Source organism: Bombus flavifrons, chromosome 15, assembly GCF_040668555.2.
Source record: "Bombus flavifrons isolate JBK064 chromosome 15, iyBomFlav1_principal, whole genome shotgun sequence".
In the NCBI taxonomy this organism is placed as follows: domain Eukaryota; kingdom Metazoa; phylum Arthropoda; class Insecta; order Hymenoptera; family Apidae; genus Bombus; species Bombus flavifrons.
In genome coordinates, this window is record NC_138456.1 from 2,357,503 (window position 1) to 3,510,935 (window position 1,153,433).

Genomic DNA, 1,153,433 nt, shown 5'->3' on the forward strand with positions numbered 1-1,153,433 from the left:
CAAACAGCCCTGAGAAAGAAACCGAATCTCAGCTCTCGCGGTTGTGTAAATAGCACGAGATGGTTGACCGTCTATCCACAGAGAAACCACTGGCCGGGATCTCATTTATCTATACGCTGGTAGAGACGGCCACTACCCTTACATTAGTACCGTAACAGAAAGGTAGAAGGGAACTATAAATGAGCGCTTGTGGTTGTCTACCGACACTCGCCTAGAGTCGTGTGTACATGAAAAGAGGTGAAGCTGTAAGATAAGGACTAGACGATATACGAAGAAACCTCGCAGGGATAAGGGAAGTAGAAAATGGGGCAGAAACAGAGGTCAATCGTAATCAATATCGATTGATAGATTATAGATAGCGATTTAATGAATTCTATTTAACCAGTTTAGTCGTTGCAACCTTTTTGAAAAATTTCGAACGAACCCTTTCTCAACAGATGATTGTATTAAACATATCATACGGTTCATCATATTATAATATACTTCATAAATCTTTGAAACGTGAAAGTGCAATATGAAAGATATTGTATGTCGAAATGAGTACAGGGTTACGGTAATCCCGTAGCGCCAAATTGGAAAGGACGATACGACCGTTCAATCAAAATTGCTACGGGACACTGTTGCCCCGTACCACGAAATAGGAAAGTCCATCACGGGGTCTATTTGTCCCGTACCGCCAAATAGGAATATCCTTAAAAAAAAGCCGCCGTAGCGAACGCGTTAAGGTTTTCTTCTATAAAACACTTTGTTAACGCTTTATTACATATCGAAGCATCGAAACGCTTCTGTCCATTATTTTTGCAATAATAAGACATTCCATTTTTATATACGCTGACTTACGATATAAATATCGATACGATATAAAAATCATTTCACGAGTATACGAATACTCAACGTGTACACTGAATCGTAGAAACAAATGACACGTTTCGAACAATCGCAGCAAATTCAAATGGACGATTTTGAACGCGAGATCAATTTCTATCATAGTTTAATTTTTTTGCACTAAAACACAATTTCTACTTATTTTTCACGGGAACAGAAAAGAAACAAGGAATTCCTAAACAGGAGGATTATTCATGCAAAAAGTTGACGATGCTAGTGGAACGCAAATGACGCGTGTCAGACTTTCATCGTGAACGAATGATGATCGCGCATCAACTTTCATTTATGCATAACGAGCTGCAACATGTGCATGCTTTACAATTACAAAGTTGAATACTATCGTTGTTTTTGGACACGCGGTTTAGGAATGTTCGAGTCAGTGACAGCGTGTCGAGCACAGGTCATCGCCAAGTGCCTCATCTCGATCATATTAATGTAATTCGATAAAAACTATGTAATTCGCCCTTAGAAAGGAATTACAATACGAAATTATCGGAGACAGTATGTGCAAGCACGATTCAAATAAAATAGCTCCATCTGTCCCTCCATTCGATACACTTGAACGCTTCTGGACATACTTACGTCCCCAAATCCTAGTTGAACCCCGACAAGCAAAACACTATAGGCGAGAAAATTACAAGAGGAAAGAACAGTACAATTCTGCAAACGTAATAACAAGCAGATAATTATTGTTAACTCCACTTGACTGTTTCAAACAAAGTAGTCCTTTACTCAATTTTATTCGTTTTATTTGTCTTTTATCTTGCAAGTTTCAATCTGATATATGTTAAAAGTATATAATAATAATTATAATAATAATAATAAAAGGCTAGGTAGTTGGTAATAATCGACGAATAAATTCTGACTTGAATTTCATGTATAATTATTATGATTAAAATTAAAATATCATAACGCGCGCGACAAACATTGGTTCTACCGAGCGCATTGCATGTGGTCACAAACATCTATCGAAAATAAAGCTACTTTGTTTCCCGATTTATAAAACAATCGTAATCAGCATTACAGTATGGAATATGTATTTAGAACAAATATAAATATTGATATTGATATAATACTTTTTAATGAATATCGATATAATCTTTAAAAATACTTGTAAACGTAATGTGACTGATTTAAAAATTGTACCATGACTGTTTGTTATTATCAGAGTTTAATATTTGACATACACATTTCAGTGATAAACTCTGTCCCATTTTACAAATAATCCAAAATATTTCTAACAGACGCAAATTTCTCGATAGAACAAGAAATGTGCGATGATATTATCGATAATTAATGACATTACGAGTTAAAAACGCAACACTTTGTAACGGCGACTTCATCGTGGAAATAATGAAAGTTATTGGTAAAAGTCCGGAGATGAAGTTACAATAGAAAATTCATGCGGCAAATGGAACAAAATGTGAATTACGTATTTCAACCTTTTGTTCCAACTTTAACAGTCTAGTCAATCTATATTCTTACATTTAACACGAGAAAGAAGAACTCTGCTAAGAAAACCTACTTCCTTTAATTATCTAGATTTCTATTTCAGTATATAGGTTGAAATGTGAAATAATTCATTTTATTTGTTTCAAATAAGAAAATAATTTAGTTAATATAATCGAATTAGAAGGTGATCTCTAGGAGATTTTCTAATTTCTCGATACAATTCTCAATAAATTACAATATTATTTATTATTAACTAACTATTAATCTATTACTAGCTATCTGCGACAGGTAAGATCAATAGAAAAGATGAAGGAATCTTGATAAATTATTTCGTTTCGTTATGTAATAATAATATTAGAAGAAAATATTAAACTTGTTAAAATCTTAAAATATTAAAATTATAATAATATTAGAATAATATTAATATTAAAGATGCGAAAGCAACGGAGTAACAGAATATATCACGCGGTGAATAAGTTACACGTCGTTATACGAAGCGAATTAAATACGTCTCAATCGTACAACTATCGGTATTTTCACTTTCGACGCTCGAGTGACACTCCACGTCACAGTCTCACTATGCAAAGTATTGGTGGGAATGTTCTAACTGATGTCAAGTCAAGCGTATTCGAAGATCCGTACTCACCAGTGAATATGTTGACGTACACGGTTCACGAACATGATACAGGTGTTGGTCGATGTTTCGTGAACATGCTTGTGACAAGTTGACGAACAGTTCTCGAACATCAAGAGACATAGCGATGTCTCTCCGGACCTCTGCAGGTATGTCTAACACGGATATGGAAAGAAGTCTCTCGAGACGGCACAGAGGCCAGGAAGGTATTGCTGTCTATCGCTCACCGTCACGCGATGTGTTGCATTGTTTTATTTGAACATGCGACTTCTTCGGCCAGTACTCGTGACTAACGTTACGATTGTGTCGAGCCTGTTAAAAACAACCGATCAGACCCGAATTCCTTCCAGAAGACTTCTTTCTATCTGTGCACGGTGCGTACGTACTTGGGTTTCATGCGCCTGTGAGAAACAAGCAGAGCGAGCGAAACGGAATAGGAAAAGCGAAATAAAACGGTACAGGGTCAGGTGATTTCTCACTGCTACGGTTAATGCGAAGGTTGATACGAAATATGGTCACGTTTGGTATCATTTTGATCGCAGGAATCTCAATAATACAACTATACTGTACTTCGTAATGGTATAACTAACTCATATCACTAGTTCATCTTGATATATCGATAAAAACACGATCAATTGTTTTACGCTGTTATAAACATAGGACTATGGTACCCGATTGTACTTTTCTCTTGCATTCGTCAAGCGTCCGCTGAAAGTTCGCTCTGCAAGCGAACCGGTTACGAACAGCTTGCAAATAACCGAGGGACATATTGGAACATATGGAAATAATTAAACGCTTGAGTCTAATTTGCATACTGCTCGCGATTAGTTTCACGAACAGAGGATTTGTTGTCTGTAGTGTTCGCGAATCTGTTCACCATTGAGCTCCGATGTGCACGCGGTATAATACGAACCAGCAAATTTGACAAAAGCAGCGAAAAACAACGTCTCGAGCAGAGAACATAAAAAGCAGCAGATACGTTTGAACGCCAACTAGGCATAGGATAGACCCGATATTAAATAGATGCTTTTTCGTGTACCACGTTTTAGGCGTCACTTGATCTCCTTACCATTTTCACGTCACATCCAGCTTTTTCGATGCCAATATAAAATATATGTATTTAAGTTATTTAGTTACGAAATACATATGCATGTACATACTTAATGCTTGCTTTAGAGACCACAGACAACGGGACAAGTCTGAACGCTTATCTCTGGGTTGGTATGAAAATTCGACCAAGGGAAGAGGGAAAAACTAGTGTAAGTGAGATACCGATATCCGACACGAGAACACGCGGAATGCTGTGAGACAATGTAATTATAACACGCGCGATTCGAAGCTCACGCTGAGATTCCATTTACAAAAATTGGTGGGAACAGCGGCGGAAGCTAAAGTGGGTAAAACTCTGGACGCTAAAGCGGACACTTTCGTAATAGAGGTTTGAATAGTTATGTTAATTATAATTACAGACGAGGTACATATAATTTACTCTGCTTTTCTCTCGCAACCTTTTCTCTTTTTTCTTTCGTCTTTTCTTCTTCTTTTTTCCTCTTTCCTTTTCTCTTTACTCCTCTCGACATTTCTCCTTTCTCCCTCTGCTCTGTTATCATAATACACGTAACTACAATTTTCTGGCCAAAAATATTATTTCAGTTCGAACTGAAAAGCTAATACGAAGTGAAGAATTAATCAATTTTGTTTCATGAAATTAAATTAATGATACGTATATTAAATTTCTATAAGAGCGGGTGTAGCCACGTTCCAAATTCATAAATATTGCTCGGCCAAATTATATTAGCTCGCGTTAATATGTATAATTAGCGTTAGCAATTATTATCAATAAACATATCGAACAACGTTACGGAGAAGATTGTTTCGCATTTCAACGATTCGAACGAATCATACTTATGAGGCAATACAGAAATAAATGTATTTCATCAAAATAGGATCCATCGGATATAATACACTTTTTCTAGAAAGATAGAAGCTGTTTTATTCCATTATTATAGAAATCTGAAGCTTTTCAATTCACACGATGCTCTTCCTCTTCGAGGCTTTTATCGCCATTTCGAAATCTTTCGAACCAAAATTACGCTATTTGCTTCAGTTATTTTACCTTCGCCAAATGCAAGATCGACGTTTCATGCAGTTTCAGCTGCACTCCGAGCTATTTTTTAAATTCCTATAAACAAATCTTTTTTTGGAAGAGGAATTTGCCTCCTCTACGTGGTTGCACGATATCGGTAACAAACGAATAACAAACAAACAGCATAATTAATAAATACTGTACGAAACTGGATCTCTGAAAATCGTTATTAATTTCCAGACAACCTAACAATAGGAAAAGAACGAACAAATTATCGTGTCTTTCGTTTTGTGAAAGACTTATTCTTAATAATTGTTAAGGTTCGTTCACAAAAGTAGCGTTCGGTAGCTTTTTCACGATGAACTCTTAAAGATACACATTTAGATTTAACGAATGAATATTGGCACGAACGATACATAGGATGTATTTAGTCTGTTTCTGTAATGGCGAGTCGAATCTAGTCGAGCGTAAAGTGAATCAAATCGCTACAAAGTTATAAAGGACTCTAGCGGAAGATCTTGACAGTCGATATTCACGCTGAAAGATTTTGGGAGACGATTTCAAGGATTTAAGGTTCGAGGCTATTAAGAACGTTGGAGGAAGAGAATCGGAATGGAAATCACGGGCGTTCGTTATTAATAACACCGAACGAACATTGTGGAAGGCGGTACTTTTCGTTGACTTAAAGGACAAAAAATGCGATGGATGTAAATCTAAAAGCGCTAGTAGAGATTCAGATTATGCGAGTGTACCTAGTTCGAGAGAGAAATGATCCAGTTGGATTTATGGAAAATCTCATCTCTGATCTAGACGTTATTTCCGCTGGTTGATTGGATATCCTGCGACCCGATTTACAAAAGCGGCAGATGTTCTTGGACATTTCGAGGCTAAGATTATTTTCTCCAGAAAGAGACTCGAGGAAAGCGAAGAGGAAGGAACGTGGCCAAGAAAGGAGATTACCGACACCCCCACTTGCTTCATCATGGTTTCAACATACCTATTACGCCAAGTCACAGACACTCAACCACATAGTTTCCTCGCGTTTAAAGACATTTTATTAAAACAGCTATGCCCGAGATTTTACATCGTTGCCAACCCAGTACAAAAAGTTGTATTTTTGTTAGATGTTCGATAATTTCGAAACAGCTTGCAGTGTATTAATAATCGAAAAAGGAATAGTTGATATTTTCCTTTTATCAGGGAAATGCAAGAAGCTTTGTCCATGTCTATCATTCATCCAGCTGAAGATGATCCACCTTAGTAAAACCCTCTGTGTAAGCCGCGTACACACCCTCGAGGGTGTTGGGAACTCTCCATTATACCGACCGGCGTCATTTTCTTTCGTGCAAGTCCCGACTCCTTTATCGCGTCTTGCGCCGTCGTCTCGACAATCGGAAAAGGAAAATAGACTAGGGGACAGCAGCAGTAGCAGCAGCAGCAGCAGCAGCAGCAGCTGGTAAGATGAAAAGAGAGTTGGAAGTATAAACGTATAGACGGTGGAGGAGACAGGATGACACAGATCGAGGAAAAAGGAATGAAAAGTAGCGAAGAAACGAGAAAAAAAGAGAAGGATAGCGTGACATAAGAATACGACATGGAAGGAGAAAGGAAGATTCCGCACTTCTTCTCTCTTTTTCCTTCTCTCGAGTCGAGATTTTTTTTCGCACAGACGCGGTGCGACGCGACGCCAACCATCCCGTGGGGCAGGAACAAAATCTCGGACGTTGCTGTAGAACGTAGGCGATTGCGCAAGTGTATCTCGATGGGAATCTCGAAGAGCTGGGTAACGGAGATCCGGTAATAACGCGATGGGATTGCGCAGATCAACAATCTGTGGGATTCCGCGAGAAATTTCTTGAAAAGAGACACGCTCCGGTGAATCGTATTCGCATTCGAGGCTGACGAGTAACGCGGCCCGCTTGAATCGTAACTCTCTGAATCTACCTCGGAATAAGGATACGCGCTCGTTTTCTTCCAGTTAACGATTTCATACTTACCATCTGCAATAATTATTTCGTACTTTGTAATTTACATCGTATATTTTTCGTCTTATTTACACGAGCAACACGAAATTTAGCAATCCATTTTACATAAGTACAGCCAATGGCTGTGTGTTAGCCAACCCACCGTCTGCACCGGATGTGCCACTAGCATTGTCCGTTACCACCATCGACATCGGTGCAGTTTCAGTTAGCATGGTTAGTAATCATTAGATTGGTAACGCCTCGGCTGAAATCACGCCGCTACACGAAACGTTTCATGGTTATCATCATTGATATCCACCATACGCTTGTATTTTCGTTCCTCATTCTGTTGGTCGGTGCGTGTCGTGTTAGCATTCATCGGTTTCAACGTAATACACGGAACGTGCGCCTAATGACTTATTATTATCAGCGATGGGAAGGAAAGGAAAGGAAAGGAACGAATGAAGTTGTAACGGATCGGTATCGGTCTTCTAATGTATATGATTGATATAATGATAGGACCGAAGAGACGGGGGTGTAGAGAAAGATGGAATAAGAGGGAAAAGCGGGAGCGGATCGCAAGAAGGTTAAAAATTGACGCTATTTACATCGTAATTGTTTTTTTTTCTTATTACGCGATTCAATTATCGGGTTAATAATAATTCGTTATTAAACGATGTTAAGCTCATTAATTGATGTTGTCAATGATACGACGTAAACTTATTTATCTGTACGTACGATGTACGGTTTAGATAACGTGATCATATTTACAAGTATCGAACAAATCCTATTTTTATTAATAGATTTTCAACAAAAAGAAAAAGAAGGTTTACGATAAATTAACGAGCAACTTGGTAAAAATGAGAAGGATTAAACGGAAACATCTGCAACTGTTACGAAAGAATCGATATCATTTCCATGCAATCTCTATTCAATGAGAGATTGTGACGCTGGAAGAAAGAAGACGATGCGACCTTTACACGATTATGTGCGACGAACATAAAACTTTCCGATAGGGTTTTTCGTAGGAATTCTCATTTCAGAAGAGTAACGTAGTATTACAGCTCTCGATATTGATCCTCGTATCTTATTCGACCAAAGGAACGAATAAATTCTTCAGGACTGTAGATAATCTGGTAGCACCTGTGGAAGCTCTTGTGGTTGAAGCAATCAATGCGCTTTTCTTTCGGAAAGACACATTACGCGATTCTTCCTTACAAAGAGATGGCAATAGTGCTTTATTAAATTCCTTAAACATACCTTCCACGTCCTTTAAAGTGCCTCTTCTGCATCATGGAACATTGATTCTGCCTATGGTTTTCAGACAAGAACACATTCTTGAATTTTTAATATTCACTGATCGACAGCCTGAGGTCACAAGCTCGCATCGAAGATTGATATTTAATATAAAATTAAAAATAACTTTACAGACTCTAATAATCCGTCATATTTTGTACTTGTAGTATGTACATAGAAACAGAGATGCTCGCATAAATACTTCTCGTATTTGTATCGTCCTAACTTTTTGCTTCCATAAAAACGTTTACGTCAAACGTAGAGGAATTATACGAGAAGCTATTTAGTCGGAAGCTTTAAATATAAATATAAGAACTTTTCTATAATAACAACGTCTTGATATAACGATACTAAAATTAAATTCAGGATTCACATTATAAATACGTATACATTCGACATACGTACCTGTACATGCCTATACATACGCCGAAAGTATCCTGATTAATTCTCGAATCACAACACGAAAATTGAACAAAGAAAGTACTGTTAACGTTTATCAAATGATTCGTTTGCATACTCTTAGCGCGAATGGTTTTGATATTCGTAAAATCCGAAAGAGTGAGACGATGAGCAGAAAGTAGAGGGAAGTTCTGGACAAGGAACACAGCCAAGTTTCACAGAGGTTACGCAAAGGTAGAATAGGTTTGGATTCGAGGTTCGAAGTTCAGTCGGCGATTAATATTTGCAGACAATGGGCAGCATATATTTCCACGGTGCCCCTTCGTCGTCTCTTACCTTCTCGTTCTTCCTTCCTACGATCTGAGAACGTTTTGGTATGCGAACACACATATGCAAACCGATATCTATGTGCGATCCACGCTTGGTCCTTACACCTGCGGAGAGCTCGCGAGTGTGTCCGCCACTATGTCCATGTACGTGTCATGGCACGTCTGCTGCTTAACGTACGATGCAAGTTTCCTTTGTTCGGTTGAACTGCGCGAGTACTTCTCTTTCCTTCGTCCCCAACCTCCTCGTTCTATAAGAGAAAGGTGTCTTCATAGACAACCACTGACGACCTGAACCTTAAATATCTGGAACGACATCGAATTGCGCCGCGCCGGCCACTTTTCGAACGGCTTTAAATCAGAAAGTTTCCAACCATGGCCACCGTACCCTTAGCGAGCAAGTTGCTGGATTTCCTGCACATTTACCGTGACACTCTTAAGACATCCTTAAGCAGGGAAAGTTGAAGCTTTTTCGTTTAATAACTATCCAGTAACGCGTTTTGCTGGAATCTTCAAAGGGCCTAGCCATTTTCAGCAGAGCGCGAACGGCCAGTTTCCTTTAGAACGTTCGTTTATAGAAAGTTTCTATCGATCTTCTATTAGAAAGCAAGCAAAAGCAACGCGATTTTTCGAGCAATTTCTATACACACGTACAACAATGCCACTATACCGTATATTGTGTAGGGAAAAAATTGCTGTTCTCCTTATGGCTGGATAAGATTATTTGTTATTTTATCATTTCTCGTTATTGGTAAGGGAGACTATTTGTTATTTCATCGTTTCTCGTTATAGCGAAATAAGTAGCGATAAAGAAGCAGGCAGGGGAGAAGGCAGGCCGCAGTTACAAACAGTAGATGCGATTCGTTGCTGGATTTGTTCGCTTTCGTGCGAATGTTCCGCGAAAGTGGGCGATTGTACGCGGCGCCAGACCGGAGCGTACAATACAAACAACAATGCGCAATCAAGTAGTTGACGGCTGACGTTCGCATTACCATACTATTGTGGAACGCTTGTGGCGGTATTTTGGAATTACCGCACTGCTTCGTGAGTGATTGTCCATCGTTCAGCCGCGAGTTACAGTCTCGAAAACGTCGCCTTCTTTCTTTCTCTCCTTTTTTCATTCTTCTCGGCAAATTTTAGTTGAAACCACTTGCCTTTATTAAACGCGTACGTATTAGCACGCATTTCCGTGAAATATACTATCTTAGGAAGGTCTTCAAATAATTCTCATCCATTTGGATGTGCTTACATAATGTCACAGTAAGCGACGTAATTCAATGAATGAATATCTAATTTCGTTGAAACACACGGCTTCTATCGTCGGATTGAACGAAGTAACGATATATATGTGTATTATTATTCCGCAAAACGATGTAGATGGATAAAAAAAAGTCCCGAGGAACGCTCTGTGGAAAGAGATAAATATGCATGTGTGCCACTACGATACTCGTGAAGTGTTTCACGCGAAAGAAATGATCTTCATTTTGAATATGTATTTCTTTTGAAGAGGAGGTTTCAAACGGTTGAAGTCGACTATCTCTTAAATAAGTTTATGCTGCGATTATTTAATATTTAAAGTAATACACATGCATACGTGTATTAGCTTACTAATTAATTAGCAATATTACAATAAAATCATTGAAGAATTATTCAGGGCTACTCTATTGTATCGAGGTAACTTAAAATAGAATTATAATAGGTATACATATATCGTATGTATATATATATTTATAAACGCGTGCTCGGTGATATACATATTATGAATTGTTTAAGCATAAATGACATAAAGACTATGGCAGCTATATATATATGTATGTGTAAAAATTCTAAAATATGGAACAAGGTATTATACTATGTATAATGCACAGAGCAGGTTCGTACATGCACGTGTCTGTAGCGGTTACGTGTGTACAAGCGAAGGTGGCCACATCATGCTGACCTGCATGCACAGTTCCGTATAACTCAAGGAGAGGCCATATTTTTCGAGATCATCCAACTTCGGAGGAAATTGAACCATTCTACGGTGTATATTTTACTAGACGCCTTCGCAAACAGCCAAGCTCGTCGATATACATACATATATGTATGTACGTTGTTATACACAGCTTCTTTTACCGTTTCTTCCTAAAGTTACTTTCTGAGCCTTTTTCTGTTTCACAATTTGGAAAACAGACGAAGAAACGACGTCGTACATATGTAATTCCGAAAGAGAGAGAGGAGAGTGTGGAATAAATTTGGAAACGGAATAAAATTTAAAATGCCATTTAAACCAGATTTATTTAGTAGTTTAGAGTCAACGGGGAAAATTAAAGAAAAACAGAATCTAGAAAAAGCGAAACGGAGAGCCAAGACTTTCGTTTCACGCGTGCCTTAAATTCTCTTTCTCGCGTTTGCAGCTGTATCTCTTATCGCTTTCGGAACTGAATTTATGCTTTTGCTGAAAAGAACACGTAATTTCATTGAGAAAATCTTGATGCAACAGATCGAAAACCTTTACGAGGATGTTAAAGGAGTCTAATATTTTTAGTAATACGCTTTATCCGTGATAAAGAGATACAGGTTCGAGTTTTTACATGTTTTTCATTTTCTACGTACCTTAAATTTGATTTTGAATCCATTCAATGTTAGGCTTTGATGTTACGACGTGTAACATTACTAAAAATATTGGACGCTTTTAATATCCTGGTAAGAATCTTTCGTTTTGATCATCTTGTATCAGGCTTTTGTGAAACGCTGATAAATCGACTTTTGGTAACAAGAAAAATATTCTTCGGAAAAATATTTAACAATAAACGCCAAACATAGTTCACTATGCTTTTACGCGTGAAAACGTTTGCAAGTATTCAGCAACTGTTAGCACGGTAATCATCCGTCAGCAGTTTTCTCAAGCCCTTCGAAAGTCCGTCTTATATTCGTCTGTGTTTTCAGCCGTTAACGAATGCAGAAGTATCGTAATAATACTTAAGGCAAACAAGACTGAATTTAAATGTTTGCGCAGCTAGCAGAGCCGAAGTTTTCATTTCGTTTACACTAGCAAGTTGTTCCAACATGAGAAACAGGAGGGTGACAAACTTTGCTTCCGAGAGCTGCAAACCTAGATGAATGAAATCCATGCGATTGCTCGTTAAATATTAGTAATCATAACCGAGCAACTACGTTAACTTCTTACTTTTAGCTTTGTAACATGTGTATATCCATATACATGTGCGTGTGTATTAATTGAATTAAAATTATGGACAAGGTGCAAAAAGCTGATTCAAGTCATATTTTGTCTATATTCCGTTGATTAAGTTCGCCGACGTCTAAGAACACTATCCTTTGTTTGCCAATTGCAAATTAATTCAATGTCCAAGCTACTTGTATATGTATGTCTATTTATCTAAATACTTGGGAACGTTCGAGGAGAGAATATCAAAAAATACGTAATACGCGTCCATATGAATATTAATATCGTGTAATCATACGGTAGGCTATGTATACGTTTCGGTACATCTTATAAATATGTACTTACGTAGAAGAGAGTTACGAGTCATTTAACGCGTATCTTTCTTGTAAGACGTTGCTAGTGTCTTACAAGAGTACTTACTAGTACTTCTCAGTGTATTTTAATAGTGGCTTACTGTTACGAATTTCTACTATGTAAAACCATTGCCTGACAGGTTCATCCGCGCATAATCTATGTATACGAAAATGACACAGGTGTCAGGACAATAAAGTCACTGACATTAACAACGAAATGAACGGAGAGAGATAAGTGGAGAATAGTTTGAATCCCCATCAGCGTCGTGCTTGATATCGGTCAACTATATCGCTGGTACATTTATAATAGTCTCAGTGACCGACTGTTCGCTGCTCGAATTACTAATTCATCTTCAGCAATTCATCTTCTTTACACGCGTTGCATAAAATAATTATTATTTATATCGGAGTAGTTGCGATAAATTTCAAGAACGCGAGAGCAACAAGACACAGACTATAAAACGTCATAGTTAAATATCGAAATAACAAGAAGGATTTATCGACACGATCGATCGATCGTTGATTATCGTCACTGGGATTGAAGCTAGTACCGTGGCAAAATATTTGTCTTGGTTCTGCTACGCCATAAACGACGTACTCGCGTCAGTGTCTGTTTCTTCCGTTACAAACATCGTACCACGAGAGTAATATCGTCGCACGAATTCGAAACTCGTAATTTCGCAAGAGAAATTTCTGATCGTGCCTGAACAACATGGCAATAATTAAATCTCGGAAGCAGCACGGTACTGAGCATCCATCGGCGAATGCAGGCTTTATCGTCGCCGGCTGCCTAGGATATTGAACAACAACGGCAATCTATCCGATCGAATATCCAAGCCTGCTTCAATGAACGACGCGACGCGACGCGACCAAGAGTCGGGGGCAAAGGTTGGCGAGCGACGAATAGAGGGAGGGGGATGGCCCGCGATCAAAAGCCGCGCATGCAGGATCTCTCTGGATAACGGCATTAATTGAATCGGTATCGGACATGCCGTGGTCTCGCGTTATTCTATTACCGAAGCAGCTATTGTCTTCCGTGGTTTATAGTCATCCCTACCATCCCCTCATTGCCACATCCACCCTTCGTACCCGACGTTTCACACCTCAGCTGATGTCTCCATTACGTTGCAACTCATCTTTCTCCTCTATTCCTCTTCTTTCTGCGGTTTCCTCGCTGCTCGCACGAACCTTCAAGCAGAACATTGCAAGATTACATTTATCTATCGTGACGTTATTTAGAAAACTGTACGTACGCGGATCGCGTAGGTCAATTTTCGACTTGTCAATTTGCTCCTTGAAGAGCGTGTGCCTAAAATCTGTAGCAAAATGTAAACGAGCATACTCGTCAGACACGGACCATGTGTTTATTATTATCTATTGTACGTACATTATCCACGTGCAGATGACCATTATTTCTGTTCTTTATGTTATATTTTTTGTCCTTTCGCAGAAATTGTATTAAAAGCTTTTGAACGGGAATTTGCACACTTACGTATTTACCATACGTTATGTTGCTCTGGAAGTTAACTACTTTGCACGTAGATACAGTATGCGTAACATCCTTCCACGGAATCGTTTCTGGTTAAACCTTTAATTACATCCTGTGAAACACTCTGTAGATCGTTGTGGTGTGCGTAGCACTCGGTACTAACGTAAGCGCACTCATCTCCGTTAAAGCTTTCGTAATTTCCGATGGTAAGGTGGTGTGGCGGTATCGAATAGTGACATTTCGTGGGGAAAGCGGTTGTGAGCCGCTAAGAGGATTGTGAAACACTATCAACCCTTGCGAACAATAACCGCAAATCGCCATCTATTATACGAACGCATTGTCTTTTCCTAACATTCTCTTCTCACCTTTCTGCCTCTAAATCCATGATTAATAAACATCTTTCTCTGTCTAAACACGACCCTACCATCTTAGTTCGTGGCCAAAGTCAACGAAAATACTGCGAAACGAATTATTAATAAAATTGCCTGTAACATCTTATCGAGTGAAACTGACGTTGTAACTCAAACATAACTCCAGTAACTCGATTATCCTGTGAAAGTTAACCGTAGATATTATCAATAAAGGCAATATTATAGTATCTTATCGTTAATTATGCAGGTGTAAAATCGATTATTGGCTTGGCAACTAAGCGATTGTGAATTTTGTCAATAGATGGTCTTAGCACGTTCTTTTGTTTCGTCAACGTGTTCAAAGCGCCTCGTCTATATTGTTTTCTTGTTGTTTGAACTTCCACCTTTAATTTAGTAAAAAAAAAATTGTATCGACTTGTTATTTAGTTTCGTTTTCATCCCAACTTAAAAATAAAGGAACAAGACGCGCATTTCAGACATATTTTATTGTATTATTTCCGAAAAGGCAAAAATCGTAAGCACACAAGAAGTTATGTGCCGTATATGAAAATGAAGCCTTGAAAGAAGGGCAGTGTCAAAATTGGTTTGCCAAATTTCATCGAGTACTAAGTCAGACTAAAAAGAAATTTATGCTACGGTTTATATGCGTCTTTGCATAAGAAATCGCCGCTTGTCCATTGTATTTTTATTATACTTGGGCCTGCATACTGTATACTGTATGTATAGGCATAGTATGTATATACAAAGTCGCAGGAGGATGGATGTTATTGGTTTGCGTGCATAGCGTTGCTCGGCTTGCCTATTCAATCGAGAGTATGATATCAAATGGAATACAAGCATCGGCATAGACCTTCGGATTAAAAAACAGAGATGCTTAATCGGCGAAAGATTCAGCGAAATGTAACGCGATTAATTATCGTACAACACGTACGGTTAATCGTTAAACTCGATTATTCGATATTCGTTACACTTAATTGCTTTACAAAGTGATTTACAGTTGACAATTAACGAGTGACAACTCGTTGCCGAAACAAAAAGCAAATGGGATATTAAATTTTATTTATCGCGGAGAAACACGTTTTAAAAGCGTGTAATTATGATGTGATTTCCAATGTAACGGGAAGTATTAGGTCGTCCGAAAAGATTTTTTCATTTTATAAGGAAATAATGGATGCACAATATTTTTCGTTTTATATTATTTTATCGAATTTTATCGATCCATTCTGTTCTATCAAAATAAAGATCACAACGTTCGACAGATTAAGTTTCATGTCTGTATAAAGATGCGTTGTTGTAAAAGACGTGTCTGTAAAAGAAACACACTTTTCAAACAACCTAATAGTTGAGGAAAAATCGATAGAAATAAAAGTTGAAGAGAGGAAAACTACACTGGACGACTTGGCATTTTTACGTCCGGAAAAACAAGTACGAAGTTTAGAAGCGAAGTTGTAACAACGGGGATGAACGCAATGGGCAAATAAAGGCCGTTCGTTACGCGACGACGCGATGCTTGGCGTCGCTTGGCGTCGCCTGACGAAAGAAGCGACGGGCAAACAGCGCGACGCTTAAACGTTTTAAAAGTTAAATCGTGCCGTCGTAGTCCGGCCAGTCGAACGCGTAGAATTCAATATCTGGCCGAGCCAAACATGCCGCTCGAATTGAATGCCATCGTTTTTCGATGCATTGCAAATGCGGCCATGAATCTGTTAAACTATTGCAGTAGCTAGGACGACTGCACGTACCACGTAGCCTACACCACAGCGCAGCGCATCAACGCCCGTGTCTACTGGCGCGTTGTCGGAGCAAATACAGAAACTGTTATCTGTTATCTCCATTTTGTTCGTTATCGTCTAATACGTCGGTGGATAAAAGCAACGATGTAAGTGCGAAACTGTATATAATTCTAGAAAGCAATAGAAATTGTTCCAAGGAAACGTAGACTAGAATCTTTTAATCTTTTTCGATCGAGGTACCTTATTTTCAAAATAATTGGACTTGAAACGAAGAAATCTGGACGTCAACCAGATCGAACACGTTAGCTAACAATAAATAGATACGCGCGTGGTCGACGATACTCACTGCAGTAGAATATCGTTGAAAGTCGTTGAAAATTAGGAAAAGTACAGATACTACGACGCGTGTAGGAATCGCGTGATTATATCATTTTAGCGATACGTAAGAGCCACTTAAAAATTAAGCAAATAAATGGTTGACGAACGCGTTAAAATAGCCGAATAATATGGAAACATGTGAGTTAGTAATCACGCTCGAATTGCGGCGTTAATTCTCTGCGGAGTAGTTTTGCGTTGTCAGCGGCGTCATTCTTGATCTACGTTATATCATTCGACCAAAGTGGTCTCGGTTAAATTATGGCGAGCGCATTCGATCTCGGATTACAGTTCATTTGGCAGATTTCCAATTACAATTAAACTGATTACCGGGGTGGGCAAGCAACGGACTAACAAAAAGCGTGCAATATCCCAACGTCATCGACGTTGTTCCGCAATGTAACTGTGCACAAACATGTGAAGAACTTTATTATCGGACGTGCGTCAATGACGTACGACGCACGTGCACTTGCACGATTTTCACGATGTCTGGGTGGTCGTGATTCATTCCGTTGGTCAAGAATCGACCTATCCGCAATTGCCAGCTTGGAAATGTTCGTCTTATTCGCGAAAACGCGACAACGTTAGTTTGGGTTAGCGTTGGCACGCTTACGCATCGATCCAACAATCAAATATGTTACACACTGGCCGAAATTTCCATAAAGTGACTGTACATATTTTTTTTATAAAATTTTATAATTGTTCCATCCTGATGACAAGTTCGCGTACGATAGCATTTTAGGAAAATTAGAAACGCGGAATATGTGAAAATGGCTTTAATACCATTTGCAAAAAGAAATTCAAGATGATAATTTTATTTAACAACATGACGACGCTCCGGTTGACACGTGGAAATACACGAAACAGTGGCTACAGTATAAAAGAATATCAAGGTTTTAACGCGATCAGCTCCTTCTCCAGATTTGAATCCCATGGAAAATGTTTGCGGGACAATTGCAAGGAAAGTTCGTGCCAATCGCAGGCGATATAATTCCATCGGTGAATTATCGAACGATGTGAAGAAAGCGCTGGCGTCTATCGATAGAAAAACGTTAGAAAACGTTTAATTTTGACAATGTCATTTTTGTAATTCGAAAAAATGGCAATTATACAAAATATTAACGTGGAACTCTCAGAGAAATTATCGTCAATTTTAATTTTATTTATTTAAGAAGAGTGTGTCTTCGTAGCAATTTCTGTTTTCCGTTAAATTATATCTTTACGTTTCTTTCCTGACCTTTGCCAAAAATGACATCATCGATGAATGGCATCGTATATTATAACATATAAAATAATTATAAGATTTTTACCAAAAAAAATATTACTGGCTTTACAAAAATTTAGGACACCGTGGATAAGATATACAATCTTTTTTAACCAACCATCGGAAAATTCCAAGCGATGGCCAATTCTTTGGAATTCATCGAGATATAATATTGGCTTGGCAACTAAGTGGTTGCGGATTTTGTCAATACCACCTAATGACAAAATCCGCAACCACTTAATTGCCAACCCAACAGAACACGTCGCACGTGTGCGTATATGTATAAGAGTATAATACATAGGTAAGAAGGAGATGGAAAACATAACGCACAGCGAGGAAGTTGCAGAGGTAGGAAAAGTTTAGCCAACTTACAGGATAGTCTCGGTAAGACTTTTGTCGAACTTTGATTGTAATTTGTTGAAACGTGAAAAGGCAATAATAGGATATTTGAACGATGTCGAAACACGAAAGCGAGTGATCCCACACGACAAGCATAGCAACGAGAGAGTAAACCGAGGATGGGTGCGCACGTAGACGCAATTTTTCTTCGCCAGCGATAACTCGATAAATTTATAATCTGCGGTTGCCTTCCGACAAGCCTGGAACAACCATTCATAATGAGAGCATCGCACGCGAATCATGTATCATTCTAATTGATTCTAAGTATAGAGTTAGACAGAACGGGCAGATACAGGTGTGCTTAGGGGGAATGAATATTCATCGTACAAAATCGTGGAGGAATGTTTCCTGGGCGTTCCGCATCTGTCCTTGATAAACGAACATCAGCAGAATTCATTTGTTTCTCTAATAACAGGAAGCGCAAGTTGAAAGCGACATCCGGAATATGACTGGTGTTTCGAAAATGCACGGATTAACTTTGGCCACGTTTCATAGCAAGTCTTTACGCTGGAATCACATTTCCCATCCTTTTCTTTTCTTCGTCTCTTGCTTTATCAATCGTTTGCTCACATACGTGGAATACAGGTAATTATGTAAAACCATATTCTTCATATGGTTGTTCATGGTTTCCACCGTATTTAATTATTTGCCGTTCACGATAATTATATATAATTATATATAATTTGCATTCAGTTATTGAAATGTTATTATAAATATGTGTATTTGGTAGAAACTGGATATTCCCAGAAGCTTCGAAGAGAAACGTCCCGCGTGTTTCGAAGGAAAGTTCTGGTCACGATACGACCGAAGAAAGTAGGATGTTTATCAGGTAGATAGAACACATTCCCTTCGTCATCCTTCGTGTCTGATCGATTGGCCTACGATTCGAAAAATCACGGAATTACGTTAACACTTTGACTGCCACACCGAAATCACATGTTTCGCTCAGGACGCCACGGAAGTATCTTTATTATTCAAAGCATATAATGGCGAAATAATAATAAATTGATGATGTAAGGCAACATTCTTCCCCAATGGAACGTTTATCTTATTGGTGGTCACTAATGACCACCGTGGCGTCACAGGAAAAATCCTGGCCTGTCATATATGACCAACGTGGCAGTCAAAGTGTTAATGATAAATAACGAAGGAATAACGAAATGACATTGTTGAGATATGTGTAATTTTCTGTGCTGGACTGAGTTAACTGTGTAGTAGAGATACTTGTATGTGAGTATCAGTGTGTGGAAGTATGTGTGTGTGCGAAGCGTCTCGAAAACAAAGGAATGTAAACTTAATAGTCGGTTAAGAGTCGGTGAAGAGTCGTGTATGGAAGAAAGTGCTGAGACGCGTGCAAGTACGTATCGATGAATATATAAGGAATCGTCCATGAAATAAATATATTACTAGTTTAATATTAATCTTCAGTATAAATTTAGTGTTCTTATAACATTATTTCGGCTCCAAAGATCCACAATTCTCAACAATAACGAATGGAAATATGAATACGTAATGAAACGCGCTTATTAATCTAGTATCAGTAGCTAGCTAATAGCGCTAATCGTGTTATAGCGGTGGAAAGTAATAAAGGTGGACAAGAGAATCGATATACTTGGAACTATCCAATTCTGTAGTGGCAGGAAATCAATTTACATTTTTCTGAGGGAGTATCGTTGAAAATGAATTTGCATTTCTGATTCGAGCGACCGTCGATCCTCTATTCTCATCTGAAAGTATAATTTCTCCTGAAATATTAAATTCCTGGGAAACATATTTTTGCTTGTTGAATAGCGACACGACCGGTTTCGTTGTATCCTGATTATGCTAATACTTTCGGCAAATTTCAATTATCAAAGTCGAATAATTATCGAGTCGTATTCGAATGGATAGACGATATCGATTCGATCAAATTGAAACGATTAGCGAAAGAAAATCTCGGAATTATGTTAGTCCCTGTTTAGTGTTTCACAATTGTTCGACATCTTCGTATAGACCGCATAGCAGCATACGTCATGGCATCAGAATTTGCAAAGCGAAACTCATAAATTAATTATCGATATGTTTCTACGTCCTTTGGTTTCGATGAATGTTATCGAACACCGAGTTCCCGCAACACTAGCAAATTTCCCAATTGAATTTGCCGGTATACTACAAAACAACATTCAGACAATATACTAATTGTAATTCGGATCAATTATCGTGGTTTCCTGGAGAAGCTTTTGCCCGTAGTTTCTCTGATTATAGAATTTACCGTCTGCCCAAAATTCACGTTCCACTAATTTCTCTATCTTACTTGCCGCGGTAAATGGTAACTATGCTCTCAACCACTCGTCCAACTTCGAAATGGCGTTTTAAGGTAAAAGAAGATATTGCCCAGAACGTAATTTATTTTCGTCCCTTCGATATATACAAGGAAACGAAGAATTTTCTCGATACCGGAGATACCAGTATAATATAGAATTCCAGGCAACTTGCCTTGTATATCCTGTGTTTCCTATGTATTAGTTTCCATAAAATCGCAGTACAACGCTGACGAACATTTGCAAGTTCCTCCATGGGATAGTTGCCAACATAAACCACATGTATTTTCATTGTATACGGAGATGTTGACGAACGTCGAGGTGTAAAGTTTACCAAAACCTAGAAACGTCGCATCGAACGTATAATAAGTTGACGCACATGCGACAGAAACGTCGTGAGTGACTTAACAGTTGAACATAAATTCGATTCGCTCCATCGTGCGTAGCTCTTTGACGGAAACTTTTCAGCAATTAACGCCATACAAGCGGTAAATTGGTTGTAAAGGAAATAACAAATTCGCTAAGAACCTGCAAGTATTTATGATGAAAGACGGTTTTTAATATAATTGATCGATCGATTCAATGGGCAAAATTCACTTATACAACTCGATAAAGCAATGCCAGCTGTGATTTGTTTCTTTGGCAATCGTCGATCCGGGACATAGGAAATATTTTTCTTAGTCTCCAAGGCCGCGCGGAAAACCGTCACTTCCTTTCATTCATATTTCAAAGTTAGCCGCGCAAAAAGGATCACGATTCAGAATAGCGGGGATAAACGTTTGCCGCTCCACTGACCCGTTTGTTACTGCCGATCGCTAGCAAAGCGACCAACTACGACTACCGCGACTGTTGGGTCAGAACCCCTTGCAATCCTCGTTTCTCGCCCCTGTAAACCCGCAGCTCGCCACCCTTCGTACTCTGTCTGCAAGCCAATGCTACTGGTCGCTTTTGCATCCCGTGGAAAATGTGTCTTGTCTGTGTTGAAATCGGAAATGTTGCCGAGTTGTATGCAACTCGGCTTTCCGCGTTGTTTCCTGAAATTCTCATGGTTTTCGTTTACCGCGCCGAAACATTCGAGAAAATTACGTTTTTGGAAAGTGTGCTTTTTTCCGGAGCGAAAAATCGATTCGAGAAAAGGCGGAAAGATATATTAAAATTGTCTCGACGTGATCAAAAATGATTCGTTCAAGAACGCTTAAATGATGGAGAATGGTCAAATGACGTTTCGGTGTTCGGATATAAATCGAATAAAGTTATCGCCAGATCGACGAGAAAGAATCAACGAACGCGCCTAGCAGTATGAGGATTCGTGAAAATACGTAGACTCTCGTTTGAGCCGAGAGAGGAAAACCATGTAAAAATGAACAAACTATAACGTAAAACGAATATTCCATAATATAGAATTTATTATTTTGCATCGATGATTTTTAACTGATACGAGTCTCTAAACAAACGACAAATTATAAACTAATTTCGTCAAATCATCGTGTATCAAAGCATCATATTTCTTCAGAGAAGATACATAAAACAGAAGCACAGGATCGAATCAGTCGATTACTAGTTTCTTTATTCGTCCGATACGTAATCGTGGAGTTGTAACATTAAAATTTGTCTACTATGTCTTCGATTGTTACCTTAGTTGGTTGAACGATGATATGCAAATAAACGAAACGTATCTTGGTTTTAAAGTTGAACGTGATTAGAAAAATTTCATTTCCAGCGATGAATGCCGTTGTTACGTACACTTTCCCTCCTCCCTCTTCCTCTTTCTCTCTCTCTCTCCCGCTCTCGCTCTCGCTCTGGTGCTGAAAAGCGAGTCACTGCATCGGGAGTTCCTCGATCGTAGGAAACACAATGAGCTTGCAACGAAAGACGACAGAAGGAAAGCAACGAGAGAGACGGAGAAAGAGGACGAGCGAGTCTCATTCGAAGCTGTTAGAGAATAATTAATTTGGGCCCTTCGTCCGAACAGCCAGTCTTATATACGTTCCAGGTTCGTAGCGTATGGTAATGCGCTTCACCCCGCGTGACATTTTATCCCTCTCCATGCTCTTTTCACAGGGGTGGCGGCGCAGCCGAGCGTTTTCGTGTCCCAGCAGCTTGGTCCGCGATCCGTGCAAATTACGGTCGAGCACGAATTTCCGCCCTACGTTACGTTCTGGCGCGGTCGTGATTTAAGACCTCTTCCGAAAATGAAAAGTACTTTGCTTCTTTTGCCTGGTTCGAACAAAAGATGCTAAACATTCGCGCTGAACGATAATTAGAGCAAAGTGGTATACCTATAGACTTCCGCACACGTCGGAGGTGTATCTGTTTCCAAAGTAAATCGTAAATTTTCCGGCAAAATATCGAGATGTATGGGTGTTTGTTGTTTCTACATGTACAGTGTGTCAGCTTTATCTCGAACTGCACAAATATCTGGACAGACACGAACGATACAAGAATATCTTTTGTACAAACGTTGCACGATATCGAAGAGGATGTAAGGTGGTGCTGTGTATCTGACCTTGCGGTGGCCTTGCAAGCTCCTGTATAGCACACGTTAAAATTTCCTAACGGATACCTTCGTTCCTTATTCGTTTATTATTTTATTCCTTGTTCTGGGAATATTAGAAAACTGCCACCTTGTGATTCGACGATGTAATAGGACTAATAGCATTATGAAAAATACCTTTACGCGTCCCTGTGGTGTACATGGAATAACGCTGATGTCGGCAGTACGTGGAATTTTGAAATTCAAAGATATGTAATAAGGTATATAAATATCAACTGCAAGGACATGTAATAAAAAGTTGAGATATCCGTTAAAGAATTTTAACATGTGGTTGACAGGAGGTTTCAAAGTAACAGCAAGGTCAGACGCACAAGAGTATCGTATATCAACACTGGATGTCGTGCAATTTTTGTCTGACACACTGACCAAGTATCAGAAAAATGCTGGAAACTTACTCAAGGATACTCTCCTGTTGCGTCGATATATCTATGTACGTACAGTGTATATACTGTGACGGTGGACTGTCGGAACTGGCAGGACATCATCTTCGAGGAAAGCTTGCCGATAAAGACGCTGAGCTTATTTGCAGCTTTCACCCATAGATAATAAATAAAGGATGTTTACCTACTCGATATTGGAATAAGTCATGCTGACGCTATCTTATTACGTGTACGATTTATCGTGATGTACGTATATCCTGTTGAGGTTGACTGATAGAAGAACGAGTGGATGAATTTGTAATAGAAAAATATATTTAAATAAATAAATGTATAAGTATAATGTATAAATTTATGCTGATCCAGATCTTTACTCTCATAGCGTTACAGTACAATAGAACCGATAGGGAACACATTTATATATTTATAGCAAAAGGACATTACCAAAAAGTTAATCTTATAGCTGTAACTAAAGGCTACAAGGAACATAAATAAAAATCTATTTATTAGTTCCTTTGTTTCTAGACCTTGCAACTCAAAACATAATTTATATTCAAGGGCACAATAATATGAAGCTCCCCTTATTTACAATATTTTTGTTTCACTAAATTCTATTCTGCGTAATAGCAGTCTCCGGGTCACGGATATACATAAATAAAGATGTAGAGCTTTTCTTCAAGTAATTGTTTCAACATATCCCAACCAAACTGTTCTTGAAACTTCTATCAGCAAAATACGAGTAACGATCGTTCTTTGGAAATTTCGAAGCGAATGTAAAAGTGTTTAAAATCTCGAAAATAGTTTGACAACGAATATGTGTATACGACTTGCTTTTAAGTTTAAAAAACCTAAGAAACCTACATCTTTAAGAAAAACTGAAATACGATATCGAAATTTGATTATCCGGTTTAATTACCTTCTATACCATTTATCGCGTAATATCGCCTAGTTATTCGTTGTGTCGTTGCCACAGTTGAAAATTTCTACTCGCCCAACAAAGTAGTATCCCAACTACTCTACCTTTATTTTCATGTGTTTTCAACTGGAAAAATATTAAGTGATGGTGAAAAGGTGGTAGCAAGGGTAAGAGTAATGACGGTAATACCGCTGAAACCCGTTCCTTAACCTGGTCGAGGGTTGCACGGACGGCAAATTTCACGAGGCTTTCTCGATAGAGGCTGTTCTCGAGGGTGGCTCCGGGTTTGATGACGTCATCATCTGCTCTAATGTTCAGACATTACCGTGTTTAATTATTCGCTACCTCCGCCTCCTTAGCTTTTCGCCGTACGGCTCTGCCGACAGTAATCGCTCGTGCCTTAACGTTTCTCCTTTCGACGAGCAAGCGAACCAACCTCTTTCCTTACACCAAATGAACAGTAGCAAATGGCAATAGTATAGAACGGAAGGATCTCACACGATTGTAAAATAAATTTGCCAACGTGTAAAGTTAATCGAGGCGAGAATGCAATAGGACGCGAGATCCGAACGATCTATCGAGCGATCGTGAGGCTACGATTCCGTTTCGTCGTCTCTGCCCTTGATGGACGTTCGAAGAAAAAACTTTGTTCGTATCATTGGGAACTGGGAAAGCTGTTTCATAAAAATGAAGACGCATCGGCCAAGTATGCGAAAGTTTGAAGAGCGGAGCTAAACATTCGCAACCGAATGACCCGCGTAAAAACAGTCTCGCGGAACACGCGATGGCAAACGTCTATTACCACATTTTCACGGCAAGACTAAAAACGTTTTTGGCATTCTGCAGCCACATAAATGGAACGGAGACTCGATTCATTATCCAATTGCGAAATTACAGGGAGGCATCTGGAAAATGTTGAATGATGGAATGCATCCAATTAAGGCAATAACGATTATCACGGAACGTTCAACGGAACGTTTCACTTGTTCCAGGTGATGAGAAAATATTAAATATGAATCCCTTATAATTAACGTTAACTAGATGAAATTACCTTAATTATCGGCGGAGCGACAGCCGGTGTAATAAATTGCGGAATCGATCGTATTGTTCGTATAATTTACTTCGTTAACGTATAATTCCGTCGAAATGAACGACTTTTGTAATATACATCGCGTTAGGTACCGTTAAATACAATTTTCTCGCGCCTACGTGACGGATATGACGCTGTATTAATGGAAATTCACGCATCGCATCGTTTGCATTGCAGTTGTACTTTCGCCTACTCGAACACGCTGCCCATTGTACGAGATACTATCTATATCTTTTTCTTTTTTTTATTTCTAAACTATCAACTTGTACGTATTATACGATATTTGTAGGATCGTGGTCATAAAGTAATTCGGTGAATACATGGAGCAGATAATGTTCCATTCTTCTCACTGTTCTGACACGTTACGCGTATACGTTGATATTCCGAGTATTAAAACTTATTTTCTACAGCCGATACTCTGTTCCTCGGATAAGCGAATGATCTTTCTCTATTATGTATACTGTATCTAGTTTACTAAGCGTGATTAACAGCCACAATTTTTCAATATTCTTTATGTGTTACGTAAATTATGATCTGAAACGTTTCGGTACAGACGTTTCAGTGACGATCGGCACAGATGAAATTTTTTTTATCTATAAGTTCGATCTGTTGGAAACTGAAATTAAATTAGAAGACGTTCGTTTAATCTTCCTTCCACGTTTTGCCGCGGAAAAATGTCTGAAATTCCAAAGCGGAAGGAAAATGGGCAGAGAAGAACGTGAATGCGGCTTTGAAGCTACTCCTCGAAAATAAAATGACCCAGAAACAGGCCGCTAAGGCTTTCAATGCTCTAAACAGGACGAATGTGAAGGCTGCGAGCACGTCGAATGCACCTACCAAGAAAATATTAATTACTTTACTTGTGGTAAATGTAAAAATCAAATTTGAACAAAACTGTGTATTCTAATATCTAAATGTCTTTTCTTTAACGTTATAAATCTATTAATTAAATAATTGCTCGGTACTGGACGACGATCTTTTGTTTCCCACAAATTACGACATTTTTACTCCTGCAAATTATCAATTTTTATCGCTGAATTTCACAAAATTAATTTCTCTTCTTTCATTAAGTTCCATTTGTACTATAAACTCGTTTCTCAAATTGCGATCTTTACCGATTCTAGCTCAAGATTTAACAAAATTATTCAGAGCGGTCGATACTGCACGACTATGTATTTCTAATAAGCTAAAGTTCGAAATGACGCATTATTTAAATCGATTTAGAAAATGTCTTACTTAAAATGTCTTAACCAAACCGGTTAGTATTATTTCAACTTTGCCTCGTATATTAATTCACAAGAAAGCGTGTACCTAGCTACGAGCACAGTCAAAGGGATTATGTTGCTCACTTGCAATAAATATTCTATCGTCGTTGCCTCTACGCCATACGAGGTGAGATTAGAAATTTTTGCTTGAAAAACTATGGTAAATATAGCAAAGGCTCCTTTGACATCCTTCGTATTCTTTTACATCGGAGACTCGAAAGAGGCAGCAGATAAGCGAAGTTGGTAAAATGTACCGTAAAATGTAAAATGTGTCGACTAGTTGCAAAGTAGACTCAATCAGGTAATTGCAGTGATTTTAACGAGGAAAATCGGATTATGGTACAAATAGAAAAGAGAAACAACTTAAATTCAAGAAAAATATTCCTTGCGTCGGAAATGAAAGAACGCTCGGTCGGATGAAATCTTCGAGCTTTCTTCATCCCCTAAGCCCTAAAACATTTCTCATGTCAGTTCGCAATTCTGTTCTATAATTCTCATTGTAAAATCCATGTCATTCGAAACTATAAATCCATCAACGCCAATATTCAGGATATTGATTCCAGAACACCTTGGACGGATCTTGAATACGTTCTAGCGAGTTTAGATAGGCATTGGGACAGGGAAAAACGTTGTACGTGTTCGATCACAGTGCTATCTGGTTCCCGCGATTGAATAATGGCTGGAATAGCAGACGTTCTCGGCGAACCATACATCTACATTTGTACGTCTACAGTTGTATTACGTCTTCGTTACCATTGTTGATTAATACTCATCGATGCCAAAAGATAGTACAGTGCACGTATAGCAACTGCGATATTTAATTCAAATGAACACTGCAGAACTTAATTTCATCGGACGTTTAGAACTATGACTTTCTGTATATTCTGGGTTGGCAACTAAGTGGTTTTTTTGCCAATACCATCTAATGACAAAATACGCAACCACTTAGTTGCCAACCCAATATATTCCTGTTCTCTGCACTTGCCGTGCAGTTACCTAAGGACATAAGACTTAAATCTCCGAGCAATGTAATTGAAATTTTTGTTACGCAATCTAATGATATATTTGCACATTCGTTGGAAATTCTTGGAATTCGTTGGAATTCGTTGGAAGTACGTTCACGAGACTAACAGTTCTTCGTAGTTAACGTGAGAATAAACAGTATGTGCATAAGGTGCCGAAGTAGTTGGTCCACTCGGCATGCAAAATAACGGAATAATTCACCATGTGGCTGACATTTTCCAGGTATCTCATATCCATCTGAGATGGCCAAAAACGTCGAACGAACGCCGAGCGTCGTGTCGAGTCGGCGCGGTATAGAGACGCAAAGAGAGCTTTGCCGCGAAATATTATAGGAGCGTGTCATTTCCGTGCGCTGATTGGAAATTGTCAGGCCTCGGAACCATCTTTGCTTCATTGGTTGTACGGATATTAGCCGGAAGTAGGACCGTGCACCGCCACGAAAACTTTTTGATTGCGTTTCATGCAATGCCGAAAACCGGCCGTTACATACTCCGAGCATTGTTAATTATTAAACGATGCTACGCTGTTGGCCGTGTGTGTGTGTGTAGGTTGTGGCTTCGAACAACAACGTCCTGGCCTCGTTGACGGCCTGTTCGTTGTGTTTTGCCGATAATAATATGCACTGCTGACAGGGATATTTAGTAGATTATCGCGAACGAGACAGCTCGACAGCGGAATAGGCGGTGAAATAACTTTAGGCGAGATCTTCTGCATGAATATTGTATAGGGTTAACGATGAAGCGAGTTTAACAGATACAATGGGATGCATGCTACTTGCAGGGGAATGAATATCTGGTCATAACCGACGAGAATAAGTCGCGTTTCGAGAACAAAAATTTAACAAATCCAACAGAAACGAGTATATCTCATTTTGATAATATCGTTCGAAGATACAGGATGGCCCGTAAATCGCGAACGAATTTATTTTACTTTTTTTCTTTCTTTTTTTTTTGGAATTATTATCAAATGTCTGGAAATTTATTATTGGGAAATTCAGTGCAAATCGTGCAATTTTATTTTCGATATCGTCAGGCTCGAGAGATATGTTTGAAAAAAGAATAATTTCGCGCAACGGCCCGTTAAACTGAACGTTTGCGAACTTTATTTTCTTGAAAATGAAACGCCGAGCGAAAAAATTGTACTCTACATTTTCCACTTATCTTTACACGTAAAACAACCTCCTATCGATTATTTGATACTGCCCAGTCCGAAATTGCTCACGTTCAAGTATATTTGACAAATTTGCAAATTCGATTTTCTCGTAAATTAAGCCTCAAATAAGAAAATTGTACTCCGTATTTTGTTCTTATTGTTCCACGAAGAATCACCTCGTGCCCGCTTCTACATGTTACTCGGCCGCCCTCAAAATATACCATATATATATATATATATCGTTCTGTTCGTTTCTGTCGTTAAAACTTACAAGAACGGAAATGCGAATTAATCGACTTGCTTCGATAACGAGAATGACATCGCGTCGTAACAAATCGGACGGGTGATTAATTATTCGTCTCTCGGTTCCTCCAAAGCAATCCTAGTTGAATAGATAAATTCCCATAGCAGGATAGAATTTAGAACGCGACTGCATAGAAATTCAACGCTAGAACGAGAACGCTATATACCTAAATAAACGGCATTCGAATTTATCCGATCGCTTCGAACGTGTCGATCAAACGGCATATACCGAATGAAACAAACCTGCTTTAGACGGAAGCAAATTTAGAATGGTGAATTTTCGATCCAGCCTACCGCTACACCATTCGAGGATAGGGCTTGCGGGTATCCGCTTCATGGACGTCCGACTCATATATTTTACGGCGAGCCGCAGTAACTAACAATTCCTAGTTTGCGGGCCGCCGCTATATTTTCGTCAGCTCATTCCCCCGGGGTACTTGGGAACCGCCGATTTATTACCGCGCCCCTATACGCTTTCCCTTCGCGCCGCCGCGCCGCGCCGTCAGGATACTCCAGATTCTTAGTCAATAGTCAAACATAAAAGCGAATAGCGATTAGAATACGATCCCATTCTGTCAAAGGTAGCAAATTTCATATTATTAACTCTCGCGAAATTTTTTGGTTATTTTACATAACGAGAACGAATTTCGATCGTTAAGATTAACGAGAGTATAACAACGTAGAATGACGACTTGAAACGTTCCTATTCTCATATACAACAAATATACAACATATTTGAATTTCAATGAAATTGCAAATGTCGAGAAGAGAAGCGATCGGTTCGGAATGGAGCGATCTGCGTGCGCTTTTGTACGTTTTACGATGCTCTTCTTCGAGAACTTTTTTAACCAGTTAGCTGTTTCCGACGAGTAAACTCGTCGCGAAGAAACAACGATGTTCTGCGTTCTGGCGAGCATACTCGTCGTGCGTAGAAAACAGTTAGAATTTGCTGTTTAAATTGCAATTTTGGCGAAGACTAAAGTACGGTCGTAAATTTTAAGACGTTTCGAATATTTGAAGGCCAAGACGAAATAAAACGAACGAATAGAAAAATATAAATGATAGTTATTTTTAAAGAAACTGTATATAGCGTGAACAAAGTAGTTGTTCTCTCCTTTGTAACACATTTTAGGTACAGGTTTCTCAAAGAGATAGCGACAGCCAACTCGTTAAACTTCAATTAGATCAGAACACGTGCATTTTGGATTGCAGGAATTGCAAACTGTTATAATATCAATATCGGATCGTATTGTTATAATATCAATTTCCCAAAACAATCACGAAGAACAGCGGTTATTTTCTCTAACAACTATGTAGAATCGGAGTGAGCGAAAATATCGATTTCGGTTCCGGTTCCGGTCCCACTGTTTCTCTAAAATATTCGTATCGCTTTGTATTCCCATCGGTTATAGTAGTTTCTTTTTCATGTAGAAAACTTGTACCTGTGAATCCGTAACAACGGTCCAATCAAACTTTTTAATTCTTTCGAGGCAATAGATGGACGAAATAAAGTATAGTGTAAAACGTTAAATGTAGTTGATAATTATCGCGCAGATATATCGAACATTCGACACGCGCATGAGGTGAATAGCAGGGCCACCTCGCGGGATGATAATGGCTATCAGAATTCCGAGGACGTGCCATTAGGTAAATTGTGAAATGCCGTGGATCGCGATTCATGGACGACTCGTGCAGTCGTGCCACGTTCGAATTCTCATGAGCGTGGCCAAGTTCCCAACCGAGAAACTTGCCAGTCGACTCGATTAAACTGCAAGTACACGATCGGTGCCAAAGCTAATTCTCATCGTCCGCCTGTTTCTACTTTCTAATCAGTGACTTTCAATCAAATATAATTAACCCCGCTAAATTTAATAATTCGATCTTGTTCCCAAATGAAAATGTCATAAATGTCGCGAAATACATAGCGTTGACGGTAATATGTATTGACGTAGGTTCTGGAAAATGGAAAATCCGATGAGCTATAACGATATTAAAACTTAACTTCGTAATACCGTGGAGAACTAGCAAACTATTGAATAATCCAATGTAGAATCAGATTCTTGTCACTGAAACTTCACTAGAGTTACATGTTGCTAACTTTAAACGATGCTGCTTTTTTTTTAGCAAAATCAGTGTCATATGGAAATGTTGAATTTATAAGATTCGGTTGAATTGTAGATTTGTTAGATTTCCAAATTTTATTATATTTAGAGGAATTTTACCGTAAGACTGTAATCATACGAGAAGATATTATGGTAGAGTGAATGTTAATTTTTGTCCGAGGTTTAGTCTTTTAAGTTGCGAAGGAAGCGTAAAATTGCGTAAAAACTTAGGCTCGCATAGTCGGTTAAACAACCGAACATCGGTATGATCTGCCATTTCAACGTTTTCTTAAAATATACAATTTGATTGAATTATTGAAAGCGGAGAAAGCGTCTGTAAAATAGCCGCCGTCGTTCTTCGTCATATTTTCCCTTTTTCTACATAAAACATTAAAATAATAAACATCTAGGACACTCGCAATTCAGCCGCGTAATAAAACGCACGTAGCCACTATGTTGACGCGGCGAGCTGACGTGTTCGCAAAAACAACGTGGCTTTTGTGCTTTCCGGGCTGACCAAAATTGAATTTACACTGGCTCGAGTCACGATGACATACGACAGCGTGTACGCTTCTCCTCGCTGAACATGACAGAGTTCTTCTGCACCAGCTATAATCTGGCATCGACGCAAAGCTAGAGACAATACAAGCTTGGACATGGTTCGTTCGTCATCAGAGTGGAGAACGATTTCGCTGCACGTTTCCGCTCAGTTTTATTATTGTTCGCGAGCTGTTCGCGAGGGAATATAAAATAATTATACGGATCCTTTGATGTGCGCTTTCTGCGTGGCTTTCATTTCAGTCTTCCGTGTTTCGTTAGATTTGATTCCACGGTTTGTTGATCCTTCTGTCAATGTCACTGAAATATTATGAAATCTTTCAACAATGTAGACACGTATGTGCATGTATGTATATTCAGAGAAATTCCACGATAAGATTTCGTTGTTTAAAAATGACGCGGCATCCGACGCCTATTTTATCTCATTTTGCTGAGTCGATCGATGATTTGGAAATAGGCAAGGCAGATGTAAGCTTTCCGAAACGAGGTTTCATTTGACAGACGAAACAACGAACAAACGGTAAATTAAAGAATGAATGGATCTCGAAATAAATATAGAAAAATAAAAGTTCGCTGCATCGGATAAGCGAATGTACACGATACAGCGCGAACAACAGACAGTGAACTTGCATAAGAAACGGACAATACGCATCGATATTTAAATCTTAAGCTATACATACGAAGTAGTGGTCATGATGAAGTTTATTTATAAAGCGGAAGCTTTGGACGATAGTGGCCACGTTAAGCTCTTTGGCCGGATAAACTTTCCAGACTCCTGCATCGCCATCGATTGTGGCCCAGAGCCAAGACCTCCTTATCCTACATAATATTTTACGAGCATGGACTTTGTTTTGTACCCAGAAGGCCCGGAGGATCCGGCAGTTGCGAATGAATAGGGAAAGGAGAGTGAAACGTACATTTTTTTATTTATAGCCGTCTACAATCGGAGCTTAACCGAAGGTAATACGATTCTACATGGATGATCAAACGTTGCTCGCTTTTTATTTCAAAGATGGTGATTCGTATTGTACGGTAGGACAAAGATGCACATCTTTTTGATATATTAAATTTTTGCGAACCGTAATCCACGCGTGAAAGTAAGAGCGATTAAAATGACATGTAGAATTTTGCGAAATTGAAAAGTACTCAAACGCTCATTTTTCCTATCGAAACGCGATAGACGTACGAGGTACATCGATCAGTATGAAGATTTTTAATCAACTTGCGAGAAAAATGTTGCACGCGTGCAGCGTTAGTTTATTGTTACCGGGCTTTGTTTCATTACGTATCGTGCGACTGCGCTTACAATTCACAAGAGCTTTTTGGTCTTACATATTCCGAATAAATATCGTGTTGTTTCGATTAATGGAATTGCACGTTTACACGTTACAGATCGAAATGAACGATCGTTCCGATGATCATTTCCGTCGTTCGATCGCAGATGTGTGCGATTAAACGCGATACACGTGCCTCTATTTGAGAAAGACGTGCCGCAAGATTAAATGTCGCAATGCGCGGCTGACAGTTCGTTAATTAACTCGCGACGAATAAGATCGCCTTGCCGGCACGACGGCAAGATAATGGAGTTAAATCGAGAAATCTGTCGCCAGTCGATGTACGTATGTATGCCTTGGGTCATTAAATGCGACTGTCTGCCAGTTTAATTCGTGTAATTTCGCCAATAACATTCCGCGCCAAACATCTGGTTACATGTATCACGGAGTAACAATTCCCTCTACAAAAGTTTCTCGTCGAACACGGCGTGACGAGAAATAATTAAATATAAATTATTATATCGCAAAATTCCAAAATTTCAAAAGATAGACACGCGAATGGTAATGATATCTATTTGAAGAATGAGAAAATTAACAATAACATGTACATACATATATATGGTAGCACATATACAATATTACTACGACATGTAAAATTTATTACAACACATGTAATAGGTATAAACGTTATCTACTTGTAAGAACAGACACATGCACAGACAAAATTGACTGAAAATACCGATGACACGGCGTATGCTATTCCATGGGTCTCGAATGTGTTTAATACGTAACATTGTAGCAAGAATTCAGTCGTTTAAATCTGTTAAATGGCACATGAGTATGTATACGGTATAAATAATTGCCGAATAAACTTTTCTGTTACTTTATCGACCACCGACAAGTTGCTCGGACTTTTTCGTAATCTTTTCACACATCGCTATTACCACCTTGTTGCTAATCAGCAAGATAGAAGAATATTGTTTTCATAAAATCCATTCGGTGTTACTTGATTTATTCAGCTCTACTCAACGCTCAGAAAACTTATAAACATATTGCTTGCGTAAGATAAACTTCCGAATGTAAAACTGCAAACTAAATAAATTTACAGTTTACAAATACTTACACATATATGTGTGGCGGATCGGTCTATCATATATTTAAGTTCGAGTTTTCTCGGGATAGTATAAGTTGTAAATTTAAGGTATAAACTAAGAATCGTAAGAGTGCTGGGGAAGAGAGAAAGAGAGAGAGAGTGTGTAAGGAAGAATGTATGCCTTGGTGACGTCAAAACTAAATGAGTAAAAGAGTGGGAGAACGGTGCAAGGGTCGAAGGTGAGGATTTTTTGACCTAGGAAGACAGACGTTGTGAGCTGAGTGTTAGAATAAGACGTACGAAGATATTGTAGTCAGTTTTTGCTTTGGGTATTGCTTGTTAAAATAAAACTAAACTTTTCTTCAAATAAAACATCCTTTCTTGTCCTTATTATAGACCATTTAAGATACTACATATATGTGGTAGCCTGCACGAAGATTCCGCTTGGAAAATCAGTGTAAAAACAGCATAAAATACTGATTGAGAGTATTGTGAGAGAAATCGGAAGCAACGCAACAAATATAGAACCTAATTGTGATGCAATTGCGAAACTAGGCGACTTGATTTAATCGCAAAGGTACAGGTTGAAGGTGTTGGCAGGCAACATTTCTGGTTTAATCTCATTATAATTTCGACGCCGCGCCGGCGCTCTGTGCGGTACGGCACGGTTTGGTACAGTACAGCGTGGCGTGGTACGACGTGCCGTGGTGCCGGCGTTCCAAAGTGTCCTCCTTAGTGTATGACCAAAGTTTTCGCGCCCGAAGAATCGATATAAGACGGACAAGGCGAAGCCAATAGTGCCGGGTACAAGACGAAGAGCTCGGTTATTCGGTACGTCACGATTAATCGCTTCGGTTGCCCCCGGTATAATTAAATTAAACTTCTCAAGAATTTCACTTAGCCCCCGAAGACGAAGGTCCAATGTGTTACCGGTTCCTATAACGAGAGTCCGCTTGTCCAGAGGAACTTGGAACGTGCATCAAGCGGACCCCACTTGTCTTCCCATGAAATCATCTAGCTGTTCTTTACCCTCCGTCCTTCTATTTCTTCTTCCTGCTTACCGCCACGGTTCCTTAAAGAGGGGAATATTAATGGACCGGAGATGAAATATATCAAACACGTATATCATCCAAGTAATATAGAAACGCAAAAGTGAATGACTAACGTTGCTTTAATCGTTGAACCGTTAATTTCACGATGCGTATCGCTCGTGTTGTACACACGTACTCGTGTGCATATCGAAACGGTAACCGAGTGCCAGAAACTCCGTTATTAATTCTGATAATATGGACTCTGCGTTTAAATTCGTTTTTCGTATTACGCGAATTTTTTTGTAAAATATCTAGGACGTCGATTAGTCGTTGTATAGCGATCAAGTGCGAATACGAACGAACATTAAGTTACGATCAGCCGTGTATAGCATTTATTCGCTATGTTTGAGAAGCGACTTCGTTTTGAGGTATCGAGTTATCGAGGATCATAGTTGTTACTGTTATCTCGGTCGTAGAGTTCAAACAGGAAGGAGAGACGCGATGCACTCGATCGCCAATAAGAAAGCGTAGAAACGCGCCAATATATCTTCGTGTGAAATACGTTCACAGGTTTTACGCGCTGTTAGCATTCGTGTCAGGAAGATGCTCCAACGTGAAACGAGCCACCGGTGCGCGCTGTTTCCGTGGAATTATACGATTGAAGAAAACACTTACTCGCCTGTGAAACGACCCCCGCCCCTCGGTTCAGCTTGCACTCGCGCGTGTCCGCGTTTCTCTGTCCGCTTTTACGAGCAGCCTTTGATGGACTTTCTGTGTGCGTGAAGGCGAACAAACGTTTTCCTCTTACGGACAAATCGAACTGTTTATCTTCAATAATGTCATACTTAACACGGTTGCAACATTTTAAAACGATTGTAAAGTGTCACGAACGATCGCGTAACCGCTAAGCGTAATCTTTCAGAATCTTGTAGATTTTAAATTTCACAAAGCGAAGATCGAAAGCTAACATTTTCTCGCTTCTATTTTGCCTGTATCCAAATTCTATGGCACACGTAATGGTTTCTTTACGACACAGCACGAATACCACGTCTATCTTCGAACAGTAACATCCGTAGAAAAACGTACAAGAGACAAACAAAGAGTCATCATACAGGTAACTGCGTGAAATGAATCGTTCGTTTTCATTAGAATAGTTAAACCAAAGAATGAAAATAGCGATACACATTGCGCGTACCTGAATTAATGGAACGCAATTGAATGTACTTAAGGATAGAAGAGCTTTTGCTTATTAAGGTACTTTTATACTGTAGGATTACGTGGAAATTCTTAAACGAACTGATCAAAGTAAAGTCAACAAAAGTTATGAAAGTTGATAAGATCCGTCAACTTAAATGGGAGAACCTGTTTGCAACGCTAAAAGCGATAAAAACAGTCATTTAAAACATTTAACTAAGGAAAGTTCGTGTAACACAACGGTGTTGTTACTCCTCGTCATTCCTCTATCTTGTTAGTTGAAATAACCGACAACAAATAAAATTACACCGAGGTAATTTTTACCTAGAAATTTTCGCGGATAATACTTGCTAAGCTACTTAAGTCGGAGCTCCGCGTCGTTGAAATTTTTTAATTTACATTCCCTACATTTCCGGGATTACTATGTTCCACTCGGCCAGAGTTGGAAACTTTTTCACGTATCGTCAGAAATGAAATATGTACGTTCGCAAATACTGATATCCCAGTTTTAGAACGTTCGTTTCTAAGTGTTCGTCTAAGGGCAATGTATTCCGTTCGCTAGCCAATCTGATTTAACTTTTACTATTACACGATGAAGCCGCAGCAAATTATCGCTCGAATAATCGTTTGACATTACGAAACTCTTCGCCGATTGCGATCGAACATTACGTGCGTAGAATTCGATTAAAAAGTAATTAGATAAAAATACCATTTCGTACGTAGCAAGAAATATATGTATCTATATTTACATATATTTTCAAGCAAACATAGCTAGTTTACAAATGAATGATATCACTGTTATCCTTGACTACCTATATAGTATGCTGGATGTATATTATGCTGTAGCAATTATGCACATCAGTTCACATCTATTGCCCTGCAGCGCTCTTGCCTACAGTCACGTCAGACGTCTTGACTTTTGGGGATAACCGTTTCCGTTTATCATACATCAAGAAACTGCTTCTTGCAGTTCTCGTCTATTTCTTAACCACTTCGTCGTTATAGTAATTCTACTCCACTATATTATCCTTAAACGGTAATAATTAATCTTTTGGAATTTAATTCCCTTCCGCAATTTATTTTCCATATGCATGATATAACAGTTAACAAAATTTCTCACTGTTCAGACAATAGTTTTGTGTACTCTACGCCTACGTTTTACTTTTTCTTCTTTTTTTTCATACACTTTGTTAAATACGTTTTGTAATGTAACGTGTTCGAAAGCGCCAAATGAAAATCGCTGTTACATAACACGTTTGCAAACATCGTTTTTCTTTAGGAAGTATCCTATTTTTTTTTTTTTTTTTTAGTGATAGAATTTTGCGATAAAGCAACTTTTTAAATTTAGAGATAAATATCTTTACTTGCAATTTATTCAACTTGAATCCAAATAATAATTATATGAAATTTGATTCGATAAATTCAGTCAGGATATTACGTTATCCCGTTTTATTAGTATAAATCAATCGTTATTACTATCTTCCGGCACAGTTTCCAAACAAGTAACGCTATTTTCTATAATGGAACGAGCTGCTTCAAATTCTTATCGTTCAACCAATTTCAATTCATTTCCAAGTCCGTATCATATACATGCACCACGCTGGACATTTAAATCTATTACTACACATTTCTTAGGAAAAGAAAATCTTACTTTAAAATTTACTCGGTATATGTATATTTATCGTGGTTTTTCCAGCAGAACACTGGAAATGTACGCTCCATATACAACACTATGGTTACACCGTAGAGAATCGACCGAGTTCTCGCCGTTCTGTGACAACTTTGAGGCAACTCTTCAGACACACCTGTGTATGTACCTATTATACTTTACCCAGTTCATGAAATATTTTGTGTCTACAATGTTGTTCATTTCCCCAGATCTTCTATATGCATTCAATTTGTATTGTTTTCTATGCTTTTTTTTACAAGTTTTAACCCAACGATGAAAAATTGTCAACCATTGTTAGTTTAGAATAACAAACAAGCGCTTTAATAATTTATAGTCCGTAACAAGGGACAAAATTCCGGTTGGATACGAAAGACTATACGAATTTATAGATTTCTCAAACGATTTAAAATAATCTGATCCGTTACTCGCTACTGCGACGAAAATGACGGCGAGGATCTCGCGAATCGTGGACTACGACGCAACGTAGCAAAGAAGTTACAGAATATATGTATTATAACATAAGGTGATACAATAAAATAGAAGGCAAATAACGATCGTCAAAAGCTGACAGGGACGAACAAAGACGTATGTACATATGCGTCTCCGCATTTCATCGTACGTTATTACAACGCGTTGGCGTGATTTATGACGATACAAATTATTAGATTCAGACATGACATCCTTTCACACGAGATCGTTGTTTCTCTTAACGTTTGTTTCAGTTTTTATTGTCACCAAGCCGCATACCTGGCATAGAATAAACCCGATAGTCAATGGTTTTCTCGTGTGCTGCGTTTTGGAGGGTCAAGCGACTCCGAATGTGTGAAATTCTACAATTACGCGAGAACAACGCGATATTCTATCATTATCGATATAGCTTTTCGTAGACAATCTATCATATTCGCGGCAACGGTTTTGAAAAAGAAATAAATATATAGCAAGTATCATCGAGAAGACAGCGGGTAACGAGTAAATGATAAAAATTAAATTTTCTTAAATTATGTATATTCTTTAATACACGAGGCTTAAGATAATAGACAGAACGTTACGTAAAACTTTTGTATTTTGGCTTCTAAATGAGCAACTACCTCGAGTACGGTAAACAGTAAAGGCGGACAAATAAACTCGACTAAGCAACTGCTGTCTTGTACAGAAGTGTAACTGAAATGAAAACAAGAGCATCTTCTTAAAGCATGCTCTTTAAGAGTTACAGAACTATACAGTCGTTTGAAAATGTCCGTGTTTTCTTCTGTTATTTTAAACCCAAACATCTACCGTAGAATCGAGGATTTTAGGAAATGAAACCAAATTTGCTAAGTGAAACTTTGCATGGTAAAACCCCGATGTCGAAAGCGAAGCCTAGAATGTATTCGTCGAACATAATTATAAATACTGTTTGACTGTCATGAAAAATTCGAATCATTGTATAACAGGAAATACACTACAACGTAGCTAGTCGTTAACGTTCTTAAGTCTGCCTGTTAATGGCCTTACATGAAACAAGAAGAACGATACTCTACCAGACAATATTAAATCACGATATAGTAATATCTTTATAGGTGATATTTTTATATCTATTTGATTCGCTTTCGCTCGTTATTATCTTTTCTTACTGATATTACTACTACGGTAGGAAATTGAATTATGTGTATAAAACTTTATATTCCGCATCGTATCTACACACAGGGTGTTCAGCTACAAGTGTCAGGAAATTTAAGGGATGATTCTTGACACCGAAATAAGGCAAAAATCAAGAATAAAAAAATTGCGTTTTCGGTTTTATTGTTTAGTTACTGACAATTAAAAATACCCCTGCACGCGAGCAAACCCTCCTTACACGAACAAAAGGAGGTCAGCCTAAGCAGTAGGGCGTATATTATATATATGTATACAGTATGCATGGAGATACTAGCATAGCAATTAATAAATTCTTGACACAAGCAGCTTATCAATTCTTAAAGCATATGCAATAGTTTTACTCCAATTGATATTTAAGCTTTCGCATAAGCCAACAAAAAATCAAACTTACAAGAAATAAAATAAAAATTAAAGATACATAAAGTTATATTTAATATGTGATTAATCGATTGAGGCGAATCGATTTCGCGTATCACGCAAGCAGTAAGAAATGGTTTTCATTTGAACGGTACACGACATTCAACGTAAAAATGCAAATGCACGTTAAAGATAGGTCACGTTAAAGACGCTCGGTGAAAGAGGAAACTAAACGGGTAGCGAAATTTTGAAGCGGCCGGTAGCACTTGAAAAACTCGAAGGCCGATAGCCAGGTCGTATATCATGCCGATAGCGCGGCAAAGGATGCAGGGAAACGAGCCTGGCTCGAACTTGTTGAGCAAATAAAACGCTAAAATGTAGTAAGCCGAGGAGAAATCAGCAGTAGAGGTATCAGAAACGTATAGGTGTGTTGGTAACTAGCTTTACAGTGTTATAATATTGGTTCGCTGAATATTACTCGTGCGATCGGCCACATTATTTACGCAACGATAAATCGAAGAAAACACTTGCTTTACGCGCGACATTCGAGTGTGTTTCCGATTCCATTCGATAGCTACGTTCTATCGCGTCTTACGTCTCTCACCTTCCTGTGTCTGGTGACAAAAATCTAACCTTACTTTTATTTTGTTTCTCTTTTCTCTTTAAAATCTCTCACACACATTCCCTACTTTGTGTACGTTCGTATTGATTCCTTACCGTGTTTGCTCGCTAACACCAAGTACGGAAGTATCGACACATTACACGCAAAATTTCATTGTCGCGTTAACGTAATTCCGCGTGTTTGTAAGTCATGTTCGAAATTTCTCAAACAGTCTACGAGGGTTATCTCTGTTAACTCTTGTATAATTTTCTTTCAATTTAAACACTATCGCTGTTATAATAAATGATATATTAAACAATTCGTAATGTAACAGTAACAGATATAACTCTAAGCAACCGACAAGTAACAATTACAAACATCGTTACCTATCGGAAACATACATAACTTGCGTTCATATATCAAGCAAAGCACCGGCTAAGTGGGTATAATTTTTCAACGCTTAATAAAAAGTCGTTTAAAATAAATGAACGGTCAGCGCGAATATTTCTCTATCTTCGTGGACGACAAGTGTCGAATAATCCTTTCGTCTAACTAACGGTTAATAACCTATAGCCTTTCCTACAGATTTTTCCTAGAAGTAATTTATCATCAGAAAGGATTCTCAACTCAACGGAGGATATCTTGCTCGGTTTAGGTTACCCCCTCCTTGAAACTCCTGCCTTGTCGGAATTACAATTATCAAAGTTAGCCGATGAACTTTTAATTAGAATCCGAATAAAGTCTGAAAGGTCGTGACAAATTGAACGACCGAGCGAGTCGGAATGATCGACGAAAAAGCAGCGACCGAAAAGACTTTGGAAGAAAAGAAAAAAGTGTCGCAGACTGATAAAGCTTGAAAAGTAGAAACTCTTGTTTCCTGAAGGCGGCAAAAGGATCGCGACTACGCTACGCGATACGACGCGACGGGAAGCGCTCTTAGAAAATCAACAAGCGTCTGGAATACAAGGAAACGAATGAAATACGAAGGTTGGTTGTATCGTCCTTTGCGAAACCTTTAATCTGGCGCAATACCGCCGTGAAAACTATGTAATTTACGCTCCAGCCAACAAAACAATTACGCGCCTCCGTTAGCTGCAAAGTTACACAGTCCTTGTGTAATTTTTCAGTCAGAAAGTGATTAAAGAGATTAGCAGCGTGTTTCCTCGCACGACACACGTTTAGTTTTCGATGAGGGGATTCGTCTTGGCGGAATTGTATGTGACTACAGAGGTGCCAAGTCCGAGTAATTGATCGTCTTTCGTTTCTTATTTCATTCATCTTTTTTTTTTCTTCCTTTCCTACTAAACGACGTCTTCAGACGAAACGTTTACGCGTACGAGTAGTTTCGAACAAATCCCCGTAATATTCCGTGTTGCGTACAGTTTGTCATCCTTCGTAACGGAGTTTAATGCCACAGTATCTAGCTAGTACTGCTACCGTGAGATCAATATCCCGTAAAGGTAGTTTCCCGGGAGACAGTGTATTTTCATTCTATTGGATCAGCAGTATTTTGGGGTCTGATACAGCTTCCGCTATACGTATGTTAATCTAGGAAAACTGCTGTTACCAAACGAGCAGGCTGTTTTTTTTAACCACCGTACCGTGCAACTCGTATTTCCGGCTATCGCAAAAAATTGTATATCTGTCTTCAATTAGAGCAACGTTTCGCTAAACGATAATTCCGTATTTATGATTTTCCAAGTTTAATATCTTTCTATCGCGTCAAGATTGCTTTCCACAAATTTTATCTTCCAAGTAGTTTCTAACCCCACTTTCTTGTCGGTTCGTATTAGTCCGATCGAATATATCCAAAGAACAACTCGACTGGTTCGTCTATGGTATGAAGTAGAAGAACACAGATGAAAGACGAATGATAGGAAACGAGCGAAGACGAGACGCCCGGAGGTAGTTGTCCCAGAATCAATCTTCTGCAAGCGAGGGCGCTCTTTCTTAACTGCTAAGGGAGTTCTACTGACACGGAAGCAGAAACTATCGGCTTGGCGACGTCGCCGCGGTAATTGCACGCTTCTCGAACAACGAAGTCTTTCGTAACTGGATTTCTTGGCTCTATTCGTTGTCGAGTTTTACTGCAGTCCGGTTTTTCCTCCAATGTCTCTGTCCCATCGACACTTTGTCTGACTTTTCGGTTTTAATCGACGATTATTAATATTATCATGTTATTTTATTATATTAGTATCATTAAGATCGGTAAAATACGTGTACGCTTTGAACTATCTGTATATTGGAAGTTTTTTTGGAAATTCTAATTTTTGAATAAGAATATATTGAACCGTAAAATCTAACTGAAGTACATGCGTATATATTACTTTTTGGTATTCATCAGACAATAATTTACTGTCATATGACACGCTTTCGATAGGGCACAGTATGGACTTTCGTGTTGTAGCTATATAGATTACCTGAATTAAGATTTTAACTAAAACCTAGATTTTCAGATCGTGCGAATCAGTATGAACCATTTTTTTGAATTTTTCAATATTTATTTAGTCACATTCATACATATGATATAAGATGAAGTCGTAGCATAATGAAAAATGAAATAAATTGTTTTATCATAAAACGTAATACCACAGCATTCGGTTATTCATGGGACAATTACCAACGAAATATTACAGTCTAATAAACAAACTTGATTTTTGTATATGTATATATTAGAGATAGTACTATACTATCTATAGTGGTTTAAATACGGAGAAATAAAATAATTAACAAGTGTTCCTATCCTACTTCGACGTGTATTGAAAGATTAATGTTCAATGGCAACATCTTTCAAATTATTATGTGTCTACATATATTAATCAAAATATTAATCAATAATAAGATCAACGAGTACCAAATAATACTAAATGATTCTTTCCTAGGTCAACATCGTGTTTTAATTATTATCGTTTTTCGATGTATTTCCAAATATTATATAACATTTACATTGGTTTATCTATGAATATAAAATTTATCGAGAGTGGTAATGTGTTTGAATCTAATATATAGTTTGTTTTAAAAATCAAATAAAATTATGTATCAATACTTAACGTAAAATTATTTACTGTACATTATACAGGTTACATGTTTATTTCAAATAAAATATAACTTAATAATTAGAGTAAATGGAAACGATATAGTGAAATTTTAAAATCGATCAGTCAAAGGTTAGAGTAGACAGCTTTCGATAAAAGCGTTAGGTAGTCATCAACTGATCCGGATAGGATGGACCATGGCAGGGCACGCTGCTCGGATAGAAGCATCGGTCCCACAATCCAAAACGCCAACAATACAATTGCAGAAGTCGTACGTAAAGCTAAAGCACTGGGCCTTATCATCGCCTAAGGCAAAACAAAACCAGTCTTTCCCACAAAATAAGAAAGATTACGGACCCGTTTACCACCGTCAAAGCTTTCCTCGTGCAGGAGAAAAGGTATATGAAATACTTGAGTACAATCATGGATAAGAATCCCACTTTCGTCGCGCAAATTGATAAGAGCAATAGAGCTTATGAACAAATTAAGCCGACTCATACCGAATATAGAGAGACTAAGATAGCCGTGCAGGCGATTCCTGGCCGCCGTAGTACGATTCATCCTACGCATATGGCGTGTCGGTGTGGGCCTGGACGGTCAAGAGGCAAACACACGCGACACACGTGTACAAAGTCCACGCATTGTACGCGTTTCGAATCTCCGGAGCATATATCATTGTCCCGAATAAAGTGTGATAGCCAGGCTTTCCCCTTTGACTTTCTAATTACCCAGAGACAAGAGGAGAGAGTTGCAGCAAAGTACTACAAGCAAACACTCACCTTCCCACAAGGAGAGGGGCAAAGATCAAGAAAAGATGTAAAGCGAATACCATTCGGAAATAACAAGAAAGATGGTCCGGGAATGCGGGAACGTGTCACTGAACCAAGTTCCTGAAAGTTGTAAGCATTAACCACTGACTGATTTTACGATCTCACTCTATCGCTCGCACCTTTTATATATATCCTAATTCATCCACTTCGTATCAGAGTTTAGTTTAATACGGACAACATGCAATTTTCAATAGAGAATTTCTGAAAAATGTATATAACTTATTTAATAATGATGGTATTTTTAGCTCATAATCAAATTATAATACTTGGTTACATTTGTATAAAATGTCATATGGTTGAATTACTAATAACAGTTGCATAGGATAGTAATTTGAAATGGTTAAATGAAACTGTACCTTATTTATTATCTAAGATAATCTAATAATTCATACAGTCTTCATATGATCTTCAGTTATCGTCACCATCGTCATCGTCATCCGATATATACTTTTTAGTGACCCTTTTCCTCCGGCCTCCTCTACCTTCGCCCTTCCTTCCTTTCAACTTGATTCTCATTCTAACAGTGGAATCTGCGTCAGACCCTTCTTCGCCTTCACCTTATAAAATTTCATGCACATAGAATCGTTTTACTATGATTTTTAACATGTTTTATTAAATTACAATAATAAGGGAAGCACCTTTGTCATCCATGTCGGAATTATTGCCTTCCTCTTCGATACGTTGACGTGCATTCGTAAATACAGATTGTAAAACAATGGAATCTTCGTGTATGAGAGAAGCTTCTTCATTATAGATTTGTGCATTTTTGCACAGCTGCATAAAGTCTTTCTCAAGATCGTCAAAATCGGCATACTGTAACAATAAGTATACAAAAAATTAATTTGCCAATTAAAAAATAAATAACTGCAATGATCGTAAAATAAAGGAACAAGTAAAAGCTCTATAATTGCTCGCAAAGATCGTAACTTTAATTTTAACTGCTCATGTTTTATCCCCACCAGTAATATAATATGCCAGCGGCTTTCCTTTCAAGATCCGTATCGTCTTCATATTGGTGAAACGACACTAATGCAACGACGAAATTTCTTTATTTTCAATTTTTTGTTAGTACACATTTCATTAACGCGTTACAAAGATTTTTTTGACTAAATGAGATAAAACACGATAATATTACTATAAAATTTGGTTATGACAATTTGGCTTACTGGTCTTTCTTCTCCTTTTGCTGTCCTTCTCTACGTGCATCATTGTCGGCAACATATGTATAAAGAATTTGAAGAGTTGTGTCCACGTTTCGTTAACTACTCCCCAGCGGTTCCCACTCTCGAGCTCTTATAGAGTCTTTACTATATACAACAAAAATATTTTATATTTACCTTTCCTTCTTCAATCTTTTGAAGTAATTTATTGATAGTTAATGGTTTTTTAATAATTTCATAATAATCCGGCAATTCTCTTCTAGATGGTAATTTCATAAATGGTTCGCTAAGGAGCCTGCCATCTGTACTATCAGTGTAATTAACAACTACCATAAGCAACTTTTTCATAGCTCGTTTCATTTTCGGGTCAATTGAAGATCCTGTTCCTCTTCGCTTCTTCGGCATAGGCTCGTCGTCCTCCTCGCCTTTCTTCTTCCGTTTTCTTGTTTTTTTCTTCTTCTTATCGTCTTCCTCTTCCTCTTCGTACTCAGCTCCATCGTCATCGATTGCTTTCAGCCATTCTTTTTCAGTTAAACTATCAGTATAATCAACTTCCTTCCGTTGTCTTGAACCTCGTCCAAGGAATCTATCCTCATCTTCTTCGTACGTCCACCTTTCAACCTCATCATCATCTTTTACTAACCAATCAGGCAACTCAGCTTCCTCCAATAGTCGGGACTTTCTGTTTGGACCCAGCTTCGCTTCTTCCCTTCTTCGTTCTAAATCTAACTTTTGAAATATTTCAAACTCACCTTCCGTCCGCGCAATCATTTGATTAACCGTTTCATCGTCCGGTACTTCATTTTCTTCTTCATCTTCAGCATCATCTTGATGCAAAATGCTTTGTAAGAATTGTTGCCGTTCGGAACCAGTCGACTTTTGATCGAACATTCCTGCTTGTATAACCTTTTCATCCATGTTCAATTTGTATCTAGCTGCAGCCAGTATTCTTTCTTCAACCGAATTAACCGTCATTAATCTGAGTACGCGTACTTCATTCTTTTGTCCAATTCTATGTGCTCTATCCTGTGCTTGCAAGTCCTGGTGCGGATTCCAATCAGAATCAAAAATAATAACGGTATCCGCAGCTTGCAAATTTAATCCAAGGCCACCAGCGCGTGTCGATAGCAAAAATAAGAAATATTCGGAACCAGGATCGTTGAATTTCTTGAGTAAGTCTCCTCTATCTTCAGCTTTCGTAGTGCCATCTAATCGCAAATACATAAATCCTCTCCAACTTAAGTAATCTTCCATAATTGTCATTAACTGTGTCATTTGACAGAATAATAGTACTCTGTGATTTGTTGCTTTCAATTTCGGAAGAATACGATCCAGCAATTCAAATTTTCCAGAGGCACGGTACAGGTCAGGACCAGTAATCACACCAGATCCCTGCGTACCTACATGCTCGCAGTATTTTTCTTCAATAGCTTGGAACATGAATGGATGATTGCATAATTTTCTCAATTGCACAATGGTGTTCATTAAAGCTTTGGCGCCTCCTTTGCCCTGTTTTCCCTTTTCTGAACCATCAGTTAGCAATACACCCTTACTCTGCATGTGTTTATAAAGAACCTTTTGCAGTCCAGACATATCGCATTTAATTATGTATTCAACTTTATCAGGTAACTGTGATTCAACTTCTTTCTTTAAACGCCTCAGTAAGAAAGGACGTAATACTTTATGTAATCGGCGAATAATAAGAATAGTTTCTTCTTCATTTAATTCTACCTTTTCACCAGTGGTTGCGAATGGAGCATTGAACCATTGTTCGAAAGTACTACAAGATTTAAAGATTGAAGGAAGTAAAAAATTTAATAACGCCCACAATTCAGGCAATTTATTTTGCAATGGTGTTCCTGTCAGTAGAAGCCGATGAGGAGCCAGATAATGTGTATTTAATACTTGAGTTAGTTTACAGTGATGATTTTTCATTCTATGTCCTTCGTCGATAATCATATATTTCCACTGCAATTTTGCTAAAACGCCCTTATCTTTAATAACATATTCATAAGTAGTAAGCAAAACATTAAATTTAGTGGCTCTCATTTGAGATTGAATGGCTCTTCTGCCAGCTGGTGAACCTTTATACGACACAACTACAACACTAGGAGCCCATTTCTCAAATTCCAATACCCAATTCGACAAAGTTCTAAAAAGAAATATTAAAAGTTACATTTAAATATTGCAGATGTAATTGTAATTTTTTGCATTTTTATTATTTTAGAAAATTTCATAGAAGTAATACGTACGATAAAGGGACAATTATAAGAAATGGCCCGTTTACTTTTTTTTTCTCCATAAGATAAGTCACCAAAGCTATTGTTTGAATAGTTTTGCCAAGACCCATTTCATCCGCAAGTATACCATTGAGGTTATTGTTAAATAATGACACCAGCCATTCCAAACCCTAAAATTAACAGAAGTTTTACAATGCATATTGTAAGAACAGTTTTTAATGTAAGACATATTAATGTCAAACCTTGATTTGATATTCTTTCAATTTTCCATTGACCATGATAGATGCCTGTTCTGTTACTACCTCGTGCACAGTGTGTGCAATACTGTAATACGTTTGTTCTTCCGTTTTGTATTCGTCATCCTCTACTTTGGCTTTATGTATAGTCTTTTTAACCTTCTCTTCTTCTGAATCACCAGTAGATTTTTCTTTATTTTCCCCTTTTTCTTCACCTTCATTTTCTTCTTCCTCTTCATCTTCATCATCTTCACTTTCGGATTCAATTGGTTCCCATCCTGGATGAGATTCTAAGAATTGTGAAAGTTGACTCATTAGCGGTGCTTCTTCGCCAGTTAATGTGCGACCAGTAGCTGTTTCAATCACACCAACACGAGTATCTTCATTAGCATTTCCATCTTCACCTCCTTCGCCATCTTGCAACTTCTTCTTTTTCTATTTCAGTGATAGTACAAAATACATTAAATTAAGTACTCATGGGTGTAGAAAGTGATAAAGATATTTATACCTTTTTACGCTTTTGTTCTTCCACTTGCTTCCTTTTTTGTTCTATCTTGTGTTGTTTTACCATTTCAGTAAGATTACTGATATATTCATCTGTCTGTGACAACAGAAACGCTAACCGTTTATCTTTCTTTTGGTCAATCAGTTTTCTGTAACCTTCTTCGTCTTCCGCCATAAGACGTCTCATACGTTCTTTCTCAATACGCTCCTGTTCTTTCTTCTGTTCTCTTTCAGCATTTGCATGATAATTTAGAACAGCTTTGTTGAGTCTTGCCAATTTAGCCACATTATTTCGATGAAATTCTTTGAAATCTTTACCATGTTGAAGTACAGAACTAAGAAACTCCTTTTAAAATAGAAATGAAAATTACATACTATTTCTCCATTTAATAATAATTTTAGCAAAAAGTTAGAAATCTAATTACTTGATGTTTTTGCCTTCTTTTACGTTCAGCTTCCAATTTTTGTTGCTTTTCGAGTTTCTCTGTAGCTCTGGCTTCCCTAAGTCCTTGTCTTTTCGTACGCTTGTAGGCTTTTACATTCACTGCAGTTTCTAAGGTAGTATCTTTTCGAGTACATGCTAAAATCTGTAAACAATAATAGCTATAACTAAAAAGAAACTATAGTAACGGAATGATACTATTTATTTATTTATTTATTTTTTTGTTATTTATTATAATTCTTGCCTTTCGGTATAGGATGGCTTCTAACGTACATCATATTTATACTTACATTCTAAACTCTTATTTTAACCCTTTGCGGCCGACTGTTGGCAAATAGCCTCCTAAGTCTTTTTACCGTTGCAGTCGGCATATAGTCGTTCACAGTTCCCAACACTTATATTGAAGTGTGTGACATACGTCTATTTTTCTGAGCGATGATCTTATTGATGATCTTATTATGATCGTACTTACGCATGGGTATAGTAAAACTAAACAATACTATGATTTTAATGAAAGAAAATTATAGATCTTTAGAAATCTTATCTTCCGTTTCATGTAAACTCGCGATGTAGGATGATGGTCGAGTCTGAACGAATTTCAGTCTTTCAATGGCATTACCAGACGAATCAGTAAGCTTTTTATATATTTTATATATTTTTCATAATACCTTATACACGATGCCTAAAAGATCCAAAAAGGACATGTTCGATAGTGATAGTAATGATGACAAATATTATTTTGGATCTGACAAGATAGAAGACAACGATAGTGTTTCAGACAGTGGAAACGAACTCCGTTCAATAAGGAATCGGCTCAGACGTTTCAATATTTCTAGTGATAGTGACAGTGATGATGAACTAAATATTGAAGAAAATAATACAAGCCTCAACAATGAATAATGCAAACGTTCAACGTGTATATTTTCTCAGCTGCGCACGCCAATACCTCTAGTCCACGATGACGCTCGCTCGTCGAGCGGCCCCGTCCGCAAAGGGTTAATAATTACTTGACTCTGTACATTTGATCACTACCTTACATTCTAATATTCTATTCTGTTATATTATCTTATTTATTAATTACTCCTTTAACAGAGTGATATTATTAATATTTGTTACGATTACCTCTGATCGTAGTTGTCTTTGGAAATTCAGTACTCTAAGCATCCGTAACTCAATCTGTGCTTGGATACGGAGATCTTCTGGCATGTTAGTTGGTAAATTGCTCAATTGTTCCATTCGTAACGCTATGCGTGCTGCAACTCTATTATTAAAGAAATCATGAACTGAAGTCACTAAAGCTTCAGCAAATCCATACAATATGTCTTTTTTAAATATTATTTAACATACGTAACCATAAAACGTTTTAATTGAAGAAATGCATGTGTCGCTTTCCTCGATGTATGAGAGTGAAGTTTGTTTTCACATTGGACCCTACCATGCCAGTATTAGTATATTTTAGATAAATATTTTAATTAATTCAGTAACTACCTGTTTTCACGTTCCTGCAAAATCAGTAGCGGATCTAAACCAGCTGGTTTTGCCACACTTGTCACTCTGTTAGTTTTAGCACCTGGTTGAGGAGGTTGTTGTTGTTGTGGTGTTTGGCAACCTGGTCTTGGAGGAACCGCAGGACCAATTACATTTGGTCCAGAGATTTGTGGACCTGTAGTAGTAGGAGGTCCTTGAGATGGATCTATAGGAGTACGTTGTCCCATACCTGGAGGAGGAGGTGCTCCACCTATTTACATCAATCTTAAATCAAACCCCTGGTTTGGATCATCCTACTCTACTTTTGTATTTTTATAATATTAGTAAAATTAGAAATACATCTACTTACAAGCGAAAATTATATATATCAGTCATTAATAAATCAAATTGTTAAATAATGATTATTATTCAACTATAAATAGAAATTGTTAAATAATGATTATTATTCAACTATGAATAGAAATTTATTATTGAGTTCATGAAAACAATATATTGCTAGATATAATTTTTAATACATAAAATAGAAAGGATTAAATGTTTTACTAAATGAGTAGAAAGAACAATGTTAAATAATGTTCTTTCTCTCTATAAATAATAATTTCAATAGAAGTAATACGTATTTAATTAAGGTGGAAGCTATAACAAATAAAAATTCGCATATACAAAACATTCTGAAAATAAGCTTGCAAATTCTTGTAGAATCTTGATAAATCATTCTAAACCAAAATATCATGTATTATCTTTATCTATTTCTATTTGTAAAAAATATATAACAAAAGTAAGATACACAATATTTTAAATTCCATGATTGTAGGAAAATTCTCTTAAATATAATTTATTTGAGGAACTCTATTTATAAGACTTTCAACTTTGCTTGAGGAATTTGAGCAAATAGCTCATATTATTTGAGTTTAACAATGTCACTAAGCAATTACCTAAATGGCAAATAAACAGTTTTGGAGCTGTGGAAAACTATGCTATGAAATTCTACTAATTAAAATTAGTTTCATTTACAAAAAGTGATACTGACATGTATTTTACTTATGCGCTTATTTTAAAAAGACTTACATGTAAAAATAATACAATTTTTCTCTGTTTGCAATTACTAAACGAATAGTACTTGATATCTACTCAATATGTGACATTTCTGACAAAAAATAGTTTACTAAATACTATACATGTAAAAATGTATTGGTTGTTTCTTAGTATACTCTCTATATATAACACAGTGTATATTTTTAAAACAATACAAAAGATAGAGTAGTCACCTAAAACACAAAACTAATAGCACCTATGTTTAATTTACCTTGAACTGCAAGTGCAAGTTGTTGCGATAACGGTTGATTTCTTGCTAATAATCGATATGCCATTATCTGTACACTGCAAACAATTATATATAAAACATTAATATCTTCAGATAATTGATACAATTAATTACATATATAATTAACAAATATATTCTATATAGTATACCGCAATTGTTGTAATTGTTGTGAACTAAAAGCTTGTTTCTCTCCAATGTTGCCTTGACGAGCCCTTAAAGCTAGTAGCTGAGAATAACGTGGATCCTCTTGAAGTCCTTTTTCTTCCATTGAATCAATAGCTTTCTGTAAAGCATTCAAATTTTCTTGTCCAGCACCAGGTGGACCACCAGGTCCAGTTTGACTCATTTGATTCACAGGTGCACCAGGCCCAATTGGCGCTGAACCTCCAGGAACAATTTGTTGGCCCTGCGAACCAGGGCCAATTTGGCCAGAAGATGACTGTCCACTTGGTCCCATTTGATTGCTAGCACCACTGTGGCTTAGCTGATTGTTTGGTCCACTTGGTCCTATTTGATTACCAGGGCCACTAGGTCCCATTTGATTTGCAGGACCACCTGGTGGTATTTGTACTCCTGAACCACCTGGAACCATTTGCCCCCCAGGACCATTGGGTCCCATTTGACCACCTGGGCCTATCTGTCCACTTGGACCATTTCCAGGACCCATTTGACTATTTGAGTTATTTCCTGGGCCCATTTGTCCTCCAGACAAATTTCCTGGTCCCATTTGACTATTCGGTCCACTTCCTGGACCCATTTGTCCGCTAGGTCCGCTTCCTGGCGTCATCGGGTTTCCAGGAGCATTTCCAGGCCCTATTTGATTTCCACTACCACTTCCTGGTCCTATTTGCCCTCCAGGACTGCTTCCTGGCCCCATTTGACCTCCAGGTCCACTACTTGATACCATTTGTCCACTAGGACCACTTCCAGGGCCCATAGAACCTCCAGGTCCATTGCTTGGTGGCATCTGTCCTCCAGGTCCACTTCCTGGCCCCATTTGTCCAAGACTACTTCCTAATTGTCCCCCAGGTCCACTACCCGGACCCATCTGATTACCTGGCCCTCCTGGACCCAACTGACTTCCAGGTCCTCCCATTCCCAGTTGTGACGAGGCAGATCCGATACCCATCTGTCCAGGAGCATTTGGACCCATTGGTGAGGGTCCGTTATGTCCCATTTGGCCAGGTGCATTTGGCCCAATTTGTCCACCTTGTCCAACAGGCCCCATGGGACTAGGTCCCATAGGGGTTTGACTACTAGGTACCATTTGATTTGGACCTCCAGGACCCATTTGATTTGGTCCTCCTGGCCCCAAGTTATGTGCAGTAGAACCACCTGGAGGCATTTGACCTGGCCCTCCAGGGCCTAAATGATTTCCTGGTCCGCTAGCACTCATATGTCCAGATCCTGGTGGACCACTTGCATTTATATGACTTGGTATGGATGGTCCGCTATTTAAATGACTTCCAGGCGGACCACTAGCATTCATATGAGTTGAACCTGGTGGACCGTTTGTATTAATATGTCCTGGTCCAGGAGGCCCATTAGTGCTCATATGTCCTGGTCCAGGCGGACCACCTGAACTCATATGACCTGGTCCTGGTGGCCCAGTCGCATTCATATGGCCTGTTCCAGGGGGTCCAGTTGCATTCATATGGCCTGGTCCTGGTGGCCCACTTGCGTTCATATGCCCTGGTCCTGGTGGTCCAGCTGCATTCATGTGGCTTGATCCTGGTGGGCCACTCATATGTCCTGGTCCTCCAGGTACCATTTGCGAATTTGAAGGTCCTCCAGAACCCATTTGTGGCACAGGCCCATTTCCTGGACCCATTTGAGGAGGAGCCTGACCCATATGTGGACCTCCTGGTGGCCCTCCAGCAGCTTGGCCCAAATGGCTTGCTCCAATCGGTCCTGAACCTCCTGGACCCATTTGACCAGGACCTCCTGGGCCCATTTGACCAGGGCCTCCTGGGCCCATTGGACCAGGGCCTCCTGGGCCCATTTGACCAGGGCCTCCTGGACCCATTTGACCAGGACCTCCTGGGCCCATTTGACCAGGGCCTCCTGGGCCCATTTGACCAGGGCCTCCTGGGCCCATTGGACCAGGGCCTCCTGGTCCCATCTGACCAGGGCCACCAGCACTCATTTGTCCTGGTCCATTTGCATTCATTTGGTTTGGACCAGATTGCATAATGTGAGATGTTCCTTGAGATCCACTTGGTCCCATTTGGCCTGGTATCATAGGTCCACTGGGAGCCTGCTGAGAATTAGAATTTTGACTAACTGGCATGCCAGGTCCACTCTGATTCTGTAACATCAGAAGTGGTACACTTGTTTTGTTTATCATGCAATTAATATTATTGTTAAGAAATATGATTTCTCATGCAGAAAAAAATGTGAAACATGATAATGAAATATAGGAAATCAAATTAATTAACTTCACTTTTTATAAATTTTTCAAAGAATAAATAGCTTATTTCTGTAAGTTTATTCTCACGGAGATGGAATAAATAATTATAAATTCTAACAAGGGATGCTTCAAGCATTGTTATAGTAATACTTCCATATGTGAAATAAATAATGTATGTAAATTTGTAATATATAATTGTTTTAGCGAATATAGTATTTCTCCCATGTTTTTCTAAAAATTGCTGGTCAAATATTTAATCTTTTTAAAAGTGCTGGCTTATAAACTGTTGATAAAAATTTGAAATCAACCTTTTTAAGCCACAAGAAAATAAATTAAATATGAAACCTACAGACTTAGAGCAGGAAAAAAATATATTTTGATTAGGTGAGCAAAATTAATGTCTTTTTTAATATGAAAACCTGTTTGTGTGACTAATTTTCATGAGCTTACATAACATATATATTCACAAAAAGCTTTGTAAATATATAACTAGCAATAAAAAAATAAAATCAATAAAAAAATAAAAAATCTAGATAGACAGTAAATTTAATTGCAATTAATAATTGTAAGCTAGTAAATTTTATAGAGTTGCAAAGGACACACAATTTCTTATAGTGAATATTACTTTAGCAGTAGGTAATCTGAGATGTGTTTTTTAAGCAGATCATATGATAAATTAGACATGATTTGTAATATAATTTGTACTATGATACTTTTACTTTAAAAAAAAGAGAAGGAGAGAAAATGTTTATAGTACATATGATTTTTTTGTTAAATGTTGATAGTATGCATTCATTTTCCTATGAATATTTGTAATGCCAGAAATCTTTAAATTTGATCCTTAATCTATAATATTTCTAGTAAAATTTAAAAAACAATTTGTTTCACAAATATATGAATTTTTTCCCATTGTTTTGAAAAAATATGTCCTCTTATTGCTTATCCTAGTATAAAACAATCCTTTATAATTTTGTCTACCAATAATAAAACATGCTGTAGTCATCTACAAAAAGTAAAGATACTATTTCTTAAATTTTGTTTTTACCTGTGGACCCATAGCGGATTGCATTTGTTGTGGGTGTGATGGATAATTTTGCTGTTGCGATGGAGGTTGTTGATTCGGTTGAGACATAGGTGGACCTCCAGGTGGCATTGGCGGACCAGTTTGATATGCTTGTGTTGGACTATGAGGATGATGCTGTGGTGGTCCCATAGGACTACCTTGTGGATTAGAAGGTGATGGTGCCTGCTGAGGAGGACCCATAGGACTTGGCGTTTGTGGTGGAGGCATAGGAGACGATTGTGGTGAAGGACTTGCCATACTGATGTCCTTAAACTTCTAAATATGTGAAGTTCACCACCTAAAATATATGAAAAGATACACAATATTATTAATAATATATATTTACACTAGCTTTGTAGAACATTAATAATATATATATTCTCATACCGATACTATAATTAATACAAATATTCAAACTGTTTTTTATAGAAAAATCTGGTAATTCATTTCCTTCTGTAATCAAGCTTAAAGACTATGCTATTATAAACTGACTATTATATATAAAAAGAGTCACATCCGTACATACCATTATAACATTCGTTTTACTATAATAGAAACAACTTTCATTTTAGTCAGAAGTTAGCATCATTATAATGAAAAAGTTGATCAAATTTTATATCGATTTCAGTATAAACGATGATCAACATTCGTTACCGGCCATTTTCTTAGTGTTTCTACTCGCAATACATTAAGCACGTCAGAAATCATGGCTGTCTGTTCAAAGCTATTTCCTACACCTATGTATGTTTCTTTAAATTAAAAACTAATATAGATTCATATTTGTTATGATTACTGAATATATTTGTATATTTGATAAAAGTTGAATCATTTCTCTTCTTTTAATAAATTTAATATAACTTGTGAAACCTAAGAATTTTTATTAAAATTACAACACTATCTTGCTAACTGGTTGGAATTCTACCTTACTAACTGGTCGTGGTTATCCCCACTATTTCTTGGAAGTGCCTCCATGAAGCAGAGCTTCTGCATTATACGTACTCTATATATTTTTTCATTTAGCGTATTTGGAGTCTTGACATTTAATTGTTTTTGTATTAGTTTTGCATATAGGCTCTCAACTTTAAAATCTCACTATTTCAGGTTGGAAATCACAACCATATAAACAAAGAGGAAATGAGAACATTCACGCCCGTAATTCTAGTTATTTCACAGTACAGGTGCTGCACCATGCGGCCAAGTGCTGAAGTTAACTAAAGTTAGCATATACAAGAACCTATAAAATTAGGGATCTGCCCTGTTAGATTGCAATTTAGCATATACAAGAACCTATAAAATTAGGAATCTGCCTTGTTAGATTGCAATTTAGCAAATACAAGAACTTATTTATTTAAGCTTAAAGTCAGAGATCAACTCTGTTTGATTGTACACTAGCATAGACAAGAACCCATTAAGTTTCACGCTATAAGACCTATTTAATTGTACGGTTCTACGAAAAAGTTCGTAACTACTTTTCTATCTGAGATAAACAATTATTAGAATGACAAAATCGTGCAATAATGAAACTAATTGTAAGTTATCTAAGAAAGAGAAATTAATTGTTTACTATACTTTTTTTGAAGAAAAAGAGAATATTTTTATTAATGTCCTGTGCTAATATTCTTCGCGGCTTATTGTATATGAAATTTTTATACACCGATTCTGAATTTTTTCTTACATTCATCTTACATTCTAGATTCATATTTTTATCTCTTTATCCGTTTATGTCTTTACGTCTTATGTCTTCATATATTTATGTTTTTATATACTTATATTTTTATATTTTTATACTTTTATACGTTTATGTTTATAAGCCCAAGAAATTCTGTCTTTCCTAGCAACGGTAACTGTATGAAACCATTAAACACTCATTCTATCGCTTAAGAAATTATCAGTTGCTTGTGATGATCATGGATTTAGGATTTTTTTCCTTTTTAGCTTTCTATTCCAGTACGTATTGGTCGAGTTAGAATGTTTCATAAGGGTTTATTGCTTATTATGATCGCTGAGTAAGACCTGCGAAATTCCTGTTCAGGCCATTCACAGGTCGCATCGTACCCCCGAGTGCCGATAATATGGTGATGGTCACTTGCAGAAGGAGAATTACCAATCACACTAAATCGACCATCACCTTTGCAAATTCGAAAATCAATCCGTATCTCTTACCCCCGCCAACATATTTCGTCCGAGGTGTCATCAGACCTTTTCCTCGTATTATATTAAACGTATTATACGTATGGGGCAGTGTGAAAATAATAATAAAATTATTAATTTAATTCTATTTAATCCACATTTAATTTGTTTATTTATTCAATCTATTTTCATAAATATCCGTAACTTAGCTACTACAATTTTGAATAAAATGTTTGCATTGTTACTAATATTTAATATGATTAAACTAAGATGCAAACAATAGGAGATGCATACATGGTACTGCATGACTTGCCAGAAAGAAATGGTAATGAACACGTGAGAGATATTACCTCAATAGCTCTAGCGATAATAATGCACAAACAGAATGCACAACTTACTGTTAGAATCGATGTACACAATGGACCCGATTGTACGGGTGCAGTTAGATTTAATAATAGTCTTTTTGATGATACAGTAAATACTGCATCAAGGATAAAGTGTTCGGAACTACGTCCTTTTTAAATTAATTCCAGAAAGACTCGTAATATTCCTACATAATGATAATACCATTAAATTTTAATTTTAATTCCAAGTTTTTAAAAAATTTTGAATCACTTCTTTTTCTCTATTCACTAAAAGTATATTTTTCTATAATATTTTCATTAATTTATCCGAATTACAACAAATTGGATTAATCTTCGCAAATTTAAAAGTAAAATGTAAATAGAATCATTGTTAGATGATAGATGTTGTTAGGATTTAAAATAAAAACTAGAACTTGTAATTATAATAAATTTATTTAATTCTTTTCTATTACAATATGTCGATTTGGGATGTTTACATCAATAACAGTTAATTTATACGTAAATAGAAGAATCTGTAATAGGCTTTTGTCGACAGGCATGTGCATTAAATTGTTCGCTTCGATCGACATCACTACGCGAAAAATCATACTACCTTTTCTATTCTGTTTGTGAAACAGTTCTACTTACCAGTATCGGCGCAATTTAATACACTTGTCTAACAACAATGATCTACATAAAGCTCCAGTAAACTGGAAGAGTCAATAAAAAAAAAATAAAAATTTTCTGAAAGAAATTGAAAGAAACGAAATTAGACATTGCCCTTTTTTAAGTATCTGCAAATTATTTTTTCTATTTCCTCTGTGTCAATCTATTCGCGGTTTCAACGTAGTGAAACTTTTTTCTGAATGTAATATGTGTATAGACTACAGCAGAATTAGCATCTTTATCTTTATCATTATGGTTAAACACTACTAGTAATTGGTTATAAACCTCTGTGTCATCTATGTTCTTATCACTGTTAAATCTAAAAAGTTGTGTCAATTATAATTCATTTTCCATAAAATCTTGACAGCAATTGTATCGAGCTACTTAGATGCCAGGAACATTATTAGTCTGAAACAAAAAAAATGTAAGCAAATAACCTTTCTTCTTTTGAATTTCTTAATAAAAGATATATAGATGTATGTGTTAATTTCTTACCTGAAACTAATAGCTCTTGCAGCGAGGAGTCTATTGCACTCTGCCGTATCAGGTAAGGGTAAAGGTAAGTAAGGACTTTCGATTTCCTGGTCAGTGAACTCAAATTTGTGTATTCTTGGTTGTACTTTCATGTCCCCAAAAGGTCCTTTTAATATCAGATAATGAAGTGGTAGTGGATACGTTGTCTTTGATTTTAAAATCAACTATAATACATTAAAGAGCATATTTAAAAAATTCATTAAAAAGACAATCATTGGTTTTTTGCAAAATATTTTTGAATTTCTACATACTTGATAAGTCATGTCTCTTTCTGAACTCTGAGTAGGATCACGTTGACTGTTATTGATCCTCGCTTTAACAACCCATTGATTGTTAAATGCCGTAAAACGAGAAGTTTCGTAAAACAGTTTATGGACAAATTCATCTGTACGATATGGCTTCATTTGTAAATCTACAAAGGACGAAATTCTACAGATAACTCCTATCCTACGTTCTCTATGCGTCTATTAATATAGCAGGAAATGCAAGAACAAAATGAATTTATTCAATATTTCAAATGACTCCAATGAGATATCTAGAAGTCTAAATAAATATTTTAATTTGGATAAATCTGATGACAGAGATTGTTCCTGCTGCTGCTAAACAAAGCACAGAACAAAGTGAAATATTTTTTATAATGTTTTCATCTAAACAAGACTATGTAAGAGATTGATAGCCTTAATACACGAGAAACAGATACGGACCGTTGAATGTGATTTTCTCGTACGACAAAAGATCAAAGACATTGTCATACAGCCTACGTTCTTCAAGAGTACGGGCATCGATATCGCGCAGGGCATCCATTACATCCAGCCCTGAACGATGCGGATGTACACAATGTGCCTCGTGTTCTGGACGTTCGTGATTTGGTCCACGCCATGGGCAGCCAATTCTACTGTATTTGCAACTGGATATTCTACATACACACAACATACATTAATATTATTTTATCCAGTTCTATTTACTGACATTGATTACCTTTCTTCACACATAGTCTCTTCATGACGTTCCAAGGAATTCCTTGGGAACTCCTTTGCACAATATTGACATTCTGCTGGTAACTCAGATACTGCTTTCTCAACTGCCAAATTTCGAGATGGAGATGTTCTGCTGATCTCGATTCTGCAGTTGGGACATGTTGCCATTTCATCTCTTAGCCTGGCATCTGCGAGGACATGAGTGAAGCAACCGGCACACATCAAGTGTCCATTTGTACACTGTGAACATTGTTGCAGCATGTATTACTAGCATTCTTAGTTTCATATTGTAAAAGATAATCCTAACTTTGTTGATAACTTTAATTAGCTTGTTGTATCTTGTTATATTATATATGTACAGCTATGTGCAAAATTTAATTTGCCAGCTCTAATAAACATATATGTTCTAATATTGATTGAAAGAAGAGAAGAGATACTTTTACTTGAAATAAATAATTTAACTTTTCATTTTGCACAAGCTGTCACATCTTATACTTTTCTTTTTTTTAAATATATATATGTACAACCCTTATAACACATTAACCAAACTAGAATAACAAAACTAATATCATGTATATTACCATAATTTGATGTTTTTAAACCTGAAACACAAAATTGTAATAACACTATTAATAATTCAAGTAATCATATTGTGAAACCAGTAGGTTTAAAACAATGTGAACATCACCGAAAGCAATTGTCATTAATGTTGCCAATATTGATAATAGAAAGGAAGAGAAAAGGATAATGATGTGTAGGATAAGTGAAAAAGGGTGTCATATGCGAAATAACTAACTAATAACCTTTAAGAATGTTTATTTTGTTCAATGCTTTTCAACTATACATGTTATACAGATTTTCTGGAAATGCGCTTTCTCTCTCTCACTCTCACTCTCTCACTATTAATTATAATTGATAAACATCAGTTTCGCATGAATCTACAATAAAATTTTTCCTAGTAACTAATATCTGGGTGGTTCCTTCATCTTGATTACCTCTTACAATAAACATAATACTTTGTAATTGAAAAAATGTATTGCTATATTATATGCTAAACTATAAAGATCTGGTGACTTAAATAATTTCTGTTTCTCTTTTTTTCTCCTTCACTTTCCTAATTGATTTTATTAGAATATCAACAAGGATGAAGTTAATGTTTAAACTGCTTAAAATCAAATATTCTGTGTAATATCTACGAGTTCACAAATGCATGAATACAACGTTCAAACTTGCATACCTTAGTAAAAATAAAAAGTACATTATGCGCTGGGCAGCGCACTAAGTAACTTACATGTATGCATCTCTATCATGATGGGATAAACGCAACATTCTTCCCACTGTTTTACAGTTAATGAAGATAGTGAATATAGAATATGTTACATATATATATATTTCCATGAATAAAATTGAAAAAAGAACTAAGGACAAAATATAAATAGAGTACAGGTAGAATGAAATGCTACAAATTTAATTAACAGAGGAGCTTCTGTAAATAAATGTTACTAAAAAAGGGGTCATTGCTTGGGCATGCATACATACAATAATTCTCTTTGATATATCTGCATATTGCTCGCATGAGTTAAAAATTCGCCATTAATGTACATCATAGTGAGAATTACTTTACATGCATGCATAGATATGTTTATCATAGATTTGATGTCACCTTTACAATACAAATTATACAAGAAAAAACACTTAGGCAGTATATTTACTATAAATGCTAAATATTTAGAAATTCCATTGCAAAAAATTATTTTGTAAGAGTATATTGTATATAAGGATGTTTTTTATCATCAGTCAGATTTTGTTGAACTTTATAAATATGTATAACAATGAAAAATAGTATAATTGGAAATCATAATATTTGTATTTAGCAAATTAAAGGCTGTTCTTCATACATCTGTTTTTTTCAAATGTTCAATACCACTCTTATTAAGAAAGAGCATATAGTTACCTACCTGTAATTATATTATTATTATCTTAAAGAAGACAATTGATAAACATATTTTATTTCTAATAGTAATAAAAATAGCTTAAATACTTATAAGATCAAAACTTAAAAATGAAATTATCATCTGCATGATTATAACAATTCCTGCAATATTAGAAAAATAAAATCTTACTATAAAGACAAACTATTGAACAATACATATGTTATAATCGTCAAGAGAAAAGGAAGGTAAGAAAAATGGGCAGAGTGAGAGAGAAAGAATTTAACACAGAAACAAAGTAGTATTAAAGACTGTCATTAATCGATTAAAAATATAACTCAACTGTAATCAGTAATAAAATATATATATAGGTATATTACAAAACACAAGTCTTGAATAAGAAGCGATAATAACTCCAGAAATATTTCTGCTTTTTTCAAACACACATTTAACTGTTAAAAATATATTTTCATTTTTGTATCCCCTTTATTTTAATTTTACTTTCATTATTTGAATGATCATTTATTAAGTTTTTACTGTATTCCATCGCGATCGACATATATTTGCACTTCAATGAAAAGTTACTACTGCCAAGTTAGAGCCATAAAACCGAAAACAACAAAAGACGATTTCGTGTAGAGAAATGTCAACAAATTGTCACGGTGCATAGTGTGCATAGTGAACGTGAATTAATGAAAATAATTCTTGCTCGATAACATCTATACGTACGTATTATGTATAACATACATATCGACGAAGAGAAGTGCACCCATCGTCCTCGGGTGAAAATGTCGGATAGAAAGAAACGACGTTGTTAGAGGAACGACGTCATGTCACGTTAAATCCACAGTATATACCGGATCAATAGAACGTATCATTCGTAAAAAATATCGTAGATAGCGCCAAAGTGTGGCACGTATCGAAAGAATGGCAGAAAATATTAAGAAGCAATAATAATTCGAAAACTTACCTGATAAACGGCCGCCTTGGGTAAATCGAGACAAACTGCGCAGCAGAGGATGCCGCCCAAACGGTGTTCCAACTTTTGTTCGGTTTTCCCATCGTTCCGTGACAGTTTGCGACGCTTTTTATCAGGCTCAAGGAAGTCCTCGATTTTTTCGAGATCGTCGCGAATCGGGGTGGCCGACGGGGCCTGCTCCGAAACGCTACTCGACGATGCAGCCTCGTTGTTCGGATCCGCCATATTGATTGTTTTGATTTTTCCTCCGAATGAGCGTGAGAAATGCGCAGATGTCAAACACAGACCACGCAATAATCTCCTAGATAGAGACAACACCGATCCGATACTCGTGAGAAACGTAATGAAATCGGTTGATGTATTATTCAAGGTTTAAAGCCAACACATGTGAAAATTTTCGTGACATTCGACTATTCTACGAATTATTTTTAGTAAGATAGAAAATAATAGTCTTGTTGTTAGTAGAAGGGAACCCGCTAAGAAGAATGGTATTGATAGACTGTTTCTTTGAGACTTTGTTACCATTTGTCATTGTTTCGACTGTTGTCGAATATGATTTTTCGAAACTTAACGTCTGACCTTTTTATCATAAAATGAGAATTCAATTCGATTTTAGGATTACTACATATCCTTCGGATGTGAATTTAGTTGACGTTTCGAATATTTGAAAATTAGAAAATCGCTCGTATCGAAAGGGTCTCGAGTCAATCTTCAGTCAATTTTCTTTCAGCGATTTTGAATGATTAAAAGTCTTTATTAAAATGTCATAGCTCGATAATTTAAAAGCATGAACCAACTACGTGATACAAATTCAATTTGAACAGTTAAATACGCATGTCAGTTATACGCGAAATCTTGAAGATACAAATTCGAAATTTTCTAAGCTAATTAAATATTTTCATTATACGTATTTATCTACATAGAATTATCAATGAGGTACATAATAATGAAAAGTTTATTTTTTTTTTTTAGTCGAAAAATTACATAAATGAAATCCAAAGATCCAGAAGAGTAGCTAGCCATCTTTTTGTAAGTCTTGAATTTCATTATTTAATTTTAAATCACACACGACAAGGTAAATACTGTTCATAAAATAAGATAAGTAAAAGATAAAAAAGTATTAAGTTTTATAAAAACTATTAAAAACAATAATGAATATACTAGTAGATTTGATGAACGAGTTAGGTAGAGGTAAACATTCCAGCTAAGATTCACTGAAGGGAAAGAAGCTTGTTTTATTAACGAATTTTGGATGCATCTCCTTAATTCTTTTTTAATATCTAATAAAGAGTAGTATTTATTCAAACATTTCATTATTTGATAGAATTTCATAATAAAAATGGTATAAACTTCTCGAACAATCCGATATAAACTAGCAACAGGAAATAGAGAAAAGAACAGCATAATTGAATCTGAATAATCAATTCTTTATTCACACAACGACGTATTGTCGTTTATACGCGTTGTTTTTCTCTTTATACATTCATACCAATTTCATACAACTTTCTCACGCGATTCGTCATTATTATTCCTTTTTTACCTTCCATTTTCACCTGTGAATAGGTTGTTTCGTTCTTCGCTAAACTAGACGAACACTCGTTTAGATACGCTATATTCACAATTGCTACAGTCCACCAAAAATGGCTACGCGCGTAAAATCACTATACAACATTCAAACGCAGAGAAAAATCGAAACTTAGCGTGTATCATCTCTTACATAACACAAATGGGTTTAGAGCGCGTTTAAAATATAATAACGCTAATTACAAACTGTTTACCGATTACAGTACATTTACATTGTCTCATACAAGGTGATCCATTAAATTGCACATAGTTGAACGCACCTTACAAAATACGTTTGAAAGAAATCAAGATGGACGGTAAAACATTAGATATAGTGGCTCACGAGAGGTACTTGTACATTTATAGAAATATTTGATGTATTATGATGTATTTATGTTATGTGTATTATACGAAACATTTTGAATATAATCATGATAGTTGGATCTCATTGCAGTGATAATGAGATATCAAAATGTTTTATAATACACATATATACATAAAAATATTTTGTGACGAATGTTCAAATATCTTCATAAGCCACTGTATGTGATTAAAGATTAAAATTAAGATTAAAATATAAAAATGTTAAGACTCTTTCAAGATACTGTTTAAAAAATCTAAATGGCCTTAAAATATTCTTCGCATATATCTACTTATTTACTTTAAGAATAGTTTAACATCATCTGTAAGTTCCTTTTCTTACAAATAAAATTAAAAATGATAAAAATGATCACCCTGTACAGGAAAATAAACAAACATGAAAGTACAACATTACCATTTTGTTATACTTTTTTGTTTAGGTTGAATAAAAACCCTACACAATGCGTTTTGTTCACTATATACTGGCTAAACAAACTTTCTGGTGAGGCATGGACAGTACACTTCCACCATACTTTTAGTTTTGAACACTCTACAATATGTCATTACTAAAAAGATGAATAATCTATGAATAACCGAAAACAAAATCAATCAAACCGAAAACCGAAAACGTGTAGAATGTTCGCAGATTGTTGAATCTCTCTAACATTTGGCAAATCGATAGACTATGCTGCGCTATAAATAGTAGAAGAGTAGAAAACTTTATTGCGAATTAGTGGACATCGTAGTATGGATATACGCTTTCTAAATTTTTTATTTCTTTTTTTTTTGGCTTATTTTCGTTTTATTCCTCCTTTTTGTTTCCTCGTCTATGTTTTGTAACGCAAGAACAAGTGTAAACGCTCTTTGTACTTTTTCGATGGTGTATCTGAATAAATTCAGGTAGCCGCATTACAGGCCGTGGCGTGCTTTAAAATTTGGCATTTGTCACACGGTATTCGACCTGGACAGTACGTACTAGACGATTCAACGTATATCTTATTGCTCTTTTATAAATAGCTCTTAGTTTTCAGACATTATCTTTTTTTTCTTCTCCTTCTTTTATTCAACAGGATAATCCACTTAAATATTCTCGTAGATCATTCTGTGCACACTTAGGGACAGAGACTAAGAGAGATCACATGATTCAGGTCATAAGTATTTACCTCTCTATATACATGGAATTTCTCAACGTACTTAATTTATTTAATATTTACACATACACACGCGCAATGTCTCCTTATGTTCTTCCTAGGAAACAGCTGATTCACTTTTGCTATCGTACAAGATGAAAGCCCGCTCGAACATCACCATATCATAAATTCCTCTAGAAACATTTTACGGATCTGACCTCAAGCGTTTCGACGGCGCCTCATTTGATACTGAAAAATAAAAAGAATTTATTTAATGTTTGTTAGTTTATTATTATATTCCACTAAGATCCATGTATGGAGACTTTATCAATTCTATTATTACCTAGGAATTCGAAAATTTATTTATTATTTTTTGAGGATTCGAAAATTTTTCCATTATATTTCAATAATCGTTTATGTCAATATCCTACAAAATTTTGCAAATTTTTTACAATATTGTGAAAATGTAACATTCTACAATAAGTAAAACTAAAATTAGAATGAAAGAAATGTGTTTATTACATGTGAATTTCCTATAAATAGAAGGATACATAGAAATACGGGTACATATATACGTCTAACAGAGAAATCAAATATTTGTTGTTTCGTCTGCACGAGCAGACGTTTGCTTTTCAAGTCAAGGTCCATGACGGTTAAACGAAAGAACTCACCTAACACACTGCGATCTTGTTCCGTGGTCGCGACGTCACCGATCGACTCCTCCAAAATCTTCGTCTTGATCAGCCTTTGGGTCTGGATATCCGGTATCGCCGCCAATATCAAGCTCGTTGAATTTTTTAAACTATCGTACGATTGTTCTAATTGCTTCATTTTCTTGCTAATTTCGTCGTTAGCTGTGTGAATTTCTTTCACCTACGACATTTATAAATTTATAAAAAGATACAAATATTTTCTCCAAAAAAATAATCTTTAATAAAGAGTCTCTGCATATGTTATCTGACAAGTTATATTAGGTAATTATTTTTTAGATCATATGGAACGTAAACGTACTTGAGTATCCAGTTCCTTAACAGATTGTAGTATGGTAGTCTTCACACACTCTCTTTCTAAGGATATCACCTTCATGCTAACATTTTGAGTGGTTTCCTGAAGCAATACCAGTTTGTCCTGCGAAACATATCACATTTTTCAATCAGTGAGCACATCACAACTTTCATCTTTTATAAATTCTCAAACATTTACATGATCTTTCTTCTGATCTTCTGCCACCCATTGCACAGCTCTTGACAATGTTTCATTGATGTCCATCAATTTATCAGATAAATGTAGGATTGTCGCATTCAATTGTTCAGTCTTTATCTTTGTCTCATTTGTAATCAATATCTGAGGCTTTTGTGTAATATTTGACAATTCTGTCACTGTGTTCTATAATAAAAAGAAATGAAAAATAATTTTTTAAATTCTATTCTTGATATAGAAGTAGATTGCAAGTAGACCAGATTTTTATGCATTTATGGAAAATTTTAATGAGAAAAGTTTGATTATGAACCTTGATACTGGTAACATTCTGTTGTATTGTTGTTTGGACATCTTGTATCCTAGCATTTGATTCTTTCAATGTTGTTACTGTGCTACTCAGATCTTGTATTTGGCTCCCAAATGACACCACACTACTAGAAAGGTCCTTCAAATCTCCTTGCACTTTAAATAATGCTGGGCCCTCGTTGAACCAACCTTTTGCATGATGCATAATACGTTGAATAAGTGCTAGCTGTAAATAAATTTTCGTGTAAAAATAAATCACTTATTATACCATATAGCATATTAATAATTTTTCTATGTAAATTAAGAATATTTAATATATTTATTAATGAAAAATTATTAATCATTATCGAATATCATTTTTTTTTTATTTCCAAGAAAAAAATTTTTATGTTAAGAAATTACACTTAAGAAATTCGAGCATTATGAAATTACCTGCGTTGTAAAATTATTGATTTGAAGCTTGAGATCTGATAAATGAGTGAAGATAATGCTCTGGTTGTTCTGAAGATCTCTCGACAGAGAGTGACATTTTTGCAGGGCATCGGGAACACCTTCGCTACCGGCTATAACTGCAATGTAAACGATATCTTGTTTTCTCTTTTTTATCGTTTCGATACGAGTTTTTATACGTGATACAATAATTCTAGAATCGATAAAATCTTATCGAATATTTTAATCAGAAACAAACAGGTACGATGAGTAAACATATTCGAATCGTAATCTATTTGTTTCCTATTGGAATCAGTCTTGAAGACATAATCTGGCCTGTGAGGATTAAAATAAATAAACTTCATCAAATACTTGAAATATCATTGATTACGAATTTATATTCATTGCGAAAGCAAATAAAGCAATGTTTAAAGTCGAGTTGTAATAAGAATACTTGTATAATAAGAAACTTCCGAAAATTCTTGGTTGGACGTAGGTGATATCGAAATAATTTAATATGTATTTATTTAAAGTAGACAAGTATTGATACCAACTTAAAATTTCTTGGTACTCCAACAACTCTAATATCAACTTTAAAATATCTCAGTATTCGAATATCGGATTTATGTTAACTTAAGAATTACTTTTCTTGATGTGCATCGCAATTATCCTCAAAGACCTGACAGAAAATAGTTCGAATAATTTCTACCAATCAACACCAAGTACATAATCCAATATTTGTCAACATATCGGACTGACGATCTCGCTTGGTTAAACATATTACTATGCGACCATGATCCTCGCATTATAAGCGAATTACGTACTTAGCTTCAGACTAACAGCCTTATTTTATAAATGCCTTTGAGCCACAAATTAACATAATCTGCTAAAAAGGAAACTAAAGTAAAAGAAGTATAAAAATGAAAGAAGAGAAAAGAAGTTACAAGACGCATTTCTATTCTGGAACTCGATTATATGGGGATCGATTCACGTAACAACGTGATTGGATTTATGAAAAAAATAAAAATAAAACGAAAGATAAAAGAAGTGTTCTTGACTTTCAAGTGAAAAGAATTTAATTAAACTCTTCACCTTGAATTCTTTCCCTTTTCAATTAAAGTTTTTCTTAATTTCTCGAATTTCTATTATTATTGAATCAATTACTGTATTACTCAATCTGTATTATTGGATCGTAAGTGATTCGTATTACAGTTTGGGTAGAGTTATATAATTTAAGAATAATCTATTTCAACCCCTTAGTTTGTGTCATTGGATTATAGATGATTATAGTAGTTTAAATTAGATTTAAGTCAGGGTAATTAGTTTGAATTAATTTTACATTTAATTTTAATTTAAATTCTATATCTTACTTGATAGATTTCATTAACAATTTTCATGATGTAAAATACAAAATATAAATTACAATTACATTACTCTAACCGACCTAATTGGTAAGTGTATGAAATTAATTTGAATGATGGACCTATGAAAGAACTTTTCTTTCGTATTTATCACATAAAATAGATACAATAGATAATGTATAGATATACATTAGATAAGATATAATGTGTGAATTATACTATAAAGTTTATACTACAAGTTTTTTTTGGCTGTGAAGCCGAAGTAAAGGAATATATATATATAATATAAATTAAGATTAAGTACCTACTTCAACTTTATGTAAGCTGTTAACTTAATTTTAGATTCGAATTAAAATAAAATATCTTTTTCAGGTATTTAATTTTTAATTTGTATTCTGTGTTTTATGTAATGAGGATCATGAATCGTGTTTATTATGCAAAATATAGAATCTAAATTAAAACGAAATACCCTATACATATGTAAATCCTTAATTCAATTCTAACTTGGATCTAAAATAAAGTATTTCTTTTTTTAGAAGTCTCTCTGGTGAGCGTTCTTCAAAGATGCAATATACCTTGGTCCAGTTCGGTCCGTAGAGCAGTAAGTTGCTGACGAACGTCGATGAACAGCCAAATTAAACTAGCGGTTGCTAATACAGAGGCACAAGCCAGAAAGGCACTACAAGCTTTAAAAAATCCAGGACAAGCTCGACTTCGTCTGCCTCTGCATTTGCGGCCATTTCTAGCCGATATATTCCAGTATTCCGACCGTTCGTCGCTGCTATCTGATAGTAACTCCTAGAAATTGTTAGGATGATCAGTCCCAGTCTGTCTTTTCCAAACCTTTTTCCTTGACGTTTATTTCTTACAAAATCTCCTCATATTTATACTATTTCAAAACGCCTCTATAATTTTTTAAATAATTTATTCATTTATTTTGTAATCTGTTTTTAATTTAATTTTGTTTTTCTTTTAAGCCTGTTTATTTAAAATGTTGGGAAGTTACAATACATATCTGTTCTTTGAGATGGAAATATTTCTTCCAATGTTTTATGATCAAAGCAAGATGTTACTAAATTTGTTACTAAAACAAAATGTTAGGTTCTTAATCCAGATATTGTTAAATTTTGTTCTTTTTTATGATAGTTTTCAAGATAGTGTAATTTCTCTTCCATTCAGGATTTAAAGTAAATATAATAATTAAATACTTGTTTTAGGTACCATTTGTTATTCCAACTGCCCAAACAAGAAAATAACCTTCTGAAAGAATGATAGACGTATCGTGGTCAATGAAAAGGTCAATTGAGTTGAATAAGATAATATGAATAAGAAAATATATAGCTATAACATATACGCATTGCATACAGTTGTATAAGATGCAATTTATAGTCGTTTTAGATTGATTGTTGAAAAGAAAATTAAAAAACAAAATTTACAATTATTTAATTTTATACAGAAAAAGAAGCAACAAAAAGAATGAATGAATCAAGATGAATACTTAGAGTATTGAGTACTTAGAACAATTATTCACATAATTTTAACAAGATTAAACATTTGATATTTAGTATTATACATAAAGTAGCAAAGAAAAGCCAATTAGAAGCAAACAGAATAAAGGTGAAACAGTCAGGAAATGTGCCAATTAGATAAAATCCTGTACTACTTGTCTATAAACTCTACATTCTCTCTAATCCTCTTACATATAAGTCTCTTATCCACTCTCTGCTTACTGTTAGTACAAACTTTTCCACGAAACAACATTTTATACATTATTAATATCACCTATTATATATAATATTATAACCAAAGTAAATATTATTGATGTTATATTATATATTATTATTGATGTACATTATCATACATATTATCATATTGCACATACATTTCATAATTATTTCATACATTTCACATTTTACAAATTAATCAAATCGTGAATATTCTGTATTTCCATTGAGAACATTTCCAATTCCAGTTTGGTAAAATTTCAGATTTATCCAGAAATTCTCACTAAGTATCTCTTGCTATACCTTAAGTAGCCATCTTATTCGCAGTTTATCCAAAACATAAAATATTATATAAGTATTTATATTTGTTTTTATTAATTGTTATAAACTACTTAAAATAAGAAATTATATAAGCAATACATATTTCCATTTCAAATTTCAAAATTTTATATTTGTTCTAAAACTTTCGTCGGTCTAATTAGCTATTTTCTGATGATTCAATCAAAGCGCGAAATAATTTATGAATATGTTTTAACTTTAAAGAAATGTCAAGTGTTATAGATTTAAGAAATTTAAAAAACGAAATTTTAGAAGGTATTTTATTCTTATCAGAAAACGCCTCTAGCATTTAAACACAAATACAATTCTCAATTTAAGAAAACATTTTCCTAAAAAGGCTTCAATGTTTACAAGAAGGTTTACAAACGGTAATCACTTTATAAAGAATATTTCATTCTTATTAAAAATCATCTTATTACCTAAATGCATATACAAGTCTTCGATTTCAAAATACATTTCCTTTGAAAATCTAAATTTTTACAAATTCGAAAAATTTTACAAAGGATTCCATTTCATTTCAGAGAACATTTTTGGCCACGGTCAATCGATACGTACTTGAGAGCTACGTTTTCCGGAACTCCGGCGGGAAACAATATGCGGAGGCGCCAAGGCATCGAGCTCCTTCCGTTTCTTCATCTTCTTCGTCGGCTGACGAAGGGGCACTGTCACCGCCACTGAGTCCATCTCAAGCAACACCGAACCGCCTATCTTCGTTTCGTTTCACGCGAGCTTGTCGCGCACGAGGAGACCCTTCTTTCTTTTCTTTCTTTGTTTCTCTATACTTCTTTATCAACCTTTGCACGATACACACACGTTGATAATCGTTCGCAGCAGGTTCATTTCCGTGCTTAAAATTCGGTCGCGTTTTCACCGTTTCAAACTGCGAGAACGCGACGATCTATAATTCACAGCTCTGTGATCACATTTTTCCGATCCTATCGTTTCCGCGAATAGAATATTCATTGGTATCGTATCGCGTGATCATTTCCTCTAAAAAACAGTTGAGTTTGCACATCAAGATATATGTTTCGACCCGTTCCATTTTTTTTGTTTGAGATATTGTATAGTATTTTTATAATGTAACAGTTTTATGAGAAACGACTAGAGTGAATTTTAAAAATTTGGAAAAACTAGACAATAGCGTAATAGCTTCTTCTAACTCTTTGAGTATTTAGCATTCTCATTATATGTCCTATGACTGTGAATTCATTAATTATTTAATAATTTACAATTATCTAAATGTATGTTTGTTAAAATTAAGAGAATTGTACAGTGTATTTGCAAATATTCTCAATTTTTCAATTATTGAGAAATTCGTTTACCGTACAGACCACCTCTGTCTTTTCAAAATTTGTATTCCTAGATTTTTCTCAACATCTGGATATCCAAACACTCTTCGAAAGATTCTATATTCCCATTTTTTTTTTCAGCTCCTCTATTGTTCAAAAATTCTTTCATCGGGAGAACAATCGATCATAGTCAAGCTTCTAAAAATCTGTCAACGATTTCTTCAGCATACCCCCGTATCGCAATATCGATCGATTGATCGGGATGCTACAACAGCAAGGGATCGGCCCTCGAGTGGTACGAAAAGAGGTCAGGAGGAACAAAAGCACACCAGAAAGGCGACGGCAAACAGAAACTCGACTAGCTAAGAAAAAACGAGGAACAGCAAGAAAGGAGGAAGGAGAAACGAAAAAAAGAAGGAAAAAACATAAAAAAATGGGCACAAGGTACGATAACACGACCACGATGATTGTAAACAATTTAAGTGTATCAGTCGAAATCGTTCAAGGTAGTCGACTCGTTAGATAAGGAAAATCGAATAAAGCACTTGAATGTATGTACATTTTACATATGCGTTGTTAGCAACGCAACACTATCAAGTGAAGGACTATCGAACTTTAGCAAGTTGAATTTTACACATCCTCCAATATGAATTTTAAAATTCAATGCGAAGTAAAATAATCTAAAATAATTTAAATGTTTATGTAAATTATGTATAGTTTACGTAGTTCGCAATTTTTTGTTGTTGTTAAAATGTTTGTAATTATTAGCGGCTAATTATAAATGTGCCTTAATATTGATTTATTAAAGAAAATTGAAACTGTAATTAAAGTAAAGTATGAATTTTAATCATATAAGATGTGATGCAGAATTAATATATGTGCATTATAAATTGATGTTTAGATTTACATAGATTATAAGTATTACGTAGATTGTTAATGATTTCTTAAGTATAATGCAACTGATATCTATAGCACATAACATAACATTGACATAACATTGCCTAAAGCAAAGTATAAAATCACAATTTTATGAATACGTTATTTTATCTTAGGGGCACTTTTTTCCCCGGTTGTAAAGATAAAAAATCGTCATTTAAACGAATTCAATAATTCTGGAGATAATTGAAGTTAAACTATGGCTACAACGACGTCATAACACCAAGCACTCCAACTCCTCAACCCACGAACATCGACCGGAAGCCGCCAGTGGAACTAAACCAGATGGAAGGAAACTTATGATAAAACTCGAAGAATTCCTGCGTCATATTCTACCGAATCGTATCTTTCTATTGTTAAAAAATTTTTTTAATTTGTAAAAAATATGAAAGAATCATTATTACGATACACGCGATTTCTCGCATCAATTGTGTGCCGAAGACTTTCTTAAAACATGAGTCTTTCTCTAGGTTGAAACTAAAATAAGATTGGGACATAACAAATTCGAAACGAAACTCAATAGAATACTAAAAAGACCTCTATCAATCGAAAAGGACATTGTAAATCTTACACTATGAATCGTCACTATTTGTTTACTTGTAGATATATCGTCGTCGTCGTATTACGAAACTCAGGATTCGCAATTGATCACTGTCATGGACAAGGAGAAAAACATGAAGAAAGGCGTGATGGAACAAGAGGAATCGCGACACGAACCGAACATCACCACGAAACGTTTCATACTGCGGGTTCTCTTATCATCGTCTGCCCGTCGTACCTGACAACGTATACAGGTAACATCCGTACGAATACACTACCACATGAATGAACATCGTTCTGAGTACATATTTGTGCAGGTATATACATTCATACAAAAGCAAATTGAACGCGCGTGATCGTGTATCTAGCGAGAAAGAATGGAGAACAATGGACCAGATGTGGTTGTCGTCGAGTTATGATGGTTATTTTACTGTTATAGTAAGGAAAGTTTTTAATAATGCTTGTAATTGGATGTGTTGGTTAGTATTGACTGCGTTATAATTAATGTTCTGAAAATGGAATTTTTGTTTTAAATGATATGAGTCGATTATAATATAATGAGTCGATCGCTCGTTTGTTTTTAAAAGTATGTTTGAAGAATGTGAGGAAGTTGAAGTATATTTAGTTTTTAATCTATACTTTTGTTTAGACACAATAATTGAAAACATGTATTTATACTTTTTATCTTTATTTTAGCCTTTATTTCCGCAAATGAATAACTTGCTCTTAAAGAACTTTTAAATTGTATGACATTACAGAGGGTCAAGTCAAGACCTTGCTATAATATGGAAATCGTTACAGATATTGCAGTTGTTATACATATGCAGAGAGTTATAAACGTATTAACCTTCAATCGATCACAATTTCGCTTAGAGAAGCGTAAGTTATTAAATTATTAATAAAAGTTATTACAAATTACTAAATTGTAGAATATTTAATTTCACACATATTGTAGCTTTTATTCCATGTAAGAGGAAATATGTCGAATTAGAAAGCTATTAGTGTCATCAATGATCCAAAGATGAAAGAAAGTTACTAAAATATAACACTACAATAATAAGCAAGCAAGAAATAAGCTTTATAAAATATATGAATACGTGTTTGTAAATAAAAAAAAAAGCCAAGAAAATAAATAAAGATAATACGTATTACGTTATACTCCCAGTAATCTACTTCATAAATATTTCATACAAAATAAGTTGGACTTGGTGGAAAAAATATCCTAACGATTCTATTTACATAAAAAACTGGAAATAAATTAAAGTTAATCACCTACACAACCTATTAACTGGTAGACCTGGATGGAAAAATGGAAAATTAATTTTCCATGAAGACATGAAGTTGAAAAAATATTCTTATTTTATATTTGTTGGAAGTTTAGATAATAGCGATTGGTATCCGACTCTAATTAACTGTAAGTACTTCTCACATATCAGAATATGGGTTTAATAAACGTTTTATGGCGCCATTAGGTTTCTCCACTGTGCACCTTATCTACAAATTGGACAATAAAACAAGGGAGCGAAAGACAAATGATTCGGTAAATGTTTGGAATGTTCCTGAGCAGAAACTGACGCTTCTGAGATGAAGATAAGGGAAAACTAAGTATTCAATAAAAATTTGTTCGGATCTCTATAATTCCATATGATTTAAAAGTTTCATACTTTTGCATCTATATTTTACTATTTTCTACATTTTTATCATTATATCATTGAATTTCAAGCGGGCAATTTATTTGTAGCACTTGTAAATTGCTATGTATTTTCTTTGTGGAAATAAAAGATATAATCAACAGTATCTTTTTTCTTGCAGTAAGCAAGGAGACATCCGGATACAGAGGAATGCAAAAAAATGGAAGATAGAGAAACAACAAACGGGATGAAAAAAGAGAACATATAAAAATATAGAACTTTGATATTGCAAGAGTGAAAGATCTCGAGTAAAGAAAGAAATTTCAAAAGAAATCATGAAAAAAAGAACAAAAAACGAAATATTATAATTTTTAACCAAGTAAGAAGTAAAAAAATCAAAAAAGATATACTTCACAAGAATATGTAATCTTGAACAAATGAAAGCTCCATAAAAGGAACAAAACTTCGATAGAACTATAATTAATGTGGTATAGAATGTTCAATGATTTCGCCTAAAAAATAGAATCCTCACGAGTGAATGTCTTTGACTATTCAAACATCACATTTTTCTCAAGAATAACTTATTCCATTCGGAAATAGAATTCTCTTTAAAAAAAAGAGAGAAAAAGAAGGGGATACTATAAAAATAGAAATTCTGTTATAGAGAAATTATAGAAAAAATATTGGATCAAAAATAAAACTATAAAAAAATAATAGAATACTTATATTTAGAGCATCTCAGTAATGGTAACATTGAAAAGGACTACAGAAATAAAAATTTTCAAAAAAAGAAATTATAGTCTTTAAAAGTAGATTGTAGTAATAAAACTCTTATATTTAAAGTATCTTACTAATCGTGGTACAATTGTAAAAGACTTTGTAAGATTAGTCCTTTCTCCAACGAGAAATTATAGAATTCTTAAAAGCAGTAATGCTGATCAAAAAATGGATATCTCTACTAATATCCAAAATGACCCATGCACTTCTGATTTCATACACCTCCTTAGAAGTCTCCAATTACGCGAAAGCCGAGCACGCATGACTTCACGGTAATATGCAACGAGCGACACAAATATCATCACGGTACTCGCGATTAGCAGCGATCGACGACGCCACTTAATCGCGTTGCGCCGCTTCCATCTCAGATTACGTTTGCACAACAGTGCAAAACATCCAAATGAAAAATCGAACGTTTCATTGGTTTCTATACAACTTTTTTGTTCTTTATTCTTTATTTTTTCTCCCTCCATCGATCGAAGAGGAAATTTTCTTTATGATATTGCTCAATTTCGAGTAAATCTTACGATATATTATTCATAGGCTAGACTAAGAATATATTATCAATTAAAAATCGATTAGGATAATTGATCCGGGACGATAAACTCGATTTTTTGGATAATTATGCACCTATATCGAAGTCTTTTTAAATTAGTAGTACAGTAATTGTTTCATTAATTAATAGCTTTTCTTAACTTTTAATTCTATTACCTTATCTTGCTGTAATGAAAAACTTTTAACGAATTTATTTGAAAGTTTTTAGAAATAGCCACTCAAAAATAATTCGTAAAAATAGTAACTAAACTGCGAATGTTCATACATTTATAGGAAATTTGAAATTGCAAAAATTCATAAAAAGCATATGATACGCTAAAATAAATAAAATATTCAAAGTTTAACATGTTATAATATATAGTTAATGAAACGAATTTCTTTAATCATATATATAAAAAAATTAATTTGTAATTGATAATGTAATAAAATTATCAATTACTATTTTAATTTCCTATGTTGCTTTAAATACTTGTTCGTTATATTTTATTCAAGACATAGAGTCACAACTTGCGAATTTCTGCTGTTTTTAACGCCTATATCTTATCAATTCCAGAGCTGTATCAAATAATATGTACAACCTCGTTCGGGGGAATTCTCATAAAAATTTAGAAAGTACATTTTTAAAACAGAAATTTCATCTATTCATATGTTATGTATTACTCTAAGTAATTCTAGATGGTTGTAGTTCTATTATTAATTCAATGATAATTACATTGACAGGCGATTAACCGTCTGTCAATATAATTCAATAGTCTATTTGCATCTCCTACATCTCACGACCAATTAATACAAAGTGTAGGTGATACCTTAATTATTTCATATGATGTAATGATTCACGAAGTATCAGATTACAAGACAGAGGAAATCGGGAAATCCGTTGGCTCAAAGTCATTTTCTTTCGTTTACAAACAGTTTTACGAAGATTCGTCTTGATTTTATATCAAAACATAACCATAACCTAACCTTTGAAACTAAATCAAAATTTTTTGTAAAATTTTAGTCATTTTTCATTTTTGAAATTATAGTGATCTATTTCTTTATTGTTCAATTATTTAGAAATATTTTTGCGTAATATTTTCAAATAATAACGAGAAGTATTCAATTTATATACCATTTCCAATTTTCGGTATACACGGAAGTAATTAAATCAACCTGTGGAGTAACAATTATTTTGACACGCTGTCCAAGCAAATTAAACGATTATGTTTTTGATAAAACCAATTAGGAAAATAATATAATTATTATAAATACCATTTTCATATCTCTTATGATGGGTATAGACTTAAATAGCTTCAATTATGATTTCTGTATGAGTAAACAAAAAGAATGACAGACAAAATGACCAAAGTGCAATAGAATAAACGATCAAAGTATATTAAACAGTTCTAACATATGAAATACGGTTAATTATCGCATGTATTTATTGTGTATACACTACTCAACGATACCAATTGAGGATTAACGCGATTTCCTTTAAGGATATGCTTTAAGGACTAAGTTATATCTTGTGAAAAATTAGGAAGGAGCGGATATTCTCAAGCGATAGTGTACGTGATCGCAAGTGTTACGTATCCGTCATAGTCGCGGGGGTTACTTAAGCAAATCGACCCCCTCGTATATCCACCCCTATGAGATAGACACAAGACTTTTCGTACGTCACTCTATTAAAGACACTTCTATGTGTTCGCTGAACGATTGGGAATCAATAAAAGAGGAATAGAACCGTGTACACCTGTCGACCATCGAACGTTTCAAACACCAAAAACCACGAGCACTTGGTGCATGCGGAACTTGACCTACGTCCGGTATAAATTATACATACGATTCTCTAATCGATTCACGAGTCACAAACTCCACAATACAGGAACGACAAATCGTACTAACACACGATTTATAACTTAATATACCGCTTTAATAAATTGAAGACTGTTAAATGAATCAACGAGCATTATTTGTTAAATGGAATTATTAAAGGCTACGAACGATAGAATACGAGACGAAGAACGTAGACAACGCCTCTGCTATCTCACCGCGTACCACTCGCGCTGTGCGCAAGATATCGACTGACTGAGGGTTGGTACGCGACCGTGCTCGGTCTATTTGCTAGGGGTCCCTATGATAACAATTCGCGGTAATAGGGAATTTTGAATTAATACGAAGTGGAAGAAACAGAGTAAAATAGGAACGAAAGAGAAGGAAAAACAGCAACGCGCGAGATTCGTAAAAATAGAAAAATAGAGCCGTTGTCAGCGATAACGCGACCGATAAGATTCGATAGATATTGATGTGTCGCAACTGTAAATGTATATTGAAAAAATGAAATCGCATATCGAATATTATCTCGATTTTGTGGAAAAATTGTAAAAGAGAAAAAGAAAAATATGGCATTTTTAAATGAAAAAAATGGGAAATATAAATTAAACTGAACTTGAAAACATTAAACATCACAACGTTTAAATTTTACATTAAACGATCGATATTTAGATTCAAGAATAATTTTAGCGGAAGTGAATGAACCGAAACAAAAGTGTTCCTATTTATGACTATTTATGTCTTAAACTTTTTTGTAGGATCTTTACTGTCGAATACACTGCTTTATAATGAACGCCGACCTAAATTTACGATGTTGTTGAAAATAGCAAAAATAGACATTTGTATATTGGAAATTCAAAAATATTCCACCTATATTTCACCAAAGGAATTTTTACTCGAAAATTTCATAGTATGAATTACATTCACATGAGATAAGTATGAAGATTTTATAAATATATGCATTAGTTCGCAAGTTTTTGTTACTTTGAATCAAGCAGTAGAAATGAATATAATAAAGTTCATAAATTATAAATTAAGTCAAGTTTACTAATATTACTTTACAATAACACTATGATTCTTTGAATTTTTCCCAGTATCAGTTCCAGAATAAAAGCGGCATAAAGTAATTTTAATAATTATCAGTCACAATCAATCATCAGTATCAATATGAACTTGACAACATGCATAAACAAAGAATTATGTGTTTACCTGATTTTATAGAGATATCCATCCTTTTAATTTCTCCATATAAAATAACAGCCAGCCAGGACAGTGCTATCAACCAAAATGTAATTAGGACTGCTGCCAACCACAATGATATGATCCTCATATCAGACTTGCTACATCCACAAGAATCAGTCTGCTTCGTTTTTGCTGTGGCATTTGATCGATGTTTCCTGTAACATGGTATTATATTTTACACATAATTTACATACTTAGAACTTCAAATTTAATTGAAAGCTTACACATAGGTTTGAAAAACGCGCATTTTTTCTTACCGTTTAACTTTCTTCTTTCTAGGTGTAAGATCCAAGTCCGATATATCGGAATCACTTTCCGATAACAGATCAAGGAGATTTATGGTTTCTTTGTTGTTCGAATTCTTCATTGTGATCGGAGAATCATAGCACGGGTCATGAAGTTAACAAACGGACGTGAAATCGTATTGATGGCCAGTTCGGTAACATAACCTCTCTAATCGAGACGTTAGTCATCAAGGAACCTACTTTAGCTAGTAGCTATCTAATATTCACTCTGATTACTTCGACTATATATTACGCAACATGACTTTAGAGTTATTTCTGATTCTCACATATTATTGCTTTGGTACGGTTACGATCAAACGATCCACCCTCATGCATCTTCTACGACATAACCTACATATATACTACTAACTCGCGCATTCTACTACGCAAGCACGTTTTCTTTTTGTATCATTCTGACATCTGGCGGGTAAAGAAGTAGATACAGAAAAAGTGCATTTGATGCACAATTTATTGCAATTAAATTTATTGTGTCAGATCAGCTCTGTTTTGCATACACTTATTATTTACGCAATTCGCAAGTATTTTTTTATTTACTTTATTGTTTAAACTACGCAATATTATCAATTTGTAAAATGCGTATTAACTATGTTTATTAACTGTGATTTTAAAATAATGCCTAATTTAAGCAATTATCGATTAATTTTAATAGATTGTAATTTATAAAATTAACAAAGTTCATTTTCAAATAATTTAATTTGCAACTTAATTAGAAAATATTGCATTTCTTATATTCTTGCTATAATTATGAAGAATTACATCCTTATTTAATTTAGTTTTTATATATTTTATACAACTTATATGAAACTGATAAAGTTGACAGAAATTTTTATTACAATTATAATTATTTTTTTTCAGTTGGGAAAGTAATGATTTCAATTGCTGTTTAATTAGCCTCTAATCTTCGTTTGGTGATAAGCCCTAATAATCTACAAATTTGTTGTTAGAATCACTATAAATAATAACTACAAAAAATAACCAAAAATACTGAAGTAATAATAAAATAATTATCTTTGTTTCAGTTAAAAACAAGAGAACGTAAAACAATTTATAGCCTCGTGGCGATGGAAAAACAAACCTTGAGAGGTATTTCCTTTCTCTTGATTTTTTTTAAGTATCCTTTCGTTTAGGGTTTTACTGAACACTTCAGGTTCGACACGTCGAAAGAATAGTCCTTCTAACGCATTAATTAGCGTGCACAGCACGTTACAACGCTTTCCATTGGAGACGGCATCGCATCCGGTAGAAGTTCGGTCAAAAACAATCTACGTGGATTGCATATGACTTCGCTGCAAATTTATCAAAATTTATATCGTTAATTTGATTCACTCTCGACATCCATTGACCTCGATAAATGAATCTCAACTCTTTCTATGCTTATTACCAGAAATATACTTTATTACCAGGTCAATAGAACGCATGCTACTTTTATTTAATTGGTATAAGAAAGATTAAAGTATAATTTAAAGCTTAAAATAACTAATATATACTTTTTAGAGCATATTTAAAATTAAGAATAATTAATTAGATAAAAATATAGTACAACGTTTTTAAAGATGAATTTTATAAAATTCTCAGTGATGTCATATCTTTTAAATACTTTCAACTATTTTTTCAAATCTTCAATATTTCTAAATCTTCAATAGAAATTTTCTAGATATTTTTAAAGATTTTTCCCATGTATTTTTATGTGTTTAGTTGTCATTTGAGATTTATTAAATGGTTGTTGTTAAAATTAGGAGTGAAGACACGATGATTTCTTAATCCTCCCGATGGTTGAAATTTGCGTTGGTGTCTGGACGTTCGGCTGGCTGGATGTGACACAGCCGAATTTTGAAAAACATCAGCTATGCCGACATCTTGCCTTCGAGGCGCCCAGTTAATATTGTGGATACATTCTTCTCGTTGAATACAAAGATTTAAACAGAACACTCAGTCACAGAACACTATAATATCTAAGGAATTTGATTGTGAGTGACCTCTTTCTTTTTTCCATAATTACTTTAAAATTTCAATATTCTAATAAAAAATTAATAAAGATTAAATTATATATTATCAAATATATAATAAAAGATTAGAAAATATGAAAATCTTAACTCTGTGTGTATGTGTGTGTGTGTGTGTGTAGATTACTAAACGCTGCATGCTTTTATGAACAAGATTTAAGAAAGAAAACTTACTGATTATTACGAATGCTGTACTTTGATATTTTGTATGCCTCTACATATTATGTTTCAGCTTTAAATTAACGTTCTACTAAATATTTGCTAAAAATAATCTTAAATGTAAAGTATATTTTCTCCAATTACTAATTATTTACTTATCATTTTATTAACTATAAACTATTAATTAATATAACTAAGAACAATCTACAAAATTAATAATCACGAACATGAAGTATATCTTCTTTCATCTTCTACAATAATATCCAGCAAACTCCAATTCTGTCCTAAAAAAATCTAAGATACTATTTAATTAATTAATTTAACCAGAAACAATCTCAAGCAAAAAGTATATCTTCTCCAATGTCCTAACACAATGTCCACAAACTCACATTCTTCCTTATAGCATAGAATTGAAACCAAACAAAATCAAGCTAAAAATCATCAAAACTTACCAAAAATAGTCTTACCTTAACAAAATAACCAAGAAGACCAATTCCCAAACAAGGAAAATACAATATTCTCCGTAATTGTGTTTTTTTTCTTCAGGTGTGATCTTGATTTTATCCCTCCTGGATAGTCCATGAAGAGGATGAGCAGTAGAAAGTACAGTCGACGCGTTATTCGAAAAAGACACCTGCACGAGGCTGGAGACTCGCCAAATAACTGATAGCGTGGGCGTCGCGACTTCGAAGACGACGTCGAACGACCAAAGTCGAGAGGGGGTGAAGCTTCCCCGTTCTTCTTGTTCCATTGGTCAGGAACCGATTGTGCGATTCGTGTCTTCCTCCTCTCCGTCTTCTGTTCTTACCGATCGTCCCTATCGCTGGTATTGACGAGTCACCATCTTCCGGTCGACAAGACGTTAATGAAAATCTTTTCTAGGAGGCAAGCTGCGAATTGTTGCACCGGTAGAGTCGTCATCAGTTGCTCTGATTTGGAGAGGAAGATTCATGATACCAAGATGATGGAAACCTACGATGAGATTTAAGATTCACTTGTGACAGATAAACTATTAATGCACTCAAAGAAAGTAAGAAATTACAATTTCTACAAATTAGAATTAATACGAATTTTAGCTGGTGGTTTTATGATGACGAGACGCAATGTATATTCAATATTAATAAGATTTTTATTAATGGATTGCGGATATTTATGCATATTTATATTTTTATGAATACAATTAAACCGGAATTTATGTAGAGAATTTTTTCTTTCGTAAATATCATAACGAGTGTTATACTCTTGGTATTTTGCATATTTCATATACATTCTACACATTTCTACACCTTTTGATTTCTCCTCCTTCTTTCTAATATAAATATATCAAAATTCACACTCAGTTTTAATAAGCAATCCAACCATCACGATTTTTCAATTATTAAAATCTAAATTCCTCCACATCGAATTAAAATAAAAATTCTATACTCTTCGCTTCACTTCGTCTTTGAAAAACCGCATCAAACATTCTAAACAATAGTGTATCTTTAAACAAACATCCGACAAAAAATAACACAACTTACGAAATTACAAAGATTCGTTCGAACGGAAGAATAGCTACTGAAATTGAAGTTCCGCGTGACCAACCGGAAGTGTGCCCGAAAAGCAAGCGTAAGGTGCCCTTAAGAAGGATGAAAATGTCCTCAGAAGAACTATAAAAAGCGTTCCACGGGTTAGCAGGCTTGATCACGAGCGGAGTATCCCTCGGGCCTCTCCGTGACTTCCGGTTCTTGGTAGCGGGCGACGACGCGCGTGTGCCAGCGCGGTGACCGGATATGGCGAAGAACCGACTGACCAAATCGTTCGACGGAGAGCCGCCGCTTCGCGTATCGAGCTTTTCATGCGAATCACGCGTTCTCCTGTACCAAATACCAAGCTCGTATCGGTGACATCATACTCCGCGTTGTATACTTGTGCCAACGTGCACAGGTGAACGCGTGCTAGAGTATACAATTGGATGGAACGATGTCGTCGTTTTCAATCGCGAATCTCTTTGCCGTTGCTTGACTTTAATCGTTTAACTTGTTAACTAGACGATGACTGAAAAATCATAATTAGAATTGACTAATTTTGATAATCATGGAATTAATAGTTAACAAAAAGTGTCAATTTTCATTCAATATAGATATGATATAACGTCGAGTGCAATTTCAAAAGATTATTGATAATCAGTATTTGAGATTTTTGAGCTGTTCTTTTATTTCTTCATACTATGTATTATTACGTTACATTAGTTACATGTTCTATTTTTTATCTTATTTTGTTATTCTCTTCTGATTGTTCAAATTCCATCAGAAACCATCCTAGTTGAATTAATCCCTTATGGATTCAAACGAAACAATCTTTTCTCCATCTATATATCAAACCTGAAATCCTGCTAAATAGATAATGATAACAAAAATTAAGTAAGAAACGAGGGAGTTAACAGGAAAGTTCTATCAATAATATATATCTCGATTGTAAAATGAAAATTTCAATTGGAGAAAACATTAAACCAAAATTATGAAAACATAAGCAAACTCTTATTATAAAAAAACCAATAACACCTAACATTAATGAATTGCTAAAAGCTTTCACTAACGACATTCATGAATTCTAAAATAGAAATTCCGACAGAGAAAAACGGAAAGTCAAAAATTACGAAAACAAAAGAAGGAAGGAAAAATGCGAAAGATGAGTAGACAGAAGGAGGAAAGTTTACGAAGAAAGTCATCGTAGGGTTCGGTGATTCGTGGCCCATCGAGGTTTCTCTTCTGTTCTTCCTTCGTCACGGTATTTACGTGACGAAGGTGGCAGTAGAGAAGGGAGAAAAAACCAAGAGAAGAATAATTAATCAGTAAGCGAATCACGTACGCGGGGATGCATATATAAGACCATAGAACGTCGTGTACTTACACGAAGGAGCAAAAGGAACGCACGTATGCACGAGCCTGCGTATATACCTTCCATCCGGTTCTGGATAATTCGGATGCCTAATTTTGTCCTCTTAGAAAACTCGACTGGCGGAAATATAAACTACCGTGAACGAACAAGGAAACGATTTATGATTATGTTCCATTATCCTATATTTTAAATGTTGGACCATCATTTGTGCTACTTTATCTCATTGTAAAAAAATAAAAAAAGGAACGCATTGGTTTGGGTTGTTTAACTTTTTACATTTTATGTACGTATATTTTTACAGTTAAACATTTTATGATTGTTATAGAATAAGTGAACGACGACGCTTGTTTATGAATATTGGAGATTTGAGACGCTGGAGATTGATGGTAGAAAATATGACAAATTTCGAAAGATATGCTACTAACCGACCATGTGATCGGCAAAATCTCGAGAAACACCCTCGTGACTAGATAAAGAAAGAAGCGAAAGGCATAACGAAGAAGGAATCTCGAAGGAAGTAGGCCGTGCAAATGAGGAAGTCTGTCGACCTGCTCTGAAGCTAAAAAATCCAACAGTCGCTTGCTAATTGAAGAACAAACAGGCACAGTTCAATCGGAGGTTCTGCAGGAAAAATCGTGACGAAATTTATTTTGACGACTCCATTATGGTACGAAATTTTTACATTTTTAACTTTATAAACCACGGAAACATCAAAGAATTATGGTTCAACATTTGAACTTTCTTAATCTTCCTTTTCCTTTCGCTAAAGGAACAGGTGAATATTCCGGTCCAACTTGTATTTATTTGTTACACATAATCGAATGCTTCTTTTTCAAAAATTTTACAAATATGCGTATAAATGTGCAACGAATGCACGTGGAATATTTAGTATAATTTATGTCACGCATACCGATCATTAACGATAACAATTAACCCCAGTTAAGAGGGAGACGATAACGAGTTTCACCTGGCAGCTTCTCTACCTAACTGTTTTACAAGCAACTCATAATCAACGATACTTTAATTTGCAAGCTCTCGATACAATTATCAGCAGCATCTTTAAGTTCATCAAAACTGTCTTACTATCACACAGCTACTAATATTGCGCTCAAAATAACCAAACCACAATCTACCATATAAATACTATTCCAGTCGTTGAATGTCCATCTGTTACATAATTTGAGCGTTTAACTGCAACATTTTTGTCTCTAAATGCGCAAGAAGTGACTAATGGACTAAAGACCTTACATTCTTATGAAGATTATGGACGAAGTGGTACCTAAATAGAGATCTGTTTTACGCTATGAATATTATAACGAGCATCTTTATGCAACATTTTTGCACATTCAATTTCACATAAAGGAATATAAATCCGCAGTCTAATGTCCAGAGAGGTACGATAAAAAAGTAAAGAACTAATCTCAAACTTTACCTACCCTTTTATAAATAATTCCACGAGTTCTACTTTCTTTACACTTTCAAAATAAATAAACCAAAAGCCACGATTTACTAATCGAGCAACTAAAATCGATGAAAAGGAAGTAAGCAACTCGGACCTTACCTCCATTTCTACAAATAATTCCAAAAGTTCCATTCTTCCAATAAAGGTTGCTCCCAGCCATGCTCCTCGCGGAAAAAAGTCCCTTTAAAATACCGATTTCACCTTGCTCCTTGGTCAATTGGAAGATCCGTTAAACGTCTCGCACTTTGGATAGATCTCGTTCGTAATTCGCGATACCCGCGAGATCGGTTGGTACATTCCGTGGAATCGATGGGAAAACGAGCGGAACCGACAATTACCATTAAAATAACCACGATTCACGAGCGCGACGCAACGAACGAAGGAAAAAAGCATTGTTTCGACCAGCTACGAGCACCGACGAGACTTTTTATCTGAACAATATATCGCGCTCTTTTGCTTATCGCAAAACCGTGACTGATAACTCTTCTCTTTTTCCTTCGTTCTTTTCCTTTTTTCTTTTCTTCTTTCTTTTGAACCGCATTTTATCGCCGAGTGTAACAGGTAGCTCGTAACACGTTGCGACGAATCAACGAACCTCGTCGCGATTATCGAGCCGTTTTCACGGTTCGTGGCTCGCGAGTCGAACACCACGACCCGTTTGCAGATCAGTGTCGCCTCGACCAGGAAATCGGTCTCGTCTTACAGGATGCCGGTGCGTCAATATTGACACGTTTCTTACGAAACCACCAGAGAAAGAGGAAAGAAGGAAGATAAAACGAGAGAAGGGAAGAATTGAGAATTTGGAGAAGTTTTTGGGAGGTGGCAGGATTTCAAGGTCGCTGGGTCTTTGGTAGAGTTCAGGGTCGTTTATGTCGTTGATTGTGATTTAATGTAGGGTAAGGTGATGTTGTATATAGGGTGTTAAAATTGCTTAGAATTGGATTAGTTATTTTTTTATGTTTGATTTTTTGGAAAGTTAGGAATTTGTAAAAGGGAAAATTGGCATGTTGGTTTGAATTTTATCGTAGATGGGAGTACGAGAGAATTGTTGAAATAGTTTTTTAATTGAACGTAAAAGATGGTTTATACGTTAAGGATAAATATTTTTGGGTACGGATTAGAATTTGCACGTAGGTGCGGATTTCCTTAGTGGAGAAGCGCGCTAAATTTCTTAGAATAAAGAAGGAAATTCAATCGCAAGTTTGAAGATTAAAAAATTCTAAAAATTGAAATGTTAAAAATTTTTTATATTTGTAAATTTAAAAATTGATCCATCTAAACATGCAGATATTTGAAATTTTAAAAGTTCAACAATTTTGAGTAGAATTTGAAACATTGAGGAACTTTGAAATTAAATGTGTGTCAAATGCGTGATTCCATTCAGATAATGGAATTCACCTGGGTGGCATACGTAATCGTTGATCACGGAAACAGGAAATTGATACGATCGATCAATGGACAGTGGTAACGATAGGCACTTAACTCCATAATATTATGACCTAACAGTTACGAGAAATTTCCCGTTATCGTTGTAAATTTCCTTACTAATTATACAATTAGACAATTCGTGTTTTATCTGATAAATTCAATAAATATCACGAGTTTATTTCGATATTATTATAATTTAATAAATGTATCAGTAACATCTAGTTGCAACGGGGAGAAAGTAATAAACATGAGAATCTAATTGTCAACACTTTTATTGTTTTCTTGTGTTAAACTTTAGTCGTTTATCGAGAAACGCTAAATAACAATAGTAACGCGTATATAAGATTATAAGGTGAACATTAAAAAGAAGTAAGAATATGTGAATATTTAAACGCATAAATCCATGAAAAGGTATAAACCAAAAAGCTGGGAACAACAGAGACTAGTAAGAAATAATAGACAACAAACCAGTTGCGTTATTTCAACGACAACCAAATAAAACCAATTACCTAAATATTGCAAATACTTCAAATAATAAAAATCTCAGTAAACTGAATAAATTCTCGTAACAAAATTATATATACATATGTGCTTAATATTGTGCGATACTGTTAAGTAGAATCATTGACAATAATTTGTGCAATAAAAGTTACATAATTATATAAGATTACTTAAAGTAACGAAAATTATACGCTATATATACCTTTTTTAAATATTCAGTCAATCATAAGAAATATCACAAAGAATATAAAAAGAAATATGGGAATAAAATTTGGAACATTCCAATTGTCTGAGAAAATTTTTAATTAATGTATGTGTATTAAAATCGAATTCAAGATTGTCAAACGTTAGTTTGTAAAAAATTAAATCTTCTAATGTTTTTATAACAAGCTAAACGTACATGCACTTTAATGTTTCTCTTTTAAATTGGTGTAAAAGTACTATCATTATATTGAAGTTTCTCGTATTAACTTCTATTAATACTTTGACCTTACTTCCGTCTATGCGTGGTTGGCTACTAATATTGGCATAATTTTCTTAGAATTAAACTTGAACGTGTGTAATTCAATAAATATTTCTTAATTAAATATACGTTTTAATCTTTTGAACTGTTTACTGCTTGATATCCTACGTGAATTGAATTAATTTATATGTCTTGTAGCAACTGTTGCATACATTTGTTAATGATACAAAAACAAATTATTATACATTAATAATAAAACATAATAACAATTAAAATAAATTCAACTTCTTTTCAACGCCAAATGTAAAGGAACATGAACAAAATGATAAAAAGAATTGTCTCTCCTCCAAAACTGCAACTTAACTACAACCCATTAATAAATCACATAGTTAAATCCTAACAAATATACCTAATTTTCCATCGAGTAAGTTCGATATACTTCTCATTACAAACATTTACAATAACACAAATGTCTCAACAAGACATCAAAAAAATTAATATATAAAGACATATGTAATACTATAAAATTCGATGGTGGGAAAGTCAAAATGTTATAGATTAAATGTACATTAAATAAAATCTAAAAATATCTTAGTACGGTGTATATATAATAAAGCAGATTATTGCATTTGTGCTTCTAAACTGTTCACACAGGATCGTAAAATGCATGTGGTCATGTGGTTTTAATCAACAATATTTTTAACCTGAAGATCGCAATAAAAAGATAATCATCATATGGCGATAGCTTCGCGATATTTCTATCTCTTTCGGTCCACTATCTGTTTTTACAGATTAAGGTTGTTATTTTTTTAGCATTTAAAAATTAAATATAGCTGTGATTCTAAGGCAAATGGTTGATATGCTATTATAATATCCTACGAATACTACAATTAAGGAAATCGAAATGTTTCAAATCCTCGTATCATTCTACCTTATCTTAGATCTACTTCGAAAATTCCTTCTGACGATCTGATAATGTACTAGTAAAAAATTTATATAAATAGAATGAAAAAAGTTCTATTCTTCAACATTCTTTTTCGTTTGCTTTTTCTCCCTAAATATTGATCGATGTATTTTCTTATATTGCAACTGCAAGAAATTAGCATGTATAATGTAGGATTACTCTATTCCTTAAGCTTATAATTTGCATTGTTAGGTATTATATATCTTTTAAACATATCTAAAACTATACAACGTAGTACAGTGCCATTTCCGCTAGGCTGTTTTTAGCTGTTTTCACAAAATTGCATTCGATGGAGATGTGCAGTAGAACAACCAGTCCTATGTGATATTAAAATTGCCAAGAAGTATACGTAGCTGTCCATGGAGTGACGACCGTCCAAGATGGAAATTGTGCCAAGAATCGTTTAAATCTTAAAGATGTTTGGTGTTCACCATGTAAAAAGTGGCCACCTAATGCTATTGATAAACATGGAGTTTTGGGCATACTGTTTACCTATATAAAAAATACATATATATTGTAAACGTCGTTAGTAAAGTAGATATCATAAGTATGTTCTACATACTATGTTCTCTACATTTTATGTTCTACATACATTCAATTCAAGAGAAAATGTGAAAGGAACACAATCGGACGCACAAGAATAATAGATAAAGTATGTTTCTCTATCATTCCATTTAGGTCCTTCTAACGGCTTCCCTTCCAAAATAGACCATTTTCCTAAATGAACACCTTTATATGGAGATAAAATTATACTTATATGATCAGGACCTGAAAATAGATTTCGAATTAAATGTTTAATTATTATTTAATAATTTATATAATTACAAAGAAATTACCTGTGACATTGAATGTAAAACTGACAATATTCTGTTTTATCGACTTTGAAATGAGTTCAAGTTTTGTTGGTACATTAATCAATGGTGCAGGACCTGGAATCCAGCTTGTTTTCCTGTAAAAATTTTTATATTAAACATGTATTTAATTTAATTTTTCAATGTGTTAAAAACCTTAAAAATTTAATATTGAACAAGTACCATAAAAATGTTGTAACAGGCATAAAATACGGTAGGCCACAATATAATTCTTTTTCACAATCTTTTATTGTTGATGTAACAGCACCTATTTCAGGTACCATACTTTCCACACTATGTGGACTATTCATGTCTAAATCTGCTATCCAATATCCGGTTCCAGTGTACCGCAAATTACCATTTACGTCATAATATTGTCTTTGTGTGTGCTATAAATTGAATATTTATTTAATATTATACTATTACTTTCCAAGTAACAGAATTGCAAAAATTTCATTCAATACCGCAATCATAAATCGTTCTGGTGCCAATGATGACAAATCACCACTATAAGGAAAACCAAGTGGAGTCAAAATTAATACACCTATAGTTATTAAAAATATTCCCATTAACACACTCAGGATTCTCTCTGCATTTTTTATTAAAAGTACAAATGGCAACTAAACACAAAATATTAGTTATTAAATTATGTCCTTACAGATCTTTCCTAACACTTTTGTTTTAATAATAATTTCAATAATTTACCGTGAAACTGAGTAATAAGGAAAAGAGAATGCATAACATATTAGCCATAACAACTTCTGAATTTATACTGCTACCAGATCGTCCCATTATGGGTATAAAAAGATAAAGAGCTCCAATTACTAAGTAGAACGATTGTATATAAGGTAGACACATTGTCATTAAATAATAAAACAGCCATTTCCAACCTACATGTAAAACCAATTAAATTAATATATTTAATTTCATCATATTATTGCTCCACAATATTAAGATTATACCTCTCCACTTATTAAAGAAATTACATCGAAGTATATTTCCAAGAGTAGGGAATGCAACCCAATGTAATGGTATAAAACCAGATCGTATCTCCAATATAACACAATAGAAGAGAACAGACATCCATATTATAGAATACGAATCACAGTATATTTGATATAAGATCCACGCAGATTTAACTTCCTATAAAATATCAAGTCAAAATATCAGTTAACGATTTATACAGTAAAGCATTGTTGTATAAACTTGCCTTCTTTTGACGAGACCCAATAAATAAGAAAAACGTCATTGACACAAAGATAGTTGGGACCACATATAAGAAAAACAACCATGCTGGCCTTGCATACCAACTCATAACTTTCCCAAGTTTAGTAAGAATGAGGGCGATTAATGTACATGAAAGTATAGATACTAACCATGAAACGATTATTGCTCCGGTACATAATAGTAAATGCTTTAAATATACTGATTTTTTTACATCTAAATAAAAATAAAAACATTTAATTATATTTTTTATTCTATAGTAATAAATTTAATTTAATATGATATAGATACCTCGCCGAGCATTTTGCATGTTTAGATATATTGAATATATACCGGCAACTATACTGATAATATTAATTGTACTTGACGCATACTGTGGCCATCTGACTACAAATGTACCTAAAAAGTCAAAGAACACAGGATTTCCTGTGTGATCTTGAGGTGGTACCTCGGATAAATAATTATCTAATACTATCCCTTGTAATAAAGCAAGTATATTATCTCCAGTCCTTTGTAAAGACCCCAATGGTATTTGATGAATATTATCAAACTTAGTATGGTATACATAGCCATTGGTTGCCCAAGCAAAATCAAGACCTAGGAATTTTTAAAAATGTTATTCTTTCGAAAAGCAAACGTATAATATTAAAATAGATAGTGTAGAATAAATACCAGAAACGTTTCCAAAGTCCCTGAATATTCGAAAATCAGTATCTCCAGGTACAATACCACTTTCAAATATTTCTTGAGCTAAGGATGATGCATAGGGATAAGGAACAGATTTAGCATATATCTACAAAAGAAATAAACATACATTATAATATCTATAATAATAAAAATGGGTTAACTCATTATTCAACAGTACCTGAAGCATCCAGGAGCTATCAGGTCCAGCCTGAAATAATAATTCACGACCGCCTGCGCCACAAGCTTCTAAATTTATAAAAGCTCTGACCTCCTTAGCCCAAGGGTGTTGCGTTATAAAGCCATGAGAAGCCTGTATAATTTAAGCAATTAGTACCTTTCAAAAAATAAAATAAATTTAATGTGTTATCAATATTAGACACAATTAATGTACCTGTAATAAGTTCTCTTCAGCACCATTAAACAAAAATATAACATTATGCTTAAGCAACTTTGGACTATGAGAAATCACACGTAAAATTTCTAACATCACAGCACAACCAGCTCCATCGTCAGAACCACCTAAAATAGAAAGCTATATTAACATTTAATCATTAATAATCATTAAGTTAAATGTGCATGGGTGTTTCCATTAATTATTACCAGGACTTTCTGGGAAGGTATCAAAATGGCAATTTATTAATAAACTGCTCTTGGTAGGTCTATGAGGACCAATCTTAACAATGACATTTTGTACATTTCTGTATACATTAGTCATTCCATCCAGAAATTTTAAAGGAAAAGCTCCACTATGCTTGGTTACATTGACTAGAATCTTATGGTTCTCATTGGCATCTTTGACTATATTATTGATAATGTTTGTTAAATATTTAATTGCTAATACTTCGTTCTCGTAACTTCCAACAATTCGTGGCCCAATATATGTGATATTTAGAAGATGATTATGTGCTCTTTCTGCTATAAATCTTCCTGGATATAGACCTTCTTTATCTGTCATTAATGGCTCAGGTAATTTCTTCTCAAACGTGATAATGATAATGGATACGAAAAGATAGAAGGTAAACAGAAAGAGTAAATGTTGAGTTTCATTTGGCAGTACTTCTTTCTTTTTTGAAGAAACCTTATCCTGGTATACCACATCACTAGTAGTTCTTTTAGAGACATGTTGACGCAATCTCACTCCGTCTCTCTGAAAGGTAACATTATCAGTGCCAAGAAGAAAATGAAAAACATACTGATCAAAAGGAACAAAGATAATCTTACCATTGTCTGTGTTTAAGGCACTTAGAAAAATAATTAAACCTTTGAATTAAAATTTGATCAGAGACAAAAGGCTACGGTGCTCGACGACTTCGTTTAACTCCGTTCGACGCATTGACCAAATAACGAAGTGCGTCTAGTACAAATAAAATTTCTGATGTCTTTTAATATTTCGTATGAAACAAACAGAAAACATGCAGAATTTTATTAATGTTTCTTTTTATTACTTCAATCAAACGTGATAATCGTATTCTTCGTAACAATTTTAAATAACAATATTACTGTTACGATTTTACATGCAAAATTATTATAATAAATGCAGTACTGAAATAAGAATCATCCCTACCTATCGTTGTGCCTGTATTTCTGATTAAAACGTCGCAACTCGTCAGTTACTTCAGGTCCGTTTTTTCATAATTCCACGTTGGTCTATCGTGGACCATTGTTATCAGCCAATTTAATCCCCGTTAAAACATATTTTTTATATACGTTACAGCCACACGTATTCATGTGCCACTGCGATTAGATAGCCATATCATATTTTTTGTATAAAGATTTGTGTAAGTGCTCGTTAGGTAGGTTACTCGATACTTGCTAACACGAGTATCGGGCCTATATATATCTGAATATAGCATTGCGGAAAAGTTAGCGAAAACAGAGTATCTATCTATCATGATAAAATTCTAAATCTAGAAAGGACGTCCCAAAGAGCAATAAAACACTCAAATAAAGTAGCGGAGTATTACATTTTTATGAATGAAAGATGCTGTATCTCCATCGCGTGCACAACTTTTACTCTCTCTATTACTCAGTTATGTAAAAAGAAAATTGCAATGTTACATAATTATACAAAAACTTTCGAAACAAAGAACGTATGTGTGTGTGCGCGCGCGCGCGTGTCGCGTGTGTGTGTGTGTGTGTGTGAGAAATGCAAAAATCGTCTTACTAAGGCTAATATGCTCGGCTAATTTCCGATTGCAAATTAATACAGTACGTTTGTTGTTTTGGAAAGAATTGACTCTGCCGCTACTACAACATTGTATATTTACAAGAATCTCTTCGATTCGTAGATGATGCAGACTCTTCCATGAACTGCTGTCATGCTTTGTTCATTATTCTACGCTTTTGTACATACATATATGGAATACTTTCACGTAGCGTATATCTTTAAAATGCTTCGTAAAACATAAATACTCGGACAGATATGTATATATATAAAAAAGAAGAAGGAATTAATGAAATTGGTTAACATAACCAGATTTTAAAAGCATTCATTGTTTTTCACTGAATATAAATATAGCTAAATCAGAAAAAGGCGAAAGGTACGAATTTTGTCTACACAAGGAAGATAAAAACATGACATAGATTGCGATAATTTATTTAAATTTGATAATTTATAAAAATTGTTGGAGCTGTTATACATTTAAACTGAAAATTGTCGCTATACATAAAATTCGTTTAAAAATTTAGTAGCTCTCGTTAAATACCAATTTTTGTTACTGCATTTTGTAACTTTTAAATACAGTAAAAAAATAGGAAATTTCTATAATTTTTTAGAACATCTAATTTTGTAATTTTAATTTTGTTGTATCCTTCGAGTCTATATGTTAGAAATAAAAATTATATTTCAGTAGATATTAAAAAATATGTGTTTATATATTTGACTTTATCATTCAATATATCTATATTTTATTATATCTAGATTATTACTCTTGTATAGTCCACATTCATAACTGAAGTATAAGATTTGATAAGTAGATATCTTTAAGAATATAAACATGAAAAATAGTAAAAAAAATTAACAAGAGATTAAATTGAATATCTGAAAATATTTTAATGAAATTTCTCAAAATGTTTCACTTAAACGTGTGAGAGTCTAAATCTGAAGTTGTATTTAATGTGTCACGTATTTAACCCAACCATTATGAAGGATTAAAATTCATTCAAAAGCCAGACATGATAAAAAAAAATAGATACAAATGCAATCGTTTACTGCCATCTGTAGGAAGGAGTTTTAAAGAGGCCATGAAATTTGTTAGTTCGACGATAAGGTTCTAATGGTAGGGACCGATTCCATAACTAGCAGACGATCAAGTCTAGCAGACGACCAAGTCTAGCAGACGGCGCATAGCTAGCGTCATTCGCGGGCGCTTGTGACTTTGTTTCAAACTCGAGGATTGTTGAACGCCGATAGACACAGTTTTACGTGAACGAAAAGTTTATCTCTGAAGCGGCTGCAAAATCAATTGAAAATGGATCCCGAAGCATTCCTGGACATGGCCAATCAGGTCATTAAATTGAAAATGTTCCCATACTTTGATATCGCACACAGCGTACTCTGTGCTTTACACGTCAGAGAAGATTTGGGATCCGGTAAGCCCAAGCCTACCCGACCAATTCTAAATTTAATCTGCTCAGAACCAGCTTATACCATTTCTAAGATTGTGTTTCGCTCCCAACCATTTTTCTTCGTTATTCTTGCTTAACTCACTTCCCGCTTTATTTATTATATTGTTTTTTACTTATTTTATTATTAATAAATTAGCTCTCTCTTAATCTCATTTAATAATACTTAAGCTAAGAGATTTTTTTTTATTCATAACAATTGGATTATTTTATTCTAAGTGTTAAAATAAAGTCTTATTATCTTTCTGTAAGTTTAAAAATACAATTTTGTTACTAAACATATTTGATATTATTAATATTATAAAAATAGAATAAGAACATTAATACAACTTCCTCTTTTAATAATATTGTCCAAAACAAATGTATGAAAAATGTTCAAAGAGAGAAAAAATTATTCTCACATGGTATGTGGCATAATTAGAATAATCCTATTTTATGACATTCACTGAATTTACCTAGCTAATCTATTTCAGTATATACCCTTGTGGGCACGCCAAGTTTTTTCAAACCTTTGGCCTCAATTCTTATATTTCTAATTTCTTATAATTTTTTGTGTTTCTTAAAGTTATGCAAATAACTTATTATAAATAAATATGGAAAATAAATAATTGTATTGTAAATATTTCCCAAATATATGAAAGCTTATTGTGTAAGAATGTTCCCAGATATAACAGTAAAACTTTTTGTATCAATGACTTTCTTATGCAATGAACCATGAAGCAGCAATCTTTGAACAATGATTCAAAGAATTTCTGTACCTTTTATATTCCTTGGTAGTAGTTATGATATCTAAAATCATATGAAAAATAAATTTTATTGTGAAATGTATTTCTTAACTATTTTCGTATTGTTTTAAATAAACTTTCATGTAATTTAATTTTATACTTATCAAAGTGTTAAAAATATACCAAAAAACATTATTTTCATGTTTATAGTAGACTAGCATTATATCTGTGCGAATACATGTAATATAATATACTTGTAAGGATTCCAAGTGACCTACTTGAAAGAACGTGCCCCTTTGATATTTCATGGTGTATTAGAAAACAGGAAATTTATCACATCTTGGATGTGTCTTTCTAAATTAAATGTTTCTTTATATGTTAGTAATTAATAAATATTTAAAAATCTTTCAAAAATGTTGTACCTCTAATTTATCAGACTGCTTCAACTGTAACTTCCATTATTTTTCATAACTTCATACTATCACAATTCTATTGAATAGGTGCTCAAGCGTTTTCTCGGAAACACCCTCTTTCATGTTGGCTTTCAACAATGTTGGTAGTGTTTGCAAGTGGTATGCTATGCAATGGTCTTTTAGGAGAGCCGATTATTGCACCTTTGAAAAATACACCACAAGTGGTAGTAGCGACTATTGTTTGGTCAGTATCATTAAATTAAAAACTATAAATCTCTATTAATAATTTAATGAATTCTTTAATGAATATCTTTCCATAGCTTCAAGCTAGATTCCAAGCTTCAGATCAATTGTGTCTTTGTTGCACTTGCACTTTGTGTCAAAGTGTAAGTGCAAGGTACAAGTACAAAAAAAACACAATTGTTTACAAAACCGATAATATGACATCTCCCATAACATTTAGTAAGGTATATTATTATTTAATTATTGCACAGGTATATGATATTTTATACACCATTTGATATTGGATATAAAATTGCCAAGTTTTTACCAGTAAAGATAGTATGTGCTACTATGAAGGAAATATATAGGTGAGTACATAATAATAAGCAGATATTTGTTTTTTACCTTATTCTGTTATGTTTATATTATTTTGCCATAACTTACAGGTGTAAAAAGGTATATGATGGAGTATCTCATGCAGGAAAACTTTACCCAAATGCATATCTTATCATGGTGTTAATTGGAACACTCAAAGGTAACTTTTAATATCTGAAAAATAAAAGCAAAAGTGTATTGAAATACAAAATTAATTTATTTAATTTATTTTAGGAAATGGTGCAGGTTTTACAAAACTTTTTGAACGCCTCATACGAGGAGTATGGACTCCAACTGCTATGGAATTTATGCAACCTAGCTTGTACATTTACATCTTCTTTCTATTTTTTTATAGATTAAAACTGAAATGAGTAACACAGTAGTATTTTACTTTTTAGCCCTACGAAAGCATCAATGGTTGCATCCATTATTTTCGTCCTTGATAAAAAGACTGATCTCATCTCGGCTCCTCATGCGTTAGTTTACTTTGGTATCGTTATTTTCTTCGTGTATTTCAAGGTAACAGGAATTTTGTACTCCTTCTTAAATGAAAGCTAATCTTTGCTAATCTTGTTTGTTACTAAGTGCTAATTGTTATTAATATTATTTCAGCTATCGTCCATTTTGCTTGGAATTCATGATCCGTTCGTACCTTTCGAAAATCTATTCTCTGCGTTGTTCCTCGGAGGAATTTGCGATTGGTTAGCCAAATTGTTGGGACGAGGCCAAGCTAAAGATGAGAAAGCGGATGCCAAGAGAAAGGACTAAATGTTTGTAAACTTCATTTACATAATATTAGATAATACTACGTACATGTAATTTTACTGCTATGCAATTCAATTTTCGAGTTTGTGATGTATAATATTCATTTCCTCTTTTTTCTTTTTCGATAGGTACGCATAAAATTCTCCCAATACGAACGTTAATATATTCGCATTGATATGTTTAAAATCAATGCATGGAATCAATTTAAACTAGTCAGGCCATACTCGCATGTTAACTATGCGATGCATGATCATGGACAAATCATTAAATATTGGAAGTACAATAATTTATTAGTATACATATTTTAATAATGACAAGTGATATATTGGAGAGTATGGCTTCCACCATTATGAATACCAACAGTATTATCTCTGTTGACAACAACTCGCCAACATAATTGCCTCTCCATAATTAATTAGACAATTTTATATGAATAACATTACGTAACAAGTAAATTCGTTATGTTTTATAAAATATAAGAGAATTGTACTTAAAATCGATAAAATCTTTACGCGAAGGCTAAAGACGTATTTGTTGTTGATTTTTTAATAATCTATATATACAGGATTTCATACAATGTTTTAACGATTGAATTAGAAAAAAATTGTTGGTACGTCATTTTATAGAGTGAAGTGCAATTTTTAAGTGCATATTGAGACGTATTGTTAGTAATGTTCAATTCAAAATATCCTAATTTTGGTATATGTATTTTGTGTGAATGAATAATTATCAATCTGTCGTACAATATTTATCACGAAGAAATATACTCAGGTTATCGAATTTAAGCGTTAAGATAATGTTAATGCATATTAGAACAATAAGACTTCTGATAATAAAACGGATAACAAATGAAATCATCTATACATGACGTAAATATATCAACGAGGAAAATTATAACACTTTTATACTATTTTATTATAATTAGATACTGACAATTGATACTTACCTACCATACACACATGTATCAAGCGTTTGCCTTGGATTCAACGATGTGAATATAATTTGCTATGGAAATTAAATAACATAATTTTCATATAATATTCCAATTGACAGAACGTTATACATTTTCATGTAATAAAATGAAGTTTGTTCTTCTATACCCTTCTGTCGACTTATCGTCTTTCCAACCTTTTTAATACGCAAGGGTTTAGAGGCAACAATATTGCTTTCCAACCCAAGCCTTCTGAGCCCTTATTATGTATCTTCTATTGTAGAAAAACTTGAAAAATATACCATTGCTTGTCATAATTTATAACAAATAAGGGTTGACAAATTCTAGTCGATACCCCAATACGATTAACAAACGGTAATTGTTTAATAACGGTTTTCCGAGGTGCAATACAGTGCGACATTTGAAGGAGAAATTGAGACAAAAATCAAAATTCGCTGGCTACGTTTGCAAACCATATTCGCCACGTTCGCAGATCAGGTACGCGCGTTCCACAAGAATTGAAGAAAATGTATTTTTATGAGAGTTACAAAGTAAAATTTGTTCAAAAATAAAATCCAATAATATTAATTATAGAGGAAATACAACGTAATCTTAAAATACGAATTTTCTTTGTGTAATTCATCTTTTTAATTTATTGAGATATTTGAATTTCCCGCCACATGTGCTAATTTTACTGATTCAGCACAAAATAAGATTACCAACACACCATAGATAATTTAAATTGTGAATTTTATTCGAAAGTAAAGTATAAACGTTGTTTGTTCTTTTTAACAGAAATGGATATGTTTATATGTAACAAGTGTTTTGCCACACCACATAGAGGAAAAAAACCATTTTGCTTGACACAATGCGGTCACATATATTGTAATGGATGCATACAACAAGGCAATAATAAACAGCATAAAATGATAAATATTACTCATGCTATAAGTATATGCTCATATTGTATATAAGAATAAATCTGTTTTCTCTTTCATAATTTAGCTGAAAAACAGTGTCCTCAATGTCAGCAGATTGATATTTTTTCTGTCGAGTTACAACAACCATCATTGTCGAAAGTAGAGAATTTCTTTGCTCCATTGAATGAATCATTGGAATCATTACACAAAATATGTGGTTTTCAGAATAATCAAATGAAAATTATGATACAACGCTTTCATGAAATCGTGTGTTTCTTACTTTCTTTTTCTTTTTTTCTTTTTCCTAACTTTTGTATGTTGAATTGAAAGAAACATATGTTTTTAATCAAATTCTCAAGGACAAAAAATACGAAACATTGAAGTCCCACTACTATAGCCTAACTCAAAACATGAAAATGGTGAGAGATAAATATATTAAATTGAAAATGGAAAATACTGAACAGAAAAAGAAATTAATGTCTTTCGAGATGCAAAATAGAACTTTAAACTCTTTAAGTGATGTATCTACACCAATAAAATCTGGCAACAACAGAAGTTCAAAAATGCGGTATATGGATACAAGTCCAAAATTAAAAATTTCAAACTATTTTATAACTTCAAATTCTAAAAAAGATATATAACTGGAAAATTCCTTTTATTTTGTAGACCTGCATCAAATTCATATTTTTCGTGTGGGGCGAATATGTCGAGTCAATCATTTGACGTGAGAAAGGGAAACGCAATATTCGAAGGTTTTCGTATTCCTTATCCTCATATAGTACGATCAGTTGGTTCTCATGGAACTTCGGATACCAATTCTACTTACCTTTAGATTTTGGACAGAATTAGAATAATATTTTAATTTATCTATACATAATAAAAAATGGTAACTGTATCCTTCTCCTTAAGTCATTAAAAATCTATAATAAAATACGTATAATCTTACAATGAATTCACCTTATTATTGCAGAATTAAATTTTACAAAATATAAAGAATTAAAAACATATGGAAGAAATATTTATGAAAAAGCAACAAAGGTTTTTTCTACATACAGTTACTAAAAATTAAAGAATTATGAAGGAATTTCTTTTTTTCATTTATATAGTAAAATTGTCTTCTCTTTATTTACTCATTATCAAAATTCAAATTTATAAATATAAAATATTCGAATTTTTTAAGTACCTATGACTTCATTATATACTGATAATAACCCAACATATAACTGAACTTTTAACCGTTAACGTTTAACCGTTCAGAATTCAACTCATATATCCTTATCAAATTTATTTAAATTACCTACGTATATTGTTACGAAGATTTTTTATAGAATAGAGATAATTATTGTTAATTTTATCTATTTATCTACCTATACAGAAAATTTGTTTAGGGTTGTAAAAGTTTTCAGTCTACCATTATAGGATTAAAAAATAAGAATATAGATTATTTGTTTGAAAAGTCATCATTTCTAACTGATAATGGATATTATCATGACATGAAAAAACAATGACATGAAAATTATACTTCAATGATAACATTAGATAAATTTTTAACGAAATATAGTAGTCATGTGCATGTAGATTAAACTAGGTTATTTTTGTGCTGTTATGCACAAAAATAAATAGAATTGTTGTCTTCTTTTATTGCAATTTAATAATTTTCAATGCGTGGAATCCAAAAAATGCGCCTTAACTTTAGAAATTTGGCAGTTCAAAAATTATGCGTATGTAAAGTTGAGCGGTTTTAGCGTATTTGATAATTTACTTTCATGCCACAGTGGCATATACAGTTCTATCCACGATTCATCCAATAAGTGTAGTTTAACTCAAATTAATAAAGTTATCATAATATGACATTAGAAACAACGGATACGAAATTTACTTTCGCTGTATCTTTAATAGTAAGTAACAAAATGTTTATTTATATAAGGGAGACAAAAATTGATCTAAATTATTTTTTAACTTAAATAGTATTTGAAAAATTGAAACTTTATTCATTATAATTCATTTATTCTATAATTCAAGTATTCATTTAAATAGGCAGGAGGATTGGCTGGGACATCTGTCGATGTAATATTGCACCCATTAGACACATTAAAAACACGTTTACAATCTAAGCAAGGATTTGCAAAATCAGGAGGATTCTCTAATCTTTATAGAGGAATTCTTCCTATAATAATTGGATCTGCACCAAGTGGTAAACAAGTGCTATAATATGAAGTCATATAAAGTAATTTAGAAATATATACAACTACATATAAATTAATCTCTTACAATACTTTAGCATCATTATTTTTCGTCACATATGAAGGTATTAAAAATATAACGCAATGTAGAGTACCTGAGAAATATCATTTGTTCCTTCACATGGGTTCAGCATCTTTAGCAGAAATGGTAATTTTTAGGAAAAAAGTAATTAATTAGAATTTTCATTAAGAATAAAACTCTAATTATATTTAATTTGAATGAAGGTAGCCTGTTTAATAAGAGTACCTGTGGAAATAATAAAACAAAGGAGACAAGTTTCAATGCTAGATAGACAAGATATTAATCTTAGATTATTATATAGTTGTTATTGGAGCACTGTATTAAGAGATATGCCTTTTAGTTTAATACAATTTCCAATGTGGGAATACTTTAAGAAAGTTTGGAGTTTGCATGTTGACAGAGAAATTCTTCCTATAGAAAGTGCAATATGTGGAGCAATTGCAGGTTTAAATATTTAGTATCCTATAATAATTTTAGTTTATAATTAATATATAATTAATTCCATGTAATTATGTAGGTGGTATTTCTGCTACTGCTACTACACCACTAGATGTTATAAAAACAAGAATAATGCTTTCACATGGAAATGGAAATACTTCAAAATTAAAAATACTATATGTATTAAAAGATGTATATAGAGATAAAGGTTTTCATGGGTAAGTCGGTATTTGATTTATAATGGATAATTTTTCAATTTTTATATTGATTTGACTTTAAAATTGGAAACTTTGTAGACTTTTTGCTGGTGTTAGCCCCAGAGTAATGTGCATAATTATGGGAGGATTTATCTTCTTTGGAACTTATGAAAAGGTAAAAGCTATAGGAATAAGATATTGCTTATATTTATAGATTGCTTTTATGGAAAATGACAAACATCAATGATATTTGTAAATATAGTTTGAAATATATGAATAACTATTTGAGCATTTAAATTGTATAATTCCTTTATTATTTGTTGTTACAAAATATATTACAAGAGAGTATATAAAAATATATTTTACATTAATCTTTAAAAACTGTATAAACGTTTTATACTTAACATTAAACTTTAAAAGAAAAGTAACAATATGAATATTCTAGTTTCATGTAAGAATATTCTAGATTCAGTGTTTCTTAAAAAGAGGAAACATTTGATTCTTAAAGTTTAGACTTTAATAGATTCATTAATTTTTCCAATTTCATTGCTTTTTGAAGGTCTCCACTAATTCTCAATTTTCCCATTACAAATGCTGATGTTGGTTTCAATTTTCCTAAACAAATACAAATTTTCTATTGATAAACCTCATTCTAAATCAATTTCTAATGCGTTTAATACATAAGTATATTTAATTACCAGAAAACATTGCAAAAAAGTTATCGGAATCCATTGTTAATGTAGCATCTGGTGATTGACTAGGTTCTCCTCTACCTGCAGAACCTTGACCAGTTTTAAGATCCAAAAACCACGTACCAGCTTCACTACCTATTAACTTTATATTAATGGACATGTTTCTAGAGCATTCAATAAAAGACAATATTTAATCTCACAGGCTGATTTACCTCTGACATTGAATTGAAATATGGCGCCTGTTTTGTTAACAAGATCACTATTTAAGTTTGCTTGAATAACGCTAAATATTTGTGCAATTTTTCCGTTTGTTTTATTAGTATCCTGTATATCTTTTTGTGTTAGTTTATATAATGAATGGGCTTCTGAACCCAAAGACTCCAAATTTTCATCCACAAAGAAATCTAGCATTAATTTATCTTTATTTTCTAAAAAGAAAGAGAAAGAAATATTTATAATAGATTCCTTTAACAAAGTATTAATTATAGATCACTATAGAAATGTTATATTCCACTCAATATACCTGGATTACATGCATAATCTGTGAAATCCGTGATTCCCTCATTTTTTAATATTTCTTCATCAATTAAAAACTGCCCAGTAATAGATTTACTATCTTTACAAATCAAAGCATACACAGCATCTCCCATTATATCAGGTTTACGACTGTAATTACTTGATTCAGCACCAGATAACATTGCAACCGCGGCAGTATAAATAGCTGGATTAAGAATAAATTTAGATTTATACAAATAAATAAAAATTAAGAAAATAATGAAATTAAAAAATGAATAATTTACCAGTCTTTGGCCAGACAGCATTTACAGCAATGCCACTGTCCTTAAATTCTTCAGCCATGCCAAGAACACACATTGACATTCCAAATTTAGATATTGTATACGCAACATGATTTTTAAACCATATTGGTTTCATGCTTAATGGTGGACTGATGTTTACTATATGAGGATTCGTGCTTTTTTTTAAATAAGGTAAACATATCTTGGACCTTAAAATAAATATCACAATAATAATTATCATTCTTGATTTGTACATGTAATTCGTAAAGATCTTTTATACTCACACTAAAAATGTTCCTCTAGCATTGATGTTATTCATAAGATCATACTTTTTCATATCTGTAAATTCTGTACCTGTTAAAGAAATTGCACTGGCATTATTAATAACAATGTCAATACCACCAAATTTGTTAATAGCATTTTCTACTGCAGACACTACTTGTGCTTCATCTCTTACATCTACGATGCAAGGTAATGCTTTACCACCCACTTGCTCAACTGAAACAAATGAATTTCTTTAATGAAGGAAGTTTCATACATCAAAATTTGAAATGATTAATTATTATTTAATATTTTTTATTATTTTTATAATTACTCTCTTTGGCAGCAGTGTATATGGTGCCTGGTAATTTTGGATGTGGTTCTGCAGTTTTAGCTGCAATAACGATATTTGCCCCATCTTTTGCAGCTTTCAAGGCAATAGTTTTTCCAATCCCTCTTGTTGCACCAGTAATAAAGATTGTGCGGCCAGCAAGTTTTCTATATACATATATTAAACATTTATACATGGTAAGTCTATTCTATAAAATTAATAGATATTAAAAACATACATCTATATATATCTGTACATATGAAAATATATATTTATTAATATGTATTGATAATGATTAGACTGCAGATGTTTATGCATTTATGAGAAATTTGCAGATATAAAAATGCACATAATATACAAAAATACATAAAATATCCAAAATAAGGTATTAATTACAATATTCAGTAAGTAAAATAGGTCTCTAATTAGGGTACACTATGTTAAAAGAATAAATTTACATAAACATCTGCAGTAATGATATTTACTATATATTTAATGATATTTTTGTAGCATTTATAATTAACTTATGTACAAATAAAATGTAACTAGAGCATAATTAACAGCACAATATGTATAATTTTCACTCAAATTTAATGAACTTTTTAAGACAATAAATTGATAATTTACAATTATCTTCTTTTGCATAATCGCCAAAATGATTGCAAATAACAGTTTGTTTTATTTTTAAACAATCTGTTATAAATAATTTATGTTTTTATTTATGTTTATGTTATAGGTAATATATGAATTATAAATTTATATTATATTATACTAATTTATATTATAAATATATAACACAATTTATAATGTATAATACAATTTATAATTTAAAATATAAATTTATAATACAAACCCCGTATTGATCATATTGCAAATAAATCGAGGAACTGTCATAAACGATATAAGATATAAACGTATAAACAGCTACGTAATTGTAAGATTGTGCTCGATCTAGTTAATAATGACTGAATAAAATATGTACAAAAAATATATTACGCTACACAGTATCACTATACAATACAATTCAAGGTCCAATGCGTGAATTTTGATTAATTATCGATTCTTTAAGATTGCCATTTTTGACAACATGGCGAGAACTCATGTAGAACAATGAAATACGTTCAAATTAACATCTACATTTTCTTTGCATGTTTTTGACGATTTTAAATATTTTAAAATGAAATTAAAAAATATCGGAAGAAATTTGTTAATTAAAATTAAATGCTAACGTAATTTTAACGTAATTAAAATCATAATTTTTATATATTTTATATTACCTTTATATTATTTTCGTATCATATAAACATACGTACGATTATGCTTAAATAAAGCATGATTTGAGATATACACATAACAAGACATTTATTTGTAAACCAACTGGTTTATATCTATAAAGGGTTATGTTTATGCCAATGTAGCCATGTGTGGAATATTCTGTAACATTTCACAAAACCATGCAAATTGTATAGAGATTTCACATGAGGTACTATTATTGAAATATACATTATAATCATAAACAAGAATTGTAATTAATAAGTTATAATATTATTTATAATATTTAATATTTTTCTCTCTCAGTGGGAAGCTTGCAAGAATTTAATAATTTCCCGTGGTCCTGATGGTTTAATTGAGAAATTTGAAAATTTAACTCCAATTTGGTCTGGTCACTTTGTTGCTTCTGTATTATGGATGCAGGGTTCAGATTTTTGTGAACAACCAGCTATAGATTCGAGTGGTAATATTCTTCTTTGGAATGGAGATATATTTTCTGGAAATTTGGTAAATATTATATATTATGCGAATATATTGACTATATTATAACTATTTCATGTACTAATAGGGAATGGGATAGAATATTATTGAATGATTATGTTATTTGTTTTAGGCTCAAGATAATATATGTGATACTATTGTGCTGTTAAATGCTCTACAGTCATGTTCAAATGTACTATCAGTGTTGCAAGAAATCCAAGGTCCATATAGTTTTATATATTTTCAAAAGTCTACAAATCTTCTGTATTTTGGTAGAGATGTTATTGGCAGACACAGTTTGCTTTTAAAAGTGGATACTGATGAAAATATTTTAACATTGACATCTGTTGCCAGTAAAGATGTAAATAGAATTATGGAAATTCCTGCAATTGGAATTTTTGTTATGAATTTAAACAATTCTAGAGTGAATTTTACATGCTACCCATGGAAGGAGCCAGATTTGCGATTTACTGATATTATTGAAGCAGTAGAAACACATTTGGGTGTAGATATTGATATTGAAAAAGCTATATTAAAATCAGATGTATCAACATGTCTACATTTGCATCCTAATATTAAAGACTTGGAATATTTGGAAAATAGTCCTTGTTTGGAAAATTCTTGTAAAATACTAGAATATTTGATAGAAGATAAAGATATCCTTGAAAGAGTCAATCAATTATTGAAACTTCTTTATAAGGCTGTGGAAGTTAGAGTAAAGAAACAGCCCAAATTCTGTAAAACATGTATTAAATTAGTTTTAGAGAAACAAGATGTTATATGCAATCATTCAAAAATAGGTATATTATTTTCTGGAGGATTAGATTCGGCTATTTTAACACTAATTGCTGATAAATATGTATCACAACATGAACCTATTGACTTGATCAATGTTGCATTTGAAAAGTCTATTAATACATCTAAGAAATCAAGTGCAAATAATGAAAAACAAAGTATGGAGGACCAATATGATGTTCCTGACAGAAAAACTGGAAAACAAACATTTGTAGAGCTTACAAAGATTTGCCCAAAACGAAAATGGAATTTTGTAGAAGTATATCAATCAAAATATACTTTGAAATACCCGTAAAAAATGAAAGATATCTTAATAACTAATTTATATTAATTCTTTCAGGTAAATATCAGTCAAACAGAATTGCAGAAATATCGTTCATCGCGAATTTGTAATTTACTATATCCACTATGCACTATCTTAGATGAAAGCTTAGGTTGTGCTGTGTGGTTTGCAAGTCGAGCAAAGGGCACAATTCATTTGAATACAAATGTATATGAATCACCATGTAGAGTACTTCTCTTAGGCATGGGTGCAGATGAATTGTTTGGTGGATATATGAGACATAGAACGATATTAAGGCACAAGGGTTGGGATGCTTTAACACGAGAACTAAACATTGAACTAGCTGGAATCTCTGAAAGAAATTTAGGCCGTGATGATCGTATCGTATCAGATCATGGAAGACAATCTAGACTGCCATACTTAGATGAAAACATAGTAGAATATGTTCAAAAACTGAAACCATGGGAAAGGTAAATTGGTAAAATAAATATAGAAAGAAGAATAAAAAATAAAACGAAATTATATTATTAAATTATTTATAGGTGTTATCCAACAGATAAAATGCCATCTGGATTAGGAGATAAATTACTTTTACGTTTAGTGGCATATAAACTTGGTTTCCGAAATACGGCCAATTTCCCTAAAAGAGCTTTTCAATTTGGATCTCGAATTGCTAATGGCAAAGAAAACGCCAAAGATATATCAGATCGCTTATGAAATTATGGTATATGCAATTTTTTCTGATGTCAGTAAATATAATGTTTAGTTAATTGTATAGTTAATTGTGAAATTACTTATGACCTATGTTTCAGGTATTATTTCATATTTACAGAGTTTATATTCTAAAATCATTAAAATAATGATGCTTATATATAATTACATTTAACAAATTATACATAACAAGATTAAATGTAATTGTAATGGGCATTGAAAGGTTCATAATATACAATGCAAAATTAGTGCCTGAAGTGAAAAAACTGCAGAAAAACTTAATGTCTTTTTCTTCTATGTGTAAATAATAGTTCAGCGAATTTCTTAAAAATAGAAATGTGCAAGTTTAGAAAAGAGAATATAAAACTAGCGTTTCTTTTTTTCACTGAATCAGTCAATATTTTTCTTAGTTTATAATCTACCTCAAAATATGCATACTTTGAACAAGACTGTGATATTTTGTATGTGTTGCAGCTCTTGTATTTTTTGTACTTCAAATTAGTATACACGTGTCTATGAAGACATTCTTTTTAATAAATTTTATATACCAATCTTTTTACAGAACATAAAAATAAAATATTTCAATAACAAATTTTTCAAATATTCTAAATTTAATGTGTGCTTCCTTATATCATTTTCCCCGAAGTTTATATTTTATATGTATTATATATGTATTTCAGAAATTACATATTACATCTTCTATTTTTAATTTAAGTGAACTGTAGTAGAAATAATGTAAACCTAAAAGTGAATCTTGAAAAATAATTATTACTTACATACTAATGGATAGTATGTTTATTATATAATAATATTTTTATTATTATTTATTGTTTATTATATCCTTATGTACTAATGGATAATAGGATCAACAGAGAGAGAGAGAGAGAGAGAGAGAGAAATACACCTTTCTGTCTTTCTCCATAGTGGTCGTTAGCCATGTGATCATATATCCGTAATTATGTATGAAAATTCAAAGAATTGAGGTTAAAAAATCGTAAGTCGTTAGAAACTATTTTCCAGTTTTATTGCTAAATTAATATAAGTTTATTTCTACTGTACTGCCCATTTTTATTTACGTTTCATAAAAATTGAAGGATTTATAAGGATAATGTCGCAAAGTACAATTTGCTTCGACACAGAGATACGGAAATTAAGGCCTGCGGAATTATATAAACTGGGACAAATATTAAGTATACAGGATTCATGGAAAAAGTTAATGGCAATTATACCAAAGGATAATGGTTCTAATCTGCCAAAATTTAATGTTGAACATTTTAGGTATACAGTAGCAAATATTAATTAAAAATTGTATTATACTTTTATTATAATATTTTATTATACTTAATATAAAGCAAACTATGTTTTTCATTTATTATTGTTTAAACTTTTATAGTATGATTGAGCAAGCTGCACAGCAAGGAAATGCAGCAGAATTATTTTTATCAGAGTGGGGGACAATTGGTAAAAGGAGACCAACATTGGGTTATTTATTAAGCCTTTTAACAAAAGCTCAGTTATTTAGAGCTGCAGATTATGTTGCTGGAGAACTACTAAATGGTATAATAAAAAAATATTGCTATAAAGTATATAATTACTGTAACTTAAATAAAGTCCTTATTTTTTTTTAGAGGAACTTCCAAAACGGCCACAATGCGGACCTGCAGCACCTGTAGATATCTCTAACGAAATAAAGAGATTATTGGAAGATAAGGAGGAACTTGAAAATTTTAATTTTAATGAATCTTTGATATTTGAATTACCTACGCAAGTTGATGACAATGAAACAGTTAATCCTAATGTAATGAATGATGGTTCTTTGGAAAGAAATATGCAGTCAACACAATTGATTTCTTCAAAAGGGAAACACAACAAAAAGCAATTAGAAAATGATGAAGGAACATTAAATGCACAAATGTCAGATTTGATGAAATTTAGTAGTGAAGAAAACGTACAAGAATGTAGAAAACAAGAACAAGTACTCAAGCAACAAGAAATATCATCTGGTGAATTGCCAGTTTTTTTAAATCGGTTTGGACAATCTGCAGAACAAACGAAATTATATCAAGAAGTATTATCAAAAGAACTTCCTGTATTTTTGAATAATACAATTTTATCAAATGAAATTTTAACCAATTATGAAACAAAGGATTCATTACATTTATCCAGTAGAAATATTGATGAAAACGAAATATCTTCTACCGAATTACCGCAATGTATTGTTGAACTTCGTTACTCTGATAGTACACGCAGTCTCGAAAATAACACGAATGTAGCACAAAATGCATTGAGCTCGAAAGAATTACCAGTTACAGTACTAGAATATAATGAATAACGCAGGATTTAATTGTTTTAGTAACTATATACATATTTTATACTTTTTTCATTTATGAAACATCTAACATTCCAAAATGATGAGAATTATTTATAAATACATATTTTTATAAAATATTTGTAAAGAGAAAATTAAACTTTGATTTAGGTAGATTAATTTTTCATGAAAAGGCATACCATCCCATTATTACACATATATATAAGAAATATTTAGTTTTATGAACTTTGTTTGTATGAAGTCAAATGTGAGAAATATGTAAATATGTGTGAGTTTCCGATAATATTGTAAAACCAGATACATTTCTGGGCTGTGGAACCGAAATTAAATAAATAACAATAATATTGTATTAAAAATCATATATATTTTTTAATATTAATATATACAATAATAATTTAGTATATTAAATGTATACATTACGAAATACCATCATGATATAATTATAATTATAATTAATTATAATTAAATTCATGAATGTAAAGGAACTTTTAAAGTACATTACGTTGTGCAATAATACGTGAAATGGATGCAGTGATACGTGAAACTTTCGATATAATGGGAAGGTTTATTAAGTCTTATTTAAACCCGATAAGAAATACAGAATTACCTAATAAAAAAATGCAGATATGTGTATACTTTATCCATCGCTGTTATTACTTTCTCTCATTGTGAAGTAGGCGCTTTGGAGCTCTTTAAGATTGCGTTCTAACGTTGCAACCTCATCATATCTGCAATCTGCTTTAGCTTGCTTAATGTAAGCTCGAAGATTACTCATTTGCTCAATTATAGGATCCATAGAAGATGGCATTATGGGAGTGACACTAGATGGACCCCAACCTTGTGATTGATCTAGTACCACATTTGGCTATGTGAACATGATATCAATGGTATTAAATTAAGAATGGGAGTTTTTGATAAAACTTTTTTTCCGTTTATTCAATAAATTAATATCACCTGATTTTCTTTCATAATGGGTCGAACTTCGAGGTTCCATGTCTCCCTTTTACGTTGCTCTTTCGGTCTTTCTCTTTGTTCTTCTTCTAATTGTCTTTCATACGCAATTCTAGCTTCTATACGTCTTTGTCGTTCCTTCTGTAATTCCGCGTATCTCTCTTCTGAAGGTAAAGCTTGCACGCTCAATAATTCTTCTTTCAAAAAGATCATCGCAGACACTCTAACCATATGATGCAATCGAAGTTCTTGATCCTGCGGAGGATTTTCTACGCATCTCATTCCGAGTACTGAAATTCTTTTGCTAATTAAATCTATATTCTCGCCTAACTTTGCGATCTTATTTCTTAAAGCTTGAGCATCTTCTAAATTATATGTGGATTCCCCCTCACTGAAAAACATATCTCTTAACTTCGTACGAGTAATTTTGTGCTAGGAGCAATATAAAATTGTACACAAATGTTATAGTGTTACAAATGTCCATTTTACAATTATTGGACCACGTACTTCAAGGATTCCCACATTTTGTTGTACATTTTCACGTGTTGTGAAGCTTCTTCCATATATGCCCTCAGCTTTTCATAAAATTGGCATACTATTGGTTTATCAAAATGTTTTGCTTTTTGTTTTTCTCTCGCATCAAGCAGATTCGCACAGTGCGTACATATTCTAAAATGCTGCTCACTACCTGTTGAATCGTTAACCAAGGATAGTACACTATTTAAACTACCACTGGATGGTGACCTCGCCAATTTTGTAAGACCAATACCCGCACGTACTAAACGTTCCGAAATTGGTCGTTCGGAAGTAGGAGATACTGCTGAATCATCTTGTACAGAAACAGGACTTGTCATTTTTCCTGTAAACATAAGGAATTAGATTTCTATAAAAATTTATTTTCCAATATCTTTTTCTTTTAATAATTTTGAAACTACCAACTTGCATCTTGTAAAGATAGAAATATTGTACAATTGTGACACATAACAGCTCCACAAAGTCTACAATGATGTTTTCTTCTTGCGACATGAAAACTTTTTGCACAAGTAGGGCATAATTTTACATCTTTTTCATCTATCCATGGCACAATGGTGCGTTCATGAACTATCATAAAAAAAGTAAAATATTAGTTAATTTTTCTTTGTAAAATGAATAATAAAATTTGTATTCTACCTTTTCTATCAACTGGATCAGATGGTAAATTGTTTAATAATTTGTCTAGTCTTATGAGAAGTTTATTTGTTTCTGTAGAGTAACGCTCCAATCTCATATTTCTTACTTCTTTAAAGTAGTTTGTATGTGACGTCATTGCACCTGAAAATTATTAATACAATTATATAACATTTTCTTTTGAAGGATTTATAAATCATTTTAAATTCTACAGATCTTTTGTTAACTTTTTAAAAGATAGCTTGAATATATCTCTGTTATCTTCTCCAGTGTATTATAAATTTCTTTTCTTCAAAGTAAAATTGTTGTAATATTAAATTTTTTAACATAAATCAATATCAAAGAGGATTTTCTCTTTGTCAATACCTATTTCTTGAGGTCCCCAATTAATTTCTGGGCTACGTTGCCTAGTAGTTGATGGTATACTATTTGCAAAGGAATCTGACATTTCATCCTGCTTTAAAATCTTCTTTTTAGCCTTACCAAAAAGATCTAGAAAAATAAAATGATTTAAATATTTGTGACACACTTACTTTTAAAATACATTATCAATTTTTATAATCCATTAATATGTTTGTTTAATAAATTTATAAGATTTAAGGATAATTATGAAAGTTTGAAGCTTTACCTTTAAGCGACTTCAAAATTTCTGGATCATCTTTATGGAAATCCTCGAAATGTTTCGTTAATTGATTAGGTGCTTTGAAATCGGTCATACATATTGGACAAATAAATCCTTCTAATACTTCCTCGCAGCCAGCCATTGTAAAATTTTATATTTAAAGGATTTCTACTATCTTTTTTTGTAATTTCTTCTTAACTTATACTCCACAGAAATCATTTGTAGGCGTCTCTTCAATCGTGGATAAGCAACGTGTTTTCTGAGCAGCCATATTGAATCCTATCAGCTGAGAGAAATGTCAATTTCTTTTAAATAATTCTTAATAAAAGTTAATTAATAAAAGCTTAATAAAAGTTAATTTTTAAAATTAATTTTCTGACCAATTTTCATGATTTATTTAGATAAAAGCCTTGAATAATTAATATTTTATTTCTGGACATTGTGTTCTATTATTAATTAGAAAGTATTTGCATTATACATATAAAATACTTTCTTGTAATTTTAAGAATAATTAAAACTATTTAAAAGATTGTACAGATTATTTATTCGATAAATGTACAAATTCATAATAGTTATAGGTACATAAGATGTTATAAATCTGTCATAAAAATATTTCACGAATAACTTAGCAATAATTGAGTAGTTAACAAAGACAGTCTTAATGATAATTACATTTCTACAAGATTCTTATTAAAAAATAAAACAGTTATTACATTTGATCTTGTGCGTAAATAAAAGGAAATTTCTATTGCGCTACCGACAATTCAAGTAGTTTATCGCCTAAAATCCGAAATTCCTCTGAGGCTTCACAATGCTGTAAAAGATTATTACTAATTTTTTCTTCTCCATAATATGCACCGGCTATCGCTCCAGTCATACTACCAATGGTATCTGTATCACCACCTAAACTGATCTGAAAAGTAATTTTTGTTTTATGTATAATTTTTAATTAAAGAGAAAAAATCATTGATATTAATAATCGTAACTTTATCATTATTTTACTCAGAGAGGTAATATATTGTATTTACAGCATATTGAACTGCTCTTCTGAAAGGATTATCTGTCTGTATACCCGTGATTGGTTTTTGTGCTCTTAAAAAACAAAATATTGCAGTAGGTACTGAATACAAAGCTGCAACACTATTTCCCAACTTTTGTATCACTTTTTCATCGTGTGAGCCTTCACTATCTTCAGATATTAGTGATTTTACCATACATAGCTGTACTTTGTATGGTTGCGGTTCTGACAAACCTAATCTGCAAAAAATAAACATTTTAAACAAACAATAATTTTTAAAATTGTGTTATCTGTATGTTACCCTTCTTCATCTTTTTCTATTTGATCCATTTTATGAATCAAATCATCAATAAAATTTGTTACATTTAATTCTTCATTTGGATTTAAATGCAGACTTTGATAAATTGCTGTTGCCTGAAAAATAATAAAAATATATTTGGATTATAATTACTCAATGAGACTATAACATGTTAATGAATTTATAAGCACAATTACTTGCAAAATAGCTCCATCTATTCCAACTTTATGAGTATGAGTAATCTGAGTCACTTTCCTAACTGTATCTAAAAGTTTATCATAGTCTTGATATGAGAATAGTGCAATAGGTGCAACTCTCATTGCACCACCATTTCCCCATGACCCTTGTCCATTAAACTGCTCTTTGGCTGGACTTACAATGTCTGCAAATTTGTTACCCCGTAATTTTTGAAATACCTTTAACAAAATTTGAATCTCAAAATCAATCTCTGTGTCAGGATTACAAAATTATGATAGATGTAACATCATACCGCTACAACACTCATACCATAGCCTCGATTAGGTTCTTGGTAATAACTTTTAACAAATCTTTTTGCAACATCAACAATGTCTAATTCCTTCTGGTCAACCAGAGATTTAGCCAAAGAGTAAGTCATAGCAGAATCATCTGTAAACTGCATGACAGGTGCTGTAGAATTAAAAAAAATGTTCTATAGAAAAATACTATTATTTCTATATTTTATATTATTTTATAGAATGATGACTTTTTTAAATACATACCTTTGTATGGTGGACCTTCCAGTTTATTAAATGATTTTTGTAAAACTAATTTCATGCCGCTTGTTAACTGATCGCCGCTATCATAAGGACTACCAGTGCAATCGCCGATTAAAGCACCAAGCATTGTACCGCGAAATTTGCTTTTTAATAATGATAAATCCATCTTTGCCATAACCTTCTTGCACCTCAAACTCTTTAACTAAATTTGAGGGTTTGCGAACACTTTAATGTAGGACTTAATATGATGTTTAAAGTGATATCAAAGTAAATACTATGTTACGAATGTCGATTACTCAGATAAATAATGATAAAGATCACTTAACTTATGGACATTTTATTATACTTTATACCATACTTGATTATATATACATATACATACATATCAAGTTATTTACCGGTACGATAAGATGTCTCTGCTTGTAAGTTCGTAAGAGAAATTTAAAATAAAAAGTCAATGAATGTTATTACATATACTGTCATAGTTATAATAAGAAATTATAACTACTGCTACTACTAATCTAAATCAGTACGAATCGAATCAATAAATCGAAATTTAGTTTTGTTTTTTTTAAATATAAATAATATAAATGAAATGTAATCCGTTATTATATCATTTCAACTCGTAACAAAATTAATTTTCATATATCCTTTTGATTTTTATGCAATAAGGTCGATGACAGTGCGCATTTAACATATAATGAAATTTAATAATTTATCGATTATTAGTCGAATTGCAATTTTCCGAAGCAATCTTTTTATAATTGTAGTGCATTGCATTTTAAAAAATTAGTATCCAATTTTGCAAATCAATCTTCATGATACTAATCAAATTTTCCATTCTTTTACCAGTTATTTTATAAAATTATAGTTTTTATAGTTTATTTCTTAATGTTTTGTTTAAATTATATCCGATATGAATTGAGAAAAATTTATAAATTTTTTTTCATAAGTTTGTTTTTCTTACATTTATAATACAAAAAGAAATAATAAAAATAAGATGCGACTCTAATTAGCTTATTATTAGGGACGAAAGTAACATGTATTAAATTTTGGTAAAGCTTGTATGTTGATGGTATTATGTATTGGTAACTTTCCGATATAATTTTATTTATAATAGAGTAATTGTGCTTGGATGTATGTCCTATTTGCATCAAGAAATAACATTATTGCAGAGATCGCTCACAAAAGAAAGATAATGTAACATAAAAAAATATTCTTAATTATTCTAAAATGCTTTAAATATTTTAAACAAAAAAATTATTACAATATATTAATTTTATTTTATTCAAAGAATGTGGTTCAATATCTTTCTGTATAAAAAGAAAAATTTTAAATATATAGGGTGATTAAAAAATCTAATTGTATATTCTTTCGATAAAATTATGTATTTTTCGATTATAAATCGGCTTCCCGGATATTTTACAAACAGGTATATAGACTTAGACCATTAAAGATCAAATATTTCATACGAGGACAAATAAGAGGAAGAAACAAGTAGTCAGTTAACAATATTCAAACCATCTAGTGGAAGGGGAAAGCGCTATTAATTAAACAAATCTCTCCTTAGTACATTTATAATTTCAAAAGGTACAAAAATCGGACAGACATATAATCATAAGATACGATCATAAAATCAAGAGGAATATGGTTAAATAAACATAATTTCAGAAGATACGAAGACACATGTATATATTCTTTCTGTTGTTAAATAACATAACAATATAACCAAACCATCTGATGGAGGGGGAAACAACCTTGAATAATTAAAATTTCTTAGGACAAGTATCATTCTAAGAGGTATGTACAAAATCAGGCAACCCTATCTTCTAAACAATCTCATCATTCAAGCAATTTTCATAACACAATGTATTCCTTGCAGTATGTAAAAAAAAGAGGGAAGAGGAGAGATAAAGGAGAATAGGCGAGCAAGTCGGTGGGGAAACAGAAAGGAGCTCGCTCGTTAAGGGTAGTTTCCTTCCGTGGGGAAGGATCGTATGGGGGCGAAAAAGAAGGAGGGCGACGATTGGGCGGGGCAGAGGATGCGTGGTCCGGTCTAACCCGGCCACATCCAGTCTGCCGCCGACTACGTAGTTGCGCAGTATCGTTGTTGAGCGTTGTGTGTGCCACTAGAAGAGGATATAAACGGTATGCCGGTGCTCGGGCTAGCCTGACTCTCTTTCTCCGGTCCTTCGTCGAACGTCGCGTCTCTTCTTCGACCCAGGGTCGTTCACCCTGCAAGTCCAGCGTGCTCACGTTGTCCTTCAAAAAAACGAATACATACTCTGTTTTCCTGTTTCTCTCTCTGTGGCCTCCTTCGTCTGGTCTATCACGTCCTGATCGAATTCCCAGCGAGTTGGCTGACATTTCTTTCTACGCGGAGAAACGTAAGCGACTTCTCTCTGTTATCTTGCCGCCAGGCTGTTGCCATTTTTGTGCGCTCGCGCGAGTCAAGGAAACTGTATACTTGATAGATAAGGTTATTGTAAGGAGGTTAGAAAAGGATATTTTCATTCTTATACTGTTGATTTTTTTTAGAGATTTCTGTGTTTGTTGTTGTTAGGCTTGGTTTTGTACGTTGAGCATTATGATTGTTTTGGGGTAAATGGGGCTCAATTGATTCGCCAGGATTAAATAAATTAGTAATGAATTGAATATTTAAAAAGGTTAATAATAGATTGAATATTTAAGAAAGGATAATCAAAATATTTTCGTATTTTTTACATTTATTATTAGATTTTAAAAATTGATAAAAGTATTATTGTATTCTATTTACTGTAACATAGTTATTCTATTCTGTGTGCTAATATTTTCTAGGGGAAATTTAGATAAATAGAGAACTTTTATTTGTTAAATAGAGGTAATCAAGACAAGAGTAAAAATGTATTATTCCAGATAATTACATTTTCTGTCTTATACAAATATTATTATTTTCCTCAAAATCTATACAAATATTATACTCTATTCACTATAACATTGCTACTCTAGAGTGCTAATATTTTCTAGATGAAGCTATATAATGAATCAAACAGATAGTATTCTTTTTGTGTCTTTTATATCCGTTGTTACTTCTCTAAATTATACAAGTTCCATTAGGTATTTTATTTACTATAATGTTAAATACTAATACTTTTTAGCATTGAACTGAATAGTTTTCAACAAAACATCTATTTATGTCTTTTTTAACAGAAAATAAATTAGGATAGTAAGAGATAATTTCAGATTTTTTGGCAACGATATTTCATTTTCAAAATTAATAGCCAAATACAGGTGCGAGCGTTACGTAATGTTATTTTACCGCGCGCCCCGGTGTGGCAAATTGTCCTTTGTTTCTATTGTTCTCTAGTAAGGGACGATATTTTATACTTATTCCATGCTGTTTCCTTAAGCTAATAAGATTTATTATGGTACGGCAACGTGTTGTACGACACGAGTGAAATAATCTTTACACGCGATAGATGCACAAATAAAAAAATGCAGTTCCTATATTTTGTTAGTTCAAAAGAAGAAATGGTCTTACAATTGTGGACAAGTTAGAAACTTTCTTTGAAGAGGAATAGTAGCAATATCTCGAGTGGATGCTCGCGTAGCCGGGTGAAATATTTAAGCTAGTTTAAACATAGAGCCATTCACGTTGGACATCCTTTCACTTTGACCAGAATGAAAGGATACTAAATTTTTCAACTGTAATAATAAACGATAATGTGCACTGTTAAGTCGAGTACTTAATATTATCACTGTTCCTCTTTTCGTTCGTGTAATCGATATCATTTTTCAAAGTGGTAGCAGGATATTTAATTTTTAAATTACTTACGCAATTCAATTTAGTTTTCAAATATGAGAGAATAGTATATTAGTTACAATAATAAATGATAATACGCCAAATCTCTTTATAAAATAGCATGCAGTATTCTTTTTACTTATCATTTTTACATATTTTTAAATATTTTCTGTAACATCATGAAAAAGTGTTCAACTATGTAATTATCAGCATATGTACAGTAATGCATTATTTTTATATAGTATTATTACACATTTTTAAATCTTGTTTATACAATAATAAAAGCATATTCGATTTCGAAGCATTTTTTAACTTACTTTTAAGTCTTCTATTATGAAGATATTTAAATTGTAATATTTTGAAACATTATCTGTTACTTATTTTTATAATCATTTGCCACAAAATCAGTGAAATTTATTGACTTAATCGCGTAATTGAGTTTACATTCAATCGGTGTCATTAAGTCAGTATTTTATCCGTCAGTAGAACGAATGCGTAATGTAGATGATGGTAACGAAGATGTAACGCTGGTTTATTGTCGAAACGGTACGCGGCCATCGCCATAGAAAAGCAATTCGCCGGAAGATTTAATGCGGTGTGTAGCTAATTTCTTGCACGCATGGTATTCGGTTTACTTCACCGTCTATTTTTGATGGTACAAGAGCTGATCTGAAAATTTACTTCTGACAATAAGCATGTCTCCATTATCATTTAGAATAGATATATACATTTTTATAATGAGTCATTATCAATAATACATATATATATATATATATATATATATAGCATATATATATATATATATATAGCAGTATATATTTTCTATATTTGAATAATATACGTAAAATCAAAGAAAAGCATTCCCTACAGAATATTATATTAAAATATTGCTAGAAAATTCTTTTCTTTGATGTTATATTTTATGAGGACATTATTATAAAATAATTAGCAAATTTTTTTCTCTTGGTAAAGGAGAGTAGTATAGACTGATTTGCATGAATTAATTAATTCGTTTTCACCGTTCTTGTAACGAACATATAAAAGTGAGTAATGAGGGCCGCAATTAACGATTTGCGTAGCTTTATAGTAACTTCGTAGAAAAGTATATCCCGAAGTAAACTCGTGTTTTACCTTACCGCGACATTATCGGACATAATATTTGCATTTCTTTAAAAAGTCTCTTGTATTAGGCATTTTCGATTACATCGAAAATTCGACGAATAAGTGAAACTACATAACTTACGGATATTATTACACATTTAGTTATATTTAATTATTTAAAATTTTATTTGCATCATTTACTTTACAATAATTGCTTGAAGGATGTCGAAAGTTAACGGACTTCACATGAATAATTTAAATTTGGAAATCAATAAAGATAGTAATCAATATACAATAAAAATAGTATTCTCTGAATGTGATCAAGCAAACTAATTAAAGGATTCATTACTCTAATTACACCAACCTAATATTGACATGAATAGATACTACACTATATATAGTCCGCGCTAACATTACAAAATTGTTCTAGAAAGAATTCTTGGTACACCCCAAGATTTACGATACTCATCATCCCCCACATTGAGAAGGTCGTAAAGGGGTTGAGGAGGGTTGTTGCAGAATGTGGGTGGATTTAAGCTGAGAGCATCGAAATTTATTCCAGAAATTCGCGCGTGCACTGCTTTTGCCAACTTTCCAATGAAACACCGAACAACTGTATATCTAATATACAGTATAGACTATAGGTATAGACACCCAACGTTGTAACGAGGCTATGTATCTTTCATTTATACATGTATGTGTCACATAATAGTCATATACCTATACGCCTATGAAAAATAAAAATTCACTTTATCTATCGATCTTCGGCGGTCACATATGGGTACAATCATGATTCATTCCAACTTTACAACCATTTTTCTTTTTTGCGTTTCTCTCAACGGATACATAGAAAACGATAAAACGATTGTTACTTTCGTCGCGCGACAGCTTTTTATTCGGAGAAATTTAAGAACAGGTTAGTGCAGTTAAAACAGGTGTTTCGATGTTTGTTGGAATAAATTGAAAATGTTGGCTTTGCTGTGCAATATTTTGTAGACGATAAAACTGATTTAAGACTGGTTCTTGGTGTAGGAAGGATGAAGATGAATCTTAATGTTCCAATTTCTTGTGATAAGAAGAATAATAATCCTTTTTCGGAATGAAGATGAATTTTAATGTGTAACATGGAAAGGGGAACTGATTGTTTTACTAGAGAACAACCACCATAAAATATTTCAAGTCAGTTGCCACGTGAAAAAAAAGTTCTAGAAATAGATTGAACCTCATATGTAGTTGGAAAGCAAAACGCTGAAAGCTATTCTTCCGAGTGAAAATCAATTTTAAAATGAATGAACACCAGCGTACACGATCTGCATATACAGAGAAAGAAATCGCCGGAATCGATAAGTCGATTCTTTGTCCGATGTTTCACCGTGTTTGTGTTCGTTTATTCATTGCCTTTTTCGGTTTACTTTACTCTCGAAACAAAGTAATTTAATATTGTACAAAATACAGTAGCTCACGGAAGTATTCGGATATTTGTAAAAACTTTTTATGAACATATTATGTGTACTATGCAAAACATTTTGAATTTTCCTTCGAGCAGTATAATAGAAGCATCATGATTATATTGAAGAAGTTTGAGAGAATCTGAAAATTATATATAGTAATATATACAGAGAATGTACTAGAAATAGTAAATGTCTTGTAACTTTCATATACATTTTCAATTGGTTCCAAATTTTACCGATGTAATATACTTGTAGATTTGTATATTTGTATGTTTGTGTATTTTATACAATATATAGTACAGTATGAAAGTTTCCTGTGGCTTGTCTTTAAGTACTTTTTTTATCCACTGTATGTACAAGAACGAAACATTTACACCTTAAAATCAATTTCCACGTCCATGTCAAAATCAGGTTTTGTAATTGAATAACATTAAGTGCTACATAATTGATTGAATAAATATTCTGCGATCATAGTGATATCAATTATAATATATTTCGAAATCAAAAGGGATTTAATCAGGTTTTATGGTTTAATTAAATTATCGTTCTATAATTATGATAATATTGATTATAGTCTATTTCAAAGTTAACGTATTGTCAACTGCATGAATGAGATATTACTAGGAGCTTCTAGTAAGTTTCCTAGGGGCATTTCTAAAAATCCTATACTATAAGAATTTAATAATGAGAAATTAAAAGGAAATATTCTGTTGTTTTTCTGATCACATTATAAGAAAGTGTTTGTTAGAATAAAGTATAAAAATGTTTCTCCTAATTTATTAGAAAAACTAAAATTTGTTAGAATGAAGCAAAAATCCGCTTCTTCTAATTTGTTAGGAAACTAAGGAGACTAAGAAAACTAGAATAGAAAATGGAGAATTTTCTCAAGCGGTTGGCCATGTGTTGTAGTAGAATTAATTTGGGACAACTATTGAAACAATCTGTTCGAGTTCACCAGAGGGTGTGAATTGGAATGAAACGATTTGAAAATGTCATTAGGGGGACCCTTTGAACCATCATCGATTCTTGAAAGGAGGTAGCGATGCCTGACGAGCATCCCCACACGTTTATCTTTTTCTCTCTTTGCTTCTTTACAGAACACGGTTGTGACATCGCGTTTGATTCAATAGGCGTTAACCGAGTGACCTGAATCTTGCCAACCGTATGGTAACCTTACGTAATTTCATCTTTTTTTCTATTTTTCTTTTTTACAAAAATTACTGGAAGGAATTGTTGGCAAAGAAAGAAACATATAATACCAGAGAATAAAATCAGTCATCTTAAGCTGAATATTATGTACATTATCATTCACAAGTTCCTGGATACTTGCTTCTTTTTAACAAAATGTATCTTAACCCCTTAACCTACAACTACGGGCATCGGGTACGATGATCGGGCCAAACGTAAATATTACGGGCATAGCCTGTAGTAGATGATTGGACCAAACGTAAATTCTCAAACGTAAATCGTAGGTTAAGAGGTTAATAAGCATAAAGTTATAAATAGGGAATAGGGAAAACAAGTAAAAAAATATATAAAACAAGGAACCAGCATATAAAAATCATCTCAAACTACTTCAAATCTACTTGATACGCCCACTCATACTTTAAGTAGAACAAGGCGCTATCGAGTCAGACCACGCGACTCGCAACACGTGGCTCCGTCAATCAGAGAGTTTTTAATTCATTAAAAGAATCGATTGACATCTTTTGATCTGATTTTGACATTAATTTACTCTCTGAATATCAGTACGTAAATATTTGATTCGACTTGGATTTCGGTTTGCCGTTCCAACGCGCTTACGTGTACAAAAGCCAGACACGTAGTAGCTGCAGCTTTAAATCCGTCATTTTACAACTGCTTCCATGAATCTGCCACATGCATTCGGCTATCGTTGGCTTGCCGGATGTTTATGGAAGCCTCGTACTAGGCCGTATATGTAAAATACATGGCAACCAGTGCATATTTATGGAACACCGTTTGAAATTGTTCCTTCTGTTTGACAGTCGAATCTCGAAGAACGAATGAATTTTTTGTGAGTTTCTACGAACATTTCTTTTGTCGCGCATACGCAGTATTGATTGTGAAGCGTGAATTTTTCTTTTTTGGAGTTTTATATAATATCTTTTGATGTAATAGAGTTAGGTTTGAGTCCTCTATTATATTTGCTCTTGATGCTGAATCAAAGAGATTTACGCGAATTTTAGTAAATAGTTCTTTTTTTGAAGATATAAAATTCCTATTGTGTGGAGTGTGTATTTTTCTTCTTGGATTTTTATGTAACATTTTGTTGATATAGTAAAGATAGTTTCGGATTCTCCGTAATATTTCTTCCTGACGTTAAGTAAAAGAGATTCATTTCAATTTTTATGGCTATTCTCGTTGTACTATGAAAACATTCACTGTGAGTTATGGATCTTCTCCTTCTTATTTTAGAAATTGAACGTTACGTTTTGTTGATGCATAAAGTTACATTTGGATTTCCTCTAATATTTCTCTTTGATGCAGATTGAAAGATATCAGAACTTACGAAGTATGTATTTATTTAAAAATGTGAATTTCCCTCTTTGAAAGTTCTATGCAATATTTTATTAATGTATTAGTATCAGATTTGGGTTCTCTCTAATATTTTCTCTTGACGTTGTACTTCGTATTAATTTTTCTAAGTATTCTTTTTGTATTGGAAATATTGCTATGGAAACGTATGAGATATTTATAGCAAGTTGTGGATGGTTTTTTTTTAAATTTTATGCAACATTCTTTTGGTGCTTTAAAAGCAGAGATCTTTGGGAAGAATGGAAGAGAAAAGTTCTTTAGCATTTTGTTGTTAAAATTTTAGGTTTACGAATTGAGGAGCATTTAAGATTGATGGGTGCGTGAGGACCGAAATTCGAACTTCGCGCGTCGAAAGTCAGGACGCAAAAGTTTTAATTGCTTGTATTTTAAAAACGAAGTATCGGAAAACAAAATGTTAAAAGATTTTTCGATTTCTTTTAATATAAGGAATTAATATAAATATCAATAATACAGGCATTGATAGTTTATATATTCTGGAATGTTTAAATTTCTGTTGTGGCAAATAGTTCTATCTATGCCTATTCGAGATCATTTTAAGTTCTGACAAAATTTTAAAAAATTTGATACTTAGCTTTCTGGAGGTTTTATTGATCTTAAGCCTGACCAATGATTTACCTTATCTACTTTCAAACTTAAAGTTGAATCTCCTCTTTTGTCGTTCAATCCCTTATCGATCAAATTGTCACTATTACGTCATATTAATTGGATTTTTAAAGTAGATAAAATTTACGAACACGCAATTATCTTCACTGATTTATTCTTATACAGTGGCGGCCAAAAGTTTCTAATTGTATTTCAAATACAGAAAATTTAATTGTTCTGTAGGTTATAAACCACTCCACATTCTATAAGTACACTTTTTAAAAACTCATTATTTTGACAATATAATAAATCTACTTTGTGGTTGGACACTTTTGTATTGGAATGTTTTATGTTAATATAATTATATTTAATAATGTATATAACAGTCATTATAAACTATTATATTACTGGTTATCACATTAATGGTAAAAAATTTATAAGCAAACAATCTAAGATTATTAAAATATAATTAATACTTGAATTAACTTAAAAACATCATTTTTCAGACTCTGGTCTAGCACTCTTTCTTCAATCCTTCTTTTAACTATTAAAACTGGAAATATAGGCAAGAGGGCAATGCAAAATAACGAATGGAGAGCGATGAAGTAATCGTGGTGTGACCTTGAACGAATCAAGAGGAGGACATCTGATAAATTGAAAAACAAAAGAATTTCGTCGGACAAGAAACGTTGAGCTGATCACAAATGGCTACGCCGCCGGATTCGCCAGGACCGGAAGAGGCTTTGTTTGATTTCGAAAGCACACGAACCAGGCAACAAACCACCAGACCTGTCGCCCTCGAGGAACTGCTTCGACAGACCAAATTCTCCAGACAAGAAATACGAGTGATGTACCGTGGCTTCAAGCAGGTAAGCCACGTTGAATCTGAAAATACAGCCGATGATACAGAATTGCGGTTCCTGGAACAATAAGTAGAGCCGTGAGTCACTCTTGGATGATCTGGCCACTTTAATCCCCTGAGGACATTCCCAGTTAAAATTTCGTTTGTAAGCAGTGAGAAGATGTTTTAAATGAGGGATTAATTGAATGTAATTAGATCTGGATTTTTTAAAATTTGTATTTAACATAAGTACTTGTTTAAAATTCATATTCTATTAGGCACGTAGAGGTGAATTAATCTCACCAGTTCGAGTATTTTTATTAATAATTTCAGTATAATTACATACTAACATTTGAAATTTTTCTATTTCTGTTTCTACAAATTCTTTTAATTCTAATATTATTTAGAAATTCAAAGCCAAATTAATTTAACCAACTAAAGTTTCATTTCTGTGCAATAATTTTAAAACGTAATTTTGAACTAGAGCTTAATTACGTGTAATTGGTGATGTTTCTACATTAAAATAATGAATAATTTATATATTGAAATGATTGATCAAGTTAATCTGATTCTGAATTTTTAATGAAATATAAATTCCAAATATATTTTATATGAATTACTTCATTATCTTCTATAATATAAAATACAAAATTCTATATAATACAAAATTCTATGAAGCGCTTTATCATCAGTTTCTCATTCAGGTTGTTCCAAGAAGCACAACTTTGTACCTCCCCTCAAAGTTAGTTATCTCTTGTAGTCATTAACTTGCTATCAGCCTGCAACACGATACTTATTAATGAATTCGTTTTATGAAATCTAAATAATCCGAAACCTATTATATATAATTATTTCTCACGAAAGAAAATTTCATATAAGAATAATCTTTCATGAAACGTTGAATAAGATGGTTCAGTTCTTGATTAAGTTAGTCTTTTTGTAAAATTAGTTATAATTCGTAACGATGATTGTACTTTGCCAACCAGTCGACTGGTGCATGTTCCTGGCTTGCCATCAATTTTCGTCATAATTTTATTTGCTATGAATATTCATGAGGGGACGGAAATGTTGCTACGGAATTTTATTTTGAATATCCCCCCCCCCTCCTCTTACGTTATGCGTACAATGTTCATCTAGAAATATTCTTTGGCGAATTAACAATCACTTCTTATGCGTTATTACCATTGTCTAGTACAATTATTTACCAACTAATAATATTATTGAATTGACAAATTACTAGTTATAGATTATACATTTCTTTTTTATAAATTTATAATGTTATGATAAATAGGATCTTTCGCCTAGTAAAATTTACATAATTTCGTAAACTTTACATATACGATTTTATGTGTTTTATTAGCAAGCTTATTTCCACTATGCAAGGAAATTTGTTAATGCTGATAAACTATAATTTGTAAGTTGGAAACTTTCATTGATAATATTGGGTCATAATTGTGCAACAGCGCCCAGACTGTGACAATGTTAATGAAAAATATTAAATAACGCTAAGATTTCTGATATATTATGGTTAAGTTCGAGTTAGATTTTAATAAATTTATTTAGACGCATCTAACAATGAATAAAAGAAAGTAATTCCATCGTTGAAATGTTGGTTTTTAAACGTAAAAGGAATAAAATGCAACGTAAAAGAGGTTAGTAGAAAAAGGTGAATTTGAGAGATTTTTGTGAAATGAATTTTGTCCAACTTCCTGAATGAAGTTTTTAAACTTAGAGATTGCGTTCCTTTTTGTGCTTGGAGATAGCTTCGAGTTTCATATAAAAACAGGTAATTTTTTACCGCCCTCTGTAGTTATATTCAGATGAGAGGAAGCTAGAGATTATGGTCTATCCCAGTTCTTTGGACGAGCCTGCATGGAAAGGTTTGTGATGTACAAGGTCATTCTTTGACGATGGACGGATTTCTCTGACAGTGCAATAGAATGTCGAAGAATTTAGAATAAACAATTTTTAGAAAATAATTACTTCTTCGTTCTTAAAATTTCTTGTATTTTTGGTATCAGATACAAACAATATATACTTTCAACATTTCATAAGAAATAAATAATAATAATTATGTCGCGTATGTTGAAATGTTCGTAGCTTGTAAAATAAGAAAGAAATTGGGGGAATGACATTCAAACGCAATTTACACACAAACATGTAATAATTGCAACAATATCGCTACGATGATTAATCTATAATTGCAAGTACGTAAAGTTATAAAATCGCCTAAAGTACCTTATTTCTCTTTCATATAATACATGCAGTAACGATTCAATTTTAATCAAACAATCACCATATGAGTACACGCAATGCCAGCGATTTTCATGACGAATATGACCTTGATGTTGCAAAGGAGAAATTTCGATTTTTGCGACAAATGAGTTTTCGAGGCTTAGGAGGGGAAGGTAACGTGCCACGCCAATCCCGTGTCACTCATAAAATATTTACGTAGCGTTTAGAGGGTAATAGAGACGGTAGTTGTACCTTCTCGAGTTTCCTTCAAGGTTGATGTTGTTTCTACGTAAATGTCATAGGTGTACGCTCTAGCATGTCAATACAGTAGTTCAAAACGTTTGTTGTTCTAATTTTATGCTTTAGATCTGATCTAATCCTTTTTTTAAATAAAACACGAAATTTAACCGAAAATTTCAGTTGATCCTTAATTAATAATTTAATTGATGAAATTCATTCACGGGAAATTTAAATTAAAGTCTATACTTCGAACTTCAGATATATTTGTACCATTTTAAATTAAATACAATTATTCAATTATAATTATATCACACATATTAAAATTACGGTATTACAAATTAAAAAAATTATTTAACTTATAATTAATTTTTAATTGTAATATATGTGAAAATCGATTTGTGGTATTATTAGTGTAACGTCAAACCTTTAAGGGACGGTAAAGTTAATTAAGTTTAAAAGAAATAGTGCTTTGTGCTTGGTAATAGTACTTAGTGTTTGGTATTTTCTTTTCGACTAATATTTTGTTTAAGTGTTCCAAGTTACTTAACTGCGTTTTCCTCCATTGAGGATGTAACTATCCGCAGACAAACGAGTTCGGAACTGTAGCAGAACCACCTGTACGTTTCACGGTAATTTGTCGAGTTTAGAACTTTCTATTCTTCAACCAGGATTTACCCACATTGCACGATGTCTGTCTCATTTGGGCAAACCGAATACATATGTTGTACGTATTACTCTTGTTTAAAGAAACATTTTCTTTGGTGTACCATTATGTTAACCGTATTGCGAGTTAACACTGACCTTACCAGGCCCGGTCAAATGAGCGGTTTCAAAATTTAATTTAAAATTGTACATTCATTGTTATTTCTTTTGTTCGTCTAACTTTATGTAAACTCTTATATTATCCGATTAATCAATTTTTTAATTTATGCTAATTTACGTGTCACAAACTTTTTTGACTGTCTCTGCAATAGCAGTTTCAATAAAATCTCTACCATTTTTTCTGCCTGATAGTTTATATACATTAATAATGTTTCTTTGCTCAATTAACGACAGATGAAAGTCGGCTGCAGTCCAAACGTTTCACTTTTTGATAGCCATCGATATAGATAACTGGCACGAGGTAGACAACGAAGAGATGGCTTATTATCTGATGTAGTCGATATTATTCAAGCACCGTCGCGAATCTCTATTTTAACACGTTTCCGTACGTGGTTTAGTTTGTACTAGCATAATCGATTTTCTAAAGCGACAAAAAAGTTTCCCTTTGTATCGTAACGATATGACAGCACATATACATATTTGAAATAAAACATTTCGAAAGAATGGACATGTTCGATTGATTGATCGACGTTGTTTCTGGTTGTTTCATAAATGGTGTAAGATGAATGGAAATGGATCGACGTATTCACTATCGTTCAAAAATATATGTACATACATATGTTGTGTGTATATACATGTACAACATATTGTATATAACATGTTGTTTATTATATATCGTACATCATGTTATACATATATATATATATATATATGTATATATATTTGCTTACTTTTGACAAGATATACAGTGAATTGAAAGAATATTGATGGAAAAAGTATTGGTTACTTAGAGATTTTTATAATTCTGTAGTATCGATAGTAAATTGTAAAATATTTTATTACTAGATACATCTTTTAATAAGTATGGTTAGTTTATGATCTATTAATTCCATAAAAAGATAATGTTGCTTCTAATTGTCAATTTATCATTAATTTGTATACTTTGATCAAACTGAAGTACTGTTACAAATGGACTAAAGCTTCTGAAAAATTTTGAACGGTAGTGTACGTATAAAACGCTTTTGCGACTGGTATACTGGTGATCAAAGTCGTGAATACACGATGTGATAGTTTTGTCACAAAATGTGTGGCTTTTAACTGCAGTTTTTCCCGGCTAAACACACGTATACTAGATATCGACCGGCGTTTTATGCTTTTGCCAGTCTAAAAGTGTGTCACGACGATTACTATTTCGCGAGATACCATTGAGTTTTCGAAATTCTGCTGGAAGATTTCGAACTGACGAATGGATCTACTTTCAATCGATCATTTTACTGAAAAGAATGAAATAAGAGAGATATTAAAATTTCGACCATTTGGTTTTTTTTTAACTGGCATTATTTTCAAAAATATTATTCTTCTATATTATTTAAATATTTAGTATTGTTTCTGAACAACAGGTTCCCTGGTAAGATTGTCTCTAACATTCGTTTTTATTATTCTTTTATAAAATGTGTTTCAAAGTAACAGTTGAATTATAAGATGTCATTAATTATAATCACATTTTTTACTTATCCTCTTAAGCATCTTTTATAGGTCATTTACGAAATAATCTTCAAAAATATTCTTCTCCTATATTATAAAAGTATTTATACTCCTTTTCTGCTTTAAACAATAAATTATCTGATAAAATTGTCTCCAGCACACTCGTATATCATTATTATTTTTAAAGGGATTTTAAAAGGGAAATTTCCTGCGGTTGCTTTAATCTGATGATATTAAAGGGTATTTAGACGTACAGCGGCTACAAACAATATTTACTTACCATTCATTTATCGAAGCATTTACATAATAATTAATTAGGTTCAAGTATACTTTTCGTATCATTTAATAGTACATATGTACTTTCGTATAATTACAAAAATTTGATACTGTAAAAATGAAATATATAGAACCTAATAAAAAGATTGCTTCATTGCAAAATAAGGGTATGTGACAATACCTTTTATAGCCACTGTATTTTTCTGAATGAAAAAATGTATTCAATTAAAATGTAAAAGGCAAAGAGAGTTGGAGAGAATTTATTTATGTTTTTGATCAGCCCCTGAAAGGATCGAAAGGTTGAATATCGTAAGTACTTTCGTCGCACAGCCACTCGTCGACGAGCACTTGCACGTTACGTAGAAAAAGCCCTAAGCCTTGGAACGTTTTGTGTGTATGGGCGAAAAAAGCGTCGGACTTTTCGAGAGTTCCTTAGGTGTTTTAATTGCGCTATTTCGCCACTGTACGTTCTCCACTTGAGCCTTTAAGACTGGCAATTGTGTCAAGAGCATGCGTTTGCACGACGATGAAAATGTACGGTGCTAAGTATCGCGGGTATGTTCATGGTATTTTTTATCCGGATAGGTAATGTCTAAAAAACATTGAATTCTCGAAATGAAAGAAATTTATCGCTAAAATTATCAAATCAGTCAATATGACTGATATTTGGTCTTTTGTCTCTATAATTGAGAATCACAACAAAGAAACACGATATGTATATAGTAGACGGTTAACAGATTTTAGGGCATTAATTTGTGATATTCTCCATACTTCATTTATTATCAGAAGGCATCAGAAGTTTGACTGGAAGAAGCTGTTATCTATATTACACAACCTGTATATAATATCTATTATTAAATCAAATTTTTGTTTCAATTGCCCTTTATTATGAAAAGGTGTCATAAATATGACGTTTAGTATTAAGTAAAGCTTCTATTTCAATTATTATTTATGGAAAAGAAAAGACATGATAACAATATTAACTTTCTAAACGCTACTCTATACAGAAACAAAATATTCAAGTGTAATCTTGCGGACAGAATCTATCGCGAAGCATCGAATTTATTCTCCTCCATGGCATTGATATATGGTTAGGCAGCAAACAAGTCCGATATCCTCTATTCTGTGGTCCCTTTGTCACAACTATCGAGGAGGCACAACGTAGCCTCATTGTTTCCCTTGTTCTTTCTCTCGATCTTAAGTCTAGAGTATAGAAGTCTTTTTTTCCTTTTCCTTTTTTTTTTCAATGAAAGCGTAAAGGTTAGGCGAGCGTTAGCACGTTCGTCCTATTGAACTCGATTCTATTTAAGGGAAGTATGGCGGGAGTAAGCGTGTGTGTCGGTATCTAGTGGCAATCGAAGAAGGCCGACCACTAGAGGCCGCATCGAGGCCGGAACCTTGACGTTTAGGAAAATTGCAAGGATTTAGGCCTACGTATGTATACAATAGCCGCACACGCACGAAGGTCGATAGGATAGCTGAACTTTTCAGCAAATTGTCGCCTTCTAATTCGGATGAACCTTCGAACTTTCACGCATCCCTCTGACCTATTCCAATTACCTTGTGTCGTTGGATAAGCAACCTTTGGTTCTCCTACGAGAAGTAAATTTATGCTTTTCTTTTATCGATAGTTTACTTTTGTAACAACTGCATGGTACTGAATATAATATAAAAAGAGATGTATTATCACTATCGTACAATACATTATTTTAGTAGATAAATTTAACACATTCACGAGCAGTAGTTTCATTAAAAATGCTATACCAAAGTTATGAGGTACTGCAAGTGAGATAAGGAAAAGAATTTGAACTTTGCTTTTAAATATCCTTGTATCATTTATTTGATTTATTATTAGTGATTGAAGTTATTATAAGAAAGTCTACCTTTCATGATAATTTTAAAGCAAGTAAAATCTCGATCTGAAGTAAGAATTGTATAAGTAATTTATAAATAGATGAAAAAATATGATTTTATTTTAAATTGTTCATCTCATTTATAAAATCATTAGAACAAGAACTTTCTCTTCCTAATTTGTTATCTTTTATTACAAAACAATAACAAATTTTGACTTGTTCTCTATATCTCATATAAAAATAAGAACGGTGCCGTAAGTACAGGTTAACGAGAACTATAAGTTGAGTGGTACTTCAATGAAGAATCCAACTACAATTTCTAGGGCTCACTAAGTCTCTTCTCAATTCAGTTCGTTCAGTTCGTTTCTTTATATCTTTGACGACGTTTATATTATATTATATTTCAATCTCAATTGGATTAACCACTCCAATTGGAGTTCACGTGTCGACTGAAATTCTAATGAGGTGAAGTCCGACGTAATTTTCTGGGCGAATAGAATTCAGTGACAATGTTCCATGTAATTGAAGTGTACCTCCATAATTTACTTTCTCGAATGCAAATATAGGTCGGCCACAAACACCTTTCGCGTATTGTGTAAACTAATCACTCAGGACATATTTACATAATTACATTTATGTTTAACATTATTATTTATATTAATTGTTTAATTATTATTTATAGTATTTTATTAAAATATTAACCCTTATTTTGGAGTGTGTATCTTTTAATGTTATATTAATGATACTGCTAAAGGAATTTTTTTATTTTTTTTATTTTCATAGTGTTCCAATTTAATTTATATAATATAAATCGAGAGATTACTCCCTGCATTATATTCGCTATTTTATCAAACCGATTAAACTATCGGAAGTACGGGAACTTTCGTTGTAAATGTCATATTAAAAAACGAAAATCGATTTCTGGCGTTGGAATCTCGTAATGGATGATTGCTTTCTATAAGATGCAACGGAGGATGTTCGTTTTTGGCGAACATATGTAGGTATGATTCCGAGGAAACTATAAAACCTAACCTCCAGAGAGTCGATAAAACTTTATGGGCTCGATCGTTCGAAGAGATATCGTGTAAGATTTCATGGGAAACATTTTCGTACAAAGCAGGTAGTCATTTTAAATATTGTGACGTTATGCATCTAATATGAATCTTTGGTTTTTTAACTTAATTAGAAATATTTTTTAGGTGGAATTTTAATTAAATAAATTTATTCTAAAATTTTGTATCAACAGCTTACTATATATTCTATTACATGAATATGCTCGCTATATTAAACATTTCTCTAAGATAAACTTTTTATCTGCTAAAATGGGAATAAGATTAAAATATAAAAATTAAAGAGTGGCAACGGGGTTAAATCTGCTTCCTTCAGAAATAGAACGATGCGGAGAAATATCCCTAGGATTGCACGAACGAAACTGGACCTTCTGTTTTTTCCTGCATCCGTTCGTCTTAATAATGGAAAAAGTCTTAGCTCTGGCCTACTTTCGCCGCAATTTACCGTGTTCACGGCTCTCGCATAACTTCCTCCAAGTAGCTACACGCTCGTTCCGCTGTTCTTTTGTTGCCAACTCTTTCGTTAGCCCTTCTCCGTCACGATGGTTATTCTTGTCATGCTTCCTCCAGCTACAACCGAAAATCCGGATGCAATGCAAACATTATCGTCGAATATTATGCAAAAATGGTAATTACTTTGCCAACATTAAGATTCCTGTGCTTCCCTTAATTGCTTTTAAGTAATTAGTTCCGAGTTTAATATTTCTGTGAATAATAACGCTACAGAACACAGAATCTTGAGGATAGAAGTGTAAAATAGAAGTTTGAATTCTTTCTTTTTTTTGATTTTATATTTTTCATGTAAAGTCACGAACCTTTTATTCTGTTCTTTTTATATTTTCTCTCTTTTATGTAGGTTTACGCTTCTTGTTCTTTTCTGAAATATTCTTTTTCAATTCAAATTGGAAGAATGTCTTACTCCTTTTATATATTTGTTTTGTATTCATTCTTTTTGTTAATTTTTAAATTATGAAATCTGAATAATTGAATTCAATAAAAATTTTGTCATTCATATCTTTATTTTATTGATTCCATCATATGATTTATGTTCAGTATGTTTTGCTGGTAATTTATTCTGAAACGAAGGAATCAATGGAGATTTTCTGTGATTTCTCAAGCATCCGCTTCGTTTTTTCTTTTCTTTTCCTCTGTTTATTTCTGAAAAGTAAGGAAAGCCTGTGAAATATCGTTCACCGAAATACATTGCTTTTCCTTACCTGAGTACACTCTCGTGGATAGAGTATTCTGATTGTCTGGAGAAATTGCACATTCGAGCTTCGAATCCCACTACAAATGGAGCGTTTCTCAACGCTGCTTCAAATGAATCCCCAACTACATAAAATCACACCATATTAAATTCTTTATATGCACCTTTTCCAATTATATTTATATTTCATTGTATTCGGTATAAAAATGTTACACCTCTTATTTTAAGATTTGTAAAAGATAAATTAAAATTACTTTAAATTATTGAATTATAGAATTTTTGAAATCGTACTCTAGAAAATATAAAGAAAAATAAAAAAGAGAAAGAAAATTTTATTATTCTTTTTTATCTTACTTGTTTCGTTAAAATCATTGTTCGACAAATTAAGATTCAAACTTTTGAGCTTTATGGAACCGGAAGTCAATACTTCGGCAAGTGCTGCACCTCCAGCAGCCTCTATTCCGCAAGCACTCACGTCGAGAACTTCCAAACTTTCGCTTCTTAACAGATCTAAAACAAACACAAACAATGAACTCTCGGAATGCAATTTCCACGTGTTCTTTGTCTAGAATCCGATCATTTCGTTTTCGAGGAAGTTGTAAAGACTTCTAAATAGGGAACTACATATATACATATAATGAATTAAAAATAATTCTGTAACTTAATCATGATATTTACAATTTCTTTTCAAATATCAAATCACGATATTTCTTCTTTTTTATTAGTATTTCAATCTTAATTCATTTAAACAAGATGAACAAAGAATATTGTTGCACTTTGTTTATGATAATTATTATCTTTCTCTAATAATTATTATCGATTAATAAATATTATCTCCATAATCTGTTAATGTCAGTTTCTCCATTAAATAGAATACACGGAGAAAATATTTCGAAATTCATCCGGAATAATTATTACCAATTAGTAAATAATTCATTGTCATGTATCAATTTTATGACAACATTTTTCTGCAAAAATGTAATCTTAAATGTTTAAGGAACGATATTGCAAAGTTCTATAGTTTAATGTATAAATCACGGGATAGTGTCCATTCGGGCAGATTCAGCAAAAGTCAAACAGGAATCCGGTGTAATTTCCGGGCGGAACACGCTGGAGATTAACGGGACGGAAGTCGAGCACGGTGTTTGTTCTACGAGATACAATCGCCGTCATGGCTTCGATACGGTAACCAGTATAAATATTGACTCATAAGAGGATAAAGTTAGTAACTTAATACTTTGTACACTTACAGGCACACACATGAAACATCCCGTTGTCTAGCAAAGGATTTAGCCTCAAATTCAAATGCTGTAGTGTTGTGTGCTCCGCCTTTAGCAGCCCATAGATTATACCAGCCACTCCTTCCGGTCCTATATCATTGTTCGCTAAATGCAGTATTTTCAAGTTCCTGTGCGAGAGGTATTCACCAACTGCCTTTGCTCCTTTGTCTGCCAGTTTACAATGAGAAAAGTCTAATTCTTCTATCTGAATTGAAAAAGAATTTGGTATTATCAGCACAGTATTATAAGAATAATCAATAAACAATATTATAGAAAATACGTTCTTAATTCCAGATTGTTATTGAATAATAGGACACTGAAGAAATAGATAAAGAGAATACTAAGTATTAAAAAACAAAGTGAGTTTAATCAAATTGGAATTTAAATGACTGGAAAAATTAGACAATAGAAAAATTAAGAGACTTAAAATTTGTAAAATTAAGAATTTGAGATATTAAAAGATTGGGGAATTAAAGATATAAGATGTTGGAAAATTAGAGGATCAAGGAATTGAGAAATTGTACGATATGGAAATTTTTTGTAAGCCGTTGTGACGCTACTAACACTATCATTCTCCAGCACACCTTGAAGAAGAGCTGCTGCACGTGGTTGATCCAAATTGCTTCTAGTCAAAGTAAATTTCTTCAATTTCGGGCAAGCTTTAATCCCACGACCAAGACCAAAGCAATCTTCAACGGATATCCTTTATTTTTATTTTTATCCTTTTAATGTACATAAATCAGACTTGAAGAAATAGTAGAGTATTAAACTGTAACCTGGAAAAGCAACTTACTCGAAGTCTCGCCACTCGAAACCATCGTTCATGTAAACCAGCCCGAAATTAATGCGAAGCTCAGTAAGATGAGGGAATTGTGGCAGAATAAGCTCCAACGGGATGTGATGGACGAATACTTCCTCTGCTAGACACGGATCTTCTTCGTTTAGAAATATCTTATCCTTCCTGTGAATGTGAACAGATTTCGTGCAAATAAGTAGTACTGTACTATGTACAATGATTATGTAAGGTGAAAGCTTATACGACAAATTCAAGGAGAAAGATTTCAGTTTTTGGAAGTCTAATCGTAGCTACCTTTTGTAAATTTCTTTTAAATTCGGATTTTTTCCTCTATGTTTCGAATAACTATTGTTATATTGAGATAGTTTAAATTTGGAATTAAATTATTATTTTTAGAATTATTATTATTACGTTTAAACAATTTAAATTTAGGATTGTGTTGCATTCTCGTATTTATGTTTAGAATAGTTATTATATTGAAAGTTTACATTTTTTTAGAATATATTATATCTTATTTATTTAAGAAGATTTACTTTGTTGGCAGTAAAGAACGTAGCTCTATTGTGTGCACATAATCACGCACAAGACCGATCATCTTTTCACAATCTTCCTTTTGGGATTCGAAGAAACTTGGCTCGAGATTCTCCAAATATTCACGAAAAGCACCTTCGCAGTAACGTCGCCGCCAGGAATTGCCATGTTCAGCGCAATCGTTGTGCCCCCATCTGAAATAATTCTAGTCTCTCCCGCATTCTCGCATTTGAATTTGGGGTCACGCTTTATGTAAACCAAAAACGAGTTTCTTTATGAAAATTCGATAGTTCTCGTGCTGGAAAGTGGGCGAACAGTTTCAAGAGAATGCTCGTTGAAAAACGGCCAAGAGAAATTAATGGAATGATACTATATAAAGTACATATACTACCGCCGGTAGTAAGCTAAAACTACTCATGGTCGGGTAAATTAAACATCCATTTATGAGATTGCTTCCGTGTTGTATGCTTTTATGAGGACGCGAATAAACTTTTTTTTGACGGCCTCTTTTATAGATTGCGAATTTTTTAAATTTTCTGTTTTTCTAATTTCTTGATTTCCTGGGGTTTCACGTTTCCTTATTTTCCTTACCACTTAATTTTCTCTGTTACTCGTTCCAATTTTCTCTACTTTTTCTATTCTTATACTCTATACTTATCATTTCAACTTTGTACTACACGATAATATAAAAAAATTTTTACGAAGTGTTTTCAATGCTTTGGATTACGTTTTTCACCTAGCTCTCGAGCAACGTTCCCAATAGTGTTCATTGTCGATTTTCCTTATAGTCAACTCGAACGGTAAATCGGTAGGCAGAATTTCCATCAGCATATTTCTATCCTCACAGGTTGGTAATTCCTCCAGTATCGGATTTTTCTTCCATACGGAGGCTATGACACGAAGGGCGAGGGTCTTTAAGCTTGGGACTCTCTCCTCGTCCCAGGAAACATCTTCCGGTCGAATTGTTCGATCGACCTCGCACGTTAACCGCGTCGTTTCTTCCGAACATCTTCCAAAAAAGATATTAATTACATATGCATTTTTTTGGTGTTAATTATTATATATAATTATAATAAGAATTTGATAATATTTTGAGTTCCGAATATCAAGTATTTGAGAAAGTTGAGAATTGAGCAGTAGAAAGTTTAAGGAATTTGGAATTTGAGACGTTAGAAACAGGAAATGAATGATTAAAAAAGATAGAACACTGTTAAATTTGTAAATTCAAAAACTAGATAACTAAGAAATTAGTAAATTGAGGAATTACAGAATTACGAAGTTGGAAAAATAGCAGATTATAGGTTTTTTAACGAAATTAAGAAAATCTGGAGAACTTACCTGTAAGCTTCCAACACGTTCTTGGGTATAGTGTGCGGAATTTTCATTTTTGTTACCTCCTCTATGCATTAGATTCATAAATATGTAAACAGAAACATCTTCGCTGGTTCATTTCCTCCACATCTCCACCATATGATAACTTGCTTCAGGCGAAACATATAATCGACGATAAAAGCTTCTATCTTCAACGAGTTAACATACTGTGCCAATTCCTTCTTTTCATATTCAATTAAACGACCTATTTTCCGACTGAAATAATATCCATCATAATAATTATATTTTCAGGAATGTCCCGAGGGTGTAGTTCACGAGGACCTGTTCAAAGATATTTATGCGAAATTCTTTCCTCATGGCAGTAAGTTTTAATTATGTCTTGCCTTGTAGTTAATTATTATGAATAATTTTAATATTAATTCGTATACACGTTGCAGATTCTAGTCTTTACGCTCATTACGTGTTCAAGGCCTTTGATGTTAATTGCAATGGTGCCATGAATTTTAGGGTAATTTCAATTTTTTTTCTAACAATTCTCTTTTATTATCGGGTTTTTTCTACTTAATTTAATTTAATTTGTAATAATGTATATTTAATATCTAATTTTTTACTAATTTTCTTTTTGTGCAATTTCTCAATTTCTTTGATCTCCAAAGTTTCTAATGCAATAATTGTACTACATTTTTTCCCTAATTTCCTAATCTTCGAAGGAAGAAAAAAAGAAGTAGAAAGATCCGAATCATACGATACGATTTTTCATCTCAGGATCTCCTGGTCATTTTATCAACTCTACTACGAGGCAGTATCTACGAGAAGTTACGATGGATCTTCAAGCTGTACGATATAAATGGCGACGGATGCATCACCAGGGGCGAGCTATGGGAAGTGGTGATTGCAGTGCATGAGCTGATGGGACGACGACATCACGCCGAAGAGGAAAGGAAAGCGAGAGAGCAGTTGGATAGGGTGTTCAAGAAGTTCGATTTAAACCAGGATGGCATAATAACGATCGAGGAATTTATGGAGAGCTGTCTGAGGGTATCGACACGTTTACATTTTATGCATCTTTAAACAATATTGCTTCTTCGTGAATAGTTTGCCGATGGCGAGAAGTTCTCGATATTGTTATATGCTATCCACTGAAGAATCAATATCTCGTGAAATCTTAACATTACAGTTTAGAGTCATTAGTATTATAAGACAAATAAAATTTGTTAAATGATCTATACAATTATTATACACGTAAGAATGGATTGAGGAAGAACATGATCATCTTCCTTCTAATCTCCAAGAAAAGAATTCATAAAACTTCAGAAATAAAAAATTGTTCACAATTCGTATCAAAATCTAAAGTTTTATTTGTCTATCATATCGATCTCTATATTTCTGCTAATGACAATTATATTAACAGAAATGGTATGTTTAGGATGATGTGACTACACGGTCGTTGGCAAAGTTCGATTACGCGTTTTGATCTCCGGAGAAGGAAGAGCCTCCGGTGATGACCAAGACGACGCCGCCAACGCCGCTCTCTACCACGACCACTTTCTCGCAGTCCCAATCGCCCTCGCCACCACCGCCGTCCTACTCTCTGCTGCCACCTATTCCACCGCCTTTGCCTTCTCAACCACCTCCAGGTTACACCGTTCAAGATCAGGAGCTTTATATGCTCCTAGCGGCGCACTGGTGGAACCAACCGGAGGCTCCGCTATTTTGCTAAGGGTAAATTATCATATTGAACCTTCTTGCACAATCCAATTAATATTATTATCATTAGTGAAATTTTAGAAATTACAAGTTACAAATTAGAAATACCAATAGATTCTCTAACGTAATTGGAACATGTTTGATAATAAAACAGCCAGAATTTTAGAGATATTAAATAAATATAAAATAATAGATTCTATATAAATAAATTTTATTTTAAATAAGTGAATCCTAATTCTGAAGTGTTAAAACTCAAGAAAACATTTATCTCATCCACTAAATAATATAACAAATATCATTCTTTGAATATTTTTCATATTTCTACATATTATGTGTATTCTGTGCACTTCTCAAATCTTCAAATTTTCCATAGATAAACCGTGATTTCCAACTTCTACAACAAGGAATTCCAACTTCTGAAAAGAAAAACAGAGAATACTGTAAAAAAAAAAAACAAAAAAAAGATAAAAATGAAAACAAAAAGAACGAAGCCCTTAAGAATCTTGCGAGTTCAAGAATTCAATTAAACTCTCGCGGTCGATAGGCGAACGAGCTATAAGTTATTTCTTCTTGCGGAAGAACTATTTTACATCACGTAAGCAAATCTGTTAAGCATCCAGATATAATGGGAGTAGAGCATTCCCTTTATAAGAGGGAGATGAACGACTTGTCAATTGTGGAATCGACATTACAAAGTTGAATATTATCACACGAGTTAAGACTAAAAGAATTGTATTAACAAATTAAGGGGAAAAATAAAAATCGATTCGACGAATATATCATGGAGGAAGAATATTAAATAAGCAATTATCAATGATGTCGAATACTTCAACTTTATTTAGGGGAAGAACTTTTGAATATCAAAAAAAGTATTTAACACTATCGTTTTCGCCAAAGAGAAGAAAACACGCTAAAAACGAGAAGAATTCAACATGAAACAGCATTTTGTCTTCTTTCACTTCCGTGCCAAACTTCGAGTAAAAAAGTTATACTATTTCTTTCGTACGCGATGAAACGAGGTATGGGTATGACTGTGTACACGATTGAAAGATACGATTTTATCTACAAGATTATGTAATTTGGAAGATGCTGAAAATGAGGCAGTACGTACTAAGTATCGATTTGAAACAATTAATCATGCACAGAATGTTTCTAGTTTTATAATGTGATTGATATAATGAATTTATCTTTATAATTTTTATTTACAATTTTTTAAATAATTTGTTTAAATTTTTGAAAGATACAAAACCGAAAATTTATTGTACACTACGTAGAGTAAAAATTGTTGTCTATTACTTCTGTCTTCATTTCTGTCTATTATAATATACAATACAGAAAATATTGAATTACACTATTAAATTAAATATCATAGAATGATTTTTCATTTTTTTAGTAACATTCTGTGCTTAATGAACAAGATATTTGTTTTAGAAAGCATTGCTTTCGTACGTGCTTACACGAAGAGTTTACGTATTAAAAATTCAAGCGTGCAACGAGCATTCGGCGATAGAGCCTCACGAACAAAGAAGTTCGATTTTCATTTGAGACAATCTCACATGTCGTAAGGAGTTGAAAGAAAAAGGTATACGAAAACAATGTGGTTCTCCTGAGGAAATAAGATCAAGACGATATTCTGTTATCTCTTTCATATTGAATACTATACAATTATATCATATGATATGTCCCTATAGGGTTCAACTGTTTTACGAAGTTATTAAAGTAGAATTACATAATATCGTAGGTGTAAGAACGATAGCAGAGAATCAGTTTTCTAATATCGATAAATCTGTTAAAATGTTTGAAAAGGAGGAAATAATTGTCATAAAGATATAAAGAAAAATTAAATCGTAGTTAAGATTATATATTCTTGTTCAATACATAGAGGCGTGTTTCAATCAGTGATCGTTCCACAAAACGAAACACCAAATTGCAATAATTATCTAGTGATTTAGAGGAAAAAAATCTAAGAGGAGAAAAGAATGAAAAATCACATGGTATTAAATGAGACGGTTTTGTTATTAAAAAATCGAACGATTTATCGTCGATTGAACGTTTGCACGACCATGATAGTCGAAATAGACATAGGCAGCTTGCGTCGATCATAGGATCTCCAACTTTTTTTTAGTAACGTACAGCCACGTTTTATCAATATACAACACCAGGTGTGTCTTTTCAAGCTAGAGTATCCTTTCAAATTTTGCACGTGCACCTTGAAAACACGTTTATACCAAGATCCATTTTATAAGATCTTTAAAAACCACTAGAACGTTATAAAACTACTCAATAATTTTTCAGAAACATTCTTTTTCCATAATTATTTACAAACAATAATATCTGATATTAAATTTTCTTTATTGGAAAATAGGCTAATTTGAATAATAGCGAGTAATTTAGATACTTTATAGATAGATCAGAATTTTTAGTCCATTTTTTGAGTCCCCCAAGTACCTGTAGTAATGAGGCGCGGATTTACAAAATCATTAATAATAATTAGTATCCGTTATAATCAAATGGATATTAATTTGCTGAATTATCTAGCCATCTGGAATTAACTAGAATCGTTTAAAAATAATAGTTACCTTGCCTCAAAGTTTTTAGGCAATATTATATATACATACATATATATTATATGTAATTTTTCTTTTTAATCGTAAATCTTTCGAGATAGAGGCTCAAGTTAGAAGAAGAATTTAGGATAAGTACCGTTTGTTGACCGTTGTTGTCTCTTTGTAGCACTCGCACTGTTACTTGTTAATCAATGAAATCCTTCATCATGGTGTTTTAATAGAAGTCGAAGACGCGTAGGTTGCTAAGCGCGTTCCTATAGCAACTATATTATTAAATAACGATGATTCTCAGATAGAGACACTCAGATAGAGTCCGTAAACAATTCGGATCTCTACCATTTCTGAATAATCAGCTATTACAGATTTAAACTTATAGGTATAAATTGTAATTTTTTTAATTATTTATTTTCTATCTTTTCTTAATGAAAACAATTTTTTAATGAAATGACAACACCAATTTTTAGATATTAAAAGTTTTGTTTGTTTCATTTTGTATAAAAAATAACTAAAGTTTTTCGTCAAATACGAACATCTTTAAATAATTGAAAAATTAAAAATAAATTATAAATTTACTTTTTTTATATTAAAATTTTTTTCAATTTTTAGACCAAAAAGAGTGAAAGTATGCTACAATCAAGAATCCGTTGTCCATTGTTCCTAATAATGAATGAAAGCGTTAACGTGGAGAGTTCACAAGTCGAGAATATTAATTGAAAGCCGCTTGTTTCTGGGTTTTCTAACTGAACAAGTCAATTGCATCCGGAGGCGGACAAAAAATTCTGATGACCGAGGATTTTGGAAAGAAAAGATTTTTCTAATTGCACGAAAGTTTCTTCGAATTTTAAATGGAAATTTTTTTCACCTGGATAAAAATAAAATAAAAGAAATCGATATAAGAAGCGATTATCGATGCTTCTTGGCGACAAGTATGCGTGTTTATCGCAATCGATCTAATATTAAACGATTTTTATATATTTTCTAAGAAAAACAAAAGTGAGACTTCAGAAGATGGAAACAACGAATGTTATAATTAAAAAAGAAAAAAGAAAAAAACAATTTTCTATGAAACAACTGGAAGCATACTTAAGAATAAAAGTCTCCAAGCGACGATAAGAAGTAGGAAAATACGGAGTATTTCCGGTTTCAAAAGAAAAAATTTTCAATCATAAAATACGATAATTTTCAATGAAAAAAATAATTTTTTATTATTATTTAATGCTTTAGTACAATTGAAAAATTATTAATCTAAGATTATTCAATATTTTTTCCTCGTTTTAAGTTTACGTCATTTTCTAAAATAATGAAACCGGAAGTGTCCTATCTTACAAAATATCAATGATACTTTTTTGAACTAAAATTTTCAGGAACTTGTCCAACATTTTACAATGAAACAAATTTATACACAAACATTTGACGATCATTTCCGTTACAAAAAAAGAAGGAAAAGAGAATTCAAATTTCCCGCCAAAAGAATTGAACACGGTTTTGTCAACGCGTTTTAGAACGTAAGAGAAACTAAATGTTACACTTTTGTTAGTCAATGATTTAGCTTATTCCTTTCGAAAAGAATTGTAATTTAGATCGTTACATATCGTGCGTGCTTACTGGTCGTTTCAAAATCAGGACAGCCATTCAATTTGAAATATAGAAGCGTAAGATCGATGTTTAAGAATCAAATTTTGAGGAACTTATTAGATCGTAAATCTAGTACGTGTTGGTTTCTTTCTCGAAATGAGAATAATGAGGTACTATACAGAATATTCCAAAATATGAATACGTCAGAAACGATTTTTTCTTGGAAAAATATTTTTTCGTATACAGATTTGAAATATACTTTTCATTTGAAAAAGTTTGCAATTTAAATTTTAACTTTTTCCCGCATATTTTGAAACATTCTGTATAGATCGAAGTAGTCATAGTCAATTCATGAACATTAGAGGTAACATAGATCGTAATTAACTTTATTGATCTTTAGAATTTATCTTGTTGAACTGTAAACCAATGTTTCCAATTGTATCAAAATTTATAGAACCGTATTTTAACTTGTACACTTATTTGCTTTTTTGTGTACAAAAATTTAAATGATGCATCTAATAATCGATTAGCAGTGATCGATCGAACGACTGGGGATTCTTGGTTTAAATCGAGTCAAAAACAACATAATTATCGTTAACAAGTATCGATACTATTGATAGTTGGGTCGATTTGAGTTTCTAATTTAATTCATTTGACCGTTACGATTGGTTGATTCGCTTAATTACAACAAAGAAAATATATCTGTCAATGATTCTAACATTGTTTTTACATCTTAAGAATCTTGTTTTAGGTGATTTGGATTTAAACTTGGTTACGGTAGCGTAAAGCACGAGTAACGAATCAAAATTTATTATGATAGAGACAATTAGCGTGTACTTACGAAGTATTGAGTTATATAATTCATAGAATATACGACTCGATAGTTAAGCTTTCAAGCAGTTTTTTATGACAAGAATTTACGATTAGCCATTAAAGTGAATCGATTAGCGATTGATTCCGCGTCGCCAAAGAATTCGAAACGGTTTTAATTTCAAAATAATTAATTATTTAAGTTAATTTATCAGGAAATTATAAGTCGGTAATAAATCGATCAAGACAAAAAATATTAGTAAAGCCGTTTTTTATCTTTTATTTTCGATGTTATGTATGTATCTATTTTTTAAAATGCTATATAATATATTTTGTAAAATAAAACGCTTTATGATGATCGTTCGAATACTTTGGTGATACATTGCATCTAGATGCTCCGTAGAGTACATTTGTTAATTCTTATACTGCCAGTTTTTCTGTAGAATTCGAATATCACGTATATTATTAATTAAAGAAGAAAGACAAGGAACATTTTTGCATGCGATAGTTCATAATCACCGTGTTGTCCTTTGCCCAGGCCTTTCTCTGATACTTCTAGTGTCCATACTCCCGATCCTTCATTCATTAGATCGAAAAATAATTATACTGAGTACCGACGAATGATTTTTAAAGAAATTATATCTTCACGTCGAGTCTTTGCAACGTGTGAAGAACTTATATCTCGTCACAACTAAATTGTATATTCAGAGGAATAAAGGGAGATGGTCATTATTATCTTCAATATACCTTTTTTCCTCTAAAATCATTGCAAGATGCACTGTTATATCCAACATTCTTTATTTTCGAAATAATCTGATTCGTTATAGGACAAGTGCTAGTTTTGCCCACAAATGAGCCATGTACTCCCATCTACCAGATTGGAAGGAACAGTAATTTAGAGTATCTAAGGATAGATGGTAGCACATAAGTTTTCCCTAGGCAAAGAACGCAATATTGTGCGACAAAGACAGATATGTACTCGTGTTAGATAAGCAAGGCGATAATATACAACAAGAACAGACGTATAGACTGATGTTAGACAAGAAGGACGATACCATGCGACAAAGAGAAAAATATCGATTAATTTCACCTTTTTCCTCTACGTGGTTATAGTGTTTCAGTATCCATAAATTGAACAAATTTTCATTACTGAAAAAAGCTAATTAAGGGGATTAATTTATGAACTTTTATGATTGCGTCTTCCAAATTAGATCCTCAGCTTTTCTTTCATCGACGAGATAAAATTGTTCTATTGTATATCACAAAATTGTGAAGATAACCTTCTAGTATCTCCTATATTTCAATCACATGGTTTTATTTACTTTTCCGACTTGAACTCTTTGCCTTTGTACAAGTGTATAAATTAAAAATACGATATTTTTTTTAAAATAAATTTGCCTTTTTGACGGTTGTTATAGAAACAACCTCTGTAAAATAACAAAATTAAGCTATTCAAACAGATGAGAATCTTGTTAAAACACACAAATTAAATAACGTTGTATTTCGCATTTTATGCTTATTATTTTATTTGTAAATTGTGATTCAATAGTGATTTAATCCCGACGTCAAACTGTCTCACAGCGGAGAGTACGTATTCATAGAACGATTCTTTTACATAAAAACATAACCTTTTTTTATATTGATTTGATTAATTATCTTTATATTACCGTTTTACTTTTGATTTTATAGAAAAGACCGAAACCGAGGCAGCATGCCAGAACCTGTGCATCATCAAATAAACGCTGCTCGCAAAACATTTCAAACGCTTTACCAAATCTCGAAGCTATTAAATACAAATTTAGATCCTACAACGTTAAGTATATGCATACGATTATGCGAAAACGGCGTAAATCCATATGCGCTTGCAACAGTTGTTAAAGAATTACAAAGAGAAGTAAGAGCTATGGATAGTATGAATCAACTTGATTCTCCCACGAGCAAGTCTAGTTTAAATAAGTAATCGCCAATTATGTCTTCTTCATAATTTAGATACTCAAATGAACTTTGTTAATCTATAATTTTGTACACATACTACGATTATATATTCTCAACAATGAAATATTGAATTGTTTGTATTGCTTATGAGATTATTGATTGTTGCCCACTATTATATCTTTAGTGATGTTACTGATGAATTGCTATTAGTTGAATTTGTCAATGTCTAAAGTATACTTTTAACATTTGTAATTGTTCTAGCATAAGGCCAATAAACATGTGACTAATAAGTACTGTTTATAACTTTGCATATGAAATACATTTATTTTGCTGTAGAAATGATGTAGGAAAGAGAGATTTCACTTTTCTATAGGATAAATCAAGTTTATTTATGATATTTATAAGTATTTCAGTAAGTTATGAAATATTTAAATAAAAGTAATTTAAGTTGTATATTTTTACAAACAAAAAAATATTTGTATCAAAAATTGTCCTGTACTTATTTGCTTATAGATATAGTTATATACCTACATGTACAAAAATATACAAATGAAAAATATTCAGCATCTTCGAAAAATTTATAATATAAATTATAGCTCCTCTTGTTTGTTACTATTGTCCTTTTTAATATTTCGTTTACTTGCTTGTTTATTAAGTTTTGCCATTCTTTCATTCTAAAAATGTCATCAGATCATTATAGATCATACAAATTTTTATTTCGTTATCCTTTTCTTTTGTTAATATATTTTAGTATTCTCATACCTGTTTCTTTGGATCCCTAAAATAAGTTTGGCCTTCAAGAGTCACATGAGACAATTCTGGTTGTTCCAAGAAAAAGTTTTTTGCATCTACAGCTTGAGATCCCTCGTGAAATAGGAACACAGACCTTTTTTGATCAATTGGATATCTGTAAAAGATTCAACTATATTATATAAGTGTTTTTATTATTTTAACACATTAAGTATAAAATTAAGAAAAAATACTACCTTTCGGCAATAATATGATTATTTTGAAGACTAGTCTGCCAAATTTTCATTATAGTCTCAGCTTCTTCAACTGACAAATCTTCATTTGTATCAACAAACATCATCACACTTTTACCTTTTTTTGTCACTTTCAGTACATTGTCAGGATTTGACATATCAAGCTATTATATAAATAAATATAGATTACACAGAAGAATATACAGAAAACATGATATAACAAGCTAAACAAAAAGATTATATAAATAAATATAGATTACACAAGAGAAAAATATAATAAGTACAATTTTGTTAATTTTTTGATTTTGATGTTATTCAGTAGTTAAAAGAAGGTATTCTGGAACTACTTTCATTGGATTTTATCCATAATCCATTTATAAGGTAAAGAGTTAATTAAGTTCAAGAATACTAAATTTGGTAAATACTTTAATATGATTATAAAAATTTAGTACTATAAAAAAGAATGATATATGTAAATATTTTTTATAGTCAGTGAAGATATACAAAATTAATTCATAAAGCTTTTTAAATACACTACCTTCGATAAATCAATTTTTGGGCTAGGCCTAAGATGTTCTGGTAATTCATCTGGTTCCAATGGTTCATCATTTTCCTAATAATAAAAGAATTATAATCTTTGTTAATTCCTTCTACTCTATGTGAATATGGAATTTAAAAAATTAAAAAAAACGTAATATACCTCCCACTGATCTAACAAGTGTTCTAAATCTGCATCATTCATATCACGTATATCTTTGTCTCGCCATGACTTTTTTTTATTCGATTTTCTATCATCGGTTGCATTCACATAAATTAATAAAAATATGCTATAAATAATAATTTCGTTCCTCATATTTGAGAATTGTAAAAATCAACACGTCGATCCAAAATTTACAGTTCTTTGATTATCAAATAGTTAATACATTTTAAATATTCCTAATAAATTACAAACAATTTTATAATAGTTTTTCTAAGAAATCTATATTTGAAATTTATTCTTTTATAATATATCTCAATCTCAATACACACGACTGAAATGAGAATGAATTTACCCTTAACAAGAACAAGTTTCATTCATCTTATATCAGCACAAAAACGTGATTAGTGTTGCCACCTATCGTACTAGAAATGATGACAAGAAAGACAACAATGTCGACAGTTTTATACGATGTTATAAATTGCAAATTACAGTCAGTATGTCACTTTTGCCATTGTTTAACCTCATTAAAAATTTCATAGTGACTATTTACTAAAGCTTGTACCACGAGAAGCAATTCGCTTATCTTGTTACTAACGAAATAAATTATTCTAATTAACTGTATTATTTGGATACAAAGTAGGGCAGAAACGTTTTCCTAACTTTTTTTCTCTTGTGTTGAAACGATTTTTGAGGTGCATCTACAGTATTACCATACGCAGTAATGTGAATTTTGTAACACTGGTTGTAACAGTTATGTAATATAATTGAATTGTTTATAAATATTTAGTATGTCTTTTAGGGTTTCGTTTTTTGGTGAGAGTGCATGCAAGATAATAACACAAGTTAAGGTTATTCAATTGCAAGATGATAGATAACGACTGATCATTTATTAGTCATTGATAGACACATAATCTCTTGTATTGTTTATTTGTGATAACATGTGTGAGACTGTACTTCCTGCATCGTTTGTCACTTAAGTATGTATTTTTCACTGACCAAGCGGATGATCTAAGCAATGTATAATAATCTAGTAAGTGCTTTGCCATTTCCTTTATATTTGCTAAATTAATATTGTGCATTACTTTTTTGCTATGGTTTACAATTAAAAATATAAGAATAGAACTGTCTAAACATTTTTCTGAATAATACATAAACTTTGTTTTCTATTTAATGTAGTAGAAAATGTTTAAAGCGCATCATGTTAATTATAAAAGCATTTTATTTACAAAACTGAAAATAAGAATTTTTAGATATATTGTAAGAAAAATTGAGTGATCTGTAAAATGTTATTAATGATTAAATGAAACTTTTATTCGTGCATTACATTAGGTAGTAATAATTTTATTTTGCTACTTTCTAGATTGATATGAAGATACATTGAAATCAATCTTAAAATTATCATTGAAATTTGTTGCCTTTTATAAATTGGAAAGGGTACAAAAATGAGTAAAATTCAAAATGAAGCTATTATGCAAGAGATAATGGTACTTGGAAAGCTCCTGCATCAGAATGGAGAAAAAGTATTAAATGCATCTGGCAAACTCTCTTTGTCAACTACTTTACTATATAATTTAAATGAAGCTTTTTCTCTGATTGTCGATGGATGTGAAAATTTAGAAGCTTCATTTCAAGTATGCAACAGCTCAAAAATTGACATTTTCCGTGATCTGAAATTTTTACATGACTTTGTGCAGAAGACAATTGGACTAAAAGTGACTTATTGTCCAAGCAATCCTAAGATACCCATTGATATTACTAAATTTAGGTGTTTGAAATATCTAGAATTAAAAAAAATTAACATTGATACTGTAAAAGGACTCAGAAGTGTTAGAGGCCAACTTGAAAGCATTGTTTGTACTGGTAGAAAAGGAGTTTGTACTATAAAACAACTCTTGGGTAATTATAATTAAAAAGTTATAATTTTTAATTAAAAAATGGATTTAATATTATAAACATTATTTTTATGCAGTAAATTGTGGTGGTGATACTGGTGTTGGGTTTGTATGGGGTTCTTTGAAACATTTGGCATTACCACACAATGCTCTTGAAAAATTGGATACATCTTTAGAGTTAGTACCATGGTTACAAGTAATAGATTTAAGTCATAACTTGATAACATCTGCAGATGAATTATCTTGTTTGCCAAATTTAAAACATGTAAATCTTGGATATAATAAACTTGAAACAGTACCCATCTTTAATGAAGCTGCATCACGTTTATTACAAGTACTAGTTCTGAAGAATAATTACATAGAAAGTTTAAATGGTAATGTATTAACGTATTTAATTATTTTAAGTTTGAGTTTAAGTTTTATATTTCTTTCAGTACATTAGTGTTACATCAAAAAATGGTGTTTTTAAAACCATTCTGCTTTCATATTGTCAGTTTGCTTATGCCATTGCACATACATACATAATTTATAAAAGCAAAAATATATTTATGAATTATTTTTATTCAAACAGGTTTGCAAAGTTTGGAATGTTTAACAGCATTAGATTTATCTTACAATTGTTTGATGGAACATTCAGTCTTGTGGCCTTTAGAGAAAATGTCTGCTTTATTATGGATATCCTTAAAAGGCAATCCCTTGTCATATCATCCAAAACATCGATTATTATCCATAAAACATTTACATCCATGTTTGAGTGATAGCAAGGTAGGTAGATGTTAAAAACGATAATATGTTATATTATTACAAAATGTAAATTTCGCAATATTTAAGTATTATATAAGTATAAATAAAATTTCACGATTTAGTTGGTTGTAGATCATTCATCACTTTCAAGATTAGAGAAGCAAATTATTGCAGAAAATCGATTCTTTATCGTCAGATCTGAAAAATCCGTGTCGAACGAGTTACTCAACTCAGTGTCAAATTCCTTAAATTCTAGTAGTTTACTTACATCTATTAACACGTCTACGATTAGTGATTTTGTAGCAGGAACATCTGCAGAAGGGACAGGTAGCATGGAAAAAAGTTTTTCTAAAAGTAAAAAGAAATCAAGCATAAAGGAAGCAGTTATCGCGGAAGTCGAGCAAGAAAAAGATGATTTAAAAGCAGATTGTAGTATTTCTTGCTTAGGTAATAAATTACTTTCAATTTTAATCATTTTTTTATGATGTTGAGACATATAATATATTATTCTTTTGATATTATTATTCACAGAAATTTCGAAAGGACATTTAGAAACAAAAAAACAAATTTTAGAGATACGAAGAAAATATGGAGAAGATAAGTGGTTAAGTAGTCAAGCTGGCACATTTGTTCAAGATATTATGGGAATACAACCTCCGACATATTCAATAACATCGGAATTTACGATAGAAAATTTAAACGCTAAAGATATTGTGCATAGTATTGAAGATTCTGTGAATCTTTCGATGAAAGATACACACATTGAATTAAACGATAAATCTGAATCTTTAAAGCAAGAAATTAATGAATTTAACGACGAAGAAAATGGAAGTAAAGTATTAATCGAAGAAGAGAATATTTCCGAGGTTTTACTGAACAATGACACAAGTATTCTTGAGAATCTATCTGAGCCTCCTTATGATCCAGAACAAGGTATATTATAAAGAGTAAATTGTATATATCGTTAAAAAATTACTTTATTTTAATCGTTGCATTTTTAATATCTAGAAGTTGGGAATTTGTACCGGGTTCAAAAAAGGAAAAATTCAAACGAATTGGAAGATTTGTTTTTAATAATAACAACACAGTACGTATTCTTTATTGTATTAAAGAATTTTACACTTTCATTTTATAATATAATTATAGTGTTATTCGAGAGAGAGATTCACTTACTGGGAAACTGAGATGCTGTTGGTCAACAAGTTCTGTATTATCGTGTGTACTTGGTAGAAGTGAACCAGTGACAGTAGATATAATTTTTGATACCACACGCGAACATCGTCAAAACAGGAGATATTTCGTAGAACCAAACATTGCAAAAGTAAGAAATAAGAAAATACAAACATAGATATACATGACATATAAATAGTATTAATGTACTACATATTTGATCGTTTTGTAGGAAATAGTTCAAATAATTAACGAGAGAATAGAAAAAAGAACGATATTGTTGAAAGTTTTTAAATGTATGAAATGTTCAACTCATTTTTCCCAAGATTCAGAATATATTTTCATAAGTTCATCTGCATCAGGTACATTTTCAATAATAGTTATAGATTGGAAGACATAAGTTACAAGCACGTTCAGTATTGTTAAAAATTCCAAGTTCCAGGTACAAACCAATTAAAATGTCCCACCTGTGGAAGTACTTTAGTTATAGAAACAGACGAATTATCGATGTTGGATGTGGAAAATGATACTTCTAAAGGTTTATTGGAAAGCGTAACCAAAAATCAACATTCTGAGAATCCAGTAAAAACCAATCTACAACATTCTGAATCTTCTTCTAGCATTGGTAAGTCTCACTCAGATCTGCGCATGTAATGTGAAAATGAATGAAACATCTGACAAAAGTTGTGGATTTTTTAATAATGAGCTGTAATATCTTGAGTTTACTTCATATAACACAGTTTTTATAATTTATGCGTGGTGTTCAAATTTATTTATTTTAAAATATTAAGCATGTAATAAGAGCTATGTATTTATGAGGTTTCTACAATAAAAATTAACCATATATATTTATTTGTTTATAATGTTAAGTTTTTGTAATACTAGTATCTTTAAGTTCTATGATAAAAATAATATTTATTAATTTATCGAATGTGGATGCACTAATTTCGTAATTGCTGACTGCATATCCATGCATTGTACTATTGACTGAGACTATAACATACTAATCCCGGTGCAGGTGGAGCGGGGGTACGAGCTATATCCGTCACCACTTCTTTGGTGCACTCCGACTCTCACATCCAAGCTCAAGTCCGCTGTAAGCTTCAGTCACACTATCTTATTACAGCATTTTCTGTTTTCTGAAGCTTTCTTCACGATTAAAGATATAAAGCTATAATATTAGTTGCTTTACTATCTACGATTCTATACTACTATTATTAAATATGTTAGGCTCATATTTTCATTTTTGTTTTTGCGATACATTCGTTTATTCTAAACAATTATAACAATTTGCATCAAAAGAACTAGCCATAAGAAAACATATATAGAGACCTATAAAGGAAAATGTGGCCTTTTCAAGTCAAATAAAACAAAAAGAAAAGTATTAGTATCTTTTTGATTAATATATTCAAATAACAAATAGTATACATTAAATTTAGATGAGTTGTAATTATTTTACTTTGTTATTAATAGGTTCAGCAAGAAGTTTAGAGGAATCAAGAGAATCAACACCATCTGCAAATGTACTAGATAAAAAATATGAAAGTGATATAGAAGTACTCAGCAATCCAAGTGAAAGTAGCATTGAAGTTCTAGATGATGGGTCAAGGTAAATTATATTTTTTAATATTTTTGGTATAGACAATTATTCAATATGTTCATTTATATAAAATTTGTTCTATATTATGTTCATATTAATACAGAACACATCTTACACCACATAGAAAGCGTTCTTCGGAGGAAAGACGTGCTACAGTTGCTCCATGTCTTTTAACAATACCAGATGCAGCACCAATCATGACTGGTTTAACAGAGAGTAGCTCTTCAGGTTTGTTAAAACTTTCATTTTTCTTTTTGTTATAAAAATTATTTTAGATTTATTATTAAAATGCTATATCTACAGGTTCTTTAACGAATAGTATTTGTACCGCATATGAAAACAAAGCAATGAGACAAATTAATGCAGATGAAAAATCCCTTAGTAATAATGATAAAGAGACCAAATCTACGCCAGTAACAAATTTAACTTCTATGCTAGGAGGTTAGTAAAATTATATATTTTTTAATATATTAACATTTAATTTGTGTATATATCAATATTTATTTAATGTGAATAATTTTAGGACTACTTCAGAGTATAAAAATTGGTAGTAATAAACCATTAGAGCTAAAAACGGAAGAAACGTCGCATTTAATGGGCAGTAATATCCAGTATTCTTATGCGGATTTCAGTAGTATAGATCATAGAATAAAACTACATATCATTTTAAATATATTTGAACATGAAAACGAAGAGCTTATTCTTCTTCTCAGGGTAACATTGAACTTCATATAATCCAAGCTGTTAAACTAACATTCTAACTGAATGTTGTTAATTTATTCGTAAATTTTTAGGCAGAGATCCTAATGCAAAATACAAAAGATACATTTCCTGGTTGTGTGGTTTTATCTACATCGAAAGTTTATATTCTTAAAATTGTTGGACCAGAAGGGTAATGATAAAATAAAACATAATTTTATTAGAATTCCATTTATTGGAAATCTGTTCTATTTTTATATTGTTGTTATTATAGAGAAGACCCACAACGCTGGTTGCATAAAGAAATTAGCTGGACTATAGATAGATTAAGACGTTTCTCTCCGATACCATTTAAGCAAGGCGTCCTGATTGAATTAGAACAACCTAACAAAACAAATGACGAATTGAATTCTACTATTACATTTTTATGCGTTTTACAAGACTTACAAAGAACGCTCAACTTTTTGCTTTATGTTACTGGTAAAGAATAGAAACGTCGTTTATTTTATACTTAAATACCATCAAGCCAATAACTTCGTTATTAAATAAATTGTTCGTTATTTGCAGATTTTTTATTACCACCGATTTGTGAAGAAGTCGAGCTCAAAATATCAGAACATTGTACTTCTTTAATGCATGAATTATTAAAAAATTGCAAAAACTACCAAGATAAAGATACTGTTAGGCACCTTGCTTTATTCTCTTCTGCCTTGTTAAAATATCAAGACCTCGAAATTCAGCTGAAATTATCAAGCTTAATAGTGACTACTTCCGTCTTGGTAATATGCAATATGCAGTGGCTTCTTCCAGGCAACAAGGAGTTGCCACAGATAATAAGAGAACAAGCAATGAGCAATTTGATTGGAGTTGTAAGTATCGAAATAATATTAGTAAAATTAAAAAAGGAAATCTTTACGAAAAACTGTACTTTGATTTTTTGTAATTAAACGTATTGGTTGTTATATTTTTAGGAACATTATAGCTCCTCAATAACTTTGAATTTCTTAGACGAAATAATAGGACAAGAGGAAAGGTGGGTTTTAGACTTCGTTTCTATGAGTGCTGCTGAAATAGTCATTACTTCTATACGGTCTCCATGGGAGGAACTGTTTTCAATTCCCTTACAAAATATGGTTTGCAAATCACAAGATAGCGAAAACGCATAGAACACTGATATGTACAGGAAAGTATTCTAGTCTTATAAAACACGTCATGTGAACTTTTAAACGAGTATAGGTTCATTAAATCAAATTAATAGTTTACGCAATTTTGATGTGTTAGTGAAACTCATAGTTAATTTGTACAGAAATTGTAATTTCACCAAATGACCACACAGAATAGTATATTATTTGACTAATAAAAATATATAAAAATTATAATATAGCAAATATTATATCATAAATAATACTTGCCTGTTTTTATTTTTAATTGATTTGTTATTTTGTATCTTTTTCCAACTAGAGATTATTTAAATACTTATTATAAGAAAATACAATGTAAAAATGGGAAAAATATTTAAAAGTTTAATAAGTAGTGTGAACAATCATTTTCATATGTAAAAAATTAATTATCTTATGCAGACATATTTATGGTAACTTTTTTTAATTGTATTGAAATATTAAAAATAATATATCTTTTTAAATGGTTTCTAATAATTTTTTATATTCAATTTGTTGAAAGACATAAAATTTCAAATGGTGCTATTAATATTAAGATACAATACATAACCTTTTATATCAATAATTTATTATATACATTAAATAACTGAATGCTTCACAAAGCAGTAGTTATAGTTTATTTATTATTTTATTATTAGGAACATTATACATACTCTACTCAACAACAACAAATTTGTTTTTTACTTGTCATAATGTTCAATTTAATGTAGTTATCGATATAATGAAAATTTTTATAATCACATGATTTTTATATTGCAAAGAGAATAAAGTATATAAACTTGTCTTTTTTTAAATATATTTTGGAAATATCAGAAGCATAAAAATCTTATAAGTATTCAAAGAATTTGTGTGCTTTCTTTGCAATACTATAGAAATAAATGCAATTTTCATCATGAACAATACTTAAATAATAATCTGTGATGAACTGATTTTTATTATTTATCTTTCTACCTATACATATATATGTATTTCGTGTGCATGTGTACATATTGTAAAACTATATTATATTACGATTTATAACAAGATGAAACAAATGTAAGACAATTTTATAACAACTTTGTCAAAGTCACTAATACCTTAGCTTAAATATTAGAGCTAATTGTAAATTTACGTATTGTACCAATTATTCTTCGCAAAATGTTGAATTTTTAAATAATTAATATAACAATGTATTATGATGATATATATTATTTGTATATATGTAAATAAATTGTTATAATATCTATTATACAAGCTATATCATAAAGTCATATCAAAGAAAAACATATACTTAGAAGTGAATATTATGTACAGAGCAAATGTACTTGAATTTCGTGTTACTATAGTTCTACTTGAAACAAAATACACTGAGATGTGTGTACATAAGATATCCTGTATTAATGATGATAATGGGGTATGCAATATGTAAATGAAACAGTTGGGAGATGCTAGAAATAACTTAGTGTGTTTCATGGGCCCATACACAAAGTATATATTGCAAGAATGTGCAATTATCGTATTACGTTGCTTGTTAATAGTATCGTTAAATGTCGTTCGAGTTGTAAGAGCAAAATTGAAGTACTAAATTGTGAGGAAGAATAAATTAAAATTACATTAACATGATCTGTATTATAAAATGTGTAATATTGGTGACAGCTAGTAAGTTTAATTATTTTTATATTATTTTATTGTATTATTTGTAACAGAAAAATATTTTTTTTAGTACCAATTATTGCTGGATACTTTAGCTATAGTAAACGTGGTATGTATAATGTCTCCCAATACATTTCTCATAATATTTTTATTCTTCATTCAATACAATATTCCAGATCAACATACATGGATTCAAAATTTTAAATTATGTGGTGGAAAATTGCAATCTCCAATATCCATATCATCATCCAAATCAATAACTCTTCCTTTACCTGCACTTGAAGTAATTGGCTATCATGATTTTTTACCCAGTCCATTATATTTGGAAAACAATGGTCATTCAGGTATTGTCATTGGATTTTATCCCAGAATAATACTTAATAAGTAGTCTATGTCTGTTTTTTCAGTTGTAATTAATATAAATAATCACTTAAGAAAAAGACTACCTTATATATTTGGAGGCTCACTTGATATAAATCAAGAATATGAAGTAGATCATTTGCACTTTCATTGGGGTGCAAAAAATAACAGGGGATCTGAGCATATTTTAAATGGTGTTAGGTAAAAGAACAAAACATATATATATATATAAACTTTATTATTTTTATTTAATTTTCTCATGTGTCCTATAGATATCCTATGGAAATGCATATAGTTCATAAAAATAGGGCTTATTCAAATTTATCTAATGCACTAAATTACAAAAATGGTCTTGTAGTTCTAGGAATCTTTTTCCAAGTAAGTTCTTATAAAATAAATCTTTTTTCAGAACGTTACTTTATTTAGGGTTTATATTTAGTTACAGGAAGAAGATAACAAATCCTTACACTCTATTGTAAATGCCTTAACGAACGTGCAATTCTTAAATAATGAAATAGCATTAAATAAGCCTATAAAGCTAGTTTCATTATTGCCTAAAAATACGGATGTATTTTATACTTATAAGGGTTCATTAACTACACCACCATGTAATGAAGTTGTAACCTGGATAATTTTTCCCATGCCTGTATCAATATCTGTTTCGCAGGTACTCCTTTATTATATTGCAATTAGTTTCAATCGATATCTTTTTTCATAGAAATTTATTTCTATATGTATTATTTGTTTGCAGTTAAAGAAATTTAGGAATCTTTTCAGTAAAGATGGTATGTTAACTGATAATTATAGAAAATTACAAGATATAGGACTTAGAAAAGTGTATGTTAGAAGATTAAATCCATATTTAGTTGCAAAATATAACGAAGAGATTTTTAATGTTACGAATTTAAAGTGGTTTTCGTAATTAAATGAATTCTAGATTAAATTAATTTTCCAACTTTGAGTTGTTTAAAGAAAATAAAATGCGATATATTTTTTTAAAGTATTCAAAAGTATTTAAAAAAATATTGAATTGAAAATGTAAATTTCTATGATGTTCAATTAAGAATTATGAGTAATCTTAGAAATAATTTACATTACACAAAGATATCTTATTAGGCAAAATTAAATGGTTTCGAGTAGTATATCACAAGGTATAATTGTACTGTAAATGGCGGCATTTTAAAGCTTTAAAAATTACTTTTATCTTTTTAAGTTGATTTATATATATATTTTTACGCGAATCAATGCGTATTTTTATTCTCTAGGAAAAAGTGTTAAGTATTCTTGTGTTTACTTTCCTTGTCTTTCATTTGACATAATTCACAAACTTAAAAGATAAAATATCTTTCAAATTGATCGTATTAATTGTAAATAAATTTTAAAATATTTTGAAATTTTTTAAATGCCTTCACTCTCTTACTATTCTAAACTGTTTAATTTTATCCAAAGAAATTTTCTTCTATTTCCAACTATTTTAAAACTATAAATCACTAAATTATGTAATATAAAAAGAACTAAATAAAAACTGACGAATGATGTTCAATAAAGGATCCTTTCATTTAATAAGAACAATATAACATAAACTTCATAAATAGATGTAAAAGAATAAAGGTGGTGAATAAATACATTTTTATCAAATATATTTATTAAAGACAGGTAGAAACTTTACCAATCGTCGTATGTAATACGTATGTATATGTATATACATATAGCCGTATGGACTAGTTGAGTCTATCCGTGTAAGTTTGGTGTGTATATAGTCATCTAATGAAGTGACTGCAAGTAGCTAGAGAATGTGAAGGTAGAGTTGGTGTAATCACGTATTACGTTAAAAGACATTGACAATATCACATTTTTTAACAATGTCGTCATCCAAATTACAAAAAATTTAAAGCCAATCGATAAATATAGATAAATTAAATCGTCTTCGATAAATTCGAAATATAGACAACGAGTGTGACGTGACAGTGTATTTATTTTAAACAGAGATTTCAACAGCGTGAATGATGACAATAATTAAAAACGTTTGGTGGCGATAATTACAGCAGCCATAAGATCACACAGATTATTTTTTTCATCTGTGTGTTGTATTAGTTCTACACAACATATACGAACACCTTGAAGGTTATGCGGCAATTCTTATCGATCGATTTTACTTTCGTGCCTGACCCGCTTACTGTTTAACGTGTATCCAGAGCACGAAAATTGACCAAATAATTTATTTGTTATCGTGAACTAAAAATATTTTATTATAGAAATCTTTTTATTTCGTAAAATAAGAATTCGAAGATGGTTTTTGAATCGATTGTTGCCGAGCTCCTGAACAAGGTGTTGGGAGAGTATATTCAAAATTTGGATTGCACGCAATTAAAACTGAGCTTATGGGGAGGTAAGCATTCACGAACAGTTACGAAAGAATTGTCTTGAAAGTTACGAGCGTTTCATGTACGTATGATGTAGCGTTCAGTTACAAGGAGTGCGCTTCTACTTAATTGCAAAGTCCGGCGAGGCCCTAGGAAATTTTGAAAAATAAAACGCATTCGATGATAACACATGATAACACGCAGTTTGATATTTCATAAATATGTACATACAGATATATTAATAGTACGTCGAAGTGAGATCAGCTTCTATTTATGTTACGATCTTTTCGACTTTATCGTTTTATTGCTTATGGTTTAATACATGTATCAAAATTATGAACACACATATATACATACATTAAAATTAAGAAATGTGTTTTGTAACATATAAAGTTATATGCTAAGACAAAAATAAACAATTTATATGTTGTTGCTTCAATGTTGTCTTGTTTGAAAAAAAAGAATATTTTCGTTACTTTTGCCATGTAGTTGTTATTTTAATTACTTAGTTTATTATTAGTTGCTTTACTATCACAGTATCTCATAGAATTTTAAATATTTAAATTCTTTTACCATTACTGTGTACATAATATTTTGTTCTTGTATATTAAATACATGTATTATATAAATACAATAGAAAGATATTTATGTAGTGTAGTTTTGTATTTTTTCTCTTACAAAATCCTGTAAACCAAATTTTGTAATTTATTTTTATTTGCATAAAAAAGATTAACTAGAATTCATTTATTTTTCAAGAGTTAATTATGCATACACATAAAATAAGAAAATATTTTTACAAAATTTTATTATGATATGTTACGGTACTTTTCTTTTCAATGTATATTGCAGTATTTAATTGGAAACACATATCTACCTATTATTTGTTTAGGAATAAAGATATACTTTTTATTTTTACAAAAGCAATGAAAACACATTATAGTTTCTTCCTTTTAGGTGATGTAGTGTTAAAAGACTTATTAATAAAAGAAAGTGCATTAGATATACTGGATCTACCTATTCGATTGGAATATGGAAGATTAGGTTTGTAAATCAAATTATGTATACTTGTATAATAAATAACAAAACATAAAATTAATCTTTATAAGTTTATTTTTCTATCTTCCTTCAGGAAAACTTATATTAAAAATACCATTCAAAGATATGTGGAATGGACAAATTGATGCAATAGTTGAGGAACTATTTATACTTGTAGTACCTTCAAGTCAGGTTGCTTATGATGCAGAAAAAGAAGCAAGAATACAACTTGAAGCAAAACATGCAGAACTTGCAAGAGTTGAAAAAAAGAAACAATTAGCAGATATCAAATGTAACAATATTTTATTAAATAATTTTATGATTTTGTATTTTTTAATTGAGTAGCTTATGCAGTCATTATTTTACTTATATCTTTCAGCACAAGAAAAACTAGATGATTCAATGATTGAAAAGCTCATTGCCCGTATGATAAAGAATATTCACATCGAAATCAAAAAGATACATGTGAGATATGAAGATCATATCTCATACAAAGACCATCCTTTTTCAGTTGGTTTTACATTGAGTACATTTACCTTAGAAAGTTGTACAGATTCTTGGCAAACAACTGGTAACTTAAAAGATATGTATGCTATTCCACAAATTTACAAGGTATGTGGAAACCCAGTAAATAAACAGTGCTAAAGGTGTTGTTGAGAATAAAACATATCTTTTTCCAGTTATGCACACTAGATGGTTTGGCAGTGTATCTCAATACAACTCTAGAACAGTTTAGTAATACAAAATCAGATTATTTAAATTTATTTCATAATGGAATTGCAACCATAGATTATAATCCACCTGGTTATCAATACTGTAAGCAAATATAAGTTGAAGAATATTAATACCAAATTAATTAGTTTCTCATCATCTAAGTTTTATAATTAGAAATTTTTTCATAATTGTTTCTTTCTTGTTTAGTATTAGGTCCAATCAATGTCAATGCAAAGTTAAAATTAAATCCAAAGCCAGAAACAGATGGAAGTAATTACACGATTCCCAAGGTATGGTTAGACATGGAAATGCAAAAATTAAGAATAGGATTGGCAAGGAAACAATATCAAACCATCGTTCAATTAGGAGAGGGTTTAGATCAAGCTCAGAAAGCTGCACCATTTAGAAAGTATAGACCAAATTTAACATCATATAGAGGACATTATAAAGAATGGTAACAAATTATCCTGAATAGTTAGAAATAAAAAGAAGATGTTTGTATAATAAGTAATTATCCTCAGGTGGAAGTTTGCATATGTTTGTGTCTTAGAAGAAGAAGTACGTAGAAAACGTAGAAATTGGGATTGGAATCATATGAAAGAGCATCGAGATATGTGTCGCTCTTATGCTGATAGTTATCAAACAAAATTAACGACCAAAAAAGTCACACAAGAAATAGCGGATCATCTTACTCAGTGTGAAAGAAGATTGGACATTTTTAATTTAGTCATTATTAGGCAAAAGATAGAAATGGAAGTTAGTTGACAAAAACTCTTATCTCATAAAAAAATATATTTTTTATGATCGTTAATAAATTGGATTTTTACTTGTATTTCATAGGTAGAGAGAATGGCTGAAAGGGAAAAAAATCTAAAAGCGAAACGCGGTTGGTTCGGTTTCTTGTGGTCCAGTACACAGACAGAGGAAACACAAGAATTGAATTCTGCAGCTGCTATAAGTAATACATTCGATTATATACTATTTTAAAACACATAAATTAAATAATTTTCTTATTTACTATTTTTGATTTATTTAAATATTTAGTGCGGAAATTCGAGCAGGCAATGACACCACAAGAGAAAGAAAAGTTATATAGAGCAATTGACTATCAAGAAAATAGTGCACCAGCTCATTATCCCGAAACATATGAAATGATCGACACGCGATTTCTTTTACACGAGCTACAAATTATAATTTTAGATACAGATAAAGAGCATCCTTGTATTTTGGATCTTCAACTTCATAGTGTTGAGGCTGGTTTCAAATCGAGACCATCTGCTAATGCTATTTTGTATGTTTTTTTATTATAAAAATAGTTCTGATAAAAATTTGAATTAATATATGATGTTTTTTTTTTGTTATAGAGTTACAGCATCAATTAATGAGATGAAATTATTAGGAACGAAACAAGATGAACATATTCCTTCACTTTTTAATTCCCATCAGCATGGCGCAGATAATGTTTTAATATCAGTGTCGTATGAAAAGAATCCTCTCGATAAATTGTGTGGCGATCGTATGATAGTAAAATCGAAATCTGTGGATATTATTTATGATGCACAGACCGTGATAGAAATAGTTAACTTGTTTAAAGTACAAAATTCATCGACTTTGAACAAGTAAGAATATTATATATATTATACCGTTTTCCAACAGTAGGTATTTTAACATTTAAATAATTACTTTCATGCACAGTCTTCAAGCAGCTGCTGCTGTACAATTAGAAGGTTTGAAAGAAATGTCGGCTTTAGGTTTGGAGCATGCTATTCAAAAGCATTCAGTATTAGACATACAGGTAACAATTCATTCAACAATATACATTCGTTATAATGAACAAAATTTAATATCTATAAAAATACATAAATACATAACAGGTTAATATGCAAGCTTCTCAGTTAATCATACCACATGATGGATTTTATGATAGTACAAAATCATTATTAGTTGTAAATCTTGGTAGCTTGCAAATACATTCTTTGGAAAAACCAAAAGGTGATGATAAGACAAATGTATCTGTTAAACAATTAATCAGCATGGGTAAAACTGAAGAAGATGTACTATTGCATCTTAGAGAACATAGTTATGATAAATTTGTTTTGAAGATAGTCGATTTTCAAGTATGTATTTTCAATTTCTTATGTATCAAATGTGTAGTCATCGATATGATCACATTTAACTATAATGTAAAATAGGTATTAGTTTCATTGCCTGGTGAAGAATGGCGTACGGTATTATCAAATGTGGATGATTCTATGACATTATTACACCCAACAACGCTTGAAATCCAATTTCACAAATGTTTAGTAACGGATGATCCATTACTTCCAAAATTAAGGTTGATAGGTCAATTACCATCAGTTGTTGTTAATATAACAGGTATCATTTTGGGACAAAATTTTGTTTTAGTAAATAATATATATTAATAATACACAGAATATAATCTTCTCTTTTAATTCTTTTAGATATTCGTTTATTGCAAGCTCTTTCTATTGCTCAGAGCATACCGCAGCCGAAAGAGGAACCAACAGATCTCCAGAAGTCATCTATGGTATATTTTGTATTATACATCGATTATTAGATGTTCTATTCTGATTAAAAAATATTTTTTAGAGTAAATCTGTTTCACAATTATCTTTGCTGAAAGATATAACTACCACCATTGCTGAGAAGAAGAAAGAAGAAGATTCTACTGTAACTTCAGTTAAACAAACAATTGATATGGAAATGAAATTTGAAATGAAAGGTAACAAATGATGTTTTATAAGTAATTAGATTTTAATCAAAAATTATATTATTTATTATAGAATTTGCAATACAAGTTTCATCCCAAAAGGGTAATGAAATAATACCATTTGTGAAGTTCGAGGTACTACAGTTAGAAGCAGAGATGTTACAACGGACTTATGATCAAGAGATATTATTAAGATTAGGTGGAGTTCAAGTCAAGCAACATTACAATCAAAGAGAAATATTTATGATAACCACTCCAATGTTATCAGGTAGACATGAATATTTGATAACAGTACAGTATATAAATGTAAGTAAATAGATTTATATTATTAAATAAATTATTCACAGGATATAATTTAACTCTTTTATATTTATTTTTAGGTAAATAAGCGATCTCCTGAATTTAAGACGAAATACGGATCTGTTCTTCAATTACTAAAATTAGAATTTACAACATTGGATGTTTTATTACATCAAGAAGCTCTTATAAATCTTCTTCAATTTATATCATATGTGCAGGTAATTTATAGTAGCAACAAATTTTGCGTATATGAGTAATAAAGCGCAAATTATATTGTCTCATATTTAAATTGTAGGATCAAATGAATGTCATAGCAACTAGTAAACTTGAAAAAGAGCCTCGCATACGTCCACGACCTTCTCATTTGGTTTCCATTCAAGAAGAAACTTCTACATTTTTAAGAGAACAAATTCAAAAGCAAAAACTTAGGTCAACGACACGTAAGTACACTTCTATTATATGTTTTTATACTTTAAAGCTGAAGTTATAAATTATAATTATACATATATGTTTAGGACGGAGAAGAACAATGATGGAGCACATAGATCTAAAAGTCAAAGCAAAAGTTGGGACTATTTGTATGAAGATAACTAGTGATTGTAGAGAAATTACTGCATTTTATATTGACGGTATCACTGCCGGATTTATAATGAAAGCTTCCTATTCTCAAGCAAATGTTAATTTATCTTCTATTAGCATTAAAGATCTTAACGAAGCGTCAGGTTATAAGGATGTAAGTCTTTATTTTTTTATTAAATCAATTAAATGTTAATTTATTGTAATAATATAATTAATTACTGTTTTGATATATAGATTGTATCAGTGACAGAAGATACTGAATCCTTGCAAATCCAAGCTATAATGTATAATATTGAGCCGTCAGACATTGATAAAAATAATATGTCTATCACAATTGTTATGGGCTGTTATCGTATCGTCTTTTTGAATATGTTTGTTACTAGTATAATGGTAAAAAAATCTTATATAATAGTCAAAATATCTTAATAAATAGATGGCATTAAAGAATATTTCATCTTTTAGAGCTTTTTAAACAATTTTCAAACGGCTCAACAAGCCATAAGGGATGCATCAGCAGCAGCTGCAGAAGCCGCGAAGACAAATATTAAAGACGTTAAAGAAAGCGCGGCACGTATTGGCCTTGCAGTAAAAATTAAAGTATATAGAAAAATGTGTAGAAAAATAATTCGATTTTTTGTTTACTAAATTATTTACGTTATGACGAAATTGTTATCTAGGCTCCAGTTATATATGTACCAATGCATTCGAAAAGTGATCATTGTTTAACACTAGATATGGGTAACCTTACTATATGTAATGTTTTTAAGAAGTTAGAAGTTACAAATGATGCTGGAGATTATCCTATTGTCGATGAAATGAGAATCGAGCTACAAAATTTAAAGTTGTCCCGGTAATAATTATTTAGAGAATTTAGTAACATTTACTAATCTTGATAATCGCAATTATTTAATGTATTATTTTTACAATAGCGTAAGACTAAATATGGAGAAGTTCGCGATTAAAAACGAAATATTGCTGTTAGAACCAGTCAGTTTTACATTACTCATTAAACGTAATTTATCTACTGCTTGGTTTACATCTATACCTGATATTGACATGTCGGGTAGACTAAATAAAATTAATATATTAATAAGTAAAGAGGACTATGCGACTGCATTGAAAGTATTAGAAAAAAATTTAGGTGAAACAGTTGAAGATACAAAGCTCACGGCAAGTGTTAGTCAATCTGAAAAGAAACTCGAAGTAGAAGTTTTACAACATCGACAAAGTGGTAAGAATATATAATTTGCTTTATTTACAATAAAGTAAAGAAATTATGAACTAATTATGTCTTTATCTGAGCAGATAGGTTTGCAAGAGCTACTGCAGAAGATGCAGAAGATCCAAACTCGCAAGAGCAAGTACATACACACACGTCCATCAAATTTGAGTTTGTTATGGATAGTCTTATGATTACTTTATTTACAGGAGGTTCAAAAATGGTAATTTCAATGAAATATATATATACATACAACCGGAAAATTTTTATTTTGTGGATAGTGGGATAGTAAGTTGATAACGACATATGTATAAATTATTCAAATTAATTACAGCTGCAATCACAAAGTTCTCTGCTTCATCTACCGGAGAATGGATTAGCGAAATTTTGTTTAACCCATTTCGCGTTAAAAGGTCGAATATTTGCCGATGGATTAATGGCAACTTCAATTCTTCTTATGAACTGTACTTTGGACGACATACGTCAAAATAGGCAAGGTTCTCTTACAAGAATCATGGAAAGAACTACGGCAGTGCCTTCCATGGATGATATAGAAAAAGAATCCAAACCTGTTCGCAGTATGTTAGATATGACCATTAGACAAAGTTCAAATGACATGTTTGGTGAGTTGAACAATATTTTTTAATTAATATAGAATATGTCCTTATTGTCATTAAAAAATTTTTAATTGAGTTTGTTTTCAGTTGATATTCGAGTCTTTTCATTTAGTATTATTGTGTCACTTGACTATTTAATGAAAGTGAAAGATTTTTTCACTACTGATGAACCATCGACAAGTAAAACAGTGCAACCAAAGAATTATAATGAATCAGCAGTTAAAAAGAAACAAACTGTATCACCAACTAAAAAAATGTTTACGGTTAATGTACATATTGAGAAACCCGATATTATTTTGTTAGAGGACATGGATGACATAAATTCCAATTGTATCATATTAAATGTAATATCTACTTGACGTATTTTTATTGGTGTATATGATATATATTGTTTCTTTCATATGTGTAACATTTCTTCAGACTGAATTACTGTTGAAAGTACGTATAATGGATGAACATCAAGTAATAGCAGGCACCATAAAAGATTTATCAATTCTAGCTGGTATATATAATACCGCGAAGAGAAGTGATTGGATATATCAGGTAAAGATTCTTATAAAAATGTTCACTTATGATTTATATTATTCCTACATGTGAAACTACTAAAATGTTAATTTTATAAAGGTGCTAAGACCATGCAGTATAAGTGTAGCAGGTTCTACACCAGAAGGAAAAGGACTTCACATTGATATTTGTTGCACAGACATTCACTTATCAGTTTCGCCAGGTGATTCAATAAATTATTGGTAATTAATGTCGAAATTGAATCACTAATCAAATTTGCTATTTATAGGTGTCATAGAAATATTGAACAAAGTAGTTCATACTGCTACAAAGACACAAGAGCAAGATCAGGAAGTTATTATTACTGAGCGAAATTACGAAGGATTATGGGTTGTCACTCCATTTGAAGAAAATGATTTTTGGTTCTTAAAAACAGGTAAAATATATATATATGTCGGAGATGAAAGGACATCGGAGCCTTCCCTTTGGAACTTCGGGAAAATCCCTTAACACCGTAATCTAGATTCTATCATAGGCGTAATTAAACAATTGTCGTCATTAGATCCGATTGTATTTGTTCGAGATTTGTGATAATGAGCTTGGGCTCGAGGCGCCAGCCAGTCGCCGAACGTAGCCGCGGTCACGGGATGAACGCTTTGTCTGGCAGAGGCATGGAGTAATTCTATAGCTCTCCTTAAAAAGAAAATAGTTGTAATACTCGACAGTAAACATTCCAACGGTCTCTGTCTCGTAGCTTGCCACTTGCAGACCCTATTCTTCAAGTAAGATGATTGCCAGATGTCGATGCGTTTCCACAGTACACGTGCAGCTTTCCCTCGAGGGCGGCTAGCATCTTTTTCTAACCACCAACATAGAAATTGACCAATTAACAGCAACGTCAATTTCTCTCACCTTCTGAGCGAACGAATGAGCACCTTCTGACGAATCCGATGATCTCGTGTCCTTAGACACACCCCATCATAGTTTTCCTCTGCAGCATCATCGCGACGGAAAGTCATTCTCTCGTGAGGTCGTATTAGCGAGTTACTTAATGTCTGTACGCTCGGTGGATATTCCACGTTTTAACAAAGAGTCCGACTTAGATTTTGTGAGCATGTTCATCTATCATCCCGTTGACCGCGGATTCGTTATTGAACCTAGGATCATTGTCATTAGCTTCTCGAGTATCTAATTACCACGGTTACTTGTCAAATTCTGTAATAATCGTATTTGCACTAGTCAATGTCATCTCTATTGCATAACGACAATGTGTAATCCAAACGAAGATTCGTTTCACGCCCCTAACCCTAATTCTAATGTAAACCCGACATATATATATATATTTATTTATATTTAATGTACACTTAAGTTCTTTTTATTTAACGCGATTTGTTTCTATATGTTTTCTATTCCCTCTTTAGAAGTAGGAGTAGAGGCCATAGAAGATATTGTATATTCTGATGATGAAGATACTACAGTTTATAAGCCAGAATTAGCAATAATCTCTGCACCAACAATTTTACTCACATTAGAAGCAGGCATTGGTAATAAAACATTGCCAATGCTTCTACTTCATATTGGCTTTGAAAGTAACATTAGTGATTGGAGTACAAAAACTGTAAGATATAGTGGTATAACTTTAATGAAGATTTTTTTGCACTATTTATTTAAAATTCAAATACTTTTAGATGAACATGGAGTGTACAATGTCGGTAATTATGGCATATTATAATAGCTGTCTAGCATTGTGGGAACCATTAATTGAACCAATAGAGGGGATCAGAAATGAAAAGCGGGTTTCTACACCTTGGGAACTAAAAGTTAAAGTAATGTATTTAAATTTTTTTAAATGGAAATGTTACATTTCTTAGAACTTTTTTCATTGTTTTTATGTGTCTTTTTATTCATTTTGTATGTTAGATTCAATTTAATGATGTATCACCGGATTCTAGAGGCGCAAGTGCGGCCAGTCCTACATCAGATAGTGAAACAGAAGAATTACATCAGATTCCCAAAATGTCTATTGATATAATATCAACTGTAAGTTAGTAAACATTGATTTTTTTAGTGTATATTTCACGTAAAATCTTCATGACATTTTGCAATAGGAAAATTTGGAAATAACTGTGACTAAAACATGTCTCGATGTATTACAACAACTCGGTAATGCATTTTCATCTGCCATGGAAGCTAGTGGGAAAGGAGCGGCTAAAAGTGTAGCACCATATGTTCTTAAGAATGAAACTGGTTTAGCGATAGTTTTAGATTTGGAGCGCAGTCACTTCAAGGTTTATTGTCGTTGAATTTTTTATGTTCTTTTAATTATAAATATAATACTATGAACTATGTATATAAAATAAATATACATATCTTTTTTTAGGTTTTTAATGATGGATCCAAACTTACAAGTAATAACGCAGATTCGTATATGGAAGTAATTCTTGAATCTGGTGCGTCAGTACAGTTAGCTCCGAGGACAACAAAAACTGAGATACCATTGCTTGATCAATTGAAAATTGAAACAATCAAAGAAAAAGACGATGATAAGTTTATTATTTCGGTAATACTTTTAAAGTGTATAAATTTATGAGTTTATTTCATATAACTAAAATAATATCTAGTTAGTTAATATATAATATTTTTTAAAGTTTAAAGAAATTAATAGAACTTTGGCTGTACCTGTGTTAAGAGCTGATAAAAGATTCTTTTCACTGAAATATCGAAAGGATGGTTCTGAAGAATGGGGTATTGTTTCTGATGTTATAGTAGATGAAGGAAGTACTATTGTTACTCTTAGAAGTATTCTACAGGTAAATTTCACAAGTTCTTATTCCTAAGCTTTAGTAATAATTGCAAGTAATAATTTTTTAGGTACACAATCATTTTAGTCAACCAATATCTGTATATTATATGACTAAGCGTGGAAATGAAGTTGAATGCGTGGGAACTGTTGCTCCAGATAGTAAATTAAATCTTCCACTAGACACTGTATATACACCAACAAATGTTTATGGGCTATTTTTCAGTGTTGAAGGGTACTTTATACTTTTATATAAATTTTGTATTTTTTATGTCCTGCTATAATACTTATTTAATTTTCCTGTTTAGATATATGGTTTCACTAGAACAATTTATTTGGAAAGATTTACAAAAAACAGTTAGTATGACAAAGCTGTTAAAATGCGAAGCTCGAGTGAGGCAAGAAGCTGTAGAACCATTTTACATAAAGGTAACAAATGAAACGCGTTTATTTATGTACACACTTAGAAAATTTTTATATTTGATTTCTATCTTTCAAAATTTCACACTGTGTAGTACGTATAATATTATTATTCACGACGTTTCGATTATGTTTGATAGTCATATAATGGAACAGTACGTTTGATTTATTTTTATTTTCATATGCTGTAATCAAACAAAATTTCGTTAAAAAAGTTACACTACATGCTTTTATAAGCAGCAGTTTTTACTTTTAGATGTTTTTCATGATGATTGTGGTTGGTAGTATTTTATATAATAACAACACTATTGGCTTATTATTGAATGCTATTAACTGGCGATCCGTATTCTGTCGTTTCATTGATTGCGTCAAGCGTCTTTGCTTGAAAACTTTACCCTCAGAGCACAAAAAATATCTGGAAGCACCTATACAGGTACTACCGTCTTTTTCTAAACTAGTTTGAGAATCAGTTGCTACTTAGTATACGTTGGGTATCAGCCAAATAAATATCTTTACTGCCGCTATTAGATAGTTAATAATTTTAATGTGGATGTATACCTGTAACAAATAATATTGTAGGATAGGTATAGTTATTATACTGATTATCGATAGAGAATCCCTATATGTTTGATTGGAAATGGTTATTGGCATGGTTTCTGTTATAATTGTTAATTGTGTCATATTAATAATATAATTACAACAAAACAAAAACAGAGAAATATGAACAAATTATTTTTATATTGAATTTAATTCTTTTTATTAAATTCAACAATTTTCAGTCATTAAATTATGAGAACAGATCTTTTATTTTATAGGACTTTTCTTTGTTTAATTTTCTTTGTAGGCACTGTTTTATTTTTTATTTCAATGCATTTCAGTAACAAGTTTTTACAATGTACTATGGTTAATTTTTTAATTTATCTATATTATGCATAAAATGTTCGAATAGTTGTTGAAAATTTATGTTGGTATTCAGTATAATGTGTTTATTGCACGTTTTTTTTTATGTTTTATTGGTAATATAAAACAGAGTGTATTGTTACTGTTATGCTTTAAACATTGAAAGTGTCTTTTATTACTTAGACAGTAGTAGAAAGAATAATAGAATAACATAGTAGAGAAAAAATAACTCCAATATTTTAAAACAGAATTTATATATTTTGAGAATGTATTATAATATTTACAGGTTGTTGGTGAAATGGAACAAGTTTATTTTGAGACTACTAGTCGACATACTATAGCAAGTACAATCTATAATGTTCATTTATACCCAGCTGTATATTTGAAGAATTTTTTGCCTATCGATATTATTGTATGTTTACCTGGAAATGTACAAGAAAAACTTCTAGAAGCTGGCACATCTTATCAGATTCCTACAATTGACCCAGGAAAGTCTTATATAATCATAAAAGTAAGTAAATCATATTTCTATACATTGTGACTCATATAACTTACTTAATTATACGTTATAGTTACCAAACTATTTAGAAAAAGATTGGTCATGTAGAGGTGAGATACTTGCGAATCCACCAGAATTTTCTGTATGGTCTTTTGAATCTTTTGATAGTGCACAAAAAGTTATAATGGATTTGGGAATGCATACATCATACAAACATGGTTCTATCATTATGGCTTTATATTGTCCATTTTGGATGTTAAATAAAACAGGCTTGATGTTGTCTTATCGGGTAAGTATCATGAAATTTATTCTAAACAATTAATTAAGTGACAATAATTTTATTTTCTGCTTCATGTAAATCTCGCTTATTACTTTTCCTTTAATAATTCTTTTTCCTTTTAATAAAAAAAGAAAAAAAATTCTCCATTAAATAAAATACCATTAAGTATAAGTACAAAAATTTTATTTATAATTTTATAATATTATAATAAAGTACTCTAATATATTAAACAATAATATGAATTTCTTTTTAGTAGTTGTATTAAGTATGTAATTAATCTCTATGCAATGCTTGAGTTATGATATTTTTGTGCCATATGTAAGTGCTATGCCATATTACGCATGCTGGAAGTAGTATTATGTTGCAAACTATTAATTTTCTATAACTATATCTTATTCAATACATTATTTTACAGAAATCAAGTAAGGGTGGCAAAGAACACTCAAGTCCAATCAAGGTAGTGATTTCATGTTACAGTACTTTTCATGCTTTGGACACAATGTTAATTAAATAATTCTTATAATATATTAATGGCTGCTATATTTTTCGGTGTGCAAAATTTATTTTAAAAGATCCTAGAGTATTCTCGATAAGTGCATCGTTAAATACAGCATACAAGTCTTAATTCTTTTTTCTGTTTAAGTCAAGTATATTTATTTAATGTAATAAAGCAGCAGCATGTCGCGGAATGTTGGAATAGCTTTTCAATATTAAACTTTTATTGTGACTTATATCAGTTGTAATGGTCATGGGTTGAATCATAAATATTAAAAGTAATCTTACAAAATTTTTGAAAAAATTAATTTCGTCATTGACAATTTCGCGAATTCTAATACATAGAAAGGTATCTTTCAGAATTTGGTTTGTGTGAAACCTCATCAATCACGTACAGAATACAAGAGGAAGAAAGCACGTTTGGTGATATATTGATTTCATTTTATATTGGTGATGGTTTAATCTTGTAAACTGTAGAATAGACTTTTCATACTATCTAATATATTTAACTAACTACTTGTGTCCATATATTAATGTTTTACATGTTTGTACACATTATTATCAGCGCTTTTTTACTAACTATAATTTACTAACTAATATTAATGACATTTACATACATATACTTTTCCAAAATTAACAAAAAAATGTACTAAGCTTCATTCATACTCAGTTTTGTTTATTAGTTGGCATATTGTGGTACTATCATAATCTTGCAACGTTACACATTTTTCCTAGCTATGAGTAAGGTATTCCTGCTTATATACTCGTATATGTATTATTATGGCACGTACAAGGCATGATTGCTATGAGATTAAACACATAGAAATAGTAATAATGCAACAATGTTGTAATAATGAAATAGTAATAATTTAATGCAACATTAATACAAGGAGTTTTTGTAAAATTTTTATGAAACCTTTAAATACAAAAAGAATTCATAACATACAAAAATTTATAAGTTCAAGCTTTCTTTATTGAGATATATAATTAAAATTATAAAAGAAAGCTAGCTGGTGTTGGTGAATGTAATGTAACATTGTACAAATATGTTAAAAAATGCAATTAATTGCATTTTTTGTGCACAGTTAAATTGTGTGCAGTCAAATTATTGAAACACAATTAACATTAGCACAAAAATTTATATGTATAAATATTTTCAGAGTGGAGAAGATTATCTAAATGTGCTTTATCATCCTGAGAATTTTAAGGGACCAATATTGTTCTCATTTCGCTCCAAAGTATTCTTTGGTAAAAAGAAAGCAATGATCAGGGTCGAGAATGGTGAATGGTCAGATAAATTTCCAATAGATGTTGCAGGAAGTGAGGGAGTAGTCATTTGTAAATATAATGGCCAAATATATCAAGTTAGTAGTATTTTTCCTTATTTATAGTTCCATTATTTAATCACCATATTCTTATATCAGCAATATTTCTTATGAATTACAGATTGGAGTTCACAATCAATTGACTTATAATTCTTTGACAAAACAAATTACATTTACTCCATATTATGTACTGATAAATAACTCTGATTATCTCATTGAATGCCAAGAAGGTAATAGGCCAGCTGATCCTATGATCAAGGTAATAGTTATTTATAAAAGGAAGAATTATAAAATATAATGTATATTATTAATTTTAATGTATCTAAACAAAAATATTTATTATTTCATTTACTTATAGGTACCTGCCAGAGAATGTGCAGCTTATTGGCCTCGTTCTGATCATGAACAGAAAACTCTAAGTGCTAGAATCGCAGGTAACCCTGAAAAAACTGCACCATTTATTTACACAGAGAACCATACGACTTTGTTAAAATTAAATAATAAGGTTTGTTCTGTTTTTATTTCTCTCCGAATGTAATGTAATTTATGTTTTTACAATTCCTTTTATTTAACAGTATGGAGGAATTAATGTAGATATACAAATAAGCGAAGGTGGAGTCTACATTTCTTTATCTGCATACACTCATGGAAATGCCCCAGCTTTAATTATTAATCACACTCCACATACAATCAATTTCTGGGAAAAAGGTTCACTAAATGTCAGGTACGAACATTAATGCAGAAGTTAATATTATTATTAATGTTATTATATTGTAAATTACTTTATAGATCTGTACAGTCATACAATAGAATGTTTTACACTTGGGAAAATCCTGCAGGTCCGCGGAAATTAGTCTGGGAAGACAACAATAAAAAAGAAATTGAAGAAACTCTTCGAAAAGTAAATATTCAATATGTAATAAAAATCATTAAAAATTAAAATTTTATTTACATTAAAAAGACATTAAAAATTTTATTTTTTAGGACACTTTAGGAGGTTTTCAATTGCCAGATCTAGAAGAAGAAGTATACTATGTATCATTTTTGGATGGTACACAACGAGTGCTTCTATTTACAACAAATATGAAAGTTGCAGAAGATTGTGAACTAGCAGGTGATTTTGAACCTATAGAACAGGAAATAACAATAAGTATTCACGGAGTTGGCTTCTCACTCGTTAACAACGTCATGAGAACTGAATTGTTATATTTGTGTATAGCTAGGTACGTTCTTACATACATTAATTTTCATTATTTCGACAATTATCACAGTTTTCACATATTGGCACATTTTATAATTTAGTTCTGGAATTATGTGGGAAACGCGCAAATCTGTTAACCATCGTTGGCGTAATCTTGACACAAGAGAGGTAATAGTTATAGAAGAAGGCTATCAAAAATATATACGTGAATTACAAATGGACAAAAGTCCAATACAAAAAGTAATACTTGAACCAAAATTAGAGGTAATGTAAATGAAAATAATAATTTCATAATTTTTCATTCAACTTTCAATTTAATCACTAATTAATTTTAATTTCAGGTTGATTATTTAAATATGGAAATGTTAAAACCACATCGTCGTTGTCTACGACGCACTTTTCAAACTGGTTTATGGTTGCAATACCGTACTTCAGTGCATCAAGTGCAGTTACATGCAAAGATCAACAGGCTGCAAATTGATAATCAACTTACAGACTGCGTTTTCCCAGTTATATTAGCTCCAGTTCCGCCCCCAAAGAGTGTTACAGCGAGCACAGGTAAGTTTTTATATTAAAGACTAAAATAAGTGTTACATATGTGATTATATGTTTCTCAAATTATTTTTTAATAGTTATGAAACCATTCGCTGAACTTAGTATGGTTAAACGACTACTTGAACATAGTAATGTACAACAATTTCGGTACTTTAAGGTTCTTATACAAGAGTTTCATGTGAAAGTAGATATTGTATTTATTAACGCGATCGTGGGACTGTTTGAAGCAAATGAAATGAACGATGTAGAAGAAGTGAGTTCTATCTACTTTACATGCATAAAATATACAACTCTAAAATACTATAACAATTATTTTATTGTATACTTTAGAGTAAATTATTTAAATTGGACATGAAACTCGTTGATGAACCTCTGATGTATCACGTCAGTTTGATTACTACAGCCGAACAGAAGAATTTCTTTGATCTACTTCACTTTTCTCCCTTGAAGGTATGTTCCTTTACACTTCAAATTAATCATAACCATATTTCTATAAGTGACATCATCTTTTCCAGATTCATATAAGTTTCTCAATGAGCGGTAGTGGTAGCGGGCCATCTGCACTACCTCAAGTATTAAATGTATTGTTACAAGGAATAGGTGTTACGTTAACTGACATTAATGATATTGTCTTCAAGTAAACCTTCTCACCAATCAATTTTAAATTAAGTTACTAGGAAATAAATCATATGGAAATAATACATTTCAATTTTCTGTGCAGATTAGCATATTTCGAAAGAGAGTACATTTTTATGACCAATAAACAGCTTATTTCCGAAGCAACAACGCATTATGTAGGACAAGCAATTAAACAAGTTTACGTTCTCGTTCTGGGACTCGATGTAATAGGCAATCCGTATGGCCTAGTGGTAGGTACTATGAAGGGCATTGAAGATTTGTTTTATGAACCTTTCCAAGGTGCCATACAAGGGCCCGGAGAATTTGCAGAAGGTTTGCTTCTTGGTATGAGGAGTATGTTAGGTCACACTGTTGGAGGAATGGCTGGAGCTGTTTCTAAAATTACTGGAGCTATGGGTATGTTTGGTTTCTGTATTATTAAATTAATTATTCTATATATTTTTCCAATTTCATTTTTATTTTTATTATAGGTAAAGGTATAGCTGCCTTAACGTTTGACAAAGACTATCAGAGAAAACGACAAGAACAGCTTAACAAACAGCCAGCCAACTTGCAAGAAGGTCTTGCTCGTAGTGGAAAAGGTTTGATAATGGTAAGTGAAAATAAGGAATAAAAATTAGTACAACTTTTATTGATAGATAGACAAAAACGAAAAGAGATGAATAATGATATATATGGCTTTTAGGGTGTTGTTGATGGTGTAACTGGTGTTGTGATGAAGCCCATATCGGGTGCCAAAGAAGAAGGTGTGGAAGGATTCTTTAAAGGATTTGGGAAAGGCATGGTTGGTCTTGTTACTCGACCAACTGCTGGAGTTATAGATTTTGCTAGTGGCTCATTTGGAGCAGTGAAACGGTAAAAAAGATAAACCGTGTCTATCAATCTAAATATCAATCTAATTATCAAATATACTAAAAGGATAATTTAAATTATTTCATTATTCATTAATTATTTTAGTGCAACTGAGTTGAATGAAGAAGTAAAGAAAGTAAGACCATCTAGATTTTTACAACTAGACTGTTTGGTTAGACCATATGTCAGAGATGAAGCTGAGGGACATAAAATCTTATGTGTAAATATATAAGTATATATATATATATAATCTTGTGTAATATTTTGTAATATTTATGAATACTCTTCTTTTACAGGAATTAGAAAAAGGAAAATATGCGAATACTGATATCTATTTTTATCACATGTACATTAACAAAGATGTATTATTGCTTACTGATAAGAGAATAGCATACTTAGAGCATAGTGATTTATTTGGTGGATGGCGGGTCAGTACATTTTATAAATATCCTATTTTCGTAAAGTGAGCAATAAATTAGTTTTGGATAAAGTAGACATTCTATTGTTTTCAATAATATAGGTGCATTGGACCCACGCGTGGCAAGAGATGAGCGAACAACCGAAAATAGTTGATAAGGGAGTTCAGATATTTATCAAAGATTCCAGTAAGAAGAAGAAATTAGGATTATTTGGTAGTACAGATCAATCAAAAATAATTTTAATACCTGATTATAATATTAGACAGGTAAGTTGTCTAATTTAATATTAATATCTTTTTCATATTTAAAAAAAAATAAATTTTTTGCAATTTTCACAGCTTCTATGCAATAAAATGCAACAACAAATTAATCAGTACGAGTTGTAATGCCAGAAAATCAAAATAGATAATACACGCAAATATAATTTAACATTTGAATATAGTTAATTGAATTGATAGCGTCTGGCTATCATCTAGCATCATAAATTTCTATTCGCTTTCAAAGCTGAATTTCATAAATTCTATATATACACATATGTATATTATAACACAGTTTTCTACAAATATTATTCATAAGACTGATACTTGATCAGAATCAACAAAAAGTAGAGAAGAATCAGTATGTATGTATAGTTTTATATTTATTACGCTTTGAATATTCTGGGTTTAAATTTATTATATTTTATACGATTTAACACTGTTTTTATCACAAAACGTGCCAGTTTCTAATTCCATAAATTGTTATAATGTTAGTAAAAGCCACAAGACGCTTTTAATGCTTTTAATTAATCTATATAACCTTACTGACACGTTTTTTGATATTATACAAAATAATTATTATAGTCTTTATTAACTTTATTAAAAGTTCTTAATCATATTATCGCGTTATAATTTCGCTTCAAGGTATATTATGGTATGTAAAACAAAGTTAAAATACGCATGGAAATAGTTGAAAATCTAAACAAATATTTTTATCCTATTAATTTGAAACGTAATGTTTTTATAAGGTACAAGATATATTTTAAGCTCATACTTAAATACCTGATTAATTTTATATAAAAAGTTATATATGCAAAAATCAATATAGAGATATGTCATAGTTTTATAGCACTTTAAAAAAAATAACTTGAATATTGATGCTTTATTTCTTAAAATATTTCTTGTTAATGTAATATACTTGATATTCTAAAAAATCGCCATCATATGACAATATAATATTTTTTATCGCTTAATAATAAGTTTAATAATTATTTACTATATACACATACACGTATAAACAAAAATTCAAACGCACATCCTATGTTCAGTAACTTCTGTACCTGTATTACTGTGTTGTTGTTATTATATATATATAGACATACAGGATGTTTCTAAAGCCGCCACATAATTTTCTAAAATATATACAAAAAAATATTTCCGTTTTTAAAATGTATATTCTTAAAATTTTATATGCACGTAGAAGTCAACTATTTTTCATATAAAATATTAATGTTTATATAACTTTTTACTTGAATTATACTTTGTATGAAACTATTACTCATTTAATCAATTGTATGTTTAAATTCAAATCATTACATATTCTTAGAAACACTCTGTATGTTCATGGATAGTGCATAGCTTTTGTTACAAGATTGTTCAGTTAAATGCATAGTGGAAGAAAATGAAAAAAAGAAGAAGAAATCCAAAGTCAGTACACCATACCTTTTACAGCTTATGATAGATATAAGATATGTATATGTTACTGTATAATTATGACTAAGTTTAACGTGATCTAATTAGATTATGTTATTGTTAAAGAAAGATATATCTGTATTGTTATGTATTGCTTGTATAAACAAACTGTATTCATAGGAAAATTAAAATAACTTTTGCTTTCTATTCTTTCTTTGTATCTTGATCACTATTACCAATGTTCAGTGTGCGTGATAAGTATATGTGTATCTGTATATTTATATACTACACACTCCAAAAATTTATTTTGTTTGCATCATAGTACTCATTTGTTTATCTATGAATTAAAAGTTTGACATTTTATGTGTGTCTATTATTTTTCTTATCAATGTCCTAAAATTCTGCATCTAAATAAAATTGAAAGGTGAACAACTTTTTTGTAAGTATAAATCTATACAAATTCAATTTTATTAAGATATATTTGTGTATTAACACATTCACTATGTCCAGAAAAAGCGTGTTTGATATAAAAATGCATTTAGTTGGTATTTCAGATGTAGTATATAACTATTAATTTAAATATTTGATAGCACATTATCAAGACAATTATCTGATGGAAGAGAATCAAAAGGCTCAAAAACTTATACCAGGTCCTCCACAACTTCCCCCTTTGTATAAAGGGCAGAAGATAAAAACAGTGAGTAACAAAAATTACATACATTCGTACATCTATTTATTTATTAATGATGTGATTTTCATTAGGGACCATACACTACTACAGTTACAGATGAAATGGTAGCACAAAGGGAAAGGGAGAACGAACAATTATACAGAGCTTGGCGTGAACAACAACGAAGAAGAGCAATGGCGCCAGATGATGATGATTCGGAATATATGGGCGACTTTAAAGATGACACAGTGAGAAGAAGTTTTATTAGAAAAATTTTCTGTATATTAACAATTCAATTACTATTTACCTCTGGCATCATTGCAGTCTTTTTGTTTGTGTAAGCATTATGATTTAGCAATGTTTTAATAATATTTCCTTTATGGATTAAAGCTATGAATTGTGTTTATTTTAACAACTCTATTCCAGGGATGCTGCTAGAAAATTTATGATAATTCATTGGTATATGTGGATTATAGCTATGTACGTAAATAGTGCAACTATATTGCAACTATTTTAGATATATTATTTAGTAAATAATTCATAATTTTATTAGGATATGCTTTACCATTTCTTTTTGCGCTATATCTATATCTGAAAGAGCTAGACGCAATCCACCTTTCAATTATATATGGCTAACTAAATTGGTAAGGTTCTTAGCCATATTGAAACCTTATTAATTGGATGTCTTCCATGCAATTTAACATTCAGTACTAAAAAATTATTATTTACAGACGCTTTCTATGTCATATTTAGCTGCTTTTGTATCAGTCTTTTTAGAAGTTGAAGTAATATTGATGGCATTAGGTATGACAACTTTAATTACATTAGGAATAGGTCTTATCGCAACATTTTCTAAGGTATTTAGCTATAAAACTTGTATGACATAAAATAACAGAAAATATCATAAATAATAATTATAAAACAAATAATAATTATAAATAATGTAAATAATGTTACAGTTTGATTTAACAATGAGAACAGGACTGTTGATGATCTTTGGACTGGCTTCTATTGTTTCAATTTTTGTGATAATGATAGTTCTGCTATTTACATATATAAGAGTATTACATATAATAATCTCAGTTATAGGAATGATTTTATTATCAATGGTTAATATAGAATTAATATATATATTGAAAATATTATTTAATTTCAACATAATATATCATACTCTAAGAAAAGATATTTCAAACATAAAAGGTCATTATTATATGTTTTCTAGTACTTGTATTTTGATGTGCAAACAATTATGGGTGGAAGAAGAATAGAATTAAGTCCGGATGAAGTTGTATTTGCAACAGCACAAATTTATGTTGACATAGTACTGTTATACCAATACGTGTTATTGTTTATGGGTATGATGTATCATCGATAAATATTAAGGATAAATTTACATTATATCATTAATAATAACCTATTCTTATTATAGCAGTAATATTTTAGATACAGATTTGAATATCAATAAATAAATGTATGTGAGATATTACACAATAGAATTGAAAACTATTTTCTTTTTTATGACTTATCTATATGTGTTTTATTGCTATTGAGATTATTAACTTACACAGTGTCAATAATCATTTGCTATAAAGCTATAATTATATAAAATTTATAAATGAAAGATTCTGAAACGCTACTGTCCCTTAAAATAGCATCTTTCTGTCAAGTCTGTTGCTAAGCAACTGTTTGACAACAAAAACCTAACCTATTGCATATTCAAAACTTCAATTAAAAAATACATATTTTGTAGATTTAAATGAATGTGTAAGTATATAATTAGTTGAAATTTTTAAAAGATGTATTATTATTAGTATCTTATATGTAATAAATGGTATGAATTACGTGACCAAGTTATCGTCACTTATGTCATTACAAATCAAACGAAATAAATTTGCAAGGTTGTTTTATGCAGTGCATCATAATGAAAACCGAGGTCTTTTCTACGTAAAATTGGATGACAACTGTAAGAAATATTTCATCCGAAAAATTATTATTTGAATAAATTTCTAATATTATTCATGACCCAAGAATTGAGGGGAAAATATGAAACAAATATAATTTTTATATTGTTAATGTGAATAGTATTTTAAAATATATTTCTTTTTTTTATTTTTTGACCAGCAAGGGCAGTATTACAATACAAAGCTGAGAGGAAGGTTTTAGACATGCAAGTGATTAGTGTACCCTATAGATATACAGGAAGAGGTTTAGCTCGCTTGCTTACAGAGGTAAAATTTATTTTCAAATTTCTTGTAATTTCAAATGAATGTTTATTGTTATAAATTATGCTATATTAATGTCTATATTTGTAGACTGCATTTACATATGTTGTTGTGAATTATTTATATATGTACTTGACATGTGAGTACATGCAGAAGTATTATCTTGCAATTAAGAATCCAGCTCTTGAAGAATATATTGTTGGACCACCGCATATTTTAGAAGGACCTGATTCAGAACCTTTAGACCCTGACATTATATATGAATTACCTGATCCAGAAGATTTTTTGATATATTCTTCTTAATAAATATCGTTACAATAATTGCTGCAATTTTGAATAATTATTGAATTAAGCTATTACTTAATGATTTAAAATTCATTATTGTTCCTTATTTCACTGGTAAAATGGAGGAAATAGAGTATATTACTTTAATTGAATGGTTTTGTCATCAATTTTACTACAATGGCATGTTAGTTTATTGCAAAGAAGCATGTGAAGTGTATCCAGCAAACGAATATCTAAGAATTCTTTTAAGTCTTGCATACATATTAACTGGAAAAGTACAAGAAGCAATCAAAGAATGTTCAAACTTAATGAACAATGCAGATACCACATTGACAGCATTGCTTCTTCAGAATATTGCATATATGAAAACTGAAAATGTTGAAAAGGCCACTATAATACAAATCGAAACAAGAATTAGAGACGAGAAACGAAAATCGTCTTCAAACGCATTAGCTTTAGCAGCCTCAGTGTTGCTTTTATCTCAGAAAGTTGACAAAGCTAGAGATTATGTAGAGAGGGCTTACAAGCTTGATTCATCCAATAAAAATGTGTTATTAACAAAAGCTTGGGTGGATTTATTTATTGCAAACGAAAATGATTCAAGTGAGCCAAACTTGTTTGAAGTTGTTTTAGTACAAGATTCAAAGAATATAAATGCTTTGCTTGGTTCTGCAAAATACAAACAACAGCAAGGTGACTATACAGGAGCAATATCAACATTAAATTCTTTAATTGTACGATATCCTAAATTATGTCTACCCTTGGTAGAAAAATTGTGCAATCAACTCGCATTGAAAGATTGGGACCAAGTTCTGGAGACCGCTAATAGGATAATGTCGATTGACTCAAATAATTTGGATGCAAGAAAAGCACATGCATTTGTATATCTTTGTAGGGATGGAAATTATAATGAAGGACTAAAACATTTACAGTCATTTTTCAGAAATATGATCATTATAGAAACAAAGAACGTCACAGTTTTGGTGAACAATATTCAATTATTTTCACGATTAGCTTGCAAACATCAAGGGATTTTATTGGAAGTTTCTAGGACCATTGAAAAGGCACTACAACAGAATCCAAAAAGTGCAGATCTCATGGTGGAATTAGGAAACTTGTATGTTTCACTGGGTAAAGTGAAAGATGCAGAAAATTGGTACAGAAGCGCTGTTCGAATAAACGAATCATCGTTTCCTGCTTTGATGGGACTAGCCCATTGTCAGCTTTTAGATACTTCAATTGATGCCTTGAGCTTGGCACGGCAGCAAGTAGATTTTTTGATGGAGATACAGTCTAATTCAGTGGATGCAGAATTGCTTTTTATGTCTGCCAAATTGAGCTCCAATGATTCCATTAAAGTCCTGAATTATTTGAACAATGCAGCTACGATCATACTGGACAACTGTAAATATGTACCATATGGTTATGATTATATGAAAAAATTAAATCCTGATTTATGTTTAGAAATTTCCAAACAACGTTTAGTTTATTCTGTAACAAGTGATGTAACAAATTCTGAGGAAAATGTATCCAATTACAAAGAGCCAAGTTTGTATTTGTTAGAGCAATTATCAGAAGCATACCCTGGTTTGAGTATTTCACAGTTACTACTGAGTAAAGCTAAAATGCAAAGTGGAAATTTAGAAGAATCTTCATACATACTAAGAAATCTTTTAGATAATGTGGATTCAACCAACGCGGAAGCGCATTTACTAATGGCGCAGATTCTAGCTCGTCAAGGGAATTATCAGTCAGCTTCACAAAGTCTTGAAGTTGGTTTAAGTTACAATTTCAAGATCAGAGACAATCCGATTTATCACTTAATTACTGGCATGGTTCAAAAAGAAACAAATGATATAGAGGGCTCAATAACAAGTTTTCAGTCAGCTATGTCATTAACTGAGATGCAATCACATAAAAGTACTTCAGAAGCTTCAGATATTTCAACATCAGATATGGCAACTTTGTACCTGGAACTAATTTCTGCTTATGGAAAAATGAGACATTTCAATGAGGCAATTGACATAATACAAGATGCAAATATAAAACTTGGGAACACTTCAGAGAAAGGTAGAATATTAATAGGAAACGCAGAGTTACTTTTAGAAATGGGAGAGTTGGATGAAGCCATCGATTGCTTGTCAAAAGTAACGTCAGACCAACTTTATTATTTGCAAGCACATACGCGTTTAGCCGAGATAAATTTGAAACACAAAAAGGATCGACTCGCTTTTGCTACGTGTTTCAGGTTTGTTTTTCATAAATTTCTACATTTTGTTATATTTCTTTCAATCTGTTGAAATATTTTATTTTGTAGAGAATTGGTTGAACATTGTCCTGGTCCTAAGACATATAGTATGCTTGGTGATGCATATATCTCTATACAAGAACCGGAGAGAGCAATAGAAGCATATGAGCATGCTTTGAAACAGAATCCTACAAATAAAGTACATATAGCAAGTAAGCTAGGAAAGGCACTTATAAAGACGCATCAGTACACAAAAGCCATAAATTATTACAGAGATGTGATGAAACAAGAGAACTTTAAAAGCTTGAAATTAGATCTTGCAAAGTTGTTCATAAAGTTGAAACAGTATGATAAAGCAGAAGCTACATTGGTTCAAGAATTACAAGGTAGAAATTATTTTAGCTGCATAATTTTATTCTTCTACTTTAATTTTAATTATTTTAATGACTTTTGATATTTCAGACGGTCGACGAGATTCTGATTTAAAGAGCTTAGAAGTGCGTAGTCAGCTTTTGCTGTTGCTTGCTAAAACACGAGAAAAAGCAGATAATATTAATGGTGCTTTGTCAGCATTGAAGGAAGCCAAGGAAAATCAACATAGATACATTCAACGCATGGGAGGTTCTAACTTGGAAGAGGAGAAACAACTTCTTGCAAATATCTGTTTAACAATGGCTGATCATTCCTCTTCTCTAAGAGATTATGATCAAGCTATTACGTACTATAAAGAAGCACTGAATCATAAGCCTGCGGATGTAAATGCTTTGTTATCCTTAGCAAAACTTTATATGCAGGTAAGTCGCAAATAAAATGACAATAATTGCAATTTACAGTATCATTTAGGAAATTGTTAATAATTGTATACTGTAAAATGACAGACAAATAATTTGGATCGATGTGCTCAAAGCTGTACAGCTTTATTGAACGCGGATCCCAACAATGAAGCTGCTTCCATAATGATGGCAGATCTTGCATTTAGAAAAGTTGATTTTGACACAGCAGCATTTCACTTTCGACAACTATTGCTGAAGCAGCCAACTTACTGGACCGCTTTAGCGAGATTGATAGAAGTTTCTCGTCGAACAGGTGAATTTCATTTAAAAATTTAAATTTTGAAATTTATAATTCCCTAATGCAAGACTTATTTATGATGTAACAAATTTAGGGGATATGGACGATCTTGAAGAATGGCTTCATCGAGCAGAACTAGGAATGAGTGGTGCAAATTTAACATCTGGCTATTATTATTGCGCGGGTTTATTGGATTGGCGTATGGGTCGATTAAATTCCGCGCTTCGTCAGTTCAATTTCGCCAGACGTGATCCTGAGTGGGGTCAACAGGCAATATACAATATGATCGAGATTTGTTTAGATCCGGATGATGATTCTTCCCTCTCTAATGAAATCTTTAACGACGATGATGCTGAATATCAAGACTCTAGAACAATGGCTCTGAAAACAGCCTATCGTTTGCTACAGGTACTCAAAAAAGAGCAAAAAGAACATAGTAAATCTATGATTTAAAATTTTTAATAAAATAGTGTGTTATAAGATTTGAGTTTTAAAAACATTACTTTATTATTATAGGAATTAAATCCTAAAGGTAGTCCACATGAAATGTTGACGCACAGATTGTTAAGCAATTTCTTTCTGCTTGCTACAAAGCAAAAATCCAATGTGGAAAAAGCATTGCAGGATTGCACTGCATTAGCTAGTCAAGAGGCATTGAGAGATCACGTAGGACCAGCTTTAGGCATGGCTATGGCCCACATTCTTTTGAAACAAACTCCTAGAGCTCGAAACCATCTAAAACGTGTCAGCAAAAACACATGGACCTTTGAGGATGCAGAATACCTGGAACGTTGTTGGTTACTTTTAGCAGATATTTATGTTCAATCCAACAAATATGAATTGGCAAATGATCTTTTAAGACGTGTTTTACAACATAATGCCACTTGTGTTAGAGCTCATGAATTGTCTGCATACATTGCAGAAAAAGAGCAAAATTATCGCGAAGCTGCATCACAGTATAGCGAAGCATGGAAGTTTGGCGGAAAATCGAAATTGTCTGTGGCTTATAAATTAGCTTATTGCTCAATGAAAGCGAAAGCTTACGCAGACGGGATAGAAGCTTGTAATGAAGTTTTGAAACAGAGTCCTGATTATCCACGCATCAAGAAGGAGATTTTGGAAAAATGTATTAATAACTTACGTACTTAATAAATAATTATGTTTTCATTGTAATTATGTCTTTATTTATATATTTAGAAACCTTCTTTTTTCTCCATTTCTTGCGAATTAAAACAAAATAATACTATGATTTATGTCGATATTCGTTTGGTAAATAATTAAATAGAGAATATAAATTTGCAATAAAATGTTGAATGAAAAATTACATTTAGAAAGGAATGATCATATACTTAGAAATTATTTTCGACGTAAAGAGAATGTTTTAAAAGTAGTAGTTACAGATGGTACAACAGATCTTGCACGTGCATTTTTGTATAGAATGTTGAATGATAATGTATTTGGTGAAAATCAATCTGTCTTTGTCAGCCTTTATGAATTACCGAATAAGACGACCTTCTTGGAAAGTGTTGCAATTGAACTCACTTCCTTTAGCCCCAAAGTTTTAAATGGTAAATACCCATGCAGTAATAAAAAGATGGTTTATTTTTGTTTAATATTATTCAGTGCATTATGTTAAGTTAAATAACAACATAATCAATTACTAAGATATTTTAATATCAATAGGCATCAGTTATGGTCATGATGCTTCCATTGAATTTAAGGATGCAGATGTTGTAATTTGTATTGGTTATGCAAGAGAGTATGATTTTAAGGACAATGAATACCTTGAACCATTTTTTGAAGAATACGTTCTGACTTCCAAGTTTTATGTATATTAATTATTCCTATCTTGTTCAAATATAATATTAACATTTCCATTATTTATAAATCTTATACCATCTGTAGGGTGAAGTTATAGAAAAGTATGTAAAAAGGGATGCAAGAATTATTGTATTAGGAACTACTGCTGCCACAATCATATCCAAATATGTGAAATCTATTCCTATCAAGAATATAACTACATTATCTTTGCTTAATTTAAATATTGCTGCAGGTCAGGTACTTCTGGTGTTTCTTATATGTGTTTGATATTTAAATAATTTAATTTATTAATGATTTCAATTTATTTTTAAACAAACAGTTTTTTCTTCAAATTTCAGATTGCTGCACGAGCGCAGTGTCTTCCAACAGAAGTAAAGAATATAATAATCTGGGGTTCGAATGGCTCGTATAGTTATCCCGATTGCAGATATATGTACTTCACCCATGGAAAACCTTTGGCTGATGTTTTGAAAGTTTGGATTACTGACGTTCTTCCACAAGTAAGACCTTCGACCTTTTGATATATGAAAATAAGATATTTAATATTAAAAATTGTAATTAAAAAATCAAAATTATTAAACTATATACGTATATATTTCTTTTTTTAAATATTGCCCTTTCAGGATACATAAAGGTTTCTTAATTTGACCTTTACCGCTTACATTTATTAAATTCTATATAAAAATGTGAAAATGTGTATTCATTGTATTTGGGACTTTGTTTTAATCTTTCATTCAAGTTTCAAAGTTTCCGAATGTGAATCGTGTATGGAGTTATAAATTGGAATAGTTGCATTAAATGGTTGTAAGATGATGTGAAGTGATGTAGTATGGTCATTATTTTCGTGAAAATGAAATAGAATTAAATATTCGATATTAATTAAGATATTTTCCTCCTTTTTTTAGACTATTCGAAATGTTGTTCACAGACCAAGCCTCATTAATTCCATAGCTTATGCGTTGGCAGAGCACTGTAAAATCTTATGGAATGGCACTCCAGAGAATGAATGGACCTCTATGGGTGTTATGTCTGATTATTCTTATTCGATTCGATCTGGAATATTTTTTTCTTATCCCGTAATTTGTAAGAACAGACAGTATGAAATAGTACAGGTATGACAATTGTTAGTTGGATCTACAAGTAAATTCATTTGTGATGGTTCATTAAATTAATTTCGTGTTCAGTCGTAAATGTGATTCTTTTTGATTAATTAATTTGTGGAGAACTTCAAGATTATTATTTTAAAGACTATGTTCTTTTCACTCCTTTTATCTCCTCTCATATATCAAAATTTTTTATATGAATAATAAAGAAATGTAAAATATAGAAACATAAAAATATTAAAAAATGAAAATATAATTTTTTTGTGTAATTTTACAGGATTTTGATATGGATCGGTACGTTCTGCGGTACATTGTGGATCTAAGTAGGTTGATTTTTAGGGAAATCGAGATTGCCTATGAAATTTGTGGTTTAATATCAATTGATCCTTAATAAGGTATATTCTTCATTCGTGTATAGATTATGCTACGTATTTTATTATGTTTTTACAAGTTACATTTATTTACAAGTATCTTTAAATTATATAGAATCGTAATTGTACGATGTATCGTAGATACACGGAGCCACTATTTGTGCATCGTTATCATTATTATATCGTTATTACATTTCCTAATCACAAGGTTTCATAGATCTTTCCAAATCATTGAAATTCTCTTTCGTTATGTAAATAATGCTAATAACAATAAATGTAGAAATATTAATACAGCAGATATTTATATAGAGAGAATTACACAATATGTATACATCACTTTAGCAACAATTATTATTTTGAACAGTTTTTACGACAGCACTATTCTTCTTATACTTGGTAGTAAAAATAAAAATAATCAACGTCGCCAAATGTGTAGTCTACTTCAAAAGTATCAGAGTAATAAAATCTCTTTAGCATTAATATATATATATAATATATACTATAATTTAGTATTAATTTGAAGAATAAAAATAATTCAAATATTTCAGTGTCACTAAAAAGAAAAAGAAAAAGAGAAGGAAAGATGATCAGTTTGACGACAGTCTAATTTTTTCAAAAGTGATTTTAGAAGAGAATTGTTAATTAAATATAAAAATAAGACACTTCTCTTTAAATTTCAATAACTTAAATTCTAAATTTAAATTAGTTTCCATTAATAATAATAAATCATAATATATAATGTGATAATTCCTCCAGGGCTATTATTTCGAATTAGTCAAATATAAAATCCATTCTTTAAATAATAAATTACAAAAATAAAAATAATTAACGTCTGTTTACCAAAGGAACTTCAAAGATCCAGATACATAATCTGTGTTGCAGAAATGGCTCCGCAGGCGGCGAGGGTACTAGCCACGCATACAACAGCTGTAGTGGTCCCAGATTTACTAACGATCGTTCCTAGGCAGCAGGACAGAAGAAACTGCGCCAGAAACACCATAGAGGAGACGATTGCGACGTCTGTGCCAAGACCACGCACTCCCCCGCTTTGAACGGCTTCACCCTCGGCTGTCACCTCGAACTACAAAGTCGACTAATTCAATTTCTCCTTGATATATACGTCTGTTACATTACTACGTTACGTTATTTAATGGCATCACACTTCCCCTCCATTGAGTTTTATTAAATTATTCTTGTTATTTATAAAATAATTCTAATAATATAAAAATTGGATATATTATATGGTACGTATTATTAAACTTTGGAAATTATTAAGATTTATTGAAATTCTGAATGTTATTTGTTACGAGAAAACATGGTTTGTTTTAAATTATATATATTTTTTGATAATTAAGGAACATTCTGGTCTTAATCCAATCTAAGATAAAATTGCGAATTGAACAAATTTTTATTTTTTTAATCACGACATTGTTAGTTGAATGATTTACATTTTTTGGTCGATTCCTTTGGGATTACTCTTTTAATATACAGGATACCACTTACTGTTGATGAAGCATGATAATGTGCAACTAGAAGATATGGCATAGTGAATAATGTGGAGTACATAACACCTGCGGTCCAAGAGAATATGATCACTCCCGCGGGATGTTTCGTCAACGCCATCATCATCATACCAGTGCTATAGAACAGCAGGCCGCAAATGTATACCCTCCGGGCTCTGTTAAATCACATGATACATTATACGTCTTTTACCAGAAAAACGATTCTTTTTTATTACAGTCCTTTGTTTAAAAAAATCTGAAGGACTTAAATAAAAGGCGAACTAGAAAACTAATTTTTGAATATATAACATTGATATGAAGAATTATTTTGATAAAAAAGAATCTAAATAGAAAATAAAATGAAATTTAAACTTCCAGTGAAACTATACTTTCATTAATTAAGAATTATTCTGTCAAATAAAAATTACTTCTTTAAAAAAAAAGAAGATATTTACTTGTAGCGTTCTATGAGCTTCTCGATAATCATTGAATAACAGGAACAGGATAATGAATACATAGACATTCCCCAACATCCAAAGCGAACTCCACTTTCGTATAATTCTCTTTCTTTGCTACCTTCTGGAGCCTATAATTTGCACGAATAATACATTAAATTATACAAATATAAAAATTCAATTATATACATTATGCAAACGTATAATTTTTAAAACTAAGTAATAAAAGTATAATAATTGATTAATGAATAAATACCTGTGGGTTTCCCCCATAAACAGCTTCCCCAACGAAATCAGTGAAGTACAGGGAATAACATACATGTGCCATCCAACAAAATAAATTAGTTAGGCACACCATACGAAGACTATGTGGCATATATACGATAGAAAGAAGATATTCCCTTAATGTGGCTTTTGGATTTCCTTCGATACTTTCATCGAAACCATGTTCAACGTAATTTGTGTCTTGAATGGGTATATCTGGTATCATAGGAACTTGACCAACTCTTTTCTCTGGTTCTTGAACTGGAAGAGGTTTCAGAGCAAACTCCTATGAAAAAGAGAAAAAAGATACAATTACCTTATTTATCATTACCACTTTATTTTTGATTTATATTCTGTGGAACAAATATATCGACTTACATCCTTTTTCGTAGCAATCTCTTGATCATTGCCCAAGGTGCCATAAGAAGCACAATCATCTGTGATGATTTTTTCATGTTCCTTTGGCTGATCCTCCGATTCTTCAGCAGATGCCTGAATTAATTTCGAGAATAAAAAAAAATTCTTAAAAAATGCAGGAAAACTATCCAAACTAATTCTTTATTTCTAAAGCAATATAAATTAATCGTTATTAATGTTAGTAGTAGTATAATTATTAATATTATTCTTAATAATTAATTAATACTAAACGAACCTTTTGTTCCTGTAACTGACGATATTCGTCACTTTCCAACAATTCCAATGGGATTTCTTTGAAGCTGGTAATGGTACAGGATACACAAATAACAAAAATAATCGTAATTAAAGTGAAAGTAGCATGAAGATGTCCACCTAACATAACTCCTATCGTAGTAGCATCCCAATTAATTCCACCTAGTCCGTATCCCATGAATCCTCCCAAGCCTGCCATTATGGTAAACGTACTTAAACCTTTAGCATGGTCATCTGTGAAAAGAAAAATTTGCAATAATGATTATGAGATCATAAACAATTCTTGTAACCATCGCATCAAATTATATTAATTTTATTTCAATTTTAGTTTAAAACACAAATATAAAATATTTTATTCAGAATAAAAGTTTTGTTTTATTCAAGATAAGTAGTTAGATAATAATTAATATATGTAAATCAAGTGTTTTATGGCCACCTAATGGCTGGAATTACAATAAATATCTATCTAGTAATTAATATAGATTGTATGATGAATAATTAAATGATAATAAATATTAGTTAGTGTGTAGATAATTAAATAATATTATAAATAACAACTTTAATTACTTGCCAGGTACAGTGACGTCGAGTAAATAAGCTCTGGCTGGACTTTGGCAGGCATCAGCATCGAAATCGAGCAGAACTGTGCCTAGGATAGTGAAGAAAATTCCCCAAGAGTGAGATGGAGGTTTCACTGACTCTTCTTTCGCATGTTTCGCCGTAGTTCGATGTCCTAAGGGAACTGTATAGTTGGTCCATGTAGGTGGAACATCTCCGAAGGCATATCCCATATCTTCCCCATTTGGAACTAATATTAATCCTTGAAAATTAAGTAGAAAGTATATCATAAAATAAGTCATTTTTAATAATCGCGTAAGCATACAAAACTTACTTCATTTATTTTATTGGCTATTTCACAAATAAATATCATAATGAATACTGCACTTTGCCATTTACAAATATTTTACATATATTGTAATTACTGTTTTCATTCTGCGCATTTTTCCATTTTTCAATTTTCTATAAACGATTATCACAAATTACACAAAAACATTTTACCTATCAAAACTCCAAGAGCCAGCAATAGAATGAACGGTCTTCTTCTTCCATATTTTAGTCTGCATCTATCACTTAGACTTCCCAAAATCGGTGTGACGAAGAAACCAATGAGAGGGCTGAGTGCCCAGACGAGGGTCATATGCTGATGATCTACGCCGATTTTTAATAAAGTCGGTGAAACAAACGCTGTTTCTGCGGCGTAAGAAAATTCGATTCCCATCACAGCTGCGGATATTCGTACCAATTCTCCTCGTGTCTTTTTTCTACAAGATATTTATACGTATCTATGGCCTATGTTATTTTAGATTTGTCCTTTTTTACTGAACTTTAATATATTACATCATATTATGAGCCGAGAAACTGATTTTTTTTTCAGAAAATGAATTCTCTAGAGGTGAAAGTATAAAATAAAATATATCCTTTGTATTTTTCTATCGTTTAAAGTTAATTATTATCAGGACCTTCGGGCAAATAATTGAACAAATACCTGTAAATATGCGCGTAATCATTCAAACTTCTCTCCAATTTGGGTGGTCCTCGTAGATGATTCAAGAACCCTTTAATCCCCTGGTCCATCGGTATTCCATTCTTCCACTCTTTCCACGTCTCCCATTTTTCTTTAAACTTGTCTCTAACATCGTGCACCCTGCCAGCGAAACCCTCGTATTCGTGCAATTTATCCACCATGACTCACGATTTAAACTTTTTCTCTCTTTCTCAGCTAAATGTTCTATCTCTCATTGTGTCACAGAAAATTCAAAGAAACACCAAAACTAATCGTCACTTCGTTAAAATTCTCCATCAACCCTTATGAATAAATTACGGGTAAACGTCGATCAGACAAAGTAATATCCTTCATATTTCTACTATTCCTTCTTTTGCTCCGAAAAAAATACGTAGAAAAGGATTAAATCAAGAAACAATAGATATAATAAAAATGAATAACACGAAATAATATCCTTTTTATTCTTATCACTTTCCTTTAAAAGAACGAAAATATTAAACAAGAATACAAAGAAAACGATAATCGAATTGATTATACGGAAAGATCAATCTTTACGAATGAACATCGTACAAAATAATATACTCCTTCTCGATTCTTCTCCTTCTTTTTCGAAAAAGAAAAACAGCCAGTTTAATTAAACGGAAATTAGCGTGAGAATTAGATTGAAAATGTTCATTTTCGTAGATTCATCGCGTTCGATAAAAATAGAATAAAATTTCACGAGAAAGAAACGACGCGAAGGGATGTTTCCCGTAGAGGGTTGGGGGATGTGTTTCGTCGACGAGACGCGAGAAACGACTGATGGTTCCGCAAGCTCGCGACTAAGACGAAAGCTCGACCGACGTCGCCTTTCACCGTGGATACCTAGTTACATACCTAGTCCCTCCATTCGTGTTCCGGTAGGACGTAAAATGAGCTTCCCGTGTACCAAGGGAAACCTACTTATCAACCAGCTGCTTGTTACTCTTGATTAAAATCGGTTCGGTCCTTTGTTCGTGATTTACCTTTGGAAAAATGTGAAACAATTTTTTGTTCAGTAAAAGTATGTACACATATAAAATATACAAAAATATACACATAGCATCGGAAAGTATCTAGATGGTATAAAATTAAAAAAGAAATTTATAAGAAAAAAAATTAAAAAAGAAACTTTATAGAATAATCATAAGAGGATGTCATAATATTTTTCTGTGCATCGTTCCTCTTGTAGTTCTTCTAAGAATAACAACCTTATACTTATTGATAGTATAACAACATCATACTTAACAATGATCATAGTAGAGAAGGTTTCTTTTGTGACTCTTCTAAGAATAACAACCTTATACTTAACAATGACCATAAGAGGAAAAGTTTCTTTTTTAATTATCGTTTTGCACATCGTTTCCTCATTCCATTTATGGTTTTTTTTACGAATAACAACCTCATACTTAACAATGACCATAGGAGAAAAGGTTCCTTTTGTGACTCTTCTAAGAATAACAGCCTTATACTTAACGATGACCATAAGAGGAAAAGTTTCTCTTCTAAGTAATATTTTTTTTTTTTGCATATCGTTTCAAGAAGAAAGAAAAAGATTAGAATGGCAGAAATCGTTATTCAGTATCCTATAAAGATTATATGTGTCTGACATAAATAATCAAATATCGAATCAGCTGCTCCTCTTTCTGTGTCCCTGTGAAACATTTGCTCTATTCTCGTAACACACAGCTATATCATGGTTTACGCGTGTACACACGGACAGGTTTTCAACAATGCTTTCCACCGTTGGTCGTAGATGTAATTTCCGCCGCGGAAATTGCACTTTGTCCATTCTCTCCTTTCCACCAGGATTTTCGATTCGATTTACCACCGAAAGATGTTCTACATATATTCTATACATTTAGATACAATTTGATAGATGCTCTATGCTTTATCTTCTCTAGAGAAGAATATTTATTTTCAACTGATTTATTATATCGCATATTGAATTCTAGGAGAGTATTTCTAATTCCCTGTATCTTTCGTTTCTTGTCTTACTATATTACCGCACATTTGTAATTTACTTACATTTATTTACTTTATTATATTATATTTTTGATTTTTTTTTTCAGGAAACATATAACATATTGGCAAACACATCGAGCTATCGTATTAGTCGACAAGGAAGTCCTACAAAGTAGGTCTTGTTGCGTATGTGGCCTTGGCACGAGCTTCGCCTTTGTCAGAGCTTACGATAGCAATACGCATCGATAATACGTTCATCGGTTGAACGTTTCACTCTTTTCCTCGATGGACTTCCGATGAAGTCGTTGCATTGTAGCCACAATGGACAACATCGATTTCAACCTTTCGTTTCTTGCCTGTATGCGTTTATTTTCTAAGAAAATTATTTAATCGTAGAAAACGAAAGAGAGAGGAGCAACAGTATACTTGGCGTTAAAAATAACAAAAAGAAATATCACTTGTTTCAATTTTTGAATGCATAATTCCTTCAAATGCAATAGGCTATTTTCAAATTGCAAGTACGAAAGATGTTTCAATATAATTTCTTTATTCTAGCGCTACACACGTAAAAATACTTTTTCGCGCAATGGAAACTATGTATACAATCGTAATTTGAATTAATTCGAGACTGACAAAGTTTCATCAACTATTCTTTATCGTATACTATCCTTTCGTTCCTCTAAAGGTTTTAGTACGAACATATTGTTAGTTAGCCTTGCACGAGTCAATGGCAATCTGATTTGTTAATGATTTAACATTCTCTCTGATTGAAGGCACACGCAAATGCCGTCTTATTTCTTAACGACGTGCCTCGCTCGCAAGACCCAATCTGTGTTGTGTAATCAGGCTTAAGCTTCATCTGAAATGGAATGACACACGGAAATTAACATTTCTTCAGGATTAGATATTATCCTATCCTAATCGCGTAATTTTTCTTCTTTCCGATGCACTCAAAATTAAGCAAGAAAGTTACGTAATTAATTGACAGGAAAATTACGTTAAAAGGAAATAATTAAACTAATATATCAAGAGTAACATTACAGATTTAAGTTGATATAAAAGGAGAGGTCGAATGTATGGTCATATAGAATTTATTATAAAATACTTTGAAGATAATTGGCAATTTCCCACTTTTCTTAATCGTGTTTTTATCAACTTCGAAGAATCTTTTCGAAAGACTGTTAATAAAGACGAAACATCTTTTTCGATCCGATTATTTTATTAAATCTTATCAAGTTCTCGGTTCGTTCTTGTAAGACCGCGATAACGATGAAAAGCAGGATTTTCTTACACTCTTGTATGTGCGCAGCTATAAGATTTGGGGAAGAATAATTTTCCCCAAGCTAATTTTGATTTTAACAGGGATAATTCTTCGAAATGAAGATAATTCTTCGGAGAGGACACGACAAAACAATTTAAGGAAATCAGATCTTTATAACGTTACAATTTTTTAAATTGACCACTTTACAAATTTCTATGATTCTACGAACTTACCAAAGATTAAAATAATTCCTGCGTAAAATTATAGAATTTTGAAGAAACTCGAGTTTTCTATTTTAAAAAGAGAAGGTAACTAAAAATTATGAGCTGTTTCCTTTTCTCTGAAGAAAACACAATTTTCTTGTCAGCTACCTCGATAAAACGAAACATCAATCAATTTCACAGCGATGATACGTCGTTGATCCTTATTCAATCACGTATATCCCTTTTCTAACGTTTATCCTCGCTATTTATCCTACTATCCGTCTAATAAACGTTCACAGATTCCAATTTTCTTCACGATAAAGACACGATCGATAAATTTGCGATTCAACTTACGACGATATACCCGAGCTGAAAGTGATTTTTATTGGCACTTAAGCAACCTTTCAATTTTATATCCTCTGAAATATTTGCGACCCTGTTAAGAAGTTACTCGAAATTATCGTTTTTTAAAAATACCTTTCCCGAATGAAAAGTCTAGATAAACGTTTAATTGCATATACAGAGGCTATTCGTTAGCCAATTTCAATCTCTATTGTAGACAGTTTCTAGAAAGGGAAACATTCTCGATAATTTTCTAATATCGTTTCCTATCTGCACAAGTTATATCAATACGATAAATTCAACGATATGTGATTCGTGTTTCTCGTTGATTCTCTATGATCCGTGACGTTCATTGTGACGTTATCCGATCTAAGAATATGTCAAATTAAAATCGATTAATCGTGTACACAACGTTACGGTGTAGTAATCTTTAAAGAACGTAACGATTCTCATCAAATCTTCGAAGGAATCAATGAGAAGATGGAGCAAGGTTAACAGGAAATTTCGAGGAAGAAGACAGAAATCGTTCGGTGAACTTCGCTTGCACAGAAATCGAAGAAGGTTCGATGGGCTCGATGGTCTTCGCTCTCGTTCCTACCTCTTATTCAAGAAGTTTTAAATCCGATGGATTCGCTGGGAAAGACGATGAAAAATTAAAGGAAATAATTTACTTATATCGTTAGTCAACTGATTCTCTGTTACAGATTATTTTCGAAATAATATCCGAGTCTTCGTGGTAAAAATGATGTTTGGTGGGAGCAGGTGATAAGGGTAAAAATTAAGGTTTCTCAAATACCTGTCAGGTATCTCAAGTAACAAATAGGAATCAATCTTAAAATACGAAGAACTTCTTTCGCGAATAAAACTGAAAATGGGGTTTTGGAGCGTATTCTTCCTAGAAGATCTGCGTGTGTCTTGGTTTAATCCACCACTAATTAATAATCTTCTCATTCGTGTCTCCTTTTTCAAACGGTTGTTACGCGACATAATTCTGGCAATTGTGCCAATTATCACAGGCTTAAACGGGCAAACAAGTGTGTTGAAAACGAGGGGAACACCGGTGACAATTATCGCCGACAACAGTTTAATCTTTTTCCTCGAGAGGATCGGCTCGTTCCTAATTAATTTAATTAACCACAAGAATTAAGAGATGAATATTAAACATAGTTTTCCACTATGCCTAGAAACAGTTTCTGTTATGTGGAATCAAATTAAAGGCGCTATTATTCACAAGAAACACTTTTTCAAAATCAAATATATCATGTTAATTCTAAATTTCTAAAAATTTTCCATCCTGATCTTTGAATTCCAATTCCCTCAAAATTCGTCCAATCTCGTAATTTCTGTATCTTCACTTTCTATTGTCATCATTCAAATTTTACAATAGTCTTGTACAGTGTTTGATTTAGTTTTTTCTAATTGAGTCTAGTTAAGAGTAACTAAGTAAAGTAGTCTAATTAAGAGTTAAACTAAGTACCATTGTAGATCTGTAAATTCTATAAATTTTCTATCTTCACCCACGATTCTCATTCCATTCCTAAAATTCATTCAATCTCATATTATCAGATATCTCCATTATTTCGTTCTTGCAAATTTACTACGTTTCTACAAACTGTCCATTCTAACCGCCTGATCTTTCTACCCCTAAAATCTATTCAACCTCATATTCTCCAAATATTCATCGTCTTTGTTCATAACTTGCCTATTTCTAAACTTTCCAAATTTTCAAATGTCCAAATTTCCAAATTTTCAAGTTCCCAAGTTTCCAAATAGTGAAATTTATAAATCTTCAACTCTTTAAGTCTCAAAATATCCGCATGATATACGAAAGCTTAAAAAATCGGAAAGACTTCAAAAACAATAGTAACGTGTAACTATAAAGGTGAATTTGCTTCACGGTGGCTTGCTTTCGTCGTAAATAGCAAGAACAACGAACAGAACGAAATCAAATATAGCCCCTGGGTGTGTTTTGAAAGCAAGGAAGAACGAAGAGAGAAACGATGTCCTCCGACGAATTGATGTTAATGGGAAAACCTACACAAATGAAATAACCTTTCATGAGCATTTTCACAGTTCTTATTTATGGCACGTGTATCTGGTGCCAGCTGAATGTCTCTCTCTCTCTTGATGTTTCTTCGGAAGCTCGGACAACGACACACCGATGCTCTCGTTTAATTTCGAAGCTCAGTCAACGTCGTGATCCCAGGGCTGATTCATCGTGTGTTCGATCAGTTTCTCTGTGATCCTTGATGAGAGGATATGACAGGGAAGTGGTTGGGACCAAATTTTGCTCTTTTGGCTGACTTAAATTGAGAAGAAGAGGAAGAAGAGGAAGAGATTGCTAGAAAAATATCTTTTTCTGGTAGAAAAGATAATTTTTCTTTTTATATTTCTAATTTTAACTTTGCTGTGAAGACAGTTTGAGGAATTTTGCAATGGCTGATATAGAAATTCAGAATGAAACAGGTAAGTTGGGTCATTTTTGGGTTACTATATTGCCTTAGTTACGTAAAATGTTCCTCTCGAGGAAAAGCGAAATTTGATTGTTCTTTTGTATTGTCTTTTGTATTGTATTGTATTTTGTTTTGTAGTGTATAATATAATTTCAACCAAAAGGTAGAAAATATGGAGAACTTCAAATTTCTCAACATATGTTGAGAAATGGAAAAGTGTTATACAGAATATTTCAATCTGTAACTTATTTTGTTTTAATTACTTTCAGATGCCGTCATTTTTTATATTTTTTAAATATTCTTTATATTTTCTATATTTAAGATTTTCTACCTTTCTTTGCCTCTGTCTTCAATATAAAGAAGTTGGTGTACTATTTTAGTGTTCTCAGTCTATCGATATATATTGTCAATATTTCAATGTTCTCAATTCAAAAAATCAATGTGTATTATTAATACAATATTGTCAATATTTATTGACAAACCGCATTTTCATTGAGAACCTTGAAATATTGACAATTTTCTTGATCGTCTGAGGGCATTCTTACGAAAGGTTCATTATATTGTTTATTGTTCAATTAGATTATGTAAAACATATTTTGCTTTAATTGGATTACACTGCGTTTTTTAATTGGATTATGTAAAACGTTTTTTGCTTTATAATTCGATTCTTTGTCTGTCATTGAAAAAGAAGATAACGTATGAGGTATTCTTCTTTATATTTATAGCACCTTTAATAGCACATTTCTGCAGACTTAATTGAGGAAAAATGCAAAGCGTAATGAAATAAGAGATCTTTCGATTACGATACTTCAAGACAACATATAATATTTGGATACCACCTATAATATTGCCGAAAGCTATTTTTAACCTTTATATATTTTACTTAATAACAAAAATAATAAATTTTGCTAAAAGAATATTAGTAAAACAATTTTCCTAATAACACAGTGAAACAAATTTAAATACAAATAAAAAGTTAAGAATATCTGTCTATCGATAAAAAATACTATTTATATCAATAATAACTAAATATATCAATACTATTAATCAATTGAGCACTGATTAATCTTGTATAATTAAAATGTACTAATATAGAAAGTGTCTATGATTCGCTTTATGATTTGCAACATCGCTAGTTATCAGAACTTCCATGCATTATTCGTTATTTACAAATCAATTAAGAACTGATATTGGAATTGGTATTGGGATTAAATTGCCGCAATATTTATTTAGAAGTCTTAGATCATCGATTATTATCTATCGCAGCATCTTCAATCTAAAGTAATGTTAATGAATTACACAATACTGACATATCAATGAATTAGAAATTTTAATTAGCAAGTTGTATCAACATTTATTCTAAAGAGAAAGAAAATCAAAAGATGAATATCTAAAATAACAGAAGACGTTGCTATTCTTTCAAACATCCAAATTTCGAAATTTTCGAATCTTTAAATTTCTATATTTCCATTTTTATATCCATATTCTAATATTATTACAATTAATTAATGATCGCTATTATGATGAAAATAGGAATAAAGGAATAAAAATTGTTTATACGTCTACAGCATTGTTATACTGGAATAACATAATAAACGAATGAAAAGTATAGGATGGAAATTCTCTATCTTGGTCTTTCCACACATTACAATGTCAAGGACGCTGAACTAGAACTATCTAAATTGCTTTTAATTTACCATTCTCGTTGATTTATCTAATAAAATAAAACATCTCGCAGCGTTTACGACTTGTCTTTCTTTAAGAGCTATATGTAAAAATATAGATATCAATGTAAATACAAACGTCAACATTTTTTGAAGTTTCTAGTTTAAAAAAAAAAAGTCTCCCGAAATTTTTAAATTATAAAATTTCGATGATTAAATTTGCGAATCGTTCAAATTTCCAAGTTTCCAGGAAATCTTCAAACTTCCAAATTTCCGAATCTCCAAATCTCCAAATACCCAAACTTCCATACAATATGTGTTATATTTGGAAAACAAAGAAAACTTAAAATGCATTAGTAACGTCATAATAACGAAATAAAACAGTATCGTGGATACAAAGAGATATCGTGGAAATGATTTCTAGAAGCACCAGTATGTATTTACGAAGATGTTTTATCGTGTTGTTGGCGGAAGCATATATTTCCTGTTTTAGTATACAGCTCGTGTATCGTGCACACAGAGATGCACTTAATGAAAATAACAATGATAATATGTCGTTATTATATGATTAAGTCAAAAAGTGAAAAAAGAAAGTGAGATACGGATAAATTAATAAACAATAATAGTGTCTGTCATTGAACTTAATCCAAGTGACAAAGACATTTTTCATCTTGACTTTAAAAAATAGTAGTCTAAAAAGAGCGCTCTTTGTCGCAGGAGAAAAGTTCAAGTAGTAGTTCTATAATCTACATCGATTTATGGCAGAGGGCCAATAGCGAGAAAGAAGAAATTCTTGAGCAACAAACAAGATGTGTAACAAATGAAATTTATCAAGATAAAATGAAATAAAATTCCAGCTGGATAAAACCTCGTGAATATGTAATAAATCTATAGAAAATAAAAAAGAGAATGAACCGTAGAAGATGTAAAAATTATTTAAAAATAAACAAATATCTTCGATCTAATAAGAATATGTAACGATCATTGTTAATATGTGCAATTTCTTTGTTCAACTTTATACAAATATATTTTTTTTAAGCCATTAAGAGCCTATCTTCATTAAGATGAATGTGAGATTGGGATATAAAAATTCGCAATAAGATGAAATATTATGAAATTTGTATGATTTCTCATTTAAAACGATCGGTACGTGGTAAATGGATAAACCTGTAGAGGCTGCTGACTACCTAATGGCGCGGCGTGCATGAATTATTAGCGGGCAGCATTTTTATCGTCAAATAAACTTGTTATCGAGTGATATAATAATGCAGCGCGCCAATAACAATTCGCAAATGAACTAGAATGAACAGACTCGAACCGATCCGATTTATCAGTACGTGTTCCTTTTGCATTTTGCGTTTCTACGTTTCGTCAAGCGATTCTCTTCATCGAATAGATTAAGAAAAGTTAAGAAAAAATCTTTCAACCTTACATTGTGTAAAAAAAAAATATGAATATTGTTTACAGATATAGGAATCTGTGTGGAATCTACGAAATCTAAATTTTTGAAATACATATGTATTTATACTTGTACATATATGTGAATATTCTAGAAAATACAAAAAACACGAAATGTGTTTAACATTTATTATATGAAATCTATTTGTACGAAATATAAGATTTATGAAATAGGTCTCTAAAATTGAATGAAATGTTAAAGCAGTTGGAGTATAAGAATAAATAAGCTTCAATAAATTTAAATGATGTATAAAAGCGTCAAATATCGATTTATATGTTATACGTATGTGCATATCAGTAAGTAAGGTACGATATACAGGATGATACAAAAGTTGATATTCGAAACGAGGATTTTGCTTGTTTCATCTCATATCACGTATAAATCTTTCTTTATTTTTACCAAAGATTTACATGGCCGTAATTCTTCCAAATGCAACACCAATTTCTATTCTGACTTTTACTCTATATAAGTTATTAAAGATTTTTATCGTGTAAAATATATGGTACGAAAGAAAATTAAACTTAAATGATCTACTTAATCGAAATTTGTCGCAAGTAATCACCTGTGACCCAAAAAGATACCAATCAGATTACATCGTCAAATGAGGATTCATGAATTTCTTTTAAGCAGTTTCGCTTTTTCAGGCAATACGTAATGTTTGTTATGTTTGTTATTTTCAAAAAAAAAAAAAAAAAAAAAAATACCAAACATATCAGAATTTTCGATATACTTTCAGACGTTAGTAATCCAGGGATTATAAACAAAAAAAAAAAAGAAAAAGGAAAGGAAAGATATCAATCAACGTTTTCTAATCCATAGATAAATTAACGTGAATTATCAATTTTTATATCAATTTGAAAAATTCCACTCGTCATGCGAGAAAAAGAAAGGAAAAAGATGAAATAAATATTTAAAAACAAGCATTACATAACACAAGTAAAGGAATGAGGGAATAAATTTCTAAAAAATAATTTGCAGTTTTCTGTAACCTTGTATAAACAAACAACGAACCATCCTTCAAGATGCAATAGTATCGTTGTGTTCTTGACATCGTTTCGATTTAACGTGCTGGCACGCGCGCAAAAATAGTCAATGGTGAAATAAACCCTGACGCGACTGCGTTTCGTTTATTCGACGGAAGTTGAGAATGCTTTCGGTCAAACGTTCAATGCACATTTTTCCGCCGTTTCCCCATCCTTTTTCGTTTTCTTTTACTATTTGTTCGAGAAACACGTGATTATAACCAGATTTTAATAACATATTTAATACGATGTTTATTACGGAAATTGATTATTTAAATGATATTTAGAATACTAAAATCATACTGTTGATCCACATTAAAATTAATTGTACTAAAATATTGCTCACAATGAAATACTCGAAATAATTACACAATAATAATGGTTTTAAAAATGTTAAAATATTATCGTTAAACCATATTAAAATACATTAATTATTAGAGCGTCACTTAGATGAAATATTAAGGAAGGCATTTCTTATTTTAAATCGTTATTTAGTGTCTTTATTGTTAATTGCCACCTGATTGTGTAATTATATATAACTTTAGAATTTGCGTAGAAAAGTCGTCGAATCGACGTATGTATGTCTGCGTTTATCAGTTTAATTGCCTTTATCAGGATCGATAAGGCTGTAGTTGCAAACCTGAAGCGGGCTTCCCTTAATTAGTGTGATTTATATTTATCAAACGATTGCGAGGTGTCTAAATCATCTGAACAAGACTCTCAACAGCTAGATTTATCGTTTGTTATTAGATCGTAAACAGGAATCCTTGTATCTCGTTTCTTCTCTTCTTTCGCCAATGACTGAGAATGTGATTCACTCTTCACGCTAAAAAGATGACCTGGAAGATTTTCTTCTTCGTGTTTTCGACACAAAGATCTTCGTCATTTTTACACATATAGTATGTAACAAACAAAATAGAGCTATTTGTATAATGTCTGTTTGAATTTAATTAGATTACAACGTATAACTATAAATTATAATCTAAAACCACCATTGAAAAATATATATCGCTTTCTTACAGTATGTTTCTTTCTCAAAGTATGTTTTCTTGCGGAAGAAACGAACGAAAAACTACTTCTAAATGTAATTAAATCAAATTTATGAACAAGAAGAGTAATGCTTATAAAATAGGTTCAAATGTTCTTCTTCTTTTTTTCATATTTAGCTCTAAACCGTAGGAAATCATCCTTCTAGTCAGGACACAATTATTAACGATAAGACGCATTTGTAGGATACAGCACAGTATCGTATAAATCAGGAAGAGCGACATAACTGCTTTGTATCGGCCAAATTACAGAGATAAACGAATAAAAGTTTCGCAATTGGTCGAGAAGTGTCCCTGTAACATTTTCATAGTTATAACTCAGAATTTGCATTTTTTTAACTGTGTCGTTTTTCTCTCAAAGCTACGATATGCAAAAACGAAGACTCTACTCTACTTCATACGGAGTGCAATGAGAATTTGAGCAGTTCGTCTAGAGTACTAAGATAGTGATACGAATTACTATTAATAAGGACAGGAATAAAACTCAAAGACATGGTACAGATCAACGCTACATCAAAGAAAGATTGTTACTTATATACATATATTTAGCTATATTTATTCATGACGGAATGATGCGATTTCTTGTGTAAAAATAAGCAAATGATGTGGAATAAAATTTTCTCATATTCGGTTTAGTTTTTAAGAAAATCGAGTTTGAAAATTGATCAAGTGTACTTGAATATGGCTAATTGCGGACTGGACAGAACTAGATAATCGGGACAGGAAGTCGTTCTATGTGTGAAACTATACAAAAAACGTGGAATATTATTTTTCCGTTTAAGAATTCATTTTCAAGAAGATAGAGTCTGAACATGTTTAATTAAAAATCAGCCTAGTACATGCGCATGATAAATTTTCCAATTTCTTTTTTCACGGGAACTAAGTCGAAAATGAAAAAATATTATTCTGTATTCTTATACAAAGAATCATATGTAACTAACAGTAACCAGTATTTGTAGCCAGTTTATTTCCTAAGCACGTAATGAGCGAAAGCTTAACACGGAAATAATAATAATAATAAAAAAGATACATATGTAAAAACGAGCAGAAGATAGTAATCGATCGAGTGTCTCAAGATGGAATTTCCTGGTGCCATAAAACACAAGGATTTAGCCCACAGTCTAATTATATGCGCTCCGTTATACGTTCTGTTTTTTTTTTTTCGTCGCGCGTAAACCGGCATTGGACAGGTTTTCTGCCATTTCTATCCCTCCTTTCGTTCGACTTTTTCAAGCGGAATCAATATAATAGGCGAACGCATCGCTTAGAATTTCGATCTCTCAAATCTGTCGACATAAAATATGAAATCTATGATATCTAGATTTCTAAAATCTCTTACATGAGATGCAAAATCCACGAAATGTAGATTTTTGAAATCTACTACATGAAATATGGAAAATGATGCAATTTTGCGTCAACTACTGCGAATGTGTTGAAAACATATTCAAATATATAACATATTCATATATATATATATATATATATATATATATATATATATATATATATATATATAACATATTCATGTAGTGGAAAAAATAAATTCTTCACTGGTACTACAGACATATTCATGAAAAATTCAGTAGCTACAATGTCCTTGTAAAAGATTATTTCATAACGCAGATGTATAATTTCAAATATTTCTTAAATATTTTCAGTTGCCTCCTTCAATAATTTTCTAGCAAAAGAGAAACCTTGTTTTTATTTTGAGAGTCGATGGTCATGCACATATTTTAAGCTCGTATACTTATAGCTTTTCAGTCCTTATCTTTAGTCCTTTTCTGATAAAAAAAAGAGTTTCGTTGCTGCTTAAAGAACTGATCAAGGAAGTAACAATTATATTTAATAGAAAAATTTAGCAGAATTTTATACGATATGTAAGACAGATTGAAAAAGGAAAGTTGGCATAAGTAAACATTGAACTTCAAGTGGATATTTATCTGTGCGTTTCATGCAACTTTTCCAGACTTTAATCGGGTAGATTAGTTTATCTCAATTGCCGTGTCCGATGCACTATACTAAAACTAAAACACACTATACACACACGTGAAACGTAAACACACTATAACTAAATTTCTGCGCTATCTATACGGTTAATTAACGATAATGTTTAACTTCGCCACAACTCGAAAGAAACAAGCACTTCTTTTCAAACTTATAAAATAAAACAAATGAACGAAGAAACTTGTGAAGCTATGTAGGGACAGTGCGAGCCAACGATTCTTGGTTTTTTTTTTACGAGATCGAAGGTATCTCGCAGCTCCAGCTATTGATTTGATTAAATATTTGATTAAATTATAATTATCGTGATAACCCGGATTTATGTCCTAATTGGCTTTAGAGTGAACGACGAAAGTCAAAAAATATTATTAAACTATATCACACAAACTATAACTTTGTTGCAAAATTAATCTATTAATTAATAGGATAATAGTGCTGATTATATATCTATAAACTTTCAGCTTTCGATTAAGATTCCTCGTTTTCGTCCTTGCAAATAAAGTATCGTAGATTATTGCAAATATGAAATAGACGGAAACGAGTTAAACAAGGTGATTGCAATTTACATAAAATATGTATAGGACAAGAACGAAGAGCTAATGATTTCATTGCTTGAACGTATATCAAATGAGATTAATGAACCAATTAATAATCGGAAATTATCATTCAGCCAGATCATTTTCCAACTAAGTATATTTGTTTCTTACGTAAGTAAGATTTGAAATTCGAAGAGACTCGAGCTTCCATTCGGTATCTACTATAATCGACGTCATTCTTGGAATCTTCCTCGTTTAATCTTTCATTCTCGTGGTATAATAGAATCGGAACTGCTACTTCAGCTACTCGACTTATTTCGTGACAGAAAATGGTCGAGATTAATTAATTATTAATTAAATAGAGTAGATTAATTTGGCTTCTAAGTAGTTCATGTACCTATTTGTTTCGAAATAGAAATGAAGAAGGAAGTTCGTGGGAGTTTATGGGGGTTGTAAGTAGGATAGGTGTTTCATGGAAGAACAAGGGTGAGTGAATGCTCTTTGTACGAGATGTAGGATACAGAGAAACATCTGCGAGTACATATATGCCTAGATGAATGAAAGGCAACTGCGAATGACGTCACTGTTTGAAGGTTGATGTACGGAAGGCGAGGTATATCGACATCGCTTATACTCGACATTCCTATCCAAAAGTTACTTTTCTCAGAAAAAAGAAAAAAACAGGAAGAAAGGGGGAAAACCTAAGTCCAAATGAATTTGACTCTCATTTTGTTTCTATGATAATATAATCGCTATAAAACAAACATTCACAACAAATAAAAAGATATATATAAATACTCGTGATGAATATGATAAAAATGAACTTCCGCTGGACGAGGATTAAGGAAATCGTGAATCAATGAATTCTATGGCCATCTCTGTAAGCCACCGATGTAAAAAATATTATGGACCGTTAACCCGCTATTCGATAATACAGTGAAATACACATAGAGCGACAAAAATACAGGATCTTCTATATGTGTATTAATAAAAAGGACATCCCCTCGTCGTAGATATCGCAGCAAATTGTTTCTGATTTGGTATGACAAGAGTTGCAATTCCTTCAGAACGCTGCGAAAATACTCATTTGATGCTTCAAGAGGGTCCATCTTTACGAATGTTCGATCGCGCTCGCCGTCGATAGAAGCAATCAATTTCCGGCTATGCGAGGGATCGTCAAATGACGAACGAATCGTTCGTCCACCCTTGCATTTCTAAATTTCACTAAGGCGGAGCGCTCGCTCGTTTCATCTAAACTCTAAACGCACCATTGGAACGTTCTAAGAATGCACCAAAAAATGCTTGTTCGATTCTTTTAAGCGTTTAACGGCAGAAGTAGCGTGCGATTGGTTTCATGAAGTATTCTTGCGAATGTTCGGTTCGGTTCAAATGACGAGGAGGAACTGACGCGATGTGCGAGTTTCCGACCACTTTTTATAACGGAGATAAGAAACAGCCGTTCGAGCAGCTGGCGAGCAGAAGGCTCACACGCGAAAGATAACCGAGAATATCGAAAAGCCTAGCTAAAGCCTATGGAACGGCGGCAGCAGGTTTATTGTCGAGAACTGTTGAGGGGGGCGGCGCAGTCGGTCGGCCGATCTCGTGGCGAGCGAAACTCGGCGACCGCGGACACTCGGTTTAGGTCGGTTCGACGGTGGTTCGACGAGAGCAAGGACGCGTTACTACCGTGCTATTATACCCGCTAGGGAGATCAGCGACACAGCACAGCGCAGCGATGCGTTAGTTGCGCGCGCGTACGATGTCGGGCGATATCGCTCGATTCGAGAGCGAGCCGGCCGCCTCCGACCCGCTAGTGTCGGACGCCGTTTCCACGTTGCAAGGTAACTCTTTTTCTTCGCGTACGTCGCACGTTTGTTTTGTGCCCTTTCTTCTTCTTAACGCGCGTCTAAGGGAAACGAGCAAGAGCATTCGCTCGTGCCCGTTTAGTGCAAACTCATTTACACCAAAAAACGTTTCCCCGCAACGAACGCGAACGAACGTTCGAGGAGATTAGACCGAGCATCTATAGAATACGCGATAGTTATATTCTCGGTTCGATCTTCGCTCGAACCTGTGACAACGATGTTCGATGGATGGATTCGGATGTTTATCGTGAGAAATTTGAAAATGCAAAAGTGCACAGAGTCTCGCGTAGTACGTAGAAATATACGAACTATTCAAGTACAATACTCGCTAAAGCGTTTAGTAAGTAAAACGACTTCTTACCTAGATTGCATTTTATCGTAAAACCAAGATCCAATTCCTAGGCTATCAGGCTGAAATAGATAAATAGAATACAATAGAATAAGAAGATTCTTAGAGCATTCGATTCGACGAACAATGGTCAAAACGGCATTTACGTTTCAATTCTGCACGTTCTTATATTTGCAAATTTCCCATAAATGCATACAAATGCATAGTCTAGTTATAGATAAATACATATGTATGTACATATATCTATAGATATATAGTATGAATTATGATCCGGGATAAAAATAAAGTACAACGGACAAGTTCTATGACTCGAAACAAGTGGAAATGATGTCTTATGAAGAAATAGCTTCGAAAATTTAAACGGGTTGCTTACACGTGATCGATATTTTGTATGTTACCTTCCACTATAAATTATTATACTATATGTGTTTCTGTATTGGATATATAAAAGTTTGCTTGTTATTAGAAGCTGACATTGTACTAACGTCAGAAACGATGGTCCACCGAAAATCATAAAGCTTATCATACGAGAATAACATAAACATGTTAAAGAACAGAATGATGCTATAATAATTGCTATGACTCAAAAATATTATTATTTTTGCCAGATATTATACATTTTTATCGTACAAACTTTATACAAATATTATTCTATGAAATTCACAAACAAGCATGATTACAACCGTTGTAATAAAACGGCATTGACGCATTGCGGTATTTGACTGGCAGTTTGAGAGATATTTGCCTGTCCCGTTGCTTTTGGTGGTTTATTTTTATCTGAATTGCTTTACCCGCTTCTTACTTGCGTCAATATAGCATAACGATTTGCTTGCTATTGAAAGAACTAACACTGTATTATGAAGTTAAAAAATTTATTTACACCAAGTATCAGACGCACGTGTAGGCTCTTTTTCTTTTTTCTCGCCTGAAGCGCCTCATTTGTACCACAAATTAGAGAATAGTAAATTTCAAAAAATAAAATTGGAAGATCTTGACTTCGAATTGAATTTCTTTATACAACAAAATTGTAACATTTATTTTTTTGGAAATATTCGTGTGTTATTTTATATTATTATAATAATAGATAAATAATCACCAGCGAAAACAAAGAAACATCAATAGCGTTAATAAAAAATTACTATCAATGAGTTATAGCCATAAGAAACAAATATAATCGGTCATAGGTATTACCGATGGTGATTCGCTGTCTGTCTAATTCGAGCTCAATGTGATACTACTGTTGATACACAGGGACTAAAGGAAAAGAAAGAAAAATTCCGATATCCAGTTACCAATGTTGATGATTAATCTAAAAATTCAGCGTAATCTAAGACTTAATTCCAAAGACTAAAACAGAACGATGTATTTAAATTTTATTTAGCTTACTCAATACCATTTTAATGGCTCACAACTTCAGCCAAAAAGTCGTACAATCATGATCGGAATTCAATTCGAAGTTAATCCGCGTTTAAGCCAAACTTAATCAAAAAATAAATAACGATCGTCACATCTAACTCGATATAATCCAAACGTAACTCGAAACTGTTCTTGTCGTATCAAAATTTCAAAATAAGCAACGGCTTACAAATAATTATCTACATAGGTATTTAGCTTTGGCTCAATCTCTCTGATTAAAGATCTCAGGCGGAAACTTGATTAACCGCTAATAGTAATAAAAACTAAATCGCAAATAAAATTCTAGTCGAGTTTAATCTCGTAGAATAATCTCGACTTAAATATCGTGCAAAACTTAATCTGAAGCCTAATCTTCGTTTCAATGTTAGACTTAAACTCGACCTTCTGAAGACTAAAACAAAAGAATGCATTAACCCAAACCTGTACCCATGTTAATGCGTTAGAGATATAATTAGAGATATACGTAATTAGGTCATCATTTCCATAAACAACGTCGTGTTTACATAGAGGCCGGTTCATTGCCATCGATCAGCGCAATTATCTCGTAAACTCTACGCTATTCGAAAAAGTATTGTGTTGACAACTAAGTGATTGCGGATTTTATCAATACCAACTAACAAAAAAAAAACCCGCAATCACTTAATTGCCGCCCCAAAAAATTCTTTTTTTCATGAACTTTGCCAAATGGATGATAAATTGGTTCCTAAACAGATATTCCTCTCGTCTAGCAAATACTCGACGAGTATACTCGACGTATTACGAATCTTTACGTATCTTCGTACGTCTGTCTTTATGTATTTTATGTACATTTTAATGGATTATCGCTAATAAAGGTCAGAGAAGCGTAATGTATCAGAGGTGACAAACAAGTGTGTAATCCCAGTGTGTTGCAAGAACAAAGAAATGTTTTGAGTAGCGTTACGAACTGCTACAAAGACGCGAGCGAGAGGAACGATTTATAATTTATAGGCAAGAAAAGCCTTCGGAAAGACTTGGTACGCTTTTGTTTTCAACGGATTGGCAAAGGGACGTAGCACATTCGAGGAATGTTTTTATTCTTGGAATGAACATATGATCACGGTGGCGGGTCTGACTTTCACGTCAGCCTGTACGGTTTCTCATTCCATCTTTCTTTCCTCTATCTCCCCCTCTTTCTCTCTTTCTCTCTTATTCTTTTTATGAGTAACCGCGTTATTTTCTCGTATTCGCAGGCACCAAGCAAACGGCGGAAAGCGTAGCTCAAGATGCCGTCGACCAAACAGGTATGCGTTCCTTGGGTTTTTAATTTAAGGATGTTAAAGAGCAAGGATGAATTGACTCGAATACGATTGAATTTTTATTTTTATGATAGACGTAATTCTTTCGTTATTTTATAATATTATTTTATGATTTATAGCTTATCTCTATAGCGAGCTATCATCTTTGAGACAAATTAATCTAAATATAATTGAACTTTTTAAGGGACAGTCGTTTGGTGTTGTTGTAAATGAGTCAATCGAAGGCCCCATAACCTAATAAAGGGGGAAAATACTACTACTGTTGTTACTAGCCGAGTTTTTATTTTTACGATATTGGAATAGAAGCGAAAGAGTAAATAATTTTGTATATCTAGAAATTTTTATTTTCATCCGTCTTTCTCCAACTTAATTTCTTGTATAAGTATTTGTATAAGTTCGCAATTCACAATATCAAGTACGAGTATGCAACTATAGATACGATTTATTCTAATGATTCGTGGTATCTTTCCACAGGGTTTGGCAAGTTTAACCTTAAGGTTATGGCCGTCTGCAGTCTGATCTTCATGAACGTGGCTTTTAGTATAACAAGTATCGGTTTTGTATTACCATCAGCGGCATGCGACTTCAGAATGACCACTGTTGACAAGGGACGCATGAGCGCCGCCCCCATGTTAGGTAACACTCGAATAATCAGCATCTTATTAACTATATATCAATGTTCCTTCCGGTATATCAACGATATCATTAACTACTTTCATTTTTGCATACACACATGACAACAACAATCCTTGTCTGTCGCTGACATTTGCTTGACAATTATTTTATGATCATGTAAGAATTTTATGATTGTGTTGTTTCAACTGTAATAATCTATTTAATTTAATTACAAATTATATTTTTCTTATTTTCTAAATTCGATTTTTATTGAATCACTAATCGTTCTTATCGCATTTGTTATTTTCAAATATGAACGAGGATTATGTAATTTATTTTTAACGTCATTTTATATATTGTTGCTTGTAGTTGGGAAATACATTTTTTGGTACCAAAGAGAAATGTGAAATAAGAAATACAAGTCTGTTCTAACCCGGAGGAAAAGGACTTATAAAAAATAAATAAACAAATAATAAAATGATGATTCTTTAATAATTTTTGTTAAAAGGAAGATATGTCACTTACAAAAGTTCCGTGCTTTAATATGGCATATTTGCTTCGTATAATGTTTCTTTATTCGATCGATATCACTTTAATACTGTTATCAAATATGAAAATAGCGTATATATATTGCATTCACCTTATCACTGAAATGAAAATGTGTTGCGTGCCTTTCCGAGGCTCGCAAACGCCACACGCCCTGGAATCGATTTCCATGGTGTTTCGCCAACACGTTGCGTTGCTTACATTAGCTCGAACAGGACATCAAACCGCGTTCCTTTCGAGTTACATAAAAATCCTTGTGAAATTGCAAGTTATTTTCCACTCGTTCAAGCCTTCTCACTTTCCTTATTTAGATACGGACAGGCGGATATTCATGCAAATATTTATATAAATAATGGCAATCATAAATAAAAGAATTATTTTCATAAAAACAATTAAAGGAATAAAACTTAAATACAAATTTTTTGTACTTAATAAATATTATAATAGATGTTGAACTTTATATATTTCATATACTTTTGCATATTACGTGCATTTTTGCACTTTTGCACTTTTAAATTTCCCGTAACTGCATAAAAAAATTCCGCAGTTTATTTTTATCGAATCCAGTCTTTTTCATCCATTCATTCCCGTTTGCCATCGTTCGTTCCTTTGTCTGTGTTATTCCACTTTATGCGGTATAAATATTGATGACGATGTATTGGATTTAAATTTTTCTCTCTATTTATTCACCTTTATCATGATTCACTTCATTGTTCAAATCGTTTCTGAAGATAAAACGGCCTATTCTCTCTCCTTCGTCTCATAACTCAATTAGTATAATTTGCAATATAAACACATCTCTATATTTCCATGAAATTTTAGCTTCATTATAATAATTTATTTCATATTACCGCTTTGTTAGCAATGTGAACAATAAATAGTATTAATAATATCCTTTAATTTCTATCAAATTAATACTTTTTTATACATTTGTCCACGTTCGATTACGCGCGAAGACGTTCTTTAGCATCGTCTTTTTCAAAGATGACAACTAATGTACAAACAGTAATTTGCACAAAGAAAAGGTACGCGGCGAGATACAGTTGATTCATCGCGGAGTGGATGAACGTACGAGAGGAAAACTCTTGTGCAAAAGTATCCAGACACCAATGCTCTTCAAATGGAATGCAACATAAATTAATTGAATCGTAATGCGCGAAAACCAGGGGCGTATCGTTAAAATGTCCATACATGGTTTCCACTTTGTCAGAAAATTGATTTTTCAATTAAAATTTTCTACACAGTTGAACATATCGATGTTGCAATATTTATAGCTTTACTTTTATATTCTTTTATTACTTAGTTCTTCATATTATTTAATTACCTAGTCGGTTAATTGATATTTCGTCGGGTGTTACAAATTCTTGTTATTTTACTATTATGAATTTCAGTATTAAAAATCGTATACCGATATTAATATTTAATTTATTATTATTCTAATATTAAATATTAAATATTAAATTATTATTATTATATTCTCTTGTGTTAAACATAAATGCTCTCTCTATAATCCTTCTTCAGAACAAGTCATTGAACTTGTTTGCCACGAATTTTTCCGTTCGCCGTTAGCATAATAAATCGTTTAAGGAATAAAGCTAATTATTTAAATATACCACTAGCACGTAGTAAGAACGACTAACATATTCATGAAAGCAGTGGCAGGAGACACGATCAAAGAATTACTACAATCGTCTAGATGACACCTGTCGAATACGAATAATTAAGCCTTGAAAGGTTACATGATGCAAGAACGTGACTCTTTGATCGTTTTCTGCTATTTCTATGTAACAACTACCGATTATTACGCGATAGATAAGGAATATTCATTGGAAATATTCATTAAAAAAGAATATGCTAATTTAATAAACACAAAGAATAGTCTACGGATTTTTATGCATTTATGAAAGATTGAAAGTAAATAACCAACTAACATTGTCCTGACAACATTTTCTATCAGCAAAAGTAACTAAATAACCAAGATGGTTTCCTTAAGCGTTATCAATCTCTCTAATTATGAATTTATAGGTATGTTAGCAGGTTCGTACATGTGGGGTTGCTACGCAGCTATCAAAGGGCGAAGGATGTCACTACTGGTCGCGTTATTTCTACATGGTATCTCTGAATTATTGGCGTCGGTGGTGCCATTTTATTGGGTCTTCCTGTTTTTGAAATTTCTAAGCGGTGCAGCGTTAGTATTATTACATTTTATCCAACTTAAGCAGAATAACAGATAGATGATAAATTTAATGACCGTATAATACTTTACACAATAAAAGTTTGGTTGTGATACGTTTTATTTCACAAAAGTTAAATAACACACGATTGACAATCTTGATTTCCTGTGTCCAAAGTGGAACATTTTATTTCACGATCGTGTTTAATTATTGCTTCAGTATGAATGGACAATCGGCCGTCGTTTTTCTGTATTTGGGTGAATTTCAACCGACTAAATATCGGGACAAAATGCTCTCGTGGATGGAAATGGCTTGGGTGGTTGGAATGATCATTTTAGCAGGTAATTACTGCCAAAATTTACGAATTATAATATGTCGTTAATTTAACGTGAAGTCTAGATGTTTCGTTTATAAACTTTTATAAGATTCAGTAAAGAGATTAAAGTATTAAATTTTCTATTGCAATCAGATTTAATGGATGTATAATGTATATGTCTTACGTTAAGTTTTAACGATAATAATCTAACGATAACGATCTTAATGATAATAAATCTTAGGTAATTTTTATTAGGAATAAAAGTTCGAAAACATAATCCTGTATTATTTTTAAATATTTCACTTTGCCTGCGTTTCTTTCTCACAATTTGTTCAACATTGCAAACTGTTTGGAAATTTCAGGCGTCGGTTGGATTATTATTCCGTTGAACGTGAACATCGAAACGGACGGCGGTTTCTTTTTCCATTCGTGGAATCTTTTCGTATTCATATGCTCCCTTCCAGCCTTGTTGACCGGAACTTGGTTGCTGTTTTTCCCTGAAACACCAAAATATCTCGCGGAGACTGGACACAACGTTCAAATGCTGGATGTTTTAATGAGAATGTACTCTGAAAACAGTGGAGAGCCACCGAAAGAGTACATAGTAAGTATTTATATTCGCTTTTCGAGTAACAGAAATCATTAAAGAATTTCTCAGAAGTTGAAAGCTGCTGTAAAAATATTTTGAAAATGAGAGAATTCGATCTTCAAGTCAATTTCTCTCGAACTCGAAATCCTATGTAAATTAAGCTAAACGCGAGTGATTTCTTTTAATTCTTGATTTGTTTATTTGATAAAAATATTCCTGTAATAGCAATGAAACGAAAAAAACAAAAATTTCTGATCTTCCATTTTCAGACGAAGCTTCGAAACTGCGAGAATAACAATTTAAACGATTTGGTGCACCGAATAATGCACACCAAAGAGAGAGAAGATGTGAGCGAGAAATCCTTCCAAGTGATGATAACTGACATATACATGAAAACCATGATGATACTGAAGCCACCGTTTCTTTGTAGAACGATTGTAATGTGTCTGATCGCATGTTTCGTCACGTCCTCTTATTACACGCTGACTTTATGGCTGCCAGAACTTTTTCATAGATATGCGGACTTTCAGGAGGCGTATCCCAATCAAACAGCTAGCGTTTGCACATTGAAGAGCGCGAAAAATGTTACAGAAATAGTGAGTGATCGAATAACAAATATAAATATGATTTTTAGGTGAAATTTAGAGGAATTTTTCAACATTTCCTAAATATCTCGCTCATAATTTTTTTATCGTTAGACGAAAGAAGAAAAAGGAAAAAGCTATACATATATATATTAGACAAAAAGGTGGAAATCATTGTAATAGGAATTTTTTCTAGTAGAGAGTTGGCTCTCGCAACGAAATGTCGCATAAATTAAATTTACATTTTGTAATTGTAATTGTTCTAAGGTTAGAAACTAGGAAGAGAGATATTGGGACGATTGCCAAGGAGGCATTATAGAATAGACAAATGAAAAGTAGTAATTTTTATATAAAATTTAGTAGATAATTATTCATTTGTTATTCGTTGAATTGAATTTTGCAATGAAACCTCGTATAGAGTAGATATGTAGTTTGCAATTGTAATTATTCTATGAAGAAGAAATTGTATTGTTCTACATTTAGAATTGAAATTAAAGAGATATTAGGATGATTGCCAAGAAGCAATTGCAAAATAGGCAAAAGCACGGAATAGTTTGCGATATGTAGATGGAATACAAAGATCAGATGTTCGTTGTTCATTGCGTTATTATCTATACATAAAACTCTATTTATAGTATGTTACGCGATTTTAATTGAATTCTAGGATAACTTAAAAATTTCTTAATATAATAAAATATTAAATACTATTATAGTGATTTAATGGGAAAAATTTTGCACAGGATATGTCAGACGATCCGTTCGGCTGCAATTCCAGAGTACAAACTAGCGTGTTCGTGCACACATTTATTTTGGGTGCCTCGTGTATTCCGACAGGGCTGATATTGCCATTATTTGTTAACTACTTAGGATATAAATTTTTCCTCGGTAAGCAAACAAATATCTTTTTCTTTCTACCATTACGAGATATATATATTTTTATTTCAAGATATATTTTTATCTCTAACACATCCATTGCTATTAAAATACAACTATTCATCCCTGAATTCTTTGCCTTCCTATTTTCATCAAGGATGTCTATCGACAGATATCGAATAATTTTGTCTGTCATTTCAGTGATAACAGCTTTCATTCCTGCTGTCGTGACGGCTTGCCTTTTTCTGGTGGAGACGTCCACCCAAAACTTGGTTCTTTCGTGTGCCTATGAGTCCGTCACTTCCGTTTGCTTGAGCGTCGTATATTGCCTTTTAGTCGATCTGTATCCAACGCACTTAAGGTAATCTACCCACCCAGGATTCTTACTTTTTTCCTATACTTAATAATTCTAATAATAAAGATATAAAATAAATCCTAAGAATAAAAATAAAATATCTTTATTTTCTTAATCGTTTCGTAAATATTTCAAGGGAATTCAAAGAGATAGTTCGTGAATTCGATAATTGTGAGGGTATGAATACCTCTGTGATTTACTGTAGAAACTTGAAAAAATTTCATCCTTCCGCACGAGTTTTCTAAAAAAAGATCGCCACTTGTTTATTCTCTCCAAAGATATGAAAGAAAGTTTATTGTGTGCTTATCGATCGATATAAATATCCCGGTATATAATGCTTATTTTTTCGTCTGTGTCAACTGGTTTATTTATAATAGAAACGATCATTCTTTTCGACGATCGAATATTGAACTAATCTGTCGATCTCGAAACATTATCTCGAGTGTTCTTGCTTTCAATACCTACGATAAAATACTTGTCTTCTTATATTATTATTATCGTTATCGTTTATTAATACTATCATTATAGTTGTTAGAGAACGTTATGCAACTTGATTTTTGCAGATCGAAATTGCAGTTGCGTTTTATTGCGAAATGTGATTGAAATTTTCGTCATTGATATTTGTTTCATAAATTGAGATTTATGTAGCTGTTGTTAGGTGTCTTTGGAATTATGTAACTGGAATAAACGTTATTATCGTAACAGAGAGACCTTATCGTTGGAATATTAGGTAGAGATCTATGATTAAAATAGAAATTACGTCCTTAGGGAAATTTACAAAATTCGTTGTTTCTTCGTTATACATTAACTCAATTATAATGTAAAAATATTGAAAGTTAATTACGATCATTACCATTTACTATTTTGTAACAGAATCGTGTTATTATCGACGAAAACTTATGATTCTTACCGAACATAAGAAAATTAATTACCCGAAACTGTCACAAAATTAATGATATAAAGCTCAATAATTTTCAAATATAATTCTGTTTCAGAGCAATGGCGTCCGGTTTGTCTGCCTTTATCAGTAGAATAGGTGCCATTAGTGGTACTCTAATGATCGGATACTTGATCGACGACTATTGTACATTGGTGATTGTTATCGTGGCTGCTCAATTATTCCGTATGTATTCAAATTCCGACCTCTCCATTTTTTTAATTAGGTCTTAAATTATCTCCATACAGATGTATTGTGTTGTATTAACTTATCGCGTTTAAATAGCGATAATGTCGTGACAGTACTTGTTACATCTGTTAGACTACTCAAATTCATTCAATATCTGCAAATATATTTATAAGTTACTTTTAATTTAATGCTTTCTTCCTTATATAATGTCTTATCGAATATTTATATGCGTAAAATTTATTTATTTATTCCAGTGAGTGGTTTGCTAGCCCTGTTTACACCAGGAAGAAAGAAATCGAAAGCGATAGACGTTGAGAAATCTTAACGATAGTACGGATTAAGCTAAAGAAAGTGGGACGAAAGAAAAGAAACAATCAAAAAGGTTTTTACATTCACAAGAAGGATTCTATATAATTTACTTTTCCATTTTTTTTTTTTTTTTTTTTTTTAATAATATAAACGCATTTCGCTTGGAAACAAGAAATATAGGCAATTTTATCGATGAGAGAATTTAATTAAACTCGAAATAATTAGAGGATCTCTTATTTAACACCAGAAAGTCCAATCAGAACGACCAATTCACAAAGATTGGTAAAAATTATTATTTTCATTAGTAAGCGTGACATAATTATTTGCAACTCTTTAAGCTATGGTGCTTCTGGTGTTAAAACATCTTTACTTTCCCTTAAGTTCTGTCAAGTTAAGAGTATGAAAACATGTTATTACTTAAATGTACGATATAATATTACAACTTAAATTTAGAAGAAAGATATTAGTGTTAAATTTACAGTATTTCTTTCTCGTAATGGTTAAGAACGTTAATGTCTTCATTTCTTGTTAACGAATTATATACTTATCTATATACATATACATATATAGAAACACCATCTTCTAATAATTAAACTATCGTGCCTGTGTACTTTCTGCGTATACTTTATCACGGCCGGTGTCTGCGTTATTTTATACATTTTTCTTAATACACACCGGACATAATTTAGTATACTTTAAGAGGATGCCTGTTATTGATCGAGTGTATTTTGCAAGTGAAGATTATTCTTCCTATACAATGGCTACAAAAAGCAGCGGCACGTATTTTCCGATGAAGCATCTTTTTTTATCAGGTCGTACATTTCATTTTCACAGTATTAAATTTTTGCAGTCATATAGTACGAAATCTCACGTACTCGGAATTAATTAATTAGTACGTAAATACTATGATCAATACGTACAATGGTGTGCCAATATATTTTGTGGCCACCGTATAGATATTTGTAGCTGCTATGAAAATTTTACGTGACAGTTTCGCGTAACGCACACAATGTTTGTGAATACTCAGCAAATTCGAGAGGTTCACGATGATGAAAGTATATATGTGTTACATATTTTTCTACATTTCTAAAATATTAATATCTTCATCGAGCGTCGTATACGGTAGTTAAAAAGTATACAGAATCTTTGTTTCGTAATTAAAATCTCTTAACATGTATTCCAGGATATTGTACTTTATTCTTCTAATTTATAGAAGAAGAGGAATGGCTACTTTGTTCTCTTCAGAATTTACAAAACGATTTGGAAGGAGTACGAATAAAATTTAGAGAAACTGTCGCGGTTCGAATTTGTATTGTTGTCATAACGAGGGAATAAAATAAATATGAAGTGTCCTTTGGTAAACTTTGAGAAATTTGGATTTTACATTTTACTAGAACGTGAAAAGCATTCTGTCATAATAAGAATGACAAATTTTCTCAAAGAATAAAGAAAGTAGAAAATGATAAATTTACAGAATTTATCGCAAAACTGACCTGAAAGTAAATTGTTCGACTTTGTCTTAGTATTTTAAAAATCATTTGACATTAAACTTATCATTTTTCTGTGACAACAGAACAATTTTAAGTTGTAATACCTGTACGTATAATTACCGTGAAAATAATTAAACGATCGTTTAAAAATTTACTACACTCGTTCTGAAATAACCTGTAGAATATTCTGTTAAAATATTATATACAACGAAAAAGATCTTCGAATAAATAGATTAATGTATTTAGTACTTAATACACATACAGCTAAAAAAGCTAGGCAGGAAATAAATGCTCAATTATATAAACCATTATCACGACGATCTCTCGTATTGTTAACACAGTGCCACGATATTTCTTTAACATTGCAAATTGTACGGTGTTAAGGGGCCCGCATACGATTAATAATATTGCCAATATCGCCAAGTATTGTCAAACAGTATTCATCGTGTGCAGATCTCTTTACGAAGCTTGATTCGATCGATCAGCCTCGAACTCTATGTAAATGAATATCGAACGCGACGATCGTATTCCCGACGCGTGTTATTCTTCTATTTTTCTATGTACGAGACTTTTTATATTGTAGACTGTTTATATGCCGGCCATCGAAGTACAATAAAAAATATGTTCTTGCTGAACCTATCAAAATCAATTGTCGTCTATTATTTTTTGAAAGTTCGAAATTTATATAAAGTGATTTCAAAATGTTGTTACCATATAAAGGAAAATTTATTAATATTTGTTATCAGTGATCTTAAAAGGACTACAGGAAAGAAGGCTACTTCAATCAAGATTTCTACTATTCGTATAAATTTTGAAACAACGTTTTTATCTACAAAGAGTGATAGAAGATATCGATAATAATTTTGGAATTTCGAAATCCTTTATGTCCGAGAAGAGTTCATTTATATTCTACTATCAATAAATCTAGAAATTTCAGTTGAAATAGAAGTCCTGTCTACAATTTTTTTGAAACCATTGATTTTATGGGACACAAAGAAAGAAAGGATCTATTAATTTCATAACCGTTTACTGATAAGAGTTCATATCATTTTATATTTTCGAAGACATTCGCGTGCAACTGTAAATCTCTCCCTTACGAAATACCCTAATTCATAAACACCTCCTAAACCTCGTCCCTCCTCTCGAAAACCTATTTGTACCAAAAACTCATTCTATTTTCGTAACCGTATTTTACCACTTTGTATCAGCCTACTCGTTCAACATTGTTGACATTGACACGAAGCCTAAACGGTGTGTTTTGCAATTGGACCACGGCCATTTTTAAAGAAATACTTCTAATCCTTTCCGGTCTACTTAGCGGTTTTTTTTCATTTTCGCGTCCCTCTGTTTCACAATGAAATCTTAATTAAATATCGTAATGGCGAATATCGTTGTTTGGATGATGGCAATTAATTATTATTTTTTTCTCGCGACGCATCGATGACGGAGATATTGGGATGGCGATCGAATATTTGGCGCGAATCCACCGATCGCTTGCCAACACAGCGTTCGCGCGCATGCACGATATGCGAACTTAAGGAAAATTACAGGCTTACCTTGTCGATCTACGATTTAAACGCTTAGTTTCGTTTCATACCTGACGCGACCATTACTTCTCGATTAGTTGCCCTTTCATACTAATTCCACTCCGATATATATGTATACCGACCAACTCTTTTGTTTTGTGTTGCAAGAAGAAGACACGATACGACTATTTCGTCTTGAAAACTGATTTCAGTTAGCCAATGTGAGTTCGATTAATAGACTGCGGGTATTTATGCAAATTCGTATCTCTCTGAGTAAAATTTAGAAAATATCTGTTTTATCCAGCAGATATTACAACGAATACTACGCTTGAAATGTTTTTGCATTTAATGCGCAGTCAGTTTGTTGTAGTTCAGTTTGTGTTTTTTTTTAAATAAATTTGTGAATTTGGTGGTTTATGAGAGACTCGGTGGAAAAGCTGCAACGAGTTGTATGTAAGTTGGAAAACGAGATAAATGCGGATAACATAAAAAATATAAGATTGGAACTAGAGGATTCTATTATCAGTATATGTATTTTAAAGCGTTTATCAAATTTCGTGAAATTTACACGCAAAATTTGTTGAACGAACGTTATTCAAATTATTTGCAAAACTATCTTTTTGGAAGAACTTCTATTCTTGAGAGTATGATTTTGTTATTTGTACCAATTTCCCTCGGAGTCTCTCGAATACTAAATAAAATTCGAAATTTCTTTACTGCTTTAACAAGAATTTCAATGATAATAATAATGTGAAATATCTAATAATGTGTGTGTGTGTTGTTACAGTTAAATAAAAAAAATCATAAATATAAATTATGTACAGTCTAACCCTTGCTATAGATAAAATTAAATAGCGGATCATGAATTAAATAACTTAACTCTTCCAGCGGCTAACATTTTTTTCCTACAAATATCTAGCATTAATTTATGAAACAAATATATTTCGCTTGATATAAATATGATACACTTTCATTTTCAAAAAGTATACATATAACCACCGATCCTAACAAAAATATTAATAAAAATACTTGTCCCCGTAAATAAATAAATTTATAACAAAAGATCGCAATGACAATTTTCACCTACATTTATATCATTTCGCAAATTTCTCGTTATCTCCGATTATTTCGTGTCACAAAAATCACGGTGATCCTTTGATTCGATGTTTGGATCATATTCAGGCGACGTACACGTGTGTCTGATAAAACAGACATCTAAATCGTCGTCCTGATTACGTAATACAGAATCTTGGCCATAGTCCGAGTAAAATGGCCACAGTTTTCATTCACTCACTCGTTGACCACGATAATCGCGATTAATTTTGTCGTGTTTAATCCCATTGCGGATATTGTCGGCTTTGTTATGGGGGAAAATTGACGGATTGGAATGACGAATTATGAATGATGACACAAATCAAGGGTGGTCATTGGTTCGACAGATGTCAAAGTTGATGTATCGGCCTGTGCGAAATGGAAATCGTCGTGTGTTTTGACTGTTAACGATAACATGTTTGTTATGCGAAACGTTGTTACGGTAGAAATATATTTTCTTCTTCTTTTCCTCTTTTTGTTTCTTTTGGTGTTTCGAAAAAATTTCTAGTGATTCTCTCAAATGTAGTGAAGAAAGAAAGATTTGATAGAGAGAAAAGATGTTGAATTTATTACATTTTCGAATATTTTGGAAAAAACTTGAAGAACTGGTTGTTTTAAAGACATCAAAGAAGAAAAGATTTTGGATTTTTCTTATTTCAGGTAATTAGAAAATAAAAAGTTTGATTAACGTCCTCTGTTTTTCCGGTGGTTTGCTCTTTTATTATAAAACTTTATGATTGGGATTCGTGATCATTGTAAATTCCTAATGCAACCTAATCCAAAGGGAAATATTACAAAGAAGTTGGATTTACCAATTCTTGGTTCTACAAAAATCGCATGAACTAAAATTGAACAGTCTAAAATAATGTTCCATCGAAATTTACAAATCAGTATACTTGTAGTTATCACGTAATCTACGACTATACACTAATGTATGTATGTAATGTATGAATCTGTAGTAGAATAACTCCAATATGACTCAGTATTGTACAATGCGATTTAAAAATAACAAATATTTGTTTTATTGCCACTCGATTCATATCTCGATTGTTTCTATCAATTCATTTGAGAAACAAAAATTTCGTTCAAGTATCAACTCGAACTTGACAAATTCGTTTCCTAAGCAGACGAAGATATTCGTGTTTAATGGTTCGATCCACTCTACCGACATATACCAGCTCGATAAGAAAGCAGATAAATCTCTCTAATTCGGGGACTTTAACCGTACGATTCTGTGATAATGTTGCAACGATCTCGATCAACAAGAGTACGATACGAAAACAAAATACTGAAATATTACAGAAAAAATCCCATTTAACAATCTCCAATTTTACGACTTAAGATCCAAGTAAAATCAAGATAAAGTTCGAATAAATAAAATTTAAATAAGATTTCTATCGATTCGAAAAAAAATTCCATCGAAGCAACTCATGTCTGAAGAATTCAATAAAATATCTAGAAAATTTCATAAAAGGACGCTGAAACAGTATTGTGTTTTAGAGAATGGAAACATGTTTTGTTAGCTCAGCTAAGTCGTCAATCTTACAAATTCCATGAAACGATAACGTAGCCTATTTAATCGATTTGTGGTTTATGGCTTTTAAATCGTGTAAACTTCCGCTTTTTGCGATTTTTGCGACATAATCGACGATAATTAGTGATAAGTCTTATAACGCTACATTGTATACGCATTAATCAGGGAAAATAAGCGTACATAATGATCGTTGATATTGTAAATTACTCAGACTTATGTGGTTTTATATTGTTTTTACGATATTGTTTGTTGTACAGATATTTTTAACAAAGTTAATGTTACCTTACATTCGCCTTTGGAGGACTACAGTTTCAGATTTTAGACACCTAAATAAAGATGAGTATTAATATGCAAAAATATCGCTTGAAATTTATTTTTCAAGTTATAAACAATTGAATTTTTCACTAAAAACACCTGTAAATAGGTATTGACGCAATGAACGTAACTGTCAATAGTTCGCATATTATAATAGAAAAAATATAACTGAATCTTATATCAAAAAAATATGCACCAACTTATTCACGCTTGACCTAGACGTGACTAGATTTGATGTGACCGATTATTATCTGGATAAAACTAGCCACGATTTCGCGTCATCATTTTCATTTAACCGTAAACAGGCTTATCAGAGAAACATATGGAGTAACAACATAAACTGTCGTGATCTTGCTTCGAATGAAAGATCTAGAAAATTTTATCAGATGTATCTAGACCTAATTGGGTTATCTATGAAATAATATAAATTTGATATCTACAGCGTGAAATAATAAGTACTGTGGCTACAAAATGTATCGGCAGACAACTATATTTATTATAGCGTTTGCATATTGATTAACCTCTTGTAATCTTTTGCTAGCCTTAGCTTTTATCTGTTTGCTGTAATATCGTTGAAACGAGACATTGAATTATTGTACGTGATGTCTTTTCAGTGATCGCGGTCTTGCAATATGAAAGTAAAAAATGAAAGTATATCATTGAAATTTGATACTTTGGTACTTTAATTTGAGCCCGGTCTGTCTTCGCGTATTTCATCTATAAACCATACCATATATGTAATTCAATATTATGAGGCAAAGAGTTAATTGCACTTGGTTGTGATTCATATGATTAGAAAAATTAGGTACTATGAAAATGAAATTTGATAAAATAATCACTTCAATGAGAAGTAAGGATATGTGCCAATACTTTTTGTATTGTTTTTATGTAGATCAAAATTGAATTATAGGTAAATCGAAATGTCACAGAATAGAGCCTGAGATTAAGTTAATTAAGAAATAATCTGGGGTTTTAACTGGGATTTCGTATTAGTCTTTAATTAAAAGATTATACGAAATAGTATGAAATGAAAGACAAAAGAATTTATAAAGTATAAGTTCAATGGAAATTTGATTGATAAAATTGAATAGATATAATGAAATTAAAATAAAATTTAATTAAATTGAAACAAAATGAAAGATGAGGAATATGATAGCTAATAATGTTCTTACATCGCTATATCTAGCTACTCATTCTCTTAAATGTTTCGTAATAAAAAAATTTAATTCCTTTTATTACATCGATTACGCTAACACACTAGCAATACATTAACAAGATAAACATAAGTATAAATTGTATTCCTAAGATGTATTACATTAAGATTTATTATTAATAAATATCTCGTTAATATCTTAACGATTATTACGTTCAAATAGCTTAGGTTTCAGACTCTTAAGTGTCTCGAAACAATAAAAGTGGGATCTATACCACTTGAAAGAAAACGAACAATTTTATATATTGATATAGCTACTTGCATTTTCTTATCGATCAATTTATTACAAGTATCAAGTAGGGACTTAAGATGTCTGCTCCCTCCGAAATATCTAGAAACATTGCTCACCTGGTAATCAAGATGTTAATGTAGCTAAAATTACTCACGACTGGTTAATTTAACCAATATACAAATGTCAACTATTATTACCTGTATCCCTATCTCATTTATAAGATTTACTACATATTTGTGGGCGTATTATCGAAAAATCCCTTCCGTCATACTTGGCCCCGATAAAACGTCATGTTTTCTTCAGTCACTCGTACTACTGTCTGCTTAAACATTCCGTCGAGATTTCCAAATGCAATATGCTGTTTCATGCGTGACGTTTATAATTCGCTTGTAGAAATAACCGAATAAAATTTGGACGGAAATACCGGTTGTAAAGATACGGTTTGACGAATTTTGTGTGGGATCCACCTTTGGACAATTCATAATGAAATTTGACAGTTTTAGATTGAATTCTGTCGTATATTATTAATTTCGTAATATTATACCTCAACAAGCTGTCGATTAACTAAATAATATTCGTCAATGTTATAACATTGTTGTCATGTTGTTATACGTATTTGTTTTTTATCAGATTGGTATTAGATCTAGCGTATCACGTCTTCTTTTTAAGAAATGTCCAATGATAAAAGATTGTCAAAAACCAACTTTGTAAAGGCTACAATAAAGTGGGTAAAGGATAATAAAATCATAAGGGCAAAAGTAATAGGTAATGAAGGTACAAAGCCTACAAATTTATTGACCATAGTTGTCCAAATAGTATTAAGATAATTATATGATTTTCACATTTAAAGATATCATTTTAAAGCTAATTACAAATATGCTAACATCTGTTATTTTTATGAAATTTCTGTTTCTACATAATTTTAATTACTATAGATCTTTTCAAATCTGATATGATGAATGGTTTCGGGTACAGTTTTATTTCATAGTAATATATTATCATTTGTAACTGAGATTAGGTTATATAAGTTCAAGGTGTTGAATATTCATCTATATAAGGTACAAATGCTGTAAATATTCTTCATCACGTGAAATAGAATATTAAATCAAAACTAGATGAGATATCCTTAGATATCAAAGAGTGCAAAATAATCGTAGATGGCATTCCAAGCATGATATACTATGTGATAAACAGGTTACCTCACACATCTAACCGAATTTCGTCCAAACACTTTATTTATTTACTGCAAATCTTATTACATATTTGGACAACGTGCATGCAGACCCTGAAAATGTAGCTTATCTTTTTATCGTTATAAATCATATACATAGCTACATAATACAGTAAAGAAGCACGTCGTCACGCGTTGTCAGTCGTCAGTTTCATTCCACGCATCGAAATCTCTTGAATATTTGTGCACTATCAAACAAATTACACTCAGTTAAAAAAATATATTCATATTAAATGATCTACCAATTATATTATTAATTTGAAATTGATTCTACAATATCCTTTACTTTGATGAAATTATTAAAAGTTCTTCTATTAAGCAGCCCTATTAGGATTATGGAAAACTGAGAATTTCGATGTGCCAACTGGTGGCAGGAAATTGAACTACTGAAAATAGGTCGAATATCCAAATAATCGCTAATGTTTAAATGGACACGTTGTGGAAAAGAGTGTCTTTATATTTGTTTTAATGCGTTTAAATTGATCGTTATGATAAGAGTCATATAATCATTTAACCAATTATAAAAATTTACGCATTGACATTTTCTCCTAGAAGAGATAAAATTAAAATACGTGGGCCGGTCAATTAATATACATAGAATCCAAAGAAGGCTACCCATGAAAGTTATAAAGCCAATCATTAGGTAGTTAACTATGGTGCTACCTCCTTTTGTTACATTAAAAAAGTAATTAAATGTAATCTTAAGAGTTAGATGATGGGAGGAAAAAATTTGAAACCATGCACTGTAGCTACTTTTTTAAAAATAAAATACATTCATTTACAATACTAAACGTGTGTAAGAACTTTGCTAATAGAAGAATCTTCCAGTTCCAAATTTCTTTGATGAGAATCAATGATGCAGACGTACCGACGTAGATGTACAGTACAAAAAAAACCACTCGTGACACATACGTTTCCATCATTAGGAGCAAAACGTGTTAATAATAGTAATAATTTAGTCCAGTTTTTATCAAAAATTAGGAAGGTCAAGAACTAAGATGTTGGTTGGAAAACTTGCATAAAGAACTCTAAATGACCACTCGGCTATTTAGTATTACACATCGAATGACGAAAAAGTAATTAATCAATGATTTTTCCTTATACTCTATATACTCTATAAACAAAGTCAATTTAGTATTCCCATATTGGTAGAACAATTATAAATAATTTGATTAAAGTAAAGGATATTGTTAATGATATTGGTAGAATTAATTTCAAACTCTATATTTAAGTATGTATTTCTAAATTTTCAGATTGATTTGAAATATTGCATCATATGCATTTTAAATAATGCGTATAGTCATAACGTGTCTCGTTACAACGTCGCTAATGAAGTTTCAAAATATTTCATATAACACACATAATATATCCGTAAAGATTTTTATAGTAAAGTATCCAAATACATTTGTAAGCTCGAATAACATCCTTTATTAATAAAGAACAGAATAAGCTTTTATGCAAAATAGTAAGTTCAATTCGGCGACCATGTCAGATACAGGTATCACCAATGCATAATGCGGACAGAATTCTCGTACGTAATAAAACAACCTCGTAAGAGTAAACCGGTGTATTTTAATCAAAGTAATCTGAAGCAATTAGAAATCCCGTGATACTTGTTACAACTGTCTTATCAATTAGGTGCACGACTGTATCGTATGACATAAACAATTATTGCAAAACTGTTCTTAACGCACACAGTTTTATACTCTTCTCTATACTTACACTCTTCCGTACACATACACTCTAAACCCTGTGTAAACAAACGGGGTGGATATCAAGAATTTTCAGAATACTCAGATTTCTTTCCGTTCTTGCTTCCTTTCTCTTTTCTTTTCTTTTTTTGCTCGATCAAATTTTTCTCAACAAAAGCCTCAAGTACCTTTAACTAGGGGGAAAAGTGAAGACAAAGAAGAAAGAGGAAAAAGACAGACAGGTAAGAGTGACAGAGACAAACGAAGCTTTATATCTTATCTGGGGAGAAGACAATAACTAAAAAGAGAGGAGATATATGCTGGGGCACGATCGATTTTTTGGTCAGTCGTTCGTTCACCACCGAGGGTCGTGCTTGGATCAAAAACTTAGTTATGAAGACTATAGGACGTTTCTAGTGCAACCTTCGTCTTTATTTCGTTCCAGAAGTATCTGCAATTCATCGAATTTGAAAGTTGGAACTTTCATTTAAAGAGAAACTTGAAGGGAGAGAAACTTTATAAAGATCGATTATCGATCAATAATAAAAGGTAGAAGATTTTGCACAAGAAGGTGGAAGAATTTCGTGAGGGGATAAAAAAGGAATACTCCCCGGTGGAAAGTCATCGCCAAAATTCGCTTGGGCGATAAAAACGGCGATCAAATACCACCGAGTGTTCACCAATGAGCGTGGCGTACGGTGGTTGCAGACGAGGACAAAACCGTGGAACACGAACAAGGAACAGAGAGTGCTGTACTTTGGCGACCGGGGTCCTCCAGAGTCCCGAATTCTCACCGACACCACCTGACCTCATCACTTCACGAGAGACTAACGTACATCTCCGCAACGTAATCGCAAACCATGGGTAGGTTTTCATGACGATTTAAAATATAGAAAATACTGTCGTATAATGATAACGATGAAGATGACGATAATAATGATCATGGTAGAGTGAGAGTAGTGGTTGTATACGTTTCTAATTCTGGATCTTTAGATCTTTAGATTCTTAGATTCTTAGATTCTTAGATTCTTAGATTCTTAGATTCTTGAATCATTTTCTTATTTATGAATATGTTTTAAAAAGTTAACAAACATCAGTTTGTATTTTTATGGAATGAGTAGAATAAGAATAGCTATGACTTTAAGGGTTGATTTTGAATTGTAGATTCTTTAATATTAATTTTGTTGTTTATGAGAATACTAAGAATTTGAGAAATATTAGTTTGCTGTTCGTTTGAAATTATTTAATAATATTTCTATGGATTTTCTTCCATTTACTGATTTATTTTATACTTATATTTTCTTCTGCATATTTATTTTTTTTTGTTTGGAATTAGCTGGTGGAATTTTTATGAAATAAGTAAAATAAAAATAGGTGCAAGTCTAAAAGTTGATTTTGAATTAGAAATTGTAAGAATCACCACCAGCACTTTTTAGAGGCTTTCTCTGTCTTTCTAATGATTCTTTTTATTTTCTGAAGTAGTTATTAGATAAACAATTGCGATCAAATTTAGTAATGATTACTGACATTAACAAACAATTATAAATCGAGTTCATTTTGATGGCTGATAGACTGAAAAATAAACTATTATTAGTATTACCGACATTAACATAATCACTTATATCTATGATACTATATAATAGAATAGATGGATATTATCACGGTACATACATGTTTTACTGATTGCAATATAAGATAATATTGCTGCGGTTTTTCTATACCATTCTTAATGCCATTAATGTATTTGCTATCACTACTTTGCTAGCGATACCATCATTACTAATCAACATATTGCTGTAGCTATTAATATAACATTACTCAACCACTGATTTGTTTTTGATAGCAAAGGATAATCGTCTCGAGAGATTATGAAATATATTTATGATAAAAATCTTTGGATATTTAGATTAAAAAAATCAAAATAACGAATTAAGTGACTTTAATTAAACATCATGTGTTTATATTAAAATTTTTCCAATTAAAAATTTTTTATATAGTCGCATTTAATTTATTGTCTAAAATTATTTCTATAATAATTGGAAAGATATAAATCATAATCTTTTATATCACCGCTAACAACAAATTGCACTTTTCTATGTACCAAAAATCTCTTGAAACATTATAGGAATAATTTTGCATAATCTATTAACTAATAATTGTTCATTACTTCATATAATTCTTTGTTCATTATCGTGAACACGTATCTACATGAAAATAAAAATTTTCATATATTTTAATATATTTATCAAAAACATGTTTCCAATCGTTATCGAATAAAATTTGCATTGTATGTTATCAATTATTTATTTTTTAATACGATTTAATGTAAAACACTACACTAAACTTTAGCAAGAATTCAACAAGTCAAAAAAGCATTTGTAACGATCATCATCCAAGTAAACTTTGCACGATCTATCAAACATCAATTCTTTAAATATCTTACTCAACGTAAAAATTCCATGGCAAACACGTGTCCACGAAACATACTGATACACTGATACACTATCGCGATCTTTCCTCAAATAACAATAGAAAACATGATATTTTAAGAAGCTCATAAATCTTTTGGTCTTTGACAGGGCTCGACTTCTTGGCAGACGGAGGTGCCGATTTCGAGCATGCAATCACCGTAACAGGTAATCCATCCTCTTTTCCGTATTAAGTATTAATCATCGAAGAAAACCAAAGCTTTATCATAATAACATTTGATCTTGATCAACGGGAATAGAAAATGTCATTGCAAAACTGCGTTTACAAAAATAATATTGATTACACTCATTTCTACGAATCAATGATTTCCTTGTACGGAATATACACGATTAATAATCATCACTTTTGAGATGCAAATGAAAATTGAATTTATCACAATTTCTAATTAAGTATTCAGCCAACGTGGATTGTTTAAAGATATGTTATATGTGTTTAATGACATCTTTTCTTCCAATTAAATTTTTCGTTTAGTTAATTTGAGACTAAATTTGATGATAAGTATATCCTAACGTTGATTTTTAACATTTTAGTTTAGACGTAAATGATTGGTAGTTTTAGTGTCAATTGTATTTAATTACGCTAGTGGTACGGTTTAAAGTGTGTAAGTATTTGAATAATGAGATTGTAAAATACAGAGGATATTTAGTTCAAGAGCACTGTTTGATTTACGTATTGTATTTGTATCGAAACCGGATCAAACTTGTTACTCTTCTTGAAAAATGCTGATTCACGCGGAAGAACGATATTCCTTTTGTCTCGATATAATTCTATCATGATTATGATGAAAAAATTTTAATTATATATGAATCTTAATCAATTATCATTTACAAATTGCAAAACTTGAATAAAAGATATTTATATTTTCATATTATCAATTTTTTCTTAAATTCTTAAATGAAAATTTATCTTTTTTAATCTGGAAATATAAATGTTTATTATTTTTAAATCGTACAACTAATCTTCAGATTACTTTCACCCTCTTGATCTCTGCAAAGTACAGCAATACGCATAAATTCATATTTCACGACAACTTTACATTATACACCGTATTATGATGATATACAAAGTATTCAAACTGGTAAGACTGTTATTTAATTCCGGTATACCAGAAAAGTCTGTAATCTTTGATAACTCCAAGAAGAAGTTTATTGCCGCTATATAAATTCCTTTTGAGCCAACTGCTCCCAAATAACACAGGCTAGATAATTCGATTAAGATTCATTCTGGATTCTTTGTATTAGTTAAGTATACGCGTCTTGATGAAAAACGAAATGACAAACGTTCATTCACAAACATTCCAAATTCATTGTAGCAAAACGGGAGTTCTACTCTTCCACGTACAAGAAAAATGTTTAAAACGCTAACTGGGAAATAGCTGAGCTATCATCTTCTTCCCCTAAATTCTGTAATATCACAAAATATTAACCATATGTAATTAATTAACACATACAGATACTAAATTGCAAGAAAATTTTAAATCTTGCAAAAGAAGTTAGTACTTACTTATTATACTTATTCATGCACTCTTCCTAACTTCCTGACCTAGTAATAAAGTTTAAGGATTTCAACCAGTTTTTCTTATCAGTCTGGCTCAAAGCCATGACATCCAAACGTGGTGTTGGCCAACAGGTGGTCGATGAAATGGATTCTATTCTAAAAATAAATGGTATGTCCGATTTTGCTGTTCCCATTACATCTGGATTAATTACTGTATCTAATACAGTAAATCCATCCTTTTCGATTAAATCGATACGATTTATTGGTGCCATCCCGGGAGATGGCTGGTGATCGTAAGTACATAAACACGGTCCTTCCAACCTAAGGTACTTCCTTTCCCAACAAGTATTCGAGCGGTCTGGGAGTTTCACCCAACTTTCCATCGGCACGCTATTGTTTTTACTTTCTACATCACATACATCCTATTATCAACGATAATCACATGTTAGTATAAAATATAGGATTGCACGGTTAAAATATTAAATACCATACCGTGTCGGGTTTATCCGGTTGATCTATAGCTAACGTTTGAACACTTCCAGTCAATGACGATAAACTTTCGTCACTATTTCTCCAGCTTTTACCAAACTGCTTAGCAAAACCTCCGGGTAAACCGCAAGTGGCAGGTGCGGTAACCATGCACTTTAAATGCGTCATTACTTGACATTCGTTGCAAATATCTGCGCGTTTTCCAAAATGAATGGAATCCAAACACGTGGAGCATTTCCCAGCTCGCATTGGTAGACCGACATCAAATCGATGTGGAATGTGGTGTCCAATTCTTTGTGGCGACAAACGTTTAGATAATGAGGTAGTTGATGGTTCTGTGGTATAATTCACGTTTTTTATGTCGGGTGCTGAGAGAGACGATGGAGCAGACCTTTCTTTGTTTTATGCGATTTGTGCTTCGCGAAATTTCATCTCGGTCGCTTTTAAATCCTTTTGTAACTTCGTTCTATCTTAAATTAGTATATTTCCTCGCGTTTTATGATCGCTTGTTATAGTTGTTCTTCAAGTATTTCGTATGTTCCTTTCAGAACTTCAATTTATAGTCTTTGATCTCTTCTTCTAAGTTTTCGCTTATGTAAATTTGCATCTGATAGTTTCTTTTCCCTTCTCGATAAACTTATCTGTTCCTGCTTCACTGTCTGATGTTCCGCATTCAAGTTCCCTTTCATTGTGTGAATTTCTCGGTCCAATTTCTTTGTTTGCTCATCCAAATGCATATCCATTTCTATTATGGACATCATCCCTGTTGTATTTGGTTGTACGGTTTCCATCTTAAGAGTAGCATTCTCTGATTCTAGTTTAGTAACAGGCGTATGTTCCAGGCGTCGTAATAATTCTTTCAAAATGCTCATTTTACACAAATTCTGCTCTTCTTCTTCTTCTTCTTCTTCTTCGAGAAAGAGATAGAATCCTGTAATCAAAATATCGTTCACCTAAATTTAGAAAATCAGGGAGTTATCTCGAGTCAAATTTTAAGCATAATGTTAAAATTACGAGTCGTAAAATCTTGCAAATTTTTCGAGACAACGATTGCAAATGATTATCTTATCTTTTGTTCCATTATGCGTATCAGGAAAAAAGAAGAAAGTTGGAAACAAGTTAGTGTTGACTCTTAGAAGATTTAACAAAAGCTTACAGTATGAATCAAAGATCAAATAGTTTCTTGATTGCAACGATAAATCCTTTCCTTGTAACTTCTTTAAGATTTGAATAAATATTTATAAGATTATATTTTTCTTATCAGGATTCGGGAAATTTCACTACATGCTGTTGGCGGTTTGCGGTTTAATTTATATGGATACCGCCATTGGAGTCACGATACTTTCATTTGTATTACCAGCAGCACAATGCGACCTAGAAATGGATTCCACCGCGAAAGGCTGGCTAACAGCATCACCAATGCTGGGTGAGCACCATAAAATCTTTACAAAATTAATATCTTTACGTATTTTTACTTTCTTCGCTTAATAAGTTTAGAATTCTTTAATTCAGAAGGGAGAATTTTTTAGAGAATTTTTGAATTTCTGCTGAGAAAAAATTTTTCCCACGATCAGTGTCCATGTTTTCCTAAGAGGAAAATTTTTTAAACGATAAATTTTATTTAATTTAAATTTTATTTAATTTAAATTTTATTTTATTTAATTTAAACGAAAGAAAATATTTTCCAATGATCAATTTTTAACCTACGCTGAGACATTTATCAAAAATACTATTATTCAATCCTCAAATTTATTTAATTTCCTGTCAGAAATATATAATTTTGATTTTTATCGAATAAAATTTCTTTAATATGAATGAATAGCCTCTTAAAAAGGAGCATATTGATCAGACTTGGTATTATAACATCTCTATCTCCTGATGAATGGAGGTGTCTGACTCATAGCGAATATTTCTACTTAAACTTTTATCGCTCAGCGCTTAACACGTCGAAACGTGTTTAACGAAGAAAACCACATGCCGTATGTGTATCACGTGGAAATTATTTTATTATCAACAATAATCTATTAGGAAAGAACCAAAGTTAAGAAACCATATGATACTATTTCATACGTTTTTCGATTCTCTCATTCCTTTCTTTTACCGTAAACCATACGTTATAGAACTAGTTTAAAAATAGAAAACTAACTTTTACTTTCTTATTCATAGGGATGGTGATTGGTTCTTACATATGGGGGTGCCTGGCTGATACCAAAGGAAGAAAAGTTGTATTAATCGCTACATTGTTAATGGATGGCATTGTTGGCATTGCTTCTTCCTTTGTCCAGTACTTTTGGGTTTTCCTGATATTCCGTTTCTTTAACGGTTTCGCGTAAGTATATTGTAATTGAATGTTAAATCCTTTATATCTTATGTTCCCCACCTCAGACACTTTTTATTTTTCTTTTCGTTTTGTTCCTATTTTTATTCTTTTATTTTATATATACAGCGTTACCGGAGCTATGGGAATTTGTTTTCCGTATTTAGGGGAGTTTCAGGCGACAAAATATCGCGAAAAATGTCTTTGTTGGATGGAAATGTTCTGGACAGTCGGAGTCATAGTATTACCACGTGAGTCTCATCTTGTAATTTCATTTATACGTAATATTCCTTCTTAACATTGAATAAAGTAAATCTGTATGAACTTTCGCGAATAACAACAGCATCAATGTGGTACGGCGGGTAACTTGGATAATTCAAATCAATTTCTTAGCTCGTCGTTTCATTCCAGATATTCTTCAACAAATATTATTGTAATACGAAGTGGTGAGAAAATTTGAATAATTTGAATTGTTCTCTTACAACGTACTCTACTTTATTCAAAGTATTAATGATCGAATAACCTAGACTGTTTTATTAATTCACCGTTCTATTAAAACTGTTAATCAGATTTTTTAATCTAATTAGCTTTGTAATTTAATCACTATTTTTTCTCTTCGTTTATTCAGTGATAGCATGGCTGATCATACCGATGAACTTCATGTACGTCTCGGACATGTTCTACTTTAAATCATGGAATCTCTTCGTAGCGCTGTGCGCTCTGCCCTCGATAATGTTGGGCCTGTGGTTGTTTGCATTCCCGGAGAGCCCGAAATTTCTCCTCGAATGCGGCGAAACGGAAGCTGCCCTCGAAGTATTTAAATGGATCTACTCGCAGAACACTGGAAAAGACGCCGACTCTTACCCGGTAATGAAGTACACAAAAACACCTAGTCCAGATCTTTTCAGATTTCGTTAGATTTATTTTCCGATATTGTCTTTTCCGGACGAACAATTTCTCGTTTCGCAAGTTTCTCGTGTTAGCAACTACTAAAATCAACTAATAAAAAATTAATTGATTAACGAGAATTTAACTCGTATCATCTTCTTTTTTATTTCTAACGTCTTGTTTGTATAATCATCCGTTTCTTCGTTCAGGTAAAATCACTGCAAGAAAAAACCAAAGACAAAAGCACGAGGTCGTTGAAACTACACAAACGAAAGGATCTAAAGGTGCTTTTAAAGGAAGTACGTGATCTAACTGCTGCTCTCTGTAAATCGCCGTACCTTAGGAACACATTGCTCGCCTGTGGAATTCAATTTGGCCTTACCAGTAGTTACTACACCCTCATGGTTTGGTTCCCAGAATTATTCACCAGGTACGTATATTCCTTCCGAAAAATATTTTTATCTTCCTTTCAAAAGTTATTGCGCTTGACCGATTTATTAAATCGATTGTTTAATTGAGTCAGCGGGATTGAACATCTAACTGTTTCAATAGATTCGAACAATTTGAACACGAATATCCTGGCGAATCCACGTCGGTTTGCATAGTATCGTCTTTATCGAATGATAATGGAACTACAGTCCAGGATTACGGATGCGGCACTGTAATAGCGCCTTCCGTTTATCTTCACACAGTTTATATAGGACTTGCTTGTATTCCTGGCTCCATTATTCTACCGATTTTCGTGCACAAACTCGGCGCCAAGTTCTTTTTGAGTAAGTATACAATTATCATGTGCACGTAGTTCCACTAATTCTTCAGATACCATAAATACATACAGGATGTATCTTAACATATGGGACCCACTTGAAGAGTAGACAAGAGGTACAAGAATAATAAAAAAGAAGTTCGTATGGAGACGTGTCCTATCAGATCTTGTTTCAGATATATGTTGAATGATACAGACCGTAATAAACAGCTACGGATTATTATTATTGAAACACAAATGGCTATAATTTTGAAACAAGCTCGGATAAGGTACATGTTTGTATGAACTTTATTCGTTGTTTTTGTGCCTCCTGTTCACTCCTGAAGTAGGCTCCACGTGTTATGGGACAACCTGTATATGCGTGCAATAAATATCATTCTTGTAAATAAGAATAATATTTTAAGAAATATCTCGTGCCTCATTCCATCCTACGATTAAAAGTGATAATACTGAATTTCAGTCATGTCATTAATGGTATCCGGCGCTGTAACTGTCGCCTTCTATTTTGTGGTCAATGCGACGCAAAACCTAATATTATCCTGCGTGTTTGAGGCATTGACGTCCCTCGGTATCTCGTTGGTCTATTGCATAATCGTCGACATGTTTCCGACGAATCTCAGGTGAGCAATCACGCACACTCTTCTGATTTATTTATTAGGGAAACAAGCAAACGCACAATCTCCAGTGATTTACAATCGTTCCTCAAGTTAATTACATCGGCGACAACCGAGGACAAAACAAGGACACAATATAATGAACGACACGTTTACACGCCTTTTAATCGTATAATCTCATAGTTTACCCACTTGCATCGTCGCCGTGCCGTGTCGTTACAACATAAAAAAATAACGTACTATTTGTTCGTCCATGCTACCGAGTCAGTCGCGGAATGGAAAGCATTTTTATATTTCATAATTTTCAAAATTTTCAAAAATTAATCGACATTTCTATATTTTCGAGGTTTGCGCGTTGTGGAAAATTTGTATTGTAGACGGCTACTTTATGACTTCTCTAATGAGCCTCTTTAGGGACTTGTAAAAACAGTCCAGATTCTCATAAGGTTTGGACTGCATACCGTGGAACGCGCCCATTTGGCTCAGCCCGAAGCAGGCCAAATGAACACTGATTCACTCGTCGGTTTGATCGGTCAAGCGAGTCATCATAGAATATAAATGAAGACAGAGAGATCTAAAACCATAAGTTTCAGGTTTCCCTTGAAAAGGTGAATTGCAATATTTACAAAACGTCGGTCCAAATTGCAAATGCAAAATCGAAACATTTGCTTATCCCGAAAAATCAGTATCAAAATATTTCATTCGTTCATATTAAATATCATGAGTAGTATACAAACTTTGGATATTGTTATATTTTGGGGGATATTCTATATTTTGATGTTTATTTTTGAGAACTAAAACTATGAATTTATTGAATTTTCAGAGTAATGGCTGCTGCCCTCTCCCTTACCATGGGTCGATTAGGCGCGTTAGTCGGTAACTTAGTATTCGGCTACCTAATTGATTTAGCCTGTGTGGTTCCTATAATTTTATTCGCAGCATTTTTATTCAGTAAGTACATATTATAAATTGCCTCTAACAAAGTAATTCATTGAACAATTGAAAAGTAAATTATATAAAATTTATAAATATCAGTGATGCAAATGATTGAAAACTAATTGTCAAAGTTTATAAATTGAAGATGAATACTAAGAATATCTCTTTTGAATAACAAACGAAACTTATCATGCTTTTCACTTGTGATAAAGAAGATCATATTTTATTTTTACAATAAGGATGTATGTACAATAAATATACTAATTAATTTTTTATTACTTTCTTTTTAGTATGCGGGTTTATGTCTTTCCTGTTACCCAAAACAGGTAAAGAAACCCTCGAATAATCGAAGAACGACTCGTCTCTTGAAGAGAATCGAACGATGAAAGTATTTCCAGAAGTGGAAATACAATTGATACACGTTGAGAAGGATCGTTCTTCTATAGGAGAAGTTCTTGACAAAAACTAGCATTGTATTGCGATAATAATGATCGAAGAAAACGATAAACACTTCGATATCTGCGAATGTTTCGATTTTTATAAGATCGTGAAGAATTTTTAATAAGGAAAGTCCGTTTTTACTTCGTGCAACAACGTGTAAATTTGTGTAAATATATAATATTTATTTTATTTTGTGTATCATCTTAAAGATGATCGGATACTGTAATCATAAATTAGATAAGATAATGTAAGAGCGCGGTTAACTATGTTCGAATTGCGCGCCGAAACGAGTTAGGTGAATACTTGATAACACGTTTACAAATATAAAGCCAAGCGACGCTGTTTAACGTTTATAATTCTTTTGTTCGATTTAAAACACCTGTATTCCTAAACCAATACGAATAAATATAATTTTAACATATTCCACGCAACATACATAATTACTTCATACGTGCTCGATTTTAGTATCGAAAATCACACATACAATGTAATTTCAATCCACAAACACTTTAATCACGTAGAAGTTAATATTAAACATTAATATATTTAATGTCTATACTCATCGTTCTTAATCATAGATGGCATAGTATAGTGTCGTAAAATGTTTCGTCTATTCTGTATTTCTGTATTCTTACTGCCTCTTCTGTACAAGACATTAAGTAACATATCAATGATATTTCTATGTTTGCATATGCGAATAGAATTTCTATCAATATTATGAAATAATTATCAGTATTATGAGATAATACTTCAAAAAGTGGAGAAAAACTTTAAATATACGCAATAGAATGAATGTTAATATAAAAGTATATTAACAATAGTATGAATAGCATAAATTTTATTTGAAATTTATAATCGTATTTTGATTGGATTCGAGTGCTTGTAAAACAAAACACATAAATCCAAGTACACACGTACTATTTATGGAGAAGTTTTTAGAAAAATATTTAAGTACACAAAGTAAATATGTAAATATAGAAAAGTATTTATATGTATATTAAAATTCTATTCTGACACTTGAATTCTTTCTTGGATTTCAAACTGAGCAAGCTCCATTCGTTCACTAATCCAGAGGGCAATGCAATCCGATAATTTTGTCGCCATCTATCGTAAATATGTTTCCTCAGAATCAAACAGAATTTTGAATTACAAAATAAAGTTTGATCCGCAATTATAGATTTGATAACTGTATAACTGAATAATTGTACTGTTATAAATATCTGTTACATAAGGATATTAGGATGTATTATCAATGATTTCCATAACAAAACTTTCCTATCTTCTCTGACACGCTCATACTCGATAAAAATAAAATTGCGCTTGCGCGATCACAACCAATTGCCAATGCGGCGCCAAAGTACCACGTGACCGTAGTTAACGGCTTCCATCTCCGCAACCGTTATAAATACGCTGTGGTTATGAATACGATAGTGTAAAACAAAACGTGTAGCATTAAATATAATATTTCCATGATGTATAACCATACAAAAACGTTGTTATACAACCGAAGAACATTACACACTCGATAAGATCGTGTTTATTTGTGTTTTTTAATTCATGCAGGTTACAAATCGCGGGAATTTTGCAAAGTTTAATATATAGTATAGGCATAATAAAAGTTCGATTTAAACTTGACTAAATTATTTTTGATTCGTTCCTATATTTTCATGTATCAATCTCGATTCTTTCGATTAGTCTAGTCAATGAAATGGATACGTTGATTGTTATGAAATAAAACATTTTTTAACCACATGTTCTGACAGTTTATCTAACAAACGTGAGATAAAAAATATCGAAAATTATTCGACCACAAATGAACAATAAAAAGAATGGATTTTGAGAGCAGAGAAAAGGAATTTGAGGAACGTTACAGAAAAGTCTGTGGGAAAAATAGACGATCCACCACTAACAATGAAACTCAACAAGAGGAAAAAACGAAAAAAGTGGAGATATCCAAGAAAGAGAAAGAACAGTTGGAAAAGGAATTAAACACAGCAAAATGTGATCTGGAAGTAATTCGACGAAGTCTTGGTAAAACTATTACCAAAATTCCTTTAACAATTTTGTCTATATCTATTTTAATCTGGTACATTCTGTATTTATAGGTGGTGATAGAAGCATGCATGCATCAGATTCAAACGATCAATTTAAAGATGTTGAGAAAGACTGCTCTTCCTTTTTTGAGTTTAAGTTTCATAAGCATCATTCCTCTCAGTCTGACAAATTCTCTAAAGAGAAAAGTGAATTAGAAGCACAATTAGATAGTAAGAAGAAAGAGATTCAAGAGAAACAAAAGAAGATATTTGAATTACAGGAAAAAATCAGTTGCATGACGCAATTGGAAGCTCAGCTCCAAGAAAAATCAAAAAGATTAGAAGCTTTCAACAAAGAGAGAGATATTCTTGAAAGAGAATTAATTGCAACAAAGTCAGAGTTAAATGGAATAAAAAGAACATTAGGTAAATTGACTTGCAATTCATGTGTAAAAATTTTAAGCAATTTATTTTTTTTGATTTTAACTTCTTCATCTATTTTTCTTCCATATAATCTAAATTTCAATATTATCAAACTTATATATTACTACATTAATCAATAGAAAAATCATGGAATTTTTTTAATTAGCCCATGATTATAATTCATTATAAAATTATTGTATTATTTTTAAGTATCTGATATTTAATTTCTAAAATTTTTTAATCATATTAAAAGTGGCTATTATTATATACTTAGATATAGTAGTAATTGTAAATAATAGAATCTTTCATGTATATATAAAGCTATGTTTTATTTGTATATGTGAAACTATATACAATAATTATTTTGTAATGTCAGAACTAGAGCGTCAAGAAAGAAGAGATTTAGAAACCAGAGCTTTAAGCTTGATAAAAGATGCGAAACGTAAATGGGAGAATGCAGAAAAGGAAAAAGTTGCACAATTGAATAAACATATAGAAACACAAACTGTAAGAATCACAGAATTATGTACTAGTAACAATGAGATGAGTTCAAGGTTGCAAAGAACGGAATGTGAACTTCAGACAGCAAATGCAGAATTACATAAACTTAGAGTATTTCAGGTTAGTAAAATATATGTACATATATATAGTGATACATAAGTAATATAGTACATACATATAGTAATATAGTTTAGTAAAATTTATCTAATTTAGATTTAAAGGAAAAATATTGAAATAATTATTTATTTTATTAGATGCAATATAAAGAATCATTAGCCAAAACAAGAGAACTGAGTCGGCAAAGCGTTCAAGGTGTTGAAACTAAACTGGAAGAAATAGCTACACGTTCACATAATCAATTAGCTGAACTTAGAGCAAAATTGGATTTAGAAGTTGCCAAGAATACAGATTTGGAGACTAAGCTAAGAAATGAACAAGATTCTAACCATTGTCGTCAATCGAGGTTGAATGTTGCTTTAGAATTAGCTCAAAATGAATTGAAAGATTGTCAGGAACAATTACGTAGCATACAGGCTACAATACCAGCCAGAGATGCGGAGATAGAAGCTTTAAAAAAACAATTACAAGATAGGGCAAAGCAGTTAGATAATGCTATAGCATCAGAACAGGCAGTTGCCACAATACAAGAACAACTGGAAATGTCAAAACTTGAAAATGAGCAACTGAAACAACAATTACAAATGATAAAGTCTGATTTAAATGAAACAATGATGAACTTGGAACAGAAAGAAGCCCTTGCTCTGAACTTAGAACAAGCCACACAAGATAAAGCCGCTCTACAAAAAAGATTACAGGATTCTCTCCAGAAAGAAGAGGAGCATTTGCGTAAGGTTGGCAATTTAGAAGAATTATTACGACGCTTGGAACAAAGCGTTACTAAACTAGAATCAGAGAATGCTACTCTTAAGATGGAAACCATACAACCAAGTACAAATAGGATGTCTGTAATAAAAAAAGATACGCATTTAGAAGAGCAAATGAAGAAATTAGAACGAGACCTCCAAACAATGAAAGAAAACTTGAACACAGAACGTCAGACAGCGAAGCAAGCACAAATCAATTTATGGAAGAAGGAAAAGGAACTATCGGATGCAAATTTAGACAAACGAATTGCAACGAGGGAGGCTAAGAAAGCAGAAGAAAGAGTTAAGACATTACAGGAAGAAAAGCAAAAGCTGACCGAAAAATTAGATCATAAAATGAAAGAAGGAGAAGAGAAGTCAAGGAAGCTACTTAAAGAGTTAGACAATGCAAAAGCGTCATTGAATGATATTACAAAAGAATCTACTAGAAACAAAATGCAAGCTGATTCGGCCCAAAGGGCGTTAACTGAGACCAATCATCAAATAGAAGAATTACAGTCTTCGAGTGCTTCTTTACGCAGAGAATTAGACGCGGCGCGGAAGCAATCGAAAGTAAATCAAGATCGGGTCGACAGTTTAAGTAGTGAAAACAACCGTTTGACGCAGATCATCGCAAAACATACTGAAGAAATACGTGAATTGGAATCAAAAATAGATAAATTAGAACAAGAGATTAAAGGCTATGAATTGAATACTGAACTTTTGAAAGAAACCTGTACAGTACTTGAAGAACAACTAACAGATTACGAAAGACTAACAAGTGATCATGAAACACGAGAAAATATACTAATTCAAGATAAAATGAAGTTACAAAAGGATCTAGAAGCTACTGAGGTAAAACTTCGCGAAGCACAAACAGCACAAAACGGAGAAAGGTCACTGAAACTGACAGCAGAACGGAATATCGAGAGACTTGCATCGGAGATAAGCGATATAGAGAGTGAAAGAAATAATTTGATAGCCCAAAGAGATCAATACAAGAAGCTTGTACAAGACTTAAGCGAACAAGTCGAAAGTTCCACAAATAAATGCGGGGAATTAGAATGTGATCTTTCAGAAATGAAACGTGCTTTAGATATCACTAAAGCAGAAACAAGAGTCGTTAAAGAAGAAAGTAGTCAACACTTAACACGAGTTCACGAATTGAAAGAGGCGAATTTCGTGTTGATGAATGATTTGCAGAATAGCATAGATCAAGGTCAGGAACTTCGGATGAGGATCACAGAATTGGAAAGTATCTTGGAGGAAATGCGGCAATTCTATCAGGAAAGGGAAGTGAAAGCCGAGAGTACCAGACAACAACAAACAAAGTTGATAGATTACTTGCAATTTAAATTAGAAGAGTGCAGTAAGAAGAAGAAAACGGTATGTGATAAAATACTCGGTACTAAGCAGAAAGAGACTATTCCTCCTAGTGGTACTGGAATGCCAGTTGGATATCGCGAATTGGAAAACCAGTTAGCGAAAGAACGAGCCAAAGTTAAAGCATTAACTGAACAGTTATTAGCACTGAAAGCAATCCACGCTTCGACCTCCCCATCGTCTCCCTCAGCACCCGATATAAAAAACGTGAATTATACGACAGAACCATCAACTACCTCATTATCTAAACGTTTATCGCCACAAAGAATTGGACATCACATTCCACATCGATTTGATGTCGGTCTACCAATGCGAGCTGGGAAATGCTCCACGTGTTTGGATTCCATTCATTTTGGAAAACGCGCAGCTATTTGCAACGAATGTCAAGTAATGACGCATTTAAAGTGCATGGTTACCGCACCTGCCACTTGCGGTTTACCCGGAGGTTTTGCTAAGCAGTTTGGTAAAAGCTGGAGAAATAGTGACGAAAGTTTATCGTCATTGACTGGAAGTGTTCAAACGTTAGCTATAGATCAACCGGATAAACCCGACACGGTATGGTATTTAATATTTTAACCGTGCAATCCTATATTTTATACTAATATGTGATTATCGTTGATAATAGGATGTATGTGATGTAGAAAGTAAAAACAATAGCGTGCCGATGGAAAGTTGGGTGAAACTCCCAGACCGCTCGAATACTTGTTGGGAAAGGAAGTACCTTAGGTTGGAAGGACCGTGTTTATGTACTTACGATCACCAGCCATCTCCCGGGATGGCACCAATAAATCGTATCGATTTAATCGAAAAGGATGGATTTACTGTATTAGATACAGTAATTAATCCAGATGTAATGGGAACAGCAAAATCGGACATACCATTTATTTTTAGAATAGAATCCAATTCATCGACCACCTGTTGGCCGACACCACGTTTGGATGTCATGGCTTTGAGCCAGACTGATAAGAAAAATTGGTTGAAGTCCTTAAAGTCTATTACTAGTCAAAATATACTGAGTAATGTTCATAGAAGTAAAAAGTATCAAACTATATTAAGACTAGCAAAAAATCAAGTGAGCAATTTTGTTTACCTTCAAACAGTTGTATTTATATTAAATTCATTTTTAACATATAAATATTTTATAGTTGGATTTAAATTGTGCCGTAAATTTGACAGAAGAAAATGTACTTTTATTGGGTGCAGAAGAGGGTCTGTTTTCGTATAGCGGTGCCAAATCACGAACTCTTACTATGATTCGTGGAGTGAAAAAGGTGCACCAATTAACTTTACATCCCCATTTAGGAATAGCTTTAATGATAGCTGGTGAAAATAGGCAATTAGTATCATGTAGTCTAAGGCAATTAAAGAGTAACGCAGTGGCTGCCGAATGCTCAAGGCCAGCAATTAATACGAAGGCAGTTTTAACTGGCACTGATAGCTACCATTTATATCAATTACAACGGGATATGCTTTGCGCAGCAACTGAGTCCCACGTAATGTAGGTTTTCTGAAGCAGATATATTTTCATTTGATTTTCAATATCATATTTTATATAAAAATCTTGTTATGTTATAAATATAGATTACTTAAATGGTACATTGAAGATGATTCTGGAGAATTTATTGTAGTCCGTGAACTTGAAACATCCGAACCATGTAGTTGTGCTATATTTACGCAAAATGTTCTTATAGTAGGATGTAATAAATTTTTCCAAATTGATCTTAAAAATTATTGTGTCGATGGTAAGTAATAAATACTATTTATTATTTAGTGAATTCATTCATTCCGTGCAATTAATAATTCATGATGTTGCAGAATTTCCAGAAGAAGATGATAGTTCAGTCAAAGCTACACTATCGGGAGTAGCCAAGCTAGGCATTTTCCCAGTTTGCGTTTTAAACGTTTCTCTTGTACCTGGAAAAGTAGAGCTTTTGCTTTGTTATAATGAATTTGGAATGTTTGTGAATGAAAGTGGCCAAAGAACTCGAAACATTGATCCAACATGGAATCATTTACCTTTTGCTTTTGGTAAGAAATCTTGTAACGTTTCTTAAAATACAATAATCTTACATGTTGCATAAAAAATAATATTTGTATTCTTACAGCTTTCCGAAAACCATATTTGTTTGTCATTCATTTTTCATCCGTGGAGATTGTAAAACTCGATCAAGATACATATATTTTGTCAAAAAGTCCAGAACGAATTTTAATCGAGTTATCTAGTCTACGTTATTTGGGAGTTGCTGGCACAAAAGGAATTTATGTAACGGCAATGAACTCTTTCTTGGAACTATTAAAGATTGAAGGATCTTCTATCATACCCGAATCAAATGGCAGTCTTACCAGTTTAGATACTTTGTATGTCATCATAATGCTGTATACTTAAAATTGTCGTGAAATACGAATTTATTCATATTGATGTATTTTACAGAAATCAAGAGGACGAAAGCAGTTCGGAGTTCAGTTTTACGTCGAGTTTAATGGAGGCTTTAGATGGTCAAGGGAAAAAAGTACATTTTACCGGTGTTTCCAAATATTAATACATTTTGATATTAAAAATAATAAAAATTCTATTTTTGATATAATTGTAGGAATCGCAAAAAAATTGAGATCAAGGCTGTAAACATTTTGTAACAATTAAGAGAAATATGTTTTAATCAATATGTTGCAAGCTGTGTTTTTGTACACTTAATTTAAATAGTTCATTCTTGCCAATACGTAACCGATAATTAATGTATAATAAACGAATGTACTCGAATCTTTCGTTCAAACAGGAAATTTTGTTTTATATTTACTTTGTATTTAATTTTCTTTCAATTAAATGGTTACGTAGTCAGATCTCAAATGTTTGCTATACAGAAGAACTTGTATTGTGTAGTATTAATTAACCAAATGTATTTATACGTGACTCAAAAGTAATATGTATTTTACTGTCTACGAGCTTCATTAGCTTTTACAGAGATCTGAAGTTAATACTTATAGTACTACATAATGCGTAAATTAAGAATCATATTGTTAATACTATAATAGTATTGTTATTTAAAAAAATGTGACAATAATATATTTTCGAATTTCTATATTGATGACAAAAATTTTGTAATTTTGTACTGTAAAATAAAATACTATTATTAATAGAATAAAGATTTATATGAAAAAGATCAAAAATCTATGTTGTTACTTAAGTGATCATTCATATTTTGATAACTGATGTTATCATGGTCATGATTCATTTTACGTTTTCAGTTTTTTAATTAACTGTTTGTACAATTTGAATTACGGTTAATACAAAAGAATATCTTCGGAAGCAATGTGTAATTCTAATATGACTGACTACCGATTATACTGTACTACTATTTTCTAACTATATTCAACGATAATTTTGTAATAATTACATACTGGTTCACTAGATACGGATTAAGCTATATTTTTAACTTGATTTTTATATATATAGAAATTTAAACACATCTTTATTGCACATCTTGTAACATATTATGTATGCATACATAATTCAATAAAATAATACAAAACAAAAAATGTTGTACATCTATTATTTCTTTATTAAATGAAAGAAACTTTTGGGACAACCTAATATAATTTTATTGATGCCAAAACTACAATATTATGTCATACGACAGAAAATATATTAAATACTAATCAATGCGTCACAGTAAGTGGTGGGTTGAACAGTTGCCGCTCTTCTCCGTGAATATTCATTATTTCAATACTATAAATGTCAAGGGTGGCCGGATATCGCATTACTGTACATCACTATGTATGCATCCTGTTTGTGCCCCTAATTGAATTATGTATGATCCATTTTGTTCTATTACTACAAAATAGATCATACATAATTCAATAAAATAATATAAAGAAAAAAAGGTGCATCTATTATTTCCTTATAAAACGAAAAGAACTTTTGGGGCAACCTAATAATTTTATGGAACAGGAGGACGTAAGTTTTTAGGAAGTCATACTACTGTTTAATGGAATATATTGTCACGTGACAAATAAAAAATGAAAACTAGATCTGGCATATCAGAATATGCTAATTCTATGTTCATATAAAATAAAAATCCGAAAAATTATTGACATGACTTTAACATTTTTTCAGTTCTGACTTAATATTCAATTTTATTTGATAAAATTATTGCGTGCATAAATAGTTAATTACTTATTATTTTCCTATCTTCCACATTGTTATTAATAAAACAAGAAGATTTTTCGTAAAAGAAGAAACAATTTTTAATATTGCATATTGATTAATTACAAAAATTCATTATGAAAACGTAATATTCTCGAATGATTTATACCAAATAAGTAACGAAGTGAATAAACCCATATTAATTCCTTTCTTCTTGTCCGTCAACCTTTTTATTATAAAAATGAACATCAATATCACTACTAAATATATCTTATTGCATATTACATTTTTGAATTCGTCGAGCTCTTTGGACAACGAAATTCAGTCCATTAGATTTTCAGGGGTCATTTCGACCGGTAATCGTTATACAGATTAACTTCAGGAATATTCAGAAGAGAATTCGAATTACCACATGGAGGGGAAAGTCTGTTATAAGAAGCCTTTCTCCGTTTCTCCAGTCTTCAATTGTATCCATGGTCTTGGCGACAATATTGATACTGATTGATTACTCGAAAACACTTCATTAATATATGCACGACTGATTGAACAAGATCGAAAGAAGATATAAAGATAATCAAACGATTAAGGAAATAAAAATTTATAAATAAAGCAAACTGTAAAGAGAAAACAAGGATGTCTTGTAACGCACGAGTAGATCCGTTGAAGGTGAACTACGCGGTGACGGAACCAGGAGAAGAAGTGGTGATTACTGGCATCTCTGGGAGGTTTCCGGAAAGTAACAATATAATAGAGCTAAAAAACAATTTAATGAACAAGGTAGACCTTATCACGGAAAACTATTCAAGATGGAGACAAGGTAAGTGTGACTTAACTTAGAGCCATTCAGAACGACGATGAAACATTGTACATTGACAGATCATGCGGAAATTCCAAAGGCCGGTGGTAAGCTGTCTGGCTTATCCAAGTTCGACGCTATCTTCTTCGGCGTCCATTACAAACAAGCTCATACGTTGGATCCTATGTGTCGGATTTTACTGGAGAATGCGTACGAAGCCATCGTCGATGCAGGATTAAATCCTAAACAGCTCAAAGGGACCAATACGGGAGTTGTTATAGGATCTTGTATCAGCGAGTCAGAGAAGACTTGGTTTTACGAAAAGTTACAAGTAAACGTTTTTGGCGTCATTCGTAAATTATAGTTCCCTAATGTTTTATAAATACTTCGTAAATATTAAAAGATAATAGTCCTGCAAAATTATTTTCTGAATATGCTTCTACTCCAAATATATTTCAGGCGAATGGTTTTGGTATTACTGGATGCAGCAGAGCTATGTTGGCCAACAGGATCTCCTATTTTTTTGGTTTACATGGTCCATCTTACGCGATTGATACAGCTTGCAGTTCTAGCTTAATCGCATTGGACCAAGCTTACAGATTGATACGAACTGGGGTATGCGACACTGTGATCGTCGGAGCATCCAATCTTTGTCTCCATCCCTATGTATCTCTTCAGTTCGCTCGTCTCGGTAAACTATAATAATTTTATTACATCAATAAATCTTCACTTGCATAATCTCAACAAAAGATGGAATTCGTCAAATTTGTTTTAATCAAGTGCATTATCAGTCGTATTCATTAGATTCTCATTAATTATAGTAATTTGGATATTCTTCACAATAAGACATTTAGATACCTAAATGATGGAGTCTCATATTAATAAATTGATATCTAATATCAGGTGTATTGTCCGCTGACTGTCATTGCAAATCCTTTGACGCAAGAGCGAATGGGTACGTCCGCAGTGAGGCTATCAGCGTGATCATTTTGCAGAAGGCGAAAAACGCAAAGAGAATTTACGCGCAGGTCGTCTACACGAAAAGCAACTGCGATGGCTACAAGGAACAAGGAATCACATTCCCTGCCAGTAATGTCCAGAAAATGCTTCTGACAGACTTCTACAAAGAGTGCAAGATATCTCCTAATGAACTGGCTTTTTTGGAGGCTCATGGTACCGGAACTAGCGTCGGTGATCCTGAAGAATTGAATGCTATTGACAAAGTCTTCTGCCAGAACAGAACCACTCCTCTCAAAATCGGTTCGATTAAGTCGAATATGGGTCATACTGAACCCGCCAGTGGTCTCTGTTCAGTAGCCAAGGTATGAGACTGTTGTTGGAAATTCTCTAAAAATGTTGAAACTTTTCTTTAAAAATGGGCTAGAAACGATAGAGTAAAAGTATAGAATTTTAAGATATGAATAAGTTAAATGAATAAAAATAGTATATAAGAACAATGCTAATGGCAAGATGAGAATATAATAAAATAATAATATATAAAAGTCAAATATAATTACAAATAAATATTTTAAGATCATTATCGCGATGGAAAGTGGCTTGATCCCACCAAATATAAACTTCAAAAGTCCCATGAAAGGCGTGACGTGCTTCGACGAAGGAAAGGTCGAAGTAGTTACAGAACCAACCCCATGGAAAGGTGGTTACGTAGGAATAAATTCGTTTGGTTTCGGTGGGGCCAACGCGCACGTCTTATTAAAATCCTACACGAAGGAGAAAGTGAATAATGGTGCACCCTCTGACGATTTACCTAGATTAGTAGTAGTATCAGGACGTACACAAGAAGCAGTAGAAACTCTCCTCAATCATGTAAGTAAATTGAAGTATAAAATAGTAGAAAATTCTAGGAAAATATAACGATTACTTTTCCAGATCGAAAGTATACCAGTGGACGTGGAGTACATTCGACTTTTGCACGATATTCACTCCGAAAATATAACTGGCCATCTATTTAGAGGGTACACAATGGTTGGATCTAAAACATCAGAGAAACCACCAAGAGACATCCAAGAGTACTCTGGCATAAAGAGACCAATTTGGTTTGTGTTCTCTGGAATGGGATCACAGTGGCCTGGCATGGGTACATATAGAAATGTTGACAGCAAAATTCGTAAACAATTTGCAAGGAAATAATTTAAAAAATAATTAATCATTTTGAAATCTAAAAGGTGAATCATTGATGAGATTCCCCATCTTCGCGAAGGCCATTCAGAAATGTGACGCGGTATTAAAACCACATGGCATCGATATCGTTAATATCATCACCAACAAGGACAAGAAGACTTTCGATAATATTTTGAACTCGTTCGTTGGAATCGCCGTTATTCAGGTAAAACGATTGTAATTCTTCGAAAAATGATTTCCAACTCTTGCGCAGTAGTAACGAGGGATGTTTCTTCAGATTGGTCTCGTGGATCTATTAACATCCGTGGGTATCGAACCGGATAATATAATCGGTCACTCTGTCGGAGAACTTGGTTGTGCTTATGCGGATGGATGCTTTACGGCCGAGCAAATGGTGCTTGCAGCATATTCGAGAGGTTTAGCGTCTATCGAGACCAAAATGATTCGAGGATCTATGGCAGCAGTTGGTCTTGGATATGAAGAGATCAAAGATATGTGTCCATCAGATATAGAGGTTGCTTGCCATAACAGTTCCGATAGTTGTACCATAAGTGGCCCAGCTGAGTCCATGAAGCAATTCGTTGCCCAGTTACAGGTTTGTTTTCAAGGATATGATTCTATGAAAGTCAATAACAATTCTTTAGAAAATGATCCTTTGATTTCTTGTAGAATAGTAGTAGATATATCGCAATACTAGTAATATGAAACGCTCAAAATCTACAAATTGAGTTTTCTCTGTGATTTTCTAATTCTTCTAGGCCAACAAGATCTTTGCAAAGGAAGTAGCATGCAGCAACATAGCGTATCACAGTCGCTACATCGCGGACGCAGGACCAAGATTATTATCATATCTGAAGAAAGTGATTCCCAAGCCACAAGCAAGAAGTTCCAAGTGGGTGAGCACTTCCGTACCACGCAGTCAATGGTACACGGAAGCTGCCAAGTATTCTTCCGCCGAATATCACACCAATAACCTGTTGAGCTCTGTCCTATTCGCGGAAACAGCGACAATGATACCATCTGACGCTATAACCATAGAAATTGCACCTCATGGTCTGCTACAGGCAATTTTAAAGAGATCCTTAAGTCAGTCTGTAACGAATATTGCACTGACTCAGAGAGGCCATAAAGACAATGCTGAATGCTTCTTGCAAGCCCTTGGAAAATTATACGACGTTGGTCTACAGCCGCAACTTGCGAATATTTATCCGCACGTAGAGTTTCCTGTTAGTCGTGGCACTTCCATGGTCTCTCCTTACATTAGGTGAATATAATAAAATAACATACATACATATAACATTAAGTTTCCAGATTTGTACGTTCCAACTTCACTCTTGTTTCAACAAGCAAGAAAATTTTGAATATTTTTGGGAACACAATGACTTTCAAAACTATTACAACACTTTTTGAAAATGAATAACTTTCTTTAAAATTGGGCCAAACGACTTGGCTTTTTTTAGGTCTTTTTAAAAAGAAATAAAGATCGCAACATAGATCTAAAATTGTTGTCAAATTTCAGATGGGAGCATTCTGAAGACTGGTTCGTACCAGTATATACTCAACGTCAGAAGATTACCACAGCAGAGCGAATGATTGATGTAGCTCTGAAAGATGAGAACTACGAATATATAATGCATCATGTGATCGACGGAAGAAACTTAGTCCCAGCCACAGGTTACCTTATTATGGTCTGGGAGACGGTTAGTTTGCTGCAAGGAGCACTTTATGACGAAGTATCAGTGGTTTTTGAGAATGTGAAATTCGAACGTGCAACAAACATGCCCGAATCCGGTTCTATTTCATTAACTGTCATGGTTCAAAGAGGTATACATCTTTTTATTCGATTTTTAATTCTAAGACATTAGTGATGTAAAGAAGGAAGTAAAATGGGAGCAAAGAATTAACCCTCCGCCGACAATATCGTTATTCACAAACGTGGTTTGCATAAAGGGTCTTCAATTCTCTGCCTAATTTCTTATTGTTTTGAGCTTTAAAAAGATGTGGAAAAATTCCGAGGTACATATTATAATCCCTAATTTACTATACGAGTGATACCTTAGCCAAATTTTGTACCTGAAATCGATAAGTCCACTTTTTCCAGATCATCTTAGAGCTCAACCACTCTAAAATCACTAGGATTCATCTTGCTTCAGTTTATCGCAAGAAATCACTTTCGCATTTAACCCATAAGAATTTTTTTCAATCACCGAAGTCCGCGCACGTTTTCTCTGTCTTTTTCGTCGATTTAACTGAAATTCCGTTCACTAATCCCACTTTTAGAGTTCGTAAAGAGAGATATAAAATGAGAAGAAAAAATTAAATTATCGAAACTGAAAAAAAATCACGATATCTATATATTAATACTTTGATAAAGAATTAAGAGGTATCAGGCATTTACTCACACTCTGCTCGACTCTAACTCATCCATTTCTTTTTGTATATGTATATTTATATCCTCCGGTGTTCCCATCTTGTTCTTCGCACAGAATAATTATTTTACATGTACAGGGTAAGTCATCTAAGAGTTGAAGCTAAAATATTTTCGATACTATTAATTATATTGAAAAATGTTTTAGATAAAAATTGAATAGTTTTAAGAGGGGAGGGGTATATTCTGGCGTTAATTTTTCTGTAGATCGTCGAGTGAAGGTCATGTGAAGGTCATGTGAAGGCCAACTTTGTTTTTTTAAATGGAATTATACCTATTATTTAATACATTAATCGATACAGCTCGGCATTCTCTATAAAAGAAAGTATATTTTCTATATCAAAAAATGATTAGTTCAGGAGATATCTTAACTTTAATCTGTCAAGTTTAATGCGTGAAAGAGAAGGAAAGACGCGAAGCGGTATTCTTGAGTTTACGTTTGTATACATAGCTGTACTCAGACATCGAGGCCTATTCTTACAACGAGAACTTATAAAATACACCTGATTTAAAATTAATAAATAAATTTTAACTTGTTTAATTGCATTCGGCAGATTACAGATAACATAAAACATTTTCAGGATCTGGAAAATTCGAAATATCAGAAGGATCCACGACAGTAGTGACAGGATCAATTCGCGTACAAACGAATCCTGCGCAGGAGAAGATTCCAGCCAAATTCTTGACTGAAATTGAGGATGAGGAAGTTCTGACTAGCAAGGATATCTATAAGGAGTTAAAACTTCGTGGTTACCAGTATACTGGACCGTTCCGTTCGCTGAAGAGCGCTTCACTCAAGGGAACCAGGGGACGTATCGCTTGGATGAAGAACTGGGCCGTGTTTATGGATAATATGTTACAGATGAAGATATTGAATCTCGATACCAGAGCGCTTTATGTACCAACAGCTATTAGGAAGCTAGTAATTGATGTGAAAGTTCATAACGAAAAGATTCGAAACCTTACCGAAGATAATAATGGTAATTTTAAAAGTTTAAACAAATTTTGAAACGTTAGAAATACTTGTACAATATTATTGAGTACCTCGGATGGCGCTCTGATAAGAAACGCTTACGATATAAAAATATAGAACTGCATAAACATCCGAGTCATAACGAGTTATAATAAATAATAAAACTTTGTTTTACAGAAATCCCAATCTCAGTGTACAATGACTACGATGTCGTAGTATCTGGCGGAATCGAAATCCATGGAATAAAGGCTAACGCGATTCAGCATCGAAGATTAACGTCTGTCCCCATTTTGGAAGAATATAAATTTATAGCCAATCGTGACAAAGCACAAACATCATTAGAAGAAATGATCATCTTATCTACGCAGCTTGCGTTGGAGAGTCACATTATAAACACGCCAAAGATCCTCGAAGTGATCGATCAGGAGGAGAAAGTACCAACTGAAGAAACCCTCACTCCAATCTTTATGAAAGTATTAAGTAACATACCCATGATTCGTCCGAATTTGACACTTGCCGCAGAATCAGAACGAGGCGAAAAGTTATTGCTTCCTGAAAATATTACAGTAATAACACCAAAGAAATTACCGGAGGATGCCAGTGTCTTCATAGCAGCTGCTCATAATATTCTATCCAATAAAACTACTGACATTCTGGAACAACTTCTAGCTGCAACAATGGGTCATGGATTTATCCTGCTTCGAGAAAGTGTTGTCAATAAAGATACTATCTCTTATCTTGAAGCTTGTGATCTGAATGTTGTACTGGAGAAGAGTTTCAAGAATCAGACTTTGTTGCTCCTGAAGAAAGCAGAGAAGCCACCTCAGAAGACAGAAGTAATATACGTGAACAACAATGAATTCACCTGGCTGGAAGGTGTGAAGAAAGTCTTGAACAATGAAAAAGATAAAAATAGTAATGACACGGTAAGATTGATATTAGTCGCAGAAGGAGATATGGAGAATGGTGTCCTAGGATTAGTTAAGTGTTTAAGAAGAGAGCCCAATGGTGAGATCGTGAAAACTGTGATAATCCAAGACGAGAACGCTCCCAAGTTTTCACTGAAAGATCCATTCTACTCCAAGCAGCTTGATATAGACATTGGCTATAATGTCTTAAGACCAGGGAAAATCTGGGGAACCTACAAACACGTGCCTTATCCAGAGCTGCAGCCAACTTTGACTTCTCATGGCTATGCCAATTTAAGAGTACGTAAATATTTCTTGTTATTTAAAACAAAAAATTTGTAATCTTTCAAAATTTACAAGAGTTATGCAATAGGTCAGAGGAGATTTGAGTTCCATCCAGTGGTTCGAGGGTTGGATACAACCGAATGAAAAGTGCCAGGATAACATCATCAAAGTAATATACTCTTCGTTGAACTTCAGAGATGTGATGTTGGCCACTGGAAAATTGATGGCGGAAACTATAGTGAAGAAGCGAGAAATGAGCGATTGCCTGATTGGTTTTGAGTTCAGTGGAATCGACTCTAATGGAAGACGCGTGATGGGTTTTGTTGAGAGCAAGTAAGATATACCTCAAATATCGGAATCTTACACGTCAGTAACATAGGTCTTCTGCTAATTTGATAGATTAATTACATCTTCAGGGGTATATCAAACCTGGTTACTCCCCATAAATTCACCCTGTGGCCAGTGCCAGACGAATGGTCCCTGGAGGACGCAGCAACTGTTCCGTCTGCCTACTTTACCGTTTTCTACGCCTTTTACTACTTTGGAAAATTAAGGAAAGGTGAGAAGGTGTTGATCCACGGTGGAAGCGGTGCAGTAGGTCAAGCTGCTATCAACGTAGCCCTCGCTGAAGGATGTGAAGTGTTCACGACAGTAGGAACACCTGAAAAACGGAAATATATCAGAGAAACGTTCCCCAGTATAGATGATGATCACATTGGAAATTCCAGAGATACCAGCTTCGAACAGATGATAATGAAACAGACACATGGAAAGGGAGTAGACATAGTTCTAAATTCCCTGGCTGAAGACAAGCTCCAGGCATCGATTCGTTGCCTAGGTTATCGTGGACGTTTCTTGGAAATCGGTAAATTCGACATGTCTGTCAATAATCAACTTGGAATGGAAGTGTTTTTGAAAGAGATTAGCTTTCATGGAATCATGCTCGATGCCATGATCCATGGTACCTTACCTCATATAAGAGAAGAGGTACATCATTTTCTTAATGCCCAGGTGAATCGAAAATGTATCAAGCCTTTGGTAAGAAAGTGTTTTGAAAAGAACCAGTTAGAAGAAGCTTTCAGGTATATGGCGGCAGGCAAACACATTGGAAAGGTATAAATATTATTTGTTCCCTATAATTGATATCTCGTAAATAAGTATTACCCAATTGTTCACAGATTCTGATTAAGATAGCAGATGAGAAAGCACCTTTGAATACACCAATTCTTGCTTACCCTCGCTTCAACGCTACGAGTAGCAAGAGTTACGTAATCATAGGTGGTTTAGGAGGATTAGGTCTAGAACTTGCAGACTGGTTAGTCCTACGCGGTGCCAGGAACCTGGTAATAGTTACTCGAAGCGGAATCAAAACAGGCTATCAGAAATTAAGGATAGATATCTGGAAATCCTATGGAGCAAAAATCCTTATAATTCCTGGTGTAGACGCGTCAAAAACAGATGACTGCGAGTTTATCTTGAAATCAGCAGAAGAACAGGCACCTGTGGATGGTATCTTCAACCTGGCAGCTCTGTTAAAAGACTGTCTGATGGTAAACCAAACTATGGAATCATTTGAAGAAAGCATGAAACCCAAAGCCAGAATCACCAAAAAGCTGGATGAACTTTCTAGGAAGATTTGTCCAAATCTTCGACATTTTGTGGTGTTTTCTTCTTTGTCATGTGGAAGAGGATCTGCTGGTCAATCTAATTATGGTATGGGAAACGCGGTGTTAGAGAGGATTTGCGAAAGAAGAGTGGAACAAGGTCTTCCTGGCATGGCCATTCAATGGGGCGCTGTGGGGGATGTGGGTATTGCTGCAGAGATGCTGGAGAACAAACACCAGCTGGTGATCGGTGGAACCTTGCCTCAGAAGATATCCTCGTGTTTAGAAGAATTAGACAAGTTCATGTGTCAGAATAGACCAATTGTGGCTAGCATGGTGGTTGCAGAGAAAGTACCTAGTGCTAATGAAGTCAGTAATGTTCTTGAAGCAGTGATGAATATTATGAGTAAGTATTCTTTATATATGTGTCATGTAAGTTCACTTGTAGTTCAATTTTCATGCAGTAAAATTATTCTTCTATTATAGATATAAAGGATATGAAGACCGTGAGTCAAAATTCTTCTTTGGCTGAGCTGGGCATGGATTCCATGATGGCTGTGGAGATCAAACAGACACTAGAAAGAGACTTTGAGGTGTTTCTAACTGCACAAGATATTAGAGTCTTGAACATTGCCAAGCTTGTAGAAATGTCTGCAAAAGATACAAAGAAGCAAACAAAACAAATCAAAAAAACAACGACAAAGACAGAAAAAGTGATTGGCATGAGATTGCTGATGAAGACCTTGAATGTTTCCATACTAGATGGACAGTATTGCGTAGAGCTTCCAGTTAAATGTGGTGAAAAAAGAAATGAAATATTTCTTATACCGGGTATTGAAGGGTCTGCTGCGATTTTCGCTGAATTAGCATCAAAATTAAAATTCCCTGCCACTTGTTTGCAATTAGGAATATACAACATTAATGAGTCAGTGGAGGAAATGGCTGAACGTCTTTTACCAGTATGTTTTAACAAAAAAGAAAGATTTCACAGTATAAAAAAATATAATATTCCTCTTTCTCTTTCAGTATGTTTTAGCAAGGAGTAAAGGTCGCAGAGATTTCACAATCGTTGGCTATTCATATGGATCACTAATAGCCATAGAATTAACAAGGAGATTAGAACCTTACATACTAATAGGTCAACTCATATTAATAGATGGATCTCCCGATTATATGAAAGCCATAAAATCAGAGCACCTTGCATCGCCTACGGAAGACGAATATCAAAATACATTTCTGATTGAAATATTGAATGTCATCAAAACGCCAATCATCACAGAGGTGAAATATCTTTTCAGTACTAGTCGGCCAGTGCAAAATTTAGGTCTAATTAATAATTAATAACTAATTCGTTCTCATAGATCGCATTAAAGCTGAAAAATTGTAGTAATTGGAATGAAAAGTTGGATCTAGTAACCAAATACACAACCGACGAAATTCATAAGGTCTATTCGGCAGAAACTCAAAAAAGAATTATATCATTTATTTATAACCGTCTGTGTGTGTTAGATAAATACGATCCTTCTACTGTACCGCCTCTTAGAACGCCTATCACGTTACTGGTACCAACGACACCAGCTGTGATACTTCCAAATTCAGATTACGGTTTGCAGAAGGTAATATCTATTAATATTAAACAGTATTAGTAGCCGACTTGTGAATGAATATAATGAAACTATTTTTCTTGTTCAGTTAACTCACGGAAAAGTAGAAATACACAAGATCGAAGGAAATCACATTTCCATATTGGATGATAAGATTACTGCGGCAGCAATTAATGGCGAACCTTTGGAAGATGCGAAAACTTTCAAAGAGACCCTAAATTTCGCAAGTTCTGAACTAGAATTACATGGAAAGAATGAAAATTTTATGGGGTTATCGTAAAAATGAGTAAGAATGATTCATTCTTCAACGATACCTATCATTTCATACTTTCCATTAATTACAAATGAATGAAAAACTCAATATTAATGAAATGTTGTCATATCTTTATGCAAAATCATCATACATTCAGAAACACAGTAAATTCATTCATACGATAAACGATCTACGTATCACCCATACAGTAAATTGAATTGTGTTTCACACAACCTTAACATTATACACGTGTAACATACACATAGTGTAGAAATAAAGCTACCTTATTACGTATAATCTTTTTTTCTATTTTATCCCTGTTTTTGCGCATTCTTTTATGTTTTTTATTTTCTTTTTCTTTTTTATATATATTGCATGTTTATCGTACTACAATTTTAATCGCAATCAAACGCAACATACTGCATACACAAGAAAGCACAGATGATAACGTAAAATTAATAATAATCATACAATTATGCTGTGTTAATAATAATTACAATAATACTGAGTTTCACATCAAACCCATGAACGTATTTATTAAAGAATCCCATTTTTATATTTCTTTTTATCTTTAATCAATTTTCACACACAAATCATATTATACGAAAGGAACTTGATCTTTAGCTTTTATCTTTATATAATAATTGATACGTACATATGTCTCAAATAACTAAATAATTAGGTAACTAGTAGAGAATAGTTCTATTTAATAAAAAGGCTTCATTCCATGTACTTCACACAACCTTACACAAACATGTAGTGTCAGATAAAAAATATAATGTATAACTTTCGTTTCTTTTAACTTTCGTACATAATACAACTCGATATCGCGTTCTTTGTTTGCTAACGATATACAAAGATGTAAAAGTAACTTACTAACGAATTGCCTTCATAATTCCATTGGCTCGAAAACTGATGAATTGCTCGATATCGTCTGATTCAGATCAGCAATCGCTTCGTTATTATTATTATTATTGTTGTTATTATTATTGTTGTTATTGTTATCGTCGGACGCATTAGGAATCGGAGTTGGTGTATCTCTAGTTGGAAATATACGAAGATGCTTGCTCGGTGGTTCCCAAAGGACTAAAGCCATGGAGGGCCTTTCCCTGAAAGAGAAAAACTGTAAATCTTCACACTTTATCTTATTTACTAACAGAAATTGCATCATAATGAGAGAAACAAAATATTTGATTTAATTTAGATTAATTTAATTAAAATATGTATACTCACAATTTGGATAACAAGGAATTTGGAAGGATTGGTTCTTGTTGGATTCTCTTCAGTTCCTCTGAAAGAACTAGCCTGGGTCCAGTTTTGATTTGATCTGCATTAGCTGCATCCAATTCTAGTTCCATATTCAACTCCCTAGGATTAACTGGTTGTGAGTCAGCTGTTGAAGTTGATGGCACTGAAGACTGTTGATAATTGGAACTAATATGTAAACCTTTAAAATGTGCAGCCATTTTTTCTTCTGTTATAAACTGTTTCGTTTGTCTCCTGTAATCATCCATTACATTATATCATCCATTACATACCAAATTGAAAAAATAGAAAGGTTTTTCTATAATATATACCATTATATAAATTACTTACATATCCAGCAGATCGCAGGTCTCAAGTTTTCTCTTCTGATGAAGAACTGATTCGAAACTTGGTCCCCCGGTAAATCTGACTAATTCTGGTTGTTGGAGAGATGGTACACTCCATGGTATAGACATTGGAGGCACCTGTGGCATTTGCATCCATGTCTCTGATTGTTGTGAAGTATTTCGCTGACTCATCATATGTTGAAATATGGATGGAGGTGTATGGAGATTCGTTCCTCCCATTGCATTCTGAATCAGAGTAGGAAAATAGATTTCATACTATTTAGATACTGCTGCATACTTTTAAGTATTAACTATAATCAACAAACAATCTCAAGTACAACAATTTGTTTTCAAAAATTTATAACATAACAATTCAATTTTATCTGTTACAAAAATAACAGTATTCGCGATGGGTTGTAGCTTTAGACCGTTTTCTTATGTAAATATCATATTGACAAGATTCAACGGAATTCTGAATGAAAATAAAATGCTTTCTTCATAGAGTATTTTATTTGGATTTGATTAAATCAATATGTAAAATTTGTAAATAGTAAATTGCCTACTGTCATTTGGAACCACCGAGAACTCAAGAGAACGTGCTTTGGCCTTCGAGTGTACGTCTTCACAGGCAGTACTTATGAAGAATCTCACAAAAGCATCGGCGTTGTGTAACATATACGTTTTTGGCGCAAGTCTCGTGAAAAAAGAATGTATGATAAAATACGTTAGAAGACACTTTGTCACACAATGCGAATCCTTGAACTATTTTTCAGACGCTAACCTCTATTGTTCACTTGCCGTTAATCAGGAAATGCACGGCGCTTACTGTAATACGTATAACGATACGTAAATGCGTGCTAAACCAAGAGTGATGGAAATTGAAATATTACTTCCAACGATATATTTATCTGCAACGCACGCTCTGTAATACGCGACACGCTATTCGAGAAAGATCGCACAGAACTAATTGTTTGTTTTCGTCTCGAAATGTCACAATAGGTTTGAGAGAACAGATGGTGGTACCTATGGTCGATATAGTATTTAATAAATAATCCGCGAGACTGTATCTGCACTGTGTAAATCCACGCAAGAGTTTCTAGGAATCCTGTGCATACATAAATTTCAAGATCAACCTCACCGAAAACAATAATACTCATTCGCTGCTTTACTTAACCATACGCATAGATTCTAAGCCTTTAAACTACGAACTTGACCTGTAGTAAGATGTTCGCGCATGCGCGAACTCATCGCGGCGAAATATGTTTTTACAAAACTCTCGAATATTCTCGTGTGTAGACAAAACTTATAAAAAATTGAAAATTTAACTTAAATAAAGTAGTTCGCAAAAGTATTTGAATAGTGATGATAGAAAACTTCTATATATATATGTGTGTGTGTGTGTGTGTGTGTGCGTGTGTGTGTGATGTATAAAATATTTTGAAATTTCATTAACACTGTAATGAAACACGATTGTTATAACTATAATTGGTAAAATTTGGAACCAATCTGAAAATGTATATAAGAGTTACAAAATATTTATTGCAAACATATATCTAGCAAAAAATTAGTACGCAGTATGAATAGCCATCTTAAATGTATAATAAATGTTAAAGATAGTCCCAGTTTAATGAATAATTAACTCTTTGAATACTTTTGATTTGATTCACAGTAGTTTAAAAATACAAAATATCATTTTACAGCTTCGTAAACTTTTGACGAAACCTTCAAATAGAACTTCTGGTTCAGAGATAATATATTTTTATAGTATTATAAATATAATTTGGCAACTTTAGAATACTTTGAGAATGTATAAGTATCTGACAAGTGTAAAGAAAACACGTGTTATTAAATGCGCAATAATACACATCACTGGCGCCTTAGAAAATGCAACCACACTCGCAAGACTGCGAAAGAATTATGTTATCTCGCTGTAAACTCAAAAAAATTATTCATTCTATGAATTAATTGTAATTTTATTTTGTAAATAACTCGGATTTGAATAATTTCTTAACATTATCTTTCATCGATATTTTAAAATAAGAAAAAGTCGGAAATAACAAGATTCTTCGCAAATTACAGTCATCAATCAAAAATTATGCATTGTCATTTTTACTACAATAGAAATATCTGCATAAACATCCTGTATAAGAGACATGACGTTATAACGTTAATTGTATACTTTAAGTTTTTGTCATGGATAGAACCGAAAATCTACCTGCTGGATCTCAATTTGACAGTAGTATAAAACCTGTTTAGCTGTGAAAGTTCGGTGCGTGAAATAAGAAAAAATTGCTCCGTCTATCATTATTCTCCTTTTATTCAGGCCTCAGTCTCGGCTCCGTAAACCTTCCTAGAAACAGTTGACTCAAGATAATATAAATCTCCAATCTTATTTCTCTTACTTATAAACATCATTCTTTTATCTTCAAAAAAATTCGAAAAGTATTTGTAGAAAGATATTGATAAAGATATTAAACCTCGCATAGAAAGTGAAAATAATCTAATCAGGATTCTTCCAACTCGATTAGTTCTCGCTAACTTTGAAATATATACAATCTTATATCTTTTAATTACAAACACTATTTTCTCATCGACAAATAAATATATTCAATAATCTTTTCTTAAAATATATTTAGAAATATATTGATCCTTTTGAAAAAATAAAAATAATCCAATTAGGTTTTTTCAACTCGTCTAGTTCACGCTAACTTTGAGCGTACAATTATGCAAATGAGGCCATGAATAGATAAAACTTTTCTTGTAAATCGTCGATGGCACAAATTTACGCACGACTCCTTGAAACCTGTCTTGCATCGTCGTTCACCTGCTGCACAGAATACAAATAAAGAAATGCATAGTAACCATGGAATAATTTTGAACTGTGTAAAATAGTCAATTGGTATAAACGACCTTTTATTTGAATGATATGGAAATTGAAAATACAATTAATGCACTTCGTAGCCTGATTGATATCGGCTGTCGTTCGTTCATAACTCAATGACGATCGTATCGGTTCGTATGCGTTTCCTCAAGAATAGCCTTTCATAAATAAAGTTCCCGTCTCATCCTTCGCCGTGTAGTCAGGATCGAAAGTGGATTTTCCACGGTGATTCTCGGTTGCCTCGCGTTTCTATGAATCCACTTTTATAATACATCACTTATCTGCATACAAACACGCGAAAAATATACATCGTGTCATTTGCAAGCATAAAATGCACATCTCATATAATTGATTCCAACGAATTTTAAAATTCCTCTGAAATATTTTTTCGTTACAGGAAAATTCTAACAACAGTAAAATCGAGTACCGTAAGATTTTCTTGTATATTCTTTGATCGTACCGCGGCTATATATAAATATCCAAAGTGAGTTATATAATTAATTATCGCTCGAACGAACCAATATTTCTAATTGTAAATCACTCGAACTATTTACACGTAGGCCTTTACGTCGAATAATTTTTAATTGTGTCAAGGAGAGGATGATTGAACAGAAAACAAATCACCCTGATGATCGAGACAAATAAACTTCCATTTAAAAATAAGATATAAAGTGAGTGGTCAACTGCGCGCTACGTGAGAATTACGAGGAGGGATTTCCCTTTTTGCGGCGTGATTAATTGCATTGTTGTGCCGGTGGTACACGGTGGCGTCTCGATACCTGGCCAGATACTCCCTCGCTTACCGTATCATCATTGCAACGGCAAAAAACAAGCGTCATTGCCCGTAGTCGCATCTTTCAGTGGAGACACGTGAGAAAGTAGAGACGTACAAGACACAGAGCGAGCTCACGTATGTTAAGGCCGTGTAGCCGGTTATTATGTAGCCGATATGGTTCCGAGGCAATTAATACTATTGTTATGATTCAGACGAATACGTCATGTGTGCTTGAACGGCGATGCAACCGCCGCGTTTCGATTAGTATGTATTCGACCATAGAGACTCGCGGCAGCTTGCTCCCTGGTCCTGCTCGCCCTGCGAAACGATCACCGCTCCATTTGCGCTTTAATGGCTTTCTAAATAATGTCTTGGGAAATGTGTGTGCGCCTGCCACTCGGAACGGATGTAATTAACAGTTCAGTGTCGTGAGAGTACATAGTATGGTATCGACAAGTGATCGTTTGATTCGATATGGGCTCTCTACGTTTCGTTTAATTCGCTGATTGCAGGAAGAATCCTAAATTCGGCGGTGATCGGGCAACAGATATGGAATGCGGTGGAAGAACTGAAATGCACGGTAGTCGCGCGGTGATTGTGTAAATGTATGCACGTTGCTGTGACTCAATCCATTGGAAAGGAAACAATGATAACGATGGACGTTCGTGAAAACTGTGTAAGGATTCTTTGACTTAGTTTTGCGACGAGGTGGCAAACAGCATTTGTAACAGACGATACGGGGAGTTTAGCGAAACAGGAAACGAGAGATAAATAAAAAATTATGCCGAACAATAATCTAGCTGAAAAAGAGTCTCCAAACAGGAACAGTATTTTGATGCAGGACGAAAAAACATCGGGCGAGAGGTATAGCAAGGGCAACACGGTTTCCATCCAGAGGAGCACCGAAGAAATAGCCAGTAAATCAAGCAAAGCGACTCAGATTGATCTCATCCAATTATCTTACGGTACACAAAGAATCAAGCCCACTTCTCTGGCTTATTTGCCCAGACAGGCGAGCGAATCTGGTTATCCCTGTTACTCCAAGAACTCCTCCTTATGCCCATCTCAGAGTGAATTAGTTCTATCGCCAAGGAACAGGAATAGTCGTTATGTAGCTTTAGATATGAGATCTATGGGTAGTTTCCCATTATCAAATAGTCATACCTCGGTAAATAATATGCCATACACATGTTGTTGTACGTGTGTGGGGTCACCTGTGCCTCCAACATCTCCCTCACAGCAGACGGAAGAACAAGATGGTCCTGAGGGTCTCTCATGGAGGAGACTTCACATGAGCAGAGCTAAATTGAAAGCAACTGCAACAACGTCAGAATTATTAAGCGGTTTCGCTATGGTGAGCACCATATCTCGTCGTAGTATATAATCGTCTATTAAAATTCCTCGGACGACTGTTTACGCAGTGGTGATTAATTACGCTATTAACCGTCCACACGTGGCCCTTGATGATCCTAATTGTCGATGCGCACAAATATTAGATATCGATCCGACAACAGAAACGTGTATTGATTTTAATCAGTGAATTTTCGTGACAGAAGGGGGAATTCCATTATAACAAATTTCAAAATGCGTGTTGCTGAACATTCTAGCGAGGAAATATTTCAAGAAAATCTGTGTTTGTATAATCAGAAAACCCACGACGGGTTACACAACGTTTCCTGAAAATCATTAGACAGAAGTGGACGACAATTCCGTGTAATCTTCAGTCTCGTCTATGATTACATAAGACAAATATCACTTTCTTTAACAATACACCTCGGCTTGACGTAGACATAATTGATTTTACAGTGGGTTTCGCAAATAGCGTCGAATCTGTGATCTCATTCGTAATCGCACGTACAAATCGTATAAACCAGCTGACAGCAACATTTCTCGGAAGATACTTGTTTTTATTGGCCGGTAATAAAATCCGATGTAACTTTCATTTGCTTTTTTTTTTATCTTTCCAGGTAGCTATGGTTGAGCTGCAAATAAATGAGCCAACCGCGGTGCCGGAGTGGCTGTTTGTGATGTTCGCTGTTTGCACAACCGTCCTAGTATCAGTACACATCTTTGCTTTAATGATAAGCACGTATTTATTGCCCAATATCGAGGCCATCAGTAAACTTCAGGTATCTCGGCTTGTCACGGAATCTCCTCATGAGAGAATGCGCGGCTTCATCGAGTTGGCTTGGGCATTTTCTACGGTGTTAGGATTATTTCTGTTCTTAGTGGAGGTGGCTATACTGTGCTGGGTGAAATTCTGGGATTACTCGTTCACAGCCGCCACTGCCAGTACGATTATAGTTATCCCGGTCCTTATAGTGTTCATTGCCTTCGCCGTTCACTTCTATCATTCGTTAGTTGTATACAAATGCGAGTCCTCGGTATCTGATATGAACGAGCTGGAGAGCATCAAGAGAAATTTAGATAACGTGACAATGAGACAGAGCAGCGTGTGACGATTCTGTAAAAGATTGCCATCGACGTTCATTGATCGTTGAGTCCTTGCCTCCTAAAATATGCCCCAGACTGTACGTTATTTACTCGCGTTTCATTCCGTAGTATCGTAATTGTACTTAATGATATATATCCGAATATACGTAAACAGTGATGGAAAAAGAACACATGTAAGTTTATTCAATAACTTTACTTATTCAACGCGAACACGCGCGAGGCGCGATCGTGTTTTTTTATTATATATAAAAATGTACATAGCTGTACACATGCAAGTCGAGAATTGCAACAGTACAAGCAAAGTGCTCTTATAAGTATATTAGCTATATTATTTTAGCATTTAATTATATTCTATTTATGACTTATAATTCCCGATTTCTTCTTTTAAATGTATTTTTCTCATTTACCTTGCTTTTTATTTCATACATCGTATCACTAATATGTATATATATAATATATATATAATATATGTCATTTTTTTGTCACTTAGTTTGTGGGAAAACTGAAGGACAGTCGAGTCTGTTATTTATGTACATGCTTCCCATTCTGAAACTTGTTATCCTAGTCAAAATAAATAATCCATCAGACTTGAAGACTCTCGTTAATTAAAACGTGGCTCGTTATGTAAGTTTATAAAAAAGGAAAAAATATAATTTTACACATCTTTCATTTTCGCCATAAACTAAGTTATAATCTTATCGACCGATATTTTCTATATTGTTATGCGTTAAATTCTGTTTGTACAAAAAAAAGCAATACGAATTAAAGAAGAGAATTAAAGCAAGAACATGATACAATCATTTCCCTATATGAAAAAGTAATTTATTGATGCAACCCTAATAACGAAAGCATTGAAACACATTTTATTATTGCACAATATCTCTATATAAAGATATACATCATGATTTTTTCTCTTTTTAACTAAAATGTTTAACTAACTACTTAAATTTGTTGAAACAAAATTTTATTCAATAAATCGCATCTTTGATTACAAAGTGAACGAAAAATTGACGATACAAAATTAATGCATAGAGTTAACATAATATAGTATGTATGTACATTCAATGAAATAAAAGAACTCAAAATGTACATTATGAAAACAGTAACCCTATATTGTAGATAAAAAAAAAAAGAAGAAATAGAAAGAAGAACAAACCATAAAATGAGTTTTAAGCTTTCTGAACTTTAATAGAACGGAGTTAAACTCATCCAGTTTATGGATGATCTCAAGTCTTCTTCTTTTATGTTTACAACGGAAGTAGTTAAAATATACTTTGTCACTTATATCCTTATATCTTATGAGAGAAATATGTAGATATTTCTTCTGTACGACTCATCCAAAGATTACTTCATCTAGACGAGTAATGAATGAGAATAAATTGCTTGTGCTATGGACAGGTAAACGAATAAAGTATAGGAAGAATCACAATTTTATACAAAAACTAATTAGATTGTATAAAAAGGAGTATTTTTATCAGTGTAATATTTAATATATCGTATAAATTGCTTAAATTCCTTTCATCCACGTTAACACAAGCAAGAGAAAAAAAATAAAAACAATCACATATGCAAATAATCTTTTGTTCTTTTTTTTAAAGTTTAGAATTATTAGTGTTTGTACATTAATCTATATTAATTTAACATTAATCTATTAACCTTATAAAAGTAAGGACAAAATACTTAAAAGAAAAATGAAATATCGAAATTTTTCTAATGAACAAGATTACAAGTATAATATTCTTTTCTTTTTTCCTTCATCCACGTTACAGTTTAGAGTTTACTTTCTATCTCAATATACAAGTGTACAAGATATTGTATTTCTGTACCCAATGATATACTGCACCTATCATCATATTATACCATTCTAGGTGCAAAACAGATTACATTACAGATTAAAAAACGTATCGCTTTCCTTAAAATATTCTTATCCATAAAATATATTCACAGACCAAAATTCAAATATACATATATGTAATTCGTTCGTAATCTTTAGAATGTGATGAATAAAGTATTATAAAAACAAACAGTAAACAACTAACATTTTTTAGATTCTAGATTCCTTCGTAATCTACGGTAAATAATAGGAATTATGAAAGCAATTAATTTACTTTGTGACACATTGCGTAATATTGTATTATATATCATATTATGTTGTATCATATCAATCTATGGTATTATAAATTGAGAAAAATTAAACAAAAAAGATTGATTAATTATATCTTTTTGAGAGACCTCTAAATATGTTGGCTTTCATACAATTTACTCTCTTCTTCAGTCTTGTTTCTAAATAAACATATAAAGTCTTTCTGGTGCCCATCCATAGCAAGAGCTTAGTTAAAACACTCTATTTTTCCATCATAAATCCTTCTTTCTTATCACGAAATAGTCCTTGAAAATCAAGACACAAATACGCAATTTTCTCATTTTTTTTTTTTTTTTGTTGACAATAAAATTCTACAACATCCACTTTTCATTTCCCTAAAAATTGTTTGCAATTTTACATCGTGCTGTACAAAGTTAGCAAGATGTTTGGCAAGTTGAAATGCTTGCTGTTTATCCTAATAACGAACTGTAAATTTTTGTTCTTAAGTTTATAAAAACCAAAATTTATATACACGTTTGTGTAGAGAATGCTCTGTTCAATGCTAGCTCCAAGTAAAAGAAAGTCACAACCTACACACATACGTTCACTAGATTTTCATGGAAATCGTCGAATAATTATTAAATTACTCTATCCATAACTACACGTTACATACAATTAGTTTGATATTGATTGAACAATAAATTAAAAAGAACCTTTCTGCATAGAGAATATCACACACATTTATAACAGAGTTATAGCAAAATTATTAATATGTATATGTGTTATTGGTTTAGTGTAAAAAAGAAGGAATACAAAAATTGTGTATTATGAAATATTAAAAATTTGTATAGTAAAGCCATTGTAAAACTAAAAAAAAGAAAGAGATACCTATCCATTTTTTTAAGTGAATTTCAGAACACGTTTTTACGTATTTACTAAACCATGAAAGAGTAATTAGTAAACGGTATATTACTTTACCATTTACTTTATCTATTACACGTAATTCATTTATTTACTCAACATCGAATTTAAGACACAAAATGAATACCAATGACATATTGATAATAGACAGTATTCTAAATACGCTTTCCGAAAATTGCTTTATCTATCACTTTAATAAAAAAACTTTGTCGTAATTTGTATTGTATTTTTAATATCATATTAAATCAATGTCGTAGTGTAGTATACCTTTACGTTTCCCATGTATTAAATCGTAATTTGCATTGTGGCATTAAAAGACGCATGTGTAAAAAAAATTACTTACATTAAATGACATTGATAAAAATAAGGACGTTATGATAAGTGACAATGGGATTCTATTAGTAGCTTTCCTCCCATAATGTGTAATATACACAAACCCATGACTGTTGTCAAACTTCCATGTGTTTGGAAGGTTGTTGAGATATGAATGGTTCGCTCCACATTCGACGTAAATCTCCCTGTAAATATCATATTCGTTACAATTTACGTCGTTTACATAAAGAGAAATTAGAAGTACTAAGTAAAAATACCTTCAAATATGCCATTGTGAGCAATGGCAATAAAGTAAAGGGCACAAGGTACAATAAGGCAGGTTGCGCAGCTTTGAACACCTCAGAGCTTACAGTAGCAGTAAGTAAACCAAGAAAATAACCGATGAGTGAACAATGAAAATAACTAATGCGATTGATGTGTCGTGGTGGTGGAACTCCTGTTTCACAACCACCGGGCAACAATTGAGTCTTTTTGTACGCGTCATATCGTAAAACGAAGCAAAGCAGCAGGCCTGGCATAACGACATCGCCAAGACCTAACATTGAAAAATGTCCTGCTTGATGCATCGATGGAAACACTAATTTCCCAGGTAAAGGAAGTTTTGGTGCTTCTCTTGCTACACCGCCTAAGTGCAACCTTCTAGCCACAAGATTCACTGGATTATCTGCTGGTCTAGTTGCTACCTGTAAATAATAATACATAAAACACTTTAATACAAACGTTCATTTATCGCAAATTTGTTGAAACTTACCTTAACCATTACGTTTGTGCTGAATATATAAGATGAAAAGAAAACCCAGAAGACATCATAAATGAGTAATCCAGTTAAGAGTATGGTGGATACCTTTAGACTAGGTAATCGAATAAATGCAATGAATGCTACACAAAGTCCCATACCCATTGCGTCCATGAGTAGCCAATGCCCAGTCAGTACCCAAATGCATACTATACTCACACTCAATGAAAATGAAAGTAATTCTGCACCAGTAAACCTTCCACAAACACCAAAGGATATTTTATTACCATCCGAACATGGTCTAATGATATATTGACACATGGGCAAAAGAAGAAATGCCAACGCAACTGCAGCTACGACTGCAAAATAAATGTCCTTGATTAGATGCTGCTTTTTATATGAATGATAATAATAATCATAAAATCTATCATTCTATGAAACTTACTGGCTGTACAGATTGCTACAAGCATTTGCATGCTATCAAAAAAGAAAAACATGACGAGTAGAGAAATGGAAGCACCAAGAGGTAGACAAAGAGCATGCATTGTATTTAGTGTTTGAACTCTTCCATTAGCACCATCTGCATTTGCTGTGCTGCTGTTACTCAAAATTCCAGTCAATAAATTACCACGTTCCTTTTCTTTTTCTCTTTCTCTAGCTTCCTGTTCCATGTTTAGAGATCGGAAACTGCCATAGACTATCAATAAAATTGATATTAGGAAAGTGGATATCCTAGATGAATCCATTATGGTATAAGCCCTAAAATGGTAAATGATCGTTGAACACCAGTATTAACTTCAATCAAGTACTACTTAGTTTATTACTCAATAATATTTTGATTCTAAAATAAATATTAATTGTAAGACTAACCACTGATAGTCAACTTGATACGTGGCCATCTTTAAAAATGCCTGGCCAAAGCATGAAACGCTATGCTAGGACACCTTCTGACATTTAGATGTCCTATTTGAAAGTGCTTTCTGCTTGCACTAACCTACATCAGAGATCATCTGTAATCACTATAAATATAACGCGTTAACATCTACAACATAAAAATCTCCAAAACAGAAATACATATAATACATAGCTGCTGTACCTGCAATGCTGTGCAATCAACATTGTCAGTAATGAAATTAGGCCTTGTGTAACTTCGGTCACCCCCTTTAAAAAATAAAACAAAAATACAACATCAGTGATATTAAATGACGAAATAAGACAATCAAAATTGCTACCAAGGTAATTACATAAAGATACGGAGTCCAGTCATCTAAAATGGGAACGCAAAAAAAAGATAGTAATTCAATAGGTCAATGAGTTTTATGAGTTTTCGAAGAGTCGTGTAACTAATATGGTAGTGATCGCAACGTGAGAAAACGCGCTCGGAATGCTCGCAATAACTCAGAATAATTCACGTCCATCAGTAAAAACCACCAAGATATTAGACGCGGAAGACACTTTCGTACAGCTACTTTCAAACTTTCGCTATACTCGTTTGTAACAACTAAACGCGGTGCAAGTGTAATATCAGCTACGATTGCTCTTTTACGAGATGTTAACGCTAGCAGTAAGCTTACTGCAGTTCCACTGCCATTTCATTGAATGTATCATAAGTGAATGGAACAAATATTAGAAAGAAATGAAAATTATTTGTAAAACATAGATGTACACCATTTTGGTAAACAGAAGGGTCACGTGACTAGCTGTGGCCCCAAGAGGTTGCTACTCCCTTACCCTAGATTATGTCTCGACGCGATATTTTAGAGACCCAGACATCTCACCTGGGCGGTCCGAAGTTTGGCCCTTTTGTACGTTCTCTCATCACCTCATGTATTCACGATTTCCGTGATAACGAGTAAAAGTCACGAGAGAATACGAAAACACGAGAAAAGTATATTAGCGCGCGATCGGTCAACTACCACAGTTAACTACACAGGTCAACTGTTGGTTGACAGGCGCAGACCTGCGTCAAGATTCTCTACTGGGTGTTCGAAATGCATTAACTTTAACAAATTAATATCTGCAATAGTAAGGCAGTAGCAAGCAGTATGTACATCCGTTTCGTTTATTTTAAATAAGCAATACTTTTTTTTTTTAAATGTACAAAAGGTATTTTCGACGAATTTCTAATATTATCTTCCAATAATGAATTTCACGTTGAAACATGCAACAGTCGGCGCACGAAACTGTTTCATTATGTAATAGTTATATATTTCGTATATTATAATATAGTGAAAGAATTATTATATCCCTTTAATTACAGAGTATATTTAATTTAAAGGAAAGTATCGTAAATTTACATTAATTAAATAATTTTTAAGTATTGAGTTATAACGGGGATTTTTATTGTACATTTTACCTTTTTCTTCATAATTTCAAGAAAATTTAGATTACGTCAGTAGAGCATATGTATTTATATACATATAAATCTTGGGGATAATGTATGTAAGAAAATTATATGTCTATATAACTTAGTATTTTATTTATTAAGTTTTTGACTATATTGGTAGTTATATTTATGAGAATCTTAAAACACTTAACAAAAATGCTTAAAAATAGCTTTATTTTAAAAATAAGTTCTCATTAGAAATATCAAAGAGGAAATATATATGCATATCATAAACTGTTTTATATTATATTATATATATATGCGAAGTAAGGGAACGGTAAGGGAAAGATGACTCGTATTACGAATTAAGAAATATTTTAAATTTTGATTTGATTCAATGAAATTAAAACTTACAATCATAAACTAAATATAACACATATGTAATATCTTAAGAGAATTTGTATCATTTGTACTAAAATACCGACTGAGAAGAAGTAGTGGTTTTTGCGTCCCCTGTGATTTACAGTGATGATTTTAGCATGTTTTTGATGACGGATGACGGGAGTTGAGTCGGTAACGTTGGTATTCGTTTTCATATTATCGATAAAGTAAAATAACATTGAACTCTATCTTTCATAACTTTGCTTATTAAACCTTATCGAAATAAGAAACATTAAATTATCTGAATCAAACGATTAATACATGTAGTCGATTGAAGTTTTCGCATTTCTGTGTTTCGTATATATACACTACGAATACGTGAGGTGACTACCTAGTTATTAATACATCGAAATTCGTAATGTACTCTTCGTACGGTAAAACGAAGAGGCACTCGAACACTTCTTACTCGTGTGATCTGCTCAGATAAATTAAGAGCTTGGTTTCATTTGAAGATAATGGTCAGTATCAAACATCTAATCGAAGAGTGTACTGAGTGCTTCTTCATGACATTTCGGGCAATTCGCTCCAGCAGAACGTACGCATATTTCGCCAAATGACAGAACGAATATCTTTTCGTTGGCGTGTTCGTTCTAAAAAGTACGTAAAAAAAGAATTTTGTTAGATTCCTGTCGCGTGATAAATCTATCCGTATGACGTTAAATAATTATATGTATGTTCCATTGTTTGACTTTGGCATCGTCGACTATGACTTTAACACATGTGACATGTATAGAATTCTCGTTTTAAGATCAAATAGGAAAACGTCAAGAATGACAGTGACCCAACGATCTTTCTCGTTTCGATAACAACTAGTAACTTCTTTCGTTAACTTACAACCTAGTTTCGATGTAGTCCAAATAATGCTAAGAAAACAAAGACAACATATGCTACATATTGCAAAAACATTTATTACAATTTATCTCTCGAAATTCATCGTGTAAAGGTTCTTTATGATCGCATAAGCTATCGATTATTATATTTGTTTCTGATACACTGAAACGATCTTTTCTCATGAAAAATAACGAGAAGGATAGAAGGAGAACGAATCGAAGAAATTTGCAAAATCACAGATTACCCGTAATCAAATTTGTATGTGTTCGTATACACGAACATTATATAGGTGACTCGGTAATAAAGGTTAGGCGCCGTCACTAAGGAACGTGGCAGGTTACCACGCTGTGCAAAAGGAGAGACCCATACTATATCCAAATACCGTGCTTTTAAGGCACGTTCTTCGAGTCTGTTGGTATCGCTGCTGGTGTTATTGCGACTAACAAACAGTGTATAAGTACGAATTTCGATCTAAGAGCGTACAGTCTGTGGGCTGGAAAAATACCAAAATGGTGGCTGTACGATACGGGTGATGTGTACGCAGATATTGGAGTGCATTGTAATTTCAGGAAAAACACGTGCGAACACACAACATATACAAAAATGGGTGATTCGAAGGCGCAACACGGTACACAGGAGATGAAAGGCTGGCTCTTTAAATGGACTAATTATTTAAAAGGTTATCAACGAAGATGGTTCGTCCTGTCAAATGGCCTACTGTCGTATTACAGGTAGTTTTCTACGTGTCAGTTACTTTCGTTTCAGTTTACCTTCACTTTTAGTCGCGTGTTCAATCACGCTGAAAATCAATGCGATTTCTATTCGTAACGTGATTATTTTAACACGGGTTCCCGTCCCGTGATGTGACTTCCAACAGCATAATAACAATTATTGACAGAGAAAATTTATTTGGATACAATACGGAGCTGTTCCCTTCTTTTCATTATTACGTATTTACCAAAGCACTGTATGTATATTTTCTAATAGAATCTCACACTTTCAAGTTGATTTTATATCGGAGTAAAATTTGAAAAGAAATTGTAATGATTACTGTCATAGCTATATAACCTTAATTAGGTATTTATTATTTACATATATATATTAGATGAAAATATAGCCACATTGAGTTTAGTTTATAATGTTTTACTTCTAGTTAAACAAAGAAAAGTTATAAATTTCTTGAATGAATCTATTATTTCTATGAAATGTAACATATAAGCATAATGTTATGCTTATAAACACATGCATGTTTACAACTGCATGCGTATGCTTTCATCTTGTGTATTATATATGTAATGCTATAAGTACAAATATTTGATTTTCAACTTAAATATGACACTAAGTCATCATGTAGTTATGATTTAAAGAAAAAGATCTTGCATTGAAAAATTTAAGGAACAGCTTTGGATTACGTATCTGACATAGTGTTCGATCATGCTTGTGATTCTGTCAATGACTTAAACAGTTGGTATTTAAGAACACAACAAGTGGAATACAATACTAAACATTTAACAGTTTGAAATTGCATGTATATAAGCAGCCAGTGAAGGCTGGATCATGGATATTATTGATATGGTTTATCCAAGTATATTTAACTGAATCTTAATCATGATTTTGTCCGAAACTCATATTTACATATTCCATACTTATCCATTTTAGTTTGAACAACATCCTTGAGCATGTACATGCCGCAGAACACATTGAGATCTACGTTAAAACGGTTGAAAAGCATTGAAAGAAAGAGTGGCTGGTCGCAAGGACCATATTTTTTGTGTGTATATATATATATATACACACACACATACACACACATACACACATACTCGCTTATATATATCACACGCATCAGAGAAGATTTATTGCATATTTGCCTTTTTACTATTCTTTTTTTCCAGTACAGCGAAACTTTACGTTGAATGATTTTTGGTTTACTTTTGTATATAGTTATGTGGGAGAGTAAAAAAATCGCTAAACATTATTTAACCATCGTTAGTCACGTAAAAAGTGTTGCAACGTTTTATTTCCGCGGACGAAACTTAGGTCACCCCGGTCTCACAGTTACCGGTCGTGGATACAGGTGAGATAGTTCTAAACGAGTATAACGTATATGTCGATGATTCCACTATTCTATTTCTTTATATTTAGAACATGCGCGTTCCCTGACAACATGCAATGCCCACATCTTTTAATTTTCCGCTTGGCACAGTTGTGTGATTTGAGTTTGCAACGCCTTTCCAAATTGCAAAAACAGAATGTCCTGCAACTTTATTTTTACACGAATTTTTCAAACTTCGTGATCGGTGAAACTGCTTCTCGCACAAAGTGTGTACACGCAACGCACGAACGTGATGGTTGCACTGTTGGCTATATTGCTATGTAAACAGGAGAGAATAGAAAGAAAAAGAGACTAAGTGAATGTATGTGTGTATATGAGAGAGTGAGAGAGTGAGAGAGAGAGAGAGAGAGAGAGAGAGGGAGGGAAGGAGCGAGGGAGAAAGAGAGAGAAAGTAGTCAAGAAACGAAATATGAAAGAAAGAAAAGGAACATCGCTATATCGCGAAAATTCGTGGATAAACAGCGACAGAGATACAATTTTTTCTCGAAACAGATAAAAAAAATTATCGCTTCGATACAATATTACACAATGTGAATAGGGTCTATTTGTTTTATGGACTGTTTAGGGCTGAACCAACAGGGGGGCCAAAGATATCAACACGACGCAAGCGGAAGGCTGGCAGAGCCTCCGAGTAAGTAAAATTATCGAAAAAACCGAAATATCCTGACTATTCTTTGAATCAAACTTTTTAATTAAAACAGACAAAGACGATGTTCGAGTTTTCATTTTCATTTCATTATACAGTCCTTGCCATATTATATATATATATATATATATATATATGTATGTATATGTGTATATATATGTATATATATATATTTGAGCTACGTATTATTAATACAACATTGTCAATATTCCTAATAATTTTACTTGCTTCCTGTCCATTTCTTACCCTTTTATCATAGATCTAATTTTACAGACCGATTCTCCTCAGTCCACCCCTCTCTTCTGAATTAAATCTCAGTTACTCTAAAAAGGTGGTAAAACTTGTATATTTTTTATGTTCTATGTGTACATATATACGTGCATATATACATGTTTACCACACACAAATATAAAATACACACACACTGCTTTATATTGTCTAATAATTCCAGTTCTGTTGAGGAGGTATTCCGAAGGTCTTTGCAGACCGTGTAAAGCTTTTACTGGCTCGTTGGGAATGTTCCAAGAAATAATTATAGCACGAATAGATGAGCTGGTATCAAGGAATACCGATAATCTTAATTTGTCGAATAGTTTCAACAGAGGAAACAAATATTTATTTCACAGGTTAATTCTTGTTGACGCGGTTAATGCGAATTTTCCTCGGTCAACTTATTCCCTGTTTTACATAACGCATGCAGAATTTATTCTTCCTATTCTACTACTTTTGGTTCCGAAATATTCAGACAGTGACGTAATAATCTTTTGTTGATGTAATATCTTTTTTAATATTAGCAAAGTAAGTTTACTTTTTTTTAAGTAAGAGTAGCCTTGTTATTTAAATGTCAATATTTAATAACATTGATAACTGTTCAATTGTCTAAAATCATCGGTCAGTAAAAGCATATATCAGATCCTCCAAGATATACTTTGCACTTTAATTTTCTCTCAATTTATACTAGATTGTTGTGTTTAGCCCAGCCATTTTATCTAATCGTTTACTCGTTACGCTTGAAACAATGTCCAACAGAACGACAATAAAACGATGAGATGCGACTATTTTTATGGATATGTATTTTTTATTCGTTGTTCTGCCTTTTCGATGTTTTACTTATGCGCACAATTTATGTTCGTACGTTTTATATACCCGCACTTCCCTCGCCCATCGAATACATATACGAATCCTCTACAATCGATAGATTTGAATCACATAAGTACATGTACCTCACACTGCAATAAAACACATAGTTAAGATTACTTACTTACTGTCAAATAGTTTCGAAATACAATGACGAGTTCTACAAATTTTTATCATAATAGGTGGAAGGAGGAAGAAAATCAAAAAACCAGAAGAAACAAATTTTGCGCGAATGCCTGTGGTCTATGCGGACAATATGCAATAATAATTTCTGAACGCGTTAGCATGAGTATGATTATTCTTTCATCGTGTACAAAGTCTCGATCCCTTGCGTGTTAGATTTAATTCCACTGACCCTAAAGTGCATGACATGATCCGCGAGCTATCTGTTCCCCTTCTTTCAATCATCAGGCCGGCTATTGAGCATTGTACATTCTTTCTTTCTTTATTTTTTTCCTGTACCCCTTTTTGTTTTCTCTTCACACAAATTACACCATTGGGTTCCTTTTTTGTAGATTGTGTGTAAGAAAATATGGTGGTGTCATAGTCGGACAAATGGTAATGGGACTGCTTGGAAAAAGAGTTAATCGACTTCCTACTAATTTTATTTACACGAACTTCGTTTTCAAAGCTCTTTGAGTATTCACACCATAGTGCCACAGATTAACACAGACTGTCGTGTGTTCATCTCGTTTGCTACGCTGTACATGTTACCGTGAAAGTATCTAGTTTGATAGTTCTATATAATAGACAGATGGTCCCATAGCATGGTTCTATAGAAATCTCTTACGGTTTCATAGAATCACTGCAAGGAGTTACGGTTAGTCATCAGATAGAACCTAGCGAACGAAAGAAATGTTTGCGTTAATAGTGGAATTTTAGTAAGATGAGGTTGGTGGGTATAAAATTTCCTTTGTTCAAATAAAACCTCAATAAGGCCATAGACTAGATTTATTGGTCTATCAAAGTCTAATTTCGAAGAAACCAAATTTTATATACATCAACCTGACTAAAGAGATTTTATTTGTACAAGTTTCGTGTTACTGTAGAGTTAAGCCTACTCTGTCGCCTCGTTTCAGCTGAAGTTCACAGTAAAACGATTACGCGTCTAACTGAACAAATATTAGAACCTTCTTGTACAGTTGAACTAATATTATTATTAAAATTTGACAAGTCGCAAGTTGATAATTAAAAAGGTACAACGTTACAAAAATAAATCTCATAAGCTACAAATTATTTGATTATCTTATTTATTGTAACAGATCTAAATTTTTGCTCAAGACAGGACCAAGTTTTCCGAGATAGACAGAGAATGAGAGAGAGAGAGAGTCGGAAGGATTAATTACTTTCACGGTAACATGTACAACCTCGTGCCTGCGTATAATCTAATTACGTGTAATCATTTCTGGGGCGAATCAGAAGTGTTTTATTTTTGGCTTGGATAAACCTCAGGCTTGCATTAGACGCAGCAAACGGACTAATTTTGCAAACTCACGTCTGTCTTTCTCTGTGTCATTCGGTTCTCAATTGATTGAAGAATATGTCCGGGGAACTGTCTCTATTTTCCTTCTCTGTTTAGAAATCCCACGGAGATGTCGCACACGTGCCGCGGCACGATATCCTTGCATGGGGCCTTAATACACACCGTCGACGCTTGCACGTTCGTTGTGAGCAACGGTGGCACGCAAACCTTCCATATCAAGGCGGCGACAGAGGTAGAACGTCAGCAATGGGTCACGGCCCTCGAGTTGGCGAAGGCCAAGGCCATCCAGGCGATGGAATCTGGTCTGTATCAACGAAATATCATCCATTTTCTATCAGGCGTTCACCAGAGAGAGAGAGAGAGAGAGAGAGAGAGAGGCAGGAGGAGAGAGAGAATCAATCGTCAATCTTTGTCGATTATGTATCTACAGTAGCTCGTCAAAATATTTCAATACTTATCAGAGAAAATTGTGTACGACACATTTTGGGATTTCGTTAATACTGTAATGAAATATTACTATCATAATTGTAGTGGTAAAATTGTATATAAAATGTATATAATATGTATATACATGTAATATGTATAATATGTATAAATATGTATATAAAAGTTGCAAGACATCTATTGCAAACATAAATTCAGTAAATAGTTGGTACACGGTATGAATAGCCATTGTACAATAAGTGTTAAAGATAGTCTCACTGAATATTCAGGCTTATGAATATAATGGATAATTGAATGTTTAAATACTTTTGCGATCTCTGCAAAACATTAAGTTCCTTGTAACTTCTATGTACATTTCTACGTACAATTTATCGCTACAATCATGATAGTCGTATTTTATTACGGTGTGAAGGAAATTTCAAGACGTTTTCTGCATAATTTATTCATACATAATTAGATACGCATAATTTATTTGTAAAAAATTGTTGTAATTGTTTAAATATTTTTGCAAGTTACTGTAACTGAAAAAGGGTTAAATTGGGCTGAAACTTGAAACTAACAGGGAAAGTTTAGCAGCTGAAAAATTTTAAATTGTGCAGAAATGTAGTTTAAGTAATGTTAGCAACAACACCGCTTTTCATTTCTGTAAACGAACGATTCATGGGGCTGTAAACACTCCTCAAAACAGTTCTCCGTCTTGATCTTCTAACAAACGAGGAAATGAAGAAACTCAGTCATCTGGAAAGAGAAGTGACTTCGTTATTTCTAAAAATGGAATTTATCACGCTCTCTTTAACTTTGAATTCCATAGGAAATCTAATTTTCGTTAAAGGACGACGATGGTCGTATTTATTAGACTGATTGAGCAGTAGGTGTCTCTTATTGCGAATATTAAGTTTGCAGACGATATCAGTCGATCGTAAATCACACTAGCAGTTTAATAATATATAATTGAGTAATTATATATAACATCTTCGATAGACGATACACGATTTTGATTTAGAGTCGCATGATTCTGACTGATTTTTTCTCTCTTATGATTTACTGGCTACTGATACTGAGTAGGAATCATTTGCTGTTTGAAGAATCAATGAATCTATTAACAGTTTGCGAACCGTATGAAATAGCATTAAAGGCAATTGTCCATAGTAACTCTTCTAACATTTACGCAATTGACAGCCTGGTAGTTTTTCACGAAGATAAATGATGATTTAATCGACGCGAGATAGAATTATGTAATCATGAAAATCTTAATTGTAATTTAGAATTAGACATAAAGTAGATTTATATTTTTTTAATGCTATTTTTTTTATCTAAAACATTTAAAGATACGCTCAAATATTATTTATGGAAACTGGTCGTCCCTGCAGTATCTGTTAACTAGCGGTTAGACTGCGGAATTTTTATGCGTCTATGGAATATTTAAAAATGCACAGAATGCATAAATATTCAAAATGGATTACTGATCATAATATTTCACTTTTATAATGAATTTCATTTTTTGTAGTTGTGAATTTTACAAGTTATTTGCTAAATATTCTTAATATACCAATGATATAATGATCATTCCTACCATACAATTTATAATATTACTAAAAAGATCATCAATCTTTAGAGCATAATAATTGGCATCTCCATTGAAATTGTATTATTATAAATTTATAAATTTGTTTTCTTGAATACGAAATTTTTTCTACACAAATAAAGCATTTCAATAAAAGATAACGCATGAGGAAGTCTGGATGATAAGCGAAACAAAAAGAAAAGCAAACACGTCTTGATCTACATTTACAACTACATTTACTTGTGTTTTCCTTTGTTATCGATCTCTGTTGTTACACAACATTTCCTTTTCATTAATAGATAATACAATTAAATACTTATATATTTGTACACAGACATCTTTGTCTATCTATTTTATCTTCATCCTGTAAATCAAAAGAAATTGATTTCGCAATTTAATAAATGATATTGAATCATATGTAATTGTAGAAGACGATATTGAATTGTAGTCACGTTCTCTTTTGTTGAAGTATCATAGACAATGAAAGACTCCCCGTTGTCTTTAATAAAATATTGAGTTGAATGAGAGTTAAATTGTTCTTAGAGGACGTTAAAACAGTTACGTTATGTAAAGTAAAATTTGTTTCAGAAGAAGAGGAGGAAGAATTTCAGGATAATGATAGTCAAAAACCAGAACAAGTTACTGTGAAGGACTTATCGCAGCGCTTAGAAAACTTGCAGGCCTGTAATGATCTACTGATAAAGAAAGGGACTATGCTTCAGCGAGTTTTAAACGAGCTCGAAACGATGGAGCCCCCGTCGCCTGAGCTAGCTGCGAAAGTCAAGACAGTCAGTGAACGAGCCACGCTCTTTCGCATCGCGGCCGGTGCTATGGTTAATGTAAGTTGAAAGGCCATCGTTAAGACTAATATACAGATGAAAATTTCTGGCCAACGATGTATAAAATTAGCTCATTCGCTGCGCGTAGCAACCGTGCAGCTTTGTCGCTAAATATTAGGTTCAAAAGACTCCTTCTTATGTGCTAATTAATATTTCTAAGCAATTTTTAATTTATCAGTGTAGTTGCTTATGTTATTGGTTTATAGAATACAACCAAATATTTATTTCTATTTCCATTAAATTTATAAAGTTATAAAAATCTGAATATTATATTAAAGATATTGATTTTGGAAGTATATGTATATTTATAAAGTCACAAAGAGAACTAATTCTGATTTCAGGCAAGTCACGACTACTTGCAACTAGCGCAGCAGCAGGAACCAAAATGGAAGAAGATGCTGCAGCACGAGCGTGACCAGAAAGTGAGAATAGAAAAAATGGTCGAGCAATTGGCCAGGCAACATTCTCACTTGGAAGAGGCTGCGCAACATGCCCTACCCTCGGCAGCTCCAGCAGGGGGACACAGAGCTTCGCGTAATAATTTCTTTTTTTATATTAACGCAATTGCTAATGCTGTAATTAATATTTTGATGCAAGTGTTGCGTTTGCGAACAATCGTTGTGTGTAATGATGCTAAGAAAGACGGACTCGAGTGTTCGTCCATTTTCCACACTGTGCCGAGCTTTTACCTTTGTACATTGTACGCAACACAATACTCTGATTGTGCTATAGGCCTTTTAACTCTGTAACATTGACCTGAGATTCTAATAGAAATGTATGTTAAATACACATGGTCACATAAGCGTGTATCTACCGAGTGTGAGATGCTGTATTCATTAGATAATAGTGCACAGCTGCATAGTTTCACCTTACTTAATATACTGACTGTTTGATCATACGCTTAGCTGTGTAGCACGTGAATTTGATTTTTCGCGCCTTCGAGTGCCTTATCGTTCTTTAACCAGATGGCAGTCGTGAAACTCTATTTGCTTTGAACGGTGTCGCGACTTACGCAGCCTAAAGTCTATGCATGCAAGACGTGCAGTATATTCTATATTCTACTACATATATTGTATGGCATATTACAGTAATGTATACAAGGCTTATATGTACATATATATATACATCTAGAGATATATATACATAATATACACATGCACGGGTGTGCTTTCATTTCTCCCAAGTTTAGTACTTCATCAGACTCAGATGGCCTTGCAAATTTCCGTTTTGTGTGAATATTTTTTTGACAGCTTTTTTTCGCGACTTTACCATTAAATTTGATGTGATAAAGCTGAATCGAGCGTCGAAATCATCGACGATTGTGCGACGAGAGGATCAGTGGAAAGATGCTAAACTGATAGTTAAACGGGGCGAAGGGAAGAAGTTTATCATCAACGGGTTTAGAACGGTCCGCAGCTTCAATTAAATTGATAGCGAGGGCTAAAATATATAAAAGCGCTGAACTTATTCTCGAACGTAGCATAACCTAATGGGTGGTACATTATAGTTGCCTATAAAAAAAATCACAGTGTACGAGCATCTTTAGTGATTCATTATTCGTTACTTTAACCAGTACTGCAGGTGTGGACCGAGTTTGGAGGGGGTAGAGGACGGTACAACTTAATGGCAACAGCCAGTTGTCATACCACGATTCAATCGGTTAGGAAGGGGAGTGATACAAATAATAAGAACAGGGGAGGGGTTGAAGAATTATTTCAAAGCAGAGAAGTAAAGTGAAATAAATTTGAGCAGTGGCATGCGCGGTTATATAGGTTCAATAAATTTCTCACTTTGTGTTACACTTTTCGTTGGCGCGAAATGTGTTCCATTGCGTAATCTTAATAATAGCTTTAATTGTACTTTATGTTTATGTATTCGCGTTTTATCTCTAATTCTAACAAGGAATATGAGTCATGATATATAAAGGTTTATCTCCATTTTCAATTATAAAGTTTACTGTAAGATTGTAATTGAATAACTCTTTCTCTGTTTTATTGATTGACTAAATCTCATTTAGCTTTGCATATATACGTTTACCGCTACTTATTTAATTAACCATTCAGTCAAACTAAGCAAAATTTTGGTTATCTTTGTAGATACAACAGTTACAACTTCCCCATCAGAAGACGAAGAAGATAACGTTGAGTTTTATGATGCACAAGAATCTGATACTTTTACTTTGAGTATACCCGGTGTCCAAGCGAATAATTCAAGAGATCGAACTGATTCTCAAGGTAGTGACGATGGCTCTAGTTCAGAAGGAGATCAGACACCTTTGCCTTTGTCAGATACAGCTACCACAAATTCCTTTCGCATTGTGACCGATTCTACAGTAGTAACTCCTACCACTGCTGCAAATACTGACAATCTGGACAATGTAAGTGAATTTTTTTAAAATCAAACTTTAATTAAATTGACTTTTCATTTATCTTTATGTAATTTCATCCATTTTGTATCAGACAAATTGGGAGTCTAACAATGGCAGCAGTGGCAGCACCGGGGTAACAGGTCTTAAACAAAAACGGAGAACTAGAGTACCTGAGAAACCAAATTATCCATTAAATTTATGGAGTATTATGAAAAATTGCATTGGCAAAGATTTGTCAAAAATTCCAATGCCTGTCAATTTTTCTGAGCCGCTTAGTATGCTTCAACGGCTTACAGAAGATTATGAATATGCAGATATTCTTGACAGGTATATTTTGTCTCAATTTTTATTTATTTTATTGTGTATAAAAAAAAAGAAAAAATATCTATTTTGATTTCTTACAGAGCAGCAGAATGTACAGATGGCTATGAACAAATGGCTTATGTTGCTGCATTTACCATATCTAGTTATTCCACAACTGCTTCCAGAACTGGCAAGCCTTTTAATCCTTTATTAGGTGAAACGTATGAGTGCGATCGAATTGATGATCTAGGATGGCGTGCGATTTCAGAACAAGTATCTCATCACCCTCCAATGTTAGCGCAACATTGCGAAGGCCGAAAGTGGCGTTGTTGGCAAGAGTTTACCATGGCATCTAAATTCCGTGGGAAATACCTTCAGGTATTCTTTATAAATCACTAAAGAAACAACCTTTTCTAATATTGTAAACAAACGTTCAACATTTAATCCCGTTATGGCTCAATAGGTAATACCATTAGGAACTGCTCATCTTGAAATGGAAGGTGGTACACATCACTACACGTGGCGAAAAGTTACTACTACGGTACACAATATTATAGTAGGAAAATTATGGGTTGATCAAAGTGGTGATACAGATATTGTGAATCACAAACAAGGTATCAAGTGCCATTTGAAATACACGCCCTATTCATACTTTTCGAGAGATAGTCAGCGTAAAGTAAAAGGGGTAGTCATGAACTCAAGTAATGAAGTTAAATGGGTAGTACAAGGTACGTGGGACTCGAAGATAGAAATCGCTCCTGTTATCAGTACGTCTGGTACACCAGACAATCCAGTATACAAAACAGGGCCTTACATACTCGCTTGGAAGCGTCGTATGCCATCGTAAGTATTTTATTAAATTAAGGTTTATGTTAAAGAAGAAAGCTCATACATTTTCATGCCTTATAATATTTCTACTATCACAGTGAAGATAGCGAAAAGTATTATAATTTCACCGAATTAGCGTGTCAACTTAATGAGCCTGAGGAAGGTATAGCTCCAACAGATTCTCGATTTAGGCCTGATCAAAGATTAATGGAAAATGGTGAATGGGACAAAGCGAATGCGGAAAAACTTCGATTAGAAGAAAAACAAAGAGCTGTTCGACGTGCAAGGGAACACGAAGCTGAAAAAGCGGCCGTTCAAGGTATTCTAAAAATATATTTTCTAAAATAATTTAAGGTAGAATTATTTAATATTGAGATATTTTATAATTGAAAATTTAATTTATATTAGGTTTACCATATGAAACTTACGAACCTTTATGGTTTAAGAAAGAGCAGGATCCTTACACGGACAGTCTGTGCTACGTATACGGTGGTGAATACTGGGAATGTAAAAGTAAAGGTGATTGGTCACGATGTCCAAACATATTTTAGCTTACTATATAATTATATCAATATTGTGACCGCCAATATACAATGCAGAAATGTTTGAATTTGTTTTACGCGAAGATAGCCGATTTAGAAATCACTGCTTCTGAAAAAAAATGCTGATATGATATAATCGGGTTGTTAGAGGACATGGTATAGTCGTTATTTCTTCCAATGAACTGGTCGAAGTTGGCATTCTAACACATGAAATGAGCGTTTTGTAGTATATCATTATTTCCATTCTCCTACACATCCTTTTGTCTGTTCATATTGCCGCTGCATCCCTCTCTTTTGTCCACTTTTCTAAACAACCAAGAACATTATCATATACTATCCATATGGCCCAATTAGCGCTTTGCATACAATGTTTGTATAGGCTTAAAAATTTCCTGTATTTCTTATTAGGTTCCATTATTAAGCTAAATGTGTCATAATACATTCACGAGAAATTCAGATGCGATGATAAGAAAATAATGCGCGAAAATTTTGTTAATTCAGTTCATAACTGATATAGCAATAACAATGATAATTTTTATTACGAGAACATTAATAATATATTAGAAATTAAAACTATAGTTATTGGGAGTTTAAGTTTGAATACGAGAACCCACTTAATGCAATTACAGTATTCATAATTTGTTTTAAACAAATTTAGGTATATTTAAATTTCTCCTTTTTTAAAAAATGGAACTGAATTCATAAGTTCTAAGAAGCCGATCGTAATAGCAATTTCGGAAAATTTCCATAACTTTCTGATAACATGGTTATCACGTATCCATCGCGGAAAGTACTTACATAGACTGTAAAATGTATTTTTGATGCTTGACGCGATGCTGAAGATATTTAAAAAAAGTTAATTGAAATTAAATTTTTAATAGTATTGCTGAGTAAATTATAAGTAAGAAATAATCGCGTTGAATGTAACTAAAGCCTTATTGAATTATTTAAAGTAGATATTAATAGGTAAACATGTTTTTACGATATTGGTTATTTATACGTGTGGTGCGGCCAGACTGTTCATTCGACTGCCTCGTCTTAGCCTTTGCACAAAAACTGGATAAGAGGTGGCATTCGTTTACGTTGATACGACAATCTGTAACCGCTACGAAAAGAAATGTTCCTGCGGATAAAGTGATCGTAGCAATGAGAGAACTCACTATGTTGAAACATCATCTCGGTGATTTACTCGAATGGCGTATTTGTTACTATTTAACATACGGTGAAAATAAGAAAGAAGAAGCAGATGGTATAAATGAGTATGCTTCCAAAATTCTGCATTTTACCATGCAGAGGTAGACTCTTGAATGTTCCACAAAATATTGACTGGTTACCTAACCAGCCTAATTACTATACACTCCGTCGAGCTAATGTTACAAAACATAATCAATATTATCACGGGAAGAGTGTAAGGAGAATATAAAGTCACACTAAAGGCTCATAAGTTGTAGTAAGTTCTTTTCTCTTTCTCACTTTTTTTTTAAGGGAACGCTTCAACTCAGAGCATTAACATTCATTAAAAACCCAGGTCCTTTTTCCAAGCTACATTATGTAGACACGCACACATCCATACACAGGTACAAACTGCGCGAGTGATTGTGTACGTACGTACGTACGTATGATGTATGTATGTATGTTTGTCTGTTGTATGTATGTGTGTATGTGTGTATGTACGTACGTACGTATGTGTGCATGTATGTATGTATGTTATGTATGTATGTATGCTCGTATGTACATATGATAATTAATAAAACCCATTGTATATCCCTCTTATGAGCACATCATACAGTTGTTCCGTTCATAGTATTTGTATATTGACAACTATATATTTCAGTCTGTATAGGATCGCATTCAACGGAACATCTAGCTTGCAACCAATGTCTACAATGATTGTTATAATTAAGTATTTGGCTGTATTATAATTTTAATAGTTGATTATAATCGGATATATCTGTATACATATAAATACAAATTAACTATAAAAATAAATAATTTAAAGAAAATACAATAAGACGGATAGAACAGATGTTTGAATTATATAGTGCTTGTACATTAGCTATTCGTGTGGAACGATAAATACAAAATGCTTCGCTACAAAAAATCGAGAAAATATCTTCGTAGCATTCACATAATTGCCTTTTGGCATCTCCTATGTAATACCCGTTGGTCGCACAAAAAAGGATATGGTGCAATTATTTATACGATAAATAACTGTAGTTTTCTTTTTGTTCCATCAAACAAATTGTATTGACTTATTGTAACAAATTAAATACGATCTTGAACGGGTAATATCTATCATTGAATATTTCATTACTATCCAACGATCGGTCCATTTACCTACCATTACCAAAAGCCGTCGTTTGATATCTCGCATGCTATAATGGAATACATTGGAATGTTATTCTGCTTCGTTTTATAGTTTGCTTTTCATTCTGACGCGCGCGAAATCATTAACATCCATGACCTTTATTATACTTCCGTTATAAAAAATAAAATCAATTTTCGTAAAACATGAGAAGAGCTTATTACTGAAATTACTTTAAATAAAAAAATGGAAACATGTATGATGGAAAAGGTCGAAATATTTGTTAAAGAATTTCTCTTTTATTCCGCGTTTTTCGCATCTAGTTCCCTATTCCGATAAGACCAAGACGTCATCGATTTTATGACGTATGAATGAAATATATATTAAGAATTCCTCGCTTATCGTAATTAAGAGGAAATCGGTCTGATAGATACGCCGATATTTTTGTTTCTACAGTTTTACCGGATATTCAGTGAATTGAACCGACATGCGCGCGGCGTCAGTAATCGGATGACGTCACGCGTAGTAATACACGTCGAGAGCGCATGGCGAGTGGAGCGTCTGCAGAGGCTGCGCGAAGTGGGAACTGCTTTCGATTGTTGGCGGGCGCCGCCATCTTGGTCAGTGAGCTTGCGAGTGGCTGTACGACGAGGTGTACGTATTTCGGTGAAACGAGTATTTGGTGCGATTTCCCTGAAACCTTTCGTCTACCCGTGAAATCCACAAGCATCCAAGATGTCGGAACGGGAGGACAACGTTTATAAAGCGAAATTGGCTGAGCAAGCGGAACGCTACGACGGTGAGTACATATTTTCCGGGAAAAGGACCCGGCCTGCGCCAAAATGAAATCCACGAAATCGACCACAAAGCACTGCCACAAAGAGAAAGGAGGTAGCACCGCCCTCGTGACGTGCCTGCTGTACGATTTCATCGGATATGTAACGATCCTCTTCTGAGAATCGAGAACCTCGAACTGGGATCATGTCTCATTGGATCTGTCAAAAACCTGTGAAACGTCAAATATGACTAATCCATACACGGTGTTGGCCAAGTTGCCGGTTCGTAACCGGTGTCTTTTTTTTTTTATTAAAGGGTAGGTTTGTTCTTAGATTCTCTGTCACTGAGTTTGAGGCTCGTTAGAATCTGTCAAGATACTCAAGTTATCCAGAGCTCTTTCGAAGGATCGGGCAAGAAGGCATGAAAAAAGTTTCGTCGTTTTTGGGTTATATTGGTTTCGTCGAAACAAGTTAGCTAACGCCGAGACAGCGTTGCTAGGCGTGCTGTGTTCATTACTTTACGGGGTCCCTCGCAAGATAACGAGACAAGTCGGTCCTTCACCGACGTGTATGACGCATAGACACGGCACGATACTTACCAATCGCTGCCGGGTTACTCCTTAGACACGTAGTAACGCGTGCTCTGCTCGTGGCATTTGGCCTTGAAAGCCGAGAGAAATCATTTAGTCGATCGACCGACCGATCTATGGAATCAACGATAACACCTTCGGAAAATTGTAGCTTCGTAGCTTTTCCTCTATATTTAATTTTCTTGTGTATCATTTCTTATTACGTAGTATCTACGCAGTAAGGTAATAATTTCGATTGTAGAAATTTTTACATCGCTTCTGGCGAAAGCAACTCGTAGTGGGGTCACTCGTTGCGGTAGTAGGGGGAACCGTCAAATCTCTTCGTTTTACAAACCTCTCTCGTTTTGCATTTCTCCCTAGATGTATTTTACTAAATACCGCTTTGTCTCGTGGGATGTTATCGAGTCTGCAAATCAAGCACACGCGTTTGACATTTTGCGGAAGTACAATGTATCTACATATAAATTTCTTGCAACCATTTGGTTTCTCACATTTCTCGTAAACTAGTTTCATTTTAGGAACAAACGTATCCGAATGTGTCTGCTAGTGAATTGTAACATTTTTTTTTTCGAAAGTTCTTTACTAAAGAAAATCCTTCCAATAAATTCTTCATAGATACACATTCTAGCAATCTCATACCTAAACTCATCCTATATATTCTACTTTAGTAAACTAAAAATTACTAGAAACCATGTTACACCTTTTTAGGGTCGAAAATGAAGAAAGGAACGAGCTAACGACGCGGACAAAGGGAATAGCGTTTTCATTTATTCTATAAAGCTGCTTTTCATAATTTCGCCGTTTTCGTCACCGCGTGAACACGTTAATCGAGACAGGCATATTAAAGGGTAGAAATACTGGCATGTAGGAGATCCCTGGCTGAAACGGCCGCTAAGCGTGAAGAATGACAGGGTAGAAGGGAGAGGAGCTATTGCGTCTCTCCCGGGATGAGGAGAAGGAAGGGCGGTGGGCAAATTTGAGGGTTGAGCGAGAGCAAGACACCGGAGGGGGATAGAGAAGGGAGAGGAAAGGACGACGGGCGAGATTACGAGTGGAGGGTGAGAACGGGAAGGGGTGAGATATGCGGGCAGAGTGGGGGAAAAGAGGGGCCATAGCAGAAGGAAAGTATTGATCTGTACTAGCTATCCTACGTTTCTGTACACCTCCGTCACCGGGTATACCATGTTCACAGTAATTCTTGCCGTCCGGAACCATCATGAACTTGAGCCTGATCTCTTCTCATAAATGTCATCATGAAACCTCTGTTGATCTTAGCCGGCCGATAATAAAGAGAGGATATAGATTAATCTTCTCTGTAATTTAAATATTTATACATTTAATGGTCGATGAATTATGTTACTTCAATGATAATAATTGATTATTCTAAGGGCATCCATTTCTTTTCTTTTTTTTTATGAATAGAGTTATCGTAAAGAATTTGAAAGATTTTGAATTGTATTTTGTATTCCGGAAGTAGGAATCCGTATCCATCATCGTCTTTAATCAGTTCTCCGCTTATTGCATGCTCCCGTAATAACTTTTACAACCAGCTATCGATCCTATCGCGGAACCACAGATTTTAATGTCGCTTGAATATAAGATGCAACAACGCATTGACGTATCAAAATTGATGTCCACTTTTCAAATGATAGATGATACTGTAAACGTATCGTTAATCAGATTTATTTTCTGCAAGTGATGTGAATAATGAGACGCAGACAAAAGTACGTGTACCCAGATCGATATCATTATTCTCGAACATTATGTATCTATAGATAATAAATACATAATGCTAACCAACTTCCTTGCAAAGTTCAAGGGGCAGCAGGTTAATATATGCTTGTGCGCCACTTTATCCTCTTTCTCGCGCAGAGCCTCTCTAATATCTCAGATGCAACTAATAATATATTTACACACAGGGTAACCACTTATTAATAATCAATAAATCATTTCCGATTCATTAATTTCCCATGATTGCATGTAGCATACATTCTTCACAAAACATCGAACATACATTCTTTCATCTTAATTTTCATCACTTCAACAAAACATTATTATTTGAAAAAATATCTTTTGAAATCTATTTGTAAAATATTAGTTTAAAAAAGATGTTTATCTTATCTATATTAATTTCTTATCTTATCTACAATTCTTTGTTATTCTTTATATTTATTACTGTTGCTTATCCTTTATTCCTTAGAAATTTAAAAAATTTCAATTTAATGACACTTTCGTCGACGGCGACGCCGGCGTGATTTTGCAGAAATGGTCGAGGCGATGAAGAAGGTTGCCTCGCTGGACGTGGAGCTGACCGTCGAGGAGAGGAATCTCCTTTCTGTCGCCTACAAAAATGTGATCGGTGCGAGAAGGGCGTCTTGGAGAATAATATCTAGCATTGAACAAAAGGAGGAGAACAAAGGCGCCGAGAGAAAGCTGGAGATGATCCGCCAGTACCGATCTCAGGTCGAAAAGGAACTGAAAGACATCTGCGCTGATATCCTCGGAGTTTTGGACAAACATCTGCTCCCATGTGCGTCTACTGGAGAGTCGAAAGTCTTCTATTACAAAATGTAAGAAAACTGCTGACCTTAAACTGGGAACTCCATTTTTGCTTTGTATCCTTACAAGAATGTTCTGTCTAACATTTTCTTAGTTTTCAAGATACATATATTGGAAAATTTAAAGTTCCTCGTGTTTTAATTATTTAATTAGAGGTATGTTACACGTGCTATTACGAAACAATTACTATATATATATTAGGTTGTCCGAAAAGCGTCTTTCTTTTACAGACACGTCTTTTACAACGATGCATCTTTATACAAACATGAAACCTAATTTGTCGAACGTTGTGATCTTTATTTTGATAAAACAAAATGGATCATACGTAATTCGATAAAATAATATAAAACGAAAAATGTTATGCATCCATTATTTCCTTATAAAACGAAAGAAACTTTTCGGACGACCTAATATATGTATCAAATTGAATTAAGGCCAAAAGAGTATTGACCAGAACATTCGAATTAATTTGTACGTTGAATGTCATCGATTGTGAAATCGTTGGAGTTATATTGTAAAGTCAAAAAGAGAGTTGGTTTTTTAAGATAGCATTCAAGATTCTGGAGAGCGAGGCAGTTTAAATTAAGAAGTAACGAGTAACACGGAAGAACTTTCCGTTTCGGTCACTGATTTTTGAGGTATATTATTTTCTAAAACTTTCAGCTACTGTTTCGATAATTAAATGACGGTACGATACTCGTTACTTAACGACTATGACTTATGAATAAGCTAGAGATTTGATTTTACTGTATTAATAGTAAAGAATATTTGTGTACAGTAGTCTCTTGGAAATCTTTTATCTAATATATGAAATTAGCTCGTCGATTTCACCATCCTTATGTATTGTGCGTGATTCGCACGATTTAATTACAAATAATCAGTACTTTTACGAACATCTGCGCCGCAGCTCATTAAACTTAATGTTACAATGAATATTAATAACATACACGTATGTTGTATAAAATATGCCGGGCATGAATGAAAGAAACTAGCGAGGGAAATTCTTAACAAGGCTGAGACATTTTTACGAGATCATAATCTTTTAAAAAATTATACTCTATGTATTCTAGTAACAGATTATAACTGAAGATTAGCACGACATATATATATATATATGGAAACCACAAGAGCTAAATGTAATAAGTATTTTTTTGTTGATTTTCTGATTTTAATATCACTTTAGAATTAAACGGGAGGATTTTAATATGATAAAACTGAAGATGGAAACAACCTATTGTCTATTCAAAGACGTAAATCTGTTAAAAATAGCTGATAAGTTGGCAATATTTTTTAGAAGCGAAAGGTATAATTATTAAGACAAACACTATTTTGGAAATTTTAAAGTAAATGAAAAATCCCACACGTACCTGCAAGACCATATAAAGATATAATTTTGATAAAATAGAATTAATTGACAACATAACTGAATTGTTTCAAAATTCTTTTTGTACAAAACTTGTATAAAAAGATAGAAAATGTGGCTTATCATCTACTGTCGTCTTGATATTTAATTTTTAATTTTTTTATAATAAAAGTTGACCAGGTTTAAATTTCCACTCTTTTGTTTTTGTAGGAAGGGCGATTATCACCGTTACCTTGCCGAGTTCGCCGTCGGCAACGACAGGAAGGAAGCGGCAGAGAACTCTCTGGTCGCTTACAAAGCGGCGAGCGACACCGCCATGACCGACCTTCCACCGACTCATCCCATCCGCTTAGGATTGGCGCTCAACTTCTCCGTGTTCTATTATGAGATCCTCAATAGTCCCGACAGAGCATGTCGTCTCGCGAAAGCTGCCTTTGACGACGCGATCGCGGAACTAGACACGTTGTCCGAGGAGAGTTACAAAGATTCTACCCTCATCATGCAGCTTCTCAGGGACAATCTTACTCTCTGGACGTCGGATATGCAAGGAGACGGTTAGTATATCTTTTCGTGAAAAAAAAACCTCTCGTTGCGTTTAAAATGTTCACCACCACTACACCAGGCTGTAGAAGCGACGTCGCACGATCAATAATATGTATTGCAGCAGCGCGATAAAATCTTCTCGTTATATTAGATTTTTCATAAAACAACAGACTCGTGTAGGAAGAGTAGGTTGATTTATTACATGATAAAATTTATATTTTATGCAGAATGATATAAAAGTAATGCAATTGAAAGCTTCGACGCTTGAAGAAAAGATGATATTGAGATGATAAAGCTTCTTTAGAAGCTCCAAATTTTGTATTACGTTACTAATCCATTGATCGCAAATGACTCTGTATTATGACTTTTAATTTAATTATTGAAATCATATGTGTATGGGTGATGGGCTATTAGAATGATTAGTCTGTGATTTAGAGTTCGAGGCTGATCGCGAAAACGAGGCTGCGGCTGTTTCCACCAACGTTTGAATTCAGGCATATTCTGTCCAATACGCCCTTGCATTATAAAGTCACCTGGTGAGCAATCCGATCGATCCTTCTCCTTTTTTCTCCTTAACCATTTAGATCCTACAATTAGCAGGTTAGGGTCAAAATAACTCACACCCAGTTTTTGATTAGTAGTTGAGCCGACCCTACCCTACTGGGTTATACAACCAATATTTTATCGTGATTGAAGTGGAATATGTTTATTAACGAATTTTCTTCTTGTGTTGCGCAGGGGAGGGCGAACAGAAGGAGCAGTTGCAAGATGTGGAAGATCAGGACGTATCGTAACTCTAACTGTAGTGAGTGTTATCTTGCGCATATAAAACTGAAAAAACACAAGAAAGCAAAAAACTCTTAATAACTTGTAAGCAAAAGAAAACAATTCAGCAGGTGGCAGTTCGGGGTGGGAAGGGGAGATGTTTAGCCATTGCGTGACCCTAAGCACGCACGTACGGTTACTCCAAAAAAAAAAATACAAACAAAAATGAAAAAAAATCATTCGAAATAACATACACACATTGAATTAAGGAGCGCGCAGAAAAGTAACAACGTAAAAAAGGACGTACACTCTGCGGTAAATAGAGAGACTGCAAGAGCATTTAGAGTGGCACTATTCTTTGCCTTCTTTACGTATTGAGAAGAAACAAAAATGCTGTCTTTTTCAATGGACGATGTCGAGAATGTTGAGTTGGCGCCGACTGACGTTATGCGCATATATTCATCTATATTAATTAAACAAAACAACAAAGAGGAAGAACATGAAATGAAAGAAACAAAAAGAGAGAAGAATATGCGCTAACCCAGTCGGAATAAACTCTCATTTTTGTTGGTTTCAGTGAGTGAGAACGAATAGCATTATCCCCCACCCATAACGTTTCACCAATAACGAAACATGTTAATGGCTCGACGTCGATCTAAGTGCATATTGTGTTCGTTTGTTTTCACCCATCCCCAATCTCCTCCTCGTCCTCTTCCCCGCTTTTTTACTGCGCGCATCATTACTCTCGCATACTATAATAAATAACGTTATTATTAATGTATGCGTGTAAATCGAGTGTAAATCATCTGTTTATCTAAGGGATAAACGCGTCTCCTCCAGAGTTGGAGATACGTGGTTGATCGATGTGTTGGCTAAGAAAACAGTCAAAATAGAACCACGCGCCTTCATCTCTGCTTTCTGTATAAGATATTATGAATGTACTTCCGACGAAGTGTCCCGGTTTGCAAACCAAGTAATTTCATACACCATATAGATTTCGAGCATGGGTTCTCTCGTGTAGTCACTTTTAAATATGATTTAAGAACATGCGCTTACCGCGAAAGCGACGTACTTAACAAAATGCAATAACATCAGTCTGTCTTAAGTCTGGCTTTCGCAGAATCAAATTTCATGTTAAAATCGAGAACAACAAATTCTTTTAATTGTGAGTGAGAAACAAAATGTACACTATTCTCGACGTGTTCTTTCATACTCCAATCAGTCGTACTCCATCACGACGAAAGAGCACTCTGGTCGTCGAGAGGAGGGTTGAAAACAAAGAAATCACGGTAGATGAATTTTTAACACGAAGAAGAGAAAGAATGGGCAAATTACGTTTCACAGACAGGAAATAGCAGGAAACAAGTAGCTATCTAGCTAGTCTGTAATTGTGGTTGTACTTTTTCATACGCCCCCCTCTGTAAACTATAACGATCACTGTGGTATAACGAATTACAGAATAAACGATTGTATCCCGACTCGTTCTTCACCCGCGCTCACTTTTGCTATTATCACTGTCCTCGATTCCACTGTATCTTAGTTGATCTTAGCCGTGCGTCCATTCACCTTTTTATCGATGAACCATTTCGTCGATTTTCGCTTACGAGAAAAAGAAATATATATATTAAAAAACAGCCGGGAAACATTCCAATGATAAAACGTTAGACGGACTTCATTAGTCTTTACGCGAAGAATTTGTTTGCGCATCTTAATCGAGGTAAGCTTAGCGATACAACAGTAGAATTATTTGTTTGTCAAGGTAAATAGTGTCGGTCGAAAATTTGTTATGTCAGCGTTGTAAAACGATCCTTTAAGTGCAATGTTTCTGTGTTCAAGAATAGTAACGTCTTGCTTGATGATTCAAAGATGCAAAGAAGTTACATGTGCAAAGTTGCGTGCTTGCATATCTCAGTCGTAACAAATATGTTTCTGACCGTCACTGTGTTACATGTAGAAAAAAACCTTCAATCCGTGCAGTTTTCTCTCGCGATCGAGAAAATGTCGATGACGTTCGTGTAAGCGTGCAGCAAAAAAGCGAGGTGTATACCTGAAGAGAGAAACAGAAGCCGAAGGGAACGCGCTAAATGAAAACTGAAAAATCGAGAACTCTGCCTAGAAATTTTTTGGTGTACATCGTGCCCCTGTATTTAGGTATTAATAACACGATACAAATTGATAATCATGTTATAAAGTAACGTTACAAAGAATAACTCAAAGTAATATCAACGGCACCGTAAGTAAGTATATGCGAGTAATCTTAAGATCATAAAATTAAGGTATTGAAAGAAAAAGAAAGAACAAGAATTTAATCGACGCGAATCGTTCAAGCGATAATGTGGAGAGAAACGAACAGTTTAGAGCGTATCGTGGAATAAAAAGCAAAAAAGAAATCACCATCCCGAAAGTAATTTTGATAATCGCGTGAGAAACACACCATGAAAGGTAATGGAACCGTAAGAAGGGAAGAATAAAGAACAGTGGAGGAGCAAAGAAAATATCGGAATCATTGGATAAGAATTGCATATAATATATATTATATATATATATATAGTTTACGTAAAATATACGTAATACGTGCATAACATACCACGCGTACGAGCGATAAATCTTTGAAAAAAAAAAAAAAAAAAAAAAAGAAAAAGCAAAATTTTAAGGTACAGTAAAGAAAACTTGTCAGTGGCAGTTGAATGTGGCATAAATTGAATTCCAAACGACGATAAACTGTGAGATACCTCATCCAATTACTTGCTTACACGATGGATTAAAAACAAGATGAGTAGCCAAACGCGATAACATTATTATTATCGTCGACGATGTAGCGTGTGATTCATAATGAAATTAATAAAAAAACAAAAAACGTAAATGTAGTGTTCTCGGCTAAAATAAAATAAAATCGTAGGTAGGCATTGATACCACCTGAGTTTCACTGTAGGATTATTAGGGACGAATAATAGATGATCGGTGTATCGATTGAGACCGCTTTTATCCTTTATTCATTATCGTTGTGCGTGCTTAGTCAATTTTTATAAAAAAAGAAAAAACACGGAAGAGAAAGACGGTAAAAAGGAAATAACACATACCACATTACACATCTATTGTTCCATCTTTCTAGATGTAATATATTTGCTCTTATCTCTGTATTCTAAACATTAGTTGTGTATCTCTTTCTATTTCTTCTTATAATTATCTTCGGATCATTCCATCTTGTCGCTAACCCAGTTCACGAGAGCGAATAATTAGACCTGGATATCGAAATTTATCGTCATTTGGAGGAGAACTAAATCTGTCGTTTCTTTTTTCGGATTCGTATGCGTTCTCACGCTCTGTACTATTACTACTACTAACTATTATTACAATCAATGCGATTACACCGGATACGACCTTTTTCTGTAAAACCACACACACACGTGAAAGCTACAAATAAAGTAATTACAACTCTCTAATCGTTTCTTCGGATCTTTATTAATATATATTACTAAATATCAACATACGCGTCACTGTTAAAAATTATAATTAAATATATAAAATATTGTCTGTATCGCGTCATGTGTCATCGGTTCAGAGGGAGTCACCTGAAACCAGGATCTTCAATAACAATTCTAATGAACGTCACAGAATCATAATTTAATACATAAAAAGAAAATATATATATATATATATAAACGAATCCAATGCCGGTAGCAATTAGAGACAGGCATTATTACAGGGTGTGGAATACAACTATCTTAATTACACGCTGTAAAATACCATCGTCTTATGTTCTACATTTTTGTTAAGTTACGATGCTATAAGAGAACACTCGGCATACATTAAATCCTCAGATATCACAAACAAACATGTTCTTTATATATTAGGTGACCCAATCTGTTGTATATCGATTACTTAATCACGGAATAATTTAATTTGCTAATATTGTATACATATCTCTTGCATTGACCGCGTGAGATTCCTTTAATCCATGATTATCAACTGTAACGCGCTTACACAATCATCGATCGCGAACCACTGGCTTCCACTTTTTGCGACTGATTATCTTTTCCGATAATGTTCTCGCGAAAACTCGACGAGTTCGTCAACAGACGTCGTGGCCGTTTATTAATATCCACCTGCTTCAGAATTCGACTCAACGAGTTATCTGTGCCCTTCATGATCGGAGACAAGCTGAGGCTCGGTGCTGTTCGCGTTTTAAGTATTCGTCCGCTCCTCGGAGATCTTGACATCTGATCGCTTGTTCTGCGCCTGGCAGATTTTAATTTTACGCTACGTAGCATGTCTAAGGAAACCACTGGCCCCTTTGGTCCTGGTATTGTGTTTCTTCTGTTCTCCTGAAATTAAAATTTATCCTTCGTATATTCTAAGTCTTTGATAAATGTATTTTGTATAATTTTTGCATAAGTAGTTCATTGTAATATCTGGGGGATGTATAATTGCGTGGAGATTTCTCGAGAAAATCCGCGTTTTATTTTTCAAACATGTAAAGATCACCTTGGGATTTTTAAATAACCCCTCAAGTGTCCGGTCGAATAGCAACGAGGGTCGAGGAACAATTAACTAGACTGAAAATTGTGCCGCTTTAACGAGTGGTTAGATCTACTGGAGTATTTAAAATACTTCAACGAACTTCCAAGCGAACGTATATTCGCTACTCTAAAATACAATTCTGTTTTATACAGTTATGGTATTTTTTGCATCATTTATATTTAATTTTTCTTTTATCCGCTATTGAGCGCAACTTTTCTTGGATATTAACCAACAATAATCTACGATCAAATACGTAAAACCCAATTCGCGAAAGATAAAGAACAGTAATTCTGTCACGACAACTTAAGCGACTTTTCTAACTGAAAGCCGACTAATCCTCCGAACTATAGCAAGGTCTAGCTTCGAAAGGACAGAGTTCTCCACACCACTTGTTCATATACTCCAATTAACGGAGCGGCGTGTAACAATCCTCGGATTTACCTTAACGTTCTGCGGTGCTTTTTTTAGGGTCACCTTCAGCAAATCCTCGACGGTTATAGCTGGCCTATTAAACAGCGGTGTTGAACACTTTCTCGAGGGCATCCTGACGCTTCTGCCGTTGTTCGGGGTGATCGGTGTAATCGGCTGCGCCGGCGACTGTGCTGGCGGAAGTGCAGGAGCTGGTGGAGGCAAAAATGGCAAAGGAGGTGCTGGAGGAGGCGGGGGAGGAGGGGGAGGCGGAGGAGGTGGAGGAAAAACAGCAAACGGGGTAGATGATAGTGAAACTGATGGTATCGGTGGTGGAGGCGACGGAGATTTTTTTGGAGATTTTGTTCGCGTATTCTCCAACGCTTGCTGCAATCTTTGTAGTTCCTGCATCAAAGTTTCGTTACCACTGGCCAACTTCTTGATGATGTCTTGCATGCCGCTAACCTCTGCGGTTAAAGCACCGATGGCACTTACGTTGCTTGCACGCACCTACGATAAAAAGATATGCTAATAAGACTCATTTAATACGCGGCTGTCGTAGAATGCGGAGAATTGCAAATAAAGGGTAGCTATTTATGCCAAGACGCGTATACGTACTCTTTTCAATTTTTCGTTTTAAGGAGGAACGTATAAACGTTTCTCACCGCTATGATACTTTATACTCTATTTTGTATTCTTAAAGCCTTTTAACATTTTGCTCGATAACATTTTTTTGTATCGAGATAGATTTGAGTTATAAATAGTTGTCGTAATTTAGTGGATAATGTACCTGGGTAATTTGGTCAGACAAACGAGTAACTTTGTCCAGGAATATGTTGATCACCTGCTCGTTCTCCGAGCGTAACTTTATCATGATTTGACTGAGCTCCTCTATTTGCCGCCTCGTTGATGTTGATGTTGTAGCGGCTTTGAAGTTTTCGTAACTCTGAAATAATTATTAACCAGATGATAGATATAGATTGCTTATTACGTAAGCACACTTGCCTCTTTCAACACAGTCGTTATTCTTTTTATCATCCAGACGCAGAACAGAACGATTTTAGCGATGGGTTTCTTGACTGAACGAAATCTTTGAAACTTTTTGTTTTCATGGAAGCTGGCGCATGTGAGCTGCAAATGATTACATTACAATCATATTTTTTATCATTTTCATGTATAAACAATTCATAAATATCCACCTATTGGAATTTAAGAAATTTAAAAAACAACGTAATGAATAGATTGCGAATATTTATGCAAATTCATATTTTTATGAACATAAGTTGAAAATAAAAATAAGAAACTTTGTCAGAGATTTGTTTCGACTGCTAAATACCTACTATATCTAAGCTGTGAATATTTTTGCATATTATATACGGTATCCTGAATTTTTAAATTTTTCATAAATCATAAAAATTCGTAATTTAGTGATAAAAAAATTACATCTTCGAGACATCTGTTGCATCCATTAGAATTAGACACAGCCGGAAGATCCAAAATTAAAGTGGTGGGAGATTCAGAGCTGTCAGCGCTCCAAGGCGTCTTCGTTATTGTCGGGTTAGGACAAAGATGTTTCTGAACATTTTTTTTCTCCATTGGTAATAAATTAGTAACCATGTTAGTAGCAACAGGTTTCTCTAACCTCTCCATATCTTCTTCATCGTCAAATTTCAGCGTGGTTCGACATCTTTTGGCAGGTGGTGGAGAGCCACTGCAAGGAGTATACGAATGACCTCTAATTCTCGTATTACTCTCTACTTTCCTATAATCTCGTATGTCATCGACTTTATTATCGATCTTGTCAGTTTCATCTACAAAAGTACGCTTATTCGTTCGTTCGTCTGAATTTTCTTCCGAAGATGGTGTATTATAAGAAAACGGGCTCATCTGCAGTAATCTTGTTTCGTCACATTTCTTATATTTTGGTAAAAGATTCCCAAAAAATTCTTGATTCCCCGTTCGAACCTTTAAACTATTCAAGTGCCGTAAATTCGAAAGAATTCGTCTACACTCGCTCCAATTACTAATAAATTTATTTCCAGCCGAATTCAGCGAGCTCTTCTCATTTACTATTTCATATCTCGTATCTCGATTCCGTCCGTCCCATTTTTCTTCATATCGACCCACAGACTCGCAAGCAGAGATTGTAGTTTGAAATTCATCAAAAAAATTGTGGTATCCATTTTGAGGTTCTGATTCTGAATTAAAGTTAGCAAATTGTGGTATTAGTTCTGATGTATAGTCGCAAGGAAGATTGTAAACCGATTTCGAGGAACAAAGTTGGTTATTGCAACTATAAACGTCGAGTCTAGTCCTTGAAAAAGATTTTTCCTCCTGCAGAGACTGGCAGTCATTCATTTCTAATTTTATTTCATCGTTCATTGATAAAGTTTTGTCCAATGGAAAGCATTTTTCTGTAGACTTGTCGATATTCTGCTTAAATAAATCTTTTACCTGTTTTATTTCGATTAATTCTGGTCCCTTTTGTTCAACTTCTTTTTCTTTCTCATTTTTGTCTAATTCATTTAGATCTAATTTTATTTGACGAAATGTGGGCACGATTTCTGGACTTAAATCGTCATAGCATGACAAATCAGGTTGATCGGATTCAAAGAGCACAGATTCTGGGGATCTCTGATGCAAAAGTCGTTCAGTGGACTTCGACCTTTTCTTGAATGGAGTACATTTGTGTTGCACGCAATCGACCTCGTCAGAGGTATCTGATTTTTGTAATAAACTTTCCTGGGATTGATGAAGACATTGCTTACGTCGAGATTGTTTGTAAGCTTTCCTCTTTGTCATTGTGGTTTCCTCTTAAACTGCTGTTTGATGTTTATGCGAGTCCAAGGGCTCATGAATGATTAGTCAAGAAGGTATCAACATTTTGAAAGTAAGTTCACGCAGACTCTTTTGAGAAGTTGATTTGCACGATATGGATCACGAATTTTTAAACTGCTTTCGTTGATCTACCGAACGAATATGAAACTGTTCTATTTATTTGATACACTAATGACATTGTACTAAAGGTTATCTATTTATATTTGTTTTGATTCTAATAGAAGAAATAGTATAATAGGTAATTTGCCTGACCATATAATTCCCTAAATTTGTATCGTTTATGTGCTATTGTTTTCTATAAAGTTAATAAAATGATAAAATATAAAGAAGATCGATGAGGGCTGTTTTTCACTTAAAAGAAGATTTATTTTGTAATTAACAAAGTTTATCTTTAATTACAATTGTATACGTTTATGTTAAAATTAGAACACTTCGTGTTTTAAAATTCCACTTCGTTTAAAACGAGGTATATGTCTACTTATTGGCAAAGGATCCACCTTTTCCTTTTATTAAAATTCCTTTTTCGCGTACAACGCGAATCTGCTTTATAATCATTACTGAATACAGTCGAGTCTCATTTGACAAATTTATGACTCGCTATTTAGTTCATTAACAATTATATGAGCAAAATGACGATATTCATTTCTTGGCCACGAAATCCTCTCCCTTTTTAACGTTTTTCTTAAGCTCTGGGATCGCTGCATCTAGCAGTTTCTTCTCAAATTCGCTAAGTTTGTCGATACCAAGATTCTTTTCGAGTCCGTTTTTCTGAAATTTGATAGAAATATTATTACTTAAATACACTTAAATATTAAAATACATTATTGCTTAATAATTATACTTACACCCAAGAGACACGGTGTTGCGAAGTACTTGGTGTCGCAGACGTCTGATTTAACGTAAGTGCATTCTACGATACCCTGTTCTCCGTTAAGCGCTCTGAGTACAGAGAGACCAAATCGAGCGCCAGCATACGCCATTGAAAGCGTCGCAGAACCTGTGCCAGCCTTGGCTTTAACGACCTCTGTACCAGCTTCCTGAATTCTGGTAGTGAGAGCCTTCAGTTTATCTTCTGGGAAAGAAACTGAGGGATTGGTTTGTGAAATCAATGGAATAATAGTGACACCACTGTGACCACCGATAACGGGCACATTTACTTTTTGTGGGTCAAGGCCCTGAAAATAATATAATTGACATTATATATACTTTGTAGATGTTAGCATGTCATTCATACTTCTGTAAACGCAGTAACAAAAATGGAACCAAAACAGAGATATATTTCACTTATTAAACAGTGTAACTGTACTTTGGCTATTTTACATACTTTTTCATATTATATGCATTCTATGAATTTTTAAATTTCCCATAAATGCATAAAAATCCCAAATTTACACATTATGTAAGATTCATTTAGTATTATATTTCTTACGAACCTTGGCTTCTGCGACAAAGGTGTTTGCTCTAACAATATCAAGAGTAGTTACACCAAATACTCTATTGGGGTCATAAACACCAGCTTTCTTCAAGACTTCACTGGCGATAGGCACAGTGCTATTGACTGGATTTGAAATAATGGCAATGATAGCTTTTGGGGATGCTTCTGCTATAGCCTTAGTAAGATCTCTCACTATCGAAGCATTTGTGTCAAAGAGGTCATCTCTGGTCATTCCAGGTTTACGTGGAACACCAGCAGGAATAATGACCAGCTACAAAGACATTACACAATGAACAAAAATTTTTAATGCCTTGTAAATATTTCGAATGCATTGAATAAAATAGACACCTGTGCTCCTTTAACACAATCTTTCAGTTCATCTGGACCAGTGTATCCTTTTACTTTGGATGGAGTATTTATGTGCGATAAATCAGCGGCGACACCTGGCGTGTGCACGATATCATACAACGATAATTCGCTTATAAGGCATGATTCTTTGAGAAGTAACGATAGCGGCTGTCCAATTCCTCCGCTTGCTCCCAAAACCGCGACCTTGGCGTTGCACTGTAACGAAATATCCCGAAAAAGATTAGAGAGAAACAGAGATATAAGGCATATACGCATGCGTAATCGTGAAATTATTTTACGATAGTTTACTTTCTAAAAAATACCATAACTGTAATTTCACACAAAAGATTTACAGAGAAATTTATATATTATATACATATTGAATACATATTTTAAGAATCAAATGACATTCAATCGTTTCAATGATGTTCACAGTTGCATAACTAATGTACTTCACGTGTATTTTAAGTGATATGATCGATAAGCATTGTTGTAATTCTGAGTTTGATAAAGAATTAAGCACATGATAGAGGTACAAAGTAGAGTAAACTACTTGGCCAATATGATGCTTAATAGAGGTTTCGATTGCTATTTAAGACTTACTCTGGCGCTGGTGGATAATCGCTTTGCTCCTTGTTGAGCAACGTTTAACACAGGTTTTAGGTATCGTGGCAACATGTTCTCTGTGACTTCGTGATCACAAATGCGGCTGATTTCAAATTTCAGACAAAACTCAATAACCTTTCAAAGACACTCCTCCGATGACCTCAATAGCCTCAATGCCATTTCACACTTGTTTCACTTCGTCCAATCGTCAATCTATTATCTTGAAATATGTATATGAGCATGCGTAGTTTCATGTGAACAATTTGCGCAAGTCGGGAATATTTGCGCGCCAATTCTTTAAAAAATCATTATGTAAATTGCAATTTACTATAGCTTTAACAATTGTATCGCCTTATCTTTCAAAAATAAAATATTTTAGTGACTTTTTGTTTTGTTATATTTGTTAAAATATGATATTTGTTTTATTACTTTTAAGTATTTTTTAAAACTGCATTTTCAATTCATTATTAAATATAAAAGAAAAATTAATTAATTTGAAGTAGAATATTTTATCTGTATTTTGATTATATTTGAAAAATTAGACATATTTGAATCTTCCAGAATATTTCTGTGGTAACGCTAGTTAGTAGTTCGGTTCTTGCAAACTCGACAATACGTACAGGAAGGGTTGAACGTTTATTTTCTGAAATTTAAGCTACTAAAATTTAATATTAGAAGAGAAAGGTGATAAATTTGTAGAAATATGTTTTCAGCAAGTTAAATTTATGTTTACATCAAACAATTGCATTAATTCAAGATGTCAAATGGTACGTAGAGGTTATCTAATCTATGAAAAAGCTGTAATATATGTTTTCCTTCATCAAAGTTATTTTATTGAAATGTACAAATTATTTTTATAATTTTATTATGTAAATACAATTGTCCTATTTATTTTAGAAATAGAAACAAGTTTATTAATAGTTGTATTAGACGTAAACCCTGTGCAAAGAATTATAAAACAGGAAACAAAGATATTGACGCAATGCTTGGACTCTACTATTGTTTTTGCGAATGCTCATTTAATGCAATCATCTAATAATCAACTTGCCGTGATAGCATGTCATAGTCATGGAGCAAAATTCTTATATCCTTGTGAAAAACCACTAGAAATTAGACAAATTGACGGACAATACGAAAAGTTTACCATGATTGAACGCACCGTAAGGCAACAGTTGCAACAAGTTATCAATGAAATTTCCATGGACAAACCATTAAATGGAGAAAGTCTTATATCCGGAGCATTGACTATGGCATTGTGTTATGTTGCAAGGTTAGAAAGGGAGAAAGTTGCTAGTGAAAAAATATATTCCAGAATCCTTGTGATCACAGCTAGTAATGATTCAGCAACACAATATATGAATTACATGAACATATTCTTCACTGCCCAAAAAATGGTTTGTCATACTTTTGTATTTTAATATCCACGTGACTCTAACTTGACTTAATATCTTTGTTGAATAAATAGGGAATAATATTGGATGTATGCAGTTTAGATCAAGAATTGACTTTACTTCAACAAGGCTGTGATATTACTGGTGGGAATTATCTAAAAGTGCCCCAACTTAATGGATTATTACAGTATTTATTGGTAAGAAGAAAAAAAATAATTTAGTTATTTGTTGGCAAATACTTTATTTGTCTATAATCATATTTCAGTGGATATTTTTACCAGACCCAAACGTTAGATCAAAGTTAGTACTTCCACCACCTGTGAAAGTAGATTATAGAGCAGCATGCTTTTGTCACCAAGAACTAATTGATATTGGCTATGTATGCTCCATATGTTTATCAAGTAAGACAAACGTAAAAATAAAATCTATTTTAATATAGGTCTATGCAAAAAATAATAAATAAAACAAATATTTTTCCAGTATTTTGTAAATTTAGTCCAATATGCACAACCTGTCAGTAAGTATTCTAATAATTTTTCAATTTATCATAACAGTTTTAATTTGTGTTTCATTTCTTTCTCTTTCTTACAGCACAGTGTTCAAAATACCAGGACCTATTCCTATGAAAATGAAAAAAAAGAAAAAGAATGTAGATATAGTACATTAATTGTATTTAGCGATAGTGATTTTTTATTAAAATACATCTATTTTTTCATTATAAAAACATTACACGTTATTTACTAACAAAATCAAAAAAAGGCGCGAATGGACATGTTATAGACCTTTATTATAATACACTTTATCCATATGTTCTTTTGCATGTTCCTTAAACTCTTCATATTCGGATGGATACAACTTCATCAATATCGGACTCATAGAGCTTAACAATTAAAATGCATTATTGCGTGTTTTCGCATATGAACAAGAAATAAGATATAAAATTTCTTACTTTCGTTCGGGGAAAATCGCAAGGGCGGACGGAATTGCAAATATGCAGCTATAAAAATAAATCACATCTAATAAGAAACGATTAGAATGAAAGACCAATGAAATTAAAGTTGAGAAATTACCCTATAGCACATAAACCAGTTTGAATTGGAATTAAGATCCATGGTCGATGCCGAGAGAAACAATAGGGCATAAGTTTCTGAGTGATGATTGGAATGAGAAGAAAGCATGGTATGGACATAGCTATTCTTGAGACTAAACATTCACAAATACTCTTCACAGCTGCTACTTTTGATTTCATGAAAGGTTCTGTTTTGTCTTTTATGTATATTGGAATTCCTGTTGTGATCTCTTTGTAACGTATGACTGGCAAATTTATTATGTGACCAGTAGTCACTGCACAAAATGGCAAACACCTCTGATGACAGAAAAGTATAAGAGAAAGTATAATGTAAGACGCTAAAAAGTATAAAGAAGCAACAAGCAACTAACAGTAAAAGTATATGATTTTTGAGCCAATATTCTTTTGCAACAAATAGTCATGATAGAGCCTGTTGCAACTGCACATAAATAAGCTTTTTTTACACTTTTATCATCGCCATTTAGCTTACTTTTGTACACGTCATTTACAATAGCATTATGTATTTGATGTACTGCTTGAATTATTATTATAGCAAGGGTACTTCTAGTAATAGAATATAATAATTACTGGGAGGATTTATTAAATCTTTTGTTAAAAAAAAGTATTATGTTTTTGTAAGATAAAAGTTCTTATAAACTTACTTTTGACACGCTAACATAGACGCCGTAAGTATAACCGAAGTAGGCATTTGAAAGGACAATCTAGTAACAACGGGTATTAATTCACCAGTTTCTGGATGAAATGCACCGTCTCTGAGTTGTTTTGCACGAATAACATCGGACATTCGTGTTCCAGGAGGTATATTGCCTCTTCTGACAAAAGTGAATCATTTGAAATTTTAAAGTGACTGAGCAATTAAAATTTACCTACTTGTAATCATCACAGAATTGTCTAGCTTCTCTTAACTTCTGATCGTTCACAAAAATCATACGGCAATCAGTAATAAAAGCGAAATGTTTCAGTCTACCAATATACGTAGACTGATCCCATAATGGTTTATCAATATCGATTCTTTCGCTGACGTTCATCGTCTTATTACAAATTAAAGTATACCTTTCAGTTGATTTTGTACGGCATTATTAATGATGACAAATTTATATTTGTCAATTGGTCATTAACTACAATTTCTGTTTACGTTTCATGCTTTTATTTTGTACTGAAATTTTTATTAATTTTGAGTTCCAAAAATATAATAATAGGAAAGAATGATGTAATACTGTAAAGAGAAAATTAAGACTATGAAATTAATGAATTGCCATTTTTGTGCAGTGAGTGAAGTTAACCAGAAGTAATTACGTTTATACATTGTTAATACTTTAACAACATAACATTTATAAAAGTTCCCTCTGGTTAATATAATAGGAATGGATCTATAAATCATGGTACTCGCTTTTTTACGATATTGCATTCTTTATTTTTTCTAAAAATCTATAATGTACGTTTTACATAGGCTAAAGCAACAACATGTAAAGACGCTATTCAACGGTGGGAAGAAAAAACTGGTTTGATCGCCAGCGAACAGAAAGAAATCATTTTGTCTTTTCAATGGCCTCCGATTGAGAGAATGGATAATAATTTAGCGGCACTTACCGCCGTCGAGTTTGTTATATTTTTTCACAATGTTTTTCATAAAAATATTGAAGTCAACAACTTTTACTGTTTTCTAGGAAATTATCTCTCTCAACGAATATGATAGAGAAAATTACTGGTATCAATTCTTTAAAGAATTTAAAAATTCTATCTCTGAGCCGTAACAATCTTAAGACGTTCTCCGGATTGGAAGCAGTTGGAGAACATTTAGAAGAATTATGGATTTCATATAATCAGATCGAAAAAATTAAAGGTGTTAACGTATTAAAAGCGCTGAAAGTACTTTACATGTCAAATAATTTGGTAAAAGACTGGGCGGAGTTTAATCGTCTACAAGAAATACCGAATCTCGAAGATTTATTGTTTATTAATAATCCTATTTGTGAAAATATGGACACGGAATCTTGGCGTAGTCAGGCAACCAGAAGACTTCCAAAACTAAAGAAACTTGATGCTATACCGGTTGTATAATTATCTCTTAATCATTACACGGAATGAAGATAGAAATTTGAGTCTCGATAAAAAATTTTGCAATAAAATTGCAAAATGTATATTTACACAGTATAGTGTACATTTATAATACATTTTCTTTTCACGTTCAAATATAATACATTATATTGACATTATCGGCATTGCCTTATTTCGTGAATCTTCGCGATGAACGATTAATAGTCTTCGACTTTCATATCGTTCAACCCCAGTTCTTCGTTCTGATCGAAACTTCTTTCATATTTAATGATTTTTAAACCGCTATCTAAACCTTCATCTGACAGGCTCTGAATGTAACTATTGCCTGCTGGATCATCTAATACAAGCGTGATCTTTTGTTTCCCTTCCAAAACCTCATTTAAGTGAGATATGAAGGCTTCCATCCGTTTAACAGTTTCTGGATCGCTACTATCACCGCTGAAAGCTGTCGATGATGATAATTGCTCTTTTATTGCTACTAAAATGCCTTCTACTGTAGTGAAACGTCCACCTAAGGCAGCGGGACCGATTTCCAACTCCAATTCGGGTATTTCCATATGGCAAGTTTCGGATTTCAACAAGTCACGGCTAAAGTCCTCTCTTCCTATAACTGTGACTTCTATTTTCACTCCCGTGGGTTCGATACCACCTCCGCTCTTGACTTCGTTCGTTCTGTGTCCGCAAGACTCGCAAACCGTTGCCATAATTACAACTTCCTTAAAATGTGGAATTTCTATACATTGAGTTAAAGATAAAGTCTTTTTTTTTTCTGAAAATGAAATTATACGTGACAAAACAAAAGCGAGTACTAGTAACTGTAAACTAATTTAGAAAGTATATTGTAATGTTAAGTAATATGAAAAGGATACTGGTTAATTTCATGTTGGTTTCACATGGAAAATTACACTCTGGACAATTTGTTCTGAAAGAAAGTACTTCTCCTTCAATTTGTTCCAAAGGATATTCTCCTTCTTGTATAGGTTTTAACAAAGTATCATCTGTATCATTTTCCGAGTAGATTCCTAAAATATGATCTTGCTCCGTTGTTCTTTTAAACTGCACTGTAGTACATCCTTCGTCTTTTAACATGGCTTTTGGATTCTCTACATGACATTCGCCTGATATATCTTCAAATATTATAGTAAAGGGCTTCTCTAAAGATTTAAGCTTCCTTATCTTCTCAAGAAAGTGGTCAATTTGGGACGCAGCATCTGGACATTTTTGTCTCCTTCCAGGCTGATCTTGCTCCAATCCCACAATAGTTCTTTCTATTATTCCCTCAATTGTCGTAATCTCTCCTTTTTGTGATCTAGATGGAATCTCAAAGTCCAAGGATGGAATTTTTACACTAGTGTAGTCTGATTTAACTATTTGCCGATTCAGATCCCTAGGAGTTTTAACTTGCAGCGTTATCCTAATTCCCTTGTCTGCAATTTTTCCACTATTTTGTATCTCATTATTTTGGAAGCCACAGTGTTCGCAATCAAAGGACATCACCACAATATCTTTGTAATGCGGAATCTTTGTCAAGAGTAATCTAGTAACACCCTGTATTTACAAAATAGTATATTGGTTAGATGAGTCAGAGGTATTTTGTTTTTAATTGTAAATTTACGTTACCATACATTTTTTTCGCAATTCATACAGAGACTCTCTATCTCTGTTGTTTCTGGCTCGGGATCTTCAGCCGACAAATCACGAAATATTGGTTTTGCTTTTGCTTCAGTACTTTGTTTTTGATCTACTGCCATATTTTGGTTATATAGAATGTATACACCAGATTTATGTAAAAAATCTATTTTAGGTAAAATTGAGTTAGATTATCGATATACGCTGATCAATGCTTTTACGCTTTCTTATTGTACGTTTGCCTGCTAAATACAATTTTGTAAGCTCAAATTACTATTTTTTAAACCCTTAGAAAACATAGTGATCAAAATAAATTAACATGTGCAAATTATTTAGTTTAATCTAGGGTCCCCTATATGAAGGAGCGTAGCCAATTGAAAGTCATGAAATCACTAAGATGTTTAAATATAATAGAAGTACGTAATTTAAAAATTATTTTACGTATTATTTTCATAATTACGATAATTATACGAAGAATCTAAAATATTGAAAATTATACAGAAATTATTATCTATTGCTTGCATAAAGTACTACAAAATTTTTATTGAAAACATATAATTTAATATGCAAAGCTATTAATAAAGTACTCAATTTTAAAGTAGCGCTTTGTATGATCAATAGCGAATTATTTCTTTGTTTAAAATGAAACATAAGGAAATGTCTCGAGATGCCGCACAATTTTTGTATTTATAAATATCAGCAGCAACTTCACGCATGTCATTTTGAATGCATTTAAAACGGTACAATTAAATCTCGGATTTCATACTTTGAATAACAATTTTACAATTTATCAGGTAAGATAATGGAAATAATTTTTATTTTCCTGTAAAATCACACTTTCAATTTCAACAGTTCTCAACATAATAAAGTTCAAAATTGCTATTTGTAATAATGATTCTTTCAATGGTGTATCGTATACATATTAATAATACTATAACCTGTGTTATCGTAGAACATAGCAGAGGCGCGTTACAAATTATCGGATCCCTGTAACGTTAACTCGTAGTACTCATGAAATATTTAATTAGCACGTGTTACGTGCGGATAATTCGAATAACGGCGAGAATTCTTTTGCTGAAATAAAAGGAGCATATAAAAAGAAGTTTCTGAAGCGAAGAACTAGGGAAAAGTTGTAAGCTTAAGCGTTCTCAGTGAGTGGCGCGAATCGCCGGCTGAAAGTACAATGGCTAAGCGTAGCCAATGGCCGCCGCTTCTGAGTGTCTCGTGTCGGCTCGGTTCCTGCTGATCGATGTGTTACTACGTGTTTTCGAACTGTGCTAACTCGCATTTGACTCGATCACGCGTACTCCTAATTTTTGATCGATAATATGTCGAGTCGGCAGTCGAAAAAAGAAAAGGTGCGTTCATTATGCTGCATGTCGCTCCTGTCTCCTCTAATCGTCTCTTATGCGATTGGTACTTTCGCATACGTGAAAACAGTGTTCCTTGGACGAGAAGAGATCGCGGGCACGCGCGCGCTTCAGAGAAAGAAGGAGTCCGTAGTCCGTAGTCTCTATGTGTCTATGGGCATGAGAGAGATATAGATAGTTAGACGATGACAGGGATAGGAGAGAAAAGAAAGAAGGGAGAGTAAAGAGAGTACGGGGAAACAACCCCGGTAGCCGAGACACCGAAGGGTGTAGCGTGATTCTGATTTCTTGATATTCGTTTCGTTGGCGCATTTTTCTCGAGCAAACGTTTCAAGAACTTGACAATGGTACTTTTAACTAATTCTCGCGTTTCCGTTCCGTGTGACATCGCAAGTGCGAGTTCTCGTCTATTTGCGGATCGCGTCTTGAATGTGAATCGGTGCTGTCGTGGCATTGTACGCTGGTATAAAGCGGTGCAATTAACTCGTTTTGTTCCAGGATGCGACGAAGATCGGCAAGGACAAGGGAAAGAACGGCAAGGACGGCGAGACCAGTGACGAGGTGAGGTTATATCGTTCTTCTATGTTCTTATTGATGTGGCTCGATTCAATTCGAGTCGACTTCTGTTATAGTTGATTCTTTCTGTCGTGGATCTTTCCTTTTCATGTTTACGCACGTCACCGATTCGTTTATTAAAATTATTTGGTGTCGTGTCATTTCTCTGAGAAACTTCATTTATCATTTATCCTCTGAAGACGATCCAGTGTCCATCTTCGACATCGTGTGCCACCTGAAATGTTTCTCTTCGTCGAGCTGTGTACACGCGTTTATTTCAAAATACACGCTTCTCTTACCATATAATTACTCAGTATTGTTTTTTTATTTAGCGAGTATTACACGAATACTGTTTCGTAAAACAATTTTAAAGTTCTCATTGAAAAAAATGTTGCTTGGCACAGGTGGCGCTTAAGCGTGGACTTAGTTGATAAATAGAAAACGATGTAAACGAAAGATGCCTTACGAATTAACTGATATATATTTCTCTTTGGCTTCTGTTTCTTATCATTTCGTTACACGCGAGCATATGTGGCTTTCCTCGTTAAAATAATTTATGATTTCAAAGATAAGCGGAATAATGCGTTATTTTCTAACACGCTTCCTGAACATAATTAATGTACAATCTATGTGGAGTGCAATCACTTACGGTATGAATGGAGCGAATTCCAAGCATGGAATTACCGCGCAATTAAATATATGCTAAACAATGTTAATAAACTGTAAAGAATAATATGTTCATTATTGTATAGCAAATTAATTCAGCTTGTGAGTTTGGCATTATATTTATATAATTTTTATCTTATTCGCTGATTGGTATGTATATTTAGTCGGTCCTTTTGCGAAATATTTCATATTACATTTTTTCTAATTTCTTCTAATTTCTACAATGTAAATAATTGGTTTTCGTATATCGATTAAAGAACGTAATTTATAATATTTATGGTTAATACGATAAAATTGACCTCACGTGATTTATAACAAATAATATTATGAAGTAGCATGGTATTATTTATGAAGATTAAATATTTATTTAAATATTGCGTAATTCACTGCTTAAGAAACTAAAGTGCGTCGCATCTGTTCAATTATCGATTGCCGATAACGAAAAAATTTATAATCGATTAATTATCAATTGATTGTATTGAAATGCGAAAAATTATTTCATGTTTGATTCATAAATTTGCTCTGTGTATGCAATATTATTTTACAATTACGATATTATTAATTATATTATAATAAACGACAATTTATCTCGTAATTAATAATAATTATTACAATAATAATAATAATTTATTATTTAAAGCATATAAATTATTAATCATGTATCCATGATAATTTTCGTATTGTAGTGCATTTTTTAATTTGTCTTAATAAATTTGTTTATTCTTGTAATGGTAAAAAGCAAAGTAGGAACTTTCAAAATTATATACATATATGCATGTATTTTCAAGAATATTCAATCAATCACAAAAATATTTAACAGAGCAAAAGATTTAATGTAGCATGTTAACAGCAAATATAGAAGCAAGAAAGATTAAAATTCATCTTACACAGCCAAGAGGGAATATACTTATGCCTAATTGTTATGGGATACACTTCCTCAAGGACTACCACCGTCAACTAGGTTCTTCAAGAAGAAGTTTTGTGATTGGTGTTGAAGTCATTCTTGCACCTCTATCTCAATTTTTTCATTTTACACTAGTAGATCCAAAATATTAATAAAAGTGTTGCTATGTACTATATAATTGTCTAAAAATCATTCACAAGTAATTGTCATCTTTTTTGGCCACTAGAGGATACTCTAAATGGACAACAGCTCAGACGAAGAGTCAAGACCAATAGTGCATGAATGGTTTCAAGATCAACCACAAAACTTCTTTCAAGGAAGCCAGGCATTAATGCAACGTTGGAACAATTGTGTTGAATGTAATGAGGATTACACATAGACTGACATATACATTTGCTTTTAGCGGACAATTTTTGTTTATCATTTCTGAATTATATATAATGGAGCACGATGAAATTTCTCTTGATGACATCTCTTTATACGATATGAAACATTTTCAAAGAACATACTATACTTTGATGAGTACTATAAGAGATATGTAAGTCATTAAACCAAATAAAAGTTGCACCTATTTCTATTTTAAGTTGTTCCATTGTTGAAACATAGATCAAGTGCACATTTAGACAAGGAATTCTCTTTCTTAATAGTCAAATTGTCAAACTATTTGTTGCTTCACATATGCAATTTTCATGCACACATTGTATCAGCAATTTTACATTGCATTATAAAACTTTTAACAAATCTTTATATAAAAAAATGTTGTATCCTTAAGTTTTTATCATTATAAAATTATTTCTATTCTTTCATAGACGAATAAGGTAGCAGGAGGACCACCGGTAACTGCCGCACCACCTCCACCAACGTTGATTAACAAAATCAAATACCAACCCGGAGGCCCTGTGATAAAGAAAGATAAACGGCAAAGTAGCTCAAGATTTAACATATCGAAAAATCGTGAACTTCAAAAGTTGCCGCTTCTATCCGGTAAGTCTACGAAATGAATTTTGTTACTTGAAAATCTGATAAAAAATTAAGTAAAAAAGTTTCTAGCTATTTATAGAAAAAATAAATTACAACTATTTTAATTATTAATATTTAATTATTGTTAATTACAATATTATTATTAAAAATATTCAGGATAGAAGATTTTTCCAGATAAATTGCAAAAATATTAGTTTTTATAATTATTAAACTGCGGATTTCTATGTATTTATAGGAAATTAAAAAATGTAAAAATGTATAAAATAGGTACTCCTAATATACAAAAATATAAAAAAATCTTCAAAGTGAACTACATTCTATAATATTTAATAGGTGGAATAAGTCTTTGCATGGGTACTATTTCTTTAGTTACGTTAATAAATCTATGAAACTACATAAAATTTCGCAGTTTAATAATTACTATAATAAGACTTAAAAAAAGTCGTAATAGTTCTCAGCTCGAATTATGATCAGATAATTTCCTTAGAAATTTCATCCTGCGACAAATTCATCAAGATTTATTAATGTCTTCAATGTTCTCTAAGCGAGCAATTCCGCTTTCTTCAGCAATGATTGCCACATAATGATTGATTAGTGTAACAAGTCGCCAAAGTAGGAGCAATAAACCTTTTCATTATTATCCTTTGCCAGGAATAAACCGCAATATACTTAATGAATGCACCGAGCGTATATTGGAGTGTATGTAGTTACTTATAGGTATATACCGGTGTTTTATGTAAGTTAAATTGCAGTGCATTTTGCCGTTTTGATAAATCGAAATGTCTCAATATAAAAAAATAAATATAAAATATAAAAAAATAATTGAGTGTGAAAAGATATCAGAGTGATTAATGTAGCCATTCTAATTAAAAAATTCACGGTGCATTGTATGCGCCTGCTGGGACTTAAAGAGAGTTTTCAAATTTTTCGTGAGAGACGATTTTGATCTAGAAATATACATCGTGAAATGTATAACTGACCTACATTTCCGAATAATCGAAGGTATCTTGAAGAACTTTAGTTAAAAAAAATCTTGTGGCGCGTAATCGAGATATTTGAATAAGTAACATGAATGAAAGCGAAATTTAATTGCGAAAAAAGGAATAGAATATTTAAGAAGCGGAGGAAGTAGGAGGAACGAGAGTTAAAAAGTGAAAGGATATCGAATATTCTTTGATCATTATCAATCAGATAGGGAACTTTATCCATGGAACAGAAATCCGTGGGGAAATTGGTGTATGGACGGTAGCATTTAAGTGATCGATGTATTGACCAGAAATCTACAGACTTCCGTTTGCTTGATGCATTTTAAATGATATCTGGATTCAAATAATCCTTAACGTCGTTCTAATAGCGAACACTTTATAAAATTAAATTCGCTTTCATTCATGAAAACGATATCAACAATATATATGTGTATCATCGTTGCCATCATGGAAACAGTAACTTTTTAATACATGTATGTACATACACACAGTGATAAGTACTACTGTATACTTTCTCCAATTGACTGTTTAAAAAATTAGTTTATTTTTTAATTTATAAATCAAACTGAAATTGATATAATTGTGACGCAAAAAAGACAATTAATTAAGTTACTTTTGCTGTTTTAATCCCGGTCGCAGAGGATTGCGAAAGCAGCTACGTCAGAACGTATCGATTGTAAGGCGCGGTGGTTCACGCATGCGCGCACGCGTCATTCGCGATTCCTACTTTTCTAACATAAACAGTCCTTTCTCGTTCAAACGGCCTTTGATAGCAGCGGTATTTTCTCTATTCGAATTCGTAACGCGTCTTTCCCCTTGATTCCACTGCGTCCATTACGAACCGATAAGTTAGGTGACGAAACGTTTACGAAATCCTCGTGCATTAATATCGACGTACGAATGGAGATGTGACTTGTTCTTGCTCCGAAAGAACGGTCAGTTACGTCGAAGCAACAGATTGTTATGTGAACAAGGAAACCGGTGCGTATAGGGATGTAATTTACCGTGAACCGAGCCGGGGAAAAGGAGACAAGTTCCGGTGACCGATATCAGAGAACGTTAGACACTGGTGGGCAATAAGATGGTTCACGTGGATGGATATATTCCTTTTTCGACTGGTGGCCTGCCAAAAAGTCCAAGCTTCCACCAGGGGCTCGCCTTGGCTACTGTTTTATCTCGAGAATCGAATAAACCTTACTTGACCAACTTCACTTCGCATTATCAACCGTTACGACCCCTATTAATCGGTAATGAAACCTCTGAAGTTTGCTTCTTGTCTTAATTCCAGTAATTGTCAAAATATACAGTCAGGGACAAAAATAAGTGGATAGATAGTGGAAGTGGGTATCAATGAAGTTTGATTAAACTACTACTGGTGTTGTATACTTAACTTTTACTTATTATATGTCGTTTTAATTAATACATTTATTAGTCATTTTCTCTGCCGGTTACAAGATGGAGTTTGGCCCACAAATTAATTTTCGACACATTTCTTCATTCCCTTTCTCACATCATATACAGCCTACATTGCACTCATCAGACCTATAACTACGTTTATTCTATATATATGGATATATAAATGTGTATATATATTATATTGTATATATAAATATATTCTATTGTTTATATATCCTTATAGCATATAGATTATATAGTAAATAAATAAAAGCAATGTCTACATTCTTGTGTAAATAGACCGCATTTAACAAAACTTCATTGGTACTTATTTCCATTAACTGTTCACTTATTTTTTCCCCGATTGTATGAACTCGTGTATTTAGAAAAGTGTAAAGAGGGAGAGGGTACGAGTGTGTGAAAGAAAGAGAAAGACATAGGTCAATGAAATAAGGTGAGACGTGAGAAACGGTAGAGTCCATGAGAGACGGATAGGATCTATGAAAGAATCTCCAAAGAGGGAGAAATTATTAATGAAAAAGACAATGAATAAATTTACGAGGCAGGCGTACGAAATTACGAAAAGTTCAAGACAAGTAACAAACAATTGAGAAAGGGAGTTTCATGAGAGCGTTTAAGAGGATAAGGGAGAGAATGTACGAGAAAAAGAAATGTGGAAAAGGTGGGAATTCATTGAGCAAAAGAATGGAAATCTATGCAAGAATGCGAGAGAAAGGGGAATGTACTTAATATGAGAGAAAGTTTGAGATAAGAGTTTACGAGTGTGAGAGAAAACAAGGTATAACAGGGATAGAAAGAGTCCATGAGAGAGAGTCCATGGTTGGTGTGAATCGTGTGTATGCATTGTTCATGGGTCTGTTTGTATAGAGGAGGGAGAGGAATTTATGGGGGGAAACAGAAGTATGAAAGAGGGAGAGAGTCCAAGAGAAAGAGTCCACGGATCTATCCAAGGTATGCATGTTTGTATATGTAAGTGACGTAGAGTGTGCGCATGTGTGCGCATGTGTGCGCATGTGTGCGCATGTGTGCGCATGTGTGCGCGTATGTATCCTCAGAGAGGGAAAACTTAAGGTCTATGTGAGTATACAATGTACCTGAAATCTGAAATGTGTTCATCAGATATTAGTAAATACACAAAATCCATGAACTCACTAGATAATTAAAGATCTAATATTTTTCTTTAGAAACTCAACAAGGAAACGAAAGAGAAGAATTATTCATCCAGAAACTACGGCAATGTTGTGTGCTATTCGACTTCGAGTCCGATCCTCTTTCGGATCTAAAATGGAAAGAGGTGAAGCGTACTGCCCTCAACGAGATGGTCGAATATGTCACCAAGAACAAAAACGTGATTACGGAGGCGATCTACCCTGAAGCGGTGAACATGGTAAGCATGACCTAACCCGAACTGCTTAATGCATTGCCAGTAAGACCAATTAGTAATTATAATATAGTAATTGCCATTACTAACAGATTGTTTCATGAAAGAAGGATTTCTGCAGATGTAATGAATTTATAGTGGTCATAAAAAATATATGGCACGTACATACGTGGCACTGTTATTTTTTAATGAATTTATTGTTAGGGCCTACGTTTCATTTTCAGTATTACAATTCAGTAATACATATTAAATTTTTGTAATTGTATGATGCATGTACTTGGGTCCAATTACTTAGTATGTAAATGTTATAACAAATACAGTGGCGTGTAAATACTTTTTGTAACTATTACTCATATGCGATTTTACTAATTCAGAATTCAAAATTTTTCAGTTTGCAGTGAATCTGTTTCGCACTCTTCCACCATCGTCGAATCCGAACGGAGCGGAGTTCGATCCGGAAGAGGATGAGCCAACGTTGGAAGCAGCCTGGCCTCACTTGCAACTAGTTTACGAATTCTTCTTACGATTGCTCGAGTCTCAGGATTTCCAGCCCTCCATCGCTAGACGTTACATAGATCAGAAGTTCGTGTTGCAACTTTTGGAACTATTTGACTCGGAGGATCCACGGGAAAGAGATTTCCTGAAGACAACGCTTCATAGGATTTATGGGAAGTTTTTGGGACTTAGAGCGTACATCAGGAAGCAAATAAACAATGTTTTTTATCGATTTATATATGAAACCGAACACCATAATGGAATTGCCGAACTCCTTGAAATTTTGGGAAGGTAACTTTGAATTTTTCATTGTAAACGATAATTGTTTTATAGTATGCTATATGTTTATCGATTGTTTGTTTGTTTAGTATAATCAATGGGTTCGCACTACCATTAAAAGAAGAACACAAAATATTTCTATTAAAGGTACTTTTACCTTTACACAAAGCCAAATCGCTCTCTGTATATCATCCGCAATTAGCATACTGCGTGGTTCAGTTCCTGGAGAAGGACCCATCATTGACTGAACCTGTTATTAGAAGCCTGCTGAAATTTTGGCCGAAAACACATTCCCCTAAAGAAGTAATGTTTTTGAATGAGCTCGAAGAAATTCTCGATGTGATTGAACCTGCGGAATTTCAAAAAGTCATGGACCCATTATTTAGACAATTAGCGAAATGTGTATCATCTCCACACTTTCAGGTATTGTCAATATTCTTTTTATTAGTGATAGATCATGTAAATTACAATTTTTGATATTATATGAATTAATATTTATAAAAAATATTTTATCGTGTTTTTATCAGGTGGCTGAAAGGGCTCTGTATTACTGGAACAACGAATACATAATGTCCCTTATATCGGATAACTATGCAGTCATCCTACCAATCATGTATCCAGCATTCTACAGAAATTCTCGAAATCATTGGAACAAAACTATTCACGGCTTGATTTATAATGCATTGAAGCTATTCATGGAGATGAATCAGAAAGTATTCGACGAGTGTACACAACAGTATTATCAGGTACGTTTTTAATTATTACGAAACAAGGACGAAGAAATAATGTTGATTGAAATATTCGTAGGATCGACAGAGAGAAAGGAAGTTTATGAAAGACAGGGACGAAGCGTGGATGCGCGTTGAAGCATTAGCAATGAGACATCCGAATTACAACGCGGCTCTAAAAGGTATTACGAATACAACATCTGGCACGATATTGCAACAACAATTAGACAGCCCTCCACCTGACGAAGACGGTGATACAGATCAGACTCCGCTCACATTGGAAAAGATAGAAGCGAAAGCGAACGAGGTATGACAGATCGGAATCGATCTTTCTCTCGTCCTTGATCGTTTGTTTATTCAGGAGTCTAAATTAATCTTTTTTGCCATAGGCAAAAAAAATGACCAACTCCAATAAAACAAAGCCACTTTTGCGAAGGAAAAGCGACTTACCCCAAGACACGTACACAATGCGGGCATTGTCCGATCACAAACGCGCAGACGAATATCTTGTTACGCCACCGGATCCTAACAATTGCTAGTCTCTACCGCAATCTCTTCCCATATATCCTCTCTTTTGCTGCAGTGATTTTGGGAGTTAGCTTTTTCGAAGAGAGAAACGAAACAGCGATGAGTCGGATCTAATCAATCGAGCGATCACAACATTCGACGACAACCGTCTGCAACAGAATTTGATCGTTTAGAGAAGTCAACATTGTCATAATTATCTCTCTCCTCTTTCCCCACCCTCCTTCTTGTATCAGAAAGTATCAAGATGTGTATTGTAATATCTTTTTCTTTGTATCTCGGTAAACGAAAAAAAAGCTTTCTCTCATTGCACCCAGCACATTCGGAAGATGTATCCATGTCCGTAGTAATCTATAAAAAAGAAAAGAAAGGAAAAATGCTGATAACTTCCTATATACTCTTCGAGTTGATTTACGTAAGGTATCGCGAGATTTATGAAAATACTACATACTCGCTATCAAAGAAATGAAAAAAAAACATGAGATGTAAAAGAAACCTAGTAAATAAGGGTCCTAAGTGTATTAAATAATACACGGAGTATTTTATAAATTGTAGATTTCTTGCGTATGGAGAAATCTATCGCTGACAATAAGACAGTTTTTTCACACTCATATGTACGTCTTCACATTCTTAAATTATCTGTGCTCGATGTTCAATAGATACTTGGCATACAGGTTAGATCATATACGAAGTTAATGGTCGAACTGAAAGCTCAAACAATTTATTTATTAAGATTTATTCGTAATTGTTTTAAAACAGGTTGTCTTGCTTTTGGCGGGGGATTTTCTTCATATCATAGGAATTTATGGTTTATCGAACACCATATATACAGGGTGAGTCACAATGCGTGGACAAAATTTTACAAGTTGATTCTGGGAATGATTTGGAGTGGATTCTTTCTAGAAAGTTTTATCTAAAAGAGTTAATAAATTCTTTTATTTTTTTATATATTAAAAGCGTATGAGATGCAAATATCACTAAGTAAAGTGATGAAACAATAATTTCTGATAAAATATTTCAAAGTTAAACATTCTTCTGAAAACACATCAAAGCTTTAACTACTTCTACATGATATTTTTTATTCAGAATCACCTCTCGAATTAATTGATAAATTTTTGTTCACTTGCGGTGATATACATCTTGTATATATACTCTAAATAAACAAAAAAATTTTATACGAATTCGAAAGGTCAGAAAGAATGGCCGCGTGCTTGATGTCGTAATAATTAACAATAATAAAAAAAAAAAGATAAGAAAACAAATTTTAGAATGCAAGTTTGAGGCGTTACTCTTTTGAGCGAGGTTTCCACTGATGCGCAAACGACAGACATTTAATGACACACAAGTGATATATAGTTGCTTCAACGCTACCAGCTCGTAATTTAGCGGCAAATAATAATAATAATAATAATAAAAAAAGAAAGAAAAACGAAAAAAATTGCAAAAAGAAATGAAAACGTCGTTTTAGAGTTAGATGAACGTGATAGCACTATTTTAGAATATCGATTGTTATAAATCTGAATATTCCTGAACGTACTACTTTTATATCTGTCGTGCCTAGATGCCTGTGGAACGCATTCGCAAGAATCGCCTCTGCCAGAGGCCTATAATTAAGAATCGTTAAAACAAAAGAAAATAAAAAAAAATGAAATAATAAGCAACGAGTTATACGTGACGTTACCAAAATGGTGTGATTGCATCACGAGTTTTTTCAAGAACGCTTACACAAAACGTTGCGTCGTTGCTCCGTCAGTTTCGCGGTTAACAAAATAAAGAGAGAAGTAAAACGTTATATAGTAGTTTGTCACTGGTAAGAGAAGCAAAGGAAAAGAAAAAGAAATGCGAAGAATAGAAGCAAATTTAGGAGTCGAGGAAAAAATAACGAGGATGGTCATTGAGCAGTGGTCCAGCTACGTCCTCAGCATCTTTACTAAAGGCTTTTTGGCTAATTCCTCGTGTTACTCTTGTTTATTGGATATAGAGATTCCGATACCATGAAAATAGTGAAGTTTAAAAAGAAAAAAAGAATTACGATCTAAGCGAAATATCTTTAGTCTTTGCGCTGCTGGCAGGCTGTTATGTTTAAACATTGTAAGGAATGAACTTGTTGAGAATAGAAATACGGTTAGCACTTATTATTAAATAACGAAAATTAAAACCAAATGAGATAAATATAAAAAAAGAAAAATTATTTACTATTTAATCGCCCCTTCAGGAGGAGAATGGCTGTTTTTGTTACGGAAAACCATTAAACGATAAGTATTCTTGTCGATACTTTTTATTATCAAGTGCAGTGTAATCTCGATACGTCTCATTGGAAACACACTGTATCTTGTGCAACAAGTATTTAATAATAAAAGTATTTTTAGTAAAACTATCTTATTTGAATAGGTTTACATATTCAATGATACTCCTTTCAAATTTCAATGAACAATAAGTAACTAAATTGCATTCGATCGATGTAATATTCGATGATATCGTTTCTGTTCATTTCATTCTGTTCATCATGTTCTGTTCATTAGCCTCCGATAGTGAAATCGCTAATGTGGATTATCGGGATTACATTGTATTTCTCAATCGTTGAAATCAATCGCGAAGAAGAATAAATACATAATACTGTTCGATAGAAGCGTCCCTCCGGTAATGCATGTTTCGAGGTTTCGTCTCTTACTGCGTCTATTCTTTCACTTGTATCATCTATGATACATCTTTGAAGTTTACGAATTTTATAGTAGAATCAGAAGACCATTCGAATTTCTCGTGCTTAAATATTCAAGAAGACTGTTACTGGCTCATCGTTGATCGAGTATTATCGAATTTTCCTGACTTCCGTTCCCGCAAATTGTGCCAGGTTTAAATAATATAAAACAGAAACGAGAGAGAGAGAGAGAGAGAGAGAGAGAGAGAGAGAGAGAAAATAAAGAAGAAAAAAAGAGAATGAGAGAGAGAGAGAGAGAGAGAGAGAAAATGAAATTTGATTTCATTCGATGTAGATCGTTCTCTTGTAACTCCTGTATGGGTTACCTCGAGTGAGTTTAAAGGTTCATTTTCAGCAATGTTTTATACGTTTTTTATGATATGAAAGTCAGCCAATAATCGTGTATTTTGTAGATAGAAAGAAAAACAATCTATTATGCGAAAGAATGATCTTAAATGTTTTATGTAAGGAGGAGCAAGGATTTTCTGAATTTAGAAAATGAGGAATCACGCTATCGTAGGCAGCTTTCGAATTTTGTAGAAACGTCTCTGTTCTTCCTTACGTAAAGTTCTACGAAATATTTGGGAGAACTATTATTCGATGGAGAATGAAAGCAAAAAAAAAAAAAAAAGAAAGGAAGGGAAGAAAGGAATGTTTATAAAATATAAAGAGATCCATATGTACAGTGACTCGCTTCAACACTAAAGATACGAATCTATGATGGAACGCGTACAGGACTGTGTATCAATGTTCGATTAACAAAATTTTTTTAATGATCGCCTGTCCGATCGATTCGTTTCCATGCATGCATATATTCCTTTACAATTTGTTGGAAGCATAATTTTATAATAAATAAATCATTATAATGAAACGGTATGATTTTCTTCCAGCCATGAATTCTCCAAAATCCTACGACTTTATAATCCCTGAAATTTTTGTCCTTTCTTAGTAAAAACCATTGTCTACGGCGGTACAGTTATAAATTCGCTTTAAAACTGGAGACAGAGAGCATTCGTCGGTGCACGGATTATAAACTGTGGTTACATGGCATCCTGAACGTTGCACTCAGACCAGCTGCAGTTTTGTTTCCTTTTTCGCCAGTACGTGTTGAGAGAAACCGCAGGATTCCACAGCTTGCGTCCACGATACAGGGCAATCCCAAGTTTCAATTTACATGACTTTTTATCAGATGTCGTCGAGAATATTTCTACAGTCCAGCTTACTCTTTGAATAATATCCGAAGGTCTTTGAAAGTATACATAAGAAGAAATAAAATGTATACATCGGTATCCGGTTCGTGTACAAGGTCCCTGTTATTTTATTCTTATATTCAATCCTTGAAATTCTTGAAAAAGAAATAAAGAAATTTCACTTTTTACTTTTCAGATATATTTATTACGTCGTATGTTCAACTACTTCAATGAAAATATAATATTAAACCAGTCTACATACCCGTCTTTCTGCCTTCCGCATAATTGATCTTTATTATTTTATATTTTCATTTCTATAGTGTTTCCATATCCTCGTTAGGACATTCTAAAGTCACATTTCATATACAGACACGTATCATATTTTCCATAAGTTGTTCTTCTAAAAATTTTTGCTCTGTAAAAAAACAACAGGGCCAGATACATCACCATCATCACCGTATCGATAAGTGAACTTAATTTTTAGAAACAAGGTTCCACGAATTTTCATATAGAAGTATACGCGCTTACATACATACACAAAGATTTATGTTATAAAAAAAGGTATAGGCTATATAAATACAAAATTATATCTGAGTCTCTCAGAAGCCAAACTGATCGATTCTACATTTTATAAGTTTCTCAATTTCATTATCTCATCACATAATTATCATTGAATTTATCGAAATTCATAAAATGTTCCTGTTGTCTTTTAACGAAAGTCGTATTTAACGTCAGAACTATCATAATGACCAATTCTTGATATTTCATAGAAATTTTTACACTTCAGTTTTAGGGACTCTAATAACTCGTTGTAAAATATATGGACAGAAACGTATTTCCTTCTTTCATCGTGTATTTTCTCACAAATTTTTCATTTTCATTTCTTTGATACAAATTTTATAAATATTTTAATCATTACACTGCGGATTTGTATACATTTACAAGAAATTTAAAGGTATAAAATTACACAGGATGAACGTAATATGAAAAATTTCATAAAATAATTAAAGTATAATGCTTTTTATAAAAGACAATTCTCTATCAAAGTTCTACGTTTTTAATTATATTAATTATATTCTGAGTTTGTATAAAAATCCGCAGTTTATTAATCAAGTATAGTTGTAGTGTTAAGGGTTAACGAAGGCGATCATCGATTTCGAAGAAGGACATGTCCTGAGATTACAGAAGGTTGTACCCTATCTATCTACTTGATGCCGGTTCGCTCTCTTTTCGATTTAGTTGACCGCCAACGTGCCGGTGACTCCCGACATTCAACAGGTATCTATACAATCGATGTGTTTGTGTTCCGTGGTATTTCCCATGGCGGTGTTGTGTTGGTATCAGTGATCTGCGCTTCCTTCGAAGAGACGCTTGCGCCGGTAAGGCAGACTCTCCGCGTTTCGTGGCTGTCCGTTATTAGTACGCCGCCAGCCGTCGAAGCTGGATGATCTTTCGATCGTACTTCGAACAGTGGAATGCGTTATTTTTGTTTACGTGACCGGTTTTTGTATGAAACTCGACTTTGAATTGGGCGAGCGACGTATATTAATTTAAGTCGTGCGCGTGTATTGTCTGTGAAATCGACGACAAATAGCTCGGGGCGATCGTTCTTATAGAATTTTCGATCTCATCTAGTGTCCGATAACTATCGATACGTTTCGATTTTGTGTTCAATTCGATACAATTCGTTAAACCGTGTTCTAATATAAAATAAGTGGATTTTTGGAGATTGTTAGATCGTTCGTTTATTCCTCGGTATTATAGCTTGTCAATAAACGTCGTGAAAGCGAATAAACGAATTCGTAGCTCGTAATTAGAGGTCATGTGACGGAGAAAGTGCGATGTATTTGGAGATGTTATTCGGGGCATGTTTTTCGGTGGTTCGGACCAGTGAATTCTACGGGAATGGTACAAGAGTGACGGAAGTTTAAAAGGCGTCATTTTTGGAAGAGAAATCGTGTCGCAGTTAGCTGAATGTGTACGTAAACAGATTTATCAAGGATAAAGTTTGCCAACGGAGCGATCTTTCGCAATGTTTAAAAGTTGCATTGGCAATACATGGTAGACGTGTTTGTCGTAGAGGTTATTTTTTCGACACAGATTTGCCGTGTTAGCTATTTTTCATTTTTTATTTATGTATGTACATTTGTATTCCCGCGCTTACATCCCCTCTCCTCTAATTTTCAAATCGATGTTATTAATTGTCTCCTTTCATTCTTAATGTGTCACTTTTGTTAAGTACGAATTGGTTTACGCATGTGTACGTGGGTTTGCGAAAAAATGTGAAAGAATTAATGATAAATCGGTTTGACGAATTAACCTTTCACGGGACGTAATAATGTACATACATGTTTAGTTTTTATTTCATTGTAGTAAATTAATCTTTCAAGGGATATAATAATGTACATACAGTGCACATATGTATATACACATTTAGCTTTTATTTAATTGGAGAATGTCTCCGAAACTTACAATGGTTATAAATGTATAGGTTATTTTTGTACGATTAGTAAATCAATTGCTCGGTGCATATTGATACACATACATATGTATATACGTATTTAGTCTTTATTTAATTCAAGTGTGGTTTCAAATGATACAATGGTTACAAATGTATTTATTTATTTTTATTTCAATGGATTTAATAAAACAACTAATTTATAGTTTTGCATATTATACGTATTCTAGATATTTTTGTGCATTTAAATTTCCAATAAATGCATACATATCCACGGTCTAGATATAAATTTGATTGAAAAATCGTTCCATAACTATTTGGCTCTTGCAAATGTCAGTATTTCATTGCATACCTAGTAATGTCTGTAAAATTAGTTTTATCAACTCATAATAATAAAATAACAATTCCTCGTTACATATAATGTAATCACTGTTCATCAATACATAATTTTTACTCGCCATTGTGTGGTTAAATTGCCCACTTTCGAGTAGTTTATGTAGCAGACAGGTATTAAAATGTCCTTCGTAAAAAAAGATCGGCAAATGTTTGCGAAGAAGCCCGGTGTTTTAACACGGGAAATCCTTATATATTGCATCCGTGATACCTCGAGAACTGATTCTCGTTAATTATTGCGGAGTTTAAAGGACGCGAAGAGAGACGCCGCGAGAAAAAAAGAGGTAATTCAAAAGTTCCGTGATTAATGAAGTAATTCGTTCCAAGTAAGAAGTTGTATTTCATTTCGGCTGACTTTCCTTCTTCTGAAATAATCTCTGGGGAAACGGAGAATTATGGAAATCGGGGTGGGGGTATGACTCTAGAAAAAGAAAAAGGAAGACATTCAACAAAAATTTCGTAAAACGGATTATTTTGTAAGTTTGTAAAGAAAACACGAATATAGTTTGAAAACTGTGTTTAATATATTTACGACCAAAATTTCGTTTGATTAATTAGAAATTATCAAGGTAATTTATTATAATTCTTCTCTTCGATTCGAAATTTCAGCGGTGATAGCTATAAATAAATGTTCTGTTGCCAGTACAATATAACGTAGTAATAAAATATAGTAACACATTGGTGAACAGATAAAATAAAACTAAAAAGGAAACGAATACATAGGTTTCATGTTACGTAGCACTGTAGACGGTTCAATTCTTCGTCCTCTCGTGTGACGATAGAATATAACAGGGAAAAGTATTGGAATTTTTAGAACGAAGTAGGATTAAGAGCGATAAAACAATCGTTATCAAGTTATATATTTTTCGATCGTTAGATAATTTCGTATACCTAAAAACATTGGCACGTTCTCTGATAAATTTGCAAAAGTTGCTCGATTGCGGAACAAGAGTACCATTCTCGAAGAAGTTATTGACACGTGCGACCCGATGTTTCACTCAAACGAGGGGAAAGTAGGAAAGTGAAAAGGCAAAAAAACTAAAGTGCGAACTGCAATGTGCAAGAAAAAAGGTGAGTGTGCTGCTGTCAGTAAGAAGAACGCAAGAGAAACACGACAACGATGACGGAAGGCGGACCGAACATAAGCGTGAGTAACAGATAATTTCACTTTACGCAATTTCATTTTACGCAATTTCACAGACTGCAAACTGTGACGATTCAAGCTTTACCAAGCAATTACCAAGATGACCAATATCCTGTATCCACCTTCTATTTCATTCTTTGCGTTACTTGCCTCCACATCTTCCCTCAAATCCAGACCTTTCTTCATCACCATCTTGCGCAATAATTAATAATATTTGTGGAGAGAGAGAGAGAGAGAGAGAGAGAGAGAGAGAGAGGGCGAGATAAATTACAAGATAATAGGTTATAGACTTCTCTTTTATAATTTTATAATCTCACAGCAAATATTTCAACTCTCTGACGATTATAGATCTGTTTTTTTCTGAGAAGAATAAATTTCCATGCGTTTGATTATCAGAATTTCATTATCAGTGGCAAACAAATGTTGACAGACGAATCTATGTTGGATTAATTTTTACAACAGAATGATTTAACAAATAAAAGGGTATCGAGTCAGCCGAGGTTGTAGTTAAAGATTAATAACGAAACAGACAACGCATTATTTTCTACTTTTCTTCTTCCACTTGGAGAATTTTTTAATCTTTTACTTCTTCAAATTCTCCCTTTCTACGCATCGTACATTCTCCCCACTTAAATTATTTTTCCGATAAATATTTTAACAACGAAACAAAGGACGCATCATTGTCTATTTCTATTTTCTTACTTGGAGAATTATACAATTTCTTCTCTCGTCACATCACTCTTTTGCTAAGTCTCCGTTTATGGGTTCCGCCTGTGAAAGTCCTTCTTTTGCTGGCTTTTCCCTTTTGTGCGTTTCCTCTTTCTTTCGCCGATCTTCCCTCTCGTTGGTGTTTCTTCTCCCTTAGATTCCCCTTCAGCCCTCCGTGTTCGTTTCTTATCAGCGAACTTTCGTTTCCCTGCCCTCTCTATCTCCAGGTCTCGTCGTACATCTTTCTTCTCCCTTAAAGTCGCCGATTTTAAAAGCTTCGCTCGTACGGGTTCCCTCCTTGTCTCTTGCAAGGATTCAAATTGAATGATTAAAAAAATGAAGCGGACGGAGTGGCGGTTCATTTTTTCACGTCCACCATGGAATTAGCAACTATTGTGCCGAACAAAGGATCGGATTCCTTTGAACGACGCGCTATCATTTTCATTACGTGGAATGAAATATTTGATGAAACTATACGAAGCTAATTTTAATACTATCGAACTTTTCGTATATTTTAGGTCGTCCTAAACTAAAAGTTTCTTTCGTTTTATAAGAAAATAATGGATGCACAACATTTTCCGTTTTATATTACTTTATCGAATTACGTATGATCAATTTTGTTCTATCAAACTAAAGATCACAACGTTCGACAGATTAGGTTTCATGTTTGTATAGAGACGCGTCGTTGTAAAAGACGTGTCTGTAAATGAAAGACACTATTCGTATTCGTTCTTTGCGTTTATACGTTGAATTATTACAATTGCACGTGTTTTTCGAGTGTCACTTTCATTACGTGGAATTAAGTACTTGAGAAAAATACATCTGTGAGATTAGCTTTAATATCGCTGCATCATGCGTGTACCGGATATCATACAAAACGCGAAACGATTATATTACACACGAGCCATATCTTTGTATCTGTCTGTCGATATTTTCATATTCAATTCTGATAATTCTACTGCATTGTATTTTTTGTATTCATTGTATTTTTCTTTATTACCAAGTAATTTCGGTATATAATAATTCCAATATTTTCAATCTCAATATCATCGACAATAATCTTTATTTTTTTGCAAAGTGTTTAGCGTATCGGAGCTAAGCAGAATCAGGGGATTAATGAAGCTATACAAATGAGTTTTATCCGAGCCGAGTCAAGATAATGGAAAAATACCGGCTTTATTTATTCGCTTTTGCAATTTGCATGTTCGCAACGTTTCAATTAACGAGGTTAAAAAAATAATGTCACGTTTATTGCTCGGTAACGGGGAGCTGGCGTTTTCATTTAAGAATTTATGGAGGGGGGGGGGGGGGAGGAGGAAGATGTGGAGGCTGGCGTGTTTTAATCTTGGGCGGCGATGAACGGTTTTAACCGGAAGTACAGGCTGAAGTGTTTCTCAACAATTTCAATGATATTACGCGGATCGTTATACGCACTTTCAGCCTCAACTTAACGGCGTTGTTAAATTCAGAAAATACCTTTAGTAGGTTGCCGCTGTGGCAGCTCGTTTATCTGGCTACCGGTCATCCGGATTCTTGCTTTATCCAGCGGATTAAAACCGAGACAAACGTACCATACTTTTGTACAATTTTAAATGTCAAAGGATCACTGCGCAATCCTTTATTTTCTATTTCATTCGTTTTAAGCGATATCCTCTCTGTTTCGAACTTATCGTAGCTATAACCTTTACGTCCGCTTCGTTTCTCAGTTGAACACACGTAGACGAAGAATCGAGCTTGTGTCATTAGCATTCTTTATCTGTTCATTCATCATTCAGGGAAGAAGGAAAGAGGCTGTTTAATCTGTTTCTCTATCGGTACGTTCTTTCTTTTTTTTAACGCTAACGTTCCTTGCATTTGCGATCATCGCGAAAGAAACTGAACGTACGTTTCATTCACGTGCTATGTACATGGCCAGCTATAGACTTTAGAACACATTTATGACGTAGTAATAAATGAATGACAATAATCATTTATTTGAGAAAAAGTGACGCGTTAGTACCGTGATGTCTGGAAATATTATCCAGACTTACTTATCTTTAATGTGACTGTAATTGAACCTACGAGTCCTTATCTTTACAACTTTTTACCGATTCGCCAGTAAAAATGATCGAACGTATAAACTTTATCGCTCGTCATATTTCTTTCATCGTATCCATTAAATCGTATCCGTTAAAGCCCGCTTCTTGATATCAGGAAAATCGCATGATACGCAAGTTCTACACTGATCGTATTACCGATCGTATTGCGTATTACTATTTGACATTAACAATTTTTATCTATTCGAGGATTAAAATTGGAAATAAAATTACTGTATATATATACTCTATTAGTATATATTAGTATATATATTAGTAGTTAATTAATATATATATGTCGGGTTAGCGTCAGGTTTAGGGACGTGTAACGAATCTTTATTCGGACTAGCCATCGTTGTTGTGCAACAAAGATTGTATTTACTGGTATAAATATGATTTTTACAAAGTTTGACGAATAACCGTGGTGACTAAACACTCGAGACGTTAAAGACAATGTTCTTAGGTTCAATAACGAATCCACGGGGTTAATCAACGGGGTAACTCTTTGTTAAATGTATAATATATTTTGGAAGCACAAAGTAACGTTTGCTGTGACGCTCGGTATAATACTGCACGTAAAGACGATGTGAAAACTCTCCAAAGTGATCGTAGGAATAAAAGACTGATGGAAATTTTCCTCTCCTTACGATCGTGTTTGTTCGTTGCATATTGGCCGGGGATACCAAGAAAATTCCAGCCGCCGTTGCTAGGCAGACCCGCGTAGAGCTGACATTGCTCCTGCTCGGGGTTTGATTGTTAACCCTTCCCGTGCCATTTAGTTCGACGAAACTCGGACCCAAGCGGTAGACATCAACGCGCGCTAAACAGACCAGACTGATGCTTGCAAACAGGAACTAACATTCAGTCACGGTCGTAACGGGCAAAAAAATAGTCCGCGAGCTCGGCTTGTTATGTTTACGTTTGGCCCAAGTATCTGGTCGCGAGTCAAACTCGCGATATTCGTGTTTGGGCCAAACTCTTCATCGCGAGTCTGACTCGCTAAAGTACGGGAAGGGGTTAATACAACGTGTGTCCTGCAATATTGGCACTTCTCTGTTAGGTAAAAACGTTCATCCCGTGACCGTGGCTATGTCCGGCGACCAGTTGTGTCACCTCGAGCCCAAGCCCACCGTCACAAATCTCGGGCAAACATAATCGGATTGAATCATAACAACTACCTCTAAGTTTTATTATTTAAGTACAGCTATAATAAATAGTCTAGACTAAAGTATTGGGGATTTTCCCAAAATTCCAAAAGAAATGCCCCGATGTTCTTTCATCTCCAACATATATATACAGGGTGGTTGGTAACTGGTGGTACAAGCGGAAAGGGGTTGATTCTATGCGAAAAAGGAAGTCGAAAATATAGAATAAAAATTTTTTCTTTTTTAATTTTTTTTTCTTTTTTAAATTTTTCCATCGAGACAACGATCTACAGTGAGATCCGTTATAACGTACCGCACGCGTACCGAGCGAAAATTCAAAGTCGATTTTCTCGAAAACAAAGCCTCAAACGAAAAATTTTTATTCTATATTTTCGACTTCTTTTTTCGCGTAGTATCACCCCCTTTCCGCTTGTACCATCAGTTACCAACCACACTGTATATATACTCTAATACTAATTACTATATATATATATATATGTCGGAGATGTAGGGATAGCGGGCCTTTCTTTTGGAATTTTGGGAAGATTCCCAATACTTTCGGTTAAACTGTTTGTTTAACCTGTTCAATATAGTATTATAACAGTGGACTTGAGGTTGAGGTGACACTGCCGGTCACCGAACGTAGCCACGGTCTCGGGATGAACGTAGAAGTACAAATGTTGAGGGACACACGTTGTATTAACAAACAAGTCCCGAGGCGGGAGCAATAACGGCTCTACGCGAGCCTAGTAACGGTGCCTGGAATTTTGTTGATAACCCTGATCAATATGCAATTGACAAGTGTGATCGTGTCAGTCTTTTATTTGTATGATCACCTTGGAGAGTTGATACACAACGTCAAACGATTAGTCAAAAAGATACCGAACGTCATAGCAAACGTCATTTCAAGAAAGCTTATAACTAAATGTTCAAAAAGTTGTCCCGTTGACCGTGGATTCGTTAAACCCGAGAACATTGTTTATTTAAGAGTGACTTTACGTTATACAGTTAAACCTTGTTTAATCAACTCCTGTACATATTACTGTAAATATAAACCTTTGAACAACTATAATGGCTAGTCCTAATGAAGAAACGCAAGGCGCCCCAAGAACCAGCACTAACCCAACAAACCCGATTAACCCGACATATATATATTACTATATATACTAATTTTTAATGACGCTGATGATGTAAAATCACATTAAATTCAAACACACATGTAAAATCACCTTTGCTGGCAAAAATCAGAAGTTTTATGAACATGAAATTATGACACTGCCTGAAAGATGGCAAAAGGTCATTGACAAAAACGGACAATACCTAATTGAATAAAGTTATATTTTTAAGCAAAAATTTTGAATTTTCCCTCTTATTTAAAATACGCAATCGCTTTGTTGCCAACCCAATATATCGCCATAGAGCGACGACCAGGCACATTTATGCAAATTTCTATGAAGATAATGAAAAGATAAAACAGGGATTTGTTTTATCTATGGAATATTGTAACAGCTACTGGTATTTCGGCTGTTTTATATATTTTACGCGCGTGATCCGTTTTCTACGAACTTTTTCACCTTGAAATTTCCCATAGACGCGTAAAAATGCGCAGCCTATTGCCGCGGCATATTGATATAATCCTAGAGGAGAATGTGAAATCAATGGACGTGGAAGCCGCCAATGTTCCAACGATAGAAAAATTTAATTAGCAAAGATCGGCGCAAGGACATTGAAAAAGGGGTGGCGGTAATAAAAAGGGGAATGCAAGGACAATGGCAAAGGGGATTACGGCAATCAGAAGTAGCGATGCAAGGACACCAAAAGGAGGACAAATTTCAATAAGGGAAAGGTGATAAAAAATAAAAAAAAGATAGGAATTTCCGCGATAAAACGAAAGGAGGCGGGAACGTTTGAGCAACAAAAAAAAAAAAAAAAAAAAAATTCACTGCAAGGTATCAAAAATGAAAGAAACAGAAATATCGAAATTTCAGGGTAATAAAAGGGGGAAAGGAGTTCCGCAAGGACGCTATGGGTGGAATGGAAAGTGGTAAAGAGAGAAACAGCAGCGCGGTGATTCGAGGACAGAAAATAGAAGAAGGTGATTAAAAATGTACATCGGCGGAAATATCAAAGGTACTTGGTACAAGTTCCAGCATTGAAAGAGAGAGAAACGTTGAAACGACTTTACATGAAAATAAAATTCCTATTCGTAGAATATTCGAGGATTTTACCAAGTATCAGGAAGAAATCAAAAAATAGCAATTTCAAATACGACGGATAAAAGTTGAATTAGGAACTGGGTGGATATGAAAACCTAGACACGTAAATAGCTAATAATGGCAGTTAGTTTGTATACGTACACTTGTACACGCTTTGCGCACAGTTACGTGCAGAAATTAGGTCTAATTCTAATGTAAGCGGGCGTAAACTATAAACGTAACGTGGGAAACTTTACAGCGGAAGCACGAAACCGGTGCATCGTAAGTTTGTATCTTCCTGCCGATCCGTTACAAACATGTCTAACTTGGCCCGTTGATAATTCAAAAAGTTGATAACCGATAGCCTGCGCTCCCATCAAGGTATAATATTACGAAGCGTTATGGTGCATCCGCAACGATGCTTCTGGTTCTCTCCTATCGACGAAGATCGAAAAAGAAGGATAAAACACCATTGCTTCCTTATCGGACGTTGCTTTCGTTTCTTTTTTTTTTTTTTTTGATCGAGAGAAGAAATTGAATACGAAAGAGTAAAAAAATTGTGTAAGGTCGTTGAAATCGCAGTACTTTTTACGCGTTTTATCGCTTCTTATCTCTTTTACTCTTTAGTTCGTAACACGAGGATAGCAATGTTCGTATCGATGAAAATAAATAGCTGGATCGCTTCGTTTTTCCTTTCGAGAAATATTACAAGAACGTCGCGTGGAGCAAGGAAACGATTGTATCCACTACGAAATCATCGTGTTCGCGTAGAACGTTTGGAAATTGCGATAAAAAAATGAAAATTCAATTCTTCTTTCTCAATTTACGCTTGAACAGACAGCAGAGATTCGAAAGAAAACTGCAAACAAAGTCTAAGGTCAAATCACAGTATTCTCTGAAGATAATTTGCAAACATCGAAACGAGTCGCATGACGTTCGTATGAGTCACGCTTAACTTAGTCTTCGCCATCGTAAGAAACAATAATGAAAGAAAAAGACAAAATAAAAGCGAAATCTGAGAAGGTCAAAGACGAAACGCCAGACAACGGTGAAATAATAACGTAAAAGGAGAAAAGAAAAAAAAAAGGAAACAAAAGAAGAGCAGAAGGAACAAAGTCCTCGGTTTCAGAGTTCATCGGGGATTAACTAACTTTTTGTCCGGTTTCTAGGGTAAACTAATTTCGAGGACGTGAAACGAGTCGCGCTGTTCATCATATAAACGCGAACTGTGCGACAGCGAACGGTCGAACCACGAATCCGAGGATAGTCTGTCCAGCTGCTTAACTGTAAACAGGCCGATTTAACCTGACCCAACCTATCCTACAAATCCTTATTAGAGCGACACTTGGCTAATTGCGTACCAGTTCTATTGTGCAAGAGGTCCGTACGGCGCGAAGTGCTCTCGAACTGTTACGAGGTTTAGATAAAGCGATAACGAATGGCTCGGAATACTGTTTGTCCTTTAATGAAAACTCTTGCTGTTTGGAAAACAGAGCCGTTACCATCGTTCCCTGGTGATCATAATTACGCGTTCACGGGCTCGTTTTACGTCTCGTGGAAGTGGAGCTATTTTTAACCGGGTCGTGCATAACGCCGTAAAGTCGAAGAACGAAACGATTTTATGGTAAACGTTAATCATTCCGTTTCTCTGCGAATTCCTACGGCTACGCAAATATTCTTTGCCCTTGCCGGAACGTGGACTCTTAAGATTCTAACGGTTGGAAATTTTTACAGATGGCGAAATTCTTTGAATTACCAGTGCTTTCACGTGGAATATTTGCAAATTATCTTTGCAAGAAATAACCTGGTTACCCGGATGATCTTGGATTTTGCCGAGTTTCTCTACTCAATCGTTTCCAACTTATTGTTTTTACGCCTTTCAACGGACATTAAACGACAAGTTAAAGGTACGCGAAACGAGCAGGTAACACAGTTGTCACATACTTTTATTACAACTTTGATGAAATCATTTGGAGACGTTTCGTATAATACGTGCGATACATTCGGAGAAATCTTTCGCGATAAATGTCCAAGTAGGTTCGCGAGCTACCGACAGTGTATGTTAAGAGTTTGTTGTTTAAGTAAATTCGGTTATCACGTTAAAAGCCTTTTCGATCTGCTCTTCGTTTTACAAAGACACAAGGTAGATTGGTTCGGTGATGGTCAGCCGCAACAATGATTTAGCTCCGTTGTATTATTAGGAGTACACTTAACGGAGGAAGGCGACAGCTAGAAAAATGGATACGGAAATTGCGACCGCAACAGCAACCAAAGACCGTGCTTTGAAAACTCGAGAAATTTCGATGCGTTTCCTCTTACTTTCCGGTTAATTCAACGGCAACCAGGTCACCGGTTAACCGTGGCCTGTGAATCCGGCATTAAAATATGTACGGAGTTCCGTAAAACTCGACTGATTATGAAAAGAAATTTCCATTGTAAATTCTGTTTATCTTAACTTGCGAGTTATTCCACTTACGTTGCCTCGTTACGTTGGGACACAGGCTGCGAAGATTATCTCTCCTCCGGTTCTCCTCGACCTTTCGTTTCTTTCATTCTCTGTGAGTCTTTTTCACAATCATCCCACGATATATAGACGTAACGAATAAATATGTATGAAAATTTCAACAATTTCCCCTTGACTTTTCATCGCGCCGATAACAACGTTGTTTATTATATGACGAATACTTTTCGGTAAAACTCTTCTATTGAAATACACGGAGACTCGTTTCTCTTCGCAGATCTTTGTAGCGTCTTTTTAAGATACTTTGCAAATAATCAAGGCGAAAGCAACGATCGCGCTATCGATGAAAGTAGATATCGAAGATCGTTGTCTCTTTGCTTCGCGTTCCCTTGGTTTTTTCACGAGATATCTATCTGCTCCTTTGCAGACGATCAAACGTACAATTTATAGTGAATTTTTCCAACGAAATTAGTTGTAAATCCGATGTACAGCGAGGTTTCCAAGTTAGCGAATGTAACATCGTTGGAAGAAGAAGAGCGAGGTGGAAGATTTCGCATGCCAACAGAGATAACTGTTACGAAATCCAAAAGTTTTGGACATTTTCGTGGAAGGAAATTGGAAGGAAATGCAGAACGAATTTCTGAGAGGGAATTTTGGGCGACTGACACCGAGCAAGAAGTGCTAAATGTTTTTGCTCGTAGAGAGGCGAGTCGGCATGGAACAGTCGGTAACAAAGCTGTCATCAACCGAGCAAGTTGAAATCTTGGCATTTCGAGCCATTTTGAAGTTAACTCGTGTCACGAGCAGACTTTGTACTTTCATCTTCCTTGAGTTTAACATCTTGTGTAGTTGCACGGGCTGACTTACGGTATGGGCTTGCCCGTATATCTCGCTATAACTCCGGTCAGAGTCGAAAAGAGAGAGCAACACGAGAGACAGCCTATTTACCGAGCCGTCTATCGTCGGCAAATATTCGGAATATCCGGCTTCGATCGTTGAATTTCCGTCCTCTTGGGCTGCGATCTAAAGAAATCGAAAAACATTGCTGCTTGTTACTCGCAACAGTCTCCGCGTTACGCGCAACATGTAACAGATTCAAAGAGAAAACGAGAGCAGCTTTGAGCCGGAAAATATCCGGTTGCGATTGTTGAATTTTCTTGCACAACAATTGCAAGAAACTAAGAAACGTTATCGCTTGTTACTTGCGACAGTGTCCGCGTTGTGTGTAAAATGCAACAGTCTCAAAGAGAGAACGACAGCAGTTTTGCACCGGAAAATATTTCGCTCCGATCGTTGAATTTTCTTGCACAACGACTCGAAGAAACTAAGAAACGCTATCGTTTGTTACTTGCAATAGTCTCCTCGTTGTATGTAAAATGCAACTGTTTGAAAGACAGAACGTAGAGAGGAGTTTTTTGCTGGGAAATATTCGGCTCCGATCGTTGAATTTTCTCGGAGAACGATTCACAGAAATTAAGAAACTGCTTTATTTGCGATAGTCATATATAATAATATAATACAGTATATAATACAGTATAATATAATAGTAATATAATGCGAAAGATTCAAAGAGAGAAAGGAGAGAAAGAGTTTCGTGCCGCAGATATTCGACTTCGATCGTCGAATCTTCTTGCAGAAGTATTGGAAGAAATTTAGAAATATTGCTGCTCGTTGCCTGCAACTGTTTCCACGTTGTGTGTAAAATCTAATAGATTCAAAGGGAAGAAAGGAGGAGTTTCGTTTCGGAAAACGAGTTTCACGGAAACGAAATCTCGTCAAGGACAATTAGAAATTGACGGAAGCGGAAAGGAGGAAACTGGAAGAACACCGATGGATGGAAGTTCACAGGGGACGAAGTCGGCAGTACCAATAACGCTTGCAGGAAGTCTCTGGTTGAAATTGAACGTCTCGCTGCCGAATGTGCCTTACATAAAGGGCCATGTGTATACGTGTGCGGTGTGCATCCGTGCATGCACCTACTTCTACTGGGTGATCTATTTGCTTTTAATGTTTCGTCTGGTTTTAGTATTGTCGTTAATACTGCACGTTCGAAAAACAGGAAATTCTTCGCCACGTTGGGTTTTAATATCGCGTACAAACAGATCCGAATGAATTACGATTTAATAACACAAACATACGATTGCAACTGCGCTCTATTCAACAAATTTCAGGGTACCTTTCGTTAGTGAAATTTCGAAATTTCTTCTCAACTATGAACTGATCTGTGCAGCCTCCTTTAACCATTTGCTTACCAAACATCTTCGCTAAATAACTTTCCGTTATGGCGGACGGCCAAGACTCAGCAGGAGATCTATGTCTCCGATGTGCCAGATAATTGAAACACCGATCGGTAGCTCGTCGACAACCTTCTTGGGCAGAAGAGGTTCGTTATGAACAAGCAAATACGCATGCCAAATATTTCTTCTTCGAACGATGCGATGATAAGTTTATCTCGAGGATTTCGTGGCATCGTGAAGTTCGCAGACCGCAGGTTAAGAACCGCTGAATTGACGTGCAAAACACCACGGGGTGTCGCTTGAAAAATATATCTTAAAATCTCGTAAAAAAAAAACGAGCACAAGAAAAATTCTTCTCGCCATTACGTACACGCTAACTTTTTTCCCACCGAGAAATTTTTCCATGCAACACCAAGCAAAGCTGGGTATTTAACTGTGCTGTTTCTCACGACTCACCCTATATATCCATATATGCGCGCATGTACGCGGGCCAGTATATTTCTTCGAATTTTGGTGTTCGTCCAAATTGGATCTCGCGTATTTAGTGGAACGACCATGCTTCCGGAAGGAATTCGTAGGTACGCGGCGTGCACCTACACGCAGATAACGGGTGTACGTACATCTAGAATGGGGCTACAATAACCGCGAAAACGAATGGTGTTTTCTTCTTGCCAGCATCCATCCCCTCCTTCTTCTTCTCCTTTTTCTTCCTTCGAGGCACCCAGCCGAGTGCTTTCGACCGACCATCTTTCCCACTGGTGATCTCTGCCCAGCCACAAAGTAATTCCGAGTTATTCGGTGTATTCCATCGAATTACGCCTTCGCCACACTTTCTTGTAATAATCCGGTCGAATCGCTTTTGTTGCTGGAACGTCAGCCAAGTAATTTCCGAAGGAATGGAGCGGCAAGAAAAAGGGATGGGAGGGCGACGTTGACGAAGGTCCACGGGATGGAGAGGCTGTTATCGCGAATACCATTCAACGGTGCAAATGATTATGTTTCCGCGGATCCATCTGTTCCAGGATTGAGTTTGCAGAATTTCTTTTTCAACCTGTTTGCCGAGTTTATCGGTTGCTCCGAGCACAACCGCGTTTATTGTTCGAATATAGCGCATTTTTAAATTGCGCCACTATTTGGTTCGGCTTGTTCCAGGACGAGGTTTATCGAGTCAGAGGAATCGTCTATGGTGTTTTTCTTAACAGTGTCCTTAGCAGGTCCGGTCAAACGACCGGTTTCGAAGTTTAATTTAAAATTGTACATTCATTATTATTTATTTTGTCCGTCTAACTTTATGTAAATTTTTCTATCAACAAGAATTGAGAAATTCATTAGTCGGATAATACAATAGAACGAGTTAGCGTTAAACGTAACAGCGTATCGAAGTTGCACTTTCGATTTGCACTTTCACTTGGTTCGATCTGTGTCTTGACAGATTTTCACAAAATCTTTTCTCGTACTTCCCTGGGTTCGAATGATTTTTTATAAAATACCCGAATGGAAGTTTAGCTTCCATTCGTTGATATAATTTTCATATTTGTCTATACGTATTTACAAGGCATATAATATCAAATATATTATACACCACCTTGTAAATATATACCAGAAGGATAAATAAATATATTCCAAGGTACATAACAATCGTGGAACGTCTATTGTTAAATTACGCCGTGTACTTAAAACACATCTACAATCTCCCTCTCCCAATTAACCCGCGACTTGATGCATCCGCCGTGAAATACCTAAGCTTAGGCTTAGGCTTACGGAGCAGCATGTTCTTTGCTGTACCAAGTCTCGCAACCTGATTCTACGATCCAAAGACCAAGCACAAAGGGAAAATGTATTCATAGAGGAGGCTCGCTATGATCATGCGAATGCTGAAAAGGTGATTGTCATAGCGTTAAGTTGATTCGTACGATATTGGAAACCGATGGGAAAAAATATATTTGCACGTTTCTTTGTACGGCCGACCTAATTCTACGTTCAATTCGCGATACGAGAAGAAGAGGGAGGAGACGGTGGAACAGAGTTGCATCGCCGGTCACCGATACTTGGTTATTTGTTCACTCTTCGCTGCATGTGTTCCGACTATGGATTATTTCTCCTTTTCGAAAATAAAATCCTTTGACGGCAATCTTTGTCCCTTTTCAAAGCTTATCGAACGCGCCGACTAATCAACTGATATTATTCTTCGTATCCTTTATGCGATCGCTTCTTCTCTTCGATTTCTATCGAGTTTATCAGCCATTCGTTTCCACCTACGATTGGTATTTTTACATTAATTCGCTTCTCTTTGGCCAATTGCTAAACGTCGGATTAATCATCAGCCGTGAAAACGATTGTTATACGAATAAAAAAGATTATTCGATCGACCGATGGTATCGGTCTTTCTTTTTCTCTTTTGAGTCGTGGGTGAAATAACCGTAGTCAGGCTAAAAGCTTGCGATATGCTTTCAAAGATTCAGACTCGGCATCTTTCGCGGTAGCACTCGCCGTATCATAAAACTCGGGCCCACTTCACCCTGGAGACCCTCGTTTAACTTTCTATAGAGCCGCTGAGCAATTCGAACTTAATAAAGAACGTAACAACTTTTGGCTCAGCTTGAAAGTGAAAGTGGATGACTACAGTGGTAGTATAGAGATAAAAGAAAAAGAAAAAAAAAAAAAAAGGAGAAAGAACTAAGAGAAAGGATGGGATCGTGATCATAGATAAAATTATATCCACTAGCTGAACTACGTTATTCTGTTTAGTCGAAGTATTCTTTAACTTTAGTTTTGAAACTATAGAAAATTGAAGTTTTATCATTCTCTTTGTTTCATCTTTATTTTTTGGTCATTGAAAATCGCACGGTATGGGGAATTAATGGTACAGAAGCGAAACACGCCGTGGTCGAGTTAGCTTTGAGCCACGTTGGCGAAATTGCATTGTCGTTTGCAAGGTTAGAAGACGATAAATTCCTGGCGAGCTTGTTGCTGCTTCTTTCCTTCACGTCCGGTGAAAAGCAGTGTCGAGGAAAAATGGTTTCTTGCCTGTAACATGACGTAAAAGAGCAACTTAATCTCATAATATCCGCGACGGACCTGGCCGGGAATTAATCTTGTAAGTAATTAGCGACCCTCGAGGCGAAACGGCCAATGAAACCACCTCTGAACAGATTATCAATAAATGTGGGATCCGATTGTTCATGAAAAATCCGCAAGTTCAACGTGAAATGGAACGCGCAAATTGCTCCGCTTTGATCGTGTTTTCCACATCTTTTTTCATCCATCCAAATTGAAGTACACGGTCCTTCGATGCCAAAGATTATCATTTTCGTTAAATGGAATAGTTGCTGAAAATATCTCGGATATCGTATGAATATTTCGTTACTAGGATCATTTCAGGATTAGAATTATTTTAAACGATCTTTTGGATTTTTTCCACTAATATATCGTAACTTGATATCGTTAAAATTTAAGAAATAATATATTATATTAATTTATATTTATATCGTATGGACGATTAATATTCGTCGTATGCGTAGCTATATATCAAGAGTTGAAAGTTCACCAAGCTTTTGTGTAAATTTTCGTGAGATTATATTTATCAGATACGCACGTAGCAATTTATATTTAGTATTTTAATTTTTTCGTTATTAAACGTATTTTATCTGTGATGAACAAGTAAATTGATCACATTAAACGTTCTGGCTAATAACTACAGAGTTACATAATTCGACATGAATCGATTCTCAAACCTATGTAGAGTAGTTGGCAAAAATATTTGCATATTTACTATAGAAAGTTGTCATGTTAAAAATTACATGAAAATAGCAGGAAGCTTGGTATCGAGATTAGTTGATCCTCTTTCGGTTCTATTCTGCTACAACGTTTCTCAAGTTTTCTCATTTTTTATCCGATCAGAAGAAAGTTTCCTTCTCTTATCGGCATGTTTGCATACAGCAAGCGTATCTCTATTTCGATGTTTCTTTTTCGGTCGCACTGTCGCGTTCAATTTGGCGAGATCGGCGCGCGGAAACTCGTTTGCATTAAATCGGATCGAATCGAGCCGATAACATTTTGATTGAACGATTCGCGTGTAAACGAATCAAATTGAAACGGCGCGACGAACTTGAAGCAGCAGCATAATCCGTCGCGAATAGAAGCAAATTTGGCATAAAGAATTTCATGAAAGTCCATCTGTCTGCCGTATTGTTCCATCCGTTTGAATTCTTCGCAACCGCCAGCAATTATCTCGCCTCTAATTACGTTCGTAAGCTGAACCAACATTCCAATGTTTTTAATTCGATAACGAATCCGTAAATTTTTTCAAATTTATACATTCCAGCTGGAAAATGCAGATTTGAAAAATACGTAAAGGTAGGATACCATGAAGGTTCGAATTTAAAAGTTCACATTTGAAATTTAAACGACAAGTTCGTTAAAATTTAATAGCATTTTTTTCTTCTCCTCGTCTCTCTGTCGTCGGCGGATGAATATTTCGTTCGTTCTAACTAATCGACGCTTGTATTTCGCACTATCCGCGAGATACGTTTCATCGACAGCGCGCAGATTCATGGTTGCGAGAAATATCATGTTTTACCATGTTGAAGTCGTAGTCTGTTCATCGAAACGCAGGAGACCGGGTCATGCATTGCCGTGGACCGAATCGTACGAAATCAAGCGAAAAGCTACTGGAATATTTTTTTACGCTCGAAGATAGCCACGAGCGTACGTTGCGCGTCCTCGTTGAAAATTTCGACGTCGATAACCACTTTAATTAGCAGAGACGGCAGAACGGACGAAATAAATTCACGATAATAAAGTTAATTAGAAGTTCGAAAAATATGGTGCATTAAATTAGCGTAGATTGAAGATAGCAACTATCTTTGAAGATCGTTCTTGGTACGCGTGTACGTCTATAATCGTGTTACGATCGACAGAAAAGAGAACGCTACGTGAAAAGGGCAGAATAAAATTTGTCCATACCGTGCGTCGTTTTGGATAAAATAAAATTTGGAAAATTGTTTGGTGCACGCGAATTTAGTTAACTGTCGAGTAGGTGCGAGCAAACAACCAGCGAAAGGTACAAAATGTCGAAAGTAGTAGAAAAAAAAAAGTAGAATAACATTTTTTTTCGTTCTAAGTCTAGTTTTCAAGAAAATTGAATTTTCCCAAATTATTTTGGACGAACTTTCAAATTTTGTTCTACGCTTTTTACTAATTTCGCACGTAGAATAACCTGCCTACGTAGATTGATTAAATAAATCATTAGATTTAATTAACTAAATTAGACGTATTCAAGTACGTTTCAGAAATCCTCGAACTCTGTTCTCTCGAGAACGAAGCGTCATACGGTAAGATGTTTCCTTATATTTTCGACGTATTTTTCCACGTGAAATTGCTCACGCTGTCGATCGTTGCACGATTTCAGACACCCTGTGTGTTACTTCTCTTTACGGAGAGGACAAAATTTCTGTTTGCGTATGAAACGACCGAGGAATCGTTTGAAATTCGAGATGGCCCCGTTTGGACTCGATTTGTTCGATTTTGTTAAGCGTAAACAGGGCCCTACAATCGCCTCATAAAGCTATTTTGCCTGTGTAAAATACTCGAGTCGTCCGATCCTTTGTTATTTGTTCCTCGCTTCATTTCACGTCGATTCAACTCGATTACACGCGTGTACGGTCGCGATCCGTTATTTTAATGTAGGAAAAAGAAAAAAGGAAAAGTATAATTTCTCCCTCGTTTCAGCTTCGTGTTCAATTCGATTCTGTTAACAAGTGTAGGAATGTTCGAAAAACTCGTACCGTTTTTTACTATACATTTGCATATAATAGCGTAACGTTGGAGAGGCACTGCTTTTATTTCGCTCACTATAGGAAACTAAGAACAAACGTTCAGAATTCGTGGGCGAAAGAAGTTTCTTCTTTCCGGAGATTTTCTTCAGCGACAATGCTGAATCGATGTATCATCGATACGCGAAATACGAATTCGCACGTATCGTAGAAATTCATTATCGGAATCCTAGTTATCAGAAAATATTACTGGACGTTTCGTCGCTGTGTTGAAAGTTAAGACTCGTTTAAAGTACATAGAAGAGAAACGAAATACTCTGGAAGCTCGTAAAAGCTATTCGAAAAGAGCTCGTTACCGAGGGAGACGAAAAATTATTTAACAAAAGGCGGGAAATTAAGAAATTCTAGTTAAATCCCTGTAGAATTTTCGCTATGAATTTCCCCGAACAACCTAATACACACTTTCCTCCTTTATATCTTCTATAACCTAAATGGAATTTCGAAAAATGAAATGGCCAGGCAGAGTGAAAAAGGCATAGCAGAAGTTTGAAAAGCGCATCCTTTCACGGCAGCTTCGTTGCAAGTAAAATAACAGAGTCGCAAAGTCGAAATTTCTCGCATAATTATTACACAACCGCGCGAGCCTCCTATGTTTCTAGTTCTATTTCAAACAGTTACCTTCACCACGTTACCTTTCAACGCCGATGATGTCGCGAAAAAGTGCATTTCGCGATTACTTATTCATATTTAACAACTTGCATAGGAAATTTTTCAGCCGTGAAACGTTGGTCTGCGACCATAGTGCATTAACAATATGTACCAAGCTATTAACATGTATTACACTGCGCGCGTACGTGTTTGTACAGAGCGCTTGTGTAACGATATGCAAGCGGTTGTTAATAGTTGTCGGATTTATCGTGGGTAAAACTGTTGTCATTGAAGGAGCTTTTAAACACGTTTGTTAAAAGCGGTACAAGCGGTAACAGTTTAGTTGCAAATACTCGCTGTATAACGTTCGCCGAAATCGTAGAGCCAGATTCGTTTGAAACATTCATTCCCGCGAAACGTGGCTGAAAAGTGGCAATCACGTAGCTTTTTACCCTATTGAAATATTTCTGTAAGTTGCTGAAAGGTCTCTATGTGTTTTTCTTTTTTTTTTCTTCTCTTTCTTTTCGCCCCCTTCTTCCTCCTCTTCTCCTCTTTTTTTCTTCTGCTGGTTACGTTCCCGCGTCCGTAATTTTCACGAAAAGCGGTGCCACGGTGATAAAACGTCTGGCGAAAAATACTTGACCGCGCGTGCACCGCGAATACTTGTGCCCTCACCGGCTCGAAACCCCGCGCGACATATCAAACAGAAAGGAAAAATTGCGTCATGTTGATTCACGAGAACTGGGTTTTTTCAGGCCGAATAGTTTTGCCGAGCGCGAAACAATGCAAAGTCTATTTGCCGGCGGGACATCCGATAAAGTAATTTCGTTATCTTGTGTTTGAATTCATGCTCTCGAAACGGAGAACTTTGCCGGGAAAGAGTAAACAGCAGTGTCTTGACTGCTCGAGAATATTAATTACGTCGTGTATTTTATTCTCAAACAGACAAGCTGCGACGCGATAAAGATGATAAAATTGAAGTCATACACAGAGTGATTGATGAAAATATTCGTACGCTCGGTGTCGTACGTTTTTAATCTGTTTCGATGTTAATTCGAATTTCTAGCTTGTCGATAATGTCTGTATTAGATGTTGCATCGATTATCAGAAATTTCCTATACGTCACGCGTGTTCAGTGTTAAGAAGATTTATAGTAAAAATATCAAAACCTCGTTATTGGTCATTGGCGATGAGAATACTCGTAAGATTATTATCTTACACGAGTTTCATTTCTCCGTTTAAAGAGCGTTACGGAAGTTTCTGCAAAAGTAAATGTATCGTGCGTGGAAGCTTAGAGATATCCATCCTATCCTGGACAAGCTTTCATTCCATATTGATCAGAATCAGTTTAACAGAAACTCTAAAAAATGGAGATTAAACAACAACTCTGTCCCAAGAATTCTAGAAGCGACAATTCATATCAACCTGCAACGAACGAAACAAGTTAATCGTTGAGAATGTGCATTGTACGATGTGTACGTTACTTGGACTAAATACACGCTGTTTTGAAGGAACTACGCGCAGTTGAAGTTTTACTCGGAAAAACGTTTCTTGCGCACCAGCGTAATATACGTAATATCTCATTGAAGATTGTTTTTATTCCCGTTGGAGAAACGTTGCTCCTCGAACAGAAAATTACAACGCGGCCACTTATTACGTTTTTTCACTTTCTAACAGCGTTGGTCCATACATTTCCTTAATCTACGCGCGAAATAAAAATTCCACTTATCGTGTGCGCGTTGCAGCTCATTTGGAGTAGCTACAATTTCCGCGCGATTTAACGTTTCATTATACATTTTAATTGCGCGTTTCACCGGCGTTTGCATCGCCGCCATTGTCACGTGCGTGGCCGATGCCTCGTGAAAACAGGACCTTCTATCGGCAGAAATGTAGCAACAATGGCAACCGCATGGGCAAACGCACTCGCTGCGAAAATGGAACAATGATCCGTGAAACGTTGGGCCGGAACTAGTCTGTAACGTCCATTCTACCAGCTCTGGCACGATTTCGGGTCGCCGTGCTAAATTCATGGGGCGAAATCGACAAGATTCGACCAGAGCAGTTGCATGTTGCATATGGGATATCCAGGCGCGATGATTTTGGCGCCAAGAAATTTAACAAATACGCAGCGCGGTTTGCAGTATCTAAAAGTTGTAATAAGGATTATTCGATGTTGATCTTATTATTCGATGTTATAACGAGCCTGTAATTAAGTACGTGATCTAATCGCAAACAGTATTTCGCAAAATCAGCTTGCTCGTTCGTTACAGCCATTACACGTTCTTGCCCGTTGATTCTTGTTGAGCAGTGTTTGTTATTCCTTAAATATGGGGAATCCGAGAATCTCGTCATTTAAACCACACGAGTAAACATTCTCTGTAGCAATTCAAATAATATGGTTCAAACCAACTTGTAATTATAATTCTTCTATGTCAGAAAGTTATTATATCGCAGTGCTGTGTAATGTATTTCTACTACAAACTGCTACGCGGGATACTCTTTACTTTTTAGTGAAATCAAGATTTTAGTTTAATGAAAGTACATGAAAATCTAATCGTAAACAGTATTTCGCAAAATCAGCTTGCTCGTTCGTTACAGCCATTACACGTTCTTGCCCGTTGATTCTTGTTGAGCAGTGTTTGTTATTCCTTAAATATGGGGAATCCGAGAATCTCGTCATTTAAACCACACGACTAAACATTCTCTGTAGCAATTTAAATAATATGGTTCGAACCAACTTGTAATTATAATTCTTCTATGTCAGAAAGTTATTATATCGCAGTGCTGTGTAATGTATTTCTACTAAAAACTGCTACACTGGATGCTCTTTATTTTTTTAATCAAATCCATTCGTAATTGCGACTTGGTTGAAAAATGGATTTCTGATCACATTTATTCCAAGAAAATTTTAAAACCCCATTCTCAGTAAATATCAGCACCATATCCGGCGAAACAGTAGAGAGAATAAACGATTTCTGCATGTCACTTACGAAATGACGGAAAGATCGTTCCCGGCATTGGCGTTGTTTACTTGAATGTTACCGTGTGTGTCTAGATAGCACAGTAAGTACTCGAGATACTTGAACCGAGCCAGGGAGTAGAGAAAATACTAACAAAGATTTGATAAACAGACTTTTACTCGCGTTGGAGCCTGCGATATCGAGTTTCAGGAAAACTGCATATTATATGTCCTGAATCAATGCCGCGCTGTGAAACGCGAAAACGCGAAGACGCGTTGACATTGGTTTGCGAACGTGATCAGCGAATTTTGATTTTGGTGTTGAATCGAAATCGAGATTTTTCTTCTCATTTAAATGTGGTTCAGTTAAATGTGCGTAAAAGGCACTGTGTGGCTTGAAATCTTCTTCTTCGATACCTTTAAATCTTTGTGTACCTGAATTCGCACCAAGTACCTGAGTTCTTTAGTACTCGAACATCTATAAATCTGTCAGATATTCAAGTTACCAACGCTATTGCGACTCTCGAATTTCTAGATTTCTCTTTGATATTTCGCTCATTTTTTCAAATGTATTGTAACACTGGAAAAATACAGTTGGGTAGAAAATGAGTACCGAGTACCTGGAATGTCGGACTCGAATTCTTTAGGTACCTAAATTCCTGTATTTAATTATACCTCAAGGTATCTAAATTTTTGTGCAATTTTATTGTTATCCATCTATCTAAATCGTCAAATATTAAATTCCAACATATTTAAAATCTCAGATACCTGAGTTCTCATACCATGAATTCTTAGGGTTGAAATTTTTAATATCCCTAGGTATCTCTAAACAGAAATTTTCAACCAAAACTTTCACGCAACGTTTCTTTCTACTAACTCTGCTGCAATTTCGTATAAAATTATTGCAAATGCAAGTAAAATCACGCGAGTAAATCGACGAGACTAAACCAGCGCAGTTGCTCGTTGCACATGGTGAAACTTCTCCTTTCTACGGGATCTAAGCGCGACGATTTGCCGCGGCGAAGAAAACCGAGTACGGCCGAACTCTGTCGAACTGGCACTCGCGTGAGAAAGACTGAGAAGGAAGGAGTCGCGCGACGTACGGACGTGCGATCGTACGCGCGTGTTCGATTGCCAGATTTTTCCTTCCGAAGCAACCGATCTCCATCGATATCCATTCAGTGAATCCTATTTAAGTGATACGAGAGGGCTGTATCGAGTTGAATTAACCAGGGACACGTCGAACCGCTTAGATGCCGTTTCCAGTTCGTTACCTTCGACACGTGAGCGTTCACTTTTTCTTACTTTCTACGAAAATGCCGCGTTATTCTTTAACTGTCAGTCAAATTCACCTTTTCTCGCCGATACGAGGCTAGTTCCGTGTTGTTCGATCGACTTAATGGAACGAGGTTATCTGCGTTCTTCTGCATATGCGAGCTAGTTATTTGCAAATCGGTCAACTCTACGAAACAGAAACCAGAGAAAATTGATGACATTGTGCGAGACAAGCGTCAAAGTGCTTTGACGTTAAAATTAAAAAAACTTCAACAAGTGGAGATATCGCGTCTTAGCCTGTGAACGGCTCGTACGATGAACCGGAGACATACGTTCCTCTGATTTTGTTAGACATTTTACAAACGTTTACAGAGAAAAGTAGGCATTTCCCTCATTGCTCCATTAACGATTTCGAAAGTCAGGCATTTTTCATCAGGCCGCTATTTGGCCTAATTAAGCGAGCGTAATTTAAAACGATTTTCATCCAGATGCTCGTGTATATTAGCAAATGCGGGACGATTGTTTAATTCTAGGGAGGTTCCTGGGAATTTTATCGCGTCATTAGAAACGTAGTTGTACGCGTTATAATTTCGTGGAGAATTTCGCGATTGCTTTCGTATGCCAGGGAATTTCGTATCGCGTCGTCGTAGCGCACGCGCGGTCGCTTACTTTTTTCGCCAAATGAATCGGACAGCTATAAGCAACGAGACAGGAGAAATTGTATATTGATATATCACAAGTAAACGATATACGTATTTCTGCTCGAAGCACATAAGTATAGTTCGTTTCTGAAAGTCGTTATTGGTTTTAGTTAGGTTTTTAATCCGTTAGGAATGTCGAAGTTACACGAACAAGTTAGTCGGGCGAAGTTGGTGTTGAAAATTCTTTTTTCTTTTCTTTTTGCCTTTTAAGTTTACCGATGACGAATCACGAATAAAAGCAATTCGACGTTACGCGCAATGTCGATAAAAGTTGTATAGCATTGCAGGAATTATTGGACGAATCATTTGAGAAGGCAGTTGTGAGATGCGAAGCTGTAAACAGTAAAAAATCACTTTGATCTTGCTCGAACTTTGTTTGAGTACGAATACGTTTCGCCAAACGATTCGGATTGCTTTTGCATCTTTCTCTTTTTCGTTTTTTTTTTTTTTTTTTTTGAACGACGATCGTTATTGAGTATTGATTCGTCGTACTAAAACCCTTTACTCATTCCCAGCTGGCGTAAACATCCTGTATTTTCAATTTTCTATTTCGTTTCTCGTTACTGCTTATTAATATTTTATGATTTCTCGTTAATCGAGAAGTTCACGATAAATCGAGAACCTCGCCGAATTTTTCAATTTCGTAAACAACAATACATTTCATTAGTCAGAAGTTAAATTCGTAACGTGGCCTTTTTAGTCTCGTTATTGATTACAATATCTTTATTTTCATCCGTACCGACAATATTATTGACGATACCAAAGTATTATTTTGTTTACTTTCGGAGAAAGATCAACGTGGACAAGGATTACTTTCGTTACGAGCTGTTCAATTTTTAATAATACTACAAAACGTGCTATCTCACGGATTGATCCGTTGTCATTTCCTTATTCCGTGTAAGAATCGCGTAATTTTATCCTGTAACAGCTACCACGAGCTTAAATTACTCTCTAACTACTGTGCGCTTCAAGTGACGTCAAAAGCCGCAGGACAGAGCTATGTATATTCCGTGAAACACCGGCTTCAACCTCTTAGATTAATTAGGTAGCTTAATTTTTCATTTCACGTAAAATCTCGTCCAATTTGCGCGAGTTATTCGAAAGTTGAACGGACGAAGAGATAAAATCGCCGGAGGATTTAAAATCCTTTGAAATAATCGGCAGCTTAAGTTCTCCGCGTTATTCGGAATCTCATTTAGCTTGTTAGGATCATTTTCGACTAATATACCTGCGAAACTTTATATCCACGATCCTTATCTGTCCACTGTTTATGCCTCCAATGATTAACGATCGATCCTTTTGTTTAATTGGAAACCTCGAAACTCTGGTAAACGCGTGTATAAAGCAATGTACAGAACCGTCTACGAGTATTTGAACGTTCAAAACTTTATATTATACCGCTTCGCGTTAACTACCGTTGCTATCGATATCTACTAGCCATATATGTTTGCCATTAATAACGTCAGAAGTGAAAATTGGATGAAAGAATTCCGCTCGAAATACATTTTACATTATTTGTAATGATACACACGTGTTCATCTTTGGTCGATTTGTAGTAACAGTATACGTGAATCTCGTCAAACTATGCAAATTAACGACGAAAGAGTAATTACGAGCAACAGTAATCACCTTTTTGGCAGCGATTAACCTGAGGCTAGAAACCTAAATTAAGAAACCTATCGATAATGTATTTTATTACTTGCTAGATATATATATATATATATATATATATCGCTATATGCAACTTGCAACTTAAATATCACCGATTATATTAACACCGGAAGTTTCCGTCTTAATCTTTCGTGTAATCGTCTTATCATGTTCCTTCGTAGCATCGTCAGTGAAACTTCAAATTGTTTTCAACGATAACATGAACTCGATATGTAAAAGCTCGCTATGGCAAGTGTTGGAACGCTTTCGTGGGCCACTGTACGTACACGTCCGGTTAATAAATAATTGCTCGATCAGCCAGTGCTTTTCATACCCTTGACACCGAATCCGATAAAACGATTACATGGAAACAAGCCGTAAACGCGAACGAGGGGGAAAATACATGTTACGTGAAACATTCGCATTCCTGCGAGACCGCGTTGCAAACTCAATTGATAATGACGCCACGGGATACGCGTCTCCGGATAGACAACGGTTTTCACGCTGTTCGCAATTCGATTTTCCGATTCTATGAGAAAAGAAAACATCGTGGAACCCTCGTGTGTCTCGTTTGCATGTAACACCGAAGCTTATCGAACGAAAAGTTGCAGCATTTCGTGCATCGTTTCCGTTTTGAAATTGGTTTGGTTTGCGAATCTACGCAATTACATATCGAGTTGCGTTGGTTTCGATAAATGCTGGAATATCGGTTTTTCGTGAAATTGCCGGTGCTCCGATTGTCCGAAATTAGAGTCGAACGAAGAAGCTGTACAGCTAATCACACGGAATAATGCGATATACAAAGCGAATTATCGAAACCAAAATATGTAACGATGTTGTGGATCGAGTTCGGTTAATTACAGGCCGATATTTATGATAGGTACTTTGGCTGGCCAGATATATTTTCGAAAAACGGGTATTATATCTTGCGAGCACTGGTGGGATCAAGTTCAATATGTATTCATGAATCCAAAGTTATTTCCAATACGAAAGTTTCGCTTCGTGGAAGCCGTTTGATAGTCGTAAGAGATCATGTTGCGTTCTCTGTATTTAATTTATTTTACATAAGCAGATTCGAAAATGGGACCTGTAGGAAAATGGCATATAGGAATCCGCTGTGTACTTTGACGTTTCCGAACGTGTCGTATATTATACACATTATGTATGATATACGTACGTTTCAATTTTCTTCGAGTTTGACGTTCGAAATAAAAAGCTGTGACACCGTGAAAATGAGAAATCACATCGTTAACGATCCTTTCGTATGTTCCTCGAATTTAAGAAATTTTTCTACCATAGAAAATGATTCGAAGATTCCATGCAATATTCGTAAATATTGGACAACCACACAGCAACTCCTTCAATTTGTATTTTATCTACTTTTCGTTTCGATCGGAAGAGTAGCTGCTCTGAAAAAAGTCTTTGTCATAACAATTATCCTGTCGTATCTGCTCGAACTTGTGACATTTTCTATCGATAAAAAAGTACGATTCAATTAAGAGCGATTCAATGAACTAGAGTAACATTTAATCGCAAAGTGGAGTACTTTTATTGCACGATTATGCAACGACATTGGAAAACCAACGGGGTATCATAGTTGCACCTGGAACCGGTCCCGTTCGTCAGGGTCGAATTTACGGATTGGGCAATACTTGCATGTGAAAGTCGTCAAGGTTGAGATGCGAACACTGCCTTTAGAACGACGACGATGCATCGAGCTACGGTACTGTTGCAATCTATTCTTCCATTGTTCCTCGATGCTATCTGTGCAGGAAAGAAAAAGAAAGATGTAAAAGGAAGACCACGCTGATATTAGAAGCATGCAATTTCTGTCCCATTCGTGGCTCACACGTACCAGTCTCGTGAGTTAACTCACGCGGCTTAATGACACTTTAATCGACGACTGCACGTAGCGTGCTATTATTTCAGTCACCTACGCTTCAACGTTTTAAAATACAATTTTGAACTTTGCATAGAACGATCGAACTATATAACGAAACACCGTTTGCAAGTAGAAAGAACTTGACTTTCTAAGAAACTAAACTATCTCGCCTTTCCGGAGAAGCTGAACATCTTTTTATCGACTACTAAAAAAATAATAAAATAACACAAAAGCACGATTTCTCCGACATTTCCACAAGGAAGAGCACAGTACGCTGAAACTGAAGACCAGTTTTACCGAAAAACAAACGCGTTTATGACTCGAATACTCGACGACTCGTTAAAGTGCGATATTGTCTGTACGCGACGTCGGATGTGAAAGGGTTGTAAACAGACGCAAAAATCATTACGATACGGATTTCACCGGAATCCTATTTCTACGGATACCGTTACAAAGGTACGGCAAGTTGGTACGTGCAATTTCACCATTGAGACGTTGAGTTGAAAAGGTCAAACAGCATTGATACAGGAACGCACCTATCGTCGTGGAACTGGCGTACGAAGAACAGGTAAGTAGGTGCTTCGGTATTCAACATCGCGAAGAGAAAGGATGCAATTAAGTGCCTATGCCTATCTCCCAGTGAAAGCCAGCCAAGCGAACGAAGATGCGAAGAGATGTGCTCACCCTTCGGAGATTAATACCTCTTTCACACCGATGCGAACCAGGTCATTCAACCGACAGCATTGTGGAAGTTCCCGGTGCAAATGTTCACGGTGCTCGATTAGTAATTGGTTTTGAATACGGTCCAGTCACGATAAATCGATCGTTTATTCCAACAGAAGTCTGTCGAAATTTCTAAATTGACGCGCGTTCCGGCAAATACACGTTTCAACGAGTAAAAAAAGAAAAGAAAGTAATGGGAGGGAAAAAAGAAGAAGGAGGAAGTCGATTTTGCTTTCAGGTAAAATAGGTTTCGTCGTTCGATCATCGCCGTAAGCGTTTCAATATGGAAAATATGGTATTACAAATTAATACATAATTCTGAACATACGATAATTATACACGAATATATCTTTTGGTATATTACACTGCTGTATTAATTACTCATTAAATACACATAATAACACGACCTCTACTCGCTATCGATGACTACGAATAATTAGGACGCTCTAGTCATCAGGCTGGATCCGTGATGAACGATTATTCGGTCCAATAAAAACACGCTAAGAATGACTTTGCATATTATTAAATTCTGTTGCTGCTACGGCGATCTTGCAAAGGTGATTCGATACCAATCAGCCGCGACATTATAAAGTTATAACGTGAACATCAAACATGGTAAATGGTGGAATGCTACAGGTGAGAAACGTGACGAGTCAGTCTCTTGCGAAATGAGACAGCAATTACGAAATTCAATAAGTTTTTCACCAATGCTACGTCAAAATTATCTTTGATATTGATATCGGATTTGGATTTTTGTAATTTGATTTGGATCGTCTTCCATTGATCGCATACGCGGATTAGTATTAATTGAATTAAACTAACGTAACGATCAAATAACGTCACCATTAGGATTGTACGAATAATTTCCGCGTTTTTAACACGCTTTTCTGCGTCTAAACTACGCGACATTCTCAGTTTCTTAGAAAGTCAAGTTCTCTAGTTTCTGTGTATATGTTTGTTGATACACGAGTTGTCTGGTAACCAAATTTTCGTATCTAAATTTCCCGAGTACCTAAGTTTTCGATATCCGAGTTTCCAAGTACCCGAGAATCCGGCAATTTTCCGAGTACCTGAATTTTGAACGCACCTGATCTTCGGATAACCGAATTTTCAAGCAGGTAATTTAATTCTCAGTTACATTCTTAGACGAGCGAATTTTTCTCCGGGATTATTATTAGGTCGTCCGAAAAGTTTCTTTCGTTTTATAAGGAAATAATGAATGCACAAAATTTTCCGTTTTATATTATTTTGTTGAATTACGTCTGATTCATTTTGTTCTATCAAACTAAAGATCACAACGTTCGACAAATTAGGTTTCATGTTTGTATAAAGGTGTGTCGTTGTAAAAGACGTGTCTGTAAAAGAAAGACACTTTTCGGACAACCTAATAACTTTCGAAATGTTGAATTCTGGAGTATTTATTTAAAATCTCAGGTACGTGAGTTGATACGCGCCGAATTTTTACTGTTGACACACTGCAATAATAGGTTGCCGACTAAATTCATAAATGCTTGGTCAATGTCGGTTTCCAGAATAATTCGTACACCGAGTTTTCCATTAATTCTGCACAATTTTCCTGGAAATAAAATTCGCTAACGCGATCCGTATTATTTACTTCCGGCCGATCATGCGATACGTTTCGAAACGCAAACACTAGGAACAGTTAAAATTGTCCGAATTAAAAGAGACCGTCGTATTAAAACGCAGCTCGTTCCCGCTAATATTTTTATATAATTGGGAATATTTTAATGAAATTGATTTACGGCTAGAGTTTGCTGCTCCCGTTCGACCTACAACTTTCGTAGTTGCCAGAGTCCAATTAAAATTCTGTAATTACAGTAACTCGGAGTTCATTCATAATGATGTGCGCGCATCGCGCAGATCCGCTGCTTCACTTTCTCCCATCTAGCTCCTTGCACCGAGTATATACATACTTCTTTTGCTTTAATCAACCGCACAGGTATATATACGTATATACTGTTGTGTGTATGTGTGTATATATATATATATATATATATATATATATATATATATATATATATATCACTGCTTTAAAGCCGAGATATTTTTCTCTCATCTTTTATGGACAACCATTGTTCGAACAGATATTTCTCGATTTATAAATCGCTGGGGCACAATGCGGCGTTTAAAATATATTTAGAGAGGAACGGTTATAACGCAGTCGGAATGAAAAGAAAAATAGCAAATCGATACGCGTTTACGTCTGCGAGGATTATATCACGCATTGAATTAAGGCGCGTTACCATTTTTGCGAAATACGTGGTGATATTTTTCACGACGTGCCCTACCAGAAACCTGCTCCTTTGTTAATTAAAACGGCGACAGAAATAATTCGCTTGTACGATTGTTCGTATAGTTCGTAGAAGAATTGGCCGTACAAACATTGTTAATTTCATTTGCAATGAAAAAAGAAGCAATTGCGGACGATGATTTTGACGAGAAAGACCAAACGAAACAATTTTTCCACAACTTTCCCCAACTGTTGTGAATAGATTTATATTCTTGTTTATTTTAGACACATCGGAAAGTTTCGTCGTTGTATTTTATTTGAATATTTACAATTTGATGTTTGGATGTCGATAAATATTTGTTTCAATCGACAAAATCGTGAGGTATACATTCTGGCAACGCTACTACCGCGTACAATTCGGTTAATGGTATATTTTTAATGAAAAGATAATTTCAGAAACTTCGTGACGATAGATGTTTAGACGTTTAATAAAATGTTTGGCAAGAGAGAAAATTCCATATTGATTTGCGTAACGAGAATTATGTTCCGCAAATACTAAAAGATACTTAGAACGAATAATAGTTTTACGTTAATGGATTACGACTGATAAATAGCAATTAATTTATACATTTATTTATATAGCAATGAAATAGTAATTAATTTGTAGATCGATTGATAAACATTTCAGTTAAGGAAGTCGACTTTTCTTTATCGCAGCAAAAAGTAGACAAAACTTGTCGATCGGTTCAATAAATTTCTTCATAGATATTTCATAGAATCTCGTAAGAAGGTAATTGTACGGAAAAAAGTTATGTCTCTTTTCTTGCGTATTCGAATCCCGTTACCCTTTTATGCGACGGCCCGATAAATCTCGACGACCGGTGCTCGCGTAAATCAGAAAAAATGGTTAGAAGCACTTTAAAGGTGGCGACAGAAAGCATCCACCGGTTCTCGTATCGATCGTTAACCGGTCGAATTTCTTCCAGCCTCGAACAGAATATCGTCTCATCAGTTTCGATAAATGAAATTTACTTTCGCACCTCGATCTTTTCGCCTTGTGATTTTCGAGATCGTTTTATCCTCAACGAATCCAGTCCTTCTTTGCCATCTATCCATAGAAATTCACTTCGCGTTTCCTTTTTTTCTTCTTTATTTGATAGCCACTTTCAGATTCACAGACGCAAGACTTTTAGTATACATCCATATCCTTGTAAATGGAGACCTGTTAAAGTTACGATCGAATTTCGTACAAAGGAACAGAAAATATAATACGTAAAATGGCAGGACTTTTTAGAAAAGTAGAACGCGGTAGTACGGTCTTTATGAATTAGGTACACGAAGGAAAATGAATCGTTTTAAAATGCTTCTACAGTAGAAACAAAGAATAACGTCACTTTTTAGGAAAAATTTGACACAATGAGAAATCGTAGACTTCGCGGTTACAGTTTTGTAAAAATCTATGAAGCAGAGAACGTATTATTTGAACACACTGTATATAAGAATATTGTAACAATTTTGTAATTTTATACGAGAAGATAAGGGCAAGGGTTTAATTAGGATAGCGAAGAACCATTGGCTTCGGGTAACTTACATATCCACGTCGGAATACTAAATCAAGAAATTACAACGAAATTGTATAATAAATGAAACGCTTCGAAAGATACGTCCAAAAAGATTCGAAAAAGAATCTTGCAATATCAATAAAAAGATCATAGACTCTAGGAGTATTAAAGCAGAAAACCGGTTGTCAGAGATATTACAGATAGATCATAGGTTCGGGATAAAACGAGTCGTTTTGGAAAACTGCTTCCATAAATATTTGACGATCCTGCGACAAATGATATCGATGGAAAGCAGCGTGATCGTCAAAGTACGTGAATCCGGTGTAACACGAAGTGTAAAACAATCCGAGCGAAGTTTGCAAAAACCGCGAACACTCGATACTGTTCCCCTTTACAAGTCGAAAAGGCAACAGAGATAAAGTTGCCTTTAGAAAATAATTATTTTGTTCGGTGAGATTCTGTTTAATGAAAGGCCTTTTTCATCCATACGCGCTGCTAATGGGCTGCTTTGAGAATGGATGAGCCCGCGGGGAGAGGGAAATTTAATTTTGATAAAAGAGGCTTATAAGTACGGTGTTGAGGATCGTTTAACTTGCACCGTTAAAGACATACATTAGCCTGTTACTTCTCCAAGAATATAGAATCCAAAGGGCGTCGTAATAACACCAGCTGGATATTACCTCACGTTCCAACCATATATTTCTTATCGTTCTTCCGGAGTGGTTGCGAATCCTCAATTATGCTCGTAAAAGTTTTATACCTGTCCATATGCGCGGTCATCCATCCTGCTGCTACAAACGATCGTACTCGATGACAATTCCTCTGACAACAGACTACACTGACGCTAAAACTGAGTTTTTCGTCTTTCAATGTAACAATCGTGCCACGGAACACGATATCATCTAACATTTTTATAATCGGTGTGTTATTCTCTTAGCGATTGTTCGCTCGATGTTGTTAATTTTCAGTATTTTCACTTTTCTAGCATATTCGTTGATTTCTTGCGAATATCTGCAAGTTGAGCACGGATGGAGGTCTCTTTGGAGACGTTGGTTTGATTAAATCGTTTTAATTTAAGGAATATCTTTGTTGAGAATTTTGGATCTTAATTGCCGAAATAATGGTATAGGAACGTTAAATTTACACTTGGAATTTATATTAAAATAGTTATATATTTATTTGATAAATGATTTCAAAGATACTCATCGATACACTTGCACGCGTCTCACCTTCTTCCACACCAGACTGTTAACTGAACAGTTTACATTCCTTTGTTTTCGAGACGCCGCGCGCACTGATATTCACATACAAGTATCACTACTACGCAGTTAACATAGTCCAGTACATAAAATTATACATATCTCAATAATCTTGATATTATATGTGTGTTGTATTATTTAATTATATCTTTATTATATCTATGGATGAAAAGGATGTACGAATAAAGAACGATATAACGCGATTTCGATTGTCTTTTACGTAGGTGGAATAAAATACGAATAGAAAGAGACTGCTGGATGGTACGGTAGGAAATTCTCCGAAAAATTGATCGACTAGTCATTTGACATTTGTTTCAAGTGAATTATATCGGGAATATTCGCGACTAGATTCGATATTATACTAGAAACCCATACACGTGTAGAATTGAAATTTGTTGAAAAAGTAATTGGGTCATGTCATACTATGTCGCTGAGATTCATAGATCGTGTTATGTTTTTCCCAAGTTAATCACTTCAATAATATACAGCGGTTGAACGAAATAAAACATTTTACGGAACCGTAGAGCTAACATTTTTCATTTAAAAGCTAGGTTCCGCGAACGTGACACTTTATATCATTGCTCTCTGTACGAGTGGGTTATAGGTTCTTTGACAAATTAATGTGCAGGAAGAATATTGTGGCGGATGGAAGATTGAGCCACAAAGAACTTCCCTCGTCTCTATTGTGTCGAATAGGAAATTTTCTGCTTTGTTCTTTTCTACAAAAATTAGGTTTTCTCTGATTCAAGGAATTTTAATGGAATTTACCCGTAATGAAATAGTCGGCGAATAGTACGTGAAAGGGTGAAGGCTATTCTCAAAGGCGGAACGAGAAGTGCTGATTTTTTTTTTTTTAGAATACCCTGGGAAATAGGAAATTTAAAAACAATTTTCATGTTTTAAATTGCATATTATCGAACGTAGATTTAAGTCGTTCTGAAGCCTTAACAAATTTTGTTCAAATAATAATTCTTAGTAATTTCTTTTACCGAGTAATCCATTCGCACGGAAATTTGTGTATGCGAGCTACGAACGAAAATAGGAAATACGTGTTTTTCGCATTTTTTTCATCCAATAACGAAACTTCGATGAAAATAGTAAACGTAACGTCCGATAAAAATATGCGTCTTTATTTCTAAAATAAATAACGATACTTATACGGGAGAAACAGATGTAAATTATCAGGTAACGACTTTTGGATGAAGCTGTACGTGGCTGTGAGATTTCTGAAGATCCCACCGTTTTATTATACTCTTTATTACACGAGCTTCGCAGCACGATTTCATTTTCCTTCGCTACCCGTAAATTCTCCAACGATCCTTCGACCGCTTAAAAAATACTATAATCCCCACGAGGGGATAATCCGTGTGATTTATCGTGGCGGATAAATTTTTTTATTGATCACGACAAGTGCAAGAATGCCGAGAACTAAATGACCTACTGTAAGACGAGTTGGAATATTCGCGATGGGAAAATTCTAAGAGCAAGGTATCCCATTTGTCACTTATCTAGCTCTAAGCAAATAATTCAGAAATATGGAAAGTTCAGTACACGAATATTCTGAAGATGAGATTTATCAATTCCAGTTCATCGATGTAAGACCAGTTTTATCAATTTCCAATAGCACAAGCGTTTGTACTTCGATGTCTGCGAAAGAGACGACAAATGTTTTAAAAAGGATTCCGTACAAAGCTTAAGACCAGTTCTATGAAAACTTTATTCTTTAGTCACTTAGTAACTCGTTAAAGTATATGTACGAGTATAATACGTATAAATAACGCTGGAGTCCTGTTTCGTCGAGTAGAGTTTCTTCGAGAATCAAGTTGACCTACTATGCTTATCCGTCTCTGCCGAATGAATTATTCAGAAATATGGAAAACCCGGTACGTATGTAAATATTTTGAAAATCTGCAGATTTAAGACCAGTTTTGTCGACGCTTAATAACACCAGTTTTCTTCGATGTCTGCTTCTGAAAAATTTCTGAAAAGAAAAATCCCTTACAAAACTTAAGACCAGTCTTTGCCAAAGAACAAACTTCATTCACTGAACTCTTAACAACTCGTTAAAGTATACGTATAAGTACGCGGACGTTGAAATTGCGCTTCCAAGGTTCGAAGAATTAAGCGTATCACATAGACACACACACACGTAGACTAGTCGAAATACTCGCGATGAGGAATTCTAAACGTAAAGAATCCCTCTGTCACTTATCCACTTCTGTTCAACCGTTTCTACTATTTCTCTCACGAAACTCTCGGATATCTAGATTTATCGTGGTAGCGTTAGGAATACTCAGGTGAAAGGTGCCACCCTCTCACGGTGGTTTACTTGCGAACAACCAGTCATCCGGACGAGTATTCGGATAAATCTATGTACAAACGAGGATCAGAAATTCCTCTACATTACAGACAAGGTAGGAATATAATTATCTTTCGTGCAAATAAAATTCCATTTAGGCGATTTTATTTGAATTAGAATCTCTTTAGCGACCAATTTAAAATTGAATTAGTTTAATGGCTTGCTACGTGGGAACGAATTTATCAAAGTTTGGAAAGGATCGTTATTTTCTATTTTACTCCGACAACAATGTACTATGCAAATGGACATTCGTTTGTTTAAATGATCGATTTTACGCATTCACGAATATTTATTGTATATTGCATGGGCGTATTGTATCGTATAGTATATTGTATATGTTTTCGTATTTATAGAAGCAGTTGCTTCCTTTCGCTGCCTATCTTGTGTTTCGCACCGTATCGCATTAAAAACGTAAGATATGGTATTAGACTGGCGAAAAGATATATTGTTATTTATTTGTGATGCACGCCTCCGTGATTACATCCCCATTCGCAATATCTTATCTCACATGCTAACGTAAGTAACACGAAACTTATCTTCCTATGCTTATAATCTCGCTAAGTTAGAATTAAAACTAAAAGTAAACTCAGCATGGTGCTCAGCTTCGAGTCAATTTGAACTTAAATATATCAAACACGAATGTATATTAAATCTGCTCTTTGTGCTACGTAATATTCTAACGTATCCTCGTGGTACACGTCTTTGCCATTGTTCGAAACAAATCCCATAGTTCCCAATTAATTAGTACGTACCCGAAGCTATTACGATCAGACGATTAAATAATCGAATAATTAAGACTGTGATCCATCTGTAAGTCTTCGTTTTTAGCCTCCTTTACTGTTTTTCTTTTCTTCCCTTTCCTTCTCCTGCTGCCAATTTCTCCGCTGTATTAAAAGTATTTATTGTTACACAGCCAAGAAAGAATTCCATTAAAAAGAAAACCGCGTGCGTTCTCGATTTGTCATATAAAAATTGCACGCTACGGCTCAAACGATGATTATTCCAGGCGAATCCTCTCGTCCGTTCTTAGAATTACCCGTTGCATTCAAAGTTGATCGCGCGTGCCGCAACCCTTAGGCCATCCTCACACAGAATCAAACGGATGAATGGAATGGAACGATCGCGGTTCACCGCACGAGTGTCGATCGATCCTGTCGCGAATGGAATCGCAGTGGGGTCGGTGCAATCGTCGTAGAAATCGAAACGTTGGACGCTTCGCGGAGTTTCCGCTTTTGCTTGCGGATGTGGTTCGGTCGGGGAAGAAGTTGACCGGTTGTTCGTTTTGCTTTTCGCGTTAGAGGCTCTTCACCCCTGTCGGTTTTGCGAGTTTTCCTCGTTGCGAGAAAAATAACAAAGGAGACGATTTTACTATTTTTTATTTATACAGAAAAATCGTCTCGGTGGATTTTAAAAAATTGGCACTGTTTTCGGGTAATGACGAGATTACGAATTATTGTTACTATTTGTTTAATTTCGGCCTGCGAATGGATTTCGCTTGCAATTCCTTTCATTCGTCTTAGAAAAGAAATAAAATTATATATAGCTGTTTATTTTCGTCTGAATTAATTATAATTATCTACGTAATAATACGTTTATTATTGTCTTTAAAAGTCTTGCTCTTTAAAAGTCGATAGTATTCATATATGATGCAAAGAATAAAAACGTGATTGTAATCGTGTAAGTTTGCTTCGTGTGAACGTGGCTTAACGTAGCTTTCATCTTGCCCTGAAATGCTTTCCATGGTCGAGGAAATGCACGAATGAATTTCTCATCAGGGAAGTTAAACGTCGCGCTGAAAAGATTCCAAAGGTAAACACGAAAGAATACGAAGAATTGTTACCAGTCCAAATGGATTTTTTTCCAGGTCAAGATAGAAGAAAAAAGGTGACACGTTTGTATCAGCGATAAGTGGCGAAACGATTTCATGCTTTCTTAGAAATAAGAAACTCAACGTTTAGAAATATATTACGAAAGCGTTCGATTGGTCGCCATTTACCCTGTTAATCTTCCATAGTTGTATCTTTATCTTTATTTGACTGCGATTGATCATCCAACTAATAATTTCCCATTCTGATTCTGATTCTGATTCTTTCCTCGCACTTTTGCAAATTTTTCATAGTAAACTACATATAGCCATTTACTTCTGTCAGGCCATGTTAATTATAATTAGACTGCGGACTTTCGTACGTTTGCAGGAAATTTGAAAATGCCAAATTGCACAGAATGCGTACAATACGTTCAAAGAAATGCGCAAAGTACCCAAGCTATAGCGTTTTCTACAATACTCTGTAATACTTAAATAAAACGATTTTCTACCTAGGAAAATATAACTTTGCGTAAAAACCCGTAAATTGAATTATAATCGTCCGTATCGATGACATCTAATTAATAATACCTTTCTTCTGCCATGTACGAGGAAAGGTCTACGCTTCTACGCAACCAATCAAATTCTACGTGTCTCCGACATCTGTATAACGTGTCAAATAATTAGACGATTAATACGACGAATTCTTCGATCCACAAACTAACAAACCACAAAACCGTAAACGATGAAGCATCTTTAATCCTCGTCGTAAACCTCGCAACACCACTTGCTCTCCTTAACATTTTGCTGTCTTTAACATCTGTCGGCTTCCTAACTTTCCCAGCCAAGACAAAACGCAGAGTAAAGAACACGTGCACTTCGTTGCGAGCGAAGTGGACCAGGTATAACACCAGTGTTGGTAATTGTTCCAGGACCTGATGACGAAGAACAAGCAGCGGAATTGGCGACGATTGCTGGCCGGTTGCTTGGTCGGCGTGGTCGTGCTCGGCTTAGTCGTCGCGGCGACGATTCTTCTAACCGGAAGCCCGGATTCCTCCGGCTCGAGAACGCCAGCCGCACCTGGTATTTCTCTTGAAGAATGGCTGGCGGGCTCGTTATCTCCGAAGAGCTTCAACGGCACGTGGATCAGTGGTAAATATCTTATATTTCTTCCACGGCCCGTGAAATACTACTCGTTCTCTGGATCGTTTGGCGAAAAATTGCGGGTAGACCGCGCGCGACGCTTGATTTCGCCAGATGCGGATTATTTCTTCCACAATAAAAATATCTCATATCGCTGCATTATGGAAAATCAGCTTTTCTGAAGAACAGACATAGCTCTTGTTGGACCAAGATTGCATTTTCTTCAGTTTTAGCAAAGGATATTTCCTTTTGTTGACGAGCATTAACGTTACCAAGCGTTAGTCTTTAGGTTTTCAGTTTGCATCTTAGGCGTTCTATGGAAGATTAGCCTTTTAGGAAAACATTTTTGTGGCTTTCTGGACCAATATCGCATCTTTTTCAGTTTCACTAAAGCATATTTCTTCTGGTTGATGAGGATTACTGTTACTACGCATTGGATTTTGCGTTTTCAATTTATAAGTTAGAAGATTAGCTTTTTTGAAGAGAATTTTTTTGGGGTTTTCGACCAAGATCGCATTTTTTCAGTTTAAGTAAATGAAAATGGAGATTGCTAAAACTATGCATTCGATCTTGGGTTATTAATCCGTATGTTATGTGCTGCATGGAAGATTAGGTTTATGAGAGAGGTAGAATTCCTGTGGGTTTCTGCACGAGAATTGGATGCTTCTCAGTTTCAACAAAAGATGCTTTACTATGCTTTAGATTTTGGATTCTCAATCTGTCTTTGTCATTATCTTTAGTGGAGACTTTTAGTACTAATTAAATATTACAACTTTTGTGAAAGATAATTTTCTAGAGATATAATCGAATTTCTGTTACGTTATTTGCATCTTTGAGAATATGAATTTATATAAACACGCGCAATTCCTCTGCGATTGTCAGTTGATCGTACTTCTTGGATCTCAGCCAGCGTAAGAAAGCCGTTTTGCTGGGGAGATGAATTATAATGAGGTGCCTAAAGCATAAAGTGACCTTTGCTTTCGAAATCAAATGAAAAATGACTGGTCAGTTTATCGTAATAGGAATTCTAAATATAATCGATCGTAGCGTATAGCCTTGTCAAAGTACGTCAGTCTCCACTGTTGAAAATAAAACTTAATTTTAATTTCCTTTGAAAATGTCATCTCAGTCTCGTTTCAATTTCATTTTCCTTCTAATGAAATTTTATTATCTAGTATTTTAGATCGGAGTTCCGATCAAATTTCCTACTAGATGAATAAAATCACATAGACAGATAAAGAAGTAAAATAGAAGGAGAGAATAGAGAATGCAGACCTTCAGGAAGCGATGGAACGCTTGGAAGTTGGGATATAGTGGCTCAATCGAGGTTGCTGCCAATAGTGTCCTCTATAGATACGAAATACTCGTCCAGAAGCTTGACGTCGTATAGGGATATGACACTATTCCGTACTTGGTACTAACCTAAAATATCTATGGGTCATTTAGTGACCCCGTTGACACTTCTTGGAGTGTGGTTATAGTATTTCTGCATAACGTTTTTCCCAGTTTTATTCTTACATCAGAATGTCTGGTATCTAAATGAACTAATCGACCATTATTATAAAAAAGTGTTAAAAATTCAAGAGCATATCCTTTCAAAAGCAAAATCAACCAGTAAAGGAGCTAGCTGCCAGTTACCCTCCCATTGTAATTGTAGTATGCTCTTAAATAACAGAGGGGATAGTACACAATCCCTTTTTTTTGAAAAACGCCGCTAAATTTTCTCCATAAATTTAAATTATTGTATCTGTAGATACACTAGTTTGCTGCGCACATCTCACGAGGAACGTGCAGCACTCAGCTAATTTATCACTCATTTCATGATAAATTGATGCGGTTCTTAATTATTTCTTGGAGTTCGTTGACACTTCAACTTTAACTTTTCATCCTCACCACAACCTTCCACTGCACTGCCTACACGACACAAGAACACGAGCAGAATATTTCTTATTATTACACGATACTATCAGAGTGCTATGGAATCCTTTTACTACAAGGATGCTATCTTTTGATCGAAGTCTCTGTTCAAAAAAAAAAAAAAAAAAAGAAACAATTTCGATAAAATTAGAAAGAAAGAAATAGGAAGAAAAGAAAGACGTTAATTATCGTCATTGGTTCTGTTGATCTTATCCGATTCACGTAGAAGTAAGCCAATCTTTATCAACTGAAATTTAAATCCGTCTTTAAGTTTTAATGTACATTCCTCCTATTCCCTTCATTTCCTATGATAAAAGCAACACGAAATTTATATCAAACGATCTACGTTTAAATTAATTACATCGATATTGGTGAAGGTTTATCAATTATCTCTACAGAAATCAGAGATAATTTCTTCGATAGACACGAACCAATTTGAAAAAAGTGAGTTGAAAAACTCTTGTAGAAAACACTGTAAGTGTCAAGAAACAAGTTCTTGAGGACGGGAAGAAAACTTACGCATTAATGCAGTCGAAATTCTTGGAAAAGAAAAGTGTACTGTAAGAAGTGCTGAATGTGCCATCTCTTAGTCGCAAAGAAAACTCAGTGTTCCATTCCTTTGGATAGCTGGCATCCGTCTAAATAGACAAAAGCCAAGAAACGACTAACCAACGTTTCTATCGGCGCTTGTATCTTCCTCCGCAGAAGTGACGTTGTCCATCCTCCAGCGTTATTAATCAACTGATTAAGTTAACAGCTAACTTTTCTTTTTGTATGTGGAGAAACCCTCATGGACACTCCGCTGTTGCTAATAATCGGGTAACAGCAGAGTAGTGTCGGACTCCTACCGACTAAAACTCCACGATAACCATCCTACGCGTATGACAGGAGTGCTCCAGGAACCTCTCATGAATTATCTTCTGTTGCACCCCCTTCCCGCGTCCTCTTGTCCGAGCCAGTCCTAATAATTCCCTGACTGTTGAATTTGGGGGGTGAGCCATTGCCCCTAGCGCTATCGCCCTTCCAGTCGGGGTCCGTTGGGACGGCGATGAAGCGGCTCTAGGCCGCCTGACTGCCATCCTCCTCCATCATCTTATCCTACAAGGGTGAGAGTTTTTCTTTCTCTCCCTTTCTGCTCGCTCCTTCGCGACCATAACTCGCTCGCGGAAGAGGCGGACGGCCTCGTATTCCTGTGGCCCTCTCAACATCGCTTCTACAATCGCCGAGGGGGTAGTCTTTCTCCTATGAGGTGCCGCAGGGTGTAGCGGGGCAGCTCCCACGCCGGACAGAGCTCCAGCGTGTACTGCGCTGTGTCCCTGCCCTCCCCGCAGTGAAGTTAACAGCTAACTAGCTGTTGCTGACGAGTATACTCGTCACGAAGAAATGCTACTATTTCGTGTTACGACGAGCAGATCTGTCGCGTGTACAAAGTGGTTACAATTTACTGTTTAAATAGCAATTTAGTCATTGCGGTAAATCCCAATAAATCGTAAGAAAATTAAAAAACAAAACAGTCGTTTCATTGCATGTTTATTCTGCGGTGGTATAGGGTTGATTTAAGCAAAGAAATACTCGTCGGTGTTCAGCAACAGATTTATTCAGCAATCTTTGCCTTCAACTCGTTTCGCACAATTCTCGGTTACCGTTGATTTTCTCGCTTCGCTGTTGAAACTCGAATGTTTCTTTTGTCCGATTTGTTTCATTTGTCGCCCACAATGGCCACAAATACTTTGCGTTCGAGTATACGCTTACTTTCTGTGAGTCCACGCTTTTCAAAGTGGTCGCAATAGCTAACTGGTTTGAAGTGTTATTTGAAGTGTAGTGCGTTAATAACCCCTTAAGCTACGATTTACATTCGAGAATTTTGGACCGAAAACGTAAACAAACTATTATATATTATATTATATATTATATTTGGCCCGATCATTGTACTACGGACTATGCCCATAATATTTACGTTTGATGCGATCGTCTACTACGGGGTATGCTCGTAATATTTACGTTTGGTCCGATGATTTACTACGGGGTATGCCCGTAATATTTATGTTTGGTTTGCGATTATGTTGCTACGCACGTCTTCTTCTCGAATATTCTGCGGAAGGATCATTGAGATATTGATGGCTTATTAGAGGATATACAATGTTGCCGAGTGCCGCCACAGATTAATAATCTACGTAGCAATTAAATCCCATACGAATTCTATATCACGGTATTCCCGTCGCTACGTGGAATATTCCCCATAAAAGATCCAAGTTTCTCGATTTTGGCAGCCACAGTATTTTCTACGAGCGCTGTTCGATCGATCGACCCTGCTCTCGAATCCGTATGTATTCATAAGTAACGCGTACATTCAAACAAGTACGCGTTAATTCCCTGACGCTAATTAATTCTACTTGGAATACTATTGGCTTGGTAACTGAGTGATTGGAGATTTTTTCATCAGGTGGTATTGGCAAAAGCCGCAATCACTTAGTTGCCAACCCAATATATCCGATTTCCACTGCTCTGCAGTGTGAAATTTCTAACGATGTAACAACGGAGACATCGGTTGGCGAGAGATGGCCGGCCGGAGATTCACCGGTCGAAATCTCGATTAATCGGCGAAATCTTTATTGCGGTTGTCGGACGCAGCAGTTTGCAATCGGGGGAATTTGACGTAGGTAGTAATTAGCAAGCGAGGGATCATGGATCTGGCGAGAGAGTCGTCCCTTGCTGCGAGAGGCTCAGGCTATTGCCGCAAATTGAGGGTTTCGATGCCGGTTGTATCTAGCGTGCGCGTCCTGTGTACCGGATGGCACGACGTTAATTTCCCTCTGCTTATACGAGCCTATCGATTTGCGCCATTACGTATGGCAAACATCATTTTCAACAATCACTGAATTACCGCCTTGATGAGCGGCAGGTCACGTCGCAGAATTAATCACGGCGCTATTTTTTTTCCTTCGACCACCCGTCGCTCGCGAACCCGAAAATCTCAGCGGAGAATTCGCGGCAAAAAACAACGAACCCTCGTCCGTGATTGTCGTGCCGTAGTTTTCCGTTTTTCGCGTTCGTTTTTCTTAATCCCTTGATACAGGCCGTATCCTGCGTACAGTCGCTTGCTTTTCTAATAAATTGGTGGCGTTTCTAAAACGAAAGTAAGATGGAAACGAGGGATTTTTATAGGCGAAGATAACGAAAACTGAATTTAAGTAATGTAACGCTTCACCTAGTTTCATTGAAATAAGAAAAAGATATTATACGTATTTATTATACTATATTTAATTATTAGTATTGTACTGTATTCACTATGCTAATAGATATAGTGTAATAAACTTAACGGAATAAACGAAACTTTTGCGTATAGTTTAGAGTTTCGTTCGTAATTAGTAGAATTCTGTGTTATCGCACGAGAAACAGAAAAATTTGGCGAGGATGGGTTTTGTTGCGAGACGTTCGATCGGTCGTCGTAGAAGCGGATCGATGATGGAGATTTTTTGATGATAAAGGAACGGAACGAGTTTGCAGGTATTGTTCTCGAAGAATGAAATAAACGGGTCAGTGGTTCATCGATGGAAAAGAAATGAAAACTCTGTTGCACCCGCGCGATGACTGGCACCTTTCAACGGAAACGATGTTTTCTTTTGGCCAACCATCGCATTGTCTCGTTCGATGTTTCACGGAAAAACGAAATCGAGTTTCTAGCAACTCCGAGATATAGCGAACGAAGGGAATATCGGAAGATACGAGTTTGTATATTTTTACAGATTTTTACACCCTTTTGCAAGATATTCGTCGAAAGGACAGCGATGATACGTTGAAAAGAGGCGAGAAGGATAAATAGAAGTAGAAAAATATACGAAATATCGAATGTGAAGTACTCGTGATATTCGATCGATAAAGTTTACTTATCTATGCTATTGATTGTGTTCGTGAAAATGTGAATTTCCGTGAATATTCGTAGTCCACTTATACTCAACCAACGGACAATAAGTATAATATTAGAACGAAGATAATGGGTTGAAGAAACGATGGGAGGAAAACGAGGAAGGAAAGTAGTCTTAGAAAAAGCATGTTTCAGAACTACGAGAAGATCGACGACTCTCGTGAACGAAATGAGCGTAATAAATAATAGTAGGTATTAACGCTTCGAATGATAACATCTCTAAAATATATTCCTCTGAATAGAAGAGACACAGAAAGAAGCTAAATAGTCCCTTATCTACGTTTAAGAGAAAACTGATATAATCGATATAAATTTTTAATTTCGTAACTATAGAAGTTCTTGATTAATGGAAGATCTAATTAACAAGTTAACGATAATTAGAAAATGACGATCTCTCGAATTTTTTTGTTACAACTTCTCGTAATAAATTAAACGTTTCAGACAAATATCGATATCTTGCATTTCACAATGCACATTCGAACCTGCCGATATTTTCCAATTTTCAATTTTAATCTTCCAATTCGGAGAAGTACAAAGATCGCTATTTGCTTACTCTTCAAATCTTTCTGTTAAAGCTTCTCGCGATAAGACGATTATGACAAACCTTGCAACATTTTGCCAATTTGCACTGTTCAGCCTGAGACATGGAAGACAAAAAAACGTGAAGGGATCGCCACTTTCTTAACCTCTGAATGTTTCCAGCAAGGTAATCGATGATCTCCATTTATTTTGGGATTAGCGATCTCCTTTGTTTCCGCCGTCCGCAAACGGAGAAGCTTTTGGCCAAGTTTGACGTCGCACCGTTCCTAGACGCTGTTCGAACCATTGTTCCGTAGGTTCTCGTGGAAACTTCACTTTCATTGCCCTCCGCTAGACGTGGCTCGTTCCCCGGCACAAAGATTCCATTCGGTGAATTAATTTCAGTCCGGGCTCTGTGTTACCAACTTAGATGTTTTCCCTTTGAATGTGGACGACTGTGCCGCCGAGGCACATCAATTTTCGAGCATTTCACGTTGAAAAACCAGAAGTGCACGCTTCAACGCTTCCTCTTCCAACAAGAACCGCTTTGTGAAACGTTGAATCGCCAAAGGGTGTGGAAAAAGCGAGGGGAAGTAAGAACAGCACTAATTGAGCTGTTCACGAGAGTTGAAAGTAGTTTTAACTAGACGGTGAATATTTATAGAAATTTATATTTTTACCAACACAAACGAGCAGCTAGCTTTCGTGAACATTCGTTTTGTCCACCCTGTATCTTGACAAAGTCGTATATTTTGATTATAGTTTCATACATTTTTGCGTACAGCTCAAGTCGATTTATCGGTTTATGCAAACCGACGATGATCCTTACGATGTGGCCGATTTACCGAATATATTTCTAAACTTTTATTGGCCAAGTGTAAGTCTTCGTACCACGCGACGTACCATTTATACGAACGAATGTTATTATTTAGAAATTTTCCCTTGATCTTTCCATCAGATATCCGAGTATCAGCAGTGATCGAATTTCAAATCCGGTTATATGAAGATTAACTCCAATTATATGAATGAATAAACAGCGAACTAAGGGAGAACTAACGATCTTCCATTATCCGACTGATCCAGCTATCCGATACGTCTTGTCCCACGACCGTGTCGGATAAATGGAGTTTTACTGTACTGTACTGTACTCCGATATTCCGTGTATTCTGTGTATTTTTCCACCTTTATGTTTCCCATGAATGCACAAACGTCGAATTAGTTGTAACTAAAGCACGGACTTTTTTTATGCGTTCGTAGGAAATTTGAAAGTGCGAAATTGTACAAAACGCCCGTAATATATATATATATATATATATATATATATATGTGTGTCGGGTTCTCATTAGAGTTAGGGGCGTATAATGGATCTTCGCGTGAATTGGCCATCGTTATGATGTACCCATCTTCTTTTGACCACAACAGCTTCAGGATTCATGATATCTCGTTGTAGATCATCAGTTGTTGCTTCGTCTGGTACATTTCTGTGAATATCTATCCTTGATCCTTCATAGTTCTGCAGCACTAAATTGTGTGCCTTCTGGTTCTTTAAATGAAGGTATTGTATCATCTGATTGTTCTAATTTTTTAGATAATATAGATTTCCCCTATCTCCCCGTAGTTGGAACAAAGACTGTTTGTCTGTTTGAAGGACTTTAGTTAACTAAATCTTAAGATTCATAACAGGTCCTCAGGATAGCTGAACATGTACTGTGGAGATGCGTCGACATCTGGTGATCATCTTATCCGAAGAATAGAGTCTGCGTGTGGCGAGCCACGGGACAGAAACCGTTGGAATGTTTACTGTCGAGTGTCGCTACAACTATTTCTTTTTAAGGAGAGCTATACTACTATTCCATACCTTTGTTAGGCAAAACGTTCATCCCTTTTTTTTTATTTAATTCTTTACATTCACAATTTGTCCAGTTAGGACATTTGGTGGAATTTTTTAGCTGTTTGATTATCCATTTTCGTTTGATACCATTTTCGTGTTTGTTAGGTTGTGTCCTTTGTGATGTCTGCTGGGTGTTTCCTTTTCAGTCTTCTATCCATGTTTGAGGTGTTGATCGTTTTCGCAGCTAGCCGGTCTGGGTGTGTTCCTATTCTTTCTTTGCATTTTCCTGCGTATCTGCTAATTTCCTCTTTGACCGTTGATATTCCCAGGTCCTTCCGTACGTCCTCGTTTCTAACGTACCATGGGGCGTTTACTAATGTTCTAAGAATTTTAGCTTGTACTGTCTCTATTTTGTTTATATTGTTGTTGTCCTCCATACTGGTATTCCGTACGTCCAGATTGGTTTTATGATCGTTTTGTATATTTTTAATTTATTTTCTATGCTTAATTTGAAGTTTTGACTTGTTAGCCAATGCATTTGTCTCCTTGTTGTCTGTATTTTGTCTATTATCGATTTAGTATGCTGTTTCCATGTGAGTTGTGTTTCTAAGTGGAGTCCTAGGTATTTGACTTGTATGTGCGTGCCGTTCAGTAGGATGTTTGGTCGTATCTATTGTCGCAGTGTGAACGTAATATGGTTGCATTTATCGGGGTTTGCTTTTATTTGTTTATCTTGCAGCCACTTTTCTATTTTTATGATATGTTCTTGTAGCAATTTAACTGCTGGTTCACCCCTTGACCGCGGCTACGTTCGGCGACTGGTTGTCGCCTCGAGCCCAAGCTCATTATCACAAATCTTGAACGAGTACAATCGGATTGAATTATGACAATTGCTTAATTACGGCTATGGTAGAATCTAGATTAGAGTGTTTTATGGATTTTCCCAAAATTCCAGAGGGAAGGCTCCGGTGACCTTCCATCTCCGACATATATATAAAGAAAAAAAAGACACGAAATATCCAACGTATAGTTTCATCTGCAATTACTTGGTACGCGAAACATTTTTTCACGGAGATTCTACCTTGTTAATTATATTCTGAAAAATAGGAATTTCCAGAAAAATCCGCAATCACAGAAAAATATAGTGTTACAACTCCACTTTTTGAAATGTTTCGAACTTCAGTGCCAAAGCACTTGCGTGTTGCGCTGATTCATAGGATTTCATCGATGTTCTTCGCTTTTTCTTTCGAGGAATTAAGCGATGTGACAAGCAAACGATTCAATCGAGGAAGAGAAAGAAACGTTGTCATATTTCATTCAGCGTTTAGCTTGTCCAGAGAAGTTGTCAAGCATCAATCATGCTTTCATTAGAGGTTTCCACGGTAGATGGAAAGGTTTGTGATTAGCCACGCTCGATGAAACACGGTGTCGTTGCACAACTAGTAATCGGTGGTTCACGCGGACATTATGTACTTAGAAATCGTTTCTTTCCTCCTGTGAGTCACAGTAATTATTGGCAAATTACTTTGCCAATTGGAGCCTGTCAGAGTTTTTCGTCTCGGTGCTTGTACGATTGAGGCAACTTTTTGTCAAGTTTGTTTGGCTTCGCTTGAGCTGCATATTCTCTGCAGTCGCGTACGCTCTACGTCACGGGAAACATTTTAATTTCATCAGATTTGGTGGATGAAAAATGAGGCGAGCAAACGGAAGTTGTACCACTTTGCGTTTCTTCTCGTCTTTCGTATGCAAGGTTTCATAAAATTCAAGTTAAAACATCGTTTAAATTCTGCATTGTGCTGTCTCGTTACAAGAGTCGCGTAAATATGTAAAGCAGTTTCATCGAATTAAATAATTATTAATTAGCCGACCATTTAGCAACGAACAAATATTATTTACCATTTAGCCTATAACTTTTAGTCGACCAGGCTTTCTAACAAATTGTTCGATTCTACACATTCTTGTGCATCTGTGCTATTCATTAATTACTCAAGCATTTAGCAGTGCAAAAATATCTTTTCCTTTTTCCTCTCATACGTCAAATGTTACAAAATTAAAGTTAAAACGTTGTTTAAATTCTCCAGCGTGCTGTCTTTTTACAAGAATCGTGTAACTACGTAAAGCAGTATAATTTTTCATTTTTAGTCGTTAATTACCCGACCATTCAACAGCGAAGAAATATTATTTAGCCGACAGATTTTAGTCGACCAATCTTTTTAATAAATTATTCGATTCCGCACATTCTCGCGTATACATTTAGAAAAGAAACGAATCGATCAATGAAGACGAGGACGAGAAACAATCGGTGGCGTTGCATAATCGATCCGCAAAGGTTGCTGCATCCTGTGGAGAGACGCAGTAGCGACTGTCACGTGGTGTGGTCCGCATGCCGCCACGTAACAAGTGATACGAATCGTTGTGGACAAAATTTTCTGGTTGGAAAGGAGACAAGCAGAGACGGCGAGGTTTCTGGCAAGTTGCCTGAGAGACACGAGAGGCAATCATGACAAGGCAGTGAGGCCATCAGGTATTGGCCGAAGGAACGAAGGCTGATCATTTTAGAGAGCGAGGCTACTTCTTGAAAGTTAAGTGTCAGCCGAAGGTATTTTCTTGGCCAACTTCCTCTATCCTCTTTCGTTTTATTTTTCCAAAAGAATTCCCTTATCAGATTACGTTCGATCAGCGTAGCCTGTAGTTTCACGTAGCTCGGTCGACTCAGTGAACCGATCAAGTCGATACTTTGAAAGCTTTCGATGAGATTAGCGATCGTTGCATTCTTAAAGGCCTCTCAGCCTTGTTATTCCAGCTATTCGCGCAGCGTTATTTATACCGTCTCCAGCCGTTGCGACTTTATTCTCATCGGCGATCCGTTGTTGTCCGAAGGTGAATCCACGCGAGAACAAAAAGGAAACTCGGGCGTAGTCGTGGCTTAGCTTTTTCGCCCGAAATATTTTCCGCGGACGTGTGATTTATGCAATATCTCTGGCTCGGCTTCTCCATATTTCACGTTGTTGAAGTGTATTGTGCGTCGCGGCAGGCTTTTGAAACGCGAGCTTCCGCGGCCGACGATCCACGACTCTCGTTGAAATTTCTCGTGAATTCCACTCGGATAAACTTTGCTTCCTCCGGCGTTATCAGGTATCGTAATTCTGCCATCGAATATTATTTTCCTCGCGAAAATTGCACGTTCATGCGTTTATAGGAGATTTAGCTAGCAGCGGCTGCGAAAGGTACTCGTACGAGCACGTGTACTTTCGTTTCCCAATGAAGCGGTTCCACGCATTCTGTTTTCATAGTTCGCGCTTTTCCAGCTACGGTACACCGCGATACTGGATTTAACGTAACTTGGATTTAATTAATTAGTAAATTCTATAATAAATACAACGATGCACGAGATACTTCTCTTGGCTTATATATACTTCATTATATATATTATATATATTGGCTCATATATACTTCATTGTATATGTTTAGAGAAGATCTAGTTTAGAAAGAAATGTCTAGCGACGAGATAAAAATGAAAAGAAAGGAGGAAGTAGCTAAGATTGGGGAAAGTCACTCGACTGCGTAATTTCTAAGAAGAAGAGGAAGAAAGAATTTTAAGGGTTCTTGTAATAAAGGATGTTATCTCGAGGAGGAGTCAAATTTGCTAAATATATTTTTAATTCGAAGTAGCTGTACGAACTCTACTTACCGGAGGCTTTAATCTGTTTCGAGAAAGAAATTTCGGTGGCTTTATGGGATAATGAGCCTCTTTATGCAACAATAACCGAAGGAGAGGGTTATTTAGCGAAATAAACGGAGCTCGTTATCGGTACAACGAATCAAAGAGTTTCACACGGGTCAACTTCTAAGGAACCTTAATTAACCGATTCTTAATTAACTGATAAACTTACCGTAGACTATACGGAAGATGGAGGCGCATCTTAGCACAGCTTTATAACTTTATCACCGATGTTTATCGAGAAGTACGCAACCTGTGCCTGGAAAAAACTTTATCGTTGCTTTACGACGCAGTTAGAATTTAAAATTCTACAAACACAGATAGAACCCGAGTAGAGATTTATTTTACCTACCGAACGTCGCCATAGATACTATTTTTTATATATTTGCACATTACGATGTAAACTAACGCTCGGGCGACATCCATCGCTATCGTCGTATCCACGCGTTTGCATTTATTTTCAACAACTTTCCCATCGTTTCTCGGGAAAGCGATCGGACAATGTTCGTTCCTTTTCAAACTCTCCTAAGGTTTCTACGTGAATTTTTCGACTTCGATCGATACTGTTAGAATTTAATCTTGGAATTAAGATTTGTGGAAGACGCAATGTTTGTGTTGAAATAATATAATGTGATGTTTATTAAGCAATTATTACAGTGAATATAAGTAAGTGTTGTGGAATGTAGACAGTCGGCTAGTTATTCACAGACTGGCTTGCTTAGTGACCCATGGCCCTTGAAAAGGTTTAGAACCCCACTCTGTATGCAGTAATGAGTGTGACCTGTGTGGGTGTCTGTGTGGCGTAACATGTGCTACAGAACCTTCTAGTAGCTTCTCGACGTGCCCATCGAGAATGTTCCATCCATATCCTTACTATGCACGAAAGACCATGCACGTGCTAGCCGCCATGGTACATCTCACGAACGCGCACTAGTGGGGATAGCGTTGGACAACGAAGGGAAGAATTCATACCATCAACCACCTTATCTGCGTGCGATTGATATCGTTGTATTCCAATAGATACCAAAGACGATCACTTTTTTCAACATCCTCCTTTCTCACGAACGCGTACTAATCCACAGTCTAACAAAGTATAACTACGATTATTGATCGGTAAATTAGCGCGCAGTAGCGTGCTACTCGGCTAAAACAGAAGCGTACAAACACGACTCTCACATTTTGCGACGTGCTGTGTGCGAGAAACAGGCATCGTAACGCGGCATAAGTCAAAAGAGACGCGTCCCAGGGCCGAGTTCGTCGGCGATATGCAAAAACGCGAAACAGGGCAAGTTCGTAAACAGGTCGACAGCAGTTTGCGAACAGTTCGTCGTAGGGGCGCGTGCAGAACCCGCCGAGCAACCCTCTTTGGCTCGACACAAAGAAGGCATTTGCGAGCTATTTCTTTGATCTTATCGCTGGGACTGAAGTGGCCGTAAAAACGTGCCGGTCGGATAGCGACCGGCAGCCAAGTTAGTTGGAAGCTGTTCGAGCAACTTGTCGCCCAACCGCCCTCGCTTGTCCGCGTGTCTTTCGAGGGCGAAGTACCGCACCAGCTTCTCGAGCGGTCGCTCCGAAACGACACGAGTGAATCAACCGATCCAGACACTCCGGTCACCGTGTTTTCTTGCTGTAATGTGATCAGATCCAGCTATAGCCTGTTAAGGAAGCCGAGCGTTTGACGCGAATCTTTTTGTGAGAGACGTTGCAGTTGTTGGGGAGTAGTTTTGATACGAGGGCTAAGGGAAGAACACGATGGTAAGTCGTGTTTTCTTCTTACACGTAAATCGTTCTTCTTACTTACGTGTCTTACACGTAAATCGTGTAAGAGCGATTTGAACATGATCGAAGAGTCAGATCTCTGTAGGATTAGTTATGGTGCCCCTTAATGGATGGCAACGAGACAGCGTCCTTGTTCGCGGTGCGTCTTTAGCTCGTCCTGTTGGGCAAATAGGGTGCGGTAGATATAGCGCGAGAGTCGAAATATGTGCGCCGAGGATATTTCTATTTCTGTTTCCTTATTTGTATCGTGTTTGTCTTGTGTTTCTAGTCTCGCGTATATTTCTTTTCTTTTTGTACTTCTCTTCAGGAATTATCGTAGCAGACACTTCGAAATTTCTAATATTTTAGATACGGATGTTTATGCAGACTTGTATCTTTAAGAATGTAATTAATAAGAAGGAGACAGCAAATTTTAGATATTTATCTTTATTTAGATATACATTTTGGTATATTATTTTTACACTGCATAGTTCTCCGTGTTTTCGGAAAAATTCTAGAATTCAGTGTGTTTTGTCAATCGAAAATTGTTTCTTGTTTGCTGCTCGAGCTACAGAACTTCTTCAACTGGTCGGCTACTTTTAAAAGATCAAAACTAACGACGAGTGGAGTACAGATCAGTTTGGTTTCCCAGAAGCTCGATTGTCCTACAGCTTTCCTGAACAGGGCGCTACATTGTCGAATCTCCAAATAAGATCGTAAACGTAGAGGAAACATCCGGCGATAGAAACTTTTCCGATCAACCTATTGAATTCGAGATACGCGTGACAAGCTATTTGGACGAGTAAGACACGACGTAAATCGCTGTGAAACAAAATAGCGGGCCGATGCAGCTGTCTGTTCGACTTCACCGAAGCTTTTGAAACGTTTTCAAAACGATATCCTCTTGATGGAAGGAAGCAGCGGCTTTATAAAAAGGGGAAAAAATTATTCGCGTTTCGCTGACGGTAGTATCCGAATAAATCTTGCGACAATCCCAACTGTTTCAATGCTGGCGAACCGCATAGAACCGGCAGAACACAACGGGAACATGAATGCTGCGCGTCACGACGCGCAGAATGCTACGTGTCTTTCAGAATTCCGCAAAATTCCCGGAACAGAGAAGAGAACGGGACGCGAGAACAAGGAGCCTGCGTGGGAAAAATAAAAGTTACGATGACGGAGACGTACGTTCCAAATGTTAGGATATTCTGGCAAGACGAGTAAACTCGACGAATCGTCTTGGGAGATTATCGAGTTAGGAAACACTTTATTTTATTATTATCTTGTTATTTTAACGTTGAAACTTTATTCGGCCGGGAACTTTCATCTTGTTGGAGCTCTAACGCGATTGAACAGGGCTGCTTAAAGGGGCAAAATGTTATTGGGAAAAGCGTCTGGCGAACGATTGCGAGTACTTTTAATTTCATATTAAATGGAAATTTAAACGTGAGAATGGTGTTGGCGAAGATTTTGAGAACTCGAGTATGGCCACATATGTTTCGACTTTTAAAAGCATCGTACTTTTAGTTTCGTAATTAATTAAGTTGCAACTTTATTCTCTGCCACGATGCGTTTTTATGGGCTGAAAAAGTATAACGAATTTTGCATAACAACGAACACAGAACGCAATTTTACGAGAACTAGCAACGGTCCGAGTCACACCGCTTACAACTCTGCCACTCTTGATTACTCTCTTACCCGTCAACGTGACGTAAAAAGAGCGTGAAAGAAAAGTTCGCCACATTCACGCGTCGCTCGTGTAACGCTTATATTCTGAAAAAATGCCGCGTCAGGCGAATCCGTATCATACGAAACGAAGTATCAGAATACGGAAACGATGGTTAACTTCTCACCACTTGACGAAAATACACGCATTATTTCCTCGTAACCAAGAGAAGTAGGTTTATTAAAACGATCAGTAATTAATTTCGACCATCGATTATCGACGCTATTTATATCGGCTATAAAAAGTGTCACCGACTTTCTGTTCGAAAAAGTTGGAGTTGCTGTTTTCCTATAGCAAGCAAACTTTCCAGTGTACTAAATGGTCGACACGATCGTACGAATGAAAAATTCGATATTCGACGAATAAGAATGTCGATATTCCAAAATATCACGAGACAACGAGATCATCGAGCGCCGGTGTTTGCGCTTAGAAAGTCTCGTTACATTTCTTTTCGTATTTCTACAATTTCTCGCACTTGCAAATCGCAGTAGAACAGAATCCTGTTAGGGGACTATCGCGTTTTACGGAGGATTTGCTCATTCCCAAATCTTGTTAAAACGAATCCGTGTTGTAAGAATACCGTATTACGCGACAGATACGTGAACTTTGTTCTTCTCTATTCGACATCGCAATGTCGTTAACAGGGGACACCCTGTATACCGCGCACAGCCGCAACGCTCTCGCGATACGATGAATGGATCGTTGAACAGATTTTGCGAACGTGGATGTGAAGAGATTCGTATAGATTCGGCCTCGAAAACTTTGGCGAGGGTCGCACGAGCGATATTCTAACTTCCTTCAAGTCCCCATTGGAACACTTGTCACGCGTGACCCAGTGTATCATCGCGTCGATCGGAGCCGCTGTCTAACGCCTTAGTTGTCGTCGTTCTTGTTTCCTTTTTCCACTTTTTTTTAAACATATTTCCTAACTAGACGACCGGCACACCAGTTCTGGTTGTTTCGCCATTTTTGGATCAATAGAGTGCAATTTGTCAGGCGTTGGTAGACGCAAGGAATCAGGTCGTGGAGAGGGTAAGCGTGGAAAACAAAGAGGGCGGGCGTTCGCCGAACGAAATAAATCGAAAATGTAAAATGAAATTTCGCCGGGGTTGAGCGCTCGTTTTCGGGAGGAAACGACTTTGAAAAATGGCCAGGCGCGCTCACCGAATCAGCTTCAGTGGTTCTCCGCGTTTCGCTGTCGCGTTTAGACTCAATAAGTTCTCATTACGTTTCGCGGAATTAGTCGAAACACCCGCCTTGTTGACAATCTACTTTATCCCTGAAATTCTCTTTCCGTTTCCTTCGCGCCATTCCTTCCACTATTAGTCTCGGTTAAACGCAGTGGCGTAAATTATTTGTCCATTAGTCTTTTGGATACGAGTGTTTTATTTTATAAAAGAGCGTCGCTTGTAGGAAAGATGGAATTTTGGAAGCTTGGAATCTCGCGAGGAAACGCGATGTGCAAAGAGATATCTTCAACGAGCGACGCTCATTTCACAGTTCGATACGAGCGCGCACGTTTCGTTTATCTAAATGGGCAATGATCTGTTTGATCATTAAAAATTCCTAAGGAGCGCGGTTCTCGTAGCTCCGGAAATTTTGGAAACGATGCATCGTTTTGACTCGGCCGGCAGAGTTTCTTCCTTAAGTTTTCTCCGGCCGATGTTTTCCTTTTGTTCAGTCAGAATCACCGAGCGTTCGCTAGAAACGAATGTAAATACGGAAGGAGAACGATGGTTGGAATATTCGGTCTATGCGCAGTTCCTTCCCCTTCTTCTTTCAATCTTTCTTCAGTTTTCGTTTTTCTCCTCTCTGCTTCTTCTTCTCTTTCTCCTCGCTTTTCATTCATTCAGAAACGATAGGAGACAGAGATAATCGCGAGATTCGTAGACTTCTTTTACGAACACGAAGATCACGGCAGGGTAGAGCGACGAGCACATTTTCCCCATTTCCTCATTTTAATGCGTATTTTGTGGCTAAGCTGGAGAGTTCTAGCGCGACATAGTTGGAAATTAAAGCTGTCACGCGCAAAGATGCAATTATCGAGTCTTTTAAGTAAGTTTTTACGAGAGCCAAAGATGTAATTATCGAGAGGAGCGATATTTTAATATGTCGGATATTGTAGCGATATTTGGAATATTTCGAAGGTGACGAAGAAACGCTTGATTAGCTGGGAAATCAAATACACCGATGATTTTAAACGCGATCATGTGTTCTTCCTTTTATATACGTGTTGTGCGTATTATTCGAAACATTCTGAAATTCCATTAATATTCGTAACGAGAAGCGACTGTCGTGTTTATATAAATCTGAATTATACACGCGAGAACGTAGAAAGCAGAAAATACGTGCAAGTATAGAGACGACGATGACGATGATGATGCAAAGAGAGATTGTGTTTCAACAATCGAGCAGAAGGAAGTTGGGATGAAAACCGGTATCGTTTTGAACACGAACGTGGGAAACCAGCTGTAAACTCATAAACGATATTACACCATAATTCGAACAGCAACATTGAAAAAACATGGTCATTAATGGAGTATATGGTGGAAATATTCGTAATAGAGAGGAGTTCTGCGGAGTAATTACGATATTCGGTTTGCTGATTAATATTTCATGATATAATTATACAGTACATTGTCCCGTATAGGAAATTGAGAGAATTTTATGCATGTACATTCAGCAAGTTAATTATTCTACTTTCGTTTTGTCCAACTCTATCAGTGTTGCAATATGTTTGAAACGTAACATAAGTACGTGCAATTACAATGTTAACGATTAACGGTTAAAGTATGCGTATAAAATGGAATCTGACCAATTAAAATACGACGACTAACAACAGCAACGAGAGAACGGGGAATTTGAAGTGGAAGTGGAAAGTACATAGTCAGACACGCGTTGCATCTGCTTATTTATCATACGTCGTGTTGCTCTAATTATAACTCATAATTCTGTGGTCGGGTAGCAAAACCTGGCGTACATCCTAGTTGAGGTTTTGCTATTTGATCGTGAAATTATTAAAGAACCTGAAGATAAAGGAATCGTTGAGTAACAAAATAATTCTGTATATAATTTCACCTTTATAACTATATAAAAAATAGAGGGAGAAAAGGATAAGGGAATCCAAGTACAACAGATATTACAGGAACGTAGCAAAGGAAGGGCTACCAAAGTATCTGGAGGGAAAGATGAAATAGGACAGAAGTATGGTAGCAAGATTCAAATGTGCGAATGATACCAGGGCAAGGGAACACTGGAAAGAGGAGGAAGAAAGAGGATGCAGAAAAGGAAGTCGTCCAAAGCCGAAAGGCACAGACTAAATAAATAATAAATAATAAATAAACTATGTAAAAAATAATGAAAATTCCACAAATTCCATGAATAATAATTAAATTTCATAAACCATATATATATATATATATATATATATAAATCATTTTTACAATTCTATAAATAATTTAATGAATTCTGGCAATTACAAAGATCAGTTTCATCATGGCATAAATGGCCTTAAAAAGCAGTTTAAACGCTCGCAATATTCTGTTATCGACAATAATTCCAAAGAATAAATTCATTGCGATTCGATGCATCTCTAATTGTACAATTAAACTACATTTTCTGCCAAAGATAGCCCACACAATAATGATTAACATATAAAAGGCGAAATGAAAATTCGTTGCAGCAGAAATTCAGTGTAGAATACTTGTCCGATTTTTCATCTCCGTTTCCATTCCCTTTCTCACCATTTTAGTCGGTGAAACTCTCTCTGCACATAGACGCGAAAGAGCTCGCCAGGGAAAAAGCCGAATTTCCGAAAAGACAAATATCCCCGCCATTCATCGTGAACGTTCGCCGTTGTGGCAAGAAATCGATGTTCGATACTCGATCGACGTTCCCCCGATTTTTTCCTCGGCAACAGTTCGTGGACATTAACAGCGTGTGTCGTCGACACATGGCGAATCGGCCACGCTGTGCACGATGCGTCCAACGAGGGCAGCCACTGCTAAATACAGAGAGGCAGTGGCCACAATTTCGTCGTGGAGTCAGGTCGAATGGTGGCTGTGGTTCGGCCTACCGTGAAACTCTCATCAAGCACCATAATTACCACCATAGAGTACAACCTTCTTCCTCTCTTCTACCCTCTGACCAATCGCTGCTGCAAGGTGTATAGCTAACTGCTGGTGTCCTTTCACTTTGTTCTCTTTTCCTTTCTTCGGCGAGTCGAAGAGCTGTCTGGTCAAAAGGACCTATAAAACACAACGATTGTATAGTTTAACGACTTTTTCGAATACTTCAGTGGAGCCTCCTTTTAAGAAATAGGAGAAGATCTTTTCTCATTTGATATTTCTTCGCTTTAATCCATTCATTGTTAGGGTCGAAGGTTTATCGAAAGGATTAGGACAGGTTTGATAATTTGTCTAAACTATGTTCGAGTTCTAAGCGAATTTAACCTACGATGTACGTTCGAGAATTTTGGGCCCAAAACGTAAACAAGCTCGCGCAGCCTTCGGGCCATTCGCACGACTTGTGTAGTACGATGATCGGGCCAATCGTAAATATTACGGGCATCGCTCGTGGTACGACGGTCGCGGTTTGTGATTTGCCCCACCACAAATAGCACAGACAAGGCTCGTGATATATTCATGTTATTTTTGGTCACATTCGCACATCGAAATTTATTTTCGTAAATTCTAGAGAAACATCTTCACAAGATGTTTTCAAGAAAAAGATGTTTTCGTGATGAGAGCAGGGTGAGAATTGTGCTAAAAATTCCTCTACCGAAAGTGACAGTAGTGATATTATGTGCCCGTAATATTTACGTTTGGTCCGATCATCGTACTACGGGCTATGCCCGTAGTTGTAGGTTAAGGGGTTAAACTTGAAATATATCGTATTTTGATTTACTTTTACGAAGTAAGGAGACATTGAAAAATAAAAAAGAGTTCGTTGGTTTCTCGAGCTATCGAGATCGATAGACGTTGCTTTGGTGATAAAATAGAGCTTTTAAAAAGAAAGGGCGAAGTTAGATAGCCGAAACTGGCGAAAGTTACTCGACTGCATAATTACTTCGCATGTATAGAACCTGCTTAATGTATACCTTAAGAAAGAAGATGAAGTAACAGCGATGCAATAAAAGAATTGTCAAAATGGTATTAACCTGATTAAACTAAAAGTTGCAGTCGAACAATTGGAAAGAAATTTCTTTTTCAAAATACAAAATCAAGCATAGTTTTCGACCGATCTGATAAATAGACAAAATCCAGTGTCTGATTGCAGCGCTGATCAGAGTCATCCGATATCACGCATCGTCAAACTTCCCAACGAAAGCCTGTAACACGTTGGAATCGCCTTTTATCCGCGTTCGTATCTCCATCGTCCGAAATCCAAGCAGTTTCCTGAACGGCGTCTTGAGAAAAACTAACAAGTAAGACTGGAATGGAGTTGTCGTCGTTAATTTTTGAGAGAGTGCAACTGGACCACGGTGTGGCGCCGGGAAATGTACGGCTTCCACAAAATCGATTGGCATTAATTTCACGTCCGTTCTGCCTGTAATTGCACCAGCCGAGCCGTTTCTTCCGCCGGTCGTACAGACCTGCAGATATATTTCCTCTGTTCGGTCTGATCGCGAAAGATGGCTCGGTTCACCCGGCTATTTTTCATTGTTACTCCGAATCGTACACCCTTAACCCCTACCATCGCCTTCTCATCCCTTCGCTCCATTTTCGTGCACGATAATATTTAAAATAGACCGTGGATACTCAGGTAAATTCTAGAAGCGAAAATATCGGGTCGGCTGGGATCGAAGATATTTCTCGGGATCGGGTCGGGTTCCCGAAAGTGTCTCGAGTAATTTGAGATTGTCTGGATTCTCGAATTACAAACTTAGTTTGTTCCAGGTTCGAATATGGAGAGAAAGTAATAACGAGACATGTGATAGATGTAATATTTTAAAAATTATGAAATGTCATATTTCAAATATTTTGCTCCGTGCTCTGGCCTGTGTAATTTTCCCAAAGTCTCGGGAATCTCGACAATTTCGAATTACGAGATAATTGCGGGATCCGGGACGACCCGATCCTCGGAACCCGAAATTATGGGCTCGAGTCGGGTCGATACGTCGAAAGTTTGTCGATTAGGCTGTGCAGATACCCGAAATCGCGGGTGCCTAAGATACCTAATCTTCGGACCGGGTCGACCGGGATCCTGAAAGTTTGTCTGACACATAAGTATGTTCGGGTAATTTCGAGTACCTGTAATTTCGCGTACCTGTAATTTTGGGTACTTGTTTTAAAGACAGCAGCAACAAGGTAAAAGCTAAGCTGAGCTAATTATTATACCGATCATTGTATTTTGGATACTTTATTGTCGTAATATTACGTGTATCCTATGCGTTTATGAACTTTTATGTTTCCCATGAATGCATCAGAATCTACAGTCTGTATTATCGTAAAATCTGAGACAATAAAAGCGGAAGAAAAATTTCCTCTATGTCAAATTCGAAGGTTTATCATATTTATTACGCTGGTTGTAAAACACGGGTTGAATTTAAAAATTCGTTTGTTCGCCTCGTTACGTCTGTAGGGACGCAGGGGTGCGGAATCCGGCCGCGTAAAATGATCGATTGCGCTACGAAAGCAGAACGTTTTTCGCTGTTTTGACACGTGAAGAGCAACCGTAGTGTGGTATAATACCAGTGTTTCATGCTTTCGCTGAAAATCTGTATATATTTGAAAAAAGAGAAGAAAGTTTTTGCGACCATCAATGTACCACCAATGTTGTTCTGCTATGAAGTTCCAATTTTCTTCCTTAAAGTACACGCGTTTCTCTTCGTTTTTCGTTTGAAGTATCGTAAGCGAACATCGTGCATATGAAACGTCATTAAAATTGTACAATTAATCGACACTTATCGATTGATCGTAGTCGAGCGTCGAGAAATGGAATTTCACATTATCGTAGTGTTGGTGTGTATGTTAGGATAAGCATTGCCGATAGCTTTCTGTTTAGTTTTAAAATCGTTGCGACGACGAGCTGGTGCGGGTCTTGTGAGTCACGTGGGCTTAGGCTAAAAAATATGTACGTGCGTGGGTGTGTGTTTGTAGCGAGTGCCATGCGTTAAAACAAAGCAGTCTTCGACAGCGAATGTAAGCGACCGGATCAGCGAAAGATAGCGGACACCCTTCTTTTACATGATTTTTTTAAATGATAATTTTTTAATAATCATCCGCTCTATCATCCATACATTAATATTTCACCTGTGATTCCTCATAAATAGAATCGAGTTATAAATAATAAATGTAATTAGATGTGTACAGATTAAATCGCATAATTATTGACAAAAGGAGCAAACGCTGTCATAGTCTCAGCTATTGTACTTAAGAGCAAGACAAAAGTAAATATAGAATAAATGAAATAAATGCGGAGTAAAGTTCGACAGTTTTGCGTAAATTCCGCAAGATTTCCATAGGAATGGCGGGTTACTTTGAAAATTGATGGCCGATAATTAGCGCGATCTGCGAGGCAATCCGATCAACCAAACGGAAGTATTTACCGGTACTAGATCGATACAGACTAATTGTAGGATTATCCCTTAATCTGACAATAACGTTCGATTGGACGGCAACAGGAATCGCGTGATGTTTACTTAATTACCAACCGCGCTATCAATTGCATCAGGAAATGGACGAGACAGTGTTAGCATCCGTGAATCAATGTTTCAAAGGGCTTAGAGGGATAAAAGTTGCAACTGGGTAAGGGTAATTTCCTGAGTACAAAGGCGGCCAGCTCTAGACGTATGAATTCAGTGTAACGCCAAGTAATGCCGCGTTAAATAATGCAACGATTAATCACCGGTGTTTAGAAACAGGCCTCATTTGAATGCCTGCCGAGGAACCTTCAATAGAATCTCCAATTAAGACGATTCAGGGAATCCTTAAAGGGGAAGATCGCCGAACGCAATTAATTTTTTTTACGATAGTTAAAAAGGAACATTCGTATGTTTTCATAAATTACGAAGATACGTAAGAGTTTTCTGTTCATGTCATCTAATGGTCCCATAGAATCTTCGATCAAAGTGATTCAGGGATGCTTGGAGGAAGACATTGTCGACTGCAGTGAATTTAACATAGTTCAAGAAAACGCATTCGCATTTTATGATACTATGAAGTAGAAATCTTTCATATTCTCTCTGGTGTTCGATCTCTATTAAGTATAACAATAGAACACGATTCAATCAGGGAAGAATGATTATTCAACATGAACTTGATGCAAGAATTCTCCATGAAATTAATGCAAGAATTCTCCATGAACTTAATAGAAGAATTCTCCATGACTTCTGGTAATTCGATGGAACCTTTAACCAAAATGATTTTGGGATACTTGCAAGAAGACATTGTCGAGTGCAGTGAGTTTTAAACAGTTGCAGAGACGTGTTTGTACTTCACCACACACGTTACAAAGAAACGCAAGAATTTTTTACGATACCTGACATTTCAATAGGATTTGCAATTAAGACAATTCAGGGATCTTCGAGGAAACAGTTGTCGCGTGTAGTGAATTTTAAATAGCTGAAAAGACGCCTTCGTATTTTACCATATATTAGAAGGAAGTGTAGAAATTTCCCACGACATCTAATAATTCGGTAGAATCTTCGATTAAAACGATTCAGGGATGCTTCAAGGAAAAGGACGTCTATGGCGCTGTAAATTTTAAACAGTTGCAAAGACGTATTTGTACTTCATTATATATTACGCAGGAACGCAACAATTATTCACGATACCTGACATCTCGATAAGATTTTCTGCGAAGACGTAGTATGTTTTGAGCGTAGAAGAAGAAGAAAGTTAAACAACAATTTGTTATTATTTACTGCTTTGAATGGAAATGGATTTTATGCATAATAATTAAAAGGACACGTTAATTTAGCGCACGTGACAAGAAATGTAAAAATTTTATACGGCTAAAATTCCCTCTTCTTTACTCGAATAATTTACAATTCCAGTAGTGTCCTTCGATAAGTCTCGATGTGTCCACGAAGCTATCTGATGCTTTCCAGATAATTAGAAAAAAAAGCTTATTCGTGCTAATTTCAGATCCACAGATACGAACTTGTTACACAAGTCGGTCACGTATCCGCAGCAAGTTTTGCTCGCTTTCTGGTGGCTCGTCCTCCTTACGCTGGATCCATAACATCCATAACAAAACCTATTCACTAAAAAAAAGAAACGAAAGAACATCAATACGAAAAGAAGCGAATGGAAAGTTCGTGGTGGAATTCAATAACGATGTAAGGGGAAAAATCGATGTATACTTGGAAAGAGAGTGAAAATCGTTGGTTTCCGAGTCGTTGAGTCTCTTGCGATACCTATGCAAAAAATGTTCAGATTTTTATACTAAAAAAAGGAATACTCAAGCGAAGAAAAACCTAAAGAAAATTATGTATTTCGTTATCACGTACAAATATTCCATAGATATACAAAGATCTAACGACGATAAACATAGCAATTATACAATAATTCAACGACTATTTTATCATCCTGTTAACCCTTTGAACACTCACTGAAATAATATGCAAATGCGATAGAAAAACGATACTCAGTCTGTCTCTCTGTCTTCAATTTCGCTGAGACTGTCTCACGTGTATTTTAATTTCCGATCTCACGTCTGATCTGAATATCTGAACGTCTTCTTTGCCAACTTAATGCGGTTCCGGATTCCGAGTAAGAAGAAACGACAGGGGAACATCGGCACGAACAGGAACGAATAAGAAATTCGCGGCTGGTATTCGATAAAGATGCAAAGAGAAGGTGGACAAGCGGAGAAATCAACGTAGGCTTGCGAAGAAAGTGAAAATCGTCGGTTTCCGAGTCGTCGAGCCTCTCTTGGAGAGCATCTGGTGTCGTTAATTAAGACACGATAGAAAGATAGGGAGAAAAAAAAAAAAAAAGAAAAAGAAGAACGGAGTCCGGAGGTTCGCGGAATAAGTTTGCAGGTGGTAATTGGTAACCTGGAGTACGGATAGCTCTTCTTTCAGAGCCGTCGGCGCGAAAAGTCCCGAAGAAACTCGAACAAAACTGTATCATTCCAGCGAGAGCGCGCATAATGGGCGTTGATTAAATCCGCTTCTAGCTGGGACACCCACTCTTGGATTAAAATAGCGTGAAGCTTTTCTTTCTCCAACCGCCTCGTTCCACTTCTCTGGCTGGGTTGCCCAGGTCCCGTTTCTTCCACTGTGTTACCCTCTTCTCTGCCTCCCGGCCACCCGTCGCTCGCTTCGAAACTTTTCTCTCGGCCGATCTTCCGTTTCGCTTTCCCGCCAGCTCCCTCCCCTTTGCCCGACGAAACCTCTAATTCTTTGCGTTCCCCGTCTTTTACTTCCTCCCGCCCTTCCTTCCTTCTTCCCGCCTCCTTTTCTTGTCCCTTCGTGTTTTTCATTTTCCTATTTATTCGTCGCGTGGTCGACGTTGATTGAAATTCACTTACGAGTAACAATAATAATAATCACTATTATTATAAAAATTGCCATAGAAATTGTACGTAATACATAGTGAACACGTTATACGAAGTTCCCACAGACTGAAACGATAGTGTGTTCAAAGTAGAGAAGTCGCAGGAATGTTTAACCCTGCTGTCCTCCTCGCTTCTTCTGCACGTTCGTATCTCTTCAGATATCTGCTTTGCTCCAACTACATATTTTATTCATAGCGTGGAACGTACGCAGAAGGTAGAAAAATTCGATCGTATAATAAAGCCAAACGTTTGTAAACTATGTATATTTTAATAACATCCATCGAAATGTAACATCCATCTCGGGTAACAGAGAACCGAGAAGGGCAGCGGGATTGTTAAACACGCACAGAACATGTTCGCTGTAATACAGATGCGATTAAGGGGGCCGTAGTTAGCTGACGTAAGTCGAGCAACAAATCCGATGAAAAGGAGCACATACGTATAGTTGTTGTCACGCGCGTCACGCGTCACGCGACGATGGCATCAAATCCAATTTCTCTTTTCTCTTGTTCCTATGTTAGACTTTCACATTTTTTGTTCTCGCATATATTTCGGTAAGAAGTCGAGGACAAAAGTTTCCAGGTTGATGTCAGTCGGAGTTCAGTCGCGAGTAGCGATGGCATCGAACGATCGAACGACTGCGTGTTGTACTGGCAAATGCAGGACAAAGTACCGATAGCAAAGTTTCAGTTTATGGTATTGAATTGTTGTTCGTTAGAGAATATGTTTTATTCTGTGCATTTACAAAGCGCGCGTTCCACAAGATTTTCTACATTAACACTAAATGTTTGTACATTTCTGTCTTGATCTCATTATATCGTTATATCTCTTTCACCAAGAATACTTGTCGCTATTTTAGTATTTGAAAAAATGGAATTTTGTAAAAGCAGTACTCGAACCCTGAAAAGCAAGAAACGATGTATTGCAAATATCGATATAGAACATTCTTTTTAAAAACTATTTGCGAACATTCTGTTTCATCTGGTTTGGTCCCCGCCTCGTCTATTCTCTTTCATTCTGCTTTTAATCTGTTAATTAAGAGCTCAGTTTATTTTTTTTTAAATACGCGTAAGATAATCGAAATGTTACATTTAGACGCAAATCTACTTGCGACGTACAGCAGAACCTCCCTTTTCATCCGAACATCCGTTATGCGAATATACTACTATATATTCTATATATTCTATATATTCTACTTATCTGTACACAACATGTAATATTATACATACACAATAAACATGTACATATTTTACTGGCGTTCACATACAATTTATTGTTTTCTTTAGTCGATCGAGTGAATTCTGATCATAAGGTCATTGTACACTCGTTCATTTCTTCTTCCACGGTACTTGACAGTTTTTTTCTTTAGTCTTCCGATAATAGCTGTTTCTAATTTTCTAAAGATAGCTTTCTCGGAAGATTTATACCTTATTTTAATATATTGTAAATTAATAAAATTAATGAATCAAATTAATAGAAGATTTCTAGCTTATTCAAAGATACATATAATCTCCTTTTCTTTTATTTCCCCATTATTCCTCTTATGTCTTTAATATATTTACTCGACCAATAAAAATCCCCAAGGAGCCGTTAATGCCGCGTTGAAAATTAGTTTTTGATATATTGTAGTATCGTGAACAGATTGTCTAAGAAATATCGGGTGGACCATAAACAATGTTGTGAGAAAGCCTAAGTGCCGATAGGCCAAAAGGGTCTGGAAACTTCAATGGACTCAGAGGCCCATCAATGTGTCGTTGACCCTTCGGTCGAATAGTTACGCGGAAAAAAAGGTCTTCGTGACCATGGCCGCGGATCGTTGCGGAACACGTACTTGGTGGGGCTATGAGAAAAGACAAAGGGATGCTTAAGGAAGAAAGACGAATTAACATCAGTAGTTAGATAACCGGCTAGCTGTGCAAACGATCAACACCTCAAATATGGAAAGAAGACTGAAAAGGGAACACCCAGCAGACCTCACAAAGGACACAACCTAACAAACACGAAGATGGTATCCCGCTGGGGGTAGCCACCCACATGATAATCAAACAGTTAAAAAATTCTACCAAATGTCCAAATTGTGAATGAAAAGAATTAAATAAAAAAGAAGTAGTTAGTTGAGAAATCAAAGTGTTGTCAGCGTTGTCGAGGAGAATGGTCCGCGTGAAAGAAAGCGTTGGAACCGTAGTGACGACAGTTGTGAATTAGCTATTTAGTTGTCTGAGTTATAGCACATTACTGTATTTAGTTCACGTTCAATAACCATCGTTTTCTGTTTAATTCATTGTAAATAGATCTATCGATAAATAAACAAATCCTACAATATAATATATATGTCGGGTTTACATTGGAATTTTGAGCGGTTGACGAATCTTCACTCGAATTGGCCATCGTTGTTATGTATTCTAACTGATCTTTATTGGTACAAACGTGATTATTACAGGAGTTAACAAGTAGTAGCGGCGGTCGTACAATCAAGATGTCGACGACAATGATTTTAGGTTCGATAACGAATCCACGGTCAACGGGATGACGAATGCGATGTAATATACGATGCTGGTGTGACTCAACGTACAAGTAGAACTTATCTGAATGAACTGAATCGCAGTCCAAGTGGGACTGCCCTTATATACTCCTCTGCGTACCGCTCGGGTCAATCTTTGTTTTTAAGGAGAGCTATATAATTACTGCATACCTCTGTCAGGTACATGTAACGTTAATTCACATCAGAGACCAGGCCACACACCGCGGGCAGGATGGCGTCCAGATGTCTGCACATCCTTGGCGTGTACCCTCGATAGTCTTAAGTACCCACGAGGGGTCTTGGAATTTTCATAGTTAAGGTCCTTCGGACCAAGCGAGTATCTCTTGTCTTAGGTTTCCTTTTACGTTTATTGTTTACTACGGGTTAACACGGAAAGTTAGTTTTCCTCACGTCTGGTATGTCCCGTTAGCAACTTTCTCACGAGGGCGGCTAAAACCCTTCCTGGTCCACCAACCGTCTTATTATCCAATCGGAGACGGTGTCTACTGCCCTCGCTTTCCTAACCAAAATTGTCATCAACAAATCCGATAGTCCCGTGTCCTTAGACACACCCACCCCTAGCTTTCCTCAGACACAGTATCGTCGGTAAAGCTTCGCTTATTCTGTATCCTTAGAATAGTCAACATATCTTTACCGGTCTCTACCCTTATAACAGTCGCGTACTTAACGTATCAGTGTAACAAGTTTTACATAACGTGGTTGAAGTGAATTGTGATTTATGTTAATTCAGTGTGCATTCCATTGTGATTGCTGAATCCATAATAAAGTTAATTAAAGTTAATTAAAGTTAATTAAAGTTAAAGAATTAATTAAAACAAAATCAATAGTTGTGTTACGACTCAGTTATTTTATTTTATTATCCAACCCTCAAGTTTACGTAACCGTGGCTACGTGCAGTGACCCATTATGTCACTTCGAGCCCAAGCCCACTGTCATAAACCTCGGGCACCCATACTCGGATTAGAACATTACAATTATTTCTCAGTTTTATTATTTAAGTGTATTTATAATAAAAGTCTGACTTAACGTATTGGGGATCTTCCCGAACATTCCCAAAAGAAAGGCCCCGATGTCCTTTCATCTCCGACATATATATAAGATTTAGAGTTGTATAGATTGATTACGTCGTGAGATTTAGCGTTGATTTATCGAGATTTATTAGATGTAATGCTGTTATTACATTCTCATTCGAATGTAATTCTATGCAGTTAGTTATGTCGAAAGAACTATACGTGACTTAGCAGCAAAAAGATACGAAATCTATAAACATTTCAAGAAACTGTCAATTAATTTTAATTCGCATCTGAATAAATGAAGCTGCATATGAGAAAAGTGATCGTTCTATTATTCGAAAATTCCATTATCCGAACGACTTTGTGTCTCTGTTAGTTTGTACAAAGAAGATTCTACCGCGCTTAGTGCCATCGCTAGTCGCCAGTCAGTAGAAACGGACGAAGAACTTAACGAGTATCGCATCGAGCTTGCTCGGCGAATCAGAAACCACGCTTTACACCTAGCAACTTCGTTCTTTCGATGTGAACAGCTACAGTTAGTTTTGTTCGCTTTGATCTAGGGATTCTCGACGAAGAAAGATTTTTCAGTCAATTATCGCCGCGTTTGTGGTTGCCGCAAGTCGCAGCGTTGCGAATCGATCGCTAAATCGCAACTCCGCTCGAAAACCATCGAGACGAAGGAAGTTTTCACAGTATGCGTCTAAATGTATAAAAATGTCTAAAAATGTCCCTTGTTTTTCTAATTATGCTCATTGCTTCGCAGAACGATTATACGATTATCGCGTATGCATGAAATACGATATATTTATATGGAAAATATTGGGCTGTAAGGTAGGTATTTGTTCATGAAATGTAAAGCGAAATAACAAATATTGTTATTATTAATTTGAAATAAACGATAGAGTTAGTAGATGATGCAACGCAGATTTGTTTGAAAGACATTTGACATTTGATGTCAAATTTTGGGACATTTCTCACAGTATTTTGATATTGGGTTTTCCCAATAAACGAGCGTTTTTCGATTTTGCAAATGTCAAGTGCAAATGCAGAATCGAAACCTCGAAAAGCCACTGTTTAAACATCTCACTATGGTGAAAGTTTGAAGTTCAAAATTTCCCATAGTAGTTAATTAAGAGTTTAATAATTTATCAAAAATACAATTAGCAAAGTGAATTTCTGTAACCGCGAGATTCCGATTAACAGCGTCGTTCATCGAACGTGTTTTCTATCTATCGCATTTAGCCTGTAAAAAAAATCCAAATGTCTGGCTCGAAGAACGGCCAAAGCAACCACGAGCTGGCCATTATTTTTGTCCGGTGCAAATCGAGGTTTTCACAGGTCGATAAAAAGTGCAGTGGAAGAATCGGGGCGCAAGGGCATTTGTAAATGAGCCGATGAGAAACGAAATGACGTGCCAACGATAATTGAAAATTCCTTCATCGACGGAATCGAACGTGTAATAAAATGGATTCATTTAATTTAGCGGACAAAAGGGCAAAAGGATTGTCCGCGATGCGTTTCACGGTGTAATAGATTGCTAGAAATAAGCTGAATTAATGATGAAACAGGAGAATTTAAATCCAATCGAAAAATTCTTCGGTTTGGTACGGATTCGACTACGTATAGAAAAGAAGTTCGCAATAATAAGAAATATTATAAAATATGATGAATAATTGATAGTTTAGTTGAGTTTATAGCGACGAACGATGGTTACATATAGTTTACGTTATATTTCGGTTGAATTGTACAATAGTTGAAATAATAATCGTTTTCGTTATATTCGCAAATTTACAATAAATTTCTAAAAATCAGGCGCAAGTACAATGTACGTAAAAATATGCAGAAAGCTTGAACAAGGTTCTAAACGTTCTCGTGTCTTTGTAATATCTTTTTTTACAAATCCAATATCGACAAATTTCTTATTTTATGGATCTTACGTAACGACGTTTTACAAATTTGATGAAACGCAGCGTATAAGCTGATTAAAATCAATCTGCACGGACAATAATATGAACCGCGTTAGAAATCGAATGCTGAATTACATGGAATAGCATATTGTCGACGATATAATTATTAGGACGATCGACTGTGAACATTTTGCTAATTAATCGGACCGGATAATAGAAAATCGACAACCAGAAATCGAAATGTATTTCATGCGCGGCCAGAGACCAGCAAATTCGTAACGCGATAGCCGATAATTTTTCGGATAATTTTTAACGAGTGTTAGGTTTCGCTATGTGAAACGTACAGCCGGTATTTTCATCTCATATTGCGGAAATGCTGGAAAATACGATGGTATTCTCCCGTGCTTTGCCCCCGTCTTCTTTATTTTATTGTACACATAAACATGTAATACACGTTATAATACAATTTTCATTCCTTTTTTCTACTTTTCTTTTCTAAATATTCGTCCATTTTGTTGGTATAAAAGCATCGTACGTTTGCCAATTATTCTCATCAGACACGAGAATACCTTTGTATACGCGACGAAATGAACGAGATATTTTATTCAAACGTAATTCTCTCTTAGCTAAAATAAAAACGAATAAACTGTAACGTCGAATAAATTTGTTGCCGTCGAAGAAGATTTTCCGCGTCTCATTCCACCGTTTCGCTTGCTTTCAACACGATTTAGATTCATTTAGAAGCCATACTGATTACTCGCTTTAATATTAATAACAGAAAGTCAATTTACGATTCACTATTTTGTAATTGAATATTAAACAATAATAGAAAAAATATCTTTTCTCGAAGCAATTATAACATACCAAAATTCATACATATCAAAATAATAAATTAAAGTTTCGTTTGAAACGAACAGATTTAGCGTGTAAAGTTTGAAATTCAGATGCACAAAAGCCTATTTGGAACGGATCGACGTTTACGAGCCGCAAATGGGACGTTTTCTCTCGGATTGAAACTCAAAGCCGGCCAATTACGACGCCACTTTATCATCGCGACTATTACGAAGAATTTTAAGGGTCGCTAGAAGTGGCGAAGATAGCGATAACGATTTTTATCGAGGGTAATTGCCGACACGTGAAATTCCTTCAGTCTCCCCTGAAAAAGCCCATTAAATCACCTTAATCTTTAATATCTCAGATACCGCGAGAAACGTTCGAGGAATCCGTTTTCAGCCGACGGCCAATAAAATGTTCTCGAGTCTAATCTCGTGTAGACTCGATATCCTTAACGAGCCTTTGGAACCGACAAATTGTCCGCGAAGCTTTCAGCGAAACGCTGGAGAACAGATTTTCCTCCGCCGGATTCCCTTTGAAGGACCGCCGGAAGTCGCTTACGATCCGACCGCACGATAGATTATTTCTTCAACTTCTTATTGTTAGTTGCACTTCCGTTTGATTCCTCGGATAGCTTCCTCAGCCGTGGCACAATAAATCGCTGATGCTTTATCCTCTCGAACGATGTTATTTAGTTGTAGTTTAATCTCTTGATTGAGAAGAAGAGGATCTTTATTGCGGAGCTAGGATATACGGTAGCTGACGAAAGTATTTGAACATTCGTAGAAAGCTATTGTGGTCTGTGTTGTATAAAATGCAACTTTTGTAACTTTATTGGCGTTACAACGACACTGGATTGTATTGGTAATAGGCTAAAATAGGTAGAATATTCGAAATGAAGTTCTTGTTGCAATATTTAGCGAGTGGAAGAAACGCATCTCGTTAGAAAATATTTCTAACTTTCTAGCGCGTTATATCTTCGTCGCGAAGAGATCGGAAGAATTGAATTTCTACCAGCAACAGTCGACACGATCGAAGAAAAGCACATTCTTTCGCTATTCTTCATAATTGGAGGAGCATTTGGTGCTGATAGAGGGCCTATTAATGGCAAAACAAATGGTAAACAGATTCGTTTTCGTCAGAAAATATTTCTAACTACAGCACGTTATATCTTCCTCGCGAAGAGATCAGAAGAATTGAATTTCTACCAGCAACAGTCGACACGATCGAAGAAAAACACATTCTTTCGTTGTTCTCTATAATTCGAGGAGCATTTGGTGCTGATAGAGGGCCTATTAATGGCAAAACAAATGGTAAACAGATTCGTTTTCGTCAGAAAATATTTCTAACTACAGCACGTTATATCTTCCTCGCGAAGAGATCAGAAGAATTTAATTTTTACCAGCAACAGTCGACACGATCGAAGAAAAACACATTCTTTCGTTGTTCTCTATAATTGGAGGAGCATTTGGTGCTGATAGAGGGCCTATTAATGGCAAAACAAATGGTAAACAGATTCGTTTTCGTCAGAAAATATTTCTAACTACAGCACGTTATATCTTCCTCGCGAAGAGATCAGAAGAATTTAATTTTTACCAGCAACAGTCGACACGATCGAAGAAAAACACATTCTTTCTCTGTTCTCCATAATTGGAGGAGCATTTGGTGTTGACGGGGGGTTAGGTTTTCCTTTTAAATTTTTCTTCCAAATTTTTCTCGGTGTATTCATGATATGTTAATCTCACGTATCTTGTAATACATATCGTAATTGTTATACTACGTGTTATATTATCGTTACTTTAACTTTTCCTGGAATTCTAAGAATCGTATTTTTCCACATTCTTTGATTTTCTCTTATTACTCTACCCCGCCGCAACTACATCTCAACTTGAAGACCATTTCAACTTCAGCACTTTCGCCGGCTCTTCGCAATCGCCATTCCTCTTCACACGCAATCAACTCCCAAAAGACCAAAGGGAAAAAAGTCAAGAAACCCGAACGATCCATCAAAACCGTTTTCCTAACGCCAACGAGATAAATCTTTCTGACCATGCTCTCCCTTCATCGTGCCTAGAAACCCTCGTCTACATTCCTCCCTACCCCCCCCCCCGCCATCGGCGGGGTCGAAAAATTTATTCACCCCCTTCCGTTATTTCCGGAATTAATAAGCGTTTTCGTGGGATCGAGCCCAGAATACATAAATACGATCGAGCCGGTGGTTTTAACGGGCGCACGTAAACCCATGGTGCGTCCATTATTTCGAGGCCGCGGTGTTGTTTTACAGTTCGCGATCTCGTATACCGTGAGTCTAAATCTTACGAGTTTTTTCTTTTCTCTTATGTTTTTTTTTAAATAACATATTCCTTGGATTTAGACGGTGGAACAACGTTCGCTTGAAAATACCGTATTCGATGTATAAGTGTACGAAGGATCTAAGTAGGTCAGAAGAAGAAAAATATGTGGAACATGGGTGGAAGATTTGAGCGAATTCGATATAACAAATGGAAAGAAGAGAAAAGAGTTAAGATAGCTAGGATGATCGACAGGAAGTTATTCTACGTGGGAAATTAAGTCGAAAATGTAGGGTGAATTTATCATACGCGTGCACCAGGCGGATTTTTAACTAGACACGTTCAAACTCTATCTTCTTGGAAACGAAGCCTTACACGGAGAAACGTTATTCTACGTTTTCGACTTATTTTCACACGTGGAATAACCTCCCGTTGATTATTTAGCTCTGCCCAGTCTGAAATCGTCAGAATGGGACAGTCACGTTCAAGTATATTTGATAAATTTTCAAACTAACTCGATTTCCTCGAAAACTAAACCGGCAGTGAAACAATTTTCTTCCCTATTTTCGTTCCTATTTTTCCACGAGGAATCGTGTCGTGGCCCGCCTTTACGTGCAGCTCGGTCGGACTCTGTGTACATACGTGAACATACGATATATGTAGCGAATAACTTCCTTTCTAATAGCCCGAGATCCTGAGATACAAATAAACAACAACTACAACAAGGTTCCAGCAGCTCATTTTACTTAATTTATTTGCCAATTGTTGTCTCTTAGCTCTGCGGATTTGGTATGGGTAAGATTATGAAAAATTCTAAGGCTGAAAATAATTTGAGAATTTTGGAGAAAATCGCGCCGCGTCTATTATTATTTCGGCTCCTCTTTCGGAGCTCGTGAGTATATACGCCGTGAGCGTGAAATTCTGACGCGAGTCAGATTATCAAGACTCTAAGAGCGAAAATAACGGAACTACGTGGGAGATTCGTTCGCGAGAAGATTTAATTTAAGAATCGAGTTGCATCCATGATTTCCAGGACACGTTCTCTTGCTCACACACGCTGCGAGTCCGAATCTTCGACACGAGTGAAATCACAAAAGGTTTCCATGTCCGACAATAAGATAAATCATCGAGATTAATAAAGTTTGCTTTTAATAAAACCTTCGTTCTTAACAAAAGATTGACTTTTTACATTTCTTAAGCGCACCTATGTTCGACTAATTCCCAACAGGATTAAAGTTGCGATCAACAACATCGAGAGTACAATTTTCCCTTTAAATCGAATTCGACAATTTCTCGTATTTTCGTAGAACCTGCCACGCAACTTTTCTAATTTCACCTGTTCCATAAACACGGTAGGTCCGTGATATACACGAGGAAATCTCACGGGAGAGATGTCATGGTTGGCTCGCTATTCGTGCAGATGTTAATGGCGAGAAGCAGCGCGTCATATGAAACGACGATGGACGGTTCCGCGAGGATCGTCGTTATCTTTCGGTAACAGGTCCCATAGGGCGGCTCTACCCGTCGATAACTTTTTCATTCTTAGTTTTCTTTTTGTCGTTGCGACCTTGGCCCCACCCCCCTCGTCTCTCTGTTAACCCTCTAAGAGAATCTCCCCTCGGTTGGCGTTAGGTTGCCACTGGACCTCGTTTATACGGTACGCTTTGTGGATGATGATGTACGAGTAACGACCGGATACAAGGGAGTTCCATTTGTAGAAAACGAGCTTTCGTACGGGTTTGGCTTGTTCGCTTGTTTACGCGGCGACACAATTAGGGGTTGCGGGCGTGGAGCGAAATTTTGATGGGATTGTTATTAGGGTTGCGAGTTCTGCTATAGTAGCGGGCATTTCATCGTTCTGCTGTATCAGGAAATATTGACAGAGAGGAGGGTTTCTCCACTTAAATGTCGTGTACCTTTTCAGCTTTGTTTCACGAGGGTCCGTATGTTTTGAGGTTAAAGCCGTGAAGTGAAATCTCGATGATCTTGTTATCAATCATGCGAGAGTTCTTGCTCGCACGGAGGACCGTGCGTTTCATCGTTTCGCTGCATTAAGAAATATCGAGCGCGTACAGAGCTTTCGAACTGAAATATCACGTATCCGTATTTCTATGCGGAAAGGTTTCTTGTTCTTTTTTCTTCTCTTTTTACCTTGCAGCTTGCCAGCTTTTCTTCGACCTTCTGGAGCTTTTAACTTTTTCATGCCTTGGCGTTTCGATTTTTCGTCCCTTCGACTTCTTAAACCTTGATAAAACTGCTCCTCGACCATTTAAATTTTCATCCTCTTTCAAACTTTTATTATCTTCCCGACAAGAAAATCCACCATTTAAGTTCGAATGTTTTAAATTGCCCGAAACAACGGACACTTCGATGTTGCTGCGTTCGTAAAAAGACAAGTTTCTGAAACTTTGAAAAATAACAATTGCGTTACTCGCGATATCGCGCTTTCATCTCTCGGGGCTCGAACAGCCGCGTCATTTTTCACGCTCGGGGCCGCTTTCACCGAAACGTCTCAGTTGCCTGAATCTCTGGTGTGTTATCAGGAACGTTACCCTAAGCGTTTTCTTCGGTTTACAGCGGCTCGTTCCGAGCTTCTTATAAAAGCATGCACACGCAGCAACAACTGGCTGCTCGTTCCTCTTTGTAAACGGCGTCGTTCCGTTTAAACGGCCTGGCCGTGAGCTGGACGCGCTCGTCTGCCGCGTTTTCTCGCTTGCTAAGCTCCGTTTCCAGTTGTGCTGGGATCGTGTCGACTCGAGAAACGGCGCGTTAAACGCGCACCAGGCAAATTAAATAAACGCAGCTTCGTGAAAATCAGCGCGCATTCGCCAGTACACGCGTTCCAATGGACACTGAAATGCAAAATGCTTTGCATTCAGACTCTTTTGCTGATCGGCTTTGCATGTTTCCCAACTGCTTTCGTGGTAAATTATTCAACATACAGTGGTATGGCAAAGCTTTACGGATACATTATGCGAAACTGTCCAAAGTTTCGTTTGCTATGTAATACGACTATCGTAGATACGATCAGCTGTAACATTATAATAGCAAAATTTCGAAGCAAAGCGTATATAAAAGTTACGAGATATTTATTGGAAAATGTACGGTAAAAAATTAGTATACGACAGGAACGGTAGTTTTTAACGCGCAATTAGCGTTATAAACGATCTCATTAAACACCTTGGCTTGTTAACATAGCGAATAATTGACCATTCGAATTGCTGGATTAAATTAAACGTAATTAACGATTACACACGTTGTTACTTGTTTTAAAAAAAAAAACCTACAGTACAACAAACGCTATTTCCAAGAATCGTGCAACGTACTTTCAATATTTGATCGAAATTCTGCATGATTTCTGTATCGCACACGTTGCTGCTTTATTTCTCAACAAAATTTACCATATAATAAACGATATTTTTTTTACCTATCTTTGAAAGAAATCTACGACATAATAAACGCTAAATACAATTGTAATACTTGTAATATTTGTATTCGAGTCCTGGCCAAGGGATAATTTTTGTATCCCACGCGCTGTTACTTATCTTCCAAAAAAAAAAAAAAAAAAACAAGAAAAATCTACGATATAATAATTCCCACAAATTGTGCTTGCAATATTCATATTCAAGTTCAGTGGACGTATATCTAATTTAAACGTTCGCGTACGAAAATACCAAAATTTCCGGCTGATATTAAACAATGAAATGAACATCAAAACGCAGAGGAGCTCGATTCCGCGGTAAACGACAAAGAGGCAGCGACCTTCTTTTTTTCTCGGGGCGAAGCTGTACGTAGGGATAGCACGGTGTGCGACAGCCGCGCTTTTTCGAGGATCGTCTGTAGCCTCGATTTTAACGAAGCCGTGCGCGGCATAATAGATAGGGAACGCCGTTCAAAAAACGCTGACATACCGATAGTCGCGTTAGCTTCTAATTTGCGTGATCAACGCTCGTAGCAGCCAACGCTACTCGCCAATTCGACGGACGCCTCTTGTCCTCTCTCTGTGCCTTTATTTCTCTCTGTTAGTCGGCTTCCTCTATGCATATCATTCCGTCATCGTCGCACATTAATCGAGTTGGTTCGCACGGATATAACGTGGCCTGCTCCATGGAAGAAATATAACGAACTCGTGGAATTGGTTAGATACGTTCAAGCATATCCGTGTTTGTAATTATCGGAACAGCTGCCAGCTTGAACAGAACGGTTCGAGTTGAGCCAAACCGATACGGAGATAACGACGTCGATCGATTAAAATTACCAAGCAGCAGATTGCGAAAGTTATTGGTAGGAATTTTAGAAGAAACGATCGTCTGTCGAGCCTTGTATAATTTTTTCATATCAGATTCGTTTGAAATTCGATTGAACGATCGAGGATGAATTAAAGAGTTGCAGGTCGAAAGCAGAAATCTGATTACGGTGGAAGAAATAAATAGTAATAGTAATTAATGCTTGATAATAACGAAGAAAATGAATAATATATTATTGGTTGGTTTTTTTAACAATAAACAATTTAACAATAAAACAAAGCGTCGTCAATTTGCGTTTATTGGCAAAATTTATATATCGTTACTACGAATCGATCACGTTGTTCGGGTATAGGTACATAGTCTGTTGGATTATGGTAGCTTACGTATCGGAAAATGTCTGAGAAAGTAAATCGATAAAGTATCTGGTGACTCCTAAGTAACGATTGATTTCGTTTCAACTATATAATACCACGGGCGACGCACCATTTGCGGGTTGCAATGAAATTGATTCTGTCGGTTCTCAAAAAGCTATCGGCCGGCAGACAACGGATGGGAAATAATGGAAAAAATGTGCGCGAAGATAAAAATTTACATCGGTTTCCGGGCATCGATTCACGTCCCTCTTCGACACTTTAATTTACCTCGGTTCCGATCTTCCTATATTTCTTCGATCGATTACACGCAGATCGTTTTATAAATGGCACCGCGCGTAATTACACTCGGTCCACTTCTATCTTCCTCTGCTGCTCATAACCTTTTTTTTTTTTTTTTTTAAGCAAATCGATTTCATATTATCGATGAATATTTCAAGAGCGGAAGGAACGTGGACGTTCGTTATAATAATTAATTGATTCATCTGTTTGTATATCCTACGCTATTAACTACAACTACTACACCTAAACTATTAGGTGGACAAGATAATAGTTTCACAAGCCCGAAATAACATTCTTCAAACGTTTTATTACGCTTGAGAAAATCGTACGAGCAAAGGCTAAATATTGTAATACTTGTAATACACCCGGTACAATGATGTGTGTAGGATACGACGTGTAAAGGGAATTTGAACAGGAAATGGGACATTTTTCAGAGAACATCAGTCGAAGGAAATTATGTCGTTGGCTCGCCGGGCCACACCGCTGTAATTCCACAATCCTCGAGGGGCCAAAATTCGCAAATTCCATTTCAATATTAATAACATGCTTGCGTATATGGTAGCCCGCACGTCCACTTTATTATTTCTTCCTCGTTGTTCATTTTTTTGTTCTTTCCTTCTCGCTTATCCTTTCCCGCGCACGTAGAAGATTGGGGATGAAATTTTAACAGTGCGCGCTCATTTACGACACTTGTCTCTCTTGGAGACAGGCGGGCTGGCCTCGCGTTCCATCCGGTTTGTCAATTTTTTCCGAGCGATTCGTTAGGGAAATCGACGCTGCATGGTAGTAACGTGATGGCGTGAAAAATTGCCTGTTCCATTTTCTCTCGAAATTGATAGCTCGATATCGAGAGGTACAGAAAGGAGCAAAAAGGCGAACGAAAAATAAACGGTCGGCTCGCGTAACGAAGGAAAATTAATAACACTTTGTATTTCGCGAATATTTGGTTGCACAGTTAAGTGGAACGGTCGTTTCATTTCGGGGCGCAAAGACAACAGCCAATAAAAAATTTTCCAAAATCTCATGCCCGAGACATTGTCGAATGTTTAGCTCGTAGCTTTCATCGCTGTCTTTTTCTTTCCCAAATTAGGTTTCTTTTCTTCAAACAGTTTGCCAATTCTTCAATTGTAGCGAAAACGAGAGAAGGTTGCTGGATCTTCGTTATTCGTAGGAGGATCAAGCTTCTCGTATTTCCATGTTCGTTCCGGAATTTAGATACTTTAGGTTTCGGAATTTCATATGAAATTTCTTTGATTTTTCAATTTGTATTGCGTGCAAATGTAGGAATGTGGATTGTATTTAAGAGAAGAGAGTCAGTGATATTTTGTCACTTTTCGAAGGATCAAGCTTCCCTTTCAAGTTATATTCTTTGAATTTTATTTCAAAATTTAAAATTTGAGATATTTTTCATGATTGTTCTTCGCTCGAATTTAGATGTCATAGTATGTGTTACATTTAAGGAAGGAAACTCGTTGCCTTCCGCAAGGAACGTATCCCCAGTTTTTCGTCGTCGATTTCGTTCGTTTCGAGATATGTTGCAGCGGACTAAGAAATAAACGGTACGTATTTTCTTTTTTATCGACGAAAAAACATTTTAAGGGGCTGAAAAAAATGGTCTGAAAATAATGGTATCAGGTGTGGATTTCATTGTTTCTGTTATATAAACGTAATCTTTTTGAATGAAATCGTTGGGAAAAGTTGCGTCACAATGTGAAATAAAAACACAATGAAAAAGGGTAACCCCAGTGAAAAATAAAATACACAATTTACTCGATTTTATTGAACAATTTAAAAACAAAAATAAAATACACAATTTACTCGATTTTATCGAACAATTTTATGGAGGTGAACTGGCACTTAACTTTATAATAGAAAATCACCAAATATACCGTTTTACAGATAGACGAAACAACGAAAAATAAAAATACAACGATCTGCAAACATCGCTTTTGTCTGTAAAATAGAAATTCAAATGACTCACACCGCCAGAAATTATATTTTCTCGTATGAATGTGATGATAGTTATTTCTATACATATTTATAGTTATAGCATATATATACATATTGTTTCTATATTTCTCAGCTTAAATTTCGTTTCGATACCTACGACAAAGTTAAGAGATTGTGTTTGTTATTTTCCATTGTGATGCAACCTTTTCCAACTATTCGATCCGCAAAGGCTGCGTTTATATAACCGAAACAACGAAATCTGACACTTTTATTTTTCAAGGGTTTCGTCCCTTCAAACTGTTGTTTTTCCATCGATGAAAAAAAATACCCGTCGCTTACTTTTCATTTATTTTATTAACAACATGTTTCGAGACGAACTAAATTGACGAAAGACACCATCTTCCTTGTCAGCCATTCAACGAATGTTTCGATTTCTTCGTTCTCAGTTTGTATTTGCATCTTTCGCTTATCCTACATCAGTTCACTTTATCGTCTAATATCAGCAGAAAATTTCGATATCTTAACGTATAGGAATTTAAATTGAAAAATTCGGGATACACCACGACTGATCTACATCCCTGCAGGATATACGACGAATTATTTAAATCACGATAATAACAGTTAATGTGTCGCGTTGGAGCTTGCACGAGTCTGTAGACTTCCTCCTATACCTCAAAGTAACTTGCCAGCTCGTAGCTACCAGAGAGTGACGAGCAGGATAAATTGCACCATTGCCTATTAACCGGTTCAGCCAGGCTAAAGTATAGTCTCACCCCTTCTGGCTGCATGGAAATTCATTCTTGGCCTCTTTGTGCCACTATGTCTTACAACCCTCATCCTATAGCTTCTGTAAATCCTATTTACGGTTAGCGAGAAAGTAATGTCGGTTTTTAAGCGTACCAGGGTAAACAATTTTAAATGTCTCGTACTTCACCGTTTACGATCAAATTTTACCGGAATGGTATGTTCGTTCTTCGTCTAAATTCAGAATTTAACGTAGACCGAGCGCTTTGAATAATCTGGCGTGGAACTCGAGAGAATCCGTTTATCCAAGAATTATGAAAAATCGAAAGATCGTGCAAAACATATAAATAAATCATACGCGGAGTAGAATATTTCCTGGTCAAATCACTCACCGAATATCAAATTAATACAACGATTAGAACAATAGAATTTATTATTATTATTTACGTTAGAATTTATTACAAATTATTACTTGGAATGTTTTGTTTCAATCTCGTTCTCGTTCCATACAAATAGAAAATAGCTTTGATTTCTGAAGAAAATTTGCACAAGATCTAAAAGAGAAAGTCTACTACTCCATAACGTTCTCGGTTAAGACTTGTTCTAAAATTAGTTCCAATTTAATGTTCACATTTAGTGTTTAAGCATATCTGTCGCTCATTGGCATCCACCACATTGTTTTTCGTGGCAATCACCTCTCAAAGCAGTTAGTAATTATTCAATGCAAATTCCTCTCAAACTCTATACTACGGCATTCATTGGCACGTAGCGCGTTATACGATTAAAAGAATACAACATTTTTTAATTATTGTACGTACAACGTTGTCCAGAACAAATCCGCAATTATCTCCAGTTAATGACTCGGGCATTCAGCATCTTCCGCTGGAATTAATTTGAAAAAACCGTGGATATAGGTCAGGTGTGCAGTCAGCTTTCTTTTTTCCTGTCGGTGGAAATATCTGAATAGGTGCAAGGAAGAAATAATCAAACGGAGGATGGTGCCGGTGTCATTGTCTGGTAAGAAATTGCGGAGAAAACAACGTGTCAGGCTGAACGAGTCAAGGCTGCGACATTATCCTCGGCAAATCCCACATCGACGAGGATTTCACAGGCAACTGTGCACGAGGAACGCGCGATGGCCTTCTGTGCATCCCGGTATGTTCCTTTGGCCGTGGCGCGTTGCTGGAATATTTGGGAATGCCGTCTTGCAATAATGCATGCGTGAGAGTTGATAGACTCATCAGCCTGTGAAATCTAAAGCGATCTACGTGGGATTTCTATGGAAATCAGCCAAACGAGGTCGTTCACGTGTGAACCTGGCTCCTCTGATAGTCCGCTTCACCGATAGTTCCAAATGTCAGAGAATTGGGAATTTGCGAAGAATTTTGGCAAGCATTTTCTGAGAGTTTTTGTTACGAAATTATGATTTATATGAAATCAACGCGCATTTCATTTGACAAAGAAATATCGCTAATTAAATTTTGCCCTAAGCATCTGTTGAGCTACTCCAAAGACATCGAATAATTCCGTAAGCTACAAAGTAACGAGAGATGGATCGATCGGTACAACATTCTCGAGGATTTCCTTGGAATTTATTTTTGCCCCTTCGTGTCAGTTTCTCGCGATAAATAAATGTACGGAAATAAATGATTTGTTTGAAGAGTTCGATATTAATCACATACACAGAATATCATTTGCAACGTAACGGAACTTAGAACGACTTTATATACTTCCACATGCTTCGTATAATTCGTATACTTTCCCAAAAGTAATATTTCCAATAGAAAAATGAAAATTCGCTAATTATTCGAAATACCACGGAATTTGGAAAATTTGCAAGATTAATTGCAAGTATTCCGTATATAGTGGGTGCTAAAAAATGATATGATTCGAAGCAGAGAAATGCGAATTTAGATAAAGCAACACGTATGTAAGTACGACGTTGATCGCGATAAAATTTGCTGCGCGTATATAAAAACGAGAGATGTTGGACCGATGTCAGGTCGTTTGCATGGCCGTGCATAGTTTACGAGATATTTAACAATAAAAATCGCGTTTCACGCGTTGCCACGTAAAGTATCTCGCGCTTTATTACACGTGCTAGCACGACGACAACAACCCAATAACAATGGTAATCATCGAGTTCCCGGATTGGTAGCCTCGTAAATGTTCATTCTTTATCGTCATGTATATGTATTTCTCTTCGTTAAAAAGTTCCCGATCGAGTAATAAAAAATACTAACAAAAGTATAGGATCGAACTACATGCAAGTTCCATTTGAGTAGAATGGCTGGTTTACTGTTCCGTCAGGTTAGACGTCATAAGTGACAGTAGTATAACCCCCTATGGAGTCGGCCATACAGACGTATACTTGGTGTTTTTAGAGATGGGGCAGCTTTCATTCAGCTTATTCCACTTCGATCTTAGCTTTTCAATAGATTTCAATGGTTCGATCTTCACTTTTAAATAGATCTTAACGCGTCTACTTGAATTTTTACAAACGTTTCACTGCTTTCAGGTTTCGATTTTCATTTTTAAACAACTTCCATTGTTTCCATTTCGATTTTCATTTTTAAATAGTTTCCATTGTTTCTATTTCGGTTTTCATTTTTAAATAGCTTCCATTGTTTCTATTTTGGTTTTCATATTTTAAAAGACTTTTTTACCGTTCCTGTTTGGAGTTTCATTTTTAAACAGATTCCAATGCTTCGACCCGCCACCGAGTTCTAATCGTCTGCTTCGTTTCGAACGATGTTTTTGTATACAGTCTTTAAAATGTTATTACGTCGGAAATAAAGAAGATTGATGCTGATGGAGGAGTAGAGCTCCCCGAACAAAGGCTCTTCTTCCTTATTTTATTTTCGTCTTTAAAAGATTGAATTATATATATCAGGTTTCGTGAAATGTTTTATTAGTTTGGTTTCTCTTTACAAACGCTTCCTTTGTAATATCTCGTTTAAACGGAGTTACTGTTAGGCGTTAAACAGATACATTATTTCAGTCAATTAAAATTGATTTTCAAATGTGAAACATTTTTCCGTATACAAGTCATATCTTTTATCGATATGGAAAAATACGTGGATAAACATTTATACACTGTGTAATCAATTATAATTTGATATCTACAAATGGAAATAAAAATAATTCTGTATTGTATAGCGGATGACGCATACACGAATATAGATTTATTACATTGTGAATAAAACAAAATAGATAGATAAAAGATTACTTGCAAAATGTGTGGGCAACTGGGTACCTTTGATCGATTTTATATGATTTAAACATAAAAAAAGATCATCGAATACAATAAACATGACGATAGTTAAAAAACAAAAAAAAAAAAGAAAAGAAGGAACGTACATCGCTTCGTTACACGCTAGCAAAAAGTACAAGAACCCTTCTTTCTCTGCCTACAAAATTTCATCAAATTCTATTTTAAAAATAAAGCGTGAAACACGCAGGATATTTTTGTGACCAATTCAATACAATCTTCGTTGTACCTGGGACCATGCATTTTTTACTCTATCACACATTACCGAAACACAAGTTTATCCTACTTTTCATCTAAATCTTAAGCCTCGCGCTAGGAATTTTATAATTCACATTCGTTCGCATATAAAAATTCAATACGCGAATGCCTGGAATTTGTTGAGAATCGTCATCGCTATTTCATCGTTTCTACTTTGAAGCCAATCTTCTTTCGTTCATCGTCTCTGGGCGTATTATGCTATCGTACGACGTTGTTGATCTGCCGGACAGGATATTTTAAAATCTCGTACGTTTCACGTTCATAGTTTCACGCGATGATACAGCACGCAATGACACGGTAAGGGAACACCAGCAGAAATATCCTCAGGCGTTTGGGCTACTGGCTTGACGTTTATATTGGCCTCTCGATATATCGGGCCCGTGGAAACCGGATATCGGTTACAGGTGCGCTGCCCATGGTGAAACCTTGTTAATCCGGAGTAATTGGGAATAGATGTGGTTAATGGTTAAAGGAGGGCCACGGATTATTGCGGTTTGATTTTCGTTACGATGGGGCAAAACTTCGTCAATTCGGGTTAATTAGAAACTCGAGGCAGGGATTAGGTGTATTAATAGGGTTAAACCGAGGATTGATAGCGGTGCGATCGAGAAAAGATTGATGATAGCGCCGCCTGTCCAACTTCCGGTCCCCTTTTAAATGGCCGTCCAGATTCTGTGGGTACGCCGCATCAACGAAGATATTTCATTCGAAGATAGGACTCATACGCATCTTTCAATGATTAATCGACTATATCGTAGTATTGTTGTATATTAATCGGAATATTGTATTGGGTTGGCAACTAAGTGATTGCGGATTTTGTCAGTACCATCTAATGACGAAATCCGCAATCACTTAGTTTCCAGTCCAATAGTTGTGAGTGGACAACGATCTAAAGTATATACGCAACGAATATGGTGGAAATTGTTCGCAAGAATTTTAGAACGCGATAACCAATTCACGATTATATAATGGTTTACGAAAGTATTTGAAATGGTAGAAATTCTTGGCGAATATATTGCGTGCGCTGTACGCAACAGTTTGCAATTTTATTATCACAACACTGTTAACGAGAAACGATTATCGTGATTGCATTGAGTTTCATCTGTTCACCAATCTGAAAGTTTGAAAGCAAGCACATATATATGTCGGAAATGAAAGGAAAACCGGAGCCTTCCCTTTGCAATTTTGGGAAAGTCCTCTAATGCTTTAGCCTAGATAGAATAGTAATTTTTTGAGATTTGTGATAGCGAGATTGGGCTCGAGGTAACAACTGATCGCCGAACGTAGCCACGGTCACGGGATGGACGTTTTGCCTGACGGAGGTGTGGAGTGGTTGTATGGTTCTCCCTAGAAATGTGCTTGTGGCGGCATACGGCCTCAAGAACGGGCCTGGCCACATGGGATTGTACCTCGGAGGTGTCAGTATAATGGGATACACGTTGTATTAATAATCAAACTCCAGGCAGAAACTGCTTAGCAACGGCGATTGGGACTTTCTCGATGCTTCCAACGAGTATATAACAAAAAAAAAAAAAAAAAAAAAAAGAAAAAATGCAATCGTACAGCGAGGAAAATTTCCATCAGTTTATGATTCGTGCGATCGCCTTGGAGAGTGACATCGAGCAGTTTATACTGAGCGTCTCAGCAGTCGTATTTTGTGCTTAAAATTATTCTTCGCATAGTAAGGAGTTATCTCGTTGACCGTGGATTCGTTTGAACCCAAGAACATTGTTAACAGCGTTCATTAAACTCATTATTCGTTAAACTTATTATTCGTCAAACTTATTATTCGTTAAACTCGATATTCATTATACTTTGTAAAAGTCTTGTATATACATGTAAATGTAATCTCTGCTTCGTAAAACGATGGCTAATTCAAACGAAGAATCGTTACGCGCTCTAAATTCTAATGTTAACCCGACATATATATATATATATATATATATGTCGTTTGAATTATGTTCGTTTGAATTAGCCATCGTTTTACGAATATATATATATATATATATATATATATATATATATATATATATAGGAATTACAAAATGTTTAGAACAGATATGTTAAATAAATGATATATCTTTTCGTACGGTCTAGGCGAAGAATTTGAGGTGTTGAAGTGAACATTTTCTATGTTATATTATAATATAAAGAGATCTTGACGTTTGTGCGATTAAATGGCAGTTTAAACGCTTGTTTAATTCATTCAAATATTCGTTGTGTACTAGCTAATTAAACGAATAAAGGGATCCTTTGTTGGAACGAGTTAGAACAGGTAATTCGATATTTTGTCGGAAGCGTTGCTTCTTCAATCAGTGGCGATCCCATCGAGGGCAATATCAAAGTAATTTCATTTTATCGAGGCAATTCCTCTTTTTTTTTCTCCTCGCAACAAAAGCTCGCGTGTCTCTCAGCGGAGATGGCAACAGAAATACACGTGACCATTTCTGTCGCAGGAAACGAGATACTGTATCGCGATGAAGCTGGAAATCTTCTGATCTATAATGTCACATCGAGGAAGCCGAGGAAAATCTTAGACTCGAGTAATAACGTGAGTATAACGTGTTTCTCTTCTATTCTTTTGTCCAATGTCAACAGGAAATATCTCTACCTGTCAAAAAAAATAATCCACTTCTTCCTATTCGATATTTATTTGTACATATGTAGAATTTGAATGATATCGATTGATAACGTCGATTGTATTATCGTATACGTGACGTTTTAAGATTAATTTAGGTCCAATTTCAAGCTGCGGATTAAACGAACATATGTAGTTCATATAAGTGACATGTTTGATTAAAAAAAAAAAAAAAAAGAGAAAAAACACAAATCTGGGGCAATTATCGCGTACAATATATCTGCAATATGATTTACACATGATTTGTTTATGCAGAAATATTGTACGTAAAAAATAGAATTGGATAGCGAATCTGTTAATAAAATTACGTCGTTCGACTATGTAAATTTTATTTTTATGAAGAGGATTAACGAAATTCTATGTGACATTGCAATAAATTTCGCAAAAAATTCTCTAGAAATATAATGTCGTGGGATTAATATTTATTGTGGTCTACGTTCAATTTTCAGGCGCTGATATCGAGTTTCGATCATCAACTCTCAGCCGACCGAAAATACCTTCTGCTGGCCCTCGACTACCAGAAGGTAAGCTACATTTACGCGGCACATTGAACTAGAATTCGGTCTTTATCGGCGCCAGGAGCTGGCAGAAATGAAAATTTCGCCGTTATGATGCCGCGGATGGGCCGGAACTGCGAATAAATTTCGAACAGACTGACCGACGAAATTATCTCGTTTGATAGGTTTCGATCAATACTCGCACCTGCTAGTCATTTACATCGGCGGACAAAAGTGGACCAACGATAGGCGAATTGCAAAATCGTTTCTAACATACCTGAAAAAAATAGTAAAAGTAGCTCGAAGAAAACTTGAATGCAAACAAGAAGTAAAAAGAAGAAAATTAAGCAAACTCTCGGCGATGAAGATGAACGATCCTCTCGCGATGAGTTCGATGAATTTAATTCGAGTTCCGGCTTCAAACTTTTCCACTGATTCTAGTGGAACCAAGAATTCCGTTTTTCAAGTTTTCTTTCGTCCGAGGGAATTGAGGATTCATTTTCAGAAGTTTTTCTTCGTTAAGCCGAGCTAGGCGATTCCATTTTTCGAATCTCCTTTATTAAGGCGACCCACAACCGAGTTTTGGATGTATGTAAATATGCCAAACTTCACGAGCCATTTTCTTCCAAACTACTTATCCAAATTGTATAACTTACGCTCGAACAAAATTTTACCGTTCTATTCAAAAAGTCAGAATTCACGATAAAACATCGACTCATCGGTATTGTCAATTTAATATCAAATTAACTTGTATATTTTAATTCTCGTGGTCTCGAGAAAATTTGTCCACTTGCAGTTCTCATTATCGTAATCAAGTAAAATTTCTTCAATCTTGCTATTTTACCAAGATTTACATCGACATAAAGAAATAACCTTTCTTCCCAATTTTTCAAACGTGAGTTTCTTTAACCCTTGTACAAGTATAATTGCCATTCTTTTATTATATTTATTTCACGAAATGCGAATCAACTTATTCATGAGTCAACTTATTACTGTAGCAAGATTTACGGAGAAAAGCCAGCTCTTTCTCTTATTTTTGAGTTATGACTTGTTCTTTTAACCGCTGACCTATAGTTTTCATTCTTCGAGGAACTTCGTTCACTGTTGCAACACGGGAATTTCATTTGGCGCATTACATCGGCAACTTCGTTTCTTAGCAAGTTTAGCGCATCGATCAGACTGTAGACGTTGGCGTACGTTTCGATCTGAATGTGTAACAAGATAATGGCCATTATGGACTCGTTGTTACGGTTCTCCATTTCCTGGTGACTGCTTCCGGTGTATAGCGATCGTATTCGAGCCGGTTTACAAGGGAAAATAAAAGGGCCTCCTTGCTGCACTATAACGCGGGACAGTTGTTTTATCACCCTTGAAGTTTACATTTGCATTTAAATGAATCGAAAGCCGACGCGGCGACGAGAATAGGATCCGTGCTTTTTTTTCGGCCTTGGTTACCGTGAAAACGGTTGGACCTCCGGATTATTTGAAATTCACCGGTTTGGCCGTGGAAAAACACCGAATTTCATTTTGAGGTTTCGATACCGTTTTTCCGCTAACACCTGTCGGTTTGCTTGCTTCGCAAACTCAATTACGTATCTCGTTATTGCAAAATAATTGCGCGATTTGACGCGTTGCATATCAACGCGATCAGCTCGATTTACACTATTGAAACAGGGACATAACAAAAAGAAATGGAAATAAAACGTAAAGCAAATAAAAGGTACGGCGGAAATTTACAATGAAAATGATACTTTTTTTAATTCGTTCGAATTCAACGACTAAACGAAATTTCTTCTCGCTGTTAAGTACACGGTGGATTTCTATGCGATTCTCAAATTTTATTAATATAACCAAGGAAATGGAACATTGGAATATTATTTAGATTTTTCCGCATTACGTGGATTTTCTGTGTTTTTTGTACTTTGAAATTTTTATTGTAAATCTATAGAAATCCGTAGTGTGCCGTTGAATATTCGCATATTTTAGCCGATTTGTAGAAGATAAATGTTGGCGAAAAATACGTTGTCCGGGTACTTCCGAGAAACAGTATATTTATTTAATTCTGATCCGCTTTCCGGATGTTATTTGGAACAATTTCTATGGCGTTATTTCTAGCGCGACTTTTCTGGTAGCCGAAAGCAAGCCAATTTTTCGATGTTTCCGCGCGAACGAGGATTATCAAGTTTCCAAGTTATATCGAGGCTGGGAAAGTTTGCCGCGCGTATCACCAGATATAGCGAGTAGACTTTTAGCCCGTATCGAACGCATCGTGTGTGGCCTAGTTCGCCGCTAATAAACCGGAGAATGTGTCAGAAATTACGACCCTCGAATATTTTTGAATCGACTTGTCGATGCAGCATGAACTTCCTTCTGTTACTTTACTCGTGCAACTTACTTTTCAAAATCGACTGTGCCAAAATTGGGTCCAACTCCAGTTTGGGTTAAGGTTAGCTTACGACCAGACCTCTCGACCAACGTTTCGATTTTTTCTTTCCTACCCGCGATGCTCGACGACGACACGAGATGCAAGATCGATTTAAAATTTCGAATTTTTTCGTTTCATTCGTCGTCAACCATTATTTGTAAAGGAAAAACAAAACATATATTCCGGTCGTACATCTCTGAGGTGAAAATGGCAAAAGTTCGTAAAAATTGAAACCGATCAATTCAATTCTTGTACACGTGAATTATCGAAAACTCGAAGTTATCTCTGGTTGCCACTGGTCCTATTAGATTCCGTTAAGACGCCGTGTGTGCCACTCGACGCAAATAGCAAAGTGATCATCGATGACGAATGCGACCATACGCAGAATGTTGTTGGGACACGTGTTCCACTGTAATTCCTAGCGCAGAATGCCAAAGCACGGTGTGCGTGGAACAGATACACACCAAATACCATATAATGCCTGACATGCATAGCGCCTACGCAGGCGGACGATGGTTCTGGCTTCCTCGTCTCCTCTCGCCATTCAGCACCACGCATAATCGACCAACAGGAGGTAGGTACCATCCTACACTCTACCTCGGCCCAATTGCATACATTATAGGCCACTGTATCCCAAATCTCTTCTACCCTTCAGCCCTGTCTCGCAGTTACACCTCTCTCCACTTATCTGGTTCTCACAGTATTTCTCTCGGAAGAACAGTCCTTTTGTTTTCTCTAATTTTATGCGTTTCTGTGGAACGTGCGCTTTATCAGTAGCGTACGTGGTTTACTTAGCCAGTTGAGTGTTAGACGAGAACGTTAGTCGAATATAAAACGCTAACACGTAAAATGTAAAATACGAAATAATGGAAGAAATCGAACAACGATGAATGTTTATGAATTCATGAGTATTTTTGTAATTATGTAATAGTGTTTTTCTAATGACATATATTACTGTCGTAGTTTTTCTTATTTCTACAGTTCTCGATGTAATTCTAAACAGGCCTCGAACGCGTTGAGAAATTTCCACATTTAAACTAAACGCGATTATCTAATTTAATCGGAGTAGATCGTCGTAATTATAGTTCCAAATGCATTTTCATATCCAGTAGAATTAATTTCGAGTGGAAAGAACGAGCGTCGGGAGAGGTAGCTTTAAACTTTCGGCTGGCACTGTGTTTGCTCGGGCCACTGTGAATGCAAAACGAAACAGCGAAAGAAGAAAGGGAAACCGAAGCTGTATCCTTGACACGAGACATCCGAATCACGTTCATTCATCGATCGAAAGGTAAAAAATTCAGCGAATCACGTGGACATCCACGACGATTTGCATCGAAGTGGCGTGTTTATCGTAGACGGTTCGTTAAGGAGCGTCACGAGGACAGGATGGATCCTCCGGTTGGAAATCCAGCTGGCCTGCACGGTCATACATAACTCAGGATTTCACGTGCAGCGGTAACAGGACGGTCCGCGGATCGTTGCCACTGTACACGCAGGTCGTGGAACCGAAATGCTGGGGCACGGTTCGCGTACAAATGTTGCGAAACTAGGAGCTGAAGAGTAGAGGGGTGGCGAGGGGAGGAGAAGACTGCGGGGGTTGCTGGCGAAATGCAGACAAATAGGAAAAGAAGAGGACACGGACTGGATGAAGGGAGGCTGGCAGTGGTACGGGCGACAAAACGAAGAGAAGAGGCGGAGGCGAGAGCGCAGCCGGTGCAACGTGATTCTAAAATAAATCTATTGGATTTTGAATTTGAATACGGGACACGAGCGCGGCCGACGTTGTATTACGTACAGGAACACGAATAGAGGCCGTCTAAACAGCTCACAGATATTGCTTTTTGAAACGTACACAGGGCCTGGTGCGCGCTCGATATATGCACGTCGATTGGCGTGCTGAATTTTTTATCTGCAAGGCAAAAGAGCGCGTGGTAATTTCGCTCGATGTACGTGTCGATTGGAAAATATTACAGCTTCGTGTTTGAGTTTGTTGGAAGGTTCATGACATGATTAAGAACGATTGCTATCTTTTTTCGTTGAGAGAAAGAGAGAGAGAGAGAGAGTTACAATTTACAGCTGGCAATGTTTATTTTAGAATCAATTTCACCGATGTCATATAATAACGAGATTTATCGCCTGTCGAGCTATACATGACGTTTCAAACGTCAATTGTGTAAATAGAAATTTGGAAATGAAATTTTTTTAAGGAAACAGTTGAGCACTAGGACACGTTCATAGGGCAAAAATCTCATATCTAGTGGTGGATACGGTTTGTGTTTTCTTAAAGGACGACAAGGAACGTATAATTTTCATTTGTAATTTCGTCGCTGGATCAAAGTCGGTCAGAAGCAAGCAAATGGCCGGATACTTTCTAGAGCTATATATATATATATGAAATCGAAGCGGAGTATCGGTTTTCGAAGGAAGAACTCGGTGTTCTCCACGAATTTTATACGACCCTCGAGGCGTTCTCCAGCGTCTCATCGTCAAAGGATCGCCTGTAATGAGGCCTGCCCCGAGCACTGTCCTGTTTCTCGAAATCCTCTTAATTCGCGCCGGAATAGTCATTTCCAACGGTTCCCTTCAGGTACTTGCTCCAGTTTCACAACTGCGAATATCTCGATCGCTTCCTCCTTCTCGTTTCATTATCCGTTTATATTTTTCGCTCTATTCTCAATAGTTTCGTGGCGCGGACTTTTATTTGCCAACGCTATCTACGGTGCATCGAATAATTTCGTAGACGTTGGTCTAAAAAAAGTTTCGTCCTTATGATACGTAGACGGGGAGAATCGAAGAAAGTTTCGGGATTAAAAAGAAGCGCGACGAACGGTGCTCGGGGCGATATTAGTTAAAGGAATTTCAAGGGACTGTATTTACGATATCGCCGCGTGATTGCGAGGGAAGCAGCCATCGCGGTAAGCTGTTTGGTCTACCCTTCTGGACGATACGAAGCAGCTGCCGTTGAAATGCACGCGGAGACCAGCCAGCGGTTCTCAGCTCTCTCGAATATACCTCGTCGAATACTAATGCGAGGTTTGAAATTCGTTCTGCTTTCCGTGCACGAGCCCGAACGAGTCCTCCCCGCGGTCCTTTTACTCGTTTTCCAATTGAAATTACGAGCCCTCGATGAGCGTGATGTCCGATTCCACGGCTGTACAGCCTGATCCAACATTGGCTGACTTTCCAACCACAGTGCGTCTTTATACGAACGTGGATGCGATGGTTTCAGAATTCGTTTAATGCCGTTGTTAATGGCCGTGTGTTTTTGAGGCTGATTCGAGGATTTCATTTGTAGGTTTTAGACGTCGTTGGAATACACAGTACGGTAAGCAATTTTGCACGTTTGTTTTATCAAATATGATCTCATATTCTTGAATTGATATACGAAAATAACAGCTTAGATTGGATTCTTTTTGTTGGTGTTTTTCTTGCATTCGCGTGTCTTAAGTGCGAATTGTAGATTCAATTATAGGTTAGATAAAAATCATGAAATAAGCAAGTAGGTTAGGTTAGGATTGTTCTCCTGGCGTCTTGTATTTGCGTAGCTTAAGAGTATACCGAGAATTTAATTACAGATTGGAGGACAATCGTGAAATAGACAAGTAGGTTAGGTTAGAATTCTTTTATTGGTGTCTTGTGACTACGTAGCTTAAAAGTAACTCGAGGATTTAATTATAAGGTAGATAAGAATCGTCAAATAAGCAAGTAGGTTAGGTTAGAATTCTTTTATTGCTGTCTTGTATTTGTGTAGTTTAAGAGACAATTTGAGGATTTAATTATAGGTTTGATAGATATCATCAAGCAAATAAGTAGGTTAGGTTAGAATACTTTTTATTTGTCTCTCGTATCTGTACGTTTTGAGAATGAACCGAAGATTGGATTACAGGTTATGTAAATGTCATCAAATAAATATCAGTGTAATCAGTTTTGTACTTTCGCTGCTAAATATAATTTGATGCTTTTGAGTTGGTATGTGAAGATGATAAGTCAGATTAGAAACGAGGTGCTTAACAAGGCGATTTCTTTTTCTCGGTCTTTTGATACTAAAAGGGGGGCGGGAAGTTGGAGTAATGGGAGTGGGCGCGGTATTACCGGTACGCAATTAATCATAGTGATTAATGCCATCCTGTGCAGCAATTAATGCGTGTAATTAATGACAAATGTTATTATTATCGCCGAGTCACTCGGAGTGAACGATCAGACGTAGTTAAGTGAGCCTCCTCACGAGCGAACGAGGAAACTCATCGATTAATTCGATACGTAAACTCGACCCACAGATCGACAATATCACATTGCATTAATCTTTCAATTTCCATAACTCAGATTGTTCATTTCTATCTTTATTGATACGATCGAACATGACATCTTTACACGTATTATATCCTCTAGATCCAAATGGCTATTCGTGCTTCGTACTAATCTTCTACTAAACGTATGTTTGCAATAAATGTTTCATCATTTCTGTATACATTTCCATATTGGCTCTAAATTTCGCCGATATAACCACGACAGTCGTGTTCCATTACAATCCTAATGACATCTTCGAATGTTTCATGTAACGCGCGTAACATATAGATACGAAATCTTTTTTTATGTAAATATTCAATTACTTTGATCAGCGTAACAACGAAGATGATGTACCATTACGGTGCTAATGACATTTTCAAACAATTTCTCGCAACGCGTACAAGATAGATACGAAATCCGTTTTATGCTAAGTATTCAACTACTTTCGTGAATCGATGGTATCGGAATATTAGGAAAATCGGTACGAGCGAGAGGCCCCCTGTATCAGATGAATCGCATAAATAAATTAATCGAAGAACGTCGATCATACGTGGCAATCAGCGATCGAAACGCGGCCTCTTTGGTTCGCGGTACATAAACGCGCGCGCGTCAGCTGGAAAAATAATACTAATTGGAGCGAGGGAGGCGCACAATGGCTGTCTAATGAATTTCCGGTTGCGAGTGTACACGCGTAGACAAGTTTGCTGATTATTGGAATTTTCCATGCGCAGGTTAGCGCCGACAGACAGACAGGGAGGAATAGGGTAAACGAACATAAAAAAGGAGGAGGATAAAAGGATAGGTAGAGCGAGAAAGAGGGTGGCACACGACTGAACACGAATAGAAAGGTTGCCTCGTGGCAAAAAGGAAAGCTACGAAAGAGAATATTGCTGTGCCACCATCCGGTCCTTGCATCATTAGAGGATACTCCGCTTGCATGATACCATGTCACGTTGCTCGCCGCATAATGTGTACCTTCTGCGTGGAGTTTTATCTTGCGACGTGTATCGCGCGCATTTAATGAAGTCACGCCGACAAGTTTCAAACACCCATGGCGGAAAATCGGTCTCGTGCCGCGATCTCTGCTCGTTAACGCCGTGTGCCATCCCCTTGGTTGCTCGTATTTTTCTTTCTTCGCTTCCCTACAGCACCCTGCTCCGTGTTTTCTTTCGTCTTTTTTTTCTGGAATAAGAAAAAGTATTTATCGGAGGTTTACCGTAAAAAGAGCTGTTTGACACGGTTTCTTATGGTAGTCTGCGTGATAGATCGGTTTAGAGATGTTTCGTATAGCGTAGTTTCAGATCTCGTTTTTTAGGCTTTTGAAAAATGTAGAGATTATTGGTACCTTGTTAATGGACTATAGATATTAGGTCTTTCTTTCGCAAACGTGTTTTTTTATAAGAGTGCAGCTTTATACAAACGTGAAGCCAAGTCTGTGAAATGTCGCGGTGTTTATCTCAACAGAACAAAATGGATCGTACGTAATTCGACAAAATAATGTCAAAGAAAAAACGTAGTACGTTTATTATTTCCTCATAAAACGAAAGAAACTTTTCAGACAACCTAATACTTATGCTAATTCATATTCTTAGGAATATGATTAAAAACATGGAACTTGGGTAGGAGAATATTTGCATTGTTCTATCTAGTAAATTTTAACTAGCGCTATATCTTGAGATTCTCCGTAAATTTGTTGGTGGTCTACTAGCGAGAAATTGCCAAAATTCTCGAATAAAGCGCTAACTTGAGCAACTAACTGAACGCCAATTTTTTGGATATTAAAATAAATGGAACAGGTCGAAGTAAAGAATTCGTCATCGCTTGCTGGTACTTTCGTCTTTTAAGCACGAGAATCGAGGCTTACTTTTGCGTGAAACTGTACGGCGGAGGGGGAGGAGGGGCAGAAAATCGCGCGTTATTTTGTAGCAGCGGAACGATAAACGTCGGATGTCGTTATAATGCAGCATAGTCGGTTATCAACGCATACTCCCCCGACACGATGTTTACACAATGCGTCGTCGTGCTTTTTGCACGTCCAATAAATGTTGCCGTGTGCCCGGCATTAATCATAACGCCGATCAAATTGCAATAAACGCTGGGGAAATAAAAAAGACGTCGACACATAGCGTTCTATCGTACGAATCCAATAACTTGGATCGCTAAAATCTCATTTGCATCCAACGGTATGATACATTTACAATTATTACGATTTTATTAAAAAAAAAAAGTAAAAAGAAAAAAAAGCAGCGTGCCAAGTTAATTTACCAGCGTCCAAATTTTGCGCTATACGTGTATTCACGAATTCAAATCAATTTCAATATAAAAGTTTTACTTCGTTGCATTTGATTACTACCCATACTAATTCGTGAAAATGTTCGATCGCTTTAAGCGTCGTTCAGATTCTCCTCGTGTTCTCGGATTGACATAATTCTTTTCTATTGTATCTTACTGAAACGACATTTTCTAATCCTCTTTATTTCCGATTATTAGGTTGTCCGAAATGTTTCTTTCGTTTTATAAGGAAATAATGGACGTACAATGTTTTTTGTTTTATATTACTTTATTGAATTATGCAACATAAAAATAGAAATAGAACGAAATGGATCATACCTAATTCAATAAAATAATATAAAACAGAAATTGTTGTTCGTCTATTATCACCTTATGAAACGAAAGAAACTTTTCGGACAACCTAATACATCTCAGAACGCGCGAATGAACGTATCATTCTGTTTGCAGAAAAAGATGCAATATCATAATGATTACATAATCGGTACAAACTTGTACGTTCTAAATTCATCTTCTAAATAACGTTTAGAACGCTTTTATTCCTCAATTCGCACGATCCAGATATCGTTCACGATCCACTTTTGATTCACCAGGGAACACTTGTTCCTTCTACGAAGTCCAAAGGATAGTGTCCCTTAGACGTTTTCAAAGGTATCCATTAAGCGTGGAACAGCTACATGACGAGCAGGGAGGCTATAAAGCTTCGTGTACCTGGTTCTCAACCGATGACCATGAAGATTTAACACTTCTGGTCATCGCAAAGAAGTGCCGTCTTATTTATTCAACGCACATCCACTTCATAGAATCGGATCACATAGCTTTTGTTCAAAGTCAATTCTAATCTGGTCACGTTGCCCTGTAAAATCGGTTGCAAATGATACGAGTAATCACCCTTTTTTTTTTTTTACTTTTTGTGGTCGCCTGAACGAAAGAAACGTCCGTCAGGTGGATTGGAACCGTTTTATATTCCGTTTTACGATTTTGCAATTGTAGGACGAATGATCGGAGAGCAAAAGGAGAATTTCGATGGAATAGGTTTTATACTAGCAATTTGTGTGTGATTTCGTGGATCGTTGATGGGATTAGGGATGGCGGAAGCAGCGATTGGATCGTACGAGGGCCATTTTGTCGGTTGAAACTTCCATAGAGGAATTTGTGTTTGTAAGCGAGGTAGAAGAGGTTGGATTCTCGGTTTACTCGCATCCTCAAGTCTTGTGACCGTGTCGTAGATTGGAAGTGCATTGGAGAAGAAATCTCGAGGCGAATCTGTGATCGTCACACTGCTTAAAATAATTAGAGGATTTCTTTCCTGTCTATTTCATCTTTATATCCACCCATTGTGTTCGTATATTCGCTCTAAATGATTGTATCACAGTATATGCTTATCACGACAGAGTAGGCAATTTTCATAAACGCTTCTTGGGTCTGTACGTTTGTCTTCAACGATCGTATCGTAGTCAATCTTCGTCGCAGCAAGTGTTCTTCCATTTGCAACGATATCCATAGAAATAAAACTCTTTATCCATGTCCGATTGGATGAAAAGATTGTGAGAAATTCCTTGTTCAACATAATCGAACATCGTCGTACTACAATTAGTTTATTAACAATAAACTGATTAAACAGATGTTGATTAAACAGGAAACGACAGTTGTTTAACGTGAACTAATCACAATAACGTATTATAATTAAGACAGCTAGATAGTTAACACGAAGCTATTTCTACCAAAACCAGTCAAAATGACTGGTCTTTAAACAATACGTGATAATGGAATATTTGTATATTTATTGATTTATTGCTTTCTTACAGAAGCAATTCCATGTTATGTAGTACATTTTTGGTACTATTAATCCATCTAGAGCCATCATCCCTAAACGAGGGTTCACACATTTATAAAATTGTAGAACCAGTCGATTTGACTGGTGTGGTAATTCTAGTGTTAATTCGCAATTCTCTTCATCACAGATGCAACGCTCTTTCTCGCGTGGACCATACTCTCTCGACAACGCTAGCAACACTATCTCCCTGACTTCTCGCTTCACACTCTCTGGTTTCTCCACTGACAGTGTTCATAGTTCGCCCGATATCTCTTAGGCCTTTCGTCCACGATACCACACTACATACAACGTGATAAATGTAGGAACAAGGCGATTGAATTTCACGATTGAATTTCATTTCTCTGACGCGAAAAATCGCGATATACGTAAAAGATTCGTAGGAAATTACATCCTCGCCCCGACGAGTAATTATATCGAAGACAACGATCGATTATTCGTACGCGTCACGGCGGAAAAAGTGAAAGCTGGAACGAAACGTGACGAAGAGGAAGAAATAAGCATTTTGCTCGGACTCTTCGAACGAGACGGATCATTTCGAAGCGTAACAGCTGCATCGTGGTAAAAAAAACACTGTCTCATTAATTCACCGCGGGTCGGCCGATTAATTAATCATTACGTTTGCGGGACGTCGAATGAATGAGCCAGCTAGATTGAAAACGTGCTCCAGCCAGCACGTAACTGCAATGAACTATGGGAAACGGATGACCGATCAATTACCGCGGAAACCCTTTGACGGTGGCCACAAAGAACAGCAGACTCGACGCCGCGCCGCGACCCTGGTCGAGGGTGGACGACAAGAAGCCCGTAGCAAAATTCCACCATGGACCCGTCCCCATTAAAATGTCAACGCGATCGAGCGTAACACAAACTGGTCCTGCGCATCGATTTCACCTGAACTCGAATTCTCTTCGTCCCCTTCTTCTCCTGTCCTTTCCTTTTCACTTTTATTTTTCATTCATACCGATTCCCTTTCTTTCATGTTGCTTTCATCTTCGTTCTGCTATCTATGATGCTTCTTATTCTCCTAGCTTTCGGCTCTACCAATTCTTCGTTTTTGTTCGTTCGTATATTTTGTTCTATTCATCGTTCCTCTGCCTCTACCTTTGATCCTTCCGTGATTTTCAACGACATCAATTTTTCATTCTTTTTAATCTTCTCCTCTTTTCATTTTTTCCGATTCTTCTTTTCTCTCATCTTTCATCTTCTCGTTGTCCCGATGCTACCTAACTTTCACTATATTTCAATTATAACGCAGCAATTATTTTTTTCTATTTCACTTTCTCAGTCTTCATCATCATCGCCTTTCCCTGTTTCACGACGATGCCTTTCTTGCTTCTCCTTTTTCCTCCTTCGTCCATCCTTGCTTCGAACCTCGTTGTTTCTGTATCCTACAATCACGCTAATCGATCCTCCCTCTTCTTTGTCGCGTTCCTTCCATTTCTTCTTCGTCTTCCCTCTATTATCTCGCTCTTTCGTTTTTCCGATATCGGTAATATTCGATCGGAATTATTTACGAACCGGTGTTTCCACCGCCGAAGCTCCGGCGTTGAATAGTCGTTTCACCGATGAATTATACACGGGCTAAATGAGATTACGTATAATTTCTGGCGTACTTTGATTCAGTCCCGACGAATTCCACTTCATTCGGCTGCCTGGCCATTTGCGTTGGGTAACGTTCGAGGAGCTCGACCGTTCCGCAACACCGAGCCAATTATACGAAGCCTTGGTCGAGTTACTGTTACTTCGCGAGTTCAATGGATTTCAACGATGTTTCATCTTTCGCACACATCCTTGCATCCCACGAGTATACTCCGCTAGCATTACACGCTTGATTGCAATTGACGATGAGATAATGTAGCGCGCAACGTACCTTTTATCTTCCATCAAAGCTTGTCGCAAATTGTCATCATAGACTTGCAGCTGATTTGCTTAAACATCTAATATAAAAGATGAGTTTCTTCCTCGCTGGCAAGACCTTCTGTCGACAATTCCATTATATCTTCCGTGGACCTTGACTTCCAACTGACACGTTGCAGACGGAATGAATAAAAGGAGAACGCGGTAGATGTAATCGACGAGTGGAATGCCGATAATGAGAACTTTTCAACCTCATCGTCGAAAAGTTTGCCAGAGCCTTTCGCTTGCATTCTCATCTTTTTACCACCGCGCTGGACGACTTGTAAATTCTTTCCGAAAGAGTATTCAGTGTGCGAGTTCGAATTCTTACGCGTTCGTAAGAAATTCGAAGGGCGACTAGCGCGCGCATAATACGCGAAAGGGAAATACAAAATACGTAGTATCTGTTTGTTACCATAATATCTTCTCATTTCTTCAAGTGTATTCGCCGAGATAGAAATTTACGTAAACGAAGAAGAGTGGTTGTAGAAAACACTGTAAGTGCTAAGAAACAAGGTTTTCAGCGTCAGGGGAAAGACGCCTTACGCGTTGATGTAGCGTAACCCAAATTCCTGAAAAGGAAAAGTGTATCTATAGAAAACTTCGTATACGCCGTCTCTGGGTTGTAAAGGAAACTAAACGTTCCATTCATTTAGATAGATATCATTCGTTTAAATAGACAGTTCGTTTCTTCGATGGACTATAACGTGGCCCAATGCGAGAAAAGTGATCCTGGCTTGAAAAGCGCTGGTAGAAAACATTGCAAGTGCCGAGAAACAGGTTTTTCAAGAGGAAAGGGAAACTTGTGCGTTAACGTAGTTGAAATTAAAGAAAAACTAAACTGTATTTGTAAAGAATCCTGAATGTGTTTAATCGTAAAGAGAATTCGATATTTCATTCGTTTCAGACAGCTGGCGTTCTTCGAAATAGATAAAAGCCAAGAAACGAGCAATCAACATTTAACAGAGTATATTTTTATGTGCTAGACTAGGTAGTAGTGATACTTGTATGCGAATGTCAGTGTGTGGAAGTATGTATGTGCGCGACGTCTCGAAAACAAAGGAATGTAAGCTGTTCAGTTAACAGACTGGTATGGAAGAAGGCGAGACGCGTGCAAGTGTGTATCGATGAATATCTTTGAAATCGTTTATCGAATAAATATATAACTATCCTAATATAAATTCTAAGTGTTAATTTAGTGTTCCTATACCATTATTTCGGCAATTAAGATCCAAAATTCTCAACAATTAATAACAATATTTTCTAATTTTCTCTGGAAATATTCTCAGCCTATGAGTAACACGTTCGATAACGTATCGACGATTAAACGATCCAAGAGACATCAAGAAGTTGTTGAACTAATCTTAGAATGGATCGATCTTCATTCACTCCCAAGATGTTCTCGGCGAAGGACACTGTTTGCCGAAGCCAATCTATCTCGAAGACGAGATCTCGATTCTCGTTTCGCTGATTCCATCTTCTACCGACGTTCTTGCTAATTATGTTCGCGCATGCTGGCATAGTTCTGTCTCGCAGTTTCCTCCTTAGCCCTCTGCTGGGCTGAATTATCGCGCAGACGTTTCAATCACGCCAGTCAATCAAACATCCGCGGCCTTACGTACTATTTACATTATTAGGCGTAGTCGATTTCGCGATTCGGTAGCTGGAGTTTGTAATTAGAACTAGGCAACGAGGCGTTTAAGTGGTAGGAATGGAACAAAGTCATTGGAACAAATGAAAGACGCTGTATATAAAGTTTGGAAATAATCGGGCACCGACCGCGACACAATTACGATTTTTCGTGTTCCTTCGCTCGTTTCGACCGCTTCGTACATATTTTATCGTTGAAGAAGGAATTTAATCGCGAAAATTTGAAGCCAACCGTGAAAAATCTCTCGTATTTCTATGTGAAATTCCGAGATAACTTTGCTTAGGTTTTTTCCGCTTAGATGATTTATTAACGCGGAGTGTGTAAAGAGGGGGAACAAAATGAAAAGAAACATCGGCTTTTAAACATTTTCTTCTTTAGGGAGAACCCGTAATAAATAATTAATTTTCAAAATTTTGAGCTTCCAACCGCGAACGAATTTTCCGAGCAAGAAAGCTACTTCAAGCTGCTTTCGCATCGCCGGAAAAATCTGAACTTTTGCTGTATCGGCTTAAATTGGCACTCGTAGGGATATCTAGTATGTGTCACCTTTTGTTCGAACGATAAAAAATGTTCGTACTCGCTTAAGCGTCAACTAAAAAAGACATAAAACACGAGATTCTTCTCTCGACCGTTACATTTCCTAAAAAATACTCACATAGACGAGCGTAGATCTTCCGTAAAGAGAAATACCTTGTTCAGCAGCGAATACAGAGAAAGTTCGTTTTACGTCGAAACCGAACGAAGAAGCGATAAATTTCGTTTCGAAAGGAAGGCAACTGTCTAATTACGCGAGATCCTATCAATTTCGAAATGTAACAGTAACGTTACAATGGCCAACGGACGAAGAAGGTGAAGATCGAATGACGGAGCAGCCGAACCGAACTGCCAAGTTTCCATTAGTTTTAACCAATTTCGAACTTATGTCGGCAGGAAAGGGGGATGCTGTTCTAACGGAATAAACGTGTTCGAAACACCTAATTGGTTTTCGAAAATATTGCGACGAGTTGGATCGAGGCTTGTTTCGTTCGGTTGATTGGCGATGGTTCGGTTGCTCGCGAAAGAAACGTTGATCGAGGCAAGTTTCGAAGTTTCTTTCTCTCTTCGGGACGAAACGAAGTGACGAGTATGTCACGCCGAGCGAAAATGCTTGGAATCGCTTGCCGCTGTAAGGGTGTAAATCCTCGACTCGAAGATTGATTCGATTTAGAGAAAATTGCACGAGATATCTATCAAATCTTTGTTTCTATGTGTCCTTGATCCTTTCCTTCCTTTCCTCTTTGACGTTACCAACTCTGATAAAATCTTCCTTTCACCCCTGATTCTCTCAATCGACGTTTATTCGACCGCCTTCGAATTCGTCAAGGACCAAATGACCAAATTCTCTTTCTTTTTTTTTTTTTTACGATAAAATTTTCATTCACCCGGTTCCTGTCGTAAATACGAAAGCTGTAGATCTAAGGCCTCGAGTAATACGATTTCGTACGCGGTCTTGGAATTCTCATATTGTGTACCAGGGGAAGTATTACGTTTCTCGAGGCAGCACGAGCTCCTCGAATAATCATGAAACGCAGCTGCAAATAGCGCAACGACGCTCTTTCTAGGTTTGTTTGTTAGTCGGCTAGTTTCTATGGGGTGGTCGCGTGACATTTACATTCGAGGCAGAACGAGTTATTGCGTTTCGCCGTGGTAGCGAGATTTATAGTTGACGCGTCGCTTAGAGCTATGTACGAGCGCGCGTACTTTTTCTTTTCTAACGGCTTTGAAAATCGACAGACCAACCGGCGAAGCGTTTTGCTCCATTTTCGATCGCCGGAACAAATAGAAATACAGTCAGCCGGCTTGGTGGTTACCGTGCCACGGGGATATCCAATGGAAAAGTCGAAGAAATCGATCGTTCGTTTTCCCCTAACCTTCTCCGCCGTCTATTCCCATTGTATCTTTGACGTTTATTGTTTAATAAATTTTTCAGAAATTTATGGACTTTATTGTCCGCTCGCTCCTTCCTCCGAGAAGAACCAACCGGCCTGTAAAACGATAGGAAAACTAAGAATCGTTTGCGAACGGGATATTTTTGCTGAAATCATTTTATGTCTTTCGTAGTCATCGTCTCTCATCGATAATTGCCGAGCTATTGATTTTTACTGTTCTGTTCCGTTTCACGTTCAGTTGAAATAAAATTAGCATTGCGCAGGAAATATATTTATTTACATGTTCTCTATTCGCTACAGAGTCAAACGAAAGATCGTGGAATAATCGCGTTGGCGTTGAAAAATTCGTAGAAAGAAAGTTACAGATTGAATGGGATAGAAATTTCGTGGAAGAATATCAAATACTTTGTGGAGATCCATTGCGCGTGTTAGAATGAAATTTAAGGAATTACACTTCGATGTTTTCAAATTTTATAGCAATCATAGGATTTAAGCGGAAGAGAAATGTACTAAGCAAATTCTTACAATTCATACCTATTTTCACGATGTAATTTCATTCTCAGTTCGAGATTAAAATCGAGTGTCTGATTAAATTTCATTGTCTGTTTGTAATTTAACGTGAATTATACGCATATTCATAATAGCCCGCATAATTAGTATTATTCTCATTGCGAAGAACAATATTAAATGCGAACACTGCAGCTAAAAGTCGCAGGAGAGGTGTAGGGACGTTATTTTACAATTTTCCTGTAAAGCGTGTCTGAGTCAACAAGTACAATTCAATAATGTAAATTGACCGAATACAAGGAAATAAATGCATAAATGAATTAACAGAAGGCTGGCATGGTATCCGTAACTGAATCAGTAACCAGACATTTCGTGTATGTTATGATCTTTTTGCTTTGTAAATGCACGATATTAATGGGTGTCGTATAAATTATCATTGATTTTATTATCGACCTGCAACATGTTCTGCGTGTCGCTAAAATTTCGCACAGAATGTACCAACATCCGTCCGAACGAACTTAAAAGCTAAGAGATGACACGAATAAATTATCGAATCTCACAAATGTCAATAAAATGAAAAATCCTAAGAGGATCGGTTTAACCGGATCTATTCCCGTCTGATTTATTTATCAACAGCAATAAGGATGATCTTTACAAGGAATTTCTAATTCTTCGCTTATGAACTTCGCTGTATTAACTTTCCCTGACGTAAACCGTTAAATTAAAAATCGATCTTTCTTCTGTCGGATGTTTGCTCGCCTCAAAAAAAAAAAAAAAAAAAAAAAAGAAAAGAAAAGAAGAACGCGAAGCAACCTAACCTAACCATCCATGAAAGACAGCCCGAGGCGCTATCCGCCCTCGACATCTACGAACCGGAAGTGCGCAAGAAAGGAGGTACGCGACACCTCGTATCCCCGTGTTCTCTATGGGTCTAAGATAAATCGTAGTTTTAGCGAGGGTCACGTCTGCTCGTTAATGTATTCAGAGTCACTAAAAGGAAAGTTTATGGAATTAAAGAAGTTGTTCCGGGTTTGAGAAGGTGACCGTGCAAGGATTATAGCAGCAGGCGGCAAACGTTGCCGCGACCCTATCTGAAAGTTTCTGCTTTTATTCGCGATTAGCAAAACCACTCCCCGCCCCTGCAAGTGGTTGACTAGGCTTGTCGGCGAACGCGCTTAAGTCCACTTGGAACGAAGTTTCGTTAATCGTTCGAACCAACGAAATTCTGATAGCCAGGAAGATACAGAAGGGGCAGAGTCTTGCACGCCGTTCATATTGCTCGCCTCCTAACAGCTTTCGCTACGCCTGATCCCGTTTGTGACACGCGAACGATCGTTCGAAGATTACTCTTATCTTAATTACGCGGTGCCTGAAACGATCGTGTAATTTATTTATCGAAAGATTGGCGGATAGAGCGTGGTTTACAGCTTAGTTAAGAGTTGCCGTTCTAAATCGGGTTAGAGTCGTTAGAGATAGTTGTTTGGATCTTTTGCTTTCGAAGTTTTCGTTGTCCGTGGTGATTTGGCGAGAATAACAGCTGGTTTGTAGTTCGATTAAGGACTCCTTTCCACGTGTTATATGGATCATGCGAAGGGAATCGTAACCCGGTTCTGAGTATTGCTGCTAATTCGAAAGGAATTTTAAGTGTACTTTACTTGCACAATTTATTTGTCCGAAACAAGTGACGGGGTGGTTTATAGCTTAATAGAGAATTCTTCTGGTATGGACAATAGATCGTAATTTAGCGGCGTTGGCCCGTTGATTTCAATTTGGACAGAATTTCTAGATACACTGTTTAGCGTGTAATTTATTTATAGGAATAAATGGACAGAATTTATAGCTTAATGAAGGATTCTTTTTCTTGTATAGAACATAGATCTTAACTTGGCAGTGTTAGGTCCATTGATTTCAATTTGAAAAGAATTTCTGGGTATACTCTGTTTACGTGTGTGATTTATTTAGACGAATAAATCAACACGGGTGGCTTATAGCTTAATGAAGAATTCTTCTTCTCGCGTAGAACACGCACTCGTACGATTCGTTGAAATGAAACTGTGAATGTTGATCGTACTTTGATAAAGATTTCTGGGCATATTATCTTGCCCCAAGAAATCGACGTGGGTAGTTTATAGTTGAAGATTTTTGTTTCTTTTGTAGGATAAAGGTTGTAACATGATAGGCCTGAGTTCTTAGGATCTCAGTTTCAGGTAGAGAGGGATCTCTTTCCTACTTTTAGATGTTCCTTTATTTGATAGGATATGTACGTTGAACAAGTATTTATGGGGTTAAGTTCACGTTCTTTCGATCTTTTTTACCAAGTACAAAGTTCGCAAGTTTGCCTCTTTTGCCGTATGAAACATCTTTCTTTCTCTTAGCTGGATTACATTTCTTCCGGCTTTCATCCAGCGACTCTTCATTAAACCCTGCGCTCTTCTTCTTAAAAATTATTCTGCAGATTGAGTGACGTTAATTAGCTGCCCTCATCAAGAAGATTACCCCTTTCATACAGTAACTGACTTTTTAGCCTTGGAAAATCCTGTTAGCTTTAAAAATCATATAATTTAAAGATTCTCGTCTGATCTTGTTAAAATCCATATTCTTTGGAATTTTCAAAATTTCGTAAAATGTCGTGTCTTCAATGTCAACACGTGGATACGCTCAAAGTTCATACTTCCTATCTGCTATTTTCGATAAAATTTTGTTACGTGGCATAGATTATGAATTTTAAACTGCACGCGTGTTTCAATAAAATCATCATCGCGATAAATAAATTATCTACATATTCGTGACTCTTCCAGTTAACGAAATAAATATCAACAAATAATACAAATCATCTAAACGCGGTATAAATACATTTACTATGATGTACGAACGTTACTTGTTAAATATTAATACGAGACGGCAACAAGAAGTTCTGCATCTCGAGAATTTCACTTACGAAACTGGCCGAAAATTCGCAAGCAGAGCGAAACGTTGCTTATTACAAACAGAATCGTAAAATCTTCAAATGAGATTATCAAATTTCTACCACGTTCATCGTGTACATGATCAAAGGGACGAGACTTCTTCATTTCCTAACTTTAAACGCGGAAACACTGGTGGAATTTCCAGCTCGAGCGGAGAACGTACGGTTTCATTAGCCGTGTTTCACCGAAAACCTCGCACCCTACGTTGAATATTTCCCACATCTACGCAGCAATATGCGCGTTGCGGCTGGCAATACATCATGAAAATTGGCCACGGGACACGTTTCTCGCTCTCGTGACGTCCGTTTAAGTCCCGGATTAATTTCTCCGCCTTCCTTGAATCATCGCCGATTTTTCAAACGTACCTCGCACCTGTCGACGTCGACACGCTCCTGATGAAACTAACCATCGTTCCACGATATTTCCCCGTTCCTGTCACTCGTTGAATGACGAGAATCCTTTCCCCGGATATTATATACCTTTGTACAGACGTCTTAGAGCTGTTACCAGGGTGTTATTTATGCAACTTCATGTTTCTACGAATATAATTAATAGCAAATGTAGGCTTGTAGCGAAGAAATCAAAGTGGAAGATGTATTAGGCTGTGCCAAAGTTTCTTTCGTTTTATAAGATAATAGAAATAATGGATGCGCGACATGTTTTGTTTCATATTATTTCATTGAATTATGTATGATCGTAATAATAGAAATAGAACCATAATTCGAGAAAATAATATGAAACAAAAAATGTTGTGCATGTATTATTTGCTTGTAAAAGCGAAAGAAGCTTTTGCGACAATCTAATACGAAAAAATATTGCGATTTAAAGGGACAGGCAAACTTTGATATATTTTATAAAGAATATACGGATGAAAAAATAATGAAAGGAAAAATAATATGCGGATCGGTTATTTGACCATTCTAGCGCCTCTAGCGTTAAAAGAATGGAATCCAAGCAGAGAATGCATTCTTTACCACATTATCTATTGTACGCGTATTTTCACGAGTACTATATTTTGAATATTTTACATATTTCCATATATATATAATGTGGATTTTCGCTTCTCCAATTTTTCCATAAGCACATAAAGAACCGCGGTCCACCGGTAACAATAAATTAATGAAATTTCATGCTCGAACTTTGCCTACGTTTGTCTATATTTTTCCATGTTACGTGGATTTCGCTTTATCCACTGTCGCACCTGTAAATTCCCTACAAATGTATAAAAATTTAACCGTAACAATAAAATAATAAAATTTCCACGCTCCAACTTTCGATATCCTATCGACTTTTGCATGTTATTTGCATCTGTTTTTATTTATTCTCGCGCCTTCGAATTTTCCATCGGCGAATGAACGCCCGCAGTCCGGCTGTAACAATAAATTAATAGAAGTTTCCGGAACTTTAACGTAAACCCAGAGCGCAGAGGGAAGATTATCCGAATAATCTTCGAGGGAAATTATTCGTCGCGCAACGACCAACAGGAATTAGTAATCGCGAGATACGCATAGAATCTGGTGACGTTCGTCGTTGTAATTCGTCGTGACGACGACACTGTCGAAGATTACCGTAACATGGAATTAGCAAAGTTACCGTTTCTATCTTTGCGTCAGCTACGACCCTCAGTCGCAAAAGAGAAACAGCTTCTACCAGGTTACGTACGAAGCCCTGTGTAAGTATGGTCGACCAACGTAGCGGAGAATTTCAACTACACTTGCCTCTCGTAAACTCTAGCCTGATTGACAGAGGCTTCTTGCCAGAGGTTCGTCAGTTTTTCGCTCGTGAATCTTCCCTATCTCCCTCTCTCTCTGGCTTCCTCTTTCTCTACGTATACGTACTACGAAGTTCTCGAATTTCTCCCTGACTGCTTGCACGGCCGACTTGCAAGAAACTGCGGCGCCGTTGTAAACAAGCGAATTCAGACCGGATAATGCGGTGGAGTATCTTCTGCGACTTGGGTGAACCACCGTTCGAGCGCGTATCCTTGACTTATCTCAATTCAACTCGCTGATAAGTAATTGGGAATCAGTGAGCAGTTTTGATTCTTTGAGATACTCGGAATTATTTGGATATCGTTATTCGGATACGTGCGGTGTGACGTGTTGTTGGTTAAATTAATAACGAGACGAGTTGATTTCGTTAACTATATTTACAGATATTTTAAAATGCAGAATACAAAGTTAGTCGCAAGCGTTGCTGTCTCGATGATATTCGTTAGAAGATGGCGCGATACTGCGCTACTGATACTAATTGTTATTCTGATTCGCTAGATTGATTCGTTATACTTATTCGCTCGACTGAAGATCTCGATGACTCGATACTGATATTGATTCGCGACTGAACTGACTGACCGACTATGTCTGGAGAACATATTCGTCCATTTATACTGGTCGAGAGGGGGCGAGGTACTGGAAGGTTTGAACTTGGCTCCGCCGCGATATTGCTTTGTCCAGAGTTTCTTTATCACATTATGTGCGTTGTACAGTGTTAATCCTCTGTGACAAAACAACTACGTGAGGCATCTTCGAATCGAAACGTCCTGTGACGCATGTGCCGCTACATTCGTATAGGATGCAGCGAGCAGAGATCGACCAAGCGGCGGAGCAGTAAATTTTTCATTATATTAGTTGGTCATAATATACAGCGATACTGTAAGAAAATAAAAGCGAATATAGAAGAAGCGATTTCAATTCGATGACCGGGCATCGCCGTAAGCTGATCTTTTTTCGGCCACTTTCGACGCGCTCCTCACTCGGAATTATACGGAAAAACGTAGACAAGCGATCTCTCCTTCTACTCGTTTTTTCAGGCTTATTTATTAATTCTCTCGCGTTCCGCGGCTGTTCCTGACGTTGGACTTGTGGCACAAGAGAAAATGCTGCTTTTTATTCCGAGTAAGGTTTCTTATTTATGCTTGGAAATTATTTGGCGAAGAAAATACTTGAGAAAAATAGGAGAGAATCGAATGTCCTCGGGGGAAAAGGGTAGAAGAATTAATTACCCGTTGCTACTGTAAAAGAATGCCTCTGGAATAATGTGTCGGTAAATTTTAATCTAGAAAAAACGCCGCCGGATATTATTAAATACGAATTATGGTAAATATAGCTAAGTCTATAATCGTTATTTAATTTTAATTACTCTAACAACGTATTCCAGTCATTTTCCATCGACTCGTATTTCTCTATCGTGAGAAAATTCTTTAAACACGTGAAAGATACGATAGAGACGCGTTATTTCCTGTTTTTTTATTTCCTGTAATTTTATCAAAGATTTTATTATAGAGTTTTCTTAAACGTTAACACGTCCTTTCCGATAGAAATAATTCTCCAATCGTTATCAGTTTTAAAAGATAATCCTCTAATTCATCCGTCGCTGTAAAATTTGCCACGCTGTAATACTTGTTTACCGCGTGCGTGTACAACGATCGAAATCTCGTTAGAGACAGTATTTTTTCCAAGTGTATACGCGTTCATTAAAAATGTAGCCGCGTTACGTGTGATTCGGCGTGGCACGTTGAATGCCTGCCGATACGCAAATAGAATGCAAATAAAACGTGGCCGATTTTAAATACGCGCGTCCGTTACATTACAAGCCATGAATATGAGGGCGAATCTGTTTCCCAGTTTCCAATCGAATTTCTTTTTTATAAACGAATGACAGAGAACCGTCCGATTTTTCTCTTATATAAAATCCACTCTCTCTCTCTCTCTCTCTCTCTCTCTCTGTGCTTCTCGACGAGAATTTTTGTTTTTAAATATCTCCGCTGAATAGCGGTACATTACGATCAAAAGGTACGAAATAAATCCTCTTTTAACGCGCCATATAACCAGACGATTCGTTCGAAATCTCGTCGCACGATGAAAAATCTGGGATCGAAATTTATTATTCACGGAATGAAACGTGAAACGCGAATGTCTGCGGTGGCAATCACAGAGGATCAGGCGTAATGGCGTATCGCGTGTAATAAATTATTCCAACTGTGTTTGAGATCCATGGGGAGAAGAAACGTGGGAGCCAAGTATACATTGTTTAAATTTCTACGATGTATTTCTGGCCTTACTATAATCTGACAATCTTATACATACGTATACACAACTCTTAACGATACAATATTGTATAATACGTACAACATATAGCGCTGTATTACACTTATATAATATGTACAGCGATACGACTGTGTGATATACTTGTAAAATATACACAATAATGATACAACGATAGCAATAATATATTCCGTCATTTACTATATTATGTGTTGTATTCGTATGTTACGTATTTGTATTCTACTGTACATATACATTTACTGGTTGTAATTAACATCACAAGTCTTTCTATTTCACATTAAACGCCACTTTTGAACTTGATTTATACTTAAAAATTACGATATACGACTATGTGATACACTTGTAAAATACATAAAATAATGATACAACAATAGCAATGATATATTCTACCATTTACTATATTAAGTATATTTTGTGTTCTACTGTACATATACATTTACTGTTTGTAATTAACATCACAAGTCTTTTTATTTCACTTTAGACGCCACTTTTCAACTTAATTTATACTTCAAAAATTACAAGACATTTAACCACAAACATATATTTAGTAAAGAACTAGTATACGGTATGAACAGCTATCCTAAACGTATAACAAATGTCGAAGATGTCCTTAATATTCAAGTTTACCGATACGAATAATTAGCTTCCTAAACACTTGTGTGAGAAATAGAAAAAATAAATAGAAAAAACATTAAATATCTTGCAGTTTCTACGTACATTTTCAGATTCCAAACATTATCGATACGATACGCTTAACATGTTCGTGAAAAGTATCCTTCAAGCGTCGCGTAACAGCTTGACAATTTTAACCTTTGCTATTATAATTCTCTCGCGATTTGACTTTGTAAAAAGATGATATAATATTGAAAGTTTCGCGCAGTCCTGATTCGATGACCAGAAAATGTAGTTGTCTCGGTGTCGTGGGAAATTTATTCAAGTTCGAGTAACCAGATTGCGGGATACACGGCTCGTGGGATCGTCGGCCGCACTTTTCGCTCGCGTTCCCCCGAACGCTTAAATTAACTAATTAACGTAATATCGTGGGCACGAGTTCGGTTTTTCACAAAACACCCTTGAATGGCGCAAAACACCTGAGATTCGCGCTCCGCGAAAACAGACACCACGAGCAATCTTAATCCGTTTGTGAACCGCGGACGTCTATTTGCCGATTCTTGTTGTTAATCCTCGATCGCGAAACAAAAGGTAAATTACGGGTACCACGGATGTGGTATCGTCGATCGATCTACATTTACGATGCGCATAGCGATGATTAATGTACCGAGTTGATGATTGATTAATGATCGTTCGACGTTCGAGTATTATTTTCTATTCGTTCTTCCGTTGGAAGTATTCATCGCTGTATTGTTTATTTGATAAAACGTTACGATGTTTTAACAATACGTTTGACTTTGCATGTACAAGCTCGTACACTGCGTGGAATAATAACGTTCTGCGATCGAAAGCGTTTATCGTTACATCGATTGTTTGGTAGAAAGTTACGACGTTTCAAAGATATATTTACTTTCGCACATGCAGTTCGTACGTTCTATAGAATGATAATTTTTATTTAAATAAAGCGTATACAGTGGCGCGTAGAGGAAACTTTCAAATTTACACACTGTGGCGTTGAGTAATTTTTGCTTTAGAAATTTTCTACTACGCTGGTAACGATGGTTCGTTCTGTCCTATACATCACATTTATTCATTGTATTCTTTGTCGAAAATAAATCCGTTTCGCGAAGTTACGATGTCTCTTTATAGAACGCTTCTGATCTTATAAACTTTCTTTCCTTCGTTCTTGTTTTCGTAGAGAAAAAAGGAGAGAGAAAATATCTCGGATTTCCAGAGAAAATGAACGACCAACGTATTTGGCCCTAGCAATTCATCTTTATCACCCGGTGAATCAAGGATTTAATTATTCAACAACGAAATGGCTGCTTTTATTTGCTTTGTGGCCACATTCACCTGTATATTTTTTTCCTTTTTTTTTTCTTTTCTTCTTTCTTCCGATAGTCCAGGCAACTTCGATATTTAAGTAACCGGGAAACTTCGTTTGTTACGAACGAAGTTTTTCTTAGATTCCTACGTGTTCAAAGTTTCATCAAGGCCAAGAAGCGGTTACGCTGGAAGAAAAAAGTAGAAATGTGTTGAATATAAATTGCCGGATGGTGACGAAGGGGTTAGATTAAATTCAAGGGCTGTCCTTCGGGAAAATGTACAGAACTTTGGATTCGGTTTGGGAACTGTTACTTCGAAAAGGTATCCAACCGCCTTCAGGGTTCCGTTCGAAATAGCTGACCTCGAGTACGTGGTTTTCCACTTGGAGATTCGCCGGAGAAAGCTCTGATAGACTAACTCAGGATTCGATTCGAATCGTACGAGCTGTCTTGAATTTCACCCGGCCAATGAAGTTCGAATCTCGCGGTGCAATTTTGACACCTTCCAATCTCGCTCGATAAAGTGAACGTTGCCTCAGCCCCGAGTCCATTAATTTAAGTATATCGGAGAGTTTGAACGTGGTTAATTTTGTTTAAAAGTTTTAATTCCGCCGAAAATCGGGAAAATTATTGGAGAATAATTAAGTATTCGATGCACGTGGCGTATAAGAGCATAAGATTATTATTTTCAGTTATCGATATCTACGAATATCAATTCTCTGTGAATTCACGTGTTATTTAATCATTCGTCATTATGAATTGATATTTTGATTTAGTTATTCGTTTGTACGAATTTATGTGCTTTTATTATGAATATCCCACTATATTAAAACGTATATTTTCTCCGAGATACACTGCAGCAATTTCATTTTCTCGTTGCTACGATTCTTGTTCAATACCTGACGTGTTTTTAACGCGATCAACATTTACTAATTATTTACTTTCGACAATTTTTTTCTGTTCTTTCAATTGCGAGAAAAATCTATCGTCGTGGAAATACGACAAAGTATTATACTTTACATCGTTAAGAAAGTTTTTGCAGTAGTTTAATAATTGTACGTTGTCAAATAGTGTGCGTTTAAAAATTAATAAATCAAAGAACCTCGACGAAATATAAAATTAATCACGTTGGATGCAGAGACGTAGAGAAGAAACAAGAAGGCTCTTACAGAAGAACGATGGCACGTGACAAGTATTCCGTAAGCTTCACACATCCTATTAATTATGTATGAGATCCATAGATCTTCTGCTTGAAAAATGTACAAATTACTTCAATCTTGCCAATTTTAGAATTTTCAACGTTATTTTCCCGTATTACGCCATTTATCGTATCGGCAAGGTTTCATGCATTATTCGTTATCGTTGTACCATATATCGTCTGGAAAAATTTCATGTGTGCATATTTTCCTCGAACTTCATTTCCATATCGATAAAAGCTAGATCTGCGAAATCTTAATACCACCCTCAACCCAATCGCTCCAATTTGTAGTAGGTAAATCTTGGCTTATCGTTGATTCGATCGTGATTATTATTTAAATTTCAATAACTCCCTTCCATGGAACGATGTTCTTTCTCTCTTTTTCTATTCTTTTTGCATTGCAAAGAAGCGTTACAACCGAAGAGTTATCAATGGACGGGGAGCGCGGTTCACGCGAGTCCAATTACGTTCGTCATGCGATGTATTATTGTATGCGGTTCCTTTAGTATTCTTCGAGATATGCGCGACCATACCTCGTGCGAGACTAATTGCTTCCCTCATGCGAGCCACCTCGGATCGCTGTTATTCCACGAAACGTTGGAAACATATTTTCCAGCAATTTTACGCCAGATACGTGGATCCAAGCGAATGGCATCCGTCTGAAGTCTTGATAAGAGAATCATTGCTCCCTTTGGAACAGGCCAACTTCCAACAGATCCTCGTTGAAGAGAGATGTTGGCTGAAATTAGCGTAAAGTCAGGGAATATTCTTTGTTTTTCACGGTGCAAGTTATTTCTAAAAATTGTTTTTTCATATTAATATAATAGCATTAGTAAATTAATTAATAGAATAGCACAGAATAAAATAGCATATTTATGAAGGTTGTCGATAAAATATTGTTCTTTTCTAGAATAAAGTAGCGTTAAATGAATTGCCATTGATTCGCGGAAACCTGTATATTCCCTGTAAAATTATAGGCTGCTGAAAAATACGCGAAGCATGCAAAATACAGTACTCGCGTTACAATACTCGGTAGATGGGAAATTCTCTGTCCAAGACTTATCCTTTCAACGTATTGTTGGCCGGTTATTCTATGTAAAACCCTGCCATCGTTTATTTTATGCAAAATCGAACAACCTAACTTCATGCACGAGAACACAAGTTTTCCCGTGACCGGTCAGCGGTGTGTTAATTAGCTTCATGAACTCGTGACTTGTCCACTAATTTCACCAATACGGTATAACAATCTTACTTGAATTATGTCTCATAGGAAATTCTTGTTTCCGGTATACGACAAGACAACGCGTCTTTGTAACTAAATATTGGATTGGCAACTAAGTGATTGCGGAGTTTGCCATTACCACCTAATGACAAAATCCGCAATCACTTAGTTGCCAACCCAATAAAATCTACATTCATACTGCAAGAAAATTTACCAATTTTACCAATATCAATCGTAGATTTGAGGAATATACGCAGTATCAGCTATTATTTAAGAACAAAATTCTCCAACGTTAACAAATTTGAGTGGCAGTACCACCACTAATATACCTTGAAGAGTAGCATTGGCACTGTCAATAAATTTTAACGATATCCTTTAGTGTTTTTAAACACTAACAAACTGAACCCAACCTAATCACAATCTACCAATACCTTGCAACCTTCCAGAGGAAAAAGACAACAAATTATGGCTCGTTAAATTTCGCTACCGATATCACTTCGATTATTGTCAACCGCTAAGTCGTGTACAGTAGATGCACAGTAGATAGTTTGAGCGAAGGCAATGCCAAAGGCGCGGATTTTGGAAATTGCAAGCGGATAGAATTTCGACGCAGCGGCACAGAGATCGTTTCTCGAGGATCTCGTCGGCAAAGTTTCGAAGAAGATGCTTCGTGCCGGTGTTTACCAAGACTCATTTTCCTCGGCGTAGGCAGGCGATGCGCCATCAAATTCCGCGTGTGTATGCCTCCCCACCTGGACACAGCCGAATGTGTACGAACTTGACGACTGCGCCAACTCGTGCGAATTGGGAAGATACGAATTCCGGGTATGACAGAAGTAGCTGCCTGAAGCTCCTTCCGAGCGGAGACACAGGCCCGCGCCAGTTGTGTTAATCTGTCGTGCGCCTGTGGAGCCCATTAACGTGCACCGCTGAGGGAATCGGATTGTCGAACGCAGCGCGAGCTGATTATGATAATGAACAGCCCTGGGCAATCTGGAGTGCAGCAGATCTCGAGACAGATGCTTCGTTAGTCATCGAACTGTTACGATAACGATTCTCTGCAAGTTGCTACTTCATTCGCGATTTTCTTATTTGATCGACGAAACGAAAAATTTTCTACCAGTTGCCACGCAATCTCGCGTTCGTTTTCGTGCTTTGAATAACGTTCCTACGGTTTTATCGTAAAGTTTCTTAGTCGGCAACTTCGATTAAAGTACGGGGAAGAAGTCTTTAATCGTAGTATCTACTGTCTTTGCTGTAGTACCTTTATTGCGGCTTTTTATTGCGGTTTTACAGTCTAAAAGAAGTTACGAAGAAAATTCTGTTGAAGATTAATGTTTCGCAGATGAGACGATGCCTTTTTAACTTTGGTTCTTTTCCTTCAGATTTCTCGTCTCGTTGCAGAATGTTCCAAACATTTCTTCTTACCATTCTTCGATCTTTCATGAGCCTGGAATTGTTCAGAAATTAAGCCTGAATATATAAACGATCCAGTTTACTCAGGCATGGGTTAAATGTATCCCTTGGTGTCTAGACAGGAGGTCAATAATAGCATAACACCACATCAGAATGCATACATCATTCGCGTCACTTCATCTCATCATAGGGACATTGTATCACTACTAGCAATTAGGCTGAGTGTAGGTTACATATTTGGGTAGAATGTAGTAAATACTTGCGTTTATTAGTCAAATTTCTTATTATCGTTAATTAATGTTGCAAAAGCTAGACATCTTAAAGGCTGTTAGATCGCGTAATAATAAAATCAGGCATCCTTTGTGTTACATTCTAGCGACTAGATACGTGAATTAATTCGACGACTTTGCGAAGAAAATTGGAATTTGCGAAGATTCTCGTGTAGCTTTCGTCCCTTCGAGATACCATGAAATTCTAATTTCTTTCCGATGTTCTGTCGTTTGCTTTCATTTTTGCATATTTCATTTTATCGGCAGAAGGTAAATCATCTTCCTGCTGTACTTTATATTCGTCGTGTCCTGTCGATCGATCAGGAATTTCTATGTCGCGGAGGTTTCTGCCAACATTCCACCGGAATCGACAAAACTTTCACGATATTCCGCGTGATTGCAATTAAAGCGCCACGTTTTTGGGACATCGGTGCATTTTTCATGTCCCATCGTTCGAATCACGCGGCCCTGGCACACACGGCAGCCGATCCTGCAGAATTTTCGAATATTCGCGGCCACTCATCTGATAAAGTTCGCGTTCCATTCCTCTCTCTTCCTACTTCCCGTCATTTTCATCGATCCTCCTATCGGATTTTATTCGACCAAGTAGAGGAAAGCTACGTCGTCGATGGGAAACGTAAAATTTCGTTGCTTCTTCGGAAATTCGTACTTGTTCCTACCCCGTGGATGTTTAACCGAAAACGCTGAAATATTTGGAAAAGTACGAATGATAGCAACAAATGTCTCATTTCAGAACGTACGTATGAATAAGATAAGAGTTGTTCGAGCCAATAGAATCTTTGGATCGCGCTGAAGCAATTTCAGTTGAAACAACTAATTTCTTCTTTTTGGACGAGCGCAACTTATTCGTGAATGTAATAAAAAATTTTGCAAGGATTCTTCTTGTTATATTAGCACTTGAATTTCGCACAGGACTGTAAAAGACCCAAGTTGCTTACGGAGGGTTGAGACATCGAACTTTCGGTCGACCGAAATACATTTCGCTAAATCTGCATGAGACTACGAGGTCAGAAAAATTCCAAGATTCTCAATTTCAATCTCTGCGTATGTTAAGAGGCGATATCATCGAGCATGGTCGAGTATAACTCTGAAATAATAGCCGACGATGCAAATTTCCAAGACGATCCTTGGAATTTCCGACGACGGAAAAATGCGGTCAAGCTTCCAGTGGAATTGATAAGGAGCTCGTGTGTGCCGGGCACTTCTTGATTTACATTGGCCCATTTCGTCTGAATTTCTGCCGTGCGCCAAATCATGTCCCTCTATAACTACACCATCGCTCGCAAGTATTCCAACACTTGCAAATTATCGCAAATATACGAAGTATACCTCCTACTGAACATCTTTAACCGAACTTTCATCCGGTGCTTTTATCTCGTGCAACAGTTTATCCTGGTTATGGGAAAACGTAGAAAATTAGAAAATAGAGAAACGTCCTTCGGTCTTCTCTTTAAAAAATGTAACAGAAATGTCAAGCTTTTAATGGAACTGCACCGAGTATCTGCACACTTGTGCATCGTCATATAAATAGTAAATTTCGCACGGAATTGCATTAATTTTAAGCGTGCAGATACCTGCAGACCACGGTCCAGCCACCTGCTCTTGCCAGCTATCCTCGGGTTCCTCGTGACCCTCGTGTATCGTCCTTAATCCACGGTAACTTCGACTGCATTAGGATTAATTCTTAACGTATTGGAATCGATACTCGGCGAGCTCGGCTCGTTCAAATTTACTTCGTTTACTTCGGCCGAGCCGTACGAGCGCGCGGACCCTGTTTGCTGCTACTAAGGGATCCAACGTGTAATCCCGATAGATCATGGATTTTGAAGTTGGAAGCTTTTAACTCGTCGGCTGGCTTTTCTACCTCGTAGAACCAGCCAGCATGTTTTTTTCACCGATGTTCTAACGGGGAATTCGTGTATCGCGAGGATTGAGACTTTGAAGGATTTCGCAGTTGGAAAATTGTTTCCTCTTTGGCGCTGACTCTTTGTTACAAAGGTTTGTGCTAGCGGGTTTGCGCCGTTTTCTTTTTTTTTTTTTTTTATTTTTCAAGCTAGCGAGATTCTATTTCGCTCCTCTTGTTTCTCGTTTTGGTATTAGATTATTCTCACTGCTGCTACTTCCTTCCGTGTTTTTACTTTCTTCCCATTTTTCTTTTCCAGATGGGAGATGTCTATCTGCATAATTTTTATTTTCTTTCTTTTCTTATTACGCCTCCTATTTTTCATATCACGTTTTCTTGTTAGTCTTTTCGTTGTCGGATTATTCTTATTGCGTGTTCTTGATTTCTCGGCTCTGTTCATGTCTGCCTCTTTTCTTCCGTATGTTTTTGTAAGTTCTCATTACGTTTCCGATTTCTTGTAGCTTTTCTTTGTTATTAGATTATTGTTACTACGCTCCTCCAATTTTGTCTTTTCTCTTGTCGATGTCGTAATCTATGTTTTATCTTGGTTTTCTTTTTTAAACCTGCAGGTGTGCCTGCAATTTCTACCTTAAGTCTCCTTTAATCTTCTGATTCCTCGTTTCTGTTTTTCTTATTAGATTATTCTCTACTATATTTTTGCTGCTTCTTGCTTTTTCGGTTTTAGTTTGTTCCTTCAGTACACGATTTAGCTTCCTCCTTATTTTTCTTTCTTAGGACCGAAAGTGTCTCTACAATTTTTATTTTAAATCCTTATCACATTTAAAGCTTCTTCTTGCCCCCCTTTTTTCTGCCAAACTGTTCTTAGTATTTGCCTTTTCTTACGTACCTTTTAACTTTGCCTTGAATTTCTTTTTAACTCTGAAGATTTTTCTCCGACTTTATTTTAAATTCTTATTACATTTTTAGTCTCTTATTTCCTTTCGTTGTTGTACTATCCTTGTTATTTATTTTATGTTATTCCTTCGGCATATTTCTGTGCGTAAGTTCGAACTTCCGCTTTACAACTTTATACACATTCCTCTTCAACAATTACTCCCCTCCTTGAAAGTGTTCCTTTTATTTTTAGTTTCAATTCTTCTTACTTTCTTTTTATTATATATTTGCGGTTTAGAATATTTTTCCCATCTTCGTTTTTCTCTATTTACTTTTCAGATTATTCCTCCTTTTTTTTTGCATATTTTCAGTATCTACGTTCTAATTCGTTAAAGCTAGCTTTGATTGAACTCAGATGCCTGTTTTAATCCCACATAGTCAAAGTTGAAATTTAACCGGTAACTTCTGTCGGCTATGTAGTTGTGCAAATTATTGTTTGAATATTGTTAAGTTTGGTCCACTAACCAGTGCATTAATCCGGTGGAAGGTTTACGAGCACCAAGCGCTAGGAAAATTGATCGCGAATTTGTATCCACCGTGATTATCATCCTTCTAACTATGGACTATAAGTACCGTAATGTTTTATCCCGATGCTCCCATCATTTATTCGCGTCTGCTTACTTCAATCAACTTCCACTAATTATTTTACCATCACAAATTTTTGAATAATTTCAGAAAATTCTACCTAGTCGTTCAGAGAAATATTTCCATGTCTTCTCGATAAAAAGAATTCTTTTTGAACAAATTCGAGGATAAAGTTTCACTCTATTTGCCTAGGACGAATTGTAATTAAACATTGAGGTGATCGTCGGTGAAGGTGCCCACAAGAAATACTCTTGATTTTCAACAATAACGTTTATTAAACTCTTAACAATTAACAACAAATAACGATTAACCACGATTAACGATTAACAACGATTAATAACAAGTAACGATTAACACTGAATTATCAAGAGTCGATAACCCGTTTCTCTAATTGTGTTTGCTTCGCTATGACGTTTAACCTTTCGCAGCTCGGGGCAGAACGAATCTTTTGGTTCGAAATCAAACAGATCTTTTTCTTTGCTGCCCCTCGATATCCCCACTACTCGCGCGTTTATTAGAAGTCCGCGGCGGTTGCCCTGTATGCATTCTATGGTATATACGGCTTTGAAGGTATAGCGCTTTGTGTCGCGAAGCCGTTGGAAATTTCCGTGGTCAAATGCCGCCACGGTTCTACAATTAATTAATCTCATCGAATGGAATTCGGATTGGCGTGGCTCCATTATACTTCGATTATGCTCCATTATAAGAAAGTATTTATGACCAATCAGTACTTCTTTTTAGATTAATTATACGCTCCCTTTCCCTGTATTCTTTCCAAAATCCATAATTATTCTCTTATAGTGTTTACGTTATTGCATGTACATGTAGCGGTACTCGGCCATGGAAATGCAACGGCTTCGCGACACAAAGCGCTCTATACCTTCAAAGCGTAAGGCCGACAGGCCTAATGTACCATCGATATCCCTACGGTTCTTTCGCTGAATATTCGGATCGTCGTGGATTTCTAATAAATACGGTGCGTAGTGGGGATATCGAGGATCAACAAAGGAAAGAATCTGTTTGATTTCGAACCAAAAGATTCATTCTGCCCCGAGCTGTGAAAGGTTAAGCGTCATAGCGAAGCAAAGACAATTAGAGAAACGGGTTATTGACTCTTGATAATTCAGTGTTAATCGTTAATCCTGGTTAATCGTTATTTGTTGTTATTTGTTAAGAGTTTAATAAACGTTATTGTTGAAAATCAAGAGTATTTCTTGTGGGCATCTTCACCGACGATCACCTCATACAGTTTACTTGTTCGATCAAATTATCGCGATAAGAAATAATCGTAGCTGTCTATTACAATTTAAAAGTCTGTGTAACTGCTCATTTCCCATTAAAAATTCCCGACTGTGTTTTATTTTCCCAAAAATTGTCCCCGGTACGGTCTACGAATACTAAACTCACAGCCATTAGGTTAATAAGAATTCTTTTTGTAAACTGTTTAAGCGTTGCAGTAGTCATTAAGCTATGCATATATCGTGTAAAATATTCTAGCCGTAAATACCCTAAAAAAAGAGAGAGAGAAAAAGAAATAGAAGAAAGAGAAAAGGATGACTATTCCTACTGTATATTTATCTTTTGCTAAATATAAATTTGCAGAACATGCGTTACATCCACTATGTACATTCTCAAACTGTTCTCAAATTTGGCCAATTAATTACGACACTTGTGTCTTGTGTTACAGCGTTAACGAAGTTCCAAAATGCGTTTTACGCAACGCGTGTTATTTATATTGATAAAACTTCTTCACAGTAAACGTGGATATAGCTGCGCGAGTCACTGTACTTGATAAAATCGAACGTAAAAATGCATTTCTCCGTACGTGCCAGTCGCATGACAAGCTTGTTGTCGATATGATCGCGGCCGATTGAAAAGGAAACAATTTACACGCAGCCAGCTGCGGAACAAAAGAAGAAAAAGTGCCAAAGAGAGATGGAGATCGGTGGCGAGCTATCGGAAGTGGTTTACGCGTAAAGCGTTAACCTCGATTGCTGCAGCTTTGTTCGAACTGCTGAATTCATCGTTTCGCATCGGTCCACTGCTATCGCGATCCGATCGAACGGATCGCGAGAACGAAACGGAGCCATAGAATGTGGTGAGCGCGACAGATGTCCCGGTCATTTTTGCGGCGATATCATCGTCGCTCGATCACGGTAGGCGTCCCGACCGTGTTCTCGCGTGTATCGATCTGTCGAAAATTTTCTGCGCGGATTCTTAAGCTTCCTTTGAAAACGCGACACCCGGCAGGATAATTCGAGCGAATTCAATTCGTACTTCGGCTCCGGTTCCACGGATTCTTACGACTCCGGGGATCCTTTGTACTCGTAGTTTTCGAGAGATATCGAGGAAAAGCTAGACGAAAAAAAAAAAAAAAAAAAAGGGAATTCTCGTGTCGAGAAGGTTCTGTAATTTTTATAATTTTTCTGCAACAAAATATATTTCTTAACTGATCAATTTTTTGGATAAAAGAACTCGAGAAACATAACGTGGTATCAGGTAAATTGCGTTGGAAGTTTTAGTTTTCATTTTTTAACATTGACTACGTTCGAATTGATAATTATCGCACGATGGCTCTTAAAGAACTTTATTCTTTTTATGCGCGCAAGATAAATCAAAATTTAGTAATAATTCGATTGTTCAGTTGGAAAATTAGAAAAAGGAAAGTTGAAATACTAGCGTTTCGATGATACGGTTAGAGGTAGAAAATAAATCATATTGTTTATTCTTGGAAAGATAATAATATTTCTAAACGTGGCAATTTTTGAGAGAGAAGCTTGGATAAGGCAAACATTTGTCAAACACGTTGAAGTACAAAATCGTTGAAGCACAATGAAGTACAAAGACACTATCGTAGCTACAATAGCAGAGATAGTATTGGAAATACGTATAGATCCATAGCGCGCATTCAATGGCTTTAGATGGACACATAAATTGCTCACAGCGCATAGTGAACCATCTTTCGAAACTCATGTATGGGTTCATAGCATTGGAAGGGTTAACACGTTGACTGGCGGGTGAATTTTGTACATATATCTCGCCTGCGACCAGAACTGTCGCTTATTCAAGCACGATGCGTCGTTATACGCAGTTACAGTACATTGTTGGCGAAAAAATAAAATTGTTTAAGTGCTTGATAGTATATTTCGTATTTTATGTCGTTATTTTAACTTAATTTTAACGCGGCTTTTAAATAACAACGAAGAACAATTTTGCAACTGTTTCTTTTTTTTGTGAGAATTTTACGAATATGGCAGATTATTAATGTATAATGAAAAAGAAATTAATATTCGTCTATCGATAATATGTTAGGTTGTCCGAAAAGTTTCTTTCGTTTCATAAGGTGATAATAGAAGGACAACAATTTCTGTTTTATATTATTTTATTGAATTAGGCATGATCCACTTCGTTATATTTCTATTACTATGTTCGTGCATAATTATTAATGTATAATGAAAAAGAAATTGATGTTCATCTATTGATAATATATTAGGTTGTCCGAAAAGTTTATTTCGTTTCATAAGGTGATAATAGATGGACAACAATTTCTGTTTTATATTATTTTATTGAATTAGGTATGATCCATTTCGTTCTATTTCTATTTTTATGTTGCATAATTCAATAAAGTAATATAAAACAAAAAACATTGTGCTTCTATTATTTCCTTATAAAACAAAAGGAACTTTTCCGACAACCTAATACATTAAATTATTTATTTTTCTTCCCTCGATATTTCTGTTCGTAATAACGTTTATTATGACACACTAATATGATTGTTTTTTTGGTCTTCTTGTATGTCGAAATAGATACATAAATTTGAAAACGTGTCAGCAGACTGGAATATAACAATAAGTAAGATAATTGAATCGACGCACCGTATGCGTCAGTAGCAGTGAATATGTTAAACAGTTCAATTAACTCCTTGATATTTGACGTTGCCTATGAACAACATTATGATTTAACAAGTTATTAACTGACTAGACGATAAACGAAGCTGCTTATCTTCGATAAAATTACTATAAATTTTAACACGTCACATTTTTCCTACAAAAGTATCGAACGATATGTGTTTCTGTTATTAGCTTTTTCAATGATCCTATTCGTTTGTAGCCCGAGCTGTTCTCTTTCAGAATATACGAATTCAAAAACGTGTCACCAAATTAGACGAAGATAGTAGAAGTTATAATTAGAAACTAACGATAAATATGATAATTGAATAGACGCAACATATGCGTCATCTGAAACAAATGATTGTGTTTAATTAATTGTTAATGCTATATTTGGATACAATCTTTTTGAATGGTCTTGTAAAGAGAATATAATAACTTAAAATGCGAGATCAATTTCGTCAAGAATATTTACATTTGGTATTTTGTTAATTAATAACGTACTAAAATAGAATATCGCTCTATGAGCTTGAAAGAGAAATTAATTAACGTAAATACTTTTTCCACAATTCAAACAGTCTTTGGATGTTCCAAAGTACTCGCAGAATTAATTTCAACGTTGCCAGTCGTCAGTGTTCAAATGTTATCACTAATGAATCTAATCTCGGCCACCGGTGACCTCCACGGTATACACCGTTGTTATCCAAGCCGCCACAGAACGCTGCTGATTTCAAACACGCGTGATTTATTAATTATATTATTATTGCCTTTGACAATGATAACGATAACGATAACAAACGAATAATTAGCAACGTGGCTTGATTGCCTGGTGGAATGTCAATTTTAGGTGCCGCTATGGGATAAATTCTATTCTAAAGTGGACGAAGTCAACGGAACGTTGATTAATGTTTCGCTATAATTTCAAGCGAATTTCGTTACAATTTTCCGCGGAAGAAGGAAGATGATATACGAACGAATCGAGATGAATCGATAGCGTAGATTACGCGATGGCACGTCGATCGACTGGTACAGCAAACATATAATTAACGAAGCGCGATACATTAATTTCTAACTTTAATTGATATGCGTTCGCGAGTGAATTTAATTCTCGTCTTTCTCTTTTTCTCGCTCTCTCTCTCTCTCTTCCTCTCTCTCGTGCGCGCGTTGGTTCAGTTTTGCCACACCATTGGCAAATAAATAAATTACGAACGGTGCACGGTACATTGATCTTTGGTTTCAATCGATTCAACATACCAACTTCATTCCGCCGACATAAAGCGGCGGGTAAATAAATTATTGTCAAACGGTGACGCGAATGAAATTCATTATCGATCCCCCGTGGGAATTCGAAGGATTTCCGTAGAATGGACAATAGTTACGAGCATCGTTGTGTCTCGAATGTTTGCAAATGTTGAATATTTGTCGATATCTCCGTTTTCATTCGTCCACTGTGTGTCGAGGTATCGTTATATCGTTGTACCTATCTGGTTTTCTTATCGAGGGAGGAGAACTTCGTGTTTTCCGGATGTTTTTTTTTTTGCTTAACACGTTGACTCCCACGCGTGTACCAAGCAGTACCAAGCGTTCTCTGCTAGGTGCTCCCATCGATATTTTAGTAATGCGAATCGCTCAAGTGGTGTTCTCAAGAATGATCTTTCGTTTCACTTGTTCGCAACATTAAAAGCACTAGCTGTTGTTGAATATAACGAAGGAAAGTGTGGTATAGATTATTCCGATCAAATGGTTTCTTATGCCATCACAATTAGAAAACGAATCAAATGGTACAGAAAACTTGGCATTCAATTCTTTCTGGGAATTTCTGTTGTAAACGCTTTGACGGTGTACAAAATTGCAACAAGAAAAAATATAAATATTAGAATATTTACACAATTATTAGTTGCAAAATTATTAGGGTTGTCTGAAAATACAAAAAATCCTTGTCTTCGACGGAGTCAGCATAATATCGCCGTTCGGAAAAACGATTCCGGAAGAAGCATTAGACGCGCATGCAAACTATGTGATGCAAATAAAAGACGTGGAATGGACCGAACAAAGGCACAAAAGAATTTGAAGAAAACAACAACTTATTGTTCAAATTGTCCCGACCAACCTCAGCTATGTATAGAATGCTTTAAAGTTTTACATTCTAAATAATTTTTTTAATAAACCATTTTCGTATTTCTATTTTATAACAATTCAACTATTATTACAATTAATTATTAATTAACAATTTATTATTATGGAATATCTTTTCAAATACCTACGACGATCCTTCGCAAATAGTCAAATAAGCGACACCCGAATATGGGTTACCTGGCCTGATGAGAAACTTTGCTGACACCCGAATACGGGTGTCGTGGCAGTCAACGTGTTAAGCACGATCACGAGCCTCGAGTATAGAATTTTTTCTGAATATTGAATATTTTTCAATCGTTATTCAATCAGTCGGATTAATTATCGAGTGTCTCTTCTCGGACGAGGACTGTCCAGATTACCATTTTCCTAAATATTGGGTCATTCGACGTTTCTGTTTTCGATTGATACTTCGCATCCAGGTATCTTCGTATTAGGCAATCGTGGAATTTCTGGTTTCCAATGGGAACTTTGTACGTTTTCTGTGTTTCATTCGTAACCCATAAATAAATAGAATTTTTCGTATTGTAGTATCGTGGACGAGGGATCTGGGGGGTGTCGGGCGAATTATAAACAAGCGGTTGCGGAACATATGTGTGGTGGGGCTAAGACAAAAGACGTGAGGCTAAAACAAAAGACGTGAGTCTAAGACAAAAGACAAGGGGTTGCTAAGGGACAAAAACGAATTAACAGGTTGTCGAGAGAGAGTTGGATCCGTGGTGACGAGAGTTGCAAATTAATTATCTAGTTGTCTTAATTATAATACGTTATTGTGATTAGTTCACGTTAAACAACCATCGTTTCTTATTTAATCAGCATCTGTTTAATCCACTTATTGTAAATAAATTAATTGTAGTAAAGATCCTACAGTATATTCCTTTAGTTCTCGTTTGATAACAGATTTTGAAATAACGAGTCACACTTCGTTATCTGTATTTCAGAAACAGCATAGAAAGAGTAGCTTTAGTTTCTATTAAAATTCACTTTTAATTGACCCTTTAGAACAAAATAACAAGCAGCCCGGATTTTAGTAACAGTTTCGTTATTCGTTCGTTTTTCTTAGACGTTTTAACGTTATTCGTTTCAACATTAATTTACTTTTAACCGAGTTATATTCTAATACGTGGCGACGTCGACATAGTAAAATAAGAAATCGTTTCGGATATTGTCCGACAAAGAAATTTATTCAAATACCAGGCAAAGTAGTCATTGAATAAAAGAGTCATAGAAAGATCGATTTTATCCTGGAAATCGCGTACCGGTGATAATTTCGAAGAAGGAAACGAACCGTAAAAAAATGCTTGCTACGGTGATCGTTAGGCGACGATGTTTTATTCAAGGCAGCGTGTTAACTCGCAATAAATGCGGGCAATTCTGTTCGGCGAGTTTACACATTCCCAGGATACATAATGCATGGCGCATTCAACGCGTGGAATTCATAGCTCGTGACAATGAAATTGGGGTTACACGATAAATACATCCCTTCAACCTTCTTCATATCTTCCCCACTCTCACTTCGTTGGATTTCTGTTATTCTACATTTTTCCCCTCAATTTACATTTCACCCAGCCACCAATTTTCAGCTGTTTGACAAAGCGAGACGGCTGATTACGACCGATTTGCATCATCGTCGATTAATCGAGCGCTGCTGAGTTTGCTTGGCAAATTGTCGTCACGTTTGCGCTATTAACTGTCCTTCTCTTCGATATTATGCAAAACTCATATGCTTCAGCTGTACTCAGGCGATAAATTTTATTCCAAGTATACAGATAAAAGTCAATAATTTAAAATGATAGCTCGCGTTTCAGAGACCGTGCGATAGTTACGACGATGATTTTTGTACTAGAAACAGTCGTACGGTATCGGCCACTTCAAGTTTCTGTGCTATAACTTGCGCTACTTTTAGTAAAAGTTAATTTGCAGCGCGAATGGTGTACTCGTAAAAAGGGGACAAATCGATTTTCTTCAATGTCCTCATAAGCTGATTAATAATTATAAGTTATAAGTTAATTAATAATCCGCAAAGAGGAACAAAAATTGTGCTGTAATTTGCAAGAATTAAAAAATGTAATTTCCAACGAACGAAAACTCGTTGTCCTGTACCGGCAAACTACTTGGTACATTCTAAGAGATCTAAGTAATTCATCGTATTAGTAAAAAACATGAAAACGTTGATCCAAGTTCAGTTCCCTGCTTGGTCAACTGTTTTTCTTTTCTTACCTGTCTCTTTTCCTAATTTGCTGCCTCCCTTTCAAGCTCTTAATACTCTGACTGCCACGTTGGTCCGTTGATGACCGGAGCGCTCGAACTTCTTACAATTGTAAAAATTGTATGAAAATTGACAGTTAGGGCATTTTGAATATAACCGATAAATAGAAGATACTTTGAAATAAAAAGCGCCCCATTGAACAATTAAATATTTTTATTAGAACATCAATAAAAAAAAAAATGAGTATTCAAAAGTTTTTCGAAAACGAAGTTACGAGTAATACGAGTAGATTTTTCACTTGCGCTTCTTTGTCTCTTCGAAAACTTACGCTCTTTAACCAACTCCGAGGGAGTGAAACTTTCAAAACTGAAGAACACTGGGAAGAATACGAGATGGCGGTAGGAAAAGGCAAAAGTCTAAGACAAGGAAGCGAATGGTACGTCCAAAATTTCCCAGATGGGATCGTGCAATTTTCCAGCAGCTTCGAGCCCGGCTTTTTCCTCTCCAGTGGCTAATTCACCGACTTCCTTGGCAAAGGTTTGTGGGCATTTTCTTTGTCGGAGGCAACGCGTTTTTGCCGACAACCTTGTTCCCGTCAACCACTTCCATTCCCGCGACTCCCATGACGCGGAATGCCAGCATTTCGCTAACACCGGCCACTCGATTACGCAAGAATGCGAATGCCTCTAATCGACGACGAAATACATCGGACGCTGGCTAAAGTCGCTATGGATAGAAAAAAGTTGGGCAAATGGAAACGAATCTCGTCGCACATTCCACCGGCTTTGCAGACGCGTTTTGCGCTCCATTCGCCGGATTGAATATATTATGAGTTTTCGAAGGATTAAGTCGCACCAGTCTCGCCATTTTTACGCTGAACGTTGAATAATTTGTGAAACAATAGCGTGGTTTGGTTCTTTAAAAAATTGTCACTTGGAAATTGAAAAATAACGTATTTTTGTGGAATTGGAATTTTTTGTATATTTCGTGAAATAACTACGTATCTCCGTAATTTCTTATTAAATTATAGCTTGGCTGTTCAGGAAGATCGCGACGAATTCCGAGACGAATTCGAAAATAACGTATTCTCGTAGAATCAGAATCTTTCATTCAGCAGAATGTTGGCTGATTTATCGAATAACATGATGGTTTTTTACTAAATCAAGATTTTCAGTCGCGTATCTCAACCCACGAAAGTATAATTTCTTTCGTTTGCGTATAGTATTAATTAAATTAATTAAATTACAATTTCATGCCGCGATCTTTACGTGACTCGGAAACATATACCGAATTCTTTCAAACAATAAACGCAGAAGATTTTTATTTTTATCTTTATAGAATATTATTATAGCAACGTGCACTGACTAACATCGCTATAATCTTCAGCCCTCCAGTAAAGTTTACCCGAGCGAGCCATTGTTTTTATCGAGATACCTGTTAGCCTTACGTATAACCATCATTTGCCTTGAAACTATAATTCGCAAGAAATTTATTATCTCTTTAAACCAATCCATTATTATCTCTTCGTCTACCTTAAACGTTAATTTATTCAAAAATCATGATGCTGCAAAAGCCATTATCTTACGCTATTATCATCACTTTGCATCGTAACACGTTCTACACACTGAAACGTACTTTTGTTTAGCCAAATCGGCCTGAAAAAGATAGGTTTAAGAGGGCGACGCGTTATTCCCAGCGACTCGGTTCTAAGAGAGCAGAGATAAAGTTGCGAGAAAAATGTAAATTAGATGGAAAAAGTGGGCGGTTCGCGCGTACGGCCGCATTTAGAGCACGCATTTGGCTCGGGGCCAAAGTGCACGGATTACGCTGTGTTTTAAATCGCGCTTTTATTATCCGCGGTCCTCACACCTAGCGCAATTAACTCGTTTTCGAGTTCGACGGTCGATAAAACGTCGCGCAGCTATTCCTCGTTTTTTTTCTATTTATTCGAAACAGCGTCAATATCGTTTAAATATTCGTCCGCGATATCGTTCGGCGACTTGGTTGCCACGGTCTTCCAACAATTTTTATGTTTCGCATTTGTTTTCGCTCGAAGCAGCGAAACGAATTTCTAACAATTCGCAACAAGGTGTCGAACGTAAAACCGAATCGAGAAGTCGATGTTCGTGTTTCGATTCGAACTGTGGGGATATCTTTCAACATCAGACGGTCGTAATTACGTCGAAAATGATGGAGAGAACGTAGCGCGACCAAACATCGCTTGAAACGACAGACCGCAAACTACTCGTACGTTTGATATTATAAATATGTTCTTCTCGATAGACTGCGGGTTCTTACGCATTAATGGGACATTTAACATCGCAAGATCGCGTATAACGTAGAAAAATATCAGAAAAGCCAAAATACAGCGCTTATTATAACGCTCGGTTGACGAAATAAATTTCTACCTAAACTTTATTGGTTTAATTATATGCACATTTACGAAAGTAGGAATTTGCATAAAAATCCACAGTTCACTCACCCGTCACGTATAACGAAGTTGAATGTTTCCTCCCACTATATTCGTAACTTTAATTAATTTTGACACTCGTGTAACTAGATTCCCAATTCTCGATATTCGTTCTGTCGCGTCTGTGTGCGAAGATACACGTTCACGTTGGCCGGATATAATTGGCTTGAAAATGGCCGAGAAACATTAGCAGGGTTGAAAAGTGTCCGGCTGCGACCACAATAATCTCGACTATCGAACTCCATTAATCTAACCCGGCGAAAGAATCGTTGGTGGGACGCGATCGGAAGAGCATCAGCGACGCGACGAGTCGCTTTTAAAAACAACATTTTTATTTATCGGTCGCTGGTGTATCGATCTTGTCGACGAGCGCAAGTGTATATGCTGAAAATTCCGCGCTTTTTATCGGCTGGCTGATTTATTTCAAGAACTCGAACAGAACCGCCCTCTCCTCGCTGCTACCGCCGCCGCCGCCGCCGCCACGGCCGCCATCGTCGACTGTATGAGCCACTTCGGTTGGAATGCTGCCAGCCGGACTGAATAGCCGGTAGCTCGCCTCTGGGAAATTAAGTGTGTACACGGGAAAACGTGCGAAAACCAAAAATGTCGCGCCTACTCAACACGTATCGGGCATGTGGCACTTGAAAACGGTTTAATGGATACGAAATCGGTCGATCTCTGAAACTGCTATCGGCCACGAAAGCTCGGCCGAAAACGGGGAAACATTTATGCGAAAAAAAAAAAAAACGACATGCATGCGTTACACGTTGACCCTGTTGTGCACTTTACCTCGTTTTTCAGCGAATCGTGTTTTTCCATCGTTAAGGAATTTCTTAATCCTTTACGTTGCAACGTTTCGTTGGCAAATTTGTCTTTCTTTTCTTTTTTTCTTCGTCGATTAATCGAAATCGTTACGTTCGAGTTCCGTCTTGAAACGATCTCGTGGCTTTGCGAGGTAATTTCCACTTCGTTCAGTATGATTTTCACCGTGATTTGGTCCATCTGTCTCAGTAGATTGTACGATCGTATGAAATTTAGAGAAAGCCAGGTACTTTTATCGGTGCTATCACTGTGAAATATCGTTTACGTCGCTTGGTTAATTCTTGGCGAGTTAATTTTAGATTATTTAGTCTTCTTTATTCGTATTGCACGAGTATTCCACGATAGAGAGTTAATCTGTCGGTAATTCTTGATTAATATATAGACGAGTTTTATAGTGGAAGTTCACGTTTCTCGGTGGTATCACGATGGAGCAAGGTTTGTGGGAAAATGTTGCCTTTATATGTAGATTCGGTGCTCTGATATTTCGTGATAATGCTAACCTAGATTTGATATATTTAACTGAACCGTGGTTGGCAAATTATATGTTGTTACATTGTACGCAGATTACGACTCTGCTTATAAATGCACTGCGGATGTTTATGCAAATTCCTGTTTTTTACGTGTACGTTTAAACAAGCATTTGTTTTAACCTTTAAAGGTTGCAACGAGCACCGCTGGTTTAACCTAATTGAACTGAAGAATTATAAAACTAAATCGTAAAGAAAACTTGGCGCAGGTGGAACAATTATCAGAATCAGAATATCACGCGTGCACCACGTATCGAAGTTAGTTTCAAGTTAGTAGAAATTGGATGGAAACGAAACGTAGGCAAACATAGGAAACGGAATTCGTTTAATCGGTTATTCGAATCATTGGCAATTCGGTGTTTTCCCTTTTTCGCCGTCGGATCAACAGTTATTATCAATGCAGAGCGCAATTTACATCTGGCTAGCGGCGACCGCGGTGGCAATTGGCGTTATTAAACGATACGGACCGACGGACTCGATTTAAATCGCTATTCCCGCGACATTACTCATTAAACGAACTTGCCAGCACGTGAAAACCCAATTCGTCCTGTCAAGTTGGAAATGAAAACGGGCGAAACGAAGACAGCGGAGAGCCGGAGGCCGGTTCGCATCGAGGGTCTCTGTTGCGAATTAAACGTGCTCCGGGTTCATTTTAGTTACAGTCTGATTCAAATATGGCAACGAACTTTCCAAACTCGATCTCTCTCGTTCACCGACAAATAACAACTTGCTAATGTACTGATGTGAAAAATGAGGGCACGCACAATTCGTCATCCAGAGAACAAAAATCGAAATAATCACTGTTCGATTTCCATATTACTGTTCGATGACGTCGAACGCGAATGTAAACGATAGATCGACAAAAGATCGATAGAAAATTATTAAAGATTTCTTTCTTTATTTCTTCGAGGTGCGATTTAAAAAATATGCAATTATGATTCTTCTGTGTCGAAAAGATATTATATCGCATTGCTATGCAACGTTTTTCTGCCACAAACTGGGTGCTCTTTATTTTTTCAAAGCCAAATCCACCGGCAATTGTAAGTTGGTTGAAGAATGCATTTCTGGTCACACTTGTTGCAAGAAAATTTTTAAAATTATTCGAGAATTACGTTCTTTATTAAATGTTAGCGCGCTATAAACGATTTCAGTATGACTCTTACGAAAAGATGGACAGATCGTTCACGGCATCGGTATCGTTTCCTTAAACGTGCATTGAGCGTGATCAGATAAAGGAACAAATATTCAAGATACCTCAACCATGGCAGGGAGCGAGGAAAATATAGGGAAAAATAAAGATTTGATAATCAGATTCGTACTCGCGTCGCATCCTCCGATATCAAGTTCGGGACAATTGCATGCACGTTGTATGCATTTTTTTTGTCTTTGTAGGGAATTCTCGTTCGATGTACCGCGTTGTGAGGCGTGAGAACGTGCGAACGTGCGAACTCGACCTGTAACCGTGCGGATGTGGCTCGCAAACGTGCAAACCTGATCTGCGACCGTGCGAACATAGTGCGCGAACGTGGCCCGCGAATTTTGATTTTTGTCCAGTATCCTCGTTCAAACGTGCCACCGTGTAAACGAATCGATGTTTTCTAGCTTTTTTCTGTTATAATATTTAAATGTTTATGTGTAGACGAAGACTTTTAGTTTTGTAGATTACAATTTTTTAGTCGTTTATGAGATGGCTGGATTGTGATTAATTGCAATTTTTCTATTCTATCACATTATGTTTGATATTATTTATGCGCGACGTTGAATCTTACCGAGTTCTGTAAAATAGAATCTTGTTTTTTTTTATGAGATACTGTGATTAAGCAGAATTTTTGCAGTTTGACTGTTTTATGTTTGATTTTGTTTACACGCAACATTGAATCTTACCAAATTATTAGGCAATTAGGTGATAAATGTATTTTTTTTTATGAAAAACGTAAATCTCGTGCGTGTTTCAGTTTCCCAATTTAATATATTTGCTGATGTGAAATTAATAGAATGTGAAAAGTTAATCTATTGAAAAAATAAACAGTTATGAATTTGCGAGTTGTTTTAACGGAAACAAAACCTGCATGTTAAATGATCAGAAAACCAATATAACGAAAAAATAAACAAATAAATTTGCAAATTCGTTCGTTGAAAATGCAAAAGTTACTTCGTAAATTGAACCGATTAAATTGCAGCTACTGGACAATTACAAAATAACATTTTTCATATCGTCCATAAATATTACGCAATAATTGTTTTCAACTCGAAATACACTGCTTTTGTTTCTACCAAAGGCTATTAAATAAATAAAAACGAGATTATGAAGTCATAAAAATAAACAAAAAGAAAAACACTTTTTATATCGTTAAACCATTCTATAAAGTAACTTCAAAAATTAAAGAACATTGAAACCTAAAGAGTTCACGATATTTCGTCGCCAACAAACGACGCATCTCGTAATTTCTAAAACTATGTTTCACCTTCTTCGTCATTTTCAGATTCTTTTCTCAAGAAATTGTAAAAATTCCAGTAGTCGGCGTTTAATATTACCTTGGAACTTGAAAGCGCAAAATAAGTGACAACGTTGCTCATGGAGTGAACCGATGGAAATTACCTTTTTGTTTCTTCTCGAATATTTCTTTCACCTTAGTATCTCTTCTGTTACTTTTCTCCGAATATCACGCAACTTTTATATTACGTATATTATATTAATTATTTTCTCATATTTCTCTTGAGTATCTCTTTTATTTTAATATCGTACATCTTTCTCTTATTTCTCCTAAATATCAATAGCACGCCTCTATCTCTACCGTAACAAATAAACTCGGCAAAGAAACAAGAAAATATCGCCAATTATTTTCCTACATTGTCCTGCCGCACTTCCTTTATTATTTTTCTTCTCCTTTTCTTTTACTCTGCCCAAATATCGATAGCGTTCTCGCAGTTTCACGGAGCAGGAATACTTGTTGGTAGTCATAATCGTACGTTTGTCCTGACGTTCAGTATGACCGTTCAGAAATTGCCACGGGAATTCGCTTATCGTTTCGCCGGAAAAATCCGCCTTCTTTTGCCGCTGCGTCGCGATTTTCCAGTCGTCCCATCGGCCCCGCAACGGTGATAAACAAATTTTATCATTTAATCGCGACGGCCTCGCTCAAAATGAGCGAAATTCCGAATAAATTTAATCGTTTAGTCGCCATTGCCTCGTCCACCCTACCGTATATACATTCGCTATCGATTACGTTGCTGGAATAATTTGATATTCGTCGGGGAGTCGTGCAACGAATAAAATTCCCCAGCCGTGACGAGCTTTTACTCGACAGATGGGACACGTATCGCCCGAGGGCGCCAGTTAACCCGAACACCCGCGTCGCTGTTCGATTTTTCTTCATTTTAATACACCCTTGCTACGAAACAATTACGAAATCTAGTCGCTTTCATTTTTATACCCACCTCCCCTCTCTGTCTGTGTATTTTATTTTAGTCGTTAAATACGCCGCTTGTCGGTAACACGTTACGTTTATCTCGTTTACTACTTGATAAATAATAGACACATCGTAACTTCTCATGCGCTTTAGATCTTCAGTATCCGCGTATTTCGATATATTTGTATACCATATTGTCGCAATTGTATACGTTTATCACTATACTAAATGTAAACTATCTTTCGTTTTGTCGTTTCTTTCTAACGATTCATTTACCAGCTGCTTTTAGCTAACGTGTAACGCGCGTACGATCAGTTGGCAAGAGACGACTTTTTCCGACAAAGGGATATTATAAGCAACGATTATTCTTCCATGACACGTTATGTACACGTACATTGACAACTTCAATCTACTTTTTTCACCTTTGCCGGAGTAATATGCTCGAGCATCGATTCGTTCGCGTCACATTTCGTTCCTCTCGATCGCGCATGTGTGCGATCTTTTTTAAACAGTGTTGAAGGATTCCTGTTACGAACAACGACTGTTTGATCGTCGAACGATAATCGTATTTGTCCGATTGCGTTTCAAGATCGAACGCCCGCTTGATTTTATGTAAATGTCAACAGCAGCGATCTGTTAATTGTTAAAGGGAATTGCATCTTTGAAATCGTATTTCTAGGTCGAACATTCGCTGGATAAAAAGCCATTGAAAACTCTGTATCGTCATTCGTAACGATCCTCTGATCGAATTTTGATGATGCAATTTTTCTAATCGCAATTCGCCACATCGAACTCTCGTTTCGTTTCATGCAAAGATTCTCGTTAGGCGCTCTGTTCCTCAAACAGTTACGTAAGATCTCATCTTCGAGTCTCGAAGGAAGTGGAAAAGCTGTGGAAGAATCAGGTTGCCGGTAAAACTCGTCGTCGTGCGGGTCGCGTGAGATCTTTTCGAGTAAAACGAGCAAGCTCCGACATTCGGTGTTTAAGTGGAGCTTTGAAGACACGCGTTAAATCGTAGATCGAAGTAGAAGTAACGTTTGAGAGGAGATACGTGGCAAAAAATATAGAAAGAAATATTCATCTTCGTTTGATGCGACGCCATGTATCGATACGCGAACGTTGTTTACCGAAGGTTCTGCAGCTTTACCGCAATATAATTTCTGTGATACGAGCGAGATGGAAGCCGCGTGAAACGTTCTCGACGCATTTTCATCGATATCACAGCGAACGAAGGGAAAGTAAAAAGTGGAATGCAATTCGCAACGCGATAACTGCGGCGTTAAACTGTGTACGTCTGACCGTTTCTAAAGCGTTGCTCCAAATTTTGTTCTATCTTGCTCTTTTTTTTCTGTTTTCGTCTCTCCTCTCTGTGGTATTTTCAATTTCACCGAAGAACTCGGCCGTGTTTTTTCTCTGTTGAAAAAAAAAAAGAAAAAAGAACGGAAACGAATAAAAAACGATGGAAAAAAGAGAAGGCTCGAACGAGTGAGAGAATCCTGATTTCTCAGTACGAAACGCAACAATGTTACATGGCCGACGAATTTGTACAGTTTTATCAGCAAACGGAACATCAACTGTCAGAAAGTTGAAATTTATGGCCCTTTCCACACAGAAACAGGAAGCTGTACGTTCGTCCATCTATGTTAATATCGCTGCTCCATTCTAGTCCCGAGAGAAATATTATGCTTTTTCGTGCCACGAAACAACGTCGAAGGTACGGTCATTCGAGTCAGCTGAAGAGATTATCATTCAACCTTGAATGGTGCACAGAATAATTAAATTTCTTTTTTTTTTTCTTTCTTTCATACAGGCTGTAACGTTGCATCGATTACATCTACGCTGTTATCAACGACCATGACGACAATATGAACAGAGAGAAAGTGATTTACTGGCTAGATTTTGCTAAATAACTATATGTTTTTCAGAAAGGAGAAAAAACTTTGAAACTTGATCTTCGTCACAGAGACGCCCACTTAGAGTTTCTCTGATCTGTTCTTTGATTTGTTGCGAGAGTAATTGTGTTTACAACAGTTTAAGAGGACGAGTTCGAAGATAATTTGATAATTGCGGATGTCGTAGATAGCTGCGGTTACATTTTGAGATTAGATATGCGTGTGTGAGTCAGATGTGACGATTTTAAGTCTGTTCGATACAACTTGGTGTGCGCGATCCAAGTTCCTGGTAACTTTAATATTAACATTTGAAAAATGGTTCAAAAAATTGTCTTCTGTTATTTAGAAGAAAAAGTCATTCGAAGTATTCGTGACGTAAAATTCCTATATAAGAATGTTACGTATTCTACTGAGATACTTTTTTTATTTTGGAATTCCCAAGACGAAGGACGAGGGTAGAATTTTCAATGGGTTCTGATATTTCTTGGTTGTCTCGTGAAAATTGTTGGATCTTGAGGGACCCTTTGAAGTTTCTTCGAATTCGAAGGATCTCTCGAAATTCTGTGGATCTTCAACAGTTTCACGGATTTCCCGCGATTCCTTGAGATTCCTTGGATCTCTCGAGGTTCCTCTTATCTCTTAGGGCTTCTCCAGACTCCCCGAGCTCCTCAGATCCCTCGGGATTTTGCGGCGATTCCATGGATCTCTCGAGGTTCCTTCTTCAACTCGAACACTTTGGATCTCTTAGTGATACGCGACAAAGAACCAGGAATCTAAAGGCAGATAATTATTATAATTCACCAAGATTATTATTAATCTCGCGTTAACAAGAAAAATGCAAGATCCCCGAGTCTCTGTTTCCATGAATCCCATTATTTTATTGATAATTACCACTCGGAATTAAAATCTGATTCACAGAATCGCGTCGCGTGTTCTTCGTTCGAATTAATATATTGTAATAATTAATTAATGGTAGAATAATATACGAGGTTTTATAATATCATAATTATATCGAATATTTGTCTCGGTTGAAAAACGCGCACGCAAATGTAACAGACTTTGAAATTACATCGAGAAGAGTATTAAAGGCGGATCCGAGAAGCGCATTAAAATTAATTACTACGCAACTTTCCGGCGGAATTCTCGACTGTTCTTTGGAGAACCGGAAACGGCGCGAGTCGCGATGGAGGATGAAGCAGTTAAAGTCGATCTAAGGAGGCGGTCGAGTCGCTGGTGGATTCGGTCGGTTCATTTCGCATCATCGTTTTAACAAATGTTCCATTCGGCAGCAGCCTCGCGAGCCAATCTTCCTTCTGCTTATTCGCATACCCGCATACCGCATAACCACAACTCACGTGGTCCACGTACCAGCATCCTGGCCCATTCTATTGTAATACAGACGTCTATACGTCCTAACTTTCGTTGAGTGTAATTTCTCGGCCAGCCATTCCTCCCCAACGTGGCTTTTGTACTTTCAGTTAAAACAATCTCTTACTGAATAATTCACTATCATACAGGATTTTGTTGCAGACAATAATAATATTAATAGACTCTTTGTATTATCATTCGTTGTTATATTATTATTTATTTTGACATATATGCCGGAGTTGAAAGGACATCGGGGACTTTCTTTTGGAATTTTTGGGAAGATCTGCAATACTTTAGTGTAGACTATTTATTATAGCTGTACTTAAATAATAAAACTTAGAAGTAGTTGTTTATGATTCGATGCGACTATGTTTGCCCGAGATTTGCGAGCTTGGGCTCAGATTGACTGACAAAACTGGTCGCTGAACGTAGCCATGGTCACAGGATGGACGTTTTTACCTAACAGAGGTATGGAGCAATTGTATAGTTTTCCTTAAAAAAATATAGTTGTAGCGGCACACGGGCTCGAGGAAAAATCAAGCCACGTGTGGTTTTGCCTTAGAAGTGCCAATATTAAGGGACACATGTTGTATTAACAATCAAAGTCCGGGCAGAAACAATGGAATTTCGTTGGTATCCCCGACTAATATACAATGAACGAACGCGATCGTAAGAAGAGGAAAGTTTTCATCATTCTTTTATTTCGTGCGATCTCCTCGGAGAGTTTCACATCGTCTTTACGAGCAGTATATGGTATACCGAGCGTCCCAGCGAACATTTTTGTGCTTTAAAATATATTCTACGTTTAACAAAGAGTTACCCCGTTGATTAACCCCGTGGATTCGTTATTGAACCTAAGATCATTGTCATTAACATCTCGAGTGTCTAATCACCACGGTTATTCGTCAAATTCTGCAAAAGCCATATTTATGCCAGTAAATATAATCTTTATTGTACAACAACAATGACTAGTCCAAATGAAGATTCGTTACACGCCCTTAAACCTAATGATAACTCGACATATACGATACTGCATTCAGATGTATGCCACTATAGCTATAGTTCGGGCAGAGAACTTTAGAAAAAGATGTAAATTCGTCGATCGGTTAAGGTAAATAAGACAGGCGATGAGTATTCCTCGGTAAAAAAAGAATTGAGAAATCGACTAATCGGATAATACAAGAATTTACAGAAATTAATTGCGATGTTAAATTAAATGTCGAAACCGTTCGTTTGACCGGCTCTGGTAAGGTTAGTGTTAAGTAAATTGGAACAATTGTTATGAAATTATTAAAATCTTCAAGAATTACTATCTCAATCCCAGAGTATGAAGTTAAGTATTATATTCCCAGAGAGTAATTGTTTTAGTCTGGTATTATGCGATGCAATGTCTCTTCTGTTTGAGATTAATTTTAATCAGTAACAGATAAATATTTCAGGTACAAATGGCATTTTTGAAGCGTGTGCATTCGTATGGTATTAGATTATCCGAAAAGTTTCTTTCGTTTCATGAGGTGATAATAGACGAACAATAATTTCTGTTTTATTTTATTGAATTAGGTTTTATTTCTGTTATTATTTTATCGAATTAGGTATGATCTATTTCGTTCTATTTCTATTATTATGTTCGTGCATAATTCAATAAACTGTTATAAAACAAAGAACATCGTGCGTCTATTATTTCCTTATAAAACGAAAGAAACTTTTCCGACAACCTAATATTACATAGTGCGATGAAAAGTAACGTGTACGTAAAGTAACAAGGTTATATAGTAACCATTTTTTAATAAAATCCTTCAATTATTAGACTCCTGTCCGAATCGATAAATTGCTGTAATTCGTCCAGTACGATATCAGAGAATATGCACATCTTCGAACATTAAAAATTCATAACAAAGTCCCTTAGGGTGTTCTCAGATAATCAATAATATCGCCAATATTTCAAGCTTGTCAGCATCATTGTACGATATTGACAATATCGCATTGGCAATATCTAATGATCCTTTCAGTTGACAAGCTTAAAATATTCCTCAGATAATTTTAAAGTAAGAGTACCCTTAGGACATAAACGTAAACCTCGTGAAGAAAAAAGATCCTGTACCCTTTCCCACTGAATTTTTCGTTCGATCATTCAAAATTACTATTTGCATCGATCAAATTCTCGAAACCGTGAAACATTCGTAACATAATCGCCGATAAATACGAGCAGAAATTTCGTTTAGAAGAAAAGTCCACTCGTACCATTTTTCCATCCAGTTCTTCGTTTCTCCTGTATAAGATGGTTGTTCGAGTTCGAATCGATAAATTCCTGTAATCCATCCATTTTAGTATCACCTTCGAGTCGCGCGTAAAATAAAGCACGGTAAATCCAAAACTGCAAGTCGTTGGTTCGAAGGATAATTTACAGTGACCATAAAAATTAGCCAGATGCCCGATATAAACGGAAGAAATAGTAAATCTCGGGCCACGGAAGCTCCGGGTCGCAAACGCGTCGGCCTCAGTAAATCACTGCGAGCGCAGAGAAAACGGCATGCGCGCATTAACGAGGCCCGAGCTAGTGTGCTGCAAGGCGGATGTGTTCGATATTTTTTCCTAGCAGCGCGTGTAATTACGTGCAACGTGTGTTTGCCTGTCCAGACGATTACATAAATCTAAAACTCGGCGCGCGTAAGTTCTCGTGACCTATGTGCGTAATGGACGATGTCGAAAATCGCGAGAATCCTCCTGCGTGCCGAGCGAACAATTGAGGAACCGACGCAGCGCGACGTGCAACGCCAGTGTTATCTTTGTATTGGGTCGTGCCGTATGAACGTCACAGACGAGAAGAACACGATGCGTCATACATCTGGTGTTTTAGCAGCAATTTATCATTTTCGATCGACAAACTTTGAAATTCTACGTTTCGTCGATCAATTTTATATACAGGCTGTCCGCGTTGTTAGTTCCCAGCGTTTTTCTCGCGAGCGACAAGCATGAAAGACGTACGGTTCAACGTGAACTGCGTATTCCAGATAATATTTCGTTTTGCGAGTGAAAAAATACATGCGAATTTTGCAGTTGCGCTATTTTTTTAAATGGAAAAAAATTGTTCTTTTTTTTGCATATTTGTTCTGGGGGAAAAATGTGTCGGAGTGACACGGTCGGAAACTGGTTAATTTCAAAGATGCTTTCAGTTTAATTTTGCAGAATTTATCATACGTAAGACGAAGGGAACGTAAATACAAGAATATTTGCGTCTTCTCTTGCTCTTCGTATGATATTTCTCATTCCTCTTTCATCTTGTCCATATGACATCTTTCCTTCTTTCTCCCCTTTCATCTTCTCCATTTCATATTTTCCCTTCTTTCTCCTCCTTCGTTCTTTCCTCGTGTTTATCGCTTACGAAAAAAAAAAAAAAAAAAAAAAAAAACGCTGGGAAATAGCAGCGTTCTAGAACACCCTACATGCGTACAGTGTACAGTATTTACAGTACTGGTATTTAGTATTCTAGTATTTAGTTTATAGCATTTAGAGAAAAACGAGGTGCATAGTAAGCCGTGTTTCTCATGTTTTGGAAACAATTTTTTATTTCAGGGGACTATTTGGAAATAAAATATGTTGTCAGTCAATTTTATATATATGCACATCCCTGTTTATAAGTATTAATACATAATACATATGCAAAGAAAAACAAGGTAAACTTGGAAAATTATTAAACTGTTTTTATGTGCTCTGTACTGTTGAACTTTTTAATATGTTGCAAGTACTCGAAGACTTGAAAAAGCTTTTTATAAGTTCATCATCATGATTATCGTGATTATGCCGATGAAGGTTGAAACTGTACGTCTGAAAATGTACATAAAAGCTACAAGACATTTGATGCTACAAAATGTTAAATATTTAAACAGTCGATTATCCATTATGTTAATAATCCACGGCATTTAATAGAATCCTCTCTACCACTAATTATAGATATATTTAAGACCACTGTTCGCGCTGGATATTAATTTCTGATCAATAATTAATACCTGCTGTAAATACCTTCCAACTTTTATATTCATTTCCACGTTGATTTCGAATTCTCTCGCTATAAAATGGAACTCCGCTAAGTTTCGTATAATACGCGCAATACGTTCGTAAAATACACGTACACCTATATGTTCGTAAAATATATGTTTCTGAAAGCATATTATTACTACGGTATGCCATCTAAACATAATACGAATATTAATATAAAATACATATGTTAACGAGAAACGACGTTGTTTATAGGATGACCTAATACGAATAATCAAGTAGTATCGAGCAATACGAATAATCGTATAATTATTATGCAACGATGTGTACACACACGATTGGATATCCATGTTTCGATAACGACGTTCGACAACGTCGAAGCGGGTTGGAAATCGTTGGCTGGATTCAGCGTCAGCGACGTGCTTCTCCCGATTATGATCGCTAGTTAGGTCGAAACTGAAATAACGGAAAGGTCTTGGCTGTAACGTAATAATTATTTTTAACCGTGACCCGCTTATCGCGGATCGACTTGTTTTTTCTTTTTTCTTTTTTTTCTTCGGTGATATTGTCGCCGCGTGACAGGTGGAAATTGAACGATAATTCATTGAAACGTTGCCACCCCGGCCGAATCACCACGGTCATTCATCATTCGTAATGGTCTTTAGCGGCGCGCAAGTCTTTGGCCGACGATATACGACGATGTATAATCGTCTTTCGTCAGGAATATTATGCGAACGGGAAGAGGCTTCGCCATTGTGCGCCGGTAGAAAAATTACACGGGAACTTTGCAGCTAATGTGTTTCGTTAGACCTTTATACGAGGAGTTTTTAAATTTCTGCAACGCGGAACTGGGAAGATTTATGCGAATGTTATAAATTTCACCAAGTACTTTTTTTCAACGATAAGTTATTAATAGACGCTGAATAAATGTTATATTCGCATTTTGGTAATGTAATTTTTCTTTCTTTTTAACGATGAGTTATTAATAGTCTGTGGATTATTTAAGTGTGGAAAATTCAGTGATGCGAAAGTTCACAGAATGCGTAGGATTTACAGGTTGTAAAAATTGCACAAACTCGCGGTATTCGCGTGACATTATACTATTTACATAGCAAATGAAAGAAACCTGCATTTCAACTTCGATGTACACGTACAATGTACAATGTACAATGATAGAGATACGAATTTGTATTAGGTCGTCCGAAAAGTTTCTTTCGTTTGATAAGGAAATAATGGATGCACAATATTTTCCATTTTATATTATTTTATCGAATTACGTATGATTCTTTTTTGCTCTATCAAAATAAAGATCACAAATTAGGTTTCACGTTTGTATAAAGATGCACCGTTGTAAAAGACGTGTCTGTAAAAGAAAGACACTTTTCGGACAGCCTATTACAAACGTATTCGCGTTCCAGTTATTAATTGTACAGTGCTTGTTAAATAGAAATTATTTTTTCCAAATATTATGCGATATATGAAAATATTAGGTTAAATACAAAAGAGAATAATGATAACGACAACGTATGCTAACAATAACGGTTTGACTGAGCTATAATTCTTGCTTTGTACGATAAAACACTGCGTCAAACTCTCGCTAAAAGCTCTTATTCACTCTGTAAAAGTCTGGCTCATACAGCGGACTCTCTACTTTACTGCTAACCTTTAACTGACTCGCACGCGCATTTTCCGCAGCCATTTATCTTTGCACACGCATATTCTTCCCATTTCCTATTTTTTTTTTATCTTGCCTACTCAATGCGGCCATTACTACAAGGAATTTAAACGTGTCTACCTAAAAGCTTGGATTCGCGCTCTGTCTTCATCACGGTGACAAATGTTCGATACAACGAAGTTACTATTAACGTAATCATTGCACGCAAGTATAAATTTTGAGGTGCAGATACAAATAACCGACATAGTTCACTCCAACGTTACACACTCGCGTCTCATCAAGCAACAGAATCCTGAACCATTGTGTGAGCATTGCAACACCAACAAACATCCACTTTCCTATTGCACCAAATTCGAAGATACAACGCGCAACTTGAAAATACCCAACAGTATGCGATCGCGTCTAATTAATCGAGCACAATAAGCAGAAAGACTTCAAGTTTCCCAAACGAAATAGATCTTTCGCATGGCCTATCGAAGTATACGAAACTGAAAGGAAAACGAATTCGCAAAGTAGTAACTGACTAATCGTTTGTTAATTAACAAGTCTAGCTGTATCAAATTACCACGATAAGCGACAAGTAAATTAAAAAAAGAAAAAGGGTAACTTTCTTTCGTCCGCCTTTGTATCTTTTCGCGTGTCGCAGGATCCTGGCAATTAGTTTATACGTTCGATAAGGCGAGAAAGTTTGTAAATCGCCGATCCAGATCTTCCCCTTTTTCGTCTCGTCTATTCTGTCGACACTCCGGTCGGATCGAACCAACGAAAACCGAAGTTTCGATATTCAAGAAGTTGCGCGTCGTTGCATCAGGCAACTGTGTGGCGTGGCTACGCTTCAGGCCGACGTTTTTGTCGTCGGGGGCATAAATATGACCGCGAAATCGAAACGATCCGCCGATATCTCCTTGAAAGATTTATTGGCCTGGTTCCTTTGTAGGCTCAAGTCTCGGGACTCGTCTCCACGATACTTGTTGGTAAGACTCGGTACTTGACCGGGTGTCTATAGATGAGTCTCAGCAGCAAGGAGTCCTGGGCATTCATCTATGGAAATGGTTCTGTTAATGGCACGGCCGTTACTTGAGAATCGCGTCGATGATTTTGCATCGTTGCACTGGATGCTGCAAAGATGGGTGCAATAGTCAAATTAGGTCGAAAAGGTCGATATACAGGGTGGTTGGTAACTGGTGGTACAAGCGGAAAGAGGGTGATTCTACGCGAAAAAAGAAGTCGAAAATATAGAATAAAAATTTCTTTTTTAATTTTTTTTTTTTTTAATTTTTCCATCGAGACAACGATCTACAGTGAGATCCGTTATAACGAGACGCGATAAAGTGCACGCGTACCGAGCGAAAATTCAAAGTCGATTTTCTCGAAAACAAAGCCCCAAACGAAAAATTTTTATTTTATATTTTTGACTTCTTTTTTCGCGTAGAATCACCCCCTTTCCGCTTGTACCACCGGTTACCAACCACACTGTAGATTGAATTTTAACGTAGCAACGCGCTATTTGCTATTGCGAATTTTTATGCAAATTCCTATTTCTGTGAACACAAGAATTTATTTAAGAATAACGGTGCTGTTTTAAACCTTCAAGTACGGCTGTCGAGCGAAAATTTCGTAAAACACGAAACTATCTTCGCTTAGCGAAGCCACACATCGACAATTGCACTGTATTTAGCCTTGTCATTTTCCTTACGTTTAGAAGGAACGATTTGTGTGTAATTTAGGTAAAAGATGATGCAAGATCGTTAGGTTCGATTTGGAACAAAGAAACAGGAGTATAGCAGTGCGAGATTTTGTTTATTTCCGGCTTGTTTATTTTCATGAATTTTTATGAAGCAAGGCGGTATTTACGAGGAGCTAGTAAAAAGTATATAAAAGATGCAAGCGCTATGTCAGATGTAATGGCGGTACCAAAAAGCACGGCTTTTTGTCAATTTCGATTCTCATTGAATAGCTCGCTGGTATACGTTTTTATCGGAATGATTTGCGCCACGTAATGGATAAAAGACGGAATTGCAAAACAAGACCTACGCTTTGCTAACGGAGAAAATGCTGTGTCAACGGCGTATACGGTTGAAAATGCAAAAACATTCGCCGGCCAGCGTCCTTGTTATTTACCAAAACCAACCTCGTTACTTCGCGATTCGTGTTCCATTCACTTCCCCCCTCCCCCCCTCTCTCTTCCTGCTCTTCTTTCACAACCAAGCTTTCAACAAAGCTTCCATAATTCACGTAAAAATGGAAAAAGAACGAACTGGAACCACGCAGATATCCGCGTGAGCAAGTCGAAAGTAGATTTCCATGGTACTAGTAATTAACGGGATTTCTGGCTTGTTTAACAAATTCGAACTTTGTCGAAAGAAAATTGAAGAATTTAAGAAAATTTAATACGTAACAGTATGGAAAACGAAGCGAGAAAAAAATCGAACGAAAAGAACAGGTAAATGGAAGAATTATCGAACGACGACGAAAAGTCTGTTATCTCGTTGACCAATTTTTTACGCATCACATAGACGAAGGTTATCGCCGTCGGTGTAGTTAGATACATAATAATTAATGTTCGTTTGTTGCTGTTCATTTAATTCACAAATACGTTGATATGTTAATCTTGCCTCGTTTACCAGCTAAACTATGCTGTTACGTATTCGTGAGGGATACTATGCTATGTAACTGGAAGATAACATTTACTCGACGCTTTACGCTGTACATGACATTGTTAACATAAGGTTTCTCAAATAATTTAGCTACAGGTATAAACTCGCTCGAAGATAAGCGAATACTCATAATACAATATATATTGCTAATAATACAATGTATGTATATTGTTAATCTAGTAACCGTAGTTGTTTATGAAAATAATTTAGACACAGCAGATAGAACAAACAACACGCTTTCGACACGCTCCAGTTACGTGTTGCACATTGCACAGCTAAGAAGATCGGTTTATCGTTGCGTCACAATTAGACGCGTCGTATAAATTATAGACTTTGCGTTTCAAACTTTCGGGATGGCCGAATATCTTGATATCGGCTTCTTGGCTAAGAAAGTCGACTGCAGTGTGTACTGCAAATGTGAAATCTAAAGGCGATTGTTTATACCGAAACCAATGTCGAAAGAAATTCTACGCTAATCTACCAATTTTATATGACGCGTGAATTGAGTTATCGAGTCTCGTAGTATTTTTGGAATTATCTTTATTATGTAGTGCGTACGGTGTATTGGTTTTTCATAGGAATATTTTCTTTTTTTTTTGGCTTCTCTGTCTTCTGACTTAGGGCAGAACGTTTCCGAGCATACGACAATTACTTCTGAAGCATACTTCTGAATCACATTGGTAATTTTTACTGTATCCGGAAGTTAATTATTATAATAAAGTTGATTATTTTGTTGCTGTATTCTAATATTGCTACTTATAAATAACGCAGAGTAAACAGGATAGATTATATCTTTTTATTTATTTAGGACAAACTAGGAACACTGTACACCTGGCAAAATTCATCAGGGTAGCAAAAGAATTATTAAACAAATGAAATCTGATTTATAAAAATTTTCCATGGCAAATGTCGAAATATTTTAGTTTGTATAGACAGTGTTAAGAATGTAGGTAAATTAAAGGAACCCAGAGTATAATTCTTCTCTTCGTGCCGAGAAAGGCAGAATATCAAGTTGAAAGAATATCAAATGAAACAAACGTGACTCTACCTTTCGCTTTAAATATTCGCAATCTCCATTCTTCCGGTGTTTTGTTTCTTCCTTCCTCGTCAGTGACAAGAAAAACCTTCTGCGATTCTAATTAAGGCTACAAGGGCTGGAAACTCCTTCCCTTTCCTCGATAAACACCGAAACTTCCTCAACCGTGATGAATACAGTCCTTGAGAGGATATGAACGAAGGGAATTATGGGTTGCCTAGTCCGAAACAGGAACGTGCGGAGTATTTCCACCTTGTATAGCCGCACACTTATGCAAAATTCAGGAAACCACCCCGCTCATCAACCCTCCGACACGATCTCGAAGAAGCCAGCCTGAATTCCATCCTTGCCACTAACCTAATCTCAAAAACGTTTGTATCAGCGTTAGTGTTTCGTAAGTAAAATAATATTTAAATGGAAAAATCTTCATTTTCGATGCACGTTAAATATCCGAATGAAGAACACTAAAGTTTAACGCGATATCGAATATTTGAACGTAAAATTCATAAATTCCGACACGTATTAAACATCCAAATGTAAAATACCAGATTTCAATGCGTATTAAATATTTAAACGTAAAATTTCGAATTTATACACGTACTAAATATTACTTTTAACATGTGCAAATATTGTCTGCGTTAACTATTTATGCATACGAAATAGGTCATCGAAGATACAAGCGGAATTCTGTTTTTGGATATTTGTTGAAAAGCGTTTTAAATGTATAACTTAACCAACTATTGTTTAGTATATGTTGTTTAGTTTAGTATTGTTTAGTATATTGTATTGTTTAGTATAGTATGATAGAGACGTTGATAAGTATGTAAGTAGATTTTTAGATTTTTTTTTTTAAGAAGCCTAGAGCAGTAAGAAGATTACTGTCGTCTTTTAAATTTCGTATTTTCATCGTCGATACCTCTAGTCTTGGAAATTTTATACTTTAGTCGTCAGTAGCGTTAACGTAAACCTTCGGCTCAACTTTCACGGTTTCGCAAGTATTTTTAACGCCCTAAGCCCAAACCAAAATTGAACCTTCCCAAAAGCACGTGCGAAGCACAGTACGACGAAACCAATTTTTGAAGATTTCAACGATTTCTCGCAAAGTATATTCTATCCTTACGTCGTAAAGTACATTTTTACGCGCCGATCGTTTCTTCGTCATCATTTTTTCATACAAATTTTCCGCTCCGCACACGAGTGGCGTTAACGTAAAGCTCTGATATAATTTTCTCGACGCTCCGAGCTCAAAAACACATAGAACACGGTACGACGAAACCAATCGCTGACCACCATGTTTCATCGAACGCCACAGGCGGCATAATCATCGCCGGAGGCTGACTGATCGAAACGGAGCTCGTTGATTTTCGAAACAAGCGTACGTGCATGATAATCGAGTCGAATCGGGCCGTCAACTTGCCGATAATCGACGTCGAAGCGGCTTACACGTCAATGAAACGTATGATAATCGAAACTAGCATCCAACTTTCTTCTCCTGCGCTTTTAAATGCGCGTCTGTGACTTTGCGCGCGAATCACACGCGTACCTTTAAGCTGCAGAAAATGGACGAGGCTGTAAACGCTTAATCGAAGTGGCAAACGCAATTACTCGAAAATAACCGCAGCAGTGGTTACGTCTTGTGCGTTCACTAGGACAGTATTGATCTTCTGCGTATTTCCCGCCCCCTGCTGCACCCCCCAGTCAGCCACTGCATCCTCCTCTGCGTACAATCCTCGACGTATTATCATTCTCTTGCACGTCGTGTACATGGCAAGGTTACTTTTCCAACGACCAGACGATTAATTAGTCCTGGAGAAATTAGCTGAGATGAATGAATGGGGTGGTTGTGAAAAGGGGGATGAAATTAAAAATTGGCTCGACGCTGGAGAAAAACCACGATTCCTTCTCGATCTTCGATCTCGTGGTGATTGCGCTTCATCATTCGTTCATAATCTTTCCTGTTTCTTTTCGTCGACTGGTTCTCGCTTCATATTGTACACGTACACCCCTGTTCACAGGTGTTCGAACGCTACTGATTTCGTATAAACTGTGATTTTGAATCGACGTCAATGTTATTAATAGATTAATTTGTTATTAACGGATTAATTCGCGTAAGATACAAACTCGAGATATTCAGCGTTAAATAAAAGTAAAAGTGTTGCGTCAACATAATATTCCTAAATATTTTGTACTTTTATCTTCTTCTCGACATCCTGAATCAATCGAGTAACACGAAACACGATTTTTCGACAAACGAAGTTCTCGGACAAGCGGAGTTCACTTGAAAATAAAAAATAGTACAACTTCTTAACAACCGTCGATTATGTTTCACTTTGTTTTCTATAGAAAGCCTCATTTTCCATAAATGTGCTAATACTTATGAAATATGACAGCATCGTTTAGTGGAATTAGCGTCGTTCTTCGATATACTGTCCCGTGTCAAATATTTCCAAGAAGAGATAAGAATTTTTCAGGGACGAAATTTCATGGAGAACAATTGGTTAATTTTCACGACTCGAGTACGTACATAGTTGGCTATTTTTTCTTTTTTTTTTTTTTTTTTTGTTACTCTATAAGAGTAGTTTCGGTCGTGTATGTCGCTGACGAGCGTCCGGAAGAAACGAAAGATTTAATTTCTCTCGTGCAATCGATGCTCTCGATTTCGACGATTATTTTTCATCATGGCCGTTTCCCTGTCGTTTAACCGCGTTATATTCCAACGGACCGTTGATAACGAGAACGAGGCTGTAGAAGAATGAAATTTCGAGCAGTTTTATGGACTCGATTATAGACGATGCTTTCTACCCTTTCTTTTTCCCTCTGCTTCGAGATCGGTCGTGATTTCCGCTTCGAGATCTATGTTTCTATATTTCCTCTTCCTTTCTTTTTACATTATTGTTTCAGGAATTGTACAGTATGTACGAGGAATGTACAAAGCACAAAAGTATCGAAATGCTTGCGCTTCTCTGTGCTCTTTTGCATGCGATTCAATGGCAAATAAATTAACAAGGCTCGTATTGATTTTACTCTTTGTCATCGTCGACATTTGTGACATATTTGAAAATGAAAAAATTGTACGCAACGCATATAGTACGTAATGGCATGGGAAAGTATACAAATATACAAAGCGGAATATTCATTAAAACGTTTAAAGAGTGAAGCAGATTTGCAAATAATTTCATTCCCTTGATTCTGTTCATAAAAATTCGCAGTCTGGTTATTGTAAATGCTAGAATTTTATGGCGCGATGAAATGATAATTTTGAAAAGCTCGTCTGCAATAAGAAAATCTGATATCGTAATCATGGTATAATTGAAGTTTGTTCAACAATTTTCTTGCTTCTACAGTATTCTCAATTAAGTTGTACGAACAATTCACGTAGAGGAAGCCTTCGTTGTTCCGGGTGTATGGATGTATTTGTTATCCGATCTTCTTGCCATTTTCGTTAAAAACGAAAAATTTTACGTATCGTTCCGATCGTCGAGGATAATTTTTAACAATTACACCGACAAATCCGTGTAACCGGTTTTTATTTTCATCCGTTTCGTAGTTGGAACAGAACGTAACAATAATATAATTAGTTTCTACGCGGAGAAGCCGGATCTTTCGCTTTGCCGATGTTTTGTTTAATGAAGCTCTCGCACGTTTCCAGCATCCTGAATATCCGTGATTACATAACCGTTACTCCATTGAATTGCAACAGAACGTAGTTATAATTGCTTGTTAGTATTTCGTTTACGTAATTCCAGTTTAAAAGACATCATCGATCGCGTTATGTATTCCACCTCTCTGTACTTTTCACGCTTTTTGTTGTTCTTCTTTTTTTCTTCTTTTTATTATTACCTTTTTTTTTGCACCGTAAAGCTTCGCCCATAACAAAGTACAGAATTCATAACTCTTCATTTGCAATTCTACATCGTTTTTATTCTACATTTTATATTCTATCTCTGCTTGCCGTGTTCCACACTTTATTAATCCACATTCCATATTTTACAACTGCGCGTTGTACTCGATATTTCATTTTCTACCGACCAAGTCCGGTAATCAATCGTGAAATTCATGGGAAATCTATAGGAAACGCTGTACTTAATGTTTTAGCTTCGTAACTTTTGAATTTACGAGACAAATAGGAAGAGGAACGAGGCGAAATGCAGGAAATTTGCGCAACCAACATTGCAGTCGTTAAATGCCTTCATAATGAACATAAAATAACTTAAATAGAATTCAAGAGTTCAAACGTAGAAGCAGAGTTTGCATGGAAAGCTCGAATAATAATAGCGCGCTTAGGTCAAAGTTGAATTAACAGCAAAATATGGTTCCACGTTCTACGGTCCCTGTCGATAGTTTTAGTACACGTAGGTTGTGGGTATTTAATCAGAACGCAATGCACGTAATGTTGAACGCAAGAAGCGAACACGTTAGGCGTTTGTAATTTATGGAACAATGCTGACACGACATCTTAAAAGCTGATTTTCTCGAACACCGTTAAGTATTTACGTTATATTCCAGTTTTATTCCGTTTAATTCAAAAGTTTGAAATAAATTTCTATCGACACGTGTTTTAACTCGCTGTATATTAATTGCCGAATGAGTTTTCGTTAATTACAGAAACACGAGTGCGATGGTACGCGTCTCGTCCCGCGGGAAGAAAAACTCGATTTCATGATTTCGATGGATGATTCGTGAAAATCGGAGGGGAAAGTTTTAATAGCTTTATAGCTCGCCAGGAAAAACTTGGGCAAATATAATAACCGTGGCAACGTTCTATTTCTCTCTCTCTTCATCTGTCGAGAACTTGTTACGCAACAAGTTACGCGTCATCATCCAGATTACTATAAATATTAATTATACAATACATACAACGTATTATATAATTAATTTTGCTTGTCTGAATTTTCTAAATAAGATCTTATCACGTTCGTGCGTGTGAAATAATTTGTCTAAAACTATATATCGTTTGATTAAAGTAACTTTCGTAAAATTAAACATGTTTTTTTTTTGGACGGCTATGTAGTTTTATTACTCAGAGTTACAAGAATTATCAGTTCTAGAATTTCCGGATAAACGCGTTGAAAAATCATCTGCATGGAATAGACGATGCTTTTAGCTCTTTTAGAATCGACTTTCTTTCGGATCGTGGAAAATATTTCTTCTTCGTGAATTATTGATCATGGAAGTACATCTTTCCTTATGTTCTTGTAAAGAGAACGTAGCGTGATCGAATCTGCTTCAATATTAACGTAGATAAATACGTTTGTTATTTAATCGATCGTCAAGCATGAAAGGATTAACTTACCTGAATACTACATTTATATTTAACGAATTTGCATAGCACTTTTTCCAAACTGAAATTCACGTAAGAAAATCGTACGCGTATTCCAATTATTCACGACGATTAATAATAAGATTTCTAATGTCTCGTTTATAAGTATCATCTTATAGAGAATTTCTTCTTCTTTAAGACAGGAATATTATTTAAAAAGTCGTTTCTTCGGTATTATTTCCGGGCGACTTTCCGCTCTCCGAACGAATTGTTAATATTAAATGGATCTTGCTTTTAATGCATGAAGATGCAAGAAAAGGCGATGCGCTTTTTACCTTGGACGCATACATTTTCCGTTGGGACATTTGTTTCTTTTGAAAAATTCATACCTTTTCCGCCTTACGATCTCTAAGCTTTTCAACGTCGTGTTATCTAAAAGCATCAGCGACGCTTTTTCAAATCTTACGGTCGTCGAATACATCTCATCGAATTAATTTAAAATTATTTGAAAGACTATATTTAATTATTATTAAACACGCCAAGTGCTTGTCGTTGCAACTGTAACTTACAATATCGTAATGGGCGATACGAATTAATATCTTTGAGAAAATAAAGAAGATTCTTGCCATATATCTTTTTCTTTTTTTTTTTTTTTTCTTTAAAGAAGTTTTTTTTTAAGTTAAATTAAGACGATGATCTACAGACAGAATACAGTTACGTGCTGGATTTTTATCAAACGTATTGACTAATTACACGTTAGAAACAAAGACCTGCAAGTTACCTGAAACAACAGTTCCATTTCAAATATCCGCTTTCGCGGCGACACGTTTTCCTCGCCCTTCCAAGTTTCACAAATTTCCTCATCGCGTTGGGAACGTTGCCCCGTGATTACGAAGATTTCCCGCCCTTAAGCTTCGTCCTTATGAAATATCCGCGTTGCTCGCTCCGTGTCCGAGGATATTCCATTGAAGATGACCGAGCAGCGTGCACGTTTTAACGATGATTCTTCCATTATGCGGCGATTTTCTCACCCGGCCATACTCGTGGCGGAACAGTCGCGACACGAGTCGAAGCGTCTTTTCTTCCGCCATAATATTCCAGATTTTGTATCCCGACTGGGATAATGAAGACCAAACGAACCAACGATCCTTCCAGCTTATGGAATAACCCAAGGTTAAATCCTTTATTTCACTCGCCCTCCTACGCGTCTTTCTTACTGCGCATTTTTCTGAACAAAGTGATGGCGCACCTGTGTTCAGAATCAGGTCATTTAGAGAAAAAACATCGATTAATTGTAATTAACGAAGAATTATAAACGAAGCGATAAATAATACGGTAAATCGTGTACTTCGGCTTTGACTAGATTTTTATAACGGCGATTATCGTTGAAAGTTGTACAAATTTATACGAAACAAATAAATAACAGCATTATAACAACATAAGGACAATAAAATGCGTTATCGTTGCTATAGCGTAGCAATTAGAACGCAGAATATTTCCAGCAGTTAATTCGATTATTTCTGCATCGTAATTTCGATGCTCGCTATTAAATCGGCCATATTCTGTCGGTAATGTCGTAGGTAATAACTCGAATTATTATCGAATGGAACATCATTTGAAAGTATACGCGTCCTTAAAGCACAGTGTCGTGAGAGAAACGTGTTTTTCCTTTTCTATGGATATTACGACCATTCTGTGTGGCAACAGTCGCGCTACGTGAATCATTCGTTTTTATCAATTCGTGCGATAAATAAAGTTATTTATAAATAAACTAGCAAATTTTCTTTTACCACCGGCTGTGTGATTTCCAATTGGTCGTTTGCATGTCGCGTCTTGAATTTCTAGTTTAATTAGGCTAGCGGGAAATTAAAGCGATAACAAAGGCCGGCCAAAGTTTTGGGTTTTAATTAAGAAATATCGCTGATGGACGAACCGATCTCGGATTAGGAGACTTCTGGGGTTGGTAAATCGAAATTCAGAGGTGGCCAATGCAAAAAGCTTGGAGAAAACGTCGCGGAACTTGGCTCTAATTAAGCCGGCCGAATTACACAGTCGAATTGGAAAACTGCGGTCGGCAAGTGCAAAATGACTCGTGCCGCCAGTTTGCCAAGCGATAAAATCGCAAACAGGGATTGTAGTTGTTGCGCTGCTGCCGAATTCGCAAGAAGGATCCCAAACGAGCCCTCAGTTTCATGCAACTTGCTCCGAATATCCCACTGGTGTATAATTCTTCTATTTATTTGCTCTTTTATAGACGAAAGTTTGAAATCATTTCTGTAGCCGCCTATATATATTCTTAATAACTTGATATTAATAACTTGTTTAATTAATTCGAAAATAGTCTGCCGGACAACGATGGTGTTTCATTGTATTGGGTTGGAAACTAAGTGATTGCGAATTTTGTCATTAGGTGGTATTGACAAAATCCGCAGTCACTTAGTTACCAACGCAACATTTATCTGGATGGATTTTTGTCGAAAGAATTTCTCAGGCTAACAGGATTCTGCACTGTCGTGTCCCCAATGATGTCATTTTAATTCGCGATATTACGAAATAGTTTTACGAACGTGATACGCAAACTTTTTTAAAGTACGTATAGCGTTTCTTTCTACGAAATGGCTGAATTTCATCGAGGCAAATTCAACCGTATCGTTTCATGTATAATTTTATTCAAAAGTTTGTGTAACCCTGTACGCGTGAGAAATAACGAATTTACTGAAATATACGAACATGTGTTGAAAAATATTGCCTCGATTATTACCGCGTTGCGAATATTCATGCAAAATCATGTTTTTCTGAATCTAATGAAAGAAATAGGAGTTAGATGGAAAAGCGTTTCTTCCAGTGAATATCGCACAGAGTATTTATACGGTGGATATTTTACATGTTTCTGCATATTCTGCATTTCCTGCATTTTTACGACCCAAAAGCTTTTATAGATGCATGAAAATCCACAGCTCGATTATTACGAATGCGCTTTGCAATCTGCAGTCTAATAACGGTAATTCCTTTACCCTCTTTCCGAACCTATCGCGAAAAGGATATGAAATTTCTGACGTAGCGTCACGTAATTTGCTCGAAAATTGGAAAATAGCAATCGTAAGAAACGCGTAACAGGGAAATATATTCGACTGGCAGTGTCCGAAAATTTACAAATAGCTCGGGGGACGACGGTAATAGAATTCGCAATTTATCAAGACAGGATGCGGCTCCCAAATTGAATCGTGCAAGTCGAAGCCGCAGGGGTGGCAAGTTTGCCCTGTAAAATTGAAGTTTCCGGTTGGTGGGGGAGATTAATTACAAAATCGAAGTAGCCCCGTAGTGAGGCGTTGCGAGAGTGCGTGTATATGTCTGTGTGTATGTGTGTGTGCCGTTGGTGACAAAACTAGGGAATTCCGCAAGTTCTGGGTGGAACCGCAGATTTGACGCCGTGACACCTCAAAATTCGGCGAGCGCGTTTCGGGGCTGGAAAATCGAGCATGCAAAAGGCACGCTCGCCAGGATCGAATTCTGGCGAAAAATTCAGGAAGAATAAAGAGAATAGAGGCAAAGGGACACAGAATTCGGCGAAAATTTGATGACAGCGATAGAACCAAGTTCGATATTTACTCACCAATCTTAGTCAATTTTTTGATAGACACGAACGTCTTGTTTTAATTTCTGACGTTAGGTCACTGGCCGTAAGAAGTTATTTTTTATTTTTCTGCGTTATCTGCACTTGAAATATATTTGATCCCATCATTCATCCAGGTCTGTCTTGTGCACAACGTTTGGAACGATTTATTCTCTGATTCGATGCTTTCGAATGATTTTATCGAAAGAAAATACGCAGTTATAAACTATTATGTAATTGCTATAAATCTATAGGAATTTTGAAATGATTTTATCGAGAAGATGTACAGTTACAACTGCTGCATGAACGCTATAAATCCGTAGGTACATTGAAATGATTTTGCCAAAGAAATACAACCTAAAAGCTACAACGATTGCGCGATTGCACAACTTTTACGAACATAAGTCAGTAATACTACTTTCAAAGTACTCGTAAAAGTAAAATGGCTTCTTTTCGAAAATTTTATATTCGAAGCTGCTTGGAACGCGCTCGATCCCGTCGCCGTTTGGCGATCCTAGCGGCGGGAAAATCCGCGCTTTCGGATGGCAAATTAAAAAACAAATTCCACCGATATCAAGATATAGCCGAGGCTGTCCGGTCCACGCTCCGCTATTATCTTTCACCTGTAAATCAATTTTCGTCGGTGGACCGCACGGCCGAAAAATCCGCCGTGAAAATATTTGGCCGGCAATCGTATCTCTTTGGATGCGTGGCGCTCGAAGCCGAGAGCTGTCGCGCGAAATCCCGTTCGATTGATCGTTACCGCGCCATTCATGAGCCTGAAATGCAATTAATTAACCTTTCGTAGCGAGACCCACGTTGGATTAATTGTTCGTTTTTCGATTTTCATCGCGTGACCTCTCTTCTCACCGTGCTGACAGTTTCCTTTTTACTTCCGTTTTTATTAAAAAATCAACGCGGGCCTCGCAGCTGCGAATAAATATCGATTACCATCGACAGGCGGAGTAGATTTCATGTACAAAGTACATTGATGAAAATAGGAGGGATACCGATCGAGAAAAACGACATTTTCCAGGATTCGCGTTTCGTTGTTTCGCTTATCGTGCTTCATGACGCACTATATGCTTACTCCACGCATGTATAACCTGTCGCGATAGTAACGGGCAATTTTTCACGGGAAACTAAATCGAAAACACAAGCTGCAGTTTTGTCGAAAATCGCTTTGTTTTGGGGGAAAAATGTAATTTCGGACAACGAGTCCCTCGAGGACCAAGTGCTTCGTTGAAAAAATGTTCGTTTTGTAGCATCTCTCGTTACGCTTAATTCTTAATTCTGACGCTCCTTTTGCGCTATTTTTCAGCCACTAGCATTTTTTTACCTTCGAATTTCTAGCAAGTTTCTTGAGGAAAGCTTGCGAGGATAGAAAATATGGAAACACGGACGTGAAAGATAATAGAAAAAGAATAGAAAATAGAAGAAGTATAACGATTGAAAAGTATAACTAAATTAATTGCCGTGACGAGATGGAAATATATCGATTGCGTGGGTAATTGGAAAATAATGAAATTTGGATGAAATTTAAATTTGACGAAAATTAGATTTCGAGTTATAAAGTGGGACATTGGACTTAATTGGAAACATTCAGTCTCATGTGTTGCTTGATTGCATAATTATGGCAATGTTTATTACGTTCTAAGCAATATTGGACGTACAGTCGTAGCCAACGGTTAAACGTCGTTTATTATCGCTTGCACTTATTGTTAGCACTATCTGCATCTCGTCACGCAATCTTTAGAATACTAGAATGCTCGAATCGTAAAAACGTAAAACGAGAATACAGATGCGAGCGTGTTGAATAGAAACGCGAAAGTAATTTAAATACGAGCTACGAACAAGGAGGCGCGAATTCGATGGTGAAGGTTAACCGTTTGATCGAGTAGCCAGTGAAACGGCACGGAAACTGAAATTGTTCGGTAAAAAATTGCAACGTGTCTGCTGGTCGATAATCGCGCGTTCTCGTCGAAGAAACTTTCTATATCTTTCCAAATCCATTGCACCATTTTGAAAAGAGAGGAACATCCAACGAAATAATTAATAATAATTATTATACTACGGATTCCTCTACATTTTATTCTCCTAAATTGAAAAGCGCAGAAATTCAGAGCTTGCACGTATTATACGAAAATGTAGAAAATATTCAAAGCTGAGTACTGGTTATAATTTTTGGTAGGCGAAATAAATTATCATAGCACGCGTAAGTTTCATTTTTTCAATTCTCATAGAAATATGAAACATCCTAACGATAATTATAACCATATTTTCGATATTTTATATATTTCTGTGTATTATATGAGCTTGATCAAAAAGTTGGTTTTCTGAAAAATCAAAAACTTTCTAATTTCCCGGTCTAGAAAATGTCGATTGAAGAAACGATCGTTCTTATGTCGTTGATTACTTGAATTTTGACTAAAATTTGATTGTCTACTAAATAAGTCGTATTTCTACGACTTTGGATTTTCTGATCGCTTGAAACCGAACAACAAAGAGTTTAACGTCGTTGCTCGTTAGAAACTTTTCGATGAAAAAGCAATACAATTTCTCAACCACCATGATCAACAGATATGGCAGTGTTCCACTTCTTTTCAGTTGCAAGAACGAAGAAAACTATGAAAGGACAACGATTTCACAGTATCGAGGGCATAAAACAAAAGACGCTGAACGAACTAAGAGGCGTGCAACAAAGCGAATTTCAAAAATGTTTTCAGGGATGGAGCAAACGTTGGAAAAAGTGTATTATTGTTAATGGACATTGCTTTGAAACTGGACAATATAAATATTGAGGAATAAATATATATTATCCTAAAAAAAGAAATTAAAAATCATTCGATCTTCTTTCAAACCTCTAAACTTACCACGAATGCAAAATGCTTAATTATAAAAGAGTAGAATCTGCCGAAGGAAAGGAATCCACGAACTAAAGTTCTCTATTTACCCACTGGACGATGCAGAAAATTCCGCAATCATCGACTAACGAAAAACAGCCGGACTTTGGCGATAAATAACCCAAACCCGGGTTCGTGGATCGCGATACCATCGAACAGTGTGCATCGACAGTGTGCAACGATACGGAAGGATTCATGACACTCTCTCCACTCTGTTTTGCCTCCATAAACTCTTTCGAGGCACGATACAGTGCATCACGTTGGTCCGATAAGGCACAACTACTGCCTCTGACCATCGAATTCAGACTACACGAAGAAATTTCACTTGCCTAACTGCTACGCTTGGACATAAATGACAAACCATCTTTGGTAGCTGAAATTATTGCAAAAGTAAGACAAACGCAAGAGAAAAATCAAGAATAACGAAACTGCCTTGGAAGATTTACTTTCGAGAAAATCGAGCTTGAAAGCTTCTTAACTTTTGTTTAATTTATCTGTTCGCGGGGAGAAGTCCCTTTGGTATTTTGCAATATAAAAAGAGGCACACATATTGTAAGAATAAAAAAATTACAGGAAAAATAAACGTAAAATTTAGACGCATATATCTATAGCAAGTGTATCGAAGAATGTTTGAACGAATCAAGGGGCTGGTCAAATGGATCAATCCTGGAATATGAACAGCTATGCGATTTACATAATTAAAATACATGTATGCTGCACGGTATTGTTCAGAATGAAGCAAATTGAAATTCCTTGGGCTTCTGTAAAGAACGTTTATGGAAAATAGCTGAATAATATCGAGATAAGATATAAGATTTTTGAATACGTTACAAGCAAGAATGACATCGAACATGATCCTTATACCGCTCAACGACTGAAGATTCAAATCACTGAGAACCGTGTCATAAACGCGAGAAAAGGGAAGCACAGGGCAGTCAGGATGTTTCGCAGCGAGTCTGCCGAGTTTACGTTGAATAGTCTCAATTTTGTAACCGCGCGATTCGATTTGTCGAGTATACGTGCATTTGACTAATTGTCGATTAGACGGGAGCGACTAACAGGCAGAAGATTATTCCAACTGTAAAAATAAATCGAAAATTACGGAATAACATTTTTGTCGCTTCAACTCTCGTTTTATGAATATTCGCCCGCGTCGTTGTACATATCAAATCAAAATATATTCTATTCATACTTTCTCATTAAAAACTTGAAGTTTCTCTTCTATCCAATAAAATTGAATATCAGAAGTTGTTAATCTGCAACGTGTGTCTTCAAACGTTCATTTAATTTCCTTTCTGTCGGAAATTCTTTCCGCTCGAATTACAATAATTCGCCGATTATTTTAATCGCGCTATCCGACACGCAAAACGAACAGATTAAAATACTCCGTTAACGTCTAATAGAACTGTGAAAGGTGAAATAATTACTTACTTTCCTCGAACGGAACACGGAAAGGTCTTAAGCAAAGGAGACCTATAGGTATAAATGCTAGCAATTAGAATTCCGTTTTTCTATTTAAACTTAGAAACGATAATTCAAGTTGATAAGACGGCGAGGCAGAGTCTTTAAACGACTGTTTCGCCCGTCACGCAATTCGAAAGGCACGCTAAAACCGCGCAGAAACAGGAGAAAAAGGAAACAGCCTGGCCATTATTGCATCGTGACGTGAAAGTCGATACGAAAGCTGCATTTGAATTTCCGGCGAAAGATGAATTATAACGGCAACGATAAGGGGTTTTGTACGAGCTATGAAACATAAGGGAAAAACGCAAGTACCATAACCGCTTACATTTCCAGAGATAAGCGACGCTGCCTCGATGTTCGTCCCATCGCGAAACATCTGCCATTTTTATTCTTCTTTATACGACGACTATTTTAGTATTTTTCTCGAACTCTCAACTCTTTTATTTCTTTATATCTCGTTCCATTTTTTCCTCTGTAAGGAAGAGGAGATACGAGCCATTTATTCGAATCAAATATCTTTTTAATTGCCGATATATTTAACGATGATACCTATGGTATTTAATCTGCCATGAGCAAAATGAGTCGTTTACGTTTACATTCATTTCTTTTATTACTCTAATCTTTGACAAAAGATCTGAGAAGATTTTAGGATATTTGCCGAAATCTGTACTACGTTATACAATCAGTTTGTAAGCCAAATGTTTGAAAGGCTTTTCAGGGATAATAGAAATTCGCCTGCGAGAAACTTGCGAATGAAATATCGCTCGAGATACGAACGATCCTAGTTGCCTATACGAATATTAATTTTTCATAAGAGAAGCACATTTCATTATGATGTTTTTTCCTTTTTTATAAAAGATATAGCGTATCAAAATTTAAGATCAGTCTTAGTTAGCGGAAATATAAAATTTCCAAACATTTCAATCTCTCGTTTCTTCATTTTTGCCGTTTCCAAAGACGCGTTTCATTTGCTGTATAATTTTCGACGAAATTTGCATTTGTTTTAAAAGGTCGCGCAACCGTGTCGGATTATCGCCATAGCTTTTTTTGTTCGAAACTGAAAATTCCGATTACGCGGCAGCCTCGTGCTTCTGTTTCGTAATTAGCGATCCTCCGGCGTATGAATCGTGTTATCGTTATGGCGCTCTACGCTGAAATAGTCGGTGTTTCGCGACGACTGGTTTCAGGTAAATCTGCTAGTAAAGGGTTCGTTAGCTAGCGGCCCTTCCCCTATTGAAATAAAAATTACGTGCCGTTTTCCATCCTTCGCCAGTAGTTGGGTGCAATACGCTTCGAGCGAAATAATTTTATATCAAATTCATGCGCCCGCGATGTAAGAAGAATATCGTAGTAAGAAGAAGTGGCATGCACGTTGGGAATTCTACTGTTGAGATAAAAATTGTGTGGCATAAAAATTCGCCGTGATTTCATTTCGATTTTACATTGTAGTAAAAAAACGTCACAGACATTCGGCGAGGGTCGAAAGTGGATATACGTGTCGAAGACATGGAATTTATTCGGAAACCCTTTCACGTGTGTCGCATAAATTGAAAATTCATTGAAAAGATGTGTAGTAGGAGAATACAGGTTAACGGTAACGAAACGCAGCTAAATCTGTAGATAAATTAATACTATACGAGCCTCATTTTTCTATGTCACTGAAGGTGCCATTTATTTTATTTCATCGAAATTGTGTCACTTATAATTAATGTTGTTAAAACGTGATAAAGTATAAGAAATTATACTGTGTAGTAGTAGCGAAATGGCGACAGTAGAACATATTCTAATCAAGTGTCCTCACAAATAGGCAATGCAGGTTAGCTTTCTTAAAAAAAATATGGGCGTTGCAGGCATCCTTTTCCTTCGAGAAGAAAAGCTAACAAGAGATATATACATATGCATAAAATCGTGCACGAGATTAAAATGCCTCTACTTGGAAGGCTGAATAGGAAAATAAGTTGGGCATTATAATAGGAACAACTGGAATTAGCTAACAGCAAGGGACCACAACCTTAACGAAACAGTTAATCCACTGTATAAACTTAAAACACCATTTATTTTATATTTATTTACTACGTACGCTTATATACGTATGTATATGTTATATTATATATGTATATATAACAAGATTGCACTGGGTATAAGCTTTATACGATAAATAAATACTACTACTATATACGACACGTAACAAGGTCCGTTTTCTTAAGCCACATTCAATCACAAGATGTCTGGAAAGTATAATTATTGCAGTATGAATTTGATTAGGGCGAGATAAATCGCGGCGGATAATAATATTAAAAATTCTAAATTGTATAATTTTCTACAATAATTTACCTCATCCTAACCGAATTCATACACGTAAATCCTTTTTTCCCTCTACAAATCTTGCTACGTCTCTCAAAAAGAAAATGCCCATCGTCCTGTCGGTTGCATCTCTACCAATTTTAATATAGCTTCAACAGAACCGTCCCTGAGGACGTAATCTCTCGAACGTGATTCGCCCGAGGAACATATTAAACGAAGAGCATGTGCCCGACAGGGACAAAGAGAGAGAAAGAGAGAGAGAGAGATTCGAAAAAGTAAAAAAAAAAAAAAAAAGAAAAAGAAAATGATTCCGAGAAAGAAAAAAGGAGAAACTGAGAGTAAACGACAAGAACGTCGCGATAAGACCCGGGAGCGTTTATTTAACCCTTAAAAGCTTGCCGGCATCCAATTTCCCCGGTCAAGTTTCCCCGACAGTCTCGGCTAATAAACATTCTCCGTTGCTCTTCTTTCTGTTGCAGCTCTATCGACACACGTACTTGGCCCACTACAGGATCGTGAATCTGCAGACCTTGTAAGTAAACGAGTGGCGAGGCCGCAGGCCATTTCACCTAATCGTATCTCAAACTTATTCCACCTGACACAGGGGTCACAGAACTTCAGATTTGCATATTAATCTTCGCGCCACCGCGAAGCGGCGCGATCACTCGAAAGGGCCTGCCGGCGTGCAAATTACGACCGCGAGAATTTCATCCACAGCAACCTAACCCGCGGTGTTCGTTTTAATCGCGAAACGCGACGCGAAGCTTCTCCCCAATCCTTTTCCCTAGTTGACATATTTGTGGTTTCTCGGGTTTCACAACCCGGCTGTTTTTATTAGCACGTTGCGGCTTGTTCCGCGGTTTACTTCTTCGGGACAGATGTGAGAACGATATTTTGTTGAAGAAGCAAAGATATGCCGGAGAAAAGTATTAATTATTAGAACAACAGCCATAGTTTGCATAAGTTGTACGCCTTCCATTGTCTTTATTCTTTAAACGTTTTATTATACAGGGTGGTTGGTAACTGGTGGTACAAGCGGAAAGGGGGTCATTCTATGCGAAAAAAGAAGTCGAAAATATAGAACAAAAATTTTTTTTTTAATGTTTTTTTTTTGAGACTATGTTGAGACAACGATCTACGGTGAGATCCGTTATAACGAGACGTGATAAAGTGCACGCGTACCGAGCGAAAATTCAAAGTCGATTTTCTCGAAAACAAAGCCTCGAACGAAACATTTTTATTCTATATTTTCGATTTCTTTTTTCGCGTAGAATCACCCCCTTTCCACTTGTACTACCAGTTACCAACCACCCTGTATATCTGTCATTTTACTCGTATTATGCGCCAACTACTAAAGCAAAATTTGTGGTCGAAGATTTTCGCCAGATGTAACGAGTAGGTGTCCTAATATTGTGTAATCTCGTCATAGTGAAATTTTTCGCCATCGTCGTTTAAAATTTAAAACTCTTGCTTTTCTCGAACTCGCCAGCAGTAGGAGTTTACTCGGCAGATCTCTGGGCGTTAATTTTCCATTTAACAGTGCTTATATTACGATTAGAGCCAACGCCGCTTACCTGGAATTCGTTTCCACCCACTTTGCCACTGGCTTAATCGTACTCGCTGGTGCGCCACGAATTTCTCTTGCAGTCACTGCCCCGAAGTCTTTATTGCTATCCTTCGCGGCTTTTCAACTCCGTACGTACGACGAGATGATGATGTGGCCTGAGAGAATAGTTTCAAGCAGATGATAATTACGTGAAATTTCTTCGTTTGTGCGTATCGAGCTATACATGTCATAAATAAATGTTTCCAATAAATATCTTGTAATTTCTATATATAAGGTCAGGTTAATTTCAAGCTTTGCCTCGAGTCTCGTCATAGCGCTAATTAAATCTCACTATGTACGGTGCAACGTACTTACCATGTTCTAGAAACACTTTCGCCAACCTGTATCATATGTATCGCATGCATTTCCTTAACAAGTTTCAAAGAATCTACGCGATATATCCTGTCACAAATATTATTTAACGTAATTGCACAACACGTTGTTGCACATGTTACCTCACGTGACACGTATAACGCTCCTGCCAACATCCATAGGAGATAAATTTTCGTCACGAACTGTGACCGTGTTAAGCCTCGCGCGTATCGACTTCCTCGATTAGAATGAGAAACTTTCGAGGAAAGCACGCTAATTACAGCCGAATATCGATCGGTATCTTCATCTTAAGACCCCTTAAGGCTAAAGTAGTAGATTTACGTTGGGTAGAGTGGGAGTGAAAACCGATTCCCGACGGATTATCCGCTTGGTAAACGACGTTAGATCGGAAGCTGGCGAAAAGCCGCGGAAGCCTTCCATAAAGTTTCGAATGGAGCATGAAAGTTCTATAGAAACGTAACAACCAATATTGTTCGAAAGGTTAGAGGGTTTTTTCGTTGACGGGAGCAAGGGTCGAGAACGGTTTCAGAAATGGCGGGAACTTTTCGCTGTTCACGCCGGCGTATTTCGAAAGTTCGGTCCTTCAAAGTTCGGAGTTATAGCCGCGGCCGTATTTCAAACCAGGAAGCTCGTCCATCGCGTTCCGTTTGAGAAACATTTGGAACATTTACCATCTACGTTTATTTTCCGACCCATTAACACGTGAGCCACCACGCGAATTTTATATATTTTTGTCTAGCAACCGCGATAGATTGAAATATACCGCGCCATAAAATTGTATTTTTGCTATATATGATATCGTATTCGCACATTTCTTTCTATAGATCGTTCGTATTGTTCAGAAATTTATCTTATTTTAAGTTTTTTAAGAAATTTGGTAATCAATGACTACGTGGCCCTGAAAATTGCGTTAACGCAACGTTTCATTCCAAAACCACGCGAAGGAAGCTTGGTAGGTTCAAATGACTTGTATCAAAGATTATTATCTTTGTTAATTTTGTAATTTAGTAGACCACTGAAACTATAATCTTTTTGTCTAATCACAAAGTAATTTCATTTTCTAACAAGACAATGGTGTTGAATGTTACAATGGTTTCAGTTAAGATCGATATTCAGTACGGACGAGTGATGGGATAACTGTGCTCCTCTGCAAGACGCGTGTAGCTTGGCTTAAATGCAACGCAGATAATTTTCTCTTCCTTTAATCCGTTACCTCAGGTATAAATATGGACGCTAGCTAAATCTGCAAGTGGAGTGCTACTACAATTATTCTTACGAGCGAGCGCAGGTATTACGTTGGATGCAGCTAGCAGTTAAATATTGATGAGGGGAGCTATAGTTCTATGGTTGATATAACTAGGATTAGAATAGTAAATACAGACAGTGTTCTAGATACGTATGGCACAGTTACAGCCTGAAGCCATGCGATATACAACGCATATGACACACAAAAATACGTAAAATACCCAAAGTAGGGTATTTGTATTTTTCAACGTATCTGTTTTTTAAACTTCTACTACTTTAATTACGACAATATAAATTTTGCATAAAAATCACAGACTTCTATATGTATTAGGTTGTCCGAAATGTTTCTTTCGTTTTATAAGGAAATAATAGACGCACAATGTTTTTTGTTTTATATTAGTTTATTGAATTATGCACGAACATAATAATAGAAATAGATCATACCTAATTCAATAAAATAATATAAAACAGAAATTGTTGTTCATCTATTATCACCTTATGGAACGAAAGAAACTTTTCGGACAACCTAACGTATTACCAGATTGCTAACTCTTTATGCACAAGGTGTCCACGATTTTACGTACTACGAATAGATATAGCACATATAAGATGTGCGTACTGTTTCTGTGCATGCATTTCAACGGTGAAATGATTATGATCGTAGCATACAAAATATTTTAATATTTGTATTAGAAACGCAAAGCATACGATTTGCACGGAACAACAAATGCAATAACTTGGAGAGTATAAAATTAAATTTTTATTTCGATATTGCAATGCAAACATACAAACGTGGCTATGTGGCGATAGCTATATTTTATCGATATCGTTGATCGACGTGATATGCATATAACATTATAACTCTAGAGTATTATAGTATTCGTACAATTAATACTATTGTATCGATAACTGTTTATTATTGTCATATAGACAATTTAACATCTAAATAATTGAAAACTACAAGTTATACGTAGAGCAACTTAAAATATGGTATTGGCATTTCGTTTACGTCGATCTATCGTAGAGCAAGTTTTACGCAGTAAACACCAGGTGAAAGTAACATAACGTTCACGTTACAGTTTGTTGCTGCACAATTTAATCACTGAACTGACACGTGTCAGAATCGAAGAAAACAAGAGGCGTAAAATTTGCTATATGTCGACTGTATTTACCAATCTAGTGCTGGCGCGTGTGCAGAAAAAGTTGTACGTAAAAACCGGACATTTTACAGAAAGAAAATTTAGGCAGTCGTCGGTCTAGTAATATACAAAAGTCTGTGATAAAAATCCGCGGTCTAATTAAAATAGACTAATGTAGTTTTATCATGGAGGTGTAAGATTGCAATCGTAACTATCAACAAGGAAGATTGAGATGTTAAACAAACACGGTACAAATAGAATTGTCCCCTTGGATTCTTGTAGAGGGGAAACCACTCTCATAAATACGATAATCGTGGAAAAGAGCAGTCGACGGAGAGATCACGCGAGGAGTCACGGTAGGGAAATGCGGGAAAGGTCGCTGTGGTACGAGTTGATAAGTTAAGAACAAAAAGCCGTAGGTTGGCGCGCATGAATGACTTCGGTGGCGTGACCAGAAGAACGAACGAAGCTACGCGTTCCCCTGCCAGCGACATTTTTCTCTCCGTCGGCTTTTCTCTACGTAGGCTTGCGAGGATGCTCGGCGAATTTTCAACGTGCCATCGAAAATGAAATTCGCCGCCGTCGTCTCGGATATGAATTCCAGATTTCAATTTTCCGATCAGCCGTCTTCTCCTTGTCTCGCGTTCGATATCTCACGAAGATGATATCCCGGGAAAATTAAGCATCGCTCCAGCAGAATCTCTTTTCTTTCGAGGTCAACCTCTCGAGTCCCGAATTACGTTTTAATTATATTTTATCACAGGTGCTATCTTAGATAATTGGAGATTGTCGTTCAAGGTAGGAATACTTTTCACGTTGGTTAGAAATTGGATATATATGCGGTGGTACTGACGAGTAATATTCCTAGAAAATGTGAAATTAAAGTGTTTGAAACGTAAAAACGTTACCGCGTGCATATAATTAAACTCTCTCTTTGTGCAATTAAATGCGACGTCTCTTAGTGGCGTTGACGTTTTATACACGTCAAAAGACGCGGAAGAAGACTTTCCTTTTGGAGGAACTGTTTCGTAGCATTTCACTGTAAATGATACCGCGAGGTAACGTCAGGATGTACAAGATTATATATTCGAAAAAAGCTTGATACTTGATACTTTACTATACGTAATTTGCTTTTGCTACGTTTGAGAGTAATCGACAACAAACCAGAAAATTAGCATTTCCATTTGGCGCAATCTAAGTTAACCAGAGAGCTCCGCTCGAAAGCAGTCACCACAGACACATTATGATCTTTCAAATAAAATATTCTCTCTACAGCAGGGAACGTAGTTTGCACGCTTTCTCTTTGAGCGCGATTCATCCGGAACAACGTGTAAGCCATCGCTCGACGATGAACGTAATCCCTTTTTCCTCGGTCAACATGATCTCTTTATGTGATTTATGCCATAGTGAACCGTCAAAATACGTAGTATACGAGGCGTTTCGAAGCTCGATAAGACCGATTTCCTTCAATGGAACATTGCTGCGTCGGGAACACAATGAGTCTTGAAGATAATAGCTTGAATAACAATAACAAACAACTTATACAAGCAGATCGAGCGAATGGAGACGAACAAAGATAACAGAAAATGACGTGTACTTAATATCGCGATCCATTACCACAATTCGAATGATCAATGATTATTCCTGGTTCGTCATTAATACATCGGTCGATTGTATCGAATCGTTTGTCGTTCATTCCTCGATGGACTTATTGCCAGCGTTTTGCCATCTGCGAACGAACGAAAAATATTCAGAAATTCTTTCTTCTGGGCCGCAATTGAGAAATAACATTGGAATCCTTGTGATTCTTGGGCCAGTTACTGTCAGCATTCCGTCTTCTCTTCTCTTTGTGTTTTTCTCCGTTTGTTCAATCAAGCCTTCCCAAACTTGGATCGAGTCATTTAAACGAATTTGATTATAACCAATACAGCAACGCTCGCATCATGTACACACACGATATTCCACCAATCTTTATTCAGCACGAATCTTCGCCGAATTCTGCTCTCGCCTCCAGAAGGGTTCGTTGCCTTTGTTTCGTGGAACGACGTTCTACTATTTAATGGGAACCGGTATTTCGTGTACTGTAGAAAATATCGGATTCCTTTGGTAACAAAGTTCTTCTTTTTGATTTTTCCGTTTCTATTTCTTTTCTTTTTTTTTTTTTTTTTTTTGATATTGCAATTTAGTAGAAAATTATTCATGACGAATATCAAAGTGTATTTAGTTCTAAATTATTCGAGCTATCAAGAACGGTAAATTTACAATTCTTGAACAGAAATCAAAGCTAATTCAACTCTGAACGACGATCGACTTATCTCGCTAAAAAGTCTCTAATTCCTTTAACATTCCCAAACGGTCTCTTTCCAATTTCTCGGTTTCTCCGCCGATACGTAATACACCCAAAGATAGTACATCAAAAGTCAAAGTTCGTTCAATTCGAAATCGTTCTACCTACGCCTCTGACTACGATCAATGAATATGACCGAGAAAAGCGGATAGTAGACAGAGCATCGCGTACAAGCTGCTCCAGATTCGAACCGTAGGAAACGCATGCGTTTCGACTAACTTTTAACAACGTTCCCTTACCAAACTCTCGACAAAGCTTTGTAAGCCATGGACGACGCACGCTTTAAATCTCCAGCGACTGGTTCGCAGCCAGACCGAATTTCTTGCTAATTCGCTCGCGTGCCGGTCGTTGTCGCGTCTGCAGTTCGCCTATCAATTAGGGGGAACGAACCGTGTCTCGGTTTAAAGTCTGAAATCAAGGGATCGAACGCCCGTGCACTTTGTACCACAGGGTACAAGAGTTTCGGCCATAAACCTGGTTTCTACGCTACATGAATACCAGCGTCTTTATTTATGACTCTTCGCCCATCCCCTTTCTTTCGCTCTTCCCGACCAAAACTTCTCCTTTGAAGCCGAACCTCTCTGACATCACGATAGCTGCTGCTGAGACTCGCGAAACTTTCCATCGATTCCCCCCTCCATTCTTCCAATTCCCATTGGCCACGATGTATTTTATAAATTGTATGAAATTCCTTAGTAGCTTCCTCTTATAGCGAATCTTTCCTTTGTTGTTGTTGTTGTTGCGGTATTATCAGGTCCTTGTTACTGCAGAAATTTCGTTGAACGAGTCGAGAGAAGATTGTTTTACTTCCGTATTCAACACTCAAATGCTAAAAATTATAGTAAAATGGTATTGCTTGCGTTATCTAAGCCTGAAATATTCAAATACCTGACACGAATATCAGGAATTAGAATAAGATGTTATTGCTCGAGTCACTTAAACTTGATCGTCTTAAATATACTATATTATATATAGTATATATTATACTATATATAATATGTGTATAGAATACCAGAGATTATAGTAAGGCAGGATTGCTTGAGTCGTTTAAGTTTGAAAGTCTTAAAATTCAAATAGCTGATATAAATATCAGAAATTATAATAAGATGGGATTGCTTGGGACACTTAAGCTTAAACATCTTAAAATTCAAATAACGGAGGATTTCGTAAGTGGTCTAAACATGAACATCTTAAAATTCAAATATCAGAAATTATAGCAAGATAGGGTTGCTGTAGTCACCTAAGCTTGAACGTCTTAAAATTCAAATACCAGGAATTACGAGGAGGCTACTCTTTTTACAGCCACCCACTCCTCCCTCCGTGCAAAGTACTTGTTTGTTTTTTCTTTTTCTACCATAGCATCGTTGCTGCAGTAATTCCGGCGAACTAGTCAAAAAAAAATTTTTTTACTCTTGTTTATGTTACTAGAGTTTTTTTTCCCCCGTTGTACAACTGATCTTCCGTCTGGGGATTAGCTGGAAATATCGATGTTGACCCAGAGTTTATCAGGTATTTCGAGAAGACCTGGCACTTTACGTAATTTATTGGTGACTGTTTTATAGGAGTCTTTTTAAGGATAGGAGGCATTACTTGGATTTTCTAAAAGGGAAGTTCTTGTTGCCGGGTGGTATTCAGATTTTATTGTACTCTTTAGCCTCCTATTTCTAAACCAAGTGTGTCAGCTTTTATTTATTTTGTAAGATAAGAAAATTGATAGTTTTTTGCCCATTACGTGGATACATTATACATTAATACAATACCTAAACATCTTTGTTATAGAGCCAAACATGTTACATAATTTGTAATTCTTAATAAAGATCAGAAAGGAATATTGGATCGTAACGTGAATATGTAATAAGAATTGGAAAGTTAATCCAATCTTCGTAACTTCTTTAATAGAAGAACACACCGTTGATTGTGAAAAACGCAATGGCCATCGAAGCTGAAGCCAAATCTGGAAAATATCTCTTCTATACAGGCATTGTTTTAATTTCACTAAAGTACCAAAGGAAGCTTTTCCGGTCGGTTCAGCTCGATGGAAAATAAAAACGCGAATGTCCGAAGGATGGTTCCTCGAGTTCTCATCGTGACCCCAGTAAATTCTTTAAGCCGCCATTTAATTTCGGTGACCGAGTTTAACAACGTACCGCGTATATCTGCTTGGCATGCGGATTCAATTCTAAAAGGGAAATAATGTAACGCGCTTGCTCAAGCTTCTTTATTACTCAGCCTTTCAACCGTGTGCCAACTCTGCATGAACACACACCGGCTCGCGTTAACTCCTAACCATAGTCACCTTTAAAAGCCATTAGCGAATTCCGGTGATACCTTTTTACTGCCTTTCCTAGATATAAAAGGATCTCAATCAGCCCGATCCATCACTTTGCATACCCGTTCTGTGAAAATTATGCGGCCATTTACCTAAATTTCGGTCTAGATTCTGACATTTATTTTTAACAAAAGGTAGCAAAAGGATCCGGAAAGAAAATCTATAGGATCTATCTATCTAGGAGCATTTATATCTGGAAAGAAGCTAAGAAATTGGCTTGTGCCAACATTCTTACAGCGATAAAAACTGTTTAATAGTAAAAGTAGAAAGATATCGGGATCTAATACAGTTAAGTAAACGTTCACTTTCAACGTTTTATTCGTGCGTTTACTGGAAATGAATTTGTAAGATGTATTCTCGAAAATCTATTATATCTAGGACGAAGCTATCATCGCAGCATTCTTACAATAGTGAAAGGTGTTCGATAGTAAATATAAAGCGAGATCAGTATAAATAAGCACTCACCACAATCCGAGAAATTCCATCGTCGTTCGCGGTATTTCATTTTCTATCGTAATTCAATAGCCATCTTAATGCAAGATTTTCAATCGATTCACAATCGAGGATATTTAATAAGAGATCTAACGTTCGCTGGGAAATTCGATGCTATAGTTTAATCAAGATGCCATAATCTCGGAAGCGAAGGCCAGAATACAGCATCGAATATTCTAACAGCGGGTACGTAAACCAAGAATCTACCAACCAGCCGAAAGCTCGACAGAATCTCCGAGCAACGTTCTCGTAAAACGACGTTCCACCATAAAAAAAAAAAAGAGAAAAAGCAGTGCTTCAAGTAAAAGGCTCATCTACATCTTCTCGGAAATGTATTCTACCGACTACCTGCGGAGTTACTCCTCCCATTCGATTAAATGAACGATCCTGAGGATTTGGATAATTGAAACAAAAGCCACGCGTTGAGGGCCGCGCACCATTAACAGCTCCAAAAATATTTTTTGGATACAAATATATATATATATATATATATATATATATATATATATATATATATATTAAGCTTTTTCTTCGAGTTTATATCTTTATACAATTTCTAACAATATATTGTATGATAATATTGACGGAATAAAATGTATAATGGGTGTTTCCAACTTGTTCAGTCAAACTGCAGGCAAATCGTGTAATGTGCAAGTGAAAACTTCGCTACAAAGTTATAACCAGATATTGGACACAGTCTGAAATATGTATGTAGCAATGGATTCTGCGCTACAGAGTATCGCATTTATAGAATCATATATTCATTGCTCTTTTAAATTTTGATACAAAAACGTATGCACTCTATTTAATAAATTCAAAATCTCCTGAATATCTCCTAAACGTATAACTCACTTAAAAAAATCATTCCATCATGATACACTTCCTTCTAGATATCAAATATTTTTGCACGTATGTTAGGAACCAGTCGTATACATACGCAAATTATGTAACCCACTCTGTATAACATAGTACAACATACGTAGTCTAAATCTTCTGCCCGGTACCTCATATAGCAGCCAGCGAACCTAATAGAATTCACATAAATGTATCAGGCAATTGCTTTACGTGGTGTTTGTACGTAAGTGGTTGAGAATTTAAGGGGTGTTTCCACAAGAGCCAGAATAAGACAAAAATGAAGCATGCAACTTTTTTACATGAACGAATGTAGGTCAGAGAAATAACAAAGCCGAAGAGTGCAATGTTTTTCTTTTTTATTTTCGTCCTACCGATTTTGCCTCGCAGAAGCATCCCTTAAATTTTCTGCCCAATACACTGCATAAATCTCCCAGAATAGGCAAATTGTGTAACTCAGCCTGTGTGTACAAAACACGCAACGCAAATTCTCGATGTTGATCTCACTGACTCTCGCCCAGCTCTGTACAATCAACCAACCAGTCTGTGTAACAGGCTAGAGATAAATATTAATCAAGCTGTTGGCGGGACAGATCGAAAGAAGGAACGAATCGAGCTTAGAGCATAACGTCGATATCCTTGGAGGATCGTTTTCTGTAACACAGCAATCTCGATGTACGTAGCGCTTTGGTTTACGTCCGAGCCGCTTTTACTGCCTTTGAAATAAGAATACCGACAGATCCTGAGGAGCTTGTATGCATTCGACCACGTCGGTAATCGCGGCATCAAGAGCACACGTTACTCCTTTCAGCGTGTTTGTGGGTTGCGGGCGTTTGTAGCCTCCGGTTTGTTTCGTATCGCGTCAGAGAGTGCTTTCTTCCGGGGCAATTCTGATCGAACAAGATCGTATGGCTGCTTGTTACTTCGCGAACGTAGAATCCTCGACCATTTATATCTCGCCGTTTTATCGTGCTGCAGGTTACGGAATCTCAAACGACGCCGTTTTCCCCTCGACTTCTTCCTTCTCTTCTTCTTTTTTTAACTCTGTTCTTCGATCGTTTCAATTCAAGTCTCGATCGTTTCTCGTTAATATCGACGCTCATAGAAGGAGTGCCGAGTAAATGGTAACGACATCATTCCTCCTGTTCGTCGAAGACCGATGAATACGACGATGAGATGAGGTTAAGCCACGAATAACTTGAGCGATAACTGGAGTTAGCCGATATTCGAGATGCAACGCGGAAAGCAGATTTAGAGCTGCAGCGTATAGCTTAGAAGATATACATACCTATTCGAATCTATTCCAGATTTGATTCCATAAGCCTATTAGACTTCAGATTTAACCCACGATTAAGTCGCATTTGAATATAAGCAGTCTTATCACGTTCGGATATATTGCAGCTATTGTCTTTGATTGGCATTCGTTCCTTGTTGCAATGTGTTGAATCGTGGGAATTATTTCCATTAAAATTTATCTAATACGGTAGTACGTGGTTAAATACATTAACCGTTCATCCGTTCTGCAATTCATAATTCATAATGAAGTTTATGCACTTCTGATGGAGGATTACAGATTTTCCTTTTTCCAAGCATTCCTTTTTTCATATCGACTCTGATATTGTTTCCCGGTTTCAGTCGTTATAGGCTCTTACGGAATATTAATAATATAATGTCAATATATTATTAATATATTCTGTGGAACAAGAATTAAAACGTTAACAATTCCGTATAACTATTTGCTTACTGGGTTTCATAATTCGTCGATTGTGGAAACTTCCACGTCGAACGAAGTTTCAGTCGCGTGATTGTGAGTAGAAGAGCATTTGAATCTTCGCGCCCAAATATTGTCAAATTTGCTAGACAAACCGTCACTTTAGTGTCGAGTGTCGTAGTGTTAATACGTATCACGTCGTTTACAATGTCTTAAAGTAATAATTTAACAAAAGCGTAATAAAAACATGCTTCAAATGCTTCCTTAGTGTATCACGACTTTTTCTTATTACTTTTACTATGTTTAATTAATACACATTAATCACATAGTTTGAAGTGCATCGTATAACCTAACCTGTCAGTTACGTATCTATACGTACTTATTGCTTCTTTTTACGTTTATGCACTATTGTTAGCTTCGTTCTATTAATATACGTTTGTTTAATAACGTAGTGGACATTATTGCGATAGAATTAAATAGTTTTCTAAAATCTTTTGTTCGTGTTTGTTGGATCGTTCGTTTGGCTAATAATAATTTTTACACTTAATTATTAGTTTGTTTTGATATAATTGAGCGTACTATTTCACGTTTGTTTAACAATCACGTTTACTACTACATACTATACATTAATTGAGTTTGCTAGGCGTCTGTTTAATAATTTAGTTTTCTATTACACATTTATTTAACAATCAAGTTGACCATGAATTATACCTCGCGTGTTTAATAACCAAATTCATTATTACATATTTGCTTTAATGCTAGAATTATTAATTTGTAATGTGCATCTAAATACGTATAACATACATAATTAATAGGAATTAAAACAATATGACGGAAACGATTAGAGGTTAGGGTATCTATCACGCCTCTCATTCGTTGCACACATTTACATATAACCTCGCAAAGTATCTCATATCCTACGAAGTAATACATATTTATAGGAAAAAATTGTAAAAAATTACGTGAACCAATTTTTTTCAGATCAGAGAGCTCATTGACTGCAAACGACTCGATTTCCTTGCAACTAGCAACCTGGGCACCACAAGGCAATGCACTGGTGTACGTGTACCAGAACAATATCTATTATAGACGGGAAGCAGAAGTGGCCGTCGACTATCAAATCACAGACACCGGGGTCTTCGGAATTATTTATAATGGAGTACCGGACTGGGTCTACGAAGGTAAGTTTCTTATTCCTTATTCAATCCCTTTTATTATTTATGGGGATACCATACGTTAAATCGTTTTAAGTCAGAAGACTTTAGACAACGGGATACGCCGATTCAACGAAAATCGATAGAAAACGCGATTTTCAAGTGAACCTTCTGAACTTGCGAGTTTGTAGATAGAGTGGATTGTTTGCGCACCTTCTACAATGTACAAGATGTAAGTGGCGCGCGTGTATCTGTTTGAAGAAGTACATTTACAAGGACCAAGCGTTTAGACGAACAATTCCATCTGTTCGATTCTTTGCTTTGTACACGGACTGTTTGCCCTCCCTCTTATCTCCCGTGTTCTTCGCGCCTCTACTCGACCTTCCACTCTCTTTTCGTCCCTTTTTTGATCCTTGCTCGAAAATTTTCTCCTTAACTACACTTTCAGAAGCGCTTTCTTTTTCTTTTTAACACTTTTGAATTACCTTTATAGAAAAATATACTGTATGCACGTTAAGCAATATTCAAAGGATTTAACAAATTTTTTTAGCATCATATGTCATATACAATAAATGTATCGAGCAATTTCGTGAGGAACCTTTGTTCCAGGAAGAAATTTGATGTCCCTTTTAACAACGAGTTGCTTCAGGTGCGAAGCAATAAATAGCACGAATTTTCTGGACGATATACAGTATATGAAATGAAACATTTCAAACTCTCACTCATTACAACGTATCAAAATTTCGAAATCTCGATTTCTCAGGCTTACGAAGACAGATACTCGATAAAAGTTTAACTATCGAAATCTTAGGGGATAAAGCGCGATTGTAACGCGCGAATAATTGCGTAACAGCGCGGTTTCGCTAATAACAGCGTAACCGCTGTCTGGCAGTTCTTCTGGAATAAACAAGCATCACACGGCTGAATTCACATAGTTCGGAGCGGAAATAGCGTTATCACGACGAGGTAGTTGTACACGGGCCGTCAGCAAGGGTTGCATACTTCAAAATTAACTGGATCGCGCTACGGCTATCTCAAATAAAGGGATTCGCGCGATTTCCAAACCGCGAGAGCCCGTCAATTTCGAGCTTGTAATGATCCGCTCAATTTGACTCGTATAATTATTTTTAATAGACGCCCCTCGCTTCTAGGAAAAAATTGTTAATTGGCCATTTTCAAACGGCTCGAAATTCGTGGTTTTCTACATCGTTCCGCATGATTTCCTACCTTTTCCGTTTTTAACAAAAAGAATTTCTCTTTTTGAAGAAGATCATATTGGAATTTCTTTTTCATTGCATTGAACAGCGAGGAAAATTCTGCTCGTTTTGCTTCTTGGAAGGATAAAAATCAGTTGTCTTAAATGATCGATCTCACTAATCCAACTACAGAGTTAATACTTAATTCTCTAAAAAAATAGACAACTTGATTCCATAAATTTAGAATAACTCGCGTATTTTCTAAATTGCTATCTGCATCGCTTCAATATTACTCCATACTTTATCTCCATATTCTCTACGACCCTCATAAATTCAGTAACAAACAAAGCTTCTCAGCCCCTAATTACCCTTCCGTATACGACTAACCAATTGATTCCAGCCAACTACAACGGTACGACCTCATTGTCACCCAAGAAATTAGTAGCTAAAATTGTCTAGCAGCCGTCAACGACCCTTAATCCGCGGAATAATATCATTCGGAAACACATAGAGGCGATTCTAATTCCCCATTTCCATTATCTTACGCTATAGCGTAATGTAACGTTGCCATCGCGCGTAATTAACCCCTTAAGTACCCGTACATTTCATAAATCATTATCAATACATCTCACACGCAAATACAAACATCTGTTACGTAGAAAGTACTAACACGTCATAGGTACAAGACTAATTATTCGTGTAGCAAGCAATAAAAAATAATATTTAATTTTCTTCACTGAACATTTTATAATGCAATAAATTTTATTTATAAATTTTGTAATAAATCTATGGCAAGTTTTAATTATAAATTTCATTTATTTTACTGTATTGAAAAGTTCAAACGAAAGTAAATCAACCATAACGTAAACGGTTTACTCGCATAGAATTTTCAAACAGAGACATCGATAGGCAAACTTTTCGTCCCTATCAACGACAACCGTATTTGAAGGATTATGGGATACAACCGCGTCGGTGGTACGAAACGAGAAAAAGAGGAAACGAAGGGACGAAGAAAAAATCCCTCGTTGAATCGCGGTTATCGCGTATTAACGCGATTCTTGCCCCAGATCGAACAGTCATGTCGACGTCGTCGATGCAATATTTTTTCGTCGGCCCTTTTTAGCCACGCGTTCGCCGCCCTTTGTACGTGTGCAAGTCGGATGAGTTTTCGCCCCCTTGGAACCGGGAACGATAATACGTACCGGGGTCGTAATTCATACAGCTGATGCTTCGGGGGATGTTGCGCGCGTTTGCATATTTCTGAGCCTTCATCAGCTCTTTGCGTCTCGCTCTATCCTCGCACTGCTCGAGTACGTTCCTTTTGCCGCTGTCGTTTGTCTGGTATTTCGTTAAATCGCGCACGAGCGAACGAACGAAGCATAAAAATCCATCCGAAAAGCCGCGGGAAACCAGCCATCCATCCACTTTTTCAAGTCTTTTTCTATCGTGCAGCGATAGGTTAGAGATTTTGGTTGGATAGAAAGAGAAAACGAATGCTCTTAGAAGAATTCAACGTTTGGTAAACTGATTTTTTCTCAATATTTTTTGAATTATGATTCCCTTTTACGTCATTCCTGCTTATTATTATTCTATTTAAAATTTTCTAACTCGGTGCAACTTTCTAATCAGAGTTCAATTCTCTGAAATTCCCTGTTCATTCCTCTTCGGTCATCCGTTTATCGATTAAAGTAATCGAATTTAGGTAGGAAAGTGTTTTACTTGTGCAAGGGGTAATATACTGTGATATACTGTACTCTGAATATTTCGTATTTGTTTTTGCACGTTCTGTGCGTTTTTGTGTCTCGAAGTTTCCCACGATTGTATAAAATGAAACGCTTCGCTCGTAATCGTTCACTTTGTAGTTCGTTAGATTTCAATCGATGGGACGAACGATGCATAAAAATTCATCGGAAGATGCTCATAGAGAAATCCATTCATCCATCTATCCACTTTTTTTCACCATTTTCTTCTGGATAAGGTGGTTGGGCTGATTCATCGCAACGCGAATTCAATAAGATCTCCTCGGCTGTGTAAATATTTAAACGCACATCTCTGTTCCTTCTCCTTCGCCTGCTTCTCCTCTCAGTTCTCTATCGCTGCTTCTGTCTTCTGCTATTAATGTCGTCTGGAATCCGGAGAGTCCTTTGGATCGCGCGTCCTTCGATTCGATTAGACACAGCTCCCGGTAGGAAGGGTAAACTTCGCTCTGGATTAATTGCTGGCCGATTGTCCACGGATTCGACGACTGAATCGGATTCATGATCCGGATCGTGCGGGGATTAGCGCCGCTGGGGTTCTCCCGTGATTTGTTTACACGCGAAACGAAGTCTTTGACGTTGGCCCACGTCGTGGCTGTGCTACTGACGCGAAAACAGACGGACGGGTTCGAGGAATTCCACGCGTGCTTTCCATTGTCCTCGCAAACGCGTGTTAAAATATCTGGCACATTCGGATTTGTATTTCTGTTATTCGTGGAATTCACGATTTCATTTTGGCAAAAAACGGTGCGTGTCGATGGAATCATAAAAATGAAAAAGTATCTCACCGAGTCCCCAAAACGTTCGTATTTCTGGTTAAAAAATTCTCCTAAAAACTGCAGCAGAAAGAATTTCGCTCAGAATTCCATCCCTTTAATTGAAAATAAAATGTTTCTATTTTATATACTCGCTGCTTAATAACAAAACTATTTTGAAAACTATTCCGGATAGCCCAGTTAAAAAGTCCATAACGACAAAAAGAATTCCATCGAAAATTCCAAAATACCTTCGGTTAAAAGTAAAATGCTTGTACTATACAATAACCGTTTGATAACAAAACTATTCTGAAAACTATTCCAGAGGATGCGCAAAATTTCGTATTCTCAATTTAACGAATGCTCCGTATGCTGACCCGAAGAAAGAAAAATTCCACCGAAAATTCCTCGCCATCGACTGATTCTCGACAAACTTCATGCGGCATCGCCCCTCCGCGCTAAGATGAAAATCCGGCACATTTCTCACGATAAACGTTCGTTTGTCCCGTATCGGGGATATTTACACAAACAGGAACATGTGGAAGCGCGACCCATGACCAGAAACGTTCGACATTTTTTAACGCGACAGAGCGTGGACGAAAACAATATTTTACAGTCACTTTGCATATGCATTACTCGCGATGAATGCCGCCAGGTCTGGCTGGCAGATTGAGTTTATAGAGGCAGAGCGCCGCGAAACAGATACGCATTCGTTTCCGCGGAGAATCCGGAAATCGATGGGCTGTCGCGCGCGGCGGATGCCGCCGCTGGGATGGTTTGGAGGGTCGTGGCGCGTGTAAATCAGCCTTTATCCTAAATTCTTGCCCGCGAAATCCTCCCCGGAGCCACGCTGCCGGCGTGGCAACTGGATAAAGTATGCCGTCAGCAGGAAAGTCTTCGGCTGACGGTGAACAAAATACAGGCTGTTGAAAAGTTCCTGGCACGCCTTTCGTCGACGCTTTGACACTTTATCGACGTTCTCTACCCTCTGTTCCTGGAACGCGTCCTCCCGCCCCCTCCCTCTTCCCGGAAAATCAGTCGAACAAATCAGATATGCGATGCAATAGTCGTGGAAGAAGAATTTAGGCCTCGTACACTTGACTGTAAACCGCGGTTGATTTATCACAGCGAGAACTATAAAAATTGATCGTATTTCATCCCGAGCGATACACTTCGCACAAGTTCGCATTTCGAACAAAACAGTGTCGGCCTTTATTTTCGAGGAATTTGTAGCGAAGCGACAGTGACAAGTCTAAGGTTTAGTAACAACGAAACAAGGATTGATATTTTACTAAGGTGATCTGACGCTGGCTTTTTCAACGCCAACATTTTGCAGAAGATCTCAACTTTCATTTTCCGCATCCACCGTGGATGAACTGTCCGCGTCAGATTCGTCTGCCGAGTGGAACGCACATCGAAGAACATAATTACGGACGTGGCTCTTCAGCGATGTCTGTAGTAATTTCGTTAGTGTTTTTCGTCTGACTGATAAACCGACTTCGTGTTGCTATTCTTTCGACGGATCAGACAGGATTTCCAAGGGTGGATCATTTCAAGCGTAAAACCGGCGTCGATTTGTAAGCGGCTTCGCTGGGTTTCGAGGTGGAGTTGTTAAAAAGACGATAGGAACTTTCGGACCTAAATTAACAAAGCAAATATTATAATTTCCGGATTTCGATTTACTAGAGAGTACACGGTATTTTCGTAAGCTTTGCAAGAGTGGATGGAATTTTAGTAGATAATCGAGAAGCGGCAAGTTTGTGATTCTTTTTCCAGTGGATTTGGAATTTTCAAATGATCTTTTAAATACGCAATGGGCAAATTACACCCAATTGCTAATTAAAGATATTGAAAGTCATGTTGAGAACTATTCTTTGAATTGACAAATATAGAGAAAACTTGCAAATGTCCTTTTAAAATTCTATCTTTCCAAAATTTATCGCAAATACCATCTTCTCCTATACGAAAACAAATCTACTTGTTCAAAGAATTCGAACAAAGTTCCATAATGCAATCGATGAAGTAATTTAAAATGTTCGGTGGGTAACACGTGTATGCGGATTGCTTTTAAGTAAAATGGTTGTATCTCTTTGTTCGCGTGCCCGGTAATTTATGCATCAGGACATTAGCGTTGAGAATGTTGGCCAGGTTACGTTCACATATCCTTCTGATCCCCGGCGGTATTAAATTTAAACGAGGCGGATTTATCTAATGCGGCATGTTCAAGGAACTACGGGGTTCGACAAACGTTAATTATATTTCATTAGCGTCGTTAACGAAAATAGAACTGGTCGGTTGGAAAGCCTGATAATATTATAACCAGTTGTGTATCGCCATCCCCCGAGTATATCCAACTTTCTGTTGCTCTACACGCGACAAAAGTTGCGAATATCGCTTTCGTTATCCTTATCGTTATCGTTTACAATTTCGTATCTAAAAATCAGTTTATTTATCACGGTGCCATATGAATCTATCAAAGTTTCGTTTACAACGTCACTCCTCTTTGATTGATGAAGTGGGATCGTCGATGGTAGCTGAACTGCAGATTTGTATGCATTTGTAGGAAATTTAAAAACCTAGAAATGCGTGGAATGTAAAATAGAAAAATATATGCAATATGCAAATTGATTTACCTGTTCGTTATTTCAGCTGCAAAACAAATTCTTATTTATGTCCCATTTCCTTCCTAATATATTTTTTTATGTACCACATCTGTACAAATATGAATTTGAATAAACATTCGTGTCGTAATACTAACAATTCTCTAATTTTTTCCAGCATTATGTTGAATTAAAGTAACCAAAAATTGTAATTTTCCTCGCGGTGATAAACTTGGAAGAAAAATATCTTAGACACCAAATATCCTGTCGGTAGTCAGTGAAATATGTAAATTCCATTTAACCGGCAGAACAACAGACGCCGGTTATTAAATGAAGTTTATCAAGCAAGTGCTCGAACAAGTTACGCAACACTTGTCATTCTGTCGGATTTACTGTCACGCCAGTACTTGGCAGAAATATTACGTGGAATGAGCCGCAAAATCGCGTAGCGCTTTGCAAATAACTTGCGCAATCAGAACGGAACAACCATCTCCTTTCTCCCATAGCTTTGACGTTTGCATTCGAGCATCGATTATTAACGGTTGTTCCAAACTATAGTATAACTGGTGGCTGTGACCGTTGCCACGCCATGACCAGTCAGACGTAACAATTTCCTTAACTTCGCGTGTTCTCCACGAATTTCCAACTCTCGCTCTGTTCGTGTTATTTTTCGGTACATCTGTTTCGATTGCATTTTGAAAACGGTGCAAGAGAAAATACAGAGGAAATGTTAGGTCGAATAATAAATTCATTCGCGTTTTCTTCAAACAGCGCGTCGAGTGTTATGGATTACACCACGGATTTTCATGCGTTTACAGGAAATTCGGAGAAAGAAAAATGCGCACGATGCATGTAAAATGAGAAAATATGTAAAATATCGAAAATAGGACGTTGATCGTAATGTTTGGTAGATGAAACGAATTTCCATCTAAATTCTCTTTTTTTAAATAGTTCATAAGAAGATATGAAAATGCATAAAGATCTAGTCATTATTTTCTAATCAAAGGGCAATGTATGTATCTTATTTCTTCATTATACTATTCTCACTTTTTAAATAATTTTTAAACTTTTTAAGCTTCTCTTTAAATAATTGTTGCGGTATTTATTCCACATTTTCAATTTACGTTTTGATATAGAATTATCTTCTCGATTGATTTTCCTATGATCGCTGGTGCATCCTGCGCGGTAGAAGTAGTTTCTACGTGAAAAGTGTAAACGGCCTCGTAGACACATTTATTTCTTGGAAATATCCAAGCAACCTGCTCGTCTACTTTCCCAGCGTAATTAATCAGAGGTAACAGATGCAGAAGTAAACCCGAGGACTTAAGCAGTCCCTCTTAAAGCCGCAGTTACCTCGACGTCGGAGAAAATATCGTTCATAAACAACGAGGACAGAGATTCTTCCAACCCGCAGCAATTCTATTTAAGGTTACGCAGAGACAAATTAAAAAAGTTGCAAAATCAAAACCATTATGAACGTTGAGGAAGCGCTATCAAGATTAAAAGCCGGAAATTCGAGAATTAAGTTTTAGTAAGTTCAGAAACCCTCCGTCAGTGTCGCGAAACTGCTTCGTATCGGAAGGCGTTAATTGGAATTTTAGGAATAAATTGGCTGTCAAAAATATTCCTACGGAAATAGCTTAATTAGTCATCAGCACCAGAATTTCGGAATTCGAGAAATAAGTTTTACTGGTTCAACATGATGAACCGTCGCGTTACTCGGAATTTTGAGGATGAATTGCGTGGCTAGAATGCAAGTAATTTGTAATAACTTTCAAAACACGAACGCTTTAAAACTTTATTACGGAAGATGAAAAATTGCACATTTATAGATGCAATTTAAGAAGAATGTCGCTGTTGCATCTTTTAACTCTATTAATATACAAAGCTACTTGAAATTAGTACCAGTACCTGGTCCATTATTCTGAACCATACGATTTTATTTTATAAGACTGTTATAAGCTGTTTTCTATATACATAACAAACATTTGAAAAGCAACACGTTTATAGAAAATACCAATATCCTATAAAATATTGTGCATTCGTCAGGAAGAAAAGCAAAATTAAAAATTTCGTTTTCCATCTTTTGCTCCAATTGCCAACCGGAATCATCTTCGAACATCGGGAATTTTCCTGTTAAATCTTCCCAAGTTTAACCACGCAGCTTCGGAGTTCCGAACTTATTCGGTATCGAATGGGTGTCACGTTATCTGAAATTTCTGTGGATGAATTGCAGTGGAAAAGGTAGAACGATAGCGCGGCCGGCGAGCGTTGGATATCGGTCGAAGCGTTATAAACGTCAACGCAATTTCTGTCCCTGGCGAAGTACACGTGAAACGCGATAGCAATTCCTGATACTGTGCAAACTTCGATTCCCGTTCGTTTTTCCTTTCGAAACGAAAGAAGCGTTTGCGGTTTCCTCATACAGATCTTCCTCCCTTTAACAATCAGCTCGACCGGTCCAACCGAATGAAATGACTTTCTCTCTTTATTGTCCGCGTGATATCCGCGGAAATTCATTTTACTACTCGATGAAAACGCGGTTTGTCTAACGTGCAACTCGTCACCGGTCTTTCTCGTCCTTTTTTACGATCGTATCTCGATTTGTAATGATTTTGAAGCGACATTATTTGTTCTATTTGTTTGAGATTAAATACGCACGATGTGGAGTGGTTCGTACTCTGCTAGAGATCATTTAGGATGTTCGTTTCTTCTTGGCTCAGTTCGAAAAACCTATCAAACTTGATGTTTGTTCGTGAAAAATTTATTTCTTTGAAATTGCAGCTACCGAACCTGTCAATTTGAAGGGCTATGCAAGCCTGAAGACTTAAACGGATAGGATAAATCTAACATTTTTTTCGCTTACAAGTATTCGTTGAAGGATGAAGATTTTTATGGGAAACTTTAAGCAACATTTCAACTCTGTGTTCATATTTTTTTTACTGCGTGAAATTACGGTATGGCGTTGCGATGCAACACTATCTGTCCCCATTTGCAACAGAGCTTTATTTGTTTGCAGCCAGCTGCAAATGCCACTGCAATGGAAAAAGTACGAAATTTCTGTGCGAACTTGGACAAAAACTATCTTCGAAGTACGAGCTTTTCATGATTTTGAAATATAAGAAATCGGCGGCCTGTTAAGAAGGAAATTATATTTTTCGCTGAGAGAAGTAAACTTTTTATAACATTTATAAAAATTTAACGGTTTAAGATATCAAAGAAATTATACTCTACATTGTAGGATAATGTAATGCGGAATAATGTGTAAAAATTTCAAGTTAATCGGATGAAAAGTTCCGGAAATTCACTGGGTGCAAGGTCGAGAAACATAGTGCCGAGAAAAACGAGTTTAAAGTTCTCAATTAATTTTTCTCTGAAATAAAAAGAATGTTTTAAAAGTTTATCCTTAATAAATTTCGTATTTGGTTTTTTTAAGCTAGTAAAAACGTGTTCCTATATGAAATTTAGTTTTAAATTCGATTAAAATAAAAACATAATGTACATAGAATGGCAAGGATATAAAAATACGAACGTTCGATTTTTATAATTCTCGTGAAATACGTACTATTTATTTCCACGTTAATATTATTACGTTTTACCACAAAAATGTCCGAAATGTATAAACAGAAATTAATTTCGATCTTGTTATTTTCATTATATATAAATAAAAAGCATCTACAATTATCTGTATGTAATATTCTGCTGTATAGAGATCTTGTACACTTAACTGTACATCACATAATGTCAATTTATAATGTTTGACTTGTTGTCTTTGTGATGATCTATCACGATCACTCTTCGGGCATTAGTTGGTTTAGTATTGTGGAACAGCGTAACTTCCCAGTGGATATAGTGTTTGTCTTCGAGATCTCAAGTAGCATTATTGTGACTGTCTTGACGTCTTGGGGCTTACAGCTTGTTGCTTGATGGTACACAGAGGACTTCCAGTCCACAAGAATTTTCGATCTTCCATTTGATTCTATTTCTGAAGAAATTATTTCTTGATACGTACATGTCTCTCTCGTAATTTATGGTATTAGTGTAACGCGTACTATTTCTTTCAATGCTGTTATCGACAATCATACGTTGCCAAAAAGATTCCTCGCTACTCCCATAAACACGTAAAATGATAAACGTTCATCAATCAGTAAAATTTTCCTTGACTAGTCAGATCACACAAATACGACTATAGCTATCCAGACAACCATACAATTCCCAAGAGGAAAAGCGAAAGAGATACATCTCATTTCCTGTGAACATTTTCCAAAGCCGGACAGCTTCGTCAAGCGTCAAAGCTTTCTTAATTAATCACCGATAATTGCATATTTCAAAGAATGGAAAAGAGATCCTTTCTGTCTACCGAACACTTTGAGCGAATGTGATCAGCGAGCAGAATCTTGCTCGGTCCAGCTGGAATATTAGCATCCCTGCGTTAAATAAACAGCAACAACTGGTTGCTAGGTGTTAGCCGGTAATCGATAAAGCGTCAGTTCTCTCACATCTCCTCTAATCGAATCAGTTTTATCGGTTTAAAGCGGCGGACCGCAATTGGCCGGAACCGATTGGCAGGGTATTTGCTGTCCGCCGGAAATTCCGATAAGCATTAAATGAAAAATAACGGCTGCTAGCGAGCTTGATATTTGTTTGTCCCGACAAAGGCAGTCTTGTTTCGCGAATTACGATCGTCGTGTTTCATTTCCTCCGACTGTTCTACGACTTCAACCACTCGTATCACTTTTGCCACCCTCTTTGCTCTGTTGAGTCTGCAATCCTCACGCGAGTACCTCGGTATTCGTTACTTTAACACTTTCTTTTTTATTTATGACGTTGGTATATTGTATTCGTTTTATAGTAACTGTATCAACTGATCGAAGCAAATTTGGTGGACAGGCAAGAGAGTGTAAGTCAAATTTATATTAAACTAGGATACGCTAATATATTCTTCATTACTGTCTCTTGCTTGTGATTCTAACAATGCAAGACAATTCTACTTCTTTCTTTTACCCGATACTTTAATACCACGTCTACAATTACACATTGCACTTTAAACGTTACAAGCGCTTCTCTGCAAAACTAATGGTTCTGACTTACACCTTCGTACCCGTCCGTCGGTAAATATTTGTCGCTGCCATAGTAGCGCTATGTCATTACGATTTTCAAGACAAATTTTAAATATCTCCTGGGAACATGCGAATTTCATCATAGATTTTAACGGTTTACTCTTGGAAAATGAAAAGTGCAAAGTCGCAAACCAGATGGGAAGGAAACATAAGGAAAGTATAGAAAATCTGAAACTTAAAAGCAGCGAATTACCTGCACATTATAAATCAAGGTTCAAACCAACTGCAAGTATTGTTAACTTGTTCTTACCTTAATACGTTCCAGTTTGTATTTGACTGGAGTCTACGGAGAGCCGAAGGCGCCATTCAAAATGTTTAAAGGGAACACGGTTGTGTTTTTAATGAACCGTCGGTTTGCGACGATAACACGGTCTCTGGGTAATTATTGCGAGCTCCAGCTGGCCGAGACTCGACTTTTCCTCGTCTTGTACGCGTGACAGGCTCGTTTGGAATTTAGCTCGGCGGAGGCGCGCGTTTCTTTTCGCAATTTACCAGGCTGGTACTCAGTTGCCGGCGACAACGTTTAAATACAACCCGTGCAAATTGTGCCCGAGAGACTGTTTTTACGCGTTACACGGCTAAGGATTAAGTAGCTGCGACTACTCTCCTCAACTTAGCAGCTAACGAACGGGATTTAGCCAACGCCGAGCCTGATATCTTGGATACTTTTCTTCTAATAAAGCGCCTGGTTGATGTTGAATTCAGGCGAGATTCGTGCAATTCAAAAATTTATTTCGCGTGCTGAAACAATGATGGAATTTGCGTACGTGGAGAGAGGAATTGAGGAAGATTGAATTACGATGAGAGATGTGTAAATAACGAGTAATTATGAGGGATTATTTTTAATGTTACTTTTAGTTTCTATAAATTATTGATTTTTTTTTATAAAACCTATGTACAGTACCTTGAAAAAGTATTGGATGTGTATTGCTTTTATACGTTAAAATGAATTTTGGAAGGGGTGGAAGCAACCCTGAAGCTTAAGCATCGAAGGTATACCTCGTGGAATTTATTGGAAACTGTTATCAGGTCGTTCAGATGATTGATCAGGATCAAGTTGGTACATAGTTACAACGTCAATTTTTGTTGCAAAATGTTGATCTATGATCGTGCAAATTTGCATGAGGAGTAATTGATATTTTAATAGAGAGAGTTTAATGAAACCTAAAGGTCAAAGCTCAGTGATCAAGATCGCGTTGGTTTATAACGTCAATTTTTGTTGCAAAATGTTGATCTATGATCGTGCAAATTTGCATGAGGAGTAATTGATATTTTAATAGAGAGAGTTTAATGAAATCTAAAGGTCAAAGCTCAGTGATTAAGATTGCGTTGGTTTATCACGTCAATTTTTGTTGCAAAATTTCGATTCATGATCAGGAAAATTTACATGGGGATTAATTAATATTTTAATAGAGGTGGATTTAATAGTATCGAAAGAAGTGTCAAAATTTTTCAGCTACAATCTGATAGAATGTTTCATTGTACAAAGCAATGTTATTCGATATTATAACAATGAAAGCCATCTGTGACCTAACATACTTGTAATGAGAAATATTGTTCGAGACAGATTTATCGTGTCACAATGCATAAGTCATGTACTGAAAAAAAAATCGATAAGTAGATAGTCAATCAATCGTGTTGGAGCAAACGACAGGTTGCTGGACAGAACCTATCGTCACTTTAGCGAATAAATCGTTGTTGAATCGGGAAACATTAACAGCTGGGTCGTCGTTAGAGAGAAATTCAAGCAAAACCGGTATGATAGATGTCGGACCAATCGTCATTTTTTAATTTATAGCTAGGTACGTCTATATATTTACGTCCTTAATACAAGGAAGCATTATTTTCTGTTGCAGCCTTCGAATAATTTTAAATTCAATCATACTTTTTTTTATCATCAGAAACGTGTTGTATAAAAGATTTCCTAGAATATTAAATATTCTTCTTAACTTATTAAAATATTGCACACTTTCTTCTTTCTTCCAGTGATTCGCTGTTCAATTTCATTCTCGAAATGTTCAGTTTCATCGTCGAATTTATTTATCGAAGTGACCCAATTCATTGTTGAATTCCATTATTGAGTCAACCAAACTCATTACTAACTCTCGTTATCAAAATGAACAAGTTCGTGGTAAATCTCTTATTAGTAAACTGATCAAAACAAACGTTCATGGAACAGAAAATTATTAAAAGTTGAGATAAACGACACGGAAGGCTTGCGGAATGTGGATCCTGAGGTTCGTGTAACCAGGCTTGTATCTCCAATCCCTGGAAGCCTGGTCGTGCCTGGAGGGGATGGATATAATTGGGCGGAGAGTTTTTTTCATGCCATCGATACAAGCGACATAAGACGAAAATCCTCGTTTCAAGCCTTTCTTCTTTTCAAGACCGTACTCTTCGCTCCTTCTCTTCGCCAGTCGTCCCCGACGGCGATGGATGTGACATTAATAGAACGGCGGAGGATTCAGAGAAATCCTTTTCTCGAAATCCGTTCCCGCTAATGGAACCTCCTTTCCACGGGATTCCGATTTCTGATCGGGTTCCGACGTATTCTCCTCGTCCGCTGTCACCGCGGAAAGAGTACACTCCGCGCAGAAAGATATTTATCAGTCCATGTGCCTCCTCGCAAAATACATAACTCACGCGCCAGAGTTACTATATGACCTCGTGTTATGCCACTTTCACGCTATTATTCCCGATAAATCGCGAGTTTTGTTACGAGTAATCGAATAAGTTGAGTAATTTGAACTTGGCAATTTGTACAATTTCCCTCGTTCTATTCTGAAAATTATAACGAATGTTATTATAAAGAAAACTATCGGTAACATTGGAGCTCGCAAGTTGTAAAATTTTGAATTTCAAACTGTCACGAAGGTGAGATATTTTGCTATTGGCTTTTCAGGATAGGCGATCGTGTTTCGACTTTGCACTTGCGCTTGGCATTTGCATTTTGGACCGACGTTTCGCGGACGTTGCAGTCTATTTCTTCATAGCCGGAAGCCGAGAATTTCTGCTCCCACTGTCTCCATTTATGACGCGCGAAGTTTCGGTTGGCTGATCAAACTGATAACCGAACTCGAAAGTTCTAGCCGAATGCTCAACTCGGAAGATCATACCGGAAGTTGTTCAATTCGATTGGCCAATCGAATTAAAAAAACCGGGAGGATGAGTTGCCAAATCCGCGTTCGTGTTATACCCGCTGTCCATATGCAAGTGCGAAGTTCAATCGCGATTTCCTATCCCGAAAAGCCGATATCGAAACAAGTTGCAAAATTACTAGAAAGCTGTAGCAATATCAGTTCAATTGCGCAAAATTACTCAAGGAGAACACTTAATTTCCTACAATTATCGAAGAATTCGATTTAGGTTAGACACAAGCACTTTTTCACTTTTTGAATCGTTTCGCTTTTCTACTCAGCTTAAAAAACGTTAACGCTACTTTTTTTTCGAACTTTGATTTCTCATAAATTTTCCTAAATTTTCAATTTATTTTTTTCACGATAAAAGACTTCCGGAGAACAATATTTCGATGGATATATAGGCTGCATTAGTTTTTTCGATCTAGCTGCTGGTAGTACGTAGCGGAGAGCATCGCGAACGATGACGCGCCTTTCGAGGCCAGAGAATAGAGAAAGGGTTGCAACCCCTTTTCTCCTTGTTCATAAGCTTTTCCCTCGCTTTGAAGCGTGAAAATCGATCGTCTTTGAGCCAGAGGTGTAACAGTAGGCGAAGAGAGTGAAACGGAGAGAACTTGCTGTTTCAGTGCTAACCCTTTACTCACCGCGTACAACAGTCTCTATAGAGACATCGAATGTTCATACGCATTTACTGGATCACTGTTCGAACATTTTAGTCGAATAAGAAAATCGATATTCAAGCCAAATAGAAGGAAATAAAAAATATTCGCTTCGAGCTAGTGGTATACATCGTCCTCGTTATATCAATCAATTTTGAAAATGTCCTGTTCCTTAACCTCGTTCTTCTGTCATAGAATCAGACGTAATGCTCACAGGAATTGCATCGTATAAAGGATATTTCTTCTTGAAATACGCAAACTTAGTCAACGAAAATTACACACGTTAAAACATGTTTCTATTCGCTGGAAAAGAAGAAACATTGATAAGGATCGTTTCTACTATAAATTCTCCAATCCACCAGAAGATACAATTTCCAAGTGGCATTCCCTGACAATCACCAGGTTCTTTCCGGTCTAATATTTTCCACAATCCACAATTTCAGCGTCGGAGAAGGTTAATTCGAAACAAGAACGCGAGAATCAATCGGTAATCGGTTGGCCGGCGCCACTCGAAATATCGATTCCGCGAAGATGCAACCATTGATATCTCGTTCTAGAGCCCGATATCAAGCTCCTGCGTGCAATATCCCCGCAGTCAATAACATCTTCCGGACATTTATGCAACGTCCAGAGAGTTGCTATCGGCGACCGTCCTTGCCTGGATATCCAGTGCAAACGTTCTATGCATACTGAATGGGTCGTCCAGTACAATGGCCACTTTTCGTCGGCAAAACTTAACCTGCATGCAGCGTACGCCCGGAAACGTTATCGATACTCTGGCGTTCGCATCGTCATCCACGATGTGTTTCACTGCATGTGAGCTCTCTATACAGTGTTTCAAAAGCAATAAGTCAAAGTTCGGAGGCACGTAGTATTGAAAGATGACAGGAATTAATGCAGATATTTCAAGACGGATGAAGCATGTTCGCGCCAGTAAAGAAAGTTTGAAATTATCTTTCCAAAAGTTAATCTCATTAGTCATCGACGATCGAGTCGGATTTCTCGAAATATCTGTCCGAAATCGTTTCCGAGGATTTGCTTTACGATCTTCTCACGATAAAATGATTTTCTTTTTATTGGGATGTATTTTACAATCAATTCTCATTGAGAATTATAAGTAAATTTTTCTGGCATGGTACTATGTCGTGTTTAATAAGTGTTTATCGTGTGTTTGATTCTAGTTGAATCTAGTGCTTAAATCTAAAGGATAACGTCTTTTTAGCCTGCGGATCTGATCCGACGTGTCAAGTAATCGAGTAATCAGTGGATTTTGCTGGTTGTTAACTCTTATGTTATATCTGTTACTGAATTTGGATATTTCTTCTTTGACTGTGAGTATCTTGAGGTCGCGATGTATTGTTTCGTTGATAATATACCAAAGTGCATTTATTAAGTTTTCGATTGGAATCGTTGAAGAATTTCTATGTTGGAATTACTTGCTGTTGCCCATAGTTGGATTCGACAATAAAATGAAGTGAAGAAAATTCTAGCGTTGCGTTTAGTGTCGAAACGTAGGCATTGAAACAAGGCAGGAATGTCTTTTAACCCTTTGACAGCGTAGTAAAATATAACGACGAGCTCTAAGTGAACGATCTAACAAACGTTTATCTGATTTTCTGCGTTTCTATTATCAGAAACTACATATATTTTTTACGTTTATAGATTCATCGATAGGTATCTTTAAAATTACTCTGAAAGTAGTAACTGGCATCTCATACACGCCATCTTGCTTGTTAATTAAAATTTTCAAGATTTAATATTTGAAATTTCTTATTAATTGTAACAAGGAGTACGTTACCTGAAGTTGGACTGCAACTTTTTAAAGTATCGTGTATAGGTGATCGTGTCAGTGGAAGTTTCGAAGCAATAGGTTTGGATCGACGAGCAAAAGAAGCGCAAACGCGGTGTTGTGTTCTGTGGTAATTGTAGAGACTGTCAGTTCCACGGAGAAAGTTGACAGAGAAGGCTGGTGCCGCGGTAACGAGGATGCGGCATAATGAAAGTGGATCGATTTTCGGTCACTGGGTCGCCTTATGCTGGAATGGCAGTGCTCCGGAGCAATATTGTTCCCGGTTTGAAACCTTTTGCGGTAGAAAACACGTTTACACTTGGGATGGCAGTTGTGTCCGTTAATGCGTTCAGCTTACCGCATAAGAGAAACGTTCTATAGCCTGTGGTGTATATGCCGAAGCGTTAAGGACGTTTTCCTCCCACTATGAATAACTTACACTTTTAACCCTTGCCACTCGAAACGCTATGCATATAGTTATGTCGACGCGATCTTTTTTCTCTCATCATGAATATGACGTTTATAAAGGTAGAATTTTCTATTATAAAATGCTTCGTTCTTTTTTAGAGACATTTCTTGTGGGACCATTTTTTAAGCAAACTTTACTCCAACTTCAGCTATAGTCGGCAAGTTATTAAATTCTATTTGTCGTAAACTATATTTTCGATTTATCTCTGTTTAAAGGAATCACGTGCTTTTAATTGTGTCGAAGTAAATAAGACGTGTTCCTTTTGATTCGTGCCAAATTCAATTACAAACTGAATAAAATACATTTTATATTGGTTTCAAATTTGATCAATGTAATCATTATAGTCGAGTCTCGTAACAAAGCTGAAAATATTTTACAATGTAACACGTATGATACGGACATAAAAGTTTTCTATGTTAATTTCGTTAACCGGAAATATATTATTTGAGACGAAAGATGAGTATTGTTTTAGCGAATAGACCGCCACGCAACATGGGAAGATGTATCGTATTTTAGCGAATAGTTCGTTACGCAACGGATACAAGTCATCGCGTAGCAAATAGGATGTCACCTGACGGAAGCAAATCGTATCTTAGCGAATAAGGTCATCGGTGAACAGGAGCGAATCATATCTTAGCAAATAGGTTGTTATCTAGTTGGGGCTGGTCGCGTTTCTGGTGAAATAGGTCGTCAGCGAATTGAGACAAGTTGAATCTTCGGGAAAATATCCGACCTAACGGAAACAAGTCGGTTCGCGATAACGAGCACTGTTTCTAGTACTAAAACACGAAAGTAGATGTAAGTTCGATTGGAAAATCGAATTCCAAAAATTCAAATAAATTGGAAGTAAGAATTTCCAAATAAGCCAAAGTCCCTCTGAAGTTGTTTCAAACGGATGGAAATCAGAAATGTAAGCTAAAAGGAAGAATTTTCGAATAACCCAATAAAACCTCAATAAAAATACTCCAAACAGATGAAAACTATAAATTTCCCAATTCTTGGCATCGACGATTCCAAAGATCTGCAAATAACCAAAAATTCAAGTAAATTGTAAATAAGGATTTCCGAGTAACCCAATAAAATCTCAATAAAAAATACTCCAAACAGATGAAAACTATAAATCTCCCAATTCTTGACATGGACGATTCCAAAGATCTGCAAATAATGAAAAATTCGAGTAAATTAGAAGTAAGAATCTCCGAATGAAATGCCAATAAATTGGTGGAAGGGAAGGTAGATATTTCAGAAACCTTATTAAAATACCGAGTTCACCAAAAATAATCTTCGCCGTAACGCGTTTCACGAACGAACCTCTACTACTTAACTCCAACATTCCGTTATCTATCGTTTCCCAATTCCACCACAAAACGGTCCAACAATCGCCGCAAACAACGGGTCCGTTTCACCGAGAACAGCGTCACGGTGGAAGGACTTAGCGTCGCGTTGCAGTCGGAATGGGAAACAGATACACATCGCGGAATATTCACGTTTCAAACTATCGTCGGGGGCTAAAGGGTCGGTCGCGGGGGATGAAACGATCGTGAATACAGCGGCGTTTGCAGGAGCTCACCTGCTTGAATTCTGTTGTGAGATACAACGGTTACAACGTTACAAACATATCGGGTGAACGAACTCGTACGTAAAACAATACAACAGCCGCCATACCGACGTTCAGCTGTTGCTGACTCGAAACGGAAGACGGTGGAAAGGCATCGATAAAAGTCTGTCGCGTTTAACGGGACAAAGACTGTAAATTTCGTACGGCAGTAGCTCGCGATTGCAATTAGTCGAGCCATTCACGTGCTCCCAACTTTCTGTTTCTCGCTCTTGCCGAGGCAAATGATTCGCCGATGTCGCTGTCGCTTGCATTTTGTTTTCTACGCGAAATTCATGCGATTAGCGAGTTGTCTTTGGTGGAGATAATTTTATGGGTCGTGCTTAACACACGTTGCAAATGAAATTTGTATTTGGATGTGGAAATTGCAAGAGATGCGTTCGTGGGATAAATTAATATTCCTGAAACATCTCTATTTCCAATTTATTCGGGATAATATTATTTAAACGCCGTTTGGTAATGTCAAGAATTACTGCTTTCGGCGAAGGTTTGAAAGTTTCTGTTTCCATCTTATCGCTATAATTCCATTTTAACTTATTTGGAAATCCTGGTAACACCGTTGATCAAAATTTGGAAATCGCGAGAGTTACGAGGAACATGGAAATTCGTATCTCCAACTTATTTAAAACAACTGCGTTTTGTATTATGTGAAAATCTCTTTTTCGTGTATTTCGTAATTACTTTTATCAATGATATAACAATGATATAAATTACTCTTTTTCTCCTTACTTTCCTAAAAGTTGTTACTGCAAATATCGAGGACAATTACCTACTTGGTCCTTAATTTAATCCTTTTATCGCCTGTCGTCATAATGATTTGGTTCGCCTCAAAATCGAATGTCCCGGAGCATATAGAGGTTTTCGGTAACACGATCGAAAAATGCGATGAAACGCGTCGGGTTTAAGTTGATACTGAATTGACACGTTACGCGTGAATGGCCGTCGAAATCATTACGCCTCGACACAATTACGATGCCAGATAACAGAACTGTCGGTCAGTCAGAATAGCCATTAATTGTCGATGCGCAAAAACGGAAATCGGATAATTGGATTTCTGCCGCGTATCGGCCCGATGATGTAGGTATCAGTGCTCAAATTATGAAACGATTAATAGACGTTCAAAGGATCATCGATCATTCAAACGCCTTATGAGATGTTCGTTGTACCTGTTCTATCATTTACTTTTTGCGTGTAAACTATCGTTTTGTCATTCTATGTCGTACTTTTTAACCTGTATTCCGTTTTATTTATTTTGGATTATTTTACGTTATATCATATTTGATTATTTGCTGTATCAATTTTTTAAACCGTATTTCTTCTCATTAAATATCCTCTGTATTTTTGTAGATGATTTTATTTATCCTATTAAAATTGAGATTTCCTCCTTTCATACATATATTTTTAATACGTATAATTTCCTCTCTCGTGCTAAAACCGCGAATTTCCTCTTTCATACATGACTTTAATTTTAACTTTATATGCATATGTAAACGTTTTTAGGATCTAGTGTAATATGAATTATATTTCATGCGTATAGAATGCGTTATTAATTACGATAATATTAATATTAAAGCCGTAACCAAACTACGAACAGCCTGCGAATTTTAACTATTGACGTTAAGTTACAATAACATTTTCAATACGACTGGGATCACGAAGCATCATTAATCAAAATAATTTCCACGTTCTATGAACTTTCTCAAACACTAATTAGTTTCATTGTTTCGGTACTTTAATAATTGTCAGTTCTGATATTCGAAAATTTAAAAATAGAAGAATTTCCAAGCCCCTAGTATAAGTAACAAAAATTCTTCAAATTTCGAAATAACGCAAACTTCGTATAAAATCATTCCAAGTGAATTGCAAATATAGAGATTCCGAAATAGTCGACGATCAGTCGCAAGATTTCCAAGTATCTGAAAATCCAAATAAATTGCCAACAAGAATAACGATATCCTAAGGAAGCTAACGAATAACGAACAGTTTAGGAAAATGATAATTCTCGCCCCCAAGAATTACTATGATCAAATATGAAAAGGTAGACGTATTTTCTCTTTTTTTTTACTCGTATTTTTACCTGATATTCGCACGTTTATCGAAAACACTGTTATAGATATCCCTCGCTGTTCACGTTACCATTGGAGAGATAAATCAAACGGCTTGGTATTTTTAGTTAAACAATCGCTTGTGTAAAATTCTGTGAACTATAAAATTTCATTCAGCCTTGTCGGTATATTTTTTTTTCACGGATTTGTTCGCGAATCGACGAATGAATTTTTTTTTTCAGTCGACCATTTCCCACGATTCTCTCTCCCGAACGAGGACACAATTTCTCTTCTTTTCTCCCTCTCTCCCTCCCTTTCTCTTTGGTTTCGCGTTAAAATGTATAAAGCGGTCACCTGGATACGGATCGAGTCACGTTCGCTTTGAGCGGGGTTCAGAAGGGTCCCGTTAATCCGAATTCATCGTTTAACGCGAATCTATCCGCGTCGCGGCGGAATGTTACCGGAACGTGACCGGGATGCGCTTTTTAATGCGGCCACACGTGAATTTGCTCGAAAAACAATGGGGAACTCGCGATTAAACAGAATATCCGGATGAATCCCGATCGTCCTCGTAATTCATTTAACGTCGAGTGTCGCAATTCTATCGGATACTCGCATATCAGAAATATCGTGTCGTTAATTAAAATACTTCACACAAAAGAAAAAGAAAGAAAATTCAAGTATCATGTTAAAACGTAGGAACTGTTTAATCAATCCATAGTGGTCCGACTAAAATAATATACGATCCGATGAATTTTATGTTAGAATAATTAGTTACGCAACGTGAAAATATTTCTGCTGAAACTGAAATTGGGACGAGTTATTCTAGAGCTAACGACCGATAATGTTAGGTCGATACGTATGAGATCTTGTTTCCACGAAGTTCCAGTTTAACGAACCAATATTATTTGTCATATTTTTCATCGTTATACGTCTGTCATACAGGCTCCGATAAACGCGGGAATATCAGACAAAAATACGTGTACCTTTAGTATTTTTCCTACCAACTTCTGTAAGCTTAGGCAAGATTTTGCAAAAAAAAAAAAAAAAAAAAACAAAAGAAAAAAATGGAAAAAATGAAGAAGGAAATAAAATAACGAGCAGTCTTTTTCCGAGGAAGAGATCTGTTTCCGTAGAAGGATCTACAGGAGGGAAGCTCACCGGTGGTTATCTTTAATTAGTGAGAAACAACTCGCCCACATCCTTTTTTACGTAGTCAGAAAAAAAGGATGTCGCCGCGAAACTATCCACAAACTCTTTACAAAGAAACATCGAGCAAGTCTGTATTTGCAGTCGTCTCTTTTACAAAGTATCCTTAATTAATAAAAAGAAAAAAAACGGGGAAGCTCGGTTTCTCTATGCGGGGAAACTTTTACCGCGGAATGCGAGTTCGTTTACTGTCTTTCAGTGAACTACGATTCTCGCCTGTGGTAACCAGAATGCATTTTTAAAAGAACGATCGATGTAGATCGACGGGCAACTGGTTTCAGTTATTCGACTTAAGCGAAGTTTCATTGTCTGAGAATCAAAAGACGATTATTAATAGAATCTTCGCCAGGGACGTTCGAACGAAGATTCCGTGGAATTTCACTATTGAGAAATTTTTCAGAATCGATAATTCCAAGTCTGCATGGATTACTAACATTATGTCTTTATCTTCAAATAAAATACAACTTTTGTAATCTCATACAATGTTTCGAGCAATGTTTGTTTTCCAATATCGACGACCACATGACGCACCTGCCGCGTCGTCGGTTAGATTAGATAGACACGGCGCATATTTAATTTAGATTAGCCAAGTCAGCGCTACCTACTTAAAACTAAAATTCAAAACGATGAATTTCAGATTATTAATGAGATTAACGTTAAACTCTACCGATAACGAGATAGAAATATCATTCTATATATCCATTTATTTTCACACCATGCTATCATAATTATAGTATTATAGTTTGCACATATAATCGCGTTTGGGGCTATTCTTATCTATTATTTATGTATAGTACTATCAATCAGCTGGCCGTTTCTCTTAATATCTTACCTACGCGAACTATGAACTTCAACATCGCTGTCTGTCTCCCTAGAAATTCTACTCTCTTTAAATCTGAATCCCATTGAACTTACTATAGCAAATACGACCGCTGATGTATGATCGCCAATCAGTATTCTAATACCATCGACTACTTTTGTACATCTTTAGATTCATTCAAATTATCAGCTTAATCGCCAATTCTATATTCCAACTTGTTATTTTCTTTTTCTTCCTTTTTATTTATCTATACCACTTGCTATCTAACATTTTGCCAATTTCGTCTTTCACGGTATTCTAAGACACGTAAGCGCGCGTACAATGAGATTCTCTTTCCCGTTAATTACAAATAAATATCACAATTATTAGAATACAAACTGTGTTTAAAGATACACATGTAATATCAGAACATCTAATTTAAATTCAGAGTTTCACAAGCTTAGGTAACTCGACTAATCTACACGAAACTTCTCCATTATGAACCGACCTACTTTCGTTTCGCTCGACATGTTCTTTGCTCTTCTTTAGGAAAAGTTTTACGCGAAGGACAGACCGACAGTGCGCGTATTTCACGGCGACGCCCTGTGGAAAGTCTTCGACGCTTTCGGTCGGCATTCTTAATTAAAAAGTCGACGGTTGGACGCGGCGCTGTTATTAAACTTAAAGCGATTCGCGTCGCCAGATCTGTTCACATTTGGCCCTTCCAAGTGCCAACGTCGTCGCGTCTTTCTCACGGAATTTCTTGTAACGCTGCCCTCCGCGACATTTTACATTTTAATGCTCTTACTGCAGAAACGATTCGTCGTCGGCGACGCGACGCCGTCTCAGAAAGTAGAATTCGTGGCGTGAGACGGCCCTCGAACCCGTTGGCCAGGTAGCTACAGGAGTTAGGTTGCTCGGCTTGGATTAATTAACATTCACTCGCAAGCTTTTCGCCTACCGCGAAAAGAAATTAAGATTTTGGACAGCTATTTGCACTTATTTTACACGAACATACCAAAGAAGTCTGTGCAACTTACGCTGCGTGAATTACTTCCACAGTCGCTTTTCAGTACTTACAATTTTAAAAGGAAACGAAGATCTTTTTAATTTTCAAGAGTTTTTCACGTCGATGTTCAGTTTTTCTAGTTATTGATGGATGGTTGGTTGGCAATTTTAGAAAATTCCAAATTCGTTCAATTTTAATTCTATTTGCGTCTAGTGCTAATAATTAATTATCGTAATTGTTTCTGGCGAGTTGTATTTTTCAAGGGGAAAGAAGGTTTTTTTGATTTTTGGCTCTTTTTATATTCCGTATTTGTGATTAATTTGTCTAATTGTTTTCGGGTAGTTGTAATTTCGAAGCAACAGAAAATTCTTTTGTTTTCATCGTTTTTTCGCGTTGCGCGTTTTTCATCAGTTTTCCTAATTGTTTTTGGATAGTTACATATTTGAAGGAAAGGTGGAAGGTTTTTCGATTGTTAACTCTTTCTATAACTCATATTTGTATAATTAATTTCTCTAATTGTTTCCTGTCCAATGAGTCGCAATTTCGAAGCACAAGGCGATTCTTTAACTTCCAACTGTTACACAATTTCTTTCCTTGCTGACGTACACGGTGCTGCTGATGATCAAAAACCTTGGCAAAAAAGTTAACAATATACAGTACGTCACTGACCGTCACAGACTACAAAAGCAATTCCAAGACGAACTGGAAAACGCATCGGATGCCCATCCTCGCTTTCTTTTCTACCGGACGAGAAAAATTACCGTGCAGTCCTCTTAAAATTTTCCACTCGGCCCGGCCGCCATCTTTGTTCCCGCGCGAAGAAAAAGGTCCGCAGCGTCGGATAAAAGCTGCTGAAGAGAGCGGGCGCAGATACGGCAACAGCCTGGTCGGTTAACAATCAAGGGAACCCAGCCAAGGGGCGGAAGCGAAATAGTTTCCCGTACAAAAGCAATTCCCTGCCAGGCCAAAGAAGCGGCCGTTAAAAAAAAAAAGATCACTCGGCTTTCCATCCTTCCCCTTTCTCTCCGCCCCATAATTCGTTTTAAACAAACTTATAAAAGACAAAGGAATTCAGGTTGGATTGTTCTCTGATTGATTTTGCTAGCATTCCATGGCGTAACATGCTCCAGAAACAGTCGCAAACAGCATTTGGGTTGGATAATTCAGCGAATTCCAGCGCGGATGTGTTCACGGTAGACATTAGGCTGATTGTGAGCAAAAGAAAGCTAATTTATTCGCCATTGCTCGTAAAGGAAGCCCATCCGGCCCTCGGTTGAGGAGAAGCTTCCTGTCAGTCTGCGTAAGAACAGATCGTTAAAAAGCGATCTCGGAGTTTATTACGAAGAGATTCGATGGAATCGCGGAGATTGTCTCCGTGAATGTTAGGATAAGTTTGATGGAAAGGGAGTTTTTGCGCTTCTGGTCGAGGATTTTTGTGTGTCCTTAAAGTTAGATTTGGCTAAGATGGGAGTTGAAGTGTGTCGAATGGAATGTCGGGGAAATTATGTGGAAGTTTAGATTTCAGATGGAAGTTGAGATTTTTACGCGTTTGTAGGGAATTCGAAGGCAAGAGAAAACAAACAATTATTTGCCAGCGATTAATCGCTGATTTTCTATAACTGTTTATCGTATGTCTGCTTTCTATGTATTAAATTTCTGTCGTTTATTTATTATATTTCTTAATTTTTATAATTAAATCAATACAATAACACAAATTATACTAATACGAAATTAAAAATGAAATGCTTCATTCAGACTTCGAAGATTTTCAGGATGTCATTTCTTTGCGTAACAGGGCTTAAAACAGAGATTCCGAGCGCGATAGTGATCGCATAGTTTGTATCTAAATCGCGAACTCGGCACGAGTTTCGATTTCCCTGAGATAATTGCAGATAATTGCGTTTCGCAAAATTCCAACTGCTGCCGCCGCTCGGAAATTATGCGCCGCTTCAAATCGTTAGCCCAGAAATCGTATAATAATTCGCGGCGCAGAGCTCCACTGCCGGAATCGCGCTTCCGGTGCTGCCGTGTTTCCGGATCACAATTCCCGGAACCAGAGAAAGAGACAGAGTGTGTACGTTGTTGATCCTCGGTCAAAGTATTCCATGTACACGTTACAAAATCTCGTCGCGATTGTTAATAAGTTGGAAATTCGCGAGTTCCGAAAAATCTCGAAATATCGATCCCTTTTAACGCCAACACGATGAAGATTTTTCACGAATCCTTTTCTGGAATTTGTTTTCAGATGACCTATTATTTGATCAAATATCTCGAATTGTTGAAACGGAGGAAATCGAAATTTCAACGTGTAATTCGTATTATTCTTGTCGCGTTATCTAAACTTTATATGTTCTCAATAAAATACAGGAAATATTCGATTTAACAATACGATCTCCTGTTTAAATTTTATTTAAGATCGTTTAATTTAATTGTGTCATTTATTAATTAAATACAAAATGATTTTTATTTCGATAATGTGACGTGATGTTCTGTTGGAATTTTATTTTCGACACGTACAGAGACACGCTTGCTGCATTCCACGGTATAATTAGCGTCTCGTTGTTAAAGCGTCGAAGATAGCTTTCGTGAATCCAGAAGTTGCCTACGAGATTTGAAAGGGCATCCGCCTGGAACTTCGGTACGTGTCTTTGTAAGTTGAACTATCGGAAAGGCGTCAGTGACACGTGTTTGGAGGATCAAAACGTGTCCTCGCAAGTTAAAGCCAAGTTGAAAGGGTCTGTCTTTGAGTGTCTTGCAACCGAATTACGCAAAATGTTGCATAAAGGAACTGAGAAACGAAACACGCTTAACAAAGGACACGGGTAAAACAACTGAATACGAAAAACATTAATACTATCAAGAATACCTACATTGCTTTGGTAATTACAAAGACGCAAAATTTGATACCAGTCGTTCCGACTGGTTTGGTAATTCTAGCGTTAATTATAGTAGAGTCGTCCATCCGAATAGGTCGAGAGACAAGGCAGTTCGGATAACCGAGCAGTTCTGGTAATAGAGGTTTGCTATCCAGTTCAACTCTTCTTTTTATTTCGAACGTTAGGATTTAAGTGTTACGATTTCCTTCTCTCACACGTAGAACTTATTTCGAATACAAAAGACGATTACGTGTGTCAATATCTTTATTAGAAAAATATTTGTACGTGTTATAAAATTAATTTCAATCATAGTTCGAATGATAAATGTCTGCGAAGTTGCCAGGCCAAATGCGAGTTTCTACAAAATTTTGTAGTTTGTCCAACTAAAATTGTCGTTTGTTCAACCCCACCCCGCCGGTAAAAAGTTATCACCGAACGAAAAATTTTAAAAAATTCGACATCAGGACTATCTGAAGTTTTTCATTGATTTTTAAATAGAATAAAATTCTGGGTAGACGGACATGGATAAATCATGCACAATCATATCCCGGCTAAAAATCGATAAAAAAGTTCATGGGGCGCAGATGTCCAATGTTTAATCATTTTCATTTGGTGATAACTTTTTTTTTGAGAGATGATCAAACGAAAACTCTGGGTGGACAAAACGTGAACAGTCGTATGCCAGTTACAAATCAATGAAAAAGTTCATGGGGCGGAAATGTCAAATCTTTTCAAATTTTCATATGCTGACAACCTTTTTTTGCAGAGTGGACAACCGAATATTCCAGTTGGATAGATACGGACAAACGAATACTCTTTGCTTTCTGTAAAAAATGTCCACTTGGCTGTGTCAACTTCACAGACCTGAATAATAGAGGCGTGCTCGTATAAACGACGTTTTATCCCCTGTATTCCAAAAAATACGAATCTGCATAAAAATCCGTCGTCCGCCGATCAGAAAATCTCTTCATACGCAACCTCCGTTCCTTTCAACACAACCCCCGACATAGTCTCGAAATACTCCTTGCAATACTCTCTCCCTATTTGCCTCTCCCAAAGAAAGAGTATTTTACCCAGGGAGAAAAAGAACAGACAGGGTAGCGTGTTCCGCTCGGGCGAAAGAGGATGACCCGCGGCGCGTAAATAGCACGCGTTCGAAGAGCAAAGAAAAAAAAGAAGACGATTGGCTTACTAGATATATACGTATTCCGCGAGGCTGTAGGCGAGCCTGTTGGAAGGTAAATTCTCGTTCGACCCTGCGAAAGCCCGCGAGGGGAACCGGAAGAGGAAAAGTCGCGGAGCGGGTGGTGGGACGAGGGTGCACGAGAGGAGATACACGAGGACAAGAATGGGCGATGGTAGTAGCAGGTCTGCAAACACAAAAGAAAAGGGACGAAAAAGAAGGACGAGGAGGGGAGGGGGGAGTGGAGCACAAAGACACGACACTGCGTTGCGCAGCTAGCTGGACGTGACGAGGGAGAGAAATATCCCGAGGGTGAAATTCATGGTAGAACACAAAGGGAGGAAGTGAATGAGATAGAAAGAGAGAGAGGGGGGAAGAGGTAGATGAGAAAAGAAGGGTCGAAGGTGGGTCGGATGTCGCGGAGGTAACAAGAAAATCTCGGGGACCACGAATTCCCTTTATGGTCGTCTAATTATTTATTCCCCCGAATCGTCCGTGTCGACGAAATTATTTATCCCGGAAGTCGAACCGCGTGATGGGACAGGGCTCGTTCGTACCGCTTTAGGAATGGCACTGACATCGATGAGTACTCTGACGCGTTTAAGCTTTCATTCGGTGATGGATTAAACGGCTTGTTTGAACCGTTTCAAGGGATGATTGAAAAAGGTGCTGGATTTAGAGATAGATTTCAATGGGACAGGCTGTTGAGCTATGGTAAATCAAATTTGTACGTTTTATTTTCGTATATGGAACGCGTACACCATTCTTCATAAGTATTTGGATAATTGGGAAATTGAAGTGAAGCTGGGAAATTATTAGGATTATTAGAAATTGCTGCATCGCTTGAAATTAGTAGCAAAGTCTACTCGTTTCTTGTCCTATATCTGCCGCAAAACGTTTCTGATGAAATTGTCCCGCTCTTACGAATTAGCGACGGGATTTTTTTTATTGTAAATAGTATGTGCGAGCAAAAGTAGTGGACTGAGATGCAATTAGGTAAAAGGTTGAAGCACAAAGAGCAAGTAGGATTATGTAATCTGTTGATGCGTCAGAACGGTGCCATAAGCGACGGTACTATAACGCGTGTGGCGCCATCCTATCGGACGCATATTTCGGATATACATATAGGTCAGAAGTATGTGCAACTCTGACTGATCAAATCCATAAATACGAATACAGAGAAAAACAATGATCATAAACATGGTCCTGTAGGATTTACAATTTTTCAATCTAAATGCAATGCTCTAGATCGATGAAAATAATTCAATTGCTTTTGAAAGTGTTGCATACTCCTGATCTTTTTACAAGTAAATCATTTTCGTTCAATGAACGACCGAAAACTTTTACTTACGATTTATTAACGATTTCTTTGCCATACCACGAACCTGTTAATTAACGTTTAATACTTTCGCAAGAACGAAGACAAACGTATCGAAGCTGTGGAATTTCGGTAGGGAATTTTACGATACCCAGGAGATAACCGAAGCCTCGAGTTTCCCAAGATTTTTCGATTCTTCTGGAGCGTTGCTCGGAACTTTCCAATTCGAGTCGATATTCGAGGCACGATCGAAGTATTGTTACCGATGAATCGGTGGAAAACTCACGGTGCAAAGTATCGAACAGCCATTATTACCTTCGATTTCAACCCTCTATTCTCCAGCCTGTGAGTAATGCTTATTACGTCTGCAGTTTCGATAACAAGCGTGCTCTTTTGTCACTATCGTTTCAAAAAACTAAAATAAAGTAGCTAATGTTTATGATAGAAATTGCTCTTCTCCTAGGGCCACTGACTATCTTGGTCCACGAGCGAACCAGTCGGCATCCTTTTAAATTTTCCTGACGAAAATTAACTCGTACGCGAAAATGTCTATCGAAAGATCGACGCTGCAAGGAATTGTTATATTTCAGTTTAAAAAATTGTAACCCTTAAAAAAGAAAGAATACTATAAATTTCGTGTCTTGATGAAACGTATCACTGTATAATTTATAAATATAGAAATGTCACGTCTTAAATGCGATCATACGAAAAGAACTATTAATATATATTCATTTTTCAGAAAGATTCGAAAATCTGTATCTTTTATATTTGATAGCAGAAACGTAGAAAATCTTGCCGACAAAGAAATAATATTTCGATTTCTTCGTTGTTGTACAAGCTTACATTCTCAAAGAGTAAAATATTCTCTTGCCGTAAGAAACGGGGGACGAAACACTGGGTAAAAGGATGAAAACAATTTTATTAATTTATTCATTACCTAGACGAAATAATCTGGATAAAAAAAAAATAAACAAGCAAGGTAGGAGAGGTGAATAAACCGATACTAAAAAAAGCTTGCACACAGCTCAAAGGATTTTCAAGATAACAAACGAGCAACTTTATTTTTGCTAGCTTTATTGGATACAAGAGATCAGCCGTATAATATCTCGAAGCGGGAATTTCCTTTTTACATCCTCCTCGTACAAACATAATACGTTTATCCCTTTATCGTTTCATCGTGTACGTCTACCATAATAGTGTTATACAAACTTGTTCGTATTACTACGTATATCTTACATCTTGCAGACAAGCTTCGCCAGCTCGAGCGTTTCGATTTTGCACGATTTTGCGAAACTTTTACGATTTACACCGTGTTATTTGATCTATCTTCTTTGAAAACTATCTTTTTTAAAAAGAGGTATCAGCCTCGATACAGCTTGTACAGCGTTTAACACTGTTACATTTTTTTCATACTTTTAATCCAATTGTATTTTTCTAACGTTAGGAGGTATTTTTCTAGTGTTTCAATGAAATATGAAATAGTGGAAGAACTTTTTAAGAAAAGGGGCTAACGCTGGATGTAATAAGTAGATATAAGGCGAGAGTAGTTTCTAGTTAAGTGGTAGAATTATGAAATTTTGTAGTGAAATTTTTCTTTATTCTGTAAATATAAGAGGAAGAAAGTTCGCTAAGAGTCATTACAATTATCAATTTAAACGTAGCTAATATTAAAAGATTAAAGCTTAGTATTAATATTAGAAGGCTAATATTAAAACTTCCAACGCAATTTACCCTATCCACCGTTTTGTCTCGGCTTCACCATTTAAGTTCTTTTTCCAGAAAGCTTTTCAATTTTCGTCGATATACATGTTTTTTCGCTACGATTTTATATTAAATATCTTTTTGAAATATTAAAGATCTATTTCGTTTGCTTAACGAGGAATAAAATTGAAGTATAAAAATGTGACAAACGAAACGCAAAATAGCCTACTTCAAATTACGTTCCCTCGAGTGTAGCTTGAAAATTGATATTTTCTTGTTCAAATTATTCTTCGCCAATACTGGTTTGTTAAATGTATTTGTGTTTCTCAGTTTCCGTGTCTGTTCCATTTTCTGACAACCATTTCAAAGATTGAATCGTTCTCCAATAATCGTTCCACATTTTTTGCTTTTCCAAAAATAATTCAAGCGCACGCGATTCTTCAAAATCATTGGCTACACAATCTACGTCGATTGTCTGCTCTAAACGTTCGTGTATTTTAATTGCTGGACATTAAGAAAATAATCCCGCGATCGTGAATCCTGTAAAATTATTTTCAGAGTAGAGGAGGATTCAGTAAATGGAATTCGATTATGTTATCAGTTCACCGTGTTGGCACGAACGAGCTTCAATGAAACACCAAACAAAATTAAATCAGTGCTCTCGCGATCCAGATAATATGATTCAAGTAACTTTCTTGTCTTCAGTTGAACTGTTTTCTTGAAGAAAGAACCGGCAAACCGTAAACGGAATATTTCCGGCGGGGTAAATAATGTCCGTTTTAAGTCTCCAATCTCTGTAACACAGATTCTGATGCAGTATGAGAAATTTTTTTAACTCGTATTTCCAAGATCTTCATTTATTTTACGGTTTCTCTTGCTTTTGTTATTTATGTACTATATCTTATTATTCATTGTAAAATATATAAAAGTTGACTCTAATAACTGTCTATGAGAATTAGTTTAATTAGGTTTAATTTACTTTAATTTAGTTTAATTGACGAATTATTATATTTATGTTTTATACTGTTTCTATTTATATTTATATGTTACTTCTATTTGTGACCAGTTTATTATGTAAGCTTGTAATGGGCGAGAGCCTAACACAACAACAACAACAACAATGGAAATAACGATAATAAATAAATAATAATAGTTTAGCTACAAAGGGAATAATAACACGCGAATTAGATTAAGTTCCAACTCCGTACAAATTTATCGCGCATGGAAATCGTTATGTCACGAATTTTCGAGCTGGTTGCTGGCTGCCAACAGCAGCGTTACATCGGTGGAAATAATTTTGCCTCGAATATTTTAATTACGGCACATGCCTCTTCGTTCGAAACGACTTAATTAGCTGGCGTTGAAGGGCTTTAAATGCAAACCTCTGCAGAGACCAAGAACCTTTGTTTCTTCTAACCTCTGCTCTTTTTTTTATTTTCAACCAAGCCAACTGCTGAACGATATATTTTACATCGTTCACTTATATCACCAACTTTCTTTTAAATTCTATTATTTTCGCCGGAATCGATTTTTGTTTCGATCACTTCTTGTAAAATCGCACGAAATTGTCGTTCTGTATTTAACAACGTCCCTCTTAGTCGAGCGAAAGGTATTTTCGTTAATAAATATAACGAACGTACAGAGTGAAATTTCGCGCGAAATAATTTTTCATATCAAGAGAAACATATCGCGACAGAAAATAAAATTTTTTTTTTTTTTTATTTAATATTTCACATTCACAATTTGTCCAATTTGGACATTTGGTAGAATTTTTTAGTTGTTTGATTATCATGTGGGTGGCTACCCCCAGCGGAGTACCATCTTCGTGTTCGTTAGGTTATATCCTTTATGAGATCTGCTGGGTGTTTCCTTTTTAGTCTTCTTTCTATGCTTGATGTGTTGATCGTTTCCGCTGCCAGCCGGTTCGGGTGCGTTGCTATTCTTTCTCTGTACCTTCTTGCGCATCTGCTAATCTCATCCTTGACTGTTGGTATTCCCAGGTCTTTCCGAATGTCCTCGTTTCTAACATACCATGGGGCGTTTACTATTGTTCTAAGAATTTTAGCTTGCATTGTCTCTATTTTGCTTATATGGCTCATTGCTGCTGTTCCCCATAGTGGTATTCCGTACGTCCAGATTGGTTTTATGATCGTTTTGTATATTTTTAATTTATTTTCTATGCTTAATTTGGACTTTCGACTTGTTAGCCAATGCATTTGTCTCCTTGCTGTCTGTATTTTGTCTATTGTTGATTTAATATGCTGTTTCCATATGAGTTGTTTATCTAAGTGGAGTCCTAGGTATTTGACTTGCCTTGTTTGTATTATGTGCGTTATGTTTTCGCAGTGTGAATGTAATATGGTTGCATTGATTGGGGCTTGCTTTAATTTGTTTAGCTTGTAGCCACTTTTCTATTTTTGTGATAGAAAATAAAATTGTTGAGAATTTTGGATCTTAATAGCCGAAATAATGGTATAGGAACACTAAATTTACACTTGGAATTAATATTAGAATAATTATATGCTTATTTGATAAGCGATTTCAAAGATATTCATCGATACACACTTGCTCGCGTCTCAGCACTTTCTTCCATATCCGACTGTTAACCGACTGAACAGTTTACATTCATTTGTTTCCGAGACGCCGCGCACACACATACTTCCACGCACTGATATTCACATACAAGTATTACTACTACGCATCTAACCTATAAAGTTATACATATCTCAATAAAAATTACAACTTGATCCACTGCCAAATTGACTGACAAATTGGAAGAATAATTCTTTCAGGAGTTGCGACGATATTTACAATTTTCTCTTACATCGCTCGGATTGTCATGCTTCCATAATATCAGCTAACGTTTGAATTTCACACACGATCGCATCGATATATATTATACGTTTAATATCAATCACGATTCACGGTATCAATTGCGCGGATAAATAGGCGACTCGTTAGGTCCGTGTAAACTGTCAGATTTATTGCGTCCTCCGGGAGTAATTCCCGTGAAACGATGATTCATATTCGGAAAAATACGCGGGCTAGCTGCAGCTGCAACATGGCTTCAACGAAATTTTTTAATAAAACGCCCACCCACATGAATTATGGTGAATTTTTAGAGCGAATGTATTAATGATGTCGCGTCGATACAACAAAGCCATCCTCCCACTCTGTCCACAAGGACATATAGATTTTTTGTTTTTTATTTTCCCCGTCTCTTGAATGTTAATACGCCAACGCGGATGCAATTATTCCGAAATTATCCTTTTATCCTTTTATCCTGTTACGGTTAAGTGGAAGCCAGAAATATGATCATTAAGCTACATTTTAATATTCTCAATATTTCCATATAATGACGAATAACTATTTGAAACATTTGAGGAGTACACAAAAGTACACCTGTTTGATTCCAAAGCTAATAAAAATAAAATGTTGGCCTGTTCGGTAGTCGTTATGAAACGACCGCAAAAATATTTGTCGAAATTAATAAAACAAAATGACAATTCGATTGGCTATTAAATTAAAAGTACACTACTTTTAAGATTTGTAAACCGTGAATGATTTTGATCGATATCGCTCTACTTCTACCTGCTTCTGTAACATCAGCAAACGTTTGAACCGCATTGCTTCTGGATATATTTGCTCGTCGAGTTATCATTCTGCCCAAAAGGATATTTTTTCTTTCATTCCATCCACTAAAACACGAACGTACCGACATGAATCAGAATAATTCCTTGATTTTTTTAATTTCTATTTGAATTGCTCTTTTTTTTCAGGTACACAGTTTCACTGGAATGGAAATTCCAGCGGGAATTTTCGAAAATATATAGACTCTGTCGATTTTATCACAAAGGGCTTGAAAGCTACCCCTTTTATCTGCCGTATGGATAGATTAAAAAGACACCAGGGCTATTGATCAAGAATTTATTGCAAGGATATTGAAAAACCTGGCTTGCGTAATAGGGCGAATGGCCGCGGGGTTTGCGGAGTGAAATTGCGGGGGTAAAAGTTATACAAAAGCCCTTCAGAAAGGTGGTGCATAAATGGCATTGCATTTATATCGCGGGAATCGAAATTACAAAGTGCCGGCCAGTGTAATCATGGCCAGAGTCACGAAACATGTCCCGTGGCTTACGTTTTACCAAAGGCGCGTCGCCTGCGATGAGGTTTCCAGAATTTGTAGCTGGGAATCGTTCAAAGAAACCTGCGGAAAAGGCAAGCCAGAGAGAAAGAGAAAAGGGAAGAGAGAGAAAGAGAAATTAGTTATCAGAAAGATAATTACGCGTCATAATTGAAGTCGAATAATTTTTCTACCAGCCTTTTTTTTTCTGGCATTTATGAGTTTTTCGGTGATTTAAATCCAACTGTTGATTAGGGGATTTAACTAGACCATGAATTAAGCTGTCAGTGTTTTAATAGCTTATATCATATGGAGTATATGCTTTCTCGCTCAAATACCTATTTTTTCTAAATATGAATATGATAATTTTCATACTGTTATTTGATTATGTCAATGATCGTACGGAACAGACAGATGTTTCGCTTTTATAAATGAATATAAAGATACTTTATGTTGTTCGATACTTCTTATAAAATGGGTTTAATTAAAGGATTATTAGTAATTCGTTAAAAAATTCTGCACTTATTTGGAATCAATATTTTATGTGCAATATTCCTATGCTCTCTTGATAGTAAGCTTTTTCAAAGATCTATTTGCCATTTTGTTTCTAGCGTTTCGAAATATTTGCAGCTTTTTAGACACTTAATCTAGGATTTTGTTTCTTGAAATTATGTTTGCGAAAAAATTCGCGATAATCAAACCAAAGCCAAGAAAAGTCAGGAATTTTTATCACTACGAAGAGAATATTTAAGGATACGTTTCTTCGTAGCAATATGTAGAAACGTTTCCTTAATCGTCATTAGTTTGCCACCTTTTCCTCTAAATATTTTCCAAATTTCCAACTTTAAACTAAAGCCGTGACTCTCTTTTTTCAACACTCTCCCGCTTCTGTCTTACGAAATACTGTCGCGGTATTTCCAGAAAAATTCACCGCATTCTACCAAATTCCTGTCACACCGAAACGAACCGCATTCAAAATTCACAAATTCGGCCAATTCACCCGATCTTCTTTGACAGGACCTTTCCATCCGTTTTTTACGCTTTCATCTTTCGGTACGTGTACGAGCGTTGACGAGATCGTGCGAGGAAAAGAGCAGAACGTTAACGACGCCGCGTGCGAAAGCCGAAATCGCAAGCTGCGGCGAATTCTCGCTGGGTTTCGTTCGATAAACGCTGTTTGAGCGGTGAACTCCTTTCTGGCTTACGCCAGCGTGCACTGTAAAATATAAAAAGAAAATATATATATATATATATTTATAAAGGACGAAAGGTAGAAAAGGTGAAGTGCTTTCGAGCTCAGCGGTGGAATTATTTCGAAGAAATTACTTAGACGTGTTTTAAAACGGACGTTTGAGCGGTCACGCTTCTGCAAGAAAATGCGTTTCTCTGTGAGCCGCATCTTTATACATACAGGGTGTTTCGAAAAGAATCATATTTGGAGAATTTCCATTTAATGGAAATATGCAGGAAAGCTTAGTAAACGCTAATCGTGATATCAAATCGATATTAATTAATATCACATGCAGTGAGAGAAAAAGATATTTGTACACTTAAATCGATGAAAATTTTCCATATTATTATGTGTCAGGTCATTTTATAACTAATACAATCATTCTCATATATCAGATCTAATGAAGAATTACCTGTCGACGATCGATCAGTGATGAACTTTTCCGTATATTTTATAATTCATTGCCTGCTTCTATTAAGCTTTCGATTCTAATCTTTTAAAATTCAGGTTACTTGATGAAAATTGTCAGTGTTTGAAACCGAACACTTTCTAAAAATCGCATTACTTGCGGGATAACCGAATATAATAAATATGCAGATGAAAAATTATGTAAATTAATATTTGTATTAAAATTAATAGCGAAATTAATCAGCCACTTTGATTCATGTTCATTAAGGTCTTTGTACGTATTTTAACGAGTATTACGCGTTGCTAAAATTTGACCCGAATTTTATCCACCAGAGCGAAAAGCACGAAACGCGAGTAATGAAATAGAGACGAAGCTTCGCCGGCTGATTCGTTGACTCGCACTACTAGCAAATTTAAATTCTCTATGTCTTGAAAAATAAGCCTCAAACGACATTTTTACATACGAACTCTTCTCATTATCTTGATTTCTAGCGTCATGCCTTTTAAATATCTCACACATTTTCTTTAACACACATTGTACAATATAAACTTTTCCTCTCGTGTTTCATCCCCGGTTTTATTTTCATCTCTTCTCTTTACTTTCGTGCGTCGTCTAGTTGTTTATTTAACGAGAATAATTACACGAAAAGGCGAAGTGTACCGTGAATATGGCGTTTCCTTGTTGCAAGAGAGAGAGAGAGATATTTTTCTGAGCAAACTTCTTTCGTGGACAGTTGAAACGCTCTCCAGAGAAACGTATTTTTCGAACGATGTCTCGCGTCGAATATAATTCCTCGTCTTCGTGTGTTCTCCTTTCTGTTTGTCCGTTAAAGGAGCACGATTTAAGAGAATAATTTCCGGGAGTGAACAGCGAATTCGTTTATACGAATTCGGTTTTCTCGTAGAAACGGCCGTATTGCGAGAAGAATATTTTCTTGAATAAACGATATGGCTGCGATATGGTAGATTGTTTTCACCAAGTATGCCTGTTCTAATTTCATACATATGTATCGTATCAAATAAACGATAACTTTTTAATAAAAACACCGCGACCGTAAACTACTCCAATAACGAAATAAATATCGGGAATTTTAGCCTGAAACAGAGGAAAATTTCATTAATGAGGCGATCGATTGCAATCACTTAATATTTAAATTCTCGCAGAAATATATAATTTCTAAATATTGTGAATTACAGATTAAATCAAGTACATCGTTATTTTACGATATTGATCAAAGGGAAAGAAGAAAAATAGTAAAAAGATTAGGAATGTTCGTCATAAGCGTAGATTTCAAACTCCGAAATTTCCGCTTTGCTAGTTTAATTCGCTAGATGGATATATTCGTTGCAACAAATGCACCATATAAATCACACTTACATCCACTGCGTTTGAATCAAAGAATTCCAAGCTTGTACACTGTGTGCACACGAGTAACAACCGCAAACAATATGTATGTAGCATGTTATCGTAAACCGCGGTCTAACGATTGTTCGTTCCATTTCAGAGGAGGTGTTCGGCTCGAACAAGGCTTTATGGTTCTCTCCAAGCGGCAGTAAACTGGCCTTCGGTTACTTCGACGACTCCCATACACCGATCATAACGATACCGTTTTACGGCTACCCAGGAAGCCTGACGTTCCAGTACACGTCCGCGATCTCGATCCATTATCCCAAGGTAAGCGTTCGCATGGAAAACTGCATGCAGATAAGAACTGGCTCGACTTCGTTTTCGGGGTACATTGGATTTATGATTTTCTTTATAGCGTACGATATTTGTCGAGTAGAGTCAAAAAATAGTAGTTTCATGGTGCTGCACAGTGCGAAATTTGAACGAGGATTCGAGGCAAAAACCAAAATTCGCTGGTCACGTTCGCACATACGTAGGCAACGTTCAACAGTGCTGCATTTGAAAGAGGATTTGGCACAGAGATTAAGAGATGCATATAATGCGCGGTTTTCCTGACATTTGATGTCGGAGAATTCGACGTGACAGCCTATTTGTGTCCTATCTTTGTTAGTATTTTCTCTGCTCCTTGGCTCGGTTGAAATATCTTGAATATTTATTTCTTTGCGTAACCATACACGGTGGCGTTTGAGTAAACAGTGCGGATTCCGGGAACGAGCTTCCTAACTTTTCTTAAGTGGCACGCAGAGATTATTTATCCTCTCTGCCATTTCATCGGATATTGTGCCGACATTTAGTAAGGAACAGAGTTTTCACGTAACTTTTAACATTTTCCTGGAATAAATACGACGAGAAATCGATTTTTCAACCAAGTCGCGATTGCGAATGGATTTGACTAAAAAATAAAGAGTATCCAGTTTGTAGTAGAAATACACTGCATAGCAATGCGATATAATATCCTTTTGACGCAGAGGAATCAAAATTACAGGATGGTTTGAACCTACACCTTACGCCTACAGAATCTTTTATTTATCTACTTATTTCGTATGACAGGAAAGGAATTTCTATCAGAGTTTCCGAGAGTTTCCATTTAAACAGTCAGTTACATTATGATGATAATAAAAATCCAAGGAAGAAGTGAAAAAAATGTGCATACTCATAGAGGTCGTAAAGTGTATGAATTTGATACGTCTGACGTAGCGAAGAAATTAAAAGTACACTTTGTCACGATGTCTATAATTATAATTCGAACATGTTTACCCATAAATAACACATTCTTTGATTATGATGTTATTCAACATTATGGATACTAATATTAGTAACAATAATATTGAACGTAATCCGAGCTTAACGCAAAGTTACGTCATCAAAGAGTCAGAAATTTTATGACCCGAAAGAAAATTTAACCAAAGGAAGAATCTTGTTGCGGCCTGTCTCGCATTCTGTTTGATGTTTCACGCTATCGCGGATACGAAAACTACGCTAGCTGGGTTGACGCTTGAAGACGCGTAGCTTTTGTGCTTTCTAGAGACTACATCGAATTTTAGAAAATAATTTGACGCGTGCACAAAGCGAAAAGCGAGCGTGCAACGAATATGCGTACGTGTCTTCGGTCAGCTTTCGCTCCTTTTCCGGTTATTTCAAGCAGAAAGCTTTATAGAAGTTAAGAGAGGATGAAATGTGGAAGGAATTCAAGGTACTGACGTTTTAAATAGAATCGCGATAAAGTTGAAATTTGGTGAATGGATTAGAAATGGTTGGATTAAAATTTTCCATACTGCGTGAATTTAAACGTAACGTTAAAGCAAAATTTAACTGTTTTATTATAGTCCAAACTCCATGAAATAAAATTTTTGTTCTGTGCTTCAGATCATCTTTTTGTCAGAGCGTAAACGTTATTTCTTTCTGAAAGAAATATGGAATATGAAATTGCTAGAAATTTGAACGTTACTTCTTTTGGAAATCTAAGCACGAATATAAAGTATTCAGCTTGTTATTCCAGATATATTATGGTCATTATTTTACAGTTTCTGACAGTTCCGTTAATATTCAGTCGGTTTAAACAGCGTCTACTAGCTTTTTTCAGAAAAATGCTAAAAGTAATATATGAATTGAATTAATTTCTTTTCAATTTAGACTCCAAATTAAAAAGAACGTTTTATTATATTGGGAAACGTCGCATCAAGCGATCCAGACATATCTGTGCTAAAAAAAAAAAAAAAAAAAAAAAAGAAATAAAGGAGCAGCTACTCATGAAACGCGCTGAATTTTATGTTTCAGCGTTTATGGACATCAACAGCAGTCGAAGGATTAGAAATCATTAAAAATATCTGTTCACTCTAGAGTATTTCTAGTTGTCCTGATATTCTCTTTCTTGGAAATTTTTTTCACGTTCAGACCTACCTGAATCTAGCTTGTACTACAAATCGAACAATTTTCGATGATGTTGCCATTGGCTTTTTTTTTACCAAAACTCCGCGCACATATTAAAAGACCAACTGACACAGAAGCATCTCTGGGTACTGGCGTTTCTCGAAACAGCAACAAAAAAGGAGATTGATATCGTCCGTGCGAGTTACGCATACCCACCGCGAGATTACATCGGAAAAACTTTGAATCCGCTGGATATTTCGTCCACGTGCATGTTCCTCCGTGGGTTAAAATAAGGGTCCAAGCAACCGAAACAAAACACCAGGGAATTAATATCATCCGCCCGTGTTGCCAGTTTCCCCGGCTATTTTACCGGTTGAAGGAAAACAAAGAGAGAAAAAGGGGGGAGAGAGAGAGAGAGAGAAAGAGAGCGAGGAAGGTCGCTCTAATTTTTGTCTTTTCTGCGAAACTCCGCGAGCTAACTGAAAGCTGCGTGTCTATTTAATGCTTCGAGTTGAAACGTTCTTTTTTTCTCTCCCTTTCTCTGGTCGCTGGTTTTTTCGTTTCGTTAACAAACTACCAGAGGACCACCGGTTTCTCGTGGACGCGTCGTTTAAATGACAACCAGGTCCAGTAAGTTAGGTACAACTCGTTCATAAGTATTAGAACACCTGCTGACTTTGTACAGGCATCGTAGTTGATTCACATTGTTAGGGAAATTAATTAATAATAAATTAGAGGAGGACAATTAGCTCGGCTAGGATTTCGTGCAACGTAACGATACTTTAAGTTAACTTTGTTACAGACAGCCTGCCCGAACGACACGAAAGAGACCATCTAAATAACCTTGTTTCTCATGAAATGAAAAGCTTTTATGATACAGTTTGAATGATCTGAAAAAAGGAATACCATGAAGCACAAATTTTCTTGCAGAATCATTCTTTTCTCATTTTTTCAAGCTTGTTAGTATTTGTTATCCGACGAGTGTGTGTTCTTTTGTATCTGATAACTCGTGATCTTATATATAAATGGCGACATATTTATTACGATATTGAACCTCCAAACGAGGTTCGACAATTTTCTATCGATTTGTCAAATTTACAGTGTCCTCCATCGAACGTCCCATTTTGAATGTCCCAATTACAAAAAGGGACGAGTCCCGAACAAAAATTACGCAACAATAAAATTACATACAGCCCACCGTTAACTCCAGTGGCTTTTCATTGCAACTTCTAACGAGTCCGGTTTTCTAGGCAACTTCAACTTACACAATTTAATTCGCGCAATCGTAGCGTGGTTGACAACGTTAAAGCTCACCGACCTGTGTAACCATGTTGCATACAACGCCCTCGAGGTGTTACTCTTTCCCTAAGGCTTTTCCATCAGGCTGATTCATTTGTCTTTTCGGTATATAAAAAGCTTCTTTAACTTTCTTTGGTCTTCCACGAGGTAGTTAAAGATTGTTATTAAGTTACACAGAGAAAGAGAGAGGTGGTTGGTTTGAAAATTACTTCGTTGCCGAGGGTAACCACGTGTTGGCAGCCACTTAATCTCCGTGACGGATGAGTATGAAATATGTACGTGGCCAAGCATACTTGCGAAATGTGGCCGTCAGTCGCCACCGTTTACTATGTATCAATTACCCCTGGAAACTCCATAAGCCAAGTACTCCCTGGAAAAACTTGGCGAATGGTTTTCATTTTCGAGTAAAAAGTGTCTACGAAAAAGTATCGACACACAGTCTTCTAAGGAATTCATTTTCCAACGAAATTTTTTTATCGGGTTCTATACAGCTCGTTCTCGTAGCATGAAATTTTTTGTAGTCGTATAAGAGTACTATGACTGTTGATAAGAAATTTAACACACTTGAACTCGATTAATTAGTAAGTGGATGTTACAGTAATGTATGTACTTTAACGTAAGCAACGCAATGTTGTGTAACGTCGATTTGTTGAATTTCAAGAGATTTCCTCTACTTTGCTTCAAACTGAACATACTTCCTTGAGTTGCTTGGGGATTTTGACTCTGTTACGTGATTCGTTTAATTTTGTGTAATTTAGTATCGCCTGGTGTACTGTGAGCGGTAGGTCGCAGGGTTCGCAACACGGAGCAGCTTCTCGTTGTAATAGAAATTTGTGCGTTAGTCTTCTGTGTCCAATTAGAAATCTGAGTAGCTTGACTTGATATCTTCTATTCTACTCTACTTTTATTAGTAAGCGTAACTGCTTGAAATTTTCTGGAATTTTGCATCGTTGCCTTCGATTTTTTTGTCTAATTATTAAACTCGATGATCCTTCTTCAACTTTATGTAGAATTTTTAATTCTTCAGGAAATATATATATTCATTAGTTCATTAAAAACAGTCCCACTTTTTGCTTAGCTTTTTATGCATAGTGGGATATATTTTAACACACCTCGAAAAGTTGAAGTTACTCGTAGTCAGACAGTTTAATTTTTAGAATTTTGTTTATTCACTTGACAATGCTATGCACCAAAGGTAAATGCGTAAATAAGTGAAAACAAAAATTTACACAAATCAAAACGCATTAGTAAGTTGTTAACACTGCTGTGATTAAGGTTGGCGAATTGTATGGTGCAGTGAATTTTTCTCTTCCATAACTGTACACGTTGTTTCTTTTCTTAAAATTTATTACGAGCGAACAAAATATTTTATAATAAAAAAAAACATATTACTTGATATTTAACACTAATGTCGAAGCTGTATAACTAGTGGGATCGTATTATATGTATCTCATCTTATTCTGTGCAACTTGAGCTCTTATTTTCTTTAAAATCGCCAGCCTCAAATGTTTCTCAGAAGCTTGCTACAAAAATCAAAGGCACGAAAGAAAATTTCCTTGCTTTCAAAGAAATAGTTTGGAACATTCTTCTATGCAGTCCAATTTCTCTGAACTTTATTAAACTTAGACTATAAAAGTAGTGACAGAAAGATATGAATGGAAATGCAACTATTCCACACACGTATCCTGATAAAAAAAAAGATCCATTTAGCGAAGATTGAGAAAAATTGTTCCTCCCTTCTGCTAGACCGTTTCTGGCATCGCACAGAAGGAATCGAAGATTTCGAAGAGATCCGCAAGTCGAATACACGAGGATCTCCGCGCGATTTTCGCAGCGTAAATTTTACCTTGAAGTCTGAAGAATTCTCGGAGATCTTCGAAATTCTGCTACAGCAGAGGCTCGGTCGGAGTTGACGGTGAAAGAGATGAAAGGGAACCAGCATACGATCGAAGAGGGCAGAAGCTAGCGCCTGTGTAATTTTTAATAGGTTTTTAGAAGGCAGGATTGAAGCCAGTGATGGACAACAGCAAATATTGCCCGGTGAGGAAGCTGCTGCAAGTTTACCTGAGCGATGAATAACGCCGGTCCTCTTTAATGGGGTTGCTTCCTTACGCCTAGTACTCGTGGATCCTTTGCAATTCAGACAAGGGACGGATCGTGTATTTAAGCTTTGTTTGGCAAGAGACAAACTACGCTATCAACTTTTCATTCGATACGATCCAAGAAGCGATCGTTTGCAAGCTAAGTTTGAAGTTCAGCGATGTAAATAAAGAGAATTAAAATGCAACTAAGTGAGCGTCAGCAACTTTATTGGTATATGCGAAGATAATACGCGACAATCGTGATAAATCTTTTGACGTAGTTGAGAAGAAGGGAACGATTAGTTAGATGCAAAGAGTGTAAGAGTACACCGATTAAATGTTAGTGTACACCGAAGACGCACATCTTTCGTTTTATATTATTTCATCGAATTTTCTATGATCCATTTTGTTCTATTTCTATTCCTATGGTCATACATAATTCAATAAATTAATATGAAAGACAAGATGCTATACATCTATTATTTCCTTATAAAACAAAAGAAACCTCTAGGACAACCTAAAATTTGGACACTCACCGTGGAAAATTTTCATGTTCGTATTATACAAAACGTTTTGATAATCCAAGGAGCGAAACAAGTCTCCGTAATTCAGAAATAATTACCTCGATTTTCAAAGAGGTAAACTTATACAGATTTTTATCGACGGAATTTCGCTCCTCTCGGAGGATAAACCGAGTTTAAACGACCTGAACAATGTTCCACGGATTCGATCAATACCGGAGGATGAAACGACGAAATTCTGACGTGAAGAAGTAACAGGCGTTCCGGCATGCATACTAACAAACCCAAAAATCCAGTGGTAAGAAAAACTGTAACAAAACCAAATAACAGAGCGGGGAAGGAGAAAAAGCAACTACGGAAGTAAAACGGGGAAAAAGCTCTTGACGGGGGAAAAATGGGGACGGCGAGGATTCCCGGTGGTCGTTCGACCAACATCTTCGGTGCGTTCTCTTTTTTTCCAAGTACGTGTCCGCGAAAACTCATTTTCCGCCGGACAAAGTGGCCTACTTTGATACTCGTCACGAATCTCAAGTCCGTGGGAGCAAAGAGTCCATTTAAAGATTACAAAGATTGCACAATGAAGAGAAGATTGAGAAGAAGAAAGAAAGCAAACGGATAAAGAATAGCTAAAGGACCAATCTGACGGACAAGGGGAGAAAGCAGAAGAGAGAATTCGAGGCCTCGATACCGAGGAAGATTTAAATTTCCATTTCCTAGACCGATACACCTTCCTCGAGGCGACGTCTCTTACCGCGCCGGCACGCTTTCTTCGTGTTCTGAAATGATTTTTTCTCCACCGATTCACTTGTCCGTGGCTTCGTCGATTTTAACCAGACGGAAGAACGCTCGATTTCGCGAAACGAGACGCTGCTGCATTTTTCTTTGTTTCGATGAATGTTGCAACAAGGACGCTTTATTCTCGAGTATCATGGAAAGGCTAGTACCTTGTTTGCTCGTGAGTATTCTTGCCTTCGAGCCTTCTACAAAAGCGAAATGAAAGCGGTCGGAATGTTAAGACGCGGTAAAGTAAATATCAAATTGTAGTTCCACGTTTATTCGAAGCGTTGCCACGTGCATGGGACATAAAATTTATGAAATTTCGCTTCGCTCCTTTTTTAAATACGCCGTATGTTCTCTCCACTTTTTCCCGTAGAACGGCGGTAGTGTAGGTTCCGTGAAAATAGGGAAAAATATGTTGTATAAATAGAGAGGCGTAAATGTTTTAATAAAAGTTGTAACAGAAATTGTAAGAAAAATATGGAATGATAATAGTGGACTAGGTTTTTGTTTAAGCAAGTTACAAGGGTAGATTAGTATCTATAAATTATATCGATAATGAAGGTAAAAAATAATGGGATGGATTTTTGTTTGATTAAGGTACAGATAAATCGATATTTGCGCCAGCTTTATTTGTGAATACGCTGTTGCAAGTTGATTTATATGAAATGTATGGAATTTATTATATTACGAATTCGTGTGCCAATTTTCTTTAATCCGATTTCAGCAAAAGTGTTGATCCTGAAGCTAAAAGTCGTTCTTCGGTGTCAATCAAAAATTATCCTGCCTGATAAATTCAATATGAAAAAGTGGAGTATCGAACAATAGATTATATCGTCGAATTTTAGAATGCGAGAATGCGGCATAATAATCGCTGGAAGCGTCAGTAATTCCACAGTTCTACACGGCTATATATTTCGAACAATGCTCACCGATTTCCCCATAATAAATTTCAGGCGCATTGACTCGTTTCCTACCCAATTGCCCCTCTGATTTTTTGCTTTCAGCCACCCCTTTTTTCTACGTTCCATCTACCTTTTTCGTTCCTCGTTCTCAAACGCCGCCCAATCTAAAGTATCCTCTCCTTTCTGTTTTTTCCGCTCGGGAGTCTCGAACATATTTCTTCCCTCTTTTATTTCGGCCGTCGTTCCCTATGCATTTTTCAACCCTTCGGTGCCATAGTCTTGTTGATTTGCGGTAAACCACGGTATGGCCCGTTTTCTAGAAAAATATCGCTCACCTGGCCATTTATAAACCAAATTCTTTGCTTTTCTCTTCCTCTTTCACCTTCTATTTATTTATCTTTTTTCTTCTTGGTTATTCGTTTCCTATTCGTTTTCATCGCGCAATGGGAAAAAGGGACGTTCATACTGTTTGTTAACTCGTTAAATGAAGTGAGTTATTGTTTTATTAAGCTACAAAAAATGCGTCAGAATAATAGACACGTGACAGAAAAGCGTGACTTGTCAGCGAATCTTATGCAAACTCATTTTTTGTTTTTTTTTTTTTTTTTATTTAATCAAGAAAATCTGATCAAAGATGGAATTCAAGTAAAAATTTGCCTCGTCCATTGAACATTGTAAGTATTGTACTTTGAATAATTTCAACCTTTGTTCTCTTTGCTGGACGATTATTCTCTTGGTTGTTTTCCACCATCCAAATTGGTGGAAAATTGTTACTTCGATGTTATCATCGATTTTTTATCGCGTTTTACAAAGTAACTCGCAGAATATGAAACACGATTTCATTTCAATCGATCGTGCATAAACATGAAACATTTTGGAAATTTTATGCCCGGGTGCGCAGCGAAATTTTAATAAATGCGTTATTTAATTTCGTTGTTTGCCATCGTTTCGGAACCATTTGAAAATATTTCGTGAATTTTTAATTGCGTCCAGAAGAGAACCACCTCGCAGGACTCTCATACGTCACAACATTGTCCGAAAAAATTTTATGAAATCACAGATCGAACAATGAACACTCTTCGTTGAAATATTTTAGTTGAAATATTTCCCTTTCAGAGATATTTCTAACAAGCATATCTGTTCATCTACTGAGGTCTTAATCGATCGTAGTTTTAATTTAGTTTCGTATAGATTAATTTCTACGTCGAATTTTATTAACTCTGAAATCTTAAATCTACTAGAACATAATTTGAGTGACGAAAAAATTCGCTGGAACGATAAAAATAATTTGCCAGTGGCTCGTAAACAATTTGTTGATTAAATTCAGATTTTAATAGCTTAAATATCACCATAGGAGCCAACTGTAGAAGCTCCACTATTAAGAGATCATGAACGGTGCATAAAAGTTTTATTTCACTTTCGCTCAAAAGTTTAAAGCACGTTAGAATTTCGAAAGAAATAATGACTTACATATATAAATAAATATTTTACTAATGATATTGCTATTTTATAACGTTGACACTGTAATTAATTATACTTATAAACGACACTCGTAACGATAATATTCTTATTTCACCTAAAGATACACGAAATATTCGTATCATCTAAAATTCAAAGGTTGCTCCAAACATTTCAGTCTCCTACTAAGAAATAATTGTCTTTTTTTTATTTTTCGGCCACTTGTGTACATACATCATTTGCCACGGCGACTGCTCGATTACCCAAGGAAGAAGTGGCGGCAATCGATCAAACGCTTCTCCAAGCTATAACTACCCCTCGAATTTTAATCCCGCTTGAATTTTCACGGAAGCTAATTACAGACGGAATAATTCAATTTTGATATGACATTCTGATTAAATTCTCATTTTCGTGCGTCGAATAGGAAAACGCCGGGATTTATGTCATTCGTTCTTTAATATCCGCGCAGCAGAACGTACACTCTTTTCTGTTTCATCCTACGTTCGTTTTCTAACAGCAATAAAATCGTATTGCACGGAAGCCTCGTGACATTTCCGAGCGAAGAGAACGATAGAAGCGTTTAGAAATTCGCTAGTACATGTTCGTTGAATAAGATCGTAGAGGACGACGTTGCTTAATATATAATGTACGATTTTTGCGCGAGGCTTCAATATTCGGATGGCTGGCATAGTTGTCGCGTTTTAATCGCGATAGAAGTTTTATCAGTTCGATGGCGAATGCGTCTTTTACGTTCGACGCGACGGAATTCCAATAATCCGGACGATAAGCGCACGGCGACGCAATGGACGCGTCTTAATTTTATTAAAATCATACACATGCTTTCACGGAAGTTGAAGACAATCGAGCTGCCAAGTTTACCAAAATTCTTCTCCAATGAAAATACCAAAAACCGCAACGTCTATTGACGTTTCAGTGACGTTTCCGCTAATCGACTTCAAAGTTCGAAAGTAAAGGACAGTTGTCGCGTTGCTCGGAATTTCTATAATTTAAAAGGAATAGTTTGTCTGTAGCTTATCTTCAAAATTTACTTCCCACTTTTACCGTTTATTGTTTGTAAAATATTAGATTTTATAAAATTGTATAATTTCTATAGAAAGATAAGAACGAGCAGCTTACGATTGTCGAACGTTGTTATTTGATAGAAGAAAATGAGGATTGACTGCAGGTTGACCAGTAATTTTATTGTTTCAGAGTGGCACGACCAATCCCACGGTGAAGCTGTTTTACGTCGACTTAGAAAAGGTGGTCCAAGGTAACGTGAGCTTAACTGAAATCGAACATCCGGACGAGTTAGCCTCCGAGGAACGGATTCTATCTGCCGTTGCTTTTCCTACGGACAATCTCGTGTACGCGACCTGGATGAACAGGGTGCAGAACGAGGCGTACTTCCGTTTCTGTTCCGTACACGATTCACTGCCAAATTGCACCACCGTACGTATACGATATTATACAGATATTTAATAATAATTGAGATTATTTATCATATATAAAAATAATTTTTATTGCTTTTATTTCCCAATTATTTTATTTACTACTTTATTCGCATTGGATATACTATGTGGTGTGCGACACTTAAACAAGTCAAATGTATTGGAGTTTTAACTTGACTTGTTCGAAGGGATAGTTGAAACTCAAATTTCAACGAGTTTTTCTTCAGTAGTGTGCAAAATCGTTCGGCCAAATAAATGTTTATATTCGAAAAACGGTATCTGAAAGAATTTTAAATAATAACGCGTAAAGTAGTATGATAAGTAAAAGGAAATATAATACACAAGCGCTATTACATAGTTATATAATATGGTTTAAAATTCTTTTAAATACCACTTTTGCAATACTTGAAAACTTTCGCACGCCACTGTAATTCAATTAATTTCTTTTTTTCGCAAGAAGACACAATTCCGATAAGACTGTCAGGTTTGTCGATTTTTTGCTAGTCCAAGCTGACGACGCCAACAAGATGAATAAGAATTGGCGATCCGTCGCGTGGTTTTCCTTTAAAATTTCACGACGGTTTTATCGTCCGTAAAAGACGAACTTTCTCGGTTTAATTAGATTGGCGCTGCTGTTGGAAGTATCGCGATTCGTTTAATTCACGAGGCTTCGAGGGTGGGGAAGCTCAACTTGGTCAAGAAGGTGTTATTTCGTTCGTTGTTTCACGAGCAAGTTTAGCGACGATGAGTCCGATTGAAGGTTACCTGCAACGTTTTTATCCTCCTGGTAATTTCTATTATTAGTAATCTTTATTAGCAATCTCAATTACAAGCAATTATTATTTTTCGTTGTTTTCTTAGTTTTATCGCCAGGTAATCATTACTTTCGATCAGTTCAGACGAATTTCATGCCAATAACTTCTCACTCGAATTTAAAATAAAGAAAGTTTCATTTTCTTAGAAAATCCTCTTCGTACAAATTTTCCAATCCATTTCCTGTAACTCGTTTGCTACCAACGACGCACCGTATGCGTCGCCAGATAATATTTTGCAGCCGAGAAAAGAAGATGGCGTAGAATAAATATCGTAGAAAATATCGTGCAAATATTGCGCGAAATGAAATAGGAAAGTTTCGGGACGAAGCAAAAGATTTGGCCTACAGTCGTCATCGCGAGAATTTCGAAATCCTTCGGATACCTAAAGAATATTTTCCACGATTCATAGAAATCGTGTCGTGGAATGGGTTAAACCGCTTTTGCCTTTGCGATTTCTCTCCCACAAGTCACCGTGAATGTCTAAAATCGCAAAATAATCCTCTGGATTCGCTCATCAATGCTAGAGTACCTCGACGATGCATGGAAAGAGGATACTGTGGAATTGAACGATGCGCAATTTTTCGCGACCGTTTTCACGGGAAGAGGAGGAATGGATGGGAAACGGGATGAAATATTCATCTTTCAGGCGCTGAAGCACTCGGAGAGGCATGGATGGGTCGAGCAGTTCGAACCACCGATGTTCACCGATGATGGCGATTCGTTCCTTACGATTCTGCCACAGAAGCAACACGATGCAAGTTACTGGAGGCATGCAGTCGCAATTACCAACGTTTCCTCTGGCAAGACAAGGAGCTTCGCTCTAACTTCCGGCCGGTTCGTCGTCACGGAGATAGTTTCCTGGGACCAGAAGAACTCTTACCTGTAAGTACAGGACTCCTTGGAACAGTTTGATCATTAACTTATTTGAAACTGGACTCTTGTGGTCAGACTTAACCGTGGAATATCACAGTGACTTTTAGTATCTTGTACCTTATTTATTTTTATTTCAACAATTTTTCTGATTACAACAAACGATGACCTTCTCTTACATCTATTTTACGGTATTGAATATCCAGTAATTTCGTAGAAATGTTGAAAATTTGCTAAATTGAGTCATACTGGAGGTTCGTAGCTCTAGACTGTCAATTTTCTAAGTGCACACAGTAAGCGCAAATAGTGGCGTGGTTCGTATTCCAAAAGCGGTATTTTTGAAATTTTTTTCACGTCGCCTTTCAAATACAAAGCGAAAAAACCTAATCGAAAATTGTACGCGTTCCTTAACTTGAAGGATATTGGATTTATTTGAACAATTTCTGAAACGTTCGATAATTAATAGATTTCTCAGCGCATCACGAGAGTGTAAATTTATATAGAGAATACTGGAATCTGTGAGAGAATCTGCAGAAAGAAGTTTTCCATATTTCATCTGGAAAAAAGTAAAAATCGGAAATAGAAAATCTAAGGAACACTGGGAACGAGGAATGGAAAAACGTGTACCTGGTTGATGTAATTTTTGTACAATTGTGTTTGCCGTGCTTTACCTGTTTCACGTTTCGCTTTTCAACGTGCCGAATAAAATGAAACGACCTGTTTGGTGTTCCAAACGAAAGTTATATGAGTTACCGTGACTATAATTATATGCACAATACGTTGCGTTCGTATTTGTATGCGCGTAAATTCAGATACACCAAGAGTCGTAGAAACTTTTAGGACATTGCAAAATGCGACACGAAGAGATGAAGATTATTTAATCGCAGTTTAACGAACTTGTTTCGAGTGGTTGTTACGTAGTACGGTTATTAGCATATTTGGAATTGAACTCTTGTGATGAGATTTAACATTTTGAGCAGGAGAGATAGTTTAGTTTGTACATGCGTGGGCAACCTGAAATCCTCGAAATAAACAGTTCGCTTTGCAAGAAATTCTGATAAAACGGTACATCGTGATATAACAAAGAAATACGTAAAAAAATACAAAACTAAATAGAAAATACACTAGGAAAATTCAAAGAGGAATTCATTTGAACTTTCACATATATTTTTCCTATCGGTTTATCTTCGTATGATCTAACCTGGCCAGTTTCGAATAAGATAGTATTACCCATGGTCCATAAAATTTGCATTTTCGAGAGATTTCCGAACGCTCGAACCAAGCATAGATTCTGCCCCCTCGAAATATCCTGAATTGTGTGACAATCGTTCACAATGGGCTGGAGATTCAGATAAAGACCAGTCGAGACCCTTGCACTTATCGAAACGGTTCCTCAACATTCCCCAAACCTATGAAGATTCTCTAAATGTATATCGACGAAACAAACCCTTGAAACTGGTGCTTGACGATTTCCTGTAAACCTGGAAAATCTTTCCCATCCACTTACGCTGACGATTCTTACGGCAGAACGTTCGAAATACCACTCAATGGAACGTTCCAGTTCCACTTTAGTTGCAACCAAATTTGACCAGTCACCTTCCCGATCCAATTACTTTGCCGACGTTCTGATTTCGTCACGTCCTTTCCAATTCCTCGATCCTTCCAAGCTACCCTTCGGTTTTCTTCGAAACTTCGTTTCCATCAGAGACTTGGCTGTTCGATAATTACACTGGCTGCTCAGTAATCGTGGCGTAATCGGCAAATGGAGTGATTCTACGTGAAAAAGTTAATCGCAGACGTAGAATACGATTCTTTTATACGATCTTTCGTTTTTCGATAAAATCGAATTCGGACATTTCTTTTAGTATACAGCGAGTATATTGTTGAGAATTGTGGATCTCAATCGCCGAAATAAAAGTAAAGGGTTACACTTAGAGTTCATATTAAAATATTTTCAGATTTATTTAATAAACGATTTCCAGGATTTACATTTACATTTACAGGAATTACATTTGCACGCGTCTCAGCACTCTCTTTGTCTCACCATCTTCCACATAACATTACCAACGGAACAGTTACATTCATCAGTTTTTCGAGACGCCGCGCACATACATAACTCCACACTCATCTTGACATGCGTGTGTCACTACTACGCGGCCAATCTGGTTTAGCACACAAAATTGTACATATCTAAATATACAGGGTGGTTGGTAACTGGTGGTACAAGCGGAAAGAGCGTGATTCTACGCGAAAAAAAAGTCGAAAATATAAAATAAAAATTTCTTTTTTTAATTTTTTTTTTTTTAATTTTTCCATCGAGACAAAGATCTACAGTGCGATCCGTTATAACGTACCGCACGCGTACTGAGCGAAAATTCAAAGTCGATTTTCACGAAAATAAAGCCTCAAACGAAAAATTTTTATTCTATAGTTTCGACAACTTTTTTCGCGTAGAATCACCCTCTTTCCGCTTGTACCACCAGTTAACAACCACCCTGTATATAAATTGTGAATTTTGGTTATTTTTCTACTCAGGATGTTTACCATACTGACCCATTTTCTGAAATTATCGCATTGTTCTATATTTCTTCTTTTATATACTTACTCTTATCCGCCATTGTACATTCTTAGAATGTTTTTACGTTCGATAGGAAAATATTTCAGAATCTTTGTTAAACTCGTCGGAGGTTGCGAAAAGAAATTTATGGAAATATCGGATTTCTGTTAAATAAACAGCTAGAGTGTAGTTGGCCAAAAAAGAAGTAACTTTTGATTAAATTCATTGATGAGAACGATATGATATTGAGTACAAAAATGGATACGTCGTTATTTCAGGCATGAATTGAATTTCATGGGTAAACTCGATATGCGGAAAATTCGATTTTTCATCTTCGTTATTAAAAATCCTCTGAAAACAATGGAGCGTTCGATAGAGAAATAAATTGGGCATCGTTTTGGACATGAATTACACAGAAACTTTGAATACAGAAATAATCTTTCCAAAGCAAATTAATTTCCTGGAACACCATGAATATCAAACATATAGCATTTAAACAGATGATGAATACCATTCAAGGTTGTTCTGTAGGGAAATGAGATTGAATTGGGCGGCCGGTGCACACAGTATCAATGGCTAACAGTGCGTTTACGTGATAAATGATAACGCTCTTTGGATGGCCGCTGCCTGTGGCAGACGTTTTCCCCGTGATTCCATGGGAATCCCCAATAACGCGTCCCCCTGGCGTAATATCCTTTCTTAGTCGTATTTTATCGAGAAATAATGGAAGCACGTAGCTAAGTCGGCGTACTTAACGTCCACGTTCGAACGTCTTTTCCCGATCGTTGCAAAGATTTAACGTCCAAGAAACTGGGATCCACTGGGAACTGTCTGTGATAAGAACCAAGTAATTTTCGTTTCAGTAGAGCAATCGATAATTACACAAGGTATCTCAGTAATCGCGATTCAATTGGTAAACAGTAAATGGTATTAGAAAATACACGTCGAAGGTATGGAACAACATTTTTTTTACACGACGTTTCATTTTCGAGGAGGATGGAGTCTGAAAATCTGTCGAATATATTAGCCGAATCTGTTGTCGATCGTAAACGAAGCGATCGGCATTAAATAATCGAAAAAACGTTATTTTATATGAATTAACAGAAGAAAAGTTTGTTCATAAGATATTTCGTTGCTGGGAAAAACACTTGAAAATCTATTAAATGCGTGCACCGGCTGATATACTTCACGTACAACGAAACTTCAAACGAACAAATTTTATTCTACACGTTCGACTTACTTTCGCACATAGAACAACCTCCTACCTTATTTAGTCGTAGCCAGTTGGTAATTAGCCAAGTTCATTTGCTATGCAAATGGAATTCTACTGCACACCTAGAAAATTATCCAGATGGAAACACTATGGAGAAAAGCATCGTGCTACAAGCGGTATAGGTGCGCGATGAAGGATTGATGGTTATTCAAGATCCTGGCTCACCTTGAGCCAATATCGCGTAATACCTTGAAAATTGTGCTTAAACGAGCCAATATTTTTATTCGACGCTCGGTACACAGGGGAGAAAGAAGTTGATTTTCCTCTTAGCGTCTTAACGTGTTCAATATCGGCGACGCCGGGGAATCGCCTTTGGGAGATCCGGAGGGAAGAAAAATAGGCAAACGAAAAAATCGCGTTTAATTCTGCTACGTTTCAAAGAGAAAGGTTAATAAGCGGCGATGCAAATAACGGCCGGTCGAAGTTTCGTACAAAAGCTTCTCTACCCTCCCCTCTTTTTCAACTCCCACTTTCCACCGGATACGCTGCTATCCAATGCTCGCGTTAGTTTCACTCGTGTAATTATGCAACCTCGATTATTACGCTAATTGGCACGCTACGCGAAAACGTACGCGTTTGTTTGCTCGTGCATGCTCTTGCAAATGTGTCGCGTCGAAATTGCGAGCGAATGTCGTTGCTAGCGAAAGGCTGCCTTTTAAGAGAATTCCAAACGCAGTTTCAGTGAAATTAAACCTTTTTCTTTTTTACCATGATCAGATTGCTACATAACGTGGACGGTTTTTTGAAATTTAAGGAACTATATTTCATAGAATATTTAATAATGGAATGTTTCAGGTAGAAATTATTAACTCGTCTCTGAAAGTAGACATTTATAATTGTTAATTTATTTAGAGAATTTATAACGTAGATCGCGAGCCCGAAGATTCCATCTGGATTCCAATGACGTTAATTTGAATCGTTTAAAATTTCCGATATAATTTTCACATATCTTTTTTTACAACAATTTCCAAATTTTCCTTTGTTTTCCGTTCTTTCGTCTTGTTTCCACTTATTTGGAGTTTGTGACTCGTATCGCACGCTTCAAGATTTTTTACAGATCCCGGTAACATCAATTATATTCGATAATTATTAAATCCTTTCGTCCCTCTTTCCAATCATCGTCATTTTGCCAATTGAATTCTGAAATCAACGAATAATCGACTAATAATAATAATCAATCAAAGTACCGAGAACCTTCTTTTATTTCTATCTAATTTTATCTAATTTGATCGATGCCTGCAGCGAATCTGTTCATGGATAAAAGCTAACGTGGCAAGTTCACTTAGGTTAATTATTATCGAGCTGGTATTCATGGACTGAGGCAGAGTCGAGCACGATGCGACTGGCCTAAATAACGATCGACGTTTTTCTCCTCTTCTTCTCTTTTTTTTTTTTTTTTTTTTTTTCATGATGATGAAAGCGACGAACGATGATATTCGGTGGATAACCGGAACTACGTGTGTTATTCTCTGTGAGTTTCTTTTTCGGTTTAATTAACGGAAGAACCGTGACTGGCCGTTTGGAAAGCCCTGGCTAAATTTCGTGGAATTTGTTTTTCGAGAGAACCACAGCGACAGTTGGTAGTTGGTTGGATTAAGAAGCAATTTGGGAGTTGCTCGTGCAGATTGTTATCTCGGAAAGAAGTTGAAGAAGAAGGAAAGGGATCTTGTGTTAGAAAGTATTCTGCTTCTCGAGGAATTCTTAGGCTGCCTTGGCGAGATCTTTTAATCTCTTGACCACCGCTGCAATTTTCTTCTACCAACAACGACTAATTATTTATTGTACGAAGTTGTTAGAGAAGAGAGAAATTACGATGCTTGTACAATGTTAAAGATTAAATTCGTCCGAAGGTAAAATTCAATAATTAAAAACTTTAACAGCAGTGTAAGTTACAATACGAGTTCTACCAGCGAACGATGGCTGCACTTTTATTGATTAAAAAAAGAAATTGAAATACTTGTACGATGTGCTGTTATAATTAAGTTCGTTAGCGATCATAAGAAGCAAAATTTCCTAATAAAAAACTTTAGCAGAAGTGTAGGTTAAAGTACAAGTTTGGCCGAGTAAATTAGACGGTTTATAGGTGCGCCGAGTTAGTACCATAAGCGGCAGTAGTATAGCCCGTACATTATCAGACCGCTCCAAGTATAAGCGAAACTGTATGGAAGCTCCTTAAGTGGAACTAGCACACTTTAGTATTCCATTTTTTGCTATATTTTGGATGAATTTCCACCTATGCGCCTATCAATTTTAGTAAAATTTTATTTATCGATGGCACTTGTTCTTTCACGCTTTTAATTCTATTTCTCTACTATTATTTTACTAACGAATTATTCTCTGTGGATTAATCGAGATATCTTTGAAAGTTTCATGAAATTGAACATACCTAATTTTTCTACGAAATTTTTATGTAAAACATAAATTCATTAATTAATCAACATTTGAACTATCAAACCAGTCAAAATGGTGGACTACAGATTTCTAGTTCCTTGGAATTATTTAAAATATACAAGCGCTTTTTCGACGTCAACGCAGACTTTTGCTAATTAATTAATTGATATATTACAATTTGTCGCAGTAATTAACAAACAAAATATATTTAACATCGATTTTTCAAATAAAATCCCTTGTAGAAAGATGTTGTTCCATATTTCCAATTTAATTTTTCACGGAATATCACCTGTCACTGGTTGTATCGTAATTACTGGAACACTCTGTATGCACGTATTTATCGTCATCGTACCACTCTGATTACACTAATCCATATATAATACATTTAACTAAATACATTAAAGATCGATAGTGCCATCATTAAACAAGTTAGACCATCAGAAACACACTAGTCACACGTCGAGAGTGCACTCGAGCTTCGTCCATATAGCTCATCATCGTTGGCACGCATTCGAATCTCGTTAAACGACACTCGAATGCCGAACATCATTTCAACAACGCGTTGTTCAAATTTGAACGTCGACGCGAATCGTCGAGGATCGTTTCACCCACTTCCCATTTCCTTGGTCAATTTCTCCATCGCTCGAAAACATCTTAACCCAAGCAGAAAGTTTTAGAGTTTCAGTATTTACGGTAATCGATGGACGACGTGCTTTTGATTTTTCTGCATCAATGTTGCACGTTGTACTTTCTCCTCTTCGCTTCTTCTCAAACTTTTACATCTCCCCTGGAGAAGTACGCTCGGTAGATAAAGTTAACTGTTTCGAAGAAGTACAGTTTCCAGAGATTTTCTGATCAGATGTCGCGGTCGCTCTTGGTTCAGCAGGATCAATCGCGTTATGCGTCACACTTTCCCTTCTTCGCTTCTTCTGAAACTTTCAGGTCTGCCGCGAGGAAGCGAACCGTAACGTTCACGAATCGTTGGCGCAAAAGTGCAACGCACGATACGATTGATCCGAAAAAAGGCCGCCACATCTAACCAGAAAGCGTGGTGAAATTGGCGAACGCGCAATTAAGTTCTTCCCTTGGCGCCAGCTCGGCAGCCACTTTCCAGTTTGGCCCTTTACTTTGCAAATTACTTTCGTGCCGTTTCGCGGCCTCTATCTTTCGCTACATCAAGCGGATATCTCCACCGTGTCTCGCATAGTTTCCACATGGCCGGTCCAACGCGGAGCCCGCGATCGTGGAGTCCGCGATCCTCCGAGGTGTTAATTCACTAGCCAGCCCAGCCAGAGTTTCCACGGAGTTACGCCGACTCCAATTAAGCTGATGGCAGCCGGGTAAATTGCGACCCCACCAACTGGAGTCACTCTGTAACGACCTCATCGTCGCCTTTCTTTTTGCAATTTTTTTTTATTAGTTGGAGGGAACTCACGGCGATCTCTGTAATTGTTTTTCGAATAATGAGAGGAATTGGCGAGTCGAGGATAATCGCGCGTTTACGCGTTTGGTGTTACATATCGTGACGCATATGGTGCGTCGATTCGATCGTTTCAGTTGGATGAAGAAGTTGGCGTTTGTAAAATTGGTGGTGTATTGTGGTAATGGAATCGAGGGATTTTTTCAAAGACGAAACTCGTTAAAACGTTAACTGACACGCGAATTTTATATATTTTGCATTTAACGGGAATAACATTTAATCCTCGCAAAATATTTCATTGTATTCGCACACACTTTCCTCGTAATGCTATCTAAATCATTCGCATTGTTGAACATTTTGTTAGTCCACGCAATCTATCTTGTTTTGATCGTCGCAAAAAAATTTAATGAAACGTCAACGTGTGAAACTTGTTTGCGAAGAGATTGTTTCGTACTAAAATTAAATTTCTTAAATAATAATATATATATAATAATAATAGAATAAATTTTCTAAAACTAATTAACTCTCAGAAGAATCAAAACGAAAGGCGAATGGAAAGATGCAGGGAAAAAACAAGTTTTTCATAAAAAAAACGTCACTCAATTTACAGAAATCAATTTTCCATCCCCATCTATCGCCATAAAGCTTTCGTTTCGAAAAGGTAGAAATCCCAAAGGGAATGAATCAAAAATCCGTGTTATATATATCAAGTTCGTAAAATGAACGAACACCAATTACCTCGTATTTGTCTTTTGGTACAAACTCGGACGTCTGTAGGAAGATCGTTTAATTTTCTTCGATAATTCGGAAGATGTTCGAAGCGTAACGAGTTGGTTGACACACTTAATAGGAGACAAGGGAAAGTTTAAATGATAAGTTCGTATTAAATCATTCCGCAAGATCGATAAAGGAAATTGGAAATTATTTGGGATATCTTGGATCTTGAGTGGGTGAATTGCAGAGGCCGCGGAACCGGAAAGGCTCTCGGGAAACTGTTCTGGGACTCGAACTCGAGCCTACTCCATCAGAAAGTACGCCGGTATTGCCCCGTTGAGACCTCGACCCTCCTTTCTCTATCCTTCCCGGATGAATTTACCGTTTTTGGAAACACTTCTAATCCCCGAACTTTTTGATTTATCTTCCATCGAGAAATAGTACTGGAACGTAATTTAATTCCCAGGTTTAAAACGGTTCCGCTAAAAATATCCGATAAAACTGGGACTTTTGATCACGACGAAACGATGAAATTTCGTTAGAAACAAAAAAAAAGTACACGATTGTCCTAGATTTAAATTTAGATTTTGCTGTCCGTTTGTAGTTCGATATATACGAACCAGTGCAACACTGACCAATCCACGTGATGTTTGTGCCATTTCTAATAATATAAAAAATATTCCAAACGAAAGGCAAAATTCGTTGTTATCGAGCGATGAGCGTATCGCTCTGAAAAACAGTGAAAAACTGGGAAATTGTATTTCGTTTAGTAAAAATCGAGGTTATCTTTTTTGTACGAAATGCTGTGTATGCTTTTTTCTATATCCTTAAGTTGCACGATATAACGCTTCTAGGTTTTCACGTACATTAAAAATATTAAAACCAAAATAAATATATTCCATTTAAAAGAAAAAAAGAAAAAGAAAAGTAGAACTTACATAATAAACGTTCGTATCTATAACTCCTCGCACGACCATAATCGGCGTTAAACACGAAAGGAGGGTCAATTGTATTCACAGAAATATGAATTTACATAAACATCCGCAACAAACTAATATATCATCGCTGGAAGCGTTATCTTGAACCAATCAGCTTATCTGGTTAGCAACGAACGACGTCTGGATATACTAATCGTTGATAACGATTCTTAAATTTATTTTCGGTTGTCCTTAACGTCCCCTATATGGCCGGGCAATGAATAATGGAATAGCTGGAGCGATATTTCAGTGAGAAAATCACGCGAGCCGCGATAATACGGTCCATTTCTGCGTCATGGCGGCCTAACAAAGTGCCCGGCTACTTTACACCATTTATGGCCGCCAGTGCGCGGCTGCCATAGCACGGACTCGTTAATCTAACAGGTGACATAACGCTGGAACGACGTGCACTCCAAGTGTACCAAGTATATTGCTCGTGTGACGCGCACTGCGCAGGTGAACACGTTCATTAAACTGATTAAATCGGGGCTAAGGAGGTAGTATCAAAGGATGCTGCATAATTCAGAACCTGTAAAGGAGCATCCGCCTTTTCTTCCCCAAAATCCCGGACCTGGCTGCCAAACGACGCCCATGGCTCGTATTATCCCATTTAATCCTACGATGGCTACAGCTACAGCGTAACAAAGGCCACAATTCTTTCGTTGATTGACTCGCTTCCGAACTTTGCGTTGTATGGGTATTTCTAAAATGTATTTACATCCGCAACTAACTCAGAAAACATAATCGTCTAATCTAGTGACAGCGACGAACTAAATGTTCCTGACTTTGCGATTGTTTCATTAAAAGAAGAGAAAGAGGATGAACTTGCATACACATCTATAGACTAACGATGACAATGAGCCAAATGTGTCTAATTTCAGAAAGTGTAATTTCAGACTGTTTTATCGAGAAAGGAAAGTGAATTTGTTCTCTGGAAGAAGAAGATGAATTTGTAAAAAACGTAGGTGGTCTAGCGACGACGATGATTTGGACGTCTCCAGCTTTGGGAAAGTTTGGCTATTTTATTGGAAAGAGAATATGAATTTGTTCTTTCAAAAGGCAAGACGAACATGCATAAAAAAGTAAACCAAAGGTTCTCGATTTGCTAAAGTTCCAGACTCTTGTAAGATACTGAACAAGGATTTTCCGCGAAGAAGCCAGGATCCCTGAGCTCCATCTTGATATCTGGCCAAAAATTCGTTGAAAATGCCGCGCCTCTACTAAGACCGACAAGACAAAGCTTGGGGTGGCGATGAAAAGGGGAATTCTTAGCGAGAAGGTGCGAAGCAATGACATGCAAACTCAATTGCCTCGGTGAAAACCACACTGTCTCTCCCATCCCCGAAATCTCACGAGTCGTTAACATTCGCGAAAGTGGCTGTCGCCTGACGTGTTCCACTTGCAGGATCAAAGAAAATTCTGCTGCGCGCTATGTTGCTCCGCAAGAAACTCGAAACACACGAGTTGGTTTCGAACGTGTCTGAACGACTCTAGTCGCGAGCCGTGACATAAAATCAACCGTCTCTTTTGCCAAGTCATCTCTTTCAATATATCGGTGAAACAAAGGACTGGAGTGTCGCGTTTCCTGTCACTGTAAGTCGCACTTATATTTAATGAAGCTAACTTCGTTAGACATTGGCACGCGTTATACGGAAACAACGGGTGGCGCGTAACGCGCATGAATTAATCATTAGGACGTTGTAAACAGCGCAGCCTGGTTCTCAAACGCGGCTAGTTAGCAATGTGTTTACGCTGTTCAGGCCTCGACAACTAAGAATGTTTCGTCACCTGGTGGCTATGCGACTGCTAATGGCCTGTCGGTAATTCGTTGTTGCATTTGGTCCTAACAGCGCTGGGCTGCTGAAATTTACAACGCGAATGCCTGATAAGTTTGGAAACCTCATAACCGGACTGTGAATATTTATGCATGTGTGATGTTACCGTTGTCCAGACGTTTAGAAACCTCATAAACGCGCTGTCAATGTTTATGCACGTTTGTATTATTTCTGTGAAAGCGACTGAAAGAGCAAGGCCTGCGCATACAGATTTCTTGCGTCTGCATTTTTGCATCGTTCGAGACGACGAACGTCCAGCATTCTTCGATAGATTTTTCTACACAAGACTATTTTAGAAAACTACCTTTCGTTTTTACACATTTTTCGTTGTTGTAGGATTAATTGAATATGCATATTCAATCAGAATATTTAGATTCAATTTTATTCATATGAAAATTTCGTGTCTCATAAAGCGACCTTAAGGAACATGATTAACTCGAATATTTCAAATCCTCATTTTCATCTGATATTTAATCAGCAATAAGTCACGACGTTTTCCTTATGGTTCTCTCTGACGAAACGCGATTGAGAGGTTTGGCCGGATTTTTTTAAACCACGTCGAGCGACTGTGATTGAGCAAAGGCAGTGAAGAGGAGAGCAAAGGTTGGAGGCCGGTGGTGAAAGGAACTTTGAAAGCATTTTCAAGGCATTCTGTTTGTGGTTTTCGGGGTTGAAGAGAATTTTTAGAGAAGGGGCGTTGGGGTTAACTCTGACTGTGATTCCAGCAAAAGGAAAAGGAAATATAGGGGACGACAGAGTCTTTGAAGCCTCGGAAACGGAGAATTCTTCAACTTCCGAAAGCTTTAATTCAGTGATTAAGGCTGATAAAGGAAAAAAGGAAGGTTAGCAGGATTCCAGTAACCTGTGGAATCTTAAGATCCCAGAATGCTAAATTGGAGACTATAGTCTGATGGTAACAGTCTTTATATCAGTGCAACAATCTTTCATTAGTATAGCAGGGATAGTTAAATTATTATTATTACGGATGGCAATTGCTATCGAATTTTGGCTGCAAAACTCATCTCGTTATATTACACTTGTTACACGAAACGAATCATTTATTAGCCTCCATAATTTTCGCGGTTTGAAACAATCTGAAATATTATGCTACTAAATATGTTTATTAAATTGCTGCTACACAACCAGGCATTACAAAACACACTATACAAATTAACTCTCCTTTAGGCTATTCAAACTCTTGCCTCTCAATTTCGTCACACTTTAATAATTGATAAACCAACAGTGTTTCGTTTACTTTATCGATTAAAATTTGTTACACTTCTAGTCGCATATTTTTTATTAATTATATATCTGCTTTCAATGTCCAAGAATTTTAATATAAAATATACTAGATACATGTATAGTGAAAATGAAGAATAAATTCTAAATTACCAGGAACGAAGTAATTGTACAGAAAACTAAAAATTAATGCAAACATAGCGTCGTATGTCCCTGTTGCATTGTCGCTGTGTCGCCTCGGCTTTCATTTACGATAGATCCGGAAAAGGAATTTATAGTTAAATTGGGAGAAGAGATGCAAATTGGCAGCGCAAAATCTGAAACACTTCGTCCAATCGAGCGTGATCGTCGGTGGAAAGAGAAAATGGAGAACGTGACGGTCCAAGTTTCTGCTTTCGAAGGATGATTTGCGGTTTCACGGGGAAAGAACTGTGAACAGGTTTTGGGGAGGTCTAATGGACTCGGTTAGTTTAGCCCCGGAAAATTCCGCGAAACTTAGAGAGTTTGTGTAATCGGTGAATTTAGCAAATTTACCGGATCGAATCGATCGTGTTTCACACGTTCCACCAAATCAAAGTTTCCTCTTAGAATTACTTTGAAAAACTCACGAACTAATTTTAACGCTATAGCTCACACGTTTGGAAATTAAAATACGCGAGGAATGAAAAAGAAAAAAAGAAACAGAAATTCCGTCTTTTGAAATTGTTAGAACGATGTATTTTACGTAATTTCGCGATTCCTATTTCCACTCGTCGTTCTATTTGAAACGACGAGAAAATAGAAAAATACAAAGTTGATCTTTTTTAAATCGTTAAAATGACGTACTTCCTTAATGAACTTTCTTAATGAGTAGGATTTGTAATTTAGGTAAAAATCAAAGGAACGCAGTTTGTTAGAGTTATAAATGATCCTATCCCTGAAGTAATACAAGTTAATTATTTCTTCGATCCGATCGTTCTCGCAAAGACTCCGGAGGGCAATAGCTCGCGATACGTTCGGTCCGTTTGTTCTTTAATTACGAGTCGCAGTTGCAAAGTTTTTGTATCGTTGCAATCTTGTTCCCCGCTATTACGAACCTTTCTATACGCCATGAATATTCATTACTCGACGATCGAATAATCGGATAAGTTAGAAATTAACACGTTGACTGCCACGCGTGTTTTCAAAGAAATTTCCGTCAGGCCACGCGTACAGCAGTACCAAGCGTTCTCTGCTAGGTGCTCCCATCGATATTTTAGTAATGCGAATCGCTCAAGTGGTGGTCTCAAGAATGATCTTTCGTTTCACTTGTTCGCAACATTAAAAGCACTAGCTGTTGTTGAATATAACGAAGGAAAGTGTGGTATAGATTATTCCGACCAAATGGTTTCTTATGCCATCACAATTAGAAAACGAATCAAATGCTACAGAAAACTTGGCATTCAATTCTTTCTGGGAATTTCTGTTGTAAACGCTTTGACGGTTTACAAAATTGCAACAAGAAAAAATATAAATATTAGAATATTTACACAATTATTAGTTGCAAAATTATTAGGGTTGTCTGAAAATACAAAAAATCCTTGTCTTCGAGGGAGTCAGCATAATATCGCCGTTCGGAAAAACGATTCCGGAAGAAGCATTAGACGCGCATGCAAACTATGTGATGCAAATAAAAGACGTGGAATGGACCGAACAAAGGCACAAAAGAATTTGAAGAAAACAACAACTTATTGTTCAAATTGTCCCGACCAACCTCAGCTACGTATAGAATGCTTTAAAGTTTTACATTCTAAATAATTTTTTTAATAAACCATTTTCGTATTTTTATTTTATAACAATTCAACTATTATTACAATTAATTATTAATTAACAATTTATTATTTTGGAATATCTTTTCAAATACCTACGACGATCCTTCGCAAGTAATCAAATAAGCGACACCCGAATATGGGTTACGTGGCCTGACGAGAAACTTTGCTGACACCCGAATACGGGTGTCGTGGCAGTCAACGTGTTAAATGATTTCTAATAACTAAATTACATTAGAATTTCAGCACTCAGCTACTATCTACAATATGGAATCACAGATCGCGATGCTCTTCTCGTTGTTTCCGACTGATCGAGACTCCACTCGTTAAGGACCAGGCTCCGAAGTTTCTTATTAATCGTAAAAGAAAATTACCGCTCTAAAGATTATCGAAATAGCCATAATATCGATAGCAGTTTTCAATTTCAACAATTAGGTTTGCTTTCCAAAGAAGATTACCATGCTGAGGATCATTCGGATTCTTCGATTCGGATTAGCTTCCTCGAGCAGCAGAAGCAAACAATTTCGTAATCGACGCAATCAATATCGTTAATCCTGGTATTAAAACAACGATTAAAGTATCGTTACAGGAATCGCGTACACAACGTCCTAGCATCCATTCATTCCGCCATACCGCAAACGATTGCACCGAGCAATTTCGCAAACGGTGGCGCGCTTCTTGCGATGTTGGCGCACCGTAATGGCCTGGAAAGAGGTCCGCGGAACTTTCATCACCGGAACCATTGTCGAGAAGATAGTCTCGCTACTATGAAGCAGAAATACCGGCTAAAAACTGTATTCGCTACTCGCCAATCCGAAAAGAAGTAGGGAAACCCCGTTCGAGGATATCGTCTGGTAACTAGAACGTTCTCAAGACTCGAGCGTTTCTCGAGTTTCTTCCATTAGTAAGAGAAATTTGTCATACTCCAGGTTCACGTTTGACGACGTTTAATTGTATCTAATAATGTTTGTTGAAAGTTACCAAACGTGTTGTGAGATTGGGAGCTGCGCGGAGTAATATTTCTCCAGCGTTCTTTCTGGAGTTTTTAGGACATGTATCCGAGCGAGCAAGATACACGGTATCTATGGAATGACAAATTTTCTTATAGAGAAGGTTTTTACAAGAAGGTAAACTCCTCGTTTATTCTGTGCAACGTTTATATTAAACCACGGTCCTTTCATATTCGAACTAACACACGAAGAAGAAGAGGCGCGTCATTAGTAATAGAACTATCGGTTCTTTATGAATTCTTAATTTCTCCTAGAAAATTTCTAGACTTATCACGGTGCATCTTCGACCCTCTGATCTCTAAGATTCTTTGATCTTTACATTTTTAATCACAATTTTTCAAGACTCTTTACCGTTCTTACTTTTGATCGCAGCTTTACAAGCTTCTTCGATGTTCTTACTTTTAATCGCAGTTTTTTAAGATTCTTCGAGGTTCTTATTTTTGATCGTAATTCTTTAAAGCTTCTTACGTGTTTTCGGTATATTTATTATATTTGTTATATTATATATATTTTCGTTTTTTTAATCGCAGCTGTACAAGATACTTGGACGTTATTATTTATGATCGCAGCTTCACAGATTCTTTCAAGCTTTCATTCGTTAACTATCCTTCTTCGATAGATGTATAATAACATACTAACTGTCCTGGCAGCCAATACCGATAGGGGAATTTATTAAATTGGAATTTCGTAGGCAACATGACGTCCCTCCAATTATGATCTGACCACGGGCTTTTCCGATGCCGATTAATCGGTATTTCAATCGATCGACGTCGCGGTTATCCGGCTTGGTAATAGCGTTTGTCACAAACGACAGATTCGTGATCTATTCGAACGCGAATTTTCAGAGTTTCACAGCTTTCGTCCGTCCCCAATCCCATATTGTCTCTGCCTTTCTCTCGTTTCCCTTTCATTCTTTTTGGTTTATTTTTCAGAGGAATTCTGTCCTCTCGAAATTCGATGCGTGAGAGATTTTTTTTTCTACTAACTTATTCATGACGTATGTTTGTTAAATTTTAAATGTTTTTTTTTCAATTAATTCTTTTATCTCAGAAGATTTTCGTCGAAATTGACGGATCTCGAACAATTCAAAAGCAAAGTGTAATTTAATCCTCCGAAAGCTGAACAACGAATAAATTTATAATACACAATTCGCTTATTTCTGACGAAATGTAATTTAATTACAAAATCACAGGTAAATATTATGCGTTTATATTAGGTTGTCCGAAAAGTTTCTTTCGTTTCATAAGGCGATAATAAATGAACAAGAATTTCTGTTTTATATTATTTTACTGAATTAAGTATGATTTATTTCTATTATTATGTTCGTGCATAATTCAATAAACTAATATAAAACAAGAAACATTGTGCGTCTATTATTTTCTTATAAAACGAAAGAAACATTTCGGACAATCTAATATATAGGACAATAGGATAAGATTGATTTTAGAAATACTAAGAATTACTCCAAAAGACTAAATTGCGAGTATACTCCAATTTCTCGCCAGTTTCTAGCTTCATTAATTCTCAGCCGTTTAACGAACAAAAAGTATCGTTGTATGAGTAATTTGTTTAATTCCAGCCGCCAGGGCGGAACGTAAGGAAAGTTTTATTTACGCTACAATCCTGTATTCGACTTTTCCATTAACCAGATCCGTTTTATCCAGCATATACCGTGTAATCGGAACTTTGTTAACTGTTGCGCTGATGTTGCAACATTGCTCGCTTCGTTGCGTTGTTTCAAATTTTCTACCCCTTATTTTATCCATCTAATTCGCCTGTCTTCCGAACGAGTACCGTCTGAAAATATTTCGAAAATTTTAGCTTCCAAACTTCCACCACGATTAGACACGACCTAGCGAGTACGACGACGAAAATATTTGAACAGTCGTCGATACGTTTCGCGATCGTTTCGGCCAATACGTGCAGGAAATACGTAAACGTCGTCTGTTTTTTAAGTTGTACGCTGATGATATCGCTTTCTTTGAAAAGAGGAGAATAAAATGAGAATGAAATGGGAGACGAGAGAAAGGTAAGGAAAGAAAAATTTCTAACCGCGTTAACGAACGAGAGAAAAGAGGGTGGAAACTAGCGCACGGTAGGGGTAGAAAATGAACTGGGAAGTTCTTATAGCAGGGAGAGATTGCGCAAATAAACAATTCTTAAAGGAGCACGATAAAATGACGTTGATTAAGGACGTGAGAGGCGAAGATTGTCCGGAGGTCAGAGTGCTTTTCTACGGCGCTTTTAAAAAAGCGCTCCTCTCGGGCTGATTTTTTTCTCCTGGGCGACACGATTCTCTCTCATTAGCTTAACGAAGTTCCTTTGCGCAATTAGAACCTTAATTATTATTATCGTTACAACAGGTACGTTGCGTTTTTACCGCCGCAGTGCCGAGTGTAACTCATTCTCATGGCGCGAAAAGGATGCTTTATAAATTGCAAAATGCTTGTAAAATTGTGTTAAACGTGTAGTTTAAGGTAACAGGTTCTTGCTCATTAAATAGATAAAATGGAATAATGCGAACTATGAGCGCGCATGTGATATTCGTGTGTTTAGAAATATACGAAATATATTAAATCCTCATATATCGCACCCTCGTACTGATCGAGAAGAATCTTGTTGGTTTCTGCGATTCGGATAAGTGGAATTCTTACGATTCAATTAATTTTCATTGTTTCGTAAATAAAATATAGCAATTTGTTACCAGCAATATAATCACAGGGTTCGGAGAACCGTATTTTTCAATGAAGAGAAATTAAGATCTCGCGTTTCAACCCCCTTCCAAAGGTTGGCTAAAAAGCTTCTTGTTAAGAAAATTTCATTTTTTCCAGATTAATCCTGGCTATAATAGGATTACAGTTTTTCTTCGTAACGCGATCGCGGCCGGAGCTTTTTGTTTTTCGAAAGTTGCCGTTAATCTCGGTAAGCTTGTTTCTCGTTATTCGCCGGGACGTGGCGTAGGATAAGGATAGAAAATACCATTAGTGCATTGCGGAGAAAGAGGAATTAAGGTGCAACCACAAATTGATACCTTCGCGTTGTTTGTTTTACCGTTTTTATTTATTAATGCAAGGTACACGCTTTTAATTCACAGCAAACGTAAACACTTGATGCACGCGTTCATAAGCGTTCCATACCGCCTAGCAATTTGCTTATTTTAATCTTTATTAATTGGAAACCTCCGTAGGAGAGTGGAGCGTATATATTTATTGCTACAAACGAGAATTATCTTCATTTTGCGGTTCTAAGCTTTGTAAGCGTTCATTTACGATAATTTGTGATCATTTTTTAAAAACATAAATTTCTCTGTTAAAGGTGTTTGTCAAAAGTTATACCACCTTTCTTATAACGAATTGATGTTCATGGTATTTATCTTTTCAACTATTAAACCAAAAATTACTAAATAGACAAAAATCGTGGACTCGCGTCTCCACCTCTGCCACCAATTTACACCGAAATTGGGAAAATATAATTGCGTGGAAAATGACGGAAACGAGGTAGCAATGTTAAATTTCCTGCTACTGCGAACTGATATTTCTATGTATCTTTAAACCGCCATTAAACAATACCACAGAGACAAATTGCAGATTCGCGTATCAACCTCTGTGCGTTCCATTTACACGAAAACTCGTGTAACTCTGTGGAATTACATTCCGCGCACAATTGACTCGAAAACTAATCCTTTCCCCATAATACCTTCTTCAGAAGTCAACACTACAACACGACGACCAACCAAGTCTCCAAATATATCATTCGACATCGTCGGAAGCGACCAGGAAACGCGGTTTAATTGCAAAAGTTGCTCGTTGATCGAACTCTGGAATTCAACGGAACTGTCTCTCGCTGCTGCCGACTATCCCGGTGATAATACGCGTTGTCGTGAAATCCTTGTGTATTCAAAGATATGCTGCGTGACGAGAATACGAAACTGACAGGGATGGATACACACGCGACCAGAGACCTCGGTGGCGCGTGACGCGGATATCCGCCGACGACCCTGACACATTCTTGAACGCGTCGTTTCCGCGAGTCCTCGCGGACACCCGTGTCGCTTTGGACGCGCGACAATTGGATTCTCCGGCGAATAACCAGCGTGACGTTGCGTCGTCCTCTCTGAAATGCAGGAGAAGGAGAATTTCGGCAATGCAGCGTGGCAGGAATTGCTGGACGCGTGTGACTGTTTCACGTGGTTTCACGGCAGCTTGAAATCGGAAGCGAGATGTTTGAATGCGAAATGTAAATTGCAATGAACGAGAGATTACGATGGAATAGGATACTGTTTAAAGTCGGATTGAAATAAGCGGAAGTTGGCAGAGAAGTTGTTAGAAAGCGTGGAAGTGGAGCAGTGAATTGGATTGTTGGGATTAATGGAAGAGATGGTTGAGAGAAGATACGTCGATATATGGTCAGTATGATGTGTCGTTGCTTGGTTCAATCGTCTTTGAAAATCAATGTTAACAAATTATGTTGATCAAACAATTTTCTAAACTGTTATATAACTTGATTGAGGATCAAAAAATCAAGGATCGAAAGGTTAAACGAAAGGAGAATTGGGATAAGTAAATACGATCCATAATCAGATGTATAATGTGTGTTTACTCGTTCCGCTGTCTTTGAATTTGCTCAAAATACCAAAGGTACATTCTTTGTGTTCATTTTGGCCAAACAGCCGTGAAATTCTATGTAATTTCATTGAAATCGATCGTTCAAAGATAGGAAAGTTGAAGTGAGTAGATACGTCAACGGATGATCAGTCATATGATATCTATTAAAGTTACCAAGTCTATTCAATTATTTTCGAAGTTATGTCAAGCATCTTTGTCACTTACTTTGACCAAAAAATCAGAGAATGCTACATAATTTCACCCCCAAGCAAATATAAAATCAATAGTGTCCAAACAAGTAGTACACCACACGACATATCAGACATACTTCGAAAATTTCGATTACTTTCCCTATATTTTAATCCATAAAAGAATACCTTCAACTTGTACGCAATTTCAGACGACCGTTCCAACCAAACAATTGCAAATAATTGCCTAGCGATCGGTATAAAAATACAGAAACAGTGCCAGGGCAAGTAGAAACCAGCGAACTAGTTAGACACGTACGCCTGGACGTCCCCGATTTCCCGCGTATCTACTTTTTCGGCTGGCTTTATTTCCTCCAGTGGAAGGCAAAAACTGTACCCGTTCTTTTTCCACGACACAGACGTTTCGAGAACGATGCTTTTTATCCATTCTCGAAGCAAATGAAATTCGATCATCGATACTTTCCAACCCCAAAACTTTGTCCTCTTTTTCTTCTTTCTTCCCTTAACGTTGCAAAAGCTTCTCGATATTTACAGCAGCACGAAAATTCCGGCTTTCTTCGGGCCAACCGTAAAACTGACAATTTCGTTTAAGTGGCATATCTGGAGCGCCGTTTTATTCGACGTCAGAAAACTCTGACTGTCATCTTCCTTCCGCCCGTCCATCCCATCGCTACTCTCTAACTTCGCAATAGTCTAGCCAGTTTTCTGTCCACCGTTGTTCCCCTTTGACGCGAAAAGCAGCGCCGGACTTATCCGACTGCCTGTGTTTCATCGTTCCTATTTTGTATACCGGTCACGTACCCGTCACATAAAACACTGGATATCCCCAAAAAGCGGATACATTTCACGCATCGATAATGCCATTCAATCTAGGCACACGCTTTCTTAGGATTTGTTCGTTAAGCGATCCTTTTGCGAACCTTCGCGTCTATGGAAATTTTCAGAAACTTTGGGGAAATTGTAGAAAATCGATGGAATTTCTTCGGATTTTTGATCGATTAATATCGAAATGACGAAACTGAAGAAGTTTCTGGGAAAAGGCTCATCAGATAAAATATCGGGAATTTGTTCTCGACTAATCGTTAAACATTTCAAAGAATGTGAAACTACGCGTAGTAGAATTATTTTTATAAAATGACGAGGGCAGTTGAATGACAGGCTGAATGAGTTGCACAGTGTTAATAACAGAACGAGATAATATAGGAAATCGAACGAACTTCCTACGCTTAATTACGTTCTTTCTTCCAAAATATTCCCGAATTACCTTTACCTTAATTTCCCTCTTTTTTCTCTTAAATTTTGTTGTGATGTCATCAAGTGCACCGCGTGTATTCAATATCAACGTGTGTTGCATATATCGATTTGAGCTCAAGTTTCGAAACGGAAAGACACAGACTTCGTAATAGGCTCAAGTTGTTCCAATTTGTCGCGGTTGTGTGTTTCCAATCGACATAAAAAAAGAAAAGGGAGTACAAGAGAGATGGAACGGTTATAAAGTGATCGATTTAATTCTGCGAACGAAACTGCGAACACAATAGGACGATTTTTACAATTTTTAAATTCTTGAAATTTTATATAATTTCATCTTTGTCGTGTATGGTTTCATCAATTTTCTTTCTCTCTGTTTCCGTGAAGTTAACCGATTTGGCAATTAAGCAGCCCAATTATTCAATATTCGCTCCGATAAACACATCACTAGCTTTTATTTGTCCTCTGTTCGACGTAAAAAACAAAAAACAAGCGCTTGAAAAAACAACTGCAAAAATATTTGGTTCGTCTTTTATTGAGGGAATTCGATCGCGAGCGCGGCCGTACTTAAAAGCAAATAATATTTCGGTGGCATCTGTCTATCTAAAGACGAGTCTTTCATGCATGGAATTTATCTTTTCGCTAGTACGCATCGACATATAAGCGTATCAATATTTTCTCTCTGAAAATACGGACCATGACTCGAACAAGAATCTCCCAGCGAACAATCTTCCCCATCGCATACCAAATCGATTTTCTAAAATCGTTTCCTGCTTTCGCGCGGAACTTTCATACACATTTCCACGTAGAAACAGTAGATTACGAGGAGGAAGCAATTTCTCTCCGACAACAGAGTGCGCATTAAGCTTTCGTCAAAAAATATTTCACGTCGTTTTTTCCAATCTGAATGACATGCAAACAGAGATGGATACAATTCTAAACGAGCAGGCCGAAAGCATTGTTTCTCCTTAATCGTCAAAACCGATGAAAAAACCTGCCTGTTTGTCGAGAAAAATGTACAGGGATGTATCATAATATTACATGTCGTTCTGTCCTTGTGTGCAAAAGATGGAAAAATTCGTTGGAAATTGGTAATCTCGTAAAATGGAATTCGGAGATAAAAAAAAAAAAACAAAAATGATAAAAAGTAAGAGCACACGCCGAAATGATATCGATGTTTCATGATGTTATTTGTCGTTTATTTTTCAAAAACACCCGGTATACGTACGTCGAGACGTGCAATACCTGCCTGTTCCACGGTCCTCTATTGATTCTTCGCTATATATACCGAGAGTATCGCTTTACTATATATTTGCATCGAACAATCTGTTTTCAACTACAGATAGGAATCCCGTAAATCAAATTTAATGATCCCCTGGTCTAGTAACTCAGCGGTATTATGGTCTTAATAAACTCTGCCTTTGCGCCTGTAAAATAGCCACGCGCACGAATATTTCAGAAAAACCGCCTAATTAATAGCTGGGCGCTTTCTTGTTACCCCGCGTGTAAACCAGCCTGAAAATCGCGTCCTGTGTCACCATCGCGACGATTTCGATATTAATTAACGGACAATCGAAAGGTAAACAACGAGCGATTACCGGCAAACAATGAAAATTCTGATCGGTTCGGAGGTGTCTCTGTCTGGTGATCGTTAATTAGCCAATTTTAATTGTGTATCGGCTCGTGTCGATTCAACACGGTGTTTCGATCAGGGGCAACTGAATTAAATGGGAACAGAGACGTACAAAGGAATATCGACGAAATGCGAACTAGTAGACGAGGCAGGAGGATAGTTTTGGTGGTCGAGAAAAATTGGAAGTTCCTTTTTTTTTTTTTTTTACAGAAATGTTCTGTCCATCACGGATATGTTCGTGTTGCCATGGTTTTTCGTATTTTATGGTGTATTTTTGTGGGTACAAAATGATTAAAGAAAGTAATTCTGTACGATCGAATTTAGACTAGAGATGGCATTTGATATATGAACCGTTCGGGAGCCACATTAATCAACTTCACAAATTGAAAAATAGCGAAACACGATGTTACAAACTTTATTCTTTTAAATTAACTTTCGAATTTACTGTTATTTATTTACTTGTCGTAAACGAACTTACGCAAGGAAATCATCTGTTTCTTGAGAAAAATGTTGAAAATCTCGAGCTGGTTACTTCAGCTTTTAAGAAACTCGTATATACGTAAGCAAAAATCCAATTAATTTTATTATACGAAATTGATGAGATTATTGCGATATCGAATATATGTGAGTCCTTCGTAACCTAACGTTTCAAACGAAATGTGTCGTTCTCGCGGGTTTTGATCATTTCTTAACGATTTTTCGACATTTCTTAAGTGCCCTAATATTTTTAAATAGGGAGCGGCGTGTGCACAGTGAAAAGGGGGAGATTTTGGGACAACAAGGAACAGAGAAACGGCTAGAATAATCTCGTGAATCCTACGACAGGATTTATGGAGCGAGGAAGTCTGAAACCGACGTTGAATTCCTGTGAAACTTGCACGCTATTGAAACACCGAAACTTCGGTTGCTTTAGCCGCGTTTAATTAGACTTTCGTGGCCGCGATACAAGAAACGTTGAAATATATCTAATTCCGCCGGTGGAAATAGAAATTTACGCGTCGATTCCTCCGCGTCGTTATCCTTTGTCCCCGGAAGCTTTCGTCCTTCATCGACGAAATAACGTCCGCGACTAACGTCACAATCCGAATAACTTCATTTGCCAAACTACAATATTAGCTTGTACAGTAAGCTCCTCGACGTTTATCGTTCTGTTGTTTCGAAACTTCTATTGTTGGTATTATTTTCGTTTAAATGAACAGCTTGTTTCTGAAGTATTCAAATCTTCAGACGTCTGTCGAGTTGAGAAACTGTCGGTTTCATCTGCTGGATCAGCAATTTTGTTTTTATATATGGATCTTGTGCATGCGGTAACGTCTCTATAAACGCTTCGAGCATTGTTTATAATAAACGTTACGATACAGTAGAAACTTGTTTAACCGAAGTAATCACAACACACCGTTCTTTGAATTATTCTAGAAATATCAAATAATTTCGTATAAGAGACCGTTCAATATTTTATTCTTATAACATACCATTGATATAGTTTACCATTAATCGATTAATTCATCGTTCCGTTAACCCGGATTATTTGACGATAAAGATTCTCTTGCGTTTCTTTCATGAAACACATACAACGGCAAGCTTGAGTTAGGTTTTATATCCACAAATCAAAACTGACCTTTGTCTCTCAAATGTCTTTCCTAGATTAAACTCGATCGTAGAAGATCATTCATTTGAATCGTTTGTTACTCTTCATTCATGAAACACGTTACAAAATTTATTGGAAAGCCACGATGACACGAACACACTTACGATAGATTTCATATTTCGACAAAGAAGATATGTTCTCGATTTACTTTCCATCCTTGGAACGATCACATCGCACGCGAAATTTCCACTTAAAATCTCCCTTCCGACTTCCAATCCTCTCTCCAAATTCTCTTAATCATCCAGTTAATTTCAATTTATTCAAATTTCCCGCGATTCACCGACGCATCCACCTATTAAAAACTTCTGTTTGTCAATTTGCCCATTTTCGTTCGATGGTACTCGAACGTTCCCTTTGTGACCTATCCATCCTACAGGGGTTCGTTACTTCGTTAAACAAACGGAAAGCTGCAAAATGATGGGTGCATTAAGCGAGGAGCTGCGTTAGAGAGTAATTTCAACGAGATCATCGTCAACAGAGGCTGCAACGTGTGTATAAACCCCGGGCAAAGAGTATCTCCTAAGTTATGTATCTTCTGGAAGCCGATGAAAGTTCGAGGGGGCGCCGAGCAATTTAAAGTTAGCTGCAAGCATGTGAAGCTTTAAGCACCGCGAGCTAGGGAACAGCATACCGGAAATCCGAGCCTTCGCCTAGTCGAACCGGTAACTTTTGTTCCGACCCTGAATATCTATTGTAAAACAATCCATTCTTGAGCAGCGTGTTGGTAAAGGGTAAACTAGGTCGCTTCCGGTCATGTTCGCGTGATTTATCGATCCACAGCGGCCAATTATTTCGACCTTTTGCTATTAGTGAGCTGTGAATTTTTATGCGCTCATGGGAAATTCGAAAGCTCAAAAATACACAGAGTGCACGTGATATGGGAAAATATATATAAGAGAACGATAGATTTTATGATCATCGGTAAATCTAGCGTTAAGAGTGAGATAAATTAGAGTGTGTTTTGATAACTGTTAGGATACATTGAAGAGGTACGTTTGAAACATTATTTTTTTTTGTTGAATAAAACGCGAAACGTAGTCACTGCAGCGACGATTCAACAATTGAATCGAAGAGATGAACTGATCTGAATTTCATCAATTTCGTTCGGGTCAATCCGATTTGCATTTCGCTCGGTTAAACTAGATTCTATGATAATTTATAATTGAATATTAGACTGAGATAAATTAGCCTGTGTTTCTATCATTAGCACGGCAAGTTAAGCTATTACGCGTGAAATATTACTTTCTCAACTAGAAAATATCATAACTACAAAGATAGAAGAATTTGATTTCAGCGACGCAAAATACCAGTCTAAATTTGATGAACTTCCTAGAGATTAATTCGATCTCTGCTTAATTATACAGATCGATAAATGTGTAAAAATCATTATGTAAAAAAGCAATGTCCATATAACGAACTATTGCCTCGAGCAAATCCTCCAAAAATCAGACGGCAATTAAATTAATTCAGTATCGAAGCACATCCGGAACGACATTTTTCTCTCGACTACTCGATTATCACTCGACACACAACACGTCCCCATTCTTCTTACATTCGATTAAAGCATCATCAGCAGCCAGTCCTTATCGTCTCCTGACGAAAGACATCGATTCCTCGGAATAGATCGAAACCACGCGTCCGCCGACGCTTACCTCGCGGAATTTTTTCCGTGGACGAGAGACGTCTCCAGCGCTATTATCCTGAAAGCTCGCGCGCGAGAGGTTCCATTCTGCTCGTCTACTTCACGGAACAATGGTGGCAGTACTTTAAAACCGCCTTCAACCGGCAGAGGGGTTCTGGTAGAAGCCGCGGCGTTTTAGCATGTTAAACGCGTGGGAATTGTCACGGAGTGCTCGTAATTCCTGAAAGAGCTGCTGGGTAGGTTTGTTTGCACGCGCGAGCCAATGCCACGCAATGGCTTAAGGCTTTTTCTTGCGGCGCCGCACCGCCCGAGGATTATTTTCCACAGCTCGCTGCGAAACAAATCGCGCTGATAACGACCAACTCTCTGAACAGCTTTCTATGCCTGTGTAATCCGGTGCAAAGCATCGTGCAAAGCTTCGCCGACGCTGCGAAAATATAGGGAGAGTTCTCTCCCTCCCTCTCTTTCTCTCTCTCTCTCTCTCTCTCTTTCTCTTTTTTCTTTTCTCCCTTTTCTCGTCCCTGAGACTGTCGACCGTGTTCTTTTGACTGCGATATTGTTCGTTAAACGAATGTTTACGCTTTCACGACCAAGTTCAATGAAAGAGCGGCGTGAAGCTGTAGTTTCGTTTGACATGTTTGTTCTCGCGCGTTTGAACCGATTATGGTTGTCTTTTCTCTTCGTTTCATGGATTTGAGTGATAGCATTGTTTTGCAATGGAGAGGTTTGTCGTAATCGAAGAATGAATTCTATAGGAGTGTCTCGCGTTCGTCTAAAAGATTAATCTTCTTTAATTGTTTGGGAATAATATTCGAGAGATGAAAAGGTATGATATTTCGTTCATCATTAATTGAAGGACGAATTGTATCGCGGAATCTGTTTAAAAGATTAATTGCCTGCTGTAATTTCTTGCGTAAGGTTGTACGGAAATAATATTTGAAAAGTGAAATGGTATGGTATTTCGTTTGTCATAATTGTTCTGACGCGTGGTGCTTTAACTCTGCTGTAAGCTAGAGAGGTTTATTGTAACTGGAGAACGAATTGTGTCGCAGAATCTGTTTGAAAGATTAATTTTCTTAATCGTAGAAAAGGATTTCAAATAATAATTTCGTTATTGAATGGAGAGGTTTGTCAAGATTGGACAACGAATTGCACAGGAGTGTCCTGTGTCCGTTTAAAAGATTGATTCCCTTCATTGTATAAAAATCCTATTTAACTTCGTAATGGTGTGTCTGTAGTGAATTGTATTGAATTAAATACACCAACCATGAAAATAATTAAAATTGAATGTAGATGGTTGAATAATGTAGTTTTATTAACGCGATAACTACTTCGAGCAAGTTTAAGCTTGGTGCAGAATACTCTTGGCCTTTCCCTGTCAGAACTTTGTCAGGAAACATAAATAACGAAGAGCTGTTACTTCTTAAAAGTACGTAGAACAAAAATGAGGGGGAAATACGGTACTTCATTCTGCTGTTCCGAAATTAATTAAGTTGGCGAGTACGAAATGTTGTTTCTGTTGAGTTTGATAGGCTGATAGCTAGTTATTAAATTTCATCTTAATGCAATTTATAACGAGTATCGTAGAAACAATGTATGAAATTAAAATTACGAATTTTAAAACCTGTGATTTTTGTACAATTTTTAATTTTATAAATCCTAAATATAAATAATAAATGTTTCTTTTAATTGAAAATCCATCTTTTATACGCTCCAATCTACTGCGCATGCAGGAGGGTACTAATATTCAAATTTCTAAAAGAAGATAAAATAAAACTGACCCTATATCATATTGCGGTTACTTCATTCCAATAATTACAAAAACGACTGAAATCACAACATGTTTGTTACAACAATAACAAACCATAGACAATTGGAAATATTTCTTTGCGTTTCATCCTCCATCTCCTGTAAACCAAATCTTTCTTTGCTCGCGTGCTTCCCGCAAAACAACCTTTCCGCAGCCTGGAAACTCGCATACCACTAAAAAAAATACACAACAACCCATCTTACCAAGCCAGTCACCGCTCTCAAACACTCGAAACCGCCTTTCCACAAGCTCTTCCGCTGTTAGCGAAGTAAGGGAACGATGGGGAAATTAGTTTGAGGGGAACAGATTAGGGGGTGAATTAGCCGTGTTTGCGCAGTCGTCTGCAGAACTTCTAATTCCACGTCGTTCTAGTTACGCAGAAATGACTGAGGCGAGCGAAAACGAACACTGGGATTCGCTGATTGCATGCGTTCATTGCGATGGATTACGGTCTACCATATTGTGCGGTAACGATGCACAAAGAGAGAGATAAAGAGAAAGAGAGAGAGAGAGAGAGAGAGAGAGTATATGCTCCTAATTATAAACATTAGAACACTTGCTATCTTTATACAGAAGATCACAGTTGATCTAGATTATTAGAGAAATAACTAATTAGAATCTTGGGTTTGTACAACATAATGGTTCAGATTATAGGGCAGCAAATAGTGAAAATTACTTGCAAGAATTTTGAAACAGTATAACGAATTATTCAGCAATTATATAATAGACTCACGAAAACATTCGAGTATTTGAGCATTTGAGCACACGATACATTTTTTTATTTGATTTAATTTCAATTAAAAAGCAAATCACGAATTTATTTCAAATTCAGTATCGACCCTCATTTCTCATTTCACAATAATGAAATGTCAAAAACTTTTCTATAACATACGTAATACATCTACCCAGCAGAATTTTCTATAATAAGTATTCGAATAGTTTCATGTGCCCACTGTATGTCCAATACAATACTAAAACCTCTATAACATAATTCCTCTTGTCCACCGGTTCTATTTTTGATTCGAAACTTCATCTACTAGCTCTATACAGGGTGGTCCGTAACTGGTGGCACAATTGGGTACAGAGTGACTCGACGAATGTACAAATAAAACGAATAGGTATATAGAACGAAATTTGTTCATATGATGTTTCGTTTCCAAGGAAATCGAGTTAAAAAATTTGTCAGCTATACTCAAACGCGTGGCTAATTCCGAGCTGAACAGGAACAAACGATCAATAAGGGGATAAACTACACGCAAAAATAAATCAGAAACGTAGAATAAAATTTGTTGATAAGATGCTCCTTCTTCGAGAAGAATACATTTGAAAATGTATCTTTCGCGTATGCAAGTCCAGTACTCTTAACTAAACATGTTCAAACTTTATTTTCTTAAAGATGAGTACTTAAGCGGACAAATTTTACTCTACAATTTTGACTTAGTTTCGCATGTATAACAATCTCCTGCTTATTGTTTATTCGTACCAGTCTGTACTCGGCTAGTTTTAAATATACTTGATAAACTTCCAAACTCGATTTCCTCGGATACCAGGAACAGCGCGCGAGAAAATTTAACTCCATATTTTATTTTTACACGTAGGATCATCCTGTACCCGATTGTACCCACCAGTTACCAGGGCGACCGCTCTGTGTAATATTAACTACGCCGTGTTCAATGAAACTCTCGAAATGAACGGTTTCTTGTCGATATGGAAAATTAATAACATTAGCCAGGTGAAGAGGGAGTATAGGATTCTAGGGCGTTTGCTTCGGTATTCATAAGTCACGACTTTCCTCGTCAACTCTAACAGGTGAGGCGGGGTAATTCAATATCTTACGAGAAGTAATGGCTTTAGGGTTTGACAGTCGTAGCCCCAAGATGAACGTAAACTCTCCATCATCGGAGGAAAATCAACGGGGGGTTTGTAACCGGTGGCGGTGAACGTCGGAACAACCCTGGTAAAAGGAAAGATGGAAAGAGAAAGAGGGGAAAAGCTGTGTAGTTTCGTCAGCAAGATGGATGAGCCTCGGGTCATTCAGAACGGATTAATTTCAATATCCTGTTAATTTGACCTGTCGCGTCGACTTTAAACGCACCCAGCTTTACCTTGCGCTTCATCCCCTGCTGGAAAATTTACTAGAGAAGGGCGATGGCGTTCGTCTTCCCCGCTGCGGTCACGTTCAGGAACGATCGAGCTTTAATCGCTAGGAAATAAACGCTTGCTTCGTTGTGGTAATTGTTTCCAGCCACTGCTATTTCTCGTTCCTACGTGTTCCATTTTCGATGGCACCAACTAAGTGTTAATGGTGAATGTTTAACGTTTTCAGTAGTTTAGAGCTTCGCGTTCCGGATTCTCCATCTTGCCTGAACTACTGAATTTTTTAGCCTTTTGATTTACCGACCATGGAATTTGAGTTACGCAATTTTCAGATACTCGAATTTTTTGCACCCGAAGTAGTCGAAGTTTGAAATTTGTAAGTATGCGATTTTACAAGTTTTCGAGTTTACAAATTTTAAAAAGCTTGCACCTGCGGACACTCCGAGCACTACGCGTGTAGAGCTTTTTCGATGGACCCTCGTCTACCAACGAACATAATTGCGTGTTCCTCGATCGACTCCATAAATAATCGCAGTGTCTGCTCCTTTTACATTCGCAAATTTCCAGTACAGTCCAAACGAATGTGCGTTTTTAGAGCGCGCATCGGGGAGAAAACATAAATCGGTGGAATCTGCTAGTATTCAATCATTAAATTATGAAGGGTTTTCAGTGAATCCTGTGCATAGAGCACCTGTAAAATTTCAACGCCGTTAAATCGGCCATGAATTATTCCCTCGCTCATTATTCTTCTCTCTTTGTCATCGCGCACCGTCGAATCATTTCTGATACATTAAACTTTTAACCGTTCAATCGGTTTACGAATCTCGATTTCACGTCGTAGTTGATACAACTGTAAAAGAGATATTCCAAATCGAAAATAGAATTTATTTTTAATCCGCGGAAATTTTCTCGCGGAAGTCATTAAGTGTTTGCGATATTTTTAATGAATTTCGATCTCGAGGTCTTGTCTGAAAACGCCCCATCTCGAAACTTCCGAAACCGAGACGGAACTTTTTATGGTGAAACTTCTGTTGGAAATGCTCGACTTTAAAAATTCTTTGTTCCACGATACCGTCTATACCTTTGCTCGTTAAAACTTTCCCCTTGCTACTCGCTAATTTACCTCAAATTTCTTGCGATTTTCATTCTGCCGCATTAACGACTTCCCTAGTTCCCTAGTTTCGAATGATCAACTCATCCTCGAGTATTTAAAATTTGCCTCTTCGTTTATTAAAATTTTACCCAAATTAAGCCTCCCGCTATCTGTAGCGCCGCGAGCCTCTTCTTGAAAAATTTCTCACCTTTTTCTCTAATAGATTCCTGCAAATATCTCTTACAGACATCTGGAATATTTAATTTCTCGTCTGTGTCTTTCGACTTTGTACAGAATTTCGATTTTGCAAAGAATTACAAAGATTATATTATATCATTCATTATAAAAATCCATAGAGTTTGTAATTTCGAAGTTTAGAGTTTGTTATTTCTGTTATTCCGTGGACAGTGGTAAACAGATAATTAAGGATATTTATTGATATTGCTTCGATGCCCTGATTTATCCATTATTTGACGTTTAACATACGCAGATACACAAATTGGATAGTCGGTGATTCATCGTTTGTCGTTAAATATTTACCACCTTGTCTATTTGTCAACTTGTCGTTCGCTAATTTGACACTGGCTATCCGGTAATTCGCCACCTCCTCCGGCTAATAATTTGCTCCGATTGGGTGTTGTCGATCGATAACTATAATCACGTCTACATGGAGTTTCTTCAATCAAGGGGAGGAACTCCGGCAGAGTCATAAAATCGCCTAACATAAAACGTGTAACTGAAGATACCTACGAAACGATCGAATTACGACGCGTCTAAGCACCCTGTTAAATTTGAATGATCAAAACCGTAACATAATTTTTCTTGTAAAACTCGTTCCAGTATCCTTGTTTCATTGCCTGATTTAAAATTCCAAAATTTATAGCCGGCAAATAGACATTTTCTAAATAGAAAATTTATCGAAGGAGATCGTGTCGGTAAAATTTTCTCAGAAAACGGTTTAGAAAACGAGAACTAATGCGTGCTATTAGCGCATTAGGAAATCGTACCACAGAATTATTAAAGTTTATATAATTTATACGTTCACTTGTATATAATTTGCATTATTATTTTTATGTTATTTGAATATTATACTTTTTCATTCTCTCTGCTCGCGAGATTATTTTTCGTAGTGAAGTAATTTTATTTTATCAAAAACATGTAAACTGACGTAACAATACTATATATTGGTTTTAATATTCCATTGGCATGAAACCATTAACACATTCGCTGCAATTAAAATATGTTTACCAGTTCGCTATATTTTTCTCATCAAAAAGGTTTTTATTTCGAATAATATTTATTTTACCAGCGGCCACTTTCTTCTTTTCTCCTGTTAAATTTTTCTGTCCGAATGCACATATTTGAAAACAAAATACAATGGAACCTATGAATAAGCTGCTGGGTAACTGAAGATTAAACACATACCATAACATATCGTACCTTGTTTTAGTTTTTTGTTCCCGTGTTGTTATTTACAGTTTCAGTTATCTGTAGTATTCGTAATAATGAATATTCCGTAAATAAATAAATAAAATTAGAAGAAATCGTTAAACTGATCAATCCCCAAAATGTCACTTATAAATAGTGAAGTACGTGATAACCATCGAATTGAATTTGCTGTCGCTTGAAAAATCGTCGGATAATTGGAATCGATCGAGTAATTCGTCACCCGTAGGGTGATCGATGCAAATCCATGCAAATCAAGGCAGCAGTTTGATCTGAAGCTAACCTGAATATATATAAATAAATTTAGGAAAAATTCACGATTATGAATTGCCTGTAAATAAATAAACAAAATTAGAAAATGAACCATTAAGCTGCATAATTAGCAAAGTATCACTTATAGAGAAATGAACCTTTCAAACTCATGAAGCTATCGACGCTGGTGATTTGACTTGAAAAATCGCCGGATAATTCGAATCGATCGGGTAATTCGTTACCCGCAGGGCGATCGATCCAAATTAATGCAAATGAAGCCAGTAGTTTGATCCCGTTGCAGGCCGGACTGCGCGCCAGTGGTAGTGAAACGTTATAAATCAGACGTAACAGCTTCGGACCTGAACGCTTGACATAAGGACGCTTGATTGCCGGTATCCAAGCGTGTCGCAAGATTGCCATGCCGAAGCTTGCAATATTCGCCGTTGTTTCCCCTATGGAGGGACGAGCAGCTCGTTTCGAGTACCGAAGTTATAATTTATATCGTGGCGGAAAAACGACGATGGAACAACGCGTAGTCCGTGGCAGCATTGTATCGTAACGCGATAGTTTATGCATTTTTCCACGGAGCTGATCTTTTTTTACGGTTATCGAGGCACGAGCCGTGAATTCCAGTTGAACAGTAAAATTACGATACCCGTTACGATGGCTACGAAATTGTTATCGACCATCCGTTTATCACGTCCTCGGGAAAATTAGTTTTTGTTGTCGCGACATAGTATTATAACCGTTAAAGGTAATGGAATGTTCGATACGATAAATCGCGCGACGAAAGTAGGCCAATGATGTTTATGGCGATCCTCTCTGTTTTGCTTGCTTTATTAGGAGATATTTCATCAGGATCGTAAACCACTCGGTACTACGTGGTACTAAGATTCGGACTAAAGGAAATTTTTCCTGACAAGCACCGGTGAAAATGCATGTGCAATATATCTTCTGTGAGATATAAGGATGCTTTAGAGGGAGATATCGATAACCTGGATACAAATAAATATCGATGAATTAAAATATCATGGAGATACGTATCACATAAGTGATCATTTTCTTAATAATTTCTCATTGACAGACTCCATAACCTTTTGCATATCGTTACATTTTTCTTAATTGTAAGTTAGATCGTAATCACATTTGCAAGGATAAACTAATTTTCTAACTAAAATTTATTTGTCTCCATTAATTTCAAACTTTGTAATTAAGTATCTGGTTAACGCGTTAAGTAATAATGTTACTAGTATAGTAGCAACGTTAATGTAGTAATGTACGTTATTGCTCACTGTTACTTCTAACATAAAGATAATGAAACGTCTGTAACGATTTATTTAATTTCACTTTGTTTAGCTTCGTTCCGAATAAAATTTTGTCAAGCTTAATGGAAATTGACAACAGTGAAGATAAAACGGGAAGATTAAATATGTCGAGACAATCAGAAGTTACAGGTTGGCTAAACGTTGTTAGTTACGCGGCAACGAGGTTGAAACGCTCAGGAGTGTTGATTGTCCTGCGTTTCGTTGGTTTATTCAATTAGGTGACTCTCTGGACACCCGGTAGGTGGTTGTTATCCTCGTCTAAAGTGTACGCGTGTAAACCGCGTATAGGGATACAACAAAACTGTGCTGTACGATAAGCCGAATATCCTTGGCTTTATATATTTATGTATCAAACATTGATAAGTGTTGAGGGGGAAAAAACGACGTCGTTGCGCTAGAATATCGAAAATCGATTACCTTCGCTTTACTACCTGGCTTGTATCTACGAGAAGTGGATGCGCATTGAAATAGATTGAATTCGTAGTCGCACCTTCGAAGGAATTTCGAGTCGAAAGTCACATCGACAATTTTTTCGCCTATCGATCGACCTGTGTACCTGTGAAACTTACTTTATTTTATTTATCGTTATTGTTTATCGTTATCGTTTACTGTTGAAACTTAACTGTCGAAGTAATACCATTGGTATCTTAATTCACATTTTAGTAAATGTTACTTAGAAACACCAAGATGAAATAAATCATTATTTTTTTTTTTTTTTTTTTGTAAGCTCTTTGCGTTTCCTAAAAATCTTGTCGCTTTCATGAAAATTATGTCGCTTTTTTTATATGATAATTTTTCGAAGATACAATCCTTGCAGTTTTTTCCTCAAGTTTTACTATGAACTTCTCGTACAACCCGATAAATATTCAGTTCCTCGACAATGTTAAACGCTTCGTCCGCGTAATAACTTGCAACAACTTGCTACTCGCGCGGTCCGGTTAATCATACACCCTTTACTCAAATTAAAACTAGAGCGCCCTTGAGTAGCTTGCTCGTAGCCAACAGTTCGTAGAACACGCGAAGCCTAACCTAGCGTCGCAGAGAGTTCAGTGTTTGTTCAACATGGGGCTACGCTATATCTGATCTATGCGCATAGAAATTGCGGCGTAAGCTGCGCACCGCGGCGGGAGTAAGTCGGCAGACGGAGATTTAGATTAGACACGGATTAGTCTGGACAAAACTGCAGTGTTGGGACCCGTAGATTTCCGGATTCGACCGTGTGGTACACGTCTGCGGATACGTCCTTCCACCGACCGGGCAAATTAGATTGCGAGAAGCACGTGTGTCGCGTCGATACGTCGCGAGACATCTTTGTCGCCTCGGCTTTCTCGCCCGCGAGATATGGAGCAAACGAGCTTTCTCTTCAGACAAGCTTTGATCCATGTAGAATGAAGTTTCGGGTCAAGATAGAGGGAAATTCAGTAACGAAAGTTTGTCTGACTTGCGAATTTTGGCCACTTGAAAAGCGTTATCCGACTGGAACTTTGTTTCAGCTTTAAATTAATTAACATTTCGACTGTCGGGTTATTCAATTTTTTAGAACCATTAAAACAAGATAAACACGAACCAATAAATTTCTGATAATCCGAATGACTGAGATAACGTTGTTAGGAAAAATTGTACAAAATTTGATACAATATGATATTTGTAGCATAGTTCGATCTGCTGCGATTGCCAAGGAAAAATATATGAAATTCGCGTGACAGTCAATGAGTCATATGAATAGAAATGATTTGTTAACCTGGATGAGATTTTGCTCTAGATGTCAGTGAATAAAATTCGATGAATTTTTCTTCTGTCGTAGATATCAGTGGACAAATTTTTCTCTAGATGGAATTTTCCCCTGCCAATGCGATAATTATCCCCGATTCAAATTTCCTACGGATAAAATTTTCCTCTAGCGATAACTGGAATTTCTTCCTAGAGATGTGATAGTCATCGGTGAATGAAATTTCTTCTAGATGGAATTTTTCGCTAGCAACGTGACAATCGTTAGTGAATGGCATTTCCATTGAATGAAATTTTTTCTAGCCTTGCGATAGATATCAGTGAATAAAATTTCCTCTAGCGGTGGAAAAAATCTTTTTCACGTATTATACAATCGCTCCGCAGCTTGGAAAATATTCTTTTCCTAAATTGGCAAGTAAAAATTTCCTCTTTTTCTTCGATTTTTCCTACATGAAAACATGTTCAAACTCGTTAACGAGAAACGATACATAAATTAGCCCTATCAATTGGAACGTGATGAAATCAGTACGAATTTAGACTGGCAAAGAATCGAATACTTCCGGCTAATAATAGATCGATTAACTGGCAGTAAATCGATCCACATTAATGCAAATGGAGCCAGGTCTGATCGCGTTACAACCTCTGGTACACTTGCATCGCTGGCTGAACGTATAAATCAGTCTTAACAACATCGAATCGCAACGTCTAACGTAAGGCCTGTCATGCTTGACCCTCACCCTGAAAACATTTATGTAACATCCTCTAGATTCAACTCTTGGCTATTTTGCACCTCTAACAACATAAGCCAAATGTTTGATCCGACCGCCTAATCAGAATTGATCAATCAATTCACGGTGATGAATTGATTGATCACCACGATCGATCAATTTCATCGACCCTCAATACCTTCTCATAATGTTAATGAAGTGAACCGTTCCTGCCCATTTTGCATAGAAATAAAATTATCCTGCGAAGCTTTGTTCGTCTCAAACGTATTTTGGTTATTTTTATAATTTTCAAAATGTTACAATGTAAATGGTACAAGCGAGGATATTTCTTAGCCTTGCCGATTATTTAGTCGGCTTAATCATAGTAATCTTAATAATATTGTAGTATCGTAACTACTATAATTAATTAGTTTATTAATAATAAATGGATTAAACAGAAAACAACAGTTATTTAACTGAACTAATCGTAACAACGTATTATAATTAATTAACAACTCTCGTCAACACAGATTCAGCTCTCTCTCAACAACGCTAACAACACTATCTCGACAACGCAATCCGCACTCTCTGGCTTCTCAACTCATACTGCCGTTAATTCGTTTATGTCTCTTAGCAACCCTTCGTCTTTTGTCTTATATCTTTTGTTTAAGCCCCATCATGCACATGCTCAGCAACCGCTTGTTTATAATTCGCACGACACCCCCAGGCCCCTCGTCCACGATACTACAATATACAGAAGTTCGACGTTTTCTATCTATTAACAATAGATGTATTTAAATGTTAGGATTAACGACTAGAAATTTAATAGACAATTTAAATGACAATAGTTATAACACCAGACTATGAATTTTTATGAATTTTTTATCAACGCGACTACCGAAATTCCTTTGTTTGTCGTATCGTATAATCCCGTCTGTGAACTTCGTAACAACCAAATGCGGATTTACATTTTTACAGAACGCCATTTGAAGAAATTTTGTTATTGCCTGTGCAATTTGCTCTCTGAACGTTATAAAAAATGCGAATTTCTATTTTCCCGACACACAACTAAAGAAATTCTTCTATTTGCAATATAATTTGCTCTCTGAACTTTATACGAGCTAGCAGATGAATCTCTAAATGCCAATTCCCCGATCGTCTCGTTAGTACGAGAGTAACCATTTGCATAGTAGCAAAATCAATTGGAAAGCGCGTATCTCTCGATATCCATCGAAGCGTAGCTTTCAAACTTGATCAACTTCCGTGCACAACAAACTGGAAACAAGCCGCGGTATTTATACCGTAGCGCTCAATTTCCCTGCAAAAGAATGCAAAAGAAACCGCAAAACCGCGAAAGCCAGTATCCAGAATGGAGTACATCGGCAACTTTCTTCCCCTTGCAGCCCTCGGTCCTTTCCTCGTGGTCGCGCGTGGCTAAAGTAAACAAAGAGAGGGCTCGTTGCAATGCAAATTCACGACGGTTCTCGCGATTACAAAGCCATTAAAGAGCAGCCTATGCAAATGAGAGCGCGTTATATCCCTCCCGGTTATCGTTTTTCTCGCGCTTCTCTCTTGCTTCTTTTTTCCTTTCGTCCTTTTCTAACTCTTGGCCGGGCTTTCCTCTTCAGCTACTACTTGGCAACGACGGAAGAGGAGTCGGCGGTGCAACATTTGTACAGGATATCCACGAAGACCGGTGGAGGGCGGAAACCAAAGTGTTTAAGCTGTGGCATCGTACGGGAAACCGATAGGAACCGGTGCCTCTACAATACCGCGAAATTTTCCACGGATCATTCGCATTACGTGCTCACTTGCGCCGGACCTGGAGTGCCTGACATCGCCATTTACAACAAGGTGAGTTTAAACTACGTATGGGTAACGCGTAGAAAGTCGTACACTTGAAACATTTTGGTCGCGCGATATTTAATTCCAATTTTTGCAATTTTACTGTCAAGACACTTTATCGATCTCTGCGATATAATCTAATTTTATGAATTTCCTCTGTTGTTTGTTTCGTGGAGTTAACTAATTATGCCACGATGAAATTTATTCTGAGAAAGATAATATTTATGATCGATATATTTATTTATCGTGAAGTAATCTTATTATCTAAGGACACTCTATTAGCCTCAATCCGATCGAGTGTCAAGCTACAGATAAAATAGAGAAATTTCTATCAAATTGATAAAGAGACCATCGCGATTAAATCTCACAATAATATTTAACGCCTGCAGTCTACTAATGGAGCACAGAATCAAAACGGTAATTACTAGCGTAATTAGTATCGAATTAATCATAAACTAACCACTGACTGTAATCGGTGTTTGTATCCATAATTCGTTGCGTGTATGCGGCGACTATAGAGTCGGCGTTAGAGATAAAAGAATTAAAAAGTTTCAAATTGAAATCCACGTTTGAAAGAGCGGAAAATTCTTCGGTATAACAATACGACAATAGCTGAACGGAAGAATAATTCGTGTTCTTTCGAAATTTTGCTTGGTATCTCACTCTTGCTTCACGCCTCGACAAAATTGGCAGACGTATTTCACCGGTGATATTCCATCTCTGAAACCCGAAAGGTCTCGAATCCATTGCAACTGCCGCGAAAATCTGCTTGCCATGGATTCGCCGAATTTTAATCCCACACATACGACATAATTTTCCCTTGCTACGTTTCCCTCTATAACTCACGCAAATATATGTATTTCGTCGTTTCCCACTGGCAGCTCCCTTCGGCTGACTGAATAAACGAACTAGCTGACATGTTTCGCGTCGGTTCTTCGCTAAAAAAAACGCAGACCAGTCTGGTAGAACGACGATGACGTATTCCTTTCAAAATTAATCAATTGTTGTATACAAAATTTTCCAGCGTTTCTACCGCTCTTTACGAGTCTCGGTATAATTATTACGTTTGTACGGCATTCGTTCTTCCAACCCGTTAATTTCAAAGTAATTTGGGAAATCGTAACACACACGAACAACAAGGAATAATTAAAACAACAAGGCATTAGTTAAATAACAACAAGGAATAATTAGAATCTTGCGAAGATGTTGATTATTAGCGAACAATGGATGTTAAGTCCATTGATATTTAGATCTTTAGAAACGCGCTCGCAAAGCAATTACGATTTTGTTCGATCTTAAAGTTTGCTAAAGCGCAGCACAAATTGAAAGGGAGCCAATGATCAAAACCTGACCTAAATCCTGACGTCTGAGTAACAAGAGCAGCGAGAACGAAGAAAGAAATGCGAAAGAATTGGAAGATTCGATTTCTAGGGTCGTTCGGTGCATAAGCAACGGCCACCGATAAATCGTCGATCCTCCATGGGCCGAATGATTTGTCAGTGTCCAGGAAGCGGTGGCGCTCGGGCCACCTCGACGGTTCTCTATCTATGTTTTGTGCTGGCGCTTATTGTCAAAGAGTCACCTCCTCGTGGGAAAGCGAGGCGAATAGACGCGACAGATTTAAACGCGCGAGTAGAACCGGCGACCTGACTATCCGGTATCCTCGATAACCCGAATTTCCACCGCCGCCACTAAAACCTTCTTTACCTCTCAGCGCATCGTTCGCAGAATTTCAGCCTGGCGAGCTTTATTCAAACGATCTGTCTCGTCTCTAACCATACCGGTGCTACCATCGAATTTATTTGGAAATATTGAACTTATAGGAAAATAAAATATTGAAAGTCGGATTGTAAATCCTGGCGATTCCTTCCGATCTTATTCCTTAATACTTTTCCTGCCTGGAACTTTCTAGGATTTATTTCACTTTCCACGGATAATATCGTGAAAGAGGTCGTAAATATCTTTTAATGTTTTTGACTTACTACAATTCAGCATAATTACGCAATTGAATGAAATAAATTCAAAGTCGATCGTGAGTTTTGACAATTTTCTTTCCATCTTACGCCTCTTAATCATTTCCATGTAATTTTTATTCGTTGCTTCTCTCCTCCGGCATTTGCTTCTTCTTTTTTTTGGATAATATCGAGAAAAGATCGTAAAAATGGTTAATTTCGATCGATGTTATTACGAATTTAATAGAATCAAGATTCCTGATGTTTCCTAGCGTTTCTCGATGGATCTTGGTTCCAACCATCTGTTTCCTTTCAACGAGTGGTATTCTACGATAGGAAGTTTGTAATTTTAATTGAATTTCGTAATTTCCATAACCCTGGCCAACGTGGCCGCTATCTTAGCCCCACGAGGAGCTTTTTCTCGTTTTTCGCGGCGAGTTTCATTTTCTCCGAGCATATTTAAAAGCGTGGAAAGTTTATTTGGAAATATTCAAACGAAAATTGAAGTTACCGCGGGCTGCAGTTTTGTTTCGTCCCTGCTACCGCCCTCTCATCCCCCTTCTCGTTCAACTCTCAACCGATCGAATTTTAATTTAATTTCTTAATCCTGCTCGTTTAAGCTCGCTTCACCACCGTCTTTTGCTCCGTCGCGAGCGAAACGTTTTATTGCTCTCTCCTTCTTTTTCGCTCTGTTTCTTTTCACTTTCCCCTCTCTTTTGCCGGATCTTCTGAAAATTTCTATGAAAGTATTAAAATTTAATTGTATACCTTTTAGCGAGAAATACGTAACAAAGAAGGGAACAACCGAGGAGAAAGAATGGCGGGGCTGTTATCCAATGAATTCTAAAATTATCGCTTTTAACCGTATCGCCAGCATCAGAGAGAATGAATAGAGTATTAAACAATCAGGTTATATGCTTTATAATCGTTTAACAAATCGCCAGCAACAACCTCTAACGGTTCGCTGCGAGGGAAATACGATACCGTTATCAGTTCGTCGAATTAAATAAATTTTCCCGCCGTTTAACAAACAGCAAACACGATTCGACTAGCTCAGCCATTTTGTTCCACCTCCGTGATCACGCGTACACGAGTTTCGATGTCTGACAACGATTACGTGCATACGTAATTGCATCACTGCGTTATTCGAAATCGATACGCGCTGCAATTTTTAGTTTCATACTTATTTACTTTGTAAAAATTTATTCGACGACTTTTCCTTTTTACAAAAATTTTCTTCGCTCTGCTTTTCGATCAGTGCTAGTTCACTCAAAGGATGGGCTTTGAAAGTGGTCTTTGGATTATTTTGTAGAATTTGAGCGGAATTATCATTCGACGGTTTCTTTAACCCAAACTTTACGTTCGTTACACTCGAGAGTTACGATTATGTAATTACTATAACGTGGATATTTATGCAGTTGCAGGAAATTTGAAAGTAGAAAATTATGGAACACACATAGCATGGAAAAATATATAAGATATTGGAAGTATAGCGCTTGCTATAATACTTGGTAGGTGAAAGAATCTTTTACCGAGATTCTATCTTCTTAATTATATTCTGGAAAATATGAATTTGCGTAAAAATCCGCGGTCTAATAACAATTACTTTACCACAATACACGAACAATTTTATTTTTTTTAAGCAAATTCACTTACTGCATAGCGGTAACAAAGGACGTTTCATTCTGCTTTCATAGAATAAAATACTTCACTTCTAAAAACAATGATCTGACCAAGTATACAGGCTGACGTTTTTCAACGTTGTAATTTGATAGTTTATGCTGTGTTTCATAAATATGAAAATTATAATGCGCTCTGAAATATCAAACAGATATGATAAAATATGTGAAATTCAAACGAATTCGTAACTGGTTCGATATAAAGAGAGAAAATGAATTTGTCCGCCTAATGCTTTGTTCGTGCTTTTTTATTTTTTAATATCATCGAAACGTAAAGTTTCCTTTCAATAAGAGATGTGAGTATTCTATTACATTCCAAAATATCAAATAGGTACGAGTTCACAAGAATTACAGCTCGAGTTTCCTCTGACAACTACGATGGTATTCCAACGATGAAAGTTTCATCCGCGTAGAACTCGAAAACGTTTCCTCGCGCCTCGATTCCAACACTCGAACTCGCACGCTTCCAAAACACTTGCGTATCAACTTTCGATCTCCTGCTCCCCTGCCCCTCAACTTCTAATAGGTCAAACGGAAACTTTCAGTGCTTTCTCAAATTCCTTGCAGCCGTTGCAATTTCAATAAACAGTCTCGTTTCCCTTCTAAGTTTCGGCATTCGATTTGTGTTGCGTATCAAAGGTACAAGGGAAACCTGTAAAAATGCGGCAGATGTTTGTCAATTACCTTTAGCCATATCAAATGTGTTACTATGCCGCGAATATCTACGCAAACGAATATTTTCATAAAGATCATTAAGGAATTTAAACCTAAACAGAAATCTGCTTTATCTATTAAATGTCATAGCGTGTACTCTGTTTTGGATATTCTGTACGTGTTCGTAAAAGTTGGTATCGAACTGGAAAAATGCATAGTGCTGGTCAAAATCAGCAAAACGGTCGTAGTAAACGTGGGTTCAAAAACCATTAGTTTGCAACTTACGAGATGCTTGGCGCATAAAACTATAATTTATAGCGTACAGCTTCGTTGAATGAGTTGATACAACGAATCGTAAACTTCTGCCAAGTGATAAAAGAGAACTGCCGGGCATCTTGCGACACGTGCGTGCATCTACGAGCAGACGCGTAGAAGTGTGCGCCGAAACGAACGAGGAACGTATCGAACAATACAGTGACAAAAACTTGTCGTAATTCCAAAATTAATAGTTTTCAGACCCTTGCTTATTCAGATGTTTTTGCTTGTTTTAACGACTACGCTTCTGAAGCTTGGCACCAACCGTAAACATCCTGTGGATGCATTCTGTGCATTCTTACATCTTTAATTTAATAGAAAAAAATTCACGGCCTATTTATCGCAAGATGCGTACACTACAGCGAATTATTAAGTTTCTCAAGCGTTTTTCTGCCAACGATCCTCAAAAAAATTTATGTATTATAGCACTTTGTTAATCGGTAGGTAAGTTACACGAAACCGATACGTACCAACAGTGTCTAATTTCGTTATAATCTAAGAATTTCTTTCCCGCTCATTTTTACCTTCGTATTTCGTTGTAACCAGAAGATTCTGTTCATAGGATTCGCAATCGTACGGAGCAAAATCGACATGTGAAACATCGCACTTCGATCTTGCTCGACCGTACACTTCTACATTTTATCGCTAAAATGAAAAATATTAAATGAAGATATAAAAAATGGAGGATCGTACACTTAAATGTACAGATCGTAGGGTACACTTAAATCTGCAATTTTGCGTGAGTTTCTCACACTCGAAGCTAAAATTCGTTGAAGCGGAGAAACGATGAGAGGCGTCTTCGCGAGAGAAGCATCGATTATCCTCGAGCTGGTAATTGGATTATCGCTCCTGGGTAGGTGTCGAGGGATGGCGTTTGTCTCGATTGACAAAAACGAGCATGGAAAAAGATGAGGAAAAGAGAAGAGGAGGAGGAGGAGGAGGAGGAGGAGGAAGAGGATTCGACTATTCGGCTTGTCGAGGCGGCACGATTACAGCCGATAATTGGCTTTCCTCGCGGACAAACGCTGTAGACTCTCGGAGAGACTAATTTCCTTTTCCTCGAAGGAGAACCCAGCCGGCGGAAAGTGTTCTTTCTGTTTTTGCCGTCCATTGGCGAACAATCATGGCGGACAGGGGAGGAAACACTTTGCTCGGTGACGTTGGATCGACAGGGGATTCCACGAGCAGGCGCGATAAGTAGCTGATAAGAATGAAATTTTTGACGGTGCTAGAGACCCGATAACGCGAACCGTAGTTTTTATGATACGCTAAACGATCGTGCGAATAAATCTAATGGTGGAAATTTAATGGCGTGAGAACGCTTCGTCGCTTATCAGAGCTTGATGATGAATAACTGAATATTTTTCGTTCTGAGTTATCATATTTTGGAGAGTCGCGAAAAGTGATTAGTCTAATGCTATTCTGCTTTCGAATGATTTATGGCGTGGGTACTTATGTCGGACCGCGTGTGTGATCAGCGAAAATCGCGCTCTTGTTCGAAGCTTATCTTTCGAGTAATAAATGATTTAATTTCACGGTAAGCAATGTCTAATTAGATGTGGAGGAAATAGAGAGGAACGGTTGAAAGTCAAGATAAATAGCCGCGCGGAGAGCGAAATTTACAGAAAGAGAAAGTGAGTGGTGGAAAAGATATATAGACTGCAGGGATGTGTGAAGAAAACACAGGAAAGGAGTGGACACTAGTGGAAATAAATTGAAGTCGATTGACTGATTTATTAGATTTGTAGAAACTTGAGTTTTAGGGCCATCGATCTTTTATCATCTCGACTGTTTAATTAAATACTCAGAATGGTAATTTATATTTAGTAATCTTATTCTATTTATCTTGATAGTTCCTCGTAGAGTTATTTTTCAATTAATAAAAAGTTTCTTATATTCGATGGAAATGTGCCAGTAATTATTCCTTTCGATTTTATGTCAAAGATATTTCCAGATTTTAAAGTATCGAACGTCTTTGTGTTTGTTAAAACGAGAACAATACTGAAACATGAAAATCGAAGAGTTGCATAAAGGCGAGAAATTAAAAACGTGGAATTCAATTTTTAAATATTACAAGTTCTTACGTCCAAAGACGTCGGAGAAGCGCGAAAGCAACGAAACAGACGCAAATCGTGATCTCCTGTGTCGAATTTATCCCGCGATGTCCCATCAAATATCAAAGGCAAGAAAATGAGAGTGATTCTATCAACTAATACACCAAAGTGTGGGTCTGTTCGGGCGATTTATAAATTTTGAATCAATCGCGTGGAAACTCTGAAGAAGCGAGTCGGTAAGTTTATGAGCCGACTGGAAGATTAAACGAGCAGAATAATACATTAAATTCGGCGATGGTTCTCGCCTGACGTAAAGCGTATGTACGTGCTCGACGTTGATGCATGATGGCTTAAAAGTTGGGTCATCTGTTCATAAGATCGCGGGGTAAAGCCTTCGATTTTAAGTCGCCGCGATAAGGGTTGAACTTTGTTTTTCACATGAAATTTGTCTTCTATCCTTTTAACATGATATTTCTTCATTTGGAGGAAATATATGTAAAATGTCCAAATAATATTCATTATAGTAATACGTGAAATAATTCTCTATCCTAAATTTCATTTTTCTAATTATCTTAATAAAAATATGAATTCGTAATTTATATATCATATGAAAGGAGCACGGAAAAAATGGAGAGTGTCAAGTTTGAGCATTTTTCAAAAAACCAAAATATATTTTTCAATATACATATAATGCCACCACTTTTAATTCCCCCATAAATGTTATATCAGAATAGAACGTGTTATTCCTCGTTCGATCTTACGTAATTTTCAACTGTTTCTTGCGATTTTGCGCAAAAGGTACGTCGTACGTACACCTCAATTTCTAGTAAAACCACTGTAAAATTTAGAAAATTTTTATTCAGATTCGTACGACATAGCCAGCGATAAAAAAAACAATCGCAAGAGCGTACGATCAAACGTTACGTTGAAAATTCTTTAGAACTGACACTGCTAGTTGTTCCCGTGGACCTTTATATTCCAAATTGAAATTGATTTGCCTCTTATTACGTTTTAATTTTATAATGAGATTCTTGTTAAAAGAAAATCCAATTAACAGATTATTCTACAAAGTGTAGTCTCGTATCGTTAAATCTCGAAAATTCACAGAACGTGAACGTACGAAACCACGAATAAGAGATAACATAAACTCTGCTGCTGTTTAGTATTCTTTCTTCTATTTCCACTGTCTCGCGAGATATATGTTCCTCGTTGAAATAATTCCTCGAGGGTTCGTAAAACGAAGAAGAGAAGGCTTAAAGAGAGAAAATTGGTGAAGCTGGCGGTGGAAAGCTAGTGGACTAACTACTTAGTAGATTCTATCAAGGACAGTAGATGGTAAATCGAAGCAGTATGTGTGTGTAAGAATCGACGTGTAGGCGAAAAGTTCAGGGAATAAGAATCGCCGTGGAAAATCCTCTGGCGGCAGAAGGTGGCGCCGTGTAGTAAAATAAGGGTAAATTAAGGGTCCAAGTTCGAAGAGGTCCTCTGAGAGGATGGCGAGACGCCTTTCGGTATCGATTGAAACTTAGACGCCACTGTTTTTCTACCAACCGTTCCCACCCGCTATTTGGATAAATATTGAACGACCGTGAACCGGGAATCTTCGATAGCTTCTAATACATAGAGCACTGAGCAAAAATCTTGGGCTATCTACCAAATGGTAATACTTTACCTTTAGAGACGAGTAAAAAAATAAAACGAAAGCGAGGAGACAGAAAAATGCTCGAAACAAAAAATATTATTTGGCTAAAGATAATTATCACGTTTCAGCAGCAACGATTCTTATGCAAATACCGTTGAATAATTTTTTGCCAGAGCTTTCTCTGTTACAATTTTACTATTCAGGTTATTCAAAAAACTTTCTTTCTTCTCTTAACATGGTTTCAATGAGTCTACGCATATTTTATAATTAGTATGACACTCTATTGAAATATTCCCATAAGAATTTATGTATTCGTGATATCAACAAAAATTATTACAAGCAAGATTTTTAGTTTCTTTGGCATTTGAACGTATTCGCAAAGAATATCCAGGATACATTCTTGGTACACGTTTTGCTGACAAAGATCTTAGAACGAAATAACGAAATAATCCTAAGGAAATTGCACATTGTCCTCGCCTACGGAAAGGGAGGATCAACAAGATATTAATATAATATTAAATCTATTTTGTACGCTAGTGTTTCGTAGTTTCCCCGCGTCCTCTTCATAATAAGCGTAATGAACTCAAAACATACATTTTCATCTGTACCATTTCTCATGTTTATCAAAATTCCTCAGTTTTAAACATGTGTTTAAATTCAACTTCTGAAACATAATGGATGTATTTGTACTGATAACAAAATTCTATGAAACACGGTAAACGTAATTAAGAAAAACGTAAAACTATATAAAATACCATCTATAACACTAATATTATAAAAATGAAACTTAATTCAACTTGGAAAATTGACTTTCTCTACTTTATCTCTATGGGAACGATGTTTGTCACATTTCCATGCAATTCGCTTTTTCAGGATTCTTCGAAGTTGCTGGCATGGGAGGAGAACGAGGCGGTTTCCGAGATTATCGCGGAGAAATCGCAACCGGTGGTGCGCCGTTACAAGGTGCCGGTTCCCGGAGGATTTGAGGCTCGTGTCAGACTACTGATTCCACCAAATGCTGATTTGTCGGGCGCCACCAAATATCCCATGCTGATTTTCGTGTGAGTAATCTCATTTCTGCACACGGATAGACAGACACAGGGTAACCGTTCGTAAGACTAAAACCACGAATAAAATCAAGGAGTCCTAGAGGAAGGTAATTAAGAAGTTATTATTTAAGTCAAACTACAAAAGGTTAAGAAAATATTACGACGCTTTTAGCACCTTTGGTACTTTCTAGCGGTCGAAATAAATGGAAATTGGTTTGTGTTTAATTTAGAGACGCTCGCCATAGGAGACTCCTACGTCCATATCGTCTGTGTTATGTAAAAGATTTTAGAGTTTCATTAGTACTGTAATGAGATACAACTGTTATAATTATATTGGTTACATTTAAAAACAATCTGAAAATGTACATATTAGAAGCTACAAGGTATTTATTGCAAACATACATATTCAATAAAAAAATCTATATAAGAAGAGCATAGACATTTTAAACATATAACAAGTGTTAAATTAATAATGATAATGGGTAATTAATTTTGGTGATCTCTACGAAATATATACTTGCGTTAAGTACCTTGTAATTTCTACGAATACCCTTAGGTTGGTTTCAAACTTTACCAATATAATCCCGATAGTCGAGTCTCATAATAGTGTTAATGAAATTTCTAAACGTTTCGTATAACACGCACAATATATTCATAACGGTGCCTTCAAGTATTCGAATTTCATTATTCTATGGAAAGTTCGTAATTGAATATTAAGATATCAAAGCTTGAGTGACTGAAATAACCCTTCCTTACTATATATCTCTCTTCCCTTTCGTTCTGCTTTCTTTTTTTTCTGTGTAAAAATAGAGAAAACGTTTAAAATCGAGCTTGATTTCCCTGGATGTTCCGTTCGCGCAGTTGTCCCTTTTTTCCGCGTATGCAAATGCTGGAGGCCGCCATGAATACGCTTTAATGTCTTCGAAGCGGATCGGAATTATTCGTGCCGAATGGAGAAAAATAAAGAAACGCGCGCGGAAAATACTCGGGTGGCGCGTTGGCCGCGTCACTAGCAGCGTGTCATTTATCAAAAATTTTTTGCCGCCATCTGCCCTATCAGTAGGTGTCGTGAAACGTTCGGGAATATCGTCGTGAAATTCATTTGACTCCGTGTAAACGCGCCTTCTGAATTTTGATGAATCCGCTCTGGGATTTAATTAGCGAGTCGAATATGAAAATCGAGGTCTCGCGTGAAACCACCGCGTATTCTTTCCGTATGTCCCACTGATGAGTCGCATAGATCGATTAAACGAACCTTGTTCCCCTCGATTTTTCTTTGGTTCATAAGCACGCAGTAATATCTTTGCCGTTAAGAAACGCAAAATGCAAACAAAATAGACGTAAAATTTCAATATCTACAAATATTCAAAGATACAATATCCGATACAATATAAAAGAAAAGATACAATATAATTGTTATTTCGAGTTATATTAATCGGGAGAGAATAGCAGAGTTAAATCCGAGATTTTTCTTGGTCGAACGTTTGCCGAGATATACGAGAGAAACGACGAAAAGGAAGAAAGAAAAACGAATAAAGTTGCGATGAATTGTTGGACAGGTTAATTGATAAATTTGATCGAGGTCGAACTCGGCCAGACGTTAATTCGAGTTTCGAAAATTGGATTGTACGACGAAACTCGTTGCAAACGAATTAGACTGTGTATAAATAGAAACGCACGACTCGATTGAATGATTGAATTAAAGTGAATAATTGAATTAGATTTTCTTCGTCTATTCGGCTGAAATTGTTTGATAATTGTCTGACATTCGTGTGTGCGTGCTACTATTGGAAATATAAAATTTACAGTCTCCAGCAACCAAACGTCATAAATTCGATTATCCAACTCTGATTAAATTAAAGATAAAAAGGGAAAGGGTAAAAGCGAAACTACATAATTTCATTCGATCGTATTTTGACAAATATTATCCGCGCGATGTTATACGCTCGTAAATTCAATCAAAAGATCAAATGAAATTTATTGGAGATACCGAACCTCATTACATCGATATATTATATTATAGCAACTCATAATGGCGTTACACGATGTGACAATTTATTCATTTCTTATAAATACCACAGTATATCATTTAATTATCAATTAGTTAAATTGTTGATGCATATAATTTATATTTCTCATACTACTACTTCAGAATCTTTTCCATATTAATGGCAATATCATCTCTTCGATAATGTTTCGGTCTGATCAAAATTGCGTTATACTACTTCCTATAAGCTTTCTTCATGAATAAAACGTCATTAGCTTCGATAGTATTTAACTTACATTTACGTAACGTGTTCGACGTTACAACTTTTCACAAATTTCCTCGAAAGTTACAAATATTTGTATTATTTTTTAAAACGGATAAACTTCGCAAAGCAAACTCATCACGATAATTTGTATTGCAAATATCGTCGATTGTTCTACCAATTCTGAAACAAACTATACACCTCAGCCTGATCTAATCCAATCTCTTCGCAATGCTATAACCCCAGGAGCAATAATCATCCACTGGAGTATTTGAATTTATCAGGAATTTTCTTGCGACAGATACGGAGGTCCAGATTCGTATCAAGTCACGGAGAAGTTCAATGTCGATTGGGGCACGTACCTTGTAACGAACAAGAGTATCATCTATGCAACGATCGACGGCCGTGGTTCCGGTCTAATGGACAACGGCATGCTGTTCGCTGGATATAGAAACTTGGGAACCGTCGAGATCGCTGATCAAATCAACGTAACCAGGTGAGCACAGTCTAGATTCCTTCCATAAAAGAAGAAGCCTGGTTACTTTGCATGCTACACCGTCTGATACGGTCGAGTTTATTGCGCTCTTTCGTAAGGCATCTCAAGTGCTGATAGAATTGTAATTTCAACTCGAGGACCGAACCTAATTCGAGCCGATCTCCTCAACAGGAAGTTTCGATCCTATAACGCGATTGTAATTCTGTTCTAACGAGGGTATTCTAAATCGATTTACTATAAATTCGTCGTCTCTGTATCTAAAAAGAATGTTTATTAAAAGTTTAATAAAAGTTACGAAGAACCAAGGCAATTCGCGAAACACGGGAGACTTTTTTACTCTGGTCATGGTTGCTCGTGATCGGTTTTAGGCACCGTGTATATAAAGGGCTGGGATTAATCGGGTTGGCCGTTAGAAAAACCGTGTTTGCATCTTAAACGGGATAGTGCTTTAAATTTTAAATATGCCGGGTGTAATTTGCTTTTTTCATCAGGGAATATTGGCGGTGTCAGTGATTCGTGGTGGATGTGATGGTGAAAAATGCAAATGGATTTTAATGTCGTAGTTTCATCGTGTGCCGTTCGCAGCGGCTTTGATCGCGACGCCCCTAATTTCGTTGTTCTACGATCCATTCCCTGTCACGCTCGCACCCTCGCATTTTCTCTATTTACATGTAAAATGTCCCCGGGTGCAATTTATCGAGTACCGCTTCCGGTCGCTTTAAATGCAAAAAGACGCACTGCCCTTGTTATTCTATGCATTTTTAATGCTCGTACGTCAACAAAAGGGAGGCCGATTTATATTTCTGCGGGCTGGTTGGTTTTTTATGATTTCGAACGACTCTGCGAACCGATATTGCGGCCGACATCGAGATAAGTCAATTTATGACGTGCCCCCACCCTTCTCTGGCTCGTTTTCTTTTTTCCTTTCACTTTTCTCTCTCTGTCGATCGGTTGATTTATTCGATTGATAGAATGCGAATTTAACAGGTGCTGTACAAATTTAACGCCGTTTTATCAAACCAGCCAACCGCTGCGCGAATGTTACACTGCAGTCAGCTCTGTAAATCGAAGTCCTCGAAAGTATCGTCAACGACGTAGCATGAATTATGCTATTTAAAAAATGATTCAAATTACTCTACTTTTTGACGTTCTAAAGGGCCAGAATTTTGAAAATGAGTTGAAAGAAAAATTTGTTAGTTGCCATTTCATATAAATTGTGCAACGTTGTGTAAAATTCTTGGTCTAGTTAATAAACAAATGTATCTCATAAGAGACGCAAATTAAGCGATAAGTTAATATAATCAAAAAGATGAAACTTAGGTAGAAAATTACTCTACCTATTAAATATTATACATTATTATATATTTCATATATTTTTGCATATTACGTGCATTTTGAGTATTTTTATATCTCTAAAGTTCTTCTAAATTCATAAATATCCGTAACCTAGTCATCTTTTAGAAATAATTAAAGCGAAAACGAGTGGAGAATCCATTAAATTATCCTCGGTTAGTATAAAATGAATATTTATCCCAAATCCATTATCTGAGTCTCCTGTTATTTCATTAAATTTCCTATAAATGCGCAAGCAGTTTCGACTCGCAGTTTCAAGATAACCATCATAAATAAGCTAGAAGTTCTATTTGCACAGTACTGTATATTTATCTCCAAAGTTCTTCAAACTCGAAATTCGGAATGAATTAATTTCGAGTCGAACTGTACTAACACTGGTCGCTCGGAACTACAATAAAAACGAGCGAGATGGACAAAATTACACGTGAATTCGTGGGACAGTGATCACCAGCCAGCAGAGAGGGTTAGAATGGGGCGAAAAAGTTGCCAAGCATCGTCGCGGCGCGGAACTGAAACCGCGACGCGTGCAAAATTAACGACGCAGAAACGACAGCCTCGTTTTTCGTCTCGCCCCCGTTCCCCACATTCACCAGCCTCGAAATTCAAATACTCCTATTTTTCTTTTGCGTCGCGCAACACATCCACGAACTGCTGGCTACCATAGAACGAAGAAACGCGAAAAAGACGCGATTTTTCGAACAGCGCGAACAACAGAGTAAATGGTTGTGGGTTTCTTAGAATTCCCAGTGCAGCTAGCTAGCGAATCTAATTATAGGGGAACCGTTCCGTCGTCGCGCTAGACGCTGACTTATCACCAGCCGACGCGGTAATCCGCTAATCCACCTAACAAACTAGCGCCACGACGAAACCTTACTACTCCAACGAATTCGAGTCGCCGCGATGAGTCTCCTTTCTTTCGTGATCAATTTGGAATTAGTTTGACACAGTCTATGGGTCTGTGGATTGTTGCTGGAATGAAAATTTATACTTTATTATGAATATTTATAGAGAAGTGGTTAATTAATACTGAAATAACTAAAGTGACTAAATTATAATTTTCAATTCTTATCCCTAATATTAGAGTCTTTTATTTCTGGACATCACTTTCATTTCAACCAAGAAGAAATCTTGTACGATTGGAACGAGAATTCAACAATTCTCGTGTTTTCCTCACACTTGAGAGATTTTCTACGGATCGAAAGATACAATCCGATGGAAAACTGTCGCAAGAAACGCGACAGAGTTGAAGAGGTTGCCTAAACTTCGAAGAATACATCTTTCAACAGCCTGCCAATGTTCTCTTCTCCCTGATATCTCCAAAATTAAATCATGTACCCTAAACGATCTTCGTTTTCTTGATCCCATTAATCACCAAATGTATACCCCCCCCCAAGGAGCTTCCTCTAAAATTCGAGCAGAAGAAAACAAGAAATCGATCAGGGGTAGTAAAATCGATAGAAGCGACAGTTTATCGGTCAGTTGCACGAGGAGGCGCTTATCTTCCGGCAGTTATTGATTCCGGTTCGGTTATCTTGAGGGAGGATCGCCGTCGAAACGGCGGACGGATGCACGCGGAGAACCGTGAGGTATATTTCGTGGGATGGTATTCAGCGTTCTATGGTCGAGCAGCGCTTCTGTTGGCCAACTTAGAAGCTGGTATCCACGTTGCAATGTTTTGCTGGCGCGTCGCAGCGCGTTCAGCCAGTAAAAAGCGAGTCGTGAAATTGGAAGCCAGCCAAGCGATTGCGGAATCGGCCAGCTCTCTTTAACCTTTGGCCTATTGCACGGGGTGTTGTCGAGCCTGCGTTCCTGTCACCATCCTCCAACCCTCTTTATTTCATTCTTTGCCCCTCTCGTTCCTCGATTCTTCCTTCTTTCGCGCCTAATTTTTTACCTCTCTTTCTTCTTGTCCTTCTTTTTTACCCTTTTTATTTTCTTTCATTTTTCATTCGTTATTTTCTATTCCCCTTGCTCACTGTCTTTCTTTTCCAAGCATAACTCCACACCCACATCGTCCACTTTTTTATCGACGTTTCTCATCCCCCAGTGTCGCCCCTCTTTCAGTTTTGCTTCCTTCTTCCCTCCCTTTTTCTTTTTTCGTCTCTTTTTTCTTTTCTGCTCCTTCGGCCGATTTGCGATCCCTATCAATCTCTCTCTGTCTGTCGTTTGTTCTAGCGATGGGAATGACATCCTCACGATGGATTCCGACAGGAAATGGTTGATAGAATCGATAAATAAAAGAGCTTCTTCGGAGGGGTTATCTTCGATGAGACGAGAAAGTAGGCAGATTTGTTGTTACTAGATGGCGGATATTTATGGGGATTCGTATTTTTAGCGACATTATTTATATAATGGAACGTTGGTAGAGAGTTGTTTGACGTATTCAATATTAAATCAAGTGTTATAGCGTAGACAGGGATAATTAATTAAGGCACTTACATAGGTTGAAAATTAACTAGTTTAGAAAATTCGAAAAACTCTAATTTTGTAGAATTTATCGTGCGAAAAAGAATAGTACTGGATTGGCTTTGAAAGCCGTAGCTTGGTTCAGTTGCTGAAACACCGTGTATATTCCAGAATATATTCTAGATTATTATCAACGTAGCAGCGAAAGACTAATACAAAGATCACCAGTACTTGTATACGTACAACCAATTTGAAATTTTCTCTTCACCACTGTAATATTTTTATCGACGAAACAAATCTCTGCTTGAAAATTCTAATTTTGTCTTCGTGAAAATAGGAATCTGCATAAACATCTCTAGTCTGATTATTACATTTTCTGTAGAATATCAAATATTTCTCTGGCTACGTCTCCTGTTTTCATTATATTTTATTTCATAGTAGTAGTAGTAGTTTCAGGGTATATATGTACTCTATTCATCACAAAATATTTTTGCACCATAGTATTCCGTATAATATTTTTTTGAATGAACCAAATTTCTTCTATTTCCCGAATTACGCAGCTTCATAAAAATAGGAATTTCCACAAACATTCACGGTCTAATTATCACGTTCATTATAAAATACCCAGTATACCACCAACTATGTCGTCTTTTGTTTTCGTTACATTGTCGTAATTACGGAAAAATTCTAGCTAATCCCTGAAAAGGTACAATTAAATAATTCCTAAAAATGTTACACGTTTATCCGCGAAGAAATGGGTCGAATAGAATTTCCAGAAGAACCACCAAATTAGTTTCATCAGTATCTAGCCTGTGTCGTGGTTTCACGCGCCCCTATTCTTCCACCCTTGTCAGCTACTCTGGAACTCGTTTTCCCAGTGGTTTTTTCCCGGCCTTTGTTCCGTCATCGAACCAACGATGTTGCTGTTCCTGGTACGCTTGATCGGTGAATAACCGACACTGTGATCGAGAGATAAATTCTTTTTTCCATCGGGGCTCCGAGATCCATTTAGGTGCGGATCGAAGGGGATGAATATTACGTTTACATCGGGGAACGATGAATTCGACACGATGTCTCTACATGAATAGCAGCGGGGTTTCGTTCCAGCTTTCGTTTTAGAAATGTAGCTTGTTATCTGCTTTTCACGATGAACTCGAATAGGGATTTTATATAACTAAACTGTTGCGCTTATCTAGCAATGTTTAATGCTTGAAACTTTGCGCCAACTTACACGCGAAAATATCCGAAGAACGAGCGCCTTTTCTCGCAGCAACTTTTTCATACTTTCATTAGAAGATAATGAAGTTGTTAAAAAATATCTGGCAATACAGAAACTACTGTTCCAAGCGGTACGACGAAGTTTAATTTTCTGCTTTTTTGTCGCTAATGTTGCTAATGTCTATCGATAGAAACGATGGATTCGTTGAAGGTAATTGTGGAAAATTGGAAGATTGTAAAATTGATTTTCGATGAAAAACTCGTTACGACGAATAATTATTGCCAAAGTTCTAGCGAACAATCGAGGGGCAGGGCAAGAGATCTTCGAAAAAATCTATCCACCCTTAATTACGAATCGGTATAAAATGGATCGTGGCTCGTTAGAAATATTAAGTTGTCCGAAAAGTTTCTGTCGTTTTATGAGGAAATAATAGACGCACAACGTTATTTGCTTTATATTATTTTGTCCAATTATGTACGATCTATTTTCTTCTGTCGAGATAAACACCGCGACATTTCACAGACTTGCTTTCACGTTTGTATGAAGATGCACTGTTGTAAGAAACACGTTTGCGAAAGAAAAACACTTTTCGGACAGCCTAATATTATTACGTAAATGAGAAACGAATCACCATCGTTTGCACGAGCTCTGATTATCTTCGGCTGTAGCATCTGCAGTTAGATGCATAAAACAATAATGCGAAAAGTCGCAGACGTAGAAATCTTGCGAAGTCGGAATGTTTAACAAGAACTGCGAGGAGAGACGAAGAACAGAAAGCGAAACGAGATCGAGGTACAGAGAACTAAATAACTTAAAGAGCGAGTAAGAAATGACACACGGGAAAGAGCGCGGGAAAAGGAATACAAAGTGTGAAACAAGTGTGAAACGCAGGTAGAGAGAGAGAGAGAGAGAGAGAGAGAGAGAGAGAGAAAACTACAATATAAGAATGGAGAGGAAGAAAATGGACGAGACAATTAACTGAAAGTGACATGTTAATAACGAGAACGAATTGAAATGTATTATTGTTACATTTAAATACAGTATCAGCTGCAAGGATTTTCTGGTGCGGATGTATTATCTCTCTCGCCTGTCTTCCCTCCCTTTGATCTCTGTGCGTCTTCAACATCTACCAGACCGGCGTCGAAGTTAATTACACACAGTGCCACAAAGTGGCACGAACCGGTGTCGGAAACAGTTGAGTACACAAGCTACGTCGAATACGATTATTCGCGACGATAAAAGATAGTCCCTTGATTGTTCCATTTCACTTCATAATGACAAATATGATGTTCGAATAATCAGCAGAAGAATAAGCAAAGGGTAGTGAGAGTTTCGCTCGTGTCCCTTTCGCTTCGATTATGCCGGCTGTCTCGATAGAAATTATCGAGTTGTTCGAGTTGTTTTTGATTAATTTTATTTTTTTATTTTAAATCAATTTTTAAATTAATTTTATTTTTGATAGAATTTTTTTTGCAAAGCTTTCATATAAAGTACGCAGATTTCTAAGCAAAAGTACGGTGCATATTAGCAGTGTATACTTGTGCAGTGAATTCTTATTTTCGGAAACTTTTTGTCTCAACGATACGACACAGTTATTCTTTAATTGGAAACTTCTAGCTGCCACGAAACGTATTTTCTAACGAGACAAGAAGATCAAAGACTATCCACCGTAACTAATGTCTACCTTAACAAAGGCAAAGATCGTCGCGATTGCCAGAAATGGACAAAATTTGAGAACAGTAAGAATCGTACACGAAAGTGTTTAAAAGAGATCAGACTGACCACATTGAGACCACATTGCGACAAGTGATCTTCCAAATTTCTTATTCCACGATGTTTCATTAGCTCGAATACGTTTCTCGACAGCAAACGAGATGGCTGATCGCTGAATAAGGATGGAACGAAAATCGTAAGCGACTAGAAGGAAAAGAGGAATGGGCGGTGAATACGAAAGAAAGACAAGATTGCCGCTAGTTGGAAAAAAGAATATTTTTGCGGCGGATCAATTCAGCCGAGGCACCCGCCTTTGGTTGGTTGTTCCGTTAAAATGCGGGATCACAATGCCAGCGGCGGATAGGGGTGAAATATTTCAGCGCGATGCTCGAGGAGATGGAGAGGACGCGTTCGTCGGAAAAAACGACGGCTCGATTATTTTCGAGAGCCTCGGATTTCAATTTACCATGTTCACCCTCTGCTCTCTCTTTCTCGTGTATTTTCTCTTTTATTCGATCCGATGTGTGTCAATTTGCGTACGTCGAAGTAGCTCTTAATTGAAAAAGGAAAGAGGAAGGGAAGGAAATAAAATATAGGAACGAGTGGAAAAACAAGTCGGCAGAGAAGAGTGGAGGGAAAAACCGAAAAAAGAGTGGCGGCGTGAAAAAATAGGGGGCGCGAGAACAAACTTAACCCTTGTCGCCCGATGTTTGCGATCGACTCTGCCATCCACCGCGATTGCTTTCCTGACCTTGACTAATATTTAACACGAGAACCTTTCCCTTCTTTTTTTTTTTTTGGAGGAAGATAAGAGAAAGATAACAGATACGAAAAATGTTATTAACAGATGAAGATATTCGAATGTGAAAACTTAGTTATACATTATACTTCGTGATTTGAAGAAGTCATTGACCCGGAAATTGTGTAGTGAGAAAATATAATATGATACACTTTATGAGATATTACGTACTATGATCAACTTTCCGAAACATTCTGCGTGTGTAACATATTTCGAATATAATATGAAATCTGTCTTCTCGTATTTGCATGTAATTTACAGCCATGTTTCATTCCAGAATTGAAATTCAACATAGCTTTCTTTCCACGTATAAACCGCGCGATAAAAGATACAAATCCGAAATAGAAAGTATAGTACGGTAAAAAAAATGCTAAAAATTAACAGAACTACGTATTAAGGTGTAACAAACATTATTTGACAAGAATAGACGAACAAAGATATACAACGAATGAGCGAATTAATTTTCAAATGAATAGATTTTCACGTACGATTTTTAGTAATGCTTTATCGACTTTTCGAGCAATTATTTTTTATATTTATATTACTTACTTACAGACTGGTTGTATCATCGAATAATCGTCAAAAAATCATCCTACAATTTTGTCTCTTGAGTGGCGAACTGTTCATCGTCGCAAGGTTAGAGAAGCAGATAATCGAAGGGGTTGAAAGTGCTCGAAAGTTTGGAAACTTCGTTGATTTCCTGAAATTACCGTGGCAGAGATTTTCGTGTTAGTCGAGGGTCACCGTGCCAGATTCGTACGCGAACCTAATTCCCCTATGAGTTAAATCAGGTATTCAAAGGTGGAATCTCGTAGATCCTAATTAAAGAAAAACCATTCCACGAATCGAAGAAACCAAACCTCCTCGATTCATTCGTCAGAGTTGGAATAGAGGTTCCGATACGTCAATCGGCCTCAGGCACGAAAGCAGCCGAGCTTTCGAAACTTTGATTAAACTCCAGACCACGCTAGGCACTTTAAACTAACGATTCTCTTCGATCATGCCTGCTAAGTGACGAGAAATAGTAATTCACGATCTTTCCGCAATTTTATCCTACGTGAAGATTATTTTCAGATGTGACACCGAAACAATAAGGGAAATTGGTCCATGTGGTCTGATTAATTTTGAGAAACGAGATTATTCGCCTATGGTTCTTTCTTTCCTCATTTCCTCGTTCATTTTTCTTCGAGATTAGAATTGTTGAAGTAATCAGAATGACCAATTCTGTAATTTTTCATGAAAGCTTTATGCGTTTGCAAGGATGCGTTTTGGAGGATCTGAATGATTTTTTGTAAAAATATTTATCGCGAAATATTTGAAATTTTTGTAGAAATATCTTCTAAAATATATTCTATTATCTATAATAAATATATTCTATATCTTATTTTGTAAAACAATTTCTTCGGTAGAATACAAGTTTTACGAGAGAAGGGATCTTCAACTTTTTATCGTTTTTTTTTTCTCTGCACGACAATCGTTTGATAGAAATTTTGCTACGATATTAAACATCCCTCTGTCCATTAAAACGAAAGCACAGGAAAGAATGGGAACATCTTATTCGAATTTTTTTATTGAAAATTTTAGGTTTTAGTCGTGCAATATTAAACGTGCTCAAACAACTACGGGTCCATTTGACTCTTAGCACGACACAGAAGCGAATAAGATCGATCGAGAGTGGCGAGGCAAAGTGGAGCGTGGCCTTATTCGCGAGTGACTCGTTAAAGATCGAAGACAACGCGCATCGTCCGAAAAAAAGTGAAATTCTATAGGTGAGAAAATCGATGCTCGATGCTGAAAGCTTAGATGCTGAAAGGAAAACGAAACACGAGAGGAAAAAACCAGGGAAACATTGGTAACTGTAGAAATAGAGTTTAACGGGGGTTGACTGGCCGATTTACGAGGTAAATAAATTTCGTGAAAAAAGAAATCCATCCAAGCAAGAGTCTCTGCTATTTCTATGGGTATCCGTGTGTCCACAGTTCCCTATGGAACCATTATTATTATCGAACACGCGAAACGCCACGAGACAATGGTCGTGGTGGAGATTCGAAGAAACCGGCTCCCTTTTATCCCTTCCGACCGGAAATCGCGTATTTTCTCTGGCAGTGAGGATGTCGAATGCGTCTTCCAGTTGACCAAGCGGAAATTTACAGCAATACTAACCATCCTTTGGTTTCGTTCAAAGTTCGATACGGCTCGCAACTTCTTTTGTCGTATTTCCATCATTTTTCTTGTCATTGTCAATTGCGAGGAAAAGTTGAAAATGATACGAGAATCATAGCGTTACGTCACTTTTATATTTTTGTCGCAATCTTCGCTCAACTCTTGTTGTTATATGTATTTCCTTGCTTTATTACGGAGTTGTAACATAATATTCGTCCATTTTCTTCGTTCCGTGGCGTAACGTCATTTCTCTGGCGCTTTATCAATTCCACGTACACAAATGTTACGTATCATTTTAAAAGCTACATTTCAGCCAGTCATTTCGATGAAAGTTCGTTACGAAGCGCCCAATACCTTATTAATGAAATTTTAAACACGTTGTTATATATAAAAGGAAGGAAATCTTCGATATATTTCGGTTTTATCGAGAAGGGAAAAATACGTGGGAAAATTATGGGCATCGTATAATAAATATCGGGTAACGATATAAATTCTTCAACGTTCGCAATTCTCTGTGTTTTACAACCGGTATAATCATATTTCGGTATCGGTAAAAGTCAACATTAATTTCGTCAAAAGGTATTTACAGTGCTAGGCCATAAATATTAGGACATCTCGTGATATCATTTACAGTTAGCATAAATTGAATGCTTTTCGTTGTTTTTATTTTTTAGTTATTTTATTATAGATTTTATTATTTTATTTTATTATAAATCTGTTATTGTACGCGAATCATATTCCAATAGACGTAATCAACACAATATAAAAACACAACACAAAATAAATATAAAAATGTTTTTAACGATGTTTTCCATGTATATCCTAATATTTATAATCGGTAGTGCTTTCATTCTAGATAATTACAAAAAGAAAAAAAGACAAATAAATTCAAATCCCTCGTTTCGAGCATATTCGCGAAAGGATTAAATCAAACCCATTCTCATACTCTGTGTCACAATTCAAAACGCTAAGACGGTACAAAGGAGGGGACGGAAGCTTTTCTCGGACATGTAACAAAGCAGACAGGACATCCAAACTCTGCTAGTTGGCAAGTAGAATGCCCTGTCGCCAATCAGACGCGGGTCTCGCGTTTAAAGTAGCCTTGACACCATCGCATGGCCCCAGGGTACGACGTCGTGCAGAAATCACAGAGATACACGTGGGCAGGATGTCTCGGTCCGGTTCCCAAAGGACTATGACCCCAGCGTGCAGGACCTTAAACTCCTACCGCACCCTGGACCTCTTCTCCCTCCGCACTGCGTCACTCTGACTACAACTGGATCTGGGTTAGCTGGTAAAATCAAAGTCCACTGTATGCGATTTCTATATTCCCAAAATAGAAGTTTCCCGAGACGGATCTCTGTATCCCAGTTCTTTCTTTGGAAACTGTCCAAACGTATACTTTTCTGCTTTATATAAAATGATGCAAAAGTGATTCCGATACTGGCATTGTTTGCGAAACAATTTTTCGGTGTAGTACAAATAGAAACGTTAGACCGATATTTTTTATAAAATTTTATTTATAGAGAGCATCGCTTTTTGCTTTATTTATTTATTTATTTATTTTAACGTAACTGTATATTTCGAACGTATATTTCTGCTATATACAGAGCGATGCAAGAGTGACGCGATTCTAAAAATTCTAGTACGGATCAATATTTCTTATATGATTTTATTTATAAAGAGTGTCACTTTTTACTTTATCTAGTTTTTTCTAGAATGCACTTGTCCAAACGTATATTTCTGCTACGTACAGAGTGGTGAAAAAATGACACGATACTATAAACATTGGATACTCTGAGGAACAGTGGTGAACAGTCCTTGGTAAAAAATGTGTATTACATTGATATTAAATTTGTTAGAAAGAGCAGCAGTTTCGATACAAAGCGTATTAAATAGAAAACTAGGGGTAGTTTAATACAAATTAGGGAATTCGTCCTTCTATTCATCCCTAGGGGATTCGTCCCTAATTCACAGTAAATTATCCCTATTAAACGAACGAATTTACGAATAGGATAATGGGTCCTGTGCTATCCACCATCCACGTTGAACATATTTCGTTGAATGAACATTTAAATAAAACTTAATCCTACATTGTCCACGATTATCTACGTGTAAACAAAACATCAAAAGCGAAACTATATTTTCACATAGTCCATACCCATCAGGTTAATTAGCAATAATAATAATTACCTACTGCGGCAACGAAAAACACAAACTCACAGAAAACTACATTACCCCACAAGCGTATAAAACAGCGCAACGTTTCAGATTAATTTCTGCAGCCCCACTTCTCATCACAAAGATTCCACAGAGTCGTATATTTCTCACATCATCCAAGGGAAGAACAACGTTACACCGTCTAAAAGGCTCACAAAGAATCTCGCGTTCCACTTTCCCATCCTCTCTTTATAAATTTCTTTCCCATCAACAACCGCGTTTCCATGTTCACAAGGTTGCGCAAAGAGAACAACGAAAGAAAGAGAGAGCGTATCGAGAAGAAGGTAATACACGGGGAAAACGTCTAAATGGCCATTAAGCTGCCACCAGCCGTAAACACAGAGTTCGGCTTACCACTATCTAACAGAAAGTAAGGGAGATAAGAGAAAGTAAGGAATAGGGCGATGTTAAAATTTGAAAGCGCGTCGCGATCCTCTTAGTTACCTCGGCTCGCTCGTAAAAATCGTTTTTAAAGGATAGTCGTGGTAAAATAAATGTCGTCCGCTGGCCTAAGTGCTCCACCAGGCAGATGCATTATGCATCCGAGTCCGAGTGTCCTTCGAGCCTCGAGGAAGATGGATTTCGCGGAAGTGAAAAGGGATCTTGTGTGTCTGGCATCCGGTGAAAAATAGATACAACGGATCGAGTACCTGTCCCCTTCTCCGGCAGCTTGTAAAACACGTGTCCAATTTTTGTAACCGCATGGCCGATGAATCTAGCTGAAAATTCCCCACGAACGTTCGAACGATAAAGAAGATGGATCTAGGACTGCGATCTGGCAATACGATCTGATCGAATATCACAGACGCCTGCCGCTACTTTTATCAGCAGGAATTTGATAAAAATTGCTGGATGGGTGTGGATAAATGGATTAAAGGAGCTAGAGAATAGCGAGAGAAGAATATTCTAAAGGTGCGCGAGATTGGAGATTGGTTGGGAAACGAAAACGGAAGTGGCTGGATCGACGGCGTCACGCGTGACGGCTGGTGTACAGCGAGAGGCAAAAGCATTTTCCTATATTTCAGTTTAGCTTATCGCGAAAACAAAGATGTTTGTTGTATTATCGAATATAATTATTAGTATATTCCAATATGCGTATGTACAATGGCTACCAAAGTATTTGCGCGCATATTCTTATTTTGCGAGGAAAAATGAATTTTTGTCAGGTTCTATGTTTCAAATTTTCTCGGTCATGTAAGAGTACTATTAAATGTTTATATAGTATTCTTTTTAATATAGTATATAGTAATATATAAGTAATATATAAGTAATATAGTAAGTAGTAATACAGTAATATAGAAGTTTAATATAGTATTCTTTTTATTTCTATCTTCTAAGTGTACGAATACTTTCGCCAAACTCACTGTAGACACCAAAATATGTCTATGTGTGCACCGCGTGTGGCTTGTACTACTATCGCTCGTAACATTAAACAGTATACCCGGATTTTTGGAGGATTCTTTTCAAAATATCGTTATTTGTCTTTCACTTCAAATCTCCGTCGAATTCATGTTACTATTTTAATAGACTGCGAATGAAATTCTGAGAATAATATAAAAAAAGATAAAAAAACGATAGAAAAATTCCATCCACTTAAAACAATATTGAGCGATACGATGGAAGGAAAAATCATAAAATCACAATATAATAAAACAACTTTCTCAATTACCCGCACGAAAGAATGATACCTGAATTAATAGATACCTCCAACCCCTTATATTTGATGAAATGTATTTTTTCATTTTTCACCTCCGTGTTTCCACTCCATCTTTTTATTCCAGTCGTAGTTTTAGCCGAGATAAATCTGACGATAGAAACAAATCTCTAAGCTCTATAAGCGAAATAGTCTTTCGTTATTAAAGCAGATTTGATAAATTTACGATTTAATAAAGGAACAATCTTTGACGTTTCGAATTGGCCGGTTTCATTAACGAGCGATCTAACACGTAGACGATTTTCCCGTCGATTGCAGGTACTTGCAAGACACGTTACCGTTCATCGACCGTACCAGGACGGCGATATGGGGCTGGAGTTATGGTGGATACGCGACGGGCATGACGCTCGCCATGGATTATCATGGTGTCTTCAAGTGCGGCATGTCCGTGGCACCTGTAACAGATTGGGCTCTTTACGGTACGTCCAACAGAGATAATATTTTCATCCGCTTGAACGTCGAGTGCTTCATCCTTATTTTACAGTCTTTTTGTTCCTGAAATATTGGATATTCACTTCACCATGATACTTCATCAACTAAATTCTTCGTTATTTTAAATGTACAATTTGACGGTATATTATTTTATGGACATACGGTGGCGAACGAAAGGAAGTTTATAAAATAAGAAATGTACAAAGACATCGTATTTCTACGAAATTCAATGCGTTACTCGTTAAAAATCAATTCAAAAAACTATCATCGTACGACAACGATAACGATAAAAAATTGAATCGGTCCCGAGCAATCAATCAACGCTTCGTGACAATTTGTAACAAATGTTAATGCGGTTTTTAATTTGATATAACTCTTCGTTTTTCGAGTAATAGTTATTCCAAGTATTGTTAAACACCACTCTCTTCATACTTGATATTTTTATCGTATTTTTTTGATGATTATTAATATAATACGTTTTACATTTATTATGACATAATATCATAGAACGTATTGACAAATTTTGGCTAGAAAAAAGGAATGAAACACCCTGTACAGTTAAAACATTCTTGTTTGAAATATAATGATGATATGATAATGAGGATCAGTTAGATTGGAAGCTTGCCGTATAATTTGACAGATTTTAATATGTTTTGCCTTTGATATTTGATTTTCATTTTGCCAACGTTATGTTGAATATTATCTTTCATTAGAGGTACTTGGCCAATATATTTGCCATGGGATGGTAAACGAGTATCCAGCCCGAATCTGTCCTTATTTGAACTGCAAACCAGTTAAACCTTTTGTCCGACCCTGCGAAATTTCCTCTGCTTGCCTAGTGTTCATATTCGAGGAGCGAACGTGAGTGTCTTTAAAGCTGCGTAAATCTAATCTCCAAGTGTGCTTAATCCTGACAATCATCGAAATACTTGAACAATTAAACCGTGCTATTGCTATAAATCCATCGCTGCTATCAACATGATCGTTATAAAACGGAAAGGTACAGTAACGTGACGCAAAGTATCGGTGAAATATTAGCTGAAATAAACTTGTAAAATTTCTGAAATAATTTTCAAATTGGTTACACTGTTAAAAACACTAGGAAGCGAAATATTTGTTGAACAGAACGGAAAGAATAGGTAAAATATTAATTAAGAAAATATAACCAAAGTTTCAAAAATAATCAAATGTTGAAAATATTGAAATACGGTGCAAAATAAAAGTAGACGAAATAAATTGAGATAAATTATTTAACTTATCGAATGATTAAAATTGACAAAAAATACGAAACCACGAGAATATTGAAACTTAATGCGAAGAATCGGTAAAATATTATTTAAAATAGACTACCAGTGTTCTCAAAACTGATCGGTAAAAAAGAAAAGCATCGCGAAACAAGGGAATCGTAAAAAACGACGCGAAGAACCGACGAAATATCAATCATAGCCCACTTCCAGAAACGACTCGTTGTCGAAACGATCAAGATTGCTAAAGCGTTGTGAAACGAACAAATATTGATAGACGGTGCAGAGAGCCGGTAAAATACCTTTTGACGAAACAGCGGAACGAACTGAACGCGATACACCAAGTTCACGATGATTTGCACGGTAGAAATGTAAGTACCAGGGCGAGGTAACGGAGCGGAAGGGAAAGACGAGAAGTTGGACTCGTCGACGGTTCGTTTCAGCCTCGATCGATTCAATTATTGTCAGGGTCTTGTCGCAGCCAGACTACGCTCGCGTTTCCAGATATCAGATTTATTTCTTCGACGAGGAGTCATCGTTTGGAGTCGTCCCTACCGGGACGAGCATTCGGGATGCTCGATCTTCCTCGTCGATGCACATTTTTAACGCGACCATTTCGTTTCTTTCACTCCTTCTTCCGTCAACAACGTCACCTTTATAGATATCGATTATTGATTACGTTCTTCTTCTCTCCTCTCTCGAGTTTCCTCTTCGCCATTACCACTACTACAGATTGTGGATATTTATGCAAATTCTTATTTTCATGTATCTTTATTTGCAAAATGGAACCTGAACAAAAGTTTCTTTTGCCTATTAAAGATGATAGCAAATACTGTGCACTTTGGATATTTCTTATGTCTTTTCTGTGCGATGTTTGCATCTTAAAATTGCCCATCAATGCATAAAAGTTCATAGTCTAATCATTGCTGTTTGTTTCAAGTGTTCTGTTTGTTCTAGAATTTCTATGATTCTCTTTGTATTGGAATAAAAATTGGTAGATCGTCTTGCTTGGATAATTATAGAATTCTACATGTATAATTACACATTGTTTTAAAAATACCTCTTACCTGATTTCTTTTCGCACTGTCCGTAAAGATATTTTTACTTCTTTTAAAATGTCCGGAATGTTTTCCCAGTCGGTGATTTATTAAACTTCCTCTTACAGATATCGATTATGTCCTTATTCCTGGAAGTTCCCTTTTTATTCTAACTACTATCACTATTACTATCGGCCTTTTTTTAGATTGGAATAAAGATTGGCACACAATTCTGCTTGGATAATTATGAAATCATCGAAGATAAATATCAGATGGAAAAGTAATAACGTCCCTTTTACAAATAGCAATTACTCTTCTTGTTCCTCCTTCCAATCTTCTTTATTATCTTCTTTTTATTATTGCTATTATTATGGTCTGTTTCTTTCTCTGCTTATTTATGATCATATTTGCGATTCTTTTTGAAATGAAAATGAACGCTTCGATGATAGTCGAAACAGATGGAAAAATAATGCCAGGACGAAGATAAACATTATATTCGGGTAGATATTAAATGAATTGTTTGAGATGATTATGCGGCACACGGTTATAGCAAATATTGACGCGAGTATAATAATATAATTGCTAGAAACACGGTAATTAGCAGTTGCGGGTTAATTAAAGATCATTAACTCGATAATCTTTACGCCTGGCGTATGTACGACTAAAAAAAAAAAATTAATGAATTCTCGTAACTCGTTTAAAATTCAATCGATATTGGGGAGCAACTCTCTCTCTCTCTCTCTCTCTCTCTCTCTCTCTCTCTCTCTCTCTCTCTCTCTCTCTGCCGTAAACATTTCCGCGGGAAGAATTTCAAGTTATATCGCCGGTTCATTTCGCTCGACCTACTTAACCAATCAAAATAAAAGCCAAAAACGAAAGAAACGAAGGGTAGAAAAAAAAGTGAATGCTGAATGAAATTGAATTCCGTGCGAGATCGAATCGAAAACGTTCGTCGAATGGTCGTTAAACCGGAAGGGAACGGCTCCTCCGCAACAGTTTTCGCGAAAGAAAATACCGCCGCAGCCTCTCCGCGCCATAAATCATCGAGCGCGAAGGTTTTATTAAAAGAAGAGCGTTCGAAGTACACCTATTCGATTACCTTTCAAACGATTATGTTCCAAAGCTTCTTTAAACCTCCTGTTCCCATAGTTCAAATTGTGATGCAGTCCGAGAATTTTTCTTCATTTTTGGCTCGATCGATAGAGAACGAATTTCAAGAGTTTATTTTGAGAATATTCGCTTCCTTACCTTCGCCACGAATCGAAAATATAGTTTACCATATATTTCATTATTTTAGTAAAGCAGCAATGAAGTTTCAGCTCGAGAATAAATAAATTGACGAAACGATATATTTTTGGAATTACGATAATATCGATAATGCAATATTTCACTGCAAGTGAAACGCACGCAAAAACTGGGATATAAGAAGAAGAAAAATATTAAACGCGTAACTTTTTTCAAACATATAAATTTAAATGTAAAACAGAGCAAAATGTTTCTCGTTATTGTGACAGAAATTTACGACTCAAAAGCGACTGTGAGACGCTGCTTTAAATTTAATTAACAAGTATCGTCGATTCCCCTCATCCAAGTATTCGCTCGAAATTATTTTCTAAATTCTATTCGATACCTATCGTGTTACATCGAAATGAATATTCGTTCGATATTGAAGCTAAAGAGGGTATCAGATAATGACGAGTTATACAGTGATATTGGATAATCGATGCACATTGTACAGATTCGATATACACGGAACGGTTCATGGGCTTACCCTCGGACAATCTGCACGGCTACGAGCAAGGTCAACTGCTGAACAAAGTGGATAATATTAAAACGAAGATGTATTACTTGATCCACGGGACTTTGGACGATAACGTGCACTACCAGCAGTCACTGTTACTCGCCAAGGTTCTCGAGCAGAAGGATATCCTGTTCAGGCAACAGGTATGGTATTCGAAAAAGATGTACGTTCGAATAATTGAATTATTACCTTTAGATCGCGCATACTCTTACTAATATGAATACAAATTTCTAGACGTATTATAAACCGTTTTTGTAAACTAAAGAAATAGACATTTCTTTTCTATTTTAGTTATTTGTATCATATACATCCTTCATATCTTTATACATTTAAGGATGATTCGCACTAGCGATCACGTTACGGTTAAATTACGTCAAGTCAGGCATCGGACAAAATCGCTTACGCGTAATCCAGTGAGAGCATTCACAGTAAGCGGTTCGGTCAAGTCAGAGGAAAATCTCTTGATTGGTGGCTGACTTGATGTGATCTGACCGTGTACCGTACGTCTGAAGCTAAAACCTAAAGCTTTAAGTTTTCCATAAATATATACAGTGGTGAGCGTAATAAATGAAAAGTTCAACTAATTACATTATAGGAAGGTTTGTTTCTATATAGCATTTGAAAATTGTATTTGTAAAAATTGGTAAATAACTAGAAATTGGATCAAGTTAAATTCGGTATAAAAATGTTTTCTACTTATCGTTTAATAGCAGTCTCATAGTTGTTTAACAATTTTTTCAGAATATTATCCACGCGGTGGATAAGAGGTATATAAAAAAGGGGTCCGAGTCGAAAACGCTCGGCACGCACCGCGTTATTTCAAACAGTTTACAGAATTATTATGCTTGGCATTCGCCTACGTGCTCCGTGGCCGACCCATGGTGTTTAACGTTCGCGATTAAAATCTACAAAGCGCGCGCGAAGTGCAGTTTATTCCGCCTGAATAAATTCCCACTGTTTCGTTTAAAGTTTAAGTTTCATGTGATACACTTTTGTTAAAATGAGTATTACGCAACGCATGGATTCGTGCCGTTTCCAGCGCAGTCGCCGCTATTTGTTCTCTCTAAATAAATAGACATGCCACGTTATTTCATCGTACACATAAGCTTTACAAAATATTTAAAAAAAGGATCGTGTGAAAATAGACAGACTGACCCACGAAAATATTTGAACATTTACCATCGAGAACTTTTATGTCCATATTGCGTGCGTTATATAAAACATTTTGCGATTTCATTGGCCCTGTAACGAGTGTAAATTCTGTAAATAGTCATAAACCCTGTAATAAGTGAAATTTGAAGCCAATCTGACAATTTGTCTAAAAGTTGCAAGATATTTATTACAAACATATATCTAGTTAAAAAAAATTGGTATACAAAATATTTCGTAAAACACACATGATATATTTATAAAAGAAATTATATTTTTTCCAGACTTACACGGACGAAGACCACGGGATCGCTCAGTCACGAGCTCACCTTTATCATTCATTGGAAAACTTCTTGGACGAATGTTACGAAGCCTCATGATTGCAGCGTCGAGAAGAAACGACAATCTAGATCCTTTATGTCACCTGCCTCACATTCCACTTGTAAATACCTTGCCACTTGTACATACTCGATGTACAATATGTAATATGAAGCGTTAGTGTAAATAATTGAAAATGAAAAATCATGAAATACATTCGATTCAAACGAAATTGCAGGCTGGAGGACGGTTCTATACAACTTCCATTTCGTGGCTAATAACGAAGAAATTTTGCCACGTACTCGAAATCAAATATAGTCGCCAATATAGACATTAATTAGTATATTTGCAAATTGTTTGAATCGAGTGTGACCATTGATTGTTAAGAAATTTACAATCGACCCGAAGAATTTTTTTAATCTATTTTTTTGGAGAGACTATTTCGATCGTCGAAGGCCTAATGGACTCGAGAATAAATTTATAGCCCCTTACGGATAAATAAACTAACGTATGAATTAACCAACGCTGCATCTTGTGAAACATCCTTGTGGAAGTAAGTTTCGTGGAACGAACCGGATGCAACACGTCGCATAATCGCCGATCACTTTGGAATTTCGAGAGTAAAACGAGTGTTTTTCTGTGAGATATATTATATTGTTAACGAACAGATGTTATTAAATATTATATAGCGAGACGAGAATTCGTACGTTTAATTACGAATTTCTAAAACATGTTCCTGTTTCGTTTCGAGCATTATATGCGAGGCAAGTGAGAGTCGTATGTGAAAAGAAGTATAATCGTACTCTCTGAGGGGTATTAATGGAAAAGAAGAATGAATATCCGATTTGGATATGTTTCTTTCTGAAAGGAAGAATGTTAAAAAAAAGATATGTATTCCATGATATACCTTTGACGATGTTCAATCCTTTTTATTTCTTTTCTTTTTTGTAGCTTAGAAACTTTTGGTGATGGTACATAATTTGTTTCGTATTTGTTTCTATATTTTGCTTTTTACGTGTCTATTAACAATTTCAAGTTGCTAATATTATATATGTTTTATGTTCGACCATAATTATATTGCTTTATATTTAACATATAGCTTTATAACGATAAGAATGCGTAACTAAACGTAATTGAACAAGATTATTTAAACGTAAAGATAAATTATTTCCTGTTGATTTTATCAATGTTAGGATAAAGAAGCCTTTCCGACACTATTCATAGTGTAAGACTTCAATTGTGTATATAATTAAGTTGCTGGACTGGTTGTTAAAATTTCCTCGATATACGATAGCGCGCATCTATTTCTCTTTACTATTAAAGAAAATATAAAACATTATTGTGACTAATAGTTAATACTTAAATCTATCCCGTAGTGTAAGCGATGTACTAACAGACTTTAAAGAAATACCAGGATTTTATAATGAAAAGGACCACTGTAATGGTTTCAAATAGGAACTTCCTAAAACTAATTGTTAACTTTTATTCCAATGTATTGTACAAAATATTTAATCGAATATATACCATTAAAAGATACATTATTACGAAATTTCCAACCATGCGTAATTAGGGGAAAAATATAATTATAATTCAGCGTTATTATGAAAATTATTATGTGATTTCTCTCCTTACTATTATTATGAGTCCGATTCATTGATATTTGTTGAGTGCATCATAAATAAAGCTCTATGTTTTATTAACACAGAGTGTTTTATGTTTTGATAATCATTTACCAATCAACTAATTAAATGGTGTTGAATGTAAAAATTGAAATGTATAATAAAATTTTCTGTTATGAATTCTCTGTCTCTTTGAATCTGAAAATAAAGTCTTCTTAAAACAGTTCCTTTTTTCATAGAAGAAAAAAGCGTGCTTCTTAATAACACTTAAAAAGACATACTTGCACTTGGTGCATGTGTAAAATACTGTCTGTCCTTCATCCGCTGATCTCAATTGCAATGTAGCATATGACATTTTATCATTCTGACATTGAGGACATTTTCTTTCAACAATTGGGCCTTCTGCTTCTTCCATTACATCATCCTTTTCTTTTGATGAACCATAAACATTCTTTTTATTAAACTCAATAGTGTACGACATCGCCATATCTCCAAAAGCTAACCTCGAAGATCATTTATCATTTAACAACAATTTTTTACAATTACTCTTTAAGTAAATAAACAACAAATAATTCAGATTCTCACACAATGAGATAAAACAAATATGGGAAAATATAAAAATACACAAAAAATAATAAGTACCTTCGGGACCCCAAACCCTTTTACAAGCATAACATTTTACATTTCCTTTATCACCTAACAACGGTAGAATGGATCCACAATCAGAACAAAAGCCAGGAGTGCTTATGAAAGAACCAATATTATGCGCCATTTGAAATTAAATTAATACAACGATCGTAATCAAGAAACAACACAACACTAAATTAACATACACGTGAGCTGAGAAAAACATTTCTGCTACAATCATGGACTACGAGATATAAGAATGGAAACTCATAACCTAAATTAAAATAGTTGTCACGCATGCCTTTCTAGTATACGTATTTTCTATGCTTGTTATACACATAGAAATTACTCCAACGTTTGATAGATAAACGCCGCGCGGCGTTCCTGCGCGTGTATGTTTTGCTCGTTTACTCGATCAGAACCGGCAAAATGGACGATATAGTACTCCGAGTATCTGATCATGTTTTAGAAGTGATATTTTCCTATTTAGATTTGCACACGTTGAGAAACTGTTCGTTGGTGTGCAAACGATGGAACCGTTTCCTAAATGATGAGAACAATGACGCGTGGAGAATGCACTGTATCAGAAAACTGGCCCAAGAGGCGCTCAGTTCCGATTTATTGTCATCGGTACCTACATACAAATCGAAGCTCCGTGCATTTTATCACGCGTGGAACCCCAATGACTGCTCCCGTAATATTTATATTAGACCGAATGGATTTACCATGCACAGGTAGAACCTTGGATTCTGTCATCACCGCGTGTTAATTCGTGATTTATGTTCCGATCTCGATCTCGATCTCAAGTTTCTACACACAACGTTAAACCCTGTTATTTCGTTAATTGTCATATTAAAATTGCATTTATATATTTTAACACCGAAGATTAACGAAACACATGAAAATCTGCAACAGGTTTTTCTAATAAAAATGAGTTTTTTAAAGATGCGGTCATAAAATATAAACTTCTGATGTTAAGTGTGTTTTTATATATATATAAGCGATAAGTGAATGCTTGAATCTTTACTACTTGAGTTATAGGAATCCAGTTGCTCAAAGCACAGATGCCTGTAGAGGTAAAATTGGCTTCCAGCATGGACGTCATGCCTGGGAAGTTATTTGGGAAGGTCCTCTGGGAACGGTAGCAGTAATAGGTATAGCTACAAGAGAAGCACCTTTGTTGTGTCACGGATACGTAGCATTAGTTGGCTCCGACGAGCACTCATGGGGCTGGAATCTAGTAGACAACCATCTGTTACATAATGGGAATGTGCAAGGAAATTATCCTTTGCTTAACAATGCTCCAAAATACCAGGTATGTAGAATTTTGTTTATCATAACTTTTATTTAGCTAAGAAAGAACATCGTCTAAAGTATTAAACTTTATAATTAACAGGTTGGGGAAAGAATTAGAGTAATATTAGATTGTGATGATAACACATTATCTTTTGAAAGAAATTATGAATTTTTGGGAGTGGCATTTAGAGGTACTATATACTGTTGCTTTTCAACTAACAATAGATGTTTAATAGGAAAAATTTGTTTTATATTAATAACAAATTAAATGCATAGGGTTGCCAGACAAAAGATTATACCCATCTGTATCTGCTGTGTATGGAAATACAGAGGTATCTATGGTGTACTTAGGACCACCTTTAGATGGCTAACACTTTACTTCTAGTAGAGACATATCCCCAGAGGCTTAATAAGGCTGTATGAAGTCTGAATGCAACATTGTTTGCATCATACCAAAATGTCTACTATGAAGTAGAACAAGCACACAAATGAAGTGTATGATATCTTTTAAGAGAGATGTGTGCCTGTTCATTCAGTCAATATCATTGTAAATAGTATTAGCATTCCATTTCAATCGATAAATTCATGATAGTGCTTTATACAATGCTAACAGTTATAAGTTACTCAATAAGCAACATCCATAAGTTTCACTTAAAATCATACATTCGCTAATAGCTAGCGGTCTGTGCGTTTGATAATGAAATTTCTCGTCTAAATTTCACGATTGAAAGTATCTTTATACGAGAATGTTGTTACGTATTACGGATTTCGAAATAATCATGTAAAGATATTCTTAAATTAGGCGATTTGTGAGAAAGAAGTTCCTCCGCGAAGAAAATATGAATATTCTTCCAGTGGACATGAATCGGAATTATTTTGTTATTTTGAGGTCTTTTCAGATCATGTAGATTGCAACTTTTTAGTTGATATTTCTGTACAGAGAAATAAGTATTATTCTTTACTCTTCCATGCAATATTAATATTCGAGTCCTTGTATAAATATATGCTTTATATGAACCTTATAAAATTCACTCATCTGCCAAAGGAATGGCGAAATCTTACTTGTTTATAAAATAGTCACATATTGCGATAATTAGCTTATTTCTATCACTATTAACGAGTCTACCACTAACAGTATGATTTTGCGAGGACTGTGAGAGGAACAACTGTGATTCGTCTGCATTTTATTAATGTATTCGTTTTTTTCAGCGATGTTTGCATAAGTATTTTATTTATTTATTTATGGTTAAAATATTTCATGTTAGAAAACAAAACATTAAGGCCCTTTCTTATGAAACATTTATTACGCTTCGTCTTTTTTTTATTATATATATGTAGATATTTATATATAATTTAAATTAATATTTATTTTCTAATGGTAAGAAACGACTTTTTAAAAATATCGATAGAACTCAAGCAGCGAAATTGTCAAACAAATCGAAGATAACTTCGAGATTACAGTATACAGGGTGTTCCAGTTAAAGTGTTCATAGCTGCTTTATTTGTCAATGTATAAAGCAATGTCGTAAATTGTAAAATATATCACGGTAGTAAAATTCCGATCGATTTGTATGATAATTAATCATTTTCTTTTTTAAGTAGGGCAACGCTAGAAAACAAAACTAGTACCTGTCGAATTCATCTATGCAATATCATAGTCGGACTGATTTTTTTATTCTTTACGAGAATTTTGTTCTTGCATTATGGTATATTGTGTACAGTATAGATTTGTGTATACAGTTTTATTCAGTTGCGAAATCATCATGTATGTATAATCGTGGTGTGAAGTTCAACGATCACTATTGTGATTGATGCACAACAGATCTTACTTAAATTAATGTAATCGACATTTCGATTCGCTTGCGCATTTAGTGTAAGAAAATCATGTATCGACTATGGATGAAAGTTGTACATCGTGCTCTTTGAAATATATTTATAAATAGCAATTAATCATCGACGCCGACGATCGACGCTAGAACTTCAAAAAATATTTCATGAGTATGATGGCGAGTAAGGATGATTTTTTAATGTACATATTTATTATTGTCATTACGTTTGTTACGTGTAGCTTCGGTAAAATTAGGTTTTTCTAAACTTTTGTACAGAATTGTGTACATATAATAGCGATCATGGATGTATGAGGGAAAAATAAACCTTGTTTCGTATGTGCCCAATGGTTTCATTCGCATAAATAACAGACATTGCGGGTCACGGACTGATTTAGAACTAATACCTCTCTCGATCGATGATCGATCCAGTCAGGTCTCCATGGAAAGAAGCATATTCTCGTTTAGAAAATGCGAAAAGTAATATAAGTTACTTCGAATACGAACTATCAATATTACACGTGGAGTATAGTGGTGCCTTATTACAATTCTTTCGATGTAATCTCGATGTGGCTACGATAATACAATGATAGCATTAAGTATTTCAATTTTAATCGACATCAACCCGTTGAAACAATTCGGATCATCGGTAAAAAGGAACAAAATGCATCGTTTTGTAAATACACGTGTTACACGCGCATCATGTAACCATATTCGCGAAACCATTCTGTACAAACGTTTAGAGGAAGTGTGAATTAGTCGTGATACGATTAAGCTTGGAACACCGGTATACTTGCACGTATATCAGAAGTATGAGAGTTTTAAACAAAACGAAAAAAAAGAATGTACATCGCTCTGTAAATAAATTATTTTATTTTAATGCTTTAATGTTTGTATTGTTGCATACCACGAATCATAATGGCTGAGAAATCTTAACGCTTCTCTTCTAAAAGAGAAATAAAGAGAAATAGAACAAGGGGTGTTTCATGTCATGATTTCTCTTTTATTTGAACCATTTATACAATAGATACTTCGTACAAACCTCTTTCACTTCATATCCCGTACAATTTAACGATTTTAATATTATAATTCAGAATCAAATGTAATGTTTCTTTCATCCCTTGTTCTTTGGGGAACCTCCAGGTTTAGTACCTTTGCAACAAGTTTACTACTGTTATGAAAATGACGCTCTCCATAGCTTACAAAAATATAACGCCAATTTGTCGTACATTTAATTTCTACTGCTGTGCAACTTATAAATAAGTATTAACTTAGTTATACATATATTAAAGATTCAATGTTACCATGTTACCATGAATGTTACCATGAAAGAAAATATTTAATTGAATTCAACTTTCTTTGGTGTATTAAGACATTGAATCTTACATATATGCGATTCTCATCACGAGTGCTTATTCGAATGTAAGAGAAATGACAGAGGTGTAAATTTGAAAAGATATAGCTGTACATACATAAACCCTTCTGTACATATTACATATAATAATTTCTTTTTACTAAACCTATTAGGAAACACTGTGACTCAAAGCATTTATCTTAACTGATATACATTCATAGCACATTTGTGATTCGTCATTGGACTTGTAGAGTAAATACAAGTTAAATATTTCTTGTTGCACAGCATCATTTCAATGATTGTTAATATTACGAAATTTTAATTCATATTACGAAACAATCATTGTTATAAAAGTTCTTTTTTTTTTGTTGTTGTGATAGTCTATCGAAAATCAAAATTAAAATTTTCACAGGCTTTTGTAATTGCAAATTAGATATAAATATTCGGTTTTGAATAAAATGTAAATTATATTAAGATTTCGTGTATATCCTTTCGTGTGGAACTCCATCAATGGCATTATGAATAGATTGGAATCTTTATTTGCAATTTTTCGCTTATACACAATATTTTTCCGTGATTACGTTTATTTTCCACACAAAAGAATTAGTCGATAAAAAATGCGCACGATTAAAAATTGTGATCGAAAACGTCAAAATATCTCATTTTTACAATAACATTTTCTTTCATTTTAAAATAGTAACATAGCAACACACTCACAAAATTCGAAGTGGATATATTTCTTAATGTAAAAATTTTAACAAACCAAATTTGGGACCGGAAAGAAGTATTCTTCATTATTAGGCCATAAAAGTTATAAATACTTTCTAAAATTTATTCTATGAATTCGTTATTTCATTATTATGAGCAAATGTTTGTTTTATAACAAATAGTTGAAGATTTGATAATTCGACAAAAATATGATAATGTTATTTAAATAGCGAATATTATAATAATAAAATTGCTACTTATATATGTACATATAGGAATTATAAAACAACAATTTATTGATGCTTATTTGAATTTTATATTGTTCCATACAAATTTTTATACAGATATTTGCTATATGTTTTCAAACTTTTGAATGAATTGTTGCGTGAGAAAATGTATTGTAATAAATAAAACTTTTGGCAGTTGGTATACATAAAATTATTGCAATACTATTTTTATGGATTGATAATATGGAATGAGTTGGGTAACTAATCTAAATATTTTATTACATGCACTCTATTAACACAATTTATCACATGTGTTTAAAATGGATAAGCAGTGCTTTTATTAATTATTAGTATATTCATATTTCATTTTGTATCACATGATGTAATTAATCATTACATATGTATATCACAATAAATCTCCTTTATCGTAATTGGAATAGGGATGAATTTAATAAGGAACGAAAATCATTCTATAAAAGTAATAAGATACTGAAATATATAAATACATACATTAAGATTATGTTTAAAATTTAAAATAAATAAATCACACAATTCATTGGTATATTCCTCTTCTAATTACAACAGGTACTGTACATTATTTTAAGCATTAAGATAATGTTATATTTAAGCTCAATAAAGAAGAAAGTGAGTCTTTAATTACTCAAAAAAAATGGCATGCATGACAAGCTCTATATAACAATAATCTATAGAGATAATATATCTAGAAATATTTAATTATGGATTACTTCAAACTGAAACTGAAAAATCATCACATAAAAAAATATAGCGTATGAAATAACATTAATCGCTGCATTGTTAAACATTAATCGCTACACTGTTAAACATAAATGCTGCATTTTTAAATAGGAAATGTTTTACAAATAACATTCCTAATCACAGATGCATCAAAAATGCAAGACCATCGGATGCTCCTAATCTCTCGTAAGATAATTCGCGGACTCTCCTTCCGCTAAATGGAAAAAATGTGCTACACGGCAATGGTAGCACCTATTTAAAGGTCGTTACGGACTCATATTTGAGATTTATAAATTCCTAATTACTACCATAACTTGCCCTGTACTGTTCCTATTCACCATAATCACACATACAGTGCGAAAAAATAACTACAAATTTGTTTATTTGGGAAAAGGATCATCGATCTTTACAGGTAGTGACTGTACAATTACGAATTAACAAATGACAAACACAAAATGTCTTGTGTTCATTTCATTATTGACATATAAACTTATCTATTTTCCTAAATCAAGTACTCACTGAATTGCAGCAGAAATTATGAATTACGAAATATTGATCTAATTTACGTGAGTATGTCCATTTCCTGAAGTATTTGCATCTTCATATAATTTCTCATTATCATTCACTTTATTGTTTTTTGCAAGTACGCGATCAAGCGTCGGTTTTACTCTAGTTGGCGGAAACTTCGTTAATAAGAAATTCGACGCGAAGCTGAATAACTTGGATAACAATGGGCACAGTAATCCTTGATGAATAAACGTCCATACCCGATAATATTGACCTTCAAAAGGGTCAAGAATAGCTGCACATAACATATGACTAAGGTTCACTTGTATTGGCTAAAAAATGGAATGTTGGAACATTAGAATGGATTGAAGCACAGAATATGTGTTAATATGAAATAACACAAACCAAAGCAATGGCTTGGATAATCCAGAAATGATAAGCTAAATTTATTCCATAACTAAAAACGGACCAGCTCATGTCTGATAGAGGTTCCACATTATACACACCTAAACACAAAAATTAGGATAGCGTCACATAATGAATTTTGTCACATGATTTTCAAATTAATAAGAGAAAATTAATTGTAACTACCTCCGATCCTCAGTAAGTAATATGGTATCACTACCATTAAACCATGCTGAATATAGTACATTGCTTTATCAGCAAATATCTGAAAGAATTATATCAATATTAATTTGGATCATTAAATTATACATTTCTTAGTGAAACATGATAATTTACTCTGCGAGATTCTGTCTCTGGGAATAAATATGCTAAAAGTGGTCCATTCAAAAAGTTCAAATGTATCCTGAAGATAGCTGTGACTGTAGGACTAGGATCTGCTGCCAGTAAATACAACTATATTACAAAAAAGGCAATAATTGTAAACAAGTACAAATAAAATATATATATTCCTTATTCAAATGGTTCTATTAATTTTACCTGTACAGCTGTGGTTATATGGCAAGGATTTAATATATATACAACTGTCCTGCTGGTAAACTTAAAACCAATTTCCATTCCTAGTACTAATGACATAATAATTAATAATACTCTTCTACCAACACAATCATGATTTACATATGATACTTTGGTTGGCAATTTAATTCGTTTATAGCCCCAAACAAGAAAGGTTATTATGAATATCGATATGATCAATGTTTCAATGATTCTTCGCTTTGGACTTAGGTAATATGCACATTCTGGTCCCACATTGCGTGGTATTGAAGCATTAACACCATCGTATGCCCATTCGAACATTGCTATGAATTCTTTTTGTAAGTCTGAAATGAAAAACATGATAGAATTTAATAGTTCAAGTACAGATTGGATTACTTTTATACCTGCACTATCCGCAATGACGAATTTCAGACTATGACACTCAAAATTTGTCTAATTTGCCAGTCAGAATGCTTCACTAGGAACTATGATTTGCATTTTAATGTTTCTAACTGAATTGTTAGACAAGCAGAATCATTCACGTAATAAGATCCCACGTTTGAGTGTCATATCGGAAAATGTAATTATCGATTCATCAAAACGAAGAAGGGTCTTTAAATAGAAAAATCATAAAACTGAACGTACGTAACTTCACTGATCCTACGTCTTACTAAACTGGGAAATAGTGCAAAAGACTTGGAACTGATATGTACATGTAATAAGACTTATTAAATATAAACAAGCATCATACTTAACACCGCGTATTTGCTATTAAAGAACACTATCGGAAGTGTTGAAGCCCCTGTTACCATTTTCGAGTAATTTTTAACGTTACCGACTCAGTAGAAAATAAGATTACTATATAATTGTACATATGGTGCTTAATAGATGGCACTATAACGTTCTACCAATGATCAATTTTATTTTTAATAAGTACATGCAAAAATAGATTCGAGACAGGCCTAAATGTAGTTACTTCGTCAACAATTAAAAACTTCATTTCTATAAGTCTGTGATAAGACTAAATGCATTTTTGTGTCGCACATGTTGTGGGCCATCGACCTCCTTTTCCTTTTCGTGTTGCATGCGACGTTATCGATTCAGTATTGGTTCGAATTAAAACTGAAATCTATGAAATTATTACTTTTATATAATTACAAATCTAAAAACTAAGACTTAGAAGTAAGGCTTAAAACTAACGACGCACGTTAAAATTAAGATCCAAAAGTAAGACTTAAAATTAGCGATAGAAATTAAAATTAAGACTTAAATATAACTGAGACATGTTCAGTCTCGTATCACACGATAACAGTTCATTCGCAGCTCCTATCTAAGAGAAACATTGATATTCCACTTAATCCCACTATCCTCTATCTTTGTATAAAAAAACGTACACAATGGACTTAGCCTAGACATATTTATCTTAAATGTAGCCAAAACTAAAACACACGTATTTCACGATTTTGCACTATTCCACAATTAAATTGTAAGATGTATACATCCCACGTTGGTTGTTTGAGCTAAGAATTAAAATTAATTATTTTAACCTAAAACTTCAAAATAAGTACACATCATGCACCATCCATCTCTCGCAGAACGATTATACAGATCACATAGGTCTTTATTAGCTTAAAAGTAAGCATACACCACACGATATTTATTTGTCACAGAACTATTACAGGCATCGTTACAAAGATTATGAGATAGAGATAGAGAGAGAGAGAGAGAGAGAGAGAGAGAGAGAGAGAGAGACAGACAGACAGACAGACAGAGGGTCCCATGCCAAAGAGTGGTGGTGGGTGTACGTCGTAGGGTTCATCACGCCGAGGAGATTCTGGGATTTCCTTGGACTTGCACGATGGCCCAGGGGGTGACGTTAGGAGATGTGGTCTCCCCTGACGCCCAAATAAAATACCAGGGATGGCTCCCTTGGAAAGGGAGAAGACGTAGGAGTGCTCCGGCAGCAATTCGAAAGAGGTCCCGGGGTACTCCTGTTAAACGTTAGGGAAACCACCACGCTTCCCAGAAAAGCGGCGGGGTGCCCATGAGGGTTATCCTATGTAGAAAAAGAAAAAAGAAAAAAATATGGCCTACCTATATCGATTTTGTAAATAATTAAAACCAAAGCGTACGCATCCCACGATGACCTTGCGATATTCCACAGTATCCCACGGAGTCCCACGGAGTGCCACGGTGCCCCACAGTGCCCCACAGTGTCCAACAGTGTCCCACGGTGTCCAACGGTGTCCAACGGTGTCCAGCGGTGTCCAACGGTGTCCAACGATGTACAACGGTGTCCAACGGTGTCCAACGGTGTCCAACGGAGTCCCACGGTGTCCAACGGTGTCCCACGGTATCCCACGGAGTCCCACAGTGTCCCGCGGTGTCCCGCGGTGCCCACGCAGGGGGGTGTCAGTCCAGTCTAGATCATTCAAAATTCTCTTCGGTGTCTTCTGATGATCTAAACTGGACTGTATTAGCGTAGTTCTTAGCTTGGTATCGCCCTCCGAAGATTAATCAACTGATTAATTTTTGGAAAACGATGCCAATTACCAGGTCTCACCACGAGGAGGTGACTACGCACGAGACCCGCCCATGGTTTATTTAACATTACACATCGATCTCGACATTCAACCTATTGGCAGAATGTCGAGTTTTGACTCTACTTGACCATGGGCCTGCGTAAAGAGATAGTCATTTCGTAGCGAAACACCTATCTCCTATGCAGCAGTTACACGAATCTTTACAAACGTAAAACAAAGCTTACACAACGCAATATCTATCTCCCACACTCAATACAATAATTCGCAACCCTATCGGCAACATTCTGTATCAAAGACACATTTGTCGAACTTGGAACGAAAGAAAAAAAATGAGGCTACTATGGAAAAGGAGCCCCAACTATCAGACGATGAAAGAAAAACCGCGGCGCGCCCGGAACGAAGTCACGATCTCTCGAAAGAACTAACCAACCTACGCGACGTACTCCCGTGCACCAGATAACTCTAAGGCTCGGCGGAAAGCCCAAGCATTGACCTTCTCTCGATTTCTGTCAAGTAGTCTGGATCTTATCACGGTCGATGGCACCGACGGATGATACTAGTGACCCAGCAAACAGGCCTGCAATTTAACACACTCCAACTGAAACAAGTGAGTACCCGGGGAGGGACCGCTGAACAGGATTACGAAGGCAAGAGGCCTCAACTGCACAGTGGGGTCCACTCACGAGGATGGACCGCTGAACAGGATTACGAAGGCATTACCCCAACTGCACAGTGGGGTCCCCCCGCCCGCGAGTTTTTCACTTAAACAGGATTACGGAGGACGTGAAATGCAGGTCTCTGCCCGAGTACCGAAGTACCAATCGGACAGTATTGCGGATCCCAGGTATCACCAGTGCGATGACAACTCCCGTGATTCGAGGCAAACGACGGGCAGTTTTCGAGCAGTTACTAACCACAGAGGTGTGCTTGGGGCGACTTACGAATCCAAAGATTTGTCCAGTGCACGTTGACCCGCACGTACCCGGAATACGCGCGAACGAGTACGTCACGCTACGGTTTGAAAGAACTGAGCGACCGTGAACCGATATATCGAGGGAACAATTTTTCCAGTGTGGTAAGCGAGGGGATCAAGAGAGACGAGATCTTTATTTTTCGTTCCAAGATAGATAAGTATCTTTGTACAGAATGAGCTTACAATGCACATAACATAGGTATCTATCTTATGATTAATTAAGGCTAAAACGCTCGCATCCCACGGTGTCCTGCGATGTCCCACGATGTCCCACGATGTCCCACGGTGCCCCCGCGGGGAGTATTAGTCCAGTCTAGATCACCAAAACTATTTTGGATGATCAAGACCAGACTATATTCAAGTAGTTTTTAGCTTGATATCGTTTCCAAATAATAATACTAATATTCAAAATAGTACTTGGTGTATTATTATTTGGAAAACGATACCAATTACCGGAACCCACCACGAGGAGGTAACTACGCTCGGGTCCCATTTACATAAAGAGTTTCTAAGCATTGGAAGCAGAGATGTAAAATTATTTTATAATAAAGAAGTGGCGTGTATTGAAATTTATTAATTAGAATAGCTGTAGTACGTGGATCCGCATAATCATACTTGAATATTGAATTTATCATCGAAGAAACGAAACTATGCGAGGTACCAATTGTAGTGCGTATGGACAAATGATAAGATGTCGTTGCCTTCGGTTAAATTGCACTTGCTTCCTTGATTCCATGAATATGGTGCTGTGTCCTTGGTTTTGAGCAGAAATGGAAAATTACATCTTAAAATTACACTCTGTGTTACCACAGGTTTTATACGAAATAATGGAATGAGAGATTAATTACTGTATTTATAATTAAAAGTAATGCTATATAGAAATAAAATAGCACTTCAAAGACTTGATGGATTCCGTTAATAAAATAAAACAAAATAAATCATTAATTCACTCACTACGAATTGATAGTATTGATTTAAATCAATGGATGTGGAGTTACAAATTAATGGCTTAAATGTTATAAATTAATAGTTTAAATGTTATAAATTAATGGCTTAAATGTATAAAATAACAGTTTAAATGTTATAAATTAATGGCTTAAATGTTATAAATTAATAGTTTAAATGTTGTAAATTACTGGCTTAAATGTTAGAAATTAATAGTTTAAATGTTATAAATTAATGACTTAAATGTATAAAATAACAGTTTAAATATTGTAAATTAGTGGCTTAGATGTTATAAATTAATAGCTTAAATTTTGTAAATTAATGGCTTAAATGTTATAAATTAATAGTTTAAATGTTATAAATTAATAGCTTAAATGTTACAAATTAATGGCTTAAATGCATAAAATAACAGTTTAAATATTGTAAATTAGTGGCTTAGATGTTGTAAATTAATAGCTTAAATGTTATTAATTAATGGCTTAAATGTTATAAATTAATGGCTCAAATGTTATAAATTAATAGCTTAAGTGTTGTAAATTAATGGTTTAGACGTTATGAATTACTAGTTACAATGTTGTTATTGATTTTTTTTTTTTATTTACCTTATATTTAAATTCTTCTTCGATGTTTACTCTCCGGAATTTCAGGCACAAAAGAGCTCGCGCGCGACTTCCGTGTTCCTTATATAACTTGACAAGGCGTTGGTTTGTTAATCAAACGGTAACGATTTTTTGACATAGCAGGAGACGCTTTTTCCATTATAACAAAATCAAATCGAACGATTTCTTAATTTTTATCGTAAATTGGCGCCTTCAACGATTTAATACGATATCCATTTTTATCATTTTAATAGTTCCTACAAACTAAGACTAAATTCACACCTCCTTGATACTAGTTTTCGACTACCAATTAGTTTGAACAAAAAGGGAAAAGAGCCTAAGGGCAATTGAAGTTAATTCATTCATTTATTTCAGCTGGCTGTCATACATTGTATTCCGCAAACAGGGATCCATAACCTATATTTGCACATACACATTCTTGTATGAGGATTACTTGTTCACAAGGTAGATTTCACTTTCACTATTTTAATCATTCATTGAATTAACACATTTTATATTCAAACAATAATCGGAGCACACATAATAATTTTCCATTTTTTTTCTTTTTAGGTTCCCGCTATCTATATTATTCGACGAACAGTGTCACATTTCCTTCTGATTTAACCACAATATTGTTATAACATTTAGTAATATTGTACTTTGCATTGAAACAATTGAAGTTAATTCATTCATTTATTTCAGCTGGCTGTCATACATTGTATTCCGCAAACAGGGACGCATAATCTATATTTGCACATACACTTTCTTGTATGAGGATTACTTGTTCACAAGGTAACTTTCACTTTCACTATTTTAATTATTCATTGAATTAACACATTTTATATTCAAACAATAATCGGAGCACACATAATAATTTTCCTTTTTTTTTCTTTTTAGGTTTCCACTATCTGTATTATTCGACGAACAGTGTCACACTTCCTTTTCTTCATTTTAGTTTTTATTTTGCGCCAAGACGCAAGTTTACTGACACCGATCCAGTTATCCAATTGCTTGCCAATAGCATTCAAAATACAAATTTTTGAAAATGCCGTAGATATATTAAACCAAAAATATTTTAGATATAGTATAGTGTGATACCACTATACTATATCTAAATACGTAATACTATATAACGTTATACGTTATAACGTAATACTATATAACGTTATACGTTATAACGTAATACTATATAACGTTATACGTTATATGGTAATACTATATAACGTTATACGTCATAACGTAATACTATATAACGTTATACGTTATATGGTAATACTATATAACGTTATACGTTATAACGTAATACTATATAACGTCATTCGTTGTAACGTAATATTATATAACGTTATACGTTATAACGTAATACTATATAACGTTATACGTTATAACGTAATACTATATAATACTATATAACGTTATACGCTATAACGTAATACTATATAACGTTATACGTTATAACGTAATACTATATAACGTTATACGTTATATGGTAATACTATATAACGTTATACATTATAACGTAATACTATATAACGTTATACGTTATATGGTAATACTATATAACGTTATACGTTATATGGTAATACTATATAACGTTATACATTATAACGTAATACTATATAACGCTATACGTTATAACGTAATACTATATAACGTTATACGTTATAACGTAATACTATATAACGTTATACGTTATATGGTAATACTATATAACGTTATTCATTGTAACGTAATATTATATAACGTTATACGTTATAACCTAATACTATATAACGTTATACGTTATATGGTAATACTATATAACGTTATACGTTATAACGTAATACTATATAATACTATATAACGTAATACTATATAACGTTATACGTTATAACGTAATACTATATAACGTAATACGTTATAACGTTATACCATATAACGTAATACGTTTCAACGTTATACCATATAACGTATTACGTTATAACGTTATACCATACAAAGTTATACTATATAACGTAATACGTTATAACGTTTTACCATATAACGTTATACCATATAACTTTATACTATATAACGTAATACGTTATAACGTTATACTATAGAACGTATTACGTTATAACGTTATACCATACAACGTTATACTATATAACGTAATATGTTATAACGTTATACCATATAACGTTATACTACATGTCGTAATGTGTTATAACGTTATACCATATAACGTAATACGTTATAAGGTTATACCATATAACCTTATACCATACACCTTTATACTACATATCGTAATACGTTATAACGTTATACTATATAACGTATTACGTTATAGCGTTATAGCGTTATAGCATATAACGTAATACGTTATAACGTTATACCATATAACGTAATACGTTTCAACGTTATACCATATAACGTATTACGTTATAACGTTATACCATACAAAGTTATACTATATAACGTAATACGTTATAACGTTTTACCATATAACGTTATACCATATAACTTTATACTATATAACGTAATACGTTATAACGTTATACTATAGAACGTATTACGTTATAACGTTATACCATACAACGTTATACTATATAACGTAATACGTTATAACGTTATATCACATAATGTTATACTACATATCGTAATGTGTTATAACGTTATACCATATAACGTATTACGTTATAGCGTTATAGCATATAACGTACTACCGTACAACGTTATACCATGTAACGTAATAATATATATCGTAATACGTTATAACGTTATACCATATAACGTAATACGTTTCAGCGTTATTCCATTTAATGTATTACGTTATAACGTTATACTATATAACGTTATACTACATATCGTAATATGTTATAACGTTATACCATATAATGTTATACTATATATCGTAATACGTTATAACGTTATACCATATATGGTATTATATGGTATATAATACCATACCATATATGGTATGGTTTTATATCATATATGGTATTATATGGTATAACATTATAACGTATTACGATATGTAGTATAACGTTATAACGTATTACGTTGCTTGGTATAACGTTATAACGTATTACGTTATATAGTATAACGTAATGTAGTACAACGTTGTAACGTATTACGTTATATAGTATCACGTTATATGGCACAACGTTATAACGTAATACGTTATATGCTATAACGTTATAACGTAATACGTTATATGCTATAACGTTATAACGTATTACGTTACGTATTATGACGTTATAACCTAATACGTTATATAGTATAACGTTATACCGCATTATGTTATATAGTACAACGATATAACGTATTACATTATATAGTACAACGTTATAATGTATTGCGTTATATAGTATAACGTTATATGGTATAACGTTATAACGTAATACGTTATATGGTATAACGTTATTATGTACTACGTTATATATTACAACGTTATAACGTAATACGTTATATAGTATAACGTAATATAGTACAACGTTGCAACGTATTACGTTATATAGTATCACATCATATGGTACTACGTCATAACGTAATACGTTATGTGGTATAACGTTATTATGTACTACGTTATATATTACAACGTTATAACGTATTACGTTATATAGTACAACGTTATAACGTATTGCGTTATATAGTATAACGTTATATGGTATAACGTTATAACGTAATACGTTATATGGTATAATATTATAACGTATTACGTTATATAGCGTAACGTTATAACGTATTACGTTATCTAGTATTACGTTATCTAGTACAACGTTGTAACGTATTACGTTATACATATATATAAAGGAAAAGGAAATTCTGGGAAAAAAGTAATATAGCCACGAAATTGCCGTTCATCCGGCAGAACAAAACTCGAGCCCTATTTACATTCGTTTTCACAACTTCTGTCTTTTATTGATTCGATAAGTTTGCCTGGAATAAGTGCACAGAAACGTACAGTATCTCATTGAAAGCATCTCCCTCGATGACGAGTCAAAAGTTCGTCCGATCGCGGAATGATCTAGGCGATCCTCGTAAAAGCGTGGCGGCGCTCCAACTTCCGCTCGTAAAAATGCATCTTGCCCGATTCCGCGAGCTTAAAAAGCGCGCGTAGCTGTAAACAATAACCGTGTTGTGCATAAATGGCCGGCTAATAACCTAGCGGATAGAAACTTCGATCGAACTTCCATAAAGAAAGTTCTCGCGCAGAACTTTCCCAACGAACCTTCCCTAGTTGCGCGTTTTCTCCACATTATTGATGAAACGATGTTTCACCGGCTGATATTCGAGATGTTTTCTAGGCAACCTTTCCCCATCACTCGATCCGCTTGTATTTGATTTCAAGCCCCAACGGGGTACGCAAAATTACGCGAAGAACACCTGCCGGTTACATTCTGCTATAGAGGTAAAATCATTCTTCTTTCTTCTCTTTCTATTATATATTTCTAACTTCGCAGCAAAGAAGTTGGACGCTTTCTCAACCTTCAACTGGCAAAGATAAAGTTTGAACGACCTATATTACACTCCCAGGGCATCATGTTTGATTGATTGTATTGGAAATCTACTTGGAACTTTGTGTTCGCTGACTTTAAATTGTTGTCGAGTTTTTGGTGGAGTAGTGTTGCTTTTATTTCGTTGCTTATATTGTACATGCTTAACCAACATAGGTGCGCTACTTTATGGCCTTACCAGTTGAGGATTCGAGGATAAACGGATAAAAGTTCGTTTAAGCAGAACTATAGAGCTTTTTGGAAATTTCTGTTCTGATCCATTTCCTTCAAACAGAATTTTGATAAAGTAGTTGAATAAGTACGTATACATGATAGAGCACGCTCTACGCGTCTCTGTCCGTCGAAATGTTCGATAGACGAGATAGTCTGAACAGCTTACAGTCTCGAAAAACACAGTCACACATCGACACGAACACCGTCACGCGAAGTTACATTTTCACTATACGATTGCGACATAGTTTGCTAAGATCTGGTCATAATTGAACACATCGAGACCCACGCGATATCGAATAAATTCGAAAATACACTCGTAGTTTAATGATAATACAAACGTTAAAATACCGATCGAATTTTGAGATTCCATTTGCTCTCGAGATCGTAGCAAACTGAAAATGAGCGACAAAATTTCGTCGGAAGAGATATAACTCGTGCAATCTGCTTTTATTACGTCGACGTATGACACAATACATAGGATAGGGCAATAACTCAGAATATCTCTATCGTTTCAAACAGCCTGGCAAAATTTTTACGTCAAGAGAAATATTATGAAAATGTCTTCTTGCAAACACGCGCCAAGTTTCAAGATTCATTCTCCCATAATACTGCAATTTTACGCCATCCATTTTACAACGATCTATAATATAATATCGAGTAACTAGAAAGTTATCATCCCACCCTGTATTCAACAGATATATATTTCTATATATTTCGAACATTTCTAGATCAGCCGTAACTGTATACATAAACATTCGATGATACTCCTCCTTAATAACTAGAAGGATTAACATATATATAATCTCCACAAGATATAATTACATTTTGCTTGAAAACTTGATAAGAACAGGGACACATCAACATTCGATTAACCACAGTATAAACGGTGCGTCAAACAACATTTTGATTGTATTCTCAGCACAATACTTAACGACTAGACGTATGAATCTTTGGTATGGGTACAATAATAGCATCAAAAATACATATACATGTCGAAAATTGATCGTTTCACCCTAAGTAATCGGAACGCTATCGTATCACAATTTTTGGCGAATGAATAGACAGAGCAAATATGACAATATTGAACACGTTGTGCGTACAACAATAACTGGTAGATCACGTTATCGCGAATAAGTGAAAAGGTACGACACGTCGAGGATACGCGTCGGTTTTTATCAGACAGAATTTTGTACCGGGGGAAGCGGTTAATGGAAGACGATAGTGTGCGCGTGAATACCAGGAAACAACGCGAATCCTTTTCTCAGAATACAACGATGCACAAGTGTGTAACATACAAGATAGTTCCCTTTTCGCAAATATATAAGTAAACTATCGACCATTTCGATCAGAAATTTTTCTAATGGAGGTGCACAAACTTTTGAATTTATGTTAGTGCTCCGGAATTGGTACATCCTTGATATTCTACTGTGCACAGTCGTAAGTAGGATATCTTGGAATATTTAAACGACTGGAGATTCGAGTACAAGTCAGTCGTGCAACGTTGTTAGCTGAATAAAGTGCAAGCTCGACGAGACAAGTTTATTCAGCTACGCTACGCGTAAGAACAGTGTCAGCAGTAGCAGGAAGTACTTGGAGGCGGTGTGTCGCGCTCGTGGCATCGTAACACTCTTTGGTGAGGTAGTAGTGATTTATCCACGGTAGTTTCCATCCTGCGCATCACCCGGTCCAAAAGTATATCCACGGCACGTGCCACGTTCTGGCCCGTAGCTGCACTCGTTTCCAAGTAGACCAAGCTAAAGAGTATAGTTCATTCAGATTCTTTATCTTTTCTGTTAATCTGGATTCTTGCAGTTTACACTATTTCAGACTTCTGTGTTTTTAAATACAATTTTTCAAATATCGTAAATCGTAGTGAACTTCTCAATATATATTATATATTATATATTATATATTATACATTTATTTACTATATAGGTTATTTATTATATAGAATCTTTGGAAGACTTGAATAGCATAAACCACAATTTCATCCTACGTAAGTATCATCTCTTCTAATTATACCAATGAAACGGAGTGACGTGAAATAAAGGAATTGGAAGAAAATATAGGTTACAAACGCATTTAGAAATTATTATGAGAAGGCGTGCAACTCAGATATTCTGTTTGGTTTTCGAGAGAGGAAATAGAAAGGAAAACGATAGAAACAAGGCTGAATGAATCGGATGGCTGATAAAGAACGTAATGAATGACGTGTAGTATGTTATTTACCCATGCTTCTCCGCTAATTCCCGTGCCTTATGTTCACTAACAACTCGTTTGTCTTCGAGATCGGATTTGTTTCCACAGAGAATTATGTCTGGATCTTCGCAATATGCGTGAGTCTACACGTGTACAAATATGAATCAACGATCAAACAAAGAAATCGAGAATCAATGAGAAACAGAAACGTACCACAATGCAAAAGATAAAGAGCTTACAACTAAATCCGACAATGAGACAATTCTAATCCATCTTCTTACAACAAAAATTCTCAAACACATCAAAATAATATTATGAATAAACAGTTGGAAACTCTTCTAGTTAAAAAATTATTAAAAATATGCATTAACGCACTATGTACAACGCTGCTTTATTTCTTCAATTAGTTCCCACCGCTAAGAAACAGATTACGTTAATGATTCTTTACGATTTCTTCCTCTTTAAGATCAAAATTTCCTACATTTTCGGAGGCAGACTTTCCTCATACCCGAAACTCGCGATTTATCTATTCTTTATCTTCTATAATCGAAAAAAAATCGACATTTTTCACATAATTTTGCAGATGTTATACGCATTACGTTAATGATTATATCATACATTAATTGCATGGTGTAAATATTCTTTTTAATTGAGTAAAATTTTTGCACTTATCTATATGATAAATCTCAATAATTTTTCGATCGAACGATTTGAGCTTTTTACATATAGGAATGCAAGAAACATATATCAATAAGTTTATTAAGTATCTGCAAGCTACTATTACTACTATTTTATTTACAATTACACTCTGTAGCAAACATACAAAGTAAATCATATTTCATGCTCTAAATTTCCATGCACAATTCATTGAATCTTTTTATTCCCAAATTCAAAATATCTTTACTACAATATTAATTCACATCATGCAACATATACCAAGTGATCATCACACATGAAACCAACTAAGATATTAGTATGCCCAATGGGGATTCTGTTCCATAAATAAATTAACTCAAATCGTCGTTCATTGCACAATTTTTACAGTAATGGTATTAATAAATAATGAGTACCCTAAGCTGCTCCAGCCAATTTCTTACTTCAAGAAAGGACAGCTCGTTGGTCAGATCAAAAATTAGTAGAAAACCCATGGAATCCCGGTAGAAGGCTGTAGTTAGACTTCTGAACCTGGATATTAATGGCATTGCAGCACTTTCATCAAATCTACCATTACTCTATCATCAAATGTTAATTCCTAAACCTTATTATTATGTCTTTCTTTTATACCATATTAGTAAATGTAATTTTTTCATTAAGAATTCTAAGCATTTTATAGGAAACACTAAAAGCCTTGTTTCATATAAACATTACTATAAAATACAAGTTTTCAAATGAATTATCATAACAAATGTTACCGCTCTTGACCAGCTGTGTCCCACAGCTGCAAATGCACACGTTGAGTTCTACCATTTGCTGTCTGGTATATCTGTAACAGTTAATGACTTTGGCTTGTACATGATAACATACGTATTTTGAAGACATTTACATGTACTTTCATACTTTGAGCCACATATTCCAAGATATTTTAAATAAATAAAATTTATATAAAAATCAACAAAGACAACTTGTATTTGGTAATAAGGAGAATAATATAAGTGAATAAGTACTGAATGATGAAACAATCTCTTACCACACGTTTTTCCTTAAAGTCAATGCCAACAGTGGATATAAAACGAGATTCGAACGTGCCATCGGTATATTGATATAGGAAACTAGTTTTGCCGACTCCAGAATTTCCGAGGGCTAAGAATTTAATAAGATAATCGTATTCCATCTTTACGTACTGGCGATTAAAAATACACGGTTATCGCACTTCTATCACGGAACTTTGTTAAAACGAACACTTCGATATAAAATTCTATCGACCGTTTTTACCATGACTCAAACTCCGAAAAATAAGAGATTTTGGCACGATTATTCGTATAATCGTTTAATTTCGCGATGATCGGTAGAATCAAAGAGACATGTGCGATGTTAGACACCTGTTGCCTACGTATACAATCTTCAAAAGGTTCGCGCGTTTCGAAACAAAACACTCGGTATGTAATGACATTCGATATTACAAACTTTACAGTTTCGTAATCGGAGATAAACAGAAGAAATACGTAGAAATCAACACCTTGCTGAAAATTTGCAGACTATACTGAACCTCGTTCACAGTGACGTATGACAGGTGTGCATAGAAAACGCCACGGAACATTGCTGATAATTACAGTATTACCAAAGTTGATAAAGGAAATTCGAAAATATATAATTTAACTTGACAAACTACTTACAATACAAAGTACAAATAACTGTTATATTGTAACTGATCTTTATTTTTTAAAAATAGAGATTAATTTAAAAAATCGTAAATACATTATTGAAAACAGGTTATAAATATAAAAAAGTATTTTGTTTTTTGTACTTCTACATTCAAGCGAACTATATTTCAGTTTAATATCTTATTATATTTTTTATGTATCACATGTATATAATGGTGCAAAAAAGCTATTAATTTTTCTAATATAAAATATTTAGTAAATTCTGTAATGTTGGCAGGTATGCTGCATCATGTCTATAGTAACAAGAAAATAAATATTGTTCTCTATATAACAATCTATAAAAATAGCGGAAAAGAATACTAAGTATTCGTCAATACTTTATGATTTATAAAATATATTAATTTTTTTCTATATAAAATTCTAATCATATTTTTTATATAACTTTGTATAAAGTACCTTTATCTATATTTGATAATAATTATGTTAATCATTCAGTTATAAAATATGAACGATATCTCCGACAGTAATGATTCCGTCTTCTTTAGTTTCTTTGGTTAAATAAATACCAAACCTCATTTTCCCATGAAATTGTTCTGTGAGTGTACGTAATGGTTCCACTGTCTTTTTACTGGTGGTTTGATCAATGCAAATCATTTGACATCTAGTGCATGGCCCAGTTACCTAATAATATTCATCAATGAAAGAAGTATATAACCTCTATATTTGTTCTTTCAATGAACATACCACAAAACTATTTTTTCCTATATAGACATGTTCCCATTTTGTTTCTTCAAAGGCTTCACAACCGCTTAATATCATGTTTCCCCTAAATCTATGTATAATTGTGTCTTTTTGAAATCCTGTATCAGATATTTTATCACTAAGCCATGATACACTTGCCTTATTTATTACTAAATATTGAGCTTGGCTAGCGAATGATAATTTAGTTTTACTATCCTCTGCAAAAGCAAAATGCAGTTATATATGAGAAAACAGAATCTTTGCAATTTTATGTTATGAAAGATACCTTTCTTTCTATTATCATTATCATTTTGTCTTATAAGCCTCAGATTTGGAAGACCTAATGCTGAACTTAACCATTCAGAAACTTCTGAACCACAATCTATACCTTCTACTTTGTGCCCACAAACTCTGCTTTGACATACTGTACCATTTATAGTATTTTTTGGGCTACTATTTAAAGAAATGTCTATAGTAGGCATTTCTGAAATATCCTTCAATCATTAAATTAATCAACACGTAAAAAGATAATCATAATTTTTACCTGGATAATGTAATTGCATGATTCCTCTGTCTTTATATATTATTGGATTTAATAAACAAAGATTAATATGTTGCTTTTGTGTTAAACAAATACCAGAAGATGTAATAATCATCCACTCTCTATCATATTCTAGACCTTTTGAATTTAAATTCCAAGAACCTATTATTTTATAGGCACCACACGACTTTATTGGATATATGTACAATTGTTCTAAAGTACATTTCTTTTTAGTTGCACTAGTATCCATTATGAGTTTAAAAAATGGATTGTCATTAATAAAATGAGTTACTGATTTTTCCATATTTTTTAATTTATCTGTAATTCCATTCATATCATCATTTGCAACATAGTTTGTTACATCTTTTGTATTTATATCACGTTGATAATATTTTTTGTATAAAGCTCTTTTATGATTTAACCACCACTCTGGAATTTTATTTATTGGTGGCCCATCCACAAAACACTTTTTGATCATAAGTAATAAAGTTTGAACATCCTTGATTGTAGACATGTATCCAAATGAAGCTCTAACAGCACCTGTTGGTTTTCCATTTATTAGATCTGCAGAACCTCCACAAACATATCCAGCCTCATAATTCTGAAGAACTTCCTTATTCGATAATGCTAAATATCTCTGACATGCACCAGGATTGCAAAAGCAACCAGTTCTTAGATGTATTTTGAACAAAGCTGCCATATGTAAAATCTCCATGTATCCTATATATTCACCATTGGACCGCATAAGATTAAAAGTAACAATACCCCCTTGTATATTGTGATTATCAAAGGCAGTATCGCAATACAATCTTGCAACTGGTTTCCCATTGGCATGGTGAAGTATTAATAGAGATCTGTGCAAAAACCTTGCAAGTGAGAATACATGCTTTGAAATTTTGTCCATTGTGACAGATGATAATATATCAAAACCATGTTTCAAAGAAATTATAGAGAGAAATGGGATAGTACCATCTTCAAATCTGTAACAGGATGTATATCAGTAAGAAATTAGTTAATTTTAGAAATGATTATTGATCTTATACCTTTGATGAAGAGTTCTTCGTTTTATATGGAACAATTCAGAGGTCAACGAAACATCTATGGTACCACCACCATAATAAACTTTTTGAAGTGCACTTGCACTATCATTTTTTACTAGTAATGCACCAATTCCAGTAGGATATCCAAACATTTTATAAAAAGATAAGCAAACAAAATCTGGTTTGTAGATAGATAGATCTAAGTCATTTGTAGATGCAAAGCTAGCAGCATCAAGTAGGACATACCACTTTGTAGATGTATCAGAAACAACACTAGATAGAATTCCATTATGTACATCTCTAATCCATGTTAAAGGATACTTTAATCCAGAAAAATTACATTGCGCAGAGTAAACAAACAGTGAATTACTTTTGGTGGAATTATTCTGTTGTTTATAGGAACTCATAGATTTTGAAGAATTGAAAATTTCGAAAGCATTGTTGTGACTCAAACAAGATATCTTTACTCCTTTTTTATTAACAACTTCTCTCATGCCAAGAACTGAAGTATGATTATCTTGTGTATAGATAAAATGCCCTGAATTAGAGGTATCTTCTTTATCCTCGTTAAAGAAGAATGTATCAGCTATTAACTTTAAGGATGCAGTTGCACCCGATGTGAAAATAATACTGTATTCATCAATAGAGGTGTGGAAATGATCCAAAATCCTATAAAATTGAAAAATTATTATCATACTTGACAGTATTATTGATTAACAGTATTATTTATCTTCAGAATGTCTTACTGGTATCTCGTACGCTCTATAATATCTTGAGTTATGTTACTTGCAGTTCCAATGGAATGTGGATTAGCATAAAGAGAATTGTGTAAATCAAATGCAACATTTTTTATTTGCATATCAGAATACAGTGTTGCTCCTGCATGATCCAGGTAACATTCCTCTGAAAGATAAATAACAGTTAAAGATACTTTTTACTTTACCCTTTACGAAGATACTGTTATCTTCTAATGCAGATTATTGCATGGGAATTATCTTTTTGTATGCCATATGGTGTCATATCTGTAAAAACGCTAAATGTAAAGATCGTGCAATTTGCTTGCCACTTACCCTTAATTCTTGAAAAATTATTTTCAAAACTTTTCGTAATCTCTTCATCGTATACTGGTGTATACGATAACATCGAATCTATCGTATTTTCCATATCGATTGATCTATAATATGTAGACTACCTAATAGAATCACTGACAAATATACATTGTGTATGAGAATAATACTGGGACACCGATCATGCAATCTAGTAATGATTACTTGACAAGGCTTGTGAATACTGTGTTTCTTAGATTCCAAAGAACTATGACGAAAAATTTCACATAATTGCTGTTGTCCATGACTCATACATTGCTTTTATATAACGAACTTTTAACAATCGCGAGTAAATAAGTTGCAACAGCTACATAATCATTATTTACAAAACATGTAAAAAAATACACGATAAGATGTACTAGAACTAGAAGTGGAAGCAAATGAAGAAGCAGAATTGCTTTTTATGTACAGATTTCTTCTATCAATAAGATTCTATATTTAAAACGATAATTTTATTCAAAGTTTAGTAGGTGTAATATCAAAAACTTTGGAAAACAGAAAATTCAACGAATTCATAAGACAACGCTTGAATATACATATGTATGTATATACGAAGATATACACGTGCATATAATTGAGATTATATAACATTCAATAGAAAACAGAGTACTTGTTGTAACATACTGCAATGTATATGAAACACAATTCAGAGATACAGTATATGTTTTAGAATATGATTAGAGTATTTACCAAAGAATAGAAATATATTCAATTAGCTGAAAAGTGAAAGGAATTTGTGTTAAATTAAATCATTGTACTATTTCAAGTATATTTAAAGATTAAATTCTCATGTGACGAGGTGGCCGAGTGGTTAAGGCGTTGGACTGCTAATCCAATGTGCTCTGCACGCGTGGGTTCGAATCCCATCCTCGTCGACTTTTTCTGTTTTGTTATATTTTTTAAAATCTTATGTCATGTTAATACATTCTCCTTTTTATAGTACATTAGTATATCTTGACAAAAAGTAATAAAATTTAAAAGAAGATATGAGAACTTCTTAAGCAAACACAAATAGATTATGCAGAAAATAGAAATGACAGACGTGTTTTTTTTATCTTTTTGTATATTACGTATTGCGTAACCTAATATTGGAATAATTATTGTGTAACTGTTTCTTAAATTATCTAGAAAAAATTAATGAAAAGACATGAAACGAAGCAAGATAATTTTGAAACGACAAGACTACCGAAAACATCTCAGGCAAACGGAACTTCAGAATCGTCAGAATCGTCTGAATTAATAAATAAAAATGTCCCCAACACTTTTATTAACTTCAAATTTCCACAAACTATATCGAGTACTCTTTATCAGGTAAATTACATCTTAACGCAAAGCATATATTTAATTCATTTCTTTCCATAATTCTAATGTGATGCATCACGTCACAGATCCTACAAAAAATTTATCCCCAACAGAAGAATATCTTCAAACGATCACATATCTCATTGAAAATAAACCATTATCGTCTCGCACTTCTATAATCCTCGAGGATATGTATGTCAAATACAAATTGAACAAATAAAATAAAGTATTGATGTGGACGCTGGAACCGATCATTCTCGAGAAGACTCGATAAAAATCATTAAATGTTACGACACGCATAAACAAACTACACCTATTGCAGACATTTGCATATTCGTAAAAATATACAATAATGATAGTTGCAAAATTGTTCGTAGTGAATAAAAAAAAAAAATCCATCAACGTCCAAAGAATAACAGCATGGAACTTGATCGTCGACAAACTCGATGGAATCTCACACATTGAAGAAAACAGAAACACCCATGAGAGATTCCAAACCACCTTGGTTTACTTTTAAAACGGTCCAGGACTTTTCATTCAAGCGACCTTGTGATCAGGAGATGATGCTGTTCAACGATGTATTTTCTGATTTTTTTCTGTCGGATGTAGGCTATGATAAAGAGATGAAGAAGCGTATCAGACAGTGGATAACGAATGAAGGGCGATCTTCGGCAATTACCCAAGCACGAGCAATCAAACTAAAAGGGGAATCAAACGCCGGTGGAAATCCCGAACAAAGAACGCAAAAAGATCAACGGAAACGGAACGATTAATCAACGGAAAAAAGTGGGTCTAAATGAAGAGCCACTCTCTAAGAGAAAAAGCTACTTTGACGATTTCCATTTTCTTTTTGCTATTCTTATATATGAAGAAACATGTAGCGGGACAGGTTGCAATAATGAAGGAATAGAAAGCTCCTTTCTTTTAGCTGTTCCTTTAAGAACATACTATATATTCGATCTAAATCAAAACTTGAAATTACGTCATGGCGGTCCAATTCGGGGTTGGCGGTGTCACGCCTATTAATTTCTAAACATGGAGCTATTCGCCTCCGGGTCGACATCGGGATAGTAGATTTTATCTGACAATGGCAACAAGATCACCGACACATGGGCAAAAATCGCATGGATTCGGTGAACGTGTATGCCTTTTTATGTCAGTGCCACAATTTGGAGAAAGTGCGTCCTTGGCAGGTTTTACAATATCACGACCCGGCATTGGTATATGTATCACATTACATAAACGAAAGGAAGGCCAGAGTATAAGGGAAAAAAGTATAACGGCTTATGTGACGTAGCAGTATTCTTTTATGCAATACAGAATAAGCCGAATAACCCGAAAAAAGATCATTCACGTGAATCAAACAAGTTATTACGTGATGCATATAATTGGCGACATCGGTCAATTCTGCTGGTTAATGAGCCTCAAATAAATTTAATTCATTAAAACTTATTTTCGTACCCTCTTGCTTTATGGAAACATCTTAATTGGACGAATATTAAATACCAAGCATATGTATGTTTAAGTTGTGCAAAATTACAAAATAGAAATACGTAAAGTAATCGTGTTTACGTAATTGCCGAAACTTTACCAAATAAATATTGTGTGATATCGTAGAAACGTCAATAAAATCTAATTTCATGATGTGATAAAAACTTTTACGCTGAAGAAGAAGCTTCTTCCTTAACATTATGTTGGAACATAATGTTATGATTGATACGATTGTTCCGTATGCTTATAAAATTAGTGATCTTAATTGAGTCAAGACCACGCCCGACATTCGACCATGTCCCCCCTTAACCTGGCTATGTTCCACCACTTTCTTAATGATTCCTTACGAAAAAAAAGTGTACCATGATACAATTTCCCTCTCCCTTGATCAGCCATACCCAATCAAATTGGAAACGGTGGCACCCAAAATTCAATTGATCCCCCTGCAAGCTTTGCTGCATATAAATACCGGGCCAAGTTTCGTATTCTGTCAGAGCACAGCGGGTCCTTCACTCAAAAGCAAAATGGCATTCAAGGTAAGCTTCTTCCTTGAACGTCGTCGCTCGTACAACGAGTCGTCAAAGATTTAGGGCCTTGGGTTTAACTTGACAAAGCAGAAAACTTTGTTGAAACTTTAGATCACGTCAAAATTGGTTTAATCGTTTGCTGTGGATCTTGCGAAAGCTTCAAACCGTTGGGCACAACATAACAAAATATAAATTTTCTACGGGGAAGAATCTTTGTTGAAACTAGAGATCATTTTAATTAGTTTAGTAGTTTAGTATGATCTGATCACTTCCTTTCTTGGAACAGATTTCTTTTTGTTTGTGAAGCATTTTACTATCGTCAATAACTTCGACTAGACATGGAACATAATTATTACTTCTCATCATGTGATATCTACACGTAATAATAAAATAATTTTCCTGCAGTTCGTAGTACTCGCAGCCTTCTTGGCAGTAGCCAGTGCCGGTGGCCCAGCCGCTTATGACATCGCAGCATCGTCTGGTGACCACAGCAGCATCGGTTTCAGCCAGGAGTCCACCCAAAAAGGTTTTGCCGGTCAGAACGTGATTTCTTCTTATTCGAAGTCCGACGACACCGCTCATTCCTTTGTCCGCGTGAGCAGCCACAGCGTCAGCAATGACGGTCTCCTCAACTACGAAATCAGCCATGCTCCTATCGTGAAAGCGGCATACACTGCCCCAGCCTACCTCACGCCGACCGCCGCTCCCCTCATTGCCAAGACATACGCTGCCCCGTACAGCTACAGTGCTCCCTTGGTCACCAAGGCCTATGCCGCCCCATACAGCTACGCAGCCTCAGCTCCTCTGATCGCTAAGACTGCAGTCGCTGCACCAGCTCCTCTTCTGGCCAAGACCTACGCCGCTCCAGTCGCTGCTGCTCCTCTGCTCGCTAAATCCTACTCCACTCCTCTGTCCTACGCTGCGCCAGCTGCTCATCTGTCCTACGCCGCACCAGCCGCTCATCTGTCCTACGCAGCACCAACCGCTCAGCTGTCCTACGCTGCAGGTGCTCCTCTCCTCGCCAAAAGCTACGGATACGCTGCCCATGCTCCAGTCATTGCCAAGAGCGCCCTGATCGCGCCAGCCCATGGATACACCGCCTCCATCGCCTCAGCACCTCTTCTAGCTAAGACTTATGCCGCCACTCCACTCGCCCATGCATACGCTCCACAGGCTCAATTGATCTCCAAGGCCTACGGATACGAAGCGGCTGCCCCCGTCGTGCACACGGTATTCAACGGTCTCGGTACCAGCTACGCCTGGTAAATCTTTGTGACCCTATATGTTAAGCCTTTCGGTTTCTTCTGAAGAGTTTGGATCTTGGATTTCTTCAGTCTTCCGAACAAGATTTTGAATATTTGACGATTCTAAGAAGTACATATCTTTTCTTCAGTGAAGTTCAATTGCGTTATAATTATGACGGTGAATTTTATTGAAGAGGAAGTATCGATGATCAAGATGATTTATCAGGAACGAAAGACTTAACAGAACCGGATTCAGATTTGTAGATAAATATTTTAACAATTCCGCGCTATCAGGACAGTAGAATTTGATTATATAAATACGAAGAACTCAAGTAGATGTATGAATGTTGCGTATAAGTAGGTATAGGTGATATTAATTTTATTTATATTATACACGCCAGCTACCTTTATGAAACACATTTAACGAAACACATTTTCGATTCCGAAGGATTTTTCACACATTCAAATAATTGAGAAATAAATTTTCAATTTTCCAATAATACTGTTAATTTATTTTATCTCTTCCCACCGAAGCAAAAGTAACTGCGCAATAATAATTCTGGTCTGATGTTGCTCCAATTTATTTATAAAAGCTATCGAACAGACATCGTTTCCATTTGTTTTTAATTATTCCAATTAAAATAACAAATCATCCGCAGCGATATTAATTACGTTTCCGTAATAAACAGAACGCTATAATTTTAATTGAATGATAAATCTCTGATTTATTTTTATTCAAACGTGAACTATAATTCGCTGTGTTCGTTAAATAAAATGTAATAGGTTTTTTTCGTTTGTTTCAGCAAATAGAACAGTTGAATCAAGAGCTGAATAATAAATTGTAAAATCCTGCTTGTTCAGTGGCCATTCTCTATAGAGAATGATAACAAAAGGCCACGAAACAACAATGGAAGTAGAACGTGTTTAAACATCATTGTGTAAAAAGACTTTCCCTATCACGTACTAACTGTAAAATATCTCCATTCTAAAGTCAACAGAACAATAATTAGCATACAATGGATGATCACTTGAAAATCGGGTTGTACAAAATCGAGGGCAAATTTTATAGAATTCCGCTTTTGTGAAGTAATCGATTTCTGGCACATCTATTTAAACTATCTATGAAAAGAGTCGAAAGTCTATTTTTTTATGTATTACACATAATTCTCTTGAATAGAAGGAATGGCTTTCATGTTTAAGTTTTATTTATTATGTTTTAACACAAAAAGTATTGTATATATTATATCATATTTTAATAGGCTTCATCAGTGAAATATTTTCGATTCCTTTCGAATTAAACGCGCCACTAGTCATACCATTCTACTTTCACACTGAAAATTTCTCTCTAGGGACAATTAAACTAGGGACAATTATCAAGAGTACAACCTGGTGAATCTACATTACTAAGTATCCACATGCAGCATGCGAGATTGAATTAGAAATCCTATTATTTTCCAAGAACGCGCAATAGTGTAAGATCAAAAAAATGACGAAAATTAAGAAGGTAAAACGTAGAAAGAAATATCGTATGAATGTAAATCGTAAACGATTGCGAAATAAACTGTCCAAGTTACCGACAATAAAATGGTAAATATAACCAAAATTTTCATCGTGTTTTATTATGGATATACATAAGCAATGAGACAAAATTGTATTTTTCACAGTCCACAAATAAAAGAATCTTGGGAGGCAGTAAAATCTACGCGAACTAATTTAAACCAAATGGGATTAGCATATGATCCAAATGATGCTTTGAAGATACCAAACTCAAAGAGAGAGCATATTGAAAAAGTTTTAAAACAGAAAGATGACAATGTTGATGAGAAATTACAAACTGAAGAGGAAGATGTTGAAATGTCACCTATAAAGGTACATGTGGCACAACAACTCGAGGCAGAGGCAAAGGCACCGAGAAAAAGGAAGTTTATGCTACCAAATAGTCAGGTGTATTTCCTTACTTACTTAATGGATAAGTATGGAGAAGAGTACAAGGTAATGTCTTTTCTACAGTAATGTTTTTCATATTGACAAATTGTTTCTTATTATTAAATGAATCATCTAGGCTATGGCACTAGATAAGAAAAATTATTATCAATACACATGGAAGCAAATACGTGCTAAAATTAAAGTATTCAAAGGCATCCCTGAACAATACAATAAATATCTTGAAAACAAAAATAAAAGTAACGTTAATTAATTTCTTATACTGTTTAGAACAAATATATTCCATTTTTGATACAAATTTGTATATAAAGTATTGCAGTATAAAATGAATATATTAATTAATGCTTTTATTTAGGTAAGTACAAAAACAGACGAGGCAAAATAATACTTATTGTATAAAACCACTGATTTCTTTTATATCATATATATATATTATGTGTAATACTATACATTATGAATGAATAAAATAGATTTATGTTCCTAAATACAGTCTCTAAATCTTTATTTTGTATATTAATTACAAAAACTAATGTTGTGTCTATTTTGTATATTTAAAATATAAAAAACATAAGAAAAACATTTGTTGTGAACTAATGAAGGAAATAAATAATTTATTAAATAAATATATATGTATGTATGTTGAAAAAAAGCAGTATAAAAAGTATTGTAAAATTAAATGATTGCAAACATATTGTACTGAGAAAGCCTTATAAATTGTGCATATTTATTCATATCTTTCTTTTAAAACTCGAATTATTCTTTCTTAATAAGGTCCATTCTGGACAAACTGTAGTCACTTTAATTCAGTGAAAAATTGTACAGGATATGCTGAACTAGCCATACTGTTGTTTCCTTCTTTTTTTTTCTTAGCCTTCTATTTCTTCTTGTTTTCTTGTATAAAGTATTTTCTAACAGAACAAAGGAGCAGATACACTATCTTTCGCCATATAGAATATTTTTTTCCTAACAGAATCCATAGATGCATGATACCAAGCATACTCAGTTGTTTCTGGTGGCATTTCAGGAAGAGGTCTTGTTTGGCATCCAATTATTTCTACTTTGTGTTTATGTGGAGAAATACTTAATAAATCTAAAGCTTTCTTAACTTCCTCTGGCTTCAAAGCATTAGGACAATCCTAATATTCATACGCAAACATGTTAGATATAGTGGAAACTTTTTGAATAAGTATAATCAAAAATATTTACCTGCTTGTTAGCAATTACTAAAATTGGTATATCATCCATTCTTGCATCACTTAATAATTGTTTCAAAATAGAAGCTGCGGAGGATAATTTGTTTACATCAGAGGCATCTACTACAAATAGTAACAGATCTGTGTCTTGTAAGAAAGCAGTCCAATATTTTCTAGTGGGATCTGAACCTCCAACTAGTAATAAAACATTCAATAATTATACATTTAATAATGTGATCATATTATACGCAAACCGAAAATAATGAGTTTTACATACTATCCCAAACATTGTAAAATAGGACCCCATTTTTTATTTTATATACAGTAGAACCTTCCGTTGGTTTTGGAGGGACAGTGTAAGAAGTTTCATCGCCGTTTGCAACACATATTTGGTTTATAATCGATGTTTTTCCAGCTCCGTCTAAACCTAATAGGAGTACTCGTTTTTCATGAGTATCATCGATCTATAAAAGTAAAGCAATGAAGATTGTTACCGAGCTTTAAACTCAACGAGTAAAAGTATGAACGAAATGAAATTTCTAAATTGGTTTGAAACAAAAACGGAACTCTAACCTTAGACACCTCATCAAAACCTTCGTCTATTGCCAGAAGTTCTCGCTTTTTCCAGTATCGGTATGCGATGTACGTACCGATACACGTACAGCTGATCCAAAAGATCTTTTGACCGTTTCGAAATACATTTCCTATCATTATCTTTGAGTATTGTTTTGTTTAGTGAAAGATTGAAAAGTAGAGCCGACTTTCACGGTTTGGATACCGCGTGCTAGCACGTTGTCTCACGGGTTATCACTTCACCGCATGACATGTATCTCACATCGTTCAAAGGAGATGCGCGTAATCGTAAGATTTGTAACACACATTTATAATATTATTCGTATTTGCGTGAATTTATAACGGTACACAATAAAAATCGTTCAAAAGCGCCAACTCTTTCCCCGTTTATTAATTTGGTACTACTGATAAGATAAAAAAGTTTGGGAATAGAACCAATTTTCCTGTGATGACTTCTGTACATTACATTTCGCACTCATGTGAACAATAATCGTACATGTCATAAAGTATAATTTAAAGCAGATATCGTTACGGTCTATTTTTATTAATTATGGGTGAAATAAACAATTGTATGTAAATTCAACTGTGTTCTATTGTATGCCGTAATCTTACCGATCAATCCAATCACACGTTTTTGACAGTTCTGTCACTAGCGGACGATTTACTTAGATTGTAGCTAGTACACGATAAATTTCAGATATTTCGATACAATACTGTCGAATTTTGTGACTGCAAACGTTTATAGATTTATTTTTGTTTGACAAGCGTTGTAAAGTTATGAAGTATGAGGAATGGTTAAGTCAGTATATAGGTTAAAAATGAATATTTTAAAGTGATTCTATTTTTTGGAGGTAATAAAAAATGGATAACGTTGCGACAGCAGAGTGTTTGACTCTTGATTTTGGTCCTTTTGAAACTGTTCATCGCTGGCAACGTATGCCAGAATGTGACGAATTCGTTGGTGCCAGGTAATTTCAATTAATTTAATTTACTACTTGAATTATATGTTATTTTCTATTTTTATATTTTTTATGTTTTCCTTCTCTACAATATGCAACCAACAATTTTGTTACAGCATTTCAATTCCTATAATTGTGCATCAGTGTTTCAGTTATACCCAGCATTTTCCAGTCTCTTTATTTACTTTCTAACATTGTCTAAAAGAGTTTATTTGTAATTGTTAAATGAATATTGTAAATAAATGATAATACATAATTTGTAAAGTTTTTAATTATTACCAATACAATTTTTCTATAAATTAAGTTGCTATAGTGGTTAAATGTAATTTATTACTAATTAAATTTGTTTTGTTCTTGTTCTTTACTTTCTTTAATTAAATGTCATATTAGAAAAAGTTTTGTAAATACATTACTTCAGAAGTTCACTATATTGTATTATACACAGGCGTAGCAAACATACTGTTGTAGCATACAAAGATGCGATCTATGTTTTTGGTGGTGATAATGGTAAAAGAATGTTGAATGATTTATTGAGATTTGATGTAAAAGAAAAGTCCTGGGGACGTGCATTTGCAACAGGAGTACCTCCTGCTCCAAGATATCATCATTCTGCAGTTGTGCATGACTCGTCTATGTTTGTATTTGGTGGTTACACTGGTGATATACATTCCAATTCGAATCTCACAAATAAGAATGACCTATTTGAGTACCGATTCCAAACTGGTCAATGGACAGAATGGAAATTTATTGGGAAGTATGTTTCACTTACTTATTTAATTTACTTCTACTTTCTAATGTTTTTTTTTTTTTTCAGATTATCTATTGTATACTTATATGAAATATAAATTTCGCCTTTCTTTCTAGAACTCCTGTGGCTAGATCTGCACATGGAGCTGCTGTATATGATAATAAATTATGGATATTTGCTGGTTATGATGGTAATGCAAGATTAAACGATATGTGGACAATATCATTATTAGTAAGTTATTAATACGCTATATCTAAAACAGAGTGGCAAGTTATTAATTATATTTTTATTATTTTTAGCCTGGAGAACCAAGAGTGTGGGAAGAGGTTGTTCAGTCTGGCGACTGCCCACCAACGTGTTGTAACTTTCCTGTTGCAGTAGCACGTGAATCCATGTTTGTATTCAGTGGCCAGAGTGGAGCTAAGATCACAAACAGTCTGTTTCAATTCCACTTTCGAGAAAGGCGGTAGGTTTATAGCTTTGTGTTTCGAAGTTATATTGTATTCAACGGAATATGTCCTAGATGGACGCGAATTTCAACGGAGCATATACTTCGTGGTGCACCACCTCCGCCAGCGCGACGATATGGTCACACCATGGTTAGTTTTGATAGACATCTTTACGTGTTTGGCGGCGCAGCTGATTCTACGTTACCCAACGATCTTCACTGCTATGATCTCGATACGCAAACATGGAATATTATTTTGCCATCTGCTGATAGCCAGGTTCCTTCCGGTCGACTGTTTCACGCAGCAGCGGTAATCGGAGAAGCAATGTTCATTTTCGGTGGAACAGTCGACAATAATGTCCGATCTGGGGAAACGTACCGATTTCAATTTTCGTCTTATCCAAAATGTACCTTACATGATGATTTCGGAAGGTTGCTGAATGGGCGCCTTTTCTGTGATGTAGAATTTATAGTAGGAGATACAGAAACCAAAATACCTGCTCACATAGCTATGGTAGCGGCTCGTTCACAATTTCTTAGGACGCGCATTAGGCAAGCTCGAGAGAAACGAGATAAACATTTAGAGGAAGTTTTTGGAACCGCAGATGTACCGATCAAAGATATGCCATTGTTAGAAGTAAGTGAATTTAGTGAAGTATTATTGATTTGATATCCATTATTGGGAACCAACAATGTGTTATATTACTACTATGTTATAGGTAAGATTGAAAGATGCTGTCCCAGAGGCATTTGAGATGGTTCTTAACTATATTTATACCGATCGTATCGATCCAACAAAAAGAAGTGAAGATGGGTCGTGCAGTCGTGTGGAAGACCCATTAAGCAATCGAATTGTGCTTCTTATGATGGATGTCTATCGTTTAGCTTTGCAATTTAATATGAAACGACTGGAGCAGTTGTGCGTTCAATATTTGAAAGCAACTATAAGTCACGCTAACGTTTTAGAAGCATTGCATAATGCCGCTCATTTAAAATTATATTTTATAAAGGAGTTTTGCTTGAGTTTCATTGTAAAAGAAATCAATTACAATCAAATTGTAATGAGCAAGGAATTTGAGACCTTGGATCAACCTTTGATGGTAGAAATTATTAGAAAAAGACAAATGCCTCAAAGAAGTGTATTTCCTAGACAATGCGATCTTAGTACAGGTGAGGTTTACCAAAATTTCTTATGAAATAATCATTTTATCTTTTTTTGCTTGAATTTATTTGCTACTTTAGGGACGACTTTGGAACAGGACATGGAGGCATTTCTTAAAAGTGTGGGCAGAGAATTCTGTGATATAACGCTTATGTTAGATGGCGTGCCGATTCCAGCCCATAAGGCCATTCTCGCGGCGCGTTGTAGCTATTTTGAGGGGATGTTTCGCTCTTTTATGCCTGAAAATAATACAGTAAACGTAAGATGTCGATTTTTACACATTTGTTTATTTATGGTTATTAAATATAATTTAATAAAACATGCGTCTTTACAACAGATACAAATCGGTGAAATGATTCCATCTTCCGAGTCATTCGACTCCTTATTAAGGTATATTTATTACGCGGACGTTTCAATGCCGCCTGAAGACTCTTTATATTTATTTACCGCGCCAGTTTTTTATGGTTTTACAAATAATCGATTGCAAGCGTTTTGCAAACAGAATCTTGAGATGAATGTCACTTTTGAGAACGTCATACAAATCTTGGAAGCTGCGGATAGAATGCAAGCTGTTGACATGAAGAAATACGCATTGAATCTTATTGTGCATCACTTTACGAAGGTATATGTTACAATATTATATTTATTTTATAAAATAATAGGCCCTTTTTATTACAAATGCCATCTTATTTCGTTACAGGTTGCAAGGCTACCAAGGTTAAAGCAATTAAGTCGTGAACTTTTATTGGATATCTTAGAAGCATTGGCTGATGAACGCAGCGAGGCACGAACATGTCAGGACATGGCGAATGATTGCTGACGGATGTCGAGCTCGCACTGCCGTCCTCGTAGTTGGGACTTGCCTTCGCCCTCGAGCTTTCAAGTAAGTGTGCAATACAGCATTCTAACAACATTCAACATCTTTTATCTCCTGGGTTATGAGTACATGGTAGACGAGTGTCTGAAAAATCTGAAACATCGTGCGCGTATGTAAATGGATGAACAAAATGCGAAACAGCCAAGTCGGTATTAGATATTGTGATGTTTAGAGTATTTAATTTATTTGTATATAAAATATGATTTGTTGGTAATCTCTTGTAAAGAAGTAAATAAAAAGATACTCGTTGGATCGCTTAAAATTACCAGTGTAACATTTACTTTATTCGACGAATATAAGAAATTATTAATAAAAAGAAAAACTAAGAAAATATTTCGTTAAGGTGTCAACTTGTTAATATTACCTTTAAGGATTAATTTAAGAATTTGGTATTAGGTTTAGTAATAAGGATTTTAATTGGGTATTAAATGACGACACAAGTGGTTAATAAATTATGTACTATATTTTGACCTTGATCGTGAATGATGATAGCACATACACGCACAATCAATATTCTTTTTTTTTTTTTTATAGTAAATTTAACACTTTAAGCTTAATACAAGCTGCGCAGATTTTGGGAAGGAGAGGATTGAAAGAAACCTTACGTAAAGGAGCTCGTATAAAATCATTGCTCTTGTTTTCTCTCTACATATTGTTGTCTCTAGTTAGGTAACGTTCGCCGACAGCCTGACACTTCAGTTCAGTCTCTTGAACAAAATATTGCGAAATAGAATTTGTACTTAAAGTAAACGTGTCACCCGCTCCCGTTTCATGCCTCTCGTAATTCTATCCACGTTCATAAGTCGTGTGTCGATCGAACCTTATACGAGAAAGGCAATTGTTCATTCTTTTTTTTTTTGCTTCTTTCGTTTTTTCTACGTAAAGTGTGATTTTTCTCTACGTGTGTAGCCTCTTTCTTTCTAAATGTTCGTACCTGTTTTTTTTTATATCATTAACTCACAAAACTCGAACTCGTTTAGTTTAAAATTGTTGCTCTAAAGGCATCTTACTTCAACTATTATAGTCATCTAAACTTAAATCACGATAAATAGTTGTAATATCAATTACACTAGGTAGGCCATTTTTTTTTTTTGTTCGTCGCTTAGAATTCTAAATGAACTAGGGTAATATTGAAACATGTCTGTCTCAAACCTCCACGACAAGTTCATTACAAAATGAGATCTAAAAGTTACACAGCTAGAATCAAATCAGTTACAATGATACGGTCGTGGTACAAACTTCACGTTGATTTCGAATGGCCCCAATCTGGAAGAACATAGATGTACAGTATAATGTAGAATCAGATATTTTACATTTCTTATTTTACAAAATCAACTGTATGAAGTAGAACATGTTACACTTACCGATTGTAAAATTGCTCGGTTCATATTATAGGCACAGGGAGTACGAGACGTTCACTTATTCAAGTTGAATCCATTCTCAATTGTTTGAATCATTTTCTGGTCCTGCATGAAAGTGTGTGCAGCACTTGCATACAGATAACAGAAAGGAACATCTTGTTTCTAAACACGACGTATCACGTACACCCTCATCAAATGCAGATGGTCCGTGGCAATTTATCTTTTCGGCAGGTTACTCCTGTATCCCAGTTCTAGTCATTTCTAAAAAAACAAGATATATGCATCTCCAAACTCTTCGTTTTGTAAAGGGGGTCATTCAAGATCGATAGATAATACCAGGACGTTCTATGATCTTCTTTTTAAGTTGAAAATTTGGGACATTTTTCTGCTCTATATGAAATCAAAGGAAAAGGAAGAAGCATGTCGTGGGTGTCTCTATATTGATTTTTTAAGAAGCTCTGTTTTGTCATTATCGAAGCACTAGCTGATATGTGCAGTTCGTGTCGTTTGAATATTCAGGAGACGTATAAAATGTTTCAAGAGATTTCATTACTAAGAACAAGCTGACTTAATCATTTTATACTTATAAAACGCCTCGCAACTTCTTTCTCTGGCAATATACATATACGTAAAAAGAAAAGAGAAAAAAAATATTAAAAGATACCAATACTGTTATTAAATTAATGCCAAAGGAGAAGAGATCGTAATTTTAGATGAGACAATGAACCTTTTCCTCCGCAATGCTGCTGGTCGATGGCATCCTGTGCGAAGGTTCCAGTCTTCTTCGTCTTTCCTCAATGGCTTCTGTGTCTAGATTCATCGTAGGCTGAACCGTCTGTGTCACAGACGAGCTTATGTGTCTCGTTTTAACGAGAGGTGGGTTTCGTGATTGAGGAATCGCGAACGCTCTTCTAAGCGCCCCTCTCGGGGGCGATGGTGGTGGATACGAGATACCTAATAGTATTTTTCCAATTAACACCCTAACTTATTCAGGCTTATTTTATTTTTTTATCGTGCTAATGTCAAGCAGTGGAAATTTCATCATTCGTGATTATTTCATGATAGTAGGATTAGGAGAATCCTTAAAGAGGAACAGGACGAATTATGTCTAAGAATTGGATCAGTGCAGTAGGAAGAAATAAATTAGGCCGACATTGTTTGATCCCTCAATTTTAAATGTTCTATATTCTCCTATTCTAAGTTTCTGTCAAGCATGCACAGTGCTACGTTCGCCGGTGGTTTTCTGGTCACAGCAGATATCTAAGGGGTAAGAAGGGAGGAAAAAGATATACTCCCGCGTGGGTAATTGCTACCTCGGTGCCCTGGTGAAAGCAAAGTGTCCTTGCTCTTTGTTATTTGGGGTACAATAAGAAGCGAGTTTGGCGGTGTCGGAGACACGGTCGAAGTTTGTGGCGAAGTGGCTAGGGTCAAATTTGGCAGCGATTGGCCCAAGCTAGAGTACGCTGGCACTTGGACACTCAACGTGTTAGGCGTCGGCGACTTACTCAGCGGATATCGTCTATTATCAAATTTGTTAAGACTAAAATAACGGTCAAACATTGGTCAAATTGCATTTAAGACACTTGTGTTATTTGCGAACATTCTGTGTCGTTCTTGGTATATTTACCTTATTTGTAAAGGTCTGTGGTTGTGTCCAGAACTTTCACCTCCTTCTTCCGACGATACGCTCGAGGCTCGCGGTGGCTCGCTTGTTTCCACGCTGACATTTCTGCTCGCATTGTAGCTAGGCAGGAAGCTGCTACTTCCCGGTGAAACGCCTTCCATCTCTATGCTTCCACTGGAAGGTGTTTCATGACTATTAGGGCTCGCAGAGCTTTGATATCCCGACCTATTACTTCACCCGAATCTGTTAATCAGGCTAGAACTTGTACCTGTGACTGTGGGCAAGGCTGCTCACTCTCGACGCTCTGCTACTTCCTCGAGGCGTTTTCGGTATACCCTCGCATTCTTCTGGCTCGAATTCAACGTCACCAAGGAAGGTGCTCGGTTGTCTACTGACTGTGCCCAAATTCATCGTATTGCCAAGTGGTGGCACTTTCATCAGCGCGAATTGCTGCTGAGCTTTTCTTATGGATTCCATCCAGGACTAAAAAGTAGGACACGTATAATTCTCAGTTACAACTTTGAGAAGAAAGTTTCGATGTTCGAATGTTGTGGCTGAGGAAGCATACCTTGGCTAATTTTGATTCTCCGGCGCTGAGAACCAGAGCAGCTGATGCCGCCCCATACTCGTTCAGATAAACCAAGCCTAAGCTACTTGGTTCCTTCAGCTCGTGTATTCGGATGCGATCGATGACGTACGGTTGTCTTATAATCTTCAAACCGCCGCCGACGGTGCCAGTCAGCCCACTGGACGAGGTTTTCTTAGTCGACGGTTTGCAGATCAATAGCATGTCTGTTAGTAACAGCACATGTACTTCCATCTATAAAAAAGGAACAAAGTGCAAAGATTCCAATTATTATTCAATCTTAATATTTTTTACATTTTTGGAATTTGTATGATCAATCATTTACCTTACTACTAGCGGCATCTCTCAACTTCAGGTCCCCTTCGCGAAGAAGTACTCTTAGGCTGTCTTTCGGACAACCCGGCATTGGAACAGTAGTAATGTCAAAAGTGCTGTGAATTTTAATCAGTTTCTCTAATTCTTCGTCTCTAGATTCGACCACGTCATAACTCTCTATTCGAGACGCGGCACTGGCCAACCGCGCTGTTTCCTCGTTCCTCTTCAAGGCTGCGTTCACTGATGCCACGAAGTCGTCTACAGATTTGATCTGTAACATTTAAAATTATTTGTAGCAATGATATAACATTATTAAGGAAGTATTGTGACATTTTTTGTTTACCATATGCGTCAATTCTGCTCGTTGTTCCTCGTTCTCCGTGTTCTTGTGAACAGCTTTCAAAAGGAGAGAGTATTTCGTCAGCCTCTGCATAGGTTTCACCAGTATGTCAAGCAATTTCAGCCGATTGCAGTCCTTTTGAGTTTCACACCACTAATAAACACAGAAATAAAATAAATCAGAAAATAAAATATTCTTTTATTATACTTCTTCTGGCTGTCTTTTTTCAACAATGAGTTTCTAAGACTCTTACCACGAGATAGACCGTGAATAGCTGATTATCATTCAAACGGTCTCTGCAGTATTGTTGACATTTGCTCTGCTCCGCGCAGTATCTGGTGTAAGGTGCGAACGTTTGCTCGAATGTTTCGAAACCTTGCAGAAGGTGGCCAGGATCGAGCGGTTGTCCAGTGGTCCTCGATGTATTTACCATCACTAGAACATACTCAGTCCAGAAATAGCGATTCGCTGCGTAGATCTCAGGGATGTTGCTGAAGAGCTTTGTCCTGTCGACCTCGTTCAGGATATTCGAGGTCTGCAGGCTGCAGAGGCACGCCATAAAGAGCTATAAATTGATTGAAACAATAAAGATTTGATATCTTTATACAGAGTTCGTGTAAAAATATTTGATTAGAATACTTACGTCTGTCACAACCTTTAGAGTCTTTATGTAAGCTACCTCCGTTTGAGCTAGCTCCCATAAAGCAGTTTGTTGTTGCTGTTGCTTCTCCGATAGTTGATCCGAGTTTTGAACGATATCTCGCCAGTCGTGTTCTAGATTGTACAAGACTGCGACAAAATTCATTTCTAATGTTTAGTGTTAATGTAATTGTAGTGTTAATGTATTCTAATGCATATTCGTTAATTAAACTATGTCGTGTCTATTGTGTATCATTTCAGCCTGGAACATTTCAAGACTACGAACCGATGACAACGCCCGCACAAAATCGAAATTGTACGTCCACGAACGGCACATGAGCTTATCCAACGTGACTGTAAAGTACTTTTACTCGATCGTATACATCGTTTACATTGTATAAAAGAAGAATCGCCGACAAGTGATATAAATATGTATATTGAATGTTTCGCAGTGAAAGATAATTTATTGGGTACAAATATAAGTTTGTTGTACAGAACGTGTTAGTGTTACTCCTTTCCTTAATTATTCGTCGTGTCGTGTTATTTTAATCGTAACGATCCACGAATATATCTAGTTCTAATTCGATATATTAACGAAGGAATTTCTCACCATCTTCGTTAAAATTGAGTTCGTGAGAAAGTTCGGAAAGTTTCGGCACGCCATGTTTGTTATAATCGTCCAGCTGAGCGGTGAGTAGATCGAGTTTCGTGCCTTTGGTATTGGTAAAGAAGCCACTCCATCGCTGTTTGCTGGTCTTGGGCCCCGCAGCCCCAGCGGAGCTCCGACCAGACGTAAGCGTGGTGTTGCTACCGATCTCGGAGTCGACGCTCGAGTCTTCCGTCGAGACGCTGAAGAAACGACCGCTACGACACCGACAACTCTACAAAACAGACGTCCGATAATTTGTCTTTAACAATACGACAAGAATAGTACTAAAAATATCGTATGAAACCGTAATTCGAAGCTGTTCGAAGGTGTCCGATCACTTAACGAACTCGCGGTCGAAGAAAGTAGTTGTCGCTAGCAATGGTCAGACATCCAAGTTATTTGGATGAACCAATTCCAATTTGGAGTGAACCTTCGAGATACATGCGGTTTTCATCGCCTAGTTTTTAATATTGCGGTGCAAAAACATCTGTTGTATTGGAAACACAGATATGAGAAATTACAACAATCCCTTTGTACAACGATAATAAAGTTGAAGAAGTAATAAAGAGCCGTTCGAATTATGTTAACGCAATGGGATGAATCGGTTCTGATCACTAGACTGCAGCTGTTTATAAAAATTTCTATCTCTGTGAACACAAGCAAAGAAATAGAATCAAAGCAGAGATTTATTTCACTCGATAATCAATAATTACTTTGGATATTTTACGTATTAGATTGACTAATAAGTTCCTTTATCCTATCTCTCTATAAATTTGTATCTTTCAAATCAAAAAACTCGGATTCATGTATTTTTAGATTTTTTCAATAGTTTTTATAATATACTTTGAAATGTATACAATATACAGTGACGAAAGACGAACGAACTTATCATTTAACGATAATACATATTTTTGCATTTCACGAGTTTCTATAAATACATAAACATCGACAACTTACTGACCAGGCCGAGCAATCTAAGGGACGATCAACCATTGTCGGGTGTCTATTTCCAGTTTGCTAACAACCATGGTAACACGATAGACAAACAGAGAACACACAATGTCACTGTACCGAAAATTGACGAGGGAATCGCGTTCCAGCTACGTGGACTCATTAGAATCTGGGATGCCAGCGTAATAAGAGAATCAGTATCAATCGTCGACCTCCACGGACATTGTTCGTGACGTTCGGGTTCGTTTCGTAATTTGTCTTCTGCTCAGCGGGTCAAGGTTCAAGAAATCCCCCGATGTCATCGTATTGTCCGCGATTATTAAAGCCACGTAGTCGGTGGCTATATAGTCGATCGAAGGTTAGGAGAAAGTATGGAAATGTATGTCAGCTTTTGCCCCGGCGCACAACGAGGCATCGGCTTCGAGCCAATATTAAACACACCTTGGAAAATGCGCTTCTGGGGAAATTACAGCACCTGACAAACGATTCATTTGAGGGCATCCGCGCTAATTAAAAAAATCTGAGCCGATCGAAAAGGAAGGAGCGGAGGTGGGTGTCGAATGATGAGAAGGGTGGCTTGGGAGGGATGAGAACGCAAAGTGAGGAGAGAGCAAAAGGTTGTTCTCAGCGATCGACTCTTCAGCCGCTATTGGGATGCAGGAGGCGTTCAAGGTTCCATTAAAGGAATTAAATGGTATTTCTTTGTTATTTCGGATGTTACGAGGGTAATCTTACCCCGCTTGCTTTTCTCAGGGAGACGCTCTGGTTGCTCCTCTGGCTCGACGACCTCGAGTTCGATTTGTCGTTGTCCTTAACTGGAACAGAAAACGAACAATCGTGTTTGAATGCACTTGGAAAACTGAAGTTCTCCGTGAGATATACAGCATCGTAGTCAGATTCTTTTTACAGCCATTTGGTATTTACTTGCATCTCGATCGATTCGACGAGGGGAGAAAAGAAAGATCGAAGGAAACGACGATTACTTTCGAAACTTTATTCGTGTAGCTGCGAACCATTCGAAGAGATTTTTTTTAGCCGATTTAACGATAGAAAGATTGCTGACAAAAAGCGTGTACACGTAGCAGCGAACGTTAAGATTGGATATCCTTGATTGATAAATACGCCTGAAATTCCAGGAATTACATTTTATGACGACAAAGTTTATTTTAGTTGAAACAGACAGCGTGTTATCGATGTTCGTGACAATCTCGCATGGCGGTCTGACCAGTGACGGACGTTTCCCACTCGCGTTTAAGCGTTCGACTGTATCTGATCGTGCGTTTTTTCCCCCCCTCGTTAGCGTGTATTTGTGCGTGAGGCAGGGAATGTTTCGACATAACGCGCAGAAGAGTAACTATTAAACCTGATATTCATCGAAAGCCAGTAAATAATTGCGTGAACGCTTGTTCACGCATTGAAACCGTTTGCGTCAGCCACGCGACGTTTCTTTCGGGGGTTCTAAAGCTCAAGGACACGCCGTTTGAGCCCCTAAATTTGTCACACGTGGAATTCTAAAAATATCGTCGATACCTATCGTTACAAACCAGACGATAAAAGAAAGTAGAAACATTCAAGTTCTTCCCTTTTCGTACATTTTAGATAACGAAACGAAAGACTTTCGTTAGAAACGATGCTTAAAAAGCTGCTTATCTAGAAGTACGCAGTCGCCCCGATGAAAAGTGGAAATATGGTTGGACGAGGGTCGTGCGAGAAGAGAATTTGATTTTAACAAGGTATTTCACCGGTGGTTTTCGCTAAGAGCCGTAACGTTATAGCGTTGCTACGCGAGCCGTCCATCCGCGTTTCTTCAACGCCAGAAACTACAAGGAAAATAACGATTTTGAGGTTTTCTTCCTTCGAACAACCTTCAGCGTAAAGTCATTCCAACCGTGTTTCCTCCAACTTTCCTCCCAGGTTACGAGTTCATTTTATGTTTCTACCTTTTTCCCAGTTCTACTCCACGCTTCTCTTATCCGTTGTTTCGTGCATAGGATGAAATACTTTGAGTATTTTCTCCAATTGAATTAAACGATGTTGAAAAACGTTAATACGAAACCAGGGATCGCTATAGAAATTCCCATTGAATTTCCCCAACGATAACTGTATCGTTGCAAGGGATTAAGTTATGGGTACCGTTATGCGTAGCTCCCATTATAGCTACCGGTCACAATTAATCAAATTAAACGTGCATTATTGCTTCGTAACCAGATATCCGTTCATCTTCTTCGTATTTAATATCGTCCCTTCGAGTCGAAGTAAATAAGTTGGAGATTGTTTTCTTTATTAAGCTGCAAAGTAACTGGTCGTATAGTGTTACATAGCTGTACGTTAGCTTTTACTTCTCAGCTTCTTATATTATAAATTTATAATAATATTTCTGAAGTTACACGAAACCTTAAACGAAATTTGCAGAAAGCTCAAGCTTGGAAATTACATATTTTAAGAAAACGGAATACGCGAGAACACGCTGCAGTATCAGCTACATAAAGTAAAGTTCTTGTGTTTAACGGTCGAGGTAGTACGTGTTTTCTTAAATTCTTTATTAGATCGACTCTGTGCGAGTTAAACAAGTTTGTATGTGTATCATCTAAATCTTGATTTTCGGAAGTTACAACTACATTTCCCGTATCATCAAAAAATCTTTCCGCATCTTTTATCCGCGTTGCAATGAATTACAAATTGGAATTCGTTTGTGTTTTGAAAAGGAGGTGAAGTCCGTCGAGTGGCTTCGCGTTCTTGCCAATTCCTTCTAATATATGCGCCTTCAAGGGTATCGGTCAAATTAATGAACGCGAATTATAGCCTTGTATACCCTTTTACGATGCTATTTATAGCTTTTAGAACTTTAGTCCATGATTCGTCGCGTGATACGCGCCCATAGGAATCTACCATCGGGTTTTCCTTCTTTCCTTTTTTTGTTTAATCGTTATTCTATATGTCGCTGGTGGAATACCGTGTTTTTAGCCGGAGCGGTGATAAAAATCGAGAGCATTTTCGAAATCGATTCCACGCGTCGGAAGGGTGGAAAAAGCTCGATATAAATAATTCCTGTCAACAATTCGAACATTCTCGCCCTCTCCCCTTCACGTGCGACATCCTCTTTTGTAATCGCGCAACTGGAAACAGAAATGTCGATTAAAGTGACCGAATTGCAAAGGTAAACGCTTTTAGTTTTTATCTGTGTGATTTACAAATTTGTTCAAATTTTCTGCCAGTTTTTCTTTCCTTTAGAGCGTTGCATTTTTCGTCGTCGAGCAAAAATACAAAGATACGCAGCTTTGGCAAATATTTGATTCGCAAAGTTTTGCGGCTTTTCGTTTCGTTAATCACGCGAAATCTACGAACAAGGATTATCGTTAATGGGTACCGAAATACATTCGGACAAATAAAATTCGATGTACAGTGGCTGACGAAAGTATTCTAACATTTACTACGGAAGACTTTCATGAAGACGTTATTTTCGTTAGTCTGTAAAATTTCATTAGCGCTGCAACGAGCGACGATTATCGAGATTATATTGGTAAAATATCGAATAAATCTGAAAATCTACTGCAAGACATTTATCGCAAATATATTTTCCAAAAGAATTAATACCGAGCATAAATAATTATCTGAAACGTATAATTGCCAAAGATTGTTTCGTGAAATGGTCGAGATTTATTAACGCGATAAATAATTGATTCAAATACTCTGGTAATTTGTATCAGATCTGTGCTTGCAGCAAATATCCTCTAATTTCTACATACATTTCGAAATTGTTTCAAGTTTTACCAACACAACCGTGGCAGCCAAGTCTCGTTACAATGATACAACGAAACTTCAAACTACGTATAACGCGAACAATATCAAGATTCTATATAACAATTCTATATAAGTTTGAATATTTTCAGGAATATTTCAAACAGTTTTATTCGGAGTTCTAAGTAGAATGATTCGATTATTCTCAGACAGAGCGTATCTGCGCTTCGATCAAAGTTTTTCTCCGAAACGATCTGTTTATCGTCAGCTGTGCAGCTTTATCACTCGTGTACACGCTCCACTACTATCGCCCATGCGTATATACCTTTTTATGGCCCTTTTTTTATCGATGAAAAGATGGAGCATCTCACGGACATATTTTATCCTTTTCGTCCCCAGTATCGAGTTCAATTTCCTTTTCCCGTCGCGTTGATCACGCGGATGTACACGGACCAGCAAACTCCACACTCGTAACAGAGATGACGCAATTACGATCGCGTGTTTGTATCGATGACGGGACGATCAGGTTCATTCGGACCGTTTAACTTATCAATTTCACGGCAAAGATTCGTCGCATGCACGGTCGTACATCAATTAGAACCGGTTTCAATCTCGTGCACACTGTCATGATCCTATCTGCTATAACTTCTGCATGAATTATTACACGATTTGTACGGCCACTCCTCGCTGAACGTTACCTTTAACTCGCGAAGGTTGCGGCCCAGCGCCGATCACACCAGAGAAAGCAACTGTTTCTCGGGCTAACGAGCAACTTTCGTCTCTACGTTCCATGTTTCTTTTAATAGCTCCGCTCTGTTTCGAGTATAACAAATATAGCGTTATCTGCGTTTCCGGGATATCAGTTGCGAAATTTTCGGCGAGTGAGAGTTCGCGTGGACGGCCAGCGATAGAGAACCGAAGCGAACGTTTATGTTACATCGTTGGTAAGAGAGGAGACTGTTATGTGGCGATTTCACTGAACGTCGAGCGTGCGAGGTCTTTAAAATTAATACTTATTACTCTTAAGAAGATCAGTGAAACTAAATGGAACTTTATCGTTGAAATTTTGCATTAGGTAATATGTATCCGATAAAGTGTTCGGTTCGCTCGATTTGGCTGGCTTCCATTTTATTTTCAAAGGATATTTTCCATCTGGATTCTATGCAATGGCTATAGTTTGCCTCAGGAACCAAACTGATCAACGATCCATTTTTCATTACTTTCTTAATTTTATCGCCTAAGTACATGATCAATATTCAATCGCCAAGGAACAAATAAGTTACTTCCATAAGTTGGTCCATCGCAAGAACATTTCATAAATAGCAGTAAATTCCAAGGTAAAATTCAAAAGACAGTATTTGTAAGATCATCGTCTTCCTGTAGCTTTCAATTTATCGGGCCGATCAATGTGGCTTCCTTCTGAACGGTTCATTTAACGAAAAAACATCTGTCTGCGATCGTTCACATATTTACCTGTTATCCGCAAGTGTTTCCCTCCAAGGCTGGAAGTATCCGTGGTGAGAATCGGTAATGGCTGCGAGAAGCCATCGAGGACCTCGACCCGCGACACGTCGACTCCGCGTCTCTCGCATGCAGCGTTCAGAACATCCCTGTAATAAACGTTTCATATAGCTTCGTTCCATAATCGCATTTTACACAGCGAACGATCGAACGTTCTGCTCGAAAGCGAGTAGAACAACAACAATGAGCCACCACGCCTCCGCGTAATGGCCTCTCGACAAATCCCTAGTGCAAAAGTAAGTAGCGTGTTTGGATCGTTCGCGATACATCGCGCTATAACGCGTCCATAAAGGCAAGCAACTTTCATAAGATTATATTGGAAGCTGCACAAGAGATTACAGCGCTATTACGTATTTAACGGCGATTATTAAGCAATGCCACCAGCTGACTCTTCAAAGAGCTCGCTCGGGCGTGGCCTCGTCTCGAGATATCCGCTAAATACGTGTGGCTTTCATTTCCTTCTGAAATTTTCACGAATTATCGTTACTAGCTGCCATTTACGACTACGTAAATTCTTTGGTACTTTCATCGCCTCTCCATTCTTCTCTTTGATGCGATAATTACTCGACCGCTCGTCGACGGAGCAAAAGTAGGCCGCGGCGATTTGAAGTAAATTTGGAAATTACACGGAGTAGATTTAAGAATAAATTTTCCATGAAAAATATAGAAAGTGTGTAGTGGCTTACCATAGAAAACTACTTCATGTCCATATCGCACGTGTTATATAAAACATGTTGAGATTTCGTTAGTAGTGTAACGAGACACGACCGTCATCATTATTTCGATCAAATTTGAAATCAATCTGAAAACGTATATAGAAATTACGAGATATCCATTGGCGACGCATATATCTAGTAAGAAATTAGTATACACCATGAACATGCATTTTAAGCATATAATAAATACGAAATATGGTGCCTCTGAACATTCAGGTCAATTAAAATCAATATAAATAATTGCCTGTTACGGTACGCTCGAGATCTCTGTGTATACATACTCGCACTATATAGCTTGTAATTTCTATATATATTTTCATATTGCTTGCAAACTTTACCAATATAATTACGATAGTCGAGTCTCGGATAACGCTAATGAAATTTCAAAGCCTTTCGTAATATTGTATATTGATACTGTAAAGAATATTAATAGAATATCACGGAGAATATTGTACGAATAGTTTAACGAATTATCGAGGTTTGATAAATGCAACCAACTTACGCCAAGTATGTGCCTTTCACAGCTGGCAGAAGCTCGTCTCGGTCTAGGCCGCTCGAATCATCGGACAGCTCGAAGCTAACGCTGAAGAACTCGCTGCTGGATACCTGAAAAATTGATTTCCAAGTTTTGACAGGTTGGTGCAATTATTTGGGAAAACTTGACGTTGTAACGACGTTGGCACTAGCGCCCGACTGTTGAACCGAGAGTTCGGCACCGAGTGTCCAACTTTGGATTACAGTGCGCGATTCGAAGCGAAGCTCGAGAATACTGCAGAGCTTGGTGGCAAATTTGGCGGCAACACTCCAAACAACTTGGGAAACTCTTTGACCTATGTAAGCTCGTGATTGCTTCTTCAGCCGAATGTTTCGAAAATTTGCATACCTTGTATGAAAGGGTAGACTTTCGATTTATTACGGAGTTTCACCTCGGAAATTCGCCGTGTCGGCGCGCGAAATTTTAACGTAGATTAATTTTCAGCTAATGCATGGCGAAAGGGTGTTTGCAGTTTGATGTATGACAGGCAGAACTCGACGTTCGGAAAATTTGGTATTTTTAGTGAAATTGATAAGCGACTGATAAGCAATGCACGTTATTGTCCATTGATATTTAGGCTTGAAAATTATTGCAAACACGAACCTCTCAGAAGCTAAAACAATCAACTGCAGCTTCTGTCATTTTCTCAATTTCCATACAGAAACGTTCTTCCATCGCGGCAGTGATAATGTAATGAAAATTGTAACCCTTTGATCGAATTGCACCGATCTTGAAAGTGTCGAATTACTCATGGGCGGTAATGTATGCCTAGCAAAAATGCTGAGTGCCCATCCGAACTGGAAAGCCTCTCTATGTTGGCTGACAATGACAGGCAATAAAATACGAAAGGGCTTTCATTTATGAACCCGTTGGCTTGTACATGGGAAATGAGTCGCGCTCATTTGCCACGACCTTTTCCCTGTCACTTAGTTTTACAATCGCCCGTTTTATTGCCGCTCGTATTTTTCCCATTGCCGTTTAACCGATACATTCTGTCGTTCTTTTCTTTTCCCTCGTCGAGTTTCGTATCATGCCGCGGATCGTTTTACCAGTGTACGTTCGTACGATAGTTCTCCACTACTTTCAAAGACGCCGGACCTTTCCTAACACATGTACGCCGTTTATTTTTCATGGCGTATAATTTTTATACGTCCGCCTTTTATGAATTTCGTATTGCACAAATGACGTGTTACGAATGGATCTTGGCTCGTAAAATCTTTTGCAATGTCCTGGTGAAAAACTATTTGCAGAAAAGAATCGTTCATATATTTTACAAATTAATCGCTCCGTATTAGTTGCTCTTATTAGTTAATTTTAAAATAACAAGTTTAATAATTGAAGATTTATCCATAATAAATTTAAACCAAGTACAGATCGCTTACGATTAAAAGATGTGATTGAGTTATGCTAAGGAGATCTAAAATCGGATATAAAAATCTTACGCCAGATGGGCATAATAAGCTGTTTGAATTCTAGAATCAGCAGAAACTTCCATCTTTGACTTTCCTATTTTTTCTTCTCTACGCTTCTTTACGCTTCTCTACGCTTCTTTACCCTCTTTTCTCTCCTTTATTCTCTCCATTTTTCCTATCCTTTCTCCCACACTTTTTTCTTTTCTTTCCTTCTTCTTTATATTTCCTCGCACTGAACTGTCGCTTCTGCATTCCTTTTCTCGTTATCTTTTATTTCTCTATCTCTCTCAATTATTTCTCGTTTCATCCCTTTCTCTCTTATCACAACTGTAACAAACGTACAACAAATGTCGCTGGATTTTGGCTACTGTTCCATGTCTAAATTGCATTAAACGATCTTAATGTTTCTCGGCTGTTTAATTAATGTACCGGGGGCGGGCAGCCATGCCTTGGAAATATCCCCATCTTCCAGTGGAATGTAATAAATATGAGCCGACAAGTAGAATGGGGCCGCAAGTGGCCGGTCAAGTAGAATAGCGCGCGTGTGGTCGAACAAACAGGACAAGCCCACATAAAGTCAATTTGTAAACGACGCTATTGTTTTTATTGGCGTAGCTCGTGCTGAAAGCGATGCAAAACAACCGGGAAGCTTGTGTAAGTAAAAAACATTCGTTTGAAACAGTGCTCGTTTCGAGTTATACCGAGTTTTCTTCAATTTCCAACCGAATCTCTAATTACACGAGTTCTCTCAAATTTTTTGAGCATTTTTCAACGAGGAATTTCATCAAACTGTAATTACATATATTTCTCTCTGTCGAAACCATTCATGTATAGGAAAAAAGCTGGTTTAGTTAGGCACATTCTCACGAACACAACGCTAAAGAAATGAAATATATCAAATATCACAATATTAGATTGCAATATACGAAATGTATGCATTTACCGAAATGTGAATACCGCCTCTTGAATTTTCTCTTATTTTCAGTTATCGATCGCTTTAAAAAAGAAAAAGAAGAAGAATTCAATTATGAACTAAGGTTTTAAGTTAGGAAGAGCATTTTTCCACTTTTTCTCTTCGAACATTTTTTCCTTTTTTACATTTTTTTACAAACGCACGGCATTCGATTATCAATTTTGTTAAATTCCATTGATCGATATTCCAACAGGGGATTTTAATAGTCATTGATCGTTAAGAACCAACAAACTTCTTACATATGTGTATATCGTTGGAAAATTCTACGAGCACCATGTCTTTAGTCTCTAAGACTTACATCTGGTGAATCGATAATGGCGAATAGACAACGTACGCTGTGGTCCGTTTGCATGTAATCGATTCGACCCTGAGCCAGCGAACGTTTCGCCGATCCCACGGGGGCAAATGTCCCGTAATTCTATCAGCGGTCATAAAAATAAATACGCGTCCGTGATAAGTCTACAAACGCGATCGTTATGTTCAATCAGTTTCTTTCAAAAATTCCTATTGGATAACGATGATTCCATGGACGTGGGCGATGATGCGATGGCATTCGTGGAACGATAATGGAGCTAATCATAGGAAATTGTCCATCGATGGAGCTCGACTGACTGTTTCATTGCCTGAAATCGATCATCCTTTTTTGCCACTCCCTTCTTGTTCCACTTCGAGCATCTTTCCTCACCCCGATAGCTTCTTACGTTCCAACGTATTGGCTTGCCATTTTTTACCACGTTGCCAACAGAAGTATCGAGATTACGGCCCATTATCGCCACCGAGAATGTGCATTAATATCTATCTCTGTAGCTCGTATTCGTTTTTCCTTTCTCTACAGATATTTATTATTTAGTGGTAATGCAATTTTCGCAGTATTAATGTATCGCCTTTGTTCGGGAACCTAGTAGCCAGGAAAGATAAATATAATAATCGTGGGTGGCGACGTTAACAAAATGGCAAACGAAGAAATATTTTTTGCAATTTGCAATCATTACGCGAGAGCAGTGTACACTCTTCTATACGTTAAAACGCAATTTCCTCTCTGTACGATTATCCAGGCTATTTTACATAATTGGAGACAAGAATGGAGTTGTTCGACATGCAACGTCTGTAATATCGATTCTTTTCCATCGGCGAAAACGCCGAAACGACGTCGAGCCGACAGACTTAAGTGCTCCAATTCTCTTCGAGCTAACCGAGTTTCCCGATATTTCTCTCGGGCCTGGGTTATCATAAACGGACAGCAGCGCCGACGCCAGAGTTTGCATAATATCTCGCGATCCTTTCTCCGCTTCAACGACAACTTTGCCTACACTCTTTGATAAGTCCTCGCGATACTTAATAATAAAGCTACGGAAAGGCCATCTGTGCTCTCGACAAATCTCGGCTGATCAATCCTCTCGTGTAGCCGTACTTCCAAGTCTCCCTGCAGAGCCGTAGGGAGGATGAAAAAGATTGTTCCATTGTCCTTATCGAAACTTTCTATTCAATTGTTATTTCGTTTTATCTCGTGATACAACCAATTTAACATTTCCCAAAGTTCCATCTCAATATGTCACGTGCAGTTGTTTCTATCGAAAGTTATGGAAGATTTTACTAGGATTACACTTTTTGTCGTCTGTAACTTTGGCAGTCTTCTCTTGAAAGATTTCTTATTTCTTTCGGTAATAAGTTCCGTCAAATAACTTTTACAGGATTCGTTTCCTCTCCGTGTCTGTCGAATAAATTTTGCAAATATCGCAATGAATAGTAAACGTTCCAGTTACCATTAAAATCTGACGAAGAATCGGCAAATTGGAAAATAATGCGTAAAAGATTGCGTGATATTAAAAAGTGATTTGTCCCAAGACAAAGTCAAACAAGAATCATTAACACCCTGAAATGTCAGTTTTCAAGGATCCCCTTTTACTTAGAAATCACCGTGTCGGTAAAGAAATTCACGAAAACGTATCTGCACTATCGGAGATTCGGACAAGTTTCAAGTCGAGCAACGTTTCGAGTGTATTTTCACAGTGGACACCTAGTTTGTCGGTGTCTGTATCTTCGCTGAACGAAATCCTCTGTCCAGAAGGGATTAGAGGGAAAGCACTCTTGGCAGAGACACACCGAGTGGCAGGTGTTTGACGGAGATCGGTCGCTTAGCAATTCAAATGGTAGCTAGCAGCGACACGGCCCTGTCTCACTCGTTAGCCGCGATGGAAATAAGACGATAAAATGTCTGGAGAGGCGTTTCGTGAGTCGCGTAATGCCAACGATTACGAGCCATTTACGTTCCCGACGAGTCTCGTTTCGGTCGGCTGGAATTAATTGCCAGCTACCCTCCTCTTCGCCACCCTCTCTCTCTCTGATCCCTTAATTTTTTCTCTCGTATTACTCGAAGGGCAACCAGCGCGTAATTTCATTTACCGGCGTGGAAACTGCCGCCACCCTTGCTTTCAATTTTCTCCTCTGTCCTTTCTACTCGGTCGTGGACCTTCTTTGTCTCGTCTGCCCTTCGATTTTTACCACTCCTTCGTTTGTTTTCAATTTTCTCTGTCTGGTTCTTTAATCCGGAATTCTATCGTACTTGGATACGCAGCGCTGAAGCGATTAATTATGAAACTTAATTATAGAACGCGAGCAAAATCACAGTGCTCGGAATGCTATTTATAGGAAACGATGTATGCTTGGCGGAAGAGATAGAGCGAGGCCGTAAATTAGAGTATTTATCAGCGACGTTCGTTTGTGTCGTATCTCGTGGAAGCACCTTAAATATTAACAGTCATTTGCGAATTGAAATAAGAAAGTTCTGTATAATACGAACGCTACAAGGGAAATAGACGATAAGTTACGTTTTACGTGTCTTCTCCTAGATTTTCAAACTCCACGTCCAAACTCACTAAAGTCTAAATCTCATGCCGAAGAGATGAAAATGGCAGACATACAAAAGAAACGCGCAGGATGCTAACTGCCGTTTGAATTGCTAGAAGCAAAGTGAACGATACTTTTCTCTCTCTTCTCATTCGCTTCTCATTCGCTCAATTAACTTTACGCTGAATGCCTGCATACGAACAATAGTCGCATCGCGTACATACTCTGCAAAAAATCACAAAAAGTCAGAAAATGTCTCGAAAATTACAGCGCTGTAAACTTACGAGGAACTATTATGAGAAATTCGGAACTTCGGCGGTTCCGCTGTTAACGTCCGAGCGATTTTACGGCCACGCTGTATCGTTATATTTTAGAGGTCGCGCAATTTGTTCCGCCGTAGAAGCTGCGAAACAAGATTCACTGCGTGCTCGTTACGTTTCTGTCGCAATTTCATTGTCTTTTCGCTGCAGTATATCGCGTCAGCGTTTGGTAATTTAAATAGAACGAATCGGTTTCGGCTATTCGAATTGGCAGCGATTGCCACGATCACGAAACGCGTTATTTCGCGTAACAAGATCTTTCGTTATTCCGTGCCCGTTTCAACGACGAGCTGCAGATCCGGTGTAAGCGTTGGCGAGCTCGGCTAAAACCTTCAAGGGATCGAATTTAAGTCCTTTCGGCTTTCTCACGCTTTTCATTCTCCTTTCACGCCGTACGTCGCCATAATAAATCCTCCAACCGCACCAACTTGTTATTTATGTAGTGACTCGCGGTTTCCTTCTCAACGGGTTTACCGAAGCAGACGATTCCCCTTTCCTTTCGGCGAAACAAACATAAAACGACGATATTCGTGTTCTCGAGACACGATAAAAGAGGAAGCGAACCAATACCGGGGCTGGTTGGTTCAAAAGATTTTTAGCGAGGTCTGATCTTGTCTATGGTTTACTTCGAATGGACTACTTTGTGCTACAGCAGTACGTGTACTCTTATAGTCAGACAGTAAGATAAATTTCTTCTTTAGCATGTGTACGGAATTGTTTGCTGTTATTGATCGGTCCGGGAAACAACACCGACGGATCGTAAAGGTTACGTAAGCCCGCGATATCCCTAAAATTAGGACACGTTTTAATTGTTATCTCGTAAATTACGACTACCTTTGACTCGTGTTTCGTATCCCTACTGTCCAGTAATTATCGTTGCTTAATAAACATCCTTCCTCGCAATATTTTCATAACAAAAAGTAGCCATTTAGCTACATGTTCGCGTGTTAAGTAATTAATACAAAGTTTAACAACTCTAATTTATTACAAACTAAGTACATGACTACGGCATAGACAACAGTAGGCAAAAAAAAAAAAAAAAATAAAAAAATAAAGAAAGGATTTAAAATTCTTGCATTAGACATTTTTTGGTATTTCGATAACGATCCTCTATTCTCCAGTTCTCTACTTTCAGTATATAGGGTATTCCATTTACTTTATTTGGCTGAAACATCTTCGTTATTTCAAGTAATAAGAGAAAGAAATTATCTACGAAAGAAGCAGAGTTCCAGTCTTCCTGAAATTCATCGAATGTTTATTTTAAAATATAATATAATTTGTTTCTCAAGTAATCCATACGTTTAACGAATTTTTAAATCTTTTCTATGCTACCATCTATGTATAAAGAAACCATCGTTACCATATTTCATATATATTGCATATTTTCAAGCCTGCAACTTTTATACGTAACATTCTCGTTTATTATTTGGAATAACGAATGAGATAATAGAAATGAACCTGTGCCGCATCAAATTTTCATTGTTCTCATTGACATTTAACGATTCGTTGTTAAACATGTATACGAACCTGTGACCGAGACAGCTTGTGCCGGGTGCGATTCTGGTGCGCTCCCTCGACGGACGACGCCGTGGGTACGAGAAGACGGGGATTACTTTCGACGTTTTGGGGGTGGTGCTGTAATTGCTGAGGCTGGTAATGGTGGTGAAGATGATGGGGTTGCTGTTGCGAGGGACCACCCCCCAGATGGTGCTCCCCCGTATCCAGCATTTTGCTGCCCAGAGCGTCCAGCTGGGTCAACGACCTCGAACGCACCTGCAATCATACAACGTGACATGATCTTTCCATCACTGTCACCGGAGCTCCATCATATTTCATCAAATATTTCAAGCTATTTATCACCGATCGATCCGTTAAAACGTACGAGAAATACAGCATGGGACATGGCTGTTGACTCAGGAGCTACGGCTTGAAAGTAGAACACGAACGTATTCGATATACTTGCTGTAGAAGTAGAATGCGGCCGTTTGTGGCCGGGCAAACAGGAACAGGAAGAACAATATTTGGATTGAGGAAATGAAAATTGGGTCGCGTATGGTATGTCGTAGGAGGATTCCGTTGAAAATATCTTAGCAAGGTAGCTGTAGTAAGTCGAGGTTGCATACAAATTGTTTAATAATTAAAGGGTTCGTCAAATCCCCGGCAATCTGGTTTAGGGACGTGGCAAAAAATAAATTCGACGTCGGAGAAATTTTCTTGCCGGCTAACTGGGTCACTGTCGATCGACCGGCTTACCAGTATCGATCATCCTTCTCGAGGGCCATCGTTATCTCGATCTAGCCGGAGCATTCTTCCATGCTTTTATCTAACCCTTTTTGTTCGTTTATCCACTCCGGTTAGACCAGTCTCGACGCGCTGACTTCGTTCGATCGACCTGTTTCGTGGAATTACTGTTGATTCCACCTCGTGGAAAATGGCCTCGAGTCGTTCGCCAAGCTTTGTTCTCTCACACCATTCGCGGCGAACCGCGAACTAAGCGATACAGGGAAGATGTTAATGGTTTTGCGGCATAACGATCCGATATTGATTTCATCCACAGGGAAACGCGAGTACTAAGTGCAGCGCGTACCGTTTCTAACTTCGAAATTACGGTTGAAACGATACCGGCGGCTCATGCTGACCGAATACCATTCACGCTCGTCCTAAAATCGAATAGCACGCTTTGAAACGATATCGAGCGCCGAACCATCATCGCGCTAAGGAAATTGCTGTTATTTTTACTTTATTTTATACTTCATTTTTATGGGAAATCCACTTCCTTTTTTTCGATCATCGAATCTCGTACGAATTGGTACACGAGCTTGCAGTATCGGTAATTCACCCGTTAACCAAATCCAAACAGGGCGAGACGGGGTTGTTCGAGTCAGAAGGATATTCAAGCAATTTGCCTTGTAATTTGTCAAATTCGGTTGTAAACAATTACTCTTGGTTTATTGGCACAATTTGTAGCGTTTCTAGCCGGTCAATTCGATTTGAAGACTATCGAGATATGTATAATTTTGTGTGCGCGCGGCGTCTCGAAAATCAGATGAATGTAACTGTTCCGTTGGCAGTGTGGTATGGAAGATGGCGAGACAAAGAAAGTGCTGAGACGCGTGCAAATGTATATCGACGAAGATCCTGGAAATCGTTTATTAAATAGATCTAAAACTATTTTAATATGAATTCTAACTGTAACCTTAGTGTTCTTTTACTTTTATTTCGGCAATTAAGATCCACATTATTCAACAAAGACAATTATTTATTATGCACTTTTGCACCTGCTTTCAATCGGACGTCAAATGAGACAGCGAAAGGGAAGATCTGGGGCATCGGTTGATAGATACAGTGTCATTTTTCAAGAATAAAGAAAGTCTTTATACATTTCAATAAGGAAGTGATAAAAAATATTCAATATGGATCAAGAATTCACCCTATCTCTCTTTCATGACAAAAACTGAACACTTCAGAAGCTTGGAAAAATGACTTGAAAGAATTCATCGCTGAACTTCATTACTTAACGACATATTAGTTCTATAAAGATACGATACCTTCAAATTTGTCCAACTCTCTAACATATGTATGTATAATATTAAAAAATTGATCTCAATTTGCAGAGATCTCTATTACTTCGCAATAAGAGTGCCGCCATCTAAATGGGGGTCGGCAGATTTACGATGTCTCCGGTTAGAATACTCTGCAGATTTCGACTGGGAATTATATATCGTCGAAATTGAATATACGATGCTGTAAATCGAAATCTACCGAATTCGTTGTGATTTAGATACAGCGATACGAGTCGGACTACAGTAGTACATGACGTGGTAGGTCAGACGTAAGTAGAGTAGCGTACATAGGTGTCCGGTTAGGGAAGTGGATAGAGATGATACGTAGCTTGAAGAAGGTATTTCTATCTGTCTAAGGAAGAAAGTATCCAGTCATAAAATTTAAGGAGGGATGGTGTAAGGGAAAATGAAAAATGTATAGCGCGTCGTAGGAGAAGCAACCGGAGGCTGAAGAATAGGGAATAAATAAAAGGTTTCCTTATCAAGGATCGAAAAATAGCAACGGTGGAGAAACGAGTTATGGCTTCGCGCGAGCTTTTCATACGAAACCGGTTGTTAAGATTTGCAACAGTTTTTCAAGAATAAGAAGAACGGTCGCTGTAACTGTAAGTCAGACTTGCAATAAATTAATCGAAGATCACGCTAGCAGTATCGCGTTAGTTACTGTCTACGATAGTGCGATTCTGGATAAATCAAGTCACTGATAAACCGATGCACGTTTCTCACGGTGAAAAATTTTCGCTCAGCTGTGTTCATATTTTATCATCTTGCATTCATATTACATACATTCCCGGAGCGCGCGTCTCAAAATTTATTCCGGAATATGAAGCATCGCGGTAAAAGAACATAAGAAAGAGCTGGGAAGACTCAATTTCTTTCTCGATATCGTACAGTTCGAAAAGTCAGGTTTCACTTATCGTAGTTTTACTGCTAAATAACAAACTTTTTACACGATGTCTTTGCCGCATCTTCTATCAAAGAAGAAGAAGAAGAAGAAGAAGAAGAAGAAGAAGAAGAAGAAGAAGAAGAAGAAGAAGAAGAAGAAGAAGAAGAAGAAGAAGAAGATGACGATGATGATGATGGATAATTAACCAGGCTCACTTATGCACTTGCCGAGTAATATCGAAGTAGGTCGAGTAGCTTCAAAAGGCAGGGTAATCAGGCTGTCCGTCGAAATATCCTTCGATGTTTCGACCCTTCGTCTGATCCGCATCAGGATATTCGACATTCAAATATATTCTTCATATCTATTCCATGTTCGCTCTATACATGCAAATTAACGTAAGTCACATTCCGGGCCGCTGAGTTAATCAACCCTTTGTCAAACTATTCGTGGTCCATGCACGAAACTTTTGCACACTTGTGTTTCCAGTAAACTCTGTATCGCGTGAGTTTCTCAAATTTTTACATCGTACAAGAAAAGAAAAAGAGAAAAAAAGAAAGAAAGGAAAACATGAAGAATATTGCGGTGGTAATAATCTGGACGTCTTCTGACGTGAACGTTTCTCAAAGTAACGGACGAGACAAAAGTTACTGCAAGATCCGGAAAGTTACGACGAGCCCATATTACGAAACGTTAGTTGGAGGGTGAAGAACGTAAGGGGAAAATGGGCATTCTGGTCAGACATATATTACAAATAACGGGACGGGTATTACATCCGCTTGTAACTTGTGACATGTTGCCTCAAAACTTGTTTCAAAGGTTACTTCAAAGTAGCTCCTAGGCACTTTAATAAAAGCGGGGAAAAATATAAAGTTGTCTGGCATAGGATATTTAGAAAAATATTCCAGTGTCAGTGATGTCTTAAAGTAGGTAGCTTCGTATATAGTCTGACGAGCATATATTCGCAAAGTGTTTTATAAGCTCGATGGCAATTCGGTATCGAGCGGCTCCCAAGTGAAAAATAAGATGGTTTACCATGCCTCCTAAGTAAACATCGTTTGCCTGGAAAGTTTGCAAAATAATTCAATAAAGACGCCAATTTTTTGTTTAAACGAGTTTTATTAATTTCATTCTCTGTGCTCGAAAACTTTTTCAAATTAAACATAACTTCAGTTCGTTGCTTCATCGCGCCGAGGATAAAAATTTCACTAAATTAAAACGTCCACTACGTGTCACAAACGGAATAAATCTCGAACATAAAATGGCGGTAGTTTATTAAAATCTGAAAGAAATTTGCTTCATACACGACGGCATAAAGAACACGATTAGTATTTAAAAAATTATTATTCACAGCGCTTTCTGAGCAAACCGTGTATACGCGTATAATGAAAATTTGTTGTCCGTGTTATGAAAAATATTACATTTTTCTTTTCGACTTGTTTACTTACATTTTCCGTTTTCATGCTGTCCGCACTTTGCTCTCGTTTACTTGAAAATTGCATTCTCATTTTCCTTTCCTCCAACGTCATTTTTTTTATACCAGCGATAGCACAAATCATAGTTTGGAATTTGTACGCCTCACAAACATTTTCCTATATTTTTTACGAACCATTCTTCTTTCTGACACTATTCATCGGACAAGTTGCATTAACGTTGAAGCGGAAAAGTAGAGAGAGATGGGAAAAATGGAAAAATAGGTGGACGACTTTTGTGCAGCTTTTTTTTCTAATAGATTACGCACCCGCGTATTGAATCCCGACCTAGTTTCTACATATTGGGCGTCCGTGGAAAAAATATACGGCTCGTTTTTCAAAAGAATCGCTTAACGTTTTTTTTCCCGCGTCTCTTTTGTCGCGACTACCAATTTCACATCACTCGTGCGTGTCCCTCGTTGTTTTTCCTGCCACTGCCGTTAATCTTTCACGCGTTCAATTTCCGAAACCTATTACATTCGTAGTCATAGGCCAAAGCTTGCTAAACGTTCTGTAATTAATATCGTGGGCACTCGTTGGTAAACGAAACACTGGTGCACTTCATAAATCCCTTTTTAAAAGTAAAAATCGAACAGGGAAGCAGGTGGAGACTTAATGGTTTTTAAAAGACACCCTTTGTGCTGTTACCATTTTTTGGAATACAGCAGTTGTCGTTGAATGGAAAAATATGGACCCTGCCGAAACTTGTCCCGTACATGCAAAATACAGGTTGCTGTATGCAACCAAATGTCGCACAGTGTTTTAAACTACAGCTGTCTGTCCACGAAATTGTTGGAATTTCCAGCATTTTGTATCATTTAATTCCTGATCTCTTTTAAAATTTCAAAATTCTTTAAAATGTTATTTATCTATGAAAACTGTTTAAATAGGATAACGCGTTTACTTTTTTCGCATTTGGTTCTTTGGTTTCTGTAAAAGATCAAATATTACTTTCCTGCGATTTTCTCTATGATTTAATGTTAAAATTGTGCTATTAACTAAAGCAATTATCGTACTTAAACTATATCTGTAAACTATTTATGGACCATACGCAGTAAGAGGGTAAATCTATATAAAAAAAAAGTATAGTAACTTGAGTAATTACCCTTCAGAACGTCTTGACTTTTTCACCGGAGGAAGGTCGTTTTAAAACACCGCGCGTCGTCAAGTCGTCGCCTTAGTCGAAGAGAAATGGCTCGAAAACACCCTTCAGCTCCGACCAACCTTGCGAACCGCATAGTCAGTTTCGCCTGCTGCATTTCAATCTTGCTTTTCCAATTCCCGAAATGTTCTCTCTGCGAATCGACGAAAGATCAAGCCATCCTTATTTCGTCTAAACCGCGAAGAGAATTCGGAGAACGAGGAGAAATGGCGACGCAAATATAACAAACGCTTAAACAATTAATCAGAGAGACGCGACACGGCCACGGCCGACAGTGGCGCGAGGTCGCGAGATTCCATCCCTTTCAGAGCTGTACGCTGCGTATCACTCATCATGCGTGTCATTTTCCACCTGCTCGAAGCGACGCGATACAATTACCACGTCCCCTATCCGCGCAAACAAATGAAACGGCCAGTCATTAGTGGGTAATAAATGACAGAGACCGAAGCGACCCGGAGAATTTCATTACACGGATTCTTGCTCCGACTGTTCCCATTTAGGTTCTCGCGTGAAAATTCACCTCCGTGGATGAAACGGGCGGGACGAGGTAAGATATGGAAAGTCGACGAGTAAAAGTAAATTCCACGAAAGTAGGAGAGATAAAGAATACGATGCTGGAAAGGAAAAAGCACGCGATGGCGAGCGAACGATGACAGAAACGAACTGGTCTTAGCTGATGGGTAATTTCTAAAAGCGGACGAGCTGAGGAGAAGCAAGAACGAGATGCAATAACAAGATTCAGCCCGAAAGTCAAATCGCTTAGAAATAAATACCGTGTAGCATCTATGCAGTTTATTCCTTTCTTTTCTTTTCTTTTTTTTTTTTTTTTCTTGGTGCGCTGATTTACACCACTTACGGAACAAAAAGACAGGAACCAACGAGTGAATGACGATAATACAGCGATTCTTTTAATATGCAATTTCCAAGAGCGAACGAAGCCAACAGAAGCGACCGCGATTCAATCAGAAGAGTGAAATGTCTTAGAAAGCACTGTGGTTATCTGTGCAGCTTTCTATCTTCTTTGTTTGTTGCTTATTTATTTATTTATCTCGTGGAACGTCGCCTGGGTCACGTTGTCTATTTATCACAGAACACAAATACAAATTCCATAGCGATTCAGCTGCGAGTTTCGCGCGAAATATATGTGTTCTTGAATGATATATGATGTATTAGAGTTCCTGTCCTTTTTGACACGCTTTTCACGCAGCACACGTGTAATTTTGGCCGCGATTTCGCTCGACGTCGTTTGATAACGCATTTTTTCCTTTTAGCCCCGCGTCGAATTTATCCCAATCCGAGACCTTCCGCTGATGTACGTACGCATGCGGGAACGCACAGGAGTGGGCGAGAATGTAAAATTGATTAAAATGTATTGGTTTGATGAAATTTGTCCCATTTGATGAGTATCGCCGGGCGAAAATTGAAACGATCCAGCAACCAAGTTTAATATTAATTGCTTGCGTTTTATGGGACTCGTTCTAACCAATTCGCGTAGAAGTTCACGTACGCGTAGTATGCAATCAGAGTTGCGTAATATATTGAAAACGGCAGTTTAGAAAATGTAAACGGAACAACAGAATTTGAGTTTCATTAAAATTGCAGAGGTGTGCAGTGGAATATGTTGCAACAACGCTGCTGCGAATAGATGTTTTAGCGAGAAGTATGTATTATAATAAAATTCTCTCTAACGAAAGGAGGGATTTTTATTTCTAGAAATATTACTTATTGTGTAATGCACCAGCTGGAATTGCTTTTCCTTTTGTTTTATCACGGCACTGGTTTCATTTTCGCCTTTATTCACGAAACTATTTACGAGACTTAAACTTCCATTAAGTTTCCCCCAAAATTCCTCCGTTTCCTTATGAGCTTGTAATTCTTTTTGTTCTTTTAAAGGCAATATATTTTTACTGTCTGTTTCACTTTGAATTAATAGTTTATTGCGAACAATGAAAGAACAGATAAACGAAACGAATCTGTTTTGCATGTATATGTATTTAACCATTACGAGCTGCAACGTTGTATATCTTTCATTTCAAAGACTATACCGTAAAAAAGGCTAAACGAGCTATTGCTAATAAATTTTATCTGTTATTTATTACACTATCGTGAAAAGAAAGTTCATAAATCTATTATTCGCCGCGTATTTAATATTAATATTCACAATAGGTAAAAGTTAGATTGTGTACATTGAAAACTAACTTCACCTTAGACTATGGCTTTGAAACAAATTTGTCCAAAAATACGTAACGTACAACGATATATACTAGAACAAACCGATGCTATAACAAGTGTAGTTTCAAAGCCAATTTAATCCCCTCTAACATACTTTAGCGCATTTTGAAAATTAAAACCCTAAAACATTACCCAAATACTTGATCCGCTATTAACGCTTCTACAAATAGCTTAGCGGCATTTGAAAATCTATTTATATTTGCATTGAGATTGCGTCGGCTGTTCGGTTAATTCCGCTTTAATTATGATGCTTAAAATACAGCCCGTAATGGTGGCTGATCTAATTGGAAAATAACTAGCCGCGAATGTTAGGAATCCTGACTTTTCTTCGCTGGGTCTGTCTGCGTCGTTTCCTCGGCACTCGCCAGGGATCATCGAGAACGATTCGATCCCGTCGACAAATAAAATTTCCACGAGCAGAAAGGAAAGGAGAGATCGCAGGGGGAAGCTCGCTTGGATAAATCTGTAAATTTGGCAGCGACAGAGACTACCGTTGCCGATTCCCCCGGAAACGGGGAAACTTGTTACGACGTTCAATGAACGTCTCGACGAATCGTCTCTGTTAAACGCCCGAGGATCCAGATATTACCGGCCACTCGACTTTTGCACAATTTCTCACAGAGGTGCGCGCTTGTAAATCGTTTCTGATTTCCAGCAAAACGAAACTTTCCATTCCACTTTGCCGATAAATGGAAAAATCCGCGACCCATAGAAGGGATCCGTGAGCTTTCTGCGCGTCATACTTCTGTACCTATGTATACCTCCATTTCAAGTTTTTGGAATGTTGGTAGTCGAGAAGCAGCGATATGGGAGAATCGTTATGATGTGTGATTTATCGTTGCAATTTTGTGCACAAAGGTTTATTTAAAACATTAAAAGTGAACAGCAAACGAGATTGAGTATTCAATGCGTCATCTTCTCTTATGGATCCTTTTCGTTCAGTTCATAACGGAACAGTGTTAACGAGAAAAGGTGTTTGGTTATATGCAAACTATGCGAAAGGTATTTAACATTGATCATCGAACGTTTTCCCTCGCGATCTCGTGGGAGGCGTCCCTCCGCCTTTATCAGCATACAATCGCAATTTTGCAAACTTCTCGTTTCATTTCATCGAAAATTTATAATATTCGCGAAACTCGTTATAATGAAATTTTTGGGGTGAGATTGAAATTTATAAATTTCGGAATCATATTGTTGATTGCTCGTTTTTCGAGTTATGCCGTGGCATGGGACCAATTTTCACACAACGATGAACACGTAATGAGCGGTCGCCGCGATTAAATCTCGAGACTTCTATCGACTGTTAGCCAACGATTTAATGCAAGATTTTCTGGCCAGGCGCCGTACGAATATATTCGAATATGGGCTTAATTGATTGATTGTATAGTGAACGATTAGGTGGTGGCAACGGGGCCAGCTGCTAAATTGACATTTCCTCGATGTCGATGAATGAAAAGCATTGTTTGCCGGCGTAGAACCGTTGGCCGACAGCAACCAGGCCAGTTCGGACTTTTATCGGGGTCATCGGCGCTAATTAAATTACGAAAACTCAGTGAAATTCTCCCCGTTTTAATGCTTGGTCTTCCCTAAATTTCACTGCGAATTCACGTAATCTCCCTTGATAATTTCATTTATCGCGCGATTATTTCGCGATAATGGCTTTTTGATGATTTTATGCCAGGATTAACTTTCGACAACTCGCAGACGAAACTATCGCGGTCACGTTGTATTTCATTCCGTCCGAAGCGTTACTGAATCGTGAATTGAACACTACATCCGTTTGCATGATACTTTCAAGGCTCGTTACACATCCGTTGCACGTACCTTATCGTCCATAAATATTCGATTTTACTATTCACTATATTATACATGTTTTCGATTTTACTATTTGCCGTAGTGTATACGTTTACCGTTTAAAAATCATCCCTTCCATTATCGTCGAAAGTTTTCCCATTAGTTTGAAAGTACCTTCTGAACGTAGCTTACGAGTAAAAAATAAAGAAGATCCAAAGACCAAGAGCTCGTCACCTAACGAAATAGATGATCCGATAAGGTTTCGTATTTACAAACTTTATCACTGTCTACTGATATTACAAAATCAATTTCATTGTTCAGAATATAATTTTATGCATAGCTATGCTGATCACGTAGAATGAAACGATCATAGTTCGATTTATCCGTAATTTTGCAATTAAAATACATTTGATCGAGCAGAAACGATTGTCGGGATACTTTCAGAAGGTAGCATACACAGAAGTAAATTCATGTAAATTCGCAATGCTATTAAGCCGACACGCATTTTTTCGTGGTGCCTCGCCTAAGCCGGATTAAAGTCTATCGTGGCGTTGTACCATGGCGTGAAACACAGCGAATAATTCATCGCACGCGCATCGTGCATTAATTACCCGTGATTACGGAAACAAAGGCTCGCGGAAGCCATCCTTAATCGCGTAGCAGTGTTAACCTCGTTTACGCCGTCGAAGACGCTCGTTCACCGCATCACGATACTCGTTTAAACGATCCAAAGCTTCGAGACTAACTTTTCCCCGTTAACGGTTTCCGCATGTAGAGCGTGAACGCAAAAGTTAAAGCGGAAAGTTGATCGATAATATAGAACGATATAAGGATAGGCACGTAGGCAGCGAGTTCTATCTAGCGTGAGTCGCAACACTAAGCTATCGTGAGCCGACGTGAATCACGATACTAAGTCATCACAGATCACCGTAGATTACTATGCTATTACGTGGTAACACGAGTCACAGGATCGATACGAAGAAATCATCGTTGGAATTAGTACGTGGGTCACGTTATCGAATTAATGTGGAATAATGGCAGATTTTGGTATTGGATCGGCAAAGCGATACGTATAATGGAAGAATAATGTTCAAATTTGTCGATGCGAGGCAAATTTTACAAACTAGAATTGTTTCAAATTGGTGTATATCTTTTAGATCGCTGTATATCCTTTAGATCGGTGTACTTTATTTTTTGGAGGATGCTCGTTATGTGTGTCACGGTCACGGAATAATTGATCTCTCTGAATAACGACGTACCGAGAAGGGCTTAATTTATGTTGCACAAGCGTCTGATGTTCTCTATTTCTAGGCTGAAAAAAAAAAAACAAAAACAAACGGCCATTCCGGGAACATAAAGCTACACGTGTTTCTATAATAATATCGCAGGAATTTACCGTAGACGATAAATAAATAATTAACTTAAATACTAACGAGTCAAGGGATTCTAATAAATCGAACAGTTCTGAAAACTTTTACGACTCCCAATTTTTCAAAACAATTTACTTAGAACCGTGATACTTCACCTTCCATCGCTAGCGAATCAAAATGACGAGACAACCATGAGACACTGATATAAACCGCCATCAATCTACATACGTTGCAACTAACCGTCGGAGTTGATACATGCATCGCAATGTTTCAGCCTATGTAGGCTGCTTTGAAGGTTTCACGCACACAACACAGTGTCAAGCGCAGCCAAATTTCCACGCAACACCGTATATTTCAGTCTATTCTGGTCCAGTGATATAACGCATATTTATACCGCGCGTGACCAGTGAAAATATAAGAAATTTCTATTACACGACATTATACGAGGAAAGGAAACCAGGGTCCGTTTAGCGAATTTGGATAGTCGAATATGGATTATACCGTTGGGTCATAGTGTGTCGCCACTTGGCTCGATGGTTCATCCGAGTGGACTGTCACAGCTAATATGGATTAGGGTTCTAAGCTTCCGTAGAGAGACGTGGGTCACGAGATTGGATACGTGCGCGTGTCGTGCAAATAGAATAAGCACGTGCGTTGTCAGATCGTAGCGATAAGTGAGCCGCCCGTCCCAACAGCGAAATCTGTATAGGCGCTGTTGTATGCATTAAAAGGAAACCGAGACTATGGCGCAAGGTGCTGATGATATTCATCGGGCTATGCGAAGCGGATAGCGAGAACATCAACAGCGGGAATGGCACCGATAAACAGACAATAATGGAAACTTTACGGCGACAAGAATTTGGCGAAACGACGCGCAACGAACCAGCTCTCTAGCTAATGACCCGCAATGAAGTAAATTCCCCTGTGACTCGAGTGTCATTAACGCTTCTGTCGTTTCGTCTGCGAGAAGTTTACTTTATGAATCGCTCTATACGCTGTCCAACGACAGGGAAAACGATAACGAAGTGTGTCTAACGGGCTTTCTCGTTGATCATAAAACGAAAGAATCTCCTCCTCTCTATCTCTTTATTTTCTTTTTCTTCGCTCGTTACGTCCCTAGTCTCGTTCTTTCGTTGATGAAATCGATGTCGATCGATGATTACACATTTAATGGGAGATTATTAGCCAGAATGATAGTATATCTATACACCGCATCACACGATTGAAGATCAAAGGAAGGAAATATGATATGAACATTTTTCTCATGTTTTTGTTTGATTTTGTTTGATTTTCAACTGTTTGATTTTACCAACGTGTAATCAGATTTCTTCCTCGTTATCTTGCAACAATGTACCTGTATAAGAATTGAAAATCGTAGAATGGTTTCATAAATTATGACACGCGGTGTGCAAAGAAATTAAAGTGAGAGATATGTAGGAAAAAATATACCATGCAAGAAGGAAAACGAGGTTTTATCTCTATAATTAAATCTCAAAATTGTATCATTTTAAGCCTGCAAAGTTTCCACGTGAAATTATATCGGTGATTTGTATCGTTCTGAGAATTTCTACTGTTAATTACAGTTAAAATTGTGCCGGCAATACAGTACTTTGTGGCATGAAATTTAAGCCTTTATCCGTATAATCGATTTCAATCGATAACTATTCATTCGACAGATTATTGGTAAAACGTATTACTAGTAAACTGATGGTGGCGGTGTATCCACAGTACAACCATGTCATTTAATTACGGCCAAGTTTGCGGTGGTAGAGGAGTACTCTGAAGCTTAAAGTCCTTCGAGTGTAAACGTTCTTCTCCTACCTCTCCTACCACTGTCGTAACGAGTAAACAGCTAATAGTCCTTTCTTACTACGTAATCGCATGTTGATTTATACCACTTATGGAGCGGCGTGGTGACTAGCCAGATCCAACCACCGGGGCACTATAACCAATAACGTGTAACGAGTTTATAAATTCGCCATAATGGTTACTACTGTTCTTGTCAATTAAATTTTACTGTCTTCATTCTCGTCAGCGCAGTTTTTATTCGTTTAACTATTTCGATGTCGATCGTTGTTTCGCTTGTACGTCGTGTTTATCGGAAAACACGTCGCTTGGTTTCTTTGTTTCTTCTCGTGTCACTTAGCAAGAAAAAACAACACAGGACAAAAGGAAAACGGGCCACGCGGAATTGAAGGGCAGTCTCGCGTCATTAACGTTTTGCTGTTTTAACGATAACGGTTGACATTAAGTAGTCACGTGGTATTTTATCGTGCTGCTCTTCCTTCTGCAAGACTTCTATCACTCGCTGACCTGCAAACAACCACTCCGCCGACGCTGCATCCACAGACAATGCCGGGAAAGCACAATGCGGCTTCTCGTGTCGCGCAGAGCAGCCAGACTTCCAAGTTTCTTACCTCTCCGGTCGTGCCAATTTTGCGGAGAGAGGCCAGAATTTTCATTAACTTTCACGGAAAATACGGGGCTTCCGTAACTTTCTTCGACTTTTCTTACAATTCTACTTGTTATCAGACGGCGTATATTTTATGCAAATTGGTATTTTTACGAATATAATTAAAAAGATGGAACTTAAGAAGAAGACTGTCTTATTTATTCGATATTGTAAAAAGTATGCTCTAGATATTTTATATACTTTTGCGTATTACGAGCTCCCCGTACATCTGTACATTTTTAAATAAATGCATAAAAATCCGTAGTCTACATATCACGCTTCGAACGTTTCAAGAATTCCAAGTTACTTCGCGTTGGTCTTAGCATCATGTTCCCAGTGATTTTCCTGCTGATTATTTTTGGAAGAGGGTATGAAGATACAATTACAGGGTCCCGAATGGTTCTACAAGGCACTAGACAGGAATATTACAGAGCTTAAAGAGGCACACCGAGCCAACAATTTGATTAAATCCTAATCTCCTGACAGCTGCTATCGAGATCCGGCAACTTTATGTCGTACGGTAATCTCGGCATTTCGATTATTAATATTTCGATTATTAATATTTCTAAGTACTATGGAGTGTGTTAATTGCTGTTGTATGTGAAACAAAATTGCAACGTGTAAACTCGAGATATATCATTTTGATCGTACGAAGATGCAGAAGAATTATCACATTTTTTTATTTTTCACGGAAAAGCAATTTTAAAATTCAGTACGTTATAATTCTAGCATATTCAGTTTTGTGGTATCAGAAAATTTTGTGGAAATCGAACTAAACGGGATTTGGATGATAGCATTAGGTGCGATAGAATAAAAATCCAATTAAAATACAATACTCTTAACGTAACATTGTTTTAGCAAAAAACAATGTCTTCTATATTGAAAATTTCTGGCTGTTTCTGCTTATTTATTATACTTTACAACTAATTTATTTCAATTTTGTATTTCATTATGCGACAAATATTCAATATACGCAACCCTCTTGCATGAAATATGAAGCAGCACAATTGATTGCCAGAAACGACATGAATTTTCCGAACCGCCTAATAATTTGAATAATGATTGATAAATAGGGAAATAATAATCGCAGTTTATTAATATATGCTTATATTTTCATGTTAATATATCGACTAATTAATTAATTTAAACAAACTCATTATTTACAGTAGAAATATCCCGTCGATAAAATATCGAACGTCTGTCAGTAAGAGAGATTTTTTAATTTTAATCTGCGTTCGAATTTCTCTGATTATTCCAAGCTATCAGAATAATGATGTATATGCAAATATCAGAGGGCTGAGAATTATAGCGATGCCAGTCAATTTACCGCTACTTTTCGCGAAACAATATTCCGAGTTTATTATCATAAAGAGTCCATTATATTTTTCATGCCATTTCAATCATTTCCTCGTTTTCGCTATTAACAATATTTTTTCACTCCTTTGTTATTATATTAGGCAAATGATGTTTCGTAACTGTGCCGTGGGATTTTATGCATATTCGTAATTTTCAGAATATAATTAAACAAATAGAGTCCCGGTAAAAAATTCTTTTACTACCAATATATCCTTACTGTAGAAATCACTATACTTTGCACACTTTATATATATTTCATATTACGTTCGTTCTGTGCAATTTTACACTTTTGTCTATTCATAACATACAACGAGTATAATTATTCTGTTGCAACTTCAAGATTAAACCTTAAAAGGTCGGAACTTGAAACAATCCCATCTTACTACATTATCAAACCAGACAATTCGCTTTTTCACAAACCGGAGAGAATCGGACATTACCCGGTCGTGCTTTTATCGCTCAATCGAAGACTCTGAGATAAACGAAGACGCTTTACATTGTCGAAATTACATCTCGATAATTGCGAGTGCTACGTGAAGGGATTAGTTAATACAAGGTTGAACCGCAATTGACCGTGGACACACGATGGGGTGGAAAAGAATATTTTTCATCGTTCCCCACGTTCCATAACCGCCCCTCGTTTATCTTCCGCGCCCTTGAATCGGCCAAGATTGGCGCTGAAGGATACGTCAATATAGCGTAATCTGGTTAAACATCCTAAGCCTGAAGAAAAGAAGATGACTAGGACGACAATGGCGCTACATCCCCCTTGTACTTTTTCTTCCTCCCCTTCTACGCGTCGTTTGCGATATTCGATCGCCACCGAAGCTACGATCGAAAGAGTCGAGAAACCCTCCAGATGACGAATCAATCTTGACTATGTCTACGCAAATAGTGGCTTGCCTGGCCAGTCGCTTTCGACCGGATGCTATAACCGACTAGAACGAGGGAGGAAATCGAAAAGTCCACCCTCTTCTCTTTCTGGGACAATGGAACGTGGCCATTGAAGGAATCCAGGACGCTCCGGGATATTATCGTTTGCAGTTCCTTTGGATCCTATATTTTATATTCTACGTATTTGCTCTTCCGTGGTTTTACTGCTCCAAAGAAACATCTATTTTATTTTGTAGGTTTACAGCCTCTCTCTCTCTCTCTCTCTATCTCTGTCAGTTGAAACATTAACGTGTATAACCGATATGTGATAGCGACGTCTTTGAGAGTGCGGTGTAATAAAAAGTGAGATACTTTTCTATGAATCATCGGGAGATCAAGAGCCAAGTGTATTTCAGCAGCCAAAGTGATCAGCCCTGATTTTTCTAAATTTCATGATTATTAACGAACCTCTCAAGAAACGATTTGATTCCATGAATTTATTCGTTCAACGCAAATAATCCAAAGCTCCAAGAGTACTCTTAAAAAATTCTAGCGTTCAACTAGTTCTTCTTTACTTCTTAACTAGCCGCTCGCTCGCGGTTTCGCCCGCACAGTATTTGAATTTATGTCTATCACCCACTGTTTGAACACCCTTTAGGAGTTGAATGTTGGAAGACGTTTAAACACGTGCCTGTCTATTTTTAATGAGGAGTTTGTTTGCCTGATTTCAAATCTCCAGCTTTAATGGTCAAAGAGATACGATCGTCCTTTGAGAAAAACAGCGTAACTTTTTTCCACCCCCGTAAGGGTTGAACTTGGAAAAACGCTCCAACACGTGTTTGTTTATTTTTAATGAGGAGATTGTTCGCCGAATTTTACGTTCTTAAATTCAACAACTAGTCGAATATGGATATCACATAAAAAAAAGGTTACCCCTTTGTCCCTTTAGGATACGTATTTCCAAAAATCTTTTCTTACAGCATGCCTACGTCGTGAATGTAATGAATTAGTCACTTTTTTGCAATATATATAGATTTATGCAGTTGATCAATTACAACTTTGAGTGGGCCATTGGAAACTCGATAAACGAGAGTTTTAAGGATTCTTCTATTTCATCTGCATCTTATTGTTAAATATTAATTAATACTTTTATTGATACTTTATTAATACTTTATATTTAACTGATAAAAACCCATCTGGAAGCCAATATCCGTACGTTGTTCTCTAAGAACCGTTAAAAACAAGTATTAATAATAAAGTATTAAGTAAGTGTTAAAAAAAGATTGTTTTCTCAGCATTATTAAAAACAAGTATTAAAAAGTGCCTGGAGCACTTTCATAAACGAGAAACATATTGAACATGACAGGTAACGAAGGTTTACGGGGAGTTAAACCTTTTCCGTCGTGCTTACATTAAACATTCAATAATCGTGATCGCCATAAAACGAAGGGAAGGAAAGTAAAGTATCGAGCACGAAGGTTACCCCTGGAAAAGTTTCAAATTTACGAGCTCGTCGTTTCAACGGAAGAGTCGAAAGTTTCACGGCCTAGTAACTTCTCGACAGGATAGCCGGTTCGTTGAGGGAGAAACGGGAAAGTCCAGCTGTGAATGTGACTTAATTATTCCTCCCAAAAGCCCTCCGTTATAAGCGACTACGCTGTCGCAAAAAAAAAAAAAAAAAAAGAAACAATCGTCGCTCGGACAACGTCGATAACGAACAGTGCTGCATAAATGTTCATATTTCGAAGCTCTGCAGAAGTATCTCGTTTGCAAGTCGATATCCACGCAAAAGTGCTTATACAGATTGCTTTGCAGATTGTTGTTTTTAAAACGATACTCCAAATTCAGATATACATATTGATTGTCTTTGAATGGATATCTCTAAATTTCTATGATGCATTTCACAATAATTGATGAGCTGCTTGTACAAATCGTTTTCGCGCTATATGCTGTATTTAAAACGATGCTTCAAATTGATATGCGCCTATCGAATATATTAAAATGGATACTTCTAGATTTCTACGATACGTTTTCAAACAACGATATAATTCTCTGAAATATTCTTTGAAGATAGTATTGGAAATATCCTCGGAGGTAAATAATGCCAGTTCTTTTGCTTTCGAACTTAAAGCAAAACGTTGATAATCCTCTTGAGATTTTCGAAGATCTCACGTTCGAACGCTTTCGTGAGATACTATACGATGTTCATAAAAATATTCAGAAATCTGATTCATCGTGGCAGTTTTTAAATTCTCGAGTGTACGTACTTCAAGGATTTGTACGTACTTCAAGGACACAAAAATTTTTCCGAACAGCATCGACTGGCAGAGGTCGTCTCGTTAAATAAACAAGCTCGTAGTCGACCATTTCTAATTGTTCTCGTTGCTGAAATCTGTCGAACTTTCTCCAATGAAAGCTACACGTCAAACGTTCAAACCGACGTACCTGTTCGATCCGTCGAGGAACGCTTGCTCAATACATTGAGCTTTCCCCTCGAGCGACTCGGTTGTTTCGCAAAAACGATTCATATCGATGTTTCCTCGGAGAGACCTTCCCTGTGCTTGTCCTCTTCTACGGCATAGGCAATAAGGCCACCCTTGACCGAATTTATTCTCATTCCCCTTCCTATTTCCGGCATCCACCTCCTCGTGTCATAACAAATCGAGCAGAAAGTTGCGCGAAACGATACATAAACTTGATTTCGCTCGACAATTAATCACGAGCAAACCGATATTTCTCTGAAATTCTGAATATGAATATGAATATGATTTCCCGAAGCTAAGATTTTATATTTCAGATCTACTGTTTCATCCCATGGTGACACGCCGATGCCTTTCGGAAGAACAGATTTTTTCTTCGATTCGTTGAATTGAGCCGATCGATGATCGAGTTAGGTGGCTTTCATCGACACCTTCCTGGCTCAAGTTCCGGCAAATAACGAAGTAGCTGACGCCTTTGATTAATGATACTTGGCCACGACTCAAGACTGCCTTGTAACACCTTGTAACCGGCCAACACTGCCTGCCGTTTAAGAATTATCGACTCCGCCAGGAATTTGAAACTTTCGTCGCTAAATATTTCCCGAGAGACCGACGAATCGCTGGAAGAAGTGAGTAGATCGCGAGCCTGATATAGAACCGACCGACAGTAAATATTCATAGAGGCTACGCTCTTATCGTTTAACGACTTCCAGCTACAGCTATTTAACATTATAGCTGCCGACGATTAAAATACCCCGTGATCCTGAATTCGCGGTACGAGCAAAGTCAGAAACTCTATGGCAGATTCTATCACTTAAAATAAGTAGAGAGTCGGGGATAATGAAACTACGGCGGAGGCCTCGTTTCTGAGAAAATCGAGTTTCCAAACTTGTCTGTGATAGAATCTCCCCACACATTGAGTTTTCGACGTTTTTTTTTTTCTATCACGAATTTAGGTGTATACTTATTTATGCTATAAAAGAAAAGGAAAGGTAAAAAGAGGAGGGATGTACAGCTTTATAGGATATATATTGGAGGATCTTGAGAAAGTTTATTGGATCTCGTGTTAATTGATTTCCCGCAGGCGGCTAACATCGATCTAAGTTTTTCATGCGAAGAATGTTCCAGGCAACTTTTCTTCTCGAATAACAAAGTTTTCTTTCGTTCTTAAATACCTCGATGGCCATTTCAAGTAGCCGAGAGCGCGGCTATATAAGAGATCGGCCTTTTTCAACTTTCAATGCCATGGGGAGTTAGCAAAGTTTCTTTCCAGCAGTGATATTCGACTATGATTTCAAAATTATTCGATTCCGATACTTCTCGCATCGGGAAGCTCAACACGATTCGATTATGAAACTCGGGTCCCGTTGAAAATTTCGAATACGAGAGTGGCATTAAAGCGAGATTTAACGAGTACGTCGATCGACGCCAATAGAAACGCAAACCTTCGCCGAATGGCGGAGTTAAAAATAAAAGATCGCTCGAGAGAGACAGCTGCAAAGCGCAGTTTGTGGTCAGGTGTCCGATTTCCCCATACCGCGAATTTGCAAACGATTGTTCCACAAAATTATCGATAGCCACGAAATTGCAGTGAAAATTCCTTGCGCGTGATCTTTTTGGCATTTGATTCCTTCCGAAATTCCGTTACAAAGAGTTGAAGGGTAGGATCGTGATATCAATTTTACATAAGCGCAGAATGAATTAAATAGTTATGTCGTATGTTACGATATCAAAGTTGCGCACCTGCAACAAAACACCGTGTAGAACATTAATTAACGCGCAATCCCAGGCAACGCTCGCTGTTTAATTAATAGCGGTAATTACGTGCAATTGTCTAAATGAATTTACGGGACTGTCTTGTTGGATGGCTGTAATAACCCACCTACACACACACACACACACACACATATTTATATTACATTTATATTTGTATAATATTTATATATAAAACAAAGGATTGAAAAATAAGCTTCCTTATAGCAAAAAGATCGAGACTGTGTTGCGAGTATCTTAACTTAAAAATGAAACTTTACAAATGCGATATATACGTGAGATAATTTTCTATAATAAATAAATAAATATATTCCATTGTAAATTCCATAGTAAATAGGCAATAAGCTCTTCGAACCACTGTGCGTACAGAATGAAATCTAAAATAAATGGCAGGAAATAGCAGGAAGTCGCAACCAACTCTATTTTATATTGAGATCAGCTGTAGGAGGTTGTAGAGTAATTAATCGATTAATCCCAGCGAATCCCCGCACGTTCCCGCATTGTCTTTCGGAGAATGGCTACCCACGAGACTCGGGACAATTACACGGCCGATGGCGGAGTAGAATCGCTTCCTCGAAACCGAAACAGGACACGCCGTTTCGATTTGATATCATGAGGAACAACGGCGAATTATTTCACGGCGATTTAATCAATGACGGCCGCCGCGCTACGAATTCGTTCGCGAGGTTGTCGCGCAGGCTACGGTGAAATCGCATTAAAACGCTGTATACGCCGATAATGACCTCCCTAAATCGTGCCGATATTTCGTCGCTACCTTATACGCGAGCACAATCTATGTGGACATTGGGAATTGGATTATCGATACATCGTGGCTCGCCTATATTGTCTTCGAGTTATTAAAAGGCGAACCGCAGAGATACTGAGCGACGAGATCATGAAATTTCAAAGAACCAGCCTATAGTTTCGATACCTTCGGTTCTCTTCGGTTTCGTACGATCGGCTCATGTTTTATAGGATCATTTTCATTGCCGTTCACGTACACTCTAATTGAAAATTCAGTTATACGTTGCCTTCGTAGTAGTAGGACGTATAGTGCTAGTAACCTGAATGCATTTAAAGTAGGAAGCCGCCGCTTGGCGGAACAGTCGAATTTCGCTTAATCAGTCGGTTCTTGTTGTTCCTCTTTCATTTGCAGTGTTTTCAGCGTTGATCAATAAATACTTTGACGCACATTTTCGTTCTTTGTACCCGTACTTCGGATTTTTGTCCTTTCGCTCAAAGACTTACTGTGCAATCACTCTGAATTTCGAAAATTTCAATGTACACGCGAAAAAATAAAATTATACTCGAGTACTACTTTGCGTCTGTTCTTGTCTTCCGTATGTTGAATTTTTTTAAACTTCGAATCAAAGGATCTTCTAAATTAATGTTTTTGAGACACACAAGGGTATGGGTACTTTGATATTCCTCTTTTTTCCTTTATACGGAATCAAAGAGAGCATTAAGATATCGGAAGATATACGCTAAACTGTAGGAGCACGAAGTCAAAGGATCCTTTATATTAACGTTTTCGAGATACAAATACTTTGATATTTTTATATGGAGAATCAAAGAGAATCCATTTCTTAATGGATATCTTTGTCGGAAAAATGAAGTTAACCTTCGTATCTTCACTTCGAATCTTTGAAACGTATTATGCGACGCATAATTTGAAATTTCAAAATATTCATCTAAAGTTTTAACTGATTTCAGATCATCGAATCGGTATGAAATCCTATGAATTCGAATATCGTTCAACGTGCAAGAATCATTTCTATGATAACACGTTCGTATCCATTTCCCATACTAAATCTGAAACGTATGGCCGTTAGGTACACGTATCTGATATCTTTCGACAGTAGTGAAGTATTTCCTCAGGGGCGTAGAAAAGTACGCTGGCACGGCCGATAAGGTTTGACACCGATGGAGAGGCAGTCTGGAAGCCACGACGGGAGAAGCTGGCAGTGCTTTCGTCGATGCTCAAGATGGTTGGAACCCAGCCAAAGATTATCCCTGGCATCGTTCTTTCGGAGACTTCATAACCGAAATGAGCGAGTTCGGATCCTCCTTGCTGCCGCTATTGAAATCCTTTTGATCCTTTTCAACCTCGGCATCGTCGATTTTCTCTCTGATCGATTTCAGGGATAAATACCGACGCCTACGCGAGCCACGATCGCCCAACGGTATGAATGATTCATAAGCGCGACTCTGTCGGAATTTCAATCTGTTTCCTGTGGTCACTGTTTATCGAACCGACTTTCCACGACCCTTTGCTACTGTCCACTCGAGGAATCCGTGGTTATCGAAGTGGATCGCTTACCAAACTCGTTATTTCGAAGATAGTCTTGTTTAAGTTTATTTCGGGATTTCCCTCTTCTCTTCTGCCTCCTTGTTTTCATTGCGAGAGTTGACTGAGCGATGTATTTCGTTAGTAATATCGTTTACGATAGAGTTTCGTAGAGTTAAAATATCAGAAACTGGAGTGTTTTGATAAAATTATACCCGAGGAGAATTCTGAGATGTCAGAACTATCAGATACTTTTGCAGTTATAGTTTGTATTTTAATATATCGATGAACCTGTTTGAGGTCTGTTGTAGATGATAGAATTAATGATTATATAGTACCGTAATTTTAAGCGGCTGTAAGATAGGAAAGGAACCGGGCATAGTCGCTCGGAAAATAGCACGGTGAAAGTGAAAGAGACAAAGGGCGCTTTTCAGTGCATATAAATGGCGTGGTGTGGTTGCTCAAAGAAAAAGAGGAAAGGGGAATACGTTAAGAATTCCAAAAGTGGTCAATTTCGTTTGATATCATATCTGTTAATCTAGTATAATTACCGTGTGTACACTATTATTTGTCATTGACTCTCTCGATAGATTTGATCCTGAAGTCAAAGATAATCTTATTTTTCTTATTTCATACCAAAGACTGTTTTCCTAATAGAAGAATTTCCTTTATAATACACATCTCTATCCATGACTCATATAATAACAGATAATTGAAGAAAATATGATACGACTCATTTGATAAATCCTAGAATTCGGATTTATTCGAATGACCATTGGTAAGAAGAGATAATTGGTAATTTATCAAAAAACACACGTTGTCCTGGAAATATATTTTAGAAATGGATTGAATATAGCGAGACATAAACTCTAATGGCCATGTAGCTTACGCGTAGAAACGTCAAGGCAGAACATGCAGTTATGGTAATTAAGAGATTAATTATTTTACCAAGACGTACTTGGTCTTTAATTAAAGCTGGATCGAAGTGACTTCGGTGTTAATAAATCTCATGTCCGCGTCGTTGGTCGCGTTAGAAATCCGTGGCGAGAAAAGAGAAATAATTTCGCAGAAGGGATAAGTTTCGCTTAGGGTGAAATTAGTTTAGTTGGATATTTGCATTGCAGCCTCGTTTCTTGTAAACACAGATATACGTCCAGGAATTCTAACTATAGTCGATTCCCGGTATCATGTTCTCGAACGCATCCAACCGAAAATTACTCATCCCCGTGGTGTCACGACATCACCCACGTTTCCTGTCCCGTATTGCAGAATCATCGCCCGCGCGAATTTTCAGAACTCCTTCCGTACGGTTGAAACGTGCTTTCACTGAATGAAATCGGACGCTCGATTGTTTAAAACCAAGCGGCCGTGAACGCTATGAACGTCATTTTACATATCGAAATCGGATTCGGATTAAAGACAATATTAAACCGTAATTAAATAACAACGTCCAACAAATACGTATTTGCTCGCGACAAAGAGGTAGGTAGCTCTAGCTATACCGTTGACGGTATTTTGATTACTATAAAAGTTCACAAAAGCTCGGGATAAAGGACGGGAATTGAAATAAAAGGAACCACGTCGACGGCGGAATCAATACAGAGAACATGGCAATCTCGAGTGCGAGGGAAACCAACGACCAATATGTACTTGTGTACTACGCAAACTATAGGTTCGCTTATGGTCGATCCTCGGGAATCATGGAAACCGAGGGAGCCAATGATAATAGGAATTAGCCAAGTTCAGCGTACATCCGGAGCAGCTGGTGCTTGGCTATAAAGTGTTTCGACGCGGGGTGAGGGAGCTGGCTTGAGCGGAGGCTTCTTCTGGAGCGCATAAAACGGCCGGTCATAATCGCAGAGACGACTCCATAAATTTTCTTTATGCCACAAAGAGCAGCTCCATCGGTTATGTAATTTGGAATTTCATTGGCGCATTAGGAACGTTAAGTGCCGGGCCAGGGGTAATAATTCTTTCAACTGTTTGTCGGTGGTGGATGGTTTATTGCGAATGGGGCAATACGCGAATACTCGTTCGAGAATTTCACGGCTGACGCAACGTTTTGGTACATGCTCAGCGATGCAATCGAGACGATTATGCTAGCCAACCGACAGTAATTTCGATACACGATGAAGATAATCCCAAGTGAAACGAGTCAACGTTGCGTCCGACGGTACGTAAATCGGATATTTCTGTCGATAGATTTTACGAAACTTCGAAATGAAAATTCTGAACATGTTGCCAAAGTGAAACATCTAATAGCATTGTAATTTTCTTTATATTTCTAAATCTTTTTATTAGAACGAACAAGAAACGAAAAGGCAGTTGTCTCTAGTTATTACCAGAGGGTGGTTTATCGAGTAAGATTTAAATAATTATGAGAAGGCGACGTATGCGTCAATAGCAGGGATTGTGCGATTTGCCCTTTTCTCAAGAGGGAGCTTACTTCTACGGATGGATTTTTAATGCGTCTGTTGGAATTGAATAAAGTCAAAGTTTCCTGTATAGAGCTTATAAAAAATTCAACGGTGTGTGCAAAGAACCCGATAACGTTTGACAGTGACTTATAGATCGGTGTGTTTTTAATGTACTCGTATAGACCATCTTCGGTTTCCGCTCGAAACGCGATAAATCATAGTTAAAAATTTTAGTTTACACCTTCACTTTGCAACTTTGTACAAGCCGATAAACGATCATCGTCGTATTCAGCGAAGGACCGCAGCTCATATCACCTGTCTCGTTCATTTTTCACTTGGGATCGATAACGGCTGTATGGATTTGGACCAAGGGAATTGTACCATTGACGAGTCACTTTGCTTATTAATAATTGTACGTACATACTCAGAAGTCCGTTTAAATATTTGTCGGGCAAGTTATTCGAACAACACTTTGCTGTAACACGATTTAATTATAATACACTGACTCACGAAGGTATTTGAATACGTGCAACAAATAATACAAATACAAACGCATATAATATGTTCATAAAAGGTATGTACAAATGTTCGAATACTTTCATATGTGATTTACTACCTGTAAAACTGAACTTAGAAAGAAGAAACAAAAGTGAAAAACAACAAACAAGAAGTAAAATCTCAAGAGGGGACGACAACGTCCCCTCTTGAGACTTAACGCGATAGATACCTACAATTTTCCATGACGTTGAAGTGATCATTTCCCGAAATAAATTCAGAATCGGAATGATTGATGACGCACTTATTACCCGGACACAACGTGTGATGTATTCGAAGACAAATAACGTTCATTCTTGGAACTTTTATTCGTTTTCGTGAATTCTCTGGGCAAAAGGGGATTCTTTAAAGGGATGAAAATAATAAACGTGGATAAGAATAATCTTTGTTGCTCGGTAGTTCTGACACGGATATTCTAATCGACAGGTCGATCAATTCGAGTAATGGGTAAACGGTTTTCAGATCGTCAATCTACGGTGTACCACCTGCTCGATACCGATCCTGTTTACTTAATTACACGCCTCTCAACTAAACACCTCGATAACGTTTTAATTGTTCGTTATGTGGATAATCGCTTTTCTCAGCTAGAAACTCGTAAATCGTTTGGATAACGATCGATGTACTTTACTATTCAGCTACGAGTCCGTGAAGTGTCTCGTGGAATGGTGGAAAGCGATTTCGATGAGAAACGACGCTGGCAAGGGAACTTCTTAAAGGCAAAGAACTTAGGTTATAAATTTTAAAAACTGTGAATAAATTTCACCAAAAAAAAAAAAAGGTTGGAAAATTACTTCAGTAAGTTTCGAAGTGTCGCGTGAAGCATTAAGATATCGTTGTAACGTTGAAGAACGAGTCGAAGAGCTTTGAAATTTCGACATACATAGTTGCGGCTGCTTGAAATTGTTTCGCGACACTACTTTATACATGCCACGAGTAGCATCGTGATGATGATACGATACATCAAATTGTTTCGTAACACTCTACAACATAGTTGTAAGAAATGTATGGAGACTGTTTTGTTTATGTTAACGCCGTGGTAAAATATTCCTTTCGATATTCTTGAAATGAACAGCGAGGAGCACCTGGTTCTACGTACCATCGATCTTACTGGATGCTTTATCCCTGGGATAGGTTATACCGTAAGCAACAGTGTTGTTATCCGCGTGCTGCTGATTTTCTAGTCTGATACGATTAACGCGTTCACTGAGGATCCGATCTTCCTTTCTAGTCTGCGGATATTCATGTAAATTTGTAACCTGATAAGTTCTTTCGTCAGTTTTTCTCCGATGCCATCTTGAAATTCCTCTATTTCAATATAAAACGACACGAATAATGGAAAATCAACAAAACTCTACTTATCGTCTATTTAATATAGGTATATTCTTGTAGCGCATTTTGCCTTTTACGTTCAGATCGATGTCACACGTATAACCAAAAGCTGCGTACCAACTCTACAAAATCAACGTGCTACGCGGTAGAACAAATTGAAGCTAATATCTTCAGACTGTTTGCTCTTTTATAACCAGTTCTTATCAGCCATTTTCGTGTAACTTTCAAATGGCTTTTTCAAGCACTACGATCCGAAAGCTGTAATGGCACACACTGTAATCTTTGTTCTATTGCTACTCATGCCGGATCTTCGTGCTTGCACGTTGTATAAGGAAACGGGAGGAACTCGATTACGGTTCTGATAATGGATTTGAACGATTAACGAGGCGGTCGATGAGTTTATGGCTGTTCGAGTCGCGGGCTCGATCGAAAAACAGTCCCATTTCGATCACGATTTCTCAAGGCAATTATCTCTGCCACTAATCAGGTGGAAGTGGGCAGACTTCCGTGCGACTCGAGCGAAACTAGGTCGTCAGTTGGATCACTGCCGCGGAAAGTTTCGAGAATCCTTAGCTTTCATACCGTCTATTTCGGGTCGGAACGCGCGTGCCAGCTGGTAACGCTTTATCTGCTAATAACCGGCGGCGTAACGAATTAATATCCAGCGGTATTATTAAATTCCGCGTTTCGACTTTATCTGAGCACCGCCGCTGGCGACGTGACTCGTGATGGCGCTGAAAGTACGCCAACTACGTTCAATATCGCGCAAAAATACAGAGAGAGAGAGAGAGAGAGAGAGAGAGAGAGAAAGGGAAAGAGTAGGATTTAGGGCTATTCTTCGTGACTGTAGCAACTCTGAAGAGAAGTGTCGTTTTAACACGTTCACTGTCCGGGAGCTTTAAGCGATCACCATTTGTACGTCGCGCGCAGGGATAAAATGCTCAGTGAAATCCACCTTTCTCTATTGCTTGTACGATGTGCCGGTATTTTTCATTAAGCGGAGAAAAGAAATTAAGGACTTTTAAACGTGAACCTCTCCGCAGTCAATTCTTCTTGGCTTCTTGTCAATTTTGTAATTCAATTACACAGGTATAAGCAAGGATAAACAAATGACTCACAGGACAGTGGACTTGTTAAGAATGTTTCGAATGTACCATTCCAAACTCAAGAAACCTTGTACCTCGTGTTTCCTTATAATTCCTTAATAATTCCGTATAATTATTCAGAATAGGGGCCGATCTTTGTCATTCGTGTCGAGAAAAATTAATCAGTACGTTGATCTCGGCATACATTTATTTTAAGCTCGTCAACTTCAATGAGACGTCCCCTATTCCAAATACATAATTGCCCAACCCAAACATCTCCCTTTCCTTGATACAAATGCATCAAACTAAAAATTCCTGCAACTCCATTCAACTCTCTAAAGAAAACTTTCCCTCCTCACACACTCGCAAAATCCAATTGGTCAGAAGGTCGATGGTTACGATACCTGAACTCGTCCCATCGGTGGCGACACCACCAGAAAGATTCTCATGGTGGCCTTGAGAAAGTCATCCTGGTTGCGGTTGGTTTCGTGCAGCGCGGCCTCGGAGATGCTGGCGCTGCCCTGACCGGTCTTCCGGCGCACTTTGCGCCTGATGCTGCCCACTAGCCTTCGCCAATCCTGTCCGGGACCGGTTGCGCCAGCACCGGATGCGCTCCCGGCACCGCCACCACCCCCGCCCCCGTGGGTGGGCGCATCCTGGCCCTCCGATGACCTCGCGGGGCTTTGCTCGCGACTCGACCGCCGACTTAGGACACCGCGACCGTCCCTCGCGGCCGATGCGGACACCGTGCCGCTTACTCCAGGCCCCGCCGCCGGCTGCGAACCACCCGGGCAACCGTTTACGGCCTCCGTACCCTCAGCACCGGCGAACCTCTCCACGGGCCCGCCACCGCTGGGCCCGGTTGCCCCACCCTGACCGAACGAACCAATCGCGTATCGTCCGATTCCGCTGCTAATGCTCAATCTACGAACCAGGTTCCGCAGGGCACTCCTCTGCTGCTTTTTGGGCTCTTCGTCCGGGCTCCTCTGCTTCGGCGTTTCCGCGCTTTGGCCCAGTTGGCCGATGAAGTAGAGGGCTTCCTTGATGCTCCAGTTTATGGTGATGATTGATGAGTACCAACAAACCGGGTGTCAAAATTAGTATTTGTTATAGTGGCGGAGATTTTTTTGAAATTCTTGGGTCGAACAGTATCGTTTAGTATCGTTAGAAAATTCTTTTTTAAGGAAAAGACAAATTTGGAAGCTCCTTTGGATGTCACTTGAAATCTTTGAAACTTTTAACGTAGGTAATTCGTGATCGATAATCCGTCCGATCGACAGTGCCAGAAGCCTGTTCGTTGTTCCAACTCAAAGATCAGATAAATTTGGAAATCTCTCTCGCTGCTGTTTCGAGTCTTGAAGACCATTAACGTCGATCTTTCTAACGGATAATCCGCTTGATGGACGGTGTCAGAAGCTCGTGTTCGTTGTTCCAGTTCAGAAACGATGTCTTCAAGCTGTTACTGTGTAATCGGACCAATCGATGTAGTATTGGAAATTATACTCCGGTAGGTTTCTATACCTTTCTAGGGCACCGCTTGCGCCTGGGAAACCCGATTTGTTATTGTCTTCGGAAACTTCGATTCGGATCGCGAAGTATCACTCGTCTCTGTTAACGAACTCCGATAAATTTCAAGGAAGTAACGGCTCGAAATAAAACCAAGAATTCACAGTCGTCGCGAAAACTTTCTTTTATCGGGGAAGACCTCGAGGCCGCTTTCCGCGTTAGCTATCGGCTCTATTGACACCTTAGCCACGTACTTCGGCTTGCAAATTGATTGCGTGGAGAGTCACGTTTCAACGGGACGTTGTATCGAGCGCGCCACAGTTACACACTCGAGTCGACTTTTCCACACGAGAACGCACGAAATACGTCTCACGGGTGCTAACACCATTTGCCTAATGTCAATCGTTCGATCGTCATCGAAAAGCAGTACCCCAGGAGGCGGCGTAGCCTTTCAATGTCGCTGATATTGGCTGTGAGCACAATGGATCCTAGGAACAGCAGGTTCGTCGCGGTGAATGCGTCCAGGTGGTCGTGACACCGGTTCAGGTCGTCGAATTCATCGAGTTTTTCGTCAATCGAGTCGTGGCTGCTTTTTTCCGCTTTCCAGGTCCACGAGGTACTCGTTACGAACGCCGTTTGCTATGGTTCCGGCAGTTCGATTGTTCGACTGTTGCCTCCGATCACAATGAATTCGGTGTTGTAAAGTTTCTGCGCGCGAGTACCGGCGAAACTTTAGATAGGTCTTTTGAAATCGTAGGTTAAATGACGCGCGGGAGTGACCGCGATCTCCTCGTTTCTTCGAAACGACTTTAAAACCTTCCAATCTTTCGGTGGTTCCTAACTTCTGCAAAATTGAAGGTCGACCGTTTTTACGGGCTACGTCTGGAACGACTGTCCCTTTCGCAATTAACTTTTAATGAAAAACTTGGCGGAATCGTGGCAAATACTACTTAAAAGCAGGACTCTCCTTTCTTCTTCTAAGTATCGTAGCAGGGATTATGCAGCTTTCAACGAATCGTGTTTTTTAACTTTTTTTATATAGATTTTTATATAGCGTCTTATATAGCTTTATATTGCTTGCTTAGGACGATCCTTATTTAAAAGTAAGTCGGTGTTTCTTTTTTTTTTTTTTTTTTTTTTTTTTTTGGTGAAAATACGGTGGATCCTTTCTTCGTGAATGTTTAGTCAATGTTTGTTAACTGTGACGTTGATCCAATAACGCAACGTCGTTCTCGCGTTTGCAGATCTTGGGGGATGAGTCGGTATTAACTTTCGCGAGCGACGCGTGGCAGTTTGCGTTGTCTGGCATCTGTGTAATTAACGAATCTAGTGAATGAAAATTGCCCTGTTTGCGGACACGGTGAAATCTCGCTTCGTAGAAATATCTGTCTGGAAAATCGAGTCTCTGAGAAGCTGTCCACGAAAAACTTGTTAATACACCTGCGCGCTTAGCGGACCGAGACACGTGTCGCGACGAGTTGTTGACCTGAAAGTAAAACTACCTTAAAGCGCAACGACTTTCAAGGAAACCCTCCCATCCTTTTAATTATTCAGAAAGCTGCATTCGCGTTCAGCCTGGACTCTTCAAGAATCGCGTGCTCGTACGTTGAATTAAAAATTTGCTCTTATGTTTACGAAGGAAAAGAAGATACACGCTTTATAGGTTTTCTACCTATTTTCAGGAAACTTGTATTTGCGAATTAGACGAGTTGTTCGAAATCAAGAAATGAAAATTCTCGCGTGCTCCTCGATAATAGCGGTCGTATCTCTTTACAATGCCAATAAATTTCAAAATATTTTGTATAGAACATATAATACATTCATAGAAGATGTCTACAAGTAACCGAATACTTCCGTCATCTTATGCATAAAAATTTGATTTCGCTTTGGAAAAGAAGACGTCTGAGAATTCTGATGAAATTCAAATCTTCCTTTTCGCGTTATCGAACAATCTACGTGCAAATAATATGTAGTGCGGCGAATAAACCGAACGTAAGCGAAGAATAAATTCCGTTGGATGAAACGATCCGATCGTCGTGTATCACATCGATTCAGCGATTCGTGCAGCTCGCGAGTATGATTGAAGTGAAGCCGCGTGGAAAAATAAATCGACCAAGTAATTTTTCCCAACATTTTAAGATGCATACACGCGGCCTTGCAAATATGTACGTATGCAACGAATATACAATGCTCGTGGTTCTGCATAAACTCGCTTATATCGACGTACGCGTATTTTTAAAATCGAGAGGAATTCGAGTACAGCTGTTTCAGCGGAGGCGGAGGAATTACGAATGAATACACACGTTTCGTCCCTTTTGGCGGTGACACGAGTGACAATGATTCGGAAGGAAAATTCACGTAAGGAAATTGAGAAAGAAATTCGACAATACAAAGACTTATTATTTTACGGATATCGTAGTCTTATTCATTAAGGAATTTCCAAGGAAAACTTTCATTACATTTTTTGCATCACTTTGGAGATTAAACATTGCTAATTATTATTTCTTTACTACCAAAATTTATTATAATGAACGTAAAGTAAGATAATTATTATTCTATTGTCTGGTTTATATTTAGCATATTAAAATTCATTAGTCCAAAGCTCTTAATTATTTTACTCAACACCCTGAAGGACTAAATTTAGTTTCTGCCACAGTATGCGAACCTTTGAAATTACACCGGTTTGAAATAACACTGGCTCGATCCTTGGTACACGGTTTTCGTGTTTGTCGTCCAATTACAGATGTCCTTTCCTTATGTGATCGAGATCCGGTCGATAAATCTTCTTTCAGCCCCGGAAATCCCCTTTCTCCCACCGTAATTCACGCTCCCTCTCGAAGATACCGGCTCGGATACTCATAGTCGTCTACGTTTCATCAAGTCAAATTCTACTCTACAGACACTAGGATTCCTACGTTCTAAATTGCCGCTAAAGAGCGCTTGAACTGTACGCGAACGTGTTCCGCTACAAAGAGTGGCATTATTCAGACATATTTTCGATTTCAATCGTTTTTCGTTACTTGGAAATCTACACTACGAGTCTAGAACCGTCTAATATTACGGTCTACAAAAGTAAAACTCAATATCGGAAGATGGGAACAGGTTATTCGCCACGACTTTGATCACCTGCCAGTGTCGATTTGTATTCGTTTGGTCACTACACACTGGAAAAACGTGATTCTGCTTGCAAATTCTGGGCGAACACTCGGCTAGAATTTTTCTTTTCTTGCGGTAGTTTCTTGGAAGCAGGTCGGTGAATTTCTCTAGTGAGCGCGAAAAAATCGATTTGTTGACGAAAGTGGACGTGTTGCAACGTGTCGCAACCCTTGAAATCACTCGCAGAAACGAGTCTTTCTAAGCCAAGCGCAGTAAGGAAGGGTTATTTGAATTTCTTAAGCCTCTACAACGTCTTAAAATTCAATCTTCTAAACTTGCTTGGAATAATCAAACTTATCATATATTGCGAGACACTGCCGAGATTAAAGGCATACCATGTACTTTAATTTCAGCAAGAAAAGATATTAAAAACTGGAAAACGATTTGTGCTGGAATTATTTGCTTCAAGGGAATGTTTGAGATGTTGTTATACAAGAACTAACGAAACAGACAATCAAATAACTGTTAAGACTAAAGTAATGTACACAGGTTATCGAATTATGATAATTACAACTGACAATATTAAAATTAGTCGAACAAATTTCCCCCTTGATGACTAGAAGCTGTACTTTCGTAAAAGACTGTCGACGTAAGTACACGATATACTTCACCGTTTATCGCGCCACTAATAACGAGTTCTAAAGTCTATCTCCAAATGTACATCGTTAAAAGAATTATTCATAACCAATCAGTTAGCTTAACTCGATTGAAATATCTTTCTTGACCAAATAATTCCACTCTACCGCGTAATTTCCAATCAAAGAATGTCAATCTTGCTGTTTTCCACGCAATTACTTTTCAGATTTGAGTTCTAACGCAGCGTAGTGACAAGAAATCCCCTGATCTCAAGTTAAAGACTCTTTAAGATTCGATTTATCAACCTTTCGGAGGAAGAAGATTTTCTTTACCCCGAAGAAGACTAATTAATCGAGCGCGTGATTTAATTTAGGTCAGCATTCGTTATCTGTGCGTCACGCTATAATCCCTTTACGACTGGCGACCGTCCCCTAATTAAGATTTCATTACGAGAGAAATGTCGGATATGGTATTGCGATCTGAAAAGCCACTCGAGCTCTGTCAGGATTTTTCAATGAACCGCAGAGGTTCGTTGCGTCATTATCTGGCAATTAGCAGTCTGGGTAGCTTGCTCGTGGACAATTAATCCCCCGTGTCGTATCGATGATCCCTTTAATTTAGAAGGGAGAAAGGGATCGTTGCTTAGAACCAGAGCCCGAATCAAAGAGGGTAGGCAAATAACGATTAAAGCAGAATTAATTGGTCATCGATGCGTGAGGCACAAAAGTATCTACGTGGAGGCACGGTTCGTGATTAAAGTTAGAACCCGTGATACGATAAAGTCGATTCAATTGAATTCGAATTATCATTCTAAACGCTCAAACACTTCTCTGCCTTTCTCCTTCGAATGGCAGATAAAAGAAACGATTACGCAGGTCCCTTAGGGAAGAAGTCGATTAAAAGTTCATTAGAATTCTGCGATCACAGTCGGCAATAAAATTATTCCTTCTTTGAAACTCTCCTCGGCGCTCTGGGAACACGCGTTATTTCAAGCTGCGGCCCGTCATTTTTCAGTCTACGCACGACACGACGCGGATGCCTCCGCAGTAGAATAAACCGAGATATGCATGACATTCTATTTTCTAGAGGAAAAGTTCTCGCCAGATTCTTTTCTTAAATTATAGCCGGCGTACCTTTACTTCCATTACGTTTCCACCATTTTTATTCTCTCTTGGATCGATTAAAGGTGAAATGGAATAAGTCGAAATATTTATACACTGCAATGAAATATATAGATTTGATCAAATCTTATGAAATAACTGTATACTTCTTTAAGTATATAAAGTTCTATCGAACTTTATAAAATAATTTTATATATTTCACTGTAAAAAGTATTCTACCAAGCTTTATAATATTTACTATCTACATTGCTACATGGCTACATGGTTTTTACTATCTATGTGGCTCACCAAAGTATTCGAACGTTTATTAGAAACTTTTTATGAATGTACCACCGGGATATTCACCGAAAACCAAGTTAATAAAACCAGGCTTCATAACTCTTAATGCCAGTAATTTTACAAAGAAGCGTAAGTCATTATATATAACGTGGAATTCCGTATCTTTTTGGGGCAACGCGAGATAAACTGGCTGCAAGTAGAATCACACTGTATACGTAGGGACACGGTTTTTAACGAAATATCCACCTTACTTTTTCGGGATTAACAGCGACAACATTTCGACGAATCTGTTTCCAACGTTAGTTACTGCGAGCTTTGCGACTCTGTAGGTGTATTTTCTTCCCTTTTCTCCATTACGAGAGAGAGAGAGAGAGAGAGAGAGAGAGAGAGAGAGTGTATGTGTGTGTGTGAGAGAGAGAGAGGAATATAGAATTCTCGCGATTGAAATAGAATCTAACTTTCGAAATATTCGAAGAATTCTTTCGAAAGGGGAATCTATTTAGCTGATGGAATTCAATCGATCGAAATTCTGCAGAAACGAGATTGATAAACGAACCGTGGTAGCGGCTGGTTTCGAGCTAGGGATTCGAGGTTTGTCGCTGGTCTGTTTATGTGTTCGCGACTATCCAAGCACCGGCATTCTCTATCCGTCTTTCCCAAATATTGAAATTTCTCTGATATCGTTGGTCGAAGGTAACAACGCGAGTTCACGTATCGCGTTAAGCTCGCACGTTCAACAAGTTACACTAGTCGTTACACGGGCATCATTCGGAGAACGTATTTCCTGCTTTGTCGTTCGTCTCTCTCGTTCGGGAAATCTCGATAATATCGATCGTGGTTGTTCAGTATTCTCGGTACATAAAGCGATAACTAGTTCGGTTTCGCGGTACATGGAACTCGCGGACTAGGCGGTAATCTATAGGGCGTTTCATGATTTACAGTTACTTTTTGAACGAGCCAGCTAGCCTGTGAAGGACTCGGTGCAATTCAGAGCACGAACGGAATGTTACTGCTGTACGGAAGCGGCTTACGAATTCGTTCGATCTAATTTTACGAATTTACGTTGGCAACGGTCGACTTTCGCCCGTGCCAGTCTTTAAACCGATTCCGCGTGCTAATCCCTTAAAGCATCGCTAAAAACGACATCGTAATCCGTTTACGGGCTGTATTCTGTCAGCTTAATAAGCGACCAGAGGAGAAATATTCGAGTCAATTTCGTTCGAGAGAGCTCACCTATCGAGAGTTGTTCGCGAGGAGAGCTGGAACCCACCTATTAAAACGAAAATCTGATAGATGGCCGCCAAGTGAAGTGGAATTCTGTCCTTTTAGGCACTTTAGCTTGGACTGACACACTCCATTTCCGTGGTCCCTCTTCTCTTCTTTTGCTCTATCGCGCCATTAGCCGGTCACGTGGCTGATCGATCGTGAAAGAATCGCTTTTCGAGGAGAGCTCGCGAATTTAAAACACTGCTACCCCACCTCTTGTCGCGCAAGAGGAGGAGCATTATGTACTTGATTGCAAATACCCCTCTCTTTGGAGAAATTCGATTCAACTCGAAGTCTTTCCTGTGTTCTCTGAACTATATCGAGGTTAGTGAAGTTACACGTAAAAAAAGTTCCTTTTGAATCCCAGCTTTGTACGAGATTCAAGATATTCCGAACGGTTCGATCGTTTCAGACCGTATTACTATCTGCTTTCAAAAAAAAAAAAAAAAAAAAAAAAACAAAACTTGATTGAAATACATGTGAAATAAGTTTGCCATTTACCAATGAAGGAAATTTCAGGATACCTTTGTGAAGCATTCATGAAAAATTGATCGGATATTTCTGAATCGACCCGCCATGAAGTATATCTCCTATCGAACGCTTCCTCGCGAAAAGTCTAATTTGGCCAGAAAACTAAGAACTTAAAACGTCATCAATTATTCTTTAGAACGGTACTGGCTCGTGCTTGGTGTTTCGTGAAAGAATATAACAGGCGAAATAATTAATCCGGTTCAAATTTATCCAATATTACGAGGAGCAAGAAGAAGATAGAATTCCATATATATGCGTATTCACGAATGTGAAACATGTATGGATTTTCAAAGTCGGAGTAACTCGAAGCATTCTATGTTGTGTCGTGTCATATAAAAGATTCTGTCTTTTCAGATACTTCTGTAACCACTGCGCGATAGTGTGGTCTAGTTTCTATGTATATTTTCGATTTTCTTTCAAACTTTGCAAATATGTTTCACGTCGTATTACGGTGCAAACAAAATTTAAAAATGTTACTGTAGATATAATAAACAAGTACAATTGTCTGTGCAATTAGCCTCGTAACATTTCGCGGTTATTGTATCCTAACGCGGAAACAGAAACAAAAATTTTATTGCAGACGAGACAGAAGTCTCTCGCAGTATTAGTAGCTCTTTTCTAAAGTAAACTTGTATTTGGCAAAACTGCAGGCGAATACGTGGATGAAACAGCCTGGAGTTTCATTCGACTGTAACATTCGATATTCTTTTTTACACGTCGTCGTTTGCATTTGTGGCTCGACACTGCTCGCTTAATCACACTCAGATCAACGACAGGCACTCGCGGTTTGTTAAAAGTTTTAACAACTTGGCTACCAGTTTCCCTCGGTTTGTAGAACAAATTCACGTTATTATAAAGAGAAGAATAGCGCGTTGCTTTTGGTTTAAAAAAAGACGTTCGTCGCGATAACAAACTACTGTCACAGCGAGATAGAATTCGCATAAGGAATTTGACTCGCCACGCCCCAAATACGTTTCTGAAATCTTTCATATTCAACGTAATGTCACATTATGCGCCACTTTAAATCATCTACTCGCGATTTCCCTCTAACAATTCCTTGCTTCGGGATTGCATTACGTTTTCACCGGGCGAACACGATTTCCGGGCTACTTTTATCGTTGTTGCCACTTTCGTTATGCTCGTTTTCGCCTCTCACGTACCTTGACATTTTCCAAATGCAAATTTTACAAGTTGCTCATTCACGCTACGAAACTTTTTAATCGTCTCACGAGCAGTTACAAGGAAGTTAAACTCTTCGAGTTAACGTAGCGCGAAAAGATCTCTCTTTCCTATCGTTAGTTTTCTATTTTCAGTCGAAATAATCAATTGTGCAGTTTGCTAAAAACTGTATAAATTGATTACCAATATGGCTCGAAAGCTTGCGTCCCTTTATTAACAAATTTTAATAGATATATTTTCATATCTTTTAAATTTCACGATTACTCTTGGAAAAAATTATCCAAATATTTGAAGAATTAATGAGTTCCAATATCGATAGCGTGGTAAATATTCCAATATCGTAATTTCCATTACCGTGCACCCGAACAAAGTCTAATACATATTATTTTCTAGATAGATAACTGAATTATTATGGAGTTTTAATATTCTTCGTAAATTTGAACAAAGATCACGAAGAGTTGCTATTTTCGTAATTCACGATTTTCTCTTACTGGTTGTTTTTTCACACAATTCGTAATTCTTTATAGAAATCTACTACGAATAAGGATTACGTTGTTCAAGAATTTCCTTACAATTAATTTGACATTGTCATTATCGTATCAAATAAAAATTTTGCACGAAACTATGCACAGAAAGAAAGCTTTCAGAGAAATATTCTAAATTCCACGATATCGAATATAATCTATGTTGATTGTTACTACTGCATTCCTCGAGTTTCCAAGCAGCTTCTCGTCCGTTTCCTCAGACTTTTTTCTCAACTGTCTCGATAGCAAATCCTAAAATACTTTCGCGGATGAATTCTTTATTGCGCGAACGAAGCGGGACTGGCGTGTAATTAGTTTCGAGAAGGAAAAATACACTGTCTGAGAATTAAATCGTGAAACTTGTAGGAACGACAAGCATAAAAGCAACGTTGAAGACGTCGTATTTCATAATCCGAGAACGTATTTCGTTGCCACGTGCTCCGAAGCATCGATTATGGGCCGAGTGCGTTTCTCGTTCGTCCCCAAGGGTGAGTCATCCTCATCGATCATCGGCTACCGAATCTAATTCCACCCCTAGACCCGTCGCGACGAGACCTTCCTCCGGAGCAAGGACCAAGAAGATTTCTCAATTAACTTCTTCTCGCTAGGTAAATTCCGATCCCACTCGAGAAACCTTTGGCCGTTCCACGCGTTCGCGGGATAATCGCCTGCATCTAAGGACGAGCCAGGAATATTGACTTTAATAAACGAATCAGCGAACGTCTAAGCGCCACCCCGCCCTATCCAAGCTCTCGATAATCCAAATTGCGCGGTTTCAACTTGCCTCGAGTTATAGCGGTTCTGCGAAAGTATTTCAATACTTAAAGAAGAAAATTTAGATTGTATGCACATACTGTATGCTTCATACAGAATATTTTGAAATTCCGTTAGAAACGAATAGACCGCAGACTTTTATGCATTTACGGGAAGTTTGAAAATGCAAAAAATACACGGAATGCACATAACGTTCAAAATATGTACGAGATATCCAATACCCAGAGTATTTGTTATAATAGTTGTTAGACGAAAGAAATCTCTGCTGAGATTCCAATTTTTCAATTACGATCGTAAAAATTTGAATCTGCATAAACAGACGTAGTCTAGTTATAATTATATTGATAAAGTTTGAAACCTAAGTGAAAATGTATGAGACAGAAGTATCGTAGGTGAGAAGTTACAAGATATTTAGTGGACATTTAGTTACTCGGAAAAATTCATGCTCGATCATGATAGTTGAGTTTCGTAACAGCGCTAATGAAATTTTTTAATGTTTCGTACAACACGCATAATATATTGGGGAAATTTATCTGCGCGGATTCGAATCTCACAGTTGAATCAAACTTGGTGGCAACGTTTTATGGATATTTTTAAACAGCATCCGAATATGATTTTAATAAATTAGCAGCGATTTTAATAACAGAGGAGCATTAAAATTTGGCGTGAAATTTAAACAAGCAAAGCCGGATCGGCGTAAAAATACAGCCAAATATTGAATAGCATAGCACGAGGTTTGTATACACAAGTAAAAACCGATCGTATTTTACGTGACTTTATTTAATTTTGCTTGGTGAAATAAAACACAACTCGCGGTGCGTTCCGAATTTAGAGACACGCACGGTTGACAGAGCCGTGACAACTCGAAAGGAAAGGGAATGGGATTAATTAAAATTTGTTCAACTGGCTGGAAATGATTAAATATTTCTCCAGAGGAATATTTTTTTTTTTTCGCTGACTCATTTTAAATCATTGATACATTCGATCGTTTAATGTTAGGATTTTATCCCGACGTCATTAAATATCGAAACGCTAACCTAGATAAATCGCGAAAAGTCAGTTCGACGCGCGGTCTCGATTTTAATTCCCAGCGTGATTGTTTCCAAGATTTATGCACGCGGTTTCAAGTACGAGGAAAAAGGAAATTCATTTACGAAACACCGGATGTCCGTAATTTTCACGATCTTCATTAAAATAAAAGCTTCGTGCCCGCGTTCGAAAGTAAAGTAACTCCCAAACGTGTAGCCCCGCCTTCTTTTCGTTTTTCTTTATGTCGTTTCCCAGCATCGTCGGCGTTATTTTTATTTGAACCCTTCAACTTGTATAAATATTCAGATTACGATTAACCGGCTCGCTTTTTGTCCCCCCGTGAAACATAAATTCCCACTTGCCTGTCGCGTTCTCGCTTTTCCACATTCATTACGTATGAATTACTCCATTGATCATAAATGGCGAACGAGACGCGAACAAAACCAATAACCGGAAGTCGAAGAACGTGGTGGTTCCAACGCGTGAATAAAAAAGATCGCACCGTTGAAGAATTTTAATGAGGTATGCATACGAATAGAGCGTATAGTCGAACTGGTTGCACGATCTCGGGTTCGTTCTTTGGCAGCCAGCCTCGCGATTTATTCGTCAAAATTCAAAGTCTCGCCGGTGAGGTGTATTGCGCTTTTAAATAAAGTCACGTGGCATGTGCTTCCCTTTTTCCGCTCCTCTTTACATCCGGTTGCCAGTAAAGGGGTGTTGGGCTACGCGTCGTGGGTATTATTTATGACGAAAAGCAGCTGGCGTGTTACTGCTTTCAATTCTCCCCTGCAACAGGAAAATAAGCGAAGGAACGTACACTTTCCCGGTGAGAAAACATTTAATTTGTGACCAAGAAAAGCCGGGAAATATATACACCTTTGGAATCCACTGTAACTATATCAGATGATACAGAGCGATAAAATACGAAGAACTTTTAGGGAACTTTTTAAGAATAATTTTGCAATTATTGCTCGTTTACGTGGTAGCGAAGATGAACCTGAGTTTTCCTCCTATCCTGTTATCCGAGGAAAGCGAGTTTACTCGTCACTCGAAAATCAAATGGAAGAGCAGTTTTCATATGAAATCGATCGACAACGTATGGAATCTTAAAATCGTTCTATGAAAGCGACTTATTTTCTCTTTATAAGCACTGTGATGTATTTGCATAAAGACTGAAAGTAATATATTTTAATTATTACTACTATCGTTTTAACTAAAGACGTTTCTAATTAAAGAATAAAGCAAGAACTAATTTTTGGCGAGACTTTTAAATTCGAATGCATATGCAGATGAAAGTTAGCAAGTAAAATTTCAGGAAACACGCGTTGGTCTTTATCCTGATTACGAATCTCGGAAGACGGTAGCCGATATTTTTCGTGGAATTTAGGAAAAGCTCATTTCCTCGTTCGCGCGTTCTTCCTTATTTCACCTTTAAACTAGTTTCTACTGATCTCTGTTTCCTCGGTTTCTCTTATCGTGCACGTTTTATCTTTGTCTGCAGGAGCAAATTGATTACTCGGAGGTATCGATAAAAAGATGACAAGAATAGTTGCAGGAACGTTCCCAATGCAATCACAAAAGCGTTAACAGGCTGTATAAGTTTAACTCCAATCTGTCAGAACATGGAAACGAGTTGGCGATGGAAATTGTTCCATGAAGCCTGCTGAACAAATAATTCTCAAACCCAGGCGGAATAACGTATCTCCGGGATTATGTTAAAATCTGTTTGCGGCTCGACTGTCTACACTAAAAATAAGGCGTCGAGAATAAAACGTTGGAGCTTAATTTTCTTCGTCATCCGGATTATAATTAAACCGTTCACTGCATTATTACGGCAAAGGAAATCGCATTAAATATTCATCTTTCGCCACGCTTTTCAGAGTTTCATCGATGCATCCCGCGATTTCTCCTATCTTACAAAAACCGCTAATTACTCGCACATTTTATCATCGAGAAACTGAATCACCATCGCTAGTGGGAATACCGTAAAAACGTACCCGTCACTGGCGAGCTATTATCAGAATTATTTTTCTATTATCGGATCGATCTGATCCTAATAAATCCTTCGGAATCCTCGATTACCCGAAATGGGAATTAAAGCGAAGACTACAGGGATAGGACATGATAAGTCACACTTCTCATCTTTTATAGACAAACGGTTTTATGATTCATCACTACCTCGATCAATTTCATATTACTCATCTTTATATTCATCTTTGAAACTACACGAGTATGACTTATTTCATCTCCTTTAAAATTTGAGAAATGATACTGATCGTAATATTACAGTATCGAAAATATTAAAATATTAATATTATACCGTCGACTTCTATGAAACTTCGTATATTCGTAATTTAACAATTATTTTGAAAAATCTATAGAGAAAAGGCACATATTTTATTTTGATTATCTTTAGTTTCGATTATGTCATGTTAAGATCGTTAACCTTAATTTTTCTCTTATTCTTTAATTCCATTCCATCTTCGTTAAGTATCGTTTCTAAATAAAAAATGACAAATCGACCGTACGCTCTTGATGCCACGATGATTCGTACGAATGGAACGACACGAGAATAACACGATAGTGTGAAAACGCGACATCAGTGACGGGATCGCGATAAAATATTAAAATATTTCGTGGGAGAAGCAGGCTGTTTGAAAGTTTACGTCGTATAGCAACGAAACTAGACCATTACCGGGGAAATTGACGGATCGTAACTGCGATCAGTTTCTGCTAACGCGATCCTTACGGTGGGAGAACGAATTGTTATTAAACTGCTGCATGGTGAAAATGCTGAATTTTCGTAAATCGTTCCATGCAACGTCTGGATAAGTGATGAGGCCGTATTCCGTGAACAGCGAAAACGAAGTTTTTAAAAAATGTGTGTACGAGGAAATCCGCTCCTCCGGTTTCATTTTGCGACGCGCGTTCCTACCTTTATTTTATTAATTAGCAGTTGCTCTTGGACTCGGCTGATTATTCTTGTTAATTCTGTTTAACGATCGTCGGCATTGTCGTGAAATTCAAGAATTCCATTAACACTTGTAATTCTTGTTGTAATTTGAGGCTGACCTTTATTGTCTTCGTGTTTTAGTACTTTAGTAATTTTACAAAGATGGTTGATTAACGACGTACATCATCGTTCAAGCGTATGATAAAATATAATGTAACTACAACGTTATTTTATTCTTTACAACGTATATAGAACATTATGACAAGATTAAATTAATTTTTCACAGCTAATGTACACCGATGAAATTGAAGTTTGTAATTGTCAAACTTCGTAGAGTCTATTTTCTCAATCGACAAGCCTTGACATATGGCGAATAATAAAATATATTGTTACTGTCCAATTAAGCTACTTAGATAATTATTCGTCTCGATGGATCCGAAAAAAGTTCCCAATCAATGATGTCGTCTTACCACGTTTGGCTCGTTAATGTGCACCATTGGGAAATCCATCAGGATCGGTAACTATTAAACGAGTTGCTCCAATTTCAATTTCGTTTAATAATCTGTAACCTGTGATAATTAGCAAAGTTACCACATCCGGCGTGTAATTGTGGTTGCATGTCAATAATTATCGGTCCGGATCGAGATATTTCGTAAAATTTGCGAAATTATTAGCCTTCGGATTTATTTAAAGATATTTTAGATCGTTCGAAACGTTCGTGTGTTCAAACGAATTTTCACGCGATACCGAAACGCTTGCGAACGCATCATACTTCGATTCGTGTTGAACAATGGTGTGAGAAGGAATTTCAATTACTACCGGTCATTCAACAAAATTCCAGCGATAAAAACAAAACCGTAACTATTGTATTTGCAAATTTTCGGCGTCTCTCTGGAATTACCTAAAGCTTCAAACAAAATATCGATTCGCGAGGAGATTACACAACTGAAAAAACAGCGTTCCACCGAGTGGTGATCCTTCGACGGACGGCAGAGTTTCTGGTGGCTTGGTTTCGCGGGATGTCGCGATCCCATCGATCGCGACGGTATTTCGTTCAATCTAAAAAAGCTGCATCCAGGATTACATTCCGCGCGTTTCGAAACAAACGCCAGAACCGGCCTCGAATCTCGTATCTCTGCAAGCGAACACACATCCGGCGACGCTTTTCTTCGTAGAGAGCGGTGGTCGTGTCACGAAAAAACGAGAAAATGATAGTGTCACCGACGTTATCGATTAGTCGGATAGTAGACAGCGGGCTACCGATGAAACGAGAGCTTCGCAAGGAGTGGCGCGAACGATTCGTTGAAAATTGATATGGCAGAAAACGGTTGTCGAATTGTGCATTCGACCGATCGAACGATAGAACGAATGGACGACGGCTTTTCAAGTCCCGTGGTCAATATCACGGTTCGATCGAAGCGGTGTATCGCTGTGATGGGCTGCTAATGTATGCACGAACCTTCTTTTCTAGTTCCTTTGTAAACGCCGTTTTATGCATAACGCGGAACCACGGTGCACGTAGTGTATGTTCGTTTCGTTTTCCTCGGTGCGTGTTTAATTGTCCGGATAACGCAACTGCATGCGATTTTCGCGAAACGTTTTTCCATCTTGCGATTACTTCCAGCTTCGTGATCTGTGAACCATTATTCTTTCTTTGCCGATGAAAATTTTGATCGATCTTGACATTAAAATTAACAAGTATGTACGTTTCATTAGTATTAGGTTGATGCATATTGCATTGATGAATTATTGTTTTGTCAAATTATATTTTAGTTGAACGTAGCTCGCATTCGTTACATTTTCTCAATGATTAATTGGTTTCATTATTTCGAGCCAAGGAGAATTGTCCGTCTCGGAATTAAAAAAATTCTTAGAACGGAGGTATCATAGTTTCTTCATTTATAATTTCTTTCAATATATATTACACGTTAAAAAATTATCTACGTGGAATAGAATGTCTCCGATCTTCGAAGAACCGACGTCAGACGTAGATCGACTTAATAATTCTGCGTAATGATTCAAGGCTCTTAGCGTTCACTCAAACGCGATGAAATCGAGACCTATTCAATTAAAAGAATAAAAATCACCCTACCAGTTCAACAATCAATCTATAAAATTGTGTTCGATGAATTCAAAGTAATTATATCTTCCTTGAGTCCCAGATAAGATTCAAGGTTTCTATCGAACTCCATCTCTGCGATCGATTATGCGATTAGGTCGGGAGAAAGGTTCGACCTTGCCGAGGTTGCAAAGCTAATGTAATTAATTTAATTAAAAATGTAATTACTTTCTTCATTTTCACAGTATTCCCAAGTTTTATCTACATCGTGGACTAACTTGTTACTTTATCGTGAAATTATTCATAGATTGCAAAAGTAAATCGCTCGTAAGTCGATTAGATCGAGGTTTCTCATTTTGTCCTGAGGCAACTTTCCGCTTTTCGCGGATTCGTTGTTCCGCGGACGGTTTTAGCGTGACGCGCTAATGCGTACAAGTACTCTGACGAGTTTACGATTTCGACGAAACGAGGTTAGTTAGAACTTATGAATTGAATTTGAATCATCAACAAGGTAATTTGCAAGACAAATGTTTACCAGACGAATCCTGTAATTCTAGCTGGAGTGTTAATGTGATTTCTTCTGGACATCCCCCGCCTGTTTACCGTGTTGTGTAAATCCGCGAATAAGTAGACGAGAAATTTTTCAATTACGTTTCCCGTTTATTCGTAGTTTCGTTCGCGGTTTCAACATTCGAAGCGAACTTCCATACGAATTTTCGATTAAATTTCCTATACTCGTCCCGGCAACGCCCGCAAAGAAATTTCTTTTTAATCGTTAAAGAGAAAAGACGGAAGTTAACGTATCGAGTACAGATTCCCCGAGAACTTTTCTACAACTTTAAATTATCGTATGTATATGTATAGAACAAAACGTTTCCGTAGCCTGGCGACAAAAACAGAGCTGTTTGTCGTCTGATAACCGACTACTAGCGACTACGCTAAAGGTTTTATTTCCGCAAATATCGTAGACATTTTTCGAGCAAACGGCTGACCATCGTTCGAAGCTATAGAAATCGCGTTCTACCGATCTCCGATGGGGAACGATGGATTCTAGCGGAGCATTGGGGACGTCTGATTCCTATACATAAAATCGTGATAAGAGGAAGGTTCGATCGCGTTTGGGAAATAAAATGCCCTAACGGAAATTACAAAGCGTAGCTTGCTCGATACTCTTTTATATTCTCTCCGATACCCCTATAGATTGCATTCCGAAATGAAAATAATTCATTATTTTCCTCAAACAAAAATAGAAAAGTTAAAACGAGGATTAGTATCGTGTAGCAGTCGTGATTTTATTCTAGATGTTTTGAAATACAATACGACAGAAAGGAAAGAAAGCTTTCCTGTGCAATTGCTTGCCTGTTTACTTTATTAAACGGTGCGCTTAAACTCGCTATAGCGTTCTTAAAAAAGGATAAGCTCGACGTACGCGCGTCGCATATAGTACATTTCGGTAACGTTCTCTACGAGAGACTCGATTTTCCGTGGTTAAATTCCTACGTATCGGTACAGGCAAAATGCAGCAACGTTACCTTCGAATCTCATCGACGACGCCGTTACGGAAACGTGGCGCGATCTCCAACATAAAACCGATACCGTGTGTCGGTCTCTCAGTTACGATCGAGATTTCCGCCCAGCAGCGAGTACAAGCGGCCCTTCTCTTGAGACTTTGCGTCACACTTCCGGTCCCTTCTCTCTTCCCCTATGGCCAATCAGTCCGACATCCTACGTGTTCTGGTTGCGCGCGTTTCTTCGAATATTTTCATACGTTTCCTTCTCATCTCGGGACACCGAGCTATTTCTTTTGATCCTGCCTCTGCCTCGATTGCGAATCAACCTCCGTCAGTGTTCGCGCATGAGGCGATCCTGTTCATTTCCAGCGTGGCGATCGCGAAAATCAAATATACAATCGTAGTGTCTCTCTCTAAATTTCAATGATCTCTGATCAATTGATACCTTTTTCTCAATTTATACGACGATCTTCTGCTTTCTTTTATTACTTTACAATCTCAATTCCTTCTTCCTGACCATCGAACCGTGTTTGTTATATTTGCCAAGATTCGCAACAGAGAGAAAGTTACTCTGCACCTTCGATAGCCGAAAAATAGGGATACAACGCTGGCGAAGGGTGTCGGCAGCGTTCCAGCTCTAAGCGGAATCGTGGTCGCGTTCGTTCGTCGGTTTGTTTCACCGTGTCTCGTGTTGTCTCGGGGGCGAGGGCGGCGTCGATCTTACCGGGCTGAGGTCGCGCGTTCTACTAGACGGAAAATCCGTTCTCCGTCATTTCGAACTCGACCCACCCCCATGCCGATTCTCTCCGGACGGGGATGGCTCGAAACTGCGCGGACATCGAACGCCACCTCCATCCCTACGCTCGCTCCCACCCTTGTCACGCTTCCCACTGCTCTTCGCCCCTCGCTTACGTAGCTTTTTCTTCGTCTTCACAACTCTTCTTTCCCTCTTCTTCGAGGTTTGACACAAGCGAACGAAGAAACGTAGAAATTGCCTGCGTGAGGAGGAGAGGTCGTACAGGACGATCTTCCTGCTCGTCGAGTGACTGTTTTTTAAGGGGTGAGAAGCTGGAAGCAGAATAGTCCGAGCTTCGTCGAAATCGTTTTCCTTTCAACCTTTATCGCGCGTTGAAACTTTCAGAGAATTTGAACGAGCGTACATGCGTTTGGTGCATATGAAGATTACAGGAGAAAAATGTGACAAATATAGTCTCGCTGGTTTTCTGGTTCTAACGTTATTTAATGATCAAAAGGTAATGTACTTCTATATAGTACGGTTAGTATTAGTTAGCGTTAGTAGTTGAGAGAGGAATAATTTATTCCATTGGAAGATGCAAGCTTTTTAGCGATAGATGGCAAATTCGTGATATTTCGTGAAAAAGGAATGCGCATGTGGAATATAGAATCGAATATAAAATATTGTAACCAATGCTTCTGATATCAATATTCTTCGAGAGAGCACCCTTTTTAATATGAATATTTTTCAAGAGATTTAGATTTTTCATATTTTTACCATAAATCTTGTTAACACTTTATATGTGTAATTTATAGGAAATTCTTGTTTCTTTAACGTGATCGATAACTGTAGTAAAGCAAAGTAGGTCAAGATTTTAGAACAAATTAATTTAATAGATCTTAATAATATTGGCCCATCAACGTTAAAACTCATCTTTCAGAGAAACGAAATTTCATATACAGCCACCTAACGGAATATCACGGCGGGCATCTTCCTTATTTTGAAAACAGGTTTCGCATGAGAAGATTCGCTTATGTATATATGTACGAATGCTGGTTGGGATAAGTTATGTTAATTGCTAGACGCTCTATTTTAATTGAGGTTCCTTCAATTAAGACGCTTCCAGCCAGGATTTTTCTAAAGAGTACGAGCCTTTTTCTTATTTTACCTAATTGTGACGTCTTGATGTATAAGGATCACATCCTTCACGAACCAACAAAAAATACAATTTGTTATTTTCTACTTTTACAGACATACCAATGTACAACGCGCCACGGTTTTCCTACATACTATCGTTAACATTATACCGTTTCAAGATCACAGAAGAATGATTGTCCGATGAATCTGATAGTCCGATGATCGATACTTAATCTGCAATGCAAAGTAACGATCACGAGCTCTTCATATCTCATTCATTAAACGTCAAGTTTGAAGAAACTTCTTGCCAGGGAAAATCTGTTAATCCGTGTGCTCGAATCTCAGTCGAGCAACGATTTTCCAAAAAATTCCACCACATCGTAGTTGTCTTATTTCAGATTCATCCACCCTTGCTATCGCGATACTTTAAACGCATCAGGCAGGGAGAGCTTTCGCGAAACCATTTTCGCAAGGGAAACGAAAAGGCATTACAAACACACGTGAATATACAGGTGTATCCAATAATCGTGATACAATCGACAAGGGGGTGGTTCTACGTGGAAAAATAAATCGAAAATATGGAACGCAAGTTTTTCACCAGGCGCCTCGTTTTTTAAGAAAACGAGTTGGAAAAATTGTTTTCCTGTTTAAGACTTCTTTCTCAAGAAAATAGTTTCAACTATCGTAAAGTTCGAACATGTTCAACCAAAAATTCACTTATATACACCCACGCGAGAAATTTTCAAATTTTACTCTCTTCTCAGCGATGGAACGTCTTGTGAACGAAATTTATTCTACACTTTCCATTTATTTTCGCACGTAGCGTAACCTTTTGTCGGACTCGCGCCTATCTCTAATCCTTAATCAACGAATTTCAAGAATACTTAGCCAAATTTCCGAACTGAATCTCCCCGAAAACGGGTCGTCGCTTGGAAAAACTTTATTCTACATTTTCTACTAACTGCTTTCTTCCCGATTATACGTTTATTGCCGGGATACCCTATACACTGGAAGCCTGGGGAGGCAAAGGTAACGTGAAAGCATCGCGGCTGAAAAGGCGCGAATTAGAAAAAGCGTTGAAGGTTTGAGAGGAAAGCCAGCGGGGAACATGAGTGCATACCACTGTTCGATCCTCGGTTTCCGCGATAGGAACTAAAGAAATCAACCAGGAAATAAGAGAAAAACGTGTAGGGAAAAACACAACGTATTCTACCCCCTTTTCGCGGCACACCTCATTCCCCGTTCGCCGCTCCAGAGCGATTGGACTTCCCTCCCAACCTATAGATCTTACTTTCCTTCCCGCCCTCATCTTTCTCACTTAACGCGACCACCCTGTGGAACGAGGCAGTTTTCGAAAACACAGAGAAATGGAAGAAGGTGGCACGGCCCGGGCCACGCTTTAATGCGCTTACCCGACGGGACACTCCGGGGAACCCGGGACATTTAATTACGCGCGATACCACGATACTTTGCTTCGCTTCAGGGACCAGCCACACAGCGGATAAGTGTTCGCTCCAAGTACTGCACGTAGTATTTAGGATTTTTGTACCGGATATTGTACAGGATCAGGCAAAAGTAGCACGACCAAACATTTTGAAGTTCACTGGAAGTATTTGAATTCTTTGCGTTTCTCTACGCCATGCGAACTTTCCTTCAGCTTTAGGAATCGTCGTTTAGTGAATCGTCATTCCAAGCTGGAGAAAATTTTGTTTAATCATGCCATTAAAATGAATTATTTCAATGTCGAATAATGTTCGATTGGTGTTGCGCAATATTCCAATTCGGCGTAGTTTGTATTTCCGATGACTATATCTGGTTCCATCGTTTCAAATTTGTAGAAATTGTCAGTATCAGAAGAATTCCTGGAACGGAGGCGTTATAGTTTCTACTTCTACGATTTCTTTCAATGTAATTCGTACATTAAAATGTCTTGCTGGGTAAGACATATCTACATGACAGTATTTGAAGTTTGAGCAGGTGTTTAGAGGTAAATACGATTCATAGACATCGGTGACGTAAAATTCCTAACATACAATGATTCCTTGCGTATTTTTTGGAACATTCTTCGTACGTATCTCTGTTGCATTTTTCACGAGTCTAAAATATCCATCTTTTGTAGAAATTCTCGAATAACCTAAATACATGACTTTTTGTTTGAACATGGAAACTTATCGTTGCTTTACTTTTACACCGGCTTGTATAAAATATACGAAAATAGTAAATACACGACAGGAAGGAAGATTATATGAAAAAAATTTAGCAGATGCGGGTTAGAGGAGGTCAGCAGAATTTCGCGCGCAAAAAATCGATAGCGTGGATGGCGAAAAGGGCATTCCAAGGTTAGTGAGAAAAAATGGCCGCACCAAAGTTTTTATACGATGAAAGCTGAAAATTGAGATATTTAAATATCACGTGTTATTCAGGAAAGACCGTTCCTTTTTTTAATTCTCCTGACGTATACCCGTGCATAGATTAAAACAAGCCATTGTGTGCATCATATTAAACCGGAACCCTAGATATATTCTATTATTACATCGTACGTAATATTACAATGCACGCAAGAGAATACTATATTTACCATATCGTTATTCTACGTAATTGACCAAAATTGATATCAGTCTATTTACACGAATAGTTTATTCGCGGTATCTTTGCATAACAGCCGAAACGCCCTTAAATTTCCAAATTATCAAACATGGAAGCTAATGCATGAAACCTGATGAAACTGTTCATGAATATCAGCTGTTTACACGGAAAACAATGAAAATACATACGGTAAAAATGACAAAAACACCTGGATGAACTAAATTATTTCATGACGGTCTTTTTCTCTCGTTCTTTCAACGAGCAATCGTATTGCATTTGACGTTTCATTATTTGCACCGTTTTTTCTAGGATCGATATCAGCCACGTGCAACCATAAGTCTGATGGAACACCGCGGAAAAGAGTTATACGGCTGCGATCGATTGCGAGCAGGAGATGCTGCCGGGTCAATCGAACCTCCATACTGAATTACTCGGAAAAATCATAAACGTGCATCGCCACTGGAATATCGATTGATCTCGATATCGCACCAAAGTTTAGGCACCGCGATATCCTTTCGAATGCCGTGTACAGTCCAGAGAAAAAATCATCGTTCGTTAAAACTTTCGCCGGTATCTTCACCGGATCTTTTTTCCCCCTTTTCTCGTATTCGTATCACCGGCAGATAGCTCGCGCTGAAAACTTATTTCATCAAGATACGGGAATACAACTTCGTTAAACTTCGACTGGTCATCGAGTCGGATTTCGGACGAATTTTTTAATTAAAAGCTCGAGCCGCTTGAAAAAATCACCGATGGGCGCCGAGTGAATTAACCGTTCATTAAAACTTCCAGACGAAGGGTCAGCAACAGTTACTTTGATTTTATTAATTTCCGTCCTGCACGATACACAGGCTAATCCTAATGAAAAAACCGACTTAAAGTCAATCCAATTTTCTAGGCTTTAATAAATAAAAAATGCCCGAGTCTGCAGCGCATTTGTTGACCTACATTGGCCGCGAACGATCCTTTTCATTCTCTTTCTTCTAAAGCCACAATCGTGAAACGAGGTGTAACCAATTCCATGTGAATTCATTTTAATTTATGTCCTTCGATACGAGTGCTCCGGGCAACAATTTCACCGAGATTTAACGGAAACTCGCAGCTGTGAATTTGCCGCGCTATAATTTGCAGCGGAACAGCAGCTACTCTTTGCGTTCTTTCCTCGTCGAACGGATCGATCGTATGAATCTCCGTTGAAAGTCGCGTACCACACTGCGGTTGATTAAAAATTTCGCGCTAAATCGACGCCGCCGTGGCAACATGCAACGGCGGAGGTTTTTTTCTCGATTCGTGGACAACGAGGCGAAACGTTGAGTTACATCGCCCATGATCGACGGTCGCCTCGTCGACGCGAGGACGCCGTTCGATTCAACGGGAATGGAGAACCGCGATAAGCAATACAGAACGGTGAGCAGATTGAATCGTCCTGCTGGGCAAATGAAATCAGTGGGATGAGTGCGAATGAAACAGACAAGAATGGGACGAGATAAAAAGAGACGAAGAAAGCGAAACACAGGAGAAAAGGACAGCGAGGACAAAGGATAAGGACCGAGAAACAGGGAGAAAGAGAAAGAGAGAGAAGGAGAGAAATCATGATGTGACAATGTAGCGCAACGCTTCTCTGCTTTGGATCGGTCGTGGGAAGCTGTCAGAAATTCGTGAACAAGAGGCGCCAGATGAAACGGAGACGAGAGTTTCGTATTAAAGGAGAACGCCCATTAATTCCATCATCGATTCGTGTTCCTCATTGTCCAGGTCCTATCTGCTCCTTACTCGTTCGACCCGAAAAAAGAAGAGGCGAAAAAGATGAGAGGAAAGAAAGGAAGACGAGCTTTTCATGCAATCGTGTTTCCACGAATTTAACGACCCTGTGTTCGTTCGTATTTGACCCTGTGAAGCATCATTCAAAGAGTGGCAAAATCGACACGATTGCCACGGATTTCAGAGCGAAGGAGCGAGTACGAGAGGATCGACACGATCGCAATTCGAAACAATAAACCAGTGTCATACGGTTCGTATCGCGAATCAAATTCGAGACCGACGTCTTCGTCCTTGGCGGACATATCAGATTCGATGTTCGTCGACTCGCACTTTTAGATGCATCTTTACCGTTTTTCCTTGCTGGAATATTCGCGAAGCTCATTCTTTTTTTTTTTTTTTTTTCTCTTTTCAAGGGTCGTAAACGTACGAAGGCGGGAATAATTGCTCTCGCTTTGGCAGCTTTATCAGTTACTACGTCCATTTTCCTCTAATTAAGCGTGTGATTAATTTCCCCGGTCGGCAAAAGAGGCTATTACCGGTGTTACACGCAGATTTCAGTTTCAGCTTCGCTGAAATACCGCGGGGGATATTCGCGCCTTATTCTTGAAAACCTAAGTATCGTTTAGTAGAACGTGGATGAAGATGACGGAGATTAGAGTATCTCATATTCTCGGAAGCCTCTGTGGCTGTGCAAACAAACGTCATCGTTTGGACGTTTTCTATTGGAAATTGTCACGAGCACGAAACGGAAACCACAGTATCAAAGAGTTACGCCATGTCCTTTACGTTTCGTGGTGATAAACGTTGAAAAGGAAGCACGTGGAGGCATTATCAATGCCTCGAAGAATACTTTGCTTCATATTTCGTAATGTTCTGAAACAAGCTCAAAGGGAATCCCGAGTGACATCTATGCGAATGCTCTTTCCCTTTTGTCAGGTCTCACTTTTGACGATCGCGAACAACCACGTCGAATCTCAATTATCGCGAATAATAAGCAGCCAGCGTCGATTCAGGATCGCTTAATAGAGAGATAGGCGTGTTGGAGAAAGACGTATCTTTAGCTGAGTCTCAAAGGCGGTGCACAGAGAGCCGATGCCTCTGGCAGAGACTTTTTTGTAGTTCTTTCCGCACGAAAACGGGGATTGTTCGCCGAGTAGACGAGCTGCGCCAGTCAAAAGCATAGAAGGACCTTGCAGGAATCTATCGCAAACGTTTCAAAGCCGATCTCCTCCTCCGCGTATCGTGTCCGGGGAATCGACGCGAAAATCCTTTGAGTATTAATTATGGAGAAAGTTCCGCCATCGAATATCCTTAGAAAGATCTTCTTCTATATGAGAAGATTACGGGGTGAGTGCTATAGTATTGCACAGTTATGCAACACTCTCTGCGATTATTCCGCTATTAATTAACGAAGATACCGAACACCGTAACGAAGTTTATGCACTCGTTTGTATCGTTGTTAAACTACGCCGATTATCAACTTTCCCAGTAGCTTTAATTGGACATGAGATGTCTACTTTGAACGATGTTTGGTGCTGCTCGTCACGCGTTAATTTTATTTTCCATTTCTGCTTCGAATTCACTTTATACAGTTTGTGCTAGCAATCGATAACTGGTACGCTCGATAACTGGCTGATTCTGCGTGAATAAGTAAATAAAAAGTGTAGAATGAAATTTGCTCGTGTGGCGCTTCGTTTTCGATAAAATCGGATTTGAACATTTTGGTATAATATATATACTTGGCCGATCGTTGACTGGATACAAATAGATAATCAGCCGACGATTATTATTTGCATGCGAAACTAAGTGAAAAGTATAGAATAGGATTTTCAAGAAAACAGTATTACAACGTAATGATATGGTTTTCAAATTGAACTTTTTCTTTTAGAAACTATGAAATAGCTTGGAAAGCTGAAAGTAATTGTATCTCATCTAGAACATGACGAAGCATTCTGTGACAGAACATATCATATCAGCACGATGTCAGAGGAAAAGAAATTCCTTGTTAGCCGTGTGATTAATAGTTTAGAAACCTACTCTGACGGTGCGATAACATACGGTCCGATTCAGGGGATAAAGCAAGTAAAACTAAATACAAGCTCAGGCGAGTTTGAGAAAGCGTTAAACTAATTAAACTGTTTGTTGGACACTTACCGAATGAAGCTGCGCGGGGGATTGGTCGACATCTAGGAGAGACAAATTTCGGCCAGTTGTCTTCAGGCTCCTCCATTCGCGTCTGACCTGTTGCTCCTTTTTAAGGCTGAAACAAAAAGTTGACTGGTTAAATATACACCCTTCAGCGAGGGTGTTCTATAAATACGAGAGAACATCGCTAAAATAAACCCGCGGGTGTATCGATTTGCTGAAAATAAATCACGTTCCTATTTTGTTTTGTACGACAGATTGGATTACAATGGATGAAGAACAAAGGAATCGTCATCCGGGAACAATTTGCAGATTTAATTAACCTCTACAGATTAATTAACCGCTTTAATTAACCACTAAAAGAAATTTTATTTTTGTTCCCTCATTAAGGAACTTTCCACGATAATTCATCACAGCGAGGATCCGTGCAATTCATCATTTCAATTGAAAGCGATTTTTCGTTTTAAGAATCATCCGCACGCTGTATAATGGATGACGGTGGATATATTGAAAATGAAATGGTTTTCGATATTGTCACGTGTTCGCTGATGAACTTCGCGTGTGATTAATGGCCGGCTCGTCTTGTATTATATCGCTCTCGATTCCGGGGGAATTTTGCAAATTCCAGCGCAAGATTTTCACCGCAGTTCCTAGTGTAACAGGCTGGTGCTACGCGCGTCGATAAAGATTGATTCCATATCGATCAACTCGTTGAAATAAAAGGGAAAAAGGACGAGCGCGGAGTCGCTCACTCTATATACCTTCTTCCATAGAATTAGAAAAAAAAAAAAAAAAAAAAGAAAGGAAAGAATGAAAAAAAGCGAACTCTGTTATCTTTCATTCATGAAGCTTGGCAATTAATTTTAATCTCGTTACGATCGAACCGAACATCGTGAGAGAAAGGAATGCAAATAAAGGCAGGTTCCACGGCTACACGCAGCTCCAAGAAAATGATCTCACTGATACTTTCTATTTAACCTTCTCTGAGTGTTTTAATCTTGCCGTGAGATAAATGCCGCCGAGCTAGGCGAAACAGAAGACTCTGTATCTTTTTCATCATGTGCATCCTTTCTGTTCGTTCGTCGATGCGTTCGCTGCGAATTTCAGGAACTCGCGTTAAGATTTGCTCCTCGTATATTCCCTTTACTATACTCTCCTCGAAACGGTCCAGCACTGATTAAAACCTCTCTGCCTTGCCCCGTGTTCTATTCCCGCTGAGCTTGAACCTTTGATGGCTACGTGTGCGTTCTTGTGTGGGCCGCTGCGTAGGCATTACCGAGATTGGGAAAACGTTTCCTTCCGCATGCACTTCCTTCCGTATCCTTTCAAGGAAAATTAACTATAGTCGGATCTCACGTATGCCAAGAGTACACCACCAGTCAGACCCGTATCATTCTTCTGTCCTGAGACAAAAGAAACGAAGTGGCATGTTGTTCTGGCTTCCTGTCATGTACCGAGACCTTTGACTCCCTCGAGGATTTATCAGAGCAGTTATGATCTCTGACCTCGCTATCTGTCTTTGTGCATTAATACATTTAATATCGAAATCCTTCCTTTGGTTCTGTCTCTTTTTCCTCTTTCTTTCTTGAAGATAGAGATGAAAACCTGCAAAATGTTTTATCGCATCTCCGTTGAAATTCATTGTTTTTAACCTAGTTGTTTTTAGGGGAAAAAATAGAGAAAAAGAGCGAGAGGAAGAGGAAGAGGAAGAGGAAGGGTAGAAGAGAGGGATCTCATCGTGTACCGCATTCCTTTCGTTTCCATCCACGAGAAAGAATAACCGGAATTGCTCAGGGCTAGTGCGGCCCGGGTACTTCTCGGGATTGTTAGCAACTGGGTCGAACCAATTACGTACGTGGCACGTAAACTTATGCTTTTGTAGTACAAGGTGATTCGAAGTGGTAACGAATGACTTTTTCGTTCGCTGACGGCGGGGAGGAGAAGCAGGAGAATAGAAGAAAGTCATGTATCTTGAAACAAAGCCCAGTGGAAAGGAGCAACGAGTATCGGTGCTGGCTGAAGATACATCACAAAGGCTTGTTAGGTTTCTTTTCTAGGAGTTCTCCTACTTTCGAAACAATTCTTAGATGTTACAAGATGTTAGACAAGATCGTCTCACTCTTGGCGTTGATACGTCGCTAGATTGATTTAAGGTTTCTTTTTCGTCGTGCTATCGATCGGCAGGAAGTGGCTTCAAAGCTATCCCTGTTTCTTATCGGTAAAAGCGTCTCCTTTGGAATTAATGGTTTAAGGCGAGGCAGCAATCTTCTGCATTTTCCAAGTGATTCACGTGAGGGACTGTCAAGTCTCTGATGTCGAGACACGAGTTACGAGATCTCAACTTTGTACATCAAGCCGTTTCGAGGCGCAATTTACTCAGCTTTCTTTAAACAAAAGGGTCGCATCTCGCCGCCACGTTAGGAAAAGCGACTTTAATTAACTGTTAGTTGTTGATAACAGAAGGCCACTCCGCCTGGGGACTAATATGATCATAGTAGTTTCTTCAATTAAAAAAAACAACAAAGACTAACAGTTCGAGAACTTAGCTCGATCCAACTTTCTTCGAGAGCAACCTCTTCTTCCTTTCATTCTTATATCCGTTGGGGGAGAAGTTGAAAAATTTTGTTATTTCTCGCCATCTCTTTTACCCGGTCAAGATTCAATAAAATGGTAAATCTTGCATTACTTACGGGAATATTCGCTCGTTGTAGCTTTCATCCGTGGCGGTGTGCGTGAGAGCAGGGAGACTACTGGCCTCCCAGGGCGGATTACTTAAATCTGGAAAGAAAGAATACGGAAACTTTCAATCACGACTGCGTTTCACAATAAGAAAAGTTTAAACGATACCTAATTCTTCGCGAAGCTGATTAGAAAGGAAAATTAACCAAATAATTGTGCGAGATAAAAAGATCCATTTCAAATCCTATCACGGATGCAATTATTGTCTTTGATGTTATTTCCAATTGGTAATCGGCTTCTTTGATAATTTCCACGAATCCAAATGGAATAAGAAAAATTCAAATTACCTATTGTAGAGTCATAATGGTCGCTGTGTCGTCCGTAAGGGGCTGTTCGACTCAGTGCCTCGCTCACTCGTCTTCTTGTACTTCTAGTCTGCTGGAAGATGCAATTTCTTTTACATCGGATCGAGACGCTCGAACGCACATGAAAATTAAGAGAGCCCCGAAAGATGTACAATCGAGGAGGTTTCTGAGAACATCGTTTCCGGCAGGTTCATCTAGCTATCTCGATAAGAGATGCAGGTCGGGACAAGACGAAAGATCCTTGTTACGTACAAGAATAGAGCCAAGCGGGATTTACCGCGATACTCGAAAGCCTCTTTTATTTACATCGACCTAACGATCTTTTTCTAGCGTGGCCGAAGAAGATATCTCTTTCAGTTCCATATTGTACCGACGCGACGCGGATATTTTCATCCGCTTAATGCGCCTCCTACGTCCGAACCGGATTACACGCGGCAAATCAAGATATCAAGACCCTGATACCCCGACTGATTCCGTCGCCCTCCTTTTAACAGGGAAATGTATTAAGGAAGAGAAAGAAAGAAACAGGATAGAGAATCTTGAATTAATCTATCAAGCAAATATTTACTCTGGGGCCCGGTTACGAAGCGAAGGCGAAATTATCGATCAAATTTTTACGGCGAATACCGAGCAGTCTCGAGGTTGGTTCGTATTTAAATTTTATTTCAATTATTAATTAATATATCGTATAGAACATGATTTCGAGACCTGAATTTAATTCGAATTTTAATATTGCTAGATACTTTAGAGTAATATTTTTTCTACGAATGTTTATGTATTTGCTTCTACATTTGGAAAAAAGGTTACGACATTATTGTCAGAGAAAAGAATGAGTTATTGTTTTAACAGAAAGTAATTTTTGCTGTAGCCAAGACAGATAGCTTTATATTTCATTGGACATTAATTTAACCTCGCTCGCCAGTAAGTCAAGTCTTATCGATACGACGTGGGCACACCCTATCGAAGCGACGAGAAAATATTATTATTGTTCTATTAAATAGAGTTGTTCGCGTCAGAATGGATAGTACTTCGATATGACACTAAGTGAAGTAGAGATATTTCGAGGAGTTCAAACGATTGAAAACGTGTCTAAGAGGCCGCTAGATTCTGCGATCTGATATTTATTAATTACTAGACTGAGGATATTTATGTATTTTTTGGAAATTCAAACACAGGTATCATGTATAAAGATATATAAATTACCCAAAGTAAAGTAATCTTTATAATATTTAGAGACTGAGGTAAATACCTTCTATTTATAAAGATACGAATTTCCATAAACATTCACAGCCTACTAATTATCAAAAGTGCTCAAAATTAATGTTCATATTAATTTAATTTGACGGAAAGTAGCGCTTGAACTCGAGTGCCTTGTCGAATTCCCATTGTGCCAAACAATTTAGTTTGCAGATCACAATCGAGCGAATATCCATTCGAGATAGAAATAGAATAAATATATATATATATATCAGTCAACGACGAGAATTTTCGTAGCTCGCCCAGCGAGCCGTAATTAATTCCATTGTGTACCTATTCTTGTTTCTTCAATCGAACTCGATTGTGTGGGTAAAACTTAAAAAATTAGCGACGTGGCTAACAATTTCGTTCATCACGTTTCACCACAAAATCCCCATTGGATTTTACGTTAAATACGAATGCAAATCCATCATCCACGGCTACATCTTCTCCGACGACTCGATTTCCATTTCAAATCCGCTTAAAATCCCAATGAAATTCGATGGAAACACTCATTAGATCTTAATTGCGGGGCGGGGAGGGGGTGAACTAACTAAGCCGACGTTGGTTAAATCGAAGAATCTGTCCGATCGATGAAACGAAATAAATCTGCCGTTCTAAATCGCCATGAACAAACACCTTGCCCTCGCAAATCCTATCCAGCGATGCCCCTTAATCTATCATCCTCAAGAAAAACAAATTAATTCAACTGCAAACTCGATCAATTTAGCTGCGCGACAGACGTTAGCGGTTAGCTAAACTCGATAGATCCCAATGGATAACTCGATCTATACCAATAGCGACTCTTACGGAAGTGGTATCGATGAGACTCTGCGTCCTGGTAACTTGAACCTTCGGGGAAAATAGTTCCTCGCTGTTGCTCGGAGGGCTGTCATCCTGTTCGTCCAGACATTCATCCTCGGCCAAAGACACCAAACTGTTATACCAGTGTACGCTGCTCGGCCTATGAGGTTTCGAGGGTTCTTGCACACGGTTCAAGTCTTTGCTGAAGCTCAAACTACGCTTAATCGGTTGCAGACTGCGATTTATCACAGCCGGTAACTCCGCGGCGCTGCCTCTTATCAGTGACCCGATTTTCCGACGAAACGACTTCCGTTCGAATCTCCCGCTCGCCCTTGCCGCCTTCTCATCCCCCTGCGCGTCGTCGTTGCTACCGAGGATCGATAGATCCTCTCTTGGTTCCTCTGAAACGACGAGTTATTTTTTTAAATTACTTTCAGGCAAGCACAGGTTAATAAGATATTAGAGAAAGATAGAGAATATCGGGAACTTTGGAGATTTAAAAAGTTTCTAAAAGGATTTCTCGGTAGGTAGATAATAGAGCGTAATATCGAGGAGTAAAACTTCGAAGGCGAAATTCGTCTAAGACCGCAGTACCTGCTTGCACCTTCGATTCTCTGTTCTTCGGGGGTACCTGCTTCTTGCAACTCGAGATTTTCTGGCTGACGTTCTTCGACTTCTTCGAAGCCCGCTTCTCGTCCTTCTTCAGTGTTGTCATCGTGCCAAACTCGATATACACACATACACACGTACAACCAAACAGAGTTCTTTCCTTCTCAGCCGCAAAGTCCTATTAAAAAATTGTTCCGCGTCTCAGCTGGACGAATTGGCCGCGTTTCGTTCTTCCAAAAGGATTCAGCGGCCAGGTGAAATTGGCCGAGCTTCATCGAGGTCGGCCTGACGGAGATAAACGTCCGATTCACGTGTAACTCCAATCACGCGAAGCACTGCGGATGAACCGTCAATAAAACACCGAGCTCGTAGAACGAACACGCGTTCGAGCGAACAATTAAGCGGCTTTCGTCGATTCCCGATTATTGCAAATTTCTCTGCCACGCGGACGGCCAGAGCCGCGTCAGACCGTGAATCGGATCAATAGAATCGCATTATAGCCGCGCGTGGATCGCGCAATTGTTACAGAACCGAGCGAGAGATCGTTCCATTGCGAACGACGTTTATTGTTCCGGTAGTAACGTTGATCGAACAAATCGTGGCCAAACAACGTGCGAACTTCCGTGGTAAATGCTGTTCTCAGGTTAACTGTTCCTTTCCAACCATTGGTTGTCGGTCTATTTCTCGAGATTCTTCGCCCTTGAATCGTGAACAAGTAGCAGAAATAGTAGAAACTGAACGCTGCAATTACCGATAATTAAAGACCTAAAAAGAGATTGTACGCTATCGTTCAAACGCATCTAGACAATTGTTTTTCTTCTGAGAAAATACATTTCGGTTAACAAATCAAATGTTAATGATTTTATTCGTTATAATGGCTACGTGCAATACAATTTCGATTTTCATTCTAGAAACAGTCGTCGAGTTTTAAAAAAAAATTCCTAAATGAAAAAAGAAACAAAGTTCGATTTATATCACTTATGGAAAATTTTACATTATTATTTTAATTCTTTTATGAATACGAGCACATGTGTTTATATTATAATCATGTTTGGTAGTTCCAGTGTAAAATTAGGATTGGCAGAATGTTAAAAAAACTGCGAGGTAATGATTAATTAAGAATATATTGATGTCAGAGATAATCCATTGTAGATGTTGATACTGTGGCCTGCGATCCTATTACGCATTATGTATTTGCTTTCAAGTAGATCCATTAGAGGCTATAATTAATTAACCGCTGCTGGCGGCATATCGTTATCAATTGTACCAATAGCTCAATTATTAATCTCGCGATCGCCGTTGATTTTGCGCTCGAGTTAGTCAGAATTTTATTGAGATTAATAAATACCACTACCAAATCGTGTCGCATTAACTATCACGTCATTACTCGTGACCCTCTTTCTCTACCGATAAATCCGCGACTGATCAACGAAATATAGCCTACCTCTCATTATCTTTTCCTCATTTGTATATACTTGTCCATATCTGTTCCACACATTCCATCTTTTTCTTATCCGCAATATTGATTTCAAAGAAACCCCCAACCTTCCGAAGAAATCACATGGTCGCAATCGTTGCAGTCAGAAGTGCACTGTATCAGTATTTTTTCTTATCGCGTTTCTTCCTTATCATTGCGACGCGAACTAACCGTATCGAAGTTATCGCGCTTGATTGTTTCTATTTTCAAAAAAGCTAGAAAAATTTGCAACTTTTCAACTAACAACTTCCATCGAATTACCACAAGAGGCAGAGAGAGAGAGAGAGAGAGAGAGAGAGAGAGAGAGAGAGAGAGAGTGTTGCGTGTGCGTGTGCGTTAGTTCCCGCATCGAATTAATAAATAAATTGCGTGAATTAATCGAACCACGGCTCGAATCGATCCAACAGAAACGAATGTAAAATTTTCTAGACGAATTATTGTCCGAACAACGAATGTTTCACGGGTTTTTATCGGTAAACATAGTTCGGGCGAACACATACATGATCGCGTTTCGTCATCGGCAATTAACGCTATCGTAAAGGTAACAGACTATCGTGATATTATCGTCGACTTACGAGAAACGTCACGAGCGGTGCGCCTCGATAGCGCCGTAAAAGTACAACAATTAACAATGATTAAGGCCGGAACGTGGAAACGTACAACTTGAAAGAAGTATTACAATATTTCATTTGTGTGTTCCACCACCGTCTATAATAATTTCCAAGAAAGAGACGAAAACGTAAACGACGAAGTAATCGTTTTGTGCAATAAGATACTATGTTTTATAGTGGAATTATAATTTATTGATATTAAAGCGATAACGGGCGAGTCGGTTAAAAATAGATAGCTAAAGCTGAGTAGGGGGAAATTCGCGAAACTCGCTGGTATCAGCGCGGAGCGTTGCCGATACTCGGTTGAAAATTTTGCACCAGTTAAATCGATGCACCACGTAACGCGTTGCCACGTTCGTGAATGCGCTGATAAGATTGTTCAAGGTAGCGCGAAGTTCAGTAGATTAAAACTAGCGGAAGCAAACTTAAAAACTATTATCGATATGCGCTTAGCATTTCCAACGATTATACCGCGTTATGTCAAAATTGGATTCTTTAAAGTTCCGTCCATGAACGTTGCACGTGTGACAATTAACCACCGGTTCTAATATCTTCGAAGAATCTAGTTTCCTCGATTTTTACATTTTTTTTACGATTGTATCGTCACAATGCACGAATCTAATAAGAAAATTCATTGGCGTGAAAATAATAGATTTTGAATAGATACGATACCACGTGGCTATAAAAGGAAGTCTATACAATAGTCGGAGTGTGTTTCATCTTAGGACAATGGATGATCAGTTGGTCCCAATATGGCAGAGCAAACCATAGCACCTCTCGACCAAATGAAACTGGATACGGCCCGAAAGTGAATACGTTTGCGAATATCAAACGAAATTACAAGCGAAGGAACTGGTTTACACAGATTTCATAGCACGATAATCGCGCGAGTTGCGTCCGCGATCGCAACCGCGATCGTGACGGTGACCGGTGATTGTAAATCACACAGAATTCGAGGTTTCACCGCATTTTACAATTCTACAATTTTCGCAGATTAACATTTTCCGGTTGAAAAACGATACAAATCGAAAAGAAAAAGAAAAACAAATCACGTGGGCTTGCACACACACGAGAAGATCGCGTGACAGTTCGTTGATCTCAAAGATCTAACACGATGAATACGTTCCCACTAGATCTATGCTTAATTTCCAAACTATTCGACGATTCGTTAATCCGTTCTCGGTCTCCGTTCCACACGAATCACAGTTTAAAGCGTTTGAAACGACGCGACGCAGTGCGATCGAACCGATTAATTCGATTCGCCTCGACGAATCTGCGTTCTATAGTAAACAAAAGAATTAGAAAACAGGTGGTCCGGCACCGTAGTCGTCGGAATCCGCATGCTTATCGATCGCGGCACATTTTCACCAAACGTTATCGCCGTGATAAAACCGATTCGATGCACGAAACTCACGATAAGAAGAAACTGCTGATCCAAGTTCGTATTCCGCGACAAACGATTCGAACGAGTTGTCCGATGTATCAAGAACGAGGAAGATCGATAATGCGGTTTATCCGCCGCGTATTTCGCGGCAGGTAGACCGGTGACTTCTATCGATCTCGCGCTGTCTCGATGTAAAGCGAGCGCGAAAATCGCAAACGCGCGTAGTCAAGAAATTAAGAAAACAGGTGAGACGAGGTAAGCGTTTTGCTCACCTGAGTTGGTGGGGGAGACACCGTGGTTGGAAAGAGAGCGACGATAGAACGGCGATCGTGAAAGAAACCGTCGAAGGAAAAATGTGGCGTATCAGTGGTGCTCAGCTGTTTTAAAATTTTGCTTCCAACTTTGATTGCTTTCTTACCTTGGTGCGTGTGATATGATGCTTGGTGCTTTTGAGATTGCGCCAAACTGGTCAATTTCATAGAGTTTCATTAATTATTTGGTTAAAATTAAGCATTTACTTCCTGCAAAATTAATTTAACGAAGATTATACGTATCGGTGGAATTAATTTAAGACAAATTGATTGCTTGACAGAATTAAAATAATGTTGTGAACGTAGAAATTGATCGCTCTTTGACCTTTATATCTTTAGTTTCTTATCGAACTAAATCAGAAGCGGACAACCAAAATTAAAAAAAAAAAAAATAAATAAGTACATAACAATGCCGGCTTGTTTATTATTCTACCGTTCTGAAGTATTCTCCTTTCTAACGACTCTTATAGCGCTGACATTTAGAACTAAATATCTATTATCATCAGAGATAAAAGAATCTATGTAAAGAGAATGAACTAGCAAAATTGGAGTGAGGTTTTCCTAGGCGGCTTAGTTTCACGACGAAATCGATTCGGAAGGTTTGTGCACTATATCCGACGTATCGCAGCATGATGGGACACCGAATCGCGTTAATGTCCGCGAGAAATGATTGCGGGAAATGCTCGCTGATGTCTGATATACGTTATAAGAGTTCTGAAACTAGCCTGGCTATAAAACGAACGTAAAGCACATGTTGCCGTTTTATTGACGAAGGGAGCGAAACCCGCTGGCGTGTTCGATATTCGAGAGCCGTGAAATGACTTCTGTCGAATGTAACGAGGTAGCCTTTTACTAGCGACGCTTTACGACCACACGAAACGTAGAGATTGATATTTCATGGATGCAACGTGTTGCATAAAACATGCTAATTGCCACTCAACTGTCATTTCAAGACGTTTTATCATGATTTATTTTATCGTTCTGCTTAAACGACAATAACGTACGAATTCAGGATCTCCGCCTCTTAAAATTACATTTTCTTCCGGAGATGAAAATAATAATCAGTGTCAATTCTCGTTCACGACTGGAGCTTTATCGAGTTCGTGTTGGCACATTCGTGTCATAATGATCAATATCAGACTTTTACGAGTATCGAGGAAGTCGCAAAACACCTACGTGATAGATATATGCATACATCATTATGAGGCGTAATAAAGTTCACGACATAACCCGTGCGAGGAATCCAGCTGGTTCTGCGAACTTTAAAACGCATCCTTTGGCACACGTGCGAAAATGTCGATACGAGTTGTCTATTCCTAGGTCATGAAAGTAACCAGATCGATAACGTGTACTCTAAGGCTGTCGAATTTGCGAACGTCCTTCTTCAGGGCTTCATGTACACACGACTCACTCGTCGGTGTGTACATGTATCTCTCTTCGATGATTTCCGGTGCGTATGGTATTTCTTCACGATGCCAAATCGGGTGAGTGAATTATGCATACTGCCTAGTAGGCGAGTTTCATCGTTTCCTTGACATCCTTAGCCGATTAAGGATTTGCTCAGGTGTCCAACGATGAATTCAACTGAATGAAACACACCGTTCCTCCAGAGAGTCCGCGAGAATCGATAAAACGTTTAACCTAAATTTATTCTACTTGCTATCCAAGCTGATTTCGCAACACCGATTCCGTTGTGCTCTATCTTTTTCATAGATAAACTCTTTTGTGATGCTTCGAGTGTGCCGTGACTTCCGTAGATTGAATATGAAAAGCTATCTTCAACGTTGGCTGATTGTGTTTGGAGATCTACGAATTCCAGTTTTGGACCTAGCACGCTCGATTTGGTGTCGATAAGAAAATTTTTCTACGCTACTTTTAAGCACGAGGACGCATTAAAAGAGAGAAGGGCACGAATTAGCGGCATTGTGCCCAGTTTTCTGAATGGCAGCGCACGAATGTGAAACCGGCGCAATTCAACCGGCATCTTTATTAAATCAACAACCTGCTTTAGAAATCCGTTGCATTTCACGGAATAGAGTTAAATTCAAATCGTGATATTCAGTCTGGCTGCCATTGCGTGGAAAAATATTAATTGGCACGCGTCGGGAATGTTTCCTAATTAAGGACGTAATTGTAGTAAGCAATATGTATAGGCAGAATACTTACAGAACAATGATCGTTAGAGTCCAGTCTCCTGGAAACTGCGATTCCTCCGGTGTGTACCAATCGACGAAGCACTTGATTCGGTTTCGGTTCGAATGATGAAAGAAACTCAGGAAATTGATATCGTTGAAATCTGAATAACAGAATATTTAACGTAATTTCTTGTATGTATCGCGTAGTAAAAATAAATAACAATTAACAACGTACTACATTTCGTTTGATTAGCGATTTAGTAATAACATAAATATCTCAAAGAAAAATTACACTGCTTTTTTCTTCTGTAGTTTATTTAAGTAACTAAGATGGAATAGTTCTCATTAAGTAATTATAAAGTAAGAAGAAACGATTATACTAATGGTTCTGCTTTACTACGACTCTTGATGCGTACACGAAAGCTAAATTGTCCTGAATGCCCGTGAAGCTACAGTGTTGTTGAGGAGACTAGCCGGCCGCGTGGCACAACACCTGACACAGGGTGGTACATTCATCCCCACTAACTGAATCCGTTAATTCACCCCGCGACCCTCTGAAACACAATTGAACCCCAAATTAGACTTTCGCCATTTTAATTCGTCACATTCGTTTGAATAATTAAGTGATATATTTATAGGGAGATTGGAGAAACACAATTAACGGAACTTAGAACAAAAGGCGGACAAAATTTACAACAGATATTTCTCTGTACGTATCATAAAAGATAATTTAACTATTAATAACAAAAGCAATAAAAGTTGCTTATTTGTCTTTTTTGCTAAGTCTGGAAATAGAACGATTGTTATTTCTTTCTTGTTTTGCTCTTCAATTTGAGATGAACGTATCGAATTATAGCATGTCTTCACATTCCACTAAAAACATAATCAGTATTTCAACACTGGATATTGTAAGATCTCTTCAAATTCCGTGGGATAATGTTTGAATTGTCGGAAGATAAGAAAATACAATGGCGGAAGGTTTTGGCGCAAAGTGCAAAGAGCGTAATAACATTTGAACAACTTTCATGTTCTTATATGTGAAGCTATTGCATTTGATCGTCAAATACGGATATGGTAGGTGATAAGTTCCCAAATGACTTGTACGATGAAATAATGTTATATAAATTGTAAAAAATTATAATTACCTGAATTATTGATAAATGAGTTAGAAGATTTCACGGAACAGCGATGATCGTTCACGTACTAGTATATTCTATTACTCCTGTTTTCATGTGGCGATAATTTTACTGGTGGCGCCACGTTCGCTTTCGTTAATGGAAACTAGCCTTTAGGTAAGTTGTGACACCTCGCGGCCACCGTTAGTGGAGATGTAATACTTTCCGGTAATGTAGTTCGGAAGTTTTCTAAGACATTAGGTGAAAAAAAGTACGTAGAAAATGTAAAATTGTATTAGTTTAACCCGAATTGGTTAGGCTAATCTATGTTTCAGATCGCTGCTTCGAGCGCGATAAACTTTCGCGAATCGTGTATGTAATCGTCGTGTATATTAGATATAGTAACATATATTGCAATAGGGCGCCTCAAAGTGCATTAAAACATTGATCGGTGCAGTGAAAGTGATAAAAAGTAACGGAATTCAACGTTTTTCTATCATGTAGCCAATTTATTGTACTCAGTAGTCTTTTAATTTCTTATTGCTGACCAATGCTTGCGCTATACACTTACAAGGTTAAAGTGCGTTGATTCGTAGTTGTTGTTTTCCTCCGGGGGGCATTAGTAGATAAAAGAAATGAGTGGAGATATGTTTGAGGGAAAGGATTACCCAACCCAATGGGCATTAAATCCTTCCGCTTACCAAAATATGAGTAACGATCAAGGTAAATGGGATAAGAAGTATTTCAGTATCCAGTATATATATGATACATTTCTTGTCATGATTCTACATCATTTAATTGTCATGCAAAACTCTTCATCGCCATTCAGTTGATTGGGCAGCATTAGCTCAGCAATGGATCAAAATGAAAGAGACTGTAGTGCCACCAGCACCACCTCCGCCTACTATTAATCCTATATGCCCCGGTACTGATGGTAGTGGAGAAGCACCAATGGATATGGATACGAAAGAAGATGATGTACCGCCAGCACCACCTGCACCGACAATTAGTGGATCGGGTAATAATAGGAATTGGACTAATAGAATTTTTATCCAACTTTGGTTTTCATATATAGTACAATTGTATCTAATGCGTTAAAAATGGTTACCAGTTCATAATTGATTGTATCTTAAAATAGTTTAACTGTTATTAGAAAAACTATTGTTATAAAAGATGTTAATTTACTACAAAAACTATTTTGTACAAATGATTTTGGTCCCAGTTTATTTACAACCACTACATTTGTTAAATGATATTCTAAGTTATTTGCAATGTTTCTTTATAATATATATTGTTTCATGCCAGCTGAAGCTTGGAATCAGTGGACTCAATGGGGCCATTGGAATACCTCAGGTTCTGGTGCAGGTACTTGGGAATGGACTGGTGTACCTCCCCCCGGTGTTTCTATAGGGTCTGATGGAAAACCTATGGGAATTCCAACAGTGCCTGTTATTCCACCTGCTCCAACTATATCTACAACATCAGAATTTAGTGTGCCACCACCAGCAACACCATCGTTGTATTCTTATAATTCAGTACCTCCAACACAACCTTATAGTCAGGTTAAAATTGTACTTCTAATATAATATAGGACTCCAAAGATTCCCACACTCCCCTCCTTATTTAAGCCTAGCAATACAGAACTATGTATGAAATTGTATTATTACTTTTTTAAACACTTGTATTGTAAAGTTGAAAAGAGAAAATACTACTTGATATATTGTAGTTTGAATTATGTTCTCAGTTTGACATCTGTTTACTTTTCCCAACTGATATGATTTCAAGTATTGTGTGATAAGGAAGTTTATTTAATTATCAATGATACATATTCTGTAGTGGAAAATAGACTAGATCTGAAGTTGCAGATAATAAGTGTTTTATATTTAGGTAAATAGTTATTGGTCTGGAGAGCCACCTGCTACGATACCGCCTCAGCCACCTCCTTTCATGAAAGGTGTCAGACATGCAAATAGAGGATCACATATGAGGCCCATGGATACAGTACGGTGTCGTGAAGATAGGGAAAAAACACCTGAGGAGGATACAACAACAACCATAGGCAAGTTTAAAAAATGTAGTTGTTGGAATGTGTATGGTGAAAGATATTAATAATTTGATGGATATTTTAATATAATAATATTATAATTGTTATTAATTACAAAGATACGCAACAAAGTGCAGTATTAACGTGATCACAATACCTTAGCTAACTAGTTGTGTTAATAAATTTTCATGTGTAATCGTGAAATAACACTCGCGATAGATAACATTGTGCGCGGTACCGTGGTAAAACGATGGAGATATTTTTACTATAGACGCAGCAAAACGTAGACAATTGCCAGCATGGATTAGGGAAGGTTTAGAAAAAATGGAAAAAGAGAAACAGAAAGCTGTTGAGAGAGAAAGGCAAGAGATACTAAGGAAACAAGAATTAGAAGCCCGAAAGCAAGCCGAGGACGAAGCTAGGGCTGTACTGAATCCTTCTAAAAGTAAATTTGTACGTGTCCGAATAAGTGCATTAATTACGTGCCTCGCAAATAAAGCTGAATATCCTGAAGAAATATTTATTATTTTGTAATTTCTCGTTGCTCATTTGAAATATAGGATTCTGATTCCGAAAAGGAGACGGAACAAGAAGACGAGGGGGTACGTAATCAACAGGTGACTGAAAAGAATTTCGAACGTACCCCGGACATACTTCTTCGCCCACGGAAATCACGATTTCGAGATGCAGACTCTCCAGATGCGCATACGCATACAGATAGAAGTCCAACCACGTCTAACGCGACTATAACTACTCCGAAACGAACGAGAGAGGAGATACTGCAGGATGTGGTGAATATTGTCTCGATCGAATTCATCGATAATTGCAGTTTAGTTCGATATATTATATATTTCGTTCGGTATAGATGTTAAAGGTACGGAGATCGCTGACGGAAATTCTTCTGGAGGTAACGAACGAAGAAATCGGTTCTATATGCAGAGAGGTTTGGAGCCGCACACGTGCCAAAGGTACCCCAGATACACACGATACAACTAACAAATTGATATACTCGTATTTCATACTTTCGCTCACCAGTGCACAGAATCTGATCCATATGAGTCTCGTGCAGTGTTGCGGTGAATTTTATTTGCCCATTTGTGTAATATAAGCCTTTAAACATTAAACAGAGATTGTTCAATTCATAGAGTTAATTATTCGATGATTTCAGGATATCCTACTTTATTTTTTCCAGGATTTTGTATACACGTACCATAAGTGATACTTGTATTTTTTTTTTCTTTAAATAGCATTATAAAATACTACGTTACCCAATTTTTATTAACTGAATTCTCGATTTCGATAGAATTAGTTCGATAATTGTTTATTATCGAATCGTTTTTTATTATTTATTGAAAAGACTGTATTAAATTTAAAGAATAAATTGTTCGAGAAAAAAGAGAAGTGGCGAAAAATTATATGATAAGATTCGGTATATAATTACTATATGCGAAAAAGAAACGCGTATAAAGGGCAAATATTATTTTAACAAATTTTCATTCTACTTTTTGATCAATTAGATCTCGTTCGAAGACGCGCTTATCACTAAAAATATAAAAGAGTTACATATAATTAATTTTACTTTCCCGTTTTTTGGGGATCTATTTATCTTTTATTTGCTTTTTATATCTTAGCTATCAATATAGTGTAATATTTTTATACGGCTTTATCCGTATCTCTTTTTATTGACATCTTGCTCTACCTTATGGCTCTGCACGTAAACTGATTGTTGATATATTCCTCTACTAATGTTCATTCTAATAAAGCAGTTTCAGTTTCTTATATCTAAACGGATTGCTATTAAAGATTTCTTAAGGTATATGAGGATTGAAGGCAGGATCGACTCTCCTTGTGATATCGGTGATCAGTACCATTTAATTTTGGGGGGTATCCTGATGATAGCACTTAGCCATTGGTACTAAATGCGTGTGTATTGTAAGTCCCTGCAGGAGAGACCCCCGTCGCATCCCTCAACAACATGGCCCCTCTTGCTCAGATCACTCGTAAGCTTGGTAAGTCGCTACGCCTTTACAATCTTCAACGCACGGTCATCCTAGGAACCGGTCGTGTACACGAAGTCATTTATAAAAAATGCGTTCGTGCATTGTACCACTCTCTCTCTCTCTGTAGCCATGCTCGCTTATAAGTTCTCGTGAAACGAAGATGTCTTTCAGGACATTTTTCGATCGTAGCGGCAGCATATTTAGTGGTCGAGAGTATGTCTTTATTTTGACAAGAACGCACAATAATATGACGAACAAGGATAATAAACTTTTTGTTTCGTATAGGTCTGGGCATCTATGGCGACAGCAACAGCGAGTCTGAGGAGGAGCAGAACGAACACGTCCAGGCTCAAAACAATGATAGCGACGACGAGCTTATAGTAAGTGGTTTTGTTCATTACAGTAGATGGAAGTTTAAAGATGGGAGGAAGTATGAAAGCTGTTATTCGTTATTGTTACAGGAAACGGTGAAACGGCGGCAACAAGCGTTCAAAAAGACGGAGGAGGAAATCGAGGCGCGTCTGGCGGAGGAGGATGAGAGAGAAGAGCAACGTTACGAGGAGCAGTATAATAAACAACAGGAAAATCATACTGGTAATACAAGCTGCAAAGATTCAGGTATGTTTCGAAATATAATAAAACTAAGTCGTCATTACATCATTAAGCGTAACTTCGTAACATCACTACTTTAGTTGATGAAAAAGAAACGATAAATAATCAAAGAGAAGCGTCTGAAACTTTGTCGAGCGGCGGACAAAGTCCACAGCAACAAATAGTGCCGCCTGATATGGCAAAGACCAATACTCCATCAGGGTCAGCCGATTCCGAATCTAGCAGTTCAGAGTCTACGAGCTCTGACTCGAGTCGTAACTCGTTGAAGAAGAAAAGATCGAGCAAAGTTCGTGATCGTGAATACCGAAAAAGGAAATCAAAAAGTAGAAGTAAATCGAGAGGCAGAAAGTCTCGATCTCGTTCTTCCGAGCGTGGCCACAAACGCAAGTCCAGGTCTAGATCGATAAAGTCTCGTAAAGAATATCGTTCAAGGTCTTCGAGCAATTATAGGTCCAGCAAGAAGCACAGATCGAGATCGAGAAATCGTAAACGGCGTAGATCTCGCTCGAGAAGCTGTCGTAGATCTAGATCCAGCTCGGCCATCAGGAAATGGTCGCGATCACGTTCCAGGGGAAAAAGGAAATCACGTTCTCATTCGAGAGGTAGAAGAAGAAGTCGGTCCTATTCTACGAGACGCAGTAAATCCCGTACCAGGGATAAGAAGAGATCAAAATCACGATCCAGGGCTAGAGACAGATCTCGAACGCGTTCGAAGGAACGAAAACGCTCGCAATCTTACGTTTCTAGGAGCAAGAGAAGGACACGATCTAGATCTAGGGATCATAGAAAATCACGATCGAGATCAAGGCAGTCGAATCATCGGGACGGTAAGAAATCGTCGTCTCATCGGTACAGGAATTGAACCTGACCAACTTCTAGCCAAGGTTGTATATACATATTCATAATTAAGTAACTTTTTGAGATATTCGCACGGAATTAAAAGGAGGAATGAAAGAAATCGGAAAGGAAATAATAATAATGAAAAGAAAAAGAAAGATATACCTTTCGTGGTCCATAGATAACACAAATATTATCGAAAGTAAAGATTTTCATTGTGATTGTCCATTTGAAATTTCCTACATGCGCGCGCTACTAGTGATGTCGGATATCGATTAGGTCACTTCTTCCCAATTTTATTAGGTTCATTCGAATAACATATTATCTCTAACTGTATAGTGCATATGAGTATAGTAGTATCCGAACAGTTTGTAATTGTTTCGATCTATCAGTCTTCTAACTGTAGCGTTACTTCTACATAAAAACGAATTAATCTTTCTTTTTTTCATAGAATATATTTCTAAAGAACTCATTTCCACAGAATATAATCAGACACATGTACCTACGCCAGCGAACTTGTTTCGTTCACAATTCCGATACTATTATTTTGTAACGATGTATCCATTTTATACAAAGAAATATTAGCCTGCATTTCGAATCAATCGCATAGAATAGCACGAACTTCCGTCTCAACTATATCGGACGTTGAGTATGTCTCACAAATAAATAACGAATCATTATTACTTCTCTCATACAAGCTTAATTGCGTCATATTGCTAACACCGGTAAAATGAAACTAATCAGGTACAAATGAATTTTAGTCGCTACATTTGAGAATCGGTACATTTAGAAATCTACGATTCTTTGGTTTTTTGTTGTTCTCTTGGAAATTCGCGAGTCTGTCTTTTATGTATTGAGTGATATTCGCCAAGGCATATGTCAGTGATATAATGAACTGTTAAAACTCGAATAAACGTGGCGCGTTATTAATACGTATCGCAGATATACGCAGATTTGTCTGTTGGATCGATTACATGTATTAACACACATTCGACATACATTACGTTTTAGTGTATTGTAAGTATGGGCCTTACATACATATTGCTATGATAAGTGTAACGAGTCATTTTTAATTGAAATAAATAAAAAGGAAAGAAAAGAAAGAAAATGGTGAAGTATACCTAAAACATGATGGAGTAAAATATTTTCACCTGCAATCAAAGTTTCAGTTCTCTTTATTACTTTTGGTCTTTCTTCCACTGTAGTGTAGATGAGAGAAGATAGAACGTCCGTTCTATTGCATTATTATAATTTATTTCATATAAACATTTGATACAGTTTTAAAATTTCATTTCGTAGAGCTTAGCATTTAGTAGTTTAGTGTTAATAAGTAATTAGGTTCTATAGAATATATCGGAGATAAATTAGATGGAGTGATTGAGGAGAGTCAAAGTTTGGTTTGGCATGATTATCGTGTTCACTTCGATACATTCGGATATATAAAAGAACATCTGCAGAACAGGATGCAACACGTTTTCTTAGCCAGAGGACGAGGACGAGGGCGAGGGCTTCACGTTTATCTTTTATCTTTTTCTTTTTTCTCTTTTTTCTCATTTTTCTCATCCGCTTAAGCCCAAGGATAGTCGAGTTAATTTTACAAATAGTGAGATACAGGTATCTGCAAAGTGTAAATTTTGTCTTTTTCATTGAGCAACGTCGTTTAATCGAGGTATCGTGATAAATTTCAGAGTATCAGAATTTCTTAAAAATTGATATGTAACGATATCTTGTTGTATAAGGATTCTTCTCCTTGTCGAGTAATAATATTTATTACTTTTAGTATGTAGAGATTTTTGAAAAAGAGGGGATCAACTATCAAGTTCGTATCTATCTTACATTTATTCAATTCTTCTCGATGTCCGTAATAGTATAGTATCCTCTTATTTATTTTTTACATCGTAAGAAATCAACGGAGATTGGTCTCACTGATCCGATAGTCCTCTCGATCGAAATAGGCACTCGGTGATATGTTGTTTTATTGATCGCCATCGAACGCTCTTTATATTCGATCTAAAATAGAGAACGCGCGATGATAAAAAAATTTTCCACTTGTGTCATCCAACTCGATAGGGCCACGACTGAATTGCATGTTGTCTGCAGATACCGGTCACTATAAAATAAGGTACGTATTTTGATCTATGTGGATAACTATGGGGAGAATCGTCTATATCGACTAAAACTTATCTATATTCGTTAGAAGATACCTTAATTTAAATATACAGTAAATATACATGTATGCTTAAACTGTCAGAATATTCTCACCACTGTGACCAAATAAGAAGGGGGCGGCCAGGCGTCAACCCTCAAATCGTAAGAACATTATTTAATAGTTATTTGGAATTTTACAATAAATATTGGCCGCAAAATTGTTTGCAGTCTTTAGAGAAACATATATAAATACGAGAAATCTTTTCTATTCGTCTATAGAGTTTGTAATAAAAATATTGTTACGATGGTTGACACTATTGAGAAAATTGGATCTGAAATGTTTTTACCTCGATTTGAAGATTGACGAATGATTTCGGGATTGTTAACGCGGGTTTATGTATAGATACATGTGTACAGTGGAGAGGTAATTCGTTTACCAAGCAAGATTGTCGGCAGGGGTTGCTTCGCTGGTGAGGACATTGTCACAGTTTAAGCATAGTAGATATATCATTAATTCGCTTTATGTGTGGACTAGACTCAATTACTTATAATAGTAGATCTTCATACGATATTGCAAAGAAACGTAGTTTCAAGCTGTTACGATCGAAGATGTGAATTTACAGTATGGGTTCTCGAGACTCGTTACTGACGTCTTCCATTCTTTTCCCAATGAAATTCTGTTTATACCCGTTTTGTGATTTTCGTTTGAAACCACGAAAGAAAGATATATAGAGATTGATATGTCTAGTAGCTTTTTTATTGTCGATGTTTCTTTCATCATTTGCCCGCAAAGACATTTTGGTAAATTCGTATCCTCTTTTCTTCGTTGCCAATGGATTTTAAAAATTGTAAATAATCTACTGTTTCGAGAACGACGTCAGTAACAAGTCTACGAGTGTCGCCAGATTCGCCTTATGTCGCAAAGCCGATCAGCGGATTGGATGTTTACAAAGAATCATAGCAAAATAGTTTCGTATATTGTATAACACTACAACGATATGAAGTAGGGTAAAGTTACAGAATAATCGTAGTTTGTAAGTTTCAAAAGGATGCATGGATCGGAAGGGAAAAAGAGGATTTCGTCGGTAGCCGTAAAAATCGTTAAGCTATCCGTAAAATTTAAACGTTGTTCCTACCAGCAAATAATACAATATATATATCTTTATGTATATATATATATATATATCTCTTTGTATATATATATATATGTGAAGATTGCAATAGAAAGAGAAGGATTGTGACACGCTCCCTTCGCCTTCCTTTCGTTCTGATATGTATGCGCAAAATAAAATCACGTTTTTCTCTTTTCTACCTCTTATTTCGGCCTGGAGATTCGAGGCATTGAGAAATTCACTCAGGTCTCCTCTTCGAAACGCGGACAGTTCGATGCCACGGGAAGTCGATCGAGACTTCCGGCACCCTTCCCCCAATAATTTCACCTCCGTTCCTTTCCTTTAATTTCACGCAGTCTTCTCGTTTCCCGAGCATGGACATTACGTTCGCGAAATGAGAGTATACGTCTAAAATTATGGAAGGCTCGCCTAGCTTCGCTAGACGTCGATTTACGCGCGTGTACATAAATAGCCGTATAAATTAATTAAGTACAAAAATTACAAACTTATTAACAAAACATTGGCAAGACTGAGGTTGTTCAGCCGAATCGAGAGTTTCCCCCTTTTCTTCCCTTAATTTTGGTCTTGGCCCGTTCAATGGAATACGCAACCACATCTTGACATTCTTTAATAGGAAAACGCAAACAGTGTGATCCAGGAATCGAATTACTTCGAGTTGTTTTTTTGCTTTAAATAAACTAACGATATGATAAAATGATAATGTATAAATGTAGAGGGGGAATACGTATTATATACTTTGGTCCATCCATAATAGGATTTGGAATATGAGATGGAATGTTTCGCGATGCTATTGTAATTCGATTCCTCGTATAAGTGCGGCAAACATTGAACGTTTGTCTAATTCCCTTCAATTTTTCCTCGTTTTCAGTTACGCGTACACGAATCTTAAATATCTTTTAGAAGAATACCGCACTTTAAGTTACCTAACTCATATCACAGAATCATGTGTACTCCATTAAAAAATGATTACACGCACAAAAACGCAATGACACGATTAGCCCCTTACGAGAGTACTTCGCGATCCAATACCGATAAAATCTGATAACCGATGTCGCGAAGGATCAACAAAGAAAGAAAGAATAAAACAACGATAGTACGTACAGAACGATCACACGATATACGCAGGCCTAATTTAAAACTAAACTCCGTATGTGTTGCGTTTCTCATAGCTCGATCGAGGCAATTAATTTTGTGCTCCTCGACGGAATTCTATATTGCTCTTTTTCCTGTTCGAAGGATGAAGGGTGGAAGTGTGGTTATCGCGTCCCTTTAGCAAGAACCATTCAAATATTTGCCTGAGAAGATTTTCATGGAAGGCAGAGATCCTCTGCGTGTCACGCTTATTTTTAATAATTACAAGGAATAGAAGAAACTTACAAATATTGTTGCCATTGGGATCAAAGGGGCACGCTAGCCACACTCCAAGTGAATTGATTACAAATTCGAACATCGTCGATATGTTAATTACAAACGTATCTTTAAATTACAATCTTTCGGCTCGCAAGAAATTTGCTATCTTTTCCTATCGTGCAAACTCGCTTCGCGAGTAGTAAACGTCGATTTTCAGCCGAATACAGCCAACGAGGATCTCCGTAATCATACCCTTTCACGTGGTTTCACAATTCCACGAGCGGGAGACTCGAAACTCTGCACGACCCCCGGAGAACTCTCGCGAAAACTTAACAATACGGTCGAACGAACGTAATCAGGCGTACATGCACATACGTCGTAGCAACGTCGGGCATTAACTGTAAATAAGTGTGTTATGTTACAGCATTATACGGCAACACTCTTAACAACTTCAACCGGTATTATCTGTATGGTACAGTCACGCGTTTCGCGATTCGCCTCGGTGAAACTATCTCCTGGGAGATACCTGTGAACAGTCGAGACGATGGCATTTGAGAAACATTTTTACATAGAATCATCAGATTAAATATTATGAAATGTAATAATTACTATACTCTAAACGTTTGTGTATGTTTTATAGAGATATATAGAAATATATAGAATACGTATGTTGTATAAGAATACACAAAATATCGAGATGTTGAAAATATAGCATCTTTAACTTTTCTTCTTTTCTTCTCTAACCCTGTCAACATTCACGAATTCTTTATATTTCGATTCGTAGAAGTAAATCAAAATCTGATATTGATCAGTTTGATAATTATCACACAACTTGATCGCCTTGATCAACTTCAAATTACCTTCGTCAATTGACCCTGAAATTACCTTCATCACTGAAACGGAGCGATGCTGAGGTCACGAAGAGACTATTGGTTGAGCAGGGTGTTAGTCACCTCAGAGATGGACAACAGAGGACTCCCGGCGTCCGGTTTGGAATCTGAGGGACAGTTGGGCCCATTCCCGCCGCTGATGATGCCACCGCGTGTTGGTGCTGAGGGTGGTGGTGCGGTGGGTGGTACAAGACGTTGCTGTTGCTGGTGTTGCTGTCCGGGCCGATGCCCATGCCGATTCCCGTCCCCGTTCCCACAGCTGACGGGGGTGTGCTGCAACCGAAAGTATGTTTCCCCGTTATTTGCAACTCTTTTCGCTCCCTCATTTATCTCTCTTCTTATTATATACTTCGTTAACTCAATAGTTCTTCATAATTCATTTGATAAAACTTTCCTTTTAATTCTCAACGATTTAGACGTGAGCGTAATTTTGTTCTCCTAAGTGCAGTGAGTAAAATCAAATTATACGGAAAACAAATGTTCGAGTTCGAAATAAACGTTCCGAGAAATGAATTAACGTGGACATGCAGAGTATGATTAAATCTATAGTGGTACGCTTGAGAGAAGTTTTGTGCATTACTTGTTTTACGTGCATGCCCAGCAGTCAAATATCAAAGGTATCGAAGGTAGCTATATCGCTTCTCGCGTGACTATTTTTACACTATCACATCAAATAAATAAATTTTCCTCAAAATCTAGGAATTATTTTTATTTAACCCCTCGAGGATGACTTATAATAAAATCAAATCGATCGAACATTCCCGGTTCATCGAAACAAAATCATTCTATAAAATAAATTCTACATCTACCCCACTTCGGCTATCCTGGAGGGATTAACTACGACCTGAGAGCCATTCGAATACTTCAAATTCATTTCCACACGTCGGAAGAATTATAGTAGACAGAAGCGATATAGGGCGATCGTAAAATCGGCCAGTGGTTAAAGTTTACAACTTTCCATGATCGCAACAATTAATACCGAGGCAAGTGCGTACTTGCGTGTGAAATTGGTACGATCCTACCTGCGGTTAGACCAATTGGTCACCGTACTTAACGCCTCTGTCGAAAGTTGTAAATTTTAACCGCTGACCGATTTTGCGACCTCACTGTATCCCTTTCATCTAGTATACTTTAAAATCGGTGAGGCAGCAGTGACACTCACTGGGGCGCGTGCCTTGGTGGTGCGGGGTGGTGATGGTGGTAGGGATAGTACTGGTAGTGATGGTGGTGTTGCACTCCTTGCCATACCTCGGAGCCCGCTTCCCCGTGGCCATGGCCTGGATGCGAGTGCGCGTATCCGATAGTGCTGGCTGCTGCGGCCGCAGCTGCAGCCGCGGCTGCCGCTGCTGCTTGATACTGAGATGTGGTCACTGGGTACTGCTGATGCTGTTGTTGTTGCTGCTGCTGCTGTTGCTGTTGGGGCTGTTGTTGCTGTTGATGGTGTTGATGCTGTTGTTGTGGCTGCGCTTTGGTCCTCGGTGAACTGGGCGCGGTAGTCTGTTGCTCGCTTGGCGACGTCTGTCGCCATTTGCACTCGCCGTTCATGGAATTCATTTCCGCCAGAGACTTGAGCGGATCTCCAGCGTTAGCGTTAGTGGAATGTGTAGAGGAATGGGTGGAATGTGGCGTGGGTGGACTGTAGCTGCCGTTGTTTCTCGGTGGAGTACGCGCAGGGGGCGCACCCCACATGAGAACAGTTTGTCGTGGCGCCTCATTTCCGTAAACTTCCGGTTTCACGTCCTCTATTTTCGGAGTGAGCACGCCGTTCGTAGGTCCGGTTACCGGGGAACTTCCAGCGGAATTGCTGGAGGAAGCTCCGCCTTCCAGGGAGTGCCTGCTACCAGCACGGACGATGTTAATGTCTGCCGTTGCAGTATGCATCGTCGATGCACTCGCAACAGGACTGGCTGCATACGGGGACCCGCTGACGCTGCTAGGATGTCTGGTTTCTACGTAGCTGTACTTAGGAGATTCGCCCAGCTGTTGACAGTACAGCTTTTCTTCCGCTTTGCTTGTTAGTTGATGCGTCTCGTAAGTAGGTAGCGAGACGTCGATGAAACCGTTGTACGCTGTGCTGGTATGGTACTCTGGATAATAGGAGCCCAGAGGCCTGTATTGGAATAGGTTTTCCGTCGCTGCGGTAAGGTACCTGGGTTTGTTGACGAATATCGTTTATTCTCTGCCCTACGAACTTCTCGATTTGATATGTAAATGTTCGAGAAATCTCACCTATTGTCCAACGCAGTAGCTGGGTACAAAGTCTGATGATAGTTGCCAGTGTGACCAATATACGTGGTCAACGAGGGATCCGTGCTTGCTGCGACCGCAGTAGGTGCGTAAGCAGTCGGGTACATCGTGTTCAGGTTGCTGTACGCTGCTGCAACTGCAGCCGCAGCGCTGGTATCAGCCGCGAGGTAATCCACGGATGCGACAGTGGGTGTGGCGGGTGGAGAAACGGACGATTGAGCGGTTAGTTTGGTACGTTTGTTTCGACAGGTGGACAGGAAGTCTCTCAGCTGGGTCTTGTACCGCCTGTTCACTCTCTGTGACGTCGGTTGGCTGGGAAGTGTCGGCGTCATCACGGAACCTGTGAGGCTGTCGCTGTCCGAGAAGTAGCTGTTGGTTAGGCCGGCGTCCAGATAGCTCACTTTGAAGTCCATTGTTCGTTTACCGAGGAGATCCCGGCCCTCCTCCTCCCTGAAAAATTACAAACATAGAAGAATTTTAATAAAATTGAAAATGTTTGATCGAGTTTTCGAATCGAAACTTACATGAGTGGCCGATGCGTGCTGATGACAAAGTCGGGCTTCGAGTTCTTGTAGACTAGCCTGGAACTAGTCTGCAGCCACTGCCACCCACCGTCTTTCTTCTGGAATCTGTACGCTATCATGCCCGATGCTCCGGTTTTCAATACTAAAAATTATCATCATAGAACACATAGTTGAATGTATAATATTACGTGTTATTTATCGAACTTAATATAATCTCTCGAAATAATACCGAGATGTTAATATGTAATACGGAACGATGCTTACGTTCTTGATGAGCGCTCGCAACATACGCCAAATCATCGTAATGGACTAGATCATAGCCACCAAGGTTCGCGAGTTCCGCGTCCGAATATCCCAACAACATTTTTCCTCGTTGGTCCATAGAAACGAGCGCAAGGTCGAGCTTGTGCTTGCTTTTGAACATCACGTCCTTTTGCGGAACTTCGAGCAACGATGGTGGGCCGAACGGCGTGCACAGAGCAAACAAAGCCAGCGGCGGCTCTTCCGTTTTCCTGTTTTGACCATGAAGTATCTTCACTCGTCCCCTGATGTCCAAACGCTGGAAAAAGAACAGACTCAACTGACGAGAAAACGAAACGAAAGGAAAGGCATGATTTTCTCGCAGATTTCGCCGAGTAGTCCACTAAAAAAGGTAGTTATCCATCGTCCATGAGGAGGAACGTAAATCAAAGCGTGGACAAAATCGAGTTTACCCTTTGGCGAGCCGCAGCACGACAAAACACTAATTACCTTACGCCAGACAGCTAGCAAATACAGAGGTATAACGCGGGACAAGTAGGGGGTCCCAAAGCTATAAAGAAGAACGAAAAGGAGGAGCTCGTAATCCGACCAGGTCATAGGACAGTCATGCAAAAAGATCACCGCTTTAACGTTTATGAAAATGAAACTGTAATCATAAAAGGTTTACGACGAAAAGGAAGTGTCCTAATCGACGTTCTTCTTTGCGGTACGATAAACGTTCTGCGTTTTTATCAAAATTCAGGTGAGATTATTCTCGCCAGTTCAATTGACTAAACTATTCGTGTTAACCAATCGAAGACTGGATTCGTCTAATATTCTTTTTATTTTATTTTTTATCCTCAATTTTACGATTTTGCGAAATCCACAAAACTGAAATGCCTACAATACGATAATCTTTAATGGGTTAAGACGTGAATTACACAAACTGATAATAGACGAACGTGAATGCGAACGGAGGGGGGAGTTAAAAATTGCAACGAAAATAACAAGCTCGTTGAAAATAACAACGAAAATATGAAAATGTGACGAGCTTAGGGCAACTTTTTGGAGACAAAGATCGCCGCAATTCCAGCCACCAGATGCCAGAGGAAAACACACGGTAATTATGGTTCAAGGGAGAGACTGACTCCCTCCTCCGCAATTAACTTTATTATCGTGAGTTGCAGGGCAGCTCGCGCTGGCAATTATGAAAATTTGATGTAAAAATCGGATCGATACCTCGCGACACAGCCTATCGTGTAACGCTCGTTCGAACCTATTCTCTTCTATGAGAAACGGGTTGAAACGAGAACGATTTTTACCGGGATACCGGTAACAAGATACCAGTACGGAAACTGTTCCTCCTCATGGGTCAACGGATCATCCTTGTTCGCGTGACTCTGTGTACGGAGGTTTCCATGAATGAACCAGAATTACGTTGCACATTCACTAAACGAACATGGAACTGTGACCAAGCATGCGAGATACGCACAGCTAAAGACTCGCTATCGATTCGACTGCTGGTAGAAACGTGCACTCCTGGCTTATGTGAATATCCAAACAATATTGGCAATGACGAGAGGTTTTAAGATCACAATCGCTTCTTTTTTTAGGTCTAAATTTGCTTCGTATGATATTTAAGTGATAATTATATGCGAATGGAGAGAACAAGGTCTTCGAGTAACCTTGACACAGTTTTGAAACAAGCTACAGACGATTTTGAATTTGACATTATTTGAACGACGATGACTACTAAATGATTTTAATTTGAACTTGAAGCAATCTTAACGTTACCTTCAAGTAGGGAAAACGCGTTTCATAGATTCTGTGAGAAGTAACGTTCGAATTCACACAGCCGTAAACTCACCAAAAAGCCGGAAGTGTTGTCCAGGAGACACCGGAAGCGGACGGTGAAACTGCGCTCGAGAAGATGACTGTGCTGGGGTGAAAGGGCGTCGTGCAAGGGGAGACTCGCACTTTCGGCGGGTAGAAAAGAATTCCACATGAGCTGCCTTTGGAGTTCCTCTCGATCTTCACTGTGGACCAGCTCGTAAACGCTTTGATGGACGATGTCGGACTGAAACAAATAAAAAATGGGTAGTTAACGAATGAGTTTCCCTCGGATATCGCCTAAAAGACAAACTTTTAAAGTTGATCATAGAAACGCGTATGTAGAATTATTGGTCGTAACGTAGGATATGCAAAACGATAGATCAACGTTAGAGAAAGTAATTAAATGAGTAAAAATAGAAATTTGCAACACGCTGAAATTTCGTAGAAACGTTAACATCGAAGCAGAGTGGCGCAGTGGAAGCGTGCTGGGCCCATAACCCAGAGGTCCGTGGATCGAAACCACGCTCTGCTAAGGGGGTTGATCTCCCTCGAAAACTTTTTTTTTTCAACTTTCTTACTAGAAGTTGTTTGTAGCCAGTTTATCCAAAGTTTTTTTATAATTTTTCTTTTAATTCTAGGCGTGTTAACTAAATTTTAATGGTAAGAGTAGGCCGTAGAAGTGTGCAGGTCACAGGAGAATGGTCGAGCAAAAAAAAAAAAGATTGAAGAAGAATCAATCAACCTTTAGCAGAGCGTGGTTTCGATCCACGGACCTCTGGGTTATGGGCCCAGCACGCTTCCACTGCGCCACTCTGCTTTGTTGAGGGTTGTTTCTTAATAATTTTTCACGAGATTGGATGTTAAACAATTTAATTTTCATAAATTTAGTTATGTAGCTTTATAATTCTATGTTTGAAAATTTACAATGTAAGTATATTTCGTTTCGCCAGACTCTAAATTTGGCCATTCACATTTTCAAATACGTAGAAGGATGATATTTCCTGATAGAATGCGCTATTATCTGTTACATAAAAAAATATTGCAATACATGGTATGTTTTATGTTTTCTAATAAGAAAGTTTCGTAACGAATGTTACGTTTAAAAAAGCTATCAATTTTTATAACTCGAAGTTATTGATCTATTTTACTTTCACCCCCTGTAAACAGGTTAAAACCAGCTTTAGGGATGTGTCTGACACAGCAGCAGAGTGGCGCAGTGGAAGCGTGCTGGGCCCATAACCCAGAGGTCCGTGGATCGAAACCACGCTCTGCTAAGAAGTCGAAATGTCTTTTTTTTTTTTTAATTTTTTCTTGTACACTCATAGTAGACAAACGTTGTTCAATTTCTTTGCTAAATAAACTTTCTATAATTTTCTTTTATCACAAAAACATGTTTGTTATATAGTTTTGACTGCGATCTTATAGATACTTGTTCGCTGTATTGCATCATTAATTATACCTCTTACGTCATTTTATTTTCTTAAAATAACATTGGAAATTACCAGAAACAGAAACTGTACAGCTTTCAATAGATCTTCTACGAACGTTTAATAAAGCGTTGAATAGTTTATTCTTCGTTCAGACGTATCCCTACACTTGGATATTTTATGCTGAATACAATTATTTTAGTAGAAAATTAAAAAAAAAAAAAGAAAAAAGAAACCCATTTACAAACACTCAACGAAACTCTTTCTGAAACTATTATCTTCGACTCAGAAACCCATCCAGTGGTTTAATCTAGGTAAATAGGGAACATCGAACGGAACGTCGAAGAACCTGGTACACAATAATTTCTCCAGCAACCCCCGAATGCAATGCGGTAGACAGTTAAAACTGCCCCAAACGATCAGACGGTCGACGCGGCCAGGGTGGAGAAAAGGGACGGGCAGAGGCAGCGGCATTATTTCAGGAAATATCTGATCGGTCGTGACGTCGCGACGGCGACATAGGCGCACGTACGGCACATGTAACTACACGTGTCCGACGCACTTTATCGCGCATAATTAATCCGGGCTAGGCAGCGACGGACGATGAGCCCCGTTGGCGCACGAGAAACCCATAGTTTCCTCGTTCCTTCGTTCAAGAAAAACGACCAGAACGAGAATAACTCTTCCCCCCTTTCTCTCTCTTTCTCTCTGTTTCGCGCGCGTATGAGCGCCGATCGGATATAATCGGATCCGACACCACGCACCGTAAGCCTTTCGAGCCAAGCTTAGAAAATAGATCGAATTAACAGGGCCCTCGGCTTTGCTACACCATACGTGGCCACGGTTGTCCGGCCTTCAACGCCTGGAATAACGTAATAAATCACCAGGTGGAAATGATACGGACGCGGGCTCGCCTTGCTACAGACTCAACGAACGTGTACGCTCCTCTCGTAGAAATAGGAAGGCGCTGGCGCTTAGCGGTGTTTCTATATGAAGAGGCCGAGGCTATGGGCTCCCTTCGGCGGATAAGTGTTATCTATGCAACGAGAAGGCATAGCGGCGATGGTGCTTACATTTTTAAGCGGACGGGCGATGGTAGGTCGAGTGTAACTTTTATATGTTACTTTCGTAAGCGGAGATCGAGTTTCTATTAGAGTAGATAATGAATAATAGAAATAAAGATTTTTGCTGTTGGGATTTGTAAATATTCCTTGAGAAAGGATTCGACGTCGTTTCACGTTTCTTTGACGGGAGGGAAGGTATATTTTTAGGTGGACCACTATGGAAGTTCGGAGATCGAATTTTAATTGCTAATGAACAGAATAAAGATTTTTGGCAGTTACGAGCGTCAATCATTCTGCGTGAAGGTCTCGGTCTTATCTCCCGTTTTTTTCAGTGAAGAAGCAGATAAAACAAGTAAAGAGGAGACTCTTCTACGGAAAATAATGTTCTATCGAAGTTGAATTCACGGTGCAGTAATTGAGCTACACAGATAAATCGTTTAATTTCTGAAGAATTAAACGCCATTCGTTTATTCTGCCACTAAAATTAAAATTTTCAAGAAGGATTCACGCGCCTTGTCTATCTTCTCCATTGCACAAAGTCTAAATCACATTTATCGTCGGTTCAGAGAATAAAGAAGTTAGAGAGAAGGTACGAAAGCTGATCGCATAATTTCGACGATGGCTGGCGTTAACCTCGAAGGAAGCGCGCTGGTCGAATTGTCGCGATAGGCCATTAGCTGGTCATAGTTGTTCGAGGGCTCGGTTAACCGGGAATAATATAATAAATCACGCGATAGAAGAGAACGGGAGCTTTCGAGGTACTACGTTGCATTTCCGATAGGCGGAACAGCGTAGCTGCACGTAGCTGCACCTTCTCGTAACGTTCGTGTCGCCGGTGCACGGATCTCACGACTTCCATGTTACTCACACCATCCTTGTGTTACGATATTACTCGTGGACGATAATAGGATGCCCGTCTATTCAACCGAAAGACGTATTTTTTTTTAAGAAAATGCCAGTCTTCTATTAAGTTGTTCCAGCGAAAGTCGCAAGAAACATTTGCTACAACATCGTTGTTATCGATTCCAGCTTCTTCGAGGGTAGAATTTACATTGCTGAAGAATTTGCTATCCCACCAAGCGGATATTTAGAACGGACAAAGAAGAATAGTTTTTCAGATTCTGTCTAAAAGTATTTTCTTCTAACTCGAAGGTTTCTTCCAATTCGAACTAAACAATTTTTCTTCCAGTTCGTGATACGATATCTTATCCACCGCTCGATATTTGTCTCATCACTGTACAAATTATGAAATCAAGAATATTTTATCAAACGATAAAAATGTGGAAGAAATATGTTTTGGAGAACTTCGGTACTATACTCTACTATATTATATCATGTAATTCGATAAGAATTCATACCGTATGGTATTTCCAATACAGAATCTCCAAGAAACACAAATGCATACTATAACCGTACACTTTCAATTTCTACCAATTATACACTATCCTCTGGATCGTTATGAAGCCTCGAAATTAAATAAGAGCGATTTTGTAAAATATTCGCAAACATAGTATTCTATAGTCTTGTACAAAATTATGGCACCGTGAGCCCAAGTTCGGTAAAAACCCACAAAACCAACCACATCTTCTTTGATAGAAATTCTCCGCTGCCAACTCCAACCTTCTATTTTCTTGGAAAAGTATGTCGATACCGGAGCAAAAGGCGAAGCACAAAATACGAAGAAACGAAGGAAACATAAAGACACAGGAGTATCGGCGAGCTCCGTCGGGCGTCCGGTGCATGGTCGGCCATAAAACTCGATCTCTCAATAAATATAGAAGGAACGCAGCGCGAAGTGGCGAGCGTGTACGTTTCTCGTTGGAAAGGGAGGCGAGTGTCCCGTGGAAGGGTCCGGTCGGTTCGCCACAGGGTCCTGGATGAATTCAGGGATCTCGGTGGATCTGCCTTGTGGCTTTCCCTAGTCCGCAACCCTGCTGAGCGTTCCGTTTGCTCTAATTTTAATTAAACCCTTCCTACACAGGATTTCCGTGGTAATCGAGGAGCCAGGCAACGGCCATACTTCATTGGGACACGCTCGACGTGTAATTGCTCCGCGTTGCCCTTTATTCCGCCCCGCCAACATGGCTCGGCCAATTTTATTCCCGTCCGCGGTCCCAGGCCCGCGTATATCAAGCCCCGGCCACAGGCGTACGTGTAATTTTCATTAATACGTGATTTATTCCGGCGACGCGTGATTTATGGAATTATATCGACGCCCGATAGCCGCGTCCTGCCACCACGCCGCCTTCGAGATCTTGCTCGTTACGTCGTTACCCTCGACTTTCCATTATTGCGTTCCGAGCGTTCTACAGGCTTCGTTCGGATTAGTCAAGTTGCCTGAAATCGAACAATTTACATAAGTTCGAGTAACATGAAACCTGTCGATTATTATCCTGCGAATTTAATATATTTTACCGTGCTAGTTGCCGTTACAGATCGATATGCGAGCCTCTCAAAGTCAAAACTGATTCGCTCCACTTTCCGTCAATTTCTCAATTTCGTTACTTTAAACGTTTAGGATTAACGTCCAACTCTTTAGAAGTGAATTACTTGCAATTTTTTGTAGGAAGATGGCAAATTTCACGATGAATGTAAGAAATGGTGTTCGCAACGTGTTCGTTTCTTTCTGCTTTCTAATTTATGGAGTCGATCGATGCGGCTACCAAAAGGCTCGTACACTACGCCGTTACATCATGCGTGCAAATCGTTCACATTATCGAAAATTTGTTCTCGTTACACGGCTGCGTATTATATGATGACGTAAACAGCAGTATGTATATTTCGAATTACACGAGCGGTTTCTAGTTTATCGCCAAGTACAGACGTAAAAGTACGCAAGTTAATGTACGAGAAGCTGGTCTACGTTCATCGCTTTCGCTCATTAATATCCACATCAACGAAAATTTTCATCGCTATTATTACACGGTTGCTAACATCGTCCAACGATATCCGATAGAAACGTCACTCGTCCACGTCGTCGAACGAGTCCCTTTTGTCTAGCCCTATCAACACCTGGAAGAGAAAAACGAGCGCGGTTCCTGCTACTGCAACGTATTACCAAAAACACGATAGAACAAATCGATAGAAAGACGACAAGTTGTCACATCACAACTCCGATTATTGCAACTTCGGTTAGTCTTGCAAAAATGTCTAATGGACGCGAGACGCAAGGTCAAAGAACGAAAAAAGTTGGAAGCGGAGGTGTCGGTGTTCGGGTTCGAGGAACGAGCCTCCCGCAAAATACGTTGACCCCGCCCTCTTTTATTTTCCGCACGAGGCCCCGGCTACGCTCACATTTATTTTTCCCCATGGATCTCTTCTCCTTCTACCTTCTCTCGTGGTCTTCTTCTCGTCTGTGGCGCGGCCAGTTAGCAGCGACGGGCGGTTTTGCCGGTAAGGTCCGGTAACGTTTGTTACCATTGCTCGTTTAAATAATCTCGAAACATGCATCCGCGGGACGGAGCGGCCGACTCGTGGATGGCTTTACGATCGACCCTCGTCGTTAATTAAGAGCTTGTAATTATTTAGTGGAGACGCTAGCGCACCCCCGCCGGCATCGAAGCGGTCCCGCTCCCTTGGCAGGCTTGATTTACATTCCTGCGAAGAATGCGAAAGGCCTCGCCTCACTTTGCTCTATTTTCTCCTTTTCTTTTATTTTTCACCGTCGTCTCTGTGTCCTGTCTGCTCGTCCTGTTTCACAGTCGTCTCCCTCTTCTCGGACGTGCAACGACGATGACAAGAGCGATGCCCTCACGAACATCAGATTCGATTTCATAAAATTCGTCACTCGACAGTATTTTTGAACATCGTGAACGCTTTGAGGAAGATTCATGCGGCTATTCCAAGTATGTTCAAGCACGTTATTATAGTAATTTTCAGAAAGTTTTAAACATTTCAGATATTGTATCGTACTTTGGCAAGCGTATTTGTTTTTCATACAACCCGTACGCATTGTTTCGTTCAGTCGCCTCTCTCATTCGGTTTCTATCAATGTCTTCGGTCAGGCAGCCACATGCCGTCGTTCTACCAGTTGTCGAAGATCTACATGAATGTTCTTAGTCTGCAAGGTAGGAATTACCAGGTCTAATCTATCAAACTACTCGCGGACGATATTTTCACGAAGAGTACCGTCTTCGCAAACAATACGCACTTTGTTTTCTGTCTGTCTCTTCATAAAGTGTACATACGACACAGAATAAATAATACGTATACGTACAAGTTATGTTAAAATCATTTAACCTAAAGCTACCATAATTTCGAGTACCAGAATTTCTTCTACAAGCGACAGAAAGAAAGAAAGAAAAAAAAAGAGAAAAGATAAAAATTGCAGAAATTTGGACAACTCGTATTAAAATACGTAACCCAAAATTTCCAAAGCGAGGCATCAAATTGTGACACGTTGACGCAAAAGTCAAGTGGAAAATTAAAAGTTGCAGGGGAATTTGGTCCACCTGCGAAACACGTAGCCATCAACCATCCTCTACGAGGACGAGAACGACACCAAACGAATCGCGTTCGCGTAAATCCCGTGGGACGCGAACCGCTGAGATAAATCAGCCAGGACGCCGGGTGAAATCGACGGAAACACGATTCGGCGCGATCAAAGGACCCTCTACAAATTGAAACAAATCAGCCGGCTAATAATAATTAATCCGCGGGCCGCATTAATTATCGAATGCCGCCCGAGTCGTCCGCCTTCTTCTTCGTTCCCCCACGCCGTCTTTTTCTTGCACAGCGTTCGCGCGCGCGCGCGCGCGTATGAAATCTTCTTGCTGGGTCGCAGCACGAGAACATGCGCGCATTTTTGCGCCAGCACAGCTCCGGTGTACGCGATAATGCGACCTCGAACGCCGCGTATACCGAATGTTGAGCTCTCAATTACGCCCGCAGAGTTATGACGCGCCCTTCCACCCCCTCGATTCTCCTTTGTGTTATATCTCCCTAACAAAGTGGCCCGAAACAAAGTGGAAGGAGGCGGAGGGAGAGAGAGAGAGAGAGAGAGAGAGAGAGAGAGAGGGAGGAACAGCCGCGGGTCAGGCTCGAGATCGCATCTTCATTAACGGCTATTAATTGTCAAAATGTGCCACATAATTCAGCGCGTGCGAACGAGCAGCCAGACGGAGGGGAGCACCCTCGAGGATTCCAGACGAGAGTTTAAACTTAACGCGGTCAATTGATTTCTAATGGGAACCGGCCTCAGGGTAGACCGTTTCAGAGTTTCGTCTTGGTATCTTTGGTCCATGCGAGATAGAGCGCAAATTATTGGCTCACTATAGTCGAGGAGAAAAATAAGTAGACGAGTAGTGGAAATGGGAGGAAACAAGGTGTCGTTAAATACAGTTTGTTCACGTAAAAACGTAAATACTAATTTCAATTATTTGCTGAAGAGGATAGTATACAAGGAAATACAGTAGACAGAAGTTGAACGTATAGTACTAGTTACAGTTCGATCGAGTATCACAAAGTAGAGACAAGTTTGTAAAATAAACCACTATTCGTTGATTTATATTTTCCTGAGGTTTGTGGAAGACGAACGTACTACTTGAACGTATCGTGACAGGATAAATCTTCTCAATTACGAAAAAGCTACAGAAGACACAATTTGTCTTTTGACAAGTCGCGCGATATCCTGATAGATATCGCTCTACGAAATCTTACGTTAGTCTGTCCTCCGCATCATTTGAAAAGTTAATAAATCCAGAGTTAGGAAATCACGGTACTCCATCTCCGTCTGATACGTAGTTGTCGAAAAAACGTAAACGATAGAAAACGTGAAGAATTTGAATACTAGAAAACTTGGATACGCGAAACACCTCTAAAATATGATCGTCAAAGGACCGCACCGAGTAGGTCCTCCGCATCTGCCGCTAGAGGCGCGTTCATTGAAACGCGACGTGGCACGCAAACAGAGTTGCACGGCTCGGTAACGAGAGAAAGAGAGCTGACTCGATGATTTCCCGACTCGATGACCGTGTATCCGACGCGACGTAATCGCAGGGCGTTTCGGATGACGCGATTACACGGGCCTGTAACTCTGTAGAGCCGGGTCGGCCTCCGTTGTTCGCCCACCCTCGAAGCTCGAATCGCTGGAAAAACCGCGTAATGACAGCGTCCGCCCCGCAACAACCTTCCTCGCGGTAATTCACCGGCCAGCAACACTTTGCGTTGCTCTTTAGTTCGATATCTCACGCGAGAAACCGAGGGAAAAAGCGTTGCGCTGGAACCACGGCAGGGGGTGGTCGAGCAAACACAATGGGGGTGGGATTGTTCACAGAGCTGGTACGCGGCTTAATTGGCCTGATAGAACCGATTCTGATCCTCCACGAGCTTTTGCACCGGGCCCCGTGACCAACGTTGGATAAAAGCAATAACTTAAACGAAAGGTCGGAGGGTGAACTTATCGTACTGAAGAACGAACTAAGGAAATCTGCGGTTGGGTAGGTTTAGGAAAGAATATAAATGATTGAGATGGGGAATACGTGAAATTGCGATTTTAGTGTAATAGAATCTCGTTTGAGCCGCTTATTCGCCAAGTCAGTTAACTCTACGAAATAAACGGTAGAGAAGATCGATGAAATTATCTAAAACGTGTATGGACCAAATGCTTCGCTAGTAAGATTTTGAAAGTTTCTAAAAGCGAAGTTAATTAGTTCGAGTACAAGCGAGAAATATCATATTCTTCTCGGTTATTTTCTCTGGAGCGATTCTTCTCCCTGTCAAACAGGTTTGAGAGTATTTCTGGATTAAAATTGCCACTCGTTCCGTGAAAATTGCGATGCGTATCTCCTCCTATTTATTAGGATTTAAGAGAACACTATTGAATAATGCTTGCGAGTTTTCTAAACGGGTAGTTCTGGAACCTATAAAACGAGAACGGAGTCTGTATTTTGACGTTGTTACAAGACTCGAGTAATTGATAGGTAGGTATAAGTATAGCATTTTTGTTATTTGTTTATCGGTAATTTATTAAGAGGAGGACGAAAGGGGGTAAGAGTTAAACGAAAATTCAGCCTGAGAGAAAATCACTGCGTCGGTTATTAGTTGCGATACACTTCGTTTCTCTTAAATATACCGCAATCGGAGGAAAAATCATCGTTAAACGTATATCGTGACGTGTGTGTGAACCGTTTGCGTGCCCAGTTACATCTCAATGAATACTGCCGCGAAGTCAAGAGCCGAGGAATTATTCTCGCCGACCCGGTCGCTCCGATTTTTCCTTCTCTTATATAAACAAATTATCCGGTAAATGCGATTAAGCGGCTTAGCATACGTTACAGACGTATCGTTAATCGAAACGAAGTTAAAAACGCTCGTGACTCTTGCACATATATTGGCCGAGCCAAACTTTCATGGCTTCCATCGGGTTTGAGTATTTTTGAGAATCTGGTCTTCAGCTCCGAGATACGTACTTGTAATTTTAAAAGCGTCATCGATATTTTTATCGAGATTCCAGACATTCGATTCGAAAAATTAGTCAAGAAATTCATGAAAATACAGCAATGTTAGAAACAAAGAGAGAAACGCCGTCGAGATTTTTATTGAAATCTCAGAAAAATACAATTCCAGGCGTACGATAGATGCGAATCTCTGAGAAGCCACGCTGATCGGTTCCATCGATCGAAGTACGGAGGAAAATGACGACTACGAACACAATTTTCTAAAATCTAGCATGGAATTTCTCAATTTTTATGCCACGCCTCTGTGATAAATAATTTCATGAAAATAAGTCGTTTGTTTCTTAAAACGTTGAACGGCAAAACTTCGTGAAAAACGGGGACCGATCAATCTGACTTTTGACTGGCTCACACGTAGAACAATCAGAAAAACTCCGAGTTCTCAACTCGGCAATTGAAAATCATCGTAAGAAGGGCGTGCGATGGGAACGAGGAAAAGCGTGCTCGGTTCCGAGCGATCGTCCCTTGAAATTTGTTTACAAGAAACGCGAGATTGTAACGCGTTTTTTCCCCCTTTTGTTGGAGACGCGAGATCATCGGATCGGAAAATCATCATCCGTCGTTTCCTGCAATTACGATCCTATGCACAAAAGCGTTCGCGTGCGTTTCAGCTCATACAGTCATCGTGTGTCGGGAAATCATCATCCGTCATTTTTTTTCCTCCGCTTCTTCGCTCTTTTTCTTTCGTTTCTCCTTTATTCCAATCATAATACCTTCTTTTTTACTATCTTCGTTACACTCGCGTGCGTGCTAGATGCCTGCGTGCAGATCGCATTTTGGAACGCGTTCACCGGGGGTTGAACGATATCGCTCTGTTCCGGATAGAGAGGCAAATGGCTTCTTTTCCCTTTAATCCGCTCCTTCTCCTGATTTTGCCGCGCTTATTTACCCTCCGTGCTCGTTATTCTAATTCTGACCACTGTCATGATCGTTCTAACGTGATTCGTCGAGCATCTATCGAATTAGGAGCGATTTTAAAGTAGCTAAGGACCAGTGAAATCATTATGAGACGAATGTAGAGCGTGTAGACTCGAAACGGCTGATGAGGATTGTTATTTATTACGAATTATTATTACTAGAATTATTATTACGAAGGATTGCTATTCGACTGGATTTGTGGGAAATTTAAGCACCGAAGAAAGTACAGAATGTACCTGAATGTACCTTCAAAATACCTGAAGTACCAAATTTTAACATAGAAAATTTCCCACTTGGTTCTATCAATTTTCTAAATATTTTCTTCTTCGACGAATAATTTTATCTTCATACAACATTTTGCATGCACATTTTGCATACAACAGTAGCACGTGTTCGTAAAGATATGAATACGTACCAACATCCTAAATTACAATCGTGCTCGTTGAATATGACGGACAACCCCATTTCGGTCGACTATATAATAATAATAAATTTAATATATATAATAAATTCTATAATAAATTCTATAATAAATTACATAATAAATATATAATAAAAATATAAATAATAAATTCCAATACCTATTCGTGCCAATATACAACGAAGATGAATCATTCGACTGAATTGTCTATTACGAGTAATTAAAATGTATACATTAATTAAAATGTATACATGAAGGAACTATTCAACGATGAATTAACGAAACAGGCATTCTAGAATAAATTACACCGTTCCTACTTCGACTTTTCGATAATTATGTATATCCAATTATATCAAATTATCTGAAAGGATCTCCAATATTCGAAGAAACCTAATCACGAACAGAGCCTACATAGGTACGTATATACGAGTTATTGGAACGTTAACTAGACTAGATAATCGCCAAGGTCTACTGAAAAATGTACGTCCATGGTGTACTAGGGGAAAAAGTCGCGTTAGCTCGGACAAGGGGGATGATGATTGCGTAAACGTGACACGTAGAACGAAGTTGACGGACCTGGCGTGACCAGCGAGTGTTGGGTGTGGACACGAGAAGATAAACCAACACCGAGGGTGTAGGTACTGTGCCTGAAATTACACTGCAACCGGACTACTAATAATACGTTAAAAAACTAAAAACTTGCTCGTGATGAATAGTTGCTCCTTGGGAAGTTTACCTTCTTTCAAGGGTTGGCTATTTAACTTTGGATAATTAAAGTGGAAAGAAAATGTCGGAAGTACCTGATGGAAGCCAAGGTAACTTTCTATGCTGTGAGTGGCGAAGAACACTTCGCCGTCGCAGGTCAGTATGAGCAGGAACCCGTTCAGCGCCTGTAACAGACGAATTATTTTGCAAATATTACTGCAGGTTCAATAAACATTCCATCGATATTCCCTAGGCTACGTTATTGTCACAATTGTCACGCGTGATTGAGTTACACAGAATTATTAGGAAAAAAAAATTTACAAAATAGCCATCAATTATTAGCGGTAATAAATTTCATTGTATAATAAAAACAAGGCTGATGATGAAACAAGTTACAACGCATATGAAATGTCCGATTTTATCGATTCAGACTACACTGAATTCTAGAAGAATTCTCAGCTTTAAAACGATATACAAAATGTTTTACAAAGTCGCAAATATTTATTGAAAGGAAAGATTCAAAAACTTTCGGACATTACGTACGTTTCAACCTGATAGAAACTACAAGTCAGTTGATTATACTATTCGATATAAAAGCGTAAAAAAATTTCGACACAAGTCTATAACTAACGAATTGTGATTTATCAATTTACTATCGAACCCGGATATAATATCCCATGATCATCGACGATACGAAATTAAGAAGAAAGAAAAAAGAAAAAAAGGGAACGAATAGAGAAGAAAAATTCTCTGTAGCGATAATTCACTTCTAGAAAAGGAGTTGCACAACGAGTGCTCGTTTCCTTTCCGAAAACGGGGAATTGCTGGCCGGGGCGAAAACGTTCCGGAAAGTTTCCCCATTTATCGACGTAGCCGATGGTGTGGTGGCTTTCGAATACCAAAACGAGCTAGAAACTCGAACGGCCGTATCGAAGCCCGAAATATCCGTCCTAGTTTAAACGGTCGGAGGCTAGAAACGAGTGCGGGGGAATCGGTCGTTTAAAGTACTTGTCTGCTAGCCCGTTTCCCGAGCTAAATGTGTATTGTTTTGTTTTATTTCGACCCGTTGCCGTAGGTGCCCGTGCCAGGTACTACGTCCGACTGGTTTTATTGGTCGGAAATATGAAGAGAACTCTGATACTCAGACCTCCTCGCGTTAATTTATAAAAGATTTTTCTTTCGCTTTAACTTCGAGGTATTTTTTATTTCACGGAATAGACGATTCTTTTATAGGCAGATAGGTAGAAACAAACGAGCTCTATCGTATTTTTCTGGGCTAGGAAATTTTTAGACTTTTGGCGCTTGGAAGTTGAAAGACATTGAGGGGAAGCTTATTCGAATGGAATTTAATATTTAAAATGTATCATTGGAAATTGGGAGGTTTTCGAATGGAACGCTTGCAAATTGAGTGTTCGACTTGAATGCTTGCTCTGTTTTGCTACGCTTTATGACATTTATGCAGTTTACGCGAGCAAATAAAACGCATTATCAAATCGTACAGCGTTCTGAACATTTGTCGATATTCCAGTCGCATGGATTGCACGGCATATTGCGGAAAAATTTCTCGAAGAAGTAGGAATTACAGGAATAAAATTACTGCGTCTATAAACTTGATCACCGATGAATAATTTGACATCAGCTTCAGTGGCTGACTCGGGATTTATTATAATATAATAAAACTTGCTTAAATAGCTTTACTTCAAAATAGCTACTTTAATTTAGCTGATCCTTATTTACTACGACTTAAATTCTAAGCCTAAGCAAAATTTAACATTCAGTGCGAGATTCAACAATTTAACAGTGAAGATAGTCCGTGGGATCGCGTATGACGTCTAACAGACAGCCTGTGTACCAGTTTGCTCTAGCAGGAAGCGAACGCTTCGAAATTAATCGAATTAATCCGAATTCAATGTCAGAGAATCGGAAGATTGCAAATTGAAATGCTCCAAGTATCGAGAAATTCGCCAAGGTTCATCGACAGGGTAGGGACACCATAACCGATAATGTCGGGGGATGGCTATCGAAGCGATCGCATGCGCGACGGATGCTGCGATTTGATTGGTTGATCCAGAGGGTGGGTTTCTCTCTGGCCGCTCGCGTCAATACGGATCCGCGTGGAGGGCGAGTTTCCCCGAGCTTCAATCAACCCCCTGTACCACGAATATAAGCTGTAATAGGATTTTCTCGCTGCCTGCCTACGCTTCTTCCCTTCGAAATGGCCGACATGGCCATTTCTGTAAACCGTGCCATCCCCCGTGGGATTCCGTCTAATCGGCGCGATTGCATCCTCCTCCAAACCCATTCAACGATAAGAAAAACGCTAATAAAATAAAAATTAATGAAAATTCGGTCAATCCAACTTATCAAACCAATATTTAAAGTCCAATCTTTCAACCAATTGAAGACTCTGATAAACTAAAAATTAATAAAAGGTCAAACGATCCACGAATGAGATCAAATAAGGATTCATAAAAATAATATTCAATTATTAATCAAATAATATTAATACTCAAAGTCCAATCTGTCGAGCAACAGAAGATCTTGACGAAACGAAAACTAGAAATTTCCTCGTTATTACTCAACGCACGTTTATTTTAACGCGAATTTTATATTTTTACCAGAGAAACGAAATCTATCGAGATACCTTTCATTCGCTAAATATTGTAAAGAATCTTTTTTATATATTTCTATATATATATTAATTTTGCATATTTCTTTAAGTTTCCCAAAAATGCTTAAACGTTGCTTATTCGCGCATTACCAATTCAAGAAAATAAAAAAAAAAAAAAAAAAGGAAAGAAAAAGGGAGAATAAAGGGAGGAGGAAGGCAAAGGAGAACAGTATTTCTCGTATCGTTTACACGAGGCTGAGTTCACGGTTGACACGATCCAGGAAGAGCAGCGAAGGGTGAAAACGAGAGAGGACAAGGGACCAGAAAAGAAAATCGATGGATTTTTATTTCTCGCGTGTGTTGGCCGGCAGCGAATCAGTCGCGTGCCGAGTGTGCGAGTACTCGCGTGTTCCGTCCAAGCGTGAACTTCTAATACCCCTTCATCCTCACCTTGACTCTGGTGTATTAGCGGGTCGCCAATAATACTTCACGCACGAAATCTTTCCATTTTCTTCGCTCATGCAACTAGAAGTCACGGGCACGGACACGGGCCGTAGCACGATCGTTCGGTATGCAGAGCCTACGAATAACCTCAATCGGAATTACATCTCCTTCGATACTCTCTCCGTCCTCTCTCTGTCTTTCTCCCTAATAACCATTTCTCCTTCAATTTGCTTTCCATTCGTGCACGTTGTTAACACCTTAAACCGTATGAGTAATTGTCGGTGAATCTGTAGATTATCGTTATATATCGTTTATAGAAAATTTATTGGAATTTCTGTTTATTATGAACGTAGAAGGGACGTTACTTAGTCCCACTTAGTTGGAATTCGAATGATTTTTCGTAAGCTTGGATACATCGAACGGAAGACTTTCGAATGAAAAGCTCTGAAAATGATAAGCGCCTGAAGCGAAAGCTTTCGAATTTTTGCAAAACTGCAATCTTTGGAATTGAAAACGTTCCAGTTGCAAGTACAGTTATCAAATAACAGCACGCTATACGGTACGGTAGATTACTCAGTTTACGAATATTGCCTTATTATTATTTTTTACGCACGAGGTCATTAACAATTAATTAAGGAAGCGGTGTGAAAGTGCGGTATTATTAAAAAAGGAAAAAGGGGGAAAGATTCAACGAAGGAAAAAATGTGGATAAAACGTTAACGCTGCAAGGATATCGCGTTTCTTTTGATCGCCACTTCGCACAGCTCTCGCGGATTGATAGCGCGCAACTCGCGTGCCACTTCACAGTCAGAATTTATAGTTCCTTTATTATTTCGACTAAGCTGCTCTTAAGTTTCCGCACACGTAACTCGCTTCCAATTTTTCGAGCCACGATCTAATCGGCCAAGTATATCTGCTCCTTAGCATATTTCCTTCCTATCGCATACAATTTACCTTTGTTTCTACCCGACGTTTGTTTTTCCCTTGCTCGAAAACGCTGCGAATTTCAAGCATTCAATTGATGAAATTTCAGTCCGATACGACGAAAGCTTTTAACATCAAAGCTTCGAATTCTCGAAGATTTCAATTCGGAAGTTTTCGATCTCGAGCGCTTTCAATTTCAATGCTTTCGACCTGGAAAAATTTCAATTCAGGAGTTCTCAAATTCGAAAGCATCTAATTTAAAGACTTTCGATTCTAAAATACAGAATTCGCAAATGTCCCGTTTGCTTCATTCGAATCTAAAAAAAAAAAAAAAAAATCATTTCTATTCAAATGAACATCAGTCGTCCGCTTGTATCTACGTAAAAATAAAAAATCAATCTGAGATCTAAGCTTTAGGACTCAACTTTACAAAAACGTAAAGCTCGATGGTTGGTTTTGCCATATCTGCTGAACATTAAACGGCAATTTGTATTTCTTCTAGTTTCTGTGTGATCGCAGGTGTAACAGATACTTATCGGAAGACAACGTTCACCGTAATAAATTACATACCGAGATAAAAGATTCTACTATTAATTGTAACGTGATTTCCTCTTAATTCATGTAAAGCCTAATGAATTTTTGTATGTAAATCAGATAATAGACACACGTTTTTTGCATCGCGGAATTTCATTAATACAAACAAAAGGAAATCTTTATTCGGGGGAGGGGATCCGTTTAGAGCTACTAAATGCAATTACGTTGCGATTTAATTAACACATGATTCATTACGAGTCGGCAATTAACTCGCACTTCATATGGCACAGTACATAAATCAACTAAGTAAATATATGTTCTGCGATATCGATTACACTCCCTGTTGTCTGTTTTGTATAATAATATATCTATTACTTGCGATGCATTGGATAGCGAACAATAACGTTTTCCCTTTCGCAATGTACATTTATCAGGAAAATTATTGCGCCGGTGAAAACCTGTTCTTAGTTTCTTCAGGGATTAATAAATTCCTTCACAAGTGAGAAACTTGGTAGAATAGGTTTGAATATGGAATTTTTTCGCATTCTAGGCTCGCAAAATTGAAAGCTTCCGACTCGGATAGTTTTGAATCGAACGACCCCAACTTGAAAGCGCTCAATTTAAGAAAGTTCAATTTGAAAGCATTCGACTTGGGAGCGTGCAATTTCTAAACTTCTCGCTTGTAGCGTTCAATTTAAAGACTTTTAATTTGGAGGAGTGCTATTTTGCGACATGAGAATACTCAATTTCGAAGCTTTCGACTTGACAGCGTCCAATATCTAAAAGCATTCAATTTTCCACTGAATATCTATTCGATTTTGAATAATTATGGACGGTATCGTATATATTACAAAGGGCACAATCGGTATATTTATCTTCTGCCTGTATTTTAAAACCCTATCTACTGTTCTGGAATAAAGTCACTTCGGATCACAGTTCATTCTGCCTCGCAGCCAGACGCGAATGAAAACTAGTCCTCGGTAACGCAAACTGATTTTACGACAGGAGTTAGTTAAGACTTTATTTAGGTCATTAACGCACAGGCAATTAAGCAGCCTATCGAACAGTAATGTTTTTCGTAAGGGACGACTTAATTAACGAAATAGGGGAAGTAATCGCGAGAGCCGCCGGTAGAACACGCGGAAAACGATAAATTCATAAAATTATTGCCAGGTCGCGTTCGTGCTCCGTGACGAAGGAATGGCCGTTATCGGCGACGTACGCACGAACGACAAAGCTACAGTTGCTAAAGCTGTCGAGGTCGACGGGCCACGCGAAACGAGATCAGACAGATTCTTCCGCTCTGACGAATTACGTCCCGAAAGGTACTCTGAATATCGGTCTAGATAATTGCGATTAAACGTTCACGTGTTTCTCGAATGAAATTTCTTTGCCTCGCATATGCTTTATTTCGAACGTGGTAAGTTCGAAGGTGTTCGAGTCGCAGGTGTGAGGATTTCACTTTCGCGATGCCATAGTTGTTAATTAAACAATCAAAAATGAATTTAAAAAGCCTCGTTTAAATTGCATCTTTTGGGGTTCGAGGCACATAAATTCAGAAGCTTTCACATTCTATTCGAAAATGAGAATTCCCATTTGTAAATATTCGACGTAACATTTTAATTACAAACGTCCAAAATATTCGCCTCAACGGCGTTTTACACCAACGCTGTCGAATAGAAGCAAATTTCAAGCGAATATCTATCGATGAGATTTGAACACAAAATTCCAAGAAATCGAGATCGGTGTTAAATCGGTGTTAAGCCCCATCGATCATCTAGTCCAAAATCAACGACAGAGGAAAAAATGTCCCGGGTTAAATACATGAATGATAAGACGCAAGAAATAATAATATGAACGATAATGGTTTGCTCGATGGGTTTCATGCTCGAGCGTGATTAATTATGGACACCGGAAGGGTAGCTTGAGCCACGTTCGCGAAACTAATACTCGCGAGGCAACGGGACCTTTTTCGTCGAAAAAAAATCAAGACGGCATTTTTTTCGCGTCTGAACTAAGCAAGATGGCTAGACAGCATGCTTCCGGGAAACGTCCGCCGACGAAAGTCGCTCGACGATGTTTTATGCCCGCGAATGATTAATCGTATCTGCATCTATCCGCAGCGAGGACACTTGTTTCTGCGGCAAGCATCGAAATTTCATTTGTTTCGGCGATTAAGACTTTTAGCGAGTCAGACGGAATAAGAAAAGAATGAAAGGGCACAAAGTTAAGGGGATGAAGGAAACACCTGCGTTCTCTAGCGCGATTCAACTAATAACGTTAACGAAATTCTACAAGTTACAAGCCGATAAACTCAATCGCATAATAGCGGCAAGTTTAATGATATCGAAGAAATAAAGTTCTGTGAGTAAATTCTACAAATTACAAGCCAACTGATTATTCTACTTAATAGTAGAACCACCTACGACTGAAATATAAAGCTTGTACATATATTTTTATGAAAAATTGCTGATCGATCGTTTCAATTACTTTGACAGTTCCAGTATTAACGAGATCGTAAAGAAATGATACAACTGTTAAAGAAACGCCAACAACCGCCGACTTGTAACTTGTCGATTAATTAGTGCCATTAGTCGACCAATTACAGCGAAAGATAACAATCCTGATAACAGGTGAGGGAATTAAGATGCCACAGCAGAAAACAAGGAACAGGAAGAGGAATAATATAGAATAAACTCGTGAAGGGTCATCGAACGAACGATTCGGATGGAATATCGAATCTGGTCGATGCGGAGGATCCATGGCCGGTGTCTCGTCGGTGTCTCGTCGGTGTCGACGCCAGGGTAAGAGCAAATGCTGGCGATACGTAAGGCGCAAAAGGGGGTGGTATCTAAGGGAGGAAAGGAGCACGCGATCAATACGGGAAGGACTAGCGGTGCCAGACCAAGGCGAGCCCCGTCGACCACCAACCTAACCTCATATCATCCCATCCCATGCACCCACCTAACCTACACTTACCTTTGACTCAACCCGTGTCTCACTGACTCACTACACTTTGCCGATCGCCCCGTTTTCCTTTGCGCCCGGCTTCCGGTTATCAGTCTAAACCGCCGTTACGCTATGAAGGAACGCAATCACGGGCCAGAAATTGCTGTTTCGATGCCACCCTTCCCTCTAGAGGGGTTCAAATGTTTCTTTCAAAACGATCCCACGTTTGTCGTTTCAATAGTACAACTAGCATTCGGAATTATTTATTCGATTATAGGAGAAATGGTTTATGGGCTTGTCTCGAAGGGACGTTGTGACAGGTATACAGAGTGATTCTGTAATAATAACATGTCCATTTTGTTCGATATTCTGTCTTGGATATTGGTTTTAAAAATGGGTTTAGTTTGTGGAAAGGATCGTGTTCGTGTTCACCGTCGCCGTCGATTATTTATTAAACGGTGGCTGGTAACATTTTTGTAGAAATATGTAGGAACTATTTAATCATCGTACGTATCTAAAATCTTGCAGGATTGAATTTTTTAAGGACTGTGTAATTTTGCTCTTCTGCTTTCACGAAGAAGTACTAAAACTTAATATCGACTTATTCGACGCGTTATTATTTTACTGAAATATATAAACAATTTTATTTTTCAGATAAACTTTATGGTCATACACGGATAAAAATCCCTCTCATTCGGTATTTCGGTTTACCGCTATAAAATGAAACATTCGACGCTCGTAATAACGATGATCAAGTTCCCCGTTAGATGAGGTAACTAAATGAGTTAAAACGGAATGCCTATAAATTCTGTATACAAGGTGATCAAAGAATATTCACCCATTTCAAGGTTCAATCTGTTTATAATATTCACTGGTTAAAACAACTTTTCTATCCAACTTTCATCTTCCTAATTATATTCGCAAAAAGAACGTTCATAAGATATCGCAGAAAAACGATAAAAATGAATAATAATAACACGATTGGAAGGATTTTAACGCTACTTTTGATGCACCCTGTACAACAAAAAAGCAACCATAGCAACTGGACGATATAAAACAAGAATAATCTGGCTACTTGGAATACCTTCACCTCGTAAACTTCGTTTGCAACATATTTGCCATACCATTCACTATATGTAACGCCATTCACAGTGCACACACGGTCATTAACGAGGCAGCATCCGGCGGCTTCACGACAGCCTGGAACGCGGCCGATACGAAAATAAAAGTTCATTTAATCGTCGACAGGCTGCCACTTCCTTGGTCGTGGACGACGCACGCTCGCCTTTTTCTTCGCCGAGCTTCGACACCTGCCCCTGTCGAATCACTCGGCTCCTCTTCGCGCGACGGTTTTCGATCGCAAGTGCAGATTACTCGCCTATCTTGTTTGATTAATCTCGATACCGGCTCTCCGGATGGAATAATGAAACGCGTGCGACTTTGAACAATTTCGAGCGACTTGTCGCTTCCTCTCAAACTTCCTATTAGAACCGCTCTACCTTTGCTTTTTATCCAGAAATCGCGTCGATTGTACAACGATGTATTTTCGAAATGTTTTTTCCCGTGGAAAACAGTTTCCATGATTTTTGCAGCAAACAGCGATCGGTGCTTAATAGCACGTAAATACAGTCTTCCTAACTACAGCTATCAATACATATTTTGTTCAATGATATATATCACATATAATGATTAAGTAGTCTGAAAGAATGCATTATCTAAGGTAATGGCAAAAATGCAGATGTCTGTATAGCGTAGTGTCCTATACTACTGTGACATTAGAACTGCTAGAGCATTCTTTCTCCTGTTAAGTATACTTCTGATACTTAGCGTACTTCTAATGGCAATTGTAGACAGTGTAAACGATCAGGCTCTCCGTCATCGTGTTTTGCTACGATTGTAGAGACCGAATCTAACACGTTCATTTCACTTCCAGTGTATATTGACTTCTACTGCACTATAGATACCATTTTCTAAATTAAAAACGATAATAACAAAAAATAAGAGGCAATTGTCCAAACACTTGTGAATCGAAACGACGAGTAAACGAGTTGAATATAGCTAAAAGAATGCCAATTTTTAAAAATTGGTAAGAATGATAAACACGTATAGTAAAGAAATAAGAGAGCGAATATTTCGCTGTTCGTTCGATAGTCAAATAAATCTGCAATGTAAGTGTGCTCCGTGCGAGCTCACCGTCGACTTGAGCAGCAGATCCAAGCTCTTACTTGTTGCTGATGCTTGCATGTCTGCCCCTTTTGCCTCCTGGCTGATTGCTCAACTTCGTCCTGCCTGTTTTCCTGTCGTTCGTCTCGATCGTCCACGAATTCTGTAAAAATCATCCTCGACAACCGATGATCCCGAGTCTCACGAAAATCGAAGACGAATACACAATTCGCTAGCGGCTCTCTTTTGGCGTATTAACATTACTCGATACCTAAGTCAGACGAATTCGTGGCGCCAGCCCGTACGTGTGCTTCATTTATTTAGTTAGACCAGCTGCAACCTATCTCTTACATAAAGCAACACTAAGCACATTTCTTACGTAACGCGTTAACGATAAAACCGAGTTACTCCTATTTTTGCTGAATAAAAATATAAAATTTAGTTCCCCAGTGACCTCGACTTAACCCAAGAGAAAACTCCACCTGTGGCAAATTTCGCTTATGAAATATACTGCTTTTGCATCTTTTACATCGTATAACGAACTGAATCAGATTTCGCTACCAGAATCTAACTTTTCCATAGTTTTCCGAAATTAAATACCATATCGCTTTTCCTCCGAAGCCTTTAACAATCGTGAAATTATTACAGTAACGACAGTTGTACAATTTCTGCCTGTTACATCTTATAACACGTTGGATTTCTCAATTAGAATCTAACTTTCCCACAGTATTCTCAGATTACTCATCTTTCCTCTTAAGTCCTTTGGTAATAAAATTATCGGAATGACAATTATTGTACGATGAATGTTGTGCAATGTATCTTTATAAATTGTTACACGTTGTGCATCTTACGACACGAAACCGACCTCAACGCGTTTCTCTACCGGACTCAACTTTGCCCAAAGTTGTCTCAAACCAAGTACCATATCGTTCTTCTTCGAGGACCGCAATCGTGAAATTATCACCGTAACGACTGTTGTACAATAAACTGTACGATGTATTTTCATCAATTTGTGTAGGTTACATCTTATAAGACGTTGAGACGAAATGGTTTCCGATTCTCCACGCCTGGCTCGACCTATCATCATCAGCCTCGTCGTTCACCAGAATCCTCCTCCATCGAACTTTTCCCAAAAGCGATCGATCGTTTCGGTACGATCGCCGATCGTTCGCACGGTGCTCGCTCGTTAAGAATTCATCGAGGTGAATCGGCGAACCTGTGCATTAGCCGATGAAACGCGCTTCGAAATTCACGGAGGTCCGGGAGCGGTTTTGTTGCGCGGCGGAATCGGGGGAAGGCGATTTTTAGCCAAGGCTTCGGTACAAATCACGCCTCTCGGTGACGTATCGCCGCGAAAGCAGCCATTTTGCTCTCATATTTTTTATTTAATAGCCAGCAGGCTATCGTGTATCGCATTAATACGCCAGCCACACCGCAGTAGCGGTAAAAGAGGGTCGTGGTCAGGAACAACCCCCGCCACCGGTAACCCGTAATCATAACCAAGCTATTTTTCTTCCTGCTGCCTCTCTCAAGCTCTGCCCGGTAAACTACAACGAGTATAGACGCCACTGGCTTTCAAGCCAACTTCCAATTGCCTCCTACATCTCGCCCATCTTTCCAATCATCGTGTTTCATTCAGCTTTTTCCTTGACGTTTCATCTTTGCCAACAACACTTGTTCGCGTACGATCGTTTGGTGTATTCACAAGCTGACTAGGTTCGGCGGTATATTCATCAAGAGCACATTCTCAACGGAAAATTGTTACGTTCGAAAGTTAAAATGTTGGAAATATTCACTCTGGAAACGGATTGAAAGCATTCGAGTGAAAAACTTTCAAATACAGAGCGTCTAATACGCTCTGTACGAAATATTTAGAAGCGTTATAATTGCAAGCGAAGAAAGTATCGCAATTGGTAGCGTTCAATACGCTACGGTTCTCGTTAAGATCGTCCATATGGAAAGACACGCACGAGGAATATTCTATTGCGAACCATTTTATCCGAAAGCTGTCGAATTGAATTCTCTTAAGATGTAAGCCGCGTTCAATCGCATTCGACGGCATTTGAATTAGAAACGTAGGAATTGAAATTCTCGAGTCGGCAGTCTGCCATGTGAAAGTATCTCGGTCGAAGGTTTCGGATCGGACGATTGAAAAAAATAATTTTATTAAGGTGTAACAACTACTTGAAACAAGTACAGAACATCTACTCTATAATCTTCCTCTTCATGCCAGCGAATTACCAGGCAGCATAAATAACAAAGACCACACATCCCTTGAAAATAAAAATCCAAATAAATTCCAAACGAATATGGAATACGGTACGAATAGCTATCGGCGAGAATCCATAAATTTCCGATAAAGTCGTTCCAACTTCTTACTTCGGCGTCTCTCTTCACAAATCTTCAAGATCCCCTTGAACAATGTTGCGAAGGGAAACGGTATACAACTTGTTCCAAAGTAGACTCATCGATGACATAAATCAAACAAACCGATGTACCGATTCAACGAAGAAAGGACAAAAAATGGCAGGAAAGAAGAAAAGTAAGGGTGAATGCTGTTTTATTTTTCCAGGGCGCATCGTTCTCCGTGGCCACGGTGTCAAGGAAAGTATGTTGGAGTTCTGCTAAAGGAAAGCAAGAGAGCCAAGAGAGAGAGAGAGAGAGAGAGAGAGAGAGAGAGGCGCGCACTCTCGACGGGGGGTGGGTATCGTGCGCTTTGCTCGGGGTGATAATTTGCAAGAGATGGCAGAAATGGATTGGCAAAGTATGTTCTTCTCGCCGATTGAAAAATCCCCTTCGCGGGGCAACCGTGAACGCGTACGCGTGTTTTATTAGTTTATCCCGGCGATTTCAACCCGCTCCGGGACCAGTCTGATTAATGTTGATACGGTGCCCATATTCGACCCCGTAAGATCCCAGGCACTTGGCTCTGTCGATCGTCATTGTTAACGAGCCAGGATAAACGAAAAATTTGACAGAGTCGACGTTGATTTAGGATTAGAAAATACATTCGAGTTCGTTGAAATGAGATTGAGTAGGTGAAATTGAGTAATTTTAGAATTTCGTTTCAGGAAGCGTTACTGGCTTTGAAGATTCTATTTTTACAACTTCCAATTTCGGCTACGTTAATTTCAGATTGGTAATGAGAATATAAAAGCCTTCGACGACTGGAATTTTTAACTGCAAAGAGTCTTTAAGTCTTTCCGGAATCATAGATCGTAGACACAGAGTTGCAAAACTTGGCTCGAGAAATGTGTAACAAGTTTGAGGACTCGATACCGAGAACTTTCAATTTCGTTAGTCGTTACTATCGACGAAAAAAGATAAACGAACAAGAACTTGCAAATCGATATGTAGTTAACATCGATTCGAAGTTGATCATTGAAAAACGTAACATGGGACGAACAGAGAGAATAAACGAGCGACTTAATGCTATCGACATCCTCGCAAGATCTGCAAGTAGGCAACATGTCGTCGTATAAAGAGTCTTGCACGAGCTTTAAAGAATCTTAAAGCTCTCTAAAATTAAATTACAAGCGACAAATCTCTAAAATTCGAGCTTTAGCACGGCAATCTTCGAAATTTCGGAATACTAGACTTCCAATTTCGATAGCATAAATCGGCTGAAAAAATGCAACGGAGGATTATTACGGTGATTAAACGGTCGCGTGACCCATTAAGCGCGACTATTAATAAGTAATTGTTCATCGAGATCGGCCATAAAGATATCGGGGCCGGGCTCGTTACATACTTAACTCGTTTAATTCGTGAAAAAAGAAAAAAACAACGAACAGGGGAAAGAGGAATTCGCGGAGAGGCGTACGAAGCCGAGCCGACGGATTTACGGGTTGCCCCGTCGCGGCAGAAATTCTCGTTGCCGGTTAAAACGCGGCCGAAAGTGTTGGAAAACGCGCACTAACTGTCTCGCGCTAGGAAACCTTCGCCGCGAGTAATGCATCCGCGGGCCGTTGAGAAAATCGTAAGTATCCACCGGGAAAGTATCTGTTTGCACGCTATCTCCGCGAGCCGCCGCGATCGCTATCTGCGAAATTGCCTTAAATATTCCAAGGGACTTGGTTTTGCTCGCGTAAATTATGCAACGGTACTCTTTCTATCGTTCCGGCTACGCAACCTCCTCGTTTCAATCGTCTCGAATAACTATTACGAGCAATTTACGGTTTAACGAAATAAAACGAAGATGCCATCATTTTCCTATTCTCGTTCTATCTCCAGTAGATTCGGCAATATTGACGCACGCGGTGCGTCCACGCAATTTATCTATTTCTGAGATCGAATCGATCGACTCCACCTTTTACGTATTTCTCGATTTCGTCGTTCAGATGTACGTTTAGCGTCGAAATTCTCAAAGAAACAAATTACTTACAAGCTTGTTTATCGCGGCAAATAAACAATCGCGAATTCCGAAGAAACTCCTAATCAGTTTAGCTGTCGCGACCTCTTCGAAAACTTTGAAAAGTGTGCACGTAAAATGTGTCGCAAAAAGTAAACGATACGAGTATACGTCGTCAAATGCAGGGTACACGTGGCTGTTGTAACGTAGAGTTAAATTGTAATGAAACAACTATTTTGTTTTTATATTCTATTACCGACGGGGCTCGTCGTAATACGAAATATTGTCATTTCGTCGTGACGAGTATACTCGTCGAAAAAAGCCAACTGGTTAAAAAATACTAATATCCGATAACGCTTTACTCTTTGATCTTCCATTTATCGACTTAATCGCTATAGCATTTTCTCAAGCCTGCTCAAATGGTGGTGATAGACACAACAGTTGCATATCTATGTACGAGTATGTTTTCCAGAAAATGATTTCCACATCGACTGCTACTACTTAATGATTACGTAGACTTAGATAATTCCACGAGTATGGAATTCGAACAGGGAAGAAGCGAGAAATCTTTGGATCCTACGGTCGCGCGGTCCTGCTCTAAACACTATAATTGGTAGTAAGGAGGAGTATAAAAATTCGATCGTTCAGCCGTAATTTCGTGAGTGTCCGGTGGTGGCGGTCGGCTTGTCATAAACCGGATTTACTGTCGGGCTTCGTGAACTTTATGAGGATCGGCAAAACGGTGTATAACGTGGGTATAGAAGAGGAGGAGGCAGAAGCGACCAATGGCGAAGGGGGAGAAGAAAGGCGTAGGAGGCCGAGGGAAGTCCTCGGAAGGACAGGTTCAAGGAACTCCACGAATTAGAGAAAATACGAGGCCTGGCTCGATGGTTAATTTCTGCTACCTCGTGGAATTATTGAAAGTGTTTCATGGATGAAACTTTTATCCGATTCTCGTGTTGTACACGGGGATACGATGCTCTTTTGAAGCAGAAGCTACTTTGGCAAACCGATCGCTGTTATTAGACCGGATTCTTCGTTTCTTTTCTTCTTTTCTTAATGTCTTGCGTCTGGAAGCTACGTTTCTAGTTAATTAAAGAGGCGATGTTGAGTCCATGTTGCGAGCTTCGGTTTGCCATCTTCCTTTTGCCGAGGATTGCTGTTTGAATTTAGATGGGAAGGATCGGATTACGTGGTTGCTTCGTGCCGCTTGAATTTAGATGGAAATTGTGAGATAGTGCGAGGAGTAGCCAAATATCGAAACAATTAATATCCTAACATCAATAACATCTACCGTGTTACGAGACAAATCGCACAGAAAATCCAATCTAGTCCAAACACCATTCTATTAATTCATCGTCTTTTGACGTAACAACAGTTCATCTTTCTTTCCCTTTGTTAAACACTATAATGTCATTCCCGGTAGATTAATCTCTTCGACCCTGTTAATCTATCATTTTAATCTATACCAAAAGTCTCAACTTCACAAATGATTCTCTCTTTCTTTCTTTATAACAGAAAAAAAAGAAACACGAGACACAAAGAACAAAAAGAATTAAAAATGGTAAAAACACCCCATTGGTGTGTTTCTAAAGGTCGCGAGGACGCGTGGAAAAATGACGGCAGCTAGCGTTTCAAGCTGTCAGAATGTCCCGTCCGGGGATCAGCTCGCGGCACGAGCTACGTAACGCAATTAACCAGCGAGCAATTAATAACCGGCCGTTATAGATGCTGGCAGGAATCGTTCGATCGCATGGAATCGCGGGTACCGCTTCGTACGTGCGAGCAATATCGTTTCTATCCCCACCGTCTGTATTCCACTGTTCCCCACCAGTATCTTTGGTATCGTATCCCCCACTCAGGTGCCTCACCCTCGCTCTGTTTCTCCCGTGTGTGCAGCTAAAACGCAGGAAAGGGAACGTAATAGCCTCGCATGATACACCGCCATTAATCCGTGTATATACCCTTCCATACTTTGGAGGAATAGACACCTCGTACGCCTCGGTTTCATAGCCGGTTCATCAGCCGGATATCTCTCCCCCCCGCTTGCTCTCCTTCGCCTCTTCCTGTCTTTTCCTCTCACTCGCGATGATTTAATTTCGCCCCGTTCCCTCCATCCGAGGCCGTCCTCCCGCCTCTTTCTCTGCAGCCTCTCGCTGTGAGCAACCGAATCGCAGCGATCGGGTGACTGTTGGGTTTTTAGCGGATTTCGTGGCCAATTTTAAGGGTTGTTTCCGCAATTACGAGAAGACGGAGGAAGTGAAACGGCAGTAGTTTGAGACGGACCGTGTCCATTGTAATTATGTTTGCGGTTTCACCGAATAAAAGCCAATCTATCGAGAGTAATCGGGAAACTCATCTATCGCGAAGGAGTCGAAGACTGCTTCTGTTTGTCTCTCAAATTGTTAGAGCGTAGTTTCTATAGTTGAAGAATTCGTCGTATACGAGGAGCTCCAGTACAGTATCTTTGCAAATGATGAGATATATTAAGGTTATGTGAGTTGTTTTTATCGAGTCAACTTCGAAGTCGGTGGCTTAGAAAACTCACCTGCAGGAACATTTCGCCATCGAGATGATGATGGTCGTAGGCAGCGAACGCCGCCAATTCCCTCGCCCGGTAATGCGAATCGTGGTGCGAATTTTCTTCCTTGTCTTTGTGCATCACCACTGCAACAGAGAACAGTTTAGCGCTTTGTTAACTCGTTTTAATCGAAACTTTCACCTGTAACGCTCTAAAAATGATCTGTGACATTATGCACACCTTAACCTTATAGTATTCATGTTAATCAAACGTTATACGATACACATACATGTCGTGCGACATTTCATCTCTGGCATTAAACTTAATATCCGGGCAACAAGAGAAACTCGCAGAGTAAAAAATCGTAAAAATTCGGCGGCTTCGACAGAATATTATTTAACGCAAGGATCTGGTTCTCGTACATTTTGCAATTATAGCGTGCATGTTAAGCAAAGGGGTACGGCAGGTGTAACGGGCAACAGATCGACGGCTTATTATAGGGCTTAAAAGGAAGTGTCGCTCACATCCTGTCACGTATTGCCGGATCTTCTCCGCGACCGTTCTCCATTAATCTCCTTCCGTCGTTTGATACTTTCGCCGTTCGGATGACTCGTCCCCTTCTCTCTTCTCCTCTTTTTTTTTTCTCGCGGAAGGATTCGATTCGAAGATGGGGATTACACAGGCCAACGATAACAACGACACCTCAACGGTGGAAACCGTCCGTTTCTCTCAAGCGGAAGGATTCGATTTGAGAAGATAAAGAAGGCTTTCGGGTTGTTCGATCGCCATGTCCACTCTTCCTCCTCTTCTCTTTCTCGACTGACTTTCGCACGATAAGAACGAAGATAAAGAGTACACGATGAGATAAAATGCAATCGCTCGAAATAAAGATGAAATAAACTGACGTTTAGCATGATTATAGGTTCGGGAATGTCGACGATGAGTCGGAACAAGACTAGTAATACGCTGTGACAATTACATTACTATGATAGAGAAGATTATACGGTGACGGATAGAAGATAAGTCGTGGATGAAAAACATTCTAATCTTAGAAAATACAATTGTATTTTACAAGAGTAACGAATAATTGGGTATTTGGGTGATAAGCTTGGTAAAATGTGTCTAATCGTCGCTAGCGACCCAAGAGTTTGAAATTACCATGTGTTCTATGGAATCTAGGAACTGGGGAAAATGTTCATCTATATAAAATTTGATTATAATATATGCATATGTGTCTTGTAATAAATATCTTCTAACTTGTATTATATATATTTTCGGTTGTGTTTCAAATTTTACCGATATAATCACGACAGTTGCGTTTCACTACAGCAGCGGTAGAATTTCCAAATGTTTTACATAACACGTACAATATGCACGTCAAATTCAATGACGTGAAATTTCACGTTAAATCTCCTTGGAACGTTGCAAATCCTATTTGTCCCTTAAAATGACACCAATATTGGAATACAAAAAAGGTTAGAAATCAACTTTCATGTTAAGTTCTCATGAAACGCGTACACCTTTTTGTTTGTTAAAATGAGACCAAGTTTGAAATATAAAAATCCGAGGATCGCAACAAGGTTAAACATGAAACGTCATGTTAGATTTCCCTACAGATATCGTAAATATTCCTGTCCTTTAAAACGAGACCAAACTCGAAATATAAAAATATCGATAAGATGTTAGATCTTCTCAAAACGTTCCAAATCCTCTTTGTTCCTTAGAACGAGACTTGAGACATGAAAGATCCAAGGTTCGCGGTATGGTTAAACACGTCGATTCCAACGAACGTTTGTTGTTGTTAGGGCACCGAAAACAATTCACTGGTTCGAACGTGGAAGTGAAACCTGTCGTACGGCGCGCGCGCGCAGCCAATGTGGGAACCCTGAGGTCGACACACGATTTTCGTATCATTTACACGAAGAAACCGATCGCGGCCGGGTAAAATACGATATTTCAGGAGTTCCAGGCCGAGGTGAAGTGAAAGCACTACGTCGTATCACCGCGTCGTCGTCGTTGCGGACCGTGTAACGAATAAGAACAAGACCACCTGTGAGCTCCGCCGGTCGGAGAGCCGGATGATACGAGTCCGCCGCGCCGATGCGTTTCGAAAGTGAACAACCTCCTCGTGGAGCATTTAGCGTCGAAGGGTATCGATGCGTGCATGAAAGATGTGCGACTTCGTCGATGGCCGCTCATAAAAAGGTGCACGCAATGTTCCTCCAGTGAAGCACGCGTGCGCCACGCGACCCCCCAGGCCAGTTTTCATCGTGCTTACTTAGTACTATCCTCCTACTACTCCTTGACGACAGCCACTCTATCCAGGAAGAACCTGACTCGAGATTAATCACCTACGTTGCGTTTCAATGTTCTTAATCTTTAATGGTGATGATCGAATCCTGCTTTGCAAATGTTCAACACAGATTACCGCATGTAGAGAATGTTCCAAGGAATTGAATGTGCAATGGAAAAGTTCAACATTTTCCACTCAAAATGTATGGAGACTGCTTAGACTACTATTAGAGGCACGGAATGCTTGAATAATTTCGCAAGTAGAAATACGGAAACGTCATTTACGAATAGAGATATTTTACATATAGAAACATTATTTGAAAATATATCTCCGATATTCACCAACAATTTCATACATATTTTTAAGCGATAATTTCAGTTTCAATTGCGGCAAATTATCTCAATCTTTTCGCCATTAGCGAAGCAGAATAGGAAAGTCAATGAAACGGTGAGCAGTAACAGGTTGTCCTGACGAGGAACGGGAAGGAATTGTCGAAAAGGAACGTTTGAGAGAAGGAATGACGCGTGCTGGAAGGATGAGCAACACGGAGGTTGTTCACTCGTAAATAGTGGCACGCAATGTCGTGAAGCGGCCGCGTTCTGCCACGCGACCCTCTGGGACAGGATCCCATTTAGGATGGCCGTTGGGATAACGGCGTACCGCAGGATACGATACTGCGTTCGCTTTATTTACCCTAACGACAATTCGATTTTCAATGCTCTTTCATTCCGTCTACGGCTAATGACCGTGGCTAATGCTTCCCCGATCGATGACTCTTCGCGTTTCCGACAGAATTCCTGTGTCAAACGACCGTGCACCAGAGTATTTGCAGAACGATCCACTGATTTCAGAGGGAACGAATCGATGTGAATGGGCGACGTGTAATTCTTCGCCACGGTCTTTGTATGAAAACGATCGTACAGGTGTATGCAGAAGCAAAGCAAACGTAAATTTCACGCTCGTGTTCGTCATGGAATATCGTTGTATCTTAATTTGCAGTTTATTTCGAAAATATCGAGACTCGAGGACGCGTTTTTCATACGATACATTTCCGTGTAATGAAAGGGAATTGGAATTTTATTTCAACTAGAGAGAGAGAGAGAGAGAGAGAGAGAGAGAGAGAGGCTGCGTCACATTCAGATTGCTTCCTACACTTTTATCAAATTAAAAAATATAAAATGTTAGAAAATATGTACATTCGCTATTACAAAGCACAACTAACACGCAAAAGAAGCGTTTGAACGTCGTCGTATATCGATTCTACCTATCAGAGACCACTATTTTTATTTCAATTTTGAATTTATCCTTAAAATAGGAGTAAAGATAGGGATGCGTCACGTTCGAGTTGCCCCAAAACTTTTTCACGAAAAAAACCCCATTTAAGAAGAGCATGGCAGCATTGCATATCTCTCGCTCCACGTTCGTCACGGTTCGCTACTTTTACTTCGATTTCAAGTTCACAAACCAGATGTCGAAACTCGAGAATGCGTTCGATTCGACTCATTTCGCTTTTATTTGTAGCAAAGGACAGTTAGAAAAGAGCGCGGTATCGTCGGAGATGATCGTGTTCGAGCGACTCTCGTGGGAAGGCTCGTTCTATGTGTCACCGGAAGAAAGGTGTCGTGGACGTCACGGAAACTGCGCGAAACAACGCAACTGAAAGAAACGTGAAATAAAGAAAAGCATCCGTAGATTAGGATCAATCCGTGGAACAACGAGAGATTGGCACGGCGATGAGTCCGTGAGATCCGTGTTAATAATTGCACTTCCTCGCGCAAGGTCGACTCGCGAGGAGGCCGACGGACTGGACCGGAAACGACGGAATGAAAAGTAGCCAGAGGCCAATCGGAATGCGCGAACCGGAGCGATGGCGTACGGCCCTTCATGGACGCGTGAATCTCTTCGTGTGCACGCTTCGAAACGCGTGAAACACGATCTTACACACGAGGGAGCGAAAGTTTACTCGTCATGCTTGTTTGCCGAACGATTTAGGCTACATTTCGAGTCTGACACGCTTACCGAGCCAAAAGTGACGGCAATTGAATTAGTCAAGCTGTTGACTATCGGGTGTGGACGTGTCCATCATTCGTTTATCGTCCAATTTTCTACAGAAAGCAGATGCTGTCGAGAGGACGTTTTATGGGGGTTCTTTTGTTTGAAGTTTCTTCGGTATTTCGATGAAAAGGAAGACGAGTTAATTCGTCGGTGTACGCAATTGTCAATCACCTGGATACAACAGTTTTACTTAAGAATCTCTTACTCGCAATATTATTCTTTTATTTAATTTGCATTCGTCTATATTTTATAATTCATAGAATTTATAGCTCGATAGGAATTTAGTATTTAGTAGAATTTAGTACTAACAATTGGGGGTAACGCTTCGTTCGAAAATCTTGCATCTCTCTGAGCTACATCTGATTGTACGTAAAAGTCAATTACATTGATACAATGGTTAAACGTAGTTAGTATCAAATGTGATTAATACTACAGAAAAGAAACAAGAAGAGAATATGTATCTCCTATATTAAAGAATACGTATAGGATTTTAGAAGAGTGAATTATGTGGCACATCCAGCCAATAGAAATTATAATTTGTTATTTGTTAGTTTGTGATTATGGAAGCTTCTGCTTAAACCGGTTAGAATGCTTTTATAATTGGATATATTAAACAGGATGGCTATCGCTGGTAATAAAATGACAGAATGGTTCGATTTGGCAAAAGTGACGGAGGAAATTAAAAATGGTCCGTTGGCACGCCCATCGCATGGGCCACGTGGACTGAAACAATCAAGCGGCGGCACGCGTATCGACGCGTTGATCACCGTGGACGCTTCCTAATTGGAATCGCATCCGACAACGCCGATCCCATTAATCATCGATCGATTATACGCTCAAGGAGATAATCACTTACTTAACCATTCACTTAGCCCGAGCCGGGACGAGTCGGCCTGCGTGAAACGCACCGTCATCCTGACGAAGGAACAGGAATACCTTGTCTGTTGGAAACTTTATTTGGACTATATGTCTAAATAAGAACAGCAAAATAGACGTAAAACGAACTAATCAGGCAACGTATCTTTCGATAGCCGTAGTTTCTTTTCCCAAAATGAAAAATTAACGATATACTTAGGATTAAGTACGTCTTTTAAGTACTTTAAAATGTCGAATCTCCTATTTTCAAAATTGTTTAAGTCTTCGAGAAATCAATATGATACACGACAAGTAGAACGTAGATGCTTCTTTGAAGCGCATTTGAAACAAGTCTGATGACTCGAAACGTACTTAAATTGCACTTGAAGTAGTGGAATGCACTCGAGGTAGAGTAAAATGTACTTGTTACAGCCTTAAATATATAACATAAAGCAATCGGCTGTTGTTTCAAAGAAAACACAAAACGACGCTCGTCTCCCCTTCGAACTGAAAAATTATAGTTTCGAATCTTTAGCGATTTCTCGACCGGATAAACTGAACCGGCTGGTATTAACGTTGCTAACTTTGACGAAGAACTCCTTCTCTTACTTCTGCATTGACCATCGGAATTTCAATTTCTTCGAGCAATTCAATTTCACAGGAAACCGGCCGAAAATTTTACCCCTTTTTAGCAACCCCCAACGACTTCCTTCCTAATGCTAGATGCATTTACAAATACGTTGCCTTTCGTCCAAAAACCCGGTGATCGATCATCTAACAGCTGGCCTCAGGGTCTAAAGCTTCGACATATAATAAGAGCGGAAGCGAATCGCACGCCAACGAGGGACACAGAAGTCGCCATCGTCGTTCAAGATTCCTGGCGGGGCGAACGAATATGAAAGATTAGGCGCGAGGCACGCGCACTAACATACACGCTCGCCACAATTCTCGGTTGATTATGTCGCGAAAACGAATGGCTGGCGCGCGATAAGCAGCGAGACGAAGTGGTTTTCGTCGGGTAAGAACCGCGAAAAAGTCTTTTTTCGATCGGTCCCTGGCGGCTTTCTGAAAAACCACCGATCCTCGGCGTTTTTACCCGGGAACCTCGTAATCCCCTTATCCCGGCCAATTATCGCGTATTCTTCCTCCCCACGCGAACCAATTACCTCCGCGGCGAGCGTTCCATAGTGTCGTGACCTTTCGCTGCCGCCGTTCCTCCGCCATACTCTTCGGCCATTATTTATCTCGACCGCGGATCTATAGGCTCCTCGAACGTTTTAATTGCCCGTTCTAAAGTCCGTGATCTGTTTTGCTCGCGGGCCTATCCGACCTCGCGGCACGGCTTTGCTCAACTAGACATTGAAAGCACAGTAGAACTCCATTTATCCCAACTCCGTTTATTGCAACGAAATTTTAGTTGATGCTCGGCTAACACGTTCTATGTAGGGGCATTTCCACGACTCCTACTATTAGCGAAGAAAAACATGGAAAACATATTTTAAAGTTAAAAGTAAAATTATTCTGAAATTCCGCGAAATCTTTCTTCCATCGTCTATCAACGAATAGCTGTATTTAAAGGGTTGAATCACACCTCGAAAGTTTTCCAAACTGCTACTTAACACCATTCGTAATTTACTCGACTGTATCGAATTATTCCATCTACATCGTGCAGGAAGATTAAGCAATTGTTGTCGATACACAAACCACTCAATCAACAACAATCGCGATAATTAATAAGAGGAGGATAATTGATTCCCAAGAAGGGCGTTTAGATTTCTGGCAGGTGATTACGCGAGGACTTAGCAACGTGGTCTTTGATGGTTCACGCGAACCGCTGACTCCGGTTCGTGGAAATAATTAGGCCGCGATTTCGATTCTTTCGCGTCCGGTGCGCGTTACCGGAGCGGAAATCGCGGTACGGTCGAAAGGGACGCGATTTCGCGCGGATGAAAAAGGAAAAGATACAAGGAAAGAGAGAAACAACCAACTTTCCGGCGTAGCTGGATGGCAGAAACTGGAGGAAACGAAGTTAATTCGCGGTCTACCTCTGTCGGACGATAATAGCCATGAAGAGAGATTATTAGCCGGTCGTAACGAGCGATCGTACATACGTTCGCGTTGCTGATCGACGATTTATAAAGCAACGACCAATTGGGTAATTACCCGGCCGCTCCTTTGTGCTCCTGTCCCCTTTCGAATCTTGCAAACCATACAAATCCACGCGATGCGAAACCATCCTTCCACGTTCGTAGATTGCGAGTGTGGTTTGCAGTGTTTCTTTATTCGACGATCGAGCGCTTCGAATTTTATTTTTAATTCTTTGGAGTTCGTGGTTGGTCCGACAGATATACGAGAAACCGTTCTGTACTTTTCTTTGAAAGAAACATTACTTCTACAACTGTTCGACGAAGAATACTGCTCTTTTCAGGGTATTCAACCCCCTCCCCCTGTCGCCCAATCATAGAAGGTGCAAGCTCTGTCAAAACCGAGCGAAAGAAAATGCGTTTTTTCGATCGTTTTAATTCCTCAACTGTGCGATATATTCGAAATCAAAGTTCCTAAAAATTAACGAAACTATGTGAATATTGAAATTTCCTCGATTCAAAAGCAAAAAAACAGTTACAAGAGATACGTATACGCGAAACATCGTCGAAGCTTTCCAATTTCAGTCTCGATAGAGTTCTTTCAACGAATTCTATCTATCTATATATATATATATTCCTCGAGTTCTAAAAGTTCTCTTGCACGATTTACATTAAAAACCAAAGCCTTTAAAAATCAATAACGATACGTCGATATTCCGATTTTCTCGAGTCCGTGGAATAACGTATACCCACGTATTCAACCCCCGAATCGCATCGGGCGCGAACCGTCAGAGCGAAGCGAAAAGAAATTGCGTCCGCGGCGGGGTATATTCGGCGCGTATACACGATCTGATATCGCTCGTCGGGCAGAGCCAGACGCCGACAGTTTTTATCGAGGCGACGAGCCAGCAGCAGCACAGCCGAGGAAGAGAGTAGTTTCGCAAGCGCTCTTTAGTGCTCGACGCCACGATACACGGCCGCTCGCGACCGGCCCCTGCCGCCTCTCTCTATGTACAGTGACCGTATAAAGTAATCCGTCAGACAGAAGTGGGGTGATAATGCATGAGTGCGGTTGCCCCGCCCTATCCCTGTAACCGCGATAAAATCTCTCATTACGCAACGAAACGGACCCTCTGCCCGGCTAGACTGTTATCCTTAGACAGGAACTCTAATAAACCATACGTATGTGGAAATTTATATTTTCATTTCGGGACTCGACGTGTCTCAAACGTCCGACAACCCCTTTTCAAAGGGGCTGAAACGCACTCTCTCAACGTCTCTCTACGTTCGTTCCAACTTTCGACTATGTATTTGTATTGTCTTGTATTTCATTACGAGTAGATCCCTCGTTGATGGCTATGGTCTATTAAAGATGCAAACGTGCACAGAACGCATGGAAAACGTGGAAACGTAGGAAATATTTAAAGTGTAATAATCGTTTGGTACGATTACGAATGGTATTGTTGTATCAATTAAAATTTCCATAAAAATTCCCAGTCTGATTACAATATTAATTTGCATAAACCTCTACAATTATTTATTTAGCTAATATCTTTAACGATAAAGTTAATTGTTCGGACGATGAATGATATTTAAATATTTTGAAAATAAGATGGTGTAGACGAGAGTTCTAAATGCTTCGTGTTTTAACTGTATTCGTAAAAATTCACGGTCTAATAGGAATCATAAATTTGCATAAAAGACTGGTCTATTTGGTATGAATATCTGCTACGAAGAGATTAATTGATCTTGTACTTACTGATAAGCTTCATGAATCTTCCGAAGACAGAATAACACAGATTCGATCTTCGATATTTCACTTTGTGGCAAGCAAAAGTTGCGCGAACGCAGAGTTTCACGTAACATCGTATTGGCAAAGACATTAATCTCTGATGTTTCGTAAAAGATTTGATCGAAGCGTATGGAGTTGAAAGGGAAAAATTCTGGGCTGATGACAAAGCGGATTGATATTCGCCGTGGCATTAGAGCGGATAGCCAGCAACAGGACCAGGTACCCGGTGCAATTACGAATGATTACACGTCGCGGGAGGAAATGTGCACGCGGCACGACATGCGCGTGTGTCATAAACGCGACTAACGTGCCAATTTGTATCTATTGTTAATTAGCTCGCTAACAGCGAATTATTCGCGGACCGTGAATCGCGTTGTCTCTCCCCCTTTTTCTCCCTCTCTTGTCCTCTCTCAATCAGAAACTTTCTGTTTCATCGTACTATCCTGTGAACGCCTCGAGTTCGATTATTATTAGGTTGTCCGAGAAGTTTCTTTCGTTTTATGAGGGAACAATGTTAATAGACGCACAACGTTTTTTGTTTTATATTATTTGCTGAATTACGTACGATCCATTTTGTGTTGTTGAGATAATCACCGTAACATTTTACAGACTTGGTTTCACGTTTGTACGAAGGTGCACCGTTGTAAAAACCACGCTTGCGAAAGAAAGACACTTTCCGGACAATCTAATATAATCAATTACACCACGCTTAGTCGGTATCTAGGAAATATAACCATACAAATATCGTTCGAATTCCAAGGAAATTTTATTTTTGGAAATGGACTTTTCTCTAGACAAAATTCTATATACGGAAATGAGTATCAAATTTTATCGTAGGAAGTATAAATTTCTTATTCGTAAACTTGTTCCGTGATAGCTGAATTTTGGGAATTCTGAGACCGTCAAAAATGATCTTTTTCGTTCCGATAAAATTTTGTTCGCCGGAAGAAGAGCTGTAAATTTTACGGGAGAGACGGCGAAGATGAAAAATTATTGCGTGGACAGTTACACGATACGAGGATTCTTAAAGCTCTAAAATTCTTAGAAATTAACTTTCGACTAGACAAGATCTTCGACGCGATTTTATCATTGGAGAAAACCGAACGACTTAAATTTTCTCTTTCGGAAAGTTATTCTGTGGACTTTTTTTATCGCGATTTAGTGTCTTATTTTTAAATCAAAAACGGGGAAAATTCGAGAGGAGAACTCTCGAGGGCGAGTACACAGTAAAAGAGAATCGCAGGAAAGCAGTCCTTAATGCCAATGGACTTGTGTCAAGGTGATTTGAGCCGCAATCTTATAGCGGAAACACGGCGCACACAGACACGGTCGTGTATCATCATCGTCGACGTGGTCGTCATTGGTTATCGTTCGGCCTATAATCCATATTTCTTTCAACTTTAACTCGAGCTTCTCGTTGCTACCATATCTCAGCATTTCGAAAATGTTAGCCTTAAAAAACGAGGGACGTTCACAGTGCGACTTTTTCCGCTAATATAATAGTGGAGCTTTCCAGAGCCTGTGGTAATAATAAACGAAGTAGGCCACGCGAGTGACTTACGTGTAGAAACACGAACGATAGAGAGAGAGTCGATAAATAACGCGGTGTCAGGATGTTTTAAAAATATTTTAAAGCCTTAGGCTGCTACTAAATCCACCGAGTTGCTAGATTTTATGGTAATCGAGCGACGCGAATTACTTTGTAAAAAGCTGATTATGCTTGGAAACGCGATCAATCTACCGAGATAGAGTCTCTTCCCTGAATAGCTCGTTAAACGAGGAATATTTAACCGCCGATGACTTGACTTGAAAACGTAAGCATGTAACAATGTATGTAAGTATACAACCTTGAGGCTTTAAATTATGTTTTATTTTTTAATATAAAATACCTGTCAGTTTATCGTCTGACAAAAATCTCTGACCAGCAAGAAACTGTTTTAATGTTGAGAATATATGAAGGTTTCAGCAGACCAGATTCGGATGAAAGATATACTTCGATTCAGCTTTTTGTATTTTTCCTATCTACATTGACAGAATATTTGTTCGAAACGTTATCTATTTCACCATGGATTCATGGTTTCAACCTGAAACGTTGAAATCGTAAACACACTATACACGCTACTGTTAAAAAATTGGAAACTATTATTCCACTAATATCTGGATCTACTAATTTTATTAATAATTCAAAGTTAACGTCACAATCATCTTTTACATTAACGAGATATTTCACGAAAAACTTTCCCCGGACTCAACGTATAAATCGTAGGCTAATTTTTAAAAAATTCTATGTAATCTACAGAAAATACCTGTAATAATTCCAATCTTTTGATTAATATTACGCGTCGATCTACCTAATGATCGTGTCTCGCAACAGTGGCAAACTGTTCAACGTGTTACGAGCACATAACGATATATATTCATGGAAAGTGTCTACAAGCGTTCGATCACTTTCCTGCACTCGTGTACAAACCGCGAACTTTCAAAGTGCCTCGTTCGCTCAACCTCAACCGAAAAGGTTCTAATTGGACCAGAACGATTACTATCTCCGATCTAAAACCCACAACGATCTGCAACTACCCCTGGGTAGCACCGGGCCCCTCTTTAAGATCGTGATCTCGATGCTGAGACAAGCGGAGTCAGAACGTAAGACTAAAATTCGAGGGAGGCGGACGCACGAAAGACCGGACTCGAAAGGCAAATCACATTATAATTAGCGCGTACAGCTGTAGATACGAGGGCAAATTGTATTAATGCATTCCGTCGTCTCTATCTAAGCGGCTATAGCACGGTGTCCAGCGGCGGAGGGCAGCTGTCGGTGGCGAGGCATATACTGCCTCGCGACACGACATCGTCATTTATCACCGTGCTTCGGGCTGCGGCTCGTGTGCCTTTTCTACATTACCTAATGAGTTTCATAACCGAATTAAATTTTTCGGCCCGTCCGGGTAAACGGGGCTGGGCGTCGTTAGGCCTGGCCACGGCATTAAAACCTCGCGGCCAAGATTAATCTGTGCCTCCATTAGCCGCTAACGGTGTCCCCCAACACCGCTCCCTTCCTCGTGCGCTTTCAGTTTACTTTGAATTTTTCATAGATTCGTGAATTATTGAGCGTTCTATGATTTTTCGCGTCTCTTTTCAAAACTCGATTCCAGTTCCTCTATTTCCATTGCAGGCCTTCTTAGATCCGTGACCTCTCGTCGAGTACGACGATTTTGTACTTTTCGCAAGTTAATTGTCTACTTACTTCGAGGTTTTCACTCTCCTTTTGATTTTTCCTTAGATCGGCGAATTCATGAGTACGCTGTAATTCTTTGAATTTTTCGTACGCTGATTCTGTTTACTTTATACGATAATCGAAGGAAGATGTACGTTTGGAAAGAGCGCTGGAAGTGACGCAGCAAGGATAATAGGTATAAGTTTCTGCGCGGTGTGGTTCATTCGGAAGCGATGTGCCAACACTCGAAAACCTGTGCAAACACTCGTTTGTTCGTCGCTCGTGGCGGTTCAATCGAGCCAAGGATAATGTATTTTGCTTGTTCGCTTCGCTGCCGGTCCTCTTGGCTGTCCAACTGTTCGGGTTCCACTTTCTTAAAATATTCCAAATGATAATTATGTTAGCCCAGGAGCCGACATTTTAAAGTCCTGATGGCGCTTGTTATGCATTCTTTATCTTAAAGCCAATACCGCTACATACTTAATTTCACATATTCTTCGACACCGACTGCTAACGATAATGATAACACGAGTTTTTTCGCCGACGTATCTTTTCGCGTCGTGTCGCATAACACGTATTCACGAATTCCAACATTGAATTACGTAAATTTTATAAAATCAAAATCTTCATCTTTGTTTCTCTTCGTATTTTAATTTACATAGAGCTGATAAGCAGCATAGCTCCCCAAGAGACTCGTACATCGCCACACCAACTTCAAGTTGATAAAATTTCTTGAACATATCGAAATCGAAACACGATGAAAAAGAGTTGCAAAGGATTGCAAGTTGGATTTTCTATCGCAGATTCGATGCAGCTGGCAACGAAGCGATAAACAGTAGTATCATCGATGGTCCGCGAGCCTGCGGGAATCCGAAGAAACAGCGTCCCCTTGCTCGCGGTTCTAACTAGAATGGATCGCCATAATTTTTCAGCTAACCGAAACGTCCCGGGCCGCAAACGAGCCTGACAAAATACGGAAGGTGGGAATACATTATCCCGGGTCATTTGTACCGGTCTCCCTGTTTCCATGTTCCGTGCTCCGCGATTTCATGATCGTCCTCGATGATTTGTGATTGTCGTTCCGCCGACGGACCAACAAACTCCTCCCCTTCGGACAATCTTCGAACGATCTCTCCGGAAACCGTAGAAATACTGCGACCACGCTTCTTGTCCCTCGACCACTTATTTTTAGGCGGATATGTTCGAGGATTATACCTTTTGAATTTTGTTAAATCTTGGTTGAATCTCTAATTGCAGAATTTTTTATCCTAAGCGGATTTCTATGACGGAGTCGACATTTTCTAAACTCTTCTAAGCTTTTCTATGTAAATAACTGGGTCAAAGATTCGAGGTTTGTAGATTTTGCTTCGCGATGCAGACAGTTTGTGTTTTTGGCCGAGGTATTGAACTTGAAGCGAAGAATTTGTAGATTACATTTTTGAATTTTCAAGCCATTTATAATTCTCGTAAGTCTGGAACAGCAGTGCTGTTAACAACAGGGCATTAAGTCGCAACGACAACGTTGGTTTAAACAAGTTTCGTGTACATAAATGATCAAGAAAGTGCATTGAATCGCGCAACAATTATTTCGATCGAAAATATACCGTTTCGAAAGAAGCTATAGATGGTTCAAGTTTCATTCGAACAAATTCCACGTCCGTGTAACAGCGTAACCTTGCAACAATAGGTGGAAGATTCTCAAAGTTTCTCAAAGTCTCTAGATTCCAGCTTACGGCACAAATATTTTCCGACAATTCCATCGATCGAATACACTCGACTAGAGTCGTCTGTTTCCCAAAGGACGAGTATAACGCTGAGCGAAACGAGCAAATCCCCCGAACGAAAAGTCACGCCTCAAGAGAGACATTTCCTCATCGGAGAGGCCGCTAACTGGTCGTATTATAATAATTACAGGACGAACGCAAGCTGTTCCCCTTGGTGCGCGGGGTGCTGCGCCTCTCTGGTTTAACCCTCGTCCCAGGGCCGTCTGTCCTCGATCATCCGGACCGTTTCGCGATCGAGCTCCAGCCTACGTCATCCGCCTGATTTTATCGAATTTAATTAGCAAACGAACTGGCCAAGGCAATGACCGTGACTGGCCGCTCTCTTGCTCGAAGCCACTGAGCGGCGACCATTAAATTTCGATTAATCCGTCTTGCGCACTCTTCTTCCCTCGTGTGCAATTATTTTGTCCCGTTCGAGGACGTTCATGCTGAGTTTCGTGCTTTCACGGTTCCGCCGTTGCTCAATGCCTCGTCCTCGCTATCGCTCACTTTATCCATTGTTCCAGAGTTATCTCGGAAAATGATACGTGCCGTCTTTTCCCCAAAATCTGATAAATATGCGAAATAGTGTGTGACGTATTTGTATTTATTTAGAGGCTGTTCTCGGTGGTAACGGATCACAGACGTTTATGGAAATTTACATGAATGCAAGATAAAAAGACGTCGAAAGAAGGAAAATGAAATTCATTTGTAAAAAATTTCGCAAAAATATGCTACAATTACAAACTTGAAACACTCTATTTAACGTGTTTACCAGGGAGTTGTATGGCAAATTCTACGAAATGTCTAAGAACCTCGAAGCACGTGCTATAATTATCGACTGACTCGGGCAAAATTTTCCAGAAGACGACAGTAGCGTAAAAAGGCAAATGTGTCAGAAGCGATCGATGGAAATTAATTAGTCGAACGCGTGTATGATTACGGCAAAGTCGATCAACTAATGACACAGAGTGCGTAATGCCGCGTTTCCGATTGCACGCGTACCTATGCGAGCCGATGGAAAAAAAGAAAGGCGCACTTTTAATACGAGACAAATCCAGCGAGCGAATTCGAGCCATCGATTAATAGCCGGCTCGCAATTATAGATTTTATCGGCGGTGCATCTTCCTTTGCTTAAGCGTGCTTTCTCGCTCGAAAATAATAATACATCGCGGCAGCTTGCAATAATAAAAACGGAAGCGTCATTATTTGAACTGAGAAATTAAAGCGATCGGCCCTGCGGCGTTCGTTTATTAACGTCCATCACGTATTCCTTCGCGAACGCGACATTCCGCTGTATAACACTGACAGATATTATCGAAATTCCCGCCAAATTGTTCGTTGTTTAGTCGTCTGATGCGTGCGTGCTGCAGTTTTGAAGCATCGAGCCTGTTTCAGCGATTGACGAATTGTTAAATTTATACATATCCAAAACGCTTCGATATAGATCAACATTCTTTTATACGTCTTTATACGTCAATTTTTTTTAGTTTATTTGTCAGAGATAAAACAAAAGATCTTAGGATTCTTTCTACTCAATTCAATTTAACGGAGAGTAACATATAAATAATTATGTGTAGAGCAAAATTTTATTACTGAATGAGAACTTTGATTTGTGGTACAGACAAAGAAACAGTACGAATTTATTTGTACGTTTGTTTGAAAATGAATTCCCTAGAACAAAAATACTGTTTGAGCATCGGAAACGTGACTATCTAAGTAGAATGTAACGAACAAGTCAGACTAGGTCATCTAGTCATAACCAAAAACTCTGACGAATTATTAGGTGGTCAGTCATAAGTATATTGGAATTCTTGCAAATCGTAATTATTAATATACAAGCTATTAATTAATTGTCCATATTTCGGACGTCAAAATATTTACTGCTCGTAAAAGGAATACTAAGTATAAGTAATACTCTACTCTAAACCGAGACTTTTTAAACGACGATCAAATAAAACTGTAGTACACTATGAGCTTAAAGTACCGCTTTCAAGAACATCTACCCTGCGTAAAATTTCTCTTGCAACAGCATTTTCAAGCAACTTCGTAAGAAATTTCTGGATTCGCGAAGAACTTCCAGTCTTCTATAATTGAAAGGATCAATTTGTGGGACCGTCTGACATTTAATCCTTTCAAAAGGATCGTAGCAGAAGGATAAAACGCAAACAAGTGAAAAAAAAAGACAAGAAGGGAACACAACGCTGAGAGCAAACGAGGCGCGTGCAGGTTGATTCGATTACACAGTTCAAATGAAATTTGTAATTTAATTAGTTTCGTAGTACCACGAGGCAGGACTTTTTGCCTTCTTTGAGAGTTCGCGTGCCCGCTCATACACGTGAGCCCGGAGGCCGGCTGCCGAATTCAAATTAACCCCCCGCACAGGCTCGGTAGCGGCAATTTTCTTTTCCCACTCTGTCATTCTTGATAAACCGCGTGTAATGCTCGAACGTGGAATTTCCAGCGACGAACGCGACTCGACGGCTAACAAAATTAGACGCGTGTTAATCAGCAAACACCAACCACTATATCGCGACGAAGTATAACGAAAGGCTGACCTGAAGAAGACACACCTCTCTCGCTATTTAGAATTCTTCCCTTGAATTCGCATTATTAACAGTTTGATAAGTTAACAGTTTGTACGTTTTCGTAGAAATTTGGTAGACTTACAGCAGTGGATTTTCAACGATTTTAACGGAATCTTTGTAAAACGCGTAAACAAAAACACCATTTTCTCGTTGTACGACGTATTGTACATTCTGTATAAAATTAGGAAACTTTGTAAAATTGCAATGGATGGCCTGCGGTCTCTCATTGAAACTTTCATGTTATGATGGTATTGTGAATGAGATTTCACCGCAGCACGTTCTTATATCGCTTTAGTAATCGATAAAGTCGAACAAACTCAGTCGACTTTTCTATCGTTTTTATTAAAAGTTTGACGAAGAATGCAAAATTGTTGTATGCGAATTGGCAGGAATTAAAATTTCACCCATGGCGGCGTTTTAAGGTTACGATTGAAATAAGCGGGATTTAAGCAGCGGAATATTCACCTAGTTTCTAAGTGTTCGATGCCTCACGATGCAAATCCGTTTCCAAGTGTCGTGAACGTGTTTCTAAGCAGATGTTTCGCCACTTAGCGCGCATAAGTGCCGCTCTATTGAGCAGCTGTTTGTTTCACGCGGGCCGCGATTTCTAACGAACTTCTAAATTACCGTTTTTGCGTCTGATTACGATAATATCTGCGCAGCTCGTTAGGAGGCCAACGGAAAACAGGCTGAACCTTTGCTAATGCACCGCAAGCGAAATAGAGATACGACACCAAACGAGTCAATCGTAGAAAGATTACGACTGTAGTAAATCACTGAAATCTCCGCCCCTCAGTTGTAAAACTCACAAAAGATTAATCTATATATCCTTGATTAGCTGCTTCGCTTCGTACAACGTATATAAAAATTGGCTCCACAATAGAAAAACGATTTGTAACGATGGGACGAAGATATTACTGCACGACATTTCGTATGCGTGCATTGAAATCACCTGCTTGAGCTTGATACCTCATCTCTCTTGTAATAACGAGAAAAAGAAAAAGAAAGAAAGAAGGACGAAAGACGAAAATTATTCAAACAAACGTCAGCGATCTCCTACACAATTATATTAATATTATTAGTACAATTTTACAAGTCATAGGTCATAAATTGTCTGTACTAATAAAGTTTCTGTACAATAAAATCGATTTCGAGGATCGAGAAATTTTACAAATTACCAATCATTCGATTATCATATTTGTGATAAAATTGTAAAATTATAGAGGAGTATCTATCAGTTTGTTCGCAATTTATCGTGCGGGATAGCCTTCGATAGAAAATCTTCATTCATCTTACGACATAAATAAGTTTCTCGTATAATTTTTATTTAATCAGCGAATAAATTAAAAGAGAAGAACATTCTTAAAACAAACTTCGCGTTTAAAATTACAAATGTTCAGCCTACAGTATAAATAAATATTTTTTGCCGGAATATTTTATTTAATTAGCGAGAATACGATAAAAATACACGGCACTCGAGTTTCTTTTCCTTTTGCAGAGAAATTGGATTACCGAAGATCCGGCGCGTGAATCAAAGATATCGTGTCGAGTGTTCGAGATATCGTTATTTCAAGTCAGCGGCGCGTCGCGGCGCGGCGTCGTCCACTGTTGACGGCAGTCGGTGGGGTGAGTTCGGCTCGGGGGTTGCCGGTTATCGCGGGACTAAATCAGGCGGCAATTAACGGGCTAGGCCGGCAGCCGGCAAACCGTGATACCACTCGAATTCAAAATTTCATTAATTAATGTGCCTCGAACGAATAATACTTCTCCCTTCTTTCACCTTCGCGTATGTTTTTCCACGCTACGCTCCCGTCTCTATGTCACGGAACACGCCCGCCATGTAACGTTTACAACCTACACGTTGCCTTCTTCGCTAATACTTCAAATTACAACGTTCAATGATCATACACGATGAAATCGAGACTTTCGGGTTTTTCCAACCAAAATTCCACGTGTCTTTATTTCAAATTTAATGCATCAAATTTCGATATCTAATGATTATCGTCCACATTGAAGTTAATAATTCGAGATATTAAAAATTAGGTTTTCACATTCCTCCGAATAAAAAAGCAATGATCTACAGCTTTCACAATCGTTTCTGATAAATAAAATATAGTTCTTTGGTGGAGTCGAGAGACGAAGAATCGAGACGAGTAAGCATGCAAGACACACATTTCAGGGTTCTAAGACACTGGAAACCTTTCGCGGTGGATCGCAGCATGGACGCGCGGATCTACAGCTAATCCACTTATGGTATCCGATGTCGAATACACTGGCCGGTGTTCGGTTTCACCGTAAATAACAAGACGAGCCGGCTAATTCGCAAATCTTCTCAAAGCGCGAGATCCGATGTGAAAGGCATGATCCACTGTCCGTGATAGAGAGAAGAACGCATCGCCGACCAAACTTTCCAGCTCTCGTTCGCGGATTACGCGCGACAACTCTACAACCACATCGTGTTTTCGTGTTTCCCTGATCCTGTAGTTTTATTCGATGGATCTGTATCACCCAGAAGTTTTACACTTTCTTTTATTCTACCAGAATTCGAACTTTTAATATCCAATTACAAACACCAGTTTTATTATCGTGCATCGATCCTCAAGAATAATATCGACTCTTAAAAAGACAAGATCATTACGAGTCCATCTGTCGATACTTTTTTAATTGAACGATATCTTGTAAAAAATTAAGCAAATACGTATAAGAATACTTTCGTACTATGATAAAACGTTATCATATATTAAACTATTTCATTCGTACTAAACGTGAACTTTTGCGGGAAAAATTCCTTATGTCGCAAGATGTATGAGAAATTCCATATACCAGAAAATATAGAAAAACTTGCAACTATCTGAGCTATTGAACGCTACGAAAGAAACAATCGTTGTGGCAGTTTCAGCGGGACGATTCGGTTCTGGAAGCGATACTTGCATCGAAAAGAATCCACAGGACGCGTTATCGTAGCGCGTCACCTGGACGCTCGTGAATCTGTTCTCCAAGCGGATTCCAGCGGTTGGACCCGCTCATTAGCATCATAATAACGAGCCCCTATGTCTTTGAGCCTGTATTTACGATTCCGTGTCGCGTAGTTGATGCGTATTGGTGGCGCGTATATATCCGACGCGGCGCGCCGCGAAGAAGGTGTAAGGTAACATCGCGTTCCTCGATTTCGGACCACACCGGTGTCTAGATCTGTAACTTTGCTTTCTACCATCCGGAGAACGAGAGACACTCTGAACCGTTTCGAACAGCGACGAAGAATAGCGACGAAAAATTCGCGATGAATGTGTGAAACGTAAAGTGTTGAAGTTTGGTTGAAACATTATTTGACTAGTAAAATAAAGAACAACGATGTTAAGCGGTAAAGGTATAAAGTATCATCGCGTCCTATTGCGGACCACCCTGAAGTGGCTTCAGCCGGCGTTCTTCGCCATCACCTGTCCCGAGCCTAACAGAATGGCTAACAGAAACGCGATTACATACTTCAAGCCCAATTTCGCGCTACATTTATTACCGCTACTTTCTGCCCACCGGCTAGCTGCGTCATATCTGCGTCGCTTGTACAAGGACATGTTCTTGATATGTAGTTCCTTTCTTTCTTCGTTTTTGAATAATAAAAATAATTATCGGTGCGTTTGACATTTTTAAACGATACCTTAATTTCCTCTCGTTAAAAAACAAAAGTCACACACGAAACAATAAATAACAAATTTGCTAGTAGAATTAATACCTTGTACGAACTGTAAAATTGCACATAATAGGCACTATATCTCATGAAATTTAAAGCCACGTCCATAAACACCAGGCACATTAGACAATGAATACAGGGGCACGTTCACAGGGATAGAAAGTGGTATGAGGCGAGGCAAAGAGAGATCATCTGCATAATGACGTGCCCCGAAAGCGGGGCCTCCATTTATTTCGAGCAATTGCCATGCATCTGGATGGGAATCCGGCGAGGTCGGTTTATGAGCCGGCTGATTGATCCCTTCTCCGCCAATATCGATCGTTATCGATCCGCTCGAGCACCGTGGCCAGCGATGTTTCTTTAATTACGCGCCGATTGCAGACTATCCGGACGTTCCTTCCGAGAACGCTCGGCCGTTCCTCGACGATGCATCGGAAAATCGATCGTCCCCCCCCCTCCCCTCCCCGTCCGCCCTCTTCCAGTTCTAGGCCTTTTCGACTTGGTTTCGCTCGATTCGAAGAAATGTTTACAAAGAAAATAATATTCCACGCGACGATAACTCAGACACCGATTGAATTAATCATAAAAATTAACTGAAACAACTGGAATCGTATGGGATTGAATTTAGAAATGAAAAGGGTTATCGAAATTCTACGGAATAAAGAGAAGCTTTCCAGGGAATCTACAGAGAAATTCACAAATCTGTATTTGGAGAATTGCAGATGAATGTTGGGATTAGAATAATCGGATGGAATTTTTAAGAGAATCCAAAGAGAAATTCAGAAATGTGTATATATATATATTTGGAAAAGTAGATAGCTAGAATAGTGGGATGAAATTTTCGAAAAAGTCGAAAGGGAAATTCGGAAATCTGTATTTGGCAAAACGGTAGATGAATATTAGAATGAAAGGGTTGAACTTAATTTTTTCTAGATACGAGTCGAGTCGTACGTCGACATCGACATCGGGCTCGATCTCCGCGCGTAGAGAGCAGCTCCGATAATTCCAGGCAGGACAGGCTGGCGCACGCGCCTCCGGCCGGAAGTACTTAAATCCATCATGGCGTCCACCGGAAACCGCCTGAGTCACTCGCGTAATCGTACCTCCTCCCGATGTATCGATTTTCCTGGACGCTTCTGCGAGGCCTGGTTCGGCCGACTTCTCCTTTATCTCCACTCTTTCTGTCGCGTTTATTTCACACAACGTGAAAACTCGCCTTTTCGCATCACCAATTATATTCCATTCTAAATTCTAAACACCAACCGATCGTTAACCAGTTAGCTGTTGCGACCTCTTTGAAAAGTGTGTACGTAAAATATGTCGCAAAAAGTAGGCAACGACGAGTATACTCGTCAAACACAGAGAATGCGACAAAATGGTATTAAGTTGCAATGAAACGACCGTTTTATTTCTTAATTTTATTACTGCAATTACTAAATCGCAATTTAAACAGCAAATTGTGACTACTTCTTACGCATGACGAATGTACTCGTCGAAAACAGCTACCTGGTTGATATTTAAATTTCGTTGGGAAGTTTCAATTTTGATTGCGAATGGTCGAAGGTAGAGAAATTCGGAGGATATACGCTTGAGAGAAAAGTTTCGTGAAATATTTCCTTTGAAATAAAGTATTCACATTTAAGTACATAGCAGAGACGGTTGCTTTATTGTAACTGATTCTTAACACGAAAGTGGCAAACCGTTCGAAGTAAACGTTAAGCCGACATCGTTAACCGCGAGATTTTTTTTTTTTTTTTTTGTTTTTTAGGAAACGTTGGTCGCTTTTGGAACAATCAATGATCCGCGAAATACTCGCCGCGTTTAAACGGAGATAGTTTCCCGGAATCGGGTCGGTGCGAGCGAAGAAATCCGATTTAATTGCTCAGTTTGGGTCGCTTATCAGAATTTTCGAGGAATCTCGGTCGTCCCATTTACTCAGCGACCGATCGTATCCGATAATTTCGGATCGGTGTAATTGCACGCGGGACATGTTTGCGCCGACTGTTGATTTATCTCGAGACGTTTCGTTACGTGTGACTAGCTTCTACTTACTAGCTCAACTATTCTTCGTTACGAGTGAACTTCGCTTGATCAATCGAAGTTTTCGATCTTAACTCTGAACTACCTTGAAGAATTTTCCTCGTAAAGTAGGTCTTCGGGTACATTGTTGCTCGTACATGGACGCTAATGATTTCCCGGTAATGTTTGAATCTTGATTGGTATCCACAGGAAAATTGCAATTAAGGGCACTGCTTTTTAAAATTTATCTTAGAATTTGCCACGATTCGTACTGTCTCTTTAGCGATAAATAAATTTATAAAAATAAAGTCTGGATCGAGGCGCCGAATATTAATTTTGTATCTCGATAAATTGACAACTGCATAGAAAGTGGAATTGATCGGTTTGACTTTTGAGAGGCTCGTTTGAAGTTTCCATCATTTTCTAACTGCCCTGATACTTGTCAACGAAGATATACATCGTTCGACGAATCTAATTGCAACAGAGAAGCAGGAGAAAGAAACCTAAGAGACCAAGACGGGGTGAAACGAAACGACACGAGGAAAGATAAAGAGATTCTCTGTGATCAAAGTGAAGACTACGCGCGACTGAGGAGAATCGAAAAACGGCGAATGGGGAGAAAACGATAACAGATCGGTTTACACGGTTTCGTCGTCATAGACGAAATCGATTTTCAGGGACGAGAGCCATTTCAGAAGTTTACGATTAGAGAACAATTGACTGGCAGAGTTAACCTGCGAGGAGGGTTGCGGTGAACCTTCTCGGTGGCAGACTTTATCGATCTCCCGTGGCCTCAAACGACTACCCTGGTACCTTCTTCTTCCTTCTACCATTCTGACGATAAAGCGACTGGGGCGTGTTCGTCCTATCTTTTTTCTTATTCCAACTACCATCGATGCCTCTTCGAATCCACGATTTCGCCTTTTCGTCCCATATATTCTTCCCTTGTTCGGCCGTCTTGAATCGCGTTCGATGATTAATCGTCGCTCTGCTGATCGGGAATCATAGCGGCGATCTTCGTCGACACCGCGAATTAACTGTGAATTCATAGAATCGTTGCGATCGTCCTTAGTACTGTACGTAGTATTGGTCGAATGCAAACGAGTTTCCAAGTTTCGCGTTACCACTATGCAATTCGTTTGGCACACGGAACTCCGGGATTTTGGATTTCTGATGCAGATGAAGGGGTTTGGCAATATAGTTTTATGTAATTTTCTGTTGAGAATTGGTGGCCTTTAGGTGATTTCGAATCTCGAAATTGCATTAAATCGCAGGGAAATTAATATATAGTGTGCTCTATTGTTTAAAGATGCAAGGGCTATCGATTATTTTTGATGGAACGTAATTTTGTTAGAAAATTACTCAGGACGATTCTAGTCTTTGTTATGGCGCGAATTTATTTTCAAACAGATAATATGTAATGTAAAAATTGACACCTGCGATATTAATAAAATTGGTACAACAGAATGAAATATTTTGCTATTCGAGTCCACTGTATTTCCTCATCATTGTTTTGTCCAATTCTGACATTAATCCCCCTATAATATTTCTTCTTTAATTGTAGAATTCATTTCCAGCTTCGAGCATATAAAAACTTCACCGAGTTTCGTGTCTAATTGATTCCAAGCTTTTCTGGATGAGATTCCGATCAGAAGACTGTTAGGGGCGATCGTGTTCTTCTTGTAACTCTTCTGTACAGCTACTGCAAATTCTTAGACCCTTATCTTGCACGAATGCAGAATATTGATCGATTGTTTCCTTTATAATTGGAACGAATTATCGCGTTTTTCATAAAACTACGATGTGTTCTAATTCTTCTAAACGCGGCTAGTAGCTATACGTTGAGATTAGGTTAGGAATGAAATCTGATAGACGCGTTTAAAGACGATGTGAAGGTATGAAGGGAAATGAAAAGATAAAAATTACATGGAAGATTGGTGGATTCGTTTAATTATTTAGAGGAGTGTCTAATTAAACCCGGTCACGAAGTAACCGTTTTTATTTGCGGAACACAGGGTGAGCCCCCGGGGGCTGGTCCTACCTGCAGCCATACCCCGTTTCTAGGTCAAAGGACTACCTGCATTTATGGAGCTTCGTTCGCGCTTTATCGTCGCCCATTAAGTCGCAAATGGTCCATGAAATCGCGGTGAATGAAATCACATACCTATTCTCTGGTCTAACGTGGCCATTATCAGAAATTACGGTATTTCGATTCTCTTATTAATAGAAATATACGGGGGAATTCAATTTAACCGAAGCCATTCGAGGACAAACAGCCCGTGTAATAGTAGTTTGGATAAGTGAATTCGATCGCCAGAGCTACTGAAACGCTTCCAAATCCCTCAGAGAAATTTTACTCGTTTATCTATACATATAGATTTACTATACATTTATATTTACACTTTTGGAGATTCATACGATCTGCAAACTATGTAATAAAGTACCGATTTCTTTCAAACATGGTACTAATTAAAATTCTATTCCTTTAAGTAGACTTCCTCTGTTCTACGTTAAGAAAATTCTACATTAAGAAAATCAGGTTTCTTATCCCTTTTTTCTTCGATCAAATTACACCAATTGAAAGTAAGAAATTTACAGAACGTGGAATTAATTTGATTTCGAATAGGTTTACACGACAAACTTTTACCCAACGAGTCGACACGCGTGGAAGTTGAAACTTTTCGTTGGTCAGTGAGTTACGGAAAAGGAGAACGATGAAATCAGCTGAGCAGGCAGGGGCGCCACGTGGCAAGCATCCATAGAAAGGGGAATTCCCAAGAAATATAGACCCAACGACAAGGGTCAGAGGCATTTTTAACCAGCGGTTCCCGTACGCCCCGACGATGAGATCTATAAATCCTTCGACGGGATCAAGCCTGGCGTTGCCTTACCTTCGGATCAATCGTGACCCTCGATTGATATTAATGACACCTTTTAACCCCTTGGCCGGCTACCGAGCCACTGCGGACGAACATCAGGAATATCGTTCGGGACGGCGGTGAGTAACCGCAACCGGTCGACATAAATCTTCGTATTCGATTTCGAACGTTTCGCAGACAGCCTCGGACGATGATGGCCTGTTTCCATTCCGTTTCTGGACGTGCTTAGGTCAGAGAAAATAAGAAGTTTGGAGATTCATGGCACTGCCTTCTTCGTAACTTTTTTGTTATGTTCTATCACTTTCGGGCTTCTGTATTTTACTACTGGACGACACTCGCGAGGGATTTATAATCTAAATGTATATAGATGCTTTTTTTATATATTTTTTTTTTTTTTTTTTTTTTTTTTTTTGAGACGTAGGTATAGGGTAAGAAAGGATTTTTGGAAATCTAGACCGTAAAGAACTAAAAGACGGGGCCAATTTTTTTTAAACGATACCCGTATTCGACGAGTTGCTGAAGTTGTGGGCGTGAAATTCGGCATACGAACTCCTGGTTAAAAAATAGACAAACAACTGTTTGATCGTTTTTCGAAATTCAACTGCCGATAGAATGTTCAAACGGTGGCTAATAAATACAGATTTCCATGAAAGTAATGTGCAGGCGAAGCGACGAGTGAGCAGCTAGTTTAGTATACTACTATACAAATACAACAGAACTATATAAAAGAGATATAAGAGTTTCTCAAAGATTTTCAATATTTTGGTTATCCCATATGGATATTTGTATTTTTTGGAGAACTCTGACAGAGGGGTTCATAGATCAGTAAATCTCTAGACGATCGTATTACAAGGCTGTGGAAGCTCATGACACAACGTAAAAAGGATTATTAGAGTTTCCAAGAATCTAAATATACACCTTCCAATGAAAAATGCAGAATTGGTCATGTTCATCGTTACAGTCATTCTAGCGTTATCTTGCTAAGAAATATCTGTTAAGTTCTGCCCAGTCATAGACAACTGCCAGGAAATTCGGGTAGGGAGCATCCGGGCACGCCAATCGGCATTAGCAGGAATGTATTCATGCCGCGAATCATTTAATGGCCCTAATGAAACGCGCTGGTAATTACAGAGTGCGCCAGGAGTCATTCATATTGCATGAGAAGTGTGGGCAACGCGAGGTGATGCATGCTCGGCGCTGTCGCTACATTGAAACACATGTTGCGAATTTCTAATGGCACCGCCGCTGATGTCAACTCTCGTTCTTCCTTCGTTTTCTCCTAACGCGGCGCACGCCACCGGCCGGATATTCTTCATCCGTTTCTTACGTTTTACAAACTCGTATTTACCTTTTAAATCGAGTCCTGCTATTTTTTGGAGATAAATTATTTGTCTTGTTGACAAATAGAAACCATTTAAACAACTAAACTTGTTAATCCTAATTAAAAATCGATATGTCTACGTATGTTTCGATCTACTTTCCCGACATTCTAGCTTCGTTATCTCCAATTTATGAGAATTGCCAGTTCTATAATTCAAAGATCCTTCAAATTGATTTTTCATAGTTTTTGACAATCTTCGACCTGCTTCAAATGCCAAATCCATTTCTTCAGAAACTTTCCTGTTATTTTCTACAAACGCGAATTCCTGTAAAAAGCCACACGAATATTCCAAAATACGATCCCCTTATACACTGTCATAAATCATTTTAACGTGGTATGTACATGATCGATAGCAAATCTCCTTTCCTTTAATATCGATAGCCGACGATATCATAAAATTCGAAAAACGATACTGTGTGGTCGAGTTCAAACTTGCAAGATCGAATCTGATAGAAATCACATAAATCTGGGTTATTTATACAACGAAAATCGCACCAACAATGTTAATTGATAATTTTAGATTTACGGGGGAGAAATAGTAAAATTATGAAGAATTAATCATCCTATGATCTGGACGGAGTCATTAGCCAGAAGTCAGCCGGTCGGATTAATTCTCGATGCTTTTATTCTACCCACTTTGTCCTTGTCCGTGGCCGCGTACCTGGCACGTGTGCCTTTCTGGAATCGTAACAAAGTCCCCCACGGCCGTCGTACCTATGGGATACCGCCCTTTTCGTATAATTGCTTTGTTTATCGTCCCCAATCAGGGCGCCGCTATTAGCATATAGGCGAGCCTCGCGCCCCCTTCTTTTTTACCTTTCTTTCTTTCTTTCTTTTTACTCTCCACCTTCCACATTTTGATCGTCTAGACCAAACCTACGCGCCCCTTCTCTCACTTTCTTCATTTTTCGTCCAATGTTACTCCTCTGTGTCGAAATGGGGGTGACTTTTACGTCGACGTGAACTTTTGCTGCTCGAGATAGCGACAAATTTAGTTTCCAAGGCAAATAACCTTTGAGGATTTTTAAGAAAGAAAGAAAAATATCGAGGATTCAGGCTTTAAGATATTTAGAGATCTTGAGAATTTTAAACGAGCAATCACTTTCAAAATAATTGCAATCTTCGCGTATTAAAAGTTTCGAATAGATTCAAAATCGAGATTCAAGTGACTGTGAGTGAGAAAGCTTTCAAATACAATAGCTTTGTACGGGCGGTGGAAAAACTACCCCTCCAGTACAACAATTAACATTTCCATAGCGTGACGAGTTTCGTCGCCTCCGGTTATTCGTCGCTTTTTCAGCGCTTCACCGGCGATTCCTGGGATTTCGTGGCGTCGCCCGAATCAATTCCGCGCGCCGATGCATATTTATGAGTCGAGCTCCATTCGACCGCCGTCGATACCCGCGATCCATTCGTCTTGCCAGCTCAACAATTGATTCGTCCACAAATCTCTATTTTTCTTCTTTTTCTACGAAAGTCAAATACTTAGAATTCTTATCAAATTCTTTTCGTTTCCCATTAAAATTTTATCAAAATCCGCTTCAATTTCTATAGCAGTTAGAAATTTCCACGAAAACCCAATATTTAAGATAAATAGAATCTCTTTGAAATTCGTTTCAATTCAACGACGAGTGGCAAGTTATATAAATTGGATAATGGAACTGACGAAGCATGAAAAAGCGACGATTGATTTTCCATCGCGATTAGAAGAAGCCCGTTTGGGAGATTCATCCTTTCGATCGTGAATTTAAAAGTCGACCGGCAGATGCGAGGAGTAAGATGTTTCATGACGCAGACGGCAGAAATCAAAATACTTGAACGCATGATTCAGCAAGGAGGCCGGGCTCAAGGTGTGACGAACGAAAATGACACGCTGAGCTGGTTAGCGCGACAGGGTGAGGCGCGATTAGCGCTGCTTTTATCCCTACAGCTGCGCTCCCGACCTGCTGAACCCTTGATCGAACTCAAATTGACCAGGTGATGTCGATAACGAACGTGAAAATAACCGAAGAACATCCAAAGAAAATAAAGATCCCATTTATGTCTTTAGCGGTTATGATCTCCACCGTTGGAAATGTTCATCCCTCGTCAAAACATTCTAACGCGAGGAACGTTGGTCGTGTAAACAATCCGGTAGCAATTCAACTCGTCGATTTATTCCGAATCGTCATTGAAAAACCTTCGTGCTCCAAGTCAAATTTTCCGAGTGACACCGAGAACAAACGTGAAAATAAATGATTAAATAATTAAATAATTTCCAAAGAAGAGCAAAGACCAACGTTTTCGTCCTCTGTTCGTTATAAATATTTACCGCTCCAATGAAATAGTCAAAATCTAAAGGAGATAAGCAAATGAACGATCCAATTACAATCCAATCCATCGATCCACGGTGTCCCCCTTAAACCTCGTGAAATAGGAACGCTCGCGAAACGTGTCTACCATCTCGCTTGCCTGAGTGGTGAACCTGGTGGTGGCCAAGAAACGTACGAAACGGGCTCTTTTCGCGAAGGAAGCCTGGCAGCTCGGCAAGACAAAGACAAAGTGAGGGAAAGAAGAAGAGCAGAGGGATGTGGTGGAATCGTCGAGTAACGCTGTCTCGTTTCTCGTCGTCCCGTAAGAACCCTTTCATTAAAGGCTGCGCCTCAAGTGAAATGGCCCGGTGGAATCACGACGCTGGTAGAGAAACGAAACGAGAGTGAACGAGAAACTCGGGGCCCGTCTCGATCTGCCAAATGAAAGAGGGCACCGTCGGGATTACGTGATTCGTGGCGGCGATTCGCCATCAGTGTCAGTCTAATGAAGGCCTCTAGGTAACACGAGGCCTGGCCACGGCGGGATGCCGACGACCGTGATCGTCTTTCAGGCTACGCAACCCTCGGATCGGTCACGGGAATCACCGTGAAACGACCTGTACTACACTCGCTGGCTCTCGCCGCGAGAGAGAGCAATGGCGCTGTCAAAGGCGACCGCGATTAGGAATACAACGAAACGCGCCAATTCGAGAGGATCAGGCGTGGCCTTTTAGTTCGGCTGAGTTGGCTTGATCGGAATTTAGGGATTAGCCTCATTCGCTTAGCGTTGTGTTGCGCAGAAAAAGAATGGGCATTCTGTGGTCCGTCACAGTCGTCCGACATTTGTTTTACGGTGGCTGCAAACAGCATTGGCTCGCTACTGTATTGACTGTAGTATTTTCACGCTAATCAATCCGGGTTTGGGTATATTAAATTTCGTATCATTTCGTAGTACGCCTACAGTTTGATACTATGAAAATGAAACGTGGAAATCGATATAACGTTTCGTTGGTGGAAAAGGGACAGTAAGTACACCTTGTAACTGTAGATGTACAGTTCTTTGTTCCTGGGATGAACTTTATATTTGGCGATACTAAAATTGAAAAAGTAATCTTTTGCATCTAAAAGCTTCTAACAGCTTTCATGTTTTGAATCTCGGTATTCGAAATTTAAATACGTGTATGTGTTGATGAATGGTTGCCTCCAAACGCGAAGCAACGAGAATGAAATCCACGATCACGAAATCCAAAGTTGTGCAATACCCTTGGTACAAAGAAATCTAAATTAACCAAGTCCTAAATTACAATATCCTTTTCCACTCTAGTTGCAACGCACTAACGCCTCGTCACCAGCGCAGTTCCCACAAGAGGAAGCCTCGAAGTATCGTCTCTGCATCCGGCGAAATCAACCTCCTAAACACATTGCTCTACTTGATCATTCGATCATTGGCAATCAACGAATAGACGAGAGTCTGAAATAAAGCTAGACGATACCGATGGCCACGTGGTTCGTACACAGCTGTGCTCTTTCGAATATTCAGGAAAGAACACATAATTCCGGGCTCCCTCTCTCGCAGATACCGTGAGATATCACCAGGTGTTTTTCATGGAGGTAGCTACCCAGGTAGATGATAGATTTACAGCGAATCATTTTACACGCCTATTGCCATGGAAGAATATTATTATCAGAAGAAATATTATCGACGTTAACTCTCGAAAAGCGACGGCGAGGGAGCACAAAGAAGAGGCTGAAACGCGATATCGTGTCGCCTTAACCCGTTTTTCAGGCTTTCCTCCCGTTAGCCTGCTCGTTTCGTCGCGACATTCCTTGCATCGGATCCGTTTGTCATGCCTGAAATCGTGAAATTAAAGAAACGAATCTCTTTCAATGTCTTTTTTTTTTCGAACGTACAATACCCGTCGTAAGTATTATTAAGACACGTAATGATTATATTTAATGGAAAACCTTGACAAATATAAGTCTATGTTAATTTCGATTCTAAGGGAAGCCTTTTAATATTTATACATTGCACGAGAGAAATAACAGATTTACAACAAAATAACTAGAAAATAGAAGCAGCGAGAAATGCTCGAGTTGTACTGAAATATTAATGGTCATACTTGCTACTTGTCGCCGGTTTTACTATTCTCTTTCTTTCACATACTTGCACGGATTTTTTGTTAGAAGATTAGTCTCGTATATCGCGGCCATCGAAATCTCTAATCGCCGATACCGCGTTCATTTCACGCTAATTCCACATTACTCTATCATCCTTGCTGACGTCTCGTCGTTTCGTCGCAGCTTCTTCATTGTTTCGAGCAAGCAGTAACAACGGATAACAAAAAGTTGCTGACCGTTGCTTCGGTTAGGAACTCGGCTTCCTCCTCGAACAAGATTTACGTCCAACTCTGTGTGAAATGCGCCAAACTCAGAGCTACCCGTACCAATTCCTTCCTCCTCGACACGCTCGATCGAACAACGATCGCAACGAATTCCTCCTAGCTGAGCCATCGGATTAATCCATGGAAGCAGCGTTTCTCGCCGAGGGAACACGAGATCATCGAGATCGGTTCGCGCGGTCCGTTGAAGCGTCCGGCTGCCGAGAGGAAGTCGCGAAGGAACTTTGGTCGGAAAGGGGAGAGACGAGAAGGACAGAAGCGTAGGCGACGTCGGAGCGAGCCGACAGGCGGATCTTCCGGGCGAACGAGCGTGATCGCGAGCCGCGAGCAGGCCACGGCGATCGATCTATACGGGGTCGAGGCCGATCAACGGGCCGCTTTCCCACGAACTCACCGAAACCATCGAAGGAGAAGCACTCGGAACACCAGAGTTAGCAGTAACTAAAGAGGGGAGAGAGGAGAAGAACGGAGAAAGAGAGAAGTTGCGGTAGGGGAGGAGACCGAACGAATTCCAGAAAATCTGGCTGTTCTTCGTTCGAGAGAGCACGGAGAGAAGGAGTTAGCCGAGGAGGCTGAGAGTCCGTGGCGGGAGGAAATAAAAGAAGAACGATCGTCGTGTGTCTCGAGTGTCGGCTCGAGAATCGAGCAGAACGACCGGCGAAAAGTGACGTGCCGTGGCGGCGCGACGTGTGCATACATACACGCCGGGAGAGACGTTCTTCGCTTTGGGATCTTTGGACCCTTTCGTAGATCGAGATGAGCGAGAGCGGACAAGGGGATTTTGAGCGTAACCCGGCAGCCGCGTTCGGCGGCTCAGCTTTCATGCGTCGACCACGGAGCCCCGAAAAACGACCGAGACTTTTGGGAGCGAGAGCGGGACCAGCGCCACCAGCGGACAGGCCCGCTTTCCCCTTTTTACTTGATGCTTTTGTTTCTTCCATCACCGGTCCCCGGGTGAGTGAATAAGGAACCGATGTTTGCACCTTCCGTGCGGTCAGACCAGGAGCCTGCGAACAGTACGCTTTTAAAAATACCGTCCGACTTAAAATAAACGAAACCGCAGAGATATCGGTGCACTCGACGCGATGGACCAACGGGCCATCGATGCGTTTCGGTAACTTCGGACATCTCTGATGCGATCGAATTCCTCGCAAACTACTCCAGTTTTCTTGCGTTTCATCTTATATTCTTTCCGCTTAATAGAAACAAGTAGTAAAATGACGGTTACGTGCAATGATATACAAAATATCCAATAATACGTGGCAGGTGAAACAAGTCTCCGACTGGATCCTACTCTTCTGCTTGTGTTTATAAAAATACGAATTTTCATAAATATCTGCAGTCTACTTATCGTGTTCTCTTCTAATAATCTTTAGCCCTTAGTCGATAGTCCGATACAAAGGTTTTACCAAGTTTCCCTGTGGCTTTCGAGCTCCGAGTGACTTTCTACACCACTGTGAACCATCGTAGATTCATCTCGTCGATCAAAGGAGCTCCATAAGCCACGGAGGATTCTTGTCTGATAAAATTATAATCTTATAAAATTCAGAAGAGGTCGTAAATCAGTCTCTCTCGCGTGAGTCTGGACTGGGAGATTTCGCGGTCGCGGTTGATTTGTCTCCCGATTCGTCACGCGGTTTTTGCCCGATTCTAAGCGGGAAATCGCTGCGAACCGATGGCCTCCGACGTCCTTGCCTCTCTTCTGTTCCCGTTTCGAGGAAGAAACGTAGTAGCTGCGAGAGTCCGGGTCCCGCGACGCTGATGGAATATTAGCGAGCTCGTTACCGTTCGCGCGGCGATCATCAGCAACGATCATCATATTTTAGCTTGATACCCGGCGATTTACCTTGACGCCATGCCGCGAGATGGTAATCGATACGACGCCTTTCCTCCACGGCCGCGATTCGGTCTGCCTTGTCTCGGCCGCGCCAAAGACAGCGGGATGGAGTCTCTAAAAACGAGACTATGCGGCCGAATCACCGTCAATCTTTCCTAGTCTCGACTTGGTTTTGCTTCTGATTCGATCTTAAATTGGAACTACGAGCTTCCTCTTTCACGTGGGAAATCCTGATCGTTTTAGAGGAAGCTTGTGACTCAGGAAGAAAGATATAAGATCTTCTGTTGGGACAAAAAGTAATAGAATTTTGTTTCCTACATGTTACGTCGAAACTGGCAATGTATAGTACTTCCATAAGCACTGGCAAATACGTTAGTCTCGTAAGAAGCGTGATAATTAATCCGATTATCAAACGTTCTATCGTGCAAACTTGCGATTCGATATTTGTAGGAAATATTTGTTGCAAGTAATTTGCAAGGATTGCCCTGATATAATGAATTATAACTGTTACACGTTATAGCGTAAACAACTTGCGCTACGTTAGATAGAAAAATTGACCAAGTCTATACGAAAATGATATCTTTCCACTAGTGTTGCAAGTAATTAGCGTTTGTTATTATAATACAGGAATGGCGCGTGGAAGCACGACTCCTGACGCGATGGTATCTTTAGACATTATATTAACTTCTATTTCCGCTAACAGGCAAGCACAACAGGACAAAGCCGCGCCCAGAAGCGTCACTGAACTAGACCCACATTTTTTCACTTCTCTTCCAACAACGTGGAAAATACCGACACTAATTCTTATCGCATGTTTATGAGACATTTGAACAAACATTTACCAACATTTACACAATGTACAATAATTTATATAATATTCGAAAGGAAAGACAAATTTCTATTTGATCATAATCACCCGGAAAAATATACCTCAATACACAAGTTCACCCTCTTTTTATTTCACTCTACAAAATTCTTCCATTCTTTGCGTCCTCCTCCTGTTTCACCCATCGAAATTTAATTTTCCATGGTATCGTACGACAAAGACCTATCGACATAAACGAAAAGCAAATTCGAAAGTCGAATCCGTTGGTTCTGGCGTTCACGGGTCATGAACATCGCGGCGGAGAGAGTGGAAAGAGGGTTGCGGCCGGCAACCCCTGTCGATTCGCCGCTAGTCTTTTTGTCCGACCGTTGGTTTGTCCATCCAGCCAACAACATTTTGGCCCCCTTCGGACAGCACGGCCAGAGAGAAAGGGGGAAAGAGGAGAAACGAAAAGAAAAAGGAAGGGAACAGGGAGGGCCAGGTGGTGATGCGATGATGCGATCGCGCCATATGCTGCGCCCTCTAGGGGACTCGCCGTATACGCGCCTACTAATTAATTCCCAGGCCTTTGTTCTAGCGGACAGCACCGGCGAAATTACTTCCAGAACCTTAGCTTTTAGACGCCAGCTACGCGACCAATTGCTAGATACATTAGCCGAGCTTCGTGATACGTAGTACCAGGTTTATGACTGTTGCGGCAAATCTACTCAGAGGGTGTTTAGAATTTTATTCGAGCCTCTAACGAAGGTTCACACATTTCTAGCTGTAGAATATGCAAGATATATCGCTCCATCCAGGTAGATTGAAATCTTCTAGGAGCATATGAAATAAAAAAAAATTACGAGACGGAGGAATTTGTAGAATATTATTGGAATTTCTAACGAAAAATCAGGTTATTCATGGGAAGTAAAACAACCAAAACTATGTAACAAACTATTTGAACGAGGAAAAATGATCTTGTAAAAAATGAAAAGGTAGGGGACGGGATGATTTGTAATATATCTCCAATTGTATTCTAATATAAAGATCCAATTAGATCAATGAGAGAAGGTAATATGCTATGTAGGACCATATAATAGAGAAGATCCGCGTGGCGCATTGTTACCGTCTATCTACTTACTTGATCATGCGCATTAGAGACTTCGCTTTGCAGTCCAAATAGCATTTGACATTTCATCCCGACTGATTCATACTCAACTAGCGTAACTCAATAAGCTATTTTTAGAACCAGTCCGGAACTCGAATAAATTTTCATATTTTCGTAACTCCGCAGATATATCCACGTAATCTCTGCCAAATTAATTTACAACACAAAAGACTACGTCTTGTACGTGTATCAAACTACCAAACTACATCAGGCCATACTTTATATGTACATTAAACTACTAAACTATATCTATATTAAAGTTTAAAGAAATCAACTGAAGCGGAATATCGAGTCTAGCTCGAACACCTCCACCACACATCTGCAATAGCGTAATCAACAAAATACAGAACTAACAGAGAAGTTTCTTCCACGAGAAACGCAATTGCAACGGAAGATGCCCAATTCCTAAACGACTTGCAGCAACGTCTATAGAAAGCGACTAGGGGAGACACAGGAAGATCGAATGATCCGCAAAACGGCGGATTAGTCAGTGGACTCGGGCCATTGACTGCCACGCGAGCCAATTAAATATCCATCGACGGTCGAAAGAGGAAAGGCAAACGTATCGTTTTCAGTGGTGTAGACTCAAACAAAGCCGGGACAGGACCTCGTACGTCAGGGAGCAGACGAAAAGAGAGAACACGTAGCACAGGGATTGTTGTCTGGGGACCAAGTGGCGGGGGGCACAAGTGGCACAACATGGTGGTGAAATAGGGGAGGCGAATGACTGGTGTCGGTTACACGGGCTGGCACTGCAGCCCGTGTTTCGTTCGGCTACCCCTGTGGTTACCTGCCAGCCCCTCGTGCTCCCATTCCCCGCCCTCACCCCCCATCCCCCCCACCCCCCGGGAGAAACGACGTATTTATATTTCTATACGTTCATCGTTTGACCCGCCACGTATATAAAACCACCCTCACCGACGTTCGTCATTAAGGACGCTAATCACTTCCCTGGAACGAGTTTTCTGTGTTTCGTTCAGCGGAGGGTGATGCTAGAGGGGAGCTTCTTGTACGCACGGATGTTAGAGAATCTTTGTAGAAAGACACCGTAAGAAGAATAAATATAATGCGTCCTACGGAATAGATGGCTTAATATCAGTATAGCGAAAGAAAAATGTTTAACGCATATGTTACTAAAATTCATGGTGTATCAATTTTAAGCTTTCCCTTGTCCATTTTCGGAGTTGACAGACTTTCTAATAAAATACACGATGGCACAAAACTACAAGCTGAAATTTCATGTAAGAAGATTCGTAAGAAGGTCTATATGCTAAGGGTTGAAAAATAAGAGGGAGAATTGTTCATCCCCGTGAATCGAAAGGTACAGAAAAGTGATGATGTTACGAACTTCGTAAACTTATCTGAGAATTCACTATTATTTATATCTTTGCGATGAATGCTGTTATAGAAGCAAGTCATTTGTTTTATCTAACAATAATAATAAGGTACTGTTATGTCATGAAATTAAGAATTAACCCCAGTAAAACGTGAGGTTGACCAGTCTCGATCAATGATACACAAATAACGAAAGTTGCAAAAAGCAGTGTTAATCATCTAGAATCCTGAGAGGTTCGATTACTTTTTATCCAGCAGCATATTATGGTTAACTTTGTATCAGCCTGTAGATGGTTCTATCCTAAAAAAGCTACTTGATCTCGGCGTCTGAAGATTCTCAGAGCACTCAGCACCGGGAGAAATAACGTCGGATGTCTTGGGAAGCAATCGTCTGAAGAGCCGACTCCGAATGGGACCGCGCATGGCCGTGACCTCTGATCGTGGAACTAATCCAAAGTACGCGTATCATGACGGCATCACGGCGCATTAAATGCGCCGTGTGAAGTCACCGGTTGATCGATGACGATTATTAGTCAGTGGACCGGCCGGACGTCACAAAAGGGCCCAGCCTTTAAATAATCGGGCGACTCTTGACGAGCGATTAAAGGTTCTGTCTCATCGCCGCTGCCTCCAAGCCAGAGATTGATGCGAGAACGTCTGCGCGCTGCGAGAAGAATCAGAAATATTGCATCCTGTTGAAAACGTGTCCTGCATAGGGGAGGACGCGCCTTAAACGCCCTGCCGTTCCTTTCGTTATTAGAGCAATTTTCTGCAAAAGTATTTCATGGTCGTCCTCGAAGGCGACCTTTTTCTTTTGCCTGCACGAGTCTGACCTCGATATTTCAATCGAACTTGTGGTTGTTTGGAAGATTTATCGTTGATCCTTCCACTTTTGGTAAAAATATTTTCCGCTAGTACTCGCAGAAATCTTTTTTGCACGTCTCGCAAGATTCTGAGATCTTGATAAATTCAATCCAAGTTGAGACTTTTCGGAAGATTTATCGCTGATTTTTATACGTTCGACGAAAATCTTTTATGACTCGCGAATACCTTGCAATTTCTTGAAGTTAAGCGTATACTGGTGACTTTTGTTGGCGACTTTTCTGCGTAAAAAAATATATTTCATGGATATATTCTTCCATCTGTGATAATTCAAACCGATGTTGAAAGATACCTAAGGCTGACGTTATTGGCAAAATTTACTATCAATATTGCTAGTTCCAAATGGAGGGGTGAGCCTCGCTTTTTTAAGCCGCTTACTTATGCACCCCTATGGAACTTTCTTTTATGCACCCTTTTGACACAGTCACGTTGTTGAATATTACACTTCAACGTTGAATTCTTGGACTCTTGGCCGACGACTAGAAATGACATTTCTGTTGAATTACGAAACACCTGATTTTATTTCTTCTCGTAAAAACTACGAGCCTACAGAGAACCACAGTGTATAGAATAAAGTATCAGGATAAAATGGGATAGCTTCCAAGAGCATAGTATTTTTCCGTGCAAGGTGTTATTTTTGTTCTAATGAATTTCTTTGTGTCTTCAAAGGTAACGGAGATGTATGAGTGACCCCATTTAAATGCCCCACCCTTCCTACAGCGTCCGCTCGTAAATATCTGCTCACCCCTCTGTTCCATTGGCGCTTCGCCGTAATAAATATTTCTTGTAACGATTTTTGTACACCTTATCTAACCAGTCGGTCTACGGTGTTGCTCGTAATCGAATTGGAATTACCTTCCACCGTAATATCAGCGCGATGAGTGGTTATACCGTGAGTTAATCTTATGATTGAAATTTTCAAATAAGGAAAATCGAATTTACTTTGACTCCGGATTGGAATACTAGAAATGCTTGTTATCGATACTTGAAATTGATAGAATTCTCGGTAACTCGAAGGGTTACGTAAGAGAAAGGGCAGACGGCACTTTTGGTATACCGATATGTCAAAGCAATTTCCATTAAAATCAATATGATGCTACCTATGTTATAAAGAACATAGTGAAACATAGAACGGGTGAAGTATTACACATTTTAAAAGCTTCATTCTATATTTAAACTACACAGCAAATTTCCGAGAGTAGCTATAATTATTAGAATTAAATTGCAAAACAAATTGAATTAATTATAGTATAATTATAGACATTGACCGAGTAATTAAAATTTAAGACACGTACAGTTTCTGGCCGATGATACAACCAAAATGGCATTCATTATATCAATAAAGAATCGTACGTGTTAATAACAGCAAGGAACCTTTACTTAGCTCTTATAGTCGAAATGAGGCAAAGTATAATGCGTGTTTTATATACGCTGTTCGTAACGAAACGATTAATTCCATTAATTTAGAAAATGATTAAAAATAGAAGGTCCACAAGGATCGTAAAAAGATCATTACCGTCTAAGATATCACCGACTAAAAATCGGGATGGTTGCACCGTGGTGTGCGATTATGTCGAAACCCGTGGGCACCTCGGAAGTTGCGCATAAAGCACGGGGCGCGCTTTCACCGGTCATTATTATCATTATGAAACGCAGTGGCACACTGACGCGGCCGGCGTTGATTAAAAACATTAATTGCATAAACCGGTAATTAACTGAATCATCGCGGTCAAGCCTCTATACCTATGTGTGGCGTAATTTTCCCGATCTAGATATCCAGATGTGTAAGCAAAACGTCTTTGATTTATCAACGCTTTTCGTTACGCCGTTGAACAGGACACGACCGATATTGTTCGCTTATCACAGGAAGTGATTAACCTTTCCTCCCTACCCCTCTTTTTCTTTTCCGCGGTGCACCGCATGAAAATTATTATAATCGTCAAAACGTAATCATTATAATTTACCCGTTCTTTAAAATCGACTCTCGGCTAGTTTTCCAGGCTTCCGCGCGTTCACGATAACGCGAAATGATTAATTGAGCCTCCGAGATACGTGATCTCTGATATAATTAACACCTCCGGATTTGCGATGGAAATCCCCGCTGAAAATTGTAGGCTGAACGGTGAAATGACTTTGTAATGAGAAATTAATGCCTCGGGTAGGTTCATGATAAAGAGCATCGACTGATTTATTTGCGGAATTTGCCAACCAACAGCGCTCGGACTTCGAACATCGACGAATCCACGTCATTCCCTTAAACCAACTTACACTTACATTAACTCGTCCAAGGAATTAATCAAACCAGATGTAAGCGAGAGATAGGGATAGCAGGTACTTACGAAAGTATTTCTACACTTGCCATAGAAAACTTTCATGTCCATATTGTACTACTTGTTATATAAAACATTTTAATTAACGTTGTAACAAGACACGAGTATCTTAGTTATGTCGGTCAAATATGAAATCAATCTAGAAATGTATATAAAAGTCACAAGATATTTGTTATATACTTGCACTACACATCTTATAATTATAGTCGAGTCGCATAACAATGCTACTGAAATTTCGAAACGTTTCTCATAAGACACATGATATATCTAATCGCAAAAGGTTTCATCGAGTGCACCAATACTTTCGTAAGTCTACATAATGATATGTGCACACATATCAGCAGGTATATCGCGAATGAAAGAACTACGTGAAACCAACGCAGCGGTACGTTTGTGTAGACTTGAGTAATCTGTAATGTAACAACCGGAATCATGTTGTAGCAGAAAGTTATCGGAAATATGTATGTACAAGTTTTTTTCTTGGCTACATCTACTGCAACAATAACAAAGAGAGACGTGTAAAAACAGTTGCGTTACGCGCCGTAATTGATCGCTATCGGATGAGCACACGTGCAAACAGCCACTTTGCAGTTCTAATCATCTCCTCGCCAGAATATACCTACTCGCTCAACACACATCACATGTAACCTAGCTGCCTCCACTACGATGTAATTCCGATTCGTTGTCTAATTTCATTTCAACCCTAGTCCGTTTCTTTACGATACCGTACTGTGATCTTTTGATGGATGGAAATTTACAATCTTAATGCTTCTTTAGTTTCCTTATGGTTGTAGGAATCATTAGAGAAATTCGAGTAATCAAAGTTTCCGTGCGTTTTATCTCTGTTTATCAATTATCTAACAGATCTTTCGTGAAACATTACCCAAATCATTCTACGTATTTAACTCACGTTTAATCCATAGACATCACGCCAACAACTACAACCAGTCACTTTTCCCACTTCTTAGAACAAACTCATCACTAAAAATCTATAAATCACCATAACCTGCTCAATGTTCAAGCTTCTGGACGTTCTGAGCGAGCAGCTAATGAAGCTTTACCAACCGCGGACACCAAAAACACCTATTCCACCCAGAACAAAGTCATCCCTGAGCCTCGAATCACTCTAACTCTCTCGATATGGTGGGCTCGTACGGTTCTGAACGAATAGCTATCGATGCACTCAAAGGAAAAGTCGACTGGTCTCTGGGAACGCGTGTCAGCAGCGGCCGCGAGCGTGGGGTGAAGTTAAACGAGCGAACTCATGCAAAGGTGTCTCGTTCAGTGGGTCAGTAGTGGCAAGAAGCCTTCCGGGCATCCAGCTGATCGCGGCATGGCGTGTTGGCGTGGTGCGTGCTGTAGCCTCACGGAACGCGGAGCTTCTGGAGGCCGTGGCCCCCGCTATCGTGGATCCCGATGGATCCTCGCCCCGTTGTTGGATCGTAAGCCCCGTGCCATGCCGTGCCGTTTCGTGCGTGCGTCCGATCCGCTCTCGCCCTCCGCTCGCGTGAGAAGTTCACGTATGGAGCGAGAACTGAGATCGAGAAATATCAGCGGATGGCCCACTGCATGTTTGTTTGGGTCTTCTTCGACGATTTTCTATCGGTCGTATTAATTTCGTTTCCTTTATCTCTTGAACCATTCACTGGAGAATTAGAATTTTTGCTATTTTTCTCCCTCTGTCTCTATGCGTTCCTCGCCAGTTTCTTTATTCTTGAAAAGTTTATTCAATTCTACTCGCTTGTCTCGATTTTCTTCCGCCTTTCCCAATTTTCCCTCGTTGTCTGTCCCATCTTTCGTTAATAGAATTATTGCTTCCCTCTTGAATTTGACCTTGCAAATAAAAGATTCAGTGAATTACTAGCCGTTCTAATTTCATTTTTAGCCATTTAAAAATCGTCTAGATCATCTCTCCCAAAGTTTTACGGTTTCCTTTGCCCTCGCCAGGGGGGGCGGAGGAGGAGGAGAATTCGACTTATGCAGAGAGAGCCGAACCGAGTTCGCGCGTTTTCCCCGGGATAATGGAGTCGAGGATCCTGGCGATCCATCGTTGCGCGGCACGGGGAGGCCACGGTAAATCCAGGGTGGTCGACGTGCAAGTGTTAATAACCTTGGCCGTGTAACGCGGCGAACGCTATGAGGCGAGTGCTGATTACCGCGGTCGTTAATTCTCGGCTAATATACCACCGTTACACTCGATATCTGTGGCCGCTAGGCTGCGTGTGCACGTGCACGCGCGCATACCTGCCGAGGAATTAGAAGGTCGTCGCGTACACTATGTTATACCAGCGATACCATCTCGGCCATATTTATATCGCGATGATACTGTCTCGGGTTACTCGGCCGAAGTTACGGCAGCTGTGCCACCTTCGCCAAACTTCTCCCTTTCTATGTCCATTTCTCTGGATGAATCCTGACGAGTCCAACTTTGAAGAACGCTTATGTTCGTTGGGGACCACTCTCGAGGTCTTTTTCTTATTTAAAAGCGTCATCGATTTATTCACTGATAGTTTATCTAATTCTCTCTCTTAGTTCCTCTATTTGTCCTGTTTTCTTCGCGTGTTTTATTTTATTTCCTGGTATCTCTAAAAAAAACTTTTGTTTCTACGACAACTGTTGGTATAGTTACATGGATTCAAACATGTTGAAACCAGTGCACCAGCATGAACCTGTTACGTACCGATGAAATACATACCCTTCCAAGTTTCTACGACTGTTCTCATCAGTCAAGTCACTTGTTTGAAGTAGCTTCCAGCTACTTAGTAATATGTACCTGCTATATTACTTGACTTGAAATATCCCTTCGAGGTGAAGTTGCAGATCTTTCAACTGTTTCTTCTCGACTGGAATGGAACAAGAGTCGCGCGCTAGTAGTGTTTTGCTTCGTATTAACGAGTACCTTACTGTAACATGTATAAATAATTTTAATTGATTTTAATTAATTCTATGATACAAGCAAACATATACATGTTCTTGGTAATTGCAAGGAAAAAGCAATTACCTCGCAAAAGTCCATCGTTAATTAAATAACAAATTAACCTGTCAACCAAACGGAAGATACGCAATATCACGTCATAAAAAGGAAAATTTCGAAAAATATCAATTTTACCAACTTAATGTCTGTTGCAATATAGAATAACGCGTGTAATCTAGACTCGGCCATGGATGTTGGTTGAAGGTGGTGATGGCGCGGAGAGCCTCGTCATGCCTCGCTCTGCACCATAACCCCGCAAAATTCTCGGATTGATATAGGTGAATTAGCATCGACGGGAAGTGTGCGCCAACTAATAAACTAAGATAGCCGCCTATAACGTCCGCGGCGCGCACATAAAATTTCACCGGGCGCTCTATATGAATATGAATCAGCCAGGCTTGCTCGCCTCGTAATTAGAATGGGTGCGTATCCGTAACCCACCAGCGAATTGGACTGTAATAACAACTAGTAATTATTATCAGCCGCGCGTTATATCAGCCTTGAACGATGCTCGTTTCGCCGCGAGATTTTTGTCCGGATAAATAGAGCTCGATGAAAGTTCGAACCACTGTTATTACGAGCAATTTGCCGCGTTTGCATATGCATGGCCGCGTAATTATCGCGCTTTTCTAAACGTCTTCGCGCCGAACAAAGGGGCTCCAGCTTTTCGAACACCTTTGACCTTTCTCAGGAATTTATATTCGCCTGTACAATGGACGAATGAGAAATTTTAGTTCGAACGTTGGACAATGAAATAGAATGACAAAAAATTCCGAACGAACAACTTGCAGTATAATTATCTTCTTTCGGCATCGCGTACAAAACACGCGTTTCAATCTTTTTATAAACAATGCAGAACCAACCACTTCGAAAATAAGCATCTCTTCACCTGGAAAATTTTCTACGCGTTTCGTACTAGATACCAAACTTGTTTAAATTTCCATCGAATTAAGACGTAGAAATACGAGGGGATTTCCAATTTGTTTCCCACTCGATTGTAACGTTTAAGCAGAAATTAATTAAAATGACAGATGCTTATTGTGCGAAGATTCACAGGCGTGGATGAAGTTCCCTAATTGAAAAATATGTGTGTCGCTAAACACACGTTTATGGAAATTCAGGAATCCTTGGACCGGAAAAGAAACCGAGAAACGTTAATTTATAGCCAGCCCATTTTTCTTTCGAATTATTCGCGTTAGAACCGCGGTTTCCTCCGAAGCCTCGAAACGTCACGTAGATCAATCATTTTCGATATTACGAGCGAATTAACAAGACTAGCGTTATTAGTCTGTACACGGTTTTCAACGTCGGGACGAGACGATATATTAAACAAACGTATGGTCTAAATATATTACGGCTTAATTGGAACGAGCGTTTTATCATCCACCGTAAAAACAAATAACCGGCGTTTAGCTACACGAACGCAATTATTTCTCCGCAAATGCGGAGAAGAAACGAGTGCGCGGGCGCGAGTTGTGAATACTTCGACCGTGAACGAGAAACTTTTCCGGGCTAAAAGAGTTGTCGAATCGGAAAAAGGGAAATCCTCGACGCACCTCGAGCGTGGCGAGCTGCGGCTTTCATTAAAATTGAACAAAGTGATTCTAACTGATACTGCGCGGCCGTCTTGTATAAACAAGCTGAATCTAATCTTCAAGTTCAGTACCGAAGAACATCGTGTGCTTTCTCGAGATTTCTACAGGGATATGCTACAATGATCGTACAGAGATATTAAGTTTGTAATTTATGAAATTTCTGATTTTTAATCATTTGTTGTATTTTAAGAATACTGCGTTTACGTATTTGTATTTTATCAAACTTTTATTATATATATGAAAGATTATATTTTCAGATTAGAATGATATCTGATATGATCTATACAAATAAAACTACTTGTCTAATTTAAAAAATTATATCACGTATGAAAGAGGAAATTCTCAATTACAAAGTAATATTACAAATTGATCCACACAGCGGATAATCATCTACAAGGATGAAAAATTGATAGAACGAAATTGTTTTAAAGCGAAGATTTCCGTTAAATTATTTTCGAAAACATATATATATATATATATCAATCATACTTCAGTGTACATATGTTAGAACGAATGCTATGTAACAACGATATTCCATAATCAATTGGTATTCGTTTTAACGCGCTCCATTGCCGTTCATCTCTTGCCGTTTCTTTTTCCTTTCGCTTGTCATGAAAATTATGATAGGCACATATCTATAAAAATTATCCGACGAAAGGTAAGACATGAAACGTAACGCTGCAGGTAATTTCAAATGTTAATTTCCGCTCGGTGTCCTCTAATAATCGGTTTATCCGATTTCTAATCATCGGTCGTCCCATTACGACGGATAAAACAACGCGAAAGTCCAGATTGGTCCAGACGAAGACCGTGCTGAAGCAAGTGCATCGTAACATCTTTTCTTACAGAGTAATCGATCCATCGACGATTTTTTTCGAACGTTACTCGCATTCGACCAATCGCCGGTTGCAAAATAAACGAAACTCGTTAGCCGGCAGAGCGCATAAAACGCGAACGCGTCGCGGTCGAATTTCTTTGCACGAGCGTCGCTTATAGCACTGGCGGGGATTACGTTGCAAACGCATTTCGCAATACTATACGTATTAATTACGAGGTAATTACCGGTGGCTCGTAAGTACGACGCCATATTCAGTGATAAACACCGGGCCGGTTTTATGGGCCTCTTTCCAAGTCGCGTTTCGCGAGTCGTTCGAGGCAACAGAAGCGGCCTTTATGCATTAACAAGTCGATCATAAGCGAAAGCTCACCGCGTGAGCACGCGCAAAATACACAGGGGTTTCCTTCGTTCGCGGAAGCCAGTGAAACAGTGCGTCATTAGACGCGTGAAAATAGACGTTTATCCTCCGATGCGTTTAGATCTCGATTCTAAACATTCTGATTCTAATACAAGTGAGAAGCGTTAGAAAAAATTGGCAAGTCGAAAATTTGGCCCTGTCCTACCGTAAATGGGGAGATTTAGAAAATTCGCGAATTGTAGGATTATCTTCGACGAAAAGAAACTACAATGAAATTTCCCAAATTTCGAAGGAGGCTCGCTCTCTTATTTACCAAAAATTATCCTCCGTGAACGTAAAATTCCAAAATTCCCGTTAATGCACGAATCAGTGTTAATGAACGCCGTGTTATAATCAATACATCGTTAATGTATACATAGTAATTTAACGTATAATTAGTGTGGTACATATGTAGACATTATCATCTTCAACAGACGCTCCGTTTTTGAATGAAATATTTTCGCAAAAAACTCGTGTCTTTGAATCATAAAAAGAGGAAAGAAGTGTGAAAAGAATTAAAAAAAAAAAAAAAGAAAAAACGCGCTAACAAGAACGCACGACACGGAGCAGTTCGTTAGACGATAATCGCAGAGGAGTTTGCCATGCAACGGGAGCATTGCGATGATCTAAATTACCACCCCATGTTGGTCTCTATTTGGACCACTTCCTCCATTCGTTATTAAGAACGCTCTCTCTCTCTCTCTCTCTCTGTTCCTGCCTCTCTTTCTCCATCTTCCTTCCTACTTTTCAATACTATCTCTGTTCGCGTTGTTCAACGTGATTTCCATAAGCGGGCAACTGAAGAAGAGAGACTTGTCACGGATGGCAGGCTCCTCTTGTTAAAGGGATTCCCCGGGCGAATCTGCTCGTTTTTCTTCCATTGCTCTCTGTAATTACGCGCAACTAACCTCTTTTTCCTGAATATGTTAATGAAAATATTCACCGCGCATGCTACTACATCATCTCCGAGGATTTACTTGTTGAAAGAGCCGCGATCTGTTATGAGAATAGGATTCTTGGCGCCTAATTGTTTAATTAGAATGATCTAGAATAGTTGTGATTATCAGAGGATGAACAATTGATATACCATTAGGTACTGATTCTAATTTTTCATTAATAGTATGTTAGATTTTGTGTGCGTCGTGTGTATAACAGATGGAGAAGAGAGTCGTAGCATGGTTCGATCGATCAATCAAGAGCGATATAGTAACCACGTGTACTAGGTAATGATCGGAACCTTGAAGAATGATGATTAGATGTTGATTGTTCAATTACGTTTAGTGATCGTAAAACGACTATTAGAGATCTTTGAAGATCGAATAGGTGCTCCAAACCTGTTTTCGATAAAGAAATTTGAAAGAGGCTGCTCGTATAGTTACAATTGATCGTAAAAGTATGCAACCTGTGTTAGATATTCACAACCGGTTGAAATATCATAAATCATAAATTACACAGAACGTTTCGATATTACTTTATCTAACACGAAATTACAACACTGAGCAGTTAACTAAACAGTTTACCGAAGTAGCCAGTCATAAATCATAAAACAAGGCTTAATCTACGATTTTCACCAACTAGAATCTACCTCTAACCGAGTTATAAATGGAAAGGTCGAAACAGTCAAGGTTTTAACAAGCGTTCTCCGCTTCAAAGCCTTCGAAAGCGTCTACCGTCTAGTCCAGCGACTACAGTCGACACAGTTGTCGGCACGACTCAAAAATCAGCTTCTTTTCCAGTTCAAATCGCGATCATAACGCGCGGTGGACAACACAGATCGACACAGATCGGCGTCACGTAAACGCGTGCGCGCGCGCGTAAAAATTTCGCGCGGCGTCCGCCTCTAACTAGCTTCACCTAGGCTGGATTTTCATATAAAAATATTCAGTACTCTCATGGTCGGTGAACGCGTGCCCGCGAAGATCGCTATCCGACGCTGGTTCTTGGTGCATGCTAACGACTAACGGGCAACGGGTTCGTTACAAAATAAGGGGAAGAAAAAAAAGGAAAAGGAAACGAAAAGAGAAAAACAGCCAGCGTCGATTTCTCTCTATCTATCTCTCTCTCTCTCTCTCTCTCTCTCCCTTTCGCTAAGAACGGTTCCGGACTGAGTTTTCGTCCTGATACGGCCAGAATCGTCCCGGAGATCGTCGGAAAGCAACGACGCTTCACGCTCCGCGAACCCGCGATTTCGTGCTTTGTCGTCTCTTGCTGCTGCACTTCCGCCAGCTTGCTGTTAAGCCTTCTGGTTCAACGTTAGATCTCAGCGATATTCGAGCTTGATTCGATCGAGTATTTCGTGAAATACTGAGTTAATAAATGGACAAGTAAAAAATACTGGTATATTGATAAGGAAAATATGTTATACTAAAAGAGTTCACGGATATCGACAGTTTCGAAACCGTATGTCCAGTTTCCGGAAAAGAAATCAGCGAGTTCCGGATGGAAATTTCCACAAGTTTGCCTGTTAAAATGTAAAATATATATTTATATAAAAGGAACCTTTTTCGTTAAAAAATATGTTCGATTGTAGTAGATTGACGTGCGACTAAATAAATATACCGCAATCTCATATGCAATTTCTGCTGGTGATCAAGTGACCACAGTTGACAGAATAATGTTTGTGCTAAGAGGAAAGGACGTTGACGCTGACCAGACGACGTGGAACGAGAAAAATCGGTGGGACAGTGAGACACTTAAAAATCCAGGAGGGAAAAGTATGATTACGTCGGCGGTGTCGGGCCAAGAGGCCACGTGAGTCCTTCGTTTTTACCGCACGCGAGCCAGCTTTTTGTCGATACGCTCAGATCCTGAAAGGATAAGTCGGACGTGGCGTAATTTACTTGGCCTATCGAGACCGAACGTCACTTCGATCGCTCTTCCGAGTTACGACGTTATTACGCGTCATTCCTGGCTGACGTAGACGATAACGTTATCGATATATGTACGTATGATCGACTAGCTCGCCAACCAATGTTGAACCGTTCTACCAGAAATTTTGCGATAAACCCAACTTCACGAGGACTTTGTGTCAAGAATGGGTCACCGAGGTATTTTACATTGAGCGTATAATAAGGGAGATTTCGATTAAAAATTACGAGAAGCTCGTTGTATCTTTGATTCTTCAATTGTGTCACGTTTACCTGGAGACCCTTATCGATGGAAAGAAAATTTCACGTATATCCTTCTACTTTTGGATCCGAATGACCCGAAATGGCTGCGTTGTTTCAATGGATAATTCTAAATATTTGTTTTCATCGAATATCTGTCGTAATATGTAACAAAATATTCAGGGAACGAAGACATCCGAAGAGACACGAACGTAAAAAGAGAAAGTGAAAAGAGGGGCAATGTTGATAATTCAATTAGAAATCACAAGAGACTCGGCGTATCTCCGATCGCCCAATTCTCCACATTGACAATTTCCCTGAAGCCACCGTTGTTGACTTGCAGGTACGAAGAAATTCAAGATTTCTTCCAAGGAAGCATCATCGGTTCGAATGGTCTAATCGAGGGGACCCACGGATCATTGCTCGCCGCCAGCATGAAACGCGACAGACCAATTGCATAAGCCGCCGCAGTAAAATACAAAATACACCAATTAGGCTGAAGCCAGACCTGGAAACGCTGGAGACTTGGTGCATGAAGGGGAGGGGGGGCTTTATTCTTAATTAAAATGATTGCCGACATTACGGCTAAACTCTCGCAATTATGATTCTCTTTCTTCCATAAAAGTGCTGCCCGATGCCCGCTGGTGTTCCTCGTATTTTCAGCTAATAACACCCTTACGCCGCCTCTTATCGGGGTTCATCATCGTGCAACGCCCGGGACCGGCGTACATCGCCTTGGCCAACGAGCATCGCTCGCTAATTTCCATGGATTCTCTGTTTCGACGATGCCGCTACAATGTCACGTGACCACTCCCATAGACTTCCTCTAAATTCTAAATGCAATTTGCCTCTTGGTGTACCGAGAATCCAGAGGTTTCAGTCGATAGGGGATGTTATATAATTGTGTTTTTAAGGACTACCGTGTTGAGAGATCGATGGTCTTAAGAGCCATTTAGTAGAAAATTTGCAACTATCGCGGGCACGATCATTCGGATATTGTCGATAATAAAGAATAATCCGAGAGTTGCATTCTTGTATTCTTGCATTCTTTCAGGATGCTATCTTACATCTACGTTTGCTTATTTGCATTTTATACTTGTTTACTCGATCATTTGTTCGTTTACGTTTCATATTCGTTCGTCTGTTCGTCTGTTCGTTTGTTCCTTCACATTTCATGCTTGTTTCGTACGTGCCTAAAATTTCTATGTTCCTTTACATAAAATTCGTAAATTTTTCCATAATGCAAGACTACATTGACTACAAGCAAATATATTCCATCTTCCCGTGTCTTCTTTGCACACATTTTACGTTTGTCCCTATCCATCGCAAGTCCGTTTGTTTGCATGAAAATTCCTAAAATGTTGCCAAAATATCAGGAACTGCATTCATGCATAATGTCCCTAATTTTCTATAATCGCCAATCCCCCGTTAATTGGCGTGATGAGAAATGACCTCTAGGAAGCAATTAAAGGTATCAGCTGGCGTGGCCCGTTTTCTCGGTATTTCCACTGGATGTACCGGTCGTTTATTAATTTTTAATCGGACCGGTGATCGAGTCGCCGTTAACACGGCCGATCGATCCAATTGATTGCGGCTCGGTTGAACAGGTGCTGGACCGTGCGCGAAAACCGATCACCCTCATCTACGGGACAATCGATTTTCCTACTACCTTCGATCATCTCGGCTGATTATTACCACTCGACGTTCAGCCGACCGTGATGATGTACACAGCTCTTAAGTTCCGCAACTTGTCCACATTTGTCGTTTCGCTTTTCCCCGAGCATCTGCGCTCTTGTAAAATATGCTCTTATCAGCGAGCCGTTTCGTACATCATGTATCAAACTCGATCAAGCAGCTGGGACTCTCACTTAAATCCTTTTTGCCACCATCCCCACACCAACTTGTTTCTAATTCTTTTCCGATTCTATCGTATCGGAGAAATTATAATGACGAGAAACATTACATTACATTACATTACATTTCAGTAATTTCAGCATAGATGGGAATATTTGGAAAATCCACAAATTCAGCCGTGTATATTTACCGATAATTATCCTTCACGAAAATAAATCGTTACGATGAAAGTTTTAAAAATTCTACCAAGCAGTTTGGATTTCGTTAAAATCCTCTTTCCGAGATCTTTAACTCATATCGAGCTTCAATTTTTTCGATATTATCTGAATAGCAAAAGTTAGAGAAATTATAATAATGAAAATTTTCGAATAATATTTCCCAGTAACGGATGATGCCCTTTTTCCTTTCAAGTATATACATATTTTATCAGCGTTCGTATACGACGTGTTCATTTTTCCCTTTATTCGATCGAGTTGAATTCCGAATATAAGAATCTGGTATGAAACTAGTAGCGTTCTAATTATCCAAACAAAATACGACATAATTAAAACAGTCGGAAGTGATGTAAGTGAAACGGAATTAGTAAAACTGCATCATGTTGGAAAAGCCGTAATCACAGACATTAAAAAACAAGCATATGATATTGCAAATTATCTAAAGCACGTAGATTTCTCAGATGCTGGCAGCAATAGTAGAAAAACCTGAAATATACCGATCTAATGAAATGGTTTCACTGCGATAAAGACCGTACTAACGACGACTTTATACAACTGGAAACAGCAAACGAAAGTGGTAATGAAGAGGTATCTTCTCGTGTCGAAGCATTCGTGGAATTCGAAAAACAGCTTCGATGGTTCAAAGTATAAAAAGAATGTAGCTCTACGCAGTCGCTTATGTCAACAAAATTAAGCGACATAGCGGCTAACAAGATAAACTATCCATAGATATTTAAAGAACCTGTCGATTAATTTTAATCTGTATTTGGATAAATTAAATTTCATATCGGGGAGGCGACTGTTGTATTAACCTAAACAGTTTTGTCTCCCTATCGGTCCTGACAAGGGAAATCCTTCGCTATAGTTCTATTATAGATAGGAAGGTGATTCGAAGGAAGAGTGGAGTGTTTTTGAAACGTATCCGTAAAATCGATTGGTTAATCGTCCTCGATCACGATTAATAGCCAATAATTAATAGCCGATTTTAATCTTGTCTAAAGGTACGTTCAATCTTCTATCACCACCTAATAGACATGCTCGCCGCGATATTTATTCATAGCCACGTATGCAATCATCCGCGCGGCGATTTGCATCATATTTCATTACCGCAAACACGTCTAAATACATTGTACGAAGATACGGATCTCCACGAACAGGAACAGCGGACTGACGAGCTTCTTACGTTCGATTATCCGAACGATTAATCGTTGCGTACTCTCTCTCTAGTTGCGTGAATTATCCTGCGCTGGAGAACACGGATACGTTACACCGTGTCCGTTTCCTTTCGCGTGACCACTGTTGACGATAACGTTGTTACTGGACAGCCAGTGAAGGAAAAAAAAGAAAAAAATGGAAGACGATCAAAATGATACAGTTGGACACTACCGCATGATGGCGATCGTTGCGTTTCTTCGAGGGAAAAATCTCGGTGGAGATTATTGCCAACTACATATACGTAGACGCTGCATAATGCTTGAGAAATAGCAGGTATAATAGCTTTAAGAATAACGTAACTGTAATGAAAAATTTCGTGCGAGAAACTCTTTTATCGTCTCTAATTATTTTCAAAGCTTTGAAATTTAAGATCGTTGAATATAAAACAATTATAATAAGAACAATTCTTTTATCAAACTCCACGAAATTTGCAACTACAATAAGAACAATTTTTCTACAAAAAAGAGTAGCCAGAAATTCAAAGCTATAATAAGAACAATTCTATCGAAATTACTGCAAAATTTGGAACAAATATGAAAATAAGAACAATTCCTTTGCGAAAACACTGCACAATCGAAACTATTTAATAAGAAACATTTTTCCATCATCCCTCTGCTTATCCTGCTCAAAGCACCGAGGCCTTTGAACTACATAATTTTCGACTCGCTACCTACCACCTTATTTATCATACTATCTTCACAATTCCTTCAAGCGTGCACACGACGCGACTCTTAAAAAGGACCTTGAAAAATGTTAACGACTCCATTCCCTAAAATCGCTCATATGTCGTTCGAGGTGAAACCTGTCGAGCTGAATTCGAGCGAAATAACCGGTAACAGCTAGCTTTCTCTGTCGGCCGATGAAGATGACGAAGAAGAAAGGTGTTCGCCGATCGACAAACAGTTCTCGTGGTCCCGGCTCCGTATAAGTCGATATTCGCCGCGGTCTAATTGCCGCATTTTTAATAATGACGTTAATGAGCGATGGTTATCGCGTGTCCGGTCGACAAGCAGTCGACCGCTCGGTGTCGAACCGATTAAAGGCAAATCGGATGTTGCCCGTACGAAATGGAGGACCGACTGTTCTGTCCCCGATACCGATCGCCACGCGTGCCATTCCTTCCGTGAACCAGTCTTCAGAGTCCCTATCAGAAAAATGCATACGGTCCTCGAACTCATGGCCGCGTCATCGGAAGGGCTTGATGGCTCGCGGCAGATGTCCCAACGAACTTTTTCCCGTATCTCGATCGGCCGTTTCAGCCGCCAATCGGGACGGATCGTCCACGCTGTCTCGATGACACTGAATACACAGAGATAGAACCCAACGATTGCCTTCCACTGGTTAATGACGGCTATTTAATATGGACCTGTTTCTCTAATTCTGATACTTGTTAACTTAGAACTGATGAATATCACTTATTTGGGAATCTAGATATAAGGGACGGATAAGGATTGGAAGAGAGATTGATTTATAGGTTACGGTGGATTTTATCTAGGGATTTATGAAATGTTAATTGGCAATTATTGCGAGAAATTAAATCTCCTTCCATATCTGCGGTGGTAAATCATTTCTGATATGTGGGCTTCGAACTTTTACGATGGATTATAATGGAATTTATCTACGATCTTAAATATCGGTTGTTTCCAGAATAACAAGAAAGAAGCTGAACTTCCTTCCATCCATAGAATATGAATTCCAAATGTTCCTTATGGATCCCACTAGATGCCCCAATTATCAATCGTTGCCCTAGGAAAAGTAAATAAAATAACTCTATAAAGTACAGTCTATAAAATTCCAAATAATAAGAAGAAAATAAAATTTCTTATTAATAAATAATTAATTTAATATAGATGTTGAGTAAGTTTCGTTGACGCGGAGAAGATATTTGAAGTTGATTTGAACTTTTTTTATAATTCTTGTCCAACTTCAAATATCCCTTTTGTATCGGCGAAACTTACTCGGCATCTACATGAAACTAATCGATTGTCCTAATAACAATAAGAAGGGGGAGAGGAAATCCTCCACCATTTCTACGACGAAATATTTTCTTTCAATAAAAATCACTTGTGAGCGACACGACGTCGCGTGGCCGCGGGAAGGTAAAGGCGAGACAGAAAGCCCGTGGCGACAGGCGGAAAGAAAATCACTTTTCAAAGCGGGCGCGCGCGCTCGATCGTCAGCCTCGGGCTGATGACTTCATAGCAATGACGGCTGGCGATCATAGTGAGTCGCGAGATGGGAAATCATAAAAGGCACCGGGTACCGCATCGCGATAATGACATGAAAAATGAACTCGAGCGAAGATAATCGGCGAAATTAAATAATTGCGCGCTGCTTGGTAGCGCGGTTGCGCCGACGAATTTAATCGATTTACGATCTTCCATAATCCGGCTGCCGTTTCCGGTTCTCGACTGCCGACTCCACAGATCCGTTTCGTTGATTTCCTTTCTCTTCTTTGTTCCTCCACGATCCTCGCTGTCAATGTTTCTTCTGTTTTTCTTTCGGCTATTTCTGCTCCTTCCACCGTCATTTTTACACCGGTGTAGAGACTTCTTTAGCTTTTTATTCTACGCGTTCGTTATTTCCTTAACATCGTTCTCCGTTTATTTCTTCCCTCTGTTTCCTGTTTCATTCGTACTTTTTGTTTCTTCCTTCACCCTCGGTTTAACAATTCCTGAATTATCTGCAATTATTGGTCCATCTACCATTTCTGTTTTCTTCTTACGATCTTCTCTTCTTTCTACGTTATTTCCCTTCTTCCACCTTTTGTTTCATTCATTGTTTTCCTTTCAATCTCTGAATTACCCACCTCCCCTTTTAAGAATGGTAACTAGTCTATCATTTGTACTTTCTTCTTTTCCCGTTTCCTTGTTATTCTTTTCTTTCCTTATATTTTCCTTCCTCCATCCTCGAGTTATTTATCCATTCTATTTCTACTTCCAAACCACACGCGTCTCCTTTTCCTCTGTTAAGAATTCCAGTTCGCCTATCGCTTCCGCTTTCTACTTCTACGTTCGTCAGTTCGTGGTTCCTATCTTTCTTGCTTTCCTTCCTCGTTTTCTGCCTTCTTCACTCGCCGTTGACCCAGTGTGTCTTCGCGTTTTCTAAATTCCCCTCGCTCGTTTCTCTCGTCACGCAGTGGTTCTCCTGCTGTTCCTTCCCGCCAGGTGTCAGGTCAAAATGAAAAATGTAAATGAGTCGTAATGATGAGAAGGTAACTATTCCGATGTGTATCTCTTCATCAACGTCCATGTTATGCGTTTTCAAGTCACGTTTCGGGGGTAGACCGGCCGATACAAGCTGCTCTCACAACTATTATCGGTTAGGCGATTCTGCGTTTCAAGACGCCCGTTTCTAAAGGTCTAACTGAAGTCTAAATTATCCTTCAGTGCCTTCGTTCCATTTCACGTTTAACCGGATACTCGTAGAAATTATTCAGATAGACTCTTGCTGCTTCACAATTTTGTCTTACGGGCCATTCTATCAGAAAGCTCTTCAATTTCAAGCGTTCGACAAGATTCCTTTAAACACCGTGAGTAACGCGTAAAGAAGAATGCGCAGAGTGGTGGATGGTGAGAAGTAGGAGAGGTACAGTTTAAGGGTTCGAGGCTTGCCTGCTGGAATAATTGGAGTTTGATCTTGCGTGTGACAGATAGACAAAGAGGAGAGGACGAAATTGCGTCCGAGCGGAATAAGGTCCTTGATGAAATTGTTAGTTCAAGACATTAATAATCTCCGTGGACTAATTACTTACCGCGCGAGGGCATCAAATCCTCATTATACAATTCGTCACCCTCCGACGCCTTAATCAAAACCACTGGCGCACACGTGGAGTAACGACGCGACGTTAGCGGGAAAGTAATGAATTCTTTGCACTGTTGAACGCGACGCTTTGCCATGCTGCTTAGGAGCATCGATCAAAAAGGATTTCCGGCCCAGACAGTTTCTTTTTTCTTCCGTGGATGCTGGATTTTACGATAGTCCATCTTCCGGAACGGTCATCCATTAAAATTTTAAGTTGCTTTACGTAGATTTTCTCTAGAACTTTTTATCTATCGGTCAGTGTGTACTTATTTTCCGATGTACGATATCTTAAGATATGTACGTTCTTCAAACAACTCGACAATTAAAATTACTCTTCAAGAGTTTTTTAATGGAAAAATCCTGCAAGTGTTATAACAAAATGAGGTAGAAATAGAAGAAAACTTCGGATTGAGATTAGTCCGTCAAAAAGGTGGCGTCGAATCGGGAGCAGGAAAGGAAAAAAAAAACGAGGAAACATAACACGGGACTGCCGGCAATAAGATCGACGCGGAGGAGGTTAATTACCGAGACTCGTCGATTTGGACCTTTTATGGGGTCTACGGAGAATGGCGAAACGCGAGAGAAGGAACGGTAAGCGTCAGTAAAAAAGCGAAAGAGGCGCAACCCCCACGATCCGCTATCTGAATCTCCTGCAACGTTCTTCGCCACCTCCTCCTTTTCTTCTTCTTCTTCTTCTTCTCCTCTCCCCCTCGTCGTATTTTTCTTCTTCTTTGTCATTGTATTCTTGTTGTTTCTGCTAGCTGACCGGAGGCGAGGACGCACCACGTGCCCCGTTTGAAAAATCAGCGCGTTTACCAAGAGGCTAATTAATTTACATAGTGGACCGGTTCTCCTTTTTCCTTTCCTAGACTTTCTGGAATTGTACTGTGGGAAATAGAAGCAACCCGTATTTCTTCGGAATCTTTTTCTTGCAATTTATATCCGTGTCGCTATAGTCTCCTCGTAGGCTCCAATATTTAAATAGCAATATTCGATTCTTTGATCGAATTATTAATGTTATCCATTTCTGGTGCACGGCACGTGTCTAAAACTTTCCTTATCAGACGAAGGAACACGTTTTTCACAATTAGCGATACCGTGGCCGTTGGAAGAACTCTGGCATTGCGATAAAGGCAAGAAAATGAAATCTCCGGCCCTCTACTCTCGTCCTTATCGCTTGGTAGCTGCCAATATCTGAATACACAGCGATATACGATTCTTCCAAACGTTATACGAATTTTTCTCGTAACTGATTGGTCGTAATCTGCGGCTAAGGTTACGTTCTACGTACGATAACGTTTATTCCACGTGTGGAGCTATTCCTACACCACATTCCATCGAAATCAACGAGAAGCACGTTTGAAGCTTCCCTTATTAGACGATGGCACGCATTTTTCGCAATTAGCGAACCGTTGCGCGCAAACCCGAGGGAAGAACTCCGACATCGAGAGAAGTGGAAGAAGGTGACCGAGAGGAAGAGGGGACCAGGTGAGCTGGTAATGCACAAGAACTCCCAGGTATCGGGGCATCGGGCGACACTCTCCCGGGAGTCTTCGGAAAAGATCTGAGGTCCGACAATGAATACCTATTAAAACGGTGTGAACAATGCCCGGGGCTGGGCCGTGGCTTCGCTCTCAGGATCGCTCGCCGGTAGCAACAAGAGCGCTAAGTAGAGGCCGGCCAACCTCTTGTGGCCCGCAGGTGATATACTGCGAGATCCGCGATATCGGGACGTGGTTCTCTCGCTCTCTTCGACGGCTCTCCAACACACAACACACGACATACAGCGTAAAGGCACACCACACGGAACATGGACGGAACGCGAGTGCTTGGCTCCTTCTCCCAAGTACCGCGTGTCCTCTCGCGTTCGCATTCCTCGTTCCCCGATCTTCTCCCGCATTCGCATTCCCGGTCGCGCGCGCCCCGCGATCCGGATTCGTGTCCATTACCTTGCATACGCCGCGACCCACGCGTCGCGTCGCTTCGTCCTCGCTACTTACGCGGGACACGATACGACCAGGGCGAACAGGATTCGAGATTTCGATCGAGGGAAGTTGAGGAGTACGTACGTAAGGAGTAAGTTGATTCTTTCAGTTGATTTCTTAAGGGTAGAGTTAAGCGACCAAGACGGGGATGACAAGAGCCAGTGGATATTTGATCTTTTACGTCGAGCAACTTGCACTGTTCCTGACGCATACACGCTGCTGTGTCTTTGCTTGCCTGCGCTTCAGTAAAAGACTTAAAAAGGAGGAATGTTTAAGTAACGCTACTGACGCATACATTTTCTGCGTCGCTTCTCGTGCGTTTCCACAAGAGAAATAAATTGCTGATATGCCCATTAATTAGCTTAAATAGGAAGCTAAAGCCAAAGATCCTTCTACGGACTTACACAGCATTCAAAACGCAATTCAACGAGTAGCGTTGTACAATCGTAATTGTCATACGAAACCAATTCAATTGGTTCGATTATACCATCTGGAAAAGATGTCAACAAGTTCCATATAAATTATCATGATACGAAAGGACCATTCTACGTCCATTAATTACAACAGAAGGTTAAAGTAGATCCTCCAAAGATCCTCGCAAAACATCTTTCTATGTGGACTGAATTTCGTACAAAATTATCTCGGAACTCGATCCAGGAAAAGATCCAACTAACGAGTGATCGAGAGAAATCGATCGAAACAACGAAAGTAACTTCGAAGGTAATTTCAGCAGAAAGATAGAGTAGATCCGGCAATGATCTTTCTCTGCTTAAAATACGTGCTGCTAAATATAGTTCATCCGCTACCTGTACAAAATTCAGTCCAATAAGACGATCTAGAAAAAAATCCAAATGACCAAGCCAGGGACCAAGAGGAATCGATCGAGACGACCAAGGCGCTCGACAAGGAACAGAGCAAGGAAGAGGCGTTCGGGACACCGGTATCATCGGGACTTCCCTCGCGAAGAAGGCTGTGAGGGGCGGCAGAGGGGAGCGATCGTCCGTGGCCAGGTTCGCAGTACTTAGCGGCGTTAAATCGATAAAAGTGTAGAAGCCGCATTACGAGGGTTTCGTGTGGGCACACTTAGAGGCCGCGCACGTTCGTCGTGAGAGATTGGAGTTGCCTTCTCGCGACTCCAGACCGGGGGAGGAAGATAATGGACGGGAAGAAAGAGGAACGTCTACCCATTATTCCGCGGCGATTCTTCGATTGGCCTCCACCTGATTGCGATTGCAGATGAGATTGCACACCCGCGGCGCAGGAAGCCGCGCTCCTGCCGCCACCGATGCAGTTGCATAATTCTGACCCCTTTCTTTCTTTTCTCTCTCTCTCTCTCTCTCTCTCTCTCTCTCTCTCTTTCCTCCTCTGTTTTCCTTCGACGAGAAGAATTTTCTACTCGATTTGGAATCCTTGGTCAGAGTCGTAACAAGTTTCTAAATTTTTGCTGGACAGATAGTGTACTGTATGCAGCATATTGCAGTTAAGATTTATAGCAATAGAGTAGAAGTTTGATCGTTGGAATATGCATCGATGAACCATTTTGATGGATCGAGGGAAAATTTGGGAACGAACCTTTGTGAGACAGATCGAGAAACAAGAACTTTTCACATTTCTCCAAAAGTGTATGTTTCTGTTTAGAAAATAAAAATAAATGGTATTTTCTCGTTCTACGAGGATAATAACTGATAATCAACTTGATGACTATCCTAGCAGCGTGTGTCATTATTGGTTCCGACAATCAGGGTCTTACTGTGCAATACTTAACTCGTCATGTTCCAACTCATTGAAAATATTAGTTTACATTATCGATTATTCTTCTTGAAAATAGAATGTCGTTAGAAGTAAATAATCCTTCGTTTGTATTGTAAAAAATCTTAAAGGGAGTAAAATATACAATACCAATGTGAAGTCCCAAGTTTTGTTCGTGTCCTTTCTCGATGGCTTAACCTATGACCTCGTTGTACCTATCCTGGCTTGTATCGTACACATTTCTCTGCTAAAGAATTGAAGCTGATCCCTTTCATTTACAAGTTATAATTTACCTTGCGAACCGTCTGTCGAGTTGCCCTTGCCCAGCTTTTTAAATAAATAACGATAAGTAAAGTAACCTTGAAGACTGTAATCTTAAACAGTCACGCCATTAGCAATCCCGCGATGGAACCAGGAGAAATTGGGTCACGCTGATGCGGATCAATTTATCTCAATCGTTCGATTAAACGATTCGAACGAGGCAAAGGTGAAATCGAATCATCGAGATCGGACGGACAAGTTCGATCGAACTGAGACGAGTAAATTGAATTCTAACGAAAATTATCCGCTGTTCGTTCTGGCAAAGCGTATCGTTATATAACCGGGACGGTATCTGGGCTGACCTAAAATTTAAAAATGTCATAGCCGCGCGGATATCTTGACTAATTATGAATAAGCAATGCAAATGGGTTAAGCAATGTTACGATTCCGCGTCACGAACGGATTATAAACTCTTCTTTGTACAGAAATTACAACCTTCGGGCAAATGAGCGCCGCGAGTTTCTCGTAATAACCGGGCTTATCTTTTTACGACGGATTTTCAGGCTATTGATTGGCAAACCTTGCCTATGCTCTATACAGAACAGCTTGTTCCGCGGCTCTGCTCGTTTTTCGTCTATCCAGGAACCGTTCGGAATCGATATGGAAATTTACACTGACGTTTAACTGCATTTAGCGCGATTTCAATCTTCTCTAGCTCGTAAATTTAGAATTCCTTTATGATTTACCGCCTGTAGACGATTTGTATTAACCATATTTCATGTCGTAACCATAAATGTGTCAATTTTTATCTCTCCGGTAAAATTGATCGAATGTCACCTTTTTTTGTTTTCGTCTTGTATCAATTCAGAGATCGTAACAGTTATAACTCAAACTGGGAAAGTTACGTTATAACGATTATTATTACCATGATTTTAAAGTAATCTGAAATATACACGAATGTATAAATAATGTATAAATCAGTGTATTCGTAAAAGGGATGATACGATCTAGTAAAATATTTTATTATCTGAAATCCAGAGGGAAAAAATGTAGCAAGAGTTCTCTAATCTATCACATACGTAATTAGACTGCGGGTATTTATGCAAATTCGTATTTTTACGAATGTAACTAAAAGAAAAAGAAGTAGTATTTGAGTAGAAAATTGTTTAACCTACCAAGTATTGTAAAAAGTACTATACGTTGAATATTTTCTATATTTTTGCATATCATATGCACTTTTGCGTCGTCAAATTTTCCATAAATGCATAAATGTATAAAAATCCGCGGTCTACTCGTACTTATGATATCATCAACGTAAAGAACAACGATACGATCTCTGTATAACTTTTCCAGTCTTTTCCCAAATCCAGGAAAGAAAACGAGAAAAATAGGAAAAGCATGCATTTGCATAGTCGACCACTTTCTCCGTAACGTCTTGCACAATGCGATAATCCAACAATAGCGGCGTGAATCACAATGGTTGCCGAGGAGACCGAGAAGTTTGACGGTGAACAGACGAATTGCAGGATCGCGGAAGAACAGCAGCCATTGTTTTTGAATCTTATTGTTTCCTCGGAGACAGAGTAACGACAGCATCGCGTGTTCGCGGGGATATTCGAGGATGCTAATGCTCCTGGATGCGCAACGATGTTTAGCCAGAGAGCACGCGGCTCGCAAGAAATCTCTGTATCTAACCGCCATCTTCACGACGGACGCTTTTCTCGTAGTTAATAATACGTATCAACTACTTAATCATCTTCTTAATACATGCTCTTTTTTTGTCTAACGTTTCATCATATTCATAAGTGAAACTAAGATTTATCGCCGCTCTTGTTGAAAATAATTCACCTAATTAGAGACCTACCTTGAAAGTAGCTCTTCGTTCGAAGATAGCTGACGCTGAGTCTGAGGATGCTGAGTCGGTCAAGCTTGCTGAGAATATTTTGTTCGAACGGAAGCAAGGATGCCAGAGTGTCCAGTTCGGCGTTCAGTCGCTCGCGATGCCGTTTGCTGGGATTCGACTTCGTTACCCCATCCTTTTGCGGTGGTTTTAAGCTATAAAACAAACAATTAAATATATCAGCTTTTATTATTAATTCCGTTTTCTTCGTCCTGCTACAATTACAGCGTTTCGTCGGTTACCCATTTCCTTAATTGCTGTCCAAAATCATAGATTTTACGGTAGTCGGTTATAAAAAGGTCAATTTGTAAATGAAAATATAAGGGAAAAATATAGCGACAATCGAACGAATAGCAGAAAATCAACAAGAATGTCTCTTTCTAGAATTTCATGTTAAACTTTTCACCGACTGGCAATCTAATACAAATATAAGAAGGAACTACGCTTGAACTTTTCTGCTAACATACGACACATGATTTTATCATTGGCGAAAATTTCTTCGAATGAAAAATTGACGAGAGAAAAAAAGCTGATACGTCACGTCGATTTAATTAGCCGGAGTAATGGAGATAATCGTCGATCCTACGGTGTTCACGTTCGACTGGTTGCAGAAATTCCTTGGCCACCTTCGAGATTCGAACAACAGGCGGCCTACGAGCGAAGGATCTCGATAATTAAAGGCGACCACTATCCAAGGGTTGATTGACACGCGGAGAAACCCTGCGGACCGATATGCCCACTCAACAGTCCGGAATTCCTCGGGATAAGTATAGTTACTACAAAATACTTCTCGCATCTGCACTCTCCTCCATTCGTTTTTCTTTCGTTCCACCGTTACCTTTCCTACTTTCGTCTCGCTCTTTCTTCGGTTTATCCGCAAACGGGGCATAAAATGCATAAATTGTTTGATAATTATGACATGTGGAAGCTGACTACCACGCGGTGGTCTGATCAGCTTCCAATGGCGTAACCACTGCGCGAATATCTTTTTCCAACAAGTATTTTCGTCGATTAAGATAAGAAATATCTGTACTTTGTAAATCATTGGCTCGAAACACGAAACAAGTTCGGTGAAATAAAGGAAAATATTGAGCTTAACCGAAGTTGCTTATGTTGCAACCTGATATATTTGAGAATGATTCGCCTTCTCAGAAATCAAACTGACTAATTACACTTACTCTAAGTATGGACTGAACCAACCACTAAATGATACTCTACTTTGTAAGAAAATGACAAACGATAGTAAATTCCACGGAACATTTAAAAACACAGTGTGTATAATGTCATCATTTTCCTGTACTTTTTAATTCAACTTGAGGGCAATTTTTGTCTATTATACCGACGAAGAATCTTCATACATAAATCTTTGCTTAGGTTTTATTTTCCCAGTTGCCGTTAACAAACATATGAATTTGCACAAACATAGACCAATAAATACGTCACAATGAAAATTCCTGTTTATAAATGTTAGTGTAAATATAAAGAGATACAAAGACAGGATATTTTGCTTCGGCACAAGGAATAAAGGTTTCGACGCCAATGTGTGCTTACGAGACACGTACGAAAAATCAAGCGTTACGGATCGAGTACAAACTATTTGTTTAATTGAACCTTCCACCATGGGAGTGAGGCCCCATGCCGAACGAGTACCGAACCTCATTGAAGCACCGCGGCCTATGGCGATCTCGTGCTTAACAATGACTATTAAACCGCGGATATTTACGCAAATTTGTATCTCCAGATATCATAAATTCTCATTTCATAAAAACCGATACTTCTAAAAAAAAGTCATCGGTATTGCGACACACGTAAAAATTGATTTTCCCATAAATATACATACCAAACACTCTAATAATCGTCACCCTTCGATAGATAAATATTCTTCCGGTCATCTTCCAAACAAACAGTTGAAATCTAGTCTATATCTCGATAAAATTCAATATTAACCTAGCGAAACATCTCCGCCATAACCCAATCGGAAAAGAAAAAGAAAAAGTACCATCGTCTTAATCAAAATCCATCATTCCTCTGTACCTCATCCACCGAGCAACCTTTCTTTTATCAAAAGCACGCGAATCGCGAGCAAAACGTGGCCACTAAGGAAAAAGGGACAATCGGGGCAAGAAAGAAGGAAAGAAGGAAAGAAGGAAAGAAGGAAAGAAGGAAAGAAGGAAAGGAAGGTGGAGGGAAAAACGGCGATGGCCTTAATTAAAATGCTTAGGGGTTAGAAAGCGTGATGAATGAGATTGCCGTCCACATACGAGGCGGTCGGTGCCTACGAGTGCGCGCGGCAGCACCGAGAAGAACTCTATTAATTATTAGATGACACCGAATCCATTATCCGGGACGAGGAACGGACGGAGGTCCTCGAGGAATAGTCTCATTCAGATACCATTAGGACCCACGGCCGGCCTTTTGTTCTTTCGCGGCTGCTCGCGCGTTCCCCGGCGTGCAAAACACGGTTAATTATCGGGACGAGGACGGGAGGAAAGGAGTGCCACGTGGGCCGTGCCACTTCGTTCCTCTGTCTCCATTCTTTTTTACCGTCTTCTTCTTTCTACCCTTTCTCGCCAGGTTCTGCTTTTCCATTTTGTCCAGCTCTGTTTCTCGATCTGTCAAGAGGGGGATCGTTCCAAGCTGGGACGATTCGATTCGAAGAGGACACGAAATTCTTTGGCTAAACCTGAGATCGCCTGACGCGTCGTGTGCATTTAAGGAACTCGTCAAGGACAGGATCGCGAACTCCGTGTAATTTCATGACACTAATTGCAATCGTCAAGACTAACGACGAATGGAGTAATTCAGCGAAGCTCGGTCGAACAGCGTCGAAATAGTTCCAGCGATTAAAGATATTTCCAACCGAATTCGTGTATCAGATTGTTCAGAAACTTCTTATTTTATTACAGTGTTTTCTTAAACGATACATTTTGTCAAACTATCGGGTTTCAACTATCACGAGATCTTTTTTCGAAAGACTTTCATCCTGTTCAACGATCAGTCGCTCCGAGTTTATGACAAATTCTTTGTAATTAAAAGAATTTTATGAAAATTGAGAAACAAATGACAGTGTGGCTGTGTTACGTTTAATGAACGAAATTCAATTTTCCAATGAAAATTTAACGTTTTTCTGCTTACTCCTCGTGAATACGCAAGGGACAACGTCGCCCCGTTAAAAAATAAACCTCGTCGAATTAACAAATTCCATATCCTTCTCATTAATGTTTTCTTAGTATTCAACTGGAAACAAAACATGACATTTCATTCGATCATATTTTTTCCATTTGCATCAAATGCGAGATATCTGAACAATCCAGTACATACATAGTTTCTATTCAGTGGAGCATGAGGTAGTTGATGCAAGTACGTGTATACATGGTATATGAATGGTTGGCGATTGGATCAGCGTGTCTCGATGACCGTGTCACGATGACGGACGTATAATGAACAAAACGAGAGGCAAAAATGGGAAAAATAAATTATAGATTTCGCGAAACAATGTCCCAGAGGGAAACCAATGAATGAGACACGCGTTTACGTAACCGACTTTTGTTCTGCTGCAGCGTGGGAAGAAAGCAACGCGAACCGTGCACTTTGCGCGGCAGAAAACTGCATTTCAATGCGTCCTCAAACTGCAAGTTCGCCATAGGAGAATGAAACTGATGTGACAATGCAGCAATTAGAACGTAATTGTCTCTCATTGGGATCGTTCAGACTGTTTCGCGACTTTATACGATTTGTTGCATTCGAATTTATCGCCAGTTTGTCGCAAAATAATACGCTAAAACCTTGACTATTAGGTCATTGGAATAATCAAATCATTTTTCTCCGAACGAATATTTATATCGGAAATTAATATTATAAAATAGAATATTCTCATAAATATCGAACTTCATTAACATATCCGATTAACTGAAGTTTTTCCGATTGATTCCACCTATCATAACGTAAGCTCCCACTAGTAGGCAAATTAACGAACTCCAATTATATAAATTGTTTGTCCCACGACAAGTTCTCCTGTATTACAAAATATTAATAAGAGAAGTTTTTTTCATTGGAATTCAACGAATTATATTATTAGTATATTATCGATTAATCCAGCTTTCGATCCCTATCCAATAACCTGATACTAAACAACCCAAATGCATAAATGCAGCGAAGAGATTTTAAGGACGCGAAGAATCTAGAGCATCCAATCAGATTGCAAACAGAGTAAAATCTAGTAATTGTATATTTAGCGAAACCAGGTGATAAGGCGATAAATGATCCCTTTGAACCCTTCGAGCAAGCTAAGCTAGGCCAATTGCGTAGATACATACGTGTCGACCCTACGAACCGTAACACGGTTACGCATTCGAAATGTGCGCGCATACTTCAGGCCGCTGTTTAATGGCCGGCTGCGTTATCGCGATCGTTACCCTAAGGCTCTATAGCGATTTTCCAGCCTTCTCTTCGTTGGCAAACCTTGCTTTCATCGCGTCTTCCTACAGAGGAACCTCCGAACGATTCGTTCGGAGAAACAGGATCTTCTTTTGGAGAAACTTGAAATTTTCTCTGCGTAGAAAATCCTGACTGAGCCTAATTTGGCTGGAAAATGAAATTCCAGGAAAACTATATTATTTGTTTCACGAGGTAGGACAAATACGAAGCAGGCCTTGGTTTGATTAGAATTAAATAACACGAATCAAAGGTGGCGCGATCTGACGGGCCAGCACGCTATCCTCGAATCCATCAACCCTACGAATCCCTCTCTAGATTAGTCTACCCTCGACAACGCTCGCTTTTCGGCAAATACTCAATGTCCCCTCGAGATCGATGCAAGCGGGAACCACGGTAGAACGAATATCGAGACAACCTTCGAACTACTCACAAAGCTTATCAATTATTAAAAATCTCTAGAGTGGGCTGTTCAATTTCCATAAATTAGAAAATTCCTCGGTGTAAAGTAGAGCGAAATAAATATCGGAATAATCTGCGAATTGTGACGTGTAATCTTTCGAGTGAAATGGAAAATTCTTCGAGAGGAAACCACTTCGTTAAAAGATTCTAGAATTTAGCTCCTCGCTAGTTCCACTTCCGCACAATTCCCCATCTCTGTTTACACAGTGAAATCCATCTACGTAAAGAAAATTCCTCGGCGATAGAATAAATTTCCACAATGCGATTTGTAAATCTCTCGAATTATTAGAAAGTCTCCGCACGTCAGAATTAAAATTCTTCAAGACTCGAAGGACCGGTTCGTCAAAAAATTCCTCGCTTCCGTCCACCCTTGGAAAGTCCTTCGCCTCCAACTACAGTAAAATATAATAATACATAATAAGTACATCAAAGCAACCGTGATTAAACTGCAATTTATAAATGTCTCGAATTCCGCCCGCGATTCATAATCCTCGTTCGAACAGGCCAACATCCAAAATTTAAAAAACGTTTCAAGCATCAAAGAAGAAATTTCCTGAACAAGTTCGCCATTTTGCCCCCAACTATATCCGCTCTATCCTCCGTATCCCTACGATTCGTCCACCCTTTTATTCGGGCCAGCAGCGTCTGCGTATCCGTTTCGTCCCTTCCTTCGGCCCTTTAATGGCTCGCCGCGTCAAGCTCGGTCGCTTCGTTGACGTCCTTCTTCGCAAGAGCAGAGAGGCCAGCCCGACAGAGGGTGGAAAGGGGGTTGATCGTTCGAACGGAACGAGGAGAGACGCGCAGGCGCCACGAAGGGTGGGTCCACTATGGATTTTCGAGGGTAGAGACGCTCTACCAGTGAAGTTCCGGGGTGGCAGACAGCATGGGGCAGCAATGGAAGCTCCCACCGCGCAAGGGATGCTAGCCCGTTTCCTGGGATGGTGATATACTCGGTTGGACGGCGATAGGGATGGGGGTGGCGTCTAGGAATGCCTGGCATCGACCTTGAACCGAGTCGTAAACCTCTCAGGGCTCGGTTTCCTCAGGGGTTGAAATGGGAAACAGAGTTCGATTTCTTTGGGGTTGATACGGGGTGACGAGCTAGATTTGTCGAATACAGAGTGAAGCAGTGACTTTTAAATGGCGAATATAAAGTTAGGATAAAGAGTATAGCTATGAAATTCTTTGTCGCTGTCCCGAAGAGACGAAACGGATTGCAGAAATTAATAATAAGGCGAATAATTGTACCGCGGATATTTATGCAAATTTACATATGTTCAGGATCGCGACTAAAGAAATGAAATTTAAATGGAGACTCTTCCTTCTCTCGTTAAATATCCTACAATATTACAGAGAGTACTATACTTTGAATATTTCATTCGTTTTATCGTGTATATTTTATCGTATGCATTCCACACAGTTTTGCATCTTTAAATTTCTCATAAATCTATAAACATTCTTCGTCCATTGTTAATTAATTAGAAGATGTTGAATTTTTTGGCGTTGATAAGGGGGGGGGGGCGAAGAAGGCCTGCTTCGTTGAGTTGAGGGTAAAAAGGGACACTTTTAAACGACGGAAATAAATTTAGGATTAAGAGTACAGTGACGGAGACTTTTATCATTTTCTACAAGGCGAATGAATTGTAAAAGTTCATAATACGGCTAATAATTAATCAGAAGTTGTCGTCGAGTAGCATTTCATCGTCGTTTATTAATTACGTTTCGTGTGGTCGGCTTCTCGAAAATCGATCTTATCGGATCAGATCTCGCAGAACGATAAGCGAGTATCGGTCACGTGGCGAAGGAATTACGAGTCGCCGCGTTGCAGATAACGATTCAGCCGGCTGCTGGCTCACGATAATCACCTTTTAATGGAAAAATGAAAATTTCGTTCCACGCTCACCGGAAACGACGTGTGTCTACCTCTGTTTTTTTTTTTTTTTTTTTTTTTTTAATAATTACAGAGAATTCAGATTCTCAGAAATCATTCCTCGTTCGCCTAAAATTTATCCAGTTAAATTCCGGATAAAAGTGCGGATTTTAAGAACCACAGTATGTAATTTTACCTATTGATCCAAATTTCTAAGAATTGCAAAATTACAGAATAATACCCCCGCGGAGGTTAAAACTACGTTAATAATAAAGGGGAAAGTTTATTAAATAGAATTCTTAGAAATATATCGCAGAAATGCTAGAAAATTGTTAGAACCAGAATTCTTAGAACTAATTATATACAAATACTAGAGAATTCTAGTATTTAAACTCTGTTCTTTCTATTTGTTCTTTCATAGGAAATTTTTCGAGCGACACACGGAAATTTTCAGGCACACCGCGGCCACGCAACGAATTCGCCGGAGACTCGAAACGAGCGGAAGTGCATTCGCCTGTCAACGTGGTATTTCGTAAGCGGCGACCAGAAAGAGCGCGCCGCTGATGCCGGCCGGAGCGACTTTCGACATCCTGTGGCGAATAATCGACCATATGTCGGCCGACGCCAGAATTAGTGGTCTTCGTCAAAGAGACCTCGACAACGAAAATGCAAATGCAGCTGTTAAGCCGCTTTCGCGGTCGTCAGTTTCCCTCGCGCTTCATCCTTCACCATGGACATCGAACCTGTCCGCAACCTCCAGTTCCCTTTTTCTTTCACATTTTATAGCTGATGAAGATCGATACCGAAGTCCTCGAATTTAACAGAAGATTCAAACTGTACACCTTCGGTGACTCGTCTCTTTACGAAGCCATAATATTCAGGATTTTTAAAGTACAATTAGTTTTGTACGATATAAAATCTACCTAATGACAAACTACATAAGTTTCCACATCAACGTCTCTGTCCCGCTTAACCCAACTGCATTTTTCACTCGTTTTCGACGGAATCGAAATCGGAATCGTTTTTTACTAAAAACGAAGAGAGAAAAATTGGAGGACCGCGGTGGAATTAAGTCAGTCATCGTCAGATCTGAGTGAGCAAACGATTTGAAAACACAGAAAAATGATGACTTCGTAAACATTATTTTGAAAAATTTGCTTTACAATTTACCATCAATCGCATTCCGTTCTTTCGCAAATATACAAAGTACATATGTTAACTTATGAAAATAAAGTCATTTCGTTCTCACGTGTTGAACATTAATCGCGCAGCTGCGCAGTGAAACCGGGGAAATGACAAAAAGTGGGACTGTTTTACCAAACGCCAAATATTTCTCCATCGCTAGCCTAAAATCCTCGACACCCCTTTTTATTTTAATCAATCAATTTCATTGGAAAACATCTCTCGACCAGCGTATCATCCGAGAGCTCTGCAAATGAAGGCAAAACAGTGTCTGGGGCAACAGATTCGCTCGATTCGAGCAAAAACTCGGCGAACTCCAGCAGAGAGTGGCCGATCGGCCCACGGCGCGGCGCCGCGTTTATCCGGTAAATCGCGTGCGCGCGAGAAAAAGCGGGCGCTGGATGATTCTCGCGCGGCTTACCGATAGCAACCGAGCCCGTAATTAATCCGGGAACGATCGCGGTAATTAATTCGCGACGGTGATGAAGGAAACGGCGTTCGCGACGCTCTGGTTGAACGCCAGCTCGTGTCCGTGTAATGCTAACCGACGGTGACTGAGCCGTTTGTTAACTCGCTAAATGCAAACCGTAGAACGATCCTTTCTGCTCCCGTTAGCATCGCCAGCGTCGATTTCTGGAACCGTTACCGGCGCCTATCTGGCGCTGGAAACCGTGAATCCGTGATTTTCCATCGAACGAGTCTTAGAAAACGACTTACAGCCCTATACATATTAATGGTAGAATTATTAGAGTGGTTAAAACGATCAATCTGTAATTTTTTATAAAGCTTTCGTCGAGTTACGTTGGTGTCTTTTTAAGAATTTGAACAATTTTTTGGTGAAATATATGATACGGGCTATTTTCCTTTGCACCATGGGTTTCTTCGGCTATCTTTCACTTTGATCTATTTAATTTTTAATCACGATATCGAACAATTCTTCACAGACTACGATGCTATACGATGTTTAGTATATTTGTCTGTTAGTAATCTGTATAAGCGAGATTTTCCCGTAAAGAAGATTTAAAATCCTCCAGATAAACACAGACGTTTTTGAAAAAGGGTGCACTTGTACTACTGAGACCGTGGCACACGAACGAAAGGTGTAACGCATAGAAAACTGGGAACACCGTTTCGAACAATCGACTGTTCTAATAGGGGCGCAAGTGATTAATCTTCGTACGCTTTGAATCCCAGTCTGCTGTATATCTTCGTGTGAATCGGCTCGAACAATCTAATCGCGGAAGATTACTTACCCATCTGCCAGATAAGAATTACACACTGTTACCATGCAATTTAAGACACATCAAGAACAACGATCTCAACGATCAAGAGCAAATATCAGATGAAAGAATTCGATTCAAGAATTCAAGGATTTCTTATACAATATATAGACACTTTCCATTTGTCAATATATGAGACAAATCTCCGTCGAGATATCGATCGATTAAAACAGTTTAAATTAAAATTTAGCCAATTCTACTAAATGAAGCATGTTTTCAATTAAAAATGTCAAGTTGATTCAGGAGAGCCTCTTTCAGGAAAATTATGATAATTCAGGAAAATTTGAGAAAAATATTCACGGACGTGTTTCACTCGTTTCATAGTGATTAGTAAACGCGATTTCAGCGCGAGTCGGTGATTCCGTGTTCGACTATGTGGAGCGCGTAACTGGCGTGACAAACGGAATTATTATGCGAGGACGAACACCTCGCCGGGATGCACTACGACTGCCGGAACTAATTGAGTGTACGAACTGAGACAGTTTTTCGAGTACCGGGGATTATTCTGTCTCGGATCGCGAGAACGGGGCCCCGTGAAATTGCGTTTCGCGGAATCGTTGCAGCTGCTCAGAGGAAGTCCCTTGGCAATTCCTGCGAACGTACGCCTCTATTACCCTTCTTGCTTTAACAGTGAAATAGGAGGATCGCCAAAGCTTACGTTTCCCTACGTTTCACATCTAATTCCATTACTACGCGATTCATTGATAATTTATAATAAACTGCAATTACCTCGATAGGCGTGTACGTACTGCGAAAAGTTACTTTCATTTTCCTCGATTGGGAATTTTTAATAATTCAGAGATTGGAAGATTTCTCCAGGGAAAACCTTTGGAACCTCAGAGACACCTGTTTCCGTAGACATGAAAACAACATAGAAAAAAGTCAATTCCTTTGTAATCCTTGAGAATACAAATCTCCGTCGCGTCCTTTCATTAATTTCCAATTAAATTCCCCGGTAAATCGTCTGCCCTCCGTTAAAACGCATTAGGAAGCTACTCTGCGTTTCCCTAAATTAAAAATACCAAAAATTTGCGAAGATCGGGAAACGTTCACGAACAAAATGTCTAAAAATCCAGAGACTTTCCTTCAGCGATATAAACTAAAAAATTGTCAATTTCTTCGCTAAATGCCACAATTGCCAAAAACACAAAGCCGGTGCGAGTCCTTCTATCACATGGCGGGAGATTGGTGCGCGATTCCGGTTAGAAATCTCCGAGCATCGAAATCTCCGGGCGTCCCACGCAGCCGCGAGATCTCCGAGCGATCACTCGGACATCGACATTACCTCCTCTGTTCGCGTGATCGTGCGATGGGCCTCGGCGAGGCGGCGAATTTCGAATTCAGTGGAGAATTTATGGCGGCGCGGCAGCCCAGCAGCGGACTCTCCGAGAGAACCCTCTTGCTAGTTGTCCCGGCGAACGAAAAGAGAGAGCTTTCCTTTTCTCCTCTTCCTATACGACTTTTGCACCCGTTGCGTTTTCGGCAGCCGGGAGATTTGTGGTCCCCCGGATTCGACGATTTAGATGTTCATTTAATTTAGTCGTCGTCCGTCGTGCTCCACAGCCGACGGACCCGTGCTTCATTAATAGTCGAACCAGGCAAATAAAGGAGCTTTGATTTATGCACTGCCCGCCGCGCGTACGCTACGAACGCGCCTTCCACTTCCACCGAGCCCCGCTTGGTTAATTAAATTGTTTATAGTCTTCGTGGTCGTTTCAGTGTGCTTTTCTGGAATTAAGGCTACATGACTGGAGTTTCGGCTCCACCGGACAAGATGGAATTCTCCAATTATACCGAGAGGTTTCTTTTTTCGAGGGAATTTTTAGCTTACTGGAAAGTGGACGAATAAAACGAAATAACGTATGAAAAAGAGGATAGGAAAAGGAAAAAGAAGAAGGAGACTGATTTATTCCTACTTGATTAATTAAAATTGTTTGTGGTCTTCGTTTCGACGTGATTTTCTGCAGGTGAGTCTATATGACTGGACTTTACATTCGTCCGGACGAGTTGCCAGCTCGCCAATTACACCGATAAATCCTCTTTCCCCGGCGAGTCTCTAATTTATTGAAAAGGCGACGACAAAAGGACGAAAGACAGTGCTTCGGTTTCCTTAATTACATGTTTTCTTGGATTAAAGCTGCATTACCGAGCTTATAAGATATTCCAGACAAATTGAAATTCTTCGATTATACCGATACGTAAATCGTTTTTTTAAACAAGTTCTTAGTTTGCTAGGAAATGGCAGAATAAAAAGAAGAGAGAGGGTGGTTTATTTCTATTCGATTAATTAGATCGTTTATAGTCTTCGTGTTGTATACATTACAATTATGAACTTTACATTCCTTCAATGTATTTCCTTTGTTCTTCTTTCTTTTTTCCAAGAACGTTTCAAGCTTCGTTGAAAATAGAGGAATAAAGAGGAGGGAAAGGGTGGTTTATTCATCGCCATCGTCGAGTTATTAACCGATCGGGATGATTTAAAAATTCGATAAAAGTATCAAGCACGTAGCAGAAGATTGCTCGCTCATTTATTAGAATCTCGCGTACGAGTACCGCGACCGAACAGGGTGAAGGGTTGTGGCATGGTTCGTGTTGGTCAGCGTGGCAAAAGATGCTCGATAGGGATCGCGAGAGGGAATAACGTCGCCGCCGTGCCGCTAGAACCGTAAACAAAGCCTGAAGGCGTGGGACGTCGAATGGAAAGTCTCACGGATCTTCGTTAATTGTGCGGATTGAGCGTCGATCCCCTCGCCGTGATATCTTCGATTTTCTGCAATAACCGGCCGTCTAGCTTCGTCCCCGCAACATAAATTCGCGGTGGACGGTTCGCGGAATTCCGCCCCTCGAATTCTACGAACGATCATCCCAGGGTGTGGCCGAAATATGGAACTTTCGCTGCAACTTTTCTGTCTATCTCCGTTTCTCAACGCTAAGATTATTTTTCGTGTATAGTACAGCTTTCAGAAGGATTTAAATCCTACTTTAAGGGAGTAATAAAGATTACAGAGAAAGAAAAGAATAAGTTACATTTGCCATTCTTTTTATAGCGAAATAGTTTTAAGATTCAGTAGATTGTCGATCAATCTTATATTTCCAGAATTGTCAAAAGCTGTTGAAATATTAAAATATTGCTCGATAAGTGGATGGTGGCCTCGAATAAGAGTCTAAGGCATATTTTGCTCATTTTGAAAATGAAGAGAAAAACGTGGTTTGTGAAAGCATAGTCTACTGCTAATGTAATTCTGAGCAAAATGTGCTATATACCCTAATTCCAGGTTTCCATACACAATTATATCTTTAGCTTCCATAAAACTTTATCAATTAATCAACCATTATTAAAAGGCTTTGGACCTGACAGGTTGTTCTCATCGTCAATTATACCACATTAACATTAATTACTACTTAATCATAAAGTGACAATCAGAAATCAGAAGGTCAACACAAATGTACTTAGCATGTTTTTCGCTTGTAATCTTCGGTCATAAGTAATCGGTCTAATATGCAGAACGAAAGATATTAGTATTTTTCAGGATTATTTCTGGTAATTGGCCTGAGAGTGAAGTGGGAAATTGAAGGAACGTACGATCTCTTGGTCGGAGAACTTCCGGCGCCCTTAATTGCGCCAAAGGCTTATTAGACGCGGTGGCGACTGAGTAAGCACGCATGCAAATGCGGCCACTTGCGCGTTTTAATATGTATATTTTGTATATCCTTAGCATACATATTGATGTGCATACAATGGTCTACGTTCTAATGAGATGCGAAGGGTTCTTCGGACAGTTAAAGCGAAATACGTGTTTGACGGATGCCAGATGCTAATTATCGTCCATTATCTAACGTCCAGTAAACCCGTGAACATCGAAATCATGCGGAGAACGAATCTGACCGACGTTAGGCGTTGCTTGTTCGAAACTCGTGAGAATTATTAAGAAGCTCGCTATCGGAAACCGCGATTTCATCGATCGATCGTACGCATCGAACGATCACGTACGATGATGAGGCGTAATAATCGAAAGGTCTGAAATTGAGAGGCGTTGAATCGTCGATCGGTCGCCACGCGGGGGTAATTAGACCTTAAACGATTACGTCTCATTGGCTGGGAATTGCCGCGGCACCATTCAAACTCTCGAATGAAAAATATCTTCCGTTAATCGGATGTTCCTGAATAATAGTCGATGTACTAAACTCGATTACAAAGTCGAAGATCGTGCTGTGATATATCAATGAGATATAAACGCTGGAGGTTATCAATTTTAAGAATAATTCTCATTTCATAATGAGGAAAATAATAAATATCAGATAATAAACGTCAATGGAAATGTCAAACGTACCGCCTATCGTTTACGATCGTAGAGTATTCAGGCTCACGTGTGGTCCCATCTTCAAAGGACACTTTACGAATGATAAACTACTCTTAATTAACTCATCAACCATTACACATGCTCGGCTACGTACATCCGCTTAACCGGTAGCGCATTTTGTATGACTTAACTGCCTCCCCGTCTCATCAGAGCTCAGTCATTACCACGGGGATTGGCTATTTCAGACGCAATTATCTATTAATCATGCCCCTCGTCCGCGTTAGCTCCTGACCTCCTAATAGCCGCTGCGCAAGGATAATTGTCAAGCATGATCTTCGAAGATCGAGTCACACACTTCAAGCTCTTGGTATCCTGTTCTGTATGGGATCTGTATGGATCTTGAGTGCGAGAATCGATCCCTTCAAACCGATCATTCCTCCTCTAAACCTTCGATATTCGCGCGGTTTCATTTGTAGACGGAATTCAGATTTCATTTTCGTTTCGCTTCATTTAGCCAAAATATTTTCATTAAGATCGAAAAGTATTTCGATCGTTCTTCCATCCTTCTCATGAGACAGTTTCCTCTTTCAAAGTAAAACATTGCTGCCTTCCTGTTGTACTATTTCGACGATATCGCTACAATGTATTTCGTGTACGTTGCATCATCGAAAAATTCTTTGTGTCGACGCAAAATAATATTCTACGCCAAAGTTTCAGTTGCTTCGAGCGGAAAAGCTTCATCTGCGAAATCCGAGACACTCCGATCGTTGTCCGAGTTCTTCGAGAGATTGCACGAGTACCGTATCTTGTCGGGCGAATTCCACCCTGTGAACCGATGCTCATTGGGGCTCGTGTAGAAGCGCAGAAGCGAAAAAGCGTGTCGTGAAACGGCAGTGTCGGTGCTCACGTGATGGAGTAAGAAATCGCGAGACCGCGTGATTTAGGAAGGAGAGTCGTTAATCAAGCGGTCGAGTTAGAAGTCAACAGGTGCGAGAACGAAGCGGCCGGCTGGTTCTCTCGCATGGGACACGCATGCCGCGCGTATGTCACGGACCTGTGTCTCCGTGTGTACACCTCTGACTAACCGTGCACGGGATTAGGCGTCTAGGAACTGAGACGACCTCGGGTCTCTCGATACAAACTGAGATCCTTCGTTGACCATTCGAAAAGGAAACTCCACTCTGTTCATATAAATATCAATTTTATCAAAATAGTGAAAATGGTCACGGTCACGATTTTATCAAAATTTTACAGCAGAGAAGAATAGAAATTTCATTGACCATGTAGAACTAACGATTCATAGTTTTTTTTTTCTTTTATAGAAACCTAATAAATTTATAGCACTAAATGAAAGTCTTCGTAAAAATGTTATATTTCAACTGTTAATAGTTGTCATAATTTCGCCGAGTGTAGTGAATTCATTAAAGATAAAGAAAACACGATTTAAAAAATCATGACAATTCGTCTAATCGATAAGCAATCGAAAAGCGATATAAATTCGATTAACATTGAGATTAGTCAGCAAACGATTGGATTAAGTTGGACGCGTTAAAGAGTCGTTAACGCGACGCGTAAATTGCGATCGATGCAATCGATAATAAAATTTATTGTCTCGCGCCGATGCACGGCGGATCAGCTCGTGAAAACCGGTCTGATTCCATCGACCAGGCAATCTTCGGGCTTTTCGCCTTGCTTCGTACAGATAGCAATTTTCTCCGGGTAATTATCACTTTGAAGCTAGATACCAGCCGCATTAATAATCCGCGGGAAATGCATGGCTGGCTTGCAACGCTTTGCTCGGTCAATTGCTTCGCTATGTGGATCATCATCGAGATTGTCCTGATTTTATGAGTCGTTGATTAAGTGATAGGTTTACGAAGTATTCTCGAATAATGCCCGAGAATACTTCGAAAATACTTTTACGCTCGTTCTCTCTTGAATCTAAACAGACTTATTTTATCGAAATTTACATAATCCACCACTGGCCAGTGTATCGATCTGATCCAAAATCGACATCAATCATAAACTGAGACTGTAGAAATGAAACATCCGATCCGTGAAAAGAGACGCTTCAATGGAAAGTACAGAGTATCCACAGATAACCTTTTGTAGCCACTGTAGAACAATTTTTTATGGAAATCTCGCGGAATAATAAAAAAGACTGCCGATTTGTAATTTTTCGTAACGAACTTACAAATTTATCATATACAGCGCGTGTGCGAATCATTTCTTTAGGATATTTTGATACTTCTTTTCCAATAGCATGCTTGAAATACCAAGAAGATGTTACCTAACACCCTGTAAGACAGAAAACTGTCTCGTCTAAAATTTAGAATGGACAAGAGGGAGGATGGTAAAACGACCTGACAAACGAGCGAGGCATCGAGTCCTCTTCTAAACGCCTTCTAACGGCGTCTTTAATCACTCCATCCAGCACTGGGTGAGGATGGAGGCCTCGGCTCGAGCGAAAAAGGGCCGCGAACAGAGTCGACGGGCCGTGCTACCGAATTCCCGTGACAAGGTACAAGGAACTCCAGACGTGAAGGCAAAAAAGAAGCGAGAAAGATCCTCGCAAGAGGAAGAAGGAAGGTGGAGACGGGCCTGGCAAACGCATTTGTCGGCTGTTGGCCCGGTTCTCGTCGCTCTTTCGCCAGCAGGAAAGATTAGTGGTCCTAATTCCCGTGCTCGTTCGTTCCTCAGGAAATCCCCACGGTAGAAAGACACGTCTTCTCTTGACTTCTCTTCCTCCTGCAAGTCAGTTCAACTCCACGAGGAACAACGAACGAAGAGAGTAAAGGACAGAGGAGGGGAGAGGAGAAACACACGGACGAGTTATCTGTTCCGTTTCTCCAGGCGGTGTAGGTTACGAGTGTCCGAAAGCGGAGGCCACGCTCGTGCTGGCTACCGTAAATGTAAATATCCTACGCTCCCCGCATTAACATACGTCCCCTCAGGCTCATTAAGGATGAAATTAATTATCCAATGGAATCGTTTCTCGTGTTCCACCCGGCCTAAAGCTGCGACGCGAGACACGGAAAAACGGAACCTCGGATGGGGCCCTAGGGGGCTTCTAGGTTGTTACAGTGTCTCGACTTATCGAGAAGTTTAGATATGCGAGTTCGTTTGTTGATCGCAAGCGCATTCGTTGATCTTTGGAGTATGAAGGAATTGATTCGAAGATTTTAGGATATTTATTCTAGTCCAATGTGGACGCAACGTGATTCTAAAAAGAAACAGCGTACAGCCTTTATGATGATCCTATGTCGATGAATATCCAATTCTGTTTCTTCTCCAACATTTTGACGCTCTTCAATATTTTCATGTTCCTGCGAAAACAGCGTAGAATTATCCAGAATTCCTATTCGTGTTTTCACGAAATAAAATATTTAGTGGAACCATCTTTAGCACTTATTACATGTTCATATAATGTATCAAATCCTTCACAAGAGTATTTTTTCACTAAATATCTTCCAACTTCTATATACGTTTCCAGATTGTTTTCAAATCTGATCGATATAATCACGACGCTCTTGTCTCGCTATAGTGTTAACAGAAATTCCAAGATATTTTATATAACGCGTATAACGTGGTCACTGAATTGTTCCATAACGAGCCGGTGTATATCCGAAACACGATCTCGAAAGTGCACGGAAAATTGCACAGGATTCTGGAATACGGTAGGAGGGTATCGTTACTCTGGCCAACGATAAGCGGTTACTCTCGTGTTCGCGCTTAAAGGTGGCGCCAATCGATGAATTATCGCGCGTCGCGCGCGTAAAGCAATCAGCGATCACGAAGAAATCACTGGGAGACTTAGAGCAGCAATTATCCTAATGGATGCAAAGTCACACCCTGCTGTCTGCACTGGGCATGGTAATGAGTTGATATCACCGCATACCAGGACCTTGTATCCTTCCAGGTCCTGTTCGAACCAGCGCCGCGCCACCATCGATCCCCTCTTCCTCCCTTCCTCTTCTCCGTTTCGTCCCTTTTTCTCCCACCTATCTTCCAGCGCATCTTCTCCTCGCCTTTCCTTCTCCCTTCGTCCTTTGCCAGAGCGTACAGAATTCACTCAGCCTCGAAAATCACCTTCACACTTGAGCCCCGCTTGTGGCCACGCTTTGCCATGAACATAACGCTTACGAGGAACCAGGCCGATCGCTGATCGCGAGTCTGACTTTTCAATGGGTAATTAATTGTTCTTTCGTTGGTTGGGAGTATAGGTACCTTTTACTTTGGCCAGAATCGGTGGATTTTGAAATTTACATGTGTGTTTTTTGATGAATCCCATTCGCTTTATGCTCATTTTTGAAGCTCGATTTTAATTATCTAGGATGATAGTTTATGCAGTCATAAGCGTCTGTTCGATCTTGGAATTGCCAGTTTTCCTACTTTCTGCAGACTCTCTATTTTTCGACGTGTCGTTTTATTTCTGTTAAAAATGAGTTGTACCGTAGACGGTATTTATATTTGCAGGGACTAAAACCGACTCAAGTTTATTCGTGCTTATTAGCTTTTTGGTCTGTGATTATACAAGCTTTTAACGAACGAAAGGTCCGATTCACGAGATGACCGTGTAATTCAGAAGTCACGTACCCATTTGTCCACATTTCGCGAATTGAAAACTTCTTTCTCCGCCAAGATTCGTTTATAATTTTAGATTAAATTCCCGATGAAAGTAAAAAGTTGGAATGAATTACAATCTAGCTGTCTCGCGAGCCTCGCAGAATTCTGTTTATGGAGGGTTAATTATGAGCATCGAGGCTAAACGGGTTAAGAAACTCGTCCCATGAGCAAACCACTTGAAATGGCTTCGCACTTGTCACTGACCACCGTTATCTTCTCTCTTCTTAGAAGGTGTTCGTGGGGTGACAGAGATACTCAGAGGCATGACCTCTACCTGCTACCTACACCTTGGCTGCCGCGGTTCTCCACACGATTGCTTGCTCACGATTCGTTGAAGTCTCGAGCAAGCCGCTATTTATTCAATTCTCTTCGCGTATGATCAATTCTGCCATGTCCAACCGAAACACCTCTCCCAGTCAACTTCATCGTCGTTTCTATCTGACGATTCGTTCATCGCGTGCCGTTTTCAGTTTTCACGTCTGAAACTTAACTTCTTTCTAAACTCTCTAACTTTCGCACTTTACTACTCTTGACTTAACTCTTCAATATTTGCTTATTGAACTACGCGAACCTATGAGAACGATCCAAAGTATAGAACGTTAAATACTCGATTATTTACAAAAAAAGAAACCTACGAGATCACGAAGAAGAGGAAAGATACAGACCTCGACTTCCAAGAGACGAACACGAGCAATTTCGCTGACGATCACTAGTAGTTTGATTTCGCAAAGAGAAACGAAGATTCGGATAAGCGAACTGTGTGTATCGTGGCAATGACGAGAATGAACTGCGCCCGGGCCGTGGTAGCAAAGAGCTTTTGTACTCTGGCAAGAGCATTGATTGAAATGCAAACCAGTTAAGGGTGCAACCTAATCTCTAACCAGAGGAAAACTGCTATACCTGCGGGACTTTCTACCGCGTTCGTAATCCGTCCCACAGGATTCGGTGTCGTTTTCCATACTAAAGAGGACAACTCCTCGCTTTAACTAGGCTCTCAGTTAACATGCTCTAGATGTACACCGCGTGTTTTTAAAGAAGAACACCATACGTCGAATAATAGTTTGTAGCTTAAGAACAACACATTAGTGAGATCACGATCATAGTCTTAGGTATCTATAAAGAGAATATTGATTTGGAGCAATTGAAATAGGGAATAGTGTCGGGACACGAGTTGCCAGACTTAAACGTGGCATTATCCACTGAATGAAACGTTTGAGCTACAAGACGTATAGTTATACGTATAGTTATCTTGTCTCTAGGATAAATTACTCTTTTAACGTAAACGACTCTACAATCAGATGTCACATAGCTTTCGTAAATTCACAAAGAACTGGAACACGGTAATACATGAAATATCCCTAGCAAATCATAGTTTCACGCTTATTAAGAAATTACCACGATAATCTCAAAACGATCTCCAAACTTGACACGCTACTATACGCAGACTTGTTTCTCCATTCTTCCCGCAAAGATGCGAAAAATTAGCACAAGATGGTATTGAAACGTAAATTTTTAAAAACAGAAACTATACGTTTTCTCCTACGTTTTTCATAACATTTCTGGAAGCTAGTACGAAATAGAAAACAAAACACATCTTCTACTCGTCCGATAAAATTCCAGGAAGCTAACACGAGAGGGAATAAACCTTGGAAGAAATTTTACGGAATTCTGCTGAAACGAAGCCAACATTGGGACATTAGTCGAGATATTTGCACGATTCCGAAGCCGGATCGTGTTGAGCTTGGATAAAACTGGGGAAAATCGGGACAAAGTCGGCGGTAGCCGATTATAGGCCTTCTTAAAATCCATCAATAATCCAGTATCGGATGGGAAGGTCGCGGGGGCTGGAAGCCGACATTTCTCGGTCTTCCGTTGGTGGTTGGCGCGTATTAAACCAACGGACGTTCCGGAATCCGCGTATCCGCGAGGAAAATTCAGGATATATCGGTCGAGACCTGTCGACGAACAAGTCGAGCCGGTGTGCAGACATGGTAAAACTATTGGATTATTCGAGGCGTACGAGTGGAAGAGCTGCGGTTAGCAGGCATCAGACTGAGTTTGTTGGATTCGGGATCAAAGTAATCTCGTTTGCCACCCCCCGATCAGCCTATCCCCGATGACCAGGGCTGGGCAAACCACGCCCTATCATCGCTGGATACCGTCGCCCTTTAGGTTCTTTTCGAAAACACAATTAAAATCATTTAAAAGCGATGTCTATTATCCGCAGCCCCAATTTGCGTCTAAAGTGCCAATAGACTCAATAAAATAATACGAAATAAGTCCATGAAAACGATTTTATAGGGAGCAAAACGATAATTTTCGTCGTTTTTTGGCTCCTATACGTGATAAAAAATTGGATTGTTTATTAGGGTGAAAGGAAAGGGTGGTTTTAGTCGAGAAACGTGGATTTGGACACGTACGAATCCACTTTCTTCCCTTTGGGCGAATATTTAAGTGGATATTCGCGGAATGTTGGACACCCCTGATGCCAGCTGAGGCGTATGATCTGGTTAGTTGACTCTAGGGTGGGTTTTGCCCTCGGCAGGCCACAATCCGCTCGTTTTTCGAGGCCGGATTAGCCTCATAAGACGACACCGTTGCTCGAAAGATTAGATACCGAGATTACCGATGCAAACAGCGTCGAATGACGGATTGAATCGGATAGCCAAGCCGATACTGATCAAATATGGCCAGGAAGACCGCTGGAAATTAGTCGAACCGCGTGGCGAGCGATCATCCAACAACCGATGACGAGACCAACGTGTGTCTCCAATTTTCTCCATTTTACTACACAAATTCTCCAAATGAATCTACCAGTAATATATCAAAATGTACAATTTAATAGATTCAACATTCAGCTCACAGATCAGTATGATTACAAAAGGTGTAGGGCGTCATTTGCTTAGGGAGAATCGCAGTTCTTCCTGAATAAGATATTGCAGGAACTACAAACTCATTAGATATAATTTCTCCGTTCGTTTTTAGAAAAAATACTATTAGGCACACGGGATAAGGTAGATGTATGATTTTGTAAGAAATTTGTTAACAACGTTGGTAGAATTCCGAGAATACAGGCAATTCTGTCAAGGGATGTCTATTTACTTCCAGCGTTAACACGATCGTCAGACCTGCCCAATGAATTAAATCTATCATAGATTTCTATATTGTTTACAAGCTAAATCTATTCAAATATCACAGATACTGTCCTCGAACATTAGAGAAATATATAAACGACAATGAAAACATTCGTATTGAAAATGGAAATGAGGAAGGCTGTCTGTGTCAAAGAAAGTTTAGAATCAACCAGGACGTGAACAGACAAATCCGTTTGAATTCCTAGAATATTCGTCTTAAATACTGAAAAACATATTAACAAATCACTAATTAGAAAAGTAAGATAGAAAAAAATTCCCCTAACGAGATTCGTAGAACTCTGAGGTTCTCCATTTCGAAGAACACCGACTTTCCACGACTGAGTAGTGCGGATTGTTAATAGAAAAATCATTTAAATTCGTCGTGATAATGAAAACGCCAAGATCGAAAAGGAAAATATTGGAAGAAAAGAAGATTCCCTCATTCCCTTCGATCCCTTCATTCTGAGCGACGTCACTACTTGTCGAACTCGGAAAACAACGAAGACCATCTCCTTGGCGATTGAGTCGTCCAGGTGTTGGGCAGAGGGTTCCAATGTCAAACCAGATATCGGCTACGAGAGTTTTTCACTCGTTAATTCGAGCTGGTGACCGTTAAGCGTTTCTGGCTGGTCTTGAGGCGGCAATAAAAAGCGGAGCGACGAAGATCATCTTCATCGCTGCTCGAGTTCGTGACGTTTCAGGGCAGCGGCTTCGCGTGGTCCATTCTGTCCGAACGAGCACGCACGATGACGTGATCACGTGACCGTTAAAAACCTGACCTAACCGACATCCCTGCCGGCACGCCATTATCCGTGCGTCCATCGCTACTGAATGAGCCCCGATGTCCGGGGCATAAGCTCGCTATATCGTCGGCCCTCGTAAATCCATCCACCTAAAGGACATGCGATCCAGAGGCCCGTTGTCCTTCCTATCAACAGGCCGCGCGAGTTCCTTTCCATTCAAGGTCCTATGCTCGTACACGCGCGTCTTTGCGTGTTAACGTTCAGTGCTGACGATTGGGTTTGTTCCGTAATCGGCTATGAAATTGGAGAGACATTAACTGCAAGTTAGCAATTTTTTCCCTAAAACTTGGCTTTTTCTCGGGATTGGGCGGTGTAAAGGAATTTACGAACGGACGAAATTTATGTCGGAAGGTTTCTGCTTTGTAGATAATTTTGGTAGGTACCTTTTGCACAAAAATGATTAATTATTTTGCTTTGTTGCATTGCGTATCCTTTTTGAAGATCCTACGCCATTCCGAAACTGGATAATTCTAACATTAAAAATCGCGCCAACATCGGCCTTTAAATCGCCGATAAACACGCAAAATCTTTCGATCTAACCTCTAAAACTTTTCCGACTTTCTACAATACTTCAACCACCTAATAATACTTTTTTATCCAGACGATAGCGTCTGAAGAACGATTCTATCTGTTCTCCTGCCAAAGAATCAAACCCTTGAAATAAAGATTTCAAATTTCACGAATTGGATCAGGGAGATCGGAGCTTCACGGACTCGGTTCGATAAAATGACAGCGACCTGGCGATTACTGGCGGCACGCAACTACCGAATGAACTAATATCCAAGTGTCGACCTAATATCGAAGCTCGGCGTAAAGGCATCGGGAAGGCACGCAACGTCTCTCTCGTCACGAGGCGCGTTGTATCCCTTTTTCTTCGGGTCCGATGGTTGCATGTACGCGTACCTTGTGCAGGACGTGCCGTGGATATCCGGTGGTTGATCGATACGTCAGGAACGCAGCGATTACTCCTCCACGGGATTACTTTACCCGTATCGTGTTGCCAATCTGTGTATACAGGGAGGCCAGGTGAAATTGCGCGAAAGTTGCCGAGTTAGACCAACGCATTTGGCCAACTTCCTTATTCGCCGATTGTTGTAGGAAGAACGACTATCGTCGCTTAACCATGCTAACTATATTTTTATTACAAAAGAATTTCGTCACATTCATTGGTAAATCGAAGAAATATTTGTGCATCAAAAAAATGACCAATTTCCTTCTTTAAAGATTCTCTTGACTTCAACGTCGAGTCTGAAACTAAAACTGCACGATTATCGAGAATATCGTATTCTATGTTGAACATTTTCTTGCTGAAGATTTCTTCGAGCTATTAATAATATCTTCCCCTCTGACTGAGAAATATCTTCATAAACTACTTTCAAAGGCTACTTCCGATAATTAGGTATATTTTCTCGCTTCCTCAACCGATAAACGCATCATCACACAACATCATTTTCATCAGACAACAACTAAATAAAATTATAACACGAAAGAACATATTCTACACGCATGTTCAACCTAAGACGGATCGAAAGAAACACAATATCGTGTTCATTTGGACGTACGACCACAAACGACAGACTCCAGTTTCTTACGAGATCCTCGAAACAGTTATTCACCAACTATATCACAACGTCTTCAAAGATTTTTCTTTCACAACGAAACGATCTTCTCTAAAAGCTGCAAAGACAATGGACCGAAGAGGAGACAGATCGAGGGAGCAGATGGGTGCTACCCAGTGCGCGGGGCCACGAATCGATTTCGATCTTTCGCTCTCGATCCCATAAATATCTGGCGGAGCCAGTCAGCCGGATAATTACGTATCGAGGCGTACAGGGGGCGGAGAAACGTGGCGTTCTCTATAAGCTTCGATATTATGCCTATACGTAGTCGCGGCACGCTTGACCCTCTTGACACTCGGATGATATAATAATAATTGTTGTGCGTCCATGCCAGGCTACGAAGAGGAACAATCCGCCCCGGCATCATTGGTAGAAAGTCGCTGGCTTCGGATACACCGACCTTTCGCGGTCGTTGTGTTGCTGGGACCGGCCCAGTGCGCAGAACGGGGCTCCGTTTAATTTCCTCGCTTCGTTTCATGCTTCTTCCGAACGAGCGTTTTCGTTTGGCCGCCGTTTAATTAATATCGGAACGCTTTCACGGCCCTTGCCACCAATACGACCGATCCTCTATGCTCGATATCGCGACTTCTTTCAGTAGAAAACGCGACCTTTGATCTTTCCTCTTAAGCATTTCTACGAGCTCCGTTTTCTTCATTTCTTCGTTCATGGTGCTTTGTTCGTCGTACGTGCAATTCAAAAATTGCTTTCAACGTTTCTGGATAAATCGACGCAGGCTCGCGAAAGTATTCAAACATTTGTAGACGCTCTTTGCCAATATAAATAGCGTTGTGTCGAGTCGTGCATCGTAACGAGGTACGATCGTCGTGATTACGTTGATAAAATTTGAAACAAGTCCGAGAATATGTATAGAGATTACGAGTGACGTGTTTCCTAGAGATCACAAAAGTATTCAAACGATCAATTATCCATTACGTTAACAAACTTCATGTTGTTCTCCAAGATCCAGCTTGAAACTTGAGATTATCTGTACCATTTCCTCGTGGTAAATACGTTCGTGAGAATAAGTCAAATTTTTTGGGTATGTCGAATACTCGTTATGGATCCGAGTAGCAAAATGGAGAATTTTATTTGGAAGCTTCAAATAATGGAGGTGACGCAACATATGCGTCAGTAAAGTAAGAATACCGGTTCAGACCATCCGTCTTCCTACTTTCTTATCGCGTTGCAGCTTAACTTCGACGTTTCGCCCTGTAACTGTCAGATGCTCGTAACAAGATCGTGAATTCTGATACTCAGTCTTTATAGCTCTTCATGGCATGAAAGAAAACGTAAGGTCTCTCTTCGTCCCTTTCGACTGGGGATTGGTATAAGAGCAGTAATTTTTGACCACATCGATATTGATTTAGCAGACGTGAACATTGAGAAAAGAAAGGATTCAGCCTCCAGCTGGACACGATCTGGAGAGGTTGCACGGCTCGAAAGTTCGCCAACGTTGGCCCGATCCTCTCGCCTCCCGTTTGAAAATGAGATTTCGGTGGAGGGCAAGATAACAGACGAAACTGCATACCGAATTAGTAGGATGGAATATCTACCGAAGAGGCATTACCTATCGTCGACTGAGTACAAACAAAGAGGAGAGGCGAGCGGTGTATAGTAAAACGATCGTCGCTCGACTTGAAATACGTAGCCATTAACGGCCATAACCATTACCGATTCGACTGAATTGTGAGGTTAGTATGGGGCTAATCTGCTACGTGCTTTACTTACCTGTCAAGAAATTAGCATATTATCTGAATACCGGCTCCCTTGCCTCCGATTCCTTGGGAGCTCGAAACTCTTCCTCCTCCTTTCGCTTTCCTTCGCCTCTTTCCACTTCTCTTAGCCCGGTTAGTTCGAAGCAACGAGCATTTTTAATCGATCAGACCCGACGAAATCGCGTTTCTTCAAACTTTATATTAGCGAAACTCGAAAGACCACAAGCGTATGAACTGACGGCATTTCTTTAATGAAATCGCTAAGAGGAATCATCTTACTAGAAATATTATCGAACATGTATAATTAAACTCGCAATTTACGTCCGCAATCGTTATTAATTTCGTTCCAGCGCAACCCATGTGACTCGATTATTATTATTAATTCGTCACAGAGTAGCCGAGAAAGACGTAAATATGTCGGATACTAATTGCTAATTAAGTAATGAAATGGAAAATTTTGTAAGGTTGTATTCTGACAGTAGTAAGTAATTGAAGCGACGTAACGTACGCGTCAGTGGAATAAGAACATCGGTTCAGACCGATTGCCTTCCTAATTTTCTGTCACGTTGCGGTTAGACTTTGTTTCATATCGTGATTCCAAATATATACATAGAAACACAACGATTGTACCAGATAATGAAAACACTTATATGCCACATACATATTATGCATACACATATACATATATCACATGTTTCCATTATTTCGTCCAATCTCTGTGCGTATACGTATATTTACATTTTATCAGATAAATGTATTCGCTGTTACTAGAGCAATTAAAGAAAGGAAAAGTGAGAGAAGAGAAATAAGAACGATACCAAAGCAACTTAAGGAGATAACGGCGTGGCAATAGTAGATTCTTTTGTGGTCTTTAATTATAATTGTAGGTTTAGATGGCGCTAAGTTTAGACGTAAATAGGCGTGAGAGCGTGAAAGTGTGGGATGAGTAAGTACGACTACATTCGATACGATTGAGTAAGTATACGGTATCATACGTGTAATCTAAGCCTATTTCCCGACCGTAAGATCGAAATTAAATAAATACCTAATTATCTAAATTCACTTTGAGACTAAATGAGAAAAATCGCAAAGAGAAAGAGGAAAGAAGAGTTGATCAGAGTTCCAAGCTAATTGCTTCATCGTCTCTTAACTCTTAATAGAACGCGTGCAAGAGGTTCTATTTGCGCGCGAATAATTGATCGTGCGTGGGTCTACGATCGAAAAAAAAACACAGGGGGCGGACGAGGTTAGGGGTTGGGGGCAGCTTCCTGTGCCGGTGTTGGCGGCACGCACGAAAATGTTTAACGCAAACGAGCATAATGGGATCTTTGGTGGAACAGAAACAGAAATAAAAATCACGGTAGCTTCTTGGGGCATCGCGAGGCTTAATGGGGTTAACCCTGGCTAACCTACGTATAATTAAAAACAGAAAATGATCCGAGACGAATCGGGATTATTGATCCGGCGGATTTTACGTCGACGTTTAAGGGCCACGGCCAACGTCGATCTATCAATTCGTACAACGCGCGGAATTCCTCTTTTGAATCGTCATATCCCGACTTACGTACTCCTAAGTTACATCATTCTGTTGGATGAGTCGATAAGAACTGTTTCACAATTCGATCCGAACAAGGAAAATATTGGACTAAAGATTCATAAAATTTTTGACTGCTGTCTAGCATCTTTCATATATAGCAGGAAAGATTTCCATTTTGTATGAGCCAAACAAAAGGTGAAAAATAGCGATTTTTTGATCGAGGAAAGAATCATATATCAATAGACTGAATCTTTAAAAAGAAAGGAACGGATAAAATAATATTTAGGAATAAAGAAAAAAATAATAATTTTCACATGATTCTCTCTTGACTCTTCCAGAACTCTCAAGAAGCTCTCAAGACTCTTTCATCCATTCGCACAGAACTCTCACTCCTACATCGTCTAGATCCGCTCTTAATCACGAAGCTCGGTTTCAAGATTTCCTCTAATGGCACTGATAACGGTGACGAGCGTTAACAGAACTATGGACCGAGTTTATGGTGCCGTTTCTCTTCGAGGTGAGACAAACAAAGCGTGCGAAAGCCCGAGGCAGGAACAACTCCCAGGCGGGTCTCGTTAAAAGAAAAACTGGCACTGAATTCCTCTTTATCCGGAAATCTACCAAAGAAAGAGCACGTAAAAAATTGGTGGTAGACTAGCTGCGAGAAAAGAAACGATTACGAGCGGTTCATCGTTTCCACGAACCGCCACGAGATCGCTCGAAACGAGTTCGTAACCCATCGAATCCGATCTGCAATCGGGTCGTCGACAGCGGAAAGGTAAACACGGTAAAGCCTTCAGTAAGAAACGAGACTTTCTTCTGCATTGTAGTTCGCTCCATCCCGTAAAACTAACCGCTGCTTGTTTACCGATTATCTCTTACTTACGCAGTTTCGCGTAACTCCTTCTCTGACCCGGCCATTTCGCTCGGTAACTGGGACTTGGTGGCTCGGCGAACCTTCTATGAAGCTGTTAGCTCTCTGCAAACGACCGAATTACCGGTGCGAACTGAATTGTCCCGTTGGCGCCACGTTCTTGCCGGTCAATTTGCGGAATTGTGTTGATCTTGAGGTAGTTGAGTTGCGAGGTTCTTAATTTATCTGTTTAGCGGTGTGTTTTGAAACGGGAGGTTCGATTTAGGTTAAAATTGTGTTAGAGAAATAAGGAAACGTTAACGTAACATCGATAACAAAATTATTAGCGAGGTGGTTGTGCAACGACTCGCTTAGAATTCGACCAATATAATCATGACAGTCGTGTTTCGTCGTAACGCTAATCAAATTTCAGAAAGTTTTGAATAACATGCATAATATGTACAGAACAGTTGTGTAAATATCTTCATTGAGTCGAGACACCATATTATTATTACCATGTAAGGCGACTGTCAGTGCTCTTCGCTTATCTTGCAACACGTAAAAGAATGAACGAGAGGCTAAATGTCAAAAAATGTCATTAGCACGTCGTTGGTTGAAGCTTCTCGCAATTTACGGTTATCCCTCGATCAGATTCGCCGACGAGGATCAGTAAATCGCGCGATGGCAACGGCAGTCAACAGGCAAACGGCGCGGTACAACCGTGGGATTCGCGCTAAGGATCCTCGTTCGCTCTGCACATCCTCTTGGCTGCCGTTCTCTTCAATCTTCCCTTAATAATTGTTTTTTGCTCTCGTGTTTACGAGGACCGGCCAATGATACGCATTACGCGTGGCGCTGATTGCTCGGCCCAACTTTTAGTTCCCTCTCGCCCCTAATCTTCCCCTTCATATCGTCCAACTCTCTCTTTCTCTTGGCCAACAAGGAGCGCCAAACAAATACGCGTCCTTGATTTTCCTCAAATGGTTCCCGGGTATTTTTTTCTTCTTCGTCGTCGCAGAAATTTCAAATTGCAGCCAGGTTTCCAATCGTTATTAGGCCATGAATTTTTATGCATTTGTGGTTCTGTCGAGGAACGCAAACGCTTAGACTACACATAATACGCAAAAGTATATATTGTGTCTAAAGCACTAGGTATAGGTACCTGTTGCAATGAAACAATTTTCTACGTAGATTCTCTACCTGTTGCAATAAAGCAATTTTCCATTTAGGTTTCTTTTTTTTTTTTTGGTCCCATTACGTATAAAAGAAAATAAGTGAATCCATACCAAGGATTCGTAAGTGACGTAAAGATTTCTATAAGGTGAGAATGAAGTCGAATTTGGATCGGAATTAAAAGAAGGAAGATTCAAGAGATAACCAGCAATGTTTATTAATCGATCCAATATAAGTACGAAAGAGAAAACAATCGTGAGAATAATGTTGAGAACCGGTCATTCCAAGATACTGATAATATTTTAAGAAATATTAAAAATCGAAGGCTGAGGAATAAAAGTAGTTCTTGCTACTTGGCGTATCGATTGAGGTAACTTTCCTATTCGATAGGAATCTCTACGGAAATAGAATTAAAAATCTAGAACCTTCAGTTAAAAGAAACGAACTCCCTTCTCCACTCGTTATCGTAGCTTTTTGTATTTTCATTGTTCCTTGTTTGCTATGTAATAACAACGTAGGCAACTATAGAGCTCGCAAGCATTAGGCTCGTTAGAAGCCAACAGAGCAAAATCTGTACGGGTCTTACGTGTAATCGACGGAAAGAAAAAGAACTGGCGCCAATTGGAATAGGATAGAAGGGGGCGCCCGTAAACATGGAAAAAGACGCGGGGCATGGCTGCATATTTATAAAATGCAAATTCTAATTGCGGTAACAGCGACGCGAAATTAATGATTGCATTTAAAACGCTTTATCAGCGGCTGGCACATTTTAACTCACGTAATAAGCAGCCCGTGCTCCATCGCGTGTGTAGCAGTGTTCGGTCGGATGAAAAGCGCGGTCGCATAAATTTTTATTAAAAAAAGAACCGACTCTCTCCATTAACCCTATCGAACCTCGAAACCGTTTCATTTTGTTACACGAAGAAATCCGAGAAAGTTAATATCAATATTGAGGCTACATGAAAATTTAGAAAACATAATTCAAGCGAAACTGCTTTGTTTTCTCGTATAAAGAAGCTCGTGAAAACGAATACTAGCATTAAATCAATATGAAAAGTGGAAAGGTTTAAAAGCCGAATCTAATCTGTATTACTCATTCTGTTACACGAAGGAATTCAAGGGAACGAATACTGTTATTAGACCGGTATAACAATTTCGAGTCACCTAAGACAAATCTGTTCCGAGAAAATGTATTGGAAAATACTGATTTTTGTACATAATTTAACAATGAGCTTCATCAAATCTAGAAATATTTTTAAGGATAAAAATTGACACCGACATGCGAAGATATCTAATATTAAACCTACATGAAGAAAACATCTATAAAATACCTGCTCAGCTAGACGTATTCTCACTTAAATTATTAAGAAGATATATTACAAAGATGACTAGAATGGATAAAACACGATGTTATCGTATGGATAAAGGCAACTGTCGCTACAAATACACAGCACGATGATAAATTGAGAACTAGTTTTAGAAAGAATTAACAGTGGCGGATAATTCTACCTTTGAATCGGTATATGCGTACTTCAAAGTGGATAGCGTTTATAAGTTTGCAAAACGATATTTTATAGAACAGGCCGGACGTTTCGCAAATTTTAGTGGACAGATGACGCGGAACGGAGGCACCGTCAAAAGCAAAGCTAACAGCCGAGCGAACACATGGCGTGGCTAGCGTGATCTTTCGGAAAAAATGAACAAGTTTTCGTGCCGTCGACCCACCGAACACCGTTGTTTCTCCGCCTATTGGGCGGTACTTGCGTTTTCGCAAACGCGTTTGCACAAGTCTGCAAACAATCGGTCGTGTTTGCCGTTGCACGTTCGCCCCTACGCTCTATGCTAGTCTATACAACCCTGAAAAACTTTTATCAACCAACTTTTCCTTGAGAGGATGACCCTCGAACAATTCGATCCTCGAAAAATTCTGAATTACAACTTCTCGAATTGACAAAAAACGACCGAATTTCCGAAAACAAACGAGGAAATATTTCGTAGTAAACTGATAGCCTGGAGCATAACGAAGATTATAAAAAAAAGAAAACATAACATATTTCTGCGGCTTATTTTATTTTAACGTCGTTTTATAAATAGGAAGAAATATTTAAATATAAAATAGTTAAATATGGAAGGAACCTGATTGTTGAGACTATTCCCTTAAATTATATAATAATATCAAATAAAAGAATAATTGAAGTTGCCTCATTATTGCAACGGTTCCTTCGATTGGCAAAAATTTCAAGAAACTTGATCAAAGCAACCGTACATACATCGATCTGATATCTATTTGTTAATATATTATCTTCATGAGAAACTCATCGCTGTATTATATAATGACATCTCTGAATCTTCGAAAATGTTGACATAAACGAAGTTCTACTGTAAACGAAAAAAAAAAAAAAAAAAGAAAAAAATACTGGAGGATAACTCGGAAGAGAGGATCGAAAATATCGTTTACTATTAATCTGCCAATTTATTTCACCGAAACATTTTAACGCGAAACTGGAAACACGCAGGTGCCTCGTTACTTCCCGTTTCCCCACGATGCAACCTAATTACTCTGAGGACCCCTTCGTTAAACAGTGATAAACATCTCGACGATTAATAAGGAGTACTGTTTTCTTGATGCCAGTTGCCGATCCCCGGTGCAGCGACGAATTCGCCGATTCCGTCCGAAAACGACAAAAATGTGGTAAAAGGTGCGATATAAAATAAAACGAAAGAGACAAGAACCTGGCTTGGCCAGTGGCCTCGAGTTAATTGCAATCCTCGTCCCTCGTAAATTAGTTTTCCATTCGTTACTCTGGCGTGTTTTGGTATATCCGAAAACGTGTTCGTTAAGAATTAATATTGTAATTTTTAGAAACAGTTAGTGGAATCTGAAGACAACATAATGTAGCATTTATATACTTAATGATTAAGTTGTAATGTTATAGTAATAATACCTTAAATGATTAGAATTTTGAAATTCCTAGAACAAGTATAGCTCGCTGTTTCTGGCCATTATATATATAGTTAAATCGCGGATTTTTACTTCTTTATGGGAAATTTGAACGAGCAAAACTGCGCACAATGTATACAATAAAATATACAATAAAATATGCAAATTTCGATTTAAATTCCATTTCCTTTAGTCACATTCATGAGTCGTCGATCTAATTATAGCAATACCAGACGTAAAACGCATTTCGAGATATCGTTTAACAAACTTGCTTGTACAGCGTACGCACTAGTGTTTGCGTATTCATCATTTGCATTCAAAGAAGTACAGTTGACCTTCTTGAGAAACAAACTCCCTTCTCTGCTTCTCTATCGTGCATCTTCTTTACCTCGGTTCTTTTAAGCTCGTTAAATTGCATGAGTTCTTAAGATTTGAAGATTTGTCCAAAGTATTCCTATGTATAGAAAAAAAGAGCGATTAGAACAGCTCAACGTTTTCTTCGGGGAGAAAAGACTGTTTCCAGAGTCGGAAAAGGACATGTGTGGCGCAGAGTCCAGTCCTCCGGCCATGAGACGACATGTAATTTACGACATGACCCTTGACGAGTGATTTGCAGACGTCTCGTAACGAGACCCATGAATGACTCTGACTCTACCCTAATCGCATTCTGCAGTTTGCCTTCCTCCGGCCACGTCTTCTTTTCATGCCGTCTCTCGTGAGAAAAACTTGCACGTTTCTGTTTACTTTTACAATGCTTCCAGCAGTGTATACGTTTCCTCGCGAATTCATCGGTAGAAGAAGAAGAAGAAGAGAAGACGCGTGAGCATTCCTCGTTTTCCAAGTGAAATTTAAACAAAAACGTCCATTCAAGCTACTTAGGTCGTGTAAACATTGAAATCTCTAAATTATTTGTTTCTACATAGGCATACATGTTATCAATAATATCGTTGATAATATGTCGACTACACGAATTATTTGGTTCTAAGTAACGCATTTATGGTCGATTATGGATATCTCGATTTTAACGAAGAAAGAAGAAGAAAAAAACTAATCTTTTCTAAGCAAAATTTAAACAGAAAAGTTTCATTTGAAGGTAAGTTCTGTATACGTTGAACTTTCTAAATTACATATTTGTTCGTAGGTATAGACTCTTAGTAACTGATAAGGTATTAGTGGTTGGTTATCGATACTTTAGCAATTTGTGTGTTTAGTGAAGAGATAGTGCGTAACGAATCGACTAAACGATACGAGGGCACGTCCACTTAAGAATGAACCTCGTCTTTCCTTTTCAAGAGACTTTTATTCGGTCGAAAGAAACAAGAGAGACAAATCTATATCAATGCTTTGATAGAAATGGCTCACGAAAATTTGTATCATTTGCACGTCATGTATTAAAATAATAGATTATACTTCTTCCACGATCGTAACATATCATATTAATCTTAAAAACATAATTTTTAGTTATTGAATGAAAAACATTATATCAATATGTTCTATATTAAAATAGAAAAAAAAATAAAGTGCAATTTTCATTGAATTTTTCCTCTTCAGGAGTACTGGAAGAGTATGTTACCACAAGTCCTCGGTAGTATAGTGGTCAGTATCCCCGCCTGTCACGCGGGAGACCGGGGTTCGATTCCCCGCCGGGGAGAAATATTTTTTTTATACATAAAATTATATTTTTAGATATGTACGTATACTGACGCAAAAATAAAGTATTTACAAAAACTATCGAGTGACTCTGTTCATGATAAACCGCGCGTCTTACCAAAGAATATGTCAGACCGAAGTATCCTATATGTATATGCTATGTACAGAGGTATAGAATAACAGGCAGAGGACAAAGGAGTTTGGCCACATTGATCTGGCAACGAGGCTCTTGGATTTTCATAACAAGGTCATTCTTTCTCGTGACGACGAATAGAAAAGAGTGAATACCAGATTATCAGAATATCTTGGCTCGTATGCAATGGTATAGCGAAATCGAAGTGTAATAGAATATTGTACAAGATCATTGAACTTTTGTAAATTGCTTACAACTGCATTGATGAACGATCGTTGCAACTTCAATTAAAAAAGACTAAACGACACCGACGACGACTAGAAATACTACGTAAATAACATGTAGTAAAGTGAGTAATTCATCAATGAAGATTCTTATCAACCGACCATAAATCACAGTGTTGCCTAATTCCAAAGCTCCGATTCTAAACAGCAAAGCAGCCCAACAATCGAATAAGATTTCCATTTAGCTTCGCTATTCCTTTCACATGAATGAATTTCACCAAACAAAAATCCAATTAGCCACCGCAATTAATTCCTAACGCAATTCATTTCACGATTGAAAATCGTGCTGGAAACCAGCGAACTATAAAAAGCGAAGCAATCGAATCAGTGTGTTCGCGTCATCGAGCATCGTGATACGGTACCATCGTTCTCGAGGGCCGCGTGTTTCGCTAATTACCCAAACAATCAGCGAAATTCCGATGCGGCGCTAATAGTCGCAAGACAAATCGGCAAGCGTCACGAAACGATTCCTCACGATTGTCCAGCGCTCTCCTTCTCTCCCCTTTATGTGTGCCACGTCACGAAAAATCGCGGTCTCGTTTGGTGGCAAAACGGCCAAAAAATCCTCTCACGTGCCGTTAATGGCGGCCTGGATGAGAAAAACGAAGCGAATTTTCCACGGAAGCGGGCGAATTTTGGTGGCAAAAACGGGCGGCGCGTGCTGACGCGACCGGAAATAAATTCGCCGCCAAGTTCATTTCCATATCTTCGTGGAATAAATATTTCTGTTTGGCTAGAATCGTTGGAGAGAAAAACCGGGCGAGTTTTACGGTCGTCAGAAAATTATGAAAATTTTTGCCGCTGCTCTATGACGAATTCCTTGCAATTATCGGGTCGAGCGTGTTTTGCGTGTTGCTTAAGAATGAATAGATACGATTAAAGACACAAGTACTCGGTAGGATACACGTAAACAAGAAGAGAATTCTTTCGGTAGAAATAAAAAGGGAAATATTTCTAATATTAAAAATATTCAAGTATAAGTCAACGAAATCTGGTTTTACGTTTTCTCAGTCTTTTTCGTTATTCGATAATACAGAAACTGTTTCTCTTTTTGTTTCTACAACAGGCCAACTGTACGAATACTTTTGTGTCTCCCTGTATTTTAATAATAATTAGATCGCAACACACCGAAATTATATGAAGATATGTATTAAAAATGACCTTTCAATAAGATTCTTTAAATTCGCTGATGTCAAATATCACGCGGGTACTCGCAATGTTTTTAAAAAAAGCGAGAAAATCAAAATGCGTGTCGTGTTAGTAGATTAATCTCGCTGACTGTCAAGGAAAAGCGCGATACTATGGCAACTCGTTCTCCTTGTTGAACGGGTTTGTGCAAATTCTACGATTATCTCTATCTTAATTTGATATTTCAATTCCGCTGGGATTTATCTCCATCTGGTGAAATATAATGTCGTTATCTTTCGGGATAAATATTTATATATTTCTCGAGCGCGGCGTATGTAAATCATCGAATTCGAATAGAGAGATTGAACGTTATCGACAGAGGGAAAAACTTAATGTATAAATCAACCGTGTACTCGCGCAGTATATTGAAACATGTAAATATTAACACTAACGTGACAGTTGTAAAATAACTAAATAAGCTTACCCGACTTACGGACAAGAATTCTATGCGAGGAAATTTCTGAACACTGACCTGCAACAAAAAATCCGACATTTACATAACTTAACTGAATTATAAATTTTTTTTCTTTTCAATGTTATCGACATCTAATTAAAACGTAACACTTCTGTATTCGTAAATGAATCTTTAACATGATTCTTTAGTTTCTTAATAATGAAATATGCTGAATTGAAATATATTGCACAACTAAATACAGTATACGCGAATGAATATAATTAACCTTTTCCTGTTCACAACTCAGATTCGTCCACTACTATACATTCTATCTCCTCGTCGTTAGGGTAATATGTTAAAACAAGGCACCTTCGGTTCATCAAAAACTAACGGAGATAAGTTAGAGCCGCGGAAAAATTCCACGATAAAAATTATCTAACATAAAAGGTAGCAACATCATACATAAAAATACTAATCTCGTCCGCCGCTATATATGTCCTATCTTCTCGTTATTAAGATGATTCGTTAAAACAAGCACTCTCGGTCGATCGAAAGGTAATAGAGATAAATTACAGGCACAAAGAGAAAAAGTTATCACGATGTCACAATCTGTGTACTCTCGCATCTCGTTCGATATGTATAATACCAATTCCGTGAAAATTCGACGCCTCTGCGTGTGTGCACGCGCGTTCCTCGGCCGCGGCCTCTAAGAAAAGGCATGTGGCAGGTGGCCGCACGATAGTTTGCATATTCATCGGTTTCTCGCTTATCGGTCCCATATTATCACGGCGTGCTTAATTGACTTCAGATTCCCTCATTAGCGCTAATGGGTTAATTCCAAAACTGTTCCACCGTAAGGCGCCAACAAACCGCGGACAAGAGCGCGCTCGCGTCCGCGTCCACAAAATGCAACGTGAGAATCGTTTTTGCCAGATCGACTCACCGGTCTCTCTGCCCGATAAGTTCAAGGAAATTAAATTCGATTATTAAGAGTTATATTGCGACAGATAGTAGAAAGATTCGAGTACATTTTTATTCACATTCGAGGAACTTTTTAGCCGACCTTTCATTTGTATCTTCTGGTTGGACTTTTTCATTAAGAAATTGGCGCAATTTTTATTCCGCTTCCAGGAATATTTTTTCAGCTTATATTTTCTTCTTCTTGGATCTCTTGGTAGAAATATTTGCATATTCTTTCTTTGAATATTTATATTATACGTTTGGTTGAACTTGTTCGTCGAAAGATTTACGTAATTAACGTTATTTCGTTCAAGCGCGATATTTCACGGCTGACTTTTATTTTTGTTTTTTTTTTTTTGTTTTTGTTTTTTTTTTTCTTCCAAACAGAGAGATATATGACGAGGCGCGTTTAATAAGAAAGCAAGAGTAAAGAAATCGCGGGGGTGGACATAAGTAATCTTAACGCAATTTTTCAAAACCGAATCAGCCGCGAGGAAGACGAATAAAAGGAACGATGCAACAAACAATGGTAACGGTTCGCATGTTTCGTGACAATGTGTCATAAGAGGACTGCAAACATACGTAACCACGTATAGCAGCTCTCAGTGATACAACGACATGTAATAATTGTGTATAATATAAAGAGCACAGAATCGTGTAACAACGTGCGCAATGCAGCATATCGATTTAATGAAAAGCACCGTCGTATCGAACGCATAAAGCATAAGTGTCGTTGCACCAAACGTCCGACCACATTCCAGCAGAATTTATTGCAAAAATAACATTTAACCAACGATCTTAATCTTTTACAGCCAACTTAATTACGTGTAATCAACCTACTCTTTACTCTCTAAGAACATTTGCAATTTCGTTTCCATTCTGTATTAAATGTAATCAAGTGCCAACGATAAATAACATTTTTATTTGCATTTAATGCCACTTGAAATACACGTTTTTAAAGCCCGGAAACATTCTTTCGTTCGAATTTTCCATTTCGCCTCTATTCTCTGTCAATTTGATCAAATACGACAAAAGACTTCTTTACGCAATTTTATTTAAAAATACACGTTTTATGCAATCGAAAGAACATTTTTATGCAAGTAATCAGACAATTTAGTGACTTCCAAAGTTCCACGAAATCAAGGTTTATTAGACACAGAAAAGTTTGTCCAGAAAACATGGAAGAGAAAATATGTCGTGAGGAAACACAGTGATCAATTCTTTACACTTTCCTGACTATAGACACCTTTCGGTGCATGTCGTGTCTATTTTCCACCGACAAGCTGCTGCAATAACAATAATCGATAGCGAACTGACGCTGAACAATCACGTCGCGATACAACTGCAATTCCCTCTTGAACTGCAGTAGGGGGAGATACGAAAGGCTGGAAAGTTTGCGACTATATCGCGATTAGAGCACACCAGTGACAGACTTTCGCCGTCCCACGCGTCTCTGGACTTCGTAATCGAGGATGTAATTTAAACTACTTACGTCCAGACTGGACAATTTGTCGGTAAGTCGGACATTCTCTGACCACTCGTTGGAAAATCATCGGGCATTTAATAGAATCACTGTCCTTTCCCCATCTTAGACATGACTAGTCTTCAATTTTTATTGTCCAAGAAGAAAATCAACGTAGCATTTAAGAAACTCTTGTCCTTTACAGAATTTTCTGCAAACATTTCTCAACGATCTTCCGAGTTTCGTTTATCCATATCTCGTTTCGTATCTCTTTTTTTATAAAGTTTTCATAAAGATCCAATAAGAGTGACAGTATATAGAAATAGCTTTGATCAACGTGTCTAAATTAGCAAAACTAGTAAACTCGTTAAGATATAATTAGCGAAAGAAAGAAGATTCACAGGATACTACAAAATAGAGTTAGCGTAAAGGAATTGAGGCAAAAGTGGAAGATCGCAGAGTACAATATGAATGTTGCTGACATCGAATGCGAATCATCCAACAAATTTCCACCGTTTACTAACCAAAAACAAGGTAATAAGGAAAAGTAAAAGGGAAGGGGTTAAGCGTTAGGAGAATGAGAGGGAGAAGCTTAGAAGAGAAGGGAACGATAGAAAGGAGAGAAAAGGCCAACTGTAACTTAACTCGACGCCCCGATATCCGATCCTCCCTATAAAAATGCACACGCCACTCACGTCTATGTAAACAAACGGACATCGAATGGTCGAGTGACTCTCTTTTTCCGGTTAGCTACACCTATTAGCTGGTATGTAGATCGTATAGCAGTCATTGCAGTTCCTGCAACAGGCCAGACCAGGTAAAGGTACTCCTCCGATTCGCGAAACGCGACTCTTTCTCGCGCTGGAACTCGAGTCGTTCGGTGAACCTAAACTGGAGTTCTCTTCTACCAAAGCCCGTTGCATTTTATGTTACACCTGCTACGCGTTTTATCCGGCCATCCTCGCCGCTTGCTTTTTAATAGCTATCCATTTGCTTCGGTTTGCTCTTCAATGGCAGATACTACATGTCCGAACGATGACGTCGTTATCTGAGATATTTGACGAAGATAACGGGGTTCGCTGGTGGATGTACTTAAGCTTTTATCGAGGAACAGGTAATTGGAAATTGATCGTTATATTAAATGAAGTTTTACAACAAGATCGGGGAAAATGACCGGAGGAAATTGATTAAGATTTGTCTTATGAAAAATCGAACACGATCGTGTCTAGTGGACTGTGTGCAGGCATTGAAATCCCCAACGAGAAGCAGCGCGCTCGAAACTACGAATAAACAGACGTTAAACCGATCAACTCCGTCTTTTTTATTAATTCCATAATTCGGATCGTAATTAGTAAATTGTAGATATATATGCAAATTAATCTTTTGAGGATAGAATTAGGTAGATAGAAGCTAGATAGAAAATTATTTTACTTACTAAACACTACTACAGAGAGTACTATATTTTGAAAAATGTGTATATTTTTGCCCATTATGTGTGCACTGTGCACTACAAACCAAAAAATTTAAGATCAGTTCTTCGATGATAAGTAATTTATTCATCTGTTAATGCGGATGTTATGGCATTACGATTAAATTAAAGATTTCTCGAGAATCGTAGAAGCAACGTAGGAAAGTAGATGGAAAGCATAGAGATTCGAGCGAAAAGAAAAAAAACTGACGGAAAAATCTCTAAAATGGCAACACCGGATCGGTCGCGTAACTGTTGCGTACACCGCTGCGCGACTATCATGTTGCAACCGCGTCTACCGATTATTCTTAAAAGTGACCGATTTTTCAAGCGATCGACTACCAGATGACAAAAACAATTGGAATAAACGCGAATGAAAGAAAATACGTACGAAATTTCCTTGTCCATTCACGCCTATTTCTTTTTCGCTTTTCTTCTTATCATTTAGAACGGCGTTTCTCCGTAAAGTACAGTTATTTAAAATTTTATAGACATATCACCTATCTGCGAGAAACTTATAATCGTGAAACTACCAAAAAAATTAACAAAAATGGACATGTTACGTTCTTCTCCTGTGCTTGTCATATTGAAATACATGTGCGTACAAATAGTGTGTTATACAAGTTACTGTACAAGTTCGATTATTCTGTACAAATTTGAAGGTTAAATTTTAAGCTGTCGAATCTTAGCTAATTCCATTTAATTCATCTACGTTGAAAAATTACGATCGATACCGATAACGCTGTCGCTGATAAATTTCACAGCGTCGCATTGAACAATTGCGCAAAGACACGGGTTTGGAAGCCGAGGCCTCAACACACGCGAAATAAATCGATTTGTTAATCGTTGGCGAGTTGCTGTGTGCGTAATGCCAGCGAATTAATTACGCTGACAACATTGATCGCGCGACCGGCCCGCGCGTGGGTGTTGCCTCGTTCAGAAACGCATTCGTCAGCCCGGGCAGCCCGGCTGATAAATTGATTTCATTCTCTCTGCGAATCGATGTCGATCTTAATACCCTTCCACGAAAGTCCATCGAACTGACAAAGGAACCTGCTTATTCACACACATAAACAGATACGTATTTTCCATTCCATCTCAAGCAACTGTAATAAATACGGCAGTCAACAGATCTCCAAAATAATATATGCTGATCCTTATTGGACAATTGAGAAAGTATGTCTTTGTTCTTAAGTACATATTAAGACAATCGGTAATGTCATAAAATATACGATAATTGATGTAGATTATTTGAGAAGCGATTGGTCAGGAAGAATTTTTGTAAGAATTTTTAGTAGGAAAAGAAATTTGTAAAATTTCTTTCAAAGTATTAGAGAGAATAACAGGTAATGTTATATATTAGACATTTTACTTTAATATACTAATAATTTCTTCGTGATTTCATCGTTTCATCTCGTTTCATGAACGTACATGAACGTACTACCACCAACAAACAGAGGTACAACAATTTCTACAATCAAGCAATCATCGCATCGATCGGTTTCCTTTGATCGATTATAACATCTTCGTACGTATTGTAATTACGTTGTTCATGCATCGATTATATACCAATAACTCGTGTAGCGTAATCAATTATTACTTTCGTTTGATCCGGCACGTTAATTTACTCGCATTACCCTGCGTTATTTACCCATGCTATTCAATTTATTCTCATTACCGTTATTTTGTTAAGTATCGATCAGGGATCCACGGATCCTGTTCGTATCGCGTCGCGATCGCGTACGTGAGCCCAGGAGCGCGTTTTTTCTTCCGTCTGTAATTTTATTAAATAAATCAAGTCGCTGGGTGACGGCGGCGGCTGCCGGAAACGAGCTCGCTCTTGTCCCACCTGCCAGCCGACAGCGCGCCTGAAATTATGCTAATTAATACGGATCGACCGGCAAAAACGCGGCACCTCGCCCTCGAAAATTTATACGAACGTTACGGCACATAATATTGTCCCGCGAGGCCGCTCCGTACGATTACACGATATCGAAAACATCAAGTGGGCGTTTACACTGTTAGAAGAATTCCGAAATTACGGGCGCAGCGGGCGCGCGGCGCGTTTTTCAAGCCGCGAACGATGCTTCTACGGCACGCGAAGGAAAACGATATGACGATCACGTACTTGATCTTTTGTGGGGACAGGAAGTCTCTTTACGTGAATTTGTCGACGATCTTGTCGCATAAACTGCGTTTACATTAAGTAATTTTTGCTTCATCGACTGACAATCGGTCGACCCACTTCAGCGATTTAAGTTGAAGTTTTTAAACAGAGGTTGTCCACGCGTTTATCTTTGGTTAAATGACACGGACATTCCCCAACGATTAAGCTAACCTGATCGCAAAAACATATTCAACTCTAACGTATTCAAATCTGATTACTCAAAACACACATGTATCGTATAAAAATTTGGAATTTAGTATGGTCGCTTTAAATAACGTACCAAGTGTGTGTATATATGAATTATTCGAATTAAATCGACTCGATTGGTTGACCAAAAATTGTTCAACCTACTTAAACACGGTTATACTAATCGCACACAGCCGCTACGATGCACTTAAAACTTTACTCAAGGACCTTTCCCTTGCCACTGCTCGTTCTTTTCCCTTTTACCTTGCAGCCAATCCGTTTCTTTCTCTTCTCAGTATACTCGGAGCCTCCTTAAAAATTCTGTCAGTGAATCGTTCTGAGATTCTCAACGGATGCAATTCCTGTGCAAATCTCGAATCTCTCCCACGAAGCCTCGGCTGACCGATCGGCCGACATTCAATTCCGCAGGCTCGCGACACACCTACGGTAATATCGTAATAATCGGTATCGCTGCTCGAAACGGTTAAAATAAACGCCGCTAACACGCCGATCTGGCCCCGGTCGAGCACACCATAAGAGAAAATCACTCCGAGTTCTTCACCTGTTAGGTACTTGCTACCGATTTCGCGCTACGTGCACGGCTCCGCTGGCTAGCATCTTGATACCCCGACGTTGTGATCGCGAGCGTGTTATTACCCCGCCTAGTGGCTAGCTCCGAAGATTACACGTCTACACAGTCGGCGCTGGGGTTACGGGCCGATCTCTCTTCGCCCTCCCCCTCCAGCTCTGCCTTCGAATTTGTAACAGCGATATGCACCGCAGAAATTTACATATCACCAGGAGACAAGTCTGCGCGGGAGAGAAGACTTCATTTTTACCCTTGATCACCGGCTTTTCGAACGTGGAACGCACGTTTCGCCCATCTCCGGATACACATTTGGACCTAAGGGTCTCCGGTGTGTCCGACCAACAAATTGGCGTATCGGATAAAAGCTGGCCATCAAACCGATGATGCAGACTGCGGCTAATGTTACTTTTGATGTTCCGAGTTGTTTTGTTGCGGGCTATCGATGGCTGAATATCGATGGTATATGCGTAGGCTTTTTGTAGATATTTTCAAACAATCGTCGGATATCGGAAACGGTCGAAATGGCGGTTTTGTAATCGTTTTTGTCTACTCGCAACTTTTCAAAAGTACCAGTCTACCTTTTATTCGATACCATAATAACACAGTTCCCACGTTTTCTCTGAAATCATCTTTAAAATATACGGATTGCCACTTTTTTAAAAACCTTGTCAATTTGATTGCCTTGACAAAAACTCACGGAGGTTGTTATTTCGCCTGTTCGACAGACTGTCACAATTTTCTTATGAAAATAACCGAACCGGGCGCCATTAGCCGCTACAACTTGTTGTTTCGCCTATAATACGTATCGGAAACAGCTCGTTTCGCAGATCCTTGTTTTTGCAACTGTAACGAACTAATAGGGGGAAACGAGTTCGATTGTTATTCGGTGTTTATTACGCTGCCGTAATTACAAAACCGCAACACGGGCAGGCATTCAAGTACGTGTAAATCGGCCTTTAAGCAGGCAATACCAGAGTGGCGGCGGCGGCCTATCGGTACCATTAGCATAGAAATGATACGTTGATCGACGCGTTCATATTTATTCGAAATTCCGATCGCGACAGAATATTGGTATTTACCGCGAATTCGGTCCCGCTGAACCGGCAATTTCACGCCAATCTGTAGCGCGTCGCCTTTTCATTAATTAATTCCTACCGTGCACGAGGATTCCATCTTCCCTACGGCGACCGAATGTTTATCGTAAAACGCTTTAATACACTGTCATCTCGATCTTAACATTTAATTCCTCGGCGATCGGTACCAACTAACTACGTCACGCGATCCTTCTGACAAGACGATCGTATTTTTTCGTACGAGTCGCCAGCTCGTTGCCCGATGCTGCCTCTTTAAAAAGTCATGTTACGCCGTAATTGGTAATTTCCATGGATTTTTTATGCGCAACTTAGTAGGTCCTTTGGGTTCTTCCAATTAACGAGCAAACTTACAATCGTATAAAAATATCCCGACAAAGGTAACACGGAATCTTTGTGATTGAAAATAACAAAAAAAAAAAAGAAAAAAGTAGTTTTAACTGTTTAAATATGACTGTCGTTGATAGAGTAGGAAACGAACATTTCGTGGAACATGGGCGATATCAATACTGGAAAGTTTCAGACGAAGAATCGCTTATTAATCACTTTATTTGGAAATGATATAGAGAGAAAAATCTCGACTCTTTTATGGCCGAGCTTTCCAACGTAGCAAAATAAATAAAACATTATCTTGTATCGTCTGTTCTATGATTACTTTACTATATGCACCTATAATTATTGATTTGCGATTTTTTTCTGTGCTTTTTACAAAGTAAAATACGAAAGTCCGTAGAAACTGAAAATTAGACTCGCTTCTTCATGTGCGTTGTACCGATAATGATATTGTATTTAATTTAGTAATTTCATTACACGTTCCGAGAGTATGATTTGCAAAAATGTAGTCGTAAATTGCAGGTTTTGTGTAAATTTCTTTCAAAGCAAGAAGAGAGTATCTAACGATACGTAAGGCGTGCATCGATAGAAAAATAGAGAATAGCAGTTTTGTGGTAGAAAACTTGAAACGTTGCTGGAGTTCGCAATTTCGCAATCTCGCAATCTCGCGATCCCGCAATTCTCGCGGGCTGCGCATCAACCTGGTGGAAAGTCGAACGCAACCGCGTATACACAGGGCGAAGATGATGAAGCCAGAAAGGCATCGACTACCCTGTGTTTATACGGCGCGGTGGTCCGCCCCGCGAGCATTAGCTCTATCTTTGCACCGCCCAATTTCGCGTTCCTTGAATGCAAATTCTACCGAAACGAGCGGATAGCGAAATGAAGGGGATGCAGCGACGACGATGACGGTCTGACCGACTTGTCGAGGACCGGCAGCCGCTTTGCCTCGCCAAGGTCTGATAGGTCGCAGAAAAACTACGATAAAAACTTTCTGAAGCTATGAGATGAGCTATGAGATGGGCTGTGAGATGATGTGCGAGATGAGAAGCCCTTAACTTATTCATTGTTTTGCGCATCAACAGCGATGCGACTGAGAGTGTTTTGAAGTAGAAAATAATTGACCGCTTCGCTATTCATTAACGTATAACAAAATTACGTTTCTTTTAATTTTAAAGGACGATGTTCTTTTTGTTTTGACATGATGATGCTCGATATTGTTTCATAAAATATCGTTTACGTGCCTTTTTATTATTATGAACGGTAGTAAAGTAATTTTTCTAAACTGGCACGTGCTTCTTACAAATTAAATAGTATAATTGTAATAGGCGGTTAAAGCTATCTCCTTTTATTCGTTGTGAAAAATAAATGGCTTATTTTCACAAGGTTACTTGTCGCAGTAAGGTGACATAAATAATAATAAATTCCAAAATGAATTCTGTAGGTACTTATTATGATGATTGTAGTAATTTGCAACATAATTATTGTGCTCTATTCTTGTAGATATTTCGAAACTTATATCGCTATTAGGAACGTGCGAATAGAAACAACTTAAAACTTGCACGGTTGTCTTCGTTTGGACGTCAACTTTATTTATTCTTTTTTCTTCTTGCTAATTGGTAAATAATTCTCAGGACGAATTAAAACTGAAAAAAGTTCAACCTGAAATTTCTTCTGGATCGAAAGAAGAGAATCGAAACGCGTGTCGATTACGACGGTATGGTTTCACCGTGTTCTAAAAACACAGCCACACCTTGGCAGCGGAAAAAGAGGTCAGGATATACCGACCAGCGAACACGAGGCACAATGTGCGAATCGAATGAAGGTCCACGAAGGAAGAGTAACAACGATACTCGAACTAATGATACCGTCGACAAACTAATTACACGAAATAGCGGAACACCGGCCCTCGTATCGCGCTGTTTCGATAATTATTTCGCGTATTCCACGAAATTACATCCTCCTGCTTCCTCGAAACGGTACATACGTCCTTTCCCTTCCCCCTTTTCCTTATTAATTAAACTTTCAATCCTGAAACCCCCTATTAAAAACAGATGTACAACACGAAGAATACTATTCCTATCTATAGATACATATCTAGATGAAAGTAGCATACAGTAGAATTCCATTATTTGAATCCCCCGAGAGATGAACTACATAATTGGAGTTCATGCAATAAGAATTTCATCAATCTTCGCCATTACCTATTACTACACTGCAAATTTTGATGCATTTGTGAGAGAAATACGAAGCGTACACATAATACGGAATAATAGGTAAAATATCGGAAGTGTAATATCCCTTATGATTTTTACTGAATAAAACAATTCTCTACTCAGGTCTCATTTTTTCTAAATTACATTCACGAAGATATGCATCTGCATAAATAGCCGCACTCTACCTGTTATACGTACCTTTCGTTCACGTATAATAAAGACTTACGTAGCAACAAGCAAACGAATTAACTAAAAGTCCATTGCGATAAAAGTAGTCCAGATAAACAAAATTACTCTATTCCGCCATAGTTCTACAGCTCGATACCCGAACCAAACGTGTCCCTAAGACGTGCACATCCGCTTCCATTCACCCCTAGAACGCTTCCTCCTGTCAGTTAAAAGGAAATCGTCGGACGTTTCATCCCGAAAGCCAGTAATCATGCTAGTCGAACTTCCAAAATTGACCGAACGTATACGCAAACCGACCGATCCTTGTTTTTTTCCACGAAGCTCGATAATTAGCCTCGTTCCTCGGCAATTTAGCCATTTATTCGTTACGCACCGAGAAAGAGAAAGAGAAAGAGAAAAAAGAGAGAAAAAAAGAGAGCAAAAAAAGAGAGAGAAAAAAGAAGACGATATGGCGTATGACACCGACCGCTGGTGTCTGGTCCTCGAGTAGCAGGTACTTCCGGTGCCAGAAGGCGGCCACCTCATTGTCATTACGTCACCAGAGGCTGTCATTTGGTTTTTCAAGCATCCGTTTTTCTCACCGCGAGGATAGAGGGCTTGATGATCGTAATTACACAGAGGCCGCTTCGAAGAAGGACGTTCTTAAACAGATACGCGCGTGCGTGCACGATCTGCTTCGAAAACACGGTCGATTGATCGAGGACCTGAACCGGTGCGTGGACCAAACTGGTTATCAGTTCAAGGAATATATTCCATCCTTTGATTCGCATTGTACTGGCCGATAATAAAATATGCATGTACCGATATGTGGAGCGAAAAATGGGCTATTTTTTTTTTTTTTTTTTTTTAAAGGAGATATTTCTTATTGACAGCTTAGCTCCGAGCTGGGCTTAACACGTACTTTGTTTCATTCGATTTTGATCGGTTTTGTGTGTAGATGTTTATGTGAAGAGGACGTAGGTACGCGAGGTTTAATGGCGAGATAGCCCGTTGTCGTAATCGTCGAATATATTTAAAATAATAAATTAATATACAGCCGTAAACGTGAGTCGTTATTACGAAGTATAAATCGCAAAATAAAATCCCGGAATAAATACTCTCGTTAATGCTCGTCGCGTAACTCGATAAGATACTCGGAGATACTCTAGATACTGTTAGATACTCGATATGTACTGAGTCGCGATCGCGTCCGTTTATTTATACTGGTCGGGGGAGAGTCGGAAAATTCAAATTCGTCTTCATTCGACGATTGCATGTAGCGGCGACATTGTTTTGCCCGGAGTCTATTTGTTCTTACATTACTTGTAACCTAACGATCTTGATACTCCGAGGCAAAACAACATGATTTGAATTGTTCTCTGACCCATGTGCCGCTATATGTGTTATGAATGAATTTAGTAAGCGTGGTAATCTGTGATAATAGAGCGAAGTCAGAGGGATTCGAAATAGAAAGAAAATCGAGTTTGTCAACTCGTTAAAACTATACGTGAATTTAACCACTGCTTGATTCCATGAGAATTGATCATTCACAGGAAGTTATCCTACATGCGAAAATAAATTTTAATATAAAACATAATGTTTCCATTTTGAATATCACTTTCAAAAACTCAGAGAAATATATACTTTTAGCTCTAAATTTAATTACTTCTATAATAAAAGGTATACAAAAAGTCATCAACAGTAAAGAAAGTGAAATTACAGAGATTGACCCTTTTTTAACATATTTTTTACCATAAGTTGTTCGAGTTGCCATGCATGGCTGAGGACGGTATAAATATATCAGTTCATTAAAGTGGATAGGTACAAGAAACAATTAATAGCTTGGTAGAGAGAAGGCGTGCATTCGTTTAAAAAGTGTTTTCCTGCCACGGTTTTGTTGGCAAGATTTAGTAGATCGGCGAGAGGATGGTCGTTTGGAAAACATTCTAGCGCAATTTATGCGCATTTAGTTCAATGATTGATGAACAGTTACGCGAAACCAGTCGTTGCCATATTCGCCGACCCAAATGCCGACTGCTTCGTATTCCGGTGACCATTAAGAAATTCAGGTGGCCATTTTTTCATTGAAAATTCGAAGTAAAATTCATCTGTATAATATATGTATCTCCTTTGCGATTTCGCGCGTTCTCCTAACGAATTAACGTAACTGTTTCATTTTTCAACAACTTTATCGTTCACAATCTCAAAGTTAAAATCTCACATGAGAAAAATATTTTTGTAGATATACTGCGTTCGACCATACAAAACGATAAGAAATTGAACAAGTTGAGAAAGTTGAACATTTGATTTTGGCTTTATTTTGTATAAAAATGTGTATGAAAAAATGTACGTGATAATTGTTAAGAAACTGGAAACAGCGTGGTAGATATACTTGTTATAATAAGTAATTAGTAACAGAACAAACCTCTTTTTAAATTCTACTTCTTTGGTTACGCTCATCGAAATATGAAACTTCCACATGTGCATGAATATTCACAACCTAATAATTATGCTTCATTATACTTAATAGCTTTATTTTACGTTACATACAATACTCGACTAGTAAAGAACATATCTCGGCCGTGAAAATAATTAAAATAACAAATCAAGTCCGAGTAATACAAAAACACAATTCTACCAACATAACAACCACTTCAAACGAATTCAAATTACCAACAACTAAAATTATTACAAAATTAGTTGTTTCGTTGTTTTATCGTTATCCCTAAGAAACAACTGAATACAAAAATGAGTGAAAAATGCAATAGTCCACTACGGTATTTTAAAATAAACTTTAGGATTATTATCTTTGTATTTGGTATTACTTTTGCATCACTCTGTATTAGCTCACCAATCCATAGCGATTGGGAACCAGTGGTGAACGAATTTTAAGGACGATCAACGAACGGCTGACAATGGAAAAAAATTCGAATCGATGATCGATCAAACGGTTTAACGGCAGGGATTGCCATCGTTATTACCGGACACGGACAAAAATCGGTTAGTGGAGGAGGGTAGAGGACGGGATGCCGCGCGCGCCAAACAAATCGTGGCTAATAAGAAGTTGATACATGGTGGCGAGCTGGAGGGGGCCAATACATAAAAATAAGATAAATTTTACACTTGGCTGGTGATGAATGGAGGGATGAATTATTGAATAGTTAAACACACAGCGCCGTACCGGACCAGCTCGCCCCGAGCTCAGGCCCAAAGCCGGATCGGTGCATCGTTCGTGGCCAGGGCCGCTTGTTTCGCCACGAAATCTCCGATTCCATCTCGTTCTCCGCCTGTCATCGATCCTTTCGCGTATTTCACTAATTTCTCGCGATGCATTCTCCTCAATAATACTGTTTCCTCCTTTGCGATAATTTATTTCACTATTCCATTAGAAAATTTCTAAAGATTGCACAGCCGAGAAGATTATTTCTTTCTACCAAACGTCCTTTTCAAACTGAAACTTTCTAAATTGGAAATAAAAATTAGACGCTTCGAAGATACCGTGACAAACATTGAAAAATTATAAAATATCCGATACAATTTTTCAAAGAAAAATTGAAACTCGAGAACCTGAATCAAAGATTCGTTGCTTTTACGGGCGAATTATTTTCCACCAGTCATCCGTACGATCGCCAAATTAGGGCAGTTAACGAGGCTTAATGAGCAATTCCGAGCGGTCGTTGGGGCTTCAATTAATTCCGCGCGCTTTTTTCCGCACGGTCAGAAGACTTTTCGAGCGGACGAAAGAGGAAAGGCGAGGCGAACGATGCCGGAGCGCTCGTCCGTTCCTGCGGCATAAATTCACCTGCACGTTTCACTTCGTTATGGCTCTATTCACAGTGCCGTAACCGCGAGGACGGATATTCCTTGCTGTGCGGCCCATTCACCACTGGCTGGGGTCCCTTTGGGCCCAGCAGCCCTGATCGCGGGTGGAAGATGCACTGCGCGTCCTGCCGATTGTTTAATCGACTCGCCCTCCTCCCTTCGTCCCTCTTTTCGGTATCCTTCGTGGAAACTTTGTTTCTACGTTGGACCGGACGTTATTTACAATAGACAATCAGGGATTCGAACGGGAACACAAACATTTATTCCTGCTGGAAATGAGCTGCGAGTGAAGCGGAGTTAATCCTTTATAAGGACGCGAGAGAATCGTTTTATATTCTCGTTATTTTACTATTTCGCTTTTGTTCTTATGTTATTATCTTCCGGTGCGGTTGAGGTAATATCGTTGATAAAATTTGACGACTCGACGGAGTCATAAATTATCGGTATCAATAAATATCGTAATGTTAAGAAATTTGGTACAAGTTGAAGAAACAACGGAAATTCACGAATCTCGCATTAAGTTGCTTGCAATTTTCGATCATCTTTCCAAAGTATGAGTATATATATTGTAATATTTGAATGAAAATTAGAAAATCAGGAAATCTATGACTTGCAGCTTGTAACTTGTCAATTTACTGATATCATTACGTACGGCGACCACTAATGAAAAATCGTGATCAATATTCGCTTCGTGGTTTCAAGGGCAACGAAAAATGCGGTTACAGACAATGAATTCAGAATGAGTGGTAAAAAATGAGATCTAGATCGAGGTGATGTAGGGATTTTTCAAGAAATACGTTTCCTTCTTGTTTGGTGGCGAAACTATTACAGGCAAGATACAGTACGCTTGATATGATGTTTGAGCGGAGTTAACGAGTAATTATCTCCTAACCAAAAGTAATTTCCATGAAATTTCTGAAGTGTATTAAATCAAAAGCCATCATTCTTTAAAATCTTACAAAAGAATCCTCCTATGATTTCACACTTTTTTATGCTTTGTAATAAAACTTGAAAATTACGTGCATATATTTCGATATCTTTTTCAGTATTCCTTTTATACGCTTGTTACTGGATTATCTCACTTGATTATTACATTATTGCATCGCTACCAAACGTTTACTATTCTCATTAAAAAGAGAAATGATAAGCAATCGCTAGCCTTTTCCCCAAGAGCAAAGAAAAATTTGATTATAGCGAATGAATTATTAATGTCTTCCAGACACTGATTAATTTCGTACGTCAGAAAATTCAGAAAGGCGATTATGTTATAACCATTATTATTAATTCATTTGATTTTAGCATCAAATTCAACAGTAATCAAATACGAACGACTATTGATAAAAGACGAGCGTAAAAAATATCCAAAGTCCACATTATAATATTTTACTACGTAAAAGAAATTTCTACTTACGTTCCACTTCTCCGAAAATGGTCGCAAAAATATCCTCTAATCCTCTACGATTCTACCAAATCGTGTACAACCATGTTACGAATTAACAAAGTTGCAGTAGTAGTCGGTCAACCTGTGTTTCCCTCACGTAAAAGTTAACAAAGACGTGAGTGCACACTTTCTGCGGTATAGCTCCTCTTATTATCGGATGATTTTCTATATTCAGCATTCTTAACGAGAGGAGACTCGAATTGAGAGACAGCGAAAAGTGAACGTCGCGAAGGAGTTGGAATACGAAGACCAGGGTCGGAAGCGACACGGCAATATGTAATGGGGCACCAATTATACGCGTGACACGGGGCATCGTTATAATTGGATACGAGGTGTTAAATCTGCTGGGTGTGGCTGGTTACGGGAGTTATGAGTGTTCCAGCAATAATGGTCTTGTCGCGGCTCGGGCTATACATATCTCTCGCACGAGCGAAACGCATCACGGCGCCGACTAACGCGAGGGGAGTCTATTAAATTACAGCGTGTGCTCGCTGCGACGTAGAAAGTAGGTAAACGATATCCTCCTTCGGCTACGGAATTAAATCTTGCCCCGATCATACGATATCTAAACCATTCGCTGACTCTACGAGCACTCTCGTCTCTTCCGTGAACTATGCTTCCCAATGTTACTCCATTCGGGCCAAATATGAGCAAACTGCACCGTCTCACGAAAGTATTCCAATTAATAGTTTCCATTCCATTTCGATTCCAGATCAATTTCCTGGAAAATTGACTTTTCCTAATTGCGCCACTTCTTTTCTAGTGAACCGATGAAGTATTGTAGCACTCAGCGATTTGACTCGCACCGTATTAGTTGAAGATTAATTACACGGCCAAATTGTCAGTCAGAATGCACAGTATTCATCAATTATATATTATATTCGTTAAAATCGTCATTGCGATCAATTTAAGAAGGTAAACGAACAGATGTTAATACCAAACGATTACATTCTTAAAACTGTAAACTCAGTTCACTGTAATGGAACGTACATTGTAATGTGTCGAACCTTTGCTTGTAATGTACCGTCTTCTAACACTGTGCGATACCGAGGAGATCGACTAGTATTTTTAATCGAAACTTGGCGAAAAATTGAGAGAAATCCGGTAACAAAACGGGAATAGAAAGTAATTTCAATAATCCTCAAACGTAGGATAATTGTTATATTTTATACGAGAGCGAGAAAAAACCGTCTGAAAATCTGTAGCGAGCGAAGGCTTTGAACCCAGAAGACGTTTGGCCAGTTGAATGGAGTAAAGGCCTCAGAAGCAGGTTCATTACAAGGCTATAAACGCACGTTAGAAGACCATAAGGATGCGCGGCAATTACTTAAGAACAAATCAGCCGAAACCCGGCACGATGGCTGTTGTCCATCAAGAAATCATCGACCTCTTGGTGAATGGTTCTTTAGTTGCTCTGGCAATTTCCGAATGCGCCGCCTGTTAGTAGACCTTTCGGCTGGCCCGGTGTAATTAAAAGATAGCATGTTGCGAACATTCGAACGGAAATATCCATCTAAATCGAAATCACGTGATACCCTTTTTCCATTGGACGCAATTTCGTAATCATTGCAAGACTCGATAAAGAGACCTTCGAAGGGATCCTTCGGAAAAAGTCTGAAAAGCTTGCGAAATTCCAAAGATTGGAAGAGAAAGAGAAGGTATAGACAGAGCGCGGATTTTCATACAATTTCATATTTTTACGCGGATAGCTGAAGAAGTAGAATTTATACAAACATTTGTTGTATTTCTGCATATTATGCGCGCTTTGTACATTTTCATAGTTCTCATAGAAGCATAAGTATCCACGGTCTAGATATGAGAATCTAAAACAACGCGAACGAACTCGCGTAAGACAAGGAATCAGAGAATCGACGAACTCGATAGACCGACTGGCTCCGAGTAATTAAAAGGTAGAATGTATCGCGAACAGTCGAACGGTCTAAATCTCGTGATATCCATTTCCTATTTAACCGCAATTTCCAACTCGTTGCAAGACCGGAGAGAGGGATCTTTGAAAGGATTCTACGAAAAGTTTAAAAATCTGAAAAAGAACTTGAAAGAGTGTAAAGTTTGGAAGAGAAGGGAGGATCTAAGGGTCTAAAAAAGCGCGAAGTGGACTCGCGTAGGGAAAAGGAATCCGAGTAGTCGGCGAATTTCGATGGTGTGCGTAGTTGATGGATCGTTTGAAAAGAGATCGGGCCCCTTCTCAGCCGAACAAGAACGAAGCTGACAGTCGAACGAGTGAAGACCGGAGAGAGACTGACTGACTAAAGTATAATCAGGTTTCGACTGAGTCCGCGGCCGCATGTAATAACAGTAATCCCTTCGTTCGCCGGTAATTTGGCCGTTCGCTCAAAAACTCCAAATTATAGAAGCTGCTGTCATTAGGCCACGGTGAGCATCGTGTATCGCGGGCCACCTTCTTCCCCGAACCCTCGGGAATTTTGGGGAAACTCCGCTCACCATCCCTTCCCGTCGATCGTTAGCGATCGAACGTTTAAACGGGAGGTCGCTTTTCCGCGATTCTCGCAATTATGTTGCCTGATGTTGTCTCGTTGAGCACTGTCGCGAGTGTAACGCGTACAGGATGTTAATTACCAGGTGTAAACTACGGGATCTACACGGTGTCCAAGACACCGTATCTAATTGCGAGACATCATCCCAACAAATCTACGTTTAGATTCAACTTTTTCAGTTCTTCTCGTAGAAACATGAATTTTTCCAAATACCCATAATAGTCTTCGGTCTTCTCTACAATTTTGTGATTTTTAGTTCACGTCTCAGAGGATTGTACATATCAGTTAAGATCTGTCTGTTCGGATCAATACTTTCATATTTGTATATTTGTATTTTGATGCCGCTAGTATTTCTCAATAACAGGTGACGTTATATCAATAATAAAGCAATTCACTTTATATAATACGATATGACAGCTTTCACTCGGAAGCTGTCACAAAGTAAAATTTATGAAAGCTTTCGTACTGAAGATTTCCAATTCCAAGTAAAACACCAATAACTCAACACCATCAAACGAAACGCTGTCGAATTGAACGTGAGGAGGATTAGTCGTTATTAGGTTGAGCGAAATAACGAGAGCGAAATATTGCTGTCGCAGTCCGTCAAATATATTTTTGAATAAATAAATAAATAAATTACAGACGAATTGTCTGTCGTTGGTACAAATATAAGTTGCGGAATTAATACCCGATAAATACTCGGAGAAACTCTGTAGATCACTTCGGTATTCGTTTACACACGTTGATGCTCTTCGATACTGTTCGATAACTCTTTCGCTCGCGATCGCGTCCGTTTATTTATACTGGTCGAAACAGAATCGGAAAATTTGAATTCGTCTAGGTTTGACGGTTGTATGTAGCGGCGACATTGTTTTGCCCGGAATCTATTTGTTCTTACATTACTTGTAACCTAACGATCTTGATACTCCGAGGCAAAACAACATGATTTGAATTGTTCTCTGACTCGTGTGCCGCTACAAACGCTTGCAGCTTGAGATCTTCCAATTCAGACGGTCCAACTGAAATATACAACATCTGAAAGAAATGGCACAAAGTCCTATTTATTCCTAAAACTCAAATCCTCTCAAACCAACCCAAACGATTAAACAAATTCGCAAATCACTCAGATACAAGAAGACGATCGTTCAAAAACTCTATCTGTTCTACCTATTCTAAATCTCTAAGATCCATCCAAGTCTCGAATCAAGCCATAGGAGTCAAAATCCCTCATGTAGCCCGAGGAAATGCGTAGAAGTGGCGCGTCCTTAAAACTTACGTTTGCCTAGGTCCATCAGAGCCCGAGGGAAGGACTCCTTGGATCCGTAGGAGTTGAAGAAGCCGAGGAAGAAGCAGAGAGCGAACCAGACAGAACGCCCTGGGGCCACTCTCTGCCGGATAGTCGGTCTCATTCTGTTCCTCTGTTCTTTATCGTATCAAAGGGAAGCTAGTGGGCAGCGACGAGAAAGAAGATCGTCGACTGTACGTCTCGAAACACCGTTTAAAACTCCATTACGCTGTTCGCTCGTGATCCCTTTGATCGCACGGCGAGTTCCTCTCAGAGTCAAGAAACTCGAATCGAGAACGGTCGTCGATCGTCGGATGTTCTACGGATCGAAGACGATCGAAGAAGTTCAACCCCACCAAATGAAACTCTTTACTTCTCTCTTACGAGATCGTAACTCGAAGCAGACGAAAATTCGTGCAGTTAACCCCGTTCTTTCAGTTGTTTCCCAGCAAATCGCATTTTCCTATCTAGTTTTCTGTTAGAAAATTTCTTCGATTCGGAGAAAGAATATTGGGTTGTTTGGAGAGTTAAAGTAAGAAAATTTAATGATACTGTGTCATAGGATTGCGTCAAGAAACTTTTCGTCTTTTTCAAATTACATGTACATTCTTTCTATGTTTAGTAATTTTTGCACGCTTCTAGAGTACGTACGTATTCAGCTGTGTGGTGTCAAACGATACTGAAAATCCTAATTAATATTTAATGCTTTCTAGTCTAGTACTGTTTTAATGTTCGTATTTTTTCGAACGTAAAATGTTTGAGAACCACACCAGGGTCAAATAACATTTTACGAAACAACGAGTAAGATAGGGTTTGGTTCATACGCGAAAGCTTCAACTTCTGAGTAGCATGTCGAACGTTTTTATCCCCTTGATAATCGGAGTTTTATTCAAATTAGCAATCCAGGAAATAATGTCATTCCGCGAGTTCTTTCGCAGGAAGGAGAAGTATATTTCACCCCCGACATATCAGCCGAGGGAGAAAAAAAAAAACTGTACGTAATACGGTGAAATACAAATATCGACAAATGTAAAATACATTCGGGTAACGTGAGTCATTACAATAAAACGGCGCTGTTGGTTTAAATTACCCTATCGGTCGATTATGTCACGCGTCTTTTTTATGTATGTTATACTGCCATGAATATGTATGGCCGGTTATCGATAAATAATCGTGATTATAATTGTAAAACTCGGCCCAATAAATTTCCTCCAGCGCGATATCGTTTTTGACGCTCAAAATGTTCACCTACCAACACTTGCGTGAAAATTAATCCTTTCAAGTTTAAAATTGATAGTGTCATATTTGACAATTTGTCTGAGCCTGTCTCAGATTACATCATCAAGCCCGGTGTAAGCAGTCAGATATACCCAGCTTTACTTTCTATATTTCCTTCAACAACTTTTTTATTTTTTAATGAAAATATCACAAAACCGCACCTTCGAATATTTCTACGTCCTAAACTTACCTATGTTGAAGATTTAAACGTTAAAAATTTCAACTTACACATGCATTGTTAAAGATTAAGGGGATAAACGACACAGACGATCAATTCATCGTCGTTAGCAAGATAAACTCTTTCGGTTATCAACTTTTTCAACTACGCTTCTTTTATCCAACATCTTAAGATTTCATCTTCTAAAAACTCACCCTTCTCAGTTAACTACAAGAGCAACGAACGTCGGACCAAGGAAGATGGAAATCAACGTACTACCAAAAATGTCTATTCGCCAATTCAACGATGCTGACCGTCACGCGATGAAAAAGAATGGGAAAAAAGGAAAGCGAGGAAGCTAGGCCGATTCGGCTATATCTCAACTAATTACGAGCAACGTATGCAAACGATTCGAGTAAAGTTCAGGCGGATATTCCATGGCCAGAGGCCTTCCCCTTATTCGCAATCAGTGCCGCACTCCGTCTCTGTCAGCTTAGCACCGGTTATCCCCGGTCTATCTTTCTCTTGATGTATCGAACATTACACACGTATATGTATCGTGTGTCGCGCGTACCTGCGACTATATTTATGCGTGTCTGATAGCTGTGCGAGCGCGAGTGTCGCGTTCAAGACGCGTGCACTCGTCTACATTTCCGTGTAGCCGCGCGCCGCGAGAATTAAAAGTCGCCGGATCGTGTTGCCCTTCTTATTTAAAATATCCTATCAGCCATTACGAAATATCCGAGGGAAACTGACGTTTTATCGATGTTTTCGTGGCATCTTTGTTTTTCAATTTAAATTCGCTGTTCTCCTCGCTTTGTCTCCGTATTCGTCGCGTTCGCGTCACATGTTTTGGAATACTTTCCTTTCCAATACTTTATTCATAAAATATTACAGATAAAGTAGCTAAAATGGAGATAAAATATTTGACACGAAAGGGATAAGACGAAAGAAATCTCTGTTTCGTAAAGATACGAATCAGAATAACAAACTACTAATGTCAATTGTGCGTGCCTCCGAGAATGTTTAATATCGATACATAGTTGTGAAGCGATGATTAAACTCGTCCAAAATTTATATCTTACACGGCGACTTTCCTGAGTATAAATGTCCAACAGCATTCTCGCGATACAAACACGTCGCGTTGTGCTCGTTCGTGGAAAGACACAAAAAAGTACAAACTTTCGGATGCAATCACCAAGATATATTGTTTTAATTTATTCAACTATCCAACGCTCCTATGTCCATCGTTAAAGATGTAAATCACGTCGAAACTCTCAATACTTTATTTCTCTTAAATTCGAAACTTTGATTCGATGTTTGCTTAATGAATTTCACTAAATTGCGAAAGAAATCATACGGATAATTATCCAGAGTCTAAAAAGAGATCACTGAATCTCAGAATATAACGAGACAAAGTTCCAGAAACAGAGTTACAAAGGCAACGACAATCACATCGCGGCGATTACAAAGTGGACAGGCATTCGACATGAAAGATTCTCCTATTAGCGTTCAGCCGTGGTGCAATAATGACGAATCTCGGTTCAGCTCTGTAATTTACGATCTATACATATACCTAACCGTCGAGTTAGCGCATAATCGATCGTGTTCATGTGAAAAACATTGCCTATAGACTATTCGAGGCTTGAAATCGGATGAAATGTATGTCTTTGAAACGACTGGCGAACGTTAAGTCCACCATTGGACGCGCTTCACGTGCAAACACCCTCCTTCGATCCCATTAGCACCGGCTTTAGACACATGAATTGTATATGCGCCGCGTCACGATACTTCGTGGCCTATCGTTCTCTTGAATAGCTAACAAATTAGCACCCTTACGTTTCCCGCTTTCCTTCGTTGGTTTTCCAAACCTTCCAACAGATCTATACGCGTATAACAAGGGGAAGTCACCACCTTGATATCTACTCAGCTTATTTTCCAGATTTATTCCGGTTGTATATATACGAGTAAGTCACGACAAACGCGCGGGGACGATCGTTTGAATAATCCAAGCAATGGAAACACAATCAAATTAGAAGCCAAGTAACGAGAAAACAAGTATGAAATATGTCGTCGGCATTCAGCATTTCGTGGTGCAGACAATTGCTATTTTTCCTTTTTAGTCATATATTACGTAAGACGTTGGTAATTGACGCCGACGTGTGGAGAGAAACGAGAAGATAAATTTGATATAAATTGAATTACTGAAACGACTGCAATTAACGTAACGACGTTCGCTTCGGTGTGATTTTCGTGGTTTTACGGCCGTCGCTTTACGAAAAATGAAATTTATCAAACCCGTATATACGAGACTTTCGTTCTACGATTTTCTCGTTTCATTTAGTAAACTATATAAGCGACATCATTATCATAATGCATAAAATGCGGCGACATTTCGTGCACACGAGTGGATAGAGTGTTCTCCATCGACATAGTAAAATGTCAATTACCCTTTAAATTGCTACATATGAAAGCATCGACCATGCACTCTAATCTCATAGAAAATCATCTCGATGAAATAGTTTCGTAAAAGGTTCGATAAATTCCAATTGAGATATTATTACTTTAAATCATAAGGTACCTACCGCATATACAGTTGCCAGTTGCTCACGAAAGTATCTGAACATTTATGTTTATCTTTTCATAGATATATTACGTGTTTTATGCAAAATGGGGTGCAACTATTGTAATCATACTGCTAAAATTCGAAACAAATTTGAAACAAATTTGAAAACATACATAGAAGCTACAAGATATGTATGTTTTGCATATGTATGTTATGTGATGCAAGTATATATTTCGAAAAGATCACAAAAGTATTTAAACAGCCAATTATACTCGCTATGTTAATGACCCTCGATATTCAAATGGGTTACTTTTAACACGTATCATATACTTAAAATGACTATGCAATGGAGATGCATTGCTATAAATATATCGCAATTTCTACGTACATCTTCGTCTCAAATAATACTTATTCAGAATATCGACGCGGAATTACTCGTTATCTTACAAATTTATCAATTTACTTTCATTCATATACATGATTTACGTTCCTACAATTTTAGATTCACACTCTTGTAAATTCATTTAGCGCTAGTTGACGAATGATAAAAACTCGTATAATAACGAAATACGACTACAGGCTGACTGACCCTACTGTACATTATCCCTAACCTTAACTTAACATACTTTGTAGGAGATAATTTAATCTCAAATTAGCTTTCAAGTATCTGACGTACAATAAAATATCTATTTGGAGATGGCGCCAGTATTTCTCCATTATAATCACAACAGCCGTGCTTTGTTGCAGCATCAATAGAGTTTTCTATAATAGATGTCCAATACTTTCGATACATGAGTCACTATACATTCATACATTGTATATGCATATATACATTGATGGTCATTTATCCACTATAATGGGATACAGTGTTACCAACCTTTTTCCATTTCGACGTCGTCTTTTGGTGGCATAGACGGTTCCCAGTTGGCTCATGGCGACCGGGTTGTTGGGTCCCGACGCCGTCGTCGGAGTCGGTACCGGCGCCGAGGTGGGCGTCATCGCGGGATCAACGACGTGGGGCTGAGGGTGAGAGGCGGTCAGGGTGAGCTGAGGTCCCGGGGGATAGCATGCCGCCGTCACGTAATCTGTCGCCGCGAGGGACGCGCTCGCTGGTCCACAAATCCCGGCGACCACCCCCTGCACTCCACCCCCGATGCTCGTCCCGCTACCACCGCCACTTCCTCCTCCTCCTCCTCCTCCGCCTCCTCCACCACCGCCAGCGACACCGACAACACCCCCAACCACCCCCAGCCCCGCCGAGGCGGTCCTGTCCAGCGCGTACACCGTGCAGACCGTGACGCTCTTCTTTGACTTTGCCGACGCTACGTCATCGTTGTCTGTCACTGGCTTGTCGGCCAGCTGCCGGCGTCGAGCTTTCCACTCTCGATCCCGGTGCTCGGCGTCGGGACGATGCAGCTGCGACAGCTGTTCTTCAACTTCAAACAACGTACCACTGATAATGGGCACACTTCTCTTTACCTCTTTTCGCGCCTAAATGAGACTCGTGACTATCGAGAATCGTTGCGACTCTGTATAACGTTTCGTTTGAATACGCGTAACTTTAGGTTAGAACCTATCACTTTCGATAACACCGTGCGAGAGTTACAATTCGATTTTCGTGTTTTGTTTGTACACGCACGTAGATCTGACAGCAATTAGTTTCAATTAACAATTAACTACACTGTGTGAGAGATAGAATCCAATAGTAGGGTGATTTTTGTATGTTCGTCGTGAATACGCGTACATTTACAATCGATTGTTTCGACAACACCGTGCGATAATTAAAATTCAATAGTAATTCGGTTTCCGTGTCTTCCTTTTACTTAACCCTTTCAATACGAAAATAGGTTACAATGACTTTCTACAACACTGCTGTTAGAATTCGATGATAATTCGATGGTAATTCGATATCTACGACACGCGCGCTAAACTGTCCCCGTCGATCACTTGTTACGCAGTTCCGCGTCGATAAAAACGTAACTCGAACCAATTATGTATCGGCTACCGGATTACCACTATTGACACAGTGACGGATCCCGTCGGATCACGGCAACGAAAAATCATTTTCCAGCGCGCGGGAAGATCTCTCAAACACTCTCGTGACCGTTTACGAGTTCACTGTCACTGGTTCGTCGGAGCGAGAACAATCGAGACATGGAACAGTCGATCACCGTCGTTTGGCGCGCGCATCACGCGGAAACGGTCGAACATCGACGAATGTCACTACACCAATCAATCACGATCCCGCTCCGGTTACTCTCGAATTTTGGAGCTCGTGCAACGTCGTGTCCCCTTGTGTGCAGCGTCGTTGCGACGTATTCATCATCGCGTTCATCCAGAAGATTCTATCACAATCAACACTCACTTGATAAATATCCTTGCTCTTTAATTGAACGCAGTGTATACTCCAACTATACGTTTGTATAAATACAGAGGGTTCACATTCGATCACGTGACAATAACTCAGTCCTAACCTCAAAACTGTACCATGCATACACACTGCACTCGCAGGGTTGTCAGTACGATCGTCGACACGATATATTATTCGAAGCACGCTTTCTCGATCGAATCGCGTCACGTGCACGCGGAAACTGAACCGCGCATCCCTCTCTCACCCGCGAACACTTCACTCCCTCCCTTCGTCCTCGCGACGTCACCCCCCACCTCCAGTTGCAGCTCGTTTCCCTCCCCCTTCTTATCGGGCACACTTTTTCCTCCGCGGTGACGCGACGCGCGTGAAAAACGCGGATTCGCGGCCACCGCCCGCGAACCACACGATTTCCGTGCTGAAAACCGAGAGGCAGAGGACAGAGGTAGAAGCTGAGCGGCCACGGAGAACCCGGTGTTCGCCTGGTAGAAGCGTATCGTGTACTGGCGGCCCTGCCGGGCGTAGCATAAGTCAGGAGAGACCGTGGCATAGATCGGAACGGGGAATCGGGTGGTGGTTGCCGGCTGGTGGTGGTAGAACTCACCTCCTCGGCCAGAGGAGTAACCTCGACGCGATCGTCTCGGATCGGCCGCCACCTTCTACCCCCTGAATTCGCCCCGTCACTTTCAGCATCCCTTCCATCGGCCATAGCCACTCCTACCAACCGACCTGGCCGACCAATCGTGCAACCAGCATGGCGCTACACAGCCCAACCCGCGTTGGTCGCGGAGATACCATCGTGCGCGTTAAACGATTACACCTATTCCATCGGTGATCGCCGCTCTTTGTCTAGCGTACAGGCCACTCCTACGCACAGCAGGTGCTCTCTGTCGCGCTCAAGGACGCGAAGCTGGGAATTTCGTTGGATCTAGTCGATGTCGTTTGTAATATTCCAAAGAGCACTGCTCGTTATGTTCGACGCTTCGGCCGGTTATCCGCGCTCGCGATCGCGCCACAGTGGTTTGGTCACTTGATCGTGAGTTGTGGCTATTCCTTAAGAAATTTATTTCGGTTAAGGTTCGATCGGGATTAAGAAGTTTGAAGCTTGCAAGTGGATTTGACCGCACATTTCGAAGGCAAATTTCGATTAGACTCTATCTTTTATATTTTTCATGATTATTGTGTACGTATGATTGAATGTATTCGAGGATCGAATGGTTGACCTTGATGGAATTGGTCAGTCTGGATTTTGAATAGTTTGGAGCTATAGACACATATTGATTGAAGATTTTCGAATTTTCTGTTTTGGTATCCACACATTCTCCATCAAGTTAAGGATCAAAGTTAAGAACGAAGCGCAAAAGTAAGATTTTTATTAAATGTAGCTGTTTCATAATGTTTATGAATTTATTTTACGCTTATACAAGTTTGGTACAATTTCTCTCGGATGTTGCAATCTTATCTTAGATTTCCAAATTCTATTTATGAATTAAAAGGATAAATACATAGAATTATTGTAATTCGATTGTTTGAGCCTAATGACGTTATTATATATATGGTTATGGTATGAAATGATCCGACGGAATGCAAAATGCAATTCCATTTTTCACGTAAACGACTAAATTATGCAATATTCCTGTCAGATTAATTGCATAAGTTATTCCAATGCTTTTCATATATAAAACATAATAAAAAGTAGCTTTATTTATTATTTAAATGAAATATTTAGGTTGAACAAAAATCTAGCAGGATATGTGCCGGATTTTTCACTCCATTTACAAGTTTATGAGAATTGTGATTTACATTCCCGGTAAAAGGTTCGTCACGAGAAACAAATATTACGTCAATATTCATTCATATACTCCAGATATTCGGACATTAACAAATACCCATTAATTTTCTATCGTGGTTTCGTAACTCCAAATACAGGTTAAGTATCTACTAAATATTAATTTTTCCAACTCAAAATACCTATCAAAACACTTTTTATCAATATTTACCACAATATTAGATACCTATTCGTTCACTAATAATTATCTGAATAATAAAGTTAGCCTATGTTTCTTTTTTCTTCACAAAATTATCAATTCATCAAAAATTTACGATTCTTCTTTAACAAAATCGTCTTCCAATAATAATCGTTTACAATTATTCATTTACCTCAATTCCGCAGTGCAAGTCCACAAAAAGGTCAATTCATCCAAAATTTTCCTAACTTTTCCGATATAGATACTTAACAAAAATTCCTTTTTCTCATCTGACCATTCTCTTCCTTAATACTACAATCGTCTTTCAACGATAATCGATTATCGCCAAACATTTTTCCGAGCGATTCTTCACGCGCGTGCAATTGTTCCTAACACACAGTCCTTATCAGAAGAGGATTCTCTTCGTGAGTGTAATCAGATCGTGAGACAGGAGCGATATCGAACAATTTCGAGTCGTGTAACTGTGGTCCGTGGCATGTCATCGATATCGGGGTGACATTAAGCTCGAACCGATCGCGTCGCGATCACTGGGCACACGTTGCACACATTTTTCAGCAATTGCGGCCGATATCACGGTGGGCTTCACCGAAAACAGATTGCGAATAGGTCGAAACGTCTCGGTGACATGCGATTCGACGGTCTATTTTATCTTCGTCGTTTTAGATCGCACGATATCCGGTCGCAGGCTGGTCCCTCTGTGTTATTGGGAGAAAATGTTCGATGCCCGGCATGGGGAAAACGATTCTGAAACGCGCTTTGTATTATCCCATCACGTGTCGAAATCGAAGTTGCATGTGTGGAACACATACGGGATTGTCTCGATCACTTTTTGTTAGGAATAAATCCAGTTTTAATGTGTCCGACTCTATCCTTTTAATAATGTACAGGCTGTGGATGCTTACACATTTATGCCAATTTTCATATGCAAAAATGGAAAAGGGTAAGAACGAGTGCAAAAATAGGAAAGGATAAGAACGAATGCAAAAGTATAGAAATAATCAAAACTCTGATATGTATAAAGGTAAAATACATACATTTGGAAGATGATAGATTTTTTATCGTTATCGGTATCGGTATTGGTATAAAACGTGTTACATAAACACGTTTACACATCTAGTAATATAATTGTATATGAGCCGTTCATTGAAAATACGGAACAGCGATGATGATGAATGATAGTCATCTTCTTGTAATAAATGAATTTATGAAAATAAATCGTTTGTTTCTTGAACATTGAACATTAATTGTGTGCTTATGTAACGAAATTAAGAAATTACCTAACTGAACAGGCTGATATCGAGAAACTTTAGAAGAAACAGGATAAATAATTACTTATATCATATTTTATATATAATAATTTTATATCATATAATATGGCGTGTAGTAGAGTATGTTTTTAAATATAAAAGATGTGACAAAAGTCTCGCATAGGGACTTCAAAGGTCTTGATACAGACAAAAGGATACCGAGAAAAGAGAAGGATTATAGAGATAAGTGATCAACATCGTCGTCAGCGGCATTACGTAAAACATGTTCGCCTCAATTTAAACTTTTCAATGTCTGTATCGGATGGTTTTTTTTTTTCTCCAACACTGTTCATTCTATAATGCATGGCTACAATTATCTGAAAAACATGTAGAACTAATTATAAGTTACCAAGGCTTTTCTACAACTGTTTTTTTGCTCGCAATTGCCTCACGTACTTTTTGCACTTTTATGGATCATTCCCTAGCAACTTCTAGCTGAAACGCGTTCAGTCGATTTATTTCAGTACTTAACAATATATTCAATCGAACATTAAAAAACGAGAATGTTCGGACGACTGTTATTGTTATATCGTATAAAGGAATTCTCTTTAAGCAAAATACGTTATCCTTATTGCGAGAGAAAAAGAATGAAAGGATACGCATTCCACCCTTTGCTAGTATAATTACAAGCGAAATGACGGCCATTTTATTTATTTACTGGCAGACGGTGGCTATAGTAGCGGCGGTCTTGTTTTAATAACACATTACACACCTTCTTGCGAAAAATCCCATTCGCATTAAGAACTCATTTCACGCATGCATTTCAGGCATGGACGCTACCGTTCGAGGAACTCCTTTACACGCAACAAAAGCGCCGGCTCCCTCAGCTGACTATCTTTCATTCCCTTTCATTCCCTTCCATTCACCGATGCCCATTCGATTCTTTTCCCTTTCATGTTCCTTCACGGATATAATTGCGCACCGATTCGTACCTATACCTACTTCAAAACACACCAGATAATTGAAAAATTAGAAAATTATTTAGGTCTCTGACGTTCAAGACTTTGCAAGTTTTTAGACTTTCATCTTATTCAAGATTTTCCGGATGATAGGTATTTAAGAAGATTTCGAAGATAATAAGGAATGTTTAAAGATTACGAATTTTGGGTTATTTAAGAAATGTTCGAACATTTCACGAACTTTAGGACATTTTAAGGAATTTTCGAAGACTAGGTACGAATTTTCAATTATTTTAAAGAGATTGCAGGTTTTGCGAGATTTTGATGGTTTTTAAAGCATTTCGATGTTGAAATAATACTCGATCCAAGAAATTTTACGTTTTGAAGATTTCTAATTATTTCTCCAAATTTCTATCCTCCGTATTGAACCGGATTGCTGCTTGGTGCTTTCTTCTACCATCTTTCTTCATCTGTCCACATCATCTGTGCACATCCATAATACACCCGCGCTATGGGCCATTCGTTTCGTTTCATCGGTCTGGGTCACGCGAATCCAGCCGCGAATCTTGTTTACTTCTTGGATGAAATCGAATTCTGATAACTCTTACTTTCCTCTTTTGTTACGAGCAGCAATACGCCTGTTAATTCCTTATTTTTCATGGTTTTATAATCTCTTTGCCCAAGATGCTAAAACACTATAGTAACACCTGCATCTATACATCGTAACAAATACTGATTGGAGACAATATTGGAGAATTATGTTTATACTGTGTACAATTTCATACGGTAGATAAATCGTAATACGATAAATTGTGAAATTCAATAAACATACCTACAGAATATCTTCTACACAATTTCCAGAGGTAATAAATTTCAAAATCATATACCTACTTATAATTAACGTGTAACAAAGTTAGTTTCGCAATGTAACGACGTACAATTTATTTTCTCACGACATAAATTATTTATTTCTTATCGAGATCGAAACATTGCAAATCATATTTCACCTCCTTCGTATATTTATCTAATTATTATTTTCATTAATAATCACTTTCCACCCACTCATCTCGTACAACGTGCCTTGTAGTATTTTTAATAAAAAAAAATCCAATATTTAACATTATTGAAGAAAAAAAAATCTCTCAAAAGAGTTGAATAAAAAATCCAAATCGTTTCATAGAAAAGCATCACTATGAACGGAATTCTCGCGCCATCTGCCGTCACTACGAGTTACCAATCTCCCTCTCGGTAATTGCAGGATTACCAACCGGTAGGGCCTCATAGCGGAAGTGGAATGATCATTCCCAATACCGGATATCAACAGGAGCCATCAACTTCCATCGCAAACGACATTTATCAGAAAACCGAGTGAGTCACGTTTCCACGAACTAAGTTCGATTCTACAGAATCTCCTTGATTTTCCAAGTTCTATGTCTTACGATGTGTTTCAACGCGTTTCGTTTGAAATACGGCGCTGCACGAAACACGCCGATCTGTCGCTATTCCGTGCCTTGGATAATGGACGACCGGGGATAATAGGCCGCCGTGCAACAAAAGCCTGGCTAACAATGCAAAACCGAGGCTTAATTAGATAAATCATTGTTTTGAGACGTAAACCCGCAATCAGGGCCCACGAGCGGCGGCGCAATTGATGCCGCGATACCAGCGACACGCCGCGCGCACCGCTCGCGTAATTGCGTGCTATGAATAATTACTTGTGCAACGGACGGACAGGGGTAGTCAACCACCGTAATGCTGTGTAAAACCGGGTTCAATACAACTGAGAAAAACTGAGCGGGGCGTATCACGTGGCCGCGCCCCGCGTTGCACGATTAACATCGTCCTCTCCACTCGCCAATGTGCTAATCGAATTCCATGCTTACAGTTCGTACGATTCGTATACTTGTTATATGGGTTGTAGAATTTGTTTTAATTTCGAGGGACTTTCTTCAACCTCTTCTTTAAGCAGGCGTCCAAATTTTTTATTTGAATCGCCAGTCTGTTGAAATAAAGATGTTTGAAAGGCAAATACTCGCTTTGGTTAATTGAAGCAGAGATGTAAATATGTATTATATTTGGAACTTGAATTATTTTCCCGTTGGAGTAAAGATAAACGTAACTAAATGTTGGGCTTAGTTTTATTCTTCCACTCGAAAGTAAAAATGAAGGTACTAAATAATTAAACTTTGGATGCGGATTATTTTTGCGTTGAAGTAAAAATGAATAAGAAGAAAGGACGCTCTCTGGTCCTTTGATTCTGTGGGAAAGTTGTTTGTTTGTTGATTGGCGACAAAGTGGAGTTCTGAGTACTTACATGTTCCAATGCTAATTTTCTCGCGGAAGTACATACTCCTCGAGGCATCGAGTTCCACGAAAATCGAACGATTACTCATACGTTTCCATTTATGCTTCAAGAGGATACTTTGTACGTAATTCCTCTCGTGGAGGTTGCGCGCTGAAGTTTTGCGTGCTTTCAAATTACCAGTTTCCACCGATACAAGTCTTAAACCCGACCTTATGCATGATGAACGAAGTATCTCGTGTTCGAGGTAATCGTCAGACATTGAACTTGTACAGCTTTTCTTACAAATAAATCAAAATTGCAATTAAAAAATATTTCAAAAACAAAGGGACATAGAGAAGCGCTATATGGTCGTCGAATCTAAAAGACAGTGTCTACCAATGGGAAACGAGTGTCATTAACGTTGCTTCCCCTCGACCATAATAATTGCCGTCATTCCTCAAATTCAACAATCGCACTTTTCCATTTTAATTAAAATAATTAGCACGATAGGATCGGTTATTAGCGGCAGCATGGTTATTTTTATCAAACGAAGAAAAGAATGGGGTGGTCGCGAACGGAGGAGTTATTGTTTTGATGTCGGTCGCTAGAGCCGCGCCATAAGTCAAAGGCAAGCGGCATGTCAAACGAAACATTGAACCGTGCCACCAACCGGACCCCCTCAAATTAGCGGCAATGCTCGCTAGCGGCAGGTCTTGTTGAGGACATGCGATCATTGGGACAAGTAATACGCGGTTCGGGGTACGTTGAACCTCAAAACGACTGAACGAAACAATTTTAGATTCATGGAATCACGGTGCTACAATTAATCCAGACGACCGATGTATAGATCTCTTCGTAGAAGAATATTCAGAACAGGGAACAAGGCAATCAGCGTGCGAGCTGATACAAACAACTTTAAGAGTTTCAATGGTTGCAGCGTGTAAAATAATGGTGAAATAAATTTCCTAGGAAGCTTGTTGTTTGCTACTTCGCTTCCAATTCAAGCTTCGTGCTTCACGAGGTATATTTCCATGTCGGTTAAAATATTGGAATTTACGTAAAAATGCTACTCCTAAACGTTTCATAGAATACCATTAGGTGCAGAGAAGATGCTTCTCAACATCAAAGAACATCGAATGGCCGAACAACATGTAAGATAAGAAACTTTAGAGTTAGCTTATGGCAAAGTAAATTCCCTAGAAAGTTTGTTACTTGTTGGATCCCTTGCAATTCAAACATTATGCTCTTCGAGGGTCGTCTATATACGTACACATATTTCCACGTCAGTCAAAACAGGCGATCTCTTGAAAATTCTACTTTGAAACGTTTCATAGAATACCAGGATAGATCGTTCTGAACATCAAAGAACCGGTCACCGAGAGGAAGATCCGCGTCTTCTTCGGTACCACGTGGCGGTACGCGCTAGACATTTATCTAATTGCTCGGGGAGCAACTACCCGGCCGCAGAAATATCATCGAAGCCCCGGGACGATGTGCTTCGAACCGATGATTATCCTCCGGCTTCGGGAGAGGGCCCGTGGAGAGCGCGCGTTACATTGTTATTATAATGAAACAAGGATAAATACAAGCCGCTTGTACACGTGATCGGTAAAATTACCTTCTTATGATGATTTTCGTGGCGGTGGAATCGGTGGCGCGGCGCGGCACGGAGGGCGGCAGTCAGCAGCCGCCACAGTTCGCTCGGCCCTCCGAGAAATTATCAGAAATTATGAGCGAAGAAATTGGTAGTCTAGCCCGCGGTTGATTGACAGCCGGTCTGCCTGCCAGCTCTCCCTTGTTGCTTACCCTCCCCCCCCTTTCACCCTCTCTACTCCCTTTTCTCAAGCTACCAACCTTTCACGGGATTACGCAGACGTCCCTCCCGATTGTCCCTCGGGACCGCACATTCTCTACGATCGCAAACCCTCTTCCTTCGCGTTTTTTACATGGAGAAACTCTCGTTTTATTCTTTTCCTCGCTCGCTTGTTGCTTATTTCAAGTCGATATAGTAATTTGTCTATGTAATCTGGTTCAGGTTTCGTAAACTTCTTTTTCCAACTATAATAATGCTGGTGTTATTTACGCGTATCAGCGTTCTTTTTCCGATTCGAATAATAGATACCATTTATGTGTATATTGGAGAAAATTAGAATTTGGGAATGATACTCTAGTTCAGACTGGTACTATAAGTCTTTGTTCTCTTTTAGCTGGCAGTAGCTTCTTTACTCCCTTAAGGACCACCTAAATTGTAGACTCTTGTGCATTTATAGGAAAGGAAGTTGAAAACCGTATAAGATACAGACAACATGTAAAAATATATAAATAATAATAAAATACACGAAATGCAGCGCCCATTATATTATATGTAATAAATGAAATAAACCTCTGCCTAGGTTTTTATATTTCTATTCATAAAAATATGAATTCATATAGCGTCGACTTAATTTGAAATGAAGCAAATTTTACACACAATCTGCCTAATTGATTCGAGCTACATCCTTGAAGGGTAAATACGTGCTTTTTGAACTTAGGAAATAAGAATCAGAAATAAAAATTCCACAGAGTTAACCATTATAAGTGTAACATCTGTCGTCGCTATATTGGAACGCGGTTTAGCTTTAAAATACGTAGAAGAAATAGTTCCACCGCGAAAAACCTGCAGAACGCCGGGTTCGGTAATTTCGCAGTCAAGTCGAGCCGACATCTGCGACGAGCAGACGTAGGTATTAAGTGCGAAAAAAATTTTAATGCGACTAATCGATTCGCTGGAAACGAGTCACCGACATTGCCTCCCTTTTCTCTTTCTTCCGCGTACTCTGCCTCTTCTTTTTACCTTTCTTTCCTCTACTTTTTTTCTTTAATTCCGTTTCATAGCTCGCCACCGTGTTACACGAGCGCGGAAGAGAACGAGAAACCAGAAGAAACACCGTGCAACGTGCACGCGATGCGCATAATTCCGATAATCGGGACTTTATTTTATACATGCCGCGCCTTTAATTGTTGTTTATTATTCCAACGCGAGATTCCGCCGCGATACAGGGATTTCAATGCTTCCCGGGTCGTACAAACACGCGTTTCTTCATAAAACGAAAGTCGATGGGAATTCATCGGGACGCCTCGTTGAATTTCCAAATCTGATCTTCCTGTTCCGCGCCAGTCTTCTTTAAGATCGAAACCATTTTGAAATTCGCGGGCCTGCAACCACTTTCGTAACTCGCACGTGCAGCAAGATATAATTTTCTCCGTGATTTTCATAGCAATCCCGTATGAAGAATAAAACCCGCAAAAATTAATATTTCCCCATTTTCGTTGTATAATACGAAGAATTTTGAATTCTTTCCGATGGTATCGTGCGATCCAGGTGCTTTTATGTAACTTAAGAAAGTTAAAAGCTGTGCAATGATGGTAAATTTACACGATGTTAATTGCGACAGATTTTCTTTTTTTTTTTTAAATACGGGCATAAATCGGTTCGTAGATGATTAAGAAACAAGAAATGGAAAAAAATCGGCACAGCTTGCCATGGCGTCGTGGCACGAACAAGATGGCCGCGTCTTGCATCGCGCTCCACTGCTTGCAATAATTAAAGCATACGTTCTTGACGCAAGAGTTCTCGCGAACCTGGTTTCTTTTCCTTTTTGCCGACATACCGATCGACGAACGAACGTTCCCGCTTGCAATTCTTCTTGCACTTGATGCCTTCACTGACTCGAAATTGCGCTTTCTTCCGAGAGATCAGATAAACGCGAAGGAAATTATTTATTTGCAAGTACAAGAAAGTTACTTTTAAGTTAATCGCTGTAGCAGCGATTAAAAACATAGTATGTATCGTTCTACGATACATATATTCAACGAAGACCAATTTTGATTTTATTAGAGCACACCTTGCGGAGGATAATTCTTTTCTTGTAAACAGAAACCACCCATACGCTAATGTATAAAATCTACAATTCTTTATTAACCGTTAGCCACAAATGAAATTTCTATTCTTTTACTTCTGTGCTTATTCGAAATCATGTTTACAATAAATTTCGTGGTAGATATCATCAAAATCATTTTCGAAACGAACGTTCATAATTGCCTTACGTGTGACAAGATTTGACTTAGTTGCGTTCTTTGGATCATTTCAGATCCAATTGCTTATTTGATTGTTACCTAGTCTCTTAAATTTGAGAAAAGTAATAAAGTATCATTATTAATACTAAGGAAACGCTCGAAGATTTTCTGAAAGCATCGCAAATCTTGTTTGCCGTTAAAACAAGACTATTGATTGAAACACAAAAATTGCAGGGCTGCAACAGGATCGAAATAGGAAAATTGCGACACAAAGATTCTTTAAAACTTCTATCGTAGTGCTACATTTATCGACTTTCTTTTGTTTGTCTTAGGTCACACTGTTAAGGAGTTAATACGAAAACCTGGATCGATGTCCCGGGTTCAATTAGATTTCGGCCAGGGCGGGAGGAAACCGTCTGACCTGGACCATTAACGATGACTCGAGCTTCCACGGAGTGGTACACGGTTCCACGGATTTCGTAGTAACGCTTTAACAGGCCAATTTCACGATATAAAAGCAGGCAGAGAGGACGGTGCGCTTGGTTATGCCGACGGTTTGTTTCCTTCCACAGAATCTCAAGAATCAGTTTTGTGCGAGACCAATGAAGACCAAGGCGACCACTGCTCCGTTTTCTGTGTATTGCGCGGCCTGCGGCGTTTATTAGGGGCCCGGATTTTCGTCTGACCCGTCGTTTCAACCCTGACAAGGAAATCACTTTCAACGTCCAGGCTAATTTGGCCTCGATCGGCCCCGATACAAATTTCTCTCCCTCTCTCGTATACGAGACGCTATAATTGCGCCAACGCTGACCGCATGGGTCGTGAGATTCCCTTGCCGATCTTACATCAAGCTTTTCTTCATTCCATACTTTTTATATAGATATTTTATATTCTTGTCTTGCTTAAGCTTTTATACAATGTGATCCACGATGATCATCTCCTTTTAGTAATATACGGCAGAACTTCATTTACGCGAACATGTAGGAGGACGAGACTAATATTTGAAGTACGTATCATCTCCAGCTGTTCTTGTTAATCCTGATAATCATTATTTTTAAAACTTACTTTGGTACTTGCAACTAGTCGTCTCCCTTTGTCAAATACACTTGTCCTTTGAATAATCCAACGTAAATTGTACTATAAAAACTGCGGTTGATTGATTGCTTCGACTTTTGAGAAACTCGTATTTGAAACTGAACATTAAAGCGCTCGTAATAAAATGCATTTTCAAACATCCTTAAGATGACGATCTTATCTTTCCTATATCTCCCTTCGTTCCGTATGCTTCATCTCACCAACTCTCACGATACCCGACTACATTTTCATATCTTTATTAACTAATTAAGGAAATGCAATCATTTCTGGAACGTTTGAAAGTACAAATGTGCGTATGCACTATGGGAGAATGCGTGTACAGAATATTCAGAGTAACTACACCACAATAATGAAGCGATAACCGAAACACGATTGTCACCTGTCATCCTCCAACTCTGTTGCCACTAGAAGCTATTCATTCGACAAAAAACTAGCAAGAAAGTCACCTGTTTAATAACCGATCAATGGATATTATCAAGGGCTCGTAGAATCCTCGTAATTACACCAGACGAGGACGCGGAGGAGATGATCGCTCCCATGCATCACCCGACTTGCACCGCGTTCCAAATGGTAGATCACGCCACGCGAATGTTTCAGATACGCGGCACGTCAATGCATCTCGGGTAAGAAACAGTAATGGCCGCCGCGAGCCGACGATTGCAGAGGCCGGATGGCTGCGAGGCGGCGGAGAACCGGAGGAATTTCAGAGCGGAGGTGCGATAATGAGTAAATTGAGCTCGAATACACCGAGTTACGGCTGGGATGAAAGGACCTGCGGAGTTAAGCGGTCTCAAGGCCATCTCGCGCGACGATTCCATGCCGATTCTTCGTTGCACGGCGGCCTCAGGATCGGTGGCTCGCTCATTTTCGCGATTATCTAGCTTCCTGCTGCGGATCGTTCGTTGCGGCTTGCAGGTAGGAAATTCATTGTAATGACTGTCCGCTACGTGTTGCTGGAGGTGTTTGGCTCGAGTCTTGCGTTCAGTTTATAGTGAGTTTAGTTGCACGTGAATCACGTGAAAAAGAAAACGAAAATTTATTGATATTCTAGTCGTTCACTTTCTCATAGATATTACATTTGGTGACTTTTTTGAAACTTTATCGTTTCGTATTATGAACTTTTGTCGCATAAATGTCTGTCAGCTGCCAAAATTCTTCAATCTGTTTCGTTATAGGGGACACGAAACTTGTGAGTTGATGGTGAGCTAAATTTCGGGTTAGATTCGTTTTCTTGAAGTTCGTATTTGTTCGTTGTTTGCTTGTTGGTTTGCTTGTTTCTACTGTAAAGATTATTTAGTAACATTTTTGTCAGATGTTCTAAGATTTTATTAGGTAGGTATACAGTACCAAATTTTGCATGAAATTGTATAAATAAATATGCAACAGCTATTCTTTCTTAGATACGTAACTTTATTGCGAATTCCAGAATCTAAGGAAAATTCTGGCTCTATAATGGCATTAGCTATCGACCGCATAATACCGCAGAGAAATAAAAATAGTAAACTGTAACTCTTTAACATTAATCCTCTTACCAAGATTAAACATGAAACCACCTGATAAACGGTTGTACCCAGCTATTAAACGCCATAGCGTTTTAATACCGACGAAATAAAATTCCAAGGGTTAAGGAAAGAATTTCTGCCCTGGCAACACTACGAAGATCTTTTAAGTAACGAAAATGTTATATATGCAACTCGACGTACTTAAAACATTGTTAGCACGAAGACATATCCTGGTGTATCCTTTCGTCTTGACGTAACGAGAAAGTTCCCGGTTCATTGTCATACGAAAAGAGAGAAAGACACGAAAAAGTTACACAAGATTCCCCCGGTAAAACAAGAAGCCACGTACCTACGTGCACGCGTTAATAATCATGATTAATCCACTAATTATCAACGAGTTCTTTTAATAGCTCGGAGAACGCTGCAACGTTTAATGAATAGTGTCACGGATGTCACGCTGCCCTAGTTCTCAAACAATTCAGTAACTCGTAATTGTTATACATAGTCCCTGGCTAACTGACGCTGTACAACCGCGTGTCTAAATTACTAATCCTCGTGTGACGGACCAGAAAAATGAAAGGCCGCCTGCTTTTCTCGTTTTTCCGAAGGAAAGTAAGTCAAGGCATTTTAAACTCCAATGTTCGAATTACTTCAAAAGTTATCTTAAGATTATCTGCTAGATCAGTGCACGAAAAATTTCATTTCTTTGAAGCTTGAATTTGATGCGCCAATTCAACCCACTAAAGCGTGAACTAGAGCGTGAAAGAGCAAGAAATTTGCTATATATTATAAATTATGTACATGATTGGTCAACATTCTGAAATCTGCTTTTTAATTGCATCTTTGCGTTATTGAATCTTCTGCAAATTCCAAATCAACAGAGTAATAAAAGCTATTAATGATCTTCGATATAAAAATTATCCAAAAGTAAGAAATTACAAACGAAGTAAACTTAATCTGCAAGTATTGTAATTTTCAACGGCACAACGGGGATTAAAAACAATAGCAGCTTGTTTCATACTCGCGATTAGAGATTCACACGATTGACTTCGAATAGAACAAAATTCTCTAAAATATTACCCAAGAGAGTTCAATAACAAATTTCCATTCATCCCTAGAAAATCCGAAAACTTTCGAAATTCAGATTTCGTTTTTATAGGTTCTCCATTTCAAGCTGGACGCATTACGCCATAGCGTCGGTAGATCCTTTGCTTCCGAATTTTTTCGTACGCGCGGCTCCCGACCGATTTCTAATGAATAAAAGATCTCCGCGTGGATCGACAGGATTCAACCCGTGGACTCGTTCAAAATCATCGGCCGCCATCGAAAATTGTTGTTCCTCAGGGATGCCGGTAGCCGTGAAGGCTATCACGCTAGTCAGAAGAAGTACGTTTATTCTCGTTCATCGAAGGGATCGGCCCTCCTAGACCTGGCTTGGACAGGCCAATTATTTGAAAATTACTCGAACCTATCCGCTTTCTTGGCCTCTCTTTCGAAACGAACGTTATTCCACACGCGAGCCTCATCATCGCCCACCACCAGCCAACCCCTTTGATAAACCGATCCCAATGGAGCTCGATTTTTATCCATATTTATCTGTTTATTAAAATCACTATAAAGTGAATTGGTAGAGTATAGTAAAATTGTCGGGTAAAGTAGAGGTAGGAAAGCGTTCAAAGACATGTCAGTAGGTGTTCGAGATTCTTGAGGTATTTTAGACACTGTCAGAATTCTTTATTAAATTTTATTACTCTATTGAATTTCAAAATATTACGTTGAACTTATATCGAAGAAATTAGAACGAAAGTATATGAAAAATATACAATGCAAGATTTTATCTATATGTTTTATAAGCGAACATTGAAATTTTCAAAAGTGCCTTGTTGTTTATTTACAAAATTTCTATCAAGAATCACGAATTAGTTATTTTCACCGTTTACTTTGGTTGTTTTGATGTTAACGCGCTTAACATTTCGATGAGAATAATCAGAAAACTTGTTCATGAAAGAATAACAGTATTTTGATCTGTGTTTAATCATTTTTTTAAAAGAAAGATTGAGTCATCTAGTGCAAACTAAAAATTAAGAAACTTTACCGCAGCATTATTTTCTGATAAACGCTTTTCAAGTTTAATTCAATTGAATGAAAATAATGGCATATAGTTCTACTACGGATCTTAACTATTGCGAATACTACGGATCTTAACCTTATATTTATCACGGATCTCCTTTGAATAATTTTCTGTTGTCATGCACCCCCAAAATTCAACTCGCTACTGAACTCCGTAATGTGCCAAATATACTTAAAACGCTCGTCAACTGCTCATTAACAACATTCAAATTTGACAAGAAAAGATTTGTTACATACTAAGTATCTTTTATTCAAATGATACAAGAATAACTTGCGTGTGTAAGGACTTCTTGGCTCTTCGGGTGTCCACGGATAACGAGTTAAGAAACCCTCTTCTACTATATAGCAGTATGTATTCTTGAACAAACTTTCCCATTACTTATAAAGTTTATTCATATATTTACTACTTAACTTTTATATCTCTATTTTAAAACACCTTCCTATTCCGTATTCGTCTTATTTTCAAGATCTTTAGAACAAATATTCGAAACTTTTCCAAACTCTTTAGAAATTCTGACGTACCCGATAATATTTATTACTTCAGTTCTAAAAGCGGTTTTAATGAAACAATACGGTGGCCCTTGGTAACTTTTCATTCTCGAGGCAGTCTCGTAACCGCTGAGTAATTACGAGCCGGAAACAAGTAGCCGGGTAAATGGCGGAAGCGTGGACGTCATGGAAGCTTTTCAGCTAACGTTTGTGCTGTCCTTATTCCTCAATCAAAAAGACCCTCCCTCCCTCAAAAAAAAAAAAAAAAAAAAGAAAAAAGAAAAAAAGACAAGAATAAGAAAAACTAAAACGCTCGATTCAAAACTCGTTTATCCAAGTTGTTCTCCAACGAAACTCGAAAGATCGGTTTTTCCTTGGAGCAACGCGCATGATCCATCGGGTTTCACGCAATGTTTCAACGTTCGCCAACGTTCTCGTTCCTTTCTTTCTCTGCCGTTACTCTTATCTCGCTCAACGATCTCCGCGCGAAATGCAAAAAAGAGTGGTATAACTTTAAAACGAGGAAGAGAGGGGAAAATCGTGGAAAAAAAGAGAAGAAAAAAAAAGAACACGGGGAAACATAGGTGTGTTTCCAGGGATCAAGATTAGCTACTGTCTAAACCGCGGTTTCAGCGAAACGATTTCACGTGCCGGTGTTCCAACGTCAATGCAACGCGATAGCGGACGTGCTTAAATCGTGATAATGAGCGGTGCACGTATGTCACAAGTGTATAAAGTTAACAGCGCTTAATAATGCACGCGGCTGGCCACGGTGATCCCTCGCTATCGATAAACGTCAACCCAGTTAATTCTACTTTCGAGACAGAAACACGGAGGAAGGGGGAGAGAGGGAGAGCTATCAATAACGTAACAACTGCGTATTCCCACGAATGCACACAGACCACGGTGTAAAATAAGAGTGACAAAGAGGGGGAACAAAAAGAAGAAAAAAAAGAAAGTATAAAGATAGGAGTAGAAAAAAGAAATATATTATCAGACTCGAGCGTCACGTATCCTGCATTCTCTGTCCCGCGCTCTGTCCTCTCGCCATGGTTGTCAGTTGCACGGAAATTGCGCGCACGGAATCCGTGGATATAACGAGACACCGTTTGCTAGTTGCTGGCGTTGCTGTTTATTACCCGTCATCCTGCTGAAATACGGCCTCGTAACGGGAAATCCGCCTAACGATCGAACCTCCTGATGTTCCGCTAACCACGATCGTCGTCTTATCCTTCCATCATTCTGGATTTCTAACTCGGAATTTTCTTCGCGTCTTTCGTTATTTACGAAACATTAAAGAAGCAAAGAAGATGTCGATCGTAGTGGTAGATTTTGGGCTATTTTTGTCCCTCGAATCGAATATCTTACATAATTGGGACGAGTTTGGTAATAAAATGAATGATATTCTTGCCATAATAAATTATTTCCACCATCATCATATTTCACGCAGAATCGTAAAATTATAAAACAAATATGTATAACATATGCAACTTGTTACGTGTAAGTATATATAGGTACTAATATTATTAGCTTGTAGATTACCGTGCAAGGAAACCATTGTAGTACGTAAATCAAATCGATGAAGAACTGGCGTTTTTAAAATGTCAGGTTTCAAGACTGGTCGGCTCGATTCCCATCGCGAGAATGGTTGCGTAAAAGCGTTAATTTAATTCTTTCATTAACTCGGCGATAAATAGCCCGTGGAAAACGAATTTAGTCACGATACGTCGTTTAAGGTAAAAAGTAAAATCTCATTCACAGTTCTCGAGCATTTTTCTTCGTTGAAATACGTAGATATTAAATTCCGCAATCTTTCGTACAGGTTCGGTCATAGCGAATCCCTACGAGTGTACGTTTTTCTCCAAAAGTAACTTCAATAACGTGTAAATCTTACACGTTGAAATCCAAGTGTGCGAAATTACAAATCGAAAAATCTTTGCAGAAAAAAAGTTCAATCATCGGAGTGTACGATCTTCGAAGTTGCGTCCATCGTAATGAACCAAATCGATCAAAGATACCGCGCCAATTTGAGAACCTATAGACGAAACATCGTTCTGAACTAAACCATCGAAGGAAAGAGGCGATTTTAAAGAACAAATCGAGCGGAATTGGGAATGAAAAAGCGAATCTGCGAGTGCGACCAGGTTCGAGCAACACCTCCATGGATCATGGAAATTGACGAAGAGACGGGTAGAATTTGCGAATGGGTTGCAACCGACGAATCTTTGGTTCCCGTCGGACTGGGACTGGTCTGTGGAGGAGAGCAAAAAAAATAGCAGGCAGCCAGAAACAGGGGGAAAAAATCGAGAAAACGGAGGAATGCACGCGACCAAGATGGCGGCGCATTGTGTGCACTCGATAGAGAGAAAGAGAGACAGAAAGCACGAAACAGGAATGGAAGCCGTGGTAGAATGGGGATAATTGCGTTGGAAATGCAGCAAGGCTCCTCCCCTTATTCAAACCTAAAGGCTGCAACTGCAAGTGCCAAGCTGCTCACTTTACGGCGCGCACACATGACACGTTCGGCCACTGGCGACGCGAATATGTAACCCGTCACACCGGTGCTCCGCCTCGCATCCACACGCGTGTCGTATATGCGTGAATTGGCGATTCGAGGGAATGTTGAGGAATCCGACCCTTTACGCACCGATCGATCGCGTTCCTCTATGATACGACGACTGTTTCTTCGCCCTTTCGTGGCACGGTTGGATATTTTCATGCCTCGGAATTCGGTAATTAAAGATACTTATGCAATCACGCGTTGATGCACACATGTAAACTGAGTAAAAGTTCCTACTATCGTGAAAAAATTATATCTGACTAACCTTTCGTGCACCGGTGGATAGCGTTTTGTAGCGAGACAGCAATATCGTGCCTTTTCGTAGTATTACCACTTTTTCCGGCTTTAACTTTGTTAATCATTAATTACATATAGTTGTATAATAATATGTTTGGAAAAAGTACAAGTTTCTATTAACGTGGTAAATAAAAACTGGCCGATCGCATTTTCCGATGAAATAGCGATTTCTCCTGCGTTCTTCTGGTTTGTGCTATCGCCATCGCCATTTTTTCCGTCTCGAGAAATTCGTTAATTACATATGTAGAATTACACGTACGTTAATACATGCGTAATACGTTCGAAGAAAATTTCTACTGTAGCTTAGAAAATATAAAGGTTTGGAGAATACTTTATAAAAGAACTAATTTTCTTTGAGAATGTTTGTTATGTTAATGTATTGGCTGGTATGCTGTTTTAATTAAGTAACAAAGTGCTTACATCAGCATACTTGAATGTTTTCTGCTGGTTGATCGATTAATCCTTTAGATATTATCGGTAATTTATTCTACTTAGTCAGATAGTTTTTCACTGACTCATAAATTTAATTAATAGCAACCGTAAGCGTAAGTTTTATCGGGTGTGTGATCTTCGTCCCTAGTGGATACTCGGATAGCGTTTTCAAATAGCTACGCGACATCTACAAGCTGACCTATTTATCAACCGAGTGATATGCCAGTCACTGAAAATGTTGAGCAACTTTTTTACCACTGACATTGAATGAATACAGGATAGACCGGACATTATATGAAACCTCGTGTCTCACGTTCTGAAATACCGACCTCGACAAAAACCAGAGTGTTTCTTACGCCCTCTACGATTTGCTACGACGAATATAAGAATTGTAATGAATTCAATCATCGAAGATGATAAAAATAGACTTGTTATTTTACGAGACACCGCATTATTGACTGAGGATTGGATATACGAGACATTAAATAGGACCATTGATTAAAGACAGAACAGACGTGACACTAAATAGAATTCCGCGTCTTATGTTCTGAAATACCGACTTGGCAAAAATCAGAGTATTTTTCGCGCCCTCTATAATTTACAAAGTTATGTCGCAATGATTGTAATTGTTTAAATTAATGATTTATCTAATACTAGCTAAGTTTTTGAAATATTTTAAATGGTATTTTTCAGTGACATATGAAAATGATAAGAAACTCAACTGATTCCCTCATTGAATACGAAAAAACATTTGCGTATCATGTCTACTCTGCACCACGTTTGTGATAAGGAATGATAAAATGCAAGACTGCGATTTTATAGACTCGTCGATGACTACTAATTACTCATAAGTATTTAAAACAACTATCCTCACATATTTATAAAAACATAATCGCGAATGCAGCTATATAATTCATAATTGTATCATATAATATGATACAATTAGTAATTATATGTCAAATAACAATGAGTTCCAGGTCTCACCGTGAGGAGGTTGCTGCATGTGGAGACCCACCCTGAAAACAAATTTCAATTAAATCTTGAATTAATCGTACAACGTGATATGAGACGCTATTTTGTATTTGCATAAATATTTAACAATCTTTATTGTCATGACAATATAGAATAATTGTAGTCAAAAATAAACAAAAAGTCTTCTACTATCTACTTTCCATTACTCTACGCATGTACTTACTACTCCTACTACATAATTAAAAATAGTCTACTTATCCATAAACCTAACTTAACTATAACTTAATTATATTATATATAATATATATATATATATATATATATATATATATATATATATATATATATATATATATATATATATATATATAACTTAACTTAAACTCGTTTAAGAACCTTACTCATATAAAAATATAAATATTAAAAGGAAAAGGGATGGGATATTATATGTGTAGGATATTGTACGGGATATGTCCTCTTTCGTTGGTTCTCCGATGGTATCTGAAACAAACTCAAATCGGATAAGGTTTAGTAGAATTTTACAAGAATTTTACAGTTATAATTCACAGCAGATAAGGATGAAAAGCTGCTTCGTGATTTTTAGCTCTTCTCAAAATTCCACTGTCCATTCTTGAATCTTTGATGTAATACTTATAATTTGAAATTCTGTTTATGTATATAAGTGTATTTCTTAGAAGTTGATAAATCTACAACAAACTTATTTATTTTATTAGTATATATGATAGAAAGAAGGTGAAAGTTGAAAAGAGAACGTTTTAAACATTAAAAAAAAAACGATTAAATTATGAAAATAAATCATAGTATTTTATTATATATCCACCATTTTATCATATTAATCAGAAATGTACAAGTTTAAAGCAACTTGAATTTTAATTTGAAATTAAATACTTCAATTTAGACTTTATCAAAATTGGAAAATTTATTTTAAATATCAAGATGAAAGAACAATCGATTAAAGTTACAATTTGCTTTATCGAATTACTTAATAATACTTTCTTTTTATAAAATGAGTTTAACTTTTGTTCATTGCATTAAAAATTTTCGACAATTTTAATGTTTTCGTTTTTTTCATTTCAATGACTGTGTGCAGTTTCAATTGGTCTTAGATATGATGTTTTCCGTATAATCTCTATTTCATTATATAATCTTTGCACAAATGACAAATTACAAATTAGAAAGATACTTTTTAACAAATCGAACTCTACTACATCTTATTCTAATTTGGAACTTTTCTTTTAACTTTTTGTAAAGGCCAAATGATCTTTATTGTCAACGAGAAGAGTCGAACTCACGTCGAATTGCATTCGCACAACGTTTTCTGTGCAAGATTCTTAAATATAAAAGATGATCGCGAAGAAACATTAATTTATGCACAGCAAATTGAAACATCTACAAAATTACTTTATGCTTAATTAATAGAAAGTACTATGAACGAGAAAATTATGGCTCTAATAACAAACGGTCACTGTTAATGCCATAAAATAATAAAATAAGATCTTAATGGTATAATGGTATATTTCAAATAAATTAATAGACTACAAAATGTTATTTAACTTCATTATCGTTATTTCCCATTTTCTTTTCATTTAGTAGAAAATTTTTATATCGTATAATTCAAATATATTCATATATCACCTTTCATTTTTTTGAAATGAAATGTACATGTTTTTATGTTTTGTACGTTTTGTAATTATGAAATAATATCATCTATAATAGTTTTAAGTAATGCAACTTCAAAGTAAAAATATTCATCGGTATCGAACAGATATATTGTTCAACAGTATTTCCATTAACGAACGCCCAGAGGGATGCTGAAAAAGAAAAAGATCCAATAGCCGCCAGAAGGGCAATCCACTCGATGAAATACCCGAACAAACCGCGAGTGGAATATTTTTCTATTTCGCAACGCTAATTTATTAAATCTATAATTACAAAACGGAAATTTCTCAAAATAAATCGCGAGGAGTGCTTTATAATATTTTCAACACTATTTGATTTGCTATTGGCAAAAAAAAAAAAAGAAAAAAAGAAGAAAAATAAGTGAAAATGAAAAATTCGCGGAAGCATACACCGCACTAGTGTGTTTTAATCATTAATCATTGACGCAACACTAAGTAAATACTAATCTGTGCACTCAAGCTTCGACATATGCAACACTAATATCGAGATATCGTAGTGCAGCTACATTCGAATCTGCTGATGCTCGACCACCTTTTTGCAACTGTCTTAGCTGCATTTGGTGATCCAGGAACAGGAACAGATTTCCACAATTCCAGTGGAAGAAGTTTGGGCATTTCATAGGAAATTATGAATATTATTATAGGAAATTTCTTTAATTGAAAATAATTTATTATCATTATTTACTTTGCTTTTAATTGAAGTATAAATTCTAAAATTTTTATTATTTTAACATGATCTTATATTAGAAAGTAAAACAAACTTGTGTGTGTAAGAACATATTAGATTTATATATTTAATAATTAATTGTTGAACAATGGTACATGCTTAGAATTAAGTTATGAAAATTGATAAATTGTTATAAAACATTATGATGGATCATTAAAGTAGAAAATGTTTGTAAAAGAATGCCGAAAAATCAATAATTATTACAAATTGAAATATTATATAGATTCTTTGTTTTTGGGACTCTTGACCACTGGTCAACTTCATCTTTGGCTATTATAATAAAATTATGTTTGTCATAAACTGGTATTGAATATAGATTAAGACAGTTTTACGTCAAAAAGTAGTACCATAGAAATGCAAGTTTAGTTTCAACTGATAAAAAATATAAAAATTATAAAAATGGTTATTATAATAGATTGCTTGAAGGCGTCAATTTACAATAAAAATTTAAAAATTATTAAATTCCATTGTGTTATAATGAGAAAACCAACTTTTAAGATACCAACAAACCGTTACCGTTTGATTGACATTTCATTGTCAAGTTCATGACATTGCTATATAAGGAACACGTTACTCGCGCGCGAACTCATTTGTGCTACACCTTTCGTACCGTGAACATTAAAATAGAACTGCTGCGATTTGAACAATCAACTTAAAACGTTTAAACTATTAAGCTATAACATTTTAACTATTTACTAACACAGTTTAAACCACTAATTTATAACATTTAAAGTATTAATTTATAACATTTAAGCTATTAATTTATAACATTTAACCTATTAATTAACAACATTTGAACTATTAATCAACAACATTTAGCCTATTAATAAACAACATTTGAACTATTAATTGACAACATTTAAGCTTAGTTAACAACATTTAACCTATTAATTAACAACATTCAAACTATTAATTAACAACATTTAAACTATTAATTAATAACATTTAAACTAATAATTAACAACATTTAAACAATTATTTTGTAACAATTACACTATTAAATTATAACATTATGTGGAACATTTGTGACCGCGCGCGATGCGGTTCGTAGAGTCAGTGTTTGCTACGCAATAGTTTCTTTTTAAAATTTTAAAATCACTATAGTTTTTATTAAAGTGGCGGAAACGTAGTCTTACTTTATATATTATCCAACATTCGTTTTCGGTATTAAAGTCAGTGCATCTCTCAAGAGCATAAAGCCTATTTCCACCATTGGACTTTCAACGGCCCCTGCCTGATGTTAGTCTTCCTGATGATATTCGTTGGGTTATCGCAGCATCCACGGTAACGTCCTCTGTTTCTCAGCTTCGAACGGTGAGTCGCATGCATTTCTGTTCCTCCGGTCACTCAATCATGTCGTAGGACGAAAGGTCCGAATCGACACGGGTGACTGGTTGTATTACGTAGAATTTTTTGCGAGCATAGTGACCGCGGGTATTTTTTATACCCGTGAGTAGTAACACCCTTTTTTTCAAATTTATTAGTTTAGGATAGGTCTTCTTGCACATCGCGATTATAATAATTAGCTTTTTAATAATTAGGGTAAACATATATACTTGACAATATATTCGTGTTATTTATAAATATGCATGTTAATATTCCGCATGAATATTTGCAAATGGCAAATATCTACACGAATATATCTGTATGACATAAATATACTTGATCTTAAGCAATGAATTGATCGTGACAATATTATGTCACCTACCTTTATTTTATTTCGGTTAGAATTTAAAATATGAATCAAAATTCATTTTTTCCCGTACAAGAATGTGTGAAATTTTACGTGCAAGAAGATACTTCGCGACAGGCGGATTTTTCAATCAAAGCAATAATTTTGAACACTGCTTCTGCACTTTCGAGTATATGCTTTGATAAAGAGATCGCCTGAGATTATTTCTTTCTTAGTAATATATTTATAGTCAATTATTCCATTTGATCGAGTCTCAGTCTTTTTTAATTAACGCTATCTCTTTTGCAATATTAAAATTTTGTTCTGATTTATTGAATTAATAAAGTAGAGTTACTTAGTTACTATTAAATTAATAAAGTTGATTTAATCAGAAACGAAGTAGTAAAATATAAAATCAAAGAACGTTAGTCCGTTAAATAAAAATTACACAAACTAATCATCTTTTTAGATCAGGATTTTCAGGTTTAACCCTTTCCGTGCCCATTGTCAGGACCTCATTCACGTGCCCAGGTGCTACTTGAATTGGAGAGAGACATTGGGCACGATGATCTAGAATTAAGTAATGTAATAATTGATCAGCGACTGACGATGTGTTAGTATATCGTGCACGACGTATTTTCCACATTGTGTGTGTGTTGTTAGGCCGTGGAATTGCGTCGCTTTTTCTCATTCGTTAAAACTTCAAATATTAAAAATGTCGAGACATATATCGATTCAATTTACGTCTCGATAGAATCGCAATTTGTGATAATATCGTCCACGCGATTAAGTGTAACCACCCATGTAATATTGCCGTAAATTACAATTATAATTCCAAGTTTACTTACATTTATTTTAACGATATCATTTCCTCAGACGTGTTTTATCACGTTTTACGCAATGGTCACTAGCCTTCGTCAGTCGATTTCAGGAAAACGGTACGTACCTTAGAGTGTGCATGGTGTGTGTTAAGCTCGGGTGTCGGAGGCGTCCCGGGACGTCCTCTCTAGTGTAGGACCTTTGCGCCCGAGCGTTTGTGTGAGAACCGTGGAGCGAGTATGTTGGTGTGCTTGTTTTGCCATTTTTAAATATAGCACTAGGTAGGATAGGTAGTATACTTTCTGGTATGTCTGTTAATTATAAGTAGGTAGGTAGGTAAGTAGGTTGGCACAGTTTCTGGTCGGGTAGGCGCGTTTTCGTGTGACCAACCTGTTTCTGGAAATCTAATTTGAAAAATCGACGGTGAAACTGGCACGGGTAGAGCATGCTCTCGTCTCTGGTTTTGCCTATCGATTTTTCGAATTTCGCGGTCGCGGTCGCGAGTGGGTTCGAAACGAACGTATATTGCTCGAGCACGCACATGCGAGTGGGCAACGATCACTGCCGTGATCCGTTGGTCAGTCCATGTGCACTTCAATCAGCTTCCGCGGTTTATATTATTATTTTACCTTTATAAGTTTTTCTTTTGTTTGCGATTTAGAAGTCTCGAGCTTAGATTTAAGTTTCAGCGGGCATTGCGCCCGAAGAAAGAAGAGGCTATAAGCCGAAGAGGCCCGGCAAACTGCCACTCAAGAGGGCAACTACTAATGGCTCCCCATCCTCTGGGTCATCCAGAGCATGGGAAGTCATTATTGTTACTACTTTGTCACTATGCTCGCTTTTAGTATTTGTAGTAGTAGTAGTAGTAGTAGTAGTAGTAGTAGTAGTAGTAGTAGTAGTAGTAGTAGTAGTAGTAGTAGTTTGCTTTTTTGGCCGATGTATATATCGGTCCATCGTCCCATTGGGCAAATCGCGATTTTTCTTATTAGTGTTGCGACAAATTAATTACGGGTTGTATTAGAGTTGCGATAAAATGATAATCGCGTTTGCTTTAGAGTTGCGAATTACGATATCGCGATTGTCTTTTGCAAATTTTATTATGAATTTTTAGAATTTCTTATAGAACAGTACGTATCAGAATTTATTCCGTTTTCTATTGTTTAAAATTAGATTATAAAAATGTTAGTTTTTAATTAATTTTATAGTATTGCAAGTAGCAATACCAGAATATTTAAAGTACCTTATTTATATAGTAAATAGTAATTTTTATTAAATTCACTATAAGAGTTAGCGTTGCGATATTATTCCATCGCGAGTTCTGCTAATTTTTCCTGTTAGCGTTGCGATAATGAATGATCGCGTTTTGTTGAGTAGAGTTGCGTTCATAAACTGCCCAAACCCTCCGACTGCAATTGTCGGACACTATTCCTGGATTACACGTACAGTTGCAAGAACTGTGCAAGTGTGATCGTTCATCAACAACCTCTTAAATGGTTGCACTTCGATTTCTCGCTATTAGTGTTGCGTGTTGCTTAAATACGAGTGCGTAGATTTATACTTATTAGCGTTGCGTATCAAATATCGGGAATTTTCAAACTTTTCTTTTTTTTTTTTTTTAATGGTAGATTAATTGATATTGCAGATATAACTAAGCACTCGTCGCGTTTGATTTTGAGAATTTTCTGCTTCATAAATATTAGTAGTAAATTAGTGTTGCGAAACAAAAGTATTCAGTTCCACTCTCGGCGTGTTGATCGGGTTTATATAGAGTGGAAGACGATTGAATTTTAGTAGCCCTTCTGGCTACTGCTTTGTTTCCTTTTCAGCGCCCCCCCCCCCCTATTACTACGTTTATTACTGAAAATACTGTTATAAGACATATTCTTAAAAGTTAAAAGTTAAAAGACAAAGCAGGTGATTTTATAATAATCGGGGTTTCCCTCATCTTAGTTATTCCAAATGAACTTTTCAACTTTTAATTCAGTTTAAATTCAATTACTTAAAATTCTTGTTTTTAACGTAACCCTAGTTTCGATTAAAAAGATACAAATGATTCTCTATATTTGCTAAAATTTAATCAATAGTAATTTGATCTATAATTGACCATTATTAGTAATTTATTTTTCATTTTTTAAATTGTTCTCGTTTTAAAGATGCCTGTTTCTTTCATATAGAAACCAGAAAATGAGTTTGTTCCAGATTTATCAATTTACAGAAATTACATTTCAGTTACATATACGAACATTTCATAGCATATTAAATATGTATACTAGATACTCAAATGATTTTTCTTTCATTGTCTGATTGTTCAGGATTCTACCCGTTTCCCCATTTTTAAAATAAGCATATTGCGATCACTTTGGAGTATATAACTTCTCGATATAACTTCTTTCATTCCAAGTTAGACAAATGAATCTTTGATACCGAATGTTGCCAGTTCGGTTGCGAATTATTGTACAATGTTTGTACTGATCGATGTAATCGTTTTCGCAAATTGATCAGTTGATTAATTTTTGGAACACCACTACATCGATAAGTAAAAACATTGCACAATAATTCGATACCAAGCCAAGAACTACGCTAATACAGTCCAGTTTGGATTACGAAAAGCCACGAAGAGAATTTTGGATAATCTAAACTGGACTGCAACGTGGGACGCCGTTGTACGCCGTTGTACGCCGTTGGACGCCGTGGGACGCCGCTGGACGCCGCTGGACGCCGTGGGACGCCGCTGGACGCCGTGGGACGCCGCTGGACGCCGTGGGACGCCGCTGGACGCCGTGGGACGCCGCTGGACGCCGTGGGACGCCGCTGGACGCCGCTGGACGCCGTGGGACGCCGCTGGACGCCGTGGGACGCCGCTGGACGCCGTGGGACGCCGCTGGACGCCGTGGGACGCCGCTGGACGCCGTTGGACACCGTGGGACGCCGTCGTTCCAGTGTGGATCACCAAAAGCCATGAAGAGAATTTTGTATGATTTAGACTGGACTGCAACGTTGGACACTCTGGGACGCCGTGGGACAGCGTTGGACATCTTTGGACATCGTTGGACATCTTTGGACATCGTTGGACATCGTTGGACATCGCAGAACATCGTTGGACATCATTGAACATCGCTGAACATCGTTGGACATCGCTGAACATCGTTGGACATCGCTGAACATCGTCGGTCATCGATAAACATCGTTGGACATCGTAGGACACCGTTGGACACCGTTGGACACCGTTGGACACGGTTGGACACCGTTGGACACCATGGGACACCGTGGGACAACGTGGGACACCGTGGGACAACGTGGGACACCGTGGGACAACGTTGAACACCGCGGGACAACGTTGGACACCGTGGGACAACGTGGGACATCGCAGGACACCGTGGGATGCGAGCGTTTTAGCCTTAATTAATCATAAGATAGATACCTATGTTATGTGCATTGTATGCTCATTCTGTACAAAGATACTTATCTATCTTGGAACGAAAAATAAAGATCTCGTCTCTCTTGATCCCCCCGCTTACCACACTGGAAAAATTGTTCCCTCGATATATCGGTTCACGGTCGCTCAGTTCTTTCAAACCGTAGCGTGACGTACTCTTTCGCGCGTATTCCGGGTACGTGCGGGTCAACGTGCACTGGACAAATCTTTGGATTCGTAAGTCGCCCCAAGCACACCTCTGTGGTTAGTAACTGCTCGAAAACTGCCCGTCGTTTGCCTCGAATCACGGGAGTTGTCATCGCACTGGTGATACCTGCGATCCGCAATACTGTCCGATTGGTACTTCGGTACTCGGGCAGAGACCTGCATTTCACGTCCTCCGTAACCCTGTTTAAGTGAAAAACTCGCGGGCGGGGGGACCCCACTGTGCAGTTGGGGTAATGCCTTCGTAATCCTGTTCAGCGGTCCATCCTCGTGAGTGGACCCCACTGTGCAGTTGAGGTCTCTTGCCTTCGTAATCCTGTTCAGCGGTCACTCCCCGGGTACTCACTTGTTTCAGTTGGAGTGTGTTAAATTGCACGCCTGTTTGCTGGGTCACTAGTATCATCGGTCGGTGCCATCGACCGTGATAAGATCCAGACGACGTGACAGGAATCGAGCGAAGGTCAATGCTTGGGCTTTCCGCCGAACCTTAGTACATCTGGTACACGGGAGTACGTCGCGTAGTTTTGCTAGTTCTTTCGAGAGATCGTGATTTCTTTTGTTCCGGGCGCGCCGCGGTTTTTCTTTCATCGTCTGCTTGTTGGGGCTCCTTTTCCATAGTAGCCTCATTTTTTTTCTTTCGTTCCAAGTTCGACAAATGTGTCTTTGATACGGAATGTTGCCGATAGGGTTGCGAATTATTGTACGATGTTTGTACTAATGGATGTAATCGTTGTATGGGAGATGAATGTTGCCTTGTGTGGGAGATAGATGTTGCGTTACGTATGCTTTGTTCTACGTTTGTAAAGATTCTTGTAACTGCAGCGTAGGAGATAGGTGTTTCGCGGTTAGGCTACGAAATGACTATCTCTTTACGCAGGCCCATGATCAAGTAGAGTCAAAACTCGACATTCTGCCAATAGGTTGAATGTCGAGATCGATGTGTAGTGTTAAATAACCCATGGACGGGTCTCGTGCGTAGTCACCTCCTCGTGGTGAGACCTGGTAATTGGCATCGTTTTTCAAAAATTAATCAGTTGATTAAGAACGAAGCTAAGAACTACGCAACAGTCCAGTTTGGATCACCAAAAGCCTCTAAAAGAATTTTGGATGATCTAGACTGGACTGCACCGTTGGACACCGTTGGACACCGTTGGACACCGTTGGACACCGTTGGACACCGTTGGACACCGTTGGACACCGTTGGACACCGTTGGACACCGTTGGACACCGTTGGACACCGTGGGACACCGTGGGATATGTCGAATCCATTCTGAGCCCATTCTGTACAATGATACTTATCTGATTTGGAACGAGATATAAAAATCTATTCTTCTCTTTCACTGAATCTTGCAGTTATTTTGTGCACAAGAGTGCGTCACGTGAATCCATTGATTCTTTTGAAAGATTCCGATGTATGAAATTATTCTCTTATTTCAAATGAATTTTTAACGTATTATCTTATTGTTCCATTATCTAAAGTTCCATGTTTGTTATAATGTATTAACGATATTAGTGATATTTTATGTCTTGTTATAGATGTATCACAGCTTCAACTTCTTTGTCTTCTTTGGGAATGCTCCAATGGTGGCTCAAAATCCAAAAATGTAAGTAACTTTACATATCGTACTTCAATTATGTCTATTCTGTATATTTTTCTTTGATCACTATCAATTAAGAAACGCAATTCGATTGAAAATTTATGAGGTTAGCATTTTCTGAGGTTATTCTTTCATTGAAATAAAATATGTATTAAAGTCTTAATACCGAATTATGAAACAAATGACTAACATATTTTAGAAATCATTAGATTCTTAATTTTTAGATTTTAAACTTTCATATTAGAGTTTAAGTTTTTACTCTTATCAAAGTTTATTAGAATTTCAATCTTTATCATTACTAAAGTTACTAAAGTTAATAAACCTTCATTTTTCACTATCTCCAACTTTTCTAATAGTCAGCAATCACTCATCGTGTTTTGTTTGTAACAGATTTTTCGCAACCTCCATTTCCACCATTGGCCTTTCAACGGTTCCTGACTGATGTTAGTCTCCCTGATGATATTCGCTGGGATGGCGCAGCATCCATGGTACGTCCTCTGTTTCTTCGCTTCGAACGGTGAGTCGCGTACATTTCTGTTCACCCAATCATGTCGTAGGACGAAAGGTCCGAATCGGCACGGGTGACTGGTTGTATTACGTAGAATTTTCTGCGAGCATGGTGACCGCGGGTATTTTTTTATACCCGTGAGTAGTAACAATCTTTTTTTAAATTTATTAGTTTAGGATAGGTCTTGTTGCACAGCGCGATTATAATAATTAATTTTTTAATAATTAGTTTAAACATATACACTTGAGAATATATTCGTGTTATTTATAAATATGCATGTTAATATTCCGCATGAATATTTGCAAATGGCAAATATCTACACGAATATATCTGTTTGACATAAATATACTTGATCTTAAGCAATGAATTAATCGTGACAATATTAAGTCACGTTCGTTTATTTCACTTTGGCTAGAATTTAAAATATGAGTTAAAATTCATTTTTTCTCGTACAAGAATGTGTGAAATTTTACGTGCAAGAAGACACTTCGCGACGGGCAGATTTTTGAATGAAAGCAATAATTTTGAACACTGTTTCTGCACTTTCGAGTATATGCTTTGATAAAGAGATCGCCTGAGATTATTTCTTTCCTAGTAATATATTTAGAGTCAATTATTGCACTTGATTGAGTCTCGACGATGTATTAGTGTATCGTGCACACTTTCTACTTTGATGATTCATCATAATATTTTATCAATTTTCATAACTTAATTATAAGCATATACCATTATTCAATAATTAATTATTAAATATATAAATCTAATATATTCTTACACGCACAAGTTTGTTTTACTTTCAAATATAAGATCATGTTACAGTAATAAAAATTTTAGAATTTATACATCAATTAATAGCAAAGTAAATAATAATAATAAATTATTTTCTATTAAAGAAATTTCTCTTTTCATGATAGTTTCGCTATTAATTCTCAAAGACCATTGTAAATTGCTTACGATGTTTGAATCATTGAAATATATTTATTAATAATTGTATGAATAATTAAGTAATATACCGTAATGATATTCTTACTAAACAATATTTTGTTTAATAGTAGCAGCTATACTCATGTAATATAAAAGCTTTTCATTAAGAACATAATCTTATCCGTAATTGTTACTGAACATTGTTTTAAATATGTTCTCTATTTCTCAATTTCATCAATTTCACTGTTTGAATACGATAAATTTGCGTGCGCTCGTGCCTACGAAAATCGAGCGTTCCTATTGGCGGAATATATTGCGAAGTCAAATAGAACGTGCCTATTGGCGCAGAATATTGCGAAGTGAAATTGAGCGTTCCTATTGGCGCAATATATTGTGATGTCATATCGAGCGCACCTATTGGCTGGAAAGTCGTAGTTTCAACCGGGTGACATACTCGTGAAAGTCGTGCTGCGTAAATTCGTCTCGTCGAGCGTTATCCTGTTTTTAGTACATTCGTTTCGATTTTATCAACGATTCTGCGCTTCTATCTGGTTAATTCAAATAGTACGATCGTATTTAATCGTTTATTGATTGTAATTTTAGTAAAATTATATTGTATCGCGAAATTTTCTTTTACTTTTGTCATTAACTGCGTATTTGGCAATTTGCAGTTACTGATCGTTTTTATTACCGATCTTTGAGGTAGAATCTGGGTTCTATTTTTACTTTATTTCACAATAATTGCTTTATTATTGATTTTTATACATTTATCCTTAACTGTATTTCTGATAGGGTTAGGTTAAAATTATCGATAATTCACATTACCGGCTTTTACTATAATTTGTTCTGTTATTGCAAATTATTGGTTTTGTCGTACATTTATTTGAAATTGTTGTTTTTTTTTTGTGTAGATTATTGGCTGGACACATGACTGAAAACACTGAAAGAATACACATCACAGACGCCACAAGCGATCAACAATCGATAATTCGAACTGAAATAAGATGAACGTCATAGATGATTATTAATAAATCGAATCGTTGATTTTTATGCCGATTTAGCAATGATTGACGTGTTATAACAAAGCAGAGGTACGTATACGACTATTTTCTCTTTTTATTGGATCAATAGTAATCGATATTTGCTAAATAATTGCTATACAGCTTACGATTGGCATATAATAACATCATTTTATAAATAGTTGCATAATTTGTTGAAAATATTAAGATGAAACAAAAAGAGGTTAAAGAAATCACATTTGAAACTGTTCACATATAAAAATGTTTCGGTTATACAGATTATCGTTAATAATCGGATATACTATTAATTAATTAATTAATGTTTTTATATTAATATATAACAAATTATGCAAAACATTTAATTGTTATTAGAAAACAATCTATTTGTATAGTAATTAGATTTTAACACAATTTCAATTTTTATTGTTATTAACATTTCAAGTTTGAATAGAGTTTTATTTTCCATTACCTTAGACTTTTTTAACAATATATTATTTTTATTTATTATATATTATTTTATTATTAACGATATATTATTTTTTAAGAACAAATTATGATATTTCATATGTTTTGTTTTAGTTTTTCATAATTTCTACTTCTTCCTGTGCTTTGGGAAGGACGCAGTGATGCTTCAAAACTAAGCATGTAAGAATCTTTGCATATTGTACTCCAATTAATTTTATTCCTTGTATTTTGCTATAATTATTCACAATAAAAAAACAAGTCTGATTTTATACTTTAATATCAGAATTTCAGTTGTTACAGTAATTAAAGTTCACTAACAATTTAATTTTCCTATTGTTATTAAAGTTTAAGGTTATCATAGAATTCCATATTACGTTATTTAACATTTTTTTGCTGAATCATTAAGTTTCAAAATAAATTATTCACGCATGTATTATTTATATATCTATAAGAAGACATATGTTTTGTTAAAGGTTTATCACTCCTTCCTCTTCCTCCTGCTTCCTGAAGAGGACCTAGTGGTGTTTCAAAAGTCAAGAATGTAAGTAATATGTAAATTATTTAATTCTATTGCTATATATTTCAATTTGCTATTCCTAATTTGAATATTGTCATTAAAATTTTAATATAGATTAATAGACATTAATCCTCCACTGCTTTAAATTTTCCAATTAATTAACGTCATATTATATTATAATATAATATAAGTAATAATATAAAATATAACATAGTATGACTAAATTATAATATTCCATGCATTGTTACAGTTTTTTCCATGATGGGATTGGATTGCGTGACTCCTCCTTGATAACGGTCTTCACGACAACTTTCCCTGGGCTACCATAGCATCGATGACTACGCTCCTCGCATCTTATGGTGAGTCGCATGCATTTTTGTCCCTCCGGTCACTCAATCATGTCGTAGGACGAAAGGTCCGAATCGACACGGGTGACTGGTTGTATTACGTAGAATTTTTTGCGAGCATAGTGACCGCGGGTATTTTTTATACCCGTGAGTAGTAACATTCTGTTTTTAAATTTATTAGTTTAGGATAGGTCTTCTTGCATATCGCGTTTTTGTTTGTTAATTACATGATATACTAAACAATTTTACATTAACAATATTAATAATACTACTAACTGATATTATAACGATATTATATTAACAATTAGTTTGAATATTTGTGATTGAAGATATACATGTATGTTCATTGTAATCACTTTTAAAGTTGGAGTGTATTAAAAATGTATATCTAGAGAGAGTTGCAATGATTTAATTAAATGTTTCGTAGTGATGAAGTCGGATGCCCTCCGACTTCGTTGCATTAAAAATTGCGATTATTACATATTTAATAATAACGATAATAAGTCATTTTTTATTTCACCTGGCGCTATTACGATGGATTTAATTGTTTGCCATTCATTTTTTAATTTGAGTATTAATTTAAAATATACATATAAAGATAGTAAAGTTCAGTCCTACCGTACAAATATGCATGGAATTTCATGTGCAAGAAGAAATTTCGCGACAGGCAAATTTTGGAATCAAAGCAGCAAGTTTTGAACATTGTTTTTGTGCTTTCGAAAATGTGCTTTGACGAAGGAATTGCCTGAGGTTGTTTGCAATAATATGTAACTTTGAGTTAGTTATTAAATAAATTTCTTATTCATTGTCAATTTGTCTCTTTTGTAGTGGAATTTCAATAGTTCGTAGAGTCAATTATTTGAATGAATCATTATATTGCATTGATCTTATTTATGCTGTTTTTTTATAAATAAATTCAATATTAGTATTTCGGTAAATTATAAAATTAATAACCTAGACTATACAGTGATAGTAATAGAGATAAAGTTCGAAAATGCAAAATGAAGAAAGATTAGTCCGTTAGATACAAATTAGATGCACTAATACGTTTTTTAGTTAGGATTTTCAGGTTTAACCCCTTAATCTCACTCACGTGCTCAGGTGCTACTTGGGTGAGAGAAAGGCAATGAGTACGATGACCATTGATTTTATAATAATTTGTAAGCGACTGACGATGAGTTAGCGTATCGTGCACGACGTACTTTCCACATAGTGTGTGTGGTTAGGGTGTGGAATTGCGTCGTTCAGTATTTATTGCATTTACTACAAATCTAAATAATAAAAAATAAATTCAAACAAATATCATTTCAATCACAACCTGTAAAAACAAAGATTCGTTATTGAATACAGGGAGTCAGAGATATTAGTGTCATTAATTTTATTGTTAAATTATAATAAATGGTACCACATTTCGTACTATCTACAATTTCACTCTATGAATTATGAATATTTGCAATTAAAATTGAGATTAACTTTTATCGCGTTTCACGCAATGGTCGCTAGCATTCGTCAGTCGATTTCAGGAAAATGGTACGTACCTTAGAGTGTGCATGCTGTGTGTTAAGCTCGGGTGTCGGAGGCGTCCCGGGACGTCCTCTCTAGTGTAGGACCTTTGCGCCCGAGCGTTTGTGTGAGAACCGTGGAGCGAGTGTGTTGGTGTGCCTGTTTTGCCATTTTTAAATATAGCGCTAGGTAGGATAGGTAGTATACTTTCTGGTATGTCTGTTAATTATAAGTAGGTAGGGCCGGGCAGGTTGGCACAGTCTCTGGTCGGGTAGGCGCGTTTTCGTGTGACCAACCTGTTTCTGGAAATCTAATTTGAAAAATCGACGGTGAAACTGGCACGGGTAGAGCATGCTCTCGTCTCTGGTTTTGCCTATCGATTTTTCGAATTTCGCGGTCGCGGTCGCGAGTGGGTTCGAAACGAACGTATATTGCTCGAGCACGCACATGCGAGTGGGCAACGATCACTGCCGTGATCCGTTGGTCAGTCCATGTGCACTTCAATCAGCTTCCGCGGTTTATATTATTATTTTACCTTTATAAGTTTTTCTTTTGTTTGCGATTTAGAAGTCTCGAGCTTAAATTTAAGTTTCAGCGGGCATTGCGCCCGAAGAAAGAAGAGGCTATAAGCCGAAGAGGCCCGGCAAACTGCCACTCAAGAGGGCAACTACTAATGGCTCTCCATCCTCTGGGTCATCCAGAGCATGGGAAGTCATTATTGTTACTACTTTGTCACTATGCTCGCTTTTAGTATTTGTATTAATAGTAGTAGTAGTAGTAGTAGTAGTAGTAGTAGTAGTCTTTGCTTTTTTGACCGATGTATATATCGGTCCATCGTCCCATTGGGCAAATCGCGATTTTTCTTATTAGTGTTGCGACAAATTAATCACGGGTTGTATTAGAGTTGCGAAACAACATCGCGGCTTTTCATTAGTGTAGCGAGAAAATGATTACGGTTTGAATTAGAGTTGCGATAAAATGATAATCGCGTTTGCTTTGGAGTTGCGAATTACGATATCGCGATTGTCTTTTGCAAATTTTATTATAAATTTTTAGAATTTATCCTGTTTTCTATTGCTTAAAATTAGATTATAAAAATGTTGGTTTTGAATTAATTTTATAGTATTGCAAGTTGCAATATCAGAATATTTAAAGTAGCTTTTTCATATAGTAAATAGTAATTTGCATTAAATTCATTATGAGAGTTAGCGTTGCTATATTGTTCCATCTCGAGTTCTACATATTTTTCCTTTTAGCGTTGCGATAATGAATGATCGCGTTTTGTTGAGTAGAGTTGCGTTTACAAAATGCCCAAGCCCTCCGGCTGCATTTGTCGGACACTGTTCCTGGATCACACGTACAGCTACAAAAGCTGTACAAGTGTGATCGTTTATCGGCAACCTCCTAAATGGTTGCACTGCGATATGTCAGCCTCCCCCCCCACTCGCGATTTTTCTTATTAGTGTTGCGATAAATTAATCACGGGTTGTATTAGAGTTGCGAGATGACATCGCGGCTTCTTATTAGCGTAGCGGGAAAATGATTACGGTTTGAATTAGAGTTGCGATAAAATGATAATCGCGTTTGTTTTAGAGTTGCGAATTACGATATCGCGATTATCTTTTGCAAATTTTATTATAAATTTTTAGAATTTCTTATAGAATTATACGTATCAGAATTTATTCTGTTTTCTATTGTTTAAAATTAGAATATAATAATGTTAGTTTTCAATTAATTTTATAGTATTGCAAGTAGGAATATCAGAATATTTAAAGTAGATTTTTCATATAGTAAATAGTAATTTGCATTAAATTCACTATAAGAATTAGCGTTGCGATAATGAATGATCGCGTTTTGTTAAGTAGTGTTGCGTTTACGAAATGCCCAAAACCCCCGACTGCATTTGTCGGACACTATATATATGTCGGGGTATGGTTGGAATTTTGGGCGCGTAACAACTCTTCACGTGAGTTATCCATTGTTTAACACAACCGAGATTATATTTACACGTATACACAAGTCTACTACAAAGATTAACAAATAATAAGTCTAGTGAATAATAAGTTTAACAAATAATAAAGTTAGTGGAAAATAAATTGAACGAATAATAAGTTTAACAAATAATAAAGTTAGTGGATAATAAGTTGAACGATTAATAAGTCTAACAAATAATAAAACTAATGAATAATACGTTTAACGGATAGTAAGTTCAATGAATAATATGATTTACAAACAGTAAGTTAATAATCGTTATAAACAATAATTTTGAGTTCAAACGAATCCACGATCAACGGGATGACTCCTTACTAAGCGTACACTGATCTTAAGCACAGAAACACGACGTGTCACTCTCCAAAGCAGTAGCAAGACGAATGCCAGCCTCGTCGAGATTTTTCTCACTGTACAATTGCATTTGTTTTTCTATACCCGTTTGGAAGCATCGAGAAGGTTCCAAACGCCGTTGTTAGGCAGACTCGTTGGAAGCATCGAGAAAGTTCCAAACGCCGTTGTTAGGCAGACTCGTTGGAAGCATCGAGAAAGTTCCAAACGCCGTTGTTAGGCAGACTCGTTGGAAGCATCGAGAAAATTCCAAACGCCGTTGTTAGGCAGTTTCTGCCTGAAGTTTGATTATTAATACAATGTATGATCCACTGTTTCACAAGTGGCTAGGCCCGCTCCCGAGGCCACATGCCGCTACAACCACATTTCTCGGAGAACCCATACAACCACTCCAGACCTCCGTTAGGCAAAACGTACATCCCGTGACCGTGGCTACGTTCGGCGACCAATTGTCGCCTCGAACCCAATCTTGACATCACAAATCTCGAACAATTACAGCTATGATAAAATCCAGGCTAGACTACTAGAAGATGTTCCCAAAATTTCCAAAGAACGGCTTCGGCTTTCCTTTCATCTCCGACATATATAATACGTTATAACGTTATACCACATAAGGTATTACGTTATAACGTTATACCATATAACGTTATACTATATAACGTAATACGTTATAACGTTATACTATATAACGTAATACGTTGTAGCGTTATACCATATAACGTATTACGTTATTACGTTATACCATATAACGTAATACGTTATAACGTTATACCATATAACGTAATACGTTCCAACGTTATACCATGTAACGTATTACGTTATAATGTTATACCATATAACGTTATATGTTATAACGTTATACCATATGTCGTTATACTATATAACGTAATACGTTATAACGTTATACTATATAACGTTATTCCATATAACGTAATACATTATAACGTTATACCATGTAACGTAATACGTCGTATCAAGTATGTAAGTATGAAACCAGAATTTGCCTATTAACGTAATACCATATAACGCATTGCGTTATAACGTTATACCATATAACGTTATATTATATAACGTTATATATGGTCGACATTTCGTCCTCTTTTGAAGTATAATAGTAGGTGGGTGACTGTGCCGCATATTGCTCCTAGTAGGGCGATTCCACATCCGTAAGTCTCGCGTAACTGTTATCCGTGTATAGCTATATCTACTATCGTCTTGATTAGTTTAAATATTACAAGTATTCCAAATATTGCTGCTCTGACCGTTCCAAATTCCATAGGACCAGTCCATAATTTCGATGTGGTGCGATTTCCTTGCCAAACCGGTAGTTCCGAATAACATTCCGTTGTATGTCGTACTTTTATTTGTACTGGAATACATTTGACTATATGGACTACTTCTCCTGCGATCAAAGCCATGTGTCCTGGGGTTTTGGTTATTGTATATATGCGAATTCGTCGGGCAGTAGGGTTGCTAAACTTAAAGCGTTTTCTATTAATTTCTTTTCGGTGGTGCATCTTCGTGTCAGTACATCGTGGTATAGTGCCGTTTGTTTCATAAAATTTTATGTGTATATGTTATCAGTGAAAATAAGTATTACAAATGCTGCTTGGTTTACAAATATATACTTATATGTGTATGTATCGGTAGGTATTATAAATGAGATTTGTTTTATAATTATATATATGTATATATATTGATAGAAATAGATGTTATAAATGTTGCTCATTTTACGAATATATATATATATATATATATATATATATGTGCATGTGTCGATAAATATAAACGGACTTTATTTTATAAGCCTTATGCATTATCGATGAGAGTGGGTGTTATAAATGTTAACTGTCTTACAAACATGCATGTGTATGTATCGGTAAATATAAATGAAAATTATATGCATTGCTATAAATGTTGGTCGTTTTACAAGCGGATAGCATAAATATTTATTTTGTGCGTATACTCAGTTAATAGTAAATACCGTATCTATATTATATATTTATTATAAAGTTATAATAACTAATTATTGTTTATTAGTTTTCTCTAGTTCCATAATAACGAACGTTAGAATAATATATGGTAATATTTATTATTATTTATTAGTTTCTTTAGTTCGATAAAGGTTATAATAATGTATTGCATTGTATTAATTATTATTTACTATTTTTCCTTAGTTTATTGAAATAGTTAGTAGTTTAATAGTCGTAGCGTTGTTCCTTATGGCTGATTTCCATAAATTCCTAATATTCCTGTTATAATGCTGTATTATGTTGCATTAGCTATTATCCATTTCTTGTTATAACGTTCCCTTTGTTTTATTACCATCTTATTAATTATTTATTTCTTCGTTGAAAATACAATTTATTTTGTAACGCATGCACGTGTTGATTATCCAAAATGGCCGCTTGCCTATATCTTCAGTAGGAATATGGTGTTAATTTAATGTCAACAGTAACGTGTCGTCGAAATAACTAATTGTTCGTTAATCATTGTGATTTTATTTACTGGATGCCGAATTGAAGGGGAATAATATTGTTTTGTGTTTATAATAAGGTGCGCCTCGTAGCACATGCGCGAACGATGCTTTGTGTTCGGGGGGAATTTTCAAATGGCTGTTCGTGTGTATCTTTAGTGAAGGTAACGTGTTATGCAGCGTTTTACCAAAATAATTATTTACTTGTGTTAGATTTTATTTAATGAGGTGTGAATAATATTGTTTTATGTTCGTTGTAATGTGTGTATATGTACTGTGTGTTGTTTTAATGTAATAGCGTAGATTATATTATTATCGAATTTATTAATTGCTAATAGAGTCGTTTCACTGTTTGATTATACGTGGTTTGTATTTATATTAGTTTCGTTTAATTTGGTTAATTCAATGTGTGCATTGTGTATTGTGTCACCAGTCACTTTTGTGTAGCATAACCTTATTTCTTTATACCAAGTTTAGTATAGCTCAATTCAATATAATATTTTCTAATTCTAATCATGTTTTGTTGTAAATACTCAATTAATCTATCTTGATTAATTTCTAACCTGTTTTTGTGTTTATTGATTGTTCTTATTTCTTTCCTATTAATTTGTCGTTGCTTTGTACTTGTTATTTGTTGTTATTTCATGTATAGTATGAATTTTAAGTTAATCCACGTATTGATGATTAAAATTTATTTATTGAATTACTATGGTCTGTGATTCTTCAGATTCTATTCTTTCGATGCTGCGTCGCTTACCTGGAACATTCCTACAGCATTATCCGGTTCTTCGTTACACCTTATATACTTACTGCGGGTGCCTTCAATCATCCTACATCTGTGAGCATAAAGGTATCATTTAATTCATTTAATTTAATATGTGTGTAATGCATTATGTGAGCAACCACTACTGTGCATTACAAACTCTGTTTCTATATGTCAGATATAATAATATAACAGTATTACGTGGGTTAGTACAGTTCTATTCTGGTTATATTCATTATTAACTTTCAGTTATCCTGTCTTAATTATTTCGTAACCACTTTCTATACTTATCAGCTATTTTATTTCTTCTTATTAATTGTTTATTACTTCATAACTATATAATATAAGTCAAAACTAATCCATATCTTATAGGTTAGAACTTATTTACTATATTATTACTGTTTATAGCTACTTGTCCTTATTCTGCAGGTCTACATGCTGCGTCGCTCATGCAAGACACTGACACAGTATGCACTTGGCGTCACTGAGTTTTCAATACGTTTTCGGCACTCATTACGAGTGCCTTCATTTATTCTACATTTGTAAGTACTAAGAACGCCATTTAATTTATTTAAATCAATAGGTATTGTATGGTATCAGCAAACGCTGCTGTGTATTATAGATTTTATTTCAAAATACAATGATTTAACAATATTATATAACTTAACATAGTATAATACCTTCTTATTAGTCATATTTATTATTGACATTTGGTTAATCTATTTTAATTATTTTACAACTTCTTTTCATACTTATCAACTGATTTTTGTCTCTTTCCCATTGAGACCGCTGCGTTGATGTTGAGTCACTAGTTTCCTTGATTTTTCAGTTTAATTTTCCATTGGCCAACTGTAAGTTTGTTGTCGAGCATCAATTATTGATTATCATTGTGTTTCTTTTAGTAAAATTTTTAATGGTATTATTTTCTTTTGTATATATCAAGGTGGTTGGGGATAGTTTTATCCATTTGTTCTGACTGACAGTCGTATACTATATTCTACGGAGTGGATGCGTAATTTGTTCCTGCGAAATTCATGCATGTACACTTCCTTGTATGGTGATTGATTGTTCGCAAGGTAACTTTCACTTTCACTGTTTTAATTATTTATTGAATTAACACGTTTTATATTCAAACAATAATCGGAGCACACGTAATAATTTTCTTTTTCCTTTTTAGGTTTCCACTATCTGTATTATTCGACGAACAGTGTCACACTTCCTTTTCTTCATTTTAGTTTTTATTTTGCGCCAAGACGCAAGTTTACTGACACCGATCCAATTATCCAATTGCTTGCCAATAGCATTCAAAATACAATTTTTTGTAAATGCCGTAGCTATATTAACCCAAAAATATTTTAGATATAGTATAGTGTGATACCATCTATATTTTCCAAGAGAAATCATAGGATTAGCACTCATGTTATCTACGTCAAATGCTAGATGTAACAACCAATGAAGTATTTTTAATCCAATTATAATCCAATGGCTAGCGTACTTATTCGAGTTTTTATATATATCTTCGACTGGTGATTCCCTATTTTCTCCCTTTTTATTTCTTTGAGCACGTTGAACTTGGGTTTTTTCGGTTTGAAAATGTCTAGAATCCTTTTCCTTAGTTACCCATTTTTCTTCTTTATTTACTTTATTCACAACACGTTGGTTTTTCTCTACCTTTTCAGGATGAATAGTTTCACTGGAAGTGCTTAATATAATTAAATTATTATTTATTTGTACGGAACGTTTAGGAATATTTTCGGTAGATTTAGAATTATTCTTTGAATTTTTATTACAAACCTTTCTGCTTATAGATTCTGTTTCGGATATAGGGGTAGGTATACTTTTATTCTCTGTAGCCTGATCGTCCTTGCAATTTAATGACTTGGCTTTGAGTCCGATTAAGTTATTTTCTGATGGTTTTATAAAAGTTTTTGAGTGAGATACACTCACTATCTCTTTTCCTATTATGTTTAAAACATTTACGAAATTCGTGGAGCCTTGCTTTTGTATCCTTGCCAAGTCGAACGTGGAGAGGCACTTCGCACTTCCCAGCGGGTCCAATATCTCCGTGGTATTAGGCAGTGGATAATCGTTGCCTATCGTCTCGTCGTTCAGTTTCCTAGTTTCTGCTTCTTCTGAAAGTCCTTTGGTATTAGTATTGTTTATCTTGTTTGGGAACTCGGAAAATTTCTCACTGATGATCCTGTCTGTGGTGTCGTGCGTCCTGTTACTATTTAAAGTGACGTTATCCCTTATCACAGCAACGGAATGGTGTTTGCGTTGAAAAGTTGATTGGTTCAAATGATCGTCATCCCTCTTTTGACTTAGATCTCTATCGAGGTATTTACTTATGCATTTTTCTTCCCAGATTATTGCTCTTGCTCCTTTCCTGGCATCTTCCTCTATTCCCGGATTGTTTAGATATTTCCGCGACGGCGGTACAAATCTCCAGTCCTGGTGGTTGTTTCCGATGTAGTTATTATTGTATGGGGAATGAGCGTTGTTTCGGTTATAATTATTCGGAGGTGTCGGACGCTGGTATCGTATTCTATTGTTTGCTTGTTTTAATTCTCGTGTTGCTTTCACTGCTTGACGGTACGCGTCATCCAAGGACTGGTATCCTGCTATCTTTACTCGTAAATACACCTCGTTTGGGAGCCCCTTAACGAAAGCTTCCCTCGTGTCTCGATCTATCCTATCTTGAAATACGGTGCCGTACTCGTATCTTTCCCCGTTCATTATCGCCAGTCTAAGATCTCTGACGCGATCTATGTAGTCCAAAATATCTTCTCTCGGTCGTTGGAATACTGTAGCTAATTCCCCTTCATATTCATTAACCGTTTTTCCCGAACCGAACATATCTTTTAATTTATTCCCGAAATCGTTTAAACTTATCAGTTCTGTGTCTTCTACGGCGAGAAATGCGTGTCCGCGAAGCTTATTCATTAATAATATTACTAGCTGAGGTTCTTGATGCCTAGGAAGCATATTTCGTGCGCGCTCACATGCTCTTAAAAATCGAAATACTAAGGGTCGATGTCCATCGAATATTGGTACTGTCTTGATTGCATCTTTTAACTTAATTGGTTGGGGATTATCTTCTGTCGGTATTGTCGCTTGGGGAGTTATCGGCGGTGATACGGGTGACCCGGGTTCCTTTTTTGTTTTGAGTTCGTACATGCCGTTTTGTAATTCAACGAGTTTCGTACTCATGTCGCGAAAATTTGCATCCCATGCTTTAAGTTTTTCCGATAACGTCAAGACCATGTCCTTGTCCAATGATTCTAATTTGGTCGCCATTATTTCTTAGGTATATATTTTATCGATAACCGTAACAACTTTAATACTCTGTGAAGCGTATCCCACCGTTTAAATTAACTTTAATCCTCCGTGGAGCGGATCCCACCGCTGCCACCAAAAAAAATTTATTTACAGATCTATTACGTACTCGTTTAAAGTCAAATTCAAAGTTTTGATTTTAATTTGATTTATTTTATGTTTGATTTAAATTTAATCTGAAGGGAAAGATTTAAATGATTTGATTGTATATGAAATATTGCTTACATGGTAGTTGCTGCCACCAGAAACAGTCTGAGGACTGTTTCGAATAGAGAAATTTCTTTATACTTATTTTCGAAATAATTTATTGATAAGTTAATTACTATGGGTAGCGTTGACTAGTGTTAGGCTACTGATAGATAATTTCCACGTTTTCGGCTAACCTGCTATGTGCAGGGAGAGGATTAAAGTTGGATAAAATAAATATTCGATTCCGTCGCACGGAATTAATTAAACTTCAGTATAGAATTACTTAAATTGTTATATGTATATATATAATAATAATAATATATATATGTCGGATTAATCGGGTTTGTTGGGTTGGTGCTGGTTCTTGGGGCGCCTTGCGTTTCTTCATTAGGACTAGCCATTATAGTTGTTCAAAGGTTTATATTTACAGTAATATGTACAGGAGTTGATTAAACAAGGTTTAACTGTATAACGTAAAGTCACTCTTAAATAAACAATGTTCTCGGGTTTAACGAATCCACGGTCAACGGGACAACTTTTTGAACATTTAGTTATAAGCTTTCTTGAAATGACGTTTGCTATGACGTTCGGTATCTTTTAGACTGCTCGTTTGTCGTTGTGTATCAACTCTCCAAGGTGATCATACAAATAGAAGACTGACATGATCACACTTGTCAATTGCATATTGATCAGGGTTATCAACAAAATTCCAGGCACCGTTACTAGGCTCGCGTAGAGCCGTTATTGCTCCCGCCTCGGGACTTGTTAATACAACGTGTGTCCCTCAACATTAGTACTTCTACGTTCATCCCGAGACCGTGGCTACGTTCGGTGACCGGCAGTGTCACCTCAACCTCAAGTCCACTGTTATAATACTATATTGAACAGGTTAAACAAACAGTTTAACCGAAAGTATTGGGAATCTTCCCAAAATTCCAAAAGAAAGGCCCGCTATCCCTACATCTCCGACACGGCCATCCTGACAATCACCCGTCCTCGGGTGCATCTAAAATATTCGATTTTCTTAACATTAGACTTAACACAATTGACATTTTACAATCTAACTAAATATTCCAACTAGTCAAGGGCCCAGTTCAACAACAAAGATTCCGATGAAATGCTCTTTAATAAATCGAAACACAACAATCAGTAACATTACAATTTCGTCCAAAGTGCTAGTTGCATCCTGTGAACCACCAGTCATCAGTTTATTCAATCTAACACCTGTTCACACCTTAACACTTCTGGTCGTACATGGTCGTACACACTAAAGTACACACTAAATTTCATCACATTACCACAATGGGCGCTCATGAGAACACTGAACTTCGTTCTCAACCACACTAGACGCTCATGAGAGCACTGAACTTCGTTCTCATCACCACACTGGATGCACATGAGAACACTGAACTTCGTTCTCATCACCACACTGGATGCACATGAGAACACTGAACTTCGTTCTCATCACCACACTGGATGCACATGAGAACACTGAACTTCGCGTTATGAATATTGTTCATAACGTACGAGGAAACACTATGCTAGATGTTATGGTCATACTGTTAATGCTCCTCAAAAATCGATACTAGATACCATGAACATAATACATTACGTACGAGGAAACACTATGCTAGATGTTATGGTCATAGTGTTAATGCTCCTCAAAAATCGATACTAGATACCATGAACATAATACATTGTGTACGAGGAAACACTATGCTAGATGTTATGGTCATAGTGTTAATGTTCCTCCTGGATCGGTGTACTCAAACTGTCATTGTCACTTCCATCACCATCACTACAGATATCCAACTCAGCAGGAATGCAACTATCTGGCATTTTCCTTAACTTATCATGACTGTACTTGTATGATCGTTTACCATCCAACGTCTTTAAAACGTACCTGTTTCCTTCTAAAATCTCTGCTATTACAAATGGGCCCCTAAACTTTGGATCCAATTTGGTTTGATTTCTCTCTTCGTTTTTGCGCAACACAAAATCTCCAAGATTAAATCTAACTACCTTAGCCTTAGTTTTATCATATCTTTCTTTATCGTACTTAGCGTTAATCTCAATGTTCTTTATAGCTTGCTGTCTTACATCGGAGATAACTATTTCTCTTTCTTCCATATTATCAGGCAACAACAAACCGAAGGGTCTTGCTGCTTTGCCGATCAATAACTCTAATGGACTTGATTTTGTCACACGATTAGTAGTGCAATTCAAAGCCAATTGTATTTCACCAATCGCATCTTGCCACGTGCGGCCGGTCGTCTCCACTGTAGTGAACATGTTTTTCAAAGTACCCATAACACGCTCCACCTGCCCGTTAGCTCTACTGGCACCGGTTGCTATCAAGTGTAGTTTAATTTGTTTTTCACTACAAAAATCTTTGAACTCTTTACCAGTAAAGCATCTACCTTGATCCGCTATTACTCGGCAAGGACTCCCGAATAAGAATATAGCTGACTTGAGTGCTTTAACAGTATTAAAGGAATCCAACTTACGCGTATGGTGCAAAAATACAAATTTAGTAAAAGCATCAATCAAAACAATAACATATTCTTTCAAGTCACTCTTTCCACTTAACTTGCCCGTAATATCCATGTGAACCGTATGCCAAGGTATGCTGATTTTAGGTATAGGATATAGTTCAGCTTGAACTTTACCTGAACTCGTCTTGGAAACCTGACAAGCATGACAGTTCTCCACGAATTTACGAACATATTTTGCCATTCCTCTAAACCAGTGATACTCATACAGCTTTTCAAGCGTTTTATCCCAACCTAAATGCATAATTGACTGGTGCACATGATTAATTACGGACCACCTAAAACCTCTTGGGACAATAGGCAAACTGAGAGTCCTGCCTTTTCTTTGTATTTTGCGGTAAAGGGTACTAGACCGTAATTCGTACGTACTTGCAATATCCTCCGCGAGTTCATCATTTTGTAACTTAGTAACAATTTCCGAAATTTGAGGATCGCGACGCTGTTCCGCTAACAACCATCCTTTAGAAATTTCAGTCAGATTAATTTCCTTTTCTTTAATTTTGTTAATTTCTACGCGATCAATATCTATAGGATTCCGCGAAAAGAAATCTACATGAGCCATTCGTTTTCCTTCGCGATACATAATGTTAAAATTAAAGGTTTGTAAATACGCCCACCACCTGTGAACCCTGTCATTTAAATTTACTTTATTGCTGGACGCCTTCAAAGAATTACAATCCGTTACAACAAGGAACTCTCGTCCATGCAAATAGTGTCGGAAATGTTTAATAGCGTTAACTACTGCTAACGTCTCCAACTCATACGAATGATATCTGGATTCAGCAGGACTAGTTCTTTTGCTATAATATTCCACTACTCTGTTTTTCCCTTCAACTTTCTGCATCAAAATAGCCCCATATCCATCCAGACTGGCATCGGTATGTAATTCTATAGGATATTTAGGATCAAATATCATTAACACTGGTTCATCGGTGAGAATTGATATTATTCTTTGTCTTATCTTTTCGTGCCTATCCGTCCAGCTTATATTTTTGTTACTAGAAGTAAGTGCATATAAAGGCTTCATTATTTGTGAGAATTTTGGAACAAATTTTCGAAAATAAGAAGCCAAACCAATAAACTGCCTGAGCTGCGTAACGGTCGTCGGTGCGGATAAAGAACTCAAGGCTTGTATTTTACCCGGGTTGGGGCGAACTTCACCGTTGTGAATAACATAACCCAAATAGAGAACCGAAGTTTTTAGAAAAGAGCATTTAGAGAAATTAAAAGAAAATCCAGCGTTCACAAGGGTGTTCAATACGATATCTAATCTTTCTAAAGCCTGGTCAACCGAATCAGCGGTAATTAGTACATCATCCAAATATACAACTACGTACGAATAAGCAAGATCTCCTAAGGCCTTAAAAATTGCTCTCTGAAAGACGGACGGTGCATTTTTCAACCCAAACGGCATTGTTATGTATTCGTATTGCCCGTCTGGAGTAACAAACGCTGTATACTCCGTGGAATTTGGATGAATAGGAATTTGATGAAACCCACTGGCCATATCCAAGGAAATAAAGTACTTAGCTTTCTGCAATCTCGCGATTTGATCCGCTATTAGAGGTAAAGGAAACCGATCCGCAACCGTGTTTTTATTTAATTCTCTATAATCCACGCATAGTCTCTCTGAGCCATCCTTCTTTTTAACAAGTAATATGGGGCTCGCGAAAGGAGAATTGCTGGGCCGTACAATTTTCGCCTCTATTAATTTGCTTATTCTTTCACGTACAAGTCTTCGCTCTTCCTCACTAAGCCGGTAAGGACTTCTTTGCACAGTGACGTTAAGATCTATTAACCGTATCTCTAATTGTCCCGTATTAACGCGAGCTCGTGGAAACCCCGTAATAAACGAGTCTTTGAATTTTTCAAGAACAGAAATCAAACGGTTTTTATCATTCCCTATAATATCAGTGTCAACCTCATTAATATTGATTTCGTTTTCTTTGACTTTACTACACACACTAATTATTTTTGCTCTATTAATAACAATGCCGTTTTGAGTAATATTTACATCAAAACCCCGGCTCAAAATTTCACGACCAATCATTATATCATATTTTAAGTGACTATCAGCAAGAACATGAAAAATTATCTCCAATGTAAATCCATTAATACATACTAAAGACAAAATTTGCGAAATACATTTAACACAGGTATCTCCTATTCCACGCATCATTACTGTATTAGACTTTCTTTTACCGGAAAATTTCAATGCCACGGATTCTTTAATTAACGAACACTCAGCCGCTGAGTCGAAGTAAAATGGATACGACTCACCCAGATGAATTAATTTACCAATGGAAGCTTCCGTTACACAGAAATCAACCCGTTTCTCGTTTTTGGAGTTACTGCCTCCTTTAGGTGTACTGCCGTTATTTTTCCCTTTCCGCAACATTGGGCAACTGGGCGCAATATGACCCTCCTCTCGACACTTGAAACATATCACCTTCGATGTAGCGGCTGATTGACTTTCGTTCGGGTTCCTCTGTTTCCCAAATTTTATCCTTTTTTGACACTCCATCACTTTATGTCCGAGGTTACCACAGTAATGACACTTAATCCGGTAATCCGGCGGCTTATGACGTTTAGCTTCAGGACCCGTAGAAAAGTTGTCCGTAACAATCACCGGCCTCTTCTTTGCGTAAGAGAAAGCTCTCATTTCACTTAGAAATTGATCCTCAGTCTTAATATCACTTGTAAGTGCAACCCGTTCAAAACGCTGATCTTGCGTAGCCAATTGGAAAAGAACAGTAGCGTTGATCACCTCAGCCATAGTTAAATTTTCCCATCTTGCCTTCAGGAAGGAACGGAGACGTATACCAAAAGCTCCCATAGTTTCATCTTTCAGTGGTTTTTCATGAGACATCTTCATTAGCGCTGAGGTAGCTGTTTCTTTACCACCAAAACGCGCAGTGAAAAGGTCTTTAAATTTTGTCCAAGTAATATCTCTACCAACCAATACTTGCGTTAGCCATTGCGCTGCTGTACCTTCTAGAGCACAACTCAAAGCAGAATATAACACACTGCCTTGCAAGGGATTTTCTTTCATAATCAGATTTACTACTGCACACCATGCAGCTGGGTCAGAACCTGCGATTTCTGGGCTAAAACGCGGAAGCGATAGATTCTTCGTTTCCGCACCCGGTTCTGTCACAAGCGTCCGTATTAACTCACGCATGATTGTTATATGCTCTCGCATGGACAAAAACGGCTCTGATCCCACTTCTGATGTCGGATTAATCGGGTTTGTTGGGTTGGTGCTGGTTCTTGGGGCGCCTTGCGTTTCTTCATTAGGACTAGCCATTATAGTTGTTCAAAGGTTTATATTTACAGTAATATGTACAGGAGTTGATTAAACAAGGTTTAACTGTATAACGTAAAGTCACTCTTAAATAAACAATGTTCTCGGGTTTAACGAATCCACGGTCAACGGGACAACTTTTTGAACATTTAGTTATAAGCTTTCTTGAAATGACGTTTGCTATGACGTTCGGTATCTTTTAGACTGCTCGTTTGTCGTTGTGTATCAACTCTCCAAGGTGATCATACAAATAGAAGACTGACATGATCACACTTGTCAATTGCATATTGATCAGGGTTATCAACAAAATTCCAGGCACCGTTACTAGGCTCGCGTAGAGCCGTTATTGCTCCCGCCTCGGGACTTGTTAATACAACGTGTGTCCCTCAACATTAGTACTTCTACGTTCATCCCGAGACCGTGGCTACGTTCGGTGACCGGCAGTGTCACCTCAACCTCAAGTCCACTGTTATAATACTATATTGAACAGGTTAAACAAACAGTTTAACCGAAAGTATTGGGAATCTTCCCAAAATTCCAAAAGAAAGGCCCGCTATCCCTACATCTCCGACATATATAATATATATATTATAATAATATATATATATAATATATATAATATAATAATATATATATAATATATATAATATATATATATATATATATATATATATATATATATATATATATATATATATATATATGTATATGTATGAATTGTTCGAGAATTCGATTCGATTTCGCTGCACAGAATTTATTTAAACTTGAATATGGAATTATTCAAATTGTTATATATATGTATATATATAGCGTTTTAGGGTCAGTAGAACAAGAATTTTCGCGTTAATGGATTGGTTAGGATTTTGAATTTTCTTTGTTTGATACAAATTTTATCCCTACGTTTCCTTCTTCTCCTCTCTTAATTTCGCCAGTGAATCTATCGTTGAACTGGACCTTAATTCATTTGTTAGGGTGATTTTTACCGTTTCGATTTTCTTGCCTTTCGAATTTAGTGATCACAAGAAAATGATTTCAATGATCCTCTCTGTGTGGGGTTCGTGTGATTTCGCAAACCTTGCCTAAAGACGGGCAGTATTTTGCCAACAGAGGGAGGAGGAATGCGAAGATCAATAGATGTTTCGATAATCGAAAACACCGTTATCCACAACCCAACACAGCCAATGATCCTTCGGTTAAAATTCAGAAGGAAATTAGTCTATTTTATAATCGTATGCAATGATGGCAAGAATGAAAATATCGGTTAATTAACTCCAATGATGAATTTGATAGTCCTCTCTGCGTAAGACTTGTGTGATTTCGCAAGCCTTGCCCAAAGACGGGCATTGTTTTGCCAACAATGGGAGGAGGAATGCGAAGATCAATGAGTGTTTCAGTAATTGAAAACATCGTTTACGCAAGTCTACGCAGCGAATAACCCTTTGTTTAGTTTCAAAATCGATGGTTTATTTTGAAAATGTTTACAAAATTGAAACGAAATTGGATATGTTAATTGATGATAAGTAAATTGGATTCGGTTCTCGGATGTAGCGAAATTATTAGAGAAGAAGAAAATTTTATAAAATCAAGTTTCTTACCTTGAGGAGTAAGTACCGTCGGGGGCCATCACCTCGTAATGATCGTCGGTGTGTTTATTATTGGGTTTTATTATTCGACTCGGGTATAATTATTATTAAAACCTTTAGTTTTATTTATTTATTTTTGATTGAAAATACACACTGAATAAGCTTGCGGCTTATTTATTCGGACTAATGTCGCGGGTACTAATATAATTATTTATAAAGATAATTTTAATCTCGCCAACGAAATGAACACTTAGAAGATTTCTAATTTAATTGTGACTTAGACTGAGCAATTAATGAGAGACCGTCGAAATGCAATGCACGATAGACGACAAAATAATAGCGTAACGTAGAATTGTCGACAAAATAATCAGCCGAAACGTAACGTACAATTAGTGACAAAATAATAAGCCGAAACGTAATGTACAAAATAAATGAGCCGAAACGTAACGTACAAAATAATGAGCCGAAACGTAACGTACAAAATAATGAGCGATGTTCTGTGTTGCTGCGTTTATTTATAATAACATCCCCCACAGGGTGGCGGTCAACTGATAGTTCGCTTCCGTGGGAATCTAGATGTTGCAGTTTGGGGTTCCCGAACTCGTACGTGAGAGAATGTAAATTCTGTAATCATTGATGTCTCCTCTGCTTCGTTATCTTGTCTTTGACTTCCAGATTCCCATCGTTGGTACGTGAGAGAATGCAAAAATCTGTATTTTGACTTAGTTCCCATTGGTCCTATTTTTCCGCTGAGGTAGCGTCTAGGAGGCTTGGAGCCTTCCATGCTGATCTAGTCTTTTCTCGAGAAACACTTATGTTAGTACTGTGGGAATATCCTATGTTCCTCGGCGCGTGGAAGGGCCGGCGGCAGGTGTCTCATTATTACATCGACACCCACTCCGGCAACACGCACGATCCGTCGCTCTCCCATAGTAAGGATTTCCTCCGATTTATCTTGCGTAATTTTGGTTTTGATGAATATTTCCATGTTATGGTTGCTTTCGGGGTTTGATTACTTTATAACGTATAACGTTATATAGTATTACGTTATAACGTATAACGTTATATAGTATTACGTTATGACGTATAACGTTCTGTAATATTACGTTACAACGTAAAACGTTATATAGTATTACGCTATAACGTATAACGTTATATAGTATTACGTTATAACGTATAACGTTATATAGTATTACCATATAACGTATAACGTTATATAGTAATACGTTATAACGTATAACGTTATATAGTATTACCTTATAACGTATAACATTATATAGTGTTACGTTGTAACGTATAACGTTATATAGTATTACGTTATTACGTATAGCGTTATATATTATTACGTTATAACGTATAACGTTATATAGTATTACGTTATAACGTATAACGTTATATAGTATTACGTTATAACGTATAACGTTATATAGTATTACGTTATAACGTATAAGGTTATATAGTATTACGTTATAACGTATTACGTTATATAGTATTACGTTATAACGTATAACGTTATATAGTATTACAATATAACGTATAACGTTATATAGTAATACGTTGTAACGTATAACGTTATATAGTATTACCTTATAACGTATAACGTTATATAGTATTACCATATAACGTATAACGATATATAGTATTACGTTATATAGTATTACGTTATAACGTATAACGTTATATAGTATTACGTTAGAACGTATAACTTTATATAGTATTACGGTATAACGTATAACGTTATATAGTATTACCATATAACGTATAACGTTATATAGTATTACGTTATATAGTATTACGTTATAACGTATAACGTTATATAGTAATACGTTGTAACGTATAACGTTATATAGTATTACGGTATAACGTATAACGTTATATAGTATTACCATATAACGTATAACGTTATATAGTATTACGTTATATAGTATTACGTTATAACGTATAACGTTATATAGTAATACGCTATAACGTATAACGTTATATAGTATTACGTTATAACGTATAACGTTATATAGTATTACCATATAACGTATAACGTTATATAGTAATACGTTATAACGTATAACGTTATATAGTATTACCTTATAACGTATAACGTTATATAGTATTACCATATAACGTATAACGTTATATAGTATTACCATATAACGTCTAACGTTATATAGTATTACGTTATAACGTATAACGTTATATAGTATTACGTTATGTCGTATACCGTTATATAGTATTACGTTATAACGTATAACGTTATATAGTATTACGTTATCACGTATAACGTTATATAGTATTACGTTATGTCGTATACCGTTATATAGTATTACGCTATAACGTATAACGTTATATAGTATTACGTTATGACGTATAACGTTGTATAGTATTACCATATAACGTATAACGTTATATAGTATTACGTTATATAGTATTACGTTATAACGTATAACGTTATATAGTAATACGTTATAACGTATAACGTTATATAGTATTACCATATAACGTATAACGTTATATAGTATTACGTTATATAGTATTACGTTATAACGTATAACGTTATATAGTATTACCATATAACGAATAACGTTATATAGTATTACCATATAACGTATAACGTTATATAGTATTACGTTATATAGTATTGACGTTATAACGTATAACGTTATATAGTATTACGTTATAACGTATAACGTTATATAGTATTACGTTGTAACGTATAACGTTATATAGTAATACGTTATAACGTATAACGTTATATAGTATTACGTTATAACGTATAACGTTATATAGTATTACGTTATATCGTATACCGTTATATAGTATTGCGGTATAACGTATAACGTTATATAGTCTTACCATACAACGTATAACGTTATATAGTATTACCATATAACGTATAACGTTATATAGTATTACCATATAACGTATAACGTTATATAGTATTACGTTATAACGTATAACGTTATATAGTATTATGTTAGAACGTATAACGTTATATAGTATTACCATATAACGTATAACGTTATATAGTATTACCATATAACGTATAACGTTATGTAGTCTTACGTTATAACGTATAACGTTATATAGTATAACGTTATATAGTTATACGTTATAACATATAACGTTATATAGTATTACGTTATAACGAATAACGTTATATAGTATTACGTTATATAGTATTACGTTATAACGTATAACGTTATATAGTATTACCAGATAACGAATAACGTTATATAGTATTACCATATAACGTATAACGTTATATAGTATAACGTTATATAGTAATACGTTATAACGTATAACGTTATATAGTAATACGTTATAACGTATAACGTTATATAGTATTACCTCATAACGTATAACGTTATATAGTATTACCATATAACGTATAACGTTATATAGTATTACCATATAACGTATAACGTTATATAGTATTACCATATAACGTATAACGTTATATAGTATTACGTTAGAACGTATAACGTTATATAGTATTACCATATAACGTCTAACGTTATATAGTATTACGTTATAACGTATAACGTTATATAGTATTACGTTATATCGTATACCGTTATATAGTATTACGTTAGAACGTATAACTTTATATAGTATTACGGTATAACGTATAACGTTATATAGTATTACCATATAACGTATAACGTTATATAGTATTACGTTATATAGTATTACGTTATAACGTATAACGTTATATAGTAATACGTTGTAACGTATAACGTTATATAGTATTACGGTATAACGTATAACGTTATATAGTATTACCATATAACGTATAACGTTATATAGTATTACGTTATATAGTATTACGTTATAACGTATAACGTTATATAGTAATACGCTATAACGTATAACGTTATATAGTATTACCATATAACGTATAACGTTATATAGTAATACGTTATAACGTATAACGTTATATAGTATTACCTTATAACGTATAACGTTATATAGTATTACCATATAACGTATAACGTTATATAGTATTACCAGATAACGAATAACGTTATATAGTATTACCACATAACGTATAACATTATAGAGTATTACCATATAACGTATAACGTTATATAGTATTACGTTATATAGTATTACGTTATAACGTATAACGTTATATAGTATTACCATATAACGAATAACGTTATATAGTATTACCATATAACGTATAACGTTATATAGTATTACGTTATATAGTATTGACGTTATAACGTATAACGTTATATAGTATTACGTTATAACGTATAACGTTATATAGTATTACGTTGTAACGTATAACGTTATATAGTAATACGTTGTAACGTATAACGTTATATAGTATTACCATATAACGTATAACGTTATATAGTATTACCATATAACGTATAACGTTATGTAGTCTTACGTTATAACGTATAACGTTATATAGTATAACGTTATATAGTTATACGTTATAACATATAACGTTATATAGTATTACGTTATAACGAATAACGTTATATAGTATTACGTTATATAGTATTACGTTATATAGTATTACCAGATAACGAATAACGTTATATAGTATTACCATATAACGTATAACGTTATATAGTATAACGTTATATAGTAATACGTTATAACGTATAACGTTATATAGTAATACGTTATAACGTATAACGTTATATAGTATTACCTCATAACGTATAACGTTATATAGTATTACCATATAACGTATAACGTTATATAGTATTACCATATAACGTATAACGTTATATAGTATTACCATATAACGTATAACGTTATATAGTATTACGTTAGAACGTATAACGTTATATAGTATTACCATATAACGTCTAACGTTATATAGTATTACGTTATAACGTATAACGTTATATAGTATTACGTTATATCGTATACCGTTATATAGTATTACGTTAGAACGTATAACTTTATATAGTATTACGGTATAACGTATAACGTTATATAGTATTACCATATAACGTATAACGTTATATAGTATTACGTTATATAGTATTACGTTATAACGTATAACGTTATATAGTAATACGTTGTAACGTATAACGTTATATAGTATTACGGTATAACGTATAACGTTATATAGTATTACCATATAACGTATAACGTTATATAGTATTACGTTATATAGTATTACGTTATAACGTATAACGTTATATAGTAATACGCTATAACGTATAACGTTATATAGTATTACGTTATAACGTATAACGTTATATAGTATTACCATATAACGTATAACGTTATATAGTAATACGTTATAACGTATAACGTTATATAGTATTACCTTATAACGTATAACGTTATATAGTATTACCTTATAACGTATAACGTTATATAGTATTACCATATAACGTATAACGTTATATAGTATTACCATATAACGTATAACGTTATATAGTATTACCACATAACGTATAACATTATAGAGTATTACGTTATAACGTATAACGTTATATAGTATTACGTTAGAACGTATAACATTATATAGTATTACCATATAACGTCTAACGTTATATAGTATTACGTTATAACGTATAACGTTATATAGTATTACGTTATAACGTATAACGTTATATAGTATTACGTTATGTCGTATACCGTTATATAGTATTACGTTATAACGTATAACGTTATATAGTATTACGTTATGTCGTATACCGTTATATAGTATTACCTTATGTCGTATACCGTTATATAGTATTACGCTATAACGTATAACGTTATATAGTATTACGTTATGACGTATAACGTTATATAGTATTACCATATAACGTATCACGTTATATAGTATTACGTTATATAGTATTACGTTATAACGTATAACGTTATATAGTAATACGTTATAACGTATAACGTTATATAGTATTACCATATAACGTATAACGTTATATAGTATTACGTTATATAGTATTACGTTATAACGTATAACGTTATATAGTATTACCATATAACGAATAATGTTATATAGTATTACCATATAACGTATAACGTTATATAGTATTACGTTATATAGTATTGACGTTATAACGTATAACGTTATATAGTATTACGTTATATAGTATTACGTTATAACGTATAACGTTATATAGTAATACGTTATAACGTATAACGTTATATAGTATTACCATATAACGTATAACGTTATATAGTATTACGTTATATCGTATACCGTTATATAGTATTGCGGTATAACGTATAACGTTATATAGTCTTACCATACAACGTATAACGTTATATAGTATTACGTTATAACGTATAACGTTATATAGTAATACGTTATAACGTATAACGTTATATAGTATTACCATATAACGTATAACGTTATATAGTATTACGTTATATCGTATACCGTTATATAGTATTGCGGTATAACGTATAACGTTATATAGTCTTACCATACAACGTATAACGTTATATAGTATTACCATATAACGTATAACGTTATATAGTATTACCATATAACGTATAACGTTATATAGTATTACGTTATAACGTATAACGTTATATAGTATTATGTTAGAACGTATAACGTTATATAGTATTACCATATAACGTATAACGTTATATAGTATTACCATATAACGTATAACGTTATGTAGTCTTACGTTATAACGTATAACGTTATATAGTATAACGTTATATAGTAATACGTTATAACATATAACGTTATATAGTATTACGTTATAACGAATAACGTTATATAGTATTACGTTATATAGTATTACGTTATAACGTATAACGTTATATAGTATTACCAGATAACGAATAACGTTATATAGTATTACCATATAACGTATAACGTTATATAGTATAACGTTATATAGTAATACGTTATAACGTATAACTTTATATAGTAATACGTTATAACGTATAACGTTATATAGTATTACCTCATAACGTATAACGTTATATAGTATTACCATATAACGTATAACGTTATATAGTATTACCATATAACGTATAACGTTATATAGTATTACCATATAACGTATAACGTTATATAGTATTACGTTAGAACGTATAACGTTATATAGTATTACCATATAACGTCTAACGTTATATAGTATTGCGTTATAACGTATAACGTTATATAGTATTACGTTATATCGTATACCGTTATATAGTATTACGTTATAACGTATAACGTTATATAGTATTACGTTATATCGTATACCGTTATATAGTATTACCTTATAACGTATAACGTTATATAGTATTACGGTATAACGTATAACGTTATATAGTATTACGTTATGACGTATAACGTTATATAGTATTACCATATAACGTATAACGCTATATAGTATTACGTTATATAGTATTACGTTATAACGTATAACGTTATATAGTGTTACGTTATAATGTATAACGTTATATAATACTACGTTATAACGTATAACGTTATATAGTATTACCTTATAACGTATAACGTTATATAGTATTACCATATAACGTATAACGTTATATAGTATTACGTTATATAGTATTACGTTATAACGTATAACGTTATATAGTATAACGTTATATAGTATTACCTTATAACGTATAACGTTATATAGTATTACCATATAACGTATAACGTTATATAGTCTTACGTTATAACGTATAACGTTATATAGTATAACGTTATATAGTAATACGTTATAACATATAACGTTATATAGTATTACGTTATAACGAATAACGTTATATAGTATTACGTTATATAGTATTACGTTATAACGTATAACGTTATATAGTATTACCAGATAACGAATAACGTTATATAGTATTACCATATAACGTATAACGTTATATAGTATAACGTTATATAGTAATACGTTATAACGTATAACGTTATATAGTAATACGTTATAACGTATAACGTTATATAGTATTACCTCATAACGTATAACGTTATATAGTATTACCATATAACGTATAACGTTATATAGTATTACCATATAACGTATAACGTTATATAGTATTACCATATAACGTATAACGTTATATAGTATTACGTTAGAACGTATAACGTTATATAGTATTACCATATAACGTCTAACGTTATATAGTATTACGTTATAACGTATAACGTTATATAGTATTACGTTATATCGTATACCGTTATATAGTATTACGTTATAACGTATAACGTTATATAGTATTACGTTATATCGTATACCGTTATATAGTATTACCTTATAACGTATAACGTTATATAGTATTACGGTATAACGTATAACGTTATATAGTATTACGTTATGACGTATAACGTTATATAGTATTACCATATAACGTATAACGCTATATAGTATTACGTTATATAGTATTACGTTATAACGTATAACGTTATATAGTGTTACGTTATAATGTATAACGTTATATAATACTACGTTATAACGTATAACGTTATATAGTATTACCTTATAACGTATAACGTTATATAGTATTACCATATAACGTATAACGTTATATAGTATTACGTTATATAGTATTACGTTATAACGTATAACGTTATATAGTATTACCTTATAACGTATAACGTTATATAGTATTACCATATAACGTATAACGTTATATAGTATTACGTTATATAGTATCACGTTATAACGTATAACGTTATATAGTATTACCATATAACGTATAACGTTATATAGTATTACGTTATAACGTATAACGTTATATAGTATTACGTTATAACGTATAACGTTATATAGTATTACCATATAACGAATAACGTTATATAATACTACGTTATAATGTATAACGTTATATAGTATTGCGTTATAACGTATAACGTTATATAGTATTACCATATAACGAATAACGTTATATAGTATTACCATATAACGTATAACGTTATATAGTATTACGTTATATAGTATTCACGTTATAACGTATAACGTTATATAGTATTACGTTATAACGTATAACGTTATATAGTAATACGTTATAACGTATAACGTTATATAGTAATACGTTATAACGTATAACGTTATATAGTATTACGTTATAACGTATAACGTTATATAGTATTACCATATAACGTATAACGTTATATAGTATTACCATATAACGTCTAACGTTATATAGTATTACGTTATAACGTATAACGTTATATAGTATTACGTTATAACGTATAACGTTATATAGTATTACGTTATATCGTATACCGTTATATAGTATTGCGGTATAACGTATAACGTTATATAGTCTTACCATATAACGTATAACGTTATATAATATTACCATATAACGTATAACGTTATATAGTATTACCATATAACGTATAACGTTATATAGTATTACCATATAACGTATAACGTTATATAGTATTACGTTATAACGTATAACGTTATATAGTATTACGTTAGAACGTATAACGTTATATAGTATTACGTTGTAACGTATAACGTTATATGGTGTTACGTTATAACGAATAACGTTATATAGTATTACGTTATAACGAATAACGTTATATATTATTACGTTATATCGTATACCGTTATAATGTATAACGTTATATAGTATTACCATATAACGTATAACGTTATGTAGTCTTACGTTATGACGTATAACGTTATATAGTATAACGTTATATAGTAATACGTTATAACATATAACGTTATATAGTATTACGTTATAACGAATAACGTTATATAGTATTACGTTATATAGTATTACGTTATAACGTATAACGTTATATAGTATTACGTTATAATGTATAACGTTATATAGTATTACCATATAACGTATAACGTTATATAGTATTACGTTAGAACGTATAACGTTATATAGTATTACCATATAACGTCTAACGGTATATAGTATTACGTTATAACGAATAACGTTATATAGTATTACGTTATATAGTATTACGTTATAACGTATAACGTTATATAGTATTACGTTATAACGTATAACGTTATATAGTATTACCAGATAACGAATAACGTTATATAGTATTACCATATAACGTATAACGTTATATAGTATAACGTTATATAGTAATACGTTATAACGTATAACGTTATATAGTATTACCTCATAACGTATAACGTTATATAGTATTACCATATAACGTATAACGTTATATAGTATTACCATATAACGTATAACGTTATATAGTATTACGTTATATAGTATTACGTTATAACGTATAACGTTATGTAGTATTACGTTATAACGTATAACGTTATATAGTATTACGTTATATCGTATACCGTTATATAGTATTACCATATAACGTATAACGTTATATTGTATTACCATATAACGTACAACGTTATATAGTATTACGTTATAACGTATAACGTTATATAGTAGTACGTTATATCGTATACCATTATATAGTATTACGTTATAAGGTATAACGTTATATAGTATTACGTTATAACGTATAACGTTATATAGTATTACCATGTAACGTATAACGTTATATAGTATTACGTTATAACGTATAACGTTATATAGTATTACCATGTAACGTATAACGTTATATAGTATTACGTTATAACGTATAACGTTATATAGTATTACGTTATAACGTATAACGTTATATAGTGTTACGTTATAACGTACAACGTTATATAGTATTACCATATAACGTACAACGTTATATAGTATTACCATATAACGTATAACGTTATATAGTATTACGTTATATCGTATACCGTTATATAGTATTACGTAATAACGTATAACGTTATATAGTATTACCATGTAACGTATAACGTTATATAGTAGTACGTTATATCGTATACCATTATATAGTATTACGTTATAAGGTATAACGTTATATAGTATTACGTTATAACGTATAACGTTATATAGTATTATCATGTAACGTATAACGTTATATAGTATTACGTTATAACGTATAACGTTATATAGTATTACCATGTAACGTATAACGTTATATAGTATTACGTTATAACGTATAACGTTATATAGTATTACCATGTAACGTATAACGTTATATAGTATTACGTTATAACGTATAACGTTATATAGTATTACGTTATAACGTATAACGTTATATAGTGTTACGTTATAACGTACAACGTTATATAGTATTACCATATAACGTACAACGTTATATAGTATTACCATATAACGTATAACGTTATATAGTATTACGTTATATCGTATACCGTTATATAGTATTACGTAATAACGTATAACGTTATATAGTATTACCATATAACGTCTAACGTTATATAGTATTACGTTATAACGTATAACGTTATATAGTATTACGTTATATCGTATACCGTTATATAGTATTGCGGTATAACGTATAACGTTATATAGTATTACCATATAACGTATAACGTTATATAGTATTACTATATAACGTATAACCTTATATAGTATTACGTTATATCGTATACCGTTATATAGTATTACGCTATAACGTATAACGTTATATAGTATTACGTTATATCGTATACCATTATATAGTATTACGGTATAACGTATAACTTTATATAGTATTACGTTATGACGTATAACGTTATATAGTATTACGTTAGAACGTATAACGTTATATAGTATTACCATATAACGTATAACGTTATATAGTATTACGTTATAACGTATAACGTTATATAGTGTTACGTTATAACGTACAACGTTATATAGTATTACGTTATAACGTATAACGTTATATAGTGTTACGTTATAACGTACAACGTTATATAGTATTACGTTATAACGTATAACGTTATATAGTGTTACGTTATAACGTATAATGTTATATAGTATTACCATATAACGTATAACGTTATATAGTATTACGTTAGAACGTATAACGTTATATAGTATTACCATGTAACGTCTAACGTTAAATAGTATTACCATATAACGTATAACGTTATATAGTATTACCATATAACGTACAACGTTATATAGTATTACGTTATATCGTATACCGTTATATAGTATTACGTTATAACGTATAACGTTATATAGTATTACGTTATGACGTATAACGTTATATAGTATTACCTTATAACGTATAACGTTATATAGTATTACCATATAACGTATAACGTTATATAGTATTACGTTATATCGTATACCGTTATATAGTATTACATAATAACGTATAACGTTATATAGTATTACGTTATATCGTATACCGTTATATAGTATTACGTTATAACGTATAACGTTATATAGTATTACGTTATATCGTATACCGTTATATAGTATTACCTTATAACGTATAACGTTATATAGTATTACCATATAACGTATAACGTTATATAGTATTACCATATAAAGTATAACGTTATATAGTATTACCATATAACGTACAACGTTATATAGTATTACCATATAACGTATAACGTTATATAGTATTACGTTATATCGTATACCGTTATATAGTATTACGTAATAACGTATAACGTTATATAGTATTACGTTATGTCGTATACCGTTATATAGTATTACGGTATAACGTACAACGTTATATAGTATTACCATATAACGTATAACGTTGTATAGTATTACCATATAACGTATAACGTTATATAGTATTACCATATAACGTATAACGTTATATAGCATTACGTTATAACGTATAGCGTTATATAGTATTACCATATAACGTTCAACGTTATATAGTATTACGTTATAACGTATAACGTTATATAGTATTACGTTATGACGTATAACGTTATATAGTATTACCATATAACGTCTAACGTTATATAGTATTACGTTATAACGTATAACGTTATATAGTATTACGTTATATCGTATACCGTTATATAGTATTGCGGTATAACGTATAACGTTATATAGTATTACTATATAACGTATAACGTTATATAGTATTACTATATAACGTATAACGTTATATAGTATTACGTTATATCGTATACCGTTATATAGTATTACCATATAACGTATAACGTTATATAGTATTACGTTATGACGTATAACGTTATATAGTATTACGTTATGACGTATAACGTTATATAGTATTACGTTAGAACGTATAACGTTATATAGTATTACCATATAACGTATAACGTTATATAGTATTACCATATAACGTATAACGTTATATAGTATTACCATATAACGTATAACGTTATATAGTATTACGTTATAACGTATAGCGTTATATAGTATTACGTTAGAACGTATAACGTTATATAGTATTACCATATAACGTATAACGTTATATAGTATTACGTTATATAGTATTACGTTATAACGTATAACGTTATGTGGTATTACGTTATAACGTATAACGTTATATAGTATTACGTTATATCGTATACCGTTATATAGTATTACGTTATAACGTATAACGTTATATAGTATTACGTTATATCGTATACCGTTATATAGTATTACCTTATAACGTATAACGTTATATAGTATTACCATATAACGTATAACGTTATATAGTATTACCATATAACGTATAACGTTATATAGTATTACCATATAACGTATAACGTTATATAGTATTACGTTATAACGTATAGCGTTATATAGTATTACCATATAACCTTCAACGTTATATAGTATTACGTTATAACGTATAACGTTATATAGTATTACGTTATGACGTATAACGTTATATAGTATTACCATATAACGTCTAACGTTATATAGTATTACGTAATAACGTATAACGTTATATAGTATTACGTTATGTCGTATACCGTTATATAGTATTACGTTATAACGTATAACGTTATATAGTATTACCATGTAACGTATAACGTTATATAGTATTACGTTATAACGTATAACGTTATATAGTATTACGTTATAACGTATAACGTTATATAGTGTTACGTTATAACGTACAACGTTATATAGTATTACGTTATAACGTATAACGTTATATAGTGTTACGTTATAACGTATAATGTTATATAGTATTACCATATAACGTATAACGTTATATAGTATTACGTTAGAACGTATAACGTTATATAGTATTACCATGTAACGTCTAACGTTAAATAGTATTACCATATAACGTACAACGTTATATAGTATTACCATATAACGTACAACGTTATATAGTATTACCATATAACGTATAACGTTATATAGTATTACGTTATATCGTATACCGTTATATAGTATTACGTAATAACGTATAACGTTATATAGTATTACGTTATGTCGTATACCGTTATATAGTATTACGGTATAACGTACAACGTTATATAGTATTACCATATAACGTATAACGTTGTATAGTATTACCATATAACGTATAACGTTATATAGTATTACCATATAACGTATAACGTTATATAGTATTACGTTAGAACGTATAACGTTATATAGTATTACGTTATGACGTATAACGTTATATAGTATTACCATATAACGTCTAACGTTATATAGTATTACGTTATAACGTATAACGTTATATAGTATTACGTTATATCGTATACCGTTATATAGTATTGCGGTATAACGTATAACGTTATATAGTATTACCATATAACGTATAACGTTATATAGTATTACTATATAACGTATAACCTTATATAGTATTACGTTATATCGTATACCGTTATATAGTATTACGCTATAACGTATAACGTTATATAGTATTACGTTATATCGTATACCATTATATAGTATTACGGTATAACGTATAACGTTATATAGTATTACGTTATGACGTATAACGTTATATAGTATTACCATATAACGTCTAACGTTATATAGTATTACGTTATATCGTATACCATTATATAGTATTACGGTATAACGTATAACGTTATATAGTATTACGTTATGACGTATAACGTTATATAGTATTACGTTAGAACGTATAACGTTATATAGTATTACCATATAACGTATAACGTTATATAGTATTACGTTATAACGTATAACGTTATATAGTGTTACGTTATAACGTACAACGTTATATAGTATTACGTTATAACGTATAACGTTATATAGTGTTACGTTATAACGTATAATGTTATATAGTATTACCATATAACGTATAACGTTATATAGTATTACGTTATGACGTATAACGTTATATAGTATTACCATATAACGTATAACGTTATATAGTATTACGTTATGACGTATAACGTTATATAGTATTACCATATAACGTCTAACGTTATATAGTATTACGTTATGACGTATAACGTTATATAGTATTACGTTAGAACGTATAACGTTATATAGTACTACCATATAACGTATAACGTTATATAGTATTACCATATAACGTATAACGTTATATAGTATTACGTTATAACGTATAACGTTATATAGTATTACGTAAGAACGTATAACGTTATATAGTATTACCATATAACGTCTGACGTTATATAGTATTACGTTATAACCTATAACGTTATATAGTATTACGTTATAACGTATAACGTTATATAGTATTACCATATAACGTATAACGTTATATAGTATTGCGTTATAACGTATAACGTTATATAGCATTACCATATAACGTATAACGTTATATAGTATTACCATATAACGTATAACGTTATATAGTATTACCATATAACGTATAACGTTATATAGTATTACCATATAACGTATAACGTTATATAGTATTACCATATAACGTATAACGTTATATAGTATTACGTTATAACGTATAGCGTTATATAGTATTACCATATAACGTTCAACGTTATATAGTATTACTATATAACGTATAACGTTATATAGTATTACCATATAACGTATAACGTTATATAGTATTACGTTAGAACGTATAACGTTATATAGTATTACCATATAACGTCTAACGTTATATAGTATTACCATATAACGTATAACGTTATATAGTATTACCATATAACGTATAACGTTATATAGTATTACGTTATAACGTATAGCGTTATATAGTATTACGTTAGAACGTATAACGTTATATAGTATTACCATATAACGTATAACGTTATATAGTATTACGTTATGTAGTATTACGTTATAACGTATAACGTTATGTAGTATTACGTTATAACGTATAACGTTATATAGTATTACGTTATATCGTATACCGTTATATAGTATTACGTTATAACGTATAACGTTATATAGTATTACGTTATATCGTATACCGTTATATAGTATTACCTTATAACGTATAACGTTATATAGTATTACCATATAACGTATAACGTTATATAGTATTACCATATAACGTATAACGTTATATAGTATTACCATATAACGTATAACGTTATATAGTATTACGTTATAACGTATAGCGTTATATAGTATTACCATATAACCTTCAACGTTATATATTATTACGTTATAACGTATAACGTTATATAGTATTACGTTATGACGTATAACGTTATATAGTATTACCATATAACGTCTAACGTTATATAGTATTACGTAATAACGTATAACGTTATATAGTATTACGTTATGTCGTATACCGTTATATAGTATTACGTTATAACGTATAACGTTATATAGTATTACCATGTAACGTATAACGTTATATAGTATTACGTTATAACGTATAACGTTATATAGTATTACGTTATAACGTATAACGTTATATAGTGTTACGTTATAACGTACAACGTTATATAGTATTACGTTATAACGTATAACGTTATATAGTGTTACGTTATAACGTATAATGTTATATAGTATTACCATATAACGTATAACGTTATATAGTATTACGTTAGAACGTATAACGTTATATAGTATTACCATGTAACGTCTAACGTTAAATAGTATTACCATATAACGTACAACGTTATATAGTATTACCATATAACGTACAACGTTATATAGTATTACCATATAACGTATAACGTTATATAGTATTACGTTATATCGTATACCGTTATATAGTATTACGTAATAACGTATAACGTTATATAGTATTACGTTATGTCGTATACCGTTATATAGTATTACGGTATAACGTACAACGTTATATAGTATTACCATATAACGTATAACGTTGTATAGTATTACCATATAACGTATAACGTTATATAGTACTACCATATAACGTATAACCTTAGATAGTATTACGCTATAACGTATAACGTTATATAGTATTACGTTATATCGTATACCATTATAAAGTATTACGGTATAACGTATAACGTTATATAGTATTACGTTATGACGTATAACGTTATATAGTATTACCATATAACGTCTAACGTTATATAGTATTACGTTATATCGTATACCATTATATAGTATTACGGTATAACGTATAACGTTATATAGTATTACGTTATGACGTATAACGTTATATAGTATTACGTTAGAACGTATAACGTTATATAGTATTACCATATAACGTATAACGTTATATAGTATTACGTTATAACGTATAACGTTATATAGTGTTACGTTATAACGTACAACGTTATATAGTATTACGTTATAACGTATAACGTTATATAGTGTTACGTTATAACGTATAATGTTATATAGTATTACCATATAACGTATAACGTTATATCGTATTACGTTATGACGTATAACGTTATATAGTATTACCATATAACGTATAACGTTATATAGTATTACGTTATGACGTATAACGTTATATAGTATTACCATATAACGTCTAACGTTATATAGTATTACGTTATGACGTATAACGTTATATAGTATTACGTTAGAACGTATAACGTTATATAGTATTACGTTATATCGTATACCGTTATATAGTATTACGTAATAACGTATAACGTTATATAGTATTACGTTATGTCGTATACCGTTATATAGTATTACGGTATAACGTACAACGTTATATAGTATTACCATATAACGTATAACGTTGTATAGTATTACCATATAACGTATAACGTTATATAGTATTACCATATAACGTATAACGTTATATAGTATTACGTTAGAACGTATAACGTTATATAGTATTACGTTATGACGTATAACGTTATATAGTATTACCATATAACGTCTAACGTTATATAGTATTACGTTATAACGTATAACGTTATATAGTATTACGTTATATCGTATACCGTTATATAGTATTGCGGTATAACGTATAACGTTATATAGTATTACCATATAACGTATAACGTTATATAGTATTACTATATAACGTATAACCTTATATAGTATTACGTTATATCGTATACCGTTATATAGTATTACGCTATAACGTATAACGTTATATAGTATTACGTTATATCGTATACCATTATATAGTATTACGGTATAACGTATAACGTTATATAGTATTACGTTATGACGTATAACGTTATATAGTATTACCATATAACGTCTAACGTTATATAGTATTACGTTATATCGTATACCATTATATAGTATTACGGTATAACGTATAACGTTATATAGTATTACGTTATGACGTATAACGTTATATAGTATTACGTTAGAACGTATAACGTTATATAGTATTACCATATAACGTATAACGTTATATAGTATTACGTTATAACGTATAACGTTATATAGTGTTACGTTATAACGTACAACGTTATATAGTATTACGTTATAACGTATAACGTTATATAGTGTTACGTTATAACGTATAATGTTATATAGTATTACCATATAACGTATAACGTTATATAGTATTACGTTATGACGTATAACGTTATATAGTATTACCATATAACGTATAACGTTATATAGTATTACGTTATGACGTATAACGTTATATAGTATTACCATATAACGTCTAACGTTATATAGTATTACGTTATGACGTATAACGTTATATAGTATTACGTTAGAACGTATAACGTTATATAGTATTACCATATAACGTATAACGTTATATAGTATTACCATATAACGTATAACGTTATATAGTATTACGTTATAACGTATAACGTTATATAGTATTACGTAAGAACGTATAACGTTATATAGTATTACCATATAACGTATAACGTTATATAGTATTACGTTATAACGTATAGCGTTATATAGTATTACCATATAACGTATAACGTTATATAGTATTACCATATAACGTATAACGTTATATAGTATTACCATATAACGTATAACGTTATATAGTATTACGTTATAACGTATAGCGTTATATAGTATTACGTTAGAACGTATAACGTTATATAGTATTACCATATAACGTATAACGTTATATAGTATTACGTTATATAGTATTACGTTATAACGTATAACGTTATGTAGTATTATGTTATAACGTATAACGTTATATAGTATTACCATATAACCTTCAACGTTATATATTATTACGTTATAACGTATAACGTTATATAGTATTACGTTATGACGTATAACGTTATATAGTATTACCATATAACGTCTAACGTTATATAGTATTACGTTATATCGTATACCATTATATAGTATTACGGTATAACGTATAACGTTATATAGTATTACGTTATGACGTATAACGTTATATAGTATTACGTTAGAACGTATAACGTTATATAGTATTACCATATAACGTATAACGTTATATAGTATTACGTTATAACGTATAACGTTATATAGTGTTACGTTATAACGTACAACGTTATATAGTATTACGTTATAACGTATAACGTTATATAGTGTTACGTTATAACGTATAATGTTATATAGTATTACCATATAACGTATAACGTTATATAGTATTACGTTATGACGTATAACGTTATATAGTATTACCATATAACGTATAACGTTATATAGTATTACGTTATGACGTATAACGTTATATAGTATTACCATATAACGTCTAACGTTATATAGTATTACGTTATGACGTATAACGTTATATAGTATTACCATATAACGTATAACGTTATATAGTATTACCATATAACGTATAACGTTATATAGTATTACGTTATAACGTATAACGTTATATAGTATTACGTAAGAACGTATAACGTTATATAGTATTACCATATAACGTATAACGTTATATAGTATTACTATATAATGTATAACGTTATATAGTATTACCATATAACGTATAACGTTATATAGTATTACCATATAACGTATAACGTTATATAGTATTACGTTATAACGTATAGCGTTATATAGTATTACGTTAGAACGTATAACGTTATATAGTATTACCATATAACGTATAACGTTATATAGTATTACGTTATATAGTATTACGTTATAACGTATAACGTTATGTAGTATTACGTTATAACGTATAACGTTATATAGTATTACGTTATATCGTATACCGTTATATAGTATTACGTTATAACGTATAACGTTATATAGTATTACGTTATATCGTATACCGTTATATAGTATTACCTTATAACGTATAACGTTATATAGTATTACGTTATGACGTATAACGTTATATAGTATTACCATATAACGTATAACGTTATATAGTATTACCATATAACGTATAACGTTATATAGTATTACGTTATAACGTATAGCGTTATATAGTATTACCATATAACCTTCAACGTTATATAGTATTACGTTATAACGTATAACGTTATATAGTATTACGTTATGACGTATAACGTTATATAGTATTACCATATAACGTCTAACGTTATATAGTATTACGTAATAACGTATAACGTTATATAGTATTACGTTATGTCGTATACCGTTATATAGTATTACGTTATAACGTATAACGTTATATAGTATTACCATGTAACGTATAACGTTATATAGTATTACGTTATAACGTATAACGTTATATAGTATTACGTTATAACGTATAACGTTATATAGTGTTACGTTATAACGTACAACGTTATATAGTATTACGTTATAACGTATAACGTTATATAGTGTTACGTTATAACGTATAATGTTATATAGTATTACCATATAACGTATAACGTTATATAGTATTACGTTAGAACGTATAACGTTATATAGTATTACCATGTAACGTCTAACGTTAAATAGTATTACCATATAACGTACAACGTTATATAGTATTACCATATAACGTACAACGTTATATAGTATTACCATATAACGTATAACGTTATATAGTATTACGTTATATCGTATACCGTTATATAGTATTACGTAATAACGTATAACGTTATATAGTATTACGTTATGTCGTATACCGTTATATAGTATTACGGTATAACGTACAACGTTATATAGTATTACCATATAACGTATAACGTTGTATAGTATTACCATATAACGTATAACGTTATATAGTATTACCATATAACGTATAACGTTATATAGTATTACGTTAGAACGTATAACGTTATATAGTATTACGTTATGACGTATAACGTTATATAGTATTACCATATAACGTCTAACGTTATATAGTATTACGTTATAACGTATAACGTTATATAGTATTACGTTATATCGTATACCGTTATATAGTATTGCGGTATAACGTATAACGTTATATAGTATTACCATATAACGTATAACGTTATATAGTATTACTATATAACGTATAACCTTATATAGTATTACGTTATATCGTATACCGTTATATAGTATTACGCTATAACGTATAACGTTATATAGTATTACGTTATATCGTATACCATTATATAGTATTACGGTATAACGTATAACGTTATATAGTATTACGTTATGACGTATAACGTTATATAGTATTACCATATAACGTCTAACGTTATATAGTATTACGTTATATCGTATACCATTATATAGTATTACGGTATAACGTATAACGTTATATAGTATTACGTTATGACGTATAACGTTATATAGTATTACGTTAGAACGTATAACGTTATATAGTATTACCATATAACGTATAACGTTATATAGTATTACGTTATAACGTATAACGTTATATAGTGTTACGTTATAACGTACAACGTTATATAGTATTACGTTATAACGTATAACGTTATATAGTGTTACGTTATAACGTATAATGTTATATAGTATTACCATATAACGTATAACGTTATATAGTATTACGTTATGACGTATAACGTTATATAGTATTACCATATAACGTATAACGTTATATAGTATTACGTTATGACGTATAACGTTATATAGTATTACCATATAACGTCTAACGTTATATAGTATTACGTTATGACGTATAACGTTATATAGTATTACGTTAGAACGTATAACGTTATATAGTACTACCATATAACGTATAACGTTATATAGTATTACCATATAACGTATAACGTTATATAGTATTACGTTATAACGTATAACGTTATATAGTATTACGTAAGAACGTATAACGTTATATAGTATTACCATATAACGTCTGACGTTATATAGTATTACGTTATAACCTATAACGTTATATAGTATTACGTTATAACGTATAACGTTATATAGTATTACCATATAACGTATAACGTTATATAGTATTGCGTTATAACGTATAACGTTATATAGCATTACCATATAACGTATAACGTTATATAGTATTACCATATAACGTATAACGTTATATAGTATTACCATATAACGTATAACGTTATATAGTATTACCATATAACGTATAACGTTATATAGTATTACCATATAACGTATAACGTTATATAGTATTACGTTATAACGTATAGCGTTATATAGTATTACCATATAACGTTCAACGTTATATAGTATTACTATATAACGTATAACGTTATATAGTATTACCATATAACGTATAACGTTATATAGTATTACGTTAGAACGTATAACGTTATATAGTATTACCATATAACGTCTAACGTTATATAGTATTACCATATAACGTATAACGTTATATAGTATTACCATATAACGTATAACGTTATATAGTATTACGTTATAACGTATAGCGTTATATAGTATTACGTTAGAACGTATAACGTTATATAGTATTACCATATAACGTATAACGTTATATAGTATTACGTTATGTAGTATTACGTTATAACGTATAACGTTATGTAGTATTACGTTATAACGTATAACGTTATATAGTATTACGTTATATCGTATACCGTTATATAGTATTACGTTATAACGTATAACGTTATATAGTATTACGTTATATCGTATACCGTTATATAGTATTACCTTATAACGTATAACGTTATATAGTATTACCATATAACGTATAACGTTATATAGTATTACCATATAACGTATAACGTTATATAGTATTACCATATAACGTATAACGTTATATAGTATTACGTTATAACGTATAGCGTTATATAGTATTACCATATAACCTTCAACGTTATATATTATTACGTTATAACGTATAACGTTATATAGTATTACGTTATGACGTATAACGTTATATAGTATTACCATATAACGTCTAACGTTATATAGTATTACGTAATAACGTATAACGTTATATAGTATTACGTTATGTCGTATACCGTTATATAGTATTACGTTATAACGTATAACGTTATATAGTATTACCATGTAACGTATAACGTTATATAGTATTACGTTATAACGTATAACGTTATATAGTATTACGTTATAACGTATAACGTTATATAGTGTTACGTTATAACGTACAACGTTATATAGTATTACGTTATAACGTATAACGTTATATAGTGTTACGTTATAACGTATAATGTTATATAGTATTACCATATAACGTATAACGTTATATAGTATTACGTTAGAACGTATAACGTTATATAGTATTACCATGTAACGTCTAACGTTAAATAGTATTACCATATAACGTACAACGTTATATAGTATTACCATATAACGTACAACGTTATATAGTATTACCATATAACGTATAACGTTATATAGTATTACGTTATATCGTATACCGTTATATAGTATTACGTAATAACGTATAACGTTATATAGTATTACGTTATGTCGTATACCGTTATATAGTATTACGGTATAACGTACAACGTTATATAGTATTACCATATAACGTATAACGTTGTATAGTATTACCATATAACGTATAACGTTATATAGTACTACCATATAACGTATAACCTTAGATAGTATTACGCTATAACGTATAACGTTATATAGTATTACGTTATATCGTATACCATTATAAAGTATTACGGTATAACGTATAACGTTATATAGTATTACGTTATGACGTATAACGTTATATAGTATTACCATATAACGTCTAACGTTATATAGTATTACGTTATATCGTATACCATTATATAGTATTACGGTATAACGTATAACGTTATATAGTATTACGTTATGACGTATAACGTTATATAGTATTACGTTAGAACGTATAACGTTATATAGTATTACCATATAACGTATAACGTTATATAGTATTACGTTATAACGTATAACGTTATATAGTGTTACGTTATAACGTACAACGTTATATAGTATTACGTTATAACGTATAACGTTATATAGTGTTACGTTATAACGTATAATGTTATATAGTATTACCATATAACGTATAACGTTATATCGTATTACGTTATGACGTATAACGTTATATAGTATTACCATATAACGTATAACGTTATATAGTATTACGTTATGACGTATAACGTTATATAGTATTACCATATAACGTCTAACGTTATATAGTATTACGTTATGACGTATAACGTTATATAGTATTACGTTAGAACGTATAACGTTATATAGTATTACGTTATATCGTATACCGTTATATAGTATTACGTAATAACGTATAACGTTATATAGTATTACGTTATGTCGTATACCGTTATATAGTATTACGGTATAACGTACAACGTTATATAGTATTACCATATAACGTATAACGTTGTATAGTATTACCATATAACGTATAACGTTATATAGTATTACCATATAACGTATAACGTTATATAGTATTACGTTAGAACGTATAACGTTATATAGTATTACGTTATGACGTATAACGTTATATAGTATTACCATATAACGTCTAACGTTATATAGTATTACGTTATAACGTATAACGTTATATAGTATTACGTTATATCGTATACCGTTATATAGTATTGCGGTATAACGTATAACGTTATATAGTATTACCATATAACGTATAACGTTATATAGTATTACTATATAACGTATAACCTTATATAGTATTACGTTATATCGTATACCGTTATATAGTATTACGCTATAACGTATAACGTTATATAGTATTACGTTATATCGTATACCATTATATAGTATTACGGTATAACGTATAACGTTATATAGTATTACGTTATGACGTATAACGTTATATAGTATTACCATATAACGTCTAACGTTATATAGTATTACGTTATATCGTATACCATTATATAGTATTACGGTATAACGTATAACGTTATATAGTATTACGTTATGACGTATAACGTTATATAGTATTACGTTAGAACGTATAACGTTATATAGTATTACCATATAACGTATAACGTTATATAGTATTACGTTATAACGTATAACGTTATATAGTGTTACGTTATAACGTACAACGTTATATAGTATTACGTTATAACGTATAACGTTATATAGTGTTACGTTATAACGTATAATGTTATATAGTATTACCATATAACGTATAACGTTATATAGTATTACGTTATGACGTATAACGTTATATAGTATTACCATATAACGTATAACGTTATATAGTATTACGTTATGACGTATAACGTTATATAGTATTACCATATAACGTCTAACGTTATATAGTATTACGTTATGACGTATAACGTTATATAGTATTACGTTAGAACGTATAACGTTATATAGTATTACCATATAACGTATAACGTTATATAGTATTACCATATAACGTATAACGTTATATAGTATTACGTTATAACGTATAACGTTATATAGTATTACGTAAGAACGTATAACGTTATATAGTATTACCATATAACGTATAACGTTATATAGTATTACGTTATAACGTATAGCGTTATATAGTATTACCATATAACGTATAACGTTATATAGTATTACCATATAACGTATAACGTTATATAGTATTACCATATAACGTATAACGTTATATAGTATTACGTTATAACGTATAGCGTTATATAGTATTACGTTAGAACGTATAACGTTATATAGTATTACCATATAACGTATAACGTTATATAGTATTACCATATAACGTATAACGTTATATAGTATTACGTTATAACGTATAGCGTTATATAGTATTACCATATAACGTATAACGTTATATAGTATTACCATATAACGTATAACGTTATATAGTATTACCATATAACGTATAACGTTATATAGTATTACGTTATAACGTATAGCGTTATATAGTATTACGTTAGAACGTATAACGTTATATAGTATTACCATATAACGTATAACGTTATATAGTATTACGTTATATAGTATTACGTTATAACGTATAACGTTATGTAGTATTACGTTATAACGTATAACGTTATATAGTATTACGTTATATCGTATACCGTTATATAGTATTACGTTATAACGTATAACGTTATATAGTATTACGTTATATCGTATACCGTTATATAGTATTACCTTATAATGTATAACGTTATATAGTATTACCATATAACGTATAACGTTATATAGTATTACCATATAACGTATAACGTTATATAGTATTACCATATAACGTATAACGTTATATAGTATTACCATATAACGTATAACGTTATATAGTATTACGTTATAACGTATAGCGTTATATAGTATTACCATATAACCTTCAACGTTATATAGTATTACGTTATAACGTATAACGTTATATAGTATTACGTTATAACGTATAACGTTATATAGTGTTACGTTATAACGTACAACGTTATATAGTATTACGTTATAACGTATAACGTTATATAGTGTTACGTTATAACGTATAATGTTATATAGTATTACCATATAACGTATAACGTTATATAGTATTACGTTAGAACGTATAACGTTATATAGTATTACCATGTAACGTCTAACGTTAAATAGTATTACCATATACCGTACAACGTTATATAGTATTACCATATAACGTACAACGTTATATAGTATTACCATATAACGTATAACGTTATATAGTATTACGTTATATCGTATACCGTTATATAGTATTACGTAATAACGTATAACGTTATATAGTATTACGTTATGTCGTATACCGTTATATAGTATTACGGTATAACGTACAACGTTATATAGTATTACCATATAACGTATAACGTTGTATAGTATTACCATATAACGTATAACGTTATATAGTATTACCATATAACGTATAACGTTATATAGTATTACGTTAGAACGTATAACGTTATATAGTATTACGTTATGACGTATAACGTTATATAGTATTACCATATAACGTCTAACGTTATATAGTATTACGTTATAACGTATAACGTTATATAGTATTACCATATAACGTATAACGTTATATAGTATTACCATATAACGTATAACGTTATATAGTATTACGTTATAACGTATAACGTTATATAGTGTTACGTTATAACGTATAATGTTATATAGTATTACCATATAACGTATAACGTTATATAGTATTACGTTATGACGTATAACGTTATATAGTATTACCATATAACGTCTAACGTTATATAGTATTACGTTATAACGTATAACGTTATATAGTATTACCATATAACGTATAACGTTATATAGTATTACCATATAACGTATAACGTTATATAGTATTACGTTATAACGTATAACGTTATATAGTGTTACGTTATAACGTACAACGTTATATAGTATTACGTTATAACGTATAACGTTATATAGTGTTACGTTATAACGTATAATGTTATATAGTATTACCATATAACGTCTAACGTTATATAGTATTACGTTATGACGTATAACGTTATATAGTATTACCATATAACGTATAACGTTATATAGTATTACCATATAACGTATAACGTTATATAGTATTACCATATAACGTATAACGTTATATAGTATTACGTTATAACGTATAACGTTATATAGTATTACGTAAGAACGTATAACGTTATATAGTATTACCATATAACGTATAACGTTATATAGTATTACTATATAACGTATAACGTTATATAGTATTACCATATAACGTATAACGTTATATAGTATTACAATATAACGTATAACGTTATATAGTATTACGTTATAACGTATAGCGTTATATAGTATTACGTTAGAACGTATAACGTTATATAGTATTACCATATAACGTATAACGTTATATAGTATTACGTTATATAGTATTACGTTATAACGTATAACGTTATGTAGTATTACGTTATAACGTATAACGTTATATAGTATTACGTTATATCGTATACCGTTATATAGTATTACGTTATAACGTATAACGTTATATAGTATTACGTTATAACGTATAACGTTATATAGTATTACGTTATATCGTATACCGTTATATAGTATTACCTTATAATGTATAACGTTATATAGTATTACCATATAACGTATAACGTTATATAGTATTACCATATAACGTATAACGTTATATAGTATTACCATATAACGTATAACGTTATATAGTATTACGTTATAACGTATAGCGTTATATAGTATTACCATATAACCTTCAACGTTATATAGTATTACGTTATAACGTATAACGTTATATAGTATTACGTTATGACGTATAACGTTATATAGTATTACCATATAACGTCTAACGTTATATAGTATTACGTTATGTCGTATACCGTTATATAGTATTACGTTATAACGTATAACGTTATATAGTATTACCATGTAACGTATAACGTTATATAGTGTTACGTTATAACGTATAACGTTATATAGTGTTACGTTATAACGTATAACGTTATATAGTGTTACGTTATAACGTATAATGTTATATAGTATTACCATATAACGTATAACGTTATATAGTATTACGTTAGAACGTATAACGTTATATAGTATTACGTTATGACGTATAACGTTATATAGTATTACCATATAACGTCTAACGTTATATAGTATTACGTTATATCGTATACCGTTATATAGTATTACGTAATAACGTATAACGTTATATAGTATTACGTTATGTCGTATACCGTTATATAGTATTACGGTATAACGTACAACGTTATATAGTATTACCATATAACGTATAACGTTGTATAGTATTACCATATAACGTATAACGTTAAATAGTATTACCATATACCGTACAACGTTATATAGTATTACCATATAACGTACAACGTTATATAGTATTACCATATAACGTATAACGTTATATAGTATTACGTTATATCGTATACCGTTATATAGTATTACGTAATAACGTATAACGTTATATAGTATTACGTTATGTCGTATACCGTTATATAGTATTACGGTATAACGTACAACGTTATATAGTATTACCATATAACGTATAACGTTATATAGTATTACGTTATATCGTATACCGTTATATAGTATTACGTAATAACGTATAACGTTATATAGTATTACGTTATGTCGTATACCGTTATATAGTATTACGGTATAACGTACAACGTTATATAGTATTACCATATAACGTATAACGTTGTATAGTATTACCATATAACGTATAACGTTATATAGTATTACCATATAACGTATAACGTTATATAGTATTACGTTAGAACGTATAACGTTATATAGTATTACGTTATGACGTATAACGTTATATAGTATTACCATATAACGTCTAACGTTATATAGTATTACGTTATAACGTATAACGTTATATAGTATTACCATATAACGTATAACGTTATATAGTATTACCATATAACGTATAACGTTATATAGTATTACGTTAGAACGTATAACGTTATATAGTATTACCATATAACGTATAACGTTATATAGTATTACGTTATAACGTATAACGTTATATAGTGTTACGTTATAACGTACAACGTTATATAGTATTACGTTATAACGTATAACGTTATATAGTGTTACGTTATAACGTATAATGTTATATAGTATTACCATATAACGTATAACGTTATATAGTATTACTATATAATGTATAACGTTATATAGTATTACCATATAACGTATAACGTTATATAGTATTACGTTAGAACGTATAACGTTATATAGTATTACTATATAACGTATAACGTTATATAGTATTACCATATAACGTATAACGTTATATAGTATTACGTTATAACGTATAGCGTTATATAGTATTACCATATAACGTTCAACGTTATATAGTATTACGTTATAACGTATAACGTTATATAGTATTACGTTATGACGTATAACGTTATATAGTATTACCATATAACGTCTAACGTTATATAGTATTACGTTATAACGTATAACGTTATATAGTATTACGTTATATCGTATACCGTTATATAGTATTACCATATAACGTACAACGTTATATAGTATTACGTTATATCGTATACCATTATATAGTATTACGGCATAACGTATAACGTTATATAGTATTACGTTATGACGTATAACGTTATATAGTATTACGTTAGAACGTATAACGTTATATAATATTACCATATAACGTATAACGTTATATAGTATTACGTTATAACGTATAACGTTATATAGTATTACGTTATAACGTACAACGTTATATAGTATTACGTTATAATGTATAACGTTATATAGTGTTACGTTATAACGTATAATGTTATATAGTTTTACCATATAACGTATAACGTTATATAGTATTACGTTATAACGTATAACGTTATATAGTATTACCATATAACGTATAACGTTATATAGTATTACCATATAACGTATAACGTTATATAGTATTACGTTATAACGTATAACGTTATATAGTGTTACCATATAACGTATAACGTTATATAGTATTACGTTATAACGTATAACGTTATATAGTATTACCATGTAACGTATAACGTTATATAGTATTACGTTATAACGTATAACGTTATATATTATTACGTTATAACTTATAACGTTATATAGTATTACCATATAACGTATAACGTTATATAGTATTACCATATAACGTATAACGTTATATAGTATTGCGTTATAACGTATAACGTTATATAGTATTACGTTATAACGTATAACGTTATATAGTATTACCATATATCGTATAACGTTATATAGTATTACGTTATAACGTATAACGTTATATAGTGTTACCATATAACGTATAACGTTATATAGTATTACGTTATAACGTATAACGTTATATAGTATTACCATGTAACGTATAACGTTATATAGTATTACGTTATAACGTATAACGTTATATATTATTACGTTATAACGTATAACGTTATATAGTATTACCATATAACGTATAACGTTATATAGTATTACCATATAACGTATAACGTTATATAGTATTGCGTTATAACGTATAACGTTATATAGTATTACGTTATATCGTATACCGTTATATAGTATTACCTTATAACGTATAACGTTATATAGTATTACGTTATATCGTATACCGTTATATAGTATTACGCTATAACGTATAACGTTATATAGTATTACGTTATATCGTATACCGTTATATAGTATTACCATATAACGTCTAACGTTATATAGTATTACGTTATAACGTATAACGTTATATAGTATTACGTTATATCGTATACCGTTATATAGTATTACGTTATAGCGTATAACGTTATATAGTATTACGTTATATCGTATACCGTTATATAGTATTACGCTATAACGTATAACGTTATATAGTAGTACGTTATATCGTATACCATTATATAGTATTACGTTAGAACGTATAACGTTATATAGTATTACCATATAACGTATAACGTTATATAGTATTACGTTATATCGTATACCGTTATATAGTATTACGCTATAACGTATAACGTTATATAGTAGTACGTTATATCGTATACCATTATATAGTATTACGTTAGAACGTATAACGTTATATAGTATTACCATATAACGTATAACGTTATATAGTATTACGTTATAACGTATAACGTTATATAGTATTACGTTAGAACGTATAACGTTATATAGTATTACCATATAACGTCTAACGTTATATAGTATTACGTTATAACGTATAACGTTATATAGTATTACGTTATATCGTATACCGTTATATAGTATTACGCTATAGCGTATAACGTTATATAGTATTACGTTATATCGTATACCGTTATATAGTATTACGCTATAACGTCTAACGTTATATAGTATTACGTTATATCGTATACCGTTATATAGTATTACGCTATAGCGTATAACGTTATATAGTATTACGTTATATCGTATACCGTTATATAGTATTACGCTATAACGTCTAACGTTATATAGTATTACGTTATAACGTATAACGTTATATAGTATTACGTTATAACGTATAACGTTATATAGTATTACCATATAACGTACAACGTTATATAGTATTACGTTATAACGTATAACGTTATATAGTGTTACGTTATATCGTATACCGTTATATAGTATTACGTTATAGCGTATAACGTTATATAGTATTACGTTATATCGTATACCGTTATATAGTATTACGCTATAACGTATAACGTTATATAGTATTACGTTATATCGTATACCGTTATATAGTATTACGTTATAGCGTATAACGTTATATAGTATTACGTTATATCGTATACCGTTATATAGTATTACGCTATAACGTATAACGTTATATAGTATTACCATATAACGTATAGCGTTATATAGTATTACCATATAACGTATAACGTTATATAGTATTACCATATAACGTACAACGTTATATAGTATTACCATATAACGTATAACGTTATATAGTATTACGTTATATCGTATACCGTTATATAGTATTACGTAATAACGTATAACGTTATATAGTATTACGTTATGTCGTATACCGTTATATAGTATTACGGTATAACGTACAACGTTATATAGTATTACCATATAACGTATAACGTTGTATAGTATTACCATATAACGTATAACGTTATATAGTATTACCATATAACGTATAACGTTATATAGTATTACGTTATAACGTATAGCGTTATATAGTATTACCATATAACGTATAACGTTATATAGTATTACCATATAACGTACAACGTTATATAGTATTACCATATAACGTATAACGTTATATAGTATTACGTTATATCGTATACCGTTATATAGTATTACGTAATAACGTATAACGTTATATAGTATTACGTTATGTCGTATACCGTTATATAGTATTACGGTATAACGTACAACGTTATATAGTATTACCATATAACGTATAACGTTGTATAGTATTACCATATAACGTATAACGTTATATAGTATTACCATATAACGTATAACGTTATATAGTATTACGCTATAACGTATAACGTTATATAGTATTACGTTATATCGTATACCATTATATAGTATTACGGCATAACGTATAACGTTATATAGTATTACGTTATGACGTATAACGTTATATAGTATTACGTTAGAACGTATAACGTTATATAGTATTACCATATAACGTATAACGTTATATAGTATTACGTTATAACGTATAACGTTATATAGTATTACGTTATAACGTACAACGTTATATAGTATTACGTTATAAGGTATAACGTTATATAGTGTTACGTTATAACGTATAATGTTATATAGTTTTACCATATAACGTATAACGTTATATAGTATTACGTTATAACGTATAACGTTATATAGTATTACCATATAACGTATAACGTTATATAGTATTACCATATAACGTATAACGTTATATAGTATTACGTTATAACGTATAACGTTATATAGTGTTACCATATAACGTATAACGTTATATAGTATTACGTTATAACGTATAACGTTATATAGTATTACCATGTAACGTATAACGTTATATAGTATTACGTTATAACGTATAACGTTATATATTATTACGTTATAACTTATAACGTTATATAGTATTACCATATAACGTATAACGTTATATAGTATTACCATATAACGTATAACGTTATATAGTATTGCGTTATAACGTATAACGTTATATAGTATTACGTTATAACGTATAACGTTATATAGTATTACCATATAACGTATAACGTTATATAGTATTACGTTATAACGTATAACGTTATATAGTGTTACCATATAACGTATAACGTTATATAGTATTACGTTATAACGTATAACGTTATATAGTATTACCATGTAACGTATAACGTTATATAGTATTACGTTATAACGTATAACGTTATATATTATTACGTTATAACGTATAACGTTATATAGTATTACCATATAACGTATAACGTTATATAGTATTACCATATAACGTATAACGTTATATAGTATTGCGTTATAACGTATAACGTTATATAGTATTACGTTATATCGTATACCGTTATATAGTATTACGCTATAACGTATAACGTTATATAGTAGTACGTTATATCGTATACCATTATATAGTATTACGTTAGAACGTATAACGTTATATAGTATTACCATATAACGTATAACGTTATATAGTATTACGTTATAACGTATAACGTTATATAGTATTACGTTAGAACGTATAACGTTATATAGTATTACGTTATAGCGTATAACGTTATATAGTATTACGTTATATCGTATACCGTTATATAGTATTACGCTATAACGTATAACGTTATATAGTAGTACGTTATATCGTATACCATTATATAGTATTACGTTAGAACGTATAACGTTATATAGTATTACCATATAACGTATAACGTTATATAGTATTACGTTATATCGTATACCGTTATATAGTATTACGCTATAACGTATAACGTTATATAGTAGTACGTTATATCGTATACCATTATATAGTATTACGTTAGAACGTATAACGTTATATAGTATTACCATATATCGTATACCGTTATATAGTATTACGTTATAGCGTATAACGTTATATAGTATTACGTTATATCGTATACCGTTATATAGTATTACGCTATAACGTCTAACGTTATATAGTATTACGTTATAACGTATAACGTTATATAGTATTACGTTATAACGTATAACGTTATATAGTATTACCATATAACGTACAACGTTATATAGTATTACGTTATAACGTATAACGTTATATAGTGTTACGTTATATCGTATACCGTTATATAGTATTACGTTATAGCGTATAACGTTATATAGTATTACGTTATATCGTATACCGTTATATAGTATTACGCTATAACGTATAACGTTATATAGTAGTACGTTATATCGTATACCATTATATAGTATTACGTTATAAGGTATAACGTTATATAGTATTACGTTATAACGTATAACGTTATATAGTATTACCATGTAACGTATAACGTTATATAGTATTACTATATAACGTATAACGTTATATAGTATTACCATATAACGTATAACGTTATATAGTATTACCATATAACGTATAACGTTATATAGTATTACCATATAACGTATAACGTTATATAGTATTACGTAAGAACGTATAACGTTATATAGTATTACCATATAACGTATAACGTTATATAGTATTACCATATAACGTATAACGTTATATAGTATTACCATATAACGTATAACGTTATATAGTATTACGTTATAACGTATAACGTTATATAGTATTACCATGTAACGTATAACGTTATATAGTATTACTATATAACGTATAACGTTATATAGTATTACCATATAACGTATAACGTTATATAGTATTACCATATAACGTATAACGTTATATAGTATTACGCTATAACGTATAACGTTATATAGTATTACGTTATATCGTATACCATTATATAGTATTACGGCATAACGTATAACGTTATATAGTATTACGTTATGACGTATAACGTTATATAGTATTACGTTAGAACGTATAACGTTATATAGTATTACCATATAACGTATAACGTTATATAGTATTACGTTATAACGTATAACGTTATATAGTATTACGTTATAACGTACAACGTTATATAGTATTACGTTATAAGGTATAACGTTATATAGTGTTACGTTATAACGTATAATGTTATATAGTTTTACCATATAACGTATAACGTTATATAGTATTACGTTATAACGTATAACGTTATATAGTATTACCATATAACGTATAACGTTATATAGTATTACCATATAACGTATAACGTTATATAGTATTACGTTATAACGTATAACGTTATATAGTGTTACCATATAACGTATAACGTTATATAGTATTACGTTATAACGTATAACGTTATATAGTATTACCATGTAACGTATAACGTTATATAGTATTACGTTATAACGTATAACGTTATATATTATTACGTTATAACTTATAACGTTATATAGTATTACCATATAACGTATAACGTTATATAGTATTACCATATAACGTATAACGTTATATAGTATTGCGTTATAACGTATAACGTTATATAGTATTACGTTATAACGTATAACGTTATATAGTATTACCATATAACGTATAACGTTATATAGTATTACGTTATAACGTATAACGTTATATAGTGTTACCATATAACGTATAACGTTATATAGTATTACGTTATAACGTATAACGTTATATAGTATTACGTTATATCGTATACCGTTATATAGTATTACGCTATAACGTATAACGTTATATAGTAGTACGTTATATCGTATACCATTATATAGTATTACGTTAGAACGTATAACGTTATATAGTATTACCATATAACGTATAACGTTATATAGTATTACGTTATAACGTATAACGTTATATAGTATTACGTTAGAACGTATAACGTTATATAGTATTACGTTATAGCGTATAACGTTATATAGTATTACGTTATATCGTATACCGTTATATAGTATTACGCTATAACGTATAACGTTATATAGTAGTACGTTATATCGTATACCATTATATAGTATTACGTTAGAACGTATAACGTTATATAGTATTACCATATAACGTATAACGTTATATAGTAGTACGTTATATCGTATACCATTATATAGTATTACGTTAGAACGTATAACGTTATATAGTATTACCATATAACGTATAACGTTATATAGTATTACGTTATAACGTATAACGTTATATAGTATTACGTTAGAACGTATAACGTTATATAGTATTACCATATAACGTCTAACGTTATATAGTATTACGTTATAACGTATAACGTTATATAGTATTACGTTATATCGTATACCGTTATATAGTATTACGTTATAGCGTATAACGTTATATAGTATTACGTTATATCGTATACCGTTATATAGTATTACGCTATAACGTCTAACGTTATATAGTATTACGTTATAACGTATAACGTTATATAGTATTACGTTATAACGTATAACGTTATATAGTATTACCATATAACGTACAACGCTATATAGTATTACGTTATAACGTATAACGTTATATAGTGTTACGTTATATCGTATACCGTTATATAGTATTACGTTATAGCGTATAACGTTATATAGTATTACGTTATATCGTATACCGTTATATAGTATTACGCTATAACGTATAACGTTATATAGTAGTACGTTATATCGTATACCATTATATAGTATTACGTTATAAGGTATAACGTTATATAGTATTACGTTATAACGTATAACGTTATATAGTATTACCATGTAACGTATAACGTTATATAGTATTACTATATAACGTATAACGTTATATAGTATTACCATATAACGTATAACGTTATATAGTATTACCATATAACGTATAACGTTATATAGTATTACCATATAACGTATAACGTTATATAGTATTACGTAAGAACGTATAACGTTATATAGTATTACCATATAACGTCTGACGTTATATAGTATTACGTTATAACCTATAACGTTATATAGTATTACGTTATAACGTATAACGTTATATAGTATTACGTTAGAACGTATAACGTTATATAGTATTACCATATAACGTATAACGTTATATAGTATTACGTTATAACGTATAACGTTATATAGTATTACGTTAGAACGTATAACGTTATATAGTATTACCATATAACGTCTAACGTTATATAGTATTACGTTATAACGTATAACGTTATATAGTATTACGTTATATCGTATACCGTTATATAGTATTACGTTATAGCGTATAACGTTATATAGTATTACGTTATATCGTATACCGTTATATAGTATTACGCTATAACGTCTAACGTTATATAGTATTACGTTATAACGTATAACGTTATATAGTATTACGTTATAACGTATAACGTTATATAGTATTACCATATAACGTACAACGTTATATAGTATTACGTTATAACGTATAACGTTATATAGTGTTACGTTATATCGTATACCGTTATATAGTATTACGTTATAGCGTATAACGTTATATAGTATTACGTTATATCGTATACCGTTATATAGTATTACGCTATAACGTATAACGTTATATAGTAGTACGTTATATCGTATACCATTATATAGTATTACGTTATAAGGTATAACGTTATATAGTATTACGTTATAACGTATAACGTTATATAGTATTACCATGTAACGTATAACGTTATATAGTATTACTATATAACGTATAACGTTATATAGTATTACCATATAACGTATAACGTTATATAGTATTACCATATAACGTATAACGTTATATAGTATTACGTTATAACGTATAGCGTTATATAGTATTACCATATAACGTTCAACGTTATATAGTATTACTATATAACGTATAACGTTATATAGTATTACCATATAACGTATAACGTTATATAGTATTACGTTAGAACGTATAACGTTATATAGTATTACCATATAACGTCTAACGTTATATAGTATTACGTTATAACGTATAACGTTATATAGTATTACGTTATATCGTATACCGTTATATAGTATTACGTTATAGCGTATAACGTTATATAGTATTACGTTATATCGTATACCGTTATATAGTATTACGCTATAACGTATAACGTTATATAGTAGTACGTTATACCGTATACCATTATATAGTATTACGTTAGAACGTATAACGTTATATAGTATTACCATATAACGTATAACGTTATATAGTATTACGTTATAACGTATAACGTTATATAGTATTACGTTAGAACGTATACCGTTATATAGTATTACGTAATAACGTATAACGTTATATAGTATTACGTTATGTCGTATACCGTTATATAGTATTACGTAATAACGTATAACGTTATATAGTATTACGTTATGTCGTATACCGTTATATAGTATTACGGTATAACGTACAACGTTATATAGTATTACCATATAACGTATAACGTTGTATAGTATTACCATATAACGTATAACGTTATATAGTATTACCATATAACGTATAGCGTTATATAGTATTACGTTATAACGTATAGCGTTATATAGTATTACCATATAACGTTCAACGTTATATAGTATTACGTTATAACGTATAACGTTATATAGTATTACGTTATGACGTATAACGTTATATAGTATTACCATATAACGTCTAACGTTATATAGTATTACGTTATAACGTATAACGTTATATAGTATTACGTTATATCGTATACCGTTATATAGTATTGCTGTATAACGTATAACGTTATATAGTATTACCATATAACGTATAACGTTATATAGTATTACTATATAACGTATAACGTTATATAGTATTACGTTATATCGTATACCGTTATATAGTATTACGCTATAACGTATAACGTTATATAGTATTACGTTAGAACGTATAACGTTATATAGTATTACCATATAACGTATAACGTTATATAGTATTACGTTATAACGTATAACGTTATATAGTATTACGTTATAACGTACAACGTTATATAGTGTTACGTTATAACGTATAACGTTATATAGTTTTACCATATAACGTATAACGTTATATAGTATTACGTTATAACGTATAACGTTATATAGTATTACCATATAACGTATAACGTTATATAGTATTACCATATAACGTATAACGTTATATAGTATTACGTTATAACGTATAACGTTATATAGTGTTACCATATAACGTATAACGTTATATAGTATTACGTTATAACGTATAACGTTATATAGTATTACGTTATAACGTATAACGTTATATAGTATTACCATGTAACGTATAACGTTATATAGTATTACCATGTAACGTATAACGTTATATATTATTACGTTATAACGTATAACGTTATATAGTATTACCATATAACGTATAACGTTATATAGTATTACCATATAACGTCTAACGTTATATAGTATTACGTTATAACGTATAACGTTATATAGTATTACGTTATATCGTATACCGTTATATAGTATTACGTTATAGCGTATAACGTTATATAGTATTACGTTATATCTTATACCGTTATATAGTATTACGCTATAACGTATAACGTTATATAGTAGTACGTTATATCGTATACCATTATATAGTATTACGTTAGAACGTATAACGTTATATAGTATTACCATATAACGTATAACGTTATATAGTATTACGCTATATCGTATACCGTTATATAGTATTACGCTATAACGTATAACGTTATATAGTATTACGTTATAACGTATAACGTTATATAGTATTACGTTACAACGTATAACGTTATATAGTATTACCATATAACGTCTAACGTTATATAGTATTACGTTATAACGTATAACGTTATATAGTATTACGTTATATCGTATACCGTTATATAGTATTACGCTATAACGTATAACGTTATATAGTATTACGTTAGAACGTATAACGTTATATAGTATTACCATGTAACGTCTAACGTTAAATAGTATTACCATATAACGTATAACGTTATATAGTATTACCATATAACGTATAACGTTATATAGTATTACCATATAACGTATAACGTTATATAGTATTACGTTAGAACGTATAACGTTATATAGTATTACCATGTAACGTCTAACGTTATATAGTATTACGTTATAACGTATAACGTTAGTTAGTCTTACCACATAACGTATAACGTTAAATAGTATTACCATATAACGTATAACGTTATATAGTATTACCATATAACGTATAACGTTATATAGTATTACCATATAACGTGTAACGTTATATAGTATTACGTTAGAACGTATAACGTTATATAGTATTACCATGTAACGTCTAACGTTATATAGTATTACGTTATAACGTATAACGTTATATAGTATTACGTTATATCGTATACCGTTATATAGTATTACGTTATAACGTATAACGTTATATAGTATTACGTTATATCGTATACCGTTATATAGTATTACCTTATAACGTATAACGTTATATAGTATTACCATATAACGTATAACGTTATATAGTATTACCATATAACGTATAACGTTATATAGTATTACCATATAACGTACAACGTTATATAGTATTACCATATAACGTATAACGTTATATAGTATTACGTTATATCGTATACCGTTATATAGTATTACGTAATAACGTATAACGTTATATAGTATTACGTTATGTCGTATACCGTTATATAGTATTACGGTATAACGTACAACGTTATATAGTATTACCATATAACGTATAACGTTGTATAGTATTACCATATAACGTATAACGTTATATAGTATTACCATATAACGTATAACGTTATATAGTATTACGTTATAACGTATAGCGTTATATAGTATTACCATATAACGTTCAACGTTATATAGTATTACGTTATAACGTATAAGGTTATATAGTATTACGTTATGACGTATAACGTTATATAGTATTACCATATAACGTCTAACGTTATATAGTATTACGTTATAACGTATAACGTTATATAGTATTACGTTATATCGTATACCGTTATATAGTATTGCGGTATAACGTATAACGTTATATAGTATTACCATATAACGTATAACGTTATATAGTATTACGTTATGACGTATAACGTTATATAGTATTACGTTAGAACGTATAACGTTATATAGTATTACCATATAACGTATAACGTTATATAGTATTACCATATAACGTATAACGTTATATAGTATTACGTTATAACGTATAACGTTATATAGTATTACGTTAGAACGTATAACGTTATATAGTATTACCATATAACGTCTAACGTTATATAGTATTACGTTATAACGTATAACGTTATATAGTATTACGTTATAACGTATAACGTTATATAGTATTACCATATAACGTATAACGTTATATAGTATTACGTTATATCGTATACCGTTATATAGTATTACCTTATAACGTATAACGTTATATAGTATTACGTTATATCGTATACCGTTATATAGTATTACGTTATAGCGTATAACGTTATATAGTATTACGTTATATCTTATACCGTTATATAGTATTACGCTATAACGTATAACGTTATATAGTAGTACGTTATATCGTATACCATTATATAGTATTACGTTAGAACGTATAACGTTATATAGTATTACCATATAACGTATAACGTTATATAGTATTACGTTATATCGTATACCGTTATATAGTATTACGCTATAACGTATAACGTTATATAGTAGTACGTTATATCGTATACCATTATATAGTATTACGTTAGAACGTATAACGTTATATAGTATTACCATATAACGTATAACGTTATATAGTATTACGTTATAACGTATAACGTTATATAGTATTACGTTACAACGTATAACGTTATATAGTATTACCATATAACGTCTAACGTTATATAGTATTACGTTATAACGTATAACGTTATATAGTATTACGTTATAACGTATAACGTTATATAGTATTACGTTATATCGTATACCGTTATATAGTATTACGTTATAGCGTATAACGTTATATAGTATTACGTTATATCGTATACCGTTATATAGTATTACGCTATAACGTATAACGTTATATAGTATTACGTTAGAACGTATAACGTTATATAGTATTACCATGTAACGTCTAACGTTAAATAGTATTACCATATAACGTATAACGTTATATAGTATTACCATATAACGTATAACGTTATATAGTATTACCATATAACGTATAACGTTATATAGTATTACGTTATAACGTATAACGTTAGTTAGTCTTACCACATAACGTATAACGTTAAATAGTATTACCATATAACGTATAACGTTATATAGTATTACCATATAACGTATAACGTTATATAGTATTACCATATAACGTGTAACGTTATATAGTATTACGTTAGAACGTATAACGTTATATAGTATTACCATGTAACGTCTAACGTTATATAGTATTACGTTATAACGTATAACGTTATATAGTATTACGTTATATCGTATACCGTTATATAGTATTACGTTATAACGTATAACGTTATATAGTATTACGTTATATCGTATACCGTTATATAGTATTACCTTATAACGTATAACGTTATATAGTATTACCATATAACGTATAACGTTATATAGTATTACCATATAACGTATAACGTTATATAGTATTACCATATAACGTACAACGTTATATAGTATTACCATATAACGTATAACGTTATATAGTATTACGTTATATCGTATACCGTTATATAGTATTACGTAATAACGTATAACGTTATATAGTATTACGTTATGTCGTATACCGTTATATAGTATTACGGTATAACGTACAACGTTATATAGTATTACCATATAACGTATAACGTTGTATAGTATTACCATATAACGTATAACGTTATATAGTATTACCATATAACGTATAACGTTATATAGTATTACGTTATAACGTATAGCGTTATATAGTATTACCATATAACGTTCAACGTTATATAGTATTACGTTATAACGTATAACGTTATATAGTATTACGTTATGACGTATAACGTTATATAGTATTACCATATAACGTCTAACGTTATATAGTATTACGTTATAACGTATAACGTTATATAGTATTACGTTATATCGTATACCGTTATATAGTATTGCGGTATAACGTATAACGTTATATAGTATTACCATATAACGTATAACGTTATATAGTATTACGTTATGACGTATAACGTTATATAGTATTACGTTAGAACGTATAACGTTATATAGTATTACCATATAACGTATAACGTTATATAGTATTACCATATAACGTATAACGTTATATAGTATTACGTTATAACGTATAACGTTATATAGTATTACGTTAGAACGTATAACGTTATATAGTATTACCATATAACGTCTAACGTTATATAGTATTACGTTATAACGTATAACGTTATATAGTATTACGTTATAACGTATAACGTTATATAGTATTACCATATAACGTATAACGTTATATAGTATTACGTTATAACGTATAACGTTATATAGTATTACCATATAACGTATAACGTTATATAGTATTACCATATAACGTATAACGTTATATAGTATTGCGTTATAACGTATAACGTTATATAGTATTACGTTATATCGTATACCGTTATATAGTATTACCTTATAACGTATAACGTTATATAGTATTACCATATAACGTATAACGTTATATAGTATTACGTTAGAACGTATACCGTTATATAGTATTACCATATAACGTCTAACGTTATATAGTATTACGTTATAACGTATAACGTTATATAGTATTACGTTATAACGTATAACGTTATATAGTATTACCATATAACGTATAACGTTATATAGTATTACGTTATAACGTATAACGTTATATAGTATTACCATATAACGTATAACGTTATATAGTATTACGTTATATCGTATACCGTTATGTAGTATTACGTTATAACGTATAACGTTATATAGTATTACGTTATATCGTATACCGTTATATAGTATTACGTAATAACGTATAACGTTATATAGTATTACGTTGTGTCGTATACCGTTATATAGTATTACGGTATAACGTATAACGTTATATAGTATTACCATATAACGTATAACGTTATATAGTATTACCATATAACGTATAACGTTATATAGTATTACCATATAACGTATAACGTTATATAGTATTACGTTATAACGTATAGCGTTATATAGTATTACCATATAACGTTCAACGTTATATAGTATTACGTTGTGTCGTATACCGTTATATAGTATTACGGTATAACGTACAACGTTATATAGTATTACGTTATGACGTATAACGTTATATAGTATTACCATATAACGTATAACGTTATATAGTATTACGTTATAACGTATAGCGTTATATAGTATTACCATATAACGTTCAACGTTATATAGTATTACGTTATAGCGTATAACGTTATATAGTATTACCATATAACGTACAACGTTATATAGTATTACGTTATAACGTATAACGTTATATAGTGTTACGTTATAACGTATAACGTTATATAGTATTACGTTATAACGTATAACGTTATATAGTATTACGTTATAACGTATAACGTTATATAGTATTACGTTATAACGTATAACGTTATATAGTATTACCATATAACGTACAACGTTATATAGTATTACGTTATAACGTATAACGTTATATAGTGTTACTTTATAACGTATAATGTTATATAGTTTTACCATATAACGTATAACGTTATATAGTAATACGTTATAACGTATAACGTTTTATAGTATTACGTTATAACGTATAACGTTATGTAGTATTACCATATAACGTATAACGTTATATAGTATTACGTTATAACGTATAACGTTATATAGTATTACCATATAACGTATAACGTTATATAGTATTACCATATAACGTATAACGTTATATAGTATTGCGTTATAACGTATAACGTTATATAGCATTACCATATAACGTATAACGTTATATAGTATTACCATATAACGTATAACGTTATATAGTATTACGTTATAACGTATAACGTTATATAGTGTTACCATATAACGTATAACGTTATATAGTATTACGTTATAACGTATAACGTTATATAGTATTACCATGTAACGTATAACGTTATATAGTATTACGTTATAACGTATAACGTTATATAGTATTACCATGTAACGTATAACGTTATATAGTATTACGTTATAGCGTATAACGTCATATAGTATTACGTTATAACGTATCACGTTATATAGTATTACGTTATGATGTATAACGTTATATAGTATTACGTTATAACGTATAACGTTATATAGTATTACCACATAACGTATAACGTTATATACTATTGCGTTATAACGTATAACGTTATATAGTATTACGTTATAACGTATAACGTTATATAGTATTACCATATAACGTATAACGTTATATAGTATTACGTTATAACGTATAACGTTATATAGTATTACGTTATGATGTATAACGTTATATAGTATTACGTTATAACGTATAACGTTATATAGTATTACCACATAACGTATAACGTTATATACTATTGCGTTATAACGTATAACGTTATATAGTATTACGTTATAACGTATAACGTTATATAGTATTACCATATAACGTATAACGTTATATAGTATTACGTTATAACGTATAACGTTATATAGTATTACGTTATAACGTATAACGTTATATAGTATTACCATGTAACGTATAACGTTATATAGTATTACGTTATAACGTATAACGTTATATAGTATTACCATGTAACGTATAACGTTATATAGTATTACGTTATAGCGTATAACGTCATATAGTATTACGTTATAACGTATCACGTTATATAGTATTACGTTATGATGTATAACGTTATATAGTATTACGTTATGACGTATAACGTTATATAGTATTACCACATAACGTATAACGTTATATACTATTGCGTTATAACGTATAACGTTATATAGTATTACGTTATAACGTATAACGTTATATAGTATTACCATATAACGTATAACGTTATATAGTATTACGTTATAACGTATAACGTTATATAGTATTACGTTATAACGTATAACGACATATAGTATTACGTTATAACGTATAACGTTATATAGTATTACGTTATAACGCATAACGTCATATAGTATTACCATATAACGTATAACGTTATATAGTATTACGTTATAACGTATAACGTTATATAGTGTTACGTTATAACGTATAATGTTATATAGTTTTACCATATAACGTATAACGTTATATAGTAATACGTTATAACGTATAACGTTTTATAGTATTACGTTATAACGTATAACGTTATGTAGTATTACCATATAACGTATAACGTTATATAGTATTACGTTATAACGTATAACGTTATATAGTATTACCATATAACGTATAACGTTATATAGTATTACCATATAACGTATAACGTTATATAGTATTGCGTTATAACGTATAACGTTATATAGCATTACCATATAACGTATAACGTTATATAGTATTACCATATAACGTATAACGTTATATAGTATTACGTTATAACGTATAACGATATATAGTATTACGTTATAACGTACAACGTTATATAGTATTACGTTATAACGTACAACGTTATATAGTATTACGTTATAACGTATAACGTTATATAGTGTTACCATATAACGTATAACGTTATATAGTATTACGTTATAACGTATAACGATATATAGTATTACGTTATAACGTACAACGTTATATAGTATTACGTTATAACGTACAACGTTATATAGTATTACGTTATAACGTATAACGTTATATAGTGTTACCATATAACGTATAACGTTATATAGTATTACGTTATAACGTATAACGTTATATAGTATTACCATATAACGTATAACGTTATATAGTATTACCATATAACGTATAACGTTATATAGTATTGCGTTATAACGTATAACGTTATATAGTATTACGTTATATCGTATACCGTTATATAGTATTACCTTATAACGTATAACGTTATATAGTATTGCGTTATAACGTATAACGTTATATAGCATTACCATATAACGTATAACGTTATATAGTATTACCATATAACGTATAACGTTATATAGTATTACGTTATAACGTATAACGATATATAGTATTACGTTATAACGTACAACGTTATATAGTATTACGTTATAACGTACAACGTTATATAGTATTACGTTATAACGTATAACGTCATATAGTATTACGTTATAACGTATCACGTTATATAGTATTACGTTATGACGTATAACGTTATATAGTATTACGTTATAACGTATAACGTTATATAGTATTACCACATAACGTATAACGTTATATACTATTGCGTTATAACGTATAACGTTATATAGTATTACGTTATAACGTATAACGTTATATAGTATTACCATATAACGTATAACGTTATATAGTATTATGTTATAACGTATAACGTTATATAGTATTACGTTATAACGTATAACGACATATAGTATTACGTTATAACGTATAACGTTATATAGTATTACGTTATAACGCATAACGTCATATAGTATTACCATATAACGTATAACGTTATATAGTATTACGTTATAACGTATAACGTTATATAGTATTACGTTATAACGTATAACGTTATATAGTGTTACGTTATAACGCATAACGTCATATAGTATTACCATATAACGTATAACGTTATATAGTAATACGTTATAACATATAACGTTTTATAGTATTACGTTATAACGTATAACGTTATGTAGTATTACCATATAACGTATAACGTTATATAGCATTACGTTATAACGTATAAGGTTATATAGTATTACCATATAACGTATAACGTTATATAGTATTACCATATAACGTATAACGTTATATAGTATTGCGTTATAACGTATAACGTTTTATAGCATTACCATATAACGTATAACGTTATATAGTATTACCATATAACGTATAACGTTATATAGTATTACGTTATAACGTATAACGATATATAGTATTGCGTTATAACGTATAACGTTTTATAGCATTACCATATAACGTATAACGTTATATAGTATTACCATATAACGTATAACGTTATATAGTATTACGTTATAACGTATAACGATATATAGTATTACGTTATAACGTACAACGTTATATAGTAATACGTTATAACGTATAACGTTATATATTATTACGTTATAACGTACAACGTTATATAGTATTACCATATAACGTATAACGTTATATAGTATTACCATATAACGTATAACGTTATATAGTATTACGTTATAACGTATAACGTTATATAGTATTACCATGTAACGTATAACGTTATATAGTATTACGTTATAACGTATAACGTTATATAGTATTACCATGTAACGTATAACGTTATATAGTATTACGTTATAGCGTATAACGTCATATAGTATTACGTTATAACGTATCACGTTATATAGTATTACGTTATGACGTATAACGTTATATAGTATTACGTTATAACGTATAACGTTATATAGTATTACCAGATAACGTATAACGTTATATACTATTGCGTTATAACGTATAACGTTATATAGTATTACGTTATAACGTATAACGTTATATAGTATTACCATATAACGTATAACGTTATATAGTATTACGTTATAACGTATAACGTTATATAGTATTACGTTATAACGTATAACGACATATAGTATTACGTTATAACGTATAACGTTATATAGTATTACGTTATAACGCATAACGTCATATAGTATTACCATATAACGTATAACGTTATATAGTATTACGTTATAACGTATAACGTTATATAGTATTACGTTATAACGTATAACGTTATATAGTGTTACGTTATAACGTATAATGTTATATAGTTTTACCATATAACGTATAACGTTATATAGTAATTCGTTATAACATATAACGTTTTATAGTATTACGTTATAACGTATAACGTTATGTAGTATTACGTTATAACGTATCACGTTATATAGTATTACGTTATGACGTATAACGTTATATAGTATTACCATATAACGTATAACGTTATATAGTATTACGTTATAACGTATAACGTTATATAGTATTACCACATAACGTATAACGTTATATACTATAGCGTTATAACGTATAACGTTATATAGTATTACGTTATAACGTATAACGTTATATAGTATTACCATATAACGTACAACGTTATATAGTATTACGTTATAACGTATAACGTTATATAGTATTACGTTATAACGTATAACGACATATAGTATTACGTTATAACGTATAACGTTATATAGTATTACCATATAACGTATAACGTTATATTGTATTACGTTATAACGTATAACGTTATATAGTATTACCATGTAACGTATAACGTTATATAGTATTACGTTATAACGTATAACGTCATATAGTATTACGTTATAACGTAACACGTTACATAGTATTACGTTATGACGTATAACGTTACATAGTATTACCATATAACGTATAACGTTATATAGTATTACGTTATAACGTATAACGTTATATAGTATTACCATGTAACGTATAACGTTATATAGTATTACGTTATAACGTATAACGTCATATAGTATTACGTTATAACGCATAACGTTATATAGTATTACGTTATAACGTATAACGTTATATAGTATTACCATATAACGTACAACGTTATATAGTATTACGTTATAACGTATAACGTTATATAGTGTTGCGTTATAACGTATAATGTTATATAGTATTACCATATAACGTATAACGTCATATAGTATTACGTTATAACGTATAACGTTATATAGTATTACGTTATAACGTATAACGTCATATAGTATTACGTTATAACGTATCACGTTACATAGTATTACGTTATGACGTATAACGTTACATAGTATTACCATATAACGTATAACGTTATATAGTATTACGTTATAACGTATAACGTTATATAGTATTACCATGTAACGTATAACGTTATATAGTATTACGTTATAACGTATAACGTCATATAGTATTACGTTATAACGCATAACGTTATATAGTATTACGTTATAACGCATAACGTTATATAGTATTACGTTATAACGTATAACGTTATATAGTATTACGTTATAACGTATAACGATATATAGTATTACGTTATAACGTATAACGTTATATAGTATTACGTTATAACGTATAACGTCATATAGTATTACGTTATAACGTATAACGTTATATAGTATTACCATGTAACGTATAACGTTATATAGTATTACGTTATAACGTATAACGTCATATAGTATTACGTTATAACGCATAACGTTATATAGTATTACGTTATAACGTATAACGTTATATAGTATTACCATATAACGTACAACGTTATATAGTATTACGTTATAACGTATAACGTTATATAGTGTTGCGTTATAACGTATAATGTTATATAGTATTACCATATAACGTATAACGTCATATAGTATTACGTTATAACGTATAACGTTTTATAGTATTACGTTATAACGTATAACGTTATATAGTATTACGTTATAGCGTATAACGTCATATAGTATTACGTTATAACGTATCACGTTATATAGTATTACGTTATGACGTATAACGTTATATAGTATTACGTTATAACGTATAACGTTATATAGTATTACCACATAACGTAGAACGTTATATAGTATTACGTTATAACGTATAACGATATATAGTATTACGATATAACGTATAACGTTATATAGTATTACGTTATAACGTATAACGTCATATAGTATTACGTTATAACGTATCGCGTTACATAGTATTACGCTATGACATATAACGTTATATAGTATTACCATATAACGTATAACGTTATATAGTATTACGTTATAACGTATAACGTTATATAGTATTACCATATAACGTATAACGTTATATAGTATTGCGTTATAACGTATAACGTTATATAGTAATACGTTATAACGTATAACGTTATATAGTATTACCATATAACGTAGAACGTTATATAGTATTACGTTATAACGTATAACGATATATAGTATTACGTTATAACGTATAACGTTATATAGTATTACGTTATAACGTATAACGTCATATAGTATTACGTTATAACGTATAACGTTATATAGTATTACGTTATAACGTATAACGTTATATAGTATTACCATATAACGTATAACGTTATATAGTATTACGTTATAACGTATAACGATATATAGTATTACGTTATAACGTATAACGTTATATAGTATTACGTTATAACGTATAACGTTATATAGTATTACGTTATAACGTATAACGACATATAGTATTACGTTATAACGTATAACGTTATATAGTATTACCATATAACGTATAACGTTATATAGTATTACGTTATAACGTATAACGTTATATGGTATTACCATGTAACGTATAACGTTATATAGTATTACGTTATAACGTATAACGTCATATAGTATTACGTTATAACGTAACACGTTACATAGTATTACGTTATGACGTATAACGTTACATAGTATTACCATATAACGTATAACGTTATATAGTATTACGTTATAACGTATAACGTTATATAGTATTACCATGAAACGTATAACGTTATATAGTATTACGTTATAACGTATAACGTCATATAGTATTACGTTATAACGCATAACGTTATATAGTATTACGTTGTAACGTATAACGTTATATAGTATTACCATATAACGTACAACGTTATATAGTATTACGTTATAACGTATAACGTTATATAGTGTTGCGTTATAACGTATAATGTTATATAGTATTACCATATAACGTATAACGTCATATAGTATTACGTTATAACGTATAACGTTATATAGTATTACGTTATAACGTATAACGTCATATAGTATTACGTTATAACGTATCACGTTACATAGTATTACGTTATGACGTATAACGTTACATAGTATTACCATATAACGTATAACGTTATATAGTATTACGTTATAACGTATAACGTTATATAGTATTACCATGTAACGTATAACGTTATATAGTATTACGTTATAACGTATAACGTCATATAGTATTACGTTATAACGCATAACGTTATATAGTATTACGTTATAACGTATAACGTTATATAGTATTACCATATAACGTATAACGTTATATAGTATTACGTTATAACGTATAACGATATATAGTATTGCGTTATAACGTATAACGTTTTATAGCATTACCATATAACGTATAACGTTATATAGTATTACCATATAACGTATAACGTTATATAGTATTACGTTATAACGTATAACGATATATAATATTACGTTATAACGTACAACGTTATATAGTAATACGTTATAACGTATAACGTTATATAGTATTACGTTATAACGTACAACGTTATATAGTATTACGTTATAACGTACAACGTTATATAGTATTACGTTATAACGTATAGCGTTATATAGTGTTACCATATAACGTATAACGTTATATAGTATTACGTTATAACGTATAACGTTATATAGTATTACCATGTAACGTATAACGTTATATAGTATTACGTTATAACGTATAACGTTATATAGTATTACCATGTAACGTATAACGTTATATAGTATTACGTTATAGCGTATAACGTCATATAGTATTACGTTATAACGTATCACGTTATATAGTATTACGTTATGACGTATAACGTTATATAGTATTACGTTATAACGTATAACGTTATATAGTATTACCACATAACGTATAACGTTATATACTATTGCGTTATAACGTATAACGTTATATAGTATCACGTTATAACGTATAACGTTATATAGTATTACCATATAACGTATAACGTTATATAGTATTACGTTATAACGTATAACGTTATATAGTATTACGTTATAACGTATAACGACATATAGTATTACGTTATAACGTATAACGTTATATAGTATTACGTTATAACGTATAACGTTATATAGTATTACCATGTAACGTATAACGTTATATAGTATTACGTTATAACGTATAACGTCATATAGTATTACGTTATAACGTAACACGTTACATAGTATTACGTTATGACGTATAACGTTACATAGTATTACCATATAACGTATAACGTTATATAGTATTACGTTATAACGTATAACGTTATATAGTATTACCATGTAACGTATAACGTTATATAGTATTACGTTATAACGTATAACGTCATATAGTATTACGTTATAACGCATAACGTTATATAGTATTACGTTATAACGTATAACGTTATATAGTATTACCATATAACGTACAACGTTATATAGTATTACGTTATAACGTATAACGTTATATAGTGTTGCGTTATAACGTATAATGTTATATAGTATTACCATATAACGTATAACGTCATATAGTATTACGTTATAACGTATAACGTTATATAGTATTACGTTATAACGTATAACGTTATATAGTATTACGTTATAACGTATAACGTCATATAGTATTACGTTATAACGTATCGCGTTACATAGTATTACGCTATGACATATAACGTTATATAGTATTACCATATAACGTATAACGTTATATAGTATTACGTTATAACGTATAACGTTATATAGTATTACCATATAACGTATAACGTTATATAGCATGGCGTTATAACGTATAACGTTATATAGTAATACGTTATAACGTATAACGTTATATAGTATTACCATATAACGTAGAACGTTATATAGTATTACGTTATAACGTATAACGATATATAGTATTACGTTATAACGTATAACGTTATATAGTATTACGTTATAACGTATAACGTCATATAGTATTACGTTATAACGTATAACGTTATATAGTATTACGTTATAACGTATAACGTTATATAGTATTACCATATAACGTATAACGTTATATAGTATTACGTTATAACGTATAACGATATATAGTATTACGTTATAACGTATAACGTTATATAGTATTACGTTATAACGTATAACGTTATATAGTATTACGTTATAACGTATAACGACATATAGTATTACGTTATAACGTATAACGTTATATAGTATTACCATATAACGTATAACGTTATATAGTATTACGTTATAACGTATAACGTTATATAGTATTACGTTATAACGTATAACGTCATATAGTATTACGTTATAACGTAACACGTTACATAGTATTACGTTATGACGTATAACGTTACATAGTATTACCATATAACGTATAACGTTATATAGTATTACGTTATAACGTATAACGTTATATAGTATTACCATGTAACGTATAACGTTATATAGTATTACGTTATAACGTATAACGTCATATAGTATTACGTTATAACGCATAACGTTATATAGTATTACGTTATAACGTATAACGTTATATAGTATTACCATATAACGTACAACGTTATATAGTATTACGTTATAACGTATAACGTTATATAGTATTACCATGTAACGTATAACGTTATATAGTATTACGTTATAACGTATAACGTCATATAGTATTACGTTATAACGTAACACGTTACATAGTATTACGTTATGACGTATAACGTTACATAGTTTTACCATATAACGTATAACGTTATATAGTATTACGTTATAACGTATAACGTTATATAGTATTACCATGTAACGTATAACGTTATATAGTATTACGTTATAACGTATAACGTCATATAGTATTACGTTATAACGCATAACGTTATATAGTATTACGTTATAACGTATAACGTCATATAGTATTACGTTATAACGTATCACGTTACATAGTATTACGTTATGACGTATAACGTTACATAGTATTACCATGTAACGTATAACGTTATATAGTATTACGTTATAACGTATAACGTCATATAGTATTACGTTATAACGCATAACGTTATATAGTATTACGTTATAACGTATAACGTCATATAGTATTACGTTATAACGTATCACGTTACATAGTATTACGTTATGACGTATAACGTTACATAGTATTACCATATAACGTACAACGTTATATAGTATTACGTTATAACGTATAACGTTATATAGTGTTGCGTTATAACGTATAATGTTATATAGTATTACCATATAACGTATAACGTCATATAGTATTACGTTATAACGTATAACGTTATATAGTATTACGTTATAACGTATAACGTCATATAGTATTACGTTATAACGTATCACGTTACATAGTATTACGTTATGACGTATAACGTTACATAGTATTACCATATAACGTATAACGTTATATAGTATTACGTTATAACGTATAACGTTATATAGTATTACCATGTAACGTATAACGTTATATAGTATTACGTTATAACGTATAACGTCATATAGTATTACGTTATAACGCATAACGTTATATAGTATTACGTTATAACGTATAACGTTATATAGTATTACCATATAACGTATAACGTTATATAGTATTACGTTATAACGTATAACGATATATAGTATTGCGTTATAACGTATAACGTTTTATAGCATTACCATATAACGTATAACGTTATATAGTATTACCATATAACGTATAACGTTATATAGTATTACGTTATAACGTATAACGATATATAATATTACGTTATAACGTACAACGTTATATAGTAATACGTTATAACGTATAACGTTATATAGTATTACGTTATAACGTACAACGTTATATAGTATTACGTTATAACGTACAACGTTATATAGTATTACGTTATAACGTATAGCGTTATATAGTGTTACCATATAACGTATAACGTTATATAGTATTACGTTATAACGTATAACGTTATATAGTATTACCATGTAACGTATAACGTTATATAGTATTACGTTATAACGTATAACGTTATATAGTATTACCATGTAACGTATAACGTTATATAGTATTACGTTATAGCGTATAACGTCATATAGTATTACGTTATAACGTATCACGTTATATAGTATTACGTTATGACGTATAACGTTATATAGTATTACGTTATAACGTATAACGTTATATAGTATTACCACATAACGTATAACGTTATATACTATTGCGTTATAACGTATAACGTTATATAGTATCACGTTATAACGTATAACGTTATATAGTATTACCATATAACGTATAACGTTATATAGTATTACGTTATAACGTATAACGTTATATAGTATTACGTTATAACGTATAACGACATATAGTATTACGTTATAACGTATAACGTTATATAGTATTACGTTATAACGTATAACGTTATATAGTATTACCATGTAACGTATAACGTTATATAGTATTACGTTATAACGTATAACGTCATATAGTATTACGTTATAACGTAACACGTTACATAGTATTACGTTATGACGTATAACGTTACATAGTATTACCATATAACGTATAACGTTATATAGTATTACGTTATAACGTATAACGTTATATAGTATTACCATGTAACGTATAACGTTATATAGTATTACGTTATAACGTATAACGTCATATAGTATTACGTTATAACGCATAACGTTATATAGTATTACGTTATAACGTATAACGTTATATAGTATTACCATATAACGTACAACGTTATATAGTATTACGTTATAACGTATAACGTTATATAGTGTTGCGTTATAACGTATAATGTTATATAGTATTACCATATAACGTATAACGTCATATAGTATTACGTTATAACGTATAACGTTATATAGTATTACGTTATAACGTATAACGTTATATAGTATTACGTTATAACGTATAACGTCATATAGTATTACGTTATAACGTATCGCGTTACATAGTATTACGCTATGACATATAACGTTATATAGTATTACCATATAACGTATAACGTTATATAGTATTACGTTATAACGTATAACGTTATATAGTATTACCATATAACGTATAACGTTATATAGTATGGCGTTATAACGTATAACGTTATATAGTAATACGTTATAACGTATAACGTTATATAGTATTACCATATAACGTAGAACGTTATATAGTATTACGTTATAACGTATAACGATATGTAGTATTACGTTATAACGTATAACGTTATATAGTATTACGTTATAACGTATAACGTCATATAGTATTACGTTATAACGTATAACGTTATATAGTATTACGTTATAACGTATAACGTTATATAGTATTACCATATAACGTATAACGTTATATAGTATTACGTTATAACGTATAACGATATATAGTATTACGTTATAACGTATAACGTTATATAGTATTACGTTATAACGTATAACGTTATATAGTATTACGTTATAACGTATAACGACATATAGTATTACGTTATAACGTATAACGTTATATAGTATTACCATATAACGTATAACGTTATATAGTATTACGTTATAACGTATAACGTTATATAGTATTACGTTATAACGTATAACGTCATATAGTATTACGTTATAACGTAACACGTTACATAGTATTACGTTATGACGTATAACGTTACATAGTATTACCATATAACGTATAACGTTATATAGTATTACGTTATAACGTATAACGTTATATAGTATTACCATGTAACGTATAACGTTATATAGTATTACGTTATAACGTATAACGTCATATAGTATTACGTTATAACGCATAACGTTATATAGTATTACGTTATAACGTATAACGTTATATAGTATTACCATATAACGTACAACGTTATATAGTATTACGTTATAACGTATAACGTTATATAGTATTACCATGTAACGTATAACGTTATATAGTATTACGTTATAACGTATAACGTCATATAGTATTACGTTATAACGTAACACGTTACATAGTATTACGTTATGACGTATAACGTTACATAGTATTACCATATAACGTATAACGTTATATAGTATTACGTTATAACGTATAACGTTATATAGTATTACCATGTAACGTATAACGTTATATAGTATTACGTTATAACGTATAACGTCATATAGTATTACGTTATAACGCATAACGTTATATAGTATTACGTTATAACGTATAACGTCATATAGTATTACGTTATAACGTATCACGTTACATAGTATTACGTTATGACGTATAACGTTACATAGTATTACCATATAACGTATAACGTTATATAGTATTACGTTATAACGTATAACGTTATATAGTATTACCATGTAACGTATAACGTTATATAGTATTACGTTATAACGTATAACGTTATATAGTATTACCATATAACGTAGAACGTTATATAGTATTACGTTATAACGTATAACGATATATAGTATTACGTTATAACGTATAACGTTATATAGTATTACGTTATAACGTATAACGTCATATAGTATTACGTTATAACGTATAACGTTATATAGTATTACGTTATAACGTATAACGTTATATAGTATTACCATATAACGTATAACGTTATATAGTATTACGTTATAACGTATAACGATATATAGTATTACGTTATAACGTATAACGTTATATAGTATTACGTTATAACGTATAACGTCATATAGTATTACGTTATAACGTATAACGTTATATAGTATTACCATGTAACGTATAACGTTATATAGTATTACGTTATAACGTATAACGTCATATAGTATTACGTTATAACGCATAACGTTATATAGTATTACGTTATAACGTATAACGTTATATAGTATTACCATATAACGTACAACGTTATATAGTATTACGTTATAACGTATAACGTTTTATAGTGTTGCGTTATAACGTATAATGTTATATAGTATTACCATATAACGTATAACGTCATATAGTATTACGTTATAACGTATAACGTTTTATAGTATTACGTTATAACGTATAACGTTATATAGTATTACGTTATAGCGTATAACGTCATATAGTATTACGTTATAACGTATCACGTTATATAGTATTACGTTATGACGTATAACGTTATATAGTATTACGTTATAACGTATAACGTTATATAGTATTACCACATAACGCAGAACGTTATATAGTATTACGTTATAACGTATAACGATATATAGTATTACGATATAACGTATAACGTTATATAGTATTACGTTATAACGTATAACGTCATATAGTATTACGTTATAACGTATCGCGTTACATAGTATTACGCTATGACATATAACGTTATATAGTATTACCATATAACGTATAACGTTATATAGTATTACGTTATAACGTATAACGTTATATAGTATTACCATATAACGTATAACGTTATATAGTATTGCGTTATAACGTATAACGTTATATAGTAATACGTTATAACGTATAACGTTATATAGTATTACCATATAACGTAGAACGTTATATAGTATTACGTTATAACGTATAACGATATATAGTATTACGTTATAACGTATAACGTTATATAGTATTACGTTATAACGTATAACGTCATATAGTATTACGTTATAACGTATAACGTTATATAGTATTACGTTATAACGTATAACGTTATATAGTATTACCATATAACGTATAACGTTATATAGTATTACGTTATAACGTATAACGATATATAGTATTACGTTATAACGTATAACGTTATATAGTATTACGTTATAACGTATAACGTCATATAGTATTACGTTATAACGTATAACGTTATATAGTATTACCATATAACGTATAACGTTATATAGTATTACGTTATAACGTATAACGTTATATAGTATTACGTTATAACGTATAACGTTATATAGTATTACGTTATAACGTATAACCTTATATAGTATTACGTTATAACGTATAACGTTATATAGTATTACGTTATAACGTATAACGTTATGTAGTATTACCATATAACGTATAACGTTATATAGTATTACGTTATAACGTATAACGTTATATAGTATTACGTTATAACGTATAACGTTATATGGTATTACCTTCTAACGTATAACGTTATATAGTATTACCATATAACGTATAACGTTATATAGTATTACGTTATAACGTATAACGTTATATAGTGTTACGTTATAACGTATAACGTTATATAGTATTACCATATAACGTATAACGTTATATAGTATTACCATATAACGTATAACGTTATATAGTATTACGTTATAACGTATAACGTTATATAGTATTACCATATAACGTATAACGTTATATAGTATTATGTTATAACGTATAACGTTATATAGTATTACCATATAACGTATAACGTTATATAGCATTACCTTATACCGTATAACCTTATATAGTATTATGTTATAACGAATAACGTTATATAGTATTACCATATAACGTATAACGTTATATAGTATTACGTTATAACGTATAACGTTATATAGTATTACGTTATAACGTATAACGTTATATAGTATTACCATATAACGTATAATGTTATATAGTATTACGTTATAACGTATAACGTTATATAGTATTACCATATAACGTATAACGTTATATAGTATTACCATATAACGTATAACGTTATATAGTATTACGTTATAACGTATAACGTTATATAGTGTTACGTTATAACGTATAACGTTATATAGTATTACCATGTAACGTATAACGTTATATAGTATTACCATGTAACGTATAACGTTATATAGTATTACGTTATAACGTATAACGTTATATAGTATTACCATATAACGTATAACGTTATATAGTATTACGTTATAACGTATAACGATATATAGTATTACGTTATAACGTATAACGTTATATAGTATTACGTTATAACGTATAACGTCATATAGTATTACGTTATAACGTATAACGTTATATAGTATTACCATATAACGTATAACGTTATATAGTATTACGTTATAACGTATAACGTTATATAGTATTACGTTATAACGTATAACGTTATATAGTATTACGTTATAACGTATAACCTTATATAGTATTACCTTATAACGTATAACGTTATATAGTATTACGTTATAACGTATAACGTTATGTAGTATTACCATATAACGTATAACGTTATATAGTATTACGTTATAACGTATAACGTTATATAGTATTACGTTATAACGTATAACGTTATATGGTATTACCTTATAACGTATAACGTTATATAGTATTACCATATAACGTATAGCGTTATATAGTATTACGTTATAACGTATAACGTTATATAGTGTTACGTTATAACGTATAACGTTATATAGTATTACCATATAACGTATAACGTTATATAGTATTACCATATAACGTATAACGTTATATAGTATTACGTTATAACGTATAACGTTATATAGTATTACCATATAACGTATAACGTTATATAGTATTATGTTATAACGTATAACGTTATATAGTATTACCATATAGCGTATAACGTTATATAGCATTACCATATACCGTATAACCTTATATAGTATTATGTTATAACGAATAACGTTATATAGTATTACCATATAACGAATAACGTTATATAGTATTACGTTATAACGTATAACGTTATATAGTATTACGTTATAACGTATAACGTTATATAGTATTACCATATAACGTATAACGTTATATAGTATTACGTTATAACGTATAACGTTATATAGTATTACCATATAACGTATAACGTTATATAGTATTATGTTATAGCGTATAACGTTATATAGTATTACGTTATAACGTATAACGTTATGTAGTATTATCATATAACGTATAACGTTATATAGTATTATGTTATAGCGTATAACGTTATATAGTATTACGTTATAACGTATAACGTTATATAGTATTACCATATAACGTATAACGTTATATAGTATTACGTTATAACGTATAACGTTATATAGTATTACGTTATAACGTATAACGTTATATAGTATTACGTTATAACGTATAACCTTATATAGTATTACCTTATAACGTATAACGTTATATAGTATTACGTTATAACGTATAACGTTATGTAGTATTACCATATAACGTATAACGTTATATAGTATTACGTTATAACGTATAACGTTATATAGTATTACGTTATAACGTATAACGTTATATGGTATTACCTTATAACGTATAACGTTATATAGTATTACCATATAACGTATAGCGTTATATAGTATTACGTTATAACGTATAACGTTATATAGTGTTACGTTATAACGTATAACGTTATATAGTATTACCATATAACGTATAACGTTATATAGTATTACCATATAACGTATAACGTTATATAGTATTACGTTATAACGTATAACGTTATATAGTATTACCATATAACGTATAACGTTATATAGTATTATGTTATAACGTATAACGTTATATAGTATTACCATATAGCGTATAACGTTATATAGCATTACCATATACCGTATAACCTTATATAGTATTATGTTATAACGAATAACGTTATATAGTATTACCATATAACGTATAACGTTATATAGTATTACGTTATAACGTATAACGTTATATAGTATTACGTTATAACGTATAACGTTATATAGTATTACCATATAACGTATAACGTTATATAGTATTACGTTATAACGTATAACGTTATATAGTATTACCATATAACGTATAACGTTATATAGTATTATGTTATAGCGTATAACGTTATATAGTATTACGTTATAACGTATAACGTTATATAGTATTAACATATAACGTATAACGTTATATAGTATTACCATATAACGTATAACGTTATATAGTATTACGTTATAACGTATAACGTTATGTAGTATTATCATATAACGTATAACGTTATATAGTATTACGTTATAACGTATAACGTTATATAGTATTATGTTATAGCGTATAACGTTATATAGTATTACGTTATAACGTATAACGTTATATAGTATTACCATATAACGTATAACGTTATATAGTATTACGTTATAACGTATAACGTTATATCGTATTACCATATAACGTATAACGTTATATAGTATTATGTTATAGCGTATAACGTTATATAGTATTACGTTATAACGTATAACGTTATGTAGTATTACCATATAACGTATAACGTTATATAGTATTACGTTATAACGTATAACGTTATATAGTATTACCATATAACGTATAACGTTATATAGCATTACCATATAACGTATAACCTTATATAGTATTACGTTATAACGTATAACGTTATATGTTATTACGTTATAACGTATAACGTTATATAGTATTACTATATAACGTATAACGTTATATAGTATTACCATATAACGTATAACGTTATATAGTATTACGTTATAACGTATAACGTTATATAGTATTACCATATAACGTATAACGTTATATAGCATTATGTTATAACGTATAACGTTATATAGTATTACCATATAACGTATAACGTTATATAGCATTACCATATACCGTATAACCTTATATAGTATTACGTTATAACGTATAACGTTATATAGTATTACCATATAATGTATAACGTTATATAGTATTACCATATAACGTATAACGTTATATAGTATTACCATATAACGTATAACGTTATGTAGTATTACCATATAACGTATAACGTTATATATTATTACGTTATAACGTATAACGTTATATAGTATTACGTTATAACGTATAACGTTATATGGTATTACCTTATAACGTATAACGTTATATAGTATTACCATATAACGTATAACGTTATATAGTATTACGTTATAACGTATAACGTTATATAGTGTTACGTTATAACGTATAACGTTATATAGTATTACCATATAACGTATAACGTTATATAGTATTACCATATAACGTATAACGGTATATAGTATTACGTTATAACGTATAACGTTATATAGTATTACCATATAACGTATAACGTTATATAGTATTATATTATAACGTATAACGTTATATAGTATTACCATATAACGTATAACGTTATATAGTATTACCATATAACGTATAACGTTATATAGTATTACGTTATAACGTATAACGTTATATAGTATTACCACATAACGTATAACGTTATATACTATTGCGTTATAACGTATAACGTTATATAGTATTACGTTATAACGTATAACGTTATATACTATTGCGTTATAGCGTATAACGTTATATAGTATTACGTTATAACGTATAACGTTATATAGTATTACGTTATAACGTATAACGTTATATAGTATTATGTTATAATGTATAACGTTATATAGTATTACCATATAACGTATAACCTTATATAGTATTACGTTATAACGTATAACGTAATATAGCATTACGTTATAACGTATAACGTTATGTAGTATTATCATATAACGTATAACGTTATATAGTATTACGTTATAACGTATAACGTTATATAGTATTACCATATAACGTATAACGTTATATAGTATTATGTTATAACGTATAACGTTATATAGTATTACGTTATAGCGTATAACGTTATGTAGTATTACCATATAACGTATAACGTTATATAGTATTACCATATAACGTATAACGTTATATAGTATTACGTTATAACGTATAACGTTATATAGTATTACCATATAACGTATAACGTTATATAGTATTACGTTATAACGTATAACGTTATATAGCATTACGTTATAACGTATAACGTTATGTAGTATTATCATATAACGTATAACGTTATATAGTATTACCATATAACGTATAACGTTATATAGTATTATATTATAACGTATAACGTTATATAGTATTACCATATAACGTATAACGTTATATAGTATTACCATATAACGTATAACGTTATATAGTATTACGTTATAACGTATAACGTTATATAGTATTACCACATAACGTATAACGTTATATACTATTGCGTTATAACGTATAACGTTATATAGTATTACGTTATAACGTATAACGTTATATACTATTGCGTTATAGCGTATAACGTTATATAGTATTACGTTATAACGTATAACGTTATATAGTATTACGTTATAACGTATAACGTTATATAGTATTATGTTATAATGTATAACGTTATATAGTATTACCATATAACGTATAACCTTATATAGTATTACGTTATAACGTATAACGTAATATAGCATTACGTTATAACGTATAACGTTATGTAGTATTATCATATAACGTATAACGTTATATAGTATTACGTTATAACGTATAACGTTATATAGTATTACCATATAACGTATAACGTTATATAGTATTATGTTATAACGTATAACGTTATATAGTATTACGTTATAGCGTATAACGTTATGTAGTATTACCATATAACGTATAACGTTATATAGTATTACCATATAACGTATAACGTTATATAGTATTACGTTATAACGTATAACGTTATATAGTATTACCATATAACGTATAACGTTATATAGTATTACGTTATAACGTATAACGTTATATAGCATTACGTTATAACGTATAACGTTATGTAGTATTATCATATAACGTATAACGTTATATAGTATTACCATATAACGTATAACGTTATATAGTATTACGTTATGACGTATAACGTTATATAGTATTACGTTATAACGTATAACGTTATATAGTATTACGAAATAACGTATAACGTTATATAGTATTACGTTATAACGTATAACGTTATATAGTATTACCATATAACGTATAACCTTATATAGTATTACCATATAACGTATAACGTTTTATAGTATTACGTTATAACGTATAACGTTATATAGCATTACCATATAACGTATAACGTTATATAGTATTATGTTATAGCGTATAACGTTATATAGTATTACGTTATAACGTATAACGTTATATAGCATTACGTTATAACGTATAACGTTATGTAGTATTATCATATAACGTATAACGTTATGTAGTATTACCATATAACGTATAACGTTATATAGTATTACGTTATAACGTATAACGTTATATAGTATTACCATATAACGTATAACGTTATATAGTATTATGTTATAACGTATAACGTTATATAGTATTACGTTATAGCGTATAACGTTATGTAGTATTACCATATAACGTATAACGTTATATAGTATTACGTTATAACGTATAACGTTATATAGTATTACCATATAACGTATAACCTTATATAGTATTACCATATAACGTATAACGTTATATAGTATTACGTTATAACGTATAACGTTATATAGTATTACGTTATGACGTATAACGTTATATAGTATTACCATATAACGTATAACGTTATATAGTATTACGTTATAACGTATAACGTTATATAGTATTACCACATAACGTATAACGTTATATACTATTGCGTTATAACGTATAACGTTATATAGTATTACGTTATAACGTATAACGTTATATACTATTGCGTTATAACGTATAACGTTATATAGTATTACGTTATAACGTATAACGTTATATAGTATTACGTTATAACGTATAACGTTATATAGTATTATGTTATAATGTATAACGTTATATAGTATTACCATATAACGTATAACCTTATATAGTATTACGTTATAACGTATAACGTAATATAGCATTACGTTATAACGTATAACGTTATGTAGTATTATCATATAACGCATAACGTTATATAGTATTACGTTATAACGTATAACGTTATATAGAATTACCATATAACGTATAACGTTATATAGTATTACGTTATAACGTATAACGTTATATAGTATTACCATATAACGTATAACGTTATATAGTATTACGTTATAACGTATAACGTTATATAGCATTACGTTATAACGTATAACGTTATGTAGTATTATCATATAACGTATAACGTTATATAGTATTACCATATAACGTATAACGTTATATAGTATTACCATATAACGTATAACGTTATATAGTATTACCATATAACGTATAACGTTATATAGCATTACGTTATAACGTATAACGTTATATAGTATTACCATATAACGTATAACGTTATATAGTATTACGTTATAACGTATAACGTTATATAGTATTATCATATAACGTATAACGTTATATAGTATTACGTTATAACGTATAACGTTATATAGTATTACCACATAACGTATAACGTTATATACTATTGCGTTATAACGTATAACGTTATATAGTAGTACCATATAACGTATAACCTTACATAGTATTACGTTATAACGTATAACGTTAAATAGTATTACGTTATAGCGTATAACGTTATGTAGTATTACCATATAACGTATAACGTTATATAGTATTACGTTATGACGTATAACGTTATATAGTATTACGTTATGACGTATAACGTTATATAGTATTACGTTATAACGTATAACGTTATATAGTATTACGTTATAACGTATAACGTTATATAGTATTACCATATAACGTATAACCTTATATAGTATTACCATATAACGTATAACGTTATGTAGTATTACCATATAACGTATAACGTTATATAGTATTACCATATAACGTATAACGTTATATAGTATTACGTTATAACGTATAACGTTATATAGTGTTACGTTATAACGTATAACGTTATATAGTATTACCATATAACGTATAACGTTATATAGTATTATGTTATAGCGTATAACGTTATATAGTATTACGTTATAACGTATAACGTTATATAGTATTACGTTATAACGTATAACGTTATATAGTATTACGTTATAACGTATAACGTTATATAGTATTACCATATAACGTATAACGTTATATAGTATTACGTTATAACGTATAACGTTATACAGTATTACCATGTAACGTATAACGTTATATAGTATTACGTTATAACGTATAACGTTATATAGTATTACGTTATAACGTATAACGTTATATAGTATTACCATATAACGTATAACGTTATATCGTATTATGTTATAGCGTATAACGTTATATAGTATTACGTTATAACGTATATCGTTATGTAGTATTACCATATAACGTATAACGTTATATAGTATTACGTTATAACGTATAACGTTATATAGTATTACGTTATAATGTATAACGTTATATAGTATTACCATATAACGTATAACCTTATATAGTATTACGTTATAACGTATAACGTTCTATAGTATTACGTTATAACGTATAACGTTATGTAGTATTATCATATAACGTATAACGTTATATAGTATTACGTTATATCGTATAACGTTATATAATATTACGTTATAACGTATAACGTTATATAATATTACGTTATAACGTATAACGTTATATAGTATTACCATATAACGTATAACGTTATATAGTATTACCATATAACGTATAACGTTATATAGCATTACCATATAACGTATAACGTTATATAGTATTACGTTATAGCGTATAACGTTATATAGTATTACGTTATAACGTATAACGTTATATAGTATTACCATATAACGTATAACCTTATACAGTATTACGTTATAACGTATAACGTTATATAGTATTACGTTATAACGTATAACGTTATGTAGTATTACGTTATAACGTATAACGTTATGTAGTATTACCATATAACGTATAACGTTATATAGTATTACGTTATAACGTATAACGTTATATAGTATTACGATATAACGTATAACGTCATATAGTATTACGTTATAACGTATAACGTTATATAGTATTACGTTATAACGTATAACGTTATATAGTAGTACCATATAACGTATAACCTTATATAGTATTACGTTATAACGTATAACGTTAAATAGTATTACGTTATAGCGTAGAACGTTATATAGTATTACGTTATAACGTATAACGTTATATAGTATTACCATATAACGTATAACGTTATATAGTATTATGTTATAGCGTATAACGTTATATAGTATTACGTTATAACGTATAACGTTATATAGTATTACCATATAACGTATAACGTTATATAGTATTACCATATAACGTATAACGTTATATAGTATTACGTTATAACGTATAACGTTATGTAGTATTATCATATAACGTATAACGTTATATAGTATTACGTTATAACGTATAACGTTATATAGTATTATGTTATAGCGTATAACGTTATATAGTATTACGTTATAACGTATAACGTTATATAGTATTACGTTATAACGTATAACGTTATATAGTATTACGTTATAACGTATAACGTTATATAGTATTACCATATAACGTATAACGTTATATAGTATTATGTTATAGCGTATAACGTTATATAGTATTACGTTATAACGTATACCGTTATATAGTATTACGTTATAACGTATAACGTTATATAGTATTACCATATAACGTATAACGTTATATAGTATTACGTTATAACGTATAACGTTATATAGTATTACGTTATAACGTATAACGTTATATAGTATTACGTTATAACGTATAACGTTATATAGTATTACCATATAACGTATAACGTTATATAGTATTACGTTATAACGTATAACGTTATATAGTATTACCATGTAACGTATAACGTTATATAGTATTACGTTATAACGTATAACGTTATATAGTATTACGTTATAACGTATAACGTTATATAGTATTACCATATAACGTATAACGTTATATAGTATTATGTTATAGCGTATAACGTTATATAGTATTACGTTATAACGTATAACGTTATGTAGTATTACCATATAACGTATAACGTTATATAGTATTACGTTATAACGTATAACGTTATATAGTATTACGTTATAATGTATAACGTTATATAGTATTACCATATAACGTATAACCTTATATAGTATTACGTTATAACGTATAACGTTATATAGTATTACGTTATAACGTATAACGTTATGTAGTATTATCAAATAACGTATAACGTTATATAGTATTACGTTATATCGTATAACGTTATATAATATTACGTTATAACGTATAACGTTATATAGTATTACCATATAACGTATAACGTTATATAGTATTACCATATAACGTATAACGTTATATAGCATTACCATATAACGTATAACCTTATACAGTATTACGTTATAACGTATAACGTTATATAGTATTACGTTATAACGTATAACGTTATGTAGTATTACGTTATAACGTATAACGTTATGTAGTATTACCATATAACGTATAACGTTATATAGTATTACGTTATAACGTATAACGTTATATAGTATTACGATATAACGTATAACGTTATATAGTATTACGTTATAACGTGTAACGTTATATAGTATTACGTTATAACGTATAACGTAATATAGTATTACCATATAACGTATAACGTTATATAGCATTACCATATAACGTATAACCTTATATAGTATTACGTTATAACGTATAACGTTATATGTTATTACGTTATAACGTATAACGTTATATAGTATTACTATATAACGTATAACGTTATATAGTATTACGTTATAACGTATAACGTTATATAGTATTACGTTATAACGTATAACGTTATATAGTATTACCATATAACGTATAACGTTATATAGTATTACGTTATAACGTATAACGTTATATAGTATTACCATATAACGTATAACGTTATATAGCATTATGTTATAACGTATAACGTTATATAGTATTACCATATAACGTATAACGTTATATAGCATTACCATATACCGTATAACCTTATATAGTATTACGTTATAACGTATAACGTTATATAGTATTACCATATAATGTATAACGTTATATAGTATTACCATATAACGTATAACGTTATATAGTATTACCATATAACGTATAACGTTATATAGTATTACGTTATAACGTATAACGTTATGTAGTATTACATTATAACGTATAACGTTATGTAGTATTACCATATAACGTATAACGTTATATAGTAGTACCATATAACGTATAACCTTATATAGTATTACGTTATAACGTATAACGTTAAATAGTATTATGTTATAGCGTATAACGTTATATAGTATTACGTTATAACGTATAACGTTATATAGTATTACCATATAACGTATAACCTTATATAGTATTACGTTATAACGTATAACGTTATATAGTATTACGTTATAACGTATAACGTTATGTAGTATTACGTTATAACGTATAACCTTATATAGTATTACGTTATAACGTATAACGTTATATAGTATTACGTTATAACGTATAACGTTATGTACTATTACCATATAACGTATAACGTTATATATTATTACGTTATAACGTATAACGTTATATAGTATTACGTTATAACGTATAACGTTATATGGTATTACCTTATAACGTATAACGTTATATAGTATTACCATATAACGTATAACGTTATATAGTATTACCATATAACGTATAACGGTATATAGTATTACGTTATAACGTATAACGTTATATAGTATTACCATATAACGTATAACGTTATATAGTATTATGTTATAACGTATAACGTTATATAGTATTACCATATAACGTATAACGTTATATAGTATTACGTTATAACGTATAACGTTATATAGTTTTACGTTATAACGTATAACGTTATATGGTATTACCATATAACGTATATCGTTATATAGTATTACCATGTAACGTATAACGTTATATAGTATTACGTTATAACGTATAACGTTATAACGTATAGCGTCATATAGTATTACGTTATAACGTATAACGTTATATAGTATTACGTTATGACGTATAACGTTATATAGTATTACCATATAACGTATAACGTTATATAGTATTACGTTATAACGTATAACGTTATATAGTATTACGTTATAACGTATAACGTTATATAGTATTACCATATAACGTATAACGTTATATAGTATTACGTTATAACGTATAACGTTATATAGTATTACCATGTAACGTATAACGTTATATAGTATTACGTTATAACGTATAACGTTATATAGTATTACGTTATAACGTATAACGTTATATAGTATTACCATATAACGTATAACGTTATATAGTATTATGTTATAGCGTATAACGTTATATAGTATTACGTTATAACGTATAACGTTATGTAGTATTACCATATAACGTATAACGTTATATAGTATTACGTTATAACGTATAACGTTATATAGTATTACGTTATAATGTATAACGTTATATAGTATTACCATATAACGTATAACCTTATATAGTATTACGTTATAACGTATAACGTTATATAGTATTACGTTATAACGTATAACGTTATGTAGTATTATCATATAACGTATAACGTTATATAGTATTACGTTATATCGTATAACGTTATATAATATTACGTTATAACGTATAACGTTATATAGTATTACCATATAACGTATAACGTTATATAGTATTACCATATAACGTATAACGTTATATAGCATTACCATATAACGTATAACCTTATACAGTATTACGTTATAACGTATAACGTTATATAGTATTACGTTATAACGTATAACGTTATGTAGTATTACGTTATAACGTATAACGTTATGTAGTATTACCATATAACGTATAACGTTATATAGTATTACGTTATAACGTATAACGTTATATAGTATTACGATATAACGTATAACGTTATATAGTATTACGTTATAACGTGTAACGTTATATAGTATTACGTTATAACGTATAACGTTATATAGTATTACCATATAACGTATAACGTTATATAGCATTACCATATAACGTATAACCTTATATAGTATTACGTTATAACGTATAACGTTATATGTTATTACGTTATAACGTATAACGTTATATAGTATTACTATATAACGTATAACGTTATATAGTATTACGTTATAACGTATAACGTTATATAGTATTACGTTATAACGTATAACGTTATATAGTATTACCATATAACGTATAACGTTATATAGTATTACGTTATAACGTATAACGTTATATAGTATTACCATATAACGTATAACGTTATATAGCATTATGTTATAACGTATAACGTTATATAGTATTACCATATAACGTATAACGTTATATAGCATTACCATATACCGTATAACCTTATATAGTATTACGTTATAACGTATAACGTTATATAGTATTACCATATAATGTATAACGTTATATAGTATTACCATATAACGTATAACGTTATATAGTATTACCATATAACGTATAACGTTATATAGTATTACGTTATAACGTATAACGTTATGTAGTATTACGTTATAACGTATAACGTTATGTAGTATTACCATATAACGTATAACGTTATATAGTAGTACCATATAACGTATAACCTTATATAGTATTACGTTATAACGTATAACGTTAAATAGTATTATGTTATAGCGTATAACGTTATATAGTATTACGTTATAACGTATAACGTTATATAGTATTACCATATAACGTATAACCTTATATAGTATTACGTTATAACGTATAACGTTATATAGTATTACGTTATAACGTATAACGTTATGTAGTATTACGTTATAACGTATAACCTTATATAGTATTACGTTATAACGTATAACGTTATATAGTATTACGTTATAACGTATAACGTTATGTAGTATTACCATATAACGTATAACGTTATATATTATTACGTTATAACGTATAACGTTATATAGTATTACGTTATAACGTATAACGTTATATGGTATTACCTTATAACGTATAACGTTATATAGTATTACCATATAACGTATAACGTTATATAGTATTACGTTATAACGTATAACGTTATATAGTGTTACGTTATAACGTATAACGTTATATAGTATTACCATATAACGTATAACGTTATATAGTATTACCATATAACGTATAACGGTATATAGTATTACGTTATAACGTATAACGTTATATAGTATTACCATATAACGTATAACGTTATATAGTATTATGTTATAACGTATAACGTTATATAGTATTACCATATAACGTATAACGTTATATAGTATTACGTTATAACGTATAACGTTATATAGTTTTACGTTATAACGTATAACGTTATATGGTATTACCATATAACGTATATCGTTATATAGTATTACCATGTAACGTATAACGTTATATAGTATTACGTTATAACGTATAACGTTATAACGTATAGCGTCATATAGTATTACGTTATAACGTATAACGTTATATAGTATTACGTTATGACGTATAACGTTATATAGTATTACCATATAACGTATAACGTTATATAGTATTACGTTATAACGTATAACGTTATATAGTATTACCACATAACGTATAACGTTATATACTATTGCGTTATAACGTATAACGTTATATAGTATTACGTTATAACGTATAACGTTATATACTATTGCGTTATAACGTATAACGTTATATAGTATTACGTTATAACGTATAACGTTATATAGTATTACGTTATAACGTATAACGTTATATAGTATTATGTTATAATGTATAACGTTATATAGTATTACCATATAACGTATAACCTTATATAGTATTACGTTATAACGTATAACGTAATATAGCATTACGTTATAACGTATAACGTTATGTAGTATTATCATATAACGTATAACGTTATATAGTATTACCATATAACGTATAACGTTATATAGTATTACGTTATAACGTATAACGTTATATAGTATTACCATATAACGTATAACGTTATATAGTATTATGTTATAACGTATAACGTTATATAGTATTACGTTATAGCGTATAACGTTATGTAGTATTACCATATAACGTATAACGTTATATAGTATTACGTTATAACGTATAACGTTATATAGTATTACGAAATAACGTATAACGTTATATAGTATTACGTTATAACGTATAACGTTATATAGTATTACCATATAACGTATAACCTTATATAGTATTATCATATAACGTATAACGTTATATAGTATTACGTTATAACGTATAACGTTATATAGTATTACCACATAACGTATAACGTTATATACTATTGCGTTATAACGTATAACGTTATATAGTAGTACCATATAACGTATAACCTTACATAGTATTACGTTATAACGTATAACGTTAAATAGTATTACGTTATAGCGTATAACGTTATGTAGTATTACCATATAACGTATAACGTTATATAGTATTACGTTATGACGTATAACGTTATATAGTATTACGTTATAACGTATAACGTTATATAGTATTACGAAATAACGTATAACGTTATATAGTATTACGTTATAACGTATAACGTTATATAGTATTACCATATAACGTATAACCTTATATAGTATTACCATATAACGTATAACGTTTTATAGTATTACGTTATAACGTATAACGTTATATAGCATTACCATATAACGTATAACGTTATATAGTATTATGTTATAGCGTATAACGTTATATAGTATTACGTTATAACGTATAACGTTATATAGCATTACGTTATAACGTATAACGTTATGTAGTATTATCATATAACGTATAACGTTATGTAGTATTACCATATAACGTATAACGTTATATAGTATTACTTTATAACGTATAACGTTATATAGTATTACCATATAACGTATAACGTTATATAGTATTATGTTATAACGTATAACGTTATATAGTATTACGTTATAGCGTATAACGTTATGTAGTATTCCCATATAACGTATAACGTTATATAGTATTACGTTATAACGTATAACGTTATATAGTATTACCATATAACGTATAACCTTATATAGTATTACCATATAACGTATAACGTTATATAGTATTACGTTATAACGTATAACGTTATATAGTATTACGTTATGACGTATAACGTTATATAGTATTACCATATAACGTATAACGTTATATAGTATTACGTTATAACGTATAACGTTATATAGTATTACCACATAACGTATAACGTTATATACTATTGCGTTATAACGTATAACGTTATATAGTATTACGTTATAACGTATAACGTTATATACTATTGCGTTATAACGTATAACGTTATATAGTATTACGTTATAACGTATAACGTTATATAGTATTACGTTATAACGTATAACGTTGTATAGTATTATGTTATAATGTATAACGTTATATAGTATTACCATATAACGTATAACCTTATATAGTATTACGTTATAACGTATAACGTAATATAGCATTACGTTATAACGTATAACGTTATGTAGTATTATCATATAACGTATAACGTTATATAGTATTACGTTATAACGTATAACGTTATATAGAATTACCATATAACGTATAACGTTATATAGTATTACGTTATAACGTATAACGTTATATAGTATTACCATACAACGTATAACGTTATATAGTATTGCGTTATAACGTATAACGTTATATAGCATTACGTTATAACGTATAACGTTATGTAGTATTATCATATAACGTATAACGTTATATAGTATTACCATATAACGTATAACGTTATATAGTATTACGTTATAACGTATAACGTTATATAGTATTACCATATAACGTATAATGTTATATAGTATTATGTTATAACGTATAACGTTATATAGTATTACGTTATAGCGTATAACGTTATGTAGTATTACCATATAACGTATAACGTTATATAGTATTACGTTATAACGTATAACGTTATATAGTATTACGAAATAACGTATAACGTTATATAGTATTACGTTATAACGTATAACGTTATATAGTATTACCATATAACGTATAACCTTATATAGTATTATCATATAACGTATAACGTTATATAGTATTACGTTATAACGTATAACGTTATATAGTATTACCACATAACGTATAACGTTATATACTATTGCGTTATAACGTATAACGTTATATAGTAGTACCATATAACGTATAACCTTACATTGTATTACGTTATAACGTATAACGTTAAATAGTATTACGTTATAGCGTATAACGTTATGTAGTATTACCATATAACGTATAACGTTATATAGTATTACGTTATGACGTATAACGTTATATAGTATTACGTTATAACGTATAACGTTATATAGTATTACGAAATAACGTATAACGTTATATAGTATTACGTTATAACGTATAACGTTATATAGTATTACCATATAACGTATAACCTTATATAGTATTACCATATAACGTATAACGTTATATAGTATTACGTTATAACGTATAACGTTATATAGCATTACCATATAACGTATAACGTTATATAGTATTATGTTATAGCGTATAACGTTATATAGTATTACGTTATAACGTATAACGTTATATAGTGTTACGTTATAACGTATAACGTTATATAGTATTACCACATAACGTATAACGTTATATACTATTGCGTTATAACGTATAACGTTATATAGTATTACGTTATAACGTATAACGTTATATACTATTGCGTTATAACGTATAACGTTATATAGTATTACGTTATAACGTATAACGTTTTATAGTATTACGTTATAACGTATAACGTTGTATAGTATTATGTTATAATGTATAACGTTATATAGTATTACCATATAACGTATAACCTTATATAGTATTACGTTATAACGTATAACGTAATATAGCATTACGTTATAACGTATAACGTTATGTAGTATTATCATATAACGTATAACGTTATATAGTATTACGTTATAACGTATAACGTTATATAGAATTACCATATAACGTATAACGTTATATAGTATTACGTTATAACGTATAACGTTATATAGTATTACCATATAACGTATAACGTTATATAGTATTACGTTATAACGTATAACGTTATATAGCATTACGTTATAACGTATAACGTTATGTAGTATTATCATATAACGTATAACGTTATATAGTATTACCATATAACGTATAACGTTATATAGTATTACGTTATAACGTATAACGTTATATAGTATTACCATATAACGTATAATGTTATATAGTATTATGTTATAACGTATAACGTTATATAGTATTACGTTATAGCGTATAACGTTATGTAGTATTACCATATAACGTATAACGTTATATAGTATTACGTTATAACGTATAACGTTATATAGTATTACGAAATAACGTATAACGTTATATAGTATTACGTTATAACGTATAACGTTATATAGTATTACCATATAACGTATAACCTTATATAGTATTATCATATAACGTATAACGTTATATAGTATTACGTTATAACGTATAACGTTATATAGTATTACCACATAACGTATAACGTTATATACTATTGCGTTATAACGTATAACGTTATATAGTAGTACCATATAACGTATAACCTTACATAGTATTACGTTATAACGTATAACGTTAAATAGTATTACGTTATAGCGTATAACGTTATGTAGTATTACCATATAACGTATAACGTTATATAGTATTACGTTATGACGTATAACGTTATATAGTATTACGTTATAACGTATAACGTTATATAGTATTACGAAATAACGTATAACGTTATATAGTATTACGTTATAACGTATAACGTTATATAGTATTACCATATAACGTATAACCTTATATAGTATTACCATATAACGTATAACGTTATATAGTATTACGTTATAACGTATAACGTTATATAGCATTACCATATAACGTATAACGTTATATAGTATTATGTTATAGCGTATAACGTTATATAGTATTACGTTATAACGTATAACGTTATATAGTGTTACGTTATAACGTATAACGTTATATAGTATTACCATATAACGTATAACGTTATATAGTATTACCATATAACGTATAACGTTATATAGTATTACGTTATAACGTATAACGTTATATAGTATTACCATATAACGTATAAAGTTATATAGTATTATGTTATAACGTATAACGTTATATAGTATTACCATATAACGTATAACGTTATATAGCATTACCATATACCGTATAACCTTATATAGTATTACGTTATAACGTATAACGTTATATAGTATTACCATATAACGTATAACGTTATATAGTATTACGTTATAACGTATAACGTTATATAGTATTACGTTATAACGTATAACGTTATATAGTATTACGTTATAACGTATAACGTTATATAGTATTACCATATAACGTATAACGTTATATAGTATTACCATATAACGTATAACGTTATGTAGTATTATCATATAACGTATAACGTTATATAGTATTACGTTATAACGTATAACGTTATATAGAATTACCATATAACGTATAACGTTATATAGAATTACCATATAACGTATAACGTTATATAGTATTACGTTATAGCGTATAACGTTATATAGTATTACCATATAACGTATAACGTTATATAGTATTACCATATAACGTATAACGTTATATAGTATTACCATATAACGTATAACGTTATATAGTATTATGTTATAGCGTATAACGTTATATAGTATTACGTTATAACGTATACCGTTATATAGTATTACGTTATAACGTATAACGTTATATAGTATTACCATATAACGTATAACGTTATATAGTATTACCATATAACGTATAACGTTATATAGTATTACCATGTAACGTATAACGTTATATAGTATTACGTTATAACGTATAACGTTATATAGTATTACCATGTAACGTATAACGTTATATAGTATTATGTTATAACGTATAACGTTATATAGTATTACCATATAACGTATAACCATATATAGTATTACGTTATAACGTATAACGTTATATAGTATTACCATATAACGTATAACGTTATGTAGTATTATCATATAACGTATAACGTTATATAGTATTACGTTATATCGTATAACGTTATATAATATTACGTTATAACGTATAACGTTATATAGTATTACCATATAACGTATAACGTTATATAGAATTACCATATAACGTATAACGTTATATAGTATTACGTTATAACGTATAACGTTATATAGTATTACGTTATAACGTATAACGTTATATAGTATTACCATATAACGTATAACGTTATATAGTATTATGTTATAGCGTATAACGTTATATAGTATTACCATATAACGTATAACGTTATATAGTATTACCATATAACGTATAACGTTATATAGTATTACCATATAACGTATAACGTTATATAGTATTATGTTATAGCGTATAACGTTATACAGTATTACGTTATAACGTATAACGTTATGTAGTATTATCATATAACGTATAACGTTATATAGTATTACGTTATATCGTATAACGTTATATAATATTACGTTATAACGTATAACGTTATATAGTATTACCATATAACGTATAACGTTATATAGTATTACCATATAACGTATAACGTTATATAGCATTACCATATAACGTATAACGTTATATAGTATTACGTTATAGCGTATAACGTTATATAGTATTACGTTATAACGTATAACGTTATATAGTATTACCATATAACGTATAACCTTATATAGTATTACGTTATAACGTATAACGTTATATAGTATTACGTTATAACGTATAACGTTATATAGTATTACCATATAACGTATAACGTTATATAGTATTATGTTATAACGTATAACGTTATGTAGTATTACGTTATAACGTATAACCTTATATAGTATTACGTTATAACGTATAACGTTATATAGTATTACGTTATAACGTATAACCTTATATAGTATTACGTTATAACGTATAACGTTATATAGTATTACGTTATAACGTATAACGTTATGTAGTATTACCATATAACGTATAACGTTATATAGTATTACGTTATAACGTATAACGTTATATGGTATTACCTTATAACGTATAACGTTATATAGTATTACGTTATAACGTATAACGTTATATAGTGTTACGTTATAACGTATAACGTTATATAGTATTACCATATAACGTATAACGTTATATAGTATTACCATATAACGTATAACGTTATATAGTATTACGTTATAACGTATAACGTTATATAGTATTACCATATAACGTATAACGTTATATAGTATTATGTTATAACGTATAACGTTATATAGTATTACCATATAACGTATAACGTTATATAGCATTACCATATACCGTATAACCTTATATAGTATTACGTTATAACGTATAACGTTATATAGTATTACCATACAACGTATAACGTTATATAGTATTACCATATAACGTATAACGTTATATAGTATTACCATATAACGTATAACGTTATATAGTATTACCATATAACGTATAACGTTATATAGTATTACGTTATAACGTATAACGTTATGTAGCATTACGTTATAACGTATAACGTTATGTAGTATTACCATATAACGTATAACGTTATATAGTAGTACCATATAACGTATAACCTTATATAGTATTACGTTATAACGTATAACGTTAAATAGTATTACCATATAACGTATAACCTTATATAGTATTACGTTATAACGTATAACGTTATATAGTATTACGTTATAACGTATAACGTTATGTAGTATTACGTTATAACGTATAACCTTATATAGTATTACGTTATAACGTATAACGTTATATAGTATTACGTTATAACGTATAACGTTATGTAGTATTACCATATAACGTATAACGTTATATAGTATTACGTTATAACGTATAACGTTATATAGTATTACGTTATAACGTATAACGTTATATGGTATTACCTTATAACGTATAACGTTATACAGTATTACGTTATAACGTATAACGTTATATAGTGTTACGTTATAACGTATAACGTTATATAGTATTACCATATAACGTATAACGTTATATAGTATTACCATATAACGTATAACGGTATATAGTATTTCGTTATAACGTATAACGTTATATAGTATTACCATATAACGTATAACGTTATATAGTATTACGTTATAACGTATAACGTTATATAGTATTACCATATAACGTATAACGTTATATAGTATTACGTTATAACGTATAACGTTATATAGTTTTACGTTATAACGTATAACGTTATATGGTATTACCATATAACGTATATCGTTATATAGTATTACGTTATAACGTATAACGTTATATAGTATTACGTTATAACGTATAACGTTATAACGTATAGCGTCATATAGTATTACGTTATAACGTATAACGTTATATAGTATTACGTTATGACGTATAACGTTATATAGTATTACCATATAACGTATAACGTATAACGTTATATAGTATTACCACATAACGTATAACGTTATATACTATTGCGTTATAACGTATAACGTTGTATAGTATTACGTTATAACGTATAACGTTATATACTATTGCGTTATAACGTATAACGTTATATAGTATTACGTTATAACGTATAACGTTATATAGTATTACCATATAACGTATAACCTTATATAGTATTACGTTATAACGTATAACGTAATATAGCATTACGTTATAACGTATAACGTTATGTAGTATTATCATATAACGTATAACGTTATATAGTATTACGTTATAACGTATAACGTTATATAGAATTGCCATATAACGTATAACGTTATATAGTATTACGTTATAACGTATAACGTTATATAGTATTACCATATAACGTATAACGTTATATAGTATTACGTTATAACGTATAACGTTATATAGCATTACGTTATAACGTATAACGTTATGTAGTATTATCATATAACGTATAACGTTATATAGTATTACCATATAACGTATAACCTTATATAGTATTACCATATAACGTATAACGTTTTATAGTATTACGTTATAACGTATAACGTTATATAGTATTACCACATAACGTATAACGTTATATACTATTGCGTTATAACGTATAACGTTATATAGTAGTACCATATAACGTATAACCTTACATAGTATTACGTTATAACGTATAACGTTAAATAGTATTACGTTATAGCGTATAACGTTATGTAGTATGACCATATAACGTATAACGTTATATAGTATTACGTTATGACGTATAACGTTATATAGTATTATGTTATAGCGTATAACGTTATATAGTATTACGTTATAACGTATAACGTTATATAGCATTACGTTATAACGTATAACGTTATGTAGTATTATCATATAACGTATAACGTTATGTAGTATTACCATATAACGTATAACGTTATATAGTATTACGTTATAACGTATAACGTTATATAGTATTACCATATAACGTATAACGTTATATAGTATTATGTTATAACGTATAACGTTATATAGTATTACGTTATAGCGTATAACGTTATGTAGTATTACCATATAACGTATAACGTTATATAGTATTACGTTATAACGTATAACGTTATATAGTATTACCATATAACGTATAACCTTATATAGTATTACCATATAACGTATAACGTTATATAGTATTACGTTATAACGTATAACGTTATATAGTATTACGTTATGACGTATAACGTTATATAGTATTACCATATAACGTATAACGTTATATAGTATTACCATATAACGTATAACGTTATATAGTATTACGTTATAACGTATAACGTTATATAGTATTACCACATAACGTATAACGTTATATACTATTGCGTTATAACGTATAACGTTATATAGTATTACGTTATAACGTATAACGTTATATACTATTGCGTTATAACGTATAACGTTATATAGTATTACGTTATAACGTATAACGTTATATAGTATTACGTTATAACGTATAACGTTATATAGTATTATGTTATAATGTATAACGTTATATAGTATTACCATATAACGTATAACCTTATATAGTATTACGTTATAACGTATAACGTGATATAGCATTACGTTATAACGTATAACGTTATGTAGTATTATCATATAACGTATAACGTTATATAGTATTACGTTATAACGTATAACGTTATATAGAATTACCATATAACGTATAACGTTATATAGTATTACGTTATAACGTATAACGTTATATAGTATTACCATATAACGTATAACGTTATATAGTATTACGTTATAACGTATAACGTTATATAGCATTACGTTATAACGTATAACGTTATGTAGTATTATCATATAACGTATAACGTTATATAGTATTACCATATAACGTATAACGTTATATAGTATTACGTTATAACGTATAACGTTATATAGTAGTACCATATAACGTATAACCTTACATAGTATTACGTTATAACGTATAACGTTAAATAGTATTACGTTATAGCGTATAACGTTATGTAGTATTACCATATAACGTATAACGTTATATAGTATTACGTTATGACGTATAACGTTATATAGTATTATGTTATAGCGTATAACGTTATATAGTATTACGTTATAACGTATAACGTTATATAGCATTACGTTATAACGTATAACGTTATGTGGTATTATCATATAACGTATAACGTTATGTAGTATTACCATATAACGTATAACGTTATATAGTATTACGTTATAACGTATAACGTTATATAGTATTACCATATAACGTATAACGTTATATAGTATTATGTTATAACGTATAACGTTATATAGTATTACGTTATAGCGTATAACGTTATGTAGTATTACCATATAACGTATAACGTTATATAGTATTACGTTATAACGTATAACGTTATATAGTATTACCATATAACGTATAACCTTATACAGTATTACCATATAACGTATAACGTTATATAGTATTACGTTATAACGTATAACGTTATATAGTATTACGTTATGACGTATAACGTTATATAGAATTACCATATAACGTATATCGATATATAGTATTACGTTATAACGTATAACGTTATATAGTATTACCACATAACGTATAACGTTATATACTATTGCGTTATAACGTATAACGTTATATAGTATTACGTTATAACGTATAACGTTATATACTATTGCGTTATAACGTATAACGTTATATAGTATTACGTTATAACGTATAACGTTATATAGCATTACCATATAACGTATAACGTTATATAGTATTACGTTATAACGTATAACGTTATATAGAATTACCATATAACGTATAACGTTATATAGTATTACGTTATAACGTATAACGTTATATAGTATTACCATATAACGTATAACGTTATATAGTATTACGTTATAACGTATAACGTTATATAGCATTACGTTATAACGTATAACGTTATGTAGTATTATCATATAACGTATAACGTTATATAGTATTACCATATAACGTATAACGTTATATAGTATTACGTTATAACGTATAACGTTATATAGTATTACCATATAACGTATAATGTTATATAGTATTATGTTATAACGTATAACGTTATATAGTATTACGTTATAGCGTATAACGTTATGTATTATTACCATATAACGTATAACGTTATATAGTATTACGTTATAACGTATAACGTTATATAGTATTACGAAATAACGTATAACGTTATATAGTATTACGTTATAACGTATAACGTTATATAGTATTACCATATAACGTATAACCTTATATAGTATTATCATATAACGTATAACGTTATATAGTATTACGTTATAACGTATAACGTTATATAGTATTACCACATAACGTATAACGTTATATACTATTGCGTTATAACGTATAACGTTATATAGTAGTACCATATAACGTATAACCTTACATAGTATTACGTTATAACGTATAACGTTAAATAGTATTACGTTATAGCGTATAACGTTATGTAGTATTACCATATAACGTATAACGTTATATAGTATTACGTTATGACGTATAACGTTATATAGTATTACGTTATAACGTATAACGTTATATAGTATTACGAAATAACGTATAACGTTATATAGTATTACGTTATAACGTATAACGTTATATAGTATTACCATATAACGTATAACCTTATATAGTATTACCATATAACGTATAACGTTATATAGTATTACGTTATAACGTATAACGTTATATAGCATTACCATATAACGTATAACGTTATATAGTATTATGTTATAGCGTATAACGTTATATAGTATTACGTTATAACGTATAACGTTATATAGCATTACGTTATAACGTATAACGTTATGTAGTATTATCATATAACGTATAACGTTATGTAGTATTACCATATAACGTATAACGTTATATAGTATTACGTTATAACGTATAACGTTATATAGTATTACCATATAACGTATAACGTTATATAGTATTATGTTATAACGTATAACGTTATATAGTATTACGTTATAGCGTATAACGTTATGTAGTATTACCATATAACGTATAACGTTATATAGTATTACGTTATAACGTATAACGTTATATAGTATTACCATATAACGTATAACCTTATATAGTATTACCATATAACGTATAACGTTATATAGTATTACGTTATAACGTATAACGTTATATAGTATTACCACATAACGTATAACGTTATATACTATTGCGTTATAACGTATAACGTTATATAGTAGTACCATATAACGTATAACCTTACATAGTATTACGTTATAACGTATAACGTTATATAGTATTACGTTATAACGTATAACGTTATATAGTATTACCATATAACGTATAACGTTATATAGTATTATGTTATAACGTATAACGTTATATAGTATTACGTTATAGCGTATAACGTTATGTAGTATTACCATATAACGTATAACGTTATATAGTATTACGTTATAACGTATAACGTTATATAGTATTACCATATAACGTATAACCTTATATAGTATTACCATATAACGTATAACGTTATATAGTATTACCATATAACGTATAACCTTATATAGTATTACCATATAACGTATAACGTTATATAGTATTACGTTATAACGTATAACGTTATATAGCATTACCATATAACGTATAACGTTATATAGTATTATGTTATAGCGTATAACGTTATATAGTATTACGTTATAACGTATAACGTTATATAGCATTACGTTATAACGTATAACGTTATGTAGTATTATCATATAACGTATAACGTTATGTAGTATTACCATATAACGTATAACGTTATATAGTATTACGTTATAACGTATAACGTTATATAGTATTACCATATAACGTATAACGTTATATAGTATTATGTTATAACGTATAACGTTACATAGTATTACGTTATAGCGTATAACGTTATGTAGTATTACCATATAACGTATAACGTTATATAGTATTACGTTATAACGTATAACGTTATATAGTATTACCATATAACGTATAACCTTATATAGTATTACCATATAACGTATAACGTTATATAGTATTACGTTATAACGTATAACGTTATATAGTATTACCACATAACGTATAACGTTATATACTATTGCGTTATAACGTATAACGTTATATAGTAGTACCATATAACGTATAACCTTACATAGTATTACGTTATAACGTATAACGTTAAATAGTATTACGTTATAGCGTATAACGTTATGTAGTATTACCATATAACGTATAACGTTATATAGTATTACGTTATAACGTATAACGTTATATAGTATTACGTTATAACGTATAACGTTATATGGTATTACCTTATAACGTATAACGTTATATAGTATTACCATATAACGTATAACGTTATATAGTGTTACGTTATAACGTATAACGTTATATAGTATTACCATATAACGTATAACGTTATATAGTATTACCATATAACGTATAACGTTATATAGTATTACGTTATAACGTATAACGTTATGTAGTATTACCATATAACGTATAACGTTATATAGTATTACGTTATAACGTATAACGTTTTATAGTATTACGTTATAACGTATAACCTTATATAGTATTACGTTATAACGTATAACGTTATATAGTATTACGTTATAACGTATAACGTTATGTAGTATTACCATATAACGTATAACGTTATATAGTATTACGTTATAACGTATAACGTTATGTAGTATTACGTTATAACGTATAACGTTATATGGTATTACCTTATAACGTATAACGTTATATAGTATTACCATATAACGTATAACGTTATATAGTATTACGTTATAACGTATAACGTTATATAGTGTTACGTTATAACGTATAACGTTATATAGTATTACCATATAACGTATAACGTTATATAGTATTACCATATAACGTATAACGTTATATAGTATTACGTTATAACGTATAACGTTATATAGTATTACCATATAACGTATAACGTTATATAGTATTATGTTATAACGTATGACGTTATATAGTATTACCATATAACGAATAACGTTATATAACATTACCATATACCGTATAACCTTATATAGTAATACGTTATAACGTATAACGTTATATAGTATTACCATATAACGTATAACGTTATATAGTATTACGTTATAACGTATAACGTTATATAGTATTACCATATAACGTATAACGTTATATAGTATTACCATATAACGTATAACGTTATATAGTATTACGTTATAATGTATAACGTTATATAGTATTACGTTATAACGTATAACGTTATATAGTATTACCATATAACGTATAACGTTATATAGCATTACCATATAACGTATAACCTTATATAGTATTATGTTATAGCGTATAACGTTATATAGTATTACGTTAAAACGTATAACGTTATATAGCATTACGTTATAACGTATAACGTTATGTAGTATTATCATATAACGTATAACGTTATATAGTATTACGTTATAACGTATAACGTTATATAGTATTACCATATAACGTATAACCTTATATAGTATTACGTTATAACGTATAACGTTATATAGTATTACGTTATAACGTATAACCTTATATAGTATTATGTTATAACGTATAACGTTATATAGTATTACCATATAACGTATAACCTTATATAGTATTACGTTATAACGTATAACGTTATATAGTATTACGTTATAACGTATACCGTTATATAGTATTACGTTGTAACGTATAACGTTATATAGTATTACCATATAACGTATAACGTTATATAGTAATTCGTTTTAACGTATAACGTTATGTAGTATTACGTTATATCGTATACCGTTATATAGTATTACGTTATAGCGTATAACGTTATATAGTATTACGTTATAACGTATAACGTTATATAGCATTACGTTATAACGTATAACGTTATGTAGTATTATCATATAACGTATAACGTTATGTAGTATTACCATATAACGTATAACGTTATATAGTATTACGTTATAACGTATAACGTTATATAGTATTACCATATAACGTATAACGTTATATAGTATTATGTTATAACGTATAACGTTATATAGTATTACGTTATAGCGTATAACGTTATGTAGTACTACCATATAACGTATAACCTTATATAGTATTACGTTATAACGTATAACATTATATAGTATGACCATATAACGTATAACGTTATATAGTATTACCATATAACGTATAACGTTATATAGTATTAAGTTATAATGTATAACGTTATATAGTATTACGTTATAACGTATAACGTTATATAGTATTACCACATAACGTATAACGTTATATAGCATTACCATATAACGTATAACCTTATATAGTATTATGTTATAGCGTATAACGTTATATAGTATTACGTTAAAACGTATAACGTTATATAGCATTACGTTATAACGTATAACGTTATGTAGTATTATCATATAACGTATAACGTTATGTAGTATTACGTTATAACGTATAACGTTATATAGTATTACCATATAACGTATAACCTTATATAATATTACGTTATAACGTATAACGTTATATAGTATTACGTTATAACGTATAACGTTATGTAGTATTACCATATAACGTATAACGTTATATAGTATTACGTTATAACGTATAACGTTATATAGTATTACGTTATAACGTATAACGTTATATAGTATTACCATATAACGTATAACATTATATAGTATTACGTTATAACGTATAACGTTATATAGTATTACGTTATAACGTATAACGTTATATAGTATTACGTTATAACGTATAACGTTATATAGTATTACCATATAACGTATAACGTTATATAGTATTACCATATAAAGTATAACGTTATATAGCATTACCATATAACGTATAACCTTATATAGTATTACGTTATAACGTATAACGTTATATAGTATTACGTTATAACGTATAACGTTATATAGTATTACGTTATAACGTATACCGTTATATAGTATTACGTTATAACGTATAACGTTATATAGTATTACCATATAACGTATAACCTTATATAGTATTACGTTATAACGTATAACGTTATATAGTATTACGTTATAACGTATAACGTTATATAGTATTACGTTATAACGTATAACGTTATATGGTATTACCTTATAACGTATAACGTTATATAGTATTACCATATAACGTATAACGTTATATAGTGTTACGTTATAACGTATAACGTTATATAGTATTACCATATAACGTATAACGTTATATAGTATTACCATATAACGTATAACGTTATATAGTATTACGTTATAACGTATAACGTTATGTAGTATTACCATATAACGTATAACGTTATATAGTATTACGTTATAACGTATAACGTTTTATAGTATTACGTTATAACGTATAACCTTATATAGTATTACGTTATAACGTATAACGTTATATAGTATTACGTTATAACGTATAACGTTATGTAGTATTACCATATAACGTATAACGTTATATAGTATTACGTTATAACGTATAACGTTATATAGTATTACGTTATAACGTATAACGTTATATGGTATTACCTTATAACGTATAACGTTATATAGTATTACCATATAACGTATAACGTTATATAGTATTACGTTATAACGTATAACGTTATATAGTGTTACGTTATAACGTATAACGTTATATAGTATTACCATATAACGTATAACGTTATATAGTATTATGTTATAGCGTATAACGTTATATAGTATTACGTTAAAACGTATAACGTTATATAGCATTACGTTATAACGTATAACGTTATGTAGTATTATCATATAACGTATAACGTTATATAGTATTACGTTATAACGTATAACGTTATATAGTATTACCATATAACGTATAACCTTATATAATATTACGTTATAACGTATAACGTTATATGGTATTACCTTATAACGTATAACGTTATATAGTATTACCATATAACGTATAACGTTATATAGTATTACGTTATAACGTATAACGTTATATAGTGTTACGTTATAACGTATAACGTTATATAGTATTACGTTATAACGTATAACGTTATGTAGTATTACCATATAACGTATAACGTTATATAGTATTACGTTATAACGTATAACGTTATATAGTATTACGTTATAACGTATAACGTTATATAGTATTACCATATAACGTATAACATTATATAGTATTACGTTATAACGTATAACGTTATATAGTATTACGTTATAACGTATAACGTTATATAGTATTACGTTATAACGTATAACGTTATATAGTATTACCATATAACGTATAACGTTATATAGTATTACCATATAAAGTATAACGTTATATAGCATTACCATATAACGTATAACCTTATATAGTATTACGTTATAACGTATAACGTTATATAGTATTACGTTATAACGTATAACGTTATATAGTATTACGTTATAACGTATACCGTTATATAGTATTACGTTATAACGTATAACGTTATATAGTATTACCATATAACGTATAACCTTATATAGTATTACGTTATAACGTATAACGTTATATAGTATTACGTTATAACGTATAACGTTATATAGTATTACGTTATAACGTATAACGTTATATGGTATTACCTTATAACGTATAACGTTATATAGTATTACCATATAACGTATAACGTTATATAGTGTTACGTTATAACGTATAACGTTATATAGTATTACCATATAACGTATAACGTTATATAGTATTACCATATAACGTATAACGTTATATAGTATTACGTTATAACGTATAACGTTATGTAGTATTACCATATAACGTATAACGTTATATAGTATTACGTTATAACGTATAACGTTTTATAGTATTACGTTATAACGTATAACCTTATATAGTATTACGTTATAACGTATAACGTTATATAGTATTACGTTATAACGTATAACGTTATGTAGTATTACCATATAACGTATAACGTTATATAGTATTACGTTATAACGTATAACGTTATATAGTATTACGTTATAACGTATAACGTTATATGGTATTACCTTATAACGTATAACGTTATATAGTATTACCATATAACGTATAACGTTATATAGTATTACGTTATAACGTATAACGTTATATAGTGTTACGTTATAACGTATAACGTTATATAGTGTTACGTTATAACGTATAACGTTATATAGTATTACCATATAACGTATAACGTTATATAGTATTATGTTATAGCGTATAACGTTATATAGTATTACGTTATAACGTATAACGTTATGTAGTATTATCATATAACGTATAACGTTATGTAGTATTATCATATAACGTATAACGTTATATAGTATTACGTTATAACGTATAACGTTATATAGTATTACCATATAACGTATAACCTTATATAATATTACGTTATAACGTATAACGTTCTATAGTATTACGTTATAACGTATAACGTTATGTAGTATTACCATATAACTTATAACGTTATATAGTATTACGTTATAACGTATAACGTTATATAGTATTACGTTATAACGTATAACGTTATATAGTATTACCATATAACGTATAACGTTATATAGTATTACCATATAACGTATAACGTTATATAGTATTAAGTTATAATGTATAACGTTATATAGTATTACGTTATAACGTATAACGTTATATAGTATTACCATATAACGCATAACGTTATATAGCATTACCATATAACGTATAACCTTATATAGTATTATGTTATAGCGTATAACGTTATATAGTATTACGTTAAAACGTATAACGTTATATAGCATTACGTTATAACGTATAACGTTATGTAGTATTATCATATAACGTATAACGTTATATAGTATTACGTTATAACGTATAACGTTATATAGTATTACCATATAACGTATAACCTTATATAATATTACGTTATAACGTATAACGTTATATAGTATTACGTTATAACGTATAACGTTATGTAGTATTACCATATAACTTATAACGTTATATAGTATTACGTTATAACGTATAACGTTATATAGTATTACGTTATAACGTATAACGTTATATAGTATTACCATATAACGTATAACGTTATATAGTATTACGTTATAACGTATAACGTTATATAGTATTACGATATAACGTATAACGTTATATAGCATTACCATATAACGTATAACCTTATATAGTATTATGTTATAGCGTATAACGTTATATAGTATTACGTTAAAACGTATAACGTTATATAGCATTACGTTATAACGTATAACGTTATGTAGTATTATCATATAACGTATAACGTTATATAGTATTACGTTATAACGTATAACGTTATATAGTATTACCATATAACGTATAACCTTATATAATATTACGTTATAACGTATAACGTTATATAGTATTACGTTATAACGTATAACGTTATGTAGTATTACCATATAACTTATAACGTTATATAGTATTACGTTATAACGTATAACGTTATATAGTATTACGTTATAACGTATAACGTTATATAGTATTACCATATAACGTATAACGTTATATAGTATTACCATATAACGTATAACGTTATATAGTATTAAGTTATAATGTATAACGTTATATAGTATTACGTTATAACGTATAACGTTTTATAGTATTACCATATAACGTATAACGTTATATAGCATTACCATATAACGTATAACCTTATATAGTATTATGTTATAGCGTATAACGTTATATAGTATTACGTTAAAACGTATAACGTTATATAGCATTACGTTATAACGTATAACGTTATGTAGTATTATCATATAACGTATAACGTTATATAGTATTACGTTATAACGTATAACGTTATATAGTATTACCATATAACGTATAACGTTATATAGTATTAACATATAACGTATAACGTTATATAGTATTATGTTATAGCGTATAACGTTATATAGTATTACGTTAAAACGTATAACGTTATATAGCATTACGTTATAACGTATAACGTTATGTAGTATTATCATATAACGTATAACGTTATATAGTATTACGTTATAACGTATAACGTTATATAGTATTACCATATAACGTATAACCTTATATAATATTACGTTATAACGTATAACGTTATATAGTATTACGTTATAACGTATAACGTTATGTAGTATTACCATATAACTTATAACGTTATATAGTATTACGTTATAACGTATAACGTTATATAGTATTACGTTATAACGTATAACGTTATATAGTATTACCATATAACGTATAACGTTATATAGTATTACCATATAACGTATAACGTTATATAGTATTAAGTTATAATGTATAACGTTATATAGTATTACGTTATAACGTATAACGTTATATAGTATTACCATATAACGTATAACGTTATATAGCATTACCATATAACGTATAACCTTATATAGTATTATGTTATAGCGTATAACGTTATATAGTATTACGTTAAAACGTATAACGTTATATAGCATTACGTTATAACGTATAACGTTATGTAGTATTATCATATAACGTATAACGTTATATAGTATTACGTTATAACGTATAACGTTATATAGCATTACCATATAACGTATAACCTTATATAGTATTACCATATAACGTATAACGTTATATAGTATTATGTTATAGCGTATAACGTTATATAGTATTACGTTAAAACGTATAACGTTATATAGCATTACGTTATAACGTATAACGTTATATAGTATTATCATATAACGTATAACGTTATATAGTATTACGTTATAACGTATAACGTTATATAGCATTACCATATAACGTATAACCTTATATAGTATTACGTTATAACGTATAACGTTATATAGTATTACGTTATAACGTATAACGTTATATAGTATTACGTTATAACGTATACCGTTATATAGTATTACGTTATAACGTATAACGTTATATAGTATTACCATATAACGTATAACCTTATATAGTATTACGTTATAACGTATAACGTTATATAGTATTACGTTATAACGTATAACGTTATATAGTATTACGTTATAACGTATAACGTTATATGGTATTACCTTATAACGTATAACGTTATATAGTATTACCATATAACGTATAACGTTATATAGTGTTACGTTATAACGTATAACGTTATATAGTATTACCATATAACGTATAACGTTATATAGTATTACCATATAACGTATAACGTTATATAGTATTACGTTATAACGTATAACGTTATGTAGTATTACCATATAACGTATAACGTTATATAGTATTACGTTATAACGTATAACGTTTTATAGTATTACGTTATAACGTATAACCTTATATAGTATTACGTTATAACGTATAACGTTATATAGTATTACGTTATAACGTATAACGTTATGTAGTATTACCATATAACGTATAACGTTATATAGTATTACGTTATAACGTATAACGTTATATAGTATTACGTTATAACGTATAACGTTATATGGTATTACCTTATAACGTATAACGTTATATAGTATTACCATATAACGTATAACGTTATATAGTATTACGTTATAACGTATAACGTTATATAGTGTTACGTTATAACATATAACGTTATATAGTATTACCATATAACGTATAACGTTATATAGTATTATGTTATAGCGTATAACGTTATATAGTATTACGTTAAAACGTATAACGTTATATAGCATTACGTTATAACGTATAACGTTATGTAGTATTATCATATAACGTATAACGTTATATAGTATTACGTTATAACGTATAACGTTATATAGTATTACCATATAACGTATAACCTTATATAATATTACGTTATAACGTATAACGTTATATAGTATTACGTTATAACGTATAACGTTATGTAGTATTACCATATAACTTATAACGTTATATAGTATTACGTTATAACGTATAACGTTATATAGTATTACGTTATAACGTATAACGTTATATAGTATTACCATATAACGTATAACGTTATATAGTATTACGTTATAACGTATAACGTTATATAGTATTACGTTATAACGTATAACGTTATATAGTATTACGTTATAACGTATAACGTTATATAGTATTACGTTATAACGTATAACGTTATATAGTATTACCATATAACGTATAACGTTATATAGTATTACCATATAAAGTATAACGTTATATAGCATTACCATATAACGTATAACCTTATATAGTATTACGTTATAACGTATAACGTTATATAGTATTACGTTATAACGTATAACGTTATATAGTATTACGTTATAACGTATACCGTTATATAGTATTACGTTATAACGTATAACGTTATATAGTATTACCATATAACGTATAACCTTATATAGTATTACGTTATAACGTATAACGTTATATAGTATTACGTTATAACGTATAACGTTATATAGTATTACGTTATAACGTATACCGTTATATAGTATTACGTTATAACGTATAACGTTATATAGTATTACCATATAACGTATAACGTTATATAGTATTACGTTATAACGTATAACGTTATATAGTATTACGTTATAACGTATACCGTTATATAGTATTACGCTATAACGTATAACGTTATATAGTATTACCATATAACGTATAACGTTATATAGTATTACGTTATAACGTATAACGTTATATAGTATTACGTTATAACGTATAACGTTATATAGTACTACCATATAACGTATAACCTTATATAGTATTACGTTATAACGTATAACATTATATAGTATGACCATATAACGTATAACGTTATATAGTATTACCATATAACGTATAACGTTATATAGTATTAAGTTATAATGTATAACGTTATATAGTATTACGTTATAACGTATAACGTTATATAGTATTACCATATAACGTATAACGTTATATAGCATTACCATATAACGTATAACCTTATATAGTATTATGTTATAGCGTATAACGTTATATAGTATTACGTTAAAACGTATAACGTTATATAGCATTACGTTATAACGTATAACGTTATGTAGTATTATCATATAACGTATAACGTTATATAGTATTACGTTATAACGTATAACGTTATATAGTATTACCATATAACGTATAACCTTATATAATATTACGTTATAACGTATAACGTTATATAGTATTACGTTATAACGTATAACGTTATGTAGTATTACCATATAACGTATAACGTTATATAGTATTACGTTATAACGTATACCGTTATATAGTATTACGTTATAACGTATAACGTTATATAGTATTACCATATAACGTATAACGTTATATAGTATTACGTTATAACGTATAACGTTATATAGTATTACGTTATAACGTATAACGTTATATAGTATTACGTTATAACGTATAACGTTATATAGTATTACCATATAACGTATAACGTTATATAGTATTACCATATAAAGTATAACGTTATATAGCATTACCATATAACGTATAACCTTATATAGTATTACGTTATAACGTATAACGTTATATAGTATTACGTTATAACGTATAACGTTATATAGTATTACGTTATAACGTATACCGTTATATAGTATTACGTTATAACGTATAACGTTATATAGTATTACCATATAAAGTATAACGTTATATAGCATTACCATATAACGTATAACCTTATATAGTATTACGTTATAACGTATAACGTTATATAGTACTACCATATAACGTATAACCTTAGATAGTATTACGCTATAACGTATAACGTTATATAGTATTACCATATAACGTATAACGTTATATAGTATTACGTTATAACGTATAACGTTATATAGTATTACGTTATAACGTATAACGTTATATAGTACTACCATATAACGTATAACCTTATATAGTATTACGTTATAACGTATAACATTATATAGTATGACCATATAACGTATAACCTTATATAGTATTACGTTATAACGTATAACGTTATATAGTATTACGTTATAACGTATACCGTTATATAGTATTACGTTATAACGTATAACGTTATATAGTATTACCATATAACGTATAACGTTATATAGTAATTCGTTATAACGTATAACGTTATATAGTATTACGTTATAACGTATACCGTTATATAGTATTACGTTATAGCGTATAACGTTATATAGTATTACGTTATAACGTATAACGTTATATAGTATTACCATATAACGTATAACCTTATATAGTATTACGTTATAACGTATAACGTTATATAGTATTACGTTATAGCGTATAACGTTATATAGTATTACGTTATAACGTATAACGTTATATAGTATGACCATATAACGTATAACCTTATATAGTATTACGTTATAACGTATAACGTTATATAGTATTACGTTATAACGTATAACGTTATATAGTATTACCATATAACGTATAACGTTATATAGTATTACGTTATAACGTATAACGTTATATAGTATTACGTTATAACGTATAACGTTATATAGTATTACGTTATAACGTATAACGTTATATAGTATTACGTTATAACGTATAACGTTATATAGTATTACCATATAACGTATAACGTTATATAGCATTACCATATAACGTATAACCTTATATAGTATTACGTTATAACGTATAACGTTATATAGTATTACGTTATAACGTATAACGTTATATAGTATTACGTTATAACGTATAACGTTATATAGTATTACGTTATAACGTATAACGTTATATAGTGTTAAGTTATAACGTATAACGTTATATAGTATTACGTTATAACGTATAACGTTATATAGTATTACGTTATAACGTATAACGTTATATAGTATTACCATATAACGTATAACGTTATATAGTATTACCATATAAAGTATAACGTTATATAGCATTACCATATAACGTATAACCTTATATAGTATTACGTTATAACGTATAACGTTATATAGTATTACGTTATAACGTATAACGTTATATAGTATTACGTTATAACGTATACCGTTATATAGTATTACGTTATAACGTATAACGTTATATAGTATTACCATATAACGTATAACCTTATATAGTATTACGTTATAACGTATAACGTTATATAGTATTACGTTATAACGTATAACGTTATATAGTATTACGTTATAACGTATAACGTTATATAGTATTACCATATAACGTATAACGTTATATAGTATTACGTTATAACGTATAACGTTATATAGTATTACGTTATAAGGTATAACGTTATATAGTATTACGTTATAACGTATAACGTTATATAGTATTACCATATAACGTATAACCTTAGATAGTATTACGCTATAACGTATAACGTTATATAGTATTACCATATAACGTATAACGTTATATAGTATTACGTTATAACGTATAACGTTATATAGTATTACGTTATAACGTATAACGTTATATAGTATTACGTTATAACGTATAACGTTATATAGTATTACGTTATAACGTATAACGTTATATAGTACTACCATATAACGTATAACCTTATATAGTATTACGTTATAACGTATAACATTATATAGTATGACCATATAACGTGTAACCTTATATAGTATTACGTTATAACGTATAACGTTATATAGTATTACGTTATAACGTATACCGTTATATAGTATTACGTTATAACGTATAACGTTATATAGTATTACCATATAACGTGTAACGTTATATAGTAATTCGTTATAACGTATAACGTTATATAGTATTACGTTATAACGTATACCGTTATATAGTATTACGTTATAGCGTATAACGTTATATAGTATTACGTTATAACGTATAACGTTATATAGTATTACCATATAACGTATAACCTTATATAGTATTACGTTATAACGTATAACGTTATATAGTATTACGTTATAGCGTATAACGTTATATAGTATTACGTTATAACGTATAACGTTATATAGTATGACCATATAACGTATAACCTTATATAGTATTACCATATAAAGTATAACGTTATATAGCATTACCATATAACGTATAACCTTATATAGTATTACGTTATAACGTATAACGTTATATAGTATTACGTTATAACGTATAACGTTATATAGTATTACGTTATAACGTATACCGTTATATAGTATTACGTTATAACGTATAACGTTATATAGTATTACCATATAACGTATAACCTTATATAGTATTACGTTATAACGTATAACGTTATATAGTATTACGTTATAACGTATAACGTTATATAGTATTACGTTATAACGTATACCGTTATATAGTATTACGTTATAACGTATAACGTTATATAGTATTACCATATAACGTATAACGTTATATAGTATTACGTTATAACGTATAACATTATATAGTATGACCATATAACGTATAACCTTATATAGTATTACGTTATAACGTATAACGTTATATAGTATTACGTTATAACGTATAACGTTATATAGTATTACCATATAACGTATAACGTTATATAGTATTACGTTATAACGTATAACGTTATATAGTATTACGTTATAACGTATAACGTTATATAGTATTACGTTATAACGTATAACGTTATATAGTATTACGTTATAACGTATAACGTTATATAGTATTACCATATAACGTATAACGTTATATAGTATTACCATATAAAGTATAACGTTATATAGCATTACCATATAACGTATAACCTTATATAGTATTACGTTATAACGTATAACGTTATATAGTATTACGTTATAACGTATAACGTTATATAGTATTACGTTATAACGTATACCGTTATATAGTATTACGTTATAACGTATAACGTTATATAGTATTACCATATAACGTATAACCTTATATAGTATTACGTTATAACGTATAACGTTATATAGTATTACGTTATAACGTATAACGTTATATAGTATTACGTTATAACGTATACCGTTATATAGTATTACGTTATAACGTATAACGTTATATAGTATTACCATATAACGTATAACGTTATATAGTATTACGTTATAACGTATAACGTTATATAGTATTACGTTATAACGTATACCGTTATATAGTATTACGCTATAACGTATAACGTTATATAGTATTACCATATAACGTATAACGTTATATAGTATTACGTTATAACGTATAACGTTATATAGTATTACGTTATAACGTATAACGTTATATAGTACTACCATATAACGTATAACCTTATATAGTATTACGTTATAACGTATAACATTATATAGTATGACCATATAACGTATAACGTTATATAGTATTACCATATAACGTATAACGTTATATAGTATTAAGTTATAATGTATAACGTTATATAGTATTACGTTATAACGTATAACGTTATATAGTATTACCATATAACGTATAACGTTATATAGCATTACCATATAACGTATAACCTTATATAGTATTATGTTATAGCGTATAACGTTATATAGTATTACGTTAAAACGTATAATGTTATATAGCATTACGTTATAACGTATAACGTTATGTAGTATTATCATATAACGTATAACGTTATATAGTATTACGTTATAACGTATAACGTTATATAGTATTACCATATAACGTATAACCTTATATAATATTACGTTATAACGTATAACGTTATATAGTATTACGTTATAACGTATAACGTTATGTAGTATTACCATATAACGTATAACGTTATATAGTATTACGTTATAACGTATACCGTTATATAGTATTACGTTATAACGTATAACGTTATATAGTATTACCATATAACGTATAACGTTATATAGTATTACGTTATAACGTATAACGTTATATAGTATTACGTTATAACGTATAACGTTATATAGTATTACGTTATAACGTATAACGTTATATAGTATTACCATATAACGTATAACGTTATATAGTATTACCATATAAAGTATAACGTTATATAGCATTACCATATAACGTATAACCTTATATAGTATTACGTTATAACGTATAACGTTATATAGTATTACGTTATAACGTATAACGTTATATAGTATTACGTTATAACGTATACCGTTATATAGTATTACGTTATAACGTATAACGTTATATAGTATTACCATATAACGTATAACCTTATATAGTATTACGTTATAACGTATAACGTTATATAGTATTACGTTATAACGTATAACGTTATATAGTATTACCATATAACGTATAACGTTATATAGTATTACGTTATAACGTATAACGTTATATAGTATTACGTTATAACGTATACCGTTATATAGTATTACGTTATAACGTATAACGTTATATAGTACTACCATATAACGTATAACCTTAGATAGTATTACGCTATAACGTATAACGTTATATAGTATTACCATATAACGTATAACGTTATATAGTATTACGTTATAACGTATAACGTTATATAGTATTACGTTATAACGTATAACGTTATATAGTACTACCATATAACGTATAACCTTATATAGTATTACGTTATAACGTATAACATTATATAGTATGACCATATAACGTATAACCTTATATAGTATTACGTTATAACGTATAACGTTATATAGTATTACGTTATAACGTATACCGTTATATAGTATTACGTTATAACGTATAACGTTATATAGTATTACCATATAACGTATAACGTTATATAGTAATTCGTTATAACGTATAACGTTATATAGTATTACGTTATAACGTATACCGTTATATAGTATTACGTTATAGCGTATAACGTTATATAGTATTACGTTATAACGTATAACGTTATATAGTATTACCATATAACGTATAACCTTATATAGTATTACGTTATAACGTATAACGTTATATAGTATTACGTTATAGCGTATAACGTTATATAGTATTACGTTATAACGTATAACGTTATATAGTATGACCATATAACGTATAACCTTATATAGTATTACGTTATAACGTATAACGTTATATAGTATTACGTTATAACGTATAACGTTATATAGTATTACCATATAACGTATAACGTTATATAGTATTACGTTATAACGTATAACGTTATATAGTATTACGTTATAACGTATAACGTTATATAGTATTACGTTATAACGTATAACGTTATATAGTATTACGTTATAACGTATAACGTTATATAGTATTACCATATAACGTATAACGTTATATAGCATTACCATATAACGTATAACCTTATATAGTATTACGTTATAACGTATAACGTTATATAGTATTACGTTATAACGTATAACGTTATATAGTATTACGTTATAACGTATAACGTTATATAGTATTACGTTATAACGTATAACGTTATATAGTGTTAAGTTATAACGTATAACGTTATATAGTATTACGTTATAACGTATAACGTTATATAGTATTACGTTATAACGTATAACGTTATATAGTATTACCATATAACGTATAACGTTATATAGTATTACCATATAAAGTATAACGTTATATAGCATTACCATATAACGTATAACCTTATATAGTATTACGTTATAACGTATAACGTTATATAGTATTACGTTATAACGTATAACGTTATATAGTATTACGTTATAACGTATACCGTTATATAGTATTACGTTATAACGTATAACGTTATATAGTATTACCATATAACGTATAACCTTATATAGTATTACGTTATAACGTATAACGTTATATAGTATTACGTTATAACGTATAACGTTATATAGTATTACGTTATAACGTATAACGATATATAGTATTACCATATAACGTATAACGTTATATAGTATTACGTTATAACGTATAACGTTATATAGTATTACGTTATAAGGTATAACGTTATATAGTATTACGTTATAACGTATAACGTTATATAGTATTACCATATAACGTATAACCTTAGATAGTATTACGCTATAACGTATAACGTTATATAGTATTACCATATAACGTATAACGTTATATAGTATTACGTTATAACGTATAACGTTATATAGTATTACGTTATAACGTATAACGTTATATAGTATTACGTTATAACGTATAACGTTATATAGTATTACGTTATAACGTATAACGTTATATAGTACTACCATATAACGTATAACCTTATATAGTATTACGTTATAACGTATAACATTATATAGTATGACCATATAACGTGTAACCTTATATAGTATTACGTTATAACGTATAACGTTATATAGTATTACGTTATAACGTATACCGTTATATAGTATTACGTTATAACGTATAACGTTATATAGTATTACCATATAACGTGTAACGTTATATAGTAATTCGTTATAACGTATAACGTTATATAGTATTACGTTATAACGTATACCGTTATATAGTATTACGTTATAGCGTATAACGTTATATAGTATTACGTTATAACGTATAACGTTATATAGTATTACCATATAACGTATAACCTTATATAGTATTACGTTATAACGTATAACGTTATATAGTATTACGTTATAGCGTATAACGTTATATAGTATTACGTTATAACGTATAACGTTATATAGTATGACCATATAACGTATAACCTTATATAGTATTACCATATAAAGTATAACGTTATATAGCATTACCATATAACGTATAACCTTATATAGTATTACGTTATAACGTATAACGTTATATAGTATTACGTTATAACGTATAACGTTATATAGTATTACGTTATAACGTATACCGTTATATAGTATTACGTTATAACGTATAACGTTATATAGTATTACCATATAACGTATAACCTTATATAGTATTACGTTATAACGTATAACGTTATATAGTATTACGTTATAACGTATAACGTTATATAGTATTACGTTATAACGTATACCGTTATATAGTATTACGTTATAACGTATAACGTTATATAGTATTACCATATAACGTATAACGTTATATAGTATTACGTTATAACGTATAACATTATATAGTATGACCATATAACGTATAACCTTATATAGTATTACGTTATAACGTATAACGTTATATAGTATTACGTTATAACGTATACCGTTATATAGTATTACGTTATAACGTATAACGTTATATAGTATTACCATATAACGTATAACCTTATATAGTATTACGTTATAACGTATAACGTTATATAGTATTACGTTATAGCGTATAACGTTATATAGTATTACGTTATAACGTATAACGTTATATAGTATGACCATATAACGTATAACCTTATATAGTATTACCATATAAAGTATAACGTTATATAGCATTACCATATAACGTATAACCTTATATAGTATTACGTTATAACGTATAACGTTATATAGTATTACGTTATAACGTATAACGTTATATAGTATTACGTTATAACGTATACCGTTATATAGTATTACGTTATAACGTATAACGTTATATAGTATTACCATATAACGTATAACCTTATATAGTATTACGTTATAACGTATAACGTTATATAGTATTACGTTATAACGTATAACGTTATATAGTATTACGTTATAACGTATACCGTTATATAGTATTACGTTATAACGTATAACGTTATATAGTATTACCATATAACGTATAACGTTATATAGTATTACGTTATAACGTATAACGTTATATAGTATTACGTTATAACGTATACCGTTATATAGTATTACGTTATAACGTATAACGTTATATAGTACTACCATATAACGTATAACCTTAGATAGTATTACGCTATAACGTATAACGTTATATAGTATTACCATATAACGTATAACGTTATATAGTATTACGTTATAACGTATAACGTTATATAGTATTACGTTATAACGTATAACGTTATATAGTACTACCATATAACGTATAACCTTATATAGTATTACGTTATAACGTATAACATTATATAGTATGACCATATAACGTATAACCTTATATAGTATTACGTTATAACGTATAACGTTATATAGTATTACGTTATAACGTATACCGTTATATAGTATTACGTTATAACGTATAACGTTATATAGTATTACCATATAACGTATAACGTTATATAGTAATTCGTTATAACGTATAACGTTATATAGTATTACGTTATAACGTATACCGTTATATAGTATTACGTTATAGCGTATAACGTTATATAGTATTACGTTATAACGTATAACGTTATATAGTATTACCATATAACGTATAACCTTATATAGTATTACGTTATAACGTATAACGTTATATAGTATTACGTTATAGCGTATAACGTTATATAGTATTACGTTATAACGTATAACGTTATATAGTATGACCATATAACGTATAACCTTATATAGTATTACGTTATAACGTATAACGTTATATAGTATTACGTTATAACGTATAACGTTATATAGTATTACCATATAACGTATAACCTTATACAGTATTACGTTATAACGTGTAACGTTATATAGTATTACGTTATAACGTATAACGTTATATAGTATTACGTTATAACGTATACCGTTATATAGTATTACGTTATAACGTATAACGTTATATAGTATTACCATATAACGTATAACGTTATATAGTATTACGTTATAACGTATAACGTTATATAGTATTACGTTATAACGTATAACGTTATATAGTATTACGTTATAACGTATAACGTTATATAGTATTACGTTATAACGTATAACGTTATATAGTATTACCATATAACGTATAACGTTATATAGCATTACCATATAACGTATAACCTTATATAGTATTACGTTATAACGTATAACGTTATATAGTATTACGTTATAACGTATAACGTTATATAGTATTACGTTATAACGTATAACGTTATATAGTATTACGTTATAACGTATAACGTTATATAGTGTTAAGTTATAACGTATAACGTTATATAATATTACGTTATAACGTATAACGTTATATAGTATTACGTTATAACGTATAACGTTATATAGTATTACCATATAACGTATAACGTTATATAGTATTACCATATAAAGTATAACGTTATATAGCATTACCATATAACGTATAACCTTATATAGTATTACGTTATAACGTATAACGTTATATAGTATTACGTTATAACGTATAACGTTATATAGTATTACGTTATAACGTATACCGTTATATAGTATTACGTTATAACGTATAACGTTATATAGTATTACCATATAACGTATAACCTTATATAGTATTACGTTATAACGTATAACGTTATATAGTATTACGTTATAACGTATAACGTTATATAGTATTACGTTATAACGTATAACGTTATATAGTATTACCATATAACGTATAACGTTATATAGTATTACGTTATAACGTATAACGTTATATAGTATTACGTTATAACGTATAACGTTATATAGTATTACGTTATAACGTATAACGTTATATAGTATTACCATATAACGTATAACGTTATATAGTATTACCATATAAAGTATAACGTTATATAGCATTACCATATAACGTATAACCTTATATAGTATTACGTTATAACGTATAACGTTATATAGTATTACGTTATAACGTATAACGTTATATAGTATTACGTTATAACGTATACCGTTATATAGTATTACGTTATAACGTATAACGTTATATAGTATTACCATATAACGTATAACCTTATATAGTATTACGTTATAACGTATAACGTTATATAGTATTACGTTATAACGTATAACGTTATATAGTATTACGTTATAACGTATACCGTTATATAGTATTACGTTATAACGTATAACGTTATATAGTATTACCATATAACGTATAACGTTATATAGTATTACGTTATAACGTATAACGTTATATAGTATTACGTTATAACGTATAACGTTATATAGTATTACGTTAAAACGTATAACGTTATATAGTATTACGTTATAACGTATAACGTTATATAGTACTACCATATAACGTATAACCTTATATAGTATTACGTTATAACGTATAACATTATATAGTATGACCATATAACGTATAACCTTATATAGTATTACGTTATAACGTATAACGTTATATAGTATTACGTTATAACGTATACCGTTATATAGTATTACGTTATAACGTATAACGTTATATAGTATTACCATATAACGTGTAACGTTATATAGTAATTCGTTATAACGTATAACGTTATATAGTATTACGTTATAACGTATACCGTTATATAGTATTACGTTATAACGTATACCGTTATATAGTATTACGTTATAGCGTATAACGTTATATAGTATTACCATATAACGTATAACCTTATATAGTATTACGTTATAACGTATAACGTTATATAGTATTACGTTATAGCGTATAACGTTATATAGTATTACGTTATAACGTATAACGTTATATAGTATGACCATATAACGTATAACCTTATATAGTATTACGTTATAACGTATAACGTTATATAGTATTACGTTATAACGTATAACGTTATATAGTATTACCATATAACGTATAACCTTATACAGTATTACGTTATAACGTGTAACGTTATATAGTATTACGTTATAACGTATAACGTTATATAGTATTACGTTATAACGTATACCGTTATATAGTATTACGTTATAACGTATACCGTTATATAGTATTACGTTATAACGTATAACGTTATATAGTATTACCATATAACGTATAACGTTATATAGTATTACGTTATAACGTATAACGTTATATAGTATTACGTTATAACGTATAACGTTATATAGTATTACGTTATAACGTATAACGTTATATAGTATTACGTTATAACGTATAACGTTATATAGTATTACCATATAACGTATAACGTTATATAGTATTACCATATAAAGTATAACGTTATATAGCATTACCATATAACGTATAACCTTATATAGTATTACGTTATAACGTATAACGTTATATAGTATTACGTTATAACGTATAACGTTATATAGTATTACGTTATAACGTATAACGTTATATAGTGTTAAGTTATAACGTATAACGTTATATAGTATTACGTTATAACGTATAACGTTATATAGTATTACGTTATAACGTATAACGTTATATAGTATTACCATATAACGTATAACGTTATATAGTATTACCATATAAAGTATAACCTTATATAGTATTACGTTATAACGTATAACCTTATATAGTATTACGTTATAACGTATAACGTTATATAGTATTACGTTATAACGTATACCGTTATATAGTATTACGTTATAACGTATAACGTTATATAGTATTACCATATAACGTATAACCTTATATAGTATTACGTTATAACGTATAACGTTATATAGTATTACGTTATAACGTATAACGTTATATAGTATTACGTTATAACGTATAACGTTATATAGTATTACGTTATAACGTATAACGTTATATAGTATTACCATATAACGTATAACGTTATATAGTATTACCATATAAAGTATAACGTTATATAGTATTACCATATAAAGTATAACGTTATATAGCATTACCATATAACGTATAACCTTATATAGTATTACGTTATAACGTATAATGTTATATAGTATTACGTTATAACGTATAACGTTATATAGTATTACGTTATAACGTATACCGTTATATAGTATTACGTTATAACGTATAACGTTATATAGTATTACCATATAACGTATAACCTTATATAGTATTACGTTATAACGTATAACGTTATATAGTATTACGTTATAACGTATAACGTTATATAGTATTACGTTATAACGTATACCGTTATATAGTATTACGTTATAACGTATAACGTTATATAGTATTACCATATAACGTATAACGTTATATAGTATTACGTTATAACGTATAACGTTATATAGTATTACGTTATAACGTATACCGTTATATAGTATTACGTTATAACGTATAACGTTATATAGTACTACCATATAACGTATAACCTTAGATAGTATTACGCTATAACGTATAACGTTATATAGTATTACCATATAACGTATAACGTTATATAGTATTACGTTATAACGTATAACGTTATATAGTATTACGTTATAACGTATAACGTTATATAGTACTACCATATAACGTATAACCTTATATAGTATTACGTTATAACGTATAACATTATATAGTATGACCATATAACGTATAACCTTATATAGTATTACGTTATAACGTATAACGTTATATAGTATTACGTTATAACGTATACCGTTATATAGTATTACGTTATAACGTATAACGTTATATAGTATTACGTTATAGCGTATAACGTTATATAGTATTACGTTATAACGTATAACGTTATATAGTATTACGTTATAACGTATAACGTTATATAGTATTACGTTATAACGTTTAACGTTATATAGTATTACGTTATTACGTATAACGTTATATAGTATTACCATATAACGTATAACGTTATATAGTATTACCATATAAAGTATAACGTTATATAGCATTACCATATAACGTATAACCTTATATAGTATTACGTTATAACGTATAACGTTATATAGTATGACCATATAACGTATAACCTTATATAATATTACGTTATAACGTATAACGTTATATAGTATTACGTTATAACGTATAACGTTATATAGTATTACCATATAACGTATAACCTTATACAGTATTACGTTATAACGTGTAACGTTATATAGTATTACGTTATAACGTATAACGTTATATAGTATTACGTTATAACGTATACCGTTATATAGTATTACGTTATAACGTATAACGTTATATAGTATTACCATATAACGTATAACGTTATATAGTATTACGTTATAACGTATAACGTTATATAGTATTACGTTATAACGTATAACGTTATATAGTATTACGTTATAACGTATAACGTTTTATAGTATTACGTTATAACGTATAACGTTATATAGTATTACCATATAACGTATAACGTTATATAGTATTACCATATAAAGTATAACGTTATATAGCATTACCATATAACGTATAACCTTATATAGTATTACGTTATAACGTATAACGTTATATAGTATTACGTTATAACGTATAACGTTATATAGTATTACGTTATAACGTATAACGTTATATAGTGTTAAGTTATAACGTATAACGTTATATAGTATTACCATATAACGTATAACGTTATGTAGTATTACCATATAACGTATAACGTTATATAGTATTACGTTATAACGTATAACGTTTTATAGTATTACGTTATAACGTATAACGTTATATGGTATTACCTTATAACGTATAACGTTATATAGTATTACCATATAACGTATAACGTTATATAGTATTACGTTATAACGTATAACGTTATATAGTATTACGTTATAACGTATAACGTTTTATAGTATTACGTTATAACGTATAACGTTATATGGTATTACCTTATAACGTATAACGTTATATAGTATTACCATATAACGTATAACGTTATATAGTATTACGTTATAACGTATAACGTTATATAGTGTTACGTTATAACGTATAACGTTATATAGTATTACCATATAACGTATAACGTTATATAGTATTACCATATAACGTATAACGTTATATAGTATTACGTTATAACGTATAACGTTATATAGTATTACCATATAACGTATAACGTTATATAGTATTACCATATAACGTATAACGTTATATAGTATTACGTTATAATGTATAACGTTATATAGTATTACGTTATAACGTATAACGTTATATAGTATTACCATATAACGTATAACGTTATATAGCATTACCATATAACGTATAACCTTATATAGTATTATGTTATAGCGTATAACGTTATATAGTATTACGTTAAAACGTATAACGTTATATAGCATTACGTTATAACGTATAACGTTATGTAGTATTATCATATAACGTATAACGTTATATAGTATTACGTTATAACGTATAACGTTATATAGTATTACCATATAACGTATAACCTTATATAGTATTACGTTATAACGTATAACGTTATATAGTATTACGTTATAACGTATAACCTTATATAGTATTACGTTATAACGTATAACGTTATATAGTATTACGTTATAACGTATAACGTTATGTAGTATTACGTTATAACGTATAACCTTATATAATATTACGTTATAACGTATAACGTTATATAGTATTACGTTATAACGTATAACCTTATATAGTATTACGTTATAACGTATAACGTTATATAGTATTACGTTATAACGTATAACGTTTTATAGTATTACGTTATAACGTATAACCTTATATAATATTACGTTATAACGTATAACGTTATATAGTATTACGTTATAACGTATAACGTTATGTAGTATTACCATATAACGTATAACGTTATATAGTATTACGTTATAAAGTATAACGTTATGTAGTATTATCATATAACGTATAACGTTATATAGTGTTACGTTATAACGTATAACGTTATATAGTATTACCATATAACGTATAACGTTATATAGTATTACCATATAACGTATAACGTTATATAGTATTACGTTATAACGTATAACGTTATATAGTATTACCATATAACGTATAACGTTATATAGTATTACGTTATAACGTATAACGTTATATAGTATTACGTTATAACGTATAACGTTATATAGTGTTAAGTTATAACGTATAACGTTATATAGTATTACCATATAACGTATAACGTTATGTAGTATTACCATATAACGTATAACGTTATATAGTATTACGTTATAACGTATAACGTTTTATAGTATTACGTTATAACGTATAACGTTATATGGTATTACCTTATAACGTATAACGTTATATAGTATTACGTTATAACGTATACCGTTATATAGTATTACGTTATAACGTATAACGTTATATAGTACTACCATATAACGTATAACCTTAGATAGTATTACGCTATAACGTATAACGTTATATAGTATTACCATATAACGTATAACGTTATATAGTATTACGTTATAACGTATAACGTTATATAGTATTACGTTATAACGTATAACGTTATATAGTACTACCATATAACGTATAACCTTATATAGTATTACGTTATAACGTATAACATTATATAGTATGACCATATAACGTATAACCTTATATAGTATTACGTTATAACGTATAACGTTATATAGTATTACGTTATAACGTATACCGTTATATAGTATTACGTTATAACGTATAACGTTATATAGTATTACGTTATAGCGTATAACGTTATATAGTATTACGTTATAACGTATAACGTTATATAGTATTACGTTATAACGTATAACGTTATATAGTATTACGTTATAACGTTTAACGTTATATAGTATTACGTTATTACGTATAACGTTATATAGTATTACCATATAACGTATAACGTTATATAGTATTACCATATAAAGTATAACGTTATATAGCATTACCATATAACGTATAACCTTATATAGTATTACGTTATAACGTATAACGTTATATAGTATGACCATATAACGTATAACCTTATATAATATTACGTTATAACGTATAACGTTATATAGTATTACGTTATAACGTATAACGTTATATAGTATTACCATATAACGTATAACCTTATACAGTATTACGTTATAACGTGTAACGTTATATAGTATTACGTTATAACGTATAACGTTATATAGTATTACGTTATAACGTATACCGTTATATAGTATTACGTTATAACGTATAACGTTATATAGTATTACCATATAACGTATAACGTTATATAGTATTACGTTATAACGTATAACGTTATATAGTATTACGTTATAACGTATAACGTTATATAGTATTACGTTATAACGTATAACGTTTTATAGTATTACGTTATAACGTATAACGTTATATAGTATTACCATATAACGTATAACGTTATATAGTATTACCATATAAAGTATAACGTTATATAGCATTACCATATAACGTATAACCTTATATAGTATTACGTTATAACGTATAACGTTATATAGTATTACGTTATAACGTATAACGTTATATAGTATTACGTTATAACGTATAACGTTATATAGTGTTAAGTTATAACGTATAACGTTATATAGTATTACCATATAACGTATAACGTTATGTAGTATTACCATATAACGTATAACGTTATATAGTATTACGTTATAACGTATAACGTTTTATAGTATTACGTTATAACGTATAACGTTATATGGTATTACCTTATAACGTATAACGTTATATAGTATTACCATATAACGTATAACGTTATATAGTATTACGTTATAACGTATAACGTTATATAGTATTACGTTATAACGTATAACGTTTTATAGTATTACGTTATAACGTATAACGTTATATGGTATTACCTTATAACGTATAACGTTATATAGTATTACCATATAACGTATAACGTTATATAGTATTACGTTATAACGTATAACGTTATATAGTGTTACGTTATAACGTATAACGTTATATAGTATTACCATATAACGTATAACGTTATATAGTATTACCATATAACGTATAACGTTATATAGTATTACGTTATAACGTATAACGTTATATAGTATTACCATATAACGTATAACGTTATATAGTATTACCATATAACGTATAACGTTATATAGTATTACGTTATAATGTATAACGTTATATAGTATTACGTTATAACGTATAACGTTATATAGTATTACCATATAACGTATAACGTTATATAGCATTACCATATAACGTATAACCTTATATAGTATTATGTTATAGCGTATAACGTTATATAGTATTACGTTAAAACGTATAACGTTATATAGCATTACGTTATAACGTATAACGTTATGTAGTATTATCATATAACGTATAACGTTATATAGTATTACGTTATAACGTATAACGTTATATAGTATTACCATATAACGTATAACCTTATATAGTATTACGTTATAACGTATAACGTTATATAGTATTACGTTATAACGTATAACCTTATATAGTATTACGTTATAACGTATAACGTTATATAGTATTACGTTATAACGTATAACGTTATGTAGTATTACGTTATAACGTATAACCTTATATAATATTACGTTATAACGTATAACGTTATATAGTATTACGTTATAACGTATAACCTTATATAGTATTACGTTATAACGTATAACGTTATATAGTATTACGTTATAACGTATAACGTTTTATAGTATTACGTTATAACGTATAACCTTATATAATATTACGTTATAACGTATAACGTTATATAGTATTACGTTATAACGTATAACGTTATGTAGTATTACCATATAACGTATAACGTTATATAGTATTACGTTATAAAGTATAACGTTATGTAGTATTATCATATAACGTATAACGTTATATAGTGTTACGTTATAACGTATAACGTTATATAGTATTACCATATAACGTATAACGTTATATAGTATTACGTTATAACGTATAACCTTATATAGTATTACGTTATAACGTATAACGTTATATAGTACTACCATATAACGTATAACGTTTTATAGTATTACGTTATAACGTATAACCTTATATAATATTACGTTATAACGTATAACGTTATATAGTATTACGTTATAACGTATAACCTTATATAGTATTACGTTATAACGTATAACGTTATATAGTACTACCATATAACGTATAACGTTTTATAGTATTACGTTATAACGTATAACCTTATATAATATTACGTTATAACGTATAACGTTATATAGTATTACGTTATAACGTATAACGTTATGTAGTATTACGTTATAACGTATAACCTTATATAATATTACGTTATAACGTATAACGTTATATAGTATTACGTTATAACGTATAACGTTTTATAGTATTACGTTATAACGTATAACGTTATATGGTATTACCTTATAACGTATAACGTTATATAGTATTACCATATAACGTATAACGTTATATAGTATTACGTTATAACGTATAACGTTTTATAGTATTACGTTATAACGTATAACCTTATATAATATTACGTTATAACGTATAACGTTATATAGTATTACGTTATAACGTATAACGTTATGTAGTATTACCATATAACGTATAACGTTATATAGTATTACGTTATAACGTATAACGTTATGTAGTATTATCATATAACGTATAACGTTATATAGTGTTACGTTATAACGTATAACGTTATATAGTATTACGTTATAACGTATAACGTTATATAGTATTACGTTATAACGTATAACCTTATATAGTATTACGTTATAACGTATAAAGTTATATAGTATTACGTTATAACGTATAACGTTATGTAGTATTACGTTATAACGTATAACCTTATATAATATTACGTTATAACGTATAACGTTATATAGTATTACCATATAACGTATAACGTTATATAGTATTACGTTATAACGTATAACGTTATATAGTATTACGTTATAACGTATAACGTTATATAGTACTACCATATAACGTATAACCTTATATAGTATTACGTTATAACGTATAACATTATATAGTATGACCATATAACGTATAACCTTATATAGTATTACGTTATAACGTATAACGTTATATAGTATTACGTTATAACGTATACCGTTATATAGTATTACGTTATAACGTATAACGTTATATAGTATTACGTTATAGCGTATAACGTTATATAGTATTACGTTATAACGTATAACGTTATATAGTATTACGTTATAACGTATAACGTTATATAGTATTACGTTATAACGTATAACGTTATATAGTATTACGTTATTACGTATAACGTTATATAGTATTACCATATAACGTATAACGTTATATAGTATTACCATATAAAGTATAACGTTATATAGCATTACCATATAACGTATAACCTTATATAGTATTACGTTATAACGTATAACGTTATATAGTATGACCATATAACGTATAACCTTATATAATATTACGTTATAACGTATAACGTTATATAGTATTACGTTATAACGTATAACGTTATATAGTATTACCATATAACGTATAACCTTATACAGTATTACGTTATAACGTGTAACGTTATATAGTATTACGTTATAACGTATAACGTTATATAGTATTACGTTATAACGTATACCGTTATATAGTATTACGTTATAACGTATAACGTTATATAGTATTACCATATAACGTATAACGTTATATAGTATTACGTTATAACGTATAACGTTATATAGTATTACGTTATAACGTATAACGTTATATAGTATTACGTTATAACGTATAACGTTATATAGTATTACGTTATAACGTATAACGTTATATAGTATTACCATATAACGTATAACGTTATATAGTATTACCATATAAAGTATAACGTTATATAGCATTACCATATAACGTATAACCTTATATAGTATTACGTTATAACGTATAACGTTATATAGTATTACGTTATAACGTATAACGTTATATAGTATTACGTTATAACGTATAACGTTATATAGTGTTAAGTTATAACGTATAACGTTATATAGTATTACCATATAACGTATAACGTTATGTAGTATTACCATATAACGTATAACGTTATATAGTATTACGTTATAACGTATAACGTTTTATAGTATTACGTTATAACGTATAACGTTATATGGTATTACCTTATAACGTATAACGTTATATAGTATTACCATATAACGTATAACGTTATATAGTATTACGTTATAACGTATAACGTTATATAGTATTACGTTATAACGTATAACGTTTTATAGTATTACGTTATAACGTATAACGTTATATGGTATTACCTTATAACGTATAACGTTATATAGTATTACCATATAACGTATAACGTTATATAGTATTACGTTATAACGTATAACGTTATATAGTGTTACGTTATAACGTATAACGTTATATAGTATTACCATATAACGTATAACGTTATATAGTATTACCATATAACGTATAACGTTATATAGTATTACGTTATAACGTATAACGTTATATAGTATTACCATATAACGTATAACGTTATATAGTATTACGTTATAATGTATAACGTTATATAGTATTACGTTATAACGTATAACGTTATATAGTATTACCATATAACGTATAACGTTATATAGCATTACCGTATAACGTATAACCTTATATAGTATTATGTTATAGCGTATAACGTTATATAGTATTACGTTAAAACGTATAACGTTATATAGCATTACGTTATAACGTATAACGTTATGTAGTATTATCATATAACGTATAACGTTATATAGTATTACGTTATAACGTATAACGTTATATAGTATTACCATATAACGTATAACCTTATATAGTATTACGTTATAACGTATAACGTTATATAGTATTACGTTATAACGTATAACCTTATATAGTATTACGTTATAACGTATAACGTTATATAGTATTACGTTATAACGTATAACGTTATGTAGTATTACGTTATAACGTATAACCTTATATAATATTACGTTATAGCGTATAACGTTATATAGTATTACGTTATAACGTATAACCTTATATAGTATTACGTTATAACGTATAACCTTATATAGTATTACGTTATAACGTATAACGTTATATAGTATTACGTTATAACGTATAACGTTATATAGTATTACCATATAACGTATAACGTTATATAGTATTACGTTATAACGTATAACCTTATATAGTATTACGTTATAACGTATAACGTTATATAGTACTACCATATAACGTATAACGTTTTATAGTATTACGTTATAACGTATAACCTTATATAACATTACGTTATAACGTATAACGTTATATAGTATTACGTTATAACGTATAACCTTATATAGTATTACGTTATAACGTATAACGTTATATAGTACTACCATATAACGTATAACGTTTTATAGTATTACGTTATAACGTATAACCTTATATAATATTACGTTATAACGTATAACGTTATATAGTATTACGTTATAACGTATAACGTTATGTAGTATTACGTTATAACGTATAACCTTATATAATATTACGTTATAACGTATAACGTTATTTAGTATTACGTTATAACGTATAACGTTTTATAGTATTACGTTATAACGTATAACGTTATATGGTATTACCTTATAACGTATAACGTTATATAGTATTACCATATAACGTATAACGTTATATAGTATTACGTTATAACGTATAACGTTATATAGTATTACGTTATAACGTATAACCTTATATAGTATTACGTTATAACGTATAACGTTATATAGTACTACCATATAACGTATAACGTATTATAGTATTACGTTATAACGTATAACCTTATATAATATTACGTTATAACGTATAACGTTATATAGTATTACGTTATAACGTATAACGTTATGTAGTATTACCATATAACGTATAACGTTATATAGTATTACGTTATAACGTATAACGTTATATAGTATTACGTTATAACGTATAACGTTATATGGTATGACCTTATAACGTATAACGTTATATAGTATTACGTTATAACGTATAACGTTATGTAGTATTATCATATAACGTATAACGTTATATAGTGTTACGTTATAACGTATAACGTTATATAGTATGACCATATAACGTATAACCTTATATAGTATTACGTTATAACGTATAACGTTATATAGTATTACGTTATAACCTATACCGTTATATAGTATTACGTTATAACGTATAACGTTATATAGTATTACCATATAACGTATAACGTTATATAGTAATTCGTTATAACGTATAACGTTATATAGTATTACGTTATAACGTATACCGTTATATAGTATTACGTTATAGCGTATAACGTTATATAGTATTACGTTATAACGTATAACGTTATATAGTATTACCATATAACGTATAACCTTATATAGTATTACGTTATAACGTATAACGTTATATAGTATTACGTTATAGCGTATAACGTTATATAGTATTACGTTATAACGTATAACGTTATATAGTATGACCATATAACGTATAACCTTATATAGTATTACGTTATAACGTATAACGTTATATAGTATTACGTTATAACGTATAACGTTATATAGTATTACCATATAACGTATAACCTTATACAGTATTACGTTAAAACGTGTAACGTTATATAGTATTACGTTATAACGTATAACGTTATATAGTATTACGTTATAACGTATAACGTTATATAGTATTACCATATAACGTATAACGTTATATAGTATTACGTTATAACGTATAACGTTATATAGTATTACGTTATAACGTATAACGTTATATAGTATTACGTTATAACGTATAACGTTATATAGTATTACGTTATAACGTATAACGTTATATAGTATTACGTTATAACGTATAACGTTATATAGTATTACGATATAACGTATAACGTTATATAGTATTACCATATAAAGTATAACGTTATATAGCATTACCATATAACGTATAACCTTATATAGTATTACGTTATAACGTATAACGTTATATAGTATTACGTTATAACGTATAACGTTATATAGTATTACGTTATAACGTATAACGTTATATAGTGTTACGTTATAACGTATAACGTTATATAGTATTACCATATAACGTATAACGTTATGTAGTATTACCATATAACTTATAACGTTATATAGTATTACGTTATAACGTATAACGTTATATAGTATGACCATATAACGTATAACCTTATATAGTATTACGTTATAACGTATAACGTTATATAGTATTACGTTATAACGTATAACGTTATATAGTATTACCATATAACGTATAACCTTATACAGTATTACGTTATAACGTGTAACGTTATATAGTATTACGTTATAACGTATAACGTTATATAGTATTACGTTATAACGTATACCGTTATATAGTATTACGTTATAACGTATAACGTTATATAGTATTACCATATAACGTATAACGTTATATAGTATTACGTTATAACGTATAACGTTATATAGTATTACGTTATAACGTATAACGTTATATAGTATTACGTTATAACGTATAACGTTATATAGTATTACGTTATAACGTATAACGTTATATAGTATTACCATATAACGTATAACGTTATATAGTATTACCATATAAAGTATAACGTTATATAGCATTACCATATAACGTATAACCTTATATAGTATTACGTTATAACGTATAACGTTATATAGTATTACGTTATAACGTATAACGTTTTATAGTATTACCATATAACGTATAACGTTATATAGTATTATGTTATAACGTATAACGTTATATAGTATTACCATATAACGTATAACGTTATATAGTATTACGTTATAACGTATAACGTTATATAGTATTACGTTATAACGTATAACGTTATATAGTATTACGTTATAACGTATAACGTTATATAGTACTACCATATAACGTATAACCTTATATAGTATTACGTTATAACGTATAACGTTATATAGTATGACCATATAACGTATAACCTTATATAGTATTACGTTATAACGTATAACGTTATATAGTATTACGTTATAACGTATACCGTTATATAGTATTACGTTATAACGTATAACGTTATATAGTATTACCATATAACGTATAACGTTATATAGTATTACCATATAACGTATAACGTTATATAGTAATTCGTTATAACGTATAACGTTATATAGTATTACGTTATAACGTATACCGTTATATAGTATTACGTTATAGCGTATAACGTTATATAGTATTACGTTATAACGTATAACGTTATATAGTATTACCATATAACGTATAACGTTATATAGTATTACGTTATAACGTATAACGTTATATAGTATTACGTTATAACGTATAACGTTATATAGTGTTACGTTATAACGTATAACATTATATAGTATTACCATATAACGTATAACGTTATGTAGTATTACCATATAACGTATAACGTTATATAGTATTACGTTATAACGTATAACGTTATATAGTATTACCATATAACGTATAACGTTATATAGTATTATGTTATAACGTATAACGTTATATAGTATTACCATATAACGTATAACGTTATATAGCATTACCATATACCGTATAACCTTATATAGTATTACGTTATAACGTATAACGTTATATAGTATTACCGTATAACATATAACGTTATATAGTATTACGTTATAACGTATAACGTTATATAGTATTACGTTATAACGTATAACGTTATGTAGTATTACCATATAACGTATAACGTTATATAGTATTACGTTATAACGTATAACGTTATATAGTATTACCATATAACGTATAACGTTATATAGTATTACGTTATAACGTATAACGTTATATAGTATTACGTTATAACGTATAACGTTATATAGTATTACGTTATAACGTATAACGTTATATAGTATTACCATATAACGTATAACGTTATATAGTATTACGTTATAACGTATAACGTTATATAGTAGTACCATATAACGTATAACCTTATATAGTATTACGTTATAACGTATAACGTTAAATAGTATTACGTTATAGCGTATAACGTTATATAGTATTACGTTATAACGTATAACGTTATATAGTATTACCATATAACGTATAACGTTATATAGTATTACGTTATAACGTATAACGTTATATGGTATTACGTTAAAACGTATAACGTTATATAGTATTACCATATAACGTATAACGTTATGTAGTATTATCATATAACGTATAACGTTATATAGTATTACCATATAACGTATAACGTTATATAGTATTACCATATAACGTATAACGTTATATAGTATTATGTTATAACGTATAACGTTATATAGTATTACCATATAACGTATAACGTTATATAGCATTACCATATACCGTATAACCTTATATAGTATTACGTTATAACGTATAACGTTATATAGTATTACCGTATAACGTATAACGTGATATAGTATTACGTTATAACGTATAACGCTATATAGTACTACCATATAACGTATAACCTTATATAGTATTACGTTATAACGTATAACGTTATATAGTATTACCATATAACGTATAACGTTATATAGTATTACGTTATAACGTATAACGTTATATAGTATTACGTTATAACGTATAACGTTATATAGTACTACCATATAACGTATAACCTTATATAGTATTACGTTATAACGTATAACGTTATATAGTATGACCATATAACGTATAACCTTATATAGTATTACGTTATAACGTATAACGTTATATAGTATTACGTTATAACGTATACCGTTATAGAGTATTACGTTATAACGTATAACGTTATATAGTATTACGTTATAACGTATAACGTTATATGGTATTACGTTAAAACGTATAACGTTATATAGTATTACCATATAACGTATAACGTTATATAGTATTACGTTATAACGTATAACGTTATATGGTATTACGTTAAAACGTATAACGTTATATAGTATTACCATATAACGTATAACGTTATGTAGTATTACCATATAAAGTATAACGTTATATAGCATTACCATATAACGTATAACCTTATATAGTATTACGTTATAACGTATAACGTTATATAGTATTACGTTATAACGTATAACGTTATATAGTGTTACGTTATAACGTATAACATTATATAGTATTACCATATAACGTATAACGTTATGTAGTATTACCATATAACGTATAACGTTATGTAGTATTACCATATAACGTATAACGTTATATAGTATTACGTTATAACGTATAACGTTATATAGTATTACCATATAACGTATAACGTTATATAGTATTACCATATAACGTATAACGTTATATAGTAATTCGTTATAACGTATAACGTTATATAGTATTACGTTATAACGTATACCGTTATATAGTATTACGTTATAGCGTATAACGTTATATAGTATTACGTTATAACGTATAACGTTATATAGTATTACCATATAACGTATAACCTTATATAGTATTACGTTATAACGTATAACGTTATATAGTATTACGTTATAGCGTATAACGTTATATAGTATTACGTTATAACGTATAACGTTATATAGTATGACCATATAACGTATAACCTTATATAGTATTACGTTATAACGTATAACGTTATATAGTATTACGTTATAACGTATAACGTTATATAGTATTACCATATAACGTATAACCTTATACAGTATTACGTTATAACGTGTAACGTTATATAGTATTACCATATAACGTATAACGTTATATAGTATTACGTTATAACGTATAACGTTATATAGTGTTACGTTATAACGTATAACGTTATATAGTATTACCATATAACGTATAACGTTATGTAGTATTACCATATAACGTATAACGTTATATAGTATTACGTTATAACGTATAACGTTTTATAGTATTACCATATAACGTATAACGTTATATAGTATTATGTTATAACGTATAACGTTATATAGTATTACCATATAACGTATAACGTTATGTAGTATTACCATATTACGTATAACGTTATATAGTATTACGCTATAACGTATAACGTTATATAGTATTACCATATAACGTATAACGTTATATAGTATTATGTTATAACGTATAACGTTATATAGTATTACCATATAACGTATAACGTTATATAGCATTACCATATACCGTATAACCTTATATAGTATTACGTTATAACGTATAACGTTATATAGTATTACCGTATAACGTATAACGTTATATAGTATTACGTTATAACGTATAACGTTATATAGTATTACGTTATAACGTATAACGTTATATAGTGTTACGTTATAACGTATAACATTATATAGTATTACCATATAACGTATAACGTTATGTAGTATTACCATATAACGTATAACGTTATGTAGTATTACCATATAACGTATAACGTTATATAGTATTACGTTATAACGTATAACGTTATATAGTGTTACGTTATAACGTATAACATTATATAGTATAACCATATAACGTATAACGTTATGTAGTATTACCATATTACGTATAACGTTATATAGTATTACGCTATAACGTATAACGTTATATAGTATTACCATATAACGTATAACGTTATATAGTATTATGTTATAACGTATAACGTTATATAGTATTACCATATAACGTATAACGTTATATAGCATTACCATATACCGTATAACCTTATATAGTATTACGTTATAACGTATAACGTTATATAGTATTACCGTATAACGTATAACGTTATATAGTATTACGTTATAACGTATAACGTTATATAGTATTACGTTATAACGTATAACGTTATGTAGTATTACCATATAACGTATAACGTTATATAGTATTACGTTATAACGTATAACGTTATATAGTATTACCATATAACGTATAACGTTATATAGTATTACGTTATAACGTATAACGTTATATAGTATTACGTTATAACGTATAACGTTATATAGTATTACGTTATAACGTATAACGTTATATAGTATTACCATATAACGTATAACGTTATATACTATTGCGTTATAACGTATAACGTTATATAGTGGTACCATATAACGTATAACCTTACATAGTATTACGTTATAACGTATAACGTTAAATAGTATTACGTTATAGCGTATAACGTTATGTAGTATTACCATATAACGTATAACGTTATATAGTATTACGTTATAACGTATAACGTTATATAGTATTACGTTATAAAGTATAACGTTATATAGCATTACCATATAACGTATAACCTTATATAGTATTACGTTATAACGTATAACGTTATATAGTATTACGTTATAACGTATAACGTTATATAGTATTACGTTATAACGTATACCGTTATATAGTATTACGTTATAACGTATAACGTTATATAGTATTACCATATAACGTATAACTTTATACAGTATTACGTTATAACGTGTAACGTTATATAGTATTACGTTATAACGTATAACGTTTTATAGTATTACGTTATAACGTATAACCTTATATAGTATTACGTTATAACGTATAACGTTATATAGTATTACGTTATAACGTATAACGTTATGTAGTATTACCATATAACGTATAACGTTATATAGTATTACGTTATAACGTATAACGTTATATAGTATTACGTTATAACGTATAACGTTATATAGTATTACGTTATAACGTATAACGTTATATGGTATTACCTTATAACGTATAACGTTATATAGTATTACCATATAACGTATAACGTTATATAGTATTACGCTATAACGTATAACGTTATATAGTGTTACGTTATAACGTATAACGTTATATAGTATTACCATATAACGTATAACGTTATATAGTATTACCATATAACGTATAACGTTATATAGTATTACGTTATAACGTATAACGTTATATAGTATTACCATATAACGTATAACGTTATATAGTATTATGTTATAACGTATGACGTTATATAGTATTACCATATAACGTATAACGTTATATAACATTACCATATACCGTATAACCTTATATAGTAATACGTTATAACGTATAACGTTATATAGTAATACGTTATAACGTATAACGTTATATAGTATTACGTTATAACGTATAACGTTATATAGTATTACCATATAACGTATAACCTTATATAGTATTACCATATAACGTATAACGTTATATAGTATTACGTTATAACGTATAACGTTATATAGTATTACGTTATAACGTATAACCTTATATAGTATTACGTTATAACGTATAACGTTATATAGTATTACGTTATAACGTATAACGTTATGTAGTATTACCATATAACGTATAACGTTATATAGTATTACGTTATAACGTATAACGTTATATAGTATTACGTTATAACGTATAACGTTATATAGTATTACGTTATAACGTATAACGTTATATAGTATTACCATATAACGTATAACGTTATATAGTATTATGTTATAACGTATGACGTTATATAGTATTACCATATAACGTATAACGTTATATAACATTACCATATACCGTATAACCTTATATAGTAATACGTTATAACGTATAACGTTATATAGTAATACGTTATAACGTATAACGTTATATAGTATTACCATATAACGTATAACGTTATATAGTATTACGTTATAACGTATAACGTTATATAGTATTACGTTATAACGTATAACCTTATATAGTATTACGTTATAACGTATAACGTTATATAGTATTACGTTATAACGTATAACGTTATGTAGTATTACCATATAACGTATAACGTTATATAGTATTACGTTATAACGTATAACGTTATATAGTATTACGTTATAACGTATAACGTTATATAGTATTACGTTATAACGTATAACGTTTTATAGTATTACGTTATAACGTATAACCTTATATAGTATTACGTTATAACGTATAGCGTTATATAGTATTACGTTATAACGTATAACGTTATGTAGTATTACCATATAACGTATAACGTTATATAGTATTACGTTATAACGTATAACGTTATATAGTATTACGTTATAACGTATAACGTTATATGGTATTACCTTATAACGTATAACGTTACATAGTATTACCATATAACGTATAACGTTATATAGTATTACGTTATAACGTATAACGTTATATAGTGTTACGTTATAACGTATAACGTTATATAGTATTACCATATAACGTATAACGTTATATAGTATTACCATATAACGTATAACGTTATATAGTATTACGTTATAACGTATAACGTTATATAGTATTACCATATAACGTATAACGTTATATAGTATTACCATATAACGTATAACGTTATATAGTATTATGTTATAACGTATGACGTTATATAGTATTACCATATAACGTATAACGTTATATAACATTACCATATACCGTATAACCTTATATAGTAATACGTTATAACGTATAACGTTATATAGTATTACCATATAACGTATAACGTTATATAGTATTACGTTATAACGTATAACGTTATATAGTATTACCATATAACGTATAACGTTATATAGTATTACCATATAACGTATAACGTTATATAGTATTACGTTATAATGTATAACGTTATATAGTATTACGTTATAACGTATAACGTTATATAGTATTACCATATAACGTATAACGTTATATAGCATTACCATATAACGTATAACCTTATATAGTATTACGTTATAACGTATAACCTTATATAGTAATACGTTATAACGTATAACGTTATATAGTATTACGTTATAGCGTATAACGTTATATAGTATTATGTTATAATGTATAACGTTATATAGTATTACCATATAACGTATAACCTTATATAGTATTACGTTATAACGTATAACGTTATATAGCATTACGTTATAACGTATAACGTTATGTAGTATTATCATATAACGTATAACGTTATATAGTATTACGTTATAACGTATAACGTTATATAGTATTACGTTATAACGTATAACGTTATATAGTATTACGTTATAACGTATAACGTTTTATAGTATTACGTTATAACGTATAACCTTATATAGTATTACGTTATAACGTATAACGTTATATAGTATTACGTTATAACGTATAACGTTATGTAGTATTACCATATAACGTATAACGTTATATAGTATTACGTTATAACGTATAACGTTATATAGTATTACGTTATAACGTATAACGTTATATGGTATTACCTTATAACGTATAACGTTACATAGTATTACCATATAACGTATAACGTTATATAGTATTACGTTATAACGTATAACGTTATATAGTGTTACGTTATAACGTATAACGTTATATAGTATTATGTTATAATGTATAACGTTATATAGTATTACCATATAACGTATAACCTTATATAGTATTACGTTATAACGTATAACGTTATATAGCATTACGTTATAACGTATAACCTTATATAGTATTACGTTATAACGTATAACGTTATGTAGCATTACGTTATAACGTATAACGTTATGTAGTATTACGTTATAACGTATAACGTTATATAGTATTACCATATAACGTATAACGTTATATAGTATTACCATATAAAGTATAACGTTATATAGCATTACCATATAACGTATAACCTTATATAGTATTACGTTATAACGTATAACGTTATATAGTATTACCATATAACGTATAACGTTATGTAGTATTACCATATAACGTATAACGTTATATAGTATTACCATATAAAGTATAACGTTATATAGCATTACCATATAACGTATAACCTTATATAGTATTACGTTATAACGTATAACGTTATATAGTATTACGTTATAACGTATAACGTTATATAGTATTACGTTATAACGTATAACGTTATATAGTGTTACGTTATAACGTATAACGTTATATATTATTACCATATAACGTATAACATTATGTAGTATTACCATATAACGTATAACGTTATATAGTATTACGTTATAACGTATAACGTTTTATAGTATTACGTTATAACGTATAACGTTATATGGTATTACCTTATAACGTATAACGTTATATAGTATTACCATATAACGTATAACGTTATATAGTATTACGTTATAACGTATAACGTTATATATTGTTACGTTATAACGTATAACGTTATATAGTATTACCATATAACGTATAACGTTATGTAGTATTACCATATAACGTATAACGTTATATAGTATTACGTTATAACGTATAACGTTATATAGTAGTACCATATAACGTATAACCTTATATAGTATTACGTTATAACGTATAACGTTAAATAGTATTACGTTATAGCGTATAACGTTATATAGTATTACGTTATAACGTATAACGTTATATAGCATTACGTTATAACGTATAACGTTATGTAGTATTATCATATAACGTATAACGTTATATAGTATTACGTTATAACGTATAACGTTATATAGTATTACCATATAACGTATAACCTTATATAGTATTACGTTATAACGTATAACGTTATATAGTATTACGTTATAACGTATAACGTTTTATAGTATTACCATATAACGTATAACGTTATATAGTATTATGTTATAACGTATAACGTTATATAGTATTACCATATAACGTATAACGTTATATAGTATTACGTTATAACGTATAACGTTATATAGTATTACCATATAACGTATAACGTTATATAGTATTACGTTATAACGTATAACGTTATATAGTAGTACCATATAACGTATAACCTTATATAGTATTACGTTATAACGTATAACGTTAAATAGTATTACGTTATAGCGTATAACGTTATATAGTATTACGTTATAACGTATAACGTTATATAGCATTACGTTATAACGTATAACGTTATGTAGTATTATCATATAACGTATAACGTTATATAGTATTACGTTATAACGTATAACGTTATATAGTATTACCATATAACGTATAACCTTATATAGTATTACGTTATAACGTATAACGTTATATGGTATTACCATATAACGTATAACGTTATATAGTATTATGTTATAGCGTATAACGTTATATAGTATTACGTTAAAACGTATAACGTTATATAGCATTACGTTATAACGTATAACGTTATATAGTATTACGTTGTAACGTATAACGTTATATAGTATTACGTTATAACGTATAACGTTATATAGTATTACGTTATAACGTATAACGTTATATAGTATTACGTTATAACGTATAACGTTATATAGTATTACGTTATAACGTATAACGTTATATAGTAGTACCATATAACGTATAACCTTATATAGTATTACGTTATAACGTATAACGTTATATAGTATTACCATATAACGTATAACGTTATATAGTATTACGTTATAACGTATAACGTTATATAGTATTACGTTATAACGTATAACGTTATATAGCATTACCATATAACGTATAACGTTATATAGTATTATGTTATAGCGTATAACGTTATATAGTATTACGTTATAACGTATAACGTTATATAGCATTACGTTATAACGTATAACGTTATGTAGTATTATCATATAACGTATAACGTTATATAGTATTACGTTATAACGTATAACGTTATATAGTATTACGTTATAACGTATACCGTTATATAGTATTACGTTATAGCGTATAACGTTATATAGTATTACGTTATAACGTATAACGTTATATAGTATTACCATATAACGTATAACCTTATATAGTATTACGTTATAACGTATAACGTTATATAGTATTACCATATAACGTATAACGTTATATAGTATTACGTTATAACGTATAACGTTATATAGTATTACGTTATAACGTATAACGTTATATAGCATTACCATATAACGTATAACGTTATATAGTATTACGTTATAACGTATAACGTTATATAGTATTACGTTATAACGTATACCGTTATATAGTATTACGTTATAGCGTATAACGTTATATAGTATTACGTTATAGCGTATAACGTTATATAGTATTACGTTATAACGTATAACGTTATATAGTATGACCATATAACGTATAACCTTATATAGTATTACGTTATAACGTATAACGTTATATAGTATTACGTTATAACGTATAACGTTATATAGTATTACCATATAACGTATAACTTTATACAGTATTACGTTATAACGTGTAACGTTATATAGTATTACGTTATAACGTATAACGTTATATAGTATTACGTTATATCGTATACCGTTATATAGTATTACGTTATAACGTATAACGTTATATAGTATTACCATATAACGTATAACTTTATACAGTATTACGTTATAACGTGTAACGTTATATAGTATTACGTTATAACGTATAACGTTATATAGTATTACGTTATAACGTATAACGTTATATAGCATTACCATATAACGTATAACGTTATATAGTATTATGTTATAGCGTATAACGTTATATAGTATTACGTTATAACGTATAACGTTATATAGTATTACCATATAACGTATAACGTTATATAGTATTACGTTATAACGTATAACGTTATATAGTATTACGTTATAACGTATAACGTTATATAGCATTACCATATAACGTATAACGTTATATAGTATTATGTTATAGCGTATAACGTTATATAGTATCACGTTATAACGTATAACGTTATATAGCATTACGTTATAACGTATAACGTTATGTAGTATTATCATATAACGTATAACGTTATATAGTATTACGTTATAACGTATAACGTTATATAGTATTACGTTATAACGTATACCGTTATATAGTATTACGTTATAGCGTATAACGTTATATAGTATTACGTTATAACGTATAACGTTATATAGTATTACCATATAACGTATAACCTTATATAGTATTACGTTATAACGTATAACGTTATATAGTATTACGTTATAGCGTATAACGTTATATAGTATTACGTTATAACGTATAACGTTATATAGTATGACCATATAACGTATAACCTTATATAGTATTACGTTATAACGTATAACGTTATATAGTATTACGTTATAACGTATAACGTTATATAGTATTACCATATAACGTATAACTTTATACAGTATTACGTTATAACGTGTAACGTTATATAGTATTACGTTATAACGTATAACGTTATATAGTATTACGTTATATCGTATACCGTTATATAGTATTACGTTATAACGTATAACGTTATATAGTATTACCATATAACGTATAACGTTATATAGTATTACGTTATAACGTATAACGGTATATAGCATTACCATATAACGTATAACGTTATATAGTATTATGTTATTGCGTATAACGTTATATAGTATTACGTTATAACGTATAACGTTATATAGCATTACGTTATAACGTATAACGTTATGTAGTATTATCATATAACGTATAACGTTATGTAGTATTACCATATAACGTATAACGTTATATAGTATTACGTTATAACGTATAACGTTATATAGTATTATGTTATAACGTATAACGTTATATAGTATTACGTTATAGCGTATAACGTTATGTAGTATTACCATATAACGTATAACGTTATATAGTATTACGTTCTAACGTATAACGTTATATAGTATTACGAAATAACGTATAACGTTATATAGTATTACGTTATAACGTATAACGTTATATAGTATTACCATATAACGTATAACCTTATATAGTATTACCATATAACGTATAACGTTATATAGTATTACGTTATAACGTATAACGTTATATAGTATTACCACATAACGTATAACGTTATATACTATTGCGTTATAACGTATAACGTTATATAGTAGTACCATATAACGTATAACCTTACATAGTATTACGTTATAACGTATAACGTTAAATAGTATTACGTTATAGCGTATAACGTTATGTAGTATTACCATATATCGTATAACGTTATATAGTATTACCATATAACGTATAACTTTATACAGTATTACGTTATAACGTGTAACGTTATATAGTATTACGTTATAACGTATAACGTTATATAGTATTACGTTATATCGTATACCGTTATATAGTATTACGTTATAACGTATAACGTTATATAGTATTACCATATAACGTATAACTTTATACAGTATTACGTTATAACGTGTAACGTTATATAGTATTACGTTATAACGTATAACGTTATATAGTATTACGTTATAACGTATAACGTTATATAGCATTACCATATAACGTATAACGTTATATAGTATTATGTTATAGCGTATAACGTTATATAGTATTACGTTATAACGTATAACGTTATATAGTATTACCATATAACGTATAACGTTATATAGTATTACGTTATAACGTATAACGTTATATAGTATTACGTTATAACGTATAACGTTATATAGCATTACCATATAACGTATAACGTTATATAGTATTATGTTATAGCGTATAACGTTATATAGTATTACGTTATATCGTATAACGTTATATAGCATTACGTTATAACGTATAACGTTATGTAGTATTATCATATAACGTATAACGTTATATAGTATTACGTTATAACGTATAACGTTATATAGTATTACGTTATAACGTATACCGTTATATAGTATTACGTTATAGCGTATAACGTTATATAGTATTACGTTATAACGTATAACGTTATATAGTATTACCATATAACGTATAACCTTATATAGTATTACGTTATAACGTATAACGTTATATAGTATTACGTTATAGCGTATAACGTTATATAGTATTACGTTATAACGTATAACGTTATATAGTATGACCATATAACGTATAACCTTATATAGTATTACGTTATAACGTATAACGTTATATAGTATTACGTTATAACGTATAACGTTATATAGTATTACCATATAACGTATAACTTTATACAGTATTACGTTATAACGTGTAACGTTATATAGTATTACGTTATAACGTATAACGTTATATAGTATTACGTTATATCGTATACCGTTATATAGTATTACGTTATAACGTATAACGTTATATAGTATTACCGTATAACGTATAACGTTATATAGTATTATGTTATAGCGTATAACGTTATATAGTATTACGTAATAACGTATAACGTTATATAGCATTACGTTATAACGTATAACGTTATGTAGTATTATCATATAACGTATAACGTTATGTAGTATTACCATATAACGTATAACGTTATATAGTATTACGTTATAACGTATAACGTTATATAGTATTACCATATAACGTATAACGTTATATAGTATTATGTTATAACGTATAACGTTATATAGTATTACGTTATAGCGTATAACGTTATGTAGTATTACCATATAACGTATAACGTTATATAGTATTACGTTATAACGTATAACGTTATATAGTATTACGAAATAACGTATAACGTTATATAGTATTACGTTATAACGTATAACGTTATATAGTATTACCATATAACGTATAACCTTATATAGTATTACCATATAACGTATAACGTTATATAGTATTACGTTATAACGTATAACGTTATATAGTATTACCACATAACGTATAACGTTATATACTATTGCGTTATAACGTATGACGTTATATAGTAGTACCATATAACGTATAACCTTACATAGTATTACGTTATAACGTATAACGTTAAATAGTATTACGTTATAGCGTATAACGTTATGTAGTATTACCATATATCGTATAACGTTATATTGTATTGCGTTATAACGTATAACGTTATATAGTATTACGTTATAACGTATAACGTTATATAGTATTACGAAATAACGTATAACGTTATATAGTATTACGTTATAACGTATAACGTTATATAGTATTACCATATAACGTATAACCTTATATAGTATTACTATATAACGTATAACGTTATATAGTATTACGTTATAACGTATAACGTTATATAGCATTACCATATAACGTATAACGTTATATAGTATTATGTTATAGCGTATAACGTTATATAGTATTACGTTATAACGTATAACGTTATATAGCATTACGTTATAACGTATAACGTTATGTAGCATTACGTTATAACGTATAACGTTATGTAGTATTACCATATAACGTATAACGTTATATAGTATTACGTTATAACGTATAACGTTATATAGTATTACGTTATAACGTATAACGTTATATAGTATTACCATATAACGTATAACGTTATATAGTATTACGTTATAACGTATAACGTTATATAGTATTACCATATAACGTATAACGTTATATAGTATTACCATATAACGTATAACGTTATATAGTATTACGTTATAATGTATAACGTTATATAGTATTACGTTATAACGTATAACGTTATATAGTATTACCATATAACGTATAACGTTATATAGCATTACCATATAACGTATAACCTTATATAGTATTACGATATAACGTATAACGTTATATGGTATTACGTTATAACGTATAACGTTATATAGTATTACCATATAACGTATAACGTTATATAGTATTACGTTATAACGTATAACGTTATATAGTATTACCATATAACGTATAACGTTATATAGTATTATGTTATAGCGTATAACGTTATATAGTATTACGTAATAGCGTATAACGTTATATAGTATTATGTTATAATGTATAACGTTATATAGTATTACGTTATAACGTATACCGTTATATAGTATTACGTTATAACGTATACCGTTATATAGTATTACGTTATAACGTATAACGTTATATAGTATTACCATATAACGTATAACGTTATATAGTATTACCATATAACGTATAACGTTATATAGTAATTCGTTATAATGTATAACGTTATATAGTATTACGTTATAACGTATACCGTTATATAGTATTACGTTATAACGTATAACGTTATATAGTATTACCATATAACGTATAACGTTATATAGTATTACGTTATAACGTATAACGTTATATAGTATTACGTTATAACGTATACCGTTATATAGTATTCCGTTATAACGTATAACGTTATATAGTACTACCATATAACGTATAACCTTATATAGTATTACGTTATAACGTATAACGTTATATAGTATTACCATATAACGTATAACGTTATATAGTATTACGTTATAATGTATAACGTTATATAGTATTACGTTATAACGTATAACGTTATATAGTACTACCATATAACGTATAACCTTATATAGTATTACGTTATAACGTATAACGTTATATAGTATGACCATATAACGTATAACCTTATATAGTATTACGTTATAACGTATAACGTTATATAGTATTACGTTATAACGTATACCGTTATATAGTATTACGTTATAACGTATACCGTTATATAGTATTACGTTATAACGTATAACGTTATATAGTATTACCATATAACGTATAACGTTATATAGTAATTCGTTATAATGTATAACGTTATATAGTATTACGTTATAACGTATACCGTTATATAGTATTACGTTATAGCGTATAACGTTATATAGTATTACGTTATAACGTATAACGTTATATAGTATTACCATATAACGTATAACCTTATATAGTATTACGTTATAACGTATAACGTTATATAGTATTACGTTATAGCGTATAACGTTATATAGTATTACGTTATAACGTATAACGTTATATAGTATGACCATATAACGTATAACCTTATATAGTATTACGTTATAACGTATAACGTTATATAGTATAACGTTATAACGTATAACGTTATATAGTATTACGTTATAACGTATAACGTTATATAGTATTACCATATAACGTATAACCTTATACAGTATTACGTTATAACGTGTAACGTTATATAGTATTACGTTATAACGTATAACGTTATATAGTATTACGTTATAACGTATACCGTTATATAGTATTACGTTATAACGTATAACGTTATGTAGTATTACCATATATCGTATAACGTTATATAGTATTACGTTATAACGTATAACGTTATATAGTATTACGTTATAACGTATAACGTTATATAGTATTACGAAATAACGTATAACGTTATATAGTATTACGTTATAACGTATAACCTTACATAGTATTACGTTATAACGTATAACGTTAAATAGTATTACGTTATAGCGTATAACGTTATGTAGTATTACCATATATCGTATAACGTTATATAGTATTACGTTATAACGTATAACGTTATATAGTATTACGTTATAACGTATAACGTTATATAGTATTACGAAATAACGTATAACGTTATATAGTATTACGTTATAACGTATAACCTTACATAGTATTACGTTATAACGTATAACGTTAAATAGTATTACGTTATAGCGTATAACGTTATATAGCATTACCATATAACGTATAACCTTATATAGTATTACGTACTAACGTATAACGTTATATAGTATTACCATATAACGTATAACCTTATATAGTACTACGTTATAACGTATAACGTTATATAGTATTACCATATAACGTATAACGGTATATAGCATTACCATATAACGTATAACCTTATATAGTATTACGTTATAACGTATAACGTTATATAGTATTGCCATATAACGTATAACCTTACATAATACTACGTTATAACGTATAACGTTATATAGTATTACGTTATAACGTATAACGTTATATGGTATTACGTTATAACGTATAACGTTATATAGTATTACCAAATAACGTATAACGTTATATAGTATTACGTTATAACGTATAACGTTATATAGTATTACGTTATAACGTATAACGTTACATAGTACTACGTTATAACGTATAACGTCATATAGTATTACGTTATAACGCATAACGTTATATAGTATTTCCATATAACGTATAACGTTATATAGTATTACGTTATAACGTATAACCTCATATAGTATTACGTTATAACGTATAACGTTATATAGTATTACGTTATAACGTATAACCTTATATAGTATTACGTTATAACGTATAACGTTATATAGTATTACGTTATAACGTATAACGTTATATGGTATTACGTTATAACGTATAACGTTATATAGTATTACCATATAACGTATAACGTTATATAGTATTACGTTATAACGTATAACGTTATATAGTATTACCATATAACGTATAACGTTATATAGTATTACGTTATAACGTATAACGTTATATAGTATTACGTTATAGCGTATAACGTTATATAGTATTACGTTATAGCGTATAACGTTATATAGTATTACGTTATAACGTATAACGTTATGTAGTATTACCATATAACGTATAACGTTATATAGTATTACGTTATAACGTATAACGTTATATAGTATTACGTTATAACGTATAACCTTATATAGTATTACGTTATAACGTATAACGTTATATAGTATTACGTCATAACGTATAACCTCATATAGTATTACGTTATAACGTATAACGTTATATAGTATTACGTTATAACGTATAACCTTATATAGTATTACGTTATAACGTATAACGTTATATAGTATTACGTTATAACGTATACCGTTATATAGTATTACGTTATAACGTATAACGTTATATAGTATTACCATATAACGTATAACGTTATATAGTATTACCATATAAAGTATAACGTTATATAGCATTACCATATAACGTATAACCTTATATAGTATTACGTTATAACGTATAACGTTATATAGTATTACGTTATAACGTATAACGTTATATAGTATTACGTTATAACGTATACCGTTATATAGTATTACGTTATAACGTATAACGTTATATAGTATTACCATATAACGTATAACCTTATATAGTATTACGTTATAACGTATAACGTTATATAGTATTACGTTATAACGTATAACGTTATATAGTATTACGTTATAACGTATACCGTTATATAGTATTACGTTATAACGTATAACGTTATATAGTATTACCATATAACGTATAACGTTATATAGTATTACGTTATAACGTATAACGTTATATAGTATTACGTTATAACGTATACCGTTATATAGTATTACGTTATAACGTATAACGTTATATAGTATTACGTTATAACGTATACCGTTATATAGTATTACGTTATAACGTATAACGTTATATAGTATTACCATATAACGTATAACGTTATATAGTAATACGTTATAACGTATAACGTTATATAGTATTACGTTATAACGTATAACGTTATATAGTACTACCATATAACGTATAACCTTATATAGTATTACGTTATAACGTATAACGTTATATAGTATTACCATATAACGTATAACGTTATATAGTATTACGTTATAACGTATAACGTTATATAGTATTACGTTATAACGTATAACGTTATATAGTGCTACCATATAACGTATAACCTTATATAGTATTACGTTATAACGTATAACGTTATATAGTATGACCATATAACGTATAACCTTATATAGTATTACGTTATAACGTATAACGTTATATAGTATTACGTTATAACGTATAACGTTATATAGCATTACCATATAACGTATAACCTTATATAGTATTACGTTCTAACGTATAACGTTATATAGTATTACCATATAACGTATAACCTTATATAGTACTACGTTATAACGTATAACGTTATATAGTATTACCATATAACGTATAACGGTATATAGCATTACCATATAACGTATAACCTTATATAGTATTACGTTATAACGTATAACGTTATATAGTATTGCCATATAACGTATAACCTTACATAATACTACGTTATAACGTATAACGTTATATAGTATTACGTTATAACGTATAACGTTATATGGTATTACGTTATAACGTATAACGTTATATAGTATTACGTTATAACGTATACCGTTATATAGTATTACGTTATAACGTATAACGTTATATAGTATTACCATATAACGTATAACCTTATATAGTATTACGTTATAACGTATAACGTTATATAGTATTACCATATAACGTATAACCTTATATAGTATTACGTTATAACGTATAACGTTATATAGTATTACGTTATAACGTATAACGTTATATAGTATTACGTTATAACGTATACCGTTATATAGTATTACGTTATAACGTATAACGTTATATAGTATTACCATATAACGTATAACGTTATATAGTATTACCTTATAACGTATAACGTTATATAGTATTACGTTATAACGTATACCGTTATATAGTATTACGTTATAACGTATAACGTTATATAGTATTACGTTATAACGTATACCGTTATATAGTATTACGTTATAACGTATAACGTTATATAGTATTACCATATAACGTATAACGTTATATAGTAATACGTTATAACGTATAACGTTATATAGTATTACGTTATAACGTATAACGTTATATAGTACTACCATATAACGTATAACCTTATATAGTATTACGTTATAACGTATAACGTTATATAGTATTACCATATAACGTATAACGTTATATAGTATTACGTTATAACGTATAACGTTATATAGTATTACGTTATAACGTATAACGTTATATAGTGCTACCATATAACGTATAACCTTATATAGTATTACGTTATAACGTATAACGTTATATAGTATGACCATATAACGTATAACCTTATATAGTATTACGTTATAACGTATAACGTTATATAGTATTACGTTATAACGTATAACGTTATATAGCATTACCATATAACGTATAACCTTATATAGTATTACGTTCTAACGTATAACGTTATATAGTATTACCATATAACGTATAACCTTATATAGTACTACGTTATAACGTATAACGTTATATAGTATTACCATATAACGTATAACGGTATATAGCATTACCATATAACGTATAACCTTATATAGTATTACGTTATAACGTATAACGTTATATAGTATTGCCATATAACGTATAACCTTACATAATACTACGTTATAACGTATAACGTTATATAGTATTACGTTATAACGTATAACGTTATATGGTATTACGTTATAACGTATAACGTTATATAGTATTACCAAATAACGTATAACGTTATATAGTATTACGTTATAACGTATAACGTTATATAGTATTACGTTATAACGTATAACCTTATATAGTATTACGTTATAACGTATAACGTTATATAGTATTACGTTATAACGTATAACGTTATATGGTATTACGTTATAACGTATAACGTTATATAGTATGACCATATAACGTATAACCTTATATAGTATTACGTTATAACGTATAACGTTATATAGTATTACGTTATAACGTATAACGTTATATAGCATTACCATATAACGTATAACCTTATATAGTATTACGTTCTAACGTATAACGTTATATAGTATTACCATATAACGTATAACCTTATATAGTACTACGTTATAACGTATAACGTTATACAGTATTACCATATAACGTATAACGGTATATAGCATTACCATATAACGTATAACCTTATATAGTATTACGTTATAACGTATAACGTTATATAGTATTGCCATATAACGTATAACCTTACATAATACTACGTTATAACGTATAACGTTATATAGTATTACGTTATAACGTATAACGTTATATGGTATTACGTTATAACGTATAACGTTATATAGTATTACGTTATAACGTATACCGTTATATAGTATTACGTTATAACGTATAACGTTATATAGTATTACCATATAACGTATAACCTTATATAGTATTACGTTATAACGTATAACGTTATATAGTATTACCATATAACGTATAACCTTATATAGTATTACGTTATAACGTATAACGTTATATAGTATTACGTTATAACGTATAACGTTATATAGTATTACGTTATAACGTATACCGTTATATAGTATTACGTTATAACGTATAACGTTATATAGTATTACCATATAACGTATAACGTTATATAGTATTACGTTATAACGTATAACGTTATATAGTATTACGTTATAACGTATACCGTTATATAGTATTACGTTATAACGTATAACGTTATATAGTATTACGTTATAACGTATACCGTTATATAGTATTACGTTATAACGTATAACGTTATATAGTATTACCATATAACGTATAACGTTATATAGTAATACGTTATAACGTATAACGTTATATAGTATTACGTTATAACGTATAACGTTATATAGTACTACCATATAACGTATAACCTTATATAGTATTACGTTATAACGTATAACGTTATATAGTATTACCATATAACGTATAACGTTATATAGTATTACGTTATAACGTATAACGTTATATAGTATTACGTTATAACGTATAACGTTATATAGTGCTACCATATAACGTATAACCTTATATAGTATTACGTTATAACGTATAACGTTATATAGTATGACCATATAACGTATAACCTTATATAGTATTACGTTATAACGTATAACGTTATATAGTATTACGTTATAACGTATAACGTTATATAGCATTACCATATAACGTATAACCTTATATAGTATTACGTTCTAACGTATAACGTTATATAGTATTACCATATAACGTATAACCTTATATAGTACTACGTTATAACGTATAACGTTATATGGTATTACGTTATAACGTATAACGTTATATAGTATTACCAAATAACGTATAACGTTATATAGTATTACGTTATAACGTATAACGTTATATAGTATTACGTTATAACGTATAACCTTATATAGTATTACGTTATAACGTATAACGTTATATAGTATTACGTTATAACGTATAACGTTATATGGTATTACGTTATAACGTATAACGTTATATAGTATTACCATATAACGTATAACGTTATATAGTATTACGTTATAACGTATAACGTTATATAGTATTACCATATAATGTATAACGTTATATAGTATTACGTTATAACGTATAACGTTATATAGTAATACGTTATAACGTATAACGTTATATAGTATTACGTTATAACGTATAACGTTATATAGTACTACCATATAACGTATAACCTTATATAGTATTACGTTATAACGTATAACGTTATATAGTATTACCATATAACGTATAACGTTATATAGTATTACGTTATAACGTATAACGTTATATAGTATTACGTTATAACGTATAACGTTATATAGTGCTACCATATAACGTATAACCTTATATAGTATTACGTTATAACGTATAACGTTATATAGTATGACCATATAACGTATAACCTTATATAGTATTACGTTATAACGTATAACGTTATATAGTATTACGTTATAACGTATAACGTTATATAGCATTACCATATAACGTATAACCTTATATAGTATTACGTTCTAACGTATAACGTTATATAGTATTACCATATAACGTATAACCTTATATAGTACTACGTTATAACGTATAACGTTATATAGTATTACCATATAACGTATAACGGTATATAGCATTACCATATAACGTATAACCTTATATAGTATTACGTTATAACGTATAACGTTATATAGTATTGCCATATAACGTATAACCTTACATAATACTACGTTATAACGTATAACGTTATATAGTATTACGTTGTAACGTATAACGTTATATGGTATTACGTTATAACGTATAACGTTATATAGTATTACGTTATAACGTATACCGTTATATAGTATTACGTTATAACGTATAACGTTATATAGTATTACCATATAACGTATAACCTTATATAGTATTACGTTATAACGTATAACGTTATATAGTATTACCATATAACGTATAACCTTATATAGTATTACGTTATAACGTATAACGTTATATAGTATTACGTTATAACGTATAACGTTATATAGTATTACGTTATAACGTATACCGTTATATAGTATTACGTTATAACGTATAACGTTATATAGTATTACCATATAACGTATAACGTTATATAGTATTACGTTATAACGTATAACGTTATATAGTATTACGTTATAACGTATACCGTTATATAGTATTACGTTATAACGTATAACGTTATATAGTATTACGTTATAACGTATACCGTTATATAGTATTACGTTATAACGTATAACGTTATATAGTATTACCATATAACGTATAACGTTATATAGTATTACGTTATAACGTATAACGTTATATAGTATTACGTTATAACGTATAACGTTATATAGTGCTACCATATAACGTATAACCTTATATAGTATTACGTTATAACGTATAACGTTATATAGTATGACCATATAACGTATAACCTTATATAGTATTACGTTATAACGTATAACGTTATATAGTATTACGTTATAACGTATAACGTTATATAGCATTACCATATAACGTATAACCTTATATAGTATTACGTTCTAACGTATAACGTTATATAGTATTACCATATAACGTATAACCTTATATAGTACTACGTTATAACGTATAACGTTATATAGTATTACCATATAACGTATAACGGTATATAGCATTACCATATAACGTATAACCTTATATAGTATTACGTTATAACGTATAACGTTATATAGTATTGCCATATAACGTATAACCTTACATAATACTACGTTATAACGTATAACGTTATATAGTATTACGTTATAACGTATAACGTTATATGGTATTACGTTATAACGTATAACGTTATATAGTATTACCAAATAACGTATAACGTTATATAGTATTACGTTATAACGTATAACGTTATATAGTATTACGTTATAACGTATAACCTTATATAGTATTACGTTATAACGTATAACGTTATATAGTATTACGTTATAACGTATAACGTTATATGGTATTACGTTATAACGTATAACGTTATATAGTATTACCATATAACGTATAACGTTATATAGTATTACGTTATAACGTATAACGTTATATAGTATTACCATATAATGTATAACGTTATATAGTATTACGTTATAACGTATAACGTTATATAGTATTACGTTATAGCGTATAACGTTATATAGTATTACCATATAACGTATAACGTTATATAGTATTACGTTATAACGTATAACGTTATGTAGTATTACCATATAACGTATAACGTTATATAGTATTACGTTATAACGTATAACGTTATATAGTATTACGTTATAACGTATAACCTTATATAGTATTACGTTATAACGTATAACGTTATATAGTATTACGTCATAACGTATAACCTCATATAGTATTACGTTATAACGTATAACGTTATATAGTATTACGTTATAACGTATAACCTTATATAGTATTACGTTATAACGTATAACGTTATATAGTATTACGTTATAACGTATAACGTTATATAGTATTACGTTATAACGTATAACGTTATATAGTATTACGTAATAACGTATAACGTTATATAGTATTACGTTATAACGTATACCGTTATATAGTATTACGTTATAACGTATAACGTTATATAGTATTACCATATAACGTATAACGTTATATAGTATTACCATATAAAGTATAACGTTATATAGCATTACCATATAACGTATAACCTTATATAGTATTACGTTATAACGTATAACGTTATATAGTATTACGTTATAACGTATAACGTTATATAGTATTACGTTATAACGTATACCGTTATATAGTATTACGTTATAACGTATAACGTTATATAGTATTACCATATAACGTATAACCTTATATAGTATTACGTTATAACGTATAACGTTATATAGTATTACGTTATAACGTATAACGTTATATAGTATTACGTTATAACGTATACCGTTATATAGTATTACGTTATAACGTATAACGTTATATAGTATTACCATATAACGTATAACGTTATATAGTATTACGTTATAACGTATAACGTTATATAGTATTACGTTATAACGTATACCGTTATATAGTATTACGTTATAACGTATAACGTTATATAGTATTACGTTATAACGTATACCGTTATATAGTATTACGTTATAACGTATAACGTTATATAGTATTACCATATAACGTATAACGTTATATAGTAATACGTTATAACGTATAACGTTATATAGTATTACGTTATAACGTATACCGTTATATAGTATTACGTTATAGCGTATAACGTTATATAGTATTACGTTATAACGTATAACGTTATATAGTATTACCATATAACGTATAACCTTATATAGTATTACGTTCTAACGTATAACGTTATATAGTATTACCATATAACGTATAACCTTATATAGTACTACGTTATAACGTATAACGTTATATAGTATTACCATATAACGTATAACGTTATATAGCATTACCATATAACGTATAACCTTATATAGTATTACGTTATAACGTATAACGTTATATAGTATTACCATATAACGTATAACCTTACATAGTACTACGTTATAACGTATAACGTTATATAGTATTACGTTATAGCGTATAACGTTATATAGTATTACGTTATAACGTATAACGTTATGTAGTATTACCATATAACGTATACCGTTATATAGTATTACGTTATAGCGTATAACGTTATATAGTATTACGTTATAACGTATAACGTTATATAGTATTACCATATAACGTATAACCTTATATAGTATTACGTTATAACGTATAACGTTATATAGTATTACGTTATAACGTATAACGTTATATAGTATTACGTTATAACGTATACCGTTATATAGTATTACGTTATAACGTATAACGTTATATAGTATTACCATATAACGTATAACCTTATATAGTATTACGTTATAACGTATAACGTTATATAGTATTACGTTATAACGTATAACGTTATATAGTATTACGTTATAACGTATACCGTTATATAGTATTACGTTATAACGTATAACGTTATATAGTATTACCATATAACGTATAACGTTATATAGTATTACGTTATAACGTATAACGTTATATAGTATTACGTTATAACGTATACCGTTATATAGTATTACGTTATAACGTATAACGTTATATAGTATTACGTTATAACGTATACCGTTATATAGTATTACGTTATAACGTATAACGTTATATAGTATTACGTTATAACGTATAACGTTATATAGTATTACGTTATAACGTATAACGTTATATAGCATTACCATATAACGTATAACCTTATATAGTATTACGTTCTAACGTATAACGTTATATAGTATTACCATATAACGTATAACCTTATATAGTACTACGTTATAACGTATAACGTTATATAGTATTACCATATAACGTATAACCTTATATAGTATTACGTTATAACGTATAACGTTATATAGTATTACCATATAACGTATAACCTTACATAGTACTACGTTATAACGTATAACGTTATATAGTATTACCATATAACGTATAACCTTATATAGTATTACGTTATAACGTATAACGTTATATAGTATTACGTTATAACGTATACCGTTATATAGTATTACGTTATAACGTATAACGTTATATAGTATTACCATATAACGTATAACGTTATATAGTATTACGTTATAACGTATAACGTTATATAGTATTACGTTATAACGTATACCGTTATATAGTATTACGTTATAACGTATAACGTTATATAGTACTACCATATAACGTATAACCTTATATAGTATTACGTTATAACGTATAACGTTATATAGTATGACCATATAACGTATAACCTTATATAGTATTACGTTATAACGTATAACGTTATATAGTATTACGTTATAACGTATAACGTTATATAGCATTACCATATAACGTATAACCTTATATAGTATTACGTTCTAACGTATAACGTTATATAGTATTACCATATAACGTATAACCTTATATAGTACTACGTTATAACGTATAACGTTATATAGTATTACCATATAACGTATAACGTTATATAGCATTACCATATAACGTATAACCTTATATAGTATTACGTTATAACGTATAACGTTATATAGTATTACGTTATAACGTATAACGCTATATAGTATTACGTTATAACGTATAACCTTATATAGTATTACGTTATAGCGTATAACGTTATATAGTATTACGTTATAACGTATAACGTTATGTAGTATTACCATATAACGTATAACGTTATATAGTATTACGTTATAACGTATAACGTTATATAGTATTACATTATAGCGTATAACGTTATATAGTATTACGTTATAACGTATAGCGTTATATAGTATTACGTTATAACGTATAACGTTATATAGTATTACGTTATAGCGTATAACGTTATATAGTATTACGTTATAACGTATAACGTTATGTAGTATTACCATATAACGTATAACGTTATATAGTATTACGTTATAACGTATAACGTTATATAGCGTTACCATATAACGTATAACCTTATATAGTATTACGTTCTAACGTATAACGTTATATAGCATTACCATATAACGTATAACCTTATATAGTATTACGTTATAACGTATAACGTTATATAGTATTACCATATAACGTATAACGTTATATAGTATTGCGTTATAACGTATAACGTTATATAGTATTACGTTATAACGTATAACGTTATATAGCATTACCATATAACGTATAACGTTATATAGTGTTACGTTATAACGTATAACGTTATATAGTATTACGTTATAACGTATAACGACATATAGTATTACGTTATAACCTATAACGTTATATAGTATTACGTTATAACGTATAACGTTATATAGTATTACGTTATAACGTATAACGTTATATAGTATTGCGTTATAACGTATAACGTTATATAGTATTACGTTATGACCTATAACGTTATATAGTATTACCATATAACGTATAACGTTATATAGTATTACGTTATAACGTATAACGTTATATAGTATTACGTTATGACGTATAACGTAATATGGTATTACCATATAACATATAACGTTATATAATATTACGTTATAACGTATAACGTTATATAGTATTACCATATAACGTATAACATTATATAGTATTACGTTATAACGTATAACGTTATATACTATTACCATATAACGTATAACGTTATATAGTATTACGTTATAACGTATAACGTCATATAGTATTACGTTATAGCGTATATCGTTATATAGTATTACGTTATAACGTATAACGTTATATAGTATTACGTTATAACGTATAACGTTATATAGTATTACGTTATAACGTATAACGTTATATAGCATTACCATATAACGTATAACGTTATTTAGTATTACGTTATAACGTATAACGTTATATAGTATTACGTTATAACGTATAACGTTATATAGCATTACCATATTACGTATAACGTTATATAGTATTACGTTATAACGTATAACGTTATATAGTATTACCATATAACGTGTTACGTTATATAGTAGTACGGTATAACGTATAACGTTATATAGTATTACGTTATAACGTATAACGTCATTGAGTATTACGTTATAACCTATAACGTTATATAGTATTACGTTATAACGTATAACGTTATATAGTATTACGTTATAACGTATAACGTTATATAGCATTACCATATTACGTATAACGATATATAGTATTACGTTATAACGTATAACGTTATATAGTATTACCATATAACGTGTTACGTTATATAGTAGTACGTTATAACGTATAACGTTATATAGTATTACGTTATAACGTATAACGTCATTGAGTATTACGTTATAACCTATAACGTTATATAGTATTACGTTATAACGTATAACGTTATATAGTATTACGTTATAACGTATAACGTTATATACTATTACCATATAACGTATAACGTTATATAATATTACGTTATAACGTATAACGTCATATAGTATTACGTTATAACCTATAACGTTATATAGTATTACGTTATAACGTATAACGTTATATAGTATTACGTTATAACGTATAACGTTATATAGCATTACCATATAACGTATAACGTTATTTAGTATTACGTAATAACGTATAACGTCATACAGTATTACGTTATAACGTATAACGTTATATAGTGTTACGTTATAACGTATAACGTTATATAGTGTTACGTTATAACGTATAACGTTATATAGTATTACCATATAACGTATAACGTTATATAGTATTACGTTATAACGTATAACGTTATATACTATTACCATATAACGTATAACGTTATATAATATTACGTTATAACGTATAACGTCATATAGTATTACGTTATAACCTATAACGTTATATAGTATTACGTTATAACGTATAACGTTATATAGTATTACGTTATAACGTATAACGTTATATAGTATTACCATATAACGTGTTACGTTATATAGTAGTACGTTATAACGTATAACGTTATATAGTATTACGTTATAACGTATAACGTCATTGAGTATTACGTTATAACCTATAACGTTATATAGTATTACGTTATAACGTATAACGTTATATAGTATTACGTTATAACGTATAACGTTATATACTATTACCATATAACGTATAACGTTATATAATATTACGTTATAACGTATAACGTCATATAGTATTACGTTATAACCTATAACGTTATATAGTATTACGTTATAACGTATAACGTTATATAGTATTACGTTATAACGTATAACGTTATATAGCATTACCATATAACGTATAACGTTATTTAGTATTACGTAATAACGTATAACGTCATACAGTATTACGTTATAACGTATAACGTTATATAGTGTTACGTTATAACGTATAACGTTATATAGTGTTACGTTATAACGTATAACGTTATATAGTATTACCATATAACGTATAACGTTATATAGTATTACGTTATAACGTATAACGTTATATAGTATTACGTTATAACGTATAACGTTATATAGTATTACGTTATAACGTATAACGTTATATAGCATTACCATATAACGTATAACGTTATTTAGTATTACGTAATAACGTATAACGTCATACAGTATTACGTTATAACGTATAACGTTATATAGTGTTACGTTATAACGTATAACGTTATATAGTGTTACGTTATAACGTATAACGTTATATAGTATTACGTTATAACGTATAACGTTATATAGCATTACCATATAACGTATAACGTTATATAGCATTACCATATAACGTATAACGTTATATAGTATTACCATATAACGTATAACGTTATACAGTATTACGTTATAACGTATAACGTTATATAGTATTACGTTATAACGTATAACGTTATATAGTATTACGTTATGACGTATAACGGCATATAGTATTACTATATAACGTATAAGGTTATATAGTATTAAGTTATAACGTATAACGTTATATACTATTACATTATAACGTATAACGTTATTAGTATTACGTTATAACGTATAACGTTATATAGTAATACGTTATAACGTATAACGATATAGCATTACCATATAACGGGAAACGTTATATAGTATTACGTTATAACGTATAACGTTATATAGCATTACCATATAACGTATAACGTTATATAGCATTACCATATAACGGATAACGTTATATAGTATTACCATATAACGTATAACGTTATATAGTATTGCGTTATAACTTATAACGTTATATAGCATTACCATATAACGTATAACGTTATATAGCATTACCATATAACGGATAACGTTATATAGTATTACCATATAACGTATAACGTTATATAGTATTGCGTTATAACGTATAACGTTATATAGTATTACCATATAACGTATAACGTTATATAGTATTACGTTATAACGTATAACGTTATATAGTATTGCGTTATAACGTATAACGTTATATAGTATTACGTTATAACGTATAACGTTATATAGTATTACGTTATAACGTATAACGTCATATAGTATTACGTTATAACGTATATCGTTATATAGTGTTACGTTATAACGTATAACGATATATAGTGTTACGTTATAACGTATAACGTTATATAGTATTACGTTATAACGTATAACGTCATATAGTATTACGTTATAACCTATAACGTTATATAGTATTACGTTATAACGTATAACGTTATTTAGTATTACGTTATAACGTATAACGTTATATAGTATTACGTTATAACGTATAACGTTATATAGTATTACCATATAACGTATAACCTTATATAGTATTACGTTATAACGTATAACGTTATATAGCATTACCATATAACGTATAACCTTATATAGTATTACGTTCTAACGTATAACGTTATATAGTATTACCATATAACGTATAACCTTATATAGTATTACGTTATAGCGTATAACGTTATATAGTATTACGTTATAACGTATAACGTTATGTAGTATTACCATATAACGTATAACGTTATATAGTATTACGTTATAACGTATAACGCTATATAGTATTACGTTATAACGTATAACCTTATATAGTATTACGTTATAGCGTATAACGTTATATAGTATTACGTTATAACGTATAACGTTATGTAGTATTACCATATAACGTATAACGTTATATAGTATTACGTTATAACGTATAACGTTATATAGTATTACATTATAGCGTATAACGTTATATAGTATTACGTTATAACGTATAGCGTTATATAGTATTACGTTATAACGTATAACGTTATATAGTATTACGTTATAACGTATAACGTTATGTAGTATTACCATATAACGTATAACGTTATATAGTATTACGTTATAACGTATAACGTTATATAGCGTTACCATATAACGTATAACCTTATATAGTATTACGTTCTAACGTATAACGTTATATAGCATTACCATATAACGTATAACCTTATATAGTATTACGTTATAACGTATAACGTTATATAGTATTACCATATAACGTATAACGTTATATAGTATTGCGTTATAACGTATAACGTTATATAGTATTACGTTATAACGTATAACGTTATATAGCATTACCATATAACGTATAACGTTATATAGTGTTACGTTATAACGTATAACGTTATATAGTATTACGTTATAACGTATAACGACATATAGTATTACGTTATAACCTATAACGTTATATAGTATTACGTTATAACGTATAACGTTATATAGTATTACGTTATAACGTATAACGTTATATAGTATTGCGTTATAACGTATAACGTTATATAGCATTACGTTATGACCTATAACGTTATATAGTATTACCATATAACGTATAACGTTATATAGTATTACGTTATAACGTATAACGTTATATAGTATTACGTTATAACGTATAACGTCATATAGTATTACGTTATAGCGTATATCGTTATATAGTATTACGTTATAACGTATAACGTTATATAGTATTACGTTATAACGTATAACGTTATATAGTATTACCATATAACGTGTTACGTTATATAGTAGTACGTTATAACGTATAACGTTATATAGTATTACGTTATAACGTATAACGTCATTGAGTATTACGTTATAACCTATAACGTTATATAGTATTACGTTATAACGTATAACGTTATATAGTATTACGTTATAACGTATAACGTTATATACTATTACCATATAACGTATAACGTTATATAATATTACGTTATAACGTATAACGTCATATAGTATTACGTTATAACCTATAACGTTATATAGTATTACGTTATAACGTATAACGTTATATAGTATTACGTTATAACGTATAACGTTATATAGCATTACCATATAACGTATAACGTTATATAGCATTACCATATAACGTATAACGTTATATAGTATTACCATATAACGTATAATGTTATACAGTATTACGTTATAACGTATAACGTTATATAGTATTACGTTATAACGTATAACGTTATATAGTATTACGTTATGACGTATAACGGCATATAGTATTACTATATAACGTATAAGGTTATATAGTATTAAGTTATAACGTATAACGTTATATACTATTACATTATAACGTATAACGTTATTAGTATTACGTTATAACGTATAACGTTATATAGTAATACGTTATAACGTATAACGATATAGCATTACCATATAACGGGAAACGTTATATAGTATTACGTTATAACGTATAACGTTATATAGCATTACCATATAACGTATAACGTTATATAGCATTACCATATAACGGATAACGTTATATAGTATTACCATATAACGTATAACGTTATATAGTATTGCGTTATAACTTATAACGTTATATAGCATTACCATATAACGTATAACGTTATATAGCATTACCATATAACGGATAACGTTATATAGTATTACCATATAACGTATAACGTTATATAGTATTGCGTTATAACGTATAACGTTATATAGTATTACCATATAACGTATAACGTTATATAGTATTACGTTATAACGTATAACGTTATATAGTATTACCATATAACGTATAACGTTATATAGTATTACGTTATAACGTATAACGTTATATAGCATTACCATATAACGTATAACGTTATATAGCATTACCATATAACGTATAACGTTATATAGCATTACCATATAAGGTATAACGTTATATAGCATTACCATATAACGTATAACGTTATATAGTATTACCATATAACGTATAACGTTATATAGTATTGCGTTATAACGTATAACGTTATATAGTATTACGTTATAACGTATAACGTTATATAGTATTACGTTATAACGTATAACGTCATATAGTATTACGTTATAACGTATATCGTTATATAGTGTTACGTTATAACGTATAACGATATATAGTGTTACGTTATAACGTATAACGTTATATAGTATTACGTTATAACGTATAACGTCATATAGTATTACGTTATAACCTATAACGTTATATAGTATTACGTTATAACGTATAACGTTATTTAGTATTACGTTATAACGTATAACGTTATATAGTATTACGTTATAACGTATAACGTTATATAGTATTACCATATAACGTATAACCTTATATAGTATTACGTTATAACGTATAACGTTATATAGCATTACCATATAACGTATAACCTTATATAGTATTACGTTCTAACGTATAACGTTATATAGTATTACCATATAACGTATAACCTTATATAGTATTACGTTATAGCGTATAACGTTATATAGTATTACGTTATAACGTATAACGTTATGTAGTATTACCATATAACGTATAACGTTATATAGTATTACGTTATAACGTATAACGCTATATAGTATTACGTTATAACGTATAACCTTATATAGTATTACGTTATAGCGTATAACGTTATATAGTATTACGTTATAACGTATAACGTTATGTAGTATTACCATATAACGTATAACGTTATATAGTATTACGTTATAACGTATAACGTTATATAGTATTACATTATAGCGTATAACGTTATATAGTATTACGTTATAACGTATAGCGTTATATAGTATTACGTTATAACGTATAACGTTATATAGTATTACGTTATAACGTATAACGTTATGTAGTATTACCATATAACGTATAACGTTATATAGTATTACGTTATAACGTATAACGTTATATAGCGTTACCATATAACGTATAACCTTATATAGTATTACGTTCTAACGTATAACGTTATATAGCATTACCATATAACGTATAACCTTATATAGTATTACGTTATAACGTATAACGTTATATAGTATTACCATATAACGTATAACGTTATATAGTATTGCGTTATAACGTATAACGTTATATAGTATTACGTTATAACGTATAACGTTATATAGCATTACCATATAACGTATAACGTTATATAGTGTTACGTTATAACGTATAACGTTATATAGTATTACGTTATAACGTATAACGACATATAGTATTACGTTATAACCTATAACGTTATATAGTATTACGTTATAACGTATAACGTTATATAGTATTACGTTATAACGTATAACGTTATATAGTATTGCGTTATAACGTATAACGTTATATAGCATTACGTTATGACCTATAACGTTATATAGTATTACCATATAACGTATAACGTTATATAGTATTACGTTATAACGTATAACGTTATATAGTATTACGTTATAACGTATAACGTCATATAGTATTACGTTATAGCGTATATCGTTATATAGTATTACGTTATAACGTATAACGTTATATAGTATTACGTTATAACGTATAACGTTATATAGTATTACGTTATAACGTATAACGTTATATAGCATTACTATATAACGTATAACGTTATTTAGTATTACGTTATAACGTATAACGTTATATAGTATTACGTTATAACGTATAACGTTATATAGCATTACCATATTACGTATAACGTTATATAGTATTACGTTATAACGTATAACGTTATATAGTATTACCATATAACGTGTTACGTTATATAGTAGTACGGTATAACGTATAACGTTATATAGTATTACGTTATAACGTATAACGTCATTGAGTATTACGTTATAACCTATAACGTTATATAGTATTACGTTATAACGTATAACGTTATATAGTATTACGTTATAACGTATAACGTTATATAGCATTACCATATTACGTATAACGATATATAGTATTACGTTATAACGTATAACGTTATATAGTATTACCATATAACGTGTTACGTTATATAGTAGTACGTTATAACGTATAACGTTATATAGTATTACGTTATAACGTATAACGTCATTGAGTATTACGTTATAACCTATAACGTTATATAGTATTACGTTATAACGTATAACGTTATATAGTATTACGTTATAACGTATAACGTTATATACTATTACCATATAACGTATAACGTTATATAATATTACGTTATAACGTATAACGTCATATAGTATTACGTTATAACGTATAACGTTATATAGTATTACGTTATAACGTATAACGTTATATAGCATTACCATATAACGTATAACGTTATTTAGTATTACGTAATAACGTATAACGTCATACAGTATTACGTTATAACGTATAACGTTATATAGTGTTACGTTATAACGTATAACGTTATATAGTGTTACGTTATAACGTATAACGTTATATAGTATTACCATATAACGTATAACGTTATATAGTATTACGTTATAACGTATAACGTTATATAGTATTACGTTATAACGTATAACGTTATATAGTATTACGTTATAACGTATAACGTTATATAGCATTACCATATAACGTATAACGTTATTTAGTATTACGTAATAACGTATAACGTCATACAGTATTACGTTATAACGTATAACGTTATATAGTGTTACGTTATAACGTATAACGTTATATAGTGTTACGTTATAACGTATAACGTTATATAGTATTACGTTATAACGTATAACGTTATATAGCATTACCATATAACGTATAACGTTATATAGCATTACCATATAACGTATAACGTTATATAGTATTACCATATAACGTATAACGTTATACAGTATTACGTTATAACGTATAACGTTATATAGTATTACGTTATAACGTATAACGTTATATAGTATTACGTTATGACGTATAACGGCATATAGTATTACTATATAACGTATAAGGTTATATAGTATTAAGTTATAACGTATAACGTTATATACTATTACATTATAACGTATAACGTTATTAGTATTACGTTATAACGTATAACGTTATATAGTAATACGTTATAACGTATAACGATATAGCATTACCATATAACGGGTAACGTTATATAGTATTACGTTATAACGTATAACGTTATATAGCATTACCATATAACGTATAACGTTATATAGCATTACCATATAACGGATAACGTTATATAGTATTACCATATAACGTATAACGTTATATAGTATTGCGTTATAACTTATAACGTTATATAGCATTACCATATAACGTATAACGTTATATAGCATTACCATATAACGGATAACGTTATATAGTATTACCATATAACGTATAACGTTATATAGTATTGCGTTATAACGTATAACGTTATATAGTATTACCATATAACGTATAACGTTATATAGTATTACGTTATAACGTATAACGTTATATAGTATTACCATATAACGTATAACGTTATATAGTATTACGTTATAACGTATAACGTTATATAGCATTACCATATAACGTATAACGTTATATAGCATTACCATATAACGTATAACGTTATATAGCATTACCATATAAGGTATAACGTTATATAGCATTACCATATAACGTATAACGTTATATAGTATTACCATATAACGTATAACGTTATATAGTATTGCGTTATAACGTATAACGTTATATAGTATTACGTTATAACGTATAACGTTATATAGTATTACGTTATAACGTATAACGTCATATAGTATTACGTTATAACGTATATCGTTATATAGTGTTACGTTATAACGTATAACGATATATAGTGTTACGTTATAACGTATAACGTTATATAGTATTACGTTATAACGTATAACGTCATATAGTATTACGTTATAACCTATAACGTTATATAGTATTACGTTATAACGTATAACGTTATTTAGTATTACGTTATACCGTATAACGTTATATAGTATTACCATATAAATTATAACGTTATATAGTATTACGTTATAACGTATAACGTTATATAGTATTACCATATAACGTATAACGTTATATAGTATTACGTTATAACGTATAACGTTATATAGCATTACCATATAACGGATAACGTTATATAGTATTACCATATAACGAATAACGTTATATAGTATTGCGTTATAACGTATAACGTTATATAGTATTACGTTATGACGTATAACGTTATATAGTATTACCATATAACGTATAACGTTATATAGTACTACGTTATAACGTATAACGTTATATAGTATTACGTTATGACGTATAACGTGATATGGTATTACCATATAACGTATAACGTTATATAGTATTACGTTATAACGTATAACGTTATATAGCACTACCATATAACGGATAACGTTATATAGTATTACCATATAACGTATAACGTTATATAGTATTGCGTTATAACGTATAACGTTATATAGTATTACGTTATGACGTATAACGTTATATAGTATTACGTTATGACGTATAACGTTATATACTATTACCATATAACGTATAACGTTATATAGTATTACGTTATGACGTATAACGTAATATGGTATTACCATATAACGTATAACGTTATATAGTATTACGTTATAACGTATAACGCTATATAGTATTACCATATAACGTATAACGTTATATAGTATTACGTTATAACGTATAACGTTATATACTATTACCATATAACGTATAACGTTATATAGTATTACCATATAACGTATAACGTTATATAGTATTACGTTATAACGTATAACGTTATATAGTATTACGTTATAACGTATAACGTTATATAGCATTACCATATAGCGTATAACGTTATTTAGTATTACGTAATAACGTATAACGTCATACAGTATTACGTTATAACGTATAACGTTATATAGTAGTACGGTATAACGTATAACGTTATATAGCATTACCATATTACGTATAACGTTATATAGTATTACGTTATAACGTATAACGTTATATAGCATTACCATATAACGTATAACGTTATATAGCATTACCATATAACGTATACCGTTATATAGTATTACCATATAACGTATAACGTTATACAGTATTACGTTATAACGTATAACGTTATATAGTATTACGTTGTAACGTATAACGTTATATAGTATTACGTTATGACGTATAACGTTATATAGTATTACGTTATAACGTATAACGTCATATAGTATTACGTTATAACCTATAACGTTATATAGTATGACGTTATAACGTATAACGTTATATAGTATTACCATATAACGTATAACGTTATATACTATTACGTTATAACGTATAACGTTATATAGTATTACGTTATAACGTATAACGTTATATAGTATTACTTTATAACGTATAACGTCATATAGTATTACCATATAACGTATAACGTTATATAGTATTACGTTATAACGTATAACGTTATATAGTATTACGGTATAACGTATAACGTTATATAGCATTACCATATTACGTATAACGTTATATAGTATTACGTTATAACGTATAACGTTATATAGCATTACCATATAACGTATAACGTTATATAGCATTACCATATAACGTATACCGTTATATAGTATTACCATATAACGTATAACGTTATACAGTATTACGTTATAACGTATAACGTTATATAGTGTTACGTTGTAACGTATAACGTTATATAGTATTACGTTGTAACGTATAACGTTATATAGTATTACGTTATGACGTATAACGTTATATAGTATTACGTTATGACGTATAACGTTATATAGTATTACGTTATAACGTATAACGTCATATAGTATTACGTTATAACCTATAACGTTATATAGTATGACGTTATAACGTATAACGTTATATAGTATTACGTTATAACGTATAACGTTATATAGCATTACCATATAACGTATAACGTTATTTAGTATTACGTAATAACGTATAACGTCATACAGTATTACGTTATAACGTATAACGTTATATAGTGTTACGTTATAACGTATAACGTTATATAGTATTACCATATAACGTATAACGTTATATAGTATTACCATATAACGTATAACGTTATATAGTATTACGTTATAACGTATAACGTTATATAGTATTACGTTATAACGTATAACGTTATATAGCATTACCATATAGCGTATAACGTTATTTAGTATTACGTAATAACGTATAACGTCATACAGTATTACGTTATAACGTATAACGTTATATAGTGTTACGTTATAACGTATAACGTTATATAGTGTTACGTTATAACGTATAACGTTATATAGTATTGCGTTATAACGTATAACGTAATATGGTATTACCATATAACGTATAACGTTATATAGTATTACGTTATAACGTATAACGTTATATAGTATTACCATATAACGTATAACGTTATATAGTATTACGTTATAACGTATAACGTTATATAGTATTACGTTATAACGTATAACGTCATATAGTATTACGTTATAACCTATAACGTTATATAGTATTACGTTATAACGTATAACGTTATATAGTATTACGTTATAACGTATAACGTTATATAGCATTACCATATAACGTATAACGTTATTTAGTATTACGTTATAACGTATAACGCCATATAGTATTACGTTATAACGTATAACGTTATATAGTGTTACGTTATAACGTATAACGTTATATAGTATTACGTTATAACGTATAACGTTATATAGCATTACCATATTACGTATAACGTTATATAGTATTACGTTATAACCTATAACGTTATATAGTATTACGTTATAACGTATAACGTTATATAGTATTACGTTATAACGTATAACGTTATATAGCATTACCATATTACGTATAACGTTATATAGTATTACGTTATAACGTATAACGTTATATAGTATTACCATATAACGTGTTACGTTATATAGTAGTACGATATAACGTATAACGTTATATAGTATTACGTTATAACGTATAACGTCATTGAGTATTACGTTATAACCTATAACGTTATATAGTATTACGTTATAACGTATAACGTTATATAGTATTACGTTATAACGTATAACGTTATATAGTATTACGTTATAACGTATAACGTTATATAGCATTACCATATTACGTATAACGTTATATAGTATTACGTTATAACGTATAACGTTATATAGTATTACCATATAACGTGTTACGTTATATAGTAGTACGATATAACGTATAACGTTATATAGTATTACGTTATAACGTATAACGTTATATAGTATTACGTTATAACGTATAACGTTATATAGTATTACTTTATAACGTATAACGTCATATAGTATTACCATATAGCGTATAACGTTATATAGTATTACGTTATAACGTATAACGTTATATAGTGTTACGTTATAACGTATAACGTTATATAGTATTACCATATAACGTATAACGTTATATAGTATTACGTTATAACGTATAACGTTATATAGTATTACGTTATAACGTATAACGTTATATAGTATTACTTTATAACGTATAACGTCATATAGTATTACCATATAGCGTATAACGTTATATAGTATTACCATATAACGTGTTACGTTATATAGTAGTACGGTATAACGTATAACGTTATATAGTATTACGTTATAACGTATAACGTCATTGAGTATTACGTTATAACCTATAACGTTATATAGTATTACGTTATAACGTATAACGTTATATAGTATTACGTTATAACGTATAACGTTATATAGCATTACCATATTACGTATAACGTTATATAGTATTACGTTATAACGTATAACGTTATATAGTATTACCATATAACGTGTTACGTTATATAGTAGTACGATATAACGTATAACGTTATATAGTATTACGTTATAACGTATAACGTCATTGAGTATTACGTTATAACCTATAACGTTATATAGTATTACGTTATAACGTATAACGTTATATAGTATTACGTTATAACGTATAACGTTATATAGTATTACCATATAACGTGTTACGTTATATAGTAGTACGGTATAACGTATAACGTCATATAGTATTACGTTATAACGTATAACGTCATTGAGTATTACGTTATAACCTATAACGTTATATAGTATTACGTTATAACGTATAACGTTATATAGCATTACCATATTACGTATAACGTTATATAGTATTACGTTATGACGTATAACGTCATATAGTATTACTATATAACGTATAAGGTTATATAGTATTAAGTTATAACGTATAACGTTATATACTATTACATTATAACGTATAACTTTATTAGTATTACGTTATAACGTATAACGTTATATAGTATTACGTTATAACGTATTACGTTATATAGCATTACCATATTACGTATAACGTTATATAGTATTACGTTATAACGTATAACGTTATATAGTATTACCATATAACGTATAACGTTATATAGTATTACGTTATAACGTATAACGTTATATAGTATTACGTTATAACGTATAACGTTATATAGTATTACGCTATAACGTATAACGTTATATAGTATTACCATATAACGTGTTACGTTATATAGTAGTACGGTATAACGTATAACGTTATATAGTATTACGTTATAACGTATAACGTCATTGAAAATTACGTTATAACCTATAACGTTATATAGTCTTACGTTATAACGTATAACGTTATATAGTATTACGTTATAACGTATAACGTTATATAGCATTACCATATTACGTATAACGTTATATAGTATTACGTTATAACGTATAACGTTATATAGTATTACCATATAACGTGTTACGTTATATAGTAGTACGTTATAACGTATAACGTTATATAGTATTACGTTATAACGTATAACGTCATTGAGTATTACGTTATAACCTATAACGTTATATAGTATTACGTTATAACGTATAGCGTTATATAGTATTACGTTATAACGTATAACGTTATATACTATTACCATATAACGTATAACGTTATATAATATTACGTTATAACGTATAACGTCATATAGTATTACGTTATAACCTATAACGTTATATAGTATTACGTTATAACGTATAACGTTATATAGTATTACGTTATAACGTATAACGTTATATAGCATTACCATATAACGTATAACGTTATTTAGTATTACGTAATAACGTATAACGTCATACAGTATTACGTTATAACGTATAACGTTATATAGTGTTACGTTATAACGTATAACGTTATATAGTGTTACGTTATAACGTATAACGTTATATAGTATTGCGTTATAACGTATAACGTAATATGGTATTACCATATAACGTATAACGTTATATAGTATTACGTTATAACGTATAACGTTATATAGTATTACCATATAACGTATAACGTTATATAGTATTACGTTATAACGTATAACGTTATATACTATTACCATATAACGTATAACGTTATATAGTATTACGTTATAACGTATAACGTCATATAGTATTACGTTATAACCTATAACGTTATATAGTATTACGTTATAACGTATAACGTTATATAGTATTACGTTATAACGTATAACGTTATATAGCAATACCATATAACGTATAACGTTATTTAGTATTACGTTATAACGTATAACGCCATATAGTATTACGTTATAACGTATAACGTTATATAGTGTTACGTTATAACGTATAACGTTATATAGTGTTACGTTATAACGTATAACGTTATATAGTATTACCATATAACGTATAACGTTATATAGTATTACGTTATAACGTATAACGTTATATAGTATTACGTTATAACGTATAACGTTATATAGTATTACTTTATAACGTATAACGTCATATAGTATTACCATATAGCGTATAACGTTATATAGTATTACGTTATAACGTATAACGTTATATAGTATTACGTTATAACGTATAACGTTATATAGCATTACCATATTACGTATAACGTTATATAGTATTACGTTATAACCTATAACGTTATATAGTATTACGTTATAACGTATAACGTTATATAGTATTACGTTATAACGTATAACGTTATATAGCATTACCATATTACGTATAACGTTATATAGTATTACGTTATAACGTATAACGTTATATAGTATTACCATATAACGTGTTACGTTATATAGTAGTACGATATAACGTATAACGTTATATAGTATTACGTTATAACGTATAACGTCATTGAGTATTACGTTATAACCTATAACGTTATATAGTATTACGTTATAACGTATAACGTTATATAGTATTACGTTATAACGTATAACGTTATATAGTATTACGTTATAACGTATAACGTTATATAGCATTACCATATTACGTATAACGTTATATAGTATTACGTTATAACGTATAACGTTATATAGTATTACCATATAACGTGTTACGTTATATAGTAGTACGATATAACGTATAACGTTATATAGTATTACGTTATAACGTATAACGTTATATAGTATTACGTTATAACGTATAACGTTATATAGTATTACTTTATAACGTATAACGTCATATAGTATTACCATATAGCGTATAACGTTATATAGTATTACGTTATAACGTATAACGTTATATAGTGTTACGTTATAACGTATAACGTTATATAGTATTACCATATAACGTATAACGTTATATAGTATTACGTTATAACGTATAACGTTATATAGTATTACGTTATAACGTATAACGTTATATAGTATTACTTTATAACGTATAACGTCATATAGTATTACCATATAGCGTATAACGTTATATAGTATTACCATATAACGTGTTACGTTATATAGTAGTACGGTATAACGTATAACGTTATATAGTATTACGTTATAACGTATAACGTCATTGAGTATTACGTTATAACCTATAACGTTATATAGTATTACGTTATAACGTATAACGTTATATAGTATTACGTTATAACGTATAACGTTATATAGCATTACCATATTACGTATAACGTTATATAGTATTACGTTATAACGTATAACGTTATATAGTATTACCATATAACGTGTTACGTTATATAGTAGTACGATATAACGTATAACGTTATATAGTATTACGTTATAACGTATAACGTCATTGAGTATTACGTTATAACCTATAACGTTATATAGTATTACGTTATAACGTATAACGTTATATAGTATTACGTTATAACGTATAACGTTATATAGTATTACCATATAACGTGTTACGTTATATAGTAGTACGGTATAACGTATAACGTCATATAGTATTACGTTATAACGTATAACGTCATTGAGTATTACGTTATAACCTATAACGTTATATAGTATTACGTTATAACGTATAACGTTATATAGCATTACCATATTACGTATAACGTTATATAGTATTACGTTATGACGTATAACGTCATATAGTATTACTATATAACGTATAAGGTTATATAGTATTAAGTTATAACGTATAACGTTATATACTATTACATTATAACGTATAACTTTATTAGTATTACGTTATAACGTATAACGTTATATAGTATTACGTTATAACGTATTACGTTATATAGCATTACCATATTACGTATAACGTTATATAGTATTACGTTATAACGTATAACGTTATATAGTATTACCATATAACGTATAACGTTATATAGTATTACGTTATAACGTATAACGTTATATAGTATTACGTTATAACGTATAACGTTATATAGTATTACGCTATAACGTATAACGTTATATAGTATTACCATATAACGTGTTACGTTATATAGTAGTACGGTATAACGTATAACGTTATATAGTATTACGTTATAACGTATAACGTCATTGAAAATTACGTTATAACCTATAACGTTATATAGTCTTACGTTATAACGTATAACGTTATATAGTATTACGTTATAACGTATAACGTTATATAGCATTACCATATTACGTATAACGTTATATAGTATTACGTTATAACGTATAACGTTATATAGTATTACCATATAACGTGTTACGTTATATAGTAGTACGTTATAACGTATAACGTTATATAGTATTACGTTATAACGTATAACGTCATTGAGTATTACGTTATAACCTATAACGTTATATAGTATTACGTTATAACGTATAGCGTTATATAGTATTACGTTATAACGTATAACGTTATATACTATTACCATATAACGTATAACGTTATATAATATTACGTTATAACGTATAACGTCATATAGTATTACGTTATAACCTATAACGTTATATAGTATTACGTTATAACGTATAACGTTATATAGTATTACGTTATAACGTATAACGTTATATAGCATTACCATATAACGTATAACGTTATTTAGTATTACGTAATAACGTATAACGTCATACAGTATTACGTTATAACGTATAACGTTATATAGTGTTACGTTATAACGTATAACGTTATATAGTGTTACGTTATAACGTATAACGTTATATAGTATTGCGTTATAACGTATAACGTAATATGGTATTACCATATAACGTATAACGTTATATAGTATTACGTTATAACGTATAACGTTATATAGTATTACCATATAACGTATAACGTTATATAGTATTACGTTATAACGTATAACGTTATATACTATTACCATATAACGTATAACGTTATATAGTATTACGTTATAACGTATAACGTCATATAGTATTACGTTATAACCTATAACGTTATATAGTATTACGTTATAACGTATAACGTTATATAGTATTACGTTATAACGTATAACGTTATATAGCAATACCATATAACGTATAACGTTATTTAGTATTACGTTATAACGTATAACGCCATATAGTATTACGTTATAACGTATAACGTTATATAGTGTTACGTTATAACGTATAACGTTATATAGTGTTACGTTATAACGTATAACGTTATATAGTATTACCATATAACGTATAACGTTATATAGTATTACGTTATAACGTATAACGTTATATAGTATTACGTTATAACGTATAACGTTATATAGTATTACTTTATAACGTATAACGTCATATAGTATTACCATATAGCGTATAACGTTATATAGTATTACGTTATAACGTATAACGTTATATAGTATTACGTTATAACGTATAACGTTATATAGCATTACCATATTACGTATAACGTTATATAGTATTACGTTATAACCTATAACGTTATATAGTATTACGTTATAACGTATAACGTTATATAGTATTACGTTATAACGTATAACGTTATATAGCATTACCATATTACGTATAACGTTATATAGTATTACGTTATAACGTATAACGTTATATAGTATTACCATATAACGTGTTACGTTATATAGTAGTACGATATAACGTATAACGTTATATAGTATTACGTTATAACGTATAACGTCATTGAGTATTACGTTATAACCTATAACGTTATATAGTATTACGTTATAACGTATAACGTTATATAGTATTACGTTATAACGTATAACGTTATATAGTATTACGTTATAACGTATAACGTTATATAGCATTACCATATTACGTATAACGTTATATAGTATTACGTTATAACGTATAACGTTATATAGTATTACCATATAACGTGTTACGTTATATAGTAGTACGATATAACGTATAACGTTATATAGTATTACGTTATAACGTATAACGTTATATAGTATTACGTTATAACGTATAACGTTATATAGTATTACTTTATAACGTATAACGTCATATAGTATTACCATATAGCGTATAACGTTATATAGTATTACGTTATAACGTATAACGTTATATAGTGTTACGTTATAACGTATAACGTTATATAGTATTACCATATAACGTATAACGTTATATAGTATTACGTTATAACGTATAACGTTATATAGTATTACGTTATAACGTATAACGTTATATAGTATTACTTTATAACGTATAACGTCATATAGTATTACCATATAGCGTATAACGTTATATAGTATTACCATATAACGTGTTACGTTATATAGTAGTACGGTATAACGTATAACGTTATATAGTATTACGTTATAACGTATAACGTCATTGAGTATTACGTTATAACCTATAACGTTATATAGTATTACGTTATAACGTATAACGTTATATAGTATTACGTTATAACGTATAACGTTATATAGCATTACCATATTACGTATAACGTTATATAGTATTACGTTATAACGTATAACGTTATATAGTATTACCATATAACGTGTTACGTTATATAGTAGTACGATATAACGTATAACGTTATATAGTATTACGTTATAACGTATAACGTCATTGAGTATTACGTTATAACCTATAACGTTATATAGTATTACGTTATAACGTATAACGTTATATAGTATTACGTTATAACGTATAACGTTATATAGTATTACCATATAACGTGTTACGTTATATAGTAGTACCGTATAACGTATAACGTCATATAGTATTACGTTATAACGTATAACGTCATTGAGTATTACGTTATAACCTATAACGTTATATAGTATTACGTTATAACGTATAACGTTATATAGCATTACCATATTACGTATAACGTTATATAGTATTACGTTATGACGTATAACGTCATATAGTATTACTATATAACGTATAAGGTTATATAGTATTAAGTTATAACGTATAACGTTATATACTATTACATTATAACGTATAACTTTATTAGTATTACGTTATAACGTATAACGTTATATAGTATTACGTTATAACGTATTACGTTATATAGCATTACCATATTACGTATAACGTTATATAGTATTACGTTATAACGTATAACGTTATATAGTATTACCATATAACGTATAACGTTATATAGTATTACGTTATAACGTATAACGTTATATAGTATTACGTTATAACGTATAACGTTATATAGTATTACGCTATAACGTATAACGTTATATAGTATTACCATATAACGTGTTACGTTATATAGTAGTACGGTATAACGTATAACGTTATATAGTATTACGTTATAACGTATAACGTCATTGAGTATTACGTTATAACCTATAACGTTATATAGTCTTACGTTATAACGTATAACGTTATATAGTATTACGTTATAACGTATAACGTTATATAGCATTACCATATTACGTATAACGTTATATAGTATTACGTTATAACGTATAACGTTATATAGTATTACCATATAACGTGTTACGTTATATAGTAGTACGTTATAACGTATAACGTTATATAGTATTACGTTATAACGTATAACGTCATTGAGTATTACGTTATAACCTATAACGTTATATAGTATTACGTTATAACGTATAGCGTTATATAGTATTACGTTATAACGTATAACGTTATATACTATTACCATATAACGTATAACGTTATATAATATTACGTTATAACGTATAACGTCATATAGTATTACGTTATAACCTATAACGTTATATAGTATTACGTTATAACGTATAACGTTATATAGTATTACGTTATAACGTATAACGTTATATAGCATTACCATATAACGTATAACGTTATTTAGTATTACGTAATAACGTATAACGTCATACAGTATTACGTTATAACGTATAACGTTATATAGTGTTACGTTATAACGTATAACGTTATATAGTGTTACGTTATAACGTATAACGTTATATAGTATTACCATATAACGTATAACGTTATATAGTATTACGTTATAACGTATAACGTTATATAGTATTACGTTATAACGTATAACGTTATATAGTATTACGTTATAACGTATAACATTATATAGCATTACCATATAACGTATAACGTTATTTAGTATTACGTAATAACGTATAACGTCATACAGTATTACGTTATAACGTATAACGTTATATAGTGTTACGTTATAACGTATAACGTTATATAGTGTTACGTTATAACGTATAACGTTATATAGTATTACCATATAACGTATAACGTTATATAGTGTTACGTTATAACGTATAACGTTATATAGTATTACCATATAACGTATAACGTTATATAGTATTACGTTATAACGTATAACGTTATATAGTATTACTTTATAACGTATAACGTCATATAGTATTACCATATAACGTATAACGTTATATAGTATTACGTTATAACGTATAACGTTATATAGTATTACGTTATAACGTATAACGTTATATAGCATTACCATATTACGTATAACGTTATATAGTATTACGTTATAACGTATAACGTTATATAGTATTACCATATAACGTGTTACGTTATATAGTAGTACGGTATAACGTATAACGTTATATAGTATTACGTTATAACGTATAACGTCATTGAGTATTACGTTATAACCTATAACGTTATATAGTATTACGTTATAACGTATAACGTTATATAGTATTACGTTATAACGTATAACGCTAAATAGCATTACCATATTACGTATAACGTTATATAGTATTACGTTATAACGTATAACGTTATATAGTATTACCATATAACGTGTTACGTTATATAGTAGTACGTTATAACGTATAACGTTATATAGTATTACGTTATAACGTATAACGTCATTGAGTATTACGTTATAACCTATAACGTTATATAGTATTACGTTATAACGTATAACGTTATATAGTATTACGTAATAACGTATAACGTCATACAGTATTACGTTATAACGTATAACGTTATATAGTGTTACGTTATAACGTATAACGTTATATAGTATTACCATATAACGTATAACGTTATATAGTATTACCATATAACGTATAACGTTATATAGTATTACGTTATAACGTATAACGTTATATAGTATTACGTTATAACGTATAACGTTATATAGCATTACCATATAGCGTATAACGTTATTTAGTATTACGTAATAACGTATAACGTCATACAGTATTACGTTATAACGTATAACGTTATATAGTGTTACGTTATAACGTATAACGTTATATAGTGTTACGTTATAACGTATAACGTTATATAGTATTGCGTTATAACGTATAACGTAATATGGTATTACCATATAACGTATAACGTTATTTAGTATTACGTTATAACGTATAACGCCATATAGTATTACGTTATAACGTATAACGTTATATAGTGTTACGTTATAACGTATAACGTTATATAGTGTTACGTTATAACGTATAACGTTATATAGTATTACCATATAACGTATAACGTTATATAGTATTACGTTATAACGTATAACGTTATATAGTATTACGTTATAACGTATAACGTTATATAGTATTACTTTATAACGTATAACGTCATATAGTATTACCATATAGCGTATAACGTTATATAGTATTACGTTATAACGTATAACGTTATATAGTATTACGTTATAACGTATAACGTTATATAGCATTACCATATTACGTATAACGTTATATAGTATTACGTTATAACGTATAACGTTATATAGTATTACCATATAACGTGTTACGTTATATAGTAGTACGTTATAACGTATAACGTTATATAGTATTACGTTATAACGTATAACGTCATTGAGTATTACGTTATAACCTATAACGTTATATAGTATTACGTTATAACGTATAACGTTATATAGTATTACGATATAACGTATAACGTTATATACTATTACCATATAACGTATAACGTTATATAATATTACGTTATAACGTATAACGTCATATAGTATTACGTTATAACCTATAACGTTATATAGTATTACGTTATAACGTATAACGTTATATAGTATTACATTATAACGTATAACGTTATATAGCATTACCATATAACGTATAACGTTATTTAGTATTACGTAATAACGTATAACGTCATACAGTATTACGTTATAACGTATAACGTTATATAGTGTTACGTTATAACGTATAACGTTATATAGTGTTACGTTATAACGTATAACGTTATATAGTATTACCATATAACGTATAACGTTATATAGTATTACGTTATAACGTATAACGTTATATAGTATTACGTTATAACGTATAACGTTATATAGTATTACGTTATAACGTATAACATTATATAGCATTACCATATAACGTATAACGTTATTTAGTATTACGTAATAACGTATAACGTCATACAGTATTACGTTATAACGTATAACGTTATATAGTGTTACGTTATAACGTATAACGTTATATAGTGTTACGTTATAACGTATAACGTTATATAGTATTACCATATAACGTATAACGTTATATAGTGTTACGTTATAACGTATAACGTTATATAGTATTACCATATAACGTATAACGTTATATAGTATTACGTTATAACGTATAACGTTATATAGTATTACTTTATAACGTATAACGTCATATAGTATTACCATATAACGTATAACGTTATATAGTATTACGTTATAACGTATAACGTTATATAGTATTACGTTATAACGTATAACGTTATATAGCATTACCATATTACGTATAACGTTATATAGTATTACGTTATAACGTATAACGTTATATAGTATTACCATATAACGTGTTACGTTATATAGTAGTACGGTATAACGTATAACGTTATATAGTATTACGTTATAACGTATAACGTCATTGAGTATTACGTTATAACCTATAACGTTATATAGTATTACGTTATAACGTATAACGTTATATAGTATTACGTTATAACGTATAACGTTATATAGCATTACCATATTACGTATAACGTTATATAGTATTACGTTATAACGTATAACGTTATATAGTATTACCATATAACGTGTTACGTTATATAGTAGTACGTTATAACGTATAACGTTATATAGTATTACGTTATAACGTATAACGTCATTGAGTATTACGTTATAACCTATAACGTTATATAGTATTACGTTATAACGTATAACGTTATATAGTATTACGTTATAACGTATAACGTTATATACTATTACCATATAACGTATAACGTTATATAGTATTACGTTATAACGTATAACGTCATATAGTATTACGTTATAACCTATAACGTTATATAGTATTACGTTATAACGTATAACGTTATATAGCATTACCATATTACGTATAACGTTATATAGTATTACGTTATAACGTATAACGTTATATAGTATTACCATATAACGTGTTACGTTATATAGTAGTACGTTATAACGTATAACGTTATATAGTATTACGTTATAACGTATAACGTCATTGAGTATTACGTTATAACCTATAACGTTATATAGTATTACGTTATAACGTATAACGTTATATAGTATTACGATATAACGTATAACGTTATATACTATTACCATATAACGTATAACGTTATATAATATTACGTTATAACGTATAACGTCATATAGTATTACGTTATAACCTATAACGTTATATAGTATTACGTTATAACGTATAACGTTATATAGTATTACATTATAACGTATAACGTTATATAGCATTACGTTATAACGTATAACGTTATATAGTATTACGTTATAACGTATAACGTTATATAGCATTACCATATTACGTATAACGTTATATAGTATTACGTTATAACGTATAACGTTATATAGTATTACCATATAACGTGTTACGTTATATAGTAGTACGTTATAACGTATAACGTTATATAGTATTACGTTATAACGTATAACGTCATTGAGTATTACGTTATAACCTATAACGTTATATAGTATTACGTTATAACGTATAACGTTATATAGTATTACGATATAACGTATAACGTTATATACTATTACCATATAACGTATAACGTTATATAATATTACGTTATAACGTATAACGTCATATAGTATTACGTTATAACCTATAACGTTATATAGTATTACGTTATAACGTATAACGTTATATAGTATTACATTATAACGTATAACGTTATATAGCATTACCATATAACGTATAACGTTATTTAGTATTACGTAATAACGTATAACGTCATACAGTATTACGTTATAACGTATAACGTTATATAGTGTTACGTTATAACGTATAACGTTATATAGTGTTACGTTATAACGTATAACGTTATATAGCATTACGTTATAACGTATAACGTTATATAGTATTACGTTATAACGTATAACGTTATATAGCATTACCATATTACGTATAACGTTATATAGTATTACGTTATAACGTATAACGTTATATAGTATTACCATATAACGTGTTACGTTATATAGTAGTACGTTATAACGTATAACGTTATATAGTATTACGTTATAACGTATAACGTCATTGAGTATTACGTTATAACCTATAACGTTATATAGTATTACGTTATAACGTATAACGTTATATAGTATTAC

General features: G+C 35.0%; 53 protein-coding genes, 5 long non-coding RNA genes and 5 other non-coding genes across 148 annotated transcripts; 35 read left to right on the plus strand and 28 right to left on the minus strand.

The window, feature by feature from the left end:
- Positions 1-43,178: 43,178 nt before the first annotated feature.
- Positions 43,179-56,607, minus strand: brm (ATP-dependent helicase brm). 12 transcript variants are annotated; one of them, XR_011175189.1, is made up of 16 exons: positions 56,344-56,607; positions 55,404-55,719; positions 52,098-54,256; positions 51,931-52,004; positions 50,625-50,874; positions 50,484-50,567; positions 50,259-50,397; positions 49,120-49,281; positions 48,699-49,040; positions 48,197-48,625; positions 47,967-48,124; positions 45,892-47,866; positions 45,193-45,367; positions 44,922-45,111; positions 44,674-44,754; positions 43,179-44,614 (listed from the first exon to the last, which is right to left on the minus strand). XR_011175189.1 is itself a non-coding variant. In XM_069128445.1 (15 exons), the coding sequence occupies exons 2-14, from the start codon at positions 55,677-55,679 to the stop codon at positions 44,963-44,965; spliced, it is 6,372 nt and encodes a 2,123-aa protein (XP_068984546.1). In that variant the 5' UTR covers positions 55,680-55,719; positions 56,344-56,607; the 3' UTR covers positions 43,179-44,754; positions 44,922-44,962. The 12 variants fall into 12 exon arrangements, 9 of the variants coding, with proteins under 9 accessions (XP_068984546.1, XP_068984545.1, XP_068984549.1 ...); XR_011175188.1 differs by having other exon boundaries at positions 44,674-44,755; positions 44,911-45,111; XR_011175187.1 differs by having other exon boundaries at positions 43,179-44,755; positions 44,911-45,111.
- Positions 56,608-58,329: 1,722 nt separating this feature from the next.
- Positions 58,330-63,299, minus strand: LOC138187541 (zinc finger TRAF-type-containing protein 1 homolog). Its single transcript, XM_069128464.1, has 6 exons — positions 62,974-63,299; positions 60,074-60,312; positions 59,800-60,011; positions 59,347-59,507; positions 59,057-59,259; positions 58,330-58,969 (listed from the first exon to the last, which is right to left on the minus strand). Exons 1-6 carry the CDS (start codon positions 63,205-63,207, stop codon positions 58,942-58,944), a joined length of 1,077 nt encoding a protein of 358 aa, XP_068984565.1. The 5' UTR covers positions 63,208-63,299; the 3' UTR covers positions 58,330-58,941.
- A 41-nt stretch (positions 63,300-63,340) lies between these two features.
- Positions 63,341-69,978, plus strand: LOC138187546 (uncharacterized). Its single transcript, XR_011175200.1, has 3 exons — positions 63,341-63,470; positions 63,955-64,011; positions 69,868-69,978. It is a non-coding gene; the product is annotated as an uncharacterized LOC138187546 (long non-coding RNA).
- Positions 64,389-80,804, minus strand: LOC138187538 (EF-hand calcium-binding domain-containing protein 14). 2 transcript variants are annotated; one of them, XM_069128456.1, is made up of 9 exons: positions 80,748-80,804; positions 80,434-80,629; positions 80,144-80,331; positions 67,974-68,110; positions 67,546-67,767; positions 67,239-67,421; positions 67,047-67,163; positions 66,707-66,908; positions 64,389-66,284 (listed from the first exon to the last, which is right to left on the minus strand). In XM_069128456.1, the coding sequence occupies exons 2-9, from the start codon at positions 80,541-80,543 to the stop codon at positions 66,241-66,243; spliced, it is 1,203 nt and encodes a 400-aa protein (XP_068984557.1). In that variant the 5' UTR covers positions 80,544-80,629; positions 80,748-80,804; the 3' UTR covers positions 64,389-66,240. The 2 variants fall into 2 exon arrangements, with proteins under 2 accessions (XP_068984557.1, XP_068984556.1); XM_069128455.1 differs by lacking the exons at positions 80,144-80,331; positions 80,434-80,629; positions 80,748-80,804 and adding exons at positions 69,907-70,129; positions 71,950-72,083.
- On the plus strand, positions 70,282-76,551 carry LOC138187543 (uncharacterized). Of its 8 annotated transcripts, XR_011175190.1 has the most exons (6): positions 70,282-70,432; positions 70,549-70,628; positions 71,916-73,127; positions 74,223-74,413; positions 74,477-75,038; positions 75,632-76,551. XR_011175190.1 is itself a non-coding variant. In XM_069128466.1 (4 exons), exons 1-4 carry the CDS (start codon positions 74,445-74,447, stop codon positions 75,972-75,974), a joined length of 345 nt encoding a protein of 114 aa, XP_068984567.1. In that variant the 3' UTR covers positions 75,975-76,525. The 8 variants fall into 8 exon arrangements, 1 of the variants encoding a protein (XP_068984567.1); XR_011175193.1 differs by lacking the exons at positions 70,282-70,432; positions 70,549-70,628; positions 71,916-73,127 and having other exon boundaries at positions 74,283-74,413; positions 75,632-75,764; positions 75,972-76,522; XR_011175191.1 differs by lacking the exons at positions 70,282-70,432; positions 70,549-70,628; positions 71,916-73,127 and having other exon boundaries at positions 74,283-74,413; positions 74,477-74,597; positions 74,856-75,038; positions 75,632-76,517.
- Positions 80,805-80,920: 116 nt separating the features above from the next.
- LOC138187545 (uncharacterized) lies at positions 80,921-88,588 on the plus strand. 2 transcript variants are annotated; one of them, XR_011175199.1, is made up of 5 exons: positions 80,921-81,564; positions 82,218-82,448; positions 83,190-83,469; positions 83,526-83,673; positions 85,849-88,588. It is a non-coding gene; the product is annotated as an uncharacterized LOC138187545 (long non-coding RNA). The 2 variants fall into 2 exon arrangements; XR_011175198.1 differs by lacking the exon at positions 85,849-88,588 and adding an exon at positions 85,245-85,677.
- A 1,900-nt stretch (positions 88,589-90,488) lies between these two features.
- LOC138187537 (endoplasmic reticulum metallopeptidase 1) lies at positions 90,489-95,201 on the minus strand. Of its 3 annotated transcripts, none has more exons than XM_069128453.1 (15): positions 94,668-95,201; positions 94,325-94,457; positions 93,704-94,250; positions 93,495-93,622; positions 93,282-93,413; positions 93,089-93,209; positions 92,708-93,013; positions 92,403-92,632; positions 92,155-92,335; positions 91,898-92,082; positions 91,657-91,812; positions 91,376-91,581; positions 91,178-91,290; positions 90,934-91,109; positions 90,489-90,833 (listed from the first exon to the last, which is right to left on the minus strand). In XM_069128453.1, the coding sequence occupies exons 2-15, from the start codon at positions 94,325-94,327 to the stop codon at positions 90,669-90,671; spliced, it is 2,649 nt and encodes an 882-aa protein (XP_068984554.1). In that variant the 5' UTR covers positions 94,328-94,457; positions 94,668-95,201; the 3' UTR covers positions 90,489-90,668. The 3 variants fall into 3 exon arrangements, with proteins under 3 accessions (XP_068984554.1, XP_068984553.1, XP_068984555.1); XM_069128452.1 differs by having other exon boundaries at positions 94,325-94,482; XM_069128454.1 differs by having other exon boundaries at positions 92,155-92,331; positions 92,399-92,632; positions 94,325-94,482.
- Positions 95,202-96,560: 1,359 nt separating this feature from the next.
- LOC138187542 (trimeric intracellular cation channel type 1B.1) lies at positions 96,561-100,326 on the plus strand. Its single transcript, XM_069128465.1, has 8 exons — positions 96,561-96,694; positions 97,953-98,109; positions 98,360-98,455; positions 98,534-98,622; positions 98,697-98,784; positions 98,861-98,981; positions 99,075-99,232; positions 99,356-100,326. Exons 1-7 carry the CDS (start codon positions 96,574-96,576, stop codon positions 99,228-99,230), a joined length of 828 nt encoding a protein of 275 aa, XP_068984566.1. The 5' UTR covers positions 96,561-96,573; the 3' UTR covers positions 99,231-99,232; positions 99,356-100,326.
- LOC138187544 (uncharacterized) lies at positions 96,691-99,415 on the minus strand. Its single transcript, XR_011175197.1, has 4 exons — positions 99,276-99,415; positions 98,854-99,192; positions 98,532-98,636; positions 96,691-97,516 (listed from the first exon to the last, which is right to left on the minus strand). It is a non-coding gene; the product is annotated as an uncharacterized LOC138187544 (long non-coding RNA).
- A 350-nt stretch (positions 100,327-100,676) lies between the features above and the next one.
- Positions 100,677-102,029, plus strand: LOC138187547 (RING finger protein narya). Its single transcript, XM_069128468.1, has 4 exons — positions 100,677-101,064; positions 101,164-101,345; positions 101,438-101,646; positions 101,745-102,029. Exons 1-4 carry the CDS (start codon positions 100,956-100,958, stop codon positions 101,908-101,910), a joined length of 666 nt encoding a protein of 221 aa, XP_068984569.1. The 5' UTR covers positions 100,677-100,955; the 3' UTR covers positions 101,911-102,029.
- Positions 102,030-102,791: 762 nt separating this feature from the next.
- LOC138187550 (mitochondrial S-adenosylmethionine carrier protein-like) lies at positions 102,792-104,296 on the plus strand. Its single transcript, XM_069128471.1, has 6 exons — positions 102,792-102,976; positions 103,116-103,272; positions 103,360-103,469; positions 103,547-103,787; positions 103,861-103,999; positions 104,078-104,296. Exons 1-6 carry the CDS (start codon positions 102,926-102,928, stop codon positions 104,190-104,192), a joined length of 813 nt encoding a protein of 270 aa, XP_068984572.1. The 5' UTR covers positions 102,792-102,925; the 3' UTR covers positions 104,193-104,296.
- Positions 104,294-107,054, minus strand: Hsdl2 (Hydroxysteroid dehydrogenase like 2). Its single transcript, XM_069128470.1, has 8 exons — positions 106,913-107,054; positions 106,063-106,226; positions 105,752-105,965; positions 105,471-105,676; positions 105,194-105,391; positions 104,883-105,098; positions 104,677-104,805; positions 104,294-104,593 (listed from the first exon to the last, which is right to left on the minus strand). The coding sequence occupies exons 1-8, from the start codon at positions 106,951-106,953 to the stop codon at positions 104,481-104,483; spliced, it is 1,281 nt and encodes a 426-aa protein (XP_068984571.1). The 5' UTR covers positions 106,954-107,054; the 3' UTR covers positions 104,294-104,480.
- Positions 107,055-107,258: 204 nt separating this feature from the next.
- Positions 107,259-110,192, plus strand: LOC138187548 (asparagine synthetase domain-containing protein 1). Its single transcript, XM_069128469.1, has 6 exons — positions 107,259-107,542; positions 107,638-107,838; positions 107,945-108,865; positions 108,947-109,359; positions 109,432-109,634; positions 109,702-110,192. The coding sequence occupies exons 1-5, from the start codon at positions 107,480-107,482 to the stop codon at positions 109,604-109,606; spliced, it is 1,773 nt and encodes a 590-aa protein (XP_068984570.1). The 5' UTR covers positions 107,259-107,479; the 3' UTR covers positions 109,607-109,634; positions 109,702-110,192.
- Positions 110,193-110,510: 318 nt separating this feature from the next.
- On the plus strand, positions 110,511-112,101 carry tub (interleukin 1 receptor associated kinase 4 tube). The gene is made up of 3 exons (XM_069128436.1): positions 110,511-110,878; positions 110,994-111,157; positions 111,229-112,101. Exons 1-3 carry the CDS (start codon positions 110,709-110,711, stop codon positions 111,930-111,932), a joined length of 1,038 nt encoding a protein of 345 aa, XP_068984537.1. The 5' UTR covers positions 110,511-110,708; the 3' UTR covers positions 111,933-112,101.
- A 172-nt stretch (positions 112,102-112,273) lies between these two features.
- Positions 112,274-114,951, minus strand: Rbsn-5 (Rabenosyn-5). Of its 2 annotated transcripts, none has more exons than XM_069128433.1 (7): positions 114,676-114,951; positions 114,414-114,539; positions 114,051-114,191; positions 113,820-113,981; positions 113,388-113,739; positions 112,884-113,271; positions 112,274-112,794 (listed from the first exon to the last, which is right to left on the minus strand). In XM_069128433.1, the coding sequence occupies exons 1-7, from the start codon at positions 114,809-114,811 to the stop codon at positions 112,567-112,569; spliced, it is 1,533 nt and encodes a 510-aa protein (XP_068984534.1). In that variant the 5' UTR covers positions 114,812-114,951; the 3' UTR covers positions 112,274-112,566. The 2 variants fall into 2 exon arrangements, with proteins under 2 accessions (XP_068984534.1, XP_068984536.1); XM_069128435.1 differs by having other exon boundaries at positions 112,589-112,778.
- Positions 114,952-115,189: 238 nt separating this feature from the next.
- LOC138187567 (ADP-ribosylhydrolase ARH3) lies at positions 115,190-117,034 on the minus strand. Its single transcript, XM_069128488.1, has 6 exons — positions 116,726-117,034; positions 116,476-116,633; positions 116,183-116,401; positions 115,989-116,101; positions 115,698-115,926; positions 115,190-115,582 (listed from the first exon to the last, which is right to left on the minus strand). The coding sequence occupies exons 1-6, from the start codon at positions 116,895-116,897 to the stop codon at positions 115,415-115,417; spliced, it is 1,059 nt and encodes a 352-aa protein (XP_068984589.1). The 5' UTR covers positions 116,898-117,034; the 3' UTR covers positions 115,190-115,414.
- A 1,752-nt stretch (positions 117,035-118,786) lies between these two features.
- Positions 118,787-147,576, plus strand: LOC138187497 (A-type potassium channel modulatory protein KCNIP1). Of its 6 annotated transcripts, none has more exons than XM_069128354.1 (8): positions 118,809-119,109; positions 126,721-127,083; positions 140,474-140,543; positions 140,620-140,690; positions 140,948-141,220; positions 141,609-141,904; positions 142,263-144,832; positions 145,063-147,576. In XM_069128354.1, exons 2-6 carry the CDS (start codon positions 126,919-126,921, stop codon positions 141,654-141,656), a joined length of 627 nt encoding a protein of 208 aa, XP_068984455.1. In that variant the 5' UTR covers positions 118,809-119,109; positions 126,721-126,918; the 3' UTR covers positions 141,657-141,904; positions 142,263-144,832; positions 145,063-147,576. The 6 variants fall into 6 exon arrangements, with proteins under 6 accessions (XP_068984458.1, XP_068984455.1, XP_068984457.1 ...); XM_069128356.1 differs by having other exon boundaries at positions 142,263-143,471; XM_069128355.1 differs by having other exon boundaries at positions 142,263-142,992; positions 143,321-147,576.
- On the minus strand, positions 134,815-139,515 carry LOC138187496 (dynein regulatory complex subunit 5). 2 transcript variants are annotated; one of them, XM_069128350.1, is made up of 7 exons: positions 138,853-139,515; positions 138,317-138,484; positions 138,088-138,226; positions 137,494-137,728; positions 136,598-136,753; positions 136,254-136,368; positions 134,815-136,194 (listed from the first exon to the last, which is right to left on the minus strand). In XM_069128350.1, the coding sequence occupies exons 1-7, from the start codon at positions 138,912-138,914 to the stop codon at positions 136,107-136,109; spliced, it is 963 nt and encodes a 320-aa protein (XP_068984451.1). In that variant the 5' UTR covers positions 138,915-139,515; the 3' UTR covers positions 134,815-136,106. The 2 variants fall into 2 exon arrangements, with proteins under 2 accessions (XP_068984451.1, XP_068984453.1); XM_069128352.1 differs by lacking the exon at positions 138,853-139,515 and having other exon boundaries at positions 138,088-138,212; positions 138,317-138,463.
- A 1,628-nt stretch (positions 147,577-149,204) lies between the features above and the next one.
- On the minus strand, positions 149,205-150,786 carry boca (LDLR chaperone boca). Its single transcript, XM_069128418.1, has 5 exons — positions 150,460-150,786; positions 150,298-150,372; positions 149,763-149,923; positions 149,539-149,683; positions 149,205-149,450 (listed from the first exon to the last, which is right to left on the minus strand). Exons 1-5 carry the CDS (start codon positions 150,610-150,612, stop codon positions 149,367-149,369), a joined length of 618 nt encoding a protein of 205 aa, XP_068984519.1. The 5' UTR covers positions 150,613-150,786; the 3' UTR covers positions 149,205-149,366.
- An 82-nt stretch (positions 150,787-150,868) lies between these two features.
- LOC138187508 (serine/threonine-protein kinase 11-interacting protein) lies at positions 150,869-158,348 on the plus strand. Of its 9 annotated transcripts, none has more exons than XM_069128390.1 (20): positions 150,869-150,953; positions 151,259-151,489; positions 151,820-152,355; positions 152,429-152,725; positions 152,923-153,116; positions 153,218-153,542; positions 153,627-154,028; positions 154,104-154,182; positions 154,242-154,416; positions 154,498-154,627; positions 154,702-154,890; positions 155,284-155,361; positions 155,739-155,874; positions 155,969-156,093; positions 156,169-156,306; positions 156,389-156,579; positions 156,660-156,757; positions 156,839-157,044; positions 157,132-157,433; positions 157,536-158,348. In XM_069128390.1, the coding sequence occupies exons 3-20, from the start codon at positions 151,902-151,904 to the stop codon at positions 157,728-157,730; spliced, it is 3,714 nt and encodes a 1,237-aa protein (XP_068984491.1). In that variant the 5' UTR covers positions 150,869-150,953; positions 151,259-151,489; positions 151,820-151,901; the 3' UTR covers positions 157,731-158,348. The 9 variants fall into 9 exon arrangements, with proteins under 9 accessions (XP_068984491.1, XP_068984493.1, XP_068984495.1 ...); XM_069128394.1 differs by having other exon boundaries at positions 150,897-151,177; positions 155,990-156,093; XM_069128387.1 differs by having other exon boundaries at positions 150,900-151,182.
- Positions 158,349-159,168: 820 nt separating this feature from the next.
- On the plus strand, positions 159,169-161,293 carry LOC138187515 (carbonic anhydrase 2). The gene is made up of 7 exons (XM_069128414.1): positions 159,169-159,380; positions 159,445-159,483; positions 159,551-159,718; positions 159,782-159,935; positions 160,007-160,112; positions 160,174-160,401; positions 160,486-161,293. The coding sequence occupies exons 1-7, from the start codon at positions 159,341-159,343 to the stop codon at positions 160,654-160,656; spliced, it is 906 nt and encodes a 301-aa protein (XP_068984515.1). The 5' UTR covers positions 159,169-159,340; the 3' UTR covers positions 160,657-161,293.
- A 234-nt stretch (positions 161,294-161,527) lies between these two features.
- Vps13 (vacuolar protein sorting 13C) lies at positions 161,528-181,980 on the plus strand. 4 transcript variants are annotated; one of them, XM_069128380.1, is made up of 61 exons: positions 161,528-161,858; positions 161,990-162,123; positions 163,052-163,138; positions 163,227-163,424; positions 163,512-163,744; positions 163,813-163,948; positions 164,054-164,300; positions 164,368-164,602; positions 164,687-164,804; positions 164,891-165,137; positions 165,211-165,465; positions 165,542-165,641; positions 165,721-165,963; positions 166,039-166,222; positions 166,309-166,394; positions 166,457-166,589; positions 166,651-166,883; positions 166,958-167,095; positions 167,173-167,317; positions 167,393-167,610; positions 167,691-167,846; positions 167,919-168,053; positions 168,134-168,306; positions 168,386-168,687; positions 168,762-168,898; positions 169,010-169,298; positions 169,380-169,636; positions 169,713-169,835; positions 169,917-170,019; positions 170,086-170,232; positions 171,218-171,414; positions 171,485-171,622; positions 171,717-171,836; positions 171,905-172,084; positions 172,177-172,356; positions 172,445-172,606; positions 172,668-172,831; positions 172,905-173,025; positions 173,273-173,449; positions 174,203-174,427; positions 174,489-174,704; positions 175,111-175,152; positions 175,551-175,613; positions 176,351-176,554; positions 176,637-176,774; positions 176,874-177,020; positions 177,091-177,239; positions 177,305-177,416; positions 177,500-177,738; positions 177,818-177,980; positions 178,058-178,274; positions 178,349-178,524; positions 178,602-178,721; positions 178,787-178,908; positions 178,993-179,306; positions 179,381-179,502; positions 179,596-179,765; positions 179,868-179,982; positions 180,059-180,190; positions 180,283-180,447; positions 180,520-181,980. In XM_069128380.1, the coding sequence occupies exons 2-61, from the start codon at positions 162,024-162,026 to the stop codon at positions 180,565-180,567; spliced, it is 9,996 nt and encodes a 3,331-aa protein (XP_068984481.1). In that variant the 5' UTR covers positions 161,528-161,858; positions 161,990-162,023; the 3' UTR covers positions 180,568-181,980. The 4 variants fall into 4 exon arrangements, with proteins under 4 accessions (XP_068984481.1, XP_068984482.1, XP_068984484.1 ...); XM_069128381.1 differs by lacking the exon at positions 175,551-175,613 and having other exon boundaries at positions 161,528-162,123; XM_069128383.1 differs by lacking the exon at positions 173,273-173,449 and having other exon boundaries at positions 161,528-162,123.
- A 229-nt stretch (positions 181,981-182,209) lies between these two features.
- LOC138187512 (protein lifeguard 3-like) lies at positions 182,210-185,147 on the plus strand. Its single transcript, XM_069128405.1, has 10 exons — positions 182,210-182,290; positions 182,442-182,548; positions 182,614-182,858; positions 182,948-183,001; positions 183,075-183,165; positions 183,253-183,378; positions 183,481-183,630; positions 183,744-183,876; positions 184,643-184,749; positions 184,834-185,147. Exons 2-10 carry the CDS (start codon positions 182,465-182,467, stop codon positions 185,044-185,046), a joined length of 1,203 nt encoding a protein of 400 aa, XP_068984506.1. The 5' UTR covers positions 182,210-182,290; positions 182,442-182,464; the 3' UTR covers positions 185,047-185,147.
- Positions 185,050-189,520, plus strand: LOC138187507 (tetratricopeptide repeat protein 21B). The gene is made up of 6 exons (XM_069128385.1): positions 185,050-187,276; positions 187,346-187,662; positions 187,739-188,070; positions 188,155-188,362; positions 188,442-188,755; positions 188,864-189,520. Exons 1-6 carry the CDS (start codon positions 185,148-185,150, stop codon positions 189,494-189,496), a joined length of 3,933 nt encoding a protein of 1,310 aa, XP_068984486.1. The 5' UTR covers positions 185,050-185,147; the 3' UTR covers positions 189,497-189,520.
- A 94-nt stretch (positions 189,521-189,614) lies between these two features.
- LOC138187521 (malate dehydrogenase, cytoplasmic) lies at positions 189,615-191,690 on the plus strand. Its single transcript, XM_069128420.1, has 6 exons — positions 189,615-189,915; positions 190,031-190,176; positions 190,253-190,405; positions 190,507-190,668; positions 191,074-191,280; positions 191,549-191,690. Exons 1-6 carry the CDS (start codon positions 189,654-189,656, stop codon positions 191,660-191,662), a joined length of 1,044 nt encoding a protein of 347 aa, XP_068984521.1. The 5' UTR covers positions 189,615-189,653; the 3' UTR covers positions 191,663-191,690.
- lovit (loss of visual transmission) lies at positions 191,687-197,181 on the minus strand. 4 transcript variants are annotated; one of them, XM_069128398.1, is made up of 10 exons: positions 196,973-197,181; positions 196,079-196,398; positions 195,592-195,854; positions 195,104-195,352; positions 194,516-194,766; positions 194,242-194,355; positions 193,856-194,149; positions 193,600-193,730; positions 193,146-193,320; positions 191,687-192,723 (listed from the first exon to the last, which is right to left on the minus strand). In XM_069128398.1, exons 2-10 carry the CDS (start codon positions 196,276-196,278, stop codon positions 192,493-192,495), a joined length of 1,908 nt encoding a protein of 635 aa, XP_068984499.1. In that variant the 5' UTR covers positions 196,279-196,398; positions 196,973-197,181; the 3' UTR covers positions 191,687-192,492. The 4 variants fall into 4 exon arrangements, with proteins under 4 accessions (XP_068984499.1, XP_068984501.1, XP_068984498.1 ...); XM_069128400.1 differs by lacking the exon at positions 196,973-197,181 and adding an exon at positions 196,667-196,948; XM_069128397.1 differs by lacking the exon at positions 196,973-197,181 and adding an exon at positions 196,667-196,948 and having other exon boundaries at positions 196,079-196,466.
- Positions 197,182-202,074: 4,893 nt separating this feature from the next.
- LOC138187510 (synaptic vesicle glycoprotein 2B) lies at positions 202,075-224,599 on the plus strand. 3 transcript variants are annotated; one of them, XM_069128402.1, is made up of 11 exons: positions 202,075-202,351; positions 214,908-214,958; positions 215,448-215,609; positions 218,160-218,322; positions 218,528-218,649; positions 218,987-219,228; positions 219,483-219,809; positions 220,538-220,682; positions 220,872-221,031; positions 222,021-222,148; positions 222,406-224,599. In XM_069128402.1, exons 1-11 carry the CDS (start codon positions 202,321-202,323, stop codon positions 222,474-222,476), a joined length of 1,602 nt encoding a protein of 533 aa, XP_068984503.1. In that variant the 5' UTR covers positions 202,075-202,320; the 3' UTR covers positions 222,477-224,599. The 3 variants fall into 3 exon arrangements, with proteins under 3 accessions (XP_068984503.1, XP_068984502.1, XP_068984504.1); XM_069128401.1 differs by lacking the exon at positions 202,075-202,351 and adding an exon at positions 211,641-211,907; XM_069128403.1 differs by lacking the exon at positions 202,075-202,351 and adding an exon at positions 211,980-212,271.
- An 8,533-nt stretch (positions 224,600-233,132) lies between these two features.
- On the plus strand, positions 233,133-243,643 carry LOC138187511 (synaptic vesicle glycoprotein 2B). Its single transcript, XM_069128404.1, has 11 exons — positions 233,133-233,648; positions 235,364-235,420; positions 238,525-238,686; positions 239,427-239,589; positions 239,707-239,828; positions 240,206-240,444; positions 240,675-240,895; positions 241,018-241,238; positions 241,692-241,851; positions 242,669-242,796; positions 243,072-243,643. The coding sequence occupies exons 1-11, from the start codon at positions 233,645-233,647 to the stop codon at positions 243,125-243,127; spliced, it is 1,533 nt and encodes a 510-aa protein (XP_068984505.1). The 5' UTR covers positions 233,133-233,644; the 3' UTR covers positions 243,128-243,643.
- LOC138187517 (citron Rho-interacting kinase-like) lies at positions 236,778-237,640 on the minus strand. Its single transcript, XM_069128417.1, has 2 exons — positions 237,264-237,640; positions 236,778-237,193 (listed from the first exon to the last, which is right to left on the minus strand). The coding sequence occupies exons 1-2, from the start codon at positions 237,507-237,509 to the stop codon at positions 236,804-236,806; spliced, it is 636 nt and encodes a 211-aa protein (XP_068984518.1). The 5' UTR covers positions 237,510-237,640; the 3' UTR covers positions 236,778-236,803.
- Positions 243,644-243,765: 122 nt separating the features above from the next.
- On the plus strand, positions 243,766-251,506 carry LOC138187506 (citron Rho-interacting kinase-like). The gene is made up of 10 exons (XM_069128384.1): positions 243,766-245,253; positions 245,328-245,681; positions 246,055-246,299; positions 246,434-248,980; positions 249,051-249,497; positions 249,571-249,923; positions 250,007-250,167; positions 250,241-250,453; positions 250,531-250,783; positions 250,857-251,506. The coding sequence occupies exons 1-10, from the start codon at positions 245,052-245,054 to the stop codon at positions 250,963-250,965; spliced, it is 4,884 nt and encodes a 1,627-aa protein (XP_068984485.1). The 5' UTR covers positions 243,766-245,051; the 3' UTR covers positions 250,966-251,506.
- Positions 251,507-253,199: 1,693 nt separating this feature from the next.
- On the plus strand, positions 253,200-263,615 carry LOC138187520 (fatty acid synthase). The gene is made up of 19 exons (XM_069128419.1): positions 253,200-253,383; positions 253,443-253,693; positions 253,822-254,053; positions 254,266-254,684; positions 254,896-255,189; positions 255,253-255,460; positions 255,549-255,709; positions 255,782-256,099; positions 256,263-256,768; positions 257,024-257,328; positions 258,514-258,912; positions 259,083-260,113; positions 260,187-260,431; positions 260,515-261,211; positions 261,277-262,108; positions 262,189-262,661; positions 262,729-262,983; positions 263,064-263,318; positions 263,395-263,615. Exons 1-19 carry the CDS (start codon positions 253,200-253,202, stop codon positions 263,584-263,586), a joined length of 7,257 nt encoding a protein of 2,418 aa, XP_068984520.1. The 3' UTR covers positions 263,587-263,615.
- A 52-nt stretch (positions 263,616-263,667) lies between these two features.
- Positions 263,668-266,363, minus strand: LOC138187516 (rho GTPase-activating protein gacM). 2 transcript variants are annotated; one of them, XM_069128416.1, is made up of 4 exons: positions 266,175-266,363; positions 265,156-265,397; positions 264,793-265,059; positions 263,668-264,668 (listed from the first exon to the last, which is right to left on the minus strand). In XM_069128416.1, the coding sequence occupies exons 2-4, from the start codon at positions 265,389-265,391 to the stop codon at positions 264,449-264,451; spliced, it is 723 nt and encodes a 240-aa protein (XP_068984517.1). In that variant the 5' UTR covers positions 265,392-265,397; positions 266,175-266,363; the 3' UTR covers positions 263,668-264,448. The 2 variants fall into 2 exon arrangements, with proteins under 2 accessions (XP_068984517.1, XP_068984516.1); XM_069128415.1 differs by having other exon boundaries at positions 265,715-266,362.
- A 2,214-nt stretch (positions 266,364-268,577) lies between these two features.
- LOC138187514 (calcium release-activated calcium channel protein 1) lies at positions 268,578-272,688 on the plus strand. Of its 2 annotated transcripts, XM_069128412.1 has the most exons (3): positions 268,578-269,225; positions 269,320-270,161; positions 270,775-272,688. In XM_069128412.1, the coding sequence occupies exons 2-3, from the start codon at positions 269,589-269,591 to the stop codon at positions 271,264-271,266; spliced, it is 1,065 nt and encodes a 354-aa protein (XP_068984513.1). In that variant the 5' UTR covers positions 268,578-269,225; positions 269,320-269,588; the 3' UTR covers positions 271,267-272,688. The 2 variants fall into 2 exon arrangements, with proteins under 2 accessions (XP_068984513.1, XP_068984512.1); XM_069128411.1 differs by having other exon boundaries at positions 268,578-270,161.
- A 151-nt stretch (positions 272,689-272,839) lies between these two features.
- SppL (signal peptide peptidase-like protein) lies at positions 272,840-277,305 on the minus strand. Of its 4 annotated transcripts, none has more exons than XM_069128406.1 (7): positions 277,113-277,305; positions 276,431-276,495; positions 276,205-276,353; positions 275,780-276,093; positions 275,350-275,693; positions 274,856-275,281; positions 272,840-274,783 (listed from the first exon to the last, which is right to left on the minus strand). In XM_069128406.1, exons 3-7 carry the CDS (start codon positions 276,231-276,233, stop codon positions 274,715-274,717), a joined length of 1,182 nt encoding a protein of 393 aa, XP_068984507.1. In that variant the 5' UTR covers positions 276,234-276,353; positions 276,431-276,495; positions 277,113-277,305; the 3' UTR covers positions 272,840-274,714. The 4 variants fall into 4 exon arrangements, with proteins under 4 accessions (XP_068984507.1, XP_068984508.1, XP_068984510.1 ...); XM_069128407.1 differs by having other exon boundaries at positions 277,066-277,305; XM_069128409.1 differs by lacking the exon at positions 277,113-277,305 and adding an exon at positions 276,579-277,024.
- Positions 277,306-278,559: 1,254 nt separating this feature from the next.
- Osbp (oxysterol binding protein) lies at positions 278,560-294,091 on the plus strand. Of its 6 annotated transcripts, none has more exons than XM_069128656.1 (13): positions 278,560-278,698; positions 279,502-279,663; positions 281,614-281,679; positions 284,411-284,616; positions 286,911-287,161; positions 287,503-287,695; positions 289,258-289,538; positions 289,621-289,856; positions 289,934-290,210; positions 290,296-290,675; positions 290,759-290,979; positions 291,069-291,179; positions 293,964-294,091. In XM_069128656.1, the coding sequence occupies exons 1-13, from the start codon at positions 278,655-278,657 to the stop codon at positions 293,981-293,983; spliced, it is 2,448 nt and encodes an 815-aa protein (XP_068984757.1). In that variant the 5' UTR covers positions 278,560-278,654; the 3' UTR covers positions 293,984-294,091. The 6 variants fall into 6 exon arrangements, with proteins under 6 accessions (XP_068984757.1, XP_068984755.1, XP_068984756.1 ...); XM_069128654.1 differs by lacking the exon at positions 293,964-294,091 and adding an exon at positions 293,037-293,491; XM_069128655.1 differs by lacking the exon at positions 293,964-294,091 and adding an exon at positions 293,037-293,491 and having other exon boundaries at positions 286,914-287,161.
- A 72-nt stretch (positions 294,092-294,163) lies between these two features.
- Positions 294,164-303,746, plus strand: 14-3-3epsilon (tyrosine 3-monooxygenase/tryptophan 5-monooxygenase activation protein epsilon). The gene is made up of 4 exons (XM_069128665.1): positions 294,164-294,306; positions 297,137-297,443; positions 299,006-299,349; positions 300,077-303,746. The coding sequence occupies exons 1-4, from the start codon at positions 294,243-294,245 to the stop codon at positions 300,130-300,132; spliced, it is 771 nt and encodes a 256-aa protein (XP_068984766.1). The 5' UTR covers positions 294,164-294,242; the 3' UTR covers positions 300,133-303,746.
- Positions 302,720-308,042, minus strand: LOC138187662 (uncharacterized). The gene is made up of 5 exons (XM_069128660.1): positions 306,476-308,042; positions 306,038-306,163; positions 305,823-305,978; positions 305,066-305,542; positions 302,720-304,428 (listed from the first exon to the last, which is right to left on the minus strand). Exons 1-5 carry the CDS (start codon positions 307,832-307,834, stop codon positions 304,084-304,086), a joined length of 2,463 nt encoding a protein of 820 aa, XP_068984761.1. The 5' UTR covers positions 307,835-308,042; the 3' UTR covers positions 302,720-304,083.
- Positions 308,043-308,214: 172 nt separating this feature from the next.
- On the minus strand, positions 308,215-310,448 carry Mdh2 (malate dehydrogenase 2). The gene is made up of 5 exons (XM_069128662.1): positions 310,257-310,448; positions 309,654-309,869; positions 309,304-309,576; positions 308,716-309,045; positions 308,215-308,638 (listed from the first exon to the last, which is right to left on the minus strand). The coding sequence occupies exons 1-5, from the start codon at positions 310,329-310,331 to the stop codon at positions 308,510-308,512; spliced, it is 1,023 nt and encodes a 340-aa protein (XP_068984763.1). The 5' UTR covers positions 310,332-310,448; the 3' UTR covers positions 308,215-308,509.
- Positions 310,449-310,839: 391 nt separating this feature from the next.
- Tfb4 (transcription factor B4) lies at positions 310,840-312,390 on the plus strand. Its single transcript, XM_069128663.1, has 6 exons — positions 310,840-311,026; positions 311,157-311,653; positions 311,725-311,847; positions 311,916-312,051; positions 312,131-312,167; positions 312,242-312,390. Exons 1-6 carry the CDS (start codon positions 311,017-311,019, stop codon positions 312,315-312,317), a joined length of 879 nt encoding a protein of 292 aa, XP_068984764.1. The 5' UTR covers positions 310,840-311,016; the 3' UTR covers positions 312,318-312,390.
- A 48-nt stretch (positions 312,391-312,438) lies between these two features.
- Positions 312,439-312,792, minus strand: LOC138187668 (uncharacterized). Its single transcript, XR_011175236.1, has 3 exons — positions 312,721-312,792; positions 312,600-312,647; positions 312,439-312,530 (listed from the first exon to the last, which is right to left on the minus strand). It is a non-coding gene; the product is annotated as an uncharacterized LOC138187668 (long non-coding RNA).
- A 69-nt stretch (positions 312,793-312,861) lies between these two features.
- On the minus strand, positions 312,862-313,768 carry LOC138187761 (sideroflexin-2-like). The gene is made up of 4 exons (XM_069128894.1): positions 313,611-313,768; positions 313,382-313,552; positions 313,091-313,283; positions 312,862-313,014 (listed from the first exon to the last, which is right to left on the minus strand). The coding sequence occupies exons 1-4, from the start codon at positions 313,766-313,768 to the stop codon at positions 312,862-312,864; spliced, it is 675 nt and encodes a 224-aa protein (XP_068984995.1).
- A 210-nt stretch (positions 313,769-313,978) lies between these two features.
- On the plus strand, positions 313,979-314,810 carry LOC138187762 (dynein axonemal light chain 1). Its single transcript, XM_069128895.1, has 3 exons — positions 313,979-314,008; positions 314,191-314,339; positions 314,408-314,810. The coding sequence occupies exons 1-3, from the start codon at positions 313,979-313,981 to the stop codon at positions 314,799-314,801; spliced, it is 573 nt and encodes a 190-aa protein (XP_068984996.1). The 3' UTR covers positions 314,802-314,810.
- Positions 314,811-314,843: 33 nt separating this feature from the next.
- On the minus strand, positions 314,844-316,781 carry Zpr1 (zinc finger protein Zpr1). The gene is made up of 3 exons (XM_069128661.1): positions 316,424-316,781; positions 315,668-316,346; positions 314,844-315,531 (listed from the first exon to the last, which is right to left on the minus strand). The coding sequence occupies exons 1-3, from the start codon at positions 316,547-316,549 to the stop codon at positions 314,996-314,998; spliced, it is 1,341 nt and encodes a 446-aa protein (XP_068984762.1). The 5' UTR covers positions 316,550-316,781; the 3' UTR covers positions 314,844-314,995.
- Positions 316,782-317,611: 830 nt separating this feature from the next.
- Positions 317,612-327,320, plus strand: LOC138187466 (serine/threonine-protein phosphatase 2A 56 kDa regulatory subunit gamma isoform). Of its 4 annotated transcripts, none has more exons than XM_069128281.1 (9): positions 317,612-317,785; positions 318,296-318,358; positions 320,732-320,906; positions 324,490-324,692; positions 325,078-325,472; positions 325,550-325,883; positions 325,988-326,206; positions 326,268-326,495; positions 326,578-327,320. In XM_069128281.1, exons 1-9 carry the CDS (start codon positions 317,756-317,758, stop codon positions 326,725-326,727), a joined length of 1,797 nt encoding a protein of 598 aa, XP_068984382.1. In that variant the 5' UTR covers positions 317,612-317,755; the 3' UTR covers positions 326,728-327,320. The 4 variants fall into 4 exon arrangements, with proteins under 4 accessions (XP_068984382.1, XP_068984383.1, XP_068984384.1 ...); XM_069128282.1 differs by lacking the exon at positions 317,612-317,785 and adding an exon at positions 317,867-318,144; XM_069128283.1 differs by lacking the exons at positions 317,612-317,785; positions 318,296-318,358; positions 320,732-320,906 and adding an exon at positions 321,735-323,136.
- A 4,658-nt stretch (positions 327,321-331,978) lies between these two features.
- LOC138187694 (venom dipeptidyl peptidase 4) lies at positions 331,979-633,092 on the plus strand. 7 transcript variants are annotated; one of them, XM_069128730.1, is made up of 16 exons: positions 331,979-332,579; positions 333,551-334,599; positions 371,197-371,416; positions 419,477-419,571; positions 420,108-420,182; positions 497,556-497,608; positions 510,112-510,311; positions 548,789-548,958; positions 559,315-559,554; positions 561,015-561,250; positions 599,512-599,737; positions 608,898-609,085; positions 611,624-611,818; positions 625,664-625,824; positions 629,857-630,062; positions 631,353-633,092. In XM_069128730.1, the coding sequence occupies exons 2-16, from the start codon at positions 334,573-334,575 to the stop codon at positions 631,446-631,448; spliced, it is 2,388 nt and encodes a 795-aa protein (XP_068984831.1). In that variant the 5' UTR covers positions 331,979-332,579; positions 333,551-334,572; the 3' UTR covers positions 631,449-633,092. The 7 variants fall into 7 exon arrangements, 6 of the variants coding, with proteins under 6 accessions (XP_068984831.1, XP_068984834.1, XP_068984833.1 ...); XM_069128733.1 differs by having other exon boundaries at positions 334,267-334,599; XM_069128732.1 differs by having other exon boundaries at positions 334,330-334,599.
- On the minus strand, positions 632,983-633,848 carry RpI12 (RNA polymerase I subunit RpI12). The gene is made up of 3 exons (XM_069128737.1): positions 633,648-633,848; positions 633,287-633,503; positions 632,983-633,203 (listed from the first exon to the last, which is right to left on the minus strand). Exons 1-3 carry the CDS (start codon positions 633,775-633,777, stop codon positions 633,179-633,181), a joined length of 372 nt encoding a protein of 123 aa, XP_068984838.1. The 5' UTR covers positions 633,778-633,848; the 3' UTR covers positions 632,983-633,178.
- Positions 633,849-633,977: 129 nt separating this feature from the next.
- Positions 633,978-637,634, plus strand: Fsn (F-box synaptic protein). The gene is made up of 4 exons (XM_069128736.1): positions 633,978-634,366; positions 634,674-634,947; positions 635,029-635,119; positions 635,205-637,634. Exons 1-4 carry the CDS (start codon positions 634,062-634,064, stop codon positions 635,297-635,299), a joined length of 765 nt encoding a protein of 254 aa, XP_068984837.1. The 5' UTR covers positions 633,978-634,061; the 3' UTR covers positions 635,300-637,634.
- Positions 637,635-638,484: 850 nt separating this feature from the next.
- Positions 638,485-642,064, minus strand: LOC138187551 (transmembrane protein 164). 2 transcript variants are annotated; one of them, XM_069128473.1, is made up of 6 exons: positions 641,891-642,064; positions 641,249-641,589; positions 641,048-641,164; positions 640,898-640,976; positions 640,712-640,812; positions 638,485-640,638 (listed from the first exon to the last, which is right to left on the minus strand). In XM_069128473.1, the coding sequence occupies exons 2-6, from the start codon at positions 641,564-641,566 to the stop codon at positions 640,357-640,359; spliced, it is 897 nt and encodes a 298-aa protein (XP_068984574.1). In that variant the 5' UTR covers positions 641,567-641,589; positions 641,891-642,064; the 3' UTR covers positions 638,485-640,356. The 2 variants fall into 2 exon arrangements, with proteins under 2 accessions (XP_068984574.1, XP_068984573.1); XM_069128472.1 differs by having other exon boundaries at positions 641,650-642,064.
- A 10,352-nt stretch (positions 642,065-652,416) lies between these two features.
- Positions 652,417-655,411, minus strand: Rab27 (RAS oncogene family member Rab27). The gene is made up of 5 exons (XM_069128279.1): positions 654,883-655,411; positions 654,608-654,678; positions 654,266-654,380; positions 653,226-653,338; positions 652,417-652,750 (listed from the first exon to the last, which is right to left on the minus strand). Exons 1-5 carry the CDS (start codon positions 655,024-655,026, stop codon positions 652,567-652,569), a joined length of 627 nt encoding a protein of 208 aa, XP_068984380.1. The 5' UTR covers positions 655,027-655,411; the 3' UTR covers positions 652,417-652,566.
- Positions 655,412-655,625: 214 nt separating this feature from the next.
- On the minus strand, positions 655,626-659,489 carry mal (molybdenum cofactor sulfurase). Its single transcript, XM_069128278.1, has 8 exons — positions 658,909-659,489; positions 658,585-658,741; positions 657,842-658,507; positions 656,802-657,778; positions 656,544-656,741; positions 656,261-656,475; positions 655,973-656,197; positions 655,626-655,809 (listed from the first exon to the last, which is right to left on the minus strand). Exons 1-7 carry the CDS (start codon positions 659,000-659,002, stop codon positions 656,012-656,014), a joined length of 2,493 nt encoding a protein of 830 aa, XP_068984379.1. The 5' UTR covers positions 659,003-659,489; the 3' UTR covers positions 655,626-655,809; positions 655,973-656,011.
- A 248-nt stretch (positions 659,490-659,737) lies between these two features.
- TRNAS-GCU (transfer RNA serine (anticodon GCU)) lies at positions 659,738-659,819 on the plus strand. The gene has a single exon. It is a non-coding gene; the product is annotated as a tRNA-Ser (tRNA).
- Positions 659,820-661,048: 1,229 nt separating this feature from the next.
- On the plus strand, positions 661,049-663,977 carry LOC138187628 (cuticle protein 21.3). Its single transcript, XM_069128591.1, has 2 exons — positions 661,049-662,273; positions 662,670-663,977. Exons 1-2 carry the CDS (start codon positions 662,073-662,075, stop codon positions 663,528-663,530), a joined length of 1,062 nt encoding a protein of 353 aa, XP_068984692.1. The 5' UTR covers positions 661,049-662,072; the 3' UTR covers positions 663,531-663,977.
- A 921-nt stretch (positions 663,978-664,898) lies between these two features.
- LOC138187728 (nucleolar protein 16) lies at positions 664,899-665,852 on the plus strand. The gene is made up of 3 exons (XM_069128842.1): positions 664,899-665,095; positions 665,173-665,500; positions 665,571-665,852. The coding sequence occupies exons 1-3, from the start codon at positions 664,995-664,997 to the stop codon at positions 665,703-665,705; spliced, it is 564 nt and encodes a 187-aa protein (XP_068984943.1). The 5' UTR covers positions 664,899-664,994; the 3' UTR covers positions 665,706-665,852.
- Positions 665,853-665,952: 100 nt separating this feature from the next.
- Positions 665,953-667,356, minus strand: LOC138187727 (uncharacterized). Its single transcript, XM_069128841.1, has 4 exons — positions 667,219-667,356; positions 666,923-667,109; positions 666,659-666,840; positions 665,953-666,588 (listed from the first exon to the last, which is right to left on the minus strand). The coding sequence occupies exons 1-4, from the start codon at positions 667,354-667,356 to the stop codon at positions 666,361-666,363; spliced, it is 735 nt and encodes a 244-aa protein (XP_068984942.1). The 3' UTR covers positions 665,953-666,360.
- A 655-nt stretch (positions 667,357-668,011) lies between these two features.
- On the plus strand, positions 668,012-676,768 carry Lztr1 (Leucine zipper like transcription regulator 1). Of its 3 annotated transcripts, none has more exons than XM_069128837.1 (10): positions 668,012-668,186; positions 668,623-668,931; positions 669,042-669,156; positions 669,225-669,391; positions 669,449-670,010; positions 670,093-670,543; positions 670,616-670,794; positions 670,873-671,157; positions 671,236-671,418; positions 676,539-676,768. In XM_069128837.1, exons 1-9 carry the CDS (start codon positions 668,080-668,082, stop codon positions 671,353-671,355), a joined length of 2,295 nt encoding a protein of 764 aa, XP_068984938.1. In that variant the 5' UTR covers positions 668,012-668,079; the 3' UTR covers positions 671,356-671,418; positions 676,539-676,768. The 3 variants fall into 3 exon arrangements, with proteins under 3 accessions (XP_068984938.1, XP_068984941.1, XP_068984940.1); XM_069128840.1 differs by lacking the exon at positions 676,539-676,768 and having other exon boundaries at positions 670,873-670,925; positions 671,038-671,157; positions 671,236-671,374; XM_069128839.1 differs by lacking the exon at positions 668,623-668,931.
- LOC138187723 (pleckstrin homology domain-containing family G member 5) lies at positions 671,857-755,261 on the minus strand. Of its 19 annotated transcripts, none has more exons than XM_069128825.1 (23): positions 754,305-755,261; positions 752,989-753,236; positions 751,530-751,879; positions 750,942-751,336; positions 748,878-748,968; positions 748,542-748,629; positions 745,861-745,966; positions 691,467-691,712; positions 684,355-684,458; positions 683,089-683,225; positions 678,613-678,692; positions 676,888-677,158; positions 676,282-676,427; positions 675,892-676,203; positions 675,642-675,791; positions 675,309-675,569; positions 674,966-675,217; positions 674,666-674,880; positions 674,401-674,589; positions 674,084-674,313; positions 673,501-673,727; positions 672,777-673,034; positions 671,857-672,678 (listed from the first exon to the last, which is right to left on the minus strand). In XM_069128825.1, exons 3-22 carry the CDS (start codon positions 751,648-751,650, stop codon positions 673,029-673,031), a joined length of 3,627 nt encoding a protein of 1,208 aa, XP_068984926.1. In that variant the 5' UTR covers positions 751,651-751,879; positions 752,989-753,236; positions 754,305-755,261; the 3' UTR covers positions 671,857-672,678; positions 672,777-673,028. The 19 variants fall into 19 exon arrangements, with proteins under 19 accessions (XP_068984926.1, XP_068984922.1, XP_068984919.1 ...); XM_069128821.1 differs by having other exon boundaries at positions 751,530-752,243; XM_069128818.1 differs by having other exon boundaries at positions 751,530-752,285.
- Positions 755,262-757,697: 2,436 nt separating this feature from the next.
- LOC138187730 (uncharacterized) lies at positions 757,698-758,677 on the minus strand. Its single transcript, XR_011175250.1, has 3 exons — positions 758,608-758,677; positions 757,879-758,016; positions 757,698-757,787 (listed from the first exon to the last, which is right to left on the minus strand). It is a non-coding gene; the product is annotated as an uncharacterized LOC138187730 (long non-coding RNA).
- A 76-nt stretch (positions 758,678-758,753) lies between these two features.
- Positions 758,754-765,197, plus strand: LOC138187729 (arginine/serine-rich protein PNISR). Its single transcript, XM_069128843.1, has 11 exons — positions 758,754-759,300; positions 759,407-759,595; positions 759,883-760,139; positions 760,465-760,636; positions 760,893-761,074; positions 761,182-761,412; positions 761,487-761,589; positions 762,559-762,630; positions 762,907-763,001; positions 763,083-763,239; positions 763,314-765,197. Exons 1-11 carry the CDS (start codon positions 759,213-759,215, stop codon positions 764,093-764,095), a joined length of 2,328 nt encoding a protein of 775 aa, XP_068984944.1. The 5' UTR covers positions 758,754-759,212; the 3' UTR covers positions 764,096-765,197.
- A 2,879-nt stretch (positions 765,198-768,076) lies between these two features.
- Positions 768,077-924,903, minus strand: ss (aryl hydrocarbon receptor spineless). The gene is made up of 11 exons (XM_069128836.1): positions 924,635-924,903; positions 864,438-864,628; positions 802,949-803,067; positions 786,520-786,609; positions 774,470-774,679; positions 772,627-772,921; positions 772,363-772,504; positions 771,821-772,288; positions 770,754-771,740; positions 769,587-769,864; positions 768,077-769,227 (listed from the first exon to the last, which is right to left on the minus strand). The coding sequence occupies exons 1-10, from the start codon at positions 924,754-924,756 to the stop codon at positions 769,651-769,653; spliced, it is 2,838 nt and encodes a 945-aa protein (XP_068984937.1). The 5' UTR covers positions 924,757-924,903; the 3' UTR covers positions 768,077-769,227; positions 769,587-769,650.
- Positions 774,896-774,967, plus strand: TRNAM-CAU (transfer RNA methionine (anticodon CAU)). The gene has a single exon. It is a non-coding gene; the product is annotated as a tRNA-Met (tRNA).
- TRNAM-CAU (transfer RNA methionine (anticodon CAU)) lies at positions 775,181-775,252 on the minus strand. Its single transcript has one exon. It is a non-coding gene; the product is annotated as a tRNA-Met (tRNA).
- On the plus strand, positions 775,638-775,709 carry TRNAM-CAU (transfer RNA methionine (anticodon CAU)). The gene has a single exon. It is a non-coding gene; the product is annotated as a tRNA-Met (tRNA).
- On the plus strand, positions 897,983-898,054 carry TRNAD-GUC (transfer RNA aspartic acid (anticodon GUC)). Its single transcript has one exon. It is a non-coding gene; the product is annotated as a tRNA-Asp (tRNA).
- Positions 924,904-1,153,433: the final 228,530 nt, after the last annotated feature.

Excerpts from the sequence above, each read along its gene's own strand:
- LOC138187567 (XM_069128488.1), bottom strand. The coding sequence starts at position 116,897 with ATGGCAAAGATGGATTTATCATTATTAAAAAGCAAATTTCGCGGTACA. Across the intron at positions 116,634-116,725 it reads GGAAGGTCCACCATACAAAG|CACCTGTCATGCAGTTTACA; the intron begins GTATGTATTTAA and ends TTAATTCTACAG. Across the intron at positions 115,927-115,988 it reads ATAGAAAAAGATGAAGAAGG|ATTAGGTTTGTCAGAACCGC; the intron begins GTAACATACAGA and ends TATTTTTTGCAG.
- SppL (XM_069128406.1), bottom strand. The coding sequence starts at position 276,233 with ATGGCCACGTATCAAGTTGACTATCAGTG. Across the intron at positions 276,094-276,204 it reads TATCAAGTTGACTATCAGTG|GGCTTATACCATAATGGATT; the intron begins GTTAGTCTTACA and ends TTACCATTTTAG. Across the intron at positions 275,694-275,779 it reads TGTAGCAATCTGTACAGCCA|TCGTAGCTGCAGTTGCGTTG; the intron begins GTAAGTTTCATA and ends TTTATTTTGCAG.
- 14-3-3epsilon (XM_069128665.1), top strand. The coding sequence starts at position 294,243 with ATGTCGGAACGGGAGGACAACGTTTATAAAGCGAAATTGGCTGAGCAA. Across the intron at positions 294,307-297,136 it reads GCAAGCGGAACGCTACGACG|AAATGGTCGAGGCGATGAAG; the intron begins GTGAGTACATAT and ends GTGATTTTGCAG. Across the intron at positions 297,444-299,005 it reads AAAGTCTTCTATTACAAAAT|GAAGGGCGATTATCACCGTT; the intron begins GTAAGAAAACTG and ends TTGTTTTTGTAG.
- LOC138187548 (XM_069128469.1), top strand. The coding sequence starts at position 107,480 with ATGTGTGGAATATTCTGTAACATTTCACAAAACCATGCAAATTGTATA. Across the intron at positions 107,543-107,637 it reads GTATAGAGATTTCACATGAG|TGGGAAGCTTGCAAGAATTT; the intron begins GTACTATTATTG and ends TTTCTCTCTCAG. Across the intron at positions 108,866-108,946 it reads GAAAATGGAATTTTGTAGAA|GTAAATATCAGTCAAACAGA; the intron begins GTATATCAATCA and ends TAATTCTTTCAG.
- Rbsn-5 (XM_069128433.1), bottom strand. The coding sequence starts at position 114,811 with ATGGCTGGCTGCGAGGAAGTATTAGAAGGATTTATTTGTCCAATATGT. Across the intron at positions 114,192-114,413 it reads TTGGGGACCTCAAGAAATAG|GTGCAATGACGTCACATACA; the intron begins GTATTGACAAAG and ends AATAATTTTCAG. Across the intron at positions 112,795-112,883 it reads CCATTATGAAAGAAAATCAG|CCAAATGTGGTACTAGATCA; the intron begins GTGATATTAATT and ends ATGTTCACATAG.
- Rab27 (XM_069128279.1), bottom strand. The coding sequence starts at position 655,026 with ATGGAATACGATTATCTTATTAAATTCTTAGCCCTCGGAAATTCTGGA. Across the intron at positions 653,339-654,265 it reads ATTGGCTGGAGCAGCTTAGG|ACTCACGCATATTGCGAAGA; the intron begins GTACTCATTATT and ends GTACACGTGTAG. Across the intron at positions 652,751-653,225 it reads GAATTAGCGGAGAAGCATGG|CTTGGTCTACTTGGAAACGA; the intron begins GTAAATAACATA and ends TATACTCTTTAG.
- LOC138187628 (XM_069128591.1), top strand. The coding sequence starts at position 662,073 with ATGATTCCTTACGAAAAAAAAGTGTACCATGATACAATTTCCCTCTCC. Across the intron at positions 662,274-662,669 it reads AAAGCAAAATGGCATTCAAG|TTCGTAGTACTCGCAGCCTT; the intron begins GTAAGCTTCTTC and ends ATTTTCCTGCAG.
- LOC138187510 (XM_069128401.1), top strand. The coding sequence starts at position 211,826 with ATGTCGGGCGATATCGCTCGATTCGAGAGCGAGCCGGCCGCCTCCGAC. Across the intron at positions 211,908-214,907 it reads CGCCGTTTCCACGTTGCAAG|GCACCAAGCAAACGGCGGAA; the intron begins GTAACTCTTTTT and ends TCGTATTCGCAG. Across the intron at positions 219,810-220,537 it reads CGAAAAATGTTACAGAAATA|GATATGTCAGACGATCCGTT; the intron begins GTGAGTGATCGA and ends AATTTTGCACAG.
- Lztr1 (XM_069128837.1), top strand. The coding sequence starts at position 668,080 with ATGGATAACGTTGCGACAGCAGAGTGTTTGACTCTTGATTTTGGTCCT. Across the intron at positions 669,392-669,448 it reads TTCCACTTTCGAGAAAGGCG|ATGGACGCGAATTTCAACGG; the intron begins GTAGGTTTATAG and ends AATATGTCCTAG. Across the intron at positions 670,795-670,872 it reads CTGAAAATAATACAGTAAAC|ATACAAATCGGTGAAATGAT; the intron begins GTAAGATGTCGA and ends TCTTTACAACAG.
- LOC138187662 (XM_069128660.1), bottom strand. The coding sequence starts at position 307,834 with ATGACAAAGAGGAAAGCTTACAAACAATCTCGACGTAAGCAATGTCTT. Across the intron at positions 306,164-306,475 it reads GCAACAGATGTCTCGAAGAT|CTCACATGCGCCAGCTTCCA; the intron begins GTAATTTTTTTA and ends AATCATTTGCAG. Across the intron at positions 304,429-305,065 it reads AAGCACCGCAGAACGTTAAG|GAGAACAGAAGAAACACAAT; the intron begins GTAAATCCGAGG and ends TTTTAATTTCAG.
- LOC138187761 (XM_069128894.1), bottom strand. The coding sequence starts at position 313,768 with ATGAACGTCAGCGAAAGAATCGATATTGATAAACCATTATGGGATCAG. Across the intron at positions 313,553-313,610 it reads CAATTCTGTGATGATTACAA|AAGAGGCAATATACCTCCTG; the intron begins GTAGGTAAATTT and ends CACTTTTGTCAG. Across the intron at positions 313,284-313,381 it reads TCTATGTTAGCGTGTCAAAA|AAGTACCCTTGCTATAATAA; the intron begins GTAAGTTTATAA and ends TTCTATTACTAG.
- Zpr1 (XM_069128661.1), bottom strand. The coding sequence starts at position 316,549 with ATGGCAGTAGATCAAAAACAAAGTACTGAAGCAAAAGCAAAACCAATA. Across the intron at positions 316,347-316,423 it reads GTATGAATTGCGAAAAAAAT|GGTGTTACTAGATTACTCTT; the intron begins GTATGGTAACGT and ends TTGTAAATACAG. Across the intron at positions 315,532-315,667 it reads AACCAACATGAAATTAACCA|AAATTCCACATTTTAAGGAA; the intron begins GTATCCTTTTCA and ends CTCAATGTATAG.
- LOC138187551 (XM_069128473.1), bottom strand. The coding sequence starts at position 641,566 with ATGTTCGAATGGGCATACGATGGTGTTAATGCTTCAATACCACGCAAT. Across the intron at positions 640,977-641,047 it reads CAGAGACAGAATCTCGCAGA|ATATTTGCTGATAAAGCAAT; the intron begins GTAAATTATCAT and ends TAATTCTTTCAG. Across the intron at positions 640,639-640,711 it reads TTATCCAAGCCATTGCTTTG|CCAATACAAGTGAACCTTAG; the intron begins GTTTGTGTTATT and ends TCCATTTTTTAG.
- LOC138187729 (XM_069128843.1), top strand. The coding sequence starts at position 759,213 with ATGAGTGGAGATATGTTTGAGGGAAAGGATTACCCAACCCAATGGGCA. Across the intron at positions 759,596-759,882 it reads ACCGACAATTAGTGGATCGG|CTGAAGCTTGGAATCAGTGG; the intron begins GTAATAATAGGA and ends GTTTCATGCCAG. Across the intron at positions 762,631-762,906 it reads TCAGATCACTCGTAAGCTTG|GTCTGGGCATCTATGGCGAC; the intron begins GTAAGTCGCTAC and ends TGTTTCGTATAG.
- RpI12 (XM_069128737.1), bottom strand. The coding sequence starts at position 633,777 with ATGGCGCATAATATTGGTTCTTTCATAAGCACTCCTGGCTTTTGTTCT. Across the intron at positions 633,504-633,647 it reads AAGGGTTTGGGGTCCCGAAG|CTTTTGGAGATATGGCGATG; the intron begins GTACTTATTATT and ends CTTCGAGGTTAG. Across the intron at positions 633,204-633,286 it reads TACACATGCACCAAGTGCAA|ATTCAAAGAGACAGAGAATT; the intron begins GTATGTCTTTTT and ends CTTTATTTTCAG.
- LOC138187541 (XM_069128464.1), bottom strand. The coding sequence starts at position 63,207 with ATGGCGGATCCGAACAACGAGGCTGCATCGTCGAGTAGCGTTTCGGAG. Across the intron at positions 60,313-62,973 it reads CCAAGGCGGCCGTTTATCAG|TGTACAAATGGACACTTGAT; the intron begins GTAAGTTTTCGA and ends CAATGTTCACAG. Across the intron at positions 58,970-59,056 it reads GCAAGAGCTATTAGTTTCAG|ACTAATAATGTTCCTGGCAT; the intron begins GTAAGAAATTAA and ends TTTTTGTTTCAG.
- LOC138187543 (XM_069128466.1), top strand. The coding sequence starts at position 74,445 with ATGAACATCGTTCTGAGTACATATTTGTGCAGGTATATACATTCATAC. Across the intron at positions 74,598-74,917 it reads ATGGTTATTTTACTGTTATA|AGGGTCAAGTCAAGACCTTG; the intron begins GTAAGGAAAGTT and ends ATGACATTACAG. Across the intron at positions 75,039-75,631 it reads ACAATTTCGCTTAGAGAAGC|GTTTCTCCACTGTGCACCTT; the intron begins GTAAGTTATTAA and ends TGGCGCCATTAG.
- Fsn (XM_069128736.1), top strand. The coding sequence starts at position 634,062 with ATGGACGATATAGTACTCCGAGTATCTGATCATGTTTTAGAAGTGATA. Across the intron at positions 634,367-634,673 it reads AATGGATTTACCATGCACAG|GAATCCAGTTGCTCAAAGCA; the intron begins GTAGAACCTTGG and ends CTTGAGTTATAG. Across the intron at positions 635,120-635,204 it reads TTTGGGAGTGGCATTTAGAG|GGTTGCCAGACAAAAGATTA; the intron begins GTACTATATACT and ends TTAAATGCATAG.
- LOC138187517 (XM_069128417.1), bottom strand. The coding sequence starts at position 237,509 with ATGCGAGCTGGGAAATGCTCCACGTGTTTGGATTCCATTCATTTTGGA. Across the intron at positions 237,194-237,263 it reads AACCGGATAAACCCGACACG|GATGTATGTGATGTAGAAAG; the intron begins GTATGGTATTTA and ends CGTTGATAATAG.
- LOC138187521 (XM_069128420.1), top strand. The coding sequence starts at position 189,654 with ATGTTGAATGAAAAATTACATTTAGAAAGGAATGATCATATACTTAGA. Across the intron at positions 190,177-190,252 it reads TTCTGACTTCCAAGTTTTAT|GGTGAAGTTATAGAAAAGTA; the intron begins GTATATTAATTA and ends TACCATCTGTAG. Across the intron at positions 190,669-191,073 it reads TTACTGACGTTCTTCCACAA|ACTATTCGAAATGTTGTTCA; the intron begins GTAAGACCTTCG and ends TCCTTTTTTTAG.
- LOC138187727 (XM_069128841.1), bottom strand. The coding sequence starts at position 667,356 with ATGATAGGAAATGTATTTCGAAACGGTCAAAAGATCTTTTGGATCAGC. Across the intron at positions 667,110-667,218 it reads GTTTTGATGAGGTGTCTAAG|ATCGATGATACTCATGAAAA; the intron begins GTTAGAGTTCCG and ends TTACTTTTATAG. Across the intron at positions 666,841-666,922 it reads ATTTTACAATGTTTGGGATA|TTGGAGGTTCAGATCCCACT; the intron begins GTATGTAAAACT and ends TTTTATTACTAG.
- LOC138187512 (XM_069128405.1), top strand. The coding sequence starts at position 182,465 with ATGGAAGAGAATCAAAAGGCTCAAAAACTTATACCAGGTCCTCCACAA. Across the intron at positions 182,549-182,613 it reads AAGGGCAGAAGATAAAAACA|GGACCATACACTACTACAGT; the intron begins GTGAGTAACAAA and ends GATTTTCATTAG. Across the intron at positions 184,750-184,833 it reads TAGCTCGCTTGCTTACAGAG|ACTGCATTTACATATGTTGT; the intron begins GTAAAATTTATT and ends CTATATTTGTAG.
- LOC138187466 (XM_069128281.1), top strand. The coding sequence starts at position 317,756 with ATGTCGAGTCGGCAGTCGAAAAAAGAAAAG. Across the intron at positions 318,359-320,731 it reads ACGGCGAGACCAGTGACGAG|ACGAATAAGGTAGCAGGAGG; the intron begins GTGAGGTTATAT and ends ATTCTTTCATAG. Across the intron at positions 326,207-326,267 it reads GTACACAACAGTATTATCAG|GATCGACAGAGAGAAAGGAA; the intron begins GTACGTTTTTAA and ends AAATATTCGTAG.
- LOC138187542 (XM_069128465.1), top strand. The coding sequence starts at position 96,574 with ATGGATCCCGAAGCATTCCTGGACATGGCCAATCAGGTCATTAAATTG. Across the intron at positions 96,695-97,952 it reads CAGAGAAGATTTGGGATCCG|GTGCTCAAGCGTTTTCTCGG; the intron begins GTAAGCCCAAGC and ends TCTATTGAATAG. Across the intron at positions 98,623-98,696 it reads GTTAATTGGAACACTCAAAG|GAAATGGTGCAGGTTTTACA; the intron begins GTAACTTTTAAT and ends AATTTATTTTAG.
- Mdh2 (XM_069128662.1), bottom strand. The coding sequence starts at position 310,331 with ATGTTGCCACGATACCTAAAACCTGTGTTAAACGTTGCTCAACAAGGA. Across the intron at positions 309,870-310,256 it reads GATTATCCACCAGCGCCAGA|TGCAACGCCAAGGTCGCGGT; the intron begins GTAAGTCTTAAA and ends ATTTCGTTACAG. Across the intron at positions 308,639-308,715 it reads CAACACCGTGTCTCTTGGGT|AAAAACGGACTCGAAAAGAA; the intron begins GTAAGTATAATT and ends ATCAAATTTCAG.
- lovit (XM_069128398.1), bottom strand. The coding sequence starts at position 196,278 with ATGGTGGATAAATTGCACGAATACGAGGGTTTCGCTGGCAGGGTGCAC. Across the intron at positions 194,356-194,515 it reads GTCAGTTACAGGAACAAAAG|GCATCTGCTGAAGAATCGGA; the intron begins GTTCGTTTAGTA and ends AAATTAATTCAG. Across the intron at positions 192,724-193,145 it reads ATTATCATGCTTCATCAACA|TTCGAGGTGACAGCCGAGGG; the intron begins GTAAGTGGTATC and ends TCGACTTTGTAG.
- LOC138187538 (XM_069128455.1), bottom strand. The coding sequence starts at position 72,078 with ATGGACTCAGTGGCGGTGACAGTGCCCCTTCGTCAGCCGACGAAGAAG. Across the intron at positions 67,164-67,238 it reads AAGATCAGAAGAAAGATCAT|GACAAACTGGTATTGCTTCA; the intron begins GTAAATGTTTGA and ends TATGTTTCGCAG. Across the intron at positions 66,285-66,706 it reads ACAAGATCGCAGTGTGTTAG|TATCAAATGAGGCGCCGTCG; the intron begins GTGAGTTCTTTC and ends TTTATTTTTCAG.
- Tfb4 (XM_069128663.1), top strand. Across the intron at positions 311,848-311,915 it reads GATTATTACAGTATTTATTG|TGGATATTTTTACCAGACCC; the intron begins GTAAGAAGAAAA and ends ATCATATTTCAG. Across the intron at positions 312,168-312,241 it reads CCAATATGCACAACCTGTCA|CACAGTGTTCAAAATACCAG; the intron begins GTAAGTATTCTA and ends TCTTTCTTACAG.
- LOC138187507 (XM_069128385.1), top strand. The coding sequence starts at position 185,148 with ATGGAGGAAATAGAGTATATTACTTTAATTGAATGGTTTTGTCATCAA. Across the intron at positions 187,277-187,345 it reads GCTTTTGCTACGTGTTTCAG|AGAATTGGTTGAACATTGTC; the intron begins GTTTGTTTTTCA and ends TTTATTTTGTAG. Across the intron at positions 187,663-187,738 it reads ATTGGTTCAAGAATTACAAG|ACGGTCGACGAGATTCTGAT; the intron begins GTAGAAATTATT and ends TTGATATTTCAG.
- LOC138187506 (XM_069128384.1), top strand. The coding sequence starts at position 245,052 with ATGGATTTTGAGAGCAGAGAAAAGGAATTTGAGGAACGTTACAGAAAA. Across the intron at positions 248,981-249,050 it reads AACCGGATAAACCCGACACG|GATGTATGTGATGTAGAAAG; the intron begins GTATGGTATTTA and ends CGTTGATAATAG. Across the intron at positions 250,454-250,530 it reads TCATTTACCTTTTGCTTTTG|CTTTCCGAAAACCATATTTG; the intron begins GTAAGAAATCTT and ends GTATTCTTACAG.
- LOC138187694 (XM_069128728.1), top strand. The coding sequence starts at position 356,052 with ATGCCGTTTCCAGTTCGTTACCTTCGACAC. Across the intron at positions 599,738-608,897 it reads ACATCGCCATTTACAACAAG|GATTCTTCGAAGTTGCTGGC; the intron begins GTGAGTTTAAAC and ends TCGCTTTTTCAG. Across the intron at positions 611,819-625,663 it reads GATCAAATCAACGTAACCAG|GTACTTGCAAGACACGTTAC; the intron begins GTGAGCACAGTC and ends CGTCGATTGCAG.
- mal (XM_069128278.1), bottom strand. The coding sequence starts at position 659,002 with ATGGAAAATACGATAGATTCGATGTTATCGTATACACCAGTATACGAT. Across the intron at positions 658,742-658,908 it reads TAATTTTTCAAGAATTAAGG|AGGAATGTTACCTGGATCAT; the intron begins GTAAGTGGCAAG and ends TTTATCTTTCAG. Across the intron at positions 658,508-658,584 it reads ATAGAGCGTACGAGATACCA|GATTTTGGATCATTTCCACA; the intron begins GTAAGACATTCT and ends TCAATTTTATAG.
- LOC138187762 (XM_069128895.1), top strand. The coding sequence starts at position 313,979 with ATGAAATTAATGAATTGCCATTTTTGTGCA. Across the intron at positions 314,009-314,190 it reads TGAATTGCCATTTTTGTGCA|GCTAAAGCAACAACATGTAA; the intron begins GTGAGTGAAGTT and ends CGTTTTACATAG. Across the intron at positions 314,340-314,407 it reads GCGGCACTTACCGCCGTCGA|GAAATTATCTCTCTCAACGA; the intron begins GTTTGTTATATT and ends ACTGTTTTCTAG.
- boca (XM_069128418.1), bottom strand. The coding sequence starts at position 150,612 with ATGAGGAACGAAATTATTATTTATAGCATATTTTTATTAATTTATGTG. Across the intron at positions 149,924-150,297 it reads CAAAAATTGATTTATCGAAG|CTTGATATGTCAAATCCTGA; the intron begins GTAGTGTATTTA and ends TTTATATAATAG. Across the intron at positions 149,451-149,538 it reads TTAGGGATCCAAAGAAACAG|AATGAAAGAATGGCAAAACT; the intron begins GTATGAGAATAC and ends TGACATTTTTAG.
- LOC138187728 (XM_069128842.1), top strand. The coding sequence starts at position 664,995 with ATGACGAAAATTAAGAAGGTAAAACGTAGAAAGAAATATCGTATGAAT. Across the intron at positions 665,096-665,172 it reads AAGTTACCGACAATAAAATG|TCCACAAATAAAAGAATCTT; the intron begins GTAAATATAACC and ends TATTTTTCACAG. Across the intron at positions 665,501-665,570 it reads AGTATGGAGAAGAGTACAAG|GCTATGGCACTAGATAAGAA; the intron begins GTAATGTCTTTT and ends TGAATCATCTAG.
- LOC138187723 (XM_069128826.1), bottom strand. The coding sequence starts at position 751,650 with ATGACAACACTGAAGAAGGACGAGAAGCGGGCTTCGAAGAAGTCGAAG. Across the intron at positions 745,967-748,541 it reads TACAACGAGCGAATATTCCC|CCTTAAAAAGGAGCAACAGG; the intron begins GTAAGTAATGCA and ends TTTTTGTTTCAG. Across the intron at positions 674,314-674,400 it reads CACAGACCTTTACAAATAAG|TCTTAACAAATTTGATAATA; the intron begins GTAAATATACCA and ends CCGTTATTTTAG.
- ss (XM_069128836.1), bottom strand. The coding sequence starts at position 924,756 with ATGACGCCCACCTCGGCGCCGGTACCGACTCCGACGACGGCGTCGGGA. Across the intron at positions 774,680-786,519 it reads GTTACCTTGGCTTCCATCAG|TCCGACATCGTCCATCAAAG; the intron begins GTACTTCCGACA and ends TATTTGTTTCAG. Across the intron at positions 772,289-772,362 it reads AGCACGCATCGGCCACTCAT|GGAGGAGGAGGGCCGGGATC; the intron begins GTAAGTTTCGAT and ends GTAATTTTTCAG.
- tub (XM_069128436.1), top strand. The coding sequence starts at position 110,709 with ATGTCGCAAAGTACAATTTGCTTCGACACAGAGATACGGAAATTAAGG. Across the intron at positions 110,879-110,993 it reads TTTAATGTTGAACATTTTAG|TATGATTGAGCAAGCTGCAC; the intron begins GTATACAGTAGC and ends AAACTTTTATAG. Across the intron at positions 111,158-111,228 it reads TGCTGGAGAACTACTAAATG|AGGAACTTCCAAAACGGCCA; the intron begins GTATAATAAAAA and ends ATTTTTTTTTAG.
- LOC138187547 (XM_069128468.1), top strand. The coding sequence starts at position 100,956 with ATGGATATGTTTATATGTAACAAGTGTTTTGCCACACCACATAGAGGA. Across the intron at positions 101,065-101,163 it reads TAATGGATGCATACAACAAG|CTGAAAAACAGTGTCCTCAA; the intron begins GCAATAATAAAC and ends TTCATAATTTAG. Across the intron at positions 101,346-101,437 it reads TACAACGCTTTCATGAAATC|GACAAAAAATACGAAACATT; the intron begins GTGTGTTTCTTA and ends CAAATTCTCAAG.
- LOC138187514 (XM_069128411.1), top strand. The coding sequence starts at position 269,589 with ATGCCGAACAATAATCTAGCTGAAAAAGAGTCTCCAAACAGGAACAGT. Across the intron at positions 270,162-270,774 it reads TATTAAGCGGTTTCGCTATG|GTAGCTATGGTTGAGCTGCA; the intron begins GTGAGCACCATA and ends TTATCTTTCCAG.
- Hsdl2 (XM_069128470.1), bottom strand. The coding sequence starts at position 106,953 with ATGACAGTTCCTCGATTTATTTGCAATATGATCAATACGGG. Across the intron at positions 105,392-105,470 it reads TGCTGTCTGGCCAAAGACTG|CTATTTATACTGCCGCGGTT; the intron begins GTAAATTATTCA and ends TTCTTAATCCAG. Across the intron at positions 104,594-104,676 it reads CTTTTTTGCAATGTTTTCTG|GAAAATTGAAACCAACATCA; the intron begins GTAATTAAATAT and ends GTATTTGTTTAG.
- LOC138187508 (XM_069128390.1), top strand. The coding sequence starts at position 151,902 with ATGAGTAAAATTCAAAATGAAGCTATTATGCAAGAGATAATGGTACTT. Across the intron at positions 153,543-153,626 it reads TTGTAGTATTTCTTGCTTAG|AAATTTCGAAAGGACATTTA; the intron begins GTAATAAATTAC and ends TATTATTCACAG. Across the intron at positions 157,045-157,131 it reads CTTTTTGCTTTATGTTACTG|ATTTTTTATTACCACCGATT; the intron begins GTAAAGAATAGA and ends CGTTATTTGCAG.
- LOC138187520 (XM_069128419.1), top strand. The coding sequence starts at position 253,200 with ATGTCTTGTAACGCACGAGTAGATCCGTTGAAGGTGAACTACGCGGTG. Across the intron at positions 253,694-253,821 it reads GGTTTTACGAAAAGTTACAA|GCGAATGGTTTTGGTATTAC; the intron begins GTAAACGTTTTT and ends AATATATTTCAG. Across the intron at positions 256,769-257,023 it reads ATGGTCTCTCCTTACATTAG|ATGGGAGCATTCTGAAGACT; the intron begins GTGAATATAATA and ends GTCAAATTTCAG.
- LOC138187497 (XM_069128357.1), top strand. The coding sequence starts at position 126,919 with ATGGCTACGCCGCCGGATTCGCCAGGACCGGAAGAGGCTTTGTTTGAT. Across the intron at positions 127,084-140,473 it reads TGTACCGTGGCTTCAAGCAG|GAATGTCCCGAGGGTGTAGT; the intron begins GTAAGCCACGTT and ends TTATATTTTCAG. Across the intron at positions 140,691-140,947 it reads ATGGTGCCATGAATTTTAGG|GATCTCCTGGTCATTTTATC; the intron begins GTAATTTCAATT and ends TTTTCATCTCAG.
- LOC138187537 (XM_069128453.1), bottom strand. Across the intron at positions 91,813-91,897 it reads CCTTATTACTCAGTTTCACG|TTGCCATTTGTACTTTTAAT; the intron begins GTAAATTATTGA and ends TTTTGTGTTTAG. Across the intron at positions 91,291-91,375 it reads CCTGTTACAACATTTTTATG|GAAAACAAGCTGGATTCCAG; the intron begins GTACTTGTTCAA and ends AAATTTTTACAG.
- Vps13 (XM_069128380.1), top strand. The coding sequence starts at position 162,024 with ATGGTTTTTGAATCGATTGTTGCCGAGCTCCTGAACAAGGTGTTGGGA. Across the intron at positions 177,021-177,090 it reads TGTTAAAATTAAATAATAAG|TATGGAGGAATTAATGTAGA; the intron begins GTTTGTTCTGTT and ends TTTATTTAACAG. Across the intron at positions 178,909-178,992 it reads ATTAATGATATTGTCTTCAA|ATTAGCATATTTCGAAAGAG; the intron begins GTAAACCTTCTC and ends TTTTCTGTGCAG.
- LOC138187511 (XM_069128404.1), top strand. Across the intron at positions 240,445-240,674 it reads AAGACGCCGACTCTTACCCG|GTAAAATCACTGCAAGAAAA; the intron begins GTAATGAAGTAC and ends TTCTTCGTTCAG. Across the intron at positions 240,896-241,017 it reads TTCCCAGAATTATTCACCAG|ATTCGAACAATTTGAACACG; the intron begins GTACGTATATTC and ends CTGTTTCAATAG.
- brm (XM_069128445.1), bottom strand. The coding sequence starts at position 55,679 with ATGGCAAGTCCTTCACCACAATCGTCTCCTATGCCTCCACCACAAACG. Across the intron at positions 49,041-49,119 it reads AAAGAAGGCAAAAACATCAA|GAGTTTCTTAGTTCTGTACT; the intron begins GTAATTAGATTT and ends CTATTTTAAAAG. Across the intron at positions 45,112-45,192 it reads TTCCGACATGGATGACAAAG|GTGAAGGCGAAGAAGGGTCT; the intron begins GTGCTTCCCTTA and ends AAATTTTATAAG.
- LOC138187515 (XM_069128414.1), top strand. The coding sequence starts at position 159,341 with ATGATCTGTATTATAAAATGTGTAATATTGGTGACAGCTA. Across the intron at positions 159,484-159,550 it reads CTTTAGCTATAGTAAACGTG|ATCAACATACATGGATTCAA; the intron begins GTATGTATAATG and ends ACAATATTCCAG. Across the intron at positions 159,719-159,781 it reads GGAAAACAATGGTCATTCAG|TTGTAATTAATATAAATAAT; the intron begins GTATTGTCATTG and ends CTGTTTTTTCAG.
- LOC138187550 (XM_069128471.1), top strand. The coding sequence starts at position 102,926 with ATGACATTAGAAACAACGGATACGAAATTTACTTTCGCTGTATCTTTA. Across the intron at positions 103,470-103,546 it reads CAGCATCTTTAGCAGAAATG|GTAGCCTGTTTAATAAGAGT; the intron begins GTAATTTTTAGG and ends ATTTGAATGAAG. Across the intron at positions 103,788-103,860 it reads AATATGTGGAGCAATTGCAG|GTGGTATTTCTGCTACTGCT; the intron begins GTTTAAATATTT and ends GTAATTATGTAG.
- LOC138187516 (XM_069128415.1), bottom strand. Across the intron at positions 265,060-265,155 it reads ACCTGCGATCTGCTGGATAT|GAGACAAACGAAACAGTTTA; the intron begins GTAAGTAATTTA and ends GGATGATTACAG. Across the intron at positions 264,669-264,792 it reads AATTCCTTGTTATCCAAATT|GGAAAGGCCCTCCATGGCTT; the intron begins GTGAGTATACAT and ends TTTCTCTTTCAG.
- Osbp (XM_069128654.1), top strand. The coding sequence starts at position 278,655 with ATGACAGAACGAATATCTTTTCGTTGGCGTGTTCGTTCTAAAAA. Across the intron at positions 284,617-286,910 it reads CATCCAGGCGATGGAATCTG|AAGAAGAGGAGGAAGAATTT; the intron begins GTCTGTATCAAC and ends AATTTGTTTCAG. Across the intron at positions 287,696-289,257 it reads AGGGGGACACAGAGCTTCGC|ATACAACAGTTACAACTTCC; the intron begins GTAATAATTTCT and ends TTATCTTTGTAG.
- LOC138187496 (XM_069128350.1), bottom strand. The coding sequence starts at position 138,914 with ATGATCGGTCTTGTGCGTGATTATGTGCACACAATAGAGCTACGTTCT. Across the intron at positions 138,227-138,316 it reads TTCGAGTGGCGAGACTTCGA|GATATCCGTTGAAGATTGCT; the intron begins GTAAGTTGCTTT and ends ATAAAAATAAAG. Across the intron at positions 136,195-136,253 it reads ATCCACGAGAGTGTACTCAG|AAATAAACAGAGGAAAAGAA; the intron begins GTAAGGAAAAGC and ends CTTACTTTTCAG.